General features: G+C 40.0%; 8 protein-coding genes, 5 long non-coding RNA genes and 1 pseudogene across 35 annotated transcripts; 5 read left to right on the top strand and 9 right to left on the bottom strand.

The window, feature by feature from the left end:
• Positions 1 to 2,749: 2,749 nt before the first annotated feature.
• Positions 2,750 to 52,545, top strand: GNS (glucosamine (N-acetyl)-6-sulfatase). 2 transcript variants are annotated; one of them, XM_044942514.2, is made up of 14 exons: positions 2,750 to 3,103; positions 14,135 to 14,194; positions 17,459 to 17,665; positions 19,589 to 19,654; positions 20,089 to 20,187; positions 21,803 to 21,970; positions 23,935 to 24,017; positions 25,303 to 25,421; positions 27,121 to 27,224; positions 34,485 to 34,586; positions 42,553 to 42,660; positions 43,648 to 43,758; positions 45,393 to 45,553; positions 48,165 to 48,354. In XM_044942514.2, exons 1-14 carry the CDS (start codon positions 2,894 to 2,896, stop codon positions 48,337 to 48,339), a joined length of 1,773 nt encoding a protein of 590 aa, XP_044798449.2. In that variant the 5' UTR covers positions 2,750 to 2,893; the 3' UTR covers positions 48,340 to 48,354. The 2 variants fall into 2 exon arrangements, with proteins under 2 accessions (XP_044798449.2, XP_006073624.4); XM_006073562.4 differs by lacking the exon at positions 48,165 to 48,354 and adding an exon at positions 49,900 to 52,545 and having other exon boundaries at positions 2,751 to 3,103.
• Positions 52,546 to 63,595: 11,050 nt separating this feature from the next.
• On the bottom strand, positions 63,596 to 139,134 carry RASSF3 (Ras association domain family member 3). The gene is made up of 5 exons (XM_006073563.4): positions 138,827 to 139,134; positions 72,990 to 73,097; positions 70,708 to 70,936; positions 69,029 to 69,138; positions 63,596 to 66,271 (listed from the first exon to the last, which is right to left on the bottom strand). Exons 1-5 carry the CDS (start codon positions 138,935 to 138,937, stop codon positions 66,122 to 66,124), a joined length of 708 nt encoding a protein of 235 aa, XP_006073625.1. The 5' UTR covers positions 138,938 to 139,134; the 3' UTR covers positions 63,596 to 66,121.
• Positions 139,135 to 206,908: 67,774 nt separating this feature from the next.
• Positions 206,909 to 219,097, bottom strand: LOC123333478. Its single transcript, XR_006550911.2, has 2 exons — positions 212,002 to 219,097; positions 206,909 to 207,295 (listed from the first exon to the last, which is right to left on the bottom strand). It is a non-coding gene; the product is annotated as an uncharacterized LOC123333478 (long non-coding RNA).
• On the bottom strand, positions 209,401 to 210,616 carry LOC123333479. Its single transcript, XR_006550912.2, has 2 exons — positions 209,947 to 210,616; positions 209,401 to 209,868 (listed from the first exon to the last, which is right to left on the bottom strand). It is a non-coding gene; the product is annotated as an uncharacterized LOC123333479 (long non-coding RNA).
• A 1,552-nt stretch (positions 219,098 to 220,649) lies between the features above and the next one.
• On the bottom strand, positions 220,650 to 264,020 carry TBK1 (TANK binding kinase 1). 3 transcript variants are annotated; one of them, XM_006073565.4, is made up of 21 exons: positions 263,863 to 264,020; positions 261,055 to 261,172; positions 256,851 to 256,991; positions 253,640 to 253,769; positions 251,554 to 251,735; positions 246,677 to 246,837; positions 243,717 to 243,827; positions 240,779 to 240,958; positions 238,108 to 238,304; positions 237,188 to 237,246; positions 236,700 to 236,791; positions 235,112 to 235,213; positions 233,764 to 233,842; positions 229,538 to 229,659; positions 229,345 to 229,421; positions 228,705 to 228,744; positions 227,796 to 227,897; positions 227,571 to 227,667; positions 226,561 to 226,667; positions 226,266 to 226,337; positions 220,650 to 221,421 (listed from the first exon to the last, which is right to left on the bottom strand). In XM_006073565.4, exons 2-21 carry the CDS (start codon positions 261,139 to 261,141, stop codon positions 221,370 to 221,372), a joined length of 2,190 nt encoding a protein of 729 aa, XP_006073627.3. In that variant the 5' UTR covers positions 261,142 to 261,172; positions 263,863 to 264,020; the 3' UTR covers positions 220,650 to 221,369. The 3 variants fall into 3 exon arrangements, with proteins under 3 accessions (XP_006073627.3, XP_025139691.3, XP_044798442.2); XM_025283906.3 differs by lacking the exons at positions 253,640 to 253,769; positions 261,055 to 261,172; positions 263,863 to 264,020 and having other exon boundaries at positions 256,851 to 256,987; XM_044942507.2 differs by lacking the exons at positions 256,851 to 256,991; positions 261,055 to 261,172; positions 263,863 to 264,020 and having other exon boundaries at positions 253,644 to 253,771.
• A 4,868-nt stretch (positions 264,021 to 268,888) lies between these two features.
• Positions 268,889 to 325,909, bottom strand: XPOT (exportin for tRNA). Of its 2 annotated transcripts, none has more exons than XM_006073571.4 (25): positions 325,780 to 325,909; positions 305,480 to 305,613; positions 301,816 to 301,898; positions 299,707 to 299,763; positions 298,805 to 298,874; positions 297,901 to 298,119; positions 296,874 to 297,058; positions 296,604 to 296,772; positions 295,250 to 295,486; positions 294,106 to 294,144; positions 293,912 to 293,974; positions 292,782 to 292,906; positions 292,257 to 292,401; positions 291,980 to 292,099; positions 291,539 to 291,633; positions 290,896 to 290,965; positions 288,583 to 288,821; positions 287,382 to 287,667; positions 285,937 to 286,126; positions 279,381 to 279,497; positions 278,826 to 278,941; positions 278,074 to 278,121; positions 273,728 to 273,799; positions 271,370 to 271,426; positions 268,889 to 268,998 (listed from the first exon to the last, which is right to left on the bottom strand). In XM_006073571.4, the coding sequence occupies exons 2-25, from the start codon at positions 305,537 to 305,539 to the stop codon at positions 268,972 to 268,974; spliced, it is 2,889 nt and encodes a 962-aa protein (XP_006073633.1). In that variant the 5' UTR covers positions 305,540 to 305,613; positions 325,780 to 325,909; the 3' UTR covers positions 268,889 to 268,971. The 2 variants fall into 2 exon arrangements, with proteins under 2 accessions (XP_006073633.1, XP_006073632.1); XM_006073570.4 differs by lacking the exon at positions 325,780 to 325,909 and adding an exon at positions 308,340 to 308,717.
• C4H12orf56 (chromosome 4 C12orf56 homolog) lies at positions 324,447 to 401,716 on the top strand. Its single transcript, XM_006073568.4, has 13 exons — positions 324,447 to 324,987; positions 353,413 to 353,575; positions 359,919 to 359,991; positions 367,570 to 367,975; positions 371,739 to 371,812; positions 381,361 to 381,505; positions 386,851 to 386,957; positions 387,585 to 387,674; positions 392,438 to 392,561; positions 394,777 to 394,851; positions 395,373 to 395,447; positions 398,143 to 398,321; positions 401,443 to 401,716. Exons 1-13 carry the CDS (start codon positions 324,736 to 324,738, stop codon positions 401,567 to 401,569), a joined length of 1,890 nt encoding a protein of 629 aa, XP_006073630.4. The 5' UTR covers positions 324,447 to 324,735; the 3' UTR covers positions 401,570 to 401,716.
• Positions 380,799 to 381,188, top strand: LOC123333476 (annotated as a pseudogene).
• Positions 401,717 to 406,870: 5,154 nt separating the features above from the next.
• Positions 406,871 to 437,390, bottom strand: LOC102404498. The gene is made up of 3 exons (XR_003108848.3): positions 437,257 to 437,390; positions 416,112 to 416,173; positions 406,871 to 407,751 (listed from the first exon to the last, which is right to left on the bottom strand). It is a non-coding gene; the product is annotated as an uncharacterized LOC102404498 (long non-coding RNA).
• A 171-nt stretch (positions 437,391 to 437,561) lies between these two features.
• Positions 437,562 to 542,671, top strand: KICS2 (KICSTOR subunit 2). 8 transcript variants are annotated; one of them, XR_006550907.2, is made up of 9 exons: positions 437,562 to 437,796; positions 445,879 to 446,164; positions 458,184 to 459,274; positions 526,604 to 526,638; positions 528,870 to 529,050; positions 534,881 to 535,034; positions 540,194 to 540,284; positions 542,229 to 542,315; positions 542,618 to 542,671. XR_006550907.2 is itself a non-coding variant. In XM_006073567.4 (3 exons), the coding sequence occupies exons 1-3, from the start codon at positions 437,562 to 437,564 to the stop codon at positions 458,998 to 459,000; spliced, it is 1,338 nt and encodes a 445-aa protein (XP_006073629.3). In that variant the 3' UTR covers positions 459,001 to 460,318. The 8 variants fall into 8 exon arrangements, 1 of the variants encoding a protein (XP_006073629.3); XR_006550903.2 differs by lacking the exon at positions 534,881 to 535,034; XR_006550908.2 differs by lacking the exon at positions 542,229 to 542,315 and having other exon boundaries at positions 542,621 to 542,671.
• SRGAP1 (SLIT-ROBO Rho GTPase activating protein 1) lies at positions 524,571 to 832,774 on the bottom strand. 9 transcript variants are annotated; one of them, XM_044942500.2, is made up of 23 exons: positions 790,110 to 790,185; positions 788,484 to 788,660; positions 683,722 to 683,917; positions 674,339 to 674,501; positions 649,949 to 650,011; positions 622,127 to 622,309; positions 621,525 to 621,653; positions 600,510 to 600,731; positions 598,464 to 598,565; positions 581,048 to 581,245; positions 580,510 to 580,594; positions 572,980 to 573,007; positions 568,406 to 568,508; positions 564,747 to 564,807; positions 564,517 to 564,594; positions 562,305 to 562,439; positions 551,610 to 551,715; positions 548,665 to 548,889; positions 546,056 to 546,135; positions 538,749 to 538,929; positions 537,578 to 537,712; positions 537,129 to 537,468; positions 524,571 to 529,672 (listed from the first exon to the last, which is right to left on the bottom strand). In XM_044942500.2, the coding sequence occupies exons 3-23, from the start codon at positions 683,862 to 683,864 to the stop codon at positions 529,295 to 529,297; spliced, it is 3,138 nt and encodes a 1,045-aa protein (XP_044798435.1). In that variant the 5' UTR covers positions 683,865 to 683,917; positions 788,484 to 788,660; positions 790,110 to 790,185; the 3' UTR covers positions 524,571 to 529,294. The 9 variants fall into 9 exon arrangements, with proteins under 9 accessions (XP_044798435.1, XP_025139687.1, XP_025139688.1 ...); XM_025283902.3 differs by lacking the exons at positions 788,484 to 788,660; positions 790,110 to 790,185 and adding an exon at positions 831,900 to 832,774; XM_025283903.3 differs by lacking the exons at positions 568,406 to 568,508; positions 788,484 to 788,660; positions 790,110 to 790,185 and adding exons at positions 567,866 to 567,899; positions 831,900 to 832,774.
• Positions 790,111 to 802,263, top strand: LOC123333477. The gene is made up of 3 exons (XR_006550910.1): positions 790,111 to 790,242; positions 800,921 to 800,978; positions 802,132 to 802,263. It is a non-coding gene; the product is annotated as an uncharacterized LOC123333477 (long non-coding RNA).
• A 28,230-nt stretch (positions 832,775 to 861,004) lies between the features above and the next one.
• RXYLT1 (ribitol xylosyltransferase 1) lies at positions 861,005 to 889,961 on the bottom strand. 2 transcript variants are annotated; one of them, XM_006046654.4, is made up of 6 exons: positions 889,675 to 889,961; positions 888,108 to 888,263; positions 880,733 to 880,835; positions 869,753 to 870,067; positions 866,757 to 866,927; positions 861,005 to 861,442 (listed from the first exon to the last, which is right to left on the bottom strand). In XM_006046654.4, the coding sequence occupies exons 1-6, from the start codon at positions 889,841 to 889,843 to the stop codon at positions 861,025 to 861,027; spliced, it is 1,332 nt and encodes a 443-aa protein (XP_006046716.1). In that variant the 5' UTR covers positions 889,844 to 889,961; the 3' UTR covers positions 861,005 to 861,024. The 2 variants fall into 2 exon arrangements, with proteins under 2 accessions (XP_006046716.1, XP_025139685.1); XM_025283900.3 differs by lacking the exons at positions 888,108 to 888,263; positions 889,675 to 889,961 and having other exon boundaries at positions 869,753 to 869,891.
• Positions 889,962 to 947,126: 57,165 nt separating this feature from the next.
• On the bottom strand, positions 947,127 to 1,127,293 carry LOC123333265. Of its 3 annotated transcripts, none has more exons than XR_006550522.2 (4): positions 1,126,209 to 1,127,293; positions 1,125,690 to 1,126,007; positions 1,078,803 to 1,078,934; positions 947,127 to 947,246 (listed from the first exon to the last, which is right to left on the bottom strand). It is a non-coding gene; the product is annotated as an uncharacterized LOC123333265 (long non-coding RNA). The 3 variants fall into 3 exon arrangements; XR_006550520.2 differs by having other exon boundaries at positions 1,126,271 to 1,127,293; XR_006550521.2 differs by lacking the exons at positions 947,127 to 947,246; positions 1,078,803 to 1,078,934 and adding an exon at positions 1,114,359 to 1,115,030 and having other exon boundaries at positions 1,126,271 to 1,127,292.
• Between the last annotated feature and the right edge of the window lie 26,140 nt (positions 1,127,294 to 1,153,433).

The raw sequence follows: 1,153,433 nt of genomic DNA, 5'->3' as shown, positions 1-1,153,433 counted from the left end.
AGATTCTTTTCCCATATAGGTCATTACAGAGTATTGAGTAAGAGTTTCCTGTATTATATGGTAGGTCCTTCCTAGTTATCTGTTTTATATATTCTACTTCATTTTTAAAAGATTCTCTTGTCTTCTGTACTTTTTAAAAATAGTAATAAAACAAAGGACATTACCTTTTGCATAAGCCTGATTGTATGTATGACATTCCTAAGCACTTCCATAATTATTTTTACCTTATACTACTACAGAGCTTCCACAAGTTTGAAGACTTCCAGTCAGAGGGCTCAGCTTAGAAAAAACACACTTTATCTGTTAGGAAACAGAAGCGACAGCCTGCTATTCTCAGTTGATAATAAGGCTTGTTCACCTTGCCAGGGATATTTCTTTTGCTATTGTTATATTCACTAGTTTGTTTTCTTTTTTAGATTCCACATATAAATGATACCACCCAGTATCTGTCTTTCTCAGTATGACTTATCTCACTAAACATGTACCCTCCAAGGCCACAGATAGTTCCGTTTCCTAGACTTGGGCAGAGTAGCAGCTGTTCTAGAGCTATCACAGAAATATCTGGAGTCTTAGGTTCATGGAATTTTCCCCCAAAGTTTACTTAATATTTAGTTGGGTAACCATAAAGCAGTGTATTGATTTTTGCTTAATTACACAGCCTCCAACTTCATCTAAGAGGTCTTTCATAAACTCACCAATTGAATGTTAGGGTAAATATTCCAAAATCCATCAAGGGATATTTAGCCTGCCAAAATATCCTGAAACTGTTGGTTTGAAATCACGGTATCAGCTGAGGAATAGTATAGTCAGGTTTACAGTTAAAATGAGTTTCAGGAAATATTAAAAGCAATTTTACCTATAAGAGCTTTCAATAAGCCTTTGTTGACGCAAGGATTCAACTTCAGCTTCTTCAGCGTTACTGGTTGGAGCATAGACTTGGATTACCATGATATTGAATGGTTTGCCTTAGAAATGAACAGAGATTTTTCTGTCGTTTTTGAGATTGCAACCAAGTACTGCATTTCGGACTCTCTTGTTGACTATGATGGCTACTCCATTTCTTCTAAGGGATTCCTGCTCACAGTAGTAGATATAATGGTTATCTGAGTTAAATTCACCCATTCCAGTCCATCTTAGTTCACTGATTCCTAGAATGTTGATGTTTACTCTTGTCATCTCCTGTTTGACCAATTCCAATTTGCCTTGATTCATGGACCTAACATTCCAGGTTCCTATGCAATATTGCTCTTTACAGCATCAAACCCTGCTTCCATCACCAGTCCCATTCACAACTGGGTGTTGTTTTTGCTTTGGCTCCATCTCTTCATTCTTTCTGGAGTTATTGCTCCACTTGATCTCCAGTAGCATATTGGGCACCTACCAATGTGGGGAGTTCATCTTTCAGTCTATCTTTTTGCCTTTTCATACTGTTCATGGGGTTCTCAAGGCAAGAATACTGAAGCGGTTTGCCATTCCCTCCTCCAGTGGACCACATTCTGTCAGACCTCTCCACCATGACCCAGCCATCTTGGGTGGCCCCAGAAGGCATGGCTTAGTTTCATTGAGTTAGACAAGGCTGTGGTCTGTGTGAGAAGGGGACGACAGAGGATGAGATGGTTGGATGGCATCATCGACTCGATGGACATGGGTTTGGGTGGACTCCGGGAGTTGGTGATGAACAGGGAGGCCTGGCGTGCTGTGGTTTATTGGGTCGCAAAGAGTCTGACACGACTGAGCGACTGAACTAAACTGAACTGACTCGGATTAAATACAGTAAGACCCAGACTTTGCCCACCAGCTTCCACTACCTGGGAGGCATATACCTCCTTTTTTTTAGTTCAGTTGCTCAGTCGTGTCCAGCTCTTTGCGACCCCATGGACTGCAGCACACCAGGCTTCCCTGTCCATCACCAACTCCAGGAGCTTGCTCCCACTCACCCAGTCAGTGATGCCATCCAACCATCTCACCCTCTGTCATCCCCTTCTCCTCCCTCCTTCAATCTTTCCCAACATCAGGGTCTTTTCAAATGAGTCAGTTCTTCTCATCAGGTGGCCAAAGTATTGGAGTTTCAGCTTCAACATCAGTCCTTCCAGTGAATATTCTGGACTGATTTCCTTTTGGACAGACTGGTTGGCTCTCCTTGCAGTCCAAGGGACTCTCAAGAGGCTTATCCAACACCACAGTTAAAAGCATCAATTCTTTGGCACTCAGCTTTCTTTTTAGTCCAACTCTCACATCCATACATGACCACTGGAAAAACCATAGTTTTGACTAGACAGACCTTTGTTGGCAAAGTAATTTCTCTGCTTTTGAATATGCTGTCTAGATTGGTCACAGCTTTTCTTCCAAGTAGCAAGCGTTTTTTAATTTCATGGCTGCAGTCACCGTCTGCAGTTATTTTGGAGCCCCCAAAATAAAGTCTGTCACTGTTTCCATTGTTTCCCTATCTATTTGCCATGAAGTGATTGGACCAGATGCCGTAATTGCTTCCTATTGACAGCTTCCCTCCTCCTTTTATCCGATCTTTCCCCCATTTTCATCCCTGCGCAAAGCACTCCGAAACAGGTCCTACCAGAACCCAACCTCTGCCAGAGTTGGGAACAAGGGCGGGTCCGCCGGGCGGCAACCTCCTCGCCGCTTCCAGGCCACTTTCCGCTTTCCCTACCGGCTGCTCCAGCCCAGCTCCCTTTCCGTCCGAAGCCCCGCCCCGTCACCCATCACGTGACCGCATGGCGTGCTCCGCCTCCTGCCCCCGATTCACGTGATCCCGTCCGGGAGAAAACGCCTGACCTGAGCCCCTGCCCCCTACTGTACACCCTTATCTTCCAGTTGCTCGTCAGTCACCCGCAGGTCTCTCCACTCCGCCCGGGGCACCCCCGGAGCCCTGTCCGCCATGCGGCTCCTGTCTCTGGCCCCAGATAGGCCCCGGCGAGGCGGCCCTCGCCACCTGACCTCCGGGAGCCGAGCGCTACCGCCGCCGCCGCTGCTGCTGCTGCTGCTGCTAGGTGGTTGCCTGGGGGTCTCCGGGGCGGCGAAGAGCTCTCGGAGGCCCAATGTGGTGCTGCTTCTTGCTGATGACCAGGACGAAGTGCTCGGCGGCATGGTAACTCTTCTTTTTATTTCTGCCCCGCCCCTCCATCTCCCGGGCTGACTCTTGGGTTTTTGGCCCTTTTTCCCCACCCAAACTCCTTCACCTAGCTACCTCTACCCCGAGCTGATTTGCTTTCGCCGCGTCAGGCCCATACGCAGGCTTATAGAGGTGAAGGACTCTATTTCCTTTCTCTCGTGTCGGTTCTGGGTCCACACACATGCATGCACCACACAGAGCTTCTAGTCTGGACCTTACCGCTGAGGAGTTTGCTTCATGTCTCAAGACAAACGTGGACGTCAGTTAGGGATGGGGTGAACCAATAAGTAGCAGATGATGGCTAAGAGTACAAAGCCTTGATTGTCTTTTGGGCTAGAGGACAAAACCAGCCTCCTCTGTGAGGGACCTAGGCCACTTATGCATTTGACCCTGTGTACGATGTCTGTGCCTAATATTTATAAAAGAAGTGCTGACATGAACTGTTCTGGTAGGTAGGTTGTCTAACTCCTCAGGGAATGCATTGCCTTACAAGAATCAGGAAGATTGAATTAGCCTAATTGAACACCTGGCTGATGCATTAAATACTGCCAGCACTCCGTTTTGTATCAGGTGGATGTTTTTCCGAGGCTTCATTCTTTGCCAGGGTGAATTTTACTTCTGTATCTTCGCGTTCGCTTATTTGTGACCTTCAAGAGCATCTATTCAACTAACCCCCTACCTCCGGGAGGCCCAGAAAGTGGCTTGCCTCAGGCACATGAGTGATTGTGGCAGTACAGACAAATCTTGACTAGTGCTCTGATCTTGGGAATGGCATTCCCCTTAATCTTTTTAAAAACAAGTTCTTTATTGCTTTCTTCCTTTCAGTTCTCTTTTTGCTTTGAAACACTTGAGGCACGAGGTTCCTAAGTTTTACTGGGTGGGAACACTCTAGCTCAGTGTCCTTCAGACTGCTGATTTCAACCCATAAGTGAGTTACGAAATCAGTTCAGTGAGTAGCCAGCAGCATTTTTACTTTCCTACGGAATAGAGTAGAATAGAAAATGTGTGATACATGGCAGTCAAAGTAAGCGTATCCAAATGTAGATATGTTTTAGCTGTGTTCAAGAGTATAAGAGTCTTTTCTAAATGATGTTTAAGATGCTTGCATTTTAACTCCATACTTGTACCTGCCATGTGTGCCTCATTGCCTTTTAGTTTCTGCCCAGTCCCACTGACATTGAAGAATCTTGACTTAATGGCCCTCCTGGATTTTACTTGTTTTTTTCCCACCATTCCAGCTGCCACACTTACCCTCCTAACGAAAGTTTTTTTTTTTTTGGGGGGGGGGGGTGCTGAACCCATGCCCCCTGCATTGGTAGCATGGAGTCTAAGCCACTGAACCACCAAGGAAGTCCCACGTAACTCCTTTTTAAACACATTTTTGTATGTATTTTTGAAGTGTTTTGGACAGAAAAATCAAGCCATCTCCATCAAAAATTAATAATGGTTTCGTGACTTAATTAAAAGGCCAAGTCTTCATAGCTCAGTTGAATACAAAGTTCATCACTTGACTGTGAGATATTCAGGATTCAGTTTCTTCAGCTCTCATAGACCCCCAGTGTGGTTTGTGTGTATCTGAGGTTTCTTCTCCTTAGTGTGTTAATCAGGTTTACTCCTTTAAACCAGGAGCAGATTCTTTCTATAGATGTTTGTGCTGGAGAGAAGAGCCAAAATTAAGTGGAGGAAAAGTCAAATTTAATACTCTCAATTTTCTGAAGAAGTCTGACTTCTGTAATCTTTTACAGAATATTCTACCACTAATAGTCAAACAAGACTTGAAGGGGAAGAGCAAAGAAATAACGGCATTTGAGAACCTACTTGGAGCTAGTTGGACTTCCCTGGTGGCTCAGATGGTAAAGAATCCTCCTGTGATGCAGGAGACCTGGGTTAGACACCTGGATTGGGAAGATCTCCTGGAGAAGGGAAAGGCTACCCACTGCAGTATTCTGGCCTGGAGAATTCCATGGACCACATAGTCTATGGGGTCGCAAAGAGTTGAACTCGACTCAGTGACTTTGACTTTCACTTTTGGAACTAGTCAAAGTGTGAAGTGTTTTATCCTGTGCTTCAGTCATCACAGGAATCCTCTGTCGTAGGTATTATATTTACCTTAAAAAATGAGAAACTTAAATTTAGAAGGGGCTAAGTAACTTGGCCAAACTTCATATAGCAATGTGGTTGGTGCTTTTAGTCACTCAGTTGTGTCTGACTCTTTGTGACCCCCTGGACTGTAGCCTATCAGACTCCTCTGTCCCTGGGATTTCCCAGAAAAGAAGACTGGAGTGGATTGCCTTTCTCTTCTCCAGAAGATCTCCCCAACCCAGGGATCGAACACAGGTCTCCTGCCTTGCAGGCAGATTCTTCACTGAGCCACCAGGGACGCCTCACATAGCTATAATTAGGAGCAAATCCTGGCATCTTGTAATCTCAGAACCCTGAGATTAAATGCTTTTTCTCCTATTCTAAATACTGTGGTAATACTGATTGACCAGATATCATTCAACATACCCGTATCAGCATAGTCACTTATACCATACATAGATCAGAGATTTTTTCAGGTGACATTGAGGAACACAGGTGGGGTCATGCAACTCCTTAATTTACATGCAACACTTTGTGTGTATTATTTTCATTTTTGCGGAGAGAGGGAAGTCTCTGACCCCCGCCCCCGCAGAAAAGATCATGAATTGCCGCCATAGTTGGCAAATAAACAGGTGTCAATCCCCCAGACTAACTCAGGTCAAAGGATTATAGCGCACCTGTATGGGTTGTGGTTTGATGTGGAATCTTGCAGTCATCTACCAGAAAAGTAGTAGTTTTTTATATGGCAGCATCATCTTCAGCAGTTCATCTTTTTTGTTGTAGGTTTCATCTGTGGAACTCCATTTTTAATTTTTGCCCAGGGAACTGTTCATCTGTTTCTTGGTTTTATTTGTTACGATTGGTTTTGTTGTGGTGGTGTGATGGGCATACTGTTCTTCAGTGAAGCACGGGTTGCTCTTTTTAAAGTCATTCTCTCTAGAAAAAGTGCTGTTTGGTCAAAATCTCAAGGAAGTGAGGAAAGGAGACGAATACATCATGTCTTTGCTTAAGGCAAAGTGATCTTTCATTTTTAAAAGTTAGCCATAGAACTATCAGAATGGTCTAAATGTTGTTTCAGAGCAGCTGTGTTTGGGGCCCAGGAAAGTAAATGACTCCTTTAGCGTTGTGTTTTTTTTTTTTTTTTTTTTTGCTTCAGACAAGTAAAGCAGCACATTAGTCATATGCAAGTGTAAGATTGGTTGTTTTTTGAAGAATGTAGTTTGGCCTTAACCTGACCAGCCTCTATCTGTGTTTAGATCCTAAGGACTGACTTTATCATTCAGGTTAGCATGGGTTCACATACACATTTTTGGTACAAACAAGTTCCTGTTTGGGACTTGTTTGATTAAGCACAGAGCATGGTTATCCCTTGTACTCTGTTAGCAGTATAAAGGTTATGGTTATTAATACACCTTTGCTACTTAAACTAAAGGGCTTCCCTGATAGCTCAATTGGTAAAGAATCCGCCTGCAATGGAGGAGACCCCGGTTTGATTGCTGGGTCAGGAAGATCCGCTGAAGAAGGGATAGGCTACCCACTCCAGTATTCTTAGGCTTCCCCTGTGGCTTAGCTGGTAAAGAATCCGCCTGCAGTGAGGGAGACCTGGGTTCGATCCCTGGTTTGGGAAGATCCCTTGAAGAAGAGAAAGGCTAGCCACTCCAGTATTCTGGCCTGGAAAATTCTGTGGACTGTATAGTCCATGGGTTCTCAAAGAGTTGGACATGACTGAGCGACTTTCACTTAAGCTAAAATCTGAATGACTATACAGCCCTGCATCGACGTCTGGCTCCTACCTCTCTGTCCTTGTCTTTTTACCGCATTCTTCCCTTTACTTACTTTGCTACTTCTAGCACACTGGCCTTTGTTCCACCCTCATGGGTGTTGCTTTCCTTCTCTGGCAGCATTTTACTTGTTGTTCACTCACCCTGAAAGCATCTTCTCGTGCTTTGCATGACTGACTCATCATGTGACTGTCAGTACTGAAGTTACATCCTGAAAGAGGCCTCTCCTGACCACCCATCTAAAGTAGTTTCCCCCTTTCCTCTCATCAGCCTCAAGTACAATGTCCAGGTTTATAGTACTCTTCACTGCCTGAAATAGTTGTCTGTTTCCCTGTTGTTTAAGTGCAAGGATCATGAGGGCAGGGACCTTCTGTCTTTTGTCCACCACTGCCTAGATCAGTGCCTGGCACACTTTGTTTAGTAAATGTGTTATAATCACACAATTTAGTCTTATTGTAAAATCAGTCTCCAGTAGCTTTGAATGAATACCAATTTGACTATTAAGTTCCCTATAATCAGCTCACACAGTCCTTTTCCCATTTACACTTTGCATTCCTATTTCCCCTCCCTATGTATTCACTGCAAATAGCATATTTTCATTCTTTTTTATGGTTGCATATTATTCCATTGTATATATGTACAATATCCTCTTTATGCATTCATCTGTCAGTGGACATTGAGGTTGTCTCCATGTCTTGGCTGTTGTAAGTAATGCTGCAGTGAACATGGGGGTATGTGTATCTTTTCAAGTTAGCGTTTTCATTTTCTTCAGATACTCAGAAGTGGAACTGCTGGATCATATGGTTAGTTCTACTGTTCGTTTTTTGAGGAACCTCCATATGATTTTTTCATACTGGCTGAACTAGTTTATATTTCCATCAACAATTGCATAAGAAAGAAAGAAAGTGGACTTGTTCAGTCATGTCCAACTCTTTGGGACCCCATGGACTGTAGCCTGCCAGGCTTCTTCGTCCATGGAATTTTCCAGGCAAGGATGCTGGAGTGGGTTGCCATTTCCTTCTCCAGGGGATCTTCCCAACCCAGGGATTGAACCCGGGTCTCCTGCACCGCAGGCAGACTCTTGACCATCTAAGCCATCAGGGAAGCCTGGTAAGGGTTCCTTATTTTCTATATTACCAACACATTTTTTTAAAGTTGTGCATGTATTTTATTTTTAAAAAACTTTTACTTTTGTATTGGGGTATAGCTGATTAACAATGTTGTTATAGTTTAAGGTGAACAGAGAAGGAATTCAGCCATGCATACACATGTATCCGTTCTCCCCCAGACTCCCCTCCCATCCAGACTGCCACATAACTTTTTATCTCTTGTCTTTATACTAATAGCCATTCTAATAGATATGAGGTACTATCTCACTGTGTTTGTAATTCCTTGTCTTTTTGAGTATAGCCATTTTAACAGGTGGGAGGTTCTCATTGTGGTTTTCATTTGCATTTCCCTGACAATTGAAACATTGAATATTTTTTCGTGTACCTTACGGCCATTCATATGTCTTTTCTGGAAAAAACATCTATTCAGATCCTCTGCCCATTTTTTAGTTGGATATTGTTTTTGCTATTGAATTGTGTGAATTCTTTATATATTTTGCCTATTAATCCTTTATCAAGTATTTTCTCATTCAGTAAGTTTCCTTTGCTCTGTAGATTTTTTTTATTCTTTAATTGAGCTGTAGTTGATTTACAATATTGTGTTTCAGGTGTACAGCAAAGTGATTTAGTTGTATATATACATATATTTTTTCAGATTCCTTTCCATTATAGTTTATAGTAAGATAGTGAATATAGTTCCTTATTGTTATTGTTTAGTCATTAAGTTGTGTCTGACTATTTTGCAACCACATGAACTGTATTCTACCAAGCTCTTCGGTCCATGGAGTTTACTGGCAGGAATACTGGAGTGGACTGCCATTTCCTCCTCCAGGAGATCCTCCTAACCCAGGGATTGAACCCACATCTCTGGCATCTCCTTGGCAGGCAGATTCTTTACCAACAGTGCTATTTGGGAAGCCCATAGTTCCCCATGGTGCATAGTAAGTCTTTGTTTTTTCATCTGTTTTATATATAGTCATGTGTATCTGTTAATCCTGTACTCCTAATTTATCTCTTCATCCCCCACCTTTGGTAACCGTAAGTTTGTTTTCTATGTTTGTGAGTCTGTTTTTGTTTTTGTAAATAAGTTCATTTGTATTTTTTTTTTTTAGATCCCACATACAAGTGTACCATATTATATGTCTTTCTATGTCCTTATTTATTATGATAATCTCTAGGTCCATCCATGTTGCTGTAAATTTTCAAAACTTCATCCTTTTTATTACAGAGTAATATCCCACTGTGTGTATATGTGTGCATGTATATATACACACACACACGCCACATCTTATTTTATCTATTGATGGACATTCAGGTTGCTTCCACATCTTGGATGTCGTAAATAGTGCTGCTGTGAACATCGGGGTGCATGTATCTTTGCAAATTTTAGACTGTCTTTTCCAGATACATGCTGAGGAGTGAGACTGCTGGATCATGTTGTAATTATACTTTTAGTTTTTTAAGGAACCTTCATACTTTTCTCCATAGTGGCTGTACCAATTTACATTCATACCAGCATTGTTGGAAAGTTCTCTTTTCTCCTCACCCTCTCTAGCATTATTTGTAGACTTCTTGATGATGGCCATTCTGACAGATGTGAGGTAATACCTCATTGTAGTTTTGATTTACATTTCTCTAATAATTAAACAATGTTGAGCATTTTTTCCTGTGCCTGTTGGCCATCTGTATGTCTCCTTTGGAGAAACATCTTGTTAGGTCTTCTGCACTTTTTGATTGGGTTTTTGTTTTTTTGATACTGATCTATTTGTATATTTTGGAAATTAACCCCTTGTGGGTCCCACTGTTTGCAGCTCTTTTCTCTCAGTCCATAGGTTATCTTCTTGTTTATGATTTCCTTTGCTGTGCAAAAGCTTGTAAGTTTGACTAGGTCCTGTTTGTTTATTTTTGCCTTTATTTCTTTTGTCTTGAGAGACTGATATAAGGAAATATTGCTACAGTTTATGTCAGAGTGTTTTGCCTCCTCCTTCTAGGAATTTTATGGTGTCATATTTAAGTCTTTAAACCATTTGGGGTTTGTTTTTGCGTATGGTATGAAAGAGTGTTCTAGCTTTATTGATTTTCATGAGGCTGTCCAGCTTTCCCAGCAACATTTATTGTATATTCCTTTCCCATTGTATATTCTTGACTCCTTTGTCATAAATGAATTGACCATAAGTGTGTGGATTTATTCCTAGGATCTCTATTCTGTTCTATTAATCTATGTCTCTGTTTTTATACCATTTCTGTTCTGACTGCTATAGTGGGGTTTTTTTTGGTGTTCAGGTATGTTGGTTTACAATATGTTTCAGGTGTGCAACATAATGATTCAAGATTTTTATAGATGATACTCAATTTATAGTTATACCATATTGGCTGTTTTCCATGTGCTGTGCAGTGTTTCTGTGTACCTTATTTTATACATTTTAGTCATAGTAGTTTGGACCTCTTAATCCTTTACTCCTGTCTTGGCCCTCCCACTTCCACCTCCCTACTGGTAAACCACTACTTTGTTCTCTGTATCTGTTAATCCCTTTCTTTTTTGTTATATTCATTCGTTTGTTTTATTTTTTAGCTTCTGCATATAAGTGATAACATATAGTGTTTGATTTATTTCACTAACCATAGTACCCTCCAGGTTGTTACAGATAGCAAAATACCATTCTTTTTTATGGCTAAGTAATATCCCATTGTAGATATATACCACATCTTCTTTATATATTCATCTGCTGGTGGAGACTTAGGTTGCTTCCATGTCTTGGCTGTTGTAAATAATGCTGCTATGAACATTAGGGTGCCTGTATCTTTTCAAATTAATGTTTTTGTTTTCTGCAGGTATATATCCAGGAGTAGAATTGCTGGATCATATGGTAGTTCTATTTTTAGTTTTTTTGGGGAACCTCCGTTCTATTTCCACAGTGACTGTGCCAATTTATATTTCCCCCAGCAGTGTACAAGGGTTCCCTTTTCTCCACATCCTTGTTAGCATTTGTTATTTGTGGTCTTTTTTAACGATGGCTATTCTGACAGGTGTTAGGTAGTATCTTATTGTGGTTTTGATTTGCTTTTGTCTGATTAATGATGTTGAGCATCTTTTTTCATGTGTCTGGCCATCTGTATGTCTTTGGAGAAATGTCAGTCTAGGTCATCTGTTTCTTTTTTTAAAATAAGTTTATTAATTTTTTTTGCTGTTTTGGGTCTTCATTGCTGCACGGGCTTTTCTGTAGTTTGGCTTGCGGGGACTACTCTCCAGTTGCAGTGTGTGGGCGTCTCTTGTTGGGGAGCATGGTCTTTAGGGCACACAGGCTTCTGTAGTTGCAGCCCGTGGGCTCAGTAATTGTGGGTCCCAGGCTGTAGAACACAGGCTCAGTAGTTGTGGAACACAGGCTCAGTTGCGCCGGGGCATGTGGGATCTCTGGATCAGGGATCAAACCCTTGTCTCCTGCATTGGCAAGTGGATTCTTTACCACTGAGCCACCAGGCAAGCCCTGGTCTTTTGTTTCTTAATCAGGGTTTGTTTGGTTTTTTTTCTACTGGGTTATATGAGCTGTTTATATATTTAATCTCTTATCAGTCATACTATTTGCCCCTATTTTCTTCCATTCCGTAGGTGGTTTTTTGTTGTTGCTGTTCGGTCAATAGTTTGTTGGGCATAGGCTTTTAAATTTCCTTAGGTCCCATGTGTTTTTTATTTTGTTTCTTGCCTTAGGAGGCAGATCCAAAAATATATTCCTACTATTTATGTCTGAGAGCATTTTGCCTCTCTTTTCCTTAATGATTTTTATGGTTTCCAGTCTTACATCTAGGTCTTTAGTCCATTTTGAGTTTATTTTTGCATATGGTGGGAGACAATGTCCTAATTTCATTCTCTTACATGAAGCCATCCTGTTTTGGCAGCACCACTTATTGAAGAGACTGTCTTTTCTCCTTTGAATATCCTTGCTTCCTTTGTCATATATTAATAGATCACAAGTGCATGGGTTTATTTCTGTCTCTCTTTTCCATTCCTTTGATCTACATGACTGTTTTTGTGCCAGTCTCATTATTTTGATTACTGTAACTTTGTAGTATAGTCTGAATCAAAAGAGCATGGTACCTCCAGCTCCATTCTCTTTACTCAAGGTTATTTTGGCTATACAGGGTTTTCTGTGTTTTCATACAAATTGAAAAATTGTTTGTTCTAGTATTGTGAAAAATGGCATTGGTATTTTGACAGAAATTGCATTGAATCTGTAGAGTGCCTTGGGTAGTTTGGTCATTTTAACAATATTAATTTTTCTGATCCATCAGTCAGGTGTATCTTTCCATCCGTTTGTGTCTTCTTCAGTTTCTTTCATCACTGTCTTACAAGTTTGTGAGTGCAGGTCTTTGACTTCCTTTGGTAGGTTTATTCCTAGGTATTTTATTCTTTTTGATGTGATTATAAATGAGATTGTTTCCTTAATTTCTCTTTTTGATAATTCATTGTTAGTGTACAGAAATGCAACACCATATTAATTTTATTAACTGAATGTTACTGTTGTGTCCTGCAACTTTACCAGATTCATTGAGCTCTAGTAGTTTTTTGGTGATGTCTTTGGATTTTCTATGCATAGTATCATGTCATCTTCAGACAGTGACGGTTTTACTACTTCCTTTGCAATTTGAATTTCTTTTCTTATTCTTTTCTGATTGCAGTGGTTAGGACTTCTGAAACTACGTTGAATAAAATTGGCGAGAGTGGGTATCCTTGTCTTGTTCCTGATCCTAGAAGAAAGACTCACTTTTTTCACTGCTGAATAGGATATTAGCTATGAACTTGTTACATATGACCTTTATTATGTTGAGGCACATTCCTTGTCTATCTACTTTGAGAATTTTTATCGTAAATTGATGTTGAGTTTTCTCAAATGCTTTTTCAGAGTTCTTGAATAAATGAAAATTCTCAAGCTAATGGATCTTTAGGTTTTCTAACATCTGTATAAAACAATGGTGGTTAAAAAAAATGGTGGTAACTTTTATACAGTGAGAATGACCCTATTATTAATACAATTGTGTATTTGGGTTATTAGTCTGTAAGGAATTTTTACACAACAAAATACATTTTAAACTGTTCAGTATGGTCTCAGCTTTCAAAGGCACTTCAGAATCATCATGAACTGACTCTCATAATACAGCTAAAATGAGCTTCTTCAGATTGTCCTTTCTTGCTGTCTGGAATCTGAATAAAGATTATTAGTATTTATTACTATTATTTGTATCTAAATGACCAACACCACAGGATTGGAAACTAGTTGTTTTCTATACTTGTCAGGATCTTAAATTTTGAGCAAAAGATAAAAAGCAAGGATATAAACTAATTTCTGACTATTCTTTTGCTTGATGAGGTTCTGTGTAGATCTGTTTGCCCTTTGGCTCAAGTTTTACCTGAGGTGGTGGTTGGTCTAGTGCAGAGGGTCATGAGCTTATACTCAGAAAGTGTGCATGAGCTGTACTGCCAAGTGACTGATATTTGAGTCAGTTTGGGGGCCTTGTCTGACTTTTAGAACCTAAGTGTTGTTTTATTTCTGTTTTAAGGGGTGAAAGGCTCCTTTCATATCATTTTCCACATTCTGCTTGTAAAGATGAATTAATGAAGGTAGATATGCCCCATCTTTTTGTAAGGGGACTGGTGATAAATGAAAGAAGGGCATCAAGATCTCATTACATTGAAATCAGCATTGCTAGAATAATGCCATCAGCTGTGAACTTTCCCTTCCTGCAAGCATTCTAACTACCTGAACTTTTGCACAGGACAAAACTGGAAGGCTGCAGTCCATGGGGTCGCTGAGGGTTGGACATGACTGAGCAACTTCACTTTCACTTTCACTAACTGACTGAAATCAAACTTACTGGGTTCATCTCTTGAATGACACGGGACTCTCAGCTGTTTCTTAGTGTCAGATGGAGCTGATCATTTGGGAATAAAAGGTTGAGAGTAATCAAAAAACACAAATTTTGTCTTGTGTGTTTTAGTTTATTGGAAGAAATTGTTTGATGAATATTTATTTATTTTACAGACACCACTGAAGAAAACCAAGGCTCTCATCGGAGAAATGGGAATGACTTTCTCCAGTGCTGTAAGTTTTGAAGCTGATTTAATTTTGTTAAACTCTGTGTTTATATTCTAAGAAGAAACACTCTTTTGAGTAGTCTACTGTAATTCTTATGGCTTTTCTTCTAGTTAAATGCCTGATCTGAAGGAAGGATTCTATTTAATGTGATGTAAGTTCTTTTAATTGAAATATTACTACTTAACTATTGAAGATTTATGGCAGGTATCTTGTAAGCCATTCTGATCTGCAGCTCAGAACTAGAGAAGTTTATTTAAACCTTCATCATTGGAGGTTTGAAAACGGATTGGAAGAATTGGGTATCGTTTGTACTCTGTAAAGTGTTCCATGGTAAAAGCTTGTAGGCTACTTTACAAAGCCCAGTTAACCCTTTTAGTCAAACCTAGCAAAGATAATACCAACAAAACAGAACAAACGTAACAACTATGCATATGTGTGTGCATGCATATACATAATATTAATACATGTGTATATGTTCATATATAAACATAAATGCAAAAATCCAAAACAAAATACTAACAAATCAAATTCAGGAACCATGCTCATAACCAAGTCAGTGGTAGCATAGCTTAGTGTCAGGAAATCCTTTGAAGAGCAGCACAGTGTTGTGGTGAAGAGCACAGACTCTGGAACCAGACCACCATGTTTTGAATGTTCTTGCTGTCTCTCTTCTAGCTATACTTCCTTGAGCAAGTTGTTAAGCTTCTTTGCCTTTGGTTTCCCCATTTGTAAATAGGAATACTAAAGCCTATCTCAGAGGTTAAATGGATTGTTACAGGTAAAGCAAGCATTTATATCAATGCCTGACTTGTAGTAAGTACCACTGCATAATGGTGGTTATTACATCGTCCACCAGCAATGGTTAAAAGAAGGAAAATTAGATGGTTGTCTCAGTAGATGTTTAAAAGTCCTCTGAGGGACTTCCCTGGTGGTCCAGTGGTTGGGACTTTGCTTTCCAACATTGAGGGGGTGAGAGTTTGATTCCTGCTCAGGGAGCTAGGATCCCACGTGCTTGCAGCCAAAAAACAAAAACATAAATGCGGTATTTTAACAAATTCAAGAAAGACCGTTAAAAATGGTCCGCATCCAAAAAAAAAAAAAAGTCATCTGAAATGTTGGCACCCCTTTTCTTATAATTTGTTAAACCATTAGAAGAATACACTATGATGACTATTTCAAACAAATAGCACAACTTATAGTTAAGATTAAAGTCTCAGGGTACTGTTCTTAGGGAAGACAACAAGAGCCCAGTATCTCTCACTTAATCATCTACTGAACTGTCTAGTCATTGGCATTAAGTCTTGGGAAGACCAAAATTGTTATTTCCACTGTCTGAAGTTTCTACTTAGAAATCATAAGAGAGTTGTTGGAAAGCTTTTAAATTAATAGAATTTAGTACGTTAGAAATGAAAAGCTGTAAATAACTTTCTTCCATGTAACTAGTTAGAGAAAGATGAAGTTGGGGGAGAGGTGATCCCACTGATTAAAGGCAGGAAAACATAGACTCTAGGAATAGCTAGTGGTGTCCAGTAATGGTTAAGACCTATAAATGCAGTTAGAATATTTGGTGAGTGATAAAGTACTTAATGGAGAAGGCAATGGCACCCCACTCCAGTACTCTTGCCTGGAAAATCCTGTGGACAGAGGAACCTGGTGGGCTGCAGTCCATGGGGTTGCTAATAGTCGGACACGACTGAGCGACTTCACTTTCACTTTTCATTTTCATGCATTGGAGAAGGAAATGGCAACCCACTCCAGTGTTCTTGCCTGGAGAATCCCATGGACAGGGGAGCCTGGTGGGCTGCCGTCTATGGGGTCGCACAGAGTCGGACACGACTGAAGCAGCACAGCAGCAGAGTACTTCATGCATAGTTATACACATCATTTTCTGTGGGGAGACACATTATAAAATGCTTATTCTAGTCAGAATCCCAGTGGGATTCTTTTTAGGCTGAATTTAGTGATTCCAGAATTATCTGGAATAATAAGTAGGTTAGAATAATCAAGGTAAAAATTTTAAAGAGATATCTCTACCAGACCCTGAAATGTAATATGAAGATCCAGTTAACAGCGTAGCATTGGCCAAAAAATAGGTCAGGAAATAAAAAAGGAGAAGAATTAAAAGAGTTGCCAGTGTGAAAATTACAAAAGTCAAACATCCAACCAAATTAAAAAGCAAAAGTAAAAACTGGGAAGTATTTGTAGCATTATTGAACCCTTCCTTAAAGCTTATGTAGTGAGTGAGTGAAGTTGCTCAGTTGTGTCGGACTCTTGGAGCCCCCATGGATTGTAGCCTACCAGGCTCTTCCATCCATGGGATTTTCCAGGCAAGAATACTGGAGTGGGTTGCCATTTCCTTCTCCAGGAGATCTTCCCGACCCAGGGATTGAACCCAGGTCTCCTGCATTGTAGGCAGATAGACACTTTACTGTCTGAGCCACTAGGGAAGTCTAAAAAAAAAAAAAAAAGTATATGACAGGAGGGGAAAATGTGCAAAGCATGTGAACAGACCATTCACATGAACATAATTGATCAGTATGCATGTGGAGAATGTATATCCTAACCAGTATTTAAGAACGCCAATTCCAATTTGAAAGGCCAAAGACATGTGAATTATTTCAAAGGGATAATATGTAATTCTGGCAAGGGTGTGCTCAAATGAGCAAAATGAGCATTCCTGCCCTGCTGGTGTGAGTATAAGCTACTATTACCCTTCTGTAAAATGGATAGGTAATGAGTGTTAGGACCTAGACAAATATTACTAGGTCAAATAGGGTAATTCTGTTGATGATAGGAGCTAGTGGATACATAATTAGAGTAGGGAAAAAAAAAAATCTGTGTTCAGTGTATTAAAGTGATGCAGGTAATCTACAAAACTCCAGATCAGCCTGAAAATGACTCCCTACTTCTCAGCTGCCCTAGATTGGAGGAGTATTCTTCATGTTTGTTCAGGACCTCGCTCCCAGCATGCTGTGTTCCTTGTACGTAAAATTTCTTTGGCCAATGAGATTAGAACAACTTCAGGTTATCCTGTAAAAAGAAACTAGCGGAAAAAGAGGTGTGTTCTCTTGGTTGTTCTGTTTCCTGTCTCCACTAGAGAACTTAAAGCAGCTCTGAAGTGTGTCATATATAAAGAAAATCCCTATTCCACAGGAAACTAGAGATTTAAAGTTAGGGGAATTGAGCAGCTTTCTTTATTCTGATTACAAATGATGCGAAATCCATCTGTCTTGTGTAACTCGGTCTCTGTTGCTTCTCTTCCCTTTGTAGTATGTGCCAAGTGCTCTCTGCTGCCCAAGCCGAGCCAGCATCCTGACAGGGAAGTACCCACACAATCATCACGTGGTTAACAACACTCTGGAGGGAAACTGCAGTAGTAAGTCTTGGCAGAAGATCCAAGAACCGAATACTTTCCCAGCAATTCTCAGATCAATGTGTGGTTATCAGACCTTTTTTGCAGGGAAATACTTAAATGAGGTATGTTGAACGATCTAATTATTCCCTTTTGTTTTTTAATAACAGCTCCTGAAATGTGAATTTATATAATTCATGTTAATTTTTTTTTAAATTAGTATCCATTCAAGTCATGTTAAAGGGTTTTCAGGTATCTGGCATTTCTCTTAATCTACCTGTTAAATAGGAACTTATTTACATGAATGTAATTTACAGGATTTGGACATGGTGGTTATTCTTTCTTCAAACAGTCTCTGGAGCATTTATTTTAAAATAGTCTCAGACCACTGTGGTTTGAGACATCTTCCCTTTCTTCCTCAAGAATTCTGCTTGTCACATGGCTGTCATGGTATCTTTGTTTCCAGTTCTCCTTTATCAGGACCAGAGTGAAGAATTTTTTCCTTTGAGCTTCTTTCCTGAATAATAACAACTTAACCCATTTTTTGGAAACAGATTGTGGGGAGATAAGTGATGAAGGAAGAGCACCCAAACCTGAGACATTCAGGCCATTGAAGTATGTGCCTGAGTGGTTAGCATGCTGGCCTTGAAAGCCTGGGATGAAGGGAGGCCTCACTGTGACCTGCCCAGGCCAGACTTCAGGGCCTGCGTCCACCACCCTGGCCTTAGCATTTAGTCAGGGTTCAGGCTTAATGAAAATAATGTGTTTGAGAGTGTTTGGGATTATCTTTTAAAGTAAAAGTGGGATTCAGGACAAAGAGAACATGTATGTTTTCTTATGTACTTTATCTGTGGTTGCTAGAGATCTTAATATCTGATCTGAATTTTGTTAATTCTCTCCCTGCCTGTAATAATTGGGGGAATTTGCAGCTTTGTGGGTTTGATGAAAAATGAGTCAGTTTGAAAAGAATTGTGAGCAATAAATGTGGTGGGTTATGGCTACAGGTCATAAAGAGAACATACACTACTTTTCATATTGAAGATCTTCTAACATACACAAAATTAGAAATTCTTCAAAATACAAAGAATTAGTTCTTAGAGGTACTGCGTTAAATGGACAGTATTAAGCCTTGTCAAGATAAAATGGGATGGCTTTGTGGTCTCTTCACTTAATTAATCTAATCAGATAAATTGAGTCCAAATGTAATCTTCTGGGCAATTCCCTGGTGGTCCAGTGGTTAAGACTCCGAGCTTCCAATTCAGAGGGTGCAGGTTCAATCCCTGGTCAAGGAACTAAGATCCCACATGCCATGTGGCATGGTCAAAAAATAAACATAAATAAAGTAGCAAAAATGGACTTCATCAGCAGGAGAGCTGAAGTGATAGACTGAGAGCTTATAGCCTGATTTGGGCTGTTGGCCACAAGGCTGGCTAGACATTCAGTCTATGCAGTCAGTAGCTCAGCAGATGAGCCCTGTGGCTTTAGCTATATTGCCTTTTCCTGTAAAGGACGAAGAGTAAATATTTTAGGCTTTTGCAGGCCATATGTCTGTAGTGACTATTGAGTTGTGTCATTGTCGCTGGAAAGCAGCCACAGGCCTGCGGAAACCAGGGAGTGTGGCTGTGTTTCAGTAGTGCTTCACCATCACTGAAGTTTAAACTTCAGGCAAACTGTCACAAAAATAATCCTCTTTTGATTTTTTTTTTTTAATTCAAGTATATTTGATTTTGTTTGGTTTGGGTTTGTTTGTTTGTTTGTTTTAGTATTTATATTTTTTAATGTTTGGAAGAAAATTCTTAGCTTGCCAGCCATCCAGAACAGTTGGCAGACTAGATTTGGCCGACCAACCATAATTTGCCAACTTATGCTTCAGAAATTCCTAGGTCTTTAGTGTTCTTCCCTTTTCAATTGATTTTTGTACTTGTGGGAATTGAGCACTTAACTGGGTTTCAGGCACTGATGTAAAAAGATTCTGACAAGTTTCGTGTTTCTTTCTGGTCTGGTCACATCCCATGAACTTCTAATGTATTGCTTGTCTTGCTTTCCAGTATGGAGCCCCAGATGCAGGTGGACTCGGACACGTTCCTCTGGGCTGGAGTTACTGGTATGCATTGGTGAGTGAACAGTGAAGTCAGCGACAGTTACACACAACCCTACAGATGCTTGTTTACTTTCTACTGTAGCTCTGATATTGGCGTTACTCAGTGTGCATTTACGGTTGGCCATTTCATCTCCTTGAAGGTCTGTTGATTTGTGAGTCACTCTGTTGTGAGATATTTTTCTTGCATTCCACAAGGTTTAGCAACATATTTTGCTGTTCTACCGGATCTGTTTCTGGGTTTTTTAACTAAACATATTATTGAAATTCTGCTCGTAGTTAATAAAACCGTAGTCAAGAAGTCTAATTCAGTATTGACTTGAGCAGTTACCTTTTATGGCTTACCACTGTTTAAGCAGAGTACAGTTTAGCCCAGTATGGTTTCCAACTTTCATTTTGTATGCTGGCCTCATTTAAAAAAAAGACAACTCGCTTTCCTCTCTTTAATAGGAAAAGAATTCTAAATACTATAATTACACCCTGTCTATCAATGGGAAGGCACGGAAGCATGGTGAGAACTACAGTGCGGACTACCTGACAGATGTCTTGGTGAGTTCCTGAAGCTCTGTCCTTGCAGTTTAGTTCATGTTTAACCAAAGACTCTGCCTCAGAAACCTTTAGTTATATTTGTTCACTTTGAGTAGCATGAATAATAACTTGATCTAACTGCTGAAGAATATTTTCAGCTGGTTAAAGATTCCTGAGAGTGTTTTTCTTTGTAATTAAGCCAGGCTCAGATCTAATGTTTTTGAAATTCCAGCAGCAAATCCCTTTTCCAAAGGCTAATCTCTAATACTGTGGAGATTACTTTGAAGAGGTTTTACCCTGTAAGGGTTCCTACTCTTGACCCCAGTTTTACTCACAGGCTGCAGGATGACAGCTTCATCATGAGGGTAAGGGGATAGAGGCAGGGAAGTCCTTCAGGCATTGAGTATTATATATTAAAAAAAATACTGAGACGGGAACATGAATTTGGGACTCTCCTTTCCTGTCTAAGATGGTTCTAATGACAACCCCCCAAAGGGCATTCATTCACCAAGTACTTCAGCACCCCTTAGAGCTGGTACTAAGCAATAAATAAAGCAAAGTCCCCGATTCTATGGGACGTCACCTTTTAGGGGTGGATTTATTTACACATATGTGTGTTGTCTTGTTAGATGGTGATGAGTTAGAGCAATAAGGCAGAGCGTGGAAGATACTTAAATAGTATTTAAGCAAAATCCTAAAGGAGATGAGAATGAGCTATACAGATCAGTGGAAAGAGTGCCATAGGCAAAGGAAGCAAAAAGTGTGAAGGTGTTGAGGCATGGGTGTGCCTGGCGTGTTGGAGAAACCACAGAGTTTCTGACGGGGCTGAAGTGAAGTTAGATGGGTGAGATGATGGTAGGAAATTGATAGTGTCTTTTGAGTTTCATGTTGGGAATAAATGAAGATGTACATCAACTAGAACAATTAAAAACATAGCATATATGTATGTGAGAAGCTTTGATTTTCATAAACTGTCTCCAGAGAAGCAAATGAAAAATTTAAATCCAGATAAATTAAAACCCTGGTGTGGCATATTTGGACTTAGTATTATTCACTTAGCTTAACTTCAGCTGGCATAACTTAGGATATCCTTCTACAGCATTTTTGTAAGATTATGGTAACTTAATTCACTTTTCCCACTATTGTGAATTAGGTTGACTCTGTTTTATATTCATTAAAGCATCAAATGTATATGCTCTGAGCTGCATTAATGTAAATTAATACTGTAATGGCCAAATTATTCTTTTTTTTCCTCATGGGAGGCATAACAACCTTTAGGTTATGTAAAATCGTCAGCGTTAGTTGCTTAGTCTTGTTTGACTCTTGGAGACCCTAGGGACTGTGGCCTGCCAGGTTCCCCTGTCCATGGGGGTTCTCCAGGCAAGAACACTGGACTGGGTTGCCATTTCCTTCTCCGGCTTTCTTAAGAAGGGGTGTGCTTTTCAGTATTTTCACGCGTTTGCCTGAAAGCTAGATGATTCGTTCCAGCAACACGCTTGCAAGTGACTGTGACGTAGATTTTGTGCCACAACTGGGAGAAGCTCATAGGCCCCTGCACCCCTTTCACAGAGAACAGATACTTATCTAGGCCTCAGCTGCTGGGTAGGGTGAGGTGATCAATCTTTCTGTGTGTCAGGCCAATGTCTCCTTGGACTTCCTGGACTACAAGTCCAACTCTGAGCCATTCTTCATGATGATCTCCACCCCAGCGCCTCATTCGCCATGGACAGCTGCACCTCAATACCAAAATGCCTTCCAGAACGTCTTTGCACCAAGAAACAAGAACTTCAACATCCATGGAACGGTAACTTCCCCTCAGCCTTGCATCAAGCCAGGCTCGATGTGATTGCGTGTATAATACAGTGGTCAGGAGGCCTTTGAGTCATGTAGTTGGTCTTCCTTCTCAGTCTTTTCGAGGTAACTGTGCCTGTCTCTAGTACACTAGGTAGTATACACGTGCTTCAGGAGTCCAGGTAAGTTTCCTGCCATGCACCCGGTGAGCAGCTCGAGAGTCCACGGGGAGTGGTAGAGAAATGCTGTCTTTCCTACCTACAGTCCCTGCTGATCACCTCCACGCTGGCTCTCCTGCCCGGCAGTGGCCGAGACGTGTCCCTTGGGGCTGAATGGGGCCTGCAGCATTCTCCTCTGGGTGGAGGCATAGGAAAAAGAGTGGTGACGCAGTGTAATGTGATTGGGAAGGGAAGTTGGGTGGAGAAGCGAACCAGAGCAAGGAGTGTAATAAAGGGCTGTGACCTAAATGCTGTTTGCCTCCAGTGCCACTTAGCCTTCCCTCGGTCCAGGAGATAGGCAGTTCACTGGTTTGAAGACTCAAGACTGCTACCACCTCATGCTTGTTTCCCTGAAGTCTTACTTACTCGTGAGGTGGTAGAAAGAATGAGTCTTGGAGTTAGATTCAGTACTACCGCTTTCTAACTAAGTGACCTGACGGTTAGTAAGAGGCTTAACTTCCGTTTTTCCCTCTGAAGTGGGAGATCCTGACCTCTCATGCAACTCTTGAATGGATTCAAGTTGTTGTTGTCGTTCAGTTGCTCAGTCGTGACTGACTCTTTGCAACCCCATGAACTGCAGCACGCCAGGCTTCCCTGTCCTTCACCATCTCCCGGAGTTTGCTCAAACTCAAGTCCATTGAGTCGGTGATGCCATCCAACCATCTCATCCTCTTGTCGTCCCCTTCTCCTCCTGCCTTCAATCTTTCCCAGCACTGGGGTCTTTTCAAACGAGTTGGCTCTTTGCATCAGGTGGCCAAAATATTGGAGCTTCAGCATCAGTCCTTCCAATGAATGTTCACAGTTGATTTCCTTTAGGGTTGACTGGTTTGATCTCCTTGCTGTCCAGGGGACTCTCAAGAGTCTGTACGTAGAAACATTTAGCACGTTGCCTGGCACATGATAGGCTGTGCTTGCTGTGTATGATGTTAAAACTGAGTGAATTGAGTTTTAAACCAAAGGGCTGGTCTCTCTTTGTTCCAAAAGAAGTACACACAAGTTCCCATGGCTAAGTAAGCTTAGCAACTTAAGGTTAAATAAGTCACTGTGCTACTGAATTTCTCAGTTATTCATGTTCTAACATGAATTTGCAATAGGAGAACATGCTGTATAGCATTTTTCAAGCATACTAACTAAAGAAGACTGAAGATCATAGTTTGCATGGTGGCAGCCTAGGGTTGTATGAATAGGGAGAAGAAAATCAAAAGTATTTGGCAATTAAAAAAAAATTTATTTAAATGAGAAGAAGCCTCTAGATTTGGATTTGAAGTTTTAGAAAATTGCTATGATAAGGTTTTTCCCCCAAGGTCTAAGAATGATCTATACCTTAGGTAGGAAGATAGAGGGGAATAGAATGATAACTTATTAGGCAAAACTTAGAGGAAGGTAAAGTTAGTATTTACCCTTTTGTAGTTTGAGTGGCAGACTCAAGCACAGATTCCAAGTTACAAATGTAATCTAGTCAGTTTCCAGTATCTTTCTCTAAATGTCTTATGCTGCTCAGGAAGGATCCCAGGCCTTCTGCTGTTAGGGAGGGGTTGGGAAGAAGCTAAAAAATGAGTGATAATTTGCAGAATTTTTTTTTTTTCCTTACAAACACAGAGAAGGGAGGTGGGAGTGGGTGGTGGAGGGAAAATCTGAAGTTGCTTAAACAGGCTCCAGTTAGCTCCTTTTTGCTCAAATATCAAGTGATCCTTTTATCTACTCTAGTACTTTGACTGTGGTGACTTGGTGCTAACTTTTTTTTTCTTTTAAATTTTAGAACAAGCACTGGTTAATTCGGCAAGCCAAGACCCCAATGACTAATTCTTCAATACAGTTTTTAGATAATGCATTTAGGAAAAGGTAAGAGCTGCTCCTTTCTCAGTCTGGGTTGTCTTTGAGGACCCTCAGAAGCAACCGATGAATAGAGGACTGCACCATGTGGTTATCTCTGAGAAAAAAATCAGAGCTTAGCAAGTTGGTGGGAGAGACTCTGATACGGGGTCTCTGCATTTAGTAGTAAGGTGGCCTTTAGCCCTCAGGACTGATTAAACAGTCCATTTTTCTGACTTGTTAAAATGTTACATATTGGAGCCATTTGATTGAAATTTTTCTTTTCACTATGTCTAAAGAAAATTACATAAGACCTAAAGGCTTAGACTAGAGCAAAATATCTGCCTTGGCTGTTTTGAGTTTTTGAGAAAATTCTTTTAAGTCAGGTTTTTAAAAGTTCATTACTTTCTCTTACAGTGTATCTAGTTTTAGATCAGAAATTGGCGGACTTCTTCTGTGAAGGGGCAGAAAGTAAATATTACAGGCTTGTAGGCCATCTTGCGTCTGTTGCTGATGCTCAGCTCTGCTGTTGGAGTGCAAAGCAGCCCTGGACAGTATGAGAATGAATGAGCATGGCTGTGTTCCAGTAAAACTTCATATAAAAACAGCCAACAAGTTGTCGTTTTTGGGGGTGTCGAGTTTCAGATTCGCAAGGTGAAAAACGTTCTGGAGATTGGTTTCACTCTGTGAATATACTGAACCCTACTGACCTATCCACTTACAGATTGTTAAAACAGTAATATTTTATGTCTTGTACCACAGTTGAAAACACAAAGAATGTGGTCAAGCTTTGACCCATGACTGTAGTTTGCTGGCCCCTTTTAGTCCGTTAAACACTGTCGCAGCACAGGTCTATCTGAATTCATCTCTGTCAATCAGTGCTGATTTGACAAGTTCGCCTTCTGGTAGTGGGTGTTTTTGTTTGTTTGTTTGTTTGTTTACTTGAAGGCTAATTGCTTTACAATATTGTGTTGGTGTCTGCCATACATCAACACCAATAGTCTTTCATTCTCATCACCAGTTATGATAAATAATAAAGCTAATTCATTTTTAAAAAGCCTAATTTATTTCTGTGGAATCAGTTAAATTTGGAGTGTTCTGGAATTTTCTAATCTGTGTTTTACAATGAAAGAAAGGAAATGTGGGATTGGAGCTTTCGGGGAAGAGTGGCTTTGAGGGGTTTCTTTGGGAGGGAGTTTGGGGGCGTTTTGGGTTTGGGGGCTTGTTTGGACTTGGCTTTTGCTGTTCTGGCAAGATGGCAGTACCTCAGCCCTTTGTCTCTGCGGTGCTGTTGCTGCCCTCTCTTCACATTCAGGTGGCAGACTCTGCTCTCAGTGGATGACCTCGTGGAGAAGCTGGTCAAGCGATTGGAGTTCAATGGGGAGCTCAACAACACCTACATCTTTTATACCTCAGACAACGGCTATCACACAGGTAAGGGGCAGACCATGACCTTGGTGAAGTGCCTTTCCGTTCTCAGCCAGTCAGTGGCGCTGGCTGGGAGCTTCTGTCCTTTTGCAGGGGTGAATAGGCCAGAGGGGAGGGTCTTGCCCTCAGGGCTCCTCTGGTTAGAAGGCCAACTCATTCCCTTGGGGAAAGACCCAGGTTCATTATTTGCCATTTGACAGGCTAAATTATGTGGTGTTCTAAGGAGTCTAAGCAGAGAATAAGCTTGATGGGTTGGAGTCAGCCTTTATGAAAGAGGTGAGAAACTAAACTTGATTTAAAAGATAAGTGGATCTTAGAGAATAGGGGTATGACATTTTACACAAGAAGACCAAGAGAGGGTTGCCTTGGGGAAAAACTTTCTTGTGAAATTAGGTTTTTGGTATGTGTGGTTTTTCTTTTGTGGCTTTTGTCTTTTCACAACTGCCGTATGAGTCAACCCCGTGTCCTTGACTTTCGTCCTTTTTACTTGGACCTTCTTTAGCTAAAAATCAGTATTTTCTTCTTTTTCCACTCTTAAATTTCCTAAACTTGAAGGTAATTAATCTGATATTTGCACAGGAGCAGATTGATTAGGCATTTCATGTGTTGTTATGAATATTTTTAAAGTCAAAGTAAAGACTAGTAAATTAACCTTCGTTGTCTAGCTTTAATTTTCAGTGACACAGGGCCAGTATTTTGAATTCCTCATTCCTTCTGCATGTTTCTTTTTTAGCTAGAAGTTTCTGAAGGCACTCCAGACGTGGTGATGCCATACGTCAGCACTCGATTGTGCGTCTGATTAGTTGATTACGTATCAGAACCTACATAAAACCCATACGCTACCTTTACTTTTTATGTGTTGTAAGGCTGTCTCTTGCCACTGATTTATCGGAGAAACTGGTCTTCTGTCCTTTAGAATATCACATTCTAGATGTGGCTAATTGCATATGTGATAACTTGTTTATCTATACTCAGCATTTTCTATAGATTGATAGAGCGAGAGTCTTAATAGAAATGCGTGTTTTTCAACAAGAATGCTTCTTATTGATGCTGCTGTGTACTTCTTACTGCTTCACATCATGAAGCCTGGGTGTCTGGTTGCCTCACTTTAGAGATGTTGTTTCTGATTGATGGCTCATGTGGACCAACCTGAGCTCCTCCTGTGAACCTCTTGTGCCTGAAACACCCATTGATGATTGTGCGTAAATCAGTTCCCTCAGAAACTGAAAAATCTGACTTCATAACTCTGTCCTTCCTTTTGAATTTACTGGCTGGAATTCCTCAGGAAATTTGCCTCATCAACTGTTTGGTTATCTTGAGGTACAGTTTATTCAGGAAAGGCTGGATAAATGGTTTTGTTCCTTTATTTAACAGCTTTTAGACTAACGTCATTCAGTTGTGATCAGGTGGAGTATCATACATAAATAATGTATATTTGTGCTTCAATACTTTCTAGTCATTCCTTTTGTTGTATTTGCCTATTTAAGGCCAGGGAGTTCCTCTGGACATTTATTTAAAGAAGATGAGCTCACTGTTTCCTGCCTTGTAATAATTAGAGACCCTGGGGGATTTAAGCTCTTTGCTAAGACACCATAATTAGTAAAACAAGGCTGTTTTTTATTTTTACTGTTGATTGAATGAATGCATGCGTGAGAGACATTTCTATCTTGGCTCCATCTTTACCCTATGCATTTTTTTTTTCCAGGACAGTTTTCTTTGCCAATAGACAAAAGACAGCTGTATGAATTTGATATCAAAGTTCCACTATTGGTTCGAGGGCCTGGGATCAAACCAAATCAGACAAGCAAGGTAGGTTCCTGATACAGTGATGCCATGTACAGGTAGTATTTGACTGAGAAGAGAAAGCTTTTCCTCCCAAAAGGAGACCTATTCTGTCTCTCCTCCTTTGAGGATAAAGGCTGATTGGCTTAAGATTTTACAAGTGTATTTATAAGCTTTGCAAACGGTGATTCTTATTTCTTTCTTTTTTTTTTAATTGAAGTATACTTGATGTACAATATTCTGTAAGTTCAGGTATATAGTATAGTGATTCACAGTTTTTAAAGGCCGTGCTCCATTGAGTTACTTGTAAATATTGGCCGTATATCCTGTATTGTACAGTATATCCTGTGTCGTACCGTATATCCGTGTAGCTTATTTTACACCTAATACTTTGTACCTTTTAACCTTCCATTCCTGTATTTCTCCTCCCCATCCCATCTCCCCTTTGATAACCGCTCGTTTGTTCTCTGTGTCTGTATCTGTTCTCCATATCCATGTTTTGTTATATTTGGTAGTTTGTTGTATTTGCTAGATTTCACAAATAAGTGATATCTTACAGTATTTGTCTTTCACTGTCTGACATATAATAACAGTAAACTGCTGGCCACCCACTCTTCTCTGTATTTTCCCCTTGTATATGTATCACATCAGCACGAATAGCTTTCGCTTGTCTCTTGAGACTGAATCTTTACATGGTGACTGCACTTCCCCAGGGTGCTCATTAAAACTACCTCCTGAAAGTGAAAGTGAAAGGCTCAACATCCAGAAAGTTTTGGATTGAATCACTTGGACTGGACTAGAAATGCTGTCTCTGCTTTTTTTTCCCTCAAGTTCACAATGACTCTTGAGAGGCAGCCCAGGCTGGAGCCCACAGCCCTGTCGAGCCAGGCTCTTCAGGCTTTGTTGTGTGTGCACATCCCCTGGGGGCCTTGTTGACATGTAGATTCTGATTCTTCATTCCAGCCTGCTCCCAGGTATTCCCGGCTGATGTCCACCTGGTCTGAGCTCCCTCTGCATATAAGGTTACAGAAAGCTTGTCTTCTGAGAATTTAGTCCCTCTCTGTGGGACTCTTCCTTAATAATGCTTTTCTGCTTTACTGATTCTCTTTCCTAAAACTGTCATAAAGGATCACATTATTCTATTGTTACTATTTCCATCTGGTTTCATACCTGGTTTTAATACTGAGGCAGATGATGGGCACCTTGATCCAAACTCTCTGGTCTAACCTTGAGAGAGAAGAATTGATAGGCTCTACCAGTTATGTTTACCGTCTTCCTGGATAGCACAATTTCAGTCCCAGCTCCGTGAGAGAGACAAACAAAAATCAAGAAAATGGATCATTTAAGCTAAAATTGGAAGATAGGCCAGCATTTCTAGGTATCCTGTGTACTTGAATTTGATTTGAGGGTTTAATGTTTACTTTGTTTAAATGTCTGCCATTTACTTGTTTCCTTTCACAATGCTCTTGATTGGAATTCTGTTTAAATTCTCTCAGAAACGTAAAGTGGCCTTCATAATTGCCTTCTGAATTTTCTTTTCCTCTCAAGACCCACATTTCTAAAGCCAGTCACTTTCCACTACAAATCCATTACCCTCTAAACGGACATCTCCTTTCAGGAGAGGTGGACAAGACTGGAAGACCATTCAACCATAAAAGCTTTTTCTGGGTGTTGGGAGTGTATTGAGGAGGCACATCTGTAGCCATGTGCGTGTCCCAGGAAGAGGGCTAATGGGACTACGTCTGTGTGAGGAGGGAGGCTGATGAGCACAGATGTCAGCCAGCTGCCCAGGAAACAGACTGTTCCTTTTTTCTTCAAGTTGACAGTGTCACTAAAATCAGAAACTTCATCTTCTGTAAGTCATTTAAGTGAAACCGGGTCCTAGGAAGCCATTTCAACAATAATAACCTTTATTGAATACTTAGGATGCAGCAGGTGCTGTTCCAAGTGTTACTGCCTGTATCAACTCACTTAACCTTCACAGCCTTTTGAGATATGAATACAGTTATCCCCGTTTTATAGATGAGGTAACTGAGGTTCAGTGATTTGCCCAAGATGGTGTAGCTAAAGAATAGCAGAGCCCTGCATTTGAACTCCGGCAGTCTGGCTGATGGACGCTTAACCAGAATTCACACACTCAACCATGACTGCGGTTCAGGCAGGTATCTTCCTGTGCCAGCGCACTACATGAGGAGCCTGGGAGTCACAGCAAGAGCTGTCATTGGAAGGTTAATTCTTAACTCCCTGTGTCAAGGGGGAGCCAGATACTTGAGCTGCATTCATCAGCGAAAGCCTCTGAGGCATTTAGGCAGAGACTCAGGTATCGGAAGGCTTCAGTCACGCGGAGGTCTGTGGGAGGGCTCCTCAGCAGCGGGACCGTGCCTGTGAAGGCACAGGGAGAATGAGCTCAGCTGGTTCAAGGGCAGAAGGTGGCAGTTGGGCTGAACCCCTTTCACCTCCTACCTGGACCAGACGTCTCTCTCACCCCCTTACCTTTGCGCAGCTGGCCGCTTCTGTCTGCATGCCCACCTCATGCCCCTTTCACCCGGCTAAGTTAGTGTCCTCTGGGGCTTTGGTTTAGGGCTCTCCTCTGGGACATCAAGGCAGATACCTGCCCCACAGAGAGTGGGTGCCTTTCCCAGGTTCCCAGCTGGCCTCACACTTAACACACCTGACTGAGTTTGTCTTTTTGACTCCAGGAGTCCCTACTTGAGAGGGATTATCCAAACTTAGACTACCCAACCCTTAGTGGGAGTTTGGGATAAGCAGATGTAAGCAGTTGCTTACGCAGTGAATAAACAAGGACCCACTGTATAGCACAGGGACCTCTCCTCAATGTTCTGCAATAACCTATATGGGAAGAGAATTTGAGAAAGAATAGATACATGTATTCGTATAACTGAATCACTTTGCTCTACACCTGAAACTAACACAACATTGTTAACTATGCTCCAGTAGAAAACAAAAAATTTTTAAAGGTCCTGTTATGTGCTCTAGGGAACTACATTCAGTATCCTATGATAAGCCATAATGGAAAAGAATATTTTTTAAAAACGTATCTCTGTATGTGTATAACTGAATCACTTTACTGTACAGCAGTAATTAACATACTAAGTCAACTCTACTTCAATGAAAAAAAGAATACCTAGCCCTTAACGTACAATGGTGGACATCCAAGTTGTGTGAATGGATATTACCAAGGTTGCACAGTAAGTGGCAGAACCAAGTCTGAAAGTTAACTGTTCTCAAAAATCCGTGGGTTTGGGGGAATTCCCTGGTGGTCCGGTGGTCAGTACTTGGTGCTTTCACTGTCAAGGGCCTGGGTTCCATCCCAGGTCAGGGCAGTAAGAGCCCACAAGCCATGCAGTACAGCCAACAAAAGAAAAACACAACATTGTTAACTATGCTCCAATATAAAACAAAAAAATGTTTAAAGGTCCTAGGGAACTGCATTCAATATCCTATGATAAACCATAATGGAAAAGAATATTAAAAAAAAAAAACGTATCTCTGTATGTATATAACTGAATCACTTTACTGTACGGTAGAAATTAACATAGTAAGCCCTCTGTCCTTTATGACATGGTTTATGACATTCTGTGCTGACAGCTGTGGGTGAGAAGTGTGAAATTTCCAACTTGCATCTAACACAGTGTCAGCGTCGGTGGCTGATTCATCCTGCGCTGGCAGCGCGGCTGTCTCAGTGCAGGTTCTGTGTGAGGGTCACGGGGTGGTGAGTTGAGCATAATGAGCTGAGCTGGCAACAGCCTGGTGGCCAGAACAGGGCACATTTGAGCAGTGGCTTTAGCTTTGTGTTGGCTGTTGAGGAGAGCAGGGGCAGGTGGTATGGGCGGATGCTAAGCACTGGCTGTTGAGGTCGTCTCCTCTGGAGGAACATTAACCTGGCTTTAGATTTGGTGGTGGAAGTTCTCGGGCTTTAAGAAAGGAAAATGTTGGTAGGAAAATGGAAAGGACATAGCATGATTCAGGGGAAACAGAACTGAGCAGGGAGTCAGGAAGACCGCTTACTGGCTTTAAGACTGGTTAGACTAAGCCTTGGTTTCCCCATGTGAAATTGGAAAGATGCTAAGTGTGAATTCTCTAGTGTTACTAGGTCTCATCCCAGCTTACTCCTTGTTAGGGAAGTGGGGGATGAGGGGCAAATCGAGGTGAAGCAGCCCAAGATGTGTAGAGTTCTCTGCTCTCAGTGCTGCTCACTAGATGGGTTTGGGGTGCTATCTGGTACGCTTCCAGTCTTCTTTTGAAAGCCTTATATGAACTCTTTTTAACATCAGGGCTTAAATGTCTGTTCGAAGTCCTGGGAGCCCTTGTTCTTTTAGGTAGTTTCTAGACCTAAAAAATAAGCAGGTTCAAGATATGATATCCCTCGATCTCATGCCTCAGTTTTTTAGGGCCTTTTATTTGATCAAAATGTCTATATACTTAAATCCTAGGACCATTCCCAAATAAATTGTGAGGCTGTGATTTATGGACTGATTTACTTGGTCTTGTCAGAGCCTTTTCTGTTCCAATGCATAAATGAATCTTTAGGTTTACACTCAGTGATAAAAGCAGTACCATTTTAGGATCTTGAAATGCTAATGTTTCTAGACATCCTTATGGTGATGGGCTCACAGTATGCATTGTAATTCTTGGCTGTATAAAAACCAGAGAGAGGTAATTCTCTCAGATTCTTCAATTACACTTGGTATCTACTGGAAGTCTCCCATCTCTTAACATTGTATGCTAATTTTGAGACTCTACTTCTTAGTCAAACAAAACCCAGTAGTCAAACAAAACTCCATCATTTTTAGGGAAGATATGATTATGTAGACACTTGGAAAGAATGTGTCCTGGGGATGGTGTTTATGGTACTTGTGCTGAATCTTAGCAACTTTGTTTGCTCTGGATCTTGCAGACCTTCTCCCCACCCCCAACCCCCGCCCCTACACACGCACAGAGCAGACTGCCACTAGAGGGCATTCCCACCTCTAGCTGATGGCTGAGCCAGGCAGTCACTGTTTTATATGTCTGTCCATTTTATTATTTTGGTGCCTTGGACATGTTAATAATACCTGTGGGACTGGCTTCATTCATGTTCTGGACATCATTGAAAATATGTCAGCCACATTTTGAAGTCTTGTTGCATTTATCTGATTCTGGAGGTGGTATCTCTGCTTGTCTGTCTTTTCCTGCCATGGTCTCTTTCATATTCATACTCACTCTTGTTGACTGTCTCCTAAGTGGCTTAGTCTACCTGGGGGACTTGGAACCAGGAAAGATACCGCCCAACACCAGTCCCCAGAGACATAGTTTTTGTGTTTTTTATCCTCACTAACGCATGGATTGCTTTTCCTGAGTTGCCTGCTACTGAAGGTTAATTTTCAACAGCTGCAGAGTTATACTAATTGATTCAGAGCCAGGATATGTATATTACTCTGCCCTCCAGGAACCATCACTCCTTCTCCAGGAGCCAGGAAACCTGGCTGCTACTCAGAAGAAGTCTTCTTGCCTTTTGTGTCTGCACTTTGGTTTTGTTTTTAAATTAAAAGTAGCAGGATTAGTTTGTTGATGTTGTTGTTTTTAATCCCCTTTTGGCTTCTCCTGAGATGATCTGAGTTTTCTCTATAGTTTTCTTGACTGGTATTTATTTCTAGTAAATGACAGCTTTTCCAGTTACAGGCTGCTGACTTTGTTTCAGTTACTTCTCTTTTCGTTTCCTCATCTGTAAAATGGGGGAAATACTGCTTCCTAGGATGGTGCGTGCATGCTCAGTCCCTAAGTCGTGTCTGATTCTTTGCGACCTCATGGACTGTAACCCACCAGACTCCTCTGTCCATGAGATTTCCCAGATAAGAATACTGGAGTGGGTTGCCATTTCCTTCTGCAGGGGATCTTCCCCACCCAAGGGTTGAACCTGCATCTCCTGCATTGGCAGGTGGGTTCTTTACCGCCAAGCCACCGGGGAAGCTCCTAGAATCGTGGTGAGGCTTAAATGAAGATATGCGTTAGGAACTGGCCTGGAGTAGGTGCTTGGTGAACATTAGTTCTTTCATTTCTCTGGATTGTCTCATCATTCCAAGGCTTTTTCTAGCCTGTGACCATGTGACTTCTAGACCTATGCCCTCTGCTACAAAAGTTCATGTTGTTGTTGAGCCAGAACATATATGGGATACTCCAGACTGAGATGCAGAATACCAGATTTCAAATAATTGGTTCAAAATTTTTTATAAAGTAAAATCTCATCATTTTCTTTTGTATTGCTTATATATTAAATAGTAATAGTTAAACATTTGCAATAAATTTTACCTCTTTTTTTTCTACTTTAGTGTGATCATTGAAAGTGAGAGTATTAATTGCTCAATTTGCTATCCCATGAACTATAGCCCATCAGGCTCCTCTGTCCATGGTATTTCCCAGGCAAGAATACTGGAGTGGGTAGCCATTTCCTTCTCCAGGGATCTTCCCAACCCAGGGATAGAACCCGGGTCTCCTGCATTGCAGGCAGATTCTTTACTGTCTGAGCCACTAGGGTGGTCACTAGACAATTTTAAGTTACACGTATGACTCCTGTTCTCTCCTCTATTGGACTATGCAGGTTTAGACCTGGTAGAGATATTGTGTACAGAAGGAAAATTATCCAGTAAATCAAGGAGATATGTCAAGGAATAAATGCTACACAGTGTTTAATTTCTAGGATTTTTTTATTTAAACATCCAGGTTTTGTGCTTATTAAGGAAACTTACTGATGCATTGTTGAGATAAATTTTCTGCACTCTCCAAAGCCTACTGCAAATATTTTTAGTCACGTTGTCACTTTGAAAAAGTATTTAAAATGCGGATACCCTAATGGGCGACAAGCATTCAACCTTTGAGCCTTTCAAAAATGTCAGGAGTCAATTTGAAGTCAAGTAGTGAACTAGTGAGAATAATCAAGGTGGAAAACACTTGTATAAAGTAGCCTGACATATTTCTAATCATTCATAACAGACTCAAGGCAATCCTAAAGGAATCTTGAAAAATGTTTTGGTCAATAACTGTAAAATAAGCATAACTTCCCAGGGGCCTGTATTATAAACTTTATAAGGCTTTATGTTTTATATCTTAAATTGTCATGGTTATATTTGAATATATGCAATAGGAAGTATGGGTTGTACAAAAGATAATAGAAAGTGCCGCTTGTTTCAAGGATGGGTTTGGGGAAAGAGAACTCTAGTGTAGATAGAAAAGGAAAATGAGACCAGCTGTGTTCTGAGTCAATTTATTGTTTCTTTCTCTTTCTCATAGATGCTTGTTGCCAACATTGACTTGGGCCCTACTATTCTGGACATTGCAGGCTATAGCCTGAATAAGACCCAGATGGATGGGATGTCTTTTTTGCCCATTTTGGTGAGTATAAAGCCCTCAATCAGCCCTGAGCCAAGACTCGGAAGTAAATTCCAGGTTGTATAAGTAGAGTAAATTTTAAATCTTCAGGGGAGACCCTTTAAATCTTAAAACTATTAAATTTGGGATGCAGAGAATACAGCTTTTCTCATATCTGTAGTGGGAAGGAGCTTTCTTTAAAAAGACTAGACACATATAAACAGAGTTCTGTATCCTTCCTTTTCTCCTCCTTCTCCCAAAAGCCCCATCATACACAAAGACAGGTAACAAATTGAGAAAATATTTGTAGCATATATGAAAAAGGGTAAGTAATTCTAATAGATGAGTTCTTAAAAGCAAAAATTAATATCCCAGTATAAAAATAGGCAAAAGAAGTAACTAGTCAATTCTCAGAGGAATTAAAAATGACCAGAGTCAGTGCAAAAAGATTGCTTCAATGCTGATCAAAGAAAGGCTTAACTGAAGGAGGCCCCTGTTGCCTGTAGAACTGGCAAAGATGAAAAAGATTAATACCCAGTAATTATAGACGTCTGAAAAAAATGAAAGCTACTCAGACTCACTGAAGTGTAATCAGTATAAGCTATCAGTAGGCTAATTTAATAAGACCCATCACTTCAGAATACACACATCAAGCAGATCCATCTGGGAATTTACTCTTAAGAGAACAAAATTCGTTCAAGAATTATTTGAGTACCTACTGTGTCTAGCACTGCACAGTGCCAACTATAAAGAACTACGTGTAATATTCACCTGGAACCATCACAACATTGTTAATCAGCTGTACCCCAATACGTAATAAAAAGTTTAATTTAAAAAACCCTACATACAGTATTAATAGAAGAAAATTATAAAACCTGAATATACAGTAGGGAATTGGTCACATTGTGGCAAAATTAAACAAGACTATTAAAGCAACACTAAATGATGTGCATAAGTATATATTGACTTAGAAAGATGCCCACCACATACTGCAGGGAGAAGAGGAGGTTTCAAACAACATCTCTTTTTCATTAAAAATGTATGTGAATATGTTTAGGCATAGAGAAGTTTGACAGATCAGTACTCTATATTATAGGTAACTCTTACTGATTTGTATGAATCTGTCACAATTATTAGGTGATGTGTGACTTATCCAAGAGAGTACATGTCACTCATGTAAGTTATAAAACACAGGAAATACCCATGAACCCATAATCCCATTTAAGAACTGAAATACTCCTCATATTGATGGGTCTTCCTATGCACTCCTCCCCATCCCACCCCTTTACCTGCCCTTACCAGTTATCACTTTTCTGAATTTTATGGTTGTTACTCTCTGGCTTTTATTTTTTTAGTAGTTATCATGTACGTAGCCATAAACAACATACCTGTCTTGGGGGGAAAATACCTATCTTGTTTTGCACTCTAAAGATGACATTCTACTAGTTGTGATCAAGACTTTTTTTTCCAGTGCAGCATTGTTTGCAAATTGATCCATATTGTCCACTGATACCTAATATTCCATCATAAGAAGGAATGCTTCACCACTTAATTATATTTTTTTATCAGTGTACATTTGTGGTATTCTAGTTTTGCTCTAGGCGCGGTGCTGCCATGGCATTCTCATACATGTTTCCCAGTGAGCATGTGTATACACACCAAGGTCACGGGAACCTCACATCTTCATTCCTACAAATAGCACCAAGTTATTGTCCAAAATCATCATCAGTTTATATTCCACCAGTAATGTGTGAGAATTCCCTTTGCTCTATATGAAACTATCAGACTACTTCATTTTTTGCTCTAGGGGGTAAAAAACAACCAAATTAGAGTTGGTTCTACAGTACATTTCTGTATTAATGAGATGAATCACTTTTTTCACCGCTTAATTCCCTTCCTATACAATTCACCAGTTAAAAGTTGACAGTTCACTAGGTTTTGATATAGTCAGAGTTGTACAACTGCAGTATAATCTAACTTTACAACGTTTTCATCATCCCCAAAAAGAAACCCCCAGATACACTAGCAGTCACTCCAGGCTCCCTCTCTCAGCACCAGACAGGCACTCCTTTCTGTCACTACAGATCGTCTGCTGTGGACATTTTCTGTAAATAGAATTATACAGTGTGCGGTCTCTTGTGATTGGCTGAAAACACTGAGCTGTCTTCAAGGGTCATCCCCATTGTAACACATGTTACTGCTTCATTCCTTCTCATTACTAAACAGTAGTATTCCATGTATTTATCCAGCCATCCGTTGATAGACATTTGCATTGTTTCCCCTGTTTGACTCTATGAGTAACACTGCTGTGAACATTTATATATAGATTTTTGGGTGAGCTAATGTTTTCCATTCTCTTGAGTGTATCCTTAGTAGAATTGCTAGGTCATGTGGTGGTTTTTCTATTTAACCTTTTGAGGAACTGCCAGACTGTTTCTAAAATGATGGCACTGTTCTGTATATTCCCACCAGCAGTGTAAAAGGATTCAGTTTCTCTACGTCCTTGCCATCAGTTGCTGTTATCTTTTTACTATGTCTTAGTGGGTATGAGGGATTTGATCTAGGTCATACCTGAATGGTCTAGTGGTTTTCCCTACTTTCTTCAATTTAAGTCTGAATTTGGCAATAAGGAGTTCATGGTCTGAGCCACAGTCAGCTCCTGGTCTTGTTTTTGCTGACTGTATAGAGCGTCTCCATCTTTGGCTGCAAAGAATATAATCAGTCTGATTTCGGTGTTGACCATCTGGTGATGTTCATGTGTGGAGTCTTCTCTTGTGTTGTTGGAAGAGTGTATTTGCTATGACCAGTGTGTTCTCTTGGCAAAACTCTATTAGCCTTTGCCCTCCTTCATTCCGTGTTCCAAGGCCAAATTCGCCTGTTACTCCAGGTGTTTCTTGACATCCTACTTTTGCATTCCAGTCCCCTATAATGAAAAGGACATCTTTTTGGGGTGTAAGGTCTTGTAGGTCTTCATAGAACCATTCAACTTCAGCTTCTTCAGCGTTACTGGTTGGGGCATAGATTTGGAATACTGTGATATTGAATGGTTTGCCTTGGAAACGAACAGAGATCATTCTGTTGTTTTTGAGACTGCATCCAAGTACTGCATTTCGGACTCTCTTGTTGACCATGATGGCTACTCCATTTCTTCTAAGGGATTCCTGCCCACAGTAGTAGATATAGTGGTCATCTGAGTTAAATTCACCCATTCCAGTCCATTTTAGTTCACTGATTCCTAGAATGTCGACATTCACTCTTGCCATCTCCTGTTTGACCACTTCCAATTTGCCTTGATTCATGGACCTAACAATCCAGGTCCCTATGCAATATTGCTCTTTACAGCATCGGACCTTGCTTCTATCACCAGTCACATCCACAACTGGGTATTGTTTTTGCTTTGGCTCCATCCCTTCATTCTTTTTGGAGTTATTTCTCCACAGATCTCCAGTAGCATATTGGGCACCTACTGACCTGGGGAGTTCCTCTTTTAGTATCCTATCATTTTGCCTTTTGATACTTTTGACTGTGTGGATCACAATAAACTGGAAAATTCTGAAAGAGATGGGAATACCAGACCACCTGACCTGCCTCTTGAGAAACTTATATGCAGGTCAGGAAGCAACAGTTAGAACTGGACATGGAACAACGGACTGGTTCCAAATAAGAAAAGGAGTACGTCAAGGCTGTATATTGTCAACCTGCTTATTTAACTTACATGCAGAGTACATCATGAGAAATGCTGGGCTAGAAGAAGCACAAGCTGGAATCAAGAGTGCCGGGAGAAATATCAATCACCTCAGATATACAGATGACACCACCCTTATGGCAGAAAGTGAAGAGGAACTCAAAAGCCTCTTGATGAAAGTGAAAGAGGAGAGTGAAAAGGTTGGCTTAAAGTTCAACATTCAGAAAACAAAGATCATGGCATCTGGTCCCATCACTTCATGGCAAATAGATGGGGAAACAGTGTCAGACTTTATTTTTTGGGGCTCCAAAATCACTGCAAATGGTGACTGCAGCCATGAAATTAAAAGAGGCTTACTCCTTAGAAGGAAAGTTATGACCAACCTAAATAGTATATTGAAAAGCAGAGACATTACTTTGCCAACAAAGGTCTGTCTAGTCAAGGCTATGGTTTTTCCAGTGGTCATGTATGGATGTGAGAGTCAGACTGTGAAGAAAGCTGAGCGCTGAAGAATTGATGCTTTTGAACTGTGGTGTTGGAGAAGACCCTTGAGAGTCCCTTGGACTGCAAGGAGATCCATCCAGTCCATTCTAAAGGAGATCAGTCCTGGGTGTTCTTTGGAAGGAATGATGCTAAAGCTGAAACTCCAGTACTTTGGCCACCTCATGCGAAGAGTTGACTCATTGGAAAAGACCCTGATGCTGGGAGGGATTGGGGGCAGGAGGAGAAGGGGACGACAGAGGATGAGATGGCTGGATGGCATCACGGACTCGATGGACGTGAGTCTGGGTGAACTCCGGGAGTTGGTGATGGACAGGGAGGCCTGGCGTGCTGCGATTCATGGGGTCGCAAAGAGTTGGACACGACTGAGCGACTGAACTGAGTGGGTATGAATGGGACTCGTTGTGGTTCTGATTTGCATTTTCCTAATAACTAATCTTGTTGATTTGTTGTCATGTGTCAAACATACCTTGTCATGTATTTGTTGCACATTTGTATATCTTCTTTAGAGAAATGTCTATTCAGATCCTTTGCTTGTTTTTTTCAGTTGTGTGTTTGATCAGTGAATCATTTTTCACTTATGTCTTTTGTGTTTCTTCTCTTGTGAAATGCCTCTTTTTTGCCATGATATTCCCCGTTTGTGACTTGTCTTTTCCCTGCATTAAGATATGACAGTGCAGGAGTGTGTAAAGCACCTCTTTTATGAGATGATTTAGTGTCCTTTGTGTCTTGTTTATAAAAAATACTTTTGAACCTTGAGGTCAGAAAATAGTTCTCCCAAATTTTCTTCTGAAAGTTCTGTAGTTCTGCCTCTTAACCTTTGAGTCCTTGATGTATCTGGAATTGGTTTTCTTGCATGGTAGGAGTCAGGAATTCAGTTTCATTTCTTTTTCTAGAAATACTCAATTGTCTGTTCTGTTACAGAAATATGTCTGCCCCTCAACCAGTGTGTTGTTACAAAGCTGTATAATTAAACCTTGCATGTGTACACTTCTCTCTTAGGGTTATTAGGGGTCTCTTAAGAGTTGTTCTTAGGGGTATCTTAAAAGACAGTTATCTTTCTTCCATCTTCCATGTAAACTTTATAAAAACAGCTTTTCAGATTGCTTAAAAAATCATTTTGGGCTTTGGCTGGAATTGCAATAAATCTATAGGATCAGATAGAGGGAAATTTTTATCTCTTCACTCTTCCTAAACAAATCTTACACTGTTAATCTTATTTCTAGTTAGAAAAAAAACCAACTTCACTACAGGGCTAAAGTCATTATGCTATGTATAATTAATCTCTCTGCGGTTTTGTAAATGCCACCTGGGACCTGGCTATCTTCCTTGTTCTTTTGTTTTGAAGGTTAGTCCTGTGGAAACCTCTGGTGTATTAGGGCTGTCGTACCTCTCACTCTGCCTTAATATGGTAGCTACTAGCCACGTGTGACTATTTAACTAAAGTGAGAAATTCAGTTCCTCAGTGGCAGTAGCCACATATCAATTGCTCCGGACACCTTGTATCAGGCAACAGTTACAGAACATTTCACTCAGAAAGTTCTGCTGCACAGGGCTGCTGTAGACCAGGGCCTGGCAAACCCCTGTGAGCCAAGTCAAGCCCACCCTGGGGGTTTTGTAAATGAAACTGTATCAGGACACAGCCATGCTCATCTGTGTCGTCCATGTGTGTGTTGCTTGGCCTACTTTCCTGCTGCAATAGCAGAATCCAGTAGTGGGAACAGAGACTGTGTAGCCACAGACTCTAAATACTATCTAGCCTTTGACAGAAAACACTGAATGACCCCTTCGTTGGTTTCAAACTTGGTGGCACATTTGTATCTCCTGGGAAAGAAAAATGCTAAGTCCTGGGTCCTAGCCCCAGTAAGCCTGATTGATTGGAGATGTGACGTGGCTCCACGGTGGCTTTAACACGCAGCCGAGTTGGAGAGCTTTTCTCGACTCCCAGGCACTCTTCTCCTCCCTGCATGCTTTGACATTTAAGTGTGCGGTTTTGAGGTCCACTCAAGTCCGACAGATAAGCTCTTCCCCTGAGCCCCAGCTTCCATGGCTCAGGATTGGCAGAATGGGTTCTTACAGGGGAGTTGGTGACTGCTGAAGTCTCCTGTAGATTAGGATTTCTGTGACATTCATCTGCACAGAATGGTGCGGGTTTCTTCATAGAACAGTGACTGAGGACATCAGTTCCTCTCTGACTCTCCTTTCCAGGCAGCTGTGACCCCCTACAGCCTTGAGCAGACCACACACTCCCCCCTACTGTGGTCACCAGGCTAGATAGGTCCACTCCAGCCCTCAGGGTAGCGGTTCTCACACTAGCACCCATCAGCAGTGCCTGAGGGGCTGGTTCAAGTGCAGACCGCTCCCCGCCCCCACTGGGAATAAAGAATTGGAGTTTGTAACCAGTGCCAGCTCCTGGGGACACATTTTGAGCACCACTCTTTTGGAGCAGTGCCTCTCGAATTTTACTGTACATATGAGTCAGCCAAGGATCTTACTAAAAATGCAGACAGGCTTTTTAAGACCAAAGTAGGGCCTGAGATGGTGCATTTCTAAGCAGCCCCCAGGTGCTGCAGATAGACCACAAACCAGACTTTGACTACTATGACTATAGACCATTTTAAGAGCTTGCTCCCCCACGTACACACACCCGTGTACACACACACACACACCCCTTGGCAGTTACAGTGCCAAGTCCTAACCACTGATCATCAAGGAATCCCCTTAGGAGCCCCTTCTAGCCTGGCCTGGGTCAGATTCTGCTGCTGGGCTGACTTTTCTAAAGCACAGCCTTGACTGTGTCACTTCCTTGTTCAAAATCCCCAGAGCCTCTCGTCACCTGCCATTCTGTGTAGTACAAGTGGGCAGCCTGCTGTCCGGACCTTATTCTGTTTGGTACCAGCCTGCCTGTCCACCGGCCTTGGCACTGCTTCCTTGTCTGAAAGCTGGGTATCAGGAACCCACATACCAGGTGTCCTGCTTCCATCCTGGCCTTACACTGTCCTTTTGATCCTAAACTCCCTCTCCCTTTCACCATTTGTGTGCCTGTCTTAAACATTCCTGTTTCAAATGCTGCTGCTCTTTTCCTTCTGCTCCACTGATGTGCAGCAAAAATGAAATGAGTTTATATATGTATGGTATCTTCGTTCTGACCATTAAGAACCTGTTGACCATCAAGTCCTGTTACAGTCCTTAGCTCACCAGCCATATTTAATTTCTCAGCACTAGCTTAGACGAATTTTTAGAGTTTATAGACAGTATTGTTTAGTCCGATCTGAACTTTCAGCACTTTGCCATACAACTTTGATTCTTGCTTCACGACTTCGTTGGTTTCCATTCCTGACCTGCTTCACAGGAGTAGTCTTGAGAAATAACTATGCTCAAAGCATTTGACATCACTTGTGAGAATCCTAGGGGCCTCCCAGGTGGCTCAGTGGTAAAGAATCCACCTGCCAATGCAAGGAGACAAAGGAGACATGGGTTCAGTCTCTGGGTTGGGAAGATTCCCTGGAGGAGGAAATTGCAACTCACTCCAGTATTCTTGCCTGGAGAATCCCATGGACAGAGGAGCCTGGCCATGGGGACACAAAGAGTCAGACATGATTGAGCGACAGAGCATGTGAGGACTCTACAACTGGACGTGATACTCGGTAGCCTTCAAATGCCTCCATTTTAGTCATTCCCTTCAGTTACTGAACAGTCAGTTCATTTTGACTCCCAGGACCCCTTGAGTGGTAGAATGAATAACATTGTGATTTTAGCCTACTCTGTACGCCTCATTGAAACCACTTTTGCTCTTCTTTCTAGAAAGGGGCCAGTAATCTGACTTGGCGATCAGACGTCCTGGTGGAATATCAGGGAGAAGGCCGCAACGTCACCGACCCCACGTGTCCTTCCCTGAGTCCTGGAGTGTCTGTGAGTGTGGCACAAGTTGTCTTAGACGCCTTCTCACGGATGGCACAACTGGCACGGGTTTAGACGTGCCAAGTGCTGAAACTCAGTTAATCTCAGTCCTCCTCCTGTCACTTAGTCACTTGACTCTGGGAGGTTAGGAGATAAACAGAGGTAAAAGTAATCCTGAAGATGATGATCTGCCGACCTGCCGTCAAAAACGGACACTTCGAATTCTTCTAGTTTTTATAACAAGTTCACAAATCTGCCCTCCTTCTTACTTTATCGGGACCCCTTCCTTTCTTCTACCCATCCCAACTGTGGTACCACTTTTCATTAAGGATGTGATCAGTGGCATCTAGCAGAGAGACAGAGTTTCCACCTATAACTGGGCCAGCATGAGCATCTTGATTTGGTGGCAGCCAGACTGGTCATGGAGGGGACATGAGCAACATCAGCCACTCTTTAGAGAATGGGTAATAGAGTCAACTCCAAATGGAAGCCTGACACTGACATGTTAAAATATAGTAAAAACCCAACCAAAAGATGGTATGGAAGACTTGATGGAATCAAAGTCAAGTCCTATTTGGTGATAAGAGTGCTCATAAACAACTTACTGCAAATGATTCCACAAAGCTCATTTCAGACTTTCTCCAAGCCTTGAGGATGAAAGTACCTAAAATAACCTGCAGAGTGATTCACCTGCGTAGTGATTTCTTCTCCTTACCAACCTGTATATTTACAGGGGCTCGTTAGAAATTCCTGTCAGGAGATTAGCAGGGATGGCAGCAGTCTACACACACAGCAGCCACACCTCATGTTCCTTAATCGAGTCAGCCCTTAGTAGGAGCTGAGTCTCGCGTCTGTTTTCAATTCACTTCTCTGTGGAAAGTTTCCTCATTTCTGTCCAGTTGTATGTCTGGCTCAAGCCAGCCTGGCTGCCGCTGTATGCAAGTAGCGTTTGTCACTATTGAAGGTGCTCTTCAGCTAACTTTTTTAATGTCCCTACAGCAATGTTTCCCTGACTGTGTGTGTGAAGATGCATATAATAACACCTATGCCTGTGTGAGGACCATGTCAGAACTGTGGAACTTACAATATTGCGAGTTTGATGACCAGGAGGTAAGAGGGCCCGCTGCCCCACCACCCCTTGTGTCTATTGCCAGGGCTTTGTTAGCTGGACTTGGTGGCAGAAGAGAAATTCCAGGAATGTTCCTTGAGGAAATGGGGTTTATGTTCTCACTGAGGTAAAGTTGCAGCAGCAGCAGCATAGTTGCTTTACAGCATTGTGTTAGTTTCCGCTGTGCCATGAAGTGCATCAGCTGTGTGTGCATACATACATCACCTTCCTCTTGAACCTCCCTCCCCTTCCCTCATGCCACCCCTCCGGGTCATCACAGAGCACCAGGCTGAGCTCTCTGTGCTGTAGAGCAGCTTCCCACTAGCTATCTGTTTATACATGGTAGCATACGTATGTCAGTCACAATCTCCCAATTCTTATCTGTACTCACACTTATGTTTCCATTGGTTAAGGACATAGAATTCCACAGGGCCCTACTTGACTTCTCTAACTGACCTTGCTGGGTGGGGCTTTCTGTACTTCCACCACCTCCCACACATACACTTGAAATACACACGGTTCACTTTTCCAGAATGCTACATGCCTGGTCTGTTCTCTCCCCTGATAGTTTGGGGTGAGGGTAAGAACTTCTATGGAGATGAAAGGAGTTGGGGGCCTTTCCTAGAAAGCTTCCTGGCCAGCAGCTGGCTCAGACCCCCCCCTATTCCTAGCACAGCATAGTCCAGTGCTGCTCACATGGATCAGCAGGTTAAAGGCAGCATCCTTGGAGGAAGGTGGCTTTCAGCCAGCCCGGATCAGTGTGGATTGTCTGGAGGAGCGCACGCACTCCAGTCCCTTGTTCTTACTCTTCATCAGCGAGTGCACACCTGCCCCATCTGGCAGCCTACATTTTGCCGTATGGAGCCAGCACTCATCATGTTTCTCAGAAATTGACTTGCTCACTATTTATTTGTAGGTCATAAGCACTTCAGAGAGCAAGCAAGAGAGCTTCCCTCAAACTCAGTCCCTTCCGCTTTATAAGTGATCGTGTGAGGGCAGCTCCTTGAAGCCTTTATAAGCAAAATTGATGTACATCTTCTGAGCCTATCACTTAACTCCAATCTGGAGAACAAAGTACTGATGGAGGGGAAAATAGTGTTATTAGATGCCTCTCATTTTAGAAATAATGTCTCTTTCTTCAAGTGGTGTTATGTATCTAAAATAGGAAAACTTAACATTTTTATAAGATGGGTTCCTTTCATATCTGTTCTCTTTTGAATCTTCACAACTGTAAGGCAAAGATAAACTTCAGATATCAAGTCTCACTCAGTAACCTTATTACTTAGTCTAGTTTCTGAGCCCTTGCCATTTGACAGTCCTGCCTTCTGTTCTCTGCTTTAATTATAGAAGGAAGGCTTTTCCCTCCTGACTTTCCCTGAAGGCACAGGGGTGCTGGAGGCCCGTTTCCAGCACGTGGGCCATAGACTCAGAGTAATTCAACCCTCAGAACAGATGGTCCACTGTCTGCTCCGTACCCTAGGGCTCTTTGAGGATCTTGAGACCGGATGCTATTCTCCCAGGCCTTGGTTTTTAATCCACCTCCTCTTTCCATTTAGAAATAACTCACATGAGGCGTATTTCTTCAGATGTAATAACCCTTGCTCTTCTCTTTCCTCCATCTTTTCATTTCCTGTAGGTGTTTGTAGAGGTCTATAACCTGACTGCAGACCCACACCAACTCAATAACATTGCTAAAAGCATAGACCCAGAGCTTCTGGGAAAGATGAACTATCGGCTGATGATGTTACAGTCCTGCTCTGGACCAACCTGCCGCACTCCAGGGGTCTTTGACCCCGGGTAAGTTTCCCATCGTCCTCCATGACTTTGCCCAGTTGTCTTCAGCAGTCCTGCTGTTCCTGGAGGCAGAGGGAGCCCAGTGGGTCCTTCCTGCTCTGAGCTGAGCTGTTTCTCACTGTTCTGCTTTATACGGGGAGCAGCAGCCAGTTGTGCTGAGAAAATGAGCTGCTTGAAAGTCTTGCTCTCCACAGGCAGTGGGTGCTCTAGCTGGAGGCACAGCCCTGGTCCCCACCACACAGGGCTCTTGCTCCCCTTCCTGCCTGTGGTTCTTGTCATGTTACCACTTGATTGCTCTGGTGACACCTGGGGCTGCTTTAATGTAAGCTGGCCAAGGGCCACCCTGGTCCTAGTGCTTCTCAGAGCCTTGCCTGCCTTTCATTTCTCAGAAGCCCCAATTATAGAACCGTGAATACTTGCCAGTAAATTTAATATATTAAATACACAAAATGAAAGTATGAACTCTCCGATGTCAAAATAAATAAGCCCACTACAATATATGAAGGTTGGAAAGACATTTAACTCACCTACTAAGTTACTTCTGTTCTTCCTACTCTCATGCCTCTTAAATAGTAACTTTGTACCGGTAACATGGTTCACAACACCCTATGCATTTGAGCTGCATGTGGCAAGCCGCCTGTCATTTTTGGCTTGATTATAAAATTAAAAATCAAACTCTCTTTGGGAAAGAATTATTTCAGTTCATATACTCTGATTATAGGAAAGAGGAAAGAATGATATCCTAGGCTGATAAAAATTAGTAACTTAATTATGTAGCCACCTAACACGTGAAGTGGTATCTTCAATCCAAGTTAGTAAGGAATGTATGTGACTAAAGAAAGGGGATTGTAGACTGTTCGTTAAAGAAATGTAACACTTTTGCTTTCAAACACTGTATGTAGAGCCAGAGACATGGACTAGTAAACTAAAACTAGGTAATGGGAATTCCCTGGCTGTCCAGTGGTTAGGACTCCAGTTTCACCGCTGAGGGTGTGGCTTCAATCCCTGGTCAGGGAACTAAGATCCTTCTTTGTCTTATATAAGAGTCCTTATTTTTTTAAGTCAGTTCTGTCTTATATGAGTATTGCTACTCCAGCTTTCCTTTGATTCCCATTTGCATGGAACACTCCAGCCCCTCACTTTCAGTCTGTGTGTGTGACTAGGGGTAGCGTGCCTGTAGTGACTATGAAGCGGCTTCACTAGACATGCAGTGGCTCTCTTGTAGTTGTTTTTGTATTTCTTTAGGTTGGAGCGTTTAATCCATTTATGTTTAAGCTAATTACTGATACATATGTATGTTCTTACTGCCATTTTTGGATCCGGTCTTGTAGGTCTTTTTTTTCCCCCTTTGCTTTTTTCTCTCCTCCTATGATTTGGTGACTAACTTAAAAGCTTTAGATCTCACCATCAGATCTGAATGAGAGCCTTTGTGAGTATTCTTGGTTTTAGGCTCTTCTTTTCCATCACTTTTAATATATCGTGCCACTCCCTCCTGGCCTGCAGTGTTTCTGCTGAGAAATCAACAGACAGCCTTATGAGGATTCTGTTTTATGTTATGTGTTGTTTTTCCCTTGTTGTTGTTGTTGTTGTTGTTTTTAAATATTTTCTCTTTAATTTTTGCCAGTTGATGTGTGTCTCAGTGTGTTCTTCCTTAGGTTTATCCTGCCCGGGACTCTGTGTTTCCTGGACTTGAGTGACTGTTTCCCATGTGGGGGAATTTTTCAGCTATTATCTTTCCAGATATTTTCTCAGGCCCTTTATGTCTCCTCCTCCTGGGACCCCTATAATGTTGGTGCATTCAATGTTGTCCCTGAGGTCTCTCAGACTGTCATTTATTTTCATTCTTTTTTCTTTATTCTTTTCCAGGGCAGTGATTTCCACCATTCTGTCTTCCAGCTCACTTAACCATTCTTTGGCCTCATTTATTCTGTCACTGATTTCTTCTAGTGTATTTTTCATTTCAGGTTTTGTTCATCTGTTTGTTTCTTCTTCAGATCGTCTCTTTATTAAGCATTTCTTGTATCTGTACCTCCATTTTTTCCCTAAGATCTTGGATAATCTTTACTATCTGATACTCTGTTTTTTAGTAGATTGCTTGTCTCTATTTCAGTCGTTGGTTCTTCTGGGAATTTATCAAGTTCCCTTGTATAAGACATATTCCTCTGCTGTTGCATCTGGTCTACCTTTTCTGTTAGAAAAGTTAGTTGCAGTTTCTGTTCCACAGGCTGGAGGATTGTGGTTCTTGCTTCTGCTATCTGCCCCTTGGTGAATGAGGCCAGTCTAAGAGGCTTTTGCAGGCTTCCTAGGGGGTGAGAAGACTGGTGTGGGCCTATTGGTGTGGAGTTGGGCCCACTGTCCAACTCCACCAGCTCTTGTCCCTCTGGTGGGCAGGGCCATGTCATGGGTTGTGTTTAGCAAGGTGCTGTGGGCTCAGGATGACATTAGGTAGCCTGTCTGCTGATGGGAGGGGTTGTATTCCCACCCTCTTGGTTGTTTGGCTTGAGGCGTCCCAGCCCTGGAGCCTGTAGGCTGTTGGGTGAGGCCAGGTCTTGTAAGAAGGCAGCCTCCAGGAGGGCTCATGTCAACTAGTACTGCTCGGAACTGCCGCCCCCAGTGCCGCTGTCCCCACCGTGAGCCACAGCTGCCCGCCTGCGTCCCCAGGAGGCCCTCCACTACCAGCAGGTAGGTCTGGCTCAGACTTGTATGAAAACAGTGCTTTTCCACTGGGTCCTGGTGCATACTGTCTGCACCCTCCAAGAGTGGAGTTTCTCTTCCTCCCCGGAGTCTAAACTCACTGGCCTTCAAAGCCAAATGCTTTGGGAGCTCCTCCTCCCAATGCCAGACCACCTGGCTGGGGAGCCTGATGTAGTGCTCATAACTTTCACCCTGGTGGGAGAACCTCTGTGATAAAATATTTTACCAGTTTGTGGGTCACCCAGCCATGGGTGTGGGGTTTGATTTTGTCACAGTTGCACCCCTCCTGCTGTCTTGTTGTGGCTTTTTCTCTTGTTTTGTATTGGGGGGTGGCTAATTGACGATGTCGTGAGAGTTTCAGGTGAACGGCAGAGGGACTTGCCCATATATATACATGATCCTGTCTCTCTCACCCCCCCCTCCCATCCACACTGCCTTGTGGTGGCTTCTTCTTTGTCTCTGGATGTAGGATATCTTTTTGGTAAGTTTGGGGATGGTGGGGGGAGGGGGGTTGCCAATGTGTGTTTAGCAGGTAGTTGTGGTTTTGTCTTCATGAGAAGATATAAGTTCATATCCTTCTACCCAGCCATCTTGTCTCCATCCTCAAAACAGCTGTTGATCCTTGGACACATTATCTTCCTTGAACAAGCCTCAGCTTGCTTGTATGAGAGGCTTGTCTTGGGCGTTCACAAGATGAGTAGATCTCCACACCCGCCTGGCAGAACCTTAAGGTTTATATAGAAGCTTTAATGGGGTTCAGCCACTTACATAATCCAGATGGTCTCAACAACACCTTACTCTCTTATGCCTCCTTCCATGAAATTGCTTTGTTTTTTTGTCTTGTTTACATTCTGGAGGGTTAGGGCTAAGATTCTCAATGCTGGCTTTGCTGATGTTGGCTTAAGCTAAAGTCCACGTGGCTTTTAAATTCCTTTGTTATTTAGTTGCTAAGTCGTGTCCAACTTTTCTGTGACCCCATGGACTAGAGGCTGCCAGGCTCCTCTGTCCATGGGATTTCGCAGGCAAGAAGACTGGAGTGGGTTGCCACTTCCTTCTCCAGGAGATCTTCCAGACCCAGGGGTCAAACCCACGTCTTCTGCATCAGTAGGCAGAATTGATTTCATGTGCTAGATACTTCACATAAATTGCCTTCCTGTTTTATTGGTGGCCAGAGATGTCAGTGACTTACCTATGTTCATAATAAGCCAGACTCAAGCTCCTGTCTGAAGTGCATACCTTACCTCTTACACACCACGGTCTGTGTCAAAACGTAAAAGACGATGGGGCTTTGAAAATGTGGCAGGGGCTTTCAGCAAGGGCTACACTCTTGCACCAGGCTGCTTTATAGTTTAGGGATCCCTCCCTCCCCCGAAGAGCTTTAACCTTTCCTCCTAACACCTTTCAAGATTTGCCTTACTTCTGTTTTTCTTTTCTCCGCTTTTACTATTTTATGCTCGCTGACTTATGATGGAATTGCTCTTAATTACTAAGTACTCCTGCTCTGTACTAGACTTTCCCACTAGATCCTCTTCTGGTGATTTAGTTGCTTCTTTTGTATCCCTTCCTGCCAGTCTTTCCAGTTAATATTCTGAATGAAGTACTCAATGGCTCACAACAGTTAATGCCACATTGTTTTATGCTTTTTCTGTCCCTAGGTATAGGTTTGACCCTCGTCTCATGTTCAGCAATCATGGCAGCGTCAGGACACGAAGATTTTCAAAACACCTTCTGTAGCACCTGTGCAGTTGGATCTCTGCTCACCTCTTTCTGATGAAGTGATTGGAGTAGGTGTCTGTAGCTAGTCTTCAAGACCACGCCTGGAAGGGTTTCTGGACTGGCTCTAAGTCCTGTTTGAAAAAGCAACCCAATCAGCTGACTTCCTTGTGCAATGTGTTAAACTGTGAACTCTGCCTGTGTGTCAGGAGTGGCTGTCCCTGGTCCCTTTATTTAGCTGATGACAATACTCCTGAGATCTTTGTTCTCACCAAACCCTTTTTGTCCTGGGGCCACAGTTTTTAATTAGTCCCCATGTGATCTGGACTTATAAATCCATTCAGATAAATGGCACTGCTTTACCGGGGGTGGGAAATGTTTTTGGTATCCAGCTTGACCTAAAATCAGAGGACCTGCATAGCATTCCAGATTGAGCACTTCACTATCAAAAATACCAATATCACATGGCTTGAAGAACCACCATCAGAGCTGAACCACCTGATTAAAAACAAAACCATTGGTTTTAGATTAGTAAAAATACACTCTTTATAATATTCATCACAGTGTGATAAGGTCACAAATTCAAAACTTATCAACCAAGCTCTGTTCATTTTTGGGAATTCTGGGCTTGTGCTTCATTGAAATAGAACAGTAGCAAGCTGTTGGTACAGGCTAATTCTAAGTAGTTCCTGAAGGTGGTAGACATCTACTTGCCAGTGACTGCTCACAGAGTGAGCCAGTCAACACCAGGGCCATTGAGGGAATGTCTCCCCGCTAAGATCTGAAAGAAAGGGGGTTAAGTATTTCAGCAGAGAAGGACTTCCAAGGGTTGGTGAAGGTTGTGTTTTCGGAGGGCCTTCTGTAGGTAGGGCTCTCGGGTTGATGAAAGGCCATAAATCAGGTGTACTAAGCGCCTGCTCCGCAGGGAGCCTGGGTTCCGGGCCCACAAGTGAAGTTGTGACACTCCCTCTGCATTTTGCTGACATCCTGTTCCTTTGTTATAAGATGTAAGAATTTTAGAGTTGATGTGAAGTACCAGCTGCTTAGCTTCTTCCCTCTCAGCTAACTTCTTCCTGAGTTTGTGGAGTCTGGTGCAATTTGGGCCTTGTTTACTGTTTCTCTGTCAAATTTAGATTTTTTTGACGTTTCCTTACTGTTTAGAACACCTATATTTCTGTCTCTTGGCTCAGAGACTAATCCCCATTCTTATGTTGTCTTCACAAGAAGGCTAGTTGATGGGGGGGGCAGCAGGTAAGAAGAGGATCTATGGTTTATAATCTGTCCCACTCAGGCAGTCTGATTTTAGCCTTATGTAAGGTCCTAGGTTGAGCTTTAAGCACTTTGTAACACATGGCCATAATAAGTGACTTTCTATCACAATCCCAGATTGCCATGTTGGGTTAATAGCCATTAGGTTTATTCCTTTACTTCACACAATCCCAGTAATTGTGGTGGTATTTAGAGGTGAAATGGGTAAGAGAAATGAATATTCTGTTTTAACTGTTTTAGGAAAAGAAATTCTAACAGTTTTGTAACTAAAAGCAAACTACAATGTTGAGTATGGGTATCAGCTTTATTCTATTCTATGATTCTTAACATTAATCAGTCAGTTTCCACATTAATGAAAGTTGACCAGTTATTCCCAAATAAAAAGAAACCAACTCTTACCAGGTCTTGTACTGTGATGTGATATTATTCAGTTTTATTGATGCTGCTTCCTAAAAGCAGATGAGGTCGTGAGAGTAACTCAGATCAACTACCTGCTCTTACGTGCAGCAGATTTTGGGTTGGGTTGGTAGGGGGATGGACTGAAGCCCTCTTTGTACTTCTCATTTTTAAATGGTCTCTAATTTTTTTCTCTTGGACTGGCTTCATTCTCTGGATCTATGCTAAAATCATCTTTCATAAAGAAGCCTCAGTTTATAGACTAACCATAAAATGCACTGAAATTCTTCAGACTATGTATAAGGGCCTCACTGCAGGAGGGTTGCCTTTTTTCTCTCAATTGTACTGACTGGAGGTTTATTTTCCCTTTTAAGAAGACCGGGTGCCCTTCAGAATAGAGAACTGTAACTATTAGGAATGAACAGAGATCTTGGGGATGAATAAAGATTTTGCCTTATAAGACTTCCTACTACAAAGCTCTCCTTCAAATACAATAACATTCCCTGCAACTAAAAAGTAGGGAATGCCTTTTGAGCATCCTTGAATTCGACCAGCGGTGCTGTTTCTGAATGTTTTAATTAATAACATTAGGGTAGTCTGGCAACTGTTCTTAAATTTACTTTTAAGTGCTAAGGACTAGTATTGTAACAGAAGAAGATAAATTGTCCCAGGATCCTTATTAAGAGACAGCAAAGGGGTATTTAAACTGATCCACCAGTGGAACTAGGTGGGAATATTTAGGTCTTTCGTTTCACCACCACTTAGGCCCCACTGAATTTGTGAATTTCTGTGTTTGCCTCGTCTGTTCCTGGAAGTTCTGCCCTGGCTCTGTGTCATCTCAGTCATTTGACTTAGGAAGTGCCCTTCGAAGGACCCTGTTCACTGCTGCACTTTTCAATGAATTAAAATTTATTTCTGTTGTAGTGGAAATGTGTCCTTTGTTTTAGTCCACAAGTAGTAATTTTGACTCTCTTTGTTGTTGTTATATACTGTTTAATGTTTTAACGGCTCACCTAGTACTGGAGATGGGCTGTTTCCATGGGGTACTATAGTCCCTACCTGGAAAGCTCATGTATGTGTCCCTGAGTAGTAGCATGCAGAAAATCTTCCTGATAATTCTTTATGCATTTACAGTTGGGGGGGGGGGGGGACTTACCTTGGCCAGCTTTAATTAGATAAACTCACTTCCAAAGGTGCTTTGCCTTGATATCTAGTCACGTGATCCATTGCCCTAAATGAGAAATGAAGTCCTACCGGGGTTGGCATGCTTTTTTTCTTAAAGGGATAGTATTTTAGGTTTGCAGGCCATGTCTGTATCACAGATACTTAATTCTGCTGTTTCAGTACAAAAGTAGCCATAGACAACCCACAACTGAATATGCATGGCTATGTTCCATCATCAAAAAAGGAAAAAGCCATAATTTGCCAATCTCAGATGTAGTAGGTTGCCTCTTAGAAGTTCTGAAGACCAGAAAAACAAGAGGTGAGAAGACACCCATTAAGTTTCCAGACTACCATCAGAAAAACAAATACTCGGATTTATCACAGTATCAAGTCAGCAAGGGCAAGGAGACTTTATTTGCACAGACTCAAAGTGAGGGTAAGTACAGATGACTCCATCCATTTTTCTAACTTGCACCCCATCTGTTCCCACTGAGACTACCTTGCCATGAAGAACGAAACACCGTACACACTTAGTATTTGTTTCCTCTTCTTTCTCTACCCACAGTGGGTTTAATGGACTAGTCACATATGTGCCTGGAAGTCTGTTGTGGCAAGAGCAGAGAACCTAAGGCCCCCAGCTGAAAGCTCGATGCAGAGAACTTTACTGATGGCCTAGGGATTCCTCTGTAAGACAAGATTTACATGTGGAACGTGGGAGCTGGCTTCAGGAGGACCACAGAGCAGATGACAATTCTAAATCTCAGTGTTTGAGAGGACGCTTTCATGACACTTTAAGCTGGTGAGACCTGAGATCTAGATCCTCGTGACCTGCAGCTCTGACATGCTGATAGGTCCTCAGAGAGCAGAGGAATACAAAGAATGGTTGTAATTAGCATTTATTGGGACCAAAAGGGCTCTGCAGACTAGGTTCTTGAACTCAGTTTACCCAAGCTCATAAAGCTAATTAGAGTCAAGATTTCAAAGATCTGGCTTTGAAGACATGTTTCTATTAAATTCTGCTGTCGCTGTGATCTAAGAAGGATTTCACCCTCTGAGTGCCTACTCTGGAAGTGAGCTGGGTTATGAAAGAGAAATATTCTTTTTCTGACCTCCAGGACATCATGTAGATTGAAAAGAAAACTTGTCCCTGATATCTGTATTTATGGAGAAAATAGTTTCAGACTAAGAAGGAGAATTGACATTACCATTGAAATGGTTTCTTGTCCTGCTCCACAGCCTGACTTTTCAAAACAGAGCTCCTCTGACAAACCTTTAAATAGACTCACCAAGAAAAAGAAGAGCTCAAATAAGTAACATCAGAAATGAAAGGGAAGACATTACAACTGCACCTCAGATGTACAAAGGAGCCTAAGAGAGTACCACAATTAATTAGATGCCAATAACAATAAATTCCCAGAAACATATAACCTTCCAGGACTGAATCATGAAAAAAACAGGAAATGTGAATAGTCTAATCACTAGTAAGGACCAGGTAGCTTCACTGGTGGATTCTACTAAGTGTTCAAAGTGGAATTAACACCAATCCTTCTCAAACTCTTCCAGAAATAGAAAAAGAAGGAACACTTCCAAACTCATTTTACAAGGCCAGCATTACTCTCATACCAAAACCAAACAACAGGTCAATATTCCTGACAAATATAGAGGCAAAAATCCTCACAGCAGACTGAATTCAACAACACTCTAAAAGGTTCACACACCAGGATCAAGTGGAATTTAGTACAAGGATTTAAGAATGGTTCCATATCCACAGATCAATGTCATATACCACGTTAACAAGATGAAAGATAAAGATAATCACTTAACAGATACAGAAAGAGCATTTGACAAAATTCAATGTTCATTTATGATGAATGGTTATAGAGGATATGTACCTCAACATAAAAGCCATAGATGAGAAGTCCACAGCTAACATCTTACTCAACAATGAAAATGTGAAAGCTTTGAGCAGGACAAGAAACAACTGAACAGGGTTCAATCCCTGGTCAGGGAACTATTTAATAAGATCCTGCAAGCTGCACAACACAGCCGAAAATAAGAAGACAAGGCTGTTAAGAGAATCCCTGTGCACTGCTGGTGAGAATGTAAACTGAAATAGCCACTGTGGACAACAGTATGGAGGTTCCTCAAAAAATTAAAAACAGAACTACTATATGATCCAGCAATTCCACTTGTGGGTATTTATCTGAAAAAAAAAAAACAAAAAAAACGACTAATTTGAAATCCCATATTCACTGCAGCATTGTATAATAGCCAAGATACAGAAACAACCTATGTATTATTTACAATAGTCAAGATACAAAAACAACCTAAGTATCCATCAATAGATGCATGGATAAAGACGACGTATATATATACACAATACTATTCTGCCATAAAAATGAATGAAATCTTGCCGGTTATGGCAATAGGCATAGACCCTAAGGGTATTATGTTAAGTAAGACAAAGAACGACATATTTTACAATCTCACTAATATGTGGAATTTAAAAAATAATTACAACAGGAAAGAAAACCAAGCTTATCCCTATGGAGAACAGATATGGTGGTTGCCAGAGGTGGGGGTTGGGGAGTAGGACATACAGATGAAGGGGGTCCAAAGGTACCAACTTCTAGTTATAAAACAAGCCATGGGGATGTAAGGTACAGCATAGTGACTATAGTTAGCAATACTGTATTACATATTTGAAATTTGCTACGAGTACATGTTAAACGTCCTCATGAAAAAAAAATATTTTTGTAACTACGTATGGCAATGTGTAACATAATGACCAAACCTAATTTACCAAGAGAAAATGGGACAAACCTTTAGCCAAAACCTATAAAACGGTAGGAGCCTGGAACAGGGCAAAGCTGCCCAGCGGTAGAAACTCAACTTGTCTCCAAAGGCAGAAGAAAACCTTCTGCACATGATATAACTGAAAGGTATAAGTAAATACCAGTTTGCAGCTATAACTGCCAAAACCTAGTAGAAGCTTCTTTATATGGTTGCTAAAGTATTGTTCTCAGCACGTGCTGGAAAACATTTTAATGGACTCTAGGCTGGCAGGCCCCAGACACAAGTCCAAGTCTTCCCTCCAGAGGGTCTCTATTACACACACAAGTTGGTGCGTGGGAGAGCCCAGCACAGGGGTGGAGCTGATTTCAGCAGCTGCTGCAGGCCAAGGTCTTGGCTTGGCTTTTGAGGCACCTGTTGTCCAAATCAAGACCATCAGATGCTACTCCTTTGCCTCGTCCTAATGCTAGGAAAGTAGCTCAGAAATGCAGCCGCTTCTGTTTAAGTCCTGAAGGAAAGTGGCTTCCCTATGTCCTTTTCTTCCCCAGGTCTCCTGTGTTTCCCAGCTCCTCCGAGATCGCTTGAGTAGCAACTTTATTAGACTTGACATCAACACAAGAACTTGGATCCTTTCAGCGGTCTGGAATGAGGGACCACTTACTGAGTCATCTATCAGGCAGCCTTCAGCCAGTGACTGCACTTTTATGGATGATTCCACAGAGAACGAAGCCTGGGATGCTGAGTCTGGTCTTCTGTACAGAAGGGAACACAAGAACGGGGCCTCGGTCACCCTGCCCCCTTCCTCCCCGTATTGCCACGTAGGGCCCTGGTGAAGGGTTCAGCCGGGGGTGAACACTGACTTAACAAGGAGAGACAGGAAGCCTTGCAGAACAGCCCCATTCCTTCTCCAAGCTGCCCAACTGGCTGTTTCCAGACACGATGAAATGTTTAGTCCCATAGACGTTATGCCCCCCAGCTCAGAGAGCTGAAATGCGCTGAGGACATGACCCAGCCCCCAGAGAGATTGCTATCTGGGGTGAGAATTCACACACATGACAACACCGGACGAGAAACAAAGGCCAGGGCCCCCAGATGACACCCACACGTGACCCTCTGGTCTGGATCGCTCAGCACCTACAGGACCATGACAGCATGAACAGCCCCGGTCCCCGCAGCTCTGAGCCTTGTGGGTCTAACTTGTCAGAGCAGACAGACAGCACTCTGCCGTTATATTTATGGCAGGCACATGGAAAAGCACTGAATGTAGATTTTTTTGGTCTGTTAATTGCCCTGGATCTTGAGTGTTTTGCCTTCCCTAAGCATGAGGTTAAGAAAGAAAAACAAAAAATTTCACTTTGAAAAAAATGTCCCTCTTGGAAATTACATCCTAGGTGATGCTTCTTAGATGAATGTCAGTGTCAACATGATATGTAAACATCCTGGCCCAGAAGTAAAGCAGCCATACCACCACTATAGGAAGAATTTGGAAAATAGGACCACCTTACACTACATCAGGCTTTACAGGGAGTAGAGTGCCTTGACCTTACGAAGAAAGCAAACATGATGCCCTCTCCACTTCACAGGGGAGAAAACAGCTGATCAGGGCAATTGCTACTGTAAATTTTAACTCTGCCCCTGCCAAAGATGAACTCAGAACCCACTGAGAATTATTTAGCACTCTGTAAGTTCCTTTCTCATAACAGGAAAGACAGCAAGAGTGACACCAATATAACACACTACCAAGAGAAAGGCTTGAGAAACCAGTGGCTATTACGTAGAAAATTTTCCTGTAAATCATAAATTCTGCCAGGTAACTCCGACTCATCCTTAAAAATCTTAGCTCTAAATCACTCCCTCGAGGAAGCCTTCTCTAAAATTAGCCTAAGTAATAAACTCTCACAACGCTCTGTATTTCATCTTTGTGACACTTGCCGGTTTTCATTACACATGGAAACGGAAGCAAACCAGTTTTGGTGAAGACAGGACCATGATGTTCTTTCTCACCATAATCGACATAGTCCTAACATCCTCGGGTAATTTAAAAGTAACTTGTTGAATAAAAGACGTTAAAACACTCAGTGTTCTACTCAAGTTTCTTTTTGTGTGAAGACAGAAAGAACTAATAGAAGTGAAAAGTTATTAAAAAAATTAAAAAAGGATCGTTGTAAGAAGACAGGTATCACAGAACCCAACAGTAAAACAGACACACTCATTCCTCAACTATGATTACAATTAGTTCTAAGCTGTTTGTGGAAAGAGAAAGAAAAAGGAGGGAGGGAGGGGAACAGGAAGGGGAGGATGGAAGAGAGGGAGGAAACTATCATAATTCACATTTTAATAAGCAGAAACCCTACTGTATTTCTAGTAATATGAAAGTAACCTTAAATATTGTTCGAATAGTATTGATCATATGCATTAAAGTCACAATACTGTAAGTAACTGTGGGAACCGAACAGTTGGTACCAGTAACATCAGCATTTGTCCCTTGGCAAATTTTTCAAAACTAGGCAAAATTAGGAATGTGTAGAACTCACCTTGGTTTTGTTTTTCCAAAAAATAACACTAATTTTTAAGGAGACTTATTGCAATGCAAGGACCTAAAATATGAACATATCTGTAGTGATGTCACCGCTCCTGGTATCAGTCATTTGCGTCCTCTCTCTCTTGCCTGGTCAGTATGGTTAGAGAATTATCAACTCGACCGATCTCTTAAGAACATACTTGTGGTTTTGCTGATTTTGTTTTCTGTTCCATGTTACCACTCTTTATCACTTCCTTTCTTCTGCTTTTCTTTTTCTTAAGAGGAGGCTGAGGTCATTCGTTTGAGCCCTTTCATCTCTTCTAAAAGGCATTTAGTACCATAAATTTCCCTCTGTTTCTACTCTTGACCCCATTGTAGAAATGGGCATGAGTACAGAGCTCATGTAAACAAAGATAATTCCTTTCTGAGGGAAGAGGGTACCAGGAGAAATTCAACAGCTAACAAATATCAAGTAGATTCTGAATTTACTCTCTTCACCTTCCAGAGGCCACACAGACGCTCCTCTTGGCTTCTTGCTGCTTCTTTCTCCTGCTTTCTCTGCAGTCTCTCTCTGCTTCTGACACAGGCTCAATGGTGGGTTCAGTCCCCTGGCTTATGAGTACCCATCACAGACTAACTACAATTCCTCTGTTTCTTTATTTAGGATTTTAAGAAAGTCTAACTGATCAACAGTCTTATTTCCAAGGCCTAACTAAAATCCAATTAGCCATGCATGGTTGGGGCACAGGGTAACACTATACAAAGAACTATCCTTTCCAGGGCTAAGTGAGGCAAGACAGGGAGTCTCTTTGTAGGCTGGCCGTTGCTCTCAGTGTGGAAGTAATTTGTTTAAAGAGAACTGTGCACCTGGATATAGCCCTTCAATCTATGAAATACTCTGCAGAGCTCTAAGATTTACACTTAGTATTTGAAAAAAACATGGGGTGCTTGTTAAAGTAGGAGATTCTCAGGGCTTAGTATTAGCTTTGGGGTAGGGTAGAGAAAAATCTGCCTTTTAAAAATCAGCACCTATAGGTAGTCTATAAAGAAACGAGTAATAACCTCATTTTTGTCTTGAAATCTCATCTAACAGATCTTAAACACTACCCTTTCCCAACTACTAGCTTCATAACACTTATCCCCCAAGAACTATAGTGCCACCGCTTGGAATAGAACAAAAATTTTAAAAACAAGCCGGGAGCAGAGGGTGGCACACAGGTGACACAGGCATGACACGAGGGGCAGGAACACAAACTCCTGCAGAAAGTTTATCTGGAACTAAGGCAATGAGGCTTGGGCTTTTCTGAAGGCTGATAGCCAAGTTTTTGACTTCTAAGGCTGCTGTGTATTCTCAGACAAGTATCTTTTATTGATCAGGCATTTAGTAACATGCTCCGTTTTACCTAAAAGTCATGGACTTGGAACATTTTCCTCGGGTGGTTCACACATGCATGAAAAAGATGTGAATTTAAGCTGTCACCTCCCAGCCCATAATTCAAGGATTCTAACTTGTGGTAAGACACCTCAGGGTGCTGCTCCAGAATGACTAGAACTTTAGCAAATTTTCTCTCATTTGAAAATCAGAACATCCTCTGGATCAGAGTCCCCTAGAACTTCAGAGAAAAGGAACTGCACAGGGTTTAATTAATCTCCTGTGTCCACACAGGGTGGCCAAAGCGAGGGGAGGGTGCACACACCAGGCAACAAGCAGACCTGTGGCTGCCGAAGACAGAGGAGCATTCACGGTAAGCCTCGTTGCTTAGAAAGATCAAAACCAATTCTCCTGGATAAAGGAACTCCCTTCCCAGACACAAAGCCAAAACCCAACTTCTTTTAAGTTTACAAAGGGTCCTGATACTTTCTGTTTGTGTGCAAACATTTAAAAATGCCAATACTCACCTTTCTCAGAAAGGGGAAGAGGAGCTTTCTGAGTTCAACTGCCACCAAGTGAGTCACAAGTGACTTTGGAAACTAATACGAAGATTAGAAGGTCTGTCATCTACCTGCTCAGTCTCACCTTCTAGAATTAAAGGGAAAGATCTGCCAAAAAACAAACCCAAAATGAACCCCCAAACTACCAACCTCTAAAAATCCAAAAACCAGGAAAAATTTAAAAACCAAAAAAATCCTACAGATAGAATTAATACATTCAACTGACAGCTATTTAATCTGCCCACCCCTTTCTACCACCACCCCTTGGCCCCATTTCTCACCCCATCCTTATACAAATCTGTTTTCCTAATTAAGCACTTAATTAAGCAAGCAGTGATTCACACCAGGCAAATGTATACTTTCAAGAATTTGCATACTTAGTTTCCCGTGTTTCTTTGGAAGGGCTCATCCTTGATGAGGAAGCAAAACTCCAGCCTTCTCAAGTATTTAGTGGTTCCTGGGAACTGTGACTTCTTGAAGCTATTCTTCTAGTGGGTCCAGGGAATTATCTTACTAATTGCAGTGAGAACATGAGGCTCGGTTACCTACCCTGTCAGCTTCTTGCACGCAACAGAACCTGTAAATGAAAACACAGGTAGGCATCTCCTTCTCTGTAACTTAGTATAACCACTTAAATGGATTGCTAAGTGAACCGCAACATCAAAAGGATGATAGAGGGCTCTGACATCAAGCCTGTCCTTCCATTTCCCACAAATGCCAACTCTACCAACAGGCCTGATTTCAGTTGAACTGCCCACTACAGGCATTCTGATGGGCCCTTATTAGGCAGTTTTACTGAAAAACAGGGCAGACCTTACAGGGAAAGCTGGTGCACAGGAAGGGACATCTTTTATTCACTCACAGAGTGGCCGTGGGCAAGCTGCTGGACCTCAATGGGTTTCCGTCTCCTCATCTGTAAAATGAGAGTGTTGACAATACCTATCTCATGGGGGGAAACTGAGTTAATACATATTAAACTTGTTAGAATAATGCCTAGAACATGGTAAGCGCTGTGTCTGAATTTGCTATTACAGTACGGAAGGTCCCCAACTTAACAATAGTTTGATTAACGGTTTCTTGACTTTACGATGGTGTGAAAGTGGTATGCGTTCACTAGAAAATGTACTTGGGATTTTGAACTGTGATCTTTTCCCAGGCTAGTGATATTTTTTTTGTTTATGAAGGTAAACAACCAATATACTTACAACATTCTGGGGAAAAAAAAAAAAAAAAACATTCCATACCCAGACAGCCATTCTGTTTTCCACTTTCAGGAGAGTATTCAATAAATTACATGAGATATTCAACACTTAACACACTTTATGTCAGATGACTTTGCCTGACTGTAGGCTAATGCATGTGTCCCGGGCAGGTTTAAGGTATGCTAAGCAGAACTATAACGTTTGGGAGGTGATGTGTATGGAATGCATTTTTTACTTACTATATATTTCCAACTTATGATGGGTTTATCAGAGCATAACCCCACGGTTAATCAAAAAAAATCTGTACATGGGGCTTCCCTGATGGCTCAGTGGTAAAGAATCCACCTGAAAATGCAGAAGACACGGGTTCGATCCCTGATCTGGGAAGATCCCACATCCCACGAAGCAACTAAGTCCCTGTGCCACAACTATTCAGCCTGTGCTCCAGAGCCCAGGAGCTGCAGCTACTGAAGCCTGCACACCCTGCCTCCTGTGCTCCACAGCAAGAGAAGCCACTGCAACGAGAAACCTGGACCCCACAGCTGGTGAGTAGCCCTTGCTCAACACAACTAGAGAAAAGCCTGTGCAGCAACAAAGACCCAGTGCAGCCAAAAATGAATAAATAAGAATTATATAATATATATTTCATATATATATATACACACATATATAAAAGATCTGTACATAGACTCCTCCTTTCATTCAAACATTCAAAAACAGAAAAATTCCTAATTAGGATCACCTGAAAGCAGAGACATTACTTTGCCAACAAAGGTCCGTCTAGTCAAGGCTATGGTTTTTCCAGTGGTCATGTATGGATGTGAGAGTTGGACTGTGAAGAAAGCTGAGCATTGAAGAATTGATGCTTTTGAACTGTGGTGTTGGAGAAGACTCTTGAGAATCCCTTGGACTGCAAGGAGATCCAACCAGTCCATTCTAAAGGAGATCAGCCCTGGGTGTTCTTTGGAAGGAATGATGCTAAAGCTGAAACTCCAGTACTTTGGCCACCTCGTGCGAAGAGTTGACTCATTGGAAAAGACTGATGCTGGGAGGGATTGGGGGCAGGAGGAGAAGGGGACGACAAAGGATGAGATGGCTGGATGGCATCACCGACTCGATGGACGTGAGTCTGAGTGAACTCCGGGAGTTGGTGATGGACAGGGAGGCCTGGCATGCTGCGAAACATGGGGTCAGAAAGAGTCGGGACACGACTGAGCGACTGAACTGAACTGAACTGACAAAGTCCCAAAACGGTGTACAAATCCTTGAGAACAAACTTTGCAACATAAGAATATTCATTTAATTATCAACTGATGACAAATTCCTTGGGCAAGAAGCTAACTCCCTTAAAGGGATAAAAATTCCCAGACATTCCCAACTGCACCTTGGGTAGTAACCCAGGCCAAACTTCTAAACTAGATTCTTCTGGATATTTTTGGGAAAAAGACCTATATTGAGCCATCATTTCTATCATAATATTTTCACTTGCAAAGCAGGTATGGCACTTAAATGTTTTCCCCTTCACCAACTGGTACAGCTCTGCACCTACTTCCGCACTTCCTCTAGGGGTTAGTGCAGTAGTAAAATCACTTGTCTCCACCAGGCTTGGGAGCCTATGAAGAGAAGCAGTTGTGCACCCAATCCCATGAGAGATAGTCACAGTGACTCAAAAAAACAGAGATAATGTAACGTTGAAAGTGGTCTATTTTAAGAGTGGGAGGGGACCTCCCTGGTGGTCCAGTGGTTAGGAATCCACTTGCCAATCCAAGGGACATGGGTTTGATCCCTGGTCTGGGAAGATTCCACATGCTGAGGGACAACTAAGCCTGTGTGCCCCAACTACTGAGCCCACGCGCTACAACCACTGAAGTCCACGCTCTGCAACAAGAGGAGCCACCACAATGGGAAGCCTGCATGCAGCAACAAAGACCCAGTGCAGCCAACAAATACATTTTTTTAAGTGGGAGGTCTCAGGAAAGGAATAGGTGGTGAAGGAGAAGACTTGCTAAGGAAGGGACAATGTTTTATCTTGGTAGTGGTCACAGGGCAGCCACTTTATAATAATTCTTTATTCACGTGCTTCATACACTTGTATGTATACACTTCATACACTTCTAAATATATGTATATTTCACAAAACAACTGTTTTAGGAATGTGGGCAGACACTCACCTCCAGTTATCTTCCCCAGATGGTAAGGCAAAGGAAAAGTACCATTTGGAAGAACAAATGTGAACCATACAAACCTACTGAAAATTGTCACGTTTCAGCCCATGTCCACAATTATCTTCAAAAGCAGTTCCTCCCACTCCCATGACCTTCTTTTATCTGGCATATTACCATAAATAAAAACACACAAACATCAACGAACAACTTCAACTTTTAATAATGGAAACAATTTGCCATTCCAGAAACAATTTTAGGGGAAAAAAAAAAACTCTTCCCCATAAAAATAAACTTAAACTCATGAAAATTATAAATATTATAATTTTTTTTAATTTCTGTGATTTAAAATGCTCCCCTGCAATACCACCCCTTCATTTAACCTCGTTCCTGTACCATCACATACTGAAGAGAAAACAGTATTACAGCAAAGCTTAGATAGTTTAATTTAACATAAGAATTTGTACAATAATTTGTTTTAATCTTTGGCCCCCATGGCCTCTTACACATTAAAAATGCTGCAGTCACCAGTGTTCAGGACAGACCATTGGTCTTCAAGAATCATGAACCGACAGGACTTCAACACAGTAAGTTTTCCAAATTGAAACTTGTAGTGCACATGACAATGAGCGAGGTCCCGGATTATACAGACGAGGATGCCTAATTTAGACAGTCTACTTCAAGTAAAAAAAAAAAAAGAAAAAAAAAATTTCACAGATACCCATCAGGTACTACTTTAAGGTCCGAACAGTGTCTTAATCTGAGAAACGAAGGCTTCACAAAATATGAGCTTACTGGGATGGGTAATGAAAAGACCAGGTGGTTGATAGCAGTACACTCACACCTAAGCCATAGTCTGAATAGTAAAACCAGTATAAAAATCATGAAGGCATTCCCTGAACAATGAAGGTAAAGTATTGGTTGACAATGTCACTAAAACCTCACTGAGGCACTAAAAGGAACTTACATGCAAAATTAAACAAGATGTGCCATACATATTTTATAGCTAGTTCTACTTTTTTTGGTTTCTTTCCAACTTTCCTTAAAAAGCTTAGGAAGATACGATTGTCTCAGTAATGTGTGTGGCATAGCAGAAGCGACATATCTGCCTCCAACAAGACGGGTGTTCTCTGAGAAGTCAGAAGAGCCACCAAGAAGGGAGCAGAAATGCAATTTTTAAAAAAGGCACAGTTCACTTAGGAGGCAAAGAACTGAAGCACCTTGGAATTTCAAAAAGAATCCATTAGGTGTCACCAAAGTGTTAACAATTCCTTGGGAATTTATAAACACCATCTAGACTACAAATAGACCGGAAGGCCCTTCTAGAAGCACACCTCTCCTGTTGGTTTCAGACTAACTACTGTGTAAAATGAGATTACTTGACCTGTTTTAAGGAAGGCTCCTATTGCACATGCACTTCTTTGGTCTGCAGGAACATGCACTTTTGTTAAAAACGTAAGAACCCCCGTCCTCTGTGGTCCGCTGGGAGTGGATGCGCCACCCCCCCCCGCCTTTACAGTCACCCTTTGGGACTGAGGATCTGATGGTCCGTCCTGTGCCTCCTTAATCCACACCCCTGTTCTACATCAAGTCTACTTCAATTTATAAGACAAAGGGAGAAGGGAGAGCAGTAAGGGGAGGGAAGAAGGAAGAAGGGAGGGGAAGACTAAAGGGAAAGGAGGGCGTGATTGTCAAAAAAGAGTGCTGACAAGTCCCACTGGTGGGGGGCGGGGGAGGGGGGCGAAGGGGGCTGGGGGCTACACTGCCTCCTCCCGAAACTCCTTTTCCACTTTGAAAAACCACCTCAGGTGCAACTGTCACTTCACTGGCGTCATAGCTGGTGCTCACGGCCCAGACGGCGCAGAGAAGCTGCACCAATCAGACCTTCCGCTCCGGGAGGGCGCTAGTTCACCAAGATGGCGGCTCCTCCTGGCTCCCTGGTCCGCCGCCGTCAGTTCCTCCTCTGGCTCTAGCTCCTACTTTCTTTGGTTTCCGTTCCCACATTTTACTCACCAGGAAATCAAGCAATATGACAATGGATTTAATGTCTCTAAACTGAAACCTTTTAACCCCTTAACAAGCAAGTTCACCTCCTTCTCTACCATCCACTTACTCAAACCACCTTCCGTCAGGACTCCCCACCTCCACCCTCCACCTTCTTCCATACTTCCTCTTTTCTCTCTGTCAGACTCCTCCAAAATCCTTCACCAACTCCTCAGCGTCCCTAGCTTCCTGTGCCCTTCAATTCACATGAATTGTTTCCTCTGACTTTAAAAACAAAACAAAAAACCCAGTAACAGACAGGTAGTTTCAACATAAGACAAGTATTCAGAGTCCTTGTTAAGCTTTAAAAAAATCATTTGCACAACCTTAAGCTTAACATCATCATATACTTAACTAAAAGAAAATAAGGAAAAATAAAAAACCTCAAAGTCCATGCTTCAAAGCACTCTAGAATGCTCCAGATGAGACCACAGGTTCACAGCTTGCCAAGAGGTAACACCGTGGTGCCGTTAACAGAACAAGCTTGCAGAATCCCTGACAGAGGATGCCCAAGCTGCAGGATGCTGCGTGACCAGTTTGGGGTAACTAGATCTAGAGATTTGTAAAGAGGAAAGGCCCTAGCATCACAGGGCAAGAAAACCGCCCTCCGACAAGAGAGACCCTGGCCGCCGGTGCACACGCAGGTCCCGTGCCGTCCCTGAGGGGCAGGGAGCCCCACACTTTACCCCGGTTTCCACGCCTGGCTGAGGGCTTCTTCCAGCTTGTGTCTGTAGGCCGCGTAGCGCTCCTTCAGGTTCTGTAGCTGCTCGTCTTCTTCCTTGTCCAAGATCCTCAAGAAATTCTGCAGCTCTGGCAGGCTGAAGGCTTCCCACTGTGAGGGAACACAAAAATGAAAAATGCCAGGTGTTTATTAATTCAAGACTTAGGAACGAGGAGGGCGGGGAGCACAGGGGGCTGTGATTGCCTTCCCCTCCTGACTCACACTGCCCAACGCTGCCAGGCCTTCTCAGAAGTCCTGGTGGACGAGAGCTGAGCCTCCTGACCAGCCCTACATCCCCACCTCAGCTCACTCCCACTGCCTGCTGCTCCCCTCCTCCCAGGTCCTCCAAAAGGGCTCTAAGAGCCAACACCTACCTCCATCAGACACTAACCCACAGAAGCATGAAACGCAAACTCCACACTCCCTCCACCCTCGCTCTCCGTGGGGTCCTCGTTGTCACTGCCTTCTTCCCCAGTTCCCACTATCAATCTCACCCCCTCCTATCCACCACCACCCTCCCCTCCAACCCTGGGATAGCCTCCTAGCTCCACTTTTCCATTCCCTAATCTATTCCCCCAAACAACCAGCCTGAACACTCTCTCTAGAATGCCAGTCTAGGCGTGACCCTCCACGTCTGGAATTATCCAATGGCTTCCCGTGGTTGTTTCTGCTACGTCTGAAAGACCTTCCCCTCTCCAATCCCATCTCTGTCCCTGTGCCCCTCACTCATTATCCTGTGTGGCTTTGCACATGCTCTCCCCTCCTCCACTCTGCCTGGCAAACTCCTGAACCTTCAAGTCCCAGATTCAATGCCACTGTCTCTAAGAAGCCTCCCATGATTTCCTTCCCTGCTCTCTCAGTCAGGATTATGTCTTTTAGAAACTTTCACTCAGCACTGGAAGCCCTGATCACTGCCTGATCACAAAGGATCGAAATAGTATTATAATTATTTGCTTAGTATTCCTCGTCCTTACTGCATCTGTTATACTTCCAACTATGTGGGCTTTGTCTTTGGCCCTTGAGCTTCTGACTTCATATTCCCTAATAGCACCTGGTACTTGGCAGGCACAAAATGTTCATGGTATTTTTCTTAAAAAAAAAAAAAATTTTTTTTTAAGCGGTAAACATCAAGAAGGGTATGTGGCATCACCTGGGACGTTTCTTTCCAAACTACATGTCCTCCCCTCCCAAAAGGAGGCCCTCAGTCCTGGGCTGAGCACCACTATCTCGGCCAAGAGCAATGTCTGATGGGGGACTCCCGGGGCATGTGGGGTAGGGAAAAACAGGATAACCTATTACAAGTGCAGAGAGAGGAGACAGAATAAAACCACCAAGTGGATCGATGATTGAAGGAGATTGGCTCTTGGAGATTGATTGAGCTAGTTACTAAAGAAAATGAGAAGTGAAGCAGGAGAACAGAACTGTCTACATTAGAATACTCGGTTAATTTGAAAATTAACAATTTATTTTTCACATAAGTTCTCCAAAATAAAGACGTTATAAAATAGCATCTCCCTCCCACTCTCTGACAGCTGTGGAAAGTTTCTTCTCTCAATTCAGTTAACCTCGAAAACTTGAGACACAAACATACCATAGAGAGGTCAGAAAAGCAATCTGGAACATTAGAACACAATGTAAAGTGAATTTCAAAACAAGCCAACATAATTCCCTCCCAGACAATGTAGCTCCAATTACACTAACTAAACTACATGCAACACTCAGAAAGCAGCACCAAGAAAGGGAAGGTGCTGGCAAGACTGTGCTGATATGTCTGACTTGGGTTTGCAGAGGGTAGACTATTGTGTGCCAACCAAAACCTCAAATTTTAGACTTTTGTAACCAAGCTATCTCTTCAAACTGAGAGTGGATTTTAAAGATTTCAAAACATAAAGATCAAAAGAAACTTCCAAAATGTCCCAAATCACTGTCTTCCTAAAACTCCCCTAAATAAAGTTCCAATTTACATTGACATATAAACATACTCTTTACCAAGCATGTTTACATACATTTCTAATTTGCGACTCAAAACCACCTTTTCAAGTCCCACTTTACAGATTTTAAAACTGAGGACTGAAAAGAGTAGACTTACCCAAGGTTGTGCTCCTAATCTGATAAAAGGAATGGCAGGAAGCAGAGTCCTAGAACTATTCTCACTGCATCACAAAATGTTCTACACAGACAATTCATGCCATTTCCGATCCTAGACAAAAGGCTGAGACCCAGCGCTTGAGAGATTTACTCAACTGACACTTGATCTAGAAGGACAGTCTAAAGTGCCTTTTCCCTCAACTGAACTGATCTAAAGACAAGCCTTCTTGGAGAGAAAATGGCAAATAATGCACATATAGACATAAATTCTTAAATCATCTGGGCAAAGAGGAAAGAAAGAGTCTAGAAAGTTAAATGGCTTTCATAGTAAAGAGACTGTGTTTCCCTTTATTCCCTTTAGAGCAAAGGAGCCTGGAGACTTTGATTACCAGCAAACATATGGAGAGTGTCGACTTTCAAAGCTCAGCTGGATTAGAATAATTTGGAGGTAGAAAGGGTGAAAATGAGACTGGGTGGTGATCAAATTTAAAAAAAAGTGTATATCCTTCCACCTCTGAAAATTACAGACCAAAATAATGAGTGTTACAAGAAAATTATATTGTAGACCAACTCTGGGTTCATTTCTGACAATTCAAAAACACCCTGCCTCCACAGGACCACCTCTCCTCCCATGACAGGCAGACACACACAGACACACACATTCCCTCTCTCCTCCCCACCCCTCCTCCTCCGCACTCGTTGGTCGAGTCACTAGACCAGAGCGATAAAACAGGACCAGCTGGTCTGCAGAGTTTAAAGCAAGAATGAACAATCACTTACCTCTCCAATTTCATGTTCGCGAAGAACAAAACTGAGCGTGTCTGTTCTGGGACCTGCTACCAAACGCAGGTAGAGTGGATGTTCCCGGTCCGAGAGCTTGCAGGCGTAGACTGGTGAGAACGAGAGGCATGTCACAAACACAGCACGACATCATTGCCCTCCCCATCCCCAGATCAACCCAACAGTGTGATTACCTCAGCCACCTGGGCACCACCCCTCATCTTGTCACCAATAAATAGCCCACAGTGGAATGAGTTCTATACTATTTCCATTCTATCTGCATAATGTAAACTGGGCCTTGATTTTAAAAAGGAAATAATTCTTGAGAATGAATTTAAATGAGTAGCACTCTCAAAATGGGCTTATAATTAATCCTGCTCCTCCTTTTAGAAAGCAAGATAAACTTAAAAAAGGATCTGTAATCCCTGCAACAATAAAAATATACCTTCCCAAGAACATGAAATCAGAACTCTAGAAGCAAATCTTCCTACAGATTAATTTAGAATCAGCAGGCACAAACAAAGCAGTCTGTCTGAACGCACGCTCTGCATACACACACACACTCTCTCTCTGCCTTGTAGGGTTGAAAGATTTGCCATGTGGGTAATACATCAGTAGGATGCTATTACTGTTAGATTATGCAGCTAAAGATCAGGTGGGGCAGGCAAGGACGGTGGCAAGACAAAATGCCATCTGAATTCATCTGTATTATTTTCTCTCTTCCAGATACCACTGCATTATACATTATATATACATCTCCCCTGGAGATGTAAACTTCCCCCACTGCTGAGTGCCTGTGGCCTCTGAAGGATGGGAACCTCGGCCTATTCATCCCTGTATTCTGCAGGCTCAGCCCACAGTATGTGTTGAAGAAGGGTGAGCATACTCAGCATCTGGTGGGGTTTTAATCCTAGGCAACCAAGGGACTTCCCCATCATGCCAAGGTGAGTGGATTTTCTGCCACAGCTGCTATAGGCTCAACTCAGAAAAACTAGGGAAAGCACAAATGTTCACATATATACACCATTTTCAAATCAGTACTTAGTGAATCACTAAATCCCTGCTGTCCACCATCAGTATCAATTTCTGTTCAGCGATGACCTGATCTGGAATATCTTATTCAGTTTCATGCAGTAATTTAAGATTCTGTTTAATCCACTGATTGTGGGTATTAAATTCAGACAGGTAGACCTCAGATCAAAATGTTATTCATCCACTGCATATGCCCCTGGAGGGGTGAGGCGGGGTGGGCAGGGTGCCCCCATCCCAGGGTCACACCTAGCATGAGACAGGCTAAGGGAAAAGGAGAGCCTAGGACTGTGCCATTGACAGAAGCCTGCATGTTCACCAATCACATCCAACGTCAATGTGCTACTGAAAACGTAAGCCCAAAGGCATTCTTTGTGCTGGGTGGGGCAGTGGGGGCAAAGACGAGGGAGGCTATCCCATAAATCCTCCATAAATACCCATCACATACTTCACATACAGAGACCTCTGGGCTCTCAGACCGAGAGCTGTCCACCTGAAAAACTCGGACAACCAGGATGCATTCACCATTTATTCCAGAATATGTCCCTGGGCTCTGACATAACTGATACAGGTACATCCACCAGTCTTCCACAAATGAAGTCAAAAGAGAGAAACAAAAGCAGGGACCCTTTTCATTTTAAGCATGGTACCTTGATCTTCCCTGTGACACCGCTTATAAAGTGCAAACTTGGTAGGGCTCTCGGTCACAAGAAACTTCTTAAGCAGGGCCTCAATCACTTCGCCAACTGTGTTTGTGCTGCTGATGTGAAGGGTGTTCATACAGCCATTGCTACTGGGAGCGGGTTTTCCAGCAGTCTGTGAAGGTTTGCAGAGTTCCATCTGTACTTTAATGAAGCCAGTGTAAATCCCATTTGAATTCTGAGGCAGGAAGAGGAACACACACATGAGCTGGGCATTTTAGGGAAGGAGCGTATCAAAACAACAACAGAAAAGGAAGGTGAAACACTCCCTCTCTTGTTCGCTTCTTTCGTGGCTTTGTGGCAGAGGCTCACTCAAGAGGGCCCCTCAGGAGATGACCTCGGAAAGGTTAACACACTCCAGGAAAGTGCTTCTCAGGCAAGGTCTGCAGGGCAGATGTGGGGACCAAAGCCTGCGAAGCTGCATGTGAAAGGTCGGGGCCCACGGGTGAGCCTCCCATCCCCTGGTACAGATGCTGGCCAAACCACAAGGCTTGTTAAAGCTTGGGGCCATGTGCAGGCTAACTGCTCAAAGGAAACAACATCTCCAACTGATGACCAGCTATTACACAAAAAAGGAAAGTCACAATTAGGACTCTGAAACAGTCAAATAACAAGCAGCAGACAGGAAGCAAACAAGCTATTTTCATTCCTAGTGGCTAGCCTATGTGCCAGCTATTACCAATTTTGCATAAACTATTTTATATGGCGTAGGATTCCCCGCTAGCATGGGATACACAATGAGGCACTTCAGACACCTCAAGCAGAAATATTTTTACAACAAATTCAAGTTACAATGTAAACCACAGACATTATTATACAAACACTTGTGTTTTCTTTTGTTTTTTTGTTTGGCCAGGCCACGCAGCATGCAGGGTCCTAATACCCTAACCAGGGGCTCCTGCAGAAGAAACGTGGAGTCCTAACCATTGGACCAGGGGAAATCCCCTTCACTTGTCTTAATTGGTGGTAGAATATTTTAGTTGCTACAAATAGTTATAATGGTCTGGTCTTCACTTTTAACTTCTAGTATATTCAGAAAAAAACAAATATTGTAATGCTTTATTTAAATGAGCCTTCAGGTTAAGTTATATATAAATGACAGTTAACACAGAACATGAAAAATCTCCTTTATGGGCCATTGTTTTTCTTCCTTTCCACAAGATCAATTTATAATACTAATTCACTCATTATTCTTGTGGAAAGTATTATATAACATTTCACTTTTTCTTTTTAATCTTTGAAATGACATGGAAATTTGCATCTGTTTTAATCTCCGAGGAGGAATGTTCTGCTTTGATAAAAACCATGTTTGAAAAAGGAGACGTAAGACTGGTGCAATAAAGAGGAATATTATCTGCTGCCTCCCTTTTTGGGTGGAATCCCACCAGACAGGGATCCTTTCTCACAAGGGTTTATACTTTTAAAAGCTCCTCCCCAAGGGTCACAGAATTCAGTGGGACCTGTTCTAACCAGGTCGTCCTATCCCTTGCTGAGCTCTGTCAGTTCAGGGTCACTAGACAGCCAGGCAGGGCTTCAAGCCCCTGGACACTGGCACCGAGGGGTGGCAGGTGCTTCGAGGAAGGTCACCAAGTGGCGGGGCAAGGCCAGACCAGCCAGAGGAACCCGCAGTGGGCTCTTCTGTGGGCTTCCCTTCCTGTGTCACCAAGCCTGGGCTTCTCCCTCGTACACCCTCGCTCCCCACTGAGCTTCAAACAGCTCCAGCACAAAGTTGCAGAAAACACAAAGTTGAAACAACAGTGTAGGAAGCTGAGTATTATTAATACACGCTCTGTCTTACACCCACAACCAGCTGAGAAAACTCCAAGCTCAATTATATCCCAATCCATGGTGATAAAATCCTTTTCCTGACACTTCCAGATTTATTTGCATAAGGTAAAACTAATCTAAGGCCTTGTTAGAATCTGAGTTACCGCCCCTGTGTTAAACAGGCAATAATTACACTCAATGCTAAGAACCCTTTGGAGGTCATAGCATCTTTCAAAATAAAATGTTATGAAGTGTTGACTGATTTTGAGATAAAGCTACTTCAAAATACAGCTTTCATTTGAAAGATGCAGAAATATCGGGTTTTCCGGTCCTATATACCTTAATCTTTAAATTTCTGCAAGCGTGATTCAGACATTTTAAAACATACAGACTGTGGTACCAACAACTTATAGTTGTCCTTTGACATTGTCACGCTAAACAGTATTATTAGCATGGGTGCTCACCAAGGTCATCTTCAACTTGTCTGTGACTGCTAAGTTGTATTTATGAACTTTCTCTTTGATTTCCTCTTTGCTGAGGTAATTGTGGGTTTCCTTCTCTTTCTCCACATCCTAGAAGAAAAATAAGCCAAACCATCCATGAGCAATCACAGGAAAAAATGCAGAAAAGCCAGGATTCTTTTCACATGCCACAGAATGATAACTATGGAGCACTTTACCTTCACACACACACACACACACACACACACACACACACACACACACACAAACACATACACACACACACACACACATCTTATGAACTTTACGATTTTTATAGCTTTACAGTCTTAATCAGCAAAAATTATGGTAGTTAACAAGTGTTAAACTGGCACTAATCACTGACCTGTCAAATTCAACACAACTGCCAGAAGGTAATTTCATCTTCCAAAGGAAGATACAAGTAGCCAGACTTCCTGGACCCACCCACTCTCAACCCCCACCCCTCCAGTCTCTCCCCACACTCTGGAGGGGAGGATTTTAGTGAAATCCTCTCTTGACTGTGAAAATTTCACTAACTGTTTTGTCTAAAGAGCTCAACCAGTGCATGACGTCATGTGACAGCTGATGTCAATCACCGATGGCCACACTCCAGAGTACTGTGGCCCCTGAAGCCAGGCATGCCAGGCACCTGACTTACACGGCATTTGCTTCTCCCAAAAACCTAACCAAGCAGGCATTTTCACTTTCGTTTCTAGATGAGATCAAGTTCTAAGACATAAACTAATATACCAATAAAAACTGCTCTGTAGAAGTGTTGGCACTTACCTGAAAAACCTGATCCCAAAGCCCACCCACCCTCAGTAACCCCAGGTACTTCCACCCGGGGTCCTCATTTAATCTTCGTCAGCATCCCCATGTTACAGAGACACTGAGGCTAACGGGGGTCAAGTGGCTTGCCAGGGACAACCCAACTGGTTAAGAGACCAGGCTCGATTTTAATGCAGGTCCTCTGTGCTGTTTCCACTAAATTGAATAGGCCCCCACCATTCCTGTGTGGGTGTTTGAAAACTTAAAGAAAGGCTGCAGAATCAGGTTCAAGCCTGGGAAATAAACTCAAAAAAAGAGAAGGGTCCTAATAACCTTCAAGATAGAAGATCGGATGATTTAATAACCCCCTAAATAAAACCTTTAAAAAGTACCTCTTTTCCAGCCAGATACATCACCCCATCCTCGCAGCTGCAGGCTATCCGAGTAGGCATTTGCTCCCACCAGGCACTGTGAGCTAGTGTGATAAACACACCCCCACCAGCGAGGAAAGAACTTTAAGGGCATCAAATCCATTCAGGTCTCAAGTTCCTTGACTCCTGGAGACCCAGAGAGAGCTGTGCTGACTATAAGCCATCTCAGGAACTTTTCTATTCCAGTCCTGTTCTAGTGAGGTCTGACGGGTCAGTGTTGGGAGGCCAGCGTGGTCACTGCCCAGCTTTGGAAACAAACCTCAAGTCCCTTGGGGAGCATTCTATCTACCAGTGTCAAGTCCCAGAGTAATCTTATTTTTGGTGTCAATGATTAGGGAAGGAAAAAGCTGTAGATTAAAATAACTTTTCAGGAGCTTCAGTGACTATTTCCTATTTAAAACATGTCTCTCACATCTCTCTGCCTGACCTGCTCTTTCCAGTCCACAATTAGCCAGCTACAGGTCATGGCTGAAGCAGAAAATGAGTCTTCCAGCATTCATTATTCACTATGAACTATCCAAAGACTCTTCAAAGCATACCCTAAAAAGTATACAATAAGAGGGGGAGGGATAAAGTAGGAATGTGGGATTAACAGATACACACTAATACTAAAGATAAACACCAAGGACCTACTGTATAGTAGAGGGAACTATATTCAGTGTCTTCTAACAACTTATAATGGAAAAGAACCTGAAAAAGAATCTATCTATCTGAAACAGAACCACTTTGCTGTACACCTGAAACACAGTAAATCAACTACACCTCAATTGAGAAAAAAAAAGAAAATAATTATAATACATGGTACTTCCCTGGACGTCCAGTGGTTAAGACTGCATTTCCATGACTGGGGACGAGCATTCAATCCCTGGTTGGGAATCCCAACTAAGATCCCACATGCCACACACTGCAGCCAAAAATAACCTTTCATTAAACAAAATATATATATGTAACATTTTAAAAACAAAAGTATACAATAAGAGACTTTCCATTTCATGGGTGTGGGATGTGATGTTGGCAGGGCAAAGGGTGCTGGGAAAGCGCCCCATTCCAACCAGACTTGCGACTAGGCCAGGTCACCAAAACTAATGCTGTGCTCTGGGCTACTAACCTGAGTCTGCTCTCTCATTTCTTATCAAATAAGAAATGATACTGGAGTAGACATCTCCAGAGTGTTTCCCGGCTTTCTGTTTGCAAAAATGTGCTTCCGCTAGTGTGACCAGTGAGACAGGATGGCTCCACTCAAGGAATCAAAGAAACCAAAGGCTTACCATTAAAAATACACAAAAATAGTGAACTGTCTGAATACTGGAGCATACATGTGATCCAGGGGCTGACTACTTGAGGAAAGAAGAAAAGGAGAGAAAGGCTGAGGGGAGTGCATAAGAGCAATGGGCAGGTGGTCAGATCATTTCGGTCAGTCCTTGATCACAGGTTTTGCTGATGACCCTGGACTTGGCACCCATCTTGAGGCCCCCTCGGGTCAGCATTCCCAGGAGCTTTAGTTAAAGGAGCAGGCCAGTCTGGGAAGAGAAACTTGCCCTGGGTCATGCACACATGCATAACTGAGACAGGCCTGTGTAAACCACTTAGCCGATTTCCTCAGAGATTAAAACCCCAGCAAACCATAGGAAGCAACAACAGAAAAGAGCTGGATCCAAAGGTCTCCAAGATCTCTTCCAAACCTAAAATCTCATTTAAAAGATCAACTGCAAAGCAAATCCCAGAGAAGCAACTAAACCCTAAAGGGCTGTGAGCTTGTATTTTCTTTAAATACCTATATATACTTGTAAATCAAGTATAATTGATTTACAATATTATAATAGTTTAAAGTATATAACATGGTAGGCTTCCCAGGCGGTGATAGTAGTAAAGAACCCTCCTGCTAATGCAGGAGACACAGAAGACTCAGGTTCGATCCCTGGTTCAGTAAGATCCCCTGGAGGAGGGCATGGCAAGCCACTCCAATATTCCTGCCTGGAGAATCCCTTGGACAGTGGAGCCTCGTGGGCTACAGTTTATAGGGTTGCAGAGTTGGACACGACTTAAGTGACTTTGACATGTAACATCCTGTTTGTTTCAAGTGTAGAACCTATTGACCTTATATGTACATAAAAAGGGTCACCAAAATAAGTTTAGTTTACATTCATGACCACCCAGAGTTAATTTCTTTTTTCCTTCTGATAAGAGTCTAAGATCTACACTCTTCTTCTGTGATCTTGCATTTTTCAGTCAACTGAGGTAGCACTCACCAAGGTCTACTCATTCAGCAAGTATTTTCTCAACAGAAGCTGTGGGCCAGGCCTTGCCCCGTGAGGGAATGTCACACAGCACCTCCATCTTCATGGCACTTCCTGTCCAGCACAGGTGTGAGTGAGGAATGCCAGAGAAAAAAGACTTCCAGGAGGTTAACTAAGCTCAGTTCCTCTGAGTAAAGGAGTCTGGCGGCAAAGGGAAAGGCCTAGGAGCCGCACGTGAGGCCCTGGAGTGGAGGACACTGGTTTCTTTTAGTGTCGGAACTGGGGAAAGTCTCCTGATTTGGGAAATGTCTAGATTGTTTAACCCTTTAAAAGAGGACACCCTCGCCCTTCCTCTCACACCAGGAAGACTCCTCCTGCATGTCCTCCAAGCACAATGCAGGCCTATGGGCTTCCCGGGTGGTTCAGATGGTAAAGAATCTGCCTGCGATGCAGGAGACCTAGGTTTGATCCCTGGTTCGGGAAGATCCCCTGGAGAAGGGCATGGCAGCCCACTTCAGTATTCTTGCCTGGAGAATCCCATGGACAGAGGAGGGTCTCAAAGAGTCAGGCATGCCTGAGCTACTAACACTACTACTATACTGGCAGAACAGAACCCAGAAGGCAGAAAGTCGATTCCATGAGTACAAAGGTGACAGGAAGAAGGAGAGGGTTAAAAAAAAACCACGTGGCGGGCGTGGAGCACCGAGCATGGAGCATAAACATTCATCTGTAATTGCATGGTGAGGAGGAAATGGCATGGTCACAGGAGTCTCTGAACGCATCTGCTATTGTTCTTGGCAGCTGAGGAGGGTATGGTGCCACGCCTGAGAGTGTCTGTTTGGGAAGTTAGCTACCAGTCATCTTTTTTATAAGCCACTTTTCTTTTACATTCCCCAAACCCCCCAGTTTCTCAGAGGGTGAGCTCTTCCATGTAAAACTATAAACCCTATAGACTCTTTGCTCACGTTTACACCTAGCAATCTATGGACAGCTGCTCTTGGGTTTGCCTCAGTTCCTGGGTGAGGTCACACTGCTGTTTTTACACCGATGAACTTTCATAAGGGGCACGCCCTACCTCCCAGACACACAGGAATCCCAGGCAGCGTGGCTCAGACTGTGTGAAGTCAGCGTGGCCCGGCTCCAGGTTGGAGGGGCTCACAACCCAACTGTCCAAGAATATACAGACCCCTACGAACCTGGACACTGCTTACACCCTTCCTGCCATTTTTGGGGTCTAATTCTGAAATCATATCACAATTAAAGTTTTTTTCTTCCAGTTTTATTGAGATATAATTGACAACAGCACTGTATAAAATACAGCATAATTTCTTGAGTTAAAAATATAACAATAAAGAAAAACCCTAAACAAGTATAAAGCATCTGAGAGTAACTACGAGGGGGGAGCAGGGAGAAAGGGAGAGAGATGGGAGGGCAGAGGGAGGGAGAAGAGGAGAAGGTGAATATGGCCCTATTGCTCCTTCTGTTTGAGCCTAGTGAAGGCAGCTGGTCTAAGGCTTAGGCATACTTAGGTCTGAATCATGGCTCTGCCACATTCTAGCTGTGGGACCAAAGGTGAGTTATTTAACCTGAGTCTCAGTTTTCTCATCTTTTTAAAATGTACAGAACAATATGAACTTTATAGGACTGTTATGAAAATAACAGTCATGTCCGACTCTTCATGACCCATGGCCAGTACAACCCATTATTCAACAACTACTAATTACATGCCTACTGGTGCCCAGCTCTGTACCAAGCACTTAGAACTGGGAGAGACCACTCTGGTCCCAGCCTTTCTGCCTTTTCTTGGTTCTCAGCCTAGTCAAGTCTGTCTTACTCCCTGCCCTTGAATGTGTGGCATTGTTTTGTTTGCATCACAGACCTCTCCAAGAAACAATTGACTCTTTAAAAATTGCAAATAGCCCAGATTCCTAGGTTGAGTGGAGGACAATACATATCCGCATCATGCCAAGACGGGAGTAAAGACTGTCATCACCTCCCCACTGGCGGTCCTGCGGCTCTCATGGGGAGCAGCTCTGACTCCTGACCACTTTGGGGCCCAGCCTCTCTCAGTGGAGGAGGATAAACTTATCAAGTCAACAGGTACCTTCTCTAAGTGAGGTTCCATTCCAAACTCATGAATTCCTACTTTTCATCTCCTTTCCAGCTGAACAGGCAGTGACCTACTGATGTCCCTCAAAGACTGGGATGCTGGGTGCAATTACAGCTGGAACAGGTGCCAGCCTTGTATTGTGTAGGGGATAAAACACTAAGCACCCTCCTTCCTAAGACTACACTTCCCTGGACAAGTTGGCCATGCTGCAAATGGAATTCACAAATAGCTTGAGAGAAATGTAGTCTAGGTAAAGACTTCACACGTCTTCCTTCCAGGTTCTGTTCCAACAAAGACATCATATAAAGTATCATGGACCTAAGCAAAGTAGAAAAATCTCCTCCAGGAGAGATTCTTCTACTGCAATCAAGGAGGAACCTATAAGCAAACCAAAGCAGGTCTGCATATGAAAGCACAGGATGAAGCAGTGATTTCCAGGAACTACTGAGCAAGCCATTCGTGGAGCTCAAAAGACACTTTCTGCAAGTCGGGGGCGATGCTCCTGAATTGTATTTTAAAGCATTAGATTAGCAGGTAGGAAAACACCGTCCCAAGATGTCCTTTACATGTGCAAAGCGGAAACCCTGTGATGAATACAGAAACGCCGTCACACAAAGCTAAACCTGCAAAGTCCCAAGAGGGTCAATTCAGGAGCCGCATGAGCCTCAGGTTCGATCCCTGGGTCCAGAAGATCCCCTGAAGGAGGAAATGGCAACCCACTCCAGTAATCTTGCCTGAAGATCCCATGGACAGAGGACCCTGGCAGGCTACAGTCCAAAGGGTCACAAAGAGTCGGACATGACTGAGCAGGCACACGAAATGCCCCACTCAACCCTGAATGGTGCTCTCAAGAAAGTCCATGGGGGATAGCTTCATATTTACAGTCAACATCTGTCAGACATTCCTCGTTTGTGGTACCACAACCTCTAAGTGTTAAAGTAGGTAGAGGTGCTGTGGGAACTCAGAAAGTTCCATCCAACAGCATGATCTGAAATGATGGAAAAGTTCTGTATCTGCATTGTCCAAAATAGGACAAGCCACACATGGCACCTGAGAGTTTGAAATGGGGAACTGAGTTTTAAATTTTATTTCATTTTAAATAATTTAAGTGTACATAGCCTCAGGCAGCTAGTGGAACTCCAGTGGACAGTGTGAAGCTGAACTGCAACGTGGGCAGGTGTCATGAACGAGGGAGGAAAACCCACAAGAAAGCAAAGCAAAATACATCACAGTAAAAAGACAATTGTTCTGGAATAGTGAAAGTGTTACTCACTCAGCTGTGTCCAACTCTTTGTGACACCATGGACTGTAGTCCACCAGGCTCGTTTGTCCATGGGATTTCCCAGGCAAGAATACTGGAGTGGGTAGCCATTCCCTTCTCCAGGGAATCGTCCCAAACCAGGGATCAAACCCGGGTCTCCTGCACTGCAGGTAGAGTCTGGAGTAAGGAAGAGTCTGTTCCTGAAGGAAAGAACCAGAACACTTGTTTCTGGAAGGTTGGGTGCTGCTGTTTTTTGTTTTCTGTTTGTCTGTTTTGTTTATTTGGGTTTTTTGGCCACGTGACGGGGCATGAGGGATCTTAGTTCTTAGCTCCCCAACCAGGAATGGAACCTGTACCCCCTGCAGTGGAAGCTCAGAGTCTTAAGCACTGGAGCACCAGGGAAGTCCCAGGTGCCGTTCTGACCTTAAAAGCACAGCGTGCTGCTTGCGGCCTCATTCTCATGGCACCAGGGTTGACGGGTGCCACGTCAAGGGACGTCTGGCCACGGCACACTGATTCATTCTGGCCACCCTTGGGTTGTATCCCCTACCACACAGGAAGATTTTTTTTTTTTTTTTCTAGTGGCAGGATATAGAGCTAGGACTCTATTTCCATTTATATGAAGATTCAGGGACCCGTCTTGCCCAAATTTAGCTTGTAGGCAGCTCTTCTATGCAGTCATCTGTTTGCCGCTCCAATAGCAAAGAAAAAGGAAGCGGGGATGTAACAGCCCCTCAACCTCCTTGGTTCAAGAGATGCCCACTATCGTCTTAAGGTGGGAAAAGCAAATGGACCAAGCGGAGGGCAGCTGAGGGAGCAAGGGCAACACACAGGACACTGTCAGACAGCGCTGCTAATCCTCCAAGATGTCCTGTGGACAGCAAGGGCCGCCCCCCTCTTCCTCCTCCTCTACTCCCCCTCACTGATTCCCAAAGAACTTCAGGATGCTGAAGTCTCTGAGAAGCCCTGCAGGTGCGAAACTGGCACATGTACACACACAGCAAGGAGACTTGAAGAGAACAGATCTTTAATAATGTTTTAAGTGTGACATTCACTAATTATGAGCAAGTGGGTACATTATATACAGGAACAGATATTTCTTTTCCCATCCATTATTCACTTAGAGACTAGATTGTGTATTCATCAGAGGATATCAGCATACTCAAACCACATTTGTTGAACTCGATATTTCAAACAACCTCTTTGTCCCCAAGGCTACTTGTTAAACAACAACAGAGTACAGCAGAAGGGAATCTAGAGGTATTTTAGAGGACTTCTGGAAAAAAAAAGGGGGGGTGGCAGAAACAGAACTGGGCAGCAGCCTTGTAAGGATGCAGTACTGTACTAGCTTCTCTCGCAGGCACTTGTGGAAGACAGACATGGATAGATCAAAGTGTGGCATCTACAGGTCAGCCTCACCCCTACCCACTACACCACCCTGCTCCCTGGCCCACTATCTCTCCCCCATGAGTGCCCCGCACTCCCAACCCTCACCCTGTGACCCTATCAAGGCCACCCCACCCAGGAAGCCACTCTAACCACAGCAGCCTCAGAAACCCCTGCACCACCCCATCCATTAGATTTCTCATCACAGCACCTTCTCTGGTTTGGTGTTTCCTGTATTTTTACTCTTGCTTCCCAACAACTCATGTTTTTAAATCTTTTGCTCCCGGAGCTGTCATGAGCCGGATGCTGAGCACCAAGGAGGAGGCTCCCTCCCTTTTCAGCTGATTCTGTCTGGTCCCAGAGCCCACAGCTACAAGACCACATTGAAAACCCACTCTCTTTTGTACATCTTATCAATCTGCATCAAGTTTTGTTTGCTTCTCAAAATGGAATGCATCTGCATGGGCACACAAAAGGCCTTTCTGGTACCAGATACAAAGTCTGATACGCTTCTGTTATCCAACTGCACCATCAAAGAAAACAGCCCTTCAAAGCATGCCCCTCCAATACCCCTGAACACCCGGGGCAGGGTGAACAGCCCCAGCCCAGCGTGTTAATAAGATTAATTGCAGTTGTGATACACATTAAAAGCGTTTCATCTGGGCCTTCCATGACCTCGCTCTTTCAACCGCCCCCCCTCTCAGTTACCAGTCTGCCATACCCTATATGGTTGTACTTTAAAACCGGGTCGCGTGCCAATCGTCAAACAGTCACTCATTTGTTTGGAGCCAGAAAACAAACTTGGAGGTGGACCAGTCTCCCCAGTGTGCCCCAGCTGGAGGTCTCAACCTCAAGGCATACCAGATTACACGGTGTACTTAAAAAATCCCAGTTTGACATGTTTTCAAAGGGAGTCAATTAAGATGCTACCCCTTTCTGAAAGGTGATACATTTCACAACTGGCTTAACTTTCTTTAAATTCTAAGGCAACAAAGAAAGGAGAGATTATGAGAGGCCTCAGAGCCAAGCACAACCAAATCCTGCTAATCAGCTGTGATCATTACAAAAAGAATGCGGCCCTAGATGAGCCAGCACTCCTGCCCTGGCCCAATCCACTGGGAAGCCTATTTCCCTGAGGTCTCCATCAGAAGGGACTCAGGTTTCCAAAAGCAGGCGTGGCCTCAAAAACTCGGTTTCCTTGATGATTAAGAGAGCACTGGATCATGGTCCCTTTCAGCAGTAACTTTTCTAAGATTTTGTACCATCTACACCACCACCCTAATCAAATACAATGCTTAAAAAGTCCACTGGGCAGTAGGAAAATTAATGGGAAAAACACATATCAGAGGTGGCCAAGAAACCAAGAGGGAAAAGAGACAAGACGCTACAATGGGGAACGTGCCAGAGCATCCGCCCTAAATTTTAGATTAAAACCTGCCACTGCTCAAGGCTCTAGAGGTCATCTGACAGCCGTCCATCTCCTTCAACAGCAATTACAGCTGTGGCCGCAGTCCCGATTGCGATTACCCCAAGGATACTAGAGACTCCAAGGTCAGAGTTTGGAGGTCAGGTCTGGTGACCACCGTATCCTTGATGAAACCTTTGAACCCTGGCCATAAGGGGAGGTTCCGGAGAAAGGAAATGAGCAGGCTCATTTAGAGGGGCACCAGACAGGAAGCACAAGGGAACATGGCAGCAGGCAGGGAGGAGGCAGGTGGAGCCCATCTGGGCAACTCCAGGCTCCAGCTCCGCCAACATCAGGAATCCAAAAACCAGGGGCACGGACTGCAAACCAATGGGGCTGTCACCCTGAAAACAAATTTCACCTGCCAGCTGAAAGCAAATTTGAACAGAAGACAGGCAGTCCCAAGCAAATAAGAAATGTCTGTAGACAAGCACTCCAAGGAAAACTGTCAGAAGCAAGCTTGGTATCCTCTTCCCTGCCAATTATCATAAGGAGTCTAAGCTGCCGTCATAGTATAATAAAATTAAAAAGCAATTTAGGTTCTCCACGTTCAGGTGACATAGAGCTTAAAAATGTAGATGATGACACCTTCTTCAAGTTGATAATGTCCAGGGAGACAGTCACATACAGCTCCTGGAAGGGATGGATTTCTACATCTTCAGTTCTTACTCGGTGTAGCCTTGCTAATGCACCAGTTAAAAACATATTTGCAAAGCTCGCTCTCAACCAACTGAGGTGCGGAGATGGCAGCACAGGCGTAGGGAGAGAATTGGCAGTCCTTCCAAGTCACATGTCCAGACTGAACTTTTGGGGGGGGGGGGGGCGGGGCGTGTTGGGGGGAGCCTGCCTCGTGGTACACGGAGCATGTGGGATCTTAGCTCCCCGACCAGCGACTGAACCTGTGCCCCTTGCAATGGAAGTGCAGAGTCTTAACCACTGCACACTGCTCCACCAGGGAATTCCCCAGACTCTGAACAATTTTTTAACATACAAGTGGAAAGTCTGAAGGAGCCCATGCGGAGTTAAGCTGTTTTATATCACCCATGCTCCTATTAATTCAATCCACTGCCTCGGCCTGAATTCTCCTCCCCTCCATGCTCCACTGCACTCAAGATGGTTCTTCTGATTAAGCCTCTTCATAGCCCTTAAAAGGCACGGCTGAAGTACCTAATGTACAAAGCCTCATTCTTCTCTATCTGTGTATTCTTCACGAGCAATACATGACACCCTCCACTCTCAGAAGGACAATGATCTGTGCAGAAAACGGGCACATGAAGAATATTTACAGATTCAGCTCCACCTTAACTGCCCACGCACGTATTGGTTTTCTCTGAGGAATCGCCTTCCTCCTTCCTACCAAGGAGGTGACAGTACTCTGGAGGAATTAAAAGAAAAGTTAGAGCAATTCATACATAAATCTGGGAGATAAGTGCCTTGAAGAGTCTCACATGAGCCATCTTTTTTTTAATTTACTTATTTATATTTTGGCTGTGCTGGGTTCTCATTACCGTGTGCAGGCTTTCTCCAGCTGCAGTGAGCGGGGCCTGCTCTCTAGCTGCAGTGCTCAGGTTTCTCACTGCAGTGGCTTCTCCTGTTTTGGAACATGGGCTCTGGAGTGTGGGCTCAGTAGTTGTAGCGCATGGGCTTACATGCCCTGCAGCATGCGGCACCTGCCCAGACCAGGGATCAAACCCATGGTCCCCATTTGCAGGAGGATTCTTAACCACTGGACCACCAGCAAAGTTCCAGCAATTTCTAAAGATACACTTTTGCACAGGAATTGCTCCTTGCCCTCCTGCTTGGTTGTGGATAAGCTGAGAAACATCAAGGTCATCACGAGAACCTCAAGGCTTGGGGTGAGTTGGGAGACACCAAAAGAAAGATCAGAAGGGGAGAGACTAGGAAGGCAGACCCCCTGCCAGGAGAATAGGCAAGGGCCTGGAGGCCCTGGGCCACGCTTCCCACCCCACGAGCCCAGCCAGGGATCCCAGACACCATGCTCTGAGGGTTCAGGCAGTGCTGAAACAAACACTTTAACTTTATACTGAGAGTGTGAAAGTCACTCAGTCGTGTCCAATTCTTTGCAACCCCATGGACTATACAGTTCATGGAATTCTCCAGGCCAGAATACTGGAGTGGGTTAGACCTTCCCTTCTCCAGGGGATCTTCCCCACCCAGGAATCAAACCAGGGCCTCTTGCATTATATGCGGATTCTTTACCAACTGAGCTATTAGGGAAGCCCTTATACTGAGAACGGGAAGAAAAATCTCAATATACCCCGCCCCATTTTGCTTCCCTATTCTCTCTGTTCTTATTCCAAAACCAGACGGGCAAAATTAGCCAACATGAAACCCTGGAAGGCTGCTGGAGGTGGTGGCAGCCACATCACCCAGGTCAGACCCCCCACCACACCCTTCACACCCGACTCAGAACTCACTTATAATAACTTGTTTTCAGGAATCATTCTTATCCCTATTCTGCAAATAGGAAAATGGAGGTTTGGAAGAATTCACATGGCGAGGGCATGCAGTTAGTGCAGGGCCTGAGGTCACAGTAGGTCTGTCTGACTCAAAGCCCATTCAGCCAAGATGGGAGGAGAAGGAGGGAAGGGACCGTGGAGGAGGTGAAAGCACGTGGACAGACCATCAGGTTTGTGCATCGCTAGCTTCCAGAGGGGGAGGCGGTTGATACACAACCTATTTTGGAGGATGAGGTACTAACACAACTAGCAATTACCAGGGGCACTGGTCACCTGGCTGAGTCTACAGAAAATTAGTTAAAAATCACAAACTACATGCCCAGTGTTAGGGAAATGGCTAAATGCGCTCATATACCTTAAGAGTAGACCATACAGAAGCTCTTAACATGATGCTTACAGAGATATATTAATGGAAGACAAAACAAAACAAAAAATCAGGAGAAACCGCACATCCAATGTAACAAGCCATGTGCCTGAAGACAAGAAGGAAATATTTCAAAATGTTAAGTGTTTATGTTTGATTGGTAAGATTTAAGGCTTTAATTCTCTTTCTGTACAAAATTTTCAAAAACTTCTCTGGTCTGTATGGCTGTTAATTGGGGTGGAAAGTGTGTTGAAAATGTTAGTTGCTCTGTCGTGTCTGACTCTTTGTGATCCCATGGACTGTAGTCCGTCAGGCTCCCCCGTCCATGGGATTCTTCCAGGGGTGGAGGTGGGGAGTAAAACCTAGTGGGGGAGGGGCGAGGCGTTCATGTATTTAAAAAAAATTTTTAAAAACAGCCAAGGAAACAGTAAACACAAAGCAGTCCGGCACCCTGGCAGAGTAACTGAACTCTGATGTGCCGCCACTCCTGGCAGGCGAGCCACCCCTGGGGAAACGACTCTGACACTGAGAACAGAGGCACTAAAGCAACCGAGCTCACGCCTGCAGCCAAATGCACTTCAGAGGTCAACGTATGGAAGCTGCCTGAAGAGAGCAAACCAGAGATATAGGTGAAAGTAAGGCACGGCGGTCTGCAAAATAAAGAAGCTTCTTCCAGCTATTTAAAAAACAACCACCACCACAACCTGCTATTGCAAAGGACTGACCAAAGGAAAGGAAAAGTAGCTTTTTAAACATCACCCTATTAGTCCAATTTATAAATAAAAGCTACATTCCAGTCGCCCTGGAAACTGAATAGCCATTGGCAGTGGGGGGTAATTTACAAGCAACTCGGATTTTCTTTGTTGTGCAGGAATGTTTCTGTCACTTCCAAGACCTGAGGGCTCACACACCCTCTGGCTCTGCTTTCCTCCCTGTGAGCACAGGAAGTCCAAGGCCTGGAGGAAGCGCCCTCCCGCCCCACCTTTCCTCAGTGCTAGGGGTCAGCAGCCTGGCCGCCCAGCCACCCCCACACCCGGAGCCAGATGGGGGAGGCAAGGGCGGGTGGAGGTGCTGCTCAGCTAGGAGCTATGGACTATAAAGTAAAAGGCTTGATGTGAAGGGGAAGAAAGAAGAGAAACTGAATTTAATGAATGTGTTGGCATTAGGGGTCTGAAACAAACATGTGGATCAAAGTTGTGTGGACCTCACTAAACTGAAGATCTGGACAGGAAGCAAAGAGCAGACACTCAAAGTGGAGGGTCAATGCCAGTATTCAACACAGGATATGGGCCGGCTTAGAGCTGCATCCTTGTCCCCACGTGGGGCACCGCCTGAAACAACAGTGTCCCTGAGGGCACAGGGAACTGCTGCATCCGTCTAAGGAGACGTGAAGACAGCGACCACACCACATCACAATGTACAAGCTCTGGGCCAGACCCCTGGCGCAAAGATTGCTTCACCTTTTCACCCCTTCATTTGGGCCACTGATGTGTGCATCACCCCCCAGCCCACCCCAACACCGAACAAAACAAAACTCTTCAAACAGCTACTTAAAGAAAGTCCTAGAAAAGAAACGTGAATATTTAGATTTGAAAGACGTTAGCGGAATGCCCTGGAGGTCCAGTGGTTAGGACTCCACGCTTTCACTGCTAAGGGTCCGGGTTCAATCCCTGGTTGGGGAACTAAAATCCCACAAGCCATGCGGTGCAGCCAAAATAAAGATGCTGGCTTCCCAAAGTTAAATAGGCCGCTTTCAACTCCTGACTATATATAAAGTCAATTCTAAGTATGAAGCAAGTTTTTCTAGGGTGAGTGGGACATGTATATTTCTTTCAATTTAGGACATAAGGAAGTTAGGGACAATTTTTTTTTTTCCTTCTAAAACATCAAAACCCCCAATCACCAAGTTTTCTGAGGCTCCATGCCAGATTTAAAAAAGAAAAAAAAAAAAAAAAAAGAAGAACTGGAGGATTGATAAATGACCCAGTCTTGCAGGCTGATGCGTGTGATACTCATTTAAAGAAACAGAACACTGGCCAGCTTACTAAACACGGGTTAGAGCTCATGGAACCCTCAAAAGCCCTGAGGTAGAAAGTTTAACCCCACTATACAGAGGCATAAACCCAGGCAAAGGTCACAGAGGTAGCATGTGAACACAAATCCTGGCCAGATCCCAAACCATGTCCTTTCTATGCGTACCAAATGACTTCTAGAGTCTAGGAGAAAAATCTGTTGCCAACTAGCTGGGTGACTTTAAGAAAGTACATAACCTTTCCAGGTGTCATTTTCTTATCACTTAAAAGGGAGAGAAGGCATCCTCTCTCTACCCTGTGAGAAGGGGGAGCAGTGAGTCTGGAAGGAGAAAGTGGGCATGCGTGCACAGTCAGCCCCTCCCTCTGTCCTCAGTGGGGGCCAGCATCCTGCTCTGACCCTGTAGGGGGGTCTTCACCAGTACAGCACAGGAGGTCAGCCTCAGGAAGGCCCCTTGCCCACAGGGATAAGCTACATTATCCGTATCGGCTCCAAACCAGCAGTGAAGGTAAATTTTGGTCTCTATCCTTCTCAATCTGGTCTTCTCAACTGATTCAGAATTCAATGGGATGAAGTCTGGTCCTGTAAAATGGAACATGTCTAAGACAGAAATTCTATTGGCCTAAAATAGAAGTTATAACCCCCTTGTCTCAAGGAACTGTGCTGTGCTTAGTCAGTGGCACGACTGACCCTTTGCGACCCCACAGACTATAGCCCTTTTCATACTGTTCATAGCGTTCTCAGTATGAAAAAGGCTATAATCCATGACATTGCAAAGAGTTCTACACAAATCTCATTGTCTCATTGGAAGGACTGATGCTGAAGCTGAAACTCCAATACTTTGGCCACCTGATGTGAAGAACTGAATCACTGGAAAAGACCCTGATGCTGGGAAAGATTGAAGGCAGGAGGAAAAGGGGACGTCAGAGCAGGAGATGGTTGGATGGCATCACCGACTCAATGGACATGAGTTTGAGTAAACTCTAGGAGTTGGCGATGGACAGGGAAGCGTGTCTTGCTGCAGTCCATGGGGTCAAAAAGATTCAGATACAACTGAGCAACTGAACTGAACTGGACTACAGCCCACCAGGCTCCTCTGTCCGTGGGGATTTTCTCCAGGCATGAATACTGGAGTGGGTTGCCATGCCCTCCTCCAGGGGATCTTCCCAACCCAGGGATTGAACCCAGGTCTCCTGCATTGCTTCCCTGGTGGCTCAGGTTAAAGCATCTGCCTGCAATGCGGGAGACCTGGGTTCGATCCCTGGGTTGGGAAGATCCCCTGGAGGAGGGCATGGCAACCCACTCCAGTATTCATGCCTGGAGAAAATCCCCACGGACAGAGGAGCCTGGTGGGCTACAGTCCAAGGGGGTCACAAAGAGTCAGACAGGACTGACTTCACTCACTCACTCAGATTCTCAGATTCTTTACCGTCTGAGCCACCAGGGAAGCCTCTCAAGGAACTAGTGATAGAAAATACAAACACATCCCACACGCCAACTAAAAAACATTTCCAGATACTTAACAAATGGAATCTGTTTACTAAGTACAAATATTTTCATAAAAATAAATGTCATTTCCCAATCAAAGCAAGTAAAAGGTATTTTTGAAAGCACATAGTTTTAAAAACAAAACACACCTTACTACTGTCCAAAGCCATCTAGAGGGCTCAGGCAGAGGAGGAGGGGCAAGCAGTAGCTGTCTCTGCCACACCCCTCTTCCAGGCAAAGGTCTTCTCCTACCACATCCTGACCTTGTCAACATGTCTGAGCCACTCCCATTTCAACTAGTTTCTCTCCCACTCTCTTTTCTGTCCCCACTTCCTTCTTGATAAGACTCTTTGTCAAGACTGCCAACAAATACTTTCTATATGCTTAGCCAATGGACCAATTTTAGCATTCAACAAATATCTGTTCAGCACCTAAATATTTGAGAGCCTACTGGTGGCTCAGACAGTAAAGAATCTGCCTGCAATGCAAGAGACCTGGGTTCAATCCCTGAGCTGGGGAAGATCCCCTGAGAAGGGCATAGCTACCCACTGCAGTATTCTTGCCTGGAGAATTCCATCGACAGAGGAGCCTGGTGGGCTTCTGTCCATGGGTCACAAAGAATTAGACACGACTGAACGCCTAACACTTTCACTAAATATTTAACCAACAGCTGTGTGAGGCACTGATGACAGTGAGCAGAGCACAGGGTGTGCCCTTCAGGGGAGGCTGGGACAGGACAAGTGGTACTAGTGGAGGTTCCAGTGTCAGAGCGGTCAGAAATGAGTGCAGGAGAGAAAAATCTCAGGACGGCTTCCTGGAGGAGGTGAGATCTAAGCCAGAACCCGCCTCAGGCGTTTGTAAATTCTGCTTCCCCATCAAACTTGCTATGGAGAGCTCTTAAAACCAGGGAGGAGGAGCTGGAGAATCTACTGGAAGGCTTTTGAAAACCAGAGCGCCCAGCTCAAATCAGCTAATTTTAGACAAAGAAAAAATACTTTAGCATACTGCTAAAGAGTATTTTTAGAGTCTGTTTCAGTTAACTACTTTGATTTCTCAGTAGTTAGAGAAAGAAGAAAAATAGATTTCAAATTTGTAACAAGAAAAAGTTGTTTTTCCTCTTTTGAGTCCCATTTCTTTCATCCTAAAACAGAAAATACACAATTGACATTAGGCATTCTGTAACTAATTCCATTCAATGCTTGAATACCATAATCAAGTGCTTAGCACTTGCGGAAGAAAGTTGACTACGGCTTAGATTTTCTCACTGCATATCTTGTAAAACACGTATGAACAATCGGCAATCAATCTGGACAAAATGCCAAGTTTTCCTTCCATTCTCAATACCACCCAACAAGGGGCTTAAATGCGTTTCAAAACCTGAGAGCAGCTGTAGGTTTACCCTAGGCTCGTAAAACTTAAAAACTAGCTCAGCCTAAGACCAAACCAAATTCCAAAGTTAAGGATGGGATGTTCCAGAAAGCTCAGCTTTCACAATGCACAATGGCACCTGCTTATTTTCTGCACAAATACTTGGGGTTTTCAGCTGTATCACCCAGTGCCCTGCAGCTCCTTCTTCAGATCTGTTACTATTAATAACTCAGCCCACTTCCCTGAAAACAACCTCCAAGAACTAGACAGATTTCCCCCTCATCCTTGCATTTCTGCAGGTCCCCATGTCTGCAAGGAAAAAGTAACCCACTTTCAGGTGGCCACTGCTGTTCGTACTGATTCAGCGTTTTCCCCATTCCTTCAACAGAAATTAATGAGAGCCAGCACTGTGCAAGGTGCTTGGGAGAAGATTCAAAGACCAGGAGGAGCTCGCTGCGGGGGAAGGGACAGAGTGGCTGGCTGTGCAGGCTGGTTTCTCTGTCATGAATTCCCACTTGGCAAATACTTACTGTACAGTTACATGTTCAGGTACTGGTTCTGGTGCAAGCCCTGCCCTCGGTGAGTTTAATCTCACCCTTCTGTGTAGGGAGTGAGTTTCACTTTTTGCAGAATCATCTCTAAACTGCAGACATGATGACATCCTACCCCTTCATACTTAAGCATGAATCTCTCAAGAATAAGGCCATTCTGCCGCATAATCAAAACATCCTTATTATCATACCTAAGAAAATCAATAATTTCATATCATTATCCAGTATCAAGTCCATATTCAGAGTTACTTATTTGTCCCACAAATATCTTTTATAGCTGTTTTTGATCCAATCAAGGTTCTTATCTTGGGTTTGTCATTTCCATTTGGACTTATTTTCATAACACTCTGAGATCAATACAACTTCCCTATGAATTCACTAAAATGCCGGCATCCAAACAGAGAAATAAGCACAAATGTAAGCATGAGGGGAGAATGTCACATTCTAGAACTTTATATTTTTCATTTGTGGGTAGCTGGAGTATGGAGGGTATTAAGAGTTCTAAATTTAATGACAGGCAACTGCTGATTCATCACAAATTCCCAGCTGCCTGGTGAGCCTCATCATCAAAAATCCCACAGGAAGAGAGAAAGCGACAGAAATCATGCACATTTCAGGGCTTGCCTGGTGGCTCAGCAGTAAGGAACCCACCCGCCAATGCAGGTTCGATCACTGATCCGGGAAGATGCCAAGGAGCAACTAAGCACCACAACTATTGAGGCTGTGTTCTAGAGCCTGGGAGCTGCAAATACTGCAGCCTGAGAGCTCTAGAGTCCATGCTCCAAAACAAAAGAGGCCACCACCACGAGAAGCCTGATCACCATGACTAGAGGTTACACTCTACTCATCGCAACTAGAGAAAAAGGCTGCAGAGTAATAAAGACCCAGCACAGCCAAAAATAAATAAATAAAAATCAGAAAAAAGAAATAAAGCACATTCAGCTTGATCACCAGACACCCTGGGCAGACCTATCTGTTGTGGTTTTCCAACCTATTTCCTTCCCTGCAAAACAGAGGTTTCAGGCTGGACTCTCATTCCAGCGGGAACTGAGAGTAATCAGCAGGAATCCAGTTATTCCCCAGGTGAACAGATCTGTTGACAGCAAAGTAAAGTTACACACTTTCTGGGAATTTTCAGGAAGGTGGCGTCAATACACCAGACCTTTAGGATTCCATTCATTCGGATTTCAAAGGCCCCAGTACTTATGTGTGAACCGAACAGTGGTTCCATGTTACAGCCGCAGGAGGTCTGGGCTTCTGCCCTGCAAAAGGCTGAATTGCTTCAAAATGCTATCTTATGTAAGCAATCTCCCATGACTTTTCAACTCAGATGTTATCTTAATCAATAAAAAGTGATCTTTTAAGGTAACATTTTTCTTTCCTTACTTTCTAAATCTCTTAATCTCACAAAACCTCAGTTTCTTGTCAGCAAAATGAACATAATACAAATACTTGCTCTCAAGTAGTCCCTGTTCAGAGTAGCCAAAATAGCACACACAAAAGCACCTTGTAATAATGCCCGGTTACCATCATCATTATTATTACTATTATTACCAGTTAGTGCTTAATTATTACATTACATGAAAATCTAACATTAAAAAGTAATGTCTGTCAATCAGGCAGTCTGACTAGGGCTCTCAAAATCAATATTGTAATTGATCCCCTGGCCAGGGAACTAGATCCTACAGCTAGGAGTTTGCATCCCACAACTAAAGATCACAGATCCCAAGTGCTGCAAGACCCAGCATCGCAAAACAAACATTTAAACATTTTTTTTAAAGCCATTAGCATCAACTTTGTACCAAACACATATAGATGCCATTTAATCACCATAACGACAACTCTGTGAGATAATAATTTCACATGTGAGAAAACAGATGCGGAGACTAATCTGCCCAAATCGTTTCAGAACTGGTTGAAAGAGGAGCTGATATTCTAACCCAGACCCACGCAAATTCTAAACTTTCCACAATACTTCGTTGCTTTTCTGATTTTAGAAGATAGTTTAGGCCACAAAATACCTTAACCAACAGCAACCCCTGTACCTTTTAATTCTGGATCTCTGATTTTTTAAGCAGGGGTGGTTTCTAGTATTTTCTAGTGGAGGCCTACTTTTTTTTAATTTTTGGTTGCGCTGGGTCTGGCTGCACTTGGGCATTCTCTAGTTGTGGTGTGCAGGCGTCTCACTGCAGTGGCTTCTCTTCTTGCAGAACACAGGCTCTAGGGTGCATGGGCCTCAGTAGTTGCAGCTCGCAGGATCTAGGGCACAGGTTCAGCAGTTGTGGGGCACGGGTTTAACTGCTTCTGGACCATAGATCGAGCCTGTTTTTCCCTGCATTGGCAGGCAGATTTTTATCCACTGCACCACCAGGGAAGTCTGGTGGTTTAGTTGCTAAGTTGTGTCCGACTCTTGCAACCCCATGGATTGTATAGTCCATCAGGCACTTCTGTCCATGAGATTTTCCAGGCAAGAATATTGGAGTGGGTTGCCATTTTCTTCTCCAGGGGAACTTCGCAACTCAGGGATCGAACCCAGGTCTCCTGTACTTTACGCAGATTCTTTACTGACTGAGGTACCAGGGAAGCCCAGAGAAGTCTGAGCCCTAGTATTAAAATGTTTTGGTGACCACTGTTAATACTGAGGTACCCACACTGCACAGAAAATTCAAATAATTAGGAGTAGCCATCAGCAAAGTTTCTGAAGTTAACTTTTAAAACCAGTAATGGAATCCATATTTCTTAAACTAAAAAGCATCACTGAGAAGTAATGAGAAATTGCAGGTACAAACCACACTGAACAAGCTTGCACTTGGGAATGGAGTTCCATACTTTCTAAGACCCACACTTAGCCACTAAACAAGATATGGCCGGGGTTTAGGAAAGCTATTTTTTTTTCATCAATCAGCACACACAACATCTTTAGTAGATTTCTTATCCTCTTTTCTTTATCCATGTACATTTTTAGAAACCTGATTATTCTTTGAAAAGCTTCTTCCTTTTACCTGTTGATATAGTAGATTATCACACAAGGCGGCCTTTATCACTTGTCACATATGCTAACTGTAGCTCATCCCTTAAAAACTTTTCTCCAAAATGGCCTCAAGGGATGAAAGAAGGAGAAGGATAGAATCTGCAGTATGTGAAAAAGAGAAGTACCAGTGTGGGAAAGATTGGGGGGTGGGGGGGGCAGTGTGCCAAGATTACGTCTCTGCTCCAAATCTGGCACTTACGTCATTACTGCTTCTAGCACTGGGCACTTTTTCCAAGAAAGTGGCCCCTCCAGTTTCTATTTAAAACTTTGAGTTTTATGACACACACACACACACACACACACACACACCCCTCTCAAACTCCAAACCTTGTTGTGGAGCCCTCATTTCCAGCCAGGCAATATTCAGAACCTACATCCTCCCAGAAACAGCATTCCAGGGACAGAGAGGAGGTCCCATTCAACAGAGGAGTGAGTACCTGCCTCCAACTGGAGCATAAGGACGCATTACAAGGCTTCCCTGGTGGCTCATCGTAAAGAACTTGCCTGCCAATGCAGGAGACCCCGGTTGGATCCTTGATCCTGGAAGATCCCACATACCAGTGAACAACTAAGCCTGTGTGCCAGAACTATCGAGCCTGTGCTCCGCAACAAGAGGAGCCCTCACACGGCAACTAGAAAGCAGCTCTTGCTCCAACTAGAGAAAAGCCCGCACAGCAACGAAGACCACTCAGCAGAGCCAAATACACATAAATAAAATAAGCAAAAGAAAAAAATTTTAAAGACTCATTACATAGTGAAATTATACACAGCTATGTTACAAGCTAAATAAGTCAATGTTCCTTCTCTACCAGTGTATACACACACACACACACACACACACACACACACACCCCCATATCTCCCTTTCCATGCTTTCCTCCTTAGCACTTCAGTTCAGTTCGGTGCACAGCTTATTAAGGTGGCTTCTCTTGTTGCAGCTTGTGGGTGCTAAAGCGTAAGTTCAGTAGTTGTGCAGAGGCTTAGTTGTTCCGAAGCATGTGGGGTCTTATTGGATTAAGGATTGAACCTGTGTCCTAGGCACTGGAAGGCGGATTCTCAAAACACTGGAACCAGGGAATTCTCAAGAGTAACGTTTTGGTATTCTGACTACCTGAGTTTGTGTTTTTTTTTCCTTTGCAAAACCTCCTACATATCCTGGTCCCTCCCTTACCTCTCCAGAGCAGTCCCGCAGGCCTATTCTGAGAGGCTGTCTCCCAGGCTTAAGTCCTCAGAATACCACCAAATAAAACATAATTCTCAACTTTCAAGTTGTACAATTTTTTCAGTCGCAGCTACAGTTTGATCGAGAGGGCTTCCTTGGTGGTTCCAATGGTAAAGAATCTGCCTGCAATGCAGGAGACCCAGGTTCCATTGCTGGGTCAGGAAGATCCCCTGGAGAAGGGAACGGCAACCTACTCTGGTATTCTTGCCTGTAAATTCCATAGACAGAGGAGCCTGGTGAGCTACAGTCCACAGGGTCGCAAAGAGTTGGACACGACTGAATGATTCTCACACCATACACAGTTCAACTGAGAAGTGGGGCAGAGTCTGGACCCAGTGCCTCCTGCACAAGGGGTCTTTTTCCTCAGCAAGATGCGTTCCGATTGTCAAACCTCAGTCTCAGACACAAGCCCTGGTGACACATGTTCACAAGTATGGGGCCACCAAGGATGTTCTATTAACCAGTTTATGGATTTCAGTGTTTTAACAATTTGAAAGACAGGAAGTGGATGGGGTGAGAAAGCCAGGTGATTGCCTTCCAAGGCCTCCAAACTCAAGAGACCAGAGTGGAGGCAGAAAGGACAGCTGTGTCCTTGACAAGCCCTCCACAAAGGAGATTCCAAACCAGAAAGATCTGCTGAGATGAGAAAAAGGCAAGTCAGCAGGAACGCAGACTACTCAAAATAAAGTCAGTCGTTTCCCTGACAGGGAGAGGTTTTCCAGAAACTTTTCTATTTTTGTCTACTTCCAAGTTGTCTGCATTGAGTATATGTTACTTTAGTCATTGGGGAAAATCTATTGTAAAAAGAAATTCCCTAGCCTTTATGAGGAAAAACAAATGATAATGTCACCACCTATTTTTTAAATACACATATATTTGTGACCTACTCCTTAAAGATCAAGAAAGTAGAATAATGACAAAGTATTAGCCTTTGTCCCCCAGAGCTGACAGCACCAAGCCAGGCTCAGGCAGCAGTTTTCTCACGATATAGGCCAACACAAACTCTTCAGTATTCACAGCTCTAAACAAAATGAGATAGCACTTGATCAGTTTCCTTTAAAATGCCTATTATGGGGACCTCCCTGCTGGTTCAAGGGTTAACACTTCGCCTTCCAATGCAGGGGACAGAGTTTCAATCTCTGCTCAGGGAGCTAAGACGCCACACGCCTGCGGGCCAATAAAACATAAAACAGAAGCAATACTGTAACAAATTCAATAAAGACTTTAAAAAACGGTTCACATTTTTTTAAATAAAAAAAAAAATTAAGAAAAATTAAAGTGAAAATGTGAAAGTGTCAGTCGCTTAGTCCTGTCCAACTCTTTGTGACCCCATGGACCACAGCCTGCCAGGCTCCACTGCCCATGGAATTTTCCAGGCAAGAACACTGAAGTGGGTTGCCATTTCCCTCTCCAGGGGAACTTCCTGACCCAGGGATCGAACCTGGGCCTCCGGCATTGCAGGCAGATTCTTTACCCTCTGAGCTACCAGGGATAAATTCCAAAAATGCCAGTACAATTATTACAATGACTTCTAAATGTAACTGGTTAACAGGAATGGAATGTGAGCACATAGAAAGAAAGAGGTATCACTAATCTAATTATTTTCTAGTTTTCTTTTTCTTGGGGGGGGGGGGGTGGGGGGGGCAGAGGACTTGTTTCCAGCCACATTAGGATAATAATTCTTAGTATTTGATTTTTCTAAACTTCCTTTTAAATTTTGCTATACTCTGAGTTCTTGCAAACCACTCCCTTACCCTGCCACGCGTACACAGTGGAAAACTGACAGGAAAGGAAAAGACTATGACTTACTTTTATTGTGAAATTCAAACAAATCTCAAATCAAAACCAAGTACGCCAAGGAATTTGAGGTCAGCAGATGCAAAGTAGTAGACAGAGAATGGATAAGCAATAAGGTCCTACTGAGCAGCATAGGGAACTATATTCACTATTCTGTGATAAACCACAACGGATAGGAATATTAAAAAGAATGGATGTGCATGAATAAGTGAATCACTTTGCTGTACAACAGAAATTAACACAACGTTGTAAATCAACTATACTTCAATAAAAACAAGTTTTTAAGAAAAAAAATACGGTATTCCACAAAAACAGATTCCCTCCCTTTTCCCAAAGCCAACTCTTTCAAGTGTGCTCAGTACACACCTCAGAACTGAGCACAACAGCTAGGAAGCCAGATCATTCCAGCTTATCCATTTGACTTTTTCATTAGTAAGAGCATGACGACACTGCAGATTTAACTTAGGAGGAAATTAATCTTATCAGGAAGTTACTTACTTAGTATCTCAAACTGTTCCAAAAATATCACATCCTTGCCCCACTTCACCTCTATTCCACCTTCTCCCTAGTAAAGAATCTATTTAACAGATGAGGGCTGCCTCTGCAACCTCTCTCTCTCTTAAAACATTACATGTGTTTTGAAACTGGATTTTCCTAGCTAGAGGTTGTGGTCCCTGACCCACCTGACTTTCATGCTTCTCCTCTTGTTTAATTTGTCCTTAATAAATTAATTGTCAGTTACTTATATACTGTTCTGTACTAGACTGACTGCATCTCCAAAGTGATGCTATTAGGAGGTAGTGCTGGAGAAGTTGTTGGTTAATCATGAGGGTGGAGCCCTCATGAATGAGATTAGTGCCCTAAAAGAGACCCCTAGACAGCTCCCCGACCCCTTCTGCAATATGAGGACACAACAAAAATATTGTTGTGAACCAGGAAGTGGGCTCCACCAGAAACCAAATTTGCTGGCACCTCGATCTTGGCCTTCCAAGTCTCTAGAATTGTGAGAAATAAACTTCTGTGGCTTATACATCACCCATTCAACAGTATTTTGTTATAGCGTGTGAACAGACTAAGGCACTCTGTAAATATGATCTGCTTCACATTTGTACTTTAGTCTCCTCCACAGTTCCTTAAGAAATTAGTTGTGTCTTTCTTCTGCTGCCTCAGGAAACAGTAGCCATTAAATAGATTGTCTCATCCTTATCCTGTTGGCTCCTCTAGCACCATAAGGAATTCTTTCTTCCATAAAGAAATTTTAAGTTATAGACAAATTCATATTACTCTTCTTGAGAAACACTGTTTTTTTAAAGAGTTCATCTGCAAGTATCAACTTTCAGTCACATGTTGATTTTACTACTTTAAATTAGGTTTCCAGACATCTCACTGTCACTCCCACCCATCCTATCCCCCAGCCCAAGTAATACCTAGTGCCACCCACACTTCGAACCATAGATGAGCACAACAAAATGTCACAATCTTTTTTGGAAAAAAGCAAATGCATCTTTCCCAACCTCCTACATTATAAATGCCTCTTTCCCCAGTGCCCAGCCCAGTTTCTGGAACATAGGCAATGCTCCATGAGTGACTGGTGGAAAGACGGGAAAGAAGGTGGAGCAGGTTAGAGGCCTCAGTAAGCACTGTTTCTCATACATACACACACATACACACACGTGCGCGCGCGACAGCAGCAGAAGCAAGGCCACCAAAAAAGGTGTCCAGTCTAGTAAAGAATCCAAATACCTTATCCCCTTTTTCCTCTAAGTAATTTTACGTTTATTATTTTTTTTATTGTGGTAGACATAACATTTTATTGTGGTAGACATAACTTATAACAACATTTTTTTTTTTGGTAGGTAGGCAGGGAGCTATGTGGCATGCAGAATCTTAGTTCCCTAACCAGGGATCAAACCCATGGCCCCTGCATTGGAAGTGTGGAGTCTTAATCACTGGACCACCAGGGAAGTTTCCATTCTAACCATTTTTAAGTGGTCAGTGGAGTTAAGCACATTCACATTGTTGTGTAACCATCATCACCATCCATCTCCACAATTTCTTCATCTTGAAACTTTGTACCTAATAAACACTAACTCCCCAGGCCCTGGCAACCATTGTTCTACTTGCTGTGTCTCTGAATTTCACAACTCTAGGTACCTCATGGAGGTGGATCATATTGTATTTGACCTTCTGTGACTGGCATATTTCACTTAATGTTGTTTTTAGTCATTAAGTCATGTCCAACTCTTTGCAACCCCATGAACTACAGCATGCCAGGCTTTCCTGTCCTTCACTGTCTCCCAGAGTTTGCTCAAACTCATGGCCATTGAGTTGATAATACTATCTAACCTTTTCATTCTCTGCTGCCCCCTTCTCCTTTTGCCCTCAATCAAACCCAGCATCAGGGTCTTTTCCAATGAGCCAGCTTTTCACATCAAATGGCTAAAGTATTGGAGCTTCAGCATCAGTCTTCCCAATGAATATTCAGAACTGATTTCCTTTAGGATTGACTGTTTGATCTCCTTGCTGTCCAAGGGACTCTCAAGAGTCTTCAACACCACAGTTCAAAAGCATCAATTCTTCGGCGTTCAGCCTTCTTTATGGTCCAACTCTCACATCCATACGTGACTACTGGAAAAACCATAGCTTTGACTATGGACCTCAGTCAGCAAAGTGATGTCTCTGCTTTTAATTTTTAATACACTGTCTAGCTTTGTCATAGCTTTTCTTCCAAGGAGCAAAAGTCTTTTCATTTCATGGCTGCAATCACTGTCCACAGTAATTTTGGAACCCAATAAAATAAAATAAAATCTGTCCCTGACTGCACTTATTCCCCATGTATTTGCCATGAAGTGATGGGACCAAATGCCATGATCTTAGTTTTCTGAATGCTGAGTTTTAAGCCAGCTTTTTCACTCTTCTTTCACCTTCATCAAGAGGCTCTTCAGTTCCTCTTCACTTTTTGCCATTAGGGAGATGTCATCTGTGTATCTGAGGTTGTTGATATTTCCCCCGGTAATCAGGGTTCCTCCATGTTGTTGCCTATGCCACAATCTCACTTTTATTTTGCACTACTTAGTTGACAGCCTAGCTTTGTCCACAAAGTATGGGACCAAGTTTCAGGAAATCTCAGATTTCCCAGGGAGCAGACAGGCCCATTTTTCTGGTCAGTTTTGGTTGAGTGGGCCTTCGGCCCGGTATTTCTTATCTCTGGGCTCACAGCCTCACAGCTTGTGTAAACAACTTCCCCTGTACAGGTCTGGGGCCACTTACTCACATGTCCCCACCACAGAAGGGAAGAGTGTTTGGTCTTCTTTATCTTTCATTTCAACTACTTTCAGAGAGCTGGGGAATGGAAAAAGGAAAGCAGGAAGTCAAAGGCAATTCTGGAATCTTCACTGTGAATTCATTAATAAGATCTTTTTTTAAAACACCTTTATTAAGATATAACTCACATACCATAAAATTCACCCATTTGAAGCATACAAGTCAATGATGTTAGTATATTCACAAGGCTGTACAACCATCCCCAGGTTCCAGATTTAGTTTCATCAACCCTAAAAGAAACCCTGTACCCATTAGAGCTGTACCTTACTCCTTCCCATACGATCTTAAACTCTGTATCTAGTTGTTAGTCTTATATCCCTCCCACATCTCCCAAACTACTCAGCAGGTACTTGAAATTCCCATAAATACTTATCTACGACCGTCAAATGCATATATATGTATATCACCATGTATATATATATATATATATATATATATGTATATCACCATTAACCTCAAAAGTAACTCCCTCCAGTAAACACTGTGTCAGAAATTTTGTTGCTAGACATATCCCAAGATCACTTCCTCCCCCACTAACTTGAGATTCTAGTTAAGAATAAAGGAATTTATAATTCTTAAAAAGTATGTTCCTAAGGAAGTAACTTTTATTTTGTTTATAATTAAATAATTTTAAAGCAGTAACAGGTGGCATTAGTGGTAAAGAATCTGCCTACTCGTGCAGAGACGCAAGAGATGTGGGTTCGATCCCTGGGTCAGGAAGATCCCCTGAAGTAGAAAATGGCAACCCCTCCAGTATTCTTGTCTGGAAAATTCCACAAACAGAGGAGCCTGGTGGGCTACAGTCCACGGGGTCACAAGGAATCGGACACAACTGAGCCCACACAAAGCAGTGACAGTGGCCGAGACGAGCACCTCAGGAGGACTCTCCTCTGCGGAACGTCCAGGGCTCTTCTCCAGCCCTGCCTTCCCAGCACAATGGAAGACTAGATACGCCCTCTGTCCTGTGCAGAATCCAACCTCTTTTCCATCACTAACAACAATACAGGTTATGAAATGACACTTCAGTCAGTCATGTGTTTTAAAACTCGGATGCTGCATCCTCTTAAATAAAACAGTATCAACATCACAGCTTAAAAAAAAAGGCAAATTATGTACTCATAATTACAGATGAACTAAAAACTAAATAAAAAACTTGTGAGCATTTTGTGAATTTCAAAACCTTCTATGATCTACAACTGAGCTGCTTAGAGGAAAGCATGGGCATTCTCTGTGAACCAGTTTTGAACTTAAAATCCCCTCACCCTCCTTTTTCTTGGGACCTGATTTCTCCTAGGACAAGTACTGTGTGTCATTTGTTCTTGACAGTCAGTAAGTCATAGCACACAAGAAATGTTTTAAAATAGCCTTCACTGAAGTTAATGCGGTAACAAAGGAGACCATGATGTTTACTGAAATCATTTACCTGGAAATAAGAGAAGGCAATCTCAGTAAATTCATTCCAGGTGGAATATAGCCTGTTAATTAAAAATTAGTCAGACTGGGACTTCCCTGGTGATCCAGTGGTTAAGAATACACCTGCCAATGCAGGGCACATGGGTTCAATCCCTGGTTGAGGAAGATCCCACTTGCCCGCGGGGCTACTAAGCCCGTGCGCCACAACTTCGGAGCCGGTGCTCTAGAGCCTGAGTGCCACGACTATTGAGACTGCCTCACGCAACTACTGGCCTTCGTGCCCTAGAGCTTGTGCTTCACAACGAGAAGCCACCACAATGAGAAGCCCACACACCGCATCTAAAGAAAGCCGGAGCGCAGCAACGAAGTCCCAGTGCAACCATAAAAAAAAATGTGTTTTATTTCCATGTACTAGCAATAAAAAAAAAATAATTCTAAAAAAAAAAATTAGACTATTGGCAAGATCCACCTGTGCCAAGGCAGAAATGACTCCTCCGAGTGTTGCCAACCGGAGAAGGCAATGGCACCCCACTCCAGTGTTCTTGCCTGGAAAATCCCATGGACGGAGGAGCCTGGTGGGCTGCAGTCCATGGGGTCACACAGAGTCGGACACGACTGAAGCGACTTAGCAGCAGCAGCAGTGCTACCAAGTGATAGAGGAAAAACTGCCATCTGTCAATGGAGCAGGCAGATCCTTTCCCAAAATGAACTTGCTCATGCTCCAGAAAAGCAGCTCCACTGACAACCGCCCTCTGCCAACCTGATGATGCTTGGGTCAACCTGAGCTGGGCTCCATGGTCATCCTCTCAGACATCCACTCTGTAGGCATGCTACTGGGGGTCGCTGAACATGCCAGGACTTCAAAGATAAGAGAATTATATACTGAAGTTCTCCAAGCACCACATAATTTAAGAAAGTAAGTATGTGATTACTACGGTAACCTTGACATAATTCCATCATACATTCATCAGGACCTCTCCTGGAGTAAAAGGCAGCAAAGGCCTAAGTGAAGAGCGTAAAGGCCTCATTCACCTCAGTACTGGATGGGCCCTGAGTCTGAGGGCCGCTCAAGCACTGGCCCAGGCAAATAAACCAATGCTTTCTCTGAAAAATGAACATACAGCCAATAAATCATGGGATGTATGTTTTAAAAATAGTCTGAGCACCTGCCATGAAGAAAAACACTATGCTATATATATAGCACACAGTGAAAGATGAGTGCGTTAGTAGCTCAGTCGTGTCTGACTCTTGGCAACCCCATGGACTATAGCTCGCCAGGCTCCTCTGTCCATGGGATTCTCCAGGCAAGAATACTGGAGTGGGTAGCCATTCCCTTTTCCAGAGCATCTTCCTCACCCAGGAAATGACTTCGTGTTTCCTGCATTGCATCAACTCAATGGACATGAGTCTGAGCAAACTCCAGGATGTACTAAATGACAGGGAAGCCTGGCGTGCTGCAGTCCAGGGAGTCCCAGAGCCGGACAGGACTGAGTGACTGAACAACTCTCGCACTGCCACAGATTCTTTACCAGCTAGGCCACCAGGGAAGTCCCAGTGAAAGAGAGAGAAGTTTTAAAATATAGAAGGTTTAAAAATGGACAGCGTCTTTAAAGAAGTCACAAATTGGGTTCTATAAAGCAAAATAAAAATACACTATTCAGAAAGTTACATTATTCAAGAAATCATAAGATTACAATGTTTATTCTGCTTATTCCTCTAATTTATAGCTAAGATGCCACCCTTCCTCATCTCTATTCAATAAGAAAAGGAAATTGCTGATATATTTAAAAGCCTGCTAATCTTTTATCTAATCAACTAGGTTTTTGTAGCAATCTTCAAAACCACTGCCTTTGCACTTCCAATACTTCAAAGCAAGAATGTTTAGTAGTTTATACATAATAATCACATCTGAGCAGACAGGCCCATCTCTCTGGTCAGTTTTTGCCTGAGTGGCCCCACACGGCATGGCTTAGTTTCATTGAGTTAGACAAGGCTGTGGTCCGTGTGAGAAGGGGACGACAGAGAACAAGATGGTTGGATGGCATCACCGACTCAATGGACATGAGTTTGAGTGAACTCTGGGAGTTGGTGATGGACAGGGAGGCCTGGCGTGCTGCGATTCATGGGGTCGCAAAGAGTTGGACACGACTTGAGCGACTGAACTGAACTGAATCACATCTATGATTAAACATTAAATGGTACCTTAAAAATATCCCTCAATAAATGCATCCTAAGGCACCATGGTCATTATCATTTTTATTGCCTCCCCAATATCCTCGGCTTTCAATTAGGCAAGCTGCTGCCAAAGCTCCTGACATTTAGTTAGCAGTTTAAAAAAATAAAATTGAAGGGGCATCAGAGAGAGGCACAGCCTGTCAAAAGACTGCTTTTTCTATTATTAGATTTCAGTGTCTGAAATGCAATAACATATCCTTAGTAAGTTAGCTCTGTATATGGTTACAGAGCACTTTGCAGCACCAACCTGAAATGTATTTCTATCAAATGCAGCCAAGCATATATAGCAAATACCTCTGGGACACTATTCTAAAAGCAGGTAAGAAATCAGTGTCAACAGCAGTAGAGGCAGAAGACCTAGCCACATAAACAATCTTACACACCCAAGTCATAAAGTTTGCTGAAGAGTATGACTAAAAGTAAACACCCAGCGCAGGGACTTTCCAATGCTCATAATACATTTGAAGCAGGCGTGTAAGAAGCTATACAAAACACCTACAACAGAAAATCTCTCTAGTGCAACTGCTTCTTTAATATGCAGGAAAAGACACCCAAAACTCCTCTCTAGTAAACATCTCCTGGGGTGCAAAGGCCATTTTTTTTTTTTAATGTGAACTTCCCGAGGACAACTCATTAGTCAGTATTGATTAAATATTAGAATTTGATCTGTCAACTGCTAACTGAACTTACCAAGTGGGTCATGAGATAAAGATATACAGGAGGGGCTTCCTCGGCCTGGCCTTGAGGCCTGCCTCCTCTTCCGCTGGGAAAGGATCACATTCGCTTATCAAACTGGCAAAATAACAGCCGGGAGGGTGGGCCAGCTAACACAGTTAAGCTCAAAAGAGCAGGATGAGTCCAAGATGAAATCAAAGGTATATTTAAGGTCTATACTTGGGATCTCTCCATTCCTTCCAAAAAAACTGCAGAAGGGTTTTCTCTATTTAACGAGACAGGAATAAAAGGTCCCACTCTATCTTGTGCAGGTCAAAATGCCTGGATGTGGGGAGGTCTTATTTGAAAAGCAACAGTGGATTTCCCAGGTGATCCAGTGGTTAAGACTTTGCCTTCCAATGTAGAGGGTGCAAGTTCGATCCCTGGTTGGGGAGCTCAGATCCCCCATGCTTCTAGGCCAAAAAACCAAAATACAAAACAGAAGCCATCTTGTAACAAATCCAATAAAGATCTTTAAAATGATCCACAGCCAAAAAAGGAAAAAAAAAAATCTTAGAAAAGAAAAGCAATAGTGACAATAAGGAAGAGTTCAAAGAAGATCATAACAAAGGCTCTGAAAACGATATGAGGGTACAATGGAGGTGTTTCATCTGGGGAAAAGGAAAACTGGGTGAATGTGAAAACTGGCTTTAAAACCATAAAGAGTATCACATGGAGACAGCACCAGCCCTGTGCTCCCTGCAAGGGAGGCCCACCCTGGGAAAGCTATACAAGGAGACACTTTGGCTCACTCTACTGAAAAGCTTTTCTGATCCTCGAAATTGTCCAAAAACGGCAGCCTGGGAAGTTGGCAAGCTCTTGGCTCTGGAAATCTTTGAGCAGGAACAGTGTGCCCACTTTGGAAACAAGTCCTTTTTGGAGATGTTTAATGTTGCTCCCTTGACCATGAAAACAGGAAACTCTCGTCTGACTCTCCTCCCCTGAGATGTGAGTGGGTCCTAGAAGCGTCCCCATTTTCCTCAGTGACACTAAACTGCAGGATGGGGAGGGAAAATGCATTAGAATAAGCAGAGGCTCCTATTAAAATCCATCCCAGAATCCATCCAATCAGAAGCTCCAAGGTCGGTCCAGCCCTGTGTATCTTGAAGAGTTTTTATAAGCAAGTCTAGTTAACTCCACTCCTCTAGGGAGGGACTTTCCAGGTGGTGCTAGTGGAAAAGAACCCACCTGCCAATGCAGGAGACATAAGAGATGCTGGTTGGATCCCTGGGCAGGAACACCCCCTGGAGGAGGACATGGCAGCCCACTCCAATATTCTTACTTGGAGAATCCTATGGACAGAGGAGCCTGGCAGGTTACAGTCTATAGGGTCTCAAAGAGTCAGACACAACTGAAGACACTAGGGAGCTAGCCAGAGGCCTCCATCCACTCGCACAACTCCTATAACCAGTTCATGTCCGTTTCCTCCAGCCCAGGCCTCCCTGCTGACCTTCCATCCCACATGGCCAACATCCTACTGCTTCCAGAGGCTTCTCTACCTCCACCTGCTGCCACAGTGCTGCCCAGTTCATTTTCCCAAAGCAGGAAACACCTCGAAAAGCTTCATAGCCAGACATTCAAGAGCCTCCTTGACCTGATCAGGATCTGGTGGGACCAAGCATATGCCTGACACATACCTCATGTCCCACCAAACACGAGTATCTGCAACTTGGAGGCAGGAGAGCACAGATTCCATCCCATCGTCCCTGGCCCAGCCTCTAGGGCCCACAAGTCCAAAATCCAGTCGCTTCAAAGCACAGGGCAGATATCTCTTGCACAAAACCTACACCTCGACAGCCACAGCTCTTCATCCATGTCATGCGCTATCTAGCTCACGCCAGCCATGTGCTTCTCTCATCGTGGGGACCACATACAGCACTGCAGAAGACTGACTAGACCCGATTCCCATTCACTGTGTTCTGTATACTCCTCAGAGGGCTGAAAAACAATCTTGGGGAAAAACAAATATGGGCTTCATTCACCTTTTGCCAGTATGGGGATGAGGAGGGGAAAGTTCAATTAAAAAGAAATTGAATTAGTAAATCATAACTATGTAGAGATCTATCACTTACTTAATGATTAAAAACTAGTAATGGTAAGGAGGGAGCCTAATTTTGCTCTTTGTCAGCTAGACAGACTTGAAATTTCAGCTTCTTACTACTGGATAAACCTGGGTAAACTCCTTAACCTCTCAGGGCTTTAGTTTCCTCATCTGTAAAATGGGAATAATAACAGGAACTATATCTCACTGGGTTGTGATAAAGGATAAAGAAGCTAGGGAATATAAATCACTCAGCACGGGGCCTGGCCTAGAGGAGGCCCTCAATGAAAGCTGTAATAAGTGTTATTAGATCAACAAAATGTACTTAGACATTGTTTTTCCTGGGTCTCTTGCTCCATTTCAACAGAAGAAATATGTGCCGGAGAAGGGAAAAATCAAACACTGATTCCTTCTGAAGTATAAGGTTTCTTATAGACATTGTCGGAGATTTTTTAAAATATTTCAACATGAAAACCAGAGAGGAAATGAGGAGTCTCTTATCCTGAAAAAATATAAGCATAATTGGGCTAGAATTTTGACAAAGTTGGCTTAAATAAAAAGTGGATGGGTGGGGTCCAACCAACTATTTTTCAGTTGCCATTGAAATAACCACTATGTCTGAAAAAGTTGCTGAGCAAAATTTTATGGCTGATTTTATATTGTTCGTTTATCTTCATCCTATCCAAGCTGTAGCAATCAACAACATTCTCCCAAGCTCCCTACTTAAAGATGCAGCAAAAATTCAAATGTCTACAAAAAAAAATAAAAAAACACAACTGTTGGCAAGGAAATGCAGCAAAGAGAATCCCCATATGTTGCTGGTGGGCATGTACATTGGTCTGATCACATTGGAGCACATCTACTAAAGCCAAACACTAACCCCACGATGTAGGAGTTCCACTCCTAGGTATACACCGAAAAGAAATGAGGATATATGTCCATCAAAAGATATGTGCTACAATAATGTTCATCAAAGAAGCTGAAAACGCAATCCCAATGTTCATCAGAAAACGGGTACCCTATGGCATGTTCATACAATGGAATAACACACAGCAACGATGAATCGCTGACACACACAACAACACAGATCAATGGCATGATACTGTATTGAGCAGAAGGCTGCATAGTGAGTGCACGGTCTCATTCATATGAAGTCAAAGAGGCAAAGTTAATTTACAGTGATAAAAGTCAGAACAGTGGTTTTAGCCAAGGGGTAAGGAGCTTACTGACCGGCAATGGACACAAAGGAATCTCCTGGGGTGGCAGAATGTATTGTATTGATTTAGGTGATGGTGGTGGGGAGAGAAAGGGGCAGAGAGCGCGCTACTCGCTAAACTGTACCATTACAACTTTATGCCAGCTATATCTCCACTTTTAACATTTAGCTATCTACACAAGTACAGATGAAGCTTCTGTGTCTGAAGACACAATATACTCCATGCTTAATCTCAGGAATAAAATTTTTTTTTTTGATAGATGGCAGGAGAGAAGATTAGTAATAAAAAGTGTTACTTTATAAAATAGAAAATATCCCAAAAGTACATAAACACTTTCAAGATGAAAGTATTTTTTAAGAAAGGATAAATCCTTCCCTAATGTACTCCCTCCTATAAGTGAAGATGATAACCACACCAGCCTTAGAATTACATACAGGGTGATGATGGTTAACTGATACAATTAAGCACCCAATACCGTGCCTTTTCTTACTAATTCACTCATTCAGCACATACTCATTAACACAGTACACAGTATTCATCACTTAATAATTATTTGCCTAAATTATTTGTCCATTACTGTCACTCCTTTTTGGCCCAACCCACAAAAATTCTCAACCCAGTGAGTGTTCAATATTTGTTGAATAAACTCACAGAAGCTCTCTCAAAGCATGCAAACCATCAATAATTCCACCTGAATCCATAAGAAAATACCCAAGTTGTGTGGGCCTTGCTTCTCATTCCAGCATCTACACAAGCCTCCAGGGGTTCCAAGGTACGCCAGAAAGTTAAAACAAATATGGCACATATGCCAGAGGCAACGTGACTTAAAATGGAAAAGAAAATGTATTGATGTTTAAACAGGTATTAAGGGACTTCCCTGGCAGTCCAGTGGTTAGAACTCCGTGCTTCCACTGCAGAGGGCATGGGTTCCATGTCCGCTCAGGGAATTAGGATCCGCAAGCTCCCAGTGCAGCCACATAAAGAAATAAAAATGTATTTTACAAAATAATAAACAAACAGGTATTACAAACACTACATTTGCTAAAATAAAACATGACCCCGCTGAGAAACGTTTCTGCTTCACTCTCTTTATCTTTACTTTAGTAATGGCTTTAACAACGTGGGCACAGGGAATAGAGACTATTCTTCGCTCTCTTTGTTGTTCTTGCTGCTCAGTTGTAATGTCTGACTCTTTAGGATCCCATGGACTGCACATCAGGCTCCTCTGTCCTTCACTATCTCAAAGCGTTTGCTCAACTGAGTCGGTGATACTATCTAACCATCTCATCCTCTGCTGCCCCCTTCTCCTTTTGCCTCCCAGCCTGAGGGTCTTTTTCTCCAAAGAGTGGGCTCTTCTACCTTACTCTAATCAAAGTACACCTGGCCTTTTATGCAATTTCAACTGATGTCAGTTTCCGCTATTTCCTTGAATTATAAACACCACTCCATCTCGCTTACAAACTCTGCAGACCAAAATATTTATTTTCAGCAATGTCCACATGCAAAATCAAAAGAACAGGAAACTATAGTTAAGAAAAACAAAATACCACAATAAGATTAACAAACTATACACAATCTTAAGTATACCCTTAAGGAAGTTGGCCTTTGTATGAAAATGTGTTTTTGACACAACTGTAGGCACGCCACAATGAACCTTAACTTTATTTAAACAATTAGTCAATGAAGGGGGAACAAATGAAACTCTGAGATCAAGTGAAAAATAAAATTGTCCTTTTTAGATTCACTTGCCAGTAACCTCTGGGCATTTTTATCCAAAGACTTCGGAATAAAATTTGCATGCAATTTTTTTTCCTATTACAAAAGAAAAACATGGTAATTACAGGAGGCAAAAAAAAGGACAGAAGCAAAATGAGACTTTTCCTATCACCCAGAGGAGATAGAGTCTGCCAGTGAAAATCTTTTCTATTTTAAAAAATTCCGTGAGTATCTGGGTATTGAATACTTTAACAATAGCTAATGTTTGTTGGTCAAAGCATACAAACTTATAGTTATGCAGGATGAGTAAGTCTAGAGAGCTAATGTACAGCATGACTACAGTTAATAATATTGTCCTGAAAACAGGAAATCTGCTAAGAATAGATTTCAGGTCCTGTCATATCACACATCAAAAAAATGGTATCTATGTGAGGAAACGATGTTAATTAGCTTAACTGAGTAACCATTTCATTATGCATATGCAATCATTATAGTGTATGCCTTATATAGAATCTTTGTTTTTAAAACAAGAATATATATATACCCCTGGAGAAGGAAATGGCAACCCAGTCCACTATTCTTGCCTGGAAAATGCCACAAACAGAGGAACCTGGCAGGCTACAGTCTATGGGGGTGCAAAAGAGTTGGACATGACTTAGTGATTAAAAACAACAAATACCCATATACATGTACACACTCACATTTTATTTTTATATGAAAATAAAATAGCTAATGTACTCTACTCATCTCACACGCTAGTAAAGTAATGCTCAAAATTCTCCAAGCCAGGCTTCAGCAATACGTGAACCGTGAATCTCCAGATGTTCAAGCTGGTTTTAGAAAAGGCAGAGCAACCAGAGATCAAATTGCCAACATCCGTTGGATCACTGAAAAAGCAAGAGCGTTCCAGAAAAACATTTATTTTTGCTTTATTGACTATGCCAAAGCCTTTGACTGTGTGGATCACAATAAACTGAGGAAAATTCTGAAAGAGACGGGAATACCAGACCTTGAAAAATCTGTATGCAGGTCAGGAAGCAACAGTTAGAACTGGACATGGACCAACAGACTGGTTCCAAATAGGAAAAGGAGTATGTCAAGGCTGTATATTGTCACTCTGCTTATTGAACTTCTATGCAGAGTACATCATGAGAAACGCTGGGCTGGAAGAAGCACAAGCTGGAATCAAGATTGCCGGGAGAAATATCAATCACCTCAGATATGCAAATGACACCACTCTTATGGCAGAAAGTGAAGAGGAACTCAAAAGCCTCTTGATGAAAGTGAAAAGTGGAGAGTGAAAAAGTTGGCTTAAAGCTCAACATTCAGAAAATGAAGATCATGGCATCTGGTCCCATCACTTCATGGGAAATAGATGGGGAAACAGTGGAAACAGAGGCTGACTTTATTTTGGGGGGCTCCAAAATCACTGCAGATGGTGATTGCAGTGATGAGATTAAAAGACGCTTACTCCTTGGAAGGAAAGTTATGACCAACCTAGAGAGCATGTTCAAAAGCAGAGACATTACTTTGCCAACAAAGGTCCGTCTAGTCAAGGCTATGGTTTTTCCAGTAGTCATGTATGGATGTGAGAGTTGGACTGCGAAGAAAGCTGAGTGCTGAAGAATTGATGCTTTTGAACTGTGGTGTTGGAGAAGACTCTTGTGAGTCCCTGGGACTGTAAGGAGATCCAACCAGTCCATTCTAAAGGAGATCAGTTCTGGGATTTCTTTGGAAGGACTGATGCTAAAGCTGAAACTCCAGTACTTTGGCCACCTCGTGCGAAGAGTTGACTCACTGGAAAAGACTCTGATGCTGGGAAGGATTGAGGGCAGGAGGAAAAGGGGACGACAGAGGATGAGATGGCTGGATGGCATCACCGACTCGATGGACGTGAGTCTGAGTGAACTCCAGGAGTTGGTGATGGACAGGGAGGCGTGGCGTGCTGCAATTCATGGGGTCGAAAAGAGTTGGACACGACTGAGCAACTGAACTGAACTGAATTGAGTATTTACTATGAACCAGTCTAGGGGGCTTCCCTGCTGGCTCAGATGGTAAAGAATCTGCCTGCAGTGCAGGAGACCTGGGTTCGATCCTTGGATCAAGAAGATCCCCTGGAGAAAGGAATGGCTACCCACTCCAGTATTCTTGCCTGGAGAATCCCATGGAGGAGCCTGGCAGACTACAGTCCATGGGGTCGCAGGCAGAGAGTCAGACATGACTAAGCGACTCTCACTTCACTTGACTTCAGGCACAGTCTACTCTTTTAACTTCTTTGATATCCAAAATAACCCAAAGAAAGCTGTTAACTGTTACAATGATGAATTTCATTAACTACATGACAATATGAATGCACTAATCACTTAAATGTATGCCTGAAGGGAATTAAAATGGTAAATTTTATGCTATGTATATTTTACAATTCAAAAAGAAAAAAAGAAAGAAACTTGCCCAAGGTCACACAGCTCTAAGTAACAACACTAAAATTAGAATTTATACAGTCTAGATCCAGAACCTGAACTTTTAATCACTATACAAATAATTTTAAATAGTTGAATGTTAATATACCTGAGAGGTTTGGTGTTGGGCCTTTAAGTTGTGTCCAAATTTTTCACTATTAAAAACAAGACCATGATGAGACTTCTTGTTAGAGATCTTTCCATAGGTTTGTTGTTGTTTTGTGTTTTTTGGTGGGTTTTTTTTTTTTTTTTTAGGATAAACTTTAGTGTAAGTACTAGGTCAGAGGATAAAGCAAACAATTTAAATAACCAAGTCAGTTGATCAACTTACAAGGAAACCTCAAAAGGTAATTTGCAACAAATAATTATAATTAGATGGTTCCAAGTATAGGAATAAGAATCAGTATGTACTTCACATGACTAAAAAAATGCAGGTATTCAAGAACAGATGAACTTAAATACCCCTTGGAGTCAGTTACTTCTCAAATCCAGTAACAACAATTGCACAGAATCACAGGACCCCACATCCACAGGATTTCCCATTTGTTGTCAGCTTTGACCGTCACTCACTTGAAAGTTCCAAGTCCAAACCAGCAAGACAGTGGAGGAGAATATAAAAGGCTCTCAAAAGACTCAGATGAAATCAGTCGAAATTTACATTAAATCCATAAATACAAAGTTTACCCCTCATTTCTTCATCACAAAAATAATGGATCATCCATGTTGCTCAAAAGGTTGCTGTCAATAACGACACATCACAACTTGTGGCCAAGAGTCATGAGAAGTACCTCTCTTATTGATTCCTGCCAGAAGAAATAAATATTTGGAGAAACAACTAAACCATAACAGGAAAGTTTTAGGATCTTATTGAGAAGAGTTACCAAAAAGTTCTAAAAAATAAGACATGGAAGGACTTCTCTGGTGATCCAGTGGTTAAAACTCCACATTTCCAATGCAGGGAAAGCAAGTTCGATCTCTGGTCGGGAAATTAAGATCCCACATGTTGTGTAGCACAGCCAAAAATAAATATATTCTTTTTAAAAAAAGATGTGGAAGAAAACATGAAGGAAGTGATATTATCAGCCTAAAGCCAGTCCAACGGGTATCTTGTAAGCCACAAATTCCACGTAGGCAGCTTGAGCAGGAAGAAGATGATAAGAAAACAGAACCCTCTTTCACCCAAAGAGAGCACACCAGGTCATTTCATTAGAGATACTGTCATGACTTACACCCTTCTTCATAATTCAGGCACCTGCTCCCTTCTACCTGATCAGCCTGAGAGATAACAAAGATTTAAAAAGAGATTTTCAGGACAGCATGGTGACACCAGTTAATACTGTATTGCATATCTGAAAGTTGCTAAGAGAATAAATCTTAACTTCTCATTGCAAGGGGGAAAAAAAATTCTGTAACTATGTTTGGTGAAAAATGTTCACCAGACTACTGTGGTGGTCATTTTGTAATATATACAAATATTGAATCATGATGTTTGTACACTGAAACTAATATAATGTTGCATGTCAATTAGGCCTCAATAGGATGCTTTTAATTTAAAGAGACTTTCAAGTAAACTGAAGAAAATGTAAACACCACCAAAAAACGTTATTTTCCTTTCAAACGTCTCCCCTGTCCTGTCGAGTCACATTCACTCTAACTTCACATGAGTATGTACTGGTAATCAAAGAAATAGAGTTGAAATTTTTCTCTTTTTTAAAAATAGATCCTAGGTGAAGATACACAACCATGCACTATTCAATTAAATGGAACTTTACATAAATCACCAATAAATTAATGCATCATAAATACTACCTATTCTGTACTCTTTTCCCCCAAACCACAAGTTTCAGAGGCTCATTATGATTATTTTAAAAAATCACTATACAAGTTAAAAAGAGGTAATGTTTTAATCCTCAAGCTTCCATTTCAAAGAAGGGACTAAGGAACGTACCCAAAGGACACAAAGAAGCGTTCCCTTCCCTGTAACTAAGCAGGCCCACTCCTGAGATTACAACCTCCAGAAAATCTCACGCACATGAAACAAGACACGTAAAAATGTGTATTGCAATATCATTTGTATTAGAGAAAAATGGGAGGAAATCATAATTAAATGTCCATCAACAGGGAAATGGATACACTATGGTGTGTCGAGCAGTTAAAAAGAATGAACTAAAGCCGAAAAAATTCTCAAAAACAAGGCAGAACAATGGAAGTGAGCGACGGACAGAAACATGCACTACGACACCACTGCTACAATCTTTAAAAACAGGTGAAATAACACTTTTGATGATGAGTATTTACATAGACACCCATGGAAAAAATATAGAATATATGGGTGGCAATGATTAAGGGAAAAAAAAAACTGGAGAGAAAGGAAGGGAGAGAGAAAATGAGGCCTGAAGTGAGACCCAGACAGAGGCTTCAATTCTTATCTGCAGTGTCTTATCTTTTGGGATGGATGGCAATTACAAAGATATTCATACTCCTTTTATATAATTACTGTATTCAGAATTATTTTAGAATAGTAAAAGGAAAAACACGCTTTCCTAGCCTTCTTACCTGCTTCAAGAAATTCACATTTACTTTGACAATATAACAATTAAAAAATAATTTCCTTTTGTACTATAACCCTGGATTCTCTGGCAGAAATATCTGATTTAACAATTATGGAAAAAGAGCGGGAAGAAACATCCCCATTTAAGACTGATTCCAATCGATAAACTCTGCAATGTTCCTAAACAGTACTCACTATACACCTACCCCCAGAGATAACCGCTATTAGAGGCACACAGGGTTATTTCTGAAAATAAGTCTATAAAACTCATGTTTTGGAGACAATCTAAACCTTTTCAAAACGCACACCATTGCTTTTTCTTCAGACAAATAAAAGACACACCCACTCCATCACTGCTGCTGCTGCTGCTGCTAAGTCACTTCAGTCGTGTCCGACTCTGTGCGACCCCATAGACGCAGCCCACCAGGCTCCACCGTCCCTGGGATTCTCCAGGCAAGAACACTGGAGTGGGTTGCCATTTCCTTCTCCAATGCACGAAAGTGAAAAGGGAAAGTGAAGTCGCTCAGTCGTGTCCAACTCTTTGCAACCCCAAGGACTGCAGCCCACCAGGCTCCTCCGTCCATGGGATTTTCCAGGCAAGAGTACTGCTTGAGCTTTTATCTTTCTGACATCCAAATCCAAATAAACTTCAGGAGGTATTCCTAATTAGGTCTGCCCTTTTCTCTGTTCTGCCTCCTGGCACCCCCATACTTATCAAGAGTTTCACAAATGAATAGATCAGGGTAGTATTATAACATGTTTATTTTAAATGTCTCCTCAATGTATCTGAGCTTCCCAAGTGGCTCAATGGGTAAAGAAACCTCCTGCCAAGCAGGAGATGAGAGTTTGATCCCTGGATCAGAAGATCCCCTGGAGGAGGGCATGGCAATCCACTCCAATATTCTTGCCTGGAGAATTCCACGGACAGAGGAGCTTGGCATGCCACAGTCCATAGGGCTGCAAAGAGTCAGACACAACTGAAGCAACTGAGCATACACAGAATGCATTTATTTTAATCCCCTCTCCTTGCTGTTACTGTTCACAAACTGCATCCTATTACGTAGATCTCTCCATGCAACCCCTGAGCTCCTTACAGGGAGGGAGCAGGACTCTTTCATATTGACCCAGTTACATACAGTACTAAGCTCTGAGCATGGTCTGTTCTCAGTAATCCTTACCGCAAACATTGGAGCGATCTCAGCGTGCCAATAAGGGCGAGTGGCTGACTTTAACACTTGGAACTCACCCAAGATATCCTTTAAATTTTCTTTCTGATCTGAGAGGAAAACAAACACGAAGCAATATACAGCTAGCCTCTTGAGGGCCTTGGTCTCCCACTCCTTGAAACAAATTTCCAAAGTCTGCTAATTACAGACTGCTCTCTAAATTACAATAAACCACGCAGAAATCCCCAACTTCTCTGGAGTTGCAAGAGACAATCATTATAATCATTGTAACTTCCACCCATGTGGTACAAGCATATTTTTTTAGCTGATAATGAGTACAACTGGGATAAAATAAGAATGCTATAAATTCAAACAGCGTCTGCTGAATGTCCACAGTAAATGTGCGACAGACGTGAAACTATATTTTTAGGAATTTCCTGGTAAACGATGTAAAAGGAGACACTGTCTATTTTCACAATCTGGGTCCCTCCCTCCCTCTAGCATCACCTTCCACTACTTGACTTCAAACTAGTCCATCAGGCTTAATTCAACCTTAACATTATGGTTTCTCCTCTCACTGTTCCCCAACCCCCAGCCCAAGCTCCACACACTCCTCCCCTGACTTTGCACATGTGACAGAGGCACCCTAACTAACTTCCCCTACTCTCTTCACCACTTTTTCTGTGTTTTTTTTTTAACTATTTATTTTTTCTGTTCTTCTTAGTCTCTTTTAGTCCCCACCATGCAGCACCTTAGTTCCCCAAGCAGGGATGGAACTCACGCTCTCTGGGGTGGAAGCCCAGAGTCTTAAACACTGGACCGCCAGGGAAGTCACCCCTTTCTTGAGGTGTGGGTTCTCACAGCAGACTGCCCAGTTTCTATTCCTGGTTCCTCTACTCACCAGTTACCAGTGAACCTTTCCGTGCCTCTCGTGTACAAAGAGAATGACCATGCCTACTTCACTGGGTTAGTGTGAGGATGAACTGAAGCAACCAAGGTAAAATGCACTGTAACTGGGCCATAAACATGAGCCACTGTGGTTATCAATGGTCAGCAGCCACATGGTCTCTGAAAGCAAAACTTTCTGTACTCTCTGCTCTACTGCTCACAACACTGCATTTCTGACTCCCGCTAAGTGGGGGTTTCCGCCCATAAAAGCAGATACCACCTGAGTATCCCACACTAACTCAATTCTCGCATTGACAATTCTGGGTAAGCAGATCCCCCGGCTACAGAGGTCATGCCCACATAGCTTCCTTCCCACTCTGGATGTCAATGGCAAGTCCAGGTTGTCACCTGTGCTCCTACCCAACCAGTTGTAAATCGAGGGTTTCCACAATCCCTTATTGGGATTTGATAATTTGCTAGAATGGCTCACACAACTCCCAGAAGCACTTTACTTACTATTCCCTGTTTATGACAAAGGACACAGCTCAGGAACAGGCAAGTGGAAGAGAGGCATAGGACTGGGTACATGGGAAGAGGCTCAGACTGACCATGGCTCTCCATGGGTGCCATCCTCCCAGCACCTGTCCTTGTTGACCAGCCAGGGGGCTCTACAAACCCTTGCACGTAAGTTTTTATGAAGGCTTTATTACATAGGCATGATTGATTAACTCACTGGCCACTGGTGATTGAACCCAATCTCCAGCCACTCTCCCCATCCTAAACCTCTAATCCCGTGCTTGGTTCCCCTGGCAACCAGCCCCTCAAACCTTAGGGGCTTCTCAGACTTCACCTCCTTAACAGAAACTCTAGTTGGTTGAAAGGACCTTTGTTGTTGTTCAGTCTGATCTGTGACTCCATGGACTGCAGCACACCAGGCTCCCCTGTTCTTCACCATCTCCTGGAGCTTGCTCAAACTCATGTCCACTGAATCGGTGATGCCATCCAACCATCTCATCCTCTGTTGTCCCCTCCTCCTCCTGCCCTCAATCTTTCCCAGAATCTGGGTCTCTTTCGCCTCAAGTGGCCAAAGTATTGGAGCTTCAGAACTGATGAGCTTCAGCATCAGTTCTTCCAATGAATATTCAGGGTTGATTTCCTTTAGGATTGGCTGATTTGATCCCCTTGCTTATTATTATTATGAATAATAAAAGACATTCCTTTCACTTTCATCACTTTTAACACTTAGGACATTCCAAGGGCTTTTAGAATTTTTGCACCAAATACATATTTCTTTTCACGTCACAAAATCACAACAGCTCTTTATGATTTTCCACTGGACTGTGCTGTTGAGGGAAGGAATACTGACTTATTCCTCTCTGAGTCCATCCTCAGAGCCAAGCATAGCTCTGGGTGTAAGGCAGGCACTCAATACATGTTTGTTGATACCATTAAAGCAGGCAGATTCAACTCGCTTCTGAAGCATTAAGTCAAAAGGGAAGTAGTAGAGATAATTCGACAGAGAGCAGCTGGGGTTGGGAAGAATAACCACTCACATCCTTCCACAAATTCTAGAACGCCCACCACACTGCTGGACATTCCAGAGATTTAAAGAATCTACTTCTGTGTAATTAACATTTCCACAGACCAGCAATATTACCAGCTTATACGTTTTCCAAAGGAAAGCAGGAAAACATAGATTTTCTGTGAGACCATCCCAAGGCAAGGCTTTACAAGTCAGTATTTAGCTAAACGTAAATTGCAATCAGCCTATTTCCTGAAAAGAAGTATAAACCACTTTAGTTGCTTTCTCTTTAAATCCATCCCTGGATATTGCGTTCGATCATCTCATTATTAAGTATCCACCGTTGCCAAACCCAGGGAATAAAATGCAATGATACCACACTTAACCCAGTATATTTCACCTTCAAAGACTTTTCAAAAATACAACAAGCTAGCTAGTCCCCATCAGTCTTCTAATGTCTGTCTCATCAAAAAGAAAAAACAAAAGGATTGAAGAAAAAGATTTTAACAGAAGAAACTATCAAGATAGCAGCATTTCTAGTGAAACATTTCCTAACATCTTGTCATGTTAATTTTGAGGTATTTGGGGGGCAGGTCCACATTCCAGTCATCAAAGGCCTTGTTCTAAGAAAGATAAAAATATACTGCAGTGGTCTGAGAAGTTTACTTTTACAGCTCCACATCAAGATTTATTTTTCTCTTGTTCCTTCAAAGAAATCTTAACCGCCTCTAACTCAAGGATGATGATTTTCATGCTGCCAAGTCTTTGCCTCTTGCCTTTACCTCCCTCCTGAGCTCCAGAGCCCTGGTCCTGGTTGTCAGCTGGATGTTCCATAGATGTTTTGTAAATGTGCCTAAAACTGCCCTGTCCCATCTCCTCACTAGACCCGTGCTGTTTCCACAACAATGCTGTCATGCTCTCAGGCACTCTCCACACCTCCTTCTCCCTTTTCCTCCTCCCCTTCCTCTCCCTCCCGCACCTGATCAGGCAGGTGCCAATCTACTCACTCAACTTCTGGAATTCCCCTCTCTCCCTCCACACCTGTCCTATTTCTAGCCCTAACGATGTTCACCCAGGTTATGACAATAGCCTACCAGGGCACGGCCCTGCCTCTCAACTCTGCCATAAACTGCTATTGGTCTCAAAGTCATAGACCATATTATTCCTCCCTAAATGGCACCTCCTTACCCAGAAAACAAAGTCCAAAGTCCTCAGTCTGGCAAGCAAACTTGTTCAGAGCCAGTCACCCTTCCTCTTCCAGGCGTGGCTCTCACCACACCGGCAGCTGCCACGCCCACACACCAGCCAGCTGTCCAGGTATACCAGCACTCCCTCTTCCTGCCTCTGAGAGTTTCTGCCCATGCCTGCTCCCCATTTGTGCAAACCTCCCTCTTCCATCCAAATCCATCTGCCACCAACTCAAGTTCCTAGTCATCTCCTGTTCAATCTGTTGTATCATGTGCGTATTTCCAGACTTCACTGCCCCCTACCCCGTTCTCCAGGAAGCCGTCTTTTTAAGCAGTCCCTTCCACTTCCGGTGCAAATACAGTCCTTTCCACTGGGAAGACAGACATCCCCTTCAACAATCCCCTCATCCTCATTGCTCGTGTATTCTTCCTACTGGTCTCCAGAGACCTCCTACTGGCTCCGCTCCAGTCCTTCCTTGCTTTTCTGCAGTACTTGTCCTACTGACCAAGCTCTTGCTCTTTTTATTTTTTCTTTTTAAAGTCGTTCTTTTTTAAAATTTTAGCTGATATATAATATTACACAAATTAAAGGCATACAATATAGTGATTCACAATTTTTAAAAGTTATACTCCATATTTAAAGATACACTGGCTATATTCCATGTTGTACAATATATCCTTGTAGCTTAGAGTCGGAAACGACTGAGCGACTTCACTTTCACTTTTCACTTTCATGCATTGGAGAAGGAAATGGCAGCCCCCTCCAGTGTTCTTGCCTGGAGAATCCCAGGGACGGGGAGCCTGGTGGGCTGCCGTCTATGGGGTCGCACAGAGTCGGACACGACTGAAGCGACTTAGCAGCAGCAGCAGCAGCTTATTTTATGCCTAGTATTTTGTACTTCTTACTCTTCTACCCCTATCCTGCCCTCTCCCCACTGGTAACCAGTAACTCGTTCTCTATATCTTGAGTCAGCTTCTTTTTTGTTATATTCACTAGTTTGTTATACTTTTAAGATTACTGATATAAGTGATTACATACAGTATTTGTCTTTCTCTGACTTATATCGCTTAGCATGATGTGCTCCAAGTCCATCCATGTTACTGCAAATGGCATTATTTCATTTATTTTGTATCTGAGTAGTATTTCATCTTATATATGTACCACTCTTCTTTCTCCATTCATCTGCTGATGGACGCTTAGGTTATTTCCACATCTTGGCTATTGAAAACAGTGCTGCTATGAACAGAGGGGTACATGTATCTTTTCAAATTACTCTTTTTATTTTTTCAGATATATATCCAGGAGTAGAATTTCTGGGTCATATAGTAGTTCTATTTTTAAGTTTTTGAGGAACCCCACACTGTTCTCCATGGCAGCTACACCAACTTACATTCCCACCAACGATGTAGCAGGGTTCTCTTTTCCCACATCCTCGCCAGTATTTACTATTTCGTGTTTTTTGATGACAGCCCTTCTGACAGGTGTGAGGTGATAGCTCACAGTGGTTTTGATCTGTATTTCCCTGATGATTAGCAATGCCAAGCTCTTGCTCTTGAGGCAGGACCCTACCTTGGCTCCCAGGACACCCTCTCTCTGGGTTCTCTTCCCTCCCTTCCAGCCACTCCTTGATCCATTTCCATGAACACACTCTGCTTCGACTGCCCCTTAAACCCTGGAACCCTCCATCCTTCTGGCTGAAGACCCCATGAGCACGCTAAGTTGCTTCAGTTGTGTCTGACTGTTTGCAACCCCATGGACTGTAGCCCACTAGGCTCCTCTATCCATGGGATTCTCCAGGCAAGAATACTGGCGAGGGTTACCATTCCCTTTTCCAGGGGATCTTGCCAACCCAGGGATCAAAACCAGGTCTCCTGCATTGCAGGCCGATTCTGTACTGTCTGAGCCACCAGGGAAGAATGGAGTCAATATATTATCTGAACTTACCCTTATCAGATCCCAAATCTGATCTTTCTGCTATATTCCCTTTCTTGGTCAGTGACAGCATCATCTTCCGGTCACCCAAGCCAGAAACTCACGAATTCCTCCCTGATTGCCTTCTGTCACTGCCCCAACACATTCAACATGACCAAATCCTCCCAAATCAGTAGTATCTCTAACCCCTCCTCCACTTTATCACCACTCTCATCAACAGCCACTGGGGACTGGCTAGAACTGACTCCTGAGGCAGACACGACTGGATGTATCATGTTCTGACAGCCACAAAGAATGGTCTGGCGTTTCCAAGCAGCTTTTTCTTTTCTTCTTTTTATCTCTTTCTCGCAGCACCAGGTCTTAGTTGCGGCACGTATGATCTTTTAGCTGCAGCATGCGAGATTCTTAGGTGCAACATGCAGGATCTAGTTCCCTGACCAGGGATTGAACCTGGGCCCCCTGCAGTGGGAGCGTGAAGTCTTAGCCACTAGACCACCAAGGAAGTCCCTCCAAGTAGCTTTTGAACTTTATATTTCCATCTTTTTTGAGAGATATATTTTACATCTGGGGAAAATCTATTACTTTATAGTTCAGCCCACACTTTCCCTTTGGATCACTAAAACTGTTAAAAAATCAGTGAGTGTCTAAATGAATGGAATGTCTTATGTAAACTCAGAGATACTTCAAATAATGCTTAATGACTGTAACATATAGGATCTGGAGACTCAGTGCCTTACTTGCCACAAGATGCTAACATTTTAGTTCACATAAACTATTCTGACACAATATTCATTTTTATGAGGCCAACATTTCAAATTAAAACAAACACAAAATGTGAGCAGTTAACTAAATCAATCATCTCTTCTGTTTATCACATCGCACATTTTCCAATCTGAAAATGCACCACAAAACTTCAGGGATACTATGGTATATTTAATGAAAAGAACAGCTGTTGCTAGAAAAATAATTTTCAATGATTTCCATGACTGAAAGCAAAGCTTGATGTAATTATACATTAAGCATACTCCTTCTAGCTAAAATAGCCAAAAACCTCAGACTCCTCAGGTTAAAAAGACCATTCCACCTAGATTTACATTGTTCTAAATTATCAATAATCCCTCAAATATTTAAAAACCAATTTTAAGGAAATATCTTCCCCCTCAGGTTCTTGAAGAAACATCCCCTGAAGTATATATGAAATTAGAAACATATGAGAGCAAAGTTCTAAATAAACTTCCCAGATTAAAAATAATTCTCGGGAATTCCTGGCAGTCCAGTGGTTAGGACGCTGGTGCTCTCACTGCCCAGGGACTGGGTTCAATACCTGGTCAGGGAACTAAGATCCCACAAGCTGTGCAGCACAGCCACTAAAAAAAAAATTCTCTGGAAAGACAATGTCTCAGTCATGAACCAAGTTAATCATCACATTCATAAATCATTTGACATGGCCTCTATAGCAAAAATCCTCAGCCCCCAAGAATTTTCATTCTCGTCAGGACAGCCATATTTAAATACACATAAAGCAATCAGAGGACAAGAGAGTCTAAGAAATGAGCCTTAAACTGGGTATTTCAGGATCAGTGAATGGAGAAGCTGGTTAAGGCACTCAACACACAGTGTGGGCAAGAGGACAGACGCCTCTAGAATCCTGGCATTTGGCTATGCTGTATTAGACAACAGACTCTGAAATGTTTCGTAGTAGGATTTTACTTGCTAAAAGTAGTTTTCAAGGAACATTTACCAGGCAAGAGTATGTGCAATTGGAATCAAGGAGATATTAGAAACAAAAGAAAAAATAAAATGTTCCAAAGCAAATGTATATACTGCCTCACTCCCAAATGCCACACCAACCCATGAGAATGCACCCTCAGTGAGCACAGTGGCTCCTGGCCTCACATTCTCAGCAAGCGGAGGACTCGCAAACCTTTATCCTGCCCTGTCTTGGAGGAATGTGGCACTGCTGGTGGGTTCTTTCCTAAGTAGCCCTTGACACTATATTTATAACTCCAGCAATACAGAAGTTCAGGACAATTAAGTGTTCCCTTCAGCTTGCATGACACCCATTCTTGTTGGCACTATATATGGATGAATTAAATACATCTCAAGAACTTCTCTGATTCTTTCCCAAGATGTTCACTCTTCAGAAAAAGAAATAATTCTACATATTCTACTCATTTCTCAAAAAGCAATGACTAATCAATACCCTTAAATTCAACCCCATCCAACCAGATAAGACTTCAGATAGCTGTTTCCAAACTAATTCATTTGGCATCTCAATACATGTCATGGAGTCCTTTTCAAGATGTATCTGTTACTTTCCCTCCAATAACGAATGCAGCTCTAGTATAAATTAACTATTTGTCCCAGAACTGGACAAGACCTTTGAGGAACAAACTGAAGCCCAAAGTGGCTAAGTAATTCCCAAAGTTATCTTCGCTATTTAACAAAGAGCAAGCCTAAGCAGTCTCCATGGATCTCTTGTGGCTCAGTCAGTTAAGAGTCTGCCTGCAATGCAGGAGACCTGAGTTTGACCCCTGGGTCAGAAAAGATTCCCTGGAGGAGGAAATGGCAACCCATTCCAGTATTCTTGCCTAGGAAATTCCATGGACAGGGGAGCATAGCAGGCTATGGTCCTTGGGGTTGCAAGAGTCAGACATGACTTTGCAATTAAACCTACCTACCTAGGAGGTCTCTACCATCCCCAGTCCAAAATACTTTCCATTTCAACTAAAAGTCTCACTTTCACATGATACAGAATCTATTGTCATTGCTTACTATTACTACTCTTGAAACCAAAAGAAATCTATTCCACTGTGTCACCCAACTTCTTTTTCTTGATTATAATTCTGATGGGAGTCTGATCAAACAACAACCAGATGGCCAATCAACAAAAAATCAATGGCCCCCCTCTGTGCCCTGGGCCAAGCACCACATAACAATGAAGATACAGTGGTGAACAGGACAGAAGTGGTTCACCCTTGTAAATGTGTTTTTGCTCAGTCAGTCAGTCGTGTCTGACTCTGCATCCCCATGGACTACAGCACACTAGGCTTCCCTGTCCTTCACCATCTCCTGGAGTTTGCTCAAACCCATGTCCATTGAGTCGGTGATGCCATCCAACCATCTCATCCTCTATTGTCCCCTTCTCCTCCTGCCTTCAGTCTTTTCCAGCATCAGAGTCATGAAGTTTACAGACAGGATAATCTGGGAGGCTTAAAACTAATGAAATTTACTTGGGTCCCTGATTCATCTGACAATGAACTAGAATGTCCTTTTTTCCCAAAGTATCTGAGTGCTTCCTAAGTATCACAATCCATTCATAAGTAATTAAAACTCTCTTAGATATAACTGTTCAAACACAAATCACCACTTTGCAGATATAGACACACATGAACGAGATGGAGGAATAAATTCATTTTTCAACAACTATTTGTCAAGTGTCACCTCTAATACCATGATAAGCTGAGAATATGTAATCAATTTATGAGACAAGATATATATTAAAAATAAAAACTTTATTTATAGTCTCTAAACCACACCTGTGATGCTGTCATACTTACAATTATGTTACAATCTATAATCTAGGAATTACAACACACATTTTCTCATTTAACCCCTCTATGATAATTTGTTTTAAAGATTACCAAAATGATACTCAAGGAAGTTAAGGAACCTGCTGCAGCTCTCAGAACTGATAGATGAAAGATCCAAAATCAAGAGCCTAATCTAATTCTAGATTCCGAGACTTTTCTATTGAACCAAACTGTCTCAATAAGTGTTAGTCACTCAGTCGTGTCCAGCTCTTTCCGACCCCATGGACTGTAGCCTGCCAGGTTCTTCTGCTCATGGCATTCTCCAGGCAAGAATACTGGAGTGGGTAACCACTCTATTCCTGACCCAGGGACCGAACCCCGGTCTCCTGGATTGCAGGCAGATTTTTTTTACCATCTGAGCCACCAGTCTGAATCAAAGCTCCTACCAAACTGTTTTAAACCGATAATGCTAATACCAGTAGAAATAATACTAGTTAATATTAGTGTATTAAACATGCACTCACATGCCAGATACTGTTGCAAGTCTTTTACATAAATTGATGATATTATTCATAAGAGTACTTCAGTAGGGACTTTCCTGGTAGTCCAGTGGCTAAGATCCTGTGCTTCCAATGCAGGGGGCCCAGGTTCGACCCTGAGTCAGGGAATGAGATTCCCACATGCAGCAACTAAGATCCGGTGCAGCCAAATAAATAATTTTTGTTTGTTTAAAAAAGTACTTCAGTAATACTACAGCTCAGTCAAATTAGAAGTTTTTAAAGCGATTAAAATTCTTCACAATGGTATTCAGAATTAATATAAAGCCAGTTTCAGACAACCAACTAATTATAAAAAACATACAACCAAAGGGAGGGATGGTTGAGGGCAGAGAGGGAACAGCAAACCCCAACAGGCTCAAGTGGCCCAAAGTAGAGGTTCCCCACTGGACTCTAAAACTCATACCACTTTCAGAGAGCATAAGTGACCCCTGAAGAGTTAGCCAAATGGATCACATGACTCATCAAGTTTCTTTCATGCCTACATTTAAATTCTGCAAAAGCAAGCTTGTTTCCAAACTGCGGATGTGTTCAGCAGCACAGAAATGCCTTAGAGAGGAGACAGACCCTCTGTGGGTGGGAGGCCAGCCACAGCGCATGGAACCAGGACTCTAACCACAGCTTCCCCCCTGCAGCATGTTACAAAGTTCATATGAATTACCTCATTCCGCCTGACCTTAGGAAAACCAGAAAGAAGACAGTGACTAAGTCCCTAAACGCCGAGCACAAGGCGATTTAGACCTTCTGGAGGCAAAAGGAAAGCCCCAGAAAGAAATGGAATTTGTCACTGGGTCAAGCCAGCAACCTCCAGCAAAACTGCAACTAAAACCTGCACTCTGAGGCAGATAAAACAGGGAGAACAGACTAAGATGAAAAGAAAAACGCTTTTGTACGTATGTTAACTTTTACACAAAGGCTTGGGCAAAAGAACCCCCACTCTCGTATGCCTGTTCTTTCTCTTTCCGATGGAATGGCTTGCTAAAGGAGGAAGAAGCGGGTGAAGACTTTGATGGGTGGCCTCAGGCTTGGTCAGGAGGAATCAGCCCTTTTACCAAAAAACAAAGACACCACAGTGATACAGAAGGAGGAAAACGAAGAAAAGAAAATTAAGCCTCTGGAAATGAATGGAGCGCCTTTCTGATCAATTACATTGAGATTCCCAATTTACTTTGGTCCATATAGCCAAAGAGAGACAACCTAATTTCCTGTTGTCTTTTATTCTTCAGCTAGATTATTAGGTTCAGTTCACACCTCTCAACTATTGTCAGTTCTCTATTCAACCTAGGATACTCAAAGTACATGATCATATATAGTAGAACCTTCTACAAATAACAATGACTAATATTTGTTACTGCTTATTATGTGCCAGGCACGCACGTCATACACAGATGAAGAAACTGAGGTTTAAAGAGGTGCAGTGACTTGCCCACAACAACACAGCTAGCACTGATTTAACTCAGGCTGCCTCACACAACAGCTTGCAAGTAGTCTAGAAGAACGCCATCCTTTTAGCCCATAACAAAATCCAGTCCCTTTTTTAAAAATAGTAATAGCTTCACCTGAAAAGATCAAGATCCATTTTTTCTTCTTAAAAATATTGATTTATTCTTTAATTGAAGTATAGTTGATGTACAATATTCTGTAAGTTACAGGTGTATAATACAGTGATTCAAAATTTTTAAAGGTTATACTTCATTTGTACTTATTATAAAATAGAAGCTATATTTCCTATGCTGTACAGTATATCCTTGTAGCTTATTTTATATATAACAGTTTGTACTTCTCAACCCCCAATTCCTATCTTGCTTCTCCCTGCTGAGATCCATTGTAATTAAAACTGCACAGAACTATGTGCAGTGAGAATGGCTTTCAAGTTAATTTGCTGATACTGGTGCTAGATTTGCCTTTTTGAAAAATATTCATTCTACACAACCTACCTCCAGACCCTCTCCACCAAATGTCAGGTACAATTATGCTCTGGGTACAGTTCACAGAACAAATTCCCTCTAGCTGAGACCCACAGGACAGCAAGACCCACAACTCAGCATGGCAGAACCATCACCCTCACACCAGCCAACTGGGCTGCGTGTCCCACACAGGTCATTAGGAAAAGCAAGAAAGGAATTCTCAAACTTCAGAAAGCTCTCAAAGGGCAGCACTTCCCCTCAAAGGAAAACTGGCAAGAAAAAGCAATCCACAAGCCCATTTAAACAAACAGAAACAGGCTTAAACAGACAAAAGTAATATTATTGTTTCTTTAAGCCACCTACATAATATTTACATTTTCCCATAGCTGGGAAATCACTGACTACAGTCAAGTAACCCCTGAATTCACCTCTGCCATGCCATTAAACCTGGATCTGCGTAAGGCCTAAACCAATAAAACTTCTGTTTAACTTATCATCTCAAAGTTCCGCTGAAATTAAAGCCCAAATAAACCAAATGAATCTTAATTCCCTTGGAAAGCTCCTTTAACTGTAAAACATTATGGAATGTTAAACTTCATTTTAGAATTACTATTTTTTTTTCTCCAATACAGTGCACCTAGTTATGCTTTCTATTTAAAAAAAAAAAAAAAGGTTTGGTTTTTGTTTGTTTTGCTGTTGGAGAACTATATCAGACACACATAAATTTCTATGATCTAACTGGAAAAATATAAAAAAATATTCTCGAAACAAGCATCTGTGGGAAGTTTTCAGAGTAAATTTGAGCTGTCTAAGAATATGAGGATTGAGAAGGGTTCATCATCTATCTAAAGTCAGAAATAACTCTACACAGCCTTTTAAAAGATTCACTTACTTAAAATATTCTGAAAGAAGGAAAAAAATGAGAGTAAAACAATCAGATTATAAAACATTAAGCAACAATTTTGGACACAGGTGAACCTTGAAGTGGACTATGGAGTCAGATTCCATCTAATCACAATTTTTCAACCAAAGACAATACGCTTATAAGTAAATGGTATAAAAATCCTCTTTCGTAGGTGGGGTTTTTACTAGTTTGTCCCAAACTTTTTTCAGTTCCCAGTACATTTATAAGATAACTTCAATTCCTCCAAATTCTACCATAGTGGTTGGAAAACTCATGGTAAATTCACTGAAATTCAAAGATAAACAGGCACTCCTGGTCACCCTTTCTCACATGATTAGTAAAAGACACATCATCCAGCTCCCCGCCCTCCATATCCTGCAGTGTATTCACAGGACGCTGATGCTGTCTTAGCAATGCTTTTACCGTGCCGTAATTACAGGAGTAAAAAGTATTTTGCTCTGAGTTTCAGTGATGTCAGCCTGAAACACATTCTAATGTATTTCAAAAGGACAGAATATGCAAACACCCTTTGGTACAAACAAAGTCAAAAATAACCTGAAGTTCAGCTGACCACAAAAAAGGGGAAGCATTTACCCTGCTAAATAGACAGGAGACACAAAGAGCAAAGCTCTCCAGACTTCCACCTACCTAATAAATGGTCAAAGGCTATGAACACTGCTCACACCAAGAGGAAGATACACGCAAAAGCACCAAAAAATATTCAATTCCCTGGGTTTTCATTGCAGCACACCAGCTTCTGTAGTTGTGGCACTCAGGTTTAGTTGCCCCATGGCATATGGGATCTTAGTCCCCTCACCAAGGATCCAACCTGTGTCCCCTGCAGTGCAAAGCAGAGTCCTAACCACTGAGCAACCAGGGAAGTCCCTACACTCACTATTAACCAAGGGAATGCAAAGTAAATAACAAAGAGGTGACTTTGCAACGTTTTTCCTCTATCTTAATGACTGCATCCAGGGCAGCTGAGGGTGCAATGAAACTAGATTAAAAATAGTCTTACACTGACAATAAATAACTACTCATAAAAATGGTTACACCCTCATGCCCAGTAAATTCTATTTTATATATCTATCCTAAAAAACATCCATAAATGGTAAAGGTTTCTTGCTCGTGTTCACTACAGTGTTATGTATAGTAGCAAAAATTAGAAACATCCATGTTTTCCCTATTTCGGGAATGAGAGCCTATTCAATAAAATACAATACAGACATCAAAATGATAGCTGAAGTCACACAGTATATCTCATAATTCTAAGTTTAAATAGCAGGAAATCTATCAGTACAATATTCCTCAACAAATTACAAACAGAATTACATGATTCAGCAGTGTCACTTCTGGGTACATACCTGAAATAATAGCAAAGTTTCTAAGCAATAATAATAATAAAAGCAAGGTCTCCAAGAGATATCACTCTGTTACAGAGTGTACAGATATCACTGTACACTCCTGTTCACAACAGAAATATTCACAAGAGCCAAAAGGTGGAAGTAGCCAAATGTCCACTGACTGAGTAAATGGATAAACGAGATGAGGTATACATATAGAATGGAATATTACTCAGACTTAAAGGAAGGAAATCTTGACACATGGATGAACCTTAAGGACATTCAGTTCAGTTCAGTCGTTCAGTTGTGTCCGACTCTTTGCGACCCCATGAATCGCAGCACGCCAGGCCTCCCTGTCCAACACCAACTCCCGGAGTTCACCCAGACTCACGTCCATCGAGTCAGTGATGCCATCCAGCCATCTCATCCTTTGTCATCCCCTTCTCCTCCTGCCCTCAATCCCTCCCAGCATCAGAGTCTTTTCCAATGAGTCAACTCTTCGCATGAGGTGGCCAAAGTACTGGAGTTTCAGCTTTAGCATCATTCCTTCCAAAGAAATCCCAGGGCTAATCTCCTTCAGAATGGATTGGTTGGATCTCCTTGCAGTCCAAGGGACTCTCAAGAGTCTTTTCCAACACCACAGTTCAAAAGCATCAATTCTTCAGCGCTCAGCCTTCTTCACAGTCCAACTCTCACATCCATACATGACCACAGGAAAAACCATAGCCTTGACTAGACGAACCTTTGTTGGCAAAGTAATGCCTCTGCTTTTGAACATGCTCTCTAGGTTGGTCATAACTTTCCTTCTAAGGAGTAAGCATCTTTTAATTTCATGGCTGCAGTCACCATCTGCAGTGATTCTGGAGCCCAAAAAAAAGTCTGACACTGTTTCCACTGTTTCCCCATCTATTTCCCATGAAGTGATGGGACCGGATGCCATGATCTTATGCTAAGTGAAATAAGCCAGTCACAAAACCACGAATAACGAGAGATATCAAACAGCCAAACAGAAACAAAAAGCAGGAGCTGGCCGGGAGGAGGAAAGGGGAACTGTATTGTAATTTAATGAGGACAGAGTTTCAATTCCCAAGAAAAAGTTCTGGCAATTGAATACACAACAATGTAAATACACTTAACACTACTGAACACTGAAAAATGGTTTTGATGGCAAATGTTACCTGTATTAAACCACAATTTATGTTTTTTTCTTGGTGGGGCCGCACAGTTTGTGGGATCTTAGTTCCCTGACCAGGGATTGAACCTGGGCCCTCTGCACAAAGTTCTAACCACTGGACTGCCAGGGAATTCCCAAATCACAGTTTTAAAAAATACCAGTACAGTAAGATTACATATGTGTAAAACAAAAAAGTGAAAAAGCCTATAAAATAATTCTTCAAAATATTTATGTATTAATATCATCTGTGATGTGATTTTTATATCACTATTTTTAAAAATTTAGAAATACTGCTCTAGCTAACCCACAAAATCTTAAAATCTTTCCAGTGCAAATAATATACATATGAGAAATTACTCCTTTTTTCAGCATATATATAACAAACATGGAGCCAAAGTTTGAATTAAGATCTTGCTCTTTACCATGGATAAGAATTGATCTAACTCCATGAGAGCAGGTTTCAATCTGTTTTGTTCACTGAATCCCCAGCAGCAGTCTAGCCCATTGTGAATATTCATAAACACTTGGGAAACGAATTTAGAAAGCTCCTTTCACAATCCACACACATACTTTGGCCAACTGGCATTAATTTCATGAAAACACTCTGCTGATTACATTCTAAATCTTTTAAATCCAAGATCTTCTAAATCTATTCTTCTGGCTTCCAATCTCCCACCTCGCCCTTTTTCCTCCTCTAATTATCTCACTTTGTTTAGTATCTGGAAAAAGAACTGAGTGTTGCAATATATAATTAGCAAATTATCTTAGCTGATGGAATCATATGTAGCAGCAGTGGGCAATTACAGTCTATAAAATGCAGATTACTTGGGCTGTTTTAATACTCTATGAAAGACGAGCCCTTGCCGCTGCACACTGAAGGCACAGTTGCAGCTAGAATGCCACCAGGATGGTTTTATCCTTTCAGTTCATAAGTGAAAAAAAGGGAAGTCCTATATACACAAGTTTCACAACCTCAAAACGCTCATTTAGCTCATATGTGTGACCCGAGCTAAGCTAAGAATAAACTATTCCAAACAGCAAAGGGCACATTTCCCTTCACAAAGAAAAGTCTTCCCAGTGGGCTTGGCTGGTACCCAATCCGTCCACCTGCAGCCATCTAGAGGATAGAGGTTCACACCCTTGGCAAGAGTTCCCAGCTATGCTTTTGCGAACAGCACTGTCCAACAGAGGTATAACACAAGCCACTATCTTTATTATGTATTGGCTGTGCTGGGCTTTCACTGCTGCATGGGGGCTTTCTGTAGCTGCTGTGCATGGGCTTCTCACTGCAGTGGCTTCTGCTGCAGAGCCGGGCTCTAGAGCACACAGGCCAGTAGTTGCAGCACTCAGGCTTAGCAGCTGTGGTGCACGAGCTTAGTTGCTCCTCCACATGTGGAGTCTTCCCAGACCAGGGATCGAAACCGTGTCCCCAAACCGTGTCCCCTGCATTGGCAGGCGAATTCTTAACCACTGATTACCAGGGAAGTCAGTTATTTTAGGAAGTCATTAATTTCAAATTTTCCAATAGTCATGCTAAAAAATAAACATATAAAAGTTAATTTTATTTAACTCAATATACTCAAGAGTATTATTTCAACATGCAACCAATAATAAAAACAAGTATTGTGATATATTTTCTCTTTCCTTTGTCTTGGAAATTCAGTACATATTTCAGACTTAACAGCATCTCTCAAATCAGACTAGCCACATTCCAAGTATTCAACAGCCATACCTGACTAGTAACTACCCTATGCAGGCAACACACTTTTAGAATGATGGTCATTTTTGTAACACGTTTACATTCATTTCACATGTTAATTTTTTTATAGGCTCTGATATCTCTTTCTTGGTGTGTAACTGGGCCCTCTCCATTAAAAATGTGTGTATGTGCATGTATGTGTGTATATACAAGTAAGCAAAAACCATTTCAACTAGCCACTGACAGCCAAGCCAACACTAACTATAGGATGATTATATATTACAGTCCTCCACAATTTTAGGACAGATGTCAACAGAGAAATGTGGCTTGTTTTACAGGGACACACATTTCAGCCAACATTTCTATCTAAATAGACGTTAATAGCTTTACCAGACTTTGCACAACAGGGGTATTCCCGAAAAAACTGTGAACAGTTCAAAAGTTTCCTTTTACCAAAGAAGCAAGCTCTTTAAAAAAATGAAGAGATGCTTTAATTATTTGATAAGCTTTTTAAAAATTATTGCTAAATGAGGTTAGGGACATTGTTTTTTCATTGCTCTATTCCCAGAGCCAGATTTGGGTAGAGGTGGTCACATTTTTCTCCTTACAGTTCACCTTTTCAGAGAAGTCTTTCTGAATCACTTATCTGAAGCAGCCCTCTGCTCTTTCCCTTCATAGCAAAAATAAACTCAATTGTTGCATAAATGAATGAATGATTGAAGCTTAAAATAAGGAAAAATAAAGTGAGCTAAACCAGCAGTAATGGTTACCACCAATATTACCCATTTTTAAATGACTACCCTCTATAAGATGCAGTGGAGGATTATGGTCTAGTTGTGAGAAGAGGGGAAATTGTGTACTTTTGTTTAAAAGAAAACTCACAGTACCTAGTACTGGGACTTTCTTTCAAAATGATGAGTAGGCTTTCACTTACTCAAGCACCTACCAAGTGCCAGGCATTTATTTTAGACCCTGGGTAAACATGCTAGTCTCTGTTCTAAACAAACTATAACAAGAGATTACAACTTTCGCTATGAAGGGAAAGAGCAGAGTAGGGAAGGGTGTCTAGTTTGGATTGGTGGTTCAGGAAGACTTCTCTGAGAAGGTGGCATGTAAGTTGACAAGGGAAGAACTAAGAGAAGCAATTCCAGGCCCGGGTTCTGTGATGGGGACTAACTTGAATCCTGAAGGGAACTGAAGAGGCCTAATAAGACTAGACTCCTAGTTACAGACTCTTAATTAATGTTGTTGCATCAGGGACTTCACTGCTGGTCCAGTGGCTACGACTCTGCATTCCCAATGCAGGGAGCCTGGGTTCGATTCCTGGTGGAGGAACTAGATCCCACATGCCACAACTAAAGATCCCGTGTGCTGCAACTAAGATTGGGCAGAGCCAATAAGTAAATAAATAAATTTTTTTTAAAAAAGTTGTTGCATCAGAGAGCACGCAATGAGCTAGCTCCTCATATATAACATATATAATAATAGGCAATGCTTTGTGTGCTCAGTCACTCAGTTGTGTCTGACTCTTTGCGACCCCACAGACTGTAGGACTGTAGCCTGCCTGCTTAACCAGAATAATAGCCTCCTACAAGGCAACACATATCAGCTCTTCAACGAGACTAGGACAAAAATGGGCCAAGTTAGTCAAGATATATCTTTGCAAGCATTTACCTTATTATACCCTACACTGTCTCTCACCACCCATTCCAAAGAGGGGCCCAGCTAGCCAATGACCCTGGGACAAATTAGAAGCGAAAAGCAAGCCTCAAACTGGGGTCTTTATCAAAAGGCAGCAATTTATGTGGAAAGCTAAGAGTAAACAAGAGTTGATGCTCTAGGCAAGGAGTCGGTACACGAGAAAGCATTCGGCCAGTCTCACTTTTTTGTCCCCAAAACGAATGTTTACAGTATGACATGCACTAACTGCCAAAGGAAATCTAAGAAGAATAACCACACTATTGGATGCATTTAGCTTTCCTTTTTGTAAATGTTTTGTGTCACTGCTTTCCAAAGAATTCTATCTCTTGCACGTTAGCCAGAAAAAGAAATGGGTAGAGTGTGTATTGTTCATGCTTGCTGGTATATAAGACTGGTGACCAATTTTCTTCTGAAATTCAGTTAAAGGAATGTGTTTCTGTGAGTCCTACTCACACAAACACAAAATTCCATTGGATTAACACTGTGTAAGAACAGAATATATCAGACACGGCGACGGGATGTGCAAATAGCCGTACACCGGGCAAAACAACTGCTGGGAATGTTTATATTCAGTAATACAGGGACCCTGTCAGTATAAAAAGTTTAAGCAAAAGACCTTTGATATTGTAAATTAGTACTCTATCACCAAAACTTCTAATGGAAACACTGAATAAACTAGTGCAACTCATTACTGTTGGTTCTAGGTGTAAAGTGCAGAGCCAGAGAAACACAAAAATATTTAAATTATAACAAGGAAAAAACCTATGGGTGAACTTAAGATCTGTTACATGGAGTCTCACACGCTTGCCTTATTAACCCATTCTTCAGCAGAACTTCTTAAAAAGTGTGGAGGGTTCAGAAGACAATTTCAAGCTCCTAAATAAGACTTCTTTATCTTTTTAAAAATTTTTTATTAACTCCCTTGTATTATAATCATAGTTACTTCCTAATTATTCTACTTCTAAAGCAAACACAGCATCATTTCTTATTCCTATTATGTACCCAAGGCTCGGGAAGAAAAGTGATCACCTTGGTTTAGAGAAGAAGCAGAATATGCTCTGATAGATTAATGATTTTAGTCCATTTCTACTCTTGGAAGCCTGAATATGTAGAAAAGGAAAATTATGAGTTAACACACTGTTGACATTCTTGGTTCTGCACAAAGCATAACAGTACATTCATAAGGATGACTTATGAACACTGTAATGAAGATACATGAAAGTTAGGGTGTCAAAATGTTAAGAAACTCCTAAATTACAGATGCCCATTTTGCGAAAGTAAACTGGAATATTAAAATTATTTTTATAGCCAAGAAGCAGTGAAAATTGAGTCAGGGAAACTTGAGCTCTGCCTTTTCCCTACCTAAGTGTGCTGCTGCTGCTAAGTTGCTCTTTAGCAAATTACTTAATGAGGCCCAAACTTTCATTAGGTTAATGCTGCAAAGGATTCTTGGGAGAATCGTTAAGACCGGGTACACGGAAAAACCATAAAGAGCCAACAATTATCAAACCAGGAAAATATTAATTCATTCAACTAATACTCACTGATGGAGGCCCTGGGGATACAGCAGTAAGCATGGCATTCAAACTCCTAGAAAAAGGCCACAATTGCTTTCTTTTGTACCTTTCAGACAAGTTTTTAAGCCTTTTCCTTTTTTTTTTTTTTCTTAAAGAGGGCACCGATATAAAATAAGAAAGAAAAAGTTGGGCTATGTTCCTTTGCCTGGCAAGAGAAGAAAGAAATTTCTCACCCGCTCTCCCCCTTTCTCACCATCCTGCATTTACCACAGACATCTTATTTTCCCTGGATATTTTCAAGAGTTCTAGAAACCACATTTTCCTGGCTTTTCCACCAGGTGGTATAGCACTTTTAAAAAATCACTATTATCCATAATAGATCCTTCTGGCAATACTTCTCTTTCCACCTCTTTAGAGAAAACATAAATTTCACTTCTAAACTATATGTCAGAGGTGCCTACCTAATTCTTACAATCACTGACATAAAAAAGGAAAAAAGATTTATCTAACATTGGGTAAAAGACATGTTCTGCATTAAGAGTGCTTTGCTTTAAATTTATGATAAGTTTGACTTCCTTAACTCATAAATCTTTTCAGGAATTTAACAGACTCACTCTTCAAACAAACCAAAATGCCCACAAAAATTCAGTTAAAACACCTTCTCCAACTGGTAAATAAGTCCTCTAACTCAGAACCCAGTAAGTGTTATGTTAGAAGGGGAAATACACAGCAATAAAGTTTCAGAATATACTTTGAAGCTCTTTAAGCAAGATCTAGGACTTACTGTTCTGATTTTCAGCACAATCTTCAAAATATATATTGATGGTAGGACAATCCTAAATACTAAATAAGTATCATTAAATGAGTATGTTATATATAGTAGATGAATATTATGTAAGTTAATGAATATAACATAGACATTCTAAGTGTATAAACCCAGAAAAAAAATTCTTACTTTTTAAAGCATTAAAACATTTTCATACAAGTTCAACCTGGATACCTTGGCCCTCATAAAGGAGCATCTCATGTCTGGAGAATTCAACACCAGCTAGTTTTCTGCACCTACCAGTAGCCTCTGGGATAAACTTCAAATGAGCACAACGGTCTCTGACAGTCTCTACTCCAAGTGTCAAATGATGGCAGTGACATAAGTGGAAAAAAAAAAAAAAGGCACAAAGTAGAGAAGAGAAAGGAAGCAGAGCCCAAGAAAGAGAAAAGCAAAGTGAAAAAAAAAAAAAGGGAAGGAAATGCAATTCTTCAATGCAGTGACTGGAGAGGCAGGCATTCCTGACTTCCAAACTTCACAGCAAACTCATGGCTAAAATACACTTCACTAAAAATAAGATTTCACTTGCTATGAACTGTTTGCCTCTGCCCCCTACCCGTCAATTCACATGATGAAACTCTAACGTGATAAGATTTGGAGGTGGGGCCTTTGGGAGGTAATCAGGTCTTTAGGGTGGCCCACAGGATGGGATGAGTGGCCTTATAAGAAGGTGAGAGGTAGCCCTTTTCCTGGAGTGAAGGCACTGCCAGATAGCTATCAGCTATCTACAGCCAGGAAGGGACCCTCATCAGAATACAACATGCTGGGACTTCCCTGGTGGTCTAATGGTAAAGACTCCTGGCTCCCACTACCTGGGGGCAAGTGTCTGACCCCTGATTGGGGGGGATCCCCTGCATACCCCTAAGGGCCAAAAAAAAAAAAAAGAACCCAACATGCTGGCACCCACATCTCAGACATCTAGCCTCTAGAACTTTCAGAAATACGTAACTTTGTTGATGAAGTCACCTAGCATAGGTTATAGCAGCCTCAGGTTAAAGTGACTAAGCCTTAGAAACAACTGACTCGGAACTTCACTTGGGATCATCAGCTACTGAGTAAGGGCACCTGACTCTTACCCTTCCCTACCCTTCGCCCCTTCTTCAGGTTTGGGAAGTTAAGAGGTTCAAAAGACTAAAACTTCCGAATCTTAAAAAGAAATTTGACCTCCTAAAGTGGTTAAGTAAACTTAAAAGGTCTGGCAAGGAAATCCTTACACATTACTCCGTCCTCTCTCCTCCCATAAGTCATCATCCGGCCCTGATTTTCCTTGCCTCTGGTCTCCAGAAAGAAGTCTGATGGCAATGTTGGGCGCGCGGCTGCTGTTTTTTAAGAGCAATCAATTTGTTCCATTCCAGCCTTCTCTAATCGGATACCAGCACGTCTGCGTTGGCAGGACTTCCCTGCTGAGGCTCCCAGGGCCAGGAGGCCGCGGGGTTCAAGCACCGGACTCAGACATCAGCCCAAGCGTCCCCTTTCGGGGGAGCCTCCCTGAAACACACAATCATGGTCGGCGAAACCAACCCAAGTTCCCTTCCAATCTTTTCCCAAGTCATGCTTTCCACTGCACGCTTCCTCCAAAAAAGGAAGAAACCGACCCAAGGCTCAGCTCTCGCCGGCTGCTCCTACCTAGTACCGGAACTTGTTTGCAAAACATTAGAGGCACCTATAAACATGACTTTACTGGAAACGCACCACCGTAACTCCTGCCACCCAGATTTAATGTGCGCCTGCTCTGGCGAGGCCCCGTGTTTCCCTCAGCGCCCCCAACCCCGCCACGAGAGGCGCTCCGACCGAGAAGGTAGGGGAGGCTGGGTCCCCACGTCCACTCCTGGCCGTTACCCGGCCCCCAAAACCCTCCGGGGCCACAGGCCAATGAATGGACTAATAGAGGGGGCCGCCATGAGGACTGCGAGGGGGCGAAGGGCGTCCCCGGGCACAGGGGAAACGTGGGGAGTGGCCAGAGGACGACTCCTGGCTCTCAGAACTGCTCCCCAGCCGCCGGCCGCCCGAGGCGGAGTCGCAGAGGCCATCTGGCGCGGCAGGCGGGAGCGGGCCCTCCGCCTCCCCGCCCTTCCTCCGCTTTCCTCCCCGGTGCGCCCAGCGCAAGCCCGTAAGCACCAGCTCGAGGCACTACTCCGGGATCCGAAAAGACAGAAGCCCCTTCTCGATGGCCTCCTCCTCCTTCCTCGCGAGCATCCCTCGTGCACCCCGCGGAGACACGTGGAGTTGGGGTCCTGCCGCCCCGGGATTTCCCGGGAGCGACTGGGCGCCTGCTACTGCGCCTACGCGGCACACCACTCACTTGCTGGCCGGTGCGGAGCTTGCCCTGGGGCGCTCTCCTGAAGAAGGAGGTCCTGGCGGTGAAGAAGAAGTCCTCGGAGTCCTCCTCCAGGCTGCTGTAGCCGCTGCTCATGCTGCTGGTCCCGTCGTGCGCGGGCCGCCTCCCCGGGGCGCTGGCGGCCAGGCAGGGGGTGCCGCGCCCGCCCGCCCCGCGAGGTTCCCGGCGCGCGGCCCCAAGCCGCCGGCGGGCCGTCCTGCTGCAGCTGCGGCCGCCGCTCAATCCGGCCGTCCCGGCCCCTCCCGCCGCCTCCCGGCTTCCCGGCCCGGCTCCTGGCGCGGCTGGAGCCCCAGAAACGCCCAGCGACCCCGCCCCCTGGGCCGCGACCCCGCCCCGGCCCCGCCCCGCGCTCCGCGGGCCCCGCCCCGAGAGGCCTGGGACGCGCTCCAGGCGGTCTGGTCACTCCCGGCGCAGGTGGGAGTGGGGGCGATGTAGCTGGGCTGTTCTACGAGCGCTGCTCTTTCCGAGCAGTATTTGGGGAGCCCCCGGATCCCTGCTTAGATGGCTGCGTCTGTGCTTCGGGTCGCTACCCCAGCCTCCCGGAAACTGCCAATTCCTCGGAGATCAGTCCCCCCGCCCGGCTAGCTCGGGTTTGGGGGAGGGCCCAAGCAGAGCCGGAAATTTTCTCCGCCGTCTCCGCACGGCTCGCCCCCTCCCGGGGTCCGGCGGGTGAAGATTGCAGGGCGGAGGGAGACCCCTCCCACCCCACCCCGAGACCCTCAGCAGTTCTGCAGTCTTTTCGCCCCGAAGAGAACTCTGGCAACCCGGCCCTCCAAGGAGGGTTAAAAGTTAGCTGAGAGGCGTGAGGAAGTAACGACTGGGTAGAGTTTATTCAAATAAAAACATCCTTTCCGGAAATTCAGTTGAGCTTTGGTCTTTCTCTCTCGCCCTTCTTTCTAGTGAGGATTCATTCCGAAATAAGGACGGCCAAGGTCATTATGATCTTTGAGGCCATTTGGCGCGTAGAAGGGTGAACTAGTTCTGCAGTTCAGTGCTTATTAATTAAACGTGCTTTTTAAATCTCCCCTTCCAAAATCCGCTTTACCTACAAGGCACGGTTTCAGTCTTGGGGTGAAGGGTTCAGAGAACTCTATTCACCCTCCTCGAAAAACAAACAAGTTCCGTATTTTCTGAATCCTTCCAGTCAGCTAATCCTCTTTTAAAATGCAAAATTTTTCCCCAGGCCACCTGTGGGTGATACTCATTTACATCTTGGTGTTATTAAATTGATTTAAACCATACGAATTCCCTTGCAGAGATCCTGACTGAAAGGTGGTTTTGAAGTTTCAGTTCTGCTGTGGTAAGCCGGCTTTAGGAGAGGTTACATTAGGAGGGGAAGAGAGGGTTAGAAAACAAAATTTTCAGCCATTATAGCTAAACTTTCTTGCATTATCTCCTTTAGTCCTGAAAACAACTGCATAAGGTAGTTAGCAGGCTTCCCTGGTGGCTCATACAGTAAACAATCTCCTGCAATGCCGGAGACCTGGGGTTTGGATCCCTAGGTGGGAGACAGTGGCACCCACTCCAGTATTCTTGCCTGGAGACCTCCACGGACAAGAGGACCCTGGGGGGCTACAATCTGTGGGGGTCACAAAGAATCGGACAGGACTGAGTAACTTCAAGGTAGTTAGTACTATTTTATGCTCATTTTACATGAAAATTTAAAGAAACAAGGGCTATTAATTCTCTGTAACAGTCCATGCAATATTCCTGTTTTGGGTGTAAAAAACAAATGATAATTGGAGACTTGTTTTAAGATGTACACCTAATCCTTATAGTTTATTGTCTGAAATTCCTGAATGAGCCAATTATTTTTCAGTCTTTGATTTGAAGGATACTTTCTAGAGTTAGCTTCCCTTATGGCTCAGCGGATAAATCTGCCTGCAGTGTGGGAAACCTGGATTTGATCCCTGGGTTGGGAAGATCCTCTGGAGAAGGGAAAAGCTACTCACTCCAGTATTCTGGCCTGAAGAAATCCATGGACTGTACAGTCCGTGGGGTAGCAAAGAGCTGGACGTGACTGAGCGACTTCCACTTCACTGCATCTAGAGCAACTGAGGCTTAAAGAGAGGAGGGGAGCTACTTTAAGGACTGGGGCCCTTGTGATCTGAAGAGCTTCACATGCCCTTCTAGGTTCTCTCCTTGGTCAGTGGTCAGCCATGTGGAATAGCTGGGAGGGAGAACTGGCCCAGAGATGACAAGAAGGATAGAATTGGTTTCAGTCATTCTCTCCTCAGACAGAAAGAAGGCTTGCATGCCTTCAGGCTTACTCACATCCAGTTTGCAAAGTTGTCTATTAACCCAAGGGATTCTCGGCCACCCTAGGCAGCAGGCCTTGGGATTACAGCCAGTACACTTTAAAGATCTTGCAACACTGAAGCCTTTCCAGCCTCACAGCCACTGAATAATTAGAAACCAGATATTCTGTTGTTTCACCCAATCTAAGCTGATCCCTGTGTGAAAATGTGAGTCACTTGGTCATGTTCCACTCTTTTGTGACCCCATGGATACTCATCCACCAGGCTCCTCTGTCTATGGAATTCTCTAGGCCAGAATACTAGAGTGGGTAGCCTTTCCCTTCTCCAGGGGATCTTCCCAACCCCAGGATCAAACCCAGGTCTCCTGCATTGCAGGTAGATTTTTCACCGTCTGAGCCATAGGGAAGCCCAACCCCTATGTGTGCCATGCACATAAACTGATGTAAGGAAATCAGATGATATACTTACTTTATGATAGACTTTTGTCATTTGCTTTCCATTATTTCATTAACACAATCCTTATTAATTGTGCTTCCCTGGTGGGATCAGATCAGATCAGTCGCTCAGTCGTGTCCGACTCTTTGCGACCCCATGAATCGCAGCACGACAGGCCTCCCTGTCCATCACCAACTCCCAGAGTTCACTGAGACTCACGTCCATCAAGTCAGCGATGCCATCCAGCCATCTCATCCTCTGTCATCCCCTTTTCCTCCTGCCCCCCATCCCTCCCAGCATCAGAGTCTTTTCCAATGAGTCAACTCTTCGCATGTGGTGGCCAAAGTACTGGAGTTTCAGCTTCAGCATCATTCCTTCCAAAGAAATCCCAGGGCTAATCTCCTTTAGAATGGACTGGTTGGATCTCCTTGCAGTCCAAGGGACTCTCAAGAGTCTTCTCCAACACCACAGTTCAAAAGCATCAATTCTTCGGTGCTCAGCCTTCTTCACAGTCCAACTCTCACATCCATACATGACCACAGGAAAAACCATAGCCTTGACTAGACGGACCTTTGTTGGCAAAGTAATGTCTCTGCTTTTGACTATGCTATCTAGGTTGGTCATAACTTTCCTTCCAAGGAGTAAGCGTCTTTTAATTTCATGGCTGCAGTCACCATCTGCAGTGATGATACTTCAATTTAAATACTTAAATACTCCAATTTAAGAGTCGTGTGTAGGTTAAAGGATTTATACAACATAACTTGTTTGATTGTAAATGGAAAGAAGGAAATAACCCCACCCAGAACAAATTGTTTTGCACAATTCCTGAATACTCTGAAGAAAGATATTAAAAGAAAAAATACATTAAAGTGCTTTGTGAGCCACCATACCATAAATAGTATATTTTCCTGGTACTGTTTTTAAGTTCCAAAGGACAGAATTAATTTTTATATTTGTCAGCGCATCATCAGAATTGGGTGTAACAAAAAGGCATAATTGAAGTAGAAGCACTGCTTTAAACAACAAAAAGCAATAAATAAAGGAAAGAAAAATTGGTATTCTCTTTCCTAAATCAGCACAGTAGTCACATATCCATATTTTTCTGATACTATTTTTTTAAAACACTTGGGCAAACTTTAGTACCCTTTTTTTTTTTTTTTTTTTTGGCCATGCCATGTGGTTTGTGGGATCTTAGTTCCTGACCAAGAATTGAACCTCTGCAATGAAGAGTGCAGAGCCCTAACCACTGGACTGCCAGGGAATTCCTGATAGTATTCCTGATAAAAAAAAAAAATCACAAATTTAAAATTTGGCTCATGAAATTGGTGTGTGCTTGATCACTTAGTCAGGTCTGACTCTTTTTGACCCCATGGACTGTAGCCTGCCAGGCTCCTCTAAGCATGAAATTTTTCAGGCAAGAATACTGGAGTGGATTGCCATTTCCTCCAGGGGATCTTCCCAACCCAGGGATCGAACCTGCATATCCTGTTCTCCTGCATTGGCAGGCAGATTCTTTACTGCTGAGCCACCTGGGAAGTCACATAAAACAGGTACTTGTCTGTAAAAATGAAAATGTCACATTAAGCAACTAGACTTTTTAACATTTAAAATTCAAGGAAGGGGATGGAGTAAATAAAATGTATGCAACCAAGTTCAATTTTGAATGGACTTACTATCAAATACAGAGTAGAATTTGTAAGTGGACTCTGTTATCATAAATGTCCCACTGACACAAGCCCCTAATGATTGAAATTTATAGCCTAGTGACCTTTTATCTCTATGCTAAATGGGACTATATTGAAAACAATAAATACATGTAAATATTATAAACACACACAAATATTTCATAATTTTAATCATCCTGTACCATAAACCATTTTCCTTGAATTAATGCAGAAGAAGAGGCTTTTGGAACAGTTTTAACCCTTCTTGCTCACAAAATAAACCACCCAGGAGAAAAATAAATGTGATTACAAATCCCAAAGTTTAAATCAGATTCTTTAAGTAGTATATATCCGCAAATAGTAGAAACCCAAATACAATAAATGTAGAAAAAATTTAGACACCGCACACTTTGACTAAGGATGCATGTGTGTGCACCAAGTCCTTTAGTTGTATCCAACTCTTTGTGACCCTTTGGACTGAGCAATTATAGGGAATTTGATTTTGCCTTTCACTCTGAGATGAGAAACCACTGGAGGTTTGAAACAGAGAAATGACATGATTTGACTTACTTTTGTAAAGGAATCCTTTGGTTGCTGGGCATAAATAAACCGTTAAGGCTTCTGAAAACTCCAGCAAATTAAAACAACAAGGTACATTGTTCACTCACGAGATTAGCAAGTATTCTCTAAAGCAGGTCATGAAACAGCATGTATGCCATGATTACATCTGTGTAATCATAATTGTAGGTAGTATTCGTAGGATATACTAAAGACTGAGATAATTTATCTAGGAGATTTATAATAAAGGTCACATTGAAAACAATTGCTTTTTGGATACCTTTGTCCTATGGAAGAAGCATGACCATGGGGGTTAGCCTGGCAGGAATTTGAATAACACTGTCACTTACTCCTGTGTGATCGTTAATAATTTAATTAGCCTCTCTGCCTCAGGTTCATCATAAGTAAAATGGAAATCTTTAACAATGTCCCTGTTTTAGCTCCTTTAGTTTACTTTAAGGATGAAACAAGAGAATCCACGTAAAGCCCTTGGCATAAAACAAGGCCAAGCAAATATTAGCCTTTCTTGCCCTAAATATTAGACTTTGTTACATACTCAACATCCATGACTCACTTCCTCGTTAACCAAACAAGGACTTTAGTTCAGGAATCCTCCCCTCCCAGGGAAGGTGCTCCAATCCCAGCCCAGAAGGAAGGCCTGATTTTCAGTCAGGTGTGGTGCCCCACGAGGCTTCCCAGGTGGTACAGTGGTAAAGAACTCGCCTGCCAATGCAAGAGCCACAGGAGATGTGGGTTCAATCCCTGGGTTGGGAAGATTCCCTGGAGGAGGAAACGGCAACCCACTCCAGTATTTTTGCCTGGAAAATCCCATGGACAGAGAGCCTGATGGGCTACAGTCCATGGGGTCACAAAGCCTCAGACATGACAGAGCAATTGAACACGCATGCCCGTGGTGTCCCATGGCTCTCACAATCAACTCCTTTAGGTGTGAGCAGGTCTCCTACAGACCTGCCTGCTGAGACTTTGAGACCTGAGGGAATGTTCGCTGGTAGCTTTGGGGGAAAGTTTCCTTACCTTGAAAAGAGACTCACCAAAAGAAGACTCTTCTTCCCCTGGATCTTGTCATGCCTGAATATGGTACCTGGGAATTCTGTAGCCATTTTGGAGACAAAACTAAAGACTAAAGATGGCAAAGCAGAATGATGCAAAGAACTGGCATGGGTCCTTGAATTAACAAACTTTGAAGCTGCTCTAATTAGGATTCCTTGTTATGTGAAATAATGTTTTTTAAATTGTTTAAGCCACTTAAGTCAGCCATATTATCATGAGATAGTCCCATCATATCTTTTTTTTTTTCCTTGCCAGAAAAGTCCCTCTCATCATGTTTCTGCCAAGTTCTGTTCTCTGTTGACACTGGGTAGAATCAAGAGAGACACAGAATCAGAAATAAGACTTTCAAAATGATGATGACTTGTTCCCCTGAAAATAATTTAGAAAGGTCATTCTCTCACATTGAAACAGACAGAACTCTTCCTAAAGGGCTGGTCTTTAAAATGACTTTAAGGTACTTCCCTGGCTGTCCAGCTGTTGAGACTCTGTGCTCCAAACGCAAGGGGTACGGATTCGATCCCTGGTTGGGGAACAAAGATCCCACATGCTGTACAGCGTGGCCTAAAATAAAAGAATAATACTTTTTAAAAAATAAAATGTCTTTTCAAAAGGAAATATGCTAAATATGCTACATTCCTTTTATAAAGGAAATATGCTCAAATTTGTCTCAAAAATTCTATGACACTCAGATTCAAAGATGATGGCAGTTGGTTACCTCAGGGCTGATATTTAGAGGATATGCCCTGGGGTAGCTACACTGGTACAATCGGTATCTCTTCTGTTTCAACACAAACAGGGCCTGTGGTATCAACGATCACTCTTGTTACTCCAGTTTTTTTCATGACCAAAGAAATAAACAATATAATAACTGGAAGGCTGTGTGTTTGGTGGTTAAGTATGAGGGCTTGGAAATCAGACTGCCTAGGTTGAAATGTAGCCTGAGATCACGTAACCAGCAGCACATTGTCTAACCTGGTTAAGCTTTGGTTCCATGTCTGGAAAATGGGGGATAATAGTACTTATCTTGACGAGTTCTTACAGGGAATAAAGTGAGTGTGCCTGGCACATAATAACAACTCAGTTAATGTTAGGTAATATGATCACAGGTAAGGATAGTATTTCCATGTTTGGGCATATCTCCAGTACCCAAGAAAACAATATATTCACTACCCATTATCATGAAGGTTACCTAGGTGCATGGGACATGGTGGAGGAAAAATCAAATGGTCCTTCCCATCACTAGATTTGCCAATCCAACTAGGACCTACTAAAACAAGCCAAAGTATTTCATGCAAGGAACACTACCTGGCATGAATATTCCAAAGATGACCCCATGGTTTGGTGTCTATATCCAAGTAGATTTCATCTTGCTGTGTCGTGCTTAGTTGCATCTGACTCTTTGCAGTGCATCCCCGTGGACTGTAGCCCGCCAGGTTCCTCTGCCAAGGGGATTCTCCAGACAAGAGTACTTGAGTGGGTTGCCATGCCCTCCTCCAGGGGATCTTCCTAATCCAGGGATTGAACCCAGGTCTCCCACATTGTAGGTAGATTCTTTACTTTTCTTGAACCACCAGGAAAGCCCAAGAATACTAGAGTGGGTAGCCTATCCCTTCTCCAGGGGATCTTCCTGGCCCAGGAATCAAACCCAGATCTCCTGCATTGTAGGCAGGTTCTTTACAAGCTGAACTACCAGGGAAGCCCAGATTTCATCTTAGGCTTTTGCATTTCCTCATTATTTGGATAAGAACAGAACAGGCCAAGGGAAAGCACATATCTGATGAAAAAGCCCTCCATCATTATGATACTTAATCATGTTACCTTCTTTCATTGGACCCTCAAAGCCATAGACATTAACAGGAACTCTTAAGTGATAATTACTTGTCTCTATTAAAAGACAGACAAAAGAAAGATGAGAAGGTTATGCCCCAAATATGAGAGAATGAAGGGAAGAAGCATGGGGAGCAATCTCTATCTGTAGCTGTGGCATTTATTTCTTAGAGAAAAAAGACTAAAACAAATATGTTAAAATATTAATAAATAGTTTACTAATATCTAGATATTGAAGAGAGTTTTCATGGTATTGTCTGTATTTTTTGTATGCCTGGAATATTCCTTAGCTTTATAAAATCAAAATGAAACTTAGAGATAATGGCTGCAACTTTTTCAACAATTGAGTTTCAACACTACAAGGAACTTTTTCCATGGATTACGGAATGGAAGAAGGGGGCCTCAGTCCTAAAACCTCTGAAAAGTTAAGTCATAATAGTAAAATAGACTCTCAATAATAACTCTGTGAAAAATATTTTATTTTAAAAAGGCAATAACTACAAGTATAGTTTCAGTAACCCTGAAAAATGCTGAAAGTGTTAGTTGCTCAGTCTTGTCCAGCGCTGTGACCCCATGTACTGTAGTGCACCAGGCCCCTCTGTCCATGGGATTTCCCAGGCAAGAGTACTGGGGTGAGTAGCCATTCCCTTCTTTAGGGGATCTTCCCAACCCAGGGATCAAATGCCCAAGTCTCGGGCATTGCAGGCAAATTCTTTACCATCTGAGCCACCAGGGGAGCCCCTGCTGCTGCTGCTGCTAAGTCAATTCAGTCGTGACCAACTCTGTGCGACCCCACAGATGGCAGCCCATTGGGCTCCTCGTCCCTGGGATTCTCCAGGCAAGAACACTGCCATTCCCCTCTCCAATGGAAGCCCCTAGATAGATAAAAATCTAATATGATCTTGGTTTAGACACTCTGGGGGTTTGCGAGGGTGCTAAGAGAAGATTATGAGGACAAGAAGAAAAACATTTAGCACTTCTATACCTAAACATTTCTTTTCTCATGCAAATCTCAAAAGAAAACAAGCAAAAGTGGTCCAGAGTAAAAAGTAGTTTAAGGTTGAAAAATCAAATATAGTAACAATAAAATTTTGTTTGCTATAGCTTCATAAATTGTAAAAACCCAATACCATACAAAACCACCATGGGAGTCTAAGATGTTCATTGGTATTTTCCACATACCGTTAACTACATATGAATTAGTTGAGAATTTTTATAAGTCAAGCTAAAAAGAAGGATGTATACATGTTGAATGAAAATTTTAGAATGAAAACTCTAGTTGCCCTCAAAGAAGCAAAACAAAAAACAAACAAACAAACAAAACATTAAAAACATAGTTGAATCATTTTGGCAAAGATACAGGACTTCCAAAGGACATCTGAAGCTAAAACTTAATTAGGTGGCTTGTTCCTCCAATGGTTGGGAACTTTACGGAATAAACATACTTGTTTGCCTTCATTAAAGTACTAGTTGAGTCACATTCAATGAAAGATATCCTATAGAAAAAAATCCTGATACAATTGGTATCTCATTTTTAACTTCCAAGATATTATTATCATAGAGGATCCCTCAGACAAGGCAAAAAATAAATAAAAACAAGGATCAACTGTATAGCACAGGGAACTATATTCAATATAATAATTTATAATGGAAAAGAATCTAAAAAAAAAAAAACACCCAACAACACACCAAGCTACACTTGTCAATATGTTGTCAATAAAAATCCAAAGAAAACTAAAAAAAAAACCAAAGCCTAAACATTTATAATGGAAAAGAATCTGGAAAAAAAAATACACACACACACACAAATCACTTTGCTGTATACCTGAAACAACATTGTAAAGCAACTATACTTCAATTAAAAATAAATAAATAAAATTCATTGGACATTTATTGATCTTTCACTATGTGCCAGGCAGTATTCTGAATGCTTGGTTTGTATTAACTCATTTAATCCCCAGAAGCCCCATCATTGTCCCCTGATAAAAAAGAAACACGGGTTTCTATAGCAGCTGCCCTGACTGAAGCAGTAGTAACTCCTATATTCACCCTCCTTACCACTGTACAGCCTTTGAGACTTAACCAATCTAGGCAGGCTGTCTCAGAGAAGAGCCAGGTTTCTGCCAACCAGAAATGATTTGCAGTGAATTGATTTGAAATGCATTATAACAGAGTGCATTTGTGTAAAAAAAAAATTGCTATTTGGAGTTTTTAAATGAGAGAAATGATTATTCTTATTCAATTGACCGGGACTCAGAACTTTCCAATATTTGTTTTCACCAGTCCTTCCAAGTAATTTAAGACTCCACCCTACTCCCACACTTCTGCCAAGGGCTTTTAGCTCTGAGTCCTTTATTTTGAACACAGGTAGAGAGAACCTGCACTCATTCGCCATGGAATAGTCATCCTTATTATGCCCCATTCACACTGGCATCGGGGTAGGAACACACTCCTGGCAGGCTACAGTCCATGGGGTCACAAAGAGTCAGACACAACTGAGCACACACACACACACTGGCACTGTCTCTTGCACGGGTCTCTGAAAGCAGAGCTGTGACTGGGACATTAAAAGAAAGGGACCAAGGACTTCCCTGGTGGTCCAGTAGCTAAGACTTCATGCCCCCAGTGCAGGGGGGCCTGGGTTCCATCCCTGGTCAGGGAACTAGATCCCACATGCTGCAACTAAGATCAAAGATTCTGTGTGCCATGACTAAGACCCAAATAGATAAATAAATAAAAAGAAAGGAGTCAATCAAGTAGGCCACTGCTGGGCCTACTTGTCAAGTGATATTCTCTCTGCAGACATACTCATTTTACAACCTATGAAGAATAAAAAGGCATTTTCTGCCATTTTTGCTTGAGATCTAATCTCAAGGGGCTGGGAGCTGGAAGGAGGAAAGGAGACTTGGGACAGTTCTGTGGTGAAGGGGTTCAAGACAAGCCTCCCCAAAATGTGCCACTTTGGCATGTGGCTAATTTTGAACTAAAGGCAATCAGGACCCTGTGAGCTGGAGAGAAACTTCTGCCTCTGCCTTAACTAGGGAAAAGAATTTAAATTGAGGCCCTTTCCCAAAATGAGAATGATTACCAGAGATAAATTTATCTAAGTGACTTAACATGCACAGCAAACGTCTCCCAAATGTCTGCCCTTCTTCTGATTGTCCTGTGACTCGTCTTCCTCCCTGTGAACACCCAGGCCCCTTTCCCATTCCTTAGCTCAGGGTGGCATATATACCTCATTTTACCCTTCTGTCTTCCAACTGTTCCTGTCTGTGTGGTTCCCATACGTATGGAATTCAGTTTGCTTTATGGGACTTCCTTGCTGGTCCATTGGTTAAGATTCCATACTCCCAATGCCCGGGGGCCTGGATTTGATCCCTGGTCAGGGAACTAAGTCCCACAGGCCCCAACTAAGATCAAGGATTCTGTGTGCTGCTGCTAAGAACCTGGTGCACCCAAATAAATAAGTAAATTTTTTTTAAAAAAGCAAACAAATAAATGTGGGCATTAAATAAATAAATAAATTTGCTTTTCTCCTGTTAATCTGCCTGATGTCAATTTGATCATTAAACCAGCCAAAAGAACCTGTGAAGGACAGAGGAAGATTCTCCTCAACAGTGGCTGACTATAGAACATTTATCACAAACACGAGACAGTGGTCTGATGACTGTTTTTTCACTAAATAGCACCTATTCCCAGAGCTTAAAATATCTGACTTTGAAGTCTGTGTTTTAAGATAACTGCTTTAGCTAGATATTAACGCCTTTTTTTTTTTTTTTTTTTGGTCCAGGAAAGGCTCATGGTAGCTTCAGAATTTCTATGAAGGAAGCCTTAAGGGCAGCACATAAATTGTCCTGGGCTACATAAAATTGTCCACATAGAAGAGAAGAATTGGTGATGGGGACAGATTTCCAGAGCTGAGTTAAAGCTCTCCCCTGCTCTCCTCTGGCGCTCTGTTACCTCCATTCTTTCATTATGTTAAGTAACAATTCAGATCTCACTGTGTGCACAGAATCAGAAAAACCAGGTAAAGTGTAAAAGAAGTGATGGGGGGGCTTCTGGGTGGCTCAGTGGTAAAGAATTCGCCTGCCAGTGCAGGAGACATGACAATCCCTGATCTGGGAAGTCCCACATGCTGCAGAGCAACTAAGCCCAGGTGTCACAACTGTTGAGCCTGTGCTGTAGAGCCTGGGGGCTGCAGATACTGAGCCCACGCGCCCTAGAGCCCATGCTCCACCACAAGAGAAGCCATTGCGATGAGAAGCCCGCACGCCACAACTGGAGCGGCCCCGGCTCACAGCAACTAGAGAAAAGCCCAAGCAGCAGCGAAGACCCAGCCCAGCCAAATACAAATAAATAAAGTTTATTTATTTATTTTTTTAAGTGATAGGTTCCCTGTCTTCCAAAATCTTATATTTTAGTGAAGAAAACTATAAAATCTTATATTTGGTGAGGAAAACATACCCAAAGAAACAATTACCTAATAGTGACAGATAAACAGTGCCAAGGCCATCTCTGAAGAATATGTGAAAATATAAACCGAAGATCAGAAAATGTGACGATTTGGTGAGTCATAAAGGAGAAGGCAATGGCAACCCACTCCAGTACTCTTGCCTGGAAAATCCCGTGGACGGAGGAGTCTGGTAGGCTACAGTCCATGGGGTCGCTAAGAGTCAGACATGACTGAGCGACTTCACTTTCACTTTTTACTTTCATGCACTGGAGAAGAAAATGGCAACCCACTCCAGTGTTCTTGCCTGGAGAATCCCAGGAGCGGCGGAGCCTGGTGGACTGCCGTCTATGGGGTCGCACAGAGTTGGACACAACTGAAGCGACTTAGCATAGCATAGCATAGCAAAGGAGAGAGACAGGCAGAGAATAGAGTGGGAATTTCAGGGACGAGAGAGAAGGTCACTAGCAAAAACTTAAGCACAGCCTATTTGGTGACTGAATCAAACACTAGAAGATGAGAAGAAAAGTTGACCTGAGAAGATGAGGGGCAAGGTGTAGAAACATAAGCCAAGGAGGCAAGACTTTATCTGGCAGGAATTTGGAAACTACCAGCCTGGGTTTGACATGAAGGAGAGTGTTGGGGCGTGGGGGCAGGGCAGGCAAGGCCATGGGGCTTGTGTTGTAACACCAAACAGAGAAGAGAGGACAAACAAGCTGACCATCTCTTGTGAAACTTCCTGTGGTTTGGTGAGGGGCTCACACAGTGCAGAAAGGGTGAGCCCTGGTTTTGCATTGTGAGACAGGACTTCAAATCCTTGAACTTTGTATCACTGACTGCTCTTGTCAAAAACAATCTAGCAAAATTCAATCTCCTGCTAAACTCAAAAAATGCAAGTGATAAGGATGGTTCAATTAATTTTGACAATTGTATACAACTGTGTAACCCACGATGACCATAATCTATATTTAGGACAGTTTCCATCACGTATCTTTGACTACTGTATTCTATTTTACCATGATTTTGTCTCTCTCTCTTTTTTTTTTTTTTTTTAATGTAAATAGGTTCTTTCAACAAATTTCTCATGATTCTCTTCTGGATTTTAAACAATCATTTATACAGCTTAAATGCACATTCTACCCAGGGAGGTAATAGGGGGAGGAAGAAATTTTTCCTCTATTTCCTTAGGTCCAGGTTCGAAGGCCCTACAAATTAAGCTGACAAAAGGATTAATAGGAGAAAAGGATTTGTTAGTAGGAGAAAATATTTGTTACATGGGGGCTTACTAGGTGGCTCGGTGGTAAAGAATCCTTCTGCCAATGCAGGAGATGCAGGTTCAATCCCTGGGTCTGAACGATCCTCTGGAACAGGACATGGCAACCCAGTCCAGTATTCTTGCCTGGGAAATCCCGTGGACAGAGGAGGCTGGCAGGCTACAGTCCATGGGGTTGCACAGAGCTGCCATGACTTAGTGACTGAGCATGCACATACGTTTGTTACATAGGCATGAGGGAGCTTTCCAGAAAAGGACTGAAATCCCAGGGCTTAAATATCTTCATATCAGTGTGAAGGGAATTTTGGACTATGGCAACGGAGGAGGGGGAAGTTGTAGGATGGTCACCAGGTAGGTAAATAAGGGTTGTTAAGTAAGATTAGTTAAGCAGACTCAAGTCATCTTAGATAGGAGTTGCTGCTCATTCTCTTTCTACAGAAGAGCAAGACGTGTACAAATGTACATTTCCTTTCTAAAAATGTAAATTTCCTTTGCAAAAGGGAAATTTATACTCTGGTTTTAGAGTTTTTCTGGAGTTGTCTGTTCCTCAGTTGCTTTTGACTCAAAGAATCTTTTTTGCTAGAGTGGTGTATTTGGGGGTGGTATATCCTGATCTCTCTTAGTAGCATGTTGGAAATAGCAATACTACCAAAGGCCCTTTAAAGCCTGCCATATTTCTTTTTGTACCTTCAACTTACTGCTTGCCCCACAACACCTCAAATGAAAAAGAGCAATTCTGTTCGGTTTTGCTTTAACAACTTTAACAGAAAAAGAAAAAATGCATTTTATTAGTTATATGTGTCCTCACCTCCCCAGGTGGAACGTACCTTTAGGTTATGTAATATTTGTTTAAAACTCAGGAAAAAATTATGAGATATTCACTGAAAGAAACAGTTTAGATTAAGTCATGGCTGTAGTAGCTAAAAAATAAAAAGTACAAAATCATGGCAAAATAGAACACAATGGGCAGAGTCAAAGATAAATGACAGGAACTATTCTAAATCCTGACTGTGGTCATGGTGGGTTACACAATTGTATACATTTGTCAAAACTTGTTGAACTGTGCTCTATAGAGGGTGAGTTCCACTGTGTATAAATTATGTCCTAATTTTTTATTTATTTATTTGTTTTTTTCCCCTAATTTTTTAAATAAGGATAAGGGTAATTAACAAACCAGGAAAAAATAATAAAAATTTTGTCAAAAACAGAAAATATCCACAATCTAAAAAACACTCCTGAACATCAAGAAGATCAGGAACCCAATAGAAAAGTGGGCAAAAGATAAGTTGGTTCACAGAAAAAAGAAAATAGCCCTTAAATCTATATAAAAAGAAGTGCAACCTCACAATAGAAATGCAGATAGAAAAGCAGAGGGGGAATTGGTTGAAGGCAATCAAAAGTTATAAACTTCCAGTTATAAGACAAGTACTAAGGATATGATGTACACGATAAAGAAAATAAACACTGCTGTGTGTTAGATGATGAAAGTTATGAGAGTAAATCCTAAGAGTTCTCATCACAAGGCAAAAACTTTTTTTCTATTTCTTTAATTTTCTATCTGTATAAGATGATGGATGCTCACTAATCTTATTGTGGTAATCATTTCAGGTATGTGTAAGTCAAATCAGTATACTGTACACCTTAAACATACACAATGAAAGTGAAAGTCGCTCCGTCGTGTCTGACTCTTTGTAACCCCGTGGACTATAGAGTCCATGGAATCCTCCAGGCCAGAATACTGGAGTGGATAGCTTTTCCCTTCTCCAGGGGATCTTCCCAACCCAGGGATCAATCCAGGTCTCCCACATTTCAGATTCTTAACCAGCTGAGCCACAAGAGAAGCCTGAGGGAAGCCACAAGGGAAACAAATACAGTGCTGTGTGTCAATTATATCTCAATAAAAGTGAAGGGGGGGGGGCAAAACTACTGTAAGATACAGCTTCTTTTCTATCAAATTGGCAAAAATCCAAAAAAAGTTAGACAACCTTGTTACTGAGGTCGCAAGGAAACAGACATTCTCACATACGATTGCTTTTTGTTTTTTCACCTATATAAAAAGAGATTTATTATGAAGCCTTGGTTTACAAGATTATGGAGGCTGAGAAGTCCCACGATCTGGTCTGCCAGCCAGAGGCTTAGGGCAGTCCCAATCCTGACAACCTTGGAACCAGGGTAGCCAATGATATATGTAGTCCAGTCTGAGTCTGATGGCCCAAGAACCAGGAGTGCTGATGTTCAAAGGCAGAAGATAAATGTTCCCACTCAAGAAGAGAGAGCTAACTGACCCTCTGTTCTATCTGTACCTTCCCTGGATTGGATGATGCCCACCCACACTCATGAAAGGGCTTCTTTACCGGGTGTGCAGACTCAAATGCCAATCTTCTCCAGAAATGTTCAAAGACATTAAGAAATAATGTTCTGGGGACTTCCCTGGTGGTCTAGTGGCTGAGAGTTTGCCTTGAGGTGCAGGGGACTTGGGTTCGATCCCTGGTCAGGGAACTAAGGTCCCACGTACTGCGGAGCAAGTGGGCCCATGCTCCACAACTAAGAGTCTGTGGGCTGCACTGAAGAATCCCATGTCCTACAACTAAGACCCGATGCAGCTGAATAAATAAATACATATTAAAAAAAAAAAGAAATAATTTTGTACCAACTATCTGGGCATCCCTCAGCCCAGTCAAGCTGATGCATAAAATTAACCACCACAGTGACCACTGTTTTATTTTTTTATCATGAGATTATTTTACTCGATTTACTCTTTTACTCGATTCTTGTCATTATATTGCATCTTCAATTTTACAATCCTCTTTTAAAATTTATTTATTTATTTGAAGGATCTTATTTCCCCAACCAGGGATTGAATCCAGGACCCCAGCAGTAAAAACACTGAGTCCTAACCACTGGACCATCAAGAGATTCTCTCTCTCTCTCTTTTTTAAATTACAGTACAGTTTCATTCACGTTATGTTAGTTTCAGGTATGCAGCACAGTGTGTCAATATTTTTATAGACTAAACTCCATTTAAAGTTATTATAAGATAAAGGCTATATTTCCCTGTGATGTACATATAGTTGTTTGAATGTAAAGTGGATGCAACTCCAGCTCCAGGGGAAGATAGTCTAGCAATACCTAGCAAAATTACATATCTATTTCCTCTTGTAGGAAACAATGTCAAAGACACAGGACAAAAATATAAAGTGTCTCATGGTCAAGGTTATGACTATATCGTTATTTATGATAATTTAAGAAGTGGAAATAACCCAACTATCTACCAATTGGGCAATGAGCTAAATAAATACGTTGTAGCCCTGAAAAGAAATGAGAAGGATCGCAGCACACTGCTATGGAATGATCTCCAGGATTAACCATTCCGTTAGAACAGTGTAGAACAGTTTGTCATATGCTATCTATTTGGAGGATATTTTTTAAAAGAAGCAACAGAAGGATAAACAAAAAATAAAATTAGTTACTTTTAGGGAGTTAGAGGGAACCAGTGGGGACACGGAATAGAATCACAACTTTGTGAGCGCATCTTGGTATATGATTTGGATTTTGGAATAGTGTGAATGTCTACATACTTATTTAAGTTCTATCAGAAGGAGGGAAAGGCAATCCCCCTACAAATTGAAAATACATTAAGATAAATGAAACTAAGTAAGTATTTAGTATCAAAGACACACACTCACACACAAAATTGTTCTCAATGTCTTTAAAATAGTATTTTGTCTGAATGTCCCTTAGTGTGTGATGTTCTAAGTCCATAAACTATTTACTAACTAATCTTAAGGTGCAAAAATGTTATAATGGTATTATTTTTAAATTATTATAGCAATATTTGTAGGATAAAGTAATTAAGTGATAATGGCAACATTGGTTTTGTTTGTTTGTTTTTTTGTTTTTGATTTTGTTTTGGCCATACCACAAAGCATGTGGGATCTTAGTTCCCCAATCAGGGATCAAACCCATGCCCACTGCACTGAAAGCAGAGTGTTAACCACTGGACCCTCAGGGAACTCCCTAAAATATGCATTATTTACTCATAATCATTGTTTTTCATGTGCATATTTCTTAGAAATATATTTTGAAAGATGTATGGATGAAATGATATGCTGTCAGGGAATTGAGCAAAAGGGAATAGATAAAACAAGGGTGGCAAAATCTTGAATGTTCCTGATAGGTATATGAGAGTTCATTAGACAATTCGTTCTCATATTAAGTTTTTAATAAAAAATTTTTAAAGATGTTAATTTTAGTAACTCCATGTGAATACAATCACTAACTCTCTTACACTATTTAAAAATAAATTCAACTGGGACCAGATTTGAACTCCTATGAAGAAATCTCTTAGCACTCTTTCATCGTCAAAGCTCTTTAAAAACCTTAAAGATATTGAGCTTCCTTGTGTCATTGAGGAGTATTTTAGTTGATTGCTATATTTCTACTTGGAGAAATTAAACAGGAGTATAATAATAACAGCTTGATGTATCTTGGTCCATAGTTTTGTAGATGCTCATGGTACTTTCTCACATAGTTATCTCAGATTCTCCTAAAGGCTCTGTAATTACTGTCACTTCACAGGTGGGAAACTGAGTCTTAGAGAGTTTCAGCCGAACTGACACTGGGACTCAGATTTCTTACCAGACCAGCTCATTCAGAGGTTAAAGCGTCTGCCTGCAATGCGGGAGACCTGGGTTCGATCCCTAGGTCGGAAAGATCCCCTGGAGAAGGAAATGGCAACCCACTCCAGTATTCTTGCCTGGAGAACCCCATGGACCGAGGAGCATGGCAGGCTATAGTCCACGGGGTAGCAAAGAGTCGGACACGACTGAGCGACTTCACAGAGAAAATGAAGCTAACTTCCCTGGTGGCTCAGATGGTTAAGCGTCTGCCTACAATGCGGGAGACCCAGGTTCGATCCCTGGGTCGGGAAGATCCCCTGGCGAAGGAAATGGCAACCCACTCCAGTACTCTTGCCTGGAAAATCCCATGGATGGAGGAGCGTGGTAGGCTATAGTCCATGAGCTCTCAGAGTCGGACACGACTGAACGACTTCACTTTCACAGAAGAGATGAACATCAAGTGATGAGATTAAAATTCATGTTATTTTAGCTTTTACTCGAGCACTTTGGTTAAATAGTATACACATTAGAAATATCACCTTAAAACCCCAAATTTCATATGTAAAGAATAGTCTATTGCTATTGCTAAGTCACTTCACTAGTGTCCGACTCTGTGTGACCCCACAGACGGCAGCCCACCAGGCTTCCCCATCCCTGGGATTCTCCAGGCAAGAACACTGAAGTGGGTTGCCATTTCCTTCTCCAATGCATGAAAGGGAAAAGTGAAAGTGAAGTCGCTAGGTCATGTTCGACCCTCAGCGACCCCATGGACTGCAGCCTTCCAGGCTCCTCCATCCATGGGATTTTCCAGGCAAGAGTACTGGAGTGGGGTGCCATTGCCTTCTCTGAAAGAATAGTCTAGAACTAGTTAAAAACCTTGCTATACATTTAGGCTTTTCCGTCATGTGTCTGTGTGTTTGTCCACCTGTATTCCTCCTGAACACTACTGAGATTAAGGGTGTCCCTTCCCCTTTATTTTAAAGTCAGTTTCATGGGCTTATGTCTACAAAGTAATCATAGTAGAACACAGTGGTTATTTAATGTATTTGTGCTATCTTGGCTCCCTTCCTTTATGTATGGAAGAATTGGGCTAATAAATTAATGTTCATCACATTGTCACAGAAAGCATTGTTACAGGGCGAGTCTAGGTCTGGAACACTTTTTCCTTTATGGAGAGAAAAAGGACGTTGATTTAAATCGCCCCTCTAAATGGTTTAAAATCATGGTCATGTTTATTGAAGCAATACTGGCCTATGGGAAAGCCCTAACCACAGGACGGCTGCTTTGGTCTTTAATTGTAGAGTATCATCTTGAACTGTTCAATGATTCTGACACTTTGAATATGAAAAAGAGAATTAACTTCCAACCATGTTGGAATTTGCATGTTGCCCTTGTTCTTTGATTTATGTAACAGATTTGGTATTATCTAAATACTCTGTTTTACTCTTTTTCAAAAGACAAGTGTAATTATTTCTAATTTTTCTTTCAGTTTTTAATTTTTAAAAATTATTTTTATTTTAACAAATTTAACTAAGGCATAACTGATGTACAATATCGTATGTTTCAGGTGCATAACATAGTGATTCACAATTTTTAAAGGTTATATCCCAATTATAGTTATTATGAAATATTGGATATATTTCACCTGTTGTAACCTGCAGTCTTTTTTAAAAAAAAAATTTGGTCATAAAGAAAAAAAAAAAATTTGGTCATAGCAACTTTTTACACATAAAAATTAAAAAGAAGTCATGGGGAAAATCACAGGAATTAAAAGGTATATAATTTTACCCCATTAAAAATATTCAATCACATTAGAAGTTACATAAAACAGGTTTTCCATATGTATATTGTACAGACATTAAAATCATCTTATTTAATAGCATGGAGAAATATTCATGATTTAATATCAAACAAAAAATACATGATACAAAACTATTTGACATGATCTCAATTTTTTTCTAAAAATAAGTTATGCATATAAAAAAGGTTAAAAGGATAGAATATTTGTTTTATTTTAAAAATTTTTTAAATTTACTGGCCATAGCACATGGCATGTGGAAAGTTAGTTCCCCAACCAGGGTTTGAACCCATACCCCCTGCAGTGGAAGCCCAGAGTCTTAGTCACTGGACCACCAGGGAAATACCAGAAGGCTAAGATATTTATAAATATCATCTTAATCTGGAGGAATTATCAATAATTTTTAGTTTTTTTTTCTGTCTTCTACATTTAGTGGATTTTCTATAATTGATATGTATTGCTTTTATCATAAGAAAAAATATTTTTAAATACATGTATTTTCTATGCTGGATTTTAATCTACAGGAATGAATACTTTAAATAGTGATATACACCGCTCCCACCAACTCTATGACATGTAGAAGTGGACTACATCATGTACAGTTGACTGGATAGTTCATAATTCACTGTTCTGATTTTCCATTCATCACAGCAGCAAAAGACCAGATATAAAGAAATATTCCCCTGTGACATTTTCCTCTATTCCTTTTCTTTATTCTCAGTAACCATGTTAATAAAATGTGGGATAACTTGCTCTTCCTTGATGTACTAGTTTAGCAAATGGATTTTGATAATTATAGAAACCTAAAGATGCAGCGGGTTAGGGCGGGGGAGGAGGAGTGGTGTATGTGTGTGTGTGACTGTTTATTTAGTTAATACCATGAAAAAAACAAATATCATGGTCTTGAAAAAATATTGGGTTGAGATACCATTGTCTATGTTGAGATATTTTTAGCTACAGCTAAAATAGAACTGTTACAGTTTCCATTTTTTTCACTTACATGTTGTAAGCAGTTGGAATGATAGAAACCAACCAGGACCTTGCCTCTTAGTATAGAAGCCACAACTATAGAAGCTCAAGTGCCTTGCAAATACCAACAGAACCCCATCATCCTCTGAACTAGAAGCATCTGTCCCTTATCCCACATGTGAAACGGAGGGTGGAGGAATGGGGGAGTGGAGGTGGGGCTGGGGCAGTGGGGAGGTTAGGGGAGTGGGGGGTGACACCACCAGGCTTCAGGAACATTAGTCCTCTGGAGTCTTCTGGAGGGTGACCCACTATCAAAACCCACCAGGGAAAGCCACCAAAACCTAGTCCTTTAAAATTAAATTATAAATACTACCTTATAAATCAACTATACTTCAATAAAGCAACAGTTACAACTGGACATGGAACAACAGACTGGTTCCAAATAGGAAAAGGAGTATGTCAAGGCTGTATATTGTCACCCTGTTTATTTAACTTATATACAGAATACATCATGAGAAACGCTGGGCTGGAAGAAGCACAAGCTGGAATCAAGATTGCCGGGAGAAATATCAATAACCACAGATATGCAGATGACACCATCCTTATGGCAGAAAGTGAAGAGGAACTCAAAAGCCTCTTGATGAAAGTGAAAGAGGAGAGTGAAAAAGTTGGCTTAAAGCTCAACATTCAGAAAACGAAGATCATGGCATCTGGTCCCATCACTTCATGGGAAATAGATGGGGAAACAGTGGAAACAGTGCCAGACTTTATTTTTGGGGGCTCCAAAATCACTGCAGATGGTGATTGCAGCCATGAAATTAAAAGACGCTTACTCCTTGGAAGGAAAGTTATGACCAACCTAGACAGCATATTCAAAAGCAGAGACATTACCTTGCCAACAAAGGTCCATCTAGTCAAGGCTATGGTTTTTCCAGTAGTCATGTATGGATGTGAGAGTTGGACTGTGAAGGAAGCTGAGCGCCGAAGAATTGATGCTTTTGAACTGTGGTGTTGGAGAAGATTCTTGAGAGTCCCCTGGACTGCAAGGAGATCCAACCAGTCCATTCTAAAGATCAGCCCTGGGATTTCTTTGGAAGGACTGATGCTAAAGCTGAAACTCCAATACTTTGGCTACCTCATGCAAAGAATTGACTCACTGGAAAAGACCCTGATGCTGGGAGGGTTTGGGGGCAGGAGGAGAAGGGGATGACAGAGGATGAGATGGCTGGATGGCATCACCGACTCGATGGACGTGAGTCTGAATGAACTCCGGGAGTTGGTGATGGACAGGGAGGCCTGGTGTGCTGGGATTCATGGGGTCGCAAAGAGTTGGACACGACTGAGCAACTGAACTGAACTGATTTCTTCAATAAAATAATTTTTTAAAAACATAAGTAACATTAAGAACCCATGACATTGTAAATAACTATATTTCAATAAAATATAGTTTAAAAAATAAACATTAAAGTGAAAGTCAATCAGTGGTGTCCGACTCTTTGAGACTACATAGTCCATGGAATTCTCCAAGCCTGAATACTGGAGTGGGTAGCCTTTCCCTTCTCCAGGGGATCTTCCCAACCCAGAGATCAAACCCAGGTCTCCTGCACTGCAGGCAGGTTCTTCACCAGCTGAGCCACAGGGAAGCCCAAGAGTACTAGAGTGGGTAGCCTAACTCTTCTCCAGCGGATCTTCCTGACCCAGGAATCAAATGGGGGTCTCCTGCATTACAGGCAGATTCTTTACCAACTGAGCTATCAGGCAAGCCAAATTAAATTATATATTTTACATTTCACCTAGCAATACCCTGGCCAGGCAACATAACAGTGTTATAGATAAAACAGCCACATTAGGTTATTCTCAAACTATTAGCCATTTTTTTCCTTGTCAGTCAGTTCAGTCTCTCAGCTGTGTCCAACTCTTTGTGAAGGCCCCATGGACTGCAGCACACCAGGCTCCCCTGTCCATCACCAACTCCAGGACCTTGCTCAAACTCATGTTCATCGAGTGGGAAAAATTTTTAAATAGGAAAACGGCATAGACACAATCACTACCATTCCACAAAAACAGAGGAGGAGAGGGTATGGAAAGTGGCTTATAAAAAGCATACAAATTTGGAGATAGAACATTTGGCTTTGGATAAATTATTTTACTTCTCTTGAATCTTGGTTTTCTCACCTGTTAAGTGAGGATGATAATACTATTTAAAATAAGTATCAGTGATTATCTCTCAAAAATAAGTTTATGCATGATCTTCACTTTCTAATTTTTAAGAGTGTGAAAAATGCCTATTTCACAAGGTTCTAAAGAGGATCAAGTGAGACAGTGAAGGTCTGTAATACTCTTCCACGACAACTGTTAAAGACACATCTCCAAAACTCAGTAAGAGTATTGATCAAGCATTAGGGAAAGAAATATCTTATTTTCACCCCTCTTCATTTACTGGCATCTGAGTTAGGAACTATTCTGTCAAATCTTAGTGCTTCAAGCACTACAACCCAAATATAGTCTCCCCAGCCTGATGCTCAGAGAAAGAACTCTTTACAGTCTTAAGACTTTCCAGCAGTCACCCAGGAGATCCTCAGTGGTGTCTCTAGACCTAGAGTGGCAGCTCCATCCAGCAGCAGAGCCTGAGTCTGAAGAACCCTTTTGTGCTTTCCCAGAGGGCTTGCTCCTATAGAATAATACTGCAATGGATATAGTGTAACTTGCTACATTCCAGCCAACCAAATCTTTCCTCCTTCCCAGGGATTTGCTAAGGATATAATGCTTTTCATTAGAAATCAGTTCTCAGACTTATGGTCACACTGTGGGAGGGAGGGCTGAATTGAGACAATAGTATTGAAACCTGCTGCAGCTGCTACGTCACTTCAGTCGTGTCCGACTCTGTGTGACCCCATAGACGGCAGCCCACCAGGCTCCCCCGTCCCTGGGATTCTCCAGGCAAGAACACTGGAGTGGGTTGCCATTTCCTTCTCCAATGCATGCAAGTGAAAAGTGAAAGTGAAGTCGCTCAGTCATGTCCGACTCTTCGTGACCCCATGGACTGCAGCCCACCAGGCTCCTCCGTCCATGGGATTTTCCAGGCAAGAGTACTGGAGTGGGGTGCCATTGCCTTCTCCATTTGAAAACTACACGTTACCATATGTAACATAGATAACCAGTGGGGATTTGCTATATGAGGCAGGGAACCCAAAGCCGGTGCTCTGTGATAACCTAGAGGGGTGGGAGTTGGAGGGAGATGGGAGGGAGTTTTTAGAGGAAGGGACATATGTATACCTATGGTTGATTCATGTTGATGTATCGCAGAAGCCATCACAATATTATAAAGTAATTATCTTCCAGTTAAAAATAAAATTAAATTAAAAAAAAAAGAAATCAATTCTCTGGAAGGACTTTTCTTTCTTTCTAATGTTTATTTTATATTGGACTGTGGTTGATTTATAACGTGTTAGTTTCAGGTATACAGCAAAATGATTCAGTTATACATATACATATATCTATTCCTTTTCAAATTCTTTTCCTGAAGGATTTTTTTCTTATAACTTCTCACCTCCGTCTCCCAAGGGTGACAGTATGACTTTCTTGGCCACTTTGGTTAAATGTATTTATTGTGTGCATTTCCCCCGGAATTGATAGGAAAGGTCACAATCACAACGATTCAAGCATTTTGAAGGGAAAGAAAGGAGGTAAGGAGTGAAGTAATAACTTGCTTTGGGGTTTTGTTGTTGTTGTTGTTGTTGGATCTCATTAGCAGAAGGCAGCAAGACCTCTGAGGGGATGGAAAGCTGGCAGCAAAGGCCGAAAAAGAGATTTGGACTACAGAGGAGACATGAGCTGTTCACAACCAACTTTACCTCATAATTTTGTCTGACTCTGGCTCCATAAACAGAAGGTTCCTCTGCCCCTCTGGGCAAAAGAGGCAATCAGAATAATGAGATGTTCAGGGTTTGTTAGATGTTAAGAACCTGCATTTCAGCTGAGGAAAGAACTAGTACATCAAGCGGGGATTTCTCTGTTTAGAACTGCCCCGCAGGAATCAAGCTGGCACCAAAGACTGCTCTGTTTCCCTCCGAGTTGTGCTGCAGCCCCTAAGTTATCATCAGAGGAAGGAAACGCCCGAGAGATCTGAAGGTTTTAATTGTTGCTGAGCGCAGATGGCTCAGATTACTGCACAGCAACACAGCTCAAGGTCAGGGTCTCTGGCTTCAATCAGCTGCCTGAATATATGGTTTTAGTTGGACAGCAGTATTTCTGGGCAAGAGCTGTACAGCAACACGGAGCAAGATTAGAGCCTGGAATGTGGAGGGACAAAGGACAAAATGTATGCTTATCAGAAATTGATGGCACAGATAAACCCACCATGTTTTCCATGCAGAATAAGATCTTGCCAGTGAGGTTCAAAAGAAAATAGGAGGGACTTCCCCAGTGGCACAGTGGATAAGAACCCACCTGCCAATGCAGTGGACATGGATTCCATCCCTGGTCCAGGAAGATTCCACATGCCACAGAGCAACTAAGCCCATGCACCACAGCTGTTGAGCCCGTGCTCTAGAGCCTAGGAACCATAACTACTGAGCTCACTGCCGCAGCCACAACGACTGAAATCTGCACATCCTAGAGCCCAGGTTCTGCCACAAAAGAAGCCACAGCAATGAGAAGCCCTCCCACCGCAACTAGAGAGTAGCCCCTACTCGCCACAAGTCCTAGCACAGCAGTGAAAACCCAGCACAGCCTAAATAAATAAAGTTAAAAAAAAAAAAAAAAGACAACATTTTGGGGAAAAGGACAGGATTGGGGGTCAGGAAGTCAAGGAGACTCCATGCAGGAGCCTTGGTCACTTCTGTAATAGTTTGGCACAACGAAGGCTGTCAGAATGACTGACCTGAGGGATGGGGGCGTGCTTGGTGTCAGCAAACATTCTGTGGATGACTGAAATACAAGGCTGATTTCCTCTAACCTAACTCAGAACCCTTGAGCTCTTTACCCCATTGCTGTTTCAGTTGCTCAGTCAGGTGCAACTCTTTTGCGACCCCACGGACAGTAGCCTGCCAGGCTCCTCTGTCCATGGGATTGCCCAGGCAAGAGTACTGGAGTGGGTTGCTATTTCCTTCTCCAGGGGATCCTCCCGACCTCAGGGATAGAACTTAAGTCTCCTTCAGGCAGACAGATTCTTTACCACTGAGCCCATAAACAGCAAGTAATTAAAGGGATTATTTTTAATTTTAGAAAAAACCCAAACAATGCAGCTGCATTAACTATGCCAGAGGGTGGAGACCATTTTTTTCCCACTTGAGACAAAGGCTCAATACTTTGTGCTGTGTGTATGTTCCCAAGTGCCTCCTGTTGCCTTGGGTAGGGAGTGGAGTGGAGGTAGGTTAAAGGAAATCTCTGGAGGTCTAAAAACTGCTCATGTTGAAAGCAGAAAGAAAGTAGAGGGGGACTTCCTTGGTCGTCCAGTGGTTAAGCATCTGCCTTGCAATGCACAGGCTGCTGCTGCTGCTAAGTTGCTTCAGTCGTGTCCGACTCTGTGCGACCCCATGGACTGCAGCCCACCAGCCTCCTCCGTCCATGGGATTTTCCAGGCAAGAGTACTGGAGTGGGTTGCCATTGCCTTCTCTGCAATGCACAGGAAGGGGATCAATCCCTGGTTGGGAAACTAAGATCCCACATGCCACAGAGCAACTAAGCCAGTTAGCCACAACTACTGAGCTCATTTGCCACAACTAGAGTTGTGGCACAACTAGAGAGTTTGCCAAAACTAGAGAGTTCATGCATTGCAACCAAAAATCCCATGTGCTGCAACTAAGACCTGAGCAGCCAAATTAATTATGTTACTATATACTAGCATGGATCAAGCCCTGCAAAAATGAGTGGTAGCTCAAAGTTCCTCTGTATAGTCAGCCTTCCCTTGTAAAGATGAGAAAATATATGAGCATACAAGTGTGAAAGTGTTAGTCGCTCAGTCGTGTCTGACTCTTTGCGACCCTATGGACTGTAACCCACCAGGCTCCTCTGTCCATGGGATTCTCCAGGCAAGAATATTGGAGTGGATTGCCATGCCCTCCTCCAGGGGATCTTCCTGACCCAGGGATCCCAGCCTTCCCATGTATATGACAAGTATAAATAAACAAGTATACAAACTGGTTAGTGAAATCACTGGCAGGGCCAAATCAAAACTCTGGCTTAACCCTCCGTGTTTTTCCTGTCCTGCGGTCCCCAGAGCACAACCAGGAACCACCAATGACCCAGGTCTGACTCCAGTCGGTGATGCCATCCAACCATCTCATCCTCATGCTCACAGGGCAGGTGTGAAGGTGGGTGTCAGGGGGGCAGGTTGTTTCAGAACGAGATATTTTCAAACTCCATACCATCTTTCCTTTCCTTCTAAAATGTAGCCCCACACCTCCCCAGTAAGTCCCACCCCTCCAAGAATCTCAGCAGGGTGATGAGTTGTCATTGATAGGACTGTTTGCAGCTTGAATGTCTCAGAGACAAAAAAGGATTGTTACCTGGAGTGTCCTTCAAGATCTAACAATGATCTTCTATGAATCAAATGGTAAAGCTTTTAATGTAAAAATAGACACAATGATTTATTTAGAAATTACCTAAGGAAAGGTCAGACTAGGTAAACTTTTCAGGACAAAGCCTTTTCATTAGAAAGAGCAGATGGGTGCTGGCAGCCAGGTGTCTGAGTAGAGGAGGAAAAGATGGTGAATTTCAGAGAGCTGGGCAGGGTAGTAGCAACACGCTGAGAGATCTGTAAAGGTAAGGCTTCACAATTTTACAGCAGACCTAGATCTGTTGGTTGGGGAGCCTTTAACCTAGTTCATTTTTTCTATCTTCTACAATAAAAAGTATCTTGATCTCCTCTGAATAAGCCTTTCAGATTTTAAAAGATGCATCTTTCTTCAAGCTTTGGCAATGAGATCTTCCTTATATGTAACATTTAAAACTTGCCTCTAAAATTCTTTTTTGTGTGTGTGTATGGGGCCACACCACACAGCTCATGGGGCTCCCCTGGTACCTCAGCTGGTAAAGAATCTGCCTGCAATACAGGAGACCCCGGGTTGATTCCTGGGTTGGGAAGATCCCCTAGAGAAAAGCTACCCACTCCACTCTAGTATTCTTGGGCTTCCTTGGTGGCTCAGACAGTAATGAATCCACCTGCAACTCAGGCAACCTGGATTTGATTCCTGGGATGGCAAGATCCCCTGGAGGAGGGCATGGCAACCCATTCCAGTATTCTTGCCTGGAGAATCCCCATGGACAGGGAAGCCTGGTGGGCTACAGTCTATGGGGTCGCAAAGAGTCAGACATCACCGAGCAACTAAGCACAACACATAGCTTGTGGGAATCTTAGTTCCCTGATCAGGGATTAAACCCAGGCCCTTGGCAGTGAAAGTGCCAAGTTTTAACCACTGGACCACTGGGGAGTTCCCAAAACTGATTTTAAAATTTTTTCCATCACTAAATGTGACTGCTTTCTGGTATTATACTTTTATATAACAATGTTAATTATTATTATATGGAAGTTGTTCTTCAGTCACTCAGTCCTGTATAGTGTTGTAATTATCATTATTATTTCCATGTTATACTTTGTTCTGAAAGAGCACTTTATCTGTAACCACGGCCACAAAAAAACCTAACCTGATGGTTCAAGGTGCTCTATTAGAGCTCCTGTTAGCTGTGTATACAATCCAATAAGTTCTTCCCTGATAAAAGCATTGTCAACAATCAGGATTGTCCGTAGACCCACAGGGTATCTACTGAGGTGCTCAGCCACTTTTGATGGGCTCCATGTGGACCCTAGTACTATCGTCAATACATTACAGAAAAGTCAAGAACTGGATGACTGATTAGATTAAACAGTGTTTATCAAGCTTTTTAAATCACAACTAATATTAAGTACATTTAACACTGTGACTCAGCATACAGGCTTTAAATATATATGATTGTTTTAAACTGTGTCCACCCTCCCACTCCCGCCAAACATATATTGAAGTTGGAACCCCCAGTAGCTGTGAAGGTGACTTTATTTGGAAATAGGGTATTGTATATATAATCAAGTTAAGATGAAGTCATTAGGGTGGGCCCTTATCCAGTATGACTGGTGTCCTTATGAGAACAGGGGAGTTTGGATACAGACATGTGTACAAACACACAGAGAGAATGCCATGTGACCCCAGAAGCAAAGATGAGTGATGCAGCTGTAAGCCAAGGAATGCTAAGGGTTTCTCGCCACCATGGGGAACTAGGAAGAGGAAAGGAAGCCTTCTACCCAGAGTTTCAAAGGGAACATGGCCTTACTGACGCCTTGAATTTGGACTTCCAGTTTCTAAAACTGTGAGAATAAATTTCTCCCATCCAAGTACTAACCAAGCCCGACCCTGCTTAGCTTCCAAGATCAGATGAGATTGGGTGCGTTCAGGGTGGCAGGGACGTAGATAAGAATAAATTTCCATTGCTTTAAGCCTTCTAGTTTGTAGTACTTGATTACGGTAGCCCAGGATGAGATGGCTGGATGGCATCACTGACTCGATGGACGTGAGTCTGGGTGAACTCCGGGAGTTGGTGATGGACAGGGAGGCCTGGCGTGCTGCGATTCATGGGGTCGAAAAGAGTAGGACACAACTGAGCGATTGAACTGAATTGAACCGATGCAACCAATATAATAATTAAAACATGGGTTTCCCTGGTGGCTCAGATGGAAAAGAAATCACCTGCAATGCAGGAGATTCACAAATCTCCTGCAATACAGGTTTGATCCCAGTCCGGAAGATCCCCTTGAGAAGGAAATGGCAACCCACTCCAGTATTAAAACAGGTTTTTGCTAAATAATACTTATCTTTACCATGTGCAACTTTATTCTAGTCTGTTTTACTTGTTGAAAATGCTTGTCATAACCTATTCCATTGATTTCACAACCCACAGTATGAAAAATACTGGACTAGTCTTGCCCTTTAGGCTCTTTTAAAACACTAGAGTCTAACTCTATGGTGTATAACTAGGGTATAGATCAGAAGAACCAGAAGACAAAGACCTAGTTTTGTACTCCATTCACAGCATAATCAAAATTCACCCTATAATTCCTTACAGATCCTGGAAAAAAATTTAATCTCGGACAACACAAAGTTATAACACTAAGAAGAGTTTTGTTTTTTTTTTTTTCAACATTTTGCTCTGACTCACGACTCTCTTCCCCAAATAACATATTAAAACACCTAATTATAACTTAAACACTATGATTTTATCACAATATTCTAGATCACAATTCCAGAGCTGTTGGTCGGTGGATACAAACTTTCAGTTAGAATCATTGGAAGACTGCAAGCTCCCTGAAGGCTTGACTCAGACATCTTTTATTGCACTGAATAACTTTGACACAATACCCTGCGCAGGGCAGTTGTGCAATAATATTGGTTGAAAGAATTCACTTCTGACACTACTCCTACTGCTTCTTTCTCCTTCATAAATATTGCTGATTTCTCAAAGGAAGACTAATCTGATATGCCACAATGAACTTCATGGGCATTAAATGTACCTCATTAATGTAAATGGCAGCAGCAAGTGGAACTGTTCTCAACTTCAAAGATGGGAAAAACTTAAAGGACCTGCGTGAACTTCATCATCTGTCTGTCAGCAGGGCTGAAAATAGAAGCTAGCATTCCTGATCACACAACCCCTAAGGGATAGACTAGTCCTTTTTAAAGAAACTCATCAGAGTAGACCTTTACAAACTACAGTACATTTCTGGGGGGAATGGGACTTCTCAAAGAGAAGAAAGGCTTTCCTTTTTTTTTTAGTCCTTTTTTAATTAAAAAAAAAAAAATTTTTTTTGGCTGCGACATAGGGCATGTGGGATCTTAGTTTCCTGAGCAGTGATCAAACCCACGCCCCTGCATTGGAAGCATAGGGTCTTAACCACTATACTGCCAGGGAAGTCCCCTTCCCTTTTAATTTGTCATTCATAGAAAGACCATGCAACAAATTTAGGAATTGTTTGGGGAAAAGAAAAAAATTATCACTACCAACTATTTTTGCTTTTGCAAAATACTTTTCAGTCCTTGGTCAGAGGCATGCACACTTTACATATCTGTCATCATCGCCTGGGTACCTCCGTGCATCCTGCATCCTTTACTTTGGAAAAAACCATGCATCCTTTTCCAGGTTCCTACACTTCATCAGAAATATTATTATTATTTTGGCTGTGCTGTGTGGTTTGCAATTCCTCAACCAAGGGTTAAACCCAGGTCAAGGCAGTGAAAGTGTGGAATCCTAACTACTAGATCACCAAGGAATTCCCTTGATTAGGAATTTCTTGATCTTGATTTCCCTATCAATGTTGAGCACATTTTAACACATATGTTAACCAGGGAATTCCCTGGCAGTCCAGTGGTTAGGACTCTATGCTTCCACTGCAGCGAGGGGAACAGTTGAACTCCTGGTCAGAGAACTAAGATTCTACAAGCCCCCATCAGTTCAGTTCAGTTCAGTCGCTCAGTGGTGTCCGACTCTTTGCGACCCCATGAACCGCAGCATGCCAGGCCTCCCTGTCCATCACCAACTCCTGGAGTTTACCCAAACTCATGTCCATTGAGTCGGTGATGCCATCCAGCCATCTCATCCTCTGTCGTCCCCTTCTCCTCCTACCCTCAATCTTTCCCAGCATCAGGGTCTTTTCAAATGAGTCAGCTCTTTGTATCAGGTGGCCAAAGTACTGGAGTTTCAGCTTCAACATCAGTCCTTCCAATGAACACCCAGGACTGATCTCCTTTAGGATGGACTGGTTGGATCTCCTTGCAGTCCAAGGGACTCTCAAGAGTCTTCTCCAACACCACAGTTCAAAAGCATCAATTCTTCAGTGTTCAGCTTTCTTTATAGTCCAACTCTCACATCCATACATGACCACTGGAAAAACCATAGCCTTGACTAGACAGACCTTTGTTGACAAAGTAATGTCTCTGCTTTTTAATATGCTCTCTAGGTTGGTCATAACTTTCCTTCCAAACAGTAAGCGTCTTTTAACTTCATGGCTGCAATCACCATCTGCAGTGATTTTGAAGCCCCCAAAAATAAAGTCAGCCACTGTTTCCCCATCTATTTGCCATGAAGTAATGGGACTGGATGCCATGATCTTAGGTTTCTGAATGTTGAGCTTTAAGCCAACTTTTTCACTCTCTTCTTTCACTTTCATCAAGAGGCTCTTTAGTTCTTCTTCACTTTCTGCCATAAGAGTGGTGTCATCTGCATATCTGAAGTTATTGATATTTCTCCCAGCAATCTTGATTCCAGCTTGTGCTTCTTCCAGCCCAGCGTTTCTCATGATGTACTCTGCATAGAAGTTAAATAAGCAGGCTGACAACATACAGCCTTGACGTACTCCTTTTCCTATTTGGAACCAGTCTGTTGTTCCATGTCCAGTTCTAACTGTTGCTTCCTGACCTGCATACAGATTTCTCAAGAGGCAGGTCAGGTGGTCTGGTATTCCTATCTCCTTCAGAATTTTTCACAGTTTATTGTGATCCACACAGTCAAAGGCTTTGGCATAGTCAATAAAGCAGAAATAGACGTTTTTCTGGAACTCTCTTGCTTTTTTGGTGATCCAGCAAGCCCCCTGCTGCTGCTAAGTCACTTCAGTTGTGTCCGACTCTGTGTGACCCCATAGACGGCAGCCCACCAGGCTCCCCTGTCCCTGGGATTCTCCAGGCAAGAACACTGGAGTGGGTTGCCATTTCCTTCTCCAATGCATGAAAGTGAAAAGTGAAAGTGAAGTCGCTCAGTCGTGTCCGACCCTCAGTGACCCCATGGACTGCAGCCTACCAGGCTCCTCTGTCCATGGGATTTTCCAGGCAAGAGTACTGGAGTGGGGTGCCATTGCCTTCTCTGAGCAAACCCCCATAGGTGGCCAAAAAAAAAAAAAAAAAGATGTGTTGGCCATTCTTCTTTTGTGAGATAAGTACCTAGTCATCTCTTTATCCCATTTTTCTACTGAGCTTTTTTCTTATTAATTTCTTGGCATGCAGTATACATTTTAGATAGGAGACCTTTGTCAGTTATATACATTTTTCCCACTCTGAGACTTGCCTTTTTACCTTCTTAGTGATGCTCTTCAATGACCTGAAAGTCCTATTTTTAATTTAGTCTAATTCAGAGGTTAGCAAACTTTTTCTGAAAGGGACCATATAGTAAATATTTTAGGCTTTGTGGGCCATTAGATCTCTTACACAACCACTCAGGTCTGCCATTGTATCATGAAAGCAGCCGTAGATAATATGTAAATGACTGGGCATAGCTGTCTGCCAGTAAAACTTTATTTACAAAACAAGTGTCCAGATTTGACCTGTGGGCTGTAGTTTACCAGTCTCTCAACTATTTATCAATTATTTCCTTTTCAGTTAATGTTTTTTCTTCTTACATCTTATTTAACAAACCTTTACCTACCCCCAGATCCTGGGAACATCTTTGATACCTAGATGTTTCTAGATATCTAGAAACATTATTGTTTTCATGTTCACATTTAGATCAGCAACCTAACTGGAATTTCTTTTTTGTGTAACACTAAAATAGGAGTCCAGCTACTTTTTCTTTTTTTCATACAGATAGCCAACCGATCCAGAAATATTTATCTTAAAGACTGCTCAGAGCATCACATTTGTCCTAGATTAAATATCCATAAATGTGTGAGTCTGTTTCTGGGCTCTCAATTCTGTTCCATTGGTTTATTTGCTTGTGCTTGAGACAAAAAGCCACACAGCCTTAATTATATTGATTTTTCTGAGGGAAAAAAAAAGTTTCCATATTGTTTTCTTCAAGATGGTTTTAGCTATTCTTGGCCCTTTGTGTTTCCAAGTAAATTTTGAAACCAATATGTAAATTTTCACAAAAGTCCTGTTGAGAATTCTATTGGGATTGCTCTGCAGAGATCAATTTGGGGATGACGTGTTTACAATCCATGAACACAACACAGGCCTCCTTTTTTCTTTTATTGTAGTTTCTTTAATTTCTCTCAATAGTCTCTGTACAGAGATGTTGAAAATCTTTTGTTTTATTGCTGGCATATAGAAATACAATTGTTTCTGTATATTGACTTTGAATCTAGTGACCTAGATAAATTCATTTACTAATTCTGATTATTGATTTGAAGATTCTTTTGGATTGTGTGTGTATATAGTCAGATCATCTGCAAATTAGGACAACTATTTTTTTTCTTTCTATTCTTCTTTTATTTCTATTTCTTGCCTTTTTGCACTGGTGAAAATGCCCAGAACCAAGTTAAAAAGAAGTATGAATTGCAGGCAAACTTAAGAAATTTCTAGTCTCAGAGGAAAACTCTTAACATATCACTCTTAAGCTGATATTTGCTGATGGTAGCTTTATAGATAACTTGTATAAGTCAGCTTTTACTGCATAACAAAAGAACCACAAAACCCCCAGTGGCATATAACAATAGACACGTCTTACAGATGTGTGGTAGTCAGCTGATTTGAGCTGAGCTTCACTGGATTGTTGCTGGTCCTGGATGGGCTCACACTGCATATACACGTCGCCTGGGGCTCTGGTCTCACCTGGGTTTGACTGCATACTTTAGCTGGGGTAGCTGTGCTCCACCTGTTTCTCATCTCCTCATGGAGCTAGTGGGCTAGCCTGCTTAGGTCTTTCTCATGGTGAATTGCAGAAGAACGAAAGAGCAAACCCCAATAGGCAGTCTCATTTCAGAAAGCTGCTGGCATCACATCTGTTAATATGCCAAATATTTTAATGGCAATATATGGCCAAAGTGAGTCATATGGCTGAGTCCAGAGTCCACAGTAATCTTTCCCATGATGGGAGGCCACCATAAACTTAGATGGCAAAGGGTGTGGTACAGGAAGGGTGAGGAAGTCAGGGTATTAACGCAATCTATCTCATGTTTTTATCAGAATGAGACCAATCACTTTCATTTTTAGCTTTTGTCATCAGCGGTGTCACATTTTATCAAATACTTTTTTTTTTTTTAATCTATTGAGGTGATCATCCTTTTCTTCTTTGTTATATTACTGTGGTTAATACACTAATTTTGGGTTATTAAACTAACCTTGCTGTGGTTGGCAGATTCTAGGATGACCTGTCATCCCCGCCTTCTGTTATTCACACCCTTGTGTAATACTCTCTCATTGAGTGTGGGCTGGACCTAATGGCTCACTACTAATGAGTAGAAAATGATGGGACTTGCCCAGTGGTCCAGTGGTTAACACTCTGCTCCCACCGCAGGGGGCCTGGGCTCAATCCCTGGTCAGGGAACTAGATCTCACATACTTCAGCAAAGACCTGGTACAGCTAGATAAATTAAAAACAAATGTTTATTAAAAAATGATAATGATGTGATAGGAAATCACCCCTGAGACTATGTTACAAAGACTTTAACTTCTTTAACTTCTGTCTCTCTCTCTGTCTGTTTCTCTCAGGCATTGCTCTCAGAAGAGCGAGGTGCCCTGCTGTGAGCCTGCTATGGAGAGGCCTATTTAGTGAGGAGCTGTCTCTGGCCAACAGTGAGTAAAGACATGAGTCCTGACAATACTCCCATGACCAAGCTTGGAAGTGGGTCCTCCCCTAGTCAAGTCTTGATGATTAAATTAATTTATGAATGGAGGTAAAACGTGTAGAAATGCTTTGGCATATAGTAAAAGCTCAACATAATTGAGTAATATTATCTCTGAGCTTATCTTTCCCATCTGTTAAATGGAAATGCTAAGACCTATTTCATAAATGAAATAATATATTGAAAGCACTTAATGAATAGTCACTACTTTTCTCTTATCAGTTTAGCTGCTACTTTTTAACAGTAGGAATATTGAATTTTAGCCATCTTAGAGTTTCTTAACACAACGGAATACATGTTCAATCAATACTTCAGAATTAATTGACAAACTCAATCTGTCTTCATACATGTGAAACCAAAAAAGTTTCATAGACTTGAACAAACTATTTAACTTCTGTATCTTCATCTATTGAATGATGGCACTAGACCTACTGTCTATGATTTCTTTAAGCTCCATTCATTAATTCATCCATCCATTCATTTACTTGTTCACTAGTTTAATAAATATTGATTGGACTCCAACCATATGCCCATCTCTGTGTTTAGTGCTGGGAGTCAATCATGAGGAGAGCAGATATGACTCCTGCTCTCATAAAGTTGACAGTCTAATGAGAGGAAGACATAAATAATCACACCCACACAAATCTAGTCACAAACTGAGAGGAGCTGTGAAAGACAGGTTCAGGGAGCCATGGGAGAAATCCAGAGGGGAACTGGGCCTAATTCAGGGTGAGAGGACGTTTATAAGCATCATAAACTACAAAGTCTGAGCTTGGTAGGAGGACATTTGCCCTTTGCCTATCAGAAAGGATAGAGTGAGGGATTCTAGCACCAACAGAATCTCGAAACTCACTCTGCTTGCCCCCGCCGTCCTCACCAGCACGCCTTGGTTTGTGTGCGCAGCCGTTTATGGTCAGGCTGGCCAGCGCGCGGGAACCTGACAAGAAGAGAGGGTAGACCATTTGAACAGAATTCATCTCCCAATTTCAATGAATGCCTTGATAAAGAATCCACCTTCAATGCTGGAGACCTGTATGGAACCATGTAGAGAAAATGCCACAAATCTCTCCACAGAACACCTACGATGGGAAGATAATGGCTGGAAATAGCCTCTGTGATGCTGTGAACACCAGATCTGAGGAGGCTGCCAACAGCTTGGCTTCTCTCCCTGCTCAGGGTAGCCAAAAAACACAGGTGTCTTAAAGAAAGTGCAGAAGAAAGTGTTGAATGATCAGGAGACTCATTAAGCCTGAAGCCTGAGCCCATCTCAAGCCAGAACTCATGGCAGCGGCGTTCTCCATTGCCTGGTAAGACTGAGGCTGCAGAGCCGCCTTCAGGATGGAAGGAGGGTGTTCTCATTTCCGGTTGCTGGGTGGCCTCCCGGTCTTCTGAAGCCTTTGTCTTGAAGAGCTGACAGCCTTTCTGCTCTGTGTCAGAGGTCAGGGCCCAGTATCTGCAGCGTGTGGTTAGAAAGCACAGAGCAGACAGACAGTGATGGCACTCCCCACACGCCTCTTCCACAGGCCAGTTAACATCTGGAGGCCTGACTTTCAGGTACTGCCTGTTTCACACCCACTCTGCCTCTCTATTCCTGTAGCCCTTTTCCTGTTACGGGTTATTCCTGTTGCTGGAATTCAAAATTTTCTTCTTGCTTAGGTAAAACCTGGTCTCCCCTCAGAGCATCCCATGAGTTATGCTTTACCTCCACAGCACTCACGCTGGTGTACGCCTTTCTGGAGTCAGAGTCCCTCGAGATACAAATATTGGCATGTTTCAGGAAAATGCTTCCAGATGAAGCCACTGCCAACTCCTTGAACCTATCCTGTGTAGTGTCTAAGGAGCCGAAGAGCAGGCTGATTAAAAGGACCTAACTTTGAGCGAGGTTTCTGGAGGCATCTTAACCTGGAGTCTGGCTTGGCAGATGCCTTGAGACCCTCTCAAGATCCTCCCCTGTGGCAGGCTCCTCAAGACCCAGGCTTCAAGGTGCTGTGATGAACCACACTGAGATCACAGAGCCCCCACTTTTTCAGCGCTAAACAGACCACTGTGAGAAATGCCATGACTGACGTTAACAGAAAAGCAGCTGGGTTCTTGCGGGGGTTGTTCATATAGGAGGGGGCGTGGGACAGTGGGGCCATGGAAATGCAGACAGCTAAACAGCTCTTCAGACAGACAATTTTTCCCTTTGTTTCTGGCTACCAGCTAGAAGTGTGTTTCAGTTTTCTAGTCAGCAAGTTAGGCCAGAGGCACACATGGTGTCTTGACAAGAAAGAGGCCAGTATGAAAAGATATTAAAATTCAAAACACTTCAGAGACGGCTTTCTGCTCAAACTGCATGGTTGCAGGGAGAATTCCTAAAACAGAAATGAGGTCAAGTGGTGGTGCTGAGCTCAGCTTTGTCTGTCCCTTGGTATTAATATGATGCCCAGATGAGAAATGCCCAGGGTAAAAGGCTAAGGTTAAAACTTCTAACCTCCTAGCCCAGTAGCTACTAAATATCAGCTTTAGGCTGGCACCAAGCAAGCATTCCAAAAGGAGACATGAGATCATCAGCATCTGTCCACTTTTAAAAAACTGTGTATTCATTGACGGCTGCGCTCGGCCTTCGTTGCTATACACAGGCTTTGTCTAGTTCTGGCGAGTGGTAGCTACCTTCATTAGAGTGTGCACGCTTCTCATTGCGGTGGCGTCTCCTGTTGCAGAGCACGGGCTCAGCAGTTGTGGTGCACAGACTCAGTCACCCCAAGGCAATGTGGAATCTTCCAGGACCAGGGACCGAGTCCCCTGCACTGGCAGGCAGATTCCTAACCACTGGACCACCAGGGAAGCCCTGTCCACTTTTTAATTAAATTAATCATGTACAAAGATACCTCCTGTGCATGGGGTTCAAGTTACAAAGGAGATCCTACAACCAGAAATCTGTTCTCCAAAGCTTGCACAACTTGTGGGGCAGACTCTGGAGCCACAATCAAATCTGAGCCAGCTCAGGCCAAAGTAAGTCAGCCACAGCCATTCACAAGCCCGAGGGTGAGAAGAAGTAGCCTACATTACAGGTCCTGTGTTTCTCATGGGCAGATTGTCCCCAAAGACTTATTTTTCTAAGGCCAAGGTGGCATTAGTGGTAAAGAACCTGCCTGCCAATGCAGGAGACATAAGAGACACAGGTTCGATCCTTGGGTCGGGAAGATCCCCTATAGGGGGGCATGGAAACCCACTCCAGTATTCTTGCCTGGGAAATCCCATAGACAGAGGAGCCTGGCAGACTATGGTCCATGGGGTCACAAAGAGTCTGACACAACTGAAGCGACTTAGCACGCCACTTTTTATTTTATTTTTTGGCCATGCCACTTGACTTGTGGGATCTCGGATTCATGGCAGTGAAAGTCCTTGACCATCAGACAATTCCCTGTTTCTCACAGTTTTGATGGCTACAAAGTCCAAGATCAAGGTGTCTGCTGATTTAGTTCTGGTGAGGGTCCGCTAAGATTTATTTTTAAGTTGATAGTTGGAAAAGACCTAGGGATACATTTCCCCATAGGAACAATGGTGTCAAGGTAGTAGTGTTCTCTGATCAGTCCACAGCCTTCTGCTTGGCACAGTGTGACCAAAATCACCTCCGGCTACCTTAAAATCCCAAAGCCTGTGCCTCTGAGCCCCTAGGTTGACAATGATGAGCTGGAGGAGGGAGGAACTGGTTATTTAAGACTCGCGGTAGAACTTCCCAGGTAGCGCAGTGGTTAGGACTCAGTGCTTTCACTGCCAGGCCCAGGGTTTGACCCCTGGTAGGCAGAAGTGAGATCCCACATTGTGCACAGTACAGCCAAAAAATAATAATAAAAGTAGAAAATATAACTCATGGCAATGTTTGGGGGAAGACTCCGGCAGCCAGGTGGAAGGGTCCAGGGGAACACTGTACACCCTTGACTGAACCCAGGCAGAGGCTGGGATCCAGCCCGCCCTCTACCAGCCAAGCTGGGGCACCTGTGGCTGCCAGAGGAGGAGCCTTGTTCTAATTTGTGCTCAAAAGCGATGCCCCAAAGGAACTCTGGAGGCTTCAATAGCAACAGTGCAAGTCAGCTTTTCTAGAAGGCGTATCAAGAGTGGGAAGAAATCTGGGCAGAAGAGGACATCACTTGGGGCGAGGGGACAAGAGAGAAACTGCCACCCACATACACAGCTCTGTGCTGGGTCACTGAATGCTGGGGTGGGTATGGACACGTCCTAACCAGAGCCTGTTCTGGGAGCAACACTTAGGCCTCATCAACTGTTCTCAAATTCCACTGTGAGACTTCCTCGGTGACCTTACAGCACAGGGCTGGTGCTATGGGTGAGTGAAAATGACACACCTTTGGGATTTTCTACACAATGGGACACCCAAAGAGGTGAGAAGATGCACGCCTGCAGCTCCTGCTGGGGTGCAGTCCAGAGGCTGTTCTGGAAACAGGGAAGGGTTAGGAGGAATGGCCACTGTGTGTTGGGGGTCGTGTGAGGAAAAGTGGCTGTGCAAAAGGATCCCATCCCAACTCCAACAGGGGAAAGTGGTCCTTCTGAAAGCCTAGGGCCCTCCCTCTGTTGTAACAGCAAGAAGAAAAACAAGCAAGACTGGTTAAAATGGCAAATTTTATATCTTGATTCATGAAGTGTTTAGGGACCTTATGTTATTTTAACGTAGTTAAATAACCAGAGGTTCATTGTTTCATATTAGGTAAAGCCTAGATATTTCTGGGAAAAAAGATAGAATATCAAATATGCGTGTGTGTGTTTATTTTTTTTAACACTCTATTTTTCTACTGGAGTATAGCCCATTGACAATATTGTGATAGTTTCAGGTGGACAGCAAAGGGACTCAGCCACACATATACCTGTATCCATTCTGCCCCAAACTCCCCTCCCCTAGAGGCTGCCACATGATATTGAGCAGAGTTCCCTGTGTAAAATTGCAAATTTTATGTTATACACACTCACACACACACTCACAAACCCCCCAAAACAAGCAAACACACACAGAGACATATACACAGACATACTTGGGCACAGCCCAGATTGTGAGGGGAAAGGCAGTCGTGTCCGACTCTTTGAGACCCCATGGACTGTAGCCCAGCAGGCTCCTCTGTCCAAGGGATTCTCCAGGCAAGAATACTGGATGCGTTGCCTACTCTTCCTGACCCAGGGATTGAAACTGCATCTCCCGCCTTTCCTGCACTGGCAGGAGGATTCTTTTACCACTGAGCCACCTGGGAAGCAGAACATTAGTTAGCCATCATAGGGAACCCCAAATCCTAGTCCCCCTGCCTATGGATGGGCAGTCATTCAGGGGCCCAGGTTCCTGCCACTCCTGGTTCCAGCATCCCTGGGTTTCCCAAAGTCCTCTCTATTCAGCCAGAGGATGAGGAGTGAGGGCTGGTTGCAAGTGGGGCCAGGCCTGACCGTGGCCAATAGCACCTCCACCACATTTCCTGGGCAGGAACTCAGGTGTCTGGGAAAGAAGGGAGCCACGCGCCTGGGAAGAAAACCAGGGCATAGACACGTGAATATGGCTGGTCCCTGTCTCTCTGCACAGAGGAAGTTCTAGTTTGTGGCCCGTGGTGGGGTTGGGAGGTGTTCCTTTCATTTCTTTATACTTGCACCTGTTCAAGCAAGAGAGTTGCTCCTGTTGCTGTGACTGGTAAAGGCAGGACCAAGAACCAGGGTGTGACTCTCAGCTTCAGGTAAAATGTCACCCAGGTTCTCCCCTGGGAATCGCACCCAAGCCTGTCTCCAGCCCAGCTCCTGCCACAGGCTTCTCCTCCCTATGCCTCATTTGAAATTGATCTGCCACAACAGTTGCAAACCCCAGCTGCTCTCTTACTCCTTGACTAGTAGCAAGAGGATCAATTATCACTTCCCTCAGTGAACTGCAGCGTCTGCAGATCTGCCCGAGGGTAGGATTCAAGGTCTCAGCCTCCGCCCATAAAGCTGTACTTAATCTGGACCTAATCACTCCAACAACTGCTTTTTATCCTGGTCCCCACCTGGCAACAACAAAACAGCACCTCAGACTTTCAAGAGTCTAGGATCCCTAGCCCTTAGGGAGGATGGGGCAGGCATGCATACTAAGGTCCGTGTTACAGATGCAACGTGCACAGAAGGGTTAGAAAAGCAAAGTCCTGTTCGTCAGCGGCAAACTGGCCACCATCTTTACATTAGGTCTCACTATGGGCTTCCTGGAGAAGGAAATGGCAACCCACTCCAGTACTCTTGCCTGGAAAATTCCATGGACCGAGGAGCCTGGTGGGCTACAGTGCATGGGGTTGCAAAGAGTCGGACACGACTGAGCGACTTCACTTCACTCACGGGCTTCCAGCAGCAATAGCCTGTGGTCTATTGGTCTCTGTCTGGGAACATTCCTGGTGCTTGCATGTGGAACCCTCAATTCATATTTGATTAGAGTTCTCAGTATTGCCATTTTAGGATGTGTTTACTACCATCTCAGTCCCCTCCACTTCCACCTACCCTCTGGGTAGTTTTGGCAATGAACTCATCAATGAGTCATTGGGAATTGGGACTCTGTCTCCTTTCAGGACCCTCCCAGGACTTCTGGCCTGGTTAATATGCTGAAGCTGAAGCTCTAGTACTTTGGCCACCTGATGCAAAGAGCCGACTTTTTAGAAAAGACCTTGATGCTGGGAAAGATTGAGGGCAGAAGGAGAAGGGGGCGACAGAGGACGAGATGGTTGGATGGCATCACTCACTCAATGGGCATGAGTTTGAGCAGATTCTAGGAGGTAGTGAAGGACAGGGAACCCTGGCGTGCTGCAGTCCATGGGGTTGCAAAGAGTTGGACACAACTGAGCAACAACACAACATACTTACTGAGCGCTCCCTAGGTGCCGGGCACTGCTGGACACTGAATTTTGAGGTCAGTGTCCTTACTTCCAATGAGTTCTGCTTTGGAATGTGTTTTTCAGTTGCTCTGCAACAGTGCCATGCAAATGGATTAAATGATAAAATAAAAAATGTAAAACAAGATAGTTCACATTCCTTGGGGGGAAAAAAACGAGAAATGTCTAGGATGGTAAGCATTCTTAGAGAAGTTTCTCTTCTCTCTTATTCTGAATAGAGTTCCAGCAGTAAGACTTTAGTCCTTTGGGGATTGGTGACTAGTATAAGAAGAGGTTCCTCCAGTGTTCTCCTAACACACACACCATATTGAAGCAAGAACACTTTCTCTGCTTATGAACCAGACTTCTGTTTCTGGTTTGCAGGATAGTTGTCGTTTACCTTCTTTTATGTATGCAGAATTTAGTTTTGAGGTTGTTAAAAATGTATGAAAGAGAATTCCCTGGCAGTCCAGTGGTTAGGACTCTGGGCTTTCACTGCTGAGGGCTCAGGTTCAATCCCTGGTTGGCGAACTAAGATCCCAAAGCCATGTGGCATAGCTCCCCCAGAAAAGAAAAACAATGTATGGAAATATATTGAGAGAGGACCAATCATGTATTTCTAAAACATGATTGTTTCTCTCTTAGAAAGGGCAACTTGTAGAAATGTGATGAGGAAGAGGAGGCATTTACTATATTTAGGGCCTACAATGTAGGAGACTCTGCTTTGATTCCTGGGTCAGGAAGACCTACTGGAGAAGGGATAGGCTACCCACTCTAGTGTTCTTGGGCTTCCCTGGTGGCTCAGCTGGTAAAGAATCCTCCTGCCATACAGGAGACCTGGGTTCGATCCTTGGGTCGGGAAGATCCCCTGGAAAAGGGAATAGTTACCCACTCCATTATTCTAGTATTCTGACCTGGAGAATTCCATGGACTGCATAGTCCATGGCGTCGCAAAGGGTCAGACAGGACTAAGCTACTTTCACTTTCGCCCAAGAAGAATTAGCCTCCAACCTAATAAAGATACCACAGAAGTTGTTAGAGGGCGAGGGCTCCTCACTTGTTCATCTATAAAAAATTGTTTTGAACTTACACATGTTCCAGAGTCAAATAGCCAATATTGTCTGTCAGTTGAAAGTTGAAGCCAATGTTGACAATTGGCAGTGTTTAACACAACAACCCCACCATTTGGGAAGTTGTATATATTGAAAGTCAAAAGGTCTAGTCAGTTGACTGGACTCGATGACTGTGTACATCAAAGGTATAATCGATATTTTTGAGAACACAGTCTGTGCAGGATGAGATAAGCATGAGGGATGCAGCCATGAACAAAACAGACAGAGTCCCTCCTCTCATGAAACTTACATTCTACAACGGAGAGACAAAACTAAACAAAATAAAGTCAGATGATGATATGTGGCATGAAGAAAATAAAACGTTATAGTATAATGGTGGGGGGGGGGATGCTTTATTTAGTTTGAGTGGTTAAGTAAGACCTCACTGAGAAAGTGGCATTTGATCTGAGTCCTAGATCAAGGAGCCAGTTAAGATGTACCTGCGGGGAGATATTCTAGGCAGAAAGTACAGAAGAGGAACTCAGGACTGAGCTTGGGCCATTTAGGCGATAGAGCAGGAGTCAGGGGAGCTAGTTTACAGGCGCTGAGTGAGGCAGTGGCGTGAGCCACGTCAGCATAGGAGGCAGGGGCTAGATCACAGACCACAGAGGACCTTGTAAATATGGTAAAGAGCGCAAATTTTGGGGACTTCCCTGGTAGTCCAGTGGTTAAGATTGTGCTTGCACTGCAGAGGGCATGAGGTGGGGCAACTAAGATCCCGTCCAAAAACAAAAGAACGTATATTTTATTCTAAGGGTAGTAGGTGTTTAAACAGGTATGTGATATAGTCTGGGTTATAGTTATAAGACCACATACTGAAAAACTTTCAGAGGAAAATATACGCCGAACACTCATTGACATAAGTTGCAGCAAAATCTTTTTGGATCCACCTCCTAGAGAAATAACAATAAAAACAAAAATAAATGGAACCTAAGTAAACTTATCGGAGAAGGCGATGGCACCCCACTCCAGTACTCTTGCCTGGAAATCCCATGGATGGAGGAGCCTGGAAGGCTGCAGTCCATGGGGTCGCGAAGAGTCGGACACGACTGAGCAACTTTACTTTCACTTTTCACTTTCACGCATTGGAGAAGGCAATGGCAACCCACTCCAGTGTTCTTGCCTGGAGAATCCCAGGGACGGGGAGCCTGGTGGGCTGCCATCTATGGAGTCGCACAGAATTGGACACGATTGAAGCGACTTAGCAGCAGCAGTGTATAGCACAGGGAACTCCACTCAATATTCTGTAATAACCTACCTGGGGAAAGAATCTAAAAAAGAATGGATAGATGTGTAACTGGATCACTTTGCTGTATACCTGAAACTAACATAGCATTGTAAATAAACTATATTCCAAATTAAAGAAAAGTTTAATTAAGAATAAACCTGGTTTACGTTTTGAAAGATATTCTCAGGCTGCTACGTTCCCCAGCAAGGGAACACGGGAGGTATCATAGTGCTGCAAAACAGATGGTGGGGGCTTGGACAGGGTGGCGGCAGGGGACGTAGAGACGAGTAGACGGACATTTGCTACGTTCTGGAGACAGAGCCAGCTGAATCTGTTCTTTGGATGTGGGGAGAAAGATAAGAATTGAGGAAGGTTGCCAGGTTTTTAACTTAAACAACTAGCTTCAGGGAAGAGTCACACAGTTAGAAGGGAAAGATGAGGGAAGAGGTGGGAAGGAAGGAGCCTTATGGGGAAAGGATGGAAAAGCCACAGTTTGGTTTTGAGGTACTTTTCACTCACTTGTGAAGCAATACGAAGAATGCAAGTTGAACTAAGCACAGCATTACCTAGAATGGGCCTCCTCACCAGCAAGTCTAAGGAGCATTTATGTAAAAGACAAATGCTATCAAGGTTTCCCTGGTGGCTCAGTGGTAAAGAATTGGCCTGCAATGCAGGAGATGCAGGGTCAATCCCTGGGTCACGAAGATTTCCTGGAGAAGGAATTGGCAACCCACTACAATAGTCTTGCCTGGGAAATCCCTTGGACAGAGGAGCCTGGCAGGCTGCAGTCCACGGGGTTGCAAAAGTGTCAGACACGACTTAGCAACTAAACCACCACCGTAAAATGCTATCAAGATGCAGAAGCAGGAATGGGGGAGGCTCCTTGGGGCATTTTTTGTTACATATGCTCTTGGTGTCACAGAAGCGCATTGTGTAGTGGTCTTATCTGCATAATAATTCTGTCTTGGGTATCAGGTATCAATAATGAGTTGTTCAGTGGTACTCTTGGACTCAACTGCCTCCAAGGATCTTATAGAAAAGGAAGGAGCAGTGTTACTTGTCAGGATGGGGAGTCGATTGGCATCCAGTCTCTGGGGCCAGGATGGTCTTGGCACAAGAACAAATGTCCAGTCCAAAATTTCTGTACTTTGGGAAATTTTATTTAAAATTGCTGCCTCTCTCTTTCTTCATCTTTATTTTTGGAGGTGGGGGAGCCATGCTGCCTGGCTTGCAGAATCATAGTTCCCTGACCAAGGATTGAACCTACATCCCCTCCACATTGGAGTCTTAACCACTGGACCACCAGGGAAGTCCCTCTTTCTTTCTTCATCCTTAAAATGAAGACATTAGATGAAACCATTTCTGAGGTTAGAGACAGCTTCCTTATTCAGTGACTCACAAGATACATGAGCAATAGTCGTGTAAGTAGGCTTTAAGGGACTTGGTGGGAGATTGCGGTGGCCACGCGACAATGCACTGCTCAGCTTTCTGGCAGCGGGGCGCTTGCAGGACTGAGAGCCAGAGCTGCTAACATTCTGGATCACAGCCCCTCTTCCCACTGGCTGCTTCTAGTCAATGACTGAGCAAAGATGAGGGACTAATGTGGGCCCACGCCTGCAAGATGCAAACTCCTTTCATGATCAATTTTTTTCCAAGTCTCCATCCCTTACATTTGTTTAAAAACCACTATTGAGGTATGATTGACATATTAAAAAGTTACATAGGGACTTCCCTGCAGGTCCAATGGTTAAGACTTTGCCTTCCAATGCAGGGGGTGTGGGTTCAATCCCTGGCCAGGGAATTAAGATCCCACATGCCTCATGGCCAAAAAACCAAAGCATAAAACAGAAACAAGATTGTTATAAATTCAATAAAGACTTTAAAAACAATCCACATCAGAAGAAAATCGGAAAAAAAAAAAGCCGCATATATCGAAGTTATACAACTTGATGTGTTTGGAGGTAAGTATATACCTGTGACATTACACCACAATCTATGCCCAACAATAACTATCACCTCCATAATTTTCCTTTTTATTATTATTTTGTGATGTAAACACCTAACATAAAATCTAGTCTTTTGGCAAAATTTTAATCCCTTATAGCTCAGTTGGCATAGACTCCACCTACAATGCAGGAGACCCTGGTTCAATTCCTGGCCTGGGAAGATCCACTGGCAAAGGGATAGGCTACCCACTCCAGTATTCTTGGGCTTCCCTGGTGGCTCAGCTGGTAAAGAATCTGCCTGCAATGTGGGAGACCTGGGTTCAATCCCTGGGTTGGGAATATCCCCTGGAGAAGGGAAAGGCTACCCACTCCAGTATTCTGGCCTGGAGGATTCCGTAGACTGTATAGTCCATGGGGTTGCACAGAGTGGGACACGATTGAGCAACTTTCACTTTCACCTAAGTGCCCATGTGTTAGTCACTCAGTCGTGTCCAATTCTTTGCAACCCCATGCACTGTAGCCCACCAGGCTCCTCTCTGTACATGGAATTCTCCAGACAAGAATACTGGAGTGGGTTGCCATTACCTTCTCCAGGGGATCTTCCCAACCCAGGGATTGAATCCAGGTCTCCTGCATTGCAGGCAGATGCTTTACCATCTGAGCCACCAAGGAAGTCCAAACAGTATTGTTAACAACAGGCACTCTATTGTACCTAGATCTCTAGACTTAGTCATCTTGCATAACTGAAACTCTTTGCCCTTTGGCTAATACCCCTCCATGTCCCCCTCCCTCCAGTCCATGACAACCACCTTTACATTCTTTGCTTCTATGAGTCTATTTTACAATCCTCCTACAAGTGGAATCATGCAGTGTTTCTCCTCCTGTGTCTGGTTTATTTCATTTAGCATAACGTCATCCAGGATCATCCATGTTGTCACAAAAGGCAAGATTTTTTTTAGTCCATTTTAAAAATGGACTCAAGGTTCCTCCACTCAAGGATTTTTCAAAACTGCTGCAGCCTCTGACTCTTCTACCCAAGGTCTTTCCTTCTTCCTATTGAAGTGTCAGACCCATTGCTGCCTGGAGTCTCTCCTCACTTTCCCCAGCTCCCTCTCCTTCACCCATCGCAGATGGACTCACAGTCAATCTCTTACCTGGATAATCCCACCCTGACTTTTGCTTCTTTAAGTTATAAACTAACACAGGAGCATATCATGAAATCTCATTAATCTACTTTAAGATGGAGACTTTTGAAGGTATAACAAACATAGTCTTATCAAAGAGTTAAAGAGATATAAATCTCTTGTTTAAAACTTTGAGAGCCAGATTCTTCCAGTTTTCAATTATAGTTGTAGTATATCAAAATTCATTATTCATTCATCCAACAAATATTCACTGAGCCTCCGCCATGTGCCACACACTGAGATCACAGGGATGGGGAAGACAAAGACCCGCTCATGATGGAATGAAAGTCTACTGCTTCCTGTAAGGAGGCAGACGTGAGCACATCTGGGAATCACAAAACCCCACCTCCCTCCCTAATACTCCAGTGGAGACAGCCTCTCGTGTTCAACTGTTTACGTCTCACTTGGTCTCCCCATCTCAACGGACGGAAACTCCATCCTTCCAGTTGCTCGTTAGTGTCAGCCACACTTTCCAGCTACATCAGTGTGAGTCTGATGTTCCAGAATCAGATTCCATCTCCTCCCTTTTACTGTTGCTTGGCTGAGCCACCATAAACTCCTGCTGAGGTTTCTGTAATAACCTCTCAGTGAGTCTCCTCAATTCTACCCCTGCCCCCACCTATAATTTATTCTGAACCCAGAAACCCCCGTGATCCTTTTAAAAGAAATTAGAACACATCACTCTCTACTCAAAGCCATGTGATGGCTCCTCATTTCACTCAGAATAAAAATCGAATCTGTGGAGGGGGCTACTTGACTACCCACCGTCACCCGCACCTCCTCCCTTACTTGTCCTCACTCACACTGGCTTTCAGCACACCAGGCCCTCTCCTGCCCAGGGTCTTTGTACCAACATCTGGAATGCTCTTTCCCCAGTTATCTGTAAGGCTCGCTCTTCAAGTTTTTCTAGATGGCTCCTTCTCAGTGAGACCTACTCTGACCACACTAAAACATTGTTTTAGACAACTTTAACAATATTTATTTATTAATTTGGCTGTGATGGGTCTTAATTGTGATGTGAGAGACCTTCGTTGCGGTGCGCAGCTTCTCTAGCTGCCTCATGGCATGTTAATTCTTAATTCCCTGACCAGGGATCAAACCTGTGTCCCCTGCAATGGAAGGCAGATTCTTAACTACTGGACCACCAGAGAATTCCCTAAAACATTTTTAAAAATATTTATTTTTGTTTATTTATTTGGCTGTGCCAGGCCTTAGCTGTGGTGCAAAGGATCTTTCGTCATGACACGCGGGATCTAGTTCCCTGACCGGGGATCAAACCCATGTCTCCTGCACTGGAGCACGAAGCCTTAGCCACTGGGTCACCAGGTGAGTTCCCATACTAAAACATTTGAAAACAGCTTACCCCTTTGCACTCCAGATTCCCTTATCTCTTTTTCTACTTTTTCTTTTTCCAAAGCACTTATCAGCATTTATTATATTATATAATTATATGCTCTATTTACTGTTGATGGTGTGTTTTTTTTTTTCCCCACCAGAATGTAAGATGCACAAAGGTAGCTATTGTTGTCTATTTTGTTTACATGGTTGGTATTCAGTGACTATTTTCCGAGTGAAGACAATCCTGCCTTGAAGACAGGGAGATGAGACTGCTCCCTGGACCATAAGTGCCTTGAGGACAGGGCTATGTTGGAGTCAATGTGCTATTCAGAGTGGAGACAATGAATACTCGTTGAATCTCATTAGTTGAATTGAGCCAGAGACAAAACTAGGCATCTCCTTAGGATGGTCCTGAAGGAACTGACCATTTATTGGCCCCTCTTACCACTTACTTGGTCGTGATACCTCCAGGAATCTGCTCATGTCTGTTTCTTTACCTGCCAGAATTTCACTAAGAAAACCTTTACACCAGATCCCTCTGCTTTCTGGCAGCACTGCCCCTGAACCTCTGTAGTCACATGTTAAGGGGAACAATGACCCAGAAAACAGGGATAGGGTCAAAAATCTGAAAAGAGAAGAAGGATATGTTCTGCATTGTTCCTTGGATCAGAGCTCGGACCAGTGGACTTCCCCGGTGGTCCGATGGCTAAGACTCCACACTTCCAGTGCAGGGGCCTGGGTTTGATCCCTGGTCAGGGAACTAGATCCCACGTATCACAACTAAAACCAGGTGCAGCTAAATAAATTAATTAAAAAAATTTTTTTTTAATTCTTAAAAAAAAATTGGGCCAACATGCTAAAACTGAAGGGAGACATAGTATGTTCAGCATCAAGAAGCCTAAAGCCCTGATCATGTAGAAGATGACTTCTTAAATTAGCAAGCATCTCTTTAAGGGAAATGTTTAAGCAGAGACTAGATGGGCTGCGAAGGCTCTCAGGCGTATTGACACCCCAGGTCCAGTCTCCCTCAGAGATGTGGTGGTTCTGTGGTGCTGAGAGAGCATCAAATGTCTGTGACCTTAGGTAGTATATTTCTCTTTGTGAAGGACATATTACCAAGTGTCTATTTTACTGTAATTCTTCTTTAAATTTATTTTTTGGCCAAGCCACATGGCACATGGGATCTTAACTCCCTAACCAGGGATTGAACCCATAGCCCCTGCATTGGAAGTATAGAGTCTTAACCCTCGGACCACCAGGGAAGTCCTCTCATCATCATCATGTAGCCACTCACTCCTATCTGACTCTTTGTGACCCCATGGACTGCAGCCCACCAGGCTCCTCTGTCCATGGGGATTCTCCAGGCAAGAATACTGGAATGGGGTGCCATGACCTCCTCCAGGGGATCTTCCTGACTCAGGGACTGGACCCAGGTCTCCCACATTGCAGGCAGAAGGGCAACGACTGTCCCCATATTTTACTGTAATTCTTGCTTAAAAGTGCAAGTTTCCTGGCAGTAACTTACCAGCACCACAGTGTTTGCAGACACTGCCCTGTCCACCCTCCCTAACCCAAGGTCAGGGCCATTTAACACCCTGGTCCAGTCTCGCTGCCTCGTGGCAGCTTGTACCCCAGAATCATAGACATACAGCTTGCTTACTTCCTATTTACTGCTCAACCAGTTGTGGTCTACAAAACGAACTTACCTCTTCTCTTCAGCTAACGACTGAACTTGGTGTCATTATTGAGTAGCCCTTTAAAGAGTATAATAATAAAGTTGTTGGGAGAAAAAAAGTGAATCTCTTTCACACCTTTAACACTGATCCTGAGAATATAAAGCATTGTGTGATATCTAAAAGAGAACGTGGAAAGATCTGCAAGATAAAGGGAGAAAGAATATATTCAAATCATAGGACTTAGAGGTAGAATCCAAGTTGCTCATTTTGGAAAAAAAGGACAATGAAGCCCAGGGTTCAGCATTCTTGCTCAGGGTCTTCTGAGCCTTAGTTCTCTGTGTTCCCACCACAGTTTATTTCTCTTTCTCCCTCTGCCTTCTACCTAGTTCCCCAGCCTCCAAAATTATATTCTTCCACACCCTTTTAAGGGGCATCCCTGGTGGCTCAGATGGTAAACAATCCACCTGCAATGTGGGAGACCCGGATTCGATCCCTGGGTTGGGAAGATCCCCTGGAGAAGAGCATGGCAACCCACTCCAGTATTCTAGCCTGGAGAATTCCATGAGGTCATCAAGAGTCAGACACAACTGAGCAACTAACACTTTCACATTCTTTTAACAACAATCAAAGCATAAAGAAAAAGTTAACTGTTCAGAGAATCTTATTACAATGTTTAAATTAGACCCATTTCAAGGTTCCCCTAAACTTGGGGTGCTGTTTCCCTATTAACCAATACCAGGGATTTTCCAAAGGCCGTTGGAAGGCCTTAAGCACTTGTGTAAAGCGCACATCTTGTGCACATGTGATAAGGTGCACATGTGAAAATGATACTGCTCAGTCTCGCCTGCTGAAAAACTGAAAACAATGCAAAAAATTTTGAAAATATTTTATAGTTGTAACACTAGCTGTGGACCTTTGGCATGTCACTTAGCCCCTGGGGAACTCAAATTTCCTCTTCTGTAAACCACAAGAACTCAAAGAATCATGGCCTAAGCCAGGTTCTCTGTGAAACGCAAACCTTATAGGGTTGTTGGGAGAATTAAATAAAAGAGCAATATTCAGTTCAGTTCAGCCATCCAGTCATGTCTGACTCTTTGCAACCCCATGGACTGCAGCAAGCCAGGCTTCCCTGTCCATCATCAACTCCTGGAGTTTACTCAAACTCATGTCCATTGAGTCAGTGATGTCATCCAACCATTTCATCCTTGGCAGTCCCCTTCTCCTCCCACCTTCAATCTTTCCCAGCATCAGGGTCTTTTCAAATGAGTCAGTTCTTTGCATCAGGTGGCCAAAGTAGTGGAGTTTCAGCTTCAGCATCAGTCCTTCCAATGACTATACAGGACTGATCTCCTTTAGGATGGACTGGCTGGATCTCCTTGCAGTTCAAGGGACTCTCAAGAGTCTTCTCCAACACCACAGTTCAAAAGCATCAATTCTTTGCTGCTCAGCTTTCTTTATAGTCCAACTCTCACATCCATATATGACTACTGGAAAAATCATAGTTTTGACTAGACAGAACTTTGTTGGCAATATTCAGTTCAGTTCAGTCGCTCAGTTGTGTCTGACTCTTTGCAACCCCATGAATCGCAGCACGCCAGGCTTCCCTGTCCATCACCAACTCCCTGAGTTCACCCAAACTCATGTGCATCGAGTCAGTGATGCCATCCAGCCATCTCATCCTCTGTCGTCCCCTTCTCCTCCTGCCCCCAATCCCCCCCAGCATCAGAGTCTTTTCCAATGAGTCAACTTTCGCATGAGGTGGCCAAAGTATTGGAGTTTCAGCCTCAGCATCAGTCCTTCCAAGCAACATTAATTAAATCAGTTCCTGCCAAGCACCAGACTAACTGTTTTCCTATGCACTGTTTAAATCTCTACAACATCCCTAAGAATAAGATGTTACTACATTTTTTACATATAATTTTTTGGCAACATTACATGACTTGGTAACCAAGGCCATTCAGCTAGTAGGGGGCTGCATGATTATCTCCTTGCCCTTGGTCGCTGTGGGTCATGAACATACCATAAAGGGCTATAGAAGCAGAGCTGCTATCTTTGAGGCTGTGGAGGTTCCTAACATTCTCCTCTTGTCTGCTCCTACCGCTTGAATTCAAATAAGGGTGAAACCAAGATCAAATAGTCGTCTAGGGCAAGCTGGGGGGTGGGGAGAGTCATAGAAATTGCAGACTGAGAGATCTGCGGGAGCAGGGCAGTCCTGCGCAGGGTACTGTATCCTGCTGTGCAGACAGTCAGGACTGGAGAGTTCACTGACCTGTTGGACACAAGCTTCTGCTTCTTTGTCTTTCTCTCTCTCTCTGGCTTCTTTTTTATTTATTTATTTAACAACTTTTTAAGTTTTAAAATTAAAAATAGTTTTAAAAAATTGAAGTATAATTGATTCTTTTTTCTTTTAAAGAAAGAATTTTTTAAAAGGAAAAAAGAGGATGGGAAAGCAAGAGACTTTTATCAGCGAGCTGAGCCTCTAGATAAAATCTGTTTCAGTTTTCTCATTTGTAAAATCACTTAACGTCTGTAAGCCTTGATCTCCCCATCTGTAAAAATGAAAATATCTTGCTGATGGAATTGTAGTAAGCATAAAATGAAGTATGTGACAAGCACACAGACGCTTAACTAATGTTAGCAATAAACATAATAATGATATATCTAAACTTTGGTTCTGTCCATGCGTGCTCTATAAATACCGTCTTGGTATATTTATTGCTTTTTTCATTGGTGGTGGTGGTGGTGGTGATTTAGTCGCCAAGTCGTGTCGACTTGCGATCCCGTGGACTGTAGCCTCACAGGCGCCTATGTCCAAGGCAAACGCGCAAACATATTGTAGTCAGTGTTAGAGCGCCCTCTGGTGGCTCTAATATCACAAGCAAAACCTACTATCCCGACCTTGGCCTCTAAGGGTCGGGACCGGAAGGCTCTGCCTTACTTGCTGTTGACCCGCTCCAGGCACCGAAAGGAGGGGAGCACAGCAGAGTCCATGCTGCTGCAGGTACTCCCATTAGAAAACGGTACCATTAACGTGCAAAAATACTGCATCGTATGCCATACACCTGAAACTGACACAACATTGTAAACCACTAGGGAAGCCAACTATATTTAAGTTAAAAAAAAAAGTTACCATCTGCTCATAATGACTAAGAATAATTCCCTTAGTCTGAGTTTGAGCCTTATGACATTAGCTGCTATTCAGCCATTTATAATCTACAAAAATGTCGATTTCCTGTGACTGCACCTAATCATTACTGCTAGATAGGGAGTGTGCAGATCAAGAAGCAACAGTTAGAACTGGACATGGAATAAGGGACTGGTTCTGAATTGGGTAAGGAGTACATCAAGGCTGTGAATTGCCACTCTGCTTATTTAACTTATATGCAGAATACCTCATGTGAAACACTGGACGGGGTAACTCACAAGCTGGAATCAAGATTGCCAGCAGAAATATCAACACCCTCATATATGCAGATGAAACCACTTTAATGGCAGAAAGTGAAGAGGAACTAAAGAGGCTCTTTTCTTTTTTTCTTCCAAATATTTATTCAGCTGCACTGGATCTTAGTTGCACCATGTGGGATCTAGTTTCTGACCAGGGATCAGCCCTAGCCCTCTACCTTGGAAGCTCAAAGTTTTAGCTGCTGGACCACCAGAGAAGTCCCTAAAGAGCCTCTTGATGAAGATGAAAGAGGAGAGTGAAAAAACTGGCTTAAAACTCAACATTCAAAAAACAAAGAACATGGCATCCAGTCCCATCAGTTCAGTTCACTTCAGTTGCTCAGTCATGTCTGACTCTTTGCAACCCCACGGACTGCAGCATGCCAGGCTTCCCTGTCCATCACCAACTCCTGGGGCTTACTCAAAATTATGTCCATTGAGTCAGTGATGTCATAGAACCATCTCATCCTCTGTCATCCCCTTCTCCTCCTGCCCTCAATCTTTCCCAGCATCAGGGTCTTTTCCAATGAGTCGGTTCTTCACATCAGGTGGCCAAAGTAGTGGAGTTTCAGCTTCAGCATCAGTTCTTCCAATGAACATTCAGGACTGATTTCCTTTAGGATGGACTGGCTGAATCTCCTTGCAGTCCAAAAGACTCTCAAGAGTCTTCTCCAACACCACAGTTCAAAAGCATCAATTCTTCGGCATTCAGCTTTCTTTCAAGTCCAACTCTCACATCTATACATGACTACTGGAAAAATCATAGCTTTGACTAGACAGACCTTTGTTAGTAAAGTAATGTCTCTGCTTTTTAATATGCTGTCTAGGCTGGTCATAGCTTTTCCTCCAAAGAGCAATCGTCTTTTAATTTCATGGCTACAGACACTATCTGCAGTGATTTGGGAGCCCCCCAAAATAAAGTCTCTCACTGTTTCCATTGTTTCCCCATCTATTTGTCATGAAGTGATGGGACTGGATGCCATGATCTTAGTTTTCTGAATGTTGAGTTTTAAGCCAACTTTTTCACTCTCTTCTTTCACTTTCATCAAGAGGCTCTTTAGTTCTTCTTTGCTTTTTGCCATTAGGGTGGTGTCATCTGCGTATCTGAGGTTATTGATATTTCTTCCAGCAATCTTGATTCCAGCTTGTGCTTCTTCCAGTCCAGATTTCTCATGATGTCCTCTGCATATAAGTTAAATAAGCAGGGTGACAATATACAGCCTTGATATACTCCTTTCCCAATAGTCCCCACTTTGTGACAAATAGAGGGGAAGAAGTGGAAGCAGTTACAGATTTTATTTTCTTGAGCTCCAAAATCACTGCAGATGGTGAGTGCAGCCATGAAATTAAAAGACTCTTGCTCTTCGGGAAAAAAGCTATGACAAACCTCAACAGTGTATTAAAAAGCAGAGACATCATTTTGCTGACAAAGGTCCATATAGTCAAAGCTATGGTCTCTCTAGTAGTCATGTATGGATGTGAGAGTTGGACCACAAATAAGACTGAGCGCTGAAGAATTGATGCTTTCAAATTGTGGTGTTGGAGAAGACTCTTGAAAGTACCTTGGACTGCAAGAAGATCAAACCAGTCAATTCTAAAGGAAATCAATCCTGAATATTCAATGGGAAGACACTGTCGACCTGATGGGAAGAGCCGACTCATTGGAAAAGACCTGGATGCTGGGACAGATTGAGGGCGGGAGGAGAAGGGGCGCCAGAGGATGAGATGACTGGATGGCATCACCAACTCAGTGGATATGAGTTCGAGCAAACTCAGGGAGATAGTGAAGGACAGGGAAACCTGGCGTGCTGCAGGCCATGGGGTCACAAAGAGTCAGATACAACTTAGTGACTGAACAACAGATGGGGAGTAATTCAAAAACAGAGTGTATCATTTAAAATGCTGAAAACAAAGGAAACAAGACACAGCAACTTGAAGAATGACGCTGTGGCCTGTGGAAGCTAGAGCTTAAAGAGGAACAGACCACCTCTCCTCAGAGATTTTAATGATGGGCTGTTTTACTGAAGCCCTAAAAATTTTCTAGCATCGTTCATTCTTAAATCCCATCCTTACCTGCATCAGAAGCACAGGTGGTGGTGGGCTGCTGTACCCTACTTTTCTGCTAGTTCACTCAGACCTTCCGTTTCTTCCCTTACTTTGGGAAAAGATACACTTTCAGAGCCTCGAGGGGACAAGTGGCTGTGAAGCCTACATCTTCTGTGTAACCCTTCTGAGAATAACCAGATATCAGGGGTAGGAGATCACAGAATCACTACTTCTCTGAGTCCTGACTTGACTAATTACAATTTTGGAAAACTGGAAGAGGTTCAGCCATTCAATCATTTCCCCAAGTCACTCACCAAATCTCAAACTTCTATGCAGTCTCCTGCACATTGTATTGTGTTCAAAATTTGTTGGTGGTGTTTTTTAAAGGCTTAGTCCCTTAAGATTTGGTGAGTAAGATGGAAAAATGATTGCGTGCTTGGGTCTATTCCATCCACCATCTTTCAAAGCCCTCAGCATATCAAAAATCAGTTGCAAGATAAGAGTGAGAGAATAATTGTATTGGTTCTGGGTCAAATTCTATAGCTTCTAGGTAATTTTGCTTGAAATAATTTTCTTAAGGGTCTCCACAGAATTGAAACCATTCTGAAGTTTATCTTTCTAGCAGTGGCCAAAGATTATAGCATCAGCTGACACACACTTCCAAAAGGTTAATATCCTGAGAGATTGTCAGAACTGAGAATCCTGTAAATGACTTTGAAACCATCGCATTGATCATTTAGCAGGTTTAAAACCCCTGAGAGGGAATTACCTGGAAGTCCAGTGGTTGTTAAGACTTATGTCTTCCAATGCAGGGGGTACCAGTTCGATCCCTGATCAGGGAACTAAGATCTCACATGCCTCACAGCCAAAAACAAAACAAAACAAAACAAAAACAATATTGCAACAAATTCAATAAAAAGTTTTAAAATGGTCCACATAAAAAACCCTTAAAAAAAAAAAACAACTCATGAGAAAAGCTAAATATAGTATCAAACCCCAATTCAAATCACAGGAATAGATTGGTTAGAATTTTAAAACAATGTATTATATTGGATATGCCTTATGAAAAGAAAAAATATTCAAAATTGAATTTAATTCTTATCATCTCCTGTGAAGTATACATTATCTCCTAGATGTATAGGCAGGAAATGATATGCTAGGGTGGTATTCCCAGTTGGGGGGCATTCTTACTTTAATATAGAGAAATTTTATACTTAGCCTGTTGGGAAGCCGTTTTTCACATCTTCTGCTTTGGCTCTATCCAGCAAACCAATTTGGAACTCCGCAGAACATCAACTTTTAAATCTTAAATTCTACAGTTTAAAAATAAGTGAATTAGGGACTTCCCTAGCGGTCCAGTGGTTAAGACTTTACCTTCCAATGCTGGGGTGCAGGTTTGATCCCTGGTTGGGGAGCTAAGATCTTACATGCTTTATGGCCAAAAACCCAAAAAATACAAAACAGAAACAATATTCCAACAAATTCAATAAAGACTTTAAAAATGGTCCCCCCCCCAAAAGAATTTTAATTAAACTAAAATCAAATATCAAATTACTTTATAATTATGTAAAGCTTTTAGAGCCACGTAGGATTGCTCAGTGTTACTTTTGAAAAATGTAAATAAGAAGTGTATGATTTATTCAGCACTGGTAGTTCAGGTACCTTTTAAGAGACTTCCTAAAGAATTTGTTTAAACCTTACACTTGAACTCTACTTTTTTTTTTTTTTTCAAGCCGAACAAGTATATATTTGTTCTCCCCAGAGCCTCTCACAATACCTCTATTATTCTCTCTGCTCACTCCAAAGTCATCCTATTAAATTACAAACTGCCTCCCTAATCCAAGCTTTTCTTTTGGAGATGAAGGCATTTTCTGAAATTAGTTTTAAAGCTGGTACAACTCTGCAGGAACTCCAATCGACTCCCGTTTTAAAAGTCCCATCAGTCCCTAGTTAAAATGAAGCCATCAGTTTGCCAGACAAGCTATTATTCATGCCCTTTACTGACTCCCCATTCATTCCTTATGCCCCTGCCAAGTGTAATTAAACTGAATAGAAATTTAACAGATGTGAGAGCCACACATGCTGAACAAACTCATCACAGCAGCTATGACTGCTCTGATCAAGAGTTAACTTTGTTAGGGGAAAAGCAAGTGGCAAAAATCACCTATCTGTTCTTTTGTGCTCAGCATTGGTCGGGGGCTGTACAGAATCTGTCTCTTGGCCCCAGACTGAATAATAACTTCAGACACGTGTAAAGGAAAGATGTATATCGTTGCCTGATTTCAGTAATCCTATTCAGACATGAAAATGAGCTCCCAGAAATCAACAAGACACTCAAGGATCATTTAATGCCACTGCCCCCAACTTTCTGGGGTGGGGAGGAAAGATGACTTTTAAAGAAAAGTCTTGAAAGGTCAGGAGAGAAGACGCTAGAAACAGTCAAGGTAGCAGAGGAGTAGGCTTCACTGCTGGGGGTACCCCCTTTCTTCTGGAAATCTCAACAAACCAGGGAAAACAGTAAGGAGGAAGGTCTGCCAGAAACCAGGCTGAGGACCTATCAAAAGTAGATCTCGACCAACTAGTTGGAGATCCTGGCTTTAACAGAACCAGTAAAAAATGATGGATTCCTGAATAGAGTGTTCATGCTGAGGCTCTTTATCAGGTGTAGAGACAACCAACACACTCATTCAAAGTTCAAGTCCCATTGTCAGTTGGCAGTGAGTACGCCTGTCAGCCAGACCTCATCCTAAACGTGCACTAACAATGGTACAGATTGACACCTTGCATCTTTTCCAAAATCTGTTGCATAAACTATTAGCACATTCTATCCTATTATTTCTAGGATCACAACCCACGGTTAAACTTCTGATGCAACAGAAGAAAGGAGTCACGGCAAAGGATAAACACGAGTTAGCACTTGTGAAGACACACAGGTAAGCCATGGGGGTAAGGAGCCCATTCTGTTGGCATTCAAGTGATGGCACAGCCCCCAGTTCGGAACACCGCAAGCGCTGTGTAGCACCTACCTGAGGGCTGTTTTGGCTTGAGTGTCTTACTTCACAAATGGGCATACCGCTTGGTAATTTCCCATTTTGTGGATAATCCAGATGTACCAGGTCTTGGCAGTAAGGATGGCATATGTATTTACCCTCTGAAAGAGAAAGTGCAGGAAGTTCTTGGTTAGAGGTACGTGAATCTCTGTCCATCTGATGGGCACAGGGAAATTGAAGCCTCCAAACCAAAACCCAGATTCTGATGTGGAGTAATGGAGACATGTGTTTGTGTAGGGCCTATTCATAGCGGTATGCTGAGCCATTTATAAAAACCTGGCCTTCGCTGAAATCCAAACATGATACCAGTGAATACATTTTACAAAGACAGATTAGACCACTATCAATGTCATTTTCACAATTTAAAAATTGAGATAAAATTCCCATAATATAAATTCACCACTTATGGCTTAAATAATTAAATATATATAAGACATGACACCATAAAACTCATAGAAGAGAACATAAGCAAAACATTCTCTGAAAATAGGCAAAACATAAATTGTAGCAATGTTTTCTTAGTTTAGTCTCCCAAGGCAATAGAAATAAAAGCAGAAATAAACAAATGGGACCTAAGCAAACTTACCAGTTTATGCACAGCAAAGGAAACCATCAACAAAATGAAAAGACAATCTACTGACTCAGAAAATATTTGCAAATGATGTCAGTAGACAAGGGCTTAATTTCCAAAATATACAAATAGCTCATAAAATCCAACAACAAAAAACAAACAACCCAACCAAAAAGTGGGCAGATCTAAAGAAACATTTCTCCAAAGAAGACATGGAGATGGCCATTGCAAACCAGAACTACAATGAGGTGTCACCTCACACAGGTCGGAACGGCCATCAGTAAAAGTCTAGTCTCCAGATAATAAATGCTGGAGAGGTTGTGGAGAAAAAGCAACAGTTTTCTTACTTTCTGATACTGTTGGTGGGAATGTAAATTGGTGCAGGCACTACGGAAAGCAATATGGAAGTTCCTCAAAAAACTAAGAACAGAGTTGCCATATGATCCAACAATCTCACTCCTGGGCATATGCCCAGATACAGCTCTAATTTGAAAAGATACACGCATCCCTATGTTTATAGCAGCACTATCTACAATAACCAAGAAATGGAAATAACCTAAGCGTCCACTGATGGATGAATGGATAAAGAAAATGTGGTATAAAAATACATGGACTATTACTCAGTCATAAAAAAATAATGAAACGATGCCATTTGCAGCAACATGGTTGGATCTAGAGATGATCACACTAAGCCAAGTGAGTGAGAAACAGAAAGACAAATACCATGTTGTATCATTTATATCTGGAATCTAAAATACAATACAAATGAACATATGTACAAAAGAGAAACAGACGTGCATACACAGAGAACCGACTCGTGGTGGCCAGTGGAGGAGGGGGTGAAGCAGGGAAGGGCCGGGAGTCTGGGGTCAGCAGACACAAGCTGTTATGTATAGCATGGATGAACAAGGTCCTACTGTGTAGCACAGGGGACTGTATTCAACACGCTGTGGCACACTATTGATATAGTGGGAAAGAGTGTGAAAAAGAATATATATGTATAACAGAATCACTTTGCAAACACTCTGCTGTGTTTACTGTAACACAACATTGTAAATCAACTAGATGTCGATTAAAATTCACCATTTTAAAGAGTAGAGAGTTCAGGGAATTTCATGGAGTTCCAGGGGTTAGGCTTGGTGCTTTAAATGCTGAGGGCCCATGTTCAATCCCTGGTCAGGGAATTATGATCCCATAAGCTGCATGGTGTGGCCAAAAAAATAAATACAAATTAAAAAATAAAATTAAATGATTTTTAGTATAATCATAACATTGCACAGTAGTCACTGTTATCTAATTCCAGAACATTTCCGTCATCCCAAGAACAAGTCCTCTGCCTGTTAGCAGCCACTGCCCATTTCCTTCTTCCTCTAGCCCCTGGAAATCACTAATCTACTTTCTGTTCCTACAGATTTGTCTATTTTGGACATTTTGTTTTGACAGGATCATATAACACGTGGCCTTTTGTGTTTAGCTCCTTCCAAGGTCTATCCATATTGTAGCGGGTATCAGAACATTCCTTATTGTTGAATATTTCACTGGCTGGAAGCGCCACATTTTATCTATTCATCACTTGATGGACATCGGATTGTTTCCATTCCTAGGAGAGGAACTGCCGGGATATATGGTAGTTCTGTATAAGTTTCTGAGGAACTCCCAAACTGTTTTCCAATGTAAATCTCTCTAAAAGGTCTCTTTCAGCCAGATCACAACACATGGATAAGAACTTCTATAACTCTACTCACCAGCTAATAGACTTCTCTAAACAGTAGTCTAGTAATGAAACCCATCCAAGAGGCATCTTACATTATGAAATACTTAAGGGGCCTTATTATGAAATAACTTTCTCTGTGAAAGTGGTGTCCAGGCAAGAAGAACCTAGAGGAAAACATTGAGTGGGGCTCTACAGGTAGTTCTTCTAGCCAAGGATACAGCAGCCTGCATCATCATTATAAAAAATGTTTTGTGTGCTGATGCCAGGATTAAACCTACTGGAGGGTAACAGGGACCTAGCTTTCTTAATGGCATCCAGAGGTGACCTAGAAGCCACAGTCTCTAGAGTCAGAGTCAACTAATCTGCAGGGACTTACTCTGCATGCTTGTCCACATTCTTATAGCCGTGCAACAAATGTTCATGCCTACTTCATTCCCCAGGCCTGTTGGGCAGTTCAGTATGCAGTCATAGAGGACCCGTCTTGGCCCTCGGTGTGAGAAACGGATAAGAAATGAACTACACGACACAGTGTGGCAAATGCAACAACAGTAAGGTGTGGGGGCTCAGGAGAGATGCCCAAGTCAGCCTTTGAGAGCCAGGGAAAGCTCCCAGAGGAGGTGCTACTTGAGGTGATGTAGCCTAGGAATTAGGCAGTTGGCACTGGAGGAGGTGAGAGAGAACAATTCAAGCAGAAGCAGCATCATATCTGTGCAAGTGATGCAGGCTGGACAGAGAAAGTGCTGCTGGCCCTGGGACTACTTTTAGGAAAGCTGTGAGGTGGGATGAACTCAGGAGCAGGAAATCCTGAAAAACCAAACCAGAGGAAAACAACAGAAATATTTTAAAGGACAAGTGTGATAAAATCAGGTCTATATTGTTAAAAAAAATCCTTCTGGTAGCAGTATGGAGACTGGAAGGGGAACCGGCAGGATTAAAGAAAGGAGATGGATTAAAAATTCAGACCATCAATTTATATAATTCCTATGGTGACATCTTTACACTGTTTTGAACTCACTCTGCTGTCATTAAAAAAAGAGAGACAGAGAGAGAGAGGAAATTGAACATATGTCTCTAATGTATGCAGGGTAAGCAATATATTTATTTATTATTGTATACATAAATTACTGCATTAATACATTACATATACAATAAAATGTATAAAATAGAAAAATTTAAGGATAATACTGATAGAACGTCTATTATCTTCTCAGTCTCTAGGGGCTCATCTTGCACACTGGCAGGTACTCATAGTATTGCCTAGATGCCTGTCTTGGCCTCCCTCTGGCCACACTCTCCCTATGGAACTCACAGGACACGCCCACCTAGAACCAACATGGCCAGCTTCTGGGTATCACTCGCTGGGTACCGAGGACTCCGAGTTTCTCTGCCCAAATGGTCTCCAGCCTGCTCCCAGGGCCCATGCAGTCTTCTTGCCTGGGTCCTCCTTCAACAGGAGATGCCAGTCAGGAGCAGTAGTGTTGGTTGGGGTTGGACAGGGGCCCTCGTGCAAGGCCTTTTGTGCCACAGGACAGAACGGAGGGCTGAAGAAGAGGAGGGGTGGGCTGCAGACTGAGGTCGCAGATTTTAGGAGCGTGAGAACTGGCCTGTGAGCTAACTCTGTTTTGGAGACTGCTGTGCTACAGAAATGAACTCACTGTAAGGAAGCTGGCTCTGTCATCACCCAGTGAGAACCAGAGAACATTTTCAGCTAGAAAATTAGCACACACATGGTGCTGGTGAGAATGCTGAGAATTTGATACTTTCAAGCAGTGTTGGCAGGAGTCCAAACTGAAACCGCCTTTTTGGGGAGGCAATTTGTGAACATATATATCAAAAATCTTCAGACTGGACTAACACTTTCACCCAATAACACTGCTTCTAAGAACTTACCCTATAGAAATAATCATGATGTGAGGAAAAGACTTATGATGCGAGATCTTCACTGTAATGGTAGAAATGCGGAAGCAATGGGAAGTCAGTTACTACGTTACATCCATGTGATGGAATACTGTGACATGATCAATAAGTGATGTTGGAGAATAACATTCACTGGCATGAGAAACTGTTAAATGATACAGTCAAATGACTAAGGAGAATCTGTGTTATGATTCAGTGTTTAAAATATATATGCATAGAAAAAAGGTAAGGCTATATGTCAATTACCAATTATAGGGGTTTATTTTTTATTTGTGCTTTTTTACATTTTATACAGAGTTCATCTAATTCTTTTTGTAATCAGAAACAAATTACTTATAATATTCATAATGGTGAGAGTATCATAATGGTGAGAGTATCATAATGGTGGGAAATGGCATTGATCTCAACTAAAAGGGATGAAGATGGAAAGTCAGATTTTAGAGATGCCTAAAGGTTAGTCTCATGGTATAAATTGTGTTCTCCCCAAATTCCTTTGTTGAAGACTAACCTCATATCTCAGAATATGATTATATTTGGAGATAGTGCCTTTAAAGAAGTAATTAAGATAAAATGAGGTTACATGGGTGGACTCTGATGAAATATGACTGGTGTTCTTATAAGAAAAGTATATGAAGGCTTCCCTGGTGGTTCAGCAGTAAAGAATCTGCCTGACAATGCTGGAGACCCGAATTTGATCCCTGACCTGGGAAGATCCCACATGTTGAGTAGCAACTAAGCCTGTGCACCAGAATGACTGAGTCTGTGCTCTAGAGCCTGGGAACTGCAATTATTGAGCCCACACGTGCAGCTACGGAAGCCTGTGGACTCTAGAGCCTGTGCTCCACCACAAGAGAAGCCACCGTAATGACAAGCCCAAGCCCTGCCACCAACAGTAGCCCCTGCTCGCTGAAAAAAGCCCATTCAGCAACAAAGACCCAGCACAGCCAAAGATAAATATACAATTAAAAAAAAGTGTATTAGGACACAGGCCACACAGAGCCCAAGGAGCAACCACGTGAGGACAGAGAGAAGGCGTCCACCTGCTAGCCAAAAGGAGAGGCCTCCGAGAAACCAGACCTGCCAACACCTTGATCTCAGACATTCAGCCTCCAGAACTGTGAGACAATCAAGTCCTGGTGTTTAAGCTGTCCAGTCTGTGGTGTTTCGTTACGGCAGCCCTAGCGAACAATGCAGCTAGTCTTGTCAGGGTGTTGATTCGGAGAAAGAGGACTGACTCTAAGATGAGACCCTCAGGTGATGTCTGCCACAGGGTAAGGACACCGGTGGAAAAGATGAATGGCTGAGCTCTAGGCAGTTTGAGATCCAGGTGCCAGTGGATTATGAAGGAGGATGTCCAGCTGGTAGCTGGGTGAGTGAGTCTGCAGTTCAGGAGGGAGCGCTGAGATGGGGTCAGAGATGGGGAGTCACTTATCTTATTCAGATGTATGGCAAGGTCTGGGTTATGGCTGAGAGCCGTCTGAGAGGGAGAGTGGCCTACTGGAAAGAGTGTAGTTTGTTGGTTAGACCGTTTGGATTTGAACTCTGCCTCTGCCTCTTACTTACTGTAAAGCTCTGCACAAGTTATTAGCCCACTCTGAAGCTCAAGTGACCCTCTGTGAGCAGAGGGCATCTTGGAGCCTCACCATGCTCCCGTGAGCCTTCAAATGATGTAGCACGTTAAGTCCGGGAATGCTCTTGAATAGGAGCTCACACAAAGTGGCAGCTGTTCCATCGTAGTAAGAACTAGGATGAGGGAAGCTCACTGATGCTGAAGGGGGTGCTGTGAGGAAGACTGAGAAGTAAAATTCTAAGAGGCGAGATGAGAAAGATGCAAGGCTGTGGAAAAGGAAGTCAAGACAGGAGAAAGTTTCAGGAAAACAGTTGGTCAGCCCTGGCACATGTCACAGAGAAGCGAACAAGACCAGCACAGAGCATAGTGCAAAGATGCACTCCATCCCTTACTCCATGGTTTTCCTCTCCCAGGTGTGCACCACCTTATTTTTTTTAAGAGCTCCATGGCTCTCCTTTCTTACCTGAGAACTGGACTGACACTATTATTTATATGTGTTGATGTTCTAATAAACCCAATATAGGCCAACTGAATTAGAGAGATGTGTGATAGTCAAATATTCTACAAGCTATTCAAGGTTTACTAAGGATATTAGGAAACATACTCTCTTTTGATGTATTTTTGTCCCTCATTCATAATTAATTTTAATCTCTTTCACTGTCATGTCAAGCCTACAGCAGGCCCACTATTTCCTTTTATGAAAAGCATACTTCAAAAAAGAGAAAGCAAAACCCAATTTGGGAAAGTTTTATCTACTTCTTGTAAACAAAGGTTTAATGGGATGGGGATACTTTTATGAGGAAGCACTGTTTTACAAGACTAAAAGGAACTTTGGAAGGCTATCTACCAAATTTCATCTATACTAAAGGCACTTTTTAAAAACATGTAAACATCTCTGAAGTGAACTGTCTTACAATGAATGATGTATCATCTAATTGACAACATTTTCCTTTCCTTTTCTCAAGGTTTTTTTCTTTTTTTTTAATCAGTTTAAATTTATTTCCTTACTGACTGCTCCACTTGGCATGCGGGATTTAGTTCCCTGACCAGGGATTGAGCCCATGACGCCTGCAGTGGAAGCACGGAGTCTTAACCACCGGACCACCAGGGAAGTCCAGCATTTTCCTTTCTTTGTGGTTCATAAAGCATCACAACTGATAGTGTCTTAGATATGATCAAACACGACAATGATTTGCCTGAGGACCAGGCAAGCAATTCTAGAAACACAACCGCTTATTGGTTTTGTAAGAACCTCTAGACAATAGTAATGATACGGTGTGTGGCAGACACACAGCCCTGGCAACCTTTTCCATTGCTTAGCATTAAGACCAGCATCTTGCTACTCACGCAAGAAACAAGACAGCTGATGGCTTAAAACCAGGTAGAATTCCTCTCTGGGTCCATGCCAGCCCCTGTCACCTTCTCACTCTAAATACACACAGCAGCGCCGCCTCCTGCTCCCCCACAGCCTTGCAGAGGCCTTTATAGCCTCAGGATGGGTACTCTATCCATCACTGGCAAGAGAAAAGTGGGAGGTACCCCTCTTTTACTTATTCTCTGTTAAACCCTCATTTCGATTTTGTTGCCAATGAAGATCTACTGACAGCTGAAGCTATTAGAAACTCTCCTGATCATACCGGTGCCCCGATCACCAGATAGCTCCCATCACCCCCTGTCTACACCGTGAGCCCAAAGGCAATTTCTGTTGCTCATCAAGAAAGATTTGGGAGCTGAGGACTAACCCCTGGAGGTCCTTGAATCCTTTTAGGAAGAATCTAGCCAGCAAAACACATGTCTTTGATATTTATAACTGGTCAAAATAATGCTGGAGTTACTGCTCCATCTGTTACGGAAAATTAAGCCTCTGAGCTGTCCCGTAACAGAAAGAAGCTGCAGGGCTTTGCTGTCACCACCCTTTGTTTAACTCATGCAACGTTTGAAAGCACATTGGTCTACAAGAAAATAAAGCTTACTTGTGAGCTGGCTTATAAAAGAACTCAGATGACAAGAAACCCAAACAGCAGTCCCCATTGAAGCTTTTATCCCCAGCCCTGAAGGCCAGCTGGGTCCTTCTGCAACATCAAAGGCACGAACGACTGAACCAATGTCAAGACGGTCCTCCCAGTGGCCCGGGTGCCGTCAGATTGTCAGAAGCCAGGGGAACCTACCGGGTATGTGGGTTTTCTTCACCTGAAAGTTGATTTTGCCTGAGAGCTTATAAATCGCCGTTCCCATCTCCAAGCCCTGGCTCCGTGTGCAGCAGAGAGACAGCTGAGGGTGACAGGCTGAGTGGGTCAGCTTCTGCTGACCTATGGGACTCAGAGCCCACCAGGCGGCCAGGCCTCCTTCCACTCCCTGGCTTCACGTATTTTTCCAACTGGCCACCAGTGTGCTCAGCAGCCCTGTTCATCAGGGCTGTCAAACTCTCACAGCCAGGTCTATAAATCAGGCCAGAAGAGGGCAAGGGTTTCCCAGTCCACAGTCTTATCTGGAGATGCCTGTATTGTGGTTAGGAAGGCCTCTGGACACACATGGTCGAGGTGAGCTGTGTGGCTTTGGGCAATTTATTTGACCTCTCTGTGCCTCCATTACATCTTCTGTAAGATAGTCCCCACTGCACTGACTTTTGATATGGACTTAAAGGACTTCCTGGGTGGTCCAGTGGTTAAGATCCCCCCCTTCAAATATAAGGGGCATGGGTTCAATCCCTGGTTGGGGAACTAAGATCCCACATGCAGAGTGGTATAGCAAAACAAGAAAAAACTGCTTAGAATGATGTCCAGCATCGAGGTAAGCCTCTCCAGACAGTTACCCACTGATGCTATAATTGTTGTTGAAGGAAGCCCTGTGCTTTTCCTATTAAGAAAATATGCATTTATGAGCACGGCTGTTAATTGATTGGGTAACAGGTTTTATCGACTTCCAAGGATACTAGGAAAGTATCATACACTAAGTCAGGTCACGAGTCCCACTGTTTGGGGAAAAGGAACCCCTTACAACAGCAGTCAAGAATTAGGAGAAGTAAGGCTGCCTTCTTCAAGCAGGTCCGTCAGTGAGATTGTTTTATCTTTGTACTGAAAACCCGAAGTTCCCGAGCATGAACTGCTGTTGAGTGTCGCTCTTGCCTCCTGGGAGAACTGGAAGCTTCTCTCCCGAGTGGCTGTGCTCTTCTGTCCCTGATCACCCCCTGTTGTCACCTTTGAAGCATTTTTATCCCTTGGTTAAACTCTGGGGTTAGTCCTGTGAGGATGGTGGTAGCCTTGCTTCACTTTTCTGGTGCCTGGAGGCAGAGAGAGGAGTTGATTTCACCAAAGGCAGATCTCATAGAAGGAAGTGGTCAGGATTTGGTACAAAACCCTCAGCAGCCCCAAAATAGCCTTTCTTATTCCTCAGCTGGCTCTGTCATTTACCGTGTGTGATCTGGGTTCTCAGTTTTCGCATCTGTAAAACAAAGGGGCGCTTCTAGATGACCTGTGAGGTCTCCGTAGTTCTGATTTCCTCTGAGTTGGAGTTTGCACAAACAGGGAGTGAGGGGTGCTGTGGAATCCTCATAAAGGTAAAGGCTAATATGGCTCATCTTCCTGAAGCATCAACATTACTTTTTACATTAAAATAAAACTGGGAGTGTGATGGAATGCAGTTCAAAATTTCCAAGTATTTTTCAAGGAAAAAGTGAGATTTTAAATATGTTCACTTTTTCAATGGAAAAAGTAGTGATGATGGTTGAACATTGTGAATTAATGCCACCCAATTGTATATGTAAAAATGGTTAAAATAGCAATATTTCTGTTATATATATATTTACCACAGTAAAATAAAACAATATTTGAGTAGAGAGTCCAGAAATAAACCCACACGTATTTGGTCAACTGATTTTCAACGAAGAACAAAATTCAGTGGAGAAAGGGTAATCTTTTTAACAAATGGTGCTGGGGCAATTGGACATGCATATGTTTTTTGCATATTTTAAAATAAACTTCATATCTCTCATGATGTATAAGAATTTATTCAAAATGTATCACAGATCTAAATGTGAGGCCTAAAGCTATACAATTTCTAGAAGAACACATAGGAGGAAATCTTTATGACTTTGGGTTAAGCAATGATTTCTTAGATAAGACACCAAAAGTGTAATTAATAAAAGAAAAATTGCAAATCAGATTTTATCAAAATTAAGAGCCTCTTCTCTTCAAAAGACACTGTCAAGAGAATGAAAGACAGAGTCAATATTTGCAAATCTGATACAGAAAAATACAATGAATCTCAAAACTTAACATTCAGAAAGTAAACAGTCAATATAAAAAATGGACCAGGACTTCCTTGGTGGTCCAGTGATCAAGAATCCACCTGCCAGTGCAGGGGACATGGGTTCGATCCCTGATCCGGGAGGATTCCACATGTCAAAAGGTGACTAAGCCTCTGTGCCACAACTCCTGGGCCCGTGCTCTGAGCCCGTGAGCCGCCACAAGAGAAGCCCACACGCCCACAGCTAGAGCTCAGCCCCCACTCACCACAGCTAGAGAAGCCCATGCACAGCAATGAAGACCAGCACAGTCAAGAGTAAACAAACAATAAAAAATACATTTTAAAAAATGGGCCAAAGATTTGAACAGACTTCATCAAAAAAACAGAAGACACACAGGCAAATAAGTACATGAAAAGAGGCTAGATATTATTAGTCATTAGAGAAATGCGAGTTAAAAGCACAATGCGATGCTGCTAGACACCTGCTAGAATGGCTAAAACAGCAAAGTGACCATAGCACATCCTGGGGAGGACCTACTGGAACCCTGTCTCACATGCTGCTGATGCAGATGTAAAGTGGTAGGACTACTTTGGAAGAATGTTTGGACAGTGTCTTAAAAAATTAAATGTACAGCTACCATATGACCCAGCCATACCACTCCTGTATTTACCCAAGAGGAAGGGAAGGGTTTGTCCATACAAAGACTTGTCCACAAATATCACAGCAGCATTACTTTTTAATAGTCCTAAACTGGGAAAGAAGGCAATGGCACCCCACTCCAGTACTCTTGCCTGGAAAATCCCATGGACGGAGGAGCCTGGAAGGCTGCAGCCCATGGGGTTGCTGAGGGTCAGACATGACTGAGCGACTTCACTTTCACTTTTCGCTTTCATGCATTGGAGAAGGAAAGGGCAACCCACTCCAGTGTTCTTGCCTGGAGAAACCCAGGGATGGGGGAGCCTGGTGGGCTGCCGCCTATGGGGTCGCACAGAGTCAGACACGACTGAAGCGCCTTAGCAGCAAACTGGGAAAGAACTCAAATGTCCATGAGCAGATTAATAAACAAATTATGGCACATTTAAATACTATTCAGTGATTTTTTAAAAGGAACTATTTTGATATACACAACAATATAAATGAATTTCAAAATAATTATACTGAGTGAAAGAAGCCAGACCAAAAAAAAAGAGTACATGTTGTAAGAATCCATTTACAGAATATTCCAGAAAGTGCAAACTAATGTACAGCAACAGAAAGTGGATGAGGGGTTATGTGGTGGGGGCAGGAGGGGTTAAAGGGAAGGATGATAAAGGCGCATGAGGGGGTTTTGGGGAGTAATGGATGTGTTCATTATCTTGACTGTGGTGACTCCCAAGTTATGGGATTAAGCTCTTTAGATGGGAGTGGCTTGGCAGAAAAGGGTATAGGGTCCCAGGTAGCAGGGCATGTGCATAGTACTTGAATGGAAATGTCTCACCCAGCTTGATTGCCATAAGATACAAAAATTGAGTCCCTTGAGATTTATCTCTTCTCTTGTCATAGCAACAATTCAAATGAATAATCTGTTGGTTAGGCTTCCCTGTATTTTTGCAGACAAATGATACTGCCTGTAAGTGCAAGGATACATTAGATTCAGGTGTGGCTGGATCCACAGGCTCAAACGAGACCATTGGCCCTTGCTCTACCTCCATCTCTTCATTCTCCGGTCTGTGATGGCTCCATCTTCAAGAAGGTCTTCTCTCAGGGCGGCAAGATGACTGTCAGCAGCTCCTGGTGTGCATCTAGCAGACAGAGTGCTTCTGGATTTCCTAAGTTCCATCGAAAGATCCAGGACTGACTCTGGTTGGATGGACTTACATGTCTATGTCTAGGTGTTAAACAATGCTGTCTGGCCAGGCTTGGGTCATGTGTTCACCCTTGGATCAACTCCAAGTAGGAAATGAATGGTTTCTCAACGAAAACCAGAGACCCACTGCACCTTCAACATGAACCCCTGCAAAGAACTACCAATTAGCTTAACATGGTGCTTAATTGCACTCCCTGAAAGCTTGACTGTGGGGGAGTAGCTGCATTCTGTATTAAAGATACATAGAATTATGAACTCACTTGATCAGGAAAGACACTAAAGTTCTGACCACTCGGTGTAGCAGGTTTTCTATACCTTATTCCTTTCAAGCTCTGACTTCAAGGCTAATTGTATTTCTTTGCATATGATCATTCAGTTTAGGAAAACACACAAGAGACTTCCCTGGTGATCCAGTGATTAAGAATCCACCTTCCAGTGTTGGAGACGTGGGTTTGATCCCTGGTCAGTGAACTAAGATCCCACATGCATGGGGCAACTAAGCCACAACTAGAGAAGCCTGTATGCGCAACAAAGACCCAGCACAGCCAAAAAAAAAAAAAAAAAAAAAAAGGAAAAAAGAAAAGCACCCCACCCCTGCCATATTAAGCATTTTCTCTGCCGCTGCTAAGTCACTTCAGTCGTGTCCGACTCGATGCAACCCCATAGACGACAGCCCACCAGGCTCTCCTGTCCCTGGGATTCTCCAGGCAAGAACACTGGGGTGGGTTGCCATTTCCTTCTCCAATGCATGAAAGTGAAAAGTGAAAGGGAAGTTGCTCAGTCGTATCCGATTCTTAGTGACCCCATGGACTGCAGCCCACCAGGCTCCTCCGTCCATGGGATTTTCTAGGCAAGAGTACTGGAGTGGGGTGCCATTGCCTTCTCCAAGCATTTTCTCTAAATGGTACTTAAAATTTCCAACAATCCTATGAGAATATTACAGACTGAGGTCCAGAAAGGTTAAGTAACTTAGGTGAGGTCAAGCTTGTGAGGGGGAGGAGAGCCTGCCCTGGCTGCCCCTCTGCAGGTGGAGGCCTGTCTGCCCCATTACCAGGAGCCCTAGCTGCACAGGTCAGTCCCAGAAGCTTGGCTTCTCAGCCTCACCTGTCTTGTGTGTTGTTCTCCAACACCCGCTTAGAGGCTATTAGGGATAAAATTAGATGAACCTGCACTTTCAATGTCTTCTCAAGGCTAAAGAAAGCTTTCCTTTGTAGCCAATTTAATGTATAAGGGTATTTTCTGTTTACTGACATCAGACTCAGGAAGGAGTGTTCTATTTTCGGTACATTTCAATGTATCTTTTAAGAACACTGTATAACCACCAGGTTGATGTGAAGGAAGGAGCATTGCCCTAGTTAGGAGACCTGAATTCCTCTAGTTCTGCCTTTGCCCACCACTCCCTGTATAACTTTTGAAAATCCACTTAACCAGAGTCTCAGTTTCATGAACTGAAGTTGGATTTGATCAGGGTTTCCCGCTGGTAGTAGGTAGACTTACCATGGTGGTACCTGAAATGCACAGTTTACATTTTCCTGAATCATATACACATTTTAATGTGTAAAAATATAATAGTACACCAAGCCAATTATTTTCCAGGTTATTTCTTCTTAGGACGATGCTAAGTAAAATGGGTATATTATTTAGTAATATATATATATGTATTAAGTGAATTCTAGTAGAGGCTTATGCAAATATGGCAAAAATTGCAACAATGGCCTATGAATGATGGAAGTTTAGGAATTCCTGGATTGGGAAATGGAGCTACAATTTACTGAGCCAGGAACCTGGCACTTTGTAAGCATTAATTCTTAATATCCTAAGAAGTACTGTTATTATCATCTTTATATTATCAAAGAAGATGCTGTGGCAGAGAGAGGGGAAGTTGCTTTCTTACCAATATGTGGCCAAGCCAGGCTCTGACCTCAACCAAGTTCTTGGTCCTTGTGCTCTGATGGCGACCGTGGACGGCAGTGCAGTGTGGAGGATATACTGAGACCCGAATGCAGGGGTGTGTAATTCAGTAGGCCCGGGATGAAGGCAGCATGAGCACCACCTGGGGAGCTTGTTAAAGCTGCAGCGTCACAGCCCCTCCCCCAGGAGTACGGGTCCTTAGGCTGGAGGTTTGGGAGGCAAAGTTTTAACAATCACCCCTGGACGTTCTGAAGTAAGAGGACCTGTGGTCTCACACTGAGAAGTGGCTGTGGTCCTCAGAATAATTAGAATAATGAGTAGCTGTGGGGGGATGAGGTCACTACTGACCTCCCTCCCTCCCTTGTTCACCTGGCTTGTCATATTTGCGGCTGTTTGCAGCCTGTGGGGCAGAAGTAATGAGCTGACATCATGTCTCTTTCAACTGTTCCTTTTACACATCACAGTGGCAGCAAGGAATCAATTGATCTGTATTCTCAAGTCGGTTCTGACAGCAGATCTCTATGTTCCTGATCACCCTACCAGAAGAAAAGAAACTCCAAAACAGATAACAGTAGAAAAGTAAGCTTTGAAAAAATTCAGGGCAGAATCAAATAAATTCTAGGTCTGCAGAATCTCACCCACACTCATTAATGCCACCTACCAGCCTGTTTCCCCCGTCCACAGCCAAAGCTCATTATGATCGCAAGTAGGTGGAGTATATGGGGCTTTAAAAGGCTGAAAATAGTGTAAGAATGTGTATGTCTCTTCCAAAGAGACAATGAGGACAGGAGATGCCTGTGCCCCAGGACAGCTTTGCTAGTTAGGTCTGCCAAAAAGTGAGAGAGAAAGGAGGAAAAAGAGGAGAGGATGCTTTCAGAGCTTCTGAAAAGGAGGACATGAACTTTTGGTTAGTCCCTCTCAGATGAACAGTTTAGAAGAGGTAAGAAATGTACACAAACAACGACAATCAAAGTACAAGATGGTAACAAGTACCATAAGAGAAGTACAAGTATCTTGAAACAGGTATAAAGTTTGATGAGCAGATGAACAAAAAGGTTTTTGAAACTCTAAGACCTGATGCCCAACAACTGGATGAACAGGATGAAGTCAGAACCCGAGCTTTTCAGGTTGCCAGAATCCCCCCATTTCCCATTTTTCTTACACCCGATACTTTTCCTTTTGGTTAATCAAAGTGTTAGTCGTTCAGTTGTGTCCTACTCTTTGCAACCCCATGTACTGTGGGTAGCCCGCCAGGCTCCTCTGTCCATGAAATTCTCCAGGCAAGAATATTGGAGAGGGTAACCATTGCCTTCTCTAGGGGATCTTCCCAACCCAGGGATTGAAGCCAGGTCTCCCACATTGCAGGCAGATTCTTTACCAGCTGAGCCACAAGGGAAGTCTTTCCTTTTGGTTAAATCACACCTGGAATTTTACAGGCATCTGAGTTTGTATATCAGCACGACGTGGATGCTGATATAGTTATTGCAGAGGATGCAATGCAGGAAGTATGTGGAGATGGGACTGGCTATGTAGGTTGGATTGAGCTGGGCCTTGAATGGCATACAAAGGAGTAAGTACCTTAAAAGTCAGCGGATCTCAAATAGAGCATTGGCACCCTCTTTAGACCCTGCACCTTGACACCATGGAGCATCATGAGAGGTGTTAAGTGGTGCAGGAAAATCAGAAAAAAAACCAAACCAAAACTGTAAGCAGAAGGGAGCTACAATGCAGTGTGTGACTTGGGAGGGTCAGTGACGTGAGCATACACGTGCTTTAGAAATCTCACTCTTGGGGAAGCTGCGAGCATGATGGGAGGAAGGAAGGGAAGAAGGAAGAATGAGTGAAGCCCGAACAGCTAGCAAGTGACAACAGCAATCCGATGGGACTCTGGACCTCCCTCCCACCACCAGCTTTCCAGCCCCTCCCTGGTCAACTGACCCACTCAGAACTGGGTTGTGGACAAATCAGCCCGACGTGAAGGCCACTTTGTTAAAAACATTTGTGCTTGTTGCAGCTTGCTTTTTCCATCCCCAAATTCAGTCTTTGGTCTTAGGCTATAAGTGACTCTGGATCATACACAAATTTGGGAGCTGATCTTTAGAGAGAGCACTTGCTGAAGCCTGGCAGACCTGGGAGGCAAGGAGGGGTTTTCTGGACCCACAGGGACATTTTTATCTACACAGTAGCGTCCAAACAAGGAAGCCCATGTGGTTTTAAGCAAATGAACAGAGAAGTGATCTCAGAGAAAAAAACGTGGGCATCTTTCTTTCCTCTGGAATCAATCAATGGTCAGCTCCCATCCCTTCACACCACGTCCCTGTGCCTGACACCTTGGGTTTGGAAAATGTAGCTGCTCTAGAAGCAACACTATTCTGGATTCCCAGAGGGGGTTCAGCAACCCAAAGCAGTGGGAGGGGATAGAATTGAGGAAATCCTTGCTCTTCTTTCTTCCCCAGGGAACCAGATTCTCAGGATTAGTCCTGTAAATGTTTTGTTTTGTTGCATTTTAAACCCCTCCTGGGACACAGAAACTGTGGAATCCCCAGCTTCATTAGCTGAAACCAAGTAGGTGGATGGCTATAGAAATCACAGCCAAATAGTTTGGGGAGTGGGTGAGGGGGAGACTTCTGGTCCCTTAATTTCTTGGGTTGGCACTCCTGGTCATTATCAAGAATGAATTCTCAATTCTCTTGGCAAATCATCCAAATCATTTGATGGTGACCAGTCCTAAAATCCCCATTGACAAAAGACTTGATTAGATGCTGTGTGTATGTATGCATGTTTGTGTTCTTTTGTGACCTGTTGGGTCAGGTGAGAGGGTGGGATGAAGAATTAAAACATCTTAACCACACATTTCATCAACAGCACTGAGCATGTCCTACCATGGGTCTATCACCGTGCTGGTGTTTTGGTGACTAAAGGAAGCTAAGGGTGGGTCCTTGCCAATTTCTCCCTATGTCCTCCAGCAGGAGCTGAGATGAAAATAATAGATTTGACATCTGGGAAGAGAAGCTTTGTTGCAATTTCTATTATTACTTTATATGCTCTCAAAAAAAGAAAGTTTTGAGCCTAGAGAAGATTCATTCTGTAACATAGGCTTTTTGGTATTTTCAAAGGTGTTCTACATTGAACTTTCCTGATCTGTCTAGAAAACCATGTCACAGGAAACACTGCATTTCCAAAAGTACTTGCTTTCATGCCTCCTGGTCTTCCAAAAAGGTCTGCTGTTTCTAAAGCACTTATAAGTATGAAATTAAAAATTTGAAGCTTCATAAGTTGAACTTCTCGTAGTTTCACAGACTCCCCCTCTCTTCTAGAGATGAGATCAACGCAGCAAGTAGAAGGGCTATGTTCTCATGATTTGGGGGAACAGATCCAGGAGGGCTCTGAAGTGGGGTGAAGAGCTCAAATTCAGGCAAAGATGAAACCAAAATTCACTTCCCCTGACTATGTCACCTTTCAGCTCTCTGTCTTGGGCAAATTATTACGCTTCTTTAAGAAATCCCAGTTGTTTAATTTTGCATTTGTTCTTGGGCTCACAGGCATTTAAGGTCCGTCTAATTCTAAGACATTAATGTACCCAGAAGCTACATCAACACCCCCAATTTCAATCAGTCATTTTTTTTTTTTTCCCTCAGTGTCCTCTTTTCAGTAATGACCTCAATACTTCTCAGCTAGCAGGAATAGTAACAGGAATCCAGAGGAGTGAAACATCACATTCATATTTAACACATATATCTAGGCTCCCATTTGGAGAACCTTCAACACTTTTTTTTTTTTTTTTTTGCTTTCAAGGATCAAAAATTAGCTTTCTTGAATGCACCATTAGGACTAGAAATAGACGTTGACATCTATTCAGAACTTGTGTGGCAGGTTTTGATCTAGATGTGCTATTTCCATCAACATGCTTAATAATTATTAATTATATAGTAACTTTTAATTTAGATTAACTTCCTTGCAGTATAATTCACGCGTGCACACACACACACACACACACCCATCCCCTGAGAGTTTTAAACTATTAAGCTAGATTATACACATTTTGATAGTGAAAAAGAATGGAAGTATCAGTTTAAGGAAAAAGAGATGACTGAAAGGTACTAGGCCCTACACTTTGTCAAGTTCTTAATCAGACAGCCACAGTCATTTCTGCATCAGGTAAAGGAAGAATGGTGGTGGCTCTTGAATCATGCCATCGTATCACGCTGGATTACCCACCAGACAAAGGGTAAATGTTAAGCTCTTTTATAACATGCAGAGCCACATAGGTGTCAAAAGGCTCTAAGTTTTGAGTCAACTGCAAGATGAAACACTGAAGGAAGAGCATCTGCTCACCTTGTTCCCGGCGGCACTTCCAGACCTCCTCCCAGGTGCAGGCTAGGAAAATGAGAGCTGGGCTCTGCAGAAAGGCTCAGGTATCCTCTTCCCTCCACCCCCTGTTCTAGGACTCCTCATATTCCAGCCAGGCAGGACCAGATGGAAATGCAGCGGTACACTCAAGGTGCTTTAAATCTTACCTTAAAGCTTGACTAAAATATGCTGTATAAACTGACCCAAAGAAATAAAATGGTCCATTGACTTTTTAAATTTTCTGTGAGAAGGGGACTGTATTTGATTATTCTTTTTTTGCTTATTCTAAGGTATTTTAATTCCACAAGCAAATTGAGATTCACTGATAATAAGAGCTCCTTTTTTTTTTAAAAAAAAAAAAGCTAAACATCCTCCATCTCTCTTTAGAAAACGTCTCCAAACCCAAATGCCTATAGAGCAAAACTGGATTATAAAATGTTCATGGCTTTTAATATATCATCTTCAAATTGCTTTCTCTTAATTTTCTCTCAGAAAACCATGTTAAATAACTTTTTAAAGGTTTTAAGAGCTTTTTTTTTTTTTCTCCTTACTTGAGAGAGGCTCCATTTTACTAACAGAAGAAAATGTATTTCAAATGAAGCATTAGCCTCAGATAACTTACCTCGCCCCTGGCTCCAGAGCAACTTGGATTTCCGATTCTTTGAGCAGGTTAGTGACTTGGGGAACCAGTAAAAGAGCCGGGCTATTCTTCTGAATGTCTTGTTAAAGTCACTTTTGATGGCCATAGCCTACTATTGAGTGCTTCAGAACAGCCCTCCACGAGAGCGTGGATGAGGAAAACACAGTAACACCCACATGTGACACTTTAGCTGTGAACTCTCTCTCAGCCAATATGTCTGGGGACCACCTGTCAGCCCTAAATCCCCTTCCTCTGTCATTCCTTCGGTCTGTCCTTTGGACCTTAGCCCTCATAACTAGAAACTGTATTAATAGATGTTCTTTCTAAAGAAAGAGTTTTAAGCTTCAGAAACTCTAACCTAATGCAACACTTGATAATTTTTAAGTATAGACACCACCCCTGCCCCACCTCCTCCAAAGAATTACAATTACCTTCACACAGGGACAAAGTCACCAGTATCCACTAACACAGCATCCAACAGAATTGGCAACGGCAGTCTGCAGGGCTTGTTGGTGTTTAACAAGCTACTTCTAAAAGCCATAGCCTTGATCCCATTTGTTTTGCACATTTTGTATCGGAAAAATGAAATGTATTTTAAACCTTGGCAGGAATCTATTGCAGAAAGAATGAATTTGACTGATTCTTACAAGTCAAGAAGCGTATACAAGATAAAGACCCATCATCACTCCTGGAACTACATCTAACAACTGATCTTTGTACATTCTGTTTATGTCAAAAGAAATAAACTTATACATTAGCCCTTAAAACAGCCTGATGTAACGTTTGGACAGTGCTTTTTTTATGTGACACACTACATTTTTGGAGCTGACTTATACACACCCACAAAAGGAAACTATTTTATTACCAGTTTCTGTTTCCAAGTCAGATGTTTTTGTTTCCTACTCTACTTCCATGAGTTCTTATGAATTTGCTTAGGAGTCTGCTTTTAAGTGACAACTGGGGGAGAAAGTCCAATTAAAACCATAGTGTAAGACTTTCTGATACTCTCTTCTTCCTAAAAATAGGATGTAGGCTGGTGGATCTTGCCCAAAATGACAGCATTAAGACTTCTTTATGTTTTCAGTGTCTGCCCCCGCACGTTTTAAATGTTTGAGTAACTAACTTTTCTACAGCACTTCCTCAAAGACAAAAAGTACAAGGTGAAAAATGCCCTTCTGAGTGGAGTCAGGTCAAAGATAAAAAGACTAGCTCTTGTTGTGGCTGTGATTCTGATGGGACAATAAAAGTTCTGACATTTCAGTTGAGACTGTTTATACATACTGATAATTTGTAATTCCTTTCTTAATTCCAAATAACAAACCTCTTTTAGCACAGAACACCACAAAAAGCAAACTTCATCGCTTAAAAAAAACCCAGAAAAAACAAACAAAAACACATTCTGGATAACTTACTGATGCAGGTATTATATTTTTTAAAGGAATATTTTGAGGAAAAGATCTTTTATATCTAATAAGAGACACTCTGACAGTGTTAACAAGGGCTATAAGCCACTTACACAGTATTTGGTCATTTCCAAAATAATGGAAATGGGAGCTTTAGAAGATATGATGGGATTATTTTCCACATTTCTTCCCTAACCTCTAATTTCTTTATTTGCTAAAAGATATCCCTGTTTTCCCCACATAATTTACATTCACTTATTTTATTTCTGACTATTTCTTCTATTAGAACCATAATCTCTTTTTTACACTAAGAATTAAATCCTACCTCACACCTGTCAGAGTGGCTATCATGAGAAAGAACACAAATAACACATGTTGGTGAGGATGTGGAGAAAGGAAACCCCTGTACACTGCTGGTGGGAATGTAAACTGATCAGTCACTGTGGAAAACCAAAGCAGAACTAAAAGTGGACTATCATATGACAGCAAGCTACTCTGAGGTACATATCCAAAAAACCCCAAAACACTAACTTGAAGAGATATGTGCACCCCAACGCTCACAGCAGTATTATTTACAGCTGCCAAGATACAGAAGCAACCTAAGTGTTCACCGACAGATGAATGGATAAAGATGTGGTGTATACATACATAATGGACTACTACTCAATCATAAAAAAAGAATGAAATTTTACCATTTGCAACAATGTGGATGGACTTGGAGGGTATTATGCTAACTGAAATAAGTCAGAAAAAGACAGATACAGTACAATATCACTTTTATGTGGACTCTAAAAAATACAACAAATTAGTGAATATAGTAAGAAAAGAAATAGAGTCACAGATAAAGAGAACAAACTACTGCTTATCAGTGTGGAGAGAGAAGCAGAGAGGGGCAAAATAGGGTAGGGGATGAAGAGCTACAAACTACTGTGTATAAAATAAGCTAAAAGTATATACTGTACAACAAGGAATACAGCCACTACTTTATGACTATACATGGAATATAACCTTTAAAACTGTGAATCACTATATTGTACATCTGTAACATATAATATTGTATATTACTGTACATCAACTTAAAAAAACTACCAAAAAAAAAAAGAAGAGTTAAATTCACCAACTCTTTCACTTGTTACATTTAATATTTTTAATCTCCGTCTTTTGGAAATATATCCAAATACTGGGGGGAAAAAAAAAGCTACTAAACTAGAGATGTAACTTATTTTAAGGCTAGTTTTACTTACATAGTAACTCTGAAAATTTGGTTAGCAGAGCAGTCACTATGCGTTTATTGACGTGAGGTGTTTGGAATGAAGATGCATTCTTGAGAGTAGTCTATTGAAAGCAAGTGTGCTTGATTTACGTGCTGCTGTAATGAGGAACAGAACAGTAGGTCTTAACCAATTATTAGCGTGGATAAGAACTGATCTTACCAGGACAACTTACACAAGTTATACAAATACAGTCCCCACAGCAAGGGTTTGTTTATTGATGTTCTTTTCTAGAGGTGCTTGAAAAAAAATGAAATTTGCCAATATATTAACTGACCATATAACTTAGGTACAATTATTACTTAGTATTCAGTGACATAAACTTTTAAACTACACAATTAACGACATTCATGTTAGATGGGCACATGGAAAATTAAAATTATAAGAGATTAAACACGCCCTTGCCCCACACATTCTCTGACTAAACAATTTTTGATGGTGATAACTGTCACAGTCAAAGTAATGCCATTTACCCATGTATTTATTTCTATAATGTGAACATGTGACACTGAAAATTCCCCACCACAATCAAGTATCAATTTGAGATTTCAAATACCATCCTAATCCATTTTCAGTTTTCCAGTGTCCATAGTAGCCAAAATTTATTTACTCTTTAAAACATGGTCTCTTCATGATATACAGGTTGTACATGATCATACTTCAATCATCTAAGAAATCAGAAACCAAAACCAAAACCTAATCCTTCTGGGATAAAATAATTTCGTATTGAGCACAATTCTTTTGTCTAGAACCTTGGGTACATTTTTCAAAGAGAAGGCTCTCTTTTGGATTTGTACAGCGTATGTTTATGAAAGAACTTCTACTAAATTTGGAATCAATGGTTTAGAAGAGACACAGAATTGTCCCTCGTCCAATTTCTGAGGCTAATTGACCATTACCATCCACATTATTTTTCAAAAGATAACTTTTGTTTCTCAAACTGTTGTACACAGAAAAATACAAACTGTTACATTAAAATCGAGAAATTTATTGATATTTCTTCATGAAATAGTAAGCAGAATTAAAGAAGAAATGTACAGCCTAAAACAGTTGAAATGATCCTAAAATTTTTATGACAATTACACATTTATGGCCAAAATAAAAAATGAACAGTTTTTAATAATTCATCACTTCAAAAATTTTGCTCAGTAATTTACCTGAAATTAAACAGATAGGAGGATAACTGGGATAATGCCACTTGATCCTTCTCAAAAAAACTGGGATCCCAGTACAACAGTGGTTCGGTTCAGCTCTCCACTCACAGAAGCTATCTCACCATTCCGTCACTTACAAACGTGTCAACAATCTGCCTTTACTGATTGTAAGGATGCCAATTTTGGTTTCACTTAAAAAATGTTTTCAGCAGGCAGTCGGAGATACATGACTTAGTTGGCCTTACTGAGAAAAGTTGACCATCAGTATCTCAGAATATCGGTCATGGCTTTCTTCTAAGTGCTAACTGAGGTCAAATGTCCTCATATAATTACGAATGTTAAAAGGTAAAATTACATCTTAACAGCAGCCAAAAATTTATATATTTTTATGTATTTACAATATTATACATATTTACATGACCACATCAAATAGTGAAATATAGAAACAAGAGACCACCTATACAGGCATTCATTTAATGCCTCAACATTATTTTCTTGTGCAAACTGAAACCTGCCTCGAACTTCTTATAAAGCTAAAGACAGTCGACATTGCGAAGGCCACCGTCCATGGTTAATGAGCCAAACCTAAAACACAAAAGAATAAAAGGCAATCTCACAAGATTCATTTATTTGACCTCTAACATTTTAAAGAATATAAAATACTTCATAGATGAACAAACTATTCTTTTTAAAGAGTTAACCAACTATAATTTGCTCTATTTTGAAAATAGAGCAAAATAAACTTGCTCTAATTTGAAACACAGTGGTATTATTATAAATATTTGAAAAAATACAACTCAATGGCTTGGGAAGACTTCTTAAGAGAAAAGGAGGAGTGACATAATCTAGAAAGCATTAGGAAGGAGTTGGGTAATTTCTTTGGTTGGGTAATTTCTTTGGGATGGGATTTATAAACAAAGATGTGGAGCTGGGAGGGACTCAGGGACAGTGTGGAATGGAATCCTGCTAGAAAAGAATGTTATTTGGAGGAATAAAATTGGGTGAGTAGGCTGGCATCAGACTATTATATTCTCTGAATTCAGTACAAATTTATATTTGACTTTTTAGGTAGCAGGAATTTATGGGGTATGATTAGATCAGCATTTGGGAAGATTAGTTTGCAGAGGAGAAGGGCTGGTCAGGCATACAGGTAGGAGATGATGGCCATGGCTCACGAGGGAGGGAAGGAGATCTAAACGAGGCCGATGAGGGCAACAGGGGACAGTGTGAAGGAAGACTACCAAACATGATGAAAGGAAGCAAAAAAAAGAGCTAGTGTCTAAAACAATTTATGTTCATGGAAGGAGAAGAAAGGGGAAGAAGAGGAGGAAATTACAGGGGAAACTGAGTTGGGAAGGATGACAAGTGATTTTAGATACAAAAAAATCTGAAGTGACAGATATCTATGTGGAGACAGTGCATAAGACTTGGTTTCTATTACTTGTTCTGGCACAAATCCTTAAGTGGTCACTCAAATATTTAAGTTATGATTCTGCCAGGTCTGGTTACCCATGAATTGTCAAGCCAGCAAATAAAACATGACTTACTGGACATGCTTTGGGAAGTGGGGATTTTCTTTCACAAAACAGAAGTGATTCAATATATCAATAAAATTTTGTTAAAAAATTTTAATAATCTTTTCTACTTGCTAATCTTCAGTCTTTCTGGATAAATTTAGAATTTAGCTAAAGTTGTGAAGAAACTAGTTTGAATAAATTTATGAAGTTATAAAGAGATAATTTCTATGTAGATGCTCTAAACCAATAGGAAAAGACTTTAAAACCTAACAGGCAATTCACAGAAAAAAAAAATGAAGAAACATATAAAAAGATGTTTGATATCACTATTAACTGAAGAAATGCAAACTAAAATAAGATACCAACATCTACTAAACAAATTGGCACTTGAAAAAGTGGTAACATTCAACAGGATAATAAGCAAGTCTTTCAGAGCACAAACTAACAAAGCTTATCAAAATTTAAATGTGCATAACCTTAGACCCAACAATTCCATATCTAGAAACGTCAAGAAATCAACCCTTCAAAAATTCTTACACAAGCACATGAAGAGATATATGAACATTTATGTTCACTGAAGCATGGTTTGTAATTGTGAAAAATTAGAAACAATTTAAATGCCCAATAAATAGGGATGCACTAAATAGATATGGTAGATGAATACGCTAGAATACCAGGCAGCCGCTGAAAATGAGAAAACTAAAGCTATAGGTATGGATATGAAAAAGTGCTCTTGATATATAGCCTTAAGTGAAAAAAGACTAAACCAGTGTGAACAGAATGATTCCACTCTTATAAAATATACATGCACAACAAACTATTGTTTACTTCTATGGGGGTGGAGAAGTATGAGACAGTAGATGAAGACTTTTATTTCAATTTTTACAATCACATACGGCTAAAAGTTGATTTACCAATTCATTAAATTCATTAAGAAGGCTGATGATACCACAGAAGTGTCTGATAACTTTCTGCATGTAGCTCAAATATCATGTGATTTCCTGACATTTAATCTTTTCAAGCCTTAGGAAGCTGTGTGGTCTTTTATTTGAGAGAACAGGGTTAGTAGGGGGAAGATGATGTGAGGAGATAGGAGGCTGGGTTCCAGCTCCAGTTCATCTTCTCAGGTATGAACGTCAGCATCTGTGGAACACTGACAAATCTGCTAGACCCTGGAATGCAAGGCTGGAGTGCATGCTTAGTGAGGCCATACAGCATGAAAGTGCTCTTCAAGTGTGCAAAACACCACATAAACATGATGTCCTTGCATTAACATCTTGGTGGTGAGACGACTCTGGAGAAACACCTAAGGGCTGGAAAAAGAAGGCTTTTCCTTCATGAGTCAAATATGACTTCACTTCTCTGAGAAACACAGATAAGGAATCTGAGAAAAATAGCCAATAAAGTGGCTTTATCGGCTCTATATGTTTTCCAACTTTTTCTCCTTGATCTATTAGGATTCTGGAGATAAGCAGACACTCAGCTCCTCCAAGAACTCAATGAACAGATGATGCTCACGTGCAAGGAGGTGTGCAGACGGTTCTGTGAGTTACACTATCAGAGTGCTGCCATCTCCTAAGCAACTCTGATTTCAGAACTGAAAATGATGATTCTAATGAGAAAATGTTTGGAAAAATAATATGCAAAAGATTTTTGTTTTCACAGACTGATTCAAAGAATTCTATTAGGTTGCTGCAAAATTGCGGTTTTACACTGTTGAAATTTGCCATTTGATACTGGAATACATTCTTAAATAAATGTGGTTACGTTGTCAGACATCATATTAATGTGCATGTCTCACTTTATGTGTTTTTGCTAATGACTTATTACTTGCTGTTTATTTTATATTTATTTTAGACTATGGAAATGATGTTAGACAAAAAGCAAATTTGAGTGATTTTCTTATTTGAGTTCAAAATGGGTCATAAAGCAGAGCAGACAACTTGCAACATATGTTGCACATTTGGCCCACGAACTGCTAGTGAACCTACAGTGCAGTGGTGGTTCAAGAGGTTTTGAAAGGAGATGAGAGCCTTGAAAATGAGAAGTGTGGTGGCCGGCCATTGGAAGTTGACAATGACCAATTGAGAGGATCATCAAAGCTGATCCTCTTACAAATACACAAGAAGCTGCCAAAGAACTCAACCTCAACCACTATATGGTCATTCGGCATCTGAAGCAAACTGGAAAGGTGAAAAACCTCGAGAAGTCGGTACCTCACGTGCATGCGTACTCAGTCACTTCAGTTGTGTCTGACTCTCTGAGACTCCATGGACCGGAGCCCACCAGGTTCCTCTGTCCATGGGATTCTCCAATCAAGAATACTAGAGTGGGTTGCCATGCCGTCTTCTAGGTGATCTTCCTAACCCAGGGGGATCTAACACATCTCTTAAGTCTCCTGCATTGGCAGGCAGGTGACTCATGAGCTGACCACAAATCAAAAAAAAATTGTCGTTTTGAAGTGTCATCTTCTCTTAATCTATGCAACAACAAACCATTTCTCAATTGGTTGTGATGTGGGACGAAAAATGGATTTTATATAAACAACCAGCGATGACTAGGTCTGTGTGTGGACCGAGAAGAAGCTCCAAAGCACTTCCCAAAGCCAAACTTACACCCAAAAAAAGTCATGGTCACTGTCTGGTGGTCTGCTGCCCAACTGATCATTATAGCTTTCTGAATCCTGGCGAAGCCATTACATCTGAGAGAAGTACGTTCAGCAAATCAATGAGATGCACAGAAAACTTCAACACCTGCAGCCAGCACTGGTTAACAGAAAGGGCCCAATTCTTCTCCACGACAATGCCCAATAGCATGTCACACAACCAACATTTAAAAGCTGAACAAATTGGGCTATGAAGTTTTGCCTCATCCGCCATATTCACTTGACCTCTTGCCAACCGACTACCACTTCTTCAAGCATCTAGACAACTTTTTGCAGGGAAAATGCTACCAGTAGGAAGCAGAAAATTCTTTCCAAGGGTTTGTCAAATCCCGAAGCATGGATTTTTACGCTATAGGAATAAACACACTTATCTCTCATTGGTAAATATTTGTTGATTTTAATGGTGCCTATCTTGCCTGGAAAATCCCATGGACAGAGGAGCCTGGAAGGCTGCAGTCCATGAGGTCGCTGAGGGTCAGACACGACTAAGCGACTTCACTTTCACTTTTCACTTTCATGCACTGGAGAAGGAAATGGCAACCCACTCCAGTGTTCTTGCCTGGAGAATCCCAGGGACAAGTGATGGGCTACCATCTATGGGGTCACACAGAGTCGAACACGACTGAAGTGACTTAGCAGTAGCAGCAGCATTTTGACTAACATGGAGAAGGCAATAGCAACCCACTCCAGGACTCTTGCCTGGAAAATCCCATGGACAGAGGAGCCTGGTAGGCTGCAGACCATGGTGTCGCTAAGAGTTGGACACGACTGAGAGACTTCACTTTCACTTTTCACTTTCATGCATTAGAGAAGGAAATGGCACCACTCCAGTACTCTTGCCTGGAGAATCCCAGGGACAGGGAGCCTGGTGGGCTGCCGTCTATGGGATCACACAGAGTTGGACACGACTGAAGCGACTTAGCAGCAGCAGCATTTTGACTAATAAAGATGTGTTTGAGCCTAGTTATGATTTAACATTCATGACCCAAAACTGCAATTACATTTGCACCAAATCTAGTATTAACCAGCGCTTCTATAAAATGAAATCAATCACAATTATCTTTTCTTTATCCAAAAAACCCCAAACATTAAAAGGCATCATGAAATGCACAAAACCTAAGGGTTCTAACTTAATACTCCTTTCTCACTGCTTAACCTATTGATACAGAAGACAGATACAAGTATAGATATATATGTATGCACTCAATTGCATAATCACCAGGCAGAATGATTTTTTAATTACTCACCTTTCTAAAATATGATTATTTTCAGCAAGTTCTTTAACTACCCCTTCCATTTCTTCCTTTAATTTCTTCATACTATATTCAAAATAAAGATAAAAGTATTTCTGCTTAAAAAAAGTAAGCAAATGTTCTACGATTATATATACAGTACGTTTAGTTCTCTAGATTGATCTAAGCCATTAAATAACATTAGCAAATATATTCCTAACAAATATAAAACATTTCAAAATAAAAGAGCAAGTAAAACAAAATAAAAACAAAGAGAAACATTACAGTTACCAAATAATAAATTTCTTACCCAAGAGTCATTTCTACTAATGTGTTAGAACATGGATAAATTGGGGTCATGGTATGTTTGATTCCACTGGAGGCTGTGAACATTTTCTGTGGCAAAGTTTCTTGTAACTAAAACATCAAAAACAAAAAAACCACATCAATCACAGAACAGAATACTTACTACAGATCTTGGAACAAATATTACAGGTTTTAATAAGCCCGTTATAACTTTATGCTGTAATTTCAAAACTATCAATAATACTTAAACTAAAACTCTTTTTAAAAAAACTTTTTAGATGATAAAAAATGATTAGATGTTTTATAATTAAAAACATCTAAGTTCTTGAAACTTGGCTCCAAATATGTCTCACATGGACCCCTGGTGGTCCACTGGTTAACAATCCATTGTGCGGTGCAGGGGACATGGGTCTGATTTCTGGTTGGGGAACTAATAATCCCACCTGCTGGGGAGCAACCACAGCTACTGAGCCCACTCACTCTAGAGTCTGCACCACAACTGGAGAGCCCGAGTGCCAGAACTAGAGAGTGTGTTCACCACAACGGAAGAGCCCCTGAGACGATTGAGACGAGACACAGGCACACAAACAGGCGCGCCAGCTGCTCAGTCGTGTCCACCTCTCTGCCACCCATGGACTGTACTGCCGGGCTCCTCTGTCCATGGGAGTCTCCAGGCAAGAATACTGGAGCGGGTTGCCCATGCCCTTCTCCAGGGGAGCCTCCTGACTGAGGGACAGAACCCGGGTCTCCTGCGTTGCAAGCAGATTCTTTACTGTCTGAGCCACCAGGGAAGACTAAATAAATAAATAAATATCTTTAAAAATGATTTAAATGGTAAATGTTACACTACGTACATTAAAAAAATACGTATCACAAATGAGCAAGTGGAGCTGAATAAAGGCATATTATATCCTATTTCTCTCTTTTCAATCATTATCAGATTTAAACTGAGAAGAATTTTAATTTTCCCTAATAGGAAAAAGGCTTTTTTTCTAGATAATTTTGAAGCTATACCTCATTAGTATATTCTTGATACTTTGATACTTCTTCTTCAATATCAAAACACTGATTAGTTAGGGATAATAACTGTTTCCTAAGGTGAAGCATCTTTCTGAAAACCAAAAAGAATCGATTAATAAGCAGTCTAAGGAAATATTACCCTTACTTCAAATGTGTAATATAGATTAGATTGTATATTGTGCAGCCAACCACTAATCGCCCCCCAAAAAGTTTACTTACCTCATCCATTCTTCTGACTTATCCAAGAAACCTTCATACTTTTTAACACATTCATCCGTAAAGTGGGTCATAGCTTTTGTTGCATGATAATACAGTTTTTGCCTGTAATTTAGAAATGATCAGAGGCTTAAAGCAATGTCACTGTCTCTATTTCCAATATTAAAGAGTCTTAAAATATATGAAATTTATTTCCTGTAACGACTGTTGTGGGTTTAGGATATTTATAGTAGAAAGCGCCTAAGGTTTCTAAGACAGACAGACATAGCAGCAAGAGAAGAAAAAGAAGGTTCATAGTGGAGAACGGTCAAAATCTATTTACTGAATGAGGTTAAAGTTAGAGGTGGTTAGGTGTGCCCTCACCTATGTTCTCTATTATCTGTCCTTCTGTAATCAGAGCACAGGAGGCGGAAGACGACTGTCCCCCTTATTCTCCTATCTCTGTAACCTCTGAACCAGGGAGCCAGGTGAGCAGGCCTCAATATGTGCACATTCAGTAACAGTTCTATATAAAGCCAATATCAAGATGTATTTTTTATTGTGATTAATCACAACTTTAAGAAGAATCTCATTAACAATATAACCAAAAATAATTATTAAACATAATCTGAGAGGAAGGAGAGGGTGAGATGAATGGAGAGAGTAGCATGGAAGCATATCAACTAACACATAAAACAGATAGCCAATGGAAATTTGCTATGATTCAGGGAACTCAAACTGAGGCTGCCACAACCTAGAGGGGTGGGAAAAGGTGGGAGATGGGAGGTGGGAGGGAGGTTTAAGAGGGAGGAGACATATGTACACCTATGGCTAATTCATGCTGATGTATGGCAGAAATCAAACCAATATTGTAAAGCAATCATCAATTAAAACAAATAAATATAATTAAAAAACCATAATCTGGACACTTACTTATCAAATTTGTGGATTTGTTCTTCATTATAAGCTAGTCCTAAAAATAAAAATATATATTACTTCTATAAATGTAGAATCATAAAATCATATACAATTGTCTTCTGAGGTTATTACTTCAAAAAGCCTAAGAGTTTAAAGCAGATGTTACAAATTTGTGACCCATGGGTAGATATAACCCACAAATTTTTTTACTTGGTCTATATATTGCTAACATTAAAAAAAAATTAATTGTCAACATTTAAAAATCAGGATATTTCTAGTAAAGTCTATTTCTAGCTTCTCTTGAGATCTAGGAAGACTGGAAAAACAATTAGGTGAATCTGAGTACTGGCTCTCCCCTTCTGATGGAGGCAGGGTTGGGGAGGGGCTCCTCTCTACTTCCCCTCAGTCTCTATTGGCAAATCTCATTCCTTTCTTTTACATGCATGGCCACTAGAGGTTTTAGAGACCATGATCCCTGATTTGAAATACTCAAAAGGTTGAATTTTTAATACATTCAACCTCTTGCCTTACAGAAATCAAGTCTCTGAAATAAATCACTTATGTAGACATCTTTATTAAATATAGCAAATAATTCAACTGAATTACAACCAGTAGGACTGACTCATTAGATTAACAAATGGGAAATTTTACTTACTACGTTCTGCTTTGTCTTTTTTGAACTGATAGTAAATCTCTGTGATGCAATTTAACAGGACTTGTAGCTTTTCTACACTGTTTTAGGAAGAAAAATCCAAATAAATTAATTAAATAAAATAAATAAATTGAGTCGATGTGAAAAAGGACATTTAATAATAAGAGCAGAAACTACCAATGCACTTATAACCTACTGTCTATCTTTGGGATGAGTGCCTTCTTGATGGGTCCATGTATCGGCAAGTAATCCACCTGGAGACAATTTGCTTTCAATATCCTGGAGACTGGTTTCTATTGTTCCCTGAGAACTGGAAAGCTAAATAAAACCAAAGTGTTTAGATCCAGATTACCAAAAATCAGATATGAAAATCACAATGCCAATGAGCTGAATGTCTGAATAGTATTTCTTTTGTAGATTACTTCAAAGTCAGAATAATTATTTTTACCTTTAAATGCAAGGACAGTTTCTTAGGTTGTATTCGGTATGATAATGATAATTATCATATGACAATATGTAATAAAACATGAGTATGAATACATTTTATAAACACTGCTTACATCAAATATTCTTTTTTAAAAACACACACAAAATACTTGTAATCATTCAATTAAGCTTCTGTTTCTTTAGTTACAAAGTATGGTTAGTACTCTATCTCATGAAAATCAAACAGGAGAACTATTAGCATAACCCCAAGTATAAATGTAGGTATGCAAAATTGTTTAGAGATTAAAAAAAGAAGTCCTCATAAAAACAAAAAATGCAAAGAAACCTCATCTAAGACCCTGTTCATTTTAAGCTTAATAAATTTATCACTTATCTACCAAAGATCTGAGTATCTGTATAACTTACAAAGAAAAGATGGTTAGACTTAAAGGATAAATATATTTGAATATTTTAAATGTCCTGATACATATTATTGTTTTTCAAAGTTTTAAGTGATGGTTTAGGCAGCTACTAGCAACAAACAAACGTGCCCTTTTCACTCTACTGTTAGCACTGGCATTATACAGTTTTATTTATTTGCCTGCTTGCTTACTGTGCTGTATGCTTTATGGGATCTTAGTTACTGCACCAGGGATTGAACCCGTAACTCTCGGCAGTGAAAGCATGGAGTCCTAACCACTGAACTGCCAGAGAATTCCCAGTGTATCATTTTAGAGGGCACAATCCAGCCCATAACATCACTCACAGCAAGGAAAAGGAGATAAAGCCTTAAACCAGTTCAGGACAGGGAGTTAGAACTGAGTATTTCGCAAACACCCATAACTCGAGGAGTGCAGGGATTTTAGTCATCGTGGCTATTCTGCTGCCTGGAACAGGCCTGGCCCAGAGTTATGTGTGTGCTCATTTGTTTAAATGGGCAGAGAAATAAATGAACACAGAGTGAAAAGAGACTGGAAAAGACTGAGGTAAGGTCGGAGAGAAGGGATAATTTTTAAAGCCTTGTTAATTTGAAAGACAAAATGGTATCTTATTGTTATCCTAATAGGCAATTTTCTATTACTATCAGGGTTGAACTTTTTACCCCAAGAGTTTCACTTAGATCTACTCATTTTTAAATCATTTATAAATGTTCTATGTCTATTTACTGCAGATTTAATGTTTTCCTTATGCGTTTGTTAGGGAAAAAATTCCCTGGTGGCTCAGTCGGTAAAGAGTCTGCCTGCAATGTGGGAGACCCAGGTTCAATCCCTGGGTCGGGAATATCCCCTGGAGAAGGAAATGGCAACCCACTCCAGTATTCTTGCCTGGAAAATCCCATGGATGGAGGAACCTGCTAGGCTATAGTCCACAGGTTCACAAAGAGTCAGACATGACTAACTTCACTTTATGCATTTCTATGAGCTGTGTTTATTAAAAAACAAAACAAACAAAAAAAAAAAACAGAAAAAAACCTCTTTATCTCATTTTCTCAATCTATTTGTTTTTTAACATTTTTTTTTTCATTTAACATATAGGGATCTTGGGAACTCCATGGCAGTGCAGTAATTAGGACTCCATGCTTTCACTGCCAGTGGCCGGGGTTCAATCCCTGGTCAGGGAACCAAGATCCCACAAGCCAAGTGGAGCAGACCAAAGGAAAAAAAAAAAAGATTTTAAATTCTTAAATAGCCAAACTCATATCTTGCTTTTCATGCTTTATATCTTTCTTAACACTAATGTTAAGAATGTGTTACCTTATAGTTCTAAAATATGGAAAATAGGTTATGGACAAAGTTTTTTTTTTACAGCACAAAAGTGTGTGAAATAGCAAGCAACCTGAAGGACCAACATTAGGGGAGTAATAAATAAAACTAATAATAAATCAATTGGCTGTAATATTATTAAATGTCTATTTAAAAAGTAGTGGGACTTCCAGGCCGTCCAGCAGTTAAGACTTTGCGCTTCCAATGCAGTTTGTGTGGGTCTGATCCCTGGTTGGGGAACTAAGATCCCACATGCTGAAGTATAGTCAAAAACAATAAAAAGTACTATTACCAACAACAAAAAAAACTGGAAAATGCCTTTACTATAATGTCATACAAAAAATAAAAAAAAACAACTGTATATACATAGGGAAAAAAATCATTTAATAATATATATAAAAAGACAACCAAACAGTGATTGACAAAATTTTAGCAGCATTGGAATCATTTGGAGAGCTTGCAACACTGATTGCTGGGCCCTACCATCAGTTTCTGATTCAACAGGTGGGGCCCCAAAATGTGCATTTCTAACAAGTTCTCATGTGAGGTGAGGCTGCTATTTCAAGAATTACTCTGAGAATCACTGCTGCAGGACACTGAACAGAACTTTTAATAATCATTTTTGATTGGTATGTATATACATAACCTTTTCTAACTTATATATCTTACTTTTATGGTGGGAAAAAATTTTGAGGTCTCCATTAGGGAAGGAGCCACAACAACTCAACATGTATGAGGAAAAACACTGAAATCTAGTGAAAAATAAATGGCCTGAAGTTAAAGCCCTGACTTTGTAAGACTCCATGAATATTTTAACCATCCATGCTTTGATTCTCCTACGAGATCTAAATCCTCACAAAAATGTCATAAAAATGAGAAACATTTTGGACTCCACGAAAGAAAACATACAATTTCAATTCAAAGTGCTGAAATGACAGCGGCACTTGAAAGTGCCGTGAGGTCTATGAGCTGGTAAGTCAAGCTCCAAAACAAAAGCAGAAAAAGTAACAGAAAACATTTACAACAATATGACTGCCTATATTTTAATATGGACAGATACTGGGGAAAACTATTTCCCGTTTCTCTGACTTTTCATGTCTATTCTATAGAAACATTTTCCAAACTTTTTTGATCATGACCTATAGAAAGAAATTCACTTTGTTTTAACCCAGTATCATTAAAGCATACAGTAAAACTGAACAGAAAGTTTCATGGACTAGTAATATCCTTATATGTGATGCATTCTGACATTTTCTATTCTATTTCATTTTTAAAACATTGCTGGTTGCAACGCCATTAAACTTTACAACTACTAATTGTTCATGGCTCATATTTTGAAAACCACTATTTCAGATCTAAAACTGAGGAAAAGAAATAACTAAAAATCGGCCTAAGCTTGGAAAGAGAAAAGGAGTATAACAGCAAGTTCTAAAACTTCTAACATCCATTTCATGACAGAATACTTAAAATACTAAAAGCTGGCAGGAGTATATATAGCATTTTTATTTATCTCATTTAATTGGTACAATAACCTGTAAGGTAGGCCGAGTAAGAAACTACCCATTTTAAAGAAGAAAAAAGCAAGAATGCAAAGAATTGAAGGCCTTGCTTAATTAAGTAGTCAGGTAGGAATCGTTGGGTAAACAGGGACATATCTGGGATTAGGAGTCATTTCACAATACATAATTTCATGCTCTTCTACCACACATTTTAATAAGAGATCCAGAGACTACTTGAAATGCTACTGCATTTTTCAGCAGAGATTTTGTCCTAATTTCTTTTTCAGTTATAGAAACAAATTACTGCCTTGAGAAACTCAAATCTTTCTTTCCTTACTTTTTATTTTAGAAAAGATTGGGTATTTTCCTAACTTGCATCTATTTCTAAACAAGTTTATACATTCTGCATGTCAAATTACATTTATGAACTTGCTTTAATTTCCACAAAAGCAACACAAGAGCACTGTGAATTCTAAAGACAGAAAGGGAGAGAAGAGAAGAGAGAGAGAGAGAAATCGGCTTAAAGCAAAGAAGGCATTTGGAAATGTCATGAAGAACTTCACGGCAGTAAAGTGTATTTAAATAATTATAAATAGTTTTTTACGGTAGGAAAAGGCTACTATTTCTCCTGAGATCTTTAGGTACATCATCTCTCTAGGAAAGTTCATTTTTAATCTTGTCACCAAAGGAATAGACTATGAACCTACAATTGTCATAACTTTGTAAATACTTACTCTCAACAGCTTGGTGTGTATGTCTGAAATTTCACCTAACTCTGCTGCTTCTAGGTTGATCTTCATCAACTTTTCATATCTGTACAAAAACAAGTACAGAAAAATTAAATGAGCATAGATTTTAAAAGATGTTTCATAAATTATATTTGATCTATTATCATAACGATTTAAGAATAGAATATTGAATGCAAAGCCTACAATCAACAATTCCAAGAAAACGTGATGTCTCTATAAAAATGAAATTTTATATATTTGTATTTATAAATGTTCAGACTAAGAGATAAACTGTAAAAGACAACTTTACTTCAGTCTTATGCCAGGATAGTCAAAATACTAGATTTCTGATTTAATGGAGGTCAGCAGTATATACAGGTTCAATTATTATTTCTTCTACGCAGTACAAGTAGTATAGTCTAGGAACAGGGCAGTTTAAAATATCACTGTGTTTCAAAAGGCATTCTCAGGAATAAGTAAGAGTAAACTAAACAATAGTAAGTAAGAGTAAACTAAGTAACAGTAAGTAAGAGTAAACTAAAGAATAATAAGTAGTCAATTAAATACTAATATAAGTAAGAATAAACTTATTAATATAGCGCTGAAGAATATGCTTTTGAACTGTGGTGTTGGAGAAGACTCTTGAGAGTCCCTTGGACTGCAAGGGGATCAAACCGATCAATTCTAAAGGAAATCAGTCCTGAATATTCATTGGAGGGACTGATGCTGAAGCTGAAGCTCCAATACTTTGGCCACCTGATGCAAAGAACTGACTCATTGGTAAAGACCCTGATAATGGGAAAAACTGAAGGCAGGAGAAGAAGGGGACAAGAGGATGAGACGGATGGATGGCATCACCGCCTCGATGGACGTGAGTCTGAACAAGTTCTGGGAGTTGGTGATGGACAAGGAGGCCTGGCATGCTGCAGTCTATGGGGTTGCAAAGGGTTGACTGAGCTACTGAAGTGAAGAATAAACTGAAGAATAATCTCAAAATTCTAAAACTACTTTCAAAATACAGTTTTAGAATAACTTCCTACTTTGATTACAGGTTTTATATTTCCTATGCAGAGTTGTATGTTTAGCAGGTAAAAAATTGAAATGTTTCTAATTCAGATTCCTTTTCCTTTTCAAAGGGAAGGAGAAAATGCTACCAAAGAGACGGTATTCATTTCTTACTGAGACAACTGGATATTTCTGCCCTTGTGAGGAAGTGACTTAATCTAAGGTTGTCCCTTAACAGAAAGACTTGCATGGCATGCTATATCATGTTAACAATAACTAAGCAAATTAAACAGAAATGGAATAATAGTTAACATTTTAACTATTATCAGTAAGACGGCAATCTACTCACACTTTCACAGTTTTTTCAATGTTTCTGATGCAGAAATCCAATGTGATCACAACTTCTGTCTTTTTGTGAACAGTTTCATTATAGTCATCTTTAACTAATTCTCTAAAAAATAATAATATTCTTATTAGTTTATCTAAGGAATTATTTATTTGCTGTTGTCTTTCACTAATTACACTGATGTACTGCCTTCTGTTCACACAAACTTCTTAATAGTCTTGATATATTATGAAAGCCAATTACCTTTTTATTACTGAAAGCACCTCTGTAACACTCATCCAGGGCACAAACCATTACCAGGTCAATAATTTGGAAATCTAAGGCATTCAAATTACATTAAGGAATAAAAATTAACCTTCAACCACACAAATAAGCTGAACAGCATTATATTTTATACCACCAGAATTAATTTTTACTGTTCATAGTAGACTACTGTCTGATTTATACTTTAAATCAATTAATATGCTCTCTAAGGAAACACATAATGAGGTAGTATATAACTGAAGAGCTTCTGATCTATATCAAGTCAGCAAACTAAGGCCTGATGCCTGTTTTTGCTAAAAAGAGTACCTCTATTTTTAAAGTTTGTAAAAACAAAATGAAAACAAAGAAAACTTGTGGCCCATGAAGTCTAAAATATTTACTATTTGAAAAAATATGCCAACAGTGGTCTGCATGAAAAACTATTTTCTTATGACTTATTGAACTAAAAACTAATAAGTAAAGAAATAAAAGGTTCATAGAGCTGTGACTTGGACAGAAAAGAGCAAGAGAAAACAAGAGCTGTTAGTAACAATGCTATGATACTGAATGAAGTCAACATTTAGATTTTCCCAGAAACCATTTAGTGAAAATAAACAGGCTTCTTAATGGAAAGAGAAAAGCATAGGTTTACAAGTTGGGTATGAGAACACATAAAAAATATTTGAAGCATAAACGACAGGTTTAACATAAAGGTGACAGAAAAAAAAAAGAGGCTTATACTTTTTTATTCTTAGAAAAAACAGCAGAACAAGAATGATGAAACGCTTCATGTATGTTTTTGTGAGAAGGGAAGGACGGGTGTGAGGTGGGTATACATAAACTGTCACAAGCATTAAAGCCCAGGAGCACATGAGTCCATCATTATGTGTCTATAAAATCCAAAAGCTTCAAATGACGTTGTACAGAACTAGAGGCATGGTTTTTAAAAGAGACCATTCGTTCTCCACTTCTGTGAGGACATATATACTCATCCACAAAACATTTCTTAGGGTCATGGGACCATGGCAGTGAAAGCATGAGTCCTAACTACGGGACCACTGGGGAAGTCCCATTTTCTGCTGATTTGTTTTAAAATTTAAAATTTAAATTTAAAAAATTTTAAAATTCAGATACTATTTGTCCTGTCTTATATTTTGTAGGAATAAAATTAAGGGAAAAAAAAGCTGCTAAATATTTTGTAAACTAAATGTGAAACAAATGTACTATAGTAAAAATTATGCATGCGACCCTACCTAGTCTGAAGAGGTAAAGTACCCATGAAGAGATGATCAGTTATTTAGTGAGGCCTATGTGAAGATCAATTTTCAAATTTCAATCCATTACTTACATCAACCATCGTATCCCCTTTCGCATTAATTCCTGATAAAGCAGCAAGGTACTGGCAATTCTACAGGCGTAACACACAACTCCTGTCATTGCCTAATTAAGAAATACAAAGTGTCAATATTTGGTGCTAAATTGTGGTATAGGGTAAGAAAAACTTTCACATAAAATTTTTCAAACGTTCCTATTTTTATCATTAAAAACAGGATAAAGCTACTAGTTCCTAAAAGCTAAGGACAGATATAACTGCAATAAACATTTCATCCTTAATATAATAATGGTAAACATGCATTGTCTCAATGAAGAACATTTTCTTATGTGTTCAAGAAAAGATATACAGAAGAGAGAACATGAGACAATTTGTAATGGATAACAATCTAAATGAATAATTTCCTAAGCTATACAGGTGTATATAAAGATACACTTTTTATTGCTTCCATTATTGATAATTTTAATTCAGATGTTTAGATAGTAATTTAATTAAATACTAACCTTAGCCATGCTGGCATCCCCATCTAAATCATAACGTGGATGTACTTTAGGGAGGGAAACTGAAATATGAAATAAAATAGTTAAAATCAGAAATAAAAAATGCATTATTTTATCCTTTATACATCAACCTCCAAATTAAACATTAACCTCTAAATTACCTTTAAATTAAACATTAGTGATAAAAACTCTTTAATGTTCTTTCCCTAGTTTAAAAAAAAACATGCTCATTCTTTAACAAATTACTACCTGAACTATTTCTAAGGAGTTTCACCTCTTTTTCTTAAATATATTCCAACATAACAAGTTCAATGCTTTTCTTTAAATCTAAATCAAATCCCAAAGATCTAAATACAAATGTAAAATTCCAGGTAATTTTTTTTCACCATCAGAATTAATAATTTAAAAGATTCCAAAATACAGATCTAATTATTCTTAGATTCCAAAGCCTGGCAAAGGGTCCTATTCACCCTGAAAACAATAAACATTTGTTGAAATTTATGATACAAAAGGTTATTCTGAGGGTTAGTAAAATATCAAAAGCAGAGAGCTACAGTAAAACATGTATGACAAAGTATTTTACCATTTTATAAACAAAATATTTACTGTCAAATCTTGTTACCTATGAGGATTTTAAATTTTACTACTACTCATTCGATTAACTTACAAATTTTAATATTTATAAAAGTTCCACATTAATGTCATCATTAATCAACTTTATGAAGATGACAATCATTTTTATAGTTTTTTTTCCCTTGGGCTGCGCTGTGTGTCTTGTGGGATCTTATTTCCCCAACCAGAGACAGAACCCAGGCCCTCTGCAGTGAAAGTGTGGAGCTGTAGCCACTGGACCACCAGGGAATTCCCAGTTCGTTGTTGTTTTTTAATGGCTAGTAAGAACAACAAGAAAAATCCCAACTTACTTTTTTCATATATCAATCCTATGGTACTCAGAGGTTCCCGGCTTACTACAAAGATAGGGTTTTCCTCAGAAGTTTTAGGGAAATGCTGTGCCAGTCTTCCAGGTTCTAGAACTAAACGTCGTCCTTCATATATAAGCTCTTGATTTGAAGAAATAATTTTGGTTTGTTTATATACTAGTTCGTGAAATACAGTAGCACTGTGTGAGAAAAATCAAAAAGGACAACATAATTGGGATAAAATGAGAGGTAAAATCTTTTTTTTAAAACCAGTGCCACAACATCCATTTCTCAGTAAAACTTTAGATCGTGACCAGTCCACAGAAATGCTGCTTTGTTGATGTGGACACTATAAAGTCTACTAAACTGAAAATTCCACATGGTCTGTCAGTATGGCAGTCAATTCCAAGACATTTTTATGTCTGGACACCTATATTGGATATGTGCAATTCACAGGAGTCTTAGTATTTCATAAATGGGAGCCAATACAGAAGACAGTTTGAGGTCACTGACTGGAGTCAGAACAGCTGGGTTCAAATTTCAGTTTGTTTGCTTACCACTTACTTACTACCTTAAACTACTTAACTTCTCTGTGCTGTGTTTCTTTATCTACAGAATGGGAGTAACAGTCCTCACCTCACAGAACTGTTGTGAGGACTACATGACAAATATATAAGGAATTGAGAACATCACTTACAACATGAGTATATAATATGTGTTAAATAAGCTAATAAAATCAGGTATTTTCAAAATGATGTTTTGGGGGAAAATGTAGATTCTCCCTAAAGAGATCCATGAAAAAAAGAAACAAACCAACATTCCAGCAGCAATGTTGTGATTTTTCTCTGCCAAAAAGCCTCTGCTGTGATTTTTGGCTTGGGCTCAGGTGGGCTTTCTATGTACACATATACTCTTAAAATGAAATAGTGGCCAACACCTAACTATGTTACATTTCTATTCAGGCTATTAAGCACCAAAATATAGATGATGATTAATATATTTTAGACAGCATATTCAAAAGCAGAGACATTACTTTGCCAACAAAAGTCCATCTGGTCAAGGCTATGGTTTTTCTAGTAGTCATGTATGGATGTGAGAGTTGGACTATAAAGAAAGCTGAGTGCCAAAGAACTGATGCTTCTGAACTGTGGTGTTGGAGAAGACTCTTGAGAGTCCCTTGGACTGCAAGGAGATCCAACCAGTCCATCCTAAGGAGATCAGTCCTAGGTGTTCATTGGAAGGACTGATGCTGAAGCTGAAACTCCAATACTCTGGCCACCTGATGCGAAGAGCTGACTCATTTGAAAAGACCCTGTTGCTGGGAAAGATTGAAGGCAGGAGGAGAAGGGGATGATAGAGGATGAGATGGTTGGATGGCATCACCGACTCAATGGACATGAAGTTGGGTAAACTCTGGGAGTTGGTGATGGACAGGGAGGCCTGGCGTGCTGCAATTCATGGGGTTGCAAAGAGTTGGACACGACTGAGCGATTGAACTGAACTGAACCTAATGTTATATTAATATTATTTTATTCATTCTATTTACATTATTTTCAATGTTTATAATATTGTAATGTTAGTTAGTGTTAGTCACTTAGTGGTGTCTGACTCTGCAACCCCAGAGACTATAGCCCACCAGGCTCCTCTGTCTATTAAATTCTCCAGGCAAGAATACTAGAGTGGGTAGCCACTGCCTTCTCGAGGGGATCTTCCTGACCAGGGATCAAACCTGGGTATCCTGTACTGCAGGCAGATTCTTTACCATCTGAACCACCAAGGAAGCCCCTTATTGGATACAGATATTAGACAAAATGTCTAAAGTTTTATTCCATCTAATTGATTTTATTCCTTAATAAATAACCAGTGAAAGTCTCTTTTTTAATTTCATGAGGCATCAAAACTGCTACCTGAGTCTTGTTAAAATAGAGACTAAGGCATATAGAATGGGTTTGTAATGCTTTCCACTTTCATTTAAAAGAAGCATTTTGAGATCACTGTAGGTTCATGTGCAATTGAAAGAAATTGTATAGAGAGACACTAAATACTCTTCACTCAGTTTCCCCCCAATGGTAACTTCTTGCATAAGTATAGTACACTATTATAATCAGGACCTTGATACTGACATAATCCATCTATCTTATTCAGATTTCCCTAGTTCCACATGTAAAGGTGTGTGTGATTTAGTTATATGTAGTTTTATCACATGGGTAGATTTTTATCACGTAGGTATAATCTGTTTTTTTTAAGATAAAAGGAATGGGTCTTTCCCCAGCACTCAAGGGCTTTAGGCCACATATGCAAATAATTACATGAACTATCTTTAAGACTTATGCTTTAATATTTTTAAGTGACAGGACAATACTCTTAATAAAACCTGGCTCATTTATTAGTAAATGCTAATTGTAGTTATGTGATTAAGTAATTTGAAAGAAGGCACATAAAGGAAAATAGTCTTGTAAAATTTGTAGTTTAAGAACAAGTTAGCTTACTTGTAAATTTTAGAAAATTAATCTTTTTACTTCAAAGATAAGTGAAAAGTAATTTACTAAGCACCCAAACATTTTCTAACACTTTCTACCCAGAAATGGGTACATCTTTTCTTCACCTGATTTGTGAAGATACGTAACTATTATATAACATCATGATATAGGAAAAAATATAAAGAGGTACTTACGTATTATAGCCATGAATATAAACTTTATGAGCTGTCATTTGTTGTAGTGAAAAAACGTGAACTATCATCCGGTGAAGTATATCACTAGTTTCTGCAAAGAACTGGTCAAAACCCCAACACTTTTCTTGATCTGCCTCAAGGATGTTTGCAAGAACAGGAGTAAGCAGAACTTGAAGACCCCTAAAATAGTATTGAAAAGAGTACATGAAGAATCTAAGTACAAAATCATAATATTTACCAACAAATCAAAGGAACTGTTATTACTATTATAAGATTAATTTAAAATTGTAAAAAATCTACCAACTTTTTGGAAAGCCAGGTAACCTTGATTTAATATTACTTGTCAATGAACCAGGGGTTATGGTATTTTTATGTTGGCTTTTACATGTTATTTTCTTTGATTCTCTCCTTCCCTAGTTTCCTCACTTTTCTAAACATCCTAACATTGTATATACGTGGCTATCTAGGTGAGATCAGTTGACTGGAACCCTATGGTCATGAGGATAATGGTTTAACTTCAGGGTCATTAATGTCCTTTTAACACGTCACTCCAACATCTAATTTTTTATGCTGAATTCATATGCCTTTTGTAGCATACTTCTTCAAGAAGGAAAATCACTATAATCATTTAGCAATCAATTAATGCCAATTAAACTAAGAATAATCTTTGACTGTGTTAGTCGCTCAGTCTTGTCTGACTCTGTGACCCCATGGATTGTAGCCCGCCAGGCTCCTCTGTCCATAGAATTCTCTAGGTAAGAATACTGGAGTGGATTGCCATTTCCTTCTCCAGAGGATCTTCCTGACCCAGGGACTGAATCTGGGGTCTCCTGCACTGCAGGTGGATGCTTTACCGTCTGAGCTACTAGGGAAGCCTCCAATCTTTGACTAATAAACTTAAATATTAAAAAAAAAAAAAAAAAATGAATGGAAAGAACTTAATTCTTTCTCACGTACTACCTGAATTTTAAAATATGTTTAAATAGATTCACTTATGGAATTTCAAGTCATCTTAAAAATATATTCTTGACTACATGACAATGAAATAACTGTCTGTTAACAGTTTTTAAGGTATGTGTACGCAGCATGTGCGTGCTCAGTCGTGTCCAACTCTTTGCGACTCCACAGACTGTAGCCCACCGGACTCTGTCCATGGAATTTTCCAGGCAAGAATACTCAAGTGGGTTGCCATTTCCTTCTCTGGAGAGTCTTTCCTACCCAGGGCTCAAACCCAGGTCTTTTGCCCCATCTCCTGCATTGCAGGTGGATTCTTTATTGCTGAGCCACCAGGAAAGCCCACCAAGTCTTGATGATAATCTGAATCTGAGGATTCAGTGGAGCTCTGAGTTACATACACACATGAACTTTGAATTACAACGTCAATCTATGTTTCACTTATATCTGTTTTCACTCACAGCTGAGTTAGATTTGTCTCATTGGCTATCTAGTTTTGACTGATACATATGAGAAAGAAGATGGTTATCTTTTTTCTGTAGTTCTTACATTTTTGGTAGTTGTTTTCATTGTTGACTGTTAGTACTCTAAGTCTTTAGTATTTAAAAAAATCATATAACATACTTTCATACCTAAGCAATTTTTATAAAAAAATTTATAACTTAGTATACTGAAGAATAATTAGACAGATAAGGCCTGCTACACTTCTGAAATATGCAATCTATATTTCAGACTGACAAAACACTGTGTGAATGTCAGCAATATAGTTAAACATTAAACAGCGAGTGCTCATTTCCTGACCCCTTTAAATTTTATCAGTTTTGCCCGAGATTTCCCAAATGGGTACTTTTTTAAATCAAAATTTAACACAGATCACTATTATAACATTGAATTTCTGCTCTCCAATAAAGTGACTTTCTCTTGGTAATTCTAGTTGCATGACACAATTTAGTTCTGGAGACTTTTAACACACAAAAATGAAACTGTCAGGCCAGTGGTTTTCAAAAATGATTTCCGCACCGGAACTACTGGTTTAAATGAGTTTTCACAGATATCAATACATAAAATGACAGAATATATTTCATTAACTTGTGGTATATATATTATATATGTACAGTCTAAATAAATATTTTGAATAAACATATTTACTTATATGCTGAAAGTAATACAAAAAGCACCCACAGATTCTAAAGGGCGTTAAACCAATAAAACATAACCTATATGTTCACTTGTGGATTATACAATCCCCACACTCAAGAAAAATGGAAAGTAATTCAGTAATTACAAATTCTAAATACTGATGATTGCCTTGGCTTTATTTCCAGAGTAAAATCTAAAATAATTTACTCTCAAATTAGCACAACTTTGTAAATCAAATATACGTCAATAAAAAAAGACATACAACAGAAAAAAAAATTTACTCTCTACTTTTAATTTCCTTTACCTTAAATCTCTCTCTGTGATAACAGGATTCATGTATAATTTGAGTTCTGGCTGCTATATTAAGACCCATATGAACTTTTGAAATGCTGGAAAAAGCAGTAGAAAACTGTTATTTCTTACCTTTTGAATAATAGGTTTACTTTTTGAAAATGAGGGTAATATTAGACTTCTTCAATGTTTGTTTCTTAGAACTCTAGTTATTCCTATCTGTACCACTATTTGTGCTCGGCCATAATGAAGGTCAGCACAAGAGACACCGAAGTCCTAAGCTGGAACCCCACACTGGACACAATTCTAAGACCAGTGATTAGCAATCTGAAAAATGCATGTATGCTCTATGTCTTAAAAGAGATCTGGCAATATTATTTACATAGACTCAAATCAATCTTTACACTTCCACAAAGATGAAAATTACAAATCAATGCATGCTTTAATAACATTTACTGAAAAATTAAGAACAAAACTACACTTAAGTATTGGTGACTTTAATCAACAAAGATCCCAACACCAAAGAGAACAGGGTACATAACACTGTACTTACCGAGAAAGACTACAAGAAACAGGCATGTCTCCACTCCAGTCAATTGGTCCATTTTCTGCTTTCTGTACTCCAGATATTGCACCAGAAGGCTTTCCAGTAATTATTTTATACCTTGGGAGGAATAAAAGCAGATTAAAATAAGCAGTTTGTTACTGCATAGCCTATCAAAGGGCTCTGCAAAAATACTTCCTCAGTTGCACCTACAATTATCTACTAGACAAAACTTTGCGACTGATGTTCACAGGATCCATAAAACAATCAAAACACTTTGAATCTGACTGACTGAAGTAGAATAGTGGCTGTACGATTATTTTACATATGCCATAATTAATTTTCATTTGGGTTCTCAGAGTGCCATATAACAGCATCTTGATGTTCACAACAAAAATATTCATTTTTCCATCTGAAAAAATTGAGCAAACACAAAAAAAGTTATGTTACAGAATGTCTCTAGACCAGGAAAAAAGCATCTAATCCCTCTTACTCATATCATCCAAAGGCACAGTCAACTGGACCATGAAATCACTACAGAATGAACAATAGCTTTCTTTAAAAAAAAAAAAAAAAGATAAAACTATACATACCACAGTATCAGAAAGTTTCTGCATATTGAGAAAATATATACACATTACAGGATTAGATGCGTGTACCAAAATTAAAAGCCAAACTTAATCTGTTTCTTGATGATGGTGATAAAAATAAAGATGAAGTCAAGAAAGAGATGAATGAAGAAGTGAAAGAATACTAATAATGATGGAGGTGGGGCAATGAAAGCAGCCTTACAGGTGTCAGCCCTTTCTAAAACAAAATCTGAAATTAGGAGAGAAATAAGAGGTTCATGCCTTCAGGATGAAAATGTAAATCATAACACATCAGAATCTTATGCAAGTTTATAGACAGTATTTCTGACATAATTTTTGATTTGTTTAATGTCTACATAAATGTGCTCTGAGCAGATTAACATACTCTTTAAAAAAGTAGAAGAAACCAGAACAACTGATCTGAGCTGCTTGCTGTTTCTTCAGTAGAGACAGCCAGGATTTCTGCACTAAGAGATTTTTCAAAGAAGGAAATTAATGTGAAAAATAAGTTGCATTCATGTGAGAAGGATCAGATTGTGGAGAAGTTAAGTAGAGATATGTGAGAATAATGCAAGAAGAGATGTGAACAGAATGAATGGCAGAATTCTTAATTAAGGTAATGCTTATAAACTCTTGAAAAAACTTATTTTGTTAAGATACATATCTAAATATATTTATTAACATGTAAATAAGATTCTGAGGGATCAACACTCCTATAATGTGAGAGGAATACATCACTCAATAGTCAAGCAAAACAATCCTTATTATTTCTTAAAGCGCTTCTGAACATTCATTAGCATCAATGTTCATAAAAAGTTTAGTTTCTGTGCAATTAAAGAAAAAAATTCTTCCAATGGTATTAGAATGTACCAGGTATTCCCAGTTGTTTATAAGTCATGTTTCCTTTATTAAAGAGCATTACACTTTTATTTAACCCATTCTTAGTGCAGCAATACATGCTGATACTGCTTTAAAACACCTGACAGCAAAGCATGATTAACTGTTGGGCACACTTTATGTTTAATGAAGAAAGACAGAAACTGACTCTAAGCCTTCATTAATGAAGAGATTTTATAAAAAGGACTCTGCTGTGATGATGCTATACCAAAATCAGTACACTAATGGATAACTTCTTCCCACAAATATGTATGCTTTCCTTGCTGGAAAACATTCAGGTTTTAGCAAAAGTCATGGTATCAGCTAAACTAGTTTTACCTCCTCAAACAAACAAAAGAAAAAATATGCTTCTCCTAATTTTCTGAGATAAGACCAAAGATTTTATGTTTACACTTGTGATTATTACTTATAAAGTGTTAGTCGGTCATGTCCGACTCTTTGTGACCCCATGGACTGTAGCCCAGCAGGTTCCCCTGTCCATGGAATTTTTCAGGCAAGAATACTGGAGTGGGTGGCCATTTCCTCCTCCAGGGAATTTTCTCTACCCAGGGATCGAACCTGGGTCTCCTGTATTGTAGGCAGATTCTTTACCATCTGAGCCACTAGGAAAGCTCCACTTATAAAAGGCAGTGTTAAATATATAAAGATCTGAGAGAAACGTCAAAATCTAAAAGAACAGTTGAACACATTAAGGCTGTCAAGTGAGTTATACTTCACTGAACTGAACAACATTCATAACCTCACCTTATAGTTTTATGTGTACAGAGGTTGGCTATTTCTCATGAGGCAAGATCAACCACTAATTTCTTTCAAAATAGAAAGATGAGCAGCCAATGTACAAATGAGTTTTATCATAAATTTTACATCTAACAATCCACCTCTCTTTTCTTCCATTATTTGGTTTATAACAGTGACTTCATATATAGCAATAATTTCCTAGTAACTATGGCAGTTGCATAAATGTATAATGTACTAGTAAAATGCATTTAGCAAAATGTTTTAGACTGAAACAGCAACACTAGAAAAATAATATTACATTAAATGTTATTTTTGAAATAGTTAAAAAAATCAGGTCAGTTCATATTTCTTTTTGATCCACTAATTCTATTAGTGGTTCTATTACTTCATGCAAGTATTTTTTACTTTTTTTAGTTATATGGAAGAAAAAACTAACAAGCACACAAAAAGGACTAAATAGTGCTGAAATAAATTTCAGAAGGCACAGTATTTTTAATATGGACTGGATGGACCAAATATGGATGCCATTTACACTCTGTACATAAGATAGTTAAACACAGTATGAAATAGTATCTTTATACATTTTTATAAGGTTGTACTCTTACTAAAAAATCAAATAGTTTAAAATATCAGAAATGATGGCTAGATCAATATTCAGTAGTGCACCTCTCTAACATGATGAAATAAAGTAAGACATATACATTTTAAAAATTATTTCTAATTTTAAATGGAGAAATCACTTACATCACTTCCTTATTCCTACGTGGCCCTTCAAATGGTCTAAATGGCAGTGATCCAGTAGCTGCATGGTAAAATGTTACCCCAATGCTCCAAAGATCCACAGTTGCTCCGTATTTCTTCTGATGATCTTTTCTTAGCACTGCTCTCTCATACATATCAGGATGCTTTAAAAAGAAAAGAAAAAGCTACTAACTTGTGTTCTATGAAATACATTACACAAAAATAGGTATTCAATAATGTCTGGAAATTCTACTTTCCCAATAATTTTACTTTCCCAATCTGAAAAGACTATTTCACATCATGCTCTCTCTCCTCAAACCTCCAATACCACCTCCTTAGACCCTCAATTTTGATGACCTCACTTCATACTACAGTGAGAAAATGGAAGCAATAAGAGATCAACTCTCCTTTATATCTTTTACCAAAAGCCAACCTACCTGAATCTGTTTTCAGAACCAGTTACAATGGAACTGCTCTTATCAAAGGCTTAACTTTTCCACCTGTGCTGTACCAAGTTGCTTCGGTCGTGTCTGACTCTTGGCACTCCCATGGACTGTAGCCTGCCAGGTCCCTCTGTGCATGGGATTATCCAGTCAAGAATACTGGAGTGGGTTGCCATTTCCTTCTCCAGGGGATCTTCCCGATCCAGGGATTAAACCTGCATCTCTTATGTCTCTTGCACTGGCGGGCGGGTTCTTTACCACTAGTGCCACTTCTGTGCTGTGGGGCCCATCATATCATCTCATCAAATCTAGAAATCAATTCCTGAAACTACCCCTTTTATTTTATGCATCATTTCCGCCCTTTCTATTGGCTCATTTCTTTCAGCTTACACACATGCTTTCATATCTCCCATTAAAAAAAACCCCAAATTGACCTTACAACCTCTTCGAGCCATCATTCAATTTTCTGCTTCCCTCCATAGCAAAACTCAAAAGAGCCATCCACACTGACAATTGCCTTACTTCTTCATCTCCCATTCCAGCCTGTGGCATTAAATGTTACCTATATCCTTTAATGTTCCAAACCATTTCTTGTCCTGAGTTCTGGATTCATATATCCTACAGTTTTCTCAAATGTCTAAAAGGTAGCTTAAACTTAAGGTATCAAAAACAGACTCCTGGTCTTCTGACTCAAACCTGCTTCCTTCTAATCTTTACCCTTTAAGTAAATGGTATCATCATCTACCCAGTTGCTCATACCCAAAACATATCAGGCAGCCTCAATTCCTTTCCCTCATACCTCACATGCAATCCATGTGAGCAAGTCATAAGGGCTCTAAGATGAAAACTAAATTTCTAGAATGAATTCAGAGGACTAGCCTGATTGGGTATGTTGGAGGATACAGCAACTCAGATAAGTAGCTGGTCTGATGTTCACCACACGGTCCTTAAGCACAGAAGACACTATGATACAGTTGTGAAGAACAGATGGAATTTATAGGGCGTGGCTTAGGAGCTTACAGATCCAGACAGAGATTCTTATGGACATTAAGCTCTGCAAAGGACAGCCAGAGGTCATACATGCTTAGCCTCCGTGACACTGTCTTTATGTAAATTACATGCTGTAAATCAAGATTTTTGGTAGATAAACTATAAGAGTGTACTCTGGACCAGAGCAGAGTGATCTCCCAAATGATCCCAAACTAAAACAATGCCTTATGACACTGTGGTATATGGCAGTGGCCCAAGGGACTGGGATAACACTGCTGGGAGGGTGTCTCTACTGTAAATGATGCAGTTTATGAATTCATCTCTCGAAGGGTCACAAGCTCTGGATTATTTTTTGGGGGATGAATGGGACTTTTTTGGGAAATACATTTTAATGAGAAATTAGAAGAGGTGGCAAGCATGAGGGGCTTAAGACGTATGTCCGAACATGGCTACCAGATACACAGGGTCTGAGTGGTTTTGCTGATTCTGTGGCCTAGTACATAAGGCATTATTGTCTAAAGAAGCACGAGCCAGACCTCTGCCCTAGCAGAAGGTTCTTACTTTATCAATGGTGCTGTGAAGAGGCCAAGAGTACCTGGACATGCCTGATCTTCAAAGAACATGAGGCTGCCAACCTGGGAAGAGCAGATACAGCGATTCTAAAAGGAGACAAAGCGGGACCTCCTCAAAAGGTGCACTAATATAGCTCCTAAATAGTACAGCTGGAAGCCTTCCCTAGGCTGAGAACGAGTAGCTGAGAATGGCCTGATGCATGCTGGTCTGACATATCTGGGTCCACAGGCTCTCTCCTGAACGTGCTACTTGTATTTGCACAGGGATTAGCATTACTGTGCCCGGGCCCCTGCATCTGGGACAGGAGCATAAGGACAAACCTACTCTAGGTTCTCAGGTTAAATCGGTTTGGCCAAAAAGTTCATTTGAGTTTTCCTGCACTATCTTATGGAAAAACCCGAATGAACTTTTTGGGTAATTCATATTAAGAAAGCCATTATATTAAAAACAGTAGAAGAAAAAATGCTGGTGCTTCCTTTGGTCTTTAACACATAAAAAGGAGAAGATTCAACATCTGGTCTGGGAATTCCAAAATGAGAAAAATTTTCATTTAAAAATAGAAATATTTCTAGACTGCTGAGTTTCAGGCTGTGTGTGTCTCATACCATAACTGCTGGTGTAATCTATTAGAAAACAGAGTTGGGAATAACCTGAAATAGGAAAATAGACTACAGTAAAATTTCAGCCAAGAGATCAGCATGGACTTGGAAGTTAGTTTATTTAATGTTGTGTTCTTTCCATTTTACAAGTCTGTTAGTGGCAGAGGCTAAATTGTGGCCTTCAGCGACTAAGTGAAAGACCGCCAGTCGGGAATAGGGATCACCCTCACAAAGGCTAGTATGGTACTGCCGTTGTTTCTTTCGATCACCACAGTCATTGGGAAGGGCTACTGGAATTTAGTGGGCAGAGACCAGAGATGAGAGACATCCTGTTGAACATGCTGACTTCCTGCATGACTTTTGAATATCCTGCTAGATATCTGTGCAGCTAAGAAGTCTGTTTATAAAGATCTCACTTCATTTTATATGTAAACAGTGTATTTTTGAATATAAAGTAAACAGTATTTTTGTAGCTATAGGAATGCAATATACATAAATCTACTTTGTTAAGTTAGAAACTTTATCAGGAATTCTTCAGTGCTTTGGAAAATGATGTCAGTAACAAGACTTATGATAATATGACTCACCAATTCAGTACACAGGTTATCACTGCATGTGCACTGGAGGTAACATCATACACGGTACAGGCATCTAATTATTTCAGTTGTTTGCTACTGAAATTGATAAGTAAACTTTTACATATTAAATAGCTATGATTTTATCACATTTTCCTTTATATTAAGATACTATGCTCTTCCTTTAATTAGGTATGCTGGTTGATTATATTATCTAAGAATTTCAAGATACTGAAAAGAATATTGTAAAACATTTAACAGGGGGTGATCATACAGGGTAGAAACCACCAGTCTGTGCTCTGGTTGGCTTCTGCTTACTTCTCCAATTCTTATCACCTGCCTTTTCACTAGGTCCAGCTATTCTGTCATCCCTTCTGTTTCTCAAACATCCAAGGTCACTTCTGTTTTTAGGCCTTTGTAGTTGCTTGTAATGCTGCTTTCCCCCCAGATCTTTGCATGGCTTGCTTGTTTTCATCCTTAAAGTATCAGTTGACTTAAGATTGAAAGGAAGCTTTCCCCAGCTATCTTTCTTCTGCTTTGCTACCTTATTGTCTTTCCAACACTTTAATCATCTGAATTTATCTTATTTACTTGTCTACTGTCCTCACTAGATTGTAGGTTCCACAGGAGCAGAAATCATGTACTTCCGGTACACCACAGAAGTCTCAATTCCTACAACAATGCTTGTACATAAATAGCTGTTGGGTGAATATAATCCATTTTTAGGTTTTTTTTTTTTTTTTTTTGGCTGCACTGCACAGCAGGATCTTAATTCCCCGACTAGGGACTAAACCCGTGCCCCTGCACTCTAAGTGTGAAGTCTTAACCACTGGACTGTCAGAGAAGTCCCCATTTTTAAGTACTCTTAATAAAAGATTATCAAAATACAACTGCAGATTAATTAGTGGTTACATATTGATAGAACAAGTTAAGATACCTTAATGCATGCCCGAGTTAGAACAATCTGAATAAAGTTATAGGGGCACCTTGACTTTATTCAAATTATCAAATTACTACCGCAGAATCCAATTGGAAAAAAGTCACAGAATCTAAGACTTTTAAAATAAAACTCAGAGCCATAACCAATTAGTGACAGCTATATATTATAAACTTTCTGATTACATGTTAAATGTACTTATTTTTAAGTGCCTTTTAAGTGCCCCTGAAACACTTCTTAAGTGTTTCAAATGTTTACTAACTTCACACAAACACATCTACATAAACTGTTTCAACCACGGAGCTTTTCTAGTTTTCTAGTATTTCAAGTTAGATCTTTTAGAGGCATTTCATTTTTTTGTGTGTGCTTCTAATAATGGTTCTTTTCATCTTTCAGTAACCAGCCTCCCTGAAGAGAGTCTTCTTCAGAATTATAATGAAGTTTGCTCTACAGGGAACTGTATTATAACAAGCTTGTAATATATTAACTGCTCTGATCCAAATAAGGAAGCCTTTACTAGCTAGATGCTTCTAGAGTGTACAGATAGTTCTTTCTTTTAACATAGATGCATAACATTAGTAAAAGCAACACCCTTAGAAACCAATACCTGATTCCGCATTACATACCATATGCATTAGAATAGAAAATTTAGTTTTTGCCGTAAGAGTTAAGATATTTTATAGAGTGATCTGGTTGACCAACTACCCATATTTAAAATATATCCAGCTTCTTAAAATAAAATTATTAATGATGCATGACTTACCAAATATTCTTCTGTGCCATACAGAGAAACAAACTGCTCATCATCTTCTAATTCTCTAGCTGCACCAAAATCTGTGAGTTTGTACACAGACTGTCCATCTTCCCCTATCACACGCATGATATTTCCTGGCTTGATATCACGGTGAACTATGCCATTCTCTCGGAGATGATTCATTCCACCCACTTCAACAATAAATATAAAACAAAGGAAATCATAAGTAGGTATGTGTGTGTGCATCAGATTCACTAATGAACATTAATATATTCTTATTCACTCAATGTAAGTTTTTACATAAGTTGGTCCAAAGTCATCTTTATCAAAGAAGTAATAGATTATACTTAGATTTTGTATTTCATGCTTGAGTAATGAGAAATTTTAGAAGAACAGGGATCAATATGGTCTAAGGAAGAGTCCAGTCTCTCTTAAATACTGTCAAGAAAATGGAACACAATGATCTTAAGCCTATGACTTCCTGAATTACTTTTTGTCATATACCTGTGGGCCATCTACCTAAACCCAAGAATACAAATTTCCAAGAAAAATAATCTTTCACCATAATTTAAATTTTTACTTTGGGGAAAAAAATTCCACAAAATAGTAAACAAGACTCAATACATAATATAGTAAAAAAAAAAAAAAATTAATAGAAATTGCTGAAATTGTTTGGGCTGACATGCAGTGTCAAAGAATGATAGTCTGAACCATTTGTTTGACAGCTGACAGATTAATGTCCAAGCATGACATATAAAAATAAGTTTCAAGATATCAACATTCAATTATGGAAACTCGGGACTACCAGTATACTTAGGAACCTAAGTAGTCTCTACTGCTTCCAGTATCAATTTCAAGAATTCCCACTAACCTCATACTTTATAACACTGGGCTTTTCCTATTCTTCAAATATTGATTCATTTCTTTCCAAGAAGATATTATTCCCCGTGGCTGTCATATTCTTTTTTATTTTTAATAACAGGTTTATTGAGATAAAATTTACATATCATAAAACTCATTTTTTTAAAGTATACAATTCAGCAGTTTTTAGTATAGAGCCACAGAGTATACAAACCATCACACCAATTTCAGAACATTTCCATTATGTAAAAAGAACCCCCATGTCTATTAGCAGTCACTCCTTGACTCCACTCTCCTCTCAAAGCCTTGACCACCATTACTCTGCTTTCTGTCTCTAAGGATCTGCCTATTCTGAACATTTCACATAAATGAAATCATACAAATACTGTTGCCTTTTGTGTCTGGTGTTTCTCACTAAGCATAATTTTTCAAGGTGCATCCACGTTACAGCATGTACCACTACTTCATTCTTGTTGCAAACAAGTAACACTCCACTGTATGTACCCCATTTATCTATTCACCAGTTGGTGAATACTGGGCTTCCTTTTTTTGTTGTTGCTATTATTATAAATACTGGTACACAAGTTTTTGTGTGGAAATATTTTAAATTCTTTTAGATGAATACCTAGTAATGGAATTGATAAGTCCTATAGTAACTGTTTAACTTTTTGAAGAACTGTCAGTCTACTGTGCAAAGTGCCTGCACTTTTTTTTACAATACCACCAATAGAATACGAGGGTTTCAATTTCTCTACACCTTACCAACGCTTGTTTTGTCTTTTTGATTTTAGCCATCCTAGTGGGTATGCAGTGGCATCTCTTTACGGTTTTGATTTGCATTTCCTTAATGCCTAATGCTCTTTTTATTTGTTGGTCACCTGCATATCTTCTTTGGAGAAATGTCTACCAAATCCTTTACCGATTTTTAAATCGGGTTGTCTCTTTATTGTTGACTTGTTGGTATAAAAATTCCTTATCAGACATGTGATTTGCAAATATTTTCTCTCATTCTATGAGTTGTCTTTTTACTTGACTCTGTCCTTTGGACACACACAAGTTAATGTTGATGAAATTTATCTACTTTTTTCTTATTGTACTTGTGCTTTTGATATCATATCTAAGAAAGCACTCCATAAAGGTCTTTAGCTTTGAATGTAGGAAATTTATTTTTAAAAATTCTTATGTCATTAAATTATATTTACACACATATAATCATATAAACAAATAAACATACCCACATCTCGCAAAACAATTAGAAACTCAGACTCTGGTAGTCCATAGGCATTAGATGGTTCTTCTAAAACAGTGTATAAACTCCCACATGGACAAAATTCCATAATAAGTACTTTATGTCTTGTTGTTGTCTGGAAAAAAAAAATCACTGACTGGGGAAATCGAAAAAATAAATTTTCAATATATGCCAATACTCATCTGATTTCATTTAAAAGTTGGATTTGCTACAATAATGAAGGTATTTTGAACTGCTTTTTACCTAGGGTTTGTCAAATATTTGTTGACTGTACAGATGAGAGTTAACACTTTCCAAAATTAATATTAAAATTGGATTTGTCTTTAAAGACAAACCACAGTAAAAGCTGGCTAAATCCAATTAGAAAATCACTGCTACAATGTTATAACGGATCTTTCAAAATTGTTTAATTTCTAATACATAATAGTACATTTAGGATATTAGTTTTTGTCATGAATCTCTTAAAACACTTGAGTTCTTCTTGTGACAAACACTTTCACTACTTTTACTTCAAAGAAGGGAGTTTTAGCTTTTTTGGGGGGCAGTACAATGTGGCATGTGGGATCTTAGTTTCCCGATCAGGAACTCAACCTGCGCCCCAGGCAGTGGAAGCCCAGAGCCCTAACCACCGGGCTGCCAGAGAGTTCCCCGAGTTTTAGCCTTAAAAAAAATAGGTAGCAGAATAATTGAGTGGTCCCCTTAGAGCAAAGTTCTAGTCAGCTCATAGGAATCTGAGCTGCTAATCTGTTTTAAACCATGATTTTAATGTACCATTGATTATAAGATACAACATCAATTTAACAATAGCTTTATAGAGGAAAAAAAGAAGTATTACCAACTTACAAATACACATTGATTGTAACATAATGCCCATTTCAGAAACTTGAAAATGTGAATGAATCTTAAGTACAGTAGTCATTATCATTTTTTACTCTTTCTTCCTTTTATATTTTTTTTCTATATATCCCCAAAATAAATTTATAAAATATTTTAAAAACTTCTTTACTATTGAGTAGTATGAAAGAAATAATTTTAAAAGAAAAAAGCTGTTGCTTTTAAATAATGAAATAACTGAGTTCTGAGGAGTTGAAAATTTGAGAAATATCTCTAATTTCATCACCGAGATAATTATGTTTATATTTGGTATGTTTCCTTTCAGTCTTTTTTCTACGTAACAAATCACATTATAGACACATAACACTTTGTACACCATACTGTATATTTATCAAGATCATACTGCATATAATTTTTAATACTGATTTTCTCACAAAACATTATATATAAGCATGCTCCCAGGTGACTGAAATTTTGTTAAATATTTCTTTTTATTACTGCTTATTGGAAAAGACTCTGATGCTGGGAGGGATTGGGGGCAGGAGAAGAAGGGGACGACAGAGGATGAGATGGCTGGATGGCATCACCGACTCGATGGACGTGAGTCTGAGTGAACTCTGGGAGTTGGTGATGGACAGGGAAGCCTGGCATGCTGCGATTCATGGGGTCGCAAAGAGTCGGACACGACTGAGCGACTGAACTGAACTGAACCACTGTGCAGCACAGAATTAATTTTAGCTAGAGAGGTCTAGCGCTTGCCCTTGGCTACTGGGAGCTGATTCAGTAGGCCTCTAGAATGTCCTATCTGCTAAAAGTGTCTCTATCTGGGGGCTTTGGCCACGTGACGGTCTAAAAATGTAATTTATGATGGGGATCTTAGGACGTGCACTTCCGTTTCGACTTCTGGAGGCTAAGGAATTAGCCAGAACCCACAGGAAGGGTTGGAGACTAAAGTTCGGCCATGTGGAGTATGTGATTGAGCCTCAGTAAAAACTGTGCACACCAAAGGCTTGGGTGAGCTTACAGGGTTGACAGTACTCTGTGTGTACTGTCATATCATACATCAATGCCAGGAGGATAACGTATCCTCGTGGAAAGGAAGATTCGTGTTTAGAACCCTCCTATATTCTGTCCTATGGCCCTATGGATCTCTTCTTTTGGCTAGTTCTAATTTATATCCTTTTGCTTTGCTAAGATACTAACTTGTAAGTAGAGCTGACCCTTGAACAAAGCAGGGGGCAGGGGTGCTGACTTTCCATGCAGTAGAAAATCTACATGTAACTTTACAGGCAACGCCCTGTATCTGTGGTTCCATATCTGCAGATTCAACCAATCTCAGATTGTGTGGTACTGTAGTACATATTTAGTGGAAAAAAATTCATATTATTATTGGTGGACCTGTGCAGTTTGAGGGTCAACTGTATAGTGCCTTCCTGAGTTCTGTGAGTCATTCAACATTCTAGCAAATTATCAAATCTGAGGGCAGTCATGGGAAGCCCCAAATTTGCAGCCAGCTGATCTTAAGGGAAGATGGCCCTGGAGACTCCTGAACTTGCAGCTCGTGTCTGAATGAGCAGGCTGGTGGGGACTTCTCTGACTGCACAGTTTGTCAAACTCCTCTGCGGCTCATGTAAGAGTCTTGAACAGACTTGGCAGTCCAGAGGGCTATGCTTTTAATCTTCAGTATCGCTAACTCTGGCTAACTATCCATCAAACATTCTAATTTATTTAACCATTTTTTATTATAAACAGGACAGCAATGAACATCTTTGTGCATAAAATTATAGCTTACATTTCTGATTACTTTCTAAGAAGTAATCACTAAAAATGAAATCACTGATATAAGGAATATAAACTGCCAAATTGTTTTTCAAAAAGGTGTGATTTGATTACCCATAATAATGAGATTTCTATTTTTCTAAAGACATTTTTATTTTCACTGATTCCCACTAAAACCAATTCTGTCTTTGACAACTGGATTCACATATCACTCTCTGGATTCCAAAGATTTTTTATAAAGCCTTCCTTGCATTGTTTGACTTTCTCCTTATGTAATTATGTCAATTTAACTTCACTTAGCTTTTGTTGTTAGTAATAATACTGGTAACCACATTGTATATTCTTTTATTACTTAAACTACTTTTTCTGATTCCATGAGACTTTCCATTGTTATATTCCATTCCATTCCAACAATTTCCATTGTTATATCTGTTTCTGAGAATAAATATTTGATGGTATAAGCCTTAATTTTCAGCATTAAAAAACCCACTCTTTATAGAACAATTTTTATGTTACATTATTTCTCCTGAATTGTATTAACAACAATAAACATGACAGGATTAACTAAAGCTTGATGACTTACCTCCTCTTCAATAGCAAATAATTTGACAATGTTTTTGTGATTCAGTTTTTTTAACACTTCAAATTCTCTCATTTGTACATCCACTGGACGAAGGAAGCTTATGTTATTAAATACTTTGATAGCAAATAAGTCACCAGTTTTCTAAGAAAAGGAGAGAAAGCTTATATTTACTTATAATATAAAGAAAATAAAAAGGTAGCATTAGAACTAGATACAGCAATTTATCTTTTTTGTAGAACACCCTGAATATTTTTAAGCATTGGTAGTTTGTACTAGGACTCTTGATCTTTTTTTTTAAAATCTAAAATACATTAATCAACTGCTCAATATTTATTTCAAATAGTATGCTTTGGAATGTAGAAAAGGTTATTTTCTTTCATATTATAAATAAAGCTTCCATTGTGATACATGTGGCAAAGACAGTCAACAATACTAAAGGCAAACACGTATTTTGAATGAGAAATAGTGAAACTCACAAGGTTTCTCTGGGAACTAATAATTTTAAACTAATCAAAGCAGGAAGAGAAAGATTATAAAGATTATATTCCACATATGAAATTTTTAGTAAGAATCTCAAAGTAAGGCAATTAACTTTTAAGATTCCCTAGCTGGATAAAATGTATGTGTGTGGAAGTGGAGGAGTTAAGAGTAAGGTTAGAGCACACCCTTCTTGCTGGATTGCACCATGGCTGCTGCTGGGGACTTTCTGCAACTTCACCTAGATGACTAGGGCAGGTTGCTGCTTCCCACATAATTTCTAAAGGATCAAAGGCATTTCCTTTCCTTCACCAAAACAGCTGCGGTAGCCCAAGTCTCGCTCTCTCAGGGCACACTGAAGTACATCAAACACAGAATTACAAAGCATAGCCGAAATTGGGAAGGCATCTTAGAAGTACAAAACACATGCTTCATTCCAGGTGAACAGCACATTCTCATGTTCTTCAAAGAATTAATCTTAAAGGCTCTCCTGCAGACCCTCTCACCTCTTTCCAATCACTCAGGCCAGATTCTCTGAGTTTAACTTTACTTTTCCCACAACCCAAGGCTGAACCCGCCTAGAGTTAGTGGAAAGCTCGTTTCCTCTATGAGCTTGGGGTTCAAGCATGCATTATGTAAAGCTTTCTCATGGCTCTCTGTCTTTGAGGACCCTGCGCTTTTCGTGCTTTGAAGCTCTTTACAGCTTCCCACCCAGATTAACCACCTACATCTCGTCGCCCTCCTCCCCTCATCTTAGAATTTCATGATCTTCTTCTTAAGACCATTTAGCTGTCTAACAAGCTCAGTCTTAAGTGCACTCTGTGGAGACCATCATCTGTGTGATGAGATCACTCCTCCCTTTCTCCCATGCTCCCTCCACACCAAATACACGTATACTCTTTCCAGAGGAAAAGACCCACTGACTGTTTTCAGACAGAATGAAAATGGAACAATTTAACCAGGGCTCATTCATACTGTTTTACCATTTGATCAGCCAGGATAAGAACACTGTCAAATCTATTACCACCCGACAGAGATTTTTCTTGAGGACATTTGTCTTAAACTTAGTCTGAAATGAGGAGAATCCTAAGAAAGGAGCAAGCAGGGGAAATAACACAATGCTGCAATGTATCCACTGTGACCAAGGCCAGTATTTTCCACTCTTCTGTGGTCTAAACATACCCCTGAGTTCACTGGGATACGTGACAGCATGTCCCAGTTTCCCTCCATTCAACTGCACAGTCACCTATCAGTCACTGTCCTTAAGTCAAAGCACTACGAATAATATTTACAGATTCACGAGTACACATATATACAACGTGCAGGTCAACATGTCCTTCCTAAAGCTCTCCCCCCTTTAACTTCACCTAGTTATCACACGCATATACATTCATCCACACACGGTAGCAGCTCCAGGCAACTTAATGAAAAAGAGACAAATTAAGTAGGTAATAAACTTTGTATGGGGCTTCCCTGGTGGCTCAGACAGTCAAGAATCTGCCCGCAATGCAGGAGACCTGGGTTCGATCCCTGGGTTGGGAAGACTGCCTGGAGAAGGGAATGGCTACCTTCTCCAGTATTCTTGCCCGGAGAATCCCATGGACAGAGGAGCCTAGCGGGCTATAGTCCATGGGGTCACAAAGAGTCCGACACTACTGAGCAACTAACACTTTCACTTTCATATTTTGTACAGGGCTTCCTGGTGGCTCCGTGGTAAAGAATATGCCTGCCAATGCAGGGGACCTGAGTTCAATCTCTGGATTGGAAAGATCCCCTGGAGAAGGAAATGGCAGCCCACTCCAGTATTCTGGCCTAGGAAATCTCATGGACAGAGGAGCTTGATGGGTTACAGTCCATGAGGTCATAAACAGTTGGACACAATTTAGCAACTAGTCAATAACAACAACAAATACCCTGAATAACAAATAGTAAATTTAGGGACCTGGTCACTCCCAGCAATAACATAAAAAGGGTTTAGCTAATACAATTAAAGATCCTTAAACAAGCAGTAATTAAGGGGGAAGCAGGATTTTGGGGGTATAGTCCAACTGATGTCACTGAGAACAAATATGGTTTCTCAAAACACATTTTGAATACTAAACTAGATGTTGGCAATATTATAAGTCAATTCTTATGCCTCTCAAATCCTTATTTGAGGTTTTTGAACTCTATTGGATAAAGAACATTTTTACTTCCTTTGAAGAACTTCAGGTCGTGTCAGGGTAGTCTACTGTAGTTCGTCCTCATTCACTCATTCTTTCAGTCATCAGGCATTTATACCACCTACTAAATGTAAGTACTAACATGAGGGCACTGGATATCTAAGTAAGGAAGTAAGGAAAGGCACTAGTAAATAGATATTTACTAGCCTCAGGCACTTTAAATATGCCTCCCTCAGTTCCTATCACTACTGAATACCTGTCACTCCCTCAGTTTCTAATATATGTTCCTTCCAATGCCACCTTGCTACTAAACCCAAAACTCTTCGTGCAGGAACTGTACTTAAAATCATTAAAATTTTAATGATTTTAATAAATTCTGTGGCTAAAATCACTAGGTCCACTCAAAGTATTTGACATATACCAGGTAAGTGTGACAAGTTAATTTGGGTCATAGGAAGACAGAGGGTCAGATGTGTCTCACTGCTACACCCAGTGCTGCCACCCATTTTCTCTTCTTGGCACACTGCACAAAACAAAAACAATTTCTAGGACAGGAATATTCAAGGCTGATCACTATGAATCTGATCAAGGACTGGAATGTGTGGATAATTCTAAAAACTGGAGGTGAAAAAAAAGCTAAAAACTGTTCAACACTTCTGATTCACTCCCTAAGAGCCACAGACGAAATAGCACCCCTCTGTGAACACTTATTTCATTGTCACACACAGAACTGACGGGTGGTCTCAAGGCTACAGAAAAATATATAGAAACTCCTCCTTACTAAAGTGTTTTGAGCTCCTGGGCTGAATTCTTAGTGCTGAAAAACTAGTGGATGATTATTTGCATCATAAAAGGATGTTTTTATTCTATTATTTTTGCAGCTTCCTTCCCAGAACAGAAATTTTAATGATTTTAAATTTCTTCATTTTTAAATGACTTTAATTATCTTTCATTTCATTCTCCAGTATAGAAGCTGACAGAGTCCTTTTGGTTCCTGAAATGCCTCTGGGATTAGCCCTTTTATTCTATTCTCCATTGCACTAACCAGTTCTGATTACCTCATACCAGGATATAGCCTTTGAAACCTGGGCTCCTTGTTGATAACTTCACTTTACACCAATCTACTCTGTAGAATGCTGGTTTACTTCAGGGGCAGGAAGCCTTACTACAGCACAGCAGAATCTTCTGGGGGTTCCCCTCAAAAGTTCCCATCTGTTCCTCACCACGCCTCTCTCTACCGCCTCCTACCCCAAATCGCCGCCGCACTGAACTCTGCCAGTGAGCTCACTCTCTACCGCAGGAGGACCAGGTGGAGGAGAGAGCCAAAAGGCCAACACTAATTTTCCCTAGTTCCTTTTTTCATACAACCTTCTGTTTTTCTCCTTTCCCCAGCACATGACCTCTGCCACTACTAGGTAGATAACACCGCCTCTGACACCAGCAATACCTTAAATAACCACAGAAACACATACTCTCTTTAGACAAAATAATCAAACCCACCAAGTGTAAGCATGCATCTCAGAAAACTACACATACAGTGCTTTCACAGAATTCTCCGTACCAACCTTATGTCTTCCACGAAAAACATTTGCAGTAGCTCCTTGGCCTAAAATATCAGATAAAAGCCACAGATGATTAGAAGTGCTCTGCATCTCGGCGTGGTCAGGCGATCCTCCTGTTATACTAAGAGAAAAGAAAAAAAAATTGCATGCTTGTTTTAAGGGAATAATACATTTAAGAAACAAATGTTAGCTACTTTTATTCTCAAGAAAGAGCACCTATAATTTACTGCTAAATTGAAGTGTACAAACAGTCCAATAAAAATCTAACTTTCCAGCAATAGTAAAGACTAAAATGCTGTGTGGGCTCTGAAAAAGCTTTAACCAATGACATCTTATATATTCAGTTTAATTCACAGGGCTGAAAAAAATATTTATTTCCTTCTAATTTTTTCTCTGTCAATGAAAGTGATAATTTACCTCCTTAAAATGTTTTGAGAGATTAATCACTGATGCATCATATTTTAAAGTGTTTTAAATAAAATAAGGTAAAATACAACAGAAATATAGAAAAAAATAACTTTGTTTCTTTCAGGTGCAAGGCAACACTAACGAAAACAACTGTCACCACTACATAACCTTTCCTAATTTAAAATTTCCTCTACCCAGAGCCTGACAACCCGGATTCAAAAGAGACCTTTCAGCCACAAATTCTGAAATTAACTTAAGGATAGTTTTTCCAACCTCCAAATATATAAATAAACACATACTTAGTGTATATTAACAAGTCTTTAAAAATAAGCAGGGGAGACTACGCATGTTTAGAGGCAAGAATTATATGGAAAAATCTCTGTACCTTTTGCTCAATTTTCCAGTGAACTTAAAACTGCTCTAAAAAAATCTTAAAAGTCTTAAAAAAAAAAAATACCCCTACCCTTGTCCTTCAATATTCTAAAACTGTGTATCTATAAGTATATTGTAAATATTTGTGCTCCATGATGGGAGTAAAAATGAGGTATGCTAAATAGCATAAACACTTGTTCCACCATGCCAATCTAAACCTGATGTAATGTCACATTTAATCTTAACATCCTTTCACAGTTAAGTCAGAAATAGATATTCTGGAATGAATTAATGAATGCCAATATTCCAAGTAGGGTTAAGAACACAAAGAATGGACAGGGTCCAAACTTCAACAATCTTTGTATATTAAGATATATGAATATAACTTTACCCCCAACTAATTCAGATAAATAATTTTATATACAGTAATTTATGGGAAATAAGCAGTAAAAATAAGATTGTTTTCAAAATATGAAATACACATTTATCAGCTACTGATGTAATAAAATTCTCAAATATCTTTTCAATAATATCTTCAAGTATTTCTCAAGAATGAAAAGCTTCCCTAATTAATGTAACTTTGCTGCTTGAGCTAACTATAACTGACAAATAATATCATTAGGTACCTATGTACATCTAATGGGTAATATAAAACACATTGATCAGCTAAGATATGAGGCTCTCTATATGCAGATGGAGAAGGCAATGGCACCCCACTCCAGTACTCTTGCCTGGAAAATCCCATGGAGAGGGGAGCCTGGTGGGCTGCAGTCCATGGGGTCGCTACAAGTCGGACACGACTGAGCGACTTCACTTTCACTTTTCACTTTCATGCATTGGAGGAGGAAATGGCAACCCACTCCAGAATTCTTGCCTGGAGAATCCCAGGGATGGGGGAGCCTGCTGGGCTGCCGTCTATGGGGTCGCACAGAGTCGGACACGACTGAAGCAACTTAGCAGTAGCAGCAGCAGCATATGCAGATATTAAGCTACGGTGTCACAATGATTGGGGAAATGCCTTTTCAAACTATCTACCAATTATCCCACAACAACAGCATGCTAAAACATGACTCAGCACACCTAGAAGGTGCTTGCTATATAAATCTTTCCAAAATTTTGACACAACATAAGCAGGCACTCAACAAGTACGGGATTGGCGATCCTGCCTTAAGTCTACTTCCTTATACCGTCCAAATTGAAAGTTACCATTTGTCCATAGATGAAAACCGGCTTGGTGACGCCGCATATGGACAAAGTTCCAGGATTTCCAAACTCTACCACTACGTGAATCATTTATTAAACATAACATTCAGCGTTCTACAGCGAAAAAAGCCGGCCTTCGGTTACGCACTGACAATTATTGGGGAGAACTTGTTTTGAGGACACCTATTGAAAACGCCCGGGAAACGGGCTGGAAAATACACTCGTAAGCCATTTCCCAAAGGAAACGTTTGGGAATTTGCATTACACGTATGTTCATTAAAAACGTTTTCGGCTTCTAGCTTCCGGTGAGCCAATCCCTGCTGTTTTCATTAAAACCCTAATGACATGTCTTTTTAATCGTCTGAAAAATCAAACGATCGCGTTCACGCTCGGAAAGACAGGAGAAAGCAGCCAGTCTAACTCCAAGGGAAAGGGGCATCGATGCCCGCCTGCCCGGGCGGCCAGGGCCCAACCCCAGTAACGGATACATCCTCTTTCTCGGTGCCCAACGACACCAGACCCGTGAGGGCCCGGGTCAAAGGGCCGGCCATGGGGCGAAGAGTCCAGACGCAGCGGACCGGCCCGCGGGACCATTCCGGCCGGCTTCGCACGCCCCGGCCACCCTGGAGGCGGTGTCCGCCCAGCCAGGGTCGGGGAGGGCTCGGCCTCGGGTTCCGCTAGGCTCCTCGGGTCGCCCGCCCCGCCTCCGCCCTGACTCAGCACACCAGTTTCCCACGGGGGCGGGATTGCTTCTCGCGGGCCATGCCTGGCTCCGTAGCCCGTGCCCCACGCGTCTGCAACCCCTCCGCCCAAGCCGTCCCGGCTTACCTTGCCCGGTCTCCGCCGCTCCACCGCCAGCGGGCTCCCGCGGCCTCCCTGCGCCTCAGGCCACTTCCGGCTTCGCAAGCCCCGGACAGAGGCCACGTGACCGACGGCCGGCGCGCGGGTGCGCGTGCGCACTCCCGCCGGATCGGCCTGGGCCTCAGCCTCTGCTGCCAAGGCTGCTCGCACGGCTGGCTCCGCGATTTTCTGTGACGAGGATCCAGGAGGCTGGGTGGGTGTCTGAGTCCGACCCAGTCCACATCCACCGCCTGTCTCCCGCTTACTCTGAGGGTAAAGCCGGAGAGCTCTGCGCAGTGAGCGCAAGAATTCAGATTCCCACGCGGCAAATTGCGCCGCGTCTCCCAGTGCAGTGATAGTGGGACAGACAGATAGGGACCGATGATTACAAACATATAATAATCACAACTATGCAGAATACTGACACGTGCGGAGCCATAGCTGCAGGGATAGATTCGTACGTAAAGAAGAAGACCACGTTGGCTGCAGGGGAGCCAGATTATCGAGTGTAAACAAGCTCATTTAATTCCATCTTTTTAGATTGCATTTTGGGCTTCCCGGCTTCCCCGGTGGCTCAGAGGTTAAAGCGTCTGTCTTCAACGCTGGAGACTAGAGTTCGATCCCTGGGTCGGGAAGATCCCCTGGGCAAGGAAATGGTAACCCACTCCAGTATTCTTGCCTGGAGAATCCCATGGACGGAGAAGCCTGGTAGGCTACAGTCCACGGGGTCGCAAAGAGTCGGACAGGACTGAGCGACTTTACTCACTCTTGGGCTTCCCTGGTGGCCCAGACGGTAAAGTGTCTGCCTGCAACGCGGAAGACCCAGGTTCGATCCCTGGATCAGGAAGACATCCTAGAGAAGGAAATGATAACCCACTCCAGTACTCTTGCTTTGGAAAATGACAATAGTGGAGAATCTAGGGACTAAAATCAGGTGCCCTGCAATATTTGTGCCGCTGAGAGCTCAAGCAGCTATTCCCTAGAGATCCCTCTGGCCCACTGACAGCACTGCAACCTTTCTCAGCACTAGAGGCTCAGGAGCCTTTTGCTGCTGAGGGATAAATTCCGGAGGGAAGGAGGAGGAAGGCGGGAGTCCTTTCCAGGTGAGAACTACAGGTGCCAGGAGTGAAAGAAGGAAACTGTGGCAGAGTGGTTTAAGAGCAGAGGCTTTTGAATGGAGCTGACCTGGATTGCAGTCCCAGAGCTTTTTGCTAATGACGACGTGCTGCGGTTCATGGGGTTGCCGAGTCGGACACGACTGAGCGACTGAACTGGCTTTAGACAATTTGTTTTTTAACCTAAGCCTGTTTTTTAGGGCTTCCCTGGTAGCTCAGAAGGTAAAGAATCTGCCTGCAATGCGATAGACCTGGGTTCGATCCCTGGGTGGCGAAGACCCCCTGGAGAAGGAAATGGCACCACACTCCAGTATTCTTGGCTGGGAAAATCCCATGGACAGAAGAACCTGTCTGGCTACAGTCCATGGAGTCACAGAGTCAGACACGACTCAGCAACTAACACTTAAGTCCTTAAGCGTGTTTTTATCATATATCATAGGTACAAAATGGAGATAACAAAAGTCCACTATAATGTTACAAAGGAATTTACATTATTAAACTTTTAAACAATGTTTAATGATGGAATCATTCTAACAATGGTCTATTCACTGCTTACAATTCCCACTAATTTTAGTTCACCCCTATCTAATGCCAAGGAGAAGGCCTTGAGTCCAAGTTCCTTATAACAGTATAACCTACATCTCAAAGTTGAATGGGAGAAAATGTGATTAGCTGAAGGCCTTGATTCAAAATGTTTACTGTATTGAGGAACACTGAAATACTTTTTCTGGAAGATCAAGCCGTTTGTGAAGCATTTAATGTTAGTATTTAAGATTTAAATAAACTGTTAGGCCCAAAACTATACCAGGCCTCATAAAACTTGTAGTTCCATAGTTAAGACATACAAATCCCTGTCTTCTTGCCTCAGTGAGGCTTTGTTAAGGTGAGATTCACCCTTGAGACAATTATTGGGGTGTTTGCTTTTGGAGGCTATTATACAATACAGGTAAGGCAATTTATGATGAAAGTTTCCTAATTGCTATGGCACCCCCTAAGTGAAGTGCTCTAGACAACTTCAAGGAAGTTAAGTGTGAATTATTACACATGATTAGATACCATGATGGAGAAGGCAATGGCACCCCACTCCAGTACTCTTGCCTGGAGTCCCATGGACAGAGGAGCCTGGTAGGCTGCAGTCCATGGAGTCGCTAGGAGTCTGACAGGAGTAAGCGACTTCACTCTCACACATTGGAGAAGGAAATGGCAACCCACACCAGTGTTCTTGCTTGGAGAATCCCAGGGACGGAGGAGCCTGGTGGGAGGCTGTCTCTGGGGTTGCACGGAGTCGGACACGACTAGAGTGACTTAGCAGCAGTAGCAGCAGCAGGTACCATGAAGTTTTAATCTCTATTATAGATTCTTAATGCCCGTTTTGATTTCTCTTAGCTCTGAACACTTGTGAATCTTCTGAAGGGCTTTAAAGAGCCAGGAAGGAAGGAGGAGGTGTCACCTTTACATGTATGGAATAAACAGTGCAGTAACAATGGCTACTCGAGGCTTGCCAGGTGGCTCAGTGGTAAACAATCTGCCTGCCAAGCAGGAGACTTGGATTCAATCCCTAGGTCAGGAAGATCCTCTGGAAAAGGAAATGGCCACCCACTCCAGTATTCTTGCCTGGAATATCCCATGGACAGAGAAGCCCAGCAGGTTACAAAAGAGTATATAAAATAGCATGGGGGATGCTTGGGGCTGGTGCACTGGGACGACCCAGAGGGATGGAATGGGGAGGGAGGAGGGAGGAGGGTTCAGGATGGGGAACACATGTATACCTGTGGTGGATTCATTTGATATTTGGCAAAACTAATACAATTATGTAAAGTTTAAAAATAAAATTAAATTAAATTAAAAAAAAAAATAGCATGGGGTCACAAGAGAGTCAGACACCACCTAGTGACTAAACAATAGTTCTTATCAATAAGCAGATGCTGCAGTAAGCTTTTTTCATGTTTAACTTACTGAATTCTTAGTTATAAAGTAGTTACCATTATTTCCCTCATTTTAAAGATGGGTAACTGGGGCAGAGAGAACTTGTCAAAGGTTTTAAAACCAATTACTGGCATAACTGCTATCTGAACCTACTGAATCTGGATCCCAAGCCTGTCTAAGCTTTTAACTACTATGCTATGCAATTCAGTATACTCTGAACAATCAGTTCAAAGATAGTATCCACAGGGGATTGGCTCCAGGACCCTCAGATACCAAAATCCTTGGATGCTCATTTCTTATATAAAATAGCATAGTATTTGCATGTAATCCATGCACATCCTCCCACATACTTTAAATGATCTCTAGCTTACAATACCTAATGCAATGTAAATGCTATATAAATAGTTCTCAAGTACAGCAAATTCAAGTTTTGATTTTTCAAACCTTCTGGAAATTGTTTTTTCCAAGTATTTTTGATCTAAGGTTGGTTGAATCCATGGATGTGGAACCTGCACATACAGAGGGCTGACTGTATAATATACATCTCATTGATCTGTTTTTACAATTAACTGTTAACTTAGTTTAGCACCTTTATTCTATGTTAGGAAAATGTTTAAAATCGTTTCTGGAATTAACCCCAGGAGAATATGTAAAATTAAGGATACAATTTTAGGGAATTTAGAAGACCACTGAAGCCCATCCATGAAACCTCTAGGGACCACATGGGCCAAAGGTTAAAAAAAAACCCTTAACCACCCTAAAACCTTACTTGGGAGTTTGGAATTTAAACTTAAATGATGACTATAGTAATTCTGCTGCTCAGTTTTGTCCATCCTTTCTTAATTTTCCAATAGTACTACTGGTCTTATCGTCTTGGTTTCTTGCATGAAAGTGAAAGCGTTAATCACTCAGTTGTGTCCGACTCCTTGCAGCCCCATGGATTGTAGCCCACCACGCTCCTCTGTCCATGGAATTCTCCAGGCAAGAATACTAGAGTGGGTAGCAATTCCCTTCTCCAGGGGATCTTTCCCACCCAGGGATTGAACCCAGGTCTCCCGAACTGCAGGCAGACTCTTTACTGTCTGAGCCACCAGGGAAGGTTTCTTGCATAGTTATGAATAAAAATGGGGGAAGGCAGGGGAACTAAACCGGCAGCTACTACTTATAAGCATTATAAACACAAAGGTATATTGTGCCCTAAGTAAATCCAGTTAAGATGGAAAATATTAATTTTTAATTCTATCAACATATGCATACAGGCTTTTTGTAGTGCATTTGAAAAAAGATTCTAAATTGCTTAATAGAACAAAGTAGGATATACTCTTTTAGGAGCACAATTAAATCATCCAAACACTCATACAGTATGTGCAGTCCCTTAAATGGGAAATCAAGGCGAGATGAAAAAGTAAGGCTCAAGTATTTAAAATAATTCCAAAAGACTTGATATATTTCCCTATGTAAAATTTATTTGCTTTTTTTAATAAAAAATGTATAACACCAGCACCTACTCTTCAATCAGTTAATTTATGAAACCATTCTGTTTTGTAGAATACACATTGGCATTGAAACAGTTTAAGGAAATGTAATAGCTATCTACAAAAAAGTTAATTTTGATTTTATTCCCCCTACTTTTTTATGAGTCTGCACACATAAATGAAAGTTTATGAGTCTGCACACATAAAACAAAAATTTAAATTTTCAAACATTTTATATTCAGTAATGAAAAAGAAGTACACTGTTTTCTTGCTATGGTCTTTATAAAGGACTTAAAACTTTCAAGTTAAAAAAAAAAGGTACTAGGATAACTCTGCTGTATCTTACAACAGCATTTTTATATAGAACGATTTAATTGGCATGCAACTTCTCTATGTTGTCACATACCTGTAATTTAGGGGAAGTTACACCCATTTTAGAGAAAAAAATCCCAATACATATACTGCAATAAGCTCAAAGCAATGTTAAAAAGACCAGTGTGAACAGCACACAAAAAATTGTTTATTTATAAATTATTAACTGGAATTCTTGATCATGAAGTAGGCACGGGGAGATCTAGTCCTCAGGGCTTTGCTCTCTGGAAGAACACCTGTAAATAAGGTATTGGTTCATTTAGTACTGATGTCAGATGATTATCACCTTTTACCTGAAGAAGGGCTCCATGTTACTGGGTGCTAGTCACTATTCTAAAACATTTCATATACTCCATAAATCACACATAATACAAGCCAAAAACTGTCTCTTCTGGACAACTTGGTAAGTCTAGAGATAACTAATGTTGCCATTACTCAATTGGGAAACTAGTGAAAATATGGTGCTCCCTCCAGTGCTATGAGAGTCAAGCAGTGAGAGGGGAACATGCTCTTGACAATGGTTTGCTACTGGCACTACTGTCAAAGTTAATGGGAGGAAATTAAATTCTGAGGAAGAAACAAACAAGTCAAAGCTAAAGATAGCAGGTGTTATCCCTTGACTATTTATTTGATTATAAAAAAATACTTCCAATTTAACATCTAAGACTATGAATATATAGGCTAGAGGCTGCGCTAAGCACTGGCTCAATATTACTCCCGTCCATAGTTGGGTTCATGTTAAGTAAGCACCAGAGAGTAAACAGAAGGCAGTAAACTCATTATGGATAACGACCACATTCGTCATTATATCTGTAACACCTAGTAGATCAGACATTCACATAATAATTATTAACTATCTATTGACTAAGTGGAGAGAAAAGAATCATCACTATATAAGCAAAACATAGAGGCCACGATTAAGGTTAGCCTTGAAGAATGGGTAGAATTCCTAAAGGGAAAGAGTGCTAATAAGGCAAAATATCTGAAGAACAGCAGGAATAGTAAGGGATATTCCTGCAAGAGAAAACAAAAAGGTAGTCTTGAGCTCAGAATCTGGGGGGAAAAAAAAAAAAAGGCACCTAAATGCCAAATTAAAGAATTTGTTACTGTTTAGTCAACAATTAAGCCTATGAAGATCATGAAGAAGAGGAATGAATTTCAGAAAACTTTTCAATGTTTTCAAATGGATCAACTTGGATAGAACAAGGGAAGGGAAATCAGAGTGAGAGAACAGAAGCCGACACCAGAGTGGCAGCACGGGAGACAGAAAACAAGTGAGACAGTGAGGAGCAAACAATCGGCAAGATCTAAGGATTAATCAGACAGGAACAGAGGAGGCTCAAAAGAAGGAACTTCATTTTTTTTTCCAACTAGAAGAATAATGCCATAGAGAAGCTGCGCTTGGGAGGAAGACTATAAATGCTGTTGGGATGAATATACTTGGAGCACAAGCCTCCTACAGTGTACCTAGACCTGCTGGAACAGATACCTCTAACAGAGTTACAATTTATTTTTAGTCCTTTAATCCAGTGTGATGATCAGTTACTTAACAGAGGTTACTTCCACAGGTACTTTTTATGGGGAACTGGGAAAGGGGAGGGTTCCCAATGATAAACAGTAACGCTCTTCTCACAAACTCTTTGGTCAGTTTAAGCTGACAAACTATTAATAGGGGAAAAATTGGCAAGGGAAGATGGTAGAACCAAAGTTGAAGGGCAGCACACTTATTTATCAGTGAAGTCCCTTGACTTGAATGCCTTTGGCAAAAGGACCAGGGAGCCATTAAGTTACTTATCACTAAGAAATTTAGCACGTGCTTTACCCTAAATTTGTTGAAGATAATTAATAAAGAACAGTTCCTCAAGCTGTCACACTATAACTTTAATTCCAGACCATGAGCTCCCTGTGGGCAGGGAAAGTCACTCATACCGGTATCTGCAGCAGTTAGGACAGTATGTGTTACATAACAAGGCAGTCACAGAGTGCTGACTGAGTGACTAGCTGGGTGAGGGCAAGAAAGCTGTTTCATGGATTTAACTGTAGAAATGAATACCAAATGAATACTTGGAGGTTGGTTTGGTTAATTCAGTGGTTTTATGACTATAAAAAGAGCCTTCATGGCCAAATCTGAGGATTCTACTTTTTGTCCATTTTGCAAATTTGGAAGTTTCAAGATAGGATATAACCAAGTAACTCATACTTCTGTTTCTTTATTTTTAGTTCCTTACTTTCAACTCAATATGGGTAGCTGTTCTTAAATATTACTTGCTTTCCCAATTCTCTAGTTCCTATTTAGTTACATCACAAAACTGTAAAAGGAAATGACATTTTTGTATCAACATGGTCAGGCATATACAATTCAGTGTGCTTATCTTACTCTAACCTTTCGTAGGAGCTCAGCTGAAAGGGCCTTCACATAAAACTGGAATGTAGTAATAGTTATTAATTGTGGATTCTTAGAAGCAGATTTTAGAGCAAAGAGATTCCCAAATATGTAACTATGTGACTGTTGGTCAAACTACAGTATGATACAGTATGCTGTAGTATGTACTGACTCTGAAACATCACCTAATTGTATGAAAATATGTAAGTCTTCCAAATACCTACCTTTAAGTAGTTTTTAAAAACTTTAGCATCAGGCTGCTGAAGCGCTTGACAAAACTCCTGAGGGGCCAGGAGGGGAGGAGAGATAAAAGAATGAGTCATTTGTATTATTCATCAAAATTCAAAACCACAATATTCTTTTAAAATTGTGATAATAAAATCATAAAACTGACCATCTTAACCACATATACAGGACAGCACTGTTAACTATATGCACTGTCATGCACCAGATCTCAAGAATTTTTCATCTTGCAAAACTAAAACTCCACACCCATTGAACAAGTCCCCGTTCCCCCTTTCTCCCCAGCCCCCACCCCCAGCCACCAACATTCTACCTTCTGTTTCTAAGAGTTTGACCACTTTAGATACTTCATTTAAGTGGAATAATGCAATATCTGTTTTTGTGATTGGCTTATTTCATTTAGCATAATGTCCTCATGGTTCATCCATGTTGTAGCATATGACAAAATTTCCCTTTTTGTTTTAAAGGCTGAACCATATCTGTTCTATGTATACACCACATTTGGCTTATCCATTCACCCGTCAACAGACATTCAGGTTGCTTCACATCTCCAGTATTCATATTATAATTTATCAAAATTAACCTGAACAGTTCCTCACCAAAAAGGTTATAAGACATTTTCAAATGTAATACTTTTCAGACAGGCTGTTTTCACGTTGGAGAACATGGATGTTCTGGGGAAGATAGACTTGCCTCAGAAGCATGAGTGGGACAAAAATTACATGGCTATGGCTGTTCTCATCTAGTAAAAGGGTAATTGTGAGGAGCCAGACCAAATGAAAAAGAGAAAATTCTCTTCAATAGAATTGTGCAAGAAGCACAGTCAGATGGCATATGAGAAAAGGGAAAACTGGGAATCATTATCTTTTACAAGCAAATTATTAGATAGAAATATAATAACTTTGCTTCATTTAGTAATCTAGGAAACTATTTGAGCTATTCAAAATTGAGTGGTATATTTCTGTTTCTGATGCATTAAGATCATAAGTAATTAGTAACATACTGTTTTTATAAAATATTAATTTACTTATGTAACAAATGGTAAATGAGAAAATTAATATCCAAGTTAAAGATATGTTATAAAATTAGAGATCATAAATTCATTGAAAATTAATTTTGTAAGTACTCTTATGTGAGGTCTGTCTTTCATTCAGTTTTTTCAGTGCCTCTTAAAAAACAGCATTATAAAATACTATTGATGAAGAAACAATCCTTAGAATCTATACAAGACATCCTAACTCTAGTTTCAATCGGGATTTTGATACCTCATTAGAACTATGTGCTATTGCACAAGAGGTCTGGATACCTAGATGCTCAGAAAACAACTGAATGCCATCATAAAAATGACTGTGCTGCTCACCTCAAAATATGATTTCAAATTCACAAGCTAAGCACAGGTGAGCTTGGCCTGTGTAAAGTTAACCACCGGGCACAAACCTTCAGACCATGCGTTCATGTGCCACAGCCCCCGCTGGCAGGCTGGGGGAGCCTATTAGACCACTTTCAGAATGTTTTAAAAAATACTGTTAAAATACATGGGGTTACAAAGCAAACTAATGATAATGAATTATGCTTAGGAAATATATTTGTGGCAGATATATTCTGCTATATATCAGAATAATAAGACTTACTGACTTAGATAAGTGGCTACTTCAAGATCTCTGGAACAATGTAATGTGATATAAAAATATCTGTGATTCCTATGAGTGACAAAGTCACAGGCAATGTGAATACTACTATGATCTGTCACCCACACAATGGTAGGAAATTAAATTTCTGTTAGATAGAAAAGAAAAAGACATTTTTTCCCCCATTCAATTTCACAGACCCTCTGATGTTTGGACTTTGGCTATCCTATGTGTATTAAGTCAAGGTGAATGTAATAGTTCTGGCTTTCTTTTTTCTTTTAAAGCCTTTTTATTGATTTTGTTACAATTATGATTATGTTTTGGTCTTTTGGTCAAGAGGTATGTGGGATCTTCCTGACCAGGAATGGAACCTGTACCCCCTGCACCAGAAGGTGAAGTCTTAACCACTGGACCACCAGGGAACTTCCAGATTTGGCTTTCTCCAATCAAAATTTAAATTGAATTACAGTGGCTCAGTGGCAAACAATCCACCTGCCAGCAGGAGATGCAGGTTCAATCCCTGGGTTGGGAAGATCCCTTGGAGAAGGAAATGGCAACCCACTCCAGTATTCTTGCCTAGGAAATCCCATGGAGAGAGGAGCCTTGTGGGCTTCAATCCACGGGATCACAAACAATCGGACATGACTTAGGGACTAAACAACAACTTCTTTAATTAAGATTAAGAGGAAAATCTGCTATGACAGCTCTTACCTGAATTATCTCTGGAGCTACTTGCAAGGAAGGCAGGTATTCCTGTTGAAGGTACTGAACACATTCTGGGCCCTGAAAATTAAATTGGAACAATATATGAATACTCTAAATACAATATGGTATTGTGATTAAGAACACAGATTCTAAAGCCAGACTGCTTTGAAGCCTGGCTCTAGCTAACTTCTAGTAACTTGGGTAGGTTACTTAATCTCCCTGAGCCTCAGTTTCTGAAAAAATGGAGTTATTGTGAGGGTTGGATGAGTTAACAAACGTAAAGCTGCTAGAATAACACTTAGCACTCAGGACACATTAACATTACGCAGTATTATGCAGTGCTAGAGACTAAACAAATATTCTTCTAAATGCAAGAGATCACAAAACCAGAGTCTGACTCACAGGACTGAAAAAGAAAGCAAAGAGAGGTGCTCCCAATCTACCAGAGTGGACTACAGGCATGCTGGGGGAAGCCTGCGGGTAGTGCCAGGAAAATTAACATCTTTAGAAATGAAAATACAAGCAGGAAATAACAAAATGCTACATAGGAGATAATAGCAATAAAAGCACACCTCCTCCTTCTGTTCAATAAACTAGGAAACAGGAATTTAGTAGCCAGGTGAGGAAACTAAGACACAGGAAGATAAGGTGATTTGTCCAGTTTGCTGTTAATTAAGTCTGTACTAAATACTAAATAAAGAGCACGTCATTTGGTATCTTAAACCATTGTCCTTCGTTGCCAACTGCTAGTACTTCTAGATGCTAAAACTTTCGGAAAGTTATCTGGCTTTTTAAGGGTAAACTTGGCAGAGGGAGGGGAGAAGAGTTCCACAGACTTACCCCTAATCTCTGCCCCTTCTCAACACTTACAAAGAACTTAGGACACAGTTTGAGAACGGCTATCTTACAGCACTCTGTTGCTGAGACAGTGGCCTCAACCAAATACAATAAATTCAATACTCAGAAAACAAACAAACAAAATCTCTACTAATTTCATCTTCAAACATGAATCTAACTTAAATGTTTTAATATGTTGATTACTCCAACCTAGTGCAACTGAAAGGATGCTATCAAAACAAAAGCAATCCAACTCTCTTCAATGTACTTCTCCCTGCATTAATATCTGGATTTCCTGTTAACATTATTGCTCCTGAATCAAAGGCTTTCTTTATGTTTCCTTATCCACCTTGACTCCTGACCCACTAGCCCGATCAATCCAGGTCACAATTTAATGATCCTTCTAAGGAAACTTGTTCCTGAGAGGAGATAATACTGGACTGTTTGTGCAAGTTTCTCATATCACTTCTACTTTCCTTCTCACTTCTTTATTCTACTACTCTCCGGTACTAAATGCCCATTCACTGCTCATCACTGCATATAAATCCACTGTTATCACTTAAAAATGGAGTATAGTTTTGTTTTTTTTTTTAACGAAGAAACATAAACTTTGACCTCTAGAGGATATCAGTCAGGTAAATAAATGAGAAAATAGAAAAATGAAGTAAATAATTTTCAAATATAATGTTCAGATCAGATCAGATCAGTCACTCAGTTGTGTCCGACTCTTTGCGACCCCATGAATCACAGCACGCCAGGCCTCCCTGTCCATCACCAACTCCCGAAGTTCACCCAGACTCACATCCATCGAGCCAGTGATGCCATCCAGCCATCTCATCCTCTGTCGTCCCCTTCTCCTCCTGCCCCCAATCCCTCCCAGCATCAGAGTCTTTTCCAGTGAGTCAACTCTTCGCCTGAGGTGGCCAAAGTACTGGAGTTTCAGCTTTAGCATCATTCCTTCCAAAGAAATCCCAGGGCTGATCTCCTTTAGAATGGACTGGTTGGATCTCCTTGCAGTCCAAGGGACTCTCCAACACCTTCTCCAACACCACAGTTCAAAAGCATCAATTCTTCGGCTCTCAGCCTTCTTCACAGTCCAACTCTCACATCCATACATGACCACTGGAAAAACCATAGCCTTGACTAGACAAACCTTTGTTGGCAAAGTAATGTCTCTGCTTTTGAATATGCTTCTAGGTTGGTCATAACTTTCCTTCCAAGGACTAAGCGCCTTTTAATTTCATATAAATATAATGTTCCACTTGATTCAATTCTGTGTGTGTTTAAATAACAACTCTGAGGACAAGATAAACACTTCCAAATTGTAAATATCATTCTTCCTGTTTGTTATTCCTCGTTCTCCTTGACTCTCTAGCATCCAAAATGTTAACCAGTCTTCTCTTTCATGACTCTAGTCCCCTAACTTTCATACCTTTGGCCCTACTTCTAGCTTTCTGCTGACTCTTGCTTTAGCCAAAGTTCTTTCTGTCCTGGTCTAAGGTCTCATTCATTTCTACTACTCCATCTTAAACTACATCCTGAGAACTCCAAAACTAGTATTTAGTTCTAACTTCTTTTGACCCACATTTCTAAGTGTTCTGTGTACATTTTTTCTACCTAGCTATTCTAAATTACAATCACTGCCTATTAACTTCCCAACTTTTCACATGTAACACATACCTAGTCCCAATTTGGTTTTTAGCTATTCTACCCCTATACTTTGCCAACAAAGGTCCGTCTAGTCAAGGCTATGGTTTTTCCAGTGGTCATGTATGAATGTGCGAGTTGGACTGTGAAGAAAGCTGAGTGCTGAAGAATTGATGCTTTGAACTGTGGTGTTGGAGAGTCCCTTGGACTGCAAGGAGATCCAACCAGTCCATTCTAAAGGAGATCAGCCCTGGGATTTCTTTGGAAGGAATGATGCTAAAGCTGAAACTCCAGTACTTTGGCCACCTCAGGCGAAGAGTTGACTCACTGGAAAAGACTCTGATGCTGGGAGGGATTGGGGGCAGGAGGAGAAGGGGACGACAGAGGATGAGATGGCTGGATGGCATCACTGACTCGATGGACGTGAGTCTGAGTGAACTCTGGGAGTTGGTGATGGACAGGGAGGCCTGGCGTGCTGCGATTCATAGGGTCGCAAAGAGTCGAACACGACTGAGCAACTGAACTGAACTGAACCCCTATACTTTAGTTAAACAGTATAACATTATTTTTCACTAAGTCTACACTGAACACCTGATCTGTCTTCCTACACCTGTCACAGTATCTTTGCCCAGAGTGCCAGCTCCTCCTGGTCAGTCTAATGAATCCACAGTTATTTCATAGTCTATAAAAAAACCGAAAAATACTTCCTCTTTTCAGTACTGACTTATATACTGCCTGGGCAGATCTGCTCATTCATCTTTAGTCCCACTATGTTCCATTTAATACAAATGGATTAATTTACTGTACCTCTATTAAAGTACTTACTTAACACATCCAATTGAGTTTTTAAGTATTGGTCTCCCCGATTCTAAGTGAAAGTTGCTTAGTCGTGTCCGACTCTTTGCGACCTCATGGATAGCCCATGGAATTCTCCAGGCCAGAATACTGGAGTGAGTAGCTGTTCCCTTCTCCAGGGGATCTTCCCAACCCAGGTCTCCCACATTGCAGGTGGATTCTTTACCAGCTGAGCTACCAGGGAAGCCCGATTCTAAGCTCCACAAATATTGGGGCACTTTTTATTCATGTTTATACAGGATCCTTGCTGCCCCAAACACAGAGCCCTTCCTCCCTAGCACGTAATATGTGTAGAGAAAATGCTGGATTGAAAACTCTTCAAGTCTCTCTTGGAATCAAAAATTCAAGTTCAGACAAGGGAGTGGGATGTACGGAGACTCTGAACAAAACCTCATGTGTTTATTTTGGGTGGTTGAGGGAAGCTGCTGCTCACTAGATGACTTCAGCTATGCAGGACTGCTAGTCATGTGCTGGCATCCTGGCTTTGAGAAGTCGGAGACAGAAATCTTTGTTTTAAAAAAAAAAGGACCTGATTTTCAAATGCTGGCAATTAGTTCCCTAGTTAAAAACACTATATAAAGCAAACAACACACCAACTAGATTCAGCCCAGAATCACTTATGATTTATACAAATTGTTAGGTTAACAAGGGGACTACAAACTTCTGAAGTAGTGAAGTGCTCTAACCAATCGGTAACACTAAGAAGTTGGACAAATCTGTGAGGAACCTACCAGATAGTGAAACCTGGGATTGTGAAATTCTGTTTAAGATTTTTCTTATTGTTTGTCAAACCAAACAAATATACATTTTAACTTTCTGGTTATCCCAAATGTGAAAGACAATAAAGGATGCTACTACTTTTGTTTGACCCCACCCTCACATCCAAGATAGTCGAAAGCGAAGTTAATCAATTTTCATAAAAGATAGTTTTCAAGAACAAGACATACTCAATTAAAACTATAAAAAATAAACATGCAAGCTGAAAGTAAGGGAGCAAGAAGTACAAAGCTTACCCGTTTGAGATGAATTGTTTTCAGTGTCACTGCACACTCAGATAAAGCCTATGAAAAGCAAGTTTAAGAAATTTAATATAGTCAATTCTTAAATACTGAACCTACATTTCTTTCCCTTGCCACTGTTCACTAACATTTACTGCTAAAGAAAAGATGGAGAAAGGAATGGTAACAGACAAGCAAAAGAAACAAATGAGTTAGACAGAAAAATACAAAAATACTGTCTTAATGTAGTGCATTATAATTAAGAAATCAAGCTTTTACTTGGTCCTAGGGAAATGAGTAAAGGGCAACTGCTTGACATTAAGCATTCTAAAGATGAGATTTGGGGAAACTATTAAATGAGGAAGAGACAGTTACTCTCTTAATGATTAAGAAAAAAAAAAACAACAACATTAAGCACAAGTTTTAGGATGAAAGAAGTGGTAGAAACTAGTAACCCAACCAAGCTTTAAAGAATGCTTGCATCATGTACCCTTTCACAGTCCTAGAAAAAGTCCTGGTTGTTAAAACTGGAGGAGCTACATTTTATACAGTCAACTTTAATATCAAGATTTAGTAAGAATTCACAAAAGGTCCAAAAGGTATCATCAATGTTTTAAAAAAATTTTTTAATGAATATTCTAATTTGAAATTATTATTATTTTTTAAAGTCACTGAAATCTAATATAATCAGCCTGGCATTAAGGAAGAAATTGTGAGTTAGAATACATGAGATCTAAGAAGGTCTAAAGAGATTCCTAGGTGCTTACCAATACTGTTTGAGCATCTGCCAGATCAAAGGTTTGTTTTAAAGGTGCTAGGAAACATGCGGGGACAATGTGCTTATAAACAAAATCAGCAAATCCCACTGGTCCATCTTTACCTCCTGTTAAGAAAATTCAAATTTTTATCTTGTATAATAATGAAGTCATTTAATTTATCACCAGTGAAAATCAACTCCCAGCGCCTGTCTGTGTTAGGACTAGGATCTCATTTCATCTCTCTTGTCTTAGGAAACAGGTTGGGGAATGAAGAATTTTTTTTTTTAATTATATTTATCTTTGACTGTGCTGGGTCTTCATTGCTGCGTGGGCTTTTCTCTGTTGAGGTACAGGCTCTAGGGCACACAGGCTTCAGCAGCTGCAGCTCCTGGGCTCTTGAGCACAGGCTCAATAGTTGTGATGCACAGGCTTAGTTGCTCCAAGGCATGTGGGATCTTCCTGGATCAGGGATCAAACCTGTGTCTCCTGCACTGGCAGGCACATTCTTTTACTACTGAGACACCAGGGGAAGCCCCAAGATTTTTTTAAAAAGAATTATCTTACCCCAGAGTTCTACCAACTTGGAAAGGATAATAAAACATGTTTTCTGAGCAATGGGATCTGGATATTCGACTGCTCCTTGAATAACAGTAACCAGCACTCGTTCTACATTCTCTGCACCTGAAGAGAAAAACGGGAGTTCGATCTGAAAAAGAACTAGAAAGACAATCTGAAGTTCTGATTTCATATATAGTAACAAGACAAAAGCATTTACAGGGTTGATAAGATCCCTCAATTTTTATTATCCTGGCTCCTAAATTTCAAGTATAAAACACTGAAAAATCACTATTCCCTCATTATCCCACCCTCTGGATTTCCATATAGCAAAATTCTCTATGTGGACCCCTGTAGTCCATTTTTAATAGCTTATTGACCAGAGACAATTCAATATTCAGTTACATAACTAATTGCAGGCCACAGGCACTAAATTTCTGCAAAAATCCCCCAGACACTAATGTGTTAATTAAAAAAAAAAAGGCAAAGTGGCCAGTAAGATTCAATTGTCGGGTCAATTCTGGCAAGAAGCCATCACAGTATTATACTATGAAGGAATCAACTAATATAGCTTTAGGCAAACAAAGAACATTCTCTAGAATAAAACACATACTAGAACACACAACCAAGCCACAGTAAATATAAAAGGATAGAAATAATTTCAAGTATCTTTTCTGACCACAATGGCATGAAACTAGAGATCAACCACAGAAAGAAAAATGAAAAACAACTATGTGGAAATCAAACAACGTGGTACTAAAACACCAATGGGTCAATGAGGAAATCAAAGAAGAAAAAAGAATACCAAAGCAAGTGATAATGTAAAACTACCATACAAAAGTCTACAGGATGCAGCAAAAGCAGTCTTAAGACAGAAGTTCATAGTGATATAGGCCTTCCTCAAAAAAACAAGAAAAATCTCAAACAATGGAACCTACCACCTAAAAGAATTAGAAAAAGAACAAACGAATCCTGAAGTCAACAGAAGGAAGGAAATAAATATCAGAGAGAAGACACAGATTAAATAGATTTAAAAAAATAATAGAAAAAGGCAATAAAAGCAGGAGATGGTTTTTTGGAAGGGATAAACAAAATCAACAAACCTGTAGCCTGTCTCATCAAGAAGGAAAAGGACTCAAATAAACAAAATAAAAAATGAAAAAGAAATAACAAACAGTACTAGAGAAATTTTTTAAAAAATTATAATACTACAGTTATATGGCAACAAAATGGACAACCTAGAAGAAATGGAAAAATTTCTAGAGACATACAGCCTACCACATCTGAATCAAGAAGAAACAGGTAACTTCAACAGACTGATCATTAGAAGTGAAATAGAATCTGTCTTAAGAAAATTATAGGCTGGTATCTTTGATGAATATAGACACAAAAATCCTCAACAAAATATTAGCAAACTGAAGCCAATAACACATAAAAACACATGATCAAGTAGGATTTATTTCAGGGTCACAAGGATGGTTCAATATATGCAAATCAATGTGACATACCACCCCAAAAAAATAAAAGACAAAAACCACATGATTATCTCAGTAGATTCAGAAAAAGCATCTGGTAAAATCAACATCCCTTCATTATAAAAACTCTCACCAAAGTGAGTACAGAGGGAGTATATCTCAACATAATAAAAGCCATTTATAACAAACCCACAGTGAATGTAATACTCAATGGTGAAAAGCCAAAAACCTTCCTGCTCAATTCTGGAACAAGAGAAGAATGTTCACTCTCACCACTTCTAATCAATATAGTATTAGAAGTCTCAGCCACAGCAATTAGACAAAAAAAAGAAATAAAGGGTAGTATCCATACTGGAAGGGAGAGGTAAAACTGTCATTATAGGCAAATGACATGATATTCTATATTGAAAACCCTAAGGACTCCATAAAAAAATATATTAGAATAAATGAGTTCAGCAAGGTAGCAGGATACAAGTCTAGTATATAGAAATCTGTCACATTTCTTTAATAATATCAGGAAAAGCAAAAAACAATCACACTTGAGATTGTGTCCAAAAAAATTTAAAAAACCACAACCAATAAATAAACCTACCAAGGAGGTGAAAGATCTATATGCTGAGGACTATAAAAAATTGATAACGGAAACTGAAGATGATTCAAAGAAATGGAAAGATATCCCATGTTCTTGGTTTGGAAGAATATTGTTAGAATGGCCATACTACTCAAAGTTACCTATGGATTTAATACAATTCCTATCAAATTACCCATGGTATTTTTTAAAGAATTAGAAGAAATAATACTAAAATTTATATGGAACCATAAAAGACCCAGAATTGCCAAAGCAATCCTGAGGAAAAAGAACAAAGCTGGAGGCACACCCCTCCCAGACTTTCAACAACACTACAGAGCTATTGTAGTAAAAACAGCATGATAACGGCACAAAAACGAACATACAGATCAATGAAACAAAATAGAAGCCAGAAAAAAACACAAACACCTACAGTCAATTAATCTACAAAGGCAAGATTATATAATGGAAAAAGACAGTCTCTTTGGTAAGTTGTGTTGAGAAAGCTAGACAGCTACTTGTTAATCAGTCAAGTTAGAACATTCCCTTATGCTATACACAAAAATAAACTCAAAATGGCTTAAAGACCTAAATGTAAGATGTGACACCATCAAACTAGAAGAGAATGTTAAGTAAACATTCTCTGACATTATCACAGCAATATTTTCTTAGGTCAGTCTTCCAAAGCAAAAGAAATAAAAGCAAAAATAAATGGAACCTAAACAAACTTATCAGCATTTGCACAGCAAAGTAAATCATAAATGAAATGAGAAGACTGGAAGAAAATATTTACAAATTATGAGATTGATGAGGGCTTAAATCCAAAATATGCAAACAGTTCATAGTACTCAATAACAAAAAAATAAACAACCCCATCAAAAACTGGGCAGAAAACCTAAACAGACCTTTCTTCAAAGACAAACAGATGGCCAAGAAGCACATTAAAAAGACGTGCAACACTGCTAATTATTAGACAAATGCAAATCAAAACTACAATGAGGTTATCACCTCACAGAATGGCCATCATCAAAAAGCCTCCAAATAACAAAGGCTGGAGAGCGTATGGAGAAAAGGTAGCTCTTCTACACTGACGGTGGCAATGTACGCTGGTGCAGCCAGTATGGCGGTTCTTAGAAAACTACACGTGGAGCTACCATGTGATCCAGCAATCCCACTCCTGGCCATATACCCAGAAAAGATGAAAACTCTAATTTGAAAAGAAACGTGCACAACAATGTTCACAGCAGCACTATTTACAAAAGCCCAAACGTGGAAGCAACCTAAATGTCCACCGAAAGATGCATGGATAAACAAGATGTAGGTTATATATACAGTGGGATATACTCAGTCATCAAAAACAGTGGAATATTTCAATCTGCAGCAACATGGATGAACCTAGAGATTATCCTACTAGGTAAAGTGAGTCAGACAGAGAAAGACAAGTATTATATGATACCATTTATATGTGGAGTCTAAATCATGACACAAATGAGCTTATTTACAAAAAAGAAGCAAGACTCACAGACATAAAAAACTTATGGTTACTGAAGAGGAAGTGGGGAGGAATAAATTAGAGGTATGAGATTAACCTCTAAAGACTAGATATCGCTTTAAGAAAATTAGAGATACCAAGGGAACATTTCATGCAAAAATGGGCACAATAAAGAACAGAAATGGTATGGACCTAACAGAAGCAAAAGATATTGAGAAGAGGTGGCAAGAATACACAGGAGAACCACACAAAAAAGATCTTCATGACCCAGATAACCATGATGGTGTGATTATTGGACTAGATCCAGACATCCTGGAACACAAAGTCAAGTGAACCTTAGAAAGCATCACTAAGAACAAAGCTAGTGGAGGTGATGGAATTCCAGTTGAACTATTTCAAATCCTAAAAGATGATGCTGTAAAAGTGCTGCACTCAGTACACCAGCAAATTTGGAAAGCTCAGCAGTGGCCACAGGACTGGAAAAGGTCGGTTTTCATTCCAATCCCAAAGAAAGGCAATGCCAAAGAATGTTCAAACTACCACACAATTGCACTCATCTCATACACTAGCAAAGTAATGCTCAAAATTCTCCAAACCAGGCTTCAACAGTACGTGAACTGTGAACTTCCAGATGTTCAAGCTGGGTTTAGAAAAGGCAGAGGAATCAGAGATCAAACTACCAACATCCGTTCAATCATCAAAAAAGCAAGAGTTCCAGAAAAACATCTATTTCTGCTTTATTGATTATGCCAAAGCCTTTGACTGCGTGGACTACAACAAACTGGAAAATTCTGAAAGAGATGGGAATACCAGACCACCTGACCTGCCTCCTGAGAAATCTGTATGCAGTGGCTCAGAGGGTAAAGCATCTGCCTGCAATGTGGGAGACCCGGGTTCAATCCCTGGGTCGGGAAGATCCCCTGGAGAAGGAAATGGCAACCAACTCCAGTACTCTTGCCTGGGAAATCCCACAGACGGAGAAGCCTGGTAGGCTATAATCCATGGGGTTGCAAAGAATCAGACACAACTGAGCAACTTCACTTTCAAGAAGCAACAGTTAGAACTGGACATGGAACAACAGACTGGTTCCAAATCGGGAAAGGAGTATGTTAAGAATGTATACTGTCACCCTACTTATTTAACTTATATGCAGAGTACATCACGAGAAACACTGGGCTGGAGGAAGCACAAGCTGGAATTAAGATTGCCGGGAGAAATATCAATAACCTCAGATATGAAAATGATACCACCCTTATGGCAAAAATTGAAGAAGAACTAAAGAGCCTCTAGAGGAAAGTGAAAGAGAAGAGTGAAAAAGTTGGCTTAAAAACTCAACATTCAGAAAACTAAGATCATGGCATCTGGTCCCATTACTTCATGGCAAGTAGATGCAGAAACAACGGAAACAGTGGCTGACTATTTTTTTGGGCTCCAAAATCATGCAGATGGTAACTGCAGCCATGAAATTAAAAGACGCTTGCTCCCTGGAAGAAAAGCTATGACCAAACCTAGACAGCATATTAAAAAGCAGAGACATTACTTTGCCAACAAAGGTCTGTCTAGTCAAAGCTATGGTGTTTCCAGTAGTCATGTATGGATGTGAGAGTTGGACTATAAAGAAAGCTGAGTGCCAAAGAATTGATATTTTTGAACTGTGGTGTTGGAGAAGACTCTTGAGAGTCCCTTGGACTGCAAGGAGATCCAACCAGTCCTCTTAAAGGAAATGCATCCTGAATATTCATTGGAAGGACTGATGTTGAAGCTGAAACTCCAATACTTTGGCCACATGATGTGAAGAACTGACTCATTTGAAAAGCCCCTGATGCTGGGAAAGATTCAAGGTGGGAGGAGAAGGGGACAACAGAGGATGAGATGGTTGGATGGCATCATTGACTCAATGAACATGAGTATGAGCAAGCTCCAGGAGTTGGTGATGGACAGGGAAGCCTGGCCATGATGCAGTCCATAGGGTCGCAGATAGTCAGACACTACTGAGCAACTGAACTGAACTGATGAGATTAACAGATATACGTTACTATGTATGAAATAGATAACCAACAAGGACCTACTATATAGAATAAGAAAGAAACTAGATTCAGTATCTTATAATAACCTATAATGGAAAATAATCTGAAAAAGGATATGTATATAACTGAATCACTTGGCTGTATATCTGAAGCTAACACATTGCTAGTCAACTTAAAAAAAAAAAAGAAAAAGGAACACTGGTTTAAGAAAACAGGAACTGAATACAAATTAATTTTAAGGGTGCTGAAGTGAAAGTGATCGCCACTCTGATAATAATGAACTGTCATCCTTGTGGCCAACATACAACTACTTCAAAAGTTCAGTGTTTGTTTATAATAGCCAGGACATGGAAGCAACCTGGATGTCCATCAGCAGACGAATGGATAAGAAAGCCGTGGTACATATACACAATGGAGTATTACTCAGCCATTAAAAAGAATATATTTGAATGAGTTCTAATGAGGTGGATGAAACTGGAGCCTATTATACAGAGTGAAGTAAGCCAGAAAGAAAAACACCAATACGGTATAGTAACTCACATGTATGGAATTTAGAAAGATGGTAATGATAACCCTGTATGCGAGACAGCAAAAGAGACACAGATGTATAGAACAGTCTTTTGGACTCTGTGGGAGAGGGCGAGGGTGGGATGATTTGGGAGAATGGCATTGAAATATGTATAATATTGTATAAGAAATGAATCGCCAGTCCAGGCTCAATGCAGGATACAGGATGCTTGGGGCTGGTGCACTGGGATGACCCAGAGGGATGGTACAGGGAGGGAGCAGGGAGTGGGTTCAGGATGGGGAGCACGTGTACACCCTTGGCGGATTCATGTTGATGTATAGCAAAACCAATACAATATTGTAAAGTAAAAAAATAAATAAATAAAATAAAATCTTAAAAAAAAAAAGTTCAGTGTTTACTTCAACTAGCTCTTGGGCATACAGATACAGAACTGTGACAAATAATAGACAATTTAGGCACTGCATGCATCCCCACCTTGATTTGCTATGACTTCACTCATTCCACTGCCTGTGACTGTTTGCAGGAAAGCAAAGTAACTCCTTCGCAACATCTGCTTCTCTAAAGCAGCAGATTGGTCATTTTCTTCTGCTGGTCGGAGCAAAACTTCAAAAATTGCATGAAGAAGAGGCATGAACATTTGTTGTAAAAATGGGGATACCTGTATCTGAAGAGAGGAAACAACTATTACTATCTGAGAAATAAGAAAATTACTAATTTAAAATTTAGGAAAAACATGTTTTACATAAAGCCTTTTTCCAGAATTTCTGTATTTAGGATACATATTTATATAATTCAGCTAGCAAATATCAATATTAAGACAAAAATCTATATAGCATATACAGTATTGAAAGCCTCAAAAATCATTAAGTTCAAACCATTTCCTACAATTCAAGATTAAGGTTCAAGTAACATGGAATCAAACATATTCCACAAACAAATATTGTCATGGAATATTGTCAAATTTAAATTCTCAATAAATGAATTCTACTGCTAAATTAGGACTTCCCTGATAGCTCAGTTGGTGAAGAATCCACCTCCAATGCAGGAGACCCCGGTTTGATTCCTGGGTTGGGAAGATCCGCTGGAGAAGGGATAGGCTACCCACTCCAGTATTCTTAGGCTTCCCTTGTGGGGGCTCAGCTGGTAAAGACTCCGCCTGCAATGCGCAAGACCTGGGTTCTCTCCCTGGGTTGGGAAGATCCCCTGGAGAAGGGAAAGGCTACCCACTCCAGTATTCTGGCCTAGAGAATTCCATGGGTAGCAAAGAGTCAGACACGACTGAGTGATTTTCACTTTCACTGCTAAATTAAAAAAGAATTTATACAATTGAACTCTGTGAAGGCTTTACATGGCCTTAAGCAAATTCCTTAACTTCTCAGTTAAGTGTCTCAGTTTCTTCATCTATAAAAGAACAATACTTAACTTCCAGGGTTGTTACAAAATTCAAATGAATGTATAAGAAAATGCTCAGGACAGATTTTGAACATAGAAAACACTATGTTAAGTGTTAGCCACATTTCATTAGCCAGCTTATGCTTTGCTTAAATTTCCTTATACATAAAACTGACATTGAATTACTTTTAAACTACTTGGATACCCAAATTACAGTGCTTTTAACTTATTTGTTAGACATTTAGTATCCAATGCTGTTTCATTTGCTTTTCTAAAACACCAAACTAATAGTATTCTTCTGCGGCATAGAACAGAAAAGATCTATTCTTATTAAATATCTATTGATCAGGCCCTGAGTGTCAGGGAGTATTGTAGACATTGGGATGATAAAAATATGTATGATCCATGCCCTCAGATAACTCATACTTAAAAAAAAAGTCAAATGCTAAAATATATCTAAAGAGAAATACAAAAGTCAGGAGATCTTAAAGTCAGGAAATTCTCTGACCTCAGAAGGTGTATGGTACCTTAAATTTGGCTGTAATCTGGTTGATAAGAGGAATGAATTCCTGGAGGTCTTTTGCTTCACAATCTTTGAGCATGTGTTCTGAAGCAGATGGAATGAAGGGAAGGACTTCTTCCTCTAGGCAAATAATCATGCGATGAAGGAAAGTGCGGACTCCACTCCTGAGAATATCTTTTTGTAAGGGACAACTGAGAGCTGGCAAGAATGTCTGTAAGCAGTCCAGGTAAACTTCGGAACAGCCACATTGCTTCACAGTCTGCTTGTTGCTGAAAGCTTTGCTGGTTCGACTACAGAAACAATGATCAGGTAACTGGTTTTAAGTTTATTCTTCAAGTGGTTTATGGAGTAATAAACAACAATGCACAACAAATTATAAAACTGACAAAACAAAGCAGCCAATTCTTTATTTTCCATGTCACAGTTATGTCCACTTTCAGTTAATGGTTGCTTCCAGTTACCATTCCAGAAAGGGCCCAAGTTAAATGAATGAAATGTAATTGATACAATCTCTCAAATGTGAGCCCACCTAAATATTTTGCTAAAATCCTGCTGACAATATATGCAGTAAAGAGGAAAAAATATATATTTACTATGAATAGGCTATACTACACAAACTGTAAACCACCAATTTACATTAGAAAACAATCTTAGAATTGAGTTATTTATACAATATCTCTAACATAAGCTTTTGCATGGAAGTCTTCTATAGAGCAATTTCTCTAAGTGCTTCTAATTAAAAATCACAGTAACTTTCATACTGTTATTCTTTACCAATAAAGAAGTATGTGTAGAGACAGAAACAACAGCTTGGGTGGTTGGGACACAATGCAACAACTAATAAGAAGCCTCAGCACCTTCTCTTTAAGATTCCATAACAGATCCCTTGATGTCATTGGTATATATACTTAAGCAAATCTCCTTAAATACATTATCAACTTAAACCAGAGAAATCAGAGAAGTTAAGGATTTAAAAAGATGTCAAGTCAGAAATCCAGAATGTTATGAGATCTATTCCCTTCTTCAGCTAAATCTCCTAATTTAATGAATTTAGAAAAGAAATGTTTACACAATTCTCTGGACAATCCAGTTTCGGAAACATGACACACATGCCCAATTCTAGAAAAATCTAAGTAAATGATTCTGTATATACTGAGAAAATCACTTCGCCAATTTAAATGCCAATTTTCACCAATCACACTCACCTAGCAAATCCAACAGCATGGTTGAGACAGTCTGCTAGAGATGCCTGTCTTTCTTCGTCCTGTGCCAGCATCAATTTTTCCAACAGAATTTTAAACTTCTCCATGAGTGGAGTCAACAGATTCCTCATTAATGCCTGCTTCCGCTCTGCTGGATACTCACTATTAACAATTAGCACTCCAGCTGTCTCATAGATAAATAATTGATCGTCGCTGCTCAACAAAGACTGGTAACCATTCTCCTAAAATGAAATTTAGTCTTATTTAAGTTTTTCTTTGTTCAGTTCCTCCCATTTAAAAGTAAAAGAGGGAGAGAAGATGCAATCTATCACATCAACTCATTAATAAAAAGAAGATTGAGTACTTGTAAATAAACTGAATTAGAGGTCAAAAGATGAGGGGTCTATTGAGACGACTTCATAAATGGTCGTGTAATGTAATAGTTTTCTAACTTGTTTTACTTTTATAAAATTTATCTGTTATTAGGAGGCTAAAAATCAGTTATATAAAGTGCTTTGAAGGTTAAGACAAATGCCACACAGATTAATATTTTAGTGTTTAAGATTTAAATAACAACAAATGCCATGTAATAAACACATACACAAGTTGTTACTTTTGCACGTTTGAAAATAAGACTGGAAATAAAAAGAAAAGATCTTATTCAAGTGTAAGCAAACATCCATCCATACATTGACCCATTTTACTGCTGCTGCTGCTGCTGCTAAGTCGCTTCAGTCGTGTCCGACTCTATGCGACCCCATAGACGGCAGCCCACCAGGCTCCCCCGTCCCTGGGATTCTCCAGGCAAGAACACTGGAGTGGGTTGCCGTTTCCTTCTCCAATGCATAAAAGTGAAAAGTGAAAGTGAAGTCGCTCAGTTGTGTCCGACTTTTAGCGACCCCATGGACTGCAGCCTACCAGGCTCCTCCATCCATGGGATTTTCCAGGCAAGAGTACTGGAGTGGGTTGCCCTTGCCTTCTCCCAGTAAGTTTTATTATTTTTCACATTTATGCAATCTGAGAGGACAGGGGGAAGGGGAAAATATCAGAGGCCCTTCTACGTCTAACACCAGAACTCCCTGTTAAGAAATTATTTACAAGCCTAGTCTTAAAACAGATAAATTGTGTGGAGGCCTTATTATGTATTTATATATATATAATATATACATATATGTAAAATTTCCAATATCCATAAATATGGCATGGCTAAATATGGCTCTGTGAAAATCTTTTAATATAGATTTCTTTAGTATGTAGGCAAATTTAACCATATAATTCATTAGTAACCTTTCATGCAATGAAATATGTATATATTATATATATGTGTGTGTGTGTATATATATACATAAAAGAATCTTTTATCTTTTAAAAGAGAACGTCCTTATTTAGAAGTAACTAAAACACTTATTAAGTAACACTAGGACCAATCACTGCTCTAGGAGTTGAGATCATAAAGTTAAAGTTGCTAGATAAATACACAGTATTTATACCCCTACTAAGCAGTCAATATTCAGTAAAACCACTGTGAATCAAGTCTTTTTACACACTAAAAAAAGGTTACAGGTATAGTACAAGTTCTTGTTTCCATGTGCAATGAGAAAAGAAAAAATTTCCAATATCCATAAATATGGCATGGCTAAATACAGCTCTGTGAAAAAATCTTTTAATATAGATTTCTTTAGTATGTAGGCAAATTTAACCATATAATTCATTAGTAACCTTTCACACAATGAAATTAACCCATATACTTATTTTAAAAAAGAAAATATTTTATGTTTAACATTTTTCAAGTGTGGCTCCATTAATAACTCTCACCAAAATGAAAAAAAAAAAGTCAATGTCAGTAGTTTGCTGAGATTGCCAGTATTTTACACAAAAACAGATATCAAAATGTGCTTACAAGGTATCTTTTAAAGATTACTTAAATCTTTCTAGTGAAATAAATAACTGAGATATTCAGATCAAGCAGTGTTTAAATTCTTTTTACCTCAAGCCAGAAGTTTAACAATAAAATTTCAGTCTACTATAAGTTACTGAGAATGGCTCGTGTGATCACAGTACTAAACAGAAGAATTTTGAAACTGAATATTCCTTCTCCAAAAAATACTTCACTGGCATTTAATAGTACAGAGAGCAGACCATATCTCACACTGCTAAATCTTATCAGTCAAATTTTGATTCCCTTCTATTTCTTTTTTCCTCTTTTATTTCTAATACTATGTTTGTTTACTATATATCTCAACAGAGTTTTAGTAAATAGATCTAAGCCCTACATGCCCCCCACCCCAACTTTCATTTAGAAAGAAAGATACTTACAGGTGGAGAAAGCTCTAATAAATCTTGTATTCTATTCAGAATATCCTCAATGAAAGGATTCATTTGTTTACTGAATAAAGGCAAAAAGGAAACCACAATTACAGAAATAATAGTGCTTGGAGAAGTGCTGAAATATCAAATTCCTCTTTAAGGCAGAACTAAAAAAAACGTTCAGTTCTAAGGTAGTCACATGTCACCATTCAGACTAGCTATAATTTTTTTTAAATTACAATATTATAACCTAAGAAAAAGTAGCTTTCATACCTAAAAAAATGGTACTAGCAAAAAACAATATGACAGATTAAGTTAAAAACGTATTTCCAAGGAATATCATCTTTAGAATTTCAAAGAAACCATATAGTTTTACTATCTACAGCAATAAAACTGTAAAATAACTAATGCCATTAGTAATGACAAGTGTTACATATAAAAATATTCAAACAAATCAGTTTAATAATGAACAAAGTACCTGGCTAAAGAGAAAGAAAAGAAATCTTAGCACAATACAAAAAGGAACATTTTTTTTAAAAGCCTAAGAACAGAAAGAACTAAATCTACCAGAGGCTCTTAGATAATAAGCTACATCTTACTTAACAATCTTAAAAATAAGAATTAAACATAACAGCCAAAATGTTTTACTTACTTAAGAGATTTAACAAATCTGGAGAATAGGTAAGCGGTTCTGCTCCGGACTTTAGCACTAGAGTGCCGCAGACCCCTGTGATCTAAGAAAGCCATCTAAAGAAAGAGAGACACTTTTACTATTTCTGTACTTATTCAACGTCTTTTATTGCTAATGTCATGACATGTTTTTGTTCATATCGAATTTTACTTTTTAGCTCTGGAAGAGAGGAACCAGGTACACGCAAGTGAGCCTATGCTACACATAAATAGGTCCTTGAATATTTGTTTTAAATAACTGACTAGACACAAACTCCATTTTAAAGAAATGGAGGAGTTTTAGCATGTTCGGGAGTTTTTGAGAGCTCTGGAAAAAAGTGATAAAAGAAAGAAAGAATACTATCTGTTCATTAGCTGAAACATATGGAAAATAACAAAAGCTGAGTGTAAAGTGTATACTTACTAGTACACATGGAATGTGCTGAGGTTCAACTGTGAAAAACTTTTCATATCTAACAACAGTTTCGAAGAACTCCAATGTCACAGATGTATGCTGATAGGAGCTAACTCCTGATGTTACCAGCTAGAGCAGGAAAAAGTTAAGAAATCTGTCTTCATTTACTGCAACATCAAAATGTCCCTGTAATAATGTATATTAAACTCTAACAATTAAGAAACTCACATTAGCTTATATGAAAACAGAAAATTAGGTTCAGAATAAGTTGTATTAGTATACTTACAGTTCGCATCATATCCTGCAAAGCACTAGCTTTTGAAACATCACCTGAGAAGTGAGCACCATGAGATACTGGAAGAGCTTCTGCCAACATATACAACAATCTTATTGCCACTTCAACTTCCATAAACCGTGTAGTCTGCCAATTCCTACCAAGGTATAACACATCACTGAGATCTGAATACAAACCCTCTGTACAACTAGTGATGCACCAGATAAAAAGACACCAACAAAATCCTCTTTAATTATTAAAAAGTCACAGCAATTGTTAATTCTGCCAGGGAACATAATTCATATCACAGAAGTATAAATAACCAATGTAATCCATTTTATTGTTTATGTTCTGAAGAGCAGCATTTCCCCCTCAAGGATCAAGATAAATTAAGGAGTCAAGTGCATTGTTTTGGAGATACACATAAGATCTTAGTAAGTAACATAAACAAGTAAGTCATGTGACTCACTTATGGTAGGCCACCATCAGGGAGAAGAGGAAAGAGGTGACTTGTTAGAAAGAGACGAACAAACTTACTGCAGTGTAGAACTGAACACTCTGCGAACAGAAGCCAGCAGTAACTCTGGTGAAACTTGAGCAAGCCTGTCCAACAATAACTTCAGTTGTTTTCTATATTCTACAAACATGGCTTCATCTTCACCCTATGGTATTTTAAAAATTCCATTAAGAAACTTAAAAGACCTTAAGACACATAAAATTGTCAGTTCTCATTAGTTTTTTATATTTAAAAATTTAATACACTTTTATTTTTTCATAAATATTTATGTAGGAAAATGCAGTAGTCTTTCCCCTCCTGCTCACAAATAATTATTTCCCAGACCTAGACTATGAAAGCCTAGAGCCAGAAACAGCACAGGGAGGAGGTTAAAATCAAGAGTCATTATAACAGAAGAGAGTGACTGAGGGATGATTAGGCAAACACCAGATAATGGAAGGCTTGGAAAACAAAAGCAAAAGTCTAAGCCACGATGGGTTCACATAGGGCTTTATGAGAACCTTAGCACCTTATGTATACTCTTTGTATCTTACTGTCTACTCTAAGAACTGTAATACTATCACATGATTAACGATACTATATGTAATGAACCTGGCACTTTGCAAGTGCACAGTGTGTTGGTGATCATCACCAGTATCCTCGTGTAGTTCAAAGTTTCTGATGTCTGAAGTGGGTAACAGAACATTACTGAGTTGCCAGAAAGCACTCATGACACTTGTGACTGATGGAAAGCTGACTCAGACAACCCTGGAGAGGACTTTAACCAGAACAAATCCAGAGACGGTGAAGTGCCTCATTCCCACTCTCCCATAGACAATTACAATCTGAGGTCCACCAATTGGGCCTCAATTCCTCTCTTATTAAATATAAAGTGAAATATGATCACGAACAATACTGTCAATGTTTTACAAAGTTCAATGCTACAAAGTGTCCTTAAAAGGGTCATTTTAAAGAATTAGAGGACAAAATACAAAAACATGAAGAATTATGAAGTTTCCATTAATCTAAGAAGTCATCAATATAAACAAGACTAATTTTTAAAACACTTCTTGTCTTAAAGGACTCTAAGATACTCAAAACTTCAAATACTAATCTGATGTGGGTACATAATAAAATTAAAACTGTTTTCTCCTCAATCCAAAATTCTTACCTCATTTTCAAAATTATATTCTTCATCATAGGTTAATTTTTTCATAACGGCCAACATGATTGTCTAAAATTAAGAATAAAGTATCTTTTGTCAGTCTCTAAATTCATGTAATTTTAAGTTAGGCTGTATTTCAAGGCAGACTGCAGATACAGAGTCTACTATTGGTTTAAAAGAAGTAAAAAGAAGTCAGTTACCTCTACGTTAGCTTTTTGTCGATCTGAAAGCACTGTAAGCTGTTGAAAAGAAAGCAATCATTTATTAGGTTTCCTAAAGTAATACTTGCTTATCAAAATATTTTTCTAATCAGTTAGTATCTTTTCAAACATGCACATAGCTTTTCTGCAGGGCAGTTTGATAGTACCTTTCTATATGTGAAATGTACCTAATCTAAAATCTATCAATTTCATTTCTAGTAAGTAACTTGGTGTACAGGCAAAAACATGTAGATAAACTTGATTTTTAAAGATACTTATAAATGTACTCAGCAAAGCAGCAGATTACAGAAAGCAAAGTATGTCTCACCTTGTTTTTAATTAAGTAAGGCCATAAAAGCCTAGAAATCCACTATGAGATACAGTGGGATTACCAATAGTGATTTTAACTTTCTTCATACCTTTTCACATTGCCTAAAATTTCTTAAAGTATGCATGCAGAAACATGTTATAACAGAAGCTAAACTCAGTTTGGAAAAATATTATCTTAAGCTTGACTCAATTCAACTAAATTAATGTAAATAAAGTAGGCATAGCTCTCACCTAATGTCATAATGAAAAGTTATTAATTCTTTAAGGCTACATGTATAATATATGAGATTCATACCTTCTACGTTTTAAGTTCTATTATTGGCAGCAACTCTCTAGGGGGAAATTTTTAATTATAAAAAAACTTCATAAGAAATGATGCATATGTAATTAAAAAAATAAACTATCTTTAACAAAATTTCTACTGTATTTAAAAACAAACACATGGGACTTCCCTGGCAGTCCAGTTAAGATTCTATGCTCCCAAGGCAGGGGTACAGGTTCAGTCCCCAGTCAGGGAACTAAGATGCCACATGATACAAGGCCAAAAAGAAATAAACACAGATTAAAAATAAAAGAAACAACCTAAACCTATAACTAATTCTGAAGCTTTTTAGTCTAGTGAATTTTAGAACCTGGCCATTTATGTTTTCCAGCTAAGAAGTTCAAAGGAAAGAAAAAAGATGAAAATATACTCATAATTAACAGTAAATATCATTAGAGTAGAACTGAGTATCTTATTTTCATTTTCTTGTATTTTCCAATTCTCTATGGCTTTTCTATATTATCTACAACAAAGATTAACATAAGGACTTACCTGTTTCAAAATATGAAGATAATCGTAACAAAATCCAATAATGTTAGAAGAGATGTCATCATCCTCATGAATTAGGAGCTGCAACATCAGCGCCACCTTTGTTTCAATAGCTTGCAGTGCCTCCTGAGCATTCTTGATATCCCCATTTTTAATTAATTTTGTCCAGCTAACTATCAATGACTGTCCCATTCCATTGACCAGTTTAGAAAACCTGGCCAGGAAGTCAACATCTTCCTCCTACAAACAATACGGATCTCAATTTAAAACCAACTACCTGAGAGGAAAAACTCTAAATTTCAGAATGGATCAAGTGCCAATTATAGGAGTCAATTTTAAACTAACATTAGACATTAACAATACTACCATTTTGACTGGGAAGTTTTAAGAGTCTGAATTCTACTGTTATTATCCACTAACTCTCAAAATAACTATCTTTAATGATTATAGTCATGTAGACATTGCCAAATTATAAAAGTTTAAAAAAAGAGATCTGTGGTTTCAAAACCTTCTCTCTAAACTGATGAATTTAGTAAATACCTTCTAATAAAGTTAATGCTGCCATATTATGCTTTGTGCAACAATTTACAACAGTCCTTTCTGACACTATTTAATTTGAAACTCAACTACACCACAAAGAAATAAAACTGCTATTAAAATAACCTGCCTAAAGTTAATTAGCATTAGTGTTAGAACTTAAGATCAGGTTAATTTTCATTAATTATCCTTATGATGTTCTCCTACAGAAAGATTTTTTAGCTTCACCATTTTAAGTTTTTTAATAAGACCATTATTAGCAGTGTAACTGGCTACACTTTGTCAGTTAGGAAAATACCAGAGGTATACTCCTGATATATCAACAATACAAAGACTTCTTAGTAATTCTTTACCACTGTCACAAGTAAAATTAAAAGTAAAAACCTTCAAATTCAATTTCTAAATTATTAATTTACCACACTCACTTGAGCCCTAATTCTGCTGAAGCTAAACTCTAATAGATCAAATGAATATGATGAAAATATAACATTTATAATGGAGTCTAGGTCAAAATGCACTGCCATGCTTCGTAAAGTGTGGTCCATGAAGAGCTGTATCACAGCATCACCTGAGAGGCTATTAGAAAGCACAAAAGTAAGTACTATCCCAGATCTTCAAGTTTAAGTCTGACATAATCCACGGTCAAGGAAAATGTTACACATGACATTACGGCTTTCTGGACAGTGTTTCACTATTATAAGCCCAAGGAAGTTTCTAACGCTTAAAAACATAAATAAAGAAAAAGGAAAGTATATTTAAATTACTGCCTATCCTAGTTTGTTCTAACAATTTTCAAAACATTATACATAAATTTACTGACCCGGTCAATGCTGAAAAATCCAGCAGACTGTAACACTTGACATAAAGATTCTACCAGTTTCATTTTATCAACAGGATCCATTCCTTTATTTACAATTTCAAATAAACAATCACAGGCTTCTTCCCGTAGAACTTCTATTGACATATGACCTAGCAGCATATTTATAAACCTGGCAATGGAGAAACAAAAATTCTTACAATATTTTCAAATTCATGAGTTTTACACACTATATTCTGCAGGTTTCTATTCTTAAAATACAGATTTACTTACCTATCATTGGCTATAAGGGATAAATCTATCCAAGAGACATAAGCCCCAACTACTTCAAGGCACTGGCATGTCACTTCTGAATTGGTATACTGATAATTTTGTAGGATTTGGTACCATGATTCCACCAGGTTTGGAATGCACTGTTCCCTCATGGTATCCTTTATGAGAGTATTCCTACGAGCCTCCTAAAAAAAAAAAAAATACCCTATGTACAATCAGATTACCTCCCAAGCTAATGTTTGATATCCGTATAATAGTAGCACATAGTAATTTCCTCAACACTACATTCCCGACTTGTTAACACATTCCCTGCCGGTACTTCCTATTTATCTGCCCTAAAATCATAACCTGTGATTCTAATTCTTCCTTCCATTTTACTTAGACATAATTTATTAAACACAAACTATAAAAAAAACTGCTTAGAAATTTTAACCGTGAGATAAAAGTTATTTCTCAGTATTATACAATTTAAGAGAACAGCAATAATGTAAACAATATTCTTTATAGATGTCATATTTAACACACAATAACCTTAAATTGTCAGACACATTTGAATTAAGCTATTTCCATTGTGTTCTTTAAGAAAAAGGAGAAAGTTATATTGGGTAATAAAGAAATAGAGAAAGACTAAGGTCATGGCCTATGTGACTAACTGAGAATACAGAAGAACCCAGCACTGGTACATAGCAAGGCTTTTTCCTCAGTCAGCAACTATAAAAGTAATATTAAATATAGGCCACATTTCTCTACAAATTCATAGGAAAAAAATCGATTTGTTTATTCCACTAGAGGAAGTTCCTGTCTGGTTAAAAAAAAAGCTAAATGCTCTAATTTCACCCTATACCTGGGGAAAAAAAACCCCAATTTAAGTTCCTTTGTAAAACAAAATTCAAAATGTTGAGCAAATTTATAAGTATTCCTAATAAAGTTTTATCAAAAACAAAAATTCCTTCTTGTTCCTTTTATTATGTACCCATTATCTCTTGCAGTATCTAAATTAAAAACTTATTAATAAGATGTTACTTGCCTCTGAGGTGTGAACCACATCACGATCCACCAACTCTGAATCAATAGCCATGAGAATTCGGAGGTACAGATCTACTCCCCTTGGATTTAGGTCCACTACTGAGAGAATGTCAAAAAAAAACTTGGGCCATTTAGTGAGATACTCTGTAACAAAAAGCAAGGCGAAGACTTGGGCAGCTTTATTTCGTATGAAGGTCTTCTCTGGTTGGGGATTCAGCATCTGACAAACAGAGATACAGTTCATAAAATTAAATGCAAATGGAAAAGACTCAAACAGTGTTCTCCTATTTATCATTAACAGGCAAAATCCCACTAAACTGCACCATGATCTACAACAGCTGTGCAGCAAATATGCTTGAGAATTACCAAAGTATTAAAGTTTCATGGGCAGAGTTTTAGTAGTTTCTATAACCTTTTCTAAGAAGAAAGCAAATTCAATGATTTTTCTTCTAGCTGCTTGCTCTGTAAGATAAATAAATATTCTAGCTACACAACTGCTTTAATATGTTAAGATTAGCTAAAATTAGTGAAAAAAAAAAATACTGTGAATAAAGAACTCTATTGGCTCCTTTAAAAAGGGCTCTTTGTGAAGAATCTGTTCCAGGAGGGCTCACCTTAAGTGTGAAAGTTGACTTTTGTCTAGTAGTTAAAATTATATTTTAAAACCAAAAGTTTCCACCATGTGTCATAGAAAGAATGACAGCTTCAATTACTGATATAATTTCAAGTTACTGCTAAGTTTTTATCACTTGTTATCTTCAAAGCCAGCACTTTCTAAAAAAGCTACATGATCAAATGGAGGATAAATGAGTGACATTTTTGAGGTGAAGTTGCAAACTCTTCCAAAAATAAAAACTGAAATATCTGGCAATTTGAGGTATTGAATGTAAAAGCTACTATTTTACCTGAGCTTGAAGCCAAGATACGAGCGTCTCCCTAATTAGTTGTTGTTGAACAGTAGTTAGTTCTGAATATCTGTTCAAAATACATAAGAAAAACAATAATGGTAATATTTAGTGTATGTGGTTTTTAAAAAGTAATGGCCTCTTATATTTGAAATAGAAAATTTGTATAGCAATCACCTAAAATTCCCTATGATAAATTGGTAATAATTCTCATTACCACTTTAAAGACAGGGGTGGGAGTGGCTGGAGGGGTATCAAAATTTATCTTATCAAGTTTTATCTGCGGTCCAGTTTATGCTAAAACAAAATGGCAGCTACACAATTTTTCAAATGAAAATAATGGTCTCAAGGCTATGGTCTCAGGTCTGTGATTTACAGAATAAATTAGGAGGCAAACTAAGGATCCCTGGGGCAGCAATTCACTGTTTCTGCTTAAATTAGGCAGGGGTTTTTGGAAAAGTCAATGGCAACCCACTCCAGTGTTTCTGCCTGGGAAATCCCGTGGGCAGAGGAGCCTGGCGGGCTAAAGTCCACGCTGTCGCAAAGAGCTGGACACGACTGAGTGACTAAACAACAAGGCAGGGGTTCTAAATGCAAGTGCCCATACTGCCACTCAATTTAACAGAGAGTGGTCATGCAGTGATACAGGCGTGGTGTTGCCGTATCTTTTCATTCTTTCCCAGAGAAACTGGAATTTAACTTTTCCCTGTGTACTGACTCGATTCTTTTATGTAGCCAATGAATTTGGCATTTTTAAAACACCTTGGGATAAATCAAAACATCTCAAAGCTGGATGTGACACATATTGTCAATTTACAGCCTATGTTATGATGTCCCCAAAGAAGGAAAAACTAATTTCAAAATTAGCCTCTCCCCACAAATCTCAGTGAGAAAAGCCGTACTTGTATTTAACTTGATGTTCCAGTACTTGGAAGCAGAAAAACTTAATATGATCATCACTGAAAAAGAAAAAAAAAGAAAAATTAGATAAGGAGAATATGAATTGGGGAAAACAAATCAAAGGTAAATAATAATGAGTAACTCAGTTGAAAGTGTCTCAAACCAGACCTTTGGCTTATTGCTCTCAAGTGTTACATTCACATCCATTTGTAAGCTAAGAGAACTTTATATAATATTCAACGGAAATCTGACAAACAGAATAATCCCAAATTGAGATTCACTTTAAATACATACAGTCCTCTGCAAACAGAGAGCACTCCCCCCAATTCTAGATGTTAGGATTCCCAAAGCAATTCTTACATTTTATAACAGAAAGGACAGATGTAAAACGACAAATGGTAGAACAGCCAGAGGCTGAGTCAAGTCAGAGACGGTCACCAAAGTCATACTTAAACAAGAGAAGTCTCCTAGACTGGCAGTCCAGCCCCGAAATGCACAGAAAACCAGGTTACAAATATATTGCCTTAGGGATTCCCTGGTGGTCCAGCGGATAGGAGTCTACACTTCCACTGTATGGGGTACGGGTTTAGTCTCTGGTTGGGAAATTCAGATTCTGCATACTGCATGGCGAGGCTTACATTTAAAGAAAAAAAAAAAGAAAGTAAAAACAAATATATGACCTTAAAAAGGGGTGGGGGGAGTAAAAATCAATATCCATCCACTGTCTACTTCTAACTGTCTCCCTAGGAGTGACAACACAGATACAGTGGGCTAGCTACAAGCTCTGACCAAGTCCCTTTAATGAACAACAATGTTCTTTTTAGACAGTTGGCTTGAGTCAGGCATAGTCAAGGAACAATCTTTCATATACAAAGCTAACTATAGTCAATGTAAGAATAGAGGTATTGTCTTCATTCTGATTACATCCCTTAACCCCTCCACCAAAAAAAATTCACACTTAAGAAAATAAAACCTCATTTTTAAAAGTTTTTTTAAAAGTTACATTTAATTAGCATCTTTTCTAAGACCTTAGGGTTTCTATTCTTGTCATGGATTGCACTGAAGCTTAAATTATATAAGAATGAAATTTTTCACTCAAAATATAAACTACAGGGAGGCCTTAATTAAAAGCCAGCCTTCATTTACTCTAAGACATATAGATGTTCTTCAAAATTAACTTTCACTAAACTGGAACACTTGCTTTCAGCTATAAAATGTAGTGACTGATACTCCCAGCATGCAAGAAATCTAGGTAGGAATTCTCACTGACCCCTAGAAACTTATTTATACTCCTACTAGCAGAGTTGTTTGTTTACAACTAGTCAGTGTGCTTCCCCCAGTCTCACTAGGTGCACTGTACTTCTTCTACATTTAAGTAACTTAACTAACTACTATATAAAATAATGCAGTGAGTATGATGAGTTTCTATTTTTGTAAAAATTAAGTTGAATGCTTTAGAAAGAGTTCATAGAAAGTCACATTGCATGGGAGAAAAAAACCTTGTACATGTGTATTGTGCGCCAGATAACCAGAAGACTTGGAGATGTGGGAACAAATAAATAAAAGGTTTAGAAAGCCACATTCACTGTTCCTCAATCCACTACAAGGACCCAAAACAGAAATTGGAGAGGATCAATTATGGGGGAATCAATATTTTCAACATTAAGAATCACAAAGTGATTGTGGCACATACACAAAGAAAAATTGTTGGTCCAACATCAAAAGATTAGTAACTGAATGTTTATGCACTTAAATTAAAAATTAAGCCAGATAATTTCTGATTACCTTCTTTACCAAGTTTTTAGAAAACCAACCATCCTTCCTCATCATAAGAAAATACAGAAATTTCTACTGTACTAGATGCCAGCTGGAATCTGCTATCAGGTACTCAGAATAAGGCAAAGAAAGGATAGTTTTAATAAAAAGTGAATTCAGAATTGGCCAAAATTTTTAGTTTACTATTTTCCTCATTCTACATGGAATAGTTTTTTAAAACTAAGTCATAAAATGTTTTTATGAAAGCCTTTTTCAAACAGATAAATAAAACAATCCTGCCAAGTTCATAAAAATTTAAAGTCTTTTACAAGTTATGCAAATTTTGCTTTAATTACCTGTATGTCCTCTGAGCGAGAGCTTCTGCACACACCTGCCAGGCATCTGGGGAAATCTTTAACTGTTCAAAATAGGCCAAGGCCTGTATAATTGCAAAGCAGAATATGCATTTGGAATAGTCAATCTCAATTCTCTGCCAATACTCAACAAAGTTTACTGAGAGTAGCAAACCAACTACAGTGACTAAAAATAACAGCTAAACATTGAAATCAGGCTTCTGAGTAGGTGCAACTGAATGATTATTCCTAGGAAAAAGGTTACGTAAAAAACAAATTCCATCAGTTGGATACTTCTAACTTGTTTCCTTATGGGAAAGGAAACAACACAAAAATGCCCTGCAGACCTCACTGGGTTATTAGAAGAATCAAGAGAAAACACTCCAGTGCTGTGTCAAGTGCTATACTCCTGAGATACATGCAATTATAAAATGGGATATAAAGAATACTTTTCCTATTTAATAGCAAACGTGCTATTAAAGAAGTGACTACATATAAAGGATGAAACATATTCTGTATTATCATTTGATCTACCATTTGACAGAAAAAGAGAATTATTTCCATTTTTCAACTGCATCAGTAAGTTTCCTAAATGGTGAGATTAAAATCAGAGTTCAACTGCTTGATATGAATTTTAGGAAGTACCAAATAACTGAAAAAGTCAAAGCTTTAGGAAATGCGTTTCTCATCCCTGTATTCATGAATTCTGGGTCTCGTTACAGGAGCAAGTATCCTCTAGAACAGATGCAGCACCAAGTCCATAGCCTATCTACCACTGTTGGGAAAATAGGGGTGACTCATACTCTTCCATTTGTATGCTGCAATGGAGAGGAATGACAGATGCCAGTTTCACATATGACAACAAACAGTAACCTCAGTAACTTGCAAAAAATATCTGTCAAGAAAATAACACATAATCTCTAGAAACATTGCTAAATGAGTCTGAAGCAATTAAGCACACACCTTGAAATGAGTTGAGGAATCTAATTTCAATTAGCCAATATATTTTTTTTTTAAATGTGGTTTGTGCCTCATCAATGTTGTAAAAACAATTTTATCAGTCTTGATCAGCAATTTAAAAAATGAAACAGAATAGAGATATTAAGAGTGCACTGCACCTAGCAAGAATAACTATTACTTTGTATGACTTGTTTTACTTATGTGTGTACATGTTATATATTCATATGTGTATATACATACACATATACTGGGTCATGATATGAAATTATTTTTTCCTCTGGGTTAGAGGTTAAAAAAAATAAGTTAGAGTCCTTGAGCCACAATGAAAGATCTCACACAACTCAACAAAAGATTCTGCTTGCCACAACTTAGACCCAAGGCAGCCAAATAAATACTTTTATTTATTTTATAAATATACATATATTTTAAAACCTGCAATAATAATGGAAAGCTACTGAAACGGCAAACCACTCCAGTATCCTTGCCTGGAAAACTCCATGAACCATGGAGCCTGGCATGTTATTGTCCGTGGGGCTGCAAAGAGTTGGACATGACTGAGTGATTGATGCGTGTGTAGTTAGGTGATGGTTTCCTGTGTTATGCAATTGTATGCATGAGGAAATGAGTTTTTATATGCTGTCTCAATGGCTGTTCCCACTGAGAGAGGACCAGGTAAAAGAAGCGAGTAGATGAAGATCACCAAATACTATCTTAAGTGTAAATAATGGCTGCCTTTAGAATTAAGAGTATAGGAGCTCAAGCAGCAGAAAAAAATCTAGTTCAGGTGTCTAACAATACTGATTCCATAAAGCCTAGAGTTTCCTTTAGGAGTATCTCAGGGGCCAGGGCGGGGGCCAAGTTTGAAGTCAGTCTTGCAGACTGTGTTACCATCTAATAGTTCACTGACCAAAACAGGTGGGGAAGGTGTGATTCAGCTGCTAGAATTGTCACTAAGTTTCAAGCCAAAGACAGAAGTTCTATTTTTTTAAGTGATAATAACTTGAAATTTTTCAGTTTTAACTATTCTTTGCACTCTGAATCCATGTGATACTAGCATTTAAAAAAAAAACAACAACACTGTAATAATGATGAACAAGTCAGTTTTCATCACCCAGTTCTTCTATCTCATACCTTTCTAATGCTCTACTGTCTCTAAGTGGCAATAGAGTCAGTTCAGTTACTTAGTGCCCAGGTAGAAAACAGAGAACTATAGACAGACAACAGGGAATCAGGATTGGTAGTCATTTATTTTATTACAAAACTGAATTAAGTCCCTACTACTCCTCAATTCCAGCATCAGGACTATCAGAACTTACTTTTCCTTACAATTCCTTATTTTTCATTCTAATTATTACTTGTGTTGGCTTAATGGAGTATCAAATTAGGCCTGGATCAGGATGTTTAACATATGCCTATGACTGACAGAACCCATTTTTATTGCTGAAAAGCCTAACTTCTATAATATTAAAACCACTGTCAAAGTACTAGTTTTACTTCCTGAAAAAGAAAATCATGGCACATTAAAAAAAAAAAGTTCTGATGGTAGAATTTAATTCTAAAACAAAGGATTTCAAAAAAGGAACATAAAAAATAACAGAGAAGCTTATTTAATAACTAAACAAATAGTCAAAAGCTATGTAACACCAAGCTAAACGAAAGGTACAGATTTATTATGCTTCAACTATGTTCATGACTAAGGATTTGAAGGTAGGTAGATAAAGCTCCTATGAAAAGAAATATTTGTCCATATACACAAGACATAGACTTTTAATGACTTTTCATGTCCTAACCGGTTTGATAGGTATCTTATAATTAGCTATTTAAATCTCAATTCTTGTCATTTACCTCCATCTGGAAGGCTGGTTACTTCTTTTAACAGCAGAGACAAGTACACAGTACTATCCTGGAAATCCCTCAAGTTTTTTTTTTTACTATTTAAAAAAATTTCTGTAAAATTGTTGACTTTTATATTTTGTAAAATTTTTTTTATTTTGTAAATTGTTAACTTCATTTAGCTCATTTATTAAAAAAATATCCTTTGCTATGAGAGCAGAAAGAAAATGACTCTTCATTTACTTCATACTTCAAACCACCCACACATCTTTAAAAAATTTAATTACAGGCTTGTTCTTTAGATTCTTCTTTTATCATTCAGCCATGATTACAAGTGTATGCTACAATATGTTTAATTGTTTATACTTACCCAAATATCCCAGTACCTCATAATGGATTCTTTGTCATTTAATCATTTTATGTAACCTGAGACATGGTATATAATACCTGCTTATTTACATGTCTGCCTGATAGAAGCAACAAGAATGTTAACTACCAGTAACATGAGGGTTAAGCAACTTGTTTAGACTAAACCAAGCAATGGAAAAATATCATATATACGCCTGCTACTATAGCAAAGTCCCTTGAACAATACTTTGCATTATAACTTTCAAATAATTATAATGATGTGACATAAAGACTTGCCTTAAATTACAAGAGATTTTAATACCATTGTTAAGCCAACTACAGATAAAATAAATCACAATCATTCACTGTTTCTGTATTCAGAATATAGTGAAATACCTCAGATTTGTTTCTCTGTTCATTTCCATCCAAATTAAACCTTCATCAGATGTGTATTTTTGATTCAAGCCCTTTAATGAAAATGTTTATGTAACATGATTTAAAAAATGATTAAGCGGACATGACTTACCCTTTGTCTGAAGTCTGAATCAGCATTTGGATTTAGACCTAAGAGAGCCTGTTCATCCATTCCTGCTGCTATACTTGGAGTTTTCTGATTACAATAGGCTTGCCCTCTAATCCCACAGAAGAATCCGCAAACATCTGTACACACACACAAAGTTGAAAGAAAAAAACACTTGATAAGCAAAATAGATGCTTATCCTGAATACTATTACAAGCAGGTAACATTATACAAAGACGTTTAATAAGAGTTCAAAGAACTTCCTTTGAAACAATCCAAATTACAAGTATAGGAGCCTGTCTCAGAAGAGTGGGTCTGCTAAATACTCCACTAATGTGTAATTTTTAAGGTATGCCATTAAGGTTCTCAAATTTCTTTTCTTCAAGATCATCAATAAAGTATAGAAAGTAATTATTTTTACTTGAAATAGAAGCATCTAATTTACATTGTTATTATCTCCAATAAAGTGCAACTGTGCAACCACATTAAGTTAAAAAAAAAATACAAATTCAGATTATGTTGCTGATGATTTAACACTGACTGCTCTTATTTAAGACCTTTTTTAGTCTCTGGAAAGCACTGCACTTTTTCACAAATTAGAGTCTAACATTTTCAAGTAAGAACATGATCAGCCCCAAAGGCAACTTGGTTTCTGATAAAATGTGTATTTATTTGCAGAAATAAAGAACAAGCTCTACCTGAGGTAAGGAGGGCTGGTCTTACTACTCTTAAAAAGCAAGAACCTGGGGGTGGGGGGTGCAGGGGGTGATGAGGAAGGGGCCACAGCCTTTCTTGGGAATGGTGAGGCCAGGATTGGATCCAGGTTAAAAGATTCTTACTACAACATGCTTTTCTGTCTTCCCCTGGTTCTGCCCAAATCAATGATAAATCAGGATGTGTTCTGAGAGCCTTGGAGAAGAAAGCTCAGCTCCTTCTCTTATAGTTAAGGTCATACTTGCAGATTACATCAAGGCAGTAACTCCCTACTGCCCTCAGGATTAAGATCCAAACACTTTTCAATGACTGTAACCATTCTGTACTCTAACCTCACAAGACAAGTGGTAGTCTGCCTTTCATCTTCTTTGCACACATTGCTCCTTACTTGGTTAACCCCTGCTTGTCCTTCAGAACTCAGCTTAGAGGTCACCTCTTTCAAGAACACTTCTTTGACCCCTACTGTTCAACTTTCCCAAACTGGATGAGATGCCCCTCCAAGTGCTGATAGGTTGTCACTGTCTGCTTGCTACTTTTCTCTCATTAACCTTAAACAGAAGGAGTGACTGAATATTTGTCACTATGTTCCTAGGACATAATATAACAGATTTTGGATTTGCAAAGATTTGGATTGGCACTCTAACCTTATTTTCAAACTGGGGCCACGTGGACAACTACAAAAACTGAGAGAGCCCTTTCTGTGAAACAGGAAAAAAAGAGCACCTGCCTCATAAAGCAGTAAAGACTTCAATGAGACAAGGTATGTAAAGCATGACTGGCACATAGTGGGCCTGCAATTCATAATTCAGAGCTAGGCACATGGGAGAATGCAACTACTCGGAGCATTCTTGATTTATCGTATCACACTACAAAACTGGCATTTTGAACAGATGTAAAAACAAAAGCATTGTTAAAAATTTGATGACAATTCCCCTGAAAAATGCACACACAGAAAGAAAAGACGATCTGAATTTCTATGAATCCCAGATCGAGAAATTCGGTAAAAGATTTCTTGAATATGGCATGGCTTTAGGGAAAATTTCATAAACTTGGTCACTTTGATTCTATCAAGGGAAACAGCAAGCGGTACTAAGGAAAAAATATTGCAAATAAAATCTAAGGAAACGAACTTGTTACAGTTGTCAGTAGAGAAAGAATCTCCCACGGAGAAGGCACTTGGATAATAATGTGCAATGGTAAATCACCCACATGTACCCAAAAAACTTGAAAAGTTGTAAGCTGTGCAAAAAAGTGACAATTTTCCTAGCAAAAGGTTGTGCATGAACACATATCTAACATGGTATAGAGGTGCTGGCTTAAACATTTGTTACAATATGATAAACCCTTCAATTACGCATCTAGGAAATGTTCTGGGGGAAGGCAAGCAAAATACTTAAAATATTAAGCCCTAACTTTACTATGGATACCCATTAAATCAAGAATCAAAACAACCTGGAAAAATTCCACTACACTTACTGAACAATGTTCTTCAGTTCCAAGGCTGAATCTTTCCAGCCTTTTACCATCACGCTGACAAGTAGCTTTAATCAAACGTAACTTCCCCCAGTAACTAATTAGCACTTTTAAAAAGTAATTTTTTTTTCCTGGTTACAAGGAAACATCATATTTCTCTACTCTTGCAGAACTGTGAGGAAGGGAAGAGCAAAAATGGCGTGTCCGTGCTGGCAAATTACTACACAGAAATAATACTTTTTTTCTTTTTTGTCCTGGGACGGGTTGGGGGTGGGGATCAAGTTTGAGGTCTCTGCAGTTGAAACTGCTGAGATACGCTGCAACTATTACAAATGGGCTTAGCCACTTTTACTATGTGGGAGCCACAGGCGATGGGGAGCCCTCCTCCGCCGGCCTTGCACCTTTCCTTCCCCCGGATCCCTCCCCTAAAAGAAGCCTCGTGGCAACTGGAGTGATGAAACACCGGGCAATGAGCGGCCACGCACTGGGGACGCACTCCGCCGCAGCTCATACTACCCCCACCCAGGCAGCCCAGCCTCGGGACGCACCGCCATGGAGAGCCCCCGGACCGCACCTCTCTCCAGCATGGGGGCTTCCCGGGCCAGTCGTCCCGGCCAACTTTCCCGCAGCCTCGCGTGGACCGACCTGGGTCCGAGTCCCGCCCCAAGCCCCGAATCACCTTCCCTATCACTCCATCCCGCCTGCCCGCCTGCACTCCCGAGGGCCGGTCAGTGGAGCCGCGCCGCAAGCAGGGAGCGAGAAGAGCGGCCCTGGTCCTCGTCACCGTCGTCCTCCGCCACGGCCGCGGCGCTAACGCTGGAGACGGAGCTGGCCGGGGCCGCACACCTCTAGCAGCTCTGCGTCTCCTGGCGCCTTTTCTTGCGTGGCGCCGGGCAGGCAAGCTAGCAAGCTGGCGGGCGGGGTTGGCGCCCCAGGAAGGATAAGAGCGTGAGGGCCGGCTAACGCCGCCACGGCCGTCGCCGCTGAGTCAGCGCGAAGCGCGCTCCCCGCGTCGGTGCCGCGCGGACCAAAGCCAGCAGCCTCATGGACAGGGCTGACGACGGCCCGAGGGCCCTGACCGGGAGCCTACGACTCCCAGCATGCAGTGTGCAGGCGACGCTTCCGGGCGACGGTACGCACACGCGCACCGGGCGCTAGCCGGGAGGCGTGGTCGCCGGGACCTCTGGTGCATGCCGGGATGGGGGGTCCGGCCGGAATATTTCCCGGTCGTGAAGTCTGGTGCGGCTTCTGGGCTGGGGCGGAGATCCGTAACCACCCTCTCCACACCCCCAAACGGGGCCGGGTTTGGTTAGCATGTTCCATAAAGACTTAAGGAGGTAGTTGGTAGGTTAGAGAACGGAGTCCCGGAGAGCCGCGTGTCGTGGTCCAAACCACGTGTGAGTCAGTTGTTTAATTTCTCTTTTATGATCCCACACGTTCCCCGCGTGAGCATCCCCCGACGAGCGCTGAAAATTTTTTGTCAGTTTAAACGTACCAGTATTTTTGTCATTCGTGAAAAGATACTCTTTACTTCGTGTGATACTGTTACTTGGTTTATTCATTCACCGATTAGTTTAAAATACTAAATAGAGATAGTACAGGCTCAAGCTGCGTAGATTTGGATCCCAGCTCGCCCCACACCCGTTACCCCGCTCACTAATTGTTAACCTCAGTTTCAGGCACGTTACATAATCTTATCTGTGCTTCAGTACGATTTGACTTTTCTCGCTCAGTAGTGTCCGACTCTTTTCACCCCCATGGACCCTTCTCTGTCCATGGGATTTTCCAGACAAGAATACTGGAGTAGGTTTCCATTCCATATTCCAGAGGATCTTCCCCGCCGAGGGACAGAATCCGCCTCTCCTGCATTGGCAGGCGGATTCTTTACCACTCAGCCACCTGGGATGCCCCTGTTTACTCATCAGTAAAACGGTGTATGCTAATAGTACCTACCTCAAAGGCTTGTTGTGAGAATTGAGTTAATACTTATGTTTGACATACAATAAGTGCTCTGTATTTAGGTTTCATTACTGATTGTTAAGTATGTACTGAATATAGACTAGGTAACCCTCAGTGGGACAACAGTGAAAAACAAACCCTGGGAGAAGGGAATGGACAGAAAAGTAGAATACAATTAATGGAACCATATAACAGCTACATTTATTTCGTGACCTGCCCCGTGCAAAACACTGCACCAGGCATTTCATATATAAAGTATCTTGAGTCACTTTTGCATCACGTTTATAATTTACTTGTTCAAAATGTCAGGCTAGGATTCCTGTTCTATTTCAGTGTATCCCGGTGCCTAGTACCACCCTGTAGTTACAATTCAATAAGTGAATCATTGCATGGATTCTTACATTAGCTGTGTGGGTCAACTACTGACTATGGACGTTCAATACTAATCCTGCTCCAAGTGGCTCCAAAGTCTATATTGTGTTCAGTATATTCCACTGTATCATCCTAAAGAACTTCAAAACACAGTCTATTATATTGCTACTATCTTTGCCTTTTTCATTTGTAAACTCATTTTGTGAATACTTCATAGTTAAATTTTTATCACATGAAGTTTATCTACAGCTTATCTAATATCTATACCTTATCTACAGTTTATCTAGTAACACTGGCCCTTCATGGTAGTTCAAATACCTAGGACTGTAAAAGTCTTTCCATTTTGTAGACACATTATTTCATAACGAATAAGGAACTACTTGGACTCCACCAGAAGAGGATCTGAGAGGTATATGAAATTTGACCATTCCATATTCTGGTTCCCCCACCTATAAAGGAATGGACAGTTTCTCATCTCAAACTAATATAAGATGCCAGTTATCAAAATATTGAAAAAGAACAGTCATTATTTTAAAGTATGTGTGCTTGCATATGGGCTTCCCTGGTGGCTCAGATGGTAAAGAATCTGCCTAGAATGTGGGAGACTCAGGTTCAATCCCTGGGTTGCAAAGATCTCCTGGAGAAGAGAATGGCAACCCATGCCAGTATTCTTGCCTGGAGAATTCCATGAACAGAGGAGCCTAGAGTCCACAGGCTATAGTCCATGGGGTTGCAAAGAGTTAGACATATGTGCTTGCATATGACAATGCTTTTACTAAATGCCAACATTTTCAACATTTCCAAGGCAAACCATTCAATATCACAGTAATCCAAGTCTATGCCCAGACCAGTAATGCTGAAGAAGCTGACATTGAACAGTTCTGTGAAGACCTACAAGATTTTCTAGAACTAACACCCCAAAAAGATGTCCTTTTCATTATAGGGGACTGGAATGCAAAAGTAGGAAGTCAAGAGATACCTGGAGTAACAGGCAAATTTGGCCTTGGAGTGCAGAATGAAGCAGGGAAAAGGCTAATAGAGTTTTACCAAGAGAACACACTGGGTATAGAAACACCCTTTTCCAAAAACACGAGAAGACTCGTGAACACATGGACACCACCAGCTGGTCAATACCAAAATCATATTGATTATATTCTTTGCAGCCAAAGATGGTGAAGCTCTATACAGTCAGCAAAAACAAGACCAGGAGCTGACTGTGGCTCAGATCATGAATGCCTTATTGCCAAATTCTGACTTAAATTGAAGAAAATAGGGAAAACCACTAGACCATTCAGGTATGACGTAAATCAAATCCCTTAGGATTATACAGTGGAAGTGAGAAATAGATTCAAGGGATTAGATCTGATAGACAGAGTGCCTGATGAACTATGGATGGAGGTTCGTGACATTGTACAGGAGACAGGGATCAAGACCATCCCCAAGAAAAAGAAATGCAAAAAAGCAAAATGGCTGTCTGAGGAGGCCTTACAAATAACTGTGAAAAGGAGAGAAGCAAAAAGCAAAGGAGAAAGGGAAAGATTCTCCATTTGAATGCAGAGTTCCAAAGAATAGCAAAGAGAAATAAGAAAGCCTTCCTCAGCAATCAATGCAAAGAAATAGAGGAAAACAACAGAATGGGAAAGACTGGAGATCTCTTCAAGAAAATTAGAGATACCAAGGGAACATCTCATGCAAAGATGAGCACAATAAAGGACAGAAATGGTATGGACCTAACAGAAGCAGAAGATATTAAGAGGTGGCAAGAATACAGCAAAGAACTATACAAAAAAGATCTTCACAACCCAGATAATCACGATGGTATGATCACTCGCCTAGAACCAGACATCCTGGAATGCGAAGTCAAGTGGGCCTTAGGAAGTGATGTAAAGTTGCTCAGTTGTGTTTGACTCTTTGTGACCCCATGGACTGTAGCCTACCAGGTTCCTCCATCCATGGGATTTTCCAGGCAAGAGAATTGGAGTGGGTTGCCATTTCCTTCTCCAGGAGATCTTCCCAACCCGGGGATTGAACCCAGGTCTCCCACATTGTAGGTAGATGCGTTTTACTGTCTGAGCCACCGGAGTGGAGGTGATGGAATTCCAGTTGAGCTATTTCAAATCCTGAAAGGTGATGCTGGGAAAGTGCTGCACTCAATATGCCAGCAAATTTGGAATACTCAGCAGTGGCCACAGGACTGGAAAAGATCAGTTTTCATTCCAATCCCAAAGAAAGGCAATGCCAAAGAATGCTCAAACTACTGCACAATTGCACTCATCTCACACGCTAGTAAAGTAATGCTCAAAGTTCTCCAAGCCAGGCTTCTACAGCATGTGAACCATGAACTTTCAGATGTTCAAGCTGGATTTAGAAAAGGCAGAGGAACCACAGATCAAATTGCCAACATCTGTTGGATTATCAAAAAAGCAAAAGAGTTCCAGAAAAACATCTATTTCTGCTTTATTGACTATGCCAAAGCCTTTGACTGTGTGTATCACAACAAACTCTGGAAAATTCTTAAAGAGATGGGAGTACCAGAACACCTGACCTACCTCTTGAGAAATCTGTATGCAGGTCAAAAAGCAACAGTTAGAACCGGACATGGAACAACAGAGTGGTTCCAAATAGGAAAAAGAGTACATCAAGGCTGTATGTTGTCACCTGTTTATTTAACGTACATGCAGAGTACACCATGAGAAACGCTGGGCTGAATGAAGCACAAGCTGGAATCAAGACTTCCGGGAGAAATATCAATATCCTCAGATGCAGATGACACCACCCTTATGGCAGAAAGTGAAGAAGAACTAAAGAGCCTCTTGATGAAAGTGAAAGAGGAGAGTGAAAAAGTTGGCTTAAAGCTCAACATTCAGAAAACGAAGATCATGGCATCTGGTCCCATCACTTCATGGCAAATAGATGGGGAAACCGTGGAAACAGTCACAGACTTTATTTTTGGGGGCTCCAAAATCACTGCAGATGGTGACTGCAGCCATGAAATTAAAAGATGCTTACTCCTTGGAAGAAAAGTTATGACCAACCTAGACAGCATATTAAAAAGCAGAGACATTACTTTATCACAAGGGTCCGTCTAGTCAAGGCTATGGTTTTTCCAGTGGTCATGTATGGATGTGAGAGTTGGACTATAAAGAAAGCTGAGCAGCAAAGAATTGATGCTTTTGAACTGTGGTGTTGGAGAAGACTATTGAGAGTCCCTTGGATTGCAAAGAGATCCAACCAGTCCATCCTAAAGGAAATCAGTCCTGAATGTTCATTGGAAGGACTGATGATGAACTTGAAACTCCAATATTTTGGCTACCTGATACAGATAACTGACTCATTTGAAAAGACCCTGATGCTGGGAAAGATTGAAGGCAGGAGGAGAAGGGGATGACAGAAGATGAGATGGTTGGATGGCATCACCGACTCTATGGACATGAGTTTGAGTAAACTCCAGGAGTTGGTGATGGACATGGAGGCCTGGTGTGCTGCAGTCCATGGGGTCACAAAGAGTCTGACACAACTGAGCAACTAAACTGAACATTTTTGAGCATTTATTATGTGCCAGAAACTGTTCTGAGTGTTTAGACATTAATCCTCACAACACGGTACTATCATTATGCCCATTTTATAGATAAGGAAACAAATGAAAGTAGCAGAGCTGGGATTCAAATGCACACAGTCTGACTCTAGAGTCTGTGGTTTCAACCCCTGTCTCTCAAATGAAGGTTCATTAAAGGATGATGACACTGTAGAACTACTGTACTAGTTCTTCCTATAAATATGCTGAGGCACCTCTCTTACAACAATAAAATATTGTTTCTGTCCCATATTTCCCTTTTCTCACAATTGCCAAAGTACTTGAAAGAAGCATAGTAGATAACATTTATATATTGCATTATGGATTACAGTATGTCTCCATATAACTTTTCTAATTTGTTCCTCTTAGCTTGTAGGGATGGAGCAGATATCGTCATCATCATCATCATCATCATCATTTTTAATTTACAGTTAAGGAAACCAAGGCGGATCTATTTTAAGTAACTTATCCTAAGTCACACGGGGCTTTCCTGATGGCTCAGCCAGTGAAGAATCCACGTGCAATGCAGGAGACACAGGAGATTCAGGTTTGATCCCTGGGTCAGGAAGATCAGATCCTCTGGAGGAGGAAATGAGAACCTACTCCAGTATTCTTGCCTGAAAAATCCCATGGACAGAGGAGTCTGGCAGGCTATAGTCCAAAGGGTCACAAAGAGTCAGACGTGACTGAGCAACTAAGCACATGCACACACCTAAGTCGCATAGCTACTAAATGTTGTATTAGAACCCTAAATTCTTGAATCTAGGCTTCCTGTCTTCAGGATACCATACAGTTTTGCCTACACTTAATCCTCCAGTCTCTCACTTTTTGTAATATATTTTCTATCCTCAAATCATTCTACTGATACTTAAAATTATCCAACCCTGTGACCCTGTTTATTTAACTTATATGCAGAGTACATCATGAGAAACGCTGGACTGGAAGAAACACAAGTTGGAATCAAGATTGCCGGGAGAAATATCAATCACCTCAGATATGCAGATGATACCACCCTTATGGCAGAAAGTGAAGAGGAACTAAAAAGCCTCTTGATGAAAGTGAAAGTGGAGAGTGAAAAAGTTGGCTTAAAGCTCAACATTCAGAAAACAAAGATCATGGCATCCGGTCCTATCACTTCATGGGAAATAGATGGGGAAACAGTGTAAACAGTGTCAGACTTTATTTTTCTGGGCTCCAAAATCACTACAGATGGTGACTGCAGCCATGAAATTAAAAGATGCTTACTCCTTGGAAGGAAAGTTATGACCAACCTAGATAGCATATTCAAAAGCAGAGACATTACTTTGCCAACAAAGGTCCGTCTAGTCAAGGCTATGGTTTTTCCTGTGGTCATGTATGGATGTGAGAGTTGGACTGTGAAGAAGGCTGAGTACCGAAGAATTGATGCTTTTGAACTGTGGTGTTGGAGAAGACTCTTGAGAGTCCCTTGGACTGCAAGCAGATCCAACCAGTCCATTCTGAAGGAGATCAGCCCTGGGATTTCTTTGGAAGGAATGATGTTAAAGCTGAAACTCCAGTACTTTGGCCACCTCATGCGAAGAGTTGACTCATTGGAAAAGACTCTGATGCTGGAGGGATTGGGGACAAGAGGAGAAGGGGACGACAGAGGATGAGATGGCTGGATGGCATCACTGACTCGATGGATGTGAGTCTGGGTGAACTCCGGGAGTTGGTGATGGACAGGGAGGCCTGTCGTGCTGCGATTCATGGGGTCGCAAAGAGTCGGACACGACTGAGCGACTGATCTGATCTGTGACCATTTTTACTCATTGACTTCAACTTTTCCTTTGACTATTTCCTTTCTCCTTGAAATTATCTCCTCTCTTGACTTTGACACTGTGTTATCCTCAAACTCTTCTATTTCATTTTTCTGATGACGCCTCCTACTTTTATTCTCTTACCACGTCTTCCCCAAGGCTGCCTTCTTAGCTACGTGGCTTTCTGTTTTCTGCCCTTGCTCTCAGTAATTATTTCCACATCTTCAGCACTCATTTCTACGAAGATCTCCCCTTCTCTACTTCTGGTTCTAAGATTTTGTACTCTCAACTTGTGTTACAAGACAGCTACACATCTCAACCCGTACACGAAGTCTAATACATCCGGAAACCAAAGCCGAGATCTTCCCCACAAAATACATCTGATTTCTGCCAATGCATCCAGCTCCTCAGCACAACTCAGTGCTCTTGGGATCTCTTTTGTTGCTTTCACGTTCAATGACCCAGTTCAGTTTCAGCATAGCGCTATCACATCTGTCCTTTCTGTTCCTTTCCTTATTTCCTCTGTCTGACATTAGGCTTTCAAAGCTTCTCTGCTGGATTTACTGAAGGAAACTTATCCATTACTTGAAAGGTATCTTTAGGTGGTAAGACCGCAGGTGATTTCTGTTATCTTTCTTGTATCTTTTTGGATTAAAACAATTTTTTTCCCACCGTGAATATGTAGTACATTCTTAAAAAACATTTTTAAAAACTGACTGTAATAAAAGGGAAAAAAGGAATAGTTTCATTGACTTTGAGAATTTATTGAATGCTATCTCTCTCATGAAGTGACTCCACATTTCCACAACCAGCTTTATTCAATCCTTTCTTTGATGTGCTTTTTTTTTTCATACCTCTCATGTCATTAATATATTTTTGTTTTGTATTAAATTTGTATGGTTGTCTTACTCACCTAGTAGTCAATTCTTGAAGACTGATAATAAGTTCTTTCTGATTCTGTTTGTGGATAACAACTTCTCAGTAAGTATTTGTGACATGTATTGAATTGAACCCGAAATAATATAATGTGAGCTGATAAACACTGAGTTCTGTGTCAAATTTTCTTCATCTCAGTGCTTATTAAGCCTAGCGCCATTGTTGCCAAAGCTCATTCGTAATGGGCTTCCTGGCAGAGAAAGAAGTTGGAAAATAGGTCAGGTGAGCTGTCTTTATTGGGTTCTAGTTCAATTATTCAGAGAAGGCAATAGCAACCCACTCCAGTACTCTTGCCTGGAAAATCCCATGGACGGAGGGGCCTGGTGGGCTGCAGTCCATGGGGTCGCTAGGAGTTGGACACGACTGAGCAACTTCGCTTTCACTTTTCACTTTCATGCATTGGAGAAGGAAATGGCAACCCGCTCCAGTGTTCTTGCCTGGAGAATCCTAGGGACGGTGGAGCCTGGTGGGCTGCCGTCTATGGGGTCACACAGAGTCGGACACGACTGAAGCGACTTAGCAGCAGCAGCAGTTCAATTATTGGTTTGTTTTATAGGAAGTGGGTGTGAAGCAGGAAGCCTGAGGCAGAACAGAGCACTGGGGCATTATTTAGTAAAAGAAATGTTTGTTTTAATCTGCTTTGTATGGTTCCTTAGACTTCATTATAATGACATGTCTCCTCCATATTTCAGTTGATTGCTAAATGTTGTAGATAATTTAAATGGTCAGTATCTGTTAATACTAAGTAGAAATACCAAGGGATTCCTAATTCAGACATTTGAAAATTTCAGCTTTTATTTACCTATTGCAGACTTCAAGTATCTCTCTTTACATACTGTCTGTCCTTATTTTCAGGTTGAGAGGTACGAACACTTGAGATCCTAACACCCATTGAAGGGTACTTCTAGTTTGAAATCCTTACAAGGTTCTTATGACCTGTGGCCCACTGCTCACTTCTCCACCAAAAATGCAACTAAAAAAAGAAAAGGTAAAAATTCCATTCTTTTGTTTGTATGTTTGTGTATGTAGATTATATTTTTGTCTTGAGCTGTAATCTAAAATGTAAAAAGTTAGGCTTAGTTAGTTCAGTCGCTCAGTCATGTCCGATCTTTGTGACCCCATGGACTGCAGCATGCCAGGCTTCCCAGTCCATCGCTAACTTCCGGAGTTCACTCAAACTCATGTCCATAGAGTCGGTGATGCCATCCAACCATCTCATATTCTGTCGTCCCCTTCTCCTCCTGCCTTCAATCTTTCCCAGCATCAGGGTCTTTTCAAATGAGTCAATTCTTCGCATCAGGTGGCCAAACTATTGGAGTTTCAGTTTCAGCATCAGTCCTTCCAATGAATATTCAGGACTGATTTCCTTTAAGATAGACTGGTTGGATCTCTTTACAGTTCAAGGAACTCTCAAGAAGTCTTCTCTAACACCACAGTTCAAAAGCATCAATTCTTTGCTGCTCAGCTTTCTTTATAGTCCAACTCTCACATCCATACATGACTACTGGAAAAACCATAGCCTTGACTAGATGAACCTTTGTGGTAATGTCTCTGCTTTTTAATATGCTGTCTAGGTTGGTCATAACTTTTCTTCCAAGGAGTAAGCATCTTTTAATTTCATGGCTGCAGTCACCATCTGCAGTGATTTTGGAGCCCCCCAAAATAAAGTCTGTCACTGTTTCCACGGTTTCCCCATCTATTTGCCATGAAGTGATGGGACCAGATGCCATGATCTTCGTTTTCTGAATGTTGAGCTTTAAGCCAACTTTTTCATTCTCCTCTTTCACTTTTATCAAGAGGCTCTTTTAGTTCTTCTTCACTTTCTGCCATAAGGGTGGTGTCATCTGCATATCTGAGGATATTGATATTTCTCCTGGCAATCTTGATTCTAGCTTGTACTTCATCCAGCCCAGCATTTCTCATGATGTACTCTGCATATAAGTTAAATAAGCAGGTGACAATATACAGCCTTGATGTTCTCCTTTCCCTATTTGGAAACAGCCTGTTGTTCCATGTCCAGTTCTAACTGTTGCTTCCTGACTTGTATACAGATTTCTCAAGAGGTAGGTCAGGTGGTCTGGTATTCCCATCTCTAAGAATTTTCCAGAGTTTGTTGTGGTCCTCCCAGTCAAAGGCTTTGGCTTAGTCAATAAAGCAGAAGTAGATATTTTTCTGGAACTCTCTTGCATTTTTGACAATCCAGTGGATGTTGGAAATTCGATCTGTGGTTCCTCTGCCTTTTCTAAATCTAGTTTGAACATCTGGCAGTTCATGGTTCACGTACTGTTGAAGCCTGGCTTGGAGAACTTTGAGTATTACTTTACTAGCATGTGCGATGAGTGTAATTGTGCAGTAGTTTGAGCATTCTTTGGCATTGTCTTTCTTTGGGATTTGGAATGAAAACTGACCTTTTCCAGTCCTGTGGCCACTGCTGAGTTTTCCAAATTTGCTGGCATATTGAGTGAAGCACTTTCACAGCATCATCTTTTACGATTTGAAATAGCTCAACTGGAATTCCATCACCTCCACTAGCTTTATTTGTAGTGATGCTTCCTAAAGCCCACTTGTTAGGCTATCACCCAACAAAGAAGAATTTGATATTACTACTTTGTATAAGGGGAACTGAATGACTACATATGTACCAGAAAATCACATACTGGTTCAATTTATTTTTAAAAGACTTATGTAGTGTTCACTCTGTTCCAAGTACCTGTTCTAAGTACTCAGAAACATTGCTAATCCTCATAATAACCCTGTGGGGTTGGTACTATTACCCATTTCACAGATCAGGAAACTGAGGCACTAAGCATTTAAAGTAAGCTGTCCAGGAATTCCCTGGCATTCAGTGGATAAGAATCCTCACTCTCACTGCCAAGGGCCCAGGTTTGATCCCTGGTTGGGGAATTAGGATCCTGCATGCTGTGCAACACAGCCAAATAAAAAAGTTGTCCAAGGTGATTTTTTTGACTACTGAGTGAGAGCTGGAATTTGAACCCAGGTCATCTGGCTCTATCCAGATGTCTATCCAACCTAGACAGCATATTAAAAATCAGAGACATTACTTGGCCAACAAAGGTCCATCTAGTCAAAGCTATGGTTTTTCCAGTAATCATGTATGGATGTGAGAGTTGGACTATAAAGAGAACTGAGCGGTGAAGAATTGATGCTTTTGAACAGTGGTGTTGGAGAAGACTTTTGAGCGTCACTTGGACTGCAAGGAGATCCAACCAGTTCATCCTAAAGGAAATCAGTCCTGAATATTCATTGGAAGGACTGATACTGAAGCTGAAACTCCAATATTTGGCCACCTGATGTGAAGAACTGACTCACTGGAAAAGATCCTAATGCTGGGAAAGATTGAAGGCAGGAGGAGAAGGGGACGATACAGGATAAGATGGTGGATGGAGTCATTAACTGGATGGACGTGAATTTGAGCAAGCTCCAGGAGTTGGTGATGGACAGGAAAGCCTGGCGAGCTACAGTCCATGGGGTCACAAAGACACTAAGTCATGTCCAACTCTTTGCAACCCTATGAACTGTAACTCACCAGGCTCTCTGTCCAGGGAATTCTCCAGGCAAGTATACTGGAATGGGTTGCCGTTCCCTCCTCCCAGGGATCTTGTACAGGATCTGTACCAAATGCTTCCTGAGTTTGGTTGGATTTAGAAGATAAGGAGCAAATGCCTATGTAGGGTGTATTTATTTTGTTGTTGTTTAGTCACTAAATCGTGTCTGACTCTTGTGACACCATAGGCTGGAGCCCACCAGGTTCCTCTATCAATAAGATTTTCCAGGCAAGAATATTGGAGTAAGTTGCCATTTCCTTCTCTAGAGGATCTTCCCGACCCAGGGGTCAAATCCGCACCTCCTGCTTGGCAGAAGGATTCTTTACCACTGAGCCACCTGAGAGGCCTATATTTATGTTAACTGTTTTCATAAAGCTTACCAAAAGATAAGGGAATACAGACAATATTCATGTCTGTAGTCCTTTCATAATTCATAAGTCACTGCCTTTGGTCCTCCCACCAACTCTCTAGTTAGCAGGGCATATGTTTAGTAGTAGTTTCATTACACAGATGGTGAGATGAAGCTGAAAAGGTGAAGTGACTTTTCAAAAATCTCAGATACTAAGCAACAGGATTAGTGCTCTAATCCAGTTCTCCTGACTCCGAATCCAGGGATCTTTCTCCTATATTAAAGCCCTTTCCTGTGATCTGAACTTTGCTGTTACCTTGGCAACAGTACAGAACAATGAGTGCCTGGAAACCACAATACTGCCTTCTCTGTATGCCACACAATTAAAAAGTTAACTGAGGTCACCTTAACCACCAGACTGTTTGTAAAATTCCCTTCTTTGTGTGCATCACCTTCACATTTGTTAAGCCTAGTACCCTTGTCACCAGAAACTTGTTTATGGTGGGCTTCGTGGCAGATATATCAGATATGCTTTCTTTTCTGGTCCTGATCCAGTCATTCTGTTTCTTAGTCCTGGGAAGTGGCTATGAAGCAGGGAGCCCATGAGACATGAGACAGCAGTCTGGACTGAGGCCTGTTCCCCACTTGGGCCTCCCATTCCAACTCTGCAGTAGCCATTTCCCTCTCAAACACTCTCCTGAGGTATGACTCTTTGGCAAACATGAAGGGCCTTTCCTTCTCTTCGTTTGAGGCAACAAATTTCAGAATGGGTTAGATGGGAATAATCCTTACTTCAGAGGAAATAGCCATGATCCTGGGGCTCCCTTTTCATCCAGGTATGAATATAAAGAGTCAGATGTATGATCAGATCCTAAGAAAACTTCAAATGCTAGGTCATTTAAGATTTTGTCAGCAGGTGGCACTTCTCTCCTTACTCACCAAATACAGTCTTTCCAAAAGAGAAATATTGTTTCTATTCCTTTGCTGCTATTGAGTTTCTCAGACTTCTTTAGCTACATCTAAACATTTTTCCTCAGTTCCCTCAGTTTGTAGCAATTTAGTCTACACTGTTTATGTTTTAATTTATTTATACTGTTTCCACAAAGGATTTGAAATTGCTTACAACATACAGTATGCAACAGTAAAATGAGAGGAGAATGAAAATGTAAAATTCAATAAAGAATGCATAATTCAATACTGGGTTGCAGGTAACTGGAACAAATTAAACAAAATATACATATACTGCTTGCATTGTCTCTGGGTCTCTGGGTGAATCGGAAGGGAGAGAGAATGACTTTTCAAGGATTTGAATTTAAAATGAAAGTTCTCACCTAGGGTTACTGGAGATAAGTTTCTGTTGCTGTGTTCTCATCTCATTAAGCTAATTTACAATAAGTTATTCCTGGTTTTCCAACAACACAAGAGAAGACTCTACACATGGACATCACCAGATGGTCAACACCGAAATCAGATTGATTATATTCTTTGCAGCCAAAGATGGAGAAGCTCTATACAGTCAGCAAAAGCAAGACGGGGAGCTGACTGTAGCTCAGATCATGAACTCCTTATTGCCAAATTCAGACTTAAATTGAAGAAAGTAGGGAAAACCACTAGACCATTTATGACCTAAATTAGATCCCTTATGATTATACAGTGGAAGTGAGAAATAGATTTAAGGGACTAGATCTGATAGAGTACCTGATGAACTATGGACAGAGGTTCGTGACATTGTACAGAAGACAGGGATCAAGACCATCCCCATGGAAAAGAAATGCAAAAAAGCAAAATGGATGTCTGGGGAAGCCTTACAAATAGCTGTGAAAAGAAGAGAAGCGAAAAGCAAAGGAGAAAAGGAACAATATAAGCATCTGAATGCAGAGTTCCAAAGAATAGCAAGGAGAGATAAGAAAGACTTCCTCAGTGATCAATGCAAAGTAATAGAGGAAAACAAATGAATGGGAAAGACTAGAGACCTCTTCAAGAAAATTAGAGATACCAAGGGAACATTTCTTGCAAAGATGGGCTCAATAAAGGACAGAAATGGTATGGACCTAACAAAAGCAGAAGATATTAAGAAGAGGTGGCAAGAATACACAGAAGAACTGTACAAAAAAGATCTTCATGACCAAGATAATCACGATGGTGTGATCACTCACCTAGAGCCAGACATCCTGGAATGTGAAGTCAAGTGGGCCTTAGAAAGCATCACTACAAACAAAGCTAGTGGAGGTGATGGAATTCCAGTGGAGCTATTTCAAATCCTGAAAGACAATGCTGGGAAAGTGCTGCACTCAATATGCCAGCAAATTTGGAATACTCAGCAGTGGCCACAGGACTGGAAAAGGTCAGTTTTCATTCCAATCCCAAAGAAAGGCAATGCCCAAAATGCTCAAACTACTGCACAATTGCACTCATCTCACACGCTAGTAAAGTAATGCTCAAAGTTCTCCAAGCCAGGCTTCAGCAATACGTGAACGGTGAACTTCCAGATGTTCAAGCTGGTTTTAGAAAAGGCAGAGGAACCAGAGATCAAATTGCCAACATCTGCTGAATCATGGAACAAGCAAGAGAGTTCCAGAAAAACATCTGCTTATGCTTTATTGACTATGCCAAAGCCTTTGACTGTGTGGATCATAATAAACTGTGGAAAATTCTGAAAGAGATGGGAATACCAGACCACCTGACCTGCCTCTTGAGAAATCTGTATGCAGGTCAGGAAGCAACAGTTAGAACTGGACATGGAACAACAGACTGGTTCCAGATAGGAAAAGGAGTCCGTCAAGGCTGCATATTATCACCCTGATTATTTAACTTATATGCAGAGTACATCATGAGAAACGGGCTGGAAGAAGCATGAGCTGGAATCAAGATTGCCGGGAGAAATATCAATAACTTCAGATATGCAGATGACACCACCTTTATGGCAGAAAGTGAAGAGAAACTAAAAGGCCTCTTGATGAAAGTGAAAGAGGAGAGTGAAAAAGTTGGCTTAAAGCTCAACATTCACAAAACTAAGATTATGGCATCTGGTCCCATCACTTCATGGCAAATAGATGGGGAAACAGTGGAAACAGTGTCAGACTTTATTTTTTGGGGCTCCAAAATCACTGCAGATGATGAGTGCAGCCATGAAATTAAAAGATGCTTACTCCTTGGAAGGAAAGTTATGACCAACCTAGATAGCATATTCAAAAGCAGAGACATTACTTTACCAACAAAGGTCCGTCTAGTCAAGACTATGGTGTTTCCAGTAGTCATGTATGGATGTGAGAGTTGGACTGTGAAGAAAGCTGAGTGCTGAAGAATTGATGTTTTTTTACTGTGGTGTTGGAGAAGCCTCTTGAGAGTCCCTTGGACTTCAAGGAGATCCAACCAGTCCATCCTAAAGGAGATCAGTCCTGGGTATTCTTTGGAAGGACTGATGCTACAGCTGAAACTCCAATACTTTGGCCACCTCATGCGAAGAGTTGACTCACTGGAAAAGACTCTGATGCTGGGAGGGATTGGGGCAGGAGGAGAAGGGGACGATAGAGGATGAGATGGCTGAATGGCATCACCGACTAGATGGACGTGTTTGAGTGAACTCTGGGAGTTGGTGATGGACAGGGAGGCTTGGTGTGCTGCGATTCATGGGGTTGCAAACAGTTGGACACGACTGAGCGACTGGACTGGACTGATTCCTGGTCTGTAAAAAGTAAATAGTACTTGTTACTACTCTGAAGCCTCAAGGCTGCATGTTTAGCATTTCTCGGCCTCTAAGTCTCAATATTTTAGATACGCAGGCTTCACCTGTTCATTCATCCTACACAGATTGAGCTCCGACTGCTTACCGGGCGTTGTCGTGGGCACTGGGAACAGACGCATATCCATTAGGTAGACTTGGGTGTGCGAAAAACAATTTATAACAGGCTCTTTTTTCAGAGAGCTTTTATGTAGCTGCAGAAAGAGCTAAGTCTCTACTCGTGAAAAATTAGAGAGCTATGCCAAGCAATCTTATAATCAAGTGCTAAATCTGGGTGGTTGATCTTAATAGAGCTCTAGGATTGTTTTATTTAAAAATAAATCGGTAAATTTCATCTTGTTCAAGTTTGTAATAGAAAACCAGACCAAACCCGTGGCCTTGATGCTTGCTCCGCAACAGCTAGGCTAGGGGAAGGTAAGGGGCCGGGGTGAGCAGAGGGCCCCAGGATGCTTGGCAGCGAGCCCAGAAGGACCAGAGTCTCGCCCCGCCCATTGTTGTCGGGGACTGAGACCAGGATTGGGGGGCGGGGCCAGACGCGGGGTGGGTGTGTGTGGGGGGTGTGTGTGTGTGTGTGTGTGTGTGTGTGTTGGTGTGTTGGGGGCGGGGAGGCGGGTGCTGGTCCAGGGGGCCAGACGCGGGAGCTCCGAAGCCTGGGGCCCGGCCACCAGCGCCCCGGGAGGCGGCCGCGCGGTTTGGCGGCTTTGTGGCGCTCGCGGGTTCCACCGCGGGCGGCGCGGAGGCGGGGTCGGACAGAGGCCCCCGCCGACCCCGGCACTCGGCGGGGCCGCGGGCGCCCTGCATGGCCAGCCCCGCGCGCTGCGGCTTCCCAGTGCGCAAGAATAGCCGCCTGGACGCCTTCCTGCGGAGGCATCTGCCGCCCGAGGTCTACGACGCCGTCCGCGCCTATGAGCAGTGCATCGTGGTATCTGACTCGGAGAAACACACCTTAAAGTACGTGGTGCTCACTGACCGGCTCATCTACCTGACCGAGAACCCGCCCAAGTCCATCCGACGAGTCGTGGCGCTGCGGGACATCGTAGCCATTGACCTGGTGAGGCGCGCAGACGGGCTCGCGAGAACCCCTTTCTTGGGCCCCCCAATCCCTGTTACACGCGGGAAGGAGGAGGAGGAGGAGCTTCCCCACCCCGCCCGGGACTCTTGTTCTCTTTAACATATACTTTTCTACTAGTAGCCACATAGGAAAACTGGATTGCTGTATGCATTCCGAATAAAGATGCTTTTACCATTCTTATTTTGTGTACCGGTCTTCCCTGTCCCCTCAAATAGGACGACAGATTTGAGAACATAGCCTCCTACCAGAAGTACGCTTTAAGGTCGTTTCTTCGTTAATTAAGCACCCACAGTAGGCCAAGCACTGTGCTAGACTCTGAGGATGAGAAACTAAAACAGGGGGCCTTCCTAGAAGATTCTGTGGGAAGGACAGAAAACCAAAACCAATGCAAATAAATGCCATGTGAGAAGTGCGAATATGCCGTGTTTATTTTTAATCTTTAGGGCTTAGACTATGTTAGGTACTCAATATGAGTAAGTGAATGAATGAGTAAGTGCATGCATTGATAAGATTTGTATGGGACGCATGGCAATCTCTGGCAGGTATTTCATCCAATCCAGGCTCAGGCCATGCTGGGAAAACTTCCTGGAAGGAGTGTCATTAGAGCAGGAGCCTTGAAGGAGATACAGTCTGTCTCAGTTTTTAGTTGCTGCTACTGTATCCCTTTCATCCAGCAATAGATTTACCTTATAAACCAGCAACAGCTTGGAAGCAGTCTCCTCTCCAATTACTGTTTTTCCCCCCTTGGCTCCCTTTGTCTGAGTCGCTCACCAGGTGTGTTCTTCCTTTTTCCACTGGGGACAGGTGTCTAGCCTCCTGTTTCTTTCCCTTGCTTGACTCTCTGTGTCTCCCAGGGGAGAAGCTAGCAAGCCTTGATGGGGTCAAGAAAATCATAGCTTCTTTGGAACATGTCTGTAAGAAAATAATGAAATCAAATGAAAAAAGTGAAAGCTTTTTCTACTTAAAATACCTCCGTGGGCTGATAGCGCTATGCTGATTTCTTTGCTTCATTTTTGATCTCAGGTGGCCTCAGCCTGCAGGGGATTGAAGCAGGATTCCTGGCCAGAGATTGAAGTCAGCCACCGAAGTGACAGCACTGAATCCTCGACTAGAACATCAGGGACCAGTGGTCAGTGACAAGGCCCTTGCCTGTCAGCTGTGTAGAAATGAATTTCCACATAGGGACAGAAAGTAGTGAAACAAGTAAAGCATTTATTAGGAGAAAAAGGGTACTGTGGATAGACACACAGGTGGCCTCAGAGAGTTGCGCCCTTGTGGTAGTTTGAATCATTTTAATGGGGCATTTCTTCCAGGTTTCCTCTGGCCAATCATCTTGCTTTGCCTGGTTGAGTCCATATTTGGTATGCATCAAGGTCTTTCCATGTGTGTGCATGCATCCCTTAGCCAAGATGGATTCTAGCAAAGAGGCCGATCCATAGGTTGATATCACTTTATATGTGATATGGGGTGGTGCCCCCTCCCTTTAGACCTCTAAGAAGCCTTTCTGCACATATATAGTCAAGAAGGTCTCCTTATCCTCAAGAGTGATAAATATGTGGTCTCTTTAATCTGGGCAGGGCTTAACTTCTCTTTCATTCTGCTATTTTGGAGTATCTGTCCATAGGGGATGAACTCCAGCTGTTCAGCCTGGGGCTTATCTATCTCCTGCCTTAATCTGAGCAAAAGTTGGAAGTAAAACTACCTTTTCCTCACTGCTACTATTTGCATTCTCTTGAACTAAAATTTTAAAAGATTTAAATTTCTGACCAAATGTTTTAGAAAACATTAAATGGTCAACTTTTTTTCTAGTGTCTGCAGTGTAAACATGTATTCTTTGGGAGTAATGATTTTAGGATATTGTTACTCTCTCCCTAAAGAGACAGTATACATATGTCAATAGGTGTCATATAGCTTTCTTTTTAAGCTGTTAGAATCTGCAAAGTACAGTAAAGCTCCCTAGGTCTCCCCAGCCAAGAATACTACAGAAAGGCATACCTGATCATGCTTGATGTACCAAGTTTGCCTTTCTGGCATATAGGAGAGTGTGTAATGTCTATAAAGGTACTGAACAAGTCTCAAGATTTCAGCATTGTTGATAGAATTTTTTGTGTGTGTGTGTGGCTATGTTGGGTCTTTGTTGTGGCATGTGGGACTGTTCAAGTTTCGAGGTGCGGGCTCCAGAGCATGAGGGCTCTGCTGTTGAGGCATGCAGGCTGTTACCCCACAACATGTGGGATCTTAGTTTGCTGACCAGGGATTGAACCCACATCCCCTGCAGTGAAAGGCAGGTTCTTAACCACTGGACCACCAGGGAAGTCCCTGTCGGTACAATGAATGTCCATCTTACACAATATAGTTTAACTTTGGTTAAAGCTGTGAAAGGCAGAATAATGGCTCCCCAAAGACATCTCCAGAACCTGTTTCTATTTTATATTACTTCCTCTATTATATTATACAACAAAGGGGAATTACAGTTGCCGAGCTTCCCAGGTGATGCAGTGGTAAAGAATCTGCCTGCCAGTACAGGAGATGGAGACGTGGGTTCGATCCCTGAGTCGGGAAGATCCCCTGGAAAAGGAACTGGCAACTTTATATTCTTGCCTGGAAACTTCTATGAACAGAGGACCCTGACAGGTTACAGTTCATGGGGTCACAATGAGTTGGACACAATTGAGCAACTGCACACATATGATAACCAGCTGACCTTAAAATTGGGAGATTATCTTGGATTATATGCATAAGGTAAATGTAATCACTACACCCTTAAAATTGGAAAAGGGAAGCAGAAGAAGAGTCAGCAGCAGAGTGATGCATTATAAGAAAGACTGGTTTTGAAGTTGGAAGGGGGCCACAAACCAAGGAATGTGGACAGCCTCTAAAAGCTGATAAAGGCACAGAAACATGTTTTTCCCTAGAGCCTCCAGAAAGAATGCAGTCTTGCTGATACCCATTTTAGATCAGTGAGACCCATTTCAGACTTCTGACCCCAGAACCATTCTGAAAATAAGTTTGTGTTATTTAATACCACCAAGTTTATGAAAATGTGTTAAATAACAATAGGAAATCAATAGAGAAGTGTTTTCTCTTATAATGTTTTAAAATGGGTAATTGTTTAAAAAATATTATTTCAGTGAGTAATAAGTACAGTCATGCCAGGCACAAATGCCTTGACAATCTCTTTTGCTGAGTTTTTATTATAGTTATTATTATAGTTCAGTGGCTTGTACTAAATTTGCTGACCTACTGAGTGCAGCATTTTAAGAGCATCATTTTAAGGATTTTTTTAATAGCTCAGCTGGAATTCCATCACCTCCACTAGCTTTGTTTGTAGTAATGCTTCCTAAAGCTCACTTGACTTCACACTCTAGGATGTCTGGCCCTAAGTGAATGATCACTGAGTTTTCCAAATATGACCACTGACCATCTCAATGACCATGGTGGTTATCTGTGTCATTAAGACCTTTCTTGTATAGTTCTTCCGTGTATTCTTGACACTTCTTAATCTCTTCTGCTTCTGTAAGGTCCTTACAGTTTCTGTCCTTTATTGTGCTAATCCTTGCATGAAATGTTCCCTTGATATCTCCAGTTTTCTTGAAGAGATCTCTCAGTTCAGTTCAGTCGCTCAGTCACTGACTCCTTGGGACCCCATGGACTGCAGCACATCAGGTCTTGCTGTCCATCGCCAACTCCTGGAGCTTGCTCAAACTCATGTCCATTGAGTCGGTGATGCCATCCAACCGTCTCATCCTTTGTTGTCCCCTTCTAATCCCGCCTTCAATCTTTCCCAGCATCAGGGTCTTTTCAGATGAGTCACTTCTTCACATCAGGTGGCCAAACTATTGGAGTTTCAGCTTCAGCATCAGTCCTTCCAATGAATATTCAGGACTGATCTCCTTTAGGATGGACTGGTTGGATCTCCTTGCAGTCCAAGGGACTCTCAAGAGTCTTCTCCAACACCACAGTTCAAAAGCATCAATTCTTCAGTGCTCAGCTTTCTTTACAGTCCAACTCTCACATCCATTCATGACTACTAGAAAGAAATCTCTAGTCTTTTCCATTCTATTGTTTCCTCTATTTCTTTGCATTGTTCTGCACTCAGTATGACAACATATTTGGAAAACTTGGCAATGGCCACAGGACTGGAAAAGGTCAGTTTTCATTCCAATCCCAAAGAAAGGCAATGATAAAGAATGTTCAAACCACTGTACAATTGCCCTCATTTCACATGCTAGCAAGGTTATCCTCAAAGTCCTTCAAGCTAGGCTTCAACAGCATGTGAATAGAGAACTTCCAGATGTACAGGCTGGGTTTAGAAAAACCAGAGGAACCAGAGATCAAATTGCCAATATTTGTTGGATCATGAAGAAAGCAAAGAAATTTCAGAAAAACATCTACTTCTGCTTCATTGACTACACTAAAGCCTTTGACTGTGTGGATCACAACAAACTGTGGAAAATTCTTAGAGATGGGAGTACCAGACCACTTTATCTGTCTCCTGAGAAACCTGTATGTGGGTCAAGAAGCAACAGTTAGAACCAGATGCAGAATAACTGACTGGTTCAAAATTGGGAAAGGAGTAGGACAAGGCTGTATATTGTCACCCTGTTTATTTAACTTAAATGCAAAGAGAGAGAGAGAGTGTGTGTGTGTATGTGCTCAGTCATATCTGACTATTTTTTGACCCTACAGACCGTAGCCCCCAAAGTCCTCTGTCCATGGAATTTTCCCAGCAATAATACTGGAGTGGGTCACCGTTTCCTTCTCCAGGGGATTTTCCCAACCCAGTGATCAAACCTGCGTCTACCTGTGTCTCCTGCATTTCAGGTGGATTCTTTACCACCACTGAGCTACCAGGGGAGTACATCATATGAAATACTGGGCTGGATGAATCACAAGCTGGAATCAAGATTGCTGGGAGAAATATTAACAACCTCAGATATGCAGATGATACCACTATAATAGCAGAAAGTGAAGAGGAACTAAAAAGCCTCTTGATGAAAGTGAAAGTGGAGAGTGAAAAAGTTGGCTTAAAGCTCAACATTCAGAAAACGAAGATCATGGCATCCAGTCCCATCACTTCATGGGAAATAGATGGGGAAACAGTGTCAGACTTTATTTTTGGGGGCTCCAAAATCACTGCAGATGGTGAGTGCAGCCATGAAATTAAAAGATGCTTACTCCTTGGAAGGAAAGTTATGACCAAACTAGATAGCATATTCAAAAGCAGAGACATTACTTTGCCAACAAAGGTCTGTCTCATCAAGGCTATGGTTTTTCCTGTGGTCATGTATGGATGTGAGAGTTGGACTGTGAAGAAAACTGAGTGCTGAAGAATTGATGCTTTTGAACTGTGGTGTTGGAGAAGCCTCTTGAGAGTCCCTTGGACTGCAAGGAGATCCAACCGGTCCATTCTAAAGGAGATCAGTCCTGGGTTTCTTTGGAAGGACTGATGCTAAAGCTGAAACTCCAGTACTTTGGCCACCTCAGGCGAAGAGTTGACTCATTGGAAAAGACTCTGATGCTGGGAGGCATTGGGGGCAGGAGGAGAAGGGGACGACAGAGGATGAGATGGCTGGATGGCATCACTGACTCGATGGACGTGAGTCTGGGTGCACTCTGGGAGTTGGTGATGGACAGGGAGGCCTGGTGTGCTTCGATTCATGGGGTTGCAAAGAGTCGGACACGACTGAGTGACTGAACTGAACTGAACTGAACTGAAGAGGAACTAAAGAGCCTTTAATGAGCATGAAAGAAGAGAGGGAAAAAGTTGGCTTGAAACTCAACATTCAAAAAATGAAGATCATGGTATCTGGTCCTATCACTTCATGCCACATAGAAGGGGAAAAAGTGGAAGCAGTGACAGATTTTATTTTCTTGGGCTGCAAAATCACTGTGGATGGTGACTGCAGCCATGAAATTAAAAGATACTTGCTCCTTGGAAGGAAAGCTAATGACAAATCTAGACAGTGTATTAAAAGCAGAGACATCACTTTGCTGACAAAAGTCTGTATAAGTCAAAGCTATGGTGTTTCCAGTAGTCATGTACAGATGTAAGAGTTGGACCATAAAAAAGGTTGCTGCTGCTGCTAAGTCGCTTCAGTTGTGTCCGACTCTGTGCGACCCCATAGACAGCAGCCCACCAGGCTCCCCTGTCCCTGGGATTCTCCAGGAAAGAACGCTGGAGTGGGTTGCCATTTCCTTCTCCAGTGCATGAAACTGAAAAGTGAAAGTGAAGTCGCTCAGTCATGTCTGACTCTTCACGACCCCATGGACTGCAGCCTACCAGGCTCCTCCGCCCGTGGGATTTTCCAGGCAAGAGTACGGGAGTGGGGTGCCATTGCCTTCTCCAAAAGAAGGTTGAGCACTGAAGAATTGATGCTTTCAAACTGTGGTGCTAGAGAAGACTCCTGAGAGTCCCTTGGATAGCAAGGAGATCAAACCAATCAATCTTAAAGGAAATCAACCCTGAATGTTCGTTGGAATGACTGATGCTGAAACTGGAGCTCCAATACTTTGGCTACCTGATGGGAAGAGGTGACTCACTAGAAAAGACCCTGATTCTGGGAAAGACTGAGGGCAGGGGGAGAAGCGGGCAACAGAGGATGAGTTAGTTGGATGGCATCACCAACTCAATGGACATGAATTTGAGCAAATTCTGGGAGATAGTGGAGGACAGAGGACCTGGTATGCTGCAGCCCATTGGTCACCAAGAGTTGGACATGACTTAGCAACTAAAGGACAATGATGACGGCTTGTACTAAGCTTCATAGGGTATGTGAAAAATTAGTGTCCCCACATTGCTTTATCTAGTATCAGTATCCACAGGTGTATTTGGCTTGTCATCCCTCTGTGAACACTATGTCTGTCCTTAATACCACATGGAGAATTTTCCTGATTTCTGTGTTACGTCAACTGTATTGTCCCCTCATATATATAGTTGTCTGTTACAGTGGATTACATTGTTAGAGTGCCAGGCAGCTTTGTTTTTTAGAACTGGTTCCTCCTTTCTTGAAAGATCAACTTTTAATCTCCTTTTCTACTAGGGTGGTGTCTTTCTTTAAGGCTACCTCTTTAGAATCCTTTTCTGTTCTCAAAGGTCTTCTCATTTTACTGTGCAAATTTGTCTCTTGTTATTTAACTTTCAGTTGGCTCAGGTTCCCAGTAGCCTTTGTTTTCACTGTCAATAAAGCCCCTAAGCAAGCCAATCCTTTACGCCTCTGGGCCCCCACCCTTCTTGTTCCCCAGCTGGCCAGATCTCTCCATTTAGTTCATGTCTCCTGTTCTAGTTACATTTCACAAAAAAAAATGTGCAAATATACAGATAAAATTCTATTCTCTCCCCTAAGGGAGGGAAAAAAAATGAAAAGAACAGCAACAAAACACAGAAGTGAGATTTCCATTCTAGCAAAGACAAGTTTTATGTGCACTTAGAGGTCTCAGTAGGGGATTTTTTTCCAAAACAAATTAATGTCAGATTTATTTAAATAATTTTATGTAAGTTTTTATCATTTATTTTTAAAAACTAATTCTTTTAAAAGCTGAACTATAATTGACCTATAACACTGTGTTAGTTCCGGGTGCACAACACAGTGGTTCAATATTTCTACACGTTACTAATGATCACCACTCTGGGTGTTTGATGTGGTTCATCTCCTCAAACAATGGGTTTCCAAGGTTGCTTAGGCAGAGCTTTTGTGAAAGGCTGATATTTTCTTTAAAATTACTTTTGAAAGCTCTAGAGTTCTGCTTTTATTGTGTGTATCACCAGACTGTTCTTTAAGCACTTCTAAGATTAGATACATTTTTCAAGCATGAGAACCAACTATCCTGAACAGTGATTTCCAATGGTTCCGGGAACACTGCCTGATTGATACATGTGACATGGCCAATAACTATTTGTTAAATATTCAACATAATCTGTCTCTTCATTTCTCAATTTATTATTTGCAGTATACACTGGAGTATTTAGTAGTACATTTTTATTCATCTTTTGCTTTCTACCTGTGTGGATTTGGTCAAGGTATTCAGCCTCTACTTTATCTCTCCATTTCTTCATCTGTAAAATGGAGATGATAGCATCATCTTTATAGAGCTGTTGGAAGGATTAACCTCATTAATAAATGAAACACTTAAAATAATACTTGGGGAATTTCCCTGGCGGTCCAGTGGCTAAGACGCCATGCTCCCAACACAGGTGGCCCGAGTTCGAACCCTGGTCAGGGAATGACATCCCACATGCCACAATTAAGACCTGGTGTAGCCAAATACATAAGTCACTAAAAAAATGTGTTTAAAAAATAAATAAAATAGTTCTTGGCACATGGTAGGAGCTATATACATGTTTCATTATTATTAATAACCTTTATCCACATACATTAAGTCAACTTAGGTTCATGGATCTGTAAGACTCATATCTCTTTGGGAGATTAGTAAATTTGGGGGAAAAAAAAGAACTGGTTTTTGAGCATTGCTTATGTATTAGGTGTTTTAAAATCTCACTTGTTCTTTTTGAAAACTTGCCCACTGGGTTTGCAGAGTTTAATTTGTTGAACAGAATTCCTGAGCTCCACCCCCAAACCTGTTTCTCTCTTAACTTTTCCCATTTTAGGAAGTAACATCATCTTCCATTAGCTTTAGTTCTTTCTTTCATTCCCCATATCCTACATATTAGTCTATCCTCTTGATTTGTGTAGAAGAGGAAAAGGTTTTCCTCAACCCTTCTAGGGATCCTGATTAGGTCTGAAAATTAAACTGAAAAAAAAAAAAAATAGATGAACAGGAGAAAACTGTACAAACTTGTTTAACATAAATTTTATATGATAAGGGAGACTGTAGAAGGAAATGAAATTCCAAAGAAGAAACAGTTACACCTGTGTGGGGGGGCTTCCCTGGTGGTCCAGTGGTTAGAACTTTGCCTTCCAATACAGGGGATGCAGGTTCAATCTCTGGTTGGAGAACTAAGATCCCACATGCCTCATGGCCACAAAACCAAAACATAAAATAAATAATATTGTAACAAATTCAATAAAGACTTTAAAAAATGGTCCCACATCAATTAAAGAAAAATCTTAAAAAACAAAGCAAAAACCTCTGGGTGTTTAACACTAGGTTTGATGAAGAATGGAGAGTCATAGAAAAATGTGATAGTTCAAAAAAGTTGAAAAAGCTAAGGGTCATAAACTGGGGACATTTTAGCGAGGCCTGCTTATTTGGATTCATCTTAGCATCCCTGTCTTAGAGATAAGGTTGTTCCTTTCTTCTGGGTATAGAGAGACTCTCTCTCATGAGGGCCTTATGACCCGATTCAGGGAGGAGGGCTGGGGATCAGAAAGACTTTTCTGCATCTGCATTTTCTTGAATGCCTTCCGCTCAGAACATTCAGTATGCTAAGGTGCCAACCATATTTTGGAGTAGTGTGTTCTGGACCCTGTCACTTGTCTGCTAAAATGTATTTAACTATGAACTACCTGGAACACTTTCCCTCACACCTTCAGAGGGTTGATTCCTTGGGATGTCTTCTGGGTCCACCCAGTCTAAAGTGTTGCAAAGCACTTACCACTATTTGCACTATGAGATTAACGTGTTCGATGATTTATTTTTACCTGTGTCCCACAGTGGGCTCAGTGGTAAAGAATCTGCCTGTCAAGCAGTAGACGCAGGTTTGATCCCTGGGTTGGAAAGATATCCTGGAGAAGGAAATGGCAACCTGTGTTCTTGCCTGGGAAATCTCACAGACAGAGGAGCCTGGAGGGCTACAGTCCATGAGATCACAAAAGAGATGGACATGACTTGGTGACTAAACAACAACAATAACAAATGCCACACAGTAAATGTAAGCTCCATGAGAGCAGGACCCTGTCGGTCTTGTTCATCCCTGTATCACTGTACGTTATATTCTCTGACACATAGCAGATAGTCAATAACTATTTGTAAATTGGAAGAATGAATAAGTGAATAAATGGATGCTCGGGTACATCATACAGTTCACTTCTTAGAAAGGGAGATCATATTTCCTTATTTCCAGATACCGAGAGACTTGGGAGGTTGGCAGCTCATCGTACTGACCAGAGTTACACAGTCAGTTAGTGGCAGAGTCGGACTAAATTCTCATAGGTCTCCTGCTCCTCAAGTTCAGCTTTCTTCATGTTTTTTGTGTGTTTGCATGAGATGATCCCTGTGTTGTTTATCATGCATGTTGAGAGGTAGTAAAGAGTTATAGAAGGTAAGACCATGTTATGGATACTTCTTTTCATCTTGAACTTTTTTTCCCCCCTGTATTTTGACTCACTTGTTACATTTCAAAGCTCTCACTGTGGGAGGTGGAAAAAAATGGTAAACTCTTATCAGTCATTTTGGCTGCTTCTTAAGAGTTTGTTTGCATAAAATATTTTGGATATTGTGTTGAAGTCTTGAGAAACTCTAAGAGGACCAGCAGTTTGTCAGCCTGATTCACTGCTCTGACCCTAGTGACTGGTCAGAATCGTTCAGCTAAAGCTGCATTAAGAAATCACCTCAAAGCCTGAGTACTTTCACACAGCACAGAGTCTAGTCTTAGCTACCTGTCCATGGTGGATTAGCAAGGACTGTTCATTTTACTCACAAGGTATGTGATACTCAGTTACCCATTTTAGCATCAGAAGTTCCCTTTTACCACATGCTTGCTTGATCACCAGGGCAGGGGGGATTACTTCTGCAAATTATGCCCTGGGTTTTCATCTTATACCCAGGGGCATGTCCCTACTTTTCACATTTCATTAACCAGAGTCAGGAACATGGCCATGCTTAACATAAAAGGGGGTAGGAAAATATGACCCTACATGTGTGTGTTCCACATGTCTGGAAGAGAGGATAGGAATATTTGTGAACAGCTCTAATGCCTGCCTCAAATTGCTGACATTTTATTGAGTGCTTACTATGTGCTACCCATCTGCTGTTCTGAGTGCTTGATGTGAAACTTCTTTATCCTTAAAACAACCCCCAGATGATACTGTTACCTCAGTTTTACAGATAAGGAACCTGAAATAGAAGGATTGAAAGCAGTCTGCCCACGGTTATCCACCAAGTGACAGAACCAGAACTTGAACCCGAGTCATCTGGCTCCAGAGTCAGGGCTCTTAATCTCTAGGCTAAAGCTGCCTTAGTACCTAGCGGATCATTTTTTAAAAAGTTTTCATTGACTCGATCTCCAGAAGACTCTAAACTCTTTTGAAAATAGAAACTCTAATCTTATGTTTTATGTTTCAACTTTGTGCTTTGTATCAGGAACTCAAAATATCTATGAGGAGTTGAACTGAATAAATCAGAAACTTGATAATCAACTGCTAAAAGCTTAGGGTTCCTTTTTTTCTCTGAAATTAAAAACTGGTAAAAGAAATCTGAGTGAAGACTATGAAATCAAGACTAAGGGGTAAGGTAAATATAGGATTATTCACAAAATAATGGAAAATAAGAAGGGTTTTCCCCTCTCCCTGAATTTTCAAAGTAGTGCTTTAATATAAGAGAAATTGGTACCAGTTGCAAATATAAATATGGTCAAAAATGATGCAGACTTATTCATAAATGATATATTATTATTAGTGTAGTGAAAGTGTTAATCACTCAGTTGTGTCTGACTCTTTTGTGACCCCATGGACTGTAGCCCACCAGGATCCTCTGTCCATGGGATTTCCCAGGCAAGAATACTGGAGTGGGTTGCCATTCCCTTATCTAGGGGGATCTTCCCGACCCAGGGATTGAACCCAGGTCTCCTGCATTGCAGGCCAATTCTTTACTGTCTGAGCCACCAGGGAAGCCCATTTTATTCTTAGTCAAAAAAATTAGGGATATTTTCAAATAATGCCTATTCATTTAATAACAAGAAAGAGCATTCACCTCTCTCCCCAAATGCCTTTTGCTGCCATCATCAGAGACAAATGCCAGACTGAGTGGACCATGAATCTGGCTCAGCATTGCGCTACTGAAGTTCTTATGAACAATCAAATATCAAGAGTTATAACAGACACCTATTGGGTATGTACTGTGTGCCAGCCACTTTAAGTGGATTATCTCATTTAAATGTATAGATTCTTTCAGGAAGGTGATGTTCTCTTTCTTGCATAGATGAGAAAACTGAGGCAGAGAAAGGGTAAATACTTGTACAAGTTGCATAATCTGAAAACATGTGAGCTGGAATGTAAATTTAACCTTTGGACATCATAGCCAGCATTCTTTAACCACTATGCATATAGTAACAACTGGCCTCCTGCAAACTTATGGTATTACTATTTCTTGAGAAGCTTTTAGGTTTTGCAATAGGACAACAGAGTTACCTCAGTATGCACACTGCATGGTTTCTGAGTATCGGGTGTCAGGAAGGAGGGGAGTGGATAAACAAAACACCTTTTCCAGTCTCCCACACCACCGATCTGTATTCAGGATTGTTGTCCTTCACAACTGAGGCTGGGGTCATTGCTGCTGATGAGGTTCAAGGACAGGTTTGGCTGCAAAGACCCAGATGGAATATAGTATCTTTTTAACAGGGCCAGGATTTGCAAGGGTTTTTTTTGTTTGTTTTGTTTTGTTTTCTTTTAGTATTCCTGAGGTGTGGCTCTCGGTCCTGAGGCAAAGATTTTTCAAGCCAACATTAAAATAATCTAGGGACTCTCCAATATTATGCTAGGGCAGGGCCCCGTTCTCCTAATGGGTAATTCCTTTTGAAATCTATGAGTGGATCATTCATGCCAGCAATATTCACACTTTCCAAAAATAGCTCACCTACTCAGATTTCCTCAGGAACTGGCATGCTAAAGCCCAAGGAGAGTACAATGGGAAAAAACCATCTGGTGGAGGCTGCACAATCACCACAGTGGAAGGCTTTGCCAAATGCTAAATGTTAGAACTGGACATGGCACAGCAGACTGGATCCAAATCAGGAAAGGAGTACGTCAAGGCTGTATATTGTCACCCTGCTTATTTAACTTATACATCATGAGTACATCATGAGAAATGCTGGGTTGGATGAAGCACAAGCTGGAATCAAGACTTCTGGGAGAAATGTCAATAACCTCAGATATGCAGATGACACCACCCTTATGGCAAAAAGTAAAGAAGAACTAAAGAGCCTCTTGAGGAAAGTGAAAGAGGAGAGTGAAAAGTTGGCTTAAAACTCAACATTCAGAAAACTAAGATCATGGCATCTGGTCCCATCACTTCATGGCAAATAGATGGGGAAACAGTGGAAACAGTGTCAGACTTTATTTTTTGGGGGTCCAAAATCACTCCAGATGGTGACTGCAGCCATGAAATTAAAAGACGCTTGCCCCTTGGAAGAAAAGCTATGACCAACCTAGACAGCATATTCAAAAGCAGAGACATTACTTTGCCAACAAAGGTCCGTCTAGTCAAGGCTATGGTTTTTCTAGTAGTCATGTATGGATGTGAGAGTTGGACTCTAAAGAAAGCTGAATGCCGAAGAATTGATGCTTTTGAACTATGGTGTTGGAGAAGACTCTTGAGAGTCCCTTGGACTGCAAGGAGATCCAACCAGTCCATCCTAAAGGAAATCAGTCCTGAATATTCATTGGAAGGACTGATGTTAAAGCTGAAACCCCAATACTTTGGCCACTGGATGCAAAGAACTGACTCACTAGAAAAGACTCTGAAGCTGGGAAAGATGGAACGCAGGAAGAGAAGGGGATGACAGAGGATGAGATGGTTAGATGGCATCACCAACTTTATGGACATGAGTGTGAGTAAACTCTGGGAGCTGGTGATGGACAGGGAAGCCTGTAGTACTGCAGTCCATGGGGTCTCAGAGTCAGACGTGACTAAGCGACTGAACTGAAATGTAAAAATAGCTTCCACTTGGGAGTAAGCTTAAGTACAGTGTGACACAGGTGATAGCTAACGTGGTTTAATTTGAGGGAGGTTCATTGATGGCCTCTCCATATATTGATTGGCCATTTCATCAGGATATTAAATATTTTGGGCTTGTCAGTGGTCCTCCTTCAGATTTGCTCTGAAATAATCTTGGAACAGGTGATTCATTACATTGCAATTTGAGTAAATTTTTTTTTACCTGCTTTCCTCCCTTTTTGGGAGATTGTAGAGTTAGAATGTACTGTGCAGAGGAAGTTAGGTCCTGAGATGACAATGGAAGCAGAAAAATGTCTCACAGTTTACTTGTATCAAGGCCTTACTTCAACTACCTACTGTCCCATTAAGTAAAAGTGAAAAAAAGTATAAGTGTTAGTCACTCAATCGTGTGTGACTCTTTGCAACCACATGGACTGTAGCCCACCAGGCTCCTCTGTCCATGGAATCTTCCAGGCAAGAATGGGAAGACATTCCCTTCTCCAGGGGATCCTCCCCACCCGGGGATCAAACCCACGTCTCCTGCGTTGCAGGTGGACTTTTTACCTTCTGAGCCACCTGGGAAGCTTATTAAGTAAAATGGTCTCCAAACAGATGTTTGCCTTCAGTTTTTGCCTTTTCTTCTGGTTTATGTCTTTCTTATTTCTACATTGAATAGTTCTACTGAATGTATGTTAGATTTTATAGAGAGCATTTTACCAGTATTTTGAATTACTAGTATTCATTTATACTACAGATGTATAAATGCATTAAAAATGGAACCTGCTTTTGAATAACTCATAATTTAGAGAGGAAGGTAAGCCAGATGGAAAAGAAGAAAAATGATACACAGATGATTATAATGGAATATGAAAGTAGATTAAATAGAATATTGTGGGATAAGAGAAAGTGACATATTCTTTTAGGTGGATGAATGGGTAATGGTTCACCAAGGAAGTAGCAACCTTTGAGTTTCATCTTGAAGGAAGATTAGAAGTTTCTAGGCAAAAAAAAAAAAAGGGACAGAGTATTCATAAAAGGAGGGAATAACATGTGCTTCATCAGCTTTCTACAATATGTGTGTGTGCTACGTTGATTCGGTTGTGTCCGACTCTTTGTGACCCTATGGACTGTAGACCTCCAGGCTCCTCTATCCATGGGATTCTCCAGGCAACAATACTGGAGTGGGTTGCCATGTCTTCCTCCAGGCGATCTTCCCGACCCGGAGGTTGAACCTGCGTCTCTTGTCTCCTGCACTGGCAAGTGAGTTCTTTACTACTAGCGCCACCTGGGAAGGCCTTTCTTCAGTATGTTTTACCCAAATCAGTGGAACCTAGTAGAGCCTATTTTAGCAAAGGTCACATAGCTTTTCTGTTTCTACCTGTCTTTTCAGTTTGTTCAAACTAGGATCCAATCAAGGATCACACATTGCATTTGGTTGTCATCTCTCTCATATTTACTTTTTCATATGGAAAAATCTCAAGCATAAAGAAACTAGAATAAAGGACTGCATTTAATATTTCTTATAGGTTGGCTAGTACCAATACCTCTTACAAGATTCTTTGGGATATAGATACAGAATTCTTTATAAGGAATGTTCTTAACAAAATACATAGGTAAATTACATATTTACATATATTCTCCTCCCACAAAACAGGACTCAGCAGATACCCTTTGCCTGCATCTTTGTAGGGAAGCTCTTGTGGTTCTTTCTGATCATGCAAATACATTTCCTGAAGTACAGTCATTAACAAAGTTTTAATATTGTAATGTTACAATTTCATGTTTTAAAATACATATATTCAAGCTGAAAGAGACCTTAATTGATTCCACATTTCTCATTTTAACCTGAGAAAATCACAGCCAAAAGAGAATAAGTAACTTGATCAAAGCCACATAATAACTAAATAATGGAGACCACATTAGAAATCAGATTTCTTAACTGCTAGTTCATAGTGTTTCCCCAGCATTCCAAATTTCTGTCAAGGTGACCTAGTTTGGTCATGATGTACTCAATAATTAGGGCAACAAAACAATGCATTGGTTCATAAGACTTTAATGAGAATAATTCATACCAGTTAACCTGATTGCTTGCCTGCTTGATGGCTTTTCTTTAGGACATTTTAGTACCTTCAACTTAGAAATCTGATTTCCAAGTGATTTTAATCCTGACCTTTGTACATGAGTTTATGTTCATTTTTAAGGCTTTCTAGGTCTGAGGTTCTCTTTCATGTGTCAGTCCCTCTTTGATGTCAGGCCTTTGATAGAAACTCTGTAGGTGGGCAATTCATGAAAATGGGTAAGAAGTGAGAGTTACCTATCTCTCCTAAAGTAAAGGAAATAAAAGCAAAAAATAAATGGGATCTAATTAAACTTTAAAGCTTTTGCACAGCAAAGGAAACCTTCAATAAAACAAAAAGACAACTTCCTGAATGGGAGAAAATATTTGCAACCGATATGACTAATAAAGGATTAATATCCAATACACATAAACTTCAGTTTAAAAAGAAAGAAAAAAAGAAATGAGAGCCAAATGGGTCCATTTAGTAATTAGAAAATTTGGAGTTTTTGAGGTTTCTGTGACATTTGTTACCATAGTAATAATGTCTGTACAGCAGTCTTTGTCCTTAAACACTGTCTCACAATAAGATTACAAAATACAGAAACACAAAAATCTACCTCATCATACCACTGCACCATCTCATAATAGAAGCAATTTTATTTTTAGACTCACAGTATGTTTCTTTTGTGTGCATATATGTTTTATACTTTGCATGTCATTTGCATAAGTTAAGAGCACAGGATTCATTTTGAATCTTTGGTCTGCTACTTACTAGCAAAGGAACCTTGGGCAGGCCTCTTAACTCTCTCAGCCTCAGGTTCTTCAAATTCCCTTGTAAAATGGGAATAGTTTTACCTACACTAGGAGTTCTATGAGGATTCAGTGAGGTAATACCTATAAAGAACATGTAATAAGTATTCAATAAATGTTAAATTTTATTACATTTTGTAAGGTACTGTTTGAACATTTAATCTCTTCTTCCCATCTTCACTCTGGAGCAAATCTGGCCTCAAGGATCAGAATCTTATGAGTTCTTTGAAAAGGAAGGACAGGAAGGTGGGCTGACTCCTCAGGACTTAATAACCTAGGAAAGGGCAAGGCTCTGCAGTGCCCAAAGGAGGTATAACCAGTGGTATAGGCAGCCAATGGCCTTATGCTTGGGTTGCTGTTGTTCAGTCGCTAAGTCGTGTTGATTCTTTGTGACCCCATGGACTGCAACACGCCAGGCCTCCCTGTCCCTTACTATCTCCTGGAGTTTGCCCAAGTTCATGTCTGTTGAATCGTGATCTCAACCATCTCATCCTCTGGCCCCCTCTTCTCCTGCCTTCAATCTAACCCAGCATTAGGGTCTTTTCCAATGGATCGACTCTTCACATCAGGTAACCAAAGTACTGGAGCTTCAGCTTCAGCATCAGTCCTTCCAATGAGTATTCAGGGTTGATTTCCTTTAGGATTGACTGGTTTGATCTCCTTGCAGTCCTAGGGACTCTCAAGAGTCTTCTCCAGCACCACAGTTTGAAAGCATCAATTCTTCGGTGCTCAGCTTTCTTTATGGTCCAACTCTCACATCCGTACCTGACTACTGGAAAAACTATAGCTTTGACTATCATAGACCTTTGCTGGCAAACTGATGTATTTGCCTTTTAATGCTTGGGTATGGCTGTCCAACTGTGTAGGGGGTCCCCAAGACTACCTTCATGCTTGATGGATCATAGAAGGACTCACAGGACTCAGACATGGTTTATTACACTGAGAGAGTACAGATTACATTTAGCAAAGGGAGGTGTGTAGGATGGAATCCAGGAGATACCAGGTACAAGCTTCCAGGTGTCCTTGTCCAGTGGAGTAGCATGTGTGTGTGCTAAGTTACTTAAGTAGTGTCCGACTCTTTGTGACCTCATGGACTGTAGCCTGCCAGACTCCTCCATCTTCCAAGATGCAAGGTATGAGCAGCTCAGACCTGGAGAGTTAACCCTTTCCTGCACACCTACCTACTTTTTTAACTTCACAGATTGAGAGACGGTATTCCTGGTTGGTGAGCCAGCATGGTGTTTTTTTTCCCCCCATCACATAAGCAGTGAAACCTAGCAGGACTTTGTGGGGCTCCTGGCCACAGAAGCCTTTCAGACAGTTGCTAATCAGGGAAGGGAGGGGAAGCAGAGACAAGGGAGGAGCAGCCAAGAAACAATATGGCAACCTTGGGGCAGGGTCTGTGTTCCTCTCCAAGGGATGCCTGCGTGTGTGTGTGCTGTGTCACTTCAGTTGTGTTTGACCCTTTGTGACACTATGGACTGTAGCCTGCCAGGCTCCTCCGTCCATGGGGTCCTCCAGGCAAGAATACTGGAGTGGGCTGCCATTTCCTCCTCCAGGGGATCTTCTCAACCCAGGGATCGAACCCATGTCTCCTGCGGCTCGTGCACTACAGGCAGGTTCTTTACCACTGAGTCACCTGGGAAGCTCCCCCTTAAGGGATATACAGAACAATTTCTTTGAGCACCTTACAGAACTAAAACTCCCCATAAATGGAAGACGTTAGCATTCCTCATTCCAGAGAGGAACACCTGAGGTCAGATTAAAGGAGTATAGGCCCTACACACCCTGATCCTCATAAACACCCTGACCCTTGAACCAATGCTATAAAACCCCTCATGAAATCTTCCTGGGTTGGGATACACAGTTTTTCAGGGGCACAAGCCTGCTGTTCCTGGCACAGCAATAAAGCTATTCTTTTATACTTCACCCAAAACTCAATTTGGCACTAGTGTACAGAGGCTGAGTTTTCAGCATCAGTAATACAGGTTTTTTGTTGTTTTTGTTTTTTTTTTAAGATTTTCCCCAAGACTCAATTTTTTTGAGGGGGGAACATGTGGCTTGCAGGATCTTAGCTCTCTGACCAGAACCTGTGTATCCTGCAGTGTAAGTGTGGAGTCCTAACCACTGGACTGCCAAGGAATTCCCTCCAAGACCTAGCTTTTAATAGGAGGATAGCAGCTGGTGCTCTTGGACATGGTTGGAGCATGGGGTTCCATATTTGTAGTGATGGGGGTCAGCACCTTTTTCAGAGGCAAAGAAAGGTCATATATCAGGAAGCACTACAATTGATGAATAGTCTTCAGTTCAGTTCAGTCACTCAATTGTGTCTGACTCTGCAACCCCATGGACTGCAGCACGCTAGGCTTCCCTGTCTATCACCAACTCCCGGAGCCTGCTCAAACTCATGTCCATCGAGTTGGTGATGCCATCAAACCATCTCATCCTCTGTCGTCCCCTTCTCCTCCTGTCTTCAGTCTTTCTCAGCATCAGGGTCTTTTCCAATGAGTCAGTTCTTCGCATCAGGTGGCCAAACTATTGGAGTTTCAGCTTCAGCATCAGTCCTTCCAATGAATATTCAGGACTGATTTCCTTTAGGAATGACTGGTTTGATCTCCTCAAATAGTCTTAGAGTTTTTATAATATTGACTGAGAGGGAGCACTTAGGAGGCTGTTGAGAAATAACTCTACCTTGTCAGCCTCAGTGTCTAATGAGAAAAGGCAGACAGCTAAAGTTATCATCTATATAAGTGGAACAGCAGAAGTACAGCACTGGATCAGTAATAATACAATTTTATTTAAAAGAGGTGATTTATCGAGTATATATAAATTGGTTCAGTTCAGTAGCTCAGTTGTGTCTGACTCTTTGCAACCTCATGGGCTGCAGCATGCCAGGCTTCCCTGTCCATCACCAACTCCCAGAGCCTGCCTCAAACTCATGTCCATCGAGTCGGTGATGCCATCCAACCATTTCATCCTCTGTTGTCCCCTTCTCCTGCCTTCAATCTTTCCCAGCATCAGGGTCTTTTCTAATGAGTCAGTTCTTCGCATCAGGTAGCCAAACTATTGGAATTTCAGCTTCAACATCAATCCTTCCAATGAATATTCAGGTCTGATTTCCTTTAGGAATGACTGGTTGGATCTCCTTGCAGTCCAAGGGACTCTCAAGAGTCTTCTCTAACACCACAGTTCAAAAGCATCAGTTCTTTGGTGCTCAGTTTCTTTATAGGCCAACTCTTACATCCATACATGACTGCTGGAAAAACCATAGCTTTAACTAGATGGACCTATATATAAATAGTGTGGTTTAATTATTTTATTAAGAGTTTTTATGTCAACAAGTCATAGAAAAAAAAATCTGTCATGTGTCTCAATTTGGAGTTCTATGGTTATTTTCATGTAGATATTCTACAGGTATGATTACCTGTGCTAGAAGTAAAAGCAGTTCTTTCAGCTTTGAAAAATGGTCCTAAAAACATAAATTCAATGCTGTATGAAACAATGGATAATCTTATTTCCAACCTAAATTAGCTAAGAGTTTACAAAATAGAATATGTCATAATATTTAAGCTTATTTGGGACATAAAGTTAGAAAATTTTAAACAAAGGTAATTCTGTAGGATCATTACAATTTCCTTCCTGCCTTCTCCCTCCCCTCCTCCTCCTCTTCCTCCCCTCTGCCACCCCCATCTCATTCCTGTCTCTCCTTTGGGCTAAAACTTTGGCTTTTGAATTTCCTAAAGATGCCTCTGATGTCCAGTGCAAAGGCAAAATATCTTTTTTTTCAGATAACACCACATCTAAAGTAAATTGCTAACAAGGGACGGAGTTGAGTTCTATCCCCTTTAAGAGCTTTCTCTTCTTTCTTCAGGCGCTGATTTGGACTAAGTGTCCTTGCCCTGATGCCAGTGGAGAGGCTTTCTAGTCAGAAAACTAGGCCAACACCCCACGGATGAGTAAATTCGCCTTGTTTGGCTCCTGGGTGGTCCTCTCATGCTTCACAAGCATGCTGTGGGTCTTGAAAAAAAGATCTTGATTAATTTTTTTTTTTAATTTTTAAATGTGAAAGTAAAAAGAGAGACCACCTTCCTTTCTTTAACACTTTGCCCTGTTAAAGTCCAAGTGAATCCATTGTGTATGTCAGAGTCTTGCTCTGTCTATACATTTGTATTCATAGGATCTGCAACTGAGATTATGATTGTTAGAGGAACCAATAAGAGAGAAGAGGGAAGGTGAAAAGTGGCCGGTCATTTTGGCACTACCACTATTCACAGTTACTGTTCATCACACCTGTCATCTCCCCCCACCTTTTCCAACACAGATGTATCCCTTTAGCTGTGTGACTGCTATCAGGAATCATTTAACACTTCTGTTCTTGTGATGGGGTGTCACGGTGTGCGTAAAAATGGCTTTTTTAAAAAGTGAGGCTACTGTAAACAAATTGTTTTTGTTAATCATATTAGATGTTGTGCTTACTGTTCCACCCCTGCAACCCGAACTCTTTGGTGACAGACTTTTCAGGGAAGAATGCACACATCTGTGTTTTATGACTATGAGATGCCAGACTACCAGCTGAAATATTTTTTTAAAAAAGATCAGCAAACAAGATGATTCTTATAATTAAATGAAAATAAATTATATACATATAATTCCATCATCCAGAGATAACCACAGTTAGCCATACATCCAAGAAAATCTGGAGTACAATATTACAAACTGATCAATGAATAAACACACATGGAACCATATTCCACATGAAAAGTGAAAGTGTTGGTTGCTCAGTCATGTGTGACTCTTTTGTGACCCCATGGACTCCTCCTGCCAAGCTCCTCTGTCCATGGGATTCTGTAAGCAAGAATAGTGAAGTGGATAGCCATTCCCTTCTCCACGGGATCTTCCTGACCCAGGGATCGAACCCTGGGTCTCCTGCATTGCAGGCAGATTCTTTATAGTCTGAGCCACCATGGAAGCCCTGAGCCACCAGGGAAGCCCATATGCTCCACTTACTGTTTTATAATCTGTTATTTTTTAGTTTCCAGCATATCATGGACATTTTTTGATGTCAATGAATACAGAAAAAATTTAAATGACTTCTTTGTATACAATGTCACCTTAGTGTATTTAAGCAAGATACCATGTTCTAGAATGACAGAGCTAAGCAAATTCGATGATTACAGCAACTAAAAAAGAGGTCTGACTCTAATTACTTCCAAATGAAGGAATTAGCATAATTTGACTGAAACTCTGACACAATAATGAATCCAGCTGCTTGATTACTTTTTGGATTCCTGCCTTATTTTTAAAAGAAATTCTTCTCTGAGAAAACCCCCACCTCTGTCCACTAATAGGGCTGTGCACTTAAACCTTAGTTGTTTTTTTATAAAGTTGGGTTTAGAGACAGAGTAACTTGATTTGTAATTCTAGTTCCACCATTTGTTTACTAGTTTTGTGAACTTAACTCTTTGAATCTTGGATTTTTCCATTGCAAAATGGAGTTAATAATGACTACCTTATAGACTCACTGCAAGTATTATTATATAAAATGTGTGCTGTTTTTCATGAACTGTAATTATTCAAAAATTATAAATACTTTTTCTCTCCCCAAAACTGCTAATAAGCAATTTGACTCAGAAATGTTTACATATTTATTTGCATTCAGTCTCTACTTAAGGCATGATTTTCATCAGAGTAACACTAAATACACTTGGAATCACAGACTGAAGTCTTAAGGAACACTCCCAATAAAGATTTCAGAAGTATTAGAGAGTTAACTGTAAAAGAGAAAACCATAAAGGAAATATAAATTGTAGGTGAATATTTATCTGATTTTAGGGTATAGAAGGCATTTCTAAGCATAAACAAAGGAAGAAATGAGGGCAAAAGTTGATAGATTTACCTCTTAGAAACGCTATGTTTCTGCATGTTTTTAAAAAACATAGAAAAGTTTTCTACAAATAACAGCATTGTAAAATATGTCAAAGACAATGAAACACATAGACAGGTTACCCCCAGCAGAATTCCTACTAATCACCCCTGTCCCCACTTCAAAGTCTTTCCCACAGCCACTATCATAATAATCTAAAAAAAAAAAAAAAAAAAGGTTATTCTTCTTTTTTCAGCCAAGCCCCACAGCTTGTGGGATCTTAGTTTTCCCCAACGATGGACTGAACTCAGCTTCCTGCAGTGAAAGCACCAAGTCCTAACCACTGGATCACCAGGGAATTTCTGAGAAAAGATTCTTTATCACAATAAGACTCTTCAGGCTGGCCAGATTATTTACATAGGTGCAACAAGACTGTTAATTCACCAGATAGGCCTCCTTAAAAATACTTTGCAAATCTAGGGTACTGAACACCTACCACTGCTGTAGATTTAACTTCTATCTGGAAATTCCATAATGAGTGCAGGTTAGACTTTTAAAAGCCTGTATTTGCTTTCCCAAAGCTAGGAAATCAAGCTTAAGAAACTCCACCAGATTTCTCCTGCAGTACCAATAAAATTTGAGTGATTTTTGAGATCTTGAAATTTCTTCTGGAGGGTCTTCTTGAGGTTCAAAAATTTTGAGTTTTCTAGTCTGCCAGGGAGTAACTTTCCTAATACCTGTGAGGCTGGTACACCTAGGTACCAGGCCAGTTTTCCTAGGAAGTCTTTGTTAACATTGATTCCATAGGTACAGCCAAACTTTGGCCCTTAAAATGGCCTGTCATACCTGGTTAAACCAGCATTCTACTTAAATATTACACTTCATGTAAGGCTGTAGTTATACAATCAATGTGTCTGTCAGGTTATATCCTGGTAAAAAAGGAAAGCAGATCTTTATTCAATCAAGTTAAAAGTTTCTGAATTCTGGGGGAGTCAGTAAAGATCTGATATTTAAACATTTTCAGTTTCCAAAAGTAGAATCTACTAAATTGCTATGTTACATACTGATTATTATTTAAGAAGAAAGAGAAAGAGCTTCCTTTTGTATCCAGAAAAACAGAACATTAAAACAATACTAATAATAGTCCAAAGAAATAATAAAAATAAACTTCCCCTCATCAGTTTCATTTTGTCCTAAACTTTTAATTCTTATTCTGATAAATATTGGGTTGGGAGTCTTATGAAGTCACCTGCTTCTTGATATAATAGAATTCTGGAAATCCTGACTCAGCCCATTGGTACAGTCTTGAGGGTTGACTATGTAATATCAGGTCAGCGTTGAAGTGTTAATACTTTGAAGAATTATATGTCAATTATACCTCAATAAAAATATGTTTAAAAATAGTTTGAAGAACCTGGCTCAATTCTTTTCCCAGGAGGCTCTGAAACTGGCCTTCTTTGTTGAAGACACAAACTCTGATCTTTAGCTTATAGAACTCTCAAGCAAGCATCTCAATAAAACAAAAACTATCTGTAGAAGACAGAGATGTTAAATGACTATGATTAGTTTATTACTCAGACCTTTCAAATAGGAAAGTCTGATAAGGCAACTGACAAGAAAATTCATCTCACATACTAGTAAAGTAATGCTCAAAATTCTCCAAGCCACGCTTCAACAATATTTGAACTGTGAACTTCCAGATGTTCAAGCTGGTTTTAGAAAAGGCAGAGGAACCAGAGATCAAATTGCCAACATCCGCTGGACCATCAAAAAAGCAAGAGAGTTCCAGAAAAATATCTATTTCTCCTTTATTGACTATGCCAAAGCCTTTGACTGTATGGATCACAAGAAACTGTGGAAAATTCTGAAAGAGATGGGAATACCAGACCACCTGACCTGCCTCTTGAGAAATCTGTATGAAGCAACAGTTAGAACTGGACGTGGGAAAAAAAAAAAAAAAGAACTGGACATGGAACAACAGACTGGTTCCAAATAGGAAAAGGAGTATGTCAAGGCTGTATACTATCACCCTGCTTATTTAAATCTTGTCCAACTCTTTGCAACCCCATAGATTGTAGCCTACTAGGCTCCTCTGTCCATGGGATTTTCCAGGCAATAGTACTGGAGTGGATTGCCATTTCCTTCTTCAGGAGATCTTCCCAACCCAGGGCTCAAACCCCGGGTCTCCCGCATTGTAGACAGACACTTTACTATCTGAGCCACCAGGGAAGTCCTATATGCAGAGTACATCATGAGAAATGCTGGGCTGAATGAAGCATAAGCTGGAATCAAGATTGCCAGGAAAAATAACAATAACCTCAGATATGCAGATGACACCACCCTTAAGGCAGAAAGTGAAGAAGAACTAAAGAGCCTCTTGAGGAAAGTGAAAGAGGAGAGTGGAAAAAGTTGGCTTAAAACTCAACATTCAGAAAACTAAGATCATGGCATCTGGTCCCATCACTTCATGGCAAATAGATGGGGAAACAGTGGAAACAGGGTGGGGTCCAAAATCACTGCAGATAGTGACTGCAGCCATGAAATTAAAAGATGCTTACTCCTTGAAAGGAAAGTTATGATCAACCTAGACAGCATATTAAAAAGCAGAGACATTACTTTATCACAAGGGTCCATCTAGTCAAGGCTATGGTTTTTCCAGTAGTCATGTATGGATGTGAGAGTTGGACAATAAAGAAAGCTGAGCAGCAAAGAATTGATGCTTTTGAAGTGTGGTGTTGAAGAAGACTCTTGAGAGTCCCTTGGACTGCAAGGAGATCCAACCAGTCCATCCTAAAAGAGATCAGTCCTGGGTGTTCATTGGAAGGACTGATGTTGAAGCTGAAACTTCAGTACTTTGGCCACCTGATGGAAAGAACTGACTCACTGGAAAAGACCCTGATGCTGGGAAAGATTGAAAGCAGGAGGAGAAGGGGATGACAGAGGATGAGATAGTTAGATGGCATCACTGACTCAATGGACATGAGTTTGAGTAAACTCTGGGAGTTGGTGATGGACAGGGAGGCCAGGCGTGCTGCAGTCCATGGGGTCGCAGAGAGTTGGACACGACTGAGCGACTGAACTGAACTGATGATATGCAAAACAAAGATGATAAAGCCATGCCAAAAAACTAGACAAAATGTTTCTAAGGGTAGTGATGAAGCTTGTTTTCAAAGACATCATAAAAGTTACATCTCATTTGTAAAAATGAATGAATGAACATGATTTTTATATAATGCTTAAATATAGCTAATAACACTGAGATATTATACTAATAAGGCTTTCCTGATGGCTCAGTGGGTAAAAATCCACCTGCAATGCAGGAGACACAGAAGACTCAGGTTCAATCCCTGGGTCAGGAAGATCTGGAGGAGGAAATGGCAACCCACTCCATTATTCTCACCTGGAAAATTCCAGGGGCAGAGGAGCCTGGCGGCCTACAGTCCATGAGGTCACAAAGAGTCAGACACAACTAAGCACGTGGCACACATTATACAAATATAATATAAAGAATTGTTGTGCAGTCGCTAAGTCATGTCCAACTCTTTGTGACCCCATGGACTGCAGAACACCAGGCTTCCCTGTCCTCCATTATCTCCCAGAGTTTGCTCAAGTTCATGTCCACTGAATCAGTGATGCTATCTAACCATCCTCTGCCACCTCTTCTCCTCCTGCCTTCAATCTTTCCCAGCATCAGGGTCTTTTCCAATGAGTCAGCTCTTCGCATCATGTGGCCAAAGTATTGCAGCTTCAGCTTCAGCATCAGTCCTTCCAATGAATATGCACAGCTCATTTAAAATATTAGATGTTAAATGTACTTATTTTGGGGCAGAAACATTTTACTTACATAAGTGGTTTTACTTATCTCTACAAGCCATGAGAACAGAGTTCTTTTAAGAACTACTAATGTAGGGGCTTCCCTGGTGGTCCAGTGGTTAAGAATCTGCCTTGCAATGCACGGGACAAGGGTTTGATCCCTGGTTGGAGAAGATCCCACATGCCTTGAGCAACTAAGCCCATGAGTCATAACTCCTGAGCCTGAGAGCTGAAACTACTGAAGCCCAAGCTCCCCAGCAAAGAGAGGCCACTACAGTGAGAAGCCCACTAGTCACAACTAGAGAAAGCCTGGGCACAGCAAGGAAGATCCAGCCAAGACAAAAATAATACATTTAAAAATTAAAAACAAAAAGTATTACTAATTAGCACTTTCCTGGTGGTCCAATGGCTAAGACTCTGCACTCCCATATCAGGCAGCTCGGATTTGATCCAGGGTCAGGGAGCCTGGTGGGCTGTGGTCTATAGGGTCGCACAGAGTCGGACATGACTGAAGTGACTTAGCAGCAGCAGCAGCAGATATAGAAAGAGCTTATAGTTTCAGATCAGTAAAGTTAGAAAACAAATTCACACTGGTGCAGATATCCAATAGCTGTTCTTTGTATCAGATGGCAATGATCAATTCTATTCCACTGGACACAAACAATCCGTATCATTATGAACAAAAATCATTTGAATTATTATCAGTTTTTTACAACTTACAGTTTTAAAATAGGTTAAAGATGATAAAAGATGAACACCTAGATAATCTTTTTTGCCTATTTCAAAGCATTTCATAATTTATCTTGACTAAAGCAAGGGAAAAATATTCAGAATACGGTTACACAAACCATAAAATTTAGCTATTTATGTATAACATTCTAATTTTATAAACTTTGCAGGTTTCAAAATAAAGGCATTTCTGAGGACTCTTCTGTGCAGAATTCCTTTATTAACTATAAAACTTTGTATCAACTAAAGCACATTCTCCACTAGGCCTTGTTTCATTAGCCTGATTTGAATTACCCTACATATTTGAAAATAATTTAAGTAGGTCCTGACAGTTTTTCATTCCATCTTCCTATCTTTGGTTACTCTGTATCAGAATTAAAATTTTTAATTATTATCATTAATCTCCTTCTTATATTTGTGAAAAGAAAATGATGGAACTAAACAATCACAGGAAACATTTTTACCTAAATTCTAAGTACCTGTAAAAAGTACAGAGAAATCCCTCCTGACATTTGAATTAATAGTTTTAAGTATGTGTCAGGTGATTCTCCTTTGGAGAAGGAAATGGCTACCCACTCCAGTATTCTTGCCTGGAGAATCCCATGGACAGAGGAGCCTGACAGGCTACAGTCCATAGCGTCACAAAGAGTCCGACACGACTGAAGCTTTTAGCACACAGGTACACACAGGTGATTCCCTTTACTCTTAGCTTTTCAATCATGTGCTATTGCTGCCTATCTGTCATAAAAAGGGAAGTAGATTATTAAAGAAAAGATCTAAAAGTCCTAAATATTTATTGAGATTTTCTCCTTTTCAGCCAAGAATAGAAAACAAGCACTTTGGAGAGAAGAAAAAGCTATGTAGAAGTAGGAAACTTCCAATAGTTTAAACCTTGACATTTGTATTCACAGAATCTTTGTAGACTGTTCTCTACAAATGGCTATTGTCCTCTGCAGAGAAAAATCCTAGTCTAAACCCAATTAATTATACATTTTAAGGCCTTTAAAATTCTTTAGAAAATTTTTAAATGGAAGTGGTAGGGTATATTTTAACAAATAAAGACACTTACTATTTATTAGTTTCTTAGGTTTTGTTGCTGAGCACATTTTTAGTAAAGAATAAAACAAATAGAGGAGGAATTGGGAAACCTAACAATAAGAGGAAAGATTTCCCAGGGAAAAAAATAAGAAGAAAGAATGCAGTTTAAAATTGCCATAAGCTTTGGGGGATTTATTATCCCAGAAAAGTTGAGCAGTTGTATTGGTCTTTAATCAGCTCTATTCATTTTGTTTTTCAGATTGATGATTACCCAGAATTTCTAAGTCCACCAGATAGAGAAACCAACCAACACATTCGTATCATTTATTATTCAACTGTTTTAAAAAAAGAGTGTGAAAAATCAAAAGGTGTCAGGAAATTCTTATTTCCATTTCATCATGCCAATGCTAACAACAAAAAAGGTATGTAATATATTTCTTTAGGTGACATAAGAAAAGATACATTTCTATAGGAGATAAAAAGATAATGTTCTTTTTTCCTTCCCAGCTTTACTTAAGTATGATTGACAAATACAAATCTATGTATTGATATTTAAGGTGTACAGTGTGATGTTTTGATATATGTATATCAAAGTGATCACTGTGAAGTGGTCACCACAGTCAGGCTAATTAAGATATCCATCACCACACACAGTTACTTTTTTGTTTGCTTTTTTTAAAAAAAAAAAACACTTGAGATCTACTCTCTTTGCAGATTGCAAATATACAGCATGTTGTTGTTAACTACAGTCACCATGGTATACATTTCAGTCTCTAGGACTTATTTATAACTGAAATTCTGTAACCTTTGATGCACACCTACCTTTTTCCCTTACCTCCACTTCCAAGTCCCACAACAGTAACCACCATTATACTGTTACTGTGAGTTCCTTGTTTAGATTCCACGCAAGTGAGATTATACAGTATTTACAGGTTCTGTGCCTGGCTTATTCGTACAATGTCTTCCAGGTTTATCCATGTTGTTGCAAATGGCAGAATTTCCTTCATTTTAGAAGCTGGACAATACTACATTTTGTGTGTATATGTATACATATATACACATACATATATACATACACAGGCTTCCCAGGTGGTGCAGTGGTAAAGAATCCACCTGCCAATGCAGGAGATGCAAGAAACACAAGTTTGATCCCTGAGTCGGGAAGATCCCCTGGAGTATGAAAGGGCAACCTGCCTCTGTATTCCTGCCTGGAAAATTCCATGGTCAGAGGAGCCTGGAGGGCTACCATCCATGGGGTCACAGAGTCAGACAGGACTGAGCGACTAAGCACGCACGCACGTGCGCACGCACACACACACACACACACACACCACATTTTCTTTATCCATTCATCTATTGCCAGACACTTAGGGTGTTTACTATTCTTGACTGTGTGTGCTCATTTGCTAAGTCATGTCCAACTTTTTGTGACCCCATGGACTGTGGTTCGACAGGCTCCTTTGTCCATAGATTCCCCAGGCAAGAATACTGGAGTGGGTTGCTACTTCTTTCTCCAGGGGTACTCACCAACCCAGGGACTGAACCCACACCTCTTGCATCTCCTGCATTGGCAGACAGTTTCTTTACCACTGAGCCACCTGGGAAGCCCCATTACATAATTCTTGATTACTGTAAGTAACTCTGCTATGAACATGGGAGTGCAGATATCTCTTTGAGACAGTGATTTTATTTCCTTCAGATATATACCCAGAAGTGGGATGGCTTTTAATTTTGGGGGGCACTTCCATACCATTTTCCAGAATAGCTGTACTAACTTACATGCCCTCCCAACAGTGCATGAAGGTTCTCCTTTTTTTGCATCCCTGCTAACACGTGTTATCTTTCGACCTTTTGATGAGTCATCCTAGCAGGTGTGAGGTGACAGCACACTGTGGTTTTGACTTGCTTTTCCCTATGATTAACGATGTTGAGAAGATTCGGCTCTTCACACTGAGGATAAGCTGGCTATCCATGATCAGCAGCATAGTGCCTGGGCCTAGTTTGCCATGAGTAGAAAGGAAGGAAAGAAATGTATGGAAGAAAGAAAGGGAGGAAGGAAAATAAAAGAAGAAAGAAAAAAAGAGAGGAAAGTGTTTTCACTAAATATTGGTTTAAAAAAGAATGAGTTAGACTCTGAATTCCCTTTGGTCAGTGCTTGTTTGATTTTAGTAACCTTATCAACAGAGATTGTAATGAAAAAACCTGGTGAAGAAGTGCAGGGGGTAACCAGAAAGATTGTGAGGGGGTAACCAGAAAGATTGTGAACACCTGGCTTTAGGAAAACTCCTTATAGTCATCTCTCTGAACCCTGGGCCTCTTACCAGCAAGGGAGTCACCAGCCCTGCCCTGATAATTGTAGTTTATTAACAGCATTCACCAGAGAAGGCAATGGCACCCAACTCCAGTACTCTTGCCTGGAAAATCCCATGGACGGAGGAGCCTGGTAGGCTGCAGTCCATGGGGTTGCGAAGAGTCAGACACAACTGAGTGACTTCACTTTGTCTTTTCACTTTCATGCACTGGAGAAGGAAATGGCAACCCACTCCAGTGTTCTTGCTTGGAGAATCCCAGGGACGGGGGAGCCTGGTGGGCTGCCGTCTATGGGGTCACACAGAGTCGGACACGACTGAAGTGACTTAGCAGTAGCAGCAGCAACAGCATTCACTCTTCATTCAAAAATATTGGTTGGAAATCTGTTCCCAAGAATGATTCACATCTAGATTAAAAACATGAAAAGTCACCTTTAGATCTTGTTTTTAGGGAGCTCAGTGTGTGATTTTCCAGTTGTGCCTAAGGAGATCCAGATGATCTAGAGAAAGGGAGGTGGGGAGTCCGGACTCCTGGCACTCATCGGGCTTAACCTCAGAGCAGCCCTGTTTCTAGGTTTCATGCTTTGGGCCCTTCCCAAACATTTCTCATGGAGAAGTTTTAAAAATTCAAGGGTGACTGGATAAAAATAGATTATATAGTTCAGCATGACACTGCTTACTTTCTTGGTCTTATTTTGTGCATGAAAAATACACATATATATGTATTTGATATATGTATATGAAATGTACATGTATACAAAGGAGTCCTTTAAAGTATCCATCCCTATAATTGGGAGCTGGTGAAAAGCAGAAAAAAAGGCATAGACTTGGGACTCAGCTAAGCCAGATTTGCATACTGGTTCTCACCTTTCCCAGCTGTATGACTGTCTGCAAGTCACTCAACTTTTTTGTGAGCCTCAGGGTCCTTGTCTCTGTTACTAGCGTCACAAGGTCATTGCATTATGTGAAATCATGTGGCCAGGGCTGGGCACACAGCAGGAAAGTAGGCAGCTGTGAAGACTGCATGCTTAGCATGGAGAGAGAAAGGAAGAATGAGATCCACAGTGGCTCGCTGGATAGGCCCTTCCACCTCTGGCATCTAGCCAGTGTAGACAGACCAACCAGTACCAGCCTGTTCACTCTTCACTGGACTCCACTCAAAATCAGGGTCAACCTTTTGGAGTACTGAAGAGCTACTGAGTGTGAGAAAAATGTCCAGTGTTTGTACACTGTCCTGGATAAGGACCTTACCACATCGACACTCTAGAGCATGGCAACTGTTTTTAAAAGCTGCTCTAATTAGCAAACTTGTTAAATCCCTGGTTGCTCACCAGGTCTCCTGTCACACTAATTAGGATATCTAACTGGTGTTGGTTGCCTTAAATGCATATTTATCCTTGTCCACAAGCATAATTATTCTTGGCTTCTTTCCCCTAACACGTATAAGAAGATGAAAACATGCATTAAGTTTTATGAAATTTAAATTCCTAGAAACTTTGCAAATGATGTTAAAAACAGTGAAGAGTCTTTTAAAACGTATCCTTTGTTCACACACATATTCATGGAATGACACCTCTCCCCTCCTCTCCTTTATTTTCATTTCCAAAGGTACCATCTGACACTTTGGCAAAGGGATTTTCAAAAACAGGAAATGATTGCTGTTTTAAGGAGTCATATGTAGCACACATTGGAGGATAAAAAACATGCCCCCTTTCCAGCAAGTCAGCACTGATGTGCTCGGATTCCTCTTGGCCTCCAGGCTGCTTATTCCTGGGTTAGGTATTGCTCTGTGCACAGGACCGCAGTGGTTCACCTCCTGGACATTCTGTAATATGTAATTCTGAAGCAACAGATACGCTCAAACCTATCTAAGCGTCTATTTGACGGTAGTCATTACTAGAGTCCTTCATGTTAATAATGATGATGCCATGCCTAGAGAAGCCACTCACATTAATTACTGAGTATTTAAATAAAGATAATTATTAGAACTCCAAATCTCTTGGGTGAAAGCCTAGGGAATATTTGTGTCATGTGGTAAAGGTGCTCACACTCCAATCAAGTAGATCATCTTAACAAAGGAGGCTCAAAATTGCAGATCACTTATAATATAAATACTGAGTTTAATTACCATATTTTAAAGCAGGATTTCTCATCAGGCCCAACTTTTCTGGAGCTACAAAGAGGCTTTTCTCTATAGTACACATGTAAACCTGTATGGGCCACAGTTAGCACTCTGAATTGCACATTTTATGGCAACCCACTCCAGTATTCTTGCCTGGAGAATCCCGTGGATGGAGGAGCCTGCGGACTACAGTTCATAGGGTTGCAAAGAGTCAGACACAACTGAAGCGACTTAGTACGCGTGCACAGATGAAGGGCATGATTAGTAAACTCTGAATGAACAACCTTGGTGACAGCAGAGTGCCAGTGGTGAGCTGTATTAACAGTACGAGCTCTAGAATGAATGGGGTTATCAATGCCCATTAGTTTCAGGTACATTCTAGAATAGCGCTATCCAACAGAACTTTCTGCAATGATGGAATTGTTCCATATCTAGTCTCATTATGTCTAAACGGTATCCATCAGCTACCTGTGGCTGTTGAGGACCTCAGATGACTAGTGCTACTAACTGAATTTTAGTTAATTTTAATGTTAATAGCCACAGGTAGCTCATGGCTACCAAATTGATCACTGCAGTTCTAGAATCATGGAAAGGACCTTAAAGGTTTTAGTGGCATATTTTGAAACACTGGCATAAAGTGAGGTAGACTAATCCCCAAACCAGAACGAGACACAATAATTTAATGAAACAAAAACAGAATCAAAGTTTTTTATATGTGAGTGCATATGTATACATGTGTATGTGCATAATTTTTATTTTAAACCTAAAACCTAGATGTTTTTTAAAACTAGTGATGTGGGGTAAAGCCAAAACAACAAGACACTGATGAGTCTCTAGGTTAAATGGATAACTTTTTAAAAGAAAAATTTTGGGCTGCTCCATGCAGCTCGTGGGATAAAAGTTCCCCGACCAGGAATGGAACCCATGCCCACTGCATTGGGAGCGCAGACTCCTAGCCATGGACTGCCAGGGAAGTCTCTGGATAATTTTTATCAATACATAAGCTTGTCGGTCTTCCCCACAGGAATAAGATTTGACAAATATAATCAAACCTCCTACAGGCAAAACAGCAGGTTCATTCTTTTTGGCGTGTCGCTTCTGAAAGTATTCCTCAGCTGACCAGCACCATGTACCATCAGACACACACTGTGCCGAATTGGCTGAAGGACTTCCTACCTAAGCTACTGAAGAAGACTGAAGACTGCCGGGGCACGCGAGATAACACAGGGGGCAGATCTCTCTATTATCTGTATTCAGGCTCTCTTGTCATTATTGCCAGTATAGCCCTGCCGGGTTCCAATCACTGGCATCCGGGAGACCAGACATCCCACCAGGTGCTGAAACACAACTCTAGCCATACTTCATTTCTCAGTGGAGAACAGATGATCCTAAGCTTAGCCACTCCATTGTTACAAACTAAAAAGCTAATATAGAAAGCCAGGGACATTGACACTAAAGTTTTGTCACAACCTCTTAGTGTCCTCATACACAAAAAGACAAAGTTCAAGTGTGGTTGGTGAACTTGGATGAAATCAGGTTTAAGAGATGACTGAAGCTAGCTAGGCACAGGCTGACTGTGGGTAGTGTCCGCTTCTCAGTGGGGCAGCCCCGGTACTCTCTTTCGCCTCCAGCATGCCGGCAGTGCTGTACTGTGTTTCCGTTTCTCCAAGCTGCCTGTTTCGTGGCTTGGGTACTGCCCAGGAAAGGAGTCTGTACATATGACTCCTGTGGTTCACCTCCCACACATCCTGTAATATGTGGTCCTGAAGAAGAGATAAGCTCAAACTTGTCTGACCCTAGGCCACAGGTATTCTACTAATATGTTCTATTTAATTCTAGCAAAAACCAAAGGTGTTATTTGTATCACATTTAGTACTGAATTTGTGAAATGCCTACCATTTCAAGCACCTGTGATGACTGGGGTCCTAAACACTTACGTATTAGTAAAGGTTATTAGCTTGCAAGTACAAACAATTTGATTCTGCCTTAATGCCAAAGAGAATTTATTGAAAAGATTTTGGAGCCTCTTAGGGAATCCAAAGGGGGAAGAGAAGAGCCAAACAGTGGAAGAAATCTGGGGGCCTGCTCCAGGGACTGAAGAGCCTATGAGGATCCTTCCTCTAGGGTTCAGGCAGCCCAAGCGCCACAACTACTGAGCCTGAGCAACAGCTCGAGACCGTGTGCTGCAATGAAAGATCCTGCATGAGACAACCTAGACTCAACGCAGCTAAATAAATAAATACAAGAGTCATTAAATCAGTACCTGTAACTATAGCTTCTTTATAAGCTCAAACTATGTAATTAATGACCAATTAACTTTTCTTTTTTCCTTAGTCAAAGAAGAGAATAATGGGCCTATCTTTTGGAGAGGCAAAAAGTCTAACAGTCTGAATGAATCCATTTTCAGGTGAGATTGTTGGTTTATGTTTTTAACTTGCTGAACAAAATTTATTTTACATTTCAATTGGCTTTTTAAAGTCCTTTACTCTACTAAAATCTTCGAATTGAGTTCCATTTATCTCATATATATAATCATGAAGGTATCTGGGGAGGCTTTCTTCTAAATTCAAATCCAGTTAGTTATAAACTATAAATTTTCCCATTTAAATGGAATATACAGTGTCTCAATATAAGTAAATGATTAAAATCAAATTCGAAAACACTTACTGAACTCTGATTCTGTGTAGTAGGACGTTGGTCCCTGTAATAGATACAACAATGAGTAAGATATAGTTCCTACCCTTGAGAAGCTGATTCTAACCAGGACATATGATATTTGCATAAATGAAGATACTGCAAAGTATGCACGCTAAGTGTCCTCAATGAGTTTGAGCAAATTGTCAGAGAGATTTAATAAGGAGAAAGGTTTTATTCAGTTTGGGGGAGGAGTCAAGATGTCAGATGACAGTTGTTGAAGGACTCACACATGGTGATTCAGATATTGCAGTTGTGGGAATGGGAGAAGCTACGATAGAGGCAGGGAAAAACTGGAACATGTGTAAATTTAAAAAGGAGTTTCCTAAGCTGCACAACTCAAAGTATGGTTCTATTACACACTTTAAGTATCTAGACACTAGGAGGAGGAGGGGAGCATAGGATCCTAAGAGCTCTGATTCAGGGGATGACAGGCGGGGGAAAATTAAGGTGTGTTGGGGCCCTGAAAGTCAGGTATGACATGGGGGGAATAGCCAGGTTAGGAAAACATTGTAAAATGGTGCAAAGAAAAAGTGAACTCGTATTTGGGAAGTAGGCAGAGACCTGTGGTGCACCATGCTGTGTAATAACTCAGGATACTGGGGAGGGTCCTTTTCCCACTGTACTTACTCTCATACTCACCTTCTCTCACTGCACAATGATGTACAAAGGTCTTCTAAACCTAAATGTCACTATTATAACTTTTTTTCCTCACCAAAAGAAAAAGAATTGGTTTAGGAAGCCTGGCTTGTGTCAGATAGGCTTAGAGGAGCATGATTTGATCTAAATCCATGTGATCAGAAGCCATGTTTCAAGGGGTTGCAATTCCATTGTTACCCTGAGCACCATAAGTTACTAGATTCTTGGAGGAGCGGTCTCTGCCTTCCTGTCTCAAGGCACTAAGTGATGTTTCTAACACGGCTTGCGTAACTGGAAGTATTGAGGGAGGGGCCGTGCTAGTGGATAGCCCCACATGCTCTCAAGTTCAACATTCCTTATTTCACATTTGGTGTACAGTGCCCTAATTTTTCTAGACCACTCTCTGATAGCCTCATTGTTTTCTTCCAGTTTAGAAAAATAAAAGAGATGTATAAGTAATGTATGCAGTAGTTGTTGTAGTTGTAGGTTATCTCAGAGGTTAGAACTCTGTTAAAAGTGGCTGACGTCCAACATAGGTTAAAAGGGGAATTTAGGCTATATTGGAATTAGAGGGCAATGCATTTTATTCAACATTCATTCAGTAGATATATATAGATATAAATGTAGATCCATCTATCTCACCTGTTAAATCTGGTATATTCTATTTGTTGGGCTCTGTGATTGATTTCAGATGTACAACAGTGAGAAAAATCAGCAAAAGTTAGAAACCACACCACAGGAATGTAGGAATGGTAAGCATGAAGTTGGATTAGGCATACCTGGAACTGGGGACTTGAGTGCCACAGAACTTTGTCTCTGTGTCCTTGGATGTTTGTGGATCAGCTTCATTTTCTTTCACTGAATAACATGTCCTCTCTGGGACAGCAAAATCAACAGCTATCTTAAATTCACTTTTTATTGCTCCCACCACCACATGGTGGCTAACTCACATACTTTCTTGCACCAAATTAAAAAATCCTGGGACCTCCCTGGTAGTCCAGTGGTTAAGAATCCTCCTGCCAGTGCAGGGGACACAGGTTTGATCCCTGGTCTGAGAACTAAGATCCCACATGCCACGGGGCAACTAGGCCTGTGTGCCAGAACTACTGAAGCCCATGTGCCCTAAAGCCTGTGCTCTGCAACAACAGAAACCACAGCAACGAGAAGCCTGCATGCCTCTATTAGAGAAAGCCCACGCACAGCAACGAAGAGCCTGAGAGCTTTAATGAAGACCCACCACAACCAAAAAAAAAAAAAAAAAAAAAAAAATCCTGGGAAGTCTCTGATGCCTAGCTTGAATAAATGATTCACTGCTGAAAATATCTACCATAACCAAGAGGTTTAAAAACATGGCAGTTTCTGTGTGCTCCATGTGTGGAGGAGAGGAGTGAATATAGGTCGGGGTGGTAGAGTTAGGTCTGCTATCCATAGTTTTCTAGGACTACCATCTTCGTAATTAAACATTTGAGTCAGAAGTGTAAACAAAAGGCAGGCTATGATAAACACTAATTAGAGGGCTGAAGAATGTTATCGTGTAGAGGGCTTTGAAACACCTCTGTGGTATAAAGTTTTAGGCCTAATTATGAGAAGCTGCAGGTCATAAGAAGGAAGCAGTTATCTTGGGACATCAGACTTACATAAATATGATTACTTTTCAAGGTAATAGTAAACAACAGACCTTTTAACACCTGAGGGATGAAAAACAGACTAGTGATGATCTCTGATAATGGGATTCAGTACTTCGGTTCCTCTATCTTTAGTATAGCTCTTCCTTAGTGCATAGTTCTGTGTACTCAAACATTTTACAGGAGAAAAGCCAAGCAGATGTCTCCTCAAAATGCTCCTTGAGGAAAAGTTTATTGTGACCTACTTAAGAGTCCCCTAACGCTGGCAGGGAAAAGACTGCCTATTGCTTGCACATATAAAAGGAAAACATAGAGATCAACGGAACATTTTTACAGTGCTGGCACAGAGTCAGATTTATATAAATTCAACTGAGTTCACCCTGAATAATCCAAAAGGAAAAGAGTGACATTGCTTAGCCCTCAGTCTAGATCTGCTCAGCTTATACCCACTAGGGTGGATTTTGATCTAAGTTTACATCTGTTTATAGCCTCTACTGATATCTAGCTAATAGGGCATGGCAAGTAGAAGGATGAACTGAAGAAACCGATCTGTTTAATAAACAGAATTCACCCGGGTTCAATCCCTGGGTTGGGAAGATCCCCTGGAGAAGGAAATCGCAACCCACTCCAGTAGTCTTGCCTGGAGAATCCCATGGACAGAGGCCTGGCAGGCTACAGTCCATGGGGCTGCAAGAGTCAGACGTGACTGAGTGACTAAACCGCCACCACATGACAGAGGTGACCAGCTTGGCATCCTTATGATATGAGAATGTGTTGCACTGAATATCATTAGCAACATAGAAGGGAAAAAAACAATCAAGAAGTTGAACTTTATATCTTTCTCTAAGAAGAAACATTTCTTGGCAGAAACTAGAAAAAGGGAGCTGCGTTATTCTTTTCTGCATAGTAGAGAAAAACATGCAGGCTCAGTAGTCACACTGGATGACCTCAAGTCTGGACTCTGTCTTGGACTATTTCACCTTCCCAGGGCTTCACTCCTCATCGTAGGATGGGGCTCACAGTGGTACCTGTCCCACAGGGATGATACATAAAGAATTAAATCACATACGGTTGACCCTTGAACAACACAGGTTTGAACTTTGCAGGTTCATTTATATGCATATTTCTTTAATAGGTATGTACTACAGTCCTACACAATCCTCAGATATGGAACCTTGGATACAGAGGGGTGACTCTAAAGTGTTATGTGTTCATTTTCAACTATGCAGAGGGTCAGCGCCCCAACCTCATGTTGTTCAAGGGTCAACTGTACATGTGAAGTACTTGAACTGTGTGTGACACTTAGTAAATCCCTATTAAACTTAGCTCTGTTGTTATTGCTAATTATCTGCAAGTCAGTCACTAAACAATAACCTATTCGGCATCCTCAGAATCCTTGATCAAGTCTTGGAACAGAATAACTTCCCTCTTTTCTACTCCCACTAATAATATAGTATTTAAAGAATAAAAATGCTATTGTGTGGGCTTCCCGTGTGGCTCGGTGGTAAAGAATCTGTCTGCCAGTTCGGGAGACGAGTTCAATCCCTGGTCTGGGAAGACCCCACATGCTGAGAAGCAACTAAGTCGGTGTGCCACAACTACCGAGCCTGTGCTCTAGAGCCCAGGAGCTGCAACTACTGGGCCCACGTGCCACAACTACTGAAGCCCGTGCACCTAGAGCTCGTGGTGCACAATAGGAGAAGCTGCCACAATGAGAAGCCTGTATACTACAACTGGAATGTAGCCCCTGGTTGCCACAACTAGAGAAAAGCTCACGCAGCAATGAAGACCCAGCACAGCCAAAATTAAAATAAGTACTTTCTTTGAAAGCTAATAAAAATGCTATTGTGCAATAATTTGGCATGTGTGTGTGCTAAGATGCTTCAAGCATGTCCGGCTCTTTTTGACCCTATGGACTGTAGCCTGCCAGGCAACTCTGTCCTTGGGACCCTCCAGGCAAGAATACTGGAGTAGGTTGCCATAAAATGTACTATTCAGACTGCTAACTGTGTTGAATATTATGTTATGTGACTCTGGGTCACATGACACGTTTGGTACTGGTCTCTGCCAGCCTCTTGATTACACTTAAATACTGATAATTGTTTTCCAGTTTTGAACTATTTTACATAAAATTGCTTATATCTCACCAATTCTGCTTTATAGGGCCTTCATGGGGAATTTTTTAATTCAGGAGAGCTGAAATTCTACATCTTAAGATCTAGGCTTATATAGTTTTTTTTATGGAAGAATCATTGTTTTTATTATTCTGCTTGTTTTTTCTATTTTATACATTAATCTGACTACTTCCTTGAATAGGTGCTTTGCTGTCCATGAAAACTAAATTCCCCATTTTTGTATTTAACTTCTTTCTCTTCCTTCTTAAGAGTTTTAAAAATCAAATAATTATTTTTTTGTATTTGATTTTAAAACTTTTGAAAAAGATGAGAAAGAAGTTAAATAAATTCTACTTACCATTTTTCCTCATTTCTTGATAGAATCAATACGCTAGCATATATGTACTTTGTATTTTCAGTCGACCTTGCATCTAATGGATTTTTCTGAAGCTGTTTAATGTTGCCTGTTGCTTTTTGGACTGTGGCTTTAACTTGATGGTTTCAGCCTCAAGGAGTGAATGTGGCTGTGTTTGATGTGGAGGGGGAAAGGAGAAAAGTCATTTGTGCATAATTTTGATCTTGGAGTTATCTTTTCCAGTTCTCTCATTGCTTACTCCTTTATGGCTGGGCTCTCCCTAAAGATACATAATCAGCTCATTAGAAAAACACTTGACTTTTAGCAACCTAGTACTATAAATATGAAGTTGACAAGTGTGGAAATTCAAGGTTCTAGAACTCTTGCTTAGTAATGAACTACTCTTTAATCAGACTACTAAGAGTGGGTATTACTGAATTTTAAATGAAAAATACAGTTTAGCTTTATGGTTGGCTTGCTTAATTGGTGAAGCTGTAATGTCTGTGGCATTTTAATTTATGCTGTCAAAAAGGTAATCCTTGTTAGAAACTCTTTTAACTCTCTAAAATAATAAATTTTTCATACAACTGAGTAAATTACAGTCACTTCCAGTGGACCTTTCTGTAATTACCTGAAATCATTTTGCTGACCTTTAAGATCAGTTCAGTCCAGTCACTCAGTCGTGTCCAACACTTTGCAACCCCATGGACTGCAGCATGCCAGGCCTCCCTGTCCACCACCAACACCCGGAGCTTACTCAAACTCATGTCCACTGAGTCGGTGATGCCATCCAACCATCTCATCCTCTGTTGTCCCCTTCTCTTCCTGCCTTCAATCTTTCTCAGCATCAGGGTCTTTTCAAATGAGTCAGTTCTTTGCATCAGGTGGCCAAAGTATTGGAGTTTCAGCATCAGTCCTTCCAATGAATATTCAGGACTGATTTCCTTTAGGATGGACTGGTTGGATCTCCTTGCAGTCCAAGGGACTCTCAAGAGTCTTCTCCAACACCTCAGTTCAAAAGCATCAATTCTTCAGTGCTCAGCTTTCTTTATAGTCCAACTGTCACATCCATACGTGACCACTGGAAAAACCATAGCTTTGACTAGATGGACCTTTGTTGGCAAAGTGATGTATCTGCTTTTTAATATGCTGCTTAGGTTGGTCATAGCTTTTCTTCCAAGGAGCAAGCGTCTTTGAATTTCATGGCTGCAGTCACAATCTGCAGTGATTTTGGAGTCCCCCAAAATAAAGTCTGTCACTGTCTCCACTGTTTCCCCATCTATTTGCCATGAAGTGATGGGACTGGATGCCATGATCTTAGTTTAACATATGTTGTGCCTAAAATGAACATTTTAACCTAATTTCATAACATTATCTAACATAATCTGTGCACTGGCTATTTAATTCAATTCCCATAGAGAAAATTTTAGAAAATATCATCTATAAGAATAAATAAAAGCTATCACTTTTTGAGCACTTGTATGTTCGTGCGTGTGTGTGTGCGTGCATACATGTACACATATGTAAAGTCAGTGGAAGAGAGAGCTAACAGTTGAAAGTCAGCTTAGTTCATAGCATTGTACAGATGATGAATGAATTCTACACCTGTTTAAAATTAAGAACAAATAAAAACAAAGTGGTTTCCAACTTTCATAGAGGTTCCAGTATCATAAGGGAGACAAGGTAAATTAATATAAAATGATAAACCAGCAATTCAAGACAATATAGGGTAATATTAATAGCTAGCACCTACTGAGTGATTAATAGCTAGCATCTATTGAGTGTTGCATCTATTTTCTTACTTAATCCTCACAGAAACCCAATAACATGGTTCTCTTGGTTCCTATTTTAAAATTAGGAAATTAAGGCTTAGGTCAATCAAAGTCACATAACCACTGAGTGGCAGAGCCTGGATTAGAACTTGGATCTCATACTCTGCAATTTCTTAGCCTCTGCCACTTGCTTCCTTGGGCTGCAGAGAAAAGAAATGGGTCATGGTGAGCGGGAGAGAACAGGGAAGACAAAAGATGGGACAAAAGATTGATCCTGAAAAAAACTGCTGATGCTATTGCAATGATATTGGAAAAATCAGAAGAGTATTAGCAAACCATGAGTCAAAGAAAACACCATTTAAGAAAATCTCTCTTCACATCTCTCCATATGAATAGTTTTTTCTTTATGGTATCCATCAGAAATGCACAATGAAAGAACAATCAAGTTTCAAAACTAGAATGAAAAGTCCTTTCACTAGGAGTATTGGGCTCTGTGAAGGACAAGCATAATGCTTTAGATGTAAAAGAAAATGCCTCTTTAAATGACATAGGGTAGAATTCTATTTCTGAAAGCAGGAATATATACTGAAGAATTATACCATAACTCCTCTAGGTCAGTGGTGAACAGCAGGTTAGAGTAAATGGCTCCTTTCTCCTAACAAGCATTCCCTTTATGTGAAGAATTTTACTTTCAGACTTGAACTGCTGCAGTGGGCCACTGGGTTCTCTTTGTTTCCTTCTGTTAAACTCTGAATATTATGTTTAACTCTAAATTCTACCTGACAGGTACCACGAGGAGAGCAGCACAGCATCCAAGGACTCAACTTTCGGCCCTACTTCAGACCTGAAGAAGCTGTCCCTTCATGGTCAAAGAGCCCGTGGACCCTTACCTAACCCCTCCAGGAGAAGTTGTCACCTCACATCAGCCAGTAGCAAAGCTAGTGGGCCATTTTGTATAACAGACACAAAAGAACCCCAGGGGCTTTCAGATCACAAAGACTCTCTAAGTGAAATCCCTTTCAAGTGCAATGGGAACGGAAATGAGTTTTACTTAGGAAATTCCACCCTGGCTTCCCCTTTACAGAGCAACCCAAACCTAGAGAGAAAGGAGTCAGAACTTCATTTGTATGTTATTTCCACAACGTCATCAATATTTCTGCACTTAAAAAGTTCATGGAACAATTATATTATAGTAAGTGCCCTCCTAAGTTAACCTCGACTTGAGTATTATTTTTTAGGATAGGCTTCCCTGCTCTTCCTCCCCATTTTGGAAACTTAACCTTGGGATTTAAGATAGTGAAAGACACAACGCACTGGACAATTAAGGAGATGATTTTATCAGGCTACTGCAATAGGGAAAATGCTCATTAATGAAAAGTGTCTTAAAGAAAAGGAGATGGGCCTGAGGTTTCATGAGGCAGGTAATAAATAGGGGAGTTGGCCATAAGTCTCATGGGAATCAGTAAGGAAGGTTGGAGACAGGTTGTATTTTGGAATATTTGTGAGCAGTGTGGTTTTTTACAGTTAGCTGGGGTGATTTCTCAGGCTTCCCAGGTGGTGGTAGTGGTAAAAAACCTGCCTGCCAATGCAGGAGATTTAAGACACACAGGTTCGATCCCTGGGTCGGGAAGATCCCCTGGAGGAAGGCATGGTACCCCACTCCAGTATTCGCAGCCTGGAGAATCCCATGGACAGAGGAGCCTGGTGAGCTATGGTCCATAGCGTTGCAAAGAGTTGGACACAATTGAAGTGACTTAGCACGCACACAAGGGGTGATTTCTTAACCATTCAGCTTTCAGTGAGGACAAAGCTCAACATTGTCAATATGTTTCATTATTTCTTAGCTGTGGTACTGAAAGTAGGTTAGTGGGAGTCATTGTCATAAGATCAGATAATTTTACAGAGATCACCTGGCTTATGTCCTTTATTTTATAAATGAAGAGACTGAAGCAAAAAAAAATTCTAAGTAACTTACTCAACATTGTGTACTAAGTTTAGAGGCAGAGTCACAACTCTCATTTAGTAATCTTTTTATAACGCCAGGATCAGTTTTATAATATGACCCTTTTTAGTTTCCTTCAGTGATATATAATTTTTATTACTGATCTTCAAATATAATAATGTTCAAATGAAAGTCACTCAGTCATGTCTGACTCTTTTCAACCCCATGGACTATACAGTCCATGAAATTCTCCAGGCCAGAATACTGGAGTGGGTAGCCTTTCCCTTCTCCAGGGGATCTTCCCGACCCAGGGATTGAACTCTGGTCTGCATTGCGGATGGATTCTTTACCAGCTGAGCCACAAGGGAAGCCCAAGAATACTGGAGTGGGTAGTCTATCCCTTCTCCAGCAGATCTTCCCAACCCAGGGATTGAACCCAGGTCTCCGCATTGTAGATGGATTCTTTACCAGGTGAGCCATAAGGGAAGCCCTTCTGAGTAAAAACAGTCTTTCATAATAATGTTGCTGCTGCTGTTGCTGCTGCTGCTTCTGCTATTGCTGCTAAGTTGCATCTGACTCTGTGCGACCCCATAGACGGCAGCCCACCAGGCTCCCCTGTCCCTGGGATTCTCCAGGCAAGAACACTGGAGTGGGTTGCCATTTCCTTCTCCAATGCATGAAAGTGAAAAGTGAAAGTGAAGTCGCTCAGTCGTGTCTGACTCTTAGCGACCCCATGGACTGCAGCCTTCCAGGCTCCTCTGTCCATGGATTTTCCAGGCAAGAGTACTGGAGTGGGGTGCCATTGTTAAGAGGTATGAAAGACTCTTATCACTCAGAAGAAGCTAGGAAGGAGGGGTTTTATAAGAGGCCCAAATTTGGAAGACTGCAAGGCAACTCTAGTTTTTTTCTCATAGCACAGTTCAGAATATTTAATGTTTAAATTAAATACTAAATATTTAAAATTCATCTGTAAAATTTTAAACAGCTTTCTCCAAATTAAGAATGTATGTGAATCATAAATAGAGGGAAAATCTTGATCTCTTAAGAGAAGGCCTTATATATTCTAATAGAAAACCCAAAACTTAATTGACTTTTAAAAATCTGCCTAAATATTTCAAAATAACTGTTTATGCTTCCAGAATTAACTAACTCCTAGTTTTAAGTACTACTTTAAAATTCTGCAGTAGAGGCAGGCTTGGGGTAAGTCAGATGGGCCAACTCATAGCCCTTCTGATGATAAAAGGCAACAACAAATAACTAACATGCAGTGTTATTATCAATGTTATTAACTGCTGATGCTTTCTGTATATTAACTCATTTAATCTGTACAATAGTCCTATGAGGAAGACTGTTATTCTCATCTCATAGATGAGGAAACTGAGGTATAGGGAAGTTAAATAATATATTCAAGGTTATACAACTAACACAGAACTGGGATTTGAACCCAGATGGACTGATTTTTTTTCTATGCACTGAAATAATGTGGATGGAGGGGGTTATCCTTATGAGTTGGTAGACATTATTATTAAACAATGTTCTATCCCTTGAAAGAAGGAAAACAAGTAAGCAAATATTTCATATACAAATGATGAATCAATTAGGTTAGCATTTATTCTAGTGAAAACAGTATTAACTCAATATAAACATTTTAAAAAATGTGACTTTTTTTGTGACATTTTTGGATTCTCTAATTAGGGTGGTTACCTTTGGTTAGTCTTGGCTATCTTCATAGATTTTAGGAAATGGAAAAAAAATAATCTCCTAAGTCAGTCAGACTTATCTTGGTAATTGATCTGTTGTATCTGAGATTTCTTTCCTGCTGAGGTATAGAAATGCTCCTGGGAAAAGACATCTTAACTCTCTGTATACTTTCAGGTAAAATTAACCTAAACCATCCAGTTAGAAATTAGCACTCATTCTGATTTTAAGGGTTTCCAAAGAGTTGTCTCTGTGAGTAAGCCATTTTATCTGTAAATTTTACCAAAAGTAATTATGATCTCTGTTGTTTAGCATCTCAAATTCTACGAAGACAAAATATGTCAATTCTTTGCCCTTATGTTGTGAAGATAACTGCTGGAAAGCTAAATAACTAAGGAATATTCTCAAATTAAAATTCTAGATTTAAGGCAAGGATAAATTTGGAGAGGAAAAAAGGGCAGCTTTTAAAAAAAAAGAAAAAAACATAGAATGATGACAAAACTAGTAAGACAAAGCACATAATCCCCCCACACACCACCTACCACCATACTCTGTTTATGAGGAGTAAGACAGGAGTTGTTTGGAGCTGTAAATCAGAAACATTTCAGAAATCCCTTCTGACCTGTCTGTTAAGCCTCAAAATAAACAAAAAATTATTTAGAGAACTTGCCGAACATTACATGCCAGTTTGTTTTAAGACGCAGAATGAATGGGAAATAGCAACACTAACAATTTAAGGAAAAAATAACCCCATTAAAGGGGGAATAGGTAAAAAAAGTATTGTATATCTTGGCAATGTAATACTGTAATTATTAAAAAGACTGAAGTAAATCTATATATATAGATATGAAGAACTGTCCACTATGTATTAAGTGAAAAAAAGACCCCAGATTAACATGTGATATGATGTGGCTAGTATTAAATATTATACATATATATCATCTAATGTGTAAATATTATAAATGTATGTTATAATTAATATGTTTTTATCTGCCTGAAGGAATATAAACCAAACCAACAACAACAAGGCGTTTTGAAAATTGAGACAGAAGGAGTAGTGAGGGATAGGGAACTTTTTATCATTTACACATTTCTGTACTGTTTGATGTTGATACAAAGCAAGTGTTATGTTTAAAACTTTTAAAAAACTATGTAAGGAAAAATTCCCTGTGGTATTATCAAATACTGGAATGAGTTACAAATCATGTACTGTAGAAGGGATTAAAGAATAGATATATGGTATTGACTAAAAGTAAACAGAATTGATTTTCATTCAACAAAAATTCTAACTATTCCCACTTTTTTCCTCTTTCAGAAAGCTACTCTTTTACAAGATCCCCTATATGTTAGTGAGCTCAGTTCTGCTACTGGAAGTCAAAAGCCATACAGGTAAGAAGTGATGACAGGTCAGAGTTACATAGGAGGGGGAGGGGGGCGGTTGTTCTCTTTGCCTCTCCTAACTCTGTGAGTTGCTGACCATCACATTTATATCTATATCACTTCATGCCCTGAATTGCAAATACTATAATCTATGGGACATCACTTCTTGTATGTGTCACAGGAGCCAAAACGTCAGCATATTCAAAACAGGGCTCAGCCTCTTCCTTCTGTGACCTGACCTTCTGTCTATGTTTCCTAAACAGGGCATGATGTCAGTATCTCCAGACAGCCTAAGCCAGGGTCTTGGATCCCCAGATGCCCACCCTCTACATCCAGTCATCACCACATGATTTATTGTACCTATTGAATATATCTGGATAACACCCACTTCTTTCCACTGCCATATGCTCAGGTCCAATTATCTCTGTTTTGGGCTCCCACCAGTATTTTCCTTGCTGGTCTCTGCCTTCACTCTTGCACCTCGATAGACCTTTCCTCAGCATGACAGAGGAATCTTTCAGAAGCACAAATCTGATCATGTCACTTCTCCCTTAAAGCCTTTGAAGAGCTCCCCAGTGCCCTTAGAAGGTCTACACGCTACAACACCTTTTTACAAATCTTCCTGATATCTCTTTATTTTTCTCCCCTCAACTGTTGTGTCCCCCACACTCCTACCTTAAATTCATGATCCAAGAGAACTTGTAGGTCTCAAAAAGCTCCCTGTTCATCTGGGTCCTAACATGATGGCCTCCATTCTAGAACGTACCCGCTTCTCTTCTTCCTCTTCATAGAAATGTCAGCTCAAGTCTTAACTCATTATCCCTTTTTCTAAAAATCATTTCTCAAAGTAAGTTAAGAGGGCCCCTCCATAAAATCCTGTGGTTACACAACTTGTAGCACTGTCTTCTCTGTATATGGATTGCTTGTTTACGTGCTGCCCCATTAGGAAATATGATCCTTAAGGGGGGACTGTACCTTGGTCACTACACATAGTAGACTGCCAGTAAGCTTTCTACAATGAATGAATAAATGAATGAAATAAGATAGAGGCTGCACCTTATATGCAAGACAAAGGAACTTGGATTTGATCCAGACTTTATAGTACTACTATGTTCTCATCACAGTCAGCCTTGCATTGAAGCAGTTACTTGTGATGTGGCTATTACTGCCAGTAGATTGTGAGCTCCTGGAAGGCAATGGACTTCCTTTGTGGCTCAGGGGTAAAGAATCCACCTGCAATGCAGGAGTCGTGGGTTTGATCCCTGGGTCAGGAAGATCCCTTAGAGAAGAAAATGACAATCACTCCAGTATTCTTGCCTGGGAAATCACATGGACAGAGGAGCCTGGAGGGCTACAGTCCATGGGGTCACAAGAGTTGGACACAACTTAGCAACTAAACCACCACCGCCACCCTGGAAGGCAAGAAGGATGTCTTATTAATTTTTGTATTTTTCTTACTTAAAACAGTGCTTTGCACAAAGAAAACACTGTGAATTGATGATTCCAATAACTTTGATATTAAGTCATAAGTGAGTTTTGAGAGATTTATGATAAGTGAGATATACTGGGGGTGATGTAAATAAACTAAGGGAAAGTTTAATTTTAAAAGATACAATTCATTCCCCATTAAAAGGACCCAAAGTTCCTTGGAAGAATGACTAATTCTAGGCCTGCGGCAGGAAACACACAAATGAATTTGAAACAGCTTGAGGCAGAATGCAAAGAGCAACAGGGCCCAAACTAAAGGACACAGGAGCACCCATGAAGGGGCTCCTAGTAGCCAAAGATAGGACAACACGAGATCAGAAAAAATAATGAATGAGATGGTTAAAACATAATGAATATATAAAAATTCCAAAGTGTATAATAATGTATCATTAAAAGTCCTCTCTCCTATCCTCCTTCCGTTAAGAAATAAAAATACACTAAACTCCATTAGAAGTAAATAGGGCATTAATTCATTTCTCTGCAAATAAGCAAACAAATGGAAAGAATTAAGCATTTATCCTGCCTTTCCTGCATAAACTGTAGTTAGTTCACAGTAACCAAGTAGCTCAAGTTGATGAGAACAAATTTAATTTTACAGAATTCCAGCTAATAAATGTGGAAGGTTTGATAGAAATAGAAAATTACCATTTTTCCAACCGCAAATGAAATAAAAGATTCATGCAATGATCTCAATGGATGGAACTATTAGATAGAAAGGTGAAGTGGAACTTCAAAATTGAGGGATCATGTAAATAACTAAACCATTGATCAGTCTTAGCATCACTTAACTGGGATGCTCTAATGAGGCACTTAAAAATTTTGTGCCTCATTATTTGACATAACATGAAACAAAGAGCACCACCTATGGCACATCTTTGCTCAGACAATTAAACTGCTTTGTTGTGCTTCAGTCCCTCAGTTGTATCTGACTATTTTGCAACCTCACGGACTGTAGCCCGCCAGGCTCCTCTGTCCATGGGATTGCCCAGCCAAGAAATTGCTTCTCCACGATTAAATTGGAATCTGACTTAAAGTGTGGGTGTGTCAGCCTTAAGAAAGAATGAAATTCTGATACATGTGACAATATAGATGAGCTCTGAAGACATAATGCTATGTGAAATAAGTCAGTTGTAAAAGGACAAATATTTTGTGATTCCACTTATATGAGATACCTAAAATAGGCAAATTCATAGAAACAGAAACCAGAATATGGGTTACCAGGAGCTAGGGAGAGAGAGGAATGGAGATTTATTGATTGATGGATATAGAGTTTCTGTTTGGGGTGATGAAAAAGTTCTGGAAATAGGTAGTAGTGATGCTGCACAATATTATGATCACACTTACTGCTGCTGAATTGTATTAATATACCTGAAAATGGTTAAAATGGTAAATTTTATGTTATGTATATTTTATCTCAGAATTTTTAAAGGTATGTGTGTGTGTGTAAGGCAATAGATAAAACGAGACTGGCAAAATGTTGAAAATTACTGAAGCTCAGTGATGGGTATGTGGGGTTTCTTATGTGATTTTCTCCATTTTTGTGTATGAAAATTTCCATAGTTAAAGTTTTTAAAAGACCTAAGAAACACAGCAAGCAAATATAACCATTATCTTATTTAGATCTTGATTTTAGCAAGCCAAATATAAAAATATATTTTTAGGCAAGAGAGAACATTTGAATACAGACTGGGTATTAGACAGTACCATAGAATTACTGATAAGTTTGTTTGTGTGATAATGATGAGTTTGCAAGGAAATGTTCCTTTTATTTTGAGATATGTTCTGAGGTATAGGGGTTAAATAACATAATGTTTGGGATTTCTTTTTAAAAAGATGATTATCTAGATAGCTTAGAATTTCTACATGTTTTCATATGTTTACTCTAAAAAAGTATCTGTTTTAATTTTGGTGCTATATTGTATAAAGTGATTCTAAAGTTAATTGTATAATAAAACAGGCTCTTACTTTGTGTGGCTTGAAATTTATCCCTGAAGGCAAGGAGAGGTCTGCCTCTATCTGGACTCAGGAAAAGCATATTTCTTGCAAAGTTAATTACTAAAGGCAATAAATATATTTAAAGTATAGTAATTTAATGTACCACAAAGGATGCAAATATATGTACAAGACACATAGGAAATGGTCTGTACCTACAAGGCACCTTCAGTTTAAAAAAGAATAAATATTCTTTGGGTTTTCAAGTTAGGATTCTGTCACAGTTGTGAGTTCTGTAATCTGATTATTGTGAATATATACACTGGGCTTCTGAGATAATGTATGAAAAACCATTCCAGCTATAAAGTATGATACAAATGTAAGGTATGCTGCTGCTGCTGCTGCTGCTAAGTCGCTTCAGTCACGTCCGACTCTGTGCGACCCAATAGACGGCAGCCCACCAGGCTCCCCTGTCCCTGGGATTCTCCAGGCAAGAACACTGGAGTGGGTTGCCATTTCCTTCTCCAATGCATGAAAGTGAAAAGTGAAAGGGAAGTCACTCAGTTGTGTCCGACTCTTCGCGACCCTATGGACTGCAGCCTACCAGGCTCCTCCGTCCATGGGATTTTCCAGACAAGAGTACGGGAGGGGGGTGCCATTGCCTTCTCCAAATGTAAGGTATAACTGATGTTAAATGTTTGTAAAAATGAAAAAATACAGGAAAAATAGAACTTATCATTAAATCAAGAATTCTCCTGCCACGTTGTTTGGGTGAGGCTTTGTTTTCTGGCTCATGAAATACAGAATATCTGTTGACTTTAGTATAAAATTTCCTCTTATTCCTAAACTGAATAATGGAGTCTTCTGGCACTAGACTTTTTCTTATTTAAATTAGTCAAAGTTTGTCATCTATGTAAAAGCAAATATTCTCTGAATTTTCAGAGAAACTGTGATTATCCATAACTTCTCTGTAGAAATATAGACTACTGAATCTAATTTGAATTTATGAGGTAAGATAAGACCTCACTTTACATATGAATTGATTTTCAGTATAAAGAGATTAGTGTGCTTTTTCTTTTGAAATTTGTTTTTGCCTTTTTGAAAAAAATAGTTTGATATTATAATCTATTATTATAGGTGCCAAAAGATTAAAAACAGTTCATTTCTATATGAATCTTAGCAAATTACTGACTGCCAGTGGGAAAACCTGGAAACTCAATTTCAAAATGATTGTGCTGATACTGTATTTTTTCTGGGCTTTTGCTTTTCTAAGCTCATTTGTTTGTGAAAACTACATTTCTGCTGTTTTTTTGAGTTCTCAGCAAAGGGATTTTATGGTTATTTTTAAAATATGAAATATTTATTGCCATATGAAATATGGCAATAATTTGAAATGGGTATATATAGGGAAGCAAGATCTCAAAGCTTATTCCTATTTAGATAATATTTATTAAATATTTACTGTATGCTAAGCACATGTAACTAAATATCAAAGTAACTAAAGTATCAAAACAGCCCAGTGGGATAGGTACTACCATCATCCTCATCTTACAGATGGGAAAACTGAGGTATAGAGACACTAGGAAACTTGCCCTTGGTACTCACTCAGAGGAACAGGGGCAGATCTAGGATACTGGTCACACTCAAAATCATGTTCATCTGCCCTATGACTGTTATTACTGAATTCTTTTCTTTTTTAAATTCAGGTATAGTTGATTTATAATATTATATGTTTTAGGTATACAACATCATGATTCACAATTTTTAATGATTATAGTCCATTTAAAATTGTTATAAAATATTGGCTATATTCCCTGTGCTGTATGATATATCCTTGCAGCTTATTTATTTTATACATAGTAGTTTATACTCTTAATGCCCTACCTCTATCTCGCCCCTCTTCCCTTCTCTCTCCTCACTGCTGACTACTAGTTTGTTCTCTGTAACTATGAGTCTATTTCTTTTTTGTTATATTCATTAGTTTGTTTTATTTCTTAGATTCCACATATAAGTGATATACAGTATCTGCCTTTTTCTGTCTGACTTATTTCAATTAGCATAATACCCTCCAAGTCTATCCATGTTCTACAAATGGCAGGATTTCATTCTTTTTTTATGGCTGAGTAGTATTCCTGTGTGTGTGTGTGTGTGTGTATGTGTACACACATACACACATATATGGCTTCCCTGGTGACTCAGTGATAAAGAATCTGCCTGCCAATGCAGGAGATACAGGTTTGATCCCTGGGTTGGGAAGATGCCCTGGAGAAGGAAATTGCAACCCACTCCAGTATTCTTGCCTGGGAAATCCCATGGGACAGAGGAGCCTGGCAGGCTATAGTCCATAGAGTCACAAGAGTTGGATATGATTTGGCAACTAAAACTATATATATATACACACATACACACACACACACAAACATACATACCATATCTTCTTTATCCATTCATCTGCAGAGGTTACTTACATCCATTAGCCATTGTAAATAATGGTGCTATGATCATTGAGAGTACATGGATCTTCACATTAGTGTTTTCATTTTTTTTCAGTTAAGTATCCAGGAATGGGTACTTGGGTGACATGGTAGTTCTATTTTTAGTTTTTCAAGTAACCTCTATCCTGTTTTCCATAGTGGCTGCACCAATTTACATTCCTGCCAACAGTGTACAAGTGAAAAAAGTGAAAGTGAAAGTTTCTCAGTCATGTCCAACTCTTTGTGACCCCATGGACTATTCAGTCCAGGGAATTCTCCAGGCCAGAATACTGGAGTGGGTAGCCTTATCCCTTCTCCAGGGGATCTTCCCAGCACAGGGATCGAACCCAGGTCTCCCTCATTGCAGACAGATTCTTTACCAGCTGAGCCACAAGGGAAACCCAAGAATACTGGAGAGGGTAGCCTATCTCTTCTTCAGGGGATCTTCCCAACCCAGGAATTGAACTGGGGTCTCCTGCACTGTAGGTGGATTCTTTACCAACTGAGCTATCAGGGAAGCCCTAACAGTGTACAAGGATTCCTTTTTTTCCCACATCCTTGCCAACATTTGTTATTTGTGGCCTTTTTGATGGCTAAGATTGATCTCTTTGTGTTCATTTCTACTCTGGGAAACTTCACTAGGAAAGAGACTATTTTTCAGAAAGTCTTAATTTTTATGTTAATAAGAGAGGTTCATTGATTGGATAGAAGAGAGCATCTTAGATTTGTTTTTTTTTAAATAAAGTGGGAGGTAGTGGGCAAGAACCAAGATTCTATGTAGTAGTATTAGAATAAATGGCTGATAACAAGATTTCTAGAGTAAGTGGTAAAAATATTTTTACCTTAAGTCAGAATGGGCCAAAGAACTAAATAGACATTTCTCCAAAGAAGACATACAGATGGCTAACAAACACATGAAAAGATGTTCAACATCACTCATTATCAGAGAAATGCAAATCAAAACCACTATGAGGTACCGTTTCACACCAGTCAGAATGGCTGCGATCCAAAAGTCTACAAGTAATACATGCTGGAGAGGGTGTGGAGAAAACGGAACCCTCTTACACTGTTGGTGGGAATGCAAACTAGTACAGCCACTATGGAGAACAGTGTGGAGATTCCTTAAAAAACTGGAAATAGACCTGCCTTATGATCCAGCAATCCCACTGCTGGGCATACACACTGAGGAAACCAGAAGGGAAAGAGACACTTGTACCCCAATGTTCATCGCAGCACTGTTTATAATAGCCAGGACATGGAAGCAACCTAGGTGTCCATCAGCAGATGAATGGATAAGAAAGCTATGGTACATATACACAATTACTCAGTGGAGTATTACTCAGCCATTAAAAAGAATACATTTGAATCAGTTCTAATGAGGTGGATGAAACTGGAGCCTATTATACAGAGTGAAGTAAGCCAGAAAGAAAAACACCAATACAGTATACTAACGCATATATATGGAATTTAGAAAGATGGTAACAATAACCTGTGTACGAGACAGCAAAAGAGACACTGATGTATAGAACAGTCTTATGGACTCTGTGGGAGAGGGAGAGGGTGGGAAGATTTGGGAGAATGGCATTGAAACATGTATAATATCATGTATGAAACGAGTTGCCAGTCCAGGTTCGATGCACGATACTGGATGCTTGGGGCTGGTGCACTGGGACGACCTAGAGGGATGGTATGGGGAGGGAGGAGGGAGGAGGGTTCAGGGTGGGGAACACATGTATACCTGTGGCAGATTCATTTTGATATTTAGCAAAACTAATACAATTTTGTAAAGTTTAAAAATAAAATAAAATTAAAATTCAGATTAAAAAAAATAAAATCTGTATAACAACAACAACAAAAAAGAAATTCTAAGACATTTCCATTGATCTACACAAAACATGAAACAGCTCTCTTACTGTTACTTTGCACCCTGCTTTTCTGAATCACTGGTTGTGTAAGCTTGGACCGGCTACTTAACTTAATGTCCTGTAAACGCGATAGTAATTCCCAGCTCAGCCCACCTAGTGACACTGAGTGAGCTAGTCCATGAGGAGTACCCAGGCCAAAGCCTGCCACAGAGTCAGTGCTCAGGTAAGTGCAGTTGTTACTGCTGAGCACAGTGGGAGATGGAAACATCCAACCTGTTAATGGTTTTTCAAGTGGCTGCAAATCAGCTGAGGGGCCAGGACAAGTACACAAAGAACTGCAATGGAGTGAAGTATGGAAAAAAGGCTATGGGAGAGGGTCTCCATGGTTGGTAGAATTAGGGAAAGCCCTAAGGAGAAGGTGTTAACTCATTTCAGCAAAGCCAGCTTTTCCTGAAGTGTGGAACGGACGTGGGGCAATGATGTGGGGTGACTTCATGTGGTTTTCTGACATGGCATGAAATGACTTTGAATTCCACGTAAAAAAGTGATTCTCTTTTCCAACTTGTCTGATCTCATCAGAGAATCTCTTGACTTGGTGCCAGTAGAGGCAGCTCTCTAACACACTCATCTGCCCTTTTGTCAAAGGGAGAGCAGACTTCAGGCTCAAAATAGGGAGCATCTACTTAGAATTTTGTTGGTTTCAAGCTGTTTTTACAGTTACCTGCTAATTATAGCAAACAGTACTGGTTTTTCCCTTGTGAAGTAGTAATAAAAAGTTTTCTTCATAAAGAAATTTCTCTAAGAAAACATGAGTTGATTTAAAGGAAAAATAGTATGCAAATAATATTACATATGATTCATGGATTATGGTAAATGGTATACAAACAAACTCTGAGCTAGACTAAGAAAGAGGGACAGAAGATTCGGGATAGGTACAGCTCGAGTAAAGGGGCATGGTAAGAAATGTGTTTGGAGAGTAATAAACAGTTCAATTTAGAGGCTTCCCCAGAGGTTCAGCAGTAAAGAATCTGCCTGCAGTGCAGGAGATGCAGGAGATGCAAGTTCATTCCCTGGGTCAAGATCTCCTGGAGGATGAAATGGTGACCCACTCCAGTATTCTTGCCTGGAAAATTCCATGGACAGAGGAGCCTGGAAGGCTACAAGGAGCAGTTTTCATTACTGACAAGTAATTAAGTTAGAAGTACAAAACTATATTAATATTCCATTAGTCCTCTTTCTGCCATCTTCCCATGCTGCCATGATGGTGGCACCATGAATGTCCTGGCTAATGCTTTCAAGAGTATCAACAATGCCTCAAAGAGAGGCAAACGCCAAATATTAGGCTGAGCTCCAAAGTCATCTTCCATGATGAAGCATGGTTACATTGGTGAATTTGAAATAATCGATGATCACAGGGCTGGGGAGATTGTTGGGAACCTCACAGACAGGCTAAATAAGTGTGGAGTGATCAGCTTCAGATTTGATATGCAACTCAAAGATGTGGAAAAATGGCAGAATAACCTGCTCCTGTCACATCAGGTTGATTTCACTGTACCAACAACCTCAGCTGGCATCACGGACCATGAATAAGCAAGATGAAAACACACAGCAGGGAAAAGTCCTTGAATTCTTTTTTTAGGGATGTAATACATACATGCAAATAAAATGCCTCAGGGAACTAAAGAAAAAAATTCCATTAGTAACAAAGTTTTACATACCTGTCAATAATTGTTGATATTTCTCAACTGCTGTTTCTTATCATTTTTTTCCCATGGCAAATTTTCCTTTCTTTCTGTAGATCTGAGGAGAAAATTAAGCACTTTGGTCAGCTTAAATCTGAACTTTTTCTTAAAGACAACACGTTGAGGAAGATACTTTGTTTAATTACGGAACTTAAAGTAACAGCCCAGAAAAACTTCATTCTGAAAAGACTTTTCTGGAAAGTAGGTGTTTTGTCTTATTTTTAATCTTTAAAACGTGTTTTACCTGTTTATCAAATGCAGCATATTCAAGCATAAAGTAAAATAGAAATAAATATCTTGTATTCTGATGCTGTTTTTCAAAAAAAATGTTGATTAAATTTAATGCAATCGTCTTGATGCTTGAAATGCTGTGATGTAATCAGTGTATATGTGTGTGCTGGAGCCAGGGAGATGGAAGAGAGGAGAGAAGTAGCAAAAAGATGGTAGCTCACATGGGCTGGGTTGACAGAATGAAAAAAAGAGAGAGGGTCGGGGGAAGCTCCTGGCATGCAAGAAGTATAAGACAGTGAGATAAAGCAGATATCAAGAAGTTTTATGTGCATATTCCCCTAAAACAAAAATAGAACTAAATACACTTTTAAGTGTAGGATTGATATATTTTAAAAAATTTTTATTGTGGTAAAAGTCACATAATACAAAACTGCTGCTGCTGCTGCTAAGTCGCTTCAGTCGTGTCCGACTCTGTGCGACCCCATGGACTGCAGCCCACCAGGCTCCTCCATTCATGGGATTTTCCAGGCAAGAACACTGGAGTGGGTTGCCATTTCCTTCTCCAATGCATGCAAGTGGAAATTGAAAGTGAAGTCGCTCAGTCGTGTCTGACTCTTAACGACCCCATGGACTGCAGCCTACCAGGCTCCTCCGTCCATGGGATTTTCCAGGCAACAGTATTGGAGTGGGGTGCCATTGTCTTCTCCCAATACAAAACTATCTTAACCATATTTAACTGTACAGTTCAGTGGCACTAAGTACATTCACCTTGTTAAAGATGACTCCTGGGCTTCCCTGGCAGTTCAGTGGTAAAAAATCCACCTGCCAGTGCAGGAGACATGGATTTGATCCCTGATCCAGGAAGATTCCACAGGCTGCGGAGCAACTAGGCCTGCAGGCCACAACTACTGAGCCCACACACCCTAGAGCCTGTGCTACACAACAAGAGAAGCAATGAGAAGCCTGAGTATCACTAGAGAGTAGCCCTTGCTTGCCACAACTAGAGAAAAGACTGCACAGCAACGAAGACCCAAATAAATAAGTAAATATATAAATAGACAGACAGACTGGAAGGCTGCAGTCCATGGGGTCGCTAAGAGTCGGACACGACTGAGCAACTTCACTTTCACTTTTCACTTTCATGCATTGGAGAAGGAGATGGCAACCCACTCCAGTGTTCTTGCCTGGAGAATCCCAGGGACGGGGGAGCCTGGTGGGCTGCCGTCTACGGGGTCGCACAGAGTCGGACATGACTGAAGCGACTTAGCAGCAGCAGCAGACACACAGACATAAATAAATAAAATAATTTTTTAAAAAGGTGACTTCTGAGAAGTCAAAGCAATCTAGCTCTCCCACTCAGCAAGTTACAGACGTACTCTGGAAGACTGACTTAGTGTCATTCGGTTTTAGATGAAGGCATTGAGAAGCCCAGGTGAGTACTGGTACTGTGCTAATGAGGCTGATTCTGGCTACTGGCCTCATACATAGTTGCTGCCATTTTATTGCACAGTTGGGAGGTGCACAGCTTCCCCCACCATACAAGACAGTCTTGGCTATTTCTTAGATTCTGAGTGCTTCACATGTCTGAAGACCAACCATCCTGGTTTACCCAGATAAGGTAACAAACTGTTCCAGTGTGTCTGGGACTGAGGAAGTTCATGGCACTTGGGGCTTGTAGTGCAAAAGCTAGACCAATTGCAAGCAAATTGGGATGGTTGATCACCCTAACCAGAGGGCACAGTAGCTATAGAGGATAGTCTGTCAAGTGTTCCCAGCATTGAGGCAGGTAGGGATGATGTAGTGCTGTATCATCTAAAATGCTTGTGCTAGACAGACCCTGTTAGGAATACACCACATTATTAGCTTAGAGGCAGCTCTAATTTTTGGTTCTTGGGTAAGAGGATGGGAAATTATATATATATATATTTGTAAATTATAATAAAATTAGTATAATTTGAATAATTGAATAATTATAATTGTATTCAATAATTTGAATAATTATAGCCATATTCTTATAATAATACAATTATATAATATAATATTATATAATTATAGTAATATATATATAGTTGACCCTTGAACATTAGTTTGAACTGCTTGGTCTATTTATATGTTAATTTTTTCACTAGTAAATACTACAGTACTACATGATCACATTTGGTTGAAGCCATGGGTATGGAATCACAGATATGGAGGGTTGACTGTAAGTTATACTCAGATTTTTGATGGTGAAGAGGATGAGCACTTTTAACTCCCCCCAAACCTCTACCCCTTGTTGTTGAAGGATCAACTGTGTATCATTTTCCCTTTTAAAAAATCAACTTTATTGGGGTATAATTTTCCTCTCTTAGGTAATTTTTATTCTTCTATTACAATAAAACTTTAAAATTTTGAAAACACTTTTTCATAGGCTGACTAAACTGAAAGCTTCAGGAGTGCAGATATCATGTCCAGTTAGTCTGTTTTGCTTAAGATGTTATTTGCATTACTTCGCATAGTACTTGCCACATGGCTGGATTAAATAGTTATATGTTCAATGAATGAATGAAAGAGTTCTCTATTTTTTTTTTTTTGGCCGAACCATGTGGCATGCAGGATCTTAGTTCTCCAACCAGGGATCAAACCTGTGTCCCCTGCACTGGGAGCTTGAAGTCTTAACCACTGGACTGCCAAAGAAGTCCCAAAAGAGTTGTCTAGATATGTTTTTTCCCAACCCTTCATTTTTTATTCATGAAGTTTTTTTTCTTCAGTTTTTAAACATATAAAATTTACCATCTTAACCATTTTTAAGTGTGTAGATCAATGTTATGTATCCATGTTGTATAACCATCACTACCATCCATCTCCAGACCTCTTCTCATCTTACAGAACTGAAATTATACTCAATAAACAATAATTCCTCATTTCCCCTCCCCCAGCCCCCAGCAACCATGATTTTCCTTTGTGCTTCTATGAGTTTGATTATTCTAAACACCTCATGTAAGTGGACTCACACAGCATTTATCATTTTGTGATTGGCTTATTTCACTTGGCATGATGTCTTCCAGATTCACTGAAGTGAAAGGATATGTCAGGATTTCCTTCCTTTTAAGGTTGAATAATATTCCAGACATGTAATACCACATTTTATTTATCCATTCATCCACTGAGTAGCACTTGGATTGCTTCTGTGTTTTAATTATTGTGAATAATGTTGTTATGAACATGGATGTGTAAATATCTCTTTAAGACCCTGCTTTCAATTCTTTTTGGAGCCCAGTTAGAAGCCGAATTGCTAAATCATATAGTAATTCTATTGTTAATTGTTTTAGGCCCTGCCATACTGTTTTGCACAGCAGCTGTACCATTTTACATTCTCACCAACAGTGCATAAAGTCTCCAGTTTTTCCACTCCTTTTATTTACTGATTTTTTGAAGCAGTCATTCTGATGGGTGTTAGGGTGTATCTAGTAGTTTTGATTCACATTTCCCTAATGGTTAGTGACGCTGAGCATTTTTTCCCATGCTTACTGGCAATTTGTATATCTTCTTCAGAGAAATACTGGGGTCCAATTTACATACAATTAAATGCACATATATTTTACGAGTTTAAACATACAGTTTTAAAGAGTTTTAGCAAATGTATATAACTGTATAAGCACCACCCAACCATGATTTAGAATGTTTCTATCACCTCTTAGGGCTAAATTGTGCCCTCTGGCACTCAGTCCCCTCTGGCCCATGTCCTCAGGCAACTATTGCATTTTCTATCATAGATTAATCTTGCTGTTCCTAGAATTCCAGTTACATGGAATTGTACTGGAATTTGTGTTTGGCTTCTTTTGACATAATGTTTTTGAGATTCTTTCATGTTGTTGCTAGTAGGTGGAAGATATTTTAAACGTGAAAATTCCTGAACCACTGAGCAGGTGGGAGATTACAATAATCTCTGATATTTATTAAGCATGTACAATATGTTGAGTACCGTTCAGGCTTTACAAATAATGTCTTATTAATTCTAACATCAACTTCATGAGGTGATTCTATTAATCCCATTTTAGAGATGAAGAGCTATAGAATATATAAGTAATTTGCCAAACATCCTGCAGCTACCCAGTGGTGGAACCGGGCTTTCTAGGTGGCTCAAGTGGTAAAGAATCCACTTGCCAATGCAGAAGACGTGGGTTTGATCCCTGGGTTGGGACAATCTCCTAGAGGAGGAAGTAGCAACCCACTCCAGTATTTTTGCCTGGAGAATCCCATGGACAGAGGAGCCTGGGGGCTACAGTCCATGGGGTCACCAAGAGTTGGACACAACTGAGCACACATGCAGCCTGGCTCCAGAGTCAGCGTGTAAAGCTACCGTACTCTGCTAATTTACCAGGGCACTGGGCAAATCCCAGCACTTCTCAGTGGGCCAAGGTGTCCATTTGCCCGTCTTCTCCTTCCCATTCTCCACTTGCCATCCCAGCCTTTTCTCATGCCACATTAACTAAATAAGAGCAAACATGTACCTGTCTAAACAAGGAGTCTAGGTTGCCACAAGTAAATGAGAAAGTCCTGGGGAGAAAAGGAACAACAGAGAAATAGAAAATAGAAGCAATTACATCCTATTTCTCATTAGTACTAACTTGCCTCATTTCATGGGCCAGTGCTTATTGTCGTGCTCGATTATCTCATGAGACTGGATAGGAACACACACAAAAAATTCGTTCCCCCACTCTTAAGTCAGTGTTTATTTTGGCAGAAATGGCAATCTACATTTCCACTGTTTTAACAGAAGTATTATAATCATTCTGCACCATCTTCACAGGCTGTACCACTGCCATTCATTTGTTTTTGAATTAGTAAACATTTCACAATGAGTGCTTTTCTAGACATATTCTCACAAAAGCCATATTACTTTGGAAAGGCTGGATATATAGTGGCCCCCATTTAACACCTTGTTATTCCAGGTGACTTAATGACTTGCCTAAATTATATACCTACTTCTGGATGATCTTCAGTATTAATGGTGAAGTTGTCTCCCAGCATCATCTGCTCATTTTTAGCTTTGGCTCTGTTCAGTAGGACAGTGGTCTCCTGGTTGTAAGTAAAGGTATGTTTTCAATTTGGGTTATGCTAACGTTAATGACAGAGATTGTAAATCCCTTTCTCCCTAATCAAAGAACAAATAATTTCTTATTTTTATTACGGAAGAATCGACAGTTTTGCCAACAGGTAACTCAGGGAGGCCTGGCATGCAGCAGCCCATGGGGTTGCAAAGAGTCAGACAAGACTGTGCGACTGAACTGAACTGAACTGAATTACCATTTCTTTCCTGCTTGCTTTCACAGACCAGTGACCTTTTCTATTTCCTAGTGAACAAACTTCATGAATACTTGCCAGAGTCTAGGGATAAGAATGCACTTCACAATAGAAGCCAAAGGGCTGATGAGCTGGTGTAAGTACTAACTGGATAATCACAGATATTTTTTCCTTAGGATGTTAAATAAATAGAAGGCACTGGGCAAAATATGTACTGTTTTAATGATAAATAGTGCTGCAAATTTTGCTTCACATAGATTTTTTAAAATAGCATTTATTTTGTTCTAATTGTGTGGTCAAAAACTACACAAGGAACTAGTAATACTGGCTGTCCCCAAAGGGGGAAAAAAATCAATTTATGAAGGAAAGACACCTTTCACTTATCCCCATTTTTACATTTGAAATTCTGAAAAATTACCTACTTGAAACAGTTAAGATGATTAAATTTTGTTTTAAAATAGTGTGATTATCATTAAAACTTTGCAAAAAATAAGTACAAAAATCAATATGATAATGACTTGTAATCCTGACATGCACTTATTAATTTATTCATTCAACAAATATTTCTGAGTGCTTACCATGTAGCCATCACAGAGTAGGCTTGCAACCAATGTTGGCGATTTGATATATAGAATTTCCTTCCTATACTTTTTTTAAATGGGTATCTGAATGTAATTCTATTAAGGATTACTGATTTTGTGAAATTCTGAACTCATAATGAAGTCATGCCATTTCTGTGACATTTTTCCTCTCTGTTTTACAGGGTGTGCATTGAAATTATACAGACTCTGGGACGGATGTTCAGAGAAACAGAAACTGAGTCATTGCGCCTGAACATATTAGCAGCTAAGACGTAAGGCCTTTTAAAAATTGAGATCTTGTAGCTGCAACCCACTAACTACTCTGTCGAGTATCTTCCAGAACTCATAATTCTCTGACTTCTCTGCTTGATCCCTTTGTAAATATATTAAACTCTTTTGTCTCTCATGTCCTTCTGTGATGAACAGATTAACTGGTGCAAACCGAGTTCTCTCTGATTACTGAGGGCACAAAGATTTTGTTATCCTAAGTTTATCTTTTGTTGTCATCTGAAGACCAAGGGGCTTTCCCGGTGGCTTAGTGGTAAGAATCTGCCTGCAATGCAGGAACTGCAGGAGACACAGGTTTGATCTCTGGGTTGGGAAGATCCCCTGGAAAGAGGGCATAGCAACCCACTCCGGTATTCTTGCCCGCAGAACCCCATGGATAGAGGAGCCTGGTGGGCTACAGTTCATAGGGTCGCAAAGAGTCGGACACGACCAAAGCGACTTAGCATGCATTCACTCTTGGAGTGAATATTGGAGGGTAAGAGGTGTAATAAAGTTACTCCAAAATATGTGTCCCAGAGAAGAGAGAAATTTACATCTTTCTTACATATTAGTCCAGAGTAAAGAGCCATGCTTTTTGCTATAAGACCAGCCAGAGACCTAGGTTTCCTCCTTTTTGTTGCTCTACTGTCTTCTATCATATGCTATCTTTGTCCTTATGGTTAGCTGGCTGAACTTCTTGCCTTCACCACACCCTGTGGGAATCAGGAAGGGCAAATAAATTTCTTCTTCTTTTTACTTAGGAATATATTTTTACTTACTTGTTTTTTTAATTGGAGTATAATTGCTTTATAATGTTTAGTTTCTGCTGTACAACGACGTGAATCAGCTGTAAGTATACATACATCCCCTCTCTCGATCTCGTCTGCTCCCCCTTCCGCCCTCCCCACTGCTGCAAATCCTACTCCTCTAGGTCATCACAGAGCACCCAGCTGAGCTTCCTGTGCTATATAGCAGCTTCCCAAATTTCTTTTTAAAGCAAGGCACAGAAGACTTTTGTTGTTGTTGTTCAGTCACTAAGTCATGTCCCATTCTTTGAGACCCCATGGACTGCATAATAGTTTTGCTTTCCTTCTATTGGTGAGAATTTTAGGCATACAGCATTTCTAGCCACAAAAAAGGCTGTAAAATGTGTCTGTAGTTGGACTTCTATGTGCCTAGCTAAACTTTAGATGGCAATGGGACAGCTGTTATTCAAAGGAAGAATGGGAGAATGTATAGTGTGGGACAATAGCATTCTTTGCCACAGAAAGTGTGTGTTTGCATATTAGCTGTTGGACCTTTTTATGAGATTTGTAGGCTATGAATTATATCCCTGGGCAATGGTCTGGCTAAAATCTTAATTTCCTCCCACCCTTTCAATCAACTGTTTATCTACATTTCTTGCATCATAAAGTGGAAGAAGGAGGAGCGCCATGGACTCTGAAACATTTGAACTGGAAGGAAGAATAAGAACTTTTAGTACTATTTTGTCCAGGCTATTTATTAGAGACTTTTACAAATAAATTTTACTGATAATGGTTATTAGCATATCTTAGGCAACTTGCTGTGTGTCAAGGACTATAGGCATACTGTGCTTTACAGCAGGGTGGTCAAATGTTTCTGCAAAAGGCTACATAGTCTCTGTTGAAACTACTTAATTCTGCCATTGTTACAAAAGCAGCCATAGACAATATGCAAAGGAAAGGGCACAGCGGTATTCCAATAAAGTTTTATTTATAAAAACAGGCTCTGGGCTATTGGGCCTGCAGGCCATAGTTTGTTGACCTCTACTCCACAGCATACAAGGAAAATATACTGCTGTTTTCTCTGCATACTTTTTTTTTTCTGCATACTTCTTTATGTAGTTGACAATACTGCCCTTTTCCCAATATCCAAGAGAGAGATTCAAAATTATGTCTGATATTTATGTCTTCTCCCACACTGAAGTTATTGCTAAATCACGTTACCCCCTTGGTCCACCTTTTGGTCTCTACTTTTCTTTATCCCAATTGGAGAAAATCATTCTCACCAATCTCTGTTGTAAAATGTTGCATTTTAATTGCTCTGTCTTAACTTGGTTTTGCCACATCAGCACTACTGTGTCAAGCTTCTTTCCTGATACAACAAATTCTTCTCATGTCCTTTGGTACATATAGTATATTGCTATAGTTGGTTGTAATATTAACTTTTCAGTCAATTTTTATATTCATAGTGGTCAAATCATGTTATCTGTACCATTAACTAGCACAATAAATGTCTAATACAACTAATAATCTATTGCCATGTAACAAATTATTGAGTTGGTCAAAAAGTTCATTTGGGTTTTTCCATAGATCTTACAGGAAGACCTGAATGAACTTTTTGACCAACCCAATACCACAAATTTAGTGGCTTCAAACAACATACACTTATTATCTGACAGTTTCTGTGGATCAGGAAATCTGGATACAGCTTAGCTGGCTCCTCTGCTCAGGGTCTCACAAGGCTGTAATCAAGGTGGTTGGCTGGGGCTGCAGTCTCAGGCTTGGGGCCCTCTTCCAAACTCATTTGGGTAGTTGTTAGCAGAATTAATTTCCTTATAGCTGTAAAACTCATGACAGCTTGCTTCTTGGCAGGAGAATATCTCTGAGCTCAGAAAAGGCCTAAACTCTCTTTTAAAGGACTCGCCTCATTAGCTTAGGCCCACTTAGGATGATCTCTCTTTGATTAACTCAAAAGTCAACTCACTGGGGATCTTAATTACATTTGCAAAATTTCTTCACCTTTCTCATCTAACATAACTTAAGGACGAGAATGAAAGCCTAATATGTTCCCAGGTCCTGACCATACTTTAGGGAAGGGATCATACAGAGTGTATATACTACAGGATGCAAATCTTGGAAGCCATATTAAAATTCTGCTTACCAAAATAACACAGAATGACTTATGAGACCATGAGTGTGCCCTTCAAAGTCTGTACTTTAAGATACTGTAATACATTTAAAAAATCTTACATTGGGAATAATAACAATCTAAACAATAAAAGTATCAAACTGTTGGTACCATTTTTAAGGGTGTGATGTCAACCCTAAGGTGTCTATTATAATAAGTCAGGATGAAATACCATTTTAGAATAAAATTTCTTTTATCTGTTATTGACTTAATGGATTTTAAATTGAGTTGGCAGAAGGGATAGATTGCAGAAAGGATAGATTTAAAATTAAATTCCATTTGAGCAAATAAAAAAACATTTATTCATTTCAGCATTTTCCTCTTTATTTTTTTCATAAGTAGAGATTTTATTAGTTCAACCCACTTCATTGTATTCTTGAAATATGCCATAATCCTTCCTTTTTTTCAGTACTTTTATGGTTGAAGTCATGTATTCAACTTACCACAGTGACTCAGAATTTGAGAGTTCCTCCCCTTAGCCTAGGATATATGATAGTTTGAAAAGAAGCTGTTGCTGAAAATAAAGGACTATAATTAAATATTACAGTGAATGGAATGTCAATTCAAACTTAGTATCAGGAAAGCTTCAATAGATTAAGCTTCAATAGAAAGCAACAATAGATTATTTTGTTGATTTTGGAAGTATCTTCTGAAAATAGACTGGCTGTTTTAAAACAGCCTGAATAAAACATTAGCAAATAACCTGTAGGACATATCCTGCTTTTTTTGAGCAATGTGGTAACTGACAATGTGCTAACTTCTTTTGCAGATATGAGAACTAGATTTGTTTTTTGGGTTGGTGAAAGGAGGGAATTGCATTTTTATTAGAATTTTTTTTTTTTTTTTTTTTAGAATTTTGGTAAACTTATCATGGTAATGATTTAAATGACTGTAAAAAGATTAGGAAGCCTCCAAATATTACTAAATAAGATTGTTTATATTCTTCTTTATTCCATTATGAAAGGAATGCTTAAGAATATAGAGGATTTTTATATAGTCCTATATGAACATTCTTTTATTGCTCCTCTCTGTCAAAGCTTCTCTGATATTGTCTTCAATTAGGGAACGGATTTGTCTAGTGGTCTGCCTTCAGGCTTTTTTCAGCCTTACAGGGGTTGTACTATACATATGAAAATAGGATTACTGACCCAGCTTCTCAGGAAGCATGTTTTGAATTGTGATTTGTGTGTGTGTGAGCCTTTTTATTTTCAAACAGTATGATATATTATTCAAATATGCAGTAACATTTAAGTGGGTTATTAGTATATGTTAGGGGACTGTACACTGCATTTGAAAGACTTGAAGTTTAATACTACTTTTATTCACTAATAGCTAGTGATCTTTAGTTAACAATAGACCTCTTAAATAGTTTGTTACAAACGGTTTCTAGAGTCAAAAAACTCTACGATATCACTTATATGTAGAATCTAAAAAATAAGACTAGTGAATCTAACAAAAAAGAAGCAGACTCACAGATATAAAGAACAAACTAAGTGCTCTAACCATTGGGCAGAGGGAAGGAGGGAGGGGAAAAATAGAGGTAGGGAGCTAAGAGTACAAACTACTATGTATAAAATAAATAAGCTGCAAGGATATATTGTACAAGACAGGGAATATAGCCAATAGTGTGTAATAAGTATAAATGGAGTATAACCTATAAAATTTTTGAATCACTATATTGTATACATAATATTATAAATCAATTATACCTCAATTAAAATAAACAGTCCACAGTGCTTCATACTTTTAAATATAATTACACTCAGTGCCTGCAAACTTGGTGTCACTGCTTTTCTTTTTAAACTTAACTCACTAATTGCCTTTATTTTTTTTTCAGGGGAACACTATTTAACCTTTTGGTAATTTTAATTAGCGAGCCTCAGATTCCAAAATCAGGTCCTGTGTTTGACATCCAGTTGGTGGCTGACTCAACTTCAGTTGAGATGTCTTTTGATGCTGAGGTGAGATGAAAGTTTTGGAATAGACTAATTACAATATATAGGAGTTCTTCTATGTGGACCATGAGTCTTAGAATATAGAAACATAATTAAATCAAAGTTAATATTTTGTTATTAACCTCAAAACTTAGATAGCTATTTGTCAATATTATATCCATTTTATATGTTTTAAAGTATGCATACTGAGAAAACAGTATTCTGTATATTAGATAAATCTGTTTATATCTGTCTCTGTAAAATATTTATGTATATAATTCCACAGCAAGGGTCTAATGGGTAGAAAAGCACTGTCTTAGAGATATATCAGGGTTAACATTGTCTTAGTTTATCATTTCCTTACCTATCTAAGTAGTACAAACTTAGCATTAGTTGTTTAAAGTTTTACTAAAACATTAGAGGTATCAAAGTGCCTATGATGTACTTACTCTAAGAGAATAAATCGGGTTATTATAAGTTTATTTTGAGTAGGCCAACATAGAATTTCTTTAAAGGGTGGAAATGATATGATAGTTCTTGAACACACAATCAGAGTTATGTTTTAGAAAGGTCTTAAATTCACTCATTTATTCAATAAATATTTATTGAGTGTCTGTTATAAGCTAAACAGTGTGCTAGGCAGCAGGCTGCAAATAAAAAGCAAAACAGACACAACTTCTGCCCTCATAGGTTGAAGAGCCAGGCATTAATTGGTCAAATATAACATCAAATATTATTACAGACCGTATATGGAGCATCTGCAGTACGAGTTTCAACACTGGAATGAGTGGATTAGGGATAAAAGAAGAGGATGGAGACAAGACTGACCGAGGTGTTAAGAAGCTAGTGCTGTAGTCCAGCTGAGGGATGACAGGGGCCAAGAAGCAAGCCTTCCTTGACCCCCAAACAACACTAGGCTTTCTTTTTAGAGCTCTCCCAACTTCCTGTGCCTTTCTTCCACAGCCCTTGTCTCAGTGTGTAACTGTGCATTTATTTATGTGATTATTAGATTGATATCTGTTCCCCACTAGATTTGCAATCCCATGGACTATAGTCTACCAGGCTTCTCTGTCCATGGGATTTTCCAGGCAAGAGTACTGGAGTGGGTTGCCATTTCCTTCTCCAGGAGATCTTCCTGACCCAGGGATCGAACCCAGGTCTCCTGCATTGCAGGCAGACGCTTTACCCTCTGAGCCACCAGGGAAGCCCTTGTATATTCCACCAGGGTAGTAACCACGTCTCTGTTACTCTCCATTAATACAGTATGGGACTCCAGTGAGTACTGTATCTGATGCATGTTTGTTCAATAAATAAATGAAAAAAGGAAGATGGTAATTATGAAAAGGAAAGATTCCAGAAATTTTTAGGAAACTGAGTTGATAAAAATATAAAGAGTTAATATTAGATGACTTTTAGATTCTGGTCTGGGTGACAGATAACAACATAACAAGAATAGTAGGTTTAAAGGGGAAATAATGCGCTTGGTTTTAGATTAGTTTATTTGATTTGCCTTTGATATTTCCATATGAAAACATCCAGTGAACAGTATAGACAGGTCTGAATTTCCTGTTTTTGGACCTGCTGGTCTTTTGCACCTGGGCTATGAATGAAACCATGAGCAGATTATATAAATTCTGGTTCCAAGGTCTAATAGAGCAGGTGGTTTCAAACTAGAACTTCCTTGCAAAGGATACTGTTAGGGAAAATGTGGGGCCTGTAGCATGCCTACAGACACAGTTCTCATGCACCAAGTGGCCTGTGGGCTAGGAGACAGCTTCACCAACTGTTTGAATTTCTTGAGAACCACCACCACAAAATTTCTCTATCTCTACATTTACCCATACCACAGAAGGAGTTATCCTTCAAGTTGGGCATAAGACTTAATTCCTTGGAGAATCTCCTACTTCAATTCTGGGGAGTATATGTCTACATTCTTGAAAGGAAGCAGGATGGTTGATCTGAATGACACTGCAAATCAGGGTGCATTTTTCTGCATGTCAGTATTCTGTAGGCCATATCTTCTTTTCCTGACCCACTTTCTTAGCCATTATTATATGTGCAGTCATTTTATGAGAGCCACTTTTTTGAGAATGATTGAATCAAACAGAACAAGAAAATTAACCACACTAATACTTTCTATTGATTATAAATTCTTTTTATAAATACCTAAGGAGAACCAGAAGAAATGATTATTTTCTGGCTCTGCCAATGATACTGCATTGATTACTATTTAAAATTCTAGTTACAGAAGCTTATCCTGGAATATACAGATACAGCTACAGCACTTTTGTATGAGATACTTCTTGTCTTTCAGCAGGTACAATGGTTTTATTATACATCCTATATTGTGTCATTATCTTGTATGTCATGATCATTATATGATATATACTGTTGTTGTTGAGTCACTAAGTCATGTCTGACTCTTCTGTGACCCCATGCATGGTAGCCTTCAAGGCTCCTCTGTCCATGGTATTTCCCAGGCACAAATACTGGAGCGGGCTGCCATTTTCTTCTCCAGGGGATCTTTATAACTCAGGAATCATACCCGTGTCTCCTGTATTGGCAGGCTAATTCTTTACCACCGAGCCACCTGGGAAGCCCTGTTATAGGATATATATAGTCTATAATTAAAATGCTTGTATTAGAGATAATCTCCAAAATTGGGTGATTTAAATGATAGGACTACTATTGCTCTTAAGTGTTCATCTAGCTTATGTTCCTAAATACTCATCTTAAAGATTTGATTAATCAGGATAAAATGTATTTGAAAAGGAATATTTTTTTAGCTATGTTTTAACTTCATGAATATAACTTGCTTATTTCCTTGCATTTTTTTAGGGAAATCTTGGATTGGAGTCAACAAAGTTTGCTATTAGCTGGATAATGTCCTTTCTACAAAGTTGTCCTCCCATAGTAAGTACCTTCTAGAAGCAGAAACAAAACTATCACTCAAGGCTGATGAAACAGATGCTCTTGTGCTTAATTAATGACTATTTCTCTATAAGGGGTCAAGTTTATAAAACAGAAGAAAATGTACATTTGATAATTTTATTAGTTAAAATAAAATATTTTTCTATTTGGGGCCTGAATGTTTAAGATATTGAAATAACATCTTAAATGTGATTTTTATTTAATGAAAAGCCCTAAGATATACGTATAAAATAGAATTTTAAAACACTGGCTGTATAATTAAGTGAAAAACATGAACATTCATCTTAAACAGTGAGTGTGAGTTGGCGAGTATGAGTAGCACACTTTTAGTACTGTGGCCACTCTGTCCTGGCAGCCACCATCCTGGTCTGTGGTATCACCACCTCTCTCCTTGACACTCTAATTGCATCTACATGGTCTGTCCTGTCTTTCCACCAGACTATAGTCAAAGGAATCTATTCAAAATAAAAAATCTGATTATGTCATCACTTGCTTTAAGTCACGTGCTCATAATAAATGAAGACAACAAATGAAGACTAGAAACTTGAATATGGCCTACAAGGCTGTGCATGTTATAACCCTACAGCCTCATCTGGTCCCTCACTCTGCCAGCTGTGTGGGTCTCATACCCACTGCCTACCCTGATACTCCCAACTCCATCACATGGTTTTTACCAGTCCCTCTGTCTGTCTGCTTGAAGTGCTTTTTTCTTCTTTTTATACCTAATTAACTCCTACTCATCCTCAGGCCTCAGTGCCCCTTCCTTGTGTGGGGTGGAGGTGATGATTCTCCCATTCTGATTATATCAGATTCTTCCATCGTGGGCACACACTGTCAGAGCATGGCAACTTTTTCCTTTTCTACATAGGACTTGTTACTGTTGCAGTCTACACTGTGTTATTATTTGATTCTGTCTTGTGGTAGCCATTAGTGTCCATATATATTCTGGGTTTCTCTCCTTTCAGGCAAGTAGTAGCAGTACACTTCCCTACCCGCTGGAAATTAGGTGGGTCCTGGAATGTGGACGTGACTGCAATGAGCAGAAACCCCTACCGATCCTTAAGGAACATACAGCATGAGCAAATAATAAACGTTCCTTGTGTTAAACAAAGCATTGATATTTTGTGAGATTTACTACCATCACATAACCTAGTCTATCATGATTGATACAAGGTCTTTCTTCCCAAATTCCAGGGGCCATAAGGGTAGGAGCTCTGTGTTTTGTGCCAGGCACATAATAGATGTTAAATAAAATATCTGCTGAATTAACTCTAAGAAAGGCTTTATCCATTAATCTCCTCTCATCTCCCCAAACTTACTTTCCCTTTATTCATTCATGTATTTGTCCATGTAGTCAACATAGATTTAATTGGAAATATTTTCAAAAGGTAGTAATGCAAACTAAATTTTTGTTGCTAATAGAGGATTGACATGTAGTATTATGTTCTCCTTCCATACATGAACATGCTTCTTTTATGCATCAGTGGTTTCCTGCTTTGAGCTATTTTGATGTTGAGTCTGTCTTAGGGAATCCAATTGCCAGATCTGTGTGACATATATGTATAAAAACCTGACTGCAGTCAAAGGGTACACTTGTCAGGAGTACAGCCAACTGCCTTATACAGAGATTGAGCCAGGAATCTGGGTCCTTTAGCAGACATAGACTCTAACCAGTCTCAGCCCCACTTCAAAGAGTGTTGTAAAGTTACAGTCACTCCCAGCAATAGTAGTTCATATGTGCATGATGCAAGACCCTTACTTTTTGTGTGGGGTGTTTGCAGACCTCATCATCTAAACTATTGTGTGAAATTTGGGGTCCTAAGAACTCCAAGCGACAGGAAAGTTTTCTTATCAACCTCTAGGGTTGGTTCACCAAAGGAACTGAGCTGAGTATGTGGCCAGCCTGTGACCATAAAGCATGTCAGGATGAAAGATGGCAAAAGGACCACAAACAGTGTTGAAAACTTCAGTATTAATCTATTTCTAAAGAGTCTGGGTAGAAACAGACCATTTGAGAGAAATTTGCAAGCAGGTAAACTGGTGGAATCATTGAATATACCTGCATGCCAGTCAGCTCTGGCTGATTCTCTTTCTTGATTACAGCAAGATGCTAAAGAAATTAAAAATTTAATTCCCAAATGGGCATTGCTTTGTTTCCCTGCTCCAGACTCTCTGATCTCAATCTGCATTTTCCTGACACAATATTTAGTCAATATGTGTAAATGGATCTGGGTTGGGGAAACTTCAGATCACCTGCCTTACTTAGGAAGGGTCAGTAGCCACGTGAATAGAAAAGGGAAATTTTGTCAGTGCTAATTTAATGAGCATCCAGAATGACCTTCTGGTTAGAGCCTCAAAGGGTAGTAGTATTCCTTTCTGTTTTTTACAGTAGCCTAAATTTATGCTTCCAATGTTCTCCTTCTGCTTTGGAGTCAAACTCCTTTGACAGTCAGGTCTTGTTCTGATCCAGATTTTAGGGGGGCAGCTGGCAAACCCAGTCAGTCTATGGTCTGGTGCTCTCTTAGTACTAACTCAGTAAGAAATAGCACAATGCAAGAGCATCAGGGTGTCAGGGTGGCGAGGACTTCAGGCTAGATTTCTAGTTGAGATTCCAGCTAGGCAGGTGGCCCTTGCAGGTGGCATGCAGCGCGTGTGTAACTGCGTTTCCCTTGTCTAGATTACTTTTGTGGCCAGTATCGTGAAACAAGTGGTGAAGGGCCTTTCAGCTTCATTTCAGCTGCTAAGTCCTGGCCGAGCGGTTTTGTTGTACCAGCAGTTTTACATCCTGAAGAGCTGCCTGCAGTACAGCAAGACTTTAGCTGAGTATATTAGGAACAACTACAGAGAAGAATTCAGGTAAGAAAAAGTCTGACTCTCATCTTCCACAAAATCCCACTCATTTTTTATTTTCATGCAAAACTACAACACAGCCCAATATTCAGAAGATTAAGTAGGAAATTCTAATGTTTGTTTTTAATATTTTACTTTGATAAAATAGTTACCTTACTGTGGTAAGGTAGGATTTGCGGGTGGGAGGGTGTCTAAGAACTATTGCCACTTGAAGTACATTCCTAGGCCAGAAGAGACCAGTGAATCATCAAAGCTCTCTGGGAAGAACTGTTTCTCATTCACTGTCTTTATCGCAACCAGCATCTATTTCGCAGAACCGGTAATGATTTTAACATGTGAGTAACTGAAAGTAAGAAACCCTATTGAAGGAGACAATATAATTGGCTGTGAAGTAACCCAGTCATTGGGAAAGAAAAACAATTGATAAGGGAGGAATGATGAATGCAGTTATTAGGATTTTCTTTTTTGTTGTTTCATTTACCCTTCTCTTACATTCAATAACAAAACAGTAAGAAAGAACAGCAGAGTGCGTTGTTTCATCAGCCAGCTTGTTCTGCACCTCAGGGGTTCCTACTTCTATTTATAGGCCGGCAAAGCCAAATGCTCTTAGCGGTATAGCTTTGCATTAGCACCTTTAAAGGGAAAAACAAAACAAAACCCAGGTTGTGTCTAACTTAAGATGAAAAGGGTGCAGCAGGCATAGATTTGTTATTACTTTGGATGGAGACAAACATACACGGATGGGAAGGCATGTACTGTGGCCTAAAGATTTGCTTTAAAAAATTGTACAGGCCAGTGTCAGTCCTGTTTTTCCTCCATGTGGTTTTATGAGATTCTATTCTGGTCCCCATAAAAGGGTTTTGGTTGCCCCACTATGAGTTGGTGCCCAGGACCTAATTTTTTCCTCACTTTTTTTGAAGTAAAATTCATATAGCATGAAATTCACCATTTTAAACATTTTAAAGGGTGCAATTCAGTGGCTTTTTTATTTTTAAAGACTATTTTTTGACCCAGGCCTACAGCAGTGAAAGTATTGATTCCTAATCACTGGACTACTAGGAACTTCCAAGACTTTATTATTATTTTTACTTTTTTGTTTTGGTTGCACCATGTGGGATGCGGGATCGAACTCAGGCCACTTGCATTGGAAGCACAGAGTCTTAACCACTGGACCACCAGGGAATTCCCTCAGTGGCTTTTAACACATTTCACAGTGTTGTGCAACCACCACCCCTATCTAATTGCAGAACATTTTCATCACTCCCAAAGAAGCCTGTTACCCATGAAGCTGTCACACCCCAGCACCCGGCAACCGCTAATCTACTCTCCATCTCTGTGGATTTGCCTGTTCTGGACATTCCATTCAAATGGAATCACACAACATAGGCCTTTGTGTCTGGTGTCTTTCGCTTAGCATGATGTTTCCAAGGTTCATCCATGTTGTAGCATGGGTCACATAAATCAATGTCTTAAAAATAGTTATGCGCATTTAAAAATCAGAACAATGGCAACTATAGTGTCACATGCCTACATGAAAATAGTTGGCCAGGGCTCAAAAGCAGCCGGCCTCTTAGGTAGATAACACACTGTTCAGTTTGCCACTGTCTCCTCTCTTTGTCCTTAGTGTTATCCTTCCTACATGTGACACCCAAGTCTCACATACAGAAATGTTGTAACTGTTCAGTTTGTCTGGGGTGGCGCCTGGGCACTGGTGTTTAAAATAAACTCTCTAGGTGATGCTAATGTGTGTCCAGGGCTGAGAAGCAATGCTTGAAGCCATCCAAGAGTCTAGCTAAAGATTTTCTTACTTTTGTCTCTTCCCTGGTTTTTTCCTATAGTAGCTGATCCTTGCACAGTGTTGTAGCTAGGGGTGCCACACCCTACATGCTTGAAAATCCATATATAACTTTTGACTCCACCTAAAATTAACGAATAGCCGATTTTTGACCAGAAGCCATTCTGATAACATAAAGTTTATTAATACATATTTTGTATATTATATGTATCTTATACTGCATTCTTACAATTAAGTCAGCTAGAGAAAATATTATTAAGAAAATCATATTTATTGATACAGGAAGTTCATGTTGTCTTTAAAAGATGAACTGTCTATCTATATGTATCTACATTAATTTGTCTTATATGGTACAAACACTGTAGATGTTACACATATTACAATCACTAGGCAAAAGAAATAAAAAGATAATGTGAAAAAGAAATTTATGTTTATGTACAGGCATAATGGTTCATGCATTGGTAACAAAGCAGCAGCAATATGATCGCTTCATGGTAACCTGGCTTATACAATAATGAATGAATCATAATAAAATGTTTATGGCACACAGGATTACAGTCATATTCATAATATAGTATTGGAAACATTGTTACTTAAAAAAAACACGTGTGGTGATAGGCTGATACAGTTTCTCCAATTACAAGAAAGAGAAGCATACTGTATGGTATATAAGTCTTTGAAAGCAAAGTTATAAACAGTAATATGAGAACTCACACATTATCAGTTTTATATTAAGCATCGCCTCATGCCTATGTAAGGACAGGCTATCCACTTCAACACAAGTCTGTGCACAGTGTTCTACACCTATATTTATATACACTTAAACTGAAAAAAATCCAAGCCCAAGTGGATCCACGCAGTTCAAACCCATGTTGTTCAAGGGTCAACTGTACTTCACTGAGGCCGTGGGGACAAAGTCTCCTCTTCCCTCGACTTGGTCCTAGTGGGGGGGCCAAGCTTCACTCACCCCAGCTTGACTCATTTCAACTCCCCACTGTGTGTGGCCTGTGAAAACAAGACGCAGGAGCCTCAGCTCACACCGTGGTGAGGACAGTCCTAGCTTCCTTATTGATGCTTTGATAACTGATACATTATTAATGCAATTCACTTTCTTTGCTGAAGTAAAGTGCTCCAGTGAGCTGAAAGGCTCACATAGCAGAGGTCTTCTAGGTCACAAATGGAGGAGATTGGAGGGTTAAGTGTTGGTAGTCTTGTGGGTTAAACTCCCACACTCAACAGCCCTATGCCAGTAAGTATGTATTTAATGATGTGACTGGTGTGAAAAGTCTTGTTTTTAAAGCTCTCTATTTTGTTTCTTTTTATGATTTGCAGGTACTTTATTCACATGCCAGCATTGGAAAAAAGGCTCCCATTATGTTACCCTATTACCCAACCTACCACTCAACTTTTCCATGAAGTTCTGAAATTGGTTGAACAGAAACAATCTGTGAAATGTTAATAAGAGTATAAAATGTTAATTGGAAGTCAACTTAATATTTATTAGAAATACAGCTATTCCTGTATTCTACAAAAAAGATCTTATTTGAAGGTTCCCTCAATACCTCTCTGAGAGAAGTCTTTAAAAAGAAAATGTTCAATACAATGACATAAAGTGTTGCTGAAGACTAGCATTTTTCAAAAAAAAAAAAGTTTCTAAAGACATAAAAGAAACAGAAACCTATGAAGAGCAAGTGTAGAAAGTGCACCCTGATGAGTTTTGGTGTAATAATGGTGACTGGCATGAAGCCACTGTATCCAAAAATAAATTGTGGGGAGTGTAAATACTGGGCAACAGGATGACACCACCTGTAAAAATTCTAGTGATATAAGTATTCATGGAAGAAGGAGCAGAAGAACATAGGCATAGCTGTAAGAAAGGTCAGTTCCTCACTTACCATGGGGAAAGAAGCTTAGACTTGCTTCAACAAAACTAAATGCATTCTGCCACTCTTAAACGAACCTGGGGCTAATGAGAGCAGTCTCGTAGCATTTCTATGAAAGAGAAACTGTGTATAAGCAGTTATGGCTCTTCCAGTTATTTCTAAGATGTCTTACTATATCTTATGGCAGTAAACTAATCCAACAAAAACCTTCACTTTGGCATCCCTGCTGAGCTATTGGATTTAGGTTTCTAAGAACTCAAGAACTGGGTCCTCCATTCAACTTACTTAAGGGAGAATCAGAGAAGAATCCAGCACCAAAAAAAAGAGCTCCCAAGCCAGACTTGCCTGTGCTGTGCAGTGGAGAGAGAATTCAACTCAGGACATCTGATTCCTGGTTCTGGCTAAGCCACTAACCGGCTATTTGACCTGGAGAAAGCCAGATCTCATTTCAGGGCCTCCTCTACGATGTGAAAGGCTAGGTAGAACTTGTTCTCAAGTTGTCTTCCAGCTCTGACATTCTCTGCCTGTGATGAGACACTTCTTAGCATTCTGTAATGGGCAGTACATTCCTCTGTTACTCTGGCTCAGTGCCTGGTTGTACATTGATTTCAACAATACTGTTTTCTTTGGACTAAGCATTTTCCTCCTGGCTGTCATCACCATTGCCCCAGAAAGTGTCTGAGCCTTCTGCACTGTCACCCATCCAAGATTATAAGTCTTCTAAGCTTTCTAATCTAGGGGCAGAAAGGGAGCAAAATGGTGTTGATGAGTGTCCCGGGCTGTCAGATGAGGGGTTATTCCCAAGAGATGGTTAAACAGGAGAATCTGAAAAGATTCTTAGGACAAAGGCAAGCAACACTTGAAACTGGAAAAATGATGGGACAGTAGGCTGACTACTGATGATTGTGGAGCCTGCAGAATGACAAGAGGACTGACTCAGCTCTGCCTCGGCTTCCAGGCAGCGCCCTGGCCTTGGGCTAGGCGTAGCGAGGCTCTGGAGAGGGCTTGGGGGTCTCTTTCCCACGTGCCTTCTTGTCCGTGTTGCCTCTTCTCTCCCATTAGTTTTGAACCTTGGGAAGTTACTTAACGTCTCTACTGCTATTGCTAAGTTGCTTCAGTCGTGTCCGACTGTGTGTGACCCCATAGACGGCAGCCCACCAGGCTCCCCCGTCCCTGGGATTCTCCAGGCAAGAACACTGGAGTGGGTTGCCATTTCCTTCTCCAATGCATGAAAGTGAAGAGTGAAAGTGAAGTCGCTCAGTCGTGTCCAACCCTCAGCAACCCCATGGACTGCAGCCTTCCAGGCTCCTCCATCCATGGGATTTTCCAGGCAAGAGTACTGGAGTGGGGTGCCATTGCCTTCTCTGTAACGTCTCTAAGCCTTAATCAAAACAAAAATATAACCTATCCCAGAAGGTTGTCAGATTTAAATGAAAAGGTATTGTGTAAGCACGTAGTATGGTATGTGGAAGTAGTAAGGATTAGTGCATGCGTGCTCAGTTGCTGAGTCATGTGTGTGACCCCATGTGTGTGACCGCATGGACTGTAGCTTGCCAGGCTCCTCTGTCCATGGGATTATCCAGGCAAGAAATACTGGAGTGGGTTGCCATTTTCCCCATTAGGAGATCTTCCCTACATAGGGATCGAACCCATGTCTCCTGTGTCTCCTGAAATGGCAGGCAGATTCTTTACCACTGAGCCACCTGGGAAGTTTTAGGTTTTGGTACTTATTAAACTACTATCAAAGCTGGCTGAGAACTTAGAGATTAGTAAGTACTGCCCTTATTTCCAGGACCAATTTGGGGACTAGCTATTATACTCAGCCCCTAATCTATACAGCAATGAAGAACAGATTCATTTCATTATTAAACTGAAAATTCAGTTTTATATCAGCAGGAGTATGATTTCATTAGGTGACTACTTCTACTGCTCATCACCAAGGACTGTAGACTCTAATTGACATTCACAACACAAGAGCTGCATGGGAAATATTCTTCCCAAGGGTGGACAGAAAGCTTTTCAGTCATGTAAACTTTTTTTAACCTTTGATTTAAACAGCTAATTACTAACTGATCAAGCAGACTTTGCCATTCTGTCCTTATGGTGTTCCTAATTGATTCATAGACAGGGTGAGAATACACATATGAAGAGTTTCTTCATTTTAGTGAAATCTAGATAATCCAGAAACTATGTTAAGAGGGAAAAGCCTAAAGTCTCTCTGATTGATGATGTATTTTACTTATTTCCACACTGACTCTCACTGGTAGTGCCACTTTTCAGTGTATAGAAATGCCTGAGTATGGTATTAAGTATGGTATTAAACATGCTATAAGGCATTTGCGAAAAGTGGTCACAGCTTGTTGACTGGTGATATGTTTCAGCCAGTGGCATTATATTTTCTCTGAGGTTAGAATCACTTGTTTTCTATTTAATGTATTTGTATAGTAGAGAGGTTTCAGTGATAAATGTAGAAGAGAAGCTGGAAATTTCTTGAAAAAATGAATTTAATGGGAATTTGTGAGCAATCTTTAATAGTATTAACTCACTCTGATTTCTCTTTGTTCACTATATTTACTTCTAAAATGCAATACTGACTTGTAAGTTCCACCTGAACTTGGCTCCCTGTAGGAGGAAGACAGTCAGCAATTCTTCATCCCATCAGACCAAGCACTCTGTGCCTGTATATCTGTCTTTTGAATCTGAAGATTTTTACATTGAGAGGAAGGCAGAATGATTCTGGCTGGAAATAGGGGTGGTATAACCTTGTGACCGAGAGTCCAGATGCTTTGTCAGCAAGACCTTGTTTTGATTCTTGCCCATCTACTTGTTAACTGACTTTCAGCAGGTTATTTAACTTCTTTCAGAACTTCCATTTTGTCAAGCATAAGTTAATAGAAAGTCTACCTTTAGGGTTTTTGTGAATACTCATTCATTCATATATAAACAAATAGTTGTATGGCCAGAATACAGAGACAAACCATATGGCATTGCCATTTTCAAGTTCAAAATTATCAATATCTGCAATCTCATATGGTTCAAACAAATAAAAAAACCCTCAATCTATGGTAGCAATTATCCTAACTCTAAACTCTAGAAACACTAACTCACTTTAAGAAGTTATACTTTAAATACATGTCATTAATTCTAATTTTCCAGGTAGTATGGCACTTTGTTATAACATGGCTTATTCTTGCACAGATTTGAATGAACCTTAAATCATGTATTAACAGTTCAATTACAAATTATTAAGTGGGCATAATATAATTTAAAATGTTCAAATAGAATTTAAAATTTTCTTTCCTGCCTTCTGCCCAAATAAAGAAATCTGTTCTTCCACCAGTCTGCTCCTCCTCAGTGAATTTTGCTTCATTCACCCTACCACTCAAAAGAGACAGTTGGGAGACCTTTGTGTTTTCTCCTTGCTCTTCATCCTCCAAACACAATCCATTAGCAGCGCTTATTGGAAATTCCTTCAAAATATATGAATAACCTACTGACTCCTCATAATTACTCTATTTTTGTCCAAACCTCCATCACCTAATGCAATAAACTATTTCATTACCTTGTTTTCACCCTGACTCCTACAAAACCCTTCTCTAAGGTGAGAGTGGACTATTCTTTTGAACAAGGAAATCAATACAATTTATGACTTTAAACCTCTTTTCTTCTCATTACCCAAGATGAAATCCAAAGTCCTTACCATGGCTTTCAGGACTCCTAATGACCTGACCTTTGACTACCTTTGTGACCTAATCCAATCACTCTTCTCATTCACTACTCCCTAAGCACATGGGCCTTTTATGGTTTTCCTTTAAACCTCCAAGTTCTTTCAAGGCTTGGACACTTGCACTAGCAAATGCTTCCCCCGCCACCCCCCCACCCCACCTCCAGACTGTCAAGTGTCACTTCAAAGACGGCTTTTCTGATCACTCCAAAGTGGCCTCCCAATCACTTACCTCACTTTATATTTGTTTACTTACTTATTTTCTGCAATGCAGGAGTTTAAGAATGTAAGCTTCATGAGGTCTGGCCTGCATTCGTCTTATTCATGACTATATCCCAACATCTGGGATAGTGCTATCCCAATATCTGGCTACTCTACAAAGTGCTTCTTCTATGTTGAGTTTAGCATGGGCTAAAGAAACATGTAGAAGGAGACCACAGACAGGAGCGCCAGCCCCAGCTGCCACATAACAGCAAACTCATGAAAAGGCCCCAAGTAATACTTCTAGAAGAACCACCCAGGCAAGCCACAGAATTATGAGATATAATAAAGGGTTGGATTTTCTCCAGCTTTATTGAGGTATAATTGACTAATAAATCTGTAAGGCAGTTAAAGTAAACAATGTGATGACTTGACATTCTTTGAAGGGGAGGGGAACCATTTAAGCGCTACTGTCTTAGCAAATTTCAACTATATAATACAGTGTTATCAGCTATGGTGACCATGTTACACATCAGGTGAACGTGAATATGAAGTCACTCAGTCGTGTCCGACTCTTTGCGACCACATGGACTGTAGCCTACCAAGCCTCTCTGTCCATGGGATTTTCCAGGCAATAGTACTGGAGTGGATTGCCATTTCCTTCTCCAAGGGATCTTCCCAACCCAGGGGTCGATTCCGGGTCTCCCGCATCGTAGACAGACGCTTTACCGTCTGAGCCACCAGGGAAGTGTTTTTATGTGTGTGTGTGTGTTTTTACACATCAGGTACTCAGACCTTATTCATCTTATAATTGAAAGTGTTTATACCCTTAAAAGTTTGGAGACGTACCAACCTCTCCCTATTTCCCCATCCCAGCCCCTGGCAACCACTTTCTACCCTCTATTTCTATGAGCTTATCTTTAAAAAAAAAATAAGTGTGATTTTAAGCCTCTAAGTTTTGAGGTGGTTTATTATGTAGCAATGGGTAAACAGAACAAGGACATTTTCATTTATTTTAAATACATTCTATCAATGTTAGTGTAATTCCAAATTAGATCATTTGCCACAATCAAGCACTCTAACCAACATAAGTATTTTACTTATCTGTTCTTCCAACTTTTTTCTAAAAGTTGGCTGAGTGAGTGAAGTCGCTTAGTCATGTCCGACTCTTTGCAACCCCATGGACTGTAGTCTACCAGGCTGCTCCATCCACAGGATTTTCCAGGCAATATTACTGGAGTGGGTTGCCATTTCCTTCTCCAGGGTATCTTCCTGACCCAGGGATTGAACCTGGATCTCCCTCATTGTAGACAGACGCTTTATCGTGTGAGCCACCAGGGAAGTCCTTAAAAGTTGGCTAAACATGGCTAACATCATAAAATCATTTTCCCTTTTGTCATTTTAAATGGATTAGACAGTATTCCACAGAATTCTGATCCTTTTAAAATGGGATTTATATTTGTCTAAGCACAACAGGGTCCACACTGTCACTGTCCCTTACTGGGCAGGAGCCCTTGGAATCTCACAGCACAAATAACAGCCGACTACTTCAGTGCTGACAGTGTATGATGAACACCAAGAGGACCAAGACTGCTTCTGCCTTCAACCCGTGATCTCTGAGCCAGTCGCTAGAAGGGACTGATGAGGAAGTTATACAACTTGGAGGAGATAAGGTTTTGAAGGTGTACTGGTTATATATCAGAGATCTCTGGCTTCTGGGTTTAGGAAAAACCTTGGGGCAAAGGGTTTTCTTTTCTTTCCTTTTGTTTTTCTATTTTTCTTTTCCTTTCTTGTTGTCTTCTACTTGGAAGGTGACTTCGCAGAATTAAGGGGCTAGAGGTGGAACAAGAGAAAAGAAAGCAAGATTAATATTTGCCCCAAGATTCTGAGAGGCAAAGGGGACCGTTAAGTTTCCTTCTGGGTGGTCCACTCCTTTGAAGACCCCAGGAGAGGTGTAGGATTTCAGGGCATAAATTGTGCCTATAAATAAAGATGCTGGATTTGATGGAGCCACTAATTCCCTTCCTTCCTCTTTCTACTTGTGGTGGTGATGCAGAGGGAGTAGTTAGTGGCAATGGTAGTGACAGTGGTTAGTGATTTGTTTTGCCAGCAAGGAGGACAGTAGAGGCTTCCCAGGTGGTGCTAGTGGTAAAGAACCTGCCTGCCAGTGCAGGAGACAAAAGAGACACAGGTTTGATCCCCAGGTTGGGAAGATCCCCTGGAGAAAGAAATGGCAACCCACTCCAGTATTCTTGCGGAGAATCCCATGGATAGAGGAGCCTGGTGGGCTACAGGCCATGGGGTCACAGAGAGTCGGACATGACTCAAGTGACTTAGCAGAAGCAGCAGGGCAGTACAGGAGGTGGAGGGTGTAGATCAAGTGGAAGAGGGCCACTGTGGGGTTCTGTGGGCTATTCTGCAGTATTAGCCATTATTTAGAACATTGTTCCTACATGGAAATTACTCTGTCTTCAGCACAGCTAACCTGCAAATGAATTTAGAAAGGACTCATTTATAAAGGGCGTATTTTATATCCTGGGGCTTCACAGGTGGCTCCATGGTGAAGAATCCACCTGCCAATGCAGGAGACATGGGTTCTGTTCCTGGGTAGGGAAGATCCCTTGGAGAAAGAGATGGCAACCCACTCCAGTATTCTTGCCTGAGAAATCTCAGTGACAGAGGAGACTGGTGGGCTACAGTCCATGGGGGTCGCAAGAGTCAAACACTACTTGGCAACTAAACATTTTACATCTATTCCCAACTATAACCACCAGGGGGCAAAATTGGACAAGGAAGACAGAAAAACAACTGCTCTAGGAGTTTTGATTGATAAACTTTTAATTCCTGCTGATCTTCAAAATTAAATTAATTTTTGTTGTCAGCCTTCTTTAATACGTACTAACATAAATCTAAGTGTGAGAAAACTGTTCTTTTGTGCTCAGTCGCTTCAGTCGTGTCTGACTCTTTGTGACCCCATGCACTGACACCCACCAGGCTCCTCTGTCATCCTCTGGGGGATTCTCTGGGCAAGAATCCTGGAGTGGGTTGCCATGTCCTCTGCCAGGGTACCTCCCCGACCCAGGGATCGAACCTGCAGCTCCTCTGGCTCCTACATTGCAGGTGTATTCTTTACCAACTGAGCCATCTGAGAAGCCCCCATATGTTCTTATAAAATCAGCACAAATGTATATTTTAAAGTTTACAAAATTAAATGTAAATTAATATCAATGTCACACGTGATGTTTTGCTCAAACTCCACCTCTCCTCGCAAAATGAAGATGGTAGAATGTATCACAAAGGCCCTTAAGTTCTTCAGTCTCCTGGCATCACATTTCACTGTGCTCTTCAGAACTACCACACATCTTTACGTACAGGCCACGCTAACCTCAGACTGTCCCTTGGCTTGAACATTTCACTATGTTTGAAATCTGCTTGTGTTCTTTTTTTTCCCCAATGTATTGCTATTTTTTAAAATTTTCTTTTAAATTAAAAGAAAATTTTTGAAATATGGTTGATTTACACAGCCACAGTGTTATTTATTTTTTGCCACGCCCTGCAGTATGTAGGATTCTAGTTCCCCAACCAAGGATCAAACGGTGCTCCCTGCATTGGGAAGGCGAAGAAGTCTTAACCACTGGACCACCAGGGAAGTGCCTGCTTCTATTCTCTTTTTGGCTGAGAACACTCAAAGTTCCCCCACTTAGGGACAAACAATGGCCCAACATAAACAATGCAAACACAGGCATTCCACTGAGACAAAAATGAAACTTTAAACTTCCTAAGAAACTCCACAGACTTTCAAGCTGAAGTTCAGACTCCAATTTGAGAGGCTCTGCTGCAGAGGCTAAAGGGCTCACAATGTTTTAAGTATGGTGACTTAACATCATGGTGTCCCTGGATGGTTTACGCTTTTTTTTTCCCCAGCACCTCTGCTATATTTTCAATAGTGTCCTCATTTGGATGATAAAGTAATACAGTTATATCTGTACCCTGGTTAGAAGCCAGTCTCGGTGTGGAATTTTAGGATCAGGAAAGATCTGTGCCTTAGCACTGGGAGTTAAGAAGCAAAAGTTAAACCTACTTAGAGAAGCTTCTCGGGCTTTGTTGAGAAGCATATCCAGTCTAATGTGAGTAAAGCTTCGGGGGTTCAACCAAACTTTTGACATGTTCTGATCTTTTGTGACTCAGAAGCATCAGGGGTTCCCCTGACTCCCCCATATTAACAAAACACCACCTCAAAACACAGGCTGTAAGAAAGGAAATATTAATACATAGAGTAAAAGATTTAATCACACTGAGGATTCTCTGATATTTGAGAGCATACAAGGTCATTTTTGGGTAGGAGGGGTGAAACTTCTGAGAAGGCCACATTTACTCAGAGGAGCTGGAAGACTGGACAGCAGTTTTGTAAGTGTATGACATAATTTGGCTAGCATGATGCTTTGGGCTTGCTACACAACAAAATGATTCCTCACCGCCAAGTCTCAAGACCAAATTCAGTTGCCAATGAGACTTCAGATGGTTCTGTGTTAGCACTAATGAAAAGATGCCACAAAAGAGTGATTTTTAAGGAAGCGGAGAAATATTTCTCTAAAATGGCCTATAGACAAATTTGCTGAGACTGGTCTGCTGAAGTGGATACTAATGACAGCATTCTGGCAACTCTGAGTTCTCATTCCTTCAGATGACGACTATTATTAGCATTATTTCATATTTATCAAGCCCCAACTGGAGCAACTTGTCATAATGGACAGGGAAGAGAGAAGGGGAAAAAAGCACCATCTGTCCTTGGCATATGTGCTGGGGACACTCAATGCGGCGACAATGTCTAAATAAGGTCTGTCAGAGGTTTGGGAGGTTTCACACAATTTTCAAGGATCTCGCTGTCCCAGAGAGTTTGGATTTAGTTGGACTAATTTGGAGTTAGTTGGATACTTAGGATGTACAAAAATTAATAAAACTGGGTCTCTGTTCTAAAAAGCTAAATTCACTAAGCTAAACTGAGTACAACCTTCAAAACTTTTGCCATACCATCTGTATTTTTATTTACTCCACATTTTTCTAACATCATTATTTACTCCATATTTTTCTAACATCATTTCTAGTACCTCTACCTAGTTTAGAGTATCTGGGAAATCATGGGAGTTGATGTTCTAGATATATATATTTAAATACTTGTGCTTACATATTTCTAATATGTATTTTTAAATAAACACAATTCTAAAAATTTTAAATGCCTTTACCTTGGACTATCTAAAATCATCTTTGTACCACTCTATGGGAATGATAACAGTAAGGAACACTTAAAGAAGATATTACAAGGGTAGAATAAGTCAGATGGTACAGGTATAAAGAAAGGGTTACAGGAAATCACAGAAAGAAGTTTAATTCTGACTGGGTTCATTAACAAGGCTGAACTCAGAAGATTTAGTATTTGTGGAGATTTTAAAAGTGTCCACTTGGGTAATATTATTTCATAAGTGTGCAATTTTTTTTCAAACTAAAGAAGATGGCAAAAGATTTGACAAAGCTTGGTGATGAGTGCACAGATACCCCTATATTAGAAAGATGATGCTGTTAAAGTACTGCACTCAATGTGCCAGCAAATTTGGAAAACTCAGCAGTGGCCACAGGACTGGAAAAGGTCAGTTTTCATTCCAATCCCTAAGAAAGGCAATGCCAAAGAATGCTCAAACTACCGCACAATTGCACTCATCTCACACACTAGTAAAGTAATGCTCAAAATTCTCCAAGCCAGGCTTCAGCAATATGTGAACCGTGAACTTTCAGATGTTCAAGCTGGTTTTAGAAAAGGCAGAGGAACCAGAGATCAAATTGCCAACATCTGCTGGATCATGGAAAAAGCAAGAGAGTTCCAGAAAAACATCTATTTCTGCTTTATTGACTATGCCAAAGCCTTTCACTGTGTGGATTACAATAAACTGTGGAAAATTCTGAAAGAGATGGGAATACCAGACCACCTGACCTGCCTCTTGAGAAACCTATATGCAGGTCAGGAAGCAACAGTTAGAACTGGACATGGAACAACAGACTGGTTCCAAATAGGAAAAGGAGTACGTCAAGGCTGTATATTGTCACCCTGCTTATTGAACTTCTATGCAGAGTACATCATGAGAAACGCTGGGCTGGAAGAAGCACAAACTGGAATCAAGATTGCCGGGAGAAATACCAATAACCTCAGATATGCAGATGATACCACCCTTATGGCAGAAAGTGAAGAGGAACTAAAAAGCCTTTTGATGAAAGTGAAAGTGGAGAGTGAAAAAGTTGGCTTAAAGCTCAACATTCAGAAAACAAAGATCATGGCATCTGGTCCCATCACTTGATGGGAAATAGTGGAAACAGTGTCAGACTTTATTTTTGGGGGCTCCAAAATCACTGCAGATGGTGACTGTGGCCATGAAATTAAAAGACGCTTACTCCTTGGAAGCAAAGTTATGACCAACCTAGATAGTATACTGAAAAGCAGAGACATTACTTTGCCAACAAAGGTCCATCTAGTCAAGGCTATGGTTTTTCCTGTGGTCATGTATGGATGTGAGAGTTGGACTGTGAAGAAAGCTGAGCGCTGAAGAATTGATGTTTTTGAACTGTGGTGTTGGAGAGGACTCTTGAGAGTCCCTTGGACTGCAAGGAGATCCAACCAGTCCATTCTGAAGGAGATTGGCCCTGGGATTTCTTTGGAAGGAATGATGCTAAAGCTGAAACTCCAGTACTTTGGCCACCTCGTGCGAAGAGTTGACTCATTGGAAAAGACTCTGATGCTGGGAGGGATTGGGGGCAGGAGGAGAAGGGGACGACAGAGGATGAGATGGCTGGATGGCATCACTGACTCGATGGACGTGAGTCTGAGTGAACTCCGGGAGTTGGTGATGGAGGCCTGGTGTGCTGCGATTCATGGGGTCGCAAAGAGTTGGACACTACTGAGCGACTGAACTGACTGTATGCTTGAAATATTTTATGATAATAATAAAATGTGTCTAGGATTTGGAGAAGAGAAAAGCATTCCAAGAAGAAAAGAAAGTATGAGTGAAAGCACAGAATCCTGAAATTCAGGTGAGGTGTCCCCAACAGAGGGCTTCCCCAGTGGCTCAGTTGTAAAGTATTCTTGCCTGGAGAATCCTATGGACAGAAGAGCCTGGTAGGCTACAGTCCACGGTGTCGCAAAGAGTTGGACATGACTGAAGCGACTTAGCACATGCACATCTTCGATAGAAGGTAAGCGCCAGAAAATTAAGTTGTAGCAGATCATGTGGGACACTGGCTAAGTGTTCCTGAAGAAGAGGTCTGCAGGCATGGGACATCCCTGGAGGTTTCTGATGAACAATATATAACCAGAGAAGTAGATTAGGAATAGAACTCTGGGAGAGAACTGCAAGATGTGGCGAGCCCAGATTTGGAAGGATCTAATAATAATGACTCAAGTGAAAATATGGTAGCCTCCCTAAGACCCATAACATCCTGATTTGCTCCCTTGTTCTGCTCGTTTGCATCCCCTATTTTTATTTTTTAAAAATCCATTTCTAGTGGGCAGTGATATTTCCTCCTTCCTATCCTATATTCTTTGCAGTCTCATCAACTATATTGTAGACAAGTCTCATCCAACTATATTTTCTGTAAATGAACCGACAGTAAACAATTTATGCTTTGCAGGCCATGCAGTCAATGTTGTAACTATTCAGTTCTGTTGCAGGGAGAAAGGCAGCCACAGACAATACAAAATAAATTGGTGAGACTGAATTTCCCTAAAACTTTATTTATAGACACTGAAATTGAAATTTCAGATAAATATTCTTCTTTTTATTTTTCAACATTAAAAAAATATAAAAACCATTCATAGTTTTCACACTGTATAAAAATAAACTGTAAGTTACAGAAATGCAAAACAAAACCTAACGAGATATCATTCCTCACCCCTTGATGGCTATAATCAAAAAGACAAATAATAACACATGTTGGCAAGAATATGCGGAAGCTGCAACCCTCATACAATTACTGTGAGAATTATAAAATGTCACGGCAGCCTTGGACAACAGTTTGGCCGTTTCTCAAACATCTAAGCAGGGAGTTATATATGATCTAGCAATTCCACTCCTACGTATATACCCAAGAGAAATGAAAGTATATGTCCACACAAAACACTGTACACAAATGTTCATGGCAGCATTATTCATCACAGTCAAAATGTGGAAACATCCATTTCATTCTTTCGGCAGTAAGAAAGAAAGCATTGCTGTGCCACAACCTGGATGAATCCTGAAAACGTGCTAAGTGAAAGAAGCCAGTTGCAAAAAAACCACCTATTGTATGATTCCACTTATAAGAAACGTCCAGAATACACACATCTATAGACAAAAAACAACAAAGAATACGAGAGCTGGCAGGTTTTGGCGACAGGGAGAGGAACTGCTCATGGGTGAGCGTTTTCTGGGGATATGTGACGAAAATGTTATAAAATCAATTGTGGTGAAGATAGTGCAACTCAATAAATACACCAAAAAACCCACTGAACTGTACACTGTAAAAGGGCAACTGTAGGGCATGTGAATTATATCTCAATAAAGCTGTTAAAACGTAAATAATGGGCTGCAGGCTAACTGGTCCCGCAGGTGGGTTTTCCAGCCTCTGCAGTAGACACCGGGTGAACTGGCTGCTCTCAGGAGCTTACTAGTAGACTCGGCTATTTCAACTTGGAAAATTCAGTTTAGGAGAGCTGGAAGATAACTAGACAGGCTTTTGTTCTTGGGTCCTGCTGATGAGGCAATCTATAAGTCTCACAGATGTGTGATATAAGCAACGATGAATTTCCGTTTATAAAGTCAGGAATTTAGCCCACACACTCAGATACACTCAGATTCTTTGTGGTTTTCAACAGAGGTCCTGCAAAGCCACTAGGCTTCGAGGACCTTCACCTGGTCCCAGACGAGCTGCCCAGGCAAGTATTTTGTCCATCTTTATTCCTATAGACCAGCTGGCTGCTTAGCTTAAATTCTCCAGCGTCCCATGATTAAAAGACAAAGCTTTGGGACTTCCCTGGTGGTCCAGGGGCTAAGAGTCCACGCTCCCAATGCAGCGAGTCCAGGTTTGATCCCTGATTAGGGAACTAGATCACACATGCCATAACTAAAGATCCCATGTGCCACAACCAAGACCAGGAACAATTAAGTAAATAAATAAACAAAAACAAAGCTTTCTCTCATTACCTCTTTAGAGAGGCAATGTGAGGTGTGACGGTAAATTTAATCTAAATTTTTCTTCTTATAATTCTTGGCCAAGGCAACTGCTTAGATAGTTTATGTACTGAAACTGTGGCACTAGGCATTCATTCCACAAATATTTATTTAGTAGGTATGTGTCAGGCACTATTCCAACCACTAGAGATACAGTAATAAACAAGAAATTAAAAACCCCTGACTTCATGGCATGGCATTTATATTCTAATAAGATGAAGTCTCTTTCCATCATGAACTACTATATTATCATGAATTAATCTTGAGTAAGACTCCTGTGCTTCAAGAGAAGTCATTTCACCTCTCCCTCTGTTTCTAGACAGGACAGATCTATATCATCCACAGGGAAGTCCTGTGAATTCTGTCCACAATAGAATTTCAAAACACATACTTCTTCCCATCTTTACTAGTCCAAACCAATATTATTAACACCTATGTTACAGCAATAGCTTTTTTAGGGGTCTCCTGAATCTTAAATGTCTCCACAGTTACTTTTAAAATAATAAAATCTGATTACACCCTTTTTATTTAAAACTTTCCAATAGCTTTTTCATTTTTCTTAGGATTAACTCCAAAATATATAACCTAGCCCATAGTGGCATTACATGTTCTGGTCCCTACCTACCTCCCCTCAAATCACTCTACCCTCGGCTCAAAATTTTCCTACCACATCGGCCTTCTCTCTTTTTTTCCCATCCTTCCCCACCCCGTTTTCTCTTTATCTTGAGTATGCCAAGCCCCTTCATACCTCATTCATACTTGTATTCACAAAATTCAGCTTCACTTTCTCAGTAAAACTACCTTCGACTTCACTCTATCATAGACTTTGAGTTATTAGACAAATAAATTATGTTATTATTTACTTAATAAATGCCATCTCCAGTAGACTATGAGCTCCTTACAGGGGCCTTATATCATTTGCTTATGATTATAATTCCTTACCTAGCTCAGGATCTGGCTGATCACAGATGCTCAACAGATGTTTTCAATAAGAAATGGATATTCTGAAAAACATCAATTAAGACAGGAAGACTATGAAATTACTTTAAAAATGTAAAAGTATTTTAAGTACATACATCATAACATAGAATAAAGAGAATGAGAAGAAGGATAGAAATATGATTAGAAAAGAAGGAAATGAGTTGGGGAGAGAGTGACAAAAAGAGAGGACATAGAGTCACGGCTCTAAGCAAGAGAAGAAGCGTGGTAAAAAGAGAATTTCATTTAAAATAAAAACTGGTGAGGGTTTGACTTAAGCATCATTTATTTTAGGAATAATGCTTTTACGAGACTTGGAAAGTTATAATTTAGGACTGCTACTCAGGTAGCAGTCAGAATAAAGACCATCTCAAATTTTTGAAAAGGACAGTTTTTTCCACTTCTTCGCATCTTTTGTCTTAAATCTTTAGAATCTTCTGAATGAGATATTACACGCCTTCCTCAGGAGAACTAGAAGTTTTAGGAAATAAAACACGTAGTGGTGTGCCTGCTTTTAAGAGGGAAGCTTTCAGTTCACTTCCAGCCTTAATTCTTGGATAATCTGTGCTTCATCTCCTCTCTCTTCAACTTCTGCATGTGGTGGTAGCTAACTATTTAAAAACGGGAGAGAATATTTAGTTTTATTATTAAGTGTCAAGACGAGGTCATTTGTAGAAAAAATGTTTAGTAATATGCAGAAAGCACAGCTCCAAAAGTCTCCATGAAGACCTTTGCCCTACATGTAAATGGATAAATGGATGGAAATGCCAATTTTAAGTAACACAGGTGAGAACAACAGAACTGAATGATCAGAGGAATTAACATTTAATGATACACACATACTTAGGGAAAAAACACTCAAAAGATCTCTAAGGAATATAAGATATAAATTTTAATGATGTTACTAAAAGAACTAAACAAGTCCATCATCATTTAAAACACAGGGAGAGTCCTTTTGTCTTAATGAGGGCTCCAATCTTTTACAGAATTGACTAGAAAGAAATTGTTGACAAATACAACTCCAATCTATTTGGGAGTTTAAATAGTGTCCATTTATGAGAACAACATTTATATTCTATTAAGAAAACTGATAAAATTTTCTGGGGTTCACAGTACAGCATTAGTAAAACTGAATACCATAATTATTTCAACAACTAATTACTGAGTTCCTACTTTTGCATTCCAGCTGAGCTATTTCAAATCCTAAGCAACGATGCTGTTAAAATGCTGCACTCAATACGCCAACAAATATAGCAACTCAGCAGTGGCCACAGGACTGGAAAAGGTGAGTTTTCGTTCCAATCCCAAAGAAGGGTAATGCCAAAGAATGTTCAAACTACCACACAATTGCACACATTTCATATGCTAGCAAAGTAATGCTTAAAATTCTCCAACCCAGGCTTCAACAGTATGTGAACTTAGAGATGTTCAAGCTGGGTTTAGAAAAGGCAGAGGAACCAGAGATCAAACTGCCAACATCCACTGGATCACAGAAAAAGCAAGAGAATTCCAGAAAAACATCTACTTCTGCTTCATTGACTATGCTAAAGCCTTTGACTGTGTGGATCACAACAAACTTGAAAAATTCTTATAAAAGAGATGGGAATATCAGACCATCTTACCTGCCTCTTGAGAAACCTGTATGTAGGTCACGAAGCAACAGTTAAAACTGACATGGAACAATGGACTGGTTCCAAATTGGGAAAGGAGTATGTCAAGGCTGTATATTGTCACCCTGCTTATTTAACTTATATCTAGAGTGCACCATGCAAAATGCTGGACTGGATGAAGCAAATGCTGGAATCAAGACTGCCGGGAGAAATATCAATAACCTCAGATATGCAGATGATACCACCTTAATGTCAGAAAGCAAAGAGGAACTAAAGAGCCTCTTGAAGCTGAGAGAGGACAGTGAAAAAGCTGGCTTAAAACTCAACACTCAAAAAACGAAGATCATGGCATCCAGTCCCATCACTTCATGGCAAATAGATGGGGAAACAGTGGAAACAGTGGCAGATTTTATTTTTGGGGGGCTCCAAAATCACTGCAGATGGTGACTGCAGCCATGAAATTAAAAGACGCTTGCTCCTTGGAAGAAAAGCTATGACAAACCTAGACAGTGTATTAAAAACAGAGACATTACTTTGCCAACAAAGGCCCACATAGTCAAAGCTATGGTTTTTCCAGTAGTCATGTATGGATGTGAGAGTTGGACCATAAGGAAAGCTGAGTGCCGAAGAATTGATGCTTTTGAACTGTGGTGTTGGAGAAGACTCTTGAGAGTCCCTTGGACTGCAAAGAGATCATACCAGTCAACCCTAAAGGAAATCAATCCTGAATAGTCATTAGAAGGACTGATGCTGAAGTTGAAGCTCCAACACTTTGGCCACCTGATGCAAACAGCCAATTCATTAGAAAAGACCCTGATGCTGGGAAAGATTGAAGGCAGGAAAAGGGGGAGACAGAGGATGAGATGGTGGGATGGCATCACTGACTCAATGGACAAGAGTTTGAGCAAACTCTGGGAGATGGTGAAAGACAGGGAAGCCTTGCATGCTGCAATCCACGGAGTCACAAAGAGTTGGACACAACTGAGTGACTGAATAACAACAACAACAATTACTGAGTATCAACTATGTGCGAGTTACTGTAAAGATGAATAAGACCCAGTGCCAATCTTTAAGATTACTACATGGCAAGCTTGTAATACATTAACTATAGAGATAATTATGTAATAAAATAGTTGAGAATAAATGACCAGGAGGTACAGAATTTTATGAGTTAGAAGGCAAAGAGGCTTGGTTTTACCTTTTTTTTTATTTTATTTTATTTTTAAACTTTACATAATTGTATTAGTTTTGCCAAATATCAAAATGAATCCGCCACAGGTATACATGTGTATACCCTTACTGAGATCATCAGTAAAATTTTCATGAAGGAAGTAGCATTTGAAATGAGGCTTGAAAAACAGTAACTTTTTCATATTCTGGGATATGAGAGAAGAATATTCCAGGCCACTGGTACAGTAATAGCAAAGGTACAGAACTGGGAAAGCAGGAGAGATTTTTAGGCAACTTAGTAACTATTTTGCCAAAGTATAAATTGGATGTTTTGGGGAGAGGGCAGTTGGATATACCACAACTGGACAAGTAGGCTGGAGTCAGGTTGTGAGGAGCTTTTCAAATTTGTTCCCTCACTTCTTTAACACTGACTGAGCACCTGTGCCTGCCATTGTTTTAAACAAAGGGTCAAAAAACAGGAGAGGAGAGTGCTGGAAGCATGTCAACTGTGTCTTCACAAACATTCACCACTATAAGCCTAAACATTCTTTTCATAAAATGAAGTCATATTATTTGTCTCCTCCCCAAACTTCATACTGAATTAGTCAGGCTTATTAATGGTGGTACCTGAGTCCATGAGATCCCTGTCTCACAGGGTTTCAAAAGTAATTTTGGGAAAGAAAGAAACACGTTTGCAACCAAATATACTTTTCACTATACACTCTAATTTCCAGGAACTAGGTCAAATTCCTTAGCAGGTTTGGAAGGATTTAACCTATTCCTCTCTGGCAACGGCAACCTCTGCAGCTTGTTCCATGAGAGGCTGGTCCCATGTGGTTTGTCCCAATGGGGCGATATCATGACGATAATCACATCCCAGTAGCTGATCCACTGACCAGCCAAATTTGGACTTTATCAACTGGAAGCAACTGCTAAAGAATTCTAAGGACAAATTCTTGCAGCTGTTTTCAGCCTCAAACATGACTGGAATATCAATCTGTAAGCTGGAGGTCGCACATGCTGAGAATATGTTGAAACTACAGGAACCCAGATTTAAAAGTGGCAAATTTAGGCACCACTCGCCCCCGCCCCCCAGCTATTAAAACAAAGAGGTTATGTCCACATTTAAATAAGAAATGTGGGATTCATTTTGATATTTGGCAAAACTAATACAATTATGTAAAGTTTAAAAAATAAAATTAAATTTAAAAAAAGGGAAAAAAAATAAGAAATGTGAAATAACAAAACATTAAGAGTAGAAATGAAAGTCATTGACATGCAGGGCAATTATACAGATGAAAAATTAAAATGAAATGTAAGAATATATTAGGGAAAAGGCTACACTAAAAATTATCATTCATTCAAAACATTGTAATAATAAGGCTTCCCGGGCTGAGTGTTCATTGAATATAAGATGCCCAAAAAGCTTTCTCAGTTTGAAGTTCAAATCTGGGGAACTCCCTGTCCTCTGGGCTTTAACCCAGGCCTGACATTACTCACTCAGGAACTGCTGCCAACCTTGTCTTTGCATCCAAGCAGAAAACAGCACTGCAAGTCTTCACAAAAAGCCTCTGGGCCTTGAACGGCCTTACTGGTGCAAGTGAATTTACTTACTCATCTATCTACTACTCACATGTTAGTCTTCTAATAAGATAAAGAGTCTTAGAGGACCTAATCTTTGTCCTTTCACCCCCTCCAATCTGAAATGCACGTTGGGCCAGTCCAATTAGGAAAATGGCCTAGCTTTGATCCTCTAGATAAATATAGGAGGTTTTTTTTCTTTCTTTTTTTTTTTCGGGGTGGGGGGATTGTTGCAAGGCTTATAGGATCTTAATTCCCCAATCAGGGGCTGAACCCACCCCCTCGGCAGTGAAAGTGCAGACTCCTAACCCCTGGACTGCCAGGGAATTCCCAGGAGTCATTTTTAAAATCAAATCTGCTGGGTGACTCTCTCTATAGCTTAGAAAAGAAAACACAGCAGAAATATACTGTATTCAATTCAGTCAATCAGTATATGTGTTTTAGTGCCTAATATATTCTTAGCACTGTGTTTGATGCTATCAGGACGAGAAGTGTCAAAGGCTAATAGTCAGAGGTACAGGATCAACACAAATAAATAAGGAAGGTATAAGACAGTACAGGATGAGCTGTTATCTCTCTCCTTTGTATATACTGTGCTAAGAAGGCACCCTGTCAAACTGCCTTGCTACCATGGTGACAGTTACTAAGAATGCACAGATCCACATGTGAACAGGTTACAGAGTTCTGTTTTGTTGTTCTTGTTTCTAAATATGCAGTTTCTTCAGTGAGATGAATGGGTCTTAATATCAGTCTCCAATTTTCTCTATGAATTCTCTGTATTCAAGTCCTTAAAGAGCACCTCAGCCCATCCAGGCAGATCCTGCACAATCTGGGGGTTGTTCCTGTTGCTTGGGGATCAGGCTTTAACCTTTCATGTGTAGCGTCGAATGACCTCAAGTGTCCCAGGCCTCTAGGTTTACTTGGCCCTTTAATACATAGGTTATGAGTCCCCAAGGTTACCCCAAGGTTAAGAAGGAATTCTTGATCGTTTCTAAATTTCTGCTTTTTAATGGCTGCTATCTCCTCTTTGCCCCACTTCGTCCTAGTTGTCACCACTGCCCCCTCCTCATTTATTCCCCAAGCATCATTCTGTATAAGTGGTTGTTCATAAATGACTTACTGAAGGTCTGAGAATTACAAGAGGAATTAGTATACTGGAAGCACAGGACAGAAAATATAAGTATCCAAAAGTTCTATGGTCATTTTCAACACAGGGAATTTATCACTGTATTTTCTTCTCAGGTACTGCCTGCTGCCATTTTGCTCAGATTTCCTTCTCCTTCATCTCTTTTCTGAGTTCCACAGGTCCAAATCACTGTAATTTTATTACTCCAAACAAAGTATTAAAAATTCTCATTGTCAAACCATCCCCATAGAAACTAGCTCACAATCCCAAAGGCTTTTTTTTTTTTTTCTCTCTCCTCAAACAGAATCTCCATTTACTCCAGAGGTGAATTTTGCTTCTCCTAGAATGGAACATCAAAGTGAAAGTCACTCCGTTGTGTCTGATTCTTTGTGAACCCATGGACTTAGCCCACCAGGCTCCTCTGTCCGTGATATTCTCCAGGCAAGAATACTGGAGTGGGTTGCCATTCCCTTCTCCAGGGGATTTTCCTGACCCAGGGATTGAACTCAGGTCTCCTGCATTGCAGGCAGATTCTTTACCATCTGAGCCACCAGGGAAGCTATAATGTAAAATAGCAGCTAAATATAATTATTTTTTTAAAAGGTACTTATTTTCTTTCCCTTTCACATGCTTTTGGGCTTTGTTTAATCTGCATTCATGGTAATTTTTTTCTTGAGACTGAACAACTGATGTAAGTCAAAGTTTCAGAAACATTATGCCTTGTCCATAGGTCATTTATATGTTGAGAGAATTTTATTTCCTTTTTATTTTCTTTTTAAACTTCATTTCCTAAAAAAGTGATTCCTCCAAGATTGAGAAAAACTGTTGAATGATCTTGTGATTTTATGACTGCCCTGAGTAAGAGACAGGGAGCAGAATAAAAACTGGTCCCCTAGAGAAAACTCCCTACTATATCTGTGGCATTATCCACAGGCCAAGAGTATTTTATATGCATGCAATACAATTTTCATAAAAGAAACCTTTTCATATTCAGTCACAGGAATAGACTATTGGGCAGTGAACACAGCCCTGCTCTAAGGAAAAGAATCTCAGCTCTGACTATAGAAACATTTTCAAAAATGTTGAGGTCTGATTTCTCGGAGGCATACTCAAATTACATTTGAATGTCACCCCCAAAAGAAAGTAACATATGACAGTAAAGAGGAGAAAACTTGATGAATATTTCTCCTTGGAAAGATCCTGTTTCGTACTATGCAGGACACTGGACTAGGTATCATGGAAGATGTTAGGAAACAAAATTGAAATCCCACAGAAGCTTAGACTTCAGAGGGTGAAGAAAGTTTCACTATACAGAAGTAATAATTATTGAGTGAAAAACAAAGTAGAATTTATTCATGGAGTTCTGGAAGTTTAGAACTTCAAGTATCTTTAAAAATTAATTTTTATTGGAATATGGGGCTTCTCTTGTGGCTCAGTTGGTAAAGAACTCACCTGCAATTCTGGAGACCTGGGTTCAATCCCTGGGTTGAGAAGATCACCTGGAGAAGGAAAAGGCTATCCACTCCAGTATTCTGGCCTGGCGAATTTCAAGGACTGTACAGTCCATGGGGTCGCAAAGAGTTGGACACAACTGAGCGGCTTTCACTTTATTGGAGTATGCTGCTGCTACTGCTGCTAAGTCGCTTCAGTCGTGTCCGACTCTGTGTGACCGCACAGACGGCAGCCCACTAGGCTCCCCCGTCCCTGGGATTCTCCAGGCAAGAACACTGGAGTGGGTTGCCATTTCCTTCTCCAATGCATGAAAGTGAAAAGTGAAAGTGAAGTCGCTCAGTTGTGTCCGACTCTTAGCGACCCCATGGACTGCAGCCTACCAGGCTCCGCTGTCCATGGGATTTTCCAGGCAAGAGTACTGGAGTGGGGTGCCATTGCCTTCTCCCTTATTGGAGTATAGTTGTACCTATATAGGTACAGAGAGAGTCAAATAAGGATACATATAGAGAGAGTATTGGTGGAACTACTCTTTGCTCTGCCAAAAAGCCAGAAAGTTACCTTTTTTTGCTTTTACCATATAAATATCAGCACACAAAAGTATGGAGCAAAGAAAACAAGAAAAGAAACGCTATTTGGGATGTTATAGGAACTACTTATTATTCTTAACAAATAATACACCAAGTTTCTACCTTTAAGGCATTTATAGTCTAGTGGAGGAATAAAGTGAAAGTCACTCAGTCATGTCTGACTCTTGGCGACCCCACGGACAGTCCATGGAATTCTCCAGGCCAGAATGCTGGAGTGGGTAGCCTATCCCTTCTCCAGCAGATCTTTCCAACCCAGGAATCGAACAGGGGTCTCCTGCATTGCAGGCGGATTCTTAACCAGCTGAGCTACCAGGGAAGCTCGAAAGAAGAAACCGGGCTATTATGATATAAAGAATTACACAGGTCACACAGCTAGAGCTAAGACCTAGGGAAGCTCACAAAGGGCATTCCATTCTGTACGGGTGGAGGTAGAGAAGGGAGTGTCAGAGATTTCTCAAGTAAAGGAATAAGGAATTGGCCAAAGACGAGAAGAGGCGGAAGGAGCCTAAAGCCACAATCCAGTTGTGATGGGTGCTCTGAACTGGCTCTCAGCATTTATGCCAAACCTCTAGTATTTCTTTTCTTTTTAATATTTATTTGGCTGGGTCGGGTCTTAGTTGCGTCATGCAGGATCTTTTGTTGAGGTGCAGACTCTCTAGTTGTGACAGGTGAGCCCAGAGCACGTAGGCTCAGTGGCTGCTCTGTGGCATGTGGGATCTTAGTTCCCCAACCAGGGATCACACCCGTGTCCCCTTCATTACGAGGCAGATTCCTAACCACTGGACCACCAGGGAAGTCCTCTAGTGTTTCTGAGACTGCAGGTGTCATTGTTGTTGTTATTCAGTCACCAAGTCGTGTCCAACTGTTTGCAACCCCATGGACTGCAGCATGCCAGGCTCCCCTGTCCCTCACCATCCTGGAGTTTGCCCAGGTTTATGTCCATTGAATCAGTGATGCCATCTAACCATATTATCCTCTGTTGCCCTCTTTTGCTTTCAATCTTTTCCAGCATCAGGATCTTTTCCAATGAGTTGGCTCTTCACATCAGGTGGCCAAAGTAGCCCAGCTTCAGCTTCAGCAGCAGTCCTTCCAATGAGTATTCAGGGTTGATTTCCTTTAGGATTGACTGGTTTGATCTCCTTGCTGTCCAGGGGATTTTCACGAGTCTTCTGGATTAGACTATGCCCCATAGTGTGAAAGCATCTTCTTCAGCGCTCTGCAGGTGTTAAAGAAGAATAAAAACCATACCTCCCCCATCTCTGTGCAGTTAGGGTTCTGCTTCTGCCAATTAGAAGCACTTGGAAGATGGATCGAAGGCTGGAGCCACCTGCTCTGTTTCTGCCAGTAAACTCAGCTGTGAACATGCTGGGCTTTACTAATTAGTCTAGGTTCTAACTTCATGGATGCTGAGAGGTAGTCCCAGGAGCAGCAGTGGCTTCCGGATAACAGTGACAATGTTGAGTCTTTGAACTCAACAGCACCAAAGGTATCCCCGGACGCCCCAGCTCTCTGTCTACAGCACAGATAGCCTCTTGCCTGTTAAACCAGCCCAGCGGTCTTGTCCTAGTAAGCACTCCTGGAGGCCCCACTTTTATCTCTTCAGACTTTCCAGTAACTCTGTAAGCTCCTGATTCCCTGTATTAAATCTCCTGTTGCTTAACATGATGTGAGTGGGACCTATTTCATGCACCAAATACACCAAAGAAATACAAAAATACACAGTGTGCCATGAGTGATATTATTTGCAAGGGTCATCAAATAAGGGACCAAGATAGTAAATATGTATCTTAGGCATTGTGGGACCCTGTGATCTTGATCTACTTTTCTTTCTCCACCCCTCCTAAGTGTTAAGCACCTTCACATTATTGTACAATGATCTCCAGAATATTTTCATTTTGCAAAACTGAAACTCTATACTCCTTAAACAGCAAATCCCCATTCCCCTCTCCCAGCCACTCGCAACTACTGCGATTCTACTTTCTGCCTCTGTAAATTTGACTATTCTAGATACCTCACATAAATGTAATCAAATATTTGTCTTTTCTCAACTGGTTTATTTTACTTAGCATAATGTCCTTATAATCCATGTTGTAGCATGTGACAGGATTCCCTCCCTCCTGTCCTTTTTAAGGCTGAAAAATATTCTGCTGTATGCATATACCATATTTTCTTCATCACTCATCTATTTATAGACACCTGGTTTGCTTCCACCGTTTGGCTATTGTGAATAATGCTGTTATGAACATGGGTGTGTAAGTGCCTCTTTGAAAGCCTTTCAGTTCTTTTGGATGTATACCTAGAAAGGGGATTACTGGGTCATATGGTAATTCTATTTTAATTTTTTGAGGAAGCAGCACACTGTTTTCCATAGGGGCTGTACCATTTTATGTTCCTATCAACAGGGCACAAGGGTTCCAATTTCTCCACATCACCAACATTTGTTATTTTCTGTTCGTTTGCTTTCAATGGTAGCCATTTTGATTTGCATTTCTCTAATCATTAGTGATGTTAAGCATCTTCTTATATGCTTTTTGGCCATTTGTGTATCTTCTTGTCCATTTTTAAAGTGGATTCTATTTGATGTTGTTGAGTTGTAAGAGTTCCTTATAGATTCTGAATATTATCCCCTTATTAGATATATGATTTCCTTAGGCTGCCTTTTCACTCTGCTGCTTTTGCCAGGCCAGTTTTAGTTCATGCTCATGAATGGAAGTCTAGTCTGTAGCAACCTGCTGGCAGTCTGGCCAGATCTAGAGCCATCTTCCATCCTAAAGACACTAGTGGGAATGAGCCAGAGCATCTCTATCTTTGACACCCCAGGTCTTACTCTGATTCCCTGAGATGTGTAAAGTATCCCCATGCTTTGAACCCGAACCAGCCAGCCTGAGGTTTCTACAGCTGTCACATTAGAAACAGCCTCAAGACTGGGCAAGTGGGAGTCATGGAGGTAGACTCACTAGATTTAGGTTTTGCCAATGTCAAGTGCCTGCCACTAGAAAGCTGAAGTCAAACACAATCTTCACATCTGCTTTGTAATTTAGCACTGCTCCTTTCACTTCAAACAGTAGTACAGTTCATCTTCTTTGATTCTCTGTTTATCCTCAAAGGATAAAATATCCCAACCTTAGAGATCTTAATGACTTCCAGGCAAATATACAGAAAACTGGGCTTCCCTCATGGCTCAGACGGAAAAGGCAATGGCACCACACTCCAGGACTCTTGCCTGGAAAATCCCATGGACGGAGGAGCCTGGTGGGCTGCAGTCCATGGGGTCGCTGAGAGTTGGACATAACTGAGCAACTTCACTTTCGCTTTTCACTTTCATGCATTGGAGAAGGAAATGGCAACCCACTCCAGTGTTCTTGCCTGGAGAATCCCAGGGACGGGGGAGCCTGGTGGGCTGCCGTCTATGGGGTCGCACAGAGTCGGACACGACTGAAGTGACTTAGCAGCAGCAGCAGCAGCATGACTCAGATGGTACAGAATCTGCCTACAATGCAGGAGACCTGGGATTGATTCCTGGGTTGGGAAGATCCGCTGGAGGAGTGCATGGCAACCCACCGCAGTATTCTTGCCTGGAGAATCCCCATGGACAGAGAAGCCTGATGGGCTACAGTCCATGGGGTTGCAAAGAGTCAGACATGACAAGAACTAAGCACAGCACGTAGAGAAAATTAATGTATTGAACGCAACCCAGTTCATGCAACACCTGCTCCAAAAAATTCTTGCTGATTCTGCAGTGGTGAGTATGAACTCAATGGCATGCTGCCTTTGTTAAAATATCCTATTTGAAGAGATATGATTATGATCTATAAAAGGTCTATTTCCTTTTCTAACTATTATAGCCTTTTGAAAGACGTTAGGAAGCCTTACATGCCTTATTTTTCTGGTGCCCACAAGAAAAGGAAAACAGGATGGTTAAGGACAGAGCTGCACAAGGTCAAAAAGAAGAAACACTGGAAGAGAAGAATCCTGATTCTTCTTCCCTGACTTTTATGTTAAACCATTGCTATTCAAGTGTTTATCACTGTATTACTTCTAATCATGAACATCAAGGATAGTGACATTTATAATTTCAGCTATAAGTAATAGAAAATCCAAACATAAGCATTTTTTTAAAAATATAGTTTTTTTCCTCATCATCATGAGAAGTCCAGAGATAGGTAGTTGCTTTTTTAAAAAATTTATTTTGACTGCATCGGGTCTTAGTTGCAGTATGCAAGATCTTCAACCAGGGATTGAACCGACATCCCTTGCATTAGGGAAGTCCCTTGGTTTAAATGTTCTATGATCTTTAAGGCCAGAAGCCCTTCATTTTCTTGACTTTTTACTCATGGATGAAAGATGGCTGCCACAGCTCCAGACATCCTATTCCTTACCAAGCAGAGAGAACAGGGAAGAGATGATACCATTTTTGGTTGTGTAATTTTATTTGGAAGGCAGAAGGTTTCCTGGAACTTCCCTTCAACTTCAGAAATCTTCAGCTGACTTCTCGAAGGCTGGAATTTACACCACTCCTAGCAAGGTTAGGAAAACAAAATACATGGGAATATTTGGTTTTCCCATCCCATAGGCAGGCAAGTGAGAAAGAAGTTGGGGATGAATGTTGGTCTAAGTTACAGGGTTTGCCACAGTGAAAACCAGGAAACATCAAAATATTCAAGAATGTAAGACTGAGTATAATGTATTACATGAATCCTGGGGATCTGTTACAAACTGTGGTATAAAAAAATACTTAGTGGCATGCAAAATTATTCATAAAATGTTATCAACTAAAAGTTAACATACAAAACAACAGATGAGAAAACATCAAAGTTGTTGGGGTGACCTAAGTTTGGATAGGTTTTTTAAAATTACATAAATATATGCAAAAATAAAAAAGCTGGAACTGATCCTCTGAAATGTTGACTGAGGTTGGGTTTTTCAGGAAACTGACTCTGGGGCAGAGATTTGCATGCAGGTAGTTTAGCACAGAATACTCTGAGAGGCAGCATCTGTAGGGGAGGCAGGACTGGGCAGAGGGAGAGGGTGAACCACAGGGCAGATGGCACAGAAGCTTTGTGTACGAGGTGAGTTCTGAAGCTGCATGTCTCAGACTGTCCCTTGTACCTTTTTAAAAAATTTATTTTGGCTGCATTGGCTCTAGATCCCCACCAGGGATCTAGCCCACACTGAAACCCACCCCCCCCACCCCCCCGCCACCCTATTTAAAAAAAAAAAAAAAGCAACTATTTACCTTTGAAGGACTGTGCTTTGTACCTTTACAAGTGACCAGTCATGGGATGTGGGCTGTCCCCAGGGCGGGGATGTAACCTAGTGTGAGGCATTTGCCTTCACAGAAGGTAATTCTGGAGAACAACTCAACTGTGAGTCATCAGCAGCCAAGATTCCTGGCAGCTGTATCCTGAGCTCCAGGCAGCATACCAGTGTCCACCAGAAATGTCAACAGTGATTACCTCTGGGTTTGCGGATTAAGGTTGGTTTTCTCTCTTTTAAAAATATTTTCCATAATGAATATAACATTGTTCTAAGGATTAAGTGAGTTAATACACAGAAGGCACTTAGTACAGTTCCTGGAGTTTATTAAGTACTCAATAAATTTAGCTGTAATTATTTTGTGTATGTGAATAGCTAAGAAGAGAAGAGAAGCTAAAGGCAAAGGAGAAAATGAAAGATATACTCATTTGAATGCACAGTTCCAGAGAACAGCAAGGAGAGGTAATAAAGCCTTCCTCAGTGATCAATGCAAAGAAATAGAGGAAAACAACAGAATGGGAAAGACTAGAGATCTCTTCAAGAAAATTACAGATACCAAGGGAACATCTCATGCAAAGATGAGCACAATAAAGGACAGAAACGGTATGGACCTAACAGAAGCAGAAAATGTTAAGAAGAGGTGGCAAGAATACACTAAAGAACTATACAAAAAAGATCTTCATTACCCAGATAACCATGATGGTGTGATCATTCACCTAGAGCCAGGCATCCTGGAATGCGAAGTCAAGTGGGCCTTAGGAAGCATCACTACAAACAAAGCTAGTGGAGGTGATGGAATTCCAGTTGAGCTATTTCAAATCCTGAAAGATGATGCTGTGAAAGGGCTGCACTCAATGTGCCAGTGAATTTGGAAAACTCAGCAGTGGCCACAGGACTGGAAAAGGTCAGTTTTCATTCCAATCCCAAAGAAACAATGCCAAAGAATGCTCAAACTACTGCACAATTGCACTCATCTCACATGCTAGTAAATGCTCAAAATTCTCCAAGCCAGGCTTCAACAGTATGTGAACTGTGAACTTCCAGATGTCCAAGTTGGTTTTAGAAAAGGCAGAGGAACCAGAGATCAAATTGCCAACATCCTCTGGATCATCAAAAAAGCAAGAGAGTTCCAGAAAAACATCTGCTTATGCTTTATTGACTATGCCAAAGCCTTTGACTGTGTGGACCACAATAAACTGTGGGAAATTCTGAAAGAGATAGGAATACCAGACCACCTGACCTGCCTCTTGAGAAATCTGTGTGCAGGTCAGGAAGCAACAGTTAGAAGTGGGCATGGAACAACAGACTGGTTCCAAATAGGAAAAGGAGTACGTCAAGGCTGTATATTGTCTCCCTGCTTATTTAATTTATATACAGAGTACATCATGAAGCACAAGCTGGAATCAAGATTGCTAGGAGAAATATCAATAACCTCAGATATGCAGATGACACCACCCTGATGACAGAAAGCAAAGAAGAACTAAAGAACCTTTTGATGAGAGAGAAAGAAGAGAGCGAAAAAGTTGGCTTAAAACTCAACATTCAAAAAACTAAGATCATGGCATCCAGTCCCATCACTTCATGGCAAATACATGGGGAAACAGTGGAAACAGTGACAGACTTTATTTTGGGGGGCTCCAAAATCACTGCAGATGGTGATTGCAGCCATGAAATTAAAAGACACTTACTCCTTGAAAGAAAAGCTATGACCAATCTAGACAACATATTAAAAAGCAGAGACATTACTTTGCCAACAAAGGTCCATCTAGTCAAAGCTATGGTGTTTCCAGTAGTCATGTATGGATGTGAGAGTTGGACTACAAAGAAAGCTGAGCGCAGAAGAATTGATGCTTTTGAACTGTGGTGTTGGAGAAGAATCTTGAGAGTCCCTTGGACTGCAAGGAGATCTAACCAGTCCATCCTAAAGGAAATCAGTCCTGAATATTCATTGGAAGGACTGATGCTGAAGTTGAAACTCCAATACTTTGGCCACCTGACACAAAGAACTGACTCACTGGAAAAGACCCTGATGCTGGGAAAGATTGAAGTTGGGAGGAGAAGGGGTGACAGAGGATGGGATGGTTGGATGGCATCACCAATTCTATGGACATGAGTTTGAGTAAGCTCCGGGAGTCGGTGATGGACAGAGAAGCCTGGTGTGCTGCAGTCCATGGGGTTGCAAAGAGTCAGACACAACTGAGGAACTGAACTGAACTGAGATATATATATATATATATATATATGTTGCTGCTGCTGCTGCTAAGTCGCTTCAGTCGTGTCCGACTCTGTGCGACCCCGTAGACAGCAGCCCACCAGGCTCCCCTGTCCCTGGGATTCTCCAGGCAAGAACACTGGAGTGGGTTGCCATTTCCTTCTCCAATGCATGAAAGTGAAAAGTGAAAGTGAAGTCGCTCAGTCATGTCTGACTCTTATTGACCCCACGGACTGCAGCCTACCAGGCTCCTCCACCCATGGGATTTACCAGGTAAGAGTACTGGAGTGGGGTGCCATTGCCTTCTCCATATATATATGTACATATACACATAACATTTTAAAGAGAAAACATAAATATGGAGAAAATCAAGAAGAAAGTATGAAATATGATTAAAATAACAGAACTTCTGTTCTTTTCCTTTTGGCTTATTTTTTTTTAACTGTGAAATTCTTTCTTATGACATTGTTTCTTTCCAGCATGTTCAACAGAACTTTGTGTGATGACAGATATTTCAGGGACTTCCTTGGTGGTCCAGTGGGTAAGACTCCAAGCTCCCAATGCTGGGGTTATGGTTTCCATCCCTGGTTGGAACTAAGATCCTGCACACCACAAAGCACAGCCAAAAAAAAAAAAAAAAAAAAATCAGTGTCTGTGCTCTCCAATATGGTAGCCACTAGCCATAGGTGGCTGCTAAGCATTTGAAGCATAACTAAGGCAAATGAAGAGCCAAATTTTAAATTTTATTTAGTTTCAACTCGTTGAAATGTAAACAGCCACATATTGCTAGTGACTGCCATACTGCACAATGCAGCTCCATATCAATTCTAGGCAATGGTTATTTAGAGCACAGATTTAAAATATGCTTTCTCTCTTGAAGTTTGGTTTTCTTTTTCAACTCGCTACCCTACATAATTTCCACCTTATGACTTCAAAATCATATTATATTTATGGGTAGAAAGACAAAATGGCAAGAGCTAATTAAGTGTAAAAAAAAGGGGGCTGTTATTGGTCAGATTTTTAAAATACACAACAGGGAAAGTAATTTAATTGAAAGTTAGGTGCTAAAGAGCTATATATTGTTAACTGTATTGTATTTTTTAAGTAAATAATCTAAGGAAAAAGTGAAAGAGGTTGTTCCATATCAAATATCTGGTTCTTCTTAGTAAATTAAGAAAGACTTCTCATTGAAATCAGACCTCTCATCCATACTATCCATATAAAAAGGGAGATAACTGCAGAAACCATTTGAAAATGCCTGAGTAACAATGTGGAAGTCTCTTACCTCTTAGGTGGGAGGCTTATGCATAAGGGGATAACTCACAAACAGAAGCCATGTTTTAAGGAAAAGAGAGACAGATCCTGGTTTGCATCCCGCCCTGCCAGTTACTGGCTGTGAGTACTTTGAACAAGTTACTTAAATTCTCTGTAATCAAATGGTAATAACTATACCTGCCATGAAGATCTGTTGGAAGATTAGTCATACGTTAAAGACGTGGTATATAGTAAGTGCTAAATCAATAACAATTTTACTATTATATTAGCATAATGTCAAGAAAAGTGAAAAAAGTGAAAATGAAAGTCAAGAAAACAAATCAGCAAAAAGAAAGTAAGCTGAAATACTTAAAAACTGGGGTAGGAATTAACTGGAATAATCATTAAACTGTAAAATTATTTTTGGTATATGTTCTTTTATATGTATTTTCAACACACAAAAATTAATCAACTGTTTATCAAATGAATGAAAAAAAATACTTGGAGAAATGAATGAATGCCTTGCCCACTTTAAATATCATTTTGCCCCCAAAATGGGTTGTTATCACTAAAATAGTTTTGTCACTGGCATTGTCAGTAGGGATATTTCAAAGACTCTGTAAAGAGCAGCATCAAATCAGTGGTCTTTTCTAGAGTTAACAGGAAAGATTAGGGTTGAAATTAAGGGACAACTTCTTAAGCAATATTACTGAAAAGGATCAGTTAAGAGCTTCCATCCTTAGATATTTTCACAAAGACAGATAATTCTCCATGCTGGAAATGTCATCGGCATCTGTGGTAGCTTCCAGGGTGGCCTCCTTTGAACCTTACTGCCTAGCCTTTGTGCCCTTCCCTAGTCTGCCCAAATTCAATCAGGGATGGCCTTGAATGTGGCCGAGTGTGACTTCCAAGGCTATGTCATAAAAAGTCGTGCAGCTTCTGCTTTGGTCTATCAGATTGATCACATACTCGAGGACAAGTGAGTGGCCATGCTATGAGCAGGGCACTCAAGCCATCCCACGGAGAGACCCATGTGGCCAACAGTCTGTGACAACCTGCTGGATGTGTGAAGTCACTTTGAAAGCAGCCTCTCCAGCTTCAAATAAGTCTTTAGATGACCACAACCCTAGCCAACATTGGACTGTAACCTTATGAAACACTAAAACAGCAATGCCCAATTGAGACACTCTTGAATTCCTGACTCACAGAAATCGTGAGGGGGAATACATGATTTTTACTCTCTTAAGTCACTAAGTTTTGGGGTTATTTGATCAGATAAAGGACAGAAAGGGTAAGGACCTAACAGAAGCAGAAGAGATTAAGAAGAGGTGGCAAGAATACACAGAACTGTACCAAAAAAGTATTAATGACCCAGATAACCATGATGGTGTGGTCACTACCTTGAGTCAGATATCTTGGAGTGTGAAGTCAAGTGTACCTTACAAAGCATTACTATGAACAAAGCTAGTCGAGGTGATGTAATTCCACTTGAGCTATTTCAAATCCTAAAAAAGGATGCTGTTAAAGTGCTGTACTCAATAAATCAGCAAACTTAGAAAACTCAGCAGTGGCCACAGGACTGGAAAAGGTCAATTTTCATTCCAGTCCCAAAGAAGGGCAATGCTAAAGAATGTTCAAACTACCGCTCATTTCAAGTGCTAGCAAGGTAATGTTCAAAATCCCCAAGCTAGGATTCAGTAGTATGTAAACTGAGAACTTCCAGATGTACAAGCTGGGTTGAGAAAAGGCAGAGGAACCAGATATCAAACTGCCAAACTATAGATATCAAACTATCCATTTGTTGGATCATAGAGAAAGGAAAGGAATTCCAGAAAAACATCTACTTCTGCTTTACTGACTATGTGAAAACCTTTGACTATGTGGATCACAACAAACTGAGAAAAATTCTTCAAGAGATGGTAATACCAGACCACCTTACCTGTCTCCTGAGAAACCTGTATGCAGGTCAAGAAGCAACAGTCCATGGGATTGCAAAGAATTGAACATGACTTAGTGACTGAACGACAACAACAACAAAAGTCACTAAGTTTCGGGGTTACTTAATATGCAGCAGTAGATGGCAAGCATATCGTCAACAGCAAACATTTATTGCTACTGTCCAAAGTGTCTTGCTAATAGACTGAACTAGTTGTTGATCCTTTAAGGTAACTTGTATCTTTACAGCATCAATGTTTTAATAGCCTATCATGTCACTGACTCAGAATATTTTTCCTACAAAATTCCTGTAAGACAAGGAGAATCAGCCAATCAAATATAAATAGACATTAATAAATATCCATTAAGTTTGTAGAAATAAAGAACCTCAGCTGAAGCTGGAGTCAGAACATGTCTTTAGGGAGAACTTTCATGGCTGTGCATCATCAGTTACTCCAAACTGTAAGAGACATACCCCTACCTCTTTCCCACAGGAAGGTACTGCCTACTTTACTATTTAGCAGGAAGAAGAAAACCATCTTTCTGGCCAACCACTGCCCAGTCAATCAAAGACTGTAGCACCACAAACAATGATAAGCCTCCACAGGCCATACTTTGAACTCCCTGCTTCCTCCCGAGAACTATTTAGCTATGACAGCCCCTTCTGTTCAGTTCAGTTCAGTTCAGTCGCTCAGTCGTGTCCAACTCTTTGCGACCCCATGGACTGTATGTAGCCTGCCAGGCTCTTCTGTCCATGGAGTTCTCCAGGCAAGACTACTGAAGTGGGTAGCCATTCCCTCCTTCACAGGATCTTCCTGTCTCAAGGATCGAACCCAGGCTGCCTGCATTGCAGGTAAATTCTTTACCATCTAAGCCACCAGAGAAGCCCTTCCATGTCCTCTGGACTTGCCTGTGATCCACCATAGTTTCCATTACCTGAATTGCAATTCCTCTGGCTATTTCTGAGTAAACTCTTTTGCAGGTAAAATAATTGGCTATTATTAAATTTGATAAGTTCAAGGTATTATTCTAGGTGCCCTGCTGATTAAAACGTTGGATGTTGTGAACAATAAAAGCAACAATAGTAACAGTAAGTGTTAACTAATATTTATTAAGCATCTACTCTGTCTTAGTGTTTTAGACAATGTGAATATACTCTCATTTAACCTTAATATATTGGAGAAGGAAATGGCAACCCATTCCAGTATTCTTGCCTGAAGAATTCCATGGACAGAGGAGCTTGCCAGGCTACAGTCCACAGGGTCACATAGAGTTGGACACGATTGAGCGACTAACATACAACCTTATTGCCAAATGTTTTCCAGGAAGGTCATACCAAGTTACATTCCCATCTGTAAGGTATAAAACAGAGTCCCTGCATGTTTACCAGCACATAAAAAAAAGATTTTTACAAAATCTGGTAGATGAAAAATATAATAATCTGTATTTCTCTGATGACTAGATCTTGATATGTTAAGCACATCAGACCTCTGCCTGACACAGTTACAAAGATCTTTCCCCCAGGATGGCACTGTGTTTTCTCGAAATTTTGACAAACAATTCAATCCCTTCTTGTAATCGTAATTTCTTCCAATTCTTTTGTAATTACGTTCTTCTATTTCTAGATAAATTAAATTTTCACTTGTATTTCTTTCTAGTTTGTTTACGATTTTGTTTTTTACATATGCAATTATTTTTTGTTGTAGGATACAGGGGGAAAGCTTTTTTTCTTCCCCATAATCATGTCTCCTTCACTATTAATTGAGTTTTCCTTTCCCCACTCATCTATGATGCTACCTTTATTATCTAAAGAATTCTTACATATCTTGAGTATATTTATGAGCTTTAAAACTGTCTTTCACTGTCTGTTGGTTTTGGGCTAGTACTACTTTTTTTTTTTATTACCTACTTTTCTACTCATTCATTTAGAACCATCACATTGTCTTCCAGGAAGCCTTGATTCTTCCAAAAAGACACCACTGCTGCCTCCCTTTTTACCTTTATAACATATAAAATTCTGCCTTATATCAGTTAACACAGTTGATCTTAGTCAATTATATTCTTGAGAGCAGCAACAGATACACTACATATTCATTAAAATAAAATTATGGGATTTGTTATATTAAAAGGTAACAATGGCAGAACAGATCTTATTTGACCAACAAAATGAAAACAGGCAAGTCCCTCATTTGACTAAGGAACATCATTGTGCCCTCCATGATGAAGATTATAAAGGTTAGTGAACCCTAGATTCTGCTTTAGGGAAATCACCACTTCGTAGAGGAAAAAGACATGTAAATTTATGTGACTAAACACAATATAACTAAATAGTATAAAATAAATAAGCATGTACAAGGAAAGAGAAAAGTAAAAGCTAAGTGAGCTGTGGGTAGTGTCTCAAGCAGAGGACATACACATGAGCTGGGTTATGGAGTTTCTTAAATGTCAGAAAAATTTGCAATTAACCTGAATGGCAAAGTGGATCAATTCAGATTCTTTAACAGAAGTTACATTAAGGTAGACTTCATTCTGAGAACTTTTTAAGGAAGCCTAATGAAGTATGGCCAAGCCCAGGAGCAGCTCTGCTCGGAAGCCCTTTCGTTAGCACGAACTTGAGACGACTAGAACCGCAGAGGCTAGAATTAACTCGTGTGATTGGGTGAAAATCAGACATGAGGAAAAGAAGTAAACTTTTACCCACGTGAGGCTGCTATAAACCACGTACTGGGGTTGGTTTGAAAGCAATGACTACAGAGTCCTTGTTGTGACAGCCAGCACACTTCCAGGCCGCAGTCTCAATTCCTAGCCCTGAGCCTCAGGCTCGGTGGAGCCCAGGCCAGATGTTAGCACAAGAACTACTGACGTCAGGTAAACGTGACGTCATCAGCACTGACGCAGTCTCACAGGGAGGGGCCTCTCAGCTCACCTCTGAACGTCAGCTCCACGGAGCAGCGAGTTGGCCGCCTAGCGCTCTGCCCTGAGGGTCCGAATAGGGAGCTGCGGGAACGGAAGCGCCGAAGCGGCTCAGGAGCTGAGGGGCGGTCACCCGTCTCTCGCCTGAACTCTTATCCTCGTCCTCTCTGAGGCCCAGGCTCGGTCCAGGCAGCAGCGCGCTCACGAGTCCGCCGCTTGTGGCGGTTACGCGCACGCACGCTCGTGCGCACGTTCCCTGAGAACCCGGAAGTGCGAGGGAGAGGCGAGCCACGTGGGTGGAGCTGGAGCGCAGCTCGCATGGGGGAGTCTATCCCGCTGGCCGCCCCGGTCCCGGTGGAACAGGCGGTGCTGGAGACGTTCTTCTCTCATCTGGGTATCTTCTCTTACGACAAGGCCAAGGACAATGTGGAGAAGGAACGAGAGGCCAACAAGAGCGCGGGGGGCAGCTGGCTGTCGCTGCTGGCGGCATTGGCCCACCTGGCCGCGGCCGAGAAGGTCTATCACAGCCTCACCTACTTGGGGCAGAAACTAGGTACCTCCGCCCCGCCCCCCGGTGCCCCTGGAGGAGGAAGGAAAGGGAGTATATTCCCCGATCGGCAGTGGCTTGGGTTCCCAGTCTCTGTCACTCGTAGCCGCTGGCTCAACTCTGCACTCCCAGGTCTCCTCCCACCGATCCCTTCCTTCCCTCGGCTTCCACAAACCCCGCCCACGGGCCTGCGCGGCAGTTAGATTGGCCAACTGGGTGGGTGTTCTTTGCAGGGCTGTGCTCCAAACGGATGGCTGTATCCATTTTTCTCATGCATGGATTGGTGCCATAAGTGAGAAGTTACGCAAACTCGCTCTTTAACCAGTGACACTGCGGCGAGAGGAGCAAAACTTGGCAGTACAACCTAGTTAGAATTAATAAACACTATTGTCTGGCCTCTTAAGGCTAAGGCCCCAGAGAATTACAGATGGAGTCCTACCCCGTCTTCGTAGACCCTCAATAAACATTTAATGAATGAAGAAGAAAAAAAAAAAGAATACTGGACAGGAAAGGCAAGAAATATGCCTAACTCTAACAAGACGGGTCTTACAGAGAAAATGGTAAACACGCATATCATCCCATGATAAATCTTGCCCCTGAAAATCAAATGCAGGAGCTGATTCAGCTGATTTTCACTAGTAGAAACAAACAATATGAGTAGATCAGAAGGAAATAATATATGTGAAAGCCAAAGGCTATACATATAAAGTATTACTACTAATAATTACCGATATTATGAATTCCAGAGTTTTTAAGAGTCTTTTTAGTGCTTTGGCCGGTTTTAGACTCTTTAATATCAGAGGCACAGGGTCTGGTATGAAAGAAGGACATATGTACAATATAAAATAGAAGACTACAACTGAGTGCAGATTCCAGTTTGAGTTTTTTCCCCCACTTATATTGCCAGAAGATGACCCTGTATATCTTGCTTTCTGTAAACACCCAAAGGGCAGGACTTTCTGAGATCTTTGCTTTAGCTTTTCAAACAGTATCTTGTTATTTAGTGTGTGGACTTGTTGGCAAGAAATAGGTAGTTTCACCTTCTGTATTTTTTCCTCCTTTCCTACAATGGCACTTTTCATAAATTTACAATTGCTGTTGCATTATTGCAATTCCCTTTCTACGGATTGGCAAACTGTGTGTGTGTGTGAAGTTGTGTGAGTAGGTGACAGAGCCTGTACCAGAATACCTACCTTTGAACTGTCAGATTGTGTTTGTAACCATATGATTTATAAAAAATTGTAGATGTATTGTAATTTACATACTATGTATTATGTAATTTATATATTATTATGTATATATGAAAATGAAGACAATCCTGGCTATAAAATTGATGGTGGGTAATATTCTGGCAGTTTTGGTGTTTTTAGATTCCTCTACCTCATGAAGATTGGTAATTGATCCCAGAGTCATGTTTCTTAGGTTTTTTCTTTTAGCTCACCTATGAGAATTTGGTAACCTGTGGCCTCACTCCCCAGAAAAATATAGTGTAATACAATTTTGCATATAACCTGAGTATTCAGTCGGATTTCCTAAAGCCTATGTATGTTGTCGTTATTGTTTAGTTGCTGCTGCTGCTAAATTGCCTCAGTTGTGTCCGACTCTGTGTGACCCCATAGACGGCAGCCCACCAGGCTCCCCCGTCCCTGGGATTCTCCAGGCAAGAACACTGGAGTGGGTTGCCATCTCCTTCTCCAATGCATGAAAGTGAAAATTGAAAGTGAAGTTGCTCAGTCGTGTCCGACTCTTAGCAGCCCCATGGACTGTAGCCCACCAGGCTCCTCCATCCATGGGATTTTCCAGGCAAGAGTACTAGAGTAGGGTGCCATTGCCTTCTCTGTTAGTTGCTGAGTCACGTCCAGCTCTTTCTATCTTATGGACCCTAGCTTGCTAGGCTCCTCTCCATGGGATTTCCCAGGCAAGAATACTGGAGTGGGTTGCCATTCTGATCCAGGGACTGAAACCACATCTTCAAGCAGATTCTTTACCTGCTGAACCACCTGGGAAACCCATAGCCTATGTATGCTGCTGCTGCTGCTGCTGCTGCGTCGCTTCAGTTGTGTCCTGTGTATAGACCTCAGTTAAGAAATCCACTCTAAAGTAGATTTCTAAAAAAAAGAAAGAAATCTACTCTAGTTTACGTTGTATGTGCCTGGCTTTATGTGCTTGATGTGCATAAGAACATGCACAAGGCTATCACTGTCTCTGACTTGGATTCTGTGAAGTGGCTCTTATTATGTTAAGTGATTAGTTCTGCAAAGACCCCAGCTTGCATGGGTGAGCCTGAGGGCTGTGCTTTGAAATTAATCCACAGAGCAATTTACCCTATGAAACATCCTCAGGGCTATTGAGGCTCCCAGCTGATCTGTCATTTCAGAATAAATGTTCTGAAAATGGCATGTTTGATGCCTCATAACTTATTCCCATGTACAGTAAATGTAGGTTCCAGATGTAAAATTTTAACTTTGCAAATACCTTATGGTTTTTCGGTATGAGAATGTTTGTGGTTTCAATGTGCTTATAATATGACTTCTTCATTATTGAGTTGATGCTCCCATTTTCTTAAAAACTTGGGAAAATTTTTGTGTTGCCACTTAACAGGTCCCATGTTCTTCAACTACTTTGCTATTTAGAATACTTATCTGGGTTTCTCTAAAAAGCAAAACAAGTTTATGTATACCTTTTAAACATGTAGAAAGCATGGTTTTAAAAAGTGAGTCTTTTTGACCCTACTTTTGTGACTGTTTATTGGAGGCCTTAGCCATGAATCCTGATTATAAATGAAAGGATGGGACTTTAGACAAAGGACAGAACTGACAGGGAGCCTTCTGTTCCTGTCTTGGCTCAGTTGAAGAACTTTGAGGGAAGTGCTTATCTTATAGCCTTCTCCATACTCTGAGGGGAGAATATACATATTTGGGAAAAGAAAATATGGTGACTCAATACCTGTGAAACCGAAATCAACTGGTGTCTTTTCTGGGGGCTCCAAAGAGATCTCGTACCACAGTGCTTTATGTCTCAACACGGAGAACTCAACGAGAGCAAAGTGAGAGATAAGAAGTGATTTATAAGAATAGGACCCTTGTGAGGCTTACAAGTGGGTGGGCGAGAAAAGCTGCCCCTTGTGAACTTAACTGAGCTATAGTTTATAATCAAACGAAAAGTAGCAAGGAGAAGAACTTTGTCTTCCTTGAGTAGACGTCATGCTTCCACCATCGGCTCCTCCTCCAGGTTGGGCAGGGGGAGTTTTCTTGTCCAAACATGGTCAGGCTAGGTCCACAAATCATTGTTTTTTATGTGTCAGAGAGTGTGTCAAAGTGGTGATCATTAACTTACTGAGCTCAATGGGCAATATGTGAGTCTCATGCCTCCGTTGTTTTATTGTTTGGAGGCGTGTCTCATGCTTCAGCGTGGTTTTGTGGTTAAGCAAACCTACTTTTTTGAATAATCAGTAACTTACAAGGGTCTCCCATATTTTTCTATTTATAATCGCCTAGTGGTTTTAACCATTTAATTCCCTACTTTGCCCCTTCACTCTGTCGCTATCACTTGTGGAGGACTTAAAAAGGTCATACTTTTCTCCCCTTTGTTTTGTTGTTGGAGAGTTTCCTCGACATCTGGTTGCTGGAAGTTGCTATGGTAGAAAATGACTTAACTTGAGAAATGATGTCTAAAGATTATCATTAGCAAGAAGTTGTGGATTAAAATATGCTTAGAAATTTTGCATACTCCTTTAATATACTTGCTACTTGAAATTTCATGATATGAGATAGACTGTTGAAATCTCGAAAAATAATGAGCTTTCATGAAAATAGACTTCTAGAAATAATTCAAAATAATTATATTTTGTAAATTAAAAAAACTGAGACAAGAAAGAAGTCTGGTGTCTCTAGTTCCTTGTTTCCCAGCGTGAAGAAAGGCCACTCCCCATTGGATATTCCAGTCTGTGTGTGTGTATATGTGCTCATCATGTCTGACTCTTGGCAACCCCCTAAACTGTAGCCTGCCAGGCTCCTCTGTCCATGGAATGTTCCAGGCAAGAATACTGGAGCGGGTTTCTTTCTCTAGGGGATCTTCCCCACCCAGGGATTGAACCCAAGCCTCTTGCATTGGCAGGTGGATTCTCTACCACTGAGCCACCTGGGCTTCCCATTCCTCAGCAGGACAGTCACCAGATAGGCTTGTGCTCCTGAGAGCTTTGAGAAAAAAGACTCGTTTAAAAGAAAATGAATTGGTGGTCTTTCCCTTCCTTAAAGTGTCGGTTAGCTTGATTTCACATACTAGTAGTGTATGTTTATTGATAAGCTTTAAAAGGTATTCTTTATATTTATGTGGTGTTTCCACACCAAATGCGCGTGTGCGTGTTCAGTTGCTTAGTCGTGTCCAACTCTTTGTGACACCATGGACTGTAGCCCGCCAGGCTCCCCCATGGACTGTAGCCCACCGGGCTCCTCTGTCCATGGAATTCTTCAGGCAAGAATACTGGAGTGGGTGGCTGTTCCCTTCTTCAGGGAATCTTTCTGTCCTAAGGATCGAATCCAGGCCTCCCGCATTGCAGGCGAATTCTTTACCATCTGAGCCACCAGGGAAGCCCTTCCATACCCACTAGATAACCCAGTTATCTATCAAGTAGCTAGCTGTTCTTTTTCCAGTACTTGAAGCTTCCAATTGACCACAGAGTTGCAGAAGCCTGACTCTGTAGTTTTGAGAGCTTCTTTTGTTTTTAATTGGAGGATAATTGCTTTACAATGTTGTGTTTGTTTCTGCCACACAACAACATGAATTAGTCATATGTATACATATGTCCTCCCCCTCTTGAACCTCCCTCCCACCACAGCCCCCATCCCACCCCTTAAGATTGTGTTGGAGCACCAGGTTGAGCTCGCTGTGTTATACAGCAGCTTCCCACTAGCATTCTATTTTACAATGCTACTTTCTCAATTCGTCCCACCCTCTCCTTCCCGCTCTGTGTCCACAAGTCTGTTCTCTATGTCTTTGTCTCTATTCCTGCCCTGCAAATAGGTTCATCAGTACTATTTTTCTAGATTCCATACTTATGTGTTAATATATGATATTTGGGGCTTCCTAGGCAGCGCTAGTGGTAGAGAACACACCTACCAATGTAGGAAACATAAGAGATGCGAGTTTGATCCCTGGGTTGGGAAGATCCCCTGGAGGAGGGCATGGCAACCCACTCCAGCATTTTTGCCTGGAGAATCGCATGGACAGAGGAGTCTGGTAGGCTATGGTCCATTGGGTCACAAAGAGTCAGACACGACTGAAATGACTTAGCACCCACACAATATTTGGTTTTCTCTTTCTAACTTACTTCAGTCTGTATTACAGACTATAGATTCATCTATCTTAGTTCACCTGACTCAAATTCATTCCTTTTTATGGGCTTCCCAGGTGGTGCTAGTGATAAAGAACGTAAGAGACATGGGTTTGATCCCTAGGTCAGGAAGATCCCCTAGAGAAGGAAATGGCAACCCACTCCAGTATTCTTGCCTGGAAAATCCCAAGGACAGGGGAGCCTGGTGGGTTTTAGTCCATAGAGTCGCAAAGAGTCAGCCATGACTGAAGCGACTTAACACAACACACACACAGACACACACACAGCATTTCATTGTATATATGTACCACAACTTCTTTATCCATTCATCTGTTGATGGATATCTAGGGTTGCTTCCATGTCATAACTGTTGTAAATAGTGCTGCAGTGAATGCTGGGGTACATGTGTGTTTTTGAATTATGGTTTTCTAAGGGTCTATGCCCAGTAGTGGGATTGCTGGATTATATGGTAGTTTTATTCCTGGTGTTTTAAGAAGTCTCCCTATGGTTCTCCATAGTGGCTATACCAATTTACATTCCCACCAACTGTGCAAGAGGGTTCCCTTTTCTCCATATACTCTCCAGCATTTGTTGTTTATAGGTTTCTTAATAATGGCCATTCAGAATGGTGTGAGGTGATACCTCACTGAGATTTTGATTCGCATTTCTCTAATAATGAGCGATGTTGAGCATCTTTCATGTGTTTATTGGGAGAGCTTCTTATATCAGTTAGAAACGGAAGGAAAGTGAAAGTCGCTCAGTCGTGTCCAACTCTTTGCAACCCCGTGGACTATATAGTCCATGGAATTCTCCAGGCCAGAATACTGGAGTGGGTAGCTTTTCCCTTCTCCAGGGGATCTTCCCAACCCAGGGGTCGAACGCAGGTTGCCCGCATTGTGGATGGATTCTTTACCAGCTGAGCCACAAGGGACGCCGAAGAATACTGGAGTGTGTGGCCTGTCCTTTCTCCAGTGGATCTTCCCGACCCAGGAATTGAACCAGGGTTTCTTGCATTGCAGACAGATTGTTTACCAACTGAGCTATCAGGGAAGCCTGACCATCAGCATAGGTTTGCTCAAAGTTGAGGGGTTTTTCAGGACATGGCACTAAGGGTTTCCTGAGAAGCTAGATTTTCAGTACTAAAACCTGGACAGTCACAGATAAACCAGGGCAAGGTGGTTGCCATAGTAGTAAGGGATATAAGAATCCTTTCTTGAAATACAAACTGGGCAATAAATTGTGAAATGTTTCATTCATTAAGAGAACATTTTACAAAAGCCTTGATATGTAACTTCCCCTCCTAACTGTTATGTTTAGACTACTAACTCATTCATTAAAGCTTTCTGTGAATTATCAGCAGAGAATTTAAACTGTCCCTTGTCTCTGAGATTTTTAATATTCCTAAGACTTCCTGTTTTAAACCTGCCGTTTCTTTTTGTTCTCCTAGTGTCTTGCCTCTGAGCCTTTGTTGGGGTGCATAATTGCTTAAGACAACATCTATGAAACTGGCCCCAGAAATATAGTTTTTCATGTATTCATACAGTAGTAAAGAAATGATGTATATGACATTTGAACCTTTTCAACTGTTGTAAAGAATGTATTTGGCCTTACTTCTTGCTGATTTCCTTTGGAACCCCTGAGTTACAGCAGCAGTTATTTATAATTGCTTCCTACTCTTAATAATTCACAATGTGGTACTTATTGTGATATAACCTATAGTGTCAACCTTGCTAAGAACACTGACATTTCCTTTTATTCTCCTGGGATCCCAGTAGGCTGTGTTTTCCATTTTCTGCTGCTGCTAAGTCGCTTCAGTCGTGTCCGACTCTGTGCGACCCCATAGAGGGCAGCCCACCAGGCTCCCCTGTCCCTGGGATCCTCCAGGCAAGAACACTGGAGTGGGTTGCCATTGCCTTCTCCAATGCATGAAAGTGAAAAGTGAAAGTGAGGTCGCTCAGTCGTGTCCGACTCCTAGCAACCCCATCAACTGCAGCCCACCAGGCTCCTTCATCCATAGGATTTTCCAGGCAAGAGTACTGAAGTGGGGTGCCATTGCCTTCTCCGTTTCCATTTTCCAGTATAGCTTAAAAGAAAAATACAACTCCAAAGCCAAGATGAACTTTTCTGATATACCAGGAATAACAACAGTGTCTCATAATTAGGTATTCTCTTTTGTTTTAAATTCCTAAATGTGGAAGGAGGACTTGTTAGAACCAGGTTCATGTCACTTGCTAGGTTAACTATCCTCTGAATTAGATCTGAATCCTTCATTGAAGTGGGATTGGCATGTGGGTAAGGAAAACTCAGTGGTAGAGTCTACCTGCCAACACAGGAGACGTCGGTTTGATCCCTGGGTCGGGAAGATTCCCTGGAGAAGAAAATGGCAACTCACACCAGTATTCTTGCCTGGAATACCACCAGGGAAGCCCATTCTTGCCTGGAGAATCCCATAGACAGAGGAGTCTGATGGGCTACAGTCCTTGGGGTTGCAAGGGTCAAACATGACTTAGCGGCTAAACAACAAGGCAACAGGAAAATCATACACAGGTCCATTGCTACACAAGTGAGTGGTACCAGGCATCCACTTAACTTACTCTCCAGTGAAATTATGAGTCACAAAATATGTAGAAGTCAGAGAATACGGTAGATGAAGAGTCATTGAGATCAGTGGTTTGGATGGTTTCCTTCTGGATGCTGGCAAGCATTTTGTGGGTCTGGTTTCTCTTCCTTACCTGCTTCTGTCCTTTGCCTTCCAGGGGGCCAGTCTTTCTTCAGCAGGAAGGATTCCATTCGCACCATCTATACTTCCCTGCACAACGAGCTGAAGAAGGTGGTGACCGGCCGTGGTGCCTTCGGGGGGACCGCTCCTCACGTGGAAGAGCTCCTTTCCCACCTGTCAGAGCAGCTCTGCTTCTTTGTTCAGGCTCGCATGGAGATCGCAGACTTCTATGAGAAGATGTACACTCTCAGCACACAGAAGTTCATCAATGCTGAAGAGCTTGTTGGCCTTTTGGACACCATCCTCAAGAAATACAGCTCCAGGTCAGTGTAGGTGAGGAGGGAGGGATGGGATGTGGCAACCTTGCAATTCCATGCAGTCTCATGGAATAACTGTGAAGGAGAAATGGCTGTATTACATTTTATATATGTTAATTAGTCAACAGGTATACATTAAGCAGGGCTTCCCTGGTGGCTCAGTGGTAAAGAATCTGCCTGCCAGTGCAGGAGAGGCACAAGCTACCTATAAAGAAGTGAGATTGGTTGTAATGTATTACTTACTGTCAGATCCAGAAAGCAATTCCAAAAGACTTTGAATGGTGCTGTGGACATCATTGACTGTGAATGACTCAGTTTTATTTGGGGTCCTTGGAACCTAGCATAGAGCCTTGCACATAGTAGGTGCTCAGTAATTTTATGATGAGCTAAATGGAAAGTGATGACTTTGAAGGATACCACTCCTTTGGACATAATGAGTTCAGATATGTTTGCTTAAAAAAGAAAGGCAGATATATTAATTTATATTCCCAAATGAAGGCTAATTAATGCTCATCTGATTAATAGATGAGTAGTGGGCAAAGTACAGAGATTAAAAGAGACTATATGGAGGAGGTAGAATCTGAGGAAACTTAAAAATTTTTTTAAATTTTATATTGGCGCATAGTTGATGAACAATGTTGTATTAGTCTCAGGTGTGCAGCAAAGTGTTTCAGTTACACATATATATGTATCTATGCTTTTTCAAATTCTTTTCTCATTTAGATTATTACAGAATATTGAGCACCATTCCCTGTGTTGTACAGTAGGTCCTTGTTGGTTATCTATTTTATTTTGTTTATTTATTATTTTTTTAATATTTTAATTTTATTGGTGTATAGTTATTTACAGTGTTGTGTTAGTTTCAGGTGTACAGCAAAGCAATTCAGTTATATACATACATATATTTATTCTTTTTTAGATTCTTTTTCCTTATAGGTTATCACAGAATATTGGGTAGAGTTCCTTGTGCTCTATACTAGGTCCTTGTTGATTATTTATCTTATATTTGTAGTTTTGTGTGTATGTTCATCTCAAGGTCCTGATTTATCCCTTCTCCCCATCTTTCCCCTTTGGTAACCATAAATTTGTTTTTGATGTCTCTAAGTCTGCTTTTATTTTGTAAATAAGTTCATTTGTATCTTTTTAAAAATTAGATTCCACATATGAGTGATATCACGTGATACTTGTCCTTCTCTGACTTACTTCACTTAACATGATAGCCTCTAGGTCTATCCATGTTGCTGCAAATGGCATTATTTTCTTTTTTATAGCCGAGTGATGTTCCATTGCAGATGTGTACCACATCTTCTTTATCCCTTTGTTGATGGACATTTAGGTTGCTTCCATGTCTTGGCTATTGTAAATAGTGCTGTAATGAACATTGGGATGCATGTATCCTTTCGGATTATGGTTTTCTCTGATACACACTGCTATATTTAAAATAGATATATAGATGTCAATCCCAAACTCCCAATCTATCCCTTTCTGAGAAGATTTTTAAGGGCAGGTAGGATTTTGAAAGCAAAGGTTGGTAGAAAGAAAGGTTTCTTCATATTTGTGGTTTCTCCCTATTTGTGACTCCACATCCAAGGATGCAAAGTATTTACTGTTGAAAAAAATCTGCGTGTAAGTGGACCTGTGCAGTTTAAACTCATGTCATTCAAGGGTAAACTGTATTCTAAATTATCTTTTTATTTACTTTTAATAGGTAATATATTGTTGCTGTTCAGTCACTAAGTTGTGTCTGACTCTTTGCAGCCCCATGAACTGCAGCACACCAGGCTTCTCTGTCCATCACAGTCTCCCTGAGTTTGCTCAGACTCATGTCAATTAAGTCAGTGATACCATCCAGCCATCTCATTCTCTGTTGCCCACTCCTCCTCTTGCCCTCAGTTTTCCTCAGCATCAGGGTCTTTTCCAATATATTAACATGGCTCAAAATTTATAAAAGTGCAAAAGAATACAGTAGTGAAAATTCACCTTCTGCCCCTGTTCTTCAGCTAAATTTCCTTCCTGAGAGTCAATGAATGTTAACAACTTTTTTCTGTCGTTCTCAAGAGATAGTCTATGCATATCAATACACACATTTTCTTTTTTTAAACAAATTTTACATGTTTTCAAGTTTTTTATGTTTGGAAGTATTGTTTTATTTCTCCCTCAAATCTGATTAGTATATGTTGTCTCTTAATAATTTTTATAAGCCAAAAACCATAGTATAATTGGAGATGTGATTCTTAGGATGAAGGATCTTATGTGGTGATTCCCAAATGCTAACGTGAAAGTGGTTTTGTTGAACCATTTCAGGAGCTTAAGAAAAATACTTATATCGGGGCCCTTCTTTCCCAAGAGAGTAAGATCTAGCAATTCTGGATTGGGTATCCAGACACCTGTCTGTTTTAAAAGTTTCCTGTGATACTGATACGTAAGTCGGCAAGAAAAATTGAATAAGTAAGAGAATGATGCCGATACTGGATATACGGGGTATGGAGCCTTATCAGTGTGTGTGCAAGTGCCTGTGCGTTTGTTGTATCATAGTAATGAAGGTAGTAGTGGTTTAGTCGCTTCAGTTGTATCCAACTCTTGAGACCCTATGGACTGTAGCCTGCCAGTCTTCTTTGTCCCTGGGATCCCCCAGGCAAGAATACTGGAGTGGGTTGCCATTTGTTTCTCCATGGGATCTTCCCAACCAGGGATAGAACCCACATCTCCTACATTGCAGGTGGATTCTTTACCACTGAGCTCCAGAAATTCCCCATAGTAATGAAAGGTTATTACTATTTAACTGTTTTTGTTAGACTTGTGATATATCAACTTTGAATCTTCTTTGAAACACCCCCAACTTCTCAAAGCCCTGGGAGTTTCTTCCACTGCAGTAGCAAAAGCCCAGATTTCATTCTTGCAGATCTTAGGGCACTTGTCTGTACCCCTCATCCTGCTGAGTGGACACTGATGGAGTTGGGCTGTAAGATAACACATGATCAGTAAGTATTTTCAGCTGTAGACATTCTCCATCAATACTACCTTTGTCTGCTTAATAGGGAATTACTGATCACAGACACAACCTAGTCCAAAAATGATCTACATTTAGATGCTTTGGATTAATTTGAGCAATATAAATTCTTTAGAATTACTGAAAAGTTGAAATTTTGTATAATATATTGATTTTGGGGGAGAAAGTGGAATTATTTTAGATACAAAGTAACATGATTTACTCTTTGCTTTCAGAGTTGAAGAGGAAGCATGTTTTGTTTTTTTCCCCTGGAAGCCAGTTGTGCTCAGAGTAGAACGGTGCTAAAGGTTTCCTCTTTTGGCAAACTTACTACATTGTTAAGCAAATACAAATTCTTGTTTAAGAATCACAGTCATTTGTGATGCTGCATTTCAAATTGAACAATTAACATTAATCATTTGATTAATCATTAACATTAATCATTCTGTGTGCCCTATAGAAAGAATAATACAGATTTAATTCTTTCAGGGTCAGTTCAGTCACTCAGTCATATCTGACTCTTTGACACCCCGTGGACTGCAGCATACCAGGCTTCCCTGTCTATCACCAACTCCTGGACCTTACTCAAACTCATGTCCATCAAGTTGGTGATGCCATCTAATCATCTTATCCTCTGTTGTTCCCTTCTCCTCCTGCCTTCAGTCTTTCCCAGCATCAGGGTCTTTTCCAGTGAGTCAGTTCTTTGCATCAGGTACTGGAGTTTCAGCATCAGTCCTTCCAATGAATATTCAGGACTGATTTCCTTTAGGATAGACTTGGTTGGATCTCCTTACAGTCCAAGGGACTCTCAAGAGTCTTCTTCAACACCACAATTTAAAAGCATCAATTCTTTGGCGCTCAGCTTTCTTTATGGTCCAACTCTCACATCCATGCATGACTACTGGAAAAACCATAGCTTTGACTAGACGGACCTTTGTCGGCTATCTAAATTGGTCATAGCTTTTCTTCAAAGGAGTAAGCGTCTTTTAATTTCATGGCTGCAGTCACTATCTGCAGTGCTTTCGGAGCCCAAGAAAATAAAATCTGTCACTGTTTCCATTGTTTTCCCATCTATTTGTGGTGAAGTGATGGGACCGGATGCCATGATTTTTATTTTTTGAATGTTGAGTTCAGGGTCAGGGTGTCTACTATTCCTTGAATACTTTTAAAGGGAAGTAGAACTTGGGTTTTTTCCCCCAAGGAAGCATCAGTGGAACATTTTTTGATTTTGTAGAATTTGTTTTGAATTTATTTACCTGTTATGTACAATGGGCATAAGAGAAAAATCTGGCTCATCTTTCTGTTTCATGGTTAAAGCAAAACTAGAATATTGATTATAAATGCAAATTAATATATACTCTCCTAAAACAAGAGCTTTTAATTGAAGTGCAGTATTTTATGTTATAGGTATACAATGCAGTGATTCACAATTTTTAAATGATATATCCCTTTTATAGTTATTATAAAATATTGGCTGTATTCCTTGTGTGGTGCCATGTGTCCTTTTGATGTCACGCCATGCAGGATGCAAGATCTTAGTTCCCCAACCGAGGATCTGCAATTATTCATTCTAGACAGCTTTTTAAAGTCCATCTGGTATAGCAATAATATTCTATTAAATGATTTTTATTCTTTAATCATAATTTTATAGCTAGTATTTAAAGGAAGTTTTTAAAAATTGAGTTACATAAGTTTATTTGCCTTCGGGGGGGAGGGTTGAAGTAGAAAAGGATAGCTTTAAACCTTTGCCAGGCAAAGATAGACACACCAGGCTTCTTTTGCCTTGAAAAACTATGTGTTTCCTGTTTGCATTTTAGGAAGCACATTTTGTTTTTTAATCTGAATGCTTCAAATGACAGAATTCTCACCATAGGCAGAACTGTGATTTGATTTATTAGGCTTTATGTGAAGAAAGCTGAGCGCCGAAGAATTGATGCTTTTGAACTGTGGTGTTGGAGAAGACTCTTGAGAGTCCCTTGGACTGCAAGGAGATCCAACCAGTCCATTCTAAAGGAGATCAGTCCTGGGTGTTCACTGGAAGGACTGATGCTAAAGCTGAAACTCCAGTACTTTAGCCACCTCATGCAAAGAGTTGACTCATTGGAAAAGACTCTGATGCTGGGAGGGATTGGGGGCAGGAGGAGAAGGGGACGACAGAGGATGAGATGGCTGGATGGCATCACTGACTCGATGGACGTGAGTCTGAGTGAACTCTGGGAGTTGGTGATGGACAGGGAGGCCTGGCATGCTGCGATTCACAGGGTCACAAAGAGTCGGACACGACTGAGCGACTGAACTGAACTGAACTGATGCCCTTTTTCCTTCAAAAAAGATTTGTAATGATAACACTGTTAATGAAACAGTTGGTTACATGTGTGTAGTTCAATAAGGTTAACTATTGCCCACTGAAAATTTCATAAGCAAAACCAACAACAGTGCGATTTATGTGGGACACATTCTATTCTCGTTAATTGACATGCCTAGATCTTAACAGTGAAGACTCGAGGCTTTCCTGTGATCTTGCCCCAACCCAACTTCTCAAATTATCTAAGACCTATCAAATGCTTTAAATTGCATTCAAACTCTGAGTGAAAGGAAAGCAGCTTCAAAGAGAAAACAGGATTTTAAGCAGAAGCCACACACCCCCACCCCCCCACTAAAAAAACCAAAAACAGTCCACAATCTAATGCATTCCCCATAAGTATTTGCTATCTCCTACCTTAGTTCCTGTTAGTTTGCTTAGAATATGCTTGAATTTGTATCAGAGGAAATACTACCTCTTCCCTTAACCCTTTTTCTAGCTGGGGACCCTTTAGCAAAAGACAGATTAACAAGAGAAAAGCATATAAATGTATGTATTTAATATAGTTTTAATGTGCCTGGGGGCTTCCCTCATGGCTCAAAGGTAAAAAGAATCCACCTGCCAATGCAGGAGACACTGGTTCAGTCCCTGGGTCAGGAAGATCCCCTGAAGAAGGAAATGGCAACTCATTCCAGTATTCTTGCCCGGGGAAATGGACAGAGGAGCCTGGTGGGCTACAGTCCATGGGGTCGCAAAGAGTCAGACACGACTTAGCAACCAAACAACAATGTGGCCTGGAGTCTTCTTAAGGAAATGAAGACCCAAAGAAGTTGTTAAACCTGTGTCTTTATGCTAGATTTGATGATGAGTGAGTGGGAAAAAGTGGTATGAGCCAAGTTTCCTGAACTGGGAGAAACAGCAAGGCCTGTTAGCTCAGATTTCTCTCTGTGATCTTTTGTCTTTGGAGATAAGAATGTTCCTTTCCTCAGGGTACAAAACCCTTACTTAAGGGTTTTATTACCTGCTTCAGGAGAGGGCCAGAAACTCCTTCCTGCACATGTCATTTCTCAAATTCATTCAGCTTAAAATAGTGAATATACCAGGATGCGATAGAGTTCTATCTTGTATCAGCTGTTGCCACAATCATTCTGTATAACAGACCATCCCCAAAGTCACACTTTCAGGCAGACAGGTCTACTGGGAGTTGTTTGATGTAGGCTGGGCTCAGCTGGGTAGCTGTGCTGAACACATTGCTGTCAGTGGGCTTGGCTTTTTGTTGTGAGCTGTGGGCTTAGTCAGCTACATGTGTGTTCATTCTGAGCCCAAGGTTAGAGAGGAAGCAGCTACCTAGTGGTGAGGCCCCAAGTGCAAAAGAACAAGCCCAGTCAAGCTGATGTTAAGCTTTTGCCTGCATCAGATCTGTTAACATCCCTTTGGCTAAAGCAAATCACATAACCAGTCCATGGTCCAGGGTGGGAAAGTGTGCCACCTCTGGTGGGAGGGCTGCAAAATCACACAGCAAAGGGGGTGGAATTGGGGTGGTTAGGAATTTGGGACCTGAAATTTAAGCCCTTATCTTCACATGGCTAACTCCTACCAGTTCTTTGAGCTTTGTGGGTCAATTTAAACCTGTCTCCTCCATGGCCTGCACAACCTTTCAACCAAAAGGAATTGTTCCTTTTTCTAAACTGTTACTTGATCTGTACCCATCCTAAGAGATATGTTACTTCCTACCTGTACCCATTATAAATGTCTCCTTCCACCAGGTTAAGTCTTGTAGGTCAAACCTTTGGCTAATTCATCTTCATTTCGTCAATGTGTTTATATCCAAAAACTAGTAAAATAGTTGTTTTAAGTGGGATTATAGATTTTTTTAATGTGGTGAAATTTATGTAACATAAAATTTACTGCTTTAATCATTTTTAGGTGTATAGTTCTGTGACATATCCTGTATTCACATTGTGCTACAGCTTTATTTTTCATCAGACTTCTGACTTCTCACATGCGTGGACCTCCATACTTCTTTTGGAAGGAGCTGCTTGATGGGGAGCTGTGAAGGAAGCAGTGCATGCTTGAGTTCTGTCTCTCTTTTTCTGTCTTCTCTTTTGGCTTTTTTTTGGAGCAGATGGTCTCTGCAAATAGTTGTCGGTGTATTCTGTATTCAGACTCTTTAAAGCTCGCTGCCATAGCTGAGGTGTGTGTTTTTGGATTACGATTTAACAGACCACCACCACCACCCACCCCATGGCCTGAGATGTGAATAGGTATAAGGCACAAAGCAGGAATGGGAAGATGATACAACGTAATGCTAATCTCAAAGTCTTGGCAGAATAACATCAATATAAATTTTTAGCTCTTCTTGAAAAGATGAAAAGTAGCTTTGCCATTCACATTCATCCTAATCAACATTGAACATTTAAACAGTTTTAATATGTTTATGGAAGAGCTTGTGCAGAATTCTTTCTAAAGGTTGGTACAGAGAATTCATTTTCTTTCAAGGAGAATATTGGATATAAATGATTTCCAATTGGAAGCAGAAAAATCACTTTGAGTACTGTTACTTGTGATAGAATGATACCATTTTCCCATTATTAACAGTCTTACTGTGTTCATAGTTCCTTGGAAGATTTTTCTTGATACCCATGATTACAGAATATTGTGATGCTTAAGGCTTATTAAGCGTCAAGTTGCCTAAAGGCTAAGGTGGTAGGAGCATTTCCTAGAATGCAAAGATTTTGAGACATGCTATAGTGTGTGTGTGTGTGTGTGTGTGTTAGAGTTTCCTAATGTTTATTTCGAAGCATGTAATGTTTGAAGAGTTCAAATTAGTTAATTGAGTACTTGAGCCAGAGGATTTTTAAAAGACACTTTTATTTATTTTTCTGCACCAGGTCTTTCATTGCAGCATGTGAACTCTTAGTTGCCGTGTGTGGGGTCTAGTTTCCTGACCAGGGATTGGACCGCTTCTGCATTGGGAGCACAGAGTTGTAGCCACTGGACCACCAGGGAAGTCCCTGAGCTAGAGGATTTGAGATCTGGTTTATTTTCCAGTAGTCATGAATGGATGTGAGAGTTGGACTATAAAGAAAGCTGAGCACTGAAGAAGTGATGCTTTTGAACTATGGTGTTGGAGAAGACTCTTGAGAGTTCCTTGGACTTCAAGGAGATCCAACTAGTCCATCCTAGAGGAAATCAGTCCTGAATATTCTTTGGAAGGACTGATGCTGAAGCTGAAACTCCAATACTTTGGCCACCTGATACAAAGAACTGACTCATTGGAAAAGACCCTGATGCTGGGAAAGATTGAAGGTGGGAGGAGAAGGGGACAACAGAGGATGAGATGGCTGGATGGCATCACTGACTCAATGGACATGAGCTTGAGTAAACTCCGGGAGTTGGTGATGGACAGGGAGGCCTGGCGTGCTGCAGTCCATGGAGTCTCAAAGAGTGGGACATGACTGAGCAACCGAACTGAATTTATCCTTCTGATTCTTTCAGTGCCTTATTAGACTACACCCTCCATCCATGTTTTAGCTTCCCTTTCCTAGAGGATGTTGACTATAAAATGCCAATAATACAAAAAACAATGTATTATTGTTATGTGAATAACTGCATCCTATTTATCACATGATAATCAGTTTCTATCCTATAATATTCAACCTAGTTTGGGATCTCGTAATCATAATCTCATTTTTTTAGGGTTTTAAAAACTCTAGATATATTTGTGATGATTTTTTTCCTAATTGTCCTCTTCAACCAGGGTCAAAACAGATGTGTATGAATCTTCTGTCTCTTTGACAGTATGTTGTTGCTGTTGTTCAGTCACTAAGTCATGTCCGACTCTTTGCAACCCCATGGACTGCAGCACGCCAGGCTCCTCTGTCTTCCACTATTTGAATTTACTCAAATTCATGTCCATTGAGTCAGTGATGCCATCCAGCCATCTCATCCTCTGTCGTCCCCTTCTCTTCCTGCCCTCAGTCTTTCCCAGCATCAGGATCTTCTCCAGTGAGTTGGCTCTTCACATCAGGTGGCAAAGTATTCAAGCTTCAGCTTCATCATCAGTCCTTCCAGTGAATACTAGGGATGAATTTCCTTTAGGATTGACTGGTTTGATCTTGCAGTCCATGGGACTCTCAAGCGTCTTCTCCAGCACTGCAATTCTTTGGCACTCAGCCTTCTTTATGATCCACTCTCACACCCGTACTTGACTACTGGAAGTGTAGCAATTAAATTACATGGGGTCAAGCCTGTAAATCATTTCCCATGGTGACTGGAGCATACTGGAGTCATCAAATTAATTTAGTGAGTTCAGTTCAGTTCAGTTGCTCAGTCGTGTCCAACTCTTTGCAACCCCATGAATCGCAGCACGCCAGGCCTCCCTGTCCATCACCAACTCCCGGAGTTTACCCAAACTCTTGTCCATTGAGTCAGTGATGCCATCCAGCCATCTCATCCTCTGTCATCCCCTTCTCCTCCTGCTCCCAATCCCTCCCAGCATCAGAGTTTTTTCCAATGAGTCAACTCTTCGCACGAGGTGGCCAAAGTACTGGAGTTTCAGCTTTAGCATCAGTCTTTCCAAAGAACACCCAGGACTGATCTCCTTTAGAATGGACTGGTTGGATCTCCTTGCAGTCCAAGGGACTCGCAAGAGTCTTCTCTACCACCACAGCTCAAAAGCATCAATTCTTCCATGCTCAGCTTTCTTCACAGTCCAACTCTCACATCCATACATGACCACTGGAAAAAACATAGCCTTGACTAGATGGACCTTTGTTAGTAAAATAATGTCTCTGCTTTTGAATATGCTGTCTAGGTTGGTCATAACTTTCTTTCCAAGGAGTAAGCGTCTTTTCATTTCATGGCTGCAATCACCATCTGCAGTGATTTTGGAGCCCCCAAAAATAAAGTCTGACACTGTTTCCACTGTTTCCCCATCTATTTGCCATGAAATGATGGGACCAGATGCCATGATCTTCGTTTTCTGAATGTTGAGCTTTAAGCCAATTTAGTGAATAGTAACCAATGGCACCCCATTCTAGTACTCTTGCCTGGAAAATCCCATGGACGGAGGAGCCTGGTAGGCTGCAGTCCATGGGGTCGCTACGAGTTGGATATGACTGAGTGACTTCACTTTCACTTTTCACTTTCATGCATTGGAGAAGGAAATGGCAACCCACTCCAGTGTTCTTGCCTGGAGAATCCCAGGGACGGGGGAGCCTGGTGGGCTGCTGTCTATGGGGTCACACAGAGTTGGACATGACTGAAGTGACTTAGCAGCAGCAGCAACCTAATTACAAATATATATGTATAATAAATATCAAGAGTACATTGTGCATAGTAAGTGTGAAGTGAAGTGAAATGAAGTGAAGTAGCTCAGTCGTGTCCAACTCTTTGCAACCCCATGGACTGTAGCCTACCAGGCTCCTCGGTCCATGGGATTTTCCAGGCAAGAGTACTGGAGTGGGTTGCCATTTCCTTCTCCAGGGGATCTTCCCGACCCAGGGATCGAACCTGGATCTCCCGCATTGTAGGCAGACGCTTTACCATCTGAGCTACCAGGGAAGTCCCATAATAAGTGTAAATATGAAATTTATCTATAGGTATATGTATAAAGTATAGTATAGTCACAGTACTAAGTCACAGTATAAACTGTATTTCTTACTGTAGATCATGGCTAAAATTTTTAAAAAACATTTTGTCTAGGACAAAAAGGAATGAAATCACAGTATTACCTTAACTTTCTTTGTGATATCGTCTCATTTCTAGTTATGTAATTTCTGAGGAAACTGAGGATAATGGGAATGTGGATCAAACTGAGGAGGGTCTTTAAGTTCAAGGAAGGTGAACTTGCACAGGTTATTAAAAGGCCTTGTAAGCCTTTGTTAAGGATTTTAGATTTTATCCTGAGATAAATGGAAAGTGATTGAAGTATAAAATTTTTTAAATTTAGGCACCATTTTGTTTGTAACTGTGATTAAATTATGAAGGGAATTTGGGAACTAGGATTGAATAAGGGCTTTCTGGTAAGTGTCCTATTCCTTTAATAAACATTTATTGATTGCATACTATGTTTCAGATATTGATTTATTGTCTCTACTCCCATCTGCAAAATAGGTTTTATAATCCTTTTGGAGTTACTGTGAACATTAAATAAGGTGATATGTGTTATGTGCACATTTAGGAGATATTTCAGTGACCTTTTCTTTGCCTCTTTAGGATCTAAGCCTGAAATAGAATGTCTTGTTTTGTCATACAATTCCTGGAATAAATAAACTTCAGAGAGACTTATAACAGAAATTACCTGGCAGTCCAGTGTTTAAGACTCGGTGCTTTCACTACCCGAGTTCAACCCTGATCAGGGAATTAAAATCCCACAATCCGTGTGGCATGCCCCAAAACAAACAAGCAAAATGAAACAAACAAAAGCTGAGAAAGACTTACAGCTAATTCAGTTTCTCTTTATTTGAAAAGAAAGTAGCGGCTATTCTCAATTTCTTTTTGTAACATCAGGCTCTTCCCATGGGAGATTATAACACTGATATAATCCTGAGATGGTGAAGTTGTCAGAACGATTGTTTAAATAAATCAACATGGAATCTTTCTGTCTTTCCCTTCCCTGCCCTCAAACATAATATTGTTTGTCTGACCACATTGGGGTTTTTTTGAGGATAGAAAGTGTCACCGTGGGGTCACATTTCCACTTAACGTGTTCATTTCCCTTCCCACTTTAGATTTCACCACCCCATCCTCAGTCCTCTGGAGAGCAGTTTCCAGCTGGAGGTCGACGTCCTGAGTCACCTCCTGAAGGCCCAGGCCCAGGTGTCCGAGTGGAAGTTCCTCCCGTCCCTGGTGAACTTGCACAGCGCTCACACCAAGCTGCAGACTTGGGGCCAGATCTTTGAAAAGCAACGGGAGACCAAGAAACATCTGTTTGGAGGGCAGTCTCAGAAGGCCGTTCAGCCCCCACACCTTTTCCTTTGGCTGATGAAACTCAAAAACATGCTTCTTGCCAAATTTAGCTTCTACTTTCACGAGGCGCTGAGCCGACAAACAACTGCTTCAGAAATGAAAGCGCTGACTGCAAAAGCCAGCCCCGACCTCTTTGGAAAGATTTCCAGCTTCATCAGGAAATACGACGCTGCCAACGTGTCCTTAATCTTCGACAACCGAGGCTCTGAGAGCTTTCAGGGTCACGGCTATCACCACCCCCATTCCTACAGAGAGGCCCCCAAGGGAGTGGATCAATATCCGGCTGTGGTGTCTTTGCCCAGCGACCGGCCTGTCATGCACTGGCCCAATGTCATCATGATCATGACGGACCGCACGTCCGACCTGAACAGCTTGGAGAAAGTGGTCCACTTCTATGATGACAAAGTGCAGAGCACCTACTTCCTCACCCGCCCAGAACCTCACTTTACCATTGTTGTCATTTTTGAGTCAAAGAAATCGGAGAGAGACTCCCACTTTATTTCTTTCCTTAGTGAGATCTCACTTGCCCTTAAGAACCCCAAGGTTTTTGCAAGTCTAAAACCTGGATCCAAAGGTTAGCAGGTGGTTTGTGTGAAAGGTATTCAAGACTGGGTATTGTGTTCTTAATTGCTCTAACGATCTACAGTGGTCTATGATTAGAGGTTCTACCCCACCCCGACTCCACACCCCTCCCCACCCCTCCCCCACCCCATGCTGCTTGCATTTCTAAATTCAGGACAAACCCTGCCTGATTGCATTGCGCCCTTTATAAGCAATTATGGCCAACTGAATTACATATCCAAAGAGTAGTCTAGGAGGTGGTCATGGATGCTGGTCTCTGCAGTACAGCAAGGTATTTTTTTGGCGTTTTCTTCTATTTTCCTGTATTTCATGTAGACTGATATTTATTGGCCTTTGATTCTTCTTTCCAGATGTTTTATATTGTTCCAAACATTGTATTCCAATGTAATTTCAAACGCCCTGTCTTTCCCTCCCCTCCTTCCTGGATGAGTAACTGAGATACTATGTAAAACAGCTTTTTTAAAATCAAGGAGTATTTTCTAGCTCATGAATTAGCAAATTAACATGAAACTTTAAGTTTTGTGATCAGCAAATTAATATTTTTGATGCCACAATTAGGGTCTTGATGAGAAAGTTCTATCAATTTTTGAAATTGACAGTGATTCAGAATGGTAGCAATAGCATCTGGTTGTTTTTTTTTTTAACAATTCCGAAGATTCTCAGGGCAACTTTAATAGCCAAGGTTGCTTTGGGGATGACCTGCACATCTAACTGCATTTGTTTTTACCCTTATAAAGTTTGAATTTTTCACTGTTTTAAAGTCAGTGTAAGCCATTAAGTGGTCGTTTCTTCCTTCTTCAGGAAAGGAGCAATTTGGCTCTCTGTTTATCACTTTTCTGTTGAAATGCATGCTCATGTTTGGCTGGCTCCTCCCTGGTTATCTTTAGGCTGAAAAAGCAGGCAGTCTTGATTTTTCAGCCACTTTTATGCAACTTAACCTACTTCTATAAAATCAAAATGGAGGTCTTGATACCTTTTACTTGCTAAAAATCTATTGTGCATTCAAAAGGCCTCTTCGTAGTTGAGTAATCCACCTACAGTTAAGCACATCTCAACCTGGGTTTCATTCCTGTCTCCTCCACATTATTTTTAGAAGCAGTGATACATCTTAACACATACTTCCTTAACGCTTTCCTTCAGTAGGTGTTCATGGGGAAGGAGACAGATCAGTGAAGCCATAATGGACTGTGGAGACCTTCCCCTTCTAGGTTATTGATTCAGAATAAAAATAAGCCACAAAGAGTAATTGAGTTGTTACTATTTGATAGTTCCTTCAAAGCTTGTGTGCAGCATAATGATCAGAGCAGTCCCCTTTCTCATGATTGCACGGAGTCACCGTTTTTTTACGGGGTGGCCACAGCAGGCAAGCTGGCAGCAGTGGCCTAGACCAGAGAGTCTCTTGAGTCTGTGTAGGAGGCCTGCCTATCTCAGACTGGACTCCCTGGTGGAAGAGCCCACTGGCCTGTTTTCTGTGGAGAACATGTGTTTTTCTTTTGTTTTTACTTTTTTTAAAAAAATAAAAATATGATTTGTGAAAAGTCAGTTTGCTTTACATAGGAAGTAGAGATTTACTTCTGCATTTTATTCACTAAGGTTTAATAAAAATCTGGGCTGATTTCACAACATTTAACTTACATAAAAAATTGAAAACAATTGGAACTAATTAGTCAAATAATTTTTCTTCCTTTTTGTGTTTTTCCAAGAAGCTGAAAAATATTCCTTGGTGTTCATGAATTTTTTTTTCCCCCCAGATGAAACCACCATTAGCCTTAATGATATGGTGTCCCGTTTACCTAAAAGAAATAGGCCTCAGTGGAGCATGGCAGAGAATGTAAATAAAACATATACAATATTTAAATACTGAGTCCTCGCCTAGAAAATATTTGAATTGTATATTTATTTTTAAACCTATTTTGGTTCAAGCCAGGAAACAAAGTCATTTTACTCCTGAGATTTGTCCTTTGAAATCAGTAATGAAATGATCTATAAAGTCTATTCTTTGCTAATGTGAAGTGAAGTGAAAGTTGCTTAGTCGTGTCTGACTCTTTGTGACCCCATTCTCCAGGCCAGAATACTGGAGTGGGTAGCTTTTCTCTTTTCCAGGGCATCTTCCCAACCCAGGGATCGAACCCAGGTCTCCCTCATTGCAGGCGGACTCTTTACCAGCTGAACCACAAGGAAAGCCCAAAAATACTGGAGATGGTAGCCTATCCCTTCTCCAGGGGATCTTCCCGACCTAGGAATCGAACTGGGGTCTCCTGCATTAAAGGCAGATTCTTTACCAAACTGAGCTATCAGGGAAGCCCCATGCTTTGCTAATGGGAAGAATAAATGCTCATATTTTCTGTAGACCATTTGCTTTGAAATATGTTTCTAAACCACAACTTGATCAATGTTTATGGGTAACCAGAAGTGTAGTGAACACTTACCAAGTTTGCCAACAAGCCCATCAATGAGTGTTCATTTCAGAATGCTGTTTGGACAGAGGGTGAACATTATGACTTTGTTCTTTGGGTCCAACCTGGTGTCTGACTGTGTCATCTTAGGGAGTGTGACAGTAAAGCTAAATTCTTAACCCAGGAGCCAATATCCTGTTTATAATTGCTCTGTACATTTGAAGATACTAGAGAAATTTTACTTTGAAGAGAGAAAATAGTTGTTATTTCAACCTCACTCCCAGTAGAGTCACTCAGGTGATTGTCCAAATAAGTTCACCCTTTGATCTAACAGCCAACTTGCAATTTTCTTTGGCAAGTTGGCCTCTGCGTTTGACTTCCTTATCTGTAAAATGGGAATAAGGAAATATGGTCTGCTTTTTCCAAAGGATGTGTAAGAATGAACTGAGATCACGCATGTAAAAAATGCTTTGCAAACTTACTTGAATTTGAATGCTGTCAAAATAAAAGATGAACCACTGTTTCTTTAAACTTTGCTGTTCTCATCTTTCTCTTCAGATTGGTGACAAACCTGTACTTCGACATTAAGTTTGAATGGTACTTAAAGAACTAGTTTAGAAGAGGTGGCAGATAAATGTCTAATCAACACACCTACTCTACTTATTAGAATCTTTGTGAAGTGAAAGTGAAAGTCGCTCAGTCGTGTCCGACTCTTTGTGACCCCATGGACCATATAGTCCATGGAATTCTCCAGGCCAGAATACTGGAGAGGGTAGCCTTTCCCTTCTCCAGGGCATCTTTCCAACCCAGGGATCAAACCCAGGTCTCCCACATTGCAGGTGGATTCTTTACCAATTGAGCCACCAGGGAAGCCCTTAGAATCTTTGTGGTTCTTCCCAAATTTTTATCATTGGTGGAAGCATCATTTCATTTCTGTTTTCTTACTGATATTTCTTAGTCTAGTTGCTCTATCAATTATTGAGAAGGGTGAATTAAAATCTCCAGTTGTGACTGTGGATTTCTTTATTTCTGTCAGTTTTCTGCATTTTTAATTCATTTTATTAGGCCCATACACATTTATAGTTTTTCTTTCTCATGTATTAACCATTTTATCATTATAAACCTTCCCACTTTATTTCCATTAGTACTCCTTGCTTTGAAGTCCATTTTGCCTCTTTTTTCTTTTTAAGAAAAATTAAAAATAGTTCCTTTGACTGTGCTAGATCTTCGTTGTCGCATGAGCTTTCTCTAGTTGTGACGAGCAGCACCTACTCTCTAGTTTCAGTGCGAGGGTTTCTCATTGTGTTGGCTGCTCTTGTTGTGGAACACAGGTTCTAGGACTCCCAGGCTTTAGCAGTTGTGGCTCCCAGGCTCTAGAGCATGGTCTTAATAGTTGTGGCATACAGGCTTAGTTGCTCTACAGCCCGTGAGATAGTCCCAGATCAAGGATCAAACACATCTCCTGCATTGGCAGGCAGATTCCGTACCTCTGAGCCATCAGGAGAGCCTTTGCCTCACTTTTATGACCATTCCAGCTTGCTTGTGTTTCCTGTTTGGATGGTGTGTCTTTTTCAGTCCTCTTGCTGCCACTGCTGCTAAGTCGCTTCAGTCGTGTCCATCTCTGTGCAACCCCATAGACGGCAGCCCACCAGGCTCCCCCATCCCTGGGATTCTCCAGGCAAGAACACTGGAGTGGGTTGCCATTCCCTTCTCCAATGCATGAAAGTGGAAAGTGAAAGTGAAGTCGCTCAGTCGTCTCCGACTCTTAGCGACCCCATGGACTGCAGCCTACCAGGTTCCTCCACCCATGAGATTTTCCAGGCAAGAGTACTGGAGTGGGGTGCCATCGCCTTATTTGTATCATTGTTTTTAAAGTGTGTGTACTGAGAACTAGAGAATAATGATTAAAAAGAGCAGTATCTGACAGTCTCTGCCTTTTGATTGAAATGTTTAGTTTATTTCTTCTGTGAGGTTTTCACAGTCAGTGTTTTGCTGATGGTATCCTCAAACCATTATTTAACATGCTTTCTGTTCTCTTCTTTTCTCTTCATGTTGGAAGTTAGATCAAGATGTTTGATTCAGTATGATTCTGAATCTGAATCACATGATTCAGATTCAGTAATTGCTTTTTTTTTTTTTTTTTTGGTAGCAAGTGTTGTGCATTTTGGGCTTCCCACGTGGCACTAGTGGTAAAGAACCAATGCAGGAGATAAGAGATATGAGAGACAGGGTTTCCATCCCTGGTTGGGGAAGATCCTCTAGAGGAGGGCATGACAACCCACTCCAGTATTCTCGCCCAGAGAATCTTATGGACAGAGGAGCCTGCAAGGCTATGGTTCAAAGGGTCGCCAAGAGTCCGACATGACTGAAGTGACTTAGTGCACATGTGCGTGCACGCGCGCGCACACACACACACACGTTGTGTGTTTTATTAGACAGCTAATACCTGGCATTGCCTAAATTGGTTGTATTAGTAGAAGTTACAAAACTGTTGGATTCTAAATATGTCATTCCAATTTCGTTTATTAGACAAATCTGCAAAGAAGAACTACACCTCCAACTATTTAGTTACCTTGAAGAACAGCTCATAAAGGGGTAGCTAGATAAATGCTTTATTCTTTTGTCAATTTTAAAAATAGTTGTACAGCGTCTTCCAGAGACATTGAGGAGTTTGTAAAGAAATGTGTAAGAATTTATATGGATTTCTGCCTTTTGCCTCTTAGCTTTAACCCCAAATCTGAATTAAAGCAGCCATTTTTTCCACTTACCATAGACACTTTCATATAAAATATTACAACCTTCCCTTATTTCTTCTTCATGGTTGATTTTTCTCTCTTGATTACTGTTAACTCCTCTCTTTTACTTTTTTCCTCCCTCTCTAGCTTCTAATACCTTCCTCAGCAATTCTACTTTAGCCACTAAAATTCTTCCCACTACGGCCATACCACCCTGAACGCGCCCAATCTCGTCTGAAATTCTTCCCATGCTTCATGGAGCCAGTGCCCTAGTGGTCTCTGACCCAATTTTGGAAAGCAGCATCTGAAAATATTTATTTTGATTGCTTTTACAACTAGTTTTTCTTTCAGGCAGTTGCAAAGGAGTACACAGAGGGGAAAAGTTCAGTATTGACACTAATGGGGTGACCACAAAAAGCCCAACCACTTCTTGAGCACACAAGACATTTAGCCAACTATAGCCAAGCAGTGCTGTGTATATCCAATGGATTACTCGGCAAGAAAAGCTACTCAGAACTAAAATCTTTCCAAGCATATTTTTACTGTAATTTTTTATTATTAGGTAGAAAATCATTCTCAGTCTATTTTCTGTAATTAGTCTATATAAAAACATCACATTAACTTCTGATTTTTGTTTTTCTTTTAAGTAAGTTTAAGAAAATAAATTTTTTTTCCCATCCAAGTTAGAAAAAACATGCCATGTGACTTCCCAAGAAAGCCCTGTAGATAGAGTTTAGCAATTCTCCAATGCAATTATTTCATGGCCTTTTGCCTGAATAATTCTAAGCTGCTTCTCCAAAGGAAATGAGTCAGAAGAAATATGCTTGTTGTGTCCTTCTTCCTTGGGAGATTTCTCTTGATATCTTGTAGATCCATGAGGCTTCATTAAATGCAAATCTTTTGACTTGTCTGCATATTTTTTCAATCTGATTTTGATAATCTGTTTCTAGGATACTTTAAATTTAAAACCATATGGTATGTGTAAGATATCATGTGAGGAAATGAAGAGATGCAAATGTGTTCTGCTTTCTGTAGCCCTGTACCTAATGTCAGACTCTGCCTGCTAATGCAGGAGACTCGGGTCCTGGCCTTGGATCAGGGAGATCCCCTGGAGAAGGAAATGGCAACCTACTCCAGTATTCCTGCCTGGAGTGTTCCATAAAGAAAGGAACCTGATGGGCCATAGTCCGTGGGGTCACAAGAGTCGGACACAACTTAGCGACTAAACAACAAGAACCTAATGTCAGCACCTGGGGGCAGGAGTTTGCCTGATGGTAGATCTCAGGGAGGGGCCACGAGGGGCAGCTGTATTGAGGTGCATTCTGAAAGAACTGCTTGGCTGTGCAGCGGCAACAGCAGGAACATGCAGGATGGCACTTGACATTGATCTCACAGAGGAAGATAGTCACGAGAACTTTGGCTAACTTTGTCCCTTGGGAGCTTTGGCAGGTCTTAGAAACTAGCGTAATTCCTCAATTCATTTAAATTTGAAAACTGATGTCTCATTTGATATGAGATTTATAATGACTCAGCTGATTAAACTTCTAGATGAGAGCTAAACTTATTTTTAGTGTGTCAAGGTCTGGCCGTGTAGGACACCCCTTGACTCCAAAGCCATCCTGGTTTCAGTCACTCCAGGCTAGACCAGTAGAGCAGTCGGTCCCCAAAGCAAAAGCAGATAGAGGATATGAATGACTCTTTGCGGGTATTTAACTTATATTCATTTAACAACTATTAAACATCAACTGCCTGGCTTCCCTGGTGGCTCAGATGGTAAAGAATCCACCTATAGTTCAGGAGACCCAGGTTCAATCCCTGGGTTAAGATGATTTGCCTGGAGAAGGGAATAGCTACCCACTCCAGTATTCTTGCCTGGAGAATTCCATGGACAGAGGAGCCTGGAGGGCTATAGTCCGTGGGGTCACAGAGAATCAGACATGACTGAGCAATTAACACAAATATTAACCACGCTAAGGATGGTCATATAGCAGTCAACCATGATAAATATGAGGCCTGCTCAGTGCTGGTATTGAGGTAAGATGGCTCCAACCACCCAGGCAGGCCCAGAGCTGAGGGGATTATAAGCAGGAAGGCAATGAATAGTCTTCAAACTTGTTTTACCAATTTTGGAAAAACCATGATTTCTTGATGGATTTTTTTTTTAATATGAAATCATCATCATTACATTTAAATGTCTCAGGTGATACACTTTATCATACATTGTAGATGTTGACACTGGAAATAAAAATATTCGTTCTTTTAAATGTATATGTGAAATCTTGTTATAATAGACTTAATAGCTACCATTTTTTATATTTAAAAACATCTAAATAAGCTTTGTAACAATTGGAAATATTATATTGCTCCCTGAATTCCATTCTGTTTCTCCCATAGAATACTATTCTAGGATTTAAAAAACAATTTTTTTTTCAGCTGCACCTTTCAGCATATAGGATCTTAGTTCCCCAAACAGGGATCAAACCCATGCCTCTTGCAGTGGAAGCTCAGAGTCCTAACCCCTGGACCACCAAGGAAGTCCCAGAATTTTGTTCTAATGTTTTTTTCTTAAAAGTCTTATTGATCACCCTATTAAATACTTATCAGCATATTATATATATATATGTATGTTCTTTCTATTACCATAAAGCTCCAAGAGTCTAATGACCAAATGACATACATACTAGAAATTTTATTTGAACATTTTACTTCAAATATCTCTTTCAATGAATTGAGTAGGTACTGCTTATGGTGACTTGGTTAATGTAGTCAGTTGTCTAAGTGTTCCTCTGGTGAGCAGAGATCTTTACACCCTCTAGTAATACCTCATATTAAGAACGGTGAGGGGTCTGACACTTTACAAGTTACCCTGCCATAATTTCATGGGTGCTGGCAGCACACAGGAGGTAATTACAGCAGTAGTAATAGCCAGAATATTCCCATTTTTGCACTGGTTCTCTGAGTCCCAATTCCCTCAGGGCCAATATGGATGGGCCCAGATGGATGCCTGCTCACACAATTCATTGCATTTCAGGAGAGAATTCTGACCTTAGGAAACCCAAATCTTTTTTAATGGTCAATAAGGATGCCTTCCATTTGCTCAAGTGTTGTTCTGGGCAGTAACTATATTAGTTTCCAAGGGTTGCTGTTATAAAATACCACAAGTCTGGTTGTTTAAAACAACAGAAATTCACTGTCTCTCAGTTCTAAAGGCTACAAGTCTGAAATCAAGATGGTGGCAGGGCTATCTTCCCTCTGAAACCTATAGAAGAATCTTTCCTTGCCTTCCAACATCTGATGTTTCATTAGCAATCTCTGGTATTTTTTAGCATAGAGCTGCATGACTCCAGTCATCACTTGGCATTTTCTCTGTCTTCACATGGATGTCTTCTTATAAGACACCAGTCATATTGGACAAAGGGCCTGCCATACTCCGTGTGTGTGTGTGTGTGTGTGCTTAGTCTCTCAGTCATGTCAGACTCTTTGCGACCCCGTGGATTGTAGCCCACCAGGCTCTTCTGTCTATAGGGATTCTCCAGGCAAGAATACTGGAGTGGGTTGCCATGTCCTCCTCCAGAGGATCTTCCCAACCTAGGTCTCCCAAATTGCAGGCAGAGTCTTTATCATCTAAGCCATCAAGGAAGCTCAAAATACTGGAGTGGATAGCCTATCTCTTCTCCAGGGGAACTTCCTCAGCCAGGAATTGAACTGGGGTCTCCTGCATTGCAGGTGGATTCTTGACCAGCTGAGCTACCAGGGAAGCCCACTCCAGTATGACCTCATCTTAACTAATTAGATCTCCAACAACCCTGTTGCCAAATAAATTCCCATCCCGAGGTACTGGGGATCATGACGTCAACATCTTTTTGCGGGGAGGGACATCATTCAGCCCTTAACAGTGAATATGTCTGCTCTTTAGGTGAAGGGGTATGCTGTCTTCCAAGAATGCTCACCAGGACACATGCATCTTTGAAAGATAGTCCAGAATTAAGGGCTTCCTTCATAGCTCAGTTGGTTAAGAAACTGCAATGCAGGAGACCTGGGTTGGGAAGATCCCCTGGAGAAGGGCATGGCAACCCACTCCAGTATTCTTGCCTGGAGAATCCCATGGACAGAGGAGCCTGGTGGGCTACAGTCCATGGGGTCGCAAGAGTTGGACACGACTTAGCGACTCAACCACCACCACTACCAGTGTGTCACTCAAGACCCATAAACAGTCTTCTGATATACCACATAAACTTATGGGTGAGAAGTGAGTTTGCTTTTATGTAAGAAGAGCCATTACTAAAGAAGATAGAAAGCATAACCTGTTAAAGTCACCTTCACAGAGATTCATTTGGGGGAAAGACTTTATACAGAAGTTGAGGTTGAAATTGATTTCCTAGAAATGACCTTTATCCTCGTATTTCTTGGGGCATATTCACATACCCCAGGTGGTGGAGTCTCAGTCTGAAAGATCACTGTTTTAAAAGACATGGAGGTGTATCTGGGCTGTGAGTAGCTACATCCAGTACAGCTTTAAAGTGTTCCTGGTGTTGAAATGCCCCCTTTCATTTTTCTGAACTTTGAGAGGTGTCTTTCCTAAAGGTTGCAGTTGGGCTGAGTCGTGTCATCAGAGAATTAAGAGAGTCTCTGCATTTGCTTAGGGAAAAGATCAGGAGTGGGCAGCAGTAGGGAGTCCCGAAATGTGTAGGAGGTGGTTTGCCACAGAGCAATGAATAACCTGTGCATATATAGCATGGGTTGATGAGGAGCAGACATGTGGCTAAGGCAGCAGACACCTGGTGGGGTCCTGATTCTCAGAAACAGTGAGAAGGGGAAAGTGTCAAGACCCTGAAATCCCTACAGTTATGCAGTATGGGGAGTTGAAGTTTTCTTAAAATGGGTATTTAGAAATCCATGTGACTTTATTTTACACTCTTGACGCAGTCTGGACATGCCAGTTAAACTTTTTTTTTTAACTTTATTTTTGGCTGCATGGTGCTTCATTGCTACATACGGGCTTTTCCCTAGTTGTGATGCACAGGCTTCTCATTGCAGTGGCTTCTCTTGCTGCAGGGCACAGGCTTCAGTAGTTGTGGTATACAGGCTTAGTTGCCCTGCAGCATGTGGGATCTTCCCAGACTAGCGATAGAACCCATGTCCCCTGCATTGGCAGGCGAATTCTTAACCACTGGACCACTAGAGAAGTTCCAGTTAAACTTTTTGACCCAGTTGTGTATGACTAAACTGATGTGGAATCATACAATTCAATTCCACAGTAAATTGTTAATGCAGACACAATGACTTATTTGCATAATTTTTGCAACTATGCCTTTCCATAATGAGGCCACTTTCTCAGACATGTGTTTGTCACCATCTGGCTTAGCAAGTACATTTGTCCTTGGAAAGCTTGAGAAGGTGATTCTTTACATATTTTTTTAATGTTATTTTTAGTTTAAAAACCTGCAAAAATCTCCAGGAGCAATAATGTTTCATTTCATCAAAGTTGAGTCTCTGTGGTCTTGTTGCATTTTTAAAGGGATGGGTGATATTGAGGAAAAGTTTCTTGTCTGTGTCCTCAGGGAATTAACTTCCCATGAAATAAGACCTACAGGAGCTTAAAGAGATACCCAGCTTCAAAAAAAAAAAAAAAAATTGTACTTATTTGTCAAACTTCAGTTAACTACAGGTGCGAGTTGTTAACAGTATTGAAAAGCTGCCAACTACTTAGCTTCCAATAATAAAATTCTTCTTGGGGAAAGTATTAAATGCTTGGAAGAAACAGTTTGAGAAGATACTTAAAGTAGGATTGTTCTGGTTACCTGCAGGGTCTTCCTTTTGCTTCCCTGGCAGAACCGGCATGGGCCAGGGAGGGGAGAAAAGGGATTGCCCTACCTTACATAATTAAATAGGGAGCTTTCCAGGTGGCACTAGTGGTAAAGAACCTGCCTGCCAATGCAGGAGGTGCAAGAGATGCAGGTTTGATCCCTGGGTCGGAAAGATCCCCTGGAGGAGGGTATGGCAACCCACTCCAGTATTCTTGCCTGGGAAGAAATCCAATGGCCAGAGAAGCCTGGTGGGCTATAGTCCATGAGGTTGCAAAGAGCTGGACACTTCTGAGCGACTAACACTTTCAGAGTTTATTAGAGCAGAAGACACTGTTATAACTGTGCGCCGGCTCGTGGGAGAGCCGAGGCCTTTCTTGGACTAGCACCAACTTTCGTAGCCTCAAGACAAAATTCCTGCTGGAAGGTGGCATTGAGTGAGTGGTTAGGATGCTAGAGGGTGGTAACAGGGTGGGTGTTTTACCTAATATGCGGTCAGGGAGCCAGCCGGTTTAGATCAGGGTGGTCTCATGACAATGGTTGCTGTGGGCTTGGTCAGTTCCGGAGATGACCTTGGTTAGGGCTCCACATCTGTGGCCTTGGTACAAGGCTTTACACCTGTGATCTTGGTACAGGGTTCCACATTAATCATTGGACCACCAGTATGTGTGTGCTCATTGTGTCCGACTCTCTGCAACCTCATGGACTGTAGCCCACCAGGCTCCTCTGTCCATGGAATTTTCCAGGCAAGAATACTGGAGTGGGTTGCCATTTCCTCCTCCAGGGGAATCTTCCCAGCCCAGGGATCAGACCTGCATCTCCTACATTGGCAGGCAGATTCTTTAAAGTCCCCAAAATATGTAACATTAGACAATGCTGTAGGTACTTAATAACATTGTCGATATTTTGGTATTATGAGTTTTGTTTTGTTTTGTTTTGACACTAATAGATTTCTGTTAAATTTGGGGGGGCCTCTCTTTGGTGTCTGAACTGTCTAGAAAGGCTCTGTCAAAATTGACATAATTGCAAAACCTTTTATTGGGTGGCAAGAAGGTTGGGAGTGAGAGTAACTTGGAACTAGCCAGCAGAGGGCAACAGCTACTGACATGAGGTTTTGTTTCTGTCCTGGTGATATCCATGTAGTGTAGCTTCTTCTGGGCAGTGGAAAATTGAGCAGTGCAGGAATTATCACCAAAATGACCATTTTTAGTGTGCTTTAATGACTGCTCTTGTAGAGACAGGTATTCGGGCAAGATTTAGTTTAAGAAATGAGTCAGAACCTCTACTGTCCTCTTCACTGAATTTTGACCAAGAAATTCCAAACTCTTTTCTCACCTAGTGACTGTGCGGTGAGCTTTTCCTGACTCAGAACCGTTCACCAATGACTGGCATCTTGCTGTTGCTGGATTATAGAGACTTTTTTGGTTTGTTCTGAGGCTTGTGCCTCCTCCCCATATCATCAGACCACAGCGCTTCCTGTGCCTGGAGTGTTTAGAAGGATGACTAGGGAATTATTCCTTAGCATTTCGGGAGGAGGAAGGAGGGTCACATACCCTTTGAGTTTTTATTGATGTATGTTCTTCCTCCCAGAAAAACGTCCATAATGACAAAATTTTCTTTTTTAATTTCAAGGATTCATGGAAACTCCTATGGGTCCACTCACCTCAGGGTAAAAATCTCTGTTGGTGACAAACTCTTGAAAGATTTTGAAATAATGCTACTTTTGATAGAGCCTTTTTAGAAAGTTCAGACGTCAAAGAGATCCAAAAAAGATTAATCTGAAACCTACCAGCTCCAAATAAGTTATTCAGGAAGTGCAATATGTCTTGAAGGTTAGGACCTTAGAACCTCAAATAAATTGCTGTTTTTTAGTCACTAAGTCATGTCTGATTCTTTTGTGACACCATGGACTGTAGCCCACCAGGCTCCTCTGTCCATGGGACTCACTAGGCAACAATACTGGAGTGGGTTGCCATTTCCTCTGCCAGAGGATCAAACTCTTGTCTCTGGCATTGGCAGGTGGATTCTTTACCACTGACCCACCAGAGAAGCCTGATCTTAAATACTGAATGTTTTCACCTGGATATCCTATAGGCAACTTAGCACTTTTCTTTCCCAAACTTGTTCTACTTGGCTTCCCTGATTTTTCTTGGGAAGACTTCTGTTCCAGTGACCCTCACTTTAAACTTTGGGGTCATCTTTGATTCCTCTCTGTCATACTCAACATTAAACCTTCAGAGCACTTTCATGGTCATTTCCTTTTTCCATTTTGATCTTCATTTGGAACTTTTATTAGTCAAGCCTGGGTTAGAAATTTAGCCTCTCACCTTCTGTTTCTTTGTATTCCAGTCTATCCTTCTTACCTTCACTAGGCAATTATTTTAAAACTCTGGTTTGATGGGGTTTCTCATGCTCTGATCCTTATCCCGCTTTTTTTTTATTTTTCTCTTCACTATTTCTCACATTTCAGTCAAAATGGAATACGGGAGAAAAAAAAGTAAAGGACAGGTTCTGCCCTGTATTTTCTTACCTCTTAGGCTTTGCTTACTTTTCTTTGTCTAGACTAGTTCTAGTCTAGGAATTCTTAATTTTTTTTGTACAATGGGATGGATCTCTGGCTGTGAAGTCTGTGAAGCTGATGGACACTTTCTCAGAATGTTTTTAATGCCTCAAATTACATACACGGAATTACAAAGGAAAACAATTATATTAAAATACAGTTATAAAAATATTTTAAAATATGTGACATCATATGTGTTTATAGATTCATTTATGAAAAACAGGACCTTGCATTGGTCCTAATTATTATCATAGCAGTTAATTGCTGACATCTGCATTGGGAAAAAGATATTAAGTATCAGCTAGAGGTTAGTGAAAATAAAGCTGTATTGCTTTCCTCAATTAAGTTCACTGACTCCAGTTTTAAATCTAGATTGTTGGAACTCAAACAAGAGTATGTACCAGAGTCACCTAGATACTTAGTAACCACGGAATGCTGTGACTCATTTCTGATTGAATAGGGCAAGCATGGACTCTAGAATTTGCATTTCTAACAAGTTCCCAGGTGTTGCTGATGTTGCAGGCCCAGGCTACACTTTAAAAATCTCCAATCAACAATAGATCTTTACTTCATGCTATCTTTACCTACCAAAATCCTATGCCTCCCTAAACCCAGGAAGACTACATCTTCTGTATTAGGGTTTCCCTCAGCTCCCCTATCAGAAGAGAGCTCTTCCCTTTCAAGGACTCTTGCCCCAGTTTATTCAGACCACTCTCATGGCATTTAGCTTCCTACTTTGCTTTATGGTCCCTGGGGTGCAACGTACGAGGACCTCCAGTCTCCCAGTTTATTCATGTGACTGGCAATGCTGTGATACTTCAAACCTTCATGAGGGAGTAAATGTCTTTTTTCACTCATTAGACTATGCTTCTGTAGTTTGAAATGTGTTATATTTTGTGGGAGGGAGGAGTTTGAAAGTGAGGGAAGAAGGGAAGTTCCAATGGAGAACTGCTCGTTAGGGAGATTTAGCAGCATAGAAATTAGTAAGGGAAGAGAATACCCGTTTTATTCACTTAATGCTCTTACTGAGTGTCATGTGTTGAAATATCCTTTATTCTGATTTTAACATTTATAACAAAGTAGATTACCTATTGCGCCTTCCAATAAAAGTTCAGAAAGATGTCCATTGACCCATGATGATTGTGTAGCATACGGCCTTATCCAGGTAACTGGTTAAGAATGCTTTATAAATCAGAGTCTTGGGTGTGGGTCTGGATTATCTACTACAAAGTTTCCAGTGTAGCACTCGAGTTATTGTTGAAGACAGAATGAACCCATTGAGGCCTTGACTACAGTATGGCTTCTCTGCTGCTGCTGCTGCTGCTAAGTCACTTCAGTCGTGTTTGACTCTGTGCGACCCCATAGACGGCAGCCCACCAGGCTCCCCTGTCCCTGGGATTCTCTAGGCAAGAACACTGAAGTGGGTTGCCATTGCCTTCTCCGATGGCTTCTCTATACCTGGCCAAAACTCCCACCCAGTGACTATCTATGGTTTGAAGTCAGCCTGGGAGGAGACACAGAATTAGGTAAGTAATGAGTTACAAGATTCTGATTTTATCCCTGAATCTCTTCTTCCCTGTATTCCTCCCTTTCTCCCTTTTTAATCCAGTGACCAGGATAGTGATCCTGTAGATTAGAAGTTAATGTATAGGGTCTTATAAAATTTCTTCCAAAATGAAAATTCTGAGACTCTATAAAACCAATCCACAAAGGGTGTTCCCCCTTGCAATGAGAAAATTGAGTTTGTGGTATTTGCTTGTTCCTTTGCTTTGACTCATGTATTTAGCAGAAACTATGACAGAGGATGAGATGGCTGGATGGCATCACTGACTCGATGGACGTGAGTCTGAGTGAACTCGGGGAGTTGGTAATGGACAGGGAGGCCTGGCATGCTGCGATTCATGGGGCCGCAAAGAGTCAGACAGGACTGAGTGACTGAACTGAACTGATGACTTTGTGAAGAAGCATGTTGGAGAACTCAGCTCAAATCTTCTGTCTCTACCTTGCTGTGTTTGTATGAATTGTGGAATCTTAGTTATTCTGTCATATTTAAGTAATGATTATATAGGCAAAGTAATAACTATTAACAGTAAGGATGATAGACATTTGCCCATAGTGCTTTTCAGTTCTAAATGGCTGTGAGGAGACTGAGTGCAGTCTGCTAATATTAGTCATTCTGCTTGTGTTATTCCTTATCTTGGGTCAGAGGGTTTCTCTTGGATGGTTCTCTGTTCCAACTGTGTAAAAGGGCTCTTCTCAATAGTTACTGAATTTTGTCAATATTAGGCATAATCCCAAACTCTTAACTCATTCTTTATGGGTATGGTTGTTCTCTTAGGATGTTAAGAAAGACCCATGCTCTGTCGCTAGCTGTCCATCAATTTCTATTCTCACATATGCCTTTAAAATGAATTTATCCTCCTCTTGCAGTTACACAGGAAACCACTATTAATAAATTGTTTACCATAAAGGAAAAATGCAGAAATTTTTTGAAGGCTTTGAATAGAGCTGAGAATAAAATCCTGATCTTCGGTAATTCAGCCCTTTTTTTGTTTGTTTTGCTGTGTCACTCAGCTTGTGGAAATCTTAGTTCCTGGACGGGGATTGAACCCAGACCTCAGCTCACTCGGTGCTGGACTGCCAGGGAATTTTCTCAGCAGACATTGTAAACCCCTACTTCCCTAAGGCAGTGGACTAACGATGATGGCTAACCCTTCTTGAGTGCTTACTATGAATTTGGCTCTGTGCAAAGCTCTATGTGCTCTATCTTAATCTTCCTACCATCATATTTGATAGGAAACTAATCTCATTTTTCAGGTAGACAAACTGAGGCACAGAATAGTTAAATAACTTGCCCAAAGTTATACTGCTAGTAAGGAAACAAAGCTGGGCCTAGAATCTGCTCTTATCTGACTCCACAACCTGAATTTCTAACTACTTCTTTATACTGTTAAGTACTCCAGGTTACAGGGGTGAGTAAGGCATGCCTTGCCTTGAAGAAGTTTACAATTTTGCGACCCTCGGTTCAGTCACTCAGTTGTGTCCGATTCTTTGCGACCCCATGAATCACAGCCTGTCAGGCCTCCCTGTCCATCACCAACTCCCGGAGTTCACCCAAACCTATGTCCATTGAGTCAGTGATACCATCTAGCCATCTCATCCTCTGTCGTCCCCTTCTCGTCCTGCCCCCAATCCCTCCCAGCATCAGGGTCTTTTCCAATGAGTCAACTCTTCTCCTGAGGTGGCCAAAGTACTGGAGTTTCAGCTTTAGCATCATTCCTTCCAAAGAAATCCCAGGGCTGATCTCCTTCAGAATGGACTAGTTGAATCTCCTTGCTGGAAGAAACACAAGCTGGAATCAAGATTGTCAGGAGAAATATCAATAACCTCAGATATGCAGATGACACCACCCTTATGGCAGAAAGTGAAGAGGAACTAAAAAGCCTCTTGAGGAAAGCGAAAGTGGAGAGTGAAAAAGTTGGCTTAAAGCTCAACATTCAGAAAATGAAGAGCATGGCATCCAGTCCCATCACTTGATGGGAAATAGATGGGGAAACAGTGGAAACAGTGTCAGACTTTATTTTTCTGGGCTCCAAAATCACTGCAGATGGTGACTGCAGCCATGAAATTAAAAGACGCTTACTCCGTGGAAGGAAAGTTATGACCAACCTAGAGAGCATATTCAAAAGCAGAGACATTACTTTACCAACAAAGGTTCGTCTAGTCAAGGCTATGGTTTTTCCTGTGGTCATGTATGGATGTGAGAGTTGGACTGTGAAGAAGGCTGAGCGCCGAAGAATTGATGCTTTTGAACTGTGGTGTTGGAGAAGCCTCTTGAGAGTCCCTTGGACTGCAAGGAGATCCAACCAGTCCATTCTGAAGGAGATCAGCCCTGGGATTTCTTTGGAAGGACTGATGCTAAAGCATTAGTACTGGAGACTCCAGTACTTTGGCCACCTCATGCGAAGAGTTGACTCATTGGAAAAGACTCTGATGCTGGGAGGGATTGGGGGCAAGAGGAGAAGGGGACGACAGAGGATGAGATGGCTGAATGGCATCACTGACTCGATGGACATGAGTCTCAGTGAACTCCGGGAGTTGGTAATGGACAGGGAGGCCTGGCGTGCTGCGATTCATGGAGTCGCAAAGAGTCGGACATGACTGAGCAACTAATCTGATCTGATCTGATAATGAACAGGACATCTTTTTTTGGGTGTTAGTTCTAAAAGGTCTTGTAGGTCTTCATAGAACAGTTCAACTTCAGCTTCTTCAGCCTTACTGGCTGGGGCATAGGCTTGGATTACTGTGATATTGAATGGTTTGCCTTGGAAACGAACAGAGATTATTCTGTCATTTTTGAGATTGCATCCAAGTACTGCATTTTGGACTCTCTTGTTGACCATGATTGCTACTCCATTTCTTCTAAGGGATTCCTGCCCACAGTAGTAGATATAATGGTCATCTGAATTAAATTTACCCATTCCAGTCCATTTTAGTTCGCTGATTCCTAGAATGTTGACGTTCACTCTTGCCATCTCCTGTTTGACCACTTCCAATTTGCCTTGATTCATGGACCTTATGTTCCAGGTTCCTATGCAATACTACTCTTTACAGCATCGGACCTTGTTGGTACAAAATAAATCGTGGTTTCATACCATGAATTTTAAGTGATTGTAACTAGATTCAAGCACATCTTTGTTAATCAAAATAGGAACCATTACAATCAACACATTTTTGCCAATGAGAAATAAATTTGTTTATTCCTGTACCAAAAAAAAAAAAAAAATCCTTGCTTTGGGATTCAAAGAACTCTTGGAAAGCACTTTCTCCCTTCTGCTGTTTGTAGAAGTGTTTTGCCTGCAAAAAGTTGAGATGCTTGAAGAAGTGGTAGTTGGTTGGTGAGAGGAAGGGTGAATATGGTGGATGAGCAAACTCCACCATCATAGCCCAATTAGTTCAACTTTTGAAGCTGCTGGTTGTACAATGTGTGATCAGGCGTTGTCATGGAGAAGAACTGGGCCCTCTCTGTTGACCAGCGCCAGCTGTGGGTGCTGTCACTGATTTGCTGAGCATACTTCACAGATGTAATGGTTTCGCGGGTAGCAGACCACCAGTGACCATGACCTTTTTGTGGTGCAAGTTTGACTTTGAGAAGCACTCTGGTGATTTTTCTCGGTCCAGCCACTGAGCTAGTTGTCGCCGATCATTGTATAAAATCCACTTTATGTAGCACATCACAATCTGAGTGAGAAATGGTTCATTATTGTTGTGTAGAATAAGAGAAGATGACACTTCAAAACAATGATTTGTTTAATTTTTGGTCAGCTCTTGAGGCACCCACTTACTGAACTTCTCCACCTTACCGATTTGCTTCTAAAGTCAAATGACCATAGACTGGTCGATGCTGAGTTCTTCGACAATGTCTGGTGTAGTTTTAAGAGGATCAGCTATGATATTGCTCTCAGTTGGTCGTTGTCAACTTCCGATGGCCAGCCACTATGCTCCTCATCTTCAAGGCTCTTGTCTCCTCTGCAAAACTTTTTGAACCACAACTACACTGTACATTGATTAGCAGTTCCTGGACCAAATGTGTTGTTAATATTGTGAGTTGTCTCTGCTGCTTTATGACCCATTTTGAACCCGAATAAAAAAATCACTCGAATTTGCTTTATGTCTAACATCAGTTCTATAGTCTAAAATAAACATAAAATTAACAGCAAGTAATAAGTCATTAGCAAAAAACATAAAGCAAGAAATGCTCATTAACATGATGTATAACATAACCACATTTATTTAAGAATGCATCCCAACATCAAATGGCAACGTTCAACAGTGCAAAACTGCAATTACTTTTGCACCAATCTAATATGTAAAACTTCAGGAGTGCTGAGCTTATCATCTGTTCACTTCTGTGTCTCAAGATCTGGAAGAGTTCTGCCAGGTGGCAGGTGCTTTGAACTATTTGTTGAATTAATCAGGACTTCTTGAGAAAACCATTTTCATTGGTCTGTAACATTCAGTTGTGCATGTTCTGCAAACCCATTTTGGAGACAAGTCCTTCTCCTCCCTTCCCCAATTCCCCATCTTCCAACTGCATTGCACTTTCAGGCTCCTCCCTTTGCAACTCTGGTGTTGTCCACTGGTAGTTTCTCAATATTTATGAGATGTTTTCAGAGCTGGAAAACATCAAGGAAGTTTCCCAACAGTAAACAAAAGCCTGGACTAGCTAGAGAGGAGGGTAGGCTGGGGCTGGAATAGATTTTTCAAGGTATCTCTGCTTCCAAGAGCATGCCAGGAAGGCTCATGAATACATAAGCAGTCTGCTTTGAGCAAGCACCAAGCAAGAATATCAGCTGGAAAATGTTTATCTTTTAAAAACTCAACAGCTTTTCGAAAGGACATTTTTTAAAAACCATTTTTGTGTTGTAAATCGTAGTTTATGTGCATATATAAATAAGAGTGCTGCCATTTGCATGAGTCCTTCCCCCTCAGTCTGTTATTTTACAGGAGTGGCACTCCCCAGCCTCAAATTTCCTTGTAGTTCAGCTTGTCAGTGACCTCGTCAAACAAAGAAGGCAGCTTGTTGTCACCAGTGACCAACATCTGGTTTAGATGTGGGCAGCGTGCCTTGTTGCTTCAGCAGAGGGAATGTTGTCTTTAAACTGTGAGGCATGGTGAAGGGAGTATCTGTCAGCTATTACCACACTTTGGAAAATGAGAAAACACATGTCTCAAATGTAGCAGTGACATAGGGGAGTATAATTGTTACACACTTCTTGAAATGGTCTCATTCCAAAAAAAATATTTGGTTTAGAGAAACCCATGGGAGAACTGAAACACATTGGAAGGCCAGAAATGGGTCGACGTGATGGCAGAACACCCTTTTCAGCATCCTTGTGTGGCACATAATGGCTTCCACTGGTCACCCAATCAGAGAGCATGTCTTTAGACTAATGCTATTCAGCTGGTTACTATGGCAATGATGGAATACTAGTTGTCATGACAATGAAATGGAAACTGAGGGGACCAATCCCTTTAGAAGAGGTGGATTCATTAAGCCCCGTCTTTTCTTCTTTCCTTAAAACTTGACCATATTGTACAGTACTTGTAAGAGGGGTCCATTTTCAAACTCTGTACATACATTTCAAGATTTATATTTTCGTATTCTTAGATCACATGGCTTAAGTCTTTTCAACTCTATGTTGAGAACAGACATGCTATCCCCACTCCCACAGTATTTTATAGCTCATGTTAAAGAATGACACCACAGAAGCTAGGTTTCTTTTTATCACCCTCAAAGCATTTTTGCCAAACTCCACTGAATTCCTCCAAAGTTAATCTGGTGTGAAATAGAACAGGGTCAAAATCAATAAAGTGGACTGTAAATTTTAAAAGATATTTTCTTCCAGATTTATTGGGGTATAATTGATGTAAAAATGTACATGTTTAAGGTGTACAATGCCATGTTTTACATAATTATCCACTGTGAAATGATTAACCACAATCAAGCTAATTAACCCGTCCATCATCTCACATAGTTTGCTTTTTGTGTGTGTGGTGAGGACACTTAAGATCCATTCTTTTAGCAGTTTTAGGTACATAATATGTTGTGTGCTCAGTTATTTCAGTCGTGTCTGACTCTGTGACCCGCCAGGTTCTTCTATCCATGGGATTCTCCAGGCAAGAATACTGAAATGAGTTGCTATCTCTTCCTCCAGGGAATCTTCCTGATCCAGGGATCAAACCCCCGTCTCCTCTGTCTCCTGCATTGCAGGCAGATTCTTTACCACTGCACTACCTGTGATTAACTATAGTCACTATGCTGTACACTAGATCCCCAGAACTTACATTCATCTTTTTTAAAAATTTTATTTATTTACTGTTTAATTTTGGTTGCACTAGGTCTTCGTTGCTGCGTGCAGGCTTTCTCTAGTTGAGTGAGCAGGGGCTACTCTATCTAGTTGTGGTGCATGGGCTCTCCATTGTGGTGTTTTCTCTTGTGGAACACAGGCGCCAGGCATGCAGGTTTCAGTTGTTGTGGTGCATGGGCTTAGTTGCCCCATGGCATGTGGGATCTTCCCATATCAGGGATCAAACCTGTGTCCCCTGCATGAGTGGATTCTTAACCACTGGACCACCCGGGAAGTCCTTATATTCATCTTATAACTGAACATTTATACCCTTTGACCAGCATCTCCACATTTCCCTGACCCCCAGCCCGTGGCAATGACCATTCTACTCTCTTGTTTGTTGTGTAGTGCCTCTGTTGTGTCCGATTCTTTGTGACCGCATGGACTGCAGCTTGCCAGGCTTCCCTGTCCTGCAGTATCTCCCAGAGTTTTCTCAAACTCATGTCCATTGAGTTGATGATGCCATCCAACCATCTCATTTCCTATAGTCCCCTTCTCCTCCTGCCTTCAATCTTGCCCAGCGTAAGGGTCTTTTCCAATGAGTTGGCTCTTTGCATCAGGTAACCAGAGTATTGGAGCTTCAGCATCAGTCCTTCCAATTTATACTAAGGGATGATTTCCTTTAGGTTTGACTGGTTTGATCTCCTTATTTTCCAAGGGACTCTTCAAGAGTCTTCTCCAACACCAAAGTTCAAAAGCATCAGCTCCTCAGCACTCAGCTTTCTTTATGGTCCAACTCTCACATCCATATATGACTACTGGAAAAACCATAGCTTTGACTAGATGGGCCGTTGTTGGAATGTTTCTGCTTTTTAATGTTCTATCTAGGTTCGTCATAGCTTTTCTTCCAAGGAGCAGACATCTTTTAATTTCATGGCTGCAGTCACCATCTGCAGTGATTTTGGAGCCCCCAAAAATAAAGTCTCCCACTGTTTCCATCATTTCCCCATGTATTTGCCATGAAGTGGTGGGCCAGATGCCATGATCTTCGTCTATTGAATGCTGAGTTTTAAGCTAGCTTTTTCATTCTCCTCCTTCACCTTCATCAAAGAGGGCTTTAGTTCCTCTTTGCTTTCTGCCATTAGAGTGGTGTCATCTGCATATCTGAAGTTATTGATATTTCTTCTGGCAATCTTGATTCCAGCTTGTGCTTCATCCAGCCCAGCATTTCGCATGATGTAGTACATGTATTTAGCTTCTATGCAGATATAGAAGTTAAATGAGCAGGATGACAATATACATCCCTGATATACTCTTTTCCCAATTTTGAACCAGTCCATTTTTCCATGTCCAGTTCTAACTGTTGCTTCTTGAGCTGCATACAGGTTTCTCAGGAGACAGGTAATGTGGTCCGGTATTCCCATCTCTTTAAGAATCTTCCACAGTTTGTTGTGTCCACATAGTCAAAGGCTTTAGTGTAGTCAATGAAGCAGAAGTATATGTTTTTCTGGAATTCTCTTGCTTTTTCTGTGATTCAGTGGATGTTGGCAATTTGATTTCTAGTTCCTCTGCCTTTTCTAAACCCAGCTTGCATATATCTGGAAATTCTAGATTCATGTATTGTTGAAGCCCAGCTTGAAGGATTTTGAGCTTTACCTCGCTAGCATGTGAAATGAGTGCAATTGTACAGTAGTTTGAATATTTTTGGTATTGCCCTTCTTTGGGATTGGAATGAAAACTAACCATTTCCAGTTCTGAGGCCACTGCTGAGTTTTCCAAATTTGCTAATTTATTGAGTGCAGCACTTTAACAGTATCCTCTTTTAGGATTTGGAATAGATCAGCTAGAATTCCATCACCTCCACTAACTTTGTTTGTAGTGACGCTTCCTAAGGCCCACTTGACTTTGCATTCAAAGATGTCTGGCTCTAGGTGAGTGATCACACCATCATGGTTATTTGGGTCGTTAAGACTTTTTTGCACAGTTCTTCTGTATATACTTGCCACCTCTTAATCTCTTCTGCTTCTGTTAGGTCCATACAGTTTCTGTACTTTATCGAGCCCATCTTTTCATGAAATGTTCCCTTGGTATCTCTAATTTTTCTTGAAGAGATATCTAGTCTTTCCCATTCTATTGTTTTCCTCTATTACTTTGCATTGATCACTGAGGAAGTCTTTCTTATCTCTCCTTGCTATTCTTTGGGACTCTGCTTTCAGATGGGTATATCTTTTCTCTTCTCCTTTGCCTTTCACTTCTCTCCTTTTCTCAGCTATTTGTAAGGTCTCCTCACACAACCATTTTGTGGTTTTGAATTTCTTTTTCTTGGGGATGGTTTTGATCACTGCCTCCTGTACAATGTTACAAACTTCCGTCAATAGTTCTTCAGGCAATCTGTCTATCATATCTAATCCCTTGAATCTATTTGTCACTTTTGCTACATTATATAACCATAAAGGATTTGATTTGGGTCATACTTGAATGGAGTAGTGATTTTCCCTACTTTCTTCAATTTAAGACTTGCAATAAGGAGCTCATGCTTGGAGCCACAGTCAGCTCCCGGTCTTATTTTTGCTGACTGTATAGAGCTTCTCCATCTTCGGCTGCAAAGAATATAATCAATCTGATTGTGGTATTGACCATCTGGTGATGTCCACGTGTAGAGTCATCTCTCGTGCTGGTGGAAGAGGGTGTTTGTTATGCTCAGTGCATTCTCTTGAAAACTTTGTGAGCCTTCACCCTGCTTCATTTTGTACTCCAAAGCCAAACTTGCCTGCTACTCCAGGTATCTCTTGACTTCCTACTTTTGCATTCCAGTCCCCTGTGATGAAAAGGACATATTTGGGGGGTGTTAGTTCTAGATGGTCTTATAGGTCTTCAGAGAACCATTCAACTTCAGCATTAGTGCTTGGGGCATAGACTTGGATTACTGTGATATTGAATGGTTTGCTTTGGAAACGAACTGAGATAATTCTGTCATTTTTGAGATTGCACTCAAGTACTGCATTTTGGACTCTTGCTGACTATGAGGTCTATTCCATTTCTTCTAAGGAATTCGTGCTAAGAGTAATGGATTTAATGGTCATCTGAATTAAATTCCATTCCCATTCATTTTAATTCACTGATTCCTAAAATGTCAATGTTCACTCTTAGCATCTCCTATTTGACCACTTCCTATTTACCTTGATTCATGGACCTGACATTGCAGGTTCCTATGCAATATTGTTCTTTACAGTATCAGACTTTAGTTTCATCACCTCTCTACTTCTGTGAGTTCAACTTTTTTGACTCCATATATAGGGAACCTTTGCATTCAATCCAATCATGTATTTGTCACTGATGTGTTTATTAGAATCATACGTGGAAGCGAATCCTTTTGAGAAGCAGCAGAAGCCTGGCTCTCTTCCCCTCCTTATGTTGATGGTGGTTTCATTCCTCTTGGCTTAGAGTCTGCCGTACAGGATCAGTATGAAATGTGTGTGTGTCCACATGTTGCAGAGATGTTATTGACCTCTTTCTTGAATGCTGCTAAATGACTCATTTAGACATTTATTTAGGGGTTCTGGGAAAAGTGATAATATTAACATTTGGCTCAATTTTACTCTCATTAGAGAATTTAGGGAAAGAACATTGGAACAAATCTGAATTCATGGACTTTTCCATTTTTCTGAAGTTACGTTTGGTATATGAGCATGAACTCTGTGGGAAAAGATTTTTGGTATATTTTTATATTAAGAATTTGCTTCTATACAATTTTTTCATGTTATTTATGACAGTAATTCTCAAATGATCACAGGAAAATCCCCTTGAGAGTGTGTGAAATGCAGGTCCTTTTTAAAAAAAGTTTCCAGGTTAAAACAATTTAAATATAATTAATATTAACATTTTTTAGTTTCAGGTGGTCTATATATATATATATATATATATGTGCTGCTAAATCGCTTCAGTCGTGTCCGACTCTATGCGACCCCATAGATGGCAGCCCACCAGGCTCCCCCGTCCCTGGGATTCTCCAGGCAAGAACACTGGAGTGGGTTGCCATTTCCTTCTCCAATGCATGAAGGTGAAAAGTGAAAGTGAAGTCGTGTCCGACTCTTAGTGACCCCATGGAATGCAGCCCACCAGGCTCCTCCGTCCATGGGATTTTCCAGGCAAGGGTACTGGAGTGGGGTGCCATTGCCTTCTTTTATATATATATATATATATATAAATGACCACTACAATAAGCATTCCAGACCTATTGAATCAGATTTGAGGGGCTGAGGTCAGGAATTTTCATTTACATAAATATCCCAGATAATTCTGAGGAAGTATGTGGTCCACATGATCATTAACTAACTGAAGTGCGAGGGAAAATGTGTCTCAAGTGGAGGGTGTAGGATGCTGGATGTGGAGGGAATCCTCCTCCCTCTGTTGCTGCCTTCCTCAGCACATGCAGGAAGGTGAGAGGGTTGGTCAGTCTGGCCTGAGGACAGCACCTGAGCTTTCACCAACACCCACAAGGGTTCCTTCCTCTAAATAATGAACCCAAGTAGTATCTTTATGTTCTTTCTTCCCTTCAGCAGATGTTTCTGGTGATATTTTTCTGATAGATTTGTTTCTTACAGGTTCATTGGGAGCCCTAAACATACCAAGTCAGCCTAACCAAGATGAATGGCTCTCATCTCGTTAGTACCCCTTCACTTCCTGCTGGGACCTTCTACCACGGTGTCTTACAGCCAGCATTGGCTTCACCTCTTTGAGCTGAAGCCAGTCTGCTATACCTTCTTTGAAGGCAAAGAAAGCTATTTTTTTTTTTCAACTATAAATCCTAATTTTTATTTGCTTTCATATATTTGAATCTAAAATTTCAGTGTCCTAGAACTGCTACACATTTAGAAAATTTTAAGAATAACTGTTTATAAAATGCAACACATGTCATTTTCATGAATTTAGGAGTTCTATGTTGTTAATTAACTAAGGTTAGTTTTTGATAAATCCCAAGAAGATTAGTTGGGATACAAATTCATGTCCTATAATCAGAGGCCAAAATAGCAGTACCTTATTTAGGTAGAAATGGCTCCCCCTACCTTGTTGCTCTCTTATACTCAACAAATGGCTTCCATATTGTTGTTTAAGATCCATATTCCTTCCTTTCCTGGTTCCCTGCCTCCCTCCATCCCTCCTCCCTTCTTTCCTAGCGCAGTGTTGGGAGGTTGTCGATATGAGCTCAGTGTCAGTGGAAGCAGCAGTGGTCTCTTGACCTAGTCATTTTTGTGGCATTACTCTGATGGAGTTCTTAGATAATTGTCAAACTGATTATCTGCACTTCCTAGAGGTTCTCCAAGCTAACTATTCACCTTTAAGTAAATTCCCCTTTTGCTTATGTCATCCAGAGTGTTTCTTTTGCTTGTGATGATGAACTCTTAACAGATATCCTTTGTGCTCGGCACAGAGTTATTGATCACTGAAAAGAAGTACTTGGGCTGGGGGTAGGAAAATCCCATGGACGGAGGAGCCTGGTGGGCTGCAGTCCATGGGGTCGCTAAGAGTCGTACACGACTGAGCGACTTCACTTTCAATTTTCACTTTCATGCATCGGAGAAGGAACTGGCAACCCACTCCAGTGTTCTTGCCTGGAGAATCGCAGGGACAGGGGAGCCTGATGGGCTGCCGTCCATGGGGTCGCACAGAGTTGGACACGACTGAAGCGACTCAGCAGCGGCAGCGGCAGCGGCAGTGTCACAAGCCTAGGAAAATTGATATCCAAATTTCCAGAAAGATCCAGACCATATCTTAAGGAACCCTGGAGGATTCAGTCCCAAGATGAATTCCATCACTCTTCTTGGTAATAGCATCCCTTCCTTGACTGAGGAGCCAGGGTTTTTCCTTAAAGTGAACAACTCCCTCCAACAGCAAGTGAAGCCCATTTTCCTTCGTTCTTTATACTTGGAACATGCTCACCATGGAGTTTCTGGCCATGAATGTCCAAGGTCCTTTTCTTCTTTTTTTTCTTTTCAGGAAAGAAAAGAATTTCTCATGTTTCACACTTTTCTCTTGCAAAGAAAAATATAGCACCAACATCAGATTTAACTGGAGTACAATTATGGTCCATGCAGAAATAGAAGTCATTCTGAAAAATTATAGACATGCAGAGGCTTTTAGAAATCATCAGTGCTGTTCCCATATTGCTGGATTTTAAAAGTAGACTGTGCAAGTAATATGAGTTGGGGTAGGGGGCGTGGCACACAGAAGAACCCAATTATTGAAGTAGGGAATTGGAGACTGCCAGCGAGGGTCTATCTGTTGATTCTACAACCCCAAAGACATTCTGACTCTCCCCTCCATTCATTAAGTAATCCTTTAATTTTTCTTTTATTGCAAAGCTAGTAAATTTGTCAGTACTGAAAAACAAAGCCATGTAAGCAAAAAAGGAAAAGAAACAATAACCCATAGTCTCACCACTGAAGAGAATTACTGTTAATGATTTGGTGTCTGTACTAATCTGAATTATTACTAATGAGAGAAACTCAACTCAAACTACTGAGAATGACAGAAACCCAACTCGGTAATGACAGAAATCTAACTCAAACTAGTGAGAATGACAGAAACCCAACTCAAACTATTGAGTTAAATTAAAAAAAAAAAAAAAAGGAAATATATCAGTTTTCAAAGCTGATAAATCCAGGGTTATATATTTAGGCTCACCACATTCAAGGGCTCACAATATGTCATTAAAATTTGGTTCCTCTGTCACTTTTTCTTTCCCTCCTGTGTCTATTTTCCTTGGTATTGGTGTCATTGTCAGATAGGGCTCCCTGAGGTTGGTGGTCCTTACATTCTGTTGGCTTAGCAACTGCAGGGGAAAAGAGGGCAACTGTTTAACAAAAGTGAAACACACATCCCCAAACTGATCCTAATTTGGCCCAGTTTGGGCAATGTGCTGCTGCTGCTGCTAAGTCGCTTCAGTCGTGTCCGACTCTGTGTGACCCCATAGACGGCAGCCCACCAGGCTCCCCCATCCTTGGGATTCTCCAGGCAAGAATACTGGAGTGGGCCGCCATTTCCTTCTCCAATGCATGAAAGTGAAGACTGAAAGTTAAGTCCCTCAGTCATGTCTGACTCTTAGCGACTCCATGGAATGCAGCCCACCAGGCTCCTCCGTCCATGGGATTCTCCAGGCAAGAGTACTGGAGTACCCACCCTCAAATCATTTAATGTGTGAGAGGGATAGAAAATCGTGATTGGGTAGGATTAGGTCTTGTACCATTACACATTCAGCTCATGTTGGGTCACCTCTCCTGCTCTCTATAAATCTTCCATCCCCCTTAGAAGAGAAACCAAACTCCTCACTGCAGTCTGCAAGGGCCCCCATGTCTGGTTCTTGTCTCACTTTCCTGCTTCATGATCTCCACTTGTGCCTTCCTACTCTGTCCAGTCAAGTTGGGTTCTTGCCGTTTTGCCGATCTTTCAGGCATGCCCCCTGTTCAGGAAACTCTGTTGTTTGTTCTCTCTGCTTTGGAAAATCTTAGAAATTGCTTAGATATCAGTGTGATTTGTCTTCTTACCTCACTAGGGTTGTTTCCTCAGACAGGCTTCTCCTGATCCCCTGCCTAAAACAGTGCCCCTTGCCACCTGCTTTATTCTCTGTCATGGTGATTATTCTGGTTATTACTAGGTAATGAAAATCCTGTGATCCCTTTCAGTTACAAACAGTCTTGATTCAGTCATTTCTAGTGTTTAGTCCCTGATAAATAATATCAACTCCAAATTTATTTTGAATTAAACATTCTCCTTTCCAGCTCCAGCTGGGGTCAGCTGCAGAAGGGGGAGCTAGATCAAGTGGAGTAGTCAGGCAGGAGGAGAAAGGGAACAGGAAGGTTCTTACTTGATGGGTACCATCTGCTTAAACTGGCTTTGTGCTTAAGGCACAGATTGAAATAAAATCTTTCCTTAGATAAGTGCTTAGAGTTTTCAGAGACTCCAACCCCATCATCTCTGTAGGATCTCTCCCAGAAATCCCCTCAATACGTCTCTCTTCTAGCTGTTTGCTTACTACTTCCTTAGCACTCAGGAATCCAGCTCCATTCGGCTCCATTCTATTCTTCTCTCCAGGCAGTCTTTAGACCAAGACATAAGATACCACTGATGCAGTTTTCTTCTGCATCCAGTTTGGCCCACCTCATACACACCTGGCACATTCTGGAAGTGCAAGCAGCCTGTGCTGTCGCCTCTCCTTTACCTCTTCCATCAGCACATGTCCTTCAGCTGCAGGAGATACATGCCACACTTTTTGGGAATTACCATTGATGCCCTTCTCTTGAGGGTCGAGGTGAAGACCATGCAATCCCTCCACTCTTCTCCTATGAGGGGAGCTCACAGCACATTCATGCTTCTCTCTAAAAATCTTCATACATCATTCTCCAATGGCAGCCCACTCCAGTACTCTTGCTTGGAAAATCCCATGGATGGAGAAGCCTGGTAGGTCCAGTCCATGGGGCTGCAAAGAGTCAGACACAACTGAGCGACTTCATGTCACTTATTATCCATAGTCTCTATCATTAAATGAGAGTGAGGCATTCACAATCTTTTAGTGAAATCCTTTAAAAACTTGCATGTTGATTTGGTCTCATGCAATAGAATCTGAGGTACTTGGTGGAACTCCATTTTGTATCCTGTTATATAGGAGTAGGGGCTTCCAGGTGGCTCAGTGGTGAAGAATCCACCTGCCACGCAAGACACAGGTTCGACCCCTGGGTCAGGAATGTCCCCTGGAGGAGGAAATGGCAACCCACTCCAGTATTCTTGCCTGGGAAATCCCAATGACGGAGGAGCCTCAGTTCAGTTCAGTTCAGTTGCTCAGTCATGTCTGACTCTTTGCGACCCTGTGAATCGCAGCACGCCAGGCCTCCCTGTCCATCACCAACTCCCAGAGTTCACCCAGACTCATGTCCATCGAGTCAGTGATGCCATCCAGCCATCTCATCTTCTGTCGTCCCCTTGTCCTCCTGCCCCCAATCCCTCCCAGCATCAGAGTCTTTTCCAATGAGTCAACTCTTCGCATGAGGTGGCCAAAGTACTGGAGTTTCAGCTTTAGCATCATTCCTTCCAAAGGAATCCCAGGGCCAATCTCCTACAGAATGGACTGGTTGGATCTCCTTGCAGTCCAAGGGACTCTCAAGAGTCTTCTCCAACACCACATTTCAAAAGCATCAATTCTTCGGCGCTCAGCCTTCTTCACAGTCCAACTCTCACATCCATACATGACCACAGGAAAAACCATAGCCTTGACTAGACGAACCTTTGTTGGCAAAGTAATGTCTCTGCTTTTGAATATGCTATCTAGGTTGGTCATAACTTTCCTTCCAAGGAGTAAGCATCTTTTAATTTCAGGGCTGCAGTCACCATCTGCAGTGATTTTGGAGCCCAGAAAAATAAAGTCTGACACTGTTTCCACTGTTTCCCTATTTCCCATCAAGTGATGGGACCAGATGCCCTAATCTTCGTTTTCTGAATGTTGAGCTTTAAGCCAACTTTTTCACTCCACTGTCACTTTCCTCAAGAGGCTTTTTAGTTCCTCTTCACTTTCTGCCATAAGGGTGGTGTCATCTGCATATCTGAGGTTATTGATATTTCTCCCGGCAATCTTGATTCCAGCTTGTGCTTTCTCCAGCCCAGTGTTTCTCATGATGTACTCTGCATAGAAGTTAAATAAGCAGGGTGACAACATACAGCCTTCATGTACTCCTTTTCCTATTTGGAACCAGTCTGTTGTTCCATGTCCAGTCCTGACTGTTGCTTCCTGACCTGCATACAGATTTCTCAAGAGGCAGGTCAGGTGGTCTGGTATGCCCATCTCTTTCAGAATTTTCCACAGTTTATTGTGATCCACACAGTCAAAGGCTTTGGCATAGTCAATAAAGCAGAAATAGATATTTTTCTGCAACTCTCTTGCTTTTTCCATGATCCAGTGGATGTTGGCAATTGATCTCTGGTTCCTCTACCTTTTCTAAAACCAGCTTGAACATCAGGAAGTTCACGGTTCACATATTGCTGAAGCCTGGCTTGGAGAATTTTGAGCATTACTAGCGTGTGAGATGAGTACAATTGTGTGGTAGTTTGAGCATTCTTTGGCATTGCCTTTCTTTGGGATTGGAATGAAAACGGACCTTTTCCAGTCCTGTGGCCACTGCTGAGTTTTCCAAATTTGCTGGCATATTGAGTGCAGCACTTTCACAGCATTAGAGGGCCATTGTCCATGGGCATTGCAAAAGAGTTGGACATGACTTAGTGACTAAACAACAATAGCAGCATAGCAGTAAATGCTATGGAGAAAAGAAAGCAGGAATTCCAATATACATTATATGCAGACAAATAATGTTTAATTTCACTTATATGAGGTACCTGCTGCTGCTGCTGCTAAGTGGCTTCAGTCGTGTCCGACTCTGCGTGACCCCATAGATGGCAGCCCACCAGGCTCCTCCGTCCCTGGGATTCTCCAGGCAAGAACACTGGAGTGGGTTGCCATTTCCTTCTCCAATGCATGAAAGTGAAAAGTGAAAGTGAAGTTGCTCAGTCGTGTCCGACCCTCAGCGATCCCATGGACTGCAGCCCACCAGGCTCCTCCACCCATGGGATTTTCCAGGCAAGAGTACTGGAGTGGGTTGCCATTGCCTTCTCTCATATGAGGTACCTAGAACAGTCAAATTCATAGTCAGAAAGTACATCAAGAGATGCCGGGGGTTGGGAATGGAGGCGGGGAGGGGGAGTTAGTGTTCAATGAGATCAGAGTTTCAGTTTAAGAAGGTGAAAAATCCAAGAGATGGATAGTGGTAAGAGTTGTACAACAATGTGAATTTACTTAGTATCACTGAACTGTATAGTGAAATATGGTTAAAACTTTAAAAAACAAAACAAAGCAGGGTAATTTGTGACAACATGGATGGACCTTGAGGGCTTTCTGCTAAATGAAATAAGTCAGAAAAGAAAGAAGATAAATACCATATAGTTTCATTTATACACAGAATCTAAAAACAGAAACCCAAACCAGAAAACTGAGCAGATGTTTATAGAGAACAGATTGGTGGTCACCTGAGGTGGGGGTGGGGATTGTGGGCAAAATGAGGGAAGGGGTCAATAGGTACAAATTTCCAATTATGAAATGAATAAGTCATGGAGACATAATGTACAGCATGGCAACTATAGCTAATAATTACTATACTGCATATTTGAAAGTAGCTAGGAGAGTAGATCTTGAAAATTCTCATCATAAGAAAAACCTTTTGTAGCTATGTAAGGGGTTGGATCTTAACTGTGCTTATTGTGATCATTTTGCAATATACACATATCAAATCATCATATTCCATACCTGAAAGCAATATAATGTTATGTCAAATAAGCCCCAATTAAAAATTTTTTAAATTTATCTTTGGCTACACTGGGTCTTCATTACTGCGCTTGGGCTTTCTCTAATTGTGGCAAACTAGGGCTACTCTCTAGATGTGATGCACCAGCTTCTCATTGCAGAGGAACTGAGACATACAAAGGAAATAAAGAATAATAGAACACAGGGGACTGGGAACTAGTTTTGTTTTATCGCAAAGTAAAAACCATTTAAAATTTATTTGGAAAGGTCACATGAAACAGAATACAGTCACACGAATCAGACATAAAAATGTTCAGAAAGTCTTTTTCACATCTCTGTCCACCATCCACCTATTTTTCCCCACTCATTCCACCTAGGTAACCTCTGTAAATATGCTTTGTGTGTTTTCTTACAGAGTTTCTTTATATAAACAAGCAAATGTTGGGCTGAACAAAAAGTTTGTTTGGGGTTTTTCCAGAACATATTACAGAAAAACCCACATGAACTTTTGGCCAACCCCATACAAGCAAACAATGTTATTTTAACTGCTCTTGATACAAGTGGTAGCATATACCACATACACCATTTTGCATTTGCTGTTGTACAAAAATCATATGTTTTGGAGAGCTTCTCATATCAGTACTTGCAGATCTTCCTCTTCTTTGCAGCCAAAAAGTAAGTAGCCCATTGTATGAATGTTCTCTATTTAACCTGTGCCTTATTGATGAACATTTAGGTTGTTTGCAATCTTCTGTTATTCCAGATGATGTTGCAGCAAATAACCTTATTCATATATCATTTCCCATGTATATGAGTTTGTCTGTAGGATAAATTTCTAAAGCTGGAATTACAGGGGCAAAGGGGATATGTGTTTATGATTTTGATCATTGTTGTCAAATTGCCCTGCAAAGGGACAGAACAAATGCACATCCATCAACCTGTATCTAGGCTGTTAATTTAGTAGGGTTGGCGTTGCTTCTCTGTAGAGTTGACATTTGTGCAGTACTCTGATTGTCAAAAAGGAAAACCTAAGGGAGGATCAACCTAGGTAAAGGGGGCTAGAGTAAAGGTCTGAGGCAGGGACTTCCCTGGTGGTCCAGAGGTTAAGACTCTGTGCTTCCCCTGCAGGGTGCATGGGTTCAAAGATTGAGTGTATTAGAGGAACAGCAAAACTGCCAGTTGGGCAAATGTGTCATGAATAGGAGGGGGCACTGAGCACAATACAAGGTGAGAGGCCATGGCCAAAGCAGAAGCTGGATCATGTGGACTCAGGTTGAGAGTTTGCATTTTATTCTAGGTGGCATGGAAAGTCATTGTAAGGGGTTTAAGTGGGAAATGAGGTGATATGTTTTCTATTTTAGAAGAGTATATTAACTGCTTTAAAAAAAAAAGTCTTTAACTGTTTATCTTGTTTGTCAGAGGAGACCAAGTTCTTAAGTGCAACATAAATGTTCATCCTAAAAGCCTCTTCTCAGCAAAGATCTAAGAGAACTGTAGATACACAGAGAATTAAAGACAAGCAGATCCGGATGAGGTGCTATTCTGGCCTGGAGAATTCCATGGACTGTCTAGTCCATGGGGTCGCAAAGAGTCAGATACGACTGAGCGACTTTCACTCGCACACACGCTAAGAGCTATGTCACGCTGTAGATCCCAACTATGTAACTTAAAAAAAAAAAAGGTGGGGGAGGGCTTCCCTGGTGGCTCAGTGGTAAAGAATTAGCCTGCCAGTGCAGGAGACATGGTTTCGATCCCTGATCCACATGCTTTGGATCAAATGAGCCTGTGTGCCACAACGACCAAGCTTGTGCTCCAAGAGCCCAGGAACCCCAGCTACTGAAGCTGAGTGCCCTAGAGTCCGTGCTCAGCAACAACAGAAGCCACTGCAGTGAGAAGCCTGTGCACCACAGCTAGAGAGCTGCCCCTGCTCACCGCAACTAGAGAAAGCCTGTGTAGCAGTAAGGACAAAGCACAGCCAAATATAAAGAAATACAGAATTTTTAGAAAAAGGAAAAGGATGGCCCCATGAATAGTGAAGACCTAGAACCATTATGAACCTGGCCTGCTTCCAACTGCACATAGAAATGTAACATGAATGTTTTTTATCATTTATTCCCTGGATACTTGATTCCTTAACTGAAGGCAGAGATTCAGTAGTTCAGGGGAGGGCTTGACTGGAGCATACCTGATTCTTCCTCTTGTTTTCTGTATCTATAATACAATGACAAAAGGACAAACAGAAAACTTCCTTATTAATAAGTTAACTTTCTATATCTTGCATCATTTAAAACAACATTAAATTTTAGTTTAGGACTTTCCCCTAGAATAGCTGGCAATAAGTATCGTGCATCATTTAAAACAGCATTAAATTTTAGCTTAGGACTTATCCCTAGATTAGCTGGAAATAAAATGATTTCTTCTGTGGTGGTGGTTGGATAAATTAGCAAATAATCACCAGCAAGTAACTGCTGAGGGAATAAGAACTTTGTTCACCCAATAGGTCCAGTTAAGGACCTGGACCTATTGTCCAGGTCCTTAACTTGTCAGTAGCTTGAGGTGTCCAAGCTACTTCACTCAAAGAGTAAATAAGCCCTTCAGTAAAAAGAGATGCCAAAGGTAATATATGTCAATGCTATGCTATGCTAAGTCACTTCAGTCGTGTCCGACTCTGTGCGACCCCATAGACGGCAGCCCACCAGGCTATGGCACCCCACTCCAGTACTCTTGCTTGGAAAATCCCATGGACAGAGGAGCCTGGTAGGCTGCAATCCATGGGGTCGCTAAGAGTCGGACACAACTGAGCGACTTCACTTTCCCTTTTCACTTTCATGCATTGGAGAAGGAAATGGCAACCCACTCCAGTGTTCTTGCCTGGAGAATCCCAGGGATGGGGGAGCATGGTGGGCTGCCGTCTATGGGGTCGCACAGAGTCGGACACGACTGAAGTGACTTAGCATAGCATAGCATTGACATATATTACCTTTGGCATCTCTTTTTACTGAAGGGCTTATTTACTCTTTGAGTGAAGTAGCTTGGACACCTCAACCATGTGCCAACATGAGCCTCTGTCTGTGTCAGCATTGTCCATTTCAGACTTACTTCTTTAGAGGATATAGCTACCTTAGCACATGTGTCTGCTCTGAAATTAGGGACTTTGTCCAGTGCTATGCTCTGGGCATGACTCAAAGACAGCAGTGCTCAGCTGCCGGCCTCTCTGCTGCACACCTAGGGTATTGACACTGGATGAATCCAGGCAACTTCTGCATCCCTTGAGGCTGCTGCTGCTAAGTCACTTCAGTCGTGTCCGACTCTATGCGACCCCATAGAGGGCAGCCCACCAGGCTCCCCCATCCCTGGGATTCTCCAGGCAAGAACACTGGCGTGGGTTGCCATTTCCTTCTCCAATGCAGGAAAGTGAAAAGGGAAAGTGAAGTCGCTCAGTTGTGTCTGACTCTTAGCGACCCATGGACTGCAGCCTACCAGGCTCCTCCATCCATGGGATTTTCCAGGCAAGAGTACTGGAGTGGGATGCCATTGCCTTGGAAACAAACAAGGACATCTAGGGGGAGGAATGGGAGCCTGGAAGGGAATAGAGGGATTTTGGGAAATTTTATTTTCTCTGGCAGTTGGGGATTGGGGCTCAGGCAATTTATATCTAAAAACAAGTAAGAATTAATTGCACCATCAAATTGGGTTGTTTAACAATTACCCCCTCTCCTCACTGTGACCACTATTTTCAGGTGTGTAACTTTGGTAAATAGCCTCCCCTCAAGCAGCACTGTCAAAACTCAGTTATAATGTCTTCATTCCATATATATTTCTTCATTCCAGTAGACTTTTAAAACTCATGAACTGCATTTGACCTACATATGAATTCCTATTTTGAAATTTCCTCTAGTCAATGTAAATTATTTCCAGAGCCCAGAGGTAATTTTTTTCAGCACATAATCAAGTACAATTGAATTTTCCTTTTCCCCCACATAGATCACTGGAGACACTTGGTTCTCTGACCATAAAGCTTACTCTCTTTTTTTCTGTCATTAACACACTCCCATTCTAATGTACTTTTTCCAAGTGTAAATTTCTGAACTCTAATGAATGGTCAATTTACTCACTAATTTTGGTAAGATGTTTTATTAATTAAGCAAGCATTTGTTGTTATGTATTTTGCTTCATACCACATGAAAAAAGTATTCCTCATTGATTATTTTTCTTAATTAAAAAAAAAAGAAAACCTAAAATATTCCAAGATAAAACGAAACACTTTCTCCTACTGTTTTGTTCCTAAACACTGAAGTTTTAAACCTAGTAAAGCAAAGGTAAGTTCTGGCTGTGTCTTTTTTCAAGTCATCTTCTCTTGAGGTAGCATATGGGAAGGTTATAGCCCCCTGATGGAAACAGGTACCATATGCAACTGTTGTGGTCTGCAGAATTTGGGATGTTAAACAGTAACTATACCTTTATTAGGAAGAAAATTATTTCTGAATGTGTTTATTAGGGCTTTCAATTGCAAGAAACAGAAACCAACTCTCGCTGAGTTAAGCAGAAAGGATTTTGAGAGGCTGAAGAAGAAGCCTGAATTCTAAATTCTTAATTTGAAGACAGGACATTTACTTCTGTTGCCTCCTAACACCTCTAAATGACAGTGTGAAAATGTTAGTCACTCAGTCATGTCCGACTCTTTGAGACCCCATGGACTGTAGCCCACCAGGCTCCTCTGTCCATGGAATTCTTCAGTCAAGAATACTGGAGTGGATTGCCATTTCCTTCTCTAGGGGATCTTCCCGACCCAGGGATCGAACCTGGAACCTGAGTCTCCGTATTGCAGGCCCCAAATGACAATGAAGGACATTTTAAAAATGACATAACCCCCCAACTACAGAGTGGAAGAGAGGTAACAACAGTAACAAAGTTTTGGAAAACAGAAAGGAAACAGAGTAACATTTAGCATCTGGAAAAAGTTGAATCCTAACCTGGAAAACTTACTTGCACTAAAGAAACTTCTTGATTGTACTTGTTATTTCTGAGGTGAGGCTGTATCAGGGAGATCTGTGGATACAAGAAGCAGTTAGGTCCTACTGTTTTCCCAGCCCCACATGCTCCTTCCTGCGTCAGCAGAAGATTTATTACTGTCATGAGGGAGGAAGGCAGAGTGCATTAGTCAGAACAAAGTGAGGCTGCTGTGACGGAGCTGGGAATGCTTCAGTGGCTTAAAGGAGCTATCGGTTTACTTCTACTTGTAAAACAGAGATTTCAAACTGCTTGTGGGGGGTAATAGCTTAATTGAGATATAATTCACATGTCATACAAGTCACCACTTTAATGAGTACTGTTCAGTGGTTTTTTAGTATACTCAGAGTTGTGCAACCATCACCAAAATTAAATTTAGAAGATTTAATCACCTCTCCCAAACATCCCACATCCCTTAGGAGTCACTCTCCTCCAACTCCTGTCCTCTAATCTCTAGGCAACTGTGAATCTATTTTCAGTCTCTCTAGATTTGGCTATCTTGAATATCATATAACTAGAATTGTATTTTAAAAGTTCATCCATGCGGTAACAAGTATCAGTACTTCATTTTTTTTTATTGCTGAATACTATTCCATTGTATGGGTATACCACGTTATAATTTTTAAAAATCTTATTGAAGTATAGTTAATTACAATGTGTTAATTTCTATTGTACAGCAAAATGACTCAGTTTTATGTATCTACACACACACACACACATATATTTCTTTTTCATATTCTTTTCCATTATGGTTTATCACAGGGTATTGAATATAGTTCCCTGTGCTGTGTAGTAGGTCTTTATTGTTTAAATGATGCTAAAGCTGAAACTCCAGTACTTTGGCCACCTCATGCGAAGAGTTGACTCATTGGAAAAGACTCTGATGCTGGGAGGGATTGGGGGCAGGAGGAGAAGGGGACGACAGAGGATGAGATGGCTGGATGGCATCACCAACTCAATGGATGTAAGTCTGAGTGAACTCCGGGAGTTGGTGATGGACAGGGAGTCCTGGCGTGCTGCGATTCATAGGGTCGCAAAGAGTCAGACACGACTGAGTGACTGAACTGAACTGAATTGATCCTATGTATCATAGTTGGGCTTTCCTGGTGGCTCAGATGGTAAAGAATCTGCCTGCAATGCAGGAGACCTGGGTCCAATCCCTGGGTTGGGAAGATTCCCTGGAGGAGGTCATGACAACCCACTCCAGTATTCTTGCCTGGAGAATCCCCATGGACAGAGGAGCCTGGTGGGCTGCAGTCCATGGGGTCACAGAGTCAGACATGACTGAACGACTAGGCACATAGCACACACATATATCATAGCTTGCATCTGCTAATCCCAAACTCCCAATACTTCCTTCCTTCACTCCTCTCTCCCTTGGCAGCCATGAGTCTGTTCTCTATGTCTGTGAGTCCGTTTCATAGATATGGTCATTTATGTTGTCCTTAAGTTTCCACATGCAAGCGATACATATGGTATTTGTCTTTCTCTTTTTGACTTACTTGACTTAGTGTGATGACCTCTAGGTCCATCTATGTTGCTGCAAATGGCATATTTTCATTCTTTTTAATGGCTAGGAAATATTCCATTGTATACATGTACCGCGTCTTCTCTATTCATTCATCTGTCAGTGGACATTTTGGTTGTTCTAATTATTAATTATGGCTACTGTAAACAGTGCTGCTATCAACATATGGGGTGCACGTATCTTTTCACATTGTAATTTTGTCTGGATATATGCCCAGGAGTAGAATTGCTGAATCATATGGCAACTCTCTTTTCAGTTTTTTAAAAAGGAATTTTATGTATTTGTTTTTTGGCTGTGCTAGGTCTTTGTTGCTGCATGCGGGCTTTCTCCAGTTGCAGAGGTGGGGGCTGCTCTCTAGGTGTGGTGTGCAGGCTTCTCACTGCCGCAGCCTCTCTTGTTGCATAACACAGGCTCTAGAGCGTTCAGGCTTCAGTGGATGCAGCACGTGGCCTCAGTAGTGGTGACTCCTGGGCTCGAGAGTATAGGGTCAGTAGTTGTGGCCCATGGGCTTTGTTGCCTTGCAGCCTGTGGGATCCTCCTGGATCAGGGATTGAACCTATGTCTCCTACGTTGGCAGGTGAAGTCTTGGCCACTGAGCCACCGGGGAAGCCCAGTTCTTAGTTTTTTGAGAAACCTCCATGCTGTTTTCCATGGTGGCTGCACCAATTCATGTTCCCACCAACACTGTACAAGGGTTCCCTTCTCTCCACCCTCTCTAGCATTTATTATTTGTAAATTTTTAAGTGATGGCCATTCTGCCAGGTGTGAGGTGATACCTCATCGTCATTTAATTTGCATTTCTCTAATAATTAGCGATGATAGGTATCTTTTCATATGCATATTGGCCATTGGTATATTTTCTTTAGAGAAATGTCTATTAGATCTTCTGCCCATTTTTTGACTGGACTGTTTGTTTTTTGTTATTGAATTGTATGCACTGTTGGTATATTTTAGAAATTAAGCCCTTATGGGTTGCATCATTTGCAAATAATTTCTCCTGGCTATAGGTTGTCTTTTTGTTTTGCTTATGGTTTCCTTTGCTGTACAAAATATTATAAGCTTGATTAGGTCCCATTTGTCTATTTTTGCTTTTATTTCTATTGCCTTGGGAGACTGAACTAAGAAAATATTGGTACAATTTATGTCAGAGAATGTCTTGCCTATGCTCTCTTCTAGGAATTGCATGATATCTTATATTTAAGTCTTTAAGCAATTTTGAGTTTATTTTTGTGTATGGTATAAGGGTGTATTCTAACTTCATTGATTTACATGTAACTGTCCAACTTTCCCAATACCACTTGCTGAAAAGACCGTCTTTTCCCTATTCTATAGTCTTGCCTCCTTTATTGAAGATTAATTGTCCATAGGTGTATGGGTTTACTTCTAGGATTTCTATTTCATTAATCCATATGTCTGTTTTTGTGCCAATACCATGCTATTTTGATTACTGTAGCTTTGTAGTATAGTCTGAAGTCTGGAAGGGCTATGCCTTCTCCTTTGTTCTTTTTCCCCAGGATTGCTTTGGCAGTTCTGGTCTTCTATGTTTTCATATAAATTTTGGGGTTATTTGTTGTAGTTCTGTAAAAAAAAATGCCATGGGTAATTTTTATAGGGATTACAATAAATCCATAGTACTTTAAGTACTATGAGTACTATGGCCATTTTAATAATATCAATTCTTTCAGTCCAAGAGCATGAGATATCTTTCTATTTCCTTGAATCATCTTCAGTTTCCTTTATTCATGTTTTTATAGTTGTCAGCCTGTGTCTTTCACCTTCTTGGTGAGATTTATTCTGAAGTTCTTTAAATTTAATTTTTATATTATAGTTGATTTACAGTGTTGTTAATTTCAGTGTGTACAGCAAGGAGATTCAGTTAAATGAATACATATACCCATTCTTTTTTCAGATTATTTTTCCCATATAAATTGTTGCAAATTATTGAGTAGAACTACCTGTGCTATATAGTAGGTCATTGTTGATTTCCTATTTTATATGAAGTGGTATGTATATGTTAGTTCCAAAGCCCTAATTTATCTTTACCCCCATCTTTTGTCTTTGGTAACCACAAGTTTGTTTTTGAAGTCTATGAGTCTCTTTCTCTTTTGTAAATAAGTTCATTTGTATCATCTTTTCAGATTCTATATGTAAGTGATATCTATGATATTTGTCTTCTCTGTTTCTGTCTGACTTAGTATGATAATCTCTAGGTGTATCCATGTTGCTGCAAATGGCATTATTTCATTCTGTTTTATGGCTGAGTAATAATCCCTTGTATACCACATCTTCTTTATTCATTCCTCGAGATGTCCATTCTGTGAGTGAACATTTAGGTTATTTCCATGTCTTGGCTTAATAGTGCTACAATGTAAATTAGGGTGCATGTATCTTTTCAAATTATGGTTTTATTCAGATATATGCCCAGGAGTGGGATTGCTGGATCATAGGTAGTTCCATGTTTAGTGCTTTAAGGAACCTCCATGCTGTTCTCCATAGTGATTGTACCAATTTACATTCCCACTAACAGTGTTGAAGGGTTCTTATTTCTCTCAACCCTCTCCAGCATTTATTATTTGTAGACTTTGATGATGGCCGTTCTGACTGGTGTGAGGTGATACCTCATTGCAGTTTTGATTTGAATGTCTCTAATAATTAGCAATGTCGAGCATCTTTTCATGTGCTTTTTGGCTGTCTATATGTCTTCTTTGGAGAAATATCTGCTTAGATCTTCTGCCTATTTTTTGATTAGGTTTTTTGTTTTTTGATATTGAGCTGCATGAGCTGTTTGTATATTTTGGGGATTACTCCTTTGTTGGTCACATTGTTTGCAAATATATTCTCCCATTCTGTAGGTTGTCTTTTCACTTTGTTTATGGTTTCCTTTGCTGTGCAAAAAGGTTTTAGGTTTGGGACATCCCTGGTTGTCCGTTGACTAAGACTCTGTGCTCCCAACACAGGGGCCTGGGTTCAATCCCTAGTTAGGGAACTAGATCCCACATGCTGCAAATCTCACACGCAGCAATGAAGACTGTACGAGCAGCAAGTATGACCCAGTGTAGCCAAATAAATATTTTTAAAAAATCTCTTACATTTATTGGGTCCTGTTTGCTAATTTTTGTTTCTATTTTCATTACTCTAGGAGGTGGACCCAAAAAGATATTGCTGCGATTTGTGTCAAAAGGTGTTCTACCTGTGTTTTCCTCTAAGAGTTTTGTAATAGTATCTGGTCTTACATTTAGGTTTTTAAATCATTTTGGGTTTATTTTTGTGTATGGTGTTAGAAAATGTTTTAGTTTCATTCTTTTACATATAGCTGGCCAATTTTCCCAGCACCACTTATTGAAGAGATTGTCTTTTCTCTACTGTATATTCTTGCCTCCTATGTCATAGATTAATCGACCATAAGAGCATGGGTTTATTTCTGGGCTCTCTGTTCTGTTACAGTGATTGATGTGTATGTTTTTCTGCTAATGCTAAACTATTTTGTACTGTAGCATTACAGTATAGTGGAGAGTCAAGGAGCATGACACCTCCAACCCTGTTCTTTCTCAATCAAGATCGCTTTGGCTATTCAAGGTTTTGTGTTTTCATACAAATTTCAAAATTAATCTAGTTTTGTTAAAAAAAAAAAAGCCGTTGGTATAATATTTTGACAGGGATTGCACTGAATCTGTAGATGGCCTTGGATAACATGGTCATTTTTACCAGTATTAATTATTCCCATTTAAGAACGTGGTCTGTCTTCCCAGTTGTTTGTGTCGTGTTCAGTTTCTGTTATCAGTGTCTCATAGTTTCCCGAGTATAGGTATTTTACCTCTTTAGGTAGGTGTATCACTAGCTATTTTATTCCTTTTGATGAGATGGTAAATGAGATTACTTTATTAATTCTTTCCTGATAGTTCATTGTTAGTATATAGAAATACAACAGATTTATGTATATTAGTGTGTATATTAGTTTTGTATCCTATAACTTTACGAAATTTGTTGGTGAGCTCTAATAGCCTTCTGGTGTTGTCTTTAGGATTTTCTATGTATAGTATCATGTAATCTGCAAACAATGGCAGTTTTACTTGCTCCTTTCCAGTCTGGGTTACTTTTATTTCTTTTTTTTTAATGATTGCTGTGGCTAGGACTTCCAAAACTGTTGAATGAAAGTGATGAATAAAAGGTGGGCATTGTTCCTGATCTTGTTCCTGATCTTAGAGGAAATGCTTTCAACTTTTCACTTTTGAATATGATAGCTATGGTTTTGACATATGTGGCCTTTATTAATATTGAGGTATATACCCTCTATGCCTACTTTCTGGAGTTTTTATCATAAATGGATGTTGAACCTTATGAAAAACTTTTCTGCATCTATTGAGATGATCATATAGTTTTTTTCCTCAATTTGTTGATGTGGTATGTTACACTGATTTTGTAAGTATCAAAAAAACTTTTGCATCACTGGAATAAATCCTACTTGATCATGGTATACAATACTTTTATTGTATTGTTGGATTTGGTTTGCTGGTATGTGATGAGGATTTTTGCATCTGTGTTCATCAGTGATATTGCCATATAATTCTCTTTTTGTGATATCTTTGTTTGGTTTTGGTATCAGGCTATGATGGCTTCATATAATGAGTTTGAAAGTGTTTCTTCCTCTGCAGTTTTTTGGAATAATTTCAGAAGGATAGGTGTTTACTCTTTGTTTGGTATAATTCACCTATAAAACCATCTGGTCCTGGAGTTTTATTTGTTGGGAATTTTAAAAATTACTGATTGAATTTCATTACTGGTAATTAGTTTTTTCATATTTTCTATTTTTTCCTGGTTCAGTCTTGGGAGATTGTACCTTTCTAAGAATCTGTCCATTTTTTTCTTCAGTTGTCCTTTTTATTGGCATATAATTTTTCATAGTAGTGTCTTTTGATCCTTTATATTTCTGTAATGTTGATTGTAACTTTTTTTGCATTTCTAATTTTACTGATCTGGGTCATCTCCCTTTTTCTCGTGCTGAGTCTGCCTAAAGGTTTATTAATTTTGTGTATCTTTTTAAAGAATCAGATTTTAGTTTCACTGATCTTTTCTCTTATTTTCTTTTCAGCCTAATTTCATTTAATTCTGCTCTGATCTCCATTATTTCTTTCCTTCTACTAATTTTAGGTTTTGTTTGTTCTTTTTTACTTCCTTTAAGTATAAGGTTCAGTTCAGTCGCTCAGTCGTGTCTGACTCTTTGTGACCGCATGAATCGCAGCACACCAGGCCTCCCTGTCCATCACCAACTCCTGGAGTTCACTCAGACTCACGTCCATCAAGTCGGTGATGCCATCCAGCCATCTCATCCTCTGTCGTCCCCTTCTCCTCCTGCCCCCAATCCTTCCCAGCAGGTATAAGTTTAGGTTGCTTATTTGAGGTTTTTCTTGATTCCTGGGGTAAGCTTCAGTTCAGTTCAGTTCAGTCGCTAAGTCGTGTCTGACTCTTTGAGACCCCGTGCACTGCAGCACACCAGGCTTCCCTGTCCATCACCAATTCCCAGAGCTTACTCAAACTCATGTCTGTAGAGTCGGTGATGCCATCCAACCATCTCATCCTCTGTGGTCCCCTTCTCCTCCCGCCTTCAATCTTTGCCAGCATCAGGGTCTTTTCCAATGAGTCAGTTCTTAGCATCAGGTGGCCAAAGTATTGGAGTTTCAGCCTCAGGCTCAGCATCAGTTCTTCCAATGAATATTCAGGACTGATTTCCTTTAGGATTGACTAGTTTAACCTACTTGCAGTCCAAAGGACTCTTAAGAGTCTTCTCCAGCACCACAGTTCAAAAGCATCAGTTCTTCAGCGCTCAGCTTTCTTTATAGTTCAACTCTCACATGCATACATGACTACTGGAAAAACCATAGCTTTGACTAGATGGACATTCGTTGGCAAAGTAATGTCTCTGCTTTTACTCTAAACTTGCCTCTTAGAACTGTTTTTGATGCTGCCCCATAGGTTTTGTATTGTGTTTTTGTTTTCACTTACTTCAGGTATATTTTAATGTCTTCTTTGATTTCTTCAGTTATCCATTGAGTATTTAGTAGCATATTGTTTAGCCTCTACTGTGTTCTGTTTTTTTTTTTTTTTTTTGCAGTTTTTTTTTCTTTTAGTTGATTTCTAGTCTCATATTGTGTGATAGGAAAAATGCTTATATCATTTCAACTTTTAAAAATTTACCAAGGATTATTTTGTTATCCAGCATATGATCCATCCTGGGGAATGTTCCATAAATACTTGAGAAGAATGAGTATTCTGCTGCTTTTGGATGGAATGCTTTCTATATGTTAAGTCCATTTGGTCTAATGTGTCATTTAAGGCTCATGTTTCTTTATCAATTTTATATCTGGATGATCTATCCATTGATGTAAGTGAGGTGCTTAGGTTCTTGACTATGATTGTGTTCCTGTCAATTTCTCCTTTTGTGTCCATTAATATCTGCTTTATATACTTAGGTGCTTCTATATTGGTGCATATATATTTATAATTGTTATATCTTCTTCTTGGATTGACCCCTTGATTATTATGTAGTGTCCTTATTTGTCTCTTGTAATAGTGTTTATTTTAAAATCTATTTAGTCTGATATAAGTATTGTTACTTTTTCTTGTGATTTCCTTTTGTGTGGAATACATTTCTCCATCCCCTCACTTTCAGTCTATGTGGGTCTCTAGATCTGAAGTGAATCTGTTGTTGTTGTTCAGTTGCTCAGTCATGTCCGACTCTTTGTGACCCCATGGACTGCAGCACGCCAGGCTTCCCTGTCCTTAACCATCTCCTTGAGTTTGCTCAAACTCATGTCCATTGAGTTGGTGATGTGATCCAACCACCTCATCCTATGTCATCCCCCTCTCTTGCCTTCAACCTTTCCCAACATCAGGGTCTTTTCCAATGAGTCGGCTCTTCGCGTCAGGAGGCCAAAGTATTCAAGTTTCAGCTTTAGCATTAGTCCTTCCAATGAATTTTCAGGATTGATTTCCTTTAGGATTGACTGGTTTGATCTCTTTGCAGTCTAGGGGACTCTCAAGAATCTTCTCCAACACCACAGTTCAAAAGCACCAATTCTTTGGCACTCAGCCTTTTTTATTGTTCAACTCTCACATCCATACATGACTGCTGGAAAAACCATAGCTTTGACTAAATGGATCTTTGTTGGCAAAGTAATGCCTACGCTTTTTATTATACTGTTTAGGTTTGTCATAGCTTTCCTTCCAAGGAGCAAGTGTCTTTCAGTTTCATGGCTGCAGTCATCATCCACATTGATTTTGGAGTCCAGGAAAATAAAGTGAAAGTCACTCAGTCGTGTTTGACTCTTTGCGAGTCCATGGACTGTATGGAATTCTCCAGGCTAGAATACTGGAGTGGGTAGCCTTTCCCTTCTCTAGGGGATCTTCCCAACCAAGGGATGGAACCCAGATCTCCCACATTGCAGGTGCATTCTTTACCAGCTGAGCCATAAGGGAAGCCCAAGAATACTGGAGTGGGTAGCCTATTCCTTCTCCAGGGTATCTTCCCGACCCAGGAATTGAACTGGGGTCTCCTGCATTGCAAGCAAATTCTTTACCAACTGAGGGAAGAAAATAAAGTATCTCACTGTTTTCATTCCCCACCCCCAACTATTTGCCATGAAATGATGGGACCAGATGCCTTGATTTTAGTTTTTTGAATGTTGAGTTTTAAGCCAGCTTTTCACTCTCCTCTTTCACCTTCCTCAAGAGGCCCTTTAGTTCCTCTTCACTTTCTTCCATAACGATGGTGTCATCTGCATATCTGAGATTATTGATACTTCTCTGAGGAATCTTGATTGCAGCTTGTGCTTCATCCAGCCCAGCATTTCACATGATGTAGTCTGCATATAAGTTAAATAAGCAAGGGGACGATAAACAGCCTTGATGTACTCATTTCCCAATTTGGAACCAGTCCATTGTTCTATGTTAGTTCTAACTGTTGCTTCTTGACCTGCATTCAGGTTTCTCAGAGGGTAGATAAGGTGGTCTAGTATCCCCATCTTTTTCAGAATTTTTCACAGTTTGTTGTGATCCATCCACACAGTCAAAGGCTTTAGCATAGTCAGTGAAGCAGAAGTAGATGTTTTTCTGCTAGCTCTTTCTCTAGCTCTGTCTATGATCCAGCTGATGTTGGCAATTTGATCTCTGGTTCCTCTGCTTTTTCTAAACCCAGCTTGTACATCTGGAAGTTCTTGGTTCACAGACTGTTGAAGCCTAGTTTGAAGGATTTTGAGCTTTACCTTGGTAGAATGTGAAATGAGTACAATAGTGTGGTAGTTTGAACATGCTTTGGCATTGTTCTTCTTTGCAATTGGAATGAAAACTGATCTTTTCCAGTTCTTGTGGCCACTGCTGAGTTTTCCAAATTTTCTGGCATATTGACTGCAGCATTTTAACAGTATCATCTTTTAGGATTTGAAATAACTCAGCTGGAATTCCATCACTTCCACTAGTTTTGTTTGCAGTGATGCTTCCTAAGTCCCAATTGACTTCATACTCCAGGATGTCTGGCTCTAGGTGAATAATCACACCATCATGGTTATCTGGATCATTACGATATTTTTTGTATAGTTCTTCTGTGTATTCTTGCCACCTCTTCTTAACACTTTTTGCCTCTGTTAGGTTCTTACCATTTCTGTCCTAAAGGACAGAAATTGTGCCCATCTTTTCATGAAACAATCTCTTGGTATCTGTAATTTTCTTCAAGACATCTCTAGTCTTCCCCATTCTGTTGTTTTCCTCTGTTTCTTTGCTTTGGTCATTTAGGAAGACTTTGTTATCTTTCCTTGCTATTCTTTGGAACTCTGCATTCAGATGGGTATATCTTTCCTTTTCTCCTTTGCCTTTCACTTCTCTTCTTTTCTCAGCTATTTGTAGACAACCATTTTGCCTTGCTGAATTTCTTTTTCTTGAGGATGGTTTTGATCACTGCCTCCTGTACAAGTAACAACCTCCATCCATACTTCTTCAGGAACTCTGTCTACCAGATCTAATCCCTTGAAATTGTTTATCACTTCCACTGTATCATCATAAAGGATTTGATTTAGGTCATACTTGAATGGCCTAGTGGTTTTTCCTACTGTCTTCAATTTAAGTCTGAATTTTGTAAAAGGAGTTAATGATCTGAGCCACAGTCAGCTCCCAGTCTGTATAGAGCTTCTCCATCTTCAGCTACAAAGAATATAATCAGTTTGATTTCAGTATTGGCCATCTGGTGATGTCTTTCTGTAGAGTTGTCTCTTATGTTGTTGGAAGAGGGTGTTTGTTATGATCAGTGCATTCTTTTGGCAAAACTCTGTTAGCCTTTGCCCTGCTTCATGTGTACTATAAGGCCAAACTTGCCTGTTACTCCAGGTATCTCTTGACTTCCTACTTTTGCATTCCAGTCTCCTATGATGAAAAGGACATCTTTTTTTGATGTTATTTCTAGGTCTTGTAGTTCTTCATAGAACTGTTCAACTTCATCTTCTTCAGCATTAGTGCTTGGAGCATAGACTTGGGTTACTGTCATATTGAATGGTTTGCCTTGAAAACGAATCAAGATCATTCTGTTGTTTTTGAGATTGCACCCAAGTACTGCATTTCGGACTCTTTTTGACTATGAGGGCTACGCCACTTCTTCTAAGGGATTCTTGCCCACAGTAGTAGATATAATGGTCATCTGAATTAAATTTGCCCATTCCTGCCCATTTTAGTTTACGGATTCCTAAAATGTTGATGCTCACTCTTGGTATCTTCTGTTTGACCACTTAGAATTTTCCTTGATTCTTGGACGTAACATCCCAGGTTCCCATGTAATATTATTCTTTACAGCATCAGACTTTACTTTCACCACCAGATACATTCACAATGGGGTGTTGTTTTTGCTTTGGCTCAGCCTCTTTATTCTTTCTGGAATTATTTCTCTGCTATTCTCCAGTAGCACATTGGGCACCTACCAACTTGGGGAGTTCATCTTTTAGTGTCATGAGTTCATCTTCTTGCCTTTTCATACTGTTCATGGGGTTCTCAAGGCAAGAATGTTGAAGTGATTTGCCATTCCCTTCTCCAATGGACCACATTTTCTCAGAACTCTCTACTATGACTTGTCCATCTTGGGTGTCCCTACATGGCATAGCTCATAATTTCATTGAGTTAGACAAGGCTGTGATCCATGTAATCAGTTTGTTTTCTGTGATTGTGGTTTTCATTTCATATATATAGATCTTGTTTTTGTATGCATTCAGCCACTCTGTATCTTTTGGTTGGAGCATTTAGTCCATTTACATTTAAGGTAATTATTGTTAAGTATGGTCTTATTGCCATTTTGTTAATTGCTTTGGGTTTGTTTTTGGAGGTATTTTTTTTCCTTTCCTTTCTTGTTCTCTTATGATTTGACTATATAATTTTTGAAATTTTATTGGTTGACAATGTTAATTTTTGCTGAACAACAAAATGACTCAGTTATATCTATATTTTTTCCATTATGGTTTATCATAGGATATTGAATATAGTTTTCTGTGCTATAGAGCAGGACCTTGTTATTTATCCATTCTATATATAATAGTTTGAATCTGCTAATCCCAAACTCCCAATCCTTCCCTCTCCCATCCCCTTACCCCTTGGGAGCCACACGTCTGTTTTCTGTTTATGAATCTGTTGCTGTCTTGTAGATATGTTGATTTGTGTCATCTTTTAGTTTATACATTTAAATCATATGTATGGTATTTTTCTTTCTCTTTCTGATTGACTTTACTTAGTGGGATTATCTCTAGGTCCATCCATGTTACTGCAAATGGCATTATTTCATGCTTTTTTTTATGGCTGAGTACTATTCTGCTGTATATAGGTACCATATCATCTTTATGTATTCATCGATCCATGGAAATTTAGGTTGTTTGTATGTCTTAGCTATTGTAAATAGTGCTGTAATGAACATAGGTGCATGCATCTTTTCAAATTATAGTTTTATCTGAGTATATGCCTAGGAATGGGATTGCTGGATCATGTGGTAATTCTATTTTTAGTGTTTTGAGAAACTTCCATATTGCTTTCCATAATGGTTACAGCAGCTTACATTCCCTACCAATAGTGTAAGAAGGTTCCCCTTTTCTCTTTACTTTCTCCAGCATCTATGATTTGTAGACATTTTAATAATGGTTATTCTGACAGGTGTGAGGTGGTACATCATTGTAGTTTTATTTGCATTTCTCTAACAATTAGCCATGTTACATATCTTTACATATGCTCTTTGGCAATCTGTATGTCTTCTTTGGAGAAATACCTATTTAGATCTTCTGCACATTTTTGACTGAAGCTGGTTTTTGGTTATTGAAATGTATATTTTGTATATTTGTATGTTTTGAAAATTAAGTCCTTGTTGGTTGCATCATTTGTAAATATGTTCTCCCAATCCATAGGTAGTCTTTTTGTTTTCTTAATGGTTACTTTCCTTTGCTCTGCAAAAGTTATAAGCTTAATTAGTTCCATTTGTTTATTTTTGCTTTTTTCCCCCTCTATTGTTTTGGGAGACTGACCTAAGAAAACATTGGTACTATTTATGTCACAGAATGTTTTACCTATGTTCTCTTCTAGGAGTTTTATTTTGGCTTGTCTTATATTTAAATATTTAAGCCATTTTGAGTTTACTTTTGTTAGTAACACAAAGGTGTGTTCTAACTTCATTAATTTGAAGGCGACTAGCCAGTTTCCCAACAGCATTTGCTGAAGAGACTGTCTTTTCCCCATTCTTACCACCTTTGTCAAAGATTAATTGACCATAGGTATGTGGGTTTATTTCTGGGTTTCTCTATTATGTTCCATTGATCCATGTCTGCTTTTATGCCAATACCATGCTGTTTCAATTACTATTTGTTGTAGTTCATTCGCCCAGTCATGTCTGACTCTCTGTGACCCCCTGCACTGCAGCATGCCAGGCTTCCCCATCCTCACTATCTCCCAGGGTTTGCTCAAATGCATGTCCATTGAGTCGATGATGCCATCCAACCATCTCATTCTCTGTTGTCCCCTTCTCCTGCCTTCAATATTTCCCAGCATCAGGGTCTTTTCCAAAGATTTTGCTGCTTTCATTAGGTAGCCAAAGTACGGGAGCTTCAGCATTAGTCCTTCCAATGAATATTCAGGGTTGATTTCCTTTAGGATTGACTGGTTTGATCTCCTTGTTGTCCAAGGGACTCTCAAGAGTCTTCTCCATTACCACAGTTCAAAAGCATCAATTCTTTGGCACTCAGCTTTCTTTATGACTACTGGAGAAACTATGGCTTTGACTAGATGGACCTTTGTTGGCAAGGTGATGTCTCTGCTTTTTAATATGCTGTCTAGGTTTGCCATAGCTTTCCTTCCATGAGGCAAGTGTCTTTCAATTTCATGGCTGCAGTCACCATGCACAGTGATTTTGAAGCCCAAGAAAACAAAATCTGTTACTGTTTCCATGATTCTCCATCTATTTTCCGTGAAATAATGAGACCAGATACCATGATCTTAGTTTTCTGAATGTTGAGTTTTAAGCCAGTTTTTCACTCTCCTCTTTTACCTTCATCAAGAGGCTCTTTAGTTCCTTTTCACATTCTGCCATAAGGGTGGTATCATCTTCATATCTGAGGTTATTGATATTTCTCTTGGCAATCTTGATTCCAGCTTGAGCTTCATCTAGCCCAGCATTTCACATGATGTACTCTGCATATAAGTTAAATAAGCAGTGTGACAGTATACAGCCTTGACATACTCCTTTCCCAATTTGGAACCAGTCCGTTGTTCCATGTCTGGTTCTAACTATTGCTTCCTGACCTGCATACAGGTTTCTTGGGAGGCAGGAAAGGTGTTCTAAGATCCCCATTTCTTTAATAATTTCCCACAGTTTGTTATGATCCATAGAGTCAAAGGCTTTAGCATAGTCAATGAAGCAGAAGTAGATGTTTTTCTGGAATTCTCTTGCTTTTTCTAAGATCCAATGGATGTTGGCAATTTGACCTCTGGTTCCTCTGTCTTTTCTAAACCCAGTTTGTACATCTGGAAGTCCTAAATTCATGTACTGTTGAAGACTAGCTTGAAGGATTTTGAGCATTACCTTGGTAGCATGTGAAATGAGCGGTACTGTGTGGTAGTTTGCACATACTTTGGCATAGCCCTTCTTTGGGATTGGAATGAAAACTGAACTTTCCAGTCCTGTGGCCACTGCTGAGTTTTCCAAATTTGCTGGCATATTGACTTTAGCATTTTAACAGCATTCTCTTTTAGGATTTGAAATAACTCAGCTGGAATTCCGTAACCTCCACTAGCTTTGTTTGTAGTGATGCTTCCTAAGTCCCAATTGACTTCACACTCCAGGATGTCTGGCTCTTGGTGAGTGACCACACCATTGTTGTTATCTGGGTCATTATGCCCTTTTTTGTATAGTTCTTCTGTGTGTTCTTGCCACTTCATGTTGATCTCTTCTGCTTCTGTTACATCCTTACCATTTCTGTCCTTTATTGTGCTCATCTGTGCATGAAATATTCCCTTGGTATCTCTAATTTTCTTGAAGAAGTCTCTAGTCTTTCCCATTCTATTGTTTTCCTCTGTTTTTTTGCATTGTTCACTTATGAAGGCTTTCTCATCTCTCCTTGCTGTTCTTTGGAACTTTGCATTCAGTTGGGTATATCTTACCCTTTCTTTTTTGCCTTTCATTTCTCTTCTTTTCTCAGCTATTTGTAAGCCTTCCTCAGACAAGCATTCTGCCTTGTTGCATTTCTTTTTCATGGGGATGGTTTTGGTCACCACCTCCTGTACAGTGTTATGAACCTTCATCCATAGTTCTTCAGGCACTCTATCAGATCTAATCCTCCAAGATGGCAGAGTAGAAGGATGTACACTCATCTTCTCCTGTGAGAACACCAAAATCACAAGTAGCTGCTGAACAACCATTGACAGGAGAATGTTGGACAACCCCTCCAAAGGGTAACCTATGTCCAAGGACAAAGGATAAGCCACAAGAAGATTGTAGGAGGGGCACAATCATGTTAAAATCAAACCCCATACGCGCCAGAGATTCTTGGAAGGCACAAACAAAGCCTTGTGCACGCCAGGACCCATGGGAAAGGAGCAGTGACCCCACAAACACTGATCCAGACTTGCCTGAGAGTGTTTGGGAGTCCCAGGTGGAGGTATGGGTCAACAGTGGCCTGCTGCAGGGTCAGGGGCACTGGCAGCAGCAGTCCTGGGAGGTGGGGTGTGTTGGGATAAGTCCTCTTGGAGGAGGGCACCACTAGCCCTACCAAAGAGACTCCAGACTCCAGGACTAGGCCGTCTCAGGCCAAACTACAGGGAGGGAGTGCAGCCCCACCCATCAGCAGAAAATTGATTGAGGGCATGAGGAGAAGGGGATGGATGGATCCATCCAACAGAGGATGGATGGCATCATCAACTCCAAGGACATGGGTTTGAGCAAACTCTGGGAGATAGTGAAGGACAGGGAAGCCTTGAGTGCTGCAGTCCATGGGGTCACAAAGAGTTGGACATGACTGAGCAACTGAATAACAACAAAATAGCTTTGTATTATTGTCTGAAATCTGGGAGGGTTATGCCTTCTGCTTTATTCTTTTCTCTCAGAATTGCTTTGGCAATTCTGAGGAAGACTATCTTCAATGTTACGTCTGGATTTATTTTTCTTTTGTATGTATAGTATAGATTTTTGGTTTGCAGTTACCATGAGGTTTTTATCTAGCACTCTCTATGTATGTGTGTGCACACGTGTGTATGTGATTAACTTGCTGATCTATTAATTTCAAGTGTGGTTTTAAAAACCCTACATTTGTACTCTCTTCCCCTCAAGATTACTGGTTTGAAATCATATTTTCCAGGTAGGTGTTTTGTGTAACCCTTAACTGCTTGATAAAAGTGAAAGAGGAGAGTGAAAAAGTTGGCTTAAAGCTCAACATTCAGAAAACTAAGATTGTGGCATCTGGTCCCATCACTTCATGGCAAATAGATGGGGAAACAGTGGAAACAGTGTCAGACTTTATTTTTCTGGGCTCCAAAATCACTGCAGATGGTGATTGCAGCCATGAAATTAAAAGACGCTTACTCCTGGAAAGTTATGACCAACCTAAACAGCATATTAAAAAGCAGAGACATTACTTTGCCAACAAAGGTCCGTCTAGTCAAGGCTATGGTTTTTCCAGTGGTCATGTATGGATGCGAGAGTTGGACTGTGAAGAAAGTTGAGCGCTGAAGAATTGATGCTTTTGAACTGTGGTGTTGGAGAAGACTCTTGAGAGTCCCTTGGGCTGCAAGGAGATCCAACCAGTCCATCCTAAAGGAGATCAGTCCTGGGTGTTCTTTGGAAGGAATGATGCTAAAGCTGAAACTCCAATACTTTGGCCACCTCATGTGAAGAGTCGACTCATTGCAAAAGACTCTGATGCTGGGAGGGATTGAGGGCAGGAAGAGAGGGGGACGACAGAGGATGAGATGGCTGGATGGCATCACCGACTCGATGGACATGAGTTTGAGTGAACTCTGGGAGATGGTGATGGACAGGGAGGCCTGGCGTGCTGTGGTTCATGGGGTTGCAAAGAGTTGGACGCAACTGAGTGACTGAACTGAACTAACTGCTTATTGTGGATATAGGTAATTTTACTAACTTTGTCTTTTAACCTGCCTACTAGCTTTGTGTTTGGATGATTTACTGCCTTTTTTTGTATGTTTCCCTTTAGTGGTGAGCTTTTTTCATAATTCTCTTATTTCTAATTGTGGTCTTTTCTTTTCCACCTAGAGAAGTACATATATATGTGTGTGTGTGTGTGTGTGTGTGTGTGTGTAGCAGTTATCAGCACCTGGAATTGTTTTACCAAAATAGTTTGTTGGCATGTTCAGTGCTTGTTACCCAACTGAGCACTACAGTTCACGAGACCAGGAAGCCTAGCTGTCGTGCCACGGCCGTATGTCTGGAAGTGAGCCTGATTAAATGAGTGAAGGAATGTGGTAGAAGCATGGAGAATGGAGCAGTAAACACAAGCCAAGAGATATAAGGTGTAATATTTTAGTCATGTTTTCAAGGATAAATGGTTTCATCAGGTAGATGTTAATGAGATAGGGGACATGCTGGGCTTCCCTGGTAGCTCAGCTGGTAAGAATCTGCCTGCAATGTGGGAGACCTGGGTTTGATCCCTGAGTTGGGAAGATCCTCTGGAGAAGAGAATGGCAACCCACTCCAGTATTCTGGCTTGGAGAATTGGACAGAGGAGCCTGGCAGGCTATAGTACATAGGGTCACAAAGAGTTGGACACGACTGAGTCACTTTAACAGAGGACATGCTGGGCTTAGGAATGGCCTAAACTATGGAGAGGAAGTTGTAGCCCAGCCTACTCAGGGAAAGTAGCCGGTTACAGCAGAACATAAAGGTTCTTGAGAGGAAGTGGTAGGCAGTAAGGCTGAAATGGCAGACTGCAAAGGTGGCAAATACTGCATTCATTTCAGTTTCATTACTTGGTTAATGACATGTTAGGTTTGAAGATGCAAAGGTGAATGAGACATAGTTTCGGGTCTGTAATGGGGAGCAATATATGGTTTTGGAGCAGAGGAATGATGTGAGCATTGTACAGGGGTCAGAATGCAGCAGTGATCATAAGCAGAATCTCTGGGACCAGGTGGCTCAGAATCAAATTCTGGCTCTACCATTGGCTAGCTCTATGACCCAGGCAAGTTCTTAACCCCTTGTGGCATAATTTACTCGTTTGTAAGGATGATAATAATTGTAGCTCCTGCTTGGCTTTCTTGTAAGGATCAAATGAATGAATGTATAATGAATGTATAACTTGACACTTAATACAAATTAGCTATTTTTATATGTGCGCTCAGTTGCTTAGTCATGTCCGACTCTTTGCAACCCTTTGGATTGTAGCCTGCCAGGCTCCTCTGTCCATGGAATTTTTCAGGCAAGAATACTGGAGTGGGATGCTATTTCTTCTTCCAAGGGATCTTCCCCACCTAGGGATTGAACCCATGTCTCCTACATTGCTCTTTACCGCTGAGCCATCACTGAAGTTTATTTTTATCAAACAATGTCTAGTAGATAATGAGTCTTCTGTGCTTGTTTGCGTGTTAGTTTCTTTTACTCACTAGTTCGTTAGATTGTTAGTTTATATTTTTTAAGAAAGATGATTAGCAGGAGTGTATAATCCTTGCTAAAGGGAGACAACGCACCCAGGAAAACTATGTGGAAAGATACTATAATAGTTATAGCAAAAAGGAATGAAACCCAGAACTAGGTTAAAGCTGAGGTAAAAATTAGTAGAACACTGAATACTGGGGAGAGGGGTGGAATATGTTTTGGAATACAAGAAAGTAGATTTAGTTTTTGGGTCTCCTGAGTTTAACATGTCTAAGGGAAAAGCCTCTATCTGCTGATATTCAGCTGAAATGATAGGGAGGGAGAAATCTGAGACTGAGGACAAAGAGGTGAGTAACACAGGGGTTTCCACTCTGGAAATGAGGATGTGCACTTTAATAAATACTGAAGAATTTAGATCAAAATTTTCATTTACCTATTACATTGGTGGTGATGCAGTTGGTAAAAAATCCTCCTGCCAATGCAGGAGACAGTGGTTCGATCCCTGGTCAGGAAGATCTCCTGGAAGAAGAATTGGCAACCCACTCTTGTAGTCTTGCCTGGAAAATTCCATGGACAGGGGAGCCCTGCAGGTTAGAGTCCATGGAGTCACAAAGAGTCAGATATGACTGAGCAAGTGCCTTTGGCAAAGAAACAAATGACATGACTGTAAGCTTGTGTTCTGTACTCTTATACTTTGCTGGCAGTAGTATAAATTTGTGCAGTCTTTCTAGAAAATAGGTTGGCAACATTTATCATGAGCCTTAGAGATGCTTATACCCTTGACCTAGTTATTTCACATTTTGGAATCAGTGCCAAACTAATGATTCAAAATGCAGACAGTGATTATGTACAGAGCTGCTTACTTTGCAGAACATTCAATTGAAAAAACCTGCAAACAAGTGATAGGAAATGATTAAATTATGGTACATTTGTATGCTAAAATACTATGCAGCCCTTAAAAAATCATGTTTACTGAGACTTGTAATATGAACTGATTTAAGGGAGATAAACCTGATGAGGATATACAATTATATGTAGAATATAAAGTCAACTCTGCTAAAAATAAGCATAGTGTAAGGATTAGAGAACATTGTACTAAAATGCTGCTGGGGAGTGTTTCTGACTGGGAAATTGAGGCATGGGTTGATGATTTGTAGAAATCCAGTAACTGAGTGTGAATTAGGATCAGAAGGCGATGGCACCCCACTCCAGTACTCTTGCCTGGAAAATCCCATGGACGGAGGAGCCTGATGGGCTGCAGTCCATGGGGTCGGGAAGAGTCGGACACGACTAAGCGACTTCCCTTTCACTTTTCACTTTCATGCATTGGAGAAGGAAATGGAAACCCACTCCAGTGTTCTTGCCTGGAGAATCCCAGGGACGGGGGAGCCTGGTGGGCTGCCGTCTCCGGGGTCGCACAGAGTCGGACACGACTGAAGCGACTTAGCAGCAGCAGCAGCAGCAGTAGATTTTTATCTTATTAAAATTTTTCCCTCTTCTTCTATGGTATATGCTAATATTCAGTTACTAATGCAATCATCTTTGGCTCACAGTCCATACCTTCTATTATAAAACCTGACCATGTTACCTTAAAAAAAATGGATGCGGTCCATCCACCAAAGGGTGAGAACCTCAAATCTCATTTTCAAATTAGTTAATATCATATCATTGTATACTTTAGAATACTTCACCAACTATTGATGATGCTGCCCTCTCCCCTTGCAGACATGATTGTTCACTTTCATTTAGAGTGACATGGATTTTTACACCAGAGATTCCCTGGATATATCAAAGACAAAAAGATTAGTACAATGCATCATCATTGGGAGGATAATTCATCAGTAGTTCTTCCTTCAGCTGCACACCCAAACAGCTAAAAGAGAGCCCATCACCCCAGGAGTACATTGGACAGAGAGCTGATTGGTAAGAAGGGGGCACCCACTAGTTGCCGGAACTAGATGGCAAATATCTTGACCTTCTTCGAGATGTTAACACGGAATACAGAATTTTGTCTCAGGGCTCCAGGAGGACTGGTCTCTCTCTCTTAAAGACACAGACGGTCATTTAGATATTCAACCTGGTCCCAGCTCTCTAGCCACTCCTGCTAAGGAGTTAGGTTCAGTTGTCGCTCAGTCACGTCCGACTCTGTGACCCCATGAACCGCAGCACGCCAGGCTCCCCTATCCATCAACAACTCCTGGAGCTCACCCAAACCATGTTCATTGAGTCGGTGATGCTATCCAACCATCTCATCCTCTGTCATCCCCTTCTCCTCTTGTCTTCAATCTTTCCCAGCATCAGGGTCTTTTCAAACGAGTCAGCTCTTCGCACCAGGTGGCCAAAGTATTGGAGTTTCAGCTTCAACATCAGTCCTTCCAATGAACACCCAGGACTGATCTCCTTTACGATGGACTGGTTGGATCTCCTTGTAGTCCAAGGGACTTTCAAGAATCTTCTCCAACACCACAGTTCAAAAGTATCAATTCTTTGGTGCTCAGCTTTCTTTACACTCCAACTTTCACGTCCATACATGACTACTGGAAAAACCATAGCCTTGACTAGATGGATCTTTGTTGGCAAAGTAATGTCTCTGCTTTTTAATATGCTGTTTAGGTTGGTTATAAGTTTCCTTCCAAGGAGTAAGTGTCTTTTAATTTCATGGCTGCAATCACCATCTGCAGTGATTTTGGAGCCCAGAAAAAGAAAGTCAGCCACTGTTTCCCCATCTATTTGCCACGAAGCGATGGGACTGGATGCTATGATCTTAGTTTTCTGAATGTTAAGCTTTAAGCCAACTTTTTCACTCTCCTCTTTCATTTTCATCAAGAGGCTCTTTAGTTCTTCTTCACTTTCTGCCATAAGAGTGGTGTCATCTGCATATCTGAGGTTATTGATATTTCTCCTGGCAATCTTGATTCCAGCTTGTGCTTCCTCCAGCCCAGCGTTTCTCATGATGTACTCTGCATAGAAGTTAAATAAGCAGGGTGACAATACACAGCCTTGACGAACTCCTTTTCCTATTTGGAACCAGTCTGTTGTTCCATGTCCAGTTCTAACTGTTGCTTCCTGACCTGCATACAAATTTCTCAAGAGGCAGGTCAGGTGGTCTAGTATTCCCATCTCTTTCAGAATTTTCCACAGTTTATTGTGATCCACACAGTCAAAGGCTTTGGTATAGTCAATAAAGCAGAAGTAGATGTTTTTCTGGAACTCTCTTGCTTTTTTGATGATCCAGCGGATGTTGGCAATTTGGTCTCTGGCTCCTCTGCCTTTTCTAAAACCAGCTTGAACATCAGGAAGTTCATGGTTCACGTATTGCTGAAGCCTGGCTTGGAAAATTTTAAGCATTACTTTACTAACGTGTGAGATGAGTGCAATTGTGTGGTAGTTTGAGGATTCTTTGGCATTGCCTTTCTTTGGGATTGGAATGAAAACTGACCTTTCCCAGTCCTGTGGCCACTGCTGAGTTCTCCAAATTTGCTGGCATATTGAGTGCAGCACTTTCACAGCATCATCTCTCAGGATTTGAAAGAGCTCAACTGGAATTCCATCACCTCCACTAGCTTTGTTCATAGTGATGCTTCCTAAGGCCCACTTGACTTCACATTCCAGGATGTCTGGCTCTAGGTGAGTGATCACACCATCGTGATTATCTGGGTCGTGAAGATCTTTTTTGTACAGTTCTTCTGTGTATTCTTGCCATCTCTTCTTAATATCTTCTGCTTCTGTTAGGTCCATACCATTTCTGTCCACTCATCTTTGCATGAAATGTTCCCTTGGTATCGCTAATTTTCTTCTTTCCCATTCTATTGTTTTCCTCTATTTCTTTGCATGGATCGCTGAGGAAGGCTTTCTTATCTCTCCTTGCTAATCTGTGGAACTCTGCATTCAGATGCTTATATCTTGTCTTTTCTCCTTTGCTTTTCGCTTATCTTCTTTTCACAGCTATTTGTAAGGCCTCCTCAGATAGCCATTTTGCTTTTTTGCATTTCTTTTTCTTGGGAATGGTCTTGATTCCTGTCTCCTGTACAATGTCATGAACCTCCATTCATAGTTCATCAGGCACTCTGTCTAGCAGATCTAGTCCATTAAACCTATTTCTCACTTCTACTGTATAGTCATAAGGGATTTGATTTAGGTCATACCTGAATGGTCTAGTGGTTTTCCCTACTTTCTTCAATTTAAGTCTGAATTTGGCAATAAGGAGTTCATGATCTGAGCCACAGTCAGCTCCTGGTCTTGTTTTTGCTGATTGTATAGAGCTTTTCCATCTTCAGCTGCAAAGAATGTAATCAATCTGATTTCGGTGTCGACCATCTGGTGATGTCCATCTGTAGAGTCTTCTCTTGTGTTGTTGGAAGAGGGTGTTTGCTATGACCAGTGCGTTCTCTTGGCAGAACTCTTAGCCTTTGCCCTGCTTCATTCTGTACTCCAAGGCCAAATTTTCCTGTTACTCCAGGTGTTTCTTGACTTCCTACTTTTGCATTTCAGTCCCCTATAATGAAAAGGACATCTTTTTGGGGTGTTAGTTCTAGAAGGTCTTGTAGGTCTTCATGGAACTGTTCAACTTCAGCTTCTTCAGCATTACTGGTTGGGGCATAGACTTGGATTACCGTGATATTGAATGGTTTACCTTGGAAACGAACAGAGATCATTCTGTGATTTTTGAGATTGCATCCAAGTACTGCATTTCGGACTCTTTTGTTGAGCATGATGGCTACTCCATTTCTTCTAAGGGATTCTTGCCCACAGTAGTAGATATAATGGTCATCTGAGTTAAATTCACCCATTCCAGTCCATCTTAGTTCACTGATTCCTAGAATGTGAATGTTCACTTTTGTCATCTCCTGTTTGAGCACTTTCAATTTGCCTTGATTCATGGACCTAACATTCCAGGAGTAACTAAGGAGTAATCTTAATAAAAATCACCACTTTTCACTGTAGAAGGCAAGTTTTCTATCCACTGTAGAGATAAAAGTCTACTGAAGAATGATGAACCTCACCGTGATTGATTTCCCAAAGGGATCATAACCCTATTTTCCAAAATCCAAAAGGGGATATATGATCCGTGGAATGGACTTTGCCATAATTTTTGGCTTCCAGGAACTTTTGGGCATTTCAGATCAAGCTTGGGAACTTTCTGCTTGAGTCCCAACTACTCAAGGTAGGAGCCAGAAAACTTCTTTCCCTGCCTTCCTAATATTCTTACGGGATGCTGGCATATGAGCAGTGGGAGGTGACAACCAGACATCCCCACGTGGAACTCTAATTCAGGAGGGAGGGGTGCAGGCACAGATTGGGAGGGTTGTGGCTGGTTGAGGCTTATGGATTTGAGGATAGTAGTGAAGGGTAAGCAGGACAGTGGGGCTTTTCTGGAACAATCCTATAGTCTGATTTGGGCATTTGTTCCTGTGGCATGCATGTGTGCTCAGTCATTTCAGCTGTGTCTGACTCTTTGCTATCCTATGGACTGTAGCTTGTCAGACTCCTCTGTCCATGGGATTCTCCAGGCAAGAATACTGGAGTGGGTTGCCATGCCCTCCTCCAGGGGATCTTCCTGACCTAGGGATCAAACTCAGGTCTCCTGCATTGGCAGGCGGGTTCTTTACTACTAGCGCTACCTGGAAAGTCCTTGTTCTGTGGATCAGCCTATAAATCCAACTCTCAGGTCCTAAAGTGGTACTTACCTGCTTTCAGATAGGTGTTCCATTTAATGGCTAAGTTCAAAGTCATTCTATTATGTTTGGGGAAACATTTTCTTTAAATAGGTGGTCTTCCTTTCTTTTTTCATAAATTTGTCCATGTTTAGAGATTTCTGTGTATCATTCCAAAAGTTTAATCAGGAAGTACTGAAGTATAACAGTAAGCATATTCATATAGAATTCTATACAGCCCAGAAATGAAGAAAACTACAGTTATATTTATAATGTTATGTTTATATTTGTTGTTGTTGTTCAGTCCCAAAGTAATGTCTGACTCTTTGAGAACCCATGAACTGCAGCAGGCCAGGCTTCCCTTGTCCTTCACTATCTCCTGGAGCTTGCTCAAACTCATGTCCATTGAGTCGATGAAGCCATCCAACCATCTCATCCTCTGTTGTCCCCTTCTCCTCCTGCCCTCATCTTTCCCAACATCAGGGTCTTTTCCAATGATGTGAATCTTCGCATCAGGTGGCCAAAGTATTGGAGCTTCAGTTTCTGCATCGGTCCTTCCAATGAATATTCAGGGTTGATTTCTTTTAGGATTGACTGTTTTGATCTCCTTGTTGTCCAAAGGACTCTCAAGAGTCTTCTCTAGCACCACAGTTTGAAAGCATCAATTTGTTGGTGCTCAGCCTTTTTTAGGGTTCAATGCTTACACCCATAAATGACTAATGGAAAAGCCATAGTTTTGACTATACAGACCTTTGTTGGCAAAGTGATGTCTCTCTTAATACACTGTTTAGGTTTGTCATAGTTTTCCTTCCAAGGAGCAAGCATCTTTTAATTTCATGGCTGCAGTCACTGTCCACAGTGATTTTGGAGCCCAAGAAAATAAAATCTGTCACCGATTCCACTTTTCCCCCATATATTCCCCCGGGAATGATGGAACTGGATGCCATGATCTTAGCTTTTTGAATGTTGAGTTTTAAGCCAGCTTTTTCACTCTACTCTTTGTCTCCTCAAGAGGCTCTTTAGAATTGTATCATCTGCATATCTGAGGTTATTGCTATTTCTCCAAGGCAATCTTGATTCCAGTTTGTGAGTGGTCCAGTCCTGGCATTTCACATGATGTACTCTGCATATGCATTAAATAAACAGGGTGACAATACATAGTCTTGATGTACTCCTTTTCCAATTTGGAACCAGTCTGTTGTTTCATGTCAGTTCTGTTGCTTCTTGACCTGCATACAGATTTCTCAGGAGGCAGGTAAGGTGGTCTGGTATTCCCATGCCTTGAAGAATTTCCCACAGTTTGTTGTGATCCACAGAGTCAAAGGCTTTAGCATAGTCAATGAAGCAGATGTTTTTTTGGAATTCCCTTGCTTTCTCCATGATCCAACAAATGTTGGCAATTTGATCTCTGGTTCCTCTGCCTTTTCTCAACCCAGCTTGTACATCTGGAAGTCCTCAGTTCACGTCCTGTTGAAGCCTGCCTTGAAGGATTTTGAGTATTACCTTGCTAGCATGTGAAATGAGTGCAATTGTATGGTAGTTTGAACACTGAAATGAAAATTGAACTTTACCGGTCCTGTGGCCACTGCTGATTTTTCCAAATTTGCTGGCATATTGAGTGCAGTCCTTTAACAGCATCATCTTTTAGGATTTTAAAAAGCTCAGCTGGAATTCTGTCACCTCCACTAGCTTTGTTCACAGCAATGCTTCTTAAAGCCCACTTGACTTCACACTCCAGGACGTCTGGCTCCAGGTGAGTGACTACGCCACTGTGGTTATCTGGATCATTAAGACCTTTTTTGTATAGTTCTTCTGTGTATTCTTGCCGCTTTGTCTTAGTCTCTTCTGCTTGTTAGGTCCTTGCTGTTTCCGTCCTTTATTGTGCCCATCTTTGCATGAAATGTTCCCTTGGTATCTCCAGTTTTCTTGATGAGATCTCTAGTCTTTCCCATTCTCTTGTTTTCCACGTTTTCTTTGCCTTGTTCACTTAAGAAGCCTTTCTTATCTCTTCTTACTGTTCTTTGGAATTCTGCATTCAGTTTAATATATCTTTCTCTTTTTCCTTTGCCTTTTGTATCTCTTCTTTTCTCAGCTATTTATGAGGTCTCCTAAGACAACCACTTTGCCTTATTGCATTTATTTTTCTTGGGTTCATTTTGGTCACCATCTCCTGTACAATGTTACAAACCCCTGTCCATAGTTTTTCAGGCACTCTGGCTACCAGATCTAACCCCTTGAATCTATTTGTCATCTCTACTGTATAACCATAAGGGATTTGATTTAGGTCATACCTGAATGGCCTAGTGGTTTTCCCTACAGTTTAACCCTGAACTTTGCAATAAGGAACTCATGATATGAGCCACAGTCAGCTCCAGGTCTTGTTTTTGTTGACTGTATAGAGCTTCTCCATCTTTGGCTGCAAAGAATCTAATCAATCTGATTTCCGTATTGACCATTTGGTGCCATTATAGGGCTTCCCAAGTGGCGCTAGTGGTAAAGAATGCACCTGCCAATGCAGGAGATGCAAGAGATGGCAGTTCAGTCTCTGGGTTGGGAAGATCCCTTGGAGTAGTTAATGGTACCTAACTCCAGTATTCTTGCCTAAAAAAAATCTCATGGTCAGAGGAGCCTGGCGGGCTACGGTCCATGGGGTCACACCAGATTTGGACATGACTGAGCACACACAGTTATATTTAGCAACATGGACTCTCCTGAACATAAAATGTCAAGAAAAGAAGCCAGAGAAAATCGAAATATTGCAAGTCCATTTGTAGAAAGTCAAAACAACAGACAAAACCAAACTCTGGTGTTACTCGTCAGGATGTTGATTAACTTTGGAGAGGCACAAGCCTAGCTTCTCGGAGGCTGTTACAATGCTGCTTCTTGATCTGGGGGTGGATGCAATAGGGCATCACTTTGTGAAAACTCTTATGCTAATGATTTCTATACTTTTCTCTATGTATTTTATGCTTCAATAAAAGTTTATTCCCCTCCATTTATGTCATTTTTTTTTGTATCTCATGACTGTTCCAATCTGACATTTTGCTGATACAATCTGCACATTGCTGATACAGTTTTACAAAGCTATATTATATACTGGTAGTCCTCAAGAATTTGGGGCAAAAAAAGGTAAGACTGAAGGTAAAATATCTATACGTGGGGGAACTCTAAACATAGTCTAAACCTGAGGATTGCATTTCTGCATATTCAAATGAACCCCAAAGTCAGCTTGACAAGGTTGACCATGTCAAAACTTCCTTCTAAAGGAAAAAATTCAATCTGGAATGTTTAGGACTGCTTTCTCAGCCGCTTAAGATCCTCCTGACCTGTTCTCTCACTACACAGGGGTCTCCAAACTATTCTAAAAAACCCGGGCTTCATGGACAAAGCCCTGTGAATGAGGCGCCATTTTCAAATTCACAAACAAAAATGAAAGTGAGGTGAAAAACATTAAAAAGAAAGGCAGTTTCATGTGATTTAACAATTCAAGGCAACTCAGCTCTCTAAAGGGTTAATAGTGACGAGAAAAAAAGAAATGGAAAAGTGCAGAGAATCAGACCCGACTGGAAGCAGACAAAGGCAGCCAGCACTATCTTATTTATTATAAAGGTACACCGTGAAGAACAGGCCTGACTGGATGCCGAAGCCCGGAATGGTACATGCGAAAATGTACAGTACTATACAGAAAAGTGCATCGTCACAACAGATGAACAAAACATTTGTTTTCCCTTCCAGAACTAGAAAAGCATCCCCCTTTACTTTCACCTCAGAGACGAGGAAATGTCACGGTAAGAGGCAGTACAGAGCCGAGGAGGACAGGATGGCCATCAGCAGCTCGTGAGCGGGAGAGGTGTCGGGGACCCAGAGAGTGACTGTAGGGAGGGAAAGGCACAGTCACAGCTAAGGGGAAAACGATGTCTGATGACCATGACCTGACCATGACAGACGAGGATGCAAGACTGGACAATACTGAGCACCGAGGCATAGAAAGGTGGGCATGGCGAAGAAGCTGGGAGAGAGTGGAGTTAGGTTTCAAAACACTCAAGTGGGCGAGGAATTGGGTGTCGGGGAGAAGTGTGGGGGCAACAGTAAAGAGCAAGGCTAAGACTCCTCTAAAATAGAAAGGCACTTTCACATGTACATACTACAGATGTACATTGACACGACTGGGTAACAGTCACAAGCAGGAAGCAACCAGTACTGCAACTGATCAAACCGACAGGAAAGGACAATACTGATTTGATTACGTGGGCAGGAGTTAACTCTTAAGTCAGTAGGTAAATAGCAGTCTCTCCTGTCACACAGCCACTTACTATACTTTAACGTCTATAATAACCATCACACTATACATTGAACTTGGAAGAATGTTCTAAAGGGGGGCATTCACAAATGCACGGTTTATATATTTTCTTTTACTAAACAGTTTCTAAGATAAGCATTATGGAACCCAGTACAATTATTTAAACATACAAAATTCCCTACGTAATTTTAAGATACAGGTACCATTTTGATTATAATACAGACTCTATTTTTTTTTTTTTTTTTAAAGAAAGTATACTAGGGTGGGTAAGTGAAAGCTCAATTTCCAGTTTGTTTTATTGATTTGAACAAAGCTGTGCCAGAGTCACCCTGCTCCATGCCTGGACACCCCAGCCCAGCTGGAGGTTGGCTTTTAGTTCAGGTGCTAGCCTCCTTTAGGGAGCTCTGTGGGAAGAGTCTCCACTTCTAAGCTGCCCCACAGTTCCAAGTCTCCATGGGAAGTAACTCAGAGCTGAGACTCAGCCCCCAGCGCACTTCCTGCATTCATGGCCTCTCATTACTGTGGTCAGGAATGACATTCCAAATCTGAAGTCTTCCAAACCCAACAGAACCATAGGCTCTTAAACTTTGGATTTCAGAGACGTAATTACCAACTAAAGTTTCTTTAGTTTGTAGACCCTAGAGGCTATGTCTCATTCCCGAATACTAAGGAGGCCTCCATGTCCCTGGTTTTTTTTTTTTTTTTCCTTCCTTTTTCTTAAATTATGAACCCATTTTTGGGAATGGCAAAAGAACAAAGACAGAAAACTCATACAATTTGACCCTTGGTGCTCTATATCCATTGATCACTGTTTATATTCATTTCAGTAGATTAAGTGGGACCCTGCTATACATTATTCTATGGATTGCTCAAGGGGCATCAAATGATTACATAGTGTGAAAACGTGCAAAATTGTTAAACAATGGCATTTATGCCCAACTTGAACATGGAGCTCTACAAAGGGCCATTCAACAAACTGAAATAATTTACAGAACACTCATCAGAAAATATGTTTTAAGAACAGTTCACTCTATGCTAATGATTCACTGCAAGCATCCTCACCCAAACCCAAAGGCCAATTTGGTAAATCTCCTTAAGTGAGTTCTATGGATGGGATGTGAGCATTCAGTTATATCAGCTGTGAATACATATTCTCGTGTAAGTGGAGTCAGGTAATCTTTGTAGAACCATCATTTACCCATCACCAAAATGACTCACTTCCCAAACTGCACATGAAGATCTATGTTAAGATTCTTAAAACCGGGGTATAATCTTTTAGGAACTTATTTTCTTTCTTCTCTTCCCATTCCTTGAGGGCTACACTTTGGCTGTCAAGAGGACCACTTGCAGGTAAACCCTTGAAGGAATTCACTGGGTGTTTTTTTTGATCCTTTGTGAAGGGGCCACCTTGTCTTATCCTTGGAATCTTAGACTTTTACTAAACTAAGTAAGGATAAGTGAGTCCTTATTGAGTCCTTACTCACTCTGAGGTCACATCCTTTCCTGGGAATTGAAGGGGGAAAAAGCCTCAGGTGACAACAGAGTAATAGAGAAGACAGAGACAGGTAAAGAAAGGGAGTGATGGGAGAGTGTTAGGAGCTGTTTCCTGGAAGAAGGCACAGCCTCTGAGGCTCTGAGGTCTGGAGCAGCATGTCCTCTGCCTTCCAAGGCAGCAGAGTCCTGATGTGGAGGGTGGAAAGGCAGTCCTCATTCCATCACAGGTGTCAACACCAAAGGGACGAGACACTGGGGAAGGTTACCAGGGAGAAGTCTGAAGAAATGGCGTTGCACGAGTAAGATCTGGAACACTTAAGTTAAAGCTTGTACAAGAACCCTCCCCAAATGAGTAAGTTCAAAACACCTCTTCTCTTTTGATGCCTCTTCCATCAAATGAGGAAGTGGTTTTATAAGAATCTTCTTTATTTTAATTTCTTAAAGATTTAAAGTTTCCTCCACCATTACTTCCACCCCTTTCTCTGTTTCTGTTTCCCTATTGGACAACAGAGAATTAAGAGACCAAAGTGGAATTGAGAAAGAACTGGGAGATTATTCTTAAAAGTTTCAATGTTCCAGACATTTGGGAAGATTGTCCAGAAGGCTTGGTGCTACTCAGAGCTCAGTCCTGGCTGGGTTTCCATGGTTTCCAAAGGTGCTGAAAGACTAATGACGCTCAAGGAAAAGGTTGGGAGGGTTGCACAAGATGCTGGGCTGGGCCTCTTTATCAAAATGGGTAAAAAGGATGGTTGCAAAAATTCAGAGGTTTACAATACCTGGAAATACCTGAAGTAATTTTTTTCACTATTTAGTCCATTTGTGAAATCAGGCTGCAGTCAAGCAACCAGCAGTGTGACTTTCAAAGGTAACAATACCTCATAAATGAAACCTCTCTTTGCATTAGAATGATCAGACTGGCAAACTGAGGTAGAGATCAAAGTAATGATCTTGATTTTTAGTACAGATCCCCATTTTTTTCCACACTGATGCATTCCCCATTGAGCTGAGAAATCAAAGTCCATACTGTAACTCTTAGGTGGGCATGTGATTGGCTGCCAGTTTGAAATCAAAGTGGTCCAGAGGGATTAGTTCTGGCTATGCATTTTTAGCAGGGGGGAACCCCCCAAAAGCAAACAAACCCTCTTCATCAGTAAGTTCAGTGACAGAGTAGATAAAATGCTTACAGATGGTATAAGTGGCTGCTGATAGAACAGCGGTGATCTGTACCTTAGAAAAAAACTGAGTTGAAGGTATTCTTTTTAAGATGGGAAACCGAGCATAAATATGGGCTAAAGAAAAACTATGGATGAGGATGTCAGAGAAAGGGGATCCCGATGGACTGGAGCTGACTATGTGAGTGATGTAGAGACCAGTTGGGGAAAAAACAAAGCAAGCCCTGGTTCCAGGCTGAACAACTGGGAGGAGATCATGCTGGAACCATGGGGTCGTCTTCCCGCGTTGGTCTGGCTCTTACCAGACTACAGCTCGAAGAGACAGCTGGCAAGGGAAGCTGGGGATTCAATTTAGGATCAACAGGCCTCTGCAGCATGTTTAGGGGAACCCAGATCCTCTAGTCAGGGGAAGAGAAGGCCAGGTGAACCAAGCACTTTCTCCATTGCTGAAGAGGAAAACACAGGGTGTCACGGGAGCTGGAAGTTATTTTCTAGGCAACAACAGATCTCTGAAGGAGTGGACAGAATAGGGTAACCAGAAAGTCTTGAAAATTAGACTGTTCTAGTCTGTGCTGAATGCAGCGGATGGACTTGGAAACCCTCCCGGGGCCTGATCAGGCTCAGGGAAAGAGTCCAGCAGGAGCTCTGGAGGACTGCCCCCCTCTCCTTTCCCAGATTTAGTTGGCGTAGTAACTGCAGAGGTTTTAGCGCCCCTTGCTAAGATTTAACCTGGGCCCAGGGAAGCGCCTGTTAGGAAAGACAATCCTACTCATTTGGGCAGTGTGCTGCCAATCCCACTGGGAACAGCCCACTGTGACAGCGGCGAGTATGCAGCCTGGGCTGGTCTCAGCCCTGCTGCATGAGATCAGAGGTACTCACTGTCGGCTACTAAACAATACCATTGTCACCTTTCAGCATCACCCCAAGTGCCACCGATCAACACTGGTTACACTCCAGGGCCTGGCACTGAGATTCTCCTGCCTTGAGATGCCGGCGTTTCTGACTCACCGGGCGACACTAAGCCTGAAGCGCTGTGCAATGTGCAGGGCAGAGCGGTGCTGTGTTCATTACAAACGGTGCAGCATTGGATTTTCAAGTAAGTCTAAGTGTTTCTATTGTCTTTAAAATGGCATATGTCCAGTTATTTAAAAAAAAAATTACAAAATACAAATGCCCGTGTTATTTAGCTAATCTCAGACATTACATTCGAGAACATAGAAAAGCCAAAAGATCTCCAGTTATAAGCACACGACTAACGCAAGTTATGGATCTATGACTTTTGTCACTAATCCGTCTTCTCTCTTTAATCATCACCGCAGATGACCATGCTCAGGTGGGTGTTACATTGTGCAGGACTTGTCTGCTGGACCTTGGGAAGGCGGGGCGGGCCCCACAGTTGGGTTTGTTTTTGGAAGAACAGCAGGTTTCGGCCGAAGGGCTGGGGGCTTCAGCTGCACGCCCATCCTGGGTGCCACCGCAGGCTTGAAAGTACTCAACGTGTCACTGGAGGAGCTAGTGCTCCGACGAATCTGAGGCTCTGAGCTCCTGAGGGCAACGCTGTGCAAAGGGCTGAGCGATTCCGTGGAGCTGGCGGGGGTGGGAGAGTTTTTCACTTGTTCTAAGGTATCCAGCACCACGTCGGGGGCATGCTTTGCTGTACTCTGTCTCTCCAGTTCTCGGAGTTCATTCAAAGCAGTGTTCATCGTCTCTTCGATATCCTGTTGAAAAACAAATGATAGATGGTAACCCAGACTTATCATGGCGATCATTTTGAAATGTACAGAAATGTGGAATCACTAGATCGTGTTATCCCTGGAGAAGGAAATGGCAACCCACTCCAGTATTCTTGCCTGGAAAATTCCATGGACAGAGGAACCTGGCGGGCTACAGTCCCTGGGGTCGCAAAAAGTCGGCCATGACTGAGAACATCAGCACAGACTGTTATAGGAATTAGCGTTGCAGGTCAAGTATACTTCAAAAACAAACTCATAGAGAAAGGAATCAGATTTGTGGTTTCCAGAGGCAGGGGGGTTGGGGCAACTGGATGAAGGCAGTTGAAAGAAATGAACTTCCAGTTATAAGATGAATAAGTACTATGGGTGAATGTACAACATGATAAATATAATTGATACTGTTGTAGGTTATATATGACAGTGGTTAAGAGGGTAAATCCTAATGGTTCTCATCATAAGGAAACATGTTTTTTTTTCTGTTTCTTTAATTTTACATCTCTATGAGATGATGGATGTTCACTAAACCCTCTGTGCTAATCATTTTATAATGTGTATAAGTCAAATCAGTATGCTATACACTTTAAACTTATGTACAGTATTGTGTGTCAATAACTCAATAATTAACTGGAAAAAAGTAATCAGAGAGACAGATGAAGTTGATAATTAATGGTAATGTACATAACCCATATTGTTCTTGTTGTTCAGTTGCTAAGTTGTGTCTGGCTCTATGGAACCTCATGGACTATAGCATGACAGGCTCCTCTGTCCTCCACTATCCATACATGACCGCTGGAAAAACCATAGCTTTGATTATACGGACCTTTGCTGGCAAAGTAATGTCTCTGCTTTTGAATAAGCTATCTAGGCTTGTCATAGCTTTCCTTCCAAGGACCAAGCATCTTTTAATTTCATGGCTGCAATCACTGTCTGTAGTCATTTTGGAACCCAAGAAAATAAAGTCTGTCATTGTTTCCATTGTTTCCCCATCTATTTGCATGAAGTGATGGAACCAGATGCCATGATCTTAGTTTTCTGAATGCTGAGTTTTAAGCCAGCATTTTCACTCTCCTCTTTCACCCTTATCAAGGGGCTCTTTAGTTCCTCTTCACTCTCTGCCATAGAGTGATATCATATGCATATCTGAGGTTGTTGATATTTCTCCTGGCAATCTTGATTCCAACCTGTGAATCATCCAGCCCAGCATTTCGCATGATGAACTCTGCATATAAGTTAAATAAGCAGGGTGACAAAATACAGCTTTGTCGTACTCCTTTCCCAATTTTGAACTAGTCTGTTGTTCCATATCCAGTTTTAACTGTTGGTTCTTGACCTGCACACAGGTTTCTCAGGAGGCAGGTCAGGTGGTCTGCTATTTCCGTCTCTTTCAAAATTGTCCACAGTTTGTTGTGATCCACATAAAAGCATAGTCAATGAAGCAGAAATAAATGTTTTTTTTCTGGAATGTCCTTGCTTTCTCCATGATCCAAGAAATATTGGCAATTTGATCTTTGGTGCCTCTGGCTTTTCCAAATCCAGCTTGTACATCTGGAATTTTTCAGTTCACATACTGCTGAAATCCACCTTGAATGATTTTGAGCATTACCTTGCTAGAATGTGAAATTAGCGTAATTGTATAGTAGTGTGGATATTCTTTTGCCTTGCCCTTCTTTGGAATTGGAATGAAAACTGACCTTTTCCAGTCTTGCGGCCACTGCTGAGTTTTCCAAATTTGCTGGCATATTGAGTGCAACACTTTAACAGCATCATCTTTTAGTATTTGAAATAGCTTAGCTGGAATTCCATAACCTCCACTATCTTTATTTGTAGTAATGCTTTCTAAGTCCCACTTGACTTCAGGATGTCGGGCTTTAGGTGAGTGACCACACCATCGTGATTATCTGGGTCGTGAAGATCTTTTTTTGTACAGTTCTTCTATGTATTCTTGCCACCTCTTCTTAATCTTATCTGTTTCTGTTAGGTCCTTACCATTTCTGTCCTTTATTGTGCCCATCTTTGCACGAATGTTTCCTTGATCTCCAATTTTCTTGATCTCTAGTCTTTCTTTCCCATTCTATTGTTTTCCTCTATTTCTTTGCATTGTTCATTTAAGAAGACTTTCTTATCTTTCCTTGCTAGTCTCTGGAACTCTGCATTCAGTTGGGTATATCTTTCCCTCTCTCCTTTGCCTTACACTTCTCTTCTTTCCTCAGCTATTTGTCAAGTCCCCTCAGGCAACCATTTTGCCTTCTCTCATTTCTTTTTCTTGGCAATGGTTTTGGTCACTGCCTTCTGTACAACGTTACGAGCCTCCATCCATACTTCTTCAGGCACTCTGTCTACTAGGTCTAATCCCTTTCATCTGTCACATCCACTGTACAATCATCAGGGATTTGATTTAGGTCATATCTGAATGGTCTAGTGGTTTTCCCTACTTTCTTCATTTTAAGCCTCACAGAAACTCACATACTTCAAAGCAAGCAGACTAGCAAAAAGCATGACTGTTTTAACAGCAGTGTGTAATGTGTATAAACTCAATGCTATTTCACATAACTACTGTGACTCTGAAGGTGCAGCAGACAGATGAAATGGCTCCAAAAGCTCATGGAGCCGCAGAGCAAGCCCTGGCCATTCTGAGACACCTGGCAGTCTTCTGGTGGTTTTGACCTTACATGCTGACATCTTATATAGAATTCTATTTCAGTCTATGGTAAAAGGTGGCTTAAATTTAGACGAGCAATTTCTTAAGAAAAGTGAATAGACATGAAAAATCAGGTTTTTTTTCATTCATTCAACAAATCATTTTTGAGCCCTTATTATATACTTGGCTAACTCCTATCAGTTCTTCAAAATTCACTTCAAGCCTTCCCTGAGGCTTCTGTTCAGTAGGTCTCAATGGTAGTGGTACTGTTCTATAGAGAGCATTTCTGTAATATGGTGTGTTTTGTATTTTTAAATGTCAAAATAACTGGATAGCATTTCGTGAGCAGAGGTATCGGATATCTTGCAAGTATCCTGGATAATTTACATGCAGTGAATTGCCCCAGATCTTGTTCAACTTTTTAATATCCGCCAGACATTTAAGAAATGATGCTAAAGCTGAAACTCCAGTACTTTGGGCACCTCATGCGAAGTTGACTCATTGGAAAAGACTCTGATGCTGGGAGGGACTGGGGGCAGGAGGAGAAGGGGACGACAGAGGATGAGATGCTGGATGGCATCACTGACTCAATGGACGTGAGTCTGGGTGAACTCTGGGAGTTGGTGATGGACAGGGAGGCCTGGCGTGCTGCGATTCATGGGGTCGCAAAGAATCAGACATGACTGAGGGACTGAACTGAACTGAGACATTTATGTAGGTGAATTTTTTTTTTATAATCTGAGTCTAGAACTTAACTCTTTCTTAGATATCTATCTTATATATCTTAACTCCTTTCTTATATATATATATATATTTTTATATAGTGTTGAGTTTTCTAAGAATGAAACCCTCATGTAAATTTTACTCTGCATTGGTTAGAACTGTATGACCACTAGTGGTAAAGAACCTGCCTACCAGTACAGTAGACGAAAGAGTCACACGTTCAATCCCTGGGTAGGGAAGATCCCCTGGAGGAGAGCATGGTAACCCACTTCAGTATTCTTGCTGGAGAAACCCATGGACAGAGGCGACTGGCAGGCTACATTCCATAGGGTCACAAAGAGTTGGGATACGACTGAAGCGACTTAGCATGTTTGACAGAGGGTGGTCCACCACTTTAAAAAATCATATCACTCATGGGAACACCATTATGGAAACTGAGTTGAGACTCATTTCAATGTACATTAAAAATTTAAAAAATTCATTTACATATGGCTGTTCTGGGTCTTCATTGCTCCTTGAGCTTTTCTCTATTTGTGGTGTGCCAGCTTCTCATTGCAGTGGCTTCTCGTGTCGTGGGGCACAGGCTCTAGAGCTTGCAGGCTTCCACAGTTGTCGCACACGGCTCACTAAGTGCAGCGTGTGGGCTCTGGAGCAATGGTTCAATAGTAGTGGTGCACAGGCTTAGTTGCTCCACAGCATGTGGGATCTTCTTGGATCAGGGATCAAACCCATGTCTTCTGCACTGGCAGGCAGATTCTTTACTACTGAGCCACCAAGGAAGCCCCTCAATATTCATTTTTACTTGTATTTATGGTAAGTCTACATGTAAGGAAAGCATCTCACTATTTCATTTGTCTTCTAGTGTGCATGTGTGCTAAAGTCGCTTCAGTTGTGTCTGACCCTATGGATTGTAGCCCTCCAGGCTCCTCTGTCCATGGGATTCTCCAGGCAAGAATACTGGACTGGGCTGCCGTGCCTTCCTCCAGGGGATCTTCATGACCCAGGGATTGAATCTGTATCTCTCATATCTTTTGCATTTGCAGGTGGGTTCTCTACCACCAGTACCACCTGGGAAGCCCATCTTCTAGTTTAATCATTAACTGAAATACATTTGTTTTACTATTTCTATTTTTCCTTTTTATTGTATTTAGGGCTTTATATGTTTTTTTATATTCCATATAAATGGAATAAACCAGTCACAAAAAGACAAACACTGCATGATTCCACTTATATGAGGTAGTTAAATTCACAGAAGGAAAAAGTAGAATAGTCGTGGCTAGGACCTGGGCGGGTGGGAGGGGAAGATAGGCATTGTTCTCAAATGGGTACAGAGTTTCAGTTTTGCAGGATGAAAAAGTTCTGGAGATCTGTTACGCAGCAATGTGAATAGTTTACTGACCTGTACACTTAGAAAGGCTGGATGGCATCACCGACTTGATGGACGTGAGTCTGAGTGAACTCCGGGAGTTGGTGATGGACAGGGAGGCCTGGCGTGCTGCGATTCATGGGGTCGCAAAGAGTCGGACATGACTGAGTGACTGAACTGAACTGAACACTTAAAAAAGGTTAAGGTGAGAACCTACTGTGTAGCACAGGGAGCTCTACTCAATGCTCACTGGTGATAAAGAGGGGATTTCTGTATATGTGAGGCTAATTCACTTTACTATATGGCAGAAACTAACACAACACTGTAAAGCAACTAAATTCCAAAAAAAAAAGTTAAGAGGATCTGTTTTACATTGTTTATTCACACACACACACGAGTATTGTGTGAGGCAGGTAGAGGGCCATTGCACTAGTGTGATTGAAATGCCTCTTCTCTACATTTTTAGGACTTCCACTCACCTCGAGCATTAGCTTGCGGCTCTGGAGAATAGGAATTGATTTCCACACCCACCTCCCTCACTGATTTACAAGTACCTTCATGCAGCAACTGACCACTGATTTAACTCTGTCTATAACATCTATCATGGGAGCTGCCATACAGTAAGTGCTCAATAAAGACTTGCTAAATGAATAAACAAAGATCCAGTGATCGCATAAGGATAAGTCGCATTTTTAAAAAAGCTCTATCAGGGGTTCCACTTATTTACTGAAAGAATTTGCATGTTTTTGGTATGAATACCATGATGGCAGGCTCACTTATCCTCATGGGAAAATCTGAAGATGAGCGATGGAAAGATAAATAAAGGATACAGCTGGAAGCCATTTTGTGAGGATGACATCACTTTACAAGTGATTATTTTCATATGTGATTTCCATTTGATGCTAAATATATGGATTTGTTTTTTACAAGTATTAGCCCCAGAGAAAACATGCAGAGCCTGGTTTATCTGTTGAGTTTTTGTTTTTATGATTTACAGTTAAAAGATTTCCTGGTTCTAGAAGCAAAAGGGTTAAAGTAGACCTTATTATGCCTTTCCACTACTAAGCTCCTAATTCCATGTCTCTCTAACCTAAATAGTGTTTCATATGCTTTTTATAAGCAATGATGTTATGGATTTTTCAAATCATTAAATTCAATTATAGTCAAATATCACTGGTTCTAAATACACCTCAAAGGACTCTGCATTGCCTTTAAAATAGACAAAAACCCAAAAAGGTCAAAAGCCTTTTTGATTTTTGCTGAAAAATTATTGTGCACTTAAAATTGGATTAATTTTGTAAAAACACATTAAACTCTCCACGTAATCTAATTGCTTTCCAAAATTCTTGTTTAGTTAGGACAATGAAAATAGCTTGGAAATTTGTCATATCAAAATGCAGCTTTCCTGGAGTGTTCTTTGTTAAAAATGACCCATCTTTAATACTTCCCCATGTTTGTTTCATTAATTTCTCACTCACTCTTTTAAGCTTCAGTGGTAGCTAGAAGGCACTTTAAGATGACTAAAATGGCAAACCCTGAATCTCTTTCACCTCCTTTTTCACTGGCCATACATACATTTTCTTTTTTTTTTTCATTGAAGAATACTTGATTTACAATATTGTGTTAGTTTCAGATGTACAGGATAGTGATTCAGTTTTTTGTTTGTTTTTCTGTCATATGTATATTTTCTGATGGCTTGTGCTTTAAAAAGAGCCAGAGGAAAAAAATGGTAGAATGATGGAAAAATTCATTAATATTATTTTACTTATACTTTGTCAATTCTAATCATTAGAAAAAAAAACTACAAAGCCCTTCTCTGCAGTCATTGTTGGGAAGTGAAGATACACGTGCATTCAGGAGTGACACAGTAGCTAGACTTGTTCTTCAAACAGCCAACCATTATTTTTCACTTCCTTTACTGACTAATCCTTCATTTCCCAAATTGAAAGTGTCATCTTCATCATACACTAAACATGCTCTGTTTCAGGGTTCTTGATTCTGTTCCCTTGATTTGTCTGTTTTACTAGCTCAAGCATACGTTCAAGATCTGGGAGGGCTAGTCTTTCCTCATTCTTTTTTTCTGAATCTTTCTGGCCATTTAGGAGTAATGGGTTTGACTGTCCTCGGTCTTACATTTCTGCCATGTCTCTGTTTAAATCACTATGATACCTTGAGCTGGCCAAAAACCTCATTCTGATATTATGGAAAAACTACAATGAACTTTTTGGCCAACCCAATATCTGGGCCCTTCTTGTAACAAATGGCCTCAGTTCAGTTCAGTTGCTCAGTTGTGTCCGACTCTTCGCAACCCCATGAACCGAAGCACGCCAGGCCTCCCTGTCCATCACCAACTCCTGGAGTTCACCCAAACCCATGTCCATTGAATCGGTGATGCCATCCAACCATCTCATCCTCTGTCGTCCTCTTCTCCTCCTGCTCTCAATCTTTCCCAGCATCAGAGTCTTTTCAAATGAGTCAGCTCTTTGCACCAGGTGGCCAAAGTATTGGAGTTTCAGCTTCAGCATCAGTCCTTCTAATGAATATTCAGGACTCATTTCCTTTAGGATGAACAGATGGCCTCAAACAATGAGCTAATTCCTGTTTTCTTTAGTTGGTTCTATACAAAAGATATGGCTCTAGAAAGTAACTCCTGTAATGCTGCCTTCATCATACCCTGGTACTTAGCATGCAATATTCTCTTCAAAGCAGCCTACCTGAGCGATTGTTTCTGGGTCCAGCGGCTTGTGGTCGTTGAAGCCTGAGTATTGCCCTGATGATGTGGACCTTCTAATAGGAGGGCTGTCGATCTTCTTGAGGGAGTCATGGCGGCTGATGTTGGTCAGGCTGCCGTGGCCTGGCCGACGCCTCCTCTCAGGACTGTCGTTATTGAGGCCACGGTTCTGCAGCAGGCCCCGGGGATGACTGCCCAGGCTTGGGGACCCCAGGTCAATTGAGGAGTTGGAAAGACCATGTGGGGGATGGAGGGGGCAATGGCCATCACTGGTCCTGCCAGGACGCCTTGCTGGAGGGGGTGGCTCTCCCCTTTTTCTTTGTCTAGACAGAGAGAATAGCAGAGGTTGTCACACTAGGTAATTCTGCAAGGCTGTGGATGCCACAGCTCCTCAGAACCCCTGGAGAAGTGGAGGCTTGGGAGTCCACCTACCTGGCTAAATAGCCATCAGGATGTCGGTCTGTTGGGGAGTTCATGTCCTTGGATGAAGACTTGTCTTCAGTTACCGGCCCACTGCTGGCCTCGCTGTCAGCTTTCTGGCTCAGAGTGTCTGAAAATGTATCATCCCTGAGACAGTAAGAATCAAGAGTGAGGGTCTTTTGCTTGATGAATGGGGACAAAAGAATAAGTGATGGCATTTCTGTATGTAAATCTTTCTCTTACTAACATAACTTGTTTCTTTTCACTATAAATATAGCATCATTTCATGGCAGGTAAATTGGAAAATTCAGATGACAAATTGTCCATAATATAACATCCAGAGACAACCACTGTTTGAATTCTAGAAAATATCTTTCTCAGCTTTTCTCCTCTGCCTGGCATACCTATCTATAAGAATGTCCACATGTATGTATAGTATTTACTGTATATATTTATATGTTTGTGTACTTTAGGACTGTATGTTTGCATAACACACACACACATAATATTTCTTGGATTCTGAGAGACGTTTTAATAGTTTAAAATTAGGGTGAATCAATCACTGTATCCATTTTATGTGGCATTTTTCTCTTTACCTTGAAAAGCTGTTCATAAATTGGTGCTGCATTGTGAAATACCATAGTCACAACATTAAGATTATACTGTACATGTTATTTTATAAGTTGTTTCTTTCACTTAATATTAAGACCAGATGGGAAGATACCACTTTAAGTATTTTTGAAAGTAGAGCTTTCTCATAAGCAAAATTAAAAAAGAAGCCTGGAGATGATTCTCTTTAGACCTGAAGTCAGTAGCCTCTCTTTGGGGAATTTGGAATTAAAACAGACACCAAGGGAAGAGGCACCACTGTTTTAGGAATTAGCCGTGCCACTTCAGCTCTTAAAACTAGCCTCTGCACAGGGTACTTTTCTAAGAACCTGAGAGCTTCAGAAGGTATCTCTCACTAGTCCTTGCTCCAGACCTGCTGGGAGAGCATGGGTCCTCGCTAACAGTACTTCCCAGCCAACAGGTTTTCATCTTCCATCAGCAAGGTGAAGAACTGAGCCCAGCTCAGAAGTTTTTGCTCTGTAATCCCTTCTCTTTTCTCACAAGACCAAGGTAAGAACAACAGCTGGAGTCTTCTCCGGGGAGCGCTGAGGTGACGGAAGCTGGCACTACTCACATATCCTGCACCACGATGTACTGGTGGGGCACAAGCCCGTCAATCCCGTTGTGCCTTCCTTCCCACCAGTCCTCCGACGCGCGGTGATACAGCAGGAGGGAAGCACCCTTCTTGAAGGACAATTCTCTGGCAGACCGCCCAACGTAGTCAAACTTCGCTATCGCTTCTATTGGCTCACATTCTACAAAGAACACACCAGAAAACAGTGTCAGCAGGGTTGTCAGGAGGCGTGATACACTAACTGAAGGGTCTATATGAGGCTTTAGAAAGAAACAAGGTCATTTTAATAACCAGACGGAACAAGGTAACAAATCAAGACAGTGAGAAAATGATGCTGTTAAAAGGGATAAAGAAAGGCATTCTCTTTCTGTCATCAGTTTCTCAGGCAAATAAAAATTGAAAATTCGATCTTAATTTCTACAGCCTTGTACTAGAGAGATCATGACAGTCTAAGAAAAATATTTAAAACTTTGTAATATATAAAATCTCTCCTTGGGTTGTAATGTTCTCTGCAATAGCTCCAATATTACTTTGACATTGATGAAGTTTCCAGGCAACATGTTAATACTATTTATAACATGTAAGAGTCACTATTTCAGAACACCAGAAGTTTATGCTTTATTTGCCAATTTTAAAAACAAGTTTACAGATATCACCACACTAAATATTGTTTGAATACATTTAATTTCCTTAGGTATTTTTTGGGCACTATCAAATCTTATCACCAAGTGTAAAGACAACTTCATTTTTTCTAGTATCGAAACCAAATTCTAGATATCACTTGTGAAACAAGCATACCTACTTAAGATTCAAAAATGTCTTCTAGGATCAAAAGGTACTGAAAGGAATAATGGTGAGTGAGAAAAAGCTAACCTCAAAAAGTTACATGTTGCACAAGGCCATTCATATGACATGCTTGAAATGACCTAATAACTGAGATGGAGGATAGATTAGTGATCGCCAGAGGCTAGGGTCGGGGGGAAGCCATGGAAGGAAATGGCTTTGGCTAGGAAAGGGTAGCACAAAGGGGTCCCTATGATGCAACTGTTCTTGATTTTGACTGTGGTCACACAAATATAGTTGTGTGATAAAACTGTGTAGAACTAAGTAAACAACACAGGTGAGTGCACGTAAAACTGGTGAAATGTGAATCTAGTGGCTGGAGTGTATCAGCGTCCTTGTGATAGTAGCAACAGGGAGGTAAGATGTTCGTTACTACTGGGGGGAAACAGGGAGCGGGGAGGTGTATGGCATCTCTCTGTAGCGTTTCTTACAGCTGCATATGAATCTACAGTGATCTCAAAATCAAAAGTTGAAAAGAGATATCAAACTCTGGGCCTAGAATTGGAATTTCAGCTCTATTTTAATTCTGACCACAACTATTGAAGGCAAATATGAGGACAAACCACTCAAAACAACTACAAGAGTTGCTTTTTGTGATTCAGGTTACTGCAAGAAGCCCCGCACTGGTGGCTCCGTGGTCTTTCCTCTCCTCTCTCACCATCACCCCATCCTTAGCCCTGCTACCAACAACAGGTGAGTCAACTTCTAATCAATAAGAAACAGAACTAAAAAGGGTCAGTACAAGCGGCATTATGCTTAGAGAACTCTATGCAGTGAGCAGCCTCGTTTGTTAAAAACTGAACATGCATGCTGTTACTTTAGAAATGCTTTAGAACATATGTACACATAATAGATTAAAAACTGTCAAATATTTTGTCAGGAACTTATTATCTTCTATTTCCCTTGGTGACAAACCTTTTCATTTAAAAGAGTTAATCTCTTCCCAAAGTTTAATGCAATATCTTCAATATCTGTTATATGAAATAACTACAAATGAACTCTCTGGATAGTCAGCTAAGCTTCTTTCTCACTTGAAAAATGCAAACATTCTCTGGGACAGCATGAACATAAAAATCAACAAACATATTGAAAAAGCTTAGGATTTACCTTCTATGAAGGACCGGGGTGAATTTCTGCTATATATTTAAAATAAAGAGAAAAAAAGTCCCATCCTTTGCTAGTAGATAAGTAGATGCTTAAGTAAATAATAATTCATATGGAAGAATCAAATACTATAATCTGTACATGGTATACTTCTCAACAAGGTAGGTGTAAAAATAATTTTAAAACAATACTTTACATTCTTTAACAACTGACAATAACTTTTAGATCATATGTTAACACTCCATTATTCCATCCTAAAATATTTTAATATAAATAGCAGTTTTATTAAATATCCACAAGTCTGGTCATAGAGGAGGAAACAGAACTCTTTATTCAAGGGGACTGACTTTATACTTTGTTCTAAACTTGCACATAAAAAGTAAATCCTGCTTGAACTGAGAAGACAGATACCAAATTTTTTACTCAGGTCTCCCTGAGGGAGACCTGTGGTGTAAGGGACACAAACAAACATTCATGGAGGAATGAAGGCATGCCCATTGATTAAAAAGAGCATCATGATATGCAGTCTGCAAATTCTTATGTGCTACACCCATACGTTTAAACTGTTTTACTGAAAAAATGGAAATATAATAGCATAACAAAGTATACAACCCATGTACCTGTCAAAGTGAAGAGAGAGCTATTCATGTTCTTTAATGCCATTGGTCATCACTGGCCAAGGGCCATTTAAGACTGTTTAATAGATATGTACATATTTTATCATAATTTCATCATCATGCCCTCTATGCTCACTACCTCTTTCTTTTTTGAAACAACTAGCAGCAAGATGATCAGACTTTGCTTATTTAGTTCAAAGGTACAGACATTATGAACGAAGGACCAGATGAATCAGAAGTATACTTCACTGGTGATCTTACTACATCAACTAGTAATTCTGAGCAATTTCATTATTTTGACTTCTTTCTACTCCCATGAGAGAAATTTCACAGTCAAGTGTCAATCAATAAGCTATTTACACACATCTCAGTCTAGTCATTGCAGAGCAAATCGATCTCAGGGCATGGCAATGCACCACACCCCTTTCATGTAGGGTCACACAGCCCTTTAAAGTCCTGCAGAGGCTTAGCAGAATGCTACTGCTGCCAATAACAATGAGGGTGAATGTGGTAACTTCATTTTCCTACATGGCTATTATAATTTTGTGCAAGAGAAGGAACATTCAACAGAGCTGATCTTCTGACTGCCTGGTGCTATCAAGTCTTATATTTCCATTTTTTGTAATTTTATACAAAGTGCTAGTATATCACGCTATCCCTTTGGGACCTTGCTGTCCCTGACACTTTCTCTCCTACATCTGTTACCCCTGCCCTTGCAGATGATGATTTTGTTCTGTGACAGCCTCTCTTTTGGAAACAAAGGTTACTCTCTTTAGTGATACCATGACAGAGGGAAGAAAATGCAATACCTAGGTGATCAAAGAGACAGATCAATACTCCGGTTAATTTAGTTATAGGAAGAGTCTGGCTGCAGGCAAGAACATCTGTTCTTTGTAAGCAATGCTTTTCTCTCCAGCACTACCAGGTCAGCAAGATCAAAATGTTATCTCAAATACAGAGCTCTCAGCAAAGCTTCTCTTTTGTAGCCAAGAGGTAAGAACAGGTAAGAACTGACAGATGGTACAGTGGTGAGACTGAGGTTTGGGAAGAGAGATGGCTGGGGCTCTGTCGTGGGCTTTTCCTGCTACTGGGACAAGCAAGGAAACACTTAGAAAAGTCACCAGTGAAAAAGGAATGAATTATAGAGAAACAAAACTCAAGACAAAAGAAAGGAGAGAAGAATGGCAGAGGGTGGGCTCAGAGACTTTCAAAAGCAATCCCACAGAAATAGAAGCTGTCACTTTAAAGAGTTTCTTCCAACTTAGGTTTCTGAAAATGTCAATAATTTTTTTTTTTTTTTTAAAGCAGAGGGTGGACTCTAGACACCTTGATGACCTTCCTGCTGAAATCAACCAAAAATGCTGGATTAAAACAAAACAAAACAAAACAACTTCGTAAGCGCATTAATCATGACAGTGAGGAATACTATACTTGATGATGAAAGGAACCTATGGACTTAAACAGGTCACCAGAATTATGAACACTAGAATATGTAAGTCAGAGTTTGCCTTGAGAGCATTTTCCCCTGCCTGGTTAACTTTATGTTAAACAAAAGACTAGGTCCAGGGGCTGCCCAGTATGGAGACTCTAAGCTCTACCAAAGTATCGAACGCTCAGTGTCACAGTGGGTTTCTAGTTCTGAAATTCTCCTCCCTTCTCACTCTCCACACTTCTCCACAGATGTAACCACTCTGACCTTGAATTTAAGGAAACAAATCTATCTGAAGGCTTGGGGCAAAAAAAAAATCACCTCAGAATCCCAACCACATTCTAGCCCTCAGGCAGGTTTGCATTTTAAGTTGATACTACCTGGGTGGCCTGAAAAAACCTCAAACTAAAAATCTATTGTGGTTCCAAGCTGGTTATGCCCCAGGCAGAAGTACATGAAAACCTTCTCTGGAGGGACAAACCTTTACCTCAACGTAAATGAATTCCATAAAGTTCTAAGAAATATGTAAAAAATATATATAAAACACATTGGAAATAAGACTCAGATGAGCAAAAGCCAACAAAAACAAATCTAGGAAGACTTCAGCTTTTTATAATAATTAGACACATAATCTAAAACAATAGAAAGGATTAATATTGTGAGTAAAGAGCAAATGACCAAGCAGATATGAAAGTGAAGTGAACTTGGGAGAAAAATCAAAAATAAAACTGAAAAAGTTTAAAGCAGGTTAGTCATAGTTAAAGAGGGAATAAAAGGATTATGCATATAGCTAAAGAGGTATTAAGAAAAAACTGACAGCTTTATATGTTCATATTAATAATGTCAAAAAGTAATGTTAAACATTAAACTTAAGAAGTTAGAGAAAAAAATGATTCCTACAGAGAAACGTATAAAAGTTTATTGGGTGACATTAAGTAACTAGAAAGATGTTTGTGGACTATATATTATAAAAATATCAATTCTTTCCATATTAACATATGTAGAATCAGTGCAACTGCAATCTAAACCTTAACAGGTTTTTAGCTTTTTCTTGTTTGTTTCTAAGAACTCGAAAAACTGAATTTGAAATTTAAGTGAAATTGCAAAAGGTGAAGAATTGTTAAGAGGAACAAAGTCAGAGGTCTTGATTTGACAAACACTGAGATTTATTAAAAGGTATCAAAATGAAGACAGCAGTGTAGGGATAAACAAGTAGACCCACGGAAAAGAACAGAGACCAGAAATGGACTCACACAGAGAGGACACTTGATTTATGATAAAGGTGCGGGGCAGTAGAGAAAGGACAGTTAAGGCTGGGACAGTGGAGACAGCTGAGCATCCATATGGAGAAAAGAGGAACAGATCCCTACCTCACACCATACCTCCAAATGAATTCCTCGTAGAATTAAGCCCTATGTGTGAAAAACAAAACCTGAAAGGATTTAAAAGAGACTACAGAAGAACTTCTACACTAACTTCAAGGCACAGAAGGATGAGGATCTCTTAAAGGAGACACAAAGTGAAACAACCATGAAGGAAAAGATGGGTAAATTCAGCTCCTTTAAAATTAAGATCCTCTGTTTGGCAAAAGACATAATAGGCACATGAAAGACAGGCTACAGAGCAGAAAATATTTGCAAAGCATATACTCAACAAAGGACTTAATCCAGCCTCATAAACTTTTACAAGGAAAAACCAAAGCCAAACCAAACCAAACTAAACCAAGCAAAAAAAGCCCAGAGAAACTAACAGTGGACAAATAGGCCCTAAGTTGGAAAAACATTTGATAGGAATTTTGCAAAAATAAATCTAAACATACAAAAATTAGTGTATCTGTAATAACCATGTTTTTCATTTTCTATAGTATGACCTCTGGGGCTTTGCTCGCCCCCTGGAGGGACTGTCCCTTCCAGGGTTGGCAAATTCCTAGTAAACAACTCATCTGGAATGTGCTTTTCAAATGCAAACCAACCAATCCAGGGCCCATACTCCAGCCACTTCCTTTCTGGGGCTCCCATACTTCAGGCCACTATCTCCCGGCCCCAATCACTTCATGGCCAGGTACCAACCAGAGACAGCCACAGAGCCCTCTGAAATTATTAAAACTAGGCAATCCTAACCCTGCTTACCCTGCCTTGCTTGTTCCTTCCTGTGTAAACCACCATAAAAACTCTTGGCCAATTGTTCTCCTGCCCGTCTGACTCTGGTGCTTTCCTTGGCCCCCTGAGGTGTGACGTGTCCCCTCCTCTTAGGAACTGTGAGCATCAGATTATTTTTTCAATGGCGATCATCTTCTGATCTGTTGGCCTTACCATACCCCCTTACCCTTACCATACCATAAGTTTTCTATTAATATACTATGTTTTAAAACGTCTTCATCAGTAAGCAGAGAAATGCACATTAAAATCACAATGAGATACCATTAAACACTTGACAGTATTGGCAAAGACAATATTTGATAAACTCGAGTGTTGATGACTACATACAACTGAAAGGCTGAGACACTGTTGGTGGGAGTGGGTAGTCCTACAACCATTTTCTTATTTTTTGGCTGCTTGTTGTGATAGGTGGGATCTTAGTTCCCTGACCAGGGATTGAACCCATGCCTCCTGAAGTGGAAGCATGGGCTCTTAACCACTGGACTGCCAGGGAAGTCCCCTTACAACATTTTCAAAAATAGTTTGGCAGTATGTAGCAAGGTTGAAGACATGCTTACTCCTAGGTGTGTATATCTGAGAGAAACTCCTGTACACCTGCAGCAAGGTACATGTTCAAAATATTCATACCTGAACTGTTTTTAATGGCGAAAAACAGAAAACACCTCATGTATTCACCAAAAAAAAAAAAAAAAAAAAGGAATACTATACAGTGGTAAATAAATTATTCTAATTGCATGCAACGATGGGGATGAATTTCAGCAATATAATACTGAATAGAAAACACTGAAAGTATATATAGTATGATTCCATTTATAAAACGTTTGAGAAAACAGAATATGAAACAATAATCCATTTAAAAGCACAAACACAGAGCTTACCTTGAGGAGTATGAAGACAATGGGTTCAGGAAAGTAAAACGGTAATGATACCTTTTTCTTAAATTTGGTGGTGGTTTCACAGGTGTTCCCTGTAGTAGTATTCTTTGTAGTTTACACATATTTAGTAAATATTATTTTGTATCTACTGAATTCTTAATACAAGCAATTCTTGGTATACGTGCTGCCAAAGCGAGTACATTATAAGTAATTTTTAAAAAATGGTTATAAAAATGGCTATAAAGACTAGTTTTATAAGAGCATGGGCACGAGGGCATACCGTCTTCACTCGTGTGTGGCTCTGTACCGGCGTCCTGATCCACTTCCTCCAGCGTGCCATGCTCACTGTACGGGCTGTCGCTGAGGAGCAGAAGTAGAAATTATATGAAGCCAAAGTGAATTTCAAAACTGAACAACTGCTACTATAAGAAAACATAGAAGACTTTGGAATGGCAAAGGAGACCCTGGATAGCCTTTCAGTGGAATGCTGGAGCCTCCAGGACTGTGTAATCCTATAGGACTCTTTGTCCCTTCATCTTTGACATATTACAACTCTGTCAAGACAAAATTGACGTGTAGGAAACTGATAGTATTACAAATGATTCTTATGTGTAAAAATGAAAATTTGTTGAATTCTAGCGGAATATGATTATCACCCTCTGGATACACCAATTTTTGCAACCTCATTTCAATATCCCCTACTGCATAAAAATGGATGGCTCTTTGATTTCTGCTTTGAACTGGCTGTAGTATCTTTTTCAACTTTTCTTGACACATGTTCATTTTTATATCTGAGAGTTAGATTTTATCCTTTAACATTACCACTATTACTTCTCAAATGTATGCTGATAAATGGAATGCATTGGTTACAAATACAAACCTGACATTGTTGTAAAAGCCCATTTGTATTGCTGGCATTGGGGGATGCGGATGATTACTCTAATACTGACTTTCTGTTTAAAACAAGCGATATCTATAGACAGTACCATGTGTGGGAGAAGACATAATCAAGCACACGTTACTGACTTCAAGACTCTTTATTATGGGGATTTTACCCTGTTTGTAAAAAAGGAGCAACCACAAAAAGTCCTAGAATACAACACATTAAATAATATCCACCCGACATCCATATATTTCCTCTCTAATAAAGTGAATAAGACAGCACAACTTACTGATAGAGCCCTGCTGCTGCTAAGTCACTTCAGTCGTGTCCGACTCTGTGCAATCCCATAGACGGCAGCCCACCAGGCTCCCCCGTCCCTGGGATTCTCCAGGCAAGAACACTGGAGTGGGTTGCCATTTCCTTCTCCAATGCATGAAAGTGAAAAGTGAAAGTGAAGTCGCTTAGTCGTGTTCGACCCTCAGCGACCCCATGGACTGCAGCCTTCCAGGCTTCTCCGTCCATGGGATGTTCCAGGCAAGAGTACTGGAGTGGGATGCCATTGCCTTCTCCGATAGAGCCCTGAATATCTGTAAATACTAAACATGACTGACACTGGCCCTGAAACAAATACAACTAGGAAAATAAAATTCTGAATTCTGAAAATAAAATTCTGAAAAACTCACCAGGACTGAGTTTTATTCATTTATCTTTCCAGAGCCAAGCTGATGTCAGTACGTGCATGTAGTAAATATTTTAAAAATATGTAGCCCTGGGCTACAGTCCATGGGGTTGCAGAGAGTCAGACACAATTGAGCAACTTACACACACATAGAATCTATCATGCTTTGTTGTTAATTTAGAAAGCAGTACTTCTGGAAATGGTCAATTCTGAATTTTCTTAATGGCATAAGATCATTTGTGGTTTAAATTATACTGTGGTTTAAGTTATAAAAAAAAAGTGTACTTTCAGTTATTTAGATTTTTCAGCTACTTGTTCTACTTCTGCTTAATCCCCATTAAGGCAGTGGGAAACAAAGTATCCTGCAGAGTCCAGAATGAAGGGCTTAGGCAAATCTATTTCCAGCTGCTCCTGAATCTGAGCTGCACAGAGCTGTTTTCGAGGGAGGCTGGGAGACAACTGCTGAGTGGGAAGACTTGTGTGGACTTAGGAATCAGACAGACTTGGGCTGCCTCCAGAAACCACTAGTCATTGGCCGGGCTCCTTGGCCTCTCTTAACTTACTTGGTAGAGTGGGAATAGAAGAGATCATATGCACTGGGAAGCTGGCACACAGGAGGACCTCAACGAATTAAAACCAGTTTTACTGTATATGATTTCTTAGAAGCTGGAACTCATATATCAAATAGTGAACATAAACATTTTGGGGTTTCCTTATCTTTATTTTTTTTTCCTTATCTTTAGATTATATATTTTTACCCTTCACTGGAAGGTGACTATATTGTCTTATTAAACATTTTGTATCCCAACAATATAATAATGTAATAACTTTGTTCAAAGTGACCATGACTTGTGTAATTGATTAGGACAATATTAGTAAGAATGAAAATGAAAGTAAGAATGAAAACATTTAGTTGACAGCTGCTCCTTTAAAATGAAATTTTTGAAATACTTTCCATAGAATCAAAACTATTTAGGAATGAAAATGAAGTCTGTTAATTCAGTTATCTTTTCTTGATATAACAGTAAAAATGTATACAGCTCTCTATTTAAAAACCATTCTCTACAAAAGTCATAATGGGGTAGGTGTATCTAAAAAGATGCCGTGCTTAGGGAAAAGAGAAATGAATATGAATTTCCATAAGAAGAAGCCAGTGCCATCATGGGATTTAATATTCTAATTTATCTCAAGTGTTCCTGCTGCTGCTTTTTTTTTAATTGGAAGCACTGGCATCTTATAGTCAATTTTTTTTTTAAATTAAGTTGATATCTGTACTTGTATAATTTTTTCCAGGAGGAGAAGGAAGGACTAAAATTCTTGGACTTACCAATACTCGTCTCCAGCCATACATTTCTCATAAACAGGGCCATCCAGCTCTTTAGCATCTGGGAAAATAGTCTCATGGTGGATGATGATGGTTTTGACAATCTCATTCACATGAGCCTGGCAGGACACTTGATCCTGTATCTCTGGGACAGGCATCAATGTAGGGCCAAAACAGATGGCCAGGTTATACGGGTCCATCATGTTTTCATCACTGTACTGTGAAAGACTATGCAAGAAAGCAAGACAGGAGTTATAAAAGAACAGGGGGGAAAAAGAAAACGCTTCATAGGATACTTCCTATTCTGAAAAGGAGTTTTCTTATTAGAATAAAATATTTCATCCTACTTTAAGGTGGCTCAGCAAATTCCAAAGAAAGTAAAGCAACTTATAACCTTTCCACTAGGTAGACATGGAAAAAGGAATATAAATCCTGTTTGCTTAATTCAGTGGCATTTTTTTGAAAGTCACAAGGGAGTTTAAGATAATCTCTAACACAATGGAGACCAGGATCAAGTAAAAGAGTTTCATTTGCAAACAGTATGATCATCTTTAAAACTGTCCTCCAACTAACCAAATACATTTCAGCTTTCAGTTTTTCCCATAAATCTTGAGGGGAGTCCTCAAGAAAAACAAAAACACCTTTTCTTTGTACCCACTGAAAGAAAGCAAGCAACTCCAGGCTTTGTAATTTGCTTTTGGGCAAGATGATCAATACAAGGTGACAACTGGTGTCACAAAGGACAATTACAAGTGCAAGTGAAGGGAAAAGAATCCTCAATTCTCACATTCCATTTAAAGCTGGTAAACTACAAACTTTGGGGGAGATTTCCAGTTGTTTATTACTAATTGTAAAATTCAATTCAATGGCTGTTGGTGAGATATTTTCCACAGGGGACTGAAAATAAGAAGTTCTTTATGCTATGCCTCTAAGACATGGGCAAGGTGCTGTTCCAGGGAGAATCTAGAGAATCTATCTTTCAGTGTATAGAATGTCAACCTTGAAAGGAAATGTGAAATCCAGGTGAACAGATGACAAACGGAAGGAGAGAAAAAGAGACTCAGCTACATTTGTGAGATGTTGACAGACACAAAGAAGCTGAGATACCGTGTGACAAGATACTTTACCCGGTTTTGGAAATAAGATAGCTGAGAAAGTAGAAAATACAAAAGTATAATTCTCACAGGCAACATATGTCTTTCCTTTCTGCCATTTCTCAAACATAAAATCTTAAAACAGTTCACAAATAACAGCCAATGATCATGTTACAGATCACCTTCAACATGAATGCAGGAAGGAAAAGTGAGATTCAGAATAAGAATGATCTCATGTTCAAAAGACACACTTAAGCTCAATGGGGAGAGTCAATCTTTCTGGGTCTTTAGTTAGTGCTGGCTTGAAGAGCAAACAGCTGATATAAAATTTTTGATTTTACAATGAAAACAGAATAGCTTCTTTCTCTTTCCAAAAGTCCTGTTCCACATATCCTACTCCAGAGACTGGGCCTGGCCTCTGCATGAAGGCAGGTGCAGGAACCAGGGGACATCTCTGGGCAGAAATGCTGGAAGCAATGCCGATGTCTGGCTCATGCACAGTTGCTAGTCTGTTGAGATCCACAGTTAGATTCACACTTTGAGAGCTTTCTTGATTCATGGTCCGTTTGCTTCCCTAGTCCATTGTGGTTGATTGGTTCACAGTGGGTTTCACTTAGGCGTGTCAAGAATATTTGGTAAGGACATCATGTAGAGCCCAGCAGGAATGCGAGGTGGTCCATGTTGGGGAAGGAGAGGCATGTGCAATTAAAGGTGAAGATGGCAAACCTTCAGATTTTTACAACTACCTCGTGACTAGGTTTATTTAAAGATAAAAGTTTACGGTATCATTTAACCTAAAATAGTTTACACCCATCTCTCTTGGTACTGCTTATTTCCAGGGGTGACTTCTGTACTTGTGTCATCTGTAGATGCTTTAGCTTCGTTCTGTATGGGTCCCCTGCCAGCATTTCCCTATTGTAGGATACTTGGCTTGGGGGCTGGGGGTGTGTGGTCAGTCTGAATGGTATGATTTCAGGAAGAGTCAGCAGGGTTGTAATAAATCCCCATGGCTTTTAAGAACTTAACATTTCTGGTGAAACAGAAGAAAAAATTTTCTAATTTTAAGAAGGGAGAGCTCATGCTTGAGTAAGAAAGCATTTCCTGAAGTTTACTCCACCTTTTTTAATTAAAAATTTATTTTTTTTAATTAAAAAAAAACTGCTTAATTGAAATGTTAAAGAGCAAGGGGACTCAGAACAGGGGAAGATGTTCTTATCATGGAGCCCATGTACCTACAAGTGACACAACTGAAATCAAGTTCCCTAAATTAAGAGAGTCAAGTTTCCTTGAAAATAATGTAGTGATTTTTAAGATTTCTGTGACATTGTTTTAAAGATTGCTTTAGAAATATCATCTTTTTGACAAGGTCTCATTATACTCAATTTGCAGACAATTCTTTTTTGGATCTGTGTACAAGTCTCACCTACAATTCCCTTCCTTCCCTGACTATAACATTAAAAATCACAGAAATTTTCTGCAGTGAGCAGGTGGTTTACATCATTTTGACAAAAACATTTATGACACTGGCTTTGGATAGAAGTTGGAAAAAAGCACGTATTTCACTGAAAAGTGTTCTTTTTTAGTAATACTCGTGCATTTTTGCATTTATGGCCACAGTTTCTACATCTGGTGATGAGGTTTACTTAGGTCACTGTGTGACCTTATAAGGTAGGTCACACATGACTTTGATCTGCTTAGGAAAACTGCACCTTCAGTCTCTATTCAATAATCTTCTCTTCGACTCCACTAATAAAAGGAACCCAATGTACATTTTACAGAATCCAAGAACAAAGAATTCAGAGCAGTACACAGGGAATTAAAATGAGCATTTTGGCAAAGAATTGTGGTACTTACTGATTGAGGAAGGCAAAGAGGTACCTCATCACTATAAGGACCGACCTGGGCAAGGTCAGGAGCAGTTTGCGGATGTGAAGCGCCCTCTCATAGAGATTATCTATTCCTACAGACAGAAGAGGACATGGTTAGGATCCTTTTACCAGCCACATTTAAAGCAGAACATTGTAGCACCCAAATTCAGTACATGTCTGAACATAAGCAACACTTTGCCCTTAGGTGAGATGTAGTCGTAACCAATAAAGCAAATCAGTGAGTGATCTGCTTGGGTGTACTCGAGGACCTCTCTTCTGACTCATCACTGTTTTCTCTGATTTCCATAGGCTTGGCTTTGAGCAGCTTAGAGTCTTCTAAATTTAAAAATCGTTTTCAGTTGTTGCTGTTTCCACATTTTGCATCTGATATGGTTTAAACTCGTTTTTGCTGCACATTAACTAAGGTAACTTTTTGGGATAGGATACCTCTCCCTTTGCATGACTCATTAATTCTTCATATATGTATTTGTTAATTACTGTGACTCAAGAGTCTCAGTAGGATCAAAGGACTCAATAATCAAGTCATCAACATTTCTACCTAACTCAGTCTCAAGAGTCCCAGAGCAATTGGTTTGTCTTTCATGACAACTTCACGGGACACTTGGAAAACCCACACTATACAGAGAGGGAAGATGGAATACCTAGAGATGATTTGCAAGGCACTGAGAGTTTGGTGTGGTGAATTTTGCATCTATAAATGCAAAAGGAACCATGTTTAATATAGTATTGATCTTTAATGTTTGTCAAATTCCATAGGGGGCCTGTCATCTTTAGGCTAGTTTACTTCCAAGAGGCTTCATCTTAATTCAAAATCCTCTTGCTTCTAATTTCTGAGTTCTAAACTCAATTCCCTACTCCTTAAGAGTAGATTCAAATTTTTATTTAAAAAGAATTGGAATAGGTATTTACATATTAATTTCACAGCAGCATTATGCATAACAGCCAATAGGTAGAAACGTCCATTGATAGATGGGTGGATAAACAAAATGTGGTATATATTCATAATGAAATATTATTCAGCCTTATAAAGGAAGGGAATTCTAATACATGCTACAACAAGGATGAACCTTGAAGGCCCTATGCTAAGTGAAATAAGTCAGACACAAAAAGCCATACACTAATGTTGTATAATTCCACTTATATGAGGTATTTAGAGTAGTCCATTTCACAGAGACAGGAAGTAGAGTGGTGATTGTCAGAGCTGGAGGGAGGGGAATAGGGAGTTACTGTTTAATAGGCAGAGTTTCAGTACAGCATGAAAAAAAGAGTTCTGGAGACAAATGGTGGTAATAGCTGCAAAACAATGTGAATGAACTTAACGCCATTGAATTGTACATTAAAAAAAGATTAAAATGGTCAATTTTATGTCTATTTTACTGCAATTAAAAAAAAAAAGGATGGGGGAGGGGGTGACCCGTGAGATGCCAAATAAAGATTTTAGGGGAGAAAAGCAACGGGAATATAAAAAAGTGACACCAAGAAGACCAGATAAAATTATGTGAGGTTGGCACTCCCTGCAGCTACAGTGAACATACACCAAAGCAAAACAGAAAGGCTGGCACTCCTGGAATAGAGCAAACGGATGTGTCCCAAAGGCCAGACCATGATATTACCTGGTTGGCAGCATGCATCCTACAAGAGTCTTGCTCTGGTACAAATGACTCATTTACTCTCCAGAGTCCAGTTAGCATGTCAAAATTTATGTTTGCTATGGACACTCTAATTACTGTGCATTTCTAGCTGGCTCTGAGTGTGGCAATTCATAATCTTTCAGAATTTTATACTGCATGAAAAGACGAGTGTGTGTATGTGCTCAGTCATGTCCAACTCTTCGTGAACCCTATGGACTGTAGTCTGCCAGGCTCCTCTGTCCATGGAATTTTCCAGGCAAGAATATTGGAGCAAGTTGCCATTTCCTATGTCAGATCATCTTCCCGACCCAGGGAACAAACCTGGGTCTCTCATGTCCTGCATTGGCAGGTGGGTTTCTTTCTCAGTGTACCACTTGGTAGCCAGGAGGAGATTGTTAGATAGCATCACTGACTCAATGGACATGAATTTGAGCAAACTCCAAGATAGTGGGGGCCAGAGGAGCCTGGCGTGCTGAAGTCCATGGGGTCACAAAGAATCAGACATGACTCAGCAAGTGAACAACCACAACATAAAAAGATCTTTTCCTCAGACAAGTTGTCAGTGAGGAACATCGTATTTCACCTGGATTTCTTTTCTGCTGGGATTCTTTTTCATCAGCATCTCATGTAATTAGGTAAAAGTGGGATTTGCCCAATCTCAGTCATATGCTCAGAGCTCCCTTGGCTAATTTATGTTCCTTCCCTAGCACTGCAAGATTCCCATGTCAGCATACCAACTTCACAGCATGGTTTGACAGCTCCATGTAAAAGTGTGTCAAAAATTCACCACCAAACAGAAGTGAATTCAGAAGATGGCCAAAAGTTCAAATGGCCATTCCTCTGAAAAAATCAGCTCTTCTGCGGCACTGTTTGTAAAGGTGTTTGTCAGAAAACAAATAAGAAAACATAAGATGCAGATTTATCCTTAAGGAGGAAGAAAGGGAAGGAAATTCCTTGGTGGTCACATGCAGAAATGGCTTATGTAAGAGCAGGCAAATATTTCTGAACTCCATAGCCCAACAAGCAATAATCAAGGGGAATTTAAAGGCGCTGGTAGTAAAGAACCTGCCTGCCAATGCAGGAGACTTAAGAGATGAGGGTTTGATCCCTCATCTGAGGGTTGGGCAGATCCCCTAGAGGAGGAAATGGCAACCCACTCCAGTATTCTTGCCTAGAGAATCCCATGTACAGAGGAGCCTGGAGGGCTACAGTCCATGGGGTCACAAAGAGTTGGACACGACTGAAGCAACTTATCATAGCATGCAGGATATTTTTAGGTTCAGTGTTAGGTTTTAATAATGTCAAAGTATCCATCAGTTGTATGTGTAATAGTATATGTGTGTGAATGAAAAGGAAAAAGGAGACCTTTTAATATATTGAATAAATCTTAGCCCTGAAATGATTTACCAGCTGTTCTTCTAGGTAAGAAATGAACTGCTTATAAATCTTTCTAATTAACCATTAATAGATCTACAATATATTTAGGTAAATACACAGAGATACGAAGTAGATTAGTGGTTGTCTAGGGCTGAGGGTGATGGTGGTTTGAGTGTTTGCTAACTGGGGTTTCTTTCTGGAGTTCTATGAATTAAGCCATTGAGTTCTTTCCTAGTTAACAAGCAACATTATAGATATAAATATATAAATAATGTCTCTCCTTCTGCTGAATTATCAAATAGAAATTAGTAAAGAAACTAAATCTTAGCCTAAGGAGCTTTATCTGTTTCAATACTAAGCCTACTAATCATTTTTGCAGAGAAAAGGAATCTTTGAGAAAATCATTGTAAGGCAGCAAACAGAAATTTTGAGCTCAGAGAGAAAACTACTGTGTATGGCAATAAAGCTGAACAATTTTTAGCAACAAAAACATACATTGGAACACCAGGAAAAGAGTTCAAAAGGTTTTTCCATAAAACCATCAGATATAGGAAACAGATTTATGTACCAAGAAGCTCATCATGGTATTTTTGTATAACTGCAAAATCACTTTTGGAAACAATCTAATTTTCTAAAACTAGGGAATTTGTTAAACAGAATAAAAAACATTATATGGACACTAAAAACTATATTTTGAAAAATAACTTAGTAATGTGAGAAAGTGTTAATAACATTAAATTTTAAAAAGTTTATAAAGAGAAAATAGGGTATGATAATCTTTAATAACAGATTTATTGAGATATAATTCATGTATTTTAAGTATACAATTTGATGGTTTTTAGTACATTTGGGATTGAGCAACCATGACTTCAGTCCATTATAGAACATTTTCATCACGTCTAAAAGAAATCTTATATCCACTAGCAGTCATTTGGCATGATGCAGCTTTTTTTTTTTTAAATCAAAAGTATGTAGTTATGGTATAGCCACATAATGGAATATTATTTGGCAATTTAAAACAAGTACTGACATATGCTACAACACAGATAAACCTTGAAAACATGCTAAATGAATTAAGCCCATCACAAAAGACCATATATTGTATAATTTCATTTATATGAAATAGGCAGAATAGGTAAATACACAGAGATACAAAGTAGATTAGTGGTTGTCTAGGGCTGAGGCTGATGGTGGTTATGAGTGTTTGCTAACTGGGATTTCTTTTTGGAGTCATGAAAATGTTCTGAAATTGATTTTGGTGATTTTCCTAATCCTGTGAATATACTAAAAACCACTGATTTGTACATGTTAACGGATAAATTGATGGTATGAGAATTGTCTCTCAATAAGCTGCTTTAAAAATACATAGGAAAATGTGCTATTTGCAGAGACGTGAATGGACCTAAAAACTGTCATACAAAATGAAGAAAGAGAAAAACAAATACTGTATATTAATGCATATATGTAGAATCTATAAAAATGGTACTGGTGAACCTATCTGCAGAGCAGAAATAGAGACACAGATGTAGAGAACAAAAGTATGGATGCCACGGGGGGAAGAGGGGATGAGACGGATTGGGAGATTAGGACTGACATACGTACACTGCTAGGTATAAAAGAGAACTGATGAGAACTACTGCACAGCACAGGGAACTCTACCCAATACCCTTTGGTGGCCTAAATGGGAAGAGAGTCCAAAAAAAGAGCGGATGCATGTATATGTATGGCTGATTTGCTTTGTTGTACAGCAGAAACCACCACCACGCTGTAAAGCAGCTATGCGTGCATGTGCACTCAGTCGGCTCTGACTCTTTGCAACTCTTTTGGATTGCAGCCCGCCAGGCTCCTCTGTCCATGGGACTCTCCAGGCAAGAATACTGGAGTGGGTTGCCATTTCTTCCTCCAGGGGATCTTCCCAACCCAGGGATTGAACTCATGTGGCCTGTATCTCCTGCACTTCAGGCAGATTCTTTACCACTGAGCTATTTTGGGAAAGCCTCAAAGCAACTATATTCCAATTAAAAAAATTTTAAGAAATACATAGGTGTATATATATGATCTATCTGGGAAAATATTAAAAAAGTTAATATTATCTTTGTGCATAAGAATTCTAGATGTGTTTTACTTATTTTCTAATTTTTCTATAGTAATCACATGTTAGTTGCATATTAAGCAATTATTTTTAAAAAGCAGTGATTGTCTATTGGATGATTTTAAGGAATTTTTTTTTTTAAGGTATGAAAATGGTTTTGTGGCTATGTTGTATAAAAAAAGAAGCATCATCTCCCAGAGATACACACACCCAGATGAAACGATCTGATGTCAGAGGGATGATACAAAAGCAATGTATGTGGGACAAATCTGGCTAACACATGGAAACTGTTAAAGCAAGGCAATTATATTATTTATATGTAAATATATCTTTATGTATCCTCTTGTAGACATCAGATATTTCCTACAATAAATAAGTAAAAAAGAAGGTAGGTTACAAATGGGACAGTATAGTTCCACTTTGGCTTTTTAAAAACTGCGTGTGCATATGACTATACACAGGGATCAGAATGTGTACACACACACCACCGATTCTCTTTGGGTAGTGGCATTATGGGAGAAGTATTCTATGTGCTTTTTAAATATTATGTTTTCTATAATGACTAAATGTTGCTTTTGTTGTTGTTGTTCAGTTGCTAAGTCATGTCTGACTCTTTGTGACCCCATGGACCGCAGCACACCAGGCTTCCCTGTCCTTCACTATCTTCTGGAGGTTGCTCAAACTCATGTCCATTGAGGCGATGATGCCATCTAATCGTCTTATCCTCTGTTGCCCCATAGGTTAAAAAAACCCAAAACACCCTCCTAAAAAAAGATGTTTCCTTTTGTAAAACCAGTCCCCTAAATAACAGCACATAACAAAGTACAAACGCTTCTTCTGGGCACACAGCCCCGAAGCAGCCAGGAAAGACCATGAATTGCTTGAGCTGCTGTACTGGAGCAAGTCACTTGGATCTGTGCCCTGGGGAGCCTCAGAGCCATAGTACACGGACATTCCAGAAGCTGCCCAGACTGTGTGGGTATGATCTGGAGCAGTCACAAAACCATTCACAAAGTGGATGGTTGTTTAAAAAAAAAACAAACAAAAAAACCCTTGGGTGAGAAATGGAGATGCTATCAAGTTTATTTCAAATTTAGATCGCCTTTGATGTCTTTATCCAGATAATTTTAAAAAAGAAACTTGTAGTGAATTGGGGATGAACAGCGCACATTGGGGAAAAAAAAGAGAATGCTAAGACAAATTTTCTTTTACTACATTTGCAAGCTTCCAGAGAATATGGTATTTAGAGGCATATGAATAGCACAATAACTCACCCCCCTACCCACAATCTTTCCAGAAACAATTCAAAAACAGGTAAGCAAAAGGTAGCAGGTGTTCCAGAGACTTATCTAAACTCTTAGAAAAGATGAAAAGGGAAAAACTCTTAGAATAAAAGATGAAAAGGGAAGTTTTTCTATACAAATATCACATGAAATTACTTTAATAGAGAAAATCAAATCCAATGAAGGCGATACTAGGAGATGACATGGACAACAGCAATCTATCTCCATGAGACCTCTCTCCACTAACATTCCTAAGTCTTTTGCTTCTATCACAAACTTAAACTGAATTTATTTGTAAATAAATATATATTTTAAACCTCCTGAATGCAAAAGTCAAGTCTTTGAATCCTGAGAAAGTTTTGCAACACTGTAGGCAATAATCATCAAAAGTCTGTAATATTAATGGAAGGATATAATAATGAATGACATACCATGTTCAAATAATTTATTGAAAATCCAGGAAAAATACAGGTATATCAGTCATGGTCACATTGGTAGGATAAAATGCTTGCCTAAAGATAAATCAATAACAACCAGGAATCCCCTTTTAAATAGATTAGATGTTGGAAGAAAAGGGGTTGCTATACATGGTGCCATTAAGTGTTTTCGAAAAACATTCCATTCTGCAAAATTATGCACTAAAAACAACAGGACTTATGGGCAAACCACTGCACAACATCTAAGAATCTGTAACTAGAGAACTAACAAAAACATTAACAACAAACTTAAATTACTGGCATAGTTAAATCTACTGGTGTGTGCACCTAGCAACCGTAGCAGCCTTAGTTGCCAGGGGGTCCCACTTCTTTGAGATGTTGGTCCTGTGGGTATTCATTGCCAATAGAGACTATTTTCATACTAATTAGCCCAAGGATTATTAATCCATTTTTCATTAATTCATTGTTTAAATACAGGGGGAAATGTCTTTGCAGCTTCTTTATGTGCCCCTGTAGCATTTCATGTAAGGCATTCTTTGCCATAAAAGATATTTCTGTATAGTTTCCATTTTTTTCCTTTATGATCTCCTGCTTTTGCTTCACATCTACTTGTAAGAAAGCTTGTCTTTGATTGTAACACATTTACTGTGCTGGGAAAAATCATGCCGGAACCAACACCATGTCTGGGTTAAACTAACATCATTTCTAAATGCTTGTGAAATAATTATAGCAAAGAAATACATATTTTGAACAGGTAAGACTGGTAAATGGCTAACCCAGGTATGGGCATATGTGACCTGAGTTTGCAGGAGTAACTGTGGCAGTTGTAATGATGATAACATATACTGCAATATGTGTTGCGAGCAACGTATACTGAGGCTCGTTGTGTGCCAGGCATGATGCTGCAAACACTTAGTATGGACTGTCTCCTTTTGCTTCACACAGACTCTATGAAGTAGATAAAGAAATATATATTTAAAAAGATTAAATATTGATCTCTGTCCAAGGTTACAAAGCTGCTAAGTGGTGAAGCTAGGATTTGAATCTAGATCTTTCTGCCTCCAAGGCTTCGGCTTTTAATAATCATAATGAAATAGTATTTCTCATTCAATATAAGTGTGATGTGAATCTGCAATAGTAACTGACAATGGAGCCCAGTAGTCTTTACCCAGCTGGTATGTGTAAACATAAGTGTGGACGATCTATGTATGTGGAAAACCACTGAACATTAGACAGTGCTTATAATTTTTTGCAGATATAAACTTTCTGGCTAGGCTGGTGAGGAAAATCTTTGCACATGACCAAAGGGGAATTCCAGAAGTGTGACAGCTTCTTCTCAGTTCTTTCCAGCTGGGTCAGAAGCTGCTGTGATGACTCAAGCTGCGCGAGGGCCATGGAATGGACACACAGGCGCACTTCTGAATTCCACACAAGCATCAGACTGTACAGGGTGGGGGTGGAGGTAATTATGATCGGGGAATTCCTACTCAGTGAGATCTAGGACTTTAGGCATGGTTGCCAATAAAATGATTTTGGGGGAGGGGGCCTCCCTGGGGGTCTAGTGGTTAAGAATCTGCTTTCCAATGCAGGGGACACCGGTTAGACAGCTGGTCAGGGACTTGAGATCTCAAATGCCTCGGAGCAAGAAAGTCAACACTCCATAACTAAAGAGTCCGCGTGCCACGACCACAGGGCCCATGTGCTCTGTGTACCATAACTAGAGAACCCGTGCACCGCAACTAGAGGGAGAGAGCCATGCTTTGCAATGAAGAGCCTGCACACTACAATAAAAGATACCATAAGCCACAACTAAGACCTGATACAGTCAAAAATATAGACAGATATTTAAAAGTGATTTTGGTGGAATGTTGACTCCTAATTTAAATTCTATTTAACTATGCATTATGCACTCATCATATGTCTGGCATTAACTATGCCAAGTGTTTGGGCTACAGAACATAATAGTCCATCACGACCTCACAGGCCCATGGAGCTAAATGTAGGCATTGCCTTGAACAGATTCCATGCCAGGCACTCTTCTTGGCATTTCATATGTATCAACTCATTTCATTCTCACAACCCTATGATATATAGACTGATGTTCTCCTGATTTTATAGATGATGAAACTGAGGTACAGAGAGGTTAAAAAATGTGCTGGTGAGCAATGTGGACCTAGGATATGGACCTAGGCTGTTGGAGTCTAGAACCTCTGTTCTTGGCCTCTTCTTACTAGCCTTCTTCCTCTTACTAGCTCTTCCTCTTCTTACTAGCCTCTTCTCTAGTAGAGGGAGACAGAGTGGTTAAAAAATTGTAATGTGGAGCTTTAAGAAAAATTACAGACATGGGTACACAATGGAACATTAGTAGAGGAGAAAGTGACTAATGCTGTCTCAGGTGCGAGGGTGGATGGCAGTTTGGGAGGAGTGCCAGTTCAGCACATCCTTCCCTGTGGATGTCAAATGGTCATGAGGGACAGCAGATATAGCAGCACCAGCAAAGGCACGGAGGTGGGAAATGGTCCAGCATGTCTGCAGGTTGCTATCATTGAAACAAAGTCAACCGAGCAGGTGGTAGGAGATGAGTGCACAAAAGGAGAGAGATCAGATGCAGGAAGAAATTTATACTATGAACAGGCCATACCAAGGAGTCTGTTTTCAGGTGGAAAATAATGAAATAGATTTTAATTGGGTGGGGAGAGGTGGGAGGTGGTGACGGTAATATAAAACTCAATTTGCCCTTCTGAACCTAGGCTTTTGACTCCAACAGCTTAGGTCCAAATCCTAGGTCCACCTTGCTCACCAGAAAGTTTCTTAACCTCTCTGCACCTCAGTTTCATCACCTAGAAAATCAGGAGAACATCAATCCATCAATCATAGGGCTGTGAGAATGAAATGAGTTCATACATGTAAAGTGCCAGGAGGAGTGCCTGGCATGAAGCATGTTAAGGAAAGAGGGCAAAACATAGGAGTAGGATCTCCCAGTGAGAAACCAAAGCACTGGTGATGGGAAAGGGGAAGGGAGGGTGAGTGGAAAGATTTTCTGAGGTCACTCGGACTTGTTGATCCAGGTGGGTAGTGGGGAAGATGGGGAAGGAGGTTTGTTCATTCGAGTAAGGCTTGATTCTCACAAAAGCCCTCACTGTGTAATTTCAGTTAGTTCAACAGCCTTGCCCGGGAACGTGGACTTAAAGGGACACTGAGTTTATAGACATATGGGATGTGGCTCATTCCCAGTATTATTATTTTCACCTTCTTTCCTATAGTGTCAAGAGCCCCCCACCCCCTGAAGAAAAAGCAATGGTTTGCTCTGTTGATTATGGGTTTCATAATACATCATACATGCTCCCAGAGCCACTCTGCCTATTAGCTGGGGATGCCCACTGACAGATAATTACCACCTACTGTTCCTGTACTGTAATAATGATCATTTATCTCCTTTCACCTTTTTTTCCAAGTAACAAAGATGGTGGAAAAGACCAAGAGCCAAAAGCCAAAAAACAGTTAGCATTTCCATGCTTACAGCCTCCTCCTTGCCTTCAGTGAACTGGCATCTGTTTCTCTGCTCTGTCCCAGCTACTAAGTGGGAAGCTCTGGGGCTCTATGGAACCTGGGTAGTGTTCAGGAGCAGAGCCCACTCAGCGAGGGGCGAGGCCACAGCTGGGTGGATGAGTCATGCTGGATCTAAGACAAGTGGTCTCAGAAATTTGGTGGTGATGGGGTAATGGTTGGGGAGGAAGATACAGGGCTGCTGCCTTTTCCAGGAAATTGGTTAGTCAAATAATTCTGGTGGGGAAAGGATTGAGGGAAAAAAACAAACAAACAATAACACAGCCCACTTACTGACACAAGAAATCAGATCATTAAATCTTTCCTTAGGAAAGAGGGGGTTTTCCAGCCCACGGAAGTAGAGCTTTAGAACGCCAGCAACTGAGTTAATATCACGGTTACTCTGGTCATCAGCCAAAGGGTTTTCACCTAAAAAAAAACCCAACAAATTAGTTACATGCACATTGCTTCTCTTTTTATTTCTGAACAAAAATATGTTTCTATACTCACACACATTTCTATATATACACGTATCTTTTAATTACATACTACTAAAAGATTACATGCTACTAAAATTAAAATAATTGGTTTAGATATTCTACCCCATGATTAACCTAAAAATAGTTGGCCAAAATAAAGCTTTTTTTATATCATATGCTACCAAATAATCCCTTACAAATTACCTAAAAACTTAAAATAAAATATTGTGGGATTTATAATTGGACCGAACTTTTTTTTTTTTAAAGCTAAAATCTGTAATCTTAGTTTGACATGAATTCAAATACTACATTCTGTGTCTTGTATCCTACTGGGGAAAAAGAAACAACATAGGTCTGTCTGGCTATGCTGTATGGATCAGGAAAATTTATCAGAAATATTATAGGACTCAACTAATTGTGAATACCTACCATTAAATACCATTAAATAAGTGTTTCTCAAAGTGAATGGTGGTGTTCATAGCACATTTGAAAGTTGACTTCAGCAGTAGATTTTGAAATCAGACAGGAATTTGAAAACGTACCCTTAACAGTACCAAAGAATGTGCATAAAAAGTGGGAAATTTATATATCACAAACATTACATTATTCTTTATGGTGGGTGCTTTTAAAATATTAGGTAACTGACCTGACTAGTCCACATTCCTGAGAACTAAACTGAAATAAAATTCTTAAGAAATTCAACATAATGTGCAGCCTTAAATCAAACTCCGTTTTTTATTCATAGGTCTGCTCTCCTAAAGTTCACAAAAATTGTACACTGCATTTTAACTTTTCTGTGCCTCTTGGGGCAGTTTATTTTCAGGGACTTGTGGTTCCTTTTTCTCTGCTTCTAGGGCAGGAAATCACTGAACATGAATTCACCAAAACAATTTTTTTTTGCCCACCGTGAGAAAGCCTCACCCAAAGAGATCACAAACAAACAACAAATACCAGGGGAATGTCCAAGGAAAAGTAAGAAAACCATTTCTGCCTACAACGGTTGGCACAGGAACCTGATGCCTTACTATATTTCAGTTTATCTTGAATATGGTCCACGTAAGAGACTTGGACACTTAGCTCTTGAGGGGAGACTCCTCTGCTCTATACATCATATCACTCAGAGGATTTGGAAGAGGAAAAACAATCTGGCTCCAAGTTGACCTCTTCAACCACGGTTTCAAACTTGGCTTTGTACCAAGTCTGAGGCAGGACAAATGGGACCAAGAGAGGTGGCCCTGTTTCCAAGCCATGATGTCCCTCCCTCTGCATCCTTGGCTTGACTTTCAGGCAAGGGTAGGAAGGTGCAGATGTATCCAAAAACAGACATAAGACAAATCATTTTAATAGGAGAGCATTATGAGCTAAGAGCCACCGCTTAAGAGTTAAGCACTTTTATGGCTTATATCTATTTCTCACACCAATCCTAGAACTTTGCAGATGAGGAAACTGAAGCCAAAGTAAGAGATTAGTCACTTGACCCAAATCACACAATTAGTAAATGCAGAAGTGTGATTTGATTCTAGGTCTGCCTGATACTCATCATAATGTGCTAATGAACAGTTTAGGAGGACTTATTTGACAGTCAATTGGGATCAAGAATAAGGCGCCAACTAAGGTCACAGGAAGGAGTCTGGAGATGGCAATAAGAGGAAGGGGAGTTCCTGACAAAGGGAGTAGACATGAAGCTTGGATGAGTCACCTCAAACACCTGCTATGCAGGCCACAGCTGTTCTTGCCACTTTTCTGGAACTCTTTCATGAGCCACCTTTGACAGCGTGCTGAGGATTACCAATGCTGGTCCTAAACCAAGGATACAAAACCCATATGCTTTTCTAGACTTGATAACAAAGACTTATGATTTTGGCTTCATTTCTCAGCTATTCTAAATAGATTCTTAATTCAACATCCAAAAAGAAATAAATGCAGAGAAGGGTTTTAAAGACATATAGGATGAGTATGCCACTTTTCTCTACAGAAAATGATGACTTTTTAACAAAGTTTGCTTATAGGTACAGACGTGCAATTACCTCTCTCAAATGAATTTTTAATATCATTGACTTCCACCTGGGAACCAGACACTCTGAAAATCCCCTGATGCTGAAGACCTAAAGAGAACAGAAGGGAAAGACCATGAGAGATTCCATCACATCCTCCAGGTCCCCTTTTTTCCAACCATTAAGTATTACAAGGAAAGACACATTTACTGCAAGACTCCTAGTAATTGTTTAAAGTATGAATATTGCAGTTTAGGGCTTACCATAGAGATTTATGAACCGAATACAGCTTTCCACAATGAGGGGGATGATCTGTCCTGAGTCCTGGGTCAAGAGATGGAAACCAGTTAACAGCAGAGCAGAGGCACAAATCACACATAACAAGAAAGCTTAAAGTTAACCCTAATTAAGGAATGCATTTCATTCATTTAGATGATCACTTCCAAACACACTCCCTCTAAAATATTCTTCAAGGGCCAAATATAAAATTATATACGACCAAAGGTATATTTCAGTTCTGAGGCAAACCAAATTAAATACGTTGAAGGCAATTCTGTTTCAACTCACTCTGCTATGCCTAAGGATGTCATAGCTAATTCACCTTTTCTACCTGCATGTAGGCTCACATACCAAAATGAATTATGTAAATCACTTATATTTAAAAAGGTTACTTACACAAGTAATTAATCTAATGGACCTAAAAAGAGCTGAGTATACTCTAACCGTAGCATCTTAGGACTGACTGACTGTACAAGTCAACAAACACAACTGTTCAGCCATCTCAGGATCCTCTCTGTAGCACCCCCGAGAGTCCACCATCTAGATGATGACCGTTATAAAGGGTTTGTGTGTTTTCAGATGCATAATATGAGAATTGCTTTATAGCTGCTCATAATGTGTCATGTATTTATTTAGTTTGCATCAGATCTGACTTACCCTTTAAAGATTTTTCATTGTTATTTTTTCATGTTTTAAAGATGGAGGAAAAAAATGGCACCAATGTGCACCCCTAATTAGATCCTGTTTTCTTAGAAGGGACATTTCTCGGCCTTCTCTCTCTACATCTTGTAATATAGGCATCACACTCTACTGAACAAATGTGAATTCTGCAAATGTATTAAGACATGTATAGGATGACAAATGAGATGAAGGAGCTGCTGAGGTCACAGTTAAATATGTGTCAATGCCATGCACTCCCTGTAGTTAAAGAAGGTTACTGACTGCGGAGTTATTTTTCATCTACTTTTCAGACTCTGCTCTTTCAGGAATTAGAGCTTTAAAGGAAGTATGAAGGTTTCAAACTTTTAGCTGAAATTAGGTACTAATTCATGGGGAATTTTATTCTGCAACACAAGAAGAACTTGGTTGTCTCAATATGTTAGAACAATTAAGAATCCACTAACCTTTCCAATTAAGAAACAGTGGAAGGAGTGGGAATAGACTGTAGTCCAGCAATCTAACTTTTTACTGTTCCTAGAATGGGTAATATACTTCTTGAGGGAGAGTTTCATTTTCAGTTTTAGGACAATATAAACAGTGTATAAACCAGTTAATGGCTCAATTACTTCTGGAGCCTGCATTAAGTTTCTCTAATTAGGCAATCTGTTTCAGGAGCATAAACTTTATTCATTTCTTAAAGAAGATCCTGAAGAATAAAAATGCTTTTTCAATGTGAACTAGTTGGCTCAAGAATGGCCATATTATTTTATCAAAACTTACTATGAGAGGGGATATTTTCTTTAGGATACAAGTTTGTTTCAGGTGATGTAACCTTTATATGAGCAATTCCTGTAACACTGTAATCTAGAAGAGCAACAAATATTTAAATGTAAATGATGAAAGGAGACTATTAGTTGGCAACCTGGCTGAACTTAGTATTAAAACAAAAAGGGAAACCAAGAATAAAAGGTTATTAAAAGAAAAATGTTTGCACTAAGAAAGTTCTAAATAGAAATGTCTTAGGTTTTCCTATTATTTTAAAAATATTTTCATCTTTACTCAGCTAATTGCTAATCCTTCAGCTATTATTAGTATTTCATTTCATATAATGAATTTTGGAGCCAAGAAATAATGAATGTGCATGTTTTAATTTAATTTCATGGACGCCAGATGCTTTGGTAGAAAATATTTTACAGGAAGTGAAGCAATGGGCTGTGCTCCACTGACCATTCAAACAAATCCCTTTGTGTCTCCGTTTCCCCATGGCAAAGAGAGGAAAAATAGTTTTTCCCTTGTTGTGTTACAGTGATATTGTGGGGATCTCAACTGACTGAGCACTTTTCAAAAGTGTAGAGATCACGATACCTGCTGTTTCACTGTTGGACCAAAGATTCTTGAACACTCGATCTGGAACGAAGAGGAGCTTACAGAAGTTAAGTTTTCCCTGCTAAGGGGTTTGCTCCTCCTTTCATGCCTAAATTTGGTTTCCTTTAACTATTCTTGATGAAAAATCTTTCAAAAACATAATATGTGCCTTTCTATGATCTTAAGCAGTTATTCTTATACTGTTATCAAATATAATGGAATCATACGTCTACCTCTTTGAGCTGTTCTATATTCTCCTTTTCTGCCAGGCCATCAGCTGCACATCTCAGCGCTTTCATTTGATCGTTCCCTTCTCTCCACCTAATTTGCCCCTGTTTGTAAGCCCTGGGCTGGGAAACCAGATAATCAAATTTGACAATAATTTTATATTAAATTAGAGCCAATAAGGCTCTTCTGGGTTTAAGGCTAATAGCAACAGACTCGTGATTGCTCTTTAGGTTGTCCAGTGGCTTTCACTCAGTTCCAGGGTTAGGATTCATTTTTAAAGGTTGCCGGAGGCTTTACATTTCTTCATGTATGTATGTTTGTATGTGTCTATCTATCCATATACATGCACACACACATATTTTGTAATCATTAGTGTACATATTCAATAAAAGATCTGTCTTTAAAGAAAGTAAGACACCGTAACATATTATTAAGGGAGGTTACCAATGACGTAGTTTCCTATATAAATTCAGTCTTCGGAAACATTGCATCCTAGGTCGTTCTTCTCTATTTTGTATAATCTACATGAGAGTCCAATATCCAGTATTAAATGTGCACTTTGTATTTAATATTGACTCTCTTATCAAATATATACAAAATTTGGTATATTTGCCAAATACATAATGTAAAACCTAAGCATTTATCCAGTTTTAGTAAAGGACTACTCCCCTTAAAATCAGTGTTTGATTTATATAATTCTTTTCTAAGTAAAACTGGTCTAATTTCCAACTGCAAACACTTTTCTTTTAAAGACCTTAAAAAATCCAGTTAAAGCCAAGCATGACTGTGATTTGAAAATGGTATCAAGAGTGAAAGAGGCTGTGCCCGCGATGTCCCTCGAGCACAGTACCTGATGTCTCGCGTGTGAATTCCTTCGTCCTCGGCTAGAAGCATTATCAGAAATACAGGGTGAAAAAGAAGACAGAGTAAACACAGCAGAGATCCAGATACAGACCACAGGGCCTTACAATTTGTCCAATATAATGAATTCCTCAAGTCACGGGAAATCGAAACTTGCTGTGCTTCAAAGCTAGCCTAACAATGGACTTTCAGATATATTTTGTGCCGTCTCATTTGCATGAGTAGAACTAAAGCATTTTATCAGGTAGCTCTTTTCCTTTTTGTACAAATTATGGCTTTTTTTTTTTTTTAAGAAGAGGGCTTTCTCTTTTGCCAGTATAATAATACCCATGTTTATTCCCTCTTCTGAAGGCACTCAAACCAAACAGTCTTTCCTCTCTGACTTCAGGAAATATTATATTGATTTTCTGGGAAAGCAAAGAGCCCCAGGACAGACTTGGACATAATGACCTGCCTCCTTTTATGAGAGGCTGAGACCATTATAGTAAGAAGCGTGGAGATCAGCCACCCAGATGGCTGGTGCCAGTACCTTGATGAATGTTTCCAAATCCCCATTAAACAACTTAGCATTATACTGTGAGCGGGGTCTGGACTTCCTGTGTTTCTGGGGCTTAGGGGGAACATTTGGAGGCCTAAGGGAGGGAATATAATTACTGAGCATGGCAGAAATCAAACAACAAATGAAACACCCATAGGTCACATCAAAATTACAAGACACAGGAATTCTTGTGTTCCTTCCCCACCCCAACTCCCACCCACGAAGGAAAACAGTCCTTTCCCTTTCCCATTTATTTACTTTAATGGCAACCCACTCCAGTACTATTGCCTGGAAAATCGCATGGACAGAGGAGCCTGGTAGGCTATAGTCCATGGGGTCGCAAAGAGTCGGGCACGACTGAGCGACTTCACTTTCCTTTCCTTTATGCATCAAAACCCATACCAGCTATTTAGTCACAGTATTCTTTTCTTGTAACTGACATTTGTTTGTTTGTTTTAAAAATGGTAAGCATCACCAAATGAAACTGCAAGCTCTTTGGCCAAGCATTATAAACCAACATCTGTGTTATTCGACTTGTAAGTCACACAAAAGACACAACATGTTATAAAAATGAAGACTCTGAAAGATCCCAGTATGAGAAATTAAATGCAATATTTTTACTTACAACGTAATTCTTCAAGGCAAATAACATTACATCTATTTGATATTCCTCAGGTAGTTAATAGGATTTTATTTTATGTAAAAGAAGCTATTAATGGGTCACAAGTGAAAAACAGAGTTTTGTTTCAAAGCTACTTCTAGGGGCAGTAGGTCCAGGCTCACATGAATTATTATTTCTTTAAAACAAACTAGTTCATCACCTAACTATCTGGAGAGAATTATGATGCACCTATTTATTCTGTTCTGAACTCTCTCCATCCCCAGTCTACTTGCTGTGACAGGCAAGTCAGTCCCTCTGGCATAGGCACATGCAGGGTACCATGTATGATATTTAGAAACCACGCACCATCTTGCTTTGTAACTGGAAAGAGGGAAACTTCTGTCCTCTCCCTTTAGAACAACTACAACTCTCTTGCAAGGAATACATGGAAGAAGAGACTGAAGACCTTTCTTTGGACATTCCGATTTGAACTCCTTCTTACTTAGAAGGCAGATACGAGGTTACATGGGCTTCCCTGGTGGCTCAGATGGTTAAGAATATGCCTGCAATGCAGGAGGCCTGGTTTCGATCCCTGCGTTGAGAAGATCCCCTGGAGAAGGGAATGGCAACCCACTCCAGTATTTCTGCCTGGAGAATTCCACGGACAGAGGAGACTGGTGGGCTAGAGTCCACGGGATCGCAAAGAGTCGGACACAACTGAGGGATTAACACTTTCACTTTCGTGAGGGTATATACCACACTTGGAATCAGGTAAAGCCCCTTATTAAGCTACAAACTGTCTAGGAAGAACTTCCTTTTCAGTTCATTAAAGTTCAAAAAGACCAGTTTAAAAATAAAGGCCCAAGAGTTTATGTGGAAGCCTGGCTACCTTCCTAAGATATCATCACTAGAGCAATTGTGACAGCCAGGGGAACAAACTTGCTGATAACTGCCTTCCACAGCCAAATTTTAAGACTTTCCAACAGGTGGGCTCATATAACTGATGGGGTGTACAGCAGGCAATGCCTGAAGCTCCATGGTGCTTGAGAGGCTGAAAGGAGCCTTTGCAAGTGTCTAGACGCAAATATGGAAAATTCCACCAAGTAGAAAGTCATAAACTACCATTGCTGAAATTTCTGAAACTTCGTTTATACACTGAATTCTGTGCCATTCACTGAAGAAAGGATCTGGTGGGTATAAACAAACAAAACAACTGCCTACCAATGAATTTAACCATATGTGCTTGACTTCATCCATTCTTTTCCTTATTTTAGAAGTATTTTAAAATGCATAGCTTATTTTTATTCAAGTATGGTAAGGCCAACAGATCGGAAGACAACTGTCATTGGAAAGATTGTTTCTTACTCACAGTTCCCAAGAGGTGGGGGCATGCTACTGCATGGGGGTGAGGGGAACATGGGGAAATATCAGTCAGGAGGAAGAAACAGTGAGGGAAAATGTGAGCCTTTGCTGTGGTTCCCATGGGAAGGAACAGGCAAGGCAGGGTAAGCAGGTTTAGGATTGGCTAGTCCTTGATTGCAAGGAGATCAAACCAGTCCATCCTATAGGAAATGAACCCTGAATATTCACTGGAAGGACTGATGCTGAAGCTCAAGCTCCAATACTTGGGCCACTTGATGCGAAGAGCCAACTCATTGAAGAAGACCCTAGTACTGGGAAAGCCTGAGGGCAGGAGGAGAAGGCGGGGACAGAGGATGAGATGGCTGGATGGCACCATCAGTTCAATGGATATGAGTTTGAGCAAATTCCATAAAATAGTGAAGGCCAGGGAAGCCTGATGTGTTGTAGTCCATGGGGTCACAAAGAGCCAGATACAACTGAGTGACTGAATGACAAGTCCTTGAATACTTTCAGTGGGCGCTGGGGGATGGGAGCTGTCCCTAGTTGTCTGGCAAACTGGCCTTCGGGTGACTGGGGAAGGTAAATAGCGGCCCTACGTATAAAGGCTTGAAAAAAGAGGTGGTTGAGGGTATGGGCTCTGGACTGGTTGCTTTATATACAAAAGGCACACTCGTAAGAAAGCCCTTTACTATCTCTAGGAACTGACTAACTGTTAGAGGGACAGTCCCTCCAGGGTCAGCAAGGCCTCAGAAAGACAAAGCATCAAATATAGAAACTAGAAAAATGTGGTTATTATGACAAGGTCCAATACAACTTCACATCTGGTGCTATCTGGAGCAGTTGATGAAGCTAAGGGAATAGGAACACAAGCTCATTCTGTTTGGTTACTTATTTGTGGGACAAGCAAATACTGCAGCTCGAGGCAAAGCCCTGGAGAATTATTCCTGCATTGCTGAGAGATGCAGAGCACCTTCTGGCTGAGGCTAACAGAGGAATGTCTCGAGTCTTCTACCAGAAGTCTGAGAAGTGCCTCTCTTGATGAATCTAAAGTATGAAGCAAATGTGAAAATACTAAAGCTGGGAGAGGGACCTGAGGTTAGAACAAACCGTCTGAGAGCTCATCAAGGTACTTCCCATGGCAGAGTTGGTTTGGCAGGCAGACTGGTGTAATGATGGTTCTGGCTCTACTATGTACACGCCAGGTGGACGCCAGACTCTACGTTCATTCAACATTCGAACTGGATGACTCGTTCTGATCCTGTACCTGCCACACAATTTCTGGATAATCTGGCTTTCCATGTAGAATGCCCATGTGGATGAGAGGAAGTACCAGTCAGAAGGATGTGAACATTAAGTCTGCTGTGGTGGTTTAGTCGCTAAGTTGTGTCCAACTCTTGCAACTCCATGGACTGTAGCCCACCAGGCTCCTCTGTCCATGGTTTTCTCCAGGCAAGAATACTGGAGTGGGTTGCCATTTCCTTCTCCAGGGGATCTTCCAGTCTGCTGAGCAATTATATTAATAGCAGTCATTGGGAATTTACATATTTGTACTCTTGCCTTTAAAAAAATCTTCTAAAGGGGTACCTTATATGAATTATAATTTATAAACAGGTAAAAGAGTTGATACTGTAAAGGAGACATTAACTGTGACACAAGTGATATATAACTATGCAGGAGTAATATGCCTCTTTGTTACTGACATAGGGAAGAAAAACCAGTATTTTCATAAAGTTTAGGTAAGTCAGTGGCTATATCTTTCTAGTTGGTTCACCAAGATATAAGAGGGGTTTCCTTTTGAATAAACTACCTAGCAAGAACATCACAGAATCTGAAAATCAACTTGACCATTACTGCAACAGACACCAGTGTTCTAAATGCCTCCTACCTCAAAGAGAACTCAACTTTAAAAGTGCAGTGTCTTGTTATGTCAATTAGAAGAATTTCTGGCTGTTGCACAAATGTTGGCAGAGAAAAAGAAAAGTTGCCATAAACTTTCCCGAACCCAAATCAGAATCTGCTTCCAAAAAGGCTTTTCCTTCTCAGCAGTAGCTTCAAAATCCTTCCAAGAATTTATAAAAGGGGGGAAAAAAGGAAGAACAAAAGGAAGTGCAATACTGTACTAGGCATTAAAAGTTAAAATTTTAAAGCAAACCAAACAGGGATTGAGCTAAAATCCAAGAATATTCAACACAGCTCTAGTTTTTACGACATACAGAAGCAAGAAGTAACTAGCCAGACACTATATATGCACATAATATTGCTTGTTAATTAAATTACCAAAAGTCTTATCAGACTCTTTTTAGAAACTTAGAGTGCTTTGGATTAGATAAATCAAAGCCATTCAATTTCTATCCTTTTTTTTTTTTTTAAACTGAGGCTACTCATTAAAGAGCTTTACAATTCTAGTGGGAAACCCTCAGATCTGCCAGGGCAAATCTGGTTTCATGGGAACCCCAAACACTTCCTGTTACTGTCTTGTCAAGCTAAAAATATCTTCAAAGTTCATTAACAAAATATGTTCATTCTTGCAACATTTAATTGGTTGCTGGTTAAAAGAGAGAAGAGAGTGAGACACAATGAATATGTTAAAATATTTTCCTACCTTGTAGTCATATATTCAGCTCTATGACCTGCAGGAAAAAAAAATAAGTCAACTGAATGGAATCAGTGGAATGCATTTGGTAATCTTTTATATCATCTGTCCCTTGATTTATGATGCTGAGTTTATAATAACTCATACATTTTATGGTGGACAGCATGAAGACAGCATATAAAGACAGACAAAAAATTCAAAGTAAGTATTTAATGAAATCTATACCTAAAACTTAATAAATTCCATAGATTAAAGAAATGTTTCACTTGGCAATTTGAGGCAGGGAGCTTTAGTTTTTATTATTATTTTTTAAACAAGAAATAGCTGCTTGATCTTAACTGTAAGGTCAAAGATGAAATACAAATAAAACACAACCAAGATTTCAACGTTAGTTATTCCCTGTCTGGACTGATAACTGTGAGAGAGAAGCAGGGGGTCACATAGGGTTAGGAGAACTCAATTTCTTTTAAATTGGCGTTCTTTCGAGAATATGAAATCAGGCAGAGAGGTTGTACTTTACAATAAGAAATGACATTTGCAGATATGAAAGTACAAGGACATTAAATTATGCTACATTATACCAACTAGTAAGCTAAAAGCCTTTCACAGAATTCCCTGTCATTTAAAACACGAGGTTCTTATGCATTCAGGCTTCTTGGTTTGTTTTAAGCAGCTCTCTTTTTGTGGTGCTCTTAACAATCTGAGCTAATTTCAAGCCTAAATACGTCTATGATGGCTGTCTGTTCTTTCTTATATTTAGGGTGGAGTAGTGGGAAGGGGTGTGGGAGAGTTAAACCATTCAACTGGTTTGTTTGCAAAATGATGATATGGTCCTGAAAATGCTTGAAAATACAGCTGGCAGAGAAGTGTCATGTTGCAGCACCAACAGGTGAGACCAGCCCATCAGATCACAATGCAATGATTCAGGCTTGTAGGGCAAGGCCAGTACAACAACGGTAGAGAGTGCTGGCTAGCTGGGAACTGTGAATGAATACTCCCAGGCTGCAACAGAATCTTTTACCCTACATCTGCTTTTGAATAACAAGTAACATGAAGTATTTGGTTAATATCTATTTATTAAATAGAAGGCACCAGTTCATATCAGAGCAAACCTTTCTCAACACAGATGCAGGCTACTGTAAATCTTGGTAGAATCTATCCTTGGCCAAGACTTGGGGTTGGGGAGTGGGAAAGGGAGATAAATCTGATTTTTTTCCTCCACTATCCAGTTCTACCTATCATTTAACTATAAGTTCCTTCCTTTTGCTGGCTTTCTGCTACTTTAAAAAGAAAAGATAGATACAGAACTCCAGAAGAATTTATAATAGTTAATCCTAAATGGATGGGAGAGAAGGTCTATGGGAAAGTGGAGAGAATAGACAGTGAGCTGAATGTGATGTCCTAGAGGACGGCCTTCAGCAGGAAGTTGGCTGTACAGGGTTAATGCACAGAGAGAAGACAGGGCTGGAGGTTAAGATTTAAGAGCTGCTACTCTTTAGATTGTGTTGGGGCCATGAGAGTGAGCTGAGATCACTGAGGGTCAGTCAGTAGAATGAACAAAGGATTGAGAGCCAAGGAAACAGCTGACTTATACTGTACTGATTGTCATGTTGCATACTTTATTACAACATAAAAGTATGACATAAAATACATGTATTAGTAACAACAAAAACAGCAATGATGTCTAACATTTATCGACACTGTTCTAAGCACTTTCTGTAGAGTAACACAATTTTTATAACTTTATGAAGTAGGTACTATAATATCGCTAGACTGAGCCCATAGAAGACAAGTGACTCGTCCAAGGTCGCGTGGTCAGTATGTGGTGGGTCTGGCACTAAAGCCCAGGTTTTTTTTTAATTCTAGACCCAAGCTCCCACATATATTGTAAAATGTAAATCTTTTTCTCCCCAGCAAATATTCAGAAAAACCCTAGAAGACAGGTAGAGATATCTGTCTGCCTCATATGGATAAAGCCAAATACAAAATACTGAAGATTTAATAAATTAAATATATTTTAAAAACAACTTTAATACCTATCAAATTAAAGAGAACCACAGAGGTTAATAACTTCCAAGTGATTCAAAAAGATGTTAATGATAATTCCTTAGAAACTAAATGCTTTTACAATGTTGAAATTTTACTACTTTTGTTAAAGTATCCTAACTGAATAGTCTCTAGATTTAGAAAATGATCACATATAAAATGGCTTAAAATCATTTTGTTCCATCCATCCATGGTTAATAGTATTTGATAAAAAATTAAAAACCTATAAAAGATACTTTTTGATTAATGAATCAAGAGCGAGCTTTGTGAGAATCATCACTCACAGTATAAAGCACCACCACCGCATCCATTGTTTTTTTCTGCTAATAGTACTCAGTGTGTCCTAACTGATGAATGAGGTTTTATTTTTTAATCAGTATCATCATTAATAGATCAATAACACACCAGCTTAGAAGAAATTTGCTTCCCAGAGAAATGTGAAAGCTTCCAGTGGTCTGAAGATTAGATTTCAATCACTTTCTTTGGAAGCCTACTTAATTATTAAAAACAACAGACAACTCCTTCTTCTACCCCAATACAAGCCATTTGGAGGAAAAAAAAAAAAAAATGACCCAGGATTATCTTGTTCTTGGTACAAACAGCTACTTCGACTACTTTTAAAATTTACTTGAGAATTAGGAAGTGAATTATTTTTCAAGCCCAAATGTATTTTATATCCACAGAGTATAAGTGAAAATCAAAATATAATTTGGTGGCAATCTGAGTCCCCAAACTAGATAAAATATTTAAAATGCACACAGCTCGCACTGAATGGAGGCATCCTGGATTTTGTCCCTAATGAATGATTGATAAGGACTTGTGGCGTTACTTTCCAGCCCTTTATCTTCCTTAAAAATACCAACTACTGCAGTACTTTTCTAAAAAATATAATTATTCACAATCAGCGTTTCTTTCGAAAGTATATTTGTACTTTGACTCAAAGACAAAGGAGTGAGTGATGATAGTTTATTTAATTCCTATGTCCAGGGCTAAAAACAATATAACATGGAATTCAGGTTTCAGTGTTTGATTATCTATGTTTAGCAAAAATTACACAGATTTTTACAACCCGTTAACTCCAAATGCTACACTCAAAGAAGCCATGTGAACACCAAGGCTCATTACTAAAAAAGAACAAAATTTCTGTGCCTCAGTTTTACAGACATATAGCTCATTTTCCGTGCTCGATTTAACATCTATTTCCCTAACCCTAACCCTAATCCTAACCCTAATATGACCAACCTAGATAGCGTATTCAAAAGCAGAGACATTACTTTGCCAACAAAGGTCTGTCTAGTCAAGGCTATGGTTTTTCCTGTGGTCATGTATGGATGTGAGAGTTGGACTGTGAAGAAGGCTGAGTGCTGAAGAATTGATGCTTTTGAACTGTGGTGTTGGAGAAGCCTCTTGAGAGTCCCTTGGACTGCAAGGAGATCCAACCAGTCCATTCTGAAGGAGATCAGCCCTGGGATTTCTTTGGAAGGAATGATGCTAAAGCTGAAACTCCAGTACTTTGGCCACCTCATGCGAAGAGTTGACTCATTGGAAAAGACTCTGATGCTGGGAGGGATGGGGGGCAAGAGGAGAAGGGGGCAACAGAGGATGAGATGGCTGGATGGCATCACTGACTCGATGGATGTGAGTCTCAGTGAACTCCGGGAGGTGGTGATGGACAAGGAGGCCTGGCGTGCTGTGATTCATGGGGTCGCAAAGAGTCAGACATGACTGAGCGACTGATCTGATCTGATCTTATTTAAAAACAAAGACATCACAAAATGATATAATGGTGTTGCTGAAGGATGAAGAAGAAGATGATGACGCCTTTGGCCTTAACTCATCGTGTGTTTTTTTTTCTATTTCAGTTGTTTTCAAAGATTTGGAATTCTGATATTTGACAGTGCCACTTTAAGAGCCCAATCTAGTTGCTCTGCAATGTTGTAAATCAAAGGACTTACTGGGCCACTGGTAGCCTGCCAAAAGCGAGCAGTAAGACAGGCCAAACACATGTCTGTAGTTACAGTTTCAGCTGTGTACGATCAACTGCTAAATCCCTGAGTTAGGCTCTATTTGTTTTACTATGAGGGCAGTTTTTGCAGCAATGAGCCTAGTATAACTCAGAGATGTGGTTTCTATATAAAAAGTCAAGACTGTCCCCAAATGCACTGTTTAATTCTGACCTTCTAACCTTAGTTAACCAACCCCAGAGTTGGAGCCCTTCTTAAGGGCTCGCCATTGTATAATCTCACTGTGGGACAGGCACCATTAACTTTCCCGGTCGCCCACTGGTGTAAGCCTATTAATGTGAATAGGGCTTGTGTGGAAAGCTGAAGGGCTCACAAGAGCTGAAAGATGGGGCATGTCCTCCACGCTCAGTCTTTCGCTGGGCAAAGCTGCTAGCATCAAGGCCAGGCTGTGACCAACAGCTAGTGTGCTGCCAAGTCTGCACGTGGGCAGGGCTGGGGAGCAGGGAGGTCTGCAGCCAGTGTGTCTGCTGGCCCCTGATGAGAACAATTCAGTTTCTTGTGCAGAAAAAATCCAATTCAGTGAACATCTGGAATACCTGAACACAGCTTGTGTCACTAGGACACTGGAAACCACCGAAAGACATTACAAGAGGAGAAATCCTGGCACAGAGGTCACCAGGCATGATATAGCTTTACCCAATTCAGCAGCTAAAGACAGAATCTGGCTAAAATATAGCCTTAGCCAATAATGGCATATAAAATCATATCAACCAGTGGGGCTTCCTCTCCAGGAGACAGAAGGGAATCTATGTAGAATGAGTACCATAAAGGTTTCAGAATGTGATCAGAGTATTAACACATGTCTGCCTGCAGTGCCAAGAATGAATTCACCCACTACTTCACTCCCTCCAATTCACAATTTCTTAAGTGGTGTCTCCAGTTCTGTAAGTATTCAGCTGCACTTAAGATAATTTATGCTTTGGGATGGGCAATGACCTTGGGGCATCACTGAAATATAAGGCATTTGTGAAAAATGGAAAAAAAGAAAAAGACTTCACATATTATGAGGAGAAAAATAAGAAAAAGACATAATAGCTGAGATAAGACAATTATTCAAAGAAAAAAAAGGGCTTTTTCTAAGGTTCAAACTTCTGTTACAGAAAAACTGAAAGACTGGTACAGGGAACACTCTTATACCTTCACATAGATTTCCCAACTGATAACATTTTACAATAATGACTTTATCTCCTTCTTTCTCCCTCATTCTTACATATGTCTTTTTTCCTGAACCATCTGAAAGTAAGTTGCAGAATTAGGACACTTAGCAAGCATTTCTTAATAATAAGAATATTCTCCTTCATAAGTTTATCATATCTAGGAAAATGAAAAATTCATTCAATAATATCATATAATATAGTCCATATTTAAATTTCCCCAAATATCACTAAAACATCTTTTATAACTTTTGATTTTTGATTCATAATCTAATGGATAGTCACATATTATATTTAGTTACTTGATTTTTTTGGTCACCTGATATGAAGAGCTGATTCACTGGAAAAGCCCCCTGATGCTGGGAAAGATTGAGTGCAGGAGGAGAAGGGGATGACAGAGGGTGAGATGGTTGGATGGCATCACCGACTCAGTGGACATGAGTTTGAGCAAACTCTGGGAGATATTGGAAGGACAGGGAAGCCTGGCTTGCTGCATGCAGTCCACTGGGTTGCAGAGTCAGACATGACTTAGCAATAATAATTTTTTCAGACACTTTTTAGTACTTTAAGTGTTTTTTTTTTCTAAGTAAAATTGGCCTTTTATCTTAGAGTCTGGCATTCTAACTGCAATTCATGGTATTTCAGGTTATGAAGACCTTTCTACATGTGGACATTCCCTGAGGATAATGAGTCCTTTGGAGGAGACCAGGAGATAAGGTGATGGAAACACCTTGTTTTCTGGGCAGGGAAGTTCTAAAACTGTAGGAGGCAAGAGTTTAGGTCAACTCTTTTTAGCCTGAGTTGTTCACACAACTCGCTCCCTGATTTCCCTCTCCCATTGTCTTTCACTTTTTATAACTTCCAGCAAGATATAGTGTGAAAAATAAGAATTAAACGTGTTACCGACTGGTACTAAGGACAGGGACCTGGTGGTTTTTTTCTCCCCTTTTTAAATTTCACAAAGATGAAAAGAGAAAAACATCTATACTATCCCCTTTGCTTGTAATCCTTTCTCTCTCCTCAGTTTTCCCATCTGTGAAAAATGGGGAAATTAACAATGCTCAGTTAAATATACAGCTCAGAACAATGCCTGGCACACAGAGAGCTTTCTATAAGTGGTTGCTATTGTTTTTGTTTTTACTAGATATAGTAATAGAATGAAACTATTTCTCAACTAAGACCAATCTTACTGGGGGGGTGGCGGGGGAGGGCACCCAAACTGGTTTAACTGGTTTCTAGAGTCCGAAGGACATGGCAACCGACTCCTGTACTCTTGCCTGAAAAATCCCATGGATGGAGGGGCCTGGTAGGCTACAGTCCATGAGATCGCGAAGTCAGACAGAACTGAGTGACTTCACTTTCACTTTTCACTTTCATGCACTGGAGCAGGAAATGGCAACCCACTTCAGTGTTCTTGCCTGGAGAATCCCAGGGACAGAGGAGCCTGGTGGGCTGCCGTCTATGGGGTCGCACAGAGTCGGACATGACTGAAGTGACTTAGCAGTAGCAGAGTCCAAAAAGGCAATAGATGGGACAACAAATACCAGCCCATTTAAACAAAAGGGGTGGGACTGGAAGGGTGGGGAAAGTGCACCAAGGACAGGAAGAAGTGGCTGGGGCAGAGGAGGGGGCTGTCAGCAGAGGAGGGGGCTGTCAGCAGGTGGGAGCAGGCGCAGTTCCTTATACTTCTGTACTCCTAGAAGCACTGAAGCTCTGAAGACCCTTCTTTGCAGCTCTGTGTTGGCTTTTCAGCCCTAGATTTCACTGCTCTGCCTCCAAGTTAGCATAAAGTTTATAGGGAAAATAATTTCGGAGAATTCCCTGGTGGTCCAGTGGTTAGCACTCTGCCCCACTTACTGATGGGAGCCTGGGTTCCATCCCTGATTGGGGAACTAAATCCCATAAGTCGCGTGTTGTTGTTTAGTCACTCAGTCATGTCTGAGTCTTCTGCGACCACATGGACCCAACCCGCCAGGCTCCTCTGTCAATGGGACTTTCCAGGGAAGAATACTGGAGTGGGTTGCCATTTCCTTCTCCAGGGGATCTTTACAACCCAGGGATTGAACCCACGTCTCCTGCTTGGCATGAAGAACCACTGAGCCACCTGGGAAGTGTGGCACAGCCTCCAAAAGAAAAAAGGATAAAAGGAAATAGTTCCAGGGAAAATTTGATTCTTAAACAGATAAAGCCAAATCTAAACATACGCTGTTCTCTGCTTCTTCCAGAACAAATTCACGGTTCATATTCTTCATGGAACACATACACAACACAAGATATAATCCAGGTCATCTCCCCAACTCTTTCAGATAACTGACCTTCTCCAAGCGTCCTCTGCAACAAGTCATGCTTGGCTTGAAGTTTTGTGATGAGATTACTACCCTCCAAATATTCTCTGAGTTTCTGCAAAAGGAAAGATACATTTTTAACTTTAAAAGAAACTATTTGATGCCAAGGAACTTCCCACAGGATATCTAAAAATCCAGCCATTCTTACCTCCTAGATCCTAGAATCTTGCTATGCAAAGTATGGTTCTGATGCAGACCACGGCATCAGCCTATTAGAGGTGTGAACTCTCAGTGACCCCCACGCCAGGACTATTGGCATCAGAACCTGCATTTTAACAAGCTCTCGTGGTGACATGCATGTTCATGAGATCCTTTAAAAGTTCTGTTTTAGAGCAGCCCTTTTTAACTTTGTCTGCATATCAGCACTATCTCCCATATCCCAGCATTGCTGAATTGGGAACTCTGGTCTTAATAAAGAATGCTAGATGATTCTGATGCAATTCCAAAAGCAGATCTGGGGGATCCCAGATTGGAGACCCCAAAGAGGCTGGGGAAGCAGCAGGCGTACCATGAAGTAGAACTGCTCGGTCTCCTGCTGGTTGGCTCTTCTCTTGGCGATGCTGGGCTTACTCAGATAGGTTTCAGAGACCGTGGACTTCACAGACTCTGTGGAGCGACTGTGCTGGAAGCATTCAGAAACATCGTAGTCCTCGATAGTGACCATATCCTGTATTGTCTGCAGGGTGGCCTCAGTCGTTTTCTTAACCTGGGAACAGGAGTACATCTCTCCAGTGAGTACCTTATTTCATGAATCCCACACTCAGTGAGAAGCCACTCTGTCAGTCAGAAGTGGGGGCACAGGCCCTCCCACCCAAAGTTCAGAGTCCACTGGGGGAACAGCAAGGAGATCAAACCAGTCAATACTAAAGGAAATCAATACTGATTACTCATTGAAAGGGCTGATGCTGAAACTCCAATACTTTGGCCAGCTGATGCAAAGAGCTGACTTATTGAAGAAGACCCTGATGCTGGGCGACACTGAGGGCAAGGGGAGAAGGGGGCTACAGGATGAGCTGGTTGGATGGCATCACCAACTCAATGGACATGAGTTTGAGCAAGCTTGGGGAGAAGGTGAAGGACAGGGAAGCCTGGTGTGCTGCAGTTATGGGGTCTCAAAGAGTTGGACACAACTTAGCGAATGAACAGTAACAACAGGGGAGACAGACAGGTAAACAATACCTCATGTCACAAATATAAGGAGAGGCTTTCTTCCAAATTATCCTAAGGAGGACATCATTCATATATGAGTTCTTGTATATCTCATGTATCACCGGGTACTCTCTCAATTACTTTTTGTTTTAAAGAACCTTCAGTTTAACTGAAGTGAAATTACACACAGAAAGATGCATAAACAGTAAGTATGGCTTTATGAATTATCACCGACTGAACACATTCATGTGATTACCACTCAGATAAAGAAATCTAGTACATTATGAGTACCCTCTGCTTCTCCCAATCACCACACATGCTTTTCTCCTCCCCAAAGGTAGTTACTAAGTACTATAGGCTGTAGGATTTTTGTCTTGCTTCTTTTGCTCAACTTTATATAGTAAGATTTATTCATTTCTTATGAGTATCCTATTTCACTGCTGAATATTCATTGTAAGAATACATTGTAATTCATCCCTTTTACTGTTGATAGATGACTTATTTCTGATTTGGGGCCACTATGAATAATATTGCTATGAACACATTTTTGTTGGGCCACGCATACTTGAGTAGACTTGCTGCTTATTGGGTATTCCAGACTGTTTTGCAAAGTTATTATTCTCATTTGTATTCCCACCAACACAGGAGGAGAATTCCTATCACTCCACATCCTCAACAATCGGTACTGCTAAGTCACTTAAGTCGTGTCTGACTCTGTGCGACCCCATAGACGGCAGCCCACCAGGCTCCCCCGTCCCTGGGATTCTCCAGGCAAGAACACTGGAGTGGGTTGCCATTTCCTTCTCCAATGCATGAAAGTGAAAAGTGAAAGTGAAGTAGCTCAGTCGTGTCCGACTCTTAGCGACCCCATGGACCGCTGCCTACCAGGCTTCTCCGTCCATGGGATTTTCCAGGCAAGAGTACTGGAGTGGGCTGCCATTGCCTTCTCCGAACAATTGGTACTGTCAGCTTTAAAAAATTAAACCATTGTGTTGATGGAACTTCCCTGGCAGTTCAGTGGTGAAGATTCTGCACTCCCACTGCTGGGTGCATGGGTTTGTCCCTGGTTGGGGAACTAGGATCCCACATGCCTTGTGGCATGGCCAAAAGAAAAAACAAAAACCAAATAAATCATTACACTGGGTGTGTAACTGTATCACATTGTGGTTTTAACATGCATTTCTCTGATGGTTGAGATTGAGCATATCATCACATGTTTAAGGCAATTTAGATTCTCTCTCTTGGACACAGTTTGTTAAATCTCCTGCTCAATCTTATATTGGGTGATGAGCCTTTGTCTTACTGATTTGTAATATGCATAGGAGTTTTTTGTTAGCTATATGTGATGCAAATATCTTTTCCTACTCTATACTGTGGCTTTTTACTCTTTCTATAGTATTTAGACAAACAGTCTCTAGTTTTAATGTAATCAATTTACCAATCCTTTCCTTTGAAATCAGGGCTTTTTGTGCCCTATTTAAGAAATATTTTCCCATCTCATAAGTAGTCATAAGTAGCATACTATTTTATGCTATCTTCTGGGAGCTTTTCAATTTATCTTCCACAATTAGGCTGTACTCCACCTTTGCGTATCAGAATCTTCGCAAATTGATAACTTTATCCTCTTCCCAGACAATGTACAGAGTTTGTTGTTGTTGTTTAGTTGCTAAGTCACGTCTGACTGTCACTTTTATGACCCCATGGACTGTAGCCTTCTAGGTCCTCTCCATGGGATTTCCTAGGTGAGAATACTGGAGTGGGTTGCCATTTCCTTCTCCAGAGGATTTTCCTGGCCCAGGGATTGAACTCGTATCTCCTGCATTGGCAGGTGGATTCCCTACCACTGAGCCACCAGGGAAGCCTGTACAGAGTTTAGAACATCTTAAAACCATTCACTTTTCCTGAATTATATGCTTTTTTTTGGTAATGTTTCATAACATGATATATATGTAAATATTTGTATAAATTTATGTATAAGACATTATTGTGATCTAGGCAGCATTCATTTAGCTTTATCCATATAATTATTACATTCTTTGATTTCTATCTCTTACATTTTTAAGAACACCTTTTAGAAATTCTTTAAGAAAAATATAGTTGACTTACAATATTACGTTAGTTTCAGGTGTACAACAAAGTTATTCAGTTATATATATATACACACAGTTTTTTAGATTCTTTTCCATTATAGGTTATTACAAGATATTAAATAAAGTTCTCTGTGCTATACAGTAAATTCTTATTGCTGCATCTGTATAACAATAAAGGAGAGGGAGTGACAGAAGATGAGATGGTTGGATGGGATCACTGACTCAATGGACATGAGTTTCAGCAAGCTTCAGGAGATGGTGAAGGGCAGGGAAGCCCGGTGTACTGCTGTCCATGGGGCTGCAAAGAGATATAACTTAGTGACTGAATGATGAATATCTATTTTATACATAGTAATGTGTATCTGTTAATCCCATACTCCTAATTTATCCTTCTTCTTTCCTTTTGGTAACCATAAATTTGTTTTCTATTAAGAAATTCTTTTTAGCATGAATCTTCTGGCAGTGAACTCAGTCTTTATTGATTTAAAAATGTCTTTTATTTCACCTTCAATTCTGAAATATATCTTTTTTCCCCTGGTGGGCAGTTACTTTCCTTTAGTACATTTAAGATATCACTGTACTTTCTTATGGTTTTCATGTTCCTGTTGAGTGAGAAGTTTATTGTCAGTTTATCGTACTTTGAAAGAACTCTGCTTTCTTTCTCCAGCTGCTTTTAAAGTTTTTTACAGTTTAACTATAATGCGTCTAGGTAAGGATTTTAAAAGCTTATTCTAAATATATTCAGACTTCTTGAATTGTGTGGTATTTTTTCCAAAGCTATGATAAAACTTCAGATAAAATTACCTTTGCAAATATCAACTTTACTTTCTTCTCTTTCATTTTTTTCTGGGAGTTTAATTATGTCCTCTAGTAGCTTACCATTCTCTTCATATTTTCTATCCTTTTGTTTTTCCATGCTGCATTTCGATTACTTTCTTCTAATTTTTCTTTCATTTTGATAATTCACTCTTCAGCTGTGTCTAATCTGATGTTAAAACCATGCACCAATTTATTAATTTGGATTTTTCTGTATTTTGGTATTTCTGTACTTTGGTATTTTTTGGTATTTTGGTATTTCTAAACTCTAGAATTTCTGTGGTTTATTTTCAAACTTATTTCACTGTTTAGAGGTTATAATAGTGCCCTGTTGAAATCTAAGCTTGGCTTTTATCTCCTTAAACACAGTATAGAGATCTTTTACAGTTTCTGATCATTTATTTCTATTGTCTATTATGTCTTCTGGCTACCACTCATTACATCTTGTCTCCTTATGTACCTAGTTATCTTTGCTGGACATTTTTGGTAGAATTATTTGAGCTCTAAGGTGAGATTATCATCCTGAGAGAATATTCGTTTATTTTTCCAAGTCATTAGGGGCACTAATAGTTCAGAATCACTAGATTTTATTTCTGTTCAAAAGAATCTGATGCTCTCTTCCTTCTGGGAACATATGGTTCCTTATGTCATGGATTTCAGGCTCAGTTATGTACCTTGCCCTGGAGAGTGAAATGTTGAAAGAATAGCTGAGTGACTCAGTCCATCATTACAGAAAGTAGAAATATGTTCAATTTTTAAACAATATGTTTAGTGCAATATGTTTCTGAAATATGTTCAACTTCTAGTTGTTTATTTGAACAACAAAATATTGTTTAGAGAAGAAACACTAGCTATCAGTGCTATTTCAGAGGCTTAGAGAGGTCATGAGACAGAGTAAATTTTAAAAGGAGGCAAAAAATTTAACAGACTTAGTCATTATTCCTGAGGATATGCACAATGCAGAGGATACTGGGAAAAAAGAATACTAATGATGACTTTAAAAATAACATCAGAAGTAGTTACTTTAAGTCATGATTATATATCTACAGGCTGAAGGAGAAGACTCACCATCTTGTAGGTGATGTCAGTGAGATGGTAGAATAAGAGGTCTGCTATTCACATACCCCCACAGAAACAATACTCTGGCAGCCATCCATGGACAAAATGACTTTGTGGGAGCTTTGGGGTCTAGGTGGGAGCTTGTAAAACCTCACTGGAGCCCACAGCTGACGAGGACTGACATGAGAAAGCTGTTGGCAGGCTCGCCAACCTTGGTCCTGGCAATAGGACCTGGAAATAGCTCCGTCCCCTTGTAGACTCAGCTACAATCCTGTCTGGCATTGGTCCTGCCACCAGCACTATCTGCCAAGGGACCCAGGAGGGGTCAAGCCCACCCGTGCCCCAAATAACCTTGCTGATCTTGGCCTTGGCTGTGGACCCTAGAACAGCTCATGATGCAGTTGCAGTTCCTCCCAGCCTTGGTCTGAGAGCAGTCCTATTGCCCAGGGACCTGCCAAGAGGCACACCTGTGTACTGGGAGCAGGCCCGCCAACCTCAGTCCAACTGTGAATAATGCAGTAGCCCTGTAACTTGGTTCCAATACCTCTCAGCAATGGCCTATGAATAATTATAGCTACCCTAGGGACTCAACAAGAAATAAGCCCATTTGTGTTTCCAGAAGCAGGCCCACCAAACTCTGTCCAACTTTGGATCTTGAAGCAGCCCTGTAACTTGAATCCAGTACTTCCTCTTAGTAGTGATCCAAGAGCAGTCCTGCCTACCTAGGAACCAGGAGAGAGACATGCCCATCTGTGCCCCCAGAGGCTGGCCTGCATGCAGACCTTGGTGCCAACTATGGACCCTATAGTGGACCTGTGACTCAGATCTAGCTATGGTCAGCTGCAGTCTGAGGCCAAGCCCTTGGGAACAGACCCAGAGACTATGGCCCATACTGTGGACCAGCAGTAGTCATGTGATTCCTTGTCAATCTCAACAAAACTATTTTTCTTTTTTTTAACTTCTTTCTAAGAAGTGTCAAGGTTAAATTTGAAACTGTCAGGAAGAATAAAGGATGTGACAGAAGCCATCAGACACAGTGGCTGGGACTACATATTATCCCATGGGATGTTCTTGACGAAGAAGAACACTAGCTTCTGACACACACAAGCCATGTTAATAAGTCACAGGGGAGAACATAATGAGACAAATATGAAACAGCTAACAGGAGGCTTGTAACGACTCCCCATCAGTAGCAGGGAGATGCAATTAGGTTTGGTAGAGGAAAAGCCAAAAACACGACAAGGAATTATGAAAAATCCTGAAGAACGTGAGGTACCAGGAGAGTGTCCAGGTGGCCTGGACTCTGAGATGCAGATCCACATGAATGATGGGGGAGAGGATGTGGGCTTCTGTAGATGGGCACTTTGGCCTTTCTTCCCCAGGACATTACAATTATTAGAGAAAACAAGGAGTTCCCTTTTCTGAACACACTGGTTTAGTTTTCTAGGGCTGTGGTAATACAGTGCCACATACTGTGTGGCTTAAATAACTGAAACTTATTGCCTCATAGTTTTGGAGGCCAGAAGCCTGAGATCAAGGTGTGGGCAGGGCTGGCGCCTTCTGAGGCTGTGAGGAAGGAGCTGTTGTAGCCCTGCCCTCTTGGCGTATACATGGTCATCGTCTTTGTCTTCTCTCCATCTGTGCTTCTGTGTTCGAATTTCTCCTTAATATAAGGACATCAGTCACACTGGTTAGGTTCACCCTAATGATGGAATTTAACTTGACTGTCGTTTTAGTCGCTAAGTCGTATCCAACTCTTTTGGGACCCCAGGGACTATAGCCCGCCAGGCTCCTCTGTCCATGGGATTTCCCACAGGCAAGAATATGGGAGTGGGTTGCTATTTCCTTCTCCAGGGGATCTTCCTGACTCGGGGATCAAACTCGCATCTCCTGCATTGGGAGTGGATTCTTTACCACTTTACCACTGGGTCACCTTAACTTGATTACCTCTGTGACAACACCATATCTTCAAATAAGGTCGCCTTCTGAAGTACTGGGGGTTAGGACTTCAACATATGCATTTGGGGAGCGTATACAATTCAACCCCTAACACAGACATTATTTTATGGCACTGTGCCTGGTGTCTTGCACCTGCTGCAGGCCTATTCGTCCTTTAAGCCTTGTCGCTCCATTGGTAAAGGTAACTTCTGAGCCCTGTCCTACCTCCCCACTTAACTACTCCCTCCTTGCCAACACTGACCTTGAAAGTATTTCAATTACAGCACTGTATCATTTCAGATGTAGTAAAAGTTAGGAGAAAGAGACCACATACATCCACCCACACATATGAATTGGATTAATGCCATAGTTAATCGACCAAGGGTACAGAAACTTACTGCTGGCACAGGCCATATAAGGCAGGCGCAGCGGCAGCATACTTCCTTTGCCCCTGGTACCTCAACAGGGGGCACAGATGCAGGTGACCTTATCAATGCTGGGTAAGGTGTGGCCAGATTTGAAAAAACAGTCCAACTTTTGCTACCCCTCCCCTTGGATAGGGAAAGGGTCACATTACCATTCCAGATGAATTCACACTAGCAAGCTACCTACTTGCATTTAAGATGCAAGTTTAAAATCTACATACTTGCATGTGAGATGCCTGTTTACAAATACCAGACTCTCCTGACTTCTGAGAACAAAATTTTCTGAGCAGAATTTATTCTCAGCAATGATACAACTTAATCTAAAGATGAGAACATCATCATTGCCTAGAGCTCTCTGAACAATGTCTCTGAGTCAGCCGCATCTCAGAAAGCCTGCTTTCCTACGGCTGCTAGACTCTGATTTAATGATCCATCTGGGTGGACCTTTTACCAACAGTGGTCTGATGAGCATGATCTCAAATCCATTTCTCATGAGCACCCATACCACACTGTATAGAAGGCCTCTGTCTTCTGTCTCCAGCGGGAGCACCTTGAGGTCAGGGACAGCTTATTAACCAGCACAGTGTCTGGAACACAGCAGATTCTCCAGGCAGCAGTGAAAATGAACTGAATGGATGGTGGACGCTGAAGTCTTCCTCCTTCCAAATCGACAGACTCCAGAGGAATGCTTGGCATACACCAACAACGCGGGGTCTCCTTGCTGACGCTCTGACACTTTCTTCTGGATGTCCTAGCCTGCCGATCACTTTTAGACCATTTGCAGCAACTCATCTCATTCTGCTTGGTATTCTCCTGGATCGGGGCCCTCCCTCCAATAAATTAAAGCTTATTTGAAACAAAATACATACACACACACACAGACCCCTTCTAAAAATACATGTTTACACACAAACACACACACACACCACAGACCCCTTCTAAAAATACATGTTTTCATTGAAAAAGTTGATCCTCTTTTCAATTTTGGGCAAGATGATGTTATCATTTAAAGGACAAATGGCAGTTAGCTTTTACTTGGGCTTTTATTGTCAAGCTCATCGGTAGAAGGTTTTAGGCAAGTAAGAATCACTTAAATAAAGAAAAATGAAGCTAAAGCCACAGAGATCATCAGACACAGCAATCATGATTAAGTGGTTATCAAGCTTCACATCTTATACCAAGTCTTAGAAGACTCTGACAACCGCCCTTAAGAGTCTGATCAATGATGGACATGATTTGGGATTTTTCTGCAGTCATTGGTATTAGGGGAAATGTGGGAGGGAGATGTGATTCTTCTACCACAGATAGAAATGTAAAGCAGATAGGTTAGGGGGTCCCCAGAGAAACACAACCAGGAATGAATGGCTTTCTTAACATAAGAGGAGCCACTGCAGCCTCGGCTATTTTGTGATCTAAGCCCAATGCTTGCCCTTGAACAGGTCTCAGTAATCCATGATCTCAAGGGAACACAGAAAAGTTTGTCAAACAGTCCAGTGATAAGGCAGAGTTCTAGTCCTCCCTCAAGAAATACACATAATAATATATCTTTGAGTTCTGCAGGAACTCAAAGGCTCCCATACAAGTAAAGGACGGAATGAAGATATTGACCCTCCTGATCTCAATCAACTAAAGCTTGGATTCTGCTGACCTTTGCCCCCAAGTCTATGCTGAAATTCTCCTCTGCTTAAACCCCTTTGCAATATGCATGTGCCTTTAGGTTTAAAATTCTCCAATTCTTGCTGTTGAGTAGACACTGTTTTGGGAAAGATTCTCAATGTTCTTACTTGCTGCAAGAAATAATAAATCTTCCTGTGCTTTGGTTTGGATGTCTTTTGACATCCACCAAGAGGCAAATGCCAATTTAGGGGTAACAGAAAGTATAACTGGTAATAGAAGGTATAACCAAAGTATCTCTTACTTTCCCCCTCAATTACCCATGCCATGAAAATTACCTCATATGTTTGCTAAAATACTATTCATTTTTCTTGAAAATATCCTGTATAAAGACTGTATTTTGGGAATAGTCTGTGAAATAAACCTTTGTGAACTTTGATGAAAGACTTTTAAGCAGTGCAGCAAAATTTATATGTTCATTAAACACTGATGCAATTTAACTGAAGAATTCATTATAGACTATCCTCTTTTCTATTCCCTTCAGGGGGCTAAATTTACTATAACTTAAGAGAGACTCGATATTTTCGTATGTGTGACAGTTTTACTCATGGCATAGAAGTGCCACGCTTGTGAAAGCTATATTTACTGAACCAATATTGGTACAATGGTCTGAAAAGGGGGCCAACAAGTTAAAAAAAAGGAAGACCTAATTGCTTTACTTATACAATTCATTTTCCATTTCTTTGGCTTTGATAAAGGTGAGACAGGAGGGAAGAGGGAATTGCACAACCATTCAAAGAATGACACAGCCATTGAAGATCCAACAAAAACTGAAACAATTGGGCCCAAGATGGCAGAAGATTCAACTCTCAGTACACCTTGAGCCTCCTTACATACTCATTGTATACCTCTGGTTTGTTTCATTTCAGTCCCTCAGTTGCTTCCGACTCTTTGCGACCCCATGGACTGCAGCACACCAGGCTTCCCTGCTCATCAACAACTCCCAGAGCTTACTCAAACTCATGTCCATCAAGTCTTTGATGCCATCCAACCATCTCATCCTCCAGCCTTCAATCTTTCCCAGCATCAAGGTCTTTTCTAATGAGTCAGTGCATCAGGTGGCCAAAGTATTGGAGTTTCAGCTTCAGCATCAGTCCGTCCAATGAACAGTCAAGTCTGATTTCCTTTAGGATTGACTGGTCAGATCTCCTTGCCCTCCAAGGGATTCTCAAAAGTCCTCTCCAACACAGTTCAAAAGCATTAATTCTTCGGTGCTCAGCTTTCTTTATAGTCCAGCTCTCACATCCGAAGAAGCAAGAGAGTTCCAGAAAAACATCTACTTCTGCTTTATTGACTACACCAAAGCCTTTGATTGTGTGGATCACAAGAAACTGTAGAAAATTCTTCAAGAGATGGGCATACCAGACCACCTGACCTGCCTCTTGAGAAATCTGTATGCAGATCAGGAAGCAACAGTTAGAACTGGACATGGAACAACAGACTGGTTCCAAATAGGAAATGGAGTATGTCAAGGCTGTATATTTTCACTCTGCTTATTTAACTTATGCAGAGTACATCATGTGAAATGCTGGGCTAGATGAAGCACAAGCTAGAATCAAGATTTCTGGGAGAAATATATATAACCTCAGATATGCAGGTGACACCACCCTTATGGCAGAAAGCAAAGAAGAACTAAATACCCTGTTGATGAAAGTGAAAGAAGAGAGTGAAAAAGTTGGCTTAAGACTCAACATTCAGAAAAGGAAAATCATGGCATCCGGACCCATCACTTCATGGCAAATCGATGGGGAAACAATGGCAACAGTGAGAGACTTTATTTTGCGGGGCTCCAAAATCACTGCAAATGGTGATTGCAGCCATGAAATTAAAAGACGCTTGCTCCTTTGAAGAAAAGCTATGACCAACTTAGACAGCATGTTAAAAAGCAGAGACATTACTTTGCTAACAAAGGTCTGTCTAGTCAAAGCTATGGTGTTTCCGGTAGTCTTGTATGGATGTGAAAGCTGGACTATAAAGAAAGCTGAGCGCCGAAGAATTAATGCTTTTGAACTGTCGTGTTGGAGAGGACTCTTGAGAATCCCTTGGAGTGCAAGGAGATCTGACCAGTCAATCCTAAAGGATATCAGTCCTGACTATTCATTGCAAGGACTGATGCTGAAGCTGAAACTCCAATACTTTGGCCACCTGATGCGAAGAACTGACTCATTGGAAAAGACCCTCCTGACGCTGGGAAAGACTGAAGGCAGGAGGAGAAGGGGATGACAGATGATGAGATGGTTGGATGGCATCACCAACTCGATGGACATGAGTTTGAGTAAGCTCTGGGTGTTGATGATGGACAAGGAAGCCTGGCATGCTGCAGTCCATGGGGTTGCAAAGTGTCAGACATGACTGAGTGACTGAACTGAACTGAACGTAGTCAAAGGCTTTGGTGTAGTCGATAAAGCAGAAGTTTTTCTGGAACTCTCTTGCTTTCTCGATGATATAATGGATGCTGGCAATTTGATCTTTGGTTCCTCTGCCTTTTCTAAATTCAGCTTGAACACCTGGAAGCTCACGGTTCACATACTGTTGAAGCCTGGCTTGGAGAATTTTGAGCATTACTTTGCTAGTGTGTGAGATGAGTGCAATTGTGCAGTAGTTTGAACATTCTTTGGCATTTCCTTTTTTTTGGGATTGGAATGAAGACTGACCTTTTCCAGTTCTGTGGCCACTGCTGAGTTTTCCATATTTGCTGGTATATTGAGTGCAGCACTTTCACAGCATCATCTTTTAGGATTTGAAATAGCTCAACTGGAATTCTATTACCTCCACTAGCTTTGTTCATAGTGATGTTTCCTAAGGCCCACTTGACTTCACATTCCAGGATGTCTGGCTCTAGGTGAGTGATCACACCATCGTGCTCATCTGGGTCCATCTCTGCATGAAATGTTCCCTTGGTATTTCTAATATGCTTGAAGAGATGTCTTTCCTATTCTATTGTTTTCCTCTGTTTCTCTGCATTGATCACTGAGGAAGGCTTTCTTATCTCTCCTTGGTATTCTTTGGATCTCTGCATTCAAATGGGTATATCTTTCCTTTTCTCTTTTGCCTTTAGCTTCTCTTCTTTTCTCAGCTATTTGTAAGGCCTCCTCAGACAACCATTGTGCCTTTTTGCATTTCTTTTTCTTGGGGATGGTCTTGATCACTGGGCCTGTACAATGTCACGAACCTCCGTCCATAGTTCTTCAGGCACTTTGTCTGTCAGAATAATCCCTTGATCTATTTCTCACTTCCACTGTAAAATCGTAAGGGTTTTAATTTAGGTCATACCTGAATGGTCTAGTGGTTTTCCCTACTTTTTTCAATTTAAGTCTGAACTTTGCAATAAGGATCTGAGCCACAGTCAGCTCCCAGTCTTGTTTTTGCTGACTGTATACAGCGTCTCCATCTTTGGCTAATTAGCATATGCTAATATGCAACACATTAGCGTATGCTAAAGGACACATTCACAGGAACTGTGACCATTCTGAGGCCCAATTCCTGGAAATCCCTGCCCTTTGTCCCAAATAGAATACTCTTCCCACTTGTTAGCTATGAAATTATCCAGCCCATAAAAACTAATCATCCTGGGCTGCTTCTGCGACAACAGCATTCTGCCTATGGAATGTTTATCTCTGTAAATAAACTCTCTCTGACTTTACCTTTCCTCACTCTTGAATTCTTTCCTGTGTGAAGCCAAGGACCCTCACTTGGTGGCCCATTCTAGGAACTCGCCTGAAACCTGGGACATGACCATCCTCTCACATCCCATTTCCTGCAACAAAGGGAGAAATGAGGAACTCTAAGGAAGGGGAAATGTGATCTACGGGGAAATTCCTCCAGAGGCTAGCTTTGAAACAAAGAAGCCACAAGAATGACCCTAAGCTGAAATGCCTATGTCAAAGCCTAAAAGTAAACTTTCTTTCCCTTCCCTTTTCTTCCTTTTTTTCTTTCTTTTTCCTTCTAGCTGAGATATAATTGGCATATATCACTGCATATGTTTAAAATACAGAGCATAATGATTTGACTTAACATACATCATGAAATGATTATCACAATAAGTTCAGTGAACAGGCATCATCTCACTGATACAAAAAAAAAGAGTTACTCTCTTAACAAATTTCATATATAACACACAGCAGTGTTAATTATATTAATCATGTTGTACATTACACCCCTAGTATTAAATAATAATTTATCTTATAACTTAGAAGTTTGTACCTTTTGATGACCTTCATCTAATTCCCCCTCCCCTCCACTCCCTTCTCTTTTTGTCTATTTTTGAAGTATAATTGACCTACAGCATCATATTAGTTCTGGTGTACAACAGTGATGACATTTCCATCCATTACAACGGAGAAGGCACTGGCACCCCACTCCAGTACTCTCGCCTGGAAAATCCCATGGACAGAGAGGAGCTGGTGGGCTGCAGTCCATGGGGTCGCTAAGAGTCGGACACGACTGAGCGACTTCACTTTCACTTTTCACTTTCCTGCATTGGAGAAGGAAATGGCAACCCACTCCAGTACTCTTGGCTGGAGAATCCCAGGGATGGGGGAGCCTGGTGGGCTGCCGTCTATGGGGTCGCACAGAGTTGGACAGACTGAAGCAACTTAGCAGCAGCAGCAGCAGCATACATTACAAAATGATCACCATCTTAAGCCTAGTTACCATCTGTCACATATCACAAAGATATCACATAGCTATTGACTATATTTCTCATTCTGTACATTTCATCCCTTTGACTCATTTATTTTGTAATTGGAAGTCTGTACCTCTGAATCTCCCTATTTTACTTGAGCTGTAAACGTTTAGAAAGTGGACAAAGCTGATTAACATTAGGTTGGAAAGAGTGTGGAAAATGTTTATAGTGAGAAAGGTATAAATGATCATTTAGATTTAGGTTTCTTTCAAAGTGTTGCCTTTAATAGTAATGTTTATTAATATTTCACTTTAAAGTTTTAATAAAAATTATACATTTAAGTTAAAAAAAAAAAGAAGAAAAAATTGGGAGCTATATGGGCAGCAGGCCCTGCTTAATTCTATGGGCACAATAAATGGTGGACACTAATAAATATTTGTGGATTGGCTGACTAGAAGTTGGAATCATAAGACTAAGGAACAAGTTTACAGCATAATGAAATTACAAGCTCATTTAAAAAGGTTTAACAGGCAAATGTAAAGTTGTATATGAAGTCATTTCACAAATGCTTACTGCTCTTTTCTCTTTGTTTTAAGACAGGTGCTGAAAATTCAGATATCCTTCAGGATGAGTCAAGTAATGAAAATAGACAAGTGGGCTGAGTGGTGAGCACGGCAAGTCGGAAGCATGAGTTCTATGTCTAAGGGGAATATATACTATTTAGCCCAAGTCAGTTACCATCCTACAGAAATGAAGGTCTAGTTATGTTAAGATCTCATTTTTACAAGCTGAAAAATCTATATTTTTAGGCAAAACTTCCACTTTTTCAATGAAAGTAACAATTAAAAAAAAATCAAGCACTGTATAGCAAATAAAATTTGTGACCAGACGTGGTCTGTGGGCTCTCCTTTTTAAGATGGTCTCCTATAGTTCCAAGGGCTGCCCCGTATTTATGGCTGTCTAAGATTGGGTACTTCACTTTCACTTTTCACTTTCACGCATTGGAGAAGGAAATGGCTACCCACTCCAGTGTTCTTGCCTGGAGAATCCCAGGGACGGGGGAGCCTGGTGGGCTACCGTCTATGGGGTCGCACAGAATCGGACACGACTGAAGTGACTTAGCAGCAGCAGCAGCAAGATTGGGTAAAAAGAGTCATATTCTATTTAGCTCCGCTATCTAAGCTTTATAAGAGTGGGCGAAATTCTCTCTCAATTTTGATCTTTTCGCTGGGCAGTCATATTATTTTTAATTAAACTCTTTCCAATGAATTTTAGACTTTATGAGTATGTATATATAAGTTTGTACAGAGGCATAAAATTATACAGAATTATGCATGTGTTTCTTGTATATTTTGGTCTGTTGCTAAGGTGTCAATTTTCTGTCCTTCTATCAGTGGAAGATCAGAGGCAAATTTCTTATTCATGGTGGAGAAAAGTGCTACACAGGGCCTTCAAACCAACAATGATTGCTATGTTGTTCCCAAATTAGTTCTCTTATGTTTCACATTGTATACATGACTTGTTATAGACTGCTTCTTCCACTAGATACAAGCTAACTGTAACTTATTCATCTCCCTACTTTCCACACCTGGCAAAATATGTGGAATGTAAAAGTCACTCAATAAATATTTATTGTACTGAAATGAACTGACCCACAGCATTAAAACTCCTTAAGTTGGCTCTCAATGCTTCTTGTTACATGATTTCAACTTCACCTTCAGTTTATCTCCCAAGGAGAGGCTGGGTGACAACTCAGACTAACAAAGTTAGTCTCCAACTTTGAAATATATTGAAACCTCTTTCCCTCTTTCTATACCTAAGGACATCTGCTGGTTGTCATAAATCCAATTTAAATCTTACTTTCCTTGGGGATTCCATTCTACTACAGTCTGTTCCAGATCCAGCCATCATAAATTACTTGTCATGCCCACAAGAAACTTCAGGACAATCTAATTCACTTGTTTCTACAGTAAATTAAAAAAAAAAAAATCAGCCCTCAGAAAGCACTGCCTACTCCTATTAGTTTATAAAGATATTGTGCTTCTCCACTTTATGCCCATAGGAGAAGACCAGGGTCACAAACTCAAAGGGTTGCAGGGGCCAGACAAGTAATGCAAATGGACTAGTCCAATGGAAGAAAATCAGGAGCTGAATGAGTACGGCCAAGCGGAATTCAAGTACCGCAGCCTTTCCCTTCCTGCGGCAGCTCGGGGCCAGAGTTGCCGCACTTCCCATCTTTAATAGGTCTAACCTGTGGGGGCCAAACAAGACAGGTCTGTGCCCTGCCAGTGTTGACCTTGTGCATAACACACTGTTTTCCTAGAGTTTAGAGGCTGTTTCCAAATAAAACCACCAGAGCATATGCATGGGGTGGGGGAGGGCAGGGAATTGGAAGTCTCTATGCATACAAACCCTAGGCCTAATAGGACCCAGTAAACTGCTATTAGGTGAGGATTTTGTGATGCCAAGCCACAACCCTAAGCTCTAAAAACACCTCAAGGAGAGCAACAGTTCTCCTTTGGAAAAGCTCATTAGTGGGACTTTACACAGAGACTGAAGTCTTAATCACACTGGCTGCACCTTAAATACCCATGTTTGAATAAGGGGTGGTTTGGTTCTTTCAGAAAGAACAGAAGCCAAAAAAGGCTGCAATGGGTTTTGCCCAAACTATTCTGGTGTAGAGACATGGTCCTCTTTCTTAACAGAAACAAATATACATTCACATATTCAAATTCACATGTTCAAAACATCTCAGGGAAATTAAAATAAAAGAGGGGCCCTAAAGTGAATTTTGAATATTTTATCAAGGGCAAATTCTTGTGTTTTTTTTTCTCCCTTTTTTGTATTACATCCCTTCCTTTTGGAAACTGCTTGCCTCTAGAAATACGTATTTCTGCTGGGGCTGTCAATCAAATGGTTCTATGAATGGGCACAAAAACTAGGCTGGCCAATGAGAGAAACCTATTCCCTGGATGTAACAGTTGAACCAAAAGTATGCATGACTTAGGTCAGGCCAATGGAAGATCCCACTTCAGAGACAAGGATGTTGGGAAGGGGTGAGATGGTAAACTGTAGGGACTAAGTGGTCCTGGATCTCGCAGTACAGGACATGGAGAAAGACTTCCTACCAACACACATGAAGGATCCAATCACCAGTGAGGCCGCTGTGGACACTGACCAATAAGTAAGCTGTGAGACTGGACTGTTTGATTTGGGTTCCTGTAAGTTACAAGTGAGTACCTTGACTAACACAAGAAACATTTTGGTTCCTATCTTTATTTAAGGAGAATGTGGATTCAATTAAATTAATTTCAGAAACAGGCAGCTGAATTGTACAACTGCTTTCTGGTTCAACATGTATTTATAATTCACATTTTATGTTCTATCCATTTAAGTCCACTAATGTCAGCAAATAAACAGTTTTATACTCCCATTCAAGTAGTTTTTTTTTAAACTTTTATTTTTAATTGGAGGATAACTGTTTTACCACAAGTACTATTTTAAAATACTACTTTGTACTAATTGTATCAGTAATGCCATGTTCCGTATCAAAAATCTAAAGATATAAAAAAAAGCATAAAAAAGTACTAATTTAAAAATTAGGATTAAATTAATATATCAGGCATTTCTTTCCACATACTCATGTAGATTCTTGAAACATATGTTGGATTTGATAATCTATTGGGAATTACCTTCAGTATTTAAGAAGAAAAGGTGTGTTATGCGGATGTAGTTGAGTCCCTGGTAAAGTAGTCATCTATGGTCTTCCCTGGTGGCTCAGATGCTAAAGAGGTAGCCTGTAATGCTGGAGACCCGGTTTGATCCCTGGGTCAGGAAGATACCCTGGAGAAGGTAATGGTAACCCACTCTAGTATTCCTGCCTGGGAAATCCCATGGACAAAAGAGCCTGGTGAGCTACCGTCTATGGGGTCACACAGAGTTGGACATAACTGAGTGACTAATATTTTCATGGTGGAATACAGAACCTTTGCATTTATCCTCTATAAGGAGTATTTTAGGAACCCTGTTTTAGCTGAAAATACATGACGAAGAGATTGCAGTTACACCGTTAAATGCCTAGGTCAAGTGAAACCGTCTTACAATTTACATTGGAATTAGATTACTTGTGGGGGCAGAAAGCATGCTTACCTCCTCGTTCTCGATCTTGAGCGTGGCCAGGCGGGACTGCAGCTGTTGGTACCTGAGCATGAGCTCTGCTTGGACTGGCTGCTGGGCACTGACCTGACACACCTATCGGGGAATCAGAGACCACAGTTACAACAGGGCGCCCTGCAGCCAGGCTCCTGAGGCACGGTTCTCCCATGTCAAGGCTGCAAGAATCGCGGATCCCCTCAAGATTCCAATTACATATTTTACTTTTAACAGCCACCTCAACACTTCAGTGTTAAATATGAACTTGTTATGTAAGTGGCGAGAGTGGGATGCAGCTGCTTGGCCTGGATAAGCCTGGGAAGAGAGCAGCTGTAGGAAGCCTCCCTTGAAGAACGTGGCAGCTGCTGGAGACAGAGCTATGATGCTGACTCCTATCTTGTGGAATAAGTACCTGGCAGAGTGTGAAGGATGATCCAAACGTATGGTCAGGCAGGCAAAGCAGGGCAGGTGGCAGAGCCTACCAATTATAGTCAGACTGTGTAAATTACTAAACCTCAGTTTCCTTGTCTGTAAAATGGGGACAGTAGAGTACCTGTGCCATAGGGTTGTGGCGGGGATGAAACAGGATGATGCTCATAAGGCACTTACAGCCCTGCCTGGCGCACACTGAAAACTCAGAAAAGTGATATTTTTTGTATCTTTCATCCATGGCTTTTCTTGCCAATTATTAGCCAAATCATGAAACTGAAAAAGTCACCAGTCTTAGGCTTTGGTAGAAAGATATTTTGGCCACAATCTCAATTAGGGTAAAAAATAGAGCCTTTAATTATAGTAGAATCAGATTAGAAACAAACAATTTCTTCTCATCTTTCTGGTCACAGAAATGGTCTTGGCAGATGAGGGTTTCCTTTTATGGAGTCTCTAAGACATCATAGACACTATCGCTCACAGGCAGAACGCGCTCTAAAAAAAGGGCAAGAGGCTTACTATATTAGAATAATAATAGCTTTTTAAAAAAGTAAAAACGCTGAACCCAACTGAAATCACTTGCCTGTGACATTTTATCATTCTGTGTTTAACATATCCACCCATAACCAAAAGATTGGAACAGTAGCCAACTGGTTTTAGAAACAAAACTCTGGGTGGGATAAGCCACTCGCCCGTAAAGCTCATGCGCTATTGGCATAAAAACTGCTTACCACTTTTAATCAAGTAATTCACTCTATCAGGCAAAATAAAATTAGGTTAGAAATACATCAGGTAACATACATACATATCTTTTACATTTTAACATTAGGTGTTCCAAAGAAATTATGGCATTAAAGAAGAAATCTGCCATGGAAATTATAATTAACATCTATTTTTAAAAACATACTGTCACCACAATAAGCTAAAATTGAGTTTTTAATCTATGAGTATTGTTTTGCACAGCTGGGACACCGAGTGCTATATAGCATGCTCCAATAATTGGTTTTTCTTGTTTCCTCCTGTTCACAGATGATAAATACACCACTGTAACTCATAAATGGTTTAAATGGATTCTCTCCTTGCACAGAATAAGACAAAGCTAAATTCATATGAAGAACCTAAAGATAATACATCGTTTCTAATGCTCATTTTAACAGTCTGGAGATAACTTGAGTCTTAAAAAAATGTTTTGTATCTTTTTTCCTCTCTTTCATTTTCCTGCCATTTGTAATTATTTTTTTTTATGGGGATCTTTAAATCAGGATTATAAGAAGTCTTCAGATAGCTTCTATTAGGCCAACAAAATGTTTTGTTTTAAACTTATATTTGAATATCTTGAGGGAAAGGAGGAACTCATTAATTATCCTTCAGCAGTTTAGTGCTCACATGCAAGCCAGTCTGCACGTCCATCTCTTTGGCCTCTGGAGGCACTGGAGTGTTTGACCCTTGCTTTAAGAAGTGATAGCAGCTGATCACAGAGTATTATGCTAAGACCCCATGCAGAGGCAGGAGTGAGAAATCAATTAAGAATTTTTACAACTGCTGGATATAGCAGGGAAAGAGTAATGTATGTTTAGAGACAATTCATTATTTTTAAAATACTCAAATACTGACCTCATCACCCATATGAGACTGAAACTCAAACTTCATTGGTGGACAGAACGCAGCAGGGTACATCTCCATGAATCTCTGCTTATCACTCCTGGGCTCCAAATTGTCAACTGCATTCTCAATAATGTCTAAGCCCTCATGTCTGGAGGTTTCAAGGTTATACTCCGCAGAGAGATATGTTCTCAGGGCTCTGTTTAGGCTTGCATGGTAGCCAAGATCACAGCACTTAAAAATATAAAAGGAAATCATATACAAAAATTAACTAAAAATGGATCAAAGACCAAAATGTGACAGCTAGAAAACTATAAAATTCTTAGGAGTAAACCCTTCATTACCTTTCAACTGGCATTGGTTTCTTGGATCAGTATCAAAACACAATCAACAAAAGAAAAAATAAATTGGGTTTCATCATATTTGAAGGCTTTGCTTCAAAGGGCACTATCAAGTTAAAAGAAAACCCACAGAATGGGAAAAATATTTTTCTCATTATGTTATCAGATTAGGTTGGATTAGGAATTGGTATCAAGATAATATAAAGACCTCTGATGACTCAATAATAAAAAGACAACCCTACTAAGAAATGGGCAATGAATCTGCTAGCTATTTCCCAAAAAAGAAAAAATATATATATAAATGGTCAATAAACATGTGAAAAGACACTCAACATGATAAGTAATCAGGGAAATGAAAGTCAAAACAACACTGAGATACCACTAAGAGGGCTATGGTCAAAAAGACAGATAATAACAGGATTGGGGAGGATGTAGAGAAACTGGGATCCTCATACATTGCTGATGGGAATGTAAAGCATCGCAGCCACTTTGGAAAAGAGTCTGACAGGTCAAAAGGTTAATAAACACAGAGTTAACATATGACTTGGCAATTCCACTCTTAGGTATATACACAAGACAAATACAAATATACTTTCACACAAAAATTTGTACATGAATGTTTATAGCAGCATTATTAACTGAATGGAAATAACCTAGATGCCCATCAACAAATAAATAAACAAAAGGAAAAATCGTTGTTCAGTGGCTCAGTTGTGTCCAACTCTTTATCTAACCCTATGGACGGCAGCATACAAGTCTCTTCTGTCCATGGGATTCTCCAGGCAAGAATACTGAAGTGGGTTGCCATTTCCTTCTCCAAATGAAATATTATACAGCCACGAAAAGGAATGAAGTATTGATAACATGCTATAACATGGATCAGCCTTGAAATAGTATACTAAGTGAAAGAAGCCAGTCACAGGAGACCACATATCATATGGCTCCATTTATATGAATGTCCAGAAGAGGCAAATTTATAGAAATAGAAAGTAAATTAGTGGTTGCTCAGAGACAGAAGATAAATTAGGTGATAAAGGAATTAGGAAGTGATGGCTAAGGAGTACAGGACTTTTTGGAGTAATGAAAATGTTCTAAAATTGTTTTGTGGCAATATACACACAAGTCTGTGAATATAATAAAAGCCAATTGTGGATTTTTAATGAGTTAACTATAGGGTATGTGAATTATATCTCAATAAAGCTATTAAAAATACAAGAAGCAAAATCAAATATTGAAAGGAAATAATAAAAAAATAGCATTCAAGTTTGTTCATGTATACTGAAATTGATACAGTGATTTTCTGAAATCCTTCTAGGATGCAAACATACTAACTGTAACATTTTGATATCTGTATAATTTACTGAAGAAATATTAAAGTATACTCTTTCAGAAATGGGAAGAACAGGTTTGAAGCTGCCTAAACACCCCAGGAATGCCTTCTTTCTTATCTCCAGAATAAAATTTTTAAATAAGAAATGATTGTCAAAGTCCCTTTACTGGAGATAGAATTTTGTTTAATACTCCTAGGCATACCAGGGCTTTGGCTTCTTGAATCTTCACTACCTTTGATTTATATTTATTTTTTCATGCTGCATTTTAAGGGTATACTTTTAAAATGAAAACAAGTCTGAATATTGGTCAATTATAAATTACTGACAGAGTATTAAATCTGTACATAAAAGCAATACAAATATAAAACTAGTGGTTTTAAATATACAAAAGCAGATCATCCTTATATAGTTCTAATGAAATTCAATCAATTCAGATCAGATCAGATCAGATCAGTTGCTCAGTTGTGTCCGATTTTTTGCGACCCAATGAGTCGCAGCACGCCAGGCCTCCCTGTTCATTACCAACTCCTGGAGTTCACTCAGACTCATGTCCATCGAGTCAGTGATGCCATCCAGCCATCTCATCCTCTGTCGTCCCCTTCTCCTCTTGCCCCCAGTCCCTCCCAGCATCCGAGTCTTTTCCAATGAGTCAACTCTTTGCATGAGGTGGCCAATTTGATTCAATTCAGCTCAGCTCACTAATTGGCCATCTATAGATTCCTGGGCATTTGCTAGGCTTTAACTTTTATGCAGAGTACATCATGAGAAACGCTGGACTGGAGGAAGCACAAACTGGGATCAAGATTGCCAGGAGAAATATCAATAACCTCAGATATGCAGATGACACCACCATTATGGCAGAAAGTGAAGAGGAACTAAAAAGCCTCTTGACGAAAGTGAAAGAAGAGAGTAAAAAAGTTGGCTTAAAGCTCAACATTCAGAAAACGAAGATCATGGCATCTGGTCCCATCACTTCATGGGAAATAGATGGGGAAACAGTGGAAACAGTGGCTGACTTTATTTTTTTGGGTTCCAAAATCACTGCAGATGGTGATTGCAGCCATGAAATTAAAAGACGCTTACTCCTTAGAAGGAAAGTTATGACAAACCTAGATAGCATATTCAAAAGCAGAGACATTACTTTGCCAACAAAGGTCCGGCTAGTCAAGGCTATGGTTTTTCCAGTGGTCATATATGGATGTGAGAGTTGGACAGTGAAGAAAGCTGAGTGCTGAAGAATTGATGCTTTTGAGCTGTGGTGTTGGAGAAGACTCTTGAGAGTCTCTTGGACTGCAAGGAGATTCAACCAGTCCATTCTGAAGATCAGTCCTGGGTGTTCACTGGAAGGACTGATGCTAAAGCTGAAACTCCAGTACTTTGGCCACCTCATGCGAAGAGTTGATTCATTGGAAAAGACTCTGATGCTGGGAGGGATTGGGGGCAGGAGGAGAAGGGGACGACAGAGGATGAGATGGCTGGATGGTATCACGGACTTGATGGACATGGGTTTAGGTGAACTCCGGCAGTTGGTGATGGACAGAGAGGCCTGGTGTGCTGCAATTCACAAACAGTCGGACACGACTGAGCGACTGAACTGAACTGAACGGAGGAATATGAAGATTAAGAACAGGGTCCCCAGGATCTAATGCCTGATGATCTGAGGTTGAGCTGATGTAACCATAACAGGAAAAAAGTACACAGTAAACATACTGAGCTTGAATCATCCTGAAACCATCCCCCGCTCAAGTCTGTGGAAAAATTTTGTCTTCCATGAAACTGGTTCCCGGTGCCAAAAAGGCTGGGGACCACTGGACTAGAACTCAGTAAAATATAATCTGCACTCTCAAGGAATTCAAGTCTAAGTTGTTCATTTGTTTGTTACTAAAAGAGTGTTAGTACTTGACCCTTAGTTAACACACAACTTGTTTCATGTTTTATGAAGGTACGGATTTAATCACTGGCCTGTCCTTGTTGTTGATGTGTTAAGTCGCTTCAGTCGTATCTGACTGTTTGCGACCCTATGGACTGTTAGCTACGAGGCTCCTCTGTCCATGGGATTCTCTTGGCAAGAATACTGGAGTGGGTTGCCATGCCCTTCTCCAGGGGATCTTCCTGACCTAGGATTTAATCAATGGCCTGTCCTTAGACATGCTAACACACTCGATTCCATACTCCCCCTCCAATTTTAGAATGCTTCAACTTGGAATTTTTACATAAACATATTCTAAAGTCTTGCTTTTCAAAGTGTGGTCTATGGCCCAGCAGCATTAGCATCGCCTGGAGCTTGTTAGAAATGCAGACTCTTGGGCCCACCCCTGATAGACTGAATTAGAATCTAAAGTTTAAAAAGATCCACATGTTGATTCATACACACAGTAAATTGGAGAAGCACTGGACTAAAATAATCAAGGGTCTTGAACTCTGTCCTTGGGGGTGCCATTTCTCCAGGTCAGAGAATCGACTTGATTAAAAATTTCTTGATGTAAAAAAGCAGACAGTAGTTGCCACATCACAATTACAAATGAAAGTAAAATACAGTTGTGAAATGCGACAATCAGCCTCTGCGTTAATACATTTCCAGTGGAATCAGCTGCTCTCAAATATAGAGACTGATTTTCAGTTGATTAAAAAATTCTAGCCTTAGATGAGCAAAGTCCTCTTTTATTCCTCTTATTCCTCAAAAATACATAATGGTTCTGTGTAGCAGTTTTATATATATCAGAGGGACTGAAAATTATTCTTTCAATAACACTTCATCTTAGGAAAACATGAATTTGTAAAGAAAATGGCCTCATTTCTTTGAGATATTCTAATGCCTCAACATACCCTACCATTCTAAAAGAATCAGATTCAACTTGATTTTAATGAAGCAGATTGTACAAGCTGCTTTATTTTATGAGGACTGATCCCAATGGAACTTACTAGAAAATTGATATTGAGAGAAAATAAACAATCCAGAGAAAAAAGTTTTTTCCTCCTCTCCAAAAAAACCAAGTCTCTTTTCAACATAAAAGAGAAAGGAAAAAACAGGAGAACGAAGGAAAAAGAGGAAGAAGGAAATTCAACTCCAGCTATCTACTTGAATTACAGCTCTGAAAAATACATACCAAATTTTCATTATTTCCAGATTTAGTTCACTCCTCAAATTTCTAAGTGTGGTTTCTTTGGGGAGTAAATGTCAAGATTCTAGAAGTACCAGGGCATGTTTCTACATCCAGTTCAGCCAGGCAAATCTGGTGGGTCTGGTCCCAGTAAGAGACCTTTGAATTCAATACGGTTTCCTAATAATCTAGGGAGAAGCATGCATATGCGGTTTAGTAACTGACCCAGGGGCCTCCCTGGGTGCCTCCGGGACTTGGAGAACAACACTTAGATTTCTGTGACAAACTCTGATGGAAAATTTCCTTCTCTGACCTTTAGCAGTACTTTTTGGTCTGTGAGGTCATGTAACTGGCATGATTTTGTTACTTGTAATATGCAGCATCTTCTACACTCCAGGTTTTTAAACCATCCTGAACTTTAAAAGAAACAAGAAACAGGAATAAAATTCTTCTTCAAGGTCTCCTGAGACAGCAAGGCCTGTCACAATCATTTTTTTTTTCTAAATTGGAAGCGAAAATGACACTGGATATATTAAGATTCGAGATACTTGGTTAAAAGGCCTAAAGTAATTCTATGGAGCTTATGAATTATTAATGACAATATGAAAAGCCAGTTTTTGAACAAAGAGTTGAATTATAACCCAAGTGCATTTAATGATGAAAATACATAAGAAACCAATAAAATGTTTCATGAAAACAAAATAGTGTTGTTTGATGGATGAAAACCTCTGAATGGATATATTAAATTATGGATTAAAGCTGGGGGAAGAAAGACTGTTGGAAGTTGAAGGGTGTATTTTTTTTTTTTTTTTTTTCACATCCTATGAGCTGCCAAGACAGATTCCCCTAGGCATTAGTCTAAATCACCACAGTAAGGCTAATTGCCTTAGGCAAAAGGGTTGCAAATAGGATAAAAAACGAAGATAAAATTTAGGTATTGTGGCCTGTGACAAATACTTTCTCTTACTCCAAAGGTTGAGAGATCAATTGAAGTATATACTTGGTGGGTATAACGTCAGAATGTTAGGTGTAACTGGATCATAGCTGTTCAGGGAGATAATTTTTTTGGGGGGGGAAATAAACTCCATGACATGAGGAACCCTAGTGGGGTGGAAGTTTGGACTTAGACGGGATTACCATAATGGAACTTAATGGGAAATAAATCCCACATGCTGCTTGAACAGTAATGGCCAATGTCATTTGCAAAGCAGCCTCCAGCCTGTGACTCCAAAATTACGTGGTTGTCATGAGAATGGAGAGGGAAGCAACTCGTGCAGACGTATTCTATCTTAACATCATCACTCCTTTTAATACGCTTGGCTTTGACCATTCCAGAACCATGGATATTGGGTAAGGACTTGGTCTACCCCGTTTTTTGAGTCTCTGAAAAATAGTGCAACCCAAGCAAACTGAACTGCAAAACACAGCTTTCACAGGATGATGGGTAGTTTTCCAAAGACCAGAAATAGACGTGCTCAGTGCTTTTACAGTAGATGCCAAATGAAGAAAGTTGAGTTCTTCTTTGTCTTTCACTAATCTCTCCTCTAGCTTTCACCCCAGATACCACCAACACATTCTGTGACAGAGAGGCATCTTGTGGGATTGAACTGGATGTCTAAACTACAAGCAACTTTTACAAACCTGCTTTCATGTCTGGGTACCTGACAACCCAGAGCTGACAATTTAATTTTTGTTCTTGCTTTAACAACCGCAGCCAAACATTTAGCAAAACTTGTTCGGAATTTCTCTTTAGCAAGGAAAAGGTCAAGATGGCACATCTGTGTGATAGGAATGGATACAAAATAGGAAACAGGAGAAGGAGAACTGAGATTGCATATGCTGGAGCCCAGAAGTAGGCTGAAAAATCTTTTGCTGCCTAATACAGCTCCCACCCATAGGGGCAATCATTTCCTTTAGAGAAGCTGTACTGGACTCATTTTTCCCCAGGCCAAATCTCTATAACTACCCTGAGTCAAATCACAGGAGAGGAGAGAGAACAAATCAAACAAGTCCCAATAAATACTGGTCAGGTTATACATGCCATGAAGAAAAAAGTCAGAGGAACAGGGAGTGCTAGGGGGAAAGGGTGCTGCTATACAGGGCAGCTGGGTGCCACATGAAGGAAAAGAAGGAATCAGTCTTGGAAGGCTCTGAAACAAAGAGTGCTCTAGACAAAAAAACGAGAAAGGCCCCAGGCAAGAAAAAAACTGAGTGTGTGTGGGTAACAGAAAGGCCTGAAGCTTGGGGACTAAGAGGAATGCTGCAAGAGATGACACGGAGTGGTAGGTCAGTGCCAGTTCACATAGGCTCTTGGTGAATAGCTTGAATTTTATTCCAATGAAGAGTTTTTAAATAGGGGTTACAGGTCTGATTTATCTTTTTTAGTACTTTGGTTTCTTGGAAAGAGAATGAACTACTGATTTGAAGGTCTTAGTGAAGCTGGATGTCTTTCCTAAGGTCAGGTAAGAGATGAAGAGGCTTTGTCTAGGAGACTGAGAATGCAGGGAGTGAGAAATACCAAGGTTTGGGATATTTTGGACATAGAGATGATACGATTATTTTACATGTGGGGAATGAGAGAACTGAGTTTTGGGCCTGGGCAAGTGAGTGGAATGTGGTATCATTTTCTGAGATGTAAAGTAAGAAAAAGTTATGTGTGCAAAGGATGATGATAACAGGGACAAACGTTCAAGGTTAGAGATGTCCGGGGGCAGTGGATAAGCAAATATGAAGCCCAGAAAGATGATCAAGGCTGGTAGTAAAAATAAGATACCATAAGGACCATAAGATAGTATTGAGGCAAGGGACCAAGAGAAAAAACACTCAAGAATCATGTCCTAGGCAACTCTGAACATTCAGAGGTACAGCTGAGATGGAAAAGCGAGCACTGGAGTCTGAGAAATGGCAGCCTCTGATGCAGTGGAACCAGGTGGATGCAATTCTTTAACAAAGGCCTGTGGCACCTCCCTTGGAAGGAATGTTTAAGGCCATCCACTTCGGTCACCCAACTCATTTCAGCTTTTAAATACCCTTTCTTCTACGAAGGGATAAAAACATGCATACATCAATTTACATGATAACTACACTGGCCTAACCCATTTAACATGATCTCTTTATAATTTTCCTAATAAGAGTTCAGGCCTAATGGGGACTGCAATGTTAAAATTTGGCAGGTTTTCACAGATAAATCTTAATACTATTATGTAGTGGGGGAAAAGTCAAACTAATTAAGGAAAATCTGAACTCTGAATAAGTTGCTTTTTAATTAAATGTATGTGTGAGGATAAAAGTTTTAGGACAGCTGATGATTTAGAAATGATAAAAATAAACACGGCATGCAAAATACATAATCTGATTTCAATCTTCTTCTGTACAAATGGCTAAGAAAACACATGACAGAAGTCTCCACCAAGAAAATTAGCTAGAGTAGGGGGATTCTGGAACAGTAAGATTTATCCTTCAAGCTTCAGTGATCGCAAACTTTTATAGGGAGTAACTGGAGACTGCGAAACTGTACTGAAAGGATGACAAATATTTTATTATTACAGGGCAGGTGCTCGGGGACAAAGCATTAATAGAATCTTACTGTTGAGGATTTTGTTTCTCTGACTGCCTTTTGAGGGTGGGTGGGTGGGTGTAGAACTGGACTGAGAGAGGTTACATTATCAGTTCTGCAATCTTAAAACCAGTTGTTTTAAGAATTTGAGATATACAGAGTGGTGAACATGATTACAGATGAGAGATTTCTAGCATTAGGACTTGTACTCTTGTACTCTCTTTTCTCTTAGCAAATCACAATCACTTAAAAATTTTAGCATCAATCAAAAATATTTGCTGCTTGTATGGTTTTTCTTCTGGTTGTAATACATCCTAATTGTTAAAGAATAATTAGCTATGGTCTCTTCTGCACTTAATGTTGGAGATATTTAAGGATAACAGACACAAAACCTATTATTTTTGAAACTACAATCTATTTTACTCTATGCCTTTAAACTCCCAAATCAATTAAATTTCCTTTACCCAATACTTGCAAATCGTATTAATTTTTTAGAATTACATAATAAAAACTTGACCATAAAATTAACTTTGTTCATTTCCCAACTGATGCCAAAATAAGATACTGTTAAGTCTACAAACTAAAATTTACTTAGAACTTTCTAGACAGAGGAATCTTAACAGTCTTCTGCTTAAGTGACCCCCTGGATTAACTAACCCTCAGTTCATTCTATAAAGCAGAGGTCAGCCAACTGGCCTATGAGCAAAATCCAGCCCATGACCTGACATAATTAATGAAGTTTGACTGCAACACAACCACGTCCATGTGCTTACTTACTATCTGTGGCTACTTCCGCACTAGAGTTCAGTAGGCACGGAGACTGTAAGGTTCACAAAGTCTAAAATATTTACTATTTGACCCCTTACAGAGTTTGTGAACTCCGTCTCTAAAGCATAGTGACAAATGCCAAAGCACTGTGAACATGTAGAGAACAGCTAATAGACTCTCTCTAATATGCTATGCTTAGTCACTCAGTTGTGTCTGATTCTTTGTGACCCCACAGATTGTAGACCCCAGGCTCCTCTGTCCATGGGGATTGTCCAGGCAAGAATACTGGAATGGGTTGCCATGCCCTCCCCCAGGGGATCTTCCCAACACAGCGATCGAACCCAGGTCTCCCGCATTGCAGGAGATTCATTGCTCAGATTCATTACCATCTGAGCCACCAGGTAATATTTTTGCTCAATTAGTCTAGGCTTTCAAGAGCTGACTTCACAGTATTTGTACCATTTATATTTATTATAATTAAATACTGAATGGATAAAATAGTTGAGAAAAGAGTTGCTGAAAGATGAGTAAACAAAATTGTTATCAAATTAGTTATCAATTGCCAACTATACAAGATTGTGAAAACATTGTAAATATGCACAATGCAAATATCATACAATTTCTTGTATGATAAAAAAACTCAAAAGTAGAAATCACCGATAATACACAGTGGGAGTTGGTGTACAAAGGAAGACTATTTAAAACTCTGTCCAAAAAGATAAATCATAATTTAAAAACTGGCAAATTCAAGTACATTGGTGTACTTTAAAATATTTAAGGCTGGTTTTTATGATGTTTTCTAACTCTCTGCTTTTTCTGTTTCTAACGCCCAAGGTAAGAGAAACCCAAGTGAGACGGTATGTGTTGCAAGAGGGCATCAGAGGGCAAACACACTGAAACCATACTCACAGAAAACTAGTCAATCTAATCACACTAGGACCATAGCCTTGTCTAACTCCATGAAACTAAGCCATGCCCGTGGGGCAACCCAAGATGGGTGGGTGTTGGTGGAGAGATCTGACAGAATGTGGTCCACTGGAGAAGGGAATGGCAAACCACTTCAGTATTCTTGCCTTGAGAACCCCATGAACAGTATGAAAAGGCAAAATGATAGGATACTGAAAGAGAAACTCCCCAGGTCAGTAGGTGCCCAATATGCTACTGGAGATCAGTGGAGAAATAACTCCAGAAAGAATGAAGGGATGGAGCCAAAGCAAAAACAATACCCAGCTGTGGATGGGAATGGTGATAGAAGCAAGGTCCGAGGCTGTAAAGAGCAGTATTGCATAGGAACCTGGAATGTCAGGTGCATGAATCAAGGCAAATTGGAAGTGGTCAAACAAGAGATGGCAAGAGTGAATGTCGACATTCTAGGAATCAGTGAACTGAAATGGACTGGAATGGGTGAATTTAACTCAGATGACCATTATATCTACTACTGCGGGCAGGAATCCCTCAGAAGAAATGGAGTAGCCATCATGGTCAACAAAAGAGTCCGAAACGCAGTACTTGGATGCAATCTCAAAAACGACATAATGATCTCTGTTCGTTTCCAAGGCAAACCATTCAATATCACAGTAATCCAAGTCTATGCCCCAACCAGTAACGCTGAAGAAGCTGAGGTTGAATGGTTCTATGAAGACCTACAAGACCTTTTAGAACTAACACCCAAAAAAGATGTCCTTTTCATTATAGGGGACTGGAATGCAAAAGTAGGAAGTCAAGAAACACCTGGAGTAACAGGCAAATTTGGCCTTGGAATACAGAATGAAGCAGGGAAAAGACTAATAGAGTTTTGCCAAGAAAATGCACTGGTCTTAACAAACACCCTCTTCCAGCAACACAAGAGAAGACTCTATACATGGACATCACCAGATGGTCAACACCGAAATCAGATTGATTATATTCTTTGCAGCCAAAGATGGAGAAGCTCTATACAGTCAGCAAAAACAAGACCAGGAACTGACTGTGGCTCAGACCATGAACTCCTTTTTTTTTTCCCATGAACTCCTTATTGCCAAATTCAGACTTAAATTGAAGAAAATAGGAAAACCACTAGACCATTCAGGTATGACCTAAATCAAATCCCTTATGATTATACAGTGGAAGTGAGAAATAGATTTAAGGGCCTAGATCTGATAGAGTGCCTGATGAACTATGGAATGAGGTTCGTGACACTGTACAGGAGACAGGGATCAAGACCATCCCCATGGAAAAGAAATGCAAAAAAGCAAAATGGCTGTCTGGGGAGGCCTTAAAAATAGCTGTGAAAAGAAGAGAAGTGAAAAGCAAAGGAGAAAAGATATAAACATCTGAATGCAGAGTTCCAAAGAATAGCAAGAAGAGAAAGAAAGCCTTCTTCAGCAATCAATGCAAAGAAATAGAGGAAAACAACAGAATGGGAAAGACTAGGGATCTCTTCAAGAAAATCAGAGATACCAAAGGAACATTTCATGCAAAGATGGGCTCGATAAAGGAGAGAAATGGTATGGACCTAACAGAAGCAGAAGATATTAAGAAGAGATGGAAAGAATACACAGAAGAACTGTACAAAAAAGATCTTCACGACCCAGATAATCATGATGGTGTGATCACTGACCTAGAGCCAGACATCCTGGAATGTGAAGTCAAGTGGGCCTTAGGAAGCATCACTACAAACAAAGCTAGTGGATGTGATGGAATTCCAGTTGAGCTAATCCAAATCCTGAAAGATGATGCTGTGAAAGTGCTGCACTCAATATGCCAGCAAATTTGGAAAACCCAGCAGTGGCCACAGGACTGGAAAAGGTCAGTTTTCATTCCAATCCCCCAAAAAGGCAATGCCAAAGAATGCTCAAACTACTGCACAATTGCACTCATCTCACACGCTAGTAAAGTAATGCTCAAAATTCTCCAAGCCAGGCTTCAGCAATATGTGAACCGTGAACTTCCTGATGTTCAAGCTGGTTTTAGAAAAGGCAGAGGAACCAGAGATCAAATTGCCAACATCCACTGGATCATGGAATAAGCAAGAGAGTTCCAGAAAAACATCTATTTCTGCTTTACTGACTATGCCAAAGCTTTTGACTGTGTGGATCACAATAAACTGTGGAAAATTCTGAAAGAGATGGGCATACCAGACCACCTGATCTGTCTCTTGAGAAATTTGTATGCAGGTTAGGAAGCTGCAATTAGAACTGGACATGGAACAACAGACTGGTTCCAAATAGGAAAAGAAGTACGTCAAGGCTGTATATTGTCACCCTGTTTATTTAACTTTTATGCAGAGTACATCATGAGAAATGCTGGACTGGAAGAAACACAAGCTGGAATCAAGATTGCAGGGAGAAACCTCAGATATGCAGATGACACCACCCTTATGGCAGAAAGTGAAGAGGAACTCAAAGGCCTCTTGATGAAAGTGAAAGTGCAGAGTGAAAAAGTTGGCTTAAAGCTCAACATTCAGAAAACGAAGATCATGGCATCCGGTCCCATCACTTCATGGGAAATAGATGGGGAAACAGTGGAAACAACGTCAGACTTTATTTTTCTGGGCTCCAAATTCACTACAGATAGTGACTGAAGCCATGAAATTAAAAGACACTTACTCCTTGGAAGGAAAGTTATGACCAACCTAGATAGCATATTCAAAAGCAGAGACATTACTTTGCCAACAAAGGTCCATCTAGTCAAGGCTATAGTTTTTCCTGTGGTCATGTATGGATGTGAGAGTTGGACTGTGAAGAAGGCTGAGTGCCGAAGAATTGATGCTTTTGAACTGTGGTGTTGGAGAAGCCTCTTTAGAGTCCCTTGGACTGCAAGGAGATCCAACCAGTTCCTTCTGAAGGAGATCAGCCCTGGGATTTCTTTGGAAGGAATGATGCTAAAGCTGAAACTCCAGTACTTTGGCCACCTCATGAGAAGAGTTGACTCATTGGAAAAGACTCTGATGCTGGGAGGGATTGGGGGCAAGAGGAGAAGGGGACGACAGAGGATGAGATGGCTGGATGGCATCACTGACTCGATGGATGTGAGTCTGGGCGAACTCCGGGAGTTGGTGATGGACAGGGAGGCCTGGCATGCTGCGATTCATGGGGTCGCAAAGAGTCGGACACGACTGAGCGACTGATCTGATCTGATCTGATCTGAAATATAAAACACGGAGAAGGCAATGGCAACCCACGCCAGTACTCTTGCCTGGAAAATCCCATGGACAGAGGAGCCTGGAAGGCTGCAGTCCGTGGGGTTGTGAAGAGTCGGACACGACTGAGTGACTTCACTTTCACTTTTCACTTTCATGCATTGGAGAAGGAAATGGCAACCCACTCCAGTGTTCTTGCCTGGAGAATCCCAGGGACGGGGGAGCCTGGTGGGCTGCCGTCTACGGGGTCGCACAGAGTCGGACACGACTGAAGCGACTGAGCAGCAGCAAATATAAAACATGCCACATTTGCAGATAAGTGCCAAACATACACAGTAGGCTCTCCATATCTGTAGGTGTCACACCCACGGATATGAAGGGCTGATAACTGCAATGGATTTGAGAATCTTTGGAGCTTGATATCCACAGGGGGTCCTGGAACCAATTTCCCATGGAAACAAAGGGCAACTGCATTCTTTCAAATAAATAAAGCATTAGAGATATTTCTTAATTCCTCTGCCTCCCCCCTCCCCCAGTGCAAACCTTTCCCATCTCCCTAAAGATAACACAGTATCAATTAACATTGATAGGTAAAGGTGAAGTTCAACTAAAACAGAGAAAATTTGAATTATTAAATTAAAATAAAAACATTAGATCACCTCCATGTCTATAGGAAAGACTTGAAATTTACTATCAAAGTGCTGAATTATTAAAGTTTTTAGACTTGTAGTAATTAACAAAAGAAGATTCTATTAAATAAGGTGACAAAGATATATAAGTTACAGGAAGCTTGGGGCTGGTGCCCTGGGATGACCCAGAGGGATGGTATGGGGAGGGAAGAGGGAGGGGGGTTCAGGATGGGGAACACGTGTACACCTGTGGCGGATGCATGTTGATATATGGCAAAACCAATACAATATTGTAAAGTAAAAAAAAAAATAATAATAATAAAAAAATAAGGTGACAAAGAAATATAAGTTAATAGTCTGAAGTATCTGAAAATATTTTCTTAAATTGTCATTATTAATTTATACTTTTCCCAAGGAGCAAGCTAAGATCATGGCATCCGGTCCCATCACTTCATGGCAGGTAGATGGGGAAACAATGGAAACACTGAAAGACTTCATTTTTTTTGGCTCCAAATCACTGCAGATGGTGACTTAAGCCATGAAATTAAAAGATGTTTGCTCCTTGGAAGAAAAGCTATGACCAACTTAGACAGCATATTAAAAACCAGAGACATTACTTTGCCAACAAAAGTTCACCTAGTCAAAGCTATGGTGTTTCCAGTAGTCTTGTATGGATGTGAGAGTTGAACTATACAGCTGAGCACAGAAGAATTGATGCTTTTGAACTGTGGTGTTGGAGAAGACTCTTGAGAATCCCTTGGGGTGAAAGGAGATCCAACCAGTCCATCCTAAAGGAAATCAGTCCTGAATATTCATTGTAAGGACTGATGTTGAAGCTGAAACTCCAATACTTTGGCCACCTGATGCAAAGAACTGACTAATTGGAAAAGACCCTGATGCTGGGAAAGACTGAAAGTGGGAGAAGGGGATGACAGAGGATGAGATGGTTGGATGGAATCACTGACTTGATGGACGTTGAGTCTGAGTGAACTCCGGGAGTTGGTGATGGACAGGGAAGCCTGGTGTGCTGCAATCCATAGGGTCACAAAGAGTTGGATAAAACTGAGCGACTGAAGTAAAATGAAGAAGCAAGCATCTTAATTTCATGGCTGCAGTCACTGCCCACAGTGATTTTTGGAGCTTGCTCCTCAGAAGAAAAGCTATGACAAACCTATAGAGCATATTAAAAAGCAGAGAGTAGAAGGACTTTTGCTGACAAAAGTCCATCTAGTCAAAGCTATGGTTTTTCCAGGAGTCTTGTATAGATGTGAGAGTTAGATTACAAAGAAAGCTGAGCACCGAAGAATTGATGGTTTCGAACTGTGGCACAAGAGGAGACTCTTGAGAATCCCTTGGACAGCAAGGAGATCAAACCAGTCAATCCTAAAGGAAATCAATCCGAATTTTCACTGGAAGAACTGAGGCTGAAGCTGAAGCTCCAATACTTTGGCTACCTGATGTGAAGAACTGACTCACTGGAAAGGACCCTGATGCTGGGAAAGATCGAGGGCAGGAGAAGGGGATGACAGAGGATGAGACCATTGTATGGCATCACTGACTCAATGGACATGAGTTTGAGCAAGCTTTGGGAGACAGTGAAGGACAGGGAAGCCTGGTGTGCTTCCCTGGCCATGGGGTGGCAAAGAGTCGGATATGACTGAGTGACTGAACAACAATTTGTGCTCTTAAGAAAGCATTTCATTGGGGAGGGAGGAGGGAGGAGGGTTCAGGATGGGGAGCACGGGTATACCTGTGGCGGATTCATTTCGATGTTTGGCAAAACTAATACAATATTGTAAAGTTTAAAAATAAAATAAAATTTAAAAAAAAGAAAGCATTTCATTGACCAAGAGTAAATTATTGCTCAGATGTTGCTGAGTACCAAATTAGTAGATTCCCCTGGAGAAGGAAATGGCAACCCACTCCAGTATTCTTGCCTGGAAAATTCCATGGACAGAGGAACTTGACAGGCTACAGACCATGGGGTTGCAAAGAGTTGGCCACAACTGAGCGCATCAGCAATTTAATAAAGTCCAAATTCAAAAGGTTTTATAATACCCATAGTCTGTTGTAAGGAAAAAAAACTAAACTATAGGATGGAGGAATCAGAGATATACCACCGTAAGCTACTGATCAGTTTCAATATTACTATTGGTGGGTTAAAGTTATGTTGTTACACATCTACTTAAGATGCAGCAACACCACCCATGATGTATTCCGTTGCAAAGTGCTTAACTTGAATCCATAAAGTCAATGGATGTGTGTTTGCTTTGTAGGAAATATAGGGGATAGAGACATGGGCTAAATAACATCACAACAACTTATCACACAAATTGAGAGGCTGAAACTACTGTCTCCTCAACAACTGTCTCCTCAACGGGGGACTTGGCTGGATAAAAAGACTGAAGGGACACATCACACAGATGCCATGTGTGATCCTAAATTGGATCTGGTCTTAACATACCAGCTGAGAAACATTTTTGGGGGTCACAAATGAGAATGTAGTCTGGTTATTAGATGAGATAGAAATTTTCTGAAATGGAAGGGTGGAGATCATTGACTAGACAAAGTGAGTTATAAAGCTGTATGTAAAATGCGATTTCATACTCTCTGTATGATCTAAAAATGTATGCGTGGACACAGAAAAAGTCTACATTTTAATAATGACAATTTTGGGCAGTAAGTATGTGATCATTTTATTTTTGCTTATAGTATTTCCTAGATTTCTATAATAATGTACTGCTTCTATAATACGAAGACTAACTTTAAAATATAAATTCTATGGAAAATTTATATGACTTTTTAAATATAAATTCATCATCTATCATAGAATATTTATGAGATAGATGCAGACTTGAGCAGAAGCCTAGAGTGACTGGAGGCTTGTATAAAAAAGGTCTCAACTTGAGTTCTTTGACTATGTATAATGCTTTGATCTAATCAAGATACTTAGTATCTTCTGTGTCCTTTCACATACAAAATGTTTTAAAGTGCATTAAAAATATTTTCTTAACTTTTTCTCACTAGAGGTAATAACGACCCTTCTAATAATTATTAGAGAGCTCAGTATAAAAGGCGTTTTGCTAAATAGGCTCATAAAGCATAAAAGATTCTAGTTGCCTTTGCATTATAATCAGTTTCTTTTCCACCATGAAAGGTCAAGCTTAATGATTTTTAGGATTACCACTATATATGCAAATTGGAGTCCTAGAAAACAAGCAGCCACTTTAGAAAGTACAGAGTCACACTCTGATCACCTTAAAAGTGAGTCAACGAACAGGAATTACAATTTTCACTAAGAGTACTCAGTTTCTTTTGAATATGACAATATAGTAATATCAATTTCATATCATTTCTTTTAAAATTCATATTTAAGTTGTATCACTTGAGAACTGTTCACATTTTAAATTTAAGGCTGATCCTTAAAAAAAATTCAGCTATTTGAAAATAGCTGGCATATTTAACTATTATTTATTTAAAACAGAATTATTTCAACCTAGAGGTTAAAGTCTGAGTTTGAAACCCAACAATAGCTGTGTAACATTCGGGAAGTTACCCAGGGCAGCTAAGCCTCAGTCAGTTCTCTAAATCTATAAAACCGAGTAAACAGTATTTACGTCACAAAGTTATAATGATCAGATGACATTATGCTTAGAAACCGAGGTGCCTGTCACATAGGAAGAGGTCAGTAAATATCTACACACATGATGGCATCATAGACTTGACATGCTCTTCTTGTCCTATATATCCTAAGAGTAACCATGCTACCATACATCTCCATGTGGATGCCCCATAGGTGTCTCAACCTTACCATCAATAGATGTAGCAGAATCACTGCTCCTTTCCAGGGTCCCCACCTCAGCAAAGGGTATTATCATTAACCTAGTTATTCAACACCTGAGCAAGGAGTCATTTTTATCCTTTTTAAAAAACAAACAAACAAACACCCCACCACTCTAATTTTCTGTTAGTTCTATTTTCAATACAGTTTTAATTCAAACACTTCTCACAGGTCTATCAGTATCATGCCAGTCCAAGCCAGCATCATCTCTAGCCTGGAAAAGCACAAAAGACTCTAGATATAGCTTGCTTTTTTCACACTTGTCCCCCTCACCCACCTTAGCCTATTTTCCACCCAGAAGGCAGAGTGAGTCAAATGTAAACTAGGTGATGTCACTTCCTTGTTGAAACTTAGAAGAAAATCTAACCTATTTTCCTTGCCCCAAGGCCCCTAAATGATTGGGCTTCTGCATCCCGTCTCTCCCAGCATCTTTTCCTCACTCGCTCCACTCCAGCCATCCTGGTCTCCTTTGCTATTCTTTGAGCACCTTGAACTTGCCAAACACACCTCCAACTCTATACCTGTAGCCTTGCCAGTCTTTCTGTATGAGGGATTTCTTCCCTCTTGGCAATAAAGCTTGCAGCTCACTTTTCTGCTGAAACATCAGGCTTTTCTGACTACATCATCAAAAGAAGCACCCCCATGGCTCTATTTTATTTTTCTACATGGCACTGTTACTACTACAATGTACTACAATAAGCATTAATTTATATACATATTAAATATAAATATTTACTATATGCCCATATTACACACATATCACATACAGGTAATATATATGTGTACATTTTTTATGGCTTGTCTAAACACCTAAACAGCTAAACACCATGGAGGTGAGGACTCTGCTTTGTTTATTGCTGGATCCCCATTATCAAGAACAGTGCTTAGCACCTTGTAGGTATTAAAGAAGTACTTTTCAAGATCAGGGACTTCCCTGGTGGCTGAGATGGTAAAGAATCTGCCTGCAATGCAGGAGACCTGGGTTTTATCTCTGGGTAGGGAAAACCCACTGGAGAAGGGAATGGGAACCCACTCCAGTATTCTTGCCTTGGAGAATCCCATGGATAGAGGAGCCTGGCGGGCTACAGTCCATAGGGTCACAAAGAGTCAGACACGACTGAGGGACTGACACGTTCACACTTCCTTTCAAGATTAACTTATCCTCGTATTAAATTGGCTTGGGTTTAGCCAAATACTCCAATCACTAAAATAAGCCCTAAACAAAACAAGCAAGCCGAGTTGTTACACAGAATTAGTTCTCTATATTCCATCTATTTTGCAGAATCCTTACAGATCTAAGTTTGAAAATAGGGGTCAGAATTTTTTTTTATATTTTTATTCAGGAAAACTAACAGCAGTCTAGCAGAAAAACATTATTTCATCAGAGTGCTAGAAGAAAAAAAAAATTTTTTTTAAAGCTTCTGTATTTAAAATAATTAAGTGCAACTAAGACCTGATGCAGTCAAGTAAATATTTAATAAATAACAGCTAAATATGTGGACTCACTACAAAAATAGTTGCCTTAACCTACTATGTCTAAACTATGACACACTATAAGCCACAGAAAATAATTTTATATTATCATCACTGAATTCGATCACTGCAAAGCAGAATATGAGTAAAATTCCAGCAGATAACTCTGTACTTCTATCACTTTATCTGTTTTCCTTATGACACATCACTGTTTATCTTTTATTTGCAGATACTGGTGTTTTTGGACACAGGATTTTTGTCTGTTTCATCTTTGCATCTCCTACAGTGTTAGCACAATGATTGGGCTCCTCAGTGGACAATTTCTGATTGAAAGGATGAATGATGCTGAGGGCGAGTTGGCAGTAGACATTATACAAATATAATAATCGTTAAATACTTGAAAAGTGAAAGTGTTGGTCACTCAGTTGTGTTTGCCTCTTTGTGACCATTGTAGGCCTCTAGGTTCCTCTGTCCACGGAATTCTCCAGGCAAGAATCCTGGAGTGGGTAGCCATTCCTACTTGCAGGTTTCTAAATGAGCCCAATTAGTGTTTTTATATCATATCCTGTTAGATAATAAAAGTGGTTTCTATTTATTCAATTTGCTTCCCAGTATTTATCACAACTGTCATAAAGCACTCATTTGCATAGCCATTTGCTTCACACCTGGCTTTTCCACTTTAAATTCCAAGGAGTGAGAAGTGTACATTTAGGGACTTTCTTGGTGATCCAGTGGCTAAGACTCTGAGCTCCCAATGCAGGGGGCCGGGGTTTGATCCCAGGTCCGGGAACTAGATTCCACATGCTGCAACTGAGAGTTCTGCATGCTGCAACTAAAAGACCCAGTGCAGCCAAATAAAGTAAAAAAAAAACGAACTGTACATCTGTAGCTTTTCAGAGCCTTAGCACCTCATAATAGTAGGGGCTCAATAAATATATTTTGAATCAATGAATGAAGTTAGGGCTGTGCTACTGCATCATTTGAAAATGCCTGGAGTCCCACCCCAGCTAGTTTTCTGGATAATGACAGCTTCACAGAACTCCCTGGTTTATTTTTCAGTGGTTTTAGGATGCACAGTGTTTCACATGCATCTAAAAATTTGTAGTATCTTAGTGCATACAAGGAGAAGGTAATGGCACCCCACTCCAGTACTCTTGCCTGGAAAATCCCATGGATGGAGGAGCCTGGTGGGCTGCAGTCCATGGGGTCGCTAAGAGTTGGACACAGCTGAGTGACTTCACTTTCACTTTTCACTTTCATGCACTGGAGAAGGAAATGGCAACCCACTCCAGTGTTCTTGCCTGGAGAATCCTAGGGACGGGGGAGTCTGTCTATGGGGTCACACAGAGTCGGTCATGACTGAAGCAACTTAGCAGCAGCAGCAGCAGTGCATACAAGGAGATCAAACCAGTCAATCCTAAAGGAAATCAACCCTGAATATTCATTGGAAGGCATGATGCTTAAAGCTCCAATACTTTGGCAACCTGATGTGAAGAGCCAACTCACTGGAAAAGACCCTGATGCTGGGAAAGATTGAAGGCAGGTGGAGAAGGAGATGAAAGAAGATGAGATGGTTGGATAGCATCATCATTGACTTAATGAACATGAGTTTGAACAAACTCTGGGAGATAGTAAAGGACAGGGAAACCTGGTGTGCTGCAATACATGGGGTCGCAAAGAGTTGGACACAACCTAGTGACCGAACAACAATAACAAATCCTATGTAGTATAATTTGCAGCATTTTCCCCCCTGAGAATTACATAAAATAACATTGTTTTAATAAATGATGGTATTTTAGAATCAACGAAATAGGGTTACTGCTAACTCCACCTTGATGTGAAAAATATAAAAACTTCAAGTACTTACATCAATTAAATCTGAAAGATCATGAATATAATACTTGAAAACTGAGGCATTGGTTGCTTCAAGGGTTAGGAGATATTCATTCCGTGCCTTAATCGATTTAAGCTTGTTTTCCGAATATTTTGCTTGTCTCTGGAAATGAAGAAGATCCAGGAATTGGAAAAAACAGTAGTCATTTTAAAATCAGACAGGGAAACATACATAAATTTCTATTCCTCTAAACGATTTATTCTACATATACAAATGACCTTCCAAGTCCTTTGAGAAAAGTACAATTTGAATCTGATTTAAATAAATGAGAATTGCCCAGTGACTGAGAATAGCAACAATGTATTTGGGCGTCAGGCCCATTTGCAATGAAATCTGTTTTGTTAATATTCAAAATTCTCTACATTGTGTACTAGATACTTGGCATTTACCACTAAACAACGTCCAGCTGTTATTACATGATTTTTATGTTACTTAAACATTTTTCATCCCCACGGGAGGAAACGCATGTCATTTCACAGTAATTTACAACGTGTGTCTATCAGCTGTTACACCACTGTTCTAGGTCTGTCACCTCCAGGGAGGGCAGAAGGGCTCTGCAGTCTAGTTTTACTTACTTTTTCCTTCATTTTTTCAATTTTTTTCACCGAGCTTCGCCGCTGATGTCTTTCTTCCAGTCTAATATGGAAGACTGGATCACCAGACCTGCCAATTTGCTTCTCTTCTTGTTTCTCAGCCTCCTTCAGTTTGCTCTCTGCACTGATGCTCTCGGCGTGATACATATGGTATGTTTTCATCACCTGTGAAAATGTGACCCAAATTGTTAAAAGATGTTTTTCTGAAATTAGGGAATGGAAACCATTATATGACGTGTATGTTAAAGATATCACCTTCCAACTGGCAGAGGGAAAGCCAGATTGTTAGTAAAACAGATAACAGATATACTATTCCTTTTACATAAAGCAAACAGAAATATGCAAATTCACCTGCCAGGAAGAGGCATTTAGGAACAGACTGTGATGAAAAAATGACTGACAGGGTCTTGTGTGTGCTTTCAGTGTACTTAAAAAGTTCCCTCAAGCTTAAAAGTGTTTCTCTAAAATCTCCTCTGAATTATTGATTTGCAGAATAAACCATCATAGATAAATTTTAGCTAAACTTCGGAATTACAAAAAACTCCAAATAAGTATAGCCCTTTCTAAAAGGATTATATTGCTTAAAATCTACTTGTCAAAATATAAAACATAAATATAAGGTTCATATATGGTTTTAGGGAAAAAAACTTTTCATGAGCACAAAGTAATATTTTATGTTCAATGTAGAAAACATGACAAAAAAAAGTAAAATAAAAAGTAAAAAATAAAAAAGCATATGATTTTGGTATACAGCTATCCAGTCTTTTTTCTATAAAAATACACACACACACACACACACACACTCTTCTTCATTTTAAAATGACATATATCACTTCTTCTTCAAAAAAATCTGGATCATACTGTATTTATAATTTTTAGTCTCCTATATCCTTTTCCACTTAAAAATATCAACATTTTTCTATATCACAAAATATTCCTCTAAAAGAGCTGTGTAATATTTCCTTATACCAATTCTCTATTATTGAACATTTTAGAATATTTCACTTCTTGCCTTTTATAAATAAAATTGTGTTGAAAACCCTTCATATATAGTGTATCTTATTTCTTCTCTTAGAAATGGTACATGTAATTTGCATTTTAATAGATTTAGGAATATACAGGAGATGAAATTTTGTAATGTATTCTTCCCATGTATATTATATATAATTAACCCTAATTTAAATTTTTTTAATTAAAAAAAGTTTAAAGGTATGGTGATTCCAATGCAACTAATGTCTCAAAGAATATCTGAAAATTCAGCAACCAAGTAATCAGTGCAAGCACATTCTCAAAAATGATGTCAAATTCTCATCCACATAAAACAGATTTTATTTCATCTGTAAATAACTGTAAGTTATCCAGAGCTAACTTTATAACTAAGGTATAATTGTGTTCAAGAGATTGATGTAATGTTTTAAAGTAAGGAACTTGATTTTTCTCATTTCAAAATATGAGCTTTAAAATAGTCTGAGGGCTGGAAGCATCACTAGAATAAATATATTTATTTAGGCGGAACCCAATTGCTTTTTTTCTGTAGGTTACATGTAAAAGGTAGAAAATCAGCACTTAGGGTTCAACTTAATGCATATCCTCCAGATGACTATTTGAAGAGTAAAATTTGGAGTTAATGAGGAGCCTTTCCTTGTTTTCATAAAATCTGATAAAATCTCATAAAATCATAAGCTAGCAAATTACGTCAAAGGCACTGCTGGACAAGAACAAAGTGTGGATTAAATCACAAAGTCAGGGCAACTTTTCTCTTAGCTGGGTTTAACTACAAAGTTGTCTGTTTTTAGTTAATTATCAAATCTGTCCGTAGAGGGGGAGTTTGGTTGGCTACTCCAGTTTGAAAGAAAAATAAGATAGCATTAGGAAGCAGCTGGGGAATGAAAAGGGAGTCACCCTGCAGCTGGGCAAACAGCAAGGTCAATGAATCTATTACAAACCTTGCATTTCTAGGCTTGGCTCTGTTTATATTCCCCGCCTGAAGCAAACCCACATGCCATTTGGGTCTTGGTTCCAGTTACATCTTTAAATGAGAGGGTGAAAAAAACCCATCTCACACACACACATACCCCCCACTCCCCTCCCCCCATATGCAGTTGCTCAGCTGTCTTCTTGCTACTAGACAGAAAGGAAGAAATGAGAACACATAACTACCATCAAAGATGGATGAAAAGGCATCTCAGACAGACTAGGGTAACTGAGAAATCTTGATTTTAAATACTTTCTGAGGAAGAGACCTGAACTCCAGACTCTTGCAGAGGCTACTATAAGCAGGTAATTGGCACTAACTAAACTTTAGGGCTTCCCTGATAGCTCAGTTGGTAAAGAATCTGCCTGCAATGCAGGAGACCTCGGTTTGATTCCTGGGTCGGGAAGATCCCATGGAGAAGGGATAGGCTACCCACTCCAGTATTCCTGGGCTTCCCTTGTGGTTCAGCTGGTAAAGAATCCACCTACAATGTGGGAGACCTGGGTTTGACCCCTGGGTTAGGAAGATCTCCTGGAGGAGGGAACGGCTACCCATCCCAGTATTCTGGCCTGGAGAATTCCACGGATTGTATAGTACATGGGGTTCACAAAGGGTTGGACATGACTGAGCGACTTTCACTTTCACGCTTTATGAACTAAGGAACCCAAGCAGGCAGCTAGCATGGCGTTTGCTTAACTAGCCTGTGTTAGAAGGAAAATGTTTGAGTCTGACAACATGACTAGCAAGAAGAGGGTATAAATATCATGATGTGGTTCAGCACAATAGCTGAGGATTCTCCACCCAGTTCAATGGTAATTTCCAGAAAGGTAATCTCTTTGTTCCGTTTTCCCAATTTGACTTAGGGTTTCCACTGTTCTCAAAAATGTCAACAGTTACAATGAATGAATTTTAAAAGTTGGGGAGAAAAACACTAAAAGCTTCTAGAGAACTCTAATTGCAGATAATGAATGCCAGTAAAAGCTTCATTATTTAAAATGTAAGCTGTTGACAAAAGTTAAATGTGTTTTGTATTTAAAATAAAATAAAAGACAGTTCTCTCTTTTTCAGAGAAGTAAAAGAAAATGTTTGAATATATGCTGCAAAGAAAATAGCAGCTTCTCCATCAGCTTAATGCAAACACAAGCCTTTGCATACCAAATAACAGGACAGGCATATATTCATTTAAATGTACTCCAATAGCATATTTTCCCAATTGAATACTTTTCTACCAAAACCTCATGCATAATTCTCCATTGAAAATACTCAATTTATCTTCCCTGCAAGAAGAATATAGTCAAGTAGAATGTGACCACATCATACATTTCTTTGTGAGACTGTGAAATCCTGCACAAAAATTTTGGACAGAAACTTAATATTTTTTTTCCTTACTGACAGACCTATACAATGGACCTGACATTGCTCTTGTACTTTAAATCAAAATAATTAAAATAGCTGAAGTAAATTTCAATATTCAGTGTAAAGAAATCATGATATATCTGAAAACTATCCATGCATTGGAGATGAATGGATTACGGGTATAAATTCTACTTTTTGACTTCCGGCTCAGAAGTTAGAAGACATGGTTCCCAGAATGGATCTACCAGGTGTGAGGTGTGGACAGTTATGTAACACTTCTGCTCACCTTACGAGGTTGTTGTGAATACCCAGTTGTATGTGGCCCCTGTGTGTGGGTACAACTGAAACCATACTGAGTATTTACTACATATGTATGTATATATTTATGTATACAGTCTGTAACACTAATATATATGTCTACATATATATAATATATATTTAGCTAAACAAGCATTATATAATGCCTACTACGTGCCAGACATTGTTCTAAGCATTTTCCAAATAATAGCTTCTTTAATCGTTCTGATGACATCACTGACTCAATGGACATGAATCTGAGCAAACTTGGGATATCGTGAAGGACAGGGAAGCCTGGGCTGCTGCAGTCCATGGGGTGGCAGAGAGTCGGACATGACTTAGTGACTAAGCAACAATCCTTGTAAAAATGCTTATTAGGTAATACCTTTATTCACCTCATATTACAAATGAGAAAAGTGAGGCACAGAGAGGTTAAATAATTTCCTCAAGGTCACACAGCTGGTAATTGGCAGAGCAACGGTTGGTACCCTAGCAGTCTGGCTCCAGATTCAGTGTTCTGGACTGCTGTGCCACAATCTTTGGAAATTCGAAAGCACTGTACCAACAGAAGGCCTCTTTATCTGGGGGATATAGTTACTCTTGGTCATATTCAGAAATGGAGGAAAAAAAGGAATGAAAGATAAGTATTTATTCATTCCACTTTTGTAATGAAAACTTGGTTTACAGGGTTCAGTTCAGTTCAGTTGCTCAGTCATGTCCGACTCTTTGCAACCCCATGAACTGCAGCACGCCAGGCCTCCCTGTCCATCACCAACTCCTGGAGTCCACCCAAACCCATGTCCATCGAGTTGGTGATGCCATCCAACCATCTCATCCCCTGTTGTCCCCTTCTCCTGCCCTCAATCTTCCCCAGCATCAGGGTCTTTTCCAATGAGTCAGCTTTTCTCATCAGGTGGCCAAAGTATTGGAGTTTCAGCTTCAACATCAGTCCTGCCAATGAACACCCAGGACTGATCTCCTTTAGGATGGACTGGTTGGATCTCCTTGCAGTCCAAGGGACTCTCAAGAGTCTTCTCCAACACCACAGTTCAAAAGCACAATTCTTCTGTGCTCAGCTTTCTTTATAGTCCAACTCTCACATCCATACATGACCACTGGAAAAACCATAGCCTTGACTAGATGGACCTTTGTTGACAAAGTAATGTCTCTGCTTTTTAATATGCTGTCTAGGTTGGTTATAACTTTCCTTCCAAGGAGTAAGTGTCTTTTAATTTCATGGCTGCAGTCACCATCTGCAGTGATTTTGGAGCCCAGAAAAATAAAGTCAGCCACTGTTTCCCCATCTATTTGCCATGAAGTGATGGGACCGGATGCCATGATCTTAGTTAGTGGATGGATAATTGAGTTGAAGAATAAGACTAGAGAAGTTAGCATGAACCAGATGAGAAGAGCCTTGATATCCCAACTACTTAAGCAGTATAGAATTTATTCTGTAGGTGTTGGTGAATCTACAGAAATGTAAACAGTATGGTCAAAGCAGTACCTTAGCAGTAATCCAGTGAAGACAGGCAGGATCCTTTAGGGTGTGAAGTGACTTCATTTAGCATGAAGAAGAGGGAGTGGAAAGGAGGAAAGAGAATTCAGAATGGCAGCTACAGGGCTTTTTCTGTGTTCTCTCTCTCTCTGACCTTTGCTTAAACTTGACTTGATGCCCTGCACCATGGAGTTCAAATGCTCTTACACTCTAGCTCTAACACCAGCCCAAGCAGCACCCTTGGGCTGGTGTTGGAACACAAGTGATCTGAGTCGATCACTTAACTTCTGCCTCAGAATACTTCCCTGCCTCTGTGGCCCTTCCGCCAGACAACCCAACCTTACTGCCTGGAATGCCCTTCCCCAGCATCCCTTCCCGGTACTATTTTGACTCATCCTCCAAGTCAAGGTTAAAGGTCAACCTACTGCTAAGTGTTCCCTGGTTTCCCAGTCAGAGTGGTCTTGTTCTTCTGACCTCTGAGACCTACTTCCTGACGCCACCTGAGAATCTGCCATGTGTTACAGATGTGTGTGTACCATTCAGTATCATGGACTGTCCTGTAAATTCAGTGAACCCACTAACAGGATCTTGCATGCTAAGTCACTTTAGTTGTGTTTGACTCTTTTCGACCTTATGTACCGTAGCCCGCCAGGGTCCTCCATCCATGGGATTCTCCAGGCAAGAATACTGGAGTGGGCTGTCATTCCCTTCCAGAGGATTTTCCTGACCCAGGGATAGAATCTGCATCTCTTAGTCTCCTGCATTGGCAGGTGGGTTCTTTACCATTAGCACCACCTAGGAAGCCCCAGGTATCTTAGGCACCTCCAGGTTCTTAATACTACCTTACATACAGGAGGAATAAAATACAGAGCTGGTGAGAAACAAATGAAGGACAGGAATCCTTTTATATTCAGCTGTCTATTCATTTAACAAAAATTATGTGACTGGCATTGTTCCCCTCCATCCCTGGTATCCAAAACAGTACCACCAGTAAATACCCAGGACTGGACTGATGGGATGGCAAGTAGTTCTAACTCATTTGTGAAATACACTTAGCATTAGAATTTACAGCATCTCAAAAAAAAAAAAAAAGATGTCGTGGTTGGGGTTGGGGGTGCTGGTGAAAAGCAGTACGTTAGTGACAGTATTTCCCAATTCCATCCATGCGTGTGCAGGCTGTCCCTCTCATGTCCGACTCTCTGCCACCTCATGGACTGTAGCTGCAAGGCTCCTCTGTCACTGTGATTGTTCAGGCAAGAATACTGGAGTGGGTTGCCATTTCCTACTCCAGGGGATCTTCCTGACCCAGGGATTAAACTCGCGTCTCTTACCTCTCCTGCATTGGCAAGCGGGTTCTTTACCATTAGTGCTACCTGGGAAGCCCAATTTCGTCCTCTGTTTATTGTTCTACTAAATCTATCAATTGCAGAAAGCTCTTTATAAAAATGACACTCTTTAGGTTTCCTTAAATATCAACAACCGAAGGTAAAGATCCCTTTTCTATCAATATAATCAATACATGACTGGGCTCTAACTGTAACTGAGTTTCTGCCAGTGCCAGATTAACAAAACCATCAGCGTAGGACCATCACTTAGGAAGTCCATTCTCAGGAAGATCTCAGGTTCACGGGGAAGGCAGGGCTTCTGGTCAACCCTAGTCTGAGCTGCAGGCCTGGCTCCTCCAGGGGCTCACAGAACCCCAGTTCCTCTGTCTAGGCTGTGGGCTCTGCTGAGCCAAGCTGTGTCTCTGGAGCTTAGTTTAGACAGGGGTGGTGGGCACGAACTACCTTTAAGAGAGCATCCTAACACTGCAGGCTGGGATCTTTACACCTGCAACCTTATGCTTTCCTGCCCTGTAGCCAATCCTGGAGATAAACATAGAGCCAGGCAGACCTGGATCTGAGTTCTTGTGCTACTGGTTATCAGCTGGGCAAGTTTTTTAACTTTCTTGAGCTCCAGTTTCTCCAAGGCAAAATGGAGATTAAGTGATACAACGCATGGGAAGCACGTAACAGGGTGGGCAGTTCTTTCTTGACAGTTTCTAAGGTATGGTGTAGAAGCAGCACGCAGCCTCTGAGATCAGACTAATTGGCTTCAGATCCTGGCTCTAAGCAGAGAGCTGCAGGTCACTGCCCCTCACAAAGACAAAGCAGCTAGAGAACTAAGAACAACAAAAGCAGACCCGATGGAGGCGTCTCCTGCTGTTTCATATCGCAACTTGGCCTAGCCAAAACGTCTTAAAAACTCATGTACCAGTGACGAGTATCCCAGAGTTGATGGCACAGATCCTTGCATGTTCATAACACATACCACCTGAAATCACACTTAGAAAGGCTTCTAGCCTCTTTGCAATGTCCCCTCATTATGCTGTTGCAGTTGTTCAGTCTCTCAGTTGCGTTGGACTCTTTGCACCCCATGGACTGCAGCATGTCAGGCCTCTCTGTCCCTTACCATCTCCCAGAGTTTGCTCAAACTCAAGTCCATTGAGTCGGTGATACTATCCAACTATCTCATCCTCTGTCATCCCCTTCTCCTCCTGCCTCAATCTTTCCCAGCATCAGGGTCTTTTCCAATAAGTTGGCTCTTTGCAACAGGTAGCCAAAGTATTGGAGCTTCAGCATCAGTCCAGTGAATATTCAGGGTTGATTTCCTTTATAACTGGTTTGATCTCCTTGCTTTCCAAGGGACTCTCAAGAGTCTCCAGCACCACAGTTCGAAGGCATCAATTCTTCGGCACTCAGCCTTTTCTATTGTCCAGCTTTCACATCCATGCATGCCTACTAGAAAAACCATAGCTTTGATTATAGCTTTGATTGTGACCTTTGTAGGCAAAGCAATGTCTTTGCTTTTTAACACGCTCCCTAAGTTTGTCATTGCTTTTCTTCCAGGGAGCAAGAGTCTTTCAATTTCATGAGGACCCCCCTTTTTTTTTGTAAGCTGATAGTTACTGTAAAATTAAGGGTAATTTACTGGAAAATTACCCAGGTTTCAGAGAGCAGTGTATACTGATCTGTGTTTATTCATCCACCAAACAGCTACTGAGTATCCATAAACCAGGCATTGTCCAAGAGATGAAAGACATAATGCCTAACCAGTAAAGACACAAAGACAGGCCTACTCTGACTGAAGACAGATAGGAGGTAGGGAGGGAGGAGGTGGTGGACTTCCAGGTAGGCTGAGTGGGAGTCAAGTGGAGAAGGAATTCTAGGCTTCTTTTTAATCAGCTTATATTTAAGTCCAGGAGCTCAACTGGAGAAAAAGGTGGGGTGGCAGGGGCATATATTTATATAAAGAATGGAAAGACAGGAGAAGCCCACCGAACATGAATGTTAGTCAATGCCTAAAATGGGTCTCAGTTCCCATCCCAATGCCCTATCTCCCACTTAAGTCCTGTGAGTGACACTTAATAATATATTTTATTCTCATTTGTGGCATCAGGGATGGAAAGGCTGCTGATCCTGAAGGTAATGAGTTGTCAGTAGGACTGTTAACAATGATGAACTTTTCCTCCTTCTCTCCCCAGGCTGGTACAGCTCTCTATAAGTCAATGAAAGCAGAATTTACAAAACATAATTATATTTGAAAAGTAACATTTACAGGAGAACTCACTTTGAGAGCTAGTATGCTGTGGTTAAGGGCTTACATTCACAGAACAAGCCTCTTGGGCTCAACTCCCTTACTCTGTGGTTTTGAGCAAGTAACTTAGCCTTTCACTGCCACCGTTTCTTTACCGTGTTAATGGGCATAACATTATCACTGCGTGCACAGGGTAGCTGGAAAGATGAGATATGTCAAGATATAAAGAGCACAGAAAGAAAAGCTTGACATATAATAAATGCATGGTGTCAGCCATCGATGTTTGAAAACGAATTACCATAAAATATTTCATTGTAATAAATAGGTAATGATTTCTCCATGACTGAAAAGATTTTCACTTCCAACTAGTAAAGAGAAGGAAACAAGTGATAATTCCATTTATGTATACAGTAAGAATTTAAGCAAAGCTCTTTAGAAATGAGCAAATAGCTCAAGATGAACAATTAAATAGCATGCGGTCCTGTCTTTATAGGTAGTTTATCAAAGAAAACGAGAAGTATGTTGTGGATCCACTGAAATGAAATCAGCATTTAACAGTCTAAATTTATCATCAAATTATATTTATAATCCAAACAAATGCTTTGGACAGAATGCATTGTCTGGGACTCTGGACCCTACTGGATGGGGACTGCCAACCAATCAAATGCCAGGGCAACAGAGATACAAGAATAAACAAAACAAATGGAAAAATAGAGAGCATATATGCAAAGGGAGGAAGTAAGGTATAGAGTAGTAAGGGAGATACAAGAATAAACAAAACAAATGGAAAAGTAGAGAACATATATGCAAAGGGAGGAAGTAAGGTATAAAGTCACAAAAATAATTCTGTTCTATTCAGCATGGTGTACAAGATTTTGTTTCAAGAGTGGCATTTTAATGGAAAGAGCTTCAGATCAGATCAGATCAGTCGCTCAGTCGTGTCCGACTCTTTGCGACCCCATGAATCGCAGCACGCCAGGTCTCCCTGTCCTTCACCAACTCCCGGAGTTCACCCAGACTCACGTCCATCAGGTCAGTGATGCCATCCAGCCATCTCATCCTCTGTCGTCCCCTTCTCCTCCTGCCCCCAATCTCTCCCAGCATCAGAGTCTTTTCCAATGAGTCAACTCTTCGCATGAGGTGGCCAAAGTACCGGAGTTTCACCTTTAGCATCATTCCTTCCAAAGAATACCCAGGGCTGATCTCCTTCAGAATGGACTGGTTGGATCTCCTTGCAGTCCAAGGGACTCTCAAGAGGCTTCTCCAACACCACAGTTCAAAAGCATCAATTCTTTGGCGCTCAGCCTTCTTCACAGTCCAACTCTCACATCCATACATGACCACAGGAAAAACCATAGCCTTGACTAGACGAACCTTTGTTGGCAAAGTAATGTCTCTGCTTTTGAATATGCTATCTAGGTTGGTCATAACTTTAGGTCTATAAAATAGACCTGGATTTTGGTCCTAGCTTTAGCTGAAAAATACTTTTGCAATCTCAATCTTTCTGACCCTCAGTATGACCTTCAGCTAGTAGAGAGGACAATATGAGGCCTCCGGACAGGATCAAAATTAAGGGGCCAATCAAATTAAACTATGACCCTCAAATACTTTGAAAAGTGTGAAATAAGAGAAGTACAAACTAAAGGCTTATCACAGAAAGAAAACTGATTGTTGAACTAGAAGGCTTCTTTCTGTAAGAATTTGAATATATCCCCCCAAAAGGAGACTATTTGACAATGCTCAGAGGAAGTAACATGGGAGGGCATCTAATAGTCTATAAAAAAAAGAGCATCCAGACTGTTATTCATGTTTTACTTTCCGTTGAAGATTTACTGTTCCCTTTCCATTTTCTACAAGAGCCTTCCAAGAGCCAGAGTTAGTGGAAGGAACTTCATATGCTAATATCCAAGGGTGTGTACCCTTGGTCTGATGTGTCCGGACTGTGACCTTGTGGCAAGGCTCCTTCTAACCCTGCTGGCCCACAGCGTTCTCACCTATAAATCATGTCCTTGGATCACTCAGGCCTTTTCCAGCTCTAAAATTCCATGAGTTCATGATTTCATTTATTTATCTTACAACAACTAAACAACACCATTAGAATTTATTATTTGGGGAAATATATATATCTCAAATATACTTCTCAATTGTTAAAGAGGCTGCCATAGGTAGATGGAAAATAAATTTTAATTTAAAGGAGAATCTAGTATAACAACAAATTATACTAATTATCTCTTGCTTCTGTTGACTGAGGCAGCAAAATAGTGCACCATGATATGCCAAGGATGTAAGATTCCTCCTAGAATTCTCCAGGGGCTCTGAGGTCATAACTCATCTGCTTTGCTGCACAGAAAATATCTAGAAATGAACAATGCCTGTATAGTCTAATGTACTATTATACTGATGAATCTTAAACTGGGGTATCCATTACTCTAGTAACTTTAATTAGCTCTCAAACTGATTAGTGATCAATCACCAAGTGCTCATTAAGGAGAAAAACCCAGAAATTATCTGGTAGGTACAGGGTTGATACACAGATTTGCTATGTGCTTTTATCTTTGACTGTTATAATTTAGTTAAAGCAGGGTGTTAGTCTTCTTTTTCAAAGTGCTAAATTTAACAATATTTTTTACATGGCAATATAAATTACAATTAGTTTCACCAGAATTTGTTACTTTAATAAAAATATTTATGAAAAAGACTCACTTATCCTCAAGAGGATAGATTGTTTTCTGCCTTCTTAGCAAGAATATGTTTCTGTTTGTAAGAAGAGCAACGTATATTTATTCATCTTAACCTGTGCTATTTCTTTTTCCAGGAGTCACTAGAGACAGCTTCTAATTCAAGTCTTTGAGTCATAAGCAGGGGTTATTAGTTTTGTACAGCTCAAATGAGCCCTTGAAGAACACTCCCATTCAGCAAAAATTTCTTGAGTCCCATACGATGTACCACAAACAGGCACTGTTCTATTTGATTTCTTCACATTCTATTATTAGAGATCCAATCATATTTTATTCTCTATTGATTTATACTAGGTTCAAAAGGATAATTCTTCATGAGAGCAGTGAACAATTTGGTATAAGATCTGCCTACTTCACAATGATCAGAGATTGTTAACATAAAATAAATGTGATTTTATCCAGGAACCTCTAATTTTGCAGTATATTTTCCTGTCTCATCTTTCAAGCACTTCATTTGTAGTAGGGTAAAGAGAGAGTGGTAAGGACAGATCTGAAGAAAGTCCAGATTAATACTCCTTTTATTCTGACATCAATGATTTGCTAATATTTGGGTAATATTTAAGTGGATGGAGTTCACTGCACAGGCAATGTGGTTTCATGTATCTGTGCTTTTCCTTATATGTAAATTGCTTTTTGTTTGTTTTTTTGTTGGGGATGTTCTTCATTTTTTGACTACACTGCATGGCATGGGGGGATCTTAGTTCCCTGGCTAGGGATCAAACCTGAGCCCCTTTCAATGGAAGCATGGAGTCTTAACCACTGGACCACCAGGGAAGTCCCACAAATTTCTGGAGGGCCCTTCCCACCCTTCCTTTTGTCACTAAAATTAGGTGTCATCTTCTCCAGGAAGCCCTTGGAGTGGCTCTGTGCTTACACAAAGCTGTGGAGACCTATATCTAGCCCAGCACCCAATACCACATATGGAAATTCCTCCCTAGTCCAGCTCATTGATGACAGGGCTGTTTGTCATCAATGTGCTTCTGGGACCTAGAAATTTATTGAAAGGCCCCTCCCAGCCACTCAGTGTGTATCACCTGGATGTAATAGAGATGATCCTCTAACAATTTTAGAGCTGAGGTGACTGTGCTTTTAGTACTTTCCATTCTACTGACTTAAAGAGACAGGGAACAGATTCTAAGATTTGGGACCAATACTGAATATTGTATTCCATAAACTCTAGAACTTGGAAATCACAAACCCACTCCACACACAGGCTGGGTAGCCACTCTCCAAAGGAGCAGAGTACTGTCTTAAACCATTCCATTCCTCAACAGCTCTAATGGTTAAATTCAGAAATCAGACTGCCTGGGTGCAGATCCTTGTTTTGTCTTTTATCATGTCCCACAGTTCTCTCACTGGTTATTGGGAATAAGAATCATGCCTCTAAGATTGTTGAGATAAAATGAATTAACACACGCCAAACACTTGCAGCTGACACTGACACAGTGTTAAATGGCTGCTACAGAAATGAATAAAAATACCCCCCTTCTATCACATCTTTGAACCCCACAATAGGCTCAGCCCGTGCTTAGCATCAGCGCTCACCTGCTTACCCTCACACACCTGAAGGCTGAGAGCAGAGGGATGGTCTTTGTTCTATGGATCAAAGGAACTGAGCTGCAAAGAGACTTAATCCTTGCCCAACAAGTCAACAGAGAAAGTCAGAGATAGAGAAGGTCGTTCAGAAAGTCCTTGTTTCGTAAAGGGTTTTCATACGAAGTCTTCAGAGGCCCTGAAATACAAGTTTAAGCTACTGAAAAAAATAATGCCCTTGAATTGGCACTTGGAATACATATTAACTAGGGCCATAGTGAGCACAGTGGCAGCAGGAAGCGACAAAGGGAGGGTTTTGAACAGTTGGCAACGTTGAGGGGGAAAGTACATGTATAATGAAAGGCGAACACATTTCCTAGAATTTCAAAGTCACCTGCAATTTTAAATAATTAATTCTTTTCAGGGAAATGCTTCACATGTCTTCAACATTATATGTGTGTATTAGACATTTAAGTCATAAACTTTAGAATATGAAATATTTAAGCTGAGGACACAAGACACTTGGAATTTTAAAATCATAAAAACCTTGAAACCTTTGGAATTGTGGCATCAGCTAAAATGGAAAGAATGATTTAGAGTCCTTTTCTTTTAATGAAAAATGGTTTAGAATTTGACACATAAATCTGTTTCTCAAATCTAATACTTCTCACTCCATTTATTAAAAAGAAGAGAGAAAAAGAGAAGAAAGGTGAGAAGCCTTTGTTAATCTACATAAGAAAGCTTTCTGGGTTTTCAAATTGCTTTTGACCAGATGTCTAACCATGTTATTGGTGCCTATGTTCCTTATAGGGCTTCCCTTGTAGCTCCCTGGATAAAGACTCTGCCTGCAATGCAGGAGACATGGTTTTGATCCCTGGGTCGGGAAGATCCCCTGGAGAAGGAAATGCAACCCACTCCAGTATTCTTGCCTGGAGAATCCCATGGACAGAGGAGCCTGGCAGGCTACAGTCCAGGGGGTCGCAAGAGTCAGACATGACTTAGCGACTATACTACTACGACTATGTTCTTATAAACTCATTTGGTACTCTCCGGAAATCTTCCAACTTCTGATGTTTTCCCTTTCTCTCTACATGTGGCTCCAGAAGGAAATTGTACGAATATGCCACGTGTTTGTCCTAATTGTATGCGTTGGTTCACATCACTCCTTTTGCCTTAAAAACCTTCCCCAACTTTTCTCCATCTCTCCTCCTACTAGAATCCTGTCCATTTCCAGACCCTCTCGTCTTGGAATTTTTCTTAATCCTTGGTGTAGAGCTTTCTCTTTGGATCTCCAAAGCCCTCTGCCTGAACCTTTCTGTTGGTATGCAATGGTCTGCCTTAAGTTACAATCACCGTTAAAACGGGAGTACAGTGTGGGAGCTGAGCCTTTTGACTCAGCTTGGTCTGAGACTTCTTAGCTGTGTGACCTTAGGCAAAGTATACTTAACCTTTCTGTGCCTCACTACTCCATAGGATTTAAGAGCCTGATTATATAAACTGCTCAAAATATTACCTGACACAGGTTAGCTGTTACTATTAAGTCATTGCGTAGCTTTAATTCGCTCGACTTCAGGCCTCTTGGACTGGTAAAGCTCCCACCACAGCAGCGCGTACACAGTAGGACCTAGTTGCTAATTTGAATGAGAATAAAACCTGGGTTATAGTTTCAACCTGGGACTCAAATTACTTAATTTGACTCTCTGTGACATTTTCCCCAAATGGTGTTAATTTGATTATTTCTAAAGGCCCATTCAGTGCTAAAATTCTATCAGATAATCACGTGAGTTAAGATACACTGAAACGGTTTACTCAGTTCAACAGATTTAGATCTTCGCTCCCTTCACATGGCTTTTACATTTCTACTGGCCAATATTTCTAGTCCACTTTGAGACAATAAATCTAAGGAAAATATCTATGATTTACTCTACATGCAAGTATTATATATTTTGTTTTGATGAAAAATGATAAACAAAGCTAAGTATCTTAATTACCCAATAAAAATGAAACGTTCTGATTAAGATGTCTGTTATGAAAGCATTCTAATCATTTAAAAGTCATACTACTATATTTCAGAATGTAATAGTTGGGATAAAGTACTCTTTGACAAAGATTCTTGATAAGAAACATTCTTTAGGAATGTTTTGTTTTTACTAAACTATATTTTCTAACACTTTCTTTTCCATTTCTAAGCCAAATAACTGTTTCTGGTTCATATTGCTTACTTTTTTAAAAAGACAGTTTAATTTGTAGTTCATAATAACCAACCATAACTAATCTCAAATCTCAGAGAGAAAATAATTCCAAGCAGAAGTAGCTAGCATTTCACCTCAGTAATTAGCAGGGTATCCTAAAATATATTTACATATAAAGTTCTTATCAAACAGATGTCCGGGGTGGGGGGGGGCAGGGATAAATTAGGAGTTTCGATGAACATATATACATTACTATATATAAAACAGATAACCAACAGGGATCCCACTGTATAGCACAGGGAACTATATTCAGTATCTTGTAATAATCCATAATGGAAGACTGTAAAAAAAAAAAAGTATATAAATATATGTATATCTTTGAATCTCTCTGTTGTATACCTGAAACTAACATATAAATCAACAATATTTCATTAACATTTTTTTTTAAAATAATAAAAGACAGGTATCCTTCGAGAGTCTTCCAATGGAAGCTTTACTAAGTGCAATTGAGTTGGCAGGAAAACGAATACAAGTTCAACTACTGAACCTGGTCTCTAAAGCCCATCTGTGTCAAGGCCAAGATTAGAATTCGGAAGTTGGCAGGGAGTCATGTGATCCCAACGCCTCTCTTTCTTTCCATCTAAGTGTCTAGTAATAAAGCCAGGGGAAAGATATATGGAAACACTTTGTCAGCCCAAGATCTCGAAATAGACTGCTTCTAAAAAAAAGTTTTCCAGGTGGCATCACGGAGACTGCGGTATTCCAGAGAGATTCTCATTTGGGGGAACCTTGTGCATGTCCTTTACACCGTATTCTTCTTTGTTCTGTGTTTTGTGCTGAGACCCAGACCTCTTTGTAGTCCCTCTCAAAGGAATGAAATTTTCATTTTCACTACAGAAATATATATTTCAAATACTTTAAATGCCCTTGAGCAAAAATAAATACTTAGCCAAAAAAAAAAAAAAAACAAAACCCTCTGAGGCACAGAGAAAAATCTTCCCAAGGATCTCTTTCGAAATGACTTTTCAACCTTGCCTGGGGCACATTTCTTCACTCTAGAAGAATGCATTAACTCCTGGTTCATGGGCGGCTCAGCGAGCCAGCAGTTCTTGAGGCGGAGTTTTCAAGGAAGGGCTTGAAATAATAAACAGTGTCTTCCTTTGCATTTCCTCTAAAAAATAATTAGTTTCTTATTTTAACATTTTAAGGTGGTTCAAAGACCTGATGCGAAGAGCCAACTCATTGGAAAAGACCCTGATGCTAGGAAAGATTGAAGGGCAGGATGAGAAGGGGGCCAGAGGACGAGATGGTTAGACATCATCACGGACTCAATGGAGAGGAATTTGAGCAAACCCCGGGAGTTGGTGATGGACAGGGAAGCCTGGCACGCTGCAGTCCAGGGGTCGCAACGATCAGACATGACTGAGTGCCTGAACAACAAAGATGTGTAAAAGCCAGCAAGGATATCTGTGTGCATTCAGGGACCTTGTTTTCCAAATAACTCCAGTACAAGAGGTTCAGCATACTTGTGTTTGTACTGGGACAGCTTCTATTCTCTATTTACATTTGTCAGGCAAATGAGAGTTAGGGCTCCAAAAGAAGAAAACAAAGGTGTGTGGACTATCCAGTAACAGATACTTAGCACCAATCACTGTGTGTGAACACACAGCTAAACAGGTAGCGTTGACACATACAACACTGAAGCTATAGGAAAAGCTCTGTTGTAAAAAGGCACCCACCCCCAAATGAACACATGATAATATTAAAGCTGAGGTGCAAAGCAGTTTGGGTTTGCCACTTTTGTAACTGGCACCAACAATTTGGAAAGCTCTACTGGTGGCTCAGGTGGTAAAGCATCTGTCTGCAGTGCAGGAAACCCACCTTCAATCCTTGGGTTGGAAAGACAACCTGGGAGAGGGTATGGCGACCCATTTCAGTATTCTTGCCTGGAGGATTCCATGGACAAAGGAGCCTGGCAGGTCACAGTCCACAGAGTCTCAAAGAGTCAGACACTAACACTTATCAAGTTTTTAAGGGCTTCCCAAGTGGCTCAGTGATAAAGAATTCACCTACCAATGCAGTAGACATAAAAGAGACATGCCTTCAATCCCTGGGTTGGAAAGATCCCCTGGAGAAGGAAATAGCAACTCACGCCAGTATTCTTGCCTGGAAAAACCCATGGACAGAGAAGCCTGGCAAGCTACAGTCCACAGGGCCTCAAAGAGTCAGACATGACGGAGCACACACACAAATCAAGTTTTTACAAGTGGCAATCAGAGTGTACAGTGTAAGAGTTCCAGCTCTGAGTTTTACCTATGAGATCAGGTTCCACCCTTTCTCTCTCCACCTGCCCTGCCCATCCTTCCCTAAGGCAGCTGTCCAGTGGGGAATTAATGGACCTCGGGGATAGAACTGGGCTGAGGTTTTGGAGCATTCATTTGCCATGTGAACCTGAGCTAATTATGTGGAGCCCAGGTTCCCATTAGTAACCTTGGGATCCCAAATATCTGGATCACTGGACTGCTGTGAGAAATGAATGGGATCCTGTATGTGCTTTATAGTAAGAGTTGGATAAATCTTCATTTTCTCAGTTCTTTCCTCTTAATTTAATGGAACTTGAGGATGGCTCTTGAGCCATGTCTTGACTCTGGCTATGTGTGTTGCTGATGTATGGAGAGAGTGAGCATCAGTTATAAATAATTAACAATTTCTTATGGATTTATCATGACATGTGTGTTAATCTCTATTAGAATTGCTTACTGAAGACAGTAAGTTCCTTGTGTTTTTTAAAAACACTGAGTATAATGCTGCAAAACCTAGGCAAAATAAAGAAATATTAACACAGGACAAATGATTGTTTTTCTCCTAAAACATACTATAACCTTTTGAGATTTTGGTATGAGGGGACACGTATAACGCTTCAAATCACCGTTTTATGACAAGCCCTTTACCACACTGTTGCAGGCAAATTTTGTTTTGAATATTCCTTTTAAGCTTTTGTGTCACCATTTTTCTATTTTTGCCTCTTCACTTCTCCATTAACCCAGTCATAGTCCTGTTCGTATTTACTATTGATTTGGTTTTCTTATAGAAGTTACCTTCCTTTTTCTTTATGTACAAAATACATACTCTTTATAAAGAAAAATTTTATGTGTGTGTGTGTGTGTGTGTGTGTGTGTGTGTGTGTATATATTGTTGTTTAGTCACTAAGGTGTGTCCTACTCTTTTATGACCCCCATGTAGCATGCCAGACTCCTTGGTCCATGGGATTTCCCAGGCAAGAATATTGAGTGGGCTGACATTTCCTTCTCCAGGGAATCTTCCCAACCCAAGGATCAAACCCATGTCTCCTGTACTGGCAGACAGTTTCTTTACCACTGAGTCACCAGGAAAGTCCATGTGTAAATACATAGCTATGCCATCTGTGCTGCTGCTGCTGCTAAGTCGCTTCAGTCGTGTCTGACTCTGTGCGATCCCATAGACGGCTGCCCACCAGGCTCCCCCGTCTCTAGGATTCTCCAGGCAAGAACACTGGAGTGGGTTGCCATTTCCTTCTCCAATGCATGAAAGTGAAAAGTGAAAGCAAAGTCACTCAGTCGTGTCTGACTCTTAGCGACCCCATGGACTGCAGCCCACCAGGCTCCTCCGTCCATGGAATTTTCCAGGGAAGAGTCCTAGAGTGGGGTGCCATTGCCTTCTCCTATGCCATCTATAATTACTGTTAGACATTACCATTGCTCTCCACCTTTACTCAGAGGCAGACAAGAAGCTGTTGCCATCCCCATGTCACCAATGATGGGGAGGGTGATACTGATGCTGAGGATGACGCTAACTACGTACATTCATTAGGCATCTGCCATTTGCCACGCACTGTTCTGGATGCTTCATCTGTATTAACGCAGCTTTATTTTTTTCTCCTAGCAGTTACACATGCCATACTATATATTTGTTTATTGTCTGCTTCTCCTTCCTAGAATATAAATGCCTTACGAGGAAGAAACATGGTCATGGTCTGTTTTTATTTACATCCATATTGCCAGAGGATGAGATGGTTAGATAGCATCACTGACTCAACAGACATGAATTTGAGCAAACTCCAGTAGAGAGTGAAGGACAGGGGAGCCTGACATGCTCCAGTCCATGGGATTGCAGAGTTGGGCACAACTTAGTGACTGAGCAACAACATGTCTTCAGTACAACTACAATTAGCTGGTTTGGTAGGAGGCATTAAAAAACTGTGGAATAAATAAACTAGCTTTCCTAATAGTGTGGGTGAGCCTCATCCAATCCAATGAGGGCCTGAACAGACTGAATAAGAGAGAATTTGCCCTCTGCCTGTCTTCGAGGTGAGACATGATCTGCTCCTGCTTTGGATCTGAACTTGGGCTGGAACTTACACCATCAGCTCTCCTGGTTCTCAGGCCTTTGGACTCGAACTGGAACTATATCCTGGCTCTCCAGCTTGCTGCCTGCTGATTTTGGGACTTCTTGCCTCCACACTGCATGAATCAATTCCTTATAATCAATTCCTTTCTCATATAAATATATATAATCTCCTATTGGTTCTGTTTCTTCTAGACTAATACAGATACTCAGATCGGTTAACTGAGCTGAGATTCAAGTACAAGCTCACTGCCAGTCCAGTCCATTTTGTTTCCTTAAAGCAGAGCACTGTGCTTGCTTTCGTAACCCCACTTGAGTTCTCTTTCACATGTTAAGCCCAAAAGTAAGTTAGCTGGTGAATTAGAAAGGGAATCTGAGGATACTGATTCACTCATTTTTTAGCTGAATGAGTCCCATCTGTTAGACCTATTTTTTTTAATTTTAATTTTTTGGTTTATTTGTTGTTTTTGTTTTTTCTTTTTCTTTCTCTTTGATCACAAGTTAACATTTCTAAGAAGTACAGGTTGTTATTGAGGCACATGTTCAACTTTTTACTTATGTTTTTATTAAAGCAACATTAATACCTGTGCTGTGCTAAGACCTTCAATCATGTCTGACTCTTTGTGACCTTATGGACTGTAGCCTTACGGACTGTAACCAGGAAAGTCCATAAGTAAATGGACAGGCTCTTCCGTCCATGGGGATTCTCCAGGTGAGAATACTGGAGCGGGTTGCCATGGCCTTCTCTGGGGAATCTTACAGACCCTGCGATCATCTCCTGCATTGGCAGGCAGGTTCTTTACGACTAGTGTCATTGACTTTAAAAAATATAAAGGTGATAAATGACTTAAGTGCTTTGTGTTGTTCTATTCAGTTCAGTTCAGTCACTCAGTTGTGTCCAACTCTTTGCGATCCCGTGAATCGCAGCACGTCAGGCCTCCCTGTCCATCACCAACTCCCGGAGTTCACTCAGACTCATGTCCATTGAGTCAGTGACGCCATCCAGCCATCTCATCCTCTGTCGTCCCCTTCTCCTCCTGCCCCCAATCCCTCCCAGCATCAGAGTCTTTTCCAATGAGTCAACTCTTCACATGAGGTGGCCAAAGTACTGGAGTTTCAGCTTTAGCATCATTCCTTCCAAAGAAATCCCAGGGCTGATCTCCTTCAGAATGGACTGGTTGGATCTCCTTGCTGTCCAAGGGACTCTCAAGAGTCTTCTCCAACACCACAGTTCAAAAGCATCAATTCTTCAGCACTTAGCTTTCTTCACAGTCCAACTCTCACATCCATACATGACCACAGGAAAAACCATAGCCTTGACTAGATGGACCTTTGTTGGCAAAGTAATGTCTCTGCTTTTGAATATGCTATCTAGGTTGGTCATAACTTTCCTTCCAACGAATAAGTGTCTTTTAATTTCATGGCTGCAGTCACCATCTGCAGTGATTTTGGAGCCCAGAAAAATAAAGTCTGACGTTGTTTCCACTGTTTCCCCATCTATTTCCCATGAAGTGATGGGACCAGATGCCATGATCTTAGTTTTCTGAATGTTGAGCTTTAAGCCAACTTTTTCACTCTCCTCTTTCACTTTCATCAAGAGGCTTTTGTGTTGTTAGGCAGCCATTAACATTTAGAGATGTTAGAGAATGGCTTCCCCAAACGATGGCCAACAGAGACAAAACGATACACCCGCAGAGGCTCTGGCACCAGAGCTGAACTTGAGCTCCCACTCTACTATTTATTGTGCAACCTGGCAAGCCTCTCTGAGCCTTAGTTTCCTCATCTGTGAAAAGGAGATAATGACAGTAAATGCATCATAGAGACGCTACGAGGCTTACCTAAAATAAGCAAGTAGTGTGCTTAGCACAACAACTAACCATATAAAATAAGCATACAGTAAATGTTAGCTACTTTGAAAGGCATGACTAGTTACCTAAAAATATCTCCTCTTCTCTCTCAAATTGACAAAAATCCCTAACTTTTAACTGGCTGCCAACGAGTCAGCCTATAATGCGGAGACTTACCTGCAGCCTGGTGAAAGAGTGTTTCTAGAGTTTCCTCACTGATCAATGCAAAGAAATAGAGGGAAACAATAGAATGGGAAAGATTACAGATCTCTTCAAAAAAATTCGAGATTCCAAGGGATCTTTTCATGCAAAGATGGGCTCAATAAAAGGCAGAAATGGCAAGGACCTAACAGAAGCAGAAGATATTAAGAAGAGGTGGCAAGAATACACAGAAGAACTATACAAAAGAGAACTTCATGACCCAGATAAACACGATGGTGTGATCACTCAACTAGAGCCAGACATCCTGGAATGCAACATCAAGTGGGCATCAGAAAGCATCACCACGAACAAAGCTAGTGGAGGTGATGGAATTCCAGTTGAGCTATTTCAAATCCTAAAAGATGATGCTGTGAAAGTGCTGTATTCAATATGCCAGCAAATCTGGAAAACTCAGCAGTGGCCACAGGACTGGAAAAGGTCAGTTTTGACTCCAATCCTAAAGAAAGGCAATGCCAAAGAATGCTCAAACTACCACACAACTGCACTCATCTCACACGCTAGCAAAGTAATGTTCAAAATTCTCCAAGTCAGGCTTCAACAGTACGTGAACTGTGAACTTCCAGATGTTCAAGCTGGATTTAGAAAAGGTAGAGGAACCAGAGATCAAATTGCCAACATCCGATGGATCATTGAAAAAGCAAGAGTTTCAGAAAAACATCTACTTCTGCTTTATTGAGTATGTCAAACCCTTTAACTGTGTGATCACAACAAACTGTGGAAAATTCTTCAAGAGATGGGAACACCAGACCACCTGACCTGCCTACGGAGAAATCTGTATGCAGGTCAAGAAGCAACGGTTAGAACTGGACATGGAACAACAGACTGGTTCCAAATAGGAGAAGGAGTATGTCAAGGCTGTATATTGTCACCCTGCTTATTTAACGTATGTGCAGAGTACATCATGAGAAACGCTGGGCTGGATGAAGCACAAGCTGGAATCAAGATTTCTGGGAGAAATATCAGTCACCTCAGATATGCAGATGACATCACCCTTATGGCAGAAAGTGAAGATAAAGAGCCTCTTGATGAAAGTGAAAGGGGAGAGTGAAAAGGTTGGCTTAAAGCTCAACATTCAGAAAACTAAGATCATGGCATCTGGTCCTATCACTTCATGGCAAATAGATGATGAAACAGTGGAAACAGTGGCTGACTTTATTTTTTTGGGCTCCAAAATCACTGCAGATGGTGACTGCAGCCATGAAATTAAAAGACACTTACTCCTTGGAAGGAAAGTTATGACCAACCTAGACAGCATATTAAAAAGCAGAGATATTACTTTGCCATGAAAGGTCCATCTAGTCAAGGCTATGATTTTTCCAGTAGGCACATATGGATGTGAGAGTTGGACTATAAAGAAAGCTGAGCGCTGAAGAATTGATGCTTTTGAACTGTGGTGTTGGAGAAGACTCCTGAGAGTCCCTTGGACTGCAAGGAGATCCAACCAGTCCATTCTGAAGGAGATCAGCCCTGGGATTTCTTTGGAAGGAATGATGCTAAAGCTGAAACTCCAGTACTTTGGCCACCTGATGCAAAGAGCTGACTCATTTGAAAAGACCCTGATGCTGGGAAAGACTGAAAGCAGGAGCAGAAGGGGACGACAGAGGATGAGATGGTTGGATGGCATCACTGACTCAATGGACATGAGTTTGAGTAAACTCTGGGAGTTGGTGATGGACAGGGAGGCCTGGTGTGCTGTAGTCCATGGGGTCGCAAAGAGTCAGACACAACTGAGCGACTGAACCGAAACTGAAATTGAAAGTTCTGGCCAATGAGATGTAGGTGAAAGTGTGATATGGAACCTTCATTAAGTCTTCGTAAGAGACAGAGGGCCTGCCCTTCTTTCCTTTCTCCTTCCTATTGGAGTCTTCTCTCTCCATTTCAGAAATGCAGATGTAACAGCTGCAGCTTTAGCAACTACCTTGAAATATAAGGACAAAGATACAGATGGGTTTCTCTGAACAGTGTATTAGGAGAAGCCTGATTCTTCTGTGGCTATATGTAACCTACATACCAGTCCTGGGCTGCCAATCTCTGAAATTCTTCTATGTGACAGAGATAATAGATGTCTGTCTTATTTATATCATTATTCCCTGGCATGATAGAGTACCTGTTAAAGGTCCAACTAATTCTAACTACTGTGGCTGGCTCAAAACCATTTTGAGGCCCCATTTCTATAAACAAAGGCAAGGTTGAGGCAAAATTATAGAAAAGGGGTCATTTCTTCACAGCCTTTCCTCTCCTTCCAGATAGCACTTGGATGCCACCATCTTTTCTCTCCTGCTCAGAGGTCCAGGTCTTCATGCCAGATGGATATAATCTGTTCTCAAAGGATCTGATAAAACCCAATTCAATTAAAATGTAAAATGATCATATGGTGTTTTTTTCTATTTGTCTTGGGCATTCGTATCTTATTTAAGACAAAGGTTTCTGACAGAATTATTAACAGACCTATGTGAGAATTACTTTTGGGCAGGGAAGCCCACACATAAGGTTACTACCCACTGCTAAGGCTGACTGTGTTGTAATATAAAGCAGCCCACTAGTTTAAGGCAGCTGCTGCTGCTGCTGCTAAGTCGCTCAGTTGTGTCCGACTCTTTGCGACCCCAGAGACGGCAGCCCACCAGGCTCCCCCATCCCTGGGACTCTCCAGGCAAGAACACTGGAGTGGGTTGCCATTTCCTTCTCCAATGCATGAAAGTGAAAAGTGAAAGTGAAGTTTCTCAGTTGTCCCCGACTCCTGGCGACCCCATGGACTGCAGCCTACCAGGCTCCTCCATCCATGGGATTTTCCAGGCAAGAGTACTGGAGTGGGGTGCCATCGCCTTCTCCGTTAAGGCAGCTAATGCACCTCAAAAAAGGAGTTCACCTTCAACTCCTAAGGAGTATCAAGGGTTAAGAGAAAGGGAGGAGGGAATTTGTTTGAAAAGGCAATTAATAGCATTCTCAAATTTCCTGAAGCTACATATTTTATACAAATTACTTAAACAATCATTATTACATCATCAGTTGTACAAGATTCTATGTGTGCGGCTTTGCTGGTGGCTCAGTGGTAAAAAATCTGCCTGCCAGTGCAGGAGACACAGGTTTGATCCCTGGTCCAGGAAGATCCCACATATCGAGGAGCAACTAAGCCTGTGCACCATAACTACTGAGCCTGTGCTTTAGAGCCCAGGAGCCACAACTACTGAAGCCTGAGCGCCCTGAAGTCCATGCTCTGCAACAAGGGCAGTCGCTGCAATGGGAAGTCTTCACACTGCAACTAGAGAGTAGCCTCTACTCTTCAGTTCAGTTCAGTTTAGTCACTCAGTCGTGTTCAACTCTTTGCAATCCCATGAACCCCAGCACACCAGGCCTCCCTGCTGCTACTGCTGCTAAGTCGCTTTAGTCGTGTCTGACTCTGTGCGTCCCCATAGACGGCAGCCCACCAGGCTCCCCTGTCCCTGGGATTCTCCAGGCAAGAACACTGGAGTGGGTTGCCATTTCCTTCTCCAATGCATGAAAGTGAGAAGTGAAAGGGAAGTTGCTCAGTCATGTCCGACTCTTTGCGACCCCATGGACTGCAGCCTACCAGGCTCCTCTGTCCATGGGATTTTCCAGGCAAGAGTACTGGAGTGGGGTGCCATCGCCTTCTCCCTGTCCATCATCAACTCCCAGAGTTTACTCAAACTCATGTCCATTGAGTTGGTGATGCCATCTAACCATCTCATCCTTTATCATCCCCTTCTCCTCCTGCCTTCAATCTTTCCCAACATCAGGGTCTTTTCAAATGAGTCAGCTCTTTGCATCAGGTGGCCAAAATACTGGAGTTTCAGCTTTAACATCAGTCTTAGGAACTAGAAAGAAGCCCACAGCAATGAAGACCCAGCACAGCCAATTATAAAATCAATCTATCAATAAAATTATAAAAAAATTCTATGCATGATGCAACTCAGAGGGTAATTTATTTGTGACCAGTCAGTGGTTGAATAAAGAACCTAAACCACATTGCCCTAACCTCTGGTCCTCTGTTCAAATACCCACCTTTTCTTCTTTTCTGAATGTAAACTGAATATGAATAATGGATAGATTTCATTTAAACAAGACAGAATTTATCTATCTGAACTTAAACAACAAGCGAGACAAAACAATCATTTATTAGAGTAAAAAGTTTGTGAAAAACTTATTACACACACACAAAGGAACATGACCTCTGACTGCAAATGTGCATGCTCTCTGGTTTGGTTAAAGTACAATTTTCTTCCAAGAGCTCAGTGATCTACAGACAACCTAATGAAAACCTCACTGCCTGTCTCTTCTGTGCCTTGATTCCTCAACTGATTCAAAGATCAAATGACTGACAGGGTTATTTAAATGAAACTCTTGTGGCCTTTTCTAGAATCTGGCTCCTTTAGGCTTTCAGACTGATCCTGATGACAGGTCTGAGGAAATATCAACTTACTTAATTTAACTATAGTCTCCTAAATGTCTAATTGCACTTGATAGGCTGAATCCAGGAGAAATTTCTCTAGACACATCCCCATTGAGGTAACATTTTCCTAACACTCTACTGACTTTTCTAATATTCAAGAGTCAAGCTTATCTTTGCCACTTTTGCTTTGCCTAGCACTGCTAGTTCCAGACCATAAACAACGGGCTCTTCTTTATGATGCCATGACAACCAGTAGATTTTTTAAAGTTTTAGAAACTGACTTATATTTTTAGGTAAAACAATGAGCAAGCAAAGGAAACCACAAGAAAAGTACCACAAAGCCCTCATCTGAAAACAGTTCAATGCAAGAGACAGAATTTCTTCTTCGTAAGTCTCAGAGGTACAATGCTCATTTAACTTTTAAATTCTATGTCCAGGATTTCTAGAAATGCTTGATACCTTTGGTTATCCGAAATTAACAAATGGCTTTTATCATCAAAAACTCAAACTCATTCAGATCAGATCAGTCGCTCAGTCGTATCCGACTCTTTGCGACCCCATGAATCGCAGCACGCCAGGCCTCCCTGTCCATCACCAACTCCCGGAGTTCACTCAGACTCATGTCCATCGAGTCAGTGAGGCCATCCAGCCATCTCATCCTCTGTCGTCCCCTTCTCCTCCTGCCCCCAATCCCTCCCAGCATCAGAGTCTTTTCCAATGAGTCAACTCTTCGCATGAGGTGGCCAAAGTACTAGAGTTTCAGCTTTAGCATCATTCCTTCCAAAGAAATCCCATTTATACAAGTACGACTTTATAACATGGTTTTTGCATGTAAAGTTAAAAGTTTCTAAAGAAAGCAGCAGCAATTAGAAACTGTAAATTTAATTCAAAGCACAGGTTGTAGCAAATATGCTGCATAAAAACAAATTTATCACACACAGAGAAAAACTGGAATGTGAGTTTTATAAAAATATCACTCCTTTTAAACTTTAAAACTACAGGTTCTTTTAATTAGCAAGTATCAATGGAGCATTAAATGCAATTTAAAAACATAAAACTGCATTTTACACACTTACTTATTTTAGGAACAAATAAAATAATAAATCAAGAAACATATTTTAATAATAAGTCTCAGGTTTAATTTGCCTATAAAGGAAAATTCAAATTATCTTTTGTAATGAAAACACAAATATCTTTAGTCAGAACAAATTAATATTACTCAATTCTCAATATGCTGTTCTCTTATAAAATAAAAACTCATCAAGTTCCTTCAGAAGAAATTTGTATTTGATAATATGATCACTAAGTGTAAAACAAAATTTACATAGGCATATGACTAATCATTGATTTTGTTTTTTTTTAATATTTAATAATTTAATTTCTTCTGCTTATATGCATTAACTTGAATAAAATTTACATTCAGAAAAGCAAATGCTTGCCAAGAAGGAAAAAGAGATTACCCGCCTCCACATATTCTGGGGTAGAATAAACAAACAGAGCACATATAATCCAACCATTTAAAAACATTCCTTTGGGGACAACTGTAGTCCCATTTCTTGAAGTGTTCTGACTGCATATATGTATTTACTTGAATACAGTCTCTTCAAATTGGCAGACAGCAGAAGAAGAATATCGTAGTGCACATCTGTCAGTAGGTTACACATTTCAACCAGACAAGCATTCATCATTGCTCTAATTGGAATGAGTTCTAATAACAGAAGCGTTTCCACAAACCAGAATTCTAAACCAAAGATTTTTCCTAAAGAAAGATTATGTGCTCACCGTATAGAGCTCATTGAGAACCTTCATCAAATCCTCATGAAGCTGGAACGCAATCTCTTTGCTCTGTAATAAGAAGAAATTCAGAGTATTAAAAAATGTTACAGAAACTTGTTTCTTGATGATTTACATCTTAAGAAGCTCAGACTGAAAATAGAAGAATGTGTGTAACGCAATGGAAGGCCAGCATGGCCCTGATATAATAAATATCTCCAACTAAATGGCCCTTTCTAGATACTCAGTGTGTGCACCCAAGATCACTGCAGGTTGGACAGAAGCAAACACGTGGCCAGGGTGAGTGGCTCTCCCACCATCCAAATCAGACTTTATCAAGAAAGGAGGGAAAAAGTAAGTAAGGTGAAGCACCGGGCTTGCTCAGAAGTTGAGTGGCAGAACTTAAAAGTCTTAAGATGATTTCTAGCTCCTAGTTTCCCATCTCAGTATCATCACAAGGGAATTATGCAGTGTGAATCCTAAAAAGCTAAGTCAGAAACCAAAAAGGAAATTAACTCTCCCTTTCCAAATAAATATTTGACTGACTACGAATATTTTTTTAACTGAAGCACAGTTGATTAACAATGCTGTATTAGTTTCTGGTATATAGCAAAGTGATTCAGTTATACACATATATAATATACATTCTTTTTCAGATTCTTTTCCATTACAGTTTATTACAAGATATTGAATATACTTCCCTATGCTATACAGTAGGACCTTGTTGTTTATTTTATATGTAGCAGTCCGTGTCTGCTAGTCCCAAACTTCGAATTTATCCCTCCTGACTGCTTTCCCCTTTGGTAACCATACGTTTGTTTTCTATGTCTGTGAGACTGTTTCTGCTTCATAATTAAGTTCATTTATATCATTTTTAAAGGTTCTGCATATAAGTGATAGCATATGATACCTGTCTTTCCTTTTGACTGACAACAATTTTAATTTTAAGAAAAAACTTTCAAAGTAGTGAATTGGTAAGGCCACTTATGATCCACATATGTTTTGCCTCTGCATTTATTATTGTTATCTTTTCATTACGACAAAAAAGAGAGTTTCACTCTTTCACTCAGTTGGTCAATGACAGCATTAAAGATATTTTTCCCTGGGTTAATTCCGAGGGTTTCACAGAGAAGTATTTTGATTTTTTTTTTTTTTTCAGGAAAATCTGTAAACTACTTTAAAGGAAATCATATATCCAAATTACTTTTCTTGTTTTGAACTCCTTTAGTCAGCTACAGAGAATAAAAAAAAAAAATGTGTAGCATGGTTTAATCTATGGTTTGAGATAATAACAACAATATCCATGGTTGACTGATGTGTCTCCAACAGACTGCCAGATATGATAAAAGGCCGTATCTTTAGCAGTTCTGTGATCCTGGGGTCCTGCACAGTGCGTGGGCTCAAGGCCAGAACTAGGTGAGGCGAGTGAGGTGATGAGGCTATGGAATTTAAGGAGACCCTAGGCCAGGTTCTGCTTCAGCACACAGAAAGCTTCCCATCAACACTTGCTAAAAGAATCTGTACATTGAAATACTGTTTGTGTAACTACTGAAGTGGTTACTACCTTTGCTGAAGGCTGGTCACTCCTAAGAAGGCAGAAAACAAGGACCTGCAGACCACCCTTAATAAAGTAATAGGACCTAGATGAAACAGCCCATCTGTAAACACAAGGTCATTGGGATAGGCCTCCCTTAAGAAAGGCCAAATGAGATGAAGCAAAAATTCGCGAACATAAAATACTGTGGGAAGGTGAGAGCAGAGGTTACACTTTGAGAAATTCCAATTCAGTAGCAGCATTTGTCTCGGGTTTTCCTGGAGTGATAAGGATGCTGTTTATCAGGCTCTGAGAGTTTAAAAATCTCTACACTGGAGTTAAGAGAGTTTGTGTTTTGCTGTGCTCCTGCTATGTGAAGAGGTGGGTTAGGAATCACTGAAGAGTGAAAGGAAAGGCACAAACTGAGCAAATGAAGCCAACTGAAACTCATTCTATTTGCCCTAAATCCTGGCTATTCTGACTGTATACATTACACTGCAATCTCCTATGACCTCAGTTTGGTGTTATTTTAATATCATATTTCATTTAAGGATCTGAGCTACCAATTGAGAACTCTCGAATGGGATCAAAGGCCACCAAGTAACTCTGTTTGACTGCTTACATTTCAGGTAGCAAGTCTGAAAAGAAAATATTTCTTGGCTAAGGCTTTAGAACAATAACAGAAAAAAATCCCTTAGGTCCAATTAACCCCAAGCCAAGAAAATTTAGGATTAGAAGTCAAGTATCCAAGTATTCAAGTCAGGTATCTTTGGAACAGCAAAAAGATTCTTTGCATATCTCATATTTTACAAGATTTCAGGTAACAAGGTAGAAGAAATTTGGCATTACATACATACTGTCACATTTTTCTTTGTTTACCTTTGCTCAGAGGCCCTGAAATTAAAAAAAAAAAAAAATTTATCTGGGAGGCAGTATAGAATAATTCCTAAAAGCAAGGACTCTGGAGTCAATGCTGGGATCAAAAGCTGAAAGGCTTTGAATTCCCTTGTGCCTCAGTTTCCAAACCTATTAAAGGAATGCAGTCCTTGTACCTATGTCATAGGCTTGATCACAGCATCAGTCCGATGACACAGACATTGCACTCAGAACGGTACCTATCACATAGTAAACACCCCATAAATGTTTAATTATTTAATTCTTTCCTAAACACTGTAATGCTAACTCCCTTGAGGGAAAAGGCCACGTTGTATTTTTCCTTCTTTTGGTCTCTGTGGATACTTATTCCATTGACTTCCATGTAGAAAGTGCTTGGCAGATCCTGGCTGAAATGAATTTGATGTCCCCCTCCCTGACTCCACCCCCTGGCCTGGCCTTTAGATCCATCTAAGTGACGCCTGATTCGGAAGGTCCTCAAGCACTGTGCTCTAGCCCCTGAACCCTTCTTACCCTTGCCATACATGTTCACTAAACTTACCTATGTTCCATTTTCATGGGAGTCCTATTACTACTGGTATCAGATGAATTAATCAAACATCCACTAAGAAATGGATAAGCCAATGCGATAATATATATACGACTCATGAAAGAGGCCCTCAAAGGGCCAGGCTCCAGTGTGAACTTTAAATTTTGTGAAAAGTTGGTGGGAAATTATTTTCAGGTAGGAAGACCCCCCTGATTACAACACATCACATCACCGAAGTTTCCACCTACTTGTTTGCTTTGAATGACAATTTAAACCCCCCATGATATAACTAGTAACCTCGAAATTAATCATTTTCTCCCTACCACCAGAGATGGTAGGGAGATGGTTGCTTGCACAGATGGTTAAAGAATTTTGCTGTGTGCTGAAACACTAGACCATGTGACTAAAGAGTGAAACATGAATTTGCACACCCTTTTGTTCACAGACACTTGGCTGGACAATATCGAGACTGAGTCTGAGTGCTGGGGGCTTGGTCACTGTTCTTATGGCATGTAAAAAAGTGAAAGTCACTCAGTTGTGTCCAACTCTGTGAACTCACGGACTGTAGCCCGCCAGGCTCCTCTGTCCATGGAATATTCCAAGCAAGAATACTGGAGTGGGTTGCCATTCTCTTGTCTCATGACACAACAAAAGATCACTTCATGTTGTCCCCTCCCTCAACTTTAAATGCTATTCAATTTATTACAGTAACAGAGAAAAGGGAGCGTTTCTTCTAAATATGACTCTGGACCCCAAAAAATCTTAAACCAAACACATTTGCTGCGGCACACAGTATGCTGACCTACTCAACTAATGCACTGAAGTCCTTTAATTAGAAAGTATCTGGATTATCAGAGTCCATCAAAATTCAATAGGTTAAGTACACCTCTGGATTCTCTTTCATTAAAAATTTGAAAACCAAGAGAACAGACCCTTGACCAAGAGCTGCTAGGTAAGAAAAATGATATGAGTATTCAGGAAAGCAATCAATGTTCCCTTTGTACAAGAGGAAAAAATAACTTTATGAAATGCTATATGTGTGAAACAAAGTTTTTTCTATGTTATTTGAGACTGAGTGATTACTTTTGCACAGGGAAGGTGAGTTCTCTCCAACTGCTTCAGGTATGAAGTTGGAAAAGCAGAGTTTCTTCCCCCATTCTGTGGGCCTACGTAAGTTCAGATAATGGTAAAACTTCTAATGCATTGCAATAGGATTCTAAGATTCTAACCAAAGGGGATGGAAAACTGATTAGAGCTTCCATTCAGTTGACATTTATTAAATGTCTACAATGTCTTAACCCTGACTTGAATACTAAGTCAATTTTTAATTGTTTCCTATTTATTGTCACTCAAACTTGTCCAAAAGGTACCGTCCCAAAGTGTCTATCTTTTTCCGTTATAAAAACAAATTAAGTATATTGAAGAACATTGGAAAAATAGAGAACAAAAGGATAAAATGGCTCAGATGGTAAAGAATCTGCTTGCAGGACACCTGGGTTTGATCCCTGAGCTGGGAAGATACCCTGGAAAAGGGAATGGCAACCCACTCCAGTATGCTTGCCTGGAGAATCCCATGGATAGAAAAGCCTGGTGGGCTTCAGTCCATGGGGTCGCAAAGACATGACAGAGTGATTTTCACTTTTACCACCATTATAATTTGATCAGCGTATTTCCTTCAAGTTTGTTTATCTACACATAAGTCTCAGTTGTAATCATTCTATAGTAATAAAGTATCTATTTTACTCTGTTTTTTTTCCGTTATCAAACATGTTTCTATGTGCTTATATAATTTTCTGAACATTACTTTTGATTTATAACTAGCCAGTGAAGGTATGTTAACCATTTTTCTATTATGGTTTCCATTATTTCCACTATTTTCCACCATTCAATTCCTTACTTATTCATTTAACTTCACCAATATATTTTAAGCACTCTGAACTACTATCATGAAAGCTGTTCTGAAGGCATTCTTGCATTTTATGTTGTTTCTTTGATATGAATTCCCAGACATGAAATTAAGACCCTTGATTCATATCGGAAGAGTACTTTCTAAAAGGGTTATAATGAACTTATAATGCTTCAGGACAATAGGGTCACTCATGTCAGAATCTGGGGTTTATCCAAGACCTGAATCATCTCTTTTGAAAGAGAAGCCACCAATCCATCTATTCTGACTGATGTGTTTTTCTGTATGTCATTAGAATTTCTTTTTAAGATAAAGATCTAACTATGTCCTTCCTCTGATTAAAACCCATCAAATGCTTGTTATAATATTTTCAGGATGGAGTTCCAATTTCTTAAATCACTCATAACTTGCTCTGTCAAATCAGTCTACCTTTCCTTCCACAAATCTCAAACCACATCCTTCAAGCTGTTCATGAACTGCTCATTCCCAGGTCCTGTGTTCACATCTCTGCTTTTCCCATGCTGTTCCCCCTGCCTGACCTCCCCTTCCTTCTCTGGCCTGCTACAGTCTTACATGAGACTACTCTGTGAAGACTTACTGTAACTTTACCACGTCCTTCAAATAAAGAAACTAGACCCTCCCTTCTCTATGACTTTATAATACATTCATTTGTCATCAATAGATGGGGAAACAGTGCAAACAGTGTCAAACTTTATTTTTTTGGGCTCCAAAATCACTGCAGATGGAGACTGAAGCCATGAAATTAAAAGACGCTTCCTCCTTGGAAGGAAAATCATGACCAATCTAGATAGCATATTAAAAAGCAGAGACATTACTTTGCCAACAAAGTCCGTCTAGTCAAGCCTATGGTTTTTCCAGTGGTCATGTATGGATGTGAGAGTTGGACTGTGAAGAAAGCTGAGCGCCGAAGAATTGATGCTTTTGAACTGTGGTATTGGAGAATATTCTTGAGAGTCCCTTGGACAGCAAGGAGATCCAACCAGTCCATTCTGAAGATCAGCCCTGGGTGTTCTTTGGAAGGAATGATGCTAAAGCTGAAACTCCAGTACTTTGGCCACCTCATGCGAAGGGTTGACTCATTGGAAAAGACTCTGATGCTGGGAGGGATTGGGGGCAGGAGGAGAAGGGGACGACAGAGGATGAGATGGCTGGATGGCATCACCAACTCGATGGACGTGAGTCTGAGTGAACTCCGGGAGTTGGTGATGGACAGGGAGGCCTGGCGTGCTGCGATTCATGGGGTCGCAAAAAGTCAGACACGACTGAGCGACTGAACTGTACTGATGTGCTGTATGATTTAGTGGTTAAATGTTCAAACTATAAAACTGAACACCTGTTTTCAAACTCTTGTCTGGGCATTAATTAAATAAATTTTTTGAGTTTCCTCAATGGCAAAACAGAGATGCCAATAGTCTCTACATCACGGGGTTTTATTCAGATGGTTCTCATTTTATTACAGTTTTTTTGATATGGACTATTTTTAAAGTCTTTATTTGTTACAATATCACTTCCATGTTTTGGTTTTTTGGCCAAGAAGCATGTGGGATCTTAGCTCTCCAACCAGGGATTGAACCTGTACCCCCTGAACTGAAAGGTAAAGTCTCCACCACTGGACTGCCAGGGATGTCCCCGCGATGGTCCATATTAAACACTTGACACAAAACCCAGCATTCAGTAAGCATTAAACTGATGCCGCCTATTATTATTACACTCATCATGTTTCTGTTTTTCTTCATAAACAGAGGGTTTTCTTTTTTTTGAAAGCAGGGATTCCTAGGGACTGCTCTGGTGCCTGGCACACTAGGTACTTGATAAACTTTTGATGAATGAACGGGACCCAGAGCTGAGTAAGTATGGCTTCTGCCCTCCAGAGTTCATAGTCTCATGAAGGAGGTAGATGGGCCCAAAGCTTCCTGTATGGAGCTCTGTGATAAGTGCTACGCTGGGTGGACCCTGGCCAGATCGCTATTCCTAGAACTGCAGGCTTGTTCCCTGGAACCTCCCGGAAAGGAGAGAAAGGAGGGCAGAAGAAAGAGCATAATTAAAACAACAATAATTAAGTACATTGAACAATCAATCAAGTAATCCACATGGTTGTATTAAATGACCAATTTAGAGGGCCTCTGGCCTCTCATGGAGTTATTTTATAAAGTAAATCTATTGTGATGACCAGTCAAGAAATCCTAACCTTATGCTGAGTCAGAGTGAGGCTGAGAGAGAAAGAGAAAAATCAGATTAAATATTTAATAAGAGGGTTGCATATGATTTTAGTGTCTTACACTTGGTTGAGTTTTGGATGTGAACTCTGGTTAAAAGGGTCAGGCCATACTTCCACAGTGTGCATGCTTTTAAATTTCCAAAAGCTTGTGTTCATGTGCTCTTATACTAATAGGGTCTCTTAATTCTTGTAAACTCTAAAGACAGCAGCAATAGCATCCTCCCAAATGCCTAATGGAAAAAGTTGGGTTGGGCTTAATGGCCTGAAGCAAACTTCAGGATCATATTAATAGCATTTCTGCACATTTCCTTTTTATTTGTCAAGGGACATCATTTTGTACTTGTTAAACTGACAACTAAATATCACTACATGGAATCAGCCTCACGATCTACTTCATTTCCAAGAAGAAAAGTAATAAACATTCTTTTAGATAAAATTCCATGTCACTAGAAAATGTGGGAAAATTAGGAAAAGCAATAGTAGATATACGGGAAAGGGTTAGTTGCTCAGTTGTGTCCGACTCTTTGTGATCCCATGGACTGTAACCCACCAGGCTCCTCTGTCCATAGAATTGTCCAGGAAAGAATAGTGGAATGGGTTACCATTCCCTTCTCTGGGGATCTTCCCAACTCAGGGATCGAACCCAGGTTTTCTGCATTGCAGGCAGATTCTTGACCATCTGAGCCACCAGGGAAGCCCAGTTATAGGGGAACCACAGCTTAATTTTGAAACAAGACAAAACTTAACCTTAAAGGAACTATCTGGGGTATCTCCTAGAATGTTTACTGATGTGACTGCTGGCCAATGAGGCATTGCCTGAGAGCAGGCAAAGGTGCAAAGTCAGGTACACAGTGTCACTCATAACTGCGCAGGTACAAAGAGTACTTGAACAGATTAAGCAGTAAGTCAAGACTGAAATTTTAAATCCTACAGGGAATAAGGTAAATGAAATAACTATTTTTCATGTTCAGCTTGTATTACTTTAACTCTTCAAGAAGCACAATGTTTCATGCTAGAAATATTTTTCCACTCAAAATGGTGATACACTGGGAACAGCACTTTAGTGTCACTAAATGAAGAGGCATTCAAGCACAAACTCTCAAGAGCTGATGTAAATAAGCCAACCTAACTAAAATTAGAATGTGTCATGAACTCCGGTTGAGACTGTAATAATTAACTAAAAAAAATCAGGGATATATTTCCAGGCCACTTTTCAATATGCTGAACCTTACAAAAACGTAATAGTTCGGTTTTATTATTCCATAAGCCTCTTGTCCTTCTCCATGAGAGGGCAGAGAGACTGAAAACCACAATCACAGAAAACTAACCAGTCTGAACACATGGACCACAGCCTTGTCCCACTCAATGAAACTATGAGCCATGCTGTGTAGGGCCACCCACGATGGCTGGATCATGGTGGAGAGTTCTTACAAAAAGTGGTCCAATGGAGAAGGGAATGGCAAACCACTTCAGTATTCTTCCCTTGAGAATTCCATGAACAGTATAAAAAGGCAAAAAGATAGGTCACTGAAAGATGAACTCCCCAGGTCGGTAGGTGCCCAATAACTGGAGATATGTGGAGAAGTAACTCCAGAAAGAACGAAGAGACGGAGCCAAAGCAAAAACAACACCCCACTGTGAATGTGACAGGTGATGGAGGTAAAGTCTGATGCTGTAAAGAGCAATATTGTATAGGAACCTGGAATCTTAGGTCCATGAATCAACGTAAATTGGAAGTGGTCAAACAAGAGATGGCAAGAGTGAACACTGACATTTTAGGAATCAGTGAACTAAGATGGACTGGAATGGGTGAATTTAACTCAGATGACCATTATATCTGCTTCTGTGGGCAAGAATCCCTTAGAAGAAATGGAGTAGCCATCATGGTCAACAAGAGAGTCCAAAATGCAGTACTTGGGTGCAATCTCAAAAACGACAGAATGATTTCTGTTCGTTTCCAAGGCAAACCATTCAATATCACAGTAATCCAAGTCTATGCCCTGAAAAGTAATGATGAAGAAGCAGAAGTTGAATGGTTCTATGAAGATCTACTAGACCTTCTAGAACACCCAAAAAATATGTCCTTTTCATTATAGGGGACTGGAATGCAAAAGTAGGAAGTCAAGAAAAACCTGGAGTAACAGGCAAATTTGGTCTAGGAGTATAGAATGAAGCAGGGCAAAGGCTAATACAGTTTTGCCAAGAGAATGCACTGGTCATAGCAAACACCCTCTTCCAACAACACAAGAGAAGACTACACATGGACATCACCAGACGGTCAACACCGAAATCAGACATTATATTCTTTGCAGTCAAAGAAGGAGAAGCTCTATATAGTCAGCAAAAACAAGACCGGGAGCTGACTGTGGCTCAGATCATGAACTCCTTATTGCCAAATTCAGACTTAAATTGAAGAAAGTAGTGAAAACCACTAGACTGTTCAGGAATGACCTAAATAAAATTCCTTATGATTATACAGTGGAAGTGAGAAATAGATTTAAGGGACTAGATCTGCCAGACAGAGTGCCTGAAGAACTATGGATGGAGGTTCGTGACATCGTACAGAAGGCAGGGATCAAGACAATCCCCAAGAAAAAGAAATGCAAAGTGGCAAAATGGTTGTCTGAGGAGGCCTTACAATTAGCTGAGAAAAGAAGAGAAGCAAAAGGCAGAGAGGAAAAAGAAAGATACACCCATTTGAATGCAGAATTGCAAAGAATAGTAAAGAGAGATAAGAAAGCCTTCCTCAGTGATCAGTGCAGAGAAATAGAGGAAAACAATAGAATGGGAAAGACTAGAGATCTCTTCAAGAAAATCCGAGATACCAAGGGAACTTTTCCTGCAAAGATGGGCTCAATAAAGGACAGAAATGGTATGGACCTAACAGAAGCAGAAGATATTAAGAAGAGGTGGCAAGAATACACAGAAGAACTATACAAAAAAGAACTTCATGACCCAGATAAACACGATGGTGTGATCACTGACCTAGAGCCAGACATCCTGGAATGCAACGTCAAGTGGGCCTTAGGAAGCATCACTACAAACAAAGCTAGTGGAGGTGATGGAATTCCAGTTGAGCTATTTCAAATCCTAAAAGATGATGCTGTGAAAGTGCTGCACTCAATATGCCAGCAAATTTGGAAATCTCAGCAGTGGCCACAGGATTGGAAAAGGTCAGTTTTCATTCCGATCCCAAAGAAAGGCAATGCCAAAGAATGCTCAAACTACCATACAACTGCAGTCATCTCACATGCTAGGAAAGTAATGCTTAAAATTCCCTAAGCCAGGCTTCAACAGTTTGTGAACCATGAACTTTCAGATGTTCAAGCTGGATTTAGAAAAGGTAGAGGAACCAGAGATCAAATTGCCAACATCATCAAAAAAGCAACAGAGTTCCAGAAAAACATGTACCACAGCTTTATTGACTATGCTAAAGCTTTTGACTGTGTGAATCAGAATAAACTGTGGAAAATTCTTCAACAGATGGGAATACCAGACCACCTGACCTGCTCCCTAGAAATCTGTACGCAGGCCAATAAGCAACAGTTAGAATGCGAGATCGAACAACAGACTGGTTGCAAATCGGGAAAGGAGTTATGTCAAGGCTGTATATTGTCACCCAGCTTATTTAATTTATATGGAGAGTACATCATGAGAAATGCTGGACTGGATGAAGCACAAGCTGGAATTAAGACTGCTGGGAGAAATATCAATAACCTCAGATATGCAGATGATACCACCTTTATGGCAGAAAGTGAAGAGGAACTAAAAAGCCTCTTGACGAAAGTGAAAGATCAGAGTGAAAAAGCTGGCTTAAAACTCAACATTCAGAAAACTAAGATCATGGCATCCAGTCCCATCTCTTCATGGCAAATAGATGGGAACCAGTGGAAACAGTGGCAGACTTTATTTTTTTGGGCTCCAAAATCACTGCAGATGGTGACTGCAGCCATGAAATTAAAAGATGCTTGCTCCTTGGAAGAAAACCTATGACCAACCTAGAAAGCATATTAAGAAACAGAGGCACTACTTTGTTGACAAAGGTGCGTCTAGTTAAAGCTATGGTTTTTCCAGCAGTCATGTGTGGATGTTAGTATTGGACCATAAAGAAGGCTGAGTACGAAGAATTGATGCTTTTGAACTGTGGTGCTGGAGAAGACTCTTGAGAGTCCCTTGAACAGCAAGGACGTCCAACAAGTCAGTCCTAAAGGAAATCAACCCTGAATATTCATTGGAAGGACTAATGCTAAAACTCCAAAACTTTGGGCACCTGATGTGAGGAGCCAACGCATTAGAAAAGACCCTTCCGCTGGGAAAGATTGAGGGCAGGAGAAGAAGGGGACAACAGAGGACAAGATGGTTGGACAGCATCACCGACTCAATGGACATGAGTTTGAGCAAACTCTGGGAGATGGTGCAGGACAGGGAAGCCTGGTGTGCTGCAGTCCATGGGGTTGCAAAGAGTCAGACACGCCTGAGCGACTGAACAACAACAACTGTGATAGTTGTTCACCGTCTTGCAGCTAGTAGTATGAAGGACACTTTGTTTATAACACTTCAAGGGCTGGAAGCTAAGATCTTGGGAGGACTGGGAGACAACATACACCTCTCAGTGACCTGCATTGCTTGCAATCACACTGTTTTGTAGAGATGGTCCAAACCCACATTTGCATAGTTAATGTAAGCCTAAGAATCTTGGAATTATGGTTAGATTTTTTTTCCCCCTCTAACAAGCTAAAGAGCCATTAGCTAAAGGAGTAGAAGCTTTAAAATCTGATTAGGATGGACTGAAAAACAATGTCCTGGTTTTAAATTTCCATCAGACCTTTCATAAAATAACAACAAAAAGCCATTTGATTCATTCTGGATCTACATGAATGAGAACTTTTAGAAGACGATATCATTGTAAGTATGGAAATACTCTCTGGCCGTAACTTATGACAGAGCAAAAACCATCACCCACATTACTCATGCACCAGCTCGCTAACTAGTTTCCCCAAGACTGTTTTTTTTTTTTTCCTCATTCCAATATATTCCTTACACTGCTCTCCAAAAACAAAACTGATGATGTCACACCCTGATGCAAAATCTCTCTTTGCTTCCTTCGTTGCTTAGATGTGTGTGTGTGCTCAGTTGCTTCATTTGTGTCTGCCTCATTGCGACCCTATGAACTGTAGCCTGCCAGGCTCTTTCAGTCCACAGGATTCTTTAGGCAAGAATACTGGAGTGGGTTGCCATGCCCTCCTCCAGGGAATCTTCCTGACTCAGGGATCAAACCTGCCTCTCCTGCGGCTCCTGCATTGCAGGCAGATTCTTCACTGCTGAGCAAGCGGGGAAACCCCTCTAGTTGCTTAGATGACAACAACATACCAACTGCTCACACTGGGAATCAAAATTCTTGCACGCCTGCAGCCTTCACCCCCACCGGCCACTTCTAGAGCTCAGATAGGTGCTACTCCACTATGTACGCTTTGCCACGTTACAGGCTACACTCCTAATCCCAGCCAGCTGTGTAACTGATACGAGCTTTAGGTTCAAGCCAAAAAGAGCTGGCCTACAATGACCACTGTAGTCCATGGGATTCTCTAGGCCAGGATACTGGAGTGGGCAGCCTATTCCTTCTCCAGGGGATCTTCCCAACCCAGGGATCGAACCCAGGTTTCCTGCATTGCTGGTGGATTCTTTACCAGCTGGGCCACAAGGGAAGCTCAAGAATACTGGAATGGGTAGCCTATCCCTTCTCCAGGGGATCTTCCCGACCCGGGAACTGAACTGGCATCTTCTGCACTGCAGGTGTATTCTTTATCAACTGAGCTATCAGGGAAGCCCAAGAAATGAAATTTTAATGGGAATGTTTATTCAAGTCAATGCATTAGACAATTATGGTTCTGTGTTCCACTGGACACTACACTACCAAAGTTTAAAAAGTGACAGTGATGCTTGTATTTATTAACTATCAATTACTGAATATTATGGGATGTTCTCAATTTATATAGTTCACATATCCAGTGTCAAATGTTGTTTTACTTTCTAGGTTGATCTTACAAAGTATTTTGTTGGTAAAATTTCTGCTTGTTTCTATGTAATTGCTTCTCTAATAATGAGAAAAGCTTTTTTTTTTTTCCCTATGAGATTTAAAAGGTACTGAAATCAATCTGTCAGCCACATTCAATCTCTTTGTAACTGCATATTCTGGGTTCGATCCCTGAGTTGGGACGATCCCTTGGAGAAGGAAATAGCAACCCACTCCAGTGTTCTTGCCTGGGAAATCCCATGGACAGAGGAGCCTGGCGGACTACAGTCTATGGGCTCACAATAGAGTTGGACACAACTTAGTGACTAAAGTACAGTAACAACAAATAAACTGGAACTGAATATGTATGTGTGTGTGTGTGTGTATATAGTATGCATTACTATTATACACATATTTATTCTTTTTTCAAAAGTCTCTTGATGGGCGATAAGAGATTGGGAGTCTTTACCCTACTCATATTTGCTAATTTAATCAAGAGTTATAAATCAGGTAATTGACAAGCAAACCAAACTGGAAAATTTCTTTTAAACAATGTTTGGAAAAATGGAAAACTCCAGTTGGATTAATGGTTCTTGACTTCTCCCCCAGGGGACATGTGGTAACCTCTGAAGGTATTTTTGGTTGTCACAACCAATAAGGTGCTACTGGCATTTAGCAGGTAGAGAAACCCACAGTCATCCAATTGTTCTTCCATCAGTAATGTGTCATTTTTCTCCGATTGCTTTCAATATTTTTTTTGGTTAGCTTTTTCTTGATTATGATGTATGCAGGTATGGACTTCTTTGGATTCAGCTAGCTTGGGTTTTGCTGGCTTCTTGAATGGGTAGGTTTATCTCATTTGCCAAATTTGAGAAGCTTTCCTGCAATTATTTTTTGAAATATTTTTTCTACCTACTCTTTTTCTCCTCTCCTTTGGAGACTCTGCTAAAATGACTTATCAGACCTCTTGGTGTTGTCCCAAAGCTGCCAGAGGCACCGATTATTTTTTTCCCAATCTTTTTTTCTCTCTGTTGTTCAAATTAGATAGTTTCTACTAACCTACCTTCAAGATGAACAGAAACTAATCTCTTTGTCTGTTATCCTTATTCTTCTATTGAAACCCATGTAGTGAGTTTTTAGTTTTGATTACAGCAAGGAGATCAAAATGAGTCAATCCTAAAGGAAATCAACCCTGAATATTCACTGGAAGGACTGACGCTGAAGCTAAAGCTCCAATACTCTGGCCACTTGATGCAAAGAGCCGACTCATTGGAAAAGACCCTGATGCTGGGAAACATTGAGAGCTGGACAAGAAATGGTGACAGAGAATTAGATGGTTGGATGGCATCACCAAATCAATGGAGATGAGTTTGAGCAAACCCTGAGAGACAGTGAAGGACAGGGAAGCCTGGTGTGTTGCAGTCCATGGGTTTGCAAAGAGTTGGAAATGATTTAGTGACTGAACAACTATATTTTTCAATTCTAAAATTTCAATTTGGTTATTTCTGTTAGTATTTTTTTTTCCTGCTGAGACTTTATCTTTCCATTCATCTCAACAGTATTTGCTCTCACTTTTCGGAACATTTTTATCATGGTTGCTCTAAAAGTCTTTGTTAGATAATTCCACCATTTGTTTCATTTACTGTCTTTTCCCCTGCCAGTTGAGGTTTTCCTGGTTCTCTGTATGCTGAGTAATTTGGATTGTACTCTGGATATTTTGAATATTATGTTATGAGACTCGGTCTTATTTAAACCACATGTAGAATGTTAATATTTTTGTCTTATCAGGAAATCAACCTAGTTGAATTCAGGATAGTGGTTTGTTTCAGTATCTGTTCTAACACCTTTGTAGCACTATTTGGATCTGACCTGTACATGCAGTATCCAGTGGCGAGTCTGGAGTCCAGGCAGCGGTCTATCCCTTAGTTCAGTTCCCAAAGTCTTTGGTAGGTATACTGCTGAAGATCAGACCCGAGCGTGTGCAAGTCAGAGCAAGCACAGGAGTTCATAAAGAACTTTATGAGATAGCTTTTTAAATCTACACCCTATGACTTTTTGGTTCTTTTGCCACCCTCTTTCAGTCCTCAGCTCAGAAAGCTGGAGGTTTAGCTATTCCATCATGTCACGAACTTGTCATGACTCATTTCTCCTCTAATTCTCTGTCTTAGGAAGTAGACAGCATGTGATAGTGTTATGCAAATACAGCCCTGTCAATATGGGGTCTTGCTGAAATGCCTTGAAATTTCTGTTATGTGGATGACACTCATCTCTGGCTTCTAATACAGATGTTAAGTGTTGATTATTTATTCATTCAATAAATATTTACAGAATAACTCCTATGTGCTAGTCACTGTTTCAGTGAAAAATACAAGGTTCCTTCCTCTCAGAAACTTACATTTAAATCGAGGCGAGACAGAAAGTGAATAAACAATAAGCAAATACGTAACATGTCAAAAAGGGGTAAGTGCTAGAGAGAAAAACACAGTTAGGGAAGGGAAGTGGGGGTACAGCCTTCTATTCAGAGTTAGGTGGGAGTCCATAGAGTGAGTAGAGTAATGGGATCTGCTTGAAGGTAAAAGGGTTGTGCCACTCTTTCCTGTTTATACATTTCACTAGTCATGGCAAACAGATCTTGCGAGGTAAGGAGGCTGCAGGCCTGGGGCATGCTGCTATCTTGCTCAGTCGGTCCCTGATTTCATGTCTTTTCATTTTAAGCACCCTAACGCTGTATAGTCAAAGCACAGTTTTCATGGCTACCTAGAGAATAGGCTAATTCTCCATTAACAAATAGCATCAGGTCTGAATTAGTTACTGGATATTGCTCCCCATTCCTCTGTGGTAAACACTGGTGTACTTGGGGCCACGTTTCTTTAAGGCTTTAGTTTACAATAAATGTTTGTTTTCTTTGGGTCTTACACAACATGTTCATTGTACAAAAATCAGAAATTATGGGCAAGCAAACAGAAGAAAATAAAAGTAACTTAGAGATACCCATTTAAAATAATTTTGTTCTATACACTTCCAGATTTCTTCTTCTTCTTTTTTTTTTTTTTTACCATAAATAAGTTTCAAGTGCTTTTTGAAAATTATTCTCAATGTAATTATGGGTTCAACTACTATAGACAAAATGTACAATTTATCTGACCTCGGGTTTTTTAAGATTATGTCCCTTTCCAAGGAGAGAGACGCATAACATCTGCTTAATGTTCTAGTTAAAAGTCTTTAACGGGGACTTCCCTGGCAATCCAGTGGTTAAGACTGCTTCCTCTGCAGGGGGCTGGTCAGGGAACTAAGTTCCCACATGCCCTGTGGTGTGGACAAAAAAAAAGTCTTTAATAAAGCTTGTAAACTGATGGTGAATGCTCTTATACAATAACTCACCTGCTAAATTTATGGCTAGGTCAATCACATATGTCTTAGGGGAGATATGTACACATATAGCTGATTCGTGTTGTTGTACAGCAGAAATTAACAACATTGTAAAGCAATTATACTCCAATTAAAAATATTAGAAAAATCATTATGTCCTGTTGTCACTAGGTAATAAAAGGCAATAATATAAATGCAGGAACAGCAGCACTAACAACTGCCACTTACTAAGCACTTAATATGTGCCAGCTATCCTCTTAAGCAATTTATAAATACAAATTAAAAAGTTTCTGAAATATTTCAAAAAGTGCATCACTGTAAGAAACCATAGCTTGATTTTGATTTATTTCTAGAAAAATGAGCTAACTGTAGAGCTGGTAAAACTCAAGAGAACCAGCTGGTAGTGTTAGCCTGAACTATACTTACTTATTTATCCAGGCCTCATCAATAATTAAGCTGTCCCCTGAGGCCACCAGAATACCATTTAATTCTTCTGCTACACTGCACTGAAATGCTTTGAAAACGTTCCTCTTGTTATATTATTTACCACGGCTGCAACAGCATGCTAAATCACACTGGTAGTTCTCTGCTAATAACATAGTCAATTTATTTTGCAGAGGCTAGATTACTCCTCAGTAAATCCCAGCCATGACCATCTTTACTCTAGAAAGGCAAAAAGTGAGAATTTCATCCAAAGCATGAAATTCTAATACCATTCTCTGACCTAATAATTCTGTTTCAGTAGTATAAGAAAAATATCAAAGATGTGTGAAAGATTTAAACGTCCAACAACAGGAAAAGAACACAGCTGTACTGACAGTGAAACATTATGCAGGCACCAAGCATCCTGTTTTAAAAGATTATGTTAGGGCTTCCCTGGTGGTTCAGTGGTTAAGAATCTGCTGTCAATGCAGAAGACATGGGTTTGAACCCTCGCCCAAGACGATCCAACATGCTGTGGGGCAACTCAGCCTGTGCCCACAAACTGCTGAGTCTGCCTCCACTGCAACAAGAGAGTAACCCCACTGGCCTCAACTAGAGAAAGCCCATGTGCAGCAATGAAGACCCAGAGCGATAAATAAATACAATTACATTGAAAGAAAAGATTTCTTCCACACATAGGAAATGCTAACAATATTTTCCATGAAAAGGGCAGGTTCCCAGGCTATCTGCAATGAAATTTCAATTTTGTAAAATACATATATATTAATATGCATATGTTTGTCAAGTATACATGTCTAGTATACATATGAATACAGAAAAGATACAGTCAGGAATACTAGCAGTAGGTAGTATTAATATGGGTAACTCTTATTTCCAGTTTTATATCTTTTGGTGTTTTCTAAATTTCTACAATGAGTATATATTTTTACATTCAAACAGAAATAAGACTCATTTATATACAGATTTGCAGGTTTCAGATTTTTTTAAACTTATGAACTTTTTCTTCAAAACAAGGTTAGAGCCTTAGAGATCTGTACTAGATTAGTAACATTTATTAACTTAAAGCATCTGTGTGAATATTAACTTATTTTAAATAAGTCTAATTGAAAACACCAGTCCTACCTCCCCACATGAAATATCTTTCTACTAAGGTATTTAAATAGAATAGGATTTTCTTTCTACTAAGAAAATTTAAATAGAATAAGATTGGCTTGATCATAATTTTAAAAGGATTAGAAATTTCCAAATCTTACTAGTACTCTCCCCTTCTTTTCAGATTATGCCACAAAATCAATGATACCAAAAGCAGGTTAATTTCATTCCTGCGAGTCTCAATCTGATAATCTAAGGCATTGAGGCCAAAGTGAGGTAATTCTCAGTGGCTTGCAGCCAGTCTCTGCTGCTTTGAACTTCTGTCTATAACTCGGATGACTGACAGATTTTGCTGCCTATATCCAGAACTATCTTTCTTCAGGATTTTCATTAGAAAGGAATAGGGCCAGGAACCACAGTGTCCCAGTTCTCGGAAGTTTCTATCCTGCATTCTGTAACGTCTCAAATGACCACTGAAAGACACCAACAAAGTTATAGTAACTATGAACTATCTAAGACCCACAGACCAAGACAAGAAAACATATGAGCGAGCCAGGCTCTGCAAGTTATAGCTGAGTCTTTTGCTTCCTCATCCCTGAAATGTGACTTATAATCCCTGTTCTCTGGGCAACTGTGAGGGTGCATGAGTTAATGTGTGGAAAATGCAGGGCACAGAGTGAAAATTCAGTCAAGTGGTAGCTAGAGTACTTTATGTCATTACTATCGGTGAAGAAACAAAATAAATTATAGCAGTACACATATCTAGGCAAAGTAAGGATAAAAACGTTAATAACTTGAAAACAATCCATGGGGAAATGATAGGCTTCCTTGATGGCTCAGATGGTAAAGAATCCGCCTGCAATGCAGAAGACCTGGGTTTGATCCCTGGGTTGGGAGGATGCCCTGGAGAAGGAAATGGCAACCCACTCCAGTGTTCTTGCCTGGGAAATCCCACAGACACAGGAGCCTGATGGGCTACTGTCCATGGGATCACAGAATCAGACACGATTGAGTGGGTAACACTTTCACAGATAATTTAACATATTTGAATGCTACTTTTTAAAGTTTCTTGGCCACATGGCATGTGAGATCTTAGTTCCCCAACCAGGGATTGAACTCAGGCCCCCTGCACTGGGAGCACACAGTCTTAACCACTGGTTTAGTCGTCAAGTTGTGTCCAACTCTTGAGACCCCATGGACTGTAGCCCCCAGGCTCCTCTGTCCATGGGATTCTCCAGGCAAGAATACTGGAAAGGGTTGACATTTCCTTCTCCAGGGGATCTTCCCCACCCAGGGATCGAACTCGGGTCTCCTGCACTGCAGGCAGATTCTTTACTGACTGAGCTATGAGGGAAGCCCACTGGGTCACTTGGGAAGTCCTCAAATGCTACCTTTTTATGGGGCTCCCTTCTAAACTACACACTTCTATTAAACATTCTTAGTGTTGATAATGAAGATCATGTGATAAAGTGCATAAATAAAGTGATTACTGCATGTTAGCTGTGGTCTTTGCTATCACAATGGTGAATTGCTGACATTAATTACATTTTTATGTGTAGCATACAAACTGCACATTTTCTGGCTGCAGCACCAACCCAGATGCTGACTACTCTTCAGTCATGAGTAATGGAAAGAAGGCAGCAGAATCTTATCCTTCCAGGAGGCAGGGCTGGAGCACAGGGCGGGAGGCATCTCACCACCCCTTGTTCTTCAGGAAAGAAGTGAGGACTGGTCAGGCTTCAGGGCAACTGATGCCCAGCACCACAACCAACTAACCCCTCCCCTCAACCAACCGCTCCAGGGTCTGAATGCTGCAACAAAAGTTTCTATTTGGCACAACTAAGATTCAAGACCTGACGCAGCCAAATAAACAAATATGCGGGGGAAAAAAAAGACTGCCCAAGTGAAATAGCAGTTGGGGACTTGAGAGGCACAGAGGTGCTCTCCAACACAGGTATTCACTGGGTTATCCCTAACTTCCCATTAACTGTTGAAATGCAAGGACCAAAATTTTAATTAGCTACAAGAAAGCATACTGGAGCATTTCTCAGTCTGCTTAGAAATACGTTTTGGAACTTGATAAAAAGTGATACACGAATAACATGTGATGATCTGGGTGGTCATCACAGTTGTGTTACATAGTCTCTTTAAAATGAGGACATATTTAAGATAATGTTTGGTGTAAGCTCATATTACATAATTATTGTAGGTGTAGGGAATAAGTGTTTAAAATAAAGATAATAACAAAGATAACAGCTAAAAACTAGTTAGACTGTATTAGTATTAAATTCAGACACTCGGGTAAGTAGCTTTCCATGCACAAGTCATGAATTTTCCATACAAGTATCTGAAATAAGTGACTATACGTACTTTACAGACTTATAAACTGAGATTTAAGAGGTTTACCAACACTTCCAGGTCCACATAGATAACAAGAGAGATAAAATCAACAATCATACCCAAAATATCTGATGTTAGAGCCTTAGAAATGAATCAGTATGTTATTCTGATCAACAATACAGCTGTGTAACAGGCTGCATCTGTCAAGCACTTATCTGGATCTTCATATAGATGTGGGGTTATTTTTGAAAAATGAGGAAGTCGCAAAATCCCCTGAAAGAAGAACAAGCATTATGCTAAGGGCTTCACAGAAGTTCTAAAGGTTATTTCAGACTGGTTCTGATCACTTCCTTCTATTTTGACAAAAAAGTATGCTTCTGGAACCACAGTAATAGAAGAGCTGGAGAAGGAGATGGCTTGGCAATTTTAAAAAAGCAGAAAATACTAGTCTTGGTTTTTAACCTAAAGGGATATGAAGTTCTCCAGACTTGACAGATACGGGTCTTGGCTTCCTACCTTCCTACATTTGCAGATGACAAATGTGTCCTAGTGGGCTGATCTGGCTCCTCAAGACTTTCAAGTCTCTCGCTCTCTTGTTCTTAATTTTTTCAGCAACAATATATATGGAACGGTGAGGTATGTCATCTGCTGGGTTTGCTTGAGCTAGAGTTTGATACCTGTCATTCTAATGACGGTTAACTTTCCAGGTGATCGGCAATAGAGGTGAGAACACTGTTCACTCTACTAAATGCTGAAGCAACCAGGAGTCTTCTATAAATAAGCAGCTTCTAAGGAGATGAGTCCCAGAAAATCTGGATAAGAAGACGACTTCTAGGCAGCAAACAGGCAGGCATTGTGTGTGTGTGTGTTTACCGTACATTCCTCAGGCCCTCTCTCAAGAGCGATATTTCCCCAGCTACTGGGAATATTGGCTGCTGGCTGATGAAACTCACAGCTGATCTCGCTCTTGGAATCTCTGTTGGGAATTACCCTCTAGCAGTGGGAGCTGCCTCACCCGCAAGATTACTTAGCCCCTCCCTAAGGGCAGCTCAGATGTAATGTCTGCAAAACAAACATAAGGCCTCCTTGGTGACAAACTCCAAAGGGCCATCCCAACCTCTGAGCACCCATTGGCTCACCTTCCCCTTCTGCCAGTCCCCAGCCCTCCCCACTCCTGGAGATAGAGGAGTATACTTTCTCGAATCATCTCCCAAGATCACAAAAGCACAAAAGTTGGGATTCAAGTCCAAATCCATTTGACTCTCAGCTCTAAGTTTTCATCAACTTCAAGAAGCCCTTGACTTTGATTTACAGAACACAAATCCTTATAGCTTAGCAAGACATGCAAAGTGGAGCTAGTGGTCAAGAACGCACCTGCCAATATGAAAGATGTAAGAGACCTGGATTCAATCCCTGGGTCAGGAAGAACCCCTGGGGGAGGGCAGGGCAACCCACTTCAGTATTCTTGCCTGGAGAAACCATGGACAGGAGCCTCGCGGGCTATGGTCCATAGAGTCACAAAGAGTCGGATGCAACAGAAGTGACTTAGCACGCACACATGTCCTTTCTAGCCTCACACTCCATCACTCACTCCCATACAATCTCTCACCAAACTCACACCAAACTCTTTCCTCTTCCTGAACACGTCATGCTTCTCCTTTCCCTGGAACAGTTCACTGTCCTCATCTGCTTGATGACCATCTCCTTCTCCCACTGGTTTGTCTATAGGTGTTTCCTCCACTGTGAAGAATTTCATGGCCCCTCAGGAAGGTTAGGGATTCCCAGGTGGCTCAGTGGTAAAGAGTCCTCGTGCAATCCTGGAGATGCAAGAGACGTGGGTTTGACCCCTACGTTGGGAAGATCCCCTGGAGAAGGGAATGGCAACCCACTTCGGTATTCCTGCCTGGAGAATTCCATGGACAGAGGAGCCCGGCCGGCTATTTTCCATAGGGTCACAAATAGTAGGATACAATAGAGCAAGCGCGTGCATACGCATACACACACATACACACACAGAGTGTAAAGCAGAGGAGCCTTGGGATTCAAGTCCAAATCCATTTGACTCTCAGCTCTAAGTTTCCATCAACTTTAAGAAGCCCTTGACTTTGATTTACAAAACACAAATCCTTATAGCTTAGCAAATAGTAGGATATATTCCATGGGGCCGCAAATAGTAGGATACAACCGAGCACCTGCATGCGCGCGCGCATGCACACACACACACACACACACACACACACAAACACACAGAGTAAGGTTAAGATCTCCATCCCTCAAGTTTCTAGAGCAGGTTGTATGTTCCCTAATCGTAGTGACTGTTAACTTTTTTAAGTGATTCTGTGCAGGCAGGAATGTCTTTTAACTCTGCTTCCCAGCCTGGCATTTAAAGATGCTTTGTTGAATGGATGAATAAATGAACTCAGCTGAGTTGCTGGTCCCGGAGGCCCGGACTGAAAGGTTGCCAGCATCCCTGTGACTTGGAAGCATTATATATATAGCATCATACAAATTTGGATAAACTACAACCTCCTTGAGCATGAGGACTAGGTTTTCTTTATTGAAGTAGCCTTTCCAAGACCTCACACCATCTCCCACTCATAGATGATAAGATCCCAAAAGCCCACTGAACCAAATGAAGACTTAACAGAAAGGACTGACATCCGAGAAAATTACTTCACTTTCCTAGGTCAGTCTAAACTATTAAGATACACAAGATATTTCTCTGTTTTCTTAATATGCTCTTATTTCCAAATTTTAAAAAAATTTCTCCTTTGTTTGAAACATGCTTCCCTCTATTTAACAGAGCAAAAGACAACTTCAAGTTTGCTAAATTCCAGTTCTAGGTCGGGAATCAAATCTAATGTGGAGATATCAAACATGACTAAGAAGTTTCCCAGCTGGCCTGCACAGCGCCATATTGTTGTCCCTTTGAGACATAAATATACTTTTAATCTACAAGGGGCTTTCCCCCCGACTTTCTGAAAATTAGACTTACTGACTAGAGGTACAGATATTAGTACAGACACCAAACACCCCAAGTATGACGCTTAAGATGTGGGGGAGAACCACTGTCCTATAAACATAAAAACTGAAAGCCAGTTTTATTGGGCAAGTAGCTGCCTTCTCTACACAGGAAATGGTCCAATTTTGTTACTGCTGTCAACAAAGATGTCCAAACAGCAACAAACTGCTGAGAGTTGGCTGAGACGGGTAACAATGATAAGAAGTCTTAAAAACCCGGCTCCTTTTTTTCTAAGTGGATTTGGGACAGAGGAACCTCTCTGGCATGTAAGGGACTGAATTTCCGTGCCCCGTGGGATTTCTTTTCTTGTCAGTCTCTCACAGCCTCCATTGCTAGTCTGGTGGGAATGAGAAAAACCCTGATAACATTTTCCCAAGAGAGCACCACATCTGGTTATCTTCTTCACAAGTCTTGATCATGTGTGAGCCTAAAACACAGTTCTTAAGGCTTTTCCTCTCTGGTCTGTTTTTTTTAATAACCTCAGGAAGTCTATTTCTAAGGATAGAGGTGCAATTTGCAAGTACACCTCATTTTGAAATCCTGCTCATATCATTCAGGTCACAGATTCGGTGCTCTACAACTCTACGAGTGTGCCTGCTCAACTTTTTATTCTGTGTCTTTAAGATATCTGGTGTGTGTGTGTGTGTGTGTGTGTGTGTGTGTGTGTGTGTTAGTTGCTCAGTCATGTCTGACCCTTCGCGACCCCATGGACTATAGCCCTCCAGGCTCCTCTATCCATGGACTTCTCCAGGCAAGAATACTGGAGTGGGTTGCCATGCCCTCCTCCTCCAGGGGATCTTCCCAATCCAAGGATCGAAGCCAGGTCTTCCGCACTGCAGGCAGATTCTTTACCGTCTGAGCCACCAGGGAAGCCCAAAACATGTTCACTTATTTATTTTTTAAACCTAATCTTTATTAAATACCACTAAGTATTTAAGGCACCAGACCCTTCCCAGTCTTGGTTACAGGCTCAGTGGGTATAGGGAAGCAATCTCTGGTGGGACAGATGGACGATACCTTTTTAAACATCCTGGTGGAATCCTCACTTATCTGCATGAACCGCATAATCACGTTGTTCAGATAGATGTCACTCAAGGTGGCGTGGTCTTTGCTTTCTCGCCTTACTTGATTCAGGAGCAAATACCAGCAGTTCACTGGAGACAGTAAGTTCTGGTCTTTCCTAAGAAGTGAAGAAAACAGAATTAGCATCAAGTTCAAAGCTGATCCAAACAGCTGAGGGACGTCACCGAGGCAAAACCAGGAGCCGCAACACATGGTCGGCTCTTGTTCCTTCTCCTCTGGGCATAGCTCTTAGCAAGACACTCAACAGCACTGGGATTGGAAAAAAATACTTGGACCAAGAACACCAGTCAAAAGCTACAATCCTGCAAGGGCACAGAACCTGCACACACACACACACTACTCAGGCAGGCCTTCAGCTTTAATCACCTCATTGAAGAAAGCAGTTTATGTTTACATAAAAATCTATTGACTACTACCTCACAGACAGACTGTGGTTTGCCACTGAACACAAAGCCTGCTTTGAATGTCCAGTATGCTGCGGGAAGAGATTTGGCTAGGTATACTTTCCATGGGACATAAATGTGAGGATTTACTAATCCCCTGATACTTAACCTCCAGCCTCCCAAAAAATGTTCCTGGGAAGCAGAACTTTATAGCATTGTCTCAAGACTCATGAATAGAACCAAGAGGTTCACTGGCTTATGACCTGTCACATGTCCTTTTTAAGCTCACTGAGCTATTTCCTTGTTTTATTCTAGATAATAAAGTGAAAAGTGACTATAAACCACAAAAGGCAACTTGCAAAAAATCTTACCAAAAAACTCCAAAGAAAAGCAATGACTAATTAGAGACATTACTGTTTTAAAAATATATATGATATTTTTTGCTTTTTACTTAAAAAATCTAACTATTGCAATTTCCCTGACTGTCCAGTGGTTAAGACTCTGCATTTCCAAAGCAGGGATTGTGGGTTTGATCCCAGGTTAGGGAACTAAGATCCTACATGACATGTGGCATGGCCAAAATTTTTTTAAAAATTATATTAAAAAAATAATAAAAAAACTAACTCTAAAATGGCAAAATGGCACAGAATGTTTTTATCCTAACTTAGAGACACTAGTGCAATTTTCTAAGACATGTTATCCTCCTACTAGTCATGATGATTTATGATTCTGAATATTAACTAAATTAGAAAACAAATGATTAAATCAGGTCTTTCAGTCCTTAAGTCCCTCAGGGTCAGGATTTAAGAGTGCATCAAGTCATGGACGGAGGAGCCTGGTGGGCTGCAGTCCATGGGGTCTCGAAGAGTCAGACATGACTGAGCGACTTCACTTTCCCTTTTCACTTTCATGCATTGGAGAAGGAAACGGCAACCCACTCCAGTGTTCTTGCCTGGAGAATCCCAGGGACGGGGGAGCCTGATGGGCTGCCATCTATGGGGTCGCACAGAGTTGGACTCGACTGAAGCGACTTAGCAGCAGCAGCAAGTCAAAACGCTCTTCAGAAGAAAGGAAGCAGGAATGGGTATAAGGGTAAAAACCCCTGATCTAGGGTCCTAGCACTTATAACCATGAGACAAGACTTCCATTCTCCTAGCTGGTGTAATAAGAATTACACCCCAACCCAGAGAACCTTCTTTTCCTTTCAAAGCCATTGGGCATGGGGCAGTGGTTCCATGGCAGAATACTGAATTCTTTGTACTCACATTCTCTACCACCCAGCCCAAAACGTAAATGCTACCTTACATTAACTTACCTATATAATCTTTATGCTGAAGTAAACCATACATTCTTTGAGAATGTGGCATACTTTTTTTGTATTCTCACGGCCCTGCCCATGTTCAGCATTAAATATATGTTTTTTCATTCACTGAATAAACATTTTTTATTGTCCTAATAGTAAGTAATAACAGTATTGACAATAACAATAATAACAGAGACGGCTAAGTTATCATTTACTGAGCACCTACTGAGTACACAGGTCAAGTTCATGGAATATGAATCCATACCATCTCCACTCAAATTCCAAAATCATTACGTACTAGCTAGGAGATCTTGGCCAAGTTATTTAAACTTCCCTGTGCCTCTGTTGCTTCATTTATAAGATGGGTAAAGTAGCAGTACTGATTTTATAAGATTATGAGGATTTTTGAGTTAATATATATATATTTTAATATTTACTAGAATGCCTTAGATTCATAGCAAGTGTTTATATAAAGCTGGGATCTTCCTGATGGCTCAGATGGTAAAGAATCTGCCTGCAGTGCAGGAGACCTGAGTTTGATCCCTGCATAGGGAAGATACCCTAGAGAAGGGAATGGCTACCCACTCCAGTATTCTTGCCTGGAGAATTCCATGGACAGAGGAGCCTCATGGGCTATAGTCCATGGGGTCGCAAAGAGTCGAACACAACTGAGCAACGAACACTACACTATATAAAGTTGGTGATTTTTATCTAGCAGTTGGTCTAAAACCTACACATATCAACTACTTAATTCCATAATTTAAGGCAGAGATATTTAGATAGATCCCCTCTATCAATGATGGAACTTAAGCTTTAGCAAGGCACAATGATTTGTTCTAGAACAAAACTAGTATCGGAGAAAGTCTTTGAGTCCAGGGAGGCTGATCCAAGCCCTGGTATTTCCACCATGCAGCGGTCAATTCAGGCCAAGGATTATCCTACAGGACAAGCATCCCAAAACTGAGGCCTAGCTTAAGTGACTGGTCAAGTAACAGTGCCAAAGACGTAACATTTTTGTCGTGAGGAGAAGGAATACTGAACGTGTACCCGATGTCAGCTCTCAGTTGCATCAAGGATTTGTCATGTTTCTCATTTGATGGTCACAAAATCTCATTTTACAAGTTAGGAAACCAAGGCTCAGAAATACTGACTCTACTGACCAAGGTCACACAGCAGAGCTAGTATTCAAGCCAGGTCTGTTTGACTCTTTCTTAAAGCTTGTCTTTGGTTTTTGTCCCCCAAACCTGGCTTGCCCTTTCTGTAGACATATCATCTTATCTGCAGTCCCTTAGTCAATAATAAACTTAAGGAAAATTCCAAGCTACGTACCTTTTTAAGAAAACTAGTGGACCAGCCAGGAGAAAGAAAAAGCGGCAGCTGCTGCACTCAGGGATCAGACTGAAGTGCATGCGCCCCTGGGTGTTTCCAGTTCACAAGTGATTCCCAAGTACAGAACACACAAGGAGACACTCAAAAATATTTACTGTATAAACCAATGGGCTGTCTTCTTATTTGCAATTACTTTTAAAAAGGGACAGTTTCTATAAATGCAGATCAAGCACTGGCTCCAGTCTCTGTCAAGCACATTTGACATCTGCTCACCCTGGGAACCATCACCAAAATTTATTTCTATGCTGGACCAACACTACAGGTTCAAGTGTGCCCAAAATAAAAACTAAAAAAGGTATTCTGCAAAAGAACCCCTACTTTCTTTTTTTCTGCAAAAGTTCCTACTTTTTTTTTTTCTTATGATGAGAAGAGTTAAAAAAGTTTTTTTATGGACATAGAGTTGATGTGCAATATTATGTAAGTTACAGGTATACACTTACAATATTATGTAAGTTACAGGTGTACATTAGTGCTTCACAATTTTTAAAGGTTATACTCCATTTATCAGATCAGATCAGTCGCTCAGTTGTGTCCAACTCTTCGCGACCCCATGAATTGCAGCCCGCCAGGCCTCCCTGTCCATCACCAACTCCTGGAGTTCAATCAGACTCACGTCCATCAAGTCAGTGATGCCATCCGTCCATCTCATCCTCTGTCATCCCCTTCTCCTCCTGCCCCCAATCCGTCCCAGCATCAGAGTCTTTTCCAATGAGTCAACTCTTCACATGAGGTGGCCAAAGTACTGGAGTTTCAGCTTTAGCATCATTCCTTCCAAAGAAATCCCAGGGCTCATCTCCTTCAGAATGGACTGGTTGGATCTCCTTGCAGTCCAAGGGACTCTCAGGAATCTTCTCCAACACCACAGTTCAGAAGCATCAACTCTTCAGCGCTCAGCCTTCTTCATAGTCCAACTCTCACATCCATACATGACCACAGGAAAAACCATAGCCTTGACTAGACGGACCTTTGTTGGCAAAGTAATGTCTCTGCTTTTCAATATGCTATCTAGGTTGGTCATAACTTTCCTTCCAAGGAGTAAGCGTCTTTTAATTTCATGGCTGCAATCACCATCTGTAGTGATTTTGGAGCCCAGAAAAATAAAGTCTGACACTGTTTCCACTGTTTCCCCATCTATTTCCCATGAAGTGATGGGACTGGATGCCATGATCTTCGTTTTCTGAATGTTGAGCTTTAAGCCAACTTTTTCACTCTCCACTTTCACTGTCATCAAGAGGCTTTTGAGTTCCTCTTCACTTTCTGCCATAAGCGTGGTGTCATCTGCATAGCTGAGGTGATTGATATTTCTCCCTGCAATCTTGATTCCAGCTTGTGTTTCTTCCAGTCCAGCGTTTCTCATGATGTACTCTGCATATAAGTTAAATAAACAGGGTGACAATATACAGCCTTGACGAACTCCTTTTCCTACTTGGAACCAGTCTGTTGTTCCATGTCCAGTTCTAACTGTTGCTTCCTGACCTGCATACAAATTTCTCAAGAGGCAGGTCAGGTGGTCTGGTATTCCCATCTCTTGAAGAAATTTTCCACTGTTTCTTGTGATCCACACAGTCAAAGGCTTTGGCATAGTCAATAAAGCAGAAATAGATGCTTTTCTGGAACTCTCTTGCTTTTTCCATGATCCAGCAGATGTTGGCAATTTGATCTCTGGTTCTTCTGCCTTTTCTAAAACCAGCTTGAACATCAGGAAGTTCACGGTTCACATATTGCTGAAGCCTGGCTTGGAGAATTTTGAGCATTACTTTACTAGCATGTGAGATGAGTGCAATTGTGCGGTAGTTTGAGCATTCTTTGGCATTGCCTTTCTTAGGGATTGGAATGAAAACTGACCTTTTCCAGTCCTGTGGCCACTGCTGAGTTTTCCAAATTTGCTGGCATATTGAGTGCAGCACTTCTACGGCATCATCTTTCAGGATTTGGATTAGCTCAACTGGAATTCCATCACCTCCACTAGCTTTGTTCGTAGTGATGCTTTCTAAGGCCCACTTGACTTCACATTCCAGCATGTCTGGCTCTAGGTCAGTGATCACACCATCGTGATTATCTGGGTCGTGAAGATCTTTTTTGTACAGTTCTTCTGTGTATTCTTGCCATCTCTTCTTAATATCTTCTGGTTCTGTTAGGTCCATTTATAGTTACTATACTATATTTATACTTATATAAATATAGTATAAATATAATATATAGTAAATATATATATTTATAGTAATATAAATATTACTATATTTATATTTATAGTAATATATATATTTATAGTAAATATAAAAATATATAGTAAGTATAAATATATAGTATAAATATATAAATATAAATATTATATATAGTATAAATATATATAAATTTATAGTTACTATAAAATATTGGCTATATTCCATGTTATACAATGTATCTTTATAACTTTTAAAATACATAACAGTTCGTACCTCTTCATCTCCTGTCCTCATGTTGTCCCTCTCTCCACTGGTAACCACTAATTAGTTCTCTATATATGTGAGTCTGCTTCTTCCTTATTACATTCACTAATTTGTGGTGTTTTTTAGATTCCACATATAAGTGATATCATACAGTATTTGTCAGTATTTATCATACAGCATCTGTCTGACTTATTTCACTTAGCATAATACCCTCTAAGTCCATCCATGTTGCTGCAAATGGAAACATTTCATTCTTTTTTTATGACTGAGTAGTGTCCCATTGTGAGTCTATATCACAGCTTCTGTATCCATTCATGGACACTTAGGTTGTTTCCATTCCTTGGCAGTTGTAAATAATTGGGATGCATGTATCTTTTCAAATTAGTGTTTTGTTTTTTTGGATATATACCCAAGAGAACAATTGCCAAAGAAGACACACAGATGGCCAACAGGCACGTGAAAAGATGCTCAACAGCATTCAGTTCAGTTCAGTCGCTCAGTCGTGTCCGACTCTCTGCGACCCCATGAACTGCAGCACGCCAGGCCTCACTGTCCATCACCAACTCCTGGAGTTCACCCAAACTCATGTCCATCGAGTTGGTGATGCCATCCAGCCATCTCATCCTCTGTCATCCCCTCCTCCTCCAGCCCCCAATCCCTCCCAGCATCAGAGTCTTTTCCAATGAGTCAACCCTTCGCATGAGGTGGCTAAAGTACTGGAGTTTCAGCTTTAGCATCATTCCTTCCAAAGAACACCCAGAACTGATCTCCTTTAGAATGGACTGGCTGGATCTCCTTGAGGAAATGCAAATCAAAACTGCAATGAGATATATCACCTCACGCTTACCATGATGGCCATCATCAAAAAGAACACAAACAGCAAATATTAGAATGGATGTGGAGAAGAGGGAACCCTCCCACACTGTCAGTGGGAATATAAATTGGTGTAGCCACTGTGAAGAACAGTATGGAGGGTTTTTTGCTTTTGTTTTTGTTTTTTTTAAAAACTATCCTACTTTTTATGTAGGAGCCAAGGCCACAGAAAGGTATAAAATAAAACTGCAAAGTCAATGGTGAAGACTGATATGTGCTTTTCTGCAACCTCCTACCATTTGGAGCCCAGGAGCATTTGGGCTTCCTTATTGTCCCGTGTGTGTGTCGGGGTGGTGGGGGTGGTGGGGTGTGTGGAGGCGGATGTGAGTGATTTTCTTTTTAAAAAAAATTTTTTTTCTTGAGGTATAGCCAATTAACAATGTTGTGACAGTTTCAGGTGAACAGCAAAGGGACTCAGCCATAGAAATACATGTATCCATTCCCCCTCAAACTCCCCTCCCATCCAGACTGCCATATAAAATTGGGCAGAGTTCCCTGTGCTCTACAATAGGTCCTTACTACTGGTTATCCATTTTAAGTGTAGCAGTGTGTACACGTCCATCCCAGACTCCCTAACTATCCGTTCGCCTCATCCGTGTGATGCTCTGCTCTACTGTTTCACAGAGGCAGCGGTTCTGCTGCCCCTGACTTTGGGTTGGGATGCTGTGCTATAGGATGGTGATGAGCAAGTCCTCACATCCAGCTCCCTACCCTGCACAGGCCTCCTCTTCTGTCCCCACGTGAGATACAATCACCACTCAAGTTTTCAGTTCCCTTTTCCTTTCTAGGCCACTGGAAATTTCCCCTACTTTCCTGTGAGTTCAGTTATAGATTTACAATGATGTCTATTATATTTTTGTCAGCATTTCCAGGAGTTTTGTAGCAGAAATATTTCTCATATTATCTAGTTCTTGAAAGAATGGGTTGCCTTTTTAACATCTCCTAAACGATTCTATTTCTACCTGCTATGTGGCTAATTCATGCCATCACGATGAAGGCCTTCTGCCTGGTCTCCCTCCAGACACTGCCCATGTCCTCCTCCAGCCCACAATCCTGTCTACAGTTTTCATTTCAAGATGCAGGTCTGAGCTGGTCATCCTTCAACTTAAAAGCCTCTACAAAGGCTTCTCAAGCCCCGAGGATAAAGTCCAGACTTCCTGGTATGGTCTACGGGCCTCTGTGATCAGGCACAACGCACATGGGGAGCCACAGAGCTCACGACCTCATTACTCACTCCCACTGGATCACCTCCTGCTCTGCAAAGCCGCCCTGCTCCCCTTCCCTCTGGCCCCTTCTGCACGATGTTCCCTTTGCTTGAATGTCCTGCTCTGGGCCCTCACCTGGCTAACAAGTTCTTCAGGTCTTCACTTATGTATTTCTTCCAGGACCTTACCTGGACCTTCCTGACCCCACCTCCACTACAAAATGGATTTCCATCAGGTCTCCCTGGTAGCTTGCACTGACATCTTTCAGACCACCCGTATACTCTATTGAAGTTGCTTGCCTACTTGTCTCCCAGATTTAAATTCTAAAGTAAATCTCATTATTGAAAAACTTGCATGTATTTTGTTTAAACAAATGAAGTACAGCTGACCCCTGAACAACCAGGGTTCGAATTGTGCAGGTCTGCTTACACGCAGATTTTTTTCAATAAATGTAATAGCTGTATTTTCATTTTACATATCTTTAAATTAACTAGGTACAGAGAATAGTTTCTCTTCAATTAGAGATCACAATATGTAGAACTTGGGTCTGAGCCCTGATTCTATTCACAACTGTTCAGCTTCCTGCCTTTGGGCGAGTCATTTACCAATTCCTTTGTTTTTGAGGCAGAGATAACAGTAAACCGACTTTTTACTGCGCAGGGGGTTGGCAACCTAATCCTTGTGGTTGTTCAAGGGTCAACTGTCAGTTAATTAAGCTAGATCATAAGCATTTTATCAAAGGCCCTTGTTTTAAGTCAGTCTCTACTGCAACAACCACAAATACTACTGGGGCGGAGTATGGGAATGCAAATTTAAGCAACCCTCATTGATTATTTTCATGTAAGATCGCTACAAAAATCCTGAGCTCTCTGTATGAAAAATTAGCTATTTAAAATTTGCCTATCCAAATATCTATCTGCCAGTTTTAGAGTGAAGTTAGGAAAAGAAAAACAAATGTCATACATTAACACATATATGTGGAATCTAGAAAAATGCTGCAGATGAACTTATTCTCAAAGCAGAATTAGAGTCACAGATGTAGAGAACAAACATATGGATACCAAGGGGGAAGAGGGTGTGGGATGGATTGGGAGACTGGGATTGGCATATATACACTATTGATACTATGTATAAAATAGATATCCAACAAGAACCTACTATATAGCACAGGGAACTCGACTCAGTGCTCTCTGGTGACCTAAATGGGAAGGAAATTCAAAGAAGAGGGGATATATGTATATGGGTGGCTGATTTATTTTACTGTATAGAAGAAACTATCACAATATTGTAAAGCATCTATACTTCAATTAGAAAAAAATTGGCTTGAATCACAAAAACAAAACCAAATTTCTACTTGTGTTAGACATCAACTCCTAGTGTATTTATCAGAAAGAGAAACACGTCAAGAGAATACTATTAGTTTAATATGTAATACATTTATGCTCATAAATTATAAATTCAAAAGGTTGTTTTTATTTATGGGGATATATCAATCAACAATGTTTCAGATAAAAAAATGGAAAATTCTAAAACCAATAAAGGGCTTCCCTTGTGGTTCAGCTGGTAAAGAATCTACCTGCAGTCTAGGAGACATGGGTTCAATCCCTGAGTTGGGAAGATCCCCTGGAGAAGGGAAAGGCTACCCACTCCAGTATTCTGGCCTAGAGAATTCCATGACTGTACAGAAGACAGGATATTCTCTTGGAAAGATGAATTTGAGTCAAGCCTCTCTTACTTGTACTGTTGATGATCCTTAGTGCTTCTTGTTTTGGCCATGAATCTTTCTGCTAACTTTTCTAAGTTCCGAGAATAATCCGTCTCAATTTCGGCTTTTTTCCGGAAGAAATCTTGCAGGTCCTGCAGAAGCTGAACTCTCATCTCTGTCTGCTGCTCCAGGCATTTCTGTTGTTCTACCAGTTGAGCTCGAATTTCTAAGGAGAGAAGAAGAGAACCCATTTGATGATTTCATGAAAATAACTGAAGTGTTCTGGTATGTGCAAGATAAAAATACTGAATCCTATCATTTAGCTTTGCACTGGACCTTTACGAGGCTGCTGTGTTCAGGCTGGGTCTTTAAATAAAGATACCTGCTTACGAATCTATGGTTGCCAGGGGGGAAAGATCAGGGGAAGGGATAGGGAGTTTGTGATGGACATGTACACACAGCTATATTTAAAATGGATAACTAACAAGGACCTACTAGAGAGCACATGGAACTCTGCTCAATGTTATGTGGCAGCCTGAATGGGAGGGGAGTTGGAGGATGGATATACGTACATGATTTGTTGAGTCCCTTTGCCGTTCGCCTTAAAATATCATAACACTGTTGATCGGCTAAGTGCTTAGTCGCTCAGCCATGTCTGACTCTTTGCAACCCTAGGGACTGTAGCCTGCCAGGCTCCTCTGTCCATGGAATTTCCCAGGCAAGAATACTGGAGTGGGCTGTCATGCCCTCCTCCAGGAGATCTTCCCAACACTGGGATTGAACCCAGGGCTCCTGCATTGCAGGCGGATTCTTTACAGTCTGAATCACTGGGGAAGCCCGTTAATCGTCTATATCCCAATACAAAATAAAAAAATTAAAAAAAAAAGAGAGATATCTGCTGACCCTTTAAAAGAATGAACTAAGCCTCAGGAAAGAATGTAATAAATTAGATTAGAAACATGGATTACATTTGCAACACCACAAACATGCAGGGAGTCATGAGGGGGGGAAAAATTAAAGGCTTTCAGATAACAATTTGTAACATATGACATCTTTGGGTAGCTGAGGACACTGTAGTTTTTTAAACAGCGTTTCACCTCAACTATCTTTTTTGAGTTTGAATGGCAGAGAAGTGAGCACCATTTCTTCCAGAATTCTGAACCTTCTCAACTTCTTTGCCAGCTGGCACATACAAACACTGACATCTGGTAATTTTTATTTAGTGCATAAATTTCTAGTTTGTAAAACACATAGCTGTAGGGTTTATAGGAATGCCACACCTAAAAATAATTTCTTTCTATATCCAAATAATCCACTCATTATGGGGTAATCCCTGGATTCTGCTTTATTATTTTGATCACAAGATCAAGAGCTCTTCAATTGGGCTTTTCACATTTTCCACATTGTCCCAACTAACTAAGCTTTATCACATATATAATCCTGAAAAGAATCCTTTGACAATTTTAACATATTAGGAACATGAACATTAGTCATGTAGTGATTTAGTAGAAACACAAAAGCAAAAATGTGTCATGCAAAACTATCTGCAAATGACTGTAACAATGAGCCATGTGTGTTTTGGAAAAGGAGATACAGTAACTAATAACTACTGACTTGTTTTTGTTCTGAGACTCAGGGCTAACCTCCAAAGACAAGAATATTCACACTGGAAAACTTCTTTATTTCATCTTTCCCAGTGTCAGTGCATATTCCCTAAAAGTGAGCGCTGAATCTAACTCAGTGGATTTAGTAGAAATCGTGTCCAAATAACACCTCCTCAATTGCATCCTATTCTTCAGTAACTGAGCTGACAATACATACCCACATAATGCATACCCATACCCTGATTACACATGGTCAATTACACACTGATCATGTGTAATCAGGGTCATTAACAGCAGGGCAATCCAGTTCTGAATGAGGAGTCAGGAAATTTACTCAACTTCATAATAGCTAATAATAATTGAATACTTGCTGTTCTACACTCTACTGAAGTAGGTACTAATATTATCCTCATTTTGCAAAGAAGAAATGAGGTTTAATGAGATAACATCCTTCATCTAGAGACTTCAGCTAGTAAGGAGCACCCTCAGGAGCTCTAACCCAGGTCTGTCCATCAGATTAATCTTGATAGAATGCTTCTGCCTGACTTTCATCCATGCAACATGTTTTAAGAGCGTATAGTGTGCCAGGCCGATATCCTGGCAAAGAAGATACAGCAACTATGATCCTGCTGCTGCTAAGTCACTTCAGTCGTGTCTGACTCTGTGCAACCCCATAGATGGCAGCCCACCAGGCTTCCCTGTCCGTGGGATTCTCCAGGCAAGAATACTGGAATGGGTTGCCATTTCCTTCTCCAATGCATGAAAGTGAAAAGTCAAAGTGAAGTCGCTCAGTCGTGTCCAACCCTCAGTGACCCCATGGACTGCAGCCTTCCAGGCTCCTCCATCCATGGGATTTTCCAGGCAAGAGTACTGGAGTGGGGTGCTATCCTGGCAAAAAAGATACAGTAACTATGAAACAAGCTCTCAGCTCTCAATCAGGTCATGTCCCAGCAGCCCGGTTTTGGAGGAGTCCCGGGAGAAGATAGGAAAGCATTTCTCAAGTGTCCTCTCTTGGTTTTTCCACTTGGAGACTGGGGGACCCTGTTACTCATCTCACAGAAGTGTGGTGAACACCAAAATGAAGACAGATTACAGGTTTTTAACTACCACAAACAGCAGCTGAATTTTAGTCAATCAAAGAAAAGTGTTTTTCAATACAGTATTATAATCAGCATGTCTGCTAAACTCTTTCCTCCACAAATACAGACCTAGTTTTATTTCATAAAGAAAAAAAATCAAGGGAGGGGTATTTCTCATTCAAGAATCCTAGCAAGTCTTTTATGATGAAGTAATTTTAGCTCATCTTGCTGTGCTAGCTGAAAAAAAAAAAATCAATCATCTTAAGCTGTCAACTAGTTCTGTTTTGTTTTTTAAAGCTGTCTTGGTGCCAAAAAAGAAATAAAAGTAGGTGAGAGTACGAATCTCACCAGAAGCACACAAAAATTACACGGGCTTCCTTCTTGGATCTCATTCTTAGATTTTTCTCTTGTTTGTTTCCTTCAGGGTTTAAAATCAAGAGTCAGGGAATTTTGAGAAGGACGATCCTATTTTAAACAGTTAAAATCCCAACCTCATTTTGCAGGGAGTAACTGTTACTTCACGTTATCTGTCATTTTCTGGTCAATATGGTACACTGGCAACATTTTCAATACCAAAAAACTGGAAGGACAGAAACTAGAGAAAAAGTACGTGCCAAAAATTAGAGAAGAAGAACATGACTGATTACTTTTAATTTAGAAAAGTTTGACAAATGAGGAAAAGGTCACAAGGGAAAAAAAATCATGATATAAGTACTAACATAAGAACTCTCCATTTAGGAAGGGAAAACCTTTGGATACCTCATATCACATCAGAGTTGTTAAGCAGCACAATTCAGCAGGTCACCTTCCTGCATATATGCTGTGCCTCTATTAACACGACTTTATCAGATTTGACTTCACTGAGTACAGCACCATATTTTAAAGATTTTTAAACAAATGAATGAAACAAATGCTGGTCATATTAATCTTAGTTCATTGATTAGAACAGATCAAAGAAGCCTGTGGAGCACTGGGCCCTGAAGTGAAGTGTTAGTCGCTCAGTCGAGTCTGACTCTCTGCAACCCCATGGGCTGTAGCCTGCCAGGCTCCTCTGTTCGTGGAATTCTCCAGGCCAAGAATAGTGGAGTAGGTAGCCATTCCCTTCTCCAGGGCATCTTTCTGACCCAGGGGTCAAACCCTGCGTCTCCTGCGTTGCAGGCAGATTCTTTGCAGTCCAAGCTACCAGGGAAGCCCTATACTGTACCAATCCTGTGATAAGAGCACAAGTGGCTATTAGCTTTCTTGAATTAGTACTGACTGGATTTTTCCCCCTCAGGTCCAGGCCTCATGTTAATTTATTATAGTTGACCAGGCTTTTACTGAGCTCCTATTTTGTGTAAGGCAGGGTCCTAGGCTGGACCCTGGAATTACAAAAACGTGTTTGACGCAGCTTCTTTGGGTAGAGAAGGAAATCCTAAAATGAGAGTATCAAGATACCGTGCTCAGCGCTCATAATAAAGGGATGGAAAGAGGAGCTGACTCAGATGGTAAAAGAGCCTAGAAGATGTCACACCCTTAAGAATAAGAAGGTTTTAAGACAGACAGCTGTAACTACAGAGAATGGGAGAAAATGTTTGCAAATCATATACTTCATAAGAAAGGGCTTTCCTGGTGGCTCAGTTGGTAAAGAATCCACCTGCAATGCAGGAGACCCAAATTTGATCCTTGGGTCAGGAAGACCCCCTGGAGAAGCAAATGGCAATGCCGCTCCAATATTCTTGCCTGGGAAATCCGATGGACAGAGGAGTCTGACAGGCTACAATCCAATGGGTCACAAAGTCACACACCAGCGACTACACCACCACCACCACCAAATAACTAACTTGTGTCTAGAATATATAGTAACTCTTAGAACTCAATAATAAAAACAGAAATAATCCAATTTAAAAATGGGCACCAGATCTCAATAGACATTACCCAAAAGAGGATATACAGATGGCTAACAGCACACGAAACGGGATTCAAAGTCAATCGCCATCAGGAAGATGCGAATCAAAAGCACAATGAGATAGGACTTCACACTCACTAAGATGGCGATCACCAAAGACAGCACAAGTGCCGGTGGGGTTGGAGAAGCTGGAACCCTCACACATTGCTGGTAGAAACGTAAACTTGTACAGCCATTTTGGAACAAATCTGGCAGTTCCTCAATGTTTGACATAGACTGAGCAAATCTACTCCTACGTATATACCCAAGAGAAAACATATTTCCACACAAAAATGTATAGACAAACGGTTGTGGCAGTATGCCTCATAACAGCTGAAACGTGGAAATAACCTAAATGTCCTTCCGTGGAACAGAAAAATAAAATGAGGTATGGCTGCAAATTGGGGTGTTATTCATTCATAAACAGGAATGAAGTAAAGATTCATGCTTACACTGCAAATACAAGCTTAGTGAACAAAACGAGTCACGGATGGAAAGTGTGATTACATTAATGTGAAATGTCCAAAAGAGACTACTCCATAGAAACGGAAAGTAGATTCATCGTTGACTGGAGAGCTGGAGGTGCTGGAGGAAATGGGAAGTGATGGCTAAGGGGTGCAGGATTTTTTTGGGGGCGGTGATGAAAATGTTGTAAAAGTGACTGTAGTTAACAGTTACAAAAGAGTGAATATACTAAAAAGCAACTGTAGGCTCCAAATGGATATACTGAATGAAATACCACCTAGCTCAATGCAGCTGTCACATTAAACAAGAGACTGCCATCTCACAGCTCCATGAAATTACGGTTGAGACATCTCTGAGAACGGTAACAGCAGTAACAACAAGATGACTCCTATTTTCACACCTAGGACTTTTTAGTGGTTTATCAAATTAGACAACATGGGGCAAGCACGTTAAAATGATGTCTTCATAAAACGACTCTTGCTTCAGCATTTTTACTTCATCTCAACTTATCTATGATCCAGAATGGTACAGAAAAGATTAACCTAAGAGAACACTGAGAGCTTTATCACCATGACTCCCAGACAGCTGCATAGAACAGTACAAACTCTTTCAGGCAGAAAAAGGCCACCTCAGAGGAGTCTCCAAGCAGCCATTATTTAAATCTAGGGCAGGACCTACTAAATACTAATAATGGCCATTTTAACGGAGCTAAAATTTACTTTTTTTTTTAATGACTGTTATTTCATTCCCGTTCTACTAGCATATCACCACGGAATGAATCAACATCAGTAAGCCAATAAGATTAATACACAAAAGATGATGCTTTCAAACTACTCACTTTGGGGGAAAAAAAAAGGTTGAAATAGTTCCTCTCTTAGCTATAAAAATCTGCTGACTAACACTTACCAAATAAAATGGAACTGCCTAGGAAAGGAGGAAACAGAGGCATTTCTTGCTATTGCCCTGATAAAGGGAAGTCCTAACCCTTAAAATAAATTTGTGTGAGCCCACAAAGTATGATGCATATTTCATGGAAAGATTGAGGCCAGACTGGGCTGTTTTGCTAATATGTTACTGACTGATTAGGACTAGGACATAAAATTGATAGACTGGGTGTGAAACTTGTGATCATACAGCAAAAAATAAAAACATAGTAACACTTCTAAAGCATCACAAACCATCTCAATTATTTTATAGTGTCCTTTGGTCAGATCTTCCTTACGATGTCAACAAAATACATATCGTGTGTATATTTATCAGTACGTTTATCCAAAGGATATAAGGAACTTCCCCAAATGATAGATGAGAACCCCTGGAATGTCCTGAAAGAGAAGAACCCAATGAGATTCTAACTGGTTCCCTCAATTTTTCACATAGTCATGTGAATATGTATACAACCTAGCAGCTACTGCTTAGCTGAACACTAGGTACAAACTCGTGAAATAATGCTGAAAAGCCTAAAAAAGCTAGAAATTTGGAGCAAAAGATCCATGTGAACTTTATTTTGTGTGTATGTGTGAATAAGCAAAGGCCATTTCCTCACTAGAAATCTGAACCCAAGATTTAAGCTTCTTTTGCACCCTGCACCTTGTGGCTTTGTGCTGGCGTTACCGTGCCACTTATTACAAGTCACGTGACATGGGCCAAGCTGCTTAACATCTTGAAAAATAGGAGTTCCACTTCACGAGATTGTGGTGAGACTTAGATGACGCAAGCGAAAAGCATGCTGCAATCTGCAAATCACCATGAAACAGATGGAGATGTTATTATTACTGGTATCATCAGGCTTTCATGAGAAAAATATTTATTGACTACTACCGTGTGCCAGATTCCCTTTGACTCATTGGAAAAGACTCTGATGCTGGGAGGGATTGGGGGCAGGAGGAGAAGGGGACGACAGAGGATGAGATGGCTGCATGGCATCACTGACTCGATGGACATGAGTCTGAGTGAACTCCGGGAGTTGGTGATGGACAGGGAGGCCTGGCGTGCTGCGATTCATGGGGTCACAAACAGTCGGACATGACTGAGCGACTGAACTGAACTGAACTGAATTAACAGACTGCAAAGGACAAGCCCCATTCTCAGTGAGGAGACAGCCCAGGCCACCAGATGATGAGAGTGAGTGACCTCCAGGGCTTCGAGTCACCAACGTCAAGGAGCAATGTAAAGTGTGGGGAGGAAGTGTGTGTGCCCCAGCAAACAGGCAAGCACTGAGGAGGTGGTCCTGAGGCTACCTTGGCAGTGGGCTGGCAGACAGAGGGGAAGGGCATCCCAGGCTGAAGGAAGCTTACGCACAGGCGTGAAGAGAACCTGGCCAAGTACTTCTCTGCGCTACAATCTAACTCTACTTGGTAACAGGCCTAGTCACAGGCTAGGTCAGAAAGGACCCCACATGGTAGGCTAAGGAGTAAAATTTTATCTTTTAGGCCAGTTTTCCCAACTGGCCTGATGGTAAGAGCCACCAGGCAAGCTTACTAAAAATACCTATCTGATTCTTTTGGTCTGACAGGACCAGGAACAGAGGATATCCAAGTACCCAGGGTGAATCTTATCACTGGGCAACCTTAGGAAACACCAGTGGGGAGGAACTGAACAATTTTGAACAAGGAAGACACATAGTTCGATTTGCATTTCAGAAAATAGCACGCATAAATGAATAAATGAAACAAAAGGCTAAATATCTGATAAATATGAAATATTTTCATACTACTGAAATATTTCAGAGAAGGCAATGGCACCCCACTCCAGTACTCTTGCCTGGAAAATCCCATGGATGGAGGAGCCTGGTAGGGTGCAGTCCATGGGGTCGCTAGGAGTTGGACACGACTGAGCGACTTCACGTTCAATTTTCACTTTCATGCATTGGAGGAGGAAATGGCTACCCACTCCAGTATTCTTGCCTGGAAAATCCCAGGGATGGGGGAGCCTGGTGGGCTTCCGTCTATGGGGTTGCGCAGAGTCGGACACAACTGAAGCGACTTAGCAGCAACAGCAGCATTGAAATATTTTCAAACTATTTATTAAATAGTTTCCTTTGTAAGCTACGTGGGTGTGTGTGTGCGTGTGTGCTCAGCCGCTTAGTTGTGTCCCACTCTTTGTGACCCCATGGACTGTGGCCTGCCAGGCTCTTGTGTCCATGGGATTCTCAGGCAAGAATATTATAGTAGGTTGCCATGCCCTCCTCCAAGGGATCTTCCCAACCCAGAGATTGAATCCGTGTCTATTACGTCTCCTGCATTGGCAGGTGGGTTCTTTACCATTAGTGCTACCCGGGAAACCCAAAATTCTGTATCACTGCAGCCTGCCAGGCTCCTCTGTCAATGAGATTCTCTAGGCAAGAATACTGGAGTGGGTTGCCATGCCCTCTTCCAGAGGATCTTCCTGACTCAGGGATCGAATTGGGGTCTTCATTTGAATTATGAATTATCGGGCAAAACAAACCACCACCACTGACAAAAACCCTCACAAGAATGAATGGTATCCATATTTTTCTGTGCCCAAGCTTATTATTTTAATTAGTTATGAATCACCCATTTCCGTCATCTGGTGTGGAAGTAATGAGTATTTCCCTGTCATCTGTTATCAGAGAGGAGAAGCTGATTGTCAACCACACTGGAGAAAAAGCTTTAGAGCTGTGCTGTCCCATATAGCCATGTGTCACACTGAGCACTTGTAAAATTGGAAATGTAGCTCATCTATAGGACAATTCTCTAGTGATGAAGTTTCTGATAAATGGAATCTGAAAAGTTCTGTAAGTGGAGTCAGAAAAGGTCTTTGAAGAGTTGGTTGACTTGATCGGAAGCTAAGATTTATACACAAGGCAAATATGGGCTAAAATACAGAGTATCAGGACACTGGTTCCAGTTACAGAAATACGACCTTGGAATAGTAATCATCTCTGTGGAACTTATATTTCCTCAACTGCAAAATGATCACTAATCATAACTGCTATATTCCCTTCCCAAAGGCAATGGAAGGCTTCAATGAGATGAGATATACAAAGACTTCTTCATCATGTCAAACACTGTAACGGCCAATTATCATGTAATGTGGACTGAGAAAAGAAAAAAAAATTAGGTTCTAGATTTGATGGTGTCAATTATTCACATTAAAGAACTTTCAGAAAAGACTACAGGCAACTGGAGTCAGTAGTGACAGCTTCAGTGGCTGGCCCCACACTGACTTTAAAGGATATGTAACATATGGAAGGGTCTGGAAATCTGGCAGAATGAAAAGTAGTTCCTTAAATAAATAAACTAAAAATAATAATTCTTGATACCCTGGCCCAGAAGAGTAACATTCTGAAGAAGGAAGCTTAAGGTGGTTGGATCAAATAGACTCTTTCAGGTTACTGCTTCATGAAATATATAACTCCCTAAAGTCTATTTCTGGCATCAGGAAAAGACCCTGATGCTAGGAAAGATTGAAGGCAGGCGGAGAAGGGGATGACAGAGGACGAGACGGTTGGGTGGCATCACTGAGTCAATGGTCATGAGTTTGAGCAAGCTCCAGGAGATGGTAAAGGACAGGGAAGCCTGGCGTGCTGTAGCCCGTGGGGCTGCCAAGAGTCGAGCACAACTGGACAACTGACCAAGAACAACAAAGTCTTTTTCTACTTCTGACTTGTGAAATCACCAACTACTTAAGCAAAATAAATAGCACAGACATATATGAAATTGGGTTGTTTCCATTCTAAGCTCAAAGCATGGCTTCCTCCTAGCGTGCCAAGAGATAATTTGAATATCTGGGGGGGGGTGGGGCGGGGAGAGTTATAATGAATCCTTTAGAAACAAAATAAGAAAGTGTCCTCTCAGCGCAGTTAATCCTCACTGCATGGATATGAAAGTAAAGTCAGTATCACAACATTTCCTACACTTACAGACTGTGTTTATTTTTCTAAGTTCTCATAATAATATCTTCATTTGAAATGACATTTACCTCAGTATTATCAGGACTTCCCTGGTGGCTCAGACGGTAAAGCGTCTGTCTACAATGTGGGAAACCTGCGTTCGATCCCTGGGTCAGGAAGATCCCCTGCAGAAGGAAATGGCAATCCACTCCAGTACTATTGCCTGGAAAATCCCATGGACACAGGAGCCTGGTAGGCTACAGTCCACGGGGTCGCAAAGAGTCGGACACGACTGAGCGAAGGCAATCAATCTAATCAGTATTATCTCAGAATAAGCTCACCACAAAAGTTTTCATAACTTTTGACAGCCAAATATTATATTCTGGCCCAGATAACATTTTAATGTAAAGTACAGAAACCAAATTTGCACTTTTTTTTTTTTTTTCAGATGAGAGCTAGCCAGGATGAAAGCCAATAAATTCAGGTGGTCAATTATTACAGTTTAACTACATTGTTGGAAAGGCCAGTTTAAGGAAGTACAGATCTGAATGATTCAATTTAGTGCTTTTATTTAGAATGCGCAAGAGGCAGAACTTCATTAACTTCCCCATAATTAAGCAAGGACATTTAAAACCATATTAGTAGATTGATTTTTATTACCAGAAAAAGACAGTGTATGGAAATCACTGATCTGTAGAGTCTAAAGATTTACATTTTGGAATGGCTGTGTCACTGACAAAAGTTCAAGGCATTCTTTAAACGGTGACTTTCTTTGCTGAAATAATTCAACATGAAGTCTCATGGCATAAACATGTTCCACATATGTTTTTCTCTAAATAAGTTAGAAGAATGAAAAACTTTTAACTAGTTTAAATCTTTTGTACAGAATTAATCGCAAATTGAGTCTTTTTAAAATTAAGGCTGTTTCCCAAACAGTAATTACAATTTTAAAGCATCTACTAGAACACACTTTAACTTCCCAAGCAATTTACCATTTACATTGAACACAAGACTATTTACTGAATTCTTACTATGTTCCAGATCCTGTGATAAGTACTTGATGTAGTTTAGCTCATTTAATTCTCACAGCAATCCCATTATGTAATGCTTCCATTCCATACATGAAGAAATCAAAGCAAGAGATTAAGTACTTTGTCCAAAGTCATACAATGAATAAGTACTAGAGCTTAGATTCCCATTCAGGCTTGTCTAACTCCGAAGTTCATGATGCAAATTTATAACATTCCACAGTTACACACAATGTGCAGTTATACAAAGCAAGTCTAAGTGATCCAGGCCAAGCCTCAGTGATAATTTATAGAATGTATGCAGATGCTGTATATAACTATTAATGCATCAAATAAAAGTTTAAGTGCAAAGTGTCTACAGCATCATTTAGAAAAGCAGCAAAAATTTCATGTCTATCATTGATATTTAAAAACCTAATATTTTACAAAAACTAGGTAAGCGGCCAACGCTAATTCTCTAGTACTTCTAAATGTCCTGGTTTTATGGGAAACTATGTATTTAAGTCAATTACTTTTGTTTTAAATCATTATTGTTACTGCTATTATGTTCCAATTATTGTAGAGTTTTGAACTATATTAATCTGATTACCAATATCATGTCTCTAAATTTCCATACAGCACATAATAGATTCTCAATAACTATCTCTGATGAATGTTTGCTTCCGTAAAGATAGCTAGTTTCTAAAATGTTTCATTCTGCACATTTGGATGTAGGACTCAAATTTTGCTAATTCATGAAATGGGTTTCCTGTCTCCTCTCTCTGCAACCCTCCACCCATGCCACTGTGCCTCTTCATTCTTTGCTCCACGTGGCCCTGCTGGTATCCAGCCCTACAAGGTTTCCTCCATAAACAATGCTGTACTCAGTCAACAGTAGAACAAACTCCAGTTAAATCTACTGAAAATCACGTTTTAAACATCTCTCAATTAAAGAGATCTTTTATGTGTCTACTTCCACTGTAAGAGAACACTTTGATCTAGGAAAATAACGAAGGAAACACTAATCATTTCATTTAAGTTTCCTTAGACTTCTATTAGAGACTTTGATGGGATTGCTATTGGCAACTTCATAGTCAATAACCTCTGGCTCCAAGGGAACCACCTGAACTCTGATTCAGGAGCTGACACAAGGAAACCAGAAAGTAGCCTGGTTACTTGTGCTTTCTTAACATTCATTTCACAGCTGGAGGTCACAATTCTGGATTCCAGAATAAATATCTTTCAACCCTAGCCTACAAAATTCTTAAAGAGATGGCATTAAAAAAAAATCTTATCGCTATATGTATATATACACACACTCCTGACACCCGACACTTGGGCTTCCCAAGTGGCTCAGTGGTAAAGAATCCACCTGCCAATGCAGTAGATGTGGGTTCAATCCCTGGGTAGGGGAGATCTCTTGGAGGAGGACATGGCAACCCACACCAGTATTCTTGCCTGGAAAAATCCCACAGACAGAGGAGCCTGATGGGTTATATATAGTCCATGGGGTTGCAAAGAGTTGGATATGACTTACTGACTGAGCACACACAGCATATATTTTATATATGTGCATATCTTTTAAGGTTTTTCAGGCCTAAGCAAATACTGAACATCAATCAGCTTGTTAAAATGGCAGAACTAATCATTCCCTTCTTGGGATGTCCTTGGTGCTCCAGCGGTTAGGACTCTGTTTCCATTGCAGGGAGCACAGGTTTGATCCCTGGTCAGGGAACTAAGACCTTTAAGCTGAGAGGCACAGCCAAATAAACAAAATATCAAAGAAAATGTCCAGTTTGAGAGAGAAACCTATGTATAATCATAATATTCTTCTATTTTATCCTCTTATAAAAGCCAAATTCTATAGTAAAAGTTATTTTTGGTCCTGTACAAACATTCAACCTTTACCCACATAATCTGCAGAAACTGATTCAACAACATTCCCTCATTGTCTGTTCAACCAGCAAAGGATTACAAAAATCTGACAAACACTGAGTAACTTTCAGATGCTGTGCCCTGAAGAAAGAAAGATAAACCCATTGCTTTTTGCCCCCAAGGCCTCCCAAGGTAGCTCCTGGTCTACAGACATGTAAAAATAACTTGTTTTTTAATGTTTTTTTTTTTTTTTTTTTTTTTTAGTGTGTGTGTGTGTGTTGGGGCTTCCCAGGTGGTGTTAGTGGTAAAGAACGTATCTGCCAATGCAGGAGACATAAGAGATGCGGGTTCAATCCCTGTCAGCAAGATCCCCTGGAGGAGGGCATGGCAACCCACTCCAGTATTCTTGCCTGGAAAATCACATGGACAGAGGAGCTTGGTGGGCTATAATCCATGGAGTTGCAAAGAGTCAACATGACTGAAGTGACTTAGCATATACTGCACCTTATGGACTGTAGCCTGCCAGGCTCCTCTGTCCATGGGATTCTCCAGGCAGGAATACTGGAGTGGGTTGCCATGTATTTCTCCAGGGGATCTTCCCAACCCAGAGACTGAACCCATCTCTCTCTATCTCCTGCACTGGCAGGTGGATTCTTTATCACTGTGTCACCTGGGAAGCCAGGGCAGTGTTGTAAATCCTACAATGGAAGCATGAAGAGAGTGCTGAGAGGACAGAGGCAGGAACTGTAAGTTCTTCCCAGGTGAATCAGGGAAGGCTCTGATATGACACAGGAGCCAGTACAGTAGCTAAGTAGAAGGATGTCAGTTGAGGATGTGTGCGAGAAGGGTATTATGGGTAAAAGGAGTAGCCTGTGCAAAGGCCCAGGGTATGACTATCTGGAGAGTTCAGGGAGTTTACCAGAATGGCAGTTTGTTACATACTTCAGGGTCATAAGGTAGACAGGGGCTGGACCAATTATTAGGGGATTTAAAAGTAAATACTCTATAATGATATGGGGTGTTATCTTTACTCAGCTCTCATTATTGAGAATGCTTCAATTTATTTATTTAACAAGTTAAAAACAAGTGCATATCCTCCCCTCCCACCTGGGAATGTAATGTACAGCACAGGGAACATGTCAATAATACTATAATAACTTTGTATGGTGACAGATGGGTACTAGACTTATCTATTGTGGTGATTTTTTGGTAATGCATAAAAATATCAAATCACTGTTGTACATCTAAACTAATATTGTAAGTCAACTGTGTAATTTATAAAAAGAAAAAATGCATATTAATCACATTTAGAAAAGATAGCTGTAGAAATATATTCTATAATTGATTATCAGAAAACATTTCCTGCCAAATATTTGACAAGCTTTTTTTAAGTGTTTAATACTAATTTAGATAAGAGAAGGTAGTATCAGCTGCTTTTAGTAGAATACTGAGGATATGGAATGGAAGGATTTATAAGTACCATAAAGTGATGAGATTGCCTTTCATTTCACTATAACTAGACTTATATCTAATTCTGAATTAAAGTAGTTTAAAATGGACTTCCCTGGTGCTCCTGTGGTTAAGAAGGACCAATGCAGGGGATACAGATTAGATGTGTGGTCCAGGAAGATGCCTTGGGGCAACTGTGCCTGTTCACCACAACTACTGAGCCCACCTGTCACAACTGCTGAAGCCCATGCGCCCTAGAGCCTGTGCTCGGCAACAAGAGAAGCCACCGCAATGAGAAGCCTGCACACCGCAACCAGCGAGTAACCTGCACGCAGCAGAGAAGACTCACTGCAGCCAAAATCAGTGCAGCCTAAAGCAAGTAGTTTAAAATATTTAAAACACCTATATTTTACCTTTCTTACAAACTCCGTGGTCCACCGTCTTGTAATTTACTTTGAAAAGTATACCTTGTAAAAGATACTGTATCACTGAATCTTTACAAAGCAGCAGTCTAAAAAGGTAAAAATGCTAGCATTTTTTCATCCTGCTGCTGCTGCTGCTAAGTCGCTTCAGTCATGCCCGACTCTGTGCGACCCCATAGACGGCAGCCCACCAGGCTCCCCCGTCCCTGGGATTCTCCAGGCAAGAACACTGGAGTGGGATGCCATTTCTCATCTTACACCTCTCTATAAGCACTTGGCCATGCGTGTGTGCTCAGCCATGTCTGACTCTTTGCGATCCCATGGACTGTAACTCACCAGGCTCCTCTGTCTATGGAATTTTCCAGACAAGAATACTGGAGCGGGTTGCCATTTCCTTCTCCAGGGCATCTTCCCAACCCAGGGATCAAACCTGTGTCTCCTGCATTGACAGGCGGGTTCTTTACCAGCTGAGCCACCAGGAAACCCTATTATAAACTCTTTACAGGATTTCAAACACAATATTAGCTTAACTGCCTCTGCCACATCCACTCTTTCTTAGCTGCTCTAACCTGGAAGAGATTCATTTTTAAACAAGATCAGATGCACGAACAGCTCTGAGTGCATTATTGAGAAATAGTAATCCTGCTCCCTTCAACACCCAGGATCAGCTAGTTTCTGCCTACCGTCCCCCTCATCATGCATCTACAATCTACATGTTGCTTTTGACTGAAACTTCCTTCCCAGATCCTTGCTCACACTGTGTATCCCCACTCTGTTAACTTTCCCCAGGGTTTCGGTAAGAAGTGGAAGTACTAAAAGGTGAAGACAGAAGACAATGGGCTGATGGGCTGAGGGAAAGAAAGCAGGTGGGAATAGGAGAAGGATAAAGGGAAACAGCTTACTGAGAAAACAAAAGAGAAAAGAATCAAGCAGAGAAGAGAGATAAAGAGAGGAGCAAAGGGGGACCGCCCTGGATGCCCAATGGTTACCACTTCGCCTTACAATGCTGGTGGTGTGGGTTTGATCCCTGGTCAGGGAGCTAGGAGCCCACATGCCTTAAGGCCAAAAACAAAATAAAACATAAAAGCAATATTGTAACAATTTGATAAAGACTTAAAAATGGTTCATATTAAAAAATGTTAAAAAAAAAAAAAAAAGAGAGAGAGAGAGAGAGAAAGGAGCAAGGTAGGTGAGGGAGGCAAGGGAGCAGGTGAAGAAAATGAAATAAGTGCCAAAGGCCTTCGGATTCACAAATCAGACTTGGGCACCAGGGGAACTTGGAGAGGGCTTTGGTCTCCTCAAGGCTGTCTTCAGGCTCTCCGATTTTTGAAGAGCACATCTGTCTTTAATAATGCCAGATATCAGAATTCTGTCATGGGCCAGCATAAAAACAAAATTTCAAGGTCAAACAAAGCAAAATTCTTTCCTTATGAGAATTAAAGTATATGTTGCCTCAGATTTATAAGATCCCCTCCCACCCCAAAACACACCCCTTTAAGCCTTTTAGAAAGCCAAGTGAAATCATAGTTGGTTATGAATGTGTGTGCGCTTAGTCGCTCAGTTGTGTCCAACTCTCTGCGACCCCATGGACTGTAGCTCTCACCAGGCTCCTCGCCATGGAATTTTCCAGGCAGGAATACTGGAGTGGGTTGCCATTTCCTTCTCCAGAGGGATTTCCTGACCCAGGGATCGAACCTGCATCTCTTGAGTCTCTTGCTTTGGCAGGTGGATTCTTTGCCGCTGCGCCACCTGGGAAGCCCCTTGTTACCTCTGTCACCATCCTAATTTTGGCTTCAAGGCTACAGAGAGCTGATAACAGAGAGAAGGAAATGGCAACCCACTCTAGTATTTTTGCCTGAAAAATCCCATGGATGGAGGAGCCTGGTGGGCTCCATGGGGTCGAAAAGAGTCACGACTGAGCGACTTCACTTTCTTTCACTGCAGAGAGCTGAAGATGATTCAAGTTTTGTTGCATTTTATTCTGTAGTCCCATTGTGACTCCCTGATACAGCATCTGGTAATAAGCATTTTACATGCGTTTACTGAATGATCAGATGAGCATAACATTTAATGGAAAACCCTGAAAAGCTGGTAGAGTCCCTCAGAATTCTTTGCACCATCTTCCTTCTCTGTAAACATGAGCCCGATTCAGTAAGACCATAAGCTTTCCGCATCGACCCACAGTATAATTTTATTTTCCTTTGAAGTTTAGATGTTTCTGGCGAGAACCCACACTACTCACAGGCACAGCTGATGTTCTCTTGGCTGCCGGCATTCAGAAAGCTGTGTGAATGCATGGCACAGAGCCGTCTGCCACTCCACTGGATCTGTCTCCGGCACAGGTGCCAAGTCGCCCTAGCTTAGACAAGTCCCAGTCTGCAGGGCACTTCAGGCCCCGTTGCCTAGCCTGGCTCTCCCGAATGCCAGCAGTTCAGTACAGGATGAATACATTATTTCTTCTTCCCTCTGGTTACAGGGTTGGCTGGCCGGGATCCTCCCAGAGGCAGAGCACTCTGCCCAAACCCAATGAAACACTTCAGATTATTCTGCAGTCCCTTCCTGAGGTTGAAATAATAGCTACTTACAGTCTTCAGACCTGTGCGTGAGCATTACTTATAGAGGAAGGGTCACAAACTTATCACCTTTGAGGCCAGACCAGTCCCATAAATGAGTGAATCAAGCTGGGTATGTAACACCAAGGAAAGATAAGGATTGCTTAAGCAGGAATACATACCTCATCCAGCTACCAAACTCCAGGTAATGACTGCTGTATAGCATGCCTGATGCAGTAATATGCCAAATCGGACCTTTTTAGAGAGAAGCCAGAAATCTGATTTGGGGGTAAAATCACCAAATTTTAAAATATCAGCAACTAATTAAAACAAAACAAAACTCTGTTCAAACCATTGAAAATCCATCCTTGTGCCAGATTTTGCTTCTGGAATAATACCATTTGGTGATCACTGACAGAAATTCTAAGCTTTGTAGATAAAATTAATACCTTCTCCAATTGTCAGAAATTGAAGAGAAACAAGATTCAGATTAATGATAACTTTTGGGCCCTCATGAATGGGGCAACAATGTAAATGATATGTGGAAAACCAATCAAAATCATTTAAGGTAGCATATTTAGTGAATAATATTTTTTCCTGGCTTTTTGTAACCTGGATGTGAAGTGGGATTTCTTCTAAAACTCTCATACTCATTTTCTCGGAATTGAGAAAATTCTCTCCTGGGGCTCAGCCTAAATCTGGAAGACGGTCTGAAGTCTAATCTTATTGGAACAGTTTCTCAAGATGAGAACTGTCCATGCTGACTCTGGGAATCAGAGAAAAGCACAATTGCTCCCGGTGCTGGTACAAATCCCATTAACCATCACTGCAAACAATGGGTCTAGTGGACAATATTCCATTTATATTTTGTTTCTCTCCTCTTTGGACACGTGTTAGACAAAAAGAAGAATCATAGAATCTCAAATGTACAATATGCTTAGAAATCACCGAGTCTAGTGATCAAACTCCCCCCGAATTCAAGCCTGCCCAGAATTTACCATCTCTTTCCCAAGAACAGTCAGTGCTAATGTCGGGCAACTCCAACCCTTAGAGAAGTCTCCTTGAACTGAAACAAGAATCCCTCCACTGGTTCAACAAAAAACATATCAAATGCCAACAATATGACTCATGCTAGCTGCTTTTATATAAAGATGAATAAACTGGGGCACCCTATCCCCTCTGCAAAGAACTCACCGAAATACTTTTCAAACTAAATATCAAACTTCCAAAGATACTGTGTACGAGTAAACACACTTAAGAGACAAGGCAAAGTCAACCAATTAAAAAGTTCAGTATGTAAGACAACTCATGAGAAATGAATACTTAAAGGAAAAGAAAGGTTTAACAGTTATGGGGAAATGGTTATGAATACTCATATGAAACTTCTTTCAAAAACCATCTTTTTCTAATCACTCTGGAAACCAAAGGCTAAAAGGAAGACTACTGCCAAGTTCATTACCTACTACAACAGGAGCAGATTTACTCACCCATAACCTCTGTACTTGAATCTCTGTACAAATCCAGATTTCAGTATCACCACATTTTTTCACTTAACAAACCTTTCCTTTCATTAGTATCTGTAACCTTGTTCTGCAATGCTCTCCCTTAAGCTTAAATCAAGTAAAAGATATTCAGTCAACATCCTACCCACTTTTCTAAAATCTCAAATTGCCCAATTAAGAGAAAATCAAGAAAAAAAATTTAGTATATGGTAAAGTTCACATGATAGTTAGCTACTGAGAAGAGTCGGTCCAATATAAACTTGGTCATAAATTTGGCAGAAAGCTTTATTTCTCCCACTGAGCATAAGTGAAAATGTCCTCTGTTACTAGGATCATGCTACTATGATTTGTTTTTCCTTTGAAAGGCAAGTTCAATTCTGAGTCCTGACCTTAGGTAATTTACATAATCTTATTTCTCAATTAAATCCAATTTCATAGGGTTGTGATGAAGATTAAAGTAGCTAATGCATGGAAAAAAAGAGCTTCCCATAGAAAACTCTCCACAAATGGTACCTATGATTATTGATATTATTATTTATTATTGATATTATATATTTGTGACCAACTGTTGGTCACAAAACATCTTCACACGTTTCTCAAGAATACATATTTTTGTGAGTTCTAACACACTGTATACTCCATTTAGGGGGTGGTGATAATGCCTTTTAAAAATCCACTTTTATTTTCTCCATCATTCATGTAAAACGTACTCATTTTACAAGATTATAAAAGTAGAAAGAAGGATGAAAATTACCCATCTTGTGAATACAGCTGTTAATATGGCAAAATTACTTTCGTGCTTTTTAAAAATAGACGTGCTATGTTCTAAGTTGTTCCAGTCGTGTCTGACTCTCTGCAACCCTATGGACTAAAGCCCTCCAGGCTCCTCTGTCCATGGGATTCTCCAGGCAAGAGTACTGGAGTGACTGCCATGCCTCTCTCCATTAAATTATACAGATGATTCTTTTAACTTAAAAAGAATTGTTTATTACAACAAAAGCAGACACATAAATTGCAGTATGTTAGAAAATGTAATTTTAAAAACCTACTTAATTTTCTATCCCCAAGAGATAAATGTTTATAGCACTTTGTTGCATACTCTTCCAAATATTTTCTCATATGTAAAGCTCTAGGTTATGTTCATTTTGATTTTCCAACCCCTAGTGATTTCTTCACACATGTTTTTTGGTGTAGAAGATAATACAATTCCACCTGTACACAGGTAAAAATTTGACAGCATCTCTAACAACCATCCTGGTCCCCTCCAAAGGGCTGGCCTCTTTATTATATTACTTCTAATCCTTACAAAAGTCCTGCAAAATATATTCCAATATCCTTATTCTGCAGCGCCAGGCTTCAATCCATCTTTGACTCCTATATTTTTTCCCCTTGTAATAGTATAAAGTTAACGGAGATTACATATTCTATATCTGAAAACAACTAAATAAACTCAGTTGAGCTAAATCCTTATTAGGGGAGCAGAGAAAATAATAATGGTTCTCATTTTACAAAATTTTACAAAGTTACATAGTAAAGATGTATAGGGTTGAGTCTTAAAAAGTTAAGTGTGTTGAGGATACCACCATTTTAACGCAGAGATAACCCTCTGCTGAGAAATATTTAGAGTTGGGATTTTACATAAAATAAAAACACCCCCAAGCCCTCTGCAAGCAATCACTGGTGAGTTGTTCCTGGAGTTTATTTCAAAGAGAAAACTCATAATGTAACTAGGGAGTTTCAGAGCCTCAGTGTATAATCAGTGTAACTTCCCCTGGGGTTTAAAAGCCCTGCTTATCAGGCTATTGGGAAAGATAAACTGGTAATCAATCCATTGACCTGGATGAGAATCCCAGTTTTGTCACTAAATTTCTCCATGACCTTGGGCAAGTGCCTCACCCTCTTCTGGGCTCAAGTGACTTTATCATGAAAACAGGGTATAAAAAAATACCCATCTTCATTTCATTTCAGTCAGTTGTATCCAACTCTTTGTGATCGCATGGACTGCAGCATGCCAGGCCTTCCTGTCTATTACCAACTCCTGGAATTCACTCAAACTCATGTCCATTGAGTCGGTGATGCCATCCAACCGTCTCATCCTCTGTCACCCCTTCTCCTCCTGCCCTCAATGTTGCCCAGCATCAGGGTCTTTTCCAATCAGTTGGCTCTTTGCATCAGGTGGCCAAAGTATTGGAGCTTCAGCGTCAACATCAGTCCTTCCACTGAATATTCAGGACTGAGTTCCTTTAGGATGGACTAGTTGGATCTCCTTGCAGTCCAAGGGACTCTCAAGAGTCTCCTCCAACACCACAGTTCAAAAGCATCAATTCTTTGGCACTCAGCTTTCCTAATGGTCCAACTCTCACATCCATACATGACTACTGGAAAAACCACAGACGGACCTTTGTTGGTAAAGTAATGTCTCTGGTTTTTAAATATGCTGTCTAGGTTTGTCATAGCTTTCCTACCAAGGAGCAAGTGTCTTCTCATTTCATGGCTGTAGGCACCATCTGCTGTGATTTTGGAGAACAAGAAAATACTCACACTATTGCCAGAAGGATGAAGGTATGAGTGACAAACGGCTTAGAAAATATAATTTTCTATTCATATGTAAGATATCTAATAAAAGTAATGACAACTATAATAATAAATATATTACTATAGTGAAACACAAGCTGGAATCAGGATTGCTGGGAGAAATATCAATCACCTCAGATATGCAGATGACACCACCCTTATGGCAGAAAGTGAAGAGGAACTCAAAAGCCTCTTGATGAAAGTGAAAGTGGAGAGTGAAAAAGTTGGCTTAAAGCTCAACATTCAGAAAACGAAGATCATGGCATCCGGTCCCATCACTTCATGGGAAATAGATTGGGGAAACAGTGGAAACAGTGTCAGACTTTATTTTTCTGGGCTCCAAAATCACTACAGATGGTGACTGCAGCCATGAAATTAAAAGACGCTTACTCCTTGGAAGGAAAGTTACGACCAACCTAGATAGCATATTGAAAAGCAGAGACATTACTTTGCCAACAAAGGTCTGTCTAGTCAAGGCTATGGTTTTTCCTGTGGTCATGTATGGATGTGAGAGTTGGACGGTGAAGAAGGCTGAGAGTGAGTCTCGGTGAACTCCGGGAGCTGGTGTTGGACAGGGAGGCCTGGCGTGCTGCGATTCATGGGGTCGCAAAGAGTCGGATACGACTGAGCGACTGATCTGATCTGATAGTGAAATATTTGGAGAAGGCAATGGCAACCCACTCTAGTACTCTTGCCTGAGAAATCTCATGGACACAGGAGCCTGTTGGGCTACAGTTCATGGGGTTGCAAAGAGTCAGACATGACTGAGCAGTTAAGTTACCCATAGCCATATAGTGAAATATGGTTGAGTGAATATTATGTCAAGCAGTAATCTATTTTACATGAATTAACTCATTTAATTCTCATACCAATTCTAGTAAGCAGTATTATTAACACAATTTTAAAATTAATTAATTTATTTATGTTTGGCTGCACTGGACCTCCCTTGCTCCTTGCATTGCACAGGCTTTCTGTGGTTGTGGCAAGCAGGGTCTATCCTTCGTTCTGGTGCACGGGCTTCTCACTGTGGTGGCTTCTCCTGTTACAGAGCACAGACTCTAGGTGCTTGGGCTTCAGTGGTTGTGGTGTATGGGCATAGTTTCTTCAAGGCATGTAGAATCTTCCTGGACCAGGAATCAAACCTGTGTCCCCTGCATTGGCAGGTGGATTCTAATCCACTCTGCCACCAGGTAAGTCCTATTACCTCAGTTTTACAGAGGAGTAAACTGAGGCAACTTGTCCATGGTCACTTGGCCAGCAGGCAAAGCTGAGTTCTGAATCTAGGCTGCCTGACTCTTCAATTATATGCTTTTAATTATATGAAAAGGAGATTCCTAGCATTCTCTTTTTATTTATTTTGTCAAAGTATAGTTGATTTACAAAGTTGTGTTAATTTCTGCTGCAGTAGAATTTTTTACTTCCTCTTTTCCCACTTTCAACAGCCCCTGTGCCAGCCCCCCAGGGGAAAAAAATAATACCAAAATATATCCTATTGCTTTGGCAACTTTTGGTGTTTCTAATTATATGATTTTCTTTATAAAACAAATAAAACATAAAAATAATCTTGAAGCTATCCTGACAAATCTGTTGATTAAAACAAAACTGATATGTCTTTTCCAGCACTATTATATTTAGGCACACCAGGTAATATTATTAAAAAAATTTTTTAAGGATTATAACTCTTTCAAATACTAAATACTATTTTAAAGATGGTTTTCATTAAAATCTCTCCCCAATGATCCTGAAAAATTACCCCCTGCTCTAAAAAGGATGACACTATCTTAAATTTTCAGTTCTGGGAAAATCCTGAAGAGAGGAAAAGTATGCAGTAAAGTTCTAAAATAGATAACAGTCACATTTCAAAGAACTCATTAATCTACTGAAAAGCGTCATCTACAGTCTTTTAACTGTGGTTCCTGTGTAGTTAAATATTATATGAGCTAGACACTGGTCTGTGGTTATCAGTGAATATATTCCTCCTCCACATTCTTATTCTCTCCCCAAGGCATCACAGCCAAATGATATGCTCAACTGCAGACAAGCACCCTCAGAAAGTAAGCAAGTAAAAACAGAAAATGAACTACAAATGTAGGCCACATATGTGATTTTAAATTTTCTGGTGGCTACATTGAAGAAAATAAAAGTAACTGATGAAGTTAATTTTAAAATATATTGTATTTCACCCAACATACCAATATATTGCAATTTCAACATATAATCAATATAAAAGTTAATAATGATATTTTGAAATTTCTTGTATTAAACCTCCCAAATCATGTGTGTATTCTAACCTTATAGCACACTACAATAAGAAGTAGCCACCTTCTGAGGGCTGATTAGCCACATATGGCTAGTGGCTGCCATGTGGGACAGTAAAGTTCTACAGAGTACTTTTAAGAGTATAACAAGGATTAGAGATTCAGCCAGTTTCTTACTCCCAGTCAGCAATGCATAGGTTAAGGAGAAAAGTTACAACAGGTTGATAACTGTTTAAGACATACATGGTGTTTTAGTGTAAATGTCCTCTTCAACTAGAACTTAAAAAGCTCAGATTGTAAGGATGTGTGTGTTCATATACACAAACACACAGTATTAGTATCTAAGTAATAATCAGATAATAAAATCATGGCCAGTATGGATACCCAGTGTGACTATACAAAGGGAAGTAATGGGAAAGAATGAAAGAATGCAGCCAATGTACTTTTGGGGGACATGCTCTTAATGACAGTGATTAAAACTGTACCCCATATTAAAAAACAAAAAGATACATGCACTCCAGTGCTCACAGAGGCACTATTTACAATAGCCACGACATGGAAACAACCTAAACATCCACTGAGAGATGAATGGATACATATTCCAATATTCCACACAAAACAAAATACTGGAATATTACTCAGTCATCAAAAGAATGAAATTCTGCCATTTGTAGCAACATGGATGGACCCAGAGATTATCATAGTAAGATTATCATACTAAACTTTTCATACTAATAAGTTTGACATATTAAGAAAGTCAAAGACAAATATTATATGATATCACTTATATGTGAAATGTCAAAAAAAAGGTACAAATGAACTTATTTAGAAAACAGACTCACAGACATAGAAAACAAACTTATGGTTACCAAAGAATTTATATATATCCTATTGCTGCTGTAACAAATTACCACAAATTCAATGGCCTAGCAGCATGGATTTATTCTACTACTGTTCTAGAGGTTAGAAGTCCAAAACAGTCTTTAGGAGCTAACATCAAGACTGTTGGGAGGGCTAGCTCCTTCTAGAAGCTCTATAGGAGTATCCATCCCATGCCTCTTCCAGCTTCTAGAGGCTGCCAACATTCTTAGCATTCCTTGGACTTGCACTGGAAACACACTCCCATCTCTGCTTATGTTGTCACATCGCCACGCTCTCTCCAGTTAACCCTCTTGCTTTCCTCTTTTGATTTCACCTGGTGATCTCACAGTGAGTCCATCTGGATAATCCAGGATAACCTTTCCCATTTCAAGATCCTTAACTTAGTCACATCTGCAGAGTCCTTCTTACCATATTGGGGAACACTCACAGGCTCTGCTGATGTGGATATTTTTGGAAGAGCATTATTCAGCCTACCTGGATTACTGAGTGCTATAGGAGATTAGGAGACTGAAAGAGCAGAAGAGAACCAGAGAAGGCCTTTCATCAGGAGAGACACACGAAAAAGATCACTCTGGCGGCAAAAAGACTGGAGAGATGTCAGACCGAGGGCAGGGAGGCCAATGAAGACACTGGACGGAAAGAGTATAGGTGAAAGAGAAGCTTAGAGCTAGTTAGGAATGGCAGGCAAGGAGAAGAAAGCAAGAGGATGAGAAGTATTAAGGAACAACACTCCAGACTTCCTAGAGGGAAATCCTGGCCAAGGGGAGGTCGGAGGGAAGGACAAAGTGAGAGAGTTTTAATGCTAACCTCTAGGGATTTCAGTTGAGGATTTAGAATATTTGTATCATTTTCCTGTCTTATCAGTGTTGCCTTAAACTCATTCCACTAACAGACCAAGATATGAAGGCATTTCCTATTATATGAAGTGTTTAAAAAAAGCATCATGTAAGAATTTTCATCAGATGTTCAAAGATGTGGATGCACATTGAATCAGTTTGAACTTCAGAGGGGTTTTGGTCATTTCAGCTTAAAATAAGAGTTTTTTTAAAAGGTGTAGTATGGAGTTTCAAAGCTAGAAAATAAACCTAGTGGGATCATCTGAATACTGGAGAGAGAGTAAGCCTGTGTGTGGGCTTTGATATCTCACAAAGCTGGGTTCAAAATCTGTCTTTACCACAATATTACCTTTGCGGAACCTACTTAACCCTCTGAACACTATTTTCTTCATCTATAAAAGGAGAGAAAATAATGCATATTATCCTACTTCATGTCCAACACAGTTTAGGTAATCAATGTGTGTGTGTGCTTAGTCGCTTGGTCACATCTAACTCTTTGCGACCCCATGGACTGTAGCCTGCCAAGCTCCTCTGTTCATAGGATTCTTCAGGCAAGAATATTGGAGTGGGTTGCCATGAGCTCCTCCAGTGTATCTTCCCAAATCTGGGATGGAAACCAGGTCTCCCACATTGCAGGTGGGTTCTTTACTGTCTGAGCCACCAGGGAAGCCCAAGAATACTGGTGTGGGTAGCTTATCCCTTCTCCAGCGCATCTTCTCGACCCAGGAATCGAACTGGAGTTTTCTGCATTGAGGGCAGATTCTTTACAAGCTGAGCTACCAGGGAAGCCCCTAGGTAATCAATAAAGGTAATTATTCTTTATTAGCTGATAGCCCCGTTTGAAACAATCATCAGAAAAACACATTGTTTCTTACTAATAAATCTAGTAAGGCTCTCCTAAACAGTAAAAACAAAACAAAAAGCAACCAAACAAAAAACTCACACAGGAAGAAATTTCAAATCTGGAAAGAAAGCACACCAGTAAATCCTCATGAAATAACTACGGATAATCTAATGACATGGATTTAAAGCTTCAGGATAAATGCCAGCTGAACTGAATATTTTAGTTTCTATCCCAGCTTTAAATGATCCATCAGGCTTCACTAGCGTTTCAAGGAACACAGTAAAACTCACCACAAGTTAACCAGCATCAATACATTAGAGAAAAATTAAACATACAAGTACCCTTAATTTGTGGACTAGCTATGTCCCTGAGAAAAAATATATATACTGCAAAGTAGATCTCAGTGATCAGAACTTACTTCGTTGGGTTTCCCTGGTGGCTCAGTAGTAAAGTACCTGCCTACCAATGCAGGAGACTCGAGTTCAATCCCTGATGCAGGAAGATCTCACATGCCACAGAGCAATTAAGCCTGCGTGCCACAACTATTGAGCCTGTGCTCTAGAGCCCAGAGCCACAACTATTGAGGCCACACACCATAAATACTGAAGTTCGAGTGTCCTCAACCCTCTGCTCCACAGCAAGAGAAGCCACCGCAATGAGAAGCCCCGGCACTGCATCTAGAGTAGCCCTCAGTCTCCACAACTAAAGAAAAGCTTGTGCAGCCATGGAGACCCATCACAGACAAAAACAAACAAATAAAATGATAAAAAGAAACTTATTTTCCCAATGAAATGTCAGAAACTTACTTCTCTGGAAATATGCAGTAACATTTTTGGGGGAAGCAGCCATAGGATTAGGATAGGTGGTATTTGTTTTTCTGGCATGAGTGAAATTAAACAGATTGCACCACATTACATTTTGGGTCTTGCCAGGGTCACATTTTGACTGCAGTGGCAAAACAATCTTCACCTTCTGGTCATGAAAAAAAATCCCACCTTGTCTCTGACAAACTGGAGGATGGTCTACCTAAAGTATATGTATTTACATTACCTATCTGGGGCAAGACATTTCATTTACAATGAAGACAGCAGTTCCCCTTCTTCAATAAACGTTTTAGCTAAATGGGACAACTTCATGAGCTGATGAACAGACATACTGTTAATCTGAAACACAGGGACAAAAAAGACTGGCAAGGGGATAATGGAGCTTAAATATTAGAATTTATTAAATTCAGCGTTCTGCTGATGAAGCCTATGGTAGGGTGTGGTGTATGCTTTTTTAGGACTGAATTCAAATTCATAGTTGTGTTTTTAAAAATAAGGTAATAGCTATTGAAAGAAAAAAAACAACTTAAGATACAGCCTGCCAAAGGAACAGAATTTGCCCCATCAGCCTTCTATTTTCAAACTCTATAATTACTAAAGGACAGTGAATTAAATGCTCACCTTCACTAACCACAAACAATATTTTTTCATGATATCCTCTGGACCCCACTTTACCTTATTAAACACTCAGTGAAGTTTCTCACAAAGTCAAGTCATTCAGCAAGGACGATCAATCACAGTTAATGGTCACTATGAAAACCAGCCTGCAACTCTTACAAGACAATTTCGCAATTAGGAGCAAGCGTGGGATGCAGCCTTCTGATGAAGAGTCTTCTGGGGAGTGAGAAGGGAGTGATGAGGAGTAAGCAGAGGGATCGCTCAAGACAACAAAGCGTGCCTGGGAAGCATGGGGGTGGGAGGTGGCCCTGAGCAGGACAGGCAAGCCGAAGACTTTCCAGGGCTCTTCAAAGTTTCTGAAAAGGAACCCAAGGGCCACAGTGACTGTACTGGGTGCCAGGGTGTTTTCTTGCAGCTGCCACTCATCCAATCCCTACCAAGCTTGTTCTGAACCATTTCACAGTGACACTTGGGCAAACTCAGCCCCTGTGTTTGCCTAGCATAAATTGGGGGTCAGAAAGAAGGTAAGCTCAGAAGATCTCAAATAGGGACTCAGAGACTGTTCTGCATCCTCCTCCACCCCCAAAACTGTACCGTCATTGCTGTGGGGAGCAGCTTCTGATGGCCACTCTCTTTGTCCTCTTGGGGGTTCACAGTGGCCACTGCACTTAGCCTTTTCCAAGACTCAGCACCCACTGAGCCATGGAGAATGGAGATGCAGTGCCAACCAAGAAACCATTTCTGGGGATTTTTTAATACCGCATGTCTCATTCAAGACTAAATCATGCAGAGGACAAAAAAACAAGTCAACCTTCTAAGAAGAAAATTGATGAGACGAAAAAGAGCACGTTAAGAAGCCGGCAGACAAGTAACAAAGACAAGCAGACGGGTACTGCAGCCCCGTCTCCCTCTGCCTGTATGTTTTACCTCACACCCATATGCTCGCTCTCAGTTCCCATATGGTTTCTCTTTCTCAGTATAAAGTGGGGGGTGGCGGTGGGGGGACGGTGAAGGCAGGGCAGGAACAAGTGCACATCTACTTTGTTTCGACAAAAGTTACCAGACGCCAAGAGAACCCCACAGACAGAAAAGCCCAGTGAAGTGAAGCCCTGCCAGGCTGTGTAATGCCCATGACTCTGCTCCTGCTCGCTGTCCTTGCTCAAGGTCAAGTACAGAAGATACCCTATCATGGGCAGAGTTACAGGCTGTGGACTGTGCTCCTGTTCTGAGGCCTGAGCAGCTGACTGATAAACGTGAATTGACCAAGAAGGAAAAAGCCCAGAAAAGTCACCAGTGTAAAGTGGCCTGATGTCCTGCTCCTTAGCTGAACCAGGTAGGGTACCAGTGAGGACCTCCGGCCTCTCGTTCCAACAGTGGTAAGAGCCTGTGGTTCATAATCCTGATGATAATGTGACCTGACAAAATATTGTGCCTTCAAGTGTTCACAGCAGCATTATTTATAATAACTGAAAAGTGAAAACAACCCCAATGTCCACCAGCTGATGAATGGAAACACACAATGCTGTGCATGCATACAGTGAAATACTGCTTAGAAATAAAAAGGAAAGAAGGACTGGTATATGCTACAACATGGAGAAACTTTGAAAACATCATGGTAAGTTAAAAAAAAAAAAAAGGCACAAAAGGTCAAATATTATATGATTCCATTTATATGAAGTATCCAGAATAGGCAAATCTATAAAGACAGAGGGTAGATTACTGGTGGTTTAGAGCTGGGGGGAGGGGAACAGGATGGGGAATGATGGCTAATGATCAGGTTGTCAGTGTTGTTTAGTCACTAAGTCGCATCAGACTCTTTTGCAACCCCATGGACTGTACCCACTGGGCTCCTCTGTCCATGGGATTTTCCAGGCAAGAATACTGGAGTGGGTAGCCATTTCTTTCTCCAGGGGATCTTCCAGACCCAGGGACTGAACCCGGGCCTCCTCTGTCTCCTGCACTGTGGTCAGATTCTTTACTGCTGATGTTAACATCTACATAATGAATCAAGTTTTTTAATAGCTTTTTATATTGGGAAAAATGTCTTAATGCTTTGCTACACGAAGATCTGCAAATGTCACACTAGAGTAGATGTTTATTTGTCACCTAAGATCTTCCCAGTTTGGATAATGTGTCTGTGTGATTTTCCCATTAACCTTCATTTGGATCTCCATGAGGCCCACACTGAACCCACTGTGGGTTGAAGTGAGGGTGTGTCTCCTCTTGAGAAGTCCAAGCTCCACAAAGACAAGAACTATATTGCAATCATCTGTGTATCTTCCCTATCCAGCATAGGGCCCACACATAGCTATAATCCAGTAAATGTTTGCCACTGCAGTTCATGAATACTGTGCATACTGCTTAAAAAATAATTTAAAAAAAACTTAAAAAATACGCTCTTTTAATCTATAAATTGTGGAATCGTCACTGACTAAACCAAATAAACAAATACCTTCAATTTTATTTTTTAGCACTTCACTTTTAGAAATGATAAATCGGAATTTCAGAAACTGGTGAAATTTCATTCAAAAGGAAACCTTCCAGAAGTCCGGCAGTCAGCCACACTCAACTAGCCACACTCAAATCTTCTCCATCTGTCATATTCATGAATATCTTCAGATGTCAATATAAAAACTTGAACAAACAAATGCCTGGTTAACACTGGGGTCAGACTGATCACAAGGTACTGCAATTTAAAAAAAAATCCACTTAACCTATTTTACAAGGACACTTCACTGAAACAGTTGACTGTTACCACTATAACTGTATTTAGTAAAGTAGGAAAGGGTCCCCTCTCTAGTCTTTGCTCTACAGAGTTGATTTTAAACACAATTTCTAAAGCTATCTTTTCAAACAGAAAATAAGATCATGTCACTTCTCTTTTGAAAATACACACCATTCTGGGTGAAAGTCAAGATTTGCCTCATCCACCATTCTAATGCAGCATTTCCTTGCGGCTCCTTCTCTGGAGCTCTCCATCCCTGTTCCCTACGCTCCAGAAAGGCCAGGCATGTTCTATGACCTTTGTACTGGTCATTCCCTCCTCACCTGGAAGGCTCTTCCTCAATCTCCCAGAGCTCAGCTCAAACTTTACCTTCTCAGTGGGATCTTAACTGATCCTCATATCCCAAAATGCACCAACATGCTTGCCCAAAGGAACTCCTTCAATTCAGTTGCTCAGTCATGTCCATCTCTTTGCAACCCCATGAATTGCAGCACGCCAGGCCTCCCTGTCCATCACCAAGTCCCGGAGTTCAATGAGACTCACGTCCATTGAGTCAGTGATGCCATCCGGCCATCTCATCCTCTGTTGTCCCCTTCTCCTCCTGCCCCCAATCCCTCCCAGCATCAGAGTCTTTTCCAATGAGTCAACTCTTCGCATGAGGTGGCCAAAGTACTGGAGTTTCAGCTTTAGCATCATTCCTTCCAAAGAAATCCCAGGGCTCATCTCCTTCAGAATGGACTGGTTGGATCTCCTTGCAGTCCAAGGGACTCTCAGGAGTCTTCTCCAACACCACAGTTCAAAAGCATCAATTCTTTGGTGCTCAGCCTTCTTCACAGTCCAACTCTCACATCCATACATGACCACAGGAAAAACCATAGCCTTGACTAGACGGACCTTTGCTGGCAAAGTAATGTCTCTGCTTTTTAATCTGCTGTCTAGGTTGGTCATAACTTTCCTTCCAAGGAGTAAGCATCTTTTAATTTCATGGCTGCACTCACCATCTGCAGTGATTTTTGGAGCCCCCAAAAATAAAGTCTGAAATTGTTTCCCCATCTATTTCCCATGAAGTGATGGGACCGGATGCCATGATCTTCGTTTTCTGAATGTTGAGCTTTAAGCCAACTTTTTCACTCTCCACTTTCACTTTCATCAAGAGGCTTTTGAGTTCCTCTTCACTTTCTGCCATAAGGGTGGTGTCATCTGCATATCTGAGGTGATTGATATTTCTCCCGGCAATCTTGATTCCAGCTTGTGTTTCTTCCAGTCCAGCGTTTCTCATGATGTACTCTGCATAGAAGTTCAATAAGCAGGGTGACAATATACAGCCTTGACGTACTCCTTTTCCTATTTGGAACCAGTCTGTTGTTCCATGTCCAGTTCTAACCATTGCTTCCTGACCTGCATAGAGATTTCTCAAGAGGCAGGTCAGGTGGTCTGGTATTCCCATCTCTTTCAGAATTTTCCACAGTTTCTTGTGATCCACACAGTCAAAGGCTTTGGTATAGTCAATAAAGCAGAAATAGATGTTTTTCTGGAACTCTCTTGCTTTTTCTATGATCCAGCGGAAGTTGGCATTTTGATCTCTGGTTCCTCTGCCTTTTCTAAAACCAGCTTGAACATCAGGAAGTTCATGGTTCACGTATTGCTGAAGCCTGGCTTGGAGAATTTTGAGCATTACTTTCCTAGCATGTGAGATGAGTGCAAATGTGCGGTAGTTTGAGCATTCTTTGGCATTGCCTTTCTTTGGGATTGGAATGAAAACTGACCTTTTCCAGTCCTGTGGCCACTGCTGAGTTTTCCAAATTTGCTGGCATATTGAGTGCAGCACTTTCACAGCATCATCTTTCAGGATGTGAAATAGCTCCACTGGAATTCCATCACCTCCACTAGCTTTGTTCATAGTGATGCTTTCTAAGGCCCACTTGACTTCACATTCCAGGATGTCTGGCTCTAGATGAGTGATCACACCATCGTGATTATCTGGGTCATGAAGATCTTTTTTGTACAGTTCTGTGTATTCTTGCCACCTCTTCTTAATATCTTCTGCTTCTGTTAGGTTCATACCATTCCTTGTCCTTTATCGAGCCCATCTTTGCATGAAATGTTCCTTTGGTATCTCTAATTTTCTTGAAGAGATCTCTAGTCTTTCCCATTCTGTTGTTTTCCTCTATTTCTTTGCATTGACCCCTGAAGAAGGCTTTCTTATCTCTCCTTGCTATTCTTTCAAACTCTGCATTCAGATGCTTATATCTTTCCTTTTCTCCTTTGCTTTTCTCTTCTCTTCACCGCTATTTGTAAGGCCTCCCCAGACAGCCATTTTTCTTTTTTGCATTTCTTTTCTATGGGAATGGTCTTGATCCCTGTCTCCTGTACAGTGTCACGAACCTCATTCCATAGTTCATCAGGCATTCTATCAGATCTAGGCCCTTAAATCTATTTCTCACTTCCACTGTATAATCACAAGGGATTTGATTTAGGTCATACCTGAATGGTCTAGTGGTTTTCCCTACTTTCTTCATTCTCCATAGCACTTATCACCATCTGACACACCATGCAGTTTACTTATTTAACTATTTATTTTCTGTCCTTCCTCCTCTGGACTATAACCCCACGAGGGCAGGAATATGTGTCCTAACACATGAAACAATTTATAAAAAAATTTCAACAACCGAAGTTTTCTGGTATTCAAGAGAGATTTCTGGTTAATCTCCTGGTCTATAATTAAACATTATCATCAAAATTTTCAAACATATCGCCTGTTTGCGAAATAGCATACCATTTTTAGTGGTTCCCATCCCTTACAGACCTAGGTTGCCTAAGAATATGAATCATTCCTATGTCATGCAAATGGGGCTAACGACATCAGTAACTTGTCAAAGTCATATTACACAATCCGTGGCTCAACCATAACAAACTCTGAAGTACATGTTCCCGTCTTGGGGTCTTTTTAAAGAGGCCCACTATCTTGGCTAGGCCTCTGATTTCTTTAGATGGAGAACACAAAGTTCTTTTAGGGCAGTGATTTGTAATCAGACCTGTACATTTTCAAGTGATTTTAAATAAATAGGTTCAAGCAAACTAATAGTTACTAAAAAAAAAAAAAAAGAGGGGGGGGAATTTGCTACTATTCTTAGTTTGTTTTACTTTTTTGTTTTTCCTTATCCCAAACTGAAATGTCCATGAGCAGTTCATTATTTCAATTCAAAGAGAACTCAGTTTCAGGTACCTCTTTAAAAAAATTAAAAAAAAACAAAGAGTGGGATTGTCATCTTTTCTACCATCTGATTTTATATGTCAGTGTGTTTCTCAAAGTTATATTTTAACTTGTCCAATTTAGTAGGTATTTATTAAGCCTTACAAACAGCTGTACTTAGGAGTCAAATATTTAGAAAGAAGGTGAAAGGGAAGGAGGAAAAAGTACTAATACTCTTGATATTTGGGCGTAGGTCACCTCACTGACTCTTTTTTTTTGTCTCATTTACTCTTTTAAACAGCCTTGAAGATAATTCCTATGCTCATTTTAGAGTTAAAAAAAACCCTAAGGATCCAAGAGGGTATGTGACTTGATTCAGGTCCCCACAAATTAGAAAGCAGCAGAGCTGGGGTTCAAGTCTACATCTGTGTAGTTTGAAAAATCTTTCCATGACAACAAATTGTCTCTACTAACAGTGAATATTGTTTTTCTCTTTAATGAGAAAGATAAGGGCAAATTCCATCAAAATAAAGCAAAAAAGAAAAGTAAAACAAATTGCTGGTTCAAGAAAAGTTTTTCTGGAAAAGCAATTAAATAAACAACAAGCAAATACATTAAATTTCCTGTGACACAAATATGTTGACCTACTAAGACTTCTTCCTAATAGAAATATATAGCACTACTTCCTTTTTTCCTAGGCGGAGGTTGGGGGGTGGGGGACATATAATTTGGAGCTACTCTCAAAGCACACCTTAATCAACAAAATAATACAGGAAAAATTTTTTGCAAAATTTTATAGATCGTTCAGACATGATATATGTCATGGTCTGTACTAGCAAGAAGACATGTTTGTAATATACTGAAAAGAATTAGTGAAATGTCTTATATAACAAAAATGGTTGACAATGAAGAAAATAGAATTTCTCCCATATTCATTTATGGGAAAGAATGGTCATTGACATAGCTTAGGGCTCAGAAGGAGACCAGTGAAAAAGCCCCCAAATGTATTCATGCAGTTAACAGCAGGACCACTGCTGGAAATGGCGACACAAAGCTAGGTTTATGTTATTTTAAATAAATGCTGGGATGGTGGCTGTAAGGATGAAAGTCTTAGAGGGACAGGTTCTCTTTAACTTCATGTGGAACAGTATAAACCAAATCAATCTTTAACAAAGTGATAAGGCATCTTCTCCTTTTCAAAGACTGTAAGTTTAAAGAGATAACATAATGTCAAATCCTCTGCGGATGGTTCACTCTCAGTCTCCTCAAGCCCTAGGGCACACATCACTAACTGATTAAGGCATCCTTTCTGTGTACTTTCTGATATAGTCTTAACACACTATAAACAGCTGCCAACCATAAACCTTAGGCAATCTGGTGTAATGGAAGAACAGGCTTTGCACCCAGGGAGATGCTGGTTTGAACCCCACCCCTGCCACTGACCACGTGATTTCAGGCAAATTACCTATCCTGTTTGTGTCTGAGTTTTTCTTCTGGAACATGGGAACAATATCTGCTACAAAGGTTGTTTTAAAGATTAAATGATAAATATGCACAGTGTTTTTTAAAATATTAGCACCTTTATCTCCTTTTCCTTCTCCACTTACCCCATGTTAAACAATTTAGCTTTACTCAATACCCCCATAACTCTCTGTAAAGGCTTAATCAATACATTTCTATCTCCAAAGAGAGAGAAGACAAACTGATCAACCTGGGGCTTACTTCCATTTGATGCTCCAAATGTATTATGTGTTTTTTTCTCATCTAGAAATCACAAGGCAGGCTCAGTAGTGTGGATTTTATTTATTTATCCCAATTCACAACATTTGGTTCACAAGGACAATAGAAAGCAGAACTGTGTGTGTGTATGCACGTGTGTTGTGTATAGAGGAAAAAAAGAGTGTGTTTAAAGTGAAGAGGACACAGATCCTAAAATTGTGACTTGTCCTAGATGATAAAGCTGCCCGTTCTCTCCAAGAGCTATAGAATACTAGCTGTCCCTTTCCTACTCCCAGTTACACGTAGTAAAGTTGGCCAAATCACATATAACTTACCAAAGGACAAATAAAAGTAGGATCTACTGAATATCTCTGAGAGATAAAATGTTTTTAAAATTTCTATAAATAGGCACATATGTTTATCAGTTACTATTAATAAGTTAAAAAAAAACACACAAAAACACAGATTCCTCTCCCCTCTCCCAACAACAGTCTTTAAATGAGAAAATATGCAGAATGCCTGCAGAACTCAAGTGTATATAAAAAAGTTCATCTTCTTACCATAAACATAAACATTTTGAAAGTCAGGTTAAAAAATAAATTAAAATTCGGATAAAAATGAAGAGCCACAGTGGAAGAAGCTTTCTTTTTAAGTTTAATCAGTTTTTTGTAAATAAGATGTATAACACTTAAAGATATCTGCCCAAATTTTTCATTGTAAGAATGCTATATGAATTTAATAAACATAAATATTTTGCAGATAAGGTTCACTGTTGTGGCTGCTGGAACACATTATTAACCAACGCACATAAGGTGAGGTCAGTAGTTAAACTAGTTCTAAATGTATGGACTGGTCCACTGACAAACATGGATTAAAAACCTACCATGTGTCAGATACTTGGGTAAGATACCTGAGATAAGAAGAATGGTGAATGGCCCCTCTCTGACCTCTAGGAACTCCCTTAATTAAAAGACATCACCAGACAACAGGGTAAATACGACAGCAACAGGCAGAAAAGGGTAAGAAAACACAGATGCAGGACATGGAACACAGTAGGGAGGGATGGGGGCTGATGGACAGGCCGGCGGGTCATGTTAGAGATGAGGCCATATAACGAAGATTAAAGAATGGTTCAGTGCTTGAAAGAATAAATCCTAAACAAGGTTTCCAAAACACCTCAAATGTCTCTGCTACATTGATAGAATGTAAAAAAAAAAAAAAAGCCCTCTAAGGAATGTTAAGGCTTGTACAGCCTTTAACACTACTTCATTTAAACTCAAAGACTGTGGTGAAGACGGTGAGCCCCAGGGTAAAGCGAGAGCACGGGGTGGGAGTGAGATGACAGAAAGGTGTGAGGCTCTGGAAACTCACAGAGAACACTGCCCCAAAGAACCGCAGTGGGAGAGACCACACGCATGGTGTGAGCCAGGGATGCCGGGTCCCCCGAGCACGCGTGCACTGTGTGCGGAACCAGAGATGGGACCGAATAAAAGTCAGAGAGAAACAGCTGAGTCGCACAAAGCACAAAGGCTTTCAGGATTCACACATGTCCTTAAAGAAGGAGAAGTCAGAAAGAAAACCACACTCCTTGGTGTGGGGATTTCACAAAGAATCAATCTCTCAAGTTGAATCTTAGAAAAGAGCTATTTTCCTGAGTTTCTGAAAACATCCCTCTTTGACACTTGAAGATGCTCTCAGAAAAGGTAAGTAGAGGCTCGGGGGGCAAGCAGACAGCAAGGAGGACATTAGTAGGTTGAGGACTTTATTCATCTCCTTCTTTGAGAAGTTATGTCTCTCTTTCAGTAAGAAGTTTATTCACATTCTAGCCAGCTGCAAAACACAGTTGAGAGCCAAGTTCCCATTGCCAAAGTTCACTCTTCCAACCGGCAGCCTGAGGTCTGATAACCAGTTAAAATGCTCAACACAATCACTGTCTTTTGATGGAAAACAGAGGCTCCATTGTTTAGAGATACATTTTCAAGTTTAACTCTTCTAGAATTATGAAATTCAAAACAAGAGCTATTAAGGTCAATCAGTATCAGAGTGAAGGGAATTTTATTGTGTATTGTGGTTCGGGTTCCTTTCTTCTTTTTGTCTGCCCCAAAGAATAATTGGAATACTCTGAAAATAAATTGTAAAATAAATTGTCAGTAACTATGAATACTCAACAAACTGAAAAGCTGCTTCTAAGTAAAAGTCTATGTATGGGATCCATCACATTTTAGAATATGTTATATCCTTTAAAATAAAGACCTCTAATCCAAGACCCTAGGTTTCCTAAAAACCAATGGCAAGAAACCCCAAACCAAAACAACAACAAAAAAACCTATTGACACACCAGCTATTATAGGATTGTTCTCATTGTTTAGTCATTAAATCGTGTCAAACTCTTTAAGACCCCATGGACCTTAGTTCACCACAGGCTTCTCTGTCCATGGGATTTCTAGGCAAGAGAACTAGAGTGGGCTGCCGTTTCCTGCTCCAGGGGATCGTTCCGACCCAGGGATTGAACGCATGTCTTGTGCATTGGCACACGGATTCTTTAACACTGAACTACCAGGGAAGACTATTATAGAATTAAAGAACATTTATGAAAGTGGCAGCAAGAAAATATTCTCCATTTGTATTAAAGATATATTATTTAGTATTAAATATGTATTTATGGAAAGTCAATGTTACCATCTATTCATTCAATAAACACATGTAAAGTGCTCGTCACAAGCACTATGTTAGTGAGAGACACTATGGGAATACAAAAATAAATGCAACAAAGGTTGTATCTTCAGCTTTCTACAATCTTGGGGAAAACATGAAATATAAACAGACATAGGAAAAAGGTGTGATAAGTGTCCTATGGTATAAGGACACAGATATGGGAAATGACCATATTCAGACAGGATCAAGAAAGGTGGGAACGGGCTTTCCTTAGACAGAGATGCATTGTGGGAATTGCATCTGCTACTGAGCAGATGAACCTTATCCTGAGGGTAATAAGGAGCCAGTGATGGTGTTTGATATGAGAACAACTAACACCATGACCAAAGGTGTTCTTTAGAAAGGTTTTTCTCTGATCAAGACAGGAAGGGAGAGAGACTAGGTGGGAAAAAGGTCAAGAAGCTAGTCTATCCATCCAAATTAGATGTTATTAAGGCCAAAATTAAGATGGTGACAATGGTAACCAAAGGAGAAAACGGAAGCCAGGTCTTAATCATTTGTTACTTATTCCTGGCTTTACAGTAAGAAAAATTCCATTTCATTATGTTATTTAGGACAAAAGAAATTAGGTGGAATCTTCAGTTGAAATGATGTGTTATATTGCCAAGGTGATGTCTACAGAATAAGGTAGAAAAACTATATGATCATTAATAGATGAAGGGGAAAAAATTGTTTGACAAAATTTAAATCCATTTACGGAGAAGGAAATGGCAACCCACTCCAGTATTCTTGCCTGGAGAATCCCATGGGCAGAGGAGTCTGGCAGGCTACAGTCCATGGGGTCCCAAGAGTCGGACATGACTTAGTGACTGAACCAACCAACCCACCAATGAAAAGAACTCTTAGCAAACTAAGAATAAAAGAAAACTTCATCCTGATGAAGCATCTATGAAAAATTTACAGCTTAAACTACATTTAGTGGTAAAAAAAGACTGCAAGCGTATTCCCTAAGGTTAGGACCTCTTGCTGCACTCATTGTTTCTAGTCAGCATTGAACTGGAGGTTCTGGCCAGGGCAATAAGCTGATTCTGAAACTAATGGAGAAAAATAAAGGAACTAGAATAGCCAAAACAATTTGAAAAAAGGAAATTACCAAAGTTGAAGGACTTACACTACCTGATTTCAGGACAACATACAGTTACAGTAATCTGAAGTGTGGTATCAGCATTTAAATGTAAAGATCAATGAAACAGAATACAGTCAGAGGTAGATCCACACATACATAGTCAATTCATTTTTTATAAAGGTTCAATAGGTAAAGGAAAATCTTTTCAACAAACAGTGCTGGAACAAAAGGTATCCACATATTAAAAAAATTAAACCCTCACCTAATACCATAAATCAAATTAACTCAAATGTATCATAGACCTAAGCGTAAAAGCTAGAAAACATATAACTTTTAAAAGAAAACATAGGAGAAAAAAAAATGTAGTGACCTTGGGGCTAAGGAAATGACAGTTGAAACCACAATGAGGTACCATGACAGACTTATGAGACTGGTAAAAATTTAAAAGGCTCACACTGCTAAGTGTTGATGATATGGAACAAATGTAACTCTTCTACGGCTAGTGAGATTGTAAAATGGTACTAACACTCTGGAAAACAGTTTGGCAGTTTATTTTAAGTTAAACATAGCCCTACCATGTGATCCAGCCATTCCACTCCTAAAGTGCCCAAGTGACACTGGATGTTCACATAATGACTTGCATACACATGTTCACAGCAGCTTTATAGGTAGAAGTCTAAAGAAGAAACAATTTAAACGTCTATCAACTAGGCTTCCTTAGCGGCTCAGATGGTAAAGAATCTGCCTGCAATGCAGGAGACCCAGTTTGACCCCTGGGTGGGGAAGATCCCCTGGAGAAGGAAATGGCTACCCACTCCAGTATTCTTGCCTGGAGAATCCCATGGTCAGAGGAGCCTGGCAGGCTACAGCCCATAGGTTCTCAAAGAGTTGGACATGACTGAAGGACACACACACACAACTTGGTCAACGGAAAAACAACTTGTGGTATATCTATGCAATGGAATACTAGATATAACAACATGAATGAATCTCAAAATAATTATGTCAAGTGAAAGAACCCAGAGTCTTTACTCAAAAAAGTAATAATAATAAAAAACCCTACATGATTCTATTTATATAAAACTACAGAACAGAAACGTAGTGACAAAAGCAGATCAGTGGTTGCTTAGAGTTAGTAGAACCATGAGAGAGACCAAAGGGAGACTTACAAAGGGGCAGGACAGGGACTTCCTTGGCGGTCCAGTGGCTAAGACTCTGTGCTCCCAATGCAGGGGGCCCGAGTCTGATCCCTGTTCAGGGAACTAGATCCTATGTGGTGCAACTAAAGACCTTGCCTGCTGCAACTAAGATCCAGCACAGTCAAATAAGTAAATATAAACAAAACAAAACAAAGGGGCATGATAAAATTTAGGGCTGGCAGTGATAGAAATGTTCACTCTCTTAATGGTTTCTTGGGTGTGTGCATATGTCAGAACTAAAACTGTACCTTTTAAATATGTATAGCTTAATGTATGTCAAGTATATCTCAATAAAACTGCAAAAAAAAATTTTTTTAAAAGAAGGTGGTAGAGGGAGAAGCCAGTCCATGAATCCCAAGAGAGGCAGTGAAGGCCAAAATTAGGATGGTGATAATGCTAGTTATAAAGGAGAAAATGGAAACCAGATCTTCCCCCATTATTATGTTGACTTGTTTCTATTCTTCATTACAAAGACTTCCAGTTCATAATGCAGTTTAAGGTAAAAGAAGATAGGTATTTTTAGTTGAAAAGACTCCTTATTTTGCCAAGATAATTTCTACAAAAAAGACGTCAGCACTTGAGGAGATCAGGGTGCGGTGACCCGACAGAAGCAGAGGATTGCTGTAATTCTGCCCAGATCTCTACTACTGGCTGAAGCTCTCACCCTCCACCCTCTCTACCTCCCCAACCCTCGGCTGCCAGGAGTGTTGGCTGTGGATGCTCACAGCTGAGTCCCTCCCCAGTCACTGTTCACTGTCCTTGGCTAAAGGGAGCCACCCTGCCCAAGAGGCCACCCCTCCCGACAGCCATCCCAGCTCCTGAATTCCTTAAAGGATCATTAGGTGCCGATTCCCAAAGCACCACTCAATAAACTACTTGCACACAAATCTCTACCTGTTTCCCAGGGAGCTACACCTCAGACAGCTCCCCAAAGTGGCATGAGAGGAACAGCTGACATACGGGCGAGTGTGAAAGGAATTTTTTGAGTTGGTCAGAGAAAAGGAAAAGCATCCCAGACAGCACCCTTTTCAGCAGAGAATATGAATGATCCTTATTATCATTGACAGATGATAAAAACAAAATGCACAAAACAGGACACACATGTACTACAGTGATGATGTTCTTCAACAATCAGACATGCCTAGAGTCACGATGAGGGCAACAACACTGTGCAGATGGTGGGACCACACGCTGAGTCAGCAGAGACATGGGGCAGGAAGAGTCCTGGGGAGAACACGGCTATTAGGAACTTAGTTGAACACCAGAGGGCTTCCCAGGTGGTGCTAGTGGTAAAGAATCCTCCCGCCAATGCAGGAGGAAAAGGAGATACCAGTTCGATCCCCGGGTTGGGAAGATCCCCTAGAGGAGGAAATGGCAATCCACTCCAGTATTCTTGACTGGAGAATCCCATGGACAGAGGAGCCTGGCGGGCTACAGTCCATGAGGTCGCAAAGAGTCAGACATGACTGAGCAACTGAGCGTGTGCACACACACACTGAATACCAGAGATAATAAGCGAGGAAGCGGGGAGGGAGAGAAGCCTGTGGCCTCCAAGAAGAATCCCCAATTACTATTAATGGCAATAAAGAGTTAAAGTAAAAGTGCTGAATCCAAATTTCTGCTGTCTGTCTTGAGGGGAAGGGGTGGTCAGAAAGAGGATGTCAAAATAGGGGAATAGGAAGAGCTCTGTTTGTTTTGTTTCCTGGGGCTGGGGGGGTTGGGGCACTTCCTGAGGGCTCTGCCAGGAAGTCATCCTTTCTGCCTGAGAAACTGGGAAGCCGATCAATGGTCCACCCATGTCACTGCACAGTCAGGGAAGGTTAGAGGCAGCCTGCCTAGAAAACAGCGCTCACTGCCTGGGTAGGAGGAGAGCAGCCTGAGGGCTGGTGAAGGAGCTGGGGGTGCTTTGCTGTCGCTCACCCAGCAAGCACCCGGTCTCCTGCCCTGTTCCACAACTATGGCTGTTCTTGGGTTCATTCATGAGTATCACGGGATACTGGTAACACTAGTCCTCAAACTCTTTTCAGATGGGCTATTCCTTCCATGTACTCCTAAAGGCAACCAGAGTCTTCAGCTGCTTAGTCTGGTTGTATGTTTGTGAGAAGAGCCACACTTGTTTCTCCAGTAGAGCTTCCACACCCATCGCCGCTCCCGTGACTCCACTCCGTGCTGGAGGGGCAGAAGCACAGGGCAGAACACACAAGGGCCTGGCTTTAAACCCCAACTCTGCCACTTTCTACTTGGCAGTCTTGGCACATCACTTAATTTTCTGAGACTCAAGTTTCCTCAACTGTAAAACGGGAATAACAGCACCTTCCTGGAAAGAGTTGGGAGACCCAAGATGACATGTGCCCCCAGCACATCACTGACTATTATAAAATGAGAAAAATGCTCATTACCACTCGTATCTTCCTTTATGCATGTGTGTGCTCAGTCATGTCCGACTCTGTGTGCCCCATGGATGTAGCCCGTCAGGCTCCTAGGTTCATGGGATTTCCCAAATAAAAATACTGGAGTGGATTGCCACTTTCTTCTCCAGGGGATCTTCCCGACCCAGGGATCGAACCTGCCTCTCCTGTGTTTCTTGCACTGGCAAGCAGATTCTTTACCACTTCCTAGGGTCACCTAGGAAGCCCCAAATTAGCTGAGCTCAATTCTAACACCTAATATGTATACCAACATCCAACTGCCAGAGGGTTACAGATCTTCACCTATACTACATGAACTTCCAGTGGTGATATCTTTACCGAACTATAATTTAATATACATCCTGGAACTTTGTTTTTGAAAGTAGACTTTTTAAATGTATTCATCTCATACATTTCATAGACTTTCTCCTTATGGCTTCTTATACCAACCATGTGCTGCTAGCTCTTAAAAAAATTGCCTTAGTGTTGGCCTAGATCTCGCTGTATACCCCACAGGCATCTACATTTTTGATATTGTCAGGCAACGCAGATGCAACATATTCCAAACCAATCATCTCTACCTACCTCCAGTCCCCACAAATCTGTTCCTCTTCTCTTTCTTATACCCCGAGAGGCACTACAGAATAGCTGCTGAAAGTGTGGGCTCAGGAGCCAGCCTTACATGGGTTTAAATCCTGGCTCTTATTACTTACAGGCTATAGAATCCTGGGGAAATTATTTAACTTCCCTTTGCCTCAGTTTCTTCCACTGTGAAATGGAGAAATAGTATGAATCTGATAAGAATTAACATGCTAATACATATATATACTCATGTTCCTGGCACATAGCTCACAGTTCAATGAATGCTAATTATTATTACTATTAACTCACTCTGTGGGATACGATAAAAGACTTTTCTTTGATGGCAGAGACCATGTATTCTTATTCACCTTTGTATGATCAGTTCCAGCACTGAACCTCGCACATATTCCACGCTCAATTCATTTTTTTTAAACCGAGAAAAAAACTTCCGCAGCTTACTGTAAATTACTATGACACTGTCAATTACTTTGTTGAAGGGACAACCATATACACAGAAACAAGTTTTCAGGAAAAAAAAAATTGCTCCTCCTGGAGCACTGGCATGCTTCCTTCCACCAGATGAGGGATGATCAATTCACTGTGCCTCCCTTTCTGAAACATTCAGGAAGCACCGAGTTAAAAAATCTGGCACTCATTTGCAGTAACTAGATTTAGTCTAGATTTCCTGGTACCTATAATCTCCCAGTTACTTTGCAGGGCTCCTTTTCTTTTTTTCTTATTTTAATGTTTTTATTGGAAGCTTGCTAAAATAATTTTTGGATGTATTCATTCATTAAGAAACAAATCTATGCCTCCAGCTATCTAACGAGCACTTTTACATGTCAGGCATTGTGCTATAAACAAAACAAATGGATGAACAATGAAAAACGTGCATGCTGGGAGGTGGCACAAGAGAAAGAACAGATGGAAGGCAGTGCGGAGCAGTACAGAGGAGGGGAGAGAGGACAGGCTTACAGGAGGAGAGCCCACAAGCGAAGGCACCAACAGTGCTCAGGGGCAAGCTTTCAGTGATGGTAATGATGGTTCATTAGGATGTTTGCTCAAGCACTTAGGGAGTAACTATGACACTCACTACGAAGCGGGAAAAGGTCTTCTGAAGACGCAGCCCAGTTGACCCTCATCGGCAAAATCACCATGGCTTAATTAGGAATGAAAAAGAACTATAGCACCTGGCCAGAAATCTGAAGCAAAGAACAGAAAAAAATTCCCCCTGGCCTAGTGACCCCAAAACAACATTGGCTTGCACTTTGAGGGTGTACCTGTACATATATATATATATATTTTTTTTTTCCAGTAGTAAATACTACAGTGCTGCATGATCCATGGTTGCTTGATATAGAGGTTCAGTTCAGTCGCTCAGTCGTGTCCAACTCTTTGCGATCCCATGGACTATAGCACACCAGGCTTCCCTATCCATCACCAACTCCCAAAGCTTACTCAAACTCATGTTTATCTAGCCAGTCATGCCATCCAACCATCTCATCCTCTGTCGGCCCCTTCTCCTCCTGCCTTCAATCTTTCCCAGCATCAGGGTCTTTTCAAATGAGCCAGTTTGTCGCATCAGGTGGCCAAAGTATTGGAGTTTCAGCTTCAGCATCAGTCCTTCCAATGAATATTCAGGACTGATCTCCTTTAGAATAGACTGGTTGGATCTCCTTGCAGTCTAAGGATTCTCAAGAGTCTTCCCCAACACCACAGATCAAAAGTATCAATTCTTCGGCGCTCAGGTTTCTTTATAGTCGAACTCTCACATCTATACATGACTACTGGAAAAACCATAGCTTTCACTAGATGGACCTTTGTTAGCAAAGTAATGTCTCTGCTTTTGAATATGCTATCTAGGTTGGTCATAGCTTTTCTTCCAAGGAGCAAGCATCTTTTAATTTCATGGCTGCAGTCACCATCTGCAGTGATTTTGGAGGCCAAAATAATAAAGTCTGCAACTGTTTCCACTGTTACCCTATCTATTTGCCATGAAGTGATGGGACCGGATGCCATGATCCTAGTTTTCTGAATGTTGAGTTTTAAGGCAACTTTTTCACTCTCCTCTTTCACTTTCATCAAGAGGCTCTTTAGTTCTTCTTTGCTTTCTGCCATAAGGGTGGTGTCATCTGCATATCTGAGGTCATTGATATGTCTCCCGGAAACCTTGATTCCAGCTTGTGCTTCATCCAGCCTGGCATTTTGCATGATGTACTCTGTATATAAGTTAAGTAAGCAGGGTGACAATATATAGCCTTAATGTACTCTTTTCCTGATTTGGAACCAGTCTGTTGTTCCATGTTCAGTTCTAACTGCTGCTTTTTGACCTGCATACAGATTTCTCAGGAGGCAGGTCAGGTGGTCTGGTATTCCCATGTCTTTCAGAATTTTCCACAGTTTCTCGTGATCCACACAGTCAAAGGTTTGGTGTAATCAATAAAGCAGAAGTAGATGTCTCTCTGGAACTCTCTTGCTTTTTCAATGATTCAACGGATGCTGGCAATTTGATCTCTGGTTCCTCTGCCTTTTCTAAATCCAGCTTGAAATTCTGGAAGTTCATGGTTCACATATTGCTGAAGTCTGGCTTGGAGAATTTTGAGCATTACTTTGCTAGCGTGTGAGATGAGTGCAATTGTGCAGTAGTTTGAACATTCTTTGGCATTGCCTTTCTTTGGGATTGGAATGAAAACTGACCTTTTCCAGTCTTGTGACCACTACTGAGTTTTCCAAATTTGCTGACATATTGAGTCCAGCACTTTCACAGCATCATCTTTCAGGATGTGAAATAGCTCAACTGGAATTTCATCACCTCCACTAGCTTTGTTCGTAGTGATGCTTCCTAAGGCCCACTTGACTTTACATTCCAGGATGTCTGGCTCTACATGAAGGATTACGCCATCATGGCTATCTGGGTCATGAAGATCTTCTTTGTATATATCTTCTGTGTATTCTTGCCACCTCTTCTTAATATCTTCTGCTTCTGTTAGGTCCATACCATTTCTGTCCTTTATTGAGCCCATCTTTGCATGAAATGTTCCCTTGGTATCTCTAATTTTCTTGAAGAGATCTCTAGTATTTCCCATTCTGTTGTTTTCCTCTATTTCTTTGCACTGATCACTGAGGAAGGCTTTCTTATCTCTCCTTGCTATTCTTTGGAACTCTACATTCAAATGGGTATAACTTTCCTTTTCTCCTTTGCCTTTACCTTCTCTTCTTTTCTCAGCTATTTGTAAGGCCACTTCAGACAATGATTTTTCCTGTTTGCATTTCTTTTTCTTGGGGATGGTCTTGATCATTGCCTCCTGTACAATGTCACGAACCTCCATCCATAGTTCTTCAGGCACTCTATCAGATCTAATCCTTTGAATCTTTTGGTCACTTCCACTGTATAATCATAAGGGATTTGATTTAGGTCATACCTGAATGGTCTAGTGGTTTTCCCTACTTTCTTCAATTTAAGTCTGAATTTGGCAATAAGGAGTTCATGGTCTGAGCCACAGTCAGCTCCTGGTCTTGTTTTTGCTGACTGTATAGAGCTTTCCCATCTTTGCAGACAAAGAATATAATCAATCTGATTTTGGTATTGACCACCTGGTGATGTCCATGTGTAGAGTCTTCTCTCGTGTTGTTGGAAGAGGGTGTTTGCTATGACCAGTGCGTTCTCTTGGCAAAACTCGATTAGCCTTTGCCCTGCTTCATTCTGTACTCCTAGGCCAAAGTTGCCTGTTACTCCAGGTATCTCTTCTTACATTTGCCTTCCAGTCCCCTATAATGAAAACGACATCTTTTTTTGGGTGTTAGTTCTAGAAGGTCTTGTAGGTCTTCAGAGAACCATTCAACTTCCGCTTCTTCAGCATTACTGATCAGGGCATAGACTTGGATTATTGTGATATTGAACGGTTTGCCTTGGAAATGAATAGAGATCATTCTGTCATTTTTAAGATTGCATCCAAGTACTGCATTTCAGACTCTTTTGCTGACTATGATGGCTACTCCATTTCTTCTAAGGGATTCTTGTCCACAGTAGTAGATATAATGGTCATCTGAATTAAATTCACCCATTCCAGTCCATTTTAGTTTGCTGACTCCTAAAATGTCAATGTTCACTCTTGACCACTTCCAACTTACCTTGATTCATGCACCTAACATTCCAGGTTCCTATGCAATATTGCTCTTTACAGCATCAGACTTTACTTCCATCATCAGTCACATCCACAACTGGGTGTTGTTTTTGCTTTGGCTCCATCTCTTCATTCTTTCTGGAGTTATTTCCCCACCAATCTCCAGTAGCATCCTGGGCACCTACAGACCTGGGGAGCTCATCTTTCAGTGTCCTATCTTTTTGCTTTTTCATACGGTTCATGGGGGTTCTCAAGTCAAGAATTCTGATAAATAGGATGGGCTATAAATTATACATAGATTTTTAACTGCACAGAGGGGCCAGTGTTCTTAAACCCCTGTCCCTGATATTTAAGAGTCAACTGTATTACTAAATCTTCCAAATAATTTGAGATTACTTACAATAAAAAGCAATTAACATTTAGTTTACAATGATATAGTTTATATGTATGTCATGAGTTTGGAAAGACTATATAAAGTCATATTGTATATAGTTAGTCTCAAGTATGTCTTCTCCAATTAAAGAACTACGGTGAGGTGGCTTTTTGTTGTTCTTGTTTTAGTGTAAATGACAGTCTTAAAGGACTCTTAGATTTCTCTGGTCATTATATTGATTCCTATAAAATCTTTTCAATAAGCCTAATTTCAATCCTTTCTCACTTGAGTGTGTTAGGGAGTTGATAAGTAGAGAGATTTTGCAGAATTGATGGAGGGGGTTGTAAATGCAGAGAACTACAGATTCTTTATTCAAAGGAGTTCCCATGGGCTTATTATGAACATATGCTTATTCTTATTTTATGGAGTCCTAACACACTCAGAGATCTGATTTACAAACCTGTAATGGAAGCAGTAAGTTAATGGAGGAAAGAGTCAAGAAGTGCCAATATGGAAAGATAACATAGTAATAACGTTTCATAAGAGAAGCAGATAGAAAAGCTTAGAAATCAGAGGCAGGTCAGGTCATTCCATTCAGCAAGATGTGGACTCACTGGCATCTCTAGAGAATAGTTATTGGTCAGTTATTTTCAGCAAAACTTAAAATATTATGCAAGAAAACAGCTAATATGCTAGCAAGGAAGCCCAATTCTTTTTCTTTTTTTTAATGAAATATAAGTAAAGTTCTGAAATAAAATTCCAATTATAATTTTAGAGGAAATCATGTGCTTCATCCTTATCTATTTAGCTAATTAGTATTAAGTATAGATACACAGTAAATTGTAACATAAATTACTAGTGCAGCTGACAGTCAATGGATCTGCCTTATATTTTTCAATCCTCTCACCCACATCTCCAGTTTAAAAAGAATAATTACTTCATTTTTAGCATGGCGGTAAGAACTACCTTCCACTCCTTTTTAATTCAAATGGGAAGACAAAGAATAATAGTTAATGTGGGCAGATATGCCAAAATGCCCCAGTGCAGACAGTGGGGAAAAAGGTGTTTGAGGGAAAGAAAGCTGAGTAACTAGATGTGTAGTTATCAAGCATGAACTCGACCTCAAATATCTTATTTACTACAATGAACTTATCATTTACAGACCAGAAACTCTAAATGATAGGAAAGCCTCACTGCCATGCAGAAAGCCATGAAGGTTCTGACCGTTTCCGGAGAAAACCTGGAGGGGGAAACAAACCAGCCCCCTGAAGCAGAAAACTGCCCTTCATTGTGTCACAGGCAAGTAGCACAACTGTGGCCAGGATAACAGTCGGGTTGCCTCCTTAGGAATCCCCACTCTCCACACATGACTGTATGATGGGTTGGGGGCTCCACATGCTGTCTGAAGCAGGTGCCCTTGTGAGCCTCCATGCTGACTCTTTGAGGCACATTGCCTCCAACTATGAAAATACTGGGATGCATAAGAAGACCACGGAGGCACAAACGACTTCCCTAAACACCGTTTTTAAGCTGATACTGTAGTTAGTGGTCAGCGGAACACAGAAGAATACAATCAAGAACAATTAACCATTCAGCGCACTACCAGAGACGGTGCTCCTCATGGCCTCTATTTTAACAAAAAGCGGAGCTTCCAAGTGCAATACTCAGCCATCCTGCAAGTGAAGGAAGTATGAACATCGCTTCCTGTTTCCTGGCTGACCTCAATTCCAGACACTGACATATGGCTCACCCCGTTCCTCCCTGGACATATAACATTCTGTGGTCATAACTCTTCTGCTCAGTTTTTGTGGGTTTTTATTTCCAGTAGGGAAACTAGATAAGCAGCTGTCAAGAACACAAGTTTGATAGGCTATCAGGCTGGGCAACAGCAAAAGGAGAGAGCTGGAGAGGAGGACTGAAGCACAGGATAAGTTCAGTAGGAAGACATGGGAGAAAGAAGAAGAAAGTTTCTAAAACAAAACTAATCAGGCGTAAAGACAGCATCAGGGCTTCCCTGGTGGCTCAGACAGTAAAGAATCTGCCTGCAGTGCAGGAGAACTGGTTTCAATCCCTAGGTTGAGAAGATTCCCTGGAGAAAAGAATGGCAACCCCCTCCAGAATTCTTGCCTGGTGGGCCCTATTCCATGGGGTCGCAAAGAGTCGGACTTGATTGAGTGACTAACACTTTCACTTCACTTTCAAAGAGAACACATTCTTCGGAGTTGAGAGTTGCAGGGACTTGGCAGAGTTCAATCTTGCCACTTTACTGAAAGGAAATGGAAGTGGAGAGCCATTCAGCTACCTTTGCAGGGTCATGTTGTCAGGCAGTTTACCATAATTAGAGCTCTTCTAACTACCAGCACCCTTGGGAGAAAAATGCTATCTTAACACGGAATCATTCTTCTTCTCCTGAGAAACAACATGTTTTTCACTTCATAGTTGTTGTGAATTGTTTAACAGACCAGGTTTCCCTGTTCACTGGAGGAAACCAACCTTCATGGGAAGCCTGGGGCCTGCTCATTCATCAAGCATTCCAGGCAGTATGGACATTTTTCTTAACTCATTTCTAATTGCCTTTTTTCCTCCTTTCTTCCTGGCCTTCCATTAAATACCTTTGTTCTCTTGTATTTTATAGGTCCTTGCAAACTCCCTTTTTGTTCTAGAACAACAAAAAAAGCATATTATAAATATCTTATATAAGGAATCTGGTGTGTATCACAGCATGTGTTCATAATGGAGGAAGGTTGAGTATTACTGTTCCACTTTCCATGGCTTCATCAGGAGTCTCAGATCAGTCTTATAATAGGCACTCTCATACTTATTCTCTTAAAATATACAGATGACCCTTTCACAATGCAGGGGTTAGGGCCACCAACCTTCCCAGCAGTGGAAAATCCACCTTTAACTTACAGTTGGCCCCTGCATCCACACTTCCTCCACATCTGCAGTTTTGAATCGTCAGATTGTGCAGTTTAAACCAGGGGTTCCCAACCTAGGAACCACGCCTCACAGCTGGAGGTGAGCGGCAGGCAAGTAAGCCAAGCTTCATCTGTATTTATAGCCTCTCTCCATCACTCGCAGTACTGCCTGAGCTCAGCCTTTTGCCAGATCAGTGGCAGCATTAGATTCTCATAGGAGAGTGAACTCTACTGTGAGCTGCGCATGCAAGGGATCTAGGGTGCATTCTCCTTATGAGAATCATCTTGAAGCCATCCCCTCCCCACCACTGTCTGTGAAAATACTGCCTTCCACAAAACAGGTCCCTAGTGCCAAAAAGGGTGGGGACCAGTGGTATGAATTATTGGGAAAATCCATGTATAAGTGAACTTGCACAGTTTAAATCCATATTGTTCAATCATCGAATGTAATTTCTCTGGAGTAAGAATTATTGGTATACTTACTGAAAACTCAGCTCCTATTTTTATATACATATATTTAAAGTTTATCACATTTTACTTGGATTAAATTGAGAAGTACATTAGCAAACTTGATGTCTTTTAAGGCACATTTTCACTCAAAGACATCAGGCTGAAAAGAAAAGAAAATACATTTCTAAAGGAATCTCACAAATAGTATCAGAAGGTGCCAAGGTGTTGAAAATTACTGTTTTGCTCCACTTCCATACATTCACAAATAGATCATAATATACACTGAAGGACAGGGAAGTCTGGCATGTTGCAGTCCATGGGGTCACAAAGAGTCGGACACAACTGAGAGACTGAACAACAATATACCACCTTCCATCTACGCAGTTACCTGGGGCATCATTTCATTTGGACAATATCACCTGGGGAGGAAAAATAAGATAGAATAGAGAAAGTAACCAAGTGTTGTTTTCTCCACCATTGCTTGGGACTACATATGAGAGTCTCTCTCAGGCTTCAGGACACAAGTAACCAAAGATTAAGAACACTATAGCTCATCAGTAACAGGTGACTGGTGAACACAACCAGACATCCTTCCAAGCCTGGATGACTCCACCAAGAAGGAGCGTGGCACTTGTTCTTCCACACCTACAAGGGCTCTAAAAGGGCCCCACATTATTTATGTGGTTTGAGTAGAAGTGAAACGTGAACTAACTAAAATTTAAGAATTCAGCAGCAGAGGAGGCACCAAGCCAGGTTTAGACATGTAAATACGTATTAAAGGCCAGGCCTCCACGAGGCCCTGCAGCTCCCAACGCTCATCTCCTGTGCATCTCCACTGTTCTGGCTCCTTTAAGAAGGCTGTCTTCCAGGAACTATGGAGAACAGTGGAGAGATTCCTTAAAATACCAGGAATAGAACTGCCATGCAACCAGCAATCCCACTGCTGGGCATACGCCCCAAGGGAACCAGAATTCAAAGAGACATATGTACCCCAATGTTCACTGCAGCACTGTTTACAATAGCTAGGACACGGAAGCAACCTAGATGCCCATCCACAGATGAATGGATAAGGAAGTTGTGGTACATATACACAATGGAATATTACTCAGCTATAAAAAGGAACACGTTGAGTCAGTTCTAATAAAGTGGATGAACCTAGAGCCTATTATACAGACTGAAGTAAATCAGAAAGAGAAAGACAAATACTATATATTAATGCATATATATATGGAATTTAGAAAGATCCTACATGCACGACAGCAAAAGAGATGCAAACGTAAAGAACAGACTTTTGGACTCAGTGGGAGAAGGTGAGGGTGAAATGATTTAAGAGAATAGCATTGAAACATATACATTACCATATGTAAAACAGGTGACAGTCCAAGTTTGATGCATGAAGCAGGGCATCCAAGGCTGGTGCTCTGGGACAACCCAGAGGGATGGGGTGGGGAGGCAGGTGGGAGGGGGGATTCAGGATGGGGGGAGACATGAATACATATATACATATTCACACTCATGTATGGCAAAAACCATCACTATATTGTAAAGTAATTATCCTCCAATTAAATACATTAAAAAAAAAGAATAAGAAGGCTGCCTTTCCAGGCCACATGACTAGTTTTTGGTCCTCCCAATGCACTCATCTCATTAGAGCATGCCCAGCATCTCTTTCTGGAGACTATTATACATTGCCCAATTCACATGTGTGTGTGCTGTGTTCAGTTCAGTTCAGTCACTCAGTTGTGTCCAACTCTTTGCGACCCCATGAATCGCAGCACGCCAGGCCTCCCTGTCCATCACCAACTCCCAGAGTTCACTCAGACTCACGTCCATCGAGTCAGTGATGCCATCCAGCCATCTCATCCTCTGTCGTCCCCTTCTCCTCCTGCCTCCAATCCCTCCCAGCATCAGAGTCTTTTCCAGTGAGTCAAAGTACTGGAGTTTCAGCTTTAGCATCATTCCCTCCAAAGAACAGCTATGTGCTAATGTGCAAAATACTCATCTTACTTTTTGTCTGACCTGGTAATCCAGGGCAGCCTGCTGTTGTGTGGGGAGCACTGGAGACTCCAAGGTAAATTGTGCCAAGGGTGCCTCCGGAACTAGTGTACTGCTTCTACACACTGAGGGGGATTTAATACCAGGAGAAACTGAGGCTGCTGGTTGTGGGTGAAAAAAAAAAAGAAACAGGATGGTTTTCCACTTTGCACTCATTTTACTAGTTATTAGTGAGGAAGAACAGTTCTAGACAATCTCCTGGCTGTTCCTATAGCACATTACATCTCTCATTAAGAATTATTGTTATTATACTTGCAACCAAAAGATGCTTAAATACAATCATAGAGGGAATTTAAGTATTAAGCAATTTGTCATGCAAAATTGGGGAGACAGCAAACCATTTTCAAAAATCTTTGTAAATGGATAAATTGCCAATAAAACCTATGAAAAATGAAAAAAAGAAGCTGCAAGTTCCTATCTATTGTTCTATGTTAAAGGTCTCGTACACAGAGAAATCGAAACCAGTATTTTCCTCTCTCGGTCTTAAGGGAAGTCAGTCTTCGAAGAGGATATCAAACTATCCAAATTCAGTATCGTTGCTTTAATTAATCTACTATGTGCGGTCCAGATGTCATAGATAAGTTTGATTTGAACTAAGCAATTCATAAAATATTAATAAGTTGAAGGTATGGATAATTCTAAAACTACCCATATCCCAAAAGAGCATTCTTGATGGTTTCTAGATTTTCTTCAAGTTGTATGGCAAATTATACATAAAAGTGTATGCAACAATTTAGAAATTGTCACCAAAAGGACTTAAAAAAATTTTTTTATTGATTTATTCACTTGTGTGCATCGGGTCTTAGTTACAGCATATGGGATCTACTTCCCCAATCAGGGGTTGAACTCGGGCCCCCTGCATTGGGAGCCTAGAGTCCTAGCTACTGGACCACTAGAAAGTCCTTAAAAAGTCCTCCTCCCTTTTTTGGTTCTACACGATTCTGCTATCATCAATATCACAGTTTTTCCACTATAAAAAAGATGATCAACTAGAACTTTATTAAACCAGATTATCATAATAATGAATAATTAACATAAATGTTTTACAGGTTTAAAAAAGTACATCATATGCATAAAGCTAAAATTCTTATCTATTGCATCCAATCACAACTGCCTCCCTCTAAAACAAAAGAGAGGTTATCAATCACTTGTATTGTGATTAGGTAATTTCTTAGGTAAGTTGCATCCTCTTTAGCTTCATCATCAATATATGGGAATAATAATGGTTAATTCTATGTGTCAATTTGGCTGGTCCATAGTGCCCAAGTATTTGTTTTTTGGATGAAATTAACATTTATACCCATGGATTATGAGTAAAGGAGATTACACTCCATAGTGTTGGGTGGGCCTCATCCAATCAGTTGAAGGTTAATAGAACAAAGACTGACCTCCTTCAAGCAAGAAGGAATTCTGCCACAGACTTCCTCAGGACACAAACTTCAACTATTTCCTCAGCCTAACAGCCTATTTCCTACCCCCTCTGATTTTGTACTCTCTAAGCATCCACAATCACATGAGCCAATTCCTTATAATCAACTTTTGTCTCTCTCTATATATCTACACACACACACACACATACACACACGTGTACACACACCCTATGGGTTCTGTTTCTGCCAAAAACCCTAATACATTGACTTACCCACTTCACAGAGTTGTTGTTCAAATAAACATCAATATTGATATGAACAGGTTAATAAGTTGTAGAACTATGTCAGTGAGGATGCTTTGTCCAATCCAAATTGATTTTAAACAATGAAGAAACTACTTAAGTTATAAACCCTAAGTAGAGAAGAAACTAGTTCACCCAAGGCTCAGTGACTGAGTAATAGGATTCATGGTTCCTTATCCTTCTATATTCCACTGTCCTGAATCTGGTTTCTCTTGTGGATGCAAAGAGGTTCTTCTTATGCAGCAGCTCCAGGTATCATATCACACCAGGTAACGTCTACAGGCAATAATGGATCATCTTTTTCAGTGTTTGAAGAAACTTTCCCAGAAGCACCTGAGCACACCTCCCTTCACCATCTCATTGGTCAAAACTGGGCCACATGACCAATTTTGAACCAACCAATCCCTGACAACTAGAAAAAAAAGTGAAAAAATTGGGACTCTTTCAACAAAGAAAGAGAGACTGTCAACTGAGGAGGCAACCAGTCTGATCTAAAAGTAGCACAAAAGTTCAAGATATCATGATTATTACAGTATTACCTACTCTTAAGACCAGCTCAGGCCCAACTCTTCCATGTATCCACTACACAAGCTCAAGGAAGTTCTCTCCTCACCCCTTCTACTCATATCTCTCATTTCAATCACTGCATGTTGTTGTGTAACTTCTTTTAAAAATAATTTTAAAAAATGATAACCAGTAATATATGTTTACAAAAGAAAATTCAGAAATATACAAATAAAAAATGCTCCCAGTCTCATCAAGGGAGAGAATCATTATGAATATTTCAGAATGTTTTTCTTCCACTCTTTTTCCTAGTGGGATGTGTTTAAATGTCTTTTTTTTTGGTATAACCGTTTCTGGCTTCCCAATTAAAATTTAAACTTACTGAGGGCTGTGATTCTCTGTGTTTCTTTCCATCCTCCATATAGTTACAGGATCTTAAAAGGCAGTTACTGATTCAGATTCTACAGATCATACAAAAAAGTTTGAATAAGCTGTTCTTTTTCTTTGGAGGATTAAGGAGGATGATTTAATAAGACATACCAAAACGTGTACACTAATTTTTCAGATGTTCTTTTTTTCACCAAGATACATAAGTAGCTTATTAAACTTTCTGGCAATAAGATCTCTGGCAATAAATATCTAACAATAAAATATACTGTTTTCTGCGAGTAAATGTCTTTAGACCAGAAAATATCAGGTCATTTCCCTGATGTCTAGTAATTTCCTTTATACTCACAAGCTGCTTCCCTTGTGGCTCAGCTGTAAAGAATCCACTTGCAACGCAGGAGACCTGGGTTCAATCCCTGAGTTGGGAAGATCCCCTGGAGAAGGGAAAGGCTACCCACTCTAGTATTCTGGGCCTGGAGAATTCCATGGACTGTATAGTCCATGGGGTCTCAAAGAGTCGGACATGACTGAGCGACTTTCACTTTTCACTTAAAGATACGACACCAAAGTAGCAGGATACATATAATTTTAGGAAGCATGATTTTCAGATAATTCACTTCATAAGATCACTAACACTTTTGTGTAAAGCAGAGTTTCTACGCATAAATCATATTTTCAAAGCACTGGAGTAAGTGACTATTTGAAGGAAACAGCATAAATATATAAATATTATAAAAATAATCTACTAATTTATATCCTTTTTGGTCTCTGATTTTGTCAAAGGATTTTTAAAAATTGAGGCACAATTCTATGCGGCAAAAGACCCATATGATAAAACTTCCATTGCTCAAACCTTCCATAGGAATTTCTGGTCCTGTTTTTATTTAAGAAGTATTTATTCACTGAATCTCTACGGTGGGCCAGGCCATGTGCCAGGCACTGGTGATTGAGTGGTGTGACAAAACAAAGGCATATCCTGCTCTCATGGTGCTCACAGGATGGTGGAGAGCCAAGGACACTGCTGAAAGGGTTTACAGGAAATGTGTTTTGTCCCAGTAACCATTCCCATGACAAAGCATCTGATCTTACCATCTTCTCTTTGCCTTTCTATTCTACATCTTCCCTAATTAAACTAGAGCAAGCAGACAAGTCTGAGCTAAAACACAAGGAATCTAGATGAAAATAGTTACTGGGGAAGAGTGGAGGCCAGGTGGATAAGTTAAAAATGCTTGGGGGTGGTGTAGGACCTCCTCGGGAAATGTATGGAGATACGTGGAACAACCTGAAAGTCTAGGAGGAAAGGGACCTGCAGTGGCCAAGATGATCCCTCAAGTTCCCTTTGATCCTTGTCAGTTAACTTACTGCTGTTAGTATCTTCAAGGTATCCAAAGAATTTGTCAGCCCACAGATACTAATTGAAGACAGGGAGCAGTCTGTGCTCAGATCTTGGAAGAGTCACACATTATAAAGCACCAGAGGGCAACAAAAGCTTCCATCATAATGCATGGGAACAGACAAGAATATAAATTGTTATGAGGTGTGTCAAGAGCTACAGAAAATGGAAGAATAAAGAGGTCTGTGAGTTCAGAAGAAGGAAGGACTCTAGTGGGCCAGTTTGTACTTCAAGGACTTCATGAACATGGTGGGAGAGCCGCTGGACTTTCTGTTAATGGGGTAGAAGGGAGACAGCAGAGAGATGGGAGAAGCCACTCCGAGGAGATGAAATGTCCTTGGAAAGCCCACCCATTGGAATGGACTCAAAAGCAGCTGGCAAGACAGGGGCCGAGATCAGTCAAGAGGTGTGGGTTGACTGATTGAAGAGTCATAGGCAGATGGGACTTCCCTGATGGTCTAGTGGCTAAGACTTCGCACTCTCAATGCAGGGGACTTGGGTTTGATCCTTGGTCAGGGAACTAGATACCACATGCAGCAACTAAAAGATTCTGCATACCACAGTAAAGATGGAAGATCCCAAGTGCAGCCACATAAATACTTAAAAAAAAAAAGTCATGGGCAGAGAGTTGACAGGGATGACAGCTGAGCAGCACAATGGCTGGACTCTCTGAGAGAGTTTATATGCTTTGACAAGCACAGAACTTCCATGAAAGCAAAAATTAACTGACAGAAGTAGAAAAAGTCTCCTTCCCATCTTTTCAGGTTAAAATTTCTACCCTCATGTGGGTTGTATCCTAGGGCAGAAAGACAATATTTCTAAGAGCTTAGGACACAACTTCTCTACCTTAAGCTTTACTTTTGCATAAAAAGGTTATTTAAAGTGACGGTGATGGTTTTTTCCTTGGGTGCCTTCCCACATATGCCAGAATTACTTATATTTACAGTACGTGGTGTGTCCTTTTTCTTAACATTGTTGTGACACCACTGATTTCCATTTTATCCTTGGTAACATTAAGACCTTCCACGAAATTACCACTGATTCACTTAAAATGGCAAGACTCCCTCTCCAAACCTGGTTATTAAAGTTTTATAAACTCCATGAGTTTTCTCACATTAGATTCAAGCTCTAACTATTCAAGCTTTTTGTTCTAAATGGTTTATTTTTCGTGTACTTTGCATCCTTTTTAACAAGGCATGGAAGAAAAAGATGGCTCTTTCTACAAAGTCTTATATAGAGACCTAAGGTATGACAGAATGTTGTCTTCTTTACTCAATCCGTCAATAGCAGTCAATAGCACTGACTAGATGGGATATTCTCAGCACTAGTTGCTTCCCTGGTGGCTCAACAGTAAAGAATCCACCTGCAGTACAGTAGGTGGGGGTTCAACCCCTGCATCAGGAAGGTCCCCTGAAGAAGGAAATGGCTACCCATTCCAGTGTTCTTATCCGGGAAATCCCATGGACAGAGGAGCCCTGAGAGCTATAGTTCATGGGGTTGCAAAAGTTGGACAAGTCTTAGCGACTAAACCACCAGTACTAGCTAACTACCTTTTTGTTTCTGCATGCTTTTGACCTCAGTTACTGATCCGAGTTCATAGATGTGGATATGTCTCCAATGTACTGAATGGAAAACGGTCTCCTTTTGCACACCGCTTTCCCTTCTCTAACACTTATAATGTAGGTATGTGTCAGTATCTGTATAGTCCCTTTACTTATGCATTCTTTGGGTGCCAATGAGTGAGCCCCTCCTCCAAAATATAGTCTCCCAAGAAAAGCAAAACTACTGTCTACAAGTAAGCATGCTTCTTTCTAGCAATGACAAAGGCACATAGTTGGCTGCTAGGTGATTATCCACTTCTACCAGGCTCATATCAGAATGAATGAGAAAATGCAAAAGGACCCAGGGAAGTGAATGGGGGCCAAGAATGCAGACTGTTTTCCCTTGCACACCCAAAAAAGCACAGTAAAAGTCCAATCTTCAATACTATCAACTTGCTTGGGTCTTTTGCTGGCTACTACACTATTAAAATTCAATGTTGGGTCCATATGAGCATATTTCAAGGACTTTGGAACACAATCTAAAAGATTCATTAAAAGAATTTTATTTGTTTTGTTTTATTAAAAGGATTCATGATAAATGTTTCTTGGTATGACCACCAGAAGTACCAGCAAAAACTTGAAATTTCAATTTGCATAAGACATGAATATGAAAATATTCTTATCTGCATTATGTTAATCTTTGTATGGGCTTTTGACAAATCTAGAAAAAAATTTAAAGGAGCTAAAGAGAGATCTCACAACTACATATACTTAGAATAGAGCATGTGTCTGATTTGACACAGTTGACTATTTTTAAACTCATAACTTAAGAATTTTTCTTAACATTTGCTTGTACATGTCCCAGTGCCTTCATTTAAATCTCATAGGGACAGATAGATATTTATCCAGACTCTTTGGATTGACAACATTCAAGGCATTCAATAGCCTGGCCTCTTATTTTCCAACTTAACCCTCCATTTTGTGTGTGTGTGTGTGTGTGTGTGTATGTGTATACACTCTATCAATGTATACTCTAACTTCCAATCAAGCTATATCTTCTGATCAGGGCCTTGTTTTCCAGCCCTCATTCATTTCCTTACACTATTCCTTCTTCCTAGAAGGTACTCTCTATAGCCCTGAAAAGGGCATTGTGTTGTGTTAGTTGCTTTAGTCGTGTCCAACTCTTTGTGACCCCATGATCTGTAGCCCACAGGCTCCTCTGTCCATGAGATTTCTCAGGCAAGAATACTAGACTAGGTTGTCATTCCCTTCTCCAAAGGATCTTCCCGACCCAGGGATCGAACCTGTGTCTTCTGCATTGGCAGGTGGATTCTTTACCACTGAACCATGAAAGAAGCTCCTCTATAGGGCTAGGGTTCTTTCTTTCTTAAAAACAAAAGGTCGGGGAGGGTGGAAATACACTGCCTATGTAAACACAGTGGGATTAATTTAGAATCATAAACCAGTCCATTGGCAACTGATTATCAGTAAAAAGCATGCAAGTATAAACAAAAAGCATTTCATAAAGAGAACAAATTAGAGACTTATGCAAAAACCCAGCTGGTTATATTCATCTTCAAAGGTAAAAAATAGCACTACAATACCTGAAAGTGCTTGTCTATTAGCCTAGTGCCATATATGGCTTTTTCATTGGTGATACACTTGACACTTCCTGAATTTTTCCCTTCTTATCTCAAGGACTGTAATCATTTTTTCCATGAATGCAATCCCAAACCATTTGTTCAGTCACTTCCAACAAAAGTAAGGTACTTTGATTTCTTTCTTCAGTGACATTAACAAGTTAGTAACCTATTTCCTCATATTAATCAGAGACCCTTATCCTTCCAGTCCTACCTGCATTCACAACTAAAAAGAGAGAAAAGTGACATCTAACATTTATAGAGCTCTGAACAGAAGGGCAAAGACCTCATAATTTGCCTTTTTGGTGTTCTGAAGTGCCCATGCCTCGTCATCTCAACTTGGAGATGCTCTTTCCCCTCAAGCACTTCAGATATTTAACATTTCACTCTGAAAAAGAAAAAAATGATTTGAATAAAAACAGGAGGGGTTTCAGGACTTCCCGCCCCAGCTTGAATGATAGGATTTTCTGTCATTTCTCCATGGAAGTATAATGAACTGGTCAATAATTATTATGGAAGTTCATTATTAAATTGATCTTTTTAACAATGCTATTGGAAATGAAGCAAATAAGTCCACCTGTTACACTGGGCCAAAGCTGTTGAAAATTGGGACTATTGCTATAACATATAGCATTCCTCAAGATATGGTTTTTGTTTTTTGCTGCTGCTGTTGTTTTTTGGCTGCTCCAGGTCTTAGCTGCGACACGCAGGACCTTCGAACTTCACTGTGGGACGCAAATTCTTAGCTGATCAAACCCAGGCCCCGGCATTGGGGCTGTGGAGTCTTAGCCACTGGACCACAAGGGAAGTCCCAAGATACAGTTAAAAAAAAAAAAAAAAAGAAGATGGAGAAGGAAATGGCAACCTACTCCAGTATTTTTGCCTAGAAAATTCCATAGACAGAGGAATCTATATGGTCACAAAGAGAATACGACTGAGCTGCTGACCACAGGGGTAAGAATGGGAATCATCACTAACTGTGAATTAGTAAGAGGAATCCTATTGGGGAGATAAAAATGTTACAGAACTTGATTGTGGTGATGGTTGCACAGCTAGGTAAGTTTAATGAAGGTCACGGAAGTGATCCTCAATTCCACTCCTGTTTAAGCATCTGGGTTCCCTGCCATGACATCTATTGCCACCCGTATCTACAATGAAGTGTTGTTGTGGAACCTGTTGTACATTTAAACTTTTTTTAAAAGGTCATTGAACTGTACAATTTAAACATGGAACCTAAATTATACCTCAATAAAGTTGTTTCTTTTTCAGAGTTAAAAAAAAAAGAAGAAAGAAACTAATGGACTGCTATGGTTTTCACTTAGTGTCCTTCAGGAAGAGCAAGAGCGATTTCCATAGTGCAGTCATCCAGAAGAAGGGGAAGTTTGGAATTTGACAATGATTCACCTGAGGAGCGGAGGGGAGGGGAGGGGAGGGGAGGAAGGAAGAAACTCTACAATGCCAAGACCCCACCCTAGACCAATTATAGCAGAATCCTTGGGAACAAAGCCCAGGTATTTTATTCTTGGAAATCTTCCCAGGTGATTCTCATGTGCAACTAGGCATTAGATTGTAAGGGGGTACTGTCATGAAGGTCAGAGTATATAATTTTTAAGTTTCATTTAACAAAAACTTAAAGAGCAATGGCAAACAATCTAACTCATTTGATTCTCATTACAATTTTATACAGTAGATCTGAATTTTGGTCACATTTGACAGACGAGGAAACTGAAGCAGACACTGAGGCAATTCATCAAAGATCCCAGAAGCAATGATAACGGTAGAACCAGGATTTGCATCCATGTCATCTGGCTCCTAAGCCCAGGCTCTTAACTGCTGTGCTGGCCTGATTCTCCCAGAGATAATTCAACTACAGTAAAATGCACAGACCTGAGGTATTCAGTTCAATGAGTTTTGACAACTGTATACACCCATGTAACTACCACCCCAAACAAGATTTCAAACACTTTCATGGTTTTGAGATTCATCCTTGTTGCATTATGAGTAGTTCTCTCTGTCTCAGAACATCATGGTAGAATGAATACACTAAAATTTGTTTATACACCAGTCACCTGGTTCATGAACATTTTATACTCACGTTTATATTTCTTGGCTATTATGAATAAGGCTGCTATGAATACCCTTGATCCAATCTGAGAATCTATTGTTTTCTCCTGGTTAAATGTATTGGAATGAAACTGCTCAATCATATGGTAGATAAACATTGAACTTTATCAGAGAATGTTAAACTACTTTCCAAAGTGGTTGTACCATTGCATACTCCCATCAGCAATGAATATCCTAGAGGGCCTCATATGAAAAGCAGGTTGCAGTTTTCATAGTATAGTCATCCAGAAGAAGGGGAAGTTTGGAATTTGACAATGATTCATTGTTTGACCAGAAAGAAAGGAAAAGAAAAACAGAACCTAAACACCACCACAGGTATTCATCCTATGGGAGCATGTTTACAGGTAGGCACTTGAAAAGACTGGTTCTGTTGGACATCAAGGCAGACAAAACAAAGAGGGGAGAAAGCCCACTATACACACAGCATACTCCGCACTGGAAGATTCACAGTGAACCTCAGAATATTACATATTCACTGGCTCTGGGAAGTCCAGTAATAAATTAACAGTAAGGAAATCAGTAAACTGAATAGTTATGCTAAACCCAGCTGATCAAGGGTCCTCCGGTTCCCTAAGAAGTACAGAGCAAATTACGGTGTTCCCAACATTCTTGTGTTTGGGAGACACACTTCAAAGCATTACCTGTCTGAAAACACTGGGTCTGAGTTCATGGAGGAGATAATGTGTTATACAGGTCTTGCTAGATAGTAAGGTTTTAGACTTCTAGGAATGGATGGGGAGAGCAGAAAGACTCTCATTCTGGGCTGAGGATGGAATATAAACCAAAGAACAAATAAGAAGTATGAAGGGCATAAATGAAAATTATGTCAAGAGGACTACTGGGTCACTCTGGCTGAGTTACGATATAGTGGGGTCAGACACACGGAATCTGCAGTTTCCCATGTAAACACGAGGATGCGGTCTATATACGCTGGATGGGCAGCCGGCTGGTGGGCCAAAAGTATAAGGTGGCAATCAGTCTGCCAACGAATGTTTACCAAGTCCCTAATCTGGGCCAGGCAGGGACCGCACAAGGCATCAGGGTATAGTGATAATCTGCCAGACAGCATCTGCTCTCATGGACCCTGCATTTCGGAAGGGGTGTGTAGCTCCTTACAAAGACCAAATTCTAGAACTCTAGAATAAAAATGGATGACCATCCAAAGTCCCCTGAGCCTAAGAGCAGAATCTATTTAAGAATTCCAGAAGAAAATAATAACCGAGATATAGAAATGAAATATGTACATATTTAGTTATTGATAGCTCGTCTATGCCCCAAACAGTAATGCTGAAGAAGCTGAAGTTGAACGGTTCTATGAAGACCTACAAGACCTTTTAGAACAAACACCCAAAAAAGATGTCCTTTTCATTATAGGGGACTGGAATGCAAAAGTAGGAAGTCAAGAAACACCTGGAGTAACAGGCAATTTTGGCCTTGGAATACAGAATGAAGCAGGGAAAAGACTAATAGAGTTTTGCTAAGAAAATGCACTGGTCATAACAAACACCCTCTTCCAACAACACAAGAGAAGAGTCTATACATGAACATCACCAGATGGTCAACACTGAAATCAGATTGATTATATTCTTTGCAGCCAAAGATGGAGAAGCTCTATACAGTCAGCAAAAACAAGACCAGGAGCTGACTGTGGCTCAGACCATGAACTCCTTATTGCCAAATTCAGACTTAAATTGAAGAAAGTAGGGAAAACCACTAGACCATTCATGTATGACCTAAATCAAATCCCTTATGATTATACAGTGGAAGTGAGACATAGATTTAAGGGCCTAGATCTGATAGATAGAGTGCCTGATGAACTATGGAATGAGGTTCGTGACATTGTACAGGAGACAGGGATCAAGACCATTCCCATAGAAAAGAAATGCAAAAAAGAAAAATGGCTGTCTGGGGAGGCCTTACAAATAGCGGTGAAAAGAAGAGAAGAGAAAAGCAAAGGAGAAAAGGAAAGATATAAACATCTGAATGCAGAGTTCCAAAGAATAGCAAGAAGAGATAAGAAAGCCTTCTTCAGCGATCAATGCAAAGAAATAGAGGAAAACAACAGAATGGGAAAGACTAGAGATCTCTTCAAGAAAATTAGAGATACCAAGGGAACATTTCATGCAAAGACGGGCTCGATAAAGTACAGAAATTGTATGGACCTAACAGAGGCAGAAGATATTAAGAAGAGGTGGCAAGAATACACAGAAGAACTGTACAAAAAAGATCTTCATGACCCAGATAATCACGATGGTGTGATGACTGACCTAGAGCCAGACATCCTGGAATGTGAAGTCAAGTGGGCCTTAGAAAGCATCACTACGAACAAAGCTAGTGGAGGTGATGGAATTCCAGTTGCTGCTATTGCTAAGTCGCTTCAGTCGTGTCCGACTCTGTGCGACCCCATAGACAGAAGCCCACCAGGCTCCTCTGTCCCTGGGATTCTCCAGGCAAGAACACTGGAGTGGGTTGCCATTTCCTTCTCCAATGCATGAAAGTGAAAAGTGAAAGTGAAGTCGCTCAGTCATGTCCAACTCTTAGCGACCCCATGGACTGCAGCCTACCAGGCTCCTCAGTCCATGGGATTTTCCAGACAAGAGTACTGGAGTGGGTTGCAATTGCCTTCTCCAGGAATTCCATTTGAGCTATTCCAAATCCTGAAAGATGATGCTATGAAAGTGCTGCACTCAATATGCCAGCAAATTTGGAAAACTCAGCAGTGGCCACAGGACTGGAAAAGGTCAGTTTTCATTTCAGTCCCAAAGGCAATGCCAAAGAATGCTCAAACTACCGCACAATTGCACTCATCTCACACGCTAGTAAAGTAATGCTCAAAATTCTCCAAGCCAGGCTTCAGCAATATGTGAACCATGAACTTCCTGATGTTCAAACTGGTTTTAGAAAAGGCAGAGGAACCAGAGATCAAATTGCCAACATCCATTGGATCATGGAAAAAGCAACAGAGTTCCAGAAAAACATCTATTTCTGCTTTATTGACTATACCAAAGCCTTTGACTGTGTGGATCACAAGAAACTGGAAAATTCTGAAGAGATGGGAATACCAGACCACCTGACCTGCCTCTTGAGAAATTTGTATGCAGGTCAGGAAGCAACAGTTAGAACTGGACATGGAACAACAGAGTGGTTCCAAATAGGAAAAGGAGTACGTCAAGGCTGTATATCGTCACCCTATTTATTTAACTTATATGCAGAGTACATCATGAGAAACGCTGGACTGGAAGAAACACAAGCTGGAATCAAGATTGCCAGGAGAAATACCAATCACCTCAGATATGCAGATGACACCACCCTTATGGCAGAAAGTGAAGAGGAACTCAAAAGCCTCTTGATGAAAGTGAAAGTGGAGAGTGAAAAAGTGGGCTTAAAGCTCAACATTCAGAAAACGAAGATCATGGCATCCCGTCTCATCACTTCATGGGAAATAGATGGGGAAACAGTGGAAACAGTGTCAGACTTTATTTTTCTGGGCTCCAAAATCACTACAGATGGTGACTGCAGCCATGAAATTAAAGACACTTACTCCTTGGAAGGAAAGTTATGACCAACCTAGAGAGCATATTCAAAAGCAGAGACATTACTCTGCCAACAAAGGTCTGTCTAGTCAAGGCTATGGTTTTTCCTGTGGTCATGTATGGATGTGAGAGTTGGACTGTGAAGAAGGCTGAGCGCCGAAGAGTTGATGCTTTTGCACTGTGGTGTTGGAGAAGACTCTTGAGAGTCCCTTGGACTGCAAGGAGATCCAACCAGTCCATTCTGAAGGAGATCGGCCCTGGCATTTCTTTGGAAGGAATGATGCTAAAGCTGAAACTCCAGTACTTTGGCCACCTCATGCGAAGAGTTGACTCATTGGAAAAGCCTCTGATGCTGGGAGGGATTGGGGGCAAGAGGAGAAGGGGACAACAGAGGATGAGATGGCTGGATGGCATCATTGACTCGATGGATGTGAGTCTCAGTGAACTCAGGGATGGACAGGGAGGCCTGGTGTGCTGCGATTCATGGGATCGCAAAGAGTCGGACAGGACTGAGAGACTGATCTGACCTGATCTGATCTCTTTACTACATATTTGGGGCAGGGAGAGTAGGGTGTGTTGAGAGGAAGAGTCTGAGGCATTGGAAAACATATCCGTGTAGAGATGCTTGGGAAACAGGATCAAGTTTTAGACGAGAAATTTGGGCTCATTCAAATGCAATATGACAAATGGAATAACTTCAATTTTGACATCTCTTTTATTTAAATCAGATGAAAACCATGATGTGAGCTTCTGTAAATAAATAAAGACATAAGCTTTACCACGGAAGAATGCAGAGCTCAGTCTCAGGAGGTGGACAAAGTCGGTCTAAATCCCAGCTGGACCACTTGCAACCTGGGTGACCTGGACCAAAGAATTTAATTTTGCTCTGAGCCTCACTCTTTCTCATGTGTAAAACTGGGATAACTCTACTCACATCCCCCTTCCAGGGAAGGTATGAAGTCTGAATGACATCAAATGGCCCAGTGCCCAACACACAGCACCAGCTCAGCAACCCTTAGCCATGATTTCTATTATTTTTACCCCCCAAATCCACATAACTTGCTAAGAGATTAAATTAGAAGGGTTTTTGAACATCAAAAAGGTCTACATAATTGATGATGTGAAGAAAAGAGAATTACAGTCCTTAATACCACTGGTACAATATCCAAGGACTGTAAATATACTTTATCCAATACTTTTTAGAATATGAAATAAAATTGGATTAGAGGAGAGAACAAAGAGATATCCTTTGGAAACTTAGGCCCAGCTGTGGCCCTCCTCCTCCAAACTGATTTTTCACTTGCCACAAGGCGCCATCTTACCAGTGCATCTTGTGCTTCATATAAAAATTATTTTTACCCCTTTCCTTCCTCCTTAACTGTCCTCCATTCTCTTTTCTCCCTTGCTTGGATTTCTCTGCTTTGGAAACTAACATGCTGGTGACTGTGAAAAGTCAGCAACATAAATTCTCAGTAAATGTTAGCACTTTGCTCAGTTTTTCTTTTGCTGTAACACTTCCTTGGAAAATTTGAATTCTAGGACAGAGTGACATGGTGATGTCACTTATACTTTTAAATTTCAGCACTGCAGGGATATCTTAAGTGGCATAATTTTAATAACGAAGCTTTTTAATGTACGCAAATATCTGCAATTTTTCTTCCTCTAATTTAACTTAAAGCTCATGAAAATGTAGGTGCTATACATCTCACTATTTTTCCAAAATGACCATGAAATAAAAACATTAAGGCCTAGCATTCAATTGCCTTGGTGAGAGATGAAGTCGTTGATTTGCTGTTGTTGTTTAGTTGCTACGTTGTGTCTGACTCTTTTGTGATCTCATGCACTGGAGATCATCAGGCTCCTCTGTCCATGGGATTTCCCAGACAAGAATACTGGAGTGCATTGATATTTCCTTCTCCAGGGGATCTTTCTGATGCGGGTATCGAACCCACATCTCCTGCATTGGCAGGCAGATTCTTCACTGCTAAGCCACCAGGGAAACCCTAGTCATTGATACTGGAAGCTAACAGTTCATAATAAAGAATGGTGTCATCAACAGATGCACCTTGAATATGAATGCCAGTATGATACGCATCTAAAGCAGTCTATCTTTGATTCTATGCTAGGGAAAGTGGGCCGTTTAATCATGCAAGAGCTTCTGTGGCTAAATCAAGATCCAGGCAAGAATCACACCTACTTCAAATCATCTGTTCCTGTAAGCATTATGGACACACAGGATAACATCAAGCGCGGTGACAGTCACCCCTCCTATACCATGTCAAACTGATACTATTTAAGAGCTATAAATAGCCTTCAGCCAGATGGCATGGCTTGGCTCAAGTTCTTAACTCATTTTTTTAAACAAAAGTTTTAAAATAAATCATTCCTTATTTCAATCACTCATTTAGCAAAGGTTTATCACCCCAGTACTATGTGCCAGGCACTTGGAAAGGTTGTGCCTAAAGGTGAGAGATCTCTTAAAGACCTTTGTACATTTTTTAAGCTGGTTCTCAAGAAGCAAGCTACAAAACAACCAAATGACCCTCAAGAGGATGATCCTCCTGGGACTTCTCCAGAGTGCTTCCTCTTCAATAAGGGGTGGCACCATCCAAAAAATAAAGTCAAGAAAGCTCCTAGTCATTTAAGTGATAAAGGTCCTTAAGGCAGGAATCCGCTCAGTCCTGTAATCTTTGGTTATCAGAATGACTGTAAATATTCCTTCTGAAAATGATACAATACATCAGCTATTGCTTCTCCAAAAAAAAAATTGTTCATGTGACACCTAACTTAGAGGATCTACTAAAATATGGAGGCAGGGAACACAGCATAATCATGAAAAGTTATACAGAGCATCTATTTGTAATCTGCCTAACTCTTGATCAAATGCAGTACAAAGTTGGGGTTGGCAGTGTCTTATATTCAATAGAAACCCAAGTCATCTATAACTCAGACCAAAAGAAAGATGACACCCACTTTCTCTGAGGCTTAATCAGAAGAATCTAATCAACTGAAGAACCTCAGAAGTAACATTTACATGGCAACAAAAAAATCTCAAGACAAAGGAGCTCATACTGTTATAGAGCTCACATCTTTTTTTTTGGCAACATATTAAAGTTGCATAAATGTTTGAGTATTCAAGTCACCAATTAGTTCAGTTCCTTAAGAGTCAATGGTGTATATTGTAGTCTTTTCTTAAGTGACTTCCTGCTGAAATGAATAAAATTTTGACAGCCATCTTGTATACTTGTATAAAATGAAAAAACTCAAAGGAGACTATTATCAAACTGTCTTAGTCTAATAAGGGAGGAAATTATCTTGATGATATTATGCAATAAAGATTGGTATTTGGAGGCAGATAATTTTGATTAGAGAGACAGAATGAGGCCAGCTACTAAATACCATCTTAATTATGTACAAAAGAAGCTATAATCTCAAATTTTTCTTTCCTATATAAACTCATGTGAAATTTCTTTGATACAACTGGATAAAAATATGAAGACAGAACTATCTCCTTAAACATTCCTTATATTTAAAAATACCAAATTAAAATACAGAACTATGAAAAAATCTTTAGAAGCCTTTATAATAAGATGTTTTAAGTATGGGAGAATACATAGTAACATGAATAAGATATATAAATGTACCTCTATCTGCCTATATTATATATAAAGAGAATAAAGTATGTTACCAAAAAAGTGGCACTGTTTGATCCACCTTAGGAGAATGATACCTATTGGCACAAGTGAAAGACAGATAGGGTATTAGAAAAAGTTAAGTGTTTACCTCTGAGTGATAGATTAGCATTTTAGTTTATGAATTTATAAACTTCAGACTTGAGTAGGTGAGTCTTCAAGAAGGATAACAGCAAATGCAATGCAGACCAAGGCCCTAGAGCAGATGTCATCCAATGTTCTAATACTGATCACCCGTTACCCTGTGGGTTGCCCGAGGTGATCTGCTTTCTAAACAGTAACTCACTGAAGTCTATCTACTCCCACAACCCAGATCAGAGGTTAACCTCAATGACATCAATGAGAGGAATAGATACTGTGTGCTCAATTGCTCAGTTATGTTGGACTCTGTGACACCATGGACTATAGCCTGCTAGGCTCCTCTGTTCATGGGATTCTCCAGGCAAGAATTTTGGAGGGGGTTGCCATTTCCTTCTCCAGGGGATCTTCCCGACCCAGGGATCAAACCCAGGTCTCCTGCATTGCAGGTGGATTCTTTACCTGGTGAGTCATTGGGGAAGCCCTGGAGTAGACACAGACAGATTAGAATACAGAGGAAGTTCTAGATGATCCAGGAAGTCTTCAGTGATGTATCAATCAGGTGGCTAATCTTAGAGTACATGCCTCCTTTTAGTCATTACACAGATCTACTCCTGTGACTGACTACAAGGCTGTTCATTCATTCATCAAGCACTGACTGAGTCCCTACCAAGCTCTGTACTACTGGGGCTGAGTATAAAAAAGAAGTGATGGTGTTTCTTCCCTCCAAGAACTTGTGGTGCATTAGAGAGACAAGTTAACAGAGTCTGCCATGCAACACAGGCCCAGAGTACTTCAGGAACATAGAGAAGGGGCACCTAACAAAAGTCTGATGTTGCTGGAAGGTGAAGGATAACTTGAGATGTGGTGATAGCTGATCCTGGAAAAGTAGGTTGGGTAGGATCCTGGAGGCCTAGTCCACTCTGATAAAGAACTCAGATTTTAATTGTGTGGATAATGGAGAGTATTTGAAAGATTTTTGTGGTGAAGTAACATGCTATGCAAAGAGAAACTTCATTCACTTCTTGGCATCTCTAATGCAAAAACACTTTGTAACCCATAATGCTACTGAAATACTTATTGTTTACTATTTATTGTTACTACTATTGTTTAATACTTCTTGATACTACTATCCTCTTTTATTCCCCGGGCATTTGCTCCAGGATGATGAACAGAATATTATCAGTTAAAATTCTCCCACAAATTCTTTATTCTAAATTAGATTAGAGATCAAGTTTCTTAGATTAGAATAATCAATTTTTAATTTCATCTATAGTACACAGTGAATGAAAGGTTGCAACTTGCTAAAGAAGTCTAAAACAAAGCTAAGATATTCCCAAGCAAGTATGAAAGAGTGTATCTATCATAACCAAGAATGTTCTTTCTCTTAGAAAGGCCTATAAAAAGCAGAGGTGCAATGTCTGATGAATACAGCAGATGAATCAGAGGGACTTCCCAGGTGGTCCAATGGTTAAGACTTTGCCTTCTAATGCAGGGGGTATGGGTTTGATCCCTGGTCGAGGAGCTAAGATCCCACATGCCTCAAGGCCTCAAAACCAAAACATAAAACAGAAGCAATACTGAAACGAATACAACAAAAATTTTAAAAATGTGAAGTGTTAGCCACTCAGTCATGTCTGACTCTTAGCAATCCCATCCATAAGCAGCCAGGCTCCTCTGTCCATGGAATTCTCAAGGCAAGAATACTGGAGTGGGTAGCCATTCCCTTCTCCAAGGGATCTTCCCAACCCAGGGATCGAACCTAGGTCTCCTGCATTGCAGGTAGATTCTTTACCATCTGAACTACCAGGGAAGCTCTGAAAAATGGTCCTCATTAAAAAAAAATAAAAATAAATTCAGATACTGAGCAAGGCTTCTTCCTTCAATGATTCGCTTATGTTCATTAAACGCTTTCTATACACCAGGCACCATGCTAGATGGTGTACAAAACAGACTTTTATGGGCCTCGCAGAGTTTATATTCCAGGAAAAAGAGAAAGATATTAACACCTATGCAAATATATAAATAAATACTGTATAAGTGCTATGAAGGAAAAGCAAGGAATTATATTAAGAACACATAATAAGGAAATCTAAGTTTGTTTTAGCAGGGGTGTGTGTGTCTGTGTGTGGATGAGTGGAGGGGGAGTACACACAGCTCTTTAAGGAAGTATCATTTGAAAAATCTGAATGATATTATGTGGGGCAAGAGGAGGTAGTATTTCAGGAACAGCCTGTGCAAAGGCCCAGAAAGGGAAGGAAACAGGAATTAAATTCCATCTTCAAGGAATTAAAAGATGCCTATGGGGATGGGGTGGAGAGAGAAAGTTAGAGATGGGACTAGAGATATGAGCAAGGCCTGCTCATTCAAGTCCTTTGGTCATACTACAGATTTATCCTAAAAGCAATAATCATTTTAAAAAGAGGTTTTGAAGGGTTTTAAACTTGAGGGTTCCAAGTCAGCTGGTTGCAGAGTAGATGGCGAACTGGAGGAGGACCAAAACCAATGCACTGAGGAGGCTATGACAAGACTCAAGGAGAAAACTGCTGGTAACCATGACTGGGGTGGTTGTGATGGAGACGGAGAGAGCTGAACGGACTCCAGAGATATTTCAGAGGCAAAGCTGGTAGGCCGTGGAGATGGAGTGGTCACGGTGGTAAACCAGAGGGAGGTGTCAACGGTGACTCCCAATTTCTGGCTTGTCCAACCAGACAGACGGACCACCACTCAGTGAGACAGGGATAAGGTCTGAGTGTGGGAGGAAACAGCACCTGTCCATGCGTTATTGGAGGCACTTCTGAGACACCAGCAGATGACACAGCAAGCAGGTGCCCTCCTATGTAAGAGTTATTCTCCGTAGTAAATTTTACTTTCATGCCAGTGCTGCTCCTCTTCACAATGTCTTTCCCATTTCAGTTAATGGACTTACATTCTCTGTTACTCAATCTCAAATCAAGATATCATCCATAATTCCTCTCTTCCTAACACCTCCATGCAGCCCTCAGCAGTTCTCGCCCAGCCTTCACTTTAAAATATGTCCTGAATTCAACTTCTCACCATCTTCTCCACCAACACCCCGGTCGAAGCCAGATCCATCTCTTAGCTTCTGGAAGCTTCTAACTCATCTCTATGCCTCTGTTCTCATCACTTCCCCAGAGTCTATTCACACAGAAGCCAAAGGGATCTTTTAAAAGCATCAATCAAGTTGTGTTCACCCCCTAACAGCCCTCCTATGCCTTCCCATAACTCTTAGTATAAGTATTCTGAAGTCCTGTGCATACCTGTGGGTTTTCAGGCCATGGGAGTCATAGCCCCTGCCTTCCTTATCTCATCAAAACCTCTCTTGCTGCTCCATGGACACTCCAAAATAGTCTCTGCCTCTGGAACACTGCCTTGGAAAGTTCCATACAGTTTTGCATGGATTGGTCCTTCACTCCCTTCAGGTTTCTACTCAAAAATTACCCTCGTAAAGACTCAATCTCACTGCTTATTAAGGAAATGTCAATAAAGACCACAATGGAATATTATCTTCTACCCAACAGACTGCCCCCAAATTACGATGTCTTATAAAACCAAGTGGATCAACTCAATCACTTCTGGGTGGGAATGTAAACTATTATCACACCTTTGGAAAACAATATGGTATTATCATGTGAAGCTGAATGCTGACTGGCACAGGAATGTCACAGAGAAACTCCTGTACATGCGCATTAAAAGGCACAAACAAGGATGTTTACCTGCACTGTTCAAAGAGCGAAAGGTTGGAAACAATCCAAATGTCCATCCACCAGGCAATGAATCAACTGTTTTTGCACATTCACCCAACAACCATAATTCAGCTGTTAAAATGAATGAACGGCTGCTACATGCAGTGTGGAACAATGATAGGGCAAAAAGAATAAGCAAAGTCAAATACTATGGTACTAATGGATATAACTGTAAGTGATGAGCCTTGTTTTAAAGGCAAAAAAAACTTGTTTTAAAATTTAAGAAGTGGGCACTTCAAAAGACAGGAAGGTAGATGAGTTAGGACAGAGCACAGGAAAATGAACAGAATTGGTAACAGTTCTTAGATTAGAAGGTAGGGTCACAGGTGTTATGTTGCTGTGCTTTGTAACTTACAAACATGTTAGCAGGTATATATTAAATATCAGGCAGTTTCAATTAAAATACAAAGTAATAACTGAAACAAAAGGGCAAAGTTACTATTTTAGGTAACTTCTTAGGTTCTTTTTTCCACACCATGTAAAATGGCTACTTGCACCTCTTTTCTGGATTTTATTTGCCTTCATAGCACACATCATTCTCAAAGGTATACATGTGTATATACGTACACACCACCCACATTCATTTTCTTGCTTATTTTAAGCCTCTCCCACTAGAATGCAAGTTTCATAATTGTGGAATCTTGGACGTTCTTGCCCACCACAAGATCACCAAGACCTAGAAGGGTGCTTGGCACACACTATAAATATTTAAGAAAGAAATGGCAAATGGATGAACAAATGGCCTAGATAGCACAAACAGAGCAATAGGCATAAAAGATTTAAAGCATGGACTCGGCAGTCAGACACCGCTAGGCTAAAATCCAAGCTCTACTTAGTTTTAGCTGAGTGACCTTGAGTGGGCTACTTTACTGGGTTTCAGTATCCTCACCTATAGAACCTACAGTGGGGATGGTTCGGATGACTAAAGCAAGAATTGAGCACTTTGTCCAGCAGAAAATTATTACTCTTACACAGTTAACAATGTAACTTACCCATAAAAGATGTCCCTCTTGGTGGTTGCAAAGCAATTTGAATTCTTTAGGCAATTTTTCTATGACCAATTTCCTCCACACCCCATTTTAAACTACGGACCAATTTGGAATCCTCTAGTTATTTCTGTGTTTGGTCAAACTAAAGAGATGTGCCAGGGAAATCTTATAACCACCAAACCTCCAGTAAGGCAGCACAATATAATCTTGCATTTGCCCTAGCCACCAGCTCAGAGATCAGCCAGATGTGAAGAGGAAAAAGAACACCCACTGTTTATTAGGGGTTCCTCTGTGAACAACTCAGACACCTCATCTGGCCCATTCACCACAACCAGCTTGGAAGTTGGTTAGGTACAGGAATGCCAGAAAGTAGGCATGTTGGAAACTGTCTTCAATTTTAGGCATGAAGAGGTTCTGAAGTGGATGATATTCAGACAGTAATTCACTGTTCTTGGGCTACCTGCTGTAATACATCTTTTTAAAACTAAGCTAAAGCTTCTTGAGAGTCCCTTGGACTGCAAGGAGATCCAACCAGTCCATTCTGAAGGAGATCAGCCCTGGGCTTTCTTTGATAGGAATGATGCTAAAGCTGAAACTCCAGTACTTTGGCCACCTCATGCGAAGAGTTGACTCATTGGAAAAGCCTCTGATGCTGGGAGGGATTGGAGGCAGGAGGAGAAGGGGACGTCAGAGGATGAGATGGCTGGATGGCATCAGTGACTCGATGGACATGAGTCTGAGTGAACTCCAGGAGTTGGTGATGGACAGGGAGGCCTGGCGTGCTGCAATTCATGGGGTCGAAAAGAGTTGGACACAACTGAGCGACTGAACTGAACTGAACTGACTGAAAGCACATTTGACAGCCTAAATGCTATCTTATTTTATAGTAGTAAAGAACCCAGATTTTATATGGGTTTTTATATGCAGAGTACATCATGAGAAATGCTGGACTGGAGGAAGCACAAGCTGGAATCAACATTGCCGGGAGAAATATCAATCACCTCAGATATGCAGATGACACCACCCTTATGGCAGAAAGTGAAGAAGAACTAAAGACCCTCTTGATGAAAGTGAAAGAGGAGAGTGAAAAAGTTGGCTTAAAGTTCAGCATTCAGAAAACTAAGATCATGTCATCTGGTCCCATCCCTTCATGGCAAATAGATGGGGAAACAGTGGAAACAGTGGCTGACTGTATCTTTGGGGGCTCCAAAATCACTGCAGATGGTGACTGCAGCCATGAAATTAAAAGACGCTTACTCCTTGGAAGAAAAGTTATGACCAGCCTAGACAGCATATTAAAAAGCAGAAACATTACTTTGCCAACAAAGGTCCACCTAGTCAAGGCTACAGTTTTTCCAGTAGTTATGTATGGATGTGAGAGTTGGACTATAAAGAAAACTGAGTGCTGAAGAATTGATGCCTCTGAATTGTGGTGTTGGAGAAGACTCTTGAGAGTCCCTTGGACTGCAAGGAGATCCAACCAGTTCTTCCTAAAGGAAATCACTCCTGGTGTTCATTGGAAGGACTGATGTTGAAGCTGAAACTCTAATACTTTCGCCACCTGATGTGAAGAGCTGACTCATTCGAAAAGACCCTGATGCTGGGAAAGATTGAAGGCGAGAGAAGAAGGGGACGACAGGATGAGATGGTTGGATGGCATCACCGACTCAATGGATATGAGTTTGAGTAAACTCCAGGAGTTGATGATGGACAGGGAGGCCTGGGATGATGCAGTCCATGGGGTCGCTAAGAGTCGGACACGACTGAGCAACTGATCTGATCTGATTGGTTCACAGCTCTCTGGCACACACACAAACCTTTCAGTGAAGAGACCCACATTTTCTATCTGGACCAAGGACCAAGGGCATCCTTCTCCTTTGAAGAACCAAACCCTTGTGGAGAGCGTCCTTCTGGGAAATTTGCTCCAGCCCAGTTCAGGCTACAGATCTAGGGCACACTCCAGGGGTTCCAGTGGACTGGGAGAACTGCATATAAATAATAATGACTCATGGAGACTTCCCTGGCAGTTCAGTGGTTAAGAATCCACCTTGCAATGTAGGGGATGGGGGTTCCATCTCTGGGCAAGGAGCTAAGACCCCATATGCCATGGAGCAACTAACCCTGTGTGCTGCAACTATCGAGCCTGCGTGCTCGGAGCTCGTGAGCCACAACTGGAGAGCCCATGTGCTGCAACGAAAGATCCTGCGTGATGCAACAAAGATCTTGCATGCCAAAACTGAAGACTGATGCAAAAAAATTAAAAAATTTAAAAAATGACTCATAAAAATAACAACCCTTTATCCAGCACTTACTGTGGATCAGACAGTATTTACCCAAAGAGTTCTGCATATATTTGTTCATTTATCTGAAGGGTTTTACATATATTTTTACATAACTAATCCATAGCATGGGTATAAAGCTTGTAATCTAGCTAAATTCATTAAGTGAGACCAGAAAGTGAACCCAGAGCAGAGATCCCAAATGGTCCCCAGTGGTAAGAGACAGCAGCTCCCAATGACCTGATCTCCTGGTTTTGACCAATGGGGGTGCCCCCGCTCCAACATTAAATGCTATTTCTGCAGAATTAACCAAATAGCAATAAATTAGAAGCAGGGGGAAAGAGAGCATACTTAATTTTTGTCTCATCCCACACCTTACTTCTCATCAAGTGTATGGACTTGCACACAATTCCCAGACCCATGTCACATCCCATGACCTTGACATCATCCTGGGTACCTTACCCTCCTTCTTGGCTTTCAACACAACACAAACCTGTTCTTGACATTTCTTCCTAACTCAAATGTCTCCCTGTCAACTTCCTCTCGTCACTCTCTGCTAATAACACTCAGTACATGTTTCTTATAACTGCAATTACTGGTATCATTTTTATTTTATTTTGATCATCTTCCCTTTAAATTTCTAGCATCTTGAGACCACGGGTGACGTCTGCTTTCCCAGTTTGTATTAGAGGGCCAGTTGGGCTGCTGCAGACAAGGGCTAAATGTTACCTGACTGAACAAACTAAGAAAACCATTGCTCCCAGTGAACAGCACATACGTCTGAACAATGCCCTTGCAGGACCAGTGGGATGGAAGGATTAAACGGAGGAGTCCCTGCACATGTGGGGAGCTGCCTGATTAGTAATGAAGGACTTAGAAGAGACCCCTTTCTGGGAGCTTTGTTTCCAGCTCTAGAATTGAAACTTGCATTTTATTCAATGAAACAATAACCATCGCGACCACCTATGACCAAGACTTGCATTTAATCCTCGGGACTTCTCACTTCATTAATATCCAAGTTTCTGAAAAGCCTTTGAAGCTTAATGAAAAGCTTCTCTGAACGTTCTGAGCAGTTTCTGTTCTGAGAGTTACTTTTTCTCTGCAGGGCAAATCACATGTGGTTTTCCTTTATCCTTCTGCTAAATGCTGTTTAAAAGGCTGGAGGCATGGAAGGTGAAGAGAAAAAGATACATCAAGAAGTTCTTCATCAATATGGAATTTCTCTGCTCGCTTGTGTGACCTCAGCGTTTTTCACATTTCCACAGGTCTCCTTGGAGATGGTTGCTATGATCACTCAGTTTCCCCGGCAAAAAATCTTCAAAATGTGGAAGGCTGCTTTTATTTTCTCTCTCATTGCCTCTTTATTAGCTGTTTTTCCTTCACACACAGTTTACCTCTTCATGAATGCAATCTGCTCATCATTTTTTTTTTATCATACAATATTCCACACAAACAGAATACCCCCATTCTTTTGGATCCTCTGGAAATGTCTTTGATTTGGATTATAATATTTGGCAGTCCATTAGGAATGCCAATTATACTTTTATGTTTCTTGATTCCCTGAAAATAAATTAATCATATGGCAGCCCCTACTTCCTCTTTTCTCAGAAATACTGATCTGCACTGGAAGAAACTGAACACCGTTAGTAAAAACACCCAACCTGCCGATTCTTCTCGTGTTACTTACTCAACAAGCTCTTGGCTTGGAATATCTCAAGATTCATTTTAGAGTGGATGCAATTTTTCTATTTCCTCCTTCAACTAAAGTTAATGTAAATACACTTTTATTTGATTATACGCACATTATTCATATTTCAAATTCCTAAAGGATTTCATGATGGCTGCTTCTTACATATATATAAGAGGAAAAAGAACTTGGAATGCCGAGTAAATGGAAACAAAACCTAAGTATTGCACAAAGTATCCTGATAACTGGAGAAAGCTAATATACAACATCAACATCTAAAAACAATCTCAGCATTCTCCAAGCAAGGTTAGCTGCCTTGCTGAAATCTAGAGATACAATAGACACTTCAGGGGCTTTCCAAAATCCTAATTAGGTAAACCTGCAGAGAAGGGAACACATGTACAGAGAAATACACATGCACGTGCATACACACATGTAACTGGATCAAAGGGAATGGTTTCTCAGCAGGAACCTATAGAATTTTTTTTTTTTTTTTGATGTGGACAATTTTCAAAGTCTATTGAATTTGTTACAATATTGTTTCTGTTTTACGTTTTGGCTTTTTAGCCACTGGGCATGTGGGCTCTTAGCTCCCTGGCCAAGGATTGAACCTACACCCTCTGCATCAGAAGGTGAAATGTTAACCACTGGATCACCAGGGAAGTCCCTTGAAACCTGGAGAATTTTACTTTGCAACTCAAGGACCAGGACAAACATTCCGAGGAGGAGATGTCTGAGCAGCAGGATTACAAGCATGCGGATCTGTGGCAGTGTGACACAGAGGCCTTTCATTAGCACAAGTTTTAAATGTAAATCTCATTTCAGGCGAGAGAAAAACAGTGCTCCTTAAATTTAGGCTAGTAATTTTTAACAATATTATAGAAGCAGATTTTACACATGGTTAAACACTAGAAATTAATTCCTTTGAATCTGTTTTAGACAATTTTCTTAAGATACAGGTTAAATCATGAGGAAATCTGCAGAGCCTGTGAGTTTATGAATCAAGTGAGGTCACTGAAAACAAATAGCTAGAACTCATTAGATTATTCAATCAGGAATGCTTTTTTGAACATCTACTCACTAAACACTATGGCTGGCACTGGGGACACAGAAGTGATTAAGACCTGGTCTTAATTATCTTTAAGGATTTGGTGGGAAACAAAGAACCATAAACAGATAATTACAATGTGACATAAGTACAATGATGGGCAGAAAACAGCATAATTCATTCTGAAAAGGAACAAGTGTCTTGTATGAAAAATCATTTTATGAGAACTGCACTTTCATTGCTTCAGGTGCCAAATACATTACTGTTGACACAAAATGCTGTTTATATAAAATGAACCTTCTAGCACAGGGGACAGGTCAGGAAAAAAAATGACAACTACTAATTTTCAAACTGTCATGGAGAAAGACCATTTTTTCTTTTTACTTGAATCTGTCACAGACTGACACTTCTGTAAAAACAAAGAAACAAAAAAATAGAAAAATAAAATAAAAATTCTAAACGCTAACTTTTAATTTTTGGCTTGTTCCATGAAGGAGCAGTAACACATTTCAGTACATGGACAAGCACTGCAATGAAATATTACAGGTCCTAAGAGTACATATGGACATGAGTTTGAGCACATTCCGGGAGCTGGTGATGGACAGGGAAGCCTGGCATGCTGCAGTCCATGGGGTCACGGTCACAAAGAGTCGGACATGAGCATCTGAACTGAAGAGTAAATAAGTTGCTGTCACATAGAAAGAAGTGATGGTTATCAGTTTATGGGGAGAGGACACAGCTAATCTAACAAAAAATTTTATAGAAGATGTGAGCCTTCAACTGGGTCTTAGAAAAATGGAGTCGGATTTGCCAGTAAAATGCAGTGAGGGGAGGAAAAAATGTCATTGCAGGTAGAAAGAGAAATACACAGAGAAAGGAAAAGCAAGAATGTCTATATAATTGAGTAACGAGGGAAGGGAAAGCCCAGTTAGGAAGGATCTTATAAACTGAAGATCAGCTTTATGATTGCCCTTCCCCCCATTTGGTATAATTTCATACAGAAGACTGAAAAAAAAAAAAAAAAAAAAGCAGTTGATTCTCTTCCTAAGTATTTAAAACACAGCCACAAAACAATAATAACTCCAGAGATCACAAGTGAAGTTAATCCCTCTGAGTGGGCTTTATTTAAGATCACCCTGTATTTATATGACCTCTTTCTTTAGAGCTAGTATGCAGCTAATAAACCCTTGTCATAGTGTCTAAAGTTGGAGACTACTGGAGAAAAATTCCCATCATGCCAGACCCAGAGCACTCTCAGAGGTGAGAGGTAGAGTTTAGATTCCTCCTACCAGTTTTTCGTTTCATTCTGTTTTTGTTTCACCATCTCTCCTTGCAGGTCCAACTGTGAAAGAGGGACATGGCAGTCCTACTCCACAGGGTTATCGTACTGTGAGGACTGGATGAGCTCATATGAGTAAAGCACACACGAGTGTCTGACAAACTGTGGGTGATCAATGAGTGTCACTGAGTTATTAACATTATTACAAATAAACGGAAATGGATGGGTAGATAATATCTCTCTTCTTCCAACTCCAGCAGTGTCCGTCATACCAGCTTCCAAAAGTAGGATGAAGTAGGTTCCCTAAATTCTAACCCTGTACATCACCCACTATTTCCCCAACTTCACTGTACACCTAAACATGTATTACAGGTGGAGAAAATAGAGCTAATTATAGGCCTCTGGGGTAAAATGACTAAGGAAAAATCAATAGAGAAGAGCTTATTTTCTGTCCTGATCCTACCTTAGTTATCCCTAAAATTAGAAGCCAGTAGTTTGGGGTTATTGAAAGATACTTCCTCTGTGAGAGGAAACCGGAATGAGACCAGACAGTTTAGGCAGGCTTTATTTAAGACATTTAGCACCTCTTAGCAATGTAAAGTAATGAGGGCGATGCTTAAATATTTTAACGTCTGAGATGGCTGTCCAGAGTTCACGGAGTCTGACAACTGGAGACTATGGAATCAGCACTGTGGTGCCTCTTCAAGCAGAGGCTTAGCAAGGGGATGCAGCAATTTTGGGTCAGGAATGTAAGTTTATCTTAATTTAGAAGCTGTCGAGTTAGTAGCAGCCAAATCAAGTGGAGCCTTTTCAGGGAGATCAGCCTAAGGCACAGCCGTCTAGACAAAACACCACCACTACACGGAGGGGCGCAGAGGTCCCCGCCTCCTGTATCAGCACAAACTCCAGAGATAGCACCAAGGCTGTCTCAGATGCTGCATGCACATCAGCAGAAACACGCAAGAATCTAGAGGCCAAAGTGTTCTGGGGGCCTCCTGAAGGATGCTAAGGGCACCTGTGCAGTCATTCAGTAGGCTTTCAGTTTCTCAGACACAGTTAAACTTTTTTCCCCTTACATTTCAAATTGATTGCCAAGTGTATTGTTTTTGAGACCTATTCCTTTCTCTTCTGTGCTCCAAACACTTCCACATCTTCACCTGGTAGCTCAGGACAAATGGAAGACCTCTTTCACATTGGAGGAGGCCCTTTAAGACCAGGATGGACTGAGCCCTTTACTACTTCCACCCACCAAAAGGCTGACCTACAGGAACTTAGTGTAAGTGCTGTCTCTTAAAAGCAAAATATTATTGTAGCTTTAACATCACTTGAAGAGACACTTTAAAGCTCAAGAGAAAATATTATCACGGAATCTATAACCCACAACCTCTCTACCCTACATTTGCCCTCACTATGTTTTAACCTCATAATTCTGCTTTGCCTCCATGTCCTACAGCCACTGGGGGGCTTGCCAGGTGGCACAGTAGCAAAGAATCCACCTGCCTAAAATGAGAGATTCAAGAGACGCAGTTCGATCCCTAGGTTGGAAAGATCTCCTGGGGAAGGAAATGGCAACCCACTCTAGTATTCATGCCTGAAAAATTACTTATGGCTATTACTAAAACACTGCAGTCAGGTTCTATGGGTCTTTTTTCTTAATGACAACAAACCATCATTTTAATATGTTTCAGAATACCCAGTATTATTGTATCTCTAAAGAGAGAAACGTAGGCAGAAGCATCCCAGTGCTTGCAAGTTAAAAATGGGGCAGAAAAGGATGGGAAAGGAATTGTGCTATACACTGTGTTCCTCCTGAATGCTAAACTTATTTAATCAAGCAGAGTCAGAAGGATAGTCAAATAAAGAAAATAAAACAGTAGTTTATATACTGGCGATGATGAGATGGCAAAGAACTCAAAACAGAAGGCACAGACATATTTAGTATAAATAACTGGGCCGCGAGAGATTGAAGACAACTTCCTGCTCATATCTGACAATACAAGACACCCATTAAGCAGCAATAATCTTACCAAGATTACAACAGGCCATTCTTCAAATTGGATTTTGGACTTAACACTGTTCATGTCATTCAATCATCCAATCCAGCATTTTTAAAGCATCTACTGATTATTAGCATTGACTTGACTCTCTAAGTAAAAGATAAACAGAAAACACAAACACTTTTCTATAGAGATTTTATACTCTCATGATTAATTTTATGTGTCAACGGGTAGGCTAATGACAACTAGTAATTTAATCAGACACTAATCCAGGTGTTGCTGAGAAGGTCTTTTGAGCAACATCAATACAACCAGTTAACATCAGTATATTCAGTTGGCTTTAATGCGGTTCAGACTCAATCGCTTAAAAGGTCTCAAGTGCAAAAACTAAAGTCTCTCAGAGAGAAGGAGGACTTCTGCTTCAACACTGCAGCATCAATTCCAGCCTGTGTTTCCAGCCTGTCCGCCTGCTTTACAGATTTTGGATCACAGATAAATGAACCATATACAGTTGGTTCCTTTTCTCTGGATAACTCTCACACACCCTTATAAGCGATTCTAAGCAAACAGTAAGTGGGAAGAACACCAAGTACAAAAGATGGTAGCAACATAGGAGTGTCTATATTTGCCTAGGGAAATCAGAGAGAGTTAAAAATATCTGAGATTTGAAAGAAGGCTATAAAAGGAATTTGTTACAGGAGAAGGGAAAAACATACAATTGAAAAGAGATGTTAGAGTACAGAGTACGTCTGTTGGTGCACGTGTGGCCAGTCGCATCAAGCTCTTTGCAACCCCATGGACTACAGCCCTTAGGGTCCTCTGTCCATGGGATTTTCCAGGCAAGAATGCTGGAATGGGCTGCCATTTCCTCCTCCAGGAGATCTTCCCAACCCAGGGACAGAACCCACGTCTCTTGAGTCTCCTGCATTGGCAGGTGGATATTTTACCATTGAGCCACCTGTTGGACCATATAGTAAAAAGACAAGATGGAGGTCAGGAGATAGAGCAAGTGATGTGGCAGGAAATGAAGTGAGCTGCAAATGGAGGACCATGTCTGCAGTGATAAAGATAAGATCCTACAGGACAAGGCTCAAATCAACGTATACCCTCATAAATTTCATAGCTGTTCAAGTAATTTCATTGGCTTTATAAATGCTCTTGGATTGGCATCACTGCCACTACTGTAAAGCTATGGAGTTAAGAGAAGTAGAGCAAGTTCAGCAATATGACAGGATAAAGATCAATGGACTAGAATCAATTTTATTTTTACATACTACTAATGAACAATCTCCGGAGAAGGCAATGGCACCCCACTCCAGTACTCTTGCCTAGAAAATCTCACGGACGGAGGAGCCGGGTAGGGTGCAGTCCACGGGGTCGCTAAGAGTCAGACACGACTGAGTGACTTCCCTTTCACTTTTCACTTTCATGCATTGGAGAAGGAAATGGCAACCCACTCCAGTGTTCTTGCCTGGAGAATCCCAGGGACAGGGGAGCCTCGTGGGCTGCCGTCTCTGGGGTTGCACAGAGTGGGACACGACTGAAGCGACTTAGCAGCAGCAGCAGTATCAATGAACAATCTCAAAAGAAAATTAACAATCCCATTTGCAATGTGATGAAGCAAAAAGAATATAATATTTAGGCAAAGCTTTAGCAAAACAAGTAGAACACTTATACAGTGAAAACTATAAAACATTTTTGAATTATTGAAGATATACACAGGATAATATCTCATGTTCATAGATCCAAAGACTTAATACTATTAAGAAGGTAAAAATCTCCAAGTTTACCTATAAATTCAATGCATCCCCTATTAAAGTCTCAGCTAGTTTGCTTTTTGGCAAAAACGGACAATCCTACAATTTATATAAAAATGGAAACAACCAGTATAACAACAAGAAAACCTGAACAAAGATGGAGGACTCATGTTTCCAAAATTACCACAAAACTACAAAGGTAAAGAATCCACTTGCCCTGATGCTGAGAAAACTGGTCAACCACTTGTAAAAGAATGAAACTAGAACACTTTCTAACACCATACAAAAATATAAACTCAAAATGGAACAAAGATCTAAACCTAAGACCAGAAACTATAAAACTCCTAGAGGAAAACATAGGCAAAACACTCTCTGATATAAATCACAGCAGGATCCTCTATGACCCACCACCCAGAGTAATGGAAATAAAAGCAAAAATAAACAAATGGGACCCAATTAAACTTAAAAGCTTTTGCACAACGAAGGAAACTATAAGCACGGTGAAAAGACAGCCTTCAGAATGGGAGAAAATAATAGCAAACGAAGCAACTGACAAGGAATTAATCTCAAAAATATACAAGCAGCTCCTGCAGCTCAATTCCAGAAAAATAAATGATCCAATCAAAGAATGGGCCAAAGAATTAAACAGACATTTTTCCAAAGAAGACATACAGATGGCTAACAAACACAGGAAAAGATGCTCAACATCACTCATTATCAGAGAAATGCAAATCAAAACCACAATGAGGTACCATCTCATGCCAGTCAGAATGGCTGCTATCAAAAAGTCTACAAACAATAAAAGCTGGATAGGATGCGGAGAAAAAGGAACCCTTTTACACTGTTGGTGGGAATGCAAAGTAATACAGCCACTATGGAGAACAATGTGGAGATTCCTTAAATAATTGGAAAAGAACTGCCATACGACCCAGCAATCCCACTGCTGGGCATACACACCGAGGAAATCAGAATTGAAAGAGACAGGTGTACCCCAATGTTCATCACAGCACTGTTTATAATAGCCAGGACATGGTAGCAATTATCTAGATGTCTATCAGCAGATGAATGGATAAGAAAACTGTGGTACATATACATGATGGAATATTACTCAGCCATTAAAGAGAATGCATTTGAACCAGTTCTAATGAGGTGGATGAAACTGGAGCCTATTATACAGAGTAAAGTAATTCAGAAAGAAAAATACCAATACAGTATACTAACGCGCATATATATGGAATTTAGAAAGATGGTAACGATGACCCTATATGCGAGACAGCAAAAGAGACACAGATGTAAAGAAGAGACTTTTGGATTCTGTGGGAGAAGGCGAGGGTGGGATGATTTGAGAGAATAGCATTGAAACATGTATATTATCATATGTGAAACAGATCGCCAGTCCAGGTTCGAAGCATGAGACAGGGTGCTCAGGGCTGGTGCACAGGGATGACCCTGAGGGATGGGACAGGGAGGGAGGTGGGAGGGGGGGTTCAGGATAGGGAACACATGTACACCCATGGCTGATTCATGTCAATGTGTGGCAAAAACCACTACTATATTGTAAAGTAATTAGGCTCCAATTAAAATAAAATAATTAATTTTTAAAAAAAAGAAAAAAAAATGGGATGACCATTGGGGGGAAAAAAAAAAAGAATCCACTTGCCAATGCAGCAGATGCAAGAGATAGAGGTTTGATCCGTGGGTGGGGAGGACTGCTAGAGTAGGAAATGGCAACCCACTCCAGTATTCTTGCCTAAGAAATCCCATGGACAGAGGAGCCTGATGGGCTACAGTCCATGAGGTTGCAGAGTCTGACATGACTGGGCATATGCACATACATGTACGTGCGTGCATGCACACACACACACACACACACACACACTGGCATAAGTATATATATATATATATCAACAGAACAGACCTGAGAATCCAGAGGTAAATCCATGCATTTACAGTTAGCTAATTTTCAACAGAAATGACAAAAAAGAAGGTTAGTGGGAGGGCTTCCCCTATGGTCCAGTGGTTAAGAATCTGCCTTACAATGCAGGGGATTCCGGTTCGATCCCTGGTCTGGGAAGATCCCGCATGCTGCAGGGCAAACGAGCTGGTGTGCCACAACTACTGAAGCCCACACCCGCTAGAGCTTATGCTCCACAAGAGAAACCACCGCAATGAGAAGCCTATATACCACAACTAGAGAGTTTCTCCTGCTTACTACAACTGGAGAAAGCCCACACGCAGCAATGAAGACCCAGAGGAGCCAAAAAGGAAAAATAAATAAAATTTTTTAAAAAGTTAATGGGAAAAATAGTCTTTTTTTTTTTTTTTACAAATAGTGCTGGGCAATTGGATATCCATATGTAAAAGGATACATTTGGACCTCTACCTCACACCTTATGCAGAAATTAACATAAAATAGATCATAGGCCTAAATATAAGAGCTAAAACCCTAAAGCTCCTAGAAGAAAATATACAAGTAATTATTTATGATCCTGGGTTAAAGCAATGTCAAATATGGCACCAAAACCACAGGTGACAGATGAAAAAAACAGGTAAGTTGGACTTCATGAAAATTTAAAACTTTTATGTCTCATAGAGTACCAAGAAAAAAAATGAAAAGACAGACCACAGAAAGGGAGCACATATTTGTAAGATGCATATTTTACAAGGATTTGTATCCAGAATATATAAAGCACTCTTACAACTCAACAAAAAAGACAAATAGCTCAATTTGAAAAATGGGCAAAGAATTTGAATGAACATCTCTCCAATGAAGATATACAAAGGCATTAAGCACATGAAAAGATGCTCAACGTCATTAGCCATCAGAGATGCAAATCAAAATCACAGTGAGATACCACTTCATACTCACTTGGATGGCTAAAATACAAAAGTGGGATAATAACAAGTGTTTTGAGGATGTGAAGAAAATTAACACTCTCATATACTGCTGTTGGGAACATAAAACAGAGCAGCCACTTTGGAAAACAATTTGCCAATTCCTCAAAATGCTAAACATAAAGAGTTACCGTATGACTTAGCAATTCCACTCCTAGATATATGTCCAAGAGAGCTGAAAACAGATATCCATACAAAACCTTACACACAAACCTTTACAGCCGTACCATTCATAAGAGAGAAAATAAAGTAAAAAGAACCACCCAAATGTCCATCCACTGATGATGAGTGGATAAACAAAACTGGTATACAATGGATATTATTCAGGCACAAAAAGAAATGAAGGGCTGATGCATGCTACAACATGGATGGACCTTGTAAACATACGCTGAGTGAATGAAGCTAGTCACAAAAGGCCACATTTGTATAATTCTATTTATGTGAAATTCCAGTATAGACTAATCCATAAGAACAGAAAAGGGATTAATGAGTGCCTGTGGCTGGGGTGGAGATAGAGTGACAGGGAGGAGAGGAGGAATCAGGGTGAGTGCTAACGGGTTAGGAGTTTCTTTCTGGGGTATGGAAAAATGCTCTTACCTTAGACTGTGATGGCAGTTGCAGAATAATATACTAGAAACCACTGAATGGCCTTACCTGCGTGAATACTACGGCATCAGGAACACACCTCAACAAAGCTGTAAAAAGGCAAAGCTGGATAATCAAACCAGCTTAAGTAGAGAACCTTACCAAAATACACAAGATATAAGGTGCCCCAAGAAAGAGAGAAGTACTCTGTGGGAGCTTGATGTTTCCTAAAGGTGGGTCTCTTGTGGCGTCGTCCCATGCTACACCCCTTAAGAATAAACAGGTAACTCAGCCTCCTGGGAATTTGATTTTGAGAAGAGTCACACAGGGACTGACGGCCTTTGGAGTTCAATTATTTGAATGTCAGCTCTCTACCTGAATTCTTATAACTTTGGTCCCAAGAGCTACCCTGGATCCTGATTATTCAGCTCTCCTTCAGTTCTGTCTTTCATTATTAGAATTAATTCCAATATATGTCCCCTTTCCTAAGCTATCCCAAATTAGTTTCTGTTGGGAAGAGATCAGGTTTTTTTTCATATTCAGGGAAGGTCAGAGGATAAGTACAAGGACCATGAGATTTACTGAGGCAAACGACAGGATATAAACTAACTTCCCTTGAAGAATTCCTGACACAACAAATATTCCCGTAAGGATCCACCTAATATTATTCATAAGCTACTCTAACAAATTTTCGTTCAAATTTCAGGAAGAACTTCGCTGGCGGCTCAGTGGTAAAGAATCTGCCTGCCAATGCAAGAGACGAGGGTTTGATCCCTGGGCTGGGAAGATCCCCTGGAGAAGGAAATGGCAACCCACTCCAGTACTCTTTCCTGGAGAATCTTATGGATAGAGGAGCCTGGTGGGTTTCAGTGTATGGGATCACAAAGGAGTCGAATATGACTCAGCACCCACACAACTACTACTGCTTCAGGAAGCAGAGATCAAGGATATTTCAGTGACATAGTGTTCACCATGCAGTTAAGCAAACCATATAGAGAAACATAAGTATTGTAAATCTAACACTTTAAAAGAGGAAGAAGTCTATCACTAGGATACGGCTCATAGATCTGATATATCTAAACAGTGTTTCTCAAATTTGAATAACGGAGGGACCCTTTGAATACCAGAGTCCTAAAAATATCTAAAATTCTCAAATGTAGAAACCCTATATCGTGAGTTTTAGCTTCATGATGGTTATTTGGTACCAGTTTAATTGTAAACATAAGTGAATGCAACTGGAAACAATCCAATGCTCATAGCAGGGTGAATGAATAAACCATCAGTGGATTCTATACAGGGGTTCCCTTGTGGCTCAGCTGGTAAAGAATCCGCCTGCAACGCGGGAGATCTGGGTTTGGTCCCTGGGTTGGCACGATCCCCTGGAAGAGGGAAAGGCCACCCACTCCAGTATTCTGGCCTGGAGAATTTCATGGACTATATAGTCCACGGGGTCACAAAGAGTCGGACAATGGAATACTACTCAGCAAGGGAAAGGGATCAACCGCTGACATGTGCTACAAAGTGATGCGCCTCAAGAACATCATGCTAAGTGAAAGAAACCAGACACAGATACTACGTATTGTTTGATGCCATTTATAGGAAGTGTCTAGAGAAAGGCAAATTTACAGAGACAGAGATAGCACATTGGATTATCTCAGGGTAGCAGTGGACATAGAAATTCACAGCACAAAACCCGGGGGAATAACTTTCTGGGGTAATGGGAACATTTTAAACCTACACTGCAGTGATGGCTGTGTAACCATAGATTTACTCAAGTCACTGAAACACACGCCTACAGCAAGTGAGTTTTATGGAATGTAAATTATACCTGAATAAAGCTAGTTTCTAAAAAAAAATGTGAGGTAAGAATCTGAAAGCACGTGATCATCATATAATCCAAAATATGTCTTTTTAGGATCACAAGAAGATGTTTAAAGTATTTAAATTAAAAGTTCCATAGAATTCAGGGACTTTTGAGAATGCTCTCACAGATCCCTAGGTTATTATTAAGAAAATCTGCTCCAAGGGAATAAGATATTCTTGACAAAGTTTCCTGCAGAACCTAAATATTCTTACCCTTTTTTTCACGTACACAAGTAGGCAAAGCAAACAGAAATGTCTTCTACTCACTCATTTTGATGACAATCTTACTAGAATGCCGTAAAGTTCTATGCCTTTTGTTTTCAGTTATCCTCATATGTCCTTATCATTTTAAAAAGAAAATAAAAACACACGTTTTGAAAAGTAACCTACAATTCTACACCTTTGCACAAATTTTTCTTTTCCTTTACCCTACCAGCTGCATGAACTCTCATTTCTCTTTTAATAAAAACTTTGGACTCCCTCTCTAGGTTATAATATTAACCCCCTTTGTCTGATATAAACAGTAAAACTAGTTTCTCCAGTTCATTGTTTTCCTTGGTTTTGTGTGTGTGTGTGTAGAGTTATTAACTTTGCCATAGTTGCAGCTGGCGGTCCTCCTGGTTGTCTATTGTTTAGTTTCAAAGCTGTAGGTTATCGTTCCTTCATGGGTCTGAGTCAATTACCTAACCTTTTAAAACCCAGTGTGCTGGACACTCTGTCTTGATGTGATGACTCAGGCTTATCTCCATAAACACTAAGTGTTGCGCTTCTCTGCCTCCAGCTCCAACGTGGCTAAAGGACTCAAGGAGGTATGTGGGCGTGTCTGTCCCTCCACTGAATGGCCTCAGGCTGCTGTGGCTTAAGTCCTTCCTGTGTTGTCATCCTGTCTGCTGTTATTTCTCGATTCTGTCTGCAGGCCTGCTTATATATAAATAAGTCCCCTTTCCCTGCTTTGCCATGTATGACTCCTTTGTTCTATGAATTAGGAAGCAGACTTACTAAGCTTGTTAGTTTACAGATGTGTATAAACGGAAGCTAGGGTTTGAGAGTCCCTCCTTTTTTTTTTTTTCAATTAAAATATAGTTTATTTACAAGGTATTAGGTATACAGCCAAGTGATTCAGTTTTATATATATTCTTTTAAAATTCTTTTCCATTAAAGGTTATTACAAGATATTGAATATAGTTCTCTGTGCCAGACTGGGGTTTGACGTTTCGAGTTTAGATTTTAGGCTCCCCAGTATGTCAAGCACATGAGTTTTGGTGCAAGCACTTTCCTTTTTTTTTTTTTTTTTTTTAAAAGTTGGTGCTTTACCAAGATGGCTTCCCTGGTGTCTCAGATGGTAAAGAATCTGGCTGGGCAATGCAGGAGACCCAGGTTCGATCCCTGGGTCAGGAAGATCCTCTGGAGAAGGAAATGGCTACCCACTCCAGTATTCTTGCCAGGGACAGAGGAGTCTGGTCGGCTACAGTCCATGGGGTCACAAAGAGTTGGACACAACTGAACGACTTACACCAAGATAGTTGAACCACGCACTGTTACCGTGTTGGGACTCCTATTTGCTCAGCTCTCATCATCGACTCAACGCTTTAAAAAAAATATTTACTTATTTATTTGGCTGTTGTGCTACGCTTAGTTCCTCAGGCACGGCCAACTCTTTGTGACTTCGCGGACTGTAGCCCACCAGGCTTCTTGGTCCATGGGGATTCTCCAGGCAAGAATACTGGAAGGGGTTGCCATGCCCTCCTCCAGGGGATCCTCCCAACACCAGGTCTTAGTTACAGCATGTGAACTCTTAGCTGTGCATGTGGGATCTAGTTTCCCAGCCAGAGATTGAACCCAGGCCCCCTGCATTGGGAGCATGAAGTCTCAGCCACTGGACCACCAGGGAAGTCCCTCGATTCAACTCTTAAGGAATCAAAGAGCTTGACCTGCACATGTAGCTACTATGCTCAGACTCGGATAAACAGTCATAATGTTGGTTGTTGTTTTTTTTTTTAGTTTGGCTGCCTCAGGTCTTAGTTGCAGCATAAAGGATCTTTCATTGCGGTGTGTGGACTCTTTAGTTGTGGGACGCCTGCTTGCTTGCCCTGAAATATGTGGGATCTTAATTCCCTGACTAGGGATCAAACCCATGTCCCCTGCATTGCAAGGCAGATCCTTAACCACTGGACTATCAGGGAAGTCAAATAACATTTTGTTTTTTAATTAAACACGGCATGTTTCAGAATTCTTTCACATCCCTTAAGTAAGATACTAACAGTATTAGATTGTTACTTAAGGTAAAACCCAGAACCACGGTCCAAAGCAGGGGTCCTCAGACACTTCTTGCTTAGTTAGGAACTGTAGCTATTTCCAAATTTTTATAATTGAATCATATTTAAAATACATAGTACCACACAGATTTTCCTGGAAGGATGTAAAAGAAAATGGTGCTGTTTGCTTTGGAGGGAGGGTGGCAGGAGTGAAAGAGAAATTTTTCCACTCTATAGTTTACTACTTATGTATGGATTTTGAATATGTGGCTGTACTAGCTTGTAAAATCCTTGTTAAAACTACAGAAGGAAAATCCTCCAGGGCCTATTCAAAGTCAAATGAACAGGGAAGTGTGCTGCACAGCCTACTCTGGGCTGGGAAGAACAAAACCTACTTCTTTCACCGTTTTGCTTTCTGTTCTCAACACCTGGATTCTGTCTCAAGGTCTCTAAGACGCTGCTTCAATTCCTGCCATCAAGTCTACATTCCAAGCAATAAAAAGGGTGGGGCAGGAGGAAAAAAAGCACAGTCTGAGACACAACACAGAAGCTGAACAGATCATTTCTGTTCACACCACAGTGGTCAAAACTTAGTCCCATGACATAAGTAACTGAAGGGGAACATGGGAAATAGCCTTTAGAAGGCATGAAGTGAAGTGAAGTTGCTCAGTCGTGTCCGACTCTTTGCGACCCCATAGACTGTAGCCCACCAGGCTCCTCCATCCATGGAATTTTCTGGGCAAGAGTACTGGGAAGGCATATACTCAGCTAAAACATGGGAAGCTGTATTACTAAAAGAGAAGGAAGCACAGGTGTTGATGCACAAATAACCAAGGCAATTTCAGCCACAAATGATTAACACAAAATTCAGTATAGGAGTTATCTCTGGTGGGGAGGGAAAGAAGAATGCATTCCAGGGGCTTTACGGGTAATAACATTTCTTAAGTTGGGTGATTACAACATGGGGTTCAATTTTTCTTTGTTATTTCTTTTATATGTGTATCTATATATATAACATATATATAGTAGCAGAACATTCATTATGTATATTTCACAATTTACATAAAAAAACATATTAAGGGACTAGTGGCTAAGACTGAGTTCCCAGTGTAGGGGGCCCATGTTCAATCCCTGATCAGAACCAGATCCCACATGCAACAAGTAAGAATTTGCATGCTGCAACTAAACATCCTATATGCCACAACAGAAGATGGAAGACCAGGTGTAGCCAAATAAATATTAAAAAAAAAAACAACATTGAGTTGTTGAAGCTGGATATGGGTGTAGGAGGATTTATCACAATCCTCTCAACTTTTAAGCATACTTGAAAAATTCTGGAATAAAAAGTTTACACATATACATATTTTATATCTTTATATACATATACTTTCATAACCTCTCAGATACACGGTATTTATTAAAAACCTACTTTGTAAAAAGTACTGACCTAAAGGTTGTGTTACATACACATACTATGTGTATATAAGAAATAAAGGACTATGCTATCCTTAAAATGTTTATCATCTAATTAGGATGCTGAGACTAAAATAATACAGGTTGTGATGGAGTGACCAAATGAGGGGTAGGGACAGAATCCACAGAGAAAGATCAGTTTGGTTTTAGGAAGAATGAGGTTGCCATAACCCCCGGAATTGAGCAAATGTGACAAATATAGTAATCAATAATAAAAACAATAATTAACATGCAAACTAATTTTAAGCAATCAGATTCGTGCAGGTCCCTTCATGCAGCTGCCATTTTCTTTCAAAGTTTAGAATCAAGTCAAACAAGAAACTTAAGGAAATAGAAAAATAAACTGCTGTTCCTCTTTCACACATTATAACCAACTCTGTTACTTTTCGGCCAAACTAAGGGAATGATTTAGGGCAGACCTTTCAGCAGGTGCCTTCAGTCCTTGGAAGAGGCAGTAAAGCACACATCTGTAATCAGCCTGCATAGGTTTGGGTCTCTCAGCTGCTTTTTGCAAGCTGTAGGACCCTGGAAAAGGTTATTTAACCTCTTTGTGCCTCAGTTTCCTCATCTGTAATATATAGAGATTATATATGGAGTTATATATATGTTATATATATTATATAATATATGGAGTTATATAATATATGGAGATAATAATAGTATCAACTTACTAGAGACACAGTGAGTTCATACTGTCCTTGGAACAGTGCCTGGCTCAGAGTAAACACCCAATACATGGCTGCTCTTTGTGCTGTTACCTTGCCATGACTATGAAAATGACCTCCTTTATTTAGTTTCCCCTAGAGTTCACTAGGGTGGGAGAGGTTATTTCAGACAAACTAGAAATCTCAATTTTTGTAAGATTTCCTTTTTTCAAACACCATGAAGGCCAAACAAGGCAGCTTGGCAAACTGTATCTAGTGAACCACCAATCCCCAATTCAAATGTTTATAGAGGACAATGTTACGTAACTTACTGCATATGGATGCTATGAAAATAAATTCAAGCAAGTTACAAGGTTTAAATAATTCTAATTTAAAATTCTAATTGAGAATTGGTTATCCCTCATATGGATTACATTCCTTGATGATCATACAGTTAATTTTTAATCTCGGGCTTTCTCTTGTCCCTCCTCAGAATTTCAATTCCAGCTTTTTCCTAAAGCAGCCAGAAATCCAAGATGTGTTTAGGAACAGCTCCCAGCAAAACCCAGACAATGAAGTTGAGGATGTGTGATCAAAACTCCACTGTGCAGACCAACATGCATTAAGTCCTAAACTGAGAGATGCCAACTGTGGACAGTCTGGGAAAAAACAGCCTTGTACAGACAAAGGAAGATTTGGCTCAGTCTTAAAGCACAGGTACAATACAGTCAGAGGAGGAAAGGGGCAAGCTGTCATAAAGACAGAAAGACAGGGAGATGAGACCAGGCCAGGTAACTCAACAGAAGAGTGGACATTGTGGAGAACCGGGGAGAATAAATTTACAGAGCCTGAATTATGAATAGTTCACTTTTTCTTTAAGAATGTGTACCCACTATTGGAATTATTTGCCCTAGGGTTCCTCATTGCTTAGTGTGGAGAAGAAAGAACAAACCATGTTAGGAATTGTGCTTCTGAAGAAGAACTATGAGATTTCTCCAGGACAAGGGCTTTCATTGTGTTCCTCTGGGATTCTTAGCACCTAGGAAAGTGGCATGTAGTAAGTTTTCTAAAAATGCCTGGCAAATAAGTGACTGAACAACAGACTCTTAGCAACAGCCTAAACCAGCAGGTCATGACTGTCTCTAACAACAACAAAAAGGTACATGAATCTGCTTGAGAGTTCACAATCTATAAACACCATCATGTAGACGTGTTTATCACCTCTACCTTGCACTCCTGTTACCTTTAAGCCTCCTCATTTACTATGCATGATTTCTTGTTTAAGCTCAATGGTGCAAAATTCTAAATAATTACTCATGCTTTTAATTTGGTTTTTAGTTATTTTAAAAAGGCCAAATGGAGGTTCAAAACCCCAGAGATCTGTTCCCATCAGCATTACCTATTTACCAAACAAGGAGAACAGTCCATTGGAGGTAACCAAGAATCCTTTGGTAAATCACTTTAGACTATCATTTATTACATTTTTTCCCCCCAACCTGTCTCTCAATACTCAAAATAAACCAGCCCTGTTAAGAACACTATTGAGACTCTAGAAAGTCCTTTAACACTAGCATCCCCCCAGCACTGAGTTCAATGCCTCACATTTGAGTTCTTCCTAAAGTCTAATAGATTGGAATAAAGACGGTTTAAATGTATTATATAAGGAGACACTTCATAGCAACAATTATTTAGATACCTATAACACTGAATAGCAGAGAAGGCAAGGGCACTCCACTCCAGTACTCCTGCCTGGAAAATACCATGGATGGAGGAGCCTGGTAGGCTGCAGTCCATGGAGTCGCTAAGAGTCGGGCACAACAGAGCGACTTCACTTTCACTTTTCACTTGCATGCATTGGAGAAGGAAATGGCAACCCACTCCAGTGTTCTTGCCTGGAGAATCCCAGGGACGGGGGAGCCTGGTGGGCTGCTGTCTATGGGGTCGCACAGAGTTGGACATGACTGAAGCGATTTAGCAGCAGCAACACTGAATAGAGATGAATAAAAATCACGTACACACAACAATAAAAATATGACTTGTGATTTTTCCTATTATATAGCAAACCTGGTCCTATTTTGGAAAAGGTGAACTTCATTCTTGAGGAAGTTTAGGTTAAGTGTTAGTCGCTCAGTTGTGTCCGATTGCAACCTCACAGGCTGTAGCCCGCCAAGCTCCTTTAGGAAATTCTTCCTAAGGAGAATTTTCATAGGAAATGTCCATAGGAAATTCTCCAGGCAAGAATACTGGAGCAGATTGCCATTCCCTTCTCCAGGGGATCTTCCCAACGCTGGGATCGAACCCGGGCCTCCTGCATTGCAAGCAGATTCTTTATCATCTAAGCCACCACTGAAGCCCCATACATTATACACAGCTGTTCTAAAGAAGTTGGCAGGGACTTACCTGGTACTCCAGTGGCTAAGACTCTGCTCCCAATGCAGAGGGCCTGGGTTCAATCCCTGTTGAGGGAACTAGATCCTACATGACGCAACTAAAAGATCCCAGCACAACCAAATAAATAAATAAGTTGGTAAAAAACAATAGTGTAATTTTACCACTGATGTGTGGTCAATAAGGAAAGAAATGAAATACATATAGAAAATTTCCTCTAACTAAACTGGTCCAGTCTGAAGCAAGTGAGTCAAGTGGGTGAGGCTTCCTTAGTATTTAAACTTATTTAGATGCTTTCCTCTTAAAAAATAATATCTAACAATGGTAAATACAAAGATTACAAGAAAATTAAATGAATAGTATCAATATACATTTACCAGCTCATAACTATTGCTCTGAGTCTTGATATATATTATTCTTTCACGAGACTCTGATTGAATGTTTCTTAGTGTCTACTTCAATTCTATAATTATATAATACTCATGAAAGAGACACGTGTACCCCAATGTTCATCACAGCACTGTTTATAATAGCCAGGACATGGAAGCAACCTAGATGTCCATCAGCAGATGAATGGATAAGAAAGCTGTGGTACATACATATACACAATGGAGTATTACGCAGCCATTAAAAAGAATACATTTGAATCAGTTCTAATGAGGTGGATGAAACTGAAGCCTATTATACAGAGTGAAGTAAGTCAGAAAGAAAAACACCAATACAGTATACTAACGCATATATATGGAATTTAGAAAGATGGTAATAATAACCCTGTATGCGAGGCAGCAAAAGAGACACAGATGTATAGAACAGTCTTATGGACGCTGTGGGAGAGGGAGTGGGGGGATGATTTGGGAGAATGGCATTGAAACTTGTATAATATCATATATGAAACGAATCGCCAGTCCAGGTTCGATGCAGGATACAGGATGCTCTTGGCTGGTGCACTGGGATGACCCAGAGGGATGGTATGGGGGGGGAGGTGGGAGCGGGGTTCAGGATTGGGAACACGTGTACACCCGTGGTGGATTCATGTTGAGGTATGGCAAACCTATACAATATTGTAAAGTAATTAACCTCCAATTACAATAAATAAATTTATATTTAAAAAAATTTAAAAAAATGAAAGAAATAAAAATTATTTATCTATCTAAAACAAACAAACAAAAAAAAAGCGTTAGCAACACATTTGGTTTAAAACTCAACATGATTTAAAATTAGAGGAAATTTCCCATATTAAAACAGAGACTAAAGTACCCATTGAAGCGTCCATTACATATGGCAGAACTACAGTTTTGAATTATCAAAAAGGAATCCACGAAATGTTCAAGGAAAAAGTTCCCATCCAAGATAACATCACGACTGTTCAGTATAAATAATTTTCTTATAAATTAGAAATGGGATGTACTGGGCTGAGTGTATTATATTAAATTAGCTCCTGTAACTGCAAAACCAAACTCTTAACAGCCATGCTGGTCTCTGCATTTCTGAATGAATTAAAAGGTTTCCACCAAGCTTCCTTTCCAGCACAGGAAATCCTGCTGGAGTCCCCCCTACAAGGATGCGTCATGCTCACAGCTTTTCATTTTGTGACCTTTAGAAGGCCAACATTAGCTGCATTTTACAGGAAGTTCTTCCTTTATTCACCCAATAGTCTGCAGGGTAAACTTTGGTTAGATACAAGGTCAGCATAAACTGAACTCTGCTTTCTTATCAGAGTGAAGCAGCTGTGCTGAGGGAGAGACATCCTCTCTCAACCCCCTGCATCCAAACCTTCCTTTTTTCTCAGGATCTGAAATGTATTCAGCCTCAGGTGAGTGGGCAGTCCATGCCCTCTTGTTTCTCAGATTTCTGTATTAATATCTAGAAACACCTTGGAAAAATATCAATGTAAAAAAATCAATTTCTTTCCCCCCAATTCAAATGCTAACCAAAATGAAATCCCCAGAAAGATTTGTATTAGTTAACTGCCACTCCCAAATTGAATTTGAGGCTCAGAATAAAGACACATGAAAATGGAATTAAATGAAATTTAATGCAGAAACACTTTACTAAGTGGAGGACACCACAATTTCAATAGGACTATGGAAAAATCATGCTATTTTTAAGACACATTTGAAATAGCAGGTAAGGTAAACTGAGGCTGGTACCCAAGGAATTCTTGACAGCATGTTCAAGAGATACTGCCTAAGGAGAGAGCTCACTGAATTCCTTCCGGATGAACTTTTTTCACTCCATCCATAGACAGTATGCCGATTTCCTTGATGAGAATGAAAATATCCCTTTGTTCCAAATAACCAAGCCATTAAAATAAAGTAGTAGCAGGAAAGTTGAGAGCACAGTTGCTGTGTCCAAATGTGATTCTCCTAGGCATTCCTTCGGTTGCCTTGGTTCATACCCTATTATCTTCCCCAAATTTGACTGCACAAATCATTATGGAACATATTAGCCTAATTCCCAAACAAAAATAATCTTCTCAATTTCATTCCTATAGAAAACACATCAAAATAGCATGTATGTTCTAGTAATAGCCTTTAGGGTGATAACATCTTTTATTTAAAAACAGAAAATCTAACCCAATTCAAGGATTCCATTAGTAACACGGTAATGATTTATTTCTCATTGTTACACCTATTGTTCTCAAGGGAGGTTCACCAGTCTGGTCCACCCTTACCACCATTTCCAGAATACCGCCACCCATACTGTGTTCTTCATTCCCCCAATAGTCTGTAGGGTAAACAGGGGGAACAGGGTTCTCTGATCAAATATGTTTAGGGAATCAAATCCAGAGTGAAGCACTTTCTCAACATTTTTTTGTCCCAGAACCAAGGTTGCTAATGCTAAGCCACTTCAGTCGTGTCCAACTCTGTGTGACCCCATAGATGGCAGCCCACCAGGCTCCCCCGTCCTTGGGATTCTCCAGGCCAGAACACTGGAGTGGGTTGCCATTTCCTTCTCCAATGCAGGAAAGTGAAAAGTGAAAGTGAAGTCGCTCAGTCGTGTCCGACTCTTAGTGAACCCATGGATTGCAGCCTTAACAGGTTCCTCCATCCATGGGATTTTCCAAGCAAGAGTACTGGAGTGGGGTGCCATTGCCTTCTCCGAGAACCAAGGTTAACCAAAGTTATTTGACTACAAGATCTTCTTTTCAAGTATAATTCCAAATTTAATAGCTCATCAGACTTAGCACTCTTGGGAAGACATTAGGAAAGTTTTTTTGAAAAGATCATAAACTAGTGGTCCTTGGGCCAATTTCTATCCAAGGATATATCCTATCTACTATGTATAAAGTTGTAAAAAAAAAAAAACTTTGCCAATGGTGGAAACTTGGTGATTTCATATAAACATCTAGATTTACCAACACTCCATTCCTGCATGGCAATACTGGCTGAGGCTTAGCAGTGGACTTAGACCCTTTAGACAACACATTCTTCAGTTTGATAAAGTCTTTTTCATTCCCTCCAGTTCCCTCCAATTAGAACTCTTCTAATTCACAGCCTGCTTTACCCATGGGCATCACCTGCCAGCTGCTCCCAGGCATTTATCTGCCTTGGAAGACTCCATGAAGAAGAAAGGGGAACATGAGGAAGGTGCCGGAAGCCTTCTCCCTTCAGTTCATCAACTACAGGTAAAGTGAGAAAGCTCTTGTCTTGTACACTTCAAAACTTTTAATACCACACCTTCTCTCCTCCAGTGCTCAAGACCTATATCTAGACTTTGTACTCACACCAGATAATTCAACCAGAATCTCTTGCAATATATTTTCTATACTAAATTATCAAATGTCATCATCCTTTTATTACCAAGAACAAATTATTGAGCACTGAGTTCCAGACACTGGGTTAATAACCTAGTACTGTATCATTTAACTCCCACAGCAACTCTGTGGCCTGAGTCCTTTTATCATCCCCCCATTTACTGACGGGAAAACAAGGTTAGACTTGACAAGGTCACACAGAGTATGCGGCAGAGCTGGCTGAGCAGGACAACTGTTTCCGGAGCTCTTGGTCTTAACCATTACACAACACTGAGCCTTATTTTCAAAACTGGGGCTGGTGAAGAGTAGACCAGAGGAAGAGGTCTGGCAGGAGGCAATGCCTTGAGATAGATCAGGGGTCCCCAATCTCCAGGCTGCAGACGGGGACCTTCCATCATATCAGCAGTGGCATTAGATTAGAAATAAACTGCATAATAAATGTAATGCTTTTGAATCGTCTCAAAACCATCCCCCACCTCTGGTCCATGGAAAAAACTGTCTTTCATGAAACTGGTCCCTAGTGCCAAAAGGGTTAGGGCCTACTGTGAAAGACCCAGGAATCAAGGATACAGTCATCTGCTATAGCAGGGTCAGAATTCACCCACAGAGCAGACGAATCCAGGACACCACACATACCCTGAATGCCCCATGAAGCAAGTAAAGAGGCAACACCTTCAACTGCAAGGAACTGTCAGTGGTAACCAAGGGACACTGAATATTCATTGGAAGGACTGAAGCTGAAGCTCCAATACTTTGGCCACATGATTCAAGGAGCTGACTCACTGGAGATGCCGGGAAACACTGAAGGCAGGATAAGGGGGCAACAGAGCATGAGATGATTGGATGGTATCCCTGACTCAATGGACGTGAGTTTGAGCAAACTCCGGAGATAGTGAAGGACAGGGAGGCCTGGCATGCTGCAGTCCAAGGGGTGGCAAAGAGTCAAACATGATTTAGAGACTGAACAACCACCATGTGAACAAGTTAACAGCTTTTAACTTTACATGAACTCTTAGTACAATGTGTAATAAGGTATAACATGAAATAATTCACTGACGAAGTAGGATATGTAACCTCATTTTAAACAAAATGAAACCAGAGCTCTGTTCAGATTAAAGTGCCTTTCTGAGACTTTACAGCTTGTGTAACAGGGTGAATGGTGAATGTGGGGTGCAAGTTCAGCCTTCTGGATTCCAGATCTAGATTTGTATTAATAGTAAATGATTCTGGCATGGAAAGGGATAGAAAAGCATTGTCCAATAGACCTTCCCACGACGATGGGACTATTCTATATCTATGCTGTCCAATTCCTATCCAAATGTGCTTGTGTGACTGAGAAACTGAATTTTTAAGTATATTTATTTTTAAACAATTTTTATTTAAATTTTAATAGTCAATTATCTATCAAGAGATAGCATCAGACCCTACAGGTTAAGTAAGGGCTGGGTCCTACAAGACTGCTCCACATCAGATACCAATTGCAAATCCAGGCTATTACTGAGCTTCTGACTGACCAGCTGTCAATAGGAGACTCCCAAGACTCCTATATGTTTAAATTTAAATACGGACAAGTTGCTACTTGTGATATTGTCAATTATAATAATATATTTTGGTTTATTTAAGTATATTTGGTATACTTAAATATTTTGGTCCTTGTCCATGATTCCTGACACAGAGATCCTAAAACTCTAGGAATTTTTTAAGTGATAAGAGCAATAAAATGAAAAGACTGTCTCTTGTTATTCATAAGCCCTTCCATCCACACCTAAGTTTATGTTAATGAGGTGACTCTGAATGCTCCCATGGTGGGGACTGGTAGCAGGGGAACCAACACTGTGATGGTTTTTCCAGAGTCATGTATGGATGTGAGAGATGGAGCATAAACAAAGCTGAGCGCCAAAGAATTGATGCTTTTGAACTGTGGTGTTGGAGAAGACTCTTGAGAATCTCTTGGACTGCAAGGAGATCCAATCAGTCCATCCTAAAAGAGATCAGTCCTGAATATTCATTGGAAGGACTGATGCTGAAGCTCTAGTACTTTGGCCACCTGATGCAAAGAAGTGATTGACTGGAAAAGACCCTGATGCTGGGCAAGATTGAAGGCAGGAGGAGAAGGGGACGACAAATGAGATGGTTGGATGGCATCACCGACTAGATGGACCTGAGTTTGAGGAAGCTCCGGGAGTTGGTGATAGACAGGGAAGCTTGGCATGCTGCAGTCCATGAGGTCGCAAAGAGTTAGACACGACTGAGTGACTGAACTGAACTGAACCCTGTGATAAGAGGGCTGGAAGTTGCAATCCCACTCCCTTCCTCACCTCTAGGGGAGGAGAGAAATGGAGGTTGAATCAATCATTGGCATCTGGAAGAACCACCAGCTTGGACATTTTATACAATAATCTAACAGCGGAATGTTATAAGGAGTTAAGGTCATCTCCTCTCCTTATGTTTGTTTTAAAACAAGGGCTAAATTCTTCCCCTCTTTTGGATATGAGAGAAGTACCTGAGAAAAGCCAATTGTTAAGTAACTTTTAAAGGACAAATTAAATGCTGTTTATAAGTTAAATAATGGTATGGGATGAACTCAACAACAACAACAAAAATGACAATTTAATCAATTGTGCCTGTGTATTTGATAATAAAGCCTCCATAGAACCCAAAAGGTTGGGATTTGGAGAGCTTCCAGGTTGGGGAACACATGAAGGTGCTGAAGGCGGGGGTGGCTCACCTGGAACGGGCTTGTAAAGGTCACACTCCATTCCCCTCATCTTGTCCTCTGCATCTCCTCCACCTGGCTGTTCCTAAGTTGTATCCTTCTACAATAAACCAGTCATCTAGTAGGTAAACAGTTTCCTGAATTCTGTCATTGTGGCAAATGGTTAAACCTGAAGAGGCAGTTCAATGGAACCTCCAATTTCTCACTGGCTGGTCTGAGCCCAGGTGACTTGGAACTGGCATCTGGAGTGGGACAGGGCAGTCTGAGCTCTTCACCTGCAGGATGTGAGGTTATCTCCAGGTAGTGCCAGAATCGAGTTAAATTGTAGGACACCTAGCTGGCATCTGAGAATTGCTTGGTGTAGGAAAAACCTCCACACATTTGGTGACTGGAAGTATAGTGAGTGGAGTGCAGAACAGAGGCGAAAAACAGAATTTCTCTTACATTGCTGTACTGGGTAACAGAGGGCTTAAAGTTCCATAAATCTTTTTAACCACACTTACTTCTGTGTGTGTGTACCATGAAATATATTTTCATGGAGGCTCAATACCTCCCATATCAGATAAGTATATGATCAGAAGGAGCCAGAGAAAGGCTCTAATCTTGGTTTGAACCTCTAACTTTTACATTATGCTAACAAGCCATACCTTAAAAAGCAAGAGTGCTTTGAACACTGTAAGTGTTCAATAAACGTTTCCTTCAGTAAACAAATTAAGCCTTTTGTTTCCTGGTGCACCAAGGACTAAAAATATCCAGTGTAGCTACAGTAAAAGGTCTATATTAAAATACATTGAAATTTTCAAAGCCAATAAAAATTAAATGTAGCAGACTAACATGGGGATTTGTCAAAGGTCAATTGGCAAGGGACTTGATAGACAAGAGTTTGTTTTCTCTTCTGTAGAATGAGGGTGTTGGCCCACTGATTCTTGGTCATTTTCAGCTGTCAAATTCTGTCATGGGCACCCAGTAAACCTTGTCTATTTAATAAGTGTAGCTGAGTACACAGCCTAACGTGATAAAATCAGATCTATAACCATATTTTATTCTTTTTACTGAAACCCTATGCCACCTTGCAGAGGTATTAATACAGAAAAGTACGTTCTGATCTCTTCTTAGCCAGAGATGCCCTCTTTCCCACCCGCTACCCTGCTGCTTACCATACATATAATGACTTCAAAGCCCAATATTTGCAAAGCCTTATTTTCTTATGATAATGGGCCCAGCACCATTCTTTTCAGATCTTCAATTTCCTTATTCATTCAATTCAGCTTAAAATAAAAGCCTCCTCCGTTTAAGCCCCAAAATGACACCCTGTTTTGAGCTGACATATACAACACGTATTTTCCAATAAACTGAACAATGTCTGATTGGGGAATGGGCCGGGAAAGCAGAATAATCACAGTCTAAATAACTACAGCGGCAAAAGATTGGATTCACTTAGCAATAGCTTGGATGTATAGCACAGGACTCCAAAGATCCTAATTTTGTACTTGGGTTTACTATGTTGCTCTTCTTCTAAATGCCTACATAACTGAACAGCCCAGCTTAATCTCAGATGGCATGCAATCAAGGAAAATAATGGGCCATAGCAAACAACTTCAAAGCCTTGGCACCACTTAGGTTAATAATATATAATTGCTACAATTTCCTTTAGTATGGTACTTTTAATTAAATGCGCTAAAGACTATCTACCAACTTATTTTCAACATAAGCAGCCATTTTGCACTCAGAAATGAAGCATCTACAGCGTACCTTTTTTCAAAGAGTATTCTTTTCACAATGCTTCCTGTAACACTGGCTGGAAGGTATGAACAGACTCTAAGCCGAGACAGCATTCAAAGACAGAGTAAGCTGTAGCTTTAAAGAGCCACACAAAGCCCCTCATCAAGGTTTTGTAAATCAGGTGCTATAAACTTCCATACTGTATCCCTATGTGATTAAAAAAAAAAAAGGCAATGGTCACAAGAGGAAAAAAAGAAAAAACATGGAAAAGAAAAAAGGTCGGGAAAACATCACTTTTAGTCTCTGAAAATATACAAAAACTGTACAAAACATACCCCTCAAATACCAAAAAACCTATTCCATTCTGAACACTAAACAGAAAAGTGAGAGGTGACCACATTGATTCCATAGCACCATGACTTAAAGGCATTTGTCTAGAATGTTTTTCAGTAATTTTCATAATGCAATTGGTAATGATGATTCAGTGTGAACAATAATTCAGTGTTACACAGTCTAGGGCTTCAAGGCTGTTTTTCACTATCCCTATCTGACATTAAACCGTAGGCTTTAGAAACATGGCAGTAACCACCAGATAAACTAAAAACTGAACATTTAAAAATCACTGAGCCTGTAGTTCAAGACTGGAGGAGGTGGGGTGAGAATGGCTAGTATTTTCATTCTAAGCTGGTTTGTTCTTTTTCATTTTTTAATTACGTGCATATAATATATTGATAATAGTTTGGGGGGGTGTTTTTAAGTTATAAGGCTAAATTTTGGAAAAGAGACTCTACAAGAGAGCTTCTGGAATAATTTTTCCCCTTCATCTTCGTAGCTATACCATACTCTTTTGAGGCCGATTTACCTCCTTTAATCAATACTTTTTCCTGAATATACTAATATCTTTCAAATGTAAACAACCCATCAATAACTTCAACTAGCTCCACAACATTCCCTCCACTTCAGCTCTCAGTGAAGAGATGAACCAGGTGTTAGGGATGCAACGATCATTAGAGCAGAGTCCCACCCAGCCAAAAGCTCTTGCCCAGAGTAAGGGAAATGTGGGTCGGACGCAGAAGGGGTACAGAGAAGGGGGTGAGCAGCTTCAATGGGGGTCAAATCAACCTTCAGAGAAAGGGGTGAGCTGAAGACCATGCAGTGTGGAGACGAGGGAAAAGAACAGTGAGGTATCCAGTGGCTGGGTGGGTCTGTCTCCTGCTGGGAGCGAGCAAGCAAGAGCACCAGGACAGGGGGACAGCAAGGGAGCAGTCACCTGTCAGCAGAGGAGCGCCCTCTCGTTAACAGCTCTCGGGTGTGAGGGAAAGGCCCCTGGATGTGGGCAGTGAGGACGTCTAGAGGGGTACTGAAGGCCTCCGTGACTATGCGGGAGAGGCTCAGAGCCAGTACAGGACTCCCACGAACTGAGCGAGGGCAGGGTTCAGCAAGCAGTCTGGCCCCTGGGAAAGAGGGAGGCCTCAGGCACCAAAAATGGAAGGAGTCTGAAATCAGCAGAGAAGCCCTCCTCCCAGCCTGAGAGAGTACAGAGCTCCCTCTAGAAAATGCCCCAGAGGTAACAGAGGATGTGTTATCTTCCTAGACGAAAGGAGGTGGTAGAAACAGAAAGCCTAAAGAGGTCTCAAGGCTGGGGCATTTACTTACTATGCAACTGTAGCCAGGTTTCCACGGGGCCCAGGAGGAGAGGATGAGAGCAGAGAGCCAGGCTAGGAGGACGGCATCCCGCCTTCCGGCTAAGAAGAAAACTAACCGACCACGTGGCCCTGCAGTAACCCAGGTGAGGAGCAGGCTGGTCCTGCAGGAGCGCAGGTGGTGCTACTTAGGTCTGGTCCATCCTCCCGCCTGATCCTGGACGCAGATGAGTGTTGTAGAGGCAGGAAGTGAGTGGCAGGGTGTGAGGGCAGAGGCCTCTCCCCAGTTTCACCTACACTGTTCACACCACCGTCCTCTGGAGAGTTCCAACGTCAGTGGTCAGCCACTCTCATAACTTCTCACGATCAGAAAACGTAAACTTTTGCATTGTTGCGTTCAGTCGCCCAGCAGTGTCCGACTCTTCCCAATCCCATGGACTGCAGCACTCCAGGCCTCTCTGTCCCTCGCCATCTCCTGAAGTTTGCCCAAGTTCATGTCCATTGCATTGGTGATGCTGTCCTGCCATCTCATCCTCTGATACCTTCTTCTCCTTCTGCCATCAGTCTTTCCCAGCATCAGGGTCTTTTTCAATGAGTCGACTGTTCGCATCAGGTGGCCAAAGTATTGGAGCTTCAGCCTCAGCATTAGTCCTTTTAACGGATATTCAGGGTTGATTTCCTTCTAGTCCATGGGATTCTCAAGAGTCTTCTCTAGCACAGTTCGAAAGTATCAATTCTTCAGCACTCAGCCTTCTTTATGGTCCAACTCTCACATCCGTAAATGACTTCTAGACAAACCAACAGCTTTGACTAGACAGACCTTTGTTGGCAAAGTGATGTTCCTGCTTCTTAATATACTGTCTAGGTTTGCTATAGCTTTCCTTCCAAGGAGCAAGTGTCTTTTAATTTCAATGCTGCAGTCACCATCTGCAGTGATTCTGGAGCCCAAGAAAATAAAATCTGTCACTGCTTCCCCTTTTTCTCCATCTATTTGCCATGAAGTGATAGGACTGGATGCCATGATCTTAAGTTTTTTGAATGTTGAATTTTAAGACAACTTTTTCACTCTTCTTTTTCACCCTCATTAAGAGGCTCTTTAGTTCCTCTTGCCTTTCTGTCATTAGAGTGGTATCATCTGTGTATATGGGGTTACTGATATTTTTCCTGGCAATCTTGATTCCAGCCTGTGATTCATCTAGCCTGGCATTTTGCATGATGTACTGTGCATATTAAGTTGAATAAGCAGGGAGACAATATACAGCCTTGTTATACTTCTTTCCCAATTTTGAACAAGTCCATTGTCCCATGTCCAGTTTTAACTTGCTTCTTGACCTGCACACAGGCTTCTCAGGATACAGGTAAGGTGGCCTGATATTCCTGTCTCTTTAAAAATTATCCACAGTTTGCTGTGATGCACACAGTCAAAGGCTTTCATGTAGCCAATGAAGCAGAAGTAGATGTTTTTCTGGAATTCTCTTGCTTTTTCTATGATCCAATGATTCTTGGCAATTTGATGTCTGGTTCCTCTGTTTTTTCCTAAATCCAGCTTGGACCAGTACAGCTGGAAGTTCTTGGTTCATGTATTGCTGAAGCCTAGCTTGAAGGATTTTGAGCATAACCTTATTAGCATGTGAAATAAGTGCAACTGTACAGTAGTTTGAACATTCATTGGCATTGCCCTTCTTTGGGATTGGAAGGAAAACTGACCTTTTCTAGTCCTGTGGCCACTGCTGAGTTTTCCAAATTCTAATGACAGAGAAGCCTTAAATGAATGATTAGCTCATGGGAGATGCACAGTAACCATCAGACATTCTTGTATAGACAATCTGTAACTCAGTAGTGTTTAGTATTTACCATATTAGTTCATTCAACAAATATATATTGAGCCAGTATGGGTGCAAGCTACAAGTTATGTGCTTGGGCTAAGACGCAACTACTTGGTATGACACAGCTCTGATGACTATGAGGCTTCGGGCCACTTGGAGGGAAAAACCAGTCTGGTTGTTAGCTGTGCACTCCCCACACTCCCCACACACTCCCAAATAACAAAGATCTTCAAAATAGAAACCAAAAACTCTGAGCCCATTGGGATTCTCTACACAGCACAAGTTCTAGCATTGCATTCCACTATTTTTACAGAGCAAATCTCTGGCAAGTTGCATGGTGATGCATTTCTTACTAGTATTTGCAGCTGCTGTGGGTCTATTTGATGGGGCAATTTGCACATGACAGGGTGTTTGAAAACCTACTTGAGAAGAGGGCTGTGAGGAAGGAGATCAGGGGGCCAGGCCAGAACTGCCACCACCTCCTCTTCCCTCTGCTTCCAGGTCTGGAATTCTGAAAGCAGTTTAAAGTGCTCCTGCAAGAAGAGCCCTCTGCTGAATCGGAAAGGCATTATGTGTGAATCTTCAGGGATGGCTCTGTAATTCACCCACTGACTCCTTTATTCCTTCCACAAACTCCTTTATTCCTGTGTGGAGCACTGAGCACCCACTCTGAGTCTGGCCCTGCCCTGGGCACTGGGGTCACAGGGGCGAGGAGGCTATAAGGTGGATGTTGTTCCCATGCACACAGGGAGGCGAAGGGCTTTCAAGGCAGAGAGACCATCAAATGTAGAGGATGGGGAGAAGTCTGTGTGGCCACAGGAAGCAAAGTTTAAGGAAAGAAAAAAGGTGCAGTGGGGGTGTGTGTTTTTTTTTTTTGGACCAGTCCCGTACCTCACTGGCCTTCTCCACCCATGGCCCATCTTGGTTGCCAGGTACAAGCTTGGTTCCAAGCAGAATCCTGCCTGATGTTCACCAGGGCTTGCAACGGTCCAGCTGCCCATCCAGGACCACAGGCCACTGGGTGGGAGGTTGGGGTAAATGGAGGAGATTTGCTCTGTTGTACTTTTGGCCAAAATGTTAGCTGCTGCACTGTTTTGTGGCAGGATTACCCAACAACATGGGCCAGTTTCATCCTTATAGGGTAAAAACAGAAGATAGAGATATATGTCTGGATAACTGTAGTTGACAGTTCTCAGTTTTGACTGAGAATTTTTCAGTCAATGAAAAAAAGCCTTTCTATACAGAGACGTCCCTGGTGGCTCAGACAGTAAAGAATCTGCCTGCAATGTGGGAGACCCCGGTTCAATCTCTGGGTCTGGAAGATCTCCTAGAGAAGGGAATGGCTATCCACTCCAGTATTCTTGCCTGGAGAATTCCATGAACAGAGGAGCCTGGTGGGCTACAGTCCATGGGATTGCAGAGTTGGACATGATTAAGTGACTAACACTTCCACTTTCATACAGAGAAACAAGGAAAATGCCTTTAAAAGCTCAGCACTAGCTCTAGAAAAATGTCAAGGAGCAGTGGGCAGGGTTGAGGGTATGTTTATTTTGGACCATCTTGCATACCCACTGGCCTTCTCCATTTATGACTCATCCCAGCTGCCAGATGCAGGTTTGGATCCAGGCTGACCCCTGCCCTGTGTTCACTTCAGTTTTACCCTGAGGCAGAAGAAGATGAAAGCCCAGAAACGCCTGAAGCCTTGGACATGCTAACCCTGTAATTTGGTTCATCTTGTGCTTTAGAGCAAATCAACTTGAAAAAGAAAAATCTGCACGTTCCAAACAAGATGAGTCAATGCCTGCTCCTGCAAGAGCCAGTCTCTATAAACAAAAACTAAACCCAAAAGGACACATGGAAAAAGCTACCACAAACTCAACAGTATTCAGGGCAACAGATAAAAACTGCAGCATCTCCACACAGAGCTCTAGAGTTTTGGTTGAAATTCAGATCAAGGCTGGATGAATGTGTGTGAAAGGTCAAACACCTAGCAGCTGCCCTAGGAAAAGTCAGGGGAATTGGGAGACAGAGATGACGGCAATGACCAGGCAAGAGGAGCCAGGAGCTGACTGATGTTGCAAAGCTAAGCGTGCATTTCAACACTCAGAACACAGAGAAAAATCAATTGTACACCAACGTTTCTGAAAAAAGAGGACACAACGCAGACTTGACAGATCATCTTAAAAGCCTCAACTGAAAGTCCAGTTTGAAATCTTTCAGAGAGGAGAAAGGAAAAGGCTAAACTTTGTGAAGGACAAACAGAGCTTTTCAGGCTATTACCTTCAAGACATCATGAATTAGAGCAAGAAGAGGGAAGTTCTGGAGCAGATGACAAGATGAGCCATGTGGATAAAGAGCTGAAAACCTTAAAAAGTCATTCAAACATCTTGAAGAAAGGTGGAAAAAAATCATTCCTTCTTCTCAAAACAGACTCTGACCCTTGAACTAAAAGCTCATGATCATGAGTGAGGGTGCGGGAGGACCTACCCATTTCAAGACAGGAGGCTGCAGACCTGAGACAACTCAACAGAAGCCTGAGCTTCTAAAGTGGCTCCCCATGCACCTGATGAGCCAGGTGGCGCATCTGCTCCCATCCCTGGGCATTGGCTGCTACTCCCTTTGAGACAGGAAGGTCTCACAACCTTCCTCTCAGAGTCTCTCTTTGGATACCAAGCCTTTTGCTTCCTCCTTGCCAAATCCAAAGTTTTCAATGGATCCAAAGGGGGCGTTTATGGCAAGAGGATTTTCTCTTTCTCTCCTTCCTCCAGAAAGCATGGATAACCCCCGTCCACCACCCAGCCACCCTCCAGAAGCACAAGCTGACTTTCTATCAAAGGGCTCTTCTCCTTGCCCTCCCTGGTGGGCAGAGGCACCTAAAAGCAAAATTGGAAGTTAGTTACCTTTGAAGGGGCAGTCACCAAGCTTCCACATGACTCCACTGCTCAAAATTCTGACACACAAGTCTTTAAGTCATTCTGCATCTTTTTCTTCTGATGTATTATTTTTTTTAAACTCAGTTTCTAAATTTTTTTCCAAAAAATTTTACTTAATTTTTTTTGGCTGCCCTGGGTCTTCATTGCTGTGGGCTATTCTTTGTGACAGTATGCGGGCTTCTCACTGTGGCGGCTCCTCTTGCCTCAGGGTATGTGGCATCTTCCCAGACCAGGGATTGAACCCATGTCCCCTGCAATGGCAGGTGGATTCTTAACCACTGGACCACCAGGGAAGTCTTCTTCTGACCTACTTATTGAAGTATTTACATCAAGTAAAAACAAAACAAAACAAAACTTTTTCATTGGGTCGGCCCAAAAATTTGTTTGGATTTTTCCATAACATCTTACAGAAAAAAATCAAACAAACTTTTGGGTCAACCCAATACATAGTGCAATCGGATATAAAGTTATATTTTTGCGAATTTGCAATCTCATATAAAGTTTACACCGTTTTTGGTGAAAAGAGATAGTTTAAATTATTCTCATTATTATACATTCTATAAAATATAAACAGCAAAACTGAATCTGATGAACCATTTGCTAATGATATGATGTCCCCAAGCAGTTCAGCTACCAGGGACATCTGACATAAAAAAGTGCTTCTTTTCCTGTCAGTAGCTCTACGGGGCACAGTAGTGAGAGGAAGGTCAAAAGCAGTTGGGCTCCATAAACTCTAGTTGCTTAAAAAAAAAATCTACTCAAATAATGTAGGAGTCAAACTTAACAACGATGTTCAAATACTATGAGTAAAAATCTCAGTGACTAATGCTCTCCATACCTTTTGTTGAATGCATTCAAAAGAATTTCCCTTTAAAGGAAATGTTAAAATAGAAGAATGTCTTGCTGAACGGTGAGCAAGCCCCGGGTAGGGCTGTCAGCATGAAGACGTATTCTGGCACTAGAGGCATTTATACACGTTCAGCAATTTTGTATATGCAAAATGTCATCTACTTTTAGTCAGAATCTATATATTTTTAAGCTTTCATTTTAGGAAGATGTTTGGTCATAAGAACAAGAGTATTTGCAATGAGATATGTGTCAGAATCTACCATGTGGAACACTTCGAATGGCAGACAATAAGAAACCAAGTTTCCCTTCAACTTCCAGTTAAAAGACATACTTTCTAAATTACCTTTGCTACTATAAAAGTGTGTTCTCCTTCAAGAGATGCTTTGGGAATAGCCTGGGATGGACAGAGGGCAGGTCCATTTGTGACCAAGAAACAGTCCTATAACTTAATAAACATTATAAACATTTTCATGATGTTTTCTAATATTGTATTCCACTGCTAATTCCATGGATTAGTTTAATATGGTTTGCTTATTATTTTTGCTAGAGTTGGTAATGTATTTCAAGAAGCTGTAAGTTATCTCTCAATGTTAAGTATTAAAAAGTCAAAAATAGCTTTTATTTCAAGAAGAATTAGGTTAAAGAGGTAGGTTCGATCACACCACCATTTGCCCTGCTGAGTCTCATTCTGCTTTGAAAACTTCATGAAAATGAAGACATTCGGGCTCAACAGGAAAGATCCCTGCTGGCCTAACCCTAAATGGGGATAATGGTGTTGGCAGGTGGCCTACATGCCCTGCTACACAGATGTCAGCTTGGCAGCCTGTGGCCCTGACCAGGAAGGCTAACTCTCAAATCGTACAAAGAGCCAGACCTGTACTTTCCCTGGGTTGTAACTGGATATCTCCACACATGCTTCAGGAACTAGCCATGGTCTCTGGGGAGCCCTCTAACAGAGCACAGAAGCTTCTGCTGCTGACTGCTCACTGGCCTTGAAAAAGTTCCTCTATGAAAAGTCTACCAACCAGCCATGGTCTCTGGGGAGCCCTCTAACAGAGCACAGAAGCTTCTGCTGCTGACTGCTCACTGGCCTTGAAAAAGTTCCTCTATGAAAAGTCTACCAAATGTCATGGACTAAGAGTTTTGAGAGAATTGTTCTTGGTCCGGTGTAGCCACGCAGTTAATATTTGGGTACCTAAGTGAAACAAAACCAAGACACCCTGTTTGTTTTCAGACACCCAGGAAGTTACTTTGAAAGCAGTTACTTGATTCCAACAAACATTCTGTAAGTAAATTCAATAAATTTGCTAGCTATAGCAAAAGACTTAGATTCAATATGAATATGTCATTTTGAACAATTTAAGAGTGAGTAACAGATGTCTGGTCTTTTAAAATTTTACATGATAAAAGCCTTTCAGTGGAAAACAGACTCATAGATACAGAAGACAAGGTAGTGCTTTCCAGTGGGGTGAAGGGAGTGGGGAGGGGCAGGAGAGGAGTAGGGAGCTAAGAGGTACAAGTGAAGTGAAAGTTGCTCAGTTGTGTCTAACTCTTTGCGACCCCATGGACTGTATAGGAATTCTCCAGGCCAGAATACTGGAGTGGGTAGCCTTTCCCTTTTCCAGGGGATCTTCCCAACCCAGGGATCAAACCCAGGTCTCCTGCACTGCAGGAAGATTCTTTACCAGCTGAGCCACAAGGGAAACCCAAGAGGTACAAATTATTATGTATAAAAGAAGCTACAAGGATATATTGTAAAATACAGGGAACACAGACAATATTTTATATTAACTATAAATGGAGTATAACCTTTAAAAGTTGTGAGTCACTATGCTGTGCATCTGTAACTAACATCATATTGTATATAGGGAAAGGGAAGTCGCTCAGTTGTGTCTGACTCTTAGCGACCCCATGGACTACAGCCCACTAGGCCCTCCATCCATGGGATTTTCCAGGCAAGAGTACTGAAGTGGGGTGCCACTGCCTTCTCCATATATTGTATAACTATATCTCAATTAAAAATAAATTAAGAAAACAAATAAATACCTTTTAACAACATCATAAGCACTGGAAAGTGAAGGGAAAAAAGTTACCCTTAATCCAAATACTAAAACATAGCTATTATTTATTCATTTCAAAACGTGTAATCTACTTAATTTTATGTTATATATTATGTTATATAAATTATATCCATGCTGTATATACAACTTTATATTCTATTTTTCCATTTATTTTCTCTATTGCTAGTTTTCATGATGTTTTCTAATACTATATCCCACTGCTAATTCAGTAGATTAATTTAATATGATTTGCTTATTTTTGCTATTTTTTGAACAATTTATTTTAATAAGCTATAAGTCACCTCCCAATATTAAATGTTAAGAAGTCAAAAATAACTTATTTCAAGAAGTCCAGAAGCATAAACATATATAAAATAGTTAAGAAAGGCAGAAATATGTTAAATTAGTATTCTGCACATTTAAGTAGTTTTCAAATACAACTGTTTTTGATACTCTGAAGGCTGCCATTTCTTTTCAAAAGTGTTATTACCCCAATAAATAATCCATACAGACAAGTGGTAATAATGAATGCTAAAGAAATAATGGTATCACTAAGCACTTTACACGAATTGTCACATTTAATCTTCACAGTCATCTATGCCCTTGTACTATTATTATCCCATTTTACAGATAAGAAAAAGTGAGGCTCAAAGAGGCTAAGTAACTTGAATGAGGTCATAGAGTTAAGACGGGAATTCAAGATCCTCATTCAAAGCCAGCATTTAGTTAAACATGCTATTAACTTCACCAGTTCCCCCAAGGAAAAGATAACCGCCAGAAACCTAACCTATTACTATAAGCTATCAACTGATTTTTAAGTTCTTTTTCCTTGAAAATAACTGTAACATACAAATGACTGATACTCTTTCCCATCCCCAACATACAGTGATATTACTCTATATACATATACATATCTATATACATATGAAAGATCCATAAACGCTCTACTGTAAAGCATCAATGATCTGTAATATCCCATGCAAGCACTGTGATATAGTCCAGCCTGGTCATATGTTCGCACACCATTGTGTCTACTCCAGAAAATCACTATCTGTACGCTCAAGAGCTCAATGCCATTGAGTTTCATCTAAGGTAAGGTGTGGCCCTGACAGTTTCCAGAAAGCCACTGTGACAGTTTGGAAGCTGGTAGCTGCTATTGGCTGCTTTCCTACAACACTGTCACACAATCGGCGCCCAAAATTGAGGGATGAGAAAAACACAACTTCCCAAAACACACAGTCCATGTTCTTCCAGGTTATGGGCATTGGAAATGTGTTGACAGCTATGTGTTGCTCCGGAGTGACCCCCCTTCTCCTCCACCCTTTCCAATCTGGTTAAGTTTCTGAGAGGAACCCTAGCAAAGTGAAGAGCCTGAAGATAAAGGATGTCAGTCTGGTGAGAGGCCTGGACAGCATTGCCTACTCATTCATTCACACATCAGAACATTTTCAAGGTACAGCTAGAGTGTGCCAGGAGCCAGGGAGCCAAAAAGAAAATAAAATTAGGCCCTATTGTTATAAAGCCCATGGTTCTGGCCGTGGAGGTGGGGTAGGGGTGGGGAAGTCAGAGAAGATAATGGAAATATTAATGAAATGTTGTTTAACAGAAGTAATGGGAGGTGCTGTCAGATCACTGAGGATGGAAGGGAAAGTGAGGACCTGAGATTCCTATACCCATGCTCCTCGAGGTCTAGGCTCTCAAGATCAGCACTGGACCCACTGGGACCCCCCGAGACACTCCAAGGGAAGTCATGCTGATCTAGAGCAAACCATCAAGGCTTATTCCCTGATGAGAATCTCTAGGTACCTCAAATCAAACTATTTGCATGGGCAGTGGAGAGGGGTGGGGTTGAATGAACAAAGACTTGGGCAATAAATAACATTCACTTGCAGTTGGTGACTACCTTTTAAGAAGAAGGGGAAAACTCACTCTCTATTTAGTGGCTAATTCTGTTCAAGAATGACTGATAGGGGGACTTCCCTGGTGGTCCAGTGGCTAAGACTCTATGCTGCCTATGCAGAGGGCCCAGGCTCGATCCCTGGTCAGGGAACTACATCCCACATGCTCCAACTAAGACTTCGCATGTTGCAACTAAAGATCCCGCATGCCTCAACTAAGACCTGCTGCTGCTGCTGCTAAGTCGCCTCAGTCGTGTCCGACTCTGTGCGACCCCATAGACGGCAGCCCACCAGGCTCCCCTATCCCTGGGATTCTCCAGGCAAGCACACTGGAGTGGGTTGCCATTTCCTTCTCCAATGCATGAAAGTGAAAAGTGAAAGTGAAGCCGCTCAGTCGTGTCTGACCCTCAGCAACCCCACGGACTGCAGCCTTTCAGGCTCCTCCATCCATAGGATTTTCCAGGCAAGAGTACTGGAGTGGGGTGCCATTGCCTTCTCCACAACTAAGACCTAGTGAAGCAAAATAAATACCTATATGTCTTTTTAAAAAAGAATGACTGATATGAGTATTTTAAAAGAATTTCCATGAACTGGCCTCCCCTTAAACCAGTGCTCCTAAAAGTACAGTCAGTATAGATCTAAAAATCATTTACTACCAGGCCCCAAAGAAATAAGCAGGCAAAGTAAACACTTAGAAACTTGAGGTATTTGTTGGATCTCGTTAAAAGAAAAAACAGGGTTTTGTATGTGTTCTGTTTGTATTTATTTCATTTTTGTAATAAATTCCTTTTATCATATTTTATGAAAGCATTGGTCCGTGACAGATAAAAAGTCTTTCAGCACAAATAATTTGAAATATGCGCACGGTCAGTTGTGTCTCTTTGCGACCCCATAGACTGTAGCCCACCAGGCTCCTCTGTCCATGGAATGTTCCAGGCGAGAATACTGGAGTGGGTTGCCATGCCCTCCTCCAGGGGATCTTCCCGATCCAGGGATGGAACCTGGGTCTCCTGCACTGGCAGGCGGATTCCTTACCATTAAGTCACCTGGGAAGCCTAGTTTGAAAGACATGGCTCCAAGGCCCCAAATAACTTTGAGGGCTTAAGTACACAGAAATGCATTTTTCCCCTTTAAAGAAGAATAAGGAATGTAAAATAACAATGAAGTTTTTTTTTTTTTAAAAAAGCATGTAGCCTTCAAGATATGGTTCTCACCCAAGTTTTTAAGAGCTGTTGTTTATTTGGTTTATCTTTCTCAGGCACTGGGCCCTCACACTTTAAATTCATGGGCACATCAATCCTCAGCAACCTAACAAGGTAAGAATTATCATTGTTTTACCAATGAGTAAACTGAGCCTTAAGAAAGCTACATCACGAGCCAATGACTTGCAGCTAGGAGGGAGCAAAGCACCAAGATGAACCTACCCATTTGCAAAGCCAAACCTGATACTGTCCAGCAGAACTCAAAATCTACTCAGTTATGAATAAAGCGGTGTAATGTCTAATCTCTTTAGACAATCAAGGCATTCCCCATCACCCCACCTGTACCTAGGAATGTGAGAGAATTAACTAGAAAACTCAATTGTCATATAGCTTCAGAGACCAAAAGTTGACAGTTTATCCTTTTAGGATAAAACTATAAGCAAAAAGAATAGAAAATTTCAGTGTTTATTTTTTTGGCCACACTGGTCGGCTTGCAATATCTTAGTTCCCGACCAGGAATAAATCCAGGCCCCTGGAATGGAAGCACAGAGTCCTAACTGCTAGACCACCAGGGAATTCCCTATAATGTTGATTTATATGTGTTTAAACTAAATAATGAACAACTACAACTCTGAAGGCAAGAATTTATCTCTGATTTTAGGAAAAGAGACACCAACATACTCTCAACTACCTGCACCCAGAGGTTGGCAAACTACAGTCCATGGTCCAAATCCAACACAGAGGCTGTTCTTAAAAATACATTTTTATTGGAATACAGCCATGCCTGTCAGTTACAGTATTGCAAAAGGCTGGTCTTGGCTAAAATGGCAGAGCAGAGTAGTTGTGACAGAGACTATAAAACCTACAAAGCCTAGCACGTTTACTTGCTGGCTTTTAACAGAAAACGTTTGTCTACCCGTGCTCTCTGCCAGTAAGACAGGCAACAGCGCAGAGCACGAATCAATGACCTAAGGCCCCCATCTCATCTGCATTCGGATCAAGAGTCTGAAACATCAAAACTCCTCCCACATTGTTATTAGGCACAGAAAGCTGACTTGCATTCTGGATATTTTTCCTTTGTCATCTTTTTAAAGGAGAGTGAGTGTACCCACTAGCTAATCCTCCCAAATAAGGATGGTGGAAAGGCAAAGGGTTTTAAGAGATCCTCAACATAGAAAGGCTCTATCAGCAACCGGGTAATAGCGGTGTATGAGGACCACCACTGACTCCAGACACACATTCTTAGCACTTTCCATATATTTGTGAGCATTTCAGGTAATCCTCCCAACAAACCCATGAAGGTGCGCCCACCGAAGCCCAGCGAGATTCAGAACCTGATCAGAATGATGGTGACTAAGCTAAATGAGCGCCTGCCTGACCAAGAGTTTGATCTCAACAGAAATCTGTGACTCCAAAGTTCACCCTCACAACCACTTCTCTGTAATGTCTGCCAGGCCAGCAACACGTGAATTAATCTAAATTAATCTAATGTGTGTGTGTATGTATGTGCTCAGTCACTCAGTCATGTCTGACTCTTGTACAACTCCATGGACGGTAGCCCACCAGGCTCCTCTGTCCATGGGATTCTCCAGGCAAGAATACTGGAGTGGGTTGCCATTCCCTCCTCCAGGGGAACTTCTGGACCCAGGGATCGAATCCAAGTCTCCTGAATTGACAGGTGGATTCTTTACCACTGTAATACCTAGAAAACAAATTAAATTCACCTCAAAATGTAAAGTAATTAGTATATCCAAATTTTATAAGATGAGAATTTCTAAATATTTTGGACAATCAGAATGAAGTAAACAGATATTTGTAATCATCACTTTTGAAAATAAAGGCTTTACCCATCGACAATTTTATTTACTTAAATGAATCCATTTCTGCTTTAACAAAGAACAGGGGGAAAAAATGTGACCGAGACATATCTTAATTACAGGTTTTTTTGGTTCTAATATGAACTGTATCTTCCTATTAGATTATACTTTCCCGAAGAACAATGCATTTAAATCCTTAGGGAGGGAAAAATACTTTGCAGTGACTTTATGGTTGCAAAGAAGTAAGAAAGCATTGGCAATAAATAAGAGAGTCAAGTTTTCCCAAAATACACACACACCAAATGAGTACAGATTATAAAACTAAAGAGGCATTTCCATCCATTATTTTCAATAATACTGCTACTTTAGGAGGAGTTGTCCAATTCCAAAGCCTGGTTCATAAAAAAAGATTCATTAATAATTTCCAAACAGAGATGGATGCTGTCAACCAAAATATAAACCATAGTGAGAAAATAAATTGTACTTAATCCTAGAAACTTAAAATACTTCAGCTGATCATTTATTTCTCATAGATGATAAATTAACAGAATCATCTGTGTCTTCAAAGTCAATTTTGACATGTATCATTCTGTTTATCACAGAATTTTAGTAAGAAATACTTGTCCCATAGCATACAGACAACTGCTAAATGGCAAAAACATCTTGAATTTTGTAGTATTTAAAGATAATTCTTCTCCATCAAAGGGTTATATGCTTTTTGGAATTTGAGTTTCATAAATTCTGTAATTTCACTGTTAAACATATTTACAGGGTCATAAATATTCAAATTATGTAATAAAGATAGCACAAGCAGCTGATAAAATGTGATTAACATTCATTTACAGTAGCTTAGCTGGCTTTGCCAAATGCTACTTCCCATAAGAGGCTATGAGGTTCTGATTGCATTAAGCTTCCTGATTATCTTTCTCTATCCTATGGTATTACACCACTATTTCTGAGATTCCAAAAATCATCATCAAGTGATTTTCAAGGTTTTTTGAAGTTCACAAGGTCTATAGTTCAAGATACTAAGATTTCCCCAAGTGCCTATGTTTTCTGAGCTCATACTTCTGATTTGTGTGTCCAGAAACAATAGCTGCTTTCCAAATCTGCCATTTTTCCAGTTTACCTCTATAAAACAGACCTCTAGCAAAGTGTTTTTGAAGCTTGGTTTCATGTAAATAAGAGCACATTTTTTTTAAAGCACGTTGCTCTCAGTGTCTCTTGTCTATGTCTGATATATTCTGTCTCGAGAGATACAATAAACATGACTATTATGTTCTAAACAGTAAACACCGCTGTCAGCACATTACTTCCATTAAGTGATTCTATCATTTGGTTTCATAAACAGCAGCTGGTGATTCTTGCTGAGTTTCATTGCTTCTTCAGAGTGATCAGCCAGCCTTGGGAAGTGACTAGTTACACACAATTAAGAAACTTTGTATATTACAGAGACCTCTAAACTTGTAATCAACTACGGATTCAAATTATGTCCTTTTATAGAATCATAGATTTTTGTATAACCAAATATACTTCTATTGTCCCACCAAAATACCTTCCAGGCTATTAAAAAATATGCCTATTCTTGCTTAAACTTGTAACTTTACAGCCAGTCTAAAGGGATGTCTGAGGTAGTTCAGTCATATCTTGAGTTCTTTGTGTTCTAAAATTTGAAAACAAATTTTGAAAAAAAAAGATAAATAAATCCTAGTGCCAATTTATCCATAAAATATGCCAATAAACATATTTCTGGTTCAACAACATACTGTTTAGCATAGTGCAATTTTCCTTATTTACATACATTTCACAACTCATAAGAATATAAAAATTCTCAATTGGGAACAGCTAATATTTTAAAGCTTTCATAGTGGTGACCTTCTGTTAGGAAACTGAAATAAAAGAAAGTGTTTTAAAAAACTGATTTTTGAGGCATCATTCTAGTCTTTTATACAAATTCATTCATTTAATCATCAATGTAATACATACATATAGAAAATTTGGAAACCACAGAAAGATTTTTAAGTTGTCTGTCCCATTTACTCAGAAATAACAATGGCAATATTTTGAGGTAAGTATATCATATTTTGGGCTTCCCTGGTGGCTCAGCAGTAAAGAACCCGCCTGCAATGTAGGAGCCACAGGAGATGCGGGTTCGATTCCTAGGTGGGGAAGATCCCCTGGAGGAGGGCATGGTAACCCACTCCAGTATTCTTGCCTGGAGAATCCCATGGACAGAGGGGCCTGGAGGGCTACAATCCATGGGGTCTCAAAGAGTCAAACATGACTGAAACGACTTAGCAGCAGCAGCAGCACACACACATATCATATTTTATTCACCAGTTTTTTATTTCTCTACTTAATGATATGTCTTGAATAGTTGTCTTTAAACACTTTTCAGAGTCATAATATTAGTGCTTCCATAACATTCTAATACTTGTACATACCATAATCGATTTATTTCTTGGCTCTTAGATATTCATGGGGCTTATAATTTTCTTTTTTAAAAAATATTTGGTTGCAATGGCTCTCAGTTGCAGCACGCAGTTTGTTTGTTTTAGTTGCAGCATGGGAAATCTTTTAGTTGGAGCATATGGGGTCTAGTTCCCTGTGCAGGGATCAAAACTGGGCGCTGTGCATTAGAAGTATGGAGTCTTAGCCACTGCACCACCAGGGGAGTCCTGTGGCTTATAATTTTCATTAAAAAAAAACAAAAAACAAACAACTATGATGAACATTCTTATCTCTGATTATTTCCTTTGGATAGATTTCTACAAGTGAGATCGTAAGGTCCAATTATACTCCAGAAAGAGTGTATCAATTTTCATTCCCTAGTGAGGAATTCCCTGGACTTCCCTGGTGGCTCAGATGGTAAAAGCATCTGGCTACAATGCGGGAGACCTGGGTTTGATCCCTGGGTTGGGAAGATCCCCTGGAGAAGGAAATGGCAACCCACTCCAGTATTCTTGCCTGGAAAATCCCATGGACGGAGGATCCTGGTGGGCTGCAGTCCATGGGGTCGCAAAGAGTCAGACATGACTGAGCAAATTCACTTCAGTGAGGAATTATGTTTATCATGCCACACCCCAAATATTATCCTAAAAATTTTTTCCTGACTAAAAAGGAAAATCACATCTCATTTTTGTATGGTCAACCTGTGTAGCAAACATTCCTCAGCTATGGTGACATGTAACTTTTTCTCTAAGTAGACAATTTAATCATATTAAATAGCATTAATATTTAGAACACCTCACGTGACAAACATCACACACACATTTTCCTAGAACTCAAGGAAAAGTCAGTGAAACTAGAGTTCCCTCGGGTAAATATTTCCTACCAGAAGTCAGGACATTAGGATTTTTTTCTCAGATTAAATTCATGTTGAGGCATCTAAATGCCAAAATGGTAGAAGCAAAGAACAGAATATACTGATTTAGAAACAGTGACTAAAATAAAATATGAAGAGTGAAGCATTTACCACAGAGAAATGGCCGTAACAAAAATGAGCCACACAAGCAACGGCACCATGGAGAGAATACACAGAATGAGTAACGCGTCATTCCCAAATGATTCATCACAACTTTTGGAAAAAAGCCCAACTCCTAACTGGAGATACCCTCACCCACACTGTATCTGGCCCTGAATTCTTTTCTGTTTAATATCCCTCAAGAGCCCAGGAAGCTGTTAGAAAATGGATACAACAGATAACAAACTCCTAGCTCAGATGAACTTACTGGGGAAATGAAAAACGAGATGGGGAAAGATTTCCTCTTTGTAGAAATGTACTACTGGACAAAATTTGTAGAGGAGATACAAAAAGAGCTTTAAAAAATAAAAAAAGAAAAGAAACACAGAGCTGCTCATTGTTGGCTAAAAGTGGCCTGCAGACTAGAATTCTGGACAGGAGACATCTCATACGTACCCCGAATTGAGTACATTCAGTTAGTGCCCAAGGCACCACCCCCATCTCTAGCATGTTAGGAGACAAATGAAAACACGCATTCTTCGAGCAGAAGAGTCTAGGGAGGTCCAAACAACAATCAGCACTGACAACAAGTAGACTGCTAGTTGCCAAGAGGGAGGGGGACTGGGGGAGGGATGGATTGGAAGTTTGGGATAAGCAGATGCAAACTATTACATACAGAATAGATAAACAACAAGGTCCTAGTGTAGAGCACAGGGAACTATATTTGATATTTTCTGAAAAACCATAATGGAAAAAAATATAAAAAAGGAATGTATACATATGTATAACTGAACCACTCCTGTATAGTAGAAATTTATACAATGCAAATTGAGTACATTTCACTAAAATAAATTTTTAAAAATATTGGTAACAATGTATTTCTAACATTTCTACTAACAGATTATTGTAATTCTATATATTTGTGAACAAAACTCTTTTTCATGAACTTACTTTATCTGGTGTACGTTTTGAACTAAAAGATATGGCAGTAAACTTCTAGGATGTATTAATAACTCTGAATTGACTAGGTTTCAATAGATAAAGGAATGAGTAATGGTTCACTCAGTCAGTAAACAGCTTTCTAAGTCATTCTAAGTGCCAGGCACTGTGCTAATGTGCCAGTAACAGCGAAAAGTTCTCACTGGATCCTAGTTCTCAGAAAGCTCCCAGGTTGGCAGGCTAAATACACACTTAAACCTTTGAGAGGAGTTGTCAAAGGGCTTTCATGCCATCAAAATTAAAGTCCCCCAAAGTGGCAGCATTCTCAGGATGAAAATAAAAATCACCATTTTTTCCCTTAAGACAGAACATGAGAAGAAGAAAGGGATAAAAAGAGAGTCCAATAGAACTGACTGAAACTGACTGATCCTTCCTTTTCAAATACTTAATTCCAAACACATACTTCTGCATTTATCACATGACTCCATGAAGGAAAAATTCCAAAGTAAAAAGAAAGCCTACTCTCATCCCTTCCCATTCAGTACCATGTGGCTACAGTGTAGTAAGGCTTCCCAGGTGGCTCAGAAGAATCCTCCTGCAATGCAGGAGATCTGGGTTCAGTTCCTGGATCGAGAAGATCCCCTGAAGGAGGGAATGGCAACACACTCCAGTATTCTTGCCTGGAGAATCCCATGGACAGAGGAGAGGGGCAGGCTATTCAGTCCATGGGGTCGCAATGAGTCAGACACGGCTGAGTGACTGACACTTTCACAGTGTAGTAAGGTGATCCATTAGATGTCATATAAAATTAAATGTTTTTAAAAGCATCAATGCAAGTTTAACTTTTTTCTCCAAAACAAAAATAGCCTAAATTTATTTCTAAAAATGCATCTTTTCATGACTTTAGAAATAATAAGCTTCTTTCTAAAAACATTAAGATAACACTAATGATTATTATGAAACAACTAAGAAGACAAATGTCAGGATTAAGTTGAAAGTAACCTTCATTAATTCCTGAAAAAATTAAAACTAGAATTACCATACAATCTGGCAAAGCCAAAAGAAATGAAATCCCTATTTCAAAGTGATGTCTTTGTTCACTGCAGCATTATTCACAACAGTCAAGTCATAAATATGCTCTTCGGTCCATGGGATTTCCAGGCGAGAATACTGGAGTGAGTTGCCATTTCCTTCTCCAAGGGATCTTCCTGACTCAGGAATCGAACCTGTGTCTCCTGTATTGGTAGGCGGATTCTTTAACACTGAGCCATCAGGTAAGTCCATAAGGAATATTACTCAGCCACAGAAAAAGAAGGCAGTTCTGCCACTTGTAACAACATGGATGAACCTTAAAGACACTATGCTAGGTGAAATAAGTTCGAGTTAGATGAATATCATATGATTTCATTCACATGTGAACTCAAAAAAAGTTGAAGTTATAGAAACAGAATGGCAGTTGCCAGGGGCTGGGAGGTAAGAAAATGGAGAGATATTGGTCAAACAGTACAAATTTCCATTTATAAGATGAGTAAGTTCTGGACATCTAATGTACAGCATGAAAGTTAAAGCATTAGCCGGTCAATCATGTCTGACTCTTTGCAACCCCATGGACTATCGCTAGGCTCCTCTGTCCATGGAATTCTCTAGGCAAGGATACTGGAGTGTATAGGTGGCCTGCCATGCTCCTCTGTCCATTCCCTTCTCCAGGGATTGAACCCATGTCTCCTGCATTGCAGACAGATTCTTTATCAGCGTGGTGACTAGTTAATAATTCTGTATTATTGATATATACCTAAAAGTTGTTACAAGAGCAAATCTTAAACGTTTATACCACACACACACAAATTCATAACTGTGTGAGGTGATTGATGGATTAACTAACTTTAATGATGTGCTAATTATTTCCCAGTATACACATACCTTAAATGTACAAATGTCATATGTCAACCAGAGAAGGCAATGGCACCCCACTCCAGTACTCTTGCAGGGAAAATCCCATGGATGGAGGAGCCTGGTAGGCTGCAGTCCCTGGGGTCGCTAAGAGTCGGACACGACTTAGCGACTTCACTTTCACTTTTCACTTTCATGCATTGGAGAAGGAAATGGCAACCCACTCCAGTGTTCTTGCCTGGAGAATCCCAGAGACAACGGAGCCTGGTGGGCTGCCATCTATGGGGTGGCACAGAGTCGGACACGACAGAAGCAACAGCAGCAGCATATGTCAACTACATCTCAATAAAGCTGGGGTAAAAAAGTAAATAGAGTAACCTCCATTAGCTGATACAATGGAATTATATACATATATATATAATATTCAACATAGATGGGAAAAACAAGTATACTCACATCTGTTGTACAGCTGACTCTAAGCCAAGCTTTTATAATAGCTTTACAAGAGTCATTTAATTTCATTTTCCCAGCAGTGCTTATCCTTATTTTATAGACAAGAGAAATGAAGCTCAGAAAGGCAACATGATTTGCTAAAGGTCTTGTTCCTAGAAAGTGATAGAACAAGAACTGAAACCCAGGTCAGATGGCTCCTGGTACTTCAATGCCTCATATACAAATATGCAAATCAGGCAAGACAAATGTTTACAGGAAAAAATAACTAGGATGTTTTTCCATGGCACTACAATCTCAACTGCCTCAATTCTTCAATCAGAACAAACACATACCTGTCTACTCCACAGAAGAATTGTGAGCATTAGGTGTGACTGTGCACGTATGTTCGCTTGGTAACCTGCAAAGCACCTTGCTATTAGCTCCGTAACTATTTTAAAGGAAGGGAAAGGACCAATGGGTAGAAGGTGCATATGGGAAAGTGCACTGCAACTTGGAAGAGGAAGAACTTTCCTCCAATTACGTCTGCCCAAACTTCCTTCTGAAGGATTGAGTTGCCCACCTCCCAAAGGGTTCAAACACAAACCCAGTGACTACTTGTTTGAGATTCTGGATCGGCGGGAAGAAGTTGGATTAGATGACCTTAATATGCATTCACTTCTTAAATTCTTTAATACCTAAAATGTCTTTAATGTCTTAGAATTCTTCCCATAGGAAAGTTATACCCTTCCCTCTTCAGCACCTTTATCCTGATTATTCTGAAATGGAGATTATTATCCTGGAGATTATTCTGAAATACAAAAGACAAATGGCTACAAAAGAGAGAAAGAACTTCAAATGATCACCTGCAGAAGTAAAAGTATAGGGGCTTCTCTGGTGGTCCAGTGGTTAAGAATCCACCTTGCAATGCAGGGGATGTGGGTTTGATCCCTGGTTGGGAAACGAAGACCCCACGTGCTGCGGAGCAACGAAGCCTGCCCACTGCAACTACTGAGCCCCCACACTCTGGAGCCCATGGGCCACAACAAAAGATCCTGCGTGACACAACATAGACTCAATGCAGCCAAATAAATAAAGAAGTAAAAGTACAGGTAGCCATCTTTTCACCACATCTATTCATTCCTTCTTGCTCCAGTAGCTGGCTTAACTCTGGATGGTGCTCTTTTGGATACATCTGGATTAGTAGCTTTCAAACTTTTATGATGGTACATCCATAGAGGAAAAAAATGAGCATACTCTCAACGTGCTTCCATTTCTACATTTCTACGTTATGTGCATGTACAGTTAATATATATCGGATAATACAAAAATACAAAACCAAAGAAATACAAGGTCTAAAAGAAGACAAAAAACATACAGCATTTTCTCCCAGGCCATCACCGTATACCTTGTTCTCCCCTTTGTAAGCCTGATCACACACGTCTTTCTCCCAAGGGTCATCAAGTCTTTTTGATTCCACCTCTCTTGTCTCCTTCATCTCTTATAGTTTCTACCCCCAAGGTCAAGGTCAGAACTGCAGCCTTCAATATACCATCGTAGAGTACAAGAAAACTTTTAAACTGGCCTCCTTCGACTCAGAGTTTTTCATCCTCACATCTGATCACATTATCCTAAATGGCTCCCCACTGTCCACACAGTCTAAGCTGCTTGAATAACCTAAGAACATATAATGTAATGATCGTCATCTCACTATGTCATTTCTCACAAAACAAACTTTCCTCAATTTCTAATCTGGAAAATGATATTAGTAGAATGTACGTCACGGGTTTCTTGTGAGATTAAAACAAAATAATGTGTGCAAAGTATACTTACACTGCCAGGCACATAATATACACTCAATAGCTGTAAGCTATTAACAGCATTACCTTCCTATTCTCATCTTGTTACTGTGCTCTAAGTATTTAAAACATTAAGCTAATGATTCCTCAAAAGAAAAAATACAGAATCTTTGCTGTAGACTTTCCTTTACCTGGAATGCCCTTCCTTTCCTGGAGAACTCCTACCCATCCATCAAACCTAGCTCAAACGTCTCTCCCATGCTGCTGCTGCTAAGTTGCTTCAGTCATGTCTGACTCTGTGGGACCCCATTGACAGCAGCCCACCAGGCTCCCCCGTCCCTGGGAGCCTGTATTAAAACTCTCCCAGGCAGAACTAATTTCTTCCTGTATAAAGTTCCCATAAATTTAAAACACCTCTAACACACTATGTAGAAAATCTCTGTTTATTTTTTCATCTCTAATTCTAGGACACAATCCATAAAAACACATGGGATGTGTTTTACTAGTTATCAATGCAACGAACACCACTGAGCAACTACTATAATGCAAGACAGTTGTCTTAATTAGGGGAAAAAAACCTCCCCTTGGAGAGTCTACAGTTTGATTAAAGAGATACTCAATAGCTGTTTGTTGGATGAATGAAAGATATTTAATTCCAGTATGACTGTAAAAGAATTTAAATCAGAGACCCAGAATCAAAAGTTTCAATTATCTTAACATATAATGCAGTCACATTATAAGTACATTTTTTACGATTTAACTCCATGTCCATCTTTTCTAGGACGAGTCCAAGGGAGGGAAGGAAAAATCTTATCTTTCCTCACCATCCTTTCAGTCTTTCAACTAGACTTTGGCTACGTGTAAGTGTGAGGCCACAGTCTATGAGCAATGAGACAAAGAAGTTAATTTCTGCCCTCTGAGTTTTCACGGATGCAGTTCTTGGTAACGTAGTGACTCAAGGATTTTCAAGAGTAATTCTGTTTAGCTTTTCTCCTTATGGTTTGAGTTGAGATCCTAACTTACAGCAAAAGTTGTGATTGTCTTGTAACCACTGCTATAGCAACGTCATGAATTGTCAGTGAACCTAGGATTTTTTAAAAATCAACCAAAAACTCTCAGGAAACATAATAAAATTTCCTATTTATAGAAAAAACTCCCATCCTTACAGTAACTTGAATTAACCACAGTCGGAAAAACAACAAGCACTTCACTTGCTCCAGGGTTAGATGTCAAGTCTCCTGACTGTCCTGAGTCAGCAGTGATTGTGGAAAATAGAAAGGTGCTATAGGAGGTCTCCTGAATATGCTATCTAGGTTGGTCATAACTTTCCTTCGTCATGTATGGATGTGAGAGTTGGACTGTGAAGAAGGCTGAGCACCAAAGAATTGATGCTTTTGAACTGTGGTGTTGGAGAAGACTCTTGAGAGTCCCTTGGACTGCAAGGAGATCCAACCAGTCCATTCTGAAGGAGATCAGCCCTGGGATTTCTTTGGAAGGAATGATGCTAAAGCTGAAACTCCAGTACTTTGGTCACCTCATGCGAAGAGTTGACTCATTGGAAAAGACTCTGATGCTGGGAGGGATTGGGGGCAGGAGGAAGAGGGGACAACAGAGGATGAGATGGCTGGATGGCATCACCGACTCGATGGATGTGAGTCTGAGTGAACTCTGGGAGTTGGCGATGGACAGGGAGGCCTGGCGTGCTGCGATTCATGGGATTGCAAAGAGTCGGACACAACTGAGCGACTGATCTGATCTGATAGGAGGTCTTAAAAAGGCCACCTTGCCTCGTGCTCTTTTTCCTTAATTCAAAAGCGCATGCAGATGTGCAGGGGAAATTGAAGCTTTATTCCTCAGGGGCTCATCATGTTTCCACTTTAGTTTTCAATTTACCCAGGTGTGATGTGAAGACTCTTTACAATCTGAGAAACTGACAAATGACAAAGATAGGCGGGGGCGGTAGAACCAGAGGAGGAAGCTGAGGGCTACGTGCATTTTCTATACTCTTAGCTTAAATTGCCATGATTTGATGTCCATTTACAGGAACTGAGAGCAGGTATAAGAAAGGTAAAGATTTTAGGGAAATTGGGGGGAAATTAGCATCCAAATAGGCTAATCTAAAGAAGTTACAAAATTTCTTTGACTTTTCCAGAGATGGGTTCCAAAGCCTCAACATCCCCTGGGACCTTGTTAGAAAGGCAAATACTAGCGCTTGGGGTGGGGCCCAGCAAACTGCTGCAACAAGCCCTCCAGGTGATTCTGATACAGGCTCAGTGGTTCTACCAGAAGTCCTAACACCTCAAAAAGGAGCAACAGCAACAAACCTTAAGTAAATTTAGAGAACCAGCTTAAAGAGATACAATTTCTTTCCCAGCAGAAAATAAGACAAGGCAGGGCGTCTTTGTTGGGGAAGGAGCAGGGTGGGAGTAACAGGAGTTGAAGCAGCAATTTCTTATTCCCAAGAACAGAGCACTAAATATAGCAGGAGTATTCCAAATTAGGACATTTAAAATTCTTCTCCCCACGAATGCCTTTTCTATTGCATTCAAAGAGGCAGTTCCACCATGACTTTTCTTATCAAGTTATCCACTGAGATAATACGGTAACAGTTTAACCTTAGTATAGAATCCTGCCTGCTCAGTCATGTCTGATTCTCTGCGACCCCACAGCTTAGCCCACCAAGCTCCTCCATCCATGGGATTTTCCAGGCAAGAATACTGGAGTGGGTTGCCATTTCGTCCTCCAGGGGACCTTCTCCACCCAGGGATCGAACCCATGTCTCCTGTGGCTCCTGCATTGGCAGGTGGGTTCTATACCACTGAGCCACCTGGGAAGCCCCTAGTACATAATCGTTGAACAACAAATACAGCCTTTTATTTTAATTAATACAAACTCTATTTATGAAGACAAAGATGGTACTCATTCTTCCTGGCTCTCTGGAAATTTCAAGAGTGTGAATGGCATGAAACCTAGGCATTTCATCTTTGTAAGGCAGTGTCCTTAGGCAGCTCTCTACAGAATTAGAACAGAGGTTTGAACCCTGGTGGCCCTATCATTTAGTAGCTGTGTGATCTTAGGGAAACTATTTCAAGTTTCTAAGTATTGAGTTTCGTCTTCCCCACCTGTAAGGTGACACTGAAATGACCTCCCTCAAAAGGAACACACAGATGTAGATGTTAGCCCCCAGCACTGGAGGCACGAGCAATATTAACTACAGGCAGTGTTTATACAGTAAGTCCCCAACATACGAGCAAGGTCTGTTGGGAAAGCATATTTACAAGTCCAATTTATTTGCAGGTCCAACAAAGTTAGCCTACATACCCAACTAACACAGCAGACGATATAGTACTGTCCTGTAATAGGTTTATAATCCTTTACACACAAATAATACATTAAAAAAAAAACACAAAAATATATATTTTTAATCTTACAGTACAGCACCTTGAAATGTAGAATAGTAGAGTACAACAGCTGGCATACAGAGGCTGGCTTCAAGTGAACAGCCAAGAAGAGTTACTGACTGGAAGAGGGAGAAGTGGGAGGTGGCAGAGCTGAAGGGTCATCAGCAATAGGAGACTGAAGGCAAGCAGAAATTTCACTCATGCCTGATGTTGAAGGCACAGGTTCTGGTTCCTTGCTGGAACCAGATACCCATTTGCATCTTTGAAAGTTCACAACTTAAAAGTTCGTGTGTAGGGGACTCATCGTACTGTAAGCAGGCACTTTGCATCAGGAAACAAGCAAAACTCCAGACCCAGGCCTTTTTCTGATTCATTATGAAAGGAGTCTAGATCTTAGCTCAAAACAATCAAATGATAAAAGACTTGAAAGGCACAGTGAACAGATGTCGGTGAACACGGAGAAGAAATCAGACTGAAGTTGTCAAAGATATAAACCGCTGACGAGGGACATGAGATGAGTCTCCATCTTAGGTGTCTTGAGCAAGGGTGCTGTTCTGCTTAAAGAGAGGAGAGAAACAGACACACAAACACACACTTTATCAACATATCCCATCTGGAAGAAAATGAGAGGAGCATGCCTTTGACAGCAGCTAGAAAAACTATGGTTCTCTCCATTTGTTTGGCAGATTTATTTTTGGCAACCCTTAATGAACAAGGAGAACAGGTTAAAGGCAGAGCAAGCTACATCTCTAGCTGCAATCATACTCATGAAGAAAACAGAGTTCATTATCTCTCAAGGTTTTCAAACAGGGATGATACAAGGAATTGTAACAAAGTGCCTCTTTGTAGGTAAAGGTCCTAGAAAGCCTGTAAAAACAATTCTTTCAAGTTTGGGTCCAGTATAGCTTCTGGTGATTGGCTAAATATCTCTCATTGCTTTTCTAAAGAACCATTAAAATCCCCAGTTTTTAGTGTTTGCTTTGTAAAACTGAAGTCTGTTTAGTGATTTTAATCTCTCTGGAGATGAATGACTTTTAAATTATTTAAGAAAAAAATCTGCCACTAATGAAGACAATAGCTTCGGGTATAGCAGTAGTAAATAACAGTCATTATTATAGTAGCTCATTTTTACTGAGCTCTTACTAACTGCCAAGAGCAGTGCTAAACTCAATATGTATGCATTGCTATATTTAAAATGGATTGCTGACAAGGACCTACTGTATAGCACAGGGAACTCTATTCAATGCTATGCAGCAGCCTGAATGGGAGGGGGCTTTGGGTGAGAATGGATACATGTGTACGCATGGCTGAGTCCCTTTGCTATCCACCTGAAACTATCACAACATCAACTGGCTATACTGCAATATAAAGTAAAAAATTTAAAAACAAAAAAAAAGAGCAGTGCTAACTTCTTTTTAGGTACAATTTTATTTAACCCTCAAAACAATTCTTATAAAATAAACGTAATCATTATACTCATTTCCAAGTTAGAAAACTGAGGTTCCAGAAGAACCGTAATTTGAACTGCACTTTTCCAAGGAACTAACCTCTCCACTGTGCTGCCTTTTTAAAGGAAGCCCAATCACTGAAATTGATGAAGATTAAAAGTACAGAGGTGGCCACTGGTAAATGTCAACACTGTCCCATTCGAAGGGCAATCTTGTCTCTAAATCAACAAAGAACAACAAGTAACAGTAAAAGCCATTAAAGGGAAAAGACAGCTCTCTATACACTTCTATGGAATGGTGCCGACCAGCATTACTCACACACAGGCCAGAGAACTGTCGGCTGCAGATCCACAATGAGATAAAGAGCTTGTGCCAAAACCTAAATCAACACATCACTAAGCACTGTTTAGTTTAGCTGACATTTGTGTGGAGCAAGACTTTCTGGATAAAGGAAGCAGGGCCATGATTTACCATATCTCCTCATGGACTGCTAATAAATGGTTCTGACCAGCCCTGGTCTACGGACCAAATGTGAGCAGCAACAATCTATTGTTGAATAAAAAGCAAATCTACAGTAACTATCCCGCAAATGACCACATTTGCTCACTAAATAGGTAGGTAGGTAGGTAAATACTATGAACACAAATGCCAGTGATGCCACTGGAAGGGTAAACTGCAAATGATTTGAGAACTGCCATTTTTTGCCTTATCAGTTCTGTAGTTTAGCCAAAAACAAATTTTTATAACCACGAAAGTTATTTTTTTTTAAGAGAAACTGTTTTCTTTGTCTATTCTTACTAAGTATTTTTAAAAATTAACTAAAGCCCCTGGTGGCTCAGAGGTTAAAGCGTCTGCCTGCAACGCGGTTCAATCCCTGGGTCAGGAAGATCCCCTGGAGAAGGAAATGGCAACCCACTCCAGTATTCTTGCCTGGAGAATCTGATGGACAGAGAAGCCTGGTGGGCTACAGTCCACAGGGTCGCAAAGAGTCGGACATGACTGAGCGACTTCACTCACTCACTCAACTAAAGCCCATACTTTATTTGGGATTCCCTTAGTTTTTAACTATGGCCTTTGCCCGCTATAGATCCCATCCAGGATTTGGTCCTCAGGTCTCCTTAGGCTCTTCTTGGCTACTAAATCTTTTGCAATCTAAAGTTGATTACTATTGCTTCCAGAGCCAGAGTACATAAAAATGGCAATACACCAACACTTTTTAAGCACTTACTATGTACCAGTCAGTCTGTTTGTTCAATACTCTACTTGTTTTACCAATGCTCTGAGTGAAGTACTATTATTTCTATTTTATAGGCAAGTAAGGCAGGATGAGAGGAAGTTATCTGCTCATAATCCAATAGCTGGAGAGTAGCTGAGGCAGGATTTGGACCCCAGGTCAGCAGTTTGATTTCTGAGGCTATGCTACAAACTACTATGCTCTACAGAATACTTATAAATTTATGCAGGTATGTTTATTTCAGAGTGTTACGGTATCTGAAAATGGGACATTAGGAGAATGTCAGAAACTGCCAGAAGATGACTGATCACAAAGACAATAAAAGTCATTTTTATTGCGTTTGACAGTGCACAGGGATTTCTGTACATTATTTCACAATTTAATACCAAGACCAATGGAGGAAAAGAGATACCTAACAGAAAAGTGACTAAAAATGTTAACCTGACTAGGATGTAGAGTTCCCAGTCCCCAAAAAAGATATATTTATTTGTAGATTAGGTATTTGGAGAATATAGGAAAAATGTGTATCATTAAAACTCTGAATTTTATAAAAATACAGTCTGGAAATTTCTCAAACATGCACTTTTGGTGACACATTTGAGAGTTCCCATTAACATTTTTAAAACAATTGTAACTGAAGGTCAGTTAGAAATGGAGTGGCCATTTGAAAAAGCATTCACTAACACACACTCTCTCTTTGTAGTAGTATACTCAGCAAACTTTTCTAAGGGACATGAAATCTAATAAATTCTCCTTTCTAAAGTCTCACAATTCACCAGCTTTCTGTGCCATATTTTTACTAGGGAATGCATCCACTGTCTGTAATGATGAAAAGAAAGGTGAAAGCTGAGCACAGCACAGAAATGAGAGCAAATTATTCAAGTCAGGAGTCAGCCCAGGAAACATTCCACTTTTCTAGGGCTGCTTAAGGAGCCTTCTAAAGAGCTGCTCTTTTTACCCACCTGTCCTTATCTCTCTGTCCCCTGAAGACAGGGAGTAGGCAGCTCCCTGCAGCAACGGCCACACCTTTGGCTCTGAGTTCCAGAATTACTGCTGGTGTTTGTGGGTTATAATTTGACTGAACTGTTGTACATCATCAATATGTGCACAAGGAAAAGCCATCACTGATCCTCAAAGAGAACTGTTCATTGGACACTGACAAGAAATCAAAATATGCCACAAAGCCATGACATATGGAAAATAAGATGAGTAGAATAACTTCTTTCTACTCTCTCTTCTTTGGTAAATAATGTTGGCAGTCGTTGGCGGCTTGCTTCCATTTTTCAAACATGCTACATTCACAGCCAGACTAAAATCTGGACGTCCTCAGAGGTCAAAAGTTCCTGACTTATATAAGATAAGCAGACACCTATTGTTCTATCTTAACTGCTGGAGGTCTGAGGGAGAGAACTGTTTTTGTAAGCTGCACCTTCAGAATAATAAAAGCAAATAACATAAGGACAAAAGTCCAAAGAAAGGTCTTCCACAGATCAACTGAGAAGGAGTTAGAAATGACAGCCCAGAAACTGGGACACCAAGCACTTTAAGAACTGCTGGGACTTTGTAAACGCTCCTTATGCTACATTGGCTATTCTGCTGTGATGCCAAGAAGGCTAGAGGGTGCTACCTTTTCTAGGAGGCCCTGAATTGTTACAGGTCACTGCAGCCAGCTCTAGACTAGAACTCGAAGGGATAAAATGGTAGAAGTAGCTCTGAAAGAAAAGGAAAGCTGTTACCTGCAAACTCCAGGAATGAAAGACCAGACTCCGCATGATTAACAACAGAAGCAAGAGCCCAGTTTTCCAGCAGCATCTCAAGATTATTCAGAAAAGTGTGGATGTTTTCATGTGCAGCCCATTATCAAAGCCTTTCATTGATCCTCACTACACATTTTCATCCCTAAAATCCACATATCTTGGATTTTTCTGTGTGCAGACATATACTTATACATGAAGAACTTGAAAGTGTTAGGATAACATTATTTGCTCTCCTTTTCAGTGTATGGATCTTGGGTTATAAGCATCATTCTAGAGGGCAGGGACTATACCCCTATAATTCTCTTTAGGAAAAAACATAGACTGATTCTTCCCAGTAACTTGACCTATATATATTTTTGGGTTGTCTTGCTAAAATAGAACTTGATATTGAATGAATTAAAAATAATTGTATGAAAGTTACTGAGGGTAGATTTAAAAGTTTTCATCACAAGAAAAAATATTCTATGTGTGGTGATATACTTACTGTAGTGCTCATTTGGCAATATTTACAACTATAGAATCATTATGTTGTACACCTGAAACTGTGCTGTGCTTAGTCGCTCAGTTGTGTCTGACTCTTTGAGACCCCATGGGCTATAGCCCTCCAGGCTCCTCTGTCCATGGGATTCTCCAGGCAAGAATACTGGAGTGGGTTGGCATGCCCTCCTCCACACCTGAAACTAATATACTATTATATAATGCTATAATATTATAATGTCAATATTAATATAATGTCAATTATATCTCAATAAAAAATGTAATAAATTGATGGGCTTGGAATTCCCTGGTGGTCCAATGGTTAAGAATCCACCTGCCAATGCAGGGGACATGGGTTTGATTTCTGGTGCAGGAAGATTCCACATGCCACGGGGCAACTAAGCTCGTGCGCTCCAACTACTGGAGCCTGTGCTCAGTAACAAGAAAAGCCATCACCATGAGAAGCCTGAGCACAACTAGAGGATAGGCCATGTGCAGCAACAGAGACCCAGAGCAGCAAGAACAAATTAATTAATTTTTAAAAACTGATGGGCTCAAAAAAAAAAAAAAAACCCTACTGAATAATTGACTTCTGCTTCCTACAGTATACTGTAAATTTAGATAGATAGCCCTGACTCTTCTGATTGAAACTAAAATGCTAGATAAAATATTTTTAAAATATGATTTTAACCACATCACCAGTTTTCATATAAGTAAGGAATTTTAAAAGCCCCCAACAAGATGAAGTCAGTATAAAGCAGGTCAAATGATAACAAGTGCTATGGAGAGAGAAAACGCAAGAGAAGGAAGATGGGAAGAGCCACAGGAGGTTGAGGCTTCTGATCTTAAACAGCATGGTCAAGGAAAACATGGTCAAGAAAAATATTTCAAAAGATCAGTATAATCAGACCATGTTCTATAATGACAATGCAATTAAGTTAGAAATTAGTAACAAAATGATAAATGAAATAACTTTGTATCTGAAAAATTTAAAACACTTTTAAACAATGAGTCACAGAAAAAAATCAAAATGGAAATTAGAAAGTACACAAAACTGAAAGATAAGAAAAACATTACATGTAAAAATTTTTAGAGATATATTCAGTTCAGCTCAGTTCAGTCACTCAGTCATGTCCAACTCTTTGTGACCCAATGGACTGCATGCCAGGCCTCCCTGTCCATCACCAACTCCCAGAGTTTACTCAAACTCATGTCCATTGAGTCGGTGATGCCATCCAACCATCTCATCCTCTGTCATCCCCTTCTCCTCCCGTCTTCAATCTTTCCCAGCATCAGCATTTTTTCAGACAAGTCGGCTCTTTGCATCAGGTGGCCAAAGTATTGGAGTTTCAGCTTTAACATCAGTCCTTCCAATGAACACCCAGGACTGATCTCCTTTAGGATAGATTGGTTGGACCTCCTTGCAGTCCAAGGGGACTCTCAAGAGTCTTCTCCAACACCACAGTTCAAAAGCATCAATTGTTCTGTGCTCAGTTTTCTTTATAGTCCAACTCTCACATTACTATATATAAAATACCAATGGGTAAACAAGGACCTACTATATAGCACAGGAAACTATATACAGTATTTTATAATCTAAAATGGAAAAGCATCTAAAAAAGAAAAAAAATATATTTTTATATATTTAACATATATATTCAGTTTTTATATAACTGAATCATCTTGCTATACATCTGAAACTACCACAACACTGTATATCAACTATACTTTAAAAAAAAAAGAAAAGCTACATATGCTATCCTCTTAAATTGAACAATAAACATGGAAAAATAATCTTAGAGGATATTTTATTACCTTACATGTTTACATTATAAAAAGTAAGAACTTGGAAAATAAATAAGAATTTTAAAAAGGATCAGCAAATAATGCTCACAAAAAAGTAAAAGGAAGGGAATCTTAGGGAGGAAACATACTAACAAAATAGAAAACAAATATACAATACAGTAAATCAAAGAAGTATAAAACTAGTTCTTTGGAAAGACTAATAAAATAAACACATCTCTGACAAGGTCAATCATGGAAAAAAGGGAGAAGACACACATACAAACAATTGTTATCAACAGAAAAGAAGTATAACTGCAGACGCTGCAGAGATTAAAAAGGTATGAGAATACAATAAACAATTTTATGTCAATAAATTAGAAAATCTGTAAATTCAAAAGCAATGGCGTTTTTTTCCCTTGATGAAAATACTAGACCTAGATGACTTTAGTAAACACTTAAGAGTCACATAGTTCCAGTCTTACATGAATTCCTCCAGAGAACAGTAAAAGGAAATGATCTGCAGCTAATTTCAAACACTTCAAAAAAATAAATTACTCTCAGAAATTACTCAGACTGCAATGCAGTAATTATATTTTTTTAAAAAAATATAAATAGCCTCACTTTTTTTTTAATGTAAAGTCATACTTCTTTATACCTCCTAGGTAAGAAGGAACCATTGTAACAAATTCAGAATACTCAGAACATAATTTTAATAAACTCCACAAAATCAAAATTTGCTAGATGAAGCAAAAACAGTATTTTAAGGGAAATTATCATAAATATTTATTAGGGGAGAAGAACAGATGCCTTTCTTAAGAATAACGCTTTTGTTAGAAATAACATTTACATTAGAAAAAAAATGCATTGCCTTAAATGCTTATAATAGCAAAGAAGGATAGAAACAATGAGCTTGAAAGCTACTAGGAATAAAACTACCAAATGACTCAACAATCCCACTACTGGGCATATACCATGAGGAAATCATAATTGAAAAAGATACATATACCCCAGTGTTCATTGTAGCACTATTTACCATAGCTAGGACATGGAAGCAACCCAGATGTCCATCAACAGATGAATGGATAAAGAAGTTTTGGTTCATACATGCAATGGAATATTACTAAGCCATAAAAAGGAACACATCTGACTCAGTTCTAAAGAGGTAGATGAACCTAGATCCTATTATACAGAGTGAAGTAAGTCAGAAAGAGAAAAGAGAAGAGAAAAGAAAACAATATTGTATATTAATGCATATATATGGAATCTAGAAAGATGGTAATGATGAACTTATTTAGAGAACAGATTTGTAGATACAGTGGGAGAAGGAGAGGGTAGGACAAATAGAGAGGAGCACTGAATGAATCTGCTGTATGACACAGAGACCTCAAATCTGGTGCCCCTTGACTACCTAGAGGGGTGGGATGGGGTGGGAGGTGGGAGGGAGGTTTAAGAGGGAGGGGAAATGTGTATACCTACGGCTGATTCACGTTGATATAAGGCAGAAACCAACACAATCTGCTGCTGCTGCTACTGCTAAGTTGCTTCAGTTGTATCCGACTCTGTGCGACCCCACAGACAGCAGCCCACCAGGCTCCCCCGTCCCTGGGATTCTCCAGGCAAGAACACTGGAGTGGGTTGCCATTTCCTTCTCCAATTCATGAAAGTGAAGAGTGAAAGTGAAGTCGCTCAGTCGTGTCCGACTCTTAGCGGCCCCACGGACTGCAGCATACCAGGCTCCTGCGTCCATGGGATTTTCCAGGCAAGAGTACTGCAGTGGGATGCCAATTGTAAAGCAATTATCCCCCAATTAAAAATAAATAAAAAAAAATTAAAAACAAATGAGATGTATGTCCAACTGAAAAAAAACAGATAAAAAACAGAACAAATCTGAAAAAAATTTAAAGGATGATAATAAAGATAAGAGTAGAAATCAATAAAAGAGAAAAGAATAAACAACAAAAATAGACAACCCCCTTTCAAGATTCAGCGAAGAGATGAGATAAAAATAAATATTTTAACATGTATAATATCATGTATGAAACGAGTCGCCAGTCCAGCTTTGATGCACGATACTGGATGCTTGGGGCTGGTGCACTGGGACGACCCAGAGGGAGGGTATGGGGAGGGAGGAGGGAGGAGGGTTTAGGATGGGGAGCACGGGTATACCTGTGGCAGATTCATTTCGATGTTTGGCAAAACTAATACAATATTGTAAAGTTTAAAAATAAAATAAAATTAAAAAGAAAAAAAATATTTTAAAATAATATTTTATTTTTTATTTATTTAAAATTTTTATTTGTTAGCCATACCACATGGCTTGTGGGATCTTAGTTCCCTGAACAGAGATTGAACTTGGGCCCTCACAGTGAAAGCTTCAAGTCCTAACCACTGGACTGCCAGGGAATTCCCTAAAATGGTATTTTAAATTAAATAGAAATTGGCCCTTATTTCAAAAATATACTATCATAAACATTATGTCAATGTATCTGAAAACATACAGAAAATGGAGACATCTTTAGAAAAATATAACTTATCAAAACTGACTTCAGAAGGAATATAAAGAATAAATAATCCTATGACTAATAAAACTAAAGCTTAACTGCTGGTAAGCAGTTAAAAGTTCTTCACACAAAGAAAATAACTAGACTCAAATAAGCAGTTTTACAGACCTTTCAAGAGAAGGAATATTCCAAAATTTCAAAGTCTTCCACAAAATAGAAAGAGAAGCAATACTCTCCAATGCATTCTGTGAGGCTAGTATAAGTGGAACAAGAACCCGATAAGGACAGTGTCCGAAAGCAAAGCCATGGGTCTATTTTGTTTCAGAATTTAGAGACAAAAACCACCCAACCAAGCAAAAAACAATAAAAAAAACACTTCCTCCTAAAAACCTAAACTAAATACTGGCAAACTGAATGCAACTATTTACATATATAATACAATGCTGAAGACAGGTTTAATTCTGGAATACAGAGATGGTTTAATATTAAAAACTCTACAAAGATTTCTCATTACATTAACTGATTAAAGAAGAAAAATAATATCAATAAATGCAAAAAGAAAAAAGATAACTTTCAACCAACTATTAATGATTAAAACTTCAAGTAAACAGAGAATATGTGAGATCTTACCTAACCTGATGAGAATATCTATAACAAAACAAAAACAATCATTATCCTTTATGGGGGGAAAAAAGGCTTGAAAACACTCCCTTTAAATCCAGGACAAGAAAAGAATGCCAATTCACTACATTTATCAACTTCATACTCAAAATTCTGCCTAGGGCAAAACAGAAGAATAAATTAAAGCCAAAAGGATTGGGAAGGAGGAAATGTAATTGTCTTCATTTGCAAATAATAAGATTTTGTAACCAAAAAATGAACAAATTATTTGTAATAATAATAAACTAGCAAGGCGGCTGGATATAAGACTTTTATACAGAGGTAAATGGCATTTCTGCACACTGAACTGAACTGAAATGGCATTTCTGCACACCAGAAACAGTTAAAAAACAATTTTAAAAGAGACATCATATACAGTAAGAAAAGTGAAATAAATCTAACAAAAGACATAGAAGATATAAAACTTTATAGTAAAATATTTAAAAATAACTAAATAAATGCAGAAATATTCATATTCATGTGTAAGTAGAATTTATAATCTAATATAAAGATGCCCGTTCTCTGCTAATTGCTCTATAATTTCACAGTTTTAATCAAACTGCCAATGGACTTCCCATGGAAGGAAAATTGATTCTAAAATGCACATGAAAGAGAAAGGATCAAGATCACCAAGATACTTTTGAAAGGGTATAAGGAAGGAGAAGGAGAATTCGGCCTACCAGACATAATATAAATTATTCACTAAATTGTAAATAATTATTAGAAAATATTTCTCCATACCATAAAATGTTCTTCAAACACCTGTGTTAATGACTTTACATGTGTAAGTTAGCTAATCACTCCCAAGTAGAATTTAGAAAACTATTCTTCACTGTTGGACATTTAGATTGTTTCCAGCTTTGCGACTTTTCTAAAGATGTTACATTTGAGTTCAATTTAATTTTGTGATAATACTTGATTGTCAGACACCCTAGATAATTCTATGATGAACATGTTGGTTATACTATAAAGGAATAATAATTCAAAATGATTACTTTATTCATTCAATTAATGTTTAACGAAGTTCTATTGGAGATGTGGGAGATAATAGACAATAATTTTTAATATCAAATTGCTCTCTGTTATGTCAGTTCTATTGCAATAAAGCTGGAAAAAGGCAGAGTGCTCTCATAAGCAAAAGCAAATGAACAGTTACATGCAAAAAAGCTCATTTCTACATTGATTTTTTTTTTAAATTTATTTTATTTATTTGGCTGAGCTAGGTCTTGTTGCAGCTTGCAGGATCGTTGGGGCATGCAAACTCAGCTGCAGCATTTGGGATCTAGTTCCCTGACCAAGGATGGAACCTAGACTCCCTGCATTGGGAGCATGGAGTCTTAACCACTGGACAGCCAGGGAAGACCCTCTATAATGATTTTAAAACAAAATATTTTGCTATGAAATTAAGTCAGAGACTTTACTGGACATTTTAAGAATCCTTTTTGTCACAGGACTACAGTTTTCATTTTCCATTTGGCATCATTAAGCTGTGTGCAAGCTCAGTCATATGGGACTCTATGACCCAATGGACTGTAGCCCACCAGGCTCCTCTGTCCATGGGATTTCCCAGGCAAAAATACTGGAGTGGGTTGCCATTTCCTCCTCTAGGGGATCTTCCTGACCCAGGGATCGAACCCACCTGTCCCATGTCTCCCGCGTTCCAGGAGGATTCTTTACTGCTTGAGTAATCAGGGAAGCTCATTTGGTATCATTAAAGGAAGAGAATATTTTAAACAAAAGTTGTAAGCAAACACATGGCAGCCTAGGAAATGTGCTTCTCGGCTCTGTTGTATGTACTTGGATAAAAAGCAATGGCACAATAAATAAAAAAAAAATCCACCTTAGAAGGAGCTGGGCATCCCTCTGGTTTGCCTAGTACATATCCCTTTTTAATTTCACCATGAAACTCACTCTATTCTAAGTGTACAGAGCACTTTATTAGAATGGCTTATAATCGCCCACTTTGGGATCTATTTAGGCAGCAGATTGGTGATTATGTATTTGAATTTCAAAAAGCTTATCCAACTCAGAATGTAAAAAGAAGCAGTTGAAACTAAAGAAAATAAAAATTAAACAGATAACAAAGCCTAATTTTTAAAGACTATTCATTAGTGCCAAGTCTGTAATAAAGGCTTTCTACAAATCACCTCACAGAAGCCTCACAAAGGTAAGGAAGTAAGTACTACTATCAATATTATTCCCATTTTACAGATGAAGAAATTGACTAATAGTGGTCAAATGTATCATTAGTGGCAGGACTGAGTGGCTAACACCAAAGTTTCTGCTCTTTGCATGTTCTGTTTCTTCCCATCCTGAGATATCAGCACATGAGCACAAATATGCTGTTAGTAAACTAGAAGGTAACTTGGGACCAACAAATAAAAACACCTTCAAGTAACAAAAATGTCTTCAAGGAACTGTCTCTAATATCAGTTTCTGACTTCAAACCACTAAAACAAAAAGAGATGGAGTGATTAGACATACAGTCTACTCGGCTTTTGTTTTTTTAATCTTAATTCTCATTGGTATAATTTGAAATAAAAACAAGTAGCATAAAAAAGGGTTTGGTCAGTCCACAAAGTAGACTCTCAACTGGACCAGAGCTGAGAATGTAGGGGTTCCTGACCTATTTATCTCAGCTCAGAGTAAGAAACCAATATATTGGTTTCTTATATAATGGTTTCAATATAATGGTTAGAGCTCAGATTTATCATCCCATAGCATATGCCAACCCTCACTGTATTTCAGAAGAACATGCTTTGCTTAATCATTTCACCAGAACTATTCAAGATATTTTCAAATTCATGAAACTAATCAAGTTTTCTGGACAATCTAAGAGGTCTTATTGCAATGGCTGCAATTAGCATGACCAAAATTTTAAATGAGTTAGTTACATTTGTACATATTCACCTATTTTTTCCCCTTGATCTCAAAGGCATGATGTGAAGCTACCGCCTGGGCACTGTGGTTTCTTGAAATGATCTTGGTGAAAAAAAAATTTTTTTTAGTTGCTGTTAATCACTTTAATTAACTCCTCCTGTTAATAGATAAAAGAGTTGTTCTCTCTTTCATCTAGCTATGATTTCTTCAACGGATGTAAAGTCTAAATAGGTAAGTGTTCTATCTCCTACTCTACTTTGTGAGGAATCTAAAAGCAAACCAAAACTTGGTTTGGTTTGCTACTGAAAAGCCGAGGACCTGGGTTCCGCCCCACGTATATTATGATTAATCGTGCAACTGACATTATGCCTCCTTATACTGTATAAGTAGGCTAGACAGGAAATGTTTAAAGTCCTTCCCAGCTATAAAATTTTAATTCACAATTTAAACTGGTATTTTCTATTGCAAGCTAAATGAAAGAACAGTAGACGTAGACACAGGTTCCGTATGAGTGACAGAACCACTTTTAATTTCCCCACTGAAACCTATCACATGATGTGAGGTCCTATCAAATTGAATTGGCAATTTCTTATGCTCCATCTGCCACCAAAATGTACTATTTGTAGTTCAGGCAGCAGGGTGGTTAAAGAACAACAGATTTTCTTGGCACTTCCTGCACATATGGCATGTAGATGAGAGTACGAGATTATCCCTTGGAAAATACTGCAAATAATAGCTGTCAATTCTTAGCAACTAACAACACGCATTATTAAAAACAAACACAACTTCCCATCCATGAGTTCCACCTCATAAAATGTGTCTTTTGATTCTTCTGACTCCCATAGGTGAACCCATATTTTTTATATGGACTCTATAATATTTCTGCTGCAGAATTCAAAAATTACTATATCTCTGAAATCCACAGATAATCCTCAACCTTCTGCTAGCCACTTGCTATGATCTTTTCCACTGCTAAGTTTTTTGCCAGAGATGCTAAAAGTAGTATAGTCGACTGGTTTGAGTTTCATATACTTTTCCAGACAAACTTGCTTTTTTAAGGCCCCACACAAACAAGAGATTAATTTCTCTGGATTCTAAGTCTTTGGGAAATTGACCAACATGCATGAAATAATCCTTCTCCTCCTAACACATGCCTTTTAAATTATTGCTTGGGGTCCTTTGGTCCTTGATTTAAACCTATCTATTCCTTTAATTAGTCATAATCTCCAATTCTTCCCTCTCTTACAATCCTGTGCTCTACTTTTCTGAACGTGATTTTATTATTTTTTCTGTATTCTCTATGTGAATGAATACATGAGTGCTCAGTCATGTCTGACAGCCCGCCAGGTTCCTCTGCCATACAATTTTCCAGGCAAGAATACTGGAGCGGGTTGTCACCTCCTACTCCAGGGGATCTTCCTGACCCAGGGATCGAACCCACCTCTTCTGTGTTTTCAGCATTGGCAGGTGGATTCTTTACTACCACTCTCCCTGGGTATTACACTTTAATTCCCTGAGAACTCAGATATGAATTCATTACGAAAAAAGTTAAAGCAAAGATGACTCTCCCATACATGGAAGTCATCCAGAGAGTTCAATATATGTGGCTTTATTCGGAAGAGACCTGTTAAGAGTCTTCTCTTAATGAGTCCAATACAGCTAGGTTTTCCTCCAGCGATAGAATGAGCCATCTGTCTTTTGTTTACCATCAGATGAAATACCTGCTAGAACTGAGGGAGTTGGTTGTTCCCAAACCACCTATCTTTAACTAGTGGACTAGCATTCTGCCAGGGTGAGACCCTCAACCTTAAAGAGGGGCTCAGGAAAAGAAACGGAAAACCAGGATCCTACCTCTGAAACCATTCTTAATGAGGGACCTATTCTCACTTCACAGACAGCAGGCCTCGGGCACTATTTAACTCATTTCTCTCTCACTGTCTTGATATTGCCTAGTAAGTTCAGGCGAATTTGTGCCATTCAAAGTGCGTATGGTCCAATTCCATTGTATTTCCCTATTCCCATATTTACATACGGATATAAGGAGCCGGTATTAGGGGAAACGAGATCAAACCAGTCAGTCCTAAAGAAAATCAACCCTGAATATTCACTGGACGGACTGTAGCTGAAGCTTCAATACTTTTGCCACGTGATGCAAAGAGTTGACTAATTGGAAAAGACTCTGATGTTGGGAAAGGTTGACTGCAAAAGGAGAAGGGGGCGGCAGAGGATGACGTGGTTAGATTATGTCACCAACTCAATGGATAGGAATTTAAGCAAACTCTGGGAGATAGTTAAGGACAGAGGAGCCGGGTGTGCTGCAGTCCACGTGTGGGAAACAACTTGGCACCTGAACAACAACAATCAATAGAATACAGCAACAGTGATTCTGGAACTTCTGGGGCCAGGTGGTGAGAGCTTTGCGGCGTCCCCCTGGGTATCTCAGACCCAGTTATCATAAGAAGCGCAGTTGTCCTGAGAATGGTGTGTGTGAAAAGGGGAAGATAACAGTTCAGCCCATGGGGTCATAAAGAGCTGGATATGACTTAGCGACTGAACAACAACAGTAAGGATCTGGGTTAGACACAGGATATGTAAGTACTGCAGAGGAAGTAGATGAACTCTGGACACAGGCCCTGATGAGAAAGGTAGTTCAGGTGTAGTAAACAGTCATAAAGCTGCCTGAGGACTCACAGGTGATTGAGGAGGGTTGAAAGGAATAGAGAGATCACTTTTTATGGGTCGGAATTTGTTCCCAAAATAATTTTCACCATGTTCATAATTTTTCCTTGGATTTGATGGACACATTTTAAACACAGGAACACATCCTGTTTTATTGATTTTTAAACCAATGTTGAGGGCCTAAACTCTCAAAGTATATAAGTAACCACGTAACTATAGAATTCATTAATCATGAGAATATTTTTCAGGTAAGGACTTGATCATGAACAAACAACCTTAGAGCAGAAATAAAGAAACCAATTCTTAGAAGTACATGCTGCCAGTCAGCGCTGCAGATAGCACAAAATCCAGACTGCCACCCCTTGAAGCCTTGCCACAAAAAGCCATGTGGGAAAACTGCACAGAGAAATGGTGATTGTGCACAGGAGTTCTACCTGAGAAAGGCTGTTGGATTTGTTAAGAAAAGAAAGGTTATGCTCATTAGAAAGTTTATCTGTCTCTAAGCAAATAATTACTTCTCTGCTAAAATAACTTCCATGTCAATGTAACCAGTTCCTACAAGCATACATTATCTCAACTGCAAGCAGATAAAAATCTGTGTTTCCTGAAGAGCGTTCATCTTAACTCCATTACTGGAGTCAACCTAAAGGAAATATAAGTCCCTGGGCTTGCATATTGTGTTTGCCTCTAGTCATAAGTTGGTCCAGATTCTCACTGATTGACAGAGGGTTTCCCTTCCAGGTCCTTTCACTGGACTCCAGGCATTTTCACAACTTGACCACACAAAAGAACTCCCAGGCTGCTCCTGCCTTTCCCAAGACAAGTACAGGAATGCCTTTCTCTGCAGCCCTTTCATAAGATTGTGTCTGTACAAACACAGGTGTCTACAAAGCAATTTTTATCAACTTTGCATTGAATATTCCAAAGAACAGCAGGAATCTCAACACTCCATCCATTGTCTCAATGGATGGGAAAAGCTACCAGTGACAGAGGAAGAGGAAAAAATAAACAACAAATAAATGTTTATTAAACACTTCATCAGCAACACAAAATACTTGTACCAGAGAGAAAATATATATTTTAAACCGCAAGATACATTAAGTAAAAATGCCATAATCAACCTTAACTAGATTCCTTCATTAGGTGACCATGTAAATGGTCAAACTACTACTCAAACATTCAAACCTTCATTTTACATGCAAGTGGCCTCCAGCAAATGATAAAGCAATATTCCCGTGTGAGTGTGAATGATGGCACTGAATTCCGGCCCATTATAGAGGAAGAGTCAGATTCCACTAGTCCTTTCTTGGTTTAACTGCCAGGCTTTTAGGGAGCTGTTTTATAGTAGGGGGACTCGCCCTGATAAATGAGTGATTAGTGCAAATGTCGCCAATTTCCTGCACTCAAGGAAGCTCTAGACCACTTCGGGTCCAGACTTCAGAAAAATGACTCCTTAAAAAAAAAAAAAATTACATGACAATATATCAATGGCTGTGACAATGGTATATTCTAAAAAAAAAAAAAAAAGATGCTGGTGATGATAACTGGGGGGGGGGGGGGGGGGGGGGGAACCTCTGCTGCTGCCTACCTCCTATGTAAGTTGCCGGCTAAAGGTGGTTAATTTAAACCCAGTTCTCCCCTATTGGAGGTGGCGAGCGGGCAGCGGGGGAGAGCCACCGGGTTTCCAGCTCCCCGTGGACCTGACGGGACTGGGACTGAGACTGGCTTGCACGAAGCCCCGGATGGCTGAACCAGGCGCTCCAGTTGTCCCTCACCACCTTCCTCCAACGCAGACCCCCAAGTTAGAAACGCAACTCCCGGAGCACAATGACAAGAAAGCACACAAAAGGAGCAAGGCAGCCGCTCCCATCCGTACCTTTGACTTGACTTTCATACTCGGCGATGATCTCTTTGTCCTTTTTGAATCTGCTCGGAGTGGACATTATCCAGCTGTTCTGGGTTTGCTTTCAATGGACAAGTTCTGTAAGGGGTCACCGACCAGTCAATCTCCTCGGAGAAGCAGAGAGTTGTACTCCCAAATGCCGGGAACCCAGAAGCAGCACCGACGGGAGGGAGAGGAGGAGGAGGGGGAAAAAAGGAGCGAGCCGAGAACTAGATTAACCCGGGCGCTGGCACCATACTATCGGGATCGAGCTGCCGTCGGCGATGCGGAGGGGAGCCCAGGGCTCGGGGCCGCAGAGGCCCGGCGCGCCGGCGAACTCCAGCGGGCGAGTGGCGGGGGGCGTCTCCCTGCCCACCCCACCCGGAGCCCGGCCACTTCCTCTACAGCCGCTGGGCGGACGCGGGGATCGCGCCGGCGCTCCGCACCATTGTTAGCCACCCGCACGGGGAGCGTGGGGCAGGGCCAGCCGGGGAGGGCGGGCGCCGCGACCCTCCCTTCCTGCTCAGCCGCCCGCTCCGGCGCTCAGGGGGTCCCGCCCGGGCTGGGGATGCTGCTGCCGCTCCTCCGTCGGCACACACAGCTGCTACTGCCCCGGGCAGGGTAGAGGAATCGCGATCCTAAAACGAGTCCCGGGCGGCCGCCGCGAGGGCGGCTAACGCGCTGTAAGAACGCGTCCTGGGCGCAGCCCCGGCGGAGTTTAGGTTTCCACCGCCGGCGCCTCGCGGGGCCTCCGCCTCCTGGGCCACTGTGCACCGAGACGGCCTCTTTCTCCCGGTCCCCTTTGCCGCTGCTGCCCCCAGGAGGCCGCAGGCTACCGGCACACCCGCACGTGCCCCTGGAGGAGCCGCGCCCCTGGCGGCCGCAAAGTTGCAGGCGCGCTCACGGCCCGCGGCTCCCCGGCGCCTGGGGAGCGAGCTGCGGGCTGCAGCGGCCCAGGCGGCCGCGCCGGGCTCGGCGAGGCGGGGCAGGGCTCGCGGGAGGGGCCCGACCGACCTCTCTTCTCCACCCTCGCCCCGCTCCTCCCCACCGGCGCGGTAAGCAAGCGCGGCGCTTCTCCAGGAAGATGGATGCCTCTTGTGGCCAACCGCAGCCCGACCCTGCGTGCCGAGCCCGGCGGCCGTGGGCGACGCCCCCAGCGCCTCCCCGGCTTGCGCTGCCCCAGCCGCTGGAAAACCCCACCCGACCGGTGGGCAGTCTTCGACCCGGGGTGAGTGCTGTGGTGGGGCTCTTTTGAGTCCAGTGGGGAAAATCAGACTTTGGATGTCTCCATGAACGAATGGGATATTACTCCCAACCCCAGTAGGAACACTGGAGTCTGAATTGTCTTGGATGTTAAGAATCAAAAAAAAAAAAAAAAAAAGGGAAGCTATTCGATCAGGCAGAGAAATATCCATCTTGAGCACCATATTCTCCCCATCCTAAAAGTAGCTAGAGAATGTCAGCATGGTGGGAAAGGCGTGGTGGGGAAACAGGTAGTACTTAAGATGTCTCTAGGTTTTGGCGGACACATTTAGCGTTTGGGACCTTCTCCACTTCCCAGAGGCTCAGGGGTAAAGAATCCGCCGGTCTATGCAGGAGATGCGGGTTCGATCCCTGAGTGGGAAAGATCTGGAGGAGGAAATGACAACCCACTCCAGTATTCTTGCCTCGAAAATTTCATGGACAGAGGAGCCTGGCGGGGTACAGTCAACAGCATGGCAAAGAGTTCGATATGACTGAGCACGCACGCACGTCCTTCTCCAATATTATAGGCCTGATTTATCAAAGTGATTTGTCCAAAGACGTGTCCATATCAAATGATGCTAGATCTGAAGAGAGTAGGGACTTTGAGACTTTATTCAGTCTTGTATCTAGTGATAAGATTTCTTACTGTGGGCCAACCACCAAATAAGAACTAGGGACTCAGACAGTAGAATTCTGCCCTAAAAGGTCTCAAGATCTATTGTTGTATAAATAAGTAATTACAGGCAGTACTGTAGAGCTGTAAGAGAGCTACTCCCTCTTTGGGAGCCTTGAGGAAAGAAAAATGCACCGAATGAAAGGCTGGGGGAGAAAGTCTTCCCAGAGAAGAGATATTTGAACTGGATTTAAAGGGTGAGTAGCAAGTAGTTTGCCACCTTAGAGAGAGAAAGTGTTGCATTTCAGGGAGAAGGAAAATCCTACTCTGGGGGAATTGCAAATGAGTTACAGGATGCCCTCTTCTGAAATACCAGATCTTTGACAATAGGTGTCAAAAATTGTCAAAATTTTTTTGACAATTAAAAAAAAAAAGTAAAACATACGTATGTTTCAAGTGAGTGCATGCACATTGTTTTTAGTTATATAGCTTTTTTAAATTTAATTTTTAGGCAAATCTTTTTACATTATAACAACAGAATAGAATGTAAGGAAAAAGTGAAAAAAATCTTTTCTTTCCATTTTGCGACACAGGAGGTTAACTATTGAATCCCTGACTGCCCTAGTTTCATGTGGGGCTGTTTTATGTAAGAGTGTTGGGTGAAGAGCCAGATATCCAAAGCAGAGGCTGAGAAGGATGGTCAGGGCCAACTGGGAGAGGCCTCCTGTGCTGAGCTCTTGGACACAGTTCTGCAGACAGCAGTGAGCCTTTTAAGTAGAGAAGTGTCATGATCACATACATGTTTTGTAAGGGTAACTGTTGGCAGCGTGGAAGGATCAGTTGGCCAGGAGGGTGGAGGGATCAGAGGCAAGAAGTATACTTTGGCAGTCAGTTCAGTCGCTCACTTGTGTCCAACTCTTTGCGACCCCATGGACTGCAGCATGTTAAGGCTTCCCTGTCCATCACCAACTCCTGGAGCCTACTCAAACTCTTGTCTATTCAATTGGTGATGCCATCCAACCATCTCATCCTCTGTCATCCCCTGCTCCTCCCACCTTCAATCTTTCCCAGCATCAGGGTCTTTTCAAATGAGTCAGCTCTTCACATCAGGTGGCCAAAGTATTGCCACCATCAGGTGGCAGCATCAGTCCTGCCAATAAATACTCAGGACTGCTCTCCTTTAGGATGGACGGGTTGGATCTCCCTGCTGTCCAAGGGACGCTCAAGAGTCTTATCCAACACCACACTTCAAAAGCATCAGTTCTTCGGCACAGCTTTCTTTATAGTCCAACTCTCACATCCATACATGACCACTGGAAAAACCATAGCTTTTACTAGACGGACCTTTGTTGGCAAAGTAATGACTCTGCTTTTTAATATGCTGTCTAGGTTGGTCATAGCTTTACTTCCAAGGAGCAAGCGTCTCTTTGATGGCTGCAGTCACCATCTGCAGTGATTTTGGAGCCTCCCAAAATAAAGTCTCTCACTGTTTCCATTGTTTCCCCACCTATTTGCCATGAAGTGATGGGACAGATTCCATGATCTTCGTTTTCTGAATACTGAGTTTTAAGCCAACTTTTTCACTCACCTCTTTCACTTTCATCAAGAGGCTCTTTAGTTCTTCTTCACTTTCTGCCGTAAGTGTGGTGTCATCTGCATATCTGAGATTGTTGATATTTCTCCCGGCAATCTTGATCCCAGCTTGTGCTTCATCCAGCCTGGCATTTCGCATGATGTACTCTGTATGTAAGTTAAATAAGCAGGGTGACAATTTACAGCCTTGACGTACTCCTTTCCTGATTTGGAACCAGTCCGTTGTTCCATGTCCAGTTCTAACTGTTGCTTCTTAACCTGCATACAGATTTCTCAGTTACTTTGGCAGTAACTGTAGTCAAATCAAAAATGTATTCATATCATTCATCCATGGTGCCACTGAGATTTATTTCATATTTGCACCTGGGAAACATAACACAGCAGCAGAGAGTGCAGCCACTGGAAATTAACTGTTGGCTGAGTCTAGACCTTGTAACCTTTAGGTGGTTTTAAGCCCCAAAGACAGGGTACCCAGAGGTGAATACTAGCTCTGGTGCTTCCCAAGGGAGCTGATAAAAACTGCATCTCCTGGGGCCTCAGTCTTCTCATCTGAAAAATGGGTAAATGCCTCATTCCTGGGACTGTTATAGGCACTTACTGAGATAATCCTTAAAAAGTACTTCTAAGAACTCCAGACATTTGTACCTACCCAGTGAGTATTAGTTATCTTTGTTATCTCAGTTGTAATCTGACAGAAAGCAATTTAAACGTTGGAGACAGTACCTTAATCATCTTTGAGTTTATCATGGTGCCCAATACACTGTCAATAAACTTTTTTTTTGAATGTCAATGTCTTAATATTAGTAAGCCACCATTTTATTGCTGTAGAAGGTAGGGTCACAAACACAAAACAAATCATTTTGCATACATTCTTATAAGAAGCTTACAAGGTGATTACTATTGTCCTTGTTTTACAGAGAGAACCTGGAAAGTCCAGTAACTGCAAAGGCCAGCATTCCAGCCCATATCTTCTTTCCTCTAAAGTGAGTTTTCCTGGTTTGTCACTCTTCTGCCTATGAACTTACAGTTCCTATACACTTGTGATGGGGTCTTCTCTGTAGCTCAAATGGTAAAGAATCTGCCTGCAACCCAGGAGTCCTGGGTTTGATCCCTGGGTCGGGAAGATCCTCTGGAGAAGGGAATGGCAATTCACTCCAGTATTCTTGCCTGGAGAATCCCATGGACAGAGGAGCCTGGCGGGCTACAGTCCATGGGATCGCAAAGAGTCAGAAACGACTGAGCGACTTAACACTACTATACACTTGTGAAGGAGGTTCACGTATAGTGACCTGCGTATGACTGGCTGATGGTTTTCCCTTGGTGGATCTCTTCTGATCCAGCCATTCAGAGTGATTCACAAGTCACTTCTTAATCTCTTCAAGTTCTCCTCAACTTTCCCATATTTTGCCTCATAAACCTTATCCTGAGAATGCCTATGACACAAAATCCAGAAAGCTAGGGTCAGTCAGATTGGGAGACAGTCAACTGTGACTCTAGTTCTGTGACTTTGCTCCCCCTTGTGGTACCTGTTTTCTTAGCTTTGCAACAGAGATGGCTGCACTTTGCCCCTAAAACCTACCCCTCCCCTGTCACATTCTCATTCTTTAGGGGCAAGCAGTGAGAAATCTGGGATGCCTGAAAGTGGGATCCATACTACAAATTAAGCCACTCTGTTATCTAATATTTTCATTTTAGGACCACTCCAAATTTCCAGAAGTTAATTCATTATTTGATCAGTAACCCTGGAAATAGGTAGGTACCTGGTTCCTCGCAGCCACAAAATACACCATGCACTTTATTGCAGCATCACTTTGTCCTAGTGGCAGATAATTTCAGTCATTTAAAAGTTAAATACAAACACATTAAGGAGTCAATACCAAATTCACAGAATTTTTTTTTTATAGTTTTAGTGTCTAAGAATTTCACATCTAAGGTACACCAGTCTGCTAGTACTCTTCACATCAGGGATACAGTCTACTCTGCCCGCTGGGATGAAAAAGCTGATGAAGCTCTGCCAGTATTCTAGGTTATATTATTGGATCCAGCTAGAGTATCAGACTGAGAAGGCAATGGCACCCCACTCCAGTACTCTTGCCTGGAAAATCCCATGGACAGAGGAGCCTGGTAGGCTGCAGTCCATGGGGTTGCTGAGGGTCGGACACAACTGAGTGACTTCACTTTCACTTTTCATTTTCATGCATTGGAGAAGGAAATGGCAACCCACTCCAGTGTTCTTGCCTGGAGAATCCAGGGATAGGGGAGCCTGGTGGGCTGCCGTCTATGGGGTCGCACAGAGTCGGACACGACTGAGGCGACTTAGCAGCAGAGTATCAGAACACCAATTGTTGTGCATCCATATCTTATATTGTCTTGACTCTGTGGACACCCCTCTTGGCATCTCAAATTCTTGCAGCAGAGCTTTCCGAAGATTACATTTTGGTATCATGTCCTGGGGCAGAGTTTTATAAAGTATGATCTTACCATTGACCACCTATATCAGAATCACCTTGGGGGTCTGTTTAGAATTCATGCACATGGGAGCTCTTCTGTACTTAAAGCCACACTTCTTGACTTCAGTGTGCATACAAATCACCTGTGCATATTTAACCTTGTTAAAATAAGGTTCTACTGGAGTGAGGCCTGAGATCCTGCACTTCTAATAAGCAACTAAGCATGTCAGTAATGCTGCCTTGAAGACCACCGTTGGAGGACCAAAGACAAATAGGGTCCAAATTTTGGGTTAGGGGAAAGTCTCCCAGTGATTCTTATTGCTTGAGAATCTTGGCCCAAGGGCTATTGAAAGTGTATCCCTATAAAAGATTTGCCACATTTACTCAAGTGAGACTTATGATATGGTTAAGATTTTTTTTTTCAATTTAATGTATATCTAAGAAACTGGACTGTTTTCACCTTTAAGATAATAAAATTTAACTTTTTTCATTTATAAAAGGAGGATAATAATTTCCCTAATAACTTTGTGGTAGGGCTTAAATGCAAAATGTATATAAAACACACACCAAGCCAGGCACATAATACATAAATGTTGGATGTTCTTGTCATTGCTGTTATGGTTTTGGTGCAGAAAGTTAACTCCCAAGTGTATAGCAAAACTGTTACAATTGCGGAAGACCTTATAGGGTGTTCATCTCTTATTTACCTCCTTGTCTAAACTTCCTATGTTAGTTGAGAATTTCTTTATTCTTAATGGGTTTGTTTTGTAGTTTATTGGTTTACAGTGTGTCTGTATTTCCAGTACACTACCTTACATCTTTTATAGAATGATTTGATAGTCTATTCAGTCCTAATCAACACATAATTATTGTCTATGAAGTTGAATCATATGACAATGCTGATATTTGACCATTTTTGATATAATAGATAGCAATGCCATATGATTCAACCCAATACTATCAGCCTGAATTAGTGTAAACAAAATTCGATAATAAAAACCCACTTCCGAATATCGAAGTGAAGGCTCTATTGAACCCTGCCCAGATCTAGGGAAATCCCAGTTGCTCCTAGGTTGGATTGGCCCCATGCAGTCTGCCAGGTAGTCAATCAAGAAATATTAATCACTGTAGTAAAAGAACTTGGCCCATAATTTAACAGCAGCTTGTGGAAATGGACCATATAAATAGCCATTTTCCCTTTCCTGGCAACAGAGGAGTAAAGACAAGCTGTCAAAAGATCTTGCCAATTTCATTCTGATGCACTTTCCCTGGCAGGGATGAGGACAGAATGTTACAATAAAGATGAGTTTAGATGACACCCTGAGGGGGTCGGTGCAGGAGATACTAAGGACAGAGGGTAGGAGAGGAAGGATGGGAAAGGAAGAGGTACAGACGTTAGTCACAGGGAGAGAAGCAGCAAAAGAGAACAATAAAATGGATGATTCTTCTAAAATGTTCATTTGTGTAATTCAACTCCCCTCCCCACCAAAAAATTCTTCCCCAATTTTCAAGAAAACTAAAGCTAAAATAAATCGGGGTTTTTAAATATCTGTAATTTTCTTTGAATAAAAGTGCTTTAGAATATTTTTAACCATCTGCTCAAAATCACGTTTCCATTTTGCACAAATCATTAAAATAGAATTTGCTTGTTTAATCTCATATTCATAACTTCCAAACACCCACACATAACAGTCTTCTCATCAGAGTTACTATTTTCTGCTTTGAAATCCTACTACGACTTCCCATGTGGCTGCCGCACAATATAAGCAGAATATGAATAGTCAATGAGCCCATCCTGATGAAAGTATTAAAACCCATTACTTATAAAAAAAAAAAAAAAAAAGATATGATTACTCAGAGGAAAACAGCCAAAGAAAGTTAGGCGAGAATTGGCAGTTTCAATTCAGCTGTCAGAATCCAGAGATGGATTAGTATGCAGCGCAAACACTCACAAAAAGTTTAATTATTCCAAGAAATACATGCATCTCGAATGCTTATAATTTAGGAAATGAATGACATACCCCTCCTTTTCTTGCCGTTATACTTTGGCAGCAGACATTTTAAAACTGCCTAATTTTGTCACCTCTTCTACAGAGAGACAAGTCTGCACAGTTATTCCTCATTTTAGACACAGAAATGTTCCTGGTGAGTATACCAGGGAAGTGGAAGGTTTGGAAAACAGAGAGCACAGGTACACTCCCTTGCTCCTGACACTTCCCCTTTATTAACATTTTCCTTATTAATATTTTGCTTTCTTGAGGTACCTTTGTTACCACCGATGAGTCAAAATTGATATATTATTATTAGCTGAAATCCATAGTTTACATCAGGGTTCACTCTTTGTGCCATATATTCTATGGGTTTTGACAAGTGTATAATGACATGCATTCACTAATACAGTAGTATGAAGAATATTCACTACCCTAATTACCACTTTTTTATAATAAGTGATTTTGTAACATCCAACTTGCTATCCTAAAAGAAAATGTATAGAAAATAACATTTACCTGTACTCATATTTTTCTTTATGCAATCAATATAATATCCTACCTGCAAAATGAAGACCAAAAAAAACAAAGTAAGTAATGAAGTGATATAAATTTCAGTATGTAAACACTGAGACCCAACTCAGTAGAAGGCTTGAAGTAGTCAGATAAATTTAGATAAGAGCGAAGTAATAAGACCAGAAGATATTCCATACAGGATGTACAAATTTAATATGTCAATTGTACCTCATTAAAGCTGTGGGAAAAACGAAAAAAATAAATGTACAGGTCAATGAGTGCAAGTCAAAGGTATGCATGAATGTTAGAATAAAAACTAGCATGCTAATATGTATCAAAACTACTGTGTGTTTAACAAGTAAATTGGAGTAAGACTAAAGCTTCATATAATTTAAACTAATATTTCACATATATGAATGGCTGGTGGGACAATTCTTCATTAATAGGAGACTGACCTGGGTGTTGCAGGACATCCAGCCTTGGACCTGTTCACTGAATGCTAACATCACTCCTCTCTGAATATGGAGACAAGTCAACTTCTGACATGGTCAAAAGTTTCCTAAGAAACAATTCAGTTTCTAAGAGAACTACCCTCTTAAAAGTCTAATAGAGACTGGTGTCACTATTATCTCCTGGGGGCTTTTTTTTCTGGACAATTTTTCCTGCCTCATCTTCTGAATTTTCCTTGGAAGAACTCAGAGTTAGATCTATATCTCATTTCATATGCTGAAGGTAGGCATTCCCAATAGAAAGGAACTTTTGCCCCAAGAAGTGTAAGATTCTGGGGTTTGGAAAGACATTATAATCATATTCTTTTTTAACTTCTTTTTTTGTACATGCTGTATTTTGTAAACAGTCTTACAGGAGTAAGACATATGAAACTATAGTATACGTATGTACTTTATTAAAAAATAAACAGATACTGAGGATGAATACTCAAATCTTTTTTATTGATGGGGTTAATCATAATAAAAGTTATAGCTAGGTCCCTGTCTCTAAATATAGTCTGACGCAGAATAGCAGATAGACTTTGGCCATATCTGACATCCTTTCAGAATCCTCAAGTACTAATGGTGATCCTTGCCTATTATTTGATTAAAGTACATTTGTGACAGTCCTCGCGTCTTCATGATTGACCGTCACAGCAACACGGCTTCACTTCTTGCCACATCCACCCTCTCCCTTGCTTCAGCCGCACTCCATCTCTCATTGTGCTTTGGATGCATCGTGCCGCTCCCTCACACCCTCACACTTCTGCAAGGGCTTTTCCTCTACTTTGAACTGTTGGCGAGGAAGACTTTTCTCTACCCTCTTTGGTTCAGTTTTTTAGGGCCGGTGAATTAAATCGACAAGAGGCAGATTAATAGAAAAAAAGGTATTTGTATGCATACCAATGCTAACAAAAAAAATAGCTAGCTTGCTAAATGGTTAAAGGCTTATATACCTAACTTAGTAGGAAAAAAAGGGGGAAGAACAGGCTTCTCTAGAAAGAACAAAGAAATGTCTTTAGGAAAGACAAATGGGTTTTTAAAGCCACAAACAAGAGATGAGAAAGTCTGTAATAATGTTTGTTTAGGCAGGTGAGAGTGGTCTTTCCAGCTTCTTCATGGCCATGAACCCCCCTGGAGAAGGGGTTTATGATAGCCTCGTTTCCCAGAAGTTGCTGTTTTTAGTCAGATAAGTGAAGCTTCAAGAAGGCTTTTTTCTGTCTCTATTGAATATCAAATGTTTTCAGCCTAAAATAACCTTCATACCAATTCAGGGGTTCTGGGTGAGTCCCCATAGAATGCACACACTTATACACACATGAGCACACTGTAACTGCCCACTCCCATCCTCTGCCTGCTTAATGTCTCAGCATTTATAACTTACCTAGACCATCATCCTGGAAACACGTTCCCTGAACACCCTCCCCCAGGCCACATTAAATCCCTTTCTCATGCCCTCCCACCCCAACCCTGGCCCAGCACTTTATGCTTCCTTTCAGCAGAGCACTTACCACTCTATGTTCTGATTTTTCTGTTTCTCTGATCCTCTTCTGATCTGTCTGGTGATGGAGCATGCTTGACTACTGTTCCTGTCATATAGCAGATGCTCAATAACTGTCTAGTTGAAAATCATGAATGAATGATGATGTCATTTGACAGACTGCATAATTTGGATACTGTATTGCTCTTCAGTGGAAATTCTTTGTATTTGAGGATCATGCTTCTTTAATTTCGATGAGGTTAAATTATCAAAAGAAGCATAATGAATGAAAATAAAAGCGCTATAACACTAAGGACGCAGGTAAGAGGACTGTGGTTAGCTGAGGCACCCTCAAGTGGAGTCTCTGAGAGTAAGATCTGTTAAGAGTGAAGTGACTGAGATGAAATGGAAGGAGCCTTGGGTTTAGAGGAAACCTGGGCTTCGGTTCCAGTTCTGTTGCTTTGCCCTCTTTGATCTTTTGTTTTCTTGCTTATGAAACAGTGGAATGAATGTGTAATTTAAGAGCTGGAATGAGAGAGAAAATGTATTTGAAACGGCATCATAAACTCTAGAGCTCTGTAGTCTAGGAGTGCAGCTTAGGAGAACATGATTTCATCAGAGACAGAGATTTCAGTGTGTTCAGAATGGCAGGAGCATCTACTGTGAGGTACGTGGGGGAACATCAGACTCTCCAGCTGTACACCTGGGAATGAACTCTTCAAATTCAAACTGGGTTCACTGGCTTACTGGAAACCCAGGGCAGGTGATCTGGGTGGAAAGGAGGTTCCCAGATCCATTTGTTAATCCAGTTTGGGCACAGCCATAAGCTGTGGGTTAGTGCCAGAGGTCACAGTAGGGTAAAGAGGCAGAGGAAGAAGCTGCCCACATGAGGTGACTCAGGGCCCCCCGACAAGCTCTTTGGCCAAAATGTCTCCCTTATTGGCCTTTCCCCAGTGCTGGAAATTCCTACGTTATTCCATCTTTTTGATGAGGTCTAGCATCCAATTTGGAATAAGAAGACTGCAAATACTGTTATTATTACCTAAGATTCCACAAAGGTATTTATTTTCCTTCCCAGAACAACATCAACAATACTAACAACAAAGAACACTCATTTAGATGTGCAGCTCCAACCACTTTACCTGCATAACTCATTTAATCCTCATCACAGCCCTATGGGTTTGGTGCTATCAGTATCAGCCCCATTTTATAGATGACAACATTAAGACACAGAAAGTGACAAGTCTTTCCCAAGGATGATGTATAGTTAGCAAGCAGCAAAGCTGGAATCAGAACCAGGGAAGTCTGGGTCCAGAGTCTAATACTTAACCACTAAGCTGTTACCTCTATATTTGTGGCACTGGAACAGACTATGCAACAGTCTCCTAATTCCCAGGCAACAGTTGGTCCCCACCCCTTTTATTGGAGAGATTGTGTTTACCTTCTTTTTATTATAGAATAGGGAGAAATACCCATCCCCTCAGTGATCCCAGGGGAATGGTGATTAGCTGTCACGATTTAGCCCATGAAGTCTTCCCTGAAGAAAGCAAAAAAGACGTCTGAACATCTCCTCCTCCTTCCCCTCAAAACACTTTTCCCTCTTTTGAGTGGTCACCCACTTGTGTGGACAGTGGCTCAGGGGCAGGTAGAAGATGGCTCCTTTCTCATCTGCCCCCAAAGACCCGTGAATGGAGCCAGTTCTGAGCCCTTGGCCATCTATATGTCACTGAAGACAGAGAGCAGGGGAAGAGCCAGGAATACCTAAGATTCTTGGTGGTCTTGTTTCAAGAAATAAAAGGAGGCTGAGGACTTTGGGTAAGTCTCTGCCTTTTGTGTCCCATAATAGGTATTTTTAATGCATATCCTTTGGTCCTGCTTCTTTGGAGAACCCTAACTAACACCGGGATTAAGTATTTCAGAATCTGCCAGGTTTAGGCATGCCTTCCCACACAAAGCCAGACTTGATTTCCAAATGGAAATCACCAAAGGATATGCATTAAAAGATACCTATTATGAGGGATCAGGTCATGTGAGTATGAAGGCTGAGAAGGCCCATGATCTTCTGTCTGCAAGCTGGAGACGCACGAACATCATGGTATGGTTCTAGTCCAAACCCAATGGCCTGAGGACCAAGGAAGTGAATGGTTTAAGTCTCAATCTAACTCCAAAGATCTGAGACCAAGAGTGCCAACTTCTGAGAGCAGAAGAGGGATGTCCCAATTAAACACAGGGCACAAACTCAACATACCAAGCCAGGCCAGATCTAGGGCACAGCCCTTTGCCTGGGAGAGCAGCTATGACTAGACTCTGGGTTGTGATGTAGATTTCCATTGCATGTGCTCTGTGCTGCCGACTGCTTATCAAAATTATGTCTGTGAAATGCAGTCATGTTGTTGCAGGTCCCAGCAGTTTGTGCAGTTTCATTAGTTTTCTGAGTGACTACACCATAATTTATTTCTCTGTTCTCCAGAGATCAAATTGCCAACAACCGCTGGATCATCGAAAAAACAAGAGAGTTCCAGAGAAACATCTATTTCTGCTTTATTGACTTTGCCAAAGCCTTTGACCATGTGGATCACAATAAACTGTGGAAAATTCTGAAAGAGATGGGAATACCAGACCGTCTGACCTGCCTCTTGAGAAACTTGTATGCCGGTCAGGAAGCAACAGTTAGAACTGGACATAGAACAACAGATCGGTTCCAAATAGGAAAAGGAGTACGTCAAGGCTGTATTTTGTCACCCTGGTTATTTAACTTATATGCAGAGTACATCATGAGAAACGCTGGGCTGGAAGAAGCACAAGCTGGAATCAAGATTACCAGGAGAAATATCAATCACCTCAGATATGCAGATGACACCACCCTTATGGCAGAAAGTGAAGAAGAACTAAAAAGCCTCTTGATGAAAGTGCAAGTGGAGAGTGAAAAAGTTGGCTTAAAGCTCAACATTCAGAAAACGAAGATCATGGCATCTGGTCCCATCACTTCTTGGCAAATAGATGGGGAAACAGTGGAAACAGTGGCTGACTTTATTTTTCTGGGCTCCAAAATCACTGCAGATGGTGATTGCGGCCATGAAATTAAAAAATATTTACTCCTTGGAAGGAAAGTTATGACCAACCTAGATAGCATATTGAAAAGCAGAGACATTACTTTGCCAACAAAGGTCCATCTAGTCAAGGCTATGGTTTTTCCTGTGGTCATGTATGGATGTGAGAGTTGGACTATAAAGAAAGCTGAGTGCCAAAGAATTGATGCGTTTGAAGTGTGGTGTTGGAGAAGACTCTTGAGAGTCCCTTGGACTGCAAGGAGATCCAACCAGTCCATCCTAAAGGAGATCAGTCCTGGGTGTTCATTGGAAGGACTGATGCTAAAGCTGAAACTCCAATACTTTGGCCACCTTATGCAAAGAGCTTACTCATTTGAAAAGACCCTGATGCTGGGAAAGATTGAGGGCAGGAGGAGAAGTGGACGATAGAGGATAAGATGGTTGGATGGCATCAGCAACTCAATGGACATGGGTTTGGATGGACTCTGGGAGTTGGTGATGGACAGGGAGGCCTGGCATGCTGCGGTTCATGGGGTTGCAAAGAGTCAGACACGACTGAGTGACTGAACTGAACTGAACTCCAGCTAATAGACACATATGCTGTTGGACAGTTCTTTTGCAGTTATAAACAATGTTGCTAAGAATATTTTTGAATTTGTTTCCAGATGCACATGTGCAAGAGTTTCTTATAGGGTGATGGGGTGATAGCCCACTGGGATAATGAGTTTAAATGTGCAGCCATGTTTCCAACTTACTACTACTACTACTACTAAGTCGCTTCAGTCGTGTCTGACTCTGTGTGACCCCATGGAATGCAGCCCACCAGGCTTCTCCGTCCATGGGATTCTCCAGGCAAGAACACTGGAGTGGGTTGCCATTTCCTTCTCCAATGCATGAAAGTGGAAAGTGAAAGTGAAGTCGCTCAGTCGTGTCCAACTCTTAGCGACCCCATGGACTGCAGCCCACCAGGCTCCTCCATCCATGGGATTCTCTGGGCAACAGCACTGGAGTGGGGTGCCATTGCCTTCTCCAACTTAAGGGGAGCAGAACTACTGGACTGCAGGGTATATGCATCATTAACTTTATTACACATACCAAATTGCTCTCTAGTGTGGTTGTGCCAATTTAAACTCTTCCAGCAGCATGTGGAGGTGCCCATTTTCCAACAAACTCAAATCTGGCTTCAAAATTTTTGCCTGTACAATGAGTCTAAAATGGTATCTCCTTTTGATTTCGATTTGCATTTCCCTGATTACTGGCAAGGATGAACATGTTTACACGTTTATCGGTCGTTTGTCTTTGCTCTTCCTTGAATTGTCTGGAGAATGTGAAACAATATAGGAGACAGTCCCCATGCACACAGGACATGCCGTATGTGAAAACATAACTGGACCTCTCTAGGCCATGGTGGTTGGTTAAGTAGGCCCGTTTTCAATTTAAGTAAGCTTGAGCCTAGCAGGCTGCTGTCTATGGGGTCGCACAGAGTCGGACACGACTGTAGTGACTTAGCAGCAGCAAGTGAAATTTACATGAGGAACTAATAAATCTATTACATCTCATAAAATATAAGTAATCATATTTGTCTTTTCATGTTAAAAAGAACAAAAGACTACTAAAGTTCTGAGAAACTTGAACAACCTATCTTTTGAAAAACTTCCTACTTTTAAGATTTCTGATTGTGCAATAGGACTTCACTAACACAAACCCGTTTTTCATTAAACAGTGAACACATTCTAGATTCTAATCATTTCATGTAAAAAGAATGGGAAACTTCTAACAATAAGGATATAATATTAATTCTTAGGTTGTAAAGGGAAGCCTGCGTGCTGCAGTCCATGGGGTCGCAAAGAGTCAGACATGACTAAGTGACTGAACAACAAAAAGGAAAGGGACAGAAAATCATGCCTGAGCACTGGTGGCTGGGTGTTCTACTCAACAGTTTCAAAGCTGAAGTTTTGGAGACAGTTGCTAGCTCCAAAGACTTATTTGTCCAAATGCCAACAGCCCTCCTTTCCCCAGTCCCAGGCTCTTTTATGGCTCCTCAGTTCAGAAACATCAGAAGCAAAATCAGGAAGCCATTATGCTATTTGTAGTTTGACATCGCCCTCTTCAGGCCAAAAGCCTAAACTTGCACAGGGAAAAGTCATTCACTTTCTATTACATATTATAATTGAGACGTTTCTCTGTTTCTACTTTGGGTTTCCCTGGTGCCTCAGTGGTAAAGAATCTACCTGCTAAGCAGGAGACGCTGGTTCTATCCCTGGGTTGGGAAGATCCCCTACAGAAGGAAATGGAAACCCACTCCAGTATTCTTGCCCGGGATAGCCCATGGACCGAGGAGTCTGGCAGTCTATAGGGTTGCAAAAATGACTTAATGATTAAACAACCACCACCTAAACTTTCTCAATATATACAACATGTAAAGATTAAAAATAAATATATTTTACCTATCTTTTTCTTATCCACCATCCAATCCAACTCTCACAGGCAGATAGATATATTTTCCTTCTCTCTTTTCTCCTACGTCTTTGTGGTGTGGGAATCTTCTCAATAAGGTATTTTAAAGTGTTATCAATTGATAATTTACCCTTGGTGCCTTTCCTTATATTGCATTTATTCTGTACCTTTTAATCCTGATATTTATCTAATTCTCTGATGTGATTTTTTTCCTCCTGAAAAATGAAGCTGACTCAGCCCAAATCACAAACTTTAGTATACCTGCTCATGTTTCTTCCTTTCCTTTCCATTTCTCTCTTCCCTCCTTCCTATCATTCCTCCTTTCTTCTGTCCTTAAAAAAAAAAAAAACTTATTTATGATTGCTTAAATGAATTTTAGTGCAATGCAAGGAATTCTGGGGTACTCCAATATGGGGAAGATGATAGTCATATATAATATATTCAGAGGGTTTCTCTATTAGATTTTAATAACCATTTAAAAAATTAAAATATAGTTAATTTACAATATTGGATTAGTTTCAGGTATACAGCAAAGTGATTCAGAGATATATATATATATATCCTTTTTCAGGTTATTTTCCATTATAGGTTAATAGAAGATATTGACTATAATTGTCTGTGCTGTACAGTAGGTTCTTGTTTATGTATTTTATATATAGTAGTGTGAATATGTTAATCCCACCTTTAATGACAGCCACTCAGACTGGTATGAGGTGATATCCTACTCTAGTTTTGATTTGCATTTCTCTCATGATCAGTGATTTTGAGCATCTTTTCTTGTGCCTGTGGCCACCTATATGTCTTCTTTGGAGAAATGTCTATTTAGATCTTCTGCCCAGTTTTTGATTTTTTAAAATATTAAGTTGTATGAGCCGTTTGTACATTTTAGAAAGTAAGCCTTTGTTGGTAGCGTCATTTACAAATATTTCCTTCTAGTCTATAGGTTATAATTTCATTTTGTTTATGACTTCCTTTCTGTGCAAAGGCTTTTAAGTTTAATAAGCTCTAATTTGCTTTTTTTTTTTCCTTTGCTTTAGGACAGGGATACAAAAAAAATGTTGCTGAGATTTCTGTCAAAGAGTGTTCTGCCCATGTTTTCCTCTAGGAATTTTATAGTATCTGGTCTCATATTTAGAGTTTTAATCCATTTTGAATTTATTTTCGTATATAGTGTTAGAGAAAGTTCTAATTTCATTCTTTTATCTGTAGCTGTCTAGTTTTCCCAGCACCACTTATTGAAGAGGCTGTCTCTTCTCCATTGTATATTTTTGCCTCCTTTGTCATAGACTAATTTACCATAAGCACATGAGTTTATTTCTGGGCCTTTTATTCTATTCCATTGATCTATATGTTTGTTTTTGTGCCAGTATCACACTATTTTGCTTACTGAAGCTTTGTAGTAAGGGCCAGGGAGCATGATTCCTCTATAATGTTTGTTACTCATTAAGCTGAGCCAAGATTTTATTGGATTTACTTTAAATTAATTAATTTATTCATTTGTAAATAATTGCATATGATGCAAAATTTATTCAGTACCAAATGTATTCAGTGAGAAATATATTTATCAGCTCCCCTCCTAGGGGAGCAATCTCTAGTGTCAATTTCTTAACACATATAGTTTATGAGAATCCTCTGTACATGCTTAATAAAATATAGAGGAATTTCAGAGTGATGACATATTACGTTCCTCAGTAAGAGAAAAACATATATACCCTCAAATGCTCTTATGGCATTTTCTACTAATCCTTTCTAAATACACATTGAATGATTTCTCCAAGTGTGTAGGTCCCCAGTAACCACATCATCTGGGAAACTGTTAGAAATGTGAATTTTCAGCCCAGTCCTAGACTGGGGAATCAGAAACTCTGGGGGTGTTCTCCCAAGCTCTTTAGGTGATTCTTATGTTTGCTAAGGGCTCCCTGATAGCACAGTTGGTAAAGAATCCGCCTCCAATGCAGGAGACCCTAGTTCAATTCCTGGGTTGGGAGGATCTCCTAGAGAAGGAATAGGCTACCCACTCCAGTATTCTTGGGCTTCCCTTGTGGCTCAGCTGGTAAAGAATCTGCCTGCAATGCAGGCGATCTGGGTTTGATCCCTGGGCTGGGATAATCCCCTGGAGAAGGGATAGGCTACCCACTCCAGTATTCTGGTCTGGAGAATTCCATGGACTGTACAGTCTACGGGGTTGCAAAGAGTCGGACACGACTGAATGACTTTTACTTTCAAAGTCTGAGAACCATGGCATTAGAATATCAATGTCTGAGCCCCACCCCAGACTAATGAACAGAATCACAAAGGTGGGTAGTTTAAATTTTTCACAGATAATCCTAATGGACAGCTAGCATTAAGAACCTGGGCTGGGGATTTCCCTGGTGGTCCAGTGGATAAGACTCTGAGCTCCCAAAGCAGGGCACCTGGGTTCGATCCCTGGTCAGGGAACAAGATCTCACATGCTGCAACGAAGACTGAGCATGCCACTTCTAAGACTCAACACAGCGAAATAAATAATGATTAAAAAAAAAAAAGAAACTGGGCTGGCCTCACTGAAGAATATCATGAGTTTTACCTCACCTCAAGCTTTTCGGACTCTACCTTTTCACGTTGTCTTCATCTGTCTTGAGTGTCCAATATGCACTCCCATTTTACAGATAAGAAAGCTAAGGTTCAAAGAGACTGAGTTACTTATTCCAGGAAAGTAACTAGATTGGTGGAGCTGGGTCTTAAAATCAATGTCCTTGGAGTCCCTTGTCAGCACATTTTCTGTTTGCCATGCTGCCACTTCTAGTTAAGAGTATACATATTTTCTAAGAGGCTGTAAGCATGAAATGACTTACAAATGTCAGTTAGGAGATGATGTCTAAATATAGGGTGGATGAAAGAGTGAATGAATACAGGCCCCCTGTTGCTTCAAGTAAGAGTTAAACCATTTATCATAGAAGGGAAAGTTGCACTCTGTCAAACACTGAGCAACTAAACAAAGGAAACCAAAGCTACCAAGTATCCAGAAGAGATGGGGTTAATGGACTTGACATAGAATTACAACATCTGGCATTTTGCACTTTTGAAAGTGCATCTGAATCTCTAACACTGTGGTGTTTCTAAGAGACTTCTCATAATTACCTGTAGGTGCTGTCAGTTTTAATTGTGTCCACACTGGGTCTTGCTGCCAATTGCTTTCTATCTTTATCTGTAAAAGAGAATAACCGGTCCTGTTTTTATTTGCATCAAAAACTTGACTTTGGGTGTGATCCCATGCATCTAATACATTCATAGTGTTGTACAACCTGCTCTCCTCTATCTACTCATCACCTGAAAGGAGACCCATTCCCATTAACAGTCAACTTTTCTTGTCTCCTCCACCCTCCAGCTCCTGTATCTATCTCTGTGGATTTGCCTATTTAGGACGTATCATATAAGTGGAATCATATGTGACCTTTTGTGTCCAGCTCCTTTCACTTAGCATAGTGTTTTCAAAGTTCGTTCATGTTGTAGCATGTATCAGTGCTTCATTCCTTTTTATAACCCAATCATTTCTTATTATGGATATACTTCATTTATCTATTCATCTGTTAATGGATAATCAGATTATTTCCCAAGGATAATGCCACAACAAAGAGTTGAGTACAAGCTTTTGTTTGAACACCTGGTTTTCAGTTCTTTTGGGTACATATCTAGGCATGGGATGGCTGGGTCATATGGTAGTTCTAGGTTTAATTTATTAAGGAAACACCAGACTATTTTCCACAGTGGCTGCACCATGTTATGTTCCTAACAGCAGCATATAAGGTTCTAATTACCTAATATCCTCACCAACACTTGTTATTTTCCATTGTCTTATATTCTTGCCATCCTAGTTGGTGTGAGGTGGTATTATATTGTGGCACTGATTTGCATTTTCCTAGTGATTGATGATGCTGAGCATCTTTCCATGTGCTTGTTAGTCAGTAAAATAGCATTTTTTAAAAAGAAGATTACATGTAGTACATGCTGCTATATTTAAAATGGATAACCAAGAAGGACCTACTGTATAGCACATGGAACTCTGCTCGGTTATGTGGCAGCCCGGATGGGAGGGAAGTTTAGGGGGAGAGTAAATACATGTATGCATATGGCTGAGTCCCCTTTGCTGTTCACCTGAAATTATCACAGTATTGTTAGTTGGCTATACCCCATTACAAAATTAATATTTTTAAAAAAAAAAAAGGAAAAGAAGGCACAACCTCCCTCACAAAAGGAGATTACATGTAGATATTCAGATGTAAAGTCAAATTTTTACTGGTATAAGGATTATATATACATTTTTACAATTTGGCAGTACATGTGAGAGAATACATGACTTTGACATATTTGGATTATGGATACGATTTTTATTTCTTACTTTTCCTTATTTGTATTTTCTTCTATAATGAGGTATCATTTGGGATAAAAGAAAAACATTTTAAATAAGAACTCTGAAGGCAAAGAAAAACAAATCTGATTTTCAGCTTAGAACACACATTTACTCATTAAAAAACAAACAAAACAACCAAAACCAAATAAACAAAAAAACAAAGACATGACTTTGGGATGAAGGAAAACTCCTTTAAACATGTAAAATTTACTCTTCAACTCCCTTTTACACTTCTGGAAAAAGAAGACATGTGGAGCCCAGCTGAGCAGAGCCTAGCTGAGTCCATCAAAGTTGCAGCTGACCTGTCACCCCAAAGAAATATGAGTAAGAAATAAACATTTTTGCTCTTGTAAGTCACTAAAATTTGAGGTTTGGTTGTTAGTTATCTAGGGTGATGGGTGTGAGGCACTCTCCTTGAGGGCAAAATTCACAGGATTTCAAACAACTCAGGAATCAAGATGAGTGAAATTTTATGCAATGTTTTTAGAAAGGTCACAATTAATGCAAAAAGAATCCATGATGAACAAAACATCAAAAGTTTGAATACAGACAAAACCAGCAGTATAACGTAGCCAAACCTGACTGAAGGGAAGAGCTTTGATGCAATGAGAATAAATCCCTGGTGGAGTTCCAGTAAATGGTAACAGACAGAAAACATCATGAATAAATGTCAACATCGGTTAGAAACATGCTTCTGAGTTAATGATCCATTATCACATTTCCCGCTTTGCTTCTAGTGAGTTTTTAGAAGCTTTAAATAAACCTTTCAAACAACAGATTTCAAGAGAAGAGCAAATCAAAAAGAAAAACAAACAAGGGACATATTAGAAATCTAGGCCCAACTCTACCTTCCTGGAAAGGATTAAGAGCCACTTTGGGGGTTTAGGTAGTATAAGGAGGCCCCCTTCAGCCCAGCAGGGGGATTCATCTTATGCTATATGGTTTTCAAAAACAAGGATTCTGGATGAGAATATAATTCAAAAAGATACATGCACCCCTATGTTCATAGCAGCACTATTCATAATAGCCAAGAAGTGGGAGGAACCTAAAAGTTCACTGACATATGAATGGATAAAGAAGATGTGGTACATATATACAAAGGAATACTACTCAGCCATAAAAAGAATGAAAAACAACATTTGCAACAACAAAGAGATTATCATACTAAGTGAAGTAAGTCAGAAAGAGAAAGACAAATACCTTATGCTATCACTTACAGGTAGAATCTAAAACACAACACAAATGAACATATCATTTCTTCCACCATAGTTTGGGCTCAGGTCAAACAACAGGGAGGGAACACAGCCCTGCCCATCAACAGAAAATTGGATTAAAGATTTAATGAACATGGCCCCGCCCATCAGAACAAGACCCAGTTTCCTCCTTAGTCAGTTTCTCCCATCAGGAAGCTTCCAACTGCCTCTTATCCTCATCCATCAGAGGGCAGACAGAATGAAAAACCACAATCACAGAAAACTAACCAAACCGATCACATGGACCACAGCCTTGTCTAACTCAATGAAACTATGAGCCATGCCATGTAGGGCCACCCAAGACGGAGAGGTCATGGTGGAGAGTTCTGACAAAATGTGGTCCACTGGAGAAGGGAATGGCAAACCACTTCAGTATTCTTGCCTTGAGAACCCCATGAACAGTATGAAAAGGCAAAAAGATAGGACACTGAAAGATGAACTCCCTAGGTCGGCAGGTGCCCAATATGCTACAGGAGATCAGTGGAGAAATAACTCCAGAAAGAATGAAGGGATGGAGCCAAAGCAAAAACAACACCCAGGTGTGGATGTGACTGGTGATGGAAGTAAAGTCTGGTGCTGTTAAGAACAATATTGCATAGGAATCTGGAATGTTAGGTCCATGAATCAAGGCAAATTGGAAGTTATCAAACAGGAGATGGTTTAAGAGTGAACATTGACATTTTAGGAATCAGTGAACTAAAATGGACTGGAACAGATGAATTTAACTCAGATGACCATTACATCTACTACTGTGGACAAGAATCCCTTAGAAGAAATGGAGTAGCCATCATAGTTAACAAGAGTCCGAAATGCAGTACTTGGATGCAATCTCAAAAACGACAGAATAATCTCTACTCGTTTCCAAGGCAAACCATTCAGTATCACAGCAATCCAAGTCTATGCCCCTACCAGTAATGCTGAAGAAGCTGAAATTGAACGGTTCTGTGAAGACCTATGGAGAAGGCAATGGCACCCTACTCCAGTACTCTTGCCTGGAAAATCCCATGGATGGAGGAGCCTGGTAGGCTGCAGTTCATGGGGTCGATAAGAGTCGGACATGACTGAGAAACTTCACTTTCACGCACTGGAGGAGGAAATGGCAACCCACTCCAGTGTTCCTGCCTGGAGAATCCCAGGGACGGGGGAGCCTGTTGGGCTGCCGTCTGTGGGGTCGCACAGAGTCGGACATGACTGAAGTGACTTAGCAGCAGCAGCAGCAGCATGAAGACCTGTAAGACCTTCTAGAACTAACATCCAAAAAACATGTCATCATTATAGGGGACTGGAATGCAAAAGTAGGAAGTCAAGAGATACCTGGAGTAACAGGCAAATTTGGCCTTGTAGTACAAAACAAAGCAGGTCAAAGGCTAACAGAATTTTGCCAAAAGAACACACTGGTCATAGCCACACCCTCTTCCAACAACACTATAGAAGACTCTACACATGGACATTACCAGATAGTCAATACCGAAATCAGACTGATTATATTCTTTGCAGCCAAAGATGGAAAAGCTCTATACAGTCAGCAAAAACAAGACTGGGAGCTGACTGTGGCTCAGATCATGAACTCCTTATTGCCAAATTCAGACTGAAATTGAAGAAGGTAGGGAAAACCACTAGACTATTCAGGTATGACCTAAATCAAATCCCTTATGATTATAGAGTGGAAGTGAGAAATAGATTCAAGGGATTAGATCTGATAGAGTGCCTGAGGAACTATGGATGTGACATTGTAAGGAGGCAGTGATCAAGACCATCCCCAAGAAAAAGAAATGCAAAAAGGCAAAGTGGTTGTCTGAGGAGGCCTCACAAATAGCTGAGAAAAGAAGAGAATCTAAAGGCAAAGGAGAAAAGGAAAGATATACTCATTTTAATGCAGAGTTCTAAAGAATAGCAAGGAGAGATAAGAAAGCCTTCCTCGGTGATCAATGCAAAGAAATAGAGGAAAACAACAGAATGGGAAAGACTAGAGATCTCTTCAGAAAATTAGAGATACCAAGGGAACATTTCATGCAAAGATGAGCAAAATAAAGGACAGAAATGGTATGGACCTAACAAAAACAGAAGATATTAAGAAGAGGTGGCAAGAATGTACAAAAGAACTATACAAAAAAGATCTTCATGACTGAGATAACCACGATGCTGTGATCCCTCACCTAGAGCCAGACATCCTGGAATGTGAAGTCAAGAGGGCCTTAGGAAGTATCACTATGAACAAAGCTAGTGGAGGTGATGGAATTTGAATTGAGCTATTTCAAATCCTAAAAGATGATGCTGTGAAAGTGTTGCAGTCAATATGCTTGCAAATTTGGAAAACTCATCAGTGGCCACAGGACTGGAAAAGGTCAGTTTTCATTCCAATCCCAAAGAAAGGCAATGCCAAAGAATGCTCAAACTACTGCACAGTTGCACTCATCTCACACGCTAGCAAAGTAATGCTCAAAATTCTCCAAGCCAGACTTCAACAGTACATGAACCATGAACTTCCAGATGTTCAAGCTGGTTCTAGAAAAGGCAGAGGAACCAGAGATCATATTGCCAGCATCCCTGAATCATCGAAAAAGCAAGAGAGTTCCAGAAAAACACCTATTTCTGCTTTATTGATTACGCCAAAGCCTTTGACTGTGTGGATCACAACAAACTGTGGAAAATTCTTCAAGAGATGGGAATACCAGACCACCTGACCTGCCTCCTGAGATATCTGTATGCAGGTCAAGAAACAACAGTTAGAACTGGACATGGAACAACAGACTGGTTCCAAATAGGAAAAGGAGTATGTCAAGGCTGTATATTGTCAGCCTGCTTGTTTAACTTATATGCAGAGTACATCATGCAAAATGTCGGGCTGGATGAATCACAAGTGGAATCAAGGTTGCTGGGAGAAATATCATTAACCTCAGATATGCAGATGACACAACCCTTTTGGCAGAAAGTGAAGAAGAACTAAAGAGCCTCTTAATGAAAGTGAAAGAGGAGAGTGAAAAAGTTGGCTTAAAGCTCAACATTCAGAAAACAAAGATCATGGCATCCGGTCCAATCACTTCATGGCAAATAGAGTGGGAAAGAATGGAAACAGTGAGATTTTATTTTTTGGAGCTCCAAAATCACCTCAGATGGTGACTGCAGCCATGAAATTAAAAGATGCTTACTCCTTGGAAGAAAAGCTATGACCAATCTAGACAGCATATTAAAAATCAGAGACATACTTTGCCAACAAAGGTCCATCTATGAAAGCTATGGTTTTTCTTGTAGTCATGTATGGATGTGAGATTTGGAGTATAAAGAAAGCTGAGCACCTAAGAATTGATGTTTTTGAACTGTGGTGTTGGAGAAGACTCTTGAGAACCCCTTGGACTGCACGGAGATCCAACCAGTCAATCCTAAGGGAAATCAACTCTGAATATTCATTGGAAGGACTGATGTTGAAGTTGAAACTCCAATACTTTGGCCACCTGATGTGAAGAACTGACTCATTCGAAAAGACCCTTGTGCTGGGAAAGATTGACGGCAGGAGGAGAAGGGGACGACAGAGGATGAGATAGTTGGATGGCATCACCGACTTGATGGACATGAGTTTATGAGTAAACTCCAGGTTTGGTGATGGACAGGGAAGCCTGGCGTGCTGCAGTCCATAGTGTCACAAAGAGTCTGACATGACTGAGCGACTGAACCGAACTGAACAAAAAGAAACAGACTCCCAGACACAGAGAACAGATTTGTGGTTACCAGTGGGGAGGGTAGGTGAGAGAGGGATGGAGAGGGAATTTAGGGTTGGCAGATATAAACTATTATATGCAGAAAGGATAAACAAGGTCCTACTGTACAGGATAGAGAAGTATACTCAATATTCTATGGTAAGCTGTAATGAAAAAAACATATATTTGAAAAGAACGTATATATGTATATATACTGAATCACCATGGTGTACAGCAGAAATTAACACAACATGTAACTCGACTGCATTTCAATAAAAAATTAAAAAACCAGAAAACAGCTTCACTGTAGGTGTACTCAGGAAAGGAAGTTGCAACAACTCTATTTTCTATTTCCATTTCAGAAAGGTAAATAATATAATACACTTCAGTCAGTTCAGTTCAGTTCAGTCACTCAGTTGTGTCCGACTCTTTGTGACCCCATGAGTTGCAGAATGCCAGGCCTCCCTGTCCATCACCAACTCCCGGAGTTCACTCAAGCTCACGTCCATCGAGTCAGTGATGCCATCCAGCCATCTTATCCTCTGTCGTCCCCTTTTCCTCCTGCCCCCAATCCCTCCCAGCATCAGAGTCTTTTCCAATGAGTCAACTCTTCACATGAGGTGGCCAAAGTATTGAAGCTTCAGCTTTAGCATCATTCCTTCCAAAGAACAGCCAGGGCTGATCTCCTTTAGAATAGACTGGTTGGATCTCCTTGCAGTCCAAGGGACTCTCAAGAGTCTTCTCCAACACCATACTTCAAAAGCATCAATTCTTCGGCGCTCAGCTTTCTTCACAGTCCAACTCTCATATCCATACATGACCACTGGAAAAACCATAGCCTTGACTACATGGACCTTTGTTGGCAAAGTAATGTCTCTGCTTTTGAAAATGCTATCTAGGTTGGTCATAACTTTCCTTCCAAGGAGTAAGCGTCTTTTATTTTCATGGCTGCAGTCACCATCTGCAGTGATTTTGGAGCCCAAAAAAATAAAGTCTGACACTGTTTCCACTGTTTCCCCATCTATTTCCCATGAAGTGATGGGACCAGATGCCATGATCTGAGTTTTCTGAATGTTGAGCTTTAAGCCAACTTTTTCACTCTCCTCTTTCACTTTCATCAAGAGGCTCTTTAGTTCCTTTTCACTTTCTGCCATAAGGGTGGTATCATCTGCATATCTGAGGTGATTGATATTTCTCCCGGCAATCTTGATTCCAGCTTGAATCTCTCATTTGCATTGGGACTGGTAAAACATATAATCACTGTTATAATGAAAGAGACAAGTATGTTCTCTAGAAAACAAATAGAGGATACCATGGCACCATGATGTGGCACGCACCATGATGATTTTCCAATGTGATGCAAAGATAAGATCCTTTTTATTGAAGTTGCCAGAACTTCTGATAATGTGAATACTTCTGTGGGAGCTCTGGCTATAAGAAACTGTGGGTATTTACACTTGTCCAGTATCTATGGCCGTTCGTACAATAAGAAGACAAAAAACTCCTGGAAGGAATGTTAGTTGCTTGGTTTCACAGGAGTCAAGGAATAGGATTTCTGAGAAAATAAAAAGCCAGGCAAAGCAACTGATTGAGCCCAAGGTCCCCTGCATCCTTTCAGAAGCCCAAAGACCTGACGATACAAGAACACTCTCTCAGCCTTAATCAAAGCCACTGCTCTCTGAGGACATCAGACAGCCTTGCACAAAGCACTCTCCTTGGAGTTGCCCTGTCTTACTCCATACTTCAGTGACAACTCTTGTTGAGTTTAGACATTAATTTTCTCACTTTGATTGCCCCCAGTCCACGTTTTGTATAGATTATGACCAAATTGTTTCTAGGCATCTACCTCAACGTATGTGATCCAACAAAACTTGAGTAATCTAAAATTCTAACTCCACTGAAGTCAGACAGAGAAGGAGAAATATTGTATGACGTCTCATATATGCAGAATCTAAAAAGAAATAATACAAAATGAACTTTTTACAAGACATAAACAGACATACAAGTCTTAGGGAACAAACTATGGTTGCTGGGAGGGGATGTGGGGGACACGAGGAATGGGGGAAGGGATAGCTGGGGAGTTGGGGATTGACATGTGTGCAGTGCTATATTTAACATGGAAAACCAACAAGGACTTACTGTAGAGCACAGAGAACTCTGCTCAATGTTATGTGGCAGCCTGGATGGGAGGGGAGTTTGGTGGACAATGGATACATGTATACGTATGGCTGAGTCCCTTTGCTGTCCACCTGAAACTATCACATTGTTAATCAGCTATATTTCAATATAAAATAAAGTTTTAAAAAAGCCTTAATGTGTGTACACATTTTGGCTCAGTGATTTCACTTTTAGGAAATTATGTAAAAAAAACCCTGAGATTTATATAAAAAGCATCAATTTTTATCAACTCTGTCAACTAATAACAACAACAAAATAGGTAAAGAACTTGAATAGATATTTATCCACACAAGACATATGCTCATTATCAATAATCACTAGGGAAATGCAAGTCAAAAACTACAATCAGATACTACCTCACACCTGTTAGGATGGCTACTATCAAAATATCAGAAAATAACAAGTGTTGGCAAGGAAGTGGAGAAATTAGAATGTTTGTACACTGTTGGTAAGAATCTGAAGTGGTACAGCTACTCTGCAAAACAGGATGAAGGTATCTCATAAAATTAGAAACCAAATTACCCTATAATCCAGCAATTCCATTTCTGGGTATACCTAAAAGACCTGAAGACAGGATCACAAAGAAATATTTGTATATTCCTGCTTATCACATCACTATTCACAATAGCCAAAAAGTGGAGACAATCCAAGTGGCCACTGATAGAAGAATGAGTAAATAAAATGTGGTATATACATACAGTGGAGCACTATTTAGCTTTGAAAAGAAGGAAATTCTGACATATGCGACAACATAGATGAACTCTGAGGACATTATGCTAAGTAAAACAAGTCAGTCACAAAAAGAGAAACACTGTATGATTCCACTTTAAGGTACGTGGAATAGACAAAATCGTAGAAACAGAAAGTAGAGCGGTGGTTGCCAGGACCTGGAACAAGGCAAAAAGGGACAGTGGTTGTTAAATGGGTACAGAGTTTCAGTTCTTCTACAAGATGGAAAAACCTATGGAAACAGATAGTGATGATGGTTGTAAAACATTATGAATGTATTTAATACCACTGACCTGTACACTTGGAAATCTTAAAGATGGTAAATTTTGTTATGTGTACTTCATCACAATAAAAAGACTTAAGAAATATAATAACCAAAAAATAATATATAAATAAATAAAGTCTAACTCTGTAAGATTTGTCCACACACATTCCCAACATGACGTATGATTACTCTCAAATTATGGAAACGACTGTGTGTTAAAATATTTAAATTTAACTCTATTATTAACTAGTAAGGAATAAAAAATGAATTAGAGATTATTTCAATTATTGAGTCCTTTATATATTATTTCATTTCATTTACAATCAGCTCTATGAGGTACCATCATCTCCGTTCTACATGGAAATGAACAATGAGGTGGCTGGCCCAAGGTCCCTAGACAATAGGTGCAGCAGTGAGGTTCTAACCCAGGTTTTGTGTGATTCCACAGCCCAGTCTCTCCACGAAACCATGCTGCTTCCCTTGAGCAGATTTATCGAGTGAGAAGAGTTGATAAATGTTGAATCACTCAACTTTGTACAAATGAGTCTGAGTATATTTTAACCTTATTTTCAGGAGTGGTCCAGTAAGGCTGTACTTGGTCAATACTACAGACATAATCTAGAGTCTACTGGGTACCTTAAAGAACATTTCTAAATACACACACACATGTACACAGCATTAGAAATGATTTACAAACTCAGACCTTAGCTTGAAAACAATGAATTACAGTTAATTTTTATTGTTCTTTAAAAATGAACTTTCTAAAATAGTAGTAAACCTCATTTTTAGCTCTGTTTTGAAGTGTTGATACCAGTGAAGTAATCTTTTTCTTCTTTGAATCTTTTCCTCTAAATTTATAGTCTTCTCTTTTTCTAAGATAGCAGGAAGTTCCTTCCAGTTCTTAATAAAGATGAAAGGAGCGTTCATGGACTTGAGCAACTGCAGAGGAGCATTCAGGTACACAGATGAATTTCCACAGCTGCCGGCTGTCATTACATCTTCCACCACAGGGACAGAGCCATAGCAGCAAGCCTCATATATTCTGTAACACTCCGTGTTTACTCCTGCTGGGCACAAGGTGAGATCACTCTGAAGCAGAGCATCTTGATAATTCTTAAGGCTTTCATTTGTTTCTTGAGGCTGCCACCTAGAAAATCAGAAAAATAACTGTAGTTTTCACTTTACTAAGCATATCTTTGTGGAAGAAAACATTTTATCTTTTAATGTTGGTTACAGGAAATGGTAAATACATTATAGAGATGGCAGGCAGAAAAGATGAATCAAGTCTTGCCCAAACAGATTTCTTGAAAATAGTTAAGAATTTGAGAAGTTTGCAGTTGTACACTTAAAATCTAGTGATCATACAGTTTCTGAATGAATGTTATACCAGCCAAAATTTTGTGAGTGCTAGGTCTTCTCTCTTTACCTCACCCTCCAAATTCCTGCCCTTATGGAGCTTATATCTCAGTTCAAGTGGTGGAGACAGATAGTAACCAGGTCAAGCCAATTGTTTAGAAGGTGTTAAGTACTGTGTGGAAAAACAGAGCAGAGAAGTGAGGAGGGAGTTTCTGGTAGGGTAGTACTGCAAGTGTAAATAGGTGATCAGGGGGCGTCTCACTCAGGGGCATCCGAATGTGGAGCCAGAGATGACGGAGCAAACCACGCAGGTATCTGGGGAGAGAACAGAAGGTAGAGCAGGCATAAAGGCCATGAGATGGTACATGCCTGGCATTTTCAAGGGACAGCAGGGAAGCCAGGGTGGCTGAAGGGGAGAGGTGCAGAAAATGGAGTCAGAGTACCCTATCACACAGTTTCGATCAGAAGGGTAACTGACCTCATCTATGTCTGAGCAAAATCAGTTTGGCTATTGTGTTGAGAACAGACTGTATGGGGCGAGGGTAGAAACTGAGAGAAAGCTAGACGTTTTCTCCTATTTTCTCAGGGAAATAAACAATAGGGTTATAAGGTAAGAGCAGCTGGGTAGAGAAAAGAGGGTATGAAACGGTCTTCCAGGAAAGTGGGAGAACACATGGAAAACAGAAATGGATGACTGCCAGACATTCGAGGTCAGATATTTCAAGTGAGATCAGTCAGCACCTTTCTCTAAGTGTGGCTGCACAGGTGGAGGTATGGAGCAGGCAACAGAGCTGGATTTAACCAGTTAGGATTTGCCAGATTAAGAAACGAAGAAGCTGAATGTATATGCAGTCATGATTGATTATGAAGTTTAAGTGGGGTAAATAAGAAAGTACAGATTTGGTGAGTGAAGGACAATGGAAAGGTAGTAGGAACAAGGACGTGTTAAGTCCCAGCTAAATTGCTGAAATCAGATTATTACAGGGAATGAGTGGGAATGTCAGAAAAAGATGGTTACAGAGAGAATCGCTGGAACTTGAGATCATGCAGTATGTGTAATCATGAGGTCTAGACAGTGAATGACCGAAGTGGAGACCCAAATCACTGGAGGAGAGGAAGTAAAGGAAGTGCAGGACCAAGGCTATGGAAAGACCATCCATGTGGATTTGGGGATCACTAAGAATGAGGCTGGAGAAATGTCAGAGAGAATGAGAGTGTATCAGGAACTAGACTCTTCAAAGAATTAAGGAGATAAACCCAAGGTTTATATGATTTCTTTATAAAAGAGCTATTTTTTAAATTAACTTTTATTGGAATATTGTTGATTTACAATGTTACTTGATTCTTTTCTCATATAGGTCATTATAGAGTACTGGGTAGAGTTCTGTGTGCTATATAGTAGACTCTTATTAGTTATCTATTTTATTTATAGTAGGGTGTATAAGCAGAGAAGGCAATGGCACCCCACTCCAGTACTCTTGCCTAGAAAATCCCATGGATGGAGGAGCCTGGTAGGCTGTGGTCCATGGGGTAGTGAAGAGTCGGACACGACTGAGCGACTTCACTTTCACTTTTCACTTTTATACATTGGAGAAGGAAATGGCAACCCACTCCAGTGTTCTTGCCTGGAGAATCCCAGGGACAGGGGAGCCTGGTGGGCTGCCGTCTCTGGGGTCACACAGAGTTGGACACGACTGAAGCGACTTAGCAGCAGCAGCAGCAGGGTATATAAGTCAATCTCCCAATTTATTTCTCTCCATTATGATTTCAAAGAGAAAGAGTAGTGAATACTTTCATCTGTTGGTATGAGATTCAAAACTGATACTGTTTTAGGGAGGGAAAAGGGAAAGAGGTCTGGAAGCAGCAATGAGAAGCAAGGAGGACTCCTACTCTATCTCCTGGTTCAATGGTAGCAAAGGAATATCAAGAGTAAGCCTGTTTCTACAATCAACTTTCATATTTTACCCTCACTCATTCCATTCCAGGCACACTGTCCCTTGTTCTTCACACCTGTGGTATTGATTTGCATTTCCCTGATGTATCCATGTTCAGCATATTTTCATGTGCCTGTTGGCCATCTGCATTTCCTCTTTGGAAAAATGTCTTTTTAGTTCTTCTGCCCATTTTTTTTAACTTGGCCATTTGCTTTCTTTGGTGTTGAGTTGGATGAGCTCTCTCTCTATATATATATATTTAGATATATATATATATATATTATATTAACCCTTTAGGTATTTTTGTTGTTGTTGTTCTACTGATGGTTTCCTTTGCTGTGCAAAAGCTTTTAAGTTTAATTAGGTTCCCATTTGTTTATTTTTGTTTTCTTTGCTTTAAAAACAGATCTAAAAAACAAATTGCTGTTATTTATGTCAAAGAGAATTCTACCTATGTTTTCTTCTAGTTTTATGGTATCTGTTCTTTATATTTAGGTCTTTAACCCATTTTGAGTTTATTTTTTTATATTGTGTTAGAGAATGTTCTACTTTCATTCTTTTACATGCACCTGTCCAATTTTCCCAGCATCACTTACTGAAGAAACTGTCTTTTCTCCATTGTATATTCTTGCCTCCTTTGTCACAGCTTAATTGACCATAGTGTGTGGATTTATTTCTGAGCTCTGTACTCTGCTCCACTGATCTACGTGTCTGTTTTTGTGCCAGTATCACACTGTATTGATGACTGCAGCTTTGTAGTGCAGTCTGAAGTTAGGGAGCATGATTCCTCCAAATCATTCTTCTTTCTTAAGATTTTTTTTTCTTTGGCTATTTTGGGTCTTTGAGTTTCCAAACAATTTAAAATCATTTGTTCTAATTCTGTGAAAAATGCCATTGGTATTTTGATAGGGATTGCCTTGAATCCGTAGATTGCCTTGGGTAGTATGGTCACTTTAATAGTATTCTTTTATTCCGAGAACAAGATGAACAAGATATATCTTTCCATCTGTTTATGTTGTCTTCAATTTCTTACACCAGTGTTTTATAGCTTTCTGAGCATAGGTCTTTTCTCTTCTTAGGTAGGTTTATTCCTAGGTAGTTTATTTGATAAGATGGTAACTTCTCCTTCTGATAGTACACTAATCGTTAGTATACAGAAATGCAACCAATTTCTATATGTTAATTTTGTATCTTGCAACTTTACCAAACTCAAGATGAGCTCTAGTAGTTTTCTGGTGGTGTCTTTAGGATTTTCTATGTATAGTATCACGTCATCCGAAAACAGTGCCAGTTTTCCTTCTTCCTTTCCAATCTGGATTCCATTTCTTTTTCTTCTCTGATTGCTGTGGCCAAGACTCCTGAAACCGTGCTGAATAAAAGTGGTGAGCGTGGGCGTCCTTGTCTTGTTCCCGCTTTGTTGTATATGGCCTTTATTATGTTGAGGCAAGTTCCCTCTATGCCCACTTTCTGGAGAGTTTTTATCATAAATGAATGTTGAATGTTATCAAAAGTTTTTTCTGCATCTACGGAGAAGATCATATGATTTTTATTCTTCACTTTGCTACTGTGGTGTATCACATAGGGTGGTGACAGCCTTGTAGAATGAGTTTGAAAGTGTTTTTTCCTCTGAAATTTTTAAAAAATAGTTTGAGGATACATGTCAACTTTTCCTTAAATGTTTGGTAGAATTCACCTGTGAAGCCATCTGGTCCTGGACTTCTGTTTGTTGGAAGTGTTTAAATTACTGATTCAATTTCATTATTGGTAATCAGTTTGTTCATATTTTCTATTTCTTTCTGGTTCAGTTTTGGGAGATTCTACCTTTCTAAGAATTTGTCCACGTCTCCTAGGTTGTCTATTGTATTGGCATATAGTTGTACATAGTAGTCTCTTATGATCCCTTGTATTTTTGTAATGTTGGCTGTAACTTTTTATTTTTCATTTCTGATTTTATTGATTTGGGTGCTCTTCATTTTTTTTTTTTTTCGTTAAGAGTCTTGTTAAAGGTTTATACATTTGGGTTTATCTTTGCAAAGAACCACCTTTTTTTTTCACTTTAAGTTGCTGATCTCCTACCTTCAAATGTGCATTTGTACTCTTCTCCCCTCATGATTACTGTTTTTGATATCATATTTTACATCTAGTTGTTTTGTATATCCCTTAAATGCTTATTATGGATATAGATGATTTTACTACCTTTGTCTTTTGTCCCTATTAGCTTCATGTGTGGATGGTTTCCCACCTTTACTGTATGTTTGTCTTTACTTTTTCACTTTGTAAGTTTCTTCTTTCTTGTGGCCTCTTCTTTTTTCACCTAGAGAAGCTCCTTTAACATTTGTTTTAAGGCTGGTTTGGTGGTGCTATACTCTTAGCTTTTGCTTCTTAGTAAAACTTTTGATCACTCCATCAAATTTGAATGAGAACTTTACTGGGTAGACTATTCTTGGTTGTAGTAGAGTCATGCTTTCTAGAACACAGTATCTGCTCCAATTAATGTATTTCTAGATGTAAAAGGACTTTTTTTTTTAAAAGGCATTACTTCTCTGATGACACTGATTTACACATGAAACTCTATTTAAAAATAAAATAAATGATCTCCAAATTTCTTCCTTCAGTCCATGAATACCTGTTTCATGATTACCATGTAAAAGATGGAAGAAAGTTAACCCTATTAAATCCATCCATCCATTCATCCATTCCCCACTTGTCCTGGCCTACTTTATGCAAGGTCCTATGTTAGATCTCGGGGTTCAAAGAATGGCCTCTGTCCTCAGGGTGATGCCAGGTTCCTGAAGCTGTGAGGCATATGGCATGCCAGTCTTGGAACACTGAACTGGTTTGCTGAACATATCAGAGATGAACCTAAGATTCTTATTGTCATCCACAATCTCCTGTGTTCAAGTCTGACTAGCAAATATTATTGAGGAAACCTAACAATTGACATGTGCATATGACAGTTACCAGTGTTTGTCTTCAAGATGGACTATGGGAGATGCTCTCTATTTTTAATGTATACAACACTGTTTCTTCACAGCTTTAATTATTAATGTATCTTCTGGGGAAAGACTGGTATTAATGGAGTTAAAAATGTCTGTGGAAATCTGTAGGGTCACATAAAGCAATTCTTAGATTGGAAACATGAAGGATGAATCAAGTAAACATAGAACTTACTGTTCTCTTGCTGAAACCCAACAAAGCTTATCATTCCCATCCTGTTTCAATATTTTCATTAGTGCTTGTCTGGATGAATTTTCATAAACGGTTCCTACAAAATTACACAAGTATGGCCTTTCATTATGTAGCATTGACCAATTCACCTCCACCACAGGAAAATTCCTGTATCTGTAAAAGCAAGTACATGTGAGTTAATATATGACAAAAGGATTGGAAAAATTTCCATAATCTAACATCTTAGGTAGCATGATGATGTAGAACACAGAGATCTAAAATAAGATTCTTTAAATCTCAAGTTATAATTTTCCATGCTTACTTTGGAAAAGTTCCTGAATCTACTGACAAAAAAAACATTCTCACTTTGACATCCTTTACAAAGTTGCTACAGAAATTATGCACCTAAAATGCTTTGTTTTTTTATATTCTTCAACTTCTATTACTGATCTGAAGTTATAAGACAGGAAGAACTTAAGACCTTCAAAGTATAAAGAATCTTCTACATTCATAATAATCATGATTTAAAAAAAAATTATTGGAGTATAGTTGCTTTACAATGTTTTGTTAGTTTCTGTTGTACAGCAAAGTGAATCAGCCATACGAACACATATATCCCCTCTTTTTAAGTTTTCCTTCCTATTTAGGTCACCACAAAGCACTGAGTAGAGTTCCCTGTGCTGCATGTTAGGGTCTCATTAGTTATCTATTTTATACAGTGAATATATGTCAATCCTAATCTTCTATTCATCCTACCCCTCCTTCCCCCTTCGTATCCATAAGTCATCCATATGTCTGTTCTCTACATCTGTGTTTCTATTTCTGCTTTGCAAGTAAGTTCATCTGTACTATGTTTCTAGGTTCCACATATAAGCAATATTATATGATATTTGTCTTTCTCTTTCTGACTCCATATGACAGTCTCTAGATCATTCACGTCTCTGCAAATGGCACTACTTTGTTTCCTTTTATTGCTATAACAAAGAACTCCAATTCTAAAAGCTTTTCAAGTAGATTTTTAAAAAACCCAGGATCTTATATCCCACACAGGAGAAGCCTGTTGCAACTGGCTCATTCTTATGGGCATTTGAGAATAAGAGGCAACAAATTATGTGCCTGAACTACAACCGTCATATAAGAGCAAAGCTTAACGTAACAGTTAAGTCAATAATGGTTTCCTCGATCTCAGCATTACTGCCCTTTGGCTGGGATAATTCTTTGCTGTGGAGGCTGTCCTCTATACTGTACAATATTGAGCAGCACCCCTGGCCTCTATCCACCAGACGCTAGTATCGCCTCCTCTCTCCACTTGTAACAATCAAATGTATCTCCAGACATTGCCAAATGTCTCCTAGGGGGAGGGCAAAACTGCACCTGGTTGAGAACCACTGGTCTATAAGAAAGATATTTGTCCAACAGTACCAGAATTATGATGAGTCTCCCTCCTATACTGTATGAATAGGTGATGTAGTATACTATAAAGAAATAATTCTTTTGTTTCAAAACATTCTACTCAAAGGATAGATTTTTCAGAGCATCTTAAACCTGGCTATACCTAGCAAACCTTTTGTCTGCTTCTTCCCTACCCTAAACCTGTTGAGTCAGAATCTGGACATGGAAGGCCAGAGAATATGTTTTGTCAATGTGCTTCCCTGGTGACATTTGTGTAGCCAACTGGGCAGCAGTCAAAGGTCACATTTTGTAACCCGTGATAAAATAATGGAAAATGAATATCTGATTCAAGTACCATGTTAGTTAGCTATTTCATAATTCATCCATTTGACATATATTTGTTGAGTGCCTACTCTGTATATGTACTGTTTTAGGCTCTACAGATAAATTAGTGCAAAAAGGAGACAAAAATCCCTGCTATCAGGAAGTTTATGTACTAGTGGCAACTTGAAGTCAACTTATTGTTACTCAAAGGCCCTGTATTAACAGAATGATAAAAAAATAAGTTTCCAATTTTAAAGAAAGGCCTCATATATATTACATATTATTTAACTAACCTTCCTTTTAATAGAAAGATAGGCTGGTAGCTCAGTAGTAAAGAATCTTCCTGCCAATGCAGGAGACGTGAGTTCAATCCCTAATTCAGGAATATAGCCTGGAGAAGGAAATGGAACCCATTCCAGTCTTCTTGCTGGGAAATCCCACAGACAGAGGAGTCTGGTGGGCTACAGTAAATGGGGTCACAAAAGAGTCAGACACAATTTAGTGACTAAACAACAACAACAAGATAGACAAAAAAAACCCCAAATAATATATAAATTAATTTGGGGGAGAGGGCTTCCAAGGTGGGGAAGTGGTAAAGAATTCGCCTGCCAGTGCAGGAGGTTCTAGAGATGTATGTTTGATCCCTGGGTCAGGAAGATTCCCCTGGAGTAGGAAATGGAAACCCACTCTAGTATTCTTGCCTGGAAAATTCCATGGACACAGGAGCCTGGTGGGCTACAGTACAGGGCGTTGCAAAGTGTCAGACATGACTGAGCACATGCAAGAGATCTGTGCAAACTCAACCAATCTCAGTGTCAGATCTGAGTATATTATAATCCTCCCAAACCGAAGGGTCAGGGTGCTCTTGATGTAATACTTGATCTAAAGTAGGGATTTAAGAAAACTAAGTATCTATATAATAGTTATATAGATACAGATGAAGAGATTCTATAATTGTTTTTAGAAAATCTGTCTCTCTGCCATCCACTGCTAAATATCTCTTTAAGGCACTACTGATCAATTTGAAAATTTACTATGCCTTGGGGTTCTAAAATACAAAAATGTAACTTATCTGGTCTCCTCATCAAAGTCTAAAATACCCTAAAAATATCAACTATTATTACCAAAGCATGAGGCCAAACCACATTTCTGCCCATAAAAAAGGTTGCACATGGCCTCAAGGAGCTCAGAACTACATTTATCACAAATCTAAAACACAATCTTCCTGGTACAGAGATTCAGGTCTTAGAGCCTGGAAACATGTAAAAATAATTTGTACTTACGTTGCTACTCCTAAAGGCCACTGAAAAACATCCATGTCATTAATCCAGGGGCTGTCATATATTATGAAAAGTCGTTCCACAGAGCCTCCATTTCTTTTGAGGAATTGGTTTATCCATTCATTATTACAATGTTCATTTCCTAGCAAAACAACAGCAAGATGCTGGAGTTTTTGAGTTTGCACTAAATTCTGTGCATAAAGTAACCACTGGGTGGCATAAAAGACCTTCGCCTTTTCTCTTCCATTTAGAACCAGGACCACATTGTTCACATCGACAGAGAAGTACCCTGGGACCACAGCCGGACCAGTGATGAAGCTGTTAAAAACAAAAGGAAAACAAGAGACAAACAAGAAGAGAACAAAATTGTTCGGTACCAGAAGTTCTATGTCATTTTATGTAAAATATACAATGAGACTTAATCCATATTCTTCCTAGAAACAATTTCTATAATACTTTTTTTGAACAAGTTTGGATGGTGGGACAGAGATGTAGATTAATGGGAAGTTTTAGTTGTAGACAGATTAATTATATGCAAATTTGAAAGTACCACAGGTAAAAAATTTATGCTTATATATCTAGTAAAAGTGTAAATATAAAAATTTGAATGGGAAGATATATAACCATTTCACGATAGTGGTTGAGGAGGAAGGAAGAGGAAAGGACATGAGGAACAATATGAAGAGAGCATTTAATGCCTTTATTGGAAATGTTTAATATGACTGAGAGCCAGAACCTGTTAGTTCTGTGTGTGGGTGTGCTGTCATGTCCAACTCTGTGACCCCACAGACTGTAGCCCGCCAGGCTCCTCTGTCCATGGAATCTTCCAGGCAAGAATACTGGAGAGGGTTGCCATTTCCTTGTTCAGGGGATCTTTCCTATCCAGGGATTTAAAATGTATCTCCACTGTCTCCTGCACTGGATTCTTTACCACTGTGCCACCTGGTTCCAGTTGGTGGATAAACGGGAATCTATTGTATTACTCCCTATTCTTTAAAGTATTTAAAAATATCATAAAAGGAGTAGATACATTTCATAACTCACATTTTCATATTATGTGCTGCTTTGAACAACCAGTACCACTGAAATATTTTAAATGAATATGTATTAAATATAAAAAGTACCATTTAACCTATGGTAAAAGTAGATGGTCCTGGATTCTTTGCAACCTGCTCAACCATTTTTTAATAACTTGCTAGAGTCTTTAAATATTTAGTACAAATATATTGAAATCCTGCTTTTATTGCTTATTATTGTTTGGCATAAAAAACTAACATTTATTAAATGCCTTTTATATACATGGTACATAGGCGCTCTGCGCAGGTTCTCCTTTAACCTCTACAGCAACTCTGCAGAGGACATTAGGCCCCCATTTTGCATTTGGGAAATCAGGCTGAAGTTACACAGCCTGTGATGGCAGCACTGAGATTGAATCCAGATCGAACTTGAGAGCTTGAAATTTTCCCAAGACACTATGGGTATCTCAAATTAGTAGGTATTAGTCAAAACACAAAATATAAATATGTATTTTGTGTGTTTATGTACTGTGTGATTTTTATGACATTGTTCTACAGTGATGATAAGCTATGGGAACAAAACTGTGTTTTTTGAATTTGCCTTGGACAGGAAGATGCCAAATGATTCAGTGATCATTTAGTCATTTAGGAGAATCTGCAGAGTCTGAGGGGCTAGAAAGCACTTTAGAGATGATGAGGATAGTATGGTAAATTTAAAACAGTTATTATAACATTTTTGTCTCCTTTAAAGCTATAAGCTGGAGAAGGAAATGGCAATCCATTCCAGTATTCTTGCCTGGAGAATTCTATGCACAGAGCAGCCTGGAGGGCTACAGTCCATGGGGTTGCAAAGAGTCAAACACAACTTAGTGACTAAACCACCAAAGTTATAGGCAGGGGGACTTCCCTGGTGGTCCAGTGGTTAAGAATCCGTCTTGCAACAGAGGGGACGCAGGTCTGACCCCTGGTCAAGGAACTACGGTTCCCACAGGCATCGGAGCAACTAAGTCAGCATGTTACCACTACTGAGCCCATGAGCCACAGCTAGAGAGTCCACATGCCACAGTCAAAGATCCCGAATGATGCAGTGAAGATCCCCAAATGAAGGGATAGCGAGGAATACTTCTGATTTTATTGATCCATGCAAATGAACAAAAGCATGATTTGTTCAGGGCACATCTGACCCGTTGTGGAGTCTCTACAGCTCCCTTTTTGTAGAAGGCTCTCAAATTCCAGCAAGCAGGCATGTCACCCCTCATGCGCTGACCAACCAGTTTTCCAGACCTCGAGGCCATGTTCAAGTAAAGTGAAAGCCCTGGGGTCAACGCTGCGGAGTCAAGGTATAGATCACAAGTTCCCCAATTTTTTTTGGTTCCCAGGAAACTTTCAGTGTTTTAGTAATTTTTTCATAGTATCTACCAAACCAAAAATAATGAATAATGGTTCATGAGCAATGTTTTTTAAATTGTTAGATTCAAATAACTTGTTAAGTATTTCTGTCCAAGAGCTTAGAAGACACTTAAATAACATGCATACACTGAAGAAAAAAGTAATATTCCTATTTCAGTTCAGCTCAGTCACTCAGTCGTGTCCGACTCTTTGCTCTTAACTCACTACAGATGCTTAATAATGGGATGTGTGTACCTACGGAGCACTACACAACTTCTCAAACCTTGGAATCAGAGAGGACACTGCCTCAGTCACTGCTTATTCCACTTTGATTTCTGAGTGGTACCTCGATTTGATCATAGCAATCATGAGAAACTCTGCTCCACAAACGCGTAACATCTCTGAAGTGGATGTAGGGTGATCTAATGTTGAAATGTGAACTACCTCAAACTAGTAATTTGCATGGCGTTTGACAGATGTGAAGTGTGACTGTTATTCCCACAAATATTAAAAATATTTTGTGGTGCCCCAGGGTACCTTAGTACATAATTTGGGAAACATGGATTTAGATAAAGAAACTTTAGGGGTAAAAAAAAAATTCTCTTATGATTCAGATAGTTGTGTGTATGTGTGTGTTGGGAGGTGTGCTAGTCAAATTGCAATGAGTTGAGAAGTGAATGAGAAGTAAGGGGACAGTAAGAAGTTCAGTGAGGAGAAGTGCAACTCAAAATTCATAAAAGTCAAAACGGCCACCATTAAGTCTACAAATTAACAAATGCTGAAGAGGGTAGGGAGAAAAGGGAGCCTCCCTACACTGTTGGTAGGAATGTAAGTTGGTAGAGCCACTATGGAAAGCAGTATGAAAGTTCCTCAAAAAACTAAAAATAGAGTTGCCATATGATCTAGCAATCTCACTTCTGAGCATATATTCAAATAAAACTGTAATTCAAAAAGATATAAGGACTCCTATGACCACGGTAGCACTATTCACAGTATCCAAGATGTAGAAGCAACCTAAATGCTCATTGACAGATGAATGGATAAAGATGTGCTATATACACACAATGGAATACTACTCAGCCATAAAAAAGAATGAAACAATGCCATTTGCAGCAATATGGGTGGACCTAGACATTATCATACTAAGTGAACTAAGTCATAAAAAGACAAAAACCATTTACATGTGGAATCTAACATATGACACAAATGAACCTATCTATGAAACAGAATCACAGGCATAGAGAGCAGACTTGTGGTTGCCAAGGGGGATGGGGAGTAGGGAAGATGGACTGGAAGTCTGAGTTAGCAGATGTAAACAATTATATATAGAATGGATAAACAAGGAACTATATTGAACATCCTGTGATAAACCCAAATGGAAAAAGAGTATGAAAAAGAATGTCTGTGTATGAATGTCTGTGTGAGTGTTTAACTGAATCACTCTGCTATACTGAAATTAACACAACATTATAAATCAACTATGCTTAAATACGGAGAAGGCATTGGCACCCCACTCCAGTACTCTTGCCTGGAAAATCCCACGGACGGAGAAGCCTGGTAGGCTCATGAAGTGAGCTCATCATGAAGTGAGCAACTTTACTTTCACTTTTCACTTTCATGCATTGGAGAAGGAAATGGCAACCCACTCCAGTGTTCTTGCCTGGAGAATCCCAGGGACAGGGTAGCCTAGTGGGCTGCCGTCTATGGGGTTGCACAGAGTCGGACATGACTGAAGCGACTTAGCAGCAGCAGCAGCATACTTAAATTTACAAAAAAAAGTAAGTGGGGACAGTAAGCACAGACAACTCTTCTGAAAGTGTGGAGAAGGCAAGAAAGTAATAAGTGAAAGGCTGAAGATGAGGCGAGCAAGGAAGTAACCAATGGAGCAAGGTCTTGCAGTATGTAGAAAGGATGCACAGGTAGAGGAAGTTAATACTGAGCTAGGGAATCACCTCACCATCTGCGAGCTAAGAAAAAGAGAAGGTTAGGTGAGGGATCACTTAGAGATCATGTACATAAATGTTAGAGGAGCTAGTTAAGGGAGACAGTTATGGGTATTCTTGAGGAAATAGGCAGGATTGTCTGCTGTGAAAGAGGGGCTTAGGCTGGTGCTGAGTAGTGGGCTAGACAAGAGTGGAAAATCTGCTTTTATTCTTCCTGTGCTTTCTATGTTGAATGCATACTAGCTATCTTGTCATGCAAGCTAGCAACCAGGGAACTGTCACATTTGATTCTTGCTCTCATCTAATAATCCTTAAATTCTGATAGTTTTGCCCCTAAGTTTCTCAAATTCCTGGCTCTGTCAGAATACCATTTCCCAATTTCATCCCTTATTTATATCTCAGCAGGATACTTAAGAGTTTTCTAATGCAAAGTTGTGGCCTACCTGATTTCAGTTGTCTCCTTCAAATCATTTTTCCACACAGCTACTAGAGACATCAACACCAAAAATGCATGACAATACCACACTATCTAGCTTCAGTTCAGTTCAGTCGCTCAGTTGTGTCCGACTCTTCGCGACCCCATGAATCGCAGAACGCCAGGCCTCCCTGTCCATCACCAACTCCCGGAGTTCACTCAGACTCGCGTCCATTGAGTCAGTGATGCCATCCAGCCATCTCATCCTTTATCGTCCCCTTCTCCTCCTGCCCCCAATCCCTCCCAGCATCAGAGTCTTTTCCAATGAGTCAACTCTTCGCATGAGGTGGCCAAAGTACTGGAGTTTCAGCTTCAGCATCATTCCCTCCCAAGAAATCCCAGGGCTGATCTCCTTCAGAATGGACTGGTTGGATCTCCTTGCAGTCCAAGGGACTCTCAAGAGTCTTCTCCAACACCACAGTTCAAAAGCATCAATTCTTTGGCGCTCAGCCTTCTTCACAGTCCAACACTCACATCCATACATGACCACAGGAAAAACCATAGCCTTAATCATCCTCAACTGCTTTTCACTGAACAAGAACAAGTCCAAGAGCTTTACTGTGGCATGTACAAGACCCGCCATGATCTGGCTCTTGCCCTTCACTTTCAATATCAGCTACTCTACTCCATCTTCATGTTCTGGGGGTTCTGAATGGCCTGAAATTTTGTGCACAAACCAAGCTGTGTATCAGTTCTGATACTGCCTCTGCTGGGAATATAATCACTCCTCTTGGTGCCTTTCTAAATTCTACTAATCTTTTAAGACTCAGCTCAGCTATCACCTCTTCTAGGAAGCCTTTCTTGATAGGTGCCATACCCCCAACTCTACTTACAGTGACATAGTGACCCTCCCTCTATATTTCCCTAACAACTAAGGAGTATACACGTCTTTATCATTATGCTCTGTATAAAGATTCAAAGTTATTAATGTATTTATCTCAGCCTCTAGTGTGTGAACTCCCTGAGGGAAAAGTATTTTATTCACTTTGAGATCTTCAGAACCTAGTATGAACCAATTAGCAGACAATTCAGTAAACGTCGAGTAAGTAAGCCGTAATTCTCTTTAAGGGAGTTATTTTGCTCTACCGATTTATTTAAGTTCTCCTACGGCATTTAAAATATGAATCAAATTACAAAATTCAATTTAGTAATAAATTTCCAGCCATACAGTACGCCATATGTGGGCTTCCCCAGTGGCTCAGCGCTAAAGAATCCACCTGCAATGTAGGAGTCACAGGAGACATGGGTTCAATCCCTGGGTTGGGAAGATCCCCTGCAGGAGGGTTTGGCAACCCCCTCCAGTATTCTTCCTGAAGAAGCCCATGGACAGAGGAGCCTGGCGGGCTACAGTCCGCAGAGTCACAAAGAGTCAGACACGACTGAAATGACTGAGCATGCATGTGTGCATGCATGCATGCTCAGGCATGTGTATAAGATATTATAGTATATTTATTCATGATGAAACATGTTTTTGTTTCCTAAAGTTATGAATCATGCATCAGTCATAAATATCCATTAACTGAAAAATGAACATATTTATGGAGCTATACATGGAATTTTGAAACAGTGACTTCCTCTTCTAGATTTCTTAGCATATATTTAATAGTCATAACTTCTGTTCTTCAATATTTGTACTTTTTCTGCTGCTGCTGCTAAGTCATTTCAGTCGTGTCTGACTCTGTGCGACCCCAGAGATGGCAGCCCACCAGGCTCCCCCGTCCCTGGGATTCTCCAGGCAAGAACACTGGAGTGGGTTGCCATTTCCTTCTCCAATGCATGAGAGTGAAAAGTGAAAGTGAAGTTGCTCAGTCATGTCCGACTCCTAGCGACCCCATGGACTGCAGCCTACCAGGCTCCTCTGTCCATGGGATTTTCCAGGCAAGAGTACTGGAGTGGGTTGCCAATGCCTTCTCCTGCTGCTGCTGCTGCTAAGTCGCTTCAGTCATGTCCGACTCTGTGCAACCCCATCAGGCTCCCCCATCCCTGGGATTCTCCAGGCAAGAACACTGGAGTGGGTTGCCATTTCCTTCTCCATTGCCTTCTCCTAGGTTCAGTTAAAAACTTTCCTCCCAATAAGTACTTTTGATACTTAGATAGTCCAGACAAATAATCTGAATATTGAATTCTAAGCTGAACGTGAGCAAAAGGTATTTTTTACAATCCAGTGTAAATAGTTTAATTTTTCCTAAATTCAGTAAGTGCTACTGAAAAAATGCTGTATGTTAGTATATTAAGTGAGTTACAGATAAGATTAATAATTTGCCAGCTAAGAGACTGGCAAATGCCTTGATCAATAAGAAGTACACAAACTAAACCATCCACATAGCTCTCAGCCATTGATTCTACATCGTTTTTGACTGATAGTTTTAGAAAATTCAGTTTTATAAAATAGGTATGCTGAATTCATGAATGGCCCTTACTTTTGAATAGCTGCTGCAATTCACCCCATTCTCATGGCCAGTATCACTGCCATGACTCTATGCCTTCCTAATTCAATGTTTATGCTGAAACACTCCCACCCTCTTACTAGTCTGGTTGGAGAGGGATAATGGGCATTATGAAAAATTAACTATAGTATCTTTGGTTACCAAGGAAAAGTTTATTTGAGATCTGTATTGATCTATGATCCAGTATATGACTTAAATATAGTATAACCATTAATATTATCTATAAATGCTTTCACTCATTGTAATGAGTAGTGAGTTCATTAACTTCTTATAATAGTAATACCTGGAAATTCTAAAAATAGGATCAGACATATTTTATTCTATTGTGATATTTAAAGAATGTTCACCTTTTTCATAAGGATCAGATGCTCACTGAAAATACCATAATTGAATTTAGACAATAATGAATTAAGCAACTTAGCATCTAACTTTTGTTTTATCAAATGGGTAGGCATTTATATATGTTATGATAATGCCTGCACAGGGGCATTACAGAATTCTGAAGGCAGTCTTCTGGGAATAAAGCAAATGCCAGATGAACAGAGGATTCCTCCTAAGAAATTAAAAATAAGTTTCCCTATGAAATTAAACTATAAATGAACATATGATGGATGTGAGTAGAGACAGGCAAAGTTTCTTCAAGAGATGAATGGGTTCCATGCTAGCTTGTAACATAACTGAACACATCAACATAAAAAATGTATCAATAAGCTGCTTGTTGGGAAGCTATGTGATGGAGAGATAATAGACAATGATGGAAACATAGAAAAAGGAGAACTGAAAGGTACAGAGATGGAGCAATACCTATTTAAGTAGAGTAAATATAATAAAACTAGTAACAAGACTTTTACAGTGACTACTATGTGCCTGATACTAGTCTAAGCACTGTATACCTATTATGCGTTTGATTTTCAAAAGAATACTGTAAAATAGAAACTATTATTTGCCTTATTTTAAATTCAAGGAAATCCAGGCACAGAGATGTTATGAAATTTGCCCAAGGTCAGACAACTAATGAGAGGTAAAGCTGGAACTGGAACTCAGATATTCTGGCTCTGGAGTCTGTGCCCATAACAACTCAGTCACACTGCTACCCTGTCCAGAGGTGACAGGACTTCACCAGGCTGAATCACAGGTTCAGTCTGCCCCACATGTGTTCAACTACTCACATCCTAAGCACAGACTATATATGGTATGGACTCAGTGGTGAACACGGAGTCATTTCATTTCTTTCCTTCTGAAATATGAAGTGCTACATATAGCTATATCACACATTTAATTCCATATTTAATCAAACAACTCCCAAATATTTAGGTATCACTTATAGCCTGCCTTTAGGAAGTAAGGAGCTGGTCAGGCCAATATAAGCACAGGGACTGTCTGATAGCTCTATTTCCATTCTGAATTATTTACCTGGTACCTTGGATTATATCACTTGGGCCTATGAATTGTTAAGAATAAGCATTCAGGAGCCTGATTTACCCTGGAACACTGATGATATCCTTTTTATTTTCTGCCTCAGAACTGTTGTGAAATTAAAATTAAATAATATAAATTCTTTGCAAATTTAAAGGTTTAAATAGAATGTATTTATGCTTATTTAAAGGATCTTGATAGTATTCAGAAACTCTTTCTGTATCTTCAAGATGAGCCACTACTTCCAACTCACTTTTGGGAAAGTAAAAAATGAATGTGTCAAAACATTTTAGTTAGTACCCATGAAGCCTGATTCAACTCAAAACTGCAATTTAATAGAAGATTATTAATTTTGGATAAATTATATATGCTACTTTCCATGAGCCTAAACCTTTAGTAGGAGAAGGCAATGGCACCCCACTCCAGCACTCTTGCCTGGAAAATCCCATGGACGGAGGCCGCAGTCCATGGGGTCGCTAAGAGTCGAACAGGACTGAGCGACTTCACTTTCACTTTTCACTTTCATGCACTGGAGAAGGAAATGGCAACCCACTCCAGTGTTCTTGCCTGGAGAATCCCAGGGACAGGGGTGCCTCGTGGGCTGCCGTCTTTGGGGTCACATGGAGTCAGACACGACTGAAGCAACTTAGCAGCAGCAGCAGCAAACCTTTAGTAATTTGTTTACAAAAATCAGCTATAACAGTGAACTTCCCTGAATACACAGTTCTCTTGAAATCTAAAAGGAAATAGCATTGATATTTAATCACAATATAAAATCTCAGGTAAGTATTTCAGAAGGAAACAGGAAGTGAGTTTTTCTTTTTGGAGTTAAGGCTATTTGCTCAAAACCTTTGCTATCAATATAATAACACTGTATGTTAACTTCTCAGTATATTTTAAATAATTCTTTTGGAAATTCTATATGTTGTAGGTAGATCTATTAGACTAATACTCATAACATATGCTTACATTTAAAACAGCAAAACGTTAGATTTATATGCAAAACACACATCTACTTTCAGACACCTGAATCCAACAATTTTAAGTTTAGAATTATGTATAAACTCTTCAGTGGGATTACATCTATAATCCCATCGATAAGCCTGGAGATAAAAGGAAAAATAATCATTACCAATGATGATTTAAAAGTCTGTTTGCTTTTCAAGAATGATTTCTTTGAAAAGATACATGCAATGAAATTGATCTCCAAGTGAGTATACAGTAAATAAAGAATTAAAAGAAAATTCAAATGAAACTCATATTCAGTTCAGTTCAGTTCAGTCACTCAGTCGTGTCCGACTCTTTGCTACCCCATGAACCGCAGCACGCCAGGCCTCCCTGTCCATCACCAACTCCCAGAGTCCACCCAAACCCATATCCATTGAGTCGGTGATGCCATCCAACCATCTCATCCTCTGTCGTCCCCTTCTCCTCCTGCCCTCAATCTTTTCCAGCATCATATTAACCATAGCCTTTCCTCTTAATCTCTGTGGGAAATAAATAGAATCCTAATGAAAGCCATAATTGTTAGTTCACATTTTTTCCCCCTGAATAATATAACTGTTAAATGAAATAAGCATTTAAAATAATTATTTTTGGTTTTTATTTCAATTGGAAGGCAAAATCTAATAGAAAACAGTATTACTTCATTGCCACAGTTTTTCTAAATAAAATTCTTAATGCTCTTTAAAAACCTTCAGAAAATATGCAACCACAGTTATAAAAATAAGAATGCAAAAAAAATCTTCATAATACATTGGTTTTATTCAATCTAAAAAAAGATTGCTGAATATTGCAGTAAAATGGTAATCTATACTATCAAATCATGATAGAACTCATATATGAAATGTTTTAATGGATAAAAATTTCAGAACTAATAGCAGTAGCTTTAGCTACCATGTGAGTATTATAAAAATATGTGACTCTATTACATGAAAGAGAAAAATAAAAACACTTGGTTTATGTATCATTCCCCCAAGATAGAATGTTAAATATTTATTAATAACCAAATGTTACAAAATTTAGAGCATGAACTTTTCCATATAATCAGAAATGTTTTGATTAAAATAAAACATAAATAGAATTCCAAAAAAAGCAGAATTTTGTAACATCCAATTTTATAAGAAAATGTTTAAGGTAAGCTATAACTACAAATATATATTCATGAGATTCTCCATTCTTTACAAGTTAAAGTGGAAATATTTTCTATGAATATATTTTCCTCTGAGTTTTCTTCTGGTATTGATATAAAACATTGTACAGCACCATATCAAAGGTTAATATTGCACAGTTAATACCTGTAATGTGTTCTTCCAACAACTGAATTTCCTTCTCTCCACTGAGCAGTCACATCAGTGGGTTCAAGTAAACCTTCGAAAATGTGCTCCCAGAGATACAAACCTGATAATTAAAAAGACAAAAAATGAAAGCATTCACCATCTGTTTTACTCTATTGTGTGAGATGACTTTATGTTCTGCTCTTTCATATTATTTGATCAGAAATCAGATTCTATTCCTCTTTGGGCTCAAAATCATCAATATGGCAGCTAATGTACAAGAGACTAACTTAGATGTTGTCAGTGTAAAATGTGGCAAATGTGGGATATACTAAAAATAATAAACTCTGATTCTAAATTTGAGAAACCCCTAAGTATCATTGGACTACCTATCTTATCCTGAAATGTGTTATATTACAGTGTAAGTTACCTTAGATTAGAACTGTTTCTATACTATAACAAGCTGGGGATGGATTTACCATCTTATGCCAAATAAAACCAGAGGGTCTCATCAATATATCACGGAGATATTACCTCCTTCCCAATTGAGCACACATCCCTCACTACATGATGCCGTCTGCAGACAAATGCCACTGCATCCTATCTCTTTAGGCTAGCCCCTATGTTTTATCATGATTTCACCTATATGAAAGCTCTGAGAGTAGAGGAGAGCAGTGTCACACAGTAAGGTATTCTGGAGATGATGAGGTCTGGAGATGATGAGGTAATTGGGGAGCCCAGTTATCTAAATGTAACTAAAAAGTTACATTGGAAGATGTGTTTTGTTACATTCTCATCACACTCTGGTACTAAAAGACATGTACAAAAAACCAATGTTAAAAGACTAGGCTAATCAGATAAAGCTTTCCAAATAAGGTAGGTTGAGTAATGCTTTCTCCCAACCCAAGATGGCCAAAGATGAAATCTCTAGGACCTGTAAATACATTACCTTTAGAAAGCAAAAGAGGCTTTCTAAATGTTATTAAGATAAGGGTGCTAAGGTGTAGAGATTATGCTGGATTATCTAGGTTTGATGTTGTTCAGTGCTGGATTATCTGGGTGTTGTTGCTGTTGTTCAACCCTTAAGTCATGTCCGACTCTTTGTGACCCCATGGACTGTGGCATGCCAGGCTTCCCTGTCCTTCACTATTTCCCAGAGTCTGCTCAAACTCATGTCCGTTGAGTCGATGATGCCATCCTATCATCTTATCCTGTCGCCCCTGTTTCCTCCTGCCCTCAATCTTTGCCAGCATCAGGGTCTGTTCCAATGAGTTGGCTCTTCACATCAGGTGGCCAAAGTACTGGAGTTTCAGCTTCAGCGTCAGTCCTTCCAAAGAGTATTCAGGGTTGATTTCCTTTAAGATTGACTGATTTGATCTCCTTGCTGTGCAAGGGACTCTAAAGATCTTCTCTAGCAACACAGTTCAAAAGCATCAATTCTTCGGCGCTTAGCTTTTAATACTTTCTCTAGGCCCATCACCTCACGGCAAATAGTTGGGGAAACAACGGAAACCACAAGAGATTTTATTTTGGGGGGGTCCAAAATCACTGCAGATGGTGATTGCAGCCATGAAATTAAAAGACACTTGCTCCTTGGAAGAAAAGCTATGACCGACCTAGACAGTATATTAAAAAGCAGAGACATTACTTTGCCAACAAAAGTCCGTCTAGTCAAAGCTATGGTTTTTCCAGTAGTCATGTATGGATGTGAGAGTTGGACTATAAAGAAAGCTGAGCACCAAAGAAGTGATGCTTTTGAACTGTGGTGTTGGAGAAGACTCTTGAGAGTCCCTTGGACTGCAAGGAGATGCAGCCAGTCCATCCTAAAGGAAATCAGTCCTGAATATTCATTGGAAGGACTGATGCTGAAGCTGAAACTCTAATACTTTGGTCATCCGATGAGAAGAACTGACTCACTTGAAAAGACCCTGATGCTGGGAAAGATTGAAGGCGGGAGGAGAAGGGGACGACAGAGGATGAGATGGTTGGATGGCATCACCGACTCAATGGACATGAATTTGAGCAAGCTCTGGCAGTTGGTGATGGACAGGGAAGCTTGGCATGCTGCAGTCCATGGGGTTGCAGACTGAGTGACTGAACTGAACTGAGGTTTAGTCGTAGCTTTTCTTCTAATGAGCAAGCATCTTTTAATTTTGTGGCTGTGGTCACTGTCCATAGTGATTTCGGAGTCCAAGAAAATAAAATTTACCATTGTTTTCACTTTTTCTCCATCTATTTGCCATGAAGTGATGGGACCAGATGCCATGATCTTAGTTTTCTGAATATTAAGTTTTAAGTCAGCTTTTTCACTCTCCTCTTTCACTCTCCTCTTTCAACTAAGGAGTCTCGTCCTCTTTGCTTTCTGCCATTAGAGTGGTATCATCTGCATATCTGAGGTTCTTGATATTTCTCCTGGCAATCTTGATTCCACTTGTGATTCAGCCTAGCATTTCACATGATGTACTCTACATATAAGCTAAATAAGCAAGGTGACAATATACAGCCTTGACATACTCCTTTCCCAATTTTGAACCAGTCCGTTGTTCTGGGTGGGTCCTATATAATCACAAGGGTCCTCAGGAGAGGGAGCCAGGAGTGTCAAAATGAGGGAAAGAGGTTTGAGGAAGAAGGAGAAGTCAGGATGAGGTGGGGCCATGGGTCAAGGAATGAAAGCAGTTACTAGAAGGCAGTAAAAAGCAAGGAAACAGATGCTCCTCTAGAGCATCCAAATGGAATAGCCCGAGGACACACTTTAGATTTCTGCCTTCAGAAACGTAATATTATAAATTTATGGTGACCAAAGTTAATAATGCTGTATTTGCATATTTGAAAGTTGCTAAGAGAGTGCTACACTCAATATGCCAGCAAATTTGGAAAACTCAGCAGTGGCCACAGGACTGGAAAAGGTCAGTTTTCATTCCAATCCCTAAGAAAGGCAATGCCAAAGAATGCTCAAACTACCGCACAATTGCACTCATCTCACACGCTAGTAAAGTAATGCTCAAAATTCTCCAAGCCAGGCTTCAGCAATATGTGAACCGTGAACTTCCTGATGTTCAAGCTGGTTTTAGAAAAGGCAGAGGAACCACAGATCAAATTGCCAATATCCGCTGGATCATGGAAAGCAACAGAGTTTCAGAAAAACATCTATTTCTGCTTTATTGACTATGCCAAAGTCTTTGACTGTGTGAATCACAATAAACTGTGGAAAATTCTGAAAGAGATGGGAATATCAGACCATCTGATCTGCCTCTTGAGAAATTTGTATGCAGGTCAGGAAGCAACAGTTAGAACTGGACATGGAACAACAGACTGGTTCCAAATAGGAAAAGGAGTACATCAAGGATGTATACTGTCACCTGCTTATTTAACTTCTATGCAGAGTACATCATGAGAAGCGCTGGACTGGAAGAAACACAAGCTGGAATCAAGATTGCCGGGACAAATATCAATAACCTCAGATATGCAGATGACACCACCCTTATGGCAGAAAGTGAAGAGGAACTAAAAAGCCTCTTGATGAAAGTGAAAGAGGAGAGTGAAAAAGTTGGCTTAAAGCTCAACATTCAGAAAATGAAGATCATGGCATCTGGTCCCATCACTTCATGGGAAATAGATGGGGAAACAGTGGAAACAGTGTCAGACTTTATTTTTTTGGGTTCCATAATCACTGCAGATGGTGACTGCAGCCATGAAATTAAAAGACGCTTACTCCTTGGAAGGAAAGTTATGACCAACCTAGATAGCATATTCAAAAGCAGAGACATTACTTTGCCAACAAAGGTTCGTCTAGTCAAGGCTATGGTTTTTCCTGTGGTCATGTATGAATGTGAGAGTTGGACTGTGAAGAAGGCTGAGGGCCGAAGAGTTGATGCTTTTGAACTGTGGTGTTGGAGAAGACTCTTGAGAGTTCCTTGGAATGAAAGGAGATCCAACCAGTCCATTCTGAAGGAGATCAGCCCTGGGATCTCTTTGGAAGGAATGATGCTAAAGCTGAAACTCCAGTACTTTGGCCAACTCATGCGAAGAGTTGACACATTGGAAAAGACTCTGATGCTGGGAGGGATTGGGGGCAGGAGGAGAAGGGGATGACAGAGGATGAGATGGCTGGATGGCATCACCAACTCAATGGACGTGAGTCTGGGTGAACTCCGGGAGTTGGTGATGGACAGGGAGGCCTGGCATGCTGTGATTCATGGGGTCGCAAAGAGTTGGACACGACTGAGCGACTGAACTGAACTGAAGAGAGTAGATCATAAAGTTCACATCACAAGAAAAAAGTTTTAACTATGTGAGGTGATGGATGTTCACTAGACTTACTGTATTGATCCCTTCACAATATACACCTATATCAAATCATTATGTAGTGCACTTGAAACATAAGTTAATTATAGATTAAAAAATATATGTTGTTTTTATATACAATAGAATGTTGCTCAGCTACGGTAGTGGTTGGTGGTTTAGTTGCTAAGTTGTGTCCAACTGTTAGCACCATGGACTCTAGCCTGCCAGGCTTCTTTATCCATGGGATTTCCCTGGCAAGTATACCAAAGTGGGCTGTCATTTCCTTCTCCAGGGGATCTTCCCAACCCAGGGGCAGAACCCAGGTCTCCTGCATTGCAGGCAGTCTCCTGCACTGCAGGTGGTCTCCTGACTTGTGGACATAGCAGGGGAAGGAGAGAGTGGGGTAAATTGAAAGAGCAGCACTGAAACATATACATTTCAATGTGTAAAATAAATAGCTAGTGGGAAGTTGCTATGTAACACAGGGAGCTCAGCCTGGTGCTCTGTGATGACCTAAAGGGGTGGGATGGAGGGTGGGGTGGGAGAGGTTCAAGAGGGAGGGCTATATGTATACTTATGGCTGGTTCCCACTGTTGTACACCAGAAATCAATACAACATTGTAAAGCAATTATCTTCCAATTAAAAATAATTAAATTTAAATAAAAAATATGTTTTAAGCCACTAACTTTTTGGTAATTGGTTATAGCAGCTAAAGGAAACTACATATTATGTAGCTATAGAAATGGGGTGCTGCTGTAACAAATACTTAAAAATCTGGAAGTGGCTTTGGAATTGGGTAATGGGGAAAGGTTGAAAAAATTTTGAGAACAATGATTAAAAAACACTTAGATTAGACTGACTTAAACAGACTGTAGGTAGAAATATGGACGTTAGTGACTCAGCTGGTGAAAACTCAGGAGAAAGTTAGGAGAACAGTAGGAAAAAACCTGTATCATTTTAGAGAATATCAAAATCATCATAAACCGATTGTTGGAAGAAATACGCACATTAAAAGTGCTGTTGACGAGGGCTCAGAAGGAAGTGAGGAACATGTTATTAGAGTTTGGAGTAAAGAAGATCCTTGTTATAAACAGAAGTAGAAAGTTCAGCTGAATTGTTTCCTGCACTTATGTGCAAAGCAGAACTTGTAAATGATAAACTTGGATAGTTAGTTGAAGAAATTTCTAAGTAAAGTGTTGTAGCTGTGGCCTCATTTCTTCTCGCTGATTACAATAAGATATGAGTTGAAAAGAGAGACTTAGAAAAAAATTAAGCAAAAAGGAATCATGACTTGATGATTTTGAAAATTCTTAGCCTCTTCAGATTGCAAAAGAGAGGAAAAATTAGGGGATTCACTGTCAAGAAAGCATGCTAACCTTCCTGAAAATGGAAGACTAAAGATGTAGCTCACATCCTTTTGCTAATGTCTGGTCAGAATATTCAATCACATAGAGGGTTTTGTTTTGTTTTGTTTTTAATATTAGGTGTTGATTTGTAGATTTTCTTAGCCATTATCAGCAGAAGCTAGAAATAGATGGGGTTATCCAGGAAACACCTGTGGAGGAACTCTTGTCTAATAAAGCGAATCTTTATGTCATACATATGGGAGACTGACATGGTTCTTGAGAACGTTATATTAATAGAAACACTGCCAACTTGGACTAAAAGGGACAGAGAGAGAGTTGAAATGAAACAAGCTTATTGGAAAATCCTAACAGCAGGAAACAGGCTGATAAAGCTACTGGGCTGCAAACACATGCTAACCTTCCTGAAAATGGAAGGATGACTTCTCAAGCACGGAGCTGAAAAATCCAGAAAGAACGTTTGAGCCATAGATTACTCACTCCCAGGGCTTGAAACCTAATGGAGTCTGCGTGGTTGGGTATCAAAGATGCTTAAACCTGTGACTCCATTCTTCTTCCATTTTCTCCCTTTTGAATGGGAATTTCTGTAACTGGTATCCTATGACTGTGCCTGGGGAATAGGCTGATGAATGCAATGCTTGATAAATCTCATCTGACCAGTTTGTACCTATTAGATTGAAATCAGAAAAGTCTAGAAACATGAAAACTGTTAAGAAGTATATTTAATTAAAAACTAGAACGAGGAAGTGGAACGAGGAATTTAAAGAAAGAAATTAATATGACAGATTCTAACAGAGAAAAGAATTGCTAGAACTTGATGATTAGAGGTCTGCGTCTGGGTACTTGAACTTTAGAGATCAGTAATTTTCAAGGCTGTATGCTGCTGCTGCTGCTGCTGCTGCTAAGTCGCTTCAGTCATGTCCAACTCTGTGCGACCCCATAGACGGCAGCCCACCAGGCTTCCTCATCCCTGGGATTCTCCAGGCAAGAACACTGGAGTATATGTATGCAAATGTTTATGAATTTATGAAACATTAAGGGTCAGGCACTACTGTTAACTTTCCTTTCACCTGGTACCTTTTATCCATATCCCTTACTGTACATATATTTAACTCATGTTTAATGGCCAAAAAACTCACTTCTAATTGACTAAGTTCTTTCTGACTCTTGTCATTGAGGGTCCCATTCTCTAACTGAGCATATCGTATAATTTGGAACACTATACTCTCATGATACTCAGAGCAAAAGTGTTTTAGTGGGCAATCAAGTTTAATCAACTACATACTATATCCCCTTCCGAGGCATTCATGATGAACACTGGCATATTAAAACCTCTGACAAAGTTTCTGCAACAAAGAACCTTGTTTAACTTTGTTTAGTTCAATGTTTCCTAAACTTGTTTGGCCATTAAGGTCAGAGGCCACATCTTACACTTGTGCACCAAGTGTCTAATAAACACATAGTTCCATGAAAATTCAGCTGACATAGGCATTTTAATATAATGATGTTCACACAACCGACTTTTTGTGTCTACAAATAAAGCTGTGCTCTGCTAAAGACCGGTGCACATGCGTATGTTTGTGTGTGTTTACACAGATGTTGTCTAATAAAAATAGAAATAGAATCTTGAAAAAAAGTGAAAAAAATGCATCATGGTATCTTAACAAATGATGAAATAGACTTTAAATGTATTAATAGTGGTTTTATATGATGCTTTTACATATCTTAGCTTTAAACATTAACTTACCAATGGCAGCTTTGCCCCAGATTTGTACATGGAAGAGTTTTTTCTCTTTTGTGGACTTATTTACTATCTGAAGGCTAGTTTTAAGTCTGTGTTGTTGTTCATTTTTTTCATCTTCTTCCCAAGGGTTCCATTCTTCACTTCTCAAAGTAGATTGTTCTGTGTTATAAAAAGAGTAACAAGTGTTATCAATAAGGCAGAGCATCAGTTATAGATAAATTCAAGCCATTTAAATTAGATGTTGTTGTTTAGTCGCTAAGTAGTGTACGACTCTTTTGCATCCCCATGGACTATAGCCTGCCAGGCTTCTCTGTCCATGGACTTTCCAGGTGAGAATACTGTAGTGGCTGCTACTTTTTTTTTTTTTTCCAGGGGATCTTTCCTATCCAGGGTTCCAACCCACATCTCCTGCATTGGCAGGTGGATTCTTCACCACTCGGCCACCTGGAAAGTCAAGGAGTTTTACCTGCATCCTAACTTCAATTTTTCAAAGAGATTAAGCAAGAGAATTTGAACAGGTTAAACACACAATAAAAATTTTAAAAAGGAAATCAGAACTTAATTTTGATTGAACCATTACCCCAAAAGAACTTGAAATAAAATGTTAACAAAATGTTAGGCTCCCCAAAATGCCTTCTAAAATAACTGGGTACAGTAATATGTATTATTACAAGTTTAACTTTTGCCAATTCTATATAGATTGTATATATGTTACGCAAACTATACATAAAACTTGACTTCAACATGAAAAGTGTCCAACAGTTTCAGATACTATTGTGCAAAATTCTGAAAGAAAGAAATAAGCCTGAGTCCGATCCTGACATGGGTCAACAAAATACAAAGAAGGGATCAAAACTTGGAGATAAAGCACTCTAGTCTTCGGAAGTCACCGCAGGATTAGAGAAGGCTCTTTGTTTCAATAGGCTTCTCTGGTGGCTCAGACGGTAAAGCGTCTGCCTACAATGCGGGAGATCGGGGTTCGATCCCTGGGTCGGGAAGATTCTCTGGAAAAGGAAATGGCAACCCACTCCAGGGTCGGGAAGGAAATGGCAACCCACTCCAGGGTCAGGTAGATTCTCTGGAGAAGGAAATGGCAACCCACTCCAGTACTCTTGCCTGGAAAATCCCATGGACGGAGGACCGTGGTAGGCTACAGTCCATGAGGTCACAAAGAGTCGGACACGACTGAGCGACTTCACTTTTCACTTTTGTTTCAATATGGAAATAGATGTCTTTAAGCCAGCGGCATTCCAGAGAATCTGGCATTTTGTGACAACGTCTTGGATATTCAAGATGTGTTTTTAAAAGTGTGTGCACCTGTTAGCCCCAGGGGTGGGGAGTGGCGACACCATGTGAGATTTGGGCGAGGACCTAAGCGTTCCTATATCCTCCAATCCCGAGGCCTGGGGTGGCTACCGAGAGCTGGAAGAGGAGAAGTGCGCCCCGGAGCCATCCTGGACCCGAGAGCGGGATTGGTGGCAGCGTGGCTCAGCTATCCCGGCCCCTACCATCCCTCAGCCCCGCGACCCGGCGCGCAGCCGAGAAGAGAAGCCGCGGTCCGGTGTCCTACCTCGGCCGCGCCTCTCCCGCACCGGGACAACCCCTTTCCTGAGGCCCCGCAAAGGCGCGTCCGGCGTCCGGCGGCGGCGCCCGAAGAAGACGTGGTAGGCGGCGTAGAGCGAGAAGAGGCAGTACACGGCGATGAAAATCGAGCAGAGACGCTTCCGCGTCAGCCGCATCCCACTTAGGCTTCCTCTCAGGTCACCACCAACATGGAGATGGGCCAGGGACTAGACTGCCTTTCTGCGCCGCAGTCCTGTTGGCTTCCGGAGCAGGCCCAAGCGCGGCGGGAGGGAGTCACCAGAAACGGACCCGCCCATGGCTTATCCGCCCCGCCCATCGCCCAGCTCAGGCCCCGCCCTTGACCCCGCCCAACCTCTGTGGCTTCTCTGTCCCGCCCTGCCGTAGGCTCCGCCCCCTCGGGGAGTGCTGGAATCCTCCCTGCCGTGGATCCTGGAATTGGGCTCTGGAAGATCTCACCTTCTCTCGTGCTGCTCCCTGACCTCTGCAGGGTATCCAAGGCTCTTTTCAATCCTGCTTACCTTCCGATGTACAGAAAGACTTCACCTTATTTGATTGCCAAGAAAAAAAACCAAAACAGCACCTTGGTTCCTGAAGGCCAGATGAAGGTATGAACTAGGAAAATTTCTGTTCAACATGTGATCCCCAGCCCCAGCCGGCTGTATTGAAAAACGAATGAACATAAATTTCCATTAAAAAAATTAAGTGGTGGTAATGGCAACCCACTCCAGTACTCTTGCCTGGAGAATCCCAGGGACAGAGGAGCCTAATGGGCTGCCGTCTATGGGATCGCACAGAGTCGGACACGACTGAAGTGACTTAGCAGCAGCAGCAGTGGCACAACATTGTGAATGTGATTCCCACTCATACATTAAGAAATGTTTGAAAGTGAAAGTGCAAGTCCCTCAGTCGTGTCCGACTCTTTGCAACCCCATGGATTGTATAGTTCATGGAATTCTCCAGGCTAGAATACTGGAGTGGGTAGTTTTTCCCTTCTCCAGGGGATCTTCCCAACCCAGGGATTGAACCCAGCTCTCCTGCATTGCAGGCAGATTCTTTATCCGTTGAGCCACAAGGGAAGCCTAAGAATGCTGGAGTGGGTAGGGTAGCCTATTCCTTCTCCAGCAGATCTTCCTGACCCAGGAATCGAGCTGGGGTCTCCTGCATTGCAGACAGATTCTTTACCAACTGAGCTATCAGGGAAGCCCCAAAGAATGGCAAATGTCATATATGTGCATCTGTGCACATTCGCTCAGTTGTGTCCCACTCTTTGTGACTCTTAGGGACTGTAGCCCACCAGGCTTCTCTGTCCACAGGATTCTCCAGGCAAGAATACTGGAGTGGGTTCCCATTATCTCCTCTAGGGGATCTCCCTGACCCAGGGATTGAATCCTGGTTTCCTACATTGCAGGCAGATTCTTTACTGTCTGAGCCACCAGGGAAGCCCACTTCCTATTATATATACCTTGCCACAATAAAAATATGAAAAAATTAATTTTAATTGCTATGATGTGACTTGAATACACACAGGCATGTGGGATTTTCAAGCTAAAATTGGGAAAGTCCAGGGAAACCAAGGACGAATTGATCACCGTACCACTAACTCTGAACTATTATGTCAGAAATTCTGCCCAATCCCCAAAACAAAAGTTCTCTGCTTTGCAAGAGCTATCCGAAGCCATTTGTACTCAGACTCCCATATCCTATGAACATCACCTTCTATTCTCCTTCTAAGGCTATTAAGCCTTTGTCAAAGTGTTGCTATCCTGTATTGTGGTAGATGTACTAAACTTTGTCTTTCTTAATTATCAGATTATTCTGGTGATCTCTTGGAAATATGACAGTTGCTTTACATACAATTTGTTTGGCCCATCTTTTCTGTGGGACAAACAATCATTTAAAGATACTAAGAATTTATTTTATAAGTAAGTAAAACATCCAGTGTAAAATATACTAATGGTTTTACTATTCAGAACAGTATAAAAGATATAACTAATATGGAGTTAAACTTTTGTTGAGTAGAGAGGAAGAGCAGGCAAATGAAAGTGTTGTTTTACTTCAAACTACCAATGACTGTACAATTTGATTATGTTTTTGTTATGTATTTAGGTTACAAATGAAGGAAGCTTTTAATTGATCTAAGTATAGCAGTATTCATTTTCTTTTCTCTTTGTTTTTAATAGTTGAGCTGTAGCTGAGGACTACTTTTTTGTGAATTGCTGTAATTCCTCAGGTTGGGATTGGTAGATGGAGAAAGAGGGAGAGGGAAAGAGAAAGAAAGAAAAGAAAGAGAAGTGATAGAGAAGAAGAGAAAAGGTAAATATCTTCTGAGATTGGAAGCTCCAGGTATAGGGAACCAGATCTGGGAAGAAAAAATATGGGAGGGAGGGTATAAAGGAACATGAGATGAATTAAACTAAAGAAAGTGTAAAAACTATTTGATGAAATTTTCTGTTTGCAAAAGGAAGAGCCATTAATCAACAAAATAATAGTAAATTAGCTCTACAGCCCTAATACCTTCTACTAACGACCCGAGAAATAGTACACGTTCATTTTTAGATGGTCACAAATACAAATTTCTTGTGATACCTGACCAGAATTCTCCAAGTTTATCAAGATTTCAGGAATACTCAGTTCAGTTCAGTTCAGTTCAGTTGCTCAGTCGTGTTTGACTCTTTGCGACCCCATGGACTGCAGCACGCCAGGCCTCCCTGTCCATCACCAACTCCTGGAGTTTACTCAAATTCATGTACATCGAGTTGGTGATGCCATCCAACTGTCTCATTCTCTGTCTCCTTCTCCTCCTGCCTTCAATCTTTCCCAGCATCAGGGTCTTTTCAAATGAGTCAGTTCTTTGCATCAGGAGGCCAAAGTATTAGAGTTTCCGCCTCAGCATCAGTCCTTCCAGTGAAATTTCAGGACTGATTTCCTTTAGGATGGACTGGTTGGATCTTCTTGCAGTGAAAGGGACTCTCAAGAGTCTTCTCCAACACCACAGTTCCAAATCATCAATTCTTCGGTGCTCAGCTTTCTTTATAGTCCAACTCTCGAATATATGACCACTGGAAAACCATAGCTTTCACTAGACGGACCTTTGTTGACAAAGTAATGACTCTGCTTTTTAATATACTGTCTAGGTTGGTCATAACTTTTCTTCCAAGGAGCAAGCATCTTTTAATTTCATGGCTGCAGTCACCATCTGCAGTGATTTTGGAGCCCCCCAAAATAAAGTCTGTCACTGTTTCCATTGTTTCCCCCTCTATTTGCCAGGAAGTGGTGGGACCAGATGCCATGATCTTCGTTTTCTGAATGTTGAGTTTTAAGCCAACTTTTTCACTTTCATCAAGAAGTTCTTTAGTTCCTCTTTACTTTATGCCATAAGGGTGGTATCATCTGCATATCTGAGGTTATTGGTATTTCTCCTGGCAATCTTGATTCCAGCTTGTGCTTCATCCAGCCCGGAGTTTCTCATGATGTACTCTGCATATAAGTTAAATAAGCAGGGTGACAATATACAGCCTTAATGTACTCCTTTCCTGATTTGGAACCAGTCTGTTGTTCCATGTCCAGTTATAACTGTTGCTTCTTGACCTGCATACAGATTTCTCAAGACGCAGGTCAGGTGGTCTGGTATTCCCATCTCTTTCAGAATTTTCCACAGTTTATTGTGATCCACACAGTCAAAGGCTTTGGTGTAATGAATAAAGCAGAAGTAGATATTTTTCTAGAATGCTCTTGCTTTTTTGATGATCCAGCAGATGCTGGCAATTTGATCTCTGGTTCCTCTGCCTTTTCTAAATCCAGCTTGAGCATCTGGAAGTTCATGGTTCATATACTGTTGAAGTCTGGCTTGGAGAATTTTGAGCATTACTTTGCTAACATGTGAGATGAGTGCAATTGTGCAGTAGTTTGAACATTCTTTGGCATTGCCTTTTTTTTCGATTGGAATGAAAACTGACCTTTTCCAGTCCTGTGGCCACTGCTGGACTTTCCAAATTTGCTGGCATATTGAGTGCAGCACTTTCACAGCATCAACTTTTAGGATTTGAAATAGCTCAACTGGAATTCCATCACCTCCACTACCTTTGTTCGTAGTGATGCTTCCTAAGGCCCACTTGACTTCACATTCCAGGATGTCTGGCTCTAGGTGAGTGATCATACCATCATGGTTATCTGGGTCATGAAGATCTTTTTTGTATAATTCCTCTGTGTATTCTTGCCACCTCTTCTTAATATCTTCTGCTTCTGTTAGGTCCATACCATTTCTGTCCTTTATTGAGCCCATCTTTGCATGAAATGTTCCCTTGGTATCTCTAATTTTCTTGAAGAGATCTCTAGTCTTTCCCATTCTGTTGTTTTCCTCTATTTCTTTGCATTGATCGCTGAGGAAGGTTTTCTTATCTCTCCTTGCCATTCTTTGGAACTCTGCATTCAAATGGGTATATCTTTCCTTTTCTCCTTTGCTTTTTGCTTCTCTTCTTTTCACAGCTATTTGTAAGACCACCTCAGACAACCATTTTGCCTTTTTGCCTTTCTTTTTCTTGGGGTTGGTCTTGATCACTGCTTCCTGTACAGTGTCATGAACCTCCATCCATAGTTCTTCAGGTACTCTGTCATTCAGATCTAAACCCTTGAATCTATTTCTCACTTCCACTGTATAATCGTAAGGGATTTAATTTAGGTCATACCTGAATAGTCTAGTGGTTTTCCCTACTTTCTTCAATTTAAGTCTGAATTTGGCAATAAGGAGTTCATGAACTGAGCCACAGTCAGCTTCCGGTCTTATTTTTGCTGACTGCATAGAGCGTCTCCATCTTTGGCTGCAAAGAATATAATCAGTCCGATTTTGGTATTGACCATCTGGTGATGTCCATGTGTAGAGTCTTCTCTTGTGTTGTTGGAAGAGGGTGTTTGCTGTGACCAGTGCATTCTCTTGGCAAAACTGTTAGCCTTTGACCTGCTTCATTTTGTATTCCAAGGCCAAATTTGCCAGTTACTCCAGGTATTTCTTGACTTCTGACTTTGCATTCCAGTCCCCTATAATGAAAAGGACATCTTTTTTGGGTGTTAGTTCTAGGTCTTGTAGGTCTTCATAGAACCATTCAACTTCAGCTTCTTCAGCGTTACTGGTCAGGGCATAGACTTGGATTCTGTGGTATTGAATGGTTTGCCTTGGAAATGAATAAAGATCATTCTGTTGTTATTGAGATTGCATCCAAGTATTGCATTTCAGACTCTTTTGTTGACTGTAATGGCTATGCCATTTCTTCTAAGGGATTCTTGCCCGTATCTATCTATATCTATATATATATACACATATACACACACACACAGACACACATATACACTTTTCATATTCTTTTCCATTCTAGTTTATCGCAGGATATTGAATATAGTTTGTCTAGTCAAAGCTATGGTTTTCCAGTAGTCATGTGAGTTGGACCATATGGCAAGGCAGAGTGCCTAAGAGTTGATGCTTTCAAACTGTGGTGCTGGAGAAGAAGACTCTTGAGAGCTCTTTGGACTGCAAGGAGATCAAACCAATCAATCCTAAAGGAAATTGATCCTGAATATTCATTGGAAGGACTGATGCTGAAGCTGAAGCTGCAATACTTTGGTCACCTGATGCAAAGAGCCGACTCATAGGAAAAGACCCTGATTCTGGGAAAGATTGAGGGCAGGAGGAAAAGGGGGCCACAGAGGATGAGGTGGTTGGATGGCATCACCGAGTCAATGGACATGAGTTTAAGCAAACTCCTGGAGATAGTGAAGGTAGGGAAGTCTGGTATCCTGCAGTCCATGGGGTTGCAAAGAGTCAGACAGGACTGAACAACTGAACAACAGCCCTGTGCTACACAGTAGGCTCTTGTTGATCCATTCTATATATACTAGTTTGTATCTGCTAATCCCAAGCTCCCAGTCCATCCCTCTCCCACCTCCCCCTTCCCCTTGGCAACCACAGGTGCCTTTTCTTTGTCTGTCATCACAAAGGCTTGGTAGCTTGTACATATTTTCTTAAATTCATCAACTTCACACATTTGTATGTCTATTAACACACCCTGAACTTTTCCAACAGGATAGACACTTTAAATTAATACTGCACATTCAGGAGTTTGAGGTTTATTTTTAGAAACTACGCTATGTTTACTTTACATTAAGGTTATTGCTAGGTGCTACTTCAAATGGGTTAGAAAGCAGTTCAGCTTTTCTTGAGCATAAGTAACATAGGTAATACTAGTCCTTGCCAGTTTGACTGCACTTTCAGTAATATTTACTGCCCCAGATCTATTTTTGAAGGTGATTTTTAATAATATTTCATTGGTTTATTCGTATTTTAAACAATTCTTGAGTCTGTTCTGGAAATTTGAATTTTCTGAGAGAACATTTTATCTCAGTGGTATTCAAAAATTTTCAGATATATCCCTTCTCTCATTCCCAGTTTCATATTTTTGTTTTTCTACTGCATTAGGTTTTTAAAGTTTTTATATTTGATTTTATTATTTTACTGTTTGCTTTCCCTTCCCTTTCCTACCATCTTTGGATGTGTTTATCAGCTCTGTTTTTCTATTTTGCAGTTACTAGATTGTGCATTTAAAAATTATTTTCTTCCTTCTGTTATCCTGCTTGTTGACCTTTTTTTCTTTCTTCAGTTGAAAAGCTGGTTTAAAATTTTTATCATTCCTTCTTAATAATAAAACCGTGGAAATATATTAATTTTCCTCTACAACACTGGTCAAACTTTGAAAGAATACTGTTTTTGCTCTTTGCCATTTAGGCTTTTTACTTAATTTAGTAGTGGTTATAAGAGAGAGTGTGCATGGAATTTTAATTACCAAGTGGTAAAGATTTGATTTGGCTCTGAAAATTTTACCTATGTAATGGTTAAAATGACATTCTGCTGTTTTAATTATTGTTTCCCTGGTTAATAGTGAGGGTAAGATATATTTCAATATATTTACTGCTTTTTTGTGTGTTCTTCTTCTGTAAATTGTCCATATTTGTTATAGTTTTCTTTTCATTGTTTATCTTTTACTTTTGATTATAAGACTTTTTAGTTTACTTTATATAGCAATCATTTATGTATATTGAAAATCTATTCTAATTTTTGGCTGGTTTACTAATTTTATTTATATTATCTTCTCATGTAAAGACATCCTAAATTTTAGTAGAGCTAAATTTATAAATCATTTTTATAGTTTGGTGTGTGTATTGGTATGTGTGCATGGATGTATTCTTTAAGAAAAATTTACTTGGATAATCCTGTTGGAATCAGTTAAAAGTATATGAATCTATAGAATAAGTAGGAAGGATATGTTACAATATGAGACTTCCCACCAGTGTGTGCATAGTAAGTTCTTTCAGTCATGTCTGACTCTTTGCGACCCTATGGACTGTAGCCTGCCAGGCTCCACTGTCCATAGGATTCTCCAGGCAAGAATACTGGAGTGGATTGGCATGCCCTCCTCCAGGGGATCTTCCTGCCCCACCTGTACATGTTAAAGATTATCCCATTAGCAATTATTGTTAGATCTTTATTTAATGACTAATCTGTAATGCCTCTTCTTCCAAGATCAGACTTTCCTGTATGTGTGGATCTAGTTCTTATTTCTTGCCTTTCCTGTGTCATTTAATAAAACTGTAACTTTCATAGTTAGCATTCACTGTGTCAGTTCTAAAGATTTATAATATGCCTTCATGTTTAGAAAGAGAAGTCTCCCTAACTTGTTCTTTTCTTTTCGAAAAAAACCACTGACTTGGCTATTCTTGGCCCTTGCTTTTCCCTGTACATTATAATTAATTTGTTAATTGCACTAAAAACTCTTTTTGAATTGGAATTGGAATTTTATTGTATTTATAGAATAATTTGGGGATAATTAACTTTTAAAATATTGAATCTTTTAATCTATTTATGGGCATTCAAGTTGTGTCCAGTTTAATTCTATACAAGCAAGGAACATGCTGTGTTTGTCTCCTGTGGCCATGTGTGATATCCTCTACGGCACAGGTTCCAAAAAACACTTGTCAATGGAAAAATGTAAAAAACCATTGAGTGACAAAAACAAAGTGTAGAAGAAAATGGGTTGTAAAATACCATTGAGGTCTGACTTAATGTCTTTCAATAAAGCCTTATATAATTTGACCCATAATGTTTGCAAATATTTTATTGGATTTTTTGTAAAGGTTAGGTTTGGCTACATGTAGCAGAGACTCAAAATAACAGTTACTTAAGAGAAAAATTTATTTTATGCTGAGCTAAAGTTTTGAATGAACCAAATTCTTCACTTGTCTGCACAATCCAGAAGAGGAGGAAAAAACAATAATTGATGAAAGTTTCTATTACAAGAATAATCTGTACTTTAATCAAAGACTTTCTCAACAAGAATATAAATTTGACACAACTGAAAGTGATGAAAATGAAAATGGCTTATTTATCAAGAACTAGCTTTAAGACTTAGTTTCTTTGTGTTCATTAACCCATAACGATTAAGTCATAAACTTTACCCAATCCCAACCAGTTCCCTGCCCTCCAAGACTCATTTTAAAATCACCTAGCTTGGGCCCTAAAATCCTATATTTATCTTGTCTTGATTTTCTTCTTCTGAGTTATCACTCAGACTGTCCAGTTTCTGTCTTTTCTTACCAGAGTAACTCTAGTAAGCTTAGATTTTCATTGATCAATAGGCTTTTATGGTATTCTTTTTGGGAAATGGAAACATGTTTACCATATACTGTTATCAATACAACAGTTGGTATTGATCATATCTGAATGTTTTTAATTTTTTCCTTGTGAGTTTATCAGGTGCTGTTTATTTCCTGAGGGAGTTTCATTTGTCCTGGGTAGAGGATAAATGAAAATCTCTCTGAGTTGGGTGGTGAAAATGTCTCTAGAGAGTGGGATCTGTTTTTCACTGAGTTTCAACAGATGAGGACATATTTTCCTTTCTTTTCATTGAAGTCTAATGTATAATGAAGATAATGAAGTATAAAATGTAATATCCATATAGAAAAGGGCAATATCACAAGTATATGGCGTAATACATTTTCACAAAGAGAATACTTTTCTGAAACTCACACCCAGATTGAAAACCAACATTACAAGCAGCTCAGAAGCCAGCCCATCAGTCAATATTACCTCCATCCTCCACAAGATAATCTCCTTTTTTCCATTGTCACTTGAGTCTGTTTGTATTTAAACTTTATGTAGTTTTCTGAATAGATTTTTTTTGTTGAATGTACTTGTGAGGTTTGCGCATATTTGTATGTGGTGGTGTTGATCATCTTTGCTGCACAGCACTGCAATGTGGGAAGATACTGCAATTGATTAACATGAACTACTTTTAAGTATTATCTTAACCTTTTGTTCTTGTCTAAGAATATTTTCCTCTTCCTGGATCACAACATTGTCATGATGAAGGGGTTTATATTACTCAATGAAGAAGCTATGAGCCATGTCGTGCAGAGTCACCCAAGACAGACGGGTCACAGTGAAGAGTTCTAACAAAACTTGGTTCACTGGAGGAGGAAATGGCAACTTACTCCAGTATTCTTGTCTGGAGAACACCATGAACACTATGAAAAGGCAAAAAGATATGACACTGAAAGATGAGTTGCCCCCAGGTTGGAAGGTGTCCAAATATGTTACTGGGGAAGAGTGGATGGCAATTACTAATAGCTCCAGAAAGAATGAAGTGCCTGGGCAAAAGCAGAAATGACGCTGGAGTTGTGGATATTGTCTGGTGATGAAAGTAAAGTCTGGTGATGAAAGTAGTCTATTCCAGTAAAACCTGGAATATTAGACCCATGAATCAAGGTAAGTTGGTCATAGTCAAGCAGGAGATGGCAAGACTGAACATTGAGATCTTGGGAATGAAAATGAACAGTAATGGGTGAATTTAATTCAGATGACCATTAGATCTGTTACTGTGGGCAAGAATCACTTGGAAGAAATGGAGTAGTCCTCATAGTCAACAACAGAGTCTGAAATGCAGTACTTGGGTGCAATCTCAAAAACTATGATCTTGATTCATTTTCAGGGCAAATTATTCAATATTACAGTAACTCAAGTCTATGCTCCAACCATTAATGATCAAGAAGCTGAAATTGACCGATTCTATGAAGAGCTATGACACCTTCTAGAACTAACACCAAAAAAAGATGTCCTTCTCATCACAGGGGATTGGAATGCAAAGTAAAAAGTCAAGAGATACCCAGAATAACAGGTAAGTTAGGCTCTGGAGTACAAATGAAGCAGGGCAAAGGCTAACAGAGTTTTGCTAAGAGAATGCACTGGTCATAGCAAACACCCTCTTCCAACAACACAAGAGATGACTCTACACATAGACATCACCAGATGGTTAATACTGAAATTGGATCGATTATGTTTCTTGCACCCAAGGATGGAGAAGCTCTATATAGTCAGTAAAAACAAGACCTGGAACTGACTGTGGCTCAGATCATGAGTTCCTTACTGCAAAATTCAGACTTAAATTGAAAAAAGTAGGGGAAACCACTAGACTATTCAGGTATGACCTACATCAAATCCCTTATGATTATACACTGGAAGTGACAAATAGATTCAAGGGATTAGATCTGATAGACAGAGTATCTGAAGAACTATGAATGAAGGTTTACAACATTGTACAGGAGGTAGTGACCAAAACCATCCTCAAGAAAAAGAAATGTAAGAAGACAAAGTGGTTGTCTGAGGAGGCTTTACAAATAGCTTAGGAAAGAGGAGGAGTGAAAGGCAAGGGAGAAAGGGAAAGATATACCCAACTGAATGTAGAGTTCTAGAGAATAGCAAGGAGAGATAAGAAAGCCTTTTAAAGTTAATAATGCAAAGAAATAGAGGAAAACAATAGAATGGGAAAGACTAGAGATCTATTCAAGAAAATTGGAGATATCAAGGGAACATTTTATGTAAGGATGGGCACAATGGGCATAGAAATGGTAAGAACCTAACAGAAGTAGAAGACATTAAAAAGAGGTGGCAAGAATACACAGAACTATACAAAATAGTCTTAATGACCTGGATACCACAATGGTGTGCCCACTTACCTGGAGCCAGACAACCTGGAGTGTGAACTAGTTGGCCTTAGGAAGCACTGTTAAGAACAAAGCTAGTGGAGGTGATAGAATTTGAATTGAGCTATTTCAAATTCTAAAAGTTGATGCTTTGAAAGTGCTGCACTCAATATGCCAGCAAATTTGGAAAATGCAGCAGTGGCCACAGGACTGGAAAAGGTCAGTTTTCATTACAATTCCAAAGGACAATGTCAAAGAATGCTCAAACTACTGTATAGCTGCACTCATTTCATATGCTAGCAAGATTATGCTCCAAATCCTTCAAGCTCAGTTTTAGCAATATGTGAACCAAGAAATTCCATATGTACAAGCTGGATTTGGAAGAGTCAGAGGAACCAGGAGATCAAATTGCCAACATTTGTTGGATCATGGAGAAAGCAAGGGAGTTCCATAAAAACCTCTACTTCTGCTTCATTGACAACGCTAAAGTCTTGGACTGTGTGGATCACAACAAACTATGGAAATTTTTTAAAGAGATGGGAGTACCAGACCACCTTAACTGTCTCTTGAGAACTTAGTATGCAGGTCAAGAAGCAACAGTTAGAACCTTACATGGAACAACGGACTGGTTCAAAAGTGGGAAAGGAGTACTACAAGGCTGTATGTTGTCACTCTGCTTATTTAACTTCTGTGCACTGTACATCATGATAAATGCCAGGCTTTCAACAACCTCAGATATGCAGATGATACCATTCTAATGGTAGAAGAGGAAATAAAGAGCTTGATGAGGGTGAAAGTGGAGAGTAAAAAAGCTGACTTGAAATTCTACATTTAATAACTAAGATAATGGCATTTGGTCCCATCACTTCATGACAAATAGAAGGGGAAAAAGTGGAGCAGTGACTGATTTTCTTTTCTTGGACTCCAAAATCACTGCAGATGGTGACTGCAGCCATGAAATTAAAAGACGCTTGCTCCTTAGAAGAAAAGCTATAACAAACCTAGACAGTGTATTAAAAAGCAGAGAGATAACTTTGTTGACAAAGTTTCATATAAACAAAGCAATGGTTTTCCCAGTAGTCTTGTACGGATGTGAGAATTGGACTATAAAGAAAGCTTTGCGCCAAAGAATTGATGTTTGAATTGTGGACTCTCGATTGTCCCTTGTACAGCAAGGAGATCAAACCTGTCAATTCTAAGGGAAATCAACTTTGAATATTCACCAGAAGGACTGATGCTGAGGCTGAAACTCCAATACTTTGGTCACCTGATGCGAAGAGCGGACTCATTGGATAAGAGCCTGATTCTGGGAAAGATTGAAGGCAGGAGGAGAAGGAGGAGACAAGAGAACAAGATGATTGGACGGCATCACTGAGTCAATGGATATGAGTTTGAGCAAGCTCTGGAGATGGTGAAGGACAGAGAAATTTGGAGAGCTGCAGTCCATTGAGTCGCAAAAAGTCAGACACAACTTAGCGATTGAGCAAAAACATCCTGTGGCACTATCAGACAGACATTTAGGAGCCAGAATGTGCTCTGCTCTTCTCTTTTCCCTCTGTCACTGTGACCGGCATATTCTGGATGAGATCTTCCCATCAGCTTGGTTGTGGTCGGCCTGAGGGTAACTGTTCCCCACAAAGCCCTCCTTGTTGACCAGCTGTGGACATATTCTGTGAGTGAGAAAAACTAGCCTCAAGCTTTTTCAGTCACTTAGAGTATAGGATTATTTGCAACTTTGGCATAACATAGCTTTCCCTGACACATACTGATGTTTAGAGAGGTGTCTAACATGAACTTTGGAATGAGTTTTCCCTCAGAAAATTAATTTAGTAAAATCTATCCATAACATGGTCATTGTCTATTTTGGTAGTCAAGCAAGACATTGTAAATGTGTTCTGGAATGTCCCAGAACTGTCCTGGGAACAAGTAGTTCTGCTTCGCAGGACAGAAACTAGTGTACTTCTCCAGAGTTACAGTTAGAAAGGCCCTTGAGAACCAAGAGTTCAATCATGAAGGGTTTTGTCCTTATCCTGAAGGCAGCAGGAATCTGGGAGATAGTTGTAAACATTCGTTTCTCCATTCAACACAAAAATGCTCAACAATGATACGCTCATCATTATTTTTACTGAACAAGATAGAGTTTCTTCCTCATGGCAAGATGACAAGCCGTGTCGCTGATGCTGTGGTGATACCAGCACACCCAACTCAAAAGTGTCCCAAAGGACTATCCTTGCTTATTGCCTTAAACGTTACTGTGAGAAATTTTGGATCAGCCATTGCGGTATATTCATTCCATAAGAAAGTACAGAGCTACGTGCAAGTTCTGTGACACAATCAGCTTAGAAAAACAAGGTCTGAGTGATACGGGCCAATTTCCAGTTTAAACAAAAAATATTACAGGCTTGAAAACTATCTTATGATTAAAATAGATGCTGAGGTTTTGATGAGAGGAATTCAAATAATCTGTGCAATTGAATCTGGGTTCCTTGTCTTGATATTGTAGCTGCTTAAGTTATCAAAAAGGAAAATGCTAGTTTTTAGACATGGAGTTGTCCAGAGAAAATCCCTTGGAATTTTGGTAATAAAACAATACTGCCTACATGACCTATTTTTAAAAGGCAGAAGGGAAACTGCATTTCAAGAGAGTGAACAGAGGAGGGAGCTGCAGATAGAATTTTAACTATGTGAATACATTTGTTTTATGTTTGAGATTTCTGATATATGTTGATATAGGTGCTTACATTGATTTAAAAAATATGTAACACATAAAATTATGTGTTTCTGTATCTAAGAATTACAAATGTTTGCTTGAGGGGAAAAAGAATGTCACAAGGTTAATTCTAGGTTTGTCTTTAAAAGATATGTCTTCAGCAATTATAACAAATATACCACCCTGGTAGGGATGATAATGAGGGAGGCTGTGCATGTGTGGGAGCAGGACATATATGGGAAAACTCTGTACCTTCCCCTCAGTTTTGCTGTGAACGGAAAACTGCTCTCAAAAATAAAGCATATTGCTCTTCCCTGGTGGCACAGAGGATGAGACTTTGCCTGCCAACGCAGGGGACACCGGTTCGATCCCTGGTCAGGGAAGATTTCACATGGCTTGGAGTAACTAAATCTGTGTGCTACAATTACTGAGCCCACATGCCAGCAGCCTGTGCTCCACAACAGGATAAGGCACCACAATGAAATACCTGCACACTGCAACAAGGAGAAGCCCCCATTCGCGCAACTAAAGACAGTCCATGGGCACCAACAAAGACCCAGTGCAGCCAAAAATAAATAATAAAAAGAAATTTAAAAAATTAAAATAGTGTATTAAAAATCACTAAAGATATAAATAATCTAACAGAAGTAACAAGCTTGATCTAATGTTTAATATCTCTCTTTTACAATGTATAGGAATAAAATGTATAGTGAATAACTTAAAGAAAGATGTTGGTGTTCAGAAATGAAGTCACTTTTTTGAAAGCAAACCATGTTTCTCAGGTTACTCCAATCTAGGAGGCAAAATGGGTAAATAAAACAATTATAAATAAGAAACATTTCTCTGGCTCTGCCACCGTTCACTCTGCATGTACATTTGTCTCTTTGACATTCCTGCGAAAAGTGGCTTACATGTGAGAAGTCATCTGTTATTATTTGCCTCCTCTTTTACTTTGCTCCCCTGGAGAAGGAAATGGCAACCCACTCCAGTATTCTTGCCTGGAGAACTCCATGGACAGGGGAGCCTGGAGGACTACAGTCCATCCATGGAGTTGCAAAGAGTTGGACACAACTGAGTGGCTTTCACTTCACTTACTTTGCTTTGCTGGGGAGTCTTCTTTGTGCAATACTTAGATAAGACCTAGTGCGGGTGTCATCTCTGCTGGTTCTGGGGCAAGTGTACACTGATACTGCCTGGCCATACTGGATAGGTGGTACTAATATTTGTGCCAAGGTTGTCTTGTCACTGCTAATACCATTGGCTTCGTATCCATTGACTGGACAAAATATGCCACTTATATATAGCTCCTTCATTCTCTATTCATTTTTCTTCCTAAATAGACCTCTTTAGTCTTATTTCCATCAGGCCTCAAAATATGCTCAATTTTGCTTACATTCTAGAATAAACGCAGTTTAGAGTCAAGCTTGCATCTCAAAAGCTTTTAGGATAGTTGTATTATTATTCTTTGCAAAAATCGGAGATGGAGAGAGGCTCCTATCATGGAATATATCTGAGATAATATAATCAGAAATGGGACTGGGTCATGGAGGTGAAGATGAAAATATTTCTAGCAATCTTCTCAAATAGCCCATTATCTTTAAATTTTCTTCTTATTCAAATATACAAATAGAGTTGTACAATATTGCTTTCTGGTCTAACAGTAAGTCTTTTATGCATATGTGCTATGCTTAGTTGCTCAGTTATGTCTGACTGCAACCCCATGGACTGTAGCCCACCAGGCTCCTCTGTCCAGGGGTTCTCCAGACAAGAATACTGGAGTGGGTTGCCATTTCCTTCTCCAGGGGATCTTCCCAACCCAGGGATAGAACCGAAGTCTCCTGGATTGCAGGTGAATTATTTACCCTCTGAGCCACCAGAGAAGCCCTTTAATGCATATGAACAAGCTTAATTTAGGCAACTTTTACCTCTGGAGGTAATTTGTTTCCTTTGGAATGTGTATGAAAATCTTTCTCTCCCTTCTTTTCTCTCTTTCTTCTCTCCCTGACTCTTTTTCCTTCTTCCTTCCTCTCTCCCTTCTTTTTGTCCTTCCTTCTTTCTCTTTTACAAGGCAATTCTCCATGAGTCTCTAGTGTTTCTCCAAGTCTTGTGAGCAAAGGTATTAACCATCTTTGGTTGGGACTATCTTTCCAAAGATATGAAAGATTGAGCTAGAGAGATATCGATAGAATCCTCAAAACGCCAAAAGCAAAAAGAACAAAGAACAATTAAAAAAAAAACAGAACAGAATATCCAAGGACAACAACAAAAGGCATAATGTATGTGCAATAGAAATATCAGAGGAGAAGAAAGTGAGAAAGAAGAAGAAATATTTGCAACAATGACTGAGAATTCCCCCACAAATTAACCAGACACCAAAATGCAGACCCAGGAATCTCGGAGGACATGTTTCTAAAAGCTTAGAAATAAATAGGCTATTTAGTTTGGCTGACTTCTGATAGAAAAAACTATGAAAAAATATTCACAGATCTTTTTCCTTGGAGAGTTCCAGTTTGCAACAGATTAATTCTTAAATGTGTTAGGTAGTGGAAATGCCAACTTTGTCACTAATTTCAGACTTTAACTCTGTAAAATAAATGCATGACTCCTAAAGTTACTCATAGTTTTTCAAATGTTTGAAGTCAACTATGATAATCTATCTTCTATTGGAAAGCAAATTTATCCATTTCTTTGATGAAATTTCAACTGTCCTCACGTGAAATGGTTTTGATTCCAGTCACCATCCTATAGTTTCCACTACAATATGTGGCAGTCAGTAATTCTATACACTGCTGCTGCTGCTAAGTCGCTTCAGTCATGTCCGACTCTGTGCGACCCCAGAGACGGCAGCCCACCAGGCTCCCCCGTCCCTGGGATTCTCCAGGCAAGAACACTGGAGTGGGTTGCCATTTCCTTCTCCAAAGCATGAAAGTGAAAAGTGAAAGTGAAGTCGCTCAGTCGTGCCTGACTCTTAGCGACCCCATGGACTGCAGCCTACCAGTCCATGGGATTTTTCAGGCAGGAGTACTGGAGTGGGGTGCCATTGCCTTCTCTGATTCTATACACTAGCAAGTTTCAATTGTTCAATTGTAAACTGAAAAAAAACCTATACAATTTTAAATAGTTCCATAATAATAATTTAGGGTAATTCTAACTGCAAGCATGTACAGAATCTATACACTAAAGCTAAAAAACACTCAATAAAAAAGAAAGACCAATTGAGTGAAAAGAGATACCATATTCATGGATTAGAAGACTTGATATACTTAAGAAACCAGTTTTTCTCAAACTGATATATGGATTTAAATGAATTAAAATAAAAATCCAGCAACTTTACTATAGTCATTGATTAGTTCTAGTAATTTTCTGGTGGAGTCTTTAGGGTTTTCTATGTAGAGGATCATGTCATCTGCAAACAGTGAGAGCTTTACTTCTTCTTTTCCAATTTGGATTCCTTTTATTTCTTTTTCTGTTCTGACTGCTGTGGCCAAAACTTCCAAAACTATGTTGAATAGTAATGGTGAAAGTGAAATAGTAAAGTTGCAGGATATAAAATCAACACACAGAAATCCCTTGCATTCCTATACACTAATAATGAGAAAATAGAAAGAGAAATTAAGGAAACAATTCCATTCACCATTGCAACGGAAAGAATAAAATACTTAGGAATATATCTACCTAAAGAATCTAAAGACCTATATATAGAAAACTATAAAACACTGGTGAAAGAAATCAAAGAGGACACTAACAGATGGAGAAATATACCATGTTCATGGATTGGAAGAATCAATATAGTGAAAATGAGTATACTACCCAAAGCAATTTATAGATTCAATGCAATCCCTATCAAGCTACCAACAGCATTCTTCACAGAGCTAGAACAAATAATTTCACAATTTGTATGGAAATACAAAAAACCTCGAATAGCCAAAGCGATCTTGAGAAAGAAGAATGGAACTGGAGGAATCAACCTACCTGACTTCAGGCTCTACTACAAAGCCACAGTTATCAAGACAGTATGGTACTGGCACAAAGACAGAAATATAGATCAATGGAACAAAATAGAAAGCCCAGAGATAAATCCACGCACATATGGACACCTTATCTTTGACAAAGGAGGCAAGAATATACAATGGATTAAAGACAATCTCTTTAACAAGTGGTGCTGGGAACTCTGGTCAACCACTTGTAGAAGAATGAAACTAGAACACTTTCTAACACCATACACAAAAATAAACTCAAAATGGATTAAAGATCTAAACGTAAGACCAGAAACTCTAAAACTCCTAGAGGAGAACATAGGCAAAACACTCTCTGACATACATCACAGCAGGATCCTCTATGACCCACCTCCAAGAATATTGGAAATAAAAGCAAAAATAAACAAATGGGACCTAATTAACCTTAAAAGCTTCTGCACATCAAAGGAAACTATTAGCAAGGTGAAAAGACAGCCTTCAGAATGGGAGAAGATAATAGCAAATGAAGCAACTGACAAACAACTAATCTCGAGAATATACAAGCAACTCCTACAGCTCAACTCCAGAAAAATAAATGACCCAATCAAAAAATGGGCCAAAGAACTAAATAGATATTTCTCCAAAGAAGACATACAGATGGCTAACAAACACATGAAAAGATGCTCAACATCACTCATTATCAGAGAAATGCAAATCAAAACCACTATGAGGTACCATTTCACACCAGTCAGAATGGCTGCGATCCAAAAGTCTACAAGTAATAAATGCTGGAGAGGGTGTGGAGAAAAGGGAACCCTCTTACACTGTTGGTGGGAATGCAAACTAGTACAGCCACTATGGAGAACAGTGTGGAGATTCCTTAAAAAACTGGAAATAGACCTGCCTTATGATCCAGCAATCCCAATGCTGGGCATACACACTGAGGAAACCAGAAGGGAAAGAGACACGAGTACCCCAATGTTCATCGCAGCACTGTTTATAATAGCCAGGACATGGAAGCAACCTAGATGTCCATCAGCAGATGAATGGATAAGAAAGCAGTGGTACATATACACAATGGAGTATTATTCAGCCATTAAAAAGAATACATTTGAATCAGTTTTAATGAGGTGGATGAAACTGGAGCCTATTATACAGAGTGAAGTAAGCCAGAAAGAAAAACACCAATACAGTATACTAACGCATATATATGGAATTTAGAAAGATGGTAACAATAACCCTGTGTATGAGACAGCAAAAGAGACACTGATGTATAGAACAGTCTTATGGACTCTGTGGGAGAGGGAGAGGGTGGGAAGATTTGGGAGAATGGCATTGAAACATGTAAAATATCATGTATGAAATGAGTTGCCAGTCCAGGTTCGATGCACGATACTGGATGCGTGGGGCTGGTGCACTGGGACGACCCAGAGGGATGGAATGGGGAGGGAGGAGGGAGGAGGGTTCAGGATGGGGAACACATGTATACCTGTGGCGGATTCATTTTGATATTTGGCAAAACTAATACAGTTATGTAAAGTTTAAAAATAAAATTAAAAAAAAAAGAGAGGAAAAAAAAAAGAATTACCATGTAAAAAAAAAATAAAATAAAAAAAATAAATAAAAATCCAATAAGGATATTTTGTAGATACAGATGAGATTATTCTAAAGTTACATGTAAAGATGCAGGAACTGTAACAGAACAATTTTGAAAAAAAAAATGAATTAGAAGAATGATAGTACCTGATTTTGACGTATGATAAAGCCACAGTAATCAGAATAGAGTCATACTGGTGAAACAATGGAGTCATTGATTAATGGACCAGAATAGAGTCAGAAAATAGATGCACAGATATATAGTCAGTTGATTTTTGACAAAGGTGCAATGGCAATTCAATGAAGAAAGGGTACTTTTTCCAACAGATGGTATTGGAATAACTGGATATCCATATTTTAAAATATCCTAATTTCACACCTTACACTAAAGTTAACTCGAGATAGATCATTGGTATAAACATGAGATTATCAAGATTTCAGAAGTATACATAGAAGAAAACTTTCTTGATCTTGGGTCTGGAAACAGTTTTCAGAGACAACACCAAAGCATGATCTCTCCAAAAAATGGATAAATTGAATTTCATCAAAGTTAAAAAATATTTACTCTGCAAAGGAGGATGATAAAGAATAGACTGGAAGAAAACACTTGCAAATCATATATCTGACAAAATAATGTATCCAGAACTCACAAAACTTGATGGCAAGAAAGCAAATACCCAGTGAAAAAATGGGCAAAAGACCTGAATGCAGATAGCAAATAAGTAAAAGATGCTCAACATCATTAGCCACTAGGGAAATGTATGTTAAAACTACAACACACTGATTAGAATGACTAAAGAAACAAACAAACAAAAAACTAAAACAAAAACAAAAGGCCCTTTAACACTACCGAGCACTACTAAGAATGTGCGTAACTGGGACTCTCACATTACTGCTGCGAAATGCAAAACATCCCAGTCACCATGGAAAATAACTTAGCAATTACTTATAAACGTAAACATACATTTAGTATGACCCAGCAACCCCTTTCCCATGTTTTTCCCTAGAGAAATGAAAACTTATACTCGTGCAAAAAACTGTACAAAAAAGTTTACAGCAGGTTTATTCATAATTGCCAAGAACCAAACACAACCCAAGTGACTTTCAATGGGCCAGTGCATAAACTATGGTACTTCCATCTATGCCACTGAGTCAGCCATTTGTTTAGATAGCATCACTGACTCAATGGCACAGAATACTGCTTAAGAATAAAAAGAACAAACTATTGATACATACAACACAAATTAATCTCAAAGGCATTGTACTAGTGAAAAGTTTCAGAACACTAGATGCTATTTAATTGCATTTACTAATAAATGACATTACGGACAGGGCAAAACTATAGAGATAGAGAAGAAATCAGTGGCTGTTAGGGGTTAAGGGTCTGGGAAGGACTAGCCTGTGAAGGGGTAGCAGGAGGGAATTTTTTTAGAGGAATGAAATTATTTAGTATCTCAATTGGGGAGATGGTTACACGAGTCTATACTGGTCCTCAAACTGAAAGAATTTTACATAAAAAATACTCTCTCCCAAATTTACACACACATGCGCACATAATATATATGTATTTCTATTGACATGTATACAAACACATATAGACATATATTTTTTATTATACTGGTGGAGATTATCTTTGGATGTATGCATTTGTTGAAATTCATCAATATTTAATATGGGTACAATTAATTGTAAATTGTACTTGAACAAAATTGATTTAAAAAATGTGGTAACCAGACAGAAAAGAATTAACATAAGGCTTTGGGTAATAACTAATGGGTATTAGGATTGTTATGAACTGAATTGTTTTCTGCTTTGCTATGTACTCTATTGAGATCCATAAATTTATTAATAAAGTTTACAATCAATGAAATTTATGGTGCAACCACAATGTGCAGAGTACTATGCTCTGTGATATGAGAGATAGAGATGATTTCTGCTTCTTGAAATATTCTCAAATAGACATAAAAGAAATAGCATGGATATGCATATGGAAATAGAATGGACAACATAAATTCCTGTCCTTTTCTACCTCTCTGAATATAAGCAGCAATTACTGGGAAACACAAACTACTTTTTAAGGGGTTGTAATAGTTCAACCAAACAAAGTTATTAACTGCATTTAGATAGTTTGAAATTAAAGCAAGTAATGGAAAATGGTAGCTTGTGAGATTAACTGGTTTGAAAGAGCTTTTAAGCTATGAATCTCTTTCAGGGAAAATCTGAGATTCTGTTAATACAGACACTTTTAACTATGTTCAGCAAACGTTGTTTACATTATTTGGGTTTTGGGTCCAAGTAATAGCTGACATCACCTCTTGTACCCAAAGCACATGTGTGTTTCACTAAAAATACATTTTGTGCAATCACTTGTGCACTGGGAAATAGATGCTGTGAACTGGAGCAAAGGGGACCGGCTGTGACTGTTGTCAGAGGAAGAGTGATTAGTGTCAGAATTCACCACAGGAACAAAAGGATGGGTAAACTCTCCTGCAGGATTTATTCTTAGGAAGAAGTGGCCTTCTTAAGGAAGAAATTTTGATAACCATCTGTTTTGCATTAGGATATATGTGAATCTTGAGATGTTGAACTTTTATACAACAAGTTCTGTTTTGTTTATTAAGGAATCAATTTGTAAACTTGCAAATTACTTTTTCTTTTGTAAACTTCTTTTTGAAGAATAAAATTAGTGAGTTTTCTACGAAGAAATGAAAAATACTTCATAGAAATTTTAAAACATTGAGATATAATTGACATGTAATATTGTATTCATCTTAGGTGTACAACATAATTTGATTTATGTGTATATTGTGAAATGATCACCACAGTAAGTCTATTGAACATCCATCACCATACAGTTACACATTTCTTTTTCTTATAAAGAGAACTTTTAAGATACACTGTTTTAGCAACTTTTAAATGTACAATATGGTATTAGCTATAGTCTCCATTGTTGGTGTTGTTCAGTCATTGAGTTGTGTCCTACTCTTTGCGACCCCATGGGTTGCAGTATGCCATGCCTCCCTGTCCCTCACCATCCCAGAGTTCATCCAAGTTCATGTCCATTGAATTGGTGATGCCATCCAACCATCTCATCCTCTGGTGCCTTCTTTCTTCTTTTGCCTTCAATCTTTCTCAGCATCAGGGTCTTTCCCAATGAGTCGGCTGTTCACATATGGTGGCCAAAGTATTGAAGCTTCAGTTTCAGCATCAGTCCTTCCAATGAGTATTCAGGGTTGATGCTGTACAATAAGTACATTCTTAGAACTTATCTTATAACTGGAAGTTTGTACCTTTTGACCAACTTCACCCATTTTGTCTGCCCATCAACAGCCCCCCTACTTTGATAACCATCAATCTGTTCTCTGAGCTTTTGTTTGTTTTTAGATTCCACATATAAATGAGATTATACTGTATTTGCCTTTCACTGTTTGAGTTATTTTACTTAGCGTAATGCTTGCAAATCTACTCATATTATCGCAAATGGCAGGATTTCCTCCTTTTTTATGGTTGAATAAATTCCAATGTGATATATATATATATATATGTATATAACATTTTATTTATTCATTTACCTGTTGATGGACATTTAGGCTGTTTCCATGTCTTGGATATTGCAAATAATTCTGAAATGTACATAGGAGTGCAGATATATTTGAGATAATGATTTTATTTCCTTTGAACCAATACCTAGGATTGGAACTGTTGGATCAAATGGTGGTTCTATTTTTAAGTTTTTGAGGAAACTCCATACCAGCTTCCATAGTGGCTGTGCCGATTTACATTACCACCAACTGTGCACAAGTTTCCCCATTTTTCTACAGCCATATCAGCATTTTTTAGCTCTTATCTTTTGGATAATGGTAGAAATTTTAATAATAAAAATTATAACTCTCCTATGAAGAAATATTTTTTTTAAGAAATATTTTTAATAAATTGATCTATGGCTTATCTGCCATTTTACTTTACATAAATATAAATTACTTTAAGTTACAATCATCACCTGGATGTCAAACTAACAAAATATCCAGCTTCATGATAAAATTCAGACTAGAATTTCTTTTTTTAAAAAAATATTTATTTATGGTTGCACTGGGTTTTCTTTGCTGCTCCTGGGCTTTTCACTAGTTGTGGTGAGCAAGGGCTACTCTTGGTTGCAGTTCACAGGCTTCTCATTGTGACGACTTCTCCTGTTGCAGAGCACGGGCTCTAGATGCATGGGCTTCAGTAGTAGCACCCGTAGCTCAGCAGTTGTGGCACATGGGCTTAATTGTCTCTCAGCATGTGGGATCTTCCTGGACCAGGGATCGAACATGTGTCCCTTGCATTGGTAGGCACATTCTTAACCACTGTACCATCAAGGAAATCCAAGACCATTGTTTCTTAAATGATTTGTTCAAAGTCACGAAGTTAGTTTGTAGAACTGGTACAAAACCTCAAAAGTCTAGCTGTCCAATTTGCTTCCCCCCCTGCTTAGTAACTCTATCCTATATATATACACAAAACTTACTTGGAATCTCATGTCACACAGTTACTATCAAACATATATAATGCCTTATCCTGAGTATCGACTTTGTAATTATAATTTGCATGTGATCAGACTCAACAGACATGAGTTTGAGCAAGCTCTGGGAGATGGTGAAAGGCAGGGAAGCCTGGTGTGCTGCAGTCCATGGAGTCGTAAAGAGTCAGACATGACTGAATGACTGAACAAAAAGCTAGTTTCCACATTTTTTGGTAATAGATATTGGATAGGAGAATGTATTTATTGCTATGTGATGATTATAAGATTTAGCAAATAAATTTTATCCTTCTGGGCTTTGAAGTGGACTCTTGTGAATAAAGAGTTTTCTACTCTCTGTTCCTCACCTGGGTCTACTATAAGAAGCAGGTACTCCAGCTGGAAAGCCTTAGTTTCAGATATGTGGTCATCAGAATTATGGTCCCCAGGTCGATTCCATAGACCTGAATCCCTGGGACTGTGAATATATTACCTTACATGGTAAGGTGCATATTAAAATGTATTGAAATTAAACATTACTTAGATATTTTAAATCTTGATGCACTTACATACTTTGGTCTAAAATGGCTTCTTTTGATCCAAAATCTTGTATTCCCTAAGGATAATACAGCTTAGCTTAATGCTATTTATATGTTGAACTTAGGACTATAGCAATTTCTCCCACTGAAAGAGACATTAAATAGATATTGGAAAGCTGTGCAAAGTTCTGAGAAAGACCTCCAAGATACATTATGACTTCTATGGAAATCTAGAAATGATTCGTGAAATCTTGGCTAGGTTGTGAGTATGTGTATCTAAACTTTCCTAATCCTTTTTTAACTCTTGTGGATTGCTTTTGCCAAAAATTGCAAAGTAAAAATTGTTTATATTAGAGCTATAACTGAATATGGACTAAGGAGTTTTCTAAAAATGTGGTTTCATGTAGAATATTTGGGATTACAGGAGTGATTCCAGGGAGGAGGGGAAACAGGGTAGAAATGATATAAAAGAAGTGGGGAGGTAAAGAAAACATGCAGTACCAGGAAAGCAGGGAGCACCCTGACTGGTTGCAGAGTTTATATTGGGAGAAATGAAAGTCAATAGTGGTGTCTCTTAGACTGTTATTTAGGGTTCAGTGCAGGGGACAAGAAACCATCCTAGATAGTGGAAGCAGTAAGGAATTTAATACAGGGAGTTAGGTGCATATAAAAGCTTTATTTTATTTTTAAATTTATTTATTTTAATTGGAGGCTAATTACTTTACAATATTGTAGTGGTTTTTCTCATACATTGACATGAATCAGCCATGGGTGTACATGTGTTCCCCGTCCTGAACCCCCCTCCCACCTCCCTCCTCATCCCATCCCTCAGGGTCATCCCAGTGCACCAGGCCTGAGCACCCTATCTCATTCATCAAACTTGGGCTGGCAATCTGTTACACATATGATAATATACATGTTTCAATGCTATTCTCTCAGATCATCCCACCCTCACCTTCTCCCACAGGGTTCAAAAGATTGTTCTATACATCTGTGTCTCCTTTGCTGTTTCGCATGTAGGGTCATCATTACCATCTTTCTAAACTCCATATATATGTGTTAGTATACTGTATTGGTGTTTTTCTTTCTGGCTTACTTCACTCTGTATAATAGGCTCCAGTTTCATCCACCTCATTAGAACTGGGTCAAATGTGTTCTTTTTAAGGGCTGAGTAATATTCCATTGTGTATATGTACCACAGCTTTCTTATCCATTCATCTGCTGATGGACATCTAGGTTGCTTCCATGTCCTGGCTATTATAAACAGTGCTGCGATGAACATTGGGGTACACGTGTCTCTTTCTCTTCTGGTTTCCTCAGTGTGTATGCCCAGCATTGGGATTGCTGGGTCATATGGCAGTTCTATTTACAGTTTTTTAAGGAATCTCCACACTGTTCTCCATAGTGGCTGTACTAGTTTGCATTCCCACCAACAGTGTAAGAGAGTTCCCTTTTCTCCACACCCTCTCCAGAATGTATTGTTTGTAGATTTTTGGATAGGAGTCATTCTGACTGGCGTGAGATGGTACCTCATTGTGGTTTTGATTTGCATTTCTCTGATAATGAGTGATGTTGAGCATCTTTTCATGTGTTTGTTAGCCATCTGTATGTCTTCTTTGGAGAAATGTCTATTTAGTTCTTTGGCCCATTTTTTGATTGGGTCGTTTATTTTTCTGGAGTTGAGCTGCAGGAGATGCTTGTATATTTTTGAGATTAGCTGTTTGTCAGTTGCTTCATTTGCTATTATTTTCTCCCATTCTGAAGGCTGTCTTTTAACCTTGCTTATAGTTTCCTTCATTGTGCAAAAGCTTTTAAGTTTAATTAAGTCCCATTTGTTAATTTTTGCTTTTTTTTTAATTTTATTTTATTTTTAAACTTTACATAATTGTATTAGTTTTGACAATTTGCTTTTATTCCCATTACTTTGGGAGGTGGGTCATAGAGGATCCTGCTGTGATATATGTCGGAGAGTGTTTTGCCTATGTTTTCCTCTAGGAGTTTTATAGTTTCTGGTCTTACGTTTAGATCTTTAAGACATTTTGAGTTTATTTTTGTGAATGGTGTTAGAAAGTGTTCTAGTTTCATTCTTTTACAGTGGTTTCATTCTTTTTCATTCTTTTACAAGTGGTTGACCAGTTTTCCCAGCACCACTTGTTAAAGAGATTGTCTTTAATCCATTGTATATTCTCGCCTCCTTTGTCAAAGATAAGGTGTCCATATGTGCGTGGATTTATCTCTGGGCTTTCTATTTTGTTTCATTGATCTATATTTCTGTCTTTGTGCCAGTACAATACTGACTTGATGACTGTGGCTTTGTAGTAGAGCCTGAAGTCAGGCAGGTTGATTCCTCCAGTTCCATTCTTCTTTCTCAAGATTGCTTTGGCTATTCTAGGCTTTTTGTATTTCTATACAAATTGTGAAATTATTTGTTCTAGTTCTGTGAAAAATACCATTGGTAGCTTGATAGGGATTGCATTGAATCTATAGACTGCTTTGGGTAATATACTCATTTTCACTATATTGATTCTTCCAATCCATGAATGTGGTATATTTCTCCATCTATTTGTGTCCTCTTTGATTTCTTTCATCAGTGTTTTATAGTTTTCTATATATAGGTATTTTGTTTCTTTAGGTAGATATATTCCTAAGTATTTTATCTTTTCGTTGCAATGGTGAATGGAATTGTTTCCTTAATTTCTCTTTCTGTTTTCTCATTGTTAGTGTATAGGAATGCAAGGAATTTCTCAGTGTTAATTTTATATCCTGCAACTTTACTATATTCATTGATTAGCTCTAGTAATTTTCTGGTGGAGTCTTTATGGTTTTCTATGTAGAGGATCATGTCATCTGAAAACAGTGAGAGTTTTACTTCTTCTTTTCCAATCTGTATTCCTTTTATTTCTTTTTCTGCTCTGATTGCTGTGGCCAAAACTTCCAAAACTATGTTGTGGTGAAAGTGGGCACTCTTGTCTTATTCCTGACTTTGGGGGAAATGCTTTCAATTTTTCACCACTGAGGATAATGTTTGCTGTGGGTTTGTCATATATAGCTTATGATTATATGCCAATAAAATGGGCAACTTGGAAGAAATGGACACATTCTTATAAAAGTTTTAGAATGAAGAAGGAACAGATTCCAGGCTAGGCGTTCAGAAATGTCTTCAGAACAGTAAAGAACTGACCTATGGGGGAGCAACCACACTTGCAGCCTCATAAAGACTGAGTCAAAATCAAGACTACAAACACTACCACTATTGCCACTGTACTTTTACCTCTGAACACCCAGGAAACTGAAGAATGGGCACTCATAGCTGCTCATAGCTTCTACTTTTAGGGAATCAGCTCAAGATTCAATACCAGGAATCTGAAATGCAGTCATTTCCAAGGTGACATTTGCTAGCAACAACTGCCAAGATGATGACCTCCGATTGACTTCTGCTCTTCAAATCTTGTCTGTGGGCATAGCTTGCATGCAGAAACTTAGGGCTGAGGGAGTCAGAGTAATATTTTTAACTTTCTAGTTTTTCCAAATGTAAGTGGATAAGACTTTGTGAGCCAATCCACAACTTTCACACATTTGAATAGGTCATGGAAGGCTGGGACCACAAAACTAAGGAATTTAACTCAATCTTAGAAAGAAAAGTAGCTCACATATACTGGGTGCTTACCATATTCCAGAAATATTTCAGACCACTTTTTTTTAAATTTTATTTTATTTTTAAACCTGAAACACTGTATTAGTTTTGCCAAACATCAAAACAGACCACTTTTATATATATTAATAGTATCTTTTAAATTTTTCTCATAACTCTATTAGAAATTGTCTCCAATATACACATGAAGAAACTGAGGCACAGAGAGGTTAAATTACTTGATAAAGATCACAGAACCATGGTTTGAACTCATGAACTGTGTTCTTTAAAATTTTTTAAATTATTTGTTTTTTATGGTGGTAACATTGATTTATAACATTATATGTTTCACATGTGCAACATTATATTTCTAAATACCCCACAATGTGCTCACCACCAAAAAAATTATTTTCCATCTGTCACCATATTTGTGACCCCCTTTACCTATCATCCCACTCTCATGCTCTGCTCCTTCCCCCCGATAACCATTACTCTGTTCTGTATATCTATGTGCTTGTCTTTGTTTCATTTGATTTGTTCATTTATTTTGCTTTTGTTTGTTTATTACCAAGAGTCTTTTATATTCCACACAAGTGAAATCATACAGTATTGGTCTTTCTTCATTTCACTTAGAATAATACCTTCAAGGTCCAACCCTGTTGTCACAAATGGCAATATTTTATCTATTTTTGTGACTGACTAGTATTCCATTGTGTGTGTGTGTGTGTGTGTGTGTATGTGCATGCATGTGTGTGTGTATCACACATGCCATATCTTTATTCATTTATTCATTGATGGGCACTCAGGTTGTTTCCTGGAGAAGGCAATGGCACCCCACTCCAGTACTCTTGCCTGGAAAATCCCATGGATGGAGGAGCCTGGTAGGCTGCAGTCCATGGGGTCGCGAAGAGTCGGACACGACTGAGCGACTTCACTTTCACTTTCATGCATTGGAGAAGGAAACGGCAACCCACTCCAGTGTTCTTGCCTGGAGAATCCCAGGGATGGGGGAGCCTGGTGGGAGGCCGTCTATGGGGTCACACAGAGTCGGACATGACTGAAGCGACTCAGCAGCAGCAGCAGGTTGTTTCCATATCTTTGTTTTTTGGATAAATACCCAGAAGTGGGATAGCTGATCATATGGTAGATGAATTATGTTCTCAAATACCATAATTGCTTCTTAAGGGGCAGAATCAAGGTAGGCTACCTGAAGGTGATAATGCCTCAATTAAGTTTTGAGCATCAGTAGTAATTTTCCAGGTGAGGGAGATAAGAAAAGAGCTTTTTAGTGAAAGCTGTGGAGATATGATACAGTGTGAGTCATTCAATAAAGTGCTAGTAGTTTTGTTTGGCTCCTATCTAGGGCATGGAATGAAGCAGCAAAAGATGGCATTATGGGGGTATCATGGACTAGATTCGAACAGGCTTCTGATTTTCTGCTATGAGATTTGAATTTTAAACTGATCGGATTTTTATTTTCAAAAGATTAATATATTTATAACATGGAATGTGAGTTAGATGGGGCAAGACAGTAGTTATTTGGGAATGATATTGTCCAGATGAGAAATGATGAGAGGGTGGAAGAGCAAGAGGACACAAGAAAAATGTAGGTGGTAGGACCAATGGGTTACATATAAACCAATGGGAGGAAGAAGGAATGTATGATTATTCCCAGATTTCTGGTTCCAGTATCATCCAATGGGTCATAGAGAGGAAGGGAAGTAGATTCCATTGTGAACATAGTGAAACGGAAATGCCTGTGGAACATGAATGGAAATGGTGGGTAGACTCCGGATTCTAGCTACTGAAAGTGAAAAGTAGAAGCAGAAACATTCTGAGTATAAAAGCCTCTGCTCTGAGAAGTCCCAGGAGGAAAATAAATCTGTGGCTTAAGGGGAGATATCCCTCAGATATTTTTTTTCAAGTGGACAAAGAGAGATACTCATCATCCCTCTGGACAACTATGAAGACTGAACAGTCATTATTTTTTACCTGATAAGGAACTGTGCCTAACATTCCTGGGGAATGTTTCCTTATACTCTGTTTTGCTTCAATGAGAACTATCCTGTAGCAATGGGCTTGAGGCAGTCATCCCAAATCTGTAGCTCACAGGGTTTTCTAAATGAAGAAAGAATTTCCCCACCTTTTTTGCCATAAAATAGTTAGGGTGTTACATAATTGGTGTTTTGTTGACCACTGCAAAAAACCAAAAGGAATTTTCATTTAGCTATTGGTAATAGACAACTGACTATAGTGATATATACAATGTAAGGAATCAAGATTGCCGGGAGAAATATCAGTCACCTCAGATATGCAGATGACACCACCCTTATGGCAGAAAGTGAAGAGGAACTAAAAAGCCTCTTGATGAAAGTGAAAGAGGAGAGTGAAAAAGTTGGCTTAAAGTTCAACATTCAGAAAACGAAGATCATGGCATCTGGTCCCATCACTTCATGGGAAATAGATGGGGAAACAGTGAAAACAGTGTCAGACTTTATTTTTTTGGGCTCCAAAATCACTGCAGATGGTGATTGCAGCCATGAAATTAAAAGACGCTTACTCCTTGGTAGGAAAGTTATGACCAACCTAGATAGCATATTCAAAAGCAGAGACATTACTTTGGCAACAAAGGTCTGTCTAGTCAAGGCTATGGTTTTTCCAGTGGTTATGTATGGATGTGAGAGTTGGACTGTGAAGAAAGCTGAGCACTGAAGCACTGATGCTTTTGAACTGTGGTGTTGGAGAAGACTCTTGAGAGTCCCATGGACTGCAAGGAGATCCAACCGGTCCATTCTAAAGGAGATCAGTCCTGGGTGTTCTTTGGAAGGAATGATGCTAAAGCTGAAACTCCAGTACTTTGGCCACCTCATGTGAAGAGTTGACTCATTGGAAAAGACTCTGATGCTGGGAGGGATTGGGGGCAGGAGGAAAAGGGGATGACAGAGGATGAGATGGCTGGATGGCATCACCGACTCGATGGACATGAGTTTGAGCGAACTCCGGGAGTTGGTGATGGACAGGGAGGCCTGGCGTGCTGCAATTCATGGGGTCGCAAAGAGTCGGACACGACTGAGCGACTGAACTGAACTGAAAGATTTCTTCTTTTATGTAAAAAAGTTCAGAAATAGATATTCTAGTGCTGGTGAGGCAGCTTCATGAAATCTTCAAGGACTCTCTGCCTTCTTTGACCTACCATTTCCCCCCCACAATAGCATGTGGTTTTCTTTTTAAAAAAAGATCTATCTTTTTAAAAAAGCCATCCAGATGGCTTTTGGATCTCTAGCTATCACATCCACATTTCCTGAAAGCAAGAACGATGAAGGATGGAGGGGCAAAAAGGGCTTATTCAACAACCTCTGTTAACACATCATTGACCAATCTTAGCCACACGACCAAACTAGCCGCAAAGAAGGCTGGGAAATTAGTCTTTTAGTTGCGTCCATTCCTATTCTGAATAAAATCAAAAGAAACTGAGAACGGATATTAGATAGACAACCAGCAGTCTCTGCCACAAAAGGATCCCAAAGATCAATAATCCTTACAGTTAGGCAGGCACTGATAAATCAGAGACTGAGAAAGAGATAACAGAAATATGAATTTTGAACAAAAAACCAATTTTATTGTATTTAATAACCCATTTTTTGCCTAAAAATAGATTATTAACCCAAGCATTAGTTATTTAATAAATGGGCTTTATGGGATTTTTCTGGAATTCTTGGAATTTGGGGGGAAATTTTTGTGTCTATAGTAATATGTGTAATTTGGGAAATAGTCCATAAAGTTTCTCAGATTCTCAGTCTAGAAAAAATGGATAAATTCCTGGAAACATACAATCTACTAAGACAGACTCAGAAAGAAATAGAAGATTTTGAACAGAACAGTTATCAGTAATGAAATTGAATTAGAAAAACCTAACAAATAAAAGTGAAGGACCAGACAGGGACACAGGGGAATTCTACCAAACATTTAAAGAAAAATTAATACCTATCCTTCTCAAATTATGTCATAAAACTTGAAGAGGAGGGAGCACTTTCAAACTCATTCTAAGAGGCCATCATTACCCCTATTCTAAAACCAGATGGAGACACCACAAAAAAGAAAATTACAAGCCAATATTCCTGATGAAGATTGATGCAAAAATTTGCAACACAAAATTGGCAAACCAGGTTCAACAATACATTAAAAAAAGCTCATACATCATTACCAAATGGGGTTAATTGTAAGAATGGTTCAATATCTGAAAATCAATCAACATGATACAACACATGGGCAAAATGAAGGATAAAATCACTTGATTACCTCAAGTGGTGCAAAAAAAGCATTTGACAACATTCATTCATGATAAATACTCTCAACAAAGTGAGAATAGAGGTAACCTACTTCACCATAATAAAGATGACTTATGACAAAACCACAGCTAACATTATACCTAATGGTGAAAAGCTGAAAGATTTTCCTCTAAGATCAGAAATAACACAAGAATGTCTACTATTTTCACTTTTATTGAAAATAGTATTGAAAGTCCTTACCACAGAAATCAGACAAGAAAAAGAAATGAAATGTGGAAAGGAAGGAAAAAAGTCACTGTTTGCAGATGACATGATACTATATATTGAGAAAACCCTATAGATTCCACCAAAACACTGTTAGAACTAATAAAGAAAATTAGTAAATTTCCAGGATACAAAGTATAATATATAGAATATGCTGCATTTCTATATACCAGTAATGAACAAATAGATAAGAAATTGAGAAAACAATCCTATTTACAATTGCACCTAGAAGAATAAAATATCTAAGAATAACTCTAACCAAGGAAGTGAAATATCTGCATTGGAAAAATCTGCTTGTTTTCCCTGACTTCTTTTTTGTTAAGAGGACTCAACACCACTTCTTCTGACAATATCCTTGAGAATAATGGCTTCCAGGCTGTCCATTGGTAATGTTTTGAGTCCAGGATTCAAAACTGTACTGAGCCCATGGTAGAGTAAGGATCAGGCATGGCCTTTCATCAGTTCTGCTCAACATTTTGTTAATGTTAAACATTTGTTAAACTTTCCCTCCTTACCTTCAGGGACTCATGAGGTCATTCATGAAATTAGCTCCTTAATCATGTATCCCCACAAAAGGCTCAAATTCAGTTCTCCAGGCTATTGGCAATTGGTTGCCATATAATTGTCCTCCACTTCTGTCTCTCATCTTTCCCCAGAATTCTCATCCTCCTTCCATACTCTTCCCACATCCAAAACAAAAACAAAACTTCTGTCTAGCAGAAGTTTTAGAAATAGAGAATGATTAAAAAAGAATTGACTACTCCAAAAAAAATCTCTGTTCAGTGTAAAGGTTACATATGTAGTCAATATTTATTTGTAAAGGAATTATTTCTATTAGCTGTTTCTAGCTATTTCTATGACACATAGGAGAACAAAATACGGGTATAATCTTTCAATATGAGCCCCTCATGTCACGTCACAAAGCAGTTATAAGTCCTGTAATCTAATTCACCCCAGACCTTTGTAACATTCACTGTTAGTGATTAAAATGGTTGCCCATGATGCCACATCTTTATTTCCCCATGGTTGTCAGAAAGAAGTAGTACAAACAAAAGATCCTTGACATATGGGACTATAGATGTAAATCTGTATCTAGTCACTGAGAATAATAACTTTTGAAAGTTTCAGTTCAGTTCAGTCGCTCAGTTGTGTCTGACTCCTTGTGACCCCATGAACCGCAGCACTCCAGGCCTCCCTGTCCATCACCAACTCCCGGAGTCCACCCAAACCCATGTCCATTGTATCGGTGATGCCATCCAACCATCTCATCCTCTGTCATCCCCTTCTCCTCCTGACTTCAATCTGTCTCAGCATCAGGGTCTCTTCAAATGAGTCAGCTCTTTGCATCAGGTGTCCAAAGTATCGTTGTTTCAGCTTCAACATCAGTCCTTCCAATGAACACCCAGGACTGGTCTCCTTTAGGATGGACTGGTTGGATCTCCTTGCAGTCCAAGGGACTCTCAAGAGTCTTCTCCAACACCACAGTTCAAGAGCATCAATTCTTCTGCGCTCAGCTTTCTTTATAGTCCAACTCTCACATCCATACATGACCACTGGGAAAACTGTAGCCTTGACTAGATGGATCTTTGTTGGCAAAATAATGTCACTGCTTTTTAATATGCTGTCTAGATTGGTCATAACTTTCCATCCAAGGAGCAAGCATCTTTTAATTACATGGCTTCAGTCATCATCTGCAGTGATTTTGGAGCCCCCAAAAATAAAGTCTGACACTGTTTCCACTGTTTCCCCATCTATTTGCCATGAAGTGATGGGACCAGATGCCATGATCTTCGTTTTCTGAATGTTGAGCTTTAAGCCAACTTTTTCACTCTCCTCTTTCACTTTCATCAAGAGGCTTTTTAGTTCCTCTTCACTTTGAAAAAGCAAGCGAGTTCCAGAAAAACATCTATTTCTGCTTTACTGACTATGCCAAAGCCTTTGATTGTGTGGATCACAATAACGGTGGAAAATTCTGAAAGGGATGGGAATACCAGACCACCTGACCTGCCTCTTGAGAAACCTATATGCAGGTCAGGAAGTAACAGTTAGAACTGGACATGGAACAACAGACTAGTTCCAAATAGGAAAAGGAGTACCTCAAGGCAGTATATTGTCACCCTGCTTATTTAACTTATATGCAGAGTATATCATGAGATATGCTGGGCTGGAAGAAGCATAATCTGGAATCAAGATTATCAGGAGAAATATCAATAATCTCAGATATGCAGATGACACCACCCTTATGGCAGAAAGTGAAGAGGAACTAAAAAGCCTCTTGATGAAAGTGAAAGAGGAGAGTGAAAAAGTTGGCTGAAAGCTCAACATTCAGAAAACTAAGTTCATGGCACTCATCTCACACACTAGCAAAGTAATCTCAAAATTCTCCAAGTGAGGCTTCCATTGTATGTGAACTGAGAACTTCCAGATGTTCAAGATGTATTTAGAAAAGGCAGAGGAACCAGCGATCAAGTTGCCAAATTCTGCTGGATCATAAAAAAAGCAAGTGAATTCCAGAAAAACATCTACTTCTGCTTTATTGATTATGCCAAAGCCTTTCACTGTGTGGATCACAACAAACTGTGGAAAATTCTTCAAGAGATGGGAACACCAAGACCACCTGACCTGCCTCCCGAGAAATCTTTATGCAGGTCAAGAAGCAACAATTAGAACCAGATATGGAACAACAGAATGGTTCCAAATTGGGAATGAGTATGTCAAGGCTGTATCTTGTCACCTTGTTTATTTAACTTTTATGGAGAGTACATCATGCGAAATGCCAGGCTGGATAAGCCATAAACTGTAATCAGGATTGTGGGGAGAAATATCAGTAACCTCAGATGTGCAGATGACACCACCCTTATGGCAGAAAGTGAAGAGGAACTAAAGAGCCTCTTGATGAAAGTGAAAGAGGACTTAAAACCTAACATTCAAAAAGCTAAAATCATGGCACGTGGTCCCATCACTTCACAGCAAGTAGATGGGGAAACTAATGGAAACACTGACAGCCTTTATTTTCTTGGGCTCTAAAATCACTGTAGATGGTGACTGCAGCCATGAACTTAAAAGACGCTTGCTCCTTGGAAGAAAAGCTATGAAAAACCTAGACAGCATATTAAAAAGCAGAGACTTGACTTTACCAACAAAGGTCCGTCTAGGCAAAGCTATGGTTTTTCCAGTAGGCATGTATGGATGTGAGAGTTGGACCATAAAGAAAGCTGAGTGCTGGCTGGATCTGTCTCCCTCCTTTTCATTCCCCCCTTTTATCCTCCTGGCTACCTCTGTCTCCTTCCTCCTCCTTCTCTCCTCTGTATAACTCCGTGAACACTTCATTGCACTCCAGATAGAAGAAATCCAGCTCCACCCACCAGAACACCGACACAAGCTTCCCTAACCAGGAAACCTTGACAAACCACCTGTACAAACCCACACACAGTGAGGAAACGCCACAATAAAGAGAACTCCACAAACTGCCAGAATACAGATAGGACACCCAAAATCAGCAATTTAAACAAGATGAAGAGACAGAGGAATACCCAGCAGATAAAGGAACAGGATAAATGCCCACCAAACCAAACAGAAGAGGAAGAGATAGGGAATCTACCTGATAAAGAATTCTGAATAATGATAGTGAAATTGATCCAAAATCTTGAAATCAAAATGGAATCACAGATAAATAGCCTGGAGACAAGGATTGAGAAGATGCAAGAAAGGTTTAACAAGGGCCTAGAAGAAATAAAAAAGAGTCAAAATATAATGAATAATGCAATAAATGAAATTAAAAACACTCTGGAGGCAACAAATAGTAGAATAACAGAGGCAGAAGATAGGATTAGTGAATTAGAAGATAGAATGGTAGAAATAAATGAATCAGAGAGGATAAAAGAAAAACGAATTAAAAGAAATGAGGACAATCTCAGAGACCTCCAGGACAATACTAAACGCTACAACATTCGAATCATAGGGGTCCCAGAAGAAGAAGACAAAAAGAAAGATCATGAGAAAATACTTGAGGAGATAATAGTTGAAAACTTTCCTAAAATGGGGAAGGAAATAATCACCCAAGTCCAAGAAACCCAGAGAGTCCCAAAACCCAAGACACATATTAATCAAATTAACAAAGATCAAACACAAAGAACAAATGTTAAAAGCAGCAAGGGAAAAACAACAAATAACACACAAGGGAATTCTCATAAGGATAACAGCTGACCTTTCAATAGAAACTCTTCAAGCCTGGAGGGAATGGCAAGACATACTTAAAATGATGAAAGAAAATAACCTACAGCCCAGATTATTGTACCCAGCAAGGATCTCATTCAAGTATGAAGGAGAAATCAAAAGCTTTTCAGACAAGCAAAAGCTGAGAGAATTCTGCACCACCAAACCAGCTCTCCAACAAATACTAAAGGATATTCTCTAGACAGGAAACACAAAAACGGTGTATAAATTCGAACCCAAAACAATAAAGTAAATGGCAATGGGATCATACCTATCAGTAATTACCTTAAACGTAAATGGGTTGAATACCCCAACCAAAAGACAAAGACTGGCTGAATGGATACAAAAACAAGACCCCTACATATGCTGTCTACAAGAGACCCACCTCAAAACAGGGGACACATACAGACTGAAAGTGAAGGGCTGGAAAAAGATTTTCATTGCAAATAGGGACCAAAAGAAAGCAGGAGTAGCAATACTCATATCAGATAAAATAGACTTTAAAACGAAGGCTGTGAAAAGAGACAAAGATGGTCACTACATAATGATCAAAGGATCAATCCAAGAAGAAGATATAACAATTATAAATATATATGCACCCAACATGGGAGCACCGCAATATGTAAGACAAATGCTAACAACTATGAAAGGAGAAATTAACAATAACACAATAATAGTGGGAGACTTTAATACCCCACTCACACCTATGGATAGATCAACTAAACAGAAAATTAACAAGGAAACACAAACTTTAAACGATACAATAGACCAGTTAGACCTAATTGATATCTATAGGACATTTCATCCCAAAACAATGAATTTCACCTTTTTCTCAAGCGCACATGGAACCTTCTCCAGGATAGATCACATCCTGGGCCATAAAGCTAGCCTTGGTAAATTCAAAAAAATAGAAATCATTCCAAGCATCTTTTCTGACCACAATGCAGTAAGATTAGATCTCAATTACAAGAGAAAAACTATTAAAAGTTCCAACATATGGAGGCTGAGCAACACGCTGCTGAATAACCAACAAATCACAGAAGACATCAAAAAAGAAATCAAAATTTGCATAGAAACGAATGAAAATGAAAACACAACAACCCAAAACCTGTGGGACACTGTAAAAGCAGTCCTAAGGGGAAAGTTCATAGCAATACAGGCACACCTCAAGAAACAAGAAAAAAATCAAATAAATAACCTAACTCTACACCTAAAGCAACTAGAAAAGGAAGAAATGAAGAACCCCAGGGTTAGTAGAAGGAAAGAAATCTTAAAACTTAGAGCAGAAATAAATGCAAAAGAAACAAAAGAGACCATAGCAAAAATCAACAAAGCCAAAAGCTGGTTCTTTGAAAGGATAAATAAAATAGACAAACCATTAGCTAGACTCATCAAGAAACAAAGGGAGAAAAATCAAATCAATAAAATTAGAAATGAAAATGGAGAGATCACAACAGACAACACAGAAATACAAAAGATCATAAGAGACTACTATCAACAATTATATGCCAATAAAATGGACAACGAGGAAGAAATGGACAAATTCTTAGAAAAGTACCACTTTCCAAAACTCGACCAGGAAGAAATAGAAAATCTTAACAGACCCATCACAAGCACGGAAATTGAAACTGTAATCAAAAATCTTCCAGCAAACAAAAGCCCAGGTCCAGACGGTTTCACAGCTGAATTCTACCAAAAATTTAGAGAGGAGCTAACACCTATCCTGCTCAAACTCTTCCAGAAAATGCAGAGGAAGGTAAACTTCCAAACTCATTCTATGAGGCCACCATCACCCTAATACCAAAACCTGACAAAGATCCCACAAAAAAAGAAAACTACAGGCCCATATCACTGATGAACATAGATGCAAAAATCCTTAACAAAATTCTAGCAATCAGAATCCAACAACACATTAAAAAGATCATATACCATGACCAAGTGGGCTTTATCCCAGGGATGCAAGGATTCTTCAATATCCGCAAATCAATCAATGTAATACACCACATTAACAAATTGAAAAAGAAAAACCATATGATTATCTCAATAGATGCAGAGAAAGCCTTTGACAAAATTCAACATCCATTTATGATAAAAATGCTCCAGAAAGCAGGAATAGAAGGAACATACCTCAACATAATAAAAGCTATATATGACAAACCCACAGCAAACATTATCCTCAATGGTGAAAAATTGAAAGCATTTCCTCTAAAGTCAGGAACAAGACAAGGGTGCCCACTTTCACCATTACTATTCAACATAGTTTTGGAAGTTTTGGCCACAGCAATCAGAACAGAAAAAGAAATAAAAGGAATCCAAATTGGAAAAGAAGAAGTAAAACTCTCACTATTTGCAGATGACATGATCCTCTATATAGAAAACCCTAAAGACTCCACCAGAAAATTACTAGAACTAATCAATGATTATAGTAAATTTGCAGGATATAAAATCAACACACAGAAATCCCTTGCATTCCTATACACTAATAATGAGAAAACAGAAAGAGAAATTAAGGAAACAATTCCATTCACCATTGCAACGGAAAGAATAAAATACTTAGGAATATATCTACCTAAAGAAACTAAAGACCTATATATAGAAAACTATAAAACACTGGTGAAAGAAATCAAAGAGGACACTAATAGATGGAGAAATATACCATGTTCATGGATTGGAAGAATCAATATAGTGAAAATGAGTATACTACCCAAAGCAATTTATAGATTCAATGCAATCCCTATCAAGCTACCAACAGCATTCTTCACAGAGCTAGAACAAATAATTTCACAATTTGTATGGAAATACAAAAAACCTCGAATAGCCAAAGCTATCTTGACAAAGAAGAATGGAACTGGAGGAATCAACCTACCTGACTTCAGGCTCTACTACAAAGCCACAGTTATCAAGACAGTATGGTACTGGCACAAAGACAGAAATATAGATCAATGGAACAAAATAGAAAGCCCAGAGATAAATCCACGCACATATGGACACCTTATCTTTGACAAAGGAGGCGAGAATATACAATGGATTAAAGACAATCTCTTTAACAAGTGGTGCTGGGAAATCTGGTCAACCACTTGTAAAAGAATGAAACTAGAACACTTTCTAACACCATACACAAAAATAAACTCAAAATGGATTAAAGATCTCAACGTAAGACCAGAAACTATAAAACTCCTAGAGGAGAACATAGGCAAAACACTCTCTGACATACATCACAGCAGGATCCTCTATGACCCACCTCCCAGAATATTGGAAATAAAAGCAAAAATAAACAAATGGGACCTAATTAACCTTAAAAGCTTCTGCACATAAAAGGAAACTATTAGCAAGGTGAAAAGGCAGCCTTCAGAATGGGAGAAAATAATAGCAAATGAAGCAACTGACAAACAACTAATCTCAAAAATATACAAGCAACTCCTACAGCTCAACTCCAGAAAAATAAATGACCCAATCAAAAAATGGGCCAAAGAACTAAATAGACATTTCTCCAAAGAGACATACAGATGGCTAACAAACACATGAAAAGATGCTCAACATCACTCATTATCAGAGAAATGCAAATAAAAACCACTATGAGGTACCATTTCACACCAGTCAGAATAGCTGAGATCCAAAAGTCTACAAGCAATAAATGCTGGAGAGGGTGTGGAGAAAAAGGAACCCTCTTACACTGTTGGTGGGAATGCAAAGTAGTACAGCCACTATGGAGAACAGTGTGGAGATTCCTTAAAAAACTGAAAATAGAACTGCCTTATGATCCAGCAACCCCACTGCTGGGCATACACACTCAGGAAACCAGAAGGGAAAGAGACACGTGTACCCCAATGTTCATCGCAGCACTATTTATAATAGCCAGGACATGGAAGCAACCTAGATGTCCATCAACAGATGAATGGATAAGAAAGTTGTGGTACATATACATAATGTAGTACTACTCAGCCATTAAAAAAGCACATTTGACCCAGTTCTAATGAGGTGGATGAAACTGGAGCCTATTATACAGAGTGAAGTAAGCCAGAAAGAAAAACACCAATACAGTATACTAACACATATATATGAAATTTAGAAAGATGGTAACAATAACCCTGTGTACGAGACAGCAAAAGAGACCCTGATGTATAGAACAGTCTTATGGACTCTGTTGGAGAGGGAGAGGGTGGAAGATTTGGGAGAATGGCATTGAAACGTGTAATATCATGTATGAAACGAGTTGCCAGTCCAGGTTCGATGCACGATACTGGATGCTTGGGGCTGGTGCACTGGGACGACCCAGAGGGATAGTGTGGGGAGGGAGGAGGGAGGAGGATTCAGATGGGGAGCGTATGTATACCTGTGGCGGATTCGTTTTGATGTTTGGCAAAACTAATACAGTGTTTCAGGTTTAAAAATAAAATTAAATTAAATTAAAAAAAAAAAAAAAAGAAAGCTGAGTGCTGAAGAATTGATGCTTTTGAACTATGGTATTGGAGGAGACTCTTGAAAGTCCCTTGGACTGCAAGGAGATCACACCAGTCTATCCTAAAGGAAATCAGTCCTGAATATTCATTGGAAGGACTGATGTTGAAGCTGAAACTCCAAATCCCTTGTTGCTGCTGCTGCTAAGTCACTTCAGTCGTGTCCGACTCTGTGTGACCCCATAGATGGCATCCCACCAGGCTCCCCTGTCCCTGGGATTCTCCAGGCAAGAACACTGGAATGGGTTGCCATTTCCACCTGATAAAGAACTGACTCATTGGAAAAGACCATGATGCCGGGAAATATTGAAGGCAGGAGGAGAAGGGGACAATAGAGGATGAGGTGGTTGGATGGCATCACTGACTGGATGGACGTGAGTTTGAACAAGGTGTGTGAGTTGGTGATGGACAGGCAAGTCTGGTGTGCTGCAGCCCATAGGGTCACAGATAGTTGGACACAACTGAGCATCTGAACTGAACTGAACCGAGAGCACTCTCTAGGCATAGGTCATTGTGATTTAGGTGGAGCTGATAAGTAAAAAAAAATTAATGAGAATGAAAGATAACAATACTATCTGCTATTTGAAAAAGGCTGAAAAGAAGGAAGACATCAGGAAATGATTAGCAGAATACAGCTTTGGAGCTGGGATTTGACGGATGAGTAGGATTGGCTGGGTGGGATTGTGGTAAGGGCAATCCTCAGGAGAAAGAAACATCAGTGTTCTCTCAGGGAAGAACTTTCTCTGCTCTGATTCTGTTGAGTCTTTTCTCATCTTTCTTTGGATCTTATCTATTTTTTTTTTCAGTTTGTTTTCATCAGTTACTTTAAGTTACCCTTTTGTCTATGCTGGGTCTTTTTTGCTGTGCACAGGCTTTCTCTAGTTGCAGTGAGTATGGGCTTCTCTCTAGTTGTGGTGTATAGTCTTCTCATTGCTGTGGCTTCTCTTGTGGATCATGGGCTCTAGCGCATGCAAGCTTCAGTAGATGCAGTGTGTGGGCTCCATATTTGTGGAGCAGGAGGTTAGATGTCCTTCGGCATGTAGGATCTTAGTTCCCTGATCAGGGACTGAACCCTGTCCCCTGCATCGGCAGGCAGATTCTCAACCACCAGGACCACCAGGGAAGTCCCTTAATGCCATCTTCTTACAAATGAACTAGTCTTGTAAACAAAGCAATTTATTTACTGCCAGACCATTAAGCCAAATACAACTCAATCTAATTGATTAACATGGGTATTTGGTCTTTGCTCAATGCTGATTCAAAACTTAAAGTTTCAATCTGTTTGATTTACTAGTCTCAAAACTTTTCATAGGAAATAATATATGAATTTAATGAAGATGCTCATTAAATTGATTGAATGATAGTGTTTTCCCTAACAAACGCTATGTTTATTTCTCTCCCATCATACTTGTTTATTAAATTCATTCTATTTCACATGTCACCTTCAGTCATGTTAAAATAGAGCTCACTTCCTGCCCCTTTCAGGCAAAATATCTAGCTTTGCTTATCGTAGCATGAAAATTACTCTCAGGTGAATTGCTTAGTGTATAAGCCGGTTCCCACTTCTATAGCTACTGAGAAATCTTGTTAAACATTATTTTTGTAAATTTTGGAGACTAATCCCTTATCAGTCACATCATTTGCAATTATTTTCTCCCACCCTGTGGGTTGTCTTTTTGTTTTGTTTATTGTTTGCTTTGCTGTGCCAAAGCTTTTGAGTTTAAGTAGGTCTCATTTGTTTATTTTTGCTTTTATTTCCATTATTCTGGGAGATGAATCAAAAAAAAATGTTGCTATGATTTGTGTCAGAGAGTGTTACAAACAACTTGATAGCATCAAAACAAACAACCCACTCAAAAAATGGGCAGAAGACCTGAATAGACAGTTCTTCAAAAAGGACATACACATGGCTAATAGGCACATGAAAAGATGTTCAACACCACTAGTTATTAGAGAAATGCAAATTAAAACTACAAAGAGATACCACCTCACGCCAGTCAGAATGGCTATCATCAAAAAAATCTACAAACAACAAAAGCTGGAGAGGATGTGGAGAGAAGGGAACTCTCCTGGACTGTTGGTGGGAATGTATTTTGGTACACCCACTATGGAGAACAGTATGGAGGTTCCTTAAAAAATTAAAAATAGAGCTACCATATGACCCTGTAATCCCACTCCTGAGCATATATCCAGAAAAAACTATGACCCTAAAAGATACATGCACCCCAATGTTCATTGCAGCACTGTTTACAATAGCCAAGACATGGAAGCAACCTAAATGTTCATTGACAGAGGACTAGATAAAGAAGATGTGGTATATAAATACAATGGAGTATCACTCAGCCATTAAAAAGAATGAAATAATGCCATTTGAAGCAACATGGGTGGACCTAGAGAGTGTCATACTGAGAGGGTAACAGGCAGGAAGGCCAGGGGCCTCTAAACAGAGGATTTAGGCTGCAAGTGGTCAGATGTTTTTATCTCTCTCTTAAGTGGCAGGAGGAAACAAACTACAAGTGTCAAATTTTTTTCCCTTCTTTATACAAAATTAATGCTGGGCTGGATGAAGCACAAGCTGGAATCAAGATTGCTGGGACAAATATCAATCACCTCAGAAACGCAGATGACACCACCCTTATGGCAGAAAGCAAAGGAGAACTAAAGAGCCTCTTGATGAAAGTGAAAGAGGAGAGTGAAAAACCTGGCTTAAAACTTAACATTCAGAAAACTAAGACCATGGCATCTGGTCCCATTACTTCACGGCAAATAGATGGGGAGACAATGGAAACAGTGACAGACTTTATTGTCTTGGGTTCCAAAATCATTGCAGATGGTGACTGAAGCCATGAAATTAAAAGACGCTTGCTCCTTGGAAGAAAAGCTATGACCAACCTAGACAGCATGTTAAAAAGCACAGACATTACTTTGCTAACAAAGGTCCATCTAGTCAAAACTATGGTTTTTCCAGTAGTCATGTATGGATGTGAGAGTTGGACCATAAAGAAAGCTGAGCACTGAAGAATTGATGCTTTTGAACTGTGGTGTTGGAGAAGACTCTTGAGAGTCCCTTAGACTGCTAGGAGATCCAACCAATCCATCCTAAAGGAGATCAGTCCTGGGTGTTCATTGGAAGGACTGATGCTGAAGCTGAAACTCCAATACTTTGTCTACTTGATGCAAAGAACTGACTCATTGGAAAAGACCCTGATGCTGGGAAAGATTGAAGGTGGGAAGAGAAGGGGACAACAGAGGATGAGATGGTTGGATGGCATCATCGATGCAATGGACATGTGTTTAAGTAGGCTCTGGGAGTTGGTGATAGACAGGGAAGCATGGCATGCTGCAGTCCATGGGTTTGCAAGGAGTCAGACACGACTGAGCGACTGAACTGACTGATACAAAATTAAAAGGAGGTTTCCTTTAAAATTCTGTGTTGCCATGAGGACACCTGGTGCCACCTGAACTGAATTTTTCTCAAACCATGAGCTAACCAATGCAGTTTTTCTTATGGAAATCTTTTTCTTAAGTTATGTTAATGAATTATGTATTTACCCTAGACTCTGTCTTTCTTCAAGTTGGTTCTGTCTAAGACTCAGAACCGACTTGAGAAACCAGAATGTTTTCTTAAGCTATATTCTCCTAACTTATGTTAATGAGACTATGACTTTGCTTGGAAACCTGCTTTTCTTCAAGATTCATATCAATCGTTTTATGGCCCGGGACAACTCACCTTGTGCCAATGTTATCTCAAATTGCATGTTGTGGGTGAGGGGCTTGGTGCCAGTCTCTGAGCTGTGAGACATTTCCTTTCTCTAAATAGCAGACTGATAGCATCTGGCTAAAGACTAGCAGGGGGTCACTCTATCTGCCCTCTTTTGATGTCTATGTCAGAAGCTTTCTCCATCTCTTTTATACTTTAATAAAACTTTATTACACAAAAGTTCTGAGTGATCAAGTCTTGTCACTGGCCCCAGATTGAATTCCTCTTCTCCAGAGGCCAAGAATCCCACGGTCTTTCATGGCTCAGCAATAACCTTTCAATACTGAGTGAAGTAAGTCAGACGGAGAAATATATGAAACCCCTTATACATGGAACCTAAAAAGAAATGATACAAATGAACTTACTTATAAAAAGAAAGAGATTCACAGACTTAGAAAATGAAATTGTGGTCACTGGTGGGGAAGGGATATTTGGGGACTTTGGGAAGGTAACGAACACACTGCTATATTTAAAATGGATAACCAACAAAGACCTGTTGTATAGCACATGGAACTCTGCTCACTGTTATGTGCCAACCTGGATGGGAGAGGGGCTTGGGGGAGAAAGGATACATGTATACATACAGCTGAGCCCTTTTGCTGTTCACCTGAAATTACCACAACATTGTTAACTGGCTATAACCCAATACAAAATGCTTTTGGTGTTAGAAAAAAATAAAAATTAAAAAAACACATAATTTTAATTTGTAATAGCCAAATTTGGGCTAGAATATATAGAACACTGAATGGAAAACTATGTCAGGACTAGCAAAAGACAGGCTAATTTCAATTTTGTATCAGATTTGTATCATTACCTTATGAGTTTTTTTGGTACCAATGAGGTCTCTTCATTGGCACCATTATTCCTGTTTTGGTGGGAGGGTTAATGCATTTTCAAAGACTTAGGATGTCAAATATAAACTGTGTTTTTTATAACCTAGTTGGTGTCACTTTCTTTGTGAAGCCTTCTCTACCTGCCTAGAAATTTAATTTCTTTTAATCCTGTACCTTACGTAGTATGGCACATGCCACACTATATTGTGATTATTGTGTGCTGCGCTTAGTTGCTCAGTTGTGTCCAACTCTTTGCGACCCCATGGACTGTAACCTGCCAGGCTCCTCTACTCATGGGGATTCTCCACGTAAGAATACCAGAGTGGTTTGCCATTCCCTTCTCCAGGGGATCTTCCTGATCCAGTAATCAAACCAGGGTCTCCTGCATCGTAGGTGGATTCCTTACTAGCTGAGCTACCAGGGAAGAGTGTGGACTTATAATATTAGTTTACTATTGAATTGTCTCAGCGGTTAAAGCGTCTGCCTGGAGTGCGGGAAACCCGGGTTCGATCCCTGGGTCGGGAAGATTCCCCTGGAGAAGGAAATGGCAACCCACTCCAGTACTCTTGCCTGCAGAATCCCATGGATGGAGGAGCCTGGTAGGCTATAGTCCATGGGGTCGCAAAGAGTCGGACACGATTGAGCGACTTCACTTTCTTTCTTTCTTTCTATTGAATTGTAAACTCCTTGAGGACACAGGATGGGCATTATTCATCCTCAGAGGCAGTAAGGTGGAGAATCAGTGAGTAAGAGATAGTCTCAGAATCCAACCTGACCGGGTTCAAATCCAGGTTCAACCATTGCTATCTCTGTGACCTTAATTTTTTTGGTCTTAATTTCTTGGTCTTCTCAGCTATAAAATACAGATAATAACAACAGCTTCTTCCATAGTGTAGGATTAAATGAATTAATACACGTAATTGAGGTTAATTAAACTTTGAATTTTGTGGTACTCCTTAAGACAAAAAATATTTTAACATGTAACTAAATATATTTAATAGGGAGAAAAAATAACAACAAATTACAAGTTGTAAAAAGCTTAAGGATATTAAGTGATCAATGCAAAGAAATAGAGGGAAGCAATAGAATAGGAAAGACTAGAGATTCTTAAAGAAAATTAGAGATTCCAAGGGAATATTTCATGTGTTTTTTAAAAAGATGGACACAATAAAGTACAGAAACAGTATGGACCTAACAGAAGCAGAAGATATTAAGAAGAGGTGGCAAGAATACATGAAGAACTATACAAAAAGATCTTCATGACCCAGATAGCCACGATGGTGTGATCACTCATTTACAGCCAGACATCCTGGAATGTGAAGTCAAATGGGCCATAGGAAGCATCACTACAAACAAAGGTAGGTGGGGAATTTCAGTTGAGCTATTTCAAATTCTAGAAGATGATGCTGTGAAAGTGCTGCACTCAAAATGACAGCAAATTGGAAAACCCAGCAGTGGCCACAGGACTGGAAAAGGTCAATTTTCATTCCAGTCCCAAAGAAGGGCAATGTCAAAGAATGTTCAAACTACTGCACAATTGCATTCATCTCACATGCTAGCAAAGTAATCTCAAAATTCTCCAAGTGAGGCTTCCACAGTACGTGAACCAAGAACTTCCAGATGTTCAAGCTGTATTTAGAAAAGGCAGAGGAGCTAGAGATCAATGTGCCAACATCCACTGGATCACATAAAAAGCAAGAGAATTCAAGAAAAACATCTACTTCTGTTTTACTGACTATGCCAAAGACTTTGACTGTGTGGGTCACAAGATCGCAATTAGACCACCTTACCTGCCTCCTGAGAAATCTGAAGCAGGTCAAGAAGAAACAATTAGAACTGAACATGGAACAATGGACTGTTTCCAAATTGGGAAAGGAGTACATCAAGGCTTATATTGTCATCCTTCTTATTTAACTTTTATGCAGAGTACATCATGTGAAATACCAGGCTGGATGAAGCACAAGCTAGAATCAAGATTACAGGGAGAAATATTAATAACCTCAGATATGCAGATGACATAGAGAAATGGCAGAAAGCAAAGAGGAACTAAAGAGCCTCATGATGAAAGTGAAAGAGGAGAGTTAAAAAGTTGGCTTAAAATTCAACATTCAAAAAACTAAGATCATGGCATCTGGTCCCATCACTTCATGGCAAATAGATGGGGAAACAATGGAAACAGTGACAGACTTCATTGTCCTGGGCTCCAAAATCATTGCAGATGGTGATTGCAGCCATGAAATTAAAAGACACTTGCTCCTTGGAAGAAGAGCTATGATCAATCTAGACAGCATATTAAAAAGCAGAGACATTACTTTGCCAACAAAGGTTCATCTAGTCAAAACTATGGTTTTTCCAGTAGTCATGTATGGATGTGAGAGTTGGACTATAAAGAAAACTGAGCACTGAAGAGTTGATGCTTTTGAACTGCAGTGTTGGAGGAGACTCTTGAGAGTCTTGGACAGCAAGGAGATCCAACCAGTCCATCCTAAAGGAAATCAGTCCTGAATATTCATTGGAAGGACTGATGCTGAAGCTGAAACTCCAATCCTTTGGCCACCTGATGTGAAGAACTGACTCAGTGGAAAATACCCTGATGCTGGGAAAGATTGAAGGCAGGAGGAGAGGGGGAAGAAGAGATGGTTGGATGGCATCACCGACTTGATGGACATGAGTTTGAGCAAGCTCCAGGAGTTGGTGATGGATAGGGAAGCCTGCCATGCTGCAGTCCATGGGGTCGCAGGGAGTCAGACACAACTGAGCAACTGAACTGAACTGAAAGGATATTAAAAATATAGAATCCAGAAAAATAACAAAAATACTTTTAAAATTAATAGCTTAACACATTCTATAATAGCTTTCCCACCTTTTTTGGCCATTTGGTTTTTTGATTGGTTATTCATATACAATATTTTATATTATCTATTGAGATAGTAGAAAATTATTTTTTCTCTAGCGTATTTGTTGAAATTTGTTTTTTATTATTGATATTTTAAAAATGTTTACTTCTGCTTCATAACTCATTGGTAGTGTCATACTCGTTTTTGGATTGTTATATTTGGGAGAATCTTTATCAAGATGCAGTTGTTTGCTGGCAACTTAATGTTACAATGCCTGATGAATCTGGGCAGTGGACCATAGCAATAAATTAACTATACAAGGGAGTGACTGTGAAACATACATATTCTTCTGAACCCAAACTAAATACATTTGGTTTGATTTCCCCTTAGTTGCAGCTCCAAAATTCCCATGGCTTCCTTCTTAATATTTGCAAAATTAGTCCTCAGCGTGAAGAGAGTTAAGACTGATACTAGCCTTCCTTAAACCCCTCCCAAGCCCATATGACTAACTGCTACTGCTGCTGCTGCTAAGTCTCTTCAGTCGTGTCCAACTCTGTGCGACCCCATAGACGGCAGCCCACCAGGCTCCCCCATCCCTGGGATTCTCCAGACAGGAACACTGGAGTGGGTTGCCATTTCCTTCTCCAATGCATGAAAGTGAAAAGTGAAAAGTGAAAAGTGAAAGTGAAGTCGCTCAGTCGTGTCCGACTCTTAGAGACCCCATGGACTGCAGCCCACCAGGCTCCTCCATCCATGGGATTTTCCAGGCAAGAGTACTGGAGTGGGGTGCCACCGCCTTCACCCCATATGACTAAACTTGTACACTATTTTCTCTGCTTAGCACCTTACTTCCTCATGAGGGCTGAAGCCCAGTTCATTTGGTTGGAGTATTCATTTCAGTTCAGTTCAGTTGCTCAGTCGTGTTCGACTCTTTGGGACTCCATGAACTGCAGCATGTCAGGCCTCCCTGTCCATCACCAATTCCCGGAGTTTACTCAAACTCATGCCCATTGAGTCAGTGATGCCATCCAACCATCTCATCCTCTGGTGTCCCCTTCTCCTGCCCTCAGTCTTTCCCAGCATCAGGGTCTTTTCCAATGAGTCAGCTCTTCGCATCAGGTGGCCAAAGTATTGGAGTTTCAGCGTCAACATCAGTCCTTCCAATGAACACCCAGGACTGATCTCCTTTAGGATGGACTGGTTGGATCCCCTTGCAGTCCAAGGGACTCTCAAGAGTCTTCTCCAACACCACAGTTCAAAAGCATCAATTCTTCCACGTTCAGATTTCCTTATTGTCCAACTCTTACATCCATACATGACTACTGGGAAAACTATAGCCTTGACTAGACAGACCTTTGTTGGCAAAGTAATGTCTCTGCTTTTTAATATGCTGTCTAAGTTGGTCATAACTTTCCTTCCAAGGTGTGTCTTTTAATTTCATGGCTGCAATCACCATCTGCAGTGATTTTGGAGCCCAGAAAATAAAGTCAGCCACTGTTTCTCCATCTATTTGCCATGAAGTGATGGGACCGGATGCCATGATCTTCATTTTCTGAATGTTGAGTTTTAAGCCAACTTTTTCACTCTCCTGTTTCACTTTCAACAAGAGGTTCTTTAGTTCTTCTTCACTTTCTGCCATAAGGGTGGTGTCGTCTGCATATCTGAGGTTATTGATATTTTTCCTGGCAATCTTGATTCCAGCTTGTGCTTCTTCCAGCCCAGTGTTTCTCATGATGTACTCTGCATAGAAGTTAAATAAGCAGGGTGACAATACAGCCTTGACGTACTCCTTTTCCTATTTGGAACCAGTCTGCTGTTCCATGTCCAGTTCTAACTGTTGCTTTCTGACGTGCATACAGGTTTCTCAAGAGGCAGGTCAGGTGGTCTGGTATTCCCATCTCTTTCAGAATTTTCCAGTTTATTGTGATCCACACAGTCAAAGGCTTTGGCAGAGTCAATAAAGCAGAAATAGATGTTTTTCTGGAACTCTCTTACTTTTTTGATGATCCAGCGAATGTTGGCAAATGATCTCTTGTTCCTCTGCCTTTTCTAAAATGAGCTTGAACATCTGGAGGTTCATGGTTCATTCTGAGCATTAGTTTACTAGCATGTGAGATGAGTGCAATTGTGCAGTAGTTTGAGCATTCTTTGGCATTGCCTTTCTTTGGGATTGGAATGAAAACCTACCTTTTCCAGTATTTATTTCATTTAGCTACTGCATCCTAACAAAACACTCAATACTTCAATACTGAGTGGTTTAAAAAAACAATTTAATTGCTCACAATTCTGTGGGTTGTAAGGGATGTCAGAGTTCATTGAGTACAGGTCATATCCTCTCTATGTGGTGTTAGCTGGGTCACTCAGGTGGCTACATTCACTGGGAGCTCACCTGGGGGGCTGGAATGTCTAAGATAGTTTTATTTGCATGGCACCTAGGTTAAGAGTGACCAGACTGGCCAAGGGCTGGTTAGATCTCTCTCTCTGTCTCCTGAAAATGTTTCATCATCACTTAATATCCTAATCTTTCTTCTTTCCTTGTTAGTTGGAGCCTAGGACAGCCATAACAAAAGGTGCCAGGTCTCTAGAGTAGCAGGATGCAAACTGGCACTGAATTCCTGCTGCCACATTCTTTTAGTCAAGGCAAGTCACAGGTGAGCCCAAATTCTGCATGGGAGAAGCAGCATGCATATTCGTGACCACCTTTGCAAACACTTTTTTTTTTCATACTCTATTCTCTTGCCACAGCTCATGTCTTTCTTAGGTGTAAAATATACTCATATCTCTCTTAAGACCTGCTAAAGTCTTATCGAACTATTTCCTATGTTCAAAGTCCAATATATTGGGATCTGTATTAAGTCCTAATATGGATCTTTCCACAAGGAATGAGACTATGTGAAAAGTGAGAGGCTATTTGGAATAGAAACTATGGACCCAGGTTGACTCTCAGCACCAAAGTCTCAGGTGTGTGAGTGCGGCCATCTTGCATCCTTCAGTGCTAGCTGAGCATTCTCAGCTGATATCATGTATACGTGATAGAAAAGAGCCACCCTGACTGATTCCTGCTTGAATTTTTGACTGACAGAATCTTGAGAAGTAAAACTGATTTTTTAAACCTCTGTATTTTTAGATGCTTTATTATGCATCAATAGCTCACTGAAAGAATAATCCACCTAGACTTTATCTTCATTTATTTTTTGTTTCTTCTACCATCCTGGATTTTGGCTTAGATTCACATTCTGACTTTGAGTAGGATCTGAAATTGAATTTCCATTCCCCTGTCCTATCCTTCTATAGCTTGTTAGCCTCCAATTCCTTATTCTTTGTATAAGTCAATGTGACCAAAATCTCCAATGTCTCATACTCAAGTCCTTCTCTATGATAAGAAGGATAGAACAAGTCATTGGATTTTTTGATTAGGAGCTCATTTAAATATAAACTCCAGGACATCAATTTCATGACAGATAAGGGAACAAGAGCCAGGCGTAGGAGCTAAGGATTGGTGAGAAAATAAAGGCAGCCTGTGTAAATTTTATAGTTTGAGAACAAAGGGAATATGAGATAGCTTAAGGGAGAAAGAGTGAGTCTAAAAGAGAAAAAAACTAATATGAATTATATAAATAAAATGTATACATTTGTATATTTATGCCTGTATACCTTTACCTGGATGCAGAGATTTGATGATTTGAAGTGGTTCTGAGAAGATTTATGAAATGTGACTCTAAGATGTCCAAAAAAGCCATAAAATATCCAAGAATGATGACTGAGGAGCGAGTGAAGAGCCAAGTTATAAGTTAAGTACAAGTTCCTCCTGAAAATGATTGAAACTAACCATCCATATAGTATACTAAAATCAGATTAAGAAAATCACATCAAATTTAGTGGAAAATAATTGTGATTTGGCAGCTTCTCTATGTTCAAATAAGATTATGCTGAAGTCAGAAAATCAAGAGAAGAGGAAAAAGATGAAAAATTTCATAGGAGACTGTGAGGCAAAGCTGGTATATAAAGTGGCTGTGAGTTTATATTTGCTGATATCACTGCTCTAACAAGCACCTTAGTTGGATATTTCCAAGCATTATCATCTGGCAGAAATCAAAAGTAAATGTGCCCAAACTTACCACCACATACTCTAAAAGAGAAGGGATTTAAAGACAGTTACATATTCAGTATCTCCAAATTTGAAGGAAACACCTGCTACACTGAGTTGCATCTAGAAATATTGTACAAAAAATAGATTTTTTTTCATGAACATTAAACATGGCTTCATGGGATGGAAAACTGTAATATTATACATCCACTTTTCTGTCTCAATGACAAATTGTTTTCTGAATAACACACTGTACTATCATCATTCTGCATATACTAGTAACAAGAAAGAAATTCAAGAGACAGAAAATCCAAGTTGCTACAAAATGGTGACATGAAGGGCTGACCCATCAGTATAAAAACGGCAGCAACAACTTTATCATGAAAGGCAATCTGAAGGTAGAAAGTTAATGTATATGATAATTCTACCAAATAGTTTGTCATTACCTAGTCCAGGCTGCCAATTTTCTGTTTCTAATAACACTTTTCTTCCTCCCTCCTCCATCCATATAGTTTAAGTTTTGTTCCATCAACACCCCATTTCTAGGTACCAGTTTCTGTATTCTTTATGGTAATGCTGCATAACGAACAACCTATAGGTACTTATTATTCATATTACATGTTTGCTTTTGGTCAGCTGTGGCTCTGTGCCTCCTGGCTACCAGTAGACTGAAGATTAACTCTATGCATCTTCTTAGTTTGGAAATTTGTCTGAAAGGTCCTCCTCTATCTGCACATGCTGGTCTTTCATGGCAGAAAATGGGAGTAGAAAGGCATGCTGAATCAAGCAATCACACTTAAAGCTTCAACTCAGAACTGGTACACTGCTACTTCCGTTTACATCCCATCGATGAAAGTATGTCAATATCACACGGTCATCCTCAAAATCAAGTGGATGGGGAGAACCACTCCTTTCATAGGATATGCCTCACAAGATGATAGGTGGGGATGTAATTCTCCATTACAAGGAGGGAGCAAGGACTTGGAAACACTTATCCAATCTACCACAGTATCTTCTGTCATTTCAAAATATTTCCTTAGTGCAGAGAGACTTTAATTTACTCATTTATGAATTCAACAAATACTGATTGATCACTAATTGTATGCTTGTTGTAAGTGCTTGGGTATTGTATTTTCTCTCTTATGTTGTAGTCAATGCTTAGAAAACAGAATATTAGAATCTATGCTTACGGGGTTTTTGTCTATCCAGATATTAGCTTTAGTGGTAATTTTCTCCTCATTGTTGGACTGCTCTTTTGTTTTAAAATGACTTCACCACTGGCTCAGCAATGTTGTTTATGAACATTAAGAAGTAGAAGCTGTGTCAGATTGTAAATACATGGGTTTACATGTGTGAATTCTCTAAGATACTTCCAGATGACATTTTATAAAAATGCTAAGTATAAATTGGGAGATGAAATAATGCCCACCTAGTGAAAACATTTGCTTTTGGCAACAACACACACAAGAAAGGAAAGGAAGAAGGAATAAAAGAAAGAAAAGACACCCTCTGTAAAGGCAGGGACCCAGTATGTAGAGAAGATAGGAATCTATGGACTTGACTTTCCATGTCCTTCCTGAGCCATACATACATTCGTTACTTCATAATTTATTCAATAATTAATTATTCAGCTCCTGCTATGTGTCATGTTTTGCTATAGGTGCTAGGAATACAGCAGCATACAAACAGACAAATATTATTGATTTCCTGGAGCTGACATTTTAGTGGGAGAGATGATAAATTAATCATTAAGTAAAAAAATAGGATGTCAGATGATGCAGCAATTAGGAAATTAAATAATGTCACAGTTAAAATGGGCAATATGAGAAGAGTTTAATAAAGGTAAATAATTAACAATATGATTAATTGATAACTCAGTAAAGAGTTTAATAAATGTTATTAATTAACTTCATAAAGCAGGTTTAAAAGGATAAGAGACACACTGTGCTCTGGAGCTAGCAACAGCAGGGAGCTCCAAACAGCCTGAGGCCTAAAAGATGGATGAAGAGATGAAGTCATTAGCACCCAGAGTGGGAAGCTGAATGGAGGGGACCACCTGGCAGAAGGGGAGGTCTTTGTATAGGGAGGGAGCTGAACCATGGGACTTGGCAGAAATGGAGCTAGGAGAATAAATCTCTAATCCTCTCTCATCCTCTCTCAAACTTCCTTCTATTGCCTCCCTTTGGTCATACCCAAAAGGGAGCCACAGGACAAGTGAGCCTGCTGATCGAGTCCATCAGGTTGGCCTCCCTGAACACAAAGCAGGGCAGAGAAGTTTGGAGAATGGATGTGGGCATGGCCTGAAGGACATCTGGGGCAGACAAGGATACATTCTGTGAAGAAACTTACAAAGCAGGAAAGGGGAAACAGGAGAAAACAGATAAGGGGGTTGGAATTTTTAAATATGATGATCAGAAGAGGTCTCAACAAGATTGTGGCATTAAAGCAAGGATTCTGAGGAGTTAGGGGAGTGAGACATGTGGGAATGTGAAGGAAGTGTATTCAGGCCAGGGGAAAGCAGATGCAAAGTCTCAGAGGCAAAGCTAGAACGGAGCCCCCACGTAGCTAGAATGGAGCCCAACTACAACAGCTTTTGAGGGGATGAAAGCGGTAGGTGAACTGCCCAGGTGGAGCAGCGTCACCAGTCCTTCCCTGCATTCTGGACTCTGAGAGGGCGTCTCACGTGCTGCTTTGCTGGGAGAGCCTGGAGGAGCTGCTGAGGGTGTGTTTGTGGGTGGTTGTTGGTGGTGGGGGTTCATCTTTTGAGCCACAATCCTGAAGTAAAGACCCTCTGTTCTTTCCCTTTGTCTGTCTTTTCAATTCTTCTTGGTAAATGGAGGCAGACTAAGGATTCTGTACTCTTTTTTACAAAAGCAATCCTTCTGAATTTTGTTCTCAATTCCTAATCAGGCTCTTTTTGGGTGCATTTTTATTAATTTATTTTTAATTTATGTATAGTTGATTTATAATGCTCTACAGCAAAGTGACTCAAATATGCATATATATATTCTTTTCCATTATGGTTTATCCCAGGACATTGAATATAGTTATCCATCCATTCTATATGTAATTGTTTGCATCTGCAAATCCTAAAGTCCCTCATCCTAAGTGAAATGAGTCATAAAGAGAAAGCCAACTCCCTGTTTTTAAAATTGAAGTATAGTTGATTTACAATGTGTGCCAAGCTCTGCTGTACAGCAAATTGACTCAGTTATACACGAACAGACATTTTTAATATTCTTTTCCACTATAGTTTATCACAGGATATTGAATATAGTTAATTCCCTGTGCTATGCAGTAGGATCTTGTTATTTATCCATTCTGTATGTAATAGTTTACATCTGATTATCCCAGGTCCCAGTCCTTCCGTCCCCATACCCTTTCTCCTTGGCAACACAAGTCTGTTCACTATGTGAATTTGCTTCTGTTTTGTAATTAGGTTCATTTCTGTCATGTTTTAGATTCAATATATAAGTGATATCACATGGTATTTGTCTCTCTTTCTGACTTATTTCACTTAGTATGAAAATATCTAGTTGCATCTATGTTGCTGCAAATGCATTATTTTGTGCTTTTTTATGGCTGAGTAGTATTCCAACTACCTATTTTATAGGAAACTACTATGAACCTTAATTCAAAGTTTTGAAATTTAAACCCAATCCCAATCCTCCTGAAGATGTATGTGAGGGAAGGGGGAAGCCATAGTAAGAATTTTCATCTCTGCTGCCCATGGGGTGTACATCACACTTTTCAGAAACACAAGGGAAAACTGGACTGGAAGATGTAATTTTTAAATTAAGTTTTCTATGGGAATATGAAAGAAAAGGGAATGAAATTGCAAGGGGAAAAAAGTAATTTTGGACTATTGAGACTGCCTTTAGAGAAAATAAAGTCATTTCATTCATCTGCTTTATCTGCTTAAATCATGTGGATCAGATAAAGTTTTAGGTACAAAAGGTGAAAATGCTTGTCAGAAGCTTTCATAAGTATGAATATCTATTAGAAAGTGACAACTTGCTTATGACTGTGTTTAGATTTTTAAGAGGATTTGAGGTTATCACAACTCCAGGGGGCCTGACAGAGACTTTGTTATTAGTCCTTTATCAGCAGAAGTAAAAACGTATAGAAAAATTACTTTATGAATTACAAAGAATGTTCCAATAAATAACACGTTAGGATAAGATCTGCTGAAAGCAAAGCTACAAAGTTAGATTTTTTGTAGTGATTCTTTTAAGACAACTATTAATCTGATTTTTACCTGTCTTGAATTTCTGATTTTTATTCTTTTAGAATGTAGTTGAAGTAATGGAATGTTAATTTACTCTCAGAAATGCAAAGTTCGCCTATAAATTTGGTTTTCTTTTGAATCCATGAGTAAACCATGAGTGAAAGGAACATTACCACTTTGATCTCTGTTCATGAAAGAAATATTGAGTTTTAGAAAGAGAAATTGAAGCAGGCTTCCAGAAAATGTACCTGGATCTGCCACTTCCTTGGATTTTGTAACAACAAAGATGAATATTTCACTCACAGTTAAAAGAAAAAGCTTTCAGAGTTGCACTTGCTGTTTTTCCAATAATATCTTTCCCAGAAGAATATAAACAAATGTAAAATCTCTGTGTCATATGAAGTGAAATATTGTTATTAAAATGTCTCAACTGTCTGAATGTCCAATGCACATTAAAAGTTGTCATTAGGGAACCGGTATACTTAGTTACATAATCAATAGAGTACATACCTTTCCCGAAGTCTCCCAGTTATTCCTTTCTCATCCAGAACAATTCAATGATGACAGGTAAGTAGAGGGCACATTCCTTTTCACTGAACTTTCATGTCAATTAAGACGGCTGAAAAGATGCTCTGTCTGAAAATCAATATGAAGAGTATGTTATTGCCTGGAAAACTGACACACGCTTTTTGGGCATTTAGAATTCTCAATTTTGTTTTTTGGTATAGATAGATAATATCTGATATTTGAAGGCAGAGGAGGTTTATAGTTCTGCTTGCCACCCCAACCCTTCTACTGGGTAATATGTTACAACCAGATCCTATACTGCAATACTAACAAGTATTTATTAGCAGACTGGCACAAAACAGTCAACCTGTTCTGGAAGTTAGATGAAGTCCTAGCTATTGGTTTCTTTGTTTCAAAAGCACTGTGCAAGAAAGCAACTGACAGTGACAATATTCTGGTGTCAGGACACATTGTCCTGATGTGAGAGGACAGAAATCAACCAGGGTGATGAATAAATAAACTGTTTTTGTGTTAGGCCATTAGATTTTGGTTTGCTTGTCATACTTTAGTGTACCCTGACTAATACACCACTTTACATATACAAGGGACAGTGTTTCTTCATTTAATGGAGTGGGAAGTGAAGCTTTAGAGCTTCATGAATTGCATACATAAATAAATGGGCCAAGTATGAAGGGATGTGTGTATACATGTATAATGAATATTATTATGTGTCTCTCAAATCATATACACATTTGTTTTCCCTTTGGAGTGGTATGGTTCATGGATGACACGGTGAAACTGTTCCAGAAGATATATGTGACATCTGTAGTCAATTTCAGAAATACTTGGGAGAATTAAAAAGTCTGAGTCCTATAATAGTTTCTGATTCTCTTTTTGCCATATAATCTTCAGTTCATCCCTGTGGAGCAAGAAAGTACTCTTAATTAAATACGAATAAACATTTTACTACTCAAAATATTTTGCTTCTCCTATACCATTCCATTAAACCACTTTCACTGTCATTAAAATTGAAAAATTAAAATAGACTAGATGGAAGAATAGAAAAGGTACAAACAATAATGGAAAAATCTAAGGCTTTGTGAGCCATATTTAAACAGATGGTGCTACTTTTATATCTATAAAATCCTTTCAATAGCATTTTAGTTTAAGAAGATGCTTAAGCTATAATCCTGATATTTCTTAGTGACATAATGGATTTGATCAAAATCCATTAAGATGGTGTTGCAGTAGTTAATAAGAAATAATCAGAGAAGAAGAAGACGGCATCAGAGAATGAGATTTCTGGAGGCATCACCTATACAATGGACATGAGCTTGGGCAAACTTCAGGAGATGGTGAGGGACAGGGAGGCCTGGCATGCTGTAGTCCATGGGGTAGCAGAGTTGGACATGACTGGGCGACTGAACAACAACAACAATCAGAGAAGTAGATACACTGGCGAATCCAGATTAGGTGGAAGTTCCCCTTTGTTCTTTGTATTTAAATATTTTATAACTGACTTTGATTGCAATTGCTGCTGCTGCTGCTGCATCGCTTCAGTCGTGTCCGACTCTGTGCGACCCCATAGACGGCAGCCCACCAGGCTCCCCCATCCCTGGGATTCTCCAGGCAAGAACAATGGAGTGGGTTGCCATTTCCTTCTCCAATGCATGAAAGTGAAAAGTGAAAGTGAAGTCGCTCAGTCGTGTCCAACTCTTCGCGACCCCATGGACTGCAGCCTACCAGGCTCCTCCATCCATGGGATTTTCCAGGCAAGAGTACTGGAGTGGGTTGCCATTGCCTTCTCCGGATTGTAATTAGGGATAAGATTGTAATTAGGGATATTCAAAGTACAAAGATGCACTTTGTGGATCTTACCCATTTATGTTGGCGAATGTAGGAGGCAGTTTCTGACCTGACCCTTAAGAATCCTGCTTCCTGGGAATCAAGTTCTTTGAGTGTGGACTGGACCTAGTGACTTGTTTCTAACAGAACAGAGAGACAGTGATGGGCCATCACCTCCACGATTAGATGGCAAAAGACTCTGACTTCCATCTTTCTTACCCTGTCTTGCTCCCTTACTTGCTGGCTCTGATGGGAGTCAGATGTTATGAGCTGCCATATGGAGATACACTTTTGGTGGACGTGGAGTTGAGGGAGGCCTCTGATCAATAACACGAGTGAGCTTGGAAGGAGATCCTTTCCCAGTTGAGTCTTTAAATGATAGCAGTTCAGCTAACAACCTGGCTAAGACTGTGAGTCCCAGGGCCCAGCTAAGGTGAGTCAAAATTCTTGACTCATAGAAACTGCGGCTTACTAAATGTTAATTGATTTAAGCTGAACATTTTGGGGGTAATTTGTTAAGTAGTAATATGTAACAAATACAGTGGTCAAAAATGTGGAGGGAAAGATGCAGGCTATTAAGCTAATAAAACCATATGTAGGCAAACGAAGGCTAGGATATTAAATGTAAATGAAAAATATTTTCTATAGACTGTTTTTATATAGATCAGTTGTGCTTTAAAGAGTATGTGGTGACTCTGAGGAGCATGATAAAGCAGTGTATAACTTGATGGCTTTAATTCAGAAAGAAGTCTATATCAGGAAACAAGCAAGCACATGACATGAATTTATATTGCTTATTTGTTTTGCAATACTTTGGCTGTAAGTTATATTTTCTAGGCCAAGTCAAAAAAGTCTAAATCCATAATCTTTCATGTCCATGAGGGTAAATTCTAAAAACAGATATTAATGACCATATGATTAAAATAAACTCAATAAAAATATTAGGCTTTATCATCCTTTCATAAGAAAGTAATACATGGATGGAGGAATATTTCACTTAATCATTAATCTATTGCTTTTTGATAGCAGCAACACAGCATTTGGACAGAATGACTCAGAGATGCAGATGGCATCACTGACTCTATGGACATGAGTTTGAGCAAGCTCTGGGAGTTGGTGATGGACAGGGAAGCCTGATATGCTGCAGTCTTTGGGGTCACAAAGAGTCAGACACAACTGAGTGACTGAACTGAACTGATCTCATTCTCCAGAGGTCTAATTCTTCTCACAGTGTAACTCTGATGGTTACTAATTTAAGACCATGCCTACTATATTACTTTGCACAGCTAGTGGGTATTTTTATGAATGAATAACATTTATGTGGGCTTCCCAGATGGCTCAGTGGGTGAAGAATCTGCTTGCAATGCAGGAAATGCAGACAGATGCGAGTTTGATCCCCAGGTTGGGAAGATCACCTGGAGGAGCACATGGCAACCCATTCCAGTATTCTTGCCTGGAGAATGCCCTGGACATTCTCCTGGACTACTTTCTCCTGTAGCCCACCAGTAGCCTGGTGGGGGTACAGTCCATAGAGTCACAAAGAGTCAGACACAGCTGAACATTTATGTAAAGTTATATCGTAATACGATTCTGACTTATTTGGCCCATTAAACTCCTCAACCCTATTCATAAAATTTAATCAATGACTGATTAATGTACTCAGTTGTGTATGATCATTATGACACAAATAATTGAACAGTTTGTGCCATTTAACAATTGATTTTAGGAACCTGTGAGTAATAAGCAGGATAAGACAGTTAATGGGATTAGTATCTCAGTCACTATATTGTTGGCCATTCGAGGTGTTCTAGCCTTGCTGAGATGTGGATTTCATTCCATCAAATTTTCTGAAAAAATCCCAGATCTTGGCTGCATAAGATTTCCCATGGAAATACAGCTATCAGGATCCATACACCTTGACTCTCCCTTAGTTCTTTTTACTTGGTATTTCCTGTGGTGCCTGACCTGAAAGATCTGTGGATAGTAACAATTTACTTTAGTCAATGACCCAACGTTTGCCAATAGGAACCTTGTATTTCCCAAACATGCTAGATATAAGACTTGTACTATATTTCAATTGGAGGAAAGGGGAAAACAAAAGTAGCATATTCTTGGCAGCATGCGACTATCATGACATTGCTGAGCCCACTTTTCATCTATATGCCAGGGCAAAATACAGCATTCTCTGAGAAGATGCATCCACTTTGTGCCCTCACTGGTATTATCACTGGAGATCTAGATCCCGGATGAAATGGTGAACTTGTCACAAAGCCTGCACTTCATGTGACTTACAAACCTGGCACATCTCTGCCTGTGTCTGAGAGTAAAGAGTTTGATGAGGTTATCAGGAGGATGCTATTAGCACTTATAGGAAATGAAAGCTGCTGCTGCTGCTGCTAAGTCTCTTCAGTCGTGTCCAACTCTGTGTGACCCCATAGACGGCAGCGCACCAGGCTCCCCTGTTCCTGGGATTCTCCAGGCAAGAACACTGGAGTGGGTTGCCATTTCCTTCTCCAATGCATGAAAGTGAAAAGTCAAAGTGAAGTCGCTCATTTGTGTGTGACTCTTAGCAACCACATGGACTGCAGCCTACCAGGCTCCTCCGTCCATGGGATTTTCCAGGCAAGAATACTGGAGTGGGGTGCCATTGCCTTCTCCAGTAGGAAATGAAAGCAGAGAGGCCCAAATACATGACTTTGTTCACAATATTCCTCTTGCCTACAATCCTATGTTTTCTAAAAGTACTATCAGGGAAGTAGCATCTTTTGGAAATGGCAAAGAACTGGGAGTTAGATGTAGGTCAAATTCATGATATGTCAATTACCAGTATTACGACCTCTGGCAAATTACCAGATGTCAATAGGTCTAAATTTTCTCATTTGCAAAAGAGTAATAATTATACATACATCATAGGATTGGCATCAGACTCAAATTTTTTATCTACTACAGTGCTTAATGTGTATTAAGTGTGCAATGAATGTTAGTTTTTCTATAGACTGGCTCGCCTTATGAAACTGCTGACTGTGCTTGGCTCATAATAGTCATTAGCAACTACAAAATGTGTTAAAATCTACTTTCTTATTGGCTGCAGCAGAAGGATCAGAATCTGAGAAATGTGCCTGTCACAGATAAAAACTGGCAGAGGTCAGACTCAGATAAAAACTGGCAGAGGTGGGACTTAGAAGCCCATTGTTGGCTCCAAATTCCGCATTTTTACCACAAGAAAATATATTCAGAAATATGTATTCTGAAGTATATTCCTCTTCTAAATTACTATGGGGTATTATTTTTCTACTTATTCGATACTTATTATCCATTGTTTTACATAGTAATTTCTTTTTAAGGATCTATGTTTGGTTTCCCCAGTGCATTTGGAATAGTCACCATGCTTTATGAATCTCTGTAGCCTATACAATCTCCTAACTTAGTACCTGCTCTAAGAAAACATTCATTAAAATTGGATTGACGTATCAGCGAGGGCTTTTTGGTTGTAAACAGAAGTGGATGATTCTGGCTAATCTGAACAAGGAGGAATCTACTGAAAGGCTCACATAACTTATAGGCAGTTGAGAAGCTGAGCTGGAAACAGGTTCACCCAAGGCTGCTCTGCAGCTGGAAGCACAATACTGGCTTATTACAGGAAAGGTGTAGTTGGGATTCTGCAACTTGGGGAAAAATCAAATGTGAACCATTTTCAGTTTCTATGTCACCCCACTCAGGGATCATATTTCAGGGAGAAAGTCTCTGAATGGTCCATCTTGGTACGTGAGTCTGTCTCTTGTCCAGGGGAAGTTAGGGCACCTAGTTACAGTCCCCCAAGGCCATATACAATGGGGGAGTGTGAATTCCTTAAAAAGAAATTTGGGCATTGTTAGAAAGGAAAAATAAGTACTGCAAAATCATTCTTCAGCCCTCAAAAACATATCAACAGTCCACCACAATTGATTAGTTGAATTATTTTAAAAAGTCTTGCTAGTTGGTTTCAATTCTGCATGGATCCAGGAAAACAGGATGTGGATGCTGGATGACCTAGATTTAATAGAGTTTAATTTAAAATATTAAAGGATGTGAAGTCCTAAACCTTTAGCTTTCATTTCCCCAGATCTTAAACCACACAAATGCATTTGGAGAATACTAAAAGCACCATTACATTTAATTTGATTGAACCTGTACTGTTATTTCAGATAATGGAGATCATTTTACATCTTAATTCCGTCACTCCTCATAATGTCTTTCTCTACCGATAATCAAAATACCTACAATTTGCTAAATGCTGTATTACAGACACTGAATAAGGTCTTTTATATTTGTTACTTGTAATCCCTAAACTGTAGGTGCTATTAGTTTCATTTTACAAATGAGAAATCAGAGGCAAAACAAGATTAAGAAAATTGCTTTAGGCCCCTCGAAATTAAACAATTCACTTCAGATTGAAATCCAGGCTCGAAATCTCAGACTTTTCTCACTAAATTATTCTGTGTTTTACTATCAGGGACTTTTATATTATAATCTAATTATTAACTGAAAAATAAATATGGTGTGTTTATAACACATTACACCATCTTGCTCCACTTATAAAATACATTTCATAGCTGAATAGAAAATAACTAAGAGAGAAACTTCCCTGGTGGTCCAGTGGTTAAGAATCCACCTTGCAATGTAGGAGAAGTGGGTTCAATCCCTGGTTGGGGAACTAAGATCCCACAAGCTGTGGGGCAATTAAGTCCAGGCACCACATCTAAAGATCCCACAGGACACAAAAAAATCTTGTGTACCACATCCAAGACCCAACATAGCCATATAAATAGATACATATTTTTAAAAAGGAAATGACTGAGAAAAAAATAGTACTCAATAGTATGAATGCGTGCTAAGTCGCTTCAGTTGTGTCCGACTCCTTGTGACCCTATGGACTGTAGCCCGCCAGGCTCCTCTGTTCATGGGATTCTCTAAGCAAGAATACTGGAGTGGGTTGCCATGCCCTCCTCTAGGAGATCTTCCTGACCTAGAGATTGAACTCGCATCTCTTATGTCTCCAGCACTGGCAGGTGGGTTCTTTACCACTAGCACCACCTGGGAAGCCCATGTAGTGATTTATTTACATGGAAAAAGTGAAAAAATAATTCTATTGTAGATTTAAATCATAAATGTTATAGGAGTAACTTAAGTGTTTTATATTTTTGTTTCAGAAAGAAAAAGACCTTTCCTTTGTATTTTTAAATTGTCTTAAAGAAACCATAAAGCTGGTACACAGATTTACACATTTGTAATTCATAATAGAATGACAGATTCCATCCAAGGTGTCTAGGCAAAAGAATTATATGCTTTATAATAGATAATTGGGGCTTCCCAGGTGACGCTAGTGGTCAAGAATCTGCCTGCTAATGCAGGAGATGAGAGAGACCTGGGTTTGATCCCTGGATTGGGAAGATCCCCTGGGGGAGAAAACGGCACTCCACGCCAGTATTCTTGCCTGGAAAATTCCATGGACAGAGGAGCCTAGTGGGTTACAGTCCGTGGGGCCGTGAAAGAGTTGGACATGACTGAGTGGGTGTGCATACATCCAGCACAATATGTAATTATATATTAACAAACCTTTCAATACAGATAGTTGACCATTTAAATCTTTACTAGAAAGAATCCTTGCATCTGAGACTCTAGACTTCCATAACCCAGCTATGTAAGAGTTAATATGCCTAGGGTTTAAAATGGGAAAAGAAAAACATTTGTCTTATATTTCTAATGAAAGAGAGCAAGTGACTTCTGCTTGATAGAGACTTAATTTCTTCAGGGGATGAGGATGCCAGTTAATGTCCCGAACATGGTTAAAAAATAATACAGCTAGCATCCTTGCCTGTTTAACCACACCCTGTTAAGCACTTTAGATAAATCATTGCTTTCAATACTCATGGCAACTAAATTGATTTTTAATTTTAAAACAACTTTAGCTAAGGTTCCTTTTGTTTTCATCTTGAAAGGCAGTACAATGAACAAGAGTGCTCAGGACAAAGGGCTTCCATAAAAGGTGGTTCATTGTATTTTTTTATACACTTAGAGGAAACTTAAAGCGGAGAAGAGAGATAAGGAAGAGGAAGCTTATGGAACTCCTTACTGATTCTTAGATGATTTTGTGATGCGAAAGAGGAAACAGACAAGCCCTGGGGCTTGAGATTGTGTTTGTGAACCTGCTCTACCTTGAGAATGATTTGCTCAAGTTTTTAAAGATTCTCATTTATATGTGTCTGGCAAGTAGAGCGATGTACTCTGGGTCCCATTTGTATGGCTCTCCACCCTGGGTGGAATTTATATGCTCCGCATCTATGAGACCTCCCCACCCATTTGCTTTGTACTCTGGGCCTTCTGCCTTAACAGATGGTTCTTATTTAGTAGTGTGTGTGTGTGTGTGTGTGTGTGTGTGTGTGTGCAGTTGCTCAGTTAAGTCCAACTCTTTGCAACCCTATGGACCATAGCCTGCCAGGCACCCCATTCATGCAATTTTCCAAGCAAGAATCCTGAAGTGGGTTGCAATTACTTCCTCCAGGGGATCTTCCCGACCCAGAGATTGAATCCGTGCCTCCTGTGTCTCCTGCATTGGCAGGCGGATTCTTTACCACTGAGCCACCTGGGAAGCCCATATATACATTTTTTTCCCTCTAGGCTCTCCCTCACCCCAACCTATAACAAACATTTTAGATTAGTGCTTTTCTTTGTCATAGTTGTATTAAGTGGTTTAGAGAAGTGAATAAACCTCCAACAGAGAAAAAAAAAAAAAAAACTATTCCCTCCGAAGAAATTAAACATGCATGTATGCATACACTGTGTGTATTCCCCAAAGGAAAAAAAAAACTTCCCATTTAATGGATCAGGAAACTTGGGAACTTGAGGTTAAGTGCATTACTCAGGCACACAGCAGACATGAAGGAACTTGGGATTTCAATCCAGGTAGAGTAGGCCTCTGATGAAGAGTATTATCCTAATGGTTTAAACAATAAACAATTTACTTACTATCAAGTAGTGAGTGAAACACACGAAGAATAGTACATAGAAAAAAAATATTCCTAGAGAAGTTTCTACTTGTATTTAGAAGTCAAACTCTCATTCCTTAGAATATATTTTGGATCCTTAAAACCACTCAAGTGAGTTAAGTCTATAAACATATTGCCAGGAAGTGTTTGGGGATAAGCGATGCCTAATTGGGTGTTTAACAATTTCTCAACAAACTCTGAAAATAAAAATAATGTGTCACATGCTGTACACTACTTGTCAAATTCTTCACGTCACTGTAGGAACATTTTTACTCTGTGATTCCTAGAAATATCCACTCACATATTTTACTGGCAGCTACAAATGATAACACATCTGGAACAGTTCTAAGAACTCTCTTAAGGGAAATAATTTTTAAAATGCAGATGCTTTTTGACTAAAATAAAAGCATAAGCCTCAAATATTTGGCTTTTAGTTTTAGATTTTATCAATACCTCTAGGAATTAGGCAAGTTTAGGCATGTTACTCTGATAAGAAACTAATTTTCTAGTGATAGAGGCAGAAATCAACAGAGGGTTCTTTCTCTCTGCTTTAATGAGTATGTCTTTACACAGGATCACCAGCTCACAAGGCACGGATAAAACAAGTAGGCTTTATGGCTTCAGCTACTCTTTCTGAGAACCAGAGGGGAAGGAAGATGAGGTACTAGTTAAAAAGGAGAGAAGTGGGCTTTGTTTCTTTTCATAGAGGGAGAATTTAGCTAATGCTAATGTGGAAGAAGAGGGCTGGATCTCTTTGGAAACTGTGAGTCTCTAAAAGAAAGTGAGATTTCACATGCTAGCAAAGTAATGCTCAAAATTCCCCAAGCTTGGTTTCAACAGTACACAAACTGAGAACTTCCAGATGTTCAAGCTGGATTTAGAAAAGGCAGAGGAACCAGAGATCAAATTGCCAACATCTGTTGCATCATAGAAAAAGCAAGAGAATTCCGGAAAATATCTACTTCTGCTTCATTGACTATGCTAAAGCCTTTGACTGTGTGGATCACAACAAACTGCGGAAAATTCTGAAAGAGATGGGAATACCAGACCACCTGACCTGCCTCCTAGGAAATCTGTATGCAGGTCAAGAGGCAACAGTTAGAATTGGACATAGAACAACGAATTGGCTCAAAATTGGGAAAGGAGTACGTCAAGGCTGTATATTGTCACCTTGTTTATTTAACTTATATGCAGAGTATATCATGCAAAATGCCAGGCTGGATGAAGCACAAGCTGGAATCAAGATTGCCAGGAGAAATATCAACCTCAGATATGCAGATGATGCTGCCCTTATGGCAGAAAGTGAAGAGGAACTAAAGAGCCTCTTGATGAGTGTGAAAGAGGAGAGTGAAACACCTGGCTTAAAACTCAACATTCAAAAAACAAAGATCAAGGTATGCAGTCCCATTACCTCAAGGCAAATAGATGGGGAAACAATGGAAACAGTGACAGACTTTATTTTTCTGGGCTCCAAAATCACTGCAGATGGTGATTGCAGCCATGAAATTAAAAGATGCTTACTCCTTGGAAGGAGAGGTATGACCAACCTAGATAGTATATTAAAAAGTAGAGACATTACTTTGCCAATAAAGGTCTGTCTAGTCAAAGGTATGGTTTATCCAGTAGTCATGTATGAATGTGAGAGTTGGACCATAAAGAAAACTGAGCGCTGAAGAATTGATGCTTTTGAAGTGTGGTGTTGGAGAAGACTCTTGAGAGTCCCTTGGACTGCAAGGAGATCCAACCAGTCCATCCTAAAGGAAATCAGTCCTGAATATTCATTGGAAGTACTGATGCTGAAGCTGAAGCTCCAATACTTTGGCCACCTGATGGGAAGAACTGACTTATTTGAAAAGACCCTAATGCTGGGAAAGATTGAGGCAGGAGGAGAAGGGGATGACAGAGGATGAGATGGTTGGATGGCATCACCAAATTGATGGACATGAGTTTGAGCAAGCTCCAGGAGTTGGTGATGGACAGGGAAGCCTGGCGTGCCGCAGTTCATGGGGTCACGAAGAGTCTGACACAACTGAGCTGCTGAAGTGAACTGAACTAGAGGGAGAATTTAGCTAATTTGATGTAGAAGATGAGGGTTGAGTCTCTTTGGAAACTGTGAGTCTCTACAGGAAAGTAAGATTTCCTAGTTGGCTTGGGAGTGTGACTTCTGTGAATGATTGAGAAGCAATGAGTGTTAGTTCAGGTATGATGTGACGTGAGCTCTGCTATCTTAGGCTCACTTGTGTGGCAGCTGCTGCTGCTGCGGCTGCTAAGTCACTTCAGTCGTGTCCGACTCTGTGTGACCCCATAGACGGAAGCCCACCAGGCTCCCTGGGATTCTCCAGGCAAGAGCACTGGAGTGGGTTGCCATTTCCTTCTCCAATGCATGAAAATGAAAAGTGAAAGTGAAGTCGCTCAGTCGCGTCTGACCCTCAGCGACCCCATGGACTGCAGCCCACCAGGCTCCTCCATCCGCGGGATTTTCCAGGCAAGAGTATTGGAGTAGGGCGCCATTGCCTACCAGGGAGGTATTCTTTTCCTGAGGGACTTGTCAGTAAATATAATTTCTGACACATATTCAGACTATCCAGACATCTGAGACCTTGGCTACTCAAGCACAGTAACAAATTTTTTAAAAATACGGCAATGAAAGGCAATCACACTCTTACAGTTCAGATATAGAATAGGTGCCTAAATTAAAACAGCTACACTATTAATTAAAATGTTTTCAGTCAGCTTGTCATCTGAGTACTTGTATATGATGACCAGGGAAGTAATGGCTAAGCACAGATTATCATTTGTTTAGGAAGATGCTGTCAGACCTCTTACAAGATGTCTCCAAGAATGCCTACCAAAACACAGCTTTGCATTACAAATAACAAAGTTATTTCACCTCATTCTGTTTACTTTACCAGTCCATTCTCTTCTTCCCTATAGCTGTTTCCTCCTATATTCAGTTGTTCAAAAATTTTTATTTTACAGTTAAGGAATTGTTGTATTTTGCCTATATAATTTTTTGTTTGTTTGTTTGTTATGTGTTTCTCACCCTTATGTCGTGAACACTTTCCATACTAATATAGTCTTTAAAAATAACTTACTGAGCTATAATTCACATACTATAAAATTTCTCTTTTAAAGGGTTCAACTCAATGATTTTATATTCGCAAGGCAGTACAGTGTTATTATCACTAATTCCAGAAGTTTCATCCCTTCATATAAATCTCATCTGCTTATTAACAATAATTCCCCATTTCTTTTTTCAGTCCCTGGAAACCACTGATCTATTTTCTCTCTCAATGAATTTGCCTAATCTGGATATTTTATGTAAGTGGAATCATTTTGTGTCTGGCTTCTTTTGCTTAGGATAGCATTTTTAAGGTTCATCCATATTGAGTTATGAATCAATACTTCATATTGATGGCTTAATATTATTCCATTGTATGGCATAATCTTTTTGAATACTATTTTTACTGACTGCCTGGAAAATCCCATGGACGGAGGAGCCTGGTAGGCTGCAGTCCATGGGGTCACTAAGAGTCGGACACGACTGAGTGACTTCACTTTCATGCATTGGAGAAGGAAATGGCAACCTACTCCAGTGTTCTTGCTTGGAGAATCCCAGGGACGGGGGAACCTGTTAGGCTGCCGTCTATGGGGTTGCACAGAGTCGGACACGACTGACGCGACTTAGCAGCAGCAACAGCAGCAGCAGTGTAACACTGGATGATAAAAATATCATTATTAATATTGTTCTATGGAAATTTTAATTGTTTCTTCTTTTTTTTTCTATTGCAGATAATGCTGGGAAGAATGACTTGTATGCAATTTCCCCTCCTAACATTTAGAATTGTTTTTAGAATATGCTCCCCAAAATGCAAATCCTGGGTAAAATATTAAGTAAAATATCAAATTGCTTCTAAATGAGTTTTGCAAACTTAAGCTCCCCATGGCAAAATATGAGCACACCTATTGCACCTTATCCTTGTAAACATTGGCTACTATAATTTGATCAAAACCTCTTTAACTGATGAGATTGAATATTTTCACTCGTTCTTAAAATTTACTTTTCTATGAATTGCCTTTTATCTGTAGGGAATCTTCTGTGGGTTTGGTTTTTGTAATTTGTATAGAACCCTAATTCTCGTTAGTTACGTTAATTGCATGTATTCTTATCTTACAATTATTTTATAATTCAGGTTTTTATTTGATTATGGGGCTTCCCTGTGGCTCAGATGGTGAAGTGTCTGCCTGCAATACAGGAGACCCAGGTTTCGATCCCTGGGTCAGGAAGATACCCTGGAGAAGGAAATGGCATCCCAGTCTAGTACTCTTGCCTGGAGAATTCCATGGACTGAGGAGCCTGGTGGGCTACAGTCCATGGAGTTGCAAAGAGTCAGACATGACTGAGCGACTTCACTTTCACTTTCTTTCACTTTTATTTGATTATAGCAAAAATATTTCTTTATTTTGATTTTTGGACATTTGTTTTGCTTAGAAAGTTCTTTTTTCCCTCAGAGGTTTGTTATATTTAACTTTAAGTATTTTGGAAATTGATTTCTGTGAATAAAATGAAGGATTAAATAAATTGTTTTTAAAATTCTTGGTCAATTATCTATATACCATTTATTGGATAAGCCTCAACCTTATTGATTTGTAATATTTCCTTCATCATTTGTTAAGTTCTTATACAATTGGGTTATCTGTTCTGTTGCATTATTCTATATGTCTGTTTTTGGGCCAAAACTATTATTGTAATTACTGCAACCTTACTTTTTAAAAATATTTACTAGTATTACTACTTAATTATTTTTAGTTTTTAAAAATGAAATTTGCTATCTTTGTTTTCTCTACTATCCTTGTATTCATCTTTCAAGTGAATTTTGGGATAATTTTTACAAGCTCTCATTTGCATAGATAGAATTTCATTAAATCTACTCTTTATTTTGGAATAAAGCTTGGAAATGTTTAATTCTTCTACCTAGGGACATGATATTCCTTTCCATTAATTTAATTAAAAATAAATCATTAGGAATTTATCATTTTCTTTACTTCTAATCTCTAGTCCTATAATTTATTTCAGTGTTAGGCACTGAAACATTTAAGGGTGGATAAAAGCTGGAGAGACATTATCTCTCTTTTCTCATCCCAAGTCTATCATGAAAAGAATTTACTTAGATCCCTACCTGACAAGATTAAACAACAGAAATTCTCTACTCAGAAAACATGATAGAGATTAGTGGTACTTCTTCCTTATGAAATGTTGTATTCAATAAAATACTTACTGAACATCTGTTTTGTGGATAGCACAGTGTTAAGTTATATGGAGAAAACATTGAAGGTGTCTACCCTCAAGAAGCTTACACCATGGATGAGGAGATGGGACTTAACATACATGGAAAACTCGATAATGGAAAGGCAGCCCTGAAAAGCTCATATAACGGTAAGTAATTAATGAGAGACAGAGAGAGAGAGAGGGAGATTAAGAGATTTCCACAGGTACAGGTGGCCTGGCCTGGAAGACTTTTTGGTGGATAGTGGATATGATTTGAGACTTAAATGAGAGTAAAATAAGAATGGGAAGAAAACTGTAAGGAGGATATTCTTCAGAGAAAGAATTACAAAAACTCATAGAATGATGGAATATATCTAGCATTTTCTGCAAGGGAGACATGAAAGATATGAATGTAAAGTCAAATTGTGGAGGATTAGTAGGCCAGGCTGGGCTAGGCCAGGCTAAACAGTCTTTTGGACTCTATGGGAGAGGATGAGGGTGGGATGATTTGGGAGAATGGCATTGAAACATGTATATTATCATATGTGAAATGAATCTCCAGTCCAGGTTGAATGCAGGATACAGGATGCTCGGGGCTGGTGCACTGGGATGCCCCAGAGGGATGGGATGGGGAGGGAGGTGGTAGGGGGGTTCAGGATGGGGAACACATGTATACGCATGGTGGATCCATGTCAATGTATGACGAAACCAATACAATATTGTAAAGTAATTAGTCTCCAATTAAAATAAATAAATTTATATTAAAAAAAGAAAAACAAAACAAACAAAAAAAAAAAACAAAAAAATAAAGAGCATAAACTTTATTCTAAATGCAATTGGAAACTACTGAAGACTTTTGAGAAGTGCAGGACATGGGAGAATTTTTAATGAAAACTAAAAGCAGGAAGATACTTTAGGAGGCTTTAGTGATAATCCTGGGATAAAAGTGGGCCTTATAAGGAAGGTAATATAAAAACAGAAAGTAGGATCACTTTGAAAAGATGCAAACAGGCTTTTATTACATAGAATGATAAATAAAATAAAATAAAGACAAATGTCTTTCAGAGGTCAAGACCAGGGAACAGTGAATATTTCATTATTGACAGAATTACTGATGTCAGGAGAGCAACTCAATTTTGGGGAGATAAATTCAGATGTGAGACATATTTGGTTGAGGTTATAGTAGAACACACATGTTTTCTTAGATTATTACAAGTTACTTTTGTACATGTGGTGAATATTTTCATTTATGAAGAGAATTTACTCTCTAAAGGAGTAGTCTTTGATGAACACTTTCTTTAAAAAAAGACATTTTAATGTAAGTCATACACCCTCTATTTTATAGATTTTGGTTTTCCTTTTTTGGATTTTTGAAAACAGCATCCACTTGTGGTGTTGAGTGCTATCTGTAAGAGCTAAGGAAGAACTTCCCTGCGTCCTCCCTGTATTTGCACAAGGCCAACAGTCATTCACGCGCAGTAGTGGTTCTCAAACTTGGCTCTGTACTGGACCCACCTGAGGAGTTAAAAAAAATGCTGATGCCTGGGCCTCACTCCCAGGAGTTGTGCTTTAATTGGTCTGGAATATACTCTGAGATTTGGGATTTTTTATAGTTCCCCAGGTGATAATAATGTGTAGCAAAATTTAGAACCACTAATTCACAGCTAACCACCCTGGAAAACAAAACAAAACATTTTCCTGTGGGCTAAAGTCTAAAAGTAATCAAAATTATCTTAATGAGCATTAGAAGAAAGTTTAAGATAAATGACTTTTATCTTAAACATGTTCTTATTTTTTTAATTAATTTATTTTAATTGGAGGCTAATTACTTTACACTATTGTATTGGTCTTGCCATACATTGACATAAATCAGCCATGGGTGTACATGTGTTCCCCATCCTGAAGCCCCTTCCCACCTCCCTCTCCATCCCATCCCGCAGGGTCATCCCAGTGCACAGGCCCTGAGCACCCTGTCTTATGCATCGAACCTGGACTGGTGGTCTGTTTCACATATGATAATATACACGATTCAATGCTATTCTCTCAAATCATCCCACCCTCGCCTTCTCCCACAGAGTCTGACAGTCTGTTCTTTATATCTGTGTCTCTTTTGCTGTCTTGCATATACGGTCATCGTTACCATCTTTCTAAATTCCATACATATGCTTTAGTACACTGTATTGGTGTTTTTCTTTCTGACTTACTTCATTCTGTATAATAGGCTCCAGTTTCATGTCTTAAAAAAGTCTCGGTTTAATTCCCTGTTTGCTCATTTTCCAAAGAACTTGTAATTAGGGAGGAACACTGAACATTTCGAGGCAGCCTATATTTCAAAGAATTTAAGAGGCAAAGGATGTTAAGTTTTCCATATCCCCAGTCACTTGGTAGCGGTCATGAGAACGATATGAGGATAAAGTGTTACAAAAAGTGATAGGCCTCTGTAGATAAGTACCATCCCTGAAGGCAGTCCATCCTTGGGAGCATGCTTTCTTTGGCCTGCTAACATCCTCACACCCCCAAGAGTCCAGGAGCTCAAACATAATATCCAACCATAGCGGGTCCATAATTCTACTACTCAGACACTTAAGAGTTTTCTGAGCTGCAATCCTTTCCCTTTTGAAAACAAAAATAATTTGAAAATCTGTAGACTAAAAATGCCTTGCTATATTTTATAGTCTACCCCACTTTCTATATTGTTTCTAGACAAATGAGATACCAGATAATTTGTCATAATATCAAAAGCCCTGTTGATTGCTAGCTACTAAGAAGAATGGTACCTATAAAAACAATTACAATCACTGATCTAACAGAGATTAAATTAGTTGCTCTGATGGTCATTTGCAATTTTATGAACAAAAGAGTTAGAATTTAAAATACAGAACAGTCTAATCGGAAGGTGAAACCCTTTCAAAACATACCAAAGTAACATTACAGCATAATCAGCAGGAACCAAAATTTAACTGAGAAATCTGTTTAATTAGGCAAGATAATAAGTTATTTAAATGTAATTATTTTAGCTTCAGTTCTGGCTAAATTTCCATGATGATAGATGCTACATTTCAATAAGAAATGTGAGGTCGCCATACAGGACTTGCAAGAGATAGACAAAATCTCATTCCATGAGACTTAAACTGCTCTTCCAAATAAGATTATAAATGGGTTAGAAGATTAGAGATTAGAGGAGGATACATTAGGAGAATTATTTTGTCCTACGTTGGTCTTGAATTGTCATCCCAAAAGGTAGAAGTGTTATGTGTGTGGAATTGCATTTATCTTGTACAAGGATAAATATAGTTTATCCTGCGCTGCCTGAGGGATGTGGCAACTGAGAAAAGGGTGAGTGGAGATACAGGCCAGATTCTAGAGGTGAGGGAAAAGCTGTAAGTGACCATGCAGAAAAACTACATTCATTCTTAGAAAAGAATGCTGGTGAGAGATTACCTGTGATTTACCTCCAGAAGGGTCCACAGGAGATGTTCAATGAGAAAATAAATGGTAGCCAAGAAAGAGCTTTCCTGTCTCTGTATTCCTTCAAACCACATGCCTCCAAAGCTCAGAAACATGATTATCAGTTTGTCTAAAGAGGGGAGGAAACTGATCATTTCCCCTTTCCCTTTCCGAGAAGGTCCATACCTAAGGAGATGAAACTTAGCCTTGAAGGTTTGACATGTTTTGGCTGTTTCACTGGATTGGATGGATCAGTTACTAAACTGAGATGATGTTATTGCCTCAAAATAACTGGAAACTTTTCGTTACCTAAAAGTGACCACCAAAGTCATGGAACTTGCCCTAAAGTTTTCCAAGGTCAGGGAAATATTAATACCTAGTCCTGATAGCTCAGCTGGTAAAGAATCTGCCTGCAATGCAGGAGAGCCTGGTTCAATTCTTGGGTCGGGAATTTCCCCTGAAGAAGTGACAGGCTACTCTATCCCTACTCCAGTATTCTTGATCTTCCCTGGTGGCTCAGATGGCGAAGAATCTGCCTGCGGTGTGGGAGATCTGGGTTTGATCCCTGGGTTGGGAAGATTCTCTGGAGGAGGGCATGGCAACCCACTCCGGTATTCTTGCTTGGAGAATCCCCATGGACAGAGGAGTCTGGTGGGCTACAGTCCATGTGGCCACAACTGAGAAACTAAGCACGGCACGATCCCACTGAAAGGCATTGGGAACAATGAAATTGATTTCTGATTAGGAGCTGTGAGTTCTGCTTGCTCAGTTTTAGGACTATCCAGGGCTGTTATACTGCAGGAGAGTTGCTAGTACCCAAAGATGAACCCTGCAAAAGGAAGTTGGTAAGTAGTGGGGATTACTTATTAGAGACTCACTTGAAGAAGGTACATGTGAACACTCCTTCTCATCCATTCTCCACTGACTCCAGAGAGAAGTAAAGAAGATAACCACTACCTGTTCATTTCTATGGTGGGTTTAGTGACCTCTGAGGACCACTTGATTTAGACAATCTGAAAATGTGATTAGAAATCTGACTTTAGGTAATACTGGCTGGTTTAGAAGGGGTGGTATTCTCTTCCCTTTTTCTTAACATGGAAATCAGAATGTTCTTTATTTATTTGTTATTTTTTTGGCCATACCCAATAGCATATGGGATCTTATTTTCCTGACCAGGGACTGAACCCACACCCTGTGAATTGGAATAATGTAGTCTTAACCACCGGAGAAGGCAATGACACCCCACTCCAGTACTCTTGCCTGGAAAATCCCATGGATGGAGGAGCCTGGTAGGCTGCAGTCCATGGGGTCGCTAGGAGTCGGATATGACTGAGCGACTTCACTTTCACTTTTCACTTTCGTGCATTGGAGAAGGAAATGGCAACCCACGCCAGGGTTCTTGCCTGGAGAATCCCAGGGAGGGGAGCCTGATGGGCTGCCATCTATGGGGTCGCACAGAGTCGACACAGCAGCAGCAGCAGCACTTCTAACGTGCACAGCCATGACGTGTATATCTGTTTCCAAGACAAGACAAAAATATTGTTCTTTGGGGCCATTGTAGTGTTTATTTAGAAGGACACAAATTTAGTTTAGGTAATCACAACAAGATTAGGGGAATTTTCCACCCAGCCAATTTTCCATTCACAAAATCGCCCCATTTTAACTGGCTAGAACATCTGGATGCAACCAAAGAATGTTGCTTCTTTTCTCAAGTAGATTTAGAAAATGTGTTTGAATCTCCCATGAATTTCCTAAGTTTAAAGGAAATAAAAAAAAATAAGTTATGAAAAATGAGGAGACTAATTAAAAAGAAATCTAGTCTGATACTTAAAAGAAACATAAGAGGGGGACTGGCAAGGAATAGAACTATTTTAATATTTTTACTTTTACTTTAAAAAATCAATAGGTTCTAATTATAAAACAGCATAACATTATTTGTATTTTATATGAATGTTGCCTTACTTAATAAGTTCTCTGAATAAAGCTACTTTTAATGTAATTAGACTTGTCAAGAAAGTATTCACAAATCCCTGTCATTCTCTGATGCTGCTGCTAACTCTAGATACAATCTAAATCCAGTCGATCACAAAGATTTATATATTCCTAAATGCTTCTCAAATCCCTTTTTTCCTCTTTCTGTCTCCCCGCCCACACTACTGGTCCAATAGTACCTTATTTGATCAGGTACTATAGCCTCCTTGGGGGTCTCTGACTATCCACTGGACACCCTCTTCAATCCATTCTTTGCAAGGCATACAGACAGATGCTTTCAACTAACAAATCCAATCAATTCATATTCCTGCTTAAAACTCTGGTTCTCCTTACCCTGGAGATAAAGGCAGCACTGATCAGCACGACCTTCCAGGCCAAATATCTCCCCACTCTTTTGTTCTCTCTTTTCTTCAGCTGCAAAGGCTTGTTTAAATGTCCTCATATTTACCAGGCTCTCTCCTGTTAATGGACCCTTGCACCTGCTGCCTCCTCTGCCTAGAACCTTCTTCCACTCATCTCTCAAATTTCCATTCAATTGTTACTCCCCTCCAGCCTCCTTCATAAACTTTCAAAGCCCATGTCTTTCTATTTTATGGTACCCCTGTAGTTGCAATCTTACTTTTATGTGCATTTGTGTCTTTAGAGACTGTAAGGTTCATGAGGTCAAAGCCCATCAATTATGTGCCATGGACAAGTTACTTGATACCAGAAATAGGCTCTCTCTGTTTCATTTTCCTTGAAGCAGAAGGCCTCATTTCCTAGCCTATAATTAGATGTGACCATGTAACTGAGTTCTGGTAATGGAACATGAGTAGAGGTAATGTGATCCATAGATTCTGAGGCTCTAGCATATGTTAATCTGAAAAGATGAGAGTCTGAATCCCTGCATGAGTATGTGGAAGACTGTTCAAACAATATGTCTGCACTGGACGGAGACGTGAGAAAGATGTAAGCTTTTATTCCATTAAGCTAGAGGGATTTGGGGTCTGTTTATCAAAGCAGATAGTATTCTTTACTCTAACTAAAACTGTTACAGTATATGAACTGATGTTCCCTTCAGAAAAATAGGGGCAAATAAATGTTCATCACATAAAGTTTTCGAGGGAATTAAAATATTGTGAGTATGGATGCCTTGAATATCATAGTTATTCAATTGATATTATTCATTGTCTTTATAATTTCATTGTTAACTACTTTTTCCTGCTTCATGGAAAAATGCATTCCTCTATCCTTTATTTCTTACTCTCATAATGACTTTTTTGGGTAGAATTAAATGCCTCTTCCTTTTTTAAAATTAGAGCTGTATTCTTAAGGTTTCCATTGTTATTACTGAGCTATAGTTAATGTACAATATTATATGTTAAGGTACACAACATAGTGATTCACAATTTCTAAAGGTTATAGTCCATTTATAGTTATTATAAAGTATTAACTATACTCCCTATTGTACAATATATCCTTGCAGCTTATTTTACACATAATAGTTTGTACAGAGCTGTACTCATAAGGATTTTAAGGAATTTAAAGGGGCTTCTTTATTGATAGAGCCTATGCAGGAAGTCTCAATAATGGTTACAGTGGTTTGAGTTCTCAAATAAACCTCTGCTCCTACAAAGTGATTGTTTCTTTCTTCATGGAATTTCTAGGTGAGTTTTGATATGGAATTAGGGGTCACAAAAGCATGAGTTAATTATTCTTGGGAACATAACTCAGTGACTCCATTTTTAGTGGCACTTATGTCTGAGAATGGGTAACAGTTTAGAAAGACTGCTTTTTAGCATTTAATAACAATTATTTGTGGCGCACAGCCTTTCTCTTTTTCTGCTGAGAGATTCAAGATTTTACATCGTTTTATTAGATGAACATTCCTGAAAACTTACTGGGTTATTGGAACTCTGTGTTAATTTTACTTTGTCTCTCAAGCAAACCTGAGCTGTCAGAATTTATCTATCATACTTTTTTTTTCTTTCCTAAGAAACTGATCAACAGCCAAGAATGTGAGCAGAATCTAAAGAGTGGAAACAAAACCCAACCAGCTGAACCTCATTTGCAGATTGTTCTTGCCTTGGGAACACACCCTTCCAGCACTTGTTTGAGAAGCTTCTCATTGCTTTCATTCCCTGTGAGGAAGGCAGTGTATGGATGTAGATATAGCAGTTTATGGATGCTTGCCCAAGAATTATTTTTGATTATGCAAATTAGTTGCTTCTGCTGATTTGTGACTTAAAAAAAAATCTCACATTCTTATTAAAATACTTTGGCTCTGAGTCATTTAATTCATGTCTTGAATTAAGGAAGAATGACATTAGATAATGGGTGAGATTTAATTTTTTTTTCTTTTCAAATCCTCAGGTGCTTAGGTTTTAATTAAGCTGCCTTTTATTTTTAAGAATTAGTCTAAGACATCTTGCCTCTAGTATCATTTCCAAACTCATTTGGAAATTCTGTAGTGATTTCAGTCTTAAAGTTTTTATGGTCATGTAATGATAAGACTAATAATGTTGATAAGTGTAACTAAACTTCATTGACTGTTTTCTATGTGTTAGGCACTGTGCAAAGGACTTTGATTACATTATTTCGTTCAATGGAAAGTAGTCTACACAAGATGCATTCATTCAATCCAATTAAAGTCATTGTAATGCAACATTTATTGAGTCTCTCCTGACAGTCATGTACTAGTCACCAAAAAGGAAATAGAAGGTTACAACGTGTTCCCATACAAATTGGTTCCAAAGCTGATGACCCTTTCTGACTTTATCCTTTCCTTGCTTATATTTCAGATTAAAAAGTAAATTCAGAGTAGTTAAATGACTTCCTTGCTGCTGCTGCTGCTGCTGCTAAGTCGCTTCAGTCTGTCTGACTCTGTGCGACCCCATAGATGGCAGTCCACCAGGCTCCCCCGTCCCTGGGATTCTCTGGGGTCATACAATTCTTAAGAGTTGGAGGTGGGAGAAAAACTCACTTTAGCACATGTCTTTTTGAACATTTTGATGTACACATACTTATAGAAATAGCATCATAGTGTGCAGTTTATTTTGTAGTTTCAATCAACAATATGTTTCATGTATCTTTTAATGTTAGTAAATAAGCTTCACATACGAAAACCCTCCTAAGTAAATCAGACACAAAAGACTCAGTTCAAACACATTTGTTTCACATTTTTATCAGCAAAACATTAATGTTTTCAGTTAAATCTTTTAAAAATTGTTTGTTTGGAGGGTACCTTTCCAAACAGACCAATATTCTTGAGATTCTGAGATCTCTAAATACGGCATCTAGTTTAATAAACATGTAATAAGTCTGTGTGAAACATAGCACTCCAAAGACATTTTGGAGGGAATAAGTGCTTTAACTCCGTGAAAATAAAAAACTATTTAATAGTTTATAAGAATTGCTTACAGTTATACACATGCAAATGTCCATTTATACACAATGTTTCCTACTACAAAAGGATTATTTACTTCTAACATAAACTTCTACCATATATATATATATATAAAAACAATTCTCTGACCTTTGGCCTTTAGAAATGCAAGTTTACTTTGAGGGAAAAGCGAACTCCATTTTGGTCTATTTCCAGTTATTGAAGTTAAAAGTTTTGTTTGTGGAGGAGTTACTGTCAGTGAAATAGACTTCCCCCGGAGATGAATCTTTATTCCACTTAAGGGAACAACTACTCATAGAAGAGAACTTCCTTTAAAAGGAACTCTGCCTGTATGAGCTGTTTATATATTTTAGATATTAATACCTTATTAATATTATTTGCAAGTAGTATTTTCTCTTATTCAGTAGCTTGTCTTTTCATTTTTTCAATGATTTTCTTTGTTGTGAAAAAGTTTTTAAGTTCAATTAAGTCCCATTTGTTTATTTTTGCTTTTATTTATTTTGTCTTAGGAGACAGATTAAAAAAAAAATATTGCTACAGTTTATGTCAAAGAGTGCTCTTTCAGGAGTTTTATGGTTTCATGTCTTATATTTACCATTCAGTGTCAAAAAACCCAGATTTTAAAAAGGGGCAGAAGACCCAAATAGATATTTTTTCAAAGAAGGTGTACACATAGCTAACAGGAACACAAAAAGATGCTCAGCAACATTAGAGAAATGCATATCAAAATCACACTGAGAATTAACCTCACACCTTTTCAGCATGAAAAACAAAACAAAACAAACCCTACAAATAACAAGTGTTGGCCTGGGTGTGGAGAAAAGAGAACTCTTACACATAGTTGTTGTTTAGATATTAAGTCACGTCCTACTCTTCTGTGACCCCACGGACTGTAGCCCTCCAGGCTCCTCTGTCCGTGGGATTTCCCAGGCAAGAATATTGGAGTGGGTGTCCCTTTCCTTTTCCAGGGGATCTTTCCAACCCAGGGATTGAACATATGTCTCTGACTTGGCAGGCAGATTCTTTACCACTGAGCTACTTGGGAAGTCCTTGCATACAGTTAGCGGAAAGGTATATTGGAGCAGCCAGTGTGCAAAATGGTATGGAGGTTTCTCAAAAAACTAAAAACAAAAACACCATATGATCCAGCAATTACACTCCTAGATATATACAGATATGAGAAAAGTGAAAACACATTCAAAAATATACATGCATCCCACTGTTCATAGCAGTATTATTTACCAAAAGTCAAGATATGGAAGCAACCCATGTCCATTGACAGATGAATGGATAAAGAAGATGTGGTATATATACACAATGGAATGTTATTCAGCCACAAAAATGAAATTCTGCCATTTGCAACAATGTGGATGAACCTAGAGAATATTATGCTTAGTGAAATAAGTCAGACAGACAAAGAAAAATACTGTATGTTATCACTTATATTTGAGATCCAAAAGCTAAAACAGACAAATGTACATAACAAAACAGAAATAGACTTGCAGATACAGAAAACAAACTAGTGGTTACCACTGGGGACAGGAAAGGCAGAAGGGGCAAGGTAGGGAGCGAGGATTAAGAGATACAAATTACCATGTACAAAATACAGAAGCAACAAGGATATATTGTTCAGTACAGAGAAATATAGCCACTATTTTGTAATAACTTTAAATGGAGTATAATCTTAGAATACGGAATCACTATGCTATACATCTTTAATATAGTAGTGAAAATCAAGTACACTTCAAAAAAAACATAGGCAAAGACTGTAAAGTGAAATTTAAACTCATATTTAACATGATATGCCAAATTCACAGGGAATATTTCAGAAGTAATATAGTCATTTCAGTAAAAGCTCTCCGTATGTGATTAATAAGTATGATGGGGCTAAGTGAATTGTTTAATTCTCAGCAGAAACAGTGAGACTGAGTTATAATTGCCAAAATAAAATTATTTTTCTGTTTAAAAAAGGTATTCTGGGTGTTTAAAATCCCACTTATAGCATGTGTCTTCCTCAGGATTAAGGAAATTCAGAAACTTTTCATTGATGAATCTGATGGAAGAGACCCTGGTATCCCAGAGATGAATGGCTTGTGTATGCTTGGCAAAAGAGTGGTATTACATGACAAATAAGGATAAAAAATAAGAAGCTTAATTCTCGCTGTTGAAGATAAGGGAAGAAATTTTCTCCCATCATTTTTCTTAGACCATTTACCTTATTTATTTTTTTAACTTTTTATTTTGTATTGTGGTATAGCTGATTAACAATGTTGTGATAGTTTCAAATGAATAGTGAAGGAATTCAGACATACATATACATATATCCACTCTCCCTCAAACTCCCTTTCCATCTGGGCTGCCACATAACATTGAACAGAGTTCCATGTACTCCATAGTAGGTTAGACCATTTACTTTAGAAAGTTTTAATTGTTAAGTGCTTTCTCCTCTCTTTGACATGTATTTAAATCCTTTTGAAGACGATGTAGGCCTTCTCTCAGTCTTATGACCCAATAATGTCTTTTTCAAGGACCTGAGAGCCATCTCTTTGAGACGTAACATCAAGAGAGCTAGCTCTTCTCTCTCATAGTTTCTGTGGGAAGGTAGAAGCTTAACCTTGAGTAGCTTGCGCAAAGTTGCAAAAATTTCTCCTATCATAAATATATGAGAAATAATTTCTCCTCTGGATAATGTGACCAAACCAACACAGATGGTCACTCCAAATACAGGAAAACTTAGGATGAAATTATGTGTGATGATGCTATCATGTTCTCTAACTTGAGGGCTAGTAACTAACTGCTTATTTTGAAAAATATATGTAATGGGTTTTATCTTCATGGCTAAATGAAAGGGTTAAGAGTCCTTTCTGTCCTTGGTATCCCTTAATGATTGACTGTGATGCATATCACATTCTGGTTTAATGCTTATTCAGTTAAAACAGTGTTTTCTTTCTTTATTGCCTTTGCAGAGAGGATTTCTATGCAGGGAGAAGATTCAGCTGTTGCAGCAGCGTATTTCCCTGATAGCTCCTAGAACAATGAAAACCACTGCGCTGTCCTCATTATGTGTTTAGGGGAGTAACACATGGGGGATGCTGAAGCTTATTTGGTTATTTGTTTTTCCAACAAATATCTAGTTGTTTAGATACAACATAAAGAGACTAGATCCTGTGATTCCGCTAATGTTTAAGTGTTTGGACTTAGAGGATTTTTTGCCATCTTTAGTGATAGCAGGAAAAATGTGTTTACTGAGTCCAAAATCCAATCCAGTGACAGATCCCCCATGGAGATCACAGGTTTCTGAATGCAGAAAACCAATCAGAATGCTCATATAACTCCAAATCCAAGGACATGGGTGTGAAACCAATAAAGCCAACCTCTCCCTTTATCTATTTTCCCAGATTTTGATGTAGTCAGTTACAACATGTGCATGCGTGCGTGCTAAGTCACTTCAGTCAAGTCCGACTCTTTTAGACCCTATGGATTGTAGCCCGCCAGGCTCCTCTGTCCATGGCATTGTCCAGGTAAGAATACTGGAGTGGGTTGCCATGCCCTCCTCCAGGGGATCTTCCTGACCCAGGGATTTAACCCAAGTCTCTTATGTCTCCTGCATTGGCAGGTAGATTCTTTACCACCAGCAGGACTTGGGAAGCCCCAGTTACAAAACAGAGTTTAGTAAATTCCAACAGGGTTACCAACAATAATCTCATCAGTGTCTTGGTCATAACTTTTGGCTATTGGTAGCTTTAAGTATGTTTAGAGGGTAACTAAGTTACTTGCAATGATTTAATACTTTTCTTTGTTGATATTGAGAAGAATTGCCTAGGATGCCTGCATCTCCTGTTTTTGTTTGTTTTTTTTTTTAACTAAAATCTATTGAAAGTGAAAGTGAAGTCACTCAGTCGTGTCTGACTCTTTGCGACCCCATGGACTATAGCCAACCAGGCTCCTCCATCAGTGGGATTGTCCAGGCAAGAGTACTGGAGTGGGTTGTCATTTCCTTCTCCAGGAGATCTTCCCAACCCAGGGATCGAACCCGGGTCTCCCGCATTGCGGGCAGACGCTTTACCATCTGAGCCACCTGGGAAGACTCAAAATCTATTGAAGTACCTAGCTTTAATTAACTAGATGAAAATTATGATCATTAATGGGCATGCTTCCTCTAGCTGAGGAAAGATTTAACATTAAGTATAGAAGGGTTAAAACAACTAAAACTGTAATATTAATATTTGCATTGAAAAGAAATTTGTACATATTTGTGATTGTCTTGTGTACAGTGTGTGACATATAACAGGCACTTGATAAGTGCTTGCTATTATCATCCTTACTTGTCATATGTAAGAGAACTTGGCCAAATATAAGTCTTATAACTCTAACTTGAATTATCCAATTAATTAGTTCATTGAGACTCATGAAGTTGATATCTCATTAAATCTTATTCATTGAAAATAAATGAGAAATTTAGTTCAACTCATTAAAAGTTTAATTTATTAGCTATATTGGTACTATTTAGCACATAGAAGTTTTGGTTGATTGGCAAAATACTTACAAAAGAAACTAATTAAAATAGTTTTAAATGTTGCCATGTTTATAATTAAGTTTGCAAATAGGATCAAACATTATTCAAAGACTCTTGAAAGTTATTGTAAAAATCTATTAATAGTTTCATCCACTAGCAGAATAAATTTAATCGATAAACTTAAAAGGGAAGCTTCAGGTTCTCAACTCCTAGGGCGGCTTAATTAATTAATTTATTTAAAAATATTTTGTTGGTGTATACTTGATTTACAATGCTGTGTTAGTTTCAAGTGTGTAGCAAAGTGAATCAATTATATATATATATCCATTCGTTTTTAGATTCTTTCCCCATATAGGTCATTATAGAGTCTTGAGTAAAATTCCCAGTAGGTCCTTATTGTGGCAGGTCAATTTAGAAGGGAAAGGGCATTCCTATTGACATCTGTACAGACTCAGTGAAGGCAGAGAGGCAGTACCAGAGAATTACAAAAAGACTCTTTCAAATAAATTTATGACTTATGATATAGGATCAGGAAATTTTGAGGAACTGACGTCCCATGTTCTTCTCTTCTAACCTTTTTTTCTGTGATGATGAATACTAGTAGATCTGGCAAGCATGGAAAAATTATGCAGACACAGGTAGGTATACATGTGTGACTTCGTTAGTCTCAGAGAGTAGATGAAAAACCATCTCTAGTTTCCTCAAAACAGAAGAACTACTAGACATGACATACCTGCCAGTTGGAGGAATAAAGCACATCTCATCAACATGTCCCTTATGTTTGCTGAAACCAACCAACTTCTGACATTTGCTCACTTATGGCCATCCTTTCCTCTTCTGAGTATCATGATATTTCCCTCTCAGTAAATGAGTCCCTTCTCCATGGCATAAGTGGGATAAGCCCCATTTCTCCAGTGAGTATCAATCAAAAGGCAATTTGCCTGTATAAAAGAAAACCTGCAATTTTGAGATTTTAAGGCATTGGATATGCTAGCTAACCAGCTACTGGTTGGTGAGTCATCTTCTTCATTTTCTTTATTCAGTACTACTGTTAAAGGAAAGCACTTTCTTTCATCCAAAGAAAGGCAATGCCAAAGAATGCTCAAATTACCGCACAACTGCACTCATCTCACACGCTAGTAAAGGAATGCTCAAAACTCTCCAAGCCAGGCTTCAGCAATACGTGATCTGTGAACTTCCTGATGTTCAAGCTGGTTTTAGAAAAGGCAGAGGAACCAGAGATCAAATTGCCAACACCCGCTGCATCATGGAAAAAGCAAGAGAGTTCCAGAAAAACATCTATTTCTGTTTTATGACTATGCCAAAGCCTTTGACTGTGTGGATCACAATAAACTGTGGAAAATTCTGAAAGAGATGGGAATACCAGACCACCTGATCTGCCTCTTGAGAAATTTGTATGCAGGTCAGGAAGCAACAGTTAGAACTGTGGTGTTGGAGAAGACTCTTGAGGGTCCCTTGGACTGCAAGGAGATCCAACCAGTCCATTCTGAAGGAGATCAGCTCTGGGATTTCTTTGGAAGGAATGATGCTAAAGCTGAAACTCCAGTACTTTGGCCACCTCATGCGAAGAGTTGACGCATTGGAAAAGACTCTGATGCTGGGAGGGATTGGGAGCAAGAGGAGAAGGGGATGACAGAGGATGAGATGGCTGGATGGCAACACTGACTCGATGTACGTTGAGTCTGAGTGAACTCCGGGAGTTGGTGATGGACAGGGAGGCCTGGCGTGCTGAGATTCATGGGGCTGCAAAGAGTCGGACACGACTGAGCAACTGAACTGAACTGTTAAAATAAATGAGAAAGGTTCATTTTCGATTCTGAGACTGTGATGTCTTTTCTTCAGTAGTAGAAGAGAACATGAAACTTCTGTCTACTTGTAAAGTTCTTTGAGGTAGAGAATAAAACACTATCATATCAGATTTCTGTATCTAACAAATACAACTCAATGAGTTTGAAGATAAATATAACCCTATGAAATAAACAAATAAAAAAAAAAACCCACTATCATACCAGATTTTAAAAGCATGTATATTTTCATTTTTATTGCAAATATCTTTCAGTTCTCTTATTCTCTTTCAATAATCTTTTTCAAAATCTCTTTCAAAATCTCTTGTGGATTTTGCTGCTTTGTACTTCTCACCCTTGAGTGTACAAAGTGTTATGGTCTTTTACTCCAAAATTATTTGATTTCAGATTTATTGATGACTTTAAATCTAGGTCTAGGTTTCTGTGTTTTCCTAAATACTAACAAAGTATAAAATCTGATATATTTCTGCCATTCTCTTCTTTGAATCACAAAAATTTAAATACAGCTCAGCCTGGTAAAGCATAAGTGTTTTGTGAAATCCCTGACTTAATACATATTCAAATGTACTAAAATTCTAATTTAGCAATCACCAAAATATAGTTGGCCAAATTATAGTATAATTCAAACAGTTACTTGACAGCTTCTCAAAACAAATGGAGACTAGTTCATTACAGAATAGTAATTAAATGTGCAACTGAAACCTGTGACTTAATAAATGTTATGAAGTTTAATTCAAAGCCTCCATATGCTCTGCAATTATTAGCAAATTCTCTTGTCAGTTAGTGTGGCATTTTTAGTTTTACACTGGCAAACTGAATTTAAGAACATAAATTTTCTTCAGGCTTATCCAGTCAATAGAAAAACTGAAAAGAAATCTCTGTTTTTTTTGGTTTCTCATTTTGTTCCAAATTTTTTTCCTTTTGCAGTTTTTAAAAAAAATCAATAAACTAAAAAATATGTTGAGCATCTATGTTGAGGCCTTATAAGAAGTAGTGACACATTAAAAGTGCTTTTCAGATAAAAACTAGTGGCAATTTGGAGTGTGGCCAGGAACTGGGAACAACTGATGAGGGGAGATCTGGAAATAGGCAGTTGGAATCATCCTACTGGACATTCTGAAGGCTTGAAATAAGATAGTGGCAATAAAGATGAAGAGAGAGATTAGTTGTGTTAGTTCCATGATAAAATTGACTTAATCTGGTGCTTTCTGAGTTTTAAATATTGAAGCTGAAGTAAACATTGAAGATAATATTGACATGTTAATATGGGTGACTAAGTGAATGGTGATGCCTTTTACCAAAAGGAAAATTTTACAAGGTGGGATGGATGGGTTCATGAAGGAAGTGGAATTTCAATGAAAAAATATTTATTTTTGCTAAATAGTCCATAATTCTGGAAAAATATTTAAAGCATAGAATATACAGTGAAGATTAGCTTGCTATTCCATATATAACCTCCATTTTCTAAATTTCCCTGATGAAAGTGAAAGTGGAGAGTGAAAAAGTTGGCTTAAAGCTCAACATTCAGAAAACGATGATCATGGCATCTGGTCCCACCACTTCATGGGAAATAGATGGGGAAACAGTGTCAGACTTTATTTTTCTGGGCTCCAAAATCACTACAGATGGTGACTGCAGCCATGAAATTAAAAGACGCTTACTGCTTGGAAGGAAAGTTATGACCAACCTAGATAGCATATTCAAAAGCAGAGACATTACTTTGCCAACAAAGGCTCTTCTAGTCAAGGTTATGGTTTTTCCTGTGGTCATGTATGGATGTGAGAGTTGGACTGTGAAGAAGGCTGAGCGCTGAAGAATTGATGCTTTTGAACTGTGGTGTTGGAGAAGACTCTTGAGAGTCCCTTGGACTGCAAGGAGATCCAACCAGTCCATTCTGAAGGAGATCAGCCCTGGGATTTCTTTGGAAGGAATGATGCTAAAGCTGAAACTCCAGTACTTTGGCCACCTCATGCGAAGAGTTGACTCATTGGAAAAGATTCTAATGCTGGGAGGGATTGGGGGCAGGAGGAGAAGGGGACGACAGAGGATGAGATGGTTGGATGGCATCACTGACTCGATGGACGTGAGTCTCAGTGTACTCCAGGAGTTGGTGATGGACAGGGAGGCCTGGTGTGCTGCGATTCATGGGGTCGCAAAGAGTCGAACACGACTGAGCAACTGAACTGATCTCTGAGTCAACCATTATTACCACTTTTTAAAAATTCCTGTCAGTTACTTATTACAAACCAATTGTCCCTTATTTCTTTAGCAACAGACTCTAATTATTTTTGGAGGGTTCACTGAACACTATTTTCCACTTCCTTGCAAATAGAAGTGGCTATGTTACTAAATTTGATCAATAATATTAAACAGAAGTTATTGGGTTGGATTTATGGGAAAGATCCTCAAAAGAGATCAGATAGCTTTTACTTTTCTTCCCTTTCTCCTTCAATTCTGATTGTCCTGGAATGTGGATGTGATGACTAAAGGTCTAGGGCTATCAATGAAAAGGATGAAAATATTCACTGATGACAGTGAATAAGAAAGAAGGAAGGAGGCCAAGTGTCTGATGACTATAATCCCAGCATGTTGTTTGGTCGCTCAGTTGTGTCCAACTCTTTGAGACCTCATGGACATAGCCCACCAGGTTCTGGTGTCCATGAGATTTCCCAGGCAAGAATACTGGAGTGGATTGCCATTTCCTTCTCCAGGGCATCTTCCCAACCCAGAAACTGAATCTGCAGCTCCTGCTTGGCAGGTGGATTCTTTACCACTGAGCACCTGGGAAGCATGGAACCAGCATAGTCCTAGACTATTTATTTCCTGATATTGTTCATGTGAAAGAAATATAAATTTGTATCTTGTTCAAAAATTTCTTTCTGCAGTCAAACCTAATCTTAACTGATACAGGATTCTTTCATGACTTTCCTTTTGAACAAGTTAAATATGAGGACATCCAGATGTAGGTATCAGTTGAACAGTTAACAATGTACTGTAAGTTCCTTAGGTGTCTGAGACAAAGTGGATGCTGAAAAAATATTTATTTAATGAGCTCAAGAGAGAGGTCTGGAGGTGAAAGCTTTCTAAATTATTTTCAAATGAATGGTGGTTGTAGATTAACTCCACGTAATTGTATCTGGTGTCATCACTTCACAGCAATCAGGTGGGAAAACAATGGAAGCAGTAACAGACTTTATCTTCTTGGGCTCCAAAATCACTACAGATGATGACTACAGCCATCAGCACTGGCTTAATTAATCAGAAATTAAAAGATGCTTTCTTCTTGGAAGAAAAGCTATGACAAACCTAGACAGCATATTAAAAAGAAGAGACATTACTTTGCCAACAAAGTCCGTACAGTCAAAAGGGAAAGTCACTCGGTCATGTTTGGCTCTTTGCAACCCCATGGGCCATACTGTCCATGGAATTCTCCAGGCCAGAATACTGGAGTGGGTAACTGTTCCCTTCTCCAGGGGATCTTCCCAACCCAGGGATCAAACCCAGATTTCCCACATTGCAGGCAGATTCTTAACCAGCTGAGCCACCAGGGAAGCCCTAAATAAATCCTCACTTAACTTTCTCATGTTGTGCTTAGTCATTCAGTCATGTCCGACTCTCTGTGACCCCATGGACTGTAGCCTACCAGGCTCCTCTGTCCATGGGGTTCTCCAGGCAAGAATACTGGAATGGGTTGCCATGCCCTCCTCCAGGGGATCTTCCCAACCCAAGGACTGAACTCAGGTCTCCTGCATTAAAGGCAGATTCTTTATCATCTGAGCCACCAGGGAATCAAGTAGTCATGTGTGGATGTGAGAGCTGGCTCATAAAGAAGGCTGAGTGCTGAAGAATTGATGCTTTTGAACTGTGGAGAAGACTCTTGAGAGTCCCTTGGATTGTAAGGAGATCAAACCAGTCAATCCTAAAGGAAATCAATCCTGAATACTCACTGGAGGGATTGACACTGAGTCTGAAGCTCCAATATTTTGGCCACCTGATGTGAAGAGCCGACTCACTGGAAAAGACCTTAATGCTGGGAAAGATTGAAGGCAGGAGGAGAAGGGGACAACAGAGGATGAGATGGCATCATTGACTCAGTGGACATGTGTTTGAGCAAGTCCCGGGAGATGGTTCTGGACAGGGAAGCCTGGCATGCTGCAGTACATGGGGTCCCAAAGAGTCAGACATGACTGAATGACTGAACAAAACAAAAAGACTAGCAAAGATGGAGGAATCACTTACCTGATTTCAGACTATACTACAAAGCTACAGTCATCAAGACAGTATGGTACTGGTACAAAAACAGAAGTATAGACAAATGGAACAGGTTAGAAAGCCCAGAGATAAACCCACACACATATGAGCACCTTATCTTTGACAAAGGAGGCAAGAATATACAATGGGAAAAAGACACTCTCTTCGATAAGTGGTGCTGGAAGAACTGGACAACTACATTGAAAAGAATGAAATTAGAACACTTCCTAACACCATACAGAAAGATAAACTCAAAATGGATTAAAGATCTAAATGTAAGACCAGAAACTATAAAACTCTTAGAAGAAAAAAATAGGCAGAACACTGTATGACATAAATCATAGCAAGATCCTTTATGATCCACCTCCTAGAAAAATGGAAATAAAAACAAATATAAATAAATGAGACCTAATTAAACTTAAAAGCTTCTGCACAGCAAAAACTATAAGCAAGGTGAACAGACAACCCTTAAAAAGGGAGACAATAATAGCAAATGAAACAACAGACAAAAGAATTAATTTCCAAAATATACAAGCAGCTCATACAACTCAATACTAGAAAGACAAACAACCCAATCAAAAAGTGGGCAAAAAACCTAAACAGACATTTCTCCAAAGAAGACATACCAATGGCTAATAAACATGTGAAGAGAAGCTCAACATCACTCATTATTCAGTTCAGTTCAGTCGCTCAGTCCTGTCCGACTCTTTGCGACCCCATGAACCACAGCACGCCAGGCCTCCCTGTCCATCACCAACTCCCAGAATTTACACAAACTCATGTCCATTGAGTCGGTGATGCCATCCAACCATTTCATCCTCTGTTATCCCCTTCTCCTCCTGCCCTCAATCTTTCCCAGCATCAGGGTCTTTTCAAATGAGTCATCTCTTCACATCAGAGAAATGAAAATCAAAACTATATCCCAGACAGAATGGCCATAATCAAAAAATCCAAAAATAAAAAGTGCTGGAAGAGGTGTGAAGAAAAGGGAACCCTCCTACTCTGCTGGTGGGAATGTAAATTGATACAGCGACTATGGAGGATAGTATGGAGATTCCTTAAAAAATTAGGATTAAAATCACCATATGACCGAGCCATACTACTTCTAGGTATATACCCTGAAGAGACCAAAACCAAAAAAGACACATGTACCCCAGTGTTCATTGCAGCAGTGTTTACAATAACCAAGACATGGAAGCATCCTAGACACTGATCAACAGATGAATGGACAAAGAAGCTGTGGTACATATATACAATGCAATACTACTCAGCCATTAAAAGGAATGCATTTGATTCAGTTCTAATGAGGTGGATGAACCTAGAGCCTATTATACAGAGTGAAGTAAGTCAGAAAGAGAAAAGCAAATATCGAATATTAACACATATATATGGAATCTAGAAGGATGGTACTGAAGGATCTATTTGCAGAGCAGCAGTGGAGACACAGACAGAGAACAGACTTATGGACAAGGATGGGGGAGAAAAGGGTGAGATGAATGGAGAGAGTAGCATGGAGGCATATACACCAACATATGTAAATAGATAGCCAATGGGAATTTGCTGTATGACTCAGGGAACTCAAATGGGGGCTCTGTAATAACCTAGAGGGGGGAATGGGCAGGTGGTGGGAGGGAGATTCAGGAAGAAGGGGACATATATACATCTATGGTAAATTCATGTTGAAATCAAACCAATATTGTAAACCAATCATCAAGAAATTAAAAATAAATAAATATTAAAAAAAAGACTAGCAAAGATAGAACAATTGAGATGCAAACATTTAAGAGGCATTGAATTTTCTTATTTTTCAACATAGTTTTTCATTTATTCAAACTTTTCTAATGCTTTCAGTATAAGTTTATAATTTTAACTATATTGGTCTTATAAATTTTTGTTTATTTCTAGCTACATTGTACTTTTTATTATTATCATGAGTTAGATTTTTGAAAAATTACCTTTTCTAAATATATAAATTAGATATACATATGGTGTTTTGAAAGCTATAGAAGCTTCTAATATGTTTATCCTGAGTCTAACTACCTCACTAGATTGCTATAATTCTAAAATTTCTCGGCTGATTCTCTAAATTGGCAATCATATCATTGCAAATAAAAATAGTTTCATCTCTTCTTTTTCATTCTCATTTCCTCCCCTCTTTCTTATTTCATGGGCTAGCATTTCTAATATAATGCTGTATTCTAAGGGAAAGAGCAGCCAAACTTGTCTTATTTACTTTAAATGACATGCTTCTAACATTTAATTACTAAGCATGATTTTGGTTAAGATTTTTCTAGAATATATGCTTTATCAACTTAGAAAATCACCTCATATTTTTCCAATAAATCACATTCTCTCTCCACATCTTAGATCAGCTTCCTATTTTTATCACTTCTAGTTGTACAGCAACTTTGGTGTTGCTCATATCTCCTAAAGATATACTTAATTTTATGCACCTGGGCAGCAATTTTCTCTTCAATGTGACCCTGTATACTTCAAGTATTTTACTAATTCTTCACATACATTTTCTCTTCTGCTGAGAGTTCTCATTTTACAGCATGGTATGTATGGTATGTATCATTTTATTACTGTATCTTTTATAACTTTTCTGGTAATATGATGCAGGGAGGGAAGACTGAAGTTGCATTAGTTTATTTGCTGACAACTGACAGTTTACATAAAAAGACTGAATATTTATAAGGATTTAAATGAATTCTGAGGATTTATTAAACATTAAAGTTGAAAAACTTTAAACAATAATTGCTAAATACTTGCCTACTATGTGAACTTTATGTAGTATATCAAATTAAAAAAAATTGCATGCATTTTTAACTGTTATTGACAAAATTTCAAAGTGTGTTTCTGCAATTTTTTCTTATTAAAACTTTGAGGCTTTAAAAAGGATATAGATTTCGTAATTATGTCATTCCTTTCAAAAGACTGTTTTCATTCAAACAGCCAATTTCTCATTCTTTTCATACTATGGTGAGTGATTACAGGCTGTATAATAATTCTTTGTTGAAAATGGTTGAGATTTCATTTGTGGCTTAGTATTCTGTCAACTGTTGCAAACGTTCTTCCATCAGGGTTCTGAGAGAATGAGTGCTAAATCAAGCATATTGATTGCTAATAATTTTATATATACTAACTATGTTTTATCTGCTTGGTATTTTGCAAAGATAAGCTTTGCTTTACTGATAGTGGATTTCTCAAATTGCCCTTATAATTCTATCATAAGTTTTGCTATGCTTGTGTTGTAGCCATAACAACAAATATCCATGATACATATTAATCTTGTTTGGAAATTTTTATTATTGTAAATTTCCAGTATTGTTTTCTTTGAGTTCTGTTTTGTTTGATTTTAAAATGCTTTACCAGTCCTCTTTCTATCAATGTTTTCATGTTATAATTTTCCTGTTCCTTTATTTTTTAACTTTTCTGTATCAGTTTGGTTTAATTTTATGTAAAGAGCACTTGCCTTGATTTTAAAAATTTCAATCTAACAGTCAGTGTTATAACAAAAGAGTTTATTTCTATTTACTTTGATTGTTTCTATGTAGCCATTTAAATTATCTTATGTTTTACATTTCCATGATTTTTAAATTTTTATTCATAACTTTTCTAAAGACATATTGTGAGCATTAAATTGTACTTGAATGTTTGAAAATGTCTATTTTATTTCAAATGATTGGTTGGTCAAGAATAGAACTCTGGTTTTTAGATGTGATAGATTACAAAAATGGCCCTAATTCCTTACTCCTCTCTTTGTCTATGCCTTGATTCTGGGCTTGAGTCACATTACTTGCTTTGGCAAATGGAATGTTAGCAAATACAATTCAAAAACAAAACAGTATTGAAAAGTACATGTCATATTACTTGTGTCTTCAGTCATTGCCATGAAAACATACCTGTATCAACTTACTCCCATTATCCCATATGAAGCCATCCTAGATCAGCCAATAGCCAACTAACCTTCATTCATGACAGTAAGCCTAGCTGAGACCAGAAGAACCACTGAGCCAACTTGCAACCTGATAAGCTACATAAATCCTTACTGTTTCAAGGCTCTGTTTTTGGAGTGGTATTTTGGTGGCAGTAGATGATACTCATATGATAGATGTTTTTCTTTGCCGCTTGGAAAACATTGTTTTGTTATCATCTTGCACACAGTGTTACTGTTTAGAAGTATAATAGAAATGTGATTTTCTCTTAAGATAAACTATCTAGAGATAAAAGTGTTTAGAACTTTCTCTTTGCCTTTATGTTCAGAAGTCTTGCTTTTATATTTATATATGAAATACACAACTTAGTGACTAAACCATCATAATATGAAACTAATATTTTCAGTGGATGCATTTATAGGTATGCTAAAACAAAGAAAAGCATATGCAAGGTAATAGAATACAGCTTGAAGAAAAGAGAAAATAGTTTTTAGCTCACCAATTCAGATTTGTACTTAGTTACAAATCAAAATGGAATTGGAAAAGCTGTGGGTTAGGGCACTGGCAAAATACTAAAGCTTACTGTGTTATATATTATATATACTAAAGTTTATAGACTGCTATGGAGATCCAAGGTCCATAGTATCATGTACCTATTAGCTTTTGTTACCTGCTTATGCAACTGTGATTTGGAGTTGATAAACCTTAGAAATCCAAGACTAGGGTTTTTAAGCCTCTATCCAGAGCCCCCAAATCAATAATAATAAGAACAGTCTGCTACTGTTAAGAGGAATTCTCCCCAGTGCCTTTCTCAGAAGTGATCTTCAAGAGCAATAAATAAGGATGATCTTCCCAGAAAGCAAAAACTGAGGAAGTTATATTGGTTAGCAGTCCTTATTTGTAGCTTCTTCCTCTCTGCTGTGTCAGTTACTAGTTTTGTAAACATTTTCTATCTTCAAAAAATGTTTCACATTTCTAAATCAATCAAAGAACCACTTACTAGTATTTACTAGAGTATGTGTTTCCTTAAAACAAAAAACGTGACTAAGAGGATTTAAAAATTAAACAACAGAGTAAAACAATAGGTGTTTATACCTTTTATTAAAAAGTTGAATTTATAAACATTTCCTTTTTTAATTTTTTTTGGTTTTACAAATATCCATATCTGTTCTCTTGAAGTTCCATGATAAGGAAAAATATGGGCTTCCCTGGTGGCTCAGTTGGTAAAGAATCTGCCTGCAATGCAGGAGATAGCCTGCAGTACAGGAGACCCAGGTTCAATCCCTGGGTCGGGAAGATCCCCTGGAGAAGTAAATGGCAACCCACTCTAGTATTCTTGCCTGGAAAATCCCATGGACAGAGGAGCCTGGTGGGCTACAGTCCATGGGGTTCACAAGAGTTGGGCACAATTTAGTGACTAAACCACAACTACAATTGTATCACACTACTTATGCCAACAACAGATATAGCTGATGATAATGTAAGCACCAAATGTGACCCCACTGGGATGGTGAGGGAAGGGGAATAAAGTGGAGACCATATCAAAGAACCAAAGAATAACAAAACCAACAAATCAACAAGTGGCATCACACACACGTAGTTAGAGATACAGAGGAAATGAAAAAGGAACAGGCCAGGAGTTGAAAATGGTTGTCCCTCAGAGCAATAATTGGGAGTGGTATGTGGTGGAAAGACTTGCTCTTTTTGGATCTACCTTTTGGTAGTAGTTGATTTTTGAAAACCATGTGCAACTATTAGGACAATTGTTAACTATTTTGGATAATGAAAAGACACCTTTGTCTATATAATGGGAAGCTATTTTCAAAGATATAACAGAGAGAAATATTAAGTCTCTAAGATAGACCGCAGTCCATGGGGTCACAGAGTCGGACACGACTGAGTGACTGAACAACAACAACAAATATCAGAGGCCATCCTATTAACTTCATAAAGGGACATGAAGATGAAGGAAAACGCAAATGATGATAAGCCTCAAAACAGACGGAAGAAATAAGATTAGAATGAAGATGGTTTTTTGCTTTTAACACAAAAATCCAGTACTAAGCATTCTATTGATGACATTAAGGAGACAGTCCAAAATTTGTTTCAGCAAAAACAATTTTGTAGAAAAACTGCAATTCTATATTCTTCAAGTGAGTAGATTGCATTTTAATTTTTAGAAAAATAGAATTTAAGAGAGTAAGAAAAAGAATGAAGAACAGTAATAAGAAGCTTCTAAAAGTATTGCTGATAATGTTAATATGAGATATGAAACCCAATAAAGAATCATTATTTAGAGAAGGAATCATTGCCAAAGATCTCTAGAATAAAAAGCCTGGAAATAGAAAAATAAATGATAAAGTACAATGGACTTAAACACTGAAAAGAAAAAATAGAGGTGCAATGAATAGTTTAGAAATGCTACTAAACCAAAAGACCCTGATGGTGGGAAAGACTGAAGGAGGAGAAGAAGGGGACAGCAGTGGACGAGATGATTGGATGGCATTCCTGCCTCAATGGACATGGGTTTGAGGGAGCTCTGGGAGATGGTGAAGGACAGGGATGCTTGGCATACTGCAGTCCATGGGGTTGCAAAGAGTCAGACATCACTGAGCAACTGAACAACAACTGAATCAAAGGCCCATTGATAAGTGGTATGGACCGAAAGAAAAAAATCTCTTAATGACCACCTTTTGTAATTATTGATCTGTTTGGGTTTAAAATCATGTATTTTGGGGCCTTCTTTTATGTATCACCCTCTTCTAATTTCCTTTTTTGTCTCCTTTATTGCATTTTTTAGGTTTATTATTATTATTATTTTTGCCATTTCACTGTTTCCCTTTTATTTGCTTGAATTTTAAATAAAGATATCTTTTAAAAGTAACAGTGACCATATGTGCATGGATTTATCTCTGGGCTTTCTATTTTGTTCCATTGATCTATATTTCTGTCTTTGTGCCAGTACCATACTGTCTTGATAACTGTGGCTTTGTAGTAGAGCCTGAAGTCAGGTAGGTTGATTCCTTCAGTTCCATTCTTCTTTCTCAAGATAGCTTTGGCTATTCGAGGTTTTTTGTATTTCCATACAAATTGGGAAATTATTTGTTCTAGCTCTGTGAAGAATACCATTGGTAGCTTGATAGGGATTGCATTGAATCTATAAATTGCTTTGGGTAGTATACTCATTTTCACTATATTGATTCTTCCAATCCATGAACATGGTATATTTCTCCATCTGTTAGTGTCCTCTTTGATTTCTTTCACCAGTGTTTTATAGTTTTCTATATATAGGCCTTTAATTTCTTTAGGTAGATATATTCCTAAGTATTTTATTCTTTCCGTTGCAATGGTGAATGGAATTGTTTCCTGAATTTCTCTTTCTGTTTTCTCATTATTAGTGTATAGGACCCAGAGATAAATCCACGCACATATGGACACCTTATCTTTGACAAAGGAGGCAAGAATATACAATGGAGAAAAGACAATCTCTTTAACAAGTGGTGCTGGGAAAACTGGTCAACCACTTGTAAAAGAATGAAACTAGAGCACTTTCTAACACCATACACAAAAATAAACTCAAAATGGATTAAAGATCTAAACCTAAGACCAGAAACTATAAAACTCCTAGAGCACATAGGCAAAACACTCTCCAACATATATCACAGCAGGATCCTCTATGACCCACCTCCAAGAATATTGGAAATAAAAGCAAAAATAAACAAATGGGACCTAATTAAACTTAAAAGCTTCTGCACAACAAAGGAAACTATTAGCAAGGTGAAAAGGCAGCCTTCAGAATGGGAGAAAATAATAGCAAATGAAGCAACTGACAAACAACTAATCTCAAAAATATACAAGCAACTCCTACAGCTCAACTCCAGAAAAATAAATGACCCAATCAAAAAATGGGCCAAAGAACTAAATAGACATTTCTCCAAAGAAGACATACAGATGGCTAACAAACACATGAAAAGATGCTCAACATCACTCATTATCAGAGAAATGCAAATCAAAACCACTATGAGGTACCATTTCACGCCAGTCAGAATGGCTGCGATCCCAAAGTTTACAAGCAATAAATACTGGAGAGGGTGTGGAGAAAAGGGAACCCTCTTACACTGTTGGTAGTGTACAGCCACTATGGAGAACAGTGTGGAGATTCCTTAAAAAACTGGAAATAGACCTGCCTTATGATCCAGCAATCCCACTGCTGGGCATACACCCTGAGGAAACCAGAAGGGAAAGAGACACGTGTACCCCAATGTTCATCACAGCACTGTTTATAATAGCCAGGACATGGAAGCAACCTAGATGTCCATCAGCAGATGAATGGATAAGCAAGCAGTGGTACATATACACAATGGAGTATTATTCAGCCATTAAAAAGAATACATTTGAATCAGTTCTAATGAGGTGGATGAAACTGGAGCCTATTATAAAGAGTGAAGTAAGCCAGAAAGAAAAACACCAATACAGTATACTAACGCATATATATGGAATTTAGAAAGATGGTAACAATAAACCTGTGTACGAGACAGCAAAAGAGACACTGATGTATAGAACAGTCTTATGGACTTGGTGGGAGAGGGAGAGGGTGGGATGATTTGGGAGAATGGCATTGCAGCATGTATAATATCATGTATGAAATGAGTCGCCAGTCCAGGTTCGATGCACGATACTGGATGCTTGGGGCTGGTGCACTGGGACGACCCAGAGGGATGGTATGGGGAGGGAGGAGGGAGGAGGGTTCAGGATGGGGAACACATGTATACCTGTGGTGGAATCATTTCGATATTTGGCAAAACTAACACAATACTGTAAAGTTTAAAAAAAAAAAAGTAACAGTGATATTAACACTTCTGCCAATCAAGAACAAAATTGATAACATTAGTTTGAAGTATAAGTCATTCAGTAATTAATTCATTTATACGGATGTGAGAGTTGGACTGTGAAGAAAGCTGAGCGCTGAAGAATTGATGCTTTTGAACTGTGGGGTTGGAGAAGACTCTTGAGAGTCCCTTGGACTGCAAGGAGATCCAACCAGTCCATCCAAAGGAGATCCATCCTGGGTGTTCATTGGAAGGATTGATGTTGAAGCTGAAACTCCAATACTTTGGGCACCTCATTTGAAGAGTTGACTCATTGGAAAAGACCCTGATGCTGGGAGGGATTTGGGGCAGGAAGAGAAGGAGACAACAGAGGATGAGATGGCTGGATGGCATCACCGACTCCATGGACGTGAGTTTGGGTGAACTCTGGGAGATGGTGATGGACAGGGAGGCCTGGCGTGCTGCAATTCATGGGGTTGCAGAGTCGGACACGACTGAGCGACTGAACTGAACTGGTAGTGCTCCTGGTAAAAACCCACCTGCTAATGCAGGAGATATAACAGATGTGGGTTTGATCCCTAGATTGGAAAGATCCCCTGGAGGAGTGCATGGCTATCCACTCCAGTATTCTTGCCTGGAGAATCCCATGCACAGAGGAGCCTGGTGGGCTACTGTCCATAGGGTTGCAAGGAGTCAGACACAACTGAGGTTATTTAGCATGCATATAGATATGATATCAAAAGCACAGACAATAGAAACAAAAATTAACAAGTAGGACTACATTAAACTAAAAAGATTCTGTGTGGCACATGAAGCAGTCAAGAGAGTGAAAAGTTCTACTGATGTGCCGGGTCCAGCCCTGGCTGATCCAGGGTATTTGAAGCGGGGACGGCGTCGGCGACCTATTTATTTATAAATATTTATCAAAGATATAAAGAGTAATAGAATGAGGATAGCTCAGTAGGAAAATTCAGTGGAAAAAAGAGGCTGAGTAGCTTGGTTTACACGGGAGACCAATAAAACTTCAAGACAAGAAGTTTGCACCACTTACGTAGGCCGCAGGCGTCCTTCCGTTCTCCCGAAGGAGAGGAGACACTGAGGCCTCCCCGGTCGGATCTTAGAAGCCCAGGCATAATTAGCAAGCATGGTGGGTTCCACGCTCCAGATGGAGACTCAGCCAGAATTTGAGAGAGAGAGCGACATGGGGAGACCAAGTTTCAGTGAACAAGGCCCGCACTTTATTTTCCAAAGTAGTTTTTATACCTTAAGTTGTGCATAGAGGATAATGGGGGAAGGGGTGGAGTCATGCAAGGACAGCAGTTCCTGGTCCTAATCGAAGCCAGGCTTTCAAACTTATCATATGCAAAAGTTCAGGTGATTTACATCATCTTCTGGCCAGGAGGCCTGTTAACATTTTAAGAAACTTATTTTTCTCTAAAGGTGATTATTCCAAAGTCAGGCACCAGCCTCCAAAAAAGCATTGGACAAAGCTGCATTCCTATAGGGCAAAGGTGAGGTGGGCTCAATCAAGAAAAGAATTAACTCAAGGGTCCAAGGTTACAAACATTGAGGCTACTACTTACATTTCTATACACCCATTATATCAATCAATACACTGCCAAGGACACAGTAGGTAAGGAGTATGGAGACTTAGCAGCAAACATTGGCCCAATAAGTGAAAAACCCTTCACCAATACAATTTCTAATCAATCTTTTAACTACTCAAAGGAATCTGTGTTTAGACACTTTAGAACATCTCCTGCCTCTCACAGTTTGGAGGCTCTGAACAATCACATGTGGCTGGAAAAACCTATTCAGGCAGGCTAGAGGATTTCCAAAGGAGTTTGTAGGTTAAACACTGTCACACCCAGGAATTATTAACTGGAGCTGTAAGCTAACTCTTTTCTCAGAGAGAGGTAGTGGGGGACAGCCCCCCTTAAAGTCAGAGGTTTAGGTGAAAGCACAAAGCAGAAAGTAGGCAGACTCTGGTTTTGGGGGTAGATGCTCGAGAATTTCCAGGGGGACTCCTGAGGCTCGATCCCGCCTTTGCGTATGCCGAGCCTCCTTCCTCATGACCTTTGCCATGGGCGGAATTCCTCACGCTGGCTCCTGGCAGTGATAGACTTCCAGTTGAGCTATTCCAGATCCTGAAAGATGATGCTGTGGAAAGTGCTGCACTCAATATGCAATATGCACTCAATATGCAATATGTCGGCTCCCGGCACTGATGAATGGGAGGAAATATTTACTAACCATGTATTTGATCAAAGCAATTAATATCCAAAATATACAAGGAACTCCTCCAACTCAAGAACAACAACAAAAACAAAACCCAAACAAACTCATAACCTAATTTAAAAACTGGCTAAGGATTTAAATAGACACTTCTTCAAAGACATATAAATGGTCACTAATATATGAAAAAATGCTCACTGTCACTAATTATCAGAGAAATTCAAATTAAAACACAATGAAATATCACCTCACATTTGTCAGGATAGCTATTATAAAAAAAAGACAACAAGTGTTAGTAAGGACACGGAGGAAAGGGAACCCTTTACATAGTTGGTAGGAATGCATAATGTGCAGCCATTATGGAAAACAGTATGGAGGTTTCCCACAAAATTAACAAATGAGCTACCATATATTCCGGTAAATCATACTTCTGGGTCATTGCTGTGCTCAATCACTCATTGTGTCCAACTCTTTGGGGCCCCGTGGACTGCAGCCCACCAGGCTCCTCTGTCCATGGGATTTTCCAGGCAAGAATATTGGAGTGGGTTACCATTTCCTCTTCCAGGGATCTTCCTGACCCAGGGATTGAATCCAGGTCTCCTGAATTGCAGGCAGATTCTTTACTAGTGAGCCACCTAGGAAGCCCCTTCTGGGTATTCAGTTCAGTTCAGTCACTCAGTAGCATCCGACTCTTTGTGACCCCATGAACTGCAGCACGCCAGGCCTCCCTGTCTATCATCAACTCCCGGAGTTTACCCAAACTCATGTCCATTGAGTCGGTGATGCCATCCAGCCTCTCATCTTCTGTCGTCCCCATCTCCTCCCACCCTCACTCTTTCCCAGCATCAGAGTCTTTTCAAAAGAGTCAGCTCTTCACATCAGGGGGCCAAAGTATTGGAGTTTCAGCTTCAACATCAGTCCTTCCAATGAACACCCAGGACTGATCTCCTTTAGGATGGACTGGTTGGATCTCCTTGCAGTCCAAGGGACTCTCAAGAGTCTTCTCCAACACCACACTTCAAAAGCATCAATTCTGCATTCAGCTTTCTTCACAGTTCACCTCTCACATCCATACATGACTACTAGAAAAACCATAGCCTTGAATAGATGGACCTTTGTTGGCAAAGTAATGTCTCTGCTTTTTAATATGCTGTCTAGGTTGGTCATAACTTTCCTTCCAAGGAGTAAGTGTCTTTTAACTTCATGGCTGCAGTCACCATCTGCAGTGATTTTGGAGCCCAAAAAAATAAAGTCTGACGCTGTTTCCACGGTTTCCCCATCTATTTGCCATGAAGTGATGGAACCAGATGCCATGATCTTCATTTTCTGAATGTTGAGCTTTAAGCCAACTTTTTCACTCTCCTCTTTCATTTTCATCAGGAGGCTTTTTAGTTCTTCTTCACTTTCTGCCATAAGGGTGGTGTCATCTGTATATCTAAGGTTATTGATATTTCTCCCTCTGGGTATTCAGAAGAATTGAAATCAGGATCTTGAAAAGATTAGTACTCTTATAATAATTATAGCACTATTCACAATCACCAAGATGTGGAAACAGCATAAATGCCCACTGACAGTTAAATGACTAAATAAAATGTGGTATATACACACAATGAAATACTAGTCAGCTTAGGAGGAATTTCTGCAGTATGTGACAGTAATGATGAAATGAGAATATTATGCTAAGTGAAACAAGTTAGTCTAGACAGACAAATGATTCCGCTTACTTGGGGCACCACCAACTCAATGGACGTGAGTTTGAGTGAACTCTGGGAGTTGGTAATGGACAGGGAGGCCTTGCATGCTGCAATTCATGGGGTCGCAAAGAGTCAGACATGACTGAGCGACTGAACTGAACTGAAAATAGTCAAAGAATGTTCAAACTACCATACAATTGTGCTCATTTTACATGCTAGAAAGGTTATACTCAAAATCCTTCAAGCTAGTTTTCAGCAGTACATGAACCAAGAACTTCCAGATGTACAAACTGTTTCAAAGAGGCAGAGGAACTAGAGATCAAATTGCCAACATTCCTTGGAACATGGAGAATTCCAGAAAATATCTCCTTCTTCATTGACTAAAGCCTTTGACTGTGTGGATCACAACAAACTGTGGAAAATTCTTAAAAAGATGGGAGTACCAGACCACCTTACCTGCTTCCTGAGAAACCTGTATTCAGGTCAAGAAGCAACAGTTAGAACTGGAGATGGAACAACAGATTGGTTCAAAATTGGGAAAGGAATATAACAAGGCTATGTATTGTCACCCTGGTTATTTAACTTCTTTGCAGAGTACATAATGAAAAATGCTGGGTCACATGAATCACAAGCTGGAATCAAGAATGCCAGGAGAAATATCAACAATCACAGATGTACAGATGATACCACTCTAATGGCTGAGAGTGAAGAGGAACTAAAGAGCCCCTTGGTGAGGGTAAAAGAGGAGAGGGAAAAAGCTGGCTTGAAATTCAACATTCAAAAATCTAAGATCCTGGCATCCAGTCCTATCACTTCATGGTAAATAGAAGGGGATAAAGTAGAAGCAGTGACACATTTTATTTTCTTGGGCTCACTGTGAACGGTGACTGCAGTCATGAAATTAAAAGACGCTTGCTCCTTGGAAAGAAAGCTATGGTAAATGCAGACAGCTTATTAAAAAGCAGAGACATCTCTTTGCCAACATAGGTCTGAATAAGTTAAAGCTATGGTTTTTCCATTAGTCATGTACGGATGTGAGAGTTGGACCATAAAGAAGGATGAGTGCTGAAGAATTGATGTTTTCAAATTGTGGTGTTGGAGAAGATTCTTGAGAGTCCCTTAGACTGCAAGGAGATCCAACGAGTCAATCCTAAAGGAAATCAACCATGAATATTCATTGGAAGGACTGCTGCTGAAGCTGAGACTACAATACATTGGTCACCTGATACAAAGAGCCGACTCATTAGAAAAGACCCTGAAGCTGCGGAATATTGAAGGCAAAAATAGTGGCCCATAGAAGATGAGATTGTTAGACAGTGTCACTGACTCAGTGGACATAAATTTGAGCAAACTCTGGGAAATAGTGGAGGACAGAGGCCTGGTGTGCTACAGTCCATGGGGTCACAAAGAGTTGGACACGACTTAGAAACTGAACAACAACAAAAAATAGTTAAGTTAATAAAATCAGGAAATGGAATGGTGGTTCCAGGGAATGGGGAGATGTATAAATGGGGATTTGTTAAGCAATGGGCATAGAGTCTAAATGACTCAATAAAATAATGATCTCTCCATAACTTTGTTCTGTAGCAACTTTCTTAATATTCTTAATTCTAATTCTGTTGAAATAAAATGTAATCTGCTAACTTAATATTCTCCATTGTTATAGTAATAAATCATGCTCTGAGTCATGGCCTATATTCATGAATATAATAGCTGGAAATGATTCATCAAATTGTTTGCTGAGGATACTTTAATAATGCTTGTTGAGTTCACTGTTGAGTTCCTTGTCTAAACAGAGGGAATGAAGAGTACAAACATCCTTACCATAACAGTTAACATTTATTGCCACTGGCTGATGTTGATACAGGGAGCATAATGCCTTTGGGGTACAATCAAATCTAATACTCACAGCAACCTAATAGGTAGGTATTCTTATATCTGAATCCATTTTGAATTATTATAATCTCCAAGATTTCCTACAGTTAACCACTTTGTCCATGGACAGTTTTAGTTATAACTATGAATGTGTAGTAGAGAAAAGTTCAGACCAGGCTTTCTTGTGATTGTTATTTTTTTTTCAGGACTTTGTCTCTCCTATTTTCCCAAATACTAATTTAATATTTCTTTGAAGCTTTATCAGAGTCATTCAGATTAGGAAATTATTTTTCTTATTGCATTTATACTGATATGGTACAAAGAGTTGCTGTCTGTAAAGCAACATCAAAATGGAAAACATAATTTTTAAAACTTTCACATTACTTAGCTTGTATTATCTTGCTCCCAGACTGATAGAGATTAACAGTATGCATTCTTTTACTTGAATTTTAGCCCAAATTTTTGTTTCCTTATGACACAATAGTACTATTATTTCTTTGCTTTGTATCAAGACAAAACATCATCTCCCATGTTAGATTCCTGTTAACCTAATTCATATGTTTTAAAACTACTTTAAAATTTTAATAACTTTATTGAGATGCAATTGATATCAATATTGATATCTGTATACATTAAGTCTATCTAACTTCCCATATTAATGCATATAATCTTATAAATTTGGAGATATGCAGACATTACTGATACCATCACCACAACCAGGGTAGACATATCGATATCTATTAATAATACCTACCAAAATGTGTCCTTTGTTTTTATAATTAATATGCTTTTAAATTTTCTTTAGAGATCAATAATGACAAATAAAGGAAAAGAAACATTTTCTCAGTGTTAACAATTCATAATCTACATACTTGTCAGATACTTAGCCATTTATTTGGCTTTGCATTTTATTTTCAGATGGCTATGCTATTATACGTGTCAATGTAAACAATTTTGTAAATTCATTAAGCATTTGAAGATATGGTTTCAACTTATACTGGTGAAGATCTCACTCTCTTGAGTCTAAACTGCTCAAGGAAAATTCTATTGCCTTTTAGTATTCAAAAATTTCTTTAAAACACTTTGTTGGAAAAAATACTTTGTTGGATTAAAACCAAATTATATTCCATTTTTTTTCCTGAAGATACTTTGTAAGCCTTATGGCTTACAATTTTATATCATTAAATTCCTAGTCCTTCCTTATTACCTAATTAACCCATTTCTTAGTATTGTTTTCTTTTTTAAAAAAATTAAACTTTTCCATCAATAAGTAGCATAACTAGTGAATTAGATTTTAAGAGTTTTATGTTTTACCAAATTTTAATTCAACAAATAATTCTTGGGTATCTATTATATCCAAGCTACTAAGTTCAATACTGATGACTTACTAGGATTAGTGAAAAAATTCATTTCTGACCTCTGGGAGTGTTTGGTGTCTGTGTAATTCTCTTGGCTTATCTTATTGGTGAATGAGAGTCTCTCTCCATACTTAAAATGGGAGTGACTTAAAGAAATATTATCTTTACCTTTATTTTTGTCTTTCTTTTTCTTCAGTTGAAACACTGAGTAGGTAGAGTAGTCTGAATAATGGTCCCCAAAGATAACAGGTCCTACTTCCTGTTATAAAAGGCACCTTATTGTGAAAAGGGTCTTTGCATATGTGTTCAAGTTAATGATCTTGAGAAGGGGGAGATTATTGTAGATTATCTAATGGGCCATAAATGTTACCACATATATCTTCATTAAAGAAAGTCAAAAGGAGACTTGAAAGACACACACATACACTCCAAGGAGAAAATGATGTGAAGATAGAAAAAAGTTTTAGAGTGATGTAGCCACAAATCAAGGAATGCCAGCAGCCACCAGAAGCTGGAAGGTAAGCTGCAGGAATGGCAAGGAACGGATTCTTCCCAAGAGTGTCTGGATAAAGTGTTGCCCTATTGACACATTTATTTCTATCCAGTGATACGGATTTTGGCTGTTTAGCCTCCAGAACTGTAAGAGAATAAATGTCTGTTGTTTTAAGTCATGCAGTTTGTGGACATTTGTTACAGCAGCCATAATACCACTAGCATAGTGGGTAAATCGCTTCATGGTTAAGAGCAGGCTGTAGGGTAGCAGAGAAATAGCTTGAGGCTGTGAATCCCAATACATCTCAGTTTGTATTCTGGCTTTGCCATTTTCTGGAGCAGTTAATTTAAACTCTATGAATTTCAATATCCTTGTTTGTAAAGTGTACCTAGTAAAACCTATGTGGTTATGGTAAATTATTGGTTTAAAAGGGCTTCCCAGGTGGTGTTAGTGGTAAAGAATTCATCTAACAATGAAGGAGACTTAAGAGACGTGGGTTTTGATCTCTGGGTCAGGAAGATCCCCTGACAGGAAATGGCAGCCCACTCCAGTATTCTTGCCTGGAGAATCCCATGGACAGTGGGGCCTGGTGAGTTACAGTCCACAGCGTTGCAAAGAGTTGGACATGACTGAAGTGACTTAGTGCACGCGTGCACACACGTACACACACACACACATTGGCTTAATAATCCTTAGAACATCCTCTGGAACTGAATAAATGTTCAATACATCATACTTTTTATCAATATTATCACTAATGTTTATAACATGCAAGCACTGAAAATCTGACTCTCTTGCATAGAAACTGACACTTTGCTTCTCACTCACAAGTGACTAAAAATAGTAGCAGAGAGCAAAGCCACAGAGAACCAAGTGCAAAAAAATATATCAAACTGAATACCAAAGCATTTGCTGGACACATGAACCACACATATCTTCCTCTTTAATTGCTAAGGAAATTTGTGTGTTCAGCTAAATTAAAATGCTATTAGCTAAGAAATACATTTCATGAGTGTTAATTAAGATGAGCCATACTTTTGCAAATAAGTCCATGGCCCAGAATAATGAATTTGGAATAAACAAAATATAAATTTTTCTCCTTAAAAGAATTGGAAGCAACTCAAAGGAAACTGGGAAATGATTGCAATAGCAGAGCATGCAAAGGAAGAGAACCTAGGCGATCTCTGTCACCCCAAAGGAGGACATGGTTTAGGGGTCCTAAAGTGGTATTCTGCTGAAAAGACAATGATACTCTCCCAATTCTAGTCTCTGCTCAGAAAAATGCTCTTGAAAGGATGGGTTTATCAGCAGTTCTCTAAGTCACTGTAGAAATTACACTGCAATCTCACTGAATTAAAGTTGATTCATCTGTTAATAAATCATGACAGCAGAAATGAAAGTACTATTAAAAAGTTATTCCCTCTACATCCTACATCTTATGATCTATAAAAATTTCTTCAAGGATCTAATTATACACCTGAATGCAGGGCCATAATGAATTTATGTTTCTGGATGGGAAGACTTACTACTGCAAATGTCAAGTCTTCTCAAAATTATAATCAGTGTACACACAATAAAATCTTGATAGGATTTTAAAAGCTAATGTTAAAGGTCATCTTTAAGAGGAAATGTCCAACAGGAGAAAGCTGTCAGAGATGATACCTATATTTACTAACTTGATTGTCATGATGGTCTCATGGGTATATATGTGTGTTAAAATGCATCAAAAAAATATACACTTTTTACAAGTACAGTTTACTGTATTTCAGTTATACCTCAATAAAGCTGTTAAATTATGACAAGAGAGTAAGTGTTCAAGAATTGTTTAGAAAATTCTGAAAAATGAAAAAGATTCAGGAGGAATTGGCCTTATTAGATGTTAAAACAAACCACAAAGCTAGAATTTGACTATGCACAGACAAGAGTACACAGAAGAACTGTACAAAAAAGATCTTCATGACCAAGATAATCACGATGGTGTGATCACTCACCTAGAGCCAGACATCCTGGAATGTGAAGTCAAGTGGGCCTTAGGAAGCATCACTCTAAACAAAGCTAGTGGAGGTGATGGAATTCCAGTTGAGCTATTTCAATTCCTGAAAGATGACGCTGTGAAAGTGCTGCACTCAATATGCCAGCAAATTTGGAAAACTCAGCAGTGGCCATAGGACTGGAAAAGGTCAGTTTTCATTTCAATCCTAAAGAAAGGCAATGCCAAAGAATGCTCAAACTACCGCACAATTGCACTCATCTCACACGCTAGTAAAGAAATGCTCAAAATTCTCCAAGCCAGGCTTCAGCAATATGTGAACCATGAAGTCCCAGATGTTCAAGCAGTATTTAGAAAAGGCAGAGGAACCAGAGATCAAATTGCCAACATCTTCTGGATCATCGAAAAAACAAGAGAGTTCCAGAAAAACATCTATTTCTACTTTATTGACTGTGCCAAAGCCTTTGACTGTGTGGATCACAATAAACTGTGGAAAATTCTGAAAGAGATGGGAATATCAGACCACCTGACCTGCCTCTTGAGAAACCTGTATGCAGGTCAGGAAGCAGCAGTTAGAACTGGACATGGAACAACAGACTGGTTCCAAATAGGAAAAGGAGCACTTCAAGGCTGCATATTGTCACCCTGGTTATTTAACTTCTAGGTAGGGTACATCATGAGAAACACTGGGCTGTAGGAAGCACAAGCTGGAATCAAGATTGCCAGGAGAAATATCAATAATCTCAGATATACAGATGACACCATCCTTATGGCAGAAAGTGAAGAGGAACTAAAGAGCCTCTTGATGAAAGTGAAAGAGGAGAGTGAAAAAGTTGGCTTAGAGCTCAACATTCAGAAAATGAAGATCATGGCATCTGGTCCCATCACTTCATGGCAAATAGATGGGGAAACAGTGAAAACAGTGTCAGACTTTATTTTTCTGGGCTCGAAAATCACTGCAGATGGTGATTGCAACTGTGAAATTAAAAGACACTTACTCCTTGGAAGGAAAGTTATGACCAACCTAGATAGCATATTCAAAAGCAGAGACATTACTTTGCCAACAAAGGTCCGTCTAGTCAAGGCTATGGTTTTTCCAGTGGTCATGTATGGATGTGAGAGTTGGACTATAAAGAAAGCTGAGCACTGAGGAATTGATGCTTTTGAACTGTGGTGTTGGAGAAGACTCTTGAGAGTCCCTTGGACTGCAAGGAGATCCAACCAGTCCATCCTGAAGGAGATTAGTCCTAGGTGTTCATTGGTAGGACTGATATGAAGCCGAAACTCCAGTACTTTGGCCACCTGATGTGGAGAGCTGACTCATTTGAAAAGAGCCTCATGCTGGGAAAGATTGAGGGCAGGAGGAGAAGGGGACAACAGAGGATGAGATGGTTGAATGGCATCACTGACTCGATGGACGTGGGTATGGGTGGATTCCAGGAGTTGGTGATGGACAGGGAGGCCTACAGTGCTGCTCTTCATGGGGTCGCAAAGAGTCGGAAACGACTAAGCAACTGAACTGAACTGAAGACAATAGATGAATGGAGGAAAAAAGTGTACAAAAGCACATGTATATGACATTCTAAGGAATTCACAAATCCCTGAAATAAAAAAGGGAGCAATCTAAAGATCTGGTTAATTAAAAAATTTTTTTTTTGTGGGAATGGTTCAGGAGAGAGAGAGAGGGAGAGAGAGAACTGATAATGCACAGGCACACTTGAGAGACCCAAGGTTTAACATTCTTAAAAAAGATGCAGTTAAATATTGTGTTCTCATTAATCAGAACAAGTTATTCCTTTATTCCTTTTTATTGTATCTATATGAGACTATAGATGTTAGCTGAACCTACTGTGGTAATCATTTCACAATGTATGCAAATCTAACCATCATGTTGTATGCCTTAAACTTATGCAGTCATGTACAATTACATCTCAGTAAAACTTGGAAGAAAAAAATTTTATGCACATGTGTGAAAAAGGATACAGGTGATGGGTTATACAAAATATAAGGACTAGTTCTCTGTTAGCTGTAATAGGTAGAAAGATGGAGAAAATGAACTTAATTGCAAAATAAGTTTGTAGAGTTGGTAGTTGCAAGATGAAGCAGTTGGCATCTTACAGCCTTAGTTTTTGTAATGATGTAGAGTAAAAGAAAAGTTATTAGCTGAGAATAAGGGAAGGAGGAAAGCTTACTAGTATGAAGAAAGTTATACAGCAACCTTACTTGTAATAGAATTGCTGGATAATTGAGATTTGAGTTGACTAATGTGAAAACTAAGATCATGGCATCTGGTCCCATCACTTCATGGGAAATAGATGGAGAAACAGTGGAAATAGTGTCAGACTTTATTTTTTTGGGCTCCAAAATCACTGCAGATGGTGATTGCAGCCATGAAATTAAAAGACGCTTACTCCTTGGAAGGAAATTTATGACCAACCTAGATAGCATATTGAAAAGCGTTCTCCCTAAAGTCAGGAACAAGACAAGGGTGCCCACTTTCACATTACTATTCAACATAGTTTTGGAAGTTTTGGCCACAGCAATCAGAGCAGAAAAAGAAATACAAGGAATCCAAATTGGAAAAGAAGAAGTAAAACTCTCACTGTTTGCAGATGACATGATCCTCTACATAGAAAACCCTAAAGACTCCACCAGAAAATTACTAGAACTAATCAATGACTATAGTAAAGTTGCAGGATATAAAATCAACACACAGAAATCCCTTGCATTCCTATACACTAATAATGAGAAAATAGAAAGAGAAATTAAGGAAACAATTCCATTCACCATTGCAACGAAAAGAATAAAATACTTAGGAATATATCTACCTAAAGAAACTAAAGACCTATATATAGAAAACTATAAAACACTGGTGAAAGAAATCAAAGAGGACACTAATAGATGGAGAAATATACCATGTTCATGGATTGGAAGAATCAATATAGTGAAAATGAGTATACTACCCAAAGCAATTTATAGATTCAATGCAATCCCTATCAAGCTACCAACGGTATTCTTCACAGAGCTAGAACAAATAATTTCACAATTTGTATGGAAATACAAAAAACCTCGAATAGCCAAAGCGATCTTGAGAAAGAAGAATGGAACTGGAGGAATCAACCTGCCTGATTTCAGGTTCTACTACAAAGCCACAGTCATCAAGACAGTATGGTACTGGCACAAAGACAGAAATATAGATCAATGGAACAAAATAGAAAGCCCAGAGATAAACCCACGCACCTATGGACACCTTATCTTTGACAAAGGAGGCAAGAATATACAATGGAGAAAAGACAATCTCTTTAACCAGTGATGCTGGGAAATCTGGTCAACCACTTGTAAAAGAATGAAACTAGAACACTTTCTAACACCATACACAAAAATAAACTCAAAATGGATTAAAGATCTAAACGTAAGACCAGAAACTATAAAACTCCTAGAGGAGAACATAGGCAAAAGACTCTCCGACATACATCACAGCAGGATCCTCTATGAACCACCTCCCAGAATATTGGAAATAAAAGCAAAAATAAACAAATGGGACCTAATTAACCTTAAAAGCTTCTGCACATCAAAGGAAACTATAAGCAAGGCAAAAAGACAGCCTTCAGAATGGGAGAAAATAATAGCAGATGAAGCAACTGACAAACAACTAATCTCGAGAATATACAAGCAACTCCTACAGCTCAATTCCAGAAAAAAAATGACCCAATCAAAAAATGGGCCAAAGAACTAAATAGACATGTCTCCAAAGAAGACATACAGATGGCTAACAAACACATGAAAAGATGCTCAACATCACTCATTATCAGACAAATGCAAACCAAAACCACTATGAGGCACCATTTCACGCCAGTCAGAATGGCTGCGATCCAAAAGTCTACAAGCAATAAATGCTGGAGAGGGTGTGGAGAAAAGGGAACCCTCTTACACTGTTGGTAGTGTACAGCCACTATGGAGAACAGTGTGGAGATTCCTTAAAAAACTGGAAATAGAACTGCCTTATGATCCAGCAATCCCACTGCTGGGCATACACACTGAGGAAACCAGAAGGGAAAGAGACACGAGTACCCCAATGTTCATCGCAGCACTGTTTATAATAGCCAGGACATGGAAGCAACCTAGATGTCCATCAGCAGATGAATGGATCATAAAGCAGTGGTACATATACACAATGGAGTACTACTCAGCCATTAAAAAGAATACATTTAAATCAGTTCTAATGAGGTAGATGAAACTGGAGCCTATTATACAGAGTGAAGTAAGCCAGAAAGAAAAACACCAATACAGTATACTAACACATATATATGGAATTTAGAAAGATGGTAACAATAACCCTGTATGCGAGACAGCAAAAGAGACACAGATGTATAGAACAGTCTTTTGGACTCTGTGGGAGAGGGAGAGGGTGGGAAGATTTGGGAGAATGGCATTGAAACATGTACAATATCATATATGAAATGAGTTACCAGCCCAGGTTCGATGCACGATACTGGATGCTTGGGGCTGGTGCACTGGGACGACCCAGACAGATGGTATGGAGAGGGAGGAGGAAGGAGGGTTCAGGATGGGGAACACGTGTATACCTGTGGTGGATTCATGTTGATATATGGCAAAACCAATACAATATTGTAAAGGTAAAAAAAATATTATAGCCAACCCAGATCAGATCAAATCAGATCATTCAGTCGTGTCTGACTCTTTGCCACCCCATGAATTGCAGCACGCCAGGCCTCCCTGTCCATCACCAACTCCTGGAGTTCACTCAGACTCACGTCCATCGAGTCAGCGATGCCATCCAGCCATCTCATCCTCTGTCGTCCCCTTCTCCTCTTGCCCCCAATCCCTCCCAGCATCAGAGTCTTTTTCAATGAGTCAACTCTTCGCATGAGGTGGCCAAAGTACTGGACTTTCAGCTTTAGCATCACATTCCTTCCAAAGAAATCCCAGGGCTGATTTCCTTCAGAATGGACTGGTTGGATCTCCTTGCAGTCCAAGGGACTCTCAAGAGTCTTCTCCAACACCACAGTTCAAAAGCATCAATTCTTCGGCGCTCAGCCTTCTTCACAGTCCAACTCTCACATCCATACATGAACACAGGAAAAACCATAGCCTTGATTAGATGAACCTTTGTTGGCAAAGTAATGTCTCTGCTTTTGAATATGCTCTCTAGGTTGGTCATAACTTTTCTTCCAAGGAGTAAGCGTCTTTTAATTTCATGGCTGCAGTCACCATCTGCAGTGATTTTGGAGCCCACAAAAATAAAGTCTGACACGGTTTCCACTGTTTCCCCATCTATTTCCCATGAAGTGGTTGGACCGGATGCCATGATCTTCGTTTTCTGAATGTTGAGCTTTAAGCCAACTTTTTCACTCTCCACTTTCAGTTTTATCAAGAGGCTTTTTAGTTCCTCTTCACTTTCTGCCATAAGGGTGGTGTCATCTGCATATCTGAGATGATTGATATTTCTCCCAGCAATCTTGATTCCAGCTTGTGTTTCTTCCAGTCCAGCGTTTCTCATGATGTACTCTGCATATAAGTTAAATAAACAGGGTGACAATATACAGCCTTGACGAACTCCTTTTCGTATTTGGAACCAGTCTGTTGTTCCATGTCCAATTCTAACTGTTGCTTCCTGACCTGCATACAAATTTCTCAAGAAATTTGCAGGTCAGGTGGTCTGGTGTTCCCATCTCTTTCAGAATTTTCCACAGTTTATTGTGATCCACACAGTCAAAGGCTTTGGCATAGTCAATAAAGCAGAAATTGATGTTTTTCTGGAACTCTTTTGCTTTTTCTATGATCCAGCAAATGTTGGCAATTTGATCTCTGGTTCCTCTGCCTTTTCTAAAACCAGCTTGAACATCAGGAAGTTCACGGTTCATATATTGCTGAAGCCTGGCTTGGAGAATTTTGAGCATTCCTTTACTAGCATGTGAGATGAGTGCAATTGTGTGGTAGTTTGAGCATTCTTTGGCATTGCCTTTCTTTGAGATTGGAATGAAAACTGACCTTTTCCCGTCCTGTGGCCACTGCTGAGTTTTCCTAATTTGCTGGCATATTGAGTGCAGCACTTTCACAGCATCATCTTTCAGGATTTGGAATAGCTCAACTGGAATTCCATCACCTCCACTAGCTTTGTTCATAGTGATGCTTTCTAAGGCCCACTTGACTTCACATTCCAGGATGTCTGGCTCTAGGTCAGTGATCACAAGTTTTACCTAAAAAAAAAATTGTGTTACTCATTTTAAGGGAATTACTAATATTCTATATTCTTTAATTTTTAGTTCATTTTTATAAACAATTTTTCATTAAAAATTATGAACAAGTTTTATATTTAAAAAAAAAAAAGAAAAACAGAGATATTACTTTGCCAACAAAGGTCCGTCTAGTCAGGGGTATGGTTTTTCCAGTGGTCATGAATGGATATGAGTGTTGGACTGTGAAGAAAGCTGAGCACCGAAGAATTAATGCTTTTGAACTGTGGTTTTGGAGAAGACTCTTGAGAGTCCTTTGGACTGCAAGGAGATCCAACTAGTCCATTCTGAAGGAGATTAGCCTTGGGATTTCTTTGGAAGGAATGATGCTAAAGCTGAAAGTCCAGTACTTTGGCCACCTCATGCGAAGAGTTGACTCATTGGAAAAGACCCTGATGCTGGGAGGGATTGGGGGCAGGAGGAGAAGGGGACGACAGAGGATGAGATGGCTGGATGATATCACCGACTTGATGGACACGAGTTTGAGTGAACTCCGGCAGTTGGTGATGGACAGGGAGGCCTGGCGTGCTGTCATTCATGGGGTCGCAAAGAGTCGGACACGACTGAGCAACTGAACTGAATTTGAACGTGAAGTGAAAACAGTTTGCTGAGGTGCATTTTTTCCCAACTATTTACAGATGTTCAACAGTAAATAATAGAGAAGACAGAGAGTCACAGACATCTAATGAGCATGTTCAAACTGTCTTTGTTGCAGGCTGATCAGTTAGCAAACAGTCATCTGCTAGCCATTCCATGTGAGACACAGTGTGGGGCATTAAGGAAAATGTAAAATAGAAGGAAGGACTTTTCCTTAAAGATATTTGAGTCTAAACAAGGTTATCCTGGAAATAAGCCAGTGGAAGGCAGGAGGACAAGACCACCCTAACAAAGGATTACTTGAGCTCCTCTACTGGTGACAGGAAAAGGGAATCTTGGGGTTCAGTGCACAGCCAAAATAATATTTACTAGAAATTCTTCCTTACTGATGTAGGAATTAAGTGGCATCAGGGAAGAATACAACCCACTCCAGTGTTCTTGCCTGGAGAATCCCAAGGACGGGGGAGCCTGGTGGGCTGCTGTCTATGGGGTCGCACAGAGTCGCACATGACTGAAGTGACTTAGCAGCAGCAGCAGCAGGAAAGAATACGCAAGAGCACACACTTGAATCTCTAGAAGAAAAAATATTTTTAATGGAGTCTTTATTTTCCAGGACTAGTTTACTGCTCATGTTTATACACTGGGCAGCCTACTTAGATCAAGATTATCTTATTACTGTTATCTTTGAATAGTGCCACATACTGGTTAAATGCACAGATTTTGGGTTAGACAAGCCTAGTTTCAATCCAAATTCAATATAGCTTCCACCACTTCTCATACACAAGCAACTCTGTGTCCAAAACTGCGGAGGGTTTGAGATTTTGCATCACTTTCAGCTAACAAGTTAGCGTGCTTCAGTTTTGTGGAGACTGGCACAAGACATGAGATTCCTGGATCAGAGACAAAGAACTCTGTTACAGCGACTTGTTTGGATGGCATCACCAACTCAATGGACATGAGCTTGAGTAGTTGGTAATGGACAGGGAGGCCTGGCGTGCTGCAGTCCATGGAGTTGCAAAGAGACTGACATGACTGGGCAACTGAACTACTGACAGCAAGCAGACAGCACAAGCTTCATGTTACTACAGATTCTCCCTGTTCCCAAGAACCAGGGGACAATGATGAGCAACCACAGTGGGTTTGTGGCACATTAAGGAATCCTTCACTAGGAAACCCTAGTCTTTTATAAGGGGGCTGCCAGAAAACCCGTCCAACTTTTGCCTCAGAAAAATACATTATTTTTATGATCCTGGACAGCAAGAACCCTCAGCAACAGAGGAAGATAGTATGTCTAACTTCCAAGGCTTTTGCTTTACAAACAGCCTCAAGAAGATAGTCTGGAGCAAAGGGTATCGGTGTCTCTGCTCAGGAGATAGGGAGAACTGTGAGTGACACAGAGAGAATTGTCTCCCAACACCTTGGGAAAACAACTTGATCTTTAAAATTGAGAAAGATAAAACCCTCCAACTATAGAATTTTCAGAACATCAAGACTGCAGAGAGTTAGTATTCAGAGGATACTTGAAGCTGGAGGCTTTCAAATATAGATGAAGAATTAATAGCCTTTGTTCTCTAACCTGTAAACATAGGAAGTAATAACTATCTGCAACATTATTCGATCAGCTAATGTTAAATCATTAAATCAGCTAATGTATAACACTTATTTGGGGCACTTATTCAGTACACTAGAATATGTGTCCCTTCCTTCCAATCAGAAGTATGGACCATTTTTAAGAGGCTGAGATAGCTACATGTATTTTGAATTTTCATTCTTCTCTTACATTTTTCGCACATTTATCTTCACTTCCTTTGAAAAGTTCTTACATGTTTGACCCATGAAGGATTTTGTATTCTCTGATTTTAAGTAATTTACCCAGAGCCTGAATATTGTATAGAACTGGAAAGAAAACTTCTTAGTCCTATATCACTATTTTATACAGAGAGGACTAGGAGCTTAGATTCAATAGGTTAGTATTATATTTAAAAATTCCTTTGTTTAAAATATTCATAAGTTCTTAATATCTATGGCAAACATATTTGACAATATGAAATACCAGGAGGACTAACTCAGAGTTAAGGTAGACTAAAACATACACATACATATATTGCCAAAATGTAGAAATGCCATGAGACATGATTTGTTTGCTCATTAAATGAGTTTATTTTTTTCATTTAAAAATGGAGAAAGTAATAAAACTTGTCTTAAATCAATGTTTGTAGAATTGACTGAGATAAAAAGGGCTTTGTTAACTGCAAAGTTTTATAAAATGTCATTCCTCTGTGTTTTTAGAAATAAAGTGATTGTGAAAAACAAGAAATCTGGCATTACAGAAGGCAATGAATGAAAAAGTATCTTGGAAACTGTAAATTATTATGCAAATCCAAGTTTTTATATAGGGGGACAGTTACAGAAACATTGAATTTCTCCACTTTAAATAATAAGCAGCTTAAACTAGACCAGAAAAACTCATTTTTTGGTTTACTTTTTAAAAATTAAAAATAAAACATTGTATAAGGCATGGTTTGATCAGAAAACAAAGATCTTAGGCATTTTAAGCAGGAGCAGATTTGAAATAGGGAACTGCACCATATGACAAAGGAGGTAAGAGTCAAGAGAAGCTGTTAGCTGGGAAATCAGAAAGTGGCAGAGATAATTGGAAACTCTTGTCAGCGATCATGGTAGCCAGAAGCATCAAAATAAATGATTCACAGAACCATCACTAACTGCTGTAAAACCTCCTGCTGGCTATTTTCTGAAGGCCAAGCATGTGCCTATTGATGGCCAGGGGTTTTGCTACTCGGTGTTTTTTCTTGGCATAATCTGAAAGGAAGCCTGCTAGTAAGGAGTTCTGGGACATGTTATTGGCAGCTGTCCAATGCCTAAAATGTAAGGGAGAGTAGAGATGAAATGGGATAGACACTGGAAGAAACAAATAAACAGACAAATAAATAACTCAGCAAACTAAAACCACCCTAACATCATCAAAACATTGATGTGGAAACACATATAATATTTATGTATACACTTATTACAAAATGAAGCCCATCCAACAATCACCCCATTCCAGAAACAGAACTTTGCTTATATCCTAGAAGCCTTCTTGATCCAAGCACCTTTGCTTTCCCATGGAATCAATCACTACTCTGATTTTTATGATCATAATTTCTAGCAGATCTTTTTTTATTGAGATATAACTGCTATAACATTATATTAGTTTTAGGCTTATAATGATTCAATATTTGTATACATTGTGAAATGATCATCACAATAAGTCTAGTTAACATCCATCCCCTCACACAATTTACAGATCTTTTTCTTGTCATGAGAACTTTTAAGATCTATTCTCTTAGCAACTTTCAAATATACACTACAGTATTACTAACTACAGTCACCATACTATACATTGTATCGCCAGGACTTAGTTTATAACTGAAATGTTATTTGTATTTTGTACCTTGCTCTTTAATATGAATATTATGTATTTGAGGCTCTTCCATGTTCTTTTACATAGTTGTAGTGGTTCATTTTTGTTGCTATATAGTATTCCATTGTAGAATATACCACAAGCTTGTTTACTCATTTTACTATTTTAATTTTTTTGGTACAGTCATAATGCTGTTATAAATATTCAGTTATTCTGAGTGTATGTGTTTCTCAAAGGTATATAATTAAAAGTGGAATTGTTAAGTCACAGGTAAATGTATATTCAGCTGTACTGGAAAATGTCAAACTGTTTTCTAAAGTGGCTGTCCCTACTTCCTTGCCAATGTTCAGAGTAATAGAAACCCACTCCATATTCTCAGTAAAATATGTTAGAGTTTAAATTTTTACTACTCTTGTGGGAGTGTAATAGAATTTAATGTACTACCTGATCACTAATAAATAAAAGATAACACAGTAGAAAATAAGAAAAAAGGCTTCATCAGGTGCTTCACAAAGAAGAAATCCTTGAACACTCTGAGGATTTTTCCTACTTTGAATTTTTTCTTATTCAATTTTCACAGCCCAGAATGCTCCCCTGCATTTTGTATGACTGGCTCTTTTCCTTCAGTTCACAACTTTCTGAGTGGCCATTCTTGTCCATCTTGTCTAAATTTGTCCTTACTTTTTTCTTTGTCACGATACCTATTCTTTTGCATGGTAGTATGTACCACAAGTTTTGTACTTAACTATTTGTTTCCTTGTTTCCATTTTATTAAATTATAGGTACTACAATGGTCAAGACTATACTTTCTAGTTAATGATCATATCTTATTTTGACTGGCACATAGGCTATGCTCCATAAATATTTGTCAAATAAATAAATGAAATGGCTTGCCATTTGAAACAAAGCAATATAAAATTAAACTTTAATTCTTTCTTTACAAACAAATTTATGCTTAAACACATTCCATTTGGACTAAAGAGTTGTGTTAATATTGATATCCTAAAAGTGTTAGAATTAAAAATCATAGGAGATAATTTTTGCAAACCTGACCCTAAAATCATCATAAAGGAAAAGATTGATTAAGTAGTCTAGGTAAAAATTAAAATCTTCTATTGGATAAAAATTTCATTAACAACATTAAAAGAAAGATGACTAAGAAAAAGTGTTGCTAAATGTATAATAGATAGATGGCTGATGACTTTAACAAAAATAAAATTTTAGTATTCAACAAGTAAAATGTAACACATAACTATAAAATTAAGTATATGTCAATAAAATAATTTTACAAAAAATATAAATTCAGTGAACATATCAGAGAGGTCAACCTCATCAGAAATTATCTAATGAAGAGATTAATTTTAAAGAAATAATATTAGATAGGAAAGGATAAAAAGAAAAATTGGTAGTGTGAGAAGGGAAATAGGGCATTTATATTGGAATAATTTCTTGAATTCAAGCTAATTGAAACAGAGAGTCTTCTTAAAGCCAGGCATTTATTCTAAGCATATACAACACAGCAATGGTAAATATGTAAGATTAAGTGCAGTGTTGTTTAAATCAGGAAAAATTAGAACCATCCTAATGATTGTTAGGAGGGCATATTTTAACTAAATTGCAATGAACAACTATAACATGGAATGTATACACAGGCATTACAACATAGGTTGTTATTTATGCCATGCAAAAATGCTGAAAATACACTGTAAGCTGAAAAATAGTTTTCAAAAACAATACGTATAGTGCTAGTCTGTTATTTAAAAAAAAAAAAAATCTAGAATCTAGCCATTTTGTCTCTCTAAGCATTCCTCTGTTTCTGTATTATCTATGATCTGTATTATCTATTATCTATTTATATGTATATAAAAACATATAGAAGAATATTCAGTAAATGTTAACAGCAGTTATCTTGAATGTTATGTTTATAGCTAATTGTACTTTTTCTATATTAAGAACATTATGTAATTACTACATTATGTAATATATAACAATTAGACAAAACAACTAATTATTTCTACTTGAAAAAGGTAAATGACCCATGTTTATCACAAAATTATTCACAATTGTCAAGATACAGAGACAACCCAAATGCCTATCAACAGATGAATGGATAGAAAATATGTGGCACATATACACCATGAGACATTATTCAACTACAAGAAAGCAAAGTATCCTTCCTTTTGTGACAGCTTGGATCTTCCTCGACTGTATTATACTAAGTGAGACAAGTCAGACAGAAAGGCAAGACTATACAACCTCACTTATATGTGAAATCTAAAAAAGTTAAACCCATAAAAACTAGAAAATAAAATGGAGAGCAAAATGGATGGTAAGCAGGAGAGGATAAAAGTGATGGTGTTTAAAGGTACAAACTTGTTATGAGTAGAAAATAATCCACAGAGATATAATGCACAGTATAATGAATATAGACAATAATCTTGTATTATTAAAATCATTGCAGCACTTTTTACAATAGCTGGGAAATGGAAGCAACCTAGATGTCCATTGACAGATGAATGGATACAGAAATTGTGGTACGTATATACAATGGAATATTACTCAGCTATAAAAAAGAATGAATTTGAGTCAGTCCTATTGAGGTGGATGAACCTTGAGTCTATTGTACAGAATGAAGTAATTCAGAAAGAGAAAGACAAATATTGTATATTAATGCATGTATATGGAATCCAGAAAGATGGTACTGATGAACCTATTTATAGGGCAGCAGTGGAGATACAGACATAGAGAACAAACTTGTGGACACAGCAGGGGAAAGGGAGAAGGGGACCAACTGAGAGAATAGCATGGAAACATATACATACCATATGTAAAACAGATAGCAAGTGGGGACTTGCTGTGCGACACAGGGAGTTTGACCCAGTGCTCTGTGACAACTAGAGGGGTGGAATGGGGAGGGAGACGGGAGAGGGGTTCAGGAGGGAGGGGACATATGTATACCTGTAGCTGATTCATCATGATGTATGGTGGAAATAAATGCAATATTATAAAGCAACTGTCCTCCAATAAAAAATTAATAAATGAGAATATAGAGAATACGAAATTAAGTTTGGTAGGAAGAGCACAAAGTGAAAATATATACACATATAAGACAAATGATACTGAAGAGTAGTAGAGGTTTGTTAACAATTGTGTTTTTCTGAAAATATTAATTCCAAAGTTCACATATAAAAAATACACTTGAAATTTCTCATGAGAAAGCTGTATGTTTTTGGTTTTAGTTACAAGTATGGCATAAGTGACTATGTCAGAACTCCAATTTAAAACAAACAAATTAATAGATACTTAACCACTAGACGGAAAGAAATTCTTGATTTTTTTCTAACGATAAATACAGTCTATCCAATTTTAGTTCAAGTCTTGGAGAAAACCAACACATATTTTTTGTATGTTATTTAAGTTCATATCCTGGTGGACATTTGGGATGTTCACTTTTCCCAGATTTATAAATAAAGGTCAGCTTCCCTGAACTTTGTGGACTATAGGTCACTTCATATTTTCCAATAATGTTCTTTAATGTCATTCAGCTTTTTTAACCCTGTTTTGAATACTAGGCAAAAGTTGTCAAAAGGGTGTTCTCTGGAACTGATTTCAAATATTGGCTCTGATACTTACTGATTGTGTGGTCTGAGGCTAGTTCCTAAAACTTGCTGGTTCTTAGTTTCCTTCTTTATAAAGTAGACATTAAAATAAACTTACTTCATTAGTTTACTTTATCAGATGTATAGGCAAGCTTCTGGCTGATTGGATCCAGATGTATCCCAATTGTTAAAACAACATAAAGAAAGATTGTCAACAGAGGACTTCAACAAGGAATTTCTGGAAGAAATAGAACAGATGAGAAATATACTATGCCATCCAAGTGAAAAAAATGTGAATATCCCCAAGGAAATTCCAGAATACTATCAAATTCTGGTGTATGTTAACAAAGGCCTGGGCCATAGGCAGTTAGCATTTTAATTGAATGGGGGGATGATTATATTCAGCTTCCACTTTGAGGTCAAAGTTCACTAGTGAAGTGCTCTAAACAGGGAGTTTTGATACTTGAGCCATATTATATAATTTAAATGTCTATAAGTACACAAATGTGAGTAAGCAATTTAAAAAATGTCAATACGGAAAGTCAGTGTTTTGAAAGAGAGGCTTGGACAATAAACAAACAAAAAAAAATCACCCAGAGGAAACAGAGTTAATACAGGGGGAAAAAGTCCCTAAGATAAACAAAATAAGCAGCATTAGGAATTTGAAGCATATTTTGTCCATCATAAAGAAAATGCTATTATGAGAAACTACTTTAATGGAAATTAAAACTTTTTGATAAAAAAGAGAAAGGAATAGATCAGCTAAAAAATGTGGACGCCACTGAAGACTAAATTACTGAACTGGATGATGGTTCACAGGGCTACGGTGGTGGTGGTTTAGTGGCTAAGTCGTGTCTGACTCTTGCCACCCCATGGACTGTAGCCCGCCAGGCTCCCTTATCCAGGAGATTCTCCAGGCAAGAATATAGGAGTGGGTTGCCATTTTCTTCTCCAGGGGATCTTTCCACCCAGGATCCTGGGTCTTCTGCATTGCAGGTAGATTCTTTAGCAACTGGGCTATGAGGGAATCCCTCACAGGGCTATACCCAGAGTTGAATGCAAAAACAGACTTTTGGACTATGTGGGAGAAGATGAGGGTGGGATGATTTGAGAGAATAGCATAGAAACATGTATATTATCATATGTGAAATAGATGACCAGTGCAAGTTTGATGCATGAAGCAGGGCACTCAAAGCTGGTGCTCTGGGACAAACCAGAGGGATGAGGTAGGGAGGGAGGTGGGAGGGGTGTTCAGGATGGGAGGACACATGTGTACCCATGGCTGATTCATGTTGATGTATGGCAAAAACCACCACAATGTTGCAAAGTAATTATCCTCCAATTAAAATAAATTAATTAATTTAAAAAAAAGTGCAAGCAAAAAAGTGTTTGTTAGAGCAAAGCGATGTACTGGAGAATACACCTAGAGGCTAGAGGACCTTAAGATTAAATGAGGAGATGATAAGAAAGAGCAGTGTGCAACAAATAATTGAAGAAATAGAATAATGACTCTGGTATGGCAACCCACTCCAGTATTCTTGCCTAGAGAATCCTGTGGACAGAGGAGCCTGGTGGGCTGCTGTCCATAGGATCGCATGGAGTCAGACATGACTGCAGTGACTTAGCATGCATGCATGTATTGGAGAAGGAAATGGCAACCCACTCCAGTATTCTTGCCTGGAGAATCCCAGGGACGGGAGCCTGGTGGGCTGCCGTCTATGGGGTTGTACAGAGTCGGACATGATTGAAGTGACTTAGCAGCAGCAGCAGCATTCATTGAAGGGATCTTCTGAATGTTGGGTAGAAAGAATGGGGTGTTGGGGTGATGGTGGTGAATAACATCCATGCTTAGAAACAGTGAGGTGAAGAGTCCAAAAGCCAAAGATAAAAAGAAAAATCCCAAAAATTTCAAGAAAAAAGAAAACTTACCAATTTAAAAAAATCAAAAAGATCAAACTAGATCACACTGCTTATTAACAACATTAGATGCATAAAGATATAGTAATAATATCCTCACAATTCGAGACAGTACTACTGTTTTAATCAATAACTTTATATGGAAAATTGGTATTCAAGTGTGAAAGTAAAATAAAGACAGATCTGTGAGAACCTCAGAAAGTTTACTACCTAAATACTTTTTGAGAGAATTTCTTGAGGCAGTAAATCCAGGAAAAGTGAAGATGAATTAAAAAAGAGAAACTCATGCTGCAAGAAGTAGTGGTGAGCAAAACAAAAAACTCAAATCAAACGTACACTCTGAACTCTCATAAAATATATAACTAGGTGTAAATATCTACTCTTGAACTTGTACCACAGTATCCCCTTTAAGTTTAAAGAAATTAAGAAAGTGTCTACAAAGCAAAATTACAGTGTTAAAGAAAAAAGAGAACATTTGGGACAAAAATACCCAGATTTTTGCTGTAAAATATGAAATGGTAGTATAGGGGGGAAAAAAGACTGCTTGAATCTTTTCTTTCTTAGACTGGTGTTACACTCAGTGTTAGTTCTTGTACTTGAGACAGGTTGGGGCCTGTGACCTGGGACCATTAACTGCAGTGCTCGCACCAGGAAAAGCAGCTGCTTGAGCAACAGAATACAAAGAAACTGTAAAGGACTAAAATCACCAGATGCACGTGCAGTTAGGGGAAATTATTAACAAGACACAAAAAGGCCAAAACCCACTGCCACTTCTGAGATGTGGGGAGCAAAAGCAGGGTACTGCATGGACATTCTGCACACAGCACCAAGAAGGGGGTGGGCAGTCCATCTAAGCCACCCCTCCTCTCTGACCCCTCATTATGTTCCCTCCTCACTCCATTTAAGGAACCCAGCTCATCCCACTTAGGGGAGGGAGCAAGGGAACCTGTTACTTGTTTTTACTTGAGCTGCAACTCGAATCACAATAAATAAAGCTGAACTTGAATTTCTCATCTGGCCTCTATCAATTTCTATTAATTAAAGAGTCCAAAAGCCTGAGGTGGTAACATATGGATAGCTATTTATTTTTATATTGATAATGCCTATAGGTGAAACAGTTTTGTATAAATCCAAGGATAAGAATCAATCCTAAAGGAAATCAACCCTGAATATTCATTGGAAGGACCGATGCTGAAGCTGAACCTCCAACACTTGGGCCACCTGATGCAGAGTTGACTGATTGGAAAAGACCCTGATACTGGGAAAGACTGAGGTCAGGATAAGGGGGCGACAGAGGATGAGATTGTTGGATGGCATCATTGACTCAAAGGATATGAGTTTGAGCAAATTCTGGGAGATAGTAAAGGACAGGGAAGCCTGGTGTGCTGCAGTCCATGGGGTCACAAAGAGTAGGATATGACTGAGTGACTGAGCAATGAACAACAATAATGATAAATACAATACTGGAGTCAAGAGGGAATAGATGGAAACTTTTTCAGATTTTAAAAGTATATCTACTCTCATTTTTGCTTGTGGCTTTTATAGACCAATTTATGAAAAAAAAATTTATCATATGCAGTTTTCCAGTACAAATGCAAGCATTTCCTCTTCTATTGAGGTAAATAGATTGTGTTCATGACAATATTTACAATGTTTTTATACTTTGAAAAGTAACTTTTATGTCTGTTATTTTAGTTGGTCTTTGCACAAATTCTACGAAGAAATACTGTCATTTCCTTTGTTTTATAGATGAGGAAACTGAGACAGAGTTTGAGTGACTTACAAAGTACACATAGCCAATAAACATGGGCTGAGACTTAAACTTAGAGATGAAACCCACTGATGGAACCAACTAATATGCAATTATATTTGTGTTATCTACAGACAAGTTTATAATTTGCATGTAAGCTGTTACTTTCTTGGTGGAAAAATAGGAAACTTTCAAACTCTGTCCCAATAGTTAAATACCTAGAGGGTTCTTGAAGCTCTAGTGACTATCTTAAAAAGGACTGTCAATTTTTTGGGGAATTCTGCATACTATATTCCTCACCTAAAGATGCATAATTCACATTTATATACTAAAGGCTCTGAGAAATCTCATTGGGAAGAAGTCTTTTAAACTTCAACTGGGACTTGACTAATTCATTTACTAAGAATTACTTTTTAATGTATATATTAAGGTAAAATCCACTTTATGAAGTCTTCGTTTACTACTAGCCAGTTCAGTTTCTGCTGGAGATGTAAAATGATGGTCTAAAACTTGAATGCATTTTTGAAACAATAATTTAATGAGTTTCTTAAACCACAAGATCATATACCCACAAAGATGCTTGGGGATTTGAGGTATGTGGGAAGCAGACAACTTAATGTCATTCTTGGATTTTACAGACATCAGTTCTTGGGAAGTGCTTTTTATGGATTTGGCAATACCCGTTACTCCTCAGGGAGGTTGTGTCTGCTATACATCCATTCTGGATTACTAAACTTTTTAGATTTTTCTGACACAAGATGAGGCGATTTTGCTTAAGGTTACTCGCTGCAAAAGTCTTATGGATGCTACACATGACCGTGAGATAGGACACTACAGTGATTAGGAGAAGTAAAAAATTATTGTAAAAAATTCACCAATTGCATAGGTAGAAAAATAAAACTAAAAGAAGATCAGTAGTTCCTCTCAGAATTCCTGAACTTAGAAATGCTTATTGATCAGACTTTATTTACATATGAGATTCTTTGTCACTAAAGAAGCATGGAATTTCTGCATTTTATTGTTAGATATAGGATATAGAGGACTTCCCTGTAGCTCAAATGGTAAAGAATCTGCCTGCAACTCAGGAGACCCGGATTTGATCCCTGGGTTGGGAAGATCTTCTGGTGAAGGGAATGGCAATCCGCTCCAGTATTCTTGCCTGCAGAACCCCATGGACAGAGGAGCCTGGCAGAGTACAGTCCATGGGCTCTCAAAGATTCAGGTTGGACACAACTGAGTGACTTACACTACACTATAGGATACAGAGCCAATATGGATACCAAAAGAAAAATATAAGAAAAATTGTTACTATTATTACTTATATTTTCATTAGTTTTGATGAAAATTACATGGTAATACCCAGGTTTACTAGGGTTATAGACAGGACTATGAAATATTCCCTGGGAAGTTTCCATTTAAGCTCATAGATTAATAAAAATGTCTTGAATAGCAGTAAGATGATTTAGGGTTTAACACTGGCAATTATCCCCAGGAGACTAACTACTTTAGAAATGTAATTCTCTACAAAGTATTTTGAATGTTTAGAATAATTTGAATATAAATCTCAATAGACTTCTATTATAAGGTTTGAAAATTATCTATAAAATCATCTGGAAGAAGAAGTGTGTGAGAATGTCCTAGACATTTTAAGAAAGAAAAATTTTATGTGGGAACTTTCACTACCAAATATTTAAACAAAGAAAATATCAGTAATTAATGAACCCTAGTAGTGACAAGTGAATAAGTTATAGACATGGAATAGAAAACAAGGAATAGACTCTAATATACAATACAAACGAATTTCTATCAGGATAAAGGTAGCATTTTGAACCAATGTGAACTGCAAGAGTTTTTATTTTTTTATTTATTTATTTTTTAATTTAATTTTATTTTTAAACTTTACATAATTGTATTAGTTTTGCCAAATATGAACAAAACAAGGAATGCATTATTTGAACAACAACTAAAAAGAATTTTCTCTCATATGTTTATTAAAATGAATTCCTGAGGGCTTTAAGAGTTGAAAGTAAAATTAAGAAGCCCTAAATATAAAAACATAAAGAATTTCCAGTCCTAAAAGTAAAGAAAAACCAAAACTAAAAACTGATTTTACTACATAAAATTTTTTAAATTGAAAGGTGAAAAAATTGGAGAAGTACTTGCAACACACATGACTGAAAAAAATTTAACATTCTTAATATAGCAAAAATTCTTATAAATTATTAAATAAAAAATGTACTCATTAATTTAAAAAAAATGGGCCAAATAGTGAAGAGGGTATTTTTTAAAAGGATGCTGCTAAGTCGCTTCAGTCGTGTCCGACTCTGTGCGACCCCATAGACAGCAGCCCACCAGGCTCCCCTGTCCCTGGGATTCTCCAGGCAAGAACACTGGAGTGGGTCGCCATTTCCTTCTCCAATGCATGAAAGTGAAAAGTGAAAGTGAAGTCGCTCAGTTGTGCCTGACTCTTAGCAACCCCATGGACTGCAGCATACCAGGCTCCTCCATCCATGGGATTTTCCAGGCAAGAGTACTGGTAGGGTGCCATTGCCCTCTCCGGAAAATATTCTACTTAATGTTAATTACTCTAAGACATGTCTATATTATATAGGTCAACAAACATTAATATCAGGTATTTAATACTGAATATTTCCCAGTTCACATGAACCTGGAATTTATTGTTTAATTTAGAATTATTTGATTTGTAAGTGCTTATCTTTTTTTAAGCCAAGTAAATAGAGCTCATTTACAAATTAACTTCAAAAATATTACCCAGAGACAAAGACATACCATGACATATTTAGACAGACAGTGCAAGACCTAGCTTAATTTTCTAAGTTTAGTCATGAATTAGCTACTACAGTATAAAATGTACTAGTTTATAAAAATAACAGTTGAAATAAATAAAATTTTTAAAGTCTTTTTCCCCTTTTTCCTCAGTGTCAGGAGTTAAAGATGGTCTAGATAAGTGTTCCTGAGAGCCCTGGTCTCAAGGCACAGGGAAAGAAAATCAAGTTCTAACAAAATGGCGGCAGGTCTAAACCAAATGGTGGCCAGACAAAGCAAAACGGCCATCAAAAATCACAACACAGAACACAGAGTTAAAATACACACATATAAACCTGGCAGTCCTCATCAGACACTCCGTTAAATACAAGAATACAGTCTCTCAGAAAACCTCCTATAGAGACACGGAACTTCAGATAAAGGGAAATATCTCAGGTCTTCAAAAATTTCAAAGGGAGGAAAGGAAGCCAGGTTGAAAGAAGAAGGGGGAGGAGGCAGGAGAGGAGGGCAAAAGGGGTGGCCTTGCTGACGTCTCCTGCCACCTACAGATACCCAGGCGTTATGGGACTTTTCCCTGGGCCTCCAGAGAAGGGAGGACTGAAACTCAGCCCTACCAGAAATCAGACCAGACCAGAACCAGAATTTGAGTTCTCTGCCAGGAGGAGGTGATCAGTCTCCGGTCCTCAGCTCACGCTGAGGGCCCTTCGACCAGATTCCTGCGTCCAGGACCAGGGGACTAGAAAAAAAGGGGAAGGATAGGAAGGGTTAAGGAGAGGAAAGAGAGAGAGAAGGGGAGAGAGGTCAATAAAGTCTCTTATTCCTTACCGCTTGGGGCACTCTGGCCAGTTGTCCGCGTCAGGAGGAGACCAGGGACAAAAGGGTCCCAGTTATGGCTGCTGGGTCTGGTCCAATGGCAGGCAAGCTGGCCCCTGAGAACCCCAAGTGGTCAGGATGTCAGTCTCAGCGAAGAAGAATCCCACCAGAGTCGCCATTTGTTGCAGGAAGAGGGACCCCTTAGAGGGCCCGAAACTGGGCTCTTGTCTAACGCTCGGAAATGAATTGTCTGAGGAGACACATGTGCTGACAAAGCAAGAGATTTTATTGGGAAAGGGCACCCGCGTGGAGAGCAGTAGGGTAAGGGAACCCAGGAGAACTTTTTAAAAGGATACAAATAGCCAAAGTTCATATGAATATATCTATAAATCAGTAGTTATTAATTAATGAAAAATAAGACAATAATAAGATACAAAATAAAGATTTTTCAAAACACTTCTTTTGGTGGGGTTGAGTAAAACAGGAAATTCTTTTCACGGCCGGTGGAAAAGTTACCTGGTAAGTGTTTCTAATGGTCAATTTGGCAGCATAGACCAAGAATCTTCTGCATGTTAAAAATCCTCAGATTTGTTAGTTCTACTTCAAGTAATTTATCCTAGGAACATCTTCTAAAAGATGCTTCAAATTTATGTACAGGGGTTTTTATTATTAAAATTTAAGTATACCCTAAAGGATGAATTATTTTTTAGTCCAGAGAATTTTGTGCTTAAAACCATCAGCCTTGGAGGACACAGGCCTGCTTTGAATTCCAGTTCTTTATAAGCATTATGTCCTTGAGGAAGTTATTTCTCTGAGACTGTTGCTTGGTCTTAAAGAGGAGTGCAAAAATGCCTGTGACTTGAGATTGTTCTAAGGATTAACTGACAGTTACGTACAGTGCTTTGTATAATACCTAGAATTCCCCAGGAGCAGAGCTCAACAATTGGTAGTTACTATTAACAGTTGCCATTGTTACTACACATATATGAAAACATGCTTTGGAGAATATTAATGCTATTAAAATATGTCTATAATAAATTATCAAGAAGAAAAATCTAAATACAGAACTGTGATACATGTACACAAACAAAAGGAAATATAACAGGTGTGACAGAATATTTAGATGATTTTATCTTATCTATATTTTGCTGCACTCTTATTTTAAAAGAAATGTACTTGTAGTAATTTTATGATCTAAAATTTAAATAACTTCTAGGGAGTGTGCCCATATTGTATTAAATGGAATATTTTGAGATAGACTCTAGAAAATTGTATCTCATAGCTCTAGAAGAAAAGGTAAAAATCTATGCTTCTTAGTTTTAGTTACATTTATTTTCATGGAGCATTATTTAACCCATTCAATGTTATGATTTACCTATTTTCTTGTTGACTCTTTAGAGTAGGAGTTGATGAATATTTTTGTCCCTTTGTTGAGCAATATACAAGTCTCTATCAAAATTTAAATACAGGGTGCTGCATGGACAACTCCTCTATATTTAGTCAACTAAATACTGATTTTTTTTGGAAGTGACAGAGGATGAGATGGTTGGATGGCATCACTGATGTGATGGACATGAGTTTAAGTAGGCTCCAGGAGTTGGTGATGGACAGGGAAGCCTGGCATGCTGCAGTCCATGGGGTCGCGAAGAGTTGGACATAACTGAGTGTCTGAACTGAACTGAACTGAATCACGGATTATCCATGGGCATGCAAGTCATATTGTATGGTACATACAAGACCATGATGGTAAAGAATCTGCCTGCAATGCAGGATATTTGGGTTCAATCCCTGGGTCGGGAAGAGCCCCTGGAGAGGGAATGGCTACCCACTCCCGTATTCTTGCCTGGAGAATTCCATAGACAGAGGAGCCTGGTGGGTTACAGTCCATGGGGTGGCAAAGAGTCATATATGACTGAGGCAGTCTTTTAAGTAACAACAAAAAAATTAATTGCTTTCAATGATATCTAGCATTTGCTTTTGCTGTTGTTAAGTCGCCCAGTTGTGTCTGACTCTTTGCCACCCCATGGACTGCAGTATGCCAGGTATCTAACATACTATAGCTGAAATACTTCTTGAAATTAAAAAGGCATTTTCATAGGTTGCTTCTTTTCATAAGTTTAAGAAATAAGTCCACACTTGTTCACATGTGTGTTAAGACAGGTACTATCTTTTATCACAGCATATCATCTTTTAGATTGTCTGATATTGACAGATAAGCCGAGGAATAAAATATGTACTCTCATCCTCAAATTCTTTAATTACTGTACAAAGAATAAATATCCAATTGGATAGCTCTTTCCCATATCTACTTTAGTTAAGATAAATCATGTTATGCATGAGTAACAAATATCCTCCAATATCTCAATGACTTAAAACCATAGAAGTTCATTTATTTTGCCCCTGGTACATGTCCAAGGATCAGCAGAAGTGACCTGTTCCATTAGTCATTCAGTTCTCTAGGCTGTTAGGGATTTCTATCTGCCTAGTGCAAAGAAAGGAATGAAGTGGAGGACTGAGCACCAGCAATTAAATACTCCCTCATAAAATGACTTAACGTCACTTTATTCAAGTACATTGGCCAAAGCAAATCACATGGCCATGGTGGGAGGGAAGTATGGTTCTCTGTGTGTAAAACCAAAAAAGAGAGGAATCCCATATTGATGAGAAGTTAGTAATGTCTGTCACACATGTTCAATAATACTGCAGCAGCCATCTTAAAGTGAATTTTAATCCCCAAAAACATTCAGGGAGAAAGAGGTTTTTGAGTGGAAGCAATAGATTGATTTTGGTGGAGACATTAACCTTCATATAATAATCATTTCATGGTATAAGTGTGTATCAAATCATCATACTGTATACCTTAAATGTAAACAATATCATATATCAGTTATGTCTAAATAAGGCTGAAAAAACAGTTTAAAAGGAAGTATTGTTTTGTGATGTGCCTAATCCAATGTAACTATTACACATTGCAAAGTTAACAAAAATTTATCTTTTTAAATTGTAAAAATACAGATTATGCATTCTTAAGTATTTAGGTTAAGCAGCAAAAGAAAACATGAACAAAATTCAAGTACAAAAAGGACAGCAATTTTTCTTGCCACTTTTTAATTTTCCTCTCCATGACTTTCATGCTTGACTTTAGCTATTTGAAACCAGAAGATGGATGGAGCCATGCAGCTTAAGACACTCTCCCACCCAGTTCTTCTGGGTGTTTCTGAGCAAATGCTTCCCACTGTTCTAGAAGTAGCATTTAATTTGCAAACTTGTAAGCAGAGAAGAGATTTATGTCAATGGCTTCTCTTTCCAAACAGATTAATTTATAATATAAGAAAGAAATGTATAGCTGGACCATTACATTCAGGAATTATTTTGCAAGAATAGTTTATTTTTCACAACTTTTGTACTGTGAGACACATGTGCTTATATCTATTTCTCCTTTATTTTATTTTTAGTTCTATATAAAGTGTGTATCAGTTTGTATTTTGCATATGGATCGTCAGATCTGAATCATAACAAAACATGATATTTGAACCAAGTCTTAGGTCAAGGGTAGGTATCTTAATGCCAACACGAGCCAGGCATGTACAGTGATGACTGACATGGGCTGTGACGCTGTGGATCAGCGTGTGTAGTGAGGACTGTGATCTGTGTGTTCCTAATGGTGGCTAAAGGGAAATGAAAAACCTATACTGCCAGATTTTATTTCTAAAGAAAAACCTAAACCCTAAACTTTTATATGAAATATCCAGATTTTTATCATCTTAGGCTATTCTAAAAAATTTACAAAAACTCTCCAGGCTAAATAAACACCTTGAGACTACCAGTTAATGACCTTGCCTTAAGTAGAGACAATTTTACATTTATGAACTCCGCCCGTGGCAAAGGTCATGAGGAAGGAGGCTGGGCATACGCAAAGGCAGGATTGAGCCTCAGGAGTCCCCCTGGAAATTCTCGAGCATCTGCCCCCAAAAACAGAGTCTGCCTACTTTCTGCTTTGTGCTCTCACCTACACCTCTGACTTTATGGGGGGCTGTCCCCCACCACCTCTCTCTGAAAAAAGAGTTAACTTACAGCTCTAGTTAATAAAGTTCCTGGTCGTGACAAGGGTGTTTACACTGTCTAAATACAGATTCCTTTGAGCAGTTAAAAGATTGATTAGAAATTGTATTGGTGAAGGGTTTTTCACTTGTTGGGCCAAAGTTTGCTGCTAAGTTTCCATATCCCTTACCTACTGTGTCCCTGGCAGTGTATTGATTAATATAATTGGTGTATAGGAATGTAAGTAATAGCTTTAATGTTTGTAACCTTGGACCCTTGAGTTAATTCTTTTTCTTGTTATAGCCTACCACACCTTTGCCCTATAGGAATGCAACTTTATCTAATGCTTTTGGAGGGTGGCGCCTGACTAATCACCTTTAGAGAAAAATAAGTTTTCTGAAGAAAGGGTCTTAAAATGTTAACAGGCCTCCAGGCCAGAAGATGATGCAAATCACCTAAACTTTTGCATATGATAAGTTTGCAGGAAGAAAGCCTGGCTTACTGCATGACTCTACCCCTTCCCCCATTATCCTCTATGCATAACTTAAGGTATAAAAACTGCTTTGGAAAATAAAGTGCGGGCCTTGTTCACTGAAACTTGGTCTCCCCATGTCATTCTTTCTCTTTGGAATTTTATTACCTTTCCACATAAACCAAGTTATTCAGCCTCTTTTCTCCACTAAATTTTCCTACTGAGCTATCCTTATTCTATTACTCTTTATATCTTTAAATAACATTTAAATAAGCTATTGTTTCTTGATTGCTGACGCCGTCCCGCTTCAAATTCCCTGGATCCACCGGGGCTGGACCCAGCAAAAAAGGATGCTATGAAGTACTTTTTATTATAGCTATTTTATAATTATGGATAGTGAAGCTGGATTTGGGCAAAAATCAAGCAATTTGCCCAAAGTCACACAGCTAGTATGTAAATCTTCTGAATCCATTTCTGTCTAGAACATTTCCACTTTTCAAGTGCTTTTAGAAGATATTTTCTGAATATTGAAATGGCCTTGGAATCACACACTTGTTTACCACTTTTCTGGTGCCAGTGTCTGCTGTTTCAATGTGGCTTTGAATTTGATCTTTCTTATTTCAATTTATCTTTTGTCAGATTGGGAGGGGGACACTACTAGATCTCAGAGCTTCTGTGTCCACTTCTAGTTCTGAAACTCCATCATTTTCAGCCAATAATTTCATTGCCTTACTATTCATTTTTTATATATAAATGGCTTCATATAACCCCAAAAGAGGCTCAGATCACTAGATTACATTATGCCTTAACAGTCCGGCTTAAAAGGATTAGTCAGTAGATACAGGCCGCCCTTCTTGCTCAAGCTATTTATATTATTTGTGTTGCTTTCTTGTCTCTACACAGTCTGAAAAGACACTAGATCTGATAATCAACTGATTCTGATAAATCAATCTAGTTCCTACTTTTAAACTTAGAATTCTGAAATTGATCTTTTACTTCTTCCTAGATATATATGTTTTTGCAATATTTAGCTATAAATTCAGTGGGTAGAACAGAGATAAAGGGGCAAAAGGCAGTTCTTGCTTGGAGTTCTCCTTTATTTATAATTTATGACTCTTTCAATGAGTTTCTCTGCTCTTTAATGAAGTGGGATGCCATTAAATCAGTAACTCTAAGTTTTATATATATATATATATATATATGTATATGTATCTGAATCATTTTTCTGTACAGCAGAAAGTAATACATTAGAAAATAACTATACTTCAATAAAATAAATTAACAAAAAACATTTAGTAGAGCACTGTCTTCTAATTGACATAGAGGTGTATATAAAAGATTAGATGCGTACCTGGCTCACAGTATCCACTATATGTGGTTGCTACTGCTAAGCTACTGCTAAGTCACTTCAGTCGTGTCCGACTCTGTGCGACCCCAGAGATGGCAGCCCACCAGGCTCCCCCGTCCCTGGGATTCTCCAGGCAAGAACATGGGAGTGGGTTGCCATTTCCTTCTGCAGTGCATGAAAGTGAAAAGTGAAAGTGAAATCGCTCAGTTGTGTCCAGCTCTTAGCGACCCCATGGACTGCAACCCACTAGGCTCCTCCATCCATTGGATTTTCCAGGCAAGAGTACTGGAGTGGGGTGCCATTGCCTTAGCTAGTTTATTATCATTATTCCCAAGAAACACTCTACATTACATAGTCTGTGTGTCTCTCAAATGTGCTATGTACATGCCTAATCACAAGCATTTTTTAAAAATATTAATTTTGGGCTCTGCTGTGCGGAGTCTTTGTTGCTGTGCATGGCCTTTCTCTAGTTGGGGTGAGTGGGAGCTACTCTCTGGTTGAGATGAGTGGGCTTCTCACTGTGGTGGCTTCTCTTGTTGCAGAGAATGGTCTCTAGAGGGGTGGGCTTCAGTAGTTGTGGCACATGGGCTGAATTGCCCCATGGCATGTGGGATCTTCCTGGACCTGTGTCCCCAGCATTGGCAAGCAGATTCTCAACCACTGGACCAACAGGGAAGTCTACAAGGATTTTCTAAAACCATTCCCTCTCCGAGGATCTCCCTCCACTTTCATCTGGGCCAATGTAGATCCTATCATGAATAAGGCCCACCTCTCATTCCAGAACAACTTCTCCCTCCTCTGAGCTCCGGGAGTACTATGATTCAGACAGTCGAATCACTACATAGCACAGCATACTCACAGCTTCTTTTCAGACAGATATGACTTCCACATTTCTGGCATCTTATCACATGCTGGTCACATCATCTTTGGCCTAGTAGGGACTGGATACACATTTCATTTGCCCAGGCTTCTGATGTGAGATTGAGATTACTATTCCAGACTTGTATGCTTTCTCTCATATTGCTTGATATTTCTTAGCATGCTCAATCAATATCTTTTGCATGTGGAATAAAAAGAGCAACATGTTTAGGCACTGTGTTTCTCACATCAAGCACAGAATAGCTGGTTTGTTGACAACAAGTTGTAATTTGTCATTTAGACCTGATTTATTATAACCAGTCAGAGGTCTTTTTAATATACACTGAATTTATATTCAGAAAATCATGTGAGTAGTTTATTGAAGTCAGTTATTGGATACATGGTTGACATATACCTCTGTGAGGGATACATCTGTTAGTAGAATCCATAGCAGTTGCAGTAGAATAAAGTACTGCCTCTAATATTTCACCTCTCTCTTCATCCACATCCTTTCTGTGGCCTCTTAATGGGTGCACTATACTTCCCTGTCCTTTGGCTTTGAGTCTGGCCACATGACTTGCTCTTGGCAATGAAACAGGGCAGAAGTTGTAATATCCAGGTCCAGCTCAACCAGGACTTAAGAGGCCTCCCACGTTTCTGACTTCCCTCTTGTACCTTTATCATTGCTCTAAGAAGAAAAAAACTCTACTGGTCCAAGGGTGAGAGATATGCCAACTCTCATCTATGAAAATAAATCCTTGCCATTATACATCATTGAGAACTTAGAGTTGTTTGTATATAAATTGAATATAGCAATAATAGACTGATATATGAGTAGCAGTAATGGTAATTTACCTTCCAAATCTATTATACCATTAATCCCCATATACAATCTGTTCCTATAATCTGGCAGCTTCTTTTCAGTATTTCAAAATCCATTTCAATTTATTATTAATATTGCATAAGCAAGATAAAAGATGTAATATTAAAAGATAGTAGAGGAGAAAAGTGATAACTCATTCTTTAAATTTCAGAGTCAATATCATTTCTTCAAAGGGGCCTTTCCTAATCCTTCAGTTTATATTAAGTACCTCTCAGATCTTCTCACATAGAAAAGAGCTCTTTTCCTTTATATTTTGCCCATATTGGTAATTAACAGGATTGAATTTTATTTTTAAAATAGTATTTATCACCCTCAGTAGACTGTAATTCATGAAGGTGAGCCCATATCCTTTTTATTTACTGCTCTATCCTTGCATCAAGCACAATACTTGGCGAAGGGTAGGCACTCAATATATATTCATTAAATAAATAAAAAGAAACAATTTCAGGATCTGATTATTATCGTAACATGTTTGATGCTGTTCATCTGGTTAAAATCTCTTGTTTTAAGCAGTCCTCTGACACATTATTCTCTGTCACTATCTCTGTATGGTAAAAATAAAGAAGTCTTTATAAGCTAGCATCTCAAGGTGGTTTATAAAACTCACAAGCTCATTCTCTACAAAGAACATCTTCTGCTGTGATTTGCCTCTTGCCACATTGCAGTGATGTGAACAGCCAACTCATTGGAAAAGAGCCTGATGCTGGGAAAGATTGAAGGCAATAGGAGAAGGGGCGACAGAGGATGAGATGGTTGGATGGCATCACTGACTCAACGGACATGAGTTTGAGCAAACTCAGAGAGATAGTGAAGAACAGGGAAGCCTGGCATGCATGGGGTCTCAAAGAGTCGGACACAACTTAGGTATTGAATAATAACAAAATCACAATGGTGGGTTTTCCACGTACACAGTGGAAACCTCGTGATTTCTGTTTTCACTGTTGAAGGCTTCCTAAGTATCTGGGGATCCAAGTTATATACAGATATATTTATATATGAGTACAGACAGAGCATATCATACTGTAGAGATTCAGAATGATTCAGCGGAAAAAGTTTGGCTTGGGGAGTTAGAAAATGGAGGATCTGTGTTTAAGTCCCCATTTCACATCTTCCTAATCATGTTATTAAATTGCAAAACTGGAATGATAACTCTATTTCAATGGAGTTGTTGTGAGGGGCAAATAAGTTATGAAAAAGTGCTTTGGAAACTGTACAGCATTACATGAATATTAATATTTCAGTATCTATATATACTTTATAAAACATATATTAAAATGTTGCATTAAACATTAAAATTGTTCAAACCACTGCTAGAAATGCCCACTGCCATGCATTCTGGCTGACCTGAATGTTTTTAAATTTAGCTCCTACAATTAATAACTATAATGGGCCATGTCACATTTTCTTTAATTATTTCTAAAATTTGGGGATTGTTGGCATTTACACTTATCAAAGGCATTCCCACAAGCTAGAGGATGATTTTTAGTTTAGGAAGTATGGTGTCCAAATATGCCCTTGATCATATTTTGGTACCTGAAATATATTCTGAGCATTTCATTGTTAAATCATTTCACCTTGCTAAATCCATGAATTGTATTGTCTTATCTTTAATAAGCTGTCAAGTTGATTGAAAAAAATGTGGTCATTTTCAAAATCTAAAATTTTTATCAAGAACAGATGGATTTATGTATTGACTCTAATTTGTCTTAGTGAAATTGATGGAGTGAATCTTTATATCAAATAAGAGGTTTTCTATAGCACAAATCTATGGATTCATCCATTTTATTCACACTCATAAAATCAAGCTTTTGCTGAGAAAAACACAGTGACTAAAAATTCTTGTCTGGTTTTATAGATCTTTGAACTCAGCATGAAGTTTATACCTAAACTTCTCTTAGACTCATTTAAATGATTTTGAGGCAAAGTGTTTCTCACAAAAAACACATACTGCTGCTTTATGGAAGATGTTTACCACTATGATTTCTTGTAAAAGGAACAAAGTGTTGTATTCAGAGCGACCAAGTCACATAATATCCTCAGTTCTCTATTTTGTTGCCATTTAAAATTGTAATAGCTGCAGAGATGTTAAAGTGAAACATGTAATATGGCATGCACTGTAGAGGAACTTTTGCATTTGTTACTTCAAACAACTACAGTACCTTCTATTATAAAGCAGAGTAAGCTGAACTTTTGTATGCGGGTAATAATGGTTCAAAAGTTAGACATTTTTGATTTTTCTATGTGCTTCTCTGGGGAAAAGTATTTGCAGTCTCTTCACAATAGTTAATTGAATGAGTTCACTTACACATTTCCATAATAAAGAAAAATACACATCAGACTATACTTTATTTTAAATGTTAACAGTTTTCAAGAGCAAATCCAGTTTTATTCCTTGGTGAGAAGCATCATGAATAATAGCTTTTGGAGAGTCCTGATAAAAATGCTTGACTAGAACCTGAAACAAAGCTATGTAGTTGCTAAATCTTGAAAGATTGAAGGCAGGAGGAGAAGGGGACAACAGAGGATGAGCTGATTGGATGGCATCACTGACTTGATAGACATGAGTTTGAGCAAGCTCCGGGAGTTGGTGATGGACAGGGAAGCCTGGCATGTTGCAGTTCATGGGGTTGCAAAGATTTGGATGTGACCGAGACACTGAAATGAAGTAAAATCTGACCCTTCTTCAATCCCATGGACTGTAGCCCACCAAGCTCTTCTGTCCATGGAATTTTCCAGGCAAAATACTAGAGTGGGTTACCATTTCCTATTCCAGGTGATCTTCCAACCCAGGGATCGAACCTGTGCCTCCTGCATTGCAGGGTGGATTCTTCACTGCTGAGCCACCAGGGAACCCCTGGAACTAAGTAGGCATTTGCTAAATGTGATTATGTTCTCTTTGTGCAATTTCTCCTGTTTTTTCAGAAGTGAATCACATATTTTTCTTTGGTTTAGGATCATTTGAGGGAACAGTTGTTTAAATTAAATCATAACTAAAATTCATTTTTTTTGTTCAAAGCGTCTGTATAAAATTAAGGCTGAAAAATTTGCTTTATTTCATGAATATCTTATTGTTGTTGAGAATTTTCTCCTGCTTCTGGAGAATGGAGTTTCATGTAATTTTTTGATGTACAGTTGTTTATTTGAAGTGAGTCATTTAAATTAAATTATCGTTAAAATTCATTATTCTTCATAGCATCTATATGAAATTAAGGCTGGAAAATTTGCTTTATTTCACAAACATCTTATGGCTTTCTTTGAGATTATTTTGTTTTCATTTTGTACTTCTGATAATCATGGCCTGAATTCAGTTTATAGACACTCTTCTAACACACTGAAGACTTGCAAATATCAAAGTTTAAAATAAACTGAGTAACTAGATATAAAATTAAGAAGCCCTTATGAATATAGCTATCCTTTAAAATTCCATTTTAGTCTTTTTCACTCAAAATTTAAAATCAAATAGAAAGCTTTCATTGATATAACAGAGGAACTCACAGTTTTAGGATACTTCAGCTTAATATTTTCTCGCTAAAAAGAGAAACAATTTTAAAGAATGGAGTGGATGAGAACTGGTTGAGATGATTTTTCTATGAAAAATTTCCATGAAAATGGATGAGAACGAATTATGTTAGTATATCTAATACAAAGGTGGACAGTAAAGTTGGCTTAGCATGCAATTGTCTGAGTAATCCATTAAGATAAAATTATTGTATGTGAGAACATCCAACTTATACCTAAAACAACATGTAGTCTAGAGCAGTTAAACATTGTAGGAAAAAAATTGCACAACTATGTATCATTAAAATTTATGATCACTAATCTCACATTATCCTGCAATGCAGGAGACCCTGATTCGATTCTGGGTTGGGAAGTTCCCTGGGGAAGGGATAGTCTACTCACTCCAGAATTCTTGGGTTTTCTTGGTGGCTTAGATGGTAAAGAATCCACCTGCAATGCAGCAGACCTGGGTTCGATCCCTGGGTTGGGAAGATCCCCTGGAGGAGGGCATGGCAACCCACTCCAGTATTCTTGCCTGGAGAATCCCTGTGGACAGAGAACAGAGGAGCCTGATGGGCTACAGTTCATGGGTTTGCAAAGAGTCGGACATGGCTGAGCAACTAAGCACAAGCACGGTCTCAAATGGGCCTAAAAAGCTGATGTTCTTCTAATAAATTTACTTTTATATTCTCATATGATTATATTTCCTCTTATGTCCTCAAGTCTCTCACATTCTTCTGTCAGCTGGATTCATCACATGCTTTACTGAGGAAGATGTATTCAGATGAGAAATTATACCATGCTTCCAATGATAAATATAACAATCTACCAGCATTTGTGAACCGTGAACTTCCTGATGTTCAAGCTGGTTTTAGAAAAGGCAGAGGAACCAGAGATCAAATTGCCAACATCCGCTGGATCATGGAAAAAGCAAGAGAGTTCCAGAAAAACATCTATTTCTGCTTTATTGACTATGCCAAAGCCTTTGACTGTGTGGATCACAATCAACTGTGGAAAATTCTGAAAGAGATGGGAATACCAGACCACCTGACCTGCCTCTTGAGAAATCTGTATGCAGGTCAGGAAGCAACAGTTAGAACTGGACATAAACAACAGACTGGTTCCAAATAGGAAAAGGGGTATGCCAAGGCTGTATATTGTCACCCTGCTTATTTAACTTATATGCAGAGTACATCATGAGAAACGCTGGGCTGGAAGAGGCACAAGCTGGAATCAAGATTGCCGGGAGAAATATGAATCACCTCAGATATGCAGATGACACCACCCTTATGGCAGAAAGTGAAGAGGAACTGAAAAGCCTCTTGATGAAAGTGAAAGAGGAGAGTGAAAAAGTTGGATTAAATCTCAACATTCAGAAAATGAAGATCATGGCATCCAGTCCCATCACTTCATGGGAAATAGATGGGGAAACAGTGTCAGACTTTATTTTTGGGGGCTCCAAAATCACTGCATATGGTGACTGCAGCCATGAAATTAAAAGATGCTACTCCTTGGAAGGAAAGTTATGACCAACCTAGATAGCATATTCAAAAGCAGAGACATTACTTTGCCAACAAAGTTTCATCTAGTCAAGGCTATGGTTTTTCCTGTGGTCATGTATGGATGTGAGAGTTGGACTGTGAAGAAAGCTGAGCGCCGAAGAATTGATGCTTCTGAACTGTGGTGTTGGAGGACTCTTGAGAGTCCCTTGGACTGCAAGGAGATCCAACCAGTCCATTCTGAAGGAGATCAGCCCTGGGATTTCTTTGGAAGGAATGATGCTAAAGCTGAAACTCCAGTACTTTGGCCACGTCATGTGAAGAGTTGACTCATTGGAAAAGACTCTGATGCTGGGAGGGATTGGGGGCAGGAGGAGAAGGGGATGACAGAGGATGAGATGGCTGGATGGCATCACTGACTCGATGGACATGAGTCTGAGTGAACTCCGGGAGTTGGTGATGGACAGGGAGGCCTGGCGTGCTGTGATTCATGGGGCCGCAAAGAGTCAGACACGAATGAGCGACTGAACTGAACTGAACTGAACTGAACTGAAGCAGCATTTGTAGTTGTAGTTGCTCATTATAACTACTCTCCTCTTCCAGTGGAAAATTGTCCTGCTTCTTATTTAAGCTCTCACCCTTCACTTAGATTCACCTTATCTGGTACTTGGGTTCAATCCCTGGGTCAGGAAGATACCCTGGAGAAGGCAATGACTACCTACTCCAGTATTCTTGCCTGGAGAATTCCATGGACAGAGGAGACTGGCAGGCTACAGTCCATGGGGTTGCAAAGAGTTGGATACGACTGAGCAACAAGCACTTGAATTTTCATCTTCTCTGTATGAAATAGATGCTCTCTATTCCTTTATAAAATTCTCCCTCTCTTTCTCTCATTCTCATCTTTCCCCTATCTCTACTCTCCTATGCAGCGATACTGTATAATGTGGTCCGAATTTGTTGTCTTTCTGGTGGCTTCCTATTTTCTTGACCCAATCTTACTTGGTTTTCATCCTCACTATTGCATTGAAATGATTCTTCACTACCTGTTCAACATTTCCCTTTGTTTCTACAACAAGTTCTTAAAGTTAACACATCCACATACATCTCTTTATTCACCCCATGGAAAACATATTCTTTAAATGCTGCTTTGAACTTTTTATTTAAAATTAAGCTGTGCTTTATAGATAGTAAAGACTTGTGTATAATAATTGTATAGTTTGATATTTACCTACATATAGACCTTTGTAACCTTCTAGTACAAGATGCAGAACAATGTCATCAACCCAGAAAGTTCCTTTGTGCCTCTTCTGTCAATACTCCCACATGTAACCTCTAGTGTCACTTCTATTATGATACTTTAGCCCAGTCTTGAATGTCATATACATAGAACATTTGTGCTAGATATATTTCAATCAAATAGTATTTTTGAGAATTATCAATAGTTCTTAATGCATCATTAGTGTCCAATTGTATGAACATACCAAAATTTTCTTATTCCTTCTCCTCTTGATGGACATTTTTATATTTAATTAATTTCTGTTATTTAGTATTTCCTTCTTTCTGCCTTTTTGTGTTTAATTTGCTCTTTGTTTTAGCTTCTTGAGGTCAAATTTTACCACTGATTACACACATTTCTCCTTTTGTAATACATACATTTAAAAATAGAAAATTTCCTCTAAATCATTGTTTAGCTATATCTCGCAAATTCTGATAGTCTATACTTTTATTATATTTTAATTCAAAATACAGAGAAGGCAATGGCATCCCATTCCAGTACTCTTGCCTGGAAAATACCATGGATGGAGGAGCCTGGTAGGCTGTAGTCCATGGCGTCGCTAAGAGTTGGACACGACTGAGCGACTTCCCTTTCACTTTTCACTTTCATGCATTGAAGAAGGAAATAGCAACCCACTCCAGTGTTCTTGCCTGGAGAATCCCAGGGACGGGGGAGCCTTGTGGACTTCTGTCTATGGAGTTGCACAGAGTCGGACACGACTGAAGTGACTTAGCAGCAGCAGCAGCAGCAGTTCAAAATATGCTCTAATTTTCATTGTGCTTTCAATTTGACTCATGGATTATTTAGAATGTGTTACTTATTTTTCAAATATTTTTTGATTTTATAGTTATCTTTTTGTTGTTAATTTCTAATTAATTTCATTGTAATCAGAGAACATATTTGTGTGATTTTAGTTCTTTGAAATTTATTGAGAATGCTTTATACAGCTTTATATAGCATTCTATATACAGTATATGCCTATGTTTGCTAATGTCTCTTGTTCAACTGAAAATATTTATTTTGTGGTTTTTGAATATGATGGTGTATAATTGTCAGTTAGGCCAAGCTGGTAAACAGTATGATTCAAGTCAATATCCTTTCTGATATTTGTTGGCTTCCTCATAAGTTGAAGAATGACCTGTATTAAAACTTCCAACTATAATAGTAGATTGTCTATTTCACTTTTCAGTTCTTTTAATTTTGCTTCATATATTTAAATTCAGATTTTAGAGTAACATACATAGGATTCTTATGTCTTTCTGGTCAAACCATTTATCTATATTAATGCCCCTCTTTATCTCTTATGCAGTCATTTGATTGATATTAATAGTTCCAGACCAGCTTTCTTTAAAAAAAATTTTTAATGTTTCAATCAATATTCACACCAATTTTCTAATGGCTATTATTTCCATGACATAGTTTTTCTGAATCTTTTACTTTCAGCTATTTGTACCTTTATGTTTAGAATATGTCTCTTGAAATGGCAAATAATTGGGTCTTTTTTAAAGTCTCACCTGACAATATCCATTTTTAATTACAGCATTTAATCTATTTATATAGATATTATGTAATAATTGACATGGATTTTAAAAAAATTTTAATAGTGTTTTGTGTTGTCTTAGTTTTACTTGTGTTTCTTATTTCTTTTTAAAGATTTACTTATTTATTTTTGGTTGTGCTGGGTCGTCATTGCTGCAAGAGGGCTTTCTGTAGTTGTGGTGCATGGGCTTCTCGTTGCGGTGGCTTCTACTGTTGCGGAGCACAGGCTCTAGATGCCTGGGCTTTAGCAATTGCGGCTCATGGGCTTAATTGCTCTGCGGCACGTGGGATCTTCCCAGACCAGGAATAAAACCCTCATCCCCTGCGTTGGCAGGCGGATTCTTAACCAATGGACTACCATGGAAGTCCTGATATGGATTTAAGTTCGCTAACTTGCTGTTTATTTATATTTGCCCCATCTGTTATTTATTTTTTAATTCATTTCCTTCCTTTGTTTTGAAATAATCAATATTTTTTTCTTATTCCATTTTCTCCATTATCTTTTTAGCTATAGCTCTTTGCATTATATTTTACTTGTCATTCTAAAGCTCCATTGTCCAATAACATAGTCACTGGAAACGTGGGGTTACTTAAATTTAAACTTACATTAACAAAAATTAAATAAATGTAAAAATTCAGCTTCTACTTTTGGGTAGTTATATAGGGATTATAATCTGCAATGGGATATATGAGAGCAGACATCAATAGCAAGAGAAATTTTGATGCAAAATTTTAGTGCAAATTTTTAAAGGAATTTTAGTGTCTATTCCTACAAATCTGGAAGTGGGTAAAATCTGTTCTCACCTTCTCCAGTCTCCCTTTCTGCTCTTCCTTTCATGTCACAAAGAATGCACATCCTCAGGATCTGGTCCTGTGCCCGCTTCTCTCCTCATTTGACATTCCCTGGGTACTCTTATTTACCCCCACGGGAAGACTGTGTATCACATTTATTCAGAGCCTAGTGGCCCAGGGTCCACTGTCCACTGGCCAGAGTCAAGTGAATGTTCTACTATCAACAAACTCCCAAATAAAATATGGATAGCCATAATATTTAAAGTAAAATTCTTGTCTAATAACTGAGTAAGATAATCTATATAAAGCACAATAGTTGTCATAGTAAGTACTCAAGAAATAGTAGCTCCAGTTACTATAACCATATTAGCTTTCACTGCTAGTTCAATCCTGAATCTTCATCACTTGACAAGTAAAGAAATTAGAGTTCAGTGATACTAAGTTCAGAGATGACAAGTCCAAGTTCACATAGCTTGACCTCCTGAATAAGAGAGACCTCTTGTCTCTACTCAAAGTGGACCCGTTGTTAGCGTGAAAACGGAATGAATTTTCTCCCATGTTCCTTTGCCCCATGCTGTTCTCCCTTGCCTCCGTAGTTGCCCATCCCTTGAGGCTCAATGCCACAGTTGTCTCCTTTGCCAAGTTGTTCTAATGTCTCCCTTCTCTCTGCTGCCTCTTTGTGCCACCACCACACATCTTTAAAAGTATTAGTTTATCCTTCCAGCTCACTAAGATTCTCCAGGACACATATTAGAGTTTTCTAACTTTAAAAGCTCTAGGATCAGGCATATGATGGTATTTATTGTGCGTTCCTTGAAAGAAGGGATAAACGAATTAATAAGTACATTTAAGCCCTGAGAGTTGGGTTTTCTCTTTTTTGCAAGTGGCTGACTTAGGCGTTGATTGCTAAGACATCCATTACAATGAGGCATCTTTTTCAAAGATGGTTATATTGAATAAATGCATTGCCAACCACAGGAATAGTTAAAGAGCCAGGCCCCTTTTCCTCCCTCCTCTGTTTTCAAAATCTTGGTTGGTTTCCAGATAACTGACCACTGGGCTGCTTGTTTTTTCTCTTCCTAGTCATTAAATTCCCACTCTTTATTTATTTTGAACTGATGCTTTTGAACTGTGGTATTGGAGAAGACTCTTGAGAGTCCCTTGGACTGCAAGGAGATCCAACCAGTCCATCCTAAAGGAAATCAGTCCTGAATATTCATTGGAAGGACTGATGGTGAAGCTGAAACTCCAATATTCTGGCTACCTGTTGAGAAGAACTGACTCCTTAGAAAAGACCCTGATGCTGGGAAAGATTGAAGGTAGGAGGAGCAGGGGACAGCAGAGGATGAGATGGTTGAATGGCATCACCGACTCAATGGACATGAGTTTGAGCAAATGATGGACAGGGAAGCCTGGTGTGCTGCGGTCCATGGGGTCGCAAAGAGTTGGACACGACTGAGAGACTAAACTGAACTGCACTGGTTGATTGATTTATGGCTGTGCTGGGTGTTTGTTGCGGCTCGGGCTTTTCTCTAGTTGCAGAGAGTGGGGGCTACTCTCTAGTTGCAGTGCTCGGGCTCCTCATTGCAGTGACTTTTCTTATTGCGGAGCACCAGCTCTAGGGCCTTTGGGTTTCGCTTGCAGTGCATGGGAACACCACAGGCTCAGTAGCTGTGGTCCACAGGCTTAGTTGCTCTACAGCCTGTGGGATCTTCCCAGATTAGGGATCAAACCCCTGTCACCTGCATTGGCGAGCAGATTCTCTACCATTGAGCCACCAGGGAAGCCCTAAATTCCCACTCTTATATTTAAAATTCACCAATAAAAAGTGGTCCTGCAAATGCCTCAGTACCCTCAACCTTGACCCCAATAAAAGCAGAACCCTAGGCTCTCATGCTCATTCCGCAGCCCCACACTCTTTCTCCCTCTCTGTCTTTCCCTCCCTCCCTCCTGACCTCACTGTGTGGTCCCCTGTGTGTTGTGTAATTTCTAGGACTTATAGGTAACAAAGCTTGTCTCTTTCAAAATTTCCTGATAATTATTGCTGGTGTGTCTGGCAATCATAATAAGAACCACAAGGGCCAGCTCCATGAGAGCACTGGTTATGGGTAGGCTGAGGCTTGCATGGAACAATGGATGAGTGAAAAAACACGTGTTTAAAGGCATTTGAAGTTAAGAGGAGAAGAAATGAGCATTTCCTTTCTCCTATGTTTCCTGTGGGGAAGTCTTCCCTGGGGCTGGGTTGTTCAGTAAGCCCTGCAGGATTACCAACACAGTCATATAATGTCAGTACTATGGGTTACACAGGACTATTCTTGCCTTTATTTATTATGCAGATGACTCAGGAAGTTGGAGTAACCTTCCTGGGTTGACCTAACCATGTATTTTATTCTGTTTAACCACCAGACTGCATTAGCTGCTGGGAATCCAATTGTAAAAGGCAGAGTTTGCTGGGCTGCGTGCTCCCCACAAACGTCATTATAAAATATTTCTTTAAGAAAATAATGAGGTTCTCTAACTGCCAGTGTAGCCACATTATTACGTAGGAAGGACACTGTCGTTTGGTCTTTGGATTTAATGCAGTGATACCAAGTCACTGGAGTAAATGTTCTGAAATAAGAATTTTAAACATTAGAAGCAAATATAGAAAAAATGTGTTAACACTGGTGTTAAGAAAGGTTGTCTCATATAAAAAGCAAAAAGAAAAATGGTAAAACATGCTTGATAAATTTTCAGTCAGTTCAGTTCAGTTCAGTCCAGTCTCTCAGTTGTGTCTGACTCTGCTACCCCATGAATCACAGCACGCCAGGCCTCCCTGTCCATCACCAAACCCCGGAGTTTACTCAAACTCATGTCCATCGAGTCAGTGATGCCATCCAGCCATGTCATCCTCTGTCGCCCCCTTTTTCTCCTGCCCCCAATCCCTCACAGGATCAGGGTCTTTTCCAATGAGTCAACTCTTTGCATCAGGTGGCCAAAAAACTGGAGCTTCAGCTTCAGCATTAGTCCTTCCAATGAACACCCAGGGCTGATCTCCTTTAGGATGGACTGGTTGGATCTCCTTGCAGTCCAAGGGACTCTCAAGAGTCTTCTCCAACACCACAGTTCAAAAGCATCAATTCTTTGGTGCTCAGCTTTCTTCACAGTCCAACTCTCACATCCATACATGACCACTGGAAAAACCATAGCCTTGACTAGACGGATCTTTGTTGGCAAAGTAATGTCTCTGCTTTTCAATATGCTATCTAGGTTGGTCATAACTTTTCTTCCAAGGAGAAAGCGTCTTTTAATTTCATGGCTGCAATCACCATCTGCAGTGATTTTGGAGCCCCCCAAAAATAAAGTCTGACACTGTTACCACTGTTTCCCCATCTATTTGCCATGAAGTGATGGGACTGGATGCCATGATCTTCGTTTTCTGAATGTTGAGCTTTAAGCCAACTTTTTCACTCTCCTCTTTCACTTTCATCAAGAGGCTCTTCAGTTCCTCTTCACTTTCTGTCATAAGGGTGGTGTCATCTGCATATCTGAGGTGATTGATATTTCTCCCAGCAATCTTGATTCCAGCTTGTGCTTCTTCCAGCCAGCGTTTCTCATGATGTACTCTGCATATAAGTTAAATAAGCAGGTGACAATATACAACCTTGACATACTCCTTTTCCTATTTGGAACCAGTCTTTGTTCCATGTCCAGTTCTAACTGTTGCTTCCTGATCTGCATACAGATTTCTCAAGAGGCAGATCAGGTGGTCTGATATTCCCATCTCTTTCAGAATTTTCCACAGTTGATTGTGATCCACACAGTCAAAGGCTTTGGCATAGTCAATAAAGCAGAAATAGATGTTTTTCTGGAACTCTCTTGCTTTTTCGATGATCCAGTGGATGTTGGCAATTTGATCTCTGGTTCCTCTGCCTTTTCTAAAACCAGCTTGAACAACTGGAAGTTCACGGTTCGCGTATTGCTGAAGCCTGGCTTGGAGAATTTTGAGCATTACTTTACTAGCGTGTGAGATGTGTGCAATTGTGTGGTAGTTTGTTCATTCTTTGGCCTTGCCTTTCTTTGGGATTGGAATGAAAACTGACCTTTTTCAGTCCTGTGGCCGCTGCTGAGTTTTCCAAGTTTGCTGGCATATTGAGTGTAGCACTTTCACAGCATCATCTTTCAGGATTTGGAATAGCTCCTCTGGAATTCCATCACCTCCACTAGCTTTGTTCACAGTGATGCATGTATGTAAAAAAATTTTAAATGTGTGTTCAACAAAAACACATGAAGTTGAAGGTAGAGGACATAAAAGGAAGAAGATAACCAAATTCACATGCAGAATATTTTAGTAAACCATCAAAAATTCCACTTGAAAAAGAAAAGTAACCCCATTTGAAAGTGGGTGAAGGTATGAATAGGTAATACTCATAAGAGGAACTCAAAATGTTCTGACAAAATGCTTGGCTATTTGAAAAATGAAAATTCAAACAAGAAGATACAATTCCTAGTCATCAAATTGCCAAGAACTTTAATGTGCTGGCAAGGATGCAAAGAAATGGGAACACTATACATGGCTATGGAAACATAATTGCAACAACCATTTTGGAGAGCAATTTGCCAATATCTCATAAAACACTGACGTGTAATGCTAAGTATAGACCTATATTCTAGAAGGTTTCTTGCATTTATCCTCAAGGAAACTAAAGAAAGCTAGCCATTGCAGTGGTGTTTATAATTGCAAAATAGAAGGAAAAAAGAAGGAACAACCTAAATGCTCACCAGGAGTGAACAGATACATGACTTATATTTCTAAACAAAATTCTATATGACAGTTAAGAAAAATGATGTATTTTTAGACATATAGATATAGATAGATACATATCTCTTCTGTAGAAAAATTAATATTCACATTATATTTTTCATGTATAGTTTTTTTTAAAAGACACAAGTTGTAAAAGTTACTGAAACTGAAAAAGAAGTAAAACTGTCATTCTTTGCAGATGATGTGATATTATTTACAGAAAGCCTTAAAGACACCACCAAAAAACCATTAGCACTAAAAAATGGATTCATTAAAATTACAGGGCAGAAAATTAACATACAGAAACATGTGTTTCTATACACTAACAAACTATAATAAAGAGACATTGAGAAAAAATCTTATTTACAACTGCATCAAAAAAAAAAAAAATGCCTAGGAGCAAATCTAACCAAGGGAGCAGAAGATTGATAAAAGAAGGTAAAGACTACACAAACAAATAGAAAGATATACTGGACTCATGAAATGGAAGAATATTATTAAAATGTCCATACTACCCAAGGCAATGAACAGAGTCAAAGCAATCCCTATCAAAATTCCCAATGGCACTTTTCACAGAACTAGAAAAAAATAATTGTAAAATGTGTATGCAAACATAGAAGACCCTGAATAACCAAAACAATCTTGAGAAACAAGAACAAAGCTGGAAGTATCATGTTTCTGGATTTCAAACTACACTACAAAGCTACATTAATCAAAACCAAAAGCAGACACACAGATCAATGGAACAGAAAAGGAAAAACATGGTCAATAATATTGTAAAAATTTTGTATGGGGGCTGATGGCTACTAGACTTACAGTGGTGATCATTTAATATATGTAAATGTCAAATCATTATATAGTATACCTGAAATGAACATAACATTGTATGTCAACTATATTTCAACAAAAAGGACATTGTGATACTCCTGACATGTCCAGGTGCTTAATCAATGTTAGTCCCTAGCTCCTTTCCTGAGATACCACACAGTCTGTGTGATCAGCAACTAGATTAAACCATCCTCAGCTTACTCTTCTACAAGCAAACCAGACTCATTAAGTTTCCTACTTTTATAATAATAAAAAATTGCAGCTATATAAAGGGGGTACTTTGCAACTCAGAAACAGCAGCCTAATTCTGAGCACATATAAATACATATTTCTGGTGTCCTCTATATTATACATCTAACCTCAGATATCCAGAATACCTTTAATATGACATGTATTTCATATGACTAGTTACACTACAGAGGCAGGAAACGATTAAATAGCTAAGCCCAAGGCCTGGAGGCCAGGGAGGCCAGCCTTTCTGGTAGTCTTGCCAGACAGTGTCAGTGTTCCATTCATGTTGCAGGTCCATTTTCTGATGGGGCACTGAAATGGATATTGCTTTTCTACAAAGAGGATTGGACTATAACTTCACACATCAAAAAAGTACATGGAGAATAATACGAAATTGTTAGGAAGAATTTTGTGAAGAATTGAGAGAAAAATAAGCATGCTTAGAAACACAGTGGAAGAAGATGGTTCTTAATGAGAAAGTTGAGCAAGTAGCAATACATCATTAGAGCAAGAAAGCAAGAACTCTGGGCATCACAATGCAAGAACAATGTGAAACATGAAACACATACAGGAGGAATCAGCAGGATGTGGACTACACAGGAAGGAAGAACACAGACTGCATCAGAACAAGCCTGAGCTTTCATCTGTGCCTCCTACTCCACTGTTATTCTCTCACCACCAGGCAATCCATTAGCAAGCTCCTTAGGACCCATCTCAAAAGGATAACCCTTACTGACCACTCCTTACTAATTCTGCTATTACCATCCCTGACCAGGGGATCCTGCAGCTGCCCCCAGATCTCTTGGGTTCTATCTCACTCCCTTTAGTCTTTCTTTTTTATGAAAGTGAAAGTTGCTCAGTTGTGTCTAACTCTTTGCAACCCCATGGACTAGTCCATGGAATTCTCCAGGCTAGAATACTGGAGTGGGTAGACATTCCCTTCTCCAGGGGATCTTCCCAACCCTGGGATCAAACCCAGGTCTCCTGCATTGCAGGCAGATTCTTTACCAGCTGGACCACTGGGGAAGCCTTTCTTTTTTATGAGAAAGTCAAGTTTTATTTTAAATTAGAAAGTTTAAAAATGCATTTATAAATATTTTACATCTGCAACATGATGTTTTGATATTCATCAATGGTAAAAAAAAAAAATCACCGGCCAAAGCAGGAGACACAGGAGACTTGAGTTCAAGCCCTGGGTTTGGAAGATCTCCTGGAGTAGAAAATGGCAACCCACTCCAGTATTTTTGCCTGGAGAATCCCATGGACGGAGGAGCTTGGTGGGCTACAGTCTATGGAGTAGCAAAGAGTCGGATATGACTTAGTGACTGGGCACAAAACAGTGAAAAAATTACTACAGTCAAACTAATTAACTTATCTATCTCCTCACACCATTCTGTGTGTCTATATGTGTGGTGAGAATACTCGAAATCTACTCTCTTAGCAAATTTCCAGTATCAGATCAGATCAGTCGCTCAGTTGTATATACATTTCTATATTTTTCCCCACAAAGCTACTGAATTGATTTTAAAAAATAATTATATCATGTGTTTTCTGTCCTCAATATCTTCCAGTGGCTTTTCATTATAATTTGAGCATTAACTCAAGCTCCTTGCTATGGCTCAGAAGACTCTTCATGTTCTAACCCCTGTCTCTCTCCCCTTGATCTGTTAACCCTTCGTTCCCCAGCTCACTACTATCCAGCAAGAAGGGTCTTCTCTTCATCCTTTAACTGTGACATATCTGCTCCTTTTATAGCGCCTTTACACTAGGTGTTGTCTCTTGTTGCAACATCCCCTTCCAAGACCTTTGTGTGACTGTCTTAACATTCACCTCTCAAAGGAAATCTCACCTTCTTTGAAAATGTTTTCGGCATTCTCCACAATCTATGGTAGCCACAAACAGCACACGTACTCTCCTATCCACTACACATTATTATTGTCTGCAGAGTAGTGATCACTATGTAAAATTCACTACATTTGTACATGTGTTTGTTCATGTATGTGATGCTTGTCCCTCACCCTGTCCGCTTGTAGAATATAAGCTTTGAGAGGGCAGCACCTGCCTGTCTTCTTCTCTACTACCTTCCAGTACTGTGAACAGGGAAAGGTACACAGTATGATATTTCTGGAAGATATTAGTGGCTTAATAAATACTTGATGATGTGAAGAGCATATTTATATAATGAAGTAGGAAATTTCACCCCCCATAGGCTCTTTTTTGGAAAGATTATTTGCATGGAAGACATACTTTAATAAGTCATTGCTATGGAGAGTCAGGCCTCAAGGACATTCCCAAGCAATAAAAATGGTTTCTGAGTTGCTATATATGAGACCGAGAATCATCTACTTTATTCCTGAAAGAAAAGAGAAGGAAGAGAAGTGAGAGAAGGATGGAAAGAGAAGACTGAAGTCCGTGTGGTCTGTCTGTGTGGTTATACTTGTCATTTTCTTGTGATCGTTTTGCATTTGTAAAATGCTTGCTAGGAATGGTTTTTTTCTTTTGAACTTTTTAATTTTGTATTGGAGTATAACTGATTAATAATGTTATGATAAATTCAGGTGAACAGCAAAGGGACTCAGTCATACATATACATGTATCCATTCTCCCCCAAACTCCCCTCCTATCCAGGCTGCCGCATAACATTGAGTTGAGTTCCCTATGCTATACAGTATGTTCTTATGGGTTATCCATATTAAATATAGGAATGGTTTTAACGCAGAGTACAGTGGTCTATTTGACATCTGAATCCATGTGATGTGCCAGGACCTCGAGGCAGAAGAAGCCATGAAAACACAAGTCATTGGAAAGCCAGTGAAATCTAGAGACACGGTTCAGACGTTGCCAGGTCACAAACTTGTTGGAAGCTGAAACACACTATACTTCAAGCTCCTAGTGGCAAAGGGCTTGAAATCATATCTAAATTTCATTTGCATTTCTCATAGGCTGATTCTAATACTAGGCCCACTGACTGCTCCCAATAATTGATCATGAACTCCACCACAGGCAGGCATCTGTTTACACCATGACACAGTTTGCTGCCAGTGTCATGAGCCAGGCAGACTTGTCTCTCAAAGGTGTTAAAGTGTTATCTTGAAGCCTTTTTATCATTTTTTTCAAGAAAAGTATGTCCGATGGTGGATTCATGCTGATGTATGGCAAAACCAATACAATATTATAAAGTAATTAGCCTCCAATTAAAATAAGTAAATTTAAATTAAAAAAAGAAATATCTAATACCTGAGTATTTCCAGAATTACAATTTTGAAATATGTATAATAAAAATTGTGACTATTTAGGAAAGCAGTTGCTAGCCATAAAGATAATAAGCTTATAGGTTAAAAAGCAGACTAAATATATTTTTAAAGCCCTTCTTCTTTCTGAAATAGAGTGAATAAAAGATGCATAGGCATATTTAAGGCTATGGAACATATAAAGATATATTTGATGATTTTTCTGAAATTGTTTTTCAGTGAATTTTTAAACTTCATCAGACTTGCAAAAAAATTAATTTCCAAGTCTGGAGAATCAAGTGAGACGATAGACTGCATGAAAGAGATTTGGTGCTGCCAGAGTGCAGGCACTGTGCCTTCCCAGTCCTCTGCCATGGGCCTCACTCCAATAATGGTATTTAAGCTTCAACATCAAAGAAATTCAGTTTATCTGTGAAATCACAAGCAATTATCCACCCTTGGGTATCACTGAGTTAATCAAGTGTACATAAATGTTGATTATCTAGGTGGAGGTGTGGGGGTGGTTGTAAATGTCCATACTTCAAAGCTTTGTGCAAATCTAAAGGGAACTGAAAATAAAAACAAGTATTTTTCTGTGTAAAAGTCATGGAAAGGATACAGGAAACTGGCTTTATGAAAGTAAATTTCACATGTATTTCTATGTGTGCTTAAGTTTAATTGGGCAATTCTTGCTTTTAATTATATGTAGGGTTACTTTTAATTCTTCAGTGTTTTGTTCTCTTTCCCCACTATATTTCAATGCTATGAACAAATGTAGGAGTAAATTTTTTAATGGACATTGGAGTTGTTTCCTTGACCATACCAACTGAGGCTAAAACTAATATTCTAAAGCAGAAAAAGAGATCTCCCAAGTCGAGATTCATGCTCCAATTATAAAGTCTCTTTGGCCTACCAATAATTTATACCATAATCATGCCTCCTTCTGTATTTCTGTGTTTATCTGGGGATCCCAGGACTCTGTGGGGACGTCTCAGACCAGCTGCATGGACATTACAAGTCACTATTTTTTTGCTCCTAAGACGTCCAGAGCCTGGGGGAAATTCTTCATGTGCCATATCCAGGAAGGGGACACATGGTCCTCTTCTTATTCTCCTAGATCTTTCTAGGATCCTATAATCTCCAACACTCCCATCTTGGCTTTGTCTGGGAGAGGAATAGAAACCTTGCAATTTTCTGAACTTTTTGTTTCCTCTCTAGTCCTTTTCTTTCTCATCAGACTCAACAAATTTCTAGGCATTTACTCCTATTTGAAATTATCTTTTTTTTATGTTGACTTGTTTACTGTTAGTCTCTGATTATCAGAAACGAAATTTGACATCAAGACTTCTGCCTCATTCATCTCTATATTTCCAGTACCAGTACCTAAAACAGTGTCTAACACACAGCAGGCACACATTAAATATTTTTTGAATAAGTTATTAGGATCAAGGGGACACTTCATTTAGTCATAGATAGAATTGTTTAAAAAAGAGAAAACAAAATAAGAAAATTAATCAACTGTCCCGATGAATTTCAGCATCAACAACAGGTTCCTTTGATACTGGTTTTCTTTCAGAGACAGAGAGAGACACTGTAATTTCATGGATGCAGAGAGTACAAAGGTCTTTTTAAAAAGGGAACATCCAAGTGACAAGAATGTTCTTAGAGAATGGCAGTGGACTGAAAAGTGTTAGATGTGCATCAGCAAGGGAAGGAAAAGAAGAGCATTTAGGATGAAACAGTTGTGTCTACATTTGAAGAGCGAGGTCTCAGTTTCTCACTTAGAACCCATAACAGGATCCTGAATCAAAAGAAACTCTGTTCTCAGATGAATATTGTGCCATAACTAAAGTGAAGTGAAGTTGCTCAGTCATGTCCGACTCTTAGCAACCCCATGGACTGTAGCCTACCAGGCTCCTCCATCCTAGGGGTTTTTCAGGCAAGAGTACTGGAGTGGCTTGCCATTTCCTTCTCCAGGGAATCTTCCGGACCCAGGGATCAAACCCGGGTCTCCTGCATTGTAGACAGACATTTTTACTGTCTGAGTCACCAGGGAAGTCTTAAGAAGGCAATAAAACTATAGCCCTGATCAGAACCTCTATTAGAAAATGTGTGCAAGCATTGCCCTATCCATGTGCCAAAGTAAGAACATATCCTTTATAATAAAATGTACCAAGTGCAAGGAGTTGTACTTAGGTTTAGTGACCATTCCTAGTAATCTCTAAGTCGATATTGATTTGTGTATCTCATGCAAGTTTTGATATTGCTAGAAAGGGTCATAAAGTGGCAACTACAATGCTCTGATTCAAGAGAGCATAAAGGGACTGTTATAGGAATACTGACTTTAAATATTAGGATCTTTAGTATAGAGAGTTGCTGCTGCTGCTAAGTCGCTTCAGTCGTGTCCGACTCTGTGCGACCCCATAGACGGCAGCCCATGAGGCTTCCCCATCCCTGGGATTCTCCAGGCAAGAACACTGGAGTGGGTTGCCATTTCCTTCTCCAATGCATGAAAGTGAAAAGTGAAAGTGAAGTCGCTCAGTCGTGTCCGACTCCTAGCAACCACATGGACTGCAGCCTACCAGGCTCCTCCGTCCATGGGATTTGCCAGGCAAGAGTACTGGAGTGGGTTGCCATTGCCTTCTCTGATAAAGAGTTGAGGGACCAAGAAAAACTAAGGAAATATGAATGAAGCCAAATAATGATAAAAGGAAAAAGAAACTTACTGAGTACGGATTTAAAGTGTAAGATTCAATTGCATACTGCCTACAAGAGATAAGACTTATAAAATACTGATAGGTTGAAAGTAAATTGAGTAGATAAAGACATGCCATGCAAGCAAGCGTAAGAAAGACAGTGCCTAAATTAATATCATAAAGTAAACCTTCAGACAAAGAATATTAACAGATGAATAAGACATATTAGTGTCAATTCATCAGGAAGATGTGAAAATCATCAATATGTATGAACCTAATAACAGAGCACCAAAATATGTGGGATAAAAATAGAACTGAAGGGAGACAGACAAATTCACATCACAGTTGGAGGTTAAATAAACTCTTTTCATAATTGATAGAACAGTTTCACAGAAAATCAGCAAAGATGTAAGATTTTTAAAATACAACTATCAACTACTTCAACAGAATGGATATTTATAGAAGGCCACAGCCAACAATGGCAGAATACACATTCTTTTCAAGTACACATGTTACATAAACCAAGATAGACTACATAGTATGTCATAAAATAAATCTCAATAAATTTAAAAGACTAATAAAATGAAACAGAGTATATTCCTTGGCCACAATGAAATTATACTAGAAATTAATAAGCTAGAGGAAATGCTGGGAGAAGGCAATGGCACCCCACTCCAGTACTCTTGCTTGGAAAATCCCATGGTCAGAGGAGCCTGGTAGGCTGCAGTCCATGGGGTTGCTAAGAGTCGGACACGACTGAAGTGACTTAGCAGCAGCAGAGGAAATGCCAAACATTTGGAAAGTAAATACACACTTCCAAACAATTCATGTGTCAAAGAAGAATTATAAGGGGAACCATAAAATATTTTTAACTGAATGGTAAAGAAAATACATAATATTAAAATTTGTATGATGCTGATTAAAAAAATGTTTAGAAGAAACTTTAAACTTTAAGTGCTTATTTGAAAACAGAAGAAAGTTTTAAAATAAATGATAAAATCTTTAACCCTAAGAATCTGGAAAAAGAGTAAATTAAACCCAGGGTAAGAAAAGGAAAGTAGTTGTAAAATATATGCATATGAATAAATAGAATAAACAACTGAGAAGCAGTAGAGAAATTAGCACAACAAAAAATAGGTTCTCTAACTGAGTAACAAAATTGATAACTCCCAATTCAATTGATAAAGGAAAAAGAAAGAACAAAAAATACCAATAATAAGCATGAAAGAATGGTGTTCACTAGAAAATAACTGATAGGAAAAGAATAGTAAAGAAAAATTATGATAACATTTTTGCCAACAAATTTGAAAATTTAATGAAATAAATTACTTGAAAACTGTAAATTATTGATTCAAGATGTAATAGAAAATTAAATAACACCCTTACAATACCCTGAGACAATAATTAGATAGTTACCTTATACATAGATTAAAAGGTTTTTGTTCTTGTTTTATGTATATATGTGCATATAAAAAACTGCTATTTTATAGTACAGTAATCTCTAGGTATGACCTAAATCAAATCCCTTATGATTATACAGTGGAAGTGAGAAATAGATTTAAGGGACTAGGTCTGATAGACAGAGTGGACGGAGGTTCATGACATTGTACAGGAGACAGGGATCAAGACCATCCCCATGGAAAAGAAATGCAAAAAAGCAAAATGGCTGTCTGAAGAGGCCTTACAAATAGCTGTGAAAAGAAGAGAAGCAAAAAGCAAAGGAGAAAAGGAAAGATATAAGCATCTGAATGCAGAGTTCCAAAAAATAGCAAGGAGAGATAAGAAAGCCTTCCTCAGCGAACAATGCAAAGAAATACATGTATACCTGTGGCGGATTCATTTTGATATTTGGCAAAACTAATACAATTATGTAAAGTTTAAAAATAAAATAAAATAAAAAAACAGAAATAGAGGAAAACAACAGAATGGGAAAGACTAAAGATCTCTTCAAGAAAATTAGAGATAACAAGGGAACATTTCATGCAAAGATGGGCTCAATAAAGGACAGAAATGATAGGGACCTAACAGAAGCAGAAGATATTAAGAAGAGGTGGCAAGAATACACAGAAGAACTATACAAAAAAGATCTTCACGACCTAGATAATCATGATGGTGTGATCACTCACCTAGAGCCAGACATCCTGGAATGTGAAGTCAAGTGGGCCTTAGAAAGCATCACTATGAACAAGGCTAGTGGAGGTGATGGAATTCCAGTGGAGCTATTTCAAATCCTGAAAGATGATGCTGTGAAAGTGCTGCACTCAATATGCCAGCACATTTGGAAAACTCAGCAGTGGCCACAGGACTGGAAAAGGTCAGTTTTCATTCCAATCCCAAAGAAAGGCAATGCCCAAGAATGCTCAAACTACTGCACAATTGCACTCATCTCACACACTAGTAAAGTAATGCTCAAAATTCTCCAAGCCAGGCTTCAGCAATATGTGAACTGTGAACTTCCTGATGTTCAAGCTGGTTTTAGAAAAGGCAGAGGAACCAGAGATCAAATTGCCAACATCTGCTGGATCATCAAAACAAGTAAGAGAGTTCCAGAAAAACATCTATTTCTGCTTTATTGACTATGCCAAAGCCTTTGACTGTGTGGATCACAATAAACTGTGGAAAATTCTGAAAGAGATGGGAATATCAGACCACCTGATCTGCCTCTTGAGAAACCTGTATGCAGGTCAGGAAGCAACAGTTAGAACTGGACATGGAACAACAGACTGGTTCCAAATAGGAAAAGGAGTTCGTCAAGGCTGTATATTGTCAGCCTGCTTATTTAACTTACATGCAGAGTACATCATGAGAAATGCTGGGCTGGATGAAGTACAAGCTGGAATCAAGATTGCTGGGAGAAATATCAATCATCTCAGATATGCAGATGACACCATCCTTATGGCAGAAAGCGAAGAGGAACTAAAGAGCCTCTTGATGAAAGTGAAAGAGGAGAGTGAAAATGTTGGCTTAAAGCTCAACATTCAGAAAATGAAGATCATGGCATCTGGTCCCATCACTTCATGGCAAATAGATGGGGAAACAGTGGAAACAGTGTCAGACTTTATTTTTCTGGGCTTCTAAATCACTGCAGATGATGATTGCAGCCATGAAATTAAAGACGCTTACTCCTTGGAAGGAAAGTTATGACCAACCTAGATAGCACATTGAAAAGCAGAGACATTACTTTGCCAACAAAGGTCAGTCTAGTCAAGGCTATGATTTTTCCAGTGGTCATGTATGGATATGAGAGTTGGACTGTGAAGAAAGCTGAGCACCGAAGAATTGATGCTTTTGAACTGTGGTGTTGGAGAAGACTCTTGAGAGTCCCTTGGACTGCAAGGAGATCCAACCAGTCCATCCTAAAGGAGATCAGTCCTGGGTGTCCATTGGAAGGAGTGATGCTGAAACTGAAACTCCAATACTTTGGCCATCTCATGCAAAGCGTTGACTCATTGGAAAAGAGTCTGATGCTGGGAGGGTTTGGGGGCAGGAGGATAAGGGGACAACAGAGGATGAGATGGCTGGATGGCATCACTGACTCGATGGACATGAGTTTGAGTGAACTCCGGGAGTTGGTGATGGACAGGGAGGCCTGGCGTGCTGTGATTCATGGGGTCGCAAAGAGTTGGACACGACTAAGCGACTGAGCTGAATTGAACTAATCTCATTTGTAATATAATCTCCCCTTGGAATACAAATGTACATCTCTGGATATTGGGCTTAGTTAAATGAACGATGGGCTTCCCTGGTGGCTCAGTGGTAAAGAACCTGGCTGCCAATACAGGAGATGGGGGTTTGATCCCTGGGTCAGGAAGATCTCTGGAGAAGAAAATGGCAACCCACTCCAGTGTTCTCCTCCCATGGACCGAGGAGCCTAGCGGGCTGTAGTCCATGTGGTCACAGAGTCGGACACAACTTAGTAACTAAACAACAACAAATGAATAATATATAACTAGACAATTGAACAACAGTAAGAATTCTCACCACTTAACAACAACTGAAAATCATGTGTTGGAATTCAAATGTGAAATTTTCCATCTGTTATATTAACCACTTTTGTTTTTCTATTTTAAAGTTCACTTCTAAGTAGATATATAATTTTTATTTCCTTTATCAGCATAAATGGGTTCAATCCCTGGGTTAGAAAGATCCCCTGGAGAAGGGAACAGCTATCCACTCCAGTATTCTGGCCTGGAGAATTCCAGGGACACTATAGTCCATGGGGTCGCAAAGAGTTGGACTTGACTGAGCGACTTTCACTTTCACTTAACAGCATAACAGCTGAACTCTGTTCATGCATATATGAATGAACAAAAACAACCCCATAAAACTCAGTTTTATAGTTGTAGAAATTTACTGTAGTTGTAGCTATAGTTGTAGAAATTTATGTGAAAAAAAGTTTCAAGCTGGTTACTTTCTTGTAAAATTTTTCTTAGAGAGTCAGCATCAGTAAACGCAACCCCCCCAAAAAATTGATTGGCAAATGGTAAATTTCAAGATCTTACATTCTTTTGCTACCCTAACAGGTACTTGTAATTGTTTAAGGAGAAGCCAGAGACATTAAAACACACCAGGGAGTGTGAAGGGTATAAAAATCATCTCATGGTGCTGTTTTTCAAAAGGATCTGTTAGGGACTCATATTCCATGCATTTCTGAGAGTGTGAAAACCATGTTTTAGTGGTGCTCTTGTAATGCAGCCAGTCAAAGAATGATAAGTTCCACTTTTGACTCTAACTAGAAAATAAATGTGCCCGTTCCTACCAGATTTCAAGCTCCTCTTTGATTTAGGTATAAACAAGAGCCCTGGCCACCCCTGTGGCAGGTCCTGAGTCCATCACTTGGTGGGTATTCCCAGTACGGAGTTGTATGTTGCTGTTTTTATTCTGGGAGTTAACTAAATAAAAACTATATGTAGTTCAAGAAAAAGCCTCCCTGAAGAACGAAGCAAAAGCACTTACTAAGCCTTGCTATTTACAGAACATATTTATACCATGGGCGTGCAGGAAACACAATAAAGCAGAAGGAAATCATAATGTATATGTCAACTTCCACATTTATGGAACAAATTGCTAAAATCTTAGAATACTGTGAATATAAGAGTGATCAGATCAGATCAGATCAGTTGCTCAGTCGTGTCCGACTCTTTGTGACCCCATGAATCGCAGCACACCAGGCCTCCCTGTCCATCACCAACTCCCGGAGTTCACTCAGACTCACGTCCATCGAGTCAGTGATGCCATCCAGCCATCTCATCCTCTGTCATCCCCTTCTCCTCCTGCCCCCAATCCCTCCCAGCATCAGAGTCTTTTCCAATGAGTCAACTCTTCACATGACGTGGCCAAAGTACTGGAGTTTCAGCTTTAGCATCATTCCTTCCAAAGAAATCCCAGGGCTGATCTCCTTCAGAATGGACAGGTTGGATCTCCTTGCAGTCCAAGGGACTCTCAAGAGTCTTCTCCAACACCACAGCTCAAAAGCATCAATTCTTCGGCACTCAGCCTTCTTCACAGTCCAACTCTCACATTCATACATGACTACTGGAAAAACCATAGCCTTGACTAGATGAAACTTTGTTGGCAAAGTAATGTCTCTGCTTTTGAATATGCTATCTAGGTTGGTCATAACTTTCCTTCCAAGGAGTAAGCGTCTTTTAATTTCATGGCTGCAGTCACCATCTGTAGTGATTTTGGAGCCCAGAAAAATAAAGTCTGACACTGTTTCCACTGTTTCCCCATCTATTTCCCGTGAAGTTGTGGGACTGGATGCCATGATCTTCATTTTCTGAATGTTGAGCTTTAAGCCAACTTTTCACTCTCCTCTTTCACTTTCATCAAGAGGCTTTTGAGTTCTTCTTCACTTTCTGCCATAAGGGTGGTGTCATCTGCATATCTGAGGTGATTGATATTTCTCCCGGCAATCTTGATTCCAGCTTGTGTTTCTTCCAGTCCAGCGTTTCTCATGATGTACTCTGCATATAAGTTAAATAAACAGGGTGACAATATACAGCCTTGATGAACTCCTTTTCCTATTTGGAACCAGTCTGTTGTTCCATGTCCAGTTCTAACTGTTGCTTCCTGACCTGCATATAGGTTTCTCAAGAGGCAGATCAGGTGGTCTGATATTCCCATCTCTTTCAGAATTTTCCACAGTTGATTGTGATCCACACAGTCAAAGGCTTTGGCATAGTCAATAAAGCAGAAATAGATGTTTTTCTGGAACTCTCTTGCTTTTTCTATGATCCAGCGGATGTTGGCAATTTGATCTCTGGTTCCTCTGCCTTTTCTAAAACCAGCTTGAACATCAGGAAGTTCACAGTTCACATATTGCTGAAGCCTGGCTTGGAGAATTTTGAGCATTACTTTACTAGCGTGTGAGATGAGTGCAATTGTGCAGTAGTTTGAGCATTCTTTGGCATTGCCTTTCTTAGGGATTGGAATGAAAACTGACCTTTTCCAGTCCTGTGGCCACTGCTGAGTTTTCCAAATTTGCTGGCATATTGAGTGCAGCAGTTTCACAGCATCATCTTTCAGGATTTGGAATAGCTCTACTGGAATTCCATCACCTCCACTAGCTTTGTTCGTAGTGATGATTTCTAAGGCCCACTTGACTTCACATTCCAGGATGTCTGGCTCTAGGTCAGTGATCACACCATCATGATTATCTGGGTCATGAAGATCTTTTTTGTACAGTTCTTCTGTGTATTCTTGCCATCTCTTCTTAAGAGTGATAGGAATAACTTAATTTTAGTTCAGGAAATTGAGAGTGTTGAATTAAAAGGAGTAGAAATAGAGTTGTCCAAATAAATGTTCAAGAATTTATATGAGGGTTTTCAAAAATTTTAAGTTTTATTTATCTATTTATTTTTTGGTCACACCCTGGAGGCAGATGGGATCTTAGTCCTCCGACTGGGGATCAAACCCATACCTCCTGAATTGGAAGGCAGAGTCTTAACCACTGGACCACTGGGGAAGTCTCTAGATGAGATTTCAATGGTAAAGAGTGAGAGTTGATGGCAGGACAGCTGGGGAGGAGGAACACAGCAGGCCAATGATGCCCCAGTAACCTGAGTCCTTAGGGCATCATGGAGCCCAGGGTAATCTCTTTTCTTCCTCATCCCTCTCTGTTACAGGCCCTGGAAAGAGATTTATTGAGTCTTTCTTACCAGTCCCCGTGAATATCTATCCTGCTTTCCTTTGCTCCCTCATAAGCTGTGAAAGAAAATGCAGTCCCCTGGTACTTTCCCAACTCTCCAAAACAGGACTAATTTGAGTTTGCTAAGCATTTTGACTGTTACAGGGAAACTTAATGATTCATCCACCCCATATTCTTTCTCTCCTGCCCTCTCTCCTTCCTTCCCACCTCTGTCACCCCCTGTCACCGCCCCCCTTGACCCTGTCAGTGCCCTTCAATGGCTGGAAGGAGATAAGTTATAGATTCTCCCAATCACCTTCTACCAGGTAGCATGTTAAAAGAAATAAAGTCTCAGACAGAATTCCACTGTGCAAACCGTGACTTATTAGCAAGCAAGCACAAAGCAGGCATCACACTGTGCTCAGTGAATTTGTAGCTCTCTCTCCTTTACAATACCTGACAGTCCCTTTGCATGACATACTCACTGAAAGCACACACAACATTTTCTTGACAATAACCTAGCAACAGGAGTAGCAAAATCTCTAAAATATCTAAATATCGAGTCAGAGGGAATCCTAAGCCTGAGGGGTTATTGTCAACGACACAGACTGCTGAGATTACTGAGGTTTTATACTTGTTCTTCCAAGAATGTAAGCAAAAACAATAAGAGTAGAAAAAAAATTTCCAAGTTGGAGAAAGCCTCTGAAAGGTCATAACTCACAATAAAATCCAGACATTCTTAGAATTTAAATGGAGAAATCCCAGAGTATTTGTCGCTGTGAAGAGACAATAGTTTTGAAATACTTAAAATATTGAATACCATGGTGGAGTTTCCTTGCAATAGGTTTTAGGGAAAGGCTCAGTCTCATTACTCAGCTCAAATAGTTCTTGCATAAGAGACAGAAACTGAACTTGAGGTGAAAAAGCACCGGGGTGTTCACTGGCTACAAAGCTGTCAGAATCCTTCTAATGACCTTGCTATCAGTCATCAAGAGCCATAAAATATTCTAGTAGCATGAGGCCACACTGGATGTAAAGAAAATGTGATCACAATTTGTGAGGTCTCAGTTGAACACACACTCCTTGTTCCTCATTCAGACAAGGAAAAGGTGCTTGGAGAGGCCTAGAATTTAGGGATGAGAGGGTGTGGGCAAGTCAGGCAGGACAGGATTTATGAGAACCATGTGTTCTGATTTAACCCCAATATTTATTACACAAAGAGCAATTGGAAATTAGTATAGATTTCAGTCTAGACAGAGGTAATCTATTATTTTTATATCAGAAGGTATCTTGACTACTTGTCACCCTGATTGTGGCCAAGGGTACCTGTTCCAATTCCATTCAAAGGGGAGGAGTATTGCTCAGTTTGATCCTTCAGAATCATGAGCCCTATTTCTGGCCCAATCAACGGGTCACAAAACCAGTGTCTCCAAAATCATAATTACTCCTGTCCAGGTATCTTTTCTTAAAAAAAAATTATTTATTTTTGGCTGTGCTGGGTCTTTGTTGCATCTGGGGGCTTTCTCTAGTTGTGGTGAGCAGGGATTACTCTCTAGCTGTGGTGCATGGCTTCTCATTGTGGTGGCTTCTCTTTTTGTGGAGCATGGGCTGTAGAGCACATGGGCTCAGTGGTTGTGGCTCAGTTCTTGGGCTTAGTTGCCCCAAGGCATGTAGAATCTTCCTGGACCAGGGATCCAACCTGTGTCCCCTGCATTGGCCAGCAGGTTCTTAACCACTGGACTACCAGGGAAGTCCTCAGGTGCCTTTTTAAAAAGAATCCAGGCAATTATTCATATTAAGGGGATGTGTAGGGTGGGAATCATATTATGACTGAGATCCATAGCTATACTAGTTTGCTGGGACTGCCATAACAAAATACTACATAGTGAGTGGCTTAAACAACAGAAATTAATTTTCTCACAGTTCTGGAGACCAGAAGTCCAAAATTAAGGTATCAATAGCTTGGTTTCTTATGAGTTATCTGGCTTGCAGATAACTGCCTTATTGCTGTGTCTTCAGACGGTCTTTCTTTTGTATGTTTCTCTGTCCAAATTTCTCCTTATAAGGACATCAGTAATACCAAATTGGGCTTCCCAAGTGGTGCAGTAGTAAAGAATTCACCTGTCAATGCAAGAGATGCAGGAGACTTGATCCCTGGGTCAGGAAGATCCCCTGGTGTAGGAAATTGCAACCCACTCAAGCATTCTTGCCTGAAAAATTCCATGGACAGAGGAGCCTGGTGGCAGTCCATGGGGTTACAAAGAGTCAGACATGACTGAGTGACTAACACTCATTTCTAAAGACCATATTCTAACAAAATCATCTCTTTAAAAAATCCTTAAGTCAAAATACAGCTCCATTTTGAGGTACTGGGGGTGAGAGCTTCAACATATGGATTTGCAGAGTTGGGGGAAGAGGGATACAGTTCAGCCCATAGTTTGAAAGTGTCAGTCACTCAGTTGTGTCCGACTCTTTGCAATTCCATGGACAGTAGCCCACCAGGCTCCTCTATCCATAGAATTCTCCAGGCAAGAATACTAGAGTGGTTAGTCATTCATTTCTAGGAGCTTCTTTTAAGTCTAATGTTTCCAATTTTTGTTTTACTGAACTTATTAAAACTACTAATCAATTGCCATAAATATTTGGTTTAATAGACAGAGTGCCTGATGAACTATGGATGGAGGTTCATGACATTGTATAGGAGACAGGAATCAAGACCATCCCCAAGAAAAAGAAATGCAAAAAAGCAAAATGGCTGTCTGAGGAAGGCTTACAAATAGCTGGGAAAAGAAGAGAAGTGAAAAGCAACAGAGAAAAGGAAAGATATACCCATTTGAATGCAGAATTCCAAAGAATAGCAAGGAGAGATAAGAAAGCCTTCCTCAGTGATCAATGCAAAGAAATAGAGGAAACAATAGAATGGGAAAGACTAGAGATCTCTTCAAGAAAATTAGAGATAACAAGGGAATATTTTATGCAAAGATGGGCTCAATACAGGACAGAAATGGTAGGGACCTAACAGAAGCAGAAGATATTAAGAAGAGGTGGCAAGAATACACAGAACTGTGCAAAAACGAACTTTACAACCCAGATAATCATGATGGTGTGATCACTCACCTAGAGCCAGATATCCTGGAATGAGAAATCAAGTGGGCCTTAGGAAGCATCACTACAAACAAAGCTAGTGGAGGTGATGAAATTCCAGTTGAGCTATTTCAAATCCTGAAAGATGATGCTGTGAAACTGCTGCACTCAATATGCCAGCACATTTGGAAAACTCAGCAGTGGCCACAGGACTGGAAAAGGTCAGTTTTCATTCCAATCCCTAAGAAAGGCAATGCCAAAGAATGCTCAAACTACTGCACAATTGCACTCATCTCACACGCTAGTAAAGTAATGCTCAAAATTCCCCAAGCCAGGCTTCAGCAATACGTGAACTATGAACTTCCTGATGTTCAAGCTGGTTTTAGAAAAGGCAGAGGAACCAGAGATCAAATTGCCAACATCCGCTGGATCATAGAAAAAGCAAGAGAGTTCCAGAAAAACATCTATTTCTGCTTTATTGACTATGCCAAAGCCTTTGACTGTGTGGATCACAACAAACTGGAAAATTCTGAAAGAGATGGGAATACCAGACCACCTGACCTGCCTCTTGAGAAACCTATATGTAGGTCAGGAAGCAACAGTTAGAACTGGAGATGGAACAACAGGCTGGTTCCAAATAGGAAAAGGAGTTCGTCAAGGCCGTATATTATCACCCTGCTTATTTAACTTATATGCAGAGTACATCATGAGAAATGCTGGGCTGGAGGAATCACAAGCTGGAATCAAGATTGCCAGGAGAAATATCAATCACCTCAGATATGCAGATGACACCACCCTTATGGCAGAAAGTGAAGAAGAACTAAAGAGCCTCTTGATGAAAGTGAAAGAGGAGAGTGAAAATGTTGGCTTAAAGCTCAACATTCAGAAAACAAAGATCATGGCATCTGGTCCCAACACTTCATGGCAAATAGATGGGGAAACAGTGGAAACAGTGTCAGACTTTATTTTTCTGGGCTCCAAAATCACTTCAGATGGTGATTGTAGCCATGAAATTAAAAGACGCCTTCTCCTTGGAAGGAAAGTTATGACCAACCTAGACAGCAGATTAAAAAGCAGAGACATTACTTTGCCAACAAAGGTCTGTCTAGTTAAGGCTATGGTTTTTCCAGTGGTCATGTATGGATGTGAGAGTTGGACTATAAAGAAAGCTGAGCGCCAAAGAATTGATGCTTTTGAACTGTGGTGTTGGAGAAGACTCTTGAGAGTCCCTTGGACTGCAAGGAGATCAAACCAGTCAATCCTAAGGGAAATCAACTCTGAATATTCATTGGAAGGACTGTTGCTGAAGCTCAAATACTTTGGCCACCATATGTGAAGAGCTCGACTTATTGGAAAAGACCCTGATGCTGGGAAAAATTGAAGGCCAAAGGAGAGGGGCATAGCAGAGGATGAGATGGTTAGATAACATCACCAAGTCAATGGACATGAATCTGAGCAAACTCCAAGAGATAGTGGAGGACAGTGGAGCCTGTTGTGCTATGTCCATGAGGTCAGACATTACTTAGCAACTGAACAACAATGACTTCATCTCTTTTTAGAGGCTCAGAACTCTGTATACTATGCACAGTGAAGGGTTTATGTCAATAACATTTTCATTAGTTTTGAGGATTCATAGACACTGTCCCTTAGAAGTACGGGTTGGCTCACAAACGGTATGAATAATACAAGGTGAGATAGCCTTCCATTATAAGAAACTTCTACAACACATTGGTTTTCCACCTTATATACTTATGCCTTCTAGGGTAGCCTTAGGTACATTTCTTGCTTCTCCTCCTTACTTAGCATAAGTTGCTTCTCCTCCTTACCTAGCATAAGCTCACCACTTTCCCTTAGTCATCTCTCCATTCTAGCCCAGGACATTAAGATGCATTCCCACAAAGCACTGCATGATGTTTCTATTGTAGCAATTAACTGCTTTACAATTTGCTATTTAAATACCCATCTCTTCTACTATACTGAAAACTTTTGGGGGCAGACTCATTCACTCATTTTTTTTTTAGTGGTTTAAAACTGCATCACTGACTTAACGGACATGACTTTGAACAAGCTCCAGGAGATGATGAAGGACAGGGAAGCCTGGCATGCTTCAGCCCATGGGGTCACAAAGAGTTGGACATGATTGAGGGACTGAACAACAATAGCATTTTTTTTAATTGGAGGATAATTGCTTTACAATGTTGTGTTAGTTTCTGTGGTACAACAATGTAAGTTAGCTATGTTGCCACTAAGTCACTTCAGTTGTGTCCGACTCTGTGCGACCCCATAGACAGCAGCCCACCAGGCTTCCCCGTCCCTGCAATTCTCCAGGCAAGAACACTGGAGTGGGTTGCCATTTCCTTCTCCAATGCATGAAAGTGAAAAGTGAAAGTGAAGTCGCTCAGTCGTGTCTGACCCTCAGCGAACCCATGGACTGCAGCCTACCAGGCTCCTCCATCCATGGGATTCTCCAGGCAAGAGTGCTGGAGTGGGGTGCCATTGCCTTCTCTGAAGTCAGCTATATGTATACATATATCCTCTCCCTCTAGAGCCTTCCTCCCACCTCCCCTCTCCATTCCTACCCCTCTGCTGCTGCTGCTGCTAAGTCGCTTCAGTCATGTCCGACTCTGTGCGATCCCATAGACAGCCTTCTACCAGGCTCCTCTGTCCCTGGGATTCTCCAGGCAAGAACACTGAAGTGGGTTGCCATTTCCTTCTCCAATGCATGAAAGTGAAAAGTGAAAGTGAAGTCGCTCAGTCGTGTCCGACTCTTAGCGACCTCATGGACTGCAGCCTACCAGGCTCCTCCATCCACGGGATTTTCCAGGCAAGAGTACTGGAGTGGGGTGCCATTGCCTTCTCCGTCCCACACCTCTAGGTCATCACAAAGTACCAAAATGAGCTCCCTGTGGTATACAGCAGCTTCCCCCTAGCTATTCATTTTATACATGGTAGTGTTTATATTTCAGTGTTACTCTCTCAATTTGTTCCACCTTTTCCTTCCCCGGTTGTGTCCACAAGTCCATTCTCTATATCTGTTGTTCACTCTTGTCCAGCACCTCCTGTGGGGTAACAATAGTGAAAGCCAGCATCTGTCAAGCACTTACTTCCTAATGCTTTATCCTTAATAATTTGGAGAGAAGATAAATTCAGTTCAGTTCAGTTCAGTCACTCAGTCATGCCATGAACAACAGCACTCCCTGTCTATCACCAATTCCCGGAGTCCACACAAATCCATGTCCATCTATTGGTGATGCCATCCAACCATCTCATCCTCTGTTGTCCCCTTCTTCTCCTGCCCTCAATCTTTCCCAGCATCAGGGTCTTTTCAAATGAATCAGCTCTTTGCATCAGGTGGCCAAAGTATTGGAGCTTCAGTCTCCGCATCAGTCCCTCCAATGAATATTGAGGATTGATTTCCTTTAGGATGGACTGGTTGGATCTCCTTGCAGTCCAAGGGACCTTCAACAATATTCTCCAACACCACAGTTTAAAAGCCCTTTACCACATATCAGGATTTTTTAGGGAAATTTCTGGGAAGAAGGAAACTATGAAATCCAAGACAAAATGTGATGGTCTCCAAATTGCCAAAAATACTAAAGGCAATAGAGGGATGCTCTGATTTCTATCTTGCTCTGAGATGGTGCTGTCCTGAGTTCTGCTTTTCAGAGCTCCATATGGATAAGGTATGCTGGAGCTGATTCCACCTCCATCCTGTCCCCATACACAGCAGCTATCACCCAGATGCTCAGCAGGAACTTTGGTGAGCTGATTTTAACTACCACACCCACTGACATGTATAAAAATCTAAGTAAATAAACAGTGAAAAGTGAAAATGTTAGCTGCTCAGTCACCTCCAGCTCTTTGGGACTCCATGGACTATAGCCCACCAGGCTCCTCTGTCCACGGAATTCTCCAGGCAAGAATACTGAAGTGGGTAGCCATTCCCTTCTCCAGGGATCTTCCCCACCCAGGGATTGAACCTAGGTCTCCTGCATTGCAGGCAGATTCTTTACCAACTTAGCCACCAGGGAAGCCAAAATAAAATAAATAAACAGTAAATTAAAATTAATACTGTCTTGTGCTTCTAAAACATCCACAGGTTGTTCTGGAAACATTAAAACAAAAAAAAAGGAAGATGAAAGAGGTATGGGGACAGATTTCTGTCACTCTAGAGCCATTTCTCAGTTGAAACAAGTTTGGCCAAAGGGGAGACTTTGAAGAAAGAGGAATGGAGCTGAGTGAAGTCAACATTTTCTCATGCTTCTAATGGGGAAACCAAACTTATGTTGAGGAACACAGCCCATAGGAAACAGATTGTCACATATACAGCCTTTAGGAAACAGCAACTAACTCTCTTTATAATATGATGATAATTGAGGTTCAATTATTGGCTTATTTCAGAAAGAAAATGTCTTAATGTTTTTTGATAACCAAAGAACAATTATATATGCTTATACTGTCCTTTTATCCACCCATCACCTCAGATAGGATAATTATAACTTGTTCTTAGTATATTTGCTCTGCATTTCATTTGGTCTCACTGTTCAGCTTTAAGTTGAGAGTTTCCAAATTTCCGTCTTAGCCCTAACCATTCTGCTAAGATTGAGATTTCTATTTTTAATAGACTGCTTGACTTGTACATCAATATATTCCACCAGCAGCATAAACCTGTCAAGTTCAATACTGAATTCCTCCTCAGACACCCTAACCAGCTCCTCCTCCTGACTTCTGTTAACTTTACCACCAAAATCAATCAGACTGGGAACTTGGTTCTCATCTTTCACTTGTCTTTCCTGCTCATCTTGGCATCCAATCAGTTCCCAAGACTCTGTTCTGCTTCCATAGGGGCTGTCTATTTAAGTTGAGTGACCTTGGATAAGGAATTTAAGGCCTTCTTTGGGCCTCAGATTTCTAACCTGTAAGAAGTGGTGTACCAGAGATACACCATACATCATACTTGGAGCTGTTCAGAATATAAGACTGGAATTTATTTACAATCATTTTCTTATTAGATTTGGGTATTCAAGTCCTTTCAGAAACTTGCAAAACTAGCTGGTGGCCTGAGTACAATGTGTTGCTGAAAAGTTGTAAATTAATCAGTTGCTAATTTCACAACTTTTTTTGGGGGGGGGGAGGTTCATTCTTTAAACACCACTCAACCAATATGTTATTTCTGTCTTCTTTTCTAAAGGCTCGTCACTATATCTGGTTAGAGGATAGAGTTCAAAACTTTATCAGATTCTCATTGGCAAATTAACACAATTCCAACTTCCTATACGTCATATTTGGCCACAAATCATCTTTTCACTTTCTCTCCCATAACCTCCTTTTCACATGCTTTTCTTTCACTACATGAATATTCTGCAGTTCCCTCATCTATAAGTGGGTTCTCCTGGTGGCAATACTGGTGAAGAGCCCGCCTGCCAATACAGGAGATGCAAGAGACCCAGATTGGATCCCTGGGTCAGGAAGATCCTCTGGAGGAGGAAATGGCAACCCACTCCAGTTTTCCTGCCTGGAGAATCCCATGGACAGAGGAGCCTGGTGGGCTACAGTCCATGGGACACAAAGAGCTGGACAGGATTGAAACGATTAGCATGCAATCTATATGTTGGACTTTCTTACTCCTTGCCTTTGCTTACACTGATCACTTTACTTGGAACTCATTTATTTACTTAATCATTAAACAAATGTTTATTGGACATCTGATATGTGCCAAGCATAGGTAGCAAGGGAGAAACAATAGTATCCAGCACCTATCTGGTTATGTTCTGTTCTCATAAAGTTTATGAGAGAGTGAAAACAAACAGAAAATAAGTAAGTATACAAATAAAGGAAATAGTTACTGAAACCATGGTAAACATAGTGAAGGAGACAAACAGCTTGAAATAGAGACTATTTGGGGGTGAATGTGGGAGAAACAGTACAGATAAAATGGCAAGCTGATACATAAAGGATGAGGAGTTTGTCGATTCCAAGGTAAAGAAAGAGTTTTAGGACAGGAGGAACGCCAGCAAAAAGTAAAAGATAGGAAAGAGATTGGCCTATTCTAAGAACTGACAGAAAACAAATATGGCTGACGTGTGGTGAGTGATGGGGACAGCGGTGTAAAATGAGGCCACAGTAGGTGTGAGTTTGTGCGCAAGAACTGAGGCAGGGAGACCAGTTAAAAGGACTATAGCAGTAGAACAGAAGAGAGGGAGACGACTAAGCTGGTGGCTACAGAGGTGGAGAGAAGTAGAATAATTCAGTATGTACTTTGAAAGAAAAAAAAATCAAAGACCTTGCTAATATATGAAGGGAGTGATAAGAAGAGAGGCATACAAGATGACATTTAGATTTCTAATCTGAGGAATCAGACCTAAGGTAATGATGCAAGGAGTAATGAAAATGAGACATAATACAGATACATTAAATCTTTTAAGAACTTCATGGAAATAAATTTGAAAATTGAAAAAACACAAATTATCAAAATGGACTGAAGAGGACCAAAAAATCTGACTAAAAACCATAAGTAAAAGCGTAAGTATTTAGATATCTTACTCCAGCCCATATTTCAAAGTTTTTTAAGCTAGTCTTATCAAATCTCCAATGAATATAATTTATTTATAAAAACCATTCTAAAAATAGTAGAAGAGGAGAAACTACACAACTTATGAGACTGGTATAATCCTGAGACAAAATTGGGTAAGTACTATGTAAGAAAAGATTAGTATAGGCCCGCTTCACGTATAAACACAGAAAATATCCTGAATAAATTAGAAGGAAACTGAATTGAGTAATGAATTAAAAATTCATTATGAAGAAGAGTGTTTCATTTGTGTATGTTTAGATGGTTAACATTACTATGTACTTTAATGCAATTTTCTATATGAAGTAAATTAAAGGAGAAAAACCATATGGATCATTTCAATGAATGCAGGAAAAGCATTCAGTAAAGCCCAATGCCTACATGTTAAAAAATAAGAAAGGGTGCTGTCTCCACTCTTGTCCCAGCCAGTATTCTATTCTCAACCTGTAACTAATGTGTTTAGTATAGAAGTCATTAAGATTATGTCATTCCCTTGCTCAGAACCCTTTGCTTCTTATCATATTTAGAAAAAAATCCTCAAGATCCTAGCTAGGACTCAAGAGGCCTTGCAGGGTGTGGCTTCTGTCTGCCTTTCCACCCTCATTTTAAGCTAATATGCTCTCACCTCAGGACATTTGCCCTTATGATTTTCTCTGCATTGAATATTTTTTCTTATCTGGTTATCTGCATGATTTGTGCCCTGTTTTTATTCAGGTCTCTGCTCAAATGTTACCTTCAAAGAGACCCTTTAGGACATTTTATATGAATTAACTATTACCCCCACCATCTCCCCAATCCTTCTCCTTATGCTTTTAGGGAGGGAAGGAATAACATTTATTACCTGATATTCTATTATATGTTTATTTGTTCTCTCTCTCTTCCTTTCATAAGATCCATGAGGATGGGTACCTTCTTCTTCCCCACCCCTCAACTATTTTATTCTAATGCACTTAGTACCATATCTGATACCTGGTAGGGTCTCAAAAAGTACTTATTGAATGAATGATAGATGCATGAATATTCTATTTCTAGGTTTAGTTGCTGTGAAGATTGAACAAGATAATATACAGTAAGTGTTTAAATAAAGTTGCTTTTATAAAAAGTCTAAGACTATAAGGAATTAAAAAATATTGCTTAGAGTCAACCCTATATTTATATTATACATATATAATACATCTATAGCATGAGACTGATCCTTAAATTTTCAAGACATTTTTATAAAGGAGTTAACCTATTTTGATTTTTCTAACCCATTAAATTAAAAAAAATTTTTAATCTTATGAACTTATTTCTTTAAAATTAAATGTTAATAAACTTATTTCCTTAAAATAAAATAAAATCTTATTTCTTTAAAATAAAATGTTCTTATGATGAAAAGTATAATATCAGGATAAAAAGTAAGCCATTAGTATAATAACTGGTATAATCATGCTGGTATTTAAAAATTATATTGGTATTTTTAAAACAATTAGAAAATCATGGTCCTGAATTTTTAAATTATCCTAGAGATTAAAAAAATCTTAGGATAGACTTTCTTATTTTTCTATCATAATTTATCATAAAGTGTTTTATTAGGCTTATGAGGCTATACGAATACACGTTGATTACTCAAGGCATTTATAGTCTAAGAGGTAAGACATGTCAATATAATGTAGGGTAGAAAATCATATATTACCCTAAGTGGTTAAAATGCTCTGGTTCAGACTGGACAGAGACATTTCCTGTTGGAAGGATGGAGTTGGGGTGTCACTATAGTCCCTTGCAAGAGGAATCAATGGGAATTAATATAAGACAAATAACTATGGGGTATAAGGGAAGGAATAACTATATAGTGCTATTCCTTTCAACCAATCATTGAAAATTTTGAATAAGAACCACCTTATCCAACCTCTCTGAAATTGTTGGTAAAGTTCAAAAAAGTGGGGCTAAAATCATGCAGGCTGCCCAGGAATGCTAGCACACAGGCATGGAGCTCTTTTAGAAACTAGAACAAACCAAAACTCATAGGTGAAAATCCCGTGAAATTTTCCAGCTTAATGACTTCATAGAACACATAAAAAGAGAAGTCTAAGAATTTCAAATGAAGTTCACGCATAATCACAGCAAGTGGTTCTGTGTTCTGGCTGCAGACTCTACCACTATTAATGAATTATTTCATTTGATTAAATAACTTTTTAGAGCCAAAATTAAAAAGAGCTCTGGGTTCTTAGTCCAACATTTAGACTTATATTTGGTCAAGGTTTCTTTGCAAACAGTGCTACTAATGAAGTTGATTTTCCAAATTTTAAAACCCAGCTTAGGTAGTCTCAGACCATGATTAATAACAGCTACCATTTACTACGGAGAAGGCAATGGCACCCCTCTCCAGTACTCCTGCCTGGAAAGTCCCATGGATGGAGGAGCCTGGTGGGCTGCAGTCCGTGGGGTTGCTGAGGGTCAGACACGACTGAGCAACTTCACTTTCACTTTTCACTTTCGTGCATTGGAGAAGGAAATGGAAACCCACTCCAGTGTTCTTGCCTGGAGAATCCCAAGGACGGGGGAGCCTGGTGGGCTGCCGTCTATGGGGTCACACAGAGTCGGACACAACTGAAGTGACTTAGCAGCAGCAACCATTTACTAACAGGCACTATTAAGCACTACACAAATACTATTTTTAACTCTTACAATAATGCGAGGTAGGTATTGATTGTTTTTTGCCTTAGAACCTAACCTACTGGGTCTTCAGGCTCTATGATGCCAGGGGCCGTGCTGCCCACCTGATCTACTCACACCTGGGTGGGTTTCCAACACAGCTTTCTCTCCCTGTATTCTAAACAAGAAAAGAGAGCAGTGCTCTTCCATGTAATTCTCAGCCAAAAAATAGAGGGGATGCCCATTGGTATTGATAATTAGAGCTAATATTCATTGAGTGTCTGCCGTGTATCAGTGATGCTCCAAAGATATTTTATTTACTTAATCTTTATAAGAACTTCATGTAGTAGGTGCTATTTTTTTCCTCTCCTTTTCACATGAGAACAGTGAAGTACAGAGAGGTCAAGTAAGTGGACCAAGATCATATATCTGGTAAGGTAGAGTTCATTTGAATTCAACAACCTGGTTCCTGAGACTGGGCTATGAACAATTCTGCTCTACTTCTGTTGTCAAGAGAACCTCAGGTGAAGGCAATGAGGTTCCTCTAGAATAAATCATTATTAAGGAGCCCAGATGCTTCTCACTCTGACAATTTAGTGCCTGATGCATGCAGAAGTTTTACTTCCTGTTCCTTCTTGCCCTCTCCCTTCTCCTTTCTTTCCTTTGCTGCATTGTTTAATTTCTTTCTCAAATTTATTAATAACAATTATGTAAATAACATACCAATACTTCCTGAGACATACTCATTATTACAAAGTACCTAAAGAGTTAATGTTTCCTCTACCCACCCCCTCTGTCTCATTCTAATGTAACTTGCATTTTGCAAAAGTCCCAGTCCATCTTGGGGCTCTTTCCATGTTGGTATACATTAATTTTCTTCATTCCTTTTAGTTACTGTGCATATTCAAATATATATACCATAATTCATTCAAATATATATAATTTTACATAACTATACACATTTAAACTTATGTAATTATGTATGTACGTTATTATATAAAGTACAAAATTTTAATGTATATTCTATTATATATTTATTTACTTAACTTTTTTAAACTCATAGTACCTTTTATATTTTCTATTATTTTTAGATTCCACGATTGCTATTTCAGAGAATGTACAAATAAACATACTTGTAAAACTTTTATATATGTGTATGAATTGTTCTTTTGAATAGATACTTGGTGGTAGAATTGCTGGGTCCAAGAACGCAACTGCAAATTTTAATGAAACCACTAATCATCCAGCAAATAGGCAGTAGCAATTTAAAGTACACTAGCTGTATCTGAATGTCTATTTCCTCATATCCCAATCCTTGATATCTATTTTTTAATTTTACTCCTATGATGACCCAGATCCAACATCCGTTGATCATAGAAAAAGCAAGAGAATTCCAGAAAAACATCTGCTTCATTGACTATGCTAAAGCCTTTGACTGTGTGAATCACAACAAACTGAGAAATTCTTAAAGAGATGGGAATACCAGACCACCTTACCTGCTTCCTGAGAGAGCTGTAGGCAGGTCAAGAAGCAACAGTTAGAATAAGACATGGAACAATGGACTGGTTCCAAATTGGGAAAGGAGTACATTAAGGCTGTATATTGTCATCCTGCTTAATTAACTTATATGCAGAGTACATCATGTGAAATGCCAGGCTGCATGAAGCACAAGCTGGAATCAAGTTGCAGGGAGAAATATCAGTAACCTCAGATATGCAGATGACACCACGCTTATGCAAAAAGCGAAGAAGAACTAATTAGCCTCTTGATGCAGGTGAAAGAGGAGAGTGAAAAAGTTGGCTTAAAACTCAACATTCAAAAACCTTAAGATCATGGCATCTGGTCTCATCACTGCATGGCAAATAGATGGGGAAACAATGGAAACAGTGACAGACTTTATTTTCTTGGTCTCCAACATCACGGCAGATGGAGACTGCAGCCATGAAATTAAAAGACTCTTGCTCCCTGGAAGAAAAGTTATGACCAACCTAGACAGCATATTGAAAAGCAGAGACATTACTTTGCCAACAAAGGTCCGTCTAGTCAAGGCTATGGTTTTTCCAGTGGTCATGTATGGATGTGAGAGTTGGACTATAAAGAAAGCTGAGTGCCAAGGAATTGATGCTTTTGAACTGTAGTGTTGGAGAAGACTCTTGAGAGTCCCTTGGACTGCAAGAAGATCAAACCAGTCAATCTTAAAGGAAATCAATCCTGAATATTCATTGGAGGGACTGATGCTGAAGCACCAATACTTTGGCCCCTAATGAGAAGAACTGACTTATTGGAAAAGACCCTGATGCTGGGAGAGATTGAAGGCAGGAGGAGAGGGGGATGACAGGGGGCGAGATGGGTGGATGGCATCACAGACTCAATGGACATGAGTTTGAGCAAACTCCAGGAGATAGTGAAGAATGGGGAAGCCTGGTATGCTGCAGTCCATGGGGCTGCAGAGAGTTGGACATGCCTGAATGACTGAACAACAACTACGATGACCAATAATACATAATCTTTACATGATTTTATCAAGCTGAATATCTTTTCAGATGCTATTGGCTACTTCTTTTTCTAGCTATGCATCTTTGCAACTTTTTTCTATTTCCTATTTGTGTACTTTTGTAAACTCATAGAATCTTTCATATTTTCTAGATATTAAATGTGTATTCATTAATACATTGACAGCATTCTATCAGTGGTTGGTCTTTTAATCTTTTCAGCTTTCTTGAGGTATATATGACAACTAAAATTGCAAAATATTTAAAGTGTGTTTTAATTTTTTATATACATCAACACACATTTTTCTTATTTTTTGTACATTAATTTTTATAGGGTCAAATCTAACATTTTCTTTTAAAATTTTAAAATTTCTTTTAAAATGTTGCTTAGAAGAACCTTCACTATCCCCAATCATTTTTTTTTCTTTTTTTTAGAAATTCCAACTTTATCTTTAATATTTTTATAATTCAGTTTCTTTTTCCCATTTAGAGATAGATTTTTCATTTTAATGAGGTCAAGAACAATCTCATGAAGCCATATAGTCTGCTAGAAATCAATGGAAACTTTCCCTTTCTGACCTCAGCACTTAGAAGTACAGTACATGATGGAGTTGACGATCTCAACTTACATGCTCATGGGAGTCCTTCCTCTGCCGCAGGCACAGATTCTAGTTCTTCTAAAATCAACAAGTAAAATATAGTGGTATGTGAATTGGTTTTTCTCACGTTATTTGAGCACTACAGTGTGCCAATGACTGCTTTCTGGAATTGGCCAGAAATACTTTCCCGTAGAGTTTGTTCTCTTTTGATCTGGGAGCCATGGGAAGGATCATGTCTCAGGGTGGCTGTCACAGTTAAACTGATTGGAAGATGGGTTCATGGAAAGGACTTGATTAACGAGTTCAAGGGGAAAATGGGCTCAGGTCACTAGGCTGATAGAGGATTTACACGGACAGTTAGCACTGAGAGGAATCTTCTATAGCTGGCTCAACACCTGTAATTCCATGTCTGTATATCTATAATCACAAATGTGGAAAGTGAGGTGAGAAAGCATCATTTATCTAAGGTCACCCAGAGAGAAGAACAATGAATAAACTAGCATCATACAGAAGATGTGAAAAACAGCTTTGTTAGTAACAAACTCTGTAGCTGGCTGTGCTGACCTTTCAGCATTTCTGGTGGGTGGAAAATATTCTAACGTTTGAGGTTGTTTAGAATCCCATCCCAAAATATGAAAGCATAAATATAACCCTGCAAATGTCCCCTCCTACTCATTCTGTGATTAAAAAAAATATCCTTACATTCCCCACATCATAAGGGACCACAGATATCTGAGGTTTTATCTTACATTAAAATTGTATATTGCTTTTTCTCATTTTCAAAGTATTTTCCCTGAATGATTGCATTTGATTCTCATTTCAACCTGCCTCAATGAAATAGAATAAATTAAATTTTATACATACATAACATCCCTCTGGTTTTTGGTATCACTAGAACATACTAAGATCGTTATATAGAACTGTTTTTTTCAATTGTCCCAACCTTAGACTTTTAATGATGTAGCATTTTCTTTCTTGGGCCTCCTTTGTGGCTCAGTGGTAAAGAATCTGCCTGCCAATGCAGGAGACCTGGGTTCTATTCCTGGATAGGGAAGATCCCCTGGAGAAGGAAGTGGCAACCCACTCCAGTATTCTTGCCTGAGAAATCCCGTGGACAGAGGAGCCTGGTGGGCAACAGTCCATGGGGTCACAGCGGAGTCGGACACAACTTAGTGAGATAACAATAATTTTCTTTCTTAGGACAGTTCTTTGGTTCTCTCAGTAAAACCCTAAGGCAGTGCCTGCCCACACTGTAGAAAGTCAGCAAACTTTAATAAATTTTGTTTGCCCTTTTATGTGTTTAGTTATTCATCTATGAATAATGATGTTTTTACAAGAGGATATAAGAAGGGCCTCCTAGGTCACTAGTGGTAAAGAACCCACCTGCCAATGCAGGAGACATAAGAGATGCAGGTTCAATCCCTGGGTCAGGAAGATCCCCTGGAGAAGGAAATGGCATCCCACTCCAGTGTTCTTGCCTGGAGAATTCTCTGGACAGAGGAATCTGGCGGGCTACAATCCACTGGGCCGCAAATAGTTGGCGTGACTGAAGTGACTTAGCACGCAAGCACACTATCAGAAATTACTGTGAACCTCAGCCCTGAGCACTCAGTTCTCCTCTCATAGGGCTGATCCTCACCAATCTAGCAACTGATTTAGAACTAGTATGTGGCTGGCTATTTTCCAGCCCCCTGATCCAGAAAACTTTCAGCACCTCTGAACCCAGAAGCCCCATTCTGGCCTTTGAGAGCTATATTTAAGTGAGAGTTTTTCAAACTGAAAAAAATCACACCCACAATAAGAACCATATTTAAATAATATACACATTTCAAGAAACAGTACCTACTCTTGCTACATAAGATATATCCTAATATTTTCAGTTCTGTTTCATTTTTAACAACCCACTAAATGTGTACACAAACATTTTATCTCAACTTAATTTGATTAAATATTCCTTATTTTTATTGTAAAATTTACATAGACTTTGGTTAACAGGGGACTGGATATTCAAGTTTGCCAGAAATCCCCTGCCACCTTGCTCCCGCCCCTCCATCTTGATAAAGGAATTTAATAAAAGGGCAAAAACCCAAGGGCTAAGAAGAGAAAATAGCAACAGTATTCTGAAAGCAGGACAGGAGATGGGCAAATGATAACAGATTCAACTGAAGCCTTTCCCTGGGAACAGAAAGCTGAAATGTTTCCACCTGCAGACCTGCAGAAAGGCTTTGGAGGTCCCAGCTCCCCCTGAAAGGAGTGCTAAAATCTAACCTGAGCTCCTTTCACCAAGAAGCAGCCTTTGCCAAGAGTATGCAACTTTTCCATCCAGGAATTTTCTACCCGGGTCAGCGGAGGGACATTGAGTGGATCAGACTTTTATATAGCAATGTTCAAAGAACCTCCCTGACTTGGGCTCCACTTCTCACTCCCATCTCTATCACAGTCTCCGGAGCCTGGGGTCTCCCCATGGGCTCTGTAGAGCTCTGCCTCTCCCAGCTTTGTGCCTTTATCCACAAAGGATATATTTTGGCCACTGTTTCCTCTGCCATGCTTCCTCAGCAATCCCCTCCACCCACTTTCTCTCTCTCAGAAATGGGTAGATAGCTTTTATTCGCTCACAGCTCTTTTTTGCTTTGTGCTTTAGGAAAAAAAGGCTTTGTTGTTATTAACATTATCAGTTTTTCCTTTAATGAGGGTTTATAAAGGAGATCAGGTAAGAGATGTGCTCATACCAAACAGGAACACAGATAAATTTTTCTTTGGTTGATATCTATATGCCTACATGAATACAGATAACACACAAGCAAGTTACACAGCACAATAGTAACCCATTCCTTGCCCTGAGAATTAGCCCAGGGACATTCCTAAGGCAGCTCCCTGACACCCTCAGTTGCATCTCCCTCCCAGAGGCAATCACTCTTCTAGACTGTATATTTGCTGTGCTTTTGCTTTCTTTTATGGCTCCAACACATCTGTATACATTATTTTGCTAGTTTGGAGGCTTTATAAACATGATTGCATGTAGTCTCTTGAGACTGTTTTTCATTTACCATTTTGTCTCTCAAAATATTTCTCTGTTGATATGAGTACTTGTATTATTCTATTTTCACTGTCTGGTAGTGTGAATATGCCGCCACTTATTTATTCATTTCCCTGATAGTGGATCATTCCAACTGTTTCTTTTTTGTCTTTTTTTGCTTTTCCTTATGATTTGATTCATGAACAATGCTTCTATGTTTATTTTTTTTACATGCTTTCTGATACATATAAGCAAGAATTCCTGTGGCTTAGATATGGAATTACTGAGTTATAGGATATGCACATTTACAGCCTTACAGGATAATGCTAAATTGCTTTCCAAAGATCTTTCACCAGTTGACACTTCTAAAAACAAAGAGTTCTCACGTTTGCATATTCTTGATAAAAGATTGTATTGTTAGACTTGAAAACTTTTTCCTCTTCTCCTGGGTATAAAATGATCTCCCTGGTGGTCCAGTGAGATCTGGGCCTTTGCAATGCAAAAAATCTGCCTTGCAATGCAGGGGACACTTGTTCCATCCCTGGTCCAGAAAGATCCCACCTTCCACGGGGCAACTAAGCTCAGGAGCTGCAACTACTCTGCCTAGAGCCTGTGCTCCGCAACAAGAGAAGCCACCACAATGAGAAGCCCATACACCTCAATTAGAGAGTAGCCCCTGCTCACCGCAAGTAGAGAAAGCCCACACACAGCAATCAAGACCCAGTGTGGCCAAAAGTAAATAAATAAATTAATTAATTAAAAAATGATTTCCCATTGTGGTATTAAAATTTTAACATTATTTTAACATAACAAGACATTCTACATTGTATATTGTATAATACAGAAAAGTGTGTTGTATAATACAGAAAAGCACAGATCATAACAGTACAGATAAATGTTCACAAAATGAACCCACAGATGAAGAAACAGAGAATAAAAATAGAAATGAAATGTTCCTTTCAACTCACTTTCAACTCACCTCACTCCTGGAGAACCGTAAAGAACCACTATCCCAACTTGTAACTGTATCAGTTAGTTTATGTATGTACATCTCGGCCTGCAATGCAGGAGACCGTGGTTCAATTCCTGGGTCAGGAAGTTCCCATGGAGAAGGGATAGGCTGCCCACTCCAGTGTTCATGGGCTTCCCTGGTGGCTCAGATAGTAAAGAATCTGCCTGCATTGTGGGAGACCTGGGTTTGCTCCCTGGGTTGGGAAGATCCCCTGGAGAAGGGAATGGCTACCCACTCCAGTATTCTTGTTTGGAGAATCCCCATGGACAGAGGAGCCTGATGAGCCACAGTCCATGGGGTCACAAAGGGTCGGACATGACTGAGCGACTAAGCACATGTACATCTTTGCGTCTATCTGTGTGCCTCAGTGTTGTGATTTTTGAGATTCATGCATATTGTGCATGTGGTATTAATTTGCATTCCCAGCAAGCTCACTGTAACTTCACCCCATCCTCTCTTTTTGTTCTATGACGCAACATATTTGGGACACAGAGGTTTAAAATTGCTGCCCTAAGCAGCTTAGGGACCTAAGTTCTGTTGTATGTCCAGAGGGAAAACACAGAGTGGGAGATGAGGGATGTATCAAAGGACATTAGAAGCCAGAAAGACAACAAAGCAGAATAAGAAGGAACGTGACAAAAAGTCCAAGGACAACTTCCAATGGCTGGGGAGCCTCTGAGTCTCCCGGCCATGTTAGTGGCCAGCTTCTGTTCTAAGTAGACTTTACATTCATTCACCATGTGAGGTGCTGAGGATTGAGTAGGACACAGACCTTGCCTTCAGGAAACTCAGACTATGGGGGAAAGGACTGGTGCAGAGACAAACAAATAACTGCAATACAAAGCGACAGGACCTAAACTGGGAAGGGTAGGACCTAGAGGGAATTACAAGAGATGACTCTGCTCCAGAGGGAGGGGTGCAGGAAAAACTGATCCAACAAAAAGCCCCTGGCCTTAGTTTTTAAAGGATAAGGAGGAGTTTGCTAGGTAAATAGAAGTATAAAGACAGAAAAGACTCCAGACATGGGGAATAACATGCGAAGGAGTGAGGTCTAAGGAAGGAGAGTTTAATTATGGAATCTGAAAGTCTTTATCACTGAATATGCAGCAGAGTACATACACAGGCTAAGCTATGGTTTTTCCAGTAGTCATGTACAGATGTGAGAGCTGGACAATAAAAAAGGCTGAATGCTGAGAAATTGATGCCTTCAAACTGTGGTATTGGAGAACACTCTTGAGAGAGTCCCTTGGACAGCAAGGAGACCAAATCAGTCAATCTGAAAGGAAATCAACCCTGAATATTCATCAGAAGGACTGATGCTGAAGCTGAAGCTCCAATACTTTGGCCACCTAATGGGAAGAGCAAACTCATTGGAAAAGACCCTGATGCAGGAAAAGACTGAAGGCAGGAGAAGGAGATGACAAAAGACGAGATGGTTGGATGGCATCACCGACTCAATGGACATGCGTTTGAGCAAACTCTGGGAGATGGTGAAGGACAGGGAAGCCTGGCATGCTGGCCTGTGGGGTTGCAAAGAGTTGGACATGACCGAGTGACTGAACAGCAGGCACTGAATATTGAAGACTTATGAAGAATTTTGATCATAAAGCCCCCTGTACACCATGGTAAGGATTTAGGACTTGTCTATTAAATCACTAAAGTATTTTGTATAGGGTATAACGACATTGAATCAGTGTTTTGGTGGAAGTGAGGAGAACTGATTCATGAGTAGTAGACTGATCAGAGGGTAACTAGTCCGATTTGTAGAAAATTTCTTGCTTACTCCTTTCTTGCTCTGTTCTATTGTCCACCTGCTTCATACTCTTTACCTAAGTGTCATTACCAATGGGTACTTTTACTTGACAGTAGAAAGTAGTTCTTATGATTTGGGTAATGGAGATGAAGGAAAGAGAATGAATTCAGTTTAAGGGCTCAATGGGAAGGTTGGGCCTGGGATGTAGGTTGTATTACTAAAGAGGGATGGAGTCCTCTGGGGTCACAAAGTGGTGAAGAAACTTTTTTTAAGGATAAGTCAGAGTCTTGGGAAGTGAGATCAACTCTATGGCAGAACTGAGTTGAAGAGGAAATACTGTGAGTTCAGTGTGAGAACCCTCCATAAATGTAAGGGGTTGACCAGCAGGAAATTGACAGTGATGCAACAGCCGTAATAGTAGATGTCATAACCTATAAACATATAACTTTTACACACAAACTTGAAGAAAGGTGGCTTTCTGAAAAAAGGGGGAGGAAAGAGGCTGGAAGTGACACTGGGTGGCTAAGAGAATGACAGTATTGTTCTAAGTTCCATGGCCATGGTGTGTAGGGGGATGGCTTATCTCCATAGAAGAGTTCCAAGGACAGCAGTTTCATTGTGGGAAAGCCAGGTGCCATTAAGGGAAGGGAGAGACAGGGAAAATGAAGGAAAACATTTTTTAAAAAGAACTGTTTTTTCTTTTTCTTCATTGTGATGGTTAATTTTGTGTGTCAGCAGGAGACTGTTTTTGGATGAGATTAATATTTAAATTGGTGAATGATGAATAAGAAAATTGTTTCTATAATGGGAGTGGGCCTCATCCAATCAGTTCAAGGCTTGAATAGAACAAAAAACCCAGCCTGCTCGAGAGCAAGAGTGATTTCTCCTGCAGATGGCTTTGGATGTCTTACACCACTGGTTTCCTGAGTCTCCTGCCTGTCAACCCAGACTGCAGATTCTGGGCTCGTCAGACTCCGTCAATGCATGAGCCAACTCCTTAAAAGAAACCTCTTTATCTACACATCCTATTGGTTCTCTTTCTCTGGAGAACTCTTAACTACTACATTTATCTGTCAGATTTTTCTTGTGTAGTATTTCACACAACCTCAATCTATGGATAGATGGGGGATTTGTGAGTTTGTTTACAAGAAGCAAAAGTTGCAGAGAGCAGAAGGCAAGCATTTTGGAGGGAATACAACCATGGTGGTCAATTAAGTTTTTGAAATAAGTGACAATGCATAGAAACTAGGAAGTTTGTGTGATGAGAAGCTACATGATATTAAACTAAATTACTGTTCTTCCCACTAGAAACTGCAAACCCCAGAAGAGCTTGGAAAAATCCCAAAGACTATATAATTGAGATGCTGCTTTTACCCTTAGGAAAGAACCCCTATTGGCCTCCTTAGATCACTTCCAAAAGCCTCTGGGCTGAGACCTCCTCACTCAGCACTGGGACTGTGGTACCTCAGGGCCCGGGTCTTCAAAAACCTTTGACTCCTCCTTTCCTTCTCTGAACAGCAGGTTTAGGTGTGTTAATCTCTGTGACATTGTGGCATAGAAGTTTGTCATGCCTCCTGAACATAACACTCAAGCTGTGTGTGTTTCCCCAAAAATCTCTCAGGTAGAGGAAGCCGCCATGTGGGGTCCATATTTTACAGCCACAGGAGACAACTGTCCCCTTCCTAATCAGCATGCAGCAAGGCTGCGACCACCATCTCCTCTTCTGCCAGAACTCATCTATCTGGGAAATGTGGCTCACTATGACTGAGCCTTCCCACTGGTAATGAGATGAATTGTCTTCAGGATGCCTAAAGGACTCTGCTAAAATCCCCTGATTTTTCCTGCATAGTCTAGCCATGGTACCTGGATTTTCCATTAGGGATCACTTTAAAATGACAACAGCAACAAAAAAACCTCCTTCATGGTCTCTGTTCCTGAAGCCTATGATATCAGGAGCAGACTGATATATATAACAGAACCTGGACCAGGAGCCAGGAATGAAGGATGATGTTTGATTACACCTAATTATCTTATTTTCTCCTAAGGCCCATTCAGAGAAAGGAAACATTATTTGCCTCAATTGCTCAGCTTTTTCTTTGTTAAAAAGTTAAGTAATGCTTAGTAACAAAGAGGATGTTTTATCTAGGTGCTTCTGGTATTAACAATTCATCTATTATTCATATTCTTATAATGATACATTTTATCAGTAAAACTTTTCAAATATGCAAGTGTATAGTACCATCAGAAATATTACATAAAACCTTCTCTATATGAAGATAATGCAGTTCATATATCTTGATGCGACTTACCTTTTGAGAAGACTCGCGTGAACATCTTCCCACTTGCACACACTGATGCTCATCTCCATCATCATCACCTCAGTGTCCTTCCTGTTGATTTGATGCCGGGCCATCATCTTCAGGGCCAAGAGGTGCAGGTTACTATTAAAACGCAAAAGATGAATAATCAAGTCATTATGAACTACTGAAACCTTAGAAGGAATTATATTTATCAAATTTGATCAGGAAAGCAGTCAGGAGTCTGAGGGACTGGGATTCAAGAAAGGTGAGTATGCTTTGCTGAGGAATAGGATAAAAGGAGAGTGAAGGGACATCATGTCTGGAGTCCTTCAAGTAGATATGGAGGTGCTGATGCCCCATAGGAAGGCCTCTCTGGAGCCAGAGCTAAAACACTCAAGTGTAGGTGGGGTTTCTACTTGGCAAGAGGACCATGTGGATGGAGAGAGATGGAGCTAGACCTGAAGCTGGGGAAAATGAGAGTCATCTTCTTCCCTGTTCTTCCTGGGGCCAGAAGCTTCATTTACTACTGCCTGGGGCAGGTAGAGAACAGCAAGAAGAGTCAGTGTAGGCACTGTGAACACAGAAAATGTGCACTCTCCTTAAAGGTGTGAGCTGAAGGCTTCTGAGATAGACTCTAACAGAAATTAAGAAACAAAAATAAAGTGGTAGAAAGAAAGAAGACAGATACAATAATGCTAATGACTAGGGGTAGTTTGAATAGGGGTTGATGGGGGCAGGGGGAGGAACTGGGAGAGAATAGAAAGAGATTAATTCATCATCACAGGCCTAAAGAGCTCAGATAAAAATCCCAGCAGCAACTTCTTAGGTATATACACAAAATGAAAGTCTTAGAAAAGACACACTTATTCAAAGAGAAGACCAGAAGTGACATGTGGCCATCTGACTAAAGGAAAACATTGCAGGCTGCTTTGTGGTGCATCCGTCCAGTAAGAAGATAAACAGTGATGGATCTGACGTCCTCTTTTCTCTAATCTAGTTCTATGATAAGAGATCTCTTCATGGAAAAAATGTAATGCTGTGGCTGAGAGTGCATCTCAGAAACACTTTCCTAACGTCATATAATTTTTAAGTGAATCCCCCAACCTATACACATAAAGAATAAGAGGAATATAGGAATAAGATACTTTGATCTGCTGCATTTATGGTGCTTTGATTGATTCTATTGTCTCTTAGTGCATGTGTTTCTTTGTTTTATGTACCCGCCATCCCATCCCTAGTATTATTAATCAAAATTTTAGCATAATTCAGGAAAGTAATCCATTCCTTGTAATTTGGAGCCATGAATACTAATTATAGCTATTATATTGCATAAGCCTTATATTCATACAATGATACAAATAATTACCTTTTATTGAACATTCCTTTAGAGAAAGCTCAAAACTTGGAGAGCCAAAGCACTGAATTAAACATGCATGCAAAGATCTAACCAAAGGAGACACTGGAAGGGCATATACTAGAAAAGGATTAATCCTCAACCTTACTCCACAAAAATATTTGGCATACCCAGTTTAATGTAGTCAGGGGATATCTTTTACTTAGCGTCATAGAGAAACCAGAAACAATAAAGCAAAACAACTTAGAAAGTTAGAAAGAACTTGGGAATTGATTTGGCACAGCTGCCTATCTTTATGAAGATAAGGTATTAATATTTATACTTGGCAGATGAAGAGACTGAGGTCTGAGGCCACCCAGCTAGTCAATGGCCAAGAATCAGTTAAAACCTATGCTCTCATGTTTGGTACATGTTATCTAGAGTTAACAATTTTTTAAAAAATTTATGATATTTTAGGAAAGCAGAGCCAAAACCTCAATATATTAAATGAGAGAGTTTAGAAGGGGGAGTCAGGGAAAAAATATTCTTATCAAAAGCATAACACAGAAATGTATAGCTATATGATGTAGCACAGGAGACCTTAGAGAAAGAAAAGTTTTCTTCAATTATGGTGTAGGAAGAGGAGGAAGGAAATACTTTTAAATAATCATCTTTTTATGATTTGTATTCATCTTTCAAATTTTTCTTCTGTATTATTTCACAGAAGCACAATAGAGCTCTTCACTAAGAGACCAAACAATTTGGAATTGCTTTCCTCTATTACAAAAACATTGTTACTGAAAGTTTCCCTAGTCTGTTGAGAGAAAGTGTTACTATCTTTCCATATGGCACAAATATATTTAAAACATATTCTATTATTTATTATATGTTTTAAAATATAATTGATGTTCAATAGGATGAAAGAATTATAAACAAAATGACAAATTCTCTTTCTTGTTAGACTGTGATAGAAAGATCAAATTTCTTCTTTGCTTAAAATGTATTTTAATATGTTAGTCAAAAGTAGGTGGGATAATTTTCCTTTGTTTTAGAATTAATTTCATATTTCGCTTTTCTTTTGGAAAGTCTGGAAACTAAAATGTGCTTTGGAGTAAACTTCCTAAGATTTATTGTGGATAGGACAAATTAAGTTAATCTATAAAACTTGTAATAAATTAATTTCTATTGAAGTATAGTTGATTCATAGTATTTTAGGTGCACATCATAGTGATTCAGTATTTTTGCAGATTAAAATCCATTATAAATTACTACAAGATAATGACTATCATTTCCTGTGCTATATAGTATATCCATCCTTGTTGCTTATTAATTGCCTACCATAGTAGTTTGTTTTTGGTTAATCTCATACTCTTCCCCACCCCACTCTCCCTTTTTGTAACCACAAGTGTTTTTTTTTCTACATCTGTGAATCTGTTTCTATTTTACATACACATTCATTGTATTATTTAGAGTCCACATATAAGTGATATCATATTAATACAATGTTTTTCTTTCTCTGTTTTCATTAAGCATAATATTCTCTAGGTCTAGCCACACTGTTGCAAATGGGAACATTTCATTCTTTTTACAATTGAGTAATATTCCATTATTTATAAATACAACATCTTCTTAATCCAGTCATCTGTTGATGAATACTTGGGTTGCTTTCACAACTTGGCTATTGTAAATATTGCCACTATGAACACTGGGGTACATGTATCTTATCAAATTAGTTGTTTTGTCTTTTTCTGAATGTATACCTGGAAGTGGAACTGCTGAGTCATATGATCTATTTTTAGATTTTTGAGGAACTTCCATACTGGCTATTGGTATTCCATATTGGTATCCCATAGTGGCTGCACCATTTTACACTCCCAGCAATAGTGTGCAAGGGTTCCCTTTTTCCTACAACTTTCCAATATTTATTATTTGCGGTCTTTTTGATGATAACCATTCTGACAGGTGTGAGGTGGTATCCCGTTGTTTTGATTTGCAGATAAAGTACAGATCTTTTATCTTCCCAAAAAATTGGAACTGACCAAATATTATAAGGCTAAGAAGACATGGAATGATCTTCTGGACAAAAAGAATCAAAGTTATAGAACTTGAGGTAAAATAAAGATCATCTCTTTGCCTGTACATAGAATTATAACTGAATGTGAGGCTCTTTTTGGACGGGGAGGCCTGGCGAGCTGCGGTCCATGGGGTCGCAAAGAGTTGGACATGACTGAGCAACTGAACTGAACTGAACTAATGAGGCTTTTTTATTTAAATGCAAAAAAGTATGTGCTACTTTGAGACAAGGTTCTTGCATTTCCAGTTGGAAATGAAACATCTAAGCAAGTTTTAAGCAATTGAAAGAAATAAAGTGCTCATCAATGGAAGTTTTAGTGGGCTAATAGAGTATCTCCATGAATAATTTACATATGCTGCCTATTCAAGATGTCTTTGAAATACAATGATGAACTAGGTGAAAATTTTCTTCTCCTCAAATGACTAATAAATTTTAGATTGAATTGAGTAAGTCTTGCTTCATGATAGAATAATAAACTCAGAATCTGAGCTTCAACAAAATCTTAGGCATCAGTTAATACCACTTGCATTATTACATTATTTACATTGAAACTCACAAAACCATTTTTTGAATTTTTATGTCATTTCATCTCTCATCTTGGTAAGGTACAATGTGTATCATTTCATCTATTGTATAGATAGAGTAGAGGCTTCTCTGTTGGCTCAGATGGTAAAGGATCCTTCTGCAATGCAGGAGACCTGGGTTTGATGACTGGGTCAGGAAGATCCCTTGGAGAAGGGAATGGCTACTCACTCCAGAATTCTTGCCTGAGAATTCCATGGACAGAGGAGCCTGGCAGGCTACAGTCCCTGGAGTTGAAAAGAGTCAGATACAACTGAGAGGTACAGAGAGTTTAGATAACTTGCTATAACTAATTCTAGATTATGATGTTCTCTTCTTCCTAATACATAATGTCTTTCTAATAAGAAGAATTTTTCAAGCTGGGGACATGGAGTCATAGATTAATCTAATATACACATATAAATATATAAAGATATACATTCTGGATCTTTTGGTTGACTTCTTTATAACTGAACACCCTGATAAAGTTTCAGTGCTCAAAATTACCTTGGTGTTTCTGTTTTCATTTCTGTTGAGAGTCAAGGTCAAAAGATTTTAAGGCTTGTTGTCAGAACAAAGGCTTGTGATAGCCGAATCAAAGGGAAGCACAGGGAAAATTGATCATCACGAGGTCAGAACTGTCAGAACTATGCCATGTTCAGGAGCCTGCATTATAGGAATCTGTACCACAGGCATTTTAGGAACTAAAGTACTGAGCAACTTATAATTAAGGGCAAGTAGGGTAGTAAATAAACAATGAACAAATATTCTCATTGTGATTTCAGTAACAACTGGATTAAAAATTGATTTAATGCAGATTTTAATAATACAACAGAGCTAATTTAAATTGAACTAAAAGGATTTACATAATTTAAGAGAATAAATTAAAATCACCATTGACAAGTGAAGGCTTGCAGGATAATGTATGTGAAGTAATGTTATTCTGAGATAGCTGATAATGAGATTTTTAAAGACAATTTTCTATATTCTACTTTTGTAAACAAGTATCTCTGTATTTCCCTGGTGGCTCAGACGGTAAAGCGTCTGTCTACAATGCAGGAGACTTGGGTTCGATCCCTGGGTCGGGAAGATCAGCTGGAAAAGGAAATGGCAATCCACTTCAGTACTATTGCCTGGAAAATCCCATGGACACAGGAGCCTGGTAGGCTACAGTCCACGGGGTCGCAAAGAGTCGGACGTGACTGAGCGACTTCACTTTCACTTTCATCTCTGTATTGGAGTCATGAAGCTAAAAATATAGATATGAATTGAATCTAGAAATGGCCAAGACAGATAATCTTTCTGTGATTAACCTCAACATTGTTGATTTGCTTTCAGCAAACTACATTTGTTACATTACTCTATGAAAATTTATATAGTGAATGAATAGAACTCCTGAGAAGAAAATCAACTACATTTTTGTCTTCCATTGTTGCTTAAAATATATTTGGGCGGGATGACCATTCCCTTCTATGAATGATTCATGAGACCAGGGCTAGACCTACAGCATATTGTAGTTCATTCACTCGCTCAAAATAATAATAAAAAAAAGTCATCTGGTCTCTTTAAATTTCAAAGACAGTCTTAATTTTGTATTTACAGGGGGTTTCCTTGGCTTCTTAGTTCAAGAGGACTCTTTTTTTGTTATGTCAAGAAAAAGAGCAGTTTCTTTAATAAATGGTGACTACTTTGTGGGGGAGGTAATCTCTCTTCTGCTGGTTCTTTGATATTATTTTGTTTCATTGGGGTCCTTATCTTCAACTCTTTCCTCCTTTCTTCACAAAGCCTACAAGGACCACCTCTTGAAGATCTCCCCTCTTTTCTAGAAGTGAAACCTTCCCAAGGGTGCCCTGTCTCACCCTATAGACTTTAGGCCCCTTTCTTTCACCTACCACACTGCCCTCCTTCCTCAGTAGCCAGAGTTCTGCTACCACACCACACTACCATTACCACACAGCAACTCAGAGCAATTCTTCTTGCAGGAAGGATGGAGGTCCGAATGTATCCTCACTGCTGACCGTTGCTCCAGCATGACTACAACCCTGACTCTGCTGCACTGGCTTCTAGATTCTGCAACCCCTACACTCCTAGGCCAACTGTGGGCTCCAGGACAAGGCTGCCGGTCTCTGCTGTTTAATTCCACACATAGGTGTACACTGAATAAATTTGTAGTATTTTCTACCTTTTAATTGTGCAGTAGGCAATGGGTGATTTTACTTGCTCACCTTGTTGATTTGTGTGGTTTTAAAAAGTCATTTAGAAGAGATTAAAATGTATGTAATTGACATTATCCTATGGAAACTGAAAGGCTACAATTATATTTGAGAAAAAAAGTAAACATAATTTAGAAAGATCAGTTGTTAAGAATGGATGCTATCTCATATCATTCCCACACCCTTTTATAGCAACAATTTTTTTTTCAATCTTCAGAGAACATTAGTCATTTCAACATGAGTAAATTAAAACAGATGGCTTTGTGGCTATTTTAAAATGCCATTTCCTTCACCCTCTGTTTACACATACTTTTAAATTTGGGTCTAATCTATGAAATGCTGAAAGTAACCTGGTGTTAACTGTTGGGTTACAGGATTTAATAAATTCAGTGGTCACTCATTTAGAGAATTAAAATTCATGGAGCTTTCTTAATTACTGATTGCCCTTGCATAAAGAAAAGAGATAGAGACCATCTTAAAGGCTGCTTTTCTCCTGGTAGACTAGGAGATGCCATTACAAACTGCAAAACTTTATGAGTTCATATGTTTGAATTATTTCAGCATGCATTTTCAGATCTACTGTAATCCGAGGCTCAGTATATTTTTCATGGAGCATGCAATTTTAAAGTTATTACTATAACTAGTCATTATATTTTTCAAATCTAATTCTATACTCAGTGTATGCTAAAGATCCATTGACATCAGAGTAATTTAATTTAGAATTTATGTAGGGTCTTTATCAAAATCTATTGTTCATTGAAAAAAAAACCATTACCTCAGTCTAACTGAAATAAAAAGATGCTTCAAAACCCATTACCTTTTAAAAAATAACTTAATATAGCTTTAATCTTAATAATATTTAAGATAAGTTTTGTTCAGGAATTATGCTCATAGAGCATAACTATGCCAATTATTCTCTAGTGCTTTTTGTAATCATTTGAAACACTAAAAGTATTCAGAAGAGTGTAACAATAATCAAATGTTCTATTTATACTGGCTTTTACTCTAAGAAAATTAGAATTTCCTTGTCATAGAAGAAGCTGTTTGATAATACGCTAATAATCACCCAAATCAACCAAACGCTATTGATTCAGTATCTTATGTGTGGCTGTGCAAAGAGTAGAAAGATAAAAGTAACAGATGCCTTCACTTTAAGAAGTCCATAGTTTCAAAGAAGATAACCAAAGACTTAAGCCAGTTAAAAAACACATGAGTATGAATCTTACCATAATAAAGGGAGAACTTGCCAAAGCATTTAGTGGTGGAAAGCACTAACGGTGTTGCAGAGCCAGTTATGTGTTGTCATTTCATTGTGGGTTCTATAAAAATGTGTTCCTTATGGATATTTTGGGCTTCCACGTGGCTCAATGATAAAGAATCTGACTGCCAATGCAGGAGAAGTGGGCTTGATCCCTGGATCAGGAAGATCCCTTGGGGAAGGAAATGGCAACTCACTCCAGTACTCTTTCCTGGGATATCCCATGGACAAAGGAGCCTGGTGGGTTACAGTCCATGGTGTTGCAAAGGAGTCAGACATGACTTAGCAACTAAACAATTCCACCAACAACAAATATATTAAGGAAGTACAAAAGAGATATAGATCATTTCTGAAAAGGGAGACTAAGAAAAGATTTAAAGAAAGGTAAGTGGTATAGATAATGATTAGTAAAAATTCAGACATTTAATTTCTGCTCCAACACTTATTAATGGAATAATAGTAATAATTAAACATTTATTAAATATTCACTACCTGGCTGCACTATGCTAAACATTGTACACGTGTTACTTTTTTAATCCTAGTATTAATTCCAAAATATTATTATAATATCAAACTCACAGATGAGGAAAGCTGTGAGTTGAAGAAGTTAGGCAACTGGTTCAAGTTTACACAGAAAGTGCCAAGATTTGAAGCCAGGAGCTGGGCTTTTCATCGCTACATCAACTGCCTCCCTTTTATAAGAGCAGATAAGGTGGAGTCTTTGAGCCTTAATATCCTCATTTTTAAATTGGGAATAAGAAGATTAATGTCACTGGTTTGCTAAAGATCGAGTGAAATCATTTGGAAAATCTCTAGTCCAGTACATGGAATAATGGCTTAAAAATGGTTGTAAAATAATTACTGATTGTTTAGGAAAGAATAAAATTTGGGATGCAGCTTGAAGAATGTGTGAGGCAGGTAGAAAGGGAGGTCACTGGAAAAGTTGGAAGTATACAAAACAAAGAATGAAGAACCACCTTGTAACTGGAACACAGGTGTGGTTAGGGATTGATACATTAATACTTTCCTGAGCAGTCTTATGTTAGTTAGGAATACTAATCTTCCAAGTGTTAAAAACCCAACACAACTGACCTAAACCAAAATGAAAATTAGTGAATTGAATGGTCCTGGGGGAGACCCCCTGATACAGGTTCAGCTTGATTTAGGACTCAGATACTATCACCATTCTAATTTTTCAGTCCTGCTTTTTCTATGTGTGCCGTATCTGCAGGTGGGCTCCCTTGACTGAAATAAATTGCTACAGGAGTCCTAAGCTTCATATTATCATAGCCCCAAGCAAAAGAGAATCTAGGATATGCAGTAGAAGTCCTAAGATTCCCTTTAATCTGATAAGATTGAGTTTTCTGCTTTCTTTCATTTTTCCCAACTCTAATAAGAGTGTCAGAGAAATGAGGTATATTTAAGAGTGGAGTAAATCTCAGCAAAACAGGTGATTAAAAATAGGGGATGTGTTTTGTTTCAAAAGAAAATCAGGTCCTCTGGCCTGATTTTGAGGTGGGATGGATGGAAGATAACTTTCTAGGTCTTCAAGACAAATTGATAATGCATTGGACAATAGAATCATTAAAGATTTAAATTTTATTAAAAACATTTTTTTGAATGGAAGAGACATAGTTGGAAGCTTTATGAAGCGCAACCTTGTAACAGTGTGATGGTGTGTTAAATGGAAGAAATTTGGAGGGCTGAAACCAGGAAGCTATTTAAATATGGGTGAGTGGTAATAAGAATGTGACCTAGTATAGTGTGGGAAAATAAAAGAGGAAGTGTGAAAGAGATACCCAGAAGCTGAGTCCACAAAGACTTATAGGTAACCAGAAGCAGTGTACCTGCTAATGTGCATGAAATGATTATTGATCATCTGTTGGGAGTTAGATGATAAAGATGAGATAGTTCAAGACAGACCTTGGAGAACTAACTAAAGTTGCAACTCAAAGAAGAGCCAAGAAAGAGGAGTCAGAGTGAGATGAAGGGAATTAAAAGCCAATCACGTCAAAACCAGGTGCACGGGATTTAGAATCAAACTATCTTGGACTCAAATACTGGCTTCAGTTCACTTCAGTCCTTCAGTCATGTCTGACTCTCTGCCACTCCATGAATCGCAGCACGCCAGGCTTCTCTGTCCATCACCAACTCCTGGAGTTCACTCAGACTCACGTCCATCGAGTCGGTGATGCCATCCAGCCATCTCATCCTCTGTCGTCCCCTTTTCCTCCTGCCCCCAATCCCTCCCAGCATCAGGGTCTTTTCCAATGGATCAACTCTTCCCATGAGGTGGCCAAAGTACTGGAGTTTCAGCTTTAGCATTATTCCTTCCAAAGAAATCCCAGGGCTGATCTCCTTCAGAATGGACTGGTTGGATCTCCTTGCAGTTCAAGGGACTCTCAAGAGTCTTCTCCAACACCACAGTTCAAAAGCATCAGTTCTTCAGTGCTCAGCTTTCTTCACAGTCCAACTCTCACATCCATACATGACCACAAGAAAAACCATAGCCTTGACTAGACGGACCTTCGTTGGCAACGTAATGTCTCTGCTTTTGAATATGCTATCTAGGTTGGTCATAACTTTCCTCCCAAGGAGTAAGCATCTTTTAATTTCATGGTTGCAATCACCATCTGCAGTGATTTTGGAGCCCCCCAAAATAAAGTCTGACACTGTTTCCACTGTTTCCCCATCTATTTCCCATGAAGTGATGGGACCGGATGCCATGATCTTCGTTTTCTGAATGTTGAGCTTTAAGCCCACTTTTTCATTCTCCACTTTCACTTTCATCAAGAGGCTTTTTAGTTCCTCTTCCCTTTCTGCCATAAGGGTGGTGTCATCTGCATATCTGAGGTGATTGATATTTCTCCCGGCAATCTTGATTTCAGCTTGTGCTTCTTCCATCCCAGCGTTTCTCATGATGTACTCTACATATAAGTTAAATAAGCAGGGTGACAATATACAGCCCTGACGTACTCCTTTTCCTATTTGGAACCAGTCTGTTGTTCCATGTCCAGTTCTAACTGTTGCTTCCTGACCTGCATATAGGTTTCTCAAGAGGCAGGTCAGCTTAAATATTCATTTATGACCTTGGGAAATTCATCTTGTTTTGGTTCAATTTTCTTAACCACAAGTCAGGGGCCATTTCGGGCTAGTGCCTCAGGAGGTATCTTGAGAAGTAACTGCTCAAACATTAGCTATGAAGAGAAATAGAGGCATATCTTGGAGATACTGTAAGTTTAGTTCCAGACCATCACAATAAAGTGAATAGGATAATAAAGAGGATTGCATGAACTTTTTGCTTTTTCAGTGCATATAAAAGTTATGTTTACACTATACTTTAGACTATTAAGTGTGTAACACATTATGTCTAAAAATCAATGTACATACCTTAATTTAAAAATACTTTATTGCTAAGAGTTCCAAAGAATAGCAAGAAGAGATAAGAAAACCTTCTTCAGCAATCAATGCAAAGAAATAGAGGAAAACAACAGAATGGGAAAGACTAGAGATCTCTTCAAGAAAACTAAAGATACCAAGGGAACATTTCATGCAAAGATGGGCTCAATAAAGGACAGAAATGGTATGGACCTAACAGAAGCAGAAGATATTAAGAAGAGGTGGCAAGAATACACAGAAGAACTGTACAAAAAAGATCTTCATGACCCAGATAATCACGATGGTGTGATCACTGACCTAGAGCCAGACATCCTGGAATGTGAAGTCAAGCGGGCCTTAGAAAGCATTACTACGAACAAAGCTAGTGGATGTGATGGAATTCCAGTGGAGCTATTTCAAATCCTGAAAGATGATGCTGGGAAAGTGCCGCACTCAATATGCCAGCAAATTTGGAAAACTCAGCAGTGGCCACAGGACTGGAAAAGGTCAGTTTTCATTCCAATCCCAGAGAAAGGCAATGCCCAAGAATGCTCAAACTACCGCACAATTGCACTCATCTCACATGCTAGTAAAGTAATGCTCAAAATTCTCCAAGCCAGGCTTCAGCAATATGTGAACCGTGAACTTCCTGATGTTCAAGCTGGTTTTAGAAAAGGCAGAGGAACCAGAGATCAAATTGCCAACATCCGCTGGATCATCGAAAAAGCAAGAGAGTTCCAGAAAAACATCTATTTCTGCTTTATTGACTATGCCAAAGCCTTTGACTGTGTGGATCACAATAAACTGTGGAAAATTCTGAAAGAGATGGGAATATCAGACCACCTGACCTGCCTCTTGAGAAATTTGTATGCAGGTCAGGAAGCAACAGTTAGAACTGGACATGGAACAACAGACTGGTTCCAAATAGGAAAAGGAGTATGTCAAGGCTGTATATTGTCACTCTGCTTATTTAACTTCTATGCAGAGTACATCATGAGATACGCTGGGCTGGAAGAAGCACAAGCTAGAATCAAGATTGCCGGGAGAAATATCAATAACCTCAAATATGCAGATGACACCACCCTTATGGCAGAAAGGGAAGAGGAACTCAAAAGCCTCTTGATGAAAGTGAAAGAGGAGAGTGAAAAAGTGGGCTTAAAGCTCAACATTCAGAAAACGAAGATCATGGCATCCGGTCCCATCACTTCATGGGAAATAGATGGGGAAACAGTGGAAACAGTGTCAGACTTTATTTTTGGGGGCTCCAAAATGGTGATGGACAGGGAGGCCTGGCGTGCTGTGGTTCATGGGGTTGCAAAAAGTCAGACATGACTGAGCGACTGAACTGAACTGAGTAACATCAAAGATCACACAGTACTATATCAAATACAATAATAATAATGAAAGTTTGAAATATTATGGAAATTACAAAACTGTGGCACAGAAACATGAAATGAGCAAATGCTACTGTAAAAATTGTTCCAATCGACTAGCTCGATACACAGTTGCCACAAACCTTCAATTTGTAAAAAATGCAGTATCTATGAAACTTAATAAAGTGAAGCACAATAAAATGGTGTATGGCTTTAAACAGAGATTTTCAGAAGGGGATGATCCACACTATTAGCTGGAGGAAAAGTTAAAAAAAGCCATTTAATGATTTATAGACCTTATGATTTTCAATAGGACATTTTCTAGTAGGGTTAAAGTCATACTGCAGATGATTTAGGGTATTCTTAAGAACAGAAACTTCTTGTTGATGATTATGAGTTGTCAATTTGTGTTATTTATAACAATAGATAGAAATTAAGTATGGTGAGCTGACATTAATTCATAATACAGCTTAAGTGTGCATGTACTCAGTTGCTCAGTAGTGTCCAATTCTTTGTGACCTTACGGACTGTAACCCAGCAGGCTCCTTTGTCCATGGAGTTTTCCAGTTAAGAATACTGGAGTGGGTTGCCATATCCTACTCCAGGGGATTTTCCTGACATCTCTCGTATTTCCTACACTTGCAGGGGGCTTCTTTACCACTGTGGCACCTGGGAAGCTCAACAGCTAAAGTATCACAAGTTAATTGGAATTTCAATGATAAATTCTGAAGCAATGAATAACATAATTGCAATGTAATAGCTATTGATGTGTGATATAAAACTATAATTTTGATTAATATAATTTAATAATAAAACAGAATGAAATAACAATTGACAGCATTTGCAGCATGAAACTTGGAAAAATTTCAGATTCTAAGCCCCCTAACCTGGAATTGTTGACTTAGAATATCTGGGGTAGGCCTTGAAATCTTTTTTTTTTTTTTTAAGTTTTTATTTTGTATTGGGGATAGCCAATTAACAATGCTGTGATAGTTCAAGGTGAATAGTGAAGGGACTGAACCATGCCTATACATGTATCCATTCTCCCACAGACTCCCCTCCCATCCAGGCTGCCATGTAACACTGAGCAGAGTTCCATGTGCTATACAGTTGGTTATCCATTTAAAATATAGCAGTGTGTACGTGTCCATCCTAAACTCCCTAACTATCCCTTCCACCTGGGAACCACAAGTTCATTCTCTGAGTCTGTGAATCTCTTTCTGTTTTGTAAGTAAATTCATTAGTATCATTTCTTTTTAGAGTCCACATATAAGGGATGTCATAATCTGGCTTTCCTGATAGCTCAGTTGGTAAAGAATCTGCCTGCAATGCAGGAGACCCCGGTTCAATTCCTGGGTTGGGACAATCCCCTGGAGAAGGGATAGGCTACCCACTCCAATATTCTTGTGCTTCCCTTGTGGCTCAGCTGGTAAAGAATCCACCTGTAATGCGGGAGACCTGGGTTCAACCCCTGGGTTGGGAAGATCCCCTGGAGAAGGCAAAGGCTATCCATTCTAGCATTCTGGCCTAGAGAATTCCACGGAGTGTATAGTCCATGGGGTCACAAAGAGTTAGACAGGACTGAGCGACTTTCACGATGAAATCTGCCTTTTAAAGGCACTCTCCAGATTATATGTACAATAGATTTCAAGACCTGTGAAGTGAAGTGAAGTGAAAGTCGCTCAGTCGTGTCTGACTCTTTGTGACCCCATGGACTGTACATTCCATGGAATTCTCCAGGCCAGAATACTGGAGTGGGTAGCGTTTCCCTTCTCTAGGGGATCTTCCCAACTCAGGGATTGAACCCAGGTCTCCCGCATTGCAGACGGATCCTTTACCAGCTGAGCCACAAGGAAAGCTGAAGAATACTGGAGTGGGTAGCCTATCCCTTCTCCAGCAGATCTCTGCCTGCATTGCAGGCAGATTCTTTACCAACTGAGCTATGAGGGAAGCCCTGTCAAGACTTACTACTACTCTAATAGAGTAGGACAGTAGTTCAGTTACAGTAACTAAAAAATAAATCCAGTGAGTAAATGATTTCAAAGAACTGCTATCTAGAGGCCATTCCCTCATTCAGAAGCTGTTGTTAAATACAGAGGATCACCAGCCCCAGAAACTCCAAGAAGAGCAAAATATTGACTTTAGGTCATAGTTTGGAAACGTATAGGATTCTGATTTTTTGAACTTCTATGAAATATTTTACTCCTATCATGATTATTACTGGCTACCATATTTTGAGCTATTACAAGGCTATTAAACACTTCATTACAAGTTCTATCACTGAATCATCTATACAGTCCTAAAGAACTATCAATTTTTGGTAGCAGAAACAAAGCCTTAGAGAGTTAAAACTTAGTAATTTTCCTACCTTGCTCAAGATCTCACAGCTAGTAAGAGGACAAATGCGAACAGATCTTACTCTAGAGCTCCAGCTATGAATCCCTGTGCCATACTATCTTACATTCTGTCAGAAACAACAGAGCTGAGGTCCAGAAGAGCAACAAGTAAACAAGTCACTAAACACAGAGAATTTCCACATGGGAAGGGACTTTGCAACACGCTTGACAAAATGAACCTTCTGGGGACTTTGGGTTCCTTTCAGTGGAATGCTCTAGGCTTCCTGGATCTTCCCCAGGGAAGGTCAGTTTTCAGCCATTATTTCTTCCCTAGGACCTCTACAATGTCAATGTAAGTATGCTTGATATTCTTTTGTAAGTCCCGTTAAGCTATCTTCACTTTTTAAAATTCTTTTTTCTTTTCATTGCTCTGATTGAGTTCTACAACCCTATCTTCGAGTTTACTGATATGGCTATGATTACCTTTTCTTGAGTGCTACATACCCCTTTTATGGCTAATAAATCATCCAGTTTGGGTTTATTGACCCACATCCAGTGGGTCAATTTTCTTGGAATATGATGTAACGACTAAGAGTTGTATCTCAACTCTGACCATAGAGATGTTCCTTCAATACTGAACTTTGAGTTCCCAATAACAATTAGAAAAATAAGAATATCTACCTCTATAAGGTACTGTATGATGAAATGAAATAATTCATGGAAGGCACTTAGCACACCTCCTGGCATATAAACAGTGCCTGAAATATTACTATTATCATTGTTAGTGGAAGAGTACCAAGACTTCTCACCCTGGCCTTCTTGCTCCTGATCCTTCTTCATGCTTTTCCTTTTCTGTGGAACATCCTAATTCCTACAGTTAGCTCACTTAATATTCCAGACATCCAAAGATCTACTCAAGTTACAGTGTGAATTTTTTTCACTGCTTTTTTCTGTGTATGATCTCTGCTTATATTTTCAATGTCAAGTGTGGTAGTTAAATCTGAAGCCTCTGGAGCTAGACTCTTGTTGTTGTTCAATCTCCCAGTCATGAACTCTTTGTGACCCCATGGACTGCAGCACGCCAGGCCTCTCTGTCTCTCACCATCTACAAAAGTTTGCCCAAGTTCATGTCCATTGCATCAGTGATGTCATCCAGCCTTCTCATCCTTTAACACCCTCTTCTCCTTCTTCCCTCAATTTTTCCCAGCATCGGAGACTTTTCCAATGAGTCAACTGTTTGCATCAGATGACCAAAATACTGGAGTTTCAGCTTTAGCATCAATCCTTCCAATGAATATTCAGGGTTGATTTCCCCTAAGATTGACTGGTTTGATCTCCTTGCTATCCAAGGGGTTCTCAGGAGTCTTCTCCAGCACCACAGTTCGAAGGCATCAGTTCTTCAGTCCTCTGCCTTCTTTATGGTCCAGCTCTCACAGCCATACATGACCACTCTGAGGACCATAGCCTTGATTATGTAAACCTTTGTCAGCAGAATATCATCTCTGCTTTTCAACACACTGTCTGGAGCTAGACTACCTGGGTTTGAATCTTGGCTTTCTACTTACTGGTTGGATGATGTTGGGTAGTTTAATTAACCTTCCTGTGTCTTCTCTGTATAATGGGGACAAAAATAGGAACTAATATTATCTATATAATATGGATTTTGTGGAGATAAAACAAATGGATTAGAACAATATCTCGTAAATATTAATAACTATTAAATATATACTAACTATAACCATTACCTCACATTTTTGTGTGAATCTGTTCTTTAATTGGTTCATATACTAAGTCCACATCATCAATTATGTTATAGCTTCTTGAGATCAAGAACCATTGCTCATGTAACATTTATAGTACCCATCACAGCAATGAGTACACAATAGATGTTCAATCTCTGTTGACTGAGTGAGGTCAAGGAAAATTACATACGCATTATTGAGGATGAGAGAAGAAGAGAAACACCCACATACTGAGCACCACGTAATTGCATCCCATACATTTATCAATTTATGTTCCTAGCACCTTTGTGTGAGGAAGCTTTTCTTCTACATAAATAGTGTTTCCTTGAATATGAAATAATATTGCATGTAAAGTGCTCATCATAATGCTCGGCATGTGGATGGCTCAATGTATTTAACACTTTTAAAGTATTAGGAGAAAGGAAGGAAGAGGCCAAAATTTTCACCTCATTTTACAGATAAAGCAACTAGGCTCACAGAAGTTAAATCAATGGTCTGGGGTCAAACAGCTAGTAAGTAATGGAACCAAGGATAGAAAGCATGTCTTTGGGCTTTACTAACTCTTCTGTGCCTAAAACTGCTAAAACATTACTTTGAAAAAAGGCTTTGAGTTTATGGTGATGAGGTGGGGCTCTTAAGACATTTGTTCCAGATAAACTGGTTTAATATTCTATGGTTGTAAGAGGATCTACAGATAAGGAGCTGGTTATTGGATGAGTGATAGGGTCAGAGAAAAAAAGCAATGAATTAGGAGCCAGAATATAGTTCTTCCTTTAGATTTGCCTTTATATGACTATTCGTGACTGAACCTTCCTGTGCCTCAATTTTCATTAGTAAAAGAGAATGGTAAATTAGAAGAGATAGGACCTCTAAGTTCCTTTTAACATCTGGCATTCAAAATTATAAACTTAGCATAGAGAAGCTTAAGATGTGGCACTCAATAGTTTAAGAAAAATATTTCCTTGTTTCGGGCAGCCAAGGTAGAGCTTCCTATTTTCAGGAAGAAGCTGAAAAAATGCTTTGAATTACATGTTTCTTTTCAGTTGTATTGCTGTTTCTGCCATGCTATCCTTAGCTACATGGATACAGGAACACTGAAATCATTCCTCATTAATTGAGAGGAGAACTTCCATGGACAGTAAGTCTATTTCATTTGCTTCTAAAAAAGCAGAGTAAACACCATCTTCCAAACCCATTTCTGGGGTTTTTCTCAGGTAACCATGTTTGGACTTCAGTAATATTATATAAGATTAAAAAAAAAAAATACACATGTTATTCCAGGAAAAGTGAGGTGGGGGGATCTGTGTAATGCCATATGTCTGAAGAATTGAAATTACTGTTTATTAGATTTCCTTGGTGGTCCAGTGGTTAAGAATCCTCTTGCCAATATGGGGGACACGGGTTCAGCCCTTGGTTCGGGAAGATTCCACATGCTGTGGAGTAAGTAAGCCCGTGCGCTGCAACTATTAGAGCCCCCATTCTCTAGAGCCTGTGCTCCTCAACAACCGAAGCCACCACAGTGAGAAGCCCGTGTTCTGCAATGAAGAGTAGTCCCCGATGGCTGCAACTAGGGGAAGACTGCACACAGCAATGGAGACCAATGCAACCGGAAATAAACACATAAGTATTTAAAAAAGAAAATACTATTTATCAAAGGAATATTTTAATATATTACATAGACATCTGATACTAGCTATATGTTTTAAATGTTCTGGGTCAGGGAATAATGCTGAGTAGAATGAAATATGCCCAATGGTAACTAATGATCTTGTATCAAAGGCAAAGAGTTGCAATAAAGAAAAACATCTTGTTTTTAACTCAAAATTAGATTGAATATGTGATTTGCATTTCTATGGAGTTCTTAAAATACAATTTACTAATTGTATTTGTGGGAGTTGATGGTAATAATGAGTCGTTAAGCTCTGAACACAACAGAGAATGAAACTGTCCTGAACGAAATGCGAGATGTGGAAAATCCCTTATTGGGAAAAACGTCTATGTATTCCCTGTACGCACTCCTGTGAAGAGTGGCAAATAAACCCTGGCTAAACTATTTGGCAATGAAAATTATAAAGACAGAAGTAAGAAAATACAGGAATAGAATACATCCATTTTATGGCAACTTAATTAATCTGATCTAAAGAAACAAGCCAGTGGTTTGGTGACTCCAGAGAGCAGAGTCATTAAATGCTATTCAAAGTTGTTCCAATAGGTCTTTTAAACCAATAACTCCTAGGAAACTTGGATCAAATAAATGGGAATAAATAATGATAAAAAAGGAAAATCAGGTTAAACAGAAATACCAAAAGAAGTGAAGAAAGCTGCAGCTAGGCTCAGTTGGACACAATTTACTCCACAGACTTCAAGGTTAGAGAAAGTTCAACTTGTAAAGCTCTGACATGAGAGCAACCAGTGACCACTGAACATGGAAAGAAGGGTGTTTATTTTGTACCTACCTATGGGGACAATCGGAGAAGGCGATGGCACCCCACTCCAGTACTCTTGCCTAGAAAATCCCAAGGACGGAGGAGCCTGGTAGGCTGCAGTCCATGGGGTCGCGAAGAGTTGGACACGACTGAGAGACTTCACTTTCACTTTTCACTTTCATGCATTGGAGAAGGAAATGGCAATCCACTCCAGTGTTCTTGCCTGGAGAATCCCAGGGACGGGGGAGCCTGGTGGGCTGCCGTCTATGGGGTCGCACAGAGTTGGACAGGACTGAAGCGACTTAGCAGCAGCAGCAGCAGCAGCAGCATGGGGACAATTCTGGGGCTTATAATTCAGCTGGATCCACTTCACAGATACATTCTTTCACTTTAAACAGATTAACAGAGGGGATAAGGGCAAAAAGGCCAAAACTTTCCATTTTGAATCCACCCATCTTCTCCGCACCCGTATGTACAAATGTGCTCCTTTCTTGATGCTCTTACAGTCCAGGCTTTTACTAAGAAAATGCTTTCAACAAACAAACTGACTCCATGGCTTCCTGGTCCCTGGGGAATGTGGTGAGGGGAGAAGAAGAGAAAAGAATCATTTTCCTAAATGGAAAAGTACAAAGACAATGTCATTCTGATGATTTACTATAGGATTAAGTAAACTACTTCAAGAAGAGATGTGTTTGCTCAAAGACTAACATGCTATTACTACTTTTGGATTTTATTTATTTGTGGAAACACCATGTGGCCTTAGGAAGCATCCCTACAAACAAAGCTCATGGAGGTGATGGAATTCCAGTTGAGTGATTTCAAATCCTAAAAGATGATGCTGTGAAAGTGCTGCACTCAATATGCCAGCAAACTTGGAAAACTCAGCAGTGGCCACAGGACTGGAAAAGGTCAGTTTTCATTCCAATCCCAAAGAAAGGCGATGCCAAAGAATGCTCAAATTACACAGCTGCACTCATCTTAATGCTAGTAAAGGAATGCTCAAAATTCTCCAAGCCAGGCTTCACACTGATTGCAAATAGGGAAAAGAGTACGTCAAGGCTTTATATTGTCACCCTGCTTATTTAACTTATATGCAGAGTACATCATGAGAAATGCTGGGCTGGAGGAAGCACAAGCTGGAATCAAGATTGCCGGGAGAAATATCAATCACCTCAGATATGCAGATGATACCACTGTTATGGCAGTAAGTGAAGAACTAAAGAGACTCTTGATGAAAGTGAAAGAGGAGAGTGAAAAAGTTGGCTTAAAGCTCAATATTCAGAAAACCAAGATCATGGCATCTGGTCCCATTACTTCATGGGAAATAGATGGGGAAACAGTGGAAACAGTGTCAGACTTTATTTTTTTGGGCTCCAAAATCACTGCAGATGATGACTGCAGCCATGAAATTAAAAGACATTTGCTCCTTGGTAGAAAAGTTATGACCAACCTAGACAGCATATTGAAAAGCAGAGACATTACTTTGCCAACACAGGTCTGTCTAGTCAAAGCTATGGCTTTTCCAGTAGTCATGTATATATGTGAGAGGTGGACCATAAAGAAAGCTGAGTGCCAGAGAACTGATGCTTTTGAACTGTGGCATTGGAGAAGACTCTTGAGAGTCTCTTGGAGAGTCCCAAGGAGATCCAACCAGTCCATCCTAAAGAAGATCAGTCCTGGGTGTTCATTGGTAGGACTGATGTTGAAGCTGAAACTCCAATACTTTGGCCACCTGATGCGATGAACTGACTCTTTTGAAAAGACCCTGATGCTAGGAAAGGTTGAAGGCAGGAGGAGAAGGGGGCGACAGAGGATGAGATGGTTGGATGGCATCACTGACTCAATGGACATGAGTTTGACTAAACTCCGGGAATTTGCAATGGACAGGGAGGCCTGGCATGCTGCACTCCATGGTGTCATAAAGGGTCAGACATGACTGAGCGACTGAAGTGAACTGAACTGAACACCACGTGGCTATGGCATCTTCGTTCCCTGAACAGTTATTGAACTCACACTCCCTACAGTGGAAACATGGAGTGTGAACCTGGACTGCCAGGGAAGTCCCTAGGTTTATCAATATATCAAAATTTTGCCTTATTTTTTGCTTGCTATATGTCCTAAAATGCACTAGACTTCTGGGAGCAGAAGAAAAGATATATGATTCCTGCACTCAGGAACTGTGTAGTTGAGCACCCTAAGCTGCTGGGAGTCAAAGCAGGGATGCTACTTAATGAGGCACAGACTAAAACATCTCCCATGATTACAGTATTCAATCTGGGATGAGCTGAAAGGAAAGCTTCCAGGGAAAAGCAATAATTTGTGTTAGATGTTAAGTGTCACTTCAAGACTTTGCTAAGAAATATACATAATAGGAAAATCAATATTATTTTATCATGTTTACTATTTCACGATTCTGGGTTTTTGCTCGTGAAATTCTTTCCCATCTGTAGTATTGCTCCTGCCAATGTAGTCAATCACTTCTTTCAAAATCTGGCTCAGAACACACCTCTGTAGGAAATCTACCACACTAATTCTTTTGTACTCTATCATTTTCAGTGATTTTGTCTAACTGTGCTAGTTTTCATTTTAATTGTTCTTGTGTCATTTGCTTGGGTATACTGATTTTGCCAAAATTAAACTACTAATGAGCAAAAAAAAAAAAGTAACATCCTGTTTATTTAATATTATTTTCCTTTTACTATTTGACAACTCATTACAAGTTTTTGTACCAAGAATATTCCTTATTTCATGTGAATTTATTTTTCTGAACTTTTAGAATGAAGTGGCATTCAGAAAATGTCTTCTAACTCCTTATAGTTTTCTACCTCCATCCTTCCTGCCCTTCCTCTCCACTTCATAATTTTCTTTATTATTATTATTTTTAATGAGAGGTAATGCTGCTGCTGCTGCTGCTAAGTCGCTTCAGTTGTGTCCAACTCTGTGCGACCCCATAGGCGGCAGCCCGCCAGGCTCCTCTGTCCCTGGGATTCTCCAGGCAAGAATACTGGAGTGGGTTGCCATTTCCTTCTCCAATGCATGCATGCATACTAAGTCACTTCAGTCCTGTCCAACTCTGTGTGACCCTATGGACAGTAGCCCACCAGGCTCCTCTGTCTATGGGATTCTCCAGTCAAGAATACTGGAGTGGGTTGCCATTTCCTTCTCCAAATGAGAGGCATTAGGCACAGGTAAAGAGCATGAACTTTAACATCAGACTTACTAAATGCTATAAAATTCCATTTTTTTAGAAAAGACAAAATTGTGGTGACAGAAACAAATCAAAGACTATGCTCATGGCCAAGCTCACTCTAACTCCAGCTGCCCCTCAAGGCACCTCAGCCCAGTATTCTCTACACGTTGCCTCTGGCTTGTACCCACTCCAGCTCTAGCCACCCTACTAAAGCTGCTATGTATAAGCAGTCTACACAATGAACAGTCTCACATAAGGTACTCTTTTAAGACCAGGGAAGATAGCTATTTTACCTAGTTCATAGAAACAAAAACAAAAGTTAAAAAAAAAAAAAAAGAGCAGACAGAAAAATATTTTCCAAGCAAAAGAACAAAATAAAATCCCAGAAAAAAAGCCCTAAAGAAATGTAGGTAAGTCATTTACAAAATAAAGAGTTCAAAGCAATGGTCATATACAAGCTCACCCAACTTGGGAGAAGAATTGAGGAACTCAGTGAGAACTTCGAGACACAGAAAATTTAGGAAAGAATCAATCAGAACTGAAGAATGCAATAAGTGAAATAAAAAATACACCAAGGGAAATCAATAGCAGATCAGATGATGCAAAAGAATGGGAAAAAGATGTGGAAGATAGATTATTTGAAATCACCCAATCAGAACATCAAAAAGAAGAAAGAAGTTTTACAAATGAATAACAGTATGGAGGGTCCTTAAAAAACCTAAAAAAAGAGCTACCATATGACCCTGTAATCCAACTCCTGGTCATATGCCCAGAGAAACACATGGTCCTAAAGTATACATACACCCCAATGGTCATTGCAGCACTGTTTACAATAGCCAAGACATGGAAGCAATCTAAATGTCCACTGACAGAAGAATGGATAAAGATGTGGTACATATAGAGAATGGAATATTACTCAGCTGTTAAAAAGAATGGAATAATGCTGCTTGCAGCAACATGAATGGACCTAGAGATTGTCACTGAGGGAAGTAAGTCAGAAGGAGAAGTATCATATGACATCCCTTATATGCAGAATCTAAAAAAAATGATACAAATGAACTTATTTACAAAACAGAAACAGACTTAGAGAATGAATTTATGGTTGCCGGGGTGCGGGGTGGGAGGTGGGAAATGTGGGGAAGAGGTAGTTAGGGATCGACACGTACACTCTGCTCTATTCAAAATGGATTACCAACAATGACCTACTGTATAACACAGGAAACTCTGCTCAATGTTATGTGGCAGCCTGGATGGGAGAGGAGTTTGGGGGAGAATGGAAACGTGTATATGTATGGTTGAGTCTCTTTGCTGTCTACCTGAAACAATCACAACATTGTTAATCAGCTATACTACAATATACTATAAAATAATAAGTTTTTTAAACATGAGGAAAGTTTAAGGGGCCTGCAAGACAACATCAAGCATACTAACAGTACATTGTAAGGGTCCCAGAAGGAGAAGAAAGAAAAGGATCAGGAAACTTATTTGAAGAAAAAATGGCTGAAAACTTTCTCAACCTCGTTAAAGAAACAGACACTCTGTCATAAGAAGCAGAGTCCCAGTCAATGAATCCAAAGACATTCATACTTAGACATATTATACAAAAGGCAAAGATAAAGAGAGAAGTCTAAATAAGAGAAAAACAGCTAATCACTTTCAGAAACCTCATAAGATTTTCAATTACTTTTTCAAAAGAAAATTATTTTGCAGAAGGGAGTAGCAAGATCTATTTAAAGTGCTAAACGAGGAGGGGGGAACCTCACAATTTAGAGTACTTTATATATGGAAGGTTGTTTTTAAAAATTGAAGAAGAGATAAGGAGTTTCCCAGACAAGCAAAATCTAAGGAGTTTAACACCACTAAACAAGACCCAGTTTCCCCCACAGTCAGTCTCTCCCATCAGGGAGCTTCCATAAGCCTCTTATCCTTGTCCCTCAGAGTGCTGACAGAGTGAAAGCCATGATTACAGAAAACTGATAAAACTGATCACATGACCACAACCTTGTCTAACTCAGTGAAACTATGGGTAAGCCATATAGGGCCACTCAAGATGGATGGGTCACAGTGGAGAGTTCTGACAAAACATGGTCCACTGGAGAGGGGAATGGCAAACCATTTCAGTATTCTTGCCTTGAGAACCCCATGAACAGTATGAAAAGGCAAAAAGATAGGACACTGAAAGATGAACTCCCCAGGTTGGTAGATGTCCAATATGCTACTGGACAAGAGTGGAGAAATGACTCCAGAAAGAATGAAGAGATAGTGCCAAAGCAAAAACAACACCCAATTGTGGATGTGACTGGTGATGGAAGTAAAGGCCAATGCTGTAAAGAACAATATTGCATAGGAACCTGGAATGGCAGGCGAATGAATCAAGGTAAGTTGGAAGTGGTCAAATGAGATGGCAAGAGTGAACATCAACATTTTAGGAATCAGTGAACTAAAATGGACTGGAATAGGCAAATTTAACTCAGATCACCATTATATCTACTATTGTGGGTAAGAATCCCTTAGAAGAAATGGAATAACCCTCATAGTTAACAAAAGAGTCCGAAATGCAGTACTTGGGTGCAATCTCAAAAATGACAGAATGATCTCTGTTTGTTTCCAAGACAAACCATTCAATAGCACAGTAATCCAGGTATATGCCCTTACCAGCAACACTGAAGAAGCTGAAGTTGAACGGTTCTATGAAGACCTACAAGACCTTCTAAAACTAACACCCAAAAAAGATGTCCTTTTTATCATAGGGGACTGGAATGCAAAAATAGGAAGTCAAGAGCTACCTGGAGTAACATGCAAATTTGGCCTTGGAGTACAAAATGAAGCAGGGCAAAGGCTAACAGAGTTTTGTCAAGAGAACTCACTGGGAATAGCAAACACCCTCTTCCAACAACACAAGAGATGACTCTACACATGGACATCACCAGATGGTCAATACTGAAATCAGACTGATTATATTCTTTGCAGCCAAAGATGGAAAAGCTCTATACAGTCAGCAAAAACAAGACTGGGAGCTGACTGTGGCTCAGATCATGAACTCTTTATTGCCAAATTCAGACTTAAATTGAAGAAAGTAGGGAAAACCACTAGACCATTCAGGTATGACCTAAATCAAATCCCTTATGATTATACAGTGGAAGTGACAAATAGATTCAAGGGATTAGATCAGAAAGAGTGCCTGATGAACTATGGATGGAGGTTCGTGACAGTGTACAGTAGGCAGTGATCAAGACCACCCCCGCAAAAAGAAAGGCAAAATAGTTGTCTGAGGAGGCCCTACTGACAAATAGCTGAGAAAAAAAGAGAAGCTAAAGGCAAAGGAGAAAAGGAAAGATATAAGCATCTGAATGTAGCCTTTCTCAGTGATCAATGCAAAGGAATAGAGGAAAACAATAGAATGGGAAAGACTAGAGATCTCCTTAAGAAATTGAGAGATACCAAGGGAATATTTCATGCAAAGATAGGCACAATAAAGGACAGAAATTGGATGTACCGAACAGAAGCAGAAAATATTAAGAAGAGGTGGCAAGAATACACAGAACTATACAAAAAAGATCTTCATGACCTAGATAACCAGGATGGTGTGATCACTGGACTAGAGCTAGACAACCCAGAATATGAAGTCAAGTGGGCCTTAGGAGGCATCACTACGAACAAAGCTAGTGGAGGTGATAGAATTCCAGTTGAGCGATTTCAAATCCTAAAAGATGATGCTGTGAAAGCGCTGCACTCAGTATGCCAGCAAAGTTGGAAAATTCAGCAGTGACCACAGCACTGGAAAAGGTCAGTTTTCATTCCAATCCCAAAGAAAGGCAAGCCAAAGAATGTTAAAACTACTGCACAATTGCACTCATCTCACACGCTAGTAAAGTAATGCTCAAAATTCCCCAACCCACGTTTTAGCACTAAGTGAACCGTGAACTTCCAATGTTCAAGCTGGATTTAGAAAAGGCAGAGGAACCAGAGATCACATTGCCAACATCTGTTGAATCATTGAGAAAGTAAGAGAGTTCCAGAAAAACATCTACTTCTGCTTTATTGACTACGCCAAAGCCTTTGACTTTTTGTGGATCACAAACTGTGGAAAGTTCTTAATGAGATGGGAATACCAGACCACTTGACCTGCCTCCTGAGAAATCTGTATGCAGGTCAATAAGCAACAATTAGAACTGGACATGGAACAACAGATTGGCTCCAAATTGGGAAAGGAGTACGTCAAGGCTGTATATTGTCACCCTGCTTATTTAACTTATATGCAGAGTACATCATGCGAAATGCCAGGCGGATGAAGCACAAGCTGGTATCAATATTGCTGGGAGAAACATCAATATCCTCTGATAACTAGATGAGACCAGTGTTACGGCAGAAAGTGAAGAGGAACTGAAGAGCCTCTTGATGAAAGTTAAAGAGGAGAGTGAAAAAGCTGGCTTAAAACTCAGTATTCAAAAAACAAAGATCATGGCATCTTGTCCTATCACTTCATGGTAAATAGATAGGAAAACAATGGAAATAGTGACAGACTTTATTTTTTGGGGCTCCAAAATCACTGCAGATGGTGACTGCAGCCATGAAATTAAAAGACGCTTGCTCCTTGGAAGAAAAGCTATGACCAACCTGGACAGCATATTAAAAAGCAGAGACATTACTTTGCTGACAAAGGTCCATCTATGCAAAGCTATGGTTTTTCCAGTAGTCATGTATGGATGTGAGATTTGGATTATAAAGAAAGCTGAGTGCCAAAGAATTGATGCTTTTGAACTGTCATCCTGGAGAAGACTCTTGAAAGTCCTTTGGACTACAAGGAGATCCAAGTAGTCTATCCTAAAGGAAATTAGTCCTGAATATTCTTTGGAGGGGCTGATACTGTAGCTGAAACTCCGATACTTTGGCCACCTGATGCGAAGAACTGACTCATTTGAAAAAACCCTGATGCTGGGAAAGATTGAAGGCAGGAGGAGAAGGGGATGACAGAGGATGAGATGGTTGGATGACATCACTGATTCAATGAACATGAGTTTGAGCAAGAGCCAAGAGTTGGTGATGAACAGGGAAGCCTGGTGTGCTGCAGTCCTTGGAGCTGCAAAGAGTTGGACATGACTGAATGGCTGAACTGAACTGAAAACTGACCTTACAGGAAACATTAACATTCTCTTTAAGAAGAAAAGAAAAAGCCACAGTTAGAAATAAGAAAATATACAAAAGGAAGATTCTCACTGGTACAGGCAAATGTATAGTAAAGGCAGTAGTTTAGCCACTTAAAAAGTTAGAATAAAGACTAAAAGATAAGTTAGTGTAACAGAGACATTCCAGTAAGTCGTTACAAAATACACAAAATAAAAGTACGTAAAACATGACATCAAAAACAAAATGTGATAATGAGGGTAGCAAAAAATGCATTTTTAAAAATGCTTTTGAACTCAAGGGACTATTAGTTTAAAAAAGATGACTAATATACAGGCTGAAACATACAAACTTCATAGTAACCACAAACCTACAATGGAAACTCAAAAAATAAAGAGAAAGTAATCCAAACATAATGTCAAAGAAATCCATCAAATCACAATGAAATAAATCAAAAGAAAACAGGAACAGAGAAGAACTACAAAAACAGCCAGAAAACAATTAAAAAATGACAGTAAGTATGAAGTGAGTTCAAGTCACTCAGTCATGTCTGACTCTTTGCAACCCCATGAACTGTAGCCCACGAGGCTCCTCTGTCAGCAGAATTCTCTAGGCAGGAATACTGGAGAGAGCAGCCATTCCTTTCTCTAGGGATTCACCTTCACAAATCCTTTGAGTGATATAGAGGATACAAAGATGTCTGAAACTAGATGCCAACCTAGCTGGAAAGCAACCACTGAATTCAGTAGTAATGCCATTATATAAAATACCTTTTGCAATTATCTTCTGCATTTTCAGAATCTTGTTTTAATTATTCCCAATGGTGGAAAAATATTTCTCCCTTGGCAAATGGTTAGATTTCTGTAAACATCTCAGTCATTCATAACCAAATCTTGTAAGTCGAGTAATACAGTGGGGTACTACAACTTTTAAAAATAAGTAAAATGTGATTTTAAGATTCTGTATTAGTGCCTAAAATGACTCATAAAGTAGTTCTACAGCAATTTCAAAAGATGAGTTCCAAAATTATTTTTGAGTTAAGGCAGCATTTCCTGAATAATTAAACAGTTACATAAAATGACAGATTTGAAAGTGTATACTCCTTCTGACTTCATAATCATAGCAATTGTTTTTAAAATCATTTGTTTATTCAACAGCTATGCCTTATTCATTTGTGAGCATATTAATAACAACTTATAATTATGGATCACTTACACTGTGCTAAATACTTTATGTGTATTAGTTATCAAAAAAATCCTATACACATGGAGGCAATTTAGGCACAAATAGGCTTAGTAACTTGTCCAAGACCACAATGTTACTTTGCAGTAGTTTCAGAATTTGAACAAAGGCATACTTTGTACATATACTATTTCATCAAGCCAAACTAGAGACAAAGTTTGAAATACATATAATTACGTGCCAATTTCTGAGTTTTCATAAACCTTTTAACCAAAGATGTATACTTATTTTTCTGAAAGTTCTTTTATTGATTTTTGCACTCTACATCATATATATTGGTTCCATGTAGTGTCAATAGCTCATATTCATATTCACTGTTTCCCCTGAGTACAAAAAGGATGTGAAAATCTCATAAGAGATGTAAATCTGGTTTGTCTTTAAATGAGTTTGAAATCTATTTATAGATTCAAAATAATATACAACATGAGATGTACAAAAGTCTTTGAATTCTATTGAACCACGTGTTAAAAAAAAAACCTGCATTCGTAAAATTTTAAAAATTAAAAAAAAAAGACAACTGTATACAAGAAGGAGACAGTCAGCTTCAAAAATCAAGGACTAGGTTTGGGGCAGGGCACTCACTCAGGGCCAGTGGAGTCTGATCAGACTTGATCCTCAGGGCTTCTACTCCAGCAACTGTGTTGCAGACCCTGCTCTGACAAGGCAGTGACAGCCATGGAGCAAAGAGGAGGCTCTGCCCCATACCCAGCATAGGCTCTGCGTAACACAATGCTACTCACACTTCTTACCAAGGGGATAAGGGCTGGCACAGTCTGAGGAAAAACGTGGCTGGCATCCACACCAAAACCAGAACTCGAACCAAAAATACTGGACTTGCACATTCTACACAGGGAAGCTCTCACATAAAAACACCCCTTCAAGATCATAATAGATAACTGTTTCTCTTAAATTCATAGAGACAGAGAAAGCTAAGTAAAGTGAAAAAGCAGAGGAATTATTCCCAATTAAAAGAACAAGAGGAATTCACTGAAAGAATAAATAATGAAATATATTTCACCATTCTACTGGATGCTGAGTTTAAAAAGGAGATACTTGGGTACAAGATAAATATACAGAAGTCAGTTACAGTTTTGACACAACAATGAATTATCAGAAAGACAAAAAAACCAGTCCTGTTTAGAATCACATAAAAAATTTCTGTGAGTAAATAAAAAAAATTTCTAGGAACAAATTTAACCGATGAGGTTAAAGACTTATTTGCTGAAAACTATAAAATATTCACAAAGGAAACTGAAATTGATTCAAAGAAATGAAAAGATCTCCTATGCTCTTGGATTGGAAGAATATTAATGGCTATACTACCCAAAACAATCTACAGATTTAGCATAATACCTATCAAAATGCCAACAACAGTATCCTCTGTACTAGAATGAATAACTCTAAAATTTATACAGAACTACAAAATACCCAGAATTACTAAAGCAATCCTGAGAAAAAAAGAAGGCTGGAGGCATAATCCACTCAGAGTTCAGACTATACTACAAAGCTACAGTATTTGAACAGTGTGGTACTGGCATAAAAACAGACATATAGATCAATGGAACAGAATGTAAAGTCCAGAAATAAACCCATGCACCTATGATAAATTAAACGATGACAAAGGAGTTAAGAATATACAATGGAGAAAAGATAGTCTCTTCAAGTATTGTTGGGAAAGCTGGACAGCTAAATCAACAAAATTAGAACACTCCCTAACACCATATACAAAAATAAGCTCAAAATAGTTTAAAGACATAAATATAAAACATGAAATCATAAAACTCCTAGACGAGAACATAGGCAAAACATTCTCAGACATAAATCATAGCAATATCTTCTTAGAACAGTCTCCAAAAGAAATAAAAACAAAAATAAACAAATGGGACCTAATCAAACTTAAAAGTATTTGTTTAATAAAGGAAACTATCAACAAAATGAAAAGACAACCTATGGAATATGAGAAAATATTTTAAAATGATGCAACCAACAAAGAGTTAATATACAAACAGTTCATGAAGTCAGTATGAAAAAAAAAAAATGGTTAAAATCTGGCCAAAGATCTAAATAGATAATTCTCCAAAGAAGACATGCAGATGGCCAAAAGGTACATGAAAACATCAAAATTATGGTGAGATATCATCTCATACTGATCAGAATGGCTATCATCAAAAAGTTTACAAATAATAAATAGCGGAGAGGATATGGAGAAAAGGGAACCCTCCCACACTATTAGTGGGAATGTAATTTGTAGAGCCACTATGGAAAATAGTACAGAAGGACCTTAAAAACTTAAAAAAAAACTACCATATAATCTAGCAATTCTACTCCTGGATATACAGAAAAGATGAAAACTCTAAAGAGAAACATGTTCATAACAGAACTATTTTTGATAGTTAAGACTTGAACACAACCCATGTGCCCATCAATAGATGATTGTCTTATGAAGATGTGATAAATATATCTATATATCTAAAATATATAAATATATTTATATACACAAATCAGTTCAGTCACTCAGTTGTGTCCGACTCTTTGGAACCCCATGTATTGCAGCACGCCAGGCCTCCCTGTCCATCACCAACTCCCGGAGTTCACTCAAACTCACATCCATCGAGTCAGTGAAGCCATCCAGCCATCTCATCCTCTGTCGTCCCCTTCTCCTCCTGCCCCCAATCCCTCCCAGCATTAGAGTCTTTTCCAGTAAGTCAACTCTTCGCATGAGGTAGCCAAAGTATTGGAGTTTCAGCTTTAGCATCATTCCTTCCAAAGAACACCCAGGGCTGATCTCCTTCAGAATGGACTGGTTGGATCTCCTTGCAGTCCAAGGGACTCTCAAGAGTCTTCTCCAACACCACAGTTCAAAAGCATCAATTCTTCAGCGCTCAGCTTTCTTCATAGTCCAACTCTCACATCCATACATGACCACTGGAAAAACCATAGCCTTGACTAGATGGACCTTTGTTGGCAAAGTAATGTCTCTGCTTTTCAATATGCCATCTAGGTTGGTCATAACTCTCCTTCCAAGGAGCAAGCGTCTTTTAATTTCATGGCTGCAGTCACCATCTGCAGTGATTTTGGAGCCCCCCAAAATAAAGTCTGACACTGTTTCCACTGTTTCCCCATCTATTTCCCATGAAATGATGGGACCGGATGCCATGATCTTCGTTTTCTGAATGTTGAGCTTTAAGCCATTTTTTCACTCTCCTCTTTCACTTTCATCAAGAGGCTTTTGAGTTCCTCTTCACTTTCTGCCATAAGGGTGGTGTCATCTGCATATCTGAGGTGGTTGATATTTCTCCTGGCAATCTTGATTCCAGCTCCAGCCCAGCGTTTCTCATGATGTACTCTGCATAGAAGTTAAATAAGCAGGGTGATAATAAACAGCCTTGACGTACTCCTTTTTCTATTTGGAACCAGTCTGTTGTTCATGTCCAGTTCTAACTGTTGCCTCCTGACCTGCATATAGGTTTCTCAAGAGGCAGGTCAGGTGGTCTGGTATTCCTATCTCTTTCAGAATTTTCCACAGTTTATTGTGATGCACACAGTCAAAGGCTTTGGCATAGTCAATAAAGCAGAAATAGATGTTTTTCTGGGACTCTCTTGCATTTTCCATGATCCAGCAGATGTTGGCAATTTGATCTCTGGTTCCTCTGCCTTTTCTAAAACCAGCTTGAACATCAGGAAGTTCACAGTTCATGTATTGCTGAAGCCTGGCTTGGAGAATTTTGAGCATTACTTTACTAGCGTGTGAGATGAGTGCAATTGTGCAGTAGTTTGAGCATTCTTGGGCATTGCCTTTCTTTGGGATTGGAATGAAAACTGACCTTTTCCAGTCCTGTGGCCACTACTGAGTTTTCCAAATTTGCTGGCATATTGAGTGCAGTACTTTCACAGCATCATATATATAAATAAAGATAGATGTGTGCTCAGTCATTCAGTCATGTCCAACTCTTTGTGATCTCATGGACTGTAGCCTGTCAGGCTCCTTCATCCATGGAATTTTCCAGGTAAGAATACTGGACTGGGGTTCTAAATGTAAGACCAGAAACTATAAAACTCCTAGAGGAGAACAGAGGCAAAACACTCTCTGACATACATCACAGCAGGATCCTCTATGACCCACCTCCCAGAATATTGGAAATAAAAGCAAAAATAAATTAATGGGACCTAATTAAACTTAAAAGCTTCTGCACATCAAAGGAAACTATAAGCAAGGTAAAAAGACAGCCTTCAGAATGGGAGAAAATAATAGCAAATGAAGCAACTGACAAACAACTAATCTCAAAAATATACAAGCAACTCCTACAGCTCAATTCCAGAAAAATAACTGACCCAATCACAAAATGGGCCAAAGAACTAAATAGACATTTCTCCAAAGAAGACATACAGATGGCTAACAAACACATGAAAAGATGCTCAACATCACTCATTATCAGAGAAATGCAAATCAAAACCACTATGAGGTACCATTTCACGCCAGTCAGAATGGCTGCGATCCAAAAGTCTACAAGCAATAAATGCTGGAGAGGGTGTGGAGAAAAGGGAACCCTCTTACACTGTTGGTGGGAATGCAAACTAGTACAGCCACTATGGAGAACAGTGTGGAGATTCCTTAAAAAACTGGAAATAGAACTGCCTTATGATCCAGCAATCCCACTGCTGGGCATACACACTGAGGAAACCAGAAGGGAAAGAGACACGTGTACCCCAATGTTCATCACAGCACTGTTTATAACAGCCAGGACATGGAAGCAACCTAGATGTCCATCAGCAGATGAATGGATAAGAAAGCAGTGGTACATATACACAATGGAGTATTACTCAGCCATTAAAAAGAATACATTTGAATCAGTTCTAATGAGGTGGATGAAACTGGAGCCTATTATACAGAGTGAAGTAAGCCAGAAAGAAAAACACCAGTACAGTATACTAACGCATATATATGGAGTTTAGAAGGATGGTAACAATAACCCTGTATATGAGACAGCAAAAGAGACACTGATGTATAGAACAGTCTTTTGGACTCTGTGGGAGAGGGAGAGGGTGGGATGATTTGGGAGAATGGCATTGAAACATGTATAATATCATGTATGAAACAAGTCACCAGTCCAGGTTCAATGCACGATACTGGATGCTTGGGGCTGGTGCACTGGGACAACCCAGAGGGATGGTATGGGGAGGGAGGTGGGAGGAGGGTTCAGGATGGGGAACACATGTATACCTGTGGCAGATTCATTTTGATATATGGAAAAACCAATACAATATTGTAAAGTTTAAAAATAAAATAAAATTTTAAAAAAAAAGAAAGAAAAAAAAAAAAAAGAATACTGGACAGGGTTGCCATTTCCTACTCCAGGGGATCTTCTAGACCCAGGGATCAGACCCGTATACTGTGTAAGTCTCCTGCATTGCAGGTGGATTCTTTACCAGTGAGCCACTGGGAAACCCCATATAGATAAATGTACATGTGTGTTAAGTTGCTTCAGTCATATCTCACCCTATGGACTTGGAGCCTGTCAGGCTCTTCTGTCCATGGGATTCTCCAGGCAAGAATACCAGAGTAGGTTGCTCTGCTGTCCTCCAGGGGATCTCCCTAACCCAGCTATCAAACCCACATCTCTTATGTCTAACCTGCATTGGCAGGTGGGTCCTTTACCATCGTGCCACCTGAAAGCCCCATATAAATAAATATATATATAAATAAACATATATAAATGTATATCTATAAATACATATAGAAAGATACACACAACAGACTATTACTAAGCCATAAAAAAGAATGAAGTTCTAGTCTGCAACACTGTGGATGAACCTAGAGAATACTGTACTGAGTAAAGTCAGACAGAAAAAGACAGATATTATATGATTTCATTTACATGTGGAATCTAAAAAATAATAAAAATTAATCTATATAGAAAACAGAAACTGACTCACAAACATAGAAAATAAATTTATGGTTACCAAAGGGGAGAGGGGGAGGGTAAATTAAAGGAATATGGGATTAATAGATACAAACTATTGCTATCTACAGAAAATAGATAAGCAACAATGATATATTATATAGCACAGAGAGCTATTGTCAAAGCTTGTAATAACCTATAATGGAAAATAATCTGAAAGAAACATAACTGAATCACTTTGCTGTATACCTGAAACTCACAATATTATAAATTAACTACAATTCAATTTGAAAAGTGCAAAAAATAATCAAGGTTTAAGAACCAGTCTTCTCATACAGATGGCTAACAAACACATGAAAAGATGCTCAACATCACTCATTATCAGAGAAATGCAAATCAAAACCACTATGAGGTACCATTTCACACCAGTCAGAATGGCTGCGATCCAAAAGTCTACAAGAAATAAATGCTGGAGAGGGTGTGGAGAAAAGGGAACCCTCTTACACTGTTGGTGGGAATGCAAACTAGTACAGCCACTATGGAGAACAGTGTGGAGATTCCTTAAAAAACTGGAAATAGAACTGCCTTATGATCCAGCAATCCCACTGCTGGGCATACACACTGAGAAAACCAGAAGGGAAAGAGACACGAGTACTCCAATGTTCATCGCAGCACTGTTTATAATAGCCAGGACATGGAAGCAACCTAGATGTCCATCAGCAGATGAATGGATAAGAAAGCAGTGGTACATATACACAATGGAGTATTATTCAGCCATTAAAAAGAATACATTTGAATCAGTTCTAATGAGGTGGATGAAACTGGAGCCTATTATACAGAGTGAAGTAAGCCAGAAAGAAAAACACCAATACAGTATACTAACGCATATATATGGAATTTAGAAAGATGGTAACAATAACCCTGTGTACGAGACAGCAAAAGAGACACTGATGTATAGAACAGTCTTATGGAATCTGTGGGAGAGGGAGAGGGTGGGAAGATTTGGGAGAATGGCATTGAAACATGTAAAATACCATGTATGAAATGAGTTGCCAGTCCAGGTTCGATGCACGATACTGGATGCTTGGGGCTGGTGCACTGGGATGACCCAGAGGGATGGAATGGGGAGGGAGGAGGGAGGAGGGTTCAGGATGGGGAACACATGTATACCTGTGGCGGATTCATTTTGATATTTGGCAAATCTAATACAGTTATGTTGAGTTTAAAAATAAAATAAAATTAAAAAAAAAAAAAAAAGAACCAGTCTTCTTACATTATCTAATAGGCTGCTTTGTGTAGAAGTTTCTAGGTATGGGAAAATTCTAACTGAAGTCATTGTTTCAAGTTTTAGAAATGGAATATATGTCTTTGTTTCTGATTTTGAAGAGCACTATAAAAATATGTCCCTGGAAATAGCCTAATAATAATGTTTATTTATTCAGTTATTCATTCACTCATTCACTCACATTTTAAATTCAACAAATAGCTATTTGGGGCATTATACATATATAATAATACTAGGGAAGGCAGAGGATACAAAAATATATAAAACAAGATGTCATCCCTCACAGAGTTTACAATCTAGTTAGGAAAATACAATACATGCACAATTAACTAGATGGCAATATAGTATACAACCCAAGGAAATTTTTTCAACTCCATTCAACCAACCTCACTGAGCACTTGCATACCTATGTTTTTCTAGGTTCTGAGGATACAAATATAGAATCTTATAATACAGAATAGAACACTTAACATACAGAAAATGTTTTGGATTAAAGTTTGTCTTTGTAAGGAATGACTGTGTAGCACTTAGAGCTTGAGGAATAACTAAGTTTCTTATCATCAGAGGTGTGATTCATAGGCTGGTGACATTTGAGGGATATAGATAAAAGGACATTTGGGGGATATAGATAAAAGGACTTAAAACACAAGCTGATTGGTTACAGTATTTGACCATTACATTCTTTCCAGTCTTGAGACTTTAAAACTGTATGCTTCTTTTAGAGGTAGACAGATGTTTCAGAAATTCTCAAGTCATCACATATCTGCAGCTGTCTGTTCAAGGTTTACATGGCGTCTTCTTCCTATGGAGGAGTTGAAATGTTCCTTAAGAAGTATTAATTGGTGTTCTTAAATAGTAAGTCTCATCTGCCCAGAACAGTTGTCATTTTTTTTTCTTTTTTTAAAAACCTCATTCAAAGAGCACATTTCCACACTTAAAAAGCTATGAAGTAATCATCAAGATTGATCCAAATTTAGTATGCAGTATTTAGTCCTTTTAATAATGGCTTCCTGTGTGTGTGTTAGTCGCTCAGTTGTGTCCAACGCTTTATGACACCATGGACTGCAGTCCATCAGTCTTCTCTGTCCATTGGATTTTCCAGGCAAGAATACTGGAGTGGGTTGCCATTTTCTTCTTCAATGGCTTTCCATAGTTTGTCCAAAATAAAAAAAAAAATTTCAAAGGATTTGACTCACTTCAAATAGCATGCAGAGTACTGTATTTGGGGCTAACTAATTGGATTTCTCAAACGTGAAAGGAAAATGGAGATCTATTACAGCAATAGCATGCTTCTGCTGCTGCTGCTGCTGCTAAGTCACTTCAGTCGTGTCCGACTCTGTGCGACCCCATAGACGGCAGGCAGCCCACCAGGCTCCACTGTCTCATGCTGCTGCTGCTGCTGCTAAGTCGCTTCAGTCGTGTCCGACTCTGTGCGACCCCATAGACGGCAGGCAGCCCACCAGGCTCCACTGTCTCATGCTGCTGCTGCTGCTGCTAAGTCGCTTCAGTCGTGTCCGACTCTGTGCGACCCCATAGATGGCAGGCAGCCCACCAGGCTCCACTGTCTCATGCTGCTGCTGCTGCTGCTAAGTCGCTTCAGTCGTGTCCAACTCTGTGCGACCCCAGAGACGGCAGCCCACCAGGCCCCCCCGTCCCTGGGATTCTCCAGGCAAGAACACTGGAGTGGGCTCCCATTTCCTTCTCCAATGCATGAAAGTGAAAAGTGAAAGTGAAGTCGCTAAGTTGTGTCTGACTCTTAGCGACCCCATGGACTGCAGCCTACCAGGCTCCTCCATCCATGGGATTTTCCAGGCAAGAGTACTGGAGTGGGGTGCCATTGCCTTCTCCCACTGTCCCATGACTAGGCCACAATTCTCATTTTTAAAATATGTTTTGAAATATTATCCTCTAAGTTGGTCTGCTTTCTTATTTTGGTTTAGAGGCCCAAGAATAATGGAAATGAAATATTTCCACATCCAAAATAGCAATGCAAATTTTCATTTTGCTTTTTTCTTATAAAATGAGCTGTAAATAATTGGATTAAAAAATCTTTGCAATATGGAATTTTAATTGTCTAATTTTATTCACCTAAAGTGTCTCTTGCAAAATTTTATCTCTGAAGGCAGAAGAATTTTCCAGTTGTTCTAAAACTGTCACTCCAGTTTCTAATCAGGAGGTTCGTTCTGTCATGAACCCACACTGAGCATCTACTATCGTAGATGGTGTAAATCTGGTGGCAAACAAAGGGATTTTGATGAACTGGAGTTATAGAAATCAAAGTGATGTTTGAGTCAATCAATACATAATCACAGTCTGTGAGGACAGAACACTAGGGACATCTAAATGGCAGACTAGAGGTGGTGCAGCTCTTCATAGGCAGAAGGTCAGAGTGAGAAAACTATTACAGAACATGTTTGCATTTAGAATGTGGATTTGCAAGTTTGTTGCTGTTTTAAGCAAATTTTCAAAAAAGGCAGCACATAGCCATGACTAAGACAATAGATTTATAACCAGATTGGTTGGATTCATTTCAAACTCTGCTGCTTACAAGCTTTTCATTTTGTCTTTAGACAAGTTCCTTAACCATTCTGTGCCTCAGAGTCCTCCTCTTTAAATTGGAGATAATTTTAGGATCTCAGTAATCGTGAGGATTAAATGAGTACATATGTTAAGATCTTAGACCAGTGCTGGAGATAGGAAGCACTCTTTAAATTCTCAAGTCCATGAAACAGGTGTGATAATTTTATGTGTCAGTATAAATGGGCCAAGGGATGCCCAGATAGCTGTTGGTAGAACATTCTTTCTGGGTGTGTCTGTGAGGGTGTTTCTGGAAGAGATTCACATTTGAATCAGTAGCCTGCTTTCACCAATGCTAGTAGACATCATACAATCACTGAGGTTCTAAACCGAACAACTAGGCAGAGGAAGGGAGAATCGGCTCTTTCCTACTCCCATCTTCTCCTCCTCTCATAAATCAGCACCGTTGTCTCTTGGGCTTTCAGACTTGGACTGAGCCTAACACCATAGGCCCCCCTGGACTTCGTGTTTGGACTGGAGCAGCACCACTGGTTTCTTTGGCCTGCAGCTTGCAGATAAAAGACCATGGGGCTTCTCGGCTTCCATAATCTCACGAGTCAGTTAAATCTCATTCTATATATCTGGGGCTTCTGTGGTGGCTCAGGTGGTAAAGAATCTACCTGCAATGCAGGAGACCTGGGCTTGTATAGCTAGGTATATCCTATTGGTTCTATTTCTCTAGAGAACTCTGATTAATACTAATATCAGAACTCCTACTTTATAGATGAAGAAGTTAAGGTGTGAAACAATTAAGTAACTTGCCCAAGAGCACCATGTGGTAAGTGGTAAAGCTGGGATTTGAACCCACGCATGGTGACTTGAGATTGCAGGTGACAATCCCAGTATATACAAAAAATTTTAGTTAAATTTTAGTGGCACTGTCAAGATTGGGTCTTGGTTCATTAAAATATTGAATGCTATATAAGAAAAATGTTTTAAAAGTATGAGTATTGCTAATAAAAACAGTCAAGTCTATTAAGCCTCAGGGGCAAAAGAACAAAAGTTTCCTACAACCATGTAACTGAACCCTACTTTAATATATAAAAGGAAAGTGTTGTTGTAAAGGCTGTATTTGAATGAAATTTGAACCAGTGGGTAAGGATGGGAGGTTTATTGTACAGCTCACTCACTGAGGAATATTAATCTAATAAAATTGAATAAATTCTTTCCATTGTTTTTCTTGGCCTACAAAGGAAGTCAATAAAAGCTCCAGTATGAGAGTCACATTAGAGCAGATTCAGGTCCGTATAATTAAAGCTATGGTTTTTCTAGTAGTCATATATAGATGTGAGAGTTGGACTATAAAGAAGGCTGAGCACTGAAGAATTGATGCTTTTGAATTTTGGTGCTGGAGAAGACTCTTGGACAGCAAGAAGGTCAAGTCAGTCAATACCAAAGGACATCAACCTTGAACATTCATTAGGACTGATGCTGAAGCTCTGATACTTTGGCCACCTGATGCAAAGAGCCAACTGATTGAAAAAGACCCTGAGGCTGGGAAAGACTGAGGGAAGTAGGAGAAGTGGGTGACAGAGGATGAGATGATTGGATGGCATCACCGACTCGATGGACATGAGTTTGAGCAAACTCCAGTAGATAGTGAAGGACAGGGAAGCCTGGCATGCTGCAATCCATGGGGTCACAAAGATTAGGACATAACTTAGTGAATGAACAACAACAGGGGCCTTGAGGAAGTTGTCTGGGTTTTTACAAATGCCTATGTGGCTCCTCTGGTCTGGCTGGAGCCATGTTTATACTGAACTATCTACAAGCTACCATTTGAAGTGTTTGCTTCCTGAAACCACCTGCTTTCTGAAGCACCGAGCATCACATGGGACAGTGGACAATTGCCATGATGACACTGTGGTAAAACCCAGTGATTTAAGAGTACAGTTGGTGGAGTCAGACTAAGGGATTGTGTGATCCACCTCTGCCACTTGCTTGCTACGTGACATTCAACAAGTTATTTAATGGCTCTGCACTTCATTTTCTTCATGTACAAAAGGGAGACAGTAACAAAAACCCATCTCGGAGTGTTATTGTGAGGATTAAGTGAGTTAATATGAGTAAATCTTAGATGGATGACCAACACATAGAAAGAATAATGGAAAGGTCAGCTCTTCTTAACGTTATTTGTGATGGCCCGCAGAGTTGCCTTGTCAACTCGGCTGATGTGTCCACTAGAGATGGACATGCATACATCTATGCTTTAGTCACAGTGTATGTAGTAGAGTGAAACCTCAGGTAAGCAGCTGGAAGCTAATCAGAGCTTTTAATTAACATAGGTTTAAAAACACTTTAATTTTGTAAGAAAATAGCAAATTTAAAAAGCACCATTATGTTTGAAAAACTGTGCAAATAGAAAATAACAGTGTATAAACAAAATACCACAAACTTCCCAAACTTCCAGGAGATCTCTAGAGATCTGCTCAAATTCAGTTCTATTTCTCATAAGTTTTAAAAATATCACATAATGCACTCATCAATAATAAATTCTGAAAATACTCTTCATGTGTCTTAGGTTAGTCCCTTAACATTTTGGAGCCTCAGTTTTCTTACTCATAAAACCAAAGTGTCTTAGCCCTGCTTGATTCACTGGACAGTTGGGAGGGAGAGGAGATGCTATATCTAAAAGAAGCTTGTGCTGCATGCTAAGTCACTTCAGTCATGTTCGACTCTTTGGAGCCCTTTGGAATCAGGCTTCTCTGTCCATGGGATTCTCCAGGCAAGAATACTGGACTGAGTTGCCATTCCCTCTTCCAGGGGATCTTCCTGACCCAGGGATCGAACCTGTGTCTCTTATGTCTTCTGCATTTGCAGACGTGTTCTTTACCTCTAGTGCCACCTGGGAAGCCCCAAAGAAGCCCACTATATATAAAATATCAAGCTGTTATATATTGGGGAAAATATAGTGTTGAGAATGATTCTTAGGTGTCACAACATCCTCAGGTTTAGAAAAGCAAATATATCTAGTCTCCTAATATCACAAGGTCAGAAACTAGACTAAAATTTTATAAAGAGTCTCATCAAATGTTGAAATGAAAAGATGTGTTGATTATATGAGATATGTAAATTTCTGCAATATTTCAGCAAGAGAGGAGGATATTGCCACTCCCAAATCAGTAAGGCCATCACTCCAGTAAAGAGAGGATGCAGAAGCCTACTGAGGATGTTGTTTTATCCTGGAAATTCCAGGCTTGCGCGTAGCTAGGTCAAAGAGATGAGTTCTGGGCAGGAAGGCTTATAGGGACTCCCATACCATATCAGTGAGGTAACCCCCTTCTCTGGATGTGTATCATAAATTCCTCTTAGGTGCTGGAGCTTGGAGAGGCAGGAGAAATCAGGCTGTAGTTGCTGCTTCTAATATCTTTGCATTCACCGTATAAGAGAACACATTGACCCAGCAATTCTTCCTGTAAGAATTGGTCCTATAGAAATACTTGCACTAGTATATATTGATATATAAATTTACCGTGCAACACTACTTGTGATTCTGATAGCTAAAAATTGGAAACTAAATTTTGGTACATTCAATCTATGGAGTATTTACTCCATGTATTCAAGGCATTATAAAATGAAGTAGATTTCCAGGTAAGGACATGGAATGTGTTCCTAATATGCCAGGCAAAAGTAGAAAGCTACATTACATATGTGCAATATGATTCCACTTTTGGATTCCATTTTTTAAAATTATTTTTTAATTGAAGGATAATTGCTTTACAGAATCTTGGTATTTTCTAACAAACATCAACATGAATCAGCCACAAATAATTGTTTTAAAGAGAGTTACGAGAGAGCACAGACACGCAATTTCATGACAACCTATGAAATGGGAAAATACTTGCAAACCAAATATCTGGTAAGGGGTTAATATCCAAAATATATAAAGAACTCATGCAACTCAATAGCAAAAAACCACATTACCAATTAAAAATGGAAAAAGGACATAAACAGACGTTTGTCCAAAGACTTATGAATGGCCATGTTACATGAAAAGGTGCTCAACGTCACTTATTGGAGGGGAAATGCAAATCAAAACCACAATGAGATATTACTTCATGGCTATGGTCAATAAGATGAGATGACAATGTTGACAAGGATCTGCCATGTGATTCTATAAGGAACAACCCATATGATCAATTACACTTTGGGGAATACATCCAAAGAAAACAATACCACTTTATAGAAGAGATATCTACACCCTCATGTTTACTGCAGCATTATTCGTAATAGCCAAAACATGAAAATAACCTTTGCCCACTGTGAAGGAATAAAAAAATGTCCTTTCTTTTACAGAAGGAAAATTCTGCCATTTGTGACAACATGGAGGAAGCTGGAGGGCATCATGCTAATAAAATAAGTCAGACAGAGAAAGACAAATACTATATGATGCCATGTATATATGGAATCTAAAAGCATCAACTCATAGAAACAGAGTAGGATGCTGGTTGTCAGGAGATGAGCTAATGCTAATGCTAAGTTGCTTCAGTCGTGTCCAACTCTGTGTGACCCCATAGACGGCAGCCCACCAGGCTCTGCCATCCCTGGGACTCTCCAGGCAAGAATACTGGAGTGGGTTGCCATTTCCTTCTCCAATGCATGAAAGAGAAAAGTGAAAGTGAAGTCACTCAGACGTGTCCGACTCTTAGCGACCCCATGGACTGCAGCCTACCAGGCTCCTCTGTCCATGGTGGGTAAATAGGGAGATGCTGGTCAAAGGGTACAGACTTTCATTTGTAAGATGAGTAAGTTCTGGGGGTCTAGCATAGAACATGGAGACTGTAGTTAACAATACTGTACTATATATTGGGTTGGCCAAGAAGTTTGTTTGGCTTTCTCCATTATATGTTACAGAAAAACCCAAATGAACTTTTTGGTCACCCAATACTTGAAAGTTACTTTTTGAGTGGAGCTTTACTATTCTCTCCATAACAACAAAGACAAAATGGTAGCTACCTGAGGTGAAGCGTATGTTAACTAACCTTACACAAAATACTTATGTATCAAATCATCATATTGTACATCTTAAATGTATACAATGTTATATGTCAATTATAGAAAAACATCTATTTCTGCTTTATTGACTATGCCAAAGCCTTTGACTGTGTGGATCACAATAAACTGTGGAAAATTCTGAAAGAGATGGGAATACCAGACTACCTGATCTGCCTCTTGAGAAATCTGTATGCAGGTCAGGAAGCAACAGTTAGAACTGGACATGGAACAACAGACTGGTTCCAAATAGGAAAAGGAGTTTGTCAAGGCTGTATATTGTCTCCCTGTTTATTTAACTTATATGCAGAGTACATCATGAGAAACGCTGGACTGGAAGAAGCACAAGCTGGAATCAAGATTGCCGGGAGAAATATCAATAACCTCAGATATGCAGATGACACCACCCTTATGGCAGAAAGTGAAGAGGAACTCAAAAGCCTCTTGATGAAAGTGAAAGTGGAGAGTGAAAAAGTTGGCTTAAAGCTCAGCATTCAGAAAACGAAGATCATGGCATCCGATCCCACCACTTCATGGGAAATAGATGGGGAAACAGTGGAAACAGTGTCAGACTTTATTTTTCTGGGCTCCAAAATCACTGCAGATGGTGACTGCAGCCATGAAATTAAAAGACGCTTGAAATTAAAAGACAACTTTCCTTGGAAGAAAAGTTATGACCAACCTAGATAGCATATTGAAAAGCAGAGACATTACTTTGCCAACAAAGGTTCGTCTAGTCAAGGCTATGGTTTTTCCTGTGGTCATGTATGGATGTGAGAGTTGGACTGTGAAGAAAGCTTAGCGCCAAAGAATTGATGCTTTTGAACTGTGGTGTTGGAGAAGACTCTTGAGAGTCCCTTGGACTGCAAGGAGATCCAACCAGTCCATTCTGAAGGAGATCAGCCCTGGGATTTCTTTGGAAGGAATGATGCTAAAGCTGAAACTCCAGTACTTTGGCCACCTCATGTGAAGAGTTGACTCATTGGAAAAGACTCTGATGCTGGGAGGGATTAGGGGCAGGAGGAGAAGGGGACGACAGAGCATTAGATGGCTGGATGGCATCACTGACTCAATGGATGTGAATCTGAGTGAACTCCGGGAGTTGGTGATGGACAGGGAGGCCTGGCGTGCTGCGATTCATGGGGTTGCAAAGAGCTGGACACGACTGAGCGACTGATCTGATCTGATGTCAATTATATCTTAATAAGGCTGGAAAAAATCCCTAAGAGTCATATCCAAACCCATCTGTTAATCTTATTAGTTAACATCCGAAATACATATGATGAATTTTCATTACCTCCACTTTTCACCACCTGCAGTGTTATCACTGTTTTATTCACTCCCACTTTATTTCATTGGTGAGGGAGGGATTTCCAGCCTTTGATTATGGGGATGGCGAAACACACCCAACTGGACAGAGGAAACTGACAGCAGTTTGTTAATCACTTATATTGATACCTACAGCCCAGGGCCATACATACACTATGCAAGGGCCAAAGAGTACTTGGGAAGAGCATGAACAAGCAGAAGCTGAGAGAGACAAGCTTTGCAGTAGGGAGATAATGAGGTATCCTCTGGTTGCTGCAAGAGGATGTGGTTGTCCTGTTTGAACAATCCTGAGTGCTGCTGAAGAACCAAAACTTGCTACTCAGGGATCAGCAGGAACTGTACCCAGTCTGCTTGATAAGGAGGGTTGTTTGGCTAGGGGGCTTTATCCGTGGGGCAGGGGGAGGGGGACCTTGTGGTTAGGCAATTTGCTGCCCTTATGATTTTAGCAGATGTCAAAGCAGCACATAATATTAGTATTAGTTCTTACACCACAGTCACCCTTGTCCAAGACCCTCTTACTGGAATTACTGTAACATTCTACCTCCTTACAATTGTCTTCTGACAATCTTTCTACAACCTATTCTCCAAACAATGGTTAGAAAGATCTTTTACAAAAGATTATCGGATTTTAAATCTCCTTATTTAATATCCCTCTATGACTTCTTCTGACATTTAGAATAAAAGAAACTTTTTAAATGAAGAACCACAAGTTTCAGATAATCTAGTTCCCAGTTTCCTTTTTAGTCTCAAATACTAAACTCTTAGGCTCCCTGCCATTACCCACACTTGAGCACAACTTCGGTCCTTTGAAAATGCCAAGCTCATTGTAATCTTAGGCCATTTGCACCTGTGGGTATTTCTACTTGGAAAGTTCTGCCCAAGCTCTATATTTGAATTTCTCCTCTTCATCACGCAGGTCTTTGTTAAATGTCACTTTCTGAGAGAAAGTCACTCAGCAAACAGTGATCCAAGCCTGTTGCATTCACTCTCTGGCCTAGTACCTTTCTTCATTTTTTCCTATTGCCACTGAAATTATCTTTTGTATTTATGAATTGATTTATCTGTAAGTTTTCTAAGTATGAGGGTTTTCTTTTGCTCATCATTATCCCCAAAGGCTACAGAAGTGCCTGGCACATAGTAGGTGCTTAATATTTATTGAACAAAAGAATACAACACATGAGCCTTTAAATTTCTTCTTAAACACTTCAGTCAGATAGCCTCCTACAGCCTAGCATCATATTAGGAACTGAAGGCTACTGGGGAGTTTCAGCTTAAGGGAATAACCTATTGTTTTCCAAACATCCCTACACCCTGCTTTCTGAAGGCTAAAATAGGATTTACTTAGAGGAATCTCACTGTTGGTTCTTTGAATATGAAAACAGTCCAGTCCTGGCATCACACCTGTTTTTATGTTGCTGGAACCCTGATTGTCCCTGCTGGCTTGGTAATACTCCTCTTGGATTGTGGTGTGAAAAGCACCAACTGGAAAGCAAAGCTGCTTCTCAATATCTCCTCCCCCTTTTTGTATCCAAATATAAAACCAACCACATTATTCTCCACTGAAATATAACTTTGCTGGCTTTCTTAATTATCTGTAGTATCCTACTCTCACAGAGCTTGAATCAGCCTAAATTTATGAAGAGACCAGGCAGGATTCTGAATTTTGCTTCACCAAAGTTATGACCAAAGACTTGAGAGAGAGAGAAAAAAAAAAATACAAGATAATTTTTCAGAGAACTAAATTTGCCTGCAGAAAAAAAAAATGTGTTTCTCCTAAGAAGTTGAGAGCTCTTCAATAAACATTAGGCCCACCTTTGACAAACTAACCTTTCAAAATTGTTTTTCACATGAAAACATGTTCTACGTGGTATACCCCCTGCCAACATGATGGTTTAGCAAATAAGGAAAGAATTATTTTCAACTTTCAAATTCTCCTTTGTTAGGCAATGAAGAATGAGAGGTGAAAATAATGGTGAAATCCAATTTTATTTCCTAAGATTATATGCCTTTATTTTCACATTCTTACATTTTCTTGCCTGAAGCAATTGTATTTTATGACCGTTTAATTTCAAAAGTAAGAAGGAAAAAGCCCACAGACATTCCTACCAGTACTAGGAGACAATGTCTACATCTGTTTTATGATAATAACCACTCAGCATTTATTTAACACTTCCCTTTTAATCATCTCCAATTATTATAGAAATTGAGCCAGTGCCAAGTCAAGCATAAATATAAATTTATGGGTGAAAAATTAAAGCAGAAATTATAAAAACTGCCAGTTACAAATACAGGCAAAAACTGGTCTAAGGGAGCAAAATAATTGGATCACTTTTATGTCTACAGTATTGTTGCTGAAGAAAGACCATTTTGGTTCAATATTTGACATATTCAACCTGTAGCTAAATCAGTTCAATAGTGATTAAAACAGATGAATAGCTGACTCAGTTAACTCCAAACAAATGAAATAAACAACAACTTGATGTCTGCCTATATTGGTTTTCTATTGCTGCCGCAAGAAATAACCACAAACTTAGCTGTTTAATACAATGCACACATTTAATACCTCTCACTGCTGCAAGTCAGAAGTCCTGTGCATCTGACTGATTCCTTGGCTCCAGGTTGCACAAGGTGAAATCAAGATGATGGTTAGCCTGGGCCCTTATCTGGAGTCTTGGGGGGAGAAGTCACTTCCCCGCTCACTCAGGTTGGGGATAGAATCTCATTCCTCGAGGCTGAAGGGTGAAGTCCTGTTTCTTTCCTGGTTGTCAGCTGGGAGCCTCTTTTATGTTGAGGCTGCCAGTGCTGTTTACCATGCTGCTCACCTCAGCAGGCTTTCAGTCTCTCTGATTTCCCTTCTGCTTCACGCTTCACTTAACACCAGCTGGGAATAAAAAGTTCTACTTTTAGAGGCTTATTGATTATATTGGACCCACCTGGATCATCGAGAATACTCTCTCATTAGACCCATAAACTTGATTACAGCTGCAAAGTCCGTTTTGCCATATTCAAGGGTTTCAGATTATAGGGTGTGGACATCTTTGTGGGACCATTTTGCATACCACACTGGCTTATAAATCTGTACCTGATATGGACTATAAATGTGAATTATAAAGCTCTTGTTTTGGTATGTTGCAGTCATACTACCTTCTTCCTGATTCTTTTCTTACAGTGTCTTTTTTAAACAAATTATCTTTTATTTGACTGCCCCAGGTCTTGGTTGTGGCATGTGGGATCTTCGATCTTCAGTACAGCATGCAAGCTTTTAGTAGCAGCGTGTGGGATCCAGCTCCCTGATCAAGGATTGAACTTGGGCCCCCTGAACTGGGATCATGAAGTCTTAGCCACTGGCCCACTAAGAAAGTCCCCCTTTCTGATTCTTAAATAGGCTATGTCTGTTCTCTCCTCTTGGAGAAGGAAATGGCAACCTACTCCAGGGTTCTTGCCTGGAGAATCCCAGGGACGGGGGTGCCTGGTGGGCTGCCGTCTCTGGGGTCGCACAGAGTCGGACACGACTGAAGCGAATTAGCAGCAGCAGCAGCAGCAGTTCTCTCCTCAGGACCTTTGCACATGCTACGCCTTTGCTAGGAATGTAATGCTCCAGATCCTCTTAAAGCTGATTTCTTTCTCTTCATTCAGGTCCAAGTGTAAATGCCACGTCCTCCAGGATACAATCCCTGGCCTTCTTTTTAAAGTTTCCTCTCTGTGCTCCTGTTACTCTTTCCCATATATTTTATATGTAAATTAGCTTTATTATTTGTTTTTCTATTTACTTTTTGCCTCCACCCCTATACTTTAAGCTTTCTGAGCCTCATAGCTGCCTAGCTTATTACTGCATCTACCTGGTGACTCAGATGGTAAAGAATCTGCCTGCAATGCAGGAGACCCAGGTTTGATCCCTGGGTCAGAAAGATTCCCTGGAGAAGAGAATGGCAACCCACTCCAGTATTCTTGCTTGGAGAATTCCATGGATAGAGGAGCCTGGTGGGCTACAGTCCACTGGGTTGCAAAGAGCTGGACATGACTGAGTGACTAACACTTACTTATGTCAAGATCAGTGCCTAGAACATGGAAAAACTCAGTATTTGTCACCTGTCCTGTGTTTTCCAATCCCAAAGGCAATGCCAAAGAATGCTCAAACTACAGCACAATTGCACTCATCTCACACGCTGGTAAAGTAATGCTCAAAATTCTCCAAGCCAAGCTTCAGCAATACATGAACCATGAACTTCCAGATGTTCAAGCTGGTTTTAGAAAAGGCAGAGGAACCAGAGATCAAATTGCCAACATCTGCTGGATCATCAAAACATCAAGACAGTTCCAGAAAAACATCTATTTCTGCTTTATTGACTATGCCAAAGCCTTTGACTGTACGGATCACAATAAACTGTGGAAAATTGTGAAAGAGATGGGAATACCAGACCACCTGACTGGCCTCTTGAGAAAGCTATATGCAGGTCAGGAAGCAACAGTTAGAACTGGACATGGAACAACAGACTGGTTCCAAATAGGAAAAGGAGTACGTCAAGGCTGTATATTGTCACCCTGCTTATTTAACGCATATGCAGAGTACATCATGAGAAATGCTGGGCTGGAGGAAGCACAAGCTGGAATCAAGATTGCCGGAAGAAATATCAATCACCTCAGATATGCAGATGACACCACCCTTATGGCAGAACGTGAAGAATTAAAGGGCCTCTTGATGAAGGTGAGAGAGGAGAGTGAAAAAGTTGGCTTAAAGCTCAGCATTCAGAAAACAAAGATCATGGCATCTGGTCCCATCACTTCATGGCAAATAGATGGGGAAACAGTGGAAACAGTGTCAGACTTTATTTTTCTGGGCTCCAAAATCACTGCAGATGGTGACTGCAGCCATGAAATTAAAAGACGCTTACTCCTTAGAAGGAAGGTTATGACCAATCTAGACAGCATATTGAAAAGCAGAGACATTACTTTGTCAACAAAGGTCCGTCTAGTCAAGGCTATGGTTTTTCCAGTGGTCATGTATGGATGTGAGAGTTGGACTATAAAGAAAGCTGAGCATGGAAGAATTGATGCTTTTGAACTGTGGTGTTGGAGAAGACTCTTGAGAGTCCCTTGGACTGCAAGAAGATCCAACCAGGCCATCCTAAAGGAAATCAGTCCTGAATATTCATTGGAAGGACTGATTTGAAGCTGAAACTCCAATACTTTGGCCACCTGATGCAAAGAGTTGACTCATTTGAAAAGACCCTGAGGCTGAGCAAGATTGAGGGCAGGAGGAGAAGGGGACGACAGAGGATGAGACGGTTGGACAGCATCACTGACTCAATGGACATGGGTTTGGGTGGACTCCGGGAGTTGATGATGGACAGGGAGGCCTGGTGTGCTGTGGTTCATGGGGTCACTAAGAGTCAGACACAACTGAGTAACTGAACTGAGCTGAGCTGAACTGAATCCTGTGTTTCATTTCTTCCTTTAAATAAATGAAACAATTTTGTACCACTTCATCTTTTAAAGCCAATACATTATTTTACTGAACAGTATTAATAAATATATTTCACCTGCTGTGAAAATAGGTACATGTCTAAACCTAAAACAAAGCCAGCTTGCAACGAAGTCCAGCAGCTGACTTGTGCTGAAAGGCTTAAAGTTGGGCTTTTCCACCGTGACTGCAGATTAAAATCACCTGGGAAACATTAAAAAGAAATGGACTCTCAGGTCTCATACCAGACCAATTAAGGCAGAATTTCTTCGAAACGGGGCTCTGGTATATTTAAAAATCTTCTCAGCGTCCTCCCATGATGACCAGAAGCTGTTGCAGGAGCTCCAGAGCCTGAAAGCAGAGCTGAAGCTGGGGGAGTGGGTGCAGGACCCCACCCAGAGTGCCCTGGAGGAAGCGGCCCACAAGCAGTCCAGAAATTTCACCGAGGGCCGACTTACTGATGCCAGACTTAGTCTCCTACAACAGTGTATTTGTTGCCAGGTCTGCCATCATAAAGTACCACAGTCTGGGTGGCTTAAACAATAGAAACTGTTGTCTCACAGTCTGGAGGCTAGACGTCCAAGGTCCAAGGTGTTGTCAGGGCTGGTTCCTTCTGAGGGCTGTAAGAGAAAGACCTGTTCCAGGCCTCCCTTGTAGCTTCTCATAGTTTCCTGGCAGCCTCTGGCATTTCTTGGCTTGTAGATCTCTGCCTTTATCTTCATATGTCTTTCTCCCTGTGTGCCTGTCCGTCTCCAAGTTTCCTTTTTAAAAAGACATTAGACACCCTACTTCAGTGTGACATCTTTAATTACATCTGCTACAACCTTATTTCCAAATAAAGTTACATTCTGTGGTGCTGGGGTTTAGGTCTTCAGCATATGAATTTAGGGGTGGGGGATTGTTGGGCTACATCCCATGGGCCTGCAAGTTCTGTACATGCATAGCCTCAAGAGGCTGAAGAATCCAGAGTTAGCGAATGGTTTAATAGACGAGAGATCTGGCTTCCTTGGTGGCTCAGATGGTAAAGAATCCACTTGCAATACGGGAGATCTGGGTTTGATTCCTGGGTTGGGAAGGTCCCCTGGAGGAGGGCATGGCAACCCAGTCCAATATTCTTGCCTGGAGAATCTCCATGGTCAGAGGAATCTGGTGGGCTATAGTCCATGGGGTTGCAAAGAGTCGGACACAACTGAGGGGACTAAGCACAGCACAGCACATCTGAAGCAAATGGGTCCTGGGACATGAGACACTCACTCTATTATGGACATTAGATGGCAGACAAGACAAGGCAGCAGCAGTCTTTGTGCTGGACCAGGGTCGGGGGTGAGAGAGTAGACAGGGAGACGATAGGTTGTAGGGAGAATTGACTTATTGACAACAGATTGGTTCATTGGTTACCATGGAGACCATCACAGCCTTCTTAGATCAACCAGTAAGTACCTTCAAGGGGCAGAGGTTTTCCTGTCATTAAATGGTCAAAGGTGAGCTATTCTGATCTAAAGGTTAGAAAAATTACTAACTGGGGGCAGACAGTATTAGTTATTCAGTCGTGTCTGATTCTTTGCGACCCCACAGACTGTAGCCCACCAGGCTTCTCTGTCCATGGAATTCTCCAGGCAAGAATACTGGAGTGGATTGCCATTCCCTTCTCCAGAGGAACTTCCCAACCCTGGGATTGAATCCTGGTCTCCTGCCTTGCAGGAAGATTCTTTACCATTTGAGCCACAGGGAAGTCAAAGGGAAGGGCAAATATGTAGGTGTTTACTTATTAGGCTCAATGAAGAAGGGAGAAGATTAGTATGTAAGTATGGTATAGGTGAAGTAGGGACCAGTCCAGCAGGGGATGTAGAGAGAGCAAGCCAACAGTCATCCTGGGTGGCCTGATCATACAAGAACACTTAATTCCACCTATAATTCACAAACACAAAATTAGACAAAACATATGCCATGACTGTTTCCAGTTCTAGTCCAGTTCTAGTCCTGGACTAAGGTCCTTGAGCATGGAAGCACACCAAGTGTGGCCTAGCTCTCAGGTGGGGGCACTCTCCAGAGACAGGAGCATGGGAGTGGAGCCCAGGCTGAGCACTGCGGTCGCCTTGGGCTAAGGAGGCAGAAATGGGCTGCAGAGGCTCCTGGAGTTTATGGGACAAAGTACAGTAGAGGGAAAGTGTGTGGTAGGCTGGGAAGTAGGGGCTGAAGTCCACCTTGAAGTTTCCTGCAGGTACTGGTCCAAGGGTGGGGCCACATACATTTAGGGCAAAACCCCACGAGCACTGGAGGTAGACATTGCAGAGCTCAGAGCCATAAGCTGAATTTCACCAATGGTGCTCTTGTAAATTATATTTTAATTCATAAAAATTAGGTTTTTGCATAAAATAGTAAAGATATGGAAGTAATATCTTAATCTGTGAGGAATGTTACATTATATTTAAGTGTCTAAATTAAAGATTAGTGTGTGTCTTTTTTTAATGAAAGGAGATATATCACCCCAGGATCCCATATTAAGAAAAAGCTAAGGGTATTTCAAGTGATTTACCAGTGGAATTAGATAAGAATATTTGGGTCTTTAATTTCATCAACACTTAGGTTCCACTGAATTTTGTGAATTCCTGTGTTTGCATTATCTGTTTCCAGAAATTATTATGGCCTAGCTCTGTGTTAACTCAGTCATGAGAGAGACATAAGAGATAAACCAGTGCTGGGGCATATGGGTGCTGGCTTGGTCCATGTGTTGATAAGAGATGGAACACTTCTGATATTCTATTGAGACCCCAGGAAGTTCACATTTGAAGAGTAAGGGCCATTCCCTAGGACCAAAGACAAAAAGTAAAATAAGTACACATATACTAACAAGAAAATAAATAAAATACAAACCTGGTCAAAAGCACCGACTTAACATGATAATTCATGACACTGATTAAAGGACAACAATCAGTCCAGATTCTCTACAATGTATCACCACAACATCCAGTGTCTTACAAAAAGTTACTGGACATGCAAATAAGTAGGAAAATGTGACTCATAATCAAGAGAGAAAAGAGTCAATAAGCCTTGACTCCTATGTTACACAATACAAAAATCAATTCAAAATGAAACACAAAAATTAAAATTATAAAACATCTAGAAGAAAAGGTAGGGGAATAATTTCATGACCTTGAAGGTAGATAGAGATTTCTAAGAGAGGACACAGAGGCACTAACCATTAAAGGGAAAAAGTGTTCAACAAGATTTCACTGAAGTTAAAAACTCCCATATATCAAAAGATCATTTAGAAAATGAAGCTGCAAGCCATGGGTTGGAAGTGTACATTTTCATTTCATATATCTGACACAGTCCGTTAGGACTGGGATGTATAAAGAACTTCTATAAATCAATGAGAATAAGAAAAATACATTAAATATTTTTTTAAAACAATGCAAAGATGTCTTTCTTACAAGAATTTATACGATGGTCAGTAGGCACATAAAGGCAAATTAAAAATACTAGGACAATTTCACACATATTAGAAATGGAAAACATTTTAAAAGAGACCTGCAAAAAGTGGTTGGTGAGGATACAGAGCAAATGTAAGCCTCATGTACTATAGATAATAGTGTACAATGGTACAACCAATTTGAAAAACTAGCAGTTTCTTATGCAAACATCTATCTCCATTCCTAGATATAAGACAAATGGAAACTTAAAGTGAAAAGTGCAAGTTGCTCAGTCATGTCCAACTCTTGCGACCCTATGGACTATACAGTCCATGGGATCATTAATAGGAAAATAAAAAAAAATTGAATATTTATACAATCACATACTAGGAAGCTAAAATGAATGAACTACTGTTCCACTCAATGACAGAGATGAAATTCAAAAGCATTGTATTGAGTGAAAGAAGTCAGACACAGAAGATTGCATTCTACATGATATCATTATGGAAAGTTTAAGAATGTTCAACATTATATGGTGATAGAAGTCACAATTGCTTCTGGGGAGGGAGAATGAATCACAGGGAAGGGAAGGGAAGGAGGCACCAGAAATTTCTAGAGTGATGAACATATTCTCATTTAGATTTGGAGTGTTGGTTTTACAAGTGCAACCTGTCAAAGGTCATCAAATTGTACATTTTAGATGTAAATTTCACAATAGAAAATTGACTTTAATAAAAATTTTCATAATTGAAAAAATTAAATAGAGAAAGAGAGGCCACTATGACAAAAAATTGTATTCATCTTTCACTTTGACCAGTTCTACTGGTAGACAGTTTAATCTGCCAGATGTGACTGGGTTCCAGGTGGAACACTGCAGGGTTCTTGGCAGTTACTGTAGACTGTGGGAACCACGACAACCCTGTGGAACTCTGTGGCGGACTCCAGTGCACAGAGGGAGTGTGAACCATTATGGAACTTGGCTTTCAGCTGATTCTGGGGAAATCACGAGAAGTTGTAGCAGAGCTGCTGCCAGATGACATGAGACCAGGCCTTGTCCACAGTAGCCTCCAATGGGAGTCAGTGGTGTGTGTTTCTGTCATTGGCTTTTTGGTGGGTCTCTTGTATTTGTTCAGACTTATGCATTAGGTTAGAAACTGATTTTACGGGAAAGGAAATTTTGAGCTGCATGAACACTGGCTGCACTGATTCAAGTGAAGCATCAAGTTTTTGGCATGTTTAGTTCTGTTAAAAAGAAATATTTAAATGCTAAGTCATATTTAGAAGATTTCAGCCTAGAAAAAGAGTCTTCAAAAATCCAGAGGCTGGCTGACACATATGGAAAGTTGAAGAGAACCAACTCCATCTCAAAGGAGAAAATGACTTCTCTAGTAACAGAAGTAAAGAAAGAAAAGTCCAGACCCTCAAGACAGAAAAAGATGATGGGTGAAATTATAAGAATGATCCAGTTACCAGAAAATGACTTAGGAGAAGAAGTCTTCAGATTACAAGAAGGTTTTTTGAACACCACAATGGCTGGAAGCTTACATCCTTACTGTCTCTCACTAAGGGTCTAAAAGTAGAACCCTTCACGTCCCCCTACTCAGACGCCATGTGCGAACAGGTTCAGTTCTCTACCTCCCCCTCCAAAATGAGGTCCATCATTATCTGTGCTTCTGGGAAGCATTTAAGAACCTTCCTCCACAGGCTGGAGTTTATTTTTGTCCACCTTCATATTCTGAAATCAGATATGAGTTCTTTTAAGGTTGATTCAAATTTCAAATGAATCAACTGTTGGAATGCCAGAAACATACAAAGAATCTTGGGACTCTAAAACTCTCTCTTTTCAGAAGGAATCTCTTTCATTATTTTAAGAACAGATGATACCTGTGAGAGTCAAACCTGTGCTCAAAATAAAGCTTGATGGAATTTAGTTCTTAGAATACTGTTTTGTAATAATTATTTTCACATAAATTTTATAAGTGAATTATTTCTGTTATATTTTATATCACATACATATTGTGTTTATTTAATATGTACAGTTTACAGCAAAAGGAAACATTTTAAGTGCAAAGGCAATTTTGGTTTGCCCAACCCAATATTTACTACACTTATAAATCAATGAAAAGTAAAGTTTTTTTTCCTTAATAAATAGTACTTAGTTTAAAAACTTCTTTTTTTAAATGAATATTCTACATGTCATAATCAGGGGGTGTAGCTAAAGTGTTGTAGAGGGAAATTTATAGCATTTAGTGTTCAGGTATTTAGTGAATAGGTATTTATTTATAAAAGAATAAAGCCTAAAAAGAAAAAAATGAAAAAAAATCTGTTTATAGTTCTTTACAGCAGTTTTTAGCAATCTCAGTTCCTAGACTACTCCCCAGGCAATTTAAATCAGAATCTTAAAGAGTGAGACCAGGTACCAGTATTTTATAAAGCTGTCTGGGGGATCCTCATGTGTAGTGAAAATTTAGGACCACTGATTTAAATGGTATGTAGAGCATTGTATATAATTTCATTGTAAATCCATATAAAACCTATCTTTAGCTACTTTATCTTAATTATATAACAGAATACTCTTAACTACAAAAGAATAGTCCCAAATAAATAGAAGACAAAAAAACTGTCAACAAAAGAATACTTTCATATAAATTGATAATGAGATGGTATGATATAGTAGAAAGATTATATTTTTAATCAGATTTATTTATGGATTTATAATTAATTAGTCAAGATTGAAATTTTTTTCTCATTTGATATGGTATGATTTCTTATTTTGTCTTCAGTTTTCTTATTTCTAAGATGATTGAATTAAAATGTTTCCAATGATTCCCAAGATCCTTTATGGCTATAAAATTCTTTGAGTTTAGAGTAAGTTGAAAATTTTGGAGATGAAGAGATTAAGATTGAATTTTGACTTATTAAGCACTGGACTTTGTAATCAACCATATCTCAAGGTATGCTGACTCATCTCCTACAGACATATCTTTATATATTTTTCATCTGCCTTTCTAATTCTTTATCACCCTCTTTTCTGGCTGGAATTTCATTTCTTCCTGATGTTATACTCATAGACCTGAAAACTTTGCTCTGAATAAAGTACTTGCTATCTGAGTATAAGCAATTGCCTTTTTACAATATTTGTCAATTACTATAGGGGCTTCCCTGATGGCTTTATGGTGTCAGCCAAACTGAAGATTTCACAACTTCAGTTCTTAAGATCATAAAAATAAATTATTTTCTTATTTCATTAGTTAAACAAAATACAAATTTATACATAACATATACAGAGAATAAGCTATGCTAATAATATGTAATACATAATCAGTAAGCTATTTCTACAATAATGTTGTTAAACTACTCCACAATTTGGAGGCAAAACCAATACAATTATTTCATGTCCTCCTGTGTATGGTGGGCTAGGGCTTACCTGGGGCTTCCCAAGTGGCGCTAGTGGTAAAGAACCTGCCTACCAATGCAGGAGACACAAGAGACGGGAGTTTGATCACTGGGTCAGAAAGATCCCCTGGAAGAGGGCATGGCAACCCACTCCAGTATTCTTGCCAGGAGAATCCCATGGACAGAGAAGCCTAATGGGCTACAGTCCATAGGGTTGCAGGGTTGGACATAATGAGGCAACTTAGCATGCATGCATGCACAGGCTTACCTGAATTCAGCTCATTGAGGCTGGGATTGGCTTGGTTTAATCTATGTCTTGAGTCTAAGTCTGCTCCGTAAGTTTCTCATCCCTTATGGTACAGCAGGTGTCTGAGGCTAAAAGCAGAAATGCAAGAGAGAAGAATGAAAGCACACAATGCCTCTTAGGTCAGAACTTAGACCTTATTACCTCTGCCCACATTCCACTGACTAAAGTCCATAGCTGAGCTCCATGTCAGCGGGAACTGGAAGATACTTTGCCACACTGGAAGAGGAGTAAATATTTATTGTACAGTAAGTCCATACTATTATTTCTATCTTCAGTTCAGTTGCTCAGTCGTGTTCGACTCTTTGAGATCCCATGGACTGCAGCACTCTAGGTCTCCCTGTCCATCACCAACTTCTGGAGTTTACTGAAACTCAAGTTCATTGAGTGAGTCAGTGATGCCATCCAACCATCTCATCCTCTGTCATCCCCTTCTCCTCCTGCCTTCAATCTTTCCCAGCATCAGGGTCTTTTCAAATGAGTCAGCTCTTCGCATCAGGTGGCCAAAGTATTAGAGTTTCAGCTTCAGCATCAGTCCTTCCAATGAATATTCAGGTCTGTCTATCTACATGTAAAATGAAGGATAACTGTACTATACATGATTTCTCTCTGCAATTTTTGTCTTCTTACATGGCTCATCCACAGAAAGTCTTCTCTATATATCTACATATCTGCTTCAACAAATATCAACATCCTCTTAGTTTTAAGATGAGCCAAGCATTAGCAATTTGATTGGCCAGAAGGTGAAAACAAAGCTAATAAAAATGTTATCTAATAAGCTAATAAATTAGTTCTCTAAGCTAATAAATGTTATTAAAAATTTTACACATTTTAAGAAAACTATGATTTTTGCCTCTAAAAATCATAATCCTGGTGGAAAGAGCTGATGATTCCTAGCAAAGCAATTAACATCAAAGCAAATGTGACCATTAAAAATGAATAATTTGGAGTTTCTTTCAGATGGCCTCTGAATCAGAACTTCTCCCCAGAAGGCAAAAAATGATTCTCTCATTAGAATGATTTTTATACACAGAATGTGTGTGCTCAGTCTTGCCCGACTCTTTGCAACCCATGGACTGTAGCCTGCTAGGCTCCTCCGTTAATGGGATTTTCCAGACAAGAATACTGGAGTAGGCTGCTATTTTCTATTCCAGGGGATCCCAATCCAGGGATTGAACCTGTGTCTCTTGCGTTTCTTGCATTGGCAGGTGAATTCTTTACCATTAGCACCACCTGGGAAGCCCTTTATTTATAGAGACATAAGCAAGAGAAGACATTCAGGGATTGGTTGGATACTGGTTTCCTACAGTCACTAATTTTTATACTTGTGAAATACAACATGAATTTTATAAAAAAAGGATTGTCTTGAAGTCTGGTAGACAAATTCTCTCAGTTGGTTGAAAGCAAAATATGATTGACACTTAACTACCTGTCAGGCACAGAAATTGTTTAAAAACAAGAACATCCTGAATTTATGCTATTAAACTCCCTTAACTCTGCCTTAAAGTTCTTCCCTGTAAGTTCAGGTTTGCCTGAGCTAGAGTTCTGTTTTACCATAATGGGGTCTTGCTCAGCAGAATCAAATCTATCACATGGTAGGCTTCATAATTCATCTTGCTGCCACAAACCCATTTCTTATGTGTCCAGAACGATCTCCATGTTCTCGTTCCAGAGCCCAGAATCCTCTCTTCTTTTTCCACTTCTCTGGAGCAACCAAGTTAGCCCAGCCCGCCCAGCTGGATTTCTTTGTTGCTGACTTCTGCCAGTAACCCACCCCTCTTCTTGATAGCCTCTTGTGCTTAATCGCTTGTCACTTCTTCATTTGGAGCTTGGGGCTTTATCGCCATGTGACTTTGGTGAAAGAACTAGTGTCCTGTCCAGCTTTCAGCTGCTAGGCTATACCAGCCAAAGTGAACACCCAATCTGCCTCTCCACTTACACTACCAAATATCTGCTATGTGCCACCCCATAGACTACAGGTGTTAGCCTCTGTACCAAGGTTAACCCTCCTACCGCTATCACACTGATTCCGGCTTTTTCCTTCTCCCCCATCAATCTGTATGCACAGTGAGGGCTGAAACTCCTACAAGCAATGTATCCAAGGTGTTGGCTCCTCAGTTAAGTTTGTGTTAAAATGATGACTGGACAAATGAAGTCAGCTAGGCCACTGTTCAGCTTCCAAATCAGGAACCAAATAGCAACTGTATTTATCTCTAAGTTATATTAGCTTTCTTTTGTGAAAATGAAAATTGTCTTAGGATTTTCATATGAAAGATAGTTATTTACATAAACAACTCAGTAGTAGAATCTTATACTTTTGTCTTTGAATCAACATTTTTTTAAATTTTATTTTATTTAACTTTACAATATTGTATTGGTTTTGCCATGCATAAACATGAATCTGCCACAGGTATACATGTGTTCCCCATCCTGAACCCTCCTCCCTCCTCCCTCCCATACCATCCCTCTGGGTCGTCCCAGTGCACCAGCCCCAAGCATCCAGTATCGTGCATCAAACCTGGACTGGCGACTCGTTTCATACGTGATATTATACATGTTTCAATGCCATTCTCCCAAATCATCCCACCCTCTCCCTCTCCCACAGAGTCCAAAAGACTGTTCTATTATCAGTGTCCCTTTTGCTGTCTCATATACAGGGTTATTGTTACCATCTTTCTAAATTCCATATATATGTGTTAGTATACTGTATTGGTATTTTTCTTTCTGGCTTACTTCACTCTGTATAATAGGCTCCAGTTTCATCCACCTCATTAGAACTGATTCAAATGTATTCTTTTTAATGGCTGAGTAATACTCCATTGTGTATATGTACCACTGCTTTCTTATCCATTCCTCTGCTGATGGACATCTAGGTTGCTTCCATGTCCTGACTATTATAAACAGTGCTGCGATGAACATTGGGGTACACGTGTCTCTTTCCCTTCTGGTTTCCTCAGTGTATATGCCCAGCAGTGGGATTGCTGGATCATAAGGCAGTTCTATTTCCAGTTTTTTAAGGAATCTCCACACTGTTCTCCATATTGGCTGTACTAGTTTGCATTCCCACCAACAGAGTAAGAGGGTTCCCTTTTCTCCACACCCTCTCCAGCATTTATTGCTTGTAGACTTTTGGATCTCAGCCATTCTGACTGGCATGAAATGGTACCTCATAGTGGTTTTGATTTGCATTTCTCTGATAATGAATGATGTTGAGCATCTTTTCATGTGTTTGTTAGCCATCTGTATGTCTTCTTTGGAGAAATGTCTATTTAGTTCTTTGGCCCATTTTGTGATTGGGTCATTTATTTTTCTGGAATTGAGCTGTAGGAGTTGCTTGTATATTTTTGAGATTAGTTGTTTGTCAGTTGCTTCATTTGCTATTATTTTCTCCCATTCTGAAGTCTGTCTTTTCACCTTGCTTAGAGTTTCCTTTGATGTGCAGAAGCTTTTAAGTTTAATTAGGTCCCATTTGTTTATTTTTGCTTTTATTTCCAATATTCTGGGAGGTGGGTCATAGAGGATCCTGCTGTGATGTATGTCGGAGAGTGTTTTGCCTATGTTCTCCTCTAGGAGTTTTATAGTTTCTGGTCTTACATTGAGATCTTTAATCCATTTTGAGTTTATTTTTGTGTCTGGTGTTAGAAAGTGCTCTAGTTTCATTCTTTTACAAGTGGTTGACCAGTTTTCCCAGCACCACTTGTTAAAGAGATTGTCTTTAATCCATTGTATATTCTTGCCTCCTTTGTCAAAGATAAGGTGTCCATATGTGTGTGGATTTATCTCTGGGCTTTCTATTTTGTTCCATTGATCATATATTTCTGTCTTTGTGCCAGTACCATACTGTCTTGATGACTGTGGCTTTGTAGTAGAGCCTGAAGTCAGGCAGGTTGATTCTTCCAGTTCCATTCTTCTTTCTCAAGATAGCTTTGGCTATTCGAGGTTTTTTGTATTTCCATACAAATTGTGAAATTATTCGTTCTAGCTCTGTGAAGAATACCGTTGGTAGCTTGATAGGGATTGCATTGAATCTATAAATTGCTTTGGGTAGTATACTCATTTTCACTATATTGATTCTTCCAATCCATGAGCATGGTATATTTCTCCATCTATTAGTGTCCTCTTTGATTTCTTTCACCAGTGTTTTATAGTTTTCTATATATAGGTCTTTAGTTTCTTTGGGTAGATATATTCCTAAGTATTTTATTCTTTTCATTGCAATGGTGAATGGAATTGTTTCCTTAATTTCTATTTTCTCATTATTAGTGTACAGGAATGCAAGGGATTTCTGTGTGTTGATTTTATATCCTGCAACTTTACTATATTCATTGATTAGTTCTAGTAATATTCTGGTGGAGTCTTTAGGGTTTTCTAGGTAGAGGATCATGTCATCTGCAAACAGTGAGAGCTTTACTTCTTCTTTTCCAATTTGGATTCCTTTTATTTCTTTTTCTGCTCTGATTGCTGTGGCCAAAACTTCCAAAACTATGTTGAATAGTAATGGTGAAAGTGGGCACCCTTGTCTTGTTCCTGACTTTAGAGGAAATGCTTTCAATTTTTCACCATTGAGGATAATGTTTGCTGTGGGTTTGTGATATATAGCTTTTATTATGTGAGAATTTTTATCATAAATGGATGTTGAATTGTGTCAAAGGCTTTCTCCGCATCTATTGAAATAATCATATTGTTTTTATTTTTCAGTTTGTTAATGTGGTGTATTACATTGATTGATTTGCGGATATTGAAGAATCCTTGCATCCCTGGGATAAAGCCCACTTGGTCATGGTGTATGATCTTTTTAATGTGTTGTTGGATTCTGATTGCTAGAATTTTGTTAAGGATTTTTGCATCTATGTTCATCAGTGATATTGGCCTGTAGTTTTCTTTCTTTGTGGGATCTTTGTCAGGTTTTGGTATTAGGGTGATGGTGGCCTCATAGAATGAGTTTGGAAGTTTACCTTCCTCTGCAATTTTTTGGAAGATAGGTGTTAGCTCTTCTCAAAATTTTTGGTATAATTCATCTGTGAAGCCGTCTGGACCTGGGCTTTTGTTTGCTGGAAGATTTCTGATTACAGTTTCAATCTCCATGCTTGTGATGGGTCTGTTAAGATTTTCCATTTCTTCCTGGTCAAGTTTTGGAAAGTTGTACTTTTCTAAGAATTTGTCCATTTCTTCTTCGTTGTCCATTTTATTGCCATATAATTATTGATAGTAGTCTCTTATGATCCTTTGTATTTCTGTGTTGTCTGTTGTGATCTCTCCATTTTCATTTCCAATTTATTGATTTGATTTTTCTCCCTTTGTTTCTTGATGAGTCTGGCTAATGGTTTGTCAATTTATTTATCCTTCAAAGAACCAGCTTTTGGCTTTGTTGATTTTTGCTATGGTCTCTTTTGTTTCTTTTGCATTTATTTCTGCCCTAATTTTTAAGATTTCTTTCCTTCTACTAACCCTGGGGTTCTTCATCTCTTCCTTTTCTAGTTGCTTTAGGTGTAGAGTTAGATTATTTATGTGACTTTTTTCTTGTTTCTTGAGGTATGCCTGTATTGCTATGAACTTTCCCCTTAGGACTGCTTTTACAGTGTCCCATAGGTTTGGGGTTGTTGTGTTTTCATTTTCACTCGTTTCTATGCAAATTTTGATTTCTTTTTTGATTTCTTCTGTGATTTGTTGGTTATTCAGCAGCGTGTTGCTCAGCCTCCATATGTTGGAATTTTTAATAGTTTTTCTCCTGTAATTGAGATCTAATCTCACTGCATTGTGGTCAGAAAAGATGCTTGGAATGATTTCAATTTTTCTGAATTTACCAAGGCTAGATTTATGGCCCAGGATGTGATCTATCCTGGAGAAGGTTCTGTGTGCGCTTGAGAAAAAGGTGAAATTCATTGTTTTGGGATGAAATGTCCTATAGATATCAATTAGGTCTAACTGGTCTATTGTATCATTTAAAGTTTGTGTTTCCTTGTTAATTTTCTGTTTAGTTGATCTATCCATAGGTGTGAGTGGGGTATTAAAGTCTCCCACTATTATTGTGTTATTGTTAATTTCTCCTTTCTTACTTATTAGTATTTGTCTTACATATTGCGGTGCTCCTATGTTGGGTGCATATATATTTATAATTGTTATATCTTCTTCTTGGATTGATCCTTTGATCATTATGTAGTGACCTTCTTTGTCTCTTTTCACAGCCTTTGTTGTAAAGTCTATTTTATCTGATATGAGTATTGCTCCTCCTGCTTTCTTTTGGTCTCTATTTGCAATGAAAATCTTTTTCCAGCCCTTCATTTTCAGTCTGTATGTGTCCCCTGTTTTGAGGTGGGTCTCTTGTAGATAACATATGTAGGGGTCTTGTTTTTGTATCCATTCAGCCAGTCTTTGTCTTCTGGTTGGGACATTCAACCCATTTACGTTTAAGGTAATTACTGATGAGTATGATCCCGTTGCCATTTACTTTATTGTTTTGGGTTCGAATTTATACACCCTTTTTTTGTTTCCTGTCTAGAGAATATCCTTTAGTAATTGTTGGAGAGCTGGTTTGGTGGTGCTGAATTCTCTCAGCTTTTGCTTGTCTGTAAAGCTTTTGATTTCTCCTTCATATTTGAATGAGATGCTTGCTGGGTACAATAATCTGGCTGTAGGTTATTTTCTTTCATCACTTTAAGTATGTCTTGGCATTCCCTCCTGGCTTGGAGAGTTTCTATTGAAAGATCAGCTGTTATCCTTATGGGAATTCCCTTGTGTGTTATTTGTTGTTTTTCCCTTGCTGCTTTTAATATTTGTTCTTTGTGTTTGATCTTTGTTAATTTGATTAATATGTGTCTTGGGGTGTTTCGCCTTGGGTTTATCCTGTTTGGGACTCTCTGGGTTTCTTGGACTTGAGTGATTATTTCCTTCCCCATTTTAGGGAAGTTTTCAACTATTATCTCCTCAAGTATTTTCTCATGGTCTTTCTTTTTGTCTTCTTCTTCTGGGACCCCTATGATTCGAATGTTGTAGCATTTAATATTGTCCTGGAGGTGTCTGAGAGTGTCCTCATTTCTTTTAATTCGTTTTTCTTTTTTCCTCTCTGATTCATTTATTTCTACCATTCTATCTTCTAATTCACTAATCCTATCTTCTGTCTCTGTTATTCTACTATTTGTTGCCTCCAGAGCGTTTTTGATCTCATTTATTGCATTATTCATTATGTATTGACTCGTTTTTATTTCTTCTAGGTCCTTGTTAAGCCTTTCTTGCATCTTCTCAATCTTTGTCTCCAGGCTATTTATCTGTGATTCCATTTTGACTTCTAAATTTTGGATCAATTTCACTATCATTATTCAGAATTCTTTATCAGGTAGATTTCCTATCTCTTCCTCTTTTGTTTGATTTGGTGGGCATTTATCCTGTTCCTTTACCTGCTGGGTATTCCTCTGTCTCTTCATCTTGTTTAAATTGCCGAGTTTGGGGTGTCCTTTCTGTATTCTGGCAGTTTGTGGAGTTCTCTTTATTGTGGCGTTTCCTCACTGTGTATGGGTTTGTACAGGTGGCTTGTCAAGGTTTCTTAGTTAGGGAAGCTTGTGTCAGTGTTCTGGTGGGTGGAGCTGGATTTCTTCTCTCTGCAGTGCAATGAAGTGTCCAGTAATGAGTTATGAGATGTCTATGGTTTTGGGGTGACTTTGGGCAGCCTGTACATTGGAGCTCAAGGCTGTGTTCCTGTGTTGCTGGAGAATTTGCTTGGTTTGTCTTGCCCTGGAAATTGTTGGCCCTTGTGTGGTGCTTGGTTTCAGTTTAGGTATGGAGGCATTTGATGAGCTCCTGTCAATTAATGTTCCCTGGAGTCAGGTTTTGGACTTAAGTCTCCTGCTTCCAGTTATCGGTCTTATTTTTACAGTAGACTAAAAACTTCTCCTTCTATACAGCACCATTGATAAAACATCTAGGTTAAAGATGAAAGTTTCTCCACCGTCAGGGTCACCCAGAGAGGTTCACAGCGCTACATGGAGAAGAGAAGAGGGAGGAGGGAGTTAGAGGTGACCCGAATGAGATGAGGTGGACTCAATAGAGGAGAGAGCGGGCTAACCAGTAATCACTTCCTTGTGTGCACTCCACTACTGGACTGCTCAGAGATGTTCATGGAGTTATACAGAGACGAGAAGAGGGAGGAAGGAGACAGAGGTGGCCAGGAGGATAAAAGGAGAGAATGAAAAGGAGAGAGACAGATCCAGCCAGTAATCAGTTCCCTAAGTGTTCTCCACCATCTGGAACACACAGAAATTCACAGAGTTGGGTAGAGTAGAGAAGGGTTAGGGAAGAGACACAGGCGACCTGGTGGAAAAAAAGGAGAGTCTGAAGGGGGAGAGAGCAGTCAAGCCAGTAATCTCACTCCCTACTAAAAAATGGGTACTGAAGATTGGGTTCTTAAAGGTACAAAATTGGTAACAAATACCTAAAAGCAAAAATTAAAAATCTAGAGTAGAGTTTGGAATTTCAAAAATATAATGTTAAAGAAAAGAAGAAGGAAAAGAAAGAAAAAGAAAAAAAAAGTCACAAAAATTATAAAGAAAATATAGGTACAAAATTGATAACAAATACCAAAAAGCAAAAGTTAAAAAATCTAGAGTAGAGTTTGGAATTTCAAAAATACAATGTTAAAGAAAAGAAGAAGAAAAAGAAAGAAAAAAACAAAAACAAAGTCACAAAAATTATAAAGAAGACGTAGGTACAAAATTGATATCAAATACCAAAAAGCATAAATTAAAAATCTAGAGTAGAGTTTGGAATTTCAGGAATACAATGTTAAAGAAAAGATGAAGAGAAAGAAAGAGAGAAAAAAAAAGTCACAAAAGTTATATAAAAAAAAATAGATACAAAATTGATAACAAATACCAAAAAGCTAAAATTAAAAATCTAGAGTAGAGTTTGGAATTTCAAAAATACAATGTTAAAGAACAGAAGAAGAAAAAAAAAGCAAAAAAAAAAAAGTCACAAAAGTTATAAAAAATATATATATGAAGTTTGCTTTTTTTTTTAAAAAAAAGAGTCTTTTTTTTTTTGCAAAGTAATAGTAGGTTATAAAAGTGAAAATTAAAGGAGTAATAGAGGACTTAAAATTTTTTTTTAATTAAAAAAAAGAAAGAAAGAATGATTGTAAAAATAGTAAAAATATATATAGGACTTTCTCTGATGTTGTTGTGGGTATTGTGGGTTCAGTTCATTTTTGGCTAGTTCCTTGTTCTGGCTTATATTTCTCAAGATCTATAGGCCCCATCCTAGGTAGTCGGTACTAACCACGGGGTTTTAATCTATTGCCTGTTGCTTCCAAGGCGGTTCCCTCTGTTGTAGCTTCTTCTGCTTGCTGGTCTCTTCAGTGTCTGATTTCCGCCCTGATTAAAGGGGGCGGTGGTGCACACCTTTTTTTTTTTTTTAAGGCTCACTTGTTCAGTCGTGCTGTGGGGAGGGAGGGACACCGCAAATAAATAAGACTGGTGTGCGCTCACAGTGCCTCAGCCACACTGGGCCTGTCCCCACTCACGGCGTGTGTAGCCTCCCTGCCCACACTGCTCAGGCTCTAGATTGCTCCGCTGGGAACCATCCGAGGCCGGTCCTGGGCTGCTTGCAGCTCCCAGGTCTAAGCCGCTCAGATTCAGGCACTCGGGTAGTCCTCAGAGGCACAGACTCGGTTGGGCCTGCGTTTTGTGCCCTTCCCAGGTCCGAGCAGCTCAGACAAGAAAGACAAGACATATACTTGTCTTTCAATGATGAGGTGTTTGGCGAGCGTGGTTGCTGCGTCTTATCGCCTCCCCGCAGCTCGGTTATCTGGGTGTGCAACCAGCACACCTTCTCAGGCGGATGTTGACTGTCCAGAACCCCAAGAAGTTTTAGTTAGCAAAGAAGCCTGCTTTCAGTTTTGTAGATAATGTCTCTCTGGGGCTGCGATTGCCCCCTTCCGGCTCTGGCTGCCTGTCACCAAAGGGGGACAGTCTGCAGCCGGCTATCTCTGTACAGTCCTTTGTTCCGTGCGTGGGCCTGGCGGTGTCTTAGGTTAGGGCTGGCTTTTTGCGTGGTAGATATCCCACAGTCTGGTTTGCTAGCCCAAATTATTTCACTCAGGTAGCGCTCAGGGTATTCGGGCCAGATCCTTACTCTAAGCGATGCAGCCCGCGCAGCGCCTCCCTGCCCAGCCCCCGCTTGCTAATGGCGGATGCAGGCATCTGCCCTGCTTCTCCGCTGGGGGAGTTACCGTAGGGCTCATAATCTGTGGGTTTTAACTGTTTGTTTATTTTTCCTCCCTGTTATGTTGCCCTCTGTGCTTCCAAGGCTCGGCACAGACTCGACAGTGAGAATGTTTCCTGGTGTTTGGAAACTTCTCTCTTTTTAAGACTCCCTTCCCGGGACGGAACTCCATCCCTCCCTCTTTTGTCTCTTTTTTTTTGTCTTTTATATTTTTTTCCTACCTCCTTTCGAAGGCAATGGGTTGCTTTTCTGGGTGCCTGATGTCCTCTGCCGGCATTCAGAGGTTGTTTTGTGGAATTTACTCGGCGTTTAAATGTTCTTTTGATGAATTTGTGGGGAAGAAAGTGTTCTCCCCGTCCTATTCCTCAGCCATCTTAGCTCCCCCCTCAACTATTTTTAATATAAGATTAAAGTACATGATTAGTCTTATACTGATCTTTGAAATGCTCACTTCCCACAAATGTGCCATTGCTTATTGATTATAATGATTGCTATTTTTGTCTTTTTATTAATTAAAATAATAAGATATCTTGGATATAAGCATGGACTGAGGAATGTTAATAGTCTTAGCCAACCATGTAAATTGGTGCTCTTCAAAGTTCAAATTTCTCTTTCTAGATGAATATAACAAAGGTCTGAAGCTCTTGTGCCAGGTGAACATATAACAAAGGGATGTCTTTGAAAATGTAAAAAAAGAAAAGAGAGACAGAGAGATAAAGTGTTTACAAATGTACATAACCGTAGGTGTCACCTATCACCACACATCTGTCAGGAGTTAAAACTGGCCAGACTGAAGCCATGCATAAAGTTCCCTCCTGCAGCCTTTGCGACCAGAGTTTCCTACTTATCTCAGGATTCTAGTAGAATTCAGATCTTGCTTTTTGTTGCCTTCCAGAATCCACCTGCCAATGCAGGAGAAACAGGTTTGATCCCTGGGTCAGAAAGATCCCTGGAGAAAGAAAAGGCAAGCCACTCCAGTCTTCTTGCTTGGGAAATCCCATGGGCTATAGTCCATAGGGTTACAAAGAGTCAGATATGACTTAGCGACCAAACAAAAATAACAAATGAACCTGTAATTTTGGTGTCTGGCACAACCAGGTGGCTAAAATCTCTGATAATTGCTCACTCCAATGCATTATTGTCCCTATACCCCTATATCAAGAATAGCAACTGCAGCTATTAGAGAGGTTCCTGCCTCCAGGATGAGGGCCTGGAAAGGCAAGTGAGAGAGGACTGTGCTATAATCTCATTTCTGTCTGCTTTATGCCTTTAAACAGATTTCTGTTTTCCAAAGGATTAACTCTCACAAATGCTTCTTTAATTGGCCTCATAGAGGTTAAGAAGGACTTTGGGAGTCCCTGGGAGCTCTGAGTACTAAATCTTTACCAAGAAATCCAATCTAGCTTGGAGCCTCTCTTGAGCAAATTTCCCTAGGATCCCAAGGTAATTTAGTCATGACCTAGACTTATTTATTATTCTACACCCTTCTTCCAAATAGGAATATGTTTTATGGATTTGTTCTCTCTTGGGGGCAGAATATACTAAAATGTATACCTCTTTTTAATTTTGTAACATGGAAAAATCCACCGATGGCTCAAATCCCATAAAACTATAAGAACATTAAATTTTTATAATAATTATTATTACTTTTCCAGAACCTGTGTTATAGCCTCATAAATATTATCTTCAGTCTCAAAAAAAAGAAAAGAAAAGAAAAGAAAAACCTCCAAACAAAAACATACAAATAACAACAAAACAAATACTTGAGAGGTAGGTATCATTCCTACCTAGATGAAGAAACAGAGAACTGAGAAAGTTTAAGTAGCCTAATGTCACAAATCTAAGGACAGAATTTGAATATAGCTTCACCTATACTCAAAGAACTTGGTCTCCTCGAAACTGTAGAAATGCATGAAACAAGTAGCTATTAATCGTCTCAGTGGAGTTTCCTTGGTAATACTAATAAGGTAACATTAAAACTCATTTCATTATTCATTTCAGAGTAACAATTACAGATAAATTATGACTCCAAGGGTGTTTAATAAATTGGATTTTCTTTGAAAAGTTGGCACTAAGTTTCATGACATATATTTTAGAAGGGAGTTTTATCTAAATTGAATGAAAACAAATTAACTCTTTTATCTAAAAATTGATTATAGTGGCCCCGCCTATAAACTTCTGAAGCAATTCTCACAGAACAAATACTATTATTCCTTCTTTGGCCTACCAGATGATACAATTTTGAAAACCACAGTATCTAATATATTATTGCTATAGGCCAAGAAGATACACTTTGGGGCTTTTTTGTGAGACTATATTAATAAAAAATGTTGTATCTAGTCTGGCTTCTCTAGGGAGCAGAGTGAAATATTAAATAAAAAGTATATTTGCAAGAGAAATTATACATCATCAGCAACAAACGTTTGGGATTCCATGTTTAATTTGATAAAGTGCCAGTTATCAAGTGTCTCCACATAAACTACAATTTTCTTAATATTGTTAAAAAACACAACAAAAAAAACAAACAACCAAAAAATATATACATGAATACACATGAAGTAACTAGCAACAAAAAGAAAGAAAAATGTAAATAAAAATGCCGATGTGTGACTGCTATGTTTTTAGGATTAATGTTTGGAGAACTGATCCCAACAAATGGTGAAACAACAGTTCACATAATTGTTAAATAAAAGAGTGAAAGAAGGGGAAGTTATTTTGTAAGTAGTTCTTGGTACAGCAAATGTCAGAATCCCAATTGTCTGATCTAAGGGGTGTTAACTACAAGGATTAAAAAATAAAATAGAGGCAAAAGTAGTATCTGAATGAGAACTTTGTTAATATTCCAAAGAAAAGACATTTTTAAAAGGTCACTTGGTTTTCAGTTAATGTTATGTTTATGAATGACATTAGGAAAGAAGCCAGCAAGTCCATTGTTAACATATCTTTTCCCATGAGATACTATGGGAAGCTTCATCAAGATTTCTCTCCAGTTATCACAAAATATAATTACATAAAGTAGGGCTCCTTTCCCTGCTGTGTCTTTTATTGGAATCAAAGACAGATACACATAGCTCCCTCAATCTTAACGCTGGCTATTTGCACAAAATCCCATTTTATCACTCCTGCAGAACTAGCATTTCCTGAAATTTCACCTCAGAGCTACAACAGCAAAGTGTCTTTGGTTGTACTGTGGTATCATCCATGAGTACGTTATTCGAAGTACAGAGTATTTAGCTCTGTTGGGAAAACTGGGTAGCAGAGAAACCTGAGTGTAAATAATCTTACTGGAAAAAGACAGATATTCATAGTAAGGGATTTTAAAGGCAGTCAAGTGCTGCAGACAAAACCATATGCTGTTAAAGATATTTTTCAAAAAAAAAAAAAAAAAGCTAAAACTGGATTCTCAAGTAAATGCAAAATAAAGACATGTAAAAATAATTTATATCATTAATTAAATAAGGGATCAAGAAAATACATTCATTCAAAGGCAAATCCAAAGAACAAACACATTTATGATCAGGAATATTGAAATCAACTTGCAAATGGACCCCCAACTTTCCATACATGGGAGGGTTGTCTCTCTTCTGGACAGAGGCCATTTGCATGTCCATAGACAAGAATCATTTCATTGTCATCAGTTCTGGACAAGTTAATTTTAATTTACATTCATAAAATATCCATATTAAAGACAGGGATAGACATGCTTATGGGTTTAGATAATTGCTCAAAGCTCCAGCATTCCACTGAAAGGACATCTGGTCATCCTGAGAGGAAGGTGTGCAGTGGTGTGCTGGTAAATATCAACAATCAGTTCTCCAAAAAACCCACAGAAATCCAAATTTCGATTTGTAGCAGCTATCAATTTCTATAGTGTAAGTGCTCCTCCCATGGCTGGCTCCAAGCTGCCAGAGTGTCATCAAGGAAGATGAGTGGGAAATGGGGGTGCAACAGTGCTATTGTGTGATACTTTCTCTGAGCAGGCACAATGGACATAAATAAGTTCAAGAAAATGATGAGAGCAAATGTAGTAAAAGAATTAGAAAGTGTTAGAGTGTGACTATTTATTACCTCTGCTTGTTATTTAGTTTGCTTACTGATGTGCTTTGACTGTGTGGATCACAACAAACTGGAAAATTCTTAAAGAGATGGAAATTCCAGACCACCTGACCTGCCTCCTGAGAAATCTGTATGCAGGTCAAGAAGCAACAGGTGGAGCTGGACATGGAACAACAGACTGGTTCCAAATCAGGAAAGGAGAATGTCAAGGCTGTATATTGTCACCCTGCTTATTTAACTTATATGCACAGTACATCTTGCAAAATGCTGAGGTAGATGAAGCACAAGATGGAATCAAGTTTGCCAGGAGAAATATCAATAACCTCAGATATGCAGATAATACCACCCTTATGGCAGAATTCAAAGAACGAAAGAGCCTTTTGATGAAAGCGAAAGAGGAGAGTGAAAAAGCTGGCTTAAAACTCAACATTCAGGAAACTAAGATCATGGCATCTGGTTCCATCACTTCATGGCAAATAGATGGGGAAACAGTGGAAACAGTGGCAGACCTTATTTTGGAGGGCTACAAAATCACTGCAGATGGTGACTACAGCCATGAAATTAAAAGACGCTTACTCCTTGGAAGAAAAGTTATGACCAACCTAGACAGTATATTAAAAAGCAGAGACATTACTTTGCCAACAAAGGTCCATCTAGTCAAAGCTATCGTTTTTCCAGTAGTCATGTATGGATGTGAGAGTTGGACTATAAATAAAGCTGAGCACAGAAGAATTGATGCTTTTGAACTGCGGTGTTGGAGAAGACTCTTGAGAGTCCTCTGGACTGCAAGGAGACCAACCAGTCTATCCTAAAGGAGATCAGTCCTGAATATTCATTGAAAGGACTGATGTTGAAGCTGAAACTCCAATACTTTGGCCACCTGATACGAAGAACTGACTTATTGGAAAAGTCTCTGATGCTGGGAAAGATTGAAGACAGGAGGAAAAGGGGACGACAGAGGATAGGATGGTTGGATGACATCACTGACTCAATGGACATGAGTTTGAGTAAACTCTGGGAGTTGGTGATGGACAGAGAGGCCTGGAGGGCTGCAGTCCATGGGGTCACAAAGAGTCGGACAAGACTGAAGGACTGAACTGAACTGAAGTGTGCATTTCATTGTTTGGATGTACCAGTTTGTTTATCCATTACCTCTTGAAGGATATTTGGATCATTTTTTCACTTAGATGATGAACAGTGCTTCTATAAATGCTTATGTAAACATCTGTATGTGAACATGAGTCTTTATTTCTCTTAGGTCACACATAGGAACTGGATTGCTGGGATGGGGTAAGTATATATATATAATATATATTACTACTAAGCAGTTTTTGACTATTACAAAGAAAGCCTCTATGAACATCCATGTACAAGTTTTTTATATGGACACAACCCTTCTTTTCTGTTGGGGAAATCTAAGAAAAGAGGTTTATAACATGCTTATTGTAAGTAGTTTGACCCAGACCTCAGGCACCATTCTTTATAAATAACTAAATTGCTGCACAAATGCTCTAGCACCTTCTCAAAGAATAATGAGTCCTTCAGAAGTAAGGCCAATATCTTCCCCTTGAAATATACACCCCTCCTACTCAACCCTGTACAACCAAAAATTATGGCTTGCACCCTGATGAAGTAAGAATACAATCATGCTATCAGGCTACCACCTTGTAGCTTAACTGTTGCAGCTGCCAGGGATGCTAATCTGGTGTGCTAGTCTCCAAAGACATAATTACAAGTGTATTGTTTAATATGTTGTTAGAAATAGTGGCTCCATCTCCAGACCAGAGCAGAAAAGTCCACTTAGTTCATCCATTGGTTAAGGATTTTTGAGATACCCTGGTGCCCAAGAAAAGAAGTCCTTAATTAGATCTGTGAAATCACTGAACATGTATGAAAAATTAGAGTACACATGCATATGAGACTTTTTCTAGGAAGTGTGTCCACAGTTTTTGGTGGTGGTGGTTTAGTTGCTAAGTCATGTCCAACTCTTTGAGACCCCATGGACTGTAGCCCACTAGGCTCCTCTGTCCATGGGATTTCCCAGGCAAGAATACTGGAGTGAGTTGCCATTTCCTTCTCCAGAGGATCTTCCTGACCCAGGGATTGAACCTGCATCTCCTACATTGCAGGCAGATTCTTTATCACTGAGTTACCTGGGAGGCAGGTCCACAGCTTTTAAGATATTCTCAAAAGGGTCCATAACACAAAACCCAATAACTGCTAATTTAGAACATTGTTTATAAGAGAAATGACTTTTTCAGATGAAGAAAAGCAGCTTACAAGCAAACTTTTGGAAGCCAGCCTTTTGGGAAGCTGAGGACTACAAATATGTTTGTAATAATGAATCATACTAAAACATGATTTTATGAAATTTTAGTAAATGCTTGCTTTGATTTTGCTTTCTATCCAAATTGATCTTAAAGTGTTCTTATGTTTCTCATCCACTCTCTTGTTCCTTGAAATTACCCTAAATACGTAGAGGTTGCCGTATCAGATATTTCCATGAAAAGGTTCATCTAGTCTTTTGTATTTCTTCTTTTGCAATTAAAATATATCTAAGTCCTTAAAAAAACCTTTGCTCTGGAGAATCAGTGGGTCAGAGGCAGGAGAGAAGGAGAGTACAAGGCTGGGTTGAATGTGAAAATTAGAAGTTTGGGGTTAAGGACACCCTGTTGGAGAGTGACACTGCTGATCTTAAGGGATGTGTAAATAATTCTGAAAAAACAGCCCCGACCCAAGCCTTTTTAAGGTTCAAAACCTAAGGGCTAATTTTGTGTGTCCTTGCTGAATGTTCACATGGTCTGCAGTGTTTGCGTCCAGCTGGAACTGGACGTGGAAATACTTATACTGAAATAACATTAGGAAGGGAGCCCCTGTGAGGCTTCTGACCTAACAGGAACCAAGAAAAACTGAAAATACCAGGAGACTGTCTCATTTATTATTTTCATCTTTTCTTCTACATGATCTTAAGAAAGTTTCTGAACTGACAAGGGTCTGTATGTGACACATATTAGCTTCAGATCTCTCCAGAAGTCCCAGCTTTAAAGAAGCTTCCAATAAAGTGAGCTTAATCTGCCTATGAATTATTCAAGAAATCATCCTTTCCAACAATACTGGCATTTCTGGAGGCTGCCATTTTTAAGTTAAATATTTTTTCTTGATTTCTGACAAACAATTTGAGTGAAATTTTTCTTTTTCTTTTTTTTTTTTTTTTTTAAGAAGGAGCATTCACCTAGTTCCAGTCAGATTGTTTCTAGTTTCTTTCAAAAAGTCAATTTATGTATTTATTTTTGCATAGAGAACTATGATTACTAAGAAGCATAGGAGACACAGGTTTGATCCCTGAGTAGGGAAAATACCCTAGAGGAGGAAATGGCAACCCACTCTAGTACTCTTGCCTGGAGAATCAATTCCGTGGACAGAAGAGCCTTGTAGGCTATAGTCCATAGAGTTGCAAAGAGTTGG

The sequence above is a fragment of the Bubalus bubalis genome, chromosome 4, assembly GCF_019923935.1.
Source record: "Bubalus bubalis isolate 160015118507 breed Murrah chromosome 4, NDDB_SH_1, whole genome shotgun sequence".
In the NCBI taxonomy this organism is placed as follows: Eukaryota; Metazoa; Chordata; class Mammalia; order Artiodactyla; family Bovidae; genus Bubalus; species Bubalus bubalis.
The sequence above is the reverse complement of the archived record's forward strand: the minus strand, read 5'-3'. Positions and strand labels throughout refer to the sequence as shown.

Bases quoted from the DNA above. Each gene is read 5' to 3' on its own strand.
- GNS (XM_044942514.2), top strand. From the start codon at position 2,894: ATGCGGCTCCTGTCTCTGGCCCCAGATAGGCCCCGGCGAGGCGGCCCT. The intron at 17,666-19,588 runs GTATGTTGAACG...CTTGCTTTCCAG, and splicing joins CAGGGAAATACTTAAATGAG to TATGGAGCCCCAGATGCAGG. The intron at 42,661-43,647 runs GTGAGTGTGGCA...ATGTCCCTACAG, and splicing joins CCCTGAGTCCTGGAGTGTCT to CAATGTTTCCCTGACTGTGT.
- RASSF3 (XM_006073563.4), bottom strand. From the start codon at position 138,937: ATGAGCAGCGGCTACAGCAGCCTGGAGGAGGACTCCGAGGACTTCTTC. The intron at 70,937-72,989 runs GTGAGCACCCAT...TTCCTGCCTCAG, and splicing joins ACAAGTTGAAGATGACCTTG to AATTCAAATGGGATTTACAC. The intron at 69,139-70,707 runs GTACCATGCTTA...CGTTCTCACCAG, and splicing joins GTGTCACAGGGAAGATCAAG to TCTACGCCTGCAAGCTCTCG.
- TBK1 (XM_006073565.4), bottom strand. From the start codon at position 261,141: ATGCAGAGCACTTCTAATCATCTGTGGCTTTTATCTGATATTTTAGGC. The intron at 253,770-256,850 runs GTAAGTCATCAA...TTTTTTTTCCAG, and splicing joins TATTTGCTATTGAAGAGGAG to ACAACAACAAGACATAAAGT. The intron at 229,660-233,763 runs GTAAGTATTTAC...GGTTTTATTTAG, and splicing joins TACACACCAAGCTGTTGAGA to CTTTCCAGTTCTCAGGGAAC.
- XPOT (XM_006073571.4), bottom strand. From the start codon at position 305,539: ATGGATGAACAGGCTCTCTTAGGTCTAAATCCAAATGCTGATTCAGAC. The intron at 288,822-290,895 runs GTAAGTATCTTT...ATTTCATTTTAG, and splicing joins TATTAGAGCTTTCTCCACCT to GAGAATGGTTACCAGTCTTT. The intron at 278,942-279,380 runs GTAAGATAATTC...TTTTCTTAACAG, and splicing joins CAAGTTGGTAGAACTCTGGG to GAGGTAAAGATGGACCAGTG.
- C4H12orf56 (XM_006073568.4), top strand. From the start codon at position 324,736: ATGGCCAGCCCCGCGCGCTGCGGCTTCCCAGTGCGCAAGAATAGCCGC. The intron at 324,988-353,412 runs GTGAGGCGCGCA...TTTGTTTTTCAG, and splicing joins ACATCGTAGCCATTGACCTG to ATTGATGATTACCCAGAATT. The intron at 371,813-381,360 runs GTAAGAAGTGAT...TTCTTTCTGTAG, and splicing joins GGAAGTCAAAAGCCATACAG to ATCTGAGGAGAAAATTAAGC.
- KICS2 (XM_006073567.4), top strand. From the start codon at position 437,562: ATGGGGGAGTCTATCCCGCTGGCCGCCCCGGTCCCGGTGGAACAGGCG. The intron at 437,797-445,878 runs GTACCTCCGCCC...TTTGCCTTCCAG, and splicing joins CTACTTGGGGCAGAAACTAG to GGGGCCAGTCTTTCTTCAGC. The intron at 446,165-458,183 runs GTCAGTGTAGGT...TTCCCACTTTAG, and splicing joins CTCAAGAAATACAGCTCCAG to ATTTCACCACCCCATCCTCA.
- SRGAP1 (XM_025283902.3), bottom strand. From the start codon at position 831,966: ATGTCCACTCCGAGCAGATTCAAAAAGGACAAAGAGATCATCGCCGAG. The intron at 551,716-562,304 runs GTAAGTGGGCTG...TTCTGTCTGTAG, and splicing joins TGATCTGATTTCTTGTGTCA to GAATAGATAATCTCTATGAG. The intron at 548,890-551,609 runs GTAAGTACCACA...TTTCTTGCATAG, and splicing joins CTCTTTGCCTTCCTCAATCA to TCTTTCACAGTACAGTGATG.
- RXYLT1 (XM_006046654.4), bottom strand. From the start codon at position 889,843: ATGCGGCTGACGCGGAAGCGTCTCTGCTCGATTTTCATCGCCGTGTAC. The intron at 888,264-889,674 runs GTAGGACACCGG...TTTATAACACAG, and splicing joins GCGGGAGAGGCGCGGCCGAG to AACAATCTACTTTGAGAAGT. The intron at 880,836-888,107 runs GTAAGTTAATGT...TTTAATTATCAG, and splicing joins CTGGGGCAAAGCTGCCATTG to GTTTGTATCTCTGGGAGCAC.